The 1,153,433-nt window shown below is 36.6% G+C and overlaps 1 protein-coding gene, 2 long non-coding RNA genes, 2 other non-coding genes and 1 pseudogene across 25 annotated transcripts; 3 read left to right on the plus strand and 3 right to left on the minus strand.

Annotated features, from left to right (window-relative positions):
* Positions 1-8,180: 8,180 nt before the first annotated feature.
* Positions 8,181-18,281, minus strand: LOC134477592 (uncharacterized). Its single transcript, XR_010049601.1, has 3 exons — positions 18,187-18,281; positions 9,193-9,392; positions 8,181-8,330 (listed from the first exon to the last, which is right to left on the minus strand). It is a non-coding gene; the product is annotated as an uncharacterized LOC134477592 (long non-coding RNA).
* A 134,835-nt stretch (positions 18,282-153,116) lies between these two features.
* Positions 153,117-587,068, minus strand: LOC100726918 (leucine zipper protein 2). 5 transcript variants are annotated; one of them, XM_063256769.1, is made up of 12 exons: positions 586,777-587,068; positions 389,299-389,412; positions 385,735-385,805; positions 374,808-374,889; positions 367,070-367,132; positions 257,630-257,692; positions 249,766-249,828; positions 210,220-210,294; positions 202,970-203,134; positions 171,791-171,883; positions 157,251-157,328; positions 153,117-156,491 (listed from the first exon to the last, which is right to left on the minus strand). In XM_063256769.1, exons 2-12 carry the CDS (start codon positions 389,401-389,403, stop codon positions 156,387-156,389), a joined length of 963 nt encoding a protein of 320 aa, XP_063112839.1. In that variant the 5' UTR covers positions 389,404-389,412; positions 586,777-587,068; the 3' UTR covers positions 153,117-156,386. The 5 variants fall into 5 exon arrangements, with proteins under 5 accessions (XP_063112839.1, XP_063112837.1, XP_063112838.1 ...); XM_063256767.1 differs by having other exon boundaries at positions 389,299-389,416; XM_063256768.1 differs by lacking the exon at positions 257,630-257,692 and having other exon boundaries at positions 389,299-389,416.
* Positions 314,645-314,751, minus strand: LOC111755492 (U6 spliceosomal RNA). Its single transcript, XR_002790041.1, has one exon. It is a non-coding gene; the product is annotated as a U6 spliceosomal RNA (small nuclear RNA).
* LOC101788399 (uncharacterized) lies at positions 586,072-677,254 on the plus strand. 17 transcript variants are annotated; one of them, XR_010049916.1, is made up of 11 exons: positions 587,313-587,453; positions 589,267-589,409; positions 654,862-655,558; positions 660,108-660,217; positions 660,613-660,695; positions 661,498-661,595; positions 662,127-662,257; positions 662,414-662,496; positions 668,840-668,929; positions 669,517-669,644; positions 669,752-677,254. It is a non-coding gene; the product is annotated as an uncharacterized LOC101788399 (long non-coding RNA). The 17 variants fall into 17 exon arrangements; XR_010049921.1 differs by lacking the exons at positions 587,313-587,453; positions 589,267-589,409 and adding exons at positions 649,838-653,455; positions 654,010-654,124; positions 654,320-654,537 and having other exon boundaries at positions 654,862-654,963; positions 655,262-655,558; positions 660,108-661,595; XR_010049914.1 differs by lacking the exon at positions 660,613-660,695 and having other exon boundaries at positions 586,073-587,453.
* On the plus strand, positions 647,830-647,965 carry LOC111755490 (small nucleolar RNA SNORA2/SNORA34 family). The gene has a single exon (XR_002790039.1). It is a non-coding gene; the product is annotated as a small nucleolar RNA SNORA2/SNORA34 family (small nucleolar RNA).
* A 54,366-nt stretch (positions 677,255-731,620) lies between the features above and the next one.
* Positions 731,621-774,639, plus strand: LOC100727195 (probable tRNA methyltransferase 9B; annotated as a pseudogene).
* Positions 774,640-1,153,433: the final 378,794 nt, after the last annotated feature.

The following is a 1,153,433-nucleotide window of genomic DNA, read 5'->3' on the forward strand; positions in this document are numbered from 1 at the left end:
ATGCAAGAGAAACCATGTGAAAAATAAGCTTGCATGTCTGATTTATTTTACATAACATCATGGTCTCAAGTTGCATCCATTTTTCTACAGATGACTCCTTTATCATTATTGATGACATAGCAGGATTCCATTGTGCATGAACACTGTGCTTTATTCATTCATATGTTGGTGGACAGATAGGCGATCTCCAAGATATAGCAATTAAGAACTGAACTCCTATAAACAACGAGTGTGTCCATGAATTATTGTGATACAAGGTCTTTCACTCTTTTGGGAAGATACTTGGAGGGAAACAACTGGGTCAAAGTAATGTGTAATTTGAGATTTTTTTTAATGTCTCTAATTTCCATACTGATTTCCCTAGTGGTTGTACCATTAGAGCTGCTCTCAAAAAGGTTAAGGCATACTGTCCATAAAATGATAAAACTTTCTTCCTCTGAGCAGTCAAAGTTAGTTTTAATGAAAGAATAGCATTTGTGATATGGATCACGACTTAGCTTCCACCCATGACCTGGATCTTCAGGTTTGTGTATTTAGGCATTTCTAGAGGAGAGAACTTGGTTAACTTGACTGAATATTTAATAAGTAGATAATTAATAGACAGATACATGCACACATCTATGCGTACATACAAAGATGCACACATACAAAGATACAGATACTTCATTGCAGTCATATTTATTTCCTATTTAGAAACTGTGGTTTCTGTCTAAAGCAAAACTATAAATTCTTCAATCATCCTTTTCCAAAATATTGCACCTTCTCTAATTTTTAATTTAATATGACACAATATTTTGATAATTAAAACTAAATTAAATCTTACATGTGTTTCTTTAATATACTTTTTACTGTATAAAAAAATATCTCCAGGAAGCTTAGCCCTACAGAGCACAGCAGTGCCCAACTCTGGTCCTTTAACATCTTCTTCTATGTGTAGAAATCACACATGAGTTCTATGAATTGCAATACTGGAAAGTAGTATAGATCAATTTGAGAAGAACATTAATTGATATTACTAATATTAATATAATCAGTATGCTTGGAAAGGAAATATCCAATGCAGAGCCTTCCTATATATGGTTAGAATGGAACTGTAGAGTGTGTGTGTGTGTGTGTGTGTGTGTGTGTGTGTGTGTGCTTTGCAGTTTGTAGTTGCACACTCCCTAGCAGACAATCTGACTCCGTAGTTCATTTATTGTATAATTGGGCTATGGAAGCCTGAGAGCACTCATCATTAAAATCTGAATATTATCAGAGTCTGGATGGTTTATGCACATCTCACTGTAAGAGCTGGCCTAGAATATGCAACTTCTCATCCCACATAAGTTTCCTAGAAAAATATCAACTACAAGACCCTGAAACAAATTCAGCACATCTAGAAACATTTAACTATTAACTTGCTATTATTTATTAATATTTTGCATGTGAGATATTCAGAATCATATTCACTGTTCTTGTATATATGTAAATATAAATAATGATATCAGGAAATCCCTGTCATGCAATATTATCCCAAGGACTGGAGGGATTTGGGATGAAACATTTGCTTTTGAGAATCTTATGGAAGAAGGACTGGGTTTCATATTCAAGAAGAGTTTGTACTGATTAAAACTCTGCTTCTTAGAATATAGCCAGGCATAATGGATATTGTTCCTCTCCTTATACTACTGTGTTTCATTTATTTTTGAGCAATGTGGATCTAGACACCTCGGGTAATAATACGGTACTGTGCTGCGTTTCACGTCATTCCCGAGACTGACCATGTTGGGAAAGGGTAGTCACATGCATTGGTCAGCAGTCTCCACTCACAGAGTTATTTGAATGGTTGATACGGAAGGCAGCTGGAAGCCACCATCGTCATCTGAAGCACAGGTGTGTTCACTCTTACCCACATGTTTCTGTCCGTGATCCTAAATCACAAATCTGCCAATCCATTCGGGCTTCTAAAAGCAGCAAAGGTCCCCACTGGTTTTAATTTTATGCACTTGTTCCCCACAGCGAAAGAGCTAATTCTCCATCTCATGAAGCTGAAAAATAAATTCATGGATAAAAGGAGGAATTTCAGAGAGAATTTATTAGAAATATTAAGAAGTAAAAGGCATTGGTGAATACCCACAGAAGAGGGATGGAAGTTTTGCATGCTTTCCTTATTCAGGTATTATCTATTTAAGCGGGAGTATCTGTTTTAAAAGGAACATTCTTATTTGGTGTTTCTAATGTTTCTCTGGAATATAGAGGAGCTGTTAACTATGGAGATGGGGAGAGGAGAAAGATGGCCTTTTCTTCCAACTCCTGCCTCGACATTATTTACGCAGATTTCCTTTCTATACTCACATTACAAAAGAAGTCAGCTCAATATGTATTTGGTGACCGCATTGCATTTCATAGCTAAATTTGATTGACACTTGGATAGCTTCCTATCCTCTATATCCAGGCAAATCTCTCACATGGTCTGACACTTTTTGCTTAAATTCAATAATGTCATTGTTTCTCAAATCACACAACAGATCGTATTTCATACTGCATAAGTTTGAATACAATGAATATAAATAAAGAGTATATCTCAGACATAACTCAGAAATATTGAAACACAATCAGCTATGCTTGTTTTAATTCAGCACGCCTATTTGTGTTTGCGATTCAGTTTGATTAACATTCATTTTCCAAGCAAATTGACTTAATCACATACAGACTTTAGTGATGAAATCAGAGTCGACACATTCAAAATTAAAAATTATGCTCCCTGGGGATTTAAAAAAATAGCTATAATAATTTTCAAAGTAATATTCTTCAATAACAAAACAAGAACTGAAGATTTTTGACAGAGTAAGCACTTAAAACAGTGAGTCAGGGTATCTGAGGGTCTGAGGATGAGGGAGGGCAAGATGCGATTCTTCAGTCACTGTCAGAGGAACTGATTTTCTGTAAGTGATGGGAAATCTGTCTTTCCTGGCAATGGTGAGGTCATGAGTTCAATCTCCACTACAAAACAAGGAAAAAAAAAAAAAAGACAGAGAGAGGAAGAATAATCTCTCTTAGAGGGGAAGTAAGAGAAAAATGTACGGTGCAGATATTGGGAGCTATTGAATCTTGGAATAGATTAGCTAATGGTTTTCCCACATAATGCACTGACATTTTAGAGCTGAATGTATAAGGACTAACTTTATGAAATCAGGCATCCACACAGCAGACTTGGACATTAATATCTAAGCATTATTTTCCCTTTAACCATTTATATCCACACATTTTTGAGCTAGATTCTTTAGCTATAAAATCAGAATAACAGTGCCTCAGAGATTTATAACAATATAAAGTAAAATATCACAGTAAATTTGTAAGTATAAGGCTTCACACATAATATATAAGGTATAAATATTAGATGTAATAATTAGAATTATTTGAAGAAGTCTTGAAACAGTGCTACACTAAGGGAAATAAGTGGTAATGAGACATGTGTCTCAATTAAGAAGAAATATCATGGGAGCATAGAAAAAAAAACAAATGCCCTTTATGGTGATTTTTTGTTGTTTGTGAATTGTCTTCAGAGACTGTTTAAAATTACTGCTTTAGGGCTGGGGATTTAGCTCAGCAGCATAAGCGCTAGCTTGCCAAGCACAAGGTCCTGAGTTTGATTCCTGGTGCCAAAAATAAATAATAATAATAATAATAATAATAAACTACATAAAATAACTGTTTTAAGCAAGAAGAGACTATTATCAATTGTCCCAATCCTACTTACTTGAAATAGTTACCATAAAAATTTAGTTAACAAATCCACCAGAGAATGAGTTTTGCAGATAGTGTATCGAGTATCTGATGTTGCCTCTTGTGAATTTACAGTCAACTTCCCCTTCATGACTAAAAAATAATGATATTATTATGTCAAGACATTAGAAAAATTCTTGATTAGGTTCCCCTAAGCAAAATTTCAGCAGCCAATTTGTGGGCTAGGAGGTTTGGGATTACACGGAAGATCTTGTGAGGGGAACGATGGAGCAAAATCTAAATAAAGGAAATAAGTCAGTATTTTATTCAAAAATAAAAGGATACACAAGAGCTTTTGAGAATAGTTAAATACACTCCTTCAGATCTCTTCAGGGATGTGGGAAAGAAGACTGAACATGCGTTTTAATGAAGCAAACACAGAAAGCTCAAGGAGGACAACTGTTTCCTGGTAGAAGTGTGTTATCAGATCCCTGTTGTCACAGAGAGGGAAGCTACCTGACATGGGAAGGTCACATGCCAGCCATAGACCGACTCAGGCTAACAGGGGCATAAGGACAACACATTTGGAATTAGTACAGTGGGGTACACTAAATAGAGGTCATCCAGAGCCAGATGACTGCCAGTGCTTCCTGCCCATCACAGTGGGAATCCCCAAGGTTTCAGTGTAAAGAGAAACAAGAGACCTAGATTTACAGTGCATGAAATTAGAAACACAGAGTGTGAAAATGTTCTAGCATATTCTTTATGTTTAATCACTTTATTTTGAGGAATAGAGATGAAAAAACATACAAACAATTTTGTAGGGAAATATTTCAGAAAGAGTAGTAATTTGTTTCCAAATATGCATTCCAAATTGAATTATGTTTCTCCTGGTGCATGTTTCATCTTCCCTTGCTTTGCCGTAATAAAAACTACATTTGCATACATTTGTGTATATGTGTCTATTATTTTTGTAGAGTTCTAGCACCCCGCTGGATTCCTTTGGCATTCATCAAATAGTTTTGCAAATTGCGGGCTCTCTCTGTTACTACTAAATATTGAAATACAAGCTGCTGCCACACAAAACTCATTTCTATTTCCCAAAATTATGAAATTAATCAATGAGTATATGTGATCAAAATCAATTTGAATAATCAAATTACAAATAATACTGAAGAATTTATGAATGTGTAATATCAAAACTTCATGGAGGTAGAGGCGTTTTCAAGCTGATTCTATAAAATTAGTAAGAATTAACTGGTAAAGGAAGGAGTTGAATTCCTACAATGAATTTCTTATTGTGTGATTGAAATAATGTGAGTAGAAAGTGGAGGAAAAAAGTAGGAATAGAGCTAGATAGAAACATTCACAGATATCAAAAATGTGGATTGTAGCGGCAATGTCTTTTGTATATTTTATGACCATCTGGTAGACAAATACCCTTGTACAAGCAATTTTATGTATAATTGCTAAAATACATTAAAATTTTATGAGTTCTCGAACATTAACAAAGACATCTACTCATAGGTGTTTTTTTCAGTCCTAACAATGAATAATCCCTTTTTAGGTTTCAGAAAAACAAAGTTTTAGAAAAAAATCTGACTTTTTTAATTTGTAATTTTATCTAATTAAATATTCATTCAGTTCTACGTTTAGCACTTATATAATGTCAATATATGAAGCCTGGAAATTCCAAGTTAAAAAAGGGAGTTAGTTTTTAGAAAGGAGGTTAGTGAGAAAGTCATTTATACAAAGAAAAACTTAAAATGGAAGAAGAAATATTTGTGAGTTTTAATTTTTCAACATATTGATGTCATTATTGTGGATTTTTTGTGCTTTTATATATTTCTCATATGCTTTATAATAAGAATTTGGTGCTTTTTAATGAAAGAAAACCCGTAGTTCATCATTCTGTGGCTTTGTTTGCTATGATTTCAATCTAAAGTATGCCACATTTTTACTGTATTGGTCCTTCCCATACAATAACCCAGTAACCCAAAAGCAAGTGGTATTAATCCATTTTCTGATACCACCTTCATTCTCCTGTTTCAGAGTACTTGTCATGGTTTGTCCCCCAAGATCCCATGGATTTTTAGATGGAGATTTTCAGGGGTAACTGAATCTAGACTGTGACTGACTCATGGTTCAATGCTAGGAGTAAGGAGGTTGGAATTAACAATGGATAATTGCAGAGACAAAATTCACATTTAATTGTTGACTTTGGTTGTAGATCTCAAAGACTATGGGGAGAATGTACACACAAACTTATGGTGCTCTGCTCAGAGACAAAGTGGTTACATTTACAAAGATTAGGTGGTAATAAATGATAAAGAGTAGCCACACTGGAAACTGCATAATGAAAACACGAGTACCTTATCTATAATGTGTCTTTCATAGGAAAGATAAATGCATGAAAAGTTATTAGCTATCAGGGACACAAAATGCAGTCACTTTTCTGTAATCTCTTTAAAGATCGTTTTCTATTTATATGGGGAACAATGTCTACATTTTCACTGCTTGTTACTGTGAATTCTTTTATTTATTCTATGGTGTTAGTTCTAACAAAATAAGAAAGACTTGTTATTTTCCCCAAAATCATATTAGGTTTTTTTGGTGACTTTTTGAAACAAAATTTCTCTATGAAAATATAATAGCTGCTAATGCTACAAGGAGGAAAAATGTTCTCTACAAAGGTTGCTTTGCAAGTACATGTTTTTATGTAATCTCTTCTAGCTGATCTAATTTTTGTAAATTATCTTTGTAATGTGAGTATTGATGATCTTGTTTTGATCAATTATTATCACAATATTCATGCCTTAGTGTTAGGAAGATTTATATATAAAAATTATAATATTTATTATTAACCTGAAGTTTATAATTAACTGTCAAATATCATTAGAATCTTTATAATATTTAGTGAGAAATAATATTTAGTGAGACACTGACCGATGGTGACAGAGTCCAGCACTGTTTTATGCATTGGATTGTACCATCTGCCTCGCATCCCACTCCTGGATTGGGAAGGCGGTTGTCTATGATGATCCCTCTTTTTCGGTCCAGAGTTACATGTAGAGGGTAAAGGAATTTGCTATTTTAGCTACCAGGTTTTTAAGATAAATTATGCAAAGACTTTCACCCTCACTTGGAACTTAGGCAAAGGATAAAATTCTATACTTTGACTCTTTCATAATATGGAACTTGCCTTGAAGGCAAGGACATGGCCACGTTTCATTAGTACAGAAGCATTTTCTGTTTGCTAAACCACAGAGTGAATTATAGAAAATTGCTTCTGATATACGTTAGCGGTTCTTTCCTTTCATGAATGTACTTGGCATTCTTGGCTCCAGGAGATAATGTCTCCTTTTCTGTCATGTTAATAAACACTGTCTGTAGCACTTGCCTTAGCTAAGGAAATGTGACCCTTTGAACTAATTCCTCACTCCGTGTCTCAATAGATATGGAATTTCCCACTTTTGCAGTATTAGAACACATACTATAATAAAAAAAGATACTTACAATAAAAATTTGAGGAATTAGTGACCTAGTTTACACAGTATATAAAATGAGAGCCATGATCTGAGTTTAGCTGACATATTAGAAATACTAAGCTACTGTTGATTTGTGTCCTTATATTTGGGTTGGTTAACTTCAAAAATTTTTTAAGAAAATGCCGCATTATCAGTGACCTAGTGAGATCCCCCACTGCCTGCATGAGTGGTGCAGTGCAAAGAGGGGTCAGTGCCTCAGGATGGGCAAAGAGTAAGACCCCCCCGCTTGCCTGTATTTATCATGCGGCATGGGGCAGTGTAGTGAGTGATTCCAGGAACAGCAGTGACTGTCACTGTGGGCTAGTAAAAAAACAAAGCATTCTCACCAGGGAGAGAAGGGGCCATAAGAAGCTGATGTTTCCCTACATGAGAATTTATACCACTGCTACTACCCTGCTGTAAAGTCCTTGTCCTCCTCAGTGGGTCATATCTTGTCCTGTGAGCACTACAGTTTCCCTAGCCTTAGGGCTTCAGCTGCACTTGCGACCAGGAGAAAGCAGTCTGGTTCAAAGGGCAGGGCCAGGACAGCCTCTGACATCCTTCAGATTCCAGCATAATCCATGGTCCCTGACAGCCCATTCTGATACAGGAAGGGACCAAATGATTGTATTTTGTTTCTTAAATAATAGAAGTTCTTGTTTTCTCAAACTCTTCTGATAAGTATCCAGCATACGATAGCCCAACTGTGAGCAATGGTGGTACTTCATTCAAATTAAATTTATTTTCAAAATTTCAATTCCGGACTTGAAGTATGTTATTGGAAATAAGGGTTATCACATATCACATGACTTTTTGTTGTTGTTGTTGTTGTTGTTGTTGTTGTTAGTCCTGTGGTACAGATGAATAAATGAGACACTTCACTATTACAGAATTTCTCTTGAAAATTGCATTCTCCTCACCTTGTTCTACTCCTCACCTTTTACCCCGTTATCTTCTCCTCAGCTCCCACAGGCTCTGGTTACTCTCCGATTGTTTGATGCATGGCTTCTCTCACTTACATCCTTATTACTCCTTACCAAAGTTCATAGTGTCCTGCCAACAGAAGTCTCCACTTCAAGTTAACTCAGTGTTTTGCTTCTGGCGGAAGAAACATAACAACTTTTATTATTGTGAAATAGAGAAAACAGCTGTCTTCTGAAAAAACCAATGAATTAGAGTTTCTACTGTGTCAGGTTGTGGTTTAAACTAGATGTTAAAAGCTTTAAATTGGGATGATCTGTCTAGCTAACAAATGTGTGTCAAGCATAAAGCCTTGTCATGGCCCCACAGGTCATGCAGTGAAGACTCACTCAACAACCTGTGTGCTATCAGGAAGTGGAACTATCCTCGGGGCAGGAGAATGAAAGGAATTAGGTCACTAGGGGCATGTCAAGAAGAGGGTATCAAGACCAAAGCTTTCCATTCAAATGGAACTTTTGGGAGGTTTCCCCATGGTATTGTTTGGATACCTGATGCCTTCTCAAGAACAGCTAGAAGGCTGGGGTCATCTCTTCACCAGGGTTGTCCAGATATCCTGTTCTCAGAGCAAGTGGCCTTCATTCAGTGTGAGCTCATGGAACCAGGAAATCAGATCTACTAGTTCCCTATATCCCAGGCCCTAAAATCTCGTAGTACTGTCTCCTCTGAGTTCCACTTTTGAAAGGAGCTTAGAGAATTTCTCTATCCTGAATATGAGAACTGTCGGAGAACATACACTATACCACATATAAACATGGACCAGAGAGTCAGGGGTGCAAGATGCAGGTTCAAAGCTGACAAAAGATGGCCAGGGCTGGCTGGTAAAGTACCACATCACACCGAACAAAGTGGTCAGGCCTTAGGAATCCTTACTTTTTCCCCACACTAGCACATGCTGTTAATCTTGAATTGTGCCATGTGAAACATATGGTTGCTCAGAACCAGGGTTTAACCAACACAAATATTTTAAATAAAATTTTACCTTTTAAGAAAAATCATAATCCTAATGGCAGCCGAGGCTTCTGGTAACCACTGTTCTCCTTACAGTTTCTATAATATAGATTTGTTCAGATTCAGCATATGGTGGAGATCAAGCAGTATTTATTTTTGCTCTTGATTTGTTTTATCCTAATTTTCAGTTCCATACTTCGTCACTCAAACAAGATTCCATCTCTTTTGTACCTGTAAAAGAATCCATTACATACATGTTGCACATTTCTCTATGGACTTATCAGTTGATTGACACTTCTGGCCCCCACGAAAGCTTGGTCTTTCTCCCTTTTGAAGAAAGATTTATCTGCCTGTTAATCTATCTTTTACTTTCCTCTTGGAAGTATTTCTACATTTCTCATATAAGAGAAATCATGCAATATTTAAGCTTGTGTATCTGATTTATTTCTCTTAATTGTATGATCAAGGAACACTCATTTTTCTATAAATGATTCTCATTTATGCTTCTTTGTGGCAGAGTAGCTCTTAGTTGTGCATAAAAGTCATGTTTTCTTTATCCGTTCATCTTTGATGGATGTGTAGGCCACTTCCAGGACTTAGGCATCGTGAGCTGTGCTGCTACAGAAATGCATGTGCGGGGGTCACTGTGATACAATGTCTTTAACTGTCTTGGAATACACTGGGAAGGGTAACAACTAAGTCAAGAGCAGTTTCTATTTTTACTTTTGTCATGTAACTCAATACTGTTGTAATAGTAGTTGTAGTAATTTTCATTGTCACTGTGCAAGGTTTCTCATTTTTCCCCCTTCTCTCCAACAATTTCTTTGTCTTTTAGATGAGAGTTATTTTTACTTAAGTGAGGTGAACCTCAGTGCAGTTTTCAGTTTACATTTCCCTTATGATATGTGATGTTTAGCACTTTTACAAGTCCCCGTTGACCACTTGCTTGTCAATTTTTAGAGATGGCTATTTAGCCCTATTTTCCCGTTACTACAAATACCATGCTATGCACTACAACTTTTTACTATATTTTGAAGTCATGAAAGTGACTCCCTTTTCTTTCTATGTTTCTTTCACTGTAGTGGGTTTTTGAAAATTTCTTTCAAATTTTAGACTTGTATTTATTTTTGTGAAGAATGTTATTGGTATTTTGATTGGAATTACATGTAATCTTTAGGAGTAGTATGGGCATTTCAACAACATTGATTATCTTGGACCTTGAATATAGGATATCTTTTAGTTGTTTTATTACATTTATGTAATGAAAAAACTTGTTAAAATTTCATTTTTGCATCACTTATGGTAAACTGCAAAAGTAACAAACCAAAAATAAAAGCTTGATTCCACCTAAAATCTTGGATCAAAAATACAATTAATAATTCCCATCATTTGAGTACTTTTCCACACACAAGTTGTCTACAAAAATTTGTGTTTAGGAACCTTTATTTTGCAGTTGGAAAGGTCTAAAAATTTTAAGGTTAAAAGTTTCTGTTTTCTCTATCCCTTTTGTTTTATCCTTTGCACAGCAGGTAGTTTTGTGAGCAATGCTTTGTTCCTTTGTGCATGCTTTTGCCAACTACTCTAAAAATATTGCTACTGACTAAGAATATATGAAACATTTATCAAGGAAAAACACCATAATTCCTCATAGTGTTATCTTATTTTTTTAATAGTAGAAAGCACATTTTGATTTTCAACAACCAACAGTAGTTAGGTCAGATCTATTGTTCAGGCAGACACTAGCTAAATTTTGCAATTTTCTCTTCTTACATTTGGTTACCTAAAAGAAATTTTTTTCTTCCTCTCCTGGCATTTGTACTAACAAAGCAACTAGAAAGCAGAATCCTCTCCATAACCTGAATATCTCTACTTGACTGTGTTTTGTGTTTAATTATTTTTACATTATTGTTTCCCTTGAATCACTTGAAAGTTCACCCTTGGATCATATGCTACAACCGCAATTAGGGTAGAAGTTATTTTTGGATTCTGTAAAAGCAATCTCTGAATAACCAAGAATATATGAAACTACACAGTTCAAATGGGATGCAGATGATTCATTGGAGAGTGAGTGAAAGAAAGTATTTTGAAAGAAAATACATAAAGTATTTTGAATTTCTGAAACAAGAAACATTTTAGAGACTGACATTATGCCTTTTAATATCATATGCGAAAAGATATTTAATTGAAGCACATCAATCCCCCAAATGACAGCAATGCAGAAACCTGACTAGGTCTTCATTTCTTAAAGGTGAATTCATTGAGCTCAAGGTCAAAGAACAGTTTTCTCAAGGACACCCAGTGATGTGTGCCTCTCTAAGCTGTGATTACTCAGGGTCATTCTGACCCCAATGCCAGGTGACTTCCTTTGTTATCTTAATGATGTAGGTAAGAACTGTGTCCAGTTTTTAAAAGTTCAAACTGAGAATAAGTCACAAAGAAAGCTAATGCTAGGAAGGTCGAAGTCTACTTTAACCTATTTTATATCTATGAATATTAAGCCACAACATAATATTTAATGCAAGATTTTCAAGTTTGTCTGTTGGTATTTAACAGTCATAATTAAAGTTTATTGTTTATATACCATGTTCTGCCTATTGCATACACACACACACACATACTGTAATTGTACCATAACACAGTAAGGTGGGCACTGTTATCATCTTAAACCTGAGAGAGCCAAGGCTCAGGGATAAACTCTGTTACCCAGTGTGACACAGCAAATGACTGTACTCCATACTGAACATAAAACACAAGGGTTTCACACATGCTGGAAATAAGCTATGTCACCCGCTCTGCACATTGAATGTGAGACCAGGTGTCACTATGTTGGACTTTAACTACCATGAGCTACAGTATAAATAATTATTCAAGGAATGGTTTCATCCAATGGTACTTTCCACATGATGCATTAACATGTTTATTTCTGGGCTTAGAATACTCCTCACTTTTCTCTCTAAGTATATATGTTTCGTATGCATTTTAAACGTTTTATTAGTCTTTATTAATTGTTGTATTTCTTAATTTACTTGAAAGCACATAAATGTACCATTAAGTAATAGACTTAAACTGGAAAATTCAAGCTTTTTTCAAGGTATTCTGTTAATGTATTTATTGCACTTCTAAGGAGAACTCACGTTTTGTCAACATTCCAAATCAAGAGTAAAAGTATAAGTAAATTGAAGTTCTGACTTGATAAAGGAAATGCGTGCTCAAGTTGAAGAATTCTGGCAAAGAGACCAATAAGCCTAATGACCATTATGGCAGCACCATAAGAAACCTAGCAGTTTGACAATTTCTAAGAAAATACAACTTTGCAGAATGAAAAAGACTCACCTTATCCTTAGAAAACTGTCATTTTTATCCCTATTCACATTATGCCTTGGTATAGTATGTGGTCAAAAATCTCAGCTGATTTGGGGGGCAGTTCCTGGGTGTCCCTCCATATTCTGTATCTTGGGAAGAAGTCTGGTGTCTGTTTGGTTTGCTTGCCCTGATGTTTTGTTCTTTTTCTCAAAGACTTCTTTTCATCTTCACTTTGCAGCAACTCAGTGTTTTCTTCATTGGTATAGTATCAGTATTTTGGAGAACTCCCACTTAAGAATTCATTCATGCTTTCACTGATTACACGGGAAGTCTACCACACAAACCTCATCCCTGAACATTTGTCTTAACCCTAAGTTTTCCAGTTAAATTGTTTCAGTGTTAGGAATGACAATGAAAAATCAAACTGACCTTGCATATGGGAGGAGCATATAGCAGCTTACCTACAATGGAAAATACAGGATAAAACAGTATCTCCAGGAAACTATTGTAGAAAACTGAATACTGTATAAAATGTTCAATTACTGGGATGAAATATATAAATAGAATTGAAGTTTCAGCCTAAGTACAAATTTACCTATTTTATACCAAAAGGAAATGCGCTGTTCTTTTGTTCTGGGTTTTTCCAGAATTTAGTCTCATCTTCATGTTGGAGATAGTAAGTTTGCTGAAGTCTCCCAAAGAAGCGAATCTCCTCTATCTCTAATGTCAGTGTATGTATTCAAACACAAAGAGATGGAAAAAGGCATGCAACAGAGCAGACAGATAAAAATGCATCAAAAGCACACAAATAGAAAAGGAAAACTTTCCTCAGGAGTATAAGCAGGCATTTTTCAAAGGCTTTCAGAAATAATGCACTTTTAGATCATAACTGTTTACGTTATGTCAACCAAAAGGCTTATTAGGAAATGGAGTCTGGACTATTTAGGGATTCAGTGGTTGGTGTATGCAAAACATACCTGAATAGTTCAGTAAAAGGAAAAAGAGAGGCATTGCTGCAGTGCTGAGTCCAGATAAAATACACCTGAGGTTTATTTCAGTATTACTTAACTTCTCTTTGTGTTGCAAATGGGTGCAAACACAAAAGCAAGCAAACAAAAAACTGAAAGTGAAACCTAAAATTATCATTTCTAAACAGACATCCGTTGGAATGTTTTTCAAGAATCTTTGTTGCATGTTAGCTCTTGATGTGTTCTTTTAGTTATACTTAAGAGGCAGGAAACAAAAATTTGGTGTTTAATTTTCAAGCATGTCATGCCTTAAGAGCATCAAATGTGTTCTCTCTTGTGTATTCCTGGACTCCTGCATCCTGACCTTTTGATGCTGTCATGTTAGCAAAAGGCTTAGGCAGCTTTGCTTTTAGTGTGCAGCTCGGTGAGAAGGATACTTGTGTACTGAAGCTACAGGTTTATAAAACTCATGGTGCATGACAATGACTGGGGTTTCCCATGCTACACCAGGAGTGCACTCAGCTCTATAATGTTTTGCAAAGTTGTGGATTGCTTGACTGAGATCCATGCACTGGTTTTCACTCCCTGAACTAAGATCAAACACTTGTGGCTTAAAATTTCTAAGAAGCCAAGAAAGCTAACAAGTAAAACTAATCTTGGAGTTCTAATTTGTGAATCTGTGCTAGATGACATTCTCTGTCTGGGGAGATTCTAGTAGCTTTGTTTTCAAAGAACATATTTATAACATATGTATATCAAGGAGTCACTTTCAAGGGGTCAGGTCCAATGGAATTTATGAGACAAAATCAATTTTGTCCTCCAAATGACACTGAACATTTGTTTTAACCAATAACTTCAACTTCCCTCTCACTTTTGATGATTAGATGCACTGTGATTATACTTACAATTGCAGAATATTTGTGTAACACTCAAAGACATAATGAATGAGCATGACTAATTCACACAGGTAAGGTACAAGAGGCAGGGCAGATGCTGGGGAAAGAATGAAGCAAAACAAATGAACAAATAAAAAATTTTTTTAGCTTCTAAAATTATGAGAGATAAGAACAGACAAAAGGCTATTTAAAAGAACATTATCCAAGACTACGGCACTGCTCTGGAACTACACTGCTCTTTTGACTGAGTTTCAGTAGTTAAGGTACACACAGTTTCATTCCTCAAATTACTCTCAGGGCTCCATCTGCACAACAACGTCCTATGTGTGTTTTACCATGATGACTGATCCATGGCACTGAAGTACATGAAGGGACAGAGTAAGGACAGTTACTCCAACTGGATAACACAGGACCAGTGAGAAAATGTCATTTGGGGAGAAAATTGTAGGTGCAGCAAGAGAAAGAACTCAACACTGCAGTTAAGGAGCCAATCTCGGAAGTCCTTAAACCGCGGTGTCATTGTCACATTAGTCCAGGGGGCTCCTTGTAGAATGCTTTGAACCTGGCCATTCCCATCACACTCAGGTCCAGTGGGCTCCCCTCAGATGCTGAGGTGCCAAGATTTTGCCCTTCCCACCCTCCACCAGACAAGTACCCCCCCACCTTCCAGCCACTCTCCCAGACAAGCGCATCCTTGATACCTGCTTCTACCCTTTCCATCAGCCCTTCCTATTCACTACTCCCTCCCTGACCACGTGCCTCAGAAATTCTATGTGTCTTACGTATAATTCAAAGGCCGGCTAATTGTTTATTGTACTTCCTGAAATCACATTACACTGTGTGTCTTTTACGGGCATAAATACTTCTCCATTACTGTAGGATAATAATAAACCTTTATTTCCACATATTACTTATGGAAGTATGTCAGAAGGTCTTCATTTGGAAGGTGAGAATTTGAACAGTATGAGAATCCTGAGTAGGTAAGTTGGGATAAGTTGAATATATTACTGAAACAGGCACCTAGTGCCAGCTTGTAACTCTAGGACTCTGGGAGTTTGAGGAAGGGGAATGGCCAGCTGAAGCCCAGCACGGGCAGTTTAGCAACTTAGTGAGATGCCATCTCGAAAAGATAACATCCACCCCAGTGTCTGGCATGAAGTTAGTGGTCTTCAAATATAGCCATTAACCGATGTATTCCAGAGGACTTATCTCAAAATAAGACCATTTTTCTGTCTGTCTTGCTAATTTACTGTGAGATTTTTAAAGTAAGGCAATGTTTCTGAATGCACATGGGAAAAACTTACAAAACAGTTATTCTTGTGTAGCTGTTACTCAGTAGTGGTTGGCTAGGATTAATAGGAGTACTTAAATACAAACACTAGGGAACCATATTATTATCCAAAATTATTTGGTCCTATGAGGAAACAGTCGTGGTAACATTTCTGGGGTGATGAAGAATTCTATTTAGGACCTGCATTGCATAGATATTTTTGTCTAAGCAAAGCTAGAGAAGCCATCATTTCCATATTTGGCCATGGGTCCACAAGATGGTCTGTTGGTCTGTGGTGCTGTGGTAACACTGGGTTTCACTGTGCTCACTGCCTTGGGGGGTAGTTTCCCAGTAAATGTGTCCACAGTGTGGATTTTTCTGTCTGTGAGGAAGAATCTCTCCCACGTATCATGCAATTGCTTGTGGTTTATAGTCGGCCTTGCCGTTCCTTCAGTGGTAGAGGCATCAGGTCAAACCTTGGTTTCAGTTTTGCATGACAGTGTTTTGTTTTCTCTGTTGCTGTGTGTTAAATTCTACCTTATATGTATCTATCAGTCAATCATCTCTATCTGCTATCTGTCTATCTATCTATCTATCTATCTATCTATCTATCTATCTAATCTACGTTTTGTCACTGCTGCTAGAAATTAAATCTAGGGCATCACACATATCAGGCAAACATTGTAACAGTGAGCCACATCTTCTGCCCAGTGACTTCATTTTAATCTGTTTAGTTATATCTGCAAAAAACAAAATCTATTTCCTGGGTCACAATCTAGAGATTAGGGATTAATGTGTGATTTTTCTTTTGAAGACTCAAATCATTTTATAGCAAGTGTTCCCAAAACTTCAACATAGGTTTTCTATGAGAATGAAGCTGTCTTCATACATTATTCCACTGAAGAATACATGAACTTCCAAATACACTTGCCATATGAGGCATTAAAATATCTCAAAACTAGAAAAGCATACTCTATTTTTTGATATACCCAAGTTTTTATATTTCCTCATCACTGTCAGACACACTCTTGATTTTTATTAAGAGATTTAAAGGACATATTTGGGTACGAGGAAGTTTTGCATACATGGAGTGAGAAACTCAGTTATATTGAACATAGTATCTTCACGGTGTAACGCTAGTTAGTATAACTTCCATTCTGTGACCTAATCAAGAAAATTGCTAGCCTGCTATCATGTAATTTTTATAGAAAATTTTAACTCACAGTATTTGTTAAGATACCACAACCTTGTTCTTAATAAATCTGTACTAAAAAATAGAAAGTGTATTGAAAGTATATGGTGAGTCAAGTTTCATTCTTGCTTTCTGTGTCTTCAAGGACAAGCAGAGAATTGAGAATTTGATTAAAGTATGCTGCATGAACCCTAGATAATTTCTAGTTTAGATGTCAGTAGCTAAACACTCAGAAGATTTACAATAACCTTTCTGATTCAGTATTTCTCACATTCCTTCTTTCTTGCCATAGTATGGAATTTAGTGAGTGTCTAAATGTATCTGCACCACAGAAGACTATGCTCATGGATTAAGGTAGCAGTACTTAGATTACAGTGCATCAGTTACAACTTTAACCAAATATTTAGCATATATATTGGACTTAGTATCTATTTCTCTCTTACAATAAATACATGAGACATCACAAGGATAAGAATTACAGGCATGAAAACAAATTAAGATGATTACAATAATTTCCCTACTGCATGAGTAAGTTTTAGTGTAAACCATTTACCTAAATCCCTCTAGCACATGTTTAATAAGTACCAAACTCAGAATGTGGGCCCTTAAACCCCTTCACATCCTCTAAACTATACTAATTCCATTGAATTTTAAATTAGTAATTCAACTAAGGTACAAATGCTAATTTATTTATTTTTAATATACATTAAATTATTATATTTTGTGATGTAAAGCATCATTTTAAACAAATTTATTTTCTAAAAGATCAGAGAGTCATCTGACATGCACCTGACATGAATAGTAGGCTCAGGAGTGAATAACAGTGCCATCTCAGCTGCACTGGCAGCAAGTGTGTCACAATCTTACCTTCTGCTTTCTTTAACTATAAAGCATAGTATTTCACTCTGTCCTCTGTGGTTGTCCTTCTGTTAAAATCTGTGCTAGGTTTCATAGATTCTTTTGTTCCTCAACAAATTATATTCAAGTGACATGTTATAGTAATTGTAATATGGATTGAAGGAAAACTGGAAACCACACTTGTTTGCTCTGCTTTCTAAATTCTGCTGCCTTTACTAACCCAGAGCCTGCAGGACCTATAGAGCTAAATGTGAGGAATGAGCCCAAGCCAGATTTCCACACCCTTTCCAACAAATGCTAATTTAAGTCACTTAGCCACAGAGTGCTGGAGAGACAGTCACCTGCCAAATATTTACTGTCTTTTCCAAGTGAGAACTGATGCTGGGCCAGAGTTTTTTTCTGTGAATAAGCTCAAAATGTCTTGGTCTCTTACATAGTTGAAAGTGAATTCACTGAGGGATGAGACTGATAAACACCACAACAGCAGCACTGACCACACATAGACTTCAGTCCCATGGAGAAAGACTGACCAACTCACCGTGGACTGCGAGGGCGGGCCTGGCATGGGAGTGCTGGGGGAGAAGGCTCATCGAAAGTGCAGATGCCTCATGCAGGGAGTCACTCACACCCTAGCATGAAAAAAATACTATTCATGCAGATGAAACCATACATCTGAATTGCTGAAGGGGAAAGAGGGGAGTCATGGCCCCTCCCTCCACCCTGCCTCTGCTCCCTCCTGGAGCCCAGTGGAGCAGACAGATTAGGAGGACCCCAGGAGCCTGATGCAGTCCACCAGCACTACAGAGGCCAGACTCCTGGAACAGTGTTTATCTATCTATGCATATTATATATACAATATGTTGTAAACACATCGGTAGTGAATAATAAGGGCCAACCTTCATAAAACACATACTGCAGGACCGAAAAGTTCAAGTAAGACTCATTCATTCATAATAGGTGAACCGCAATTTCACAAGAGACAGAAAAATGAAAAAAAAAAAATGAAGCACACCTTTGAATAAATATCCTTAATAAATGTATAAAGAGCATTTTATACTACTACAAAAAATGCATATTATCCTCAGCAGGACGTGGAACTTTCTTCAAAATAGACCTGACATTAGTCAACAAAACTTGCTTGAATAAATATAAAAGATCCAAAACTGCTCCATGTATTCAGTAGCCTATTGTGCATTGAAACTGGAAATCGTTCACAAAAGAAATGAGAAAACAAATGACAATCCACTGAGCACTTAATAATATACTTCCAAGTCATAAAGGAATCATTAAAGACATTAAGGGAAAGAGTTGAACAGTTTGTGAAATCAAATGACACTGCTGGTCCAACACACCAGAACCTCTGGGACAACCTGAGAGTCATTCTAGAGGGAAGTTTACTGCAGTTAGGTTTCACTTTGGAAGAACAGAAAGAGCACCAATAAATAACCTAAAGAGGAACCACAAGACACACAAAAACAAATCCTTCTGGAACATTAGTTTCAGAAAGCCAATAAAAAGTCAGAGTCTCATTAAATTGAGACTCAAAAAAATACAACAAAGCAATGACTCAAAGAACTGGTTCTTTGAAAAAATAAATAAAATAGAAAAATGCTTAGCCGTGCCTACCAAAAGAAAGAAAACACTCACATCAACACAATTAGAGGTGAATAGGCAAAATCACAATGGATACCACCAATATCCAGGATATAGAAAATATGTAAACTTATGCTTAATAAAAAAGGAGAATCTTGAAAAAATGGACAAAATCTTAGACATATGTGAATCACCAGATTTGAACTAAGAAACATAAAATGTCTGATCAATCCAATAGAAAGCAATGAAATTGAGACGGGGATAAAAAAAAAAAAAAGAAGCTTACCAATTAAAAATATCCCAGGATCTGGTGGATTCAATGTTGAAGTCCAGGAGCCCTTCAGGGAGGTTATAACCTGAATCCTCCTTTAACTCTTTAATGCAGTAGAAAAGGAGGTAATGCTTCCTATCCCATTTCTTGAATTTAGTGACCTTCTGACTGTCAAACTAATCAAAGATCAAACAGAAAAAGAAAACTATAGGCTGATATTCTTGATAAGATACTCAAATAAAATATCACAAATTATCAAAAAGATTGTACATCACAGCCAAGTAGGTTTCACCTCAGGGCTGCAATGATGGTTAAATATATGCAGATCAATAAATGTAGTGCATGCAATAAACAGAAACAAGGACAAAAACCACATGAACAGATGTTCAATATAGGAAAAGTATTTTTATGAAATCCAACACCCATTCATGATAAAAACCCCAAATAAAATAGGCATAGAAGAATCTTACCTAAATTTGATAAAATTAATTGAAGGCAAATAAATAATCAAAATCATATTAGTTGGGAAAAATTGAGATCTTTTCCTCTAAAATAAGAAACAAAATCTGAAAAAAAAATGATTCCACTATCACCATAGTCACCATGGTACTTCAAACCATGGTAGGAACAAACAGACAAGGGAAAAATTAAAATAGTTATGTATAGTAAAGAAGGAAGAAACTTATCATTGTTTTTGAAAGATATGGCCTTCTACATAGATCAATCAAACAGATCCATCAAAATACTCTAAGAATCAATAACAAAGTGTAGTAATAGAGGATTCAAAATAAATAGGCAAAAGGTTTCATCATTGATTAACCCCAATAATGAGCCCTTTGAAAAAGAAAACAATACAAATCAAAATAATACTAAGAAAAAATACTTACAAACAAACTTGACTAACAGAGTATAGTCTCTGTAAAAAACTACATCCCTCTGAAAAGGAAAACAAAGAGACCATCAGAAAATGGAAAGTTATTCCCTGTTCCTAGATAGGCAGAAATAATACTGTTAAAATCACCACAGTTCAAAAACTGACATGTAGATTTAATGCCATCCCCAACTAAATAGCTGTGGGATTCATCACAGATCCAGAGAAAATTCAGCTGGTACTAGAGAATATTTAGAATAGTGAAGTTATCTTCAGCAACAAAATCAAAGCAAGAGGCATCATAATAGGCATTATGCATCATAGTAGTATCATACTAGTGATTAAAATAGTATAATATTTGTCCCAAAACATATTGGATCAATGGAGTAGAAAAAAAAAAAAAAAACTCAGAAAAAACTGTGGACACATTCATCCATCTGATCCTTGGAACAAGGAACACATTTATACCCTGAAGGAAAGACAGATTCTAGCCAACAGTGTAGTAGAAACTGACTATCCAGATGCCTGTCTGTTTTACCATGTCCTAAATTAAAATCACTATGTATCAGAGATCTGGTATGAAAGCATGCACAATCTACTAGTAGATAAAATAGGTAAAACTCTCAAAGTCATAAATGTGGAAAAGAACTCCAGCTGCACACACACACACACACACAAAAAAAAAAAAAAAAAAAAAAAAACAAAAAACAAAAAAACAGCTAAGATCAGTAAATGGGATCCCACGAACTTAAAAAGCTTCTTCACAGCAAAACAACAGAGTGAAAGGTAACTTAGAACCTGAGAAAATATTTCGGCAATTAAATCTCAGACTGAAGGAAAGTGTGTAGAATGGGCTGAAAATATTATAATTCTCAAAATAAAAGACCTAAATAAATAAATAAATAAAAGGCCTAACCAAGAAATGGGCAAGTGAGATAATGGACACTTCTCAGAAGAATACATAACCATGGCTGACGGGTACACGGAAACATTCTTCTTCTATGACCATCAGAGACATGCAAATGGGAGTAACATTGAGATGTCACTGTACTCCAGAAAGCAGAGCAGCCTCAGTGAGAAATGCTGGAGAGGACGTGGTAAAGTAGGAGTCTTTCTACACTGCTGGCGGGAATGTAAACTAGCACAGCCATTATGGAAATCAGTATGTGGAGCTTCATAACAACTAAAACTAGAAAGTCCACTAAAACTAGTTATTCCCCTTCTAGGTTTCTGCCTAAAAGCCTCACAGACATCATAGTACAGTGATTCATGCGTACCCATGTGTACAGCGGCAAAATTCATAATAGCTAATTCTAGGAGCAGCCTGTGTGTCCACCAGTGCATGAATGAGTAAAGCAAATGTATCGATTCATTACTGGAATACTACTTAGTTATACAGAAAGATAAGTGGAAGGCATTTCCATGAAAATGGGTGCACCTTGGAAAGGTAATGTTAAAGTGAAGTAAATCACACTCACAAGCTCAAATCTTCTGTTTTCTTCCTCTGCGAGACCCAAAGTACAAATGAAGTTCTGAGCAAAGCCAGACTGATAAAATGATGAGTAAGGTGGCTTTTTTGCAAATTTGAAGGGGACCATGATACTGAGCTGGGAAAGGAGAAGAAGGGGCCTTAACATGATCAGAGGTGTCGCGGGCATGGATGCCTACCCACAAGGAATGTCAATCATGCATCACTAACATCAAATAAAATATGATGATAACAACAATAACAATAAGGAAAATGAAAGGCCATTCAGAGGCAGAGAGAAAGGGGGGAGTAGGGACAGGAAGGGGAATAAAACCAATCCAGATAAGTCACCTCAGGCTGGTGACTCCACTTCTCTCACTCCCATGACCCGAGAGTTAGTAAGATCAGAGGAAAGGGTCAAAAGCTGTGGTCCATAAGAGAGAGCATTTTAAGTTTATATTGCCCTAGGAAGGTAGAGAACAAAGTCCTTGAAACCACTTAAAATGGCTTGTAAATAATTAAAAGAGTGCAAACGTACTCAAGGTGTTTCTGCTTATAAATGAATGTTATCATATGAATATGAATATGGATATAAGAAGGTATGAAATAAGAACATATAAAATAACTTTACATGCACCAAGCTTTTATCTGAACTTTTTGGGGTTCATTTATAGTGTTGGTATCTTTGTTTTTAATGTTTAAAGATTTATTTAGTGTAACCTTCGTAAGTACAGAGATTATTATTTATCCTGTCAAATGACACAGGGTCAACAATACTTGAAATTTGCTAAATATTGAATAATTTTGTAGTTTACTGTTAAATTAATCCAAAATAATGGGTTTTGGCTATAAATTAAATATAATTACAATTTTGCTAATCAATGGAAAGGGAGAATATTTTGAAGACAATAGTACAATTATACTAAGTTGCGTAACATATATATGCAATACACGTACATATATATGCATATGTATACACACACATATATAAACTCTTTTATATTTTAATCTTTGAATTTATTTTACAAATAGTGTGATATCTATTTTTGATCACAGTTATTATGTACATAGTAAATATATATGCACAAATATATGTATATAGACAAAACTGCATTTAAGTATTTTAACATTTTACATTAAATTTTTCTTTTCTTTTCATAAATCTCTAAACTCTGCAAAAGCAAATTTTATGAGCATTATACTTTTGCTTCTAATTTTTTCTTTGAGGGAGCTAAAAGGCTGCAAGAATCTCAACTTCAAATGTCACTCTAATTAAGTAAAAAATCATCTATGAAAATATGTTCACTTATTGTATGTACAAGTACATGCTGCTGTGGAATATGCTGGATTTTTATAAAAGGTTGGTATGTGAACCAAGAGGCAAATATTTAGCATGCATAAATGCAAAATCTTTATGAATTTAATATGCACTTTTTGTGTCTATGCATATAAAGCAAGATAATATTTGCCTCCTAGATTAAACAACATAAATATTACTTATTTTAGCATAAAACTACTTATTCTAATATCTACTATCTTTCAGTATTTTCACTGTTTTAAGCAAAGACAAGTCTGTGGCCTTCAGTGTGCTAAATCTCTGATTAACTAGTACAAGCTGGTAATACATACTGAAACATAAACTTTGATTCAATTTACTATAAATTATTTTTCCTCTTTTCCTTTAAGAAGAGGAAATTTTACAAATTTTGAAAATATACCTCATACACATTTACTTGCAGAATATAAATTACTCAGAAATATACTTCATTGTATCTTTATACACTTTTCATTCACACAGGCCACTTTGAAAAGTTTCATAAAGGAGGATGTCTGTCTGTCTGCCTATTTTAGAATGTTTACCATATGCTAAATGTGTATCATGGGTAATTGGTACATGAACTCACTGCATTTCAGTCTCGAGGATACTTTCCTTCAGTGTTTGGTCAGATGCATTTGTCATTGTCTGCTTTTTTTTCAATGACTAATACTGAAAAATAACATATTTCTATAGAATATTGTTAATTCAATAGGCAAAATACAAAAGGCACAGCTATGACCTAACTTTTGATTGTATATATGATTATTATTTATGAAACCAAGTATGTAGACCTGGTCAAAAACTGCAAGCAATTTCAATTTTCCAGAATCACTCTATCCCACTATTTCCTTCTGGATATCTTCCCAGAAAATCTCAAAACATCCTATTACAGCAATATTTGTGCACCCATGTGTATAGAAGCACAATTTTTAACAGCTATCTTGAAAGCAACCCAAATGCTCTTTGACCAAGAAATGGATAAAAACGATGTGACATTTTTATATAATGGAGTACTACTCAGCCATAAAGAAAGGAAAACTTGAAACCTTTTTAGGTAAACGGGTGTAATGTAAACTACACTCATAAATGAAATAAATCAGATTCGCATGAAAGAGCAAATAAGGTTTAAAATGTACAATAGCTATTATGGAAGAGAAAGAAATCATTCAAAAGAAAACAGGAATGAGGAAGGTGAAAGGCAAAAGACAGTAGGGAAAAGGGAGAAGTGCCAGTCAGATATACTACTAGTGTCTCCCAGTTCATTAAAATGAAGTTTTAGGTAATACTGATTGGAGAACATTTTATGCCTGTATCGTGCACTTTGGATAATTACATTAAAGATAACATGTAACTATGCTACTGTTTTTCTCCTATTATTTTGTTATAAAACTTTACCTTTTTTCCATAAAATAAAAAGAAAGGATAAACATTTCATTGAACGTTATTTGATATTATATCAAGTAGAATACTTTGACATATTTGGAAAAGTCATTTCTCAAGGAAGAAAAACTCCACAACGCTTGAGATCTCATTTTTTTCTGTCTGTGAAATGGGACACTTATGACTCAGAAAGGCTGCTCACAATGGCGCCCTTGAGAGCCACCAGCACCAGAATAGAAAATTCCTTTCCCTGAAGTTCCCAGTGAGCTCTTGTGTAGCAGCTAGCATTACAGGAGGCTGTGATACAACAGACATGCAGAAAGAAACTGCATCTGTAGCTAGGCAAAGTTGGGGTAGGCTGAATTAGAAAGAGTTAATTAGCTTTACTTACTGGGAAGCTTATAACACATTTCCATACATGCATGCGCAACCACAGCCCTTGGACTCACATTCTGAGAATGAAAAGTAGCTTCCATGTGAGATGTGCTGACAGCAGAGAGTGCAGGAAAAGCTGTGTCACATAGAACCTGTTGGTGTGGACCCAGGTTCTGCTTCTGATTCTTATACAGTTGGATAAAATGACTTCCCTTCAGCCTTCATTTTCCCCTAAATGATATAAACTGGTGCATAACTAGCAGGATTTTATCATCCCTGTTACAACTCTTATGCATGGAACTCAATAATAAATGCAATATTAATGTTCCGCCCTGACTTACAGAAATACAAACTTCTACTAAACAAACAGTACCCTTGAATATATAATTTTATTCAATATATCAAACATTCTCTTGGCAATGAAGATTTAACCTTGGTTTGCAAATTAGGTCACATACCTAGTGACACTGACTCTCCAGTATTAAGCTAAGTATAGACCATTCTAGGTAGGGGTATTTTCCTTAAAGATAAATCTGGGCTTTTTTTTTTTTTTTAAGTATAGTGATTGAATAGACATCAGTAGAGTTGGATAGAAATTATGTGTATATTCCACTTTCTAAGTAGATGCAATTAGTTTCCAAGTTTCTTGGATGGATATATTTCCATTGTAATTTGATTCAGGAAGATCACTGCACTCAGTTTTTGTAAGTATATTCCTCGAAGTATTCTTAGAAATCTGTGCATTTTATTTCCAGAATTCTTTCTTCTCTACCACGAAGTAAGCTTTAGTTAAGATGGTGTAGAAAATCAGGGCTATATGACAACAATACATTACAAAATTTCTTTCCACAAATGCTGTAAAGTAGTAATTACACATTAGCTACCTACTATGCAAGCCAAGACTCCAGTCCTCTAGATTTTTCTTCTAGTTCAAAAAGCCCACAAAATTCATAGCTGGAAGGTTGAAGAATACAGTATTGGATCGCAACTACCAAAATCCATTTAAACTATTTGTTGTTTGTGGTAAGGCGAAATGGTGATATTGGGCTTTGGGTTTACAAGTAACAATTGTTAAATATTTACTGTATACCAAATGCTATGTGTATTCATGCAATCTTCATCATTCTGTGAGCTAACCTGAGAAATCAGTCCCATACTGTAGGTGAAAACCGACCTGTAAGAGAAGGTAAGGAATATGTGTCAGGGCCTCCAGAGACAGGGACACGGATGGCTGTGAAGTCTGCTTTCATGTCAAGGAACAGTGTCTCTCTGTCCCCCTTCTTCTCTGTGCACCTGAACAGACAAGGCTGATGACTTTCAGGAAAGGTGTGCGTGGCATAAGGTGGTGCAAATATCAGTGGCATACGGGGGTAGCTGTCGGTGGTCTAATTTTCCGCTGAGGCAGAATGTGGCTGGTCATCCTGCTTCCTCACTGAGGACTAGCTCAGGACAATAGTTCATATAAGAAGCTTCAGTTTGAGGCCTAGCATCTTTGTTATTCACCACTTATGATGCAAGCCACTTCTCATTTCCACTCCAGAGGCCCAGGGCTCTCCTACCCAAACACGCACAAAGAAAATGGGGGTTGGGGTATTGGTTACTTTCTATTAGGGCTGAGCTTGGAGGGTTCTTTTAATTCTGAAAGAAGATAGCTGAGCATACAGTTGCAATGCCCAAAACAAGTTGTGGTAGGAGACAATTATGTGCAATTAGATCATGTTTTGTAAGAGTCAACTTAAAACCAGCTCCACTATTAGGAACTTGAGAGCGTGACTGATGGCCTTTCAATAGAAAAACCCTTCTTTGACAAAAATGCCTCCATTTCCCTTATTCTCCAATCCCATTGTACATGCACATCCCTAGTTTTAAGATTGTAATGTTCCTGGAAAATTCTGCCCACTTACGGGCCATTTGATGACTTCTATGCCCCTAAAAGTCTTTAGGTAAGAACTGTAGAAGACCACCTGGATGGCTTTCCTTGAATACACAGCAGTTGCCTCCACTGTAGCTAAACCTGGCCCCATCTCCAAGGACTGATATGTGCAGAGCTGGCTAAGCTGTTTCCTTTTCCTTCACTTGGCTCTAAGCAATGTGAATAGGGCCGGTTGAGGTGCTGATGCATAATCTTTGAAGCCAATCCACAGTTGAATGTTTCCCCAGCCCAGTGTCTCCATAAATGGTTGAGCCCAGAGGGTTTGCCGAGCCAGTGCTTCAGGGCTTTCAGGGCTATCGTGGGTTCAAGCCTCATGATAAAGGGTATGACTTCCCAGGGCACAAAATTCACATATCAGAAACTGAAGTAACAGCCTCCTAAACATTAAAGGCCACCTCAGTTGTGTGGTGAGGACTGACCTTTCTGCATACTCTCCTCTCTGCATATTACCAAGGTGTTTCCTGGCCTTCCAGCTAGCTCAGCTCACAGTACTCATGCATTTCCCACCATTCTCACAGTCACTCATCCTTTAGCCAATCCTTTCTTCCTGAATTAATAAAATACAGGTTAGGCCCCGGGTCATGGGCTTTGTTCTGTGAACCCTCGTCTGGACCAGACTCAGGACCCCAGTGTTTTAATGGCTTCATTCTCACCATGAGTTGCACCAGAGGTGCTAGACTGGAATTAATTTGTCTGGATTCCAATATCATTTCCATGAGATTACATATATAAACTTTCCAGACCACAAAAAGGCTGTAAAAATGACTTCTATAAGAATATCTTTTATTGCAGATTATTTACTATAATGTGCTCCTGAACACTGATTTCTCAGTCCTCTACATTCTCATACTTGGTATTAGTATGCTACCCCGAGCACTCAAGATATGTATTAGAGGTGGCATTTGTAACTAATGTTTCTCTTCACAAGTTCTGTCTCTACTAGTTACTAGGTTTGAGATCATGTGTAAATTTCTTACTTTTCCTAAATCTGTTTATTTTCCTCTCAATTTAAGATTGTCACTGTAGTATGTTAAGATAGTTTTGAAGATAAAATGTGAAAAACATAGGAACTTGCTGTAAGCATTTCAAAGAGCTAAAATAATATTTAGGAGTGTATTAAACTAAAATGAGAGTGCCTATACTTTTGATATTATCAATAGCTCATATCTCAACTTTTTTACGTAAATTGGTATCATGACGAAGACATCGCATAGTTTGATGGTGAACTCGTAAATTCAAGCTCCAGTAAAATCATTTTTATTGTAGAAGAGTAGAGATGATTCACTTTCACTGATAAAAGAGATTTATAATAAAATGTTACATTGGCTTATTGTGTGAAATACATGACAGACCATTTGGCAAATGCCTAGGACATGCATCAATGAGTGTCAGAGGATGCTGATGAATGGATTAATATGCTGTGTTTCTTTTTTGAGTATCTATGCTCATCATCAAAAATGCTAATATTAATGATTATAATTATTGAGCAATCAATAACAAATACCTAGGACAGGAAAGATATTTGAGAATTATGCCAAATTTTAGCTTTGTATCACATAAAATAATCACCAAGATATACCAAACCATTCTGTAAGTGTTAAGAAAAAATGCAAACTACACTCTCAGAGTTGTCATCCAGATGAATGTGAAGGTGGGTGATGATTTTGTTAGAGTTTAATGAGCAGAGTAACTAAGTGGATAACGTATGCATCTGTATTGTCAATGTGATAAAAGTCTCTAAAAAACTTAAAAGAAAAACATTTTTATGAATCACAACCAAGTTAGATTTATTCCAGGTATACAAGGCTAGTAAGACATTTGCAAATGTAAATAATTCAAGACAGTACAATCTGCGCTATATTCACAGATATGTAAACATTTACACTAATTTACATATAATTACATTTGTATTGGTGTTATGTGAATTAGAGGAATATAAATTAAAAATGACAAATGATAATTCTTATTCAAATGTGCTATTTAAATTAATTAAGCTTATGGGTACAATGTAAATATATACGAGGATCATTTTCACCATCGGGATTCTGTTCATCACATATGAGTTTTAATTTTTTTTTTCATTCCTCTACCCTCCCTTCAACATCACTTCCCATTTTTACTTTCACAAGTTTTGTTTCCATTATTTTCCTTCTTATTTCATTTTTTTTTTATTTTTTACTTTTCCTTCTCCCCTCATCCCCACAGTTCCTCTTCCCATTTCAAAATTTTCTTGCTATTTTACAATATGTATTATACATTTTGGTCTTTGTTTACACTTTGGGTTATTAATACCTGAGAAACAAAGCAATATTTGTGTGTGTATTCAATTTATTTCACTTAAGATTATGGTCTTAAGGTGCATTCATTTTTATAGAAACGTCTCACATTGTTGCTCTTTTATGGATGCATAGTAATCCACTGTAAGAAAAAAATTCACATCTTCTTTATCCATTCATTTTTTGATGGGCATTAGGGCTGTTTCCAAGGTTTAATTATTACAAATTTTGCTGCTATAAACGTGGATGCACATATATCACTGTGGTATAATGTTTTAAATCTTTTAGGAAGGTACCAATAAGGGGACTAGTGGTCAAATGGAACTCTAATCCTGGTTTTTTGAGGAATTCCCACAGTGGTTGCCCCAATCTACACTTCTACCAATTGTGAAGAAAGCTTCGTTTTTCCCCCACAGCCTAACAACATTTATTATTGGTTGATTGCTTGATAATAGCTATTCTTTCCAAAGTAAGTGTAATCTCAACATTATTTTAATTTGATTATTTTAATCCCTGAATGATCAGGGATATTAAACATTTTTTCATATATTTACTTGCCATTTTTACTTCTTCATCTGAGACGTGTATATTTATTTCAGATGTTTATTTTTGATTGGGTCTTTATATATATATGCTTTTTGTATATTTTATATATTCTGGGTATCAATCCTTTGTCTGAGGAGCAGTTGAAAAAAAGGTTTCTCAGTTCAATGAGTTTTCCCTTCACTCTGTTGGTAATTTCTGTTCATGTGCAAAAGCTTTGTCATCAGATGAGATCCCAGTTGTTTATCTTTTATAAAATTTCCCATGTGATTGTGGTTTTGTTCATATAACTTTGCCTATACATATATTTTCAAGAGTTCTATGTATTTTTTCTTCCAGTGGATTTAGTGTTTCTGTTGTAACATTTAGATATTTAAAACATTTTTATTTTAGTTTAATGCATGGTGAGACAAATAGGTCTAGTTTTAATCTTCATCATGTGGAAAGTCTTTTTTTTTTTTTTTTTTTTTCAGGGAAGTCAGTTTTTCCAAGTCAGTATCTTTCCTTTATTGAAGATAAGTTAATTGAATGTTTGGATATTTTTCTCCATTTTCTAATCTCTTCCTAAGTTTTGCATTTTTGCCTGTACCATGCTTTTTTTATCACAGTACCTTTGTAGTATAATTTCAAATTAGGGATTATGATGCCTACTGCTTCACCTTTGTAACCCAGAATTGTTTTTTCCTTGCTGGGTCTCTTCTGGTTCCAAATAAATTTTAGGATTCTTTCCTGTAATTCTTTGAGTTGGTATTTTGATTGGGATTGCATTAAATCTGCATGAATTTTTTAGAAGCATGGGCATTCTCAATGTTGGTTCTTCCTACCCAAGAGTAATTGATATCTTGCAATTTTCTAATACCCCACTGTGAGAACCTGTATGCAAATAAGATGAAAAACACAGAAGAGATGGGCAGATTCCTCAGAACAAATGAGTTTCCTAAACTGAATCAAGAAGATATAAAAATTCTAAAAAACTAAGCATCAGTCAATGAAGTTGAAGATATAATTAAATATTTATCAACAAAGGAAAACTCACCAAAAAAGAATAATTCAGGTCCTAACATTCACTTTCTGTAAGAAATTTAGAAAGGATCTAATATCATTCCTCAAGCTCTTTAGTGGGACTGAAAGGGAAACAATGCTCCCAAAGTCATTCCTGCAAGCGAGTGTGCCCCTGATAACAAAAACAGACAAGGATCCAACAAAAAAGAGGTCAATCTCTCTAGTGATCATAGATGCAAAATTCTTCAATAACATACTGCAAACAGAATGTGTCAAGAAGATTGCATACCATGACCAAGTCAGAATCATACCAGGCATGTAGGAATGGTTCAGCATATATGAATCAATAAATGTAATACACCATATACGCAAAGCCAAGGACAAAAATCACATGACCATTTCAATAGATGCCAAAAAGCATTTGATAAATTACGACACCTATTCATGAAAAAATAACTCCACATAAAATTGGAATAGAAATTTCTCTTTCAATATGGTAAAAGCCATCTATGACAAATCAACAACCCATATCATCCTAAAGTGTCAAAAACACAGTTTTCACTCTAATATCAGGCACAAGACAAGGATGTTCATTGCGTCTAAGTTCCATATAGTTCTGCAAACAATACTCAGCACAATTAGAAAAGAGAAAGAAATACAAGAATAAAGCTAGAAAAGGGGAAATGTTTACTTTGATTCATGGTGCCAGAGAAACCAGTTCCTAGTTGGCTGACTTCCAGGATGAAAAAAAATGGCAGAGGGTTATGGCGGAGTAGCTTCCCTTATGGTGGACAGAAGCAGAAAAAGCAAGGACACAGATTGACAGATCCTTCAAAGAGCACCCCAGCTGTTTACTTTCTCCAACCCCATCTTACTTCCTAACACATTCTGCTATGATTGGTTGCCTTTTCCTCCACTATCTACTGCCTTACTGATGTCCTGCCCCTAAACATAAATTCGTCGGAGCAACAAATCTGACCCAAAGCGTAAAAAAAATATCTGTCTAACAAGACTTCCTCTGTGTTGGAGCTAGGGATTTAGCTCAGCGGCATAAGCGCCTGCCTTGCAAGCAGGCAGTCATGAGTTTGATCCCTGGTACCGATAAAAAATGAAAAAGACCAAAAGACCAAAAAAAAAAAAAAAAAAAAAGACTTCCTCTGTGTTGACCTCTGATAATAGGACCTCAATGGAATTTCCATGTGTTTAACATAGTTTAGGTCAGTTTTCCTGCCTTCATGGTTAACTTTCCAGCAATGTGGACCTGGACTTCACTTCCTGAGCAGTAGCTTTAGCAAGGTAATATCTGATTGGACAAGTCACTATATTATACATAAATGTCATGCAAGTTTCAACTCATCAGGCAAACACAATGGGACTCTGGGTTTCTGTGCTGAAAAAATAAAGATCTTAGAGACACAGTGTAACAGGACTGGCAAAAGATTTCTGCCACAGAAACAATCACAAGTTGAGCCATGTGATCAGAGATCTGTCAGACCTGATTTTTATAGCCCAGAATTTATAAGTGGAAGTTATAACAGATAAATAATTCTGTTTTGCTTTTCCCAGAGATATCATCTATAAAAGGCTTTTAATTTGCAATATTTGTCAGTATTAAACTTGTTTCCCGAGGAAGGAAAAGACCTATGTGTCTGACTTTTTTATTTATTTATTTGTATTTATTTATTTATTTTACGATAGCACTGATGTACAGGAATCTTATCAAAAATTTTGCAGGTTTGCTTTAAAATATTTTATAATTCCTTATATATTAGAATACACAGCTTCTTCCAAAAGCAACACTTTGGCATCAGATTGGTAGTATTTTTATACTCTAAGACCCAACACTGAGACGTATTTGTTACTAAGTGTTCATAGCTTACTTGGGGTCCACAATGGCTGTTGAATCCACCATAGATACCATACAGAGAAGTCCCAGTGCCTTAAAATCTTCAGGACTGAACCTATTTATTCTTCTGTACTTTATTTTTTAATCACTAATTGCACTGTCAAAGACTTTTGCCTTTTCTGGAATGTCATGCATTTGGAATCACACAGTACTTGATCTTGTCAAAATATTTTTGTCAAACTAATATGGATTTAAGATTTCTTGAGATATTCATAGCTCATTTCTGTGTTAAACATTGTATGTTTTTTTATATTTTAGTTGTAGTTTCACTGACTAAAAGACATACAGTTTACTCTAATATTTTGCTAATTGAGAAGACAGTTTATCTAGACATTTCCCATGGACACACACATGATCATCTAATTTAAATTGATCATCATGATCATCTAATTTAAATTGATCATAGGAGTACCACAACTGCACTGTGTGAAAAGGAAAACTATTTTCCAAGTGAGTCTTCTCAGTCAAGGAAAATATCTAATAAAACTCTGAAGTTAAACATTAGCACATGTCCCTTGTATTATTTTAGATCATTTGGTTTTTAGTATGGTCCCAGGGCTTGGTTGAGTGAATGTGGAATGCAGTCTTGGCTAACAGAACAGTGATCCTTCTGCCAGATGTTGTGAGTTGTTTAGTAAACACTTGTGCTTGTCTCCTTTCCAGAAATTGCAGCCACCTGAAAGGAAACCCCTTTATCCTGAAACCAGACCGCAGTCCCTAACTGCTGTCACAGAGTAGGAGCCCAGCACTGCACCAGGAGAGCAGTGAGCCTGTGGTATAACCCTACCTCAAGAGCCCCAGGGGCTATTCAGAGGCCAGGCACTGGCTGGGGACAGGAATTTGCCTAAATCCTCCCTTGCTGGGTCTGCAGTCTCCCTCTGTCAGTCCTCTCAGTTAAGATCACTCCTTTATACACATTCCATATTCATAATGCAATGGCTGAAGATCTCCTGCAGGATGAGGCTAATAGAGGAACGATTTTAAAGGAGGAAACATAGTTTATAGCGCTAGGATGGGATCACAGGTGGAAATCTCACCTAGCATGCACAAGCCTAGGATTCAATCCACAGCACAACAGAAATAAAAAAGAGGTTTATGAATTCTCCATTTTACATTGGGCAATGGGGGTCTGTGACTCGCATTACAAAAGCAAATCACATGAAATAGTAAACGTCAGTGTGGATCTGTTGTCTGGAAGTGGTAGAATGGATACCTTTCTAATAAGTTCATGGCTTCAAGAGCATATGTATAGAGGGACAGCATGACTCATAAAGGCTTTTATAAAATAACAAATGGCCCAAACAAAGATAGCTTTGGTGAACACAGGCACCAAAGTTTCAGAAATGGGTTTGGATTCATGGAGTTTAACTTGGAAATCCTCTGCCTATTGTTAGAAATTAAGCCTCCTCCTGACCTGTTCTTTTTCTTTATCTCCCTCTCTTGTTTCTGTGGAGCATGTAGCCTATGTGTCAAGCATAGGAGATTATTTATTATCTATGCCCTAGACTCACAATTTTCATTTGAGTTTTTATACCATATTTATCACGTGTTTCTCTTCCTATGAGAATGCCTTGACACTTTTCTACAAGAAATAAAAAGATTGAAAATAATGAAGAGAATCTTGGGGATTGTGGGGACGATATCAAAATTTCTTGCCTATCTGTAATTGGAGTGCCATAAAGAAAGCAGAGAGAGAACTGGAAGAATAATGTATGTGTGAAGACACTGCTGCTCCTAATTTCTCCAATGTGGAGAAGGATACACATTTAGGGATTCTAAATGACCAGCAAACTGAAAGGGCGGAAATGAATAGAATCACCCCTAAGTATAGTAATGTCAAACTGCTGAAGATCACAGAAAATGGAGTGTTTTAAAATCAGATTCTTAAACAGCACATTATATGAACTAAACTACTGAAATCAATAGCAGTTCCTTAGATAATATGGATCCTAAAAGACTGAAACCACAAATTAAAGTGGAAAATAACACTGATCCTGGAATTCTCTACCACATAAAATCTTCTCTCAGAGCAAACAGGAAATGAAAAAAGTACAGCAAAAGAAATCTATGCAAACTGGTGACAGTATATTGATACTGTGAGACAGAGGGACAGTGAGGTAGAGAGACCAGGAGTGTTTCTGTATCTTTTCTCCACATTTCAGGTGTTCTTGGCAGAGTGGAAAATGGCGGATGGTGGAGGCTGACATAAATGCTTGAGTACTGGTGTGGTACGTTCACAGCTCACATATTCCCATATTTTGGTTCTGCCTTACAGATGCTTTATAGTCTCATCCAGAATTGATCAGATAATGAGAATATTAATGATAGCACATACAAGAGAAGTTGTGGAATATTTGCTGCATACATATTTGGATTCACTTGATAAACTAATGCAGCCACTCAAGTTGGTCCTAGTGGCTTAAGTGATGAGAAATGTATGTGCCTCTGATTTTGTTTATGACTGGAGGCAGAAGAGAGCAAACCTACTGGAAGAAATAAAAAGAATTCCTCATCTTTCCTTTTTCTGCTGTATATGTTGGCAAAGAGGTATATAGAAAAAGTGACATTTGAAAATTTTTAGGGACCTACATCAAAATGAAATCAGGGTCTTTGTTTCATCACATTTGATGACAAAAAATTGGAATTGAGAAGAAAATATACATAGTAAACAGAATAGCACAGTACTGTCATCTCATTTTTGGTCACTAAAGTTACACAGGAAGGAGAAGAAAAATTGATGAGAAAGAGGAGATTGCTTCAAAAATTTGGTGAGTTTGCATCATTTATCTTAAAAGCATTGCAAAATTTTATCAGCTTTAAGCACATTAAAGAGTAAGCAGTCATTGATAGACCATATGGAGAATTATGTGGAAGTGTCTTGCACCAATGACACACATTAGCACAACAATAAGTCTACTTTCCCTAATGTAAGCTAGCGCTGTTACTAGAGACACGAGTTCAACTGTCATATATCTTCACAATCAATCAGACTTCACCAGTATGTGTTCTTTCTTCCACCTTAGATTAAGGAGAGCTAGTAATTAGCCAAGCAAAAATATATTTTTCTAGGAAGTGTTGTACTGACCGCTTCTTAAACACAGAGAATTTCATTTTAGTAACTGACACCTATTCATCACTTACAATTGGCTACTTACTTACTTGGAAATCTGAAGTCGCATCCTCTGATAATGTAGGACTGCACCTGTAAGGGCTTGGTAAGAGTAGACAGACCCTTGCTTTTCTTCCTAGCCTTGGAGCCAGTTATAGGAAGGTGCACCTGGATGGGCCATTGCTACATCGGGATGGAGTTAAAGAGTACCAAGGCTTCACTGAAAGAGAACCGACACTCCAGTGTCTTCTGCTTTTCTTTACAAGTGTGTCAAAGTCTGAGTGTCACAGCTGGGGCAAGGTAGATAATAAGTGTCTTCAGAAACAATGGTTATTTGGAGAGAGAATCTCTGAAAGGGATCCATCAATTGATGAAATCTTCTTATTTTGAACCCAATAGAGGACTTTTGGCTCGAATTCATCCATCATGAGTACTGTTGTGAGGCCATTTCCTTTTACTAGATAGGTCACCCCTGAATTTCAAAGTCAAACTGGGACTCTGTCGGAAAAAAAAAAAAAAAAAAAAAAAAAAAAAAAAAACAAAAACAAAAACAAAAAAACAAAAACAAAACAAAACCCTACAATACAGGATGTGAACAGAAGATCTCAGGAAGTGGAATTGAAGTCATTTTCTGATTAACAAACAGCAGTATAAAAGGAGCTGTAAAACATAAATTTTTTCTATATAACTGTGAATGTGTGACTGATAGATTAACTAATTTTTATCAAATTACTACTCCTTAGAGTGGATCACTTACAGGTGCCTGGTACTTCACTGTGTATGAATCAAGATTTCATCAGTTAACTAACAGTGCTTACAAAAGTTTCTTAAATCAACCTTGCACCTTCAAAATGTTACCTTTTATAACATACATAGCTTACTAATATTATTAACTAGTTCTTGGTTTGTTAACTGTACTTGAGTTTTTATTTTTGAGATTAGTCATTAGGAGAGTTAAAAGAGTTAAAATTATGACTGGCAAAATGGTCACAATCTTCAGTAAAGCCCAATACTTATTATTATCAGTGTTATTTTATTGATTTGAAATAAGTAAATAAAATTCAAAGGAATTTCGTGCTATTTTTCTGATTATTTATTGCTAATGGATGTATATGTATTCCAAATAAAGACAAATATTTCAAAACAATATAACTTAATTCATAGTTACTTCTTTTTGCAAATTACCTTTTTTGTTTAAATAATATTAGGAGAATTTACTTTTAATAATTAAGCTTTTACAGGCTATGGACATAAAAAACAAAACACATCATTAACCTAAATATGATGTGTGATTTAGTCCTCACTGGTTTGCCCACATAAAAACTGACCTTTGTATACTGTTCACATAGTCAAGTAACATTTGTTTTACTGCCAGCCTGCTAAATTATTAGCTTTCATATATGTAATTCATGTCATAAAATGCCTTAGATTATGGTCAAAATCATAATCCAACTATTTCCTTAACAATATTAAATCACTGACTGAGAAAGAGTTGGATGAATTTACTGAGAATATTATGGTTCATTTCGATCTTTACACATTTTCCATCTCAGTCTAGGAAAGGAGTTTTATAGCAGCACAGTAAACTGACTTCCATTTGCAAAAAAGTCACTATGCTGTTTTTGTTGCCTATGTATCTCCTTTCTTTGATGACACAAATGGTAAAACGAAAGTTAAATTTCCTTTTATTGTCACTAAAACAAAAGTTTTAATTTGAATTAAAACTTTATAACAGAGTAAAATAGAAGACAGAAAAACAGACATGAGTATTGGCTTAAGGAGACAGACCCAACAAGGAAGTGTTTCAGCTCCATGCTTCAGATCCCTGGAAGAGATCATGGTAGGGGCTCTGGCCCATTGCTGAGCACCGAAGTCCTGTGCACAGAGTGCATATAGGTTTTTTGGCCTGAGCTGCTTCCCCCAAAGCTCGTTGTTTCCTCTAAGGTCACCTAAAATCCTGTTTGTTTCCTTAAACCTTTAATCACTTCATTTTCAGACAAGTAACTCACATTAAAGTGGAATTTTCTACAAGAAATCTGTATCTCTGTCCTGCGCTCTCCTTTCTGAACAGAGCCTACGAGTTAAAGAAGCCTCCTGGCATCAAAAACATGTGAATTTGGATCTTACATTATTTCTTTGAGTAGAATAAAAATGATTCTGATAATGGTTTTGTGACAATAAGTATAAAAAAAAACCTCACTGAGAAAAGCCTAAAGTATCAGAAATCAGCAATAAGTGAGATGGCAAAGGAGTACTGAAGTTAATCTGTCTTAAAATTCTTGAAATGTTTTGGAGGAAGGCAGAGATACAAAGTTTGATGATTAAATTAAGAGAAAACATCAATTTTTAAGAATAAAAGTAATAAAGTAAAATAGGTTTTATGACTTTCAGAACACTACACAGATATTAAATATTAATAACTCCAATAAAAACAAAACAACAACCCCAGATCTGGATCCAGCCAGTTGAGATTGTTTGCTTGTCATCAGTAGCCATGGCCCTACTGCTAAGCTACATCCTCAGTGAATATATGTATGATTTATCATAAAACATGTGCCCACAAGACTATGGAAACTGAGATAGCAAAATCAGTAATTAGCATGCTGAGCACACAGGAAAAATGAAGTACAGCTCTAAAGACCTGGGAAACAATAAATTTGATGGTTTACATTTTAGTTTGAACCACAGGAAGCACAAACCTAACGTTCTGAGATAGACAGATGCTACATAGATGATAGATGATGAGGAGGAGAAAGAGAGGGAAAAGAGGGATACAGATAGAGACAGAGAGCGAAAGAGACAGAGACAGAGACAGAAAGAAAGAGACAGAGAGAGAGAGAGAGAGAGAGAGAGAGAGAGAGACAGACAGAGAGACAGAGAGACAGAGATACAGAGAATGACAGAGACTTAACAAATCTCTCCTATACTCTTTTTGTGTTTAGCTTGCTAATGAATTTACACTGACCAAGATCCCCTCGTTGTGAACATGGCAACCCAGTTGTTAAGAAGATTGTGCATCTCATCCATACACAAATCCCCATGAACTCACCAAAAATAAGAATGGCTGCAATATTTGGTTTCTCCAGGGTCCCACATAGGTCCCACAAGAAATTATCCCTCAGACAAAGTGAAACTCTTATATCTTAACTCAGATAATAATTTCATGAGTGCATTCCTACATGAAAATTCATCCAACTTTGCTTCAGATTGGTGTACTTACTTAAGATATGTCTCACCACTTTCAATAAAATACACAAAAGCAGGAATAAAGTTTAAAAAACTTCCAGATTAAATTTGGATCTACTTCGTATATTACCTTTATCTCTGAATCCATTTTCACAAATACTCTGCTTATGGATGTGTTTGCATCCCAGAGTAGCTCAAGGTCAGTCTGCGGATGGGTCCCTTAGGTGCCCTTCCCCTTTCTTATGGAATGAGGGTCAATTTCCACATTGCTGGGCAACACTTCCAGATTTTTATGTTTTTGTTTTTTTTTTTTTTTAATCATGTCTCCTTTCCAAACTAAGTTAATATAGTGTTTCCGTTTCATGTTTTCTGTTGATTTTGTAGAGAAGTTCAATGCTGATATCATTAATTAGATTTCATTCTCACACTGTAGTCTCTGAAAAATAAAATATTGCCTAATTTTTTTCCACCAACTTTTCAAATCGCGTGCAAAATAATATCCCAGCTTCGAAGGTATGGTTCTCACTATGTGAGTGCACTGGAATTTTCCACAGTAGTGAGATGTAATAAATACACCTTAGGCTGTTTGAATTGAGATGGTGATAATTTACCTTATAAACCAGTTTCTTAAATTTATACATAAAAATAAAAATGCCACTGTGCGTCTTTCATTTTTTCTTACTTTATAGACTATTATTTTCCAAAGAAATGAAACAATGTATTTATCACCTGCAGCCCACCAATAATTTTTATCATGATTCACTCATACTGTTTTTTTTTTTTTATCTTTTTGAAGAATAAATGGCTCTGGTGAAAGATTGTCAAATGCATTTTTTTATGTTTCAGATGAATGTTTAGTATTAGTGCTTGGTGAGTGTATGTAAACAGAGGGTGGTTTTCCCTGTAGTGCATCTGTTCATGCATAAACATGCTTTGGTTATTCCCATCCTCCTGCTGCTCCACCATGTCCCTTCCTCCTCCTTTCCTCTGGCTCCCTTCTTCTATAAGAGTCTCCCATCTACTTTCATGCCACTTTCCCCCCCACAGATTCCACATGTGACAGAAAACCTGAGAGGTGAGCCATTCTGAGTTGGACTAATTTGTTTAATATAATGATCTCCAGTTCAATGGGACAAGACACACCAGACTTTGTGTTATGTACCTTTACAGTGCAGAAATTGTTGTGTTTACTTTTTTTAAAAAAAGTTTTGTTCTTTCTCAATTATCAAAAACAATATTTTTCTTTTCAAATATTTGTAAGCCCATAATTGATTATCAAATTTTAGTACCAAATGGATGACACAGAAGCAAAAAAAAAAAAAAATGAGATGTTGAAATTTAGAAACCCAAAAAAGCATAGTACCATGTTTCAGTCTGTTTATTATCATATTAAGCTGAAATTTCATATTACTCGATTATCAAACTGCCATACTTAATTTTGAAACTTTACTTTTGCTTAACAGCAAAACATGAGCAATCATAATCTGTGATGAGGACTGAATAGGAAAATATTTGTAAAATATACAGCTAGTGACATTTATACAGGAATGATTTAAAAATAATAAATAACCACAACAACCCCCACAGCGTCAATACAAGAAATAGGACCAGAGGGTCCCCAAGCAGCATTTCTATTTTGTTTCTATTTTGTCACTTAGACATCAATTACAAATTGTCAAGTCCTCACCAATTACACGGGGTAAAGATGACCTAAGTTGTTGTTGTTGTTTGTTTGTTTTTTTGTATATTGATTTGTTACCAGCTGCCTCATAGTTATTTTTATATCTCTTTGTTTTTTTCAGGAGTGGAGTGGGAATCAGAGGCAGTTTTCTTACTAGTTTGCTTACGTCAGTCTTAAGGTTACAGTTTCAGATGATCTTCTTGACCTCCTACTAAGAAAACGGAATTACAGGTGTATTCCACAGGGCCCAAGTCCAAAAAATATCAAATTCCAGAAGGATTAGAAATTTTATTAAATGTTTGATCACCAAAATGTTAGCAGAGTTTACTGAATATAATGGGCGGTGTTATGTTTTGTCTCTGAGTGTTCCCCAAAGCCTCATGCAGTCATGGAGATGGGCTTTTCAGAGGCATGACTCATGGGTTAATGTTGAGGTTTAAGATGTGAGTGAAACATTCACTCTAGGGCTGTTAGTCTGCATACAAAATAAAGGATAGAAAGAGGCTTGAGCCCTCTCTCTTGTTACTTTCACTGTCTTCTGTCACCCTGAACAGAAGCTCCTCTTCCATGACTAACCCTGCCTTGGAGCCAGCCAGTCATGGACTGAAACCTCTACAAACCTTTAACTTGGATGGAAGGTATTTTGTATCTGCAATGAGACAAAAGTAACTAAAACATGTTGTGAATGTATTCTTCTTTTCTTTTGACCCTCCTAGGATTTTGCTACTATTAAAAGTTGCCTGAAGGATAAGGAGGTTTTCACTTGAGAAATACACATGATAAATGAGAAATTTGCCACATTCTGACTGCATTTCCACTTCACACACCAGCCTCCTGGGGTTAGAATTTGCTCTGTGCCAGCATGTCTGTGCCAAGTCGACCCCAATTTTACCAGAAATGCATGTTTTAAAATAATTTTGGACACTCTATCTCTCAATATCTCTAAGTTTATGAAATATGTTTGGGCACAGCTCTTCAAAGGACAGAAAATGATATTTTTATAGTACTTTAAAGTTTATATGAGAAACATTTGCAATTTGGTGTACATTATTTTACTAGATCTTACTCTGTTTAAAATGTAATTTCTGTTTCTAGCATTTTCGTCTAGTGGAAAAGAAAGGGAATCACAGTTAAATTTAGAACAAAGGAAGAAAAAATAAATCCAATTTTTTTTTTTTGAAATTTTAACTAAGGACAGTAACAAAGTACTTTCTAACATCAGACAATGATCCTTGTTTTTGTTTTTTGTTTTTTTTTTTTCCCCAAAAGCATCAGTCTTCTGGAATCAATTATAATTTCACTTATGAATAGCAATTGCTCTCACTTATGTTTCTATGGAAGCTTACATATGGTCTAACTGGATGCTTTGTTTTGCTTTATTGTTGAATAATTCTTAATGTTGAATTAAAGTGCTGTTCTTACCTTCCAAGCAGCAAGAGGAAAAGCGTATGCTGCATTGATCTTCACTCTTTTCGTAAGATTGTTCTTGTATTCTATGTCATTTAGTCAGTACATAATGTAAACCACTTGAGGTCAGAAGAAAAAAATACTAGAAGACACAAATAGCCCTAAATTTAAGCACAGATAATTTTTATGTAACTTGAATAACAACTCTAGAAATGCATGCTAATTGAATAAAAGAACTGTAATGGGAACATAGAAAAGACAGAACACAGTAAGCTACACTACTGCTCAGTACCAAATCTATGGAAATGGAACAAGTGGCTGAAATGGCACAAGTCTGCAATCCCAGCACTCAGGAGGCTGGGCAGGAGGATCTCGTGAGTTCAAGGCCAGTCTGAACTAAATAGTAAAATTCTGTCTAAAAAAACGCAAAGAAACAAATTAAAATGATTAACAATGAGATGGAGAATATTTTGTTTCCATTCAGAAGAGTCAAATGAACCTGTATGTTTGTTGGAAACAGAAAAAAATACTTCAGTGATTAATGAGCAAAGAGTTTGCTTAATATCACACATCGCCTGGAATTTGTTGTAGAACATAATTCTGGAATGCTTTCACATAATTTCGAGATGTGTAACACACTTAGAGCTGTATTTTCTTCTGTGCACATATTATATCTCTTTCAAATTCCTTTTTCACTGCTAGATTTGTGACCACTAGAATCTTTATATATTCAAATACTTCCCATCTGTAAAAAAAAAAAAAAAATTAAAAAGAGGAATCAAATCACGCATCCTTGATTGCTTTGCTTCGCTGTCATGTAACAGATCTCAAGTCAAGTCAGAACTTTTTTTACTATTTCTTATTTTCAAATGCCTTGCCACCAGTGTTTATTATGTTTAGTAAGTTTTAGCAAATACAAAACAATTGGTACAACTAGAAATGTGAACACCATCTTTCAGAAACCCTGCTCTGTAACCCATGAGGAACCATCTACTAAGTATTTATTGACTATCTGCACTTTTCCACATATTTTCTGAGATCCTGTTAGTACTAGCTCTCTGTCGTTCTCTCTCTCTCTCTCTCTCTCTCTCTCTCTCTCTCTGTGTGTGTGTGTGTGTGTGTGTGTGTGTCTCTGTCTCTGTCTCTGTGTCTCTGTCCCTGTCTCTCTCTGTCTCTGTCTCTGTCTCTCTCTCTGTCTACTGGGAACTGAACTCAGGACCTTGCAGACGCTGTGCCACTGAGTTGAATCCCCAACCTACTAGCTCTATTCTTTGTTATCTGCACTGCTGCCTGGAGACCTCTGCACTCTCATCCACTTTCCATGTTGCTAATAGATATTTTTAAATGTTTACCTTCCTTTTTTTTTACTCTTCTCAATTATCCATGACCTACATGTTTATTTCTCTTTTGTTTGAAACCTTAGTGGATACTTCTTTCTCTCCATTGTCAAAATAACTCCCATTTGCAATTTAAGTCTCATTTGAAATATGACATCATTGGGGGAATAAACTATAGATTCTGAAGTCATTCAATATATACAGATTTTATTTATATGTGTATATCATACACATATATATATATATATATATATGTATATATATATATATATATATATATATATATATATATGATATATAAAAATGTGTGTCTCTTTGAGACAGTTGTCCAGGCAATATGATAATTGTCGGACTAATCTGATAAAAAGTTACATTTATTTCTAACTCATTTTCAGCTTAAGTTTTTGCCTTTAAAAAACTAGAGGAAAAATCTGCTCTAGATAACCACTCAAAACTCCAGAGCAAAGCAGAAAATAGTGTGTTAGTGTTTTATTGGGTTTGTCCTCACTTTACTGTCAGGAACTGAGAGGACACTGCTCGTGCTGCTGTTTCTCATCTTAAATTAGATTATGAGATATGTGTAGCAGATTCTTGATTCATTTTCCTTTTTGCTATACATTGCCTTGTACAATAACAGGCTACATCCTAAAGATGAACTGTATCAAATGAGTCAAGTTATGCAATATTTCAGTTATCAATATTGACTCCGATTCACAAAGCTCAAGCCAATTGGTTGTATACAGAAAAATAATAAAATGTTCTTAAAGTTTATAACAATTTAGAGCAGGATTTTATGATATTGAAATTTAAATTTATAATCACCTTAAATTCTAGTGTTCATCATACATGCATCTTCAGTCAAGTGAAGTAAGACATGGATAGTCATATGGAAAAATATTTTGTTTACTGTGATTTTACAAAAGTTTTAACTCCAAACTCATCAAAATAGTTTCACAATATTATTTTTTTCATTTTGAAGCAGCTTTGTTATAGTTAATAGAGAAAAAAGGTTTCTCCAATGCTTTTCTCCATGAAAAGCATATCCTACTTCTAAACAGTAATGCCACGAAGTACTGGCCTCCAAAATAGCTTTTATCCGGTTCATGATGAAACAACACTCACTATCTTGGAGTTTTGAAGTATACAATATACACTAATGGACAAACAGCACAGGGGAAATTATTTTCATGATTTTCTCTCACAGTCTACATTTCCAGTTAGTGTATTAATCACCGATCTTCAAGAATTACAGATCCAAAGCTATTTTATTCAGAGAAATTGTATGAAAAAGAAGAATAGGCAGAAAGTTTTAATCATTTGCCTTTTACTTTTACCTTATCAAGCATAGGAAAGCTAGAGAGGAACATTCTTTTAGGCTGGATGTGATAGCACATGCCTGTAATCACAGACTGAGGAGACTGAGGCAGAAGGATCACTGCTATTCTGAAGCAGCTGGGGCTACAAAGTGAGTTCAAGACCAGGTTGAACTACATAGTGAGACCTGGTCTCAAAAAGACAAAAGGAGCTGGGAGTATTGGTTCAGTGGCATAGGCACCTGCCTGGCAAGTGCAAGGTCATGAGTTCAGTTCCCAGTACACAAAACACAAACAAGCAAAGTCTTTTAGCATAACACAGAAGCTCAAACTGTACTTTTATAAAATGTTAGTACCATGATATGAATGAATATCAGCAGGAAAAGTAACAGATAATTCAATTGCCATCAAATTGTACATATTCATTTGATTGTCTAAGTCCTAAATGGTTATGATCAGCTTTCATGCTGATACTCAATCTAATCATAGAAATTTTATAAAACAACCTAGAAACCCATCATCTGATAGTTCTAGGTACCATACACTATTGTGAAAGAATATGCAACAAAAAGGAGCCGCGCCATTTTTACTGTGAAGAAGTGATGAATATTTGGGGAGATCATGTTAGCCTAACTACAGAATATAAGCGTGTATTAAAACACACACTGTACTCCATTAATATGTAATATTTTTATTTAATATGCCTGTAAAAGTTAATTAATTTGGAAAGAGAAGGGAATCAGCATATCGAAGAGATGTCAGTAATCTAATGTTCATTTCAAGATTATTCACCATAGCCAAGTTGTATAATGAATGGATAAGAAACTGTGCAAGCACCCCCCCACACACACACACCATGGAAGACTGTATAGCCTTAGGAATAGAAGGACATTGTGCCAATAGAGTAATGCAGTGACCTTGGGAAATATTAGTGAGGTGAAATGACCCAAACAAAGAAAAGCACTATAAAATTTCATTTAAACATGGGCTCAGAAATAGTCAAACCATGTATGATAGAGAGCATGGTGTCAGTTACTAGGAAGAGAGGACAGTAGGAGAGGCAGGAGATAATGTAAACCAGCGGTTATGCGGCATGAGGAACTGGAAGAATTGAATGTTCATCCTGCTAATTACAGTTATTTCTTTCAGTAATGGAACCTTATTTGTGTAATATATTTCTTTATTGCAATTAAAAAACTATTTAAATTTTATACCAAGATCCTAATTTACTGACTAGGAATTGTTTTATGTATATGTGTATCAGAACACCCTACTTTACGCCTCAAATGTAGTCAATAAAGAAGAAAAATTAAATTTAGTTAAAGAACTATAGAAAAGTATTAAAGATCAACTAAAAATGATCCAATTATGAATTTATCTTGGATCAAGGCTTCTTTGATGTTTCATTGATAAATTGGACCCAACTCTTATATTACCATAAATGTCACTGCAAAAGGCTGATCCCATTTCTTTTGTTACCATGTTTGAGGTTTTTAATCCCTGAGCTAAGTGGCAAGATATGATAACAGAACAAAATGCTCAACTATTCCCTCACTGCTAATATCTGTGCACCAGAAACAGCCATTGCTTATCCTTGAAGGATGAATATCTTGCCGAAGTTTTGAAAGCTTTCTATGCAGAAAGGATAGTAATTTGCAGAGCCTGAGGCAGAACCAAATTTGACATGGCTTTAGGGTTAGAAACAAGCCCATCATGCTGAACTCGGAAGCAAATGGGATAAGATTCAGGAAATGAAAGTTAACGAATGCGTATTACAATATTTAGGATTGTGCCAGACAAACTAAGAAATAGGACCACATTCAAAGATAATTAGAAGGCACTGTAATGTTCACATATCAGGAGTAAGTTGGATCATTCAGACGCCGTAAGGACAAAGGCCAATTGTAAAATCGTCAGTTGCGTTATTGCAAATATTTTATGTCGTGAGTCAATTAAATAATTGCATGTTATTCTAAACAATTATGATCAAACAGCAGACATGTTAAGATAATGAGGTAAAGAGACCTTATTCTACATGAATTACATTTGCTGGTGCTGCTACTGCTTGCCTAACAGAATGCCTTCTGTAGAATGATGTCCAGCATCAGCTACAGGAGAAAGGATGAAGCTAGTTTCCTGCTGACACAATAGAGCTGCGATTCTTTCTCAGATGTGGAATGGTAAAGCCTGGATTCATGGAGGGGTTGAAGTTTGAGGCTTTACCATATAGGGATTTATGGAGGGAGCTGAGGAGCGCATGGGAGTGTGAGTTTTGCATGGGGACAAAGGAGGCCTTAGTAAGAGGTCCTAGATGTAACAGTGCTGAAGACTGCTAGAGGAAGGTCAGCGGGAGCAAGCCTGTGATGGAGGATGAACGGAATTACTTTGTTGGGATGAAAAACACACACTCTGGAGAATGAGGCAGCCTCTCAGTAAGATGGGCTATGGTTTATTGGGAGTGATTTATTACAGGAATTGTGTTTGTGTTGCCTGATTTGGTAGTGGGTCAAAAAAGGAGCTTGATTGTATTTGGTTATTTTAGGAAGTGAGGATAATTCTGTCATTATCTTAGTGATCTCCTCTATGAAGAACAACTAGATTAATATCTCCTCTGAGAGTGAGAGAAAACTGTGAAACCCTGTAAATACCAGTTAAGCACTGCTGACACGCAGTGGAATCAGATAAATGTTGCCACTCCTAATAGAGCAGATAGGAGGATATAAAGAAAAAAGACCAAGCAAAACTGAAACCCAGGAAGGCAAAGGTTAAATCCTGCTGTTCCTTGTTCAACCCTGGGGCAAGTCTTGGTAAAGAGACAGAAGTACAAGGGCCTTGGGTGGCTCAAGCCCTGCGGCACTGACAGCAGCAGCTCTTTCACATTCTCTCTCGGAGGGGCTTTGCTTATTGCCTGTCCCTTTCCTCAGACATATTGTATTCCTGGCTTCTCTAACTTTCTGGAGTCTCTGCAGCACTTTTAACTTTGTCCACATAGCTTGAAGCACTGCCTTCTAAGGTACACATTGCCTGGCCTTTTTCTAAAATCTGACTGGAAACTTTGCTGAACCTATAACGGTTAAATCACACATGCCTGTAAAACCAATATGTGTGGCTAATGCCAAGGTCTGCCACCAGCACAAACAGTAGCCTGGTCCCTTGGATCATGAGTGCAGGTCCCTCTGACCACCTAGAGAGCTGTGCAGGGTAAAAGTAACTGCAGGAAAACACCCTCCCCTGGACCTTCTCAGCAGGGTCCCTCAGAGGTTCCATCCTCAAAGCAAAGAATCTCACTTTTCAGCTTTGAGCCAGGGAAGGATGGGGCCTTGCCAGGGTCTTCACTTACCATCAAAGAACCTTTTTTTTTTTTTTTTTTTTTTTTTTTTTCATTCTGATGTAACGATTTGGCTTCTTTTAAATGCTACTATTTTAAGAAACCCATGGTTTTCTTTGGCCAAAATATTTCAGACACTAACTTTATGAGTGTTTCCTTTCTTTTGAAACTGAAAACTTTAAAATGATTGGGATGTGCTGTTTGTTTTTAGTTATGAATGGAGAACTGACTTAAAGCCCCAAACATTACTCATGCCATGGCTTGAACTCTGAGCTGTCTTAAATTTCTTCTGCCAGTTTATCCCAGCATCTTTAGTTCCAAGAGTCCCAGGGTCCCAAGACATGAAGAAAATATAGACCTGTTTCATTCTCCAGTACAAAGCACAGAGCCTGGAATCCTTCTGCCAAAAGCGTCTTTGCTCTGACCTGAACCTGCCTGAGCCTGGTTTTTGTCATGTTTATTTCCATCCATATTGCATGGATCTGAGCTCTGACCAGAATCTGCCATCAAGAAGAATTTATAACATTTTATATCTTCTCTGGCCAGTATTCCAATCCTTTCCAATGTTGTCCAAACCTTTTTAAAAATATAGTCACATATACTCACAGTAACTAATCCACTTTTCTGATACTAAAATTTTTTTAGTCACTTCCCATCACTAGTACACAATACCTAAAACCTACTACTTACAGGAGGAGAAATCTATTTTAGCTCACATTTACAGTCCATGGTCAGTCAGCTTTAAGGTCACTTCTAATCACTTCCTATCTCCGAAGAGTACAGCCTCTGAGCTACCAGAATCACTAGGTCTTAGTCCCTTTCTCCTTCCTAGGACAAAATGCCAGATACTCACATTTTAAGGGAGAATTTATTTTGATTGATTCAGTCCAAAGTCAGTTAGCTTCAAGGAACAATGGCATGTAAGAGGGTCACCCAGAAGGAGAGCTGCTCATGACATGGTGGCCGGCAGAAAACAGGCAGACCAGGTCATGCATCCTTTCTGGCAAGACCTCACATTCTTGCACCAAGTCAGCTATTAAAAAAGCCATCCTGAGGCTGGGGGTTTAGCTCAGCGGCATAAGCACCTGCCTTGCAAGCAGGCAGTCGTGAGTTCGATCCCTGGTACCAAAAACGACAAAAAAAAAAAAAAAAAAAAAAAAAAAAAAGTCATCCCTCCAAACGTGGATTTTTGAGAACCAGCTTGATCTAAATCCTAGCAATAGGAGAAAACTCAGTTCTAGTACCTGGAGAGCTCCTGGATGTTAGAGAATGCTTTTTTTTTTTTTTTTTTTTTCTAAGCAAGTTAGGACTGGTAGACATTTAAAATTAAATGCAAAGTTTCACAAGCTTTGAACAAAACACAACCACATTCATGAAGCTGGTTTTCATTTCTATGCTAATCAAGTCAACTCTCACTATGCTTGATTATTAGAAATTATGCACACCTGTGATTAATAGATACACATAGTCAGAATGTTGGGACCCAAGTCAAATCTGTGCGTTGTCAAGCAGTCTGCTGAAATGTGAGACCTTTGGGAGGCACAGTTTAAACAGGTGTATTCCTCTTCTTCTGATAGTTATCCCTTACTCCTGAGACAATTGTATTCTGTCAACAGTCTTCTCACTTGACTGAGACTTGAGTCAGGTCATAAATAAGATATTAGCATGGACTCTCAAGTCACACATGTCTATAGTGATCTCTCATTCTCCATGGAGGTGAATTAGCCTAATCATATTTCCCTCTAGCCGTAAATTTCCACATTTTTGCAGTGGTTATAGTAACACTGCTTCTCCAACTTGGTATAAATATGAAATGAGCTATGAAATATGTAGCAGGATAAAAACCATGGCTTTTGCTCTGGTTTAGAAGGAAGCTCAGAACTGAAGAAATATTTTGTATTTAGAACATAAATGCTTTTTCTGTACATTAAAAATAGGTAGTTTTGTTTCTCAGCTTACATTATCCAAATTGAACTAAAATATGGGACAGGAAACAGCAGTAGAGAATAAAGTAAGGTTTTCCCCAAGGTTATTTGACACTTGCTTTATACTTCTGAACTCTACCCCAGGATTTTTACTGAAGTAAAAGATGTCTCAAGCAAACTACTGCATAAGATGGGAGTGTGAACCTTCTGAGGAGGCTGCTTGGCTGTCAGTGCCTCTTTTGCTCGTGGAAATACACAATGACAAGAGTGTCAGTGTCCCCTGGGTAGCAGGCAAGGTAGGAACATCTGCAGAAGACAATTTGTACCAGTCTATTAGAGCTTGAGGGTCAGATATTGGTGTCATAATCGTGTTTTTGAAAATATAAAATAAATATGAAAATTTGTCCAGAAATCAGTGCAATTAAGGAGTTTGAGTAGGATGTCGGCTGTTTATGTCTTTGTCCTTCCTGGGCCAATCAGCTCTGCCCTCAGCTCTACTTACACTGTGAATGCACACGAGGGCTGGCTAAGTGGCCCTGAACAGCCCTGAGTCTGTGCTCCTCCTGCCTCAGCATCCAGTGCAGCTGGGATTACAAATGTGAGTCTCCACGCCATATTGGCACTTAGCTTTCTGTGGTTCGGTAAAGAAACAATGTTTTCCTGTGAATTAGATGAAAATTGAAAATTATTATGATTAAGTTTATAACCTACCCTAAGAAAAAAAATGAATAAGCAAACAAATGGAACATTGTAGGAAAGGTACATGAGGTACTTCAGGAGTTTGAGAGTAAAGGAGGAATTGTGTCGTGCTAATAGAAGGAAGTATTGACCACTTGACCCAAGTTGGTACCATTAGAGTTCTCAGATGTTGGGGTCTGTGGCTAAACCCCCAGACCCTCAAATGGGTGCATGGTGAAGGCACAAATGAATGAGATATGGTCTCTAGGGCTACAGTAGGACTGAAATCCTTGACAGAGCTCCTATCTCTGCTAGGCAGCTGGCCCACTGGTGCTGGGTAGCCCATATTTAATCAGAATGAGCAACGAGCTGAGTGGACAATGGGGGAAACCTGAGCAGGATCTTGGGAGGAGTTCAAGGACCCCTCGGAGAAACACAAGATTCTAATTAAGGAGAACCATCCCCACAAAGTCTCCAGGTGGCCTCTGCTGTGGCCTAGGTTGGCTCCTGAGGTGTCTCTTTGTTCTCAGTTCAGCCATGCCCAGGCCACATCACAGCCTTGCACGTGTTTTCAGCTTCAATGCTCTCCAACACTCAGAGACTGAGCAGAACTGAGAAGGAAGGAGAGTGTGCAAAGAATTCACTGAAAATTTTGAGAACAGGGGAAAAGGAAAGAGGAAAGAATGTGTGTGCATAGCTACACACTGTTACACTACAGCGCTACTCCTGGGAGGCAGGAAGTGCTATCTTACGTTCCCATGGCTTCTCCTCTACTCTCTTCAAAAAATCTTCAGAACAGGTGAGAAAGATTAGAGTAGGAAAGGCACCGTGAACCAACCCTGTGACCTAAGAAGAAGTTACGGTTACAATTCTGTCTTTCCCAGAATTCTCTGAATTGGAAAGTCGATTTTCAGCTAGGCAAACATAAGCAGCTTTACACTGAATTTTAAAATTAAGACAGATTCTTTCTGGTATTTCACATTTAAGATGAACTCTTAAAATGATGAAGTGATTACACAACTTGAGAATTTCCCTGAAAGTTTAGGCAGGGCAAGCTCATAGGTAGGTGAAAAATATTTATCCAAGTAATGATCTAAACAAATAGGCTTTGAAACTTCTTATGTCCTTTGTGTTATTTCAGCACCAGAGTGTAGGATTTCTTAACCTGTGCAGGTGCTGAATTGAGCACACCTTAGGAACAGACGTTGGATTGGACATTTTTAACCAGAATGATCAAAGAAACGTTATTATTGTTTGGCTCTGTTTTTCAAGGTGGAGTATGGAGTGCTGAAGAGGTTAAACGGCCTTGTTGAGCATCACTCAGAAATCCTGAGTCCAGTGGCAGCTGCACCGTGCTTTTACAATCCTGGGCTTAGGCAGGTCCCACACTTTGCTGGTTAGCAGTGGCTGATGGGAGAACTCAAGGTTTCCCTGGAGAGAACAGACTTATTTAAAAATGTGCATTTGCTAAAAGAATATGGAAGGCATCTCTTCCTTCCCTGTACAGGATGTGGAAATCCAAGGAGTGAGAGTCTGCATTCCCTGGAAATCTAGGGAAGCTACTGAACGGTCTTTCTCCTCTAACTTCAAGTGCAGCTCGGGAAGCGAATACTGTTATAAATCACCTGGACCTTCGCTGGGATGCAGGTTTGTTGTACTTGCTTTGTTTTTTGGTTTGTTGGTTTTTCTTTTTTAAGACCAGACTACAGGACTTTTTTTTCTTTGTTTTAAAGACTAGTTAATATATTGTGCATTGCTGTCCTGGGGATTTAGCTCAGTGGCATAAGCACCTGCCTTACAAGCAAGTAGTTGTGAGTGAATTTCCCGGTATAAAAATATATATTCCCACGCATTTATGTATATGTATATATATATATATATATATATATATATATATATAGAGAGTATTTTTAAGATCTTGCATGAAAAATATGATCAATAATCAGACAATGTAAACACAGATGGTTCTTTTTAATGAAGAAAGAGTAATAGTATAGTTATCTAACTTGTATATATTTACACCCAGAGGTATATGTATATATATAATCTTTCTCTTCTTTTTTATTTAAAAAAAAGACAGAAAAAAGGGTAGAAATGATACTGAATTTCCAAAAAAAAGTAAAGTGTAACAAATTTAATGTATTATATATTATCTTAAAAGTAGAGTTCAGGTTACAAAATGTAGGCACAAAAGTGACCAGTCAAACAATGACAGCACAAACTCTTCTTTTTGATGAACTAACAGGGATTAGTAGTATAGTTGTCTAGTATATATAGACTTACGCACATTTATATATGTGTACCTACATACCTGTAATCTTAGCCTTTCTTTCTTTTCTCCTTTCCCTATCGCAGTTGTTCTGTTCTTTTGAGCACTTTCTTTATCTTTCATTATTACAATATCTATTGTGTATTCTGGGTCTTGTTATTCTTTAAGATTTTTATTTTTATTATTTTTATATGAGGGAGACAGTACAATATTTATAAATGTTACTGATTTATTTCACTTATGAGGATAGTCTCAAATTGTCTCCATTTACCTATAAAAGTCTGAAGAATATCCTTTTTATAGCTAAGTAATATTCCACCTTATAAAAGTACCACATCTTTTTTATCCATTCTGTGGCTTATGGGCATTTTGATTGTTTTCAAGATTTAGCTGTTACCAATTGTGCTGCCATAAACATGGTTGCATACATATCCCTGTGGCATGACACTTTCGGTATTTCTGGGAAAATATCAAGAAGAGGAACAGCTATATTAAATAGAAATTTCAATCCTTGATTTTTCAGGATTTTCCACACTGATTTCCACAGTGTTTGCACCAGCCTACACTCCCACCAGCAGTAGAGAAGTGTTTCCTTTTCCCCAAAGCTCTGCCAACATTTTGCATTGTTTGATTTCTTGATAGAAATCATTCTTTCTGGAGCGAGATGAAATCTCAATGCTGTTATAATTTGCATTTCCTGAATGACTAGTGTTATTGAGTGTGTCTTCATGTATTTATTTCCATTTGTATTTCTTCATCTGAGAAGTGCACGTTCATCTCAGACACCCATTTTTGGATTGGGTATTTGATTTGGGGGGGCTTAATGTTTTTTAATTCTTCACACTTTCTATATATGAGTCTTTTTTCTGAGGTATAGCTGGCTAAAATTATTACCCATTCTGTGGGCTTTTGCTTCACTCTGTTGGTAATTTCTTTTGAAGCACAAGAACTTTTTAATAAAAAGAGATTTCAGTTGCTGATTCTTTGAAGTTATTACCATGAAGTTTGTGTTTTGTTTATGAAATCTTTGCCTTCCCCTGTGTCTTCAAGATTTCTACCTACCTTGTCTTCCAGTAGATTTAGTGCTTCTGTTTTAATATTTAGATCTTTGATCCACTTTGACTTTAGTTTAGCACGTGTTAATAAACATGAGTCTATTTTCAGTTTTAGCATATGATAAACCAACTTTTTCAGCACCGTTTATTAAAGAGACTATCTTTCTTCAAGTGAACATGTCAAAGATAAGGTGGCTGAGTGTTTTTGTGGTTGTGTCTGCATATTCTAATCTATTTGCTTTGTTTGGGGATTTTGTACAGAAGATACCAATGGACTACAAACAAGGAGCAGGGATGTGGTCTCATCAAGCTCACAGAAGAGCTAGAAGGTTTCAATCCTTTCCCATCTCCTGCCCACTCGCTAATTGTTGTTTCAAAAAATAGGGTTTGCGGCAGGATTCGCCCTGACTCACTTCCACAGTGAAATGGCTATAGCACATATGGAAAGGACCTATGACACTTGCTTACTTGTACCAGCGATGAGTCTAATATCTCTGTGGGACAAGTATAATTTCATTTCTCTGCAAAAGAAAACTTTGTTCATTTCACTGTGGCAAAGGAGACTTGCTCGCAGGCTAAAATACTTTTTTGCTTACTTTCAGAGCTCAAGGATACTACATCAGTGTCTTTCTCCTAATTAAGTATCCTTGATGTGTTGTCTTTACTGGTAAAATAAAAGCCAGCTTCCGCTCTGACCTTCCAATCCCATCACTATTTGGCTCAGCTTACACTGTAATGCTTTTTTCCCAAGTCTTATTCAAACTATATACATGATTGCCCTTTTAAATGTGATTGTTTTTACTGTTTTGAAACAGTGTCTCAGATCAGAGTCCAGGTTGTCCTGGGACTTGGGATCTTCTTGCCTCTGCTACTTAGGTGCGGAGACTACTAGTGTCCACCACTTTCTGCTCCCTTTGTAATTAAAATAATTCTGTTGATTCTATAGCACACACTCTGCATCAGCGCTGTTCTGTGGCCACATATTGTTGAAGACTTGAAAACACTGAGGTCCTGATATTCAGATGATGGCAGAGTGTGACAACCTGCTGAGTGGCTGACTAACTCTGGGGGATTCTGGGACTCATTTCTGATGCCCAAGCATGGTATCCTCATCTTAATTCTGAGAGGGCTGCCTATCTTTGGAATGTCTTTCTTCCTGTCTTTCACTTTCTGGCAAAAATTTCCTCATACTTAAGGATTCCTTTCAAATCTCTCTTCCTCTGGAAACTGTCTCTGATATCACTTTCCACTTCCGCTAGCAGAACCCACTATTCCATCCACAGGGTTCCATAATGTATTCAGAAATCTGCTCAGCACAAAGCCTGTTGCATTTGCATATCATGTGCATGGTTGTCTCTGCAAAAAGATGATGTATATTTTCAATGCCAACATATGAAGGGAAATACAATATCAATAAATATATTTTGCAACAAATTTAGAAACCCATTGTCCTGTCAAGTGCGATTTCTGAATTTTCATGGGAACTGTCTGCCTAAGTTCTCTTTTACACTTACAACATGTGCCCTGTGGATGATCATTGTTTCTGTTAAAGCATTGTGTTAAGCATTAGCCAGTGCTGAAAATGAGTGCCTGAAACACACACACACACACACACACACACAGAAACAAAGCAACCAAGATGTTTATACTCAAACATTGTATGAAGAAGCTAAGAGTGACAGAAACTACATTCTGTATCCAACCATAGGTGAGCAGAAGCCGTAAATCAGCTATTACCTGCCTTTACTTCCTGTCTCATATCTGTAGTAGGACACTGCTTCAGTTGTAATGCTGTAGGTATGGAAATCATTTTTCCTAGTAGATCTGGTGGAAAGAAAGTGATTTGCCACATTGATCTGTGGAACTCAAAAACTTAACTTTTGTAATTTCTAGTACATGTAAATGCTCTATTTTTTTATTTTTTAATTTCTGGTTTACAGTGACACAAACACTCATTGTATACACTGATTAGAATGAATTGCTTAGTTTGTGGCCACAGTTATTGATTTTAACATGATGTTTTCCATTCATTCTTCATTAGAGGAATATGAGGTGTATCTTTGGCAGTGGAGGGATTTTGAAACAGTTTCAGAGAGAACCCAGACCACATAAAACCTGCGTATCGAAGAATGATAGGAAAGATGAGAGGAAAACTTTTAATGATGTGAATGTACACTTTCAGCCTGCAGATTTTAGAAGGATTTTAATTGAGAAATAAATGAAAACTTTGAAAAATATCGTCTATTTATGATTCTGAAGATATAAATGGTCTCAACACATTTTATGAATGTCAAGTAACATTCAATTGAAGATGAAAAGAAGCAAAATAAGGTTATTAAACGTAGATTCTACTTCAGGAATATACATAAGAATAGGTACTTTTGGAGACAGGGTGCAAAGAGAAAGAATTTTTAATTTTATATTCAACTTTTAAATATCTTGTCATGTTTCTGCTTTATGTACAGAAAATGCACTAGAATGTGATGGCTTATACAATTACACAGTGATGTATGTACCTCTCCATACCCACAAAGGAAACCAAGTTTGTCTTAATTTAAACTCAAAATATGCCCAACACTCTGTACCTCCTCTTTGGGAAAAAAAAAAAGTATCTTGCATTCGTAGCTAGTTATCCTGCTGATTAAACAGAGACTTAAACCACATTAATATGAATTAAGTTACCATCCCAGGGAAAGACACAGTAGAAAGCCCAAAATAGATGCTTAATAAAAAAGAAAATTGAATACCTTAGAGAGGGACACATTACCCATGTAAAATAAAATTAGAAATTCATGTGATAAATGGATGAGACAAAAGGAATATCAAATGCTGACGGGGGGTGGGGATGAGAAATCACATTTAAACTGAGATTTGAAAGATGAGAAGAGAATCTCCAGACTGAAAGTGAAGGCAGGGCTGGGAGTGGTTGAGGGCAAGACAGTGGGTTCCTTCCCCAGCCAAAGATGAAATCGATGTGTTTTGATTGTAGTGATCAGAAATACAAATACTAATTGGCTTCGTCAGGTGAACCTGACTGCAATTGCTCAGTTAACCTTACTGCAAATCACTGTGAGTAAATCCAATACATCCCAAAACTAAAACCCAGCTAACAGCTCTAAATGAGCTCCTCATAAAGAGAGGGGGAAAAAAAAAGTGCCCTAAAGGATATAACAGCAAGGGTGTTTAGGTGTGTTAAATAGAAGACCATATTAATATTTTTATTGGATTACTGAACACAACTATTTGCAGTCTCACTGTTTGAATGTTCACTTTGTATGCTTTGATCCTGTGACCTGAAACACCGTTTCTAAGATGATAGTGTGTAATCTATTAACTGGTGATAGCTTACTGATTTTTTTTTTTTTAGTCCTGAAATTACTTGTACCCTTACACTGTTTTGTTTTGTTCTGCTTTTTTTCTCTTTTCCCTTTTAAATATAAATAAATAAATAAATAAATAAATAAATTTCACAAATAGCATTGTTAATAAAGTTCATGGCCAGGCCAGATTCTAGCTGAAAAACAAAAGAAAAAGCTATCAAAAACCCAGTAAAATCTTTCCATTGTACAGTGTAGTTTATCAATTTACCAAGCAACCAGTAGGGAAGTTTGTGTGGCCTTTTCAAATACAAAGCTAGACTTCGAGCCTGGTGTCACAGGTGTGTGTGTGTGTGTGGGGGGGTGTCTATATATGAACATTTATGTATATGTATGTATGCATGTATATAATCTCTATATATGGATATTTTACGTATATAAAAATGAATTGATATAGGCATAGTTTTATGAATGTGCACAGAGATGTGTCTCTCTGTGTATTTCTTTTCTCTGTCTGCATAGACACACACACACACACACACACACACACACACACACACACACATAGATGCACACACATGCAGTTAGAGGCTCCCTACCTTGTTACACTAAAGCTTGTTATGTTCTTCCACTAGAATATATTTGTGTATTTTCAGAAAGGGAAAACAGAATGCTCCTTTATTAACCACTATAAATTATACATGATAGGTTCAAGTGGCAAAAGCAATATATTTGGCATTTTAAAAAGATAAGTTTTATGGATAATTTCACTATAGATTCATAATAGCATTAACCTTTCATTTAACTAAGATACCCTAATATATGAATAGCTATTACATGAATCTCAATTGCTCCAATTTATAGGGCAATTACTGAAGTCCCTAAGGGATAAAAGTTTGAAATAAGAAGTGGATCAAAACTTCATAGAGGAGAGTAGAGAGTTTCTGGATCCATTTTCTAGCATCATGTCTGTGACAAGCGCCTGAAGACTTACCTCTTTAGAGTTTTCAACTTTTCATCTTTGGGGAACATAGACAAGTTCAAGTCTCCCTTGGTACCGTGAGACCTCATTTTCTGGCTAAGAAGATTGACTTTGGGGCTGATGGCATTATTTCAAACCTGTGTCACAGGTTTCAGAGGAGGTCTTGGACTGTGGATGACCCAGCTGTTCCGTGTGGGTGAAGGGGTCACTGTGGAGCGGAGGGGAGAAGGGCATTACAGCAGTAGCCATGAAAACCTCCACAGGCTGAGACAGAGTGGTGGCTGCAACCTGCTGCTTGAGCATTGGTGATGATGTCATTCTTTAACAGTGCTTATTCCCTTCTGCTTTGATCCAATCAGAAGGACTATAATAACTGCTCCCACTGCTAGATTTTGATAAGAAAATGATACCATTCCTTCAGCTGTCAAAGGACTTATAAATGTCCCAAGGCACAGGGCTCCGAGATCAACTTTCATTCTTTTCCTTCTGATACAAACCAAGATTGGAACCACACACCTGGTCGAATCACCACACTGGCAAGCACAGGCTAAGAATGTGTGCTCACCCAGGAGCCTAGCATTCAGTACCTTTCATTTCCAGCTGGGAGCCATCCTCACCCAGAAACCGGGAGTCCTGCAATTTTTGCACTTATTTCCATTACACCGTTACACAAGTTGGGAACCAGACAAGGATCTCAGCTGCTTAGACAGTTTCTCCACTGGGAAAAGAAGACAGAGGATAAAGTAAATCCCAGAAAAAGAAAAATGGAAACTGTATTATTTTAGCATCAGTGACCTAGATAGTGTGAGTTTGGATCATGCTTTTAGTGTTTTTTTCTTTTTAAATTTTCTTTCTTTCCCTGTTGCTGTGTTTTGGTTTGGGAGATTATCACTCATTATCAAGTCCAACTTGGCCTGTAATTTTTATCTTCCTGTTTCAGCCTCTCAGCTGCTGGGATAACAGACATATTTCATCCCATCGAAATCTGTATTTTTTAGTATAATGGGAAAATAGTAGAATATAAAGTCAGTGCAAGGAATAAATGATGGCTCATGTTAGGCCATCTTCTTATTATCTGCTATTAAATAAGTTTGAAGAAATTAACTGATTGATTAAACTTTTGTCTTTAATTCATAAATAAGTCAGACTTGAATCTTGCCTGAATCCATAGGTGAGTGGAATTTTAGGTTGTTGCAAACAGATTAATGAAAGTCAAGTGGCAAAGAAAATTGATGGAAGTTGAAGTTTAATTACTAGTTTGTTTTTGTTTTTGCTTAATTCAAATTATGTTAATTCCAAATTTATGGATTTATCATTTTATGTTTTCTTATCTTTTACATAATTTGTTCTGCATAATTTGTTTTATATATATATATATATATATGTGTGTGTGTGTGTGTGTGTGTGTGTGTATGTGTCATCTAACTGTTAATTTAACATTTAACACGTAAGTTTATACATAAAAGTTAAATGTCAATTACTTAGAATTTCCTAATCAAATTGACTCCAAATATCAAATGATGTTTTAGTCAGGGTTTATCAGAGAGAGAGAGAGAGAGAGAGAGAGAGAGAGAGAGAGAGACATAGAGAGAGTAAATCTTATAGACATAAATAGGGGAGGAGCAATTTATTAGCAGAATTAATAAATTTACAAAGACATGGAGGCCACGAAGTTCCATACTAGGCCATCTGAAAGCTGGGGAAGTGAGAAAGCTGGTAACATAACTGAGTTCAAGTCTGAAAGCCTTGCAGCCAAGGGAATTTGCACCTTTCAGTGCAAGCGTAAGGAATCACAGCCTGGGCCTATCAGCAAGGCTCTGGAAGGGCCAAGAGCAGAGGTGCCAGGGTTCCGATGTCCACAGTCAGGAGAGCAAGGACTACACTCTTGAAGCCCCTGTTTGCTCCATCTGAGCTGACAGCCCACTGGGAGTGGCCTCCTGCTCTGAGAGACTGCACTTCACTGATTCCATCAACTGACACACCGGTTTCCTCCCACAGCACTGTCACAGACACACCCAACACAGCTCACTAAGTCTACACACAGAACAATCTTAACTCCTGCTTGAAGAACTGAGGTTAATTAACAAAAAGATTGATAATAAATGCTTTACTGGTATTTCATTACCCATTGATCCATTAACATGCATGACGAATCTTTATGGGATTTTTCTAAAAATGAGTGTTAAGAGTCCATAAACCAGCCATCTAAAGAAAGTCATAGAACTATGCTGTCATTTATTTTGAAGGGAAGGTCTTATGATATACAACTATACAAACTAAAGGAAAAGGAAAAGTGCTTTTATGCCAAGCAATGCAAAGACACTAGTGGCCAGGTTGCGTGGGATTATACTAGAACAGACATCAGGTTCCGTAATAAGAGGATCTCATGACTCCTGGAGTACTGAGTAAACCTTTACATACATGGAATTGTGGGTGATGTAAATATTGTCAATAGTCTCAAATATTACATAAAATTAAAATGATATATTCATGCTGCGTATAGCAGCACACATATTAAAATAGGTAAATTAATGTTAGCAAAATCAAGCACGATCTTGATTAGTTTTAATAACTTGAGGCTGAATTACTTGAACAACTACAGATTAGACTTAATGGAGACCACAGATAGACAGGTGGTGCTATGCACAGTGACTCACCAAAGAGCAAGGAAAGAAACATTGTTTCCCTAGCTTTTAATTCAGCAGTGTTAGAAAGGAGGGAAGAAAGAGAAGAGTATTTGGTACTCTAGAATTATTAAGATTTGGACTTACATCCTGGCCCACAGTAAATTTTTATGCACCTCCAAGGAATGTATTTGTGTTTTGTGGCACCGTGCTTTAATATACCGCATTGGGAAGACTCATACATTCTTTCAGTAATGTTTTGAAGACAAAATGCTTTATTATATTCTGAACAACAAGTATAGCTCCTGGCTCATCACTATTTATACATGCAATGTAAGTGCACAGCATCTCCTTGTATCTAAGTTTCCACATCATCATATTGAACCTAATACAAGAGAAAGTAGTTTAAAAATTTGTCTGCACTGAATATGGATAGATATTTTCTTTATCATTATTCTTTATAAAGTATATTGTCACAACAATTTCCATGTTATGGTAAGTATTGCACGTAAGTTACAGATGATTTAAAGTGTAGAGGAGGATATGCACACGCTGGAAGGAAATGTAATGTCAGATTTTGCCATCAGCAGGAGGTCATAAAAGATAGATTTGCAGATTAGGGTTGCTTATCCTCTGTATTGCTGAATGAATGGAGATATACAGGGAGATACATTGATTTGTAATTAAATGCAAATACAGAATGCATACCACAGTTCATAAAGGAAATTCAGCCTCATTTCCTCAGGAGTAAAATAAGAGCAGAATTTTAAGTATATGTTGTATACTTCATCTACTTTAACTATGAGATGCTTTTTATTTAGGAAGGTGCCAGTCCTTTTCTTTTGTTGTTTTGAAAATGTTTGGGTGTAATATGAACATTGGTTTCTTTCAAGATCTTACATTAAGTGATAAGATTGTTTCAAATTCCAGCGAGCTAAGTAAGGAACCAGTATATGCCTAATGAATTATAAAAATCCTAAGAATCTTCTTAAAGTTTAGTAGTATCCTTGGTACATTCTCATTATAAATGCATGGCTGAGCTAACTATATAGTACTAATGTGGCTGTATTTTGTATCTTCACAAAATGTGCCTTCCAGGGGTTTCCAGCTCAAACTAATTGTTTACTGTTTGATTTCTCATGCATATTCTGTATTATATGAGCATTCTGAGAAGTATCATTAGCACTACATTACAAATGAAAATCTGAATGATATAATAAATATTGTAAGGTAATTGTTTAAAATAATGGCATAAAATCTGTCTCACACTTTTCCAGATTATTGCTATAGCACAGTTGATGTCATGTTCATGGTACTGGTAAATGTAAATGTCCTAATTCATTTCACTTTTCTGTGTATGTGAGACAACACATAATGTAATTCCATGCTATCTTGATTAAACATCTGAATCATGTAGCATACAGTGTTTGTACTTAGTTATTCGAAAGTGTAATATGGATGTGGTTTCTGTTACATTATGAAGCATTTGGTTGCCTGCTTGGCAAGCACAAAGTCATGAGTTTCATTCTTGGTGGAAAAAAAAAACCACTAAAGTATTTGTTTAATTGGTTGTAGTTACAGTGATTTGGTGTCACTAAAAGAATAAAGACTCATATCAGTAATGTAGTATTCACCTGCAAAATCTTCATGAATAACTGAAAATTTCTGGAAAAATATGTGATTTATGCTATTCAAGTTTGTTGTCTTATCTGCTTGACTTTTATTTTTGTAAACTGTTCAATGTAAGTAATTCTTTCCAACCAATTTATTTTCCACCATTGTATAGAATAATCAACATAGTGAATTAGGAGCCAATGCTCCTGGAATTTAGAAGCCATGCAAAAGTTGTTAGTTTTCTCAATCTCATCAAATTTCCTCATTATAGAAAAATTTAATAAACTTTACGTGTTACAGTTTGCTGTGCAGATGAACCTGTTTATAATCTAGTATTCTATAGACCTCTAAATGATCCTTAGAAAAATTACTCAGTTTTGAAAACCAATGTCTTCCATTATCATCAAATAATAGTACTGGCAATGTTGAGAACACATATAGTGTAAAACAAAGAAAAATGAGATATTCAAGAAATGTGGATGGACAATGTGAAAGAGAAGTGAAATTCTTTACACAGGAAACAAGTGTGCGGCTGTTCTCTCAGCATGAAAACTCTGCTATAGGACACCATCTAAAGCAAAGAGTTGTATTAAAGCTCATGCTGTAAAAAGGTTTTAAAATTTCCCAGAATCTGTACTTATTTTCCTTGTTTTTGAGCATGGGTGTCAGAAAAAACGTAGTTTTAGTGAATCCCAATTCTCAGTTGGATGAGCATGTGCAATGGAGCCTTCTACCATAGCCCTCGGGGTCTCAGTTTTGTTTTTTATATAATCAGAGGGGCCTTGGTTTTCCAAACACCCATGTGTCACGCAGTTGAAAACAAGCAATATGGAAACAAGGAAAAGAGACATCCATTTGGCTTGCTGTGTTTATCACACAACCTTACAGATATAATGAATTTAGTCATCTCATCCTAATTTGGCTTTCACTTACTTATTTTGCCTTGCACCTGCTGTTGGATTTTGGAGGTATTTCCAGGGACTTCCACTTATCGTTAGTACTTAAATCTCACTGAGAAGTTACTGATACATGCCCATATTTACCTGCAAAGGAGGTTGGGAAATGAAGATTCTGGTCTGGTTTGTTGTGCTCCCTTGTGTTAATTTAGTCTTCTATGATTCTGAGAATCAAATAGCAGGTATTTGGCTACACCTAGCATTTTTCTCCACACTGACATCAATACTACCAGTAGAAATAGATGAGAAACATAATGTATATTAGCACTAACATTTCAGAATGGCCGAGTTTAATTTTTGTAAAGTCGAAAGCAATTTTAATTGACTGGCTCATTAATAGCGTGATTCACTTTTCTTTTTTCCTACAAGAAATGTGTTCTTTCTTTGTTGCAGTAAAAAGAGTGTCTTACTTATTTTCTTGATCATTGAAAACAAATTTCCAAACCAGCAGCCTACAGGAGGAAGGGTTGATTTGGCTCATGCTTACACTCTGTGGCCACTTGGCTATAACATGGGATGGCACAGTCCAGGAGCACAGTAAAGGACAATATGTTCATGCCATGGCCACAGGGATGCAGAGTGAGTGAAGGGAAGAGAGAGAAGGAAATATCCTTTTCAGAACACTCTTCAGACTCCACCTCTTCACAGCAGAGCTGTTATAAACTCTTCATTGAACTAATCCATAGTACCATTATCCAAACACCTCCCCAGATCCCCATCTGTGAGCACGTGAGTTTTTGATTGGTCATCTAAACAAAAGCCATAACATTCCACCAAAATAATCCTCCAAATAATCTTGCAAATTTTATGCAACATGTATATACTATAGTTCATTTCTAAAAGTTGCTAAAGTCTCATCAGTTACCTGCTGAAAAGTCCAAGAACAAATATCTTTCTGAGACTCTTGTCACACTCATAGGTGAGAGTCCCTGTAGGAACCAAAACAAAATGAAACATTGCACAAAACAAAGGCACAGGGTAAACATTTCCATTTTAAAGAAAGAGAAATGAGAAGATAGAAAGAAATGATACCAAAGCCAGACTGAAGCCCAGCTTCTATGTCCAGAACCCAGGGCAAGAGCTGGCAAGATGTGAACTCCAAAGGGCTTGGGTGGCTCTCCCTCCACGGCACTGCTAGGAGAGCAGCTCTCATGGCCTGTCTCTTAAATGAACTTTGTTACTCCATGTGGCTTCCTTCAGATACTCCATGTTTCTGCTTCTACATCTTCCTGGAGTCTCCACTGAACCTCTGCCCTCACTCACACAGCTTCACACAGTGGCCTGTTGGAGGCTCCATCGCAGGCTTCCCAGGTCTTCTTCTGAAATCCAGGTGGAAACTTTCCTAACTCAACAACTCATGCATTGTGTATTCCTGTAAAACAGCATTACGGGACCGATGTCAAGGTCTCTTGTTAATTTGAGCAGTAGCCACAGCTTCTTTGATGAAAGCTGCAAAACTCCCTGAGTGCTTGGATGAATGATGACTATAAAAAGAAAGTCAGGAAGCTGATTTCTTAGGCAAAGTGCTCTTTTCACAAAGCAAGTTTTTCACTTCTTTTGTAATTATTTCCATGCCATCAGGAATTGTTCTGTTGTACTCTCCCAAAGTACCTGAGTTCTTTTAAGTGCTAATAATTTTTGGCAAAAAATCTCTCTACCCAATCATGATGGCCCCAATCCTACTGGAACTTCTTCTCTGGCCAAACTCAAAACATTTTAAGTCATTCAATTCTTGTCAATTGCTATTGACTTTCAGTATAAACTGGCTAAAACCCCGACTGGTATCCATGTCACAGCCCCAGCATTGGGCTGCTACAATATTTCTTCTTCAAAATAAGTTAGCTCAAAACCTTTAATATAAATCTCTTGCAGTCTCCTAGGGCATGATCAAAATGCATACAAATTGTCTGCAGGAGGATAACACACATCGCCTTGAGTTCAAATACCTGTGTAGTATTGTTCTGAAGTAAAAATTATTGATTATCTCTCTGAAGCCTTCATTTTTATCAGCATTCTAGGCTTCAGTGCCCTGAGAAGATCTCCTTTATTTTCTTTGTTGAGGGCTGGTTCTTTACCTAGCATCTCCAAACGTTTCCCATCTCTTTTGACAAAACTTTTTCAAAGACTTCTGTACCACAAGGGCAGATAGTATCTGAGCAACAAGCTTAGGAGGCAAAAGCTCTATTCATTCTCATGCTAACACAATACTTGATGCCCAATTCAGAGAAACTGTGGTTTATTTTGGTCTATGATCTGTAGAGGTGTCAGTCCACAGTTTGTTGGTTCCAGGGACAATGGAATGGTAGAAGATCATGGCAAAGGAGAACTGATTATGTCACAGTGGATAACAAGAGGAAACCATGAAAAGAGAAGACAAGGAGTGAGATAAATCCTCCTAGACCAGGTCTCCTATATCTGGTCTCCCAGATCAAACCCCATCTTCCAACAGCAAGTAAACTATACACCCCCATATTCCAGCCCCCTTCCAGCAACCTCACATACAATCACAAGAGACTTTGGAGAAACATGTAGATGTAAACCATGACAAAAGGCAAATACATCATTGAAAGCTAAAGTTTGGATATCAATTGACATTGAACAGACCCACTTTAATGTTTAAGCCTAGTTATGCAGTAAGTATAGTTATTTCCATCTTTAATAAATATTCAGTTATTCTCAATTTCCATTGGAAATTTCCTTCCCAATTTCTAAGACATTGGCTTCAGCTATGTGACTTACTATGTCCTAGAGGACATTAACAGAACTGACAGGGCAAGAAACGAAAATATGCTTTACTTGTCCTTCCGGTTTCCCATGAAAAGGACACAGACAGGTTACTTTTGGCCTTTGTTAATGCATGGAGCATGTGGAGGAAACCTAAATTCAGACTGCAGCTTAAAACAGAACCAATTTTAGTAACAGCTAACACAAGTATCGAGGAGTTATAAAAAAATAAAGTAAAAAAAAAAAAAGAGTTCTAAAAGCCATCTTCAAAGTTGTTGAACATAAAAGCTGACAAATACACACTGTAATTTTTATCTTATCCAATTCAATAGCTTTCCTATTTGATTAATATCCTACTTTAAGAGACACCAAGTGATTCTAACCTTGGGTCTCATTTCACTGAAGTTCTCCTTTCTAGATTAGTCATCCCTGTTCACTTTATCTCTTAGATTAGCTGATATTCAAAAAGATATAACTGACAAAGCTTTAGTACGCATTGAAATGACAAAGAACCTTAATCAAAATGAGACTGCAGAGTGAGTGGAGTAACATTGCTTCTGTCATTTAATGGACTGAAAATCTAAGAAATATGATAGCCATAAAGTTCTTCAAGGAGACTTCTTATTTGCCTGACATTAAGAATCAGACTCTGGGTAAATTGCCATCCCGCAGATAGCAGACAATAACACACAGGGCTTTATTTAAGTGAGACAGCTTTGGTACTTCCAAAAGTACTTTGAATCACATGTGTATATGTGTGTATACCTAACTAATTCCCCATTGCCCCACATTGTTTGAAGTCCACCAATTCCTTTTTTCAATCTTTAGCAAGCCAATCCATGGCACAGAGAAATTCTGATGAGCTAAAGACAAAATAGTGAATAGCCTCCTTCTTCTGAACTCTTTTGAATCTTCGTTTGCAACTGAGTTGCTATGGTATAGGCAATACTTGGAATTTCCTAAAATTATTACTAAAAATGGAATTAATAGAGTTCAAGAAACATGGCTGTTTGCAAAATGTCCACACTAGTTTTTACACATAGATTAAGCGATTAAGCATATATTGATTCTCATCAGTAATTGCAGTTAGCTGTACTTAAAGGAAATTGAAAGTTTCAATAGAACTATATATAACTGCAAACAAAACAAAAATACATAATTTGATTTATATTAGAGCAATTATTTGGGGCTATCAATTGACCCAATGTTTGTAGAAATCGGTCATCAATTTATTTCTTCATTCTATTAGGACCAAAAAGAATACTTGTTTGCATACTGTACTTTTATTGTAACTCTAAAACATCATTGTGTTCAGTAAAACATTTTCCTACTGCTAGAACCTAAATCTCATCTTATGAAGAAGTGCTTTTTTCCTCCAGCATAGATAACAAATTAATTAAACTTCAGCAGAAGCCTGAGAAAGGCTCTTTTTGAATGCTCACTGCCTATTATTTTACCTAACATGTCTTATAGTGCATAAGTTAATGAAGAGCATTTTGAGAATTCCTGCTGACACACTGGTTAGATGTCACTACTTATTACACTCATTTTATCTAAATTTTATAGAATTAAATGCATGAGGTTCCAGCTAAGCCCAGGTCTCAGCTGCGTTCACGAATTATAGACATACTTGTGAGCATGTGTGCTTTTCCCAGGCTTCAGACTCTGGCAGAGTATTCTGAATTTTTTGGTTATTTTTCTTCACCTGGGGACAAAATATCCAATGCCCTCAAATGAAAGGAAAAGGTGTTTAGATTGGCTCTCTGTTCTTGGAATGTTCAGTCTTTAGTTGCCAGACTCCAAAGCAGGAACAGAGGAGGAGGAAATCTGTTTCTATTGTGGCGACCAGGAAACACAGCATGAAGAGAGGAGCCTGGGAGGAAGACATGTTCTCCCAGGTCTCACAGCAGTCCCTGGCCTCTTCCAAACCAAATCCACTTCCTATAGCAAATCAGCTACAGCGGCCCATGATTAAATTACATTCCAAACGTCCAGGTCATGAGCAAATGAGACTCTCGGAGACATCTAGATATAAACAATAACAACACAGAGAACTACCACCTTCAAGGTGTCCTGCTTACTTCAGTAACATAGAAGATCATAGGATGATCAGAAGGTGAAGGATGCTTGCATGAAATAGCCTAAGGAAACTTCTAAGAAAGAGGCACATGAGCTTAAATTGTGCAGCATTTTGTAAGTGCAGAAATGGAGTACAATTTTCTGAACAGAAGTGATTCCAGCGATGACAAATTCAGCATGTTCTTAGGTTCTGAAAGAGACAGAGATTGATGGGGTCATGGTAAAATTCATAACATCAATATCTTTGTGTGAATAAAATATGCAAACTTATTGTAGTAATGGCTTTTGAAAACCTAATTTATCTCCTTGAACCAGTAAGTGGCAGAAAAGATATCCAACTTTTCTTAGGTCTATTATTTCTAAAGGAAGCCATTGTATTCACATAGTACTACTGAAATGTGATCAAAACAGAAAAAGTTAGAAGCAAATTTATCAAAATTTTAAGATAGTTTATTCAGAGAATGAGAATACAGGATGTGGATCCTTGAGTCATTTATGCTCATTTCTTTTGCTTAATTTTAAAAATGAAAGCCTCAAAGCAAAGCTATATTCTTAAATTAGACATTTGCATGGTGTATCATGGAGACAGAGAGATAAATGTAAGAACTAAGAAAAAGAAAAGGTATTGCAATCCAGTGCAGGCACTGTATGTACGTAGACCTTGACTTAGTATAACTGTATTACATGTTTGTTCTTTGTCCTATTAATCTGATTTTCAATCTGTATGTATGATGATTAACTTTATGAGTTCTTATACAAGAAAGAAATAAGCCTGATCCTGGAAAAAATGAAAGTGGGGCAGAGGGGTGGGATGGGGAGAAGGGAATTGAAATGTGCTATGTACATGGGCCAATTTTTCTTCACTGAGTATAAATATTATGTACTGTAATCGTGTACCAATAAAAGCAAAAAGAAGGAAAGAGAAACGTGAAATTAATAAACTGAAGAGAGAAGATGAGATTTTGAAAGAACAAAGTAAATCCTTTAGAGGAGACCCAGTTTACAAGGTCACGGTTTTATTACATGAATGGAATGGTTGCTGTATATCTTAGTCACAGGAAATAGTATGTTCACAGAAAATCAGGAACCTCCAATTTGGAGCAGATGGAGGGAGCTTACAACAGTTCCTGGGAACTGAACAAATTGATCCCTAAACTGGGCCCATTGAACACTGCAAGAATTTCAATTAGTTGCTTTTGCTTTTGTAACAATTGAAGAAAACCGAACTCTATCTATGATATTTTATGACTTTCTAAAATAAATGTGAAAATCATCATGTTACGAAATTGTTTCCCAATATACTTTCAGAACAAAAGCAGTTGCCTGAGTAACTCCCCCTTGCCTGAGGTGTAGGCAGCAGACCCTTCGGTGGAGGGGGATACCAGGAGTGATTCACTCACCTGCCCCCTTAGATTACCCTGCCAGGGATTACAGCTCTACTCAGTGCTAGCATGGAGGAGATTAGCTGCTCACAGACTTCTGATCTCTGTTTGCTCTGACTCATGGGGAAGGGGAGGACCAGCCTATGATAGCGCTAGGGAAACAGTGAGGTCCCAGCTTCCTTCTGGAGAGCTTTGTCAAGAAGCCACACCTCAGGGATCAGTGCAGGCAGTGCTCTGAGCATGTCTGCACCTCCATGCAGAAAACTGCTCCCCTTTCCCTGTGTGGGTGGCCCTGCTGGCTGCTGATGCTGGTCCTTTGTGTGTTTCTTTCTGTACCTGTTTGCAGTGTGTGCAGCTTACACTTATCTCGGGAGGTGGGTGCACGTACTTAACACAGCCCCCGGTCTTTTGCCTCAGTTCCCTTTCCTTTTCCTCTCACCCATCCTTCCTTCCTTCCTTTCTCTCTTCCTTCCTCTCACTTCCTTCCCCTCCTCCGTTTCCCTCTTCAATTCTTTTTGTTGAGCTCAATTTCATTCTTTTTGTTATTAATCTTATCTCCTGTTTATGACGTGTGTTACAGTTTGTGCCTAGAGATTTACCCATAGTGTTATACAGTCCTAAGGGGAGGGGTATTTCAGAGGTGGCTGAAGCTGGGGTGCATGGTTGTTTCTTGGTGCTATGCTAGGTTTAAGGGTGCTAGGATTAAGGATATGTGATACTAAACCAGGCTCCTGATTGTTTTGGCACCATACTAATCCCAGTAGCCTGGATGAAATATAAGGGACAAAGAGAGCTAATGTGTTCTCATGTGCCTGCCCTGCCTGCCATGGACTGTTTCTTCCCTGCCGCGCCACTCTGCTTTGGAACCATCTGACTATGTGCTGCAACATTTCCACCTGAGCCAAATAAACTTTTCCTCTTTTAACATTAGGTTCGAGTATTTTGTCTCAGCAACAAGAAAAGTAAGACAGATACATAACGTTTACATCCCTGATCATTAGAGAAATACAAATTTAAACAATGTTGAGATTCTGTTTTACACTAGAAACAGTGACAACCAACAAGAAATAAAATAAAAAATGCTGGTGGTCAGCTTAACACAAGCTGAATTAAATTGACGTGGTTCTGAGTGTAAAGTGTCCACCTGAGGAAGCTGCCAGCATAAAAGATGTGGGGAGGAAGAGTGAGACCTTGTGATTTCTCCCAAGTGCTGCTGTTGTTTGGAGTCATTGGTTTTGTTGGATGAGTTTGTCATGCTGGCTTCCCCAACACGAAGTTGGCCATTATCATCTGAGGAGCTCGGGGTTTCCTCACTGAGAGTGGCTGTGATTCACTTTGGGGGAGCTCTGGTCCTTATATTGAGCATTGCTTCCAGACTCCAGAGAGGAAGATATATGCTGTTTAATACCCAGGAAAAGGTGGTAATGCTGGCTTCCTGGCATGTATTCAACTGCTCTTATCATCTGAGGAGCTCAGGACCTCATTGTCACTGAAGAAGCCTGTACTTTTCAGGTAGTTCTGGTCCATATTTTGAGCATCATTTCTTGGCTCCCTTCAGAACATTCAATCTACTGGCACAGCTCCTTTATCCCACTGGCATAGACTTTCTGGCTTCCACTGCTGACCTTTGGGCCTTCCCAGTGCAGATCCATAAAGCAGACTGCCATGAGTTACTGTTGTGGGCTTTAGACCTCCAGTTGGATTTGTGAGAGGCATTGCCACAGGCTCTGGGTCTTCAGCTGGACTCATGCAGAATATTTCTGTGGGATTCAGGCTACAGGCTAGACTTTCTAGAAATTTAGTGAAGAAATTTCTTACATTTTCTTGAATTTAACTGTGCGTGGCCATCATAAAATAATATAAATTCTGTGTCCAGTCTAAACTTGCTATCTTGGGAACCCCTGACTACAACAATAAGCTGACTTCCCTCTAAGAGAATGTCTCACTGTCTTGCTCTGTGTATCTTACTCAGGGTCATCATGGATAGGAGAAAGCAGTTACCGCCATGAGTACTGCAGGCGAGAATCCTGGAATTCATTGTCTTAAGTGACAAAATTCAGAACCTGCAAGTGGCATTCTTCACATCCTGAAGAACATGTCTCTCTGTTATCCAGAGCAGTTGTGGTCTTCATAAAAAACCATGACATCCCCAGTCTGGTGGTTCAGACCAAGAACCACAGGACTCTGGCAGCTGAGGGAGGGGACTGCAAATTCAAATTCAGTCTGCTCAACTTAGGAATCGATTTAAAGCCTGATGAAACAAAATCAAATGAATTGAAATAAAAGAAGAAGAGACGAGAGGAGAGGAGAGGAAAGGAGAGGAGAGGAAGGGAAGGGAGGGGAGGGGGGAGGGGAGGGGAGGGGAGGAGAGGAGAGAAGTGCTGGAGATGTAGTTCAGTGAGAAAAGGGATAGGAATACAACTCGATGACAAAACCCAGGGTTGAATTCCCAGTACCATGAGAGAAAAAAAAATAAGGAGAGAGAGAGAGAGAGAGAGAGAGAGAGAGAGAGAGAGAGAGAGAGAGAGAAACAGAGAGAGAGAGACAGACAGACAGACACAGAGAGAGGGAGTCATAGACAGACAAAGATGGAGGGATTGAGAGATAGACAGGGAGAAAGAAAAGAAAAAGAGAAAAAAAAATTTAAAAAATTAAAAAGATGAAGAAAATCAAAATCGTAACACTTTAATTATAGAGGCATATATATATATATATATATATATATATATATATATATTCCCCAAAATCACAGGGGAACCCCCAGCAGCAATTAGGCTGTCCATATTATGTGAGCTTCGAGTAGTTCAGCTGAAGAAAGCATGTGTCCTGACCTCAGCCGTATGTATTCTGGCATCTATAATAGATCGCTAGACCCACCGTCTCATTGGTTTAGCTTGTGTACCATGCTCATGGAAGGCACAGTGTGGTTTATAAATGGACTTTGCGTATGGAACTCCTGTTAGCAGGGACAGTTTTGTTTTTAATCATTACTGAACTTGTTCCAATCACTCTCAGGACATCCTGAGTCACTGTCAAGGCAGAGCCACGGGCTTGGCTATAAATGTGTGATGGATCCCCTGCAAGAATGGTATGCTCAGCTGTGAACATGTTCTGTTTACATGGTGGCTGGTGGCTCAGTGCCTGCTTTAACACATTTACTTCTTCATAGTAAAGGAACTGAAATTGAAAATGTTAAAGAAGAAGACTTTCTATAAACGTGACCTAACATTTTTGTTTAAAACCTGGACATTGGTGCTTTGCCATAAAAAGCAGTCACTTCTAATACATAAATGCATTTTTATAAGATATGACAGCATCAAAAACTGAGACTTTTGTCCAATATATATTTAGCATTTATGCTCTATGATTGAAAATATTTTTGTAATCAGCAATATTAATCAAATTTACAATCATATATATATTTTCCATTTTAACACAAAATAAGATAAAATACTCTGAGTCTTTTACTGATTCAATTAATTGAAAGTGAAGATACTTATTGAAGAATTATTCTGATATGGAAGATGGGACTTATGGACGCTGCATTTCAAGGCATAAAAAATTTATGTGCAGGGGGGCTGGGGATTTACCTCAGTGGCATAAGTGCCTGCCTTGCAAGCACGCAGTCTCGAGTTTGATCCCCCGGTACCAAAAAAAAAAAAAAAAAAGTATAAAAAAATATAATAGATTTTTCCATTAACCATGCACTTTTTTGCTTGAAACAAATATGTGTTTACCCAGAGAAGACTATAAATACTTTCTCCTTTCATATATCTTTTTACTTAGGTTTAACTTTAACTTATATTGCCAAGAAAATAGACAGGAGAAAAAATTATTTTTAATGATGATTTACAGAAAGAGTATCTATCTCTTCTATGCCTCACAAAACAAAGTATAATTCATCTCAGACACATCATAGGTAACATATATGTAAAATTACAAAGAAAATATTTCTTTTAGGCTTAAATGGAAAAAAGAAATGATTTTGAAATAGAATAGAAAAGAAGCAGAGACATCTGACTATTTCTGATGGTCAACCAAACTATCTGTGCAAAATTATGAAGATTACTACTCATAAACAGTACGTGCCTCAGGAAAGTCAAGACCGGAGAAATTGGCATCCTGGCATTTTTTTTCAACTTCAGTAATTCTTTGATTGCCATTAAACTTATCTGGAATGTATTGCCTTTTACAAAACTGTAAATTAAAGTATAAATATTATCCAATATTATATTATCAGAGAAATACATTACTGATAAATCAGCTATATAGACTAATGAGGAAAGTCCATCCAAGTTGTATCCTTGAGAGCAGAATTTTAATACAAGGCAAAAAGTTTAAAAATTCATATTCCCCCTCCTCTTTCCTTCCCTCCACACTGCCCTCTTCCATCATCCCTCCTCCATTTATTTTGTTCAATTTTGGTCTGAAATTCACCAGCAGGGATTGAGTAGACAATGCGGGAACTCTCAGGATGACTGTGATTAGCACTTATTATGTGTCCTTCTCACTTTGAGCCTGTATCCCTGCTAGAATTCTTCATCCAGAGGAGCCTGCCCAGTTTCTCCAAGTATCACTCAGTGCAACTTTTTTTGGTGGGTGGAGTACCAGGGATCAAACTCAGGGCCTTGCACTTGCCAAGCAGGCACTTGTACCACTGAGCTGAACTCCGGGTCCTCAGTGCATTTTTTTTAACTTTACTGATAGTGACTTCTGCTGCCCTCAGGACAATGAAAGATAGTTTTACGCTAGTTAGTACTTGAGTCTGGAGGGTTAGCAGGAGGAGCAGCACTAGCATAGTAAGTGTGAACCTCTCATTTCAATCCAGAGCACATAAAATTTGAGACAAATCTAGTACTTGATTCACCTTGTATTGCTATATCATCAAATCACTTCAGAAATAATATGATGACATCCAACCAAAAGGTCAAAATCAGATTCCCCGAGACCCGCACTAGCTCCATTATTTCCCTCATGCCCATTCCTTGCAGTCCCACCTGCCTCCAGAAAAGGACCCTGAGCAAGCAAAGAGGAACAAGACTTACAAAGAACAGAGTCCACTATAAACAGAAAGGTACCAGCCAAGGCAGCTTGCATACAACAGAGCAGTCATTCAAGTAGTTAATTTGTAATTTTCTTTCTAATGTTCAGACAATGCTTTCTAATGTTCAGCATTAGTTCATATGCTAGATCTCCAAGCCTTTCTATGACGCTATTTCTAATTTTATTTATAACAAAAATTTAGAGGTGGGAGTAATTGTTATACAGTGGGAAGGTATTTGCCAATTTAAATATATCATCATTTGAAAGATTGACTAATAGATTCCATCAATAGCTGTCCTATAAATAATCACTTATATTAAAATATCTGCCCAGTGGTCCTGACTTACATCTCAGTTTACTCAGTTGTGGAAAGTTCACCAAACGAGGAGCAATCCACCGTGATTTCTGGTTTTATAAAACAAAATAAGGCTTACAGAGGCATTAAAAACTGGAAAGCTGATTTACAGAGATTGAACAAAGATCAATGTAAACAAATGAGAAAAAAATAATTTAAAACAAAACCTAGAACAGGTCATCTCCCGAGAAAGTTATAAATAGAAAGAAATGCTGTGAGAGAAACAAGGGAACACTGTAACTCGGTTTCTATATGATGTTAAAACAATAACTCTTTTTTCAGAAGGAATTTTAGTTGAAAAATTTTTAAATGGATACCTTATACTTTGTTCTTGGGTTCCTGTTACATTTGCATATGCTAAATAAAATCTAATTTATGATTTCCTAAGTGATTACTAACTTCAGTGAAAAACCTGAAACAGTAACCGACAAGAGAATCATATGTGACATATGAGTTGGGAAAAAAGAATTTAGAGAGGGGATATTAACATTTCCTGATTAGATCCTGCTTTTTACCTGATTTTCTTGTGGTCATGTACAAAGCCTGTAATGTAACCCTCCCAACTGTAATGAGCAATCTGAAATAACAGTGACAGTATCATCCGTTTGCCCGATGGTCACATTGCTCCAAAGAAGTTAAATATCCTTGTGATTGAACCCTCAGTATCTGCCTGGCATTATGCCAGAACTAGATGCAGGCCCTAGTTTGATGATGACGGGGTGCTATTGGAAGGGGTGCTGCATGAGTAATTAATAGTTGATAGAGAGTTATGCAGAGTACTACATTATTGGAAAACTAAGCAGATTTGATATGTCTCATTCTAGACAAAAATATACTGTGACTTTCTTCCAACAAAAAGTGAGTAATGGAAGTTCTCCACCAACAGATGTGCTAGCAAACTTTAGGCAAACGAGAAGGCAGCTCTCATCCCGCAGTGCACATCCCTGTCACACAGTGTCATCAGTGGGAGTGAGGACTCCTCAGACGCTCATTACTATGCTCTCGAATGTTTCACTCCAACTCTTATTTCTCTTTTACACAGTTGTTTCTTATTCCCTTAGCGAGATGACAGCACTCAGACGATCCAAATACACTCAGAGACTGCAGCACTGTGACTGTGTCTGGGAAAAAAGCCCCTGGTTTCCTTAAACCATTACCACCAACCTCTGTGGCCTGGCTGTCCAGTGACCACATATCATGTCTGTGCCAGGCTCCCTTTACTTCTCCTGGATGGCTGTGTCAGTCTCTTCCTCTGCAGGACAACCTTGTCCCTCACAGTGATCCTTAGCTTCTGATCACGCTGTCCATTAACTGAGAGGAGTGAAATTTGCTGAAGATAAAGCTCCTGTTCTCAACTAAAGTGTACATTTTTAATTACAAAGTTTCCAATTTCTTTTTACTGATTATTTTTCTCCATCGCTTTAGACATTTCCACTTGACACATTCATTAGGAAAATGAAGAATAGAACTTTCATCCAATCCGCATTTCATATGCTGAAAGAATGTGCAATAGTGTGATAATGCACGTGATTACAGAACAGGTGGAGAAAGGCGAACATGGCTAAATCCGTGCACTTTCAGGAAGCTGGAGAGGGCACCTCAGGCTGGGTGGGGGCTGCATCAGCGTGGCCCTGCAGCCCAGGCATCATCTGGGCTGCACCTCTGGCATCAGTGTTCAGGTGTCTGAGCTGGGTGACTTTAACACATGAAACCCAAGCGATGTTGATTCCAAGCTGTCCGTGCACTTTCCAGAGACCACACAGCAGGTGGATTCCTCACTCCTGTTCAACCAGAAGTTTTAATAGGAAAATTTTCAAGCAGAGGTCAGGAAACTGCAATTCAGAGCAATCTGCTGTAGGTAAAAGCAGGCCTGGATTTGGGGAGCTGTGGCCCTCCAGAATTTCAGATGGCATTTTACCTGCTCTCACTCTCCGTATTTCAAGTCTGTACAGATACTCTCTTCTTGGCATCACAAAGACCATGTGAGGGGAATATTATGACTCCAGTGGTTTCTTATTTTCATAGATATGGTGTAAATCAGAGTTTAAAATTTTGCCAAAATTTGGAGTATTTCTGAATTTCTTAGGTAATTAAAAATAAAAGATTAACGGTTAATGTAGATGTTTAGAAGAAATGGTAAATATACATTAATCAATTAGTTGTTCATATAGATATTTACAGAAATTTATTCTTATCCCTGGCTTAGCTTGAATAAGTATGTGGGATAGTCACTGAAGAATAAGTGAAGCCCTTGTAATTGTCTTGATATCAAGAGAGAGGAAACAGATTTATGCTGTTATATATATAAACATTAGAAAGGCGGTGGGCCTATAGCTCAGTGGCACTGCACTAAGCAGTGAAATTTTAATATTTTAATATAGATACATTGTATATAGAATTTTCTTTGAATGCTGTGGATAAATTTAAAAGGTGCACACTCAAAGATTTTTTTTTTCTTTGAGTAATTTCACCAGAGTTCTAGTTTTCACAGTAGAGCGCTTTCACTGTGTTTGTTAAATTTACTTCTGTGTAATGTTATAGCTTTGGTCAATGACATTTCTTTCTTACTTTCTTTTTTAGATACTTCACTATTGATGTATAGTAATTACACTGATTGTAGTCTGTTTTATTTTTTGCAAGGTCTCGGTATCCATTTATTAGATTTAATAAGTTTTTGATGGAACCCTAGGGTCTTCTGTAGGTAAGACTGTGTGTCATTTGTAAAAAGACACATGATTTAGAATTTTCCCTCTATACATTGCACATTTCTATTTCTTTTTTTGTGAAAGATCCTCTGCCAAGGTCTCGGGTCTACTGCTGAGGAGACATCCTGTCTTGCTCTAAGTGTTAGAGGAAGCATGGTTGCATCTCCCATTCAGCGTCTTCAGCGATTCGTGCTGCATACCCATGGTCCGGGACGAGAATGAACCTCCTGCCCTATCTTTCCTATCCCTTACTATGTGTGAAACTAAACCCTAAATGCATTAAAGACAATTACAAAACTTGGAGTTGTTAGAAAAAAATGTAGAGGGAACGCTTCATGATATTAATCTAAGACAGGATTTTTAATGTAAAACTTCAAATGTATAAGGAAAGCAAAAACAGAAGACAGGATCACATCAAACTGAAAAGCTCCTGCACAATAAAGGAATCAATGAAGTGTAAAACAAAACCTACAAAATGAGATAAAGTATCTGTAACTTTCCCATCTGGGAAGGAGTGCCTATAATTGGTAATAAACAGAGGAATATTAAATTTTTAAAAAGTCTGATTAAACATAGGCTTTAGACTAGAAGAGACATTCCAACAGAAAATGTATAAGAATTGTTCAACGATTTTGTTACTCAGCTTTTCATCACTGCAAGAAAGCACCTGAGATGATCACATAAGGAGGAGGAATTGCTCACTTTGGTTCAGGTTTTGGAGCTGTGATCTGTCATCTCCTGGCTCCTCGACTTTGAGCCTATGGCAGCTTAAAGTGCCATATCATGGTGGCAGTACATGGATGCGGATGTCTGTTCATTGCCTGAAGACCAGGGAGCAAGGAGAATGAGAAAGGAAGGTGGCAGCATCCCAATATTCCCATTAAAGATGTGCCCTAACTGGTTTCTACTGCACCTGCCTACCCAGCGTGAGGCATCAGCACTGCTCAGTAGTGGGACCAGGACCAGGGTCTCAATACACAGACTCTGTGGAATTGTCCTGATCAAAGTATGCTTTGATACTGTGACTTGAGCAACTATGTCTAAGATGATAATGTGTAATCTATTAACTGGTGATTTCTTACTGTTCTTTTTGTTGTTGTTGTTGTTGTTCTGTATTACTTGTACCCTTACACTGCTTTGTTTTGTTTTGTTTTGTTTTTTCTCTTTTTCCTTTTAAATAAAATTTAAAAAAAAAAGTACAGCACGGCATTAACCACCATGTGATCTAAACAAAGACTACAATGAGAATTTACATCAGGCCACCAATAAGATAAAAGTCAACACTACGTTGTTAGTATGAAAGTAAATTAATTGCGGATAATATTAGGTAGACTTTACCAAAGTATTAAAACCACTATAGAGCTACCAAATCGAAATACCATATATTGGCAATTACATTATTGTCTAACTTTCCAAATAGGGGAAATCTTGTGTTGAAGGAAAATCTACAACTTCATGTTTATCATACCACCTTCAGAAGAGTGAGCCAGGGTCCCTAGTTAAAAGTCTATTAACTAATGTATGGGTACAAAAAATGCTATTCAAACATAGTAGAATACTATTAAACACTAATAAATGATGAAATCTTGTCAATTGAATAATGTCAGGGGCAAAGTTATAAGTGAAATAATGATGTACAAAAATGTAGATACTTCATGATGTCACTTATATATGGAATCTTTAAAAAAAAAAGTTTCCTATAGGGATTGAAAAAAACTGCAAGAGACAGTCACTCCGAACATGTGTGTCCAATTTATTTCACTTAAAAGTATGGTCTCAAGGTGCATCCATTTACCTAGAAATAGCTCAAGTTTATCCTTTTTAATGGCAAAGCAGTACTCAACTGAAATAGAAAGTGTAAATAAGGAACAAAATGTATAACAGATACTGGGAAATCTGAAAAAAAATGTTCAAATAGGAAGAGGAATGAGGGAGGGAAGAGGACATAGGGAAGAAAAGGAAAAGAAAAAAGAGAATAGAAAGAAAAGTGGAAGCAATGCTTTCAAGTAAGGAGGGGAAGAGGAGATGAAGGGAAAGGAGAGAATTTGGAGAAAAAAGAAGAATCAAGATATATTATGTACAAGTTCCCCTAGGACCAATGTCATGTTTATGTGTGTCTATAATGCAGCAATAAAATTAATTTTAAGAAATAGTCACACTAGATTTTTAGGATGAAGGCATCCAAGTTGGGTATGTTTTATTCCCTGCACAGCTCCAAGTGATTCTGGAGACGAGTCAGAGTGTCCTGCCAACTTTTATACAGCACTTTCAGCTTTAAAGACACATAACACTAAATAAAGTTCCCTGTTTCACTACAGGAACTGCGAGGTTCTATGCCAAGATCAGGAATCCAGTGAGAGGTGGGAGAACAAATTACATTTTTAGGCCAAGTGATAGTGAACAGGTGACTATGAAGACCACAGTTCTCCACAGGAGGATGAGAAGGGAAGGAATCCTCCTCTCCTGTGCTGTGTCTGAGGCCATCCCCACCGGGTCCCTACCAAGGCCAGCTCTGAATGAGTCCCTTTGGGCCCTGCACACCCCCTTTGCTTAGGCTCCCCTTCACTCACTCCATGATTGCTTTGCAGTTAGTGTGTTTGTTGTTCTGCTCCCATTCCCTGCAAGGGAATTTCTACAGTCAGGGCCAGTTTAGCTCCCTGTGTAAAAGATCATGCATGAACTCCCCCAGGCCCAGCTCGTAGTGTCATTGATTCCTGAAAGAACCCAACCGCAAGGAGCTTTCTCCCTTGTAAAGCACAGTGAAGCAGGTTTGGCTCAGTGTGGAGTGGCACCCATGCACACAGCAATCCAGGGAGAATCACCCTGGTTTTCAATCATAGCAATTGTTCAATTGGCAAACGTCAGACTGGTTTATGAACAAAGTCATGGCATCAGGCTGAGGCATTTGGATATGTCTGGCTTTTCTTCTAATAACTCTCCAATTACCTATGTGGACATTAATAAAAAAAAATCCTCTGTGATAATAAAGGGAAGCACATCCTAGGACAGATCAATATATTCATCTGGATGAAGAGTAGAATTATTCACCACCCAAAGTCAAGCATGTATTTGGACATGCAACTGATTAATTTTTGTATTTGTAGGTGGAAGTCCCCCGGAGGTTTACACACCATCCCAGACTGGGCTGCATACAAAGACTGTCCACTGCTAAAAGACCCAGAAAAACATGAGAAAATGGTCTCACTTGCCAGGCCCTGACCAATACCAAAACATAATGTCTATGTTCACATCTCTGCAGTCAACAGTATAGTTCATTCTTAGTTTTCACTATTTTGAGGCCCTCATCCTAAAGGGAATTTTCAGATTGTAAATGAACCTGGCATACTCTCCAGCTTTGATCTAACCATCCTTATGGTTTATGGATTCTGGTCAGACCTTAAAAATACTTTTTGTTTGAATCACGTTGATTTATTGCATTTAATATGGTTCCAGATGTGTAGCCCTTGTTTATCCTTCAAACAATCCATTCATAAGTCACATTGTAGACTTCTGAGACTTAGTGTCTACCCATACATTGTAGGGATGGTTGAGAATTTTAATTCACAAATAACATGTATACATGAGTGACTGCTGGGATGGGAAACAACTTGGACTCCTATCGCACATGAGCAGTCTTGCCTACCAGGGCAGCAAACCCTTCACCACGAGTACTTCTGAGTCTTAACACATGCTTAACCTGAATTCCTACCCCTTTCCTTCAATTGTGTTCTCTCCTGTGATAACTGTTGGTGTCACATTATCATGAAGGACATTTCAGGAGTCTTCAATCTTTCATAAAGATTCAACATTTAGTACAGAATTATTTTTCACTTTGTCTCTTCACTGTTGCTTTCATTCCATTACAAACTATATTTTTCAACTGATCCAGTTACATTAAGCATATACTTACTGCACTACTCTCAGATCCACTGCTCCTCCATGCTCAAGCCACTCTCACTTTTCCCTGCCTACTACTGTGGTCTCCTAGTTGCTCTCACTGCCCCTCCATGAAGCTGATACAGCCCTACAAGTGAGCTACTTAAATTACAAATCAGATTCCTATCAGTCATGATGCAGAATCCAGACCTACATATAAACTCCTACATATTGTACCATCTGATTCAACATGAAATGGAAACTCTGAAAATGCAAATAGAAACCACCATGAGATACCAATTCATTCCAAAATAACAGAGCTCCAAAACTGTGGAGAAAGGAAATCCCTATATTCAATTGTTAGGGATGCAAATTAGTACTGCTGCATGGAAATGATACAGACATTACTCACAAAATCAACACAGAATGGCACAGTGATCGCACCATTGCAGTACCATTATGTAGGCAAAGGAAATGAAATGTGTATGTCACACAGAACCTACACTCCCGTGTTTATTGCAAAACCACTGACAATTGCCAAGAAACAGAAATAACCTAAAAGCCATCAGGCCACCACAGGACAAAGAAAGTACAGTACACGTACAGCCGGAGAAAGAAAGAAATCCTGTCATTTACAATAACACTGATGGAGCTAAGTGAAACAAAACCCCAGGAACAGACAGAAGATAACACTCACCTGGAATCTAAACTGTTTGATGTCCTAGAAGTTGAGAGTTATTACCAGGATCGTTATTACCAGCACCTGGAGAGCAGTCAGGAGTGGGGAGTGGGGAAGACTGAAGAGTGGCTACTGAGTTGTAGATCATACGTTCTCATGAGCTACTGCCTTGGAGGATGACTCAGTGTTTTATATGTATGGAAAAGTTAGAAGAAAATATCTTTCATGATAAGGTACGGAAATAATACATGTCTAAGGACATAAATATGTATGGTGTGTTTTAAACGTTACAAAATATAATCATGTATCAACACACTGCCTGATTCCCTATTATTCATAACTTTACTTCTATGTGCCAGTTAAAAGGAACTTTAATTAAAATCTCAGCATCATAAGGACTTTCAAACTCTGACTCCAAGTAACTCCAGAATTATTTTGCCATTTTTCCTCAAGATGGTTCTATTTGAGTGGTGTAAGATTTTTGCTTTCCTCAAATAGAATGCATTTCCAATCCCAGGAATCTAACAAGTTCTTCTAAATGAGGTTCTCTTCCCTAGAATATCTACCCTCATTTGTCTCATACTTCTTTGAGACTTTTTATCATCTTATTATTTGAGCCAATTCTAAGTAAATCTGTGTAAAATTCCTATCTTTTGCTCAATAATGTACCATAATAATTGCATAACTTAATCTGTTACACAGTATTTTAATTAAAACCTCTGCTGCATAATTTACACATAGTTTGCTATTTTTTATTTAAATGCCATATCTTATGTCTCTGGAAATTTACATTGTTATATTCTGATCTGGGAAGAAACTCAGGAAGGTCTCCTCTGGGATCAATATCTGCGTTTTACCAAAAACCTTTCTCTATTTATTTACACATGAATATTCTACACTCAATATCTTGAAGTCCCATGGTAGTTTATATTTACATCTCTCTTCTGAAGGGCCTGGCCTGGAGAAAGTGTTAATAAATAGTGATTAAATGAATGCCAACCCGCCTAATATCCTATTATTGTTGAATTTGGTAATCACCTTAAGTAGTCAGGATTTCCTGGGCAAAGCTGGAAAGTTGTCAGTTGAAAGCACAGTGTATATGCAATATATCTTTTAAAACTTGAAGAAATTTCTTATCGGGAAGCACAGAATTTCAAGAAGAAACAATGATACAATTTGGGGGAAGCGCATCAAGAGGAGACTTAGCAGTTATTAGCGCCTGCTGGTGTAGATGGGAAACTTGTCCTCAGATAGAAAATGAGAGTATGATTCTGAAGAGCAGCTTCTCAAATCAGACTCAGATCTGTTCAGTCAATCTCACATTACTCCCGTGAAAGATTTAAAATTGCAAGTCTCCTAAGCACAAGGCCTATGAAAGTTATTAAAATCTATGTTAAAAAGGAAATCAAGAAATTTATAGTGAAACCTCTAAACTCAGAAGCAACCAATGTGCAGAAAACAAATTTTGATTTCAGCCTAGGGAAACTTTCATTGCTTTGCATGTTCAACACTGAAACTAATTATCGCAGAAATAACTAAGCATGAACACACAAGTGATGATCCTCTCAGGACAAAATTAGGGTAGTGAAACTGATTAAATTGAAATGGAAGATCATAACTGCAGGCTTGTTGGCAAAGGTGAAAATTTCATTTTTATTCAAATTAGTGCATCAATTATTCTTTGTCAATTGTATTATATCTACCTCTGTTGCTTATTTGGACCTGTTGATGCTTCACATTTAATCTTCCTGAAGAATTTTAAATTGCAGTATGGATTACATTACATAGTCTAGTGACTGTGACCTCTAAGCCCTGGGAATAAGTAATCTTCTGACTAGGAGTCACCATTTGGGATGGAAGAGAGAGAGAGAGAGAGAGAGACAGAGAGAGAGACAGAGAGAGAGACAGAGAGAGACAGAGAGAGAGACAGAGAGAGACAGAGAGAGAGAGAGAGAGAGAGAGAGAGAGAGAGAGAGAGAGAGACAGAGAGAGAGATATATCCTGGAGACATTTAGATTTATATTTTAGTTATAGTATATATCAATGATGGTGAACTTTTTAGAAATCAGTACCTAATCTTTAACCCAGAGCCCACAGATTTACAGCAAAATGCCAACATTACAATTAAAACTGAACATTGAGGATTTAGTTTAGAAAGAAAAAAACCTCATTCATTTACATTTATTGTCTTAGAACAAAAGCAAATAGCACATGTACCATAAATTCACCATCACTGCATGTTAAACAACAAAATTGCTTTGAAAATAGATAAACTGGAAAAAGAAATCTTAAACCTCCAAAAGTTTTCATAAAAACACCAAGAAAATAAAAAGATAAAGCTATAAGAAAAAGCACAAGACAAGGTATTAATTTAAGTAATACATGTGATAATTGTTGCAAGAGAGCTCAATTTCTTGAGCAGTTAATAGAAATGCCACCTTTCTTGCATACATTAAGAAGTTATAAATTGAAAAAGTAGTCTTTACCATATTTACTATATTTTTTTAAATTGGGAGAAACTTCTCACCTAACCAAAACCTTATTTCCTACCTATCAAAAATGAACATTTATACTGTGAAATTCTTATCAAATGTATCCTAAAGAAAAAAAAAAGAAATACATAATGCTATAATTTGATTAATATGGAATTCCAGTACTGGGTCTGGGAGAACACATGGTCATATGATTTCACTTCCCTTCAAATTACTCACGAGGTTATCATTTTCTGATCACAGAGAAGCCTAACTTGAATGATAATCTGTGGTGACCTCTTGTTCTGCATTGTATGTTACACAGATCAAGAGAAGGTGACCGGCCAGGTGACACAGTCTTTATCCCTAGCTTCCCACACATGGGTAAAAAACTGAACTGGTTAATTTTCTGTTCACTTGGGTAGACCCGGAGAAGTCCAGCTATTTGATCAAACATTATTCTGGGATTTGGGTTCTGGTATTTATGTACAAGATTAACATTAAGTTGATAGAATTTAAACTCTGCGTGAGGAGAACAAATCACCCTCATTAAGGTAAGAGAGGCTCATCTGATCAGCTGAAAACTCTGCTGAGAAGGCCGGTGACTGTCGCCTGAGTACAGGTGAATTATTTCTTTCTGATTTCCTCTCACTGGGAAATCGGCTTTATTGCCTTCAGACTCAGACAGACAGAAACCCTGGTGCTTTCTGAGTTTCTAGCCTGCTGGTCTTCATTTTGAAGCCATCCTCGCTGCATTACTTGCCAAGTCAGCCTGCAGATCTTATGGCTTGTCAGCCTCCTTAACTGCGTGAGCTAATGCCTTAGGATAAATCTTTTTCTACACAGTTCTTCCTAAGTATTTCTGGGTGATTAGTTCCAGAATGCCTTATAGATTACAGAATGCATGAAAATCCAATTCTTTTGTACAAGTGACACAAATTTGGAGTATAACCTGTGTATACCCTCTTACAGGCTTTGAACTATCACTAAAAAGTGTATAATACCTTGTAAAGTAAAAATGTTATGTATACAGTTGCGGTATTAATGGTAGAAAAGCCTATATATGTTCCGTAAATGTGCATTTTGCTCAAAATAATTTCTCTTCATGGTTGACTGAATGCAGGGTACAGAACCATGGATATCGTGAGCCTGGGACATATGTTGTGGTTAAAAATACAGTGAATGCTGCTGCTGAGAGCATAGAACAGAAACGCAGGCTCACACTGTTATCTTCCTCCATCTACCTTATGCACTGCATTTGGCTCAAATGACGTCTGGGTCTTCTGCAGAGTCAGGGTCATCGTAAAAGGCAAACGTCTTGAATCTGTTCAGGACACTGTGTAAGGAAAGACACTCATGAAAGAGGCTTCCAGAACTGCCTCTGAAAGTGACAGGAATGGTAAGGTAAGCACATTAAAAGCAAAAAGGGGTGATTTAGGGTAATTAATAGCAATGCATCTTTTACTGTTGTAATATTTTCATTTACAAATTCATTGTACTTTTGATCACACAGTGTATATAAAGTTCTGGGTTATACTTTGGTTACTATATTATTTAAGATTTCTTTTTCTGAAGAAAACCCCAGAAACTTTCCATTTTTTTTAAACTTACTTTGTTTATCATCTTTTTTCATTTTGTTTTGCCTTTCGTTCCCCTGAGAAACTTCCTGGTGTGCCAGCTCCCAGTCTAACATATGCAGAGTGACCAAGCCAGACCTTCCACCCCTCACTCCTCATTCCAGGAAATAACCCGCCCCGCACAAACCCTTGATTACAGGCTTACTCTTAAGAATGTTTATCTTTCTTTGAATTTCTCTTATTAAGTGCTAGAGTCTACAATTCTGGTTACTAATTTTTTGCTGAGATATAGAAGTCTTCTGATAAACAATATGTTTGCACAGTATTTCTAATCAAAAGTGATATTTGTAAAAAGAATTTCCAACCTCCAGTCATTAATAACATAAATCTAACTTAACAGATGGAACCATAGAGTAAATACAAAATAAGCTACCATTTTTGAACGATATCTCCAGTGGAATATTAGCACCTTAAAATAATCAGTGCACCATAAAATCTTTACAATCAGGTTTTACAAAACAAGGATTCGTATGCTGAGCAAACTTCTCTCAGCCTTCCTTCCTCCACTGGCCCTGGCCAGAGTATACATCTTATTTGACTAATGGCTCTGAAAAATATATGGGAAAGACGAGTGACAAAATTTAGCTAGAAACTTTCCCAGTTGACTACATACTAAATCTCTTCCTGTTGGAATACCTATCATTACCTCTCTAGACTGGCTATGGCAAAGGCCCCTCTGATGAGGGGTTTAGGTGCCTGCACCATTTCCCTAACTAGGAACTTACTAAAAAATGCTCCCTCTGACCTGGCTGCAGCTGTAATGCATCAGAATCTGCATCGCTGTGCGCTCTGCACTGGAGAAGAGCAACCGCTTACTCCAAGGCTTTCTCAATACCGGTTATTTGTACCGCTGTTTATGGTAACCCCTTTGGACTGCCGAGGCCCACCCATTATGTGACATGATTTCTCTGGCTGCTATATGTTCCCAAGGGCTTCAACCTCTGCATTTTATCACTTGGGTACTTATTTCAGCAAAGCAGAAATTGATATTCCAAATTGAAACTATTTCATATTTATAGAGCAGAAAGAATGTGTAACTTCTGAGCCTCTTAGATTTCCAAAACCTGTGCACAGTTAAACATTACTCTCCTTAAAAATAGTCTGAAATTTTGATACTTCTTGGCACTATCTTAAAATCATATTTTGAATTCGTTTTTCATCCCATCTTCATTTAAAATTGTGTACAGAGCAGAAGTTTAATCCTTCCATAAGAAAGGTAGTAGAGAAGATACTTTTAAAGCTTAACATTACAAAGATTTTCACAGGTAAATTACTTTACTTCTGACATGAGAGGTGGAAAATTATCTTTTCTCCAACAGTTCCACAGCTTTGAGCCATTCCTGTAGCTCTGAAACTTATAGTGAAATCCTGAATTCCTTCAAATAAAATGAGCCATCTTTCCTGATGGGAGTCATTTTATGCTTAAACTACATAGTGTAATAAGTTGTGCTTACAAATAATGGTACATAAGATTAAAAGACATATGCAGAGGGCACCTTGCAATACAGAGGAAAGTGGGATAGAATATTCAAAGTGTTGAAAGTGAAATACAACACACACACACACACACACACACACACACATACACACACACGCACACACATAATTCTTTATGTGCAAGATACTCTGATGTTGTGTGTGCGTATGTTTAAATCTGTACCTTTCTGGTAAATTTGTACTTTTCTATGAATAACATATTTCTTTGATTTTGTGACAATTTTGTAGCTGTAGTCCATTCCCTCTCTTACAGATACAACCATCCTGCTATATATTTTCATGGAACAACTTTTTCTCTCATTTCTAGTCCTTAAGCATAAATGAATTTCCTATAGACTCAGTCACATATTTTGTTCACTCATCAATATTAGTTCCATCATAGGTGAATATAATTCATTTAAATTTAAAGTAATCACTGTTAGGGAAAGCTTCACTGTTCCCACTTTGTCACTGGGTTTCTCTTAGATTACAAAACAAAGTTTTTTATTAGTTTTGAATACATAACTAACACATTCACTGTGGGCTGCTGAGACACGTACCTAACACATCTTTATTCTTTGTGGTTCCCTTTCTCTCCCCTTCCCTCTTCCCTCTCTCCATCTGCTGGTCTCTTTTCCATTTGCAAAAGCTACATCTCTGGTGTCCTATTCTCTACCTTCTATTTTGCTCTTCAAAGTTAGTCTTATAGTTCTTTTATTGTATTTCCTTTCTATCTTATTTTTACTCTAAAATTTTTGTATTAATATACTGTTTCCTATTTTTATAATTTATATTTTTCTTGTAGTTACTATGTAAGGTACAAAACTTTTTATAGTTTTTTATGTTGATAAAGACTTATGTTCATTTGTATAGAAATCAACAATTTTACTTCTTCCCATTCAAACCTCATATTATTGTGACTATACACATCTCTTTGTATTATGAATCTACTAACACGGTTATATGCTATTATTTTGACTTTTTTAAAATTTTATGTTCCAGAATGGAAGGAATTTGCCCTCCACCATTACAATACAAGCACTGTGTGGGAAATACATATGCAAATGGACTGCGGTAGTGTTGGAGTTGGAATAAGTAGGAAAAAATAAAACAAGTGAAAAGAAAAGCCAGAACAAAATCATGCATAAGGAAAGCCAAACTTGCCATGGATGATGAACTTGCCTGAGAAGTAATAATTTGATGTGAACACTCAGAGGCACATTTACAGATTTTATTCACTGCACTCAGCGGTAGCCTTCTTCAAAGAACATTGGATGAACTTTCTAAACGATGTGAGGAAACACCGGTCATACTCAGCGGCTTCCCAGTGTGATACGGTATGAGATGTAAACATGCAGGTTGTACACTGTGTGGCCCCTCTTGTGTGCACAATAAACATGTACAGAACTCAAGATGCAGAGACGACATGGCCACCAATTCACCTGATGACTCAGGAGGTTTTACTTCTTGTTGTCTGCATGGTGGATATGAGTTTGGAAGACCTGGTGTTTTCACCAGGAAGGAGAGGGATGGTCACGTGATGTTCTCCACACACACTTGATCCGGTCTGTAGATCAACAAGTTTGGAACTCCTGGAGGAGAAACGGGGATTAAACAAAAGACATGGGGGAGACAAAAAGAGACGAAGGCAAGTTGATGTTAACCCAATCAAGCCTCCGGTTTATTGAGAAAATAATCACACCTTTTATAGGCTAAGGGCGGGAGCTGGGACAGGAAGAGGTTAAACAGATGAATACAACAGGGTTACCATCACATCCAGATAAGTGACGTAAGCAGAAGAGGATTATGGTTAATGTAGGCAGACGCAGTGCCCATAGGAGAGAGAGAGAGAGAGACATCTAGGCAGCAATGCCTGTCACTTGGCTCCCTACACACACTATGTATCCAAGTTGCTGGAAGGCAATAAACTCCAGCTCTGAGTGGTTCCCTTTGACCAAGAAACAGAAAACAACACCTGGTGAGACCAAAGGATGTAGCAATCACACATCTCAAGTGCATTTTCAATGGTGCCAGCCTACAACGTCTTCTCCAGTCCTGTGCATGGCTTACTTCTCCTCAGCGGTCAAGTAATGTTCAGTTTCCCCTGTGATACTTATGTCAGAACTATTTAGATTACAAGCACTTTCCCCATCGCAAGCCACCCTACTTTTCTGCTAAACATCAAACAGACTGTCTTGTTTTTGACCTTATAATAGTTTTTGTTTTCCTATCTGCATCAACTTGTGAAATCAACAAACCTGTGCTGCTCTCCTGTGTCTCAGCAGTGGGACCTGCACACCCTTGACATGCAGGGTTGCTGCTCCAGATAATGTACTGCCTCTTCTCTCCTGGAAAGATAATTTTGAGGATTCTTTATTACTTTGGACAAAATATTAAATCTCTCAAACTCTCTCCTCTGTAAAAGTGAAAAATAGTGACCTTCCACCAGTGCCTGTGTCAATAGGCCAACAATAGATGAATAACAAAATTTAATTTCACATCTTTTCAGTTTTCCATGCCTGCCCATGAATACACTATTATTTAATTAAACCATAAATTTCATAGCTCTCGAGGATTTATCCAATTCACTTCTCTCAGTAAAGAGGACAGTTTTCACCACGAGCATCAGACAATGGGGCACACATGCTACTCAGTTCAAGAGAGAGAGAGAGAATAGACAAGTACCTCCAATTGCATTTGCAAGCAAGCATTCTGCGAAATTTTGCTTCCGTTCACAAATTCCACATCTGCTGAGGATCACAAAGCCAGCATCATCCCTACAATTTTGGAATGAATTAAGTTCATGAACTGAGGTATCAGCTGTAGTTCATTGATAATGATTTTCGGGAGAATGCCAACATATTTTGCTGTATTGATAATGAAGTGACTGATACTTCAATTTCCTAAGCATTGAGAGGCTGCCATTGTTGTTCAACTAATGTAACAGCTGCTGCAAACCGGCCTGGTATACCTACTACAGACATGTTGAAGTGAAACTTGAAAGGGGTGATTTTCTTTAATATCCCTGAGGACCAACCAGGAGATTTTATCTATGGTCTTCACAAAGATGAAGAAGATGCAAAATAGTTTTAAAAGTCTTCTTGGTCAGGGGGCTGGGAATTTAGCTCAGCGGCATAAGCGCCTGCCTTGCAAGCAGGCAGTCGTGAGTTCGATCCCCGGTACCGATAAAAAGGAAAAAGACAAAAAAAAAAAAAATAAATAAAATTTTTTTCTTGGTCAAAATACGGACTGATATTTAGTATTCCTTATTTTAAGAAAAATGTTTCCTATGCTGCTGCTCTCCTCTGCATCTCTTTATTCCTAGTTATAATTGAGACGTGAATGTGAATCCATTTGTCTTTGGAGTGAGATCCTCGGCAAGTTTCCTTACATGTTCCTATGATTGTCTGAGGACACGGACTTTTGCTTCTGACATCATACATCCAAGCAACGAGGTAGAGATTCATCAGCTTCTTGTGCAATATAACCAGTCTGGCCTAGCCTCAGATTCTATCCTTGTTAGCAACTATGCCTTTGCTAACATACAGTTTGTAATTAAATTTCTTCATTTTGGGCCTTGTTTTCCTGTCACTCCTATTTTAGCCATGGGATTTTATACTGAGTACATCAAAATTTATTGCCATCTGAATTTTCTTGATATCAACAGAGTCAGTGTTGCATCAGATCTCTTACTGTTTGGATGCCACCACTTTAATAATTTTAAAATTTAAAACACTATTTAGTGATCATTGATTGTATTTGTCATCTTCTGAGCCATATTCTTTCTTCTTTTTGTTTTTAATTTGCTCTTTTGTCTACTTAGGATAATCCTCCCTGAGATGCATTTTTGCCATATTATACATTTATTGTGATGAGGTAGCATGGTAACCCATGATATTTACCTGCTATTTACAATTTTTAAAGACATGCAAAATTAGTTCATAGGATTCTCTCTCATTCGTGTATGAGTTCAGTAAATATTTACTAAGGACATTATAGTTCTGGCTTTGAATTGCTCCACTAAGTAGGAAAGATCAAGAGGCAGAATGTGACTGAAATCTAGTAGGATCAGTGCTATTAGCATCTGCTTTCTTCAGTTACCCGCAGAGTGTGTTACTACCGAACTAAGACACAGGATAATTCTTTGAGTCTATTACACCTGACTTATGTCTTGAAATGTGACACTCAGGTGTTACTTCGGTGGGAGATGCGTGAGAAACACTCCAGCCAGGGTCAGATGCAGGGCAACAGCAAAATGTGAGAATATACGCAGGATGGAAAGTTCGCTTTCTGGCTCTGTAGCCAGAAAGTTCAGGCGCATAAGCACCACTGAGTCAGAAATTGTGTAACTTCAACCAAATTGCTCACACATCCTCTATGTAGTCTCCCCAGCTGTCAAATGGAGATCCTAAACACATACATTTCCTAGAACCAGCACAACCACTTAATCAATTAACACACTGAAACAGAAATGATTGAGTGCATTTGGGATGTCATTACCCTAAAACAAGGTATTCCCAACAAAGCTGATCGTGCCCTGCGGTTACATACAAAGAGACTGAGGTTAATCACATGACTACCTATAAGCAACCTTTTCTGATTTGATATGCCTTACTACTGTTGGTCTTACTGTAGGTTGCAAAACTTGTCTGCAACATGACTTCTTCAGAGGAAGCCACTAGCAAAGTAGCAATGTGCTTGAAAAATTGGTCACTTGGAAGGGCCATCCAGGCTTTCTCTCAGTAGCTGCCTGACAATGGCATAAAGGAGAGACAAACAGCATCCCAGATCTCCTGCATGCTTATAAACACTTTAGGTGGACTTAAGCACTGTTGGAAACCTTATGCTGGTTGAATATTGCAAACTTCCTTCCACTCACATGTGAGGACTTGCGGGTAAGAGTCTCTACAGGTAAAGCTCAGCTTCCAGAGTAACAGTTCTGTTTCAACATGGATTTGCAATTTACTTGATAATCAAGCATGATTTAGAAACATTCTCTTTTGTATGCACACCGCGATTTGCTTAATGTCACCTTGAAATCAGAGAAGGTATGGTGTCGATTTATATGATATGCATAACATATTTTAATTTTGTCACAAATTCCCCACCCTCCTTATAGCAGAAATAAATTAAATCAAATACACTTAGCTTGTTACATCAAGTAAGGTCTGGAGAAGAAGCCATTGTTACTTGATTTTTGATAATGTCACATTTTACCAAAATTGTGAAAGCCAAAGTGAAGATTATAAATTGTGTATAAAATTTGGCTTCTGTTCTTGAATATGGTACATTCTATTTACACTTTTCCTTAACTTTATTTTTTTCCAGAGTCTTGCAATATGGATCAGACTGCTCTAGAACGTGTGGGTCCAAGTAGCTGGCATGCTAGACATATGTCGGTACAGCTGGCTATTTACTTTTGAGGCCATTCTCAACTTTTTTTCACTCTGTAATTCAAAATAAAGTTGCTGCAATGTGAATACTGAAAGCAGAAATGGATACAAAATGAAACTGTCAGCGCAGCTGTACTGGACGGAACAAGCAGTGGGACAAGGACTGCAGAGTCATGCTTCTCTCCAATGCATCTGCTTAGGTCAGATCTGCCAGGTCCGTACATTAGACCCTCGTCCAACTAGGAGAGAAAAAGCTCCTCCAAAAGATCTGTCATTCACACCTGGGGAGCATGAAGTCCGACCGGAAGCCGGAAGCTGTCCGCACACAGCTGGACCTGCAAAGAGCTGGTTCCACAAAGAACCACAAGAGACCTGCTTGCCTGCCAGCACCCCTGGACCCAACCCTGTCTGTCATCAGGCCTTAGATCCCTGCTCAGGGACCCCCAATTTTTCACCATTTTTAGCAATAGCTCCCTTGCCTGCCCTATAAAAACATGTCCTCACCCTTTACTCAGGGTCAACGAGTCTTTCCCCCTTGGCCCAACAGCATCTGGTCAGCAGTAAAGTCCTTGCATATTGCTTCAACTTTGCCTGCCTCAGCAGTCCTGGCTGCACCTTGGTTTAACCTAACAAGATCCAGCTTTAAGCTCTGTGTCTCCGAATGCATCCCAGCCTGCTGGAAATTCTGTGGTCTGCTGCACCCAGGTACAGTTGTAGTTAGAGCATTATTTGTCAAACTATTTATAGCATGAACATGTTTTCCACGTAGAATAAATTCCACTAGGTTAGAGTCTGCAACCATTGGACTGATCTGCTTATCCTCAGTGGGCCCTACAAGAGTAATTGACAATAAGATTATTAAAATCACTTGATGGAGGAATGAATCAAGGGCTGTGTTCAGTCTCTCTAGAGCAAATCAGTCTCCTCTTCTGAATGAGAGAGGAGATTGATTTCCTGAATTTTTGCTTTCATCAGTTTTCTTTGGTTCCTTCAAAGTACCTTACAGAATCATTGAAACAGAATTTTGCCCTTCACTCCACTAACATGTTTTACTTTTTTTTTCTTTTTTTGTGCAACATCTTTATTAGCCTACCTAAGAATTCCTAAATTATGTGGAAGAAGAATAAAATGACCAGAATGTAGTCTAATTTATACAGAATTATGTGGCAAATCATTTCACAAGGCCCCTGGGTTTCCATAAGACAGACAGTATCATTATTTGGAAATCTTCCTATGACAGTAGAGAAAAGGGTGGGCTTTGACTTTCAGGAATGCTCATGCATCAGCAGGATTTCTTCAGTTAGTCCCAGAATCCTCAAGTGCTGTTTTGAGTGCAAAGCATTTTCACTTCCCCATCACTGAGAGGAAACTAAATGAGTTGTTGTATTCTCTCTGTCTCTGTCTCTGTACCTGTACCTGTCTGTCTGTCTCTGTCTCTCTCTCTGTCTTTCTGTCTCTGTCTCTGTCTCTGTCTCTGTCTCTGTCTCTGTCTCTGTCTCTCTCTCTCTCTCTGTCTCTCTTTCATTCTCTCTGTTTCTTGGATGGGACAAACATCTAACACTCAAAATTAAGAAAGGAAAGGTTTATTTAGCTCACATTTTGTGGAGATTTTAGTCGATAATCAGCTGGTTATAAGGCAGGTGGTATGGCAGGGGGACAACAAAAGTTCAAGGTAGTGGAAGATAGCAAATGTAGCAAGAACAGAAGGAGAGAAGAGCAAGCCTCTTTTCTCCCTTATAATTGTAGCCAGGTACTCCCCTCAAACCCAGGGCACCTGTAGTGATCACACCATCCCCCTGCCCTCCTCTTGCAAAGAATAAAGATGTTTACAAAGTGAGGATCCTGGCCCCTTAGTGAGTCCAGTAGTTAAACTTCTAAACTTCTCAAGATGACACAATGTGTCAACAATTACCCTGAGCAATGCAGTAAACCTAAAAATTTCTTTGTTGTTGAAGGAATAAAAATGGCACAGATGTTCAACTGCACAGATGTAATGAGAGTTTGGAACAGTCAGAGATATCCTTCAAAAACACAGCTGTGTCCAGATCATATCAAAGTTGAAGAGTAGCTCCCCATAACCAAGTGCTTTGTTTGAGGTAAGGAACAGCAAGTGTTTCTCAGATTTTTACCTTCTGTGCTGGAAGTTGAGCTCTCTAGGCTTGTTAAGGTACCGCTAACCCTTCCATGAATGTGTCTGCATTCATCAGAGAGAAAGTAGGCAATTCACATTATATACTGGGCATCTGAAACGTCTGCTACCTTGATGATCTCTGCATCTGAATGTGAGAAACAAAATGCTTGTAATAATTAGAACACAAGACATCAACTTGCTATTAACTCACTCATGGATTTTTAACTGGGCTTAACCATTGTGTGACTCCTGATGTCTGTCCATGTCACAGTAGAGCTCATCTCTCATGAAATATTTTTTGCACATGAGACTTTTAAAAATCAACCCCACTCTCCCATCATTCATGCTAAGGAACTAGCCTGATTTTCTCCCCTAGAATATAGATAGAAGTGATTCATTCCTGGCTAATAAACATGCTTGTGTTAAGAGCTGATAGTTTTAGCTATTCCACAGAGTTCCATACAGCAAGGCTGTTCATTCTGTCATTAATAGAAAGACATTAATGAGCACTGGCTGGCATTTGGATAGCTTTCCTCTTTCAAAGGCATTTCCTTTTTTCCGTTCCTGTTTTGTATTACAACTCACAGACAAGGCACTGTCACCAGAAATTTTCTGAAATTCCTGCAGCAACATTTCTTTCATTAGAATTATGCAGCTGCATTTCAAAAGAAACGAGTGTCGCTGGCAATTTGTTATGCTTATTTGCTTTTATCAAGAAAAGAAAAAGGGAAAATGAGATTTTCCTATGACAATTGCTTAGATGTAAGAGGTTGGAAATTAGTAAACAGAAATGAAATGATGTGAGAAAGAGAACCTAGAGCAATGCTCAAACTATGTTTGAGGTTTTTTGTTTTTGTTTTTGTTTTTTTTTTTAATTTCAAGTACAGTGAGTTCCCCATCACACTGAACAGTAGGATTCCTGTTCGTGACTCTGGTTTCCCTTCTGCCGATTTACTGGTCTCTCAATATTTTGTCAAATACAGGTTTAAAGAAAAAATTACTATGTGCACATTATCTTAGTTACTATCACTGTAAAACTACCTCAGAATTAATCCTAGAAAATGCACACTTTCCTCATATATAAATATACAGTTGTAGCTCAACAGGAAAAGCATATTTTATGTGTGTTTTCTTTAGTTATCACCTTTGTTCCTTAATTTGAAAATGGCAAACAAGTTGAATTATAATAAAGTGTTTTGCTTTTAGCAATCCTGCTCCAAATTTTTGGGTAAATGTCCTTGTTAAGAAGTAAAACGTTGTGAGGTGATCAGAAAAGCAGCATTTTTCTTTGGAATAATCTCTCTAAGAGGTGATCTGAGAAAGGAGAAAAATATTTTGTGGTCAAATATTAAAAGAAGTAAATATTTACTATATATCTCTTTATCCAAAGCACCTCTGGAAGTCTATGCACTACAAACTTTGTGAACAAACATACTGTAATTAGACTCTCAACACAGTTAAACCACTGTCATTGAAGCCCATAACTACTGAGCAGAATCCAGGAGGAAAGTAGAATATTTGTTTAATTGATATGATCTCCAAGTAGGAGGAAATGTTCTATTCTTTTCAGTAAAATTGATAGAAACATAAGTAAAATTGCAAAGCTAAATCATAGTGTAAGATATGGGGAACCATTTTTGTTTGTCAAAAACATTGGAAATGTCTCTTTTTGTTAAATTTGTGTTTTTATTGATCCATACTGTGGCATGTAATGACAACATTCCACTGGGGAGTTAATAAACACACAGCATACCTCTTAATTATTCTTTAACCTCTTTCCTTCTCGTCCCTTCACCTCCCTCCATCTCAGGCCCTTCTCTTTTGCAAATTTTCTATTTTCCTATTTTTTTTTTTTATTATCTATCCTTTGTTTTGCTGCTCATTTATATTTTGCATTTTTCAGACAAGAGGAACCGTATGATATCTCTGCCTGAGTGATAATTTACGAATTATGGCAATTTGAGCAAGAAATACCCAAGTAAATTGGGCCAACATAGTTCTGCTGTGGCCGAAGGGATTTACTAATGGCACAAGATTCACGCTGGATGTGAGTGGTACCAACCAACAGGCGTGCAGTGTGGATGGAATAAAGGAGAAATGGATAGGAAGGCTTGTTTCTCCAGGAGAGCCACAGTCTGCACCACTGCCTGGACTTTGTCTCTTGGTCCATCTTAGTCCTTTCAGCCTCCCGATATGAACTCCCAGAAGACGCAACACTGAACTCCAGGCCTTCAACTGGATCCTTCAGATCTGAGCACAGACAGACCTGCACTTTTGCAAAACTGATTCTGCAGACAGTCACTGTAATTAAATCTTGTAAATTCTTATATATTTGCATGTATTGCATTAAATCTGTTTCTCGGATATAGCTTGTGTGCCTGATTTATGTTACTTAACTTTATGGTTTCAATGTACATCCATTGTTCTACACATCATTCAAATTTACCCTCATTCATGGTAGAATATTACTTAGTGGATATAAAATCCCTATTTTCTTTCCATTCCACTGTTGACAGACATTATGTATCTTCTACTTGAAGTTTCCATTGATGGAACAGAATGTACAATTTAATAAGGAAATGAAGGAAGGAATGTGAGAGATGTGCTCTTAGTTCTTGGATCTCCATTAAAGAAAGGGATCAGATTATGGGGGACAAAAAGTTATATAAATGTATACATACAGATGTTCACACAGAATCAGAAATTAGATAATTATTCCAGTTTCCTGCATTATTTAATATTCATGGAAATGCAGAAAAATATTTTTTAGTCAGATATATGATGCAAGTTACCAACATGAAACTGTAGGTAAGAAGTCTTATTTCTTAAAATAATGTTCAGAATCATTGGCCATGTTTTGCATTTTGGCATAATTTAACAACTATAAATGGTAATATTTTCCCATTTTTTGAAAGGAAATAAGTAATATATATATCACAGTACACATTTCTGGATCTCATCATCTTGCTCAGAAGCATAATTGGTTTGCTGAAAGGTTATAAAATTTATGACTTTTCAAGTCTCAAACCATGTATCCTACACAGCCAGGAAGATATATCTATATATGCTGTTTCAGCTGAAGCCACAGGTGTCTTGGAAGAGAGTTCTAGAAAACCATAATTTAGGACTTGGATTAAATCTGGATAATTTAAAGGAGAGAACTCAAATGATATTTTAAAATGTTCACAGACATCCTGACAGAAAACGTTCCTGGCAGAGAAAGAGAGTTGGGCATGCAGATAAATGAGGCACACAAGACTTCATTTAGCAATGATTAAAGAAGAGGCTAAAGCAGCAGAGTCAGCGCCCCCTGCATGCTGTAAGAGAACGTGGAAATGGGGAGAAGCAGGGCAAGAGGCACCACACTGCCATTATGTAGGGTGGCTGGAGAGCTGAGGTCCAGCAGAGGACTGTGGCTAACAATGCTGGACTCTGAACTGAAAACTTGTGAAGAGAAATGTTAGGAGCACTTAACACCAAACATTTAACTATGGCAGATGATGGATAGGACAATGTACTTGCTATTGTGATTATGTTACAATGCATCTATAAGTAAAAATAAACCATTATATATTTAAAATACATGTAACAAAATAAAAATAATATAAAAAGTGGCAAAAATTCTCGATTGTTCAGTATATCTCACCTATAAGGTAGACAGACTGAAATAATGATATACCTGTCGTTAACAAAGAAGTAATATTCATTTGTGTTGGCCAAGAGAGGGAAAGTTAGATATTTTGTGTTAATTCACCTGGGACCTTGTTTTTCCCTCTGCTTAAGCATAAGTATAAAGAGGCTCAGTCTTGTCTCTGCTGGTCCTGATCTCACCAACCTTGTCTAGGTAACTATTCTGTAAAATTAAGTGCTGGCCAGTTTCTAAACATCTAAGAATAATTTTTATTTTTCCTCTTTTTCAAAAATAATACTATTATATCCTTCATTTTGTACAAATTGTAATTACTCTGCTCTTTCACATTTTAATCTACTGAATCTGTCATCCCTAATAGTTAAAATGCATGAGACAAGATTTTCTTCACACTTCTTCCACAAATATATTGGAAAATCCATGATGTTCTTGGCAAAATGAGATACTAGACTACATGTGGCTCACAGTGATTTTTGAGAGGGATAAAAACACACAGAGTGAGAGAGAGAAAGAAAGAGACAGAAAGTGATATAAAGAAGAGATTAAGAGATAAGTATTTGGAGTGACATATCCCATAATACCCAGGGATTACTTTGGCATCTCAGATTTTTTTTTGCCCATATTTTTAAATATTAAGAGCATTCATCTTTTTTTTTTTTTTCCTAACAGAAATTAGACTCAGAGCCTGTGCTTCCAAGCAGGTGCTCTTGCCACTGAGCTATATCCCAACCCAAGAGCATTAATCATTATCATCTTGAAAGATGCTCTTTGTTTTAACTGGTGAATTCCCATCTGTGCCAGCCTGGCCCTGTGCTATTCTATCACATCCAATATTTAACTTAACTCTCTGTTGTACTTGTAAATAAATGGTCCAAATATTACTGTCTCTAATGAGTGAGGTGATACCTCTCCTGGTATGCTTCTGCTGCTTTATTTTATTGAAAACATGCTTTCAAATGTGTTAAATATTCAAAATTCGAGGACCTTATAGACAATACTACCACAGTGAGCCTAGTATCCCACCCCCTGCCTTATTAACCTGTGCTTTATGATACCCGCACAACTCTTGTGTGGTTACCTGCAGCTACAAGGATGCTGAAGATGGCGGCCCTCGCCTGTGGCAGTGGTAGTGAAGTCTTGAATCTGCACCACTGTAGTGACGGAGAAAAGTTCTACACCACCTCATTGTTTCTCTGGAATCCTGCACTGCCTATGTTTATTTATTTTTAGTGATCTACACACTTGTATTTACAAGACAGAATCAGTGTGATTTTACTATTTTTCAAATTTAGACATTGTGTACACTTAGACTTTGAATACACACAGTCAATCTTGGAAAATCCTTTTTCACTCAACAGCTAGCAGCACTTATTTTTCTATCTAAGATATTAGAAATAAAATAACATACACATGAGGTGCAAATTATATTATTTGGGTTTTCTGATACTTTCTTCATTTTTCTATTTACCTTTAGAGAAAATACAATAGTCAGACACTTGTGCATTTGAATTTACTTTTTACTGAGGAAATAAAAGTAAAAACACAAGATTTTATCGTTGAACTTTTACAAGATTTCTTCACTGCAACATTTTTGTGTCACGATTGCTTGTTATTAACAGATTTTCCATTTAGCTGCATTGAAGACATATCATGGAGATATATATATATATATATATATATATATATATACACACATTATATTATACACATACATGTGTGTATTTTATATTATTATATACAGAGAGAGAAAGAGAGATACAGAAAAGGAGAGACAGATATACATAAAATTTATTATTTTAAGATTTATACCGGGATATAGCTCAGTGACAAAATGCCTTCTTGACAAATGCAAGGTTCTGAGTTTGATTCCTAGTGCCAACATACTACTACTATAATACATACTACTACTAGAATAATAATCCAACACCGTCTATATATTACAGCATTTTGGTTTTTTTACCTATCTTGTTGATTTTTAATACTTCTTTCATTGTTTTTGCTTTGTTTTGTACTGTACATTAGTGATAGAAGCCCTCGGAAAGTATTTCATTGAACTTTAAATTGAGGACAGTATACAACTCATAAATCTTGAGACCTTGTTAGCATTTTGTTTCTAAAGTTAATTCGTCATTATTCAACATTTTTTGTGTAGTATAAATGGGTACAGGGATGGGCCATATTATTTTTTTGAGTTTTGTTCTTCATGATCCTTAGGGCCAGTTGACAGCTACTGTTCATTATTTTTTTAAAAGTCGTTGTGGTCACACCTGGGTGTGCGCTGTAGTTTGGGATTTCTGTGTGACATGGTAGGGTATATTTAGATTTACAGACAAGGCTAGTCACGTGTGAACATTTCTCTTGTTGGTCATCCTCATCACCACTTAGTGACTTTAATTTGTTTCACTTGTAGCTCTTCCAGGGAATGCGAAATTCTATTTCAGTATTGTTTTAATTTGAATTTTCCTGATAAACAAATGTCAATGCTATGCATATTTTCATGTGATTCTTTGCCCTTTGGAAAGCAATCTTTGCAGTGTCCATGAAGACCTTTGTCCCTTTCGGCTCTCACTTACTAACTTGTGAAGAACGCTAATTCATTCTCAAGTCCCCTCTGAGACAGGATGCCAGGATCTGGGTCCTCAGTGCATATCTGGTCATTAGTGTGTGATCTTGGAAAGCTGACATAAAATCTTTAGGTTTAAAAATAAATTATGATAATTTATTCTGTTTTGTATGTTTATGTTTTTGGTAAGGATTAACGTAAAAGTGAGATAATATATGAGTAAGTACTGAGACACTATGGCACACATAAAAAAATCTTAGATATTAGCTATTAAAGCACCACAAAATGTTTGTACTGGATTTTTAAATAAAAGATATTATTGCAATACTTACAGCTCCATCCTGGGCAAAGACCTTAGAAAGACAAAAGGGGGAAAAAAAAAACGGAGCTGAAAGTCTCTGCTCTATTTGGGCTTCATTCAGCTCCTGTCACCCGTGTCCCACAGCTGATGAAAGTGTCTTTTTGTGACAGTCTATTTCTTTACATAGGAAGTATGAAAAGCAGTCAATGCGAGTGGTAAGTGATAGGAATGCATTGGTTTTCGGAGATGATTACCGGTGCTGGGCCCTGCTCTGCTGCTAAAATCTGCAGCCTGTGTGAGCCACCAGCCTTGCAGGGAGGACTCTTGTCACGCATTTTCACCCCACTTCTATCAAATCGTCTTAATAGAAGTCCTCACAGTTTGATGCTCTTTCTTAAAAAGTCAAATAAACTGGGCAGCATGAGGACGGGCGAGACTCAAAGTCCTCACTTCAGGACCACCTCAGAAGCCTTTAGGAGCCTGGCGATTCATTGCTGTCCCAGAAAATACAAGAGCAAGATGCACAGAGTTGAATCTGGCTTTGTTATGTACATTTGCACTCTCTTCTTTGTAAACCTTATGGAAACAAAAGTGATCGACCCCCTGGGCTCTAAATGGCCATGTAAGTTGTACACAATGATGAGGCAGATAGGTTTGTGGAAAGGCAGGTTCCTCGCACTTCCATACTTTTAAGTGTCTTCCTGTTCTGTCAGTGATTTTTCTTAATGTAGGGATTCATCAGGTCACCCTAAAGACCGGTTATTTCTGGGTATCCAGGGTCTCTGACTCAGGAGTCTGGTCTCCAAATGTGCTTTTTCATCCATCCCCAGTGTGAGAGGACACCCAGAGGACACATTTGAGACTCCGATAGATCCTAGGACTGACAGCACTCAGGTCTGCAGCAGAGGAGGACTTCTGACACTTCCAATGTAGATATGGGTTTGCTCTCTCTGACGCCTTCGCCACATCCCTTCCAAGCAACGCAGCAGAGCGCTTTACATGTCAGTAATCTCTAACCTACTTTAAAGTCTTGTATCTCCCTTTCTTATTACAATTATGGATAATGAATAGAAATACTAGCTGTTTCCAGGGTTTTCTGTCTCTCTCCATTCATTCAATGAGGTGTTTTCAGATTCTGTTTTACAGTAGACAAGGTAAATATTCATGAGTAATACATGATATGAAAAAGTACATATATATATATATATAAAACTACATATTATATATAAAAAGTATATATATATATATATATATATATATATATATATATAGAGAGAGAGAGAGAGAGAGAAAGAGAGAGAGTAATTAAATAAAATTTGCTGTATTAAGTATTTCAAAGTAAGATGTGCAACACTTGTAAAAGGTGGACATCGGGTTAATTTGACTTCCTGTATTTAAGGGGAAAGGTAATTAACTGTTGGACAGATAGTAGGGGTAGTAAATATGTCAATACTAACATAAGCAAAGAATGTAAAAATACAATATTCTGTGTGTATAGCTAAATTCATTTTACTAATCCAAACTAGACATACGGCTTTTCCTAAAGCTACAGGATAGACGTTCTTTACATAAGAACACTTGAACAGAGTCTTGGAAAAATCACAGACATATTTGGAAATAGTTGTAAAAGTACAGGATTAATGTGTTATTCCATGTTTTAACCCATCATTAAAAATAATCCTATTTCCAACTATGTGTTTCAGTCATTGCTGAAAGTTTACTTATTTTTCAAATGCATTTGATTTTTTTTTTTTTTTTTTTTTTTTTTTTTGTCTTTTTGAGACAGGGTCTCGCTATGCAGTTCAGGCTGGCCTTGAGCTCACTTTATAGCCCTGGCTGTTCTTAAACTTCTGATGATCCTCTTGCCTCAGCCGCCTGAATGCTGGGGATACAGGCTTGCACCACTATGACCAGTTTGAAATACTGTTTTTCCTAAAACATTATCTGCTCTTGGGCTAAATGATTAAAAACCCAAAAGCCAATTGCAATGTTTTACTTAGATATTCACTATTTACTAGATAAAATCCCTATGGATTTCAAAAAGATGGACTAAAGTAAATATCAAAGATTTTTATGATCTTATGAAAAAAGTTAAATATTTTTGTTAGTTCATCAAACAACATGGTTTGCACTGCCATTGTTTGATTGTCCACTTTTTATGCTTTGATTTTGTGACTTGAGCAACTACTTCTAGGATAACAATATGTAATTTATCAACTAGTGACTTCTTACTGTTTTTTTTTTTGAAATTCTGTGTTATTTCTACCCTATTTTCTGTTTTGCTTTTTAAATAAATAAATGTTTTAAATGAAATAACATTAAAATAATGTTATTATTAAAATAATGTTTAAAATCTTTATGCTGTATGTCTGATTGCTTTAATATTTAAACAGACGTATGACACAAAAGTGTAATTCTATTGTAAATATTTAGATGTAAAACAATATCACTTATAAATTCCTTAGTATCGTTAGATGTATAAAAATGATACAGAGATAATAAGGCAGGGCTGGGGGTTTAGCTCAGCGGTGTAAGGGCCTGCTTGGCAAACGTGAGGTCATAAGTTTGATCCTGGGAACCAAAAAAAAAAAAAAAAAAAAAAGTTAAAAAAAAATAACAATAGAGCTACAACCCAAATTCCAGTGAATAAGTATGCTAAGTTTTCCAACTCATCTGGACACTAAATGGGCATTTAATGAAGTAAGCATATAACATGCATGTAAAAACAAAACACAACATAGTTTAACAATAATACAATTTATATTACAATTATAAAAGTATAATGTATTCTTGGATAAATTCCAATCACATGTATATTTTAATTACTCAAGGTAAATTAGGATTTGCAAGAAAATTCCTAGATGTTTAGTTTTTGAAATGAAGTGTTTTTGAGAAAGAAATTTCTCTATTGTATGTAATTACAAACCATGAGTACATTTAACAATACTCTTTACATTCACTTTTGCTTGTGTTCCAGTTATCTTCACGTCTTCTTGTCGGAGCACGGAGTTATCTTATTAAATATATGGCGGCAGGTACAGGGTAATACTCCACAGCAGAAGCTGGGAAGCCTCAGACTTGTAAAAACGTAAGAGCAGCTTTGGAAACTGAAGTGAGACTGTGACAATCCACAGCGTGCAAAATACAAAGAGGCTATGGGTCACCCTTGGATTTCTCCTCAAGGTGTGTAACCCGGAGTGCTATGAAAAGCAGTGCTAGCTAGCTTTTGACACGAGGGGCAGTGGACCTCAGGCTACTGTGCTGTGTGCAGTATTAGCTGTAAATCTCTTTCAGGCTCACATTTTAAATGGACCACTGATATAAAATTGTAATTGTTTTCACCAGACTGAGGCTCAGTCCTCAGTTTCCCTTCCAAATAATTCCACTTGGAAATATGGAAACTAGATATTACTTATATGGGTGCCTCTTGTAGGTGCTTCTGGGTAAAGATATACAAGCAAGCCCAGCTGTAACAGTGGATGAGCAGTCTGCCATTGGTTCATTCACTAATCACTCTTTTAACAGCAATTTTGTAGTATTAGCCTTGCTTCACACATACTCTTCTAAGTACGCAGACACAAAAATGGGCAAATAAAGGTGCTCTGCCTTGATGCTTTGGTTTTAGTGCTGAGAGACATGATAAAGAATCAGTTAATGTTCACCAGCAGTGAGTTCCATGAAGAAGATGAGAGCACTAGAATCAATACGGTGTCTCTAAAAGGCAGGAGAGAAAGCAACCCCTGTCCGCAGAAGAGTATACTGGAGGTTCATTTATTATGAGCTCCTTTCATGAGGTGAACCATGGGGAACAAGAAGTCGGTCTTGTGCGAGGCTCAGAGAAGAATCAACGGCTTGGGAAGGGCAGAGTTAAAAATGCTGAGAACAGAGAGGATCTGGCACATTTGACCAAAAAGATACAGATGTTCAGCATGGTGTGGATTGTTTAGTTCTCAGAATTATTTTTCATAGCTGAAAATGTATAAAAATACAGAGATCGTTTGCATCTGGAAAGCAGATGAGGAGGTAGAGGGAGTAACACAGAGGAGAGGAAACAGGGAAGGAAAGAGAGTTAAATGTGTTATTGACATGTAACAGCGCCCCACCAGACACAAGGTAGCTACGCGCTGCACCACTGAGGATTTTTAACATTGCGAAGAATGCAGAGAAAGCAGTAAAAAACATTTGCACAACAACAGATTGGTAACATTTTGACATGCTTACGTTTAGGTCCTACCAGGCTGTCTGAATGATGTTTCCTATGTCTATCTGTCTTTCTGAAAGAGAGTGTCACCTACACATCTATAGTGACCTTTGAACAACACACAGACACAATTGACATCATAGACTCTCAGTTCTTATCTCTAAAATCTCAATACGTCCTTGGCTGTAGGTCTTTAAATGTTGTATGAAATTCAGTCTGAGATTTTGTGACTGTCCTTCTGGTTCTCCAGTCCAGCATGCACAGGTTGTGATGGTGGCCAGGTGCCGAGTCCCGTACTACATTGGTTAGGCCACAAAACTAAGTAAGACATCAGGGATTCGTGCTCTCGGGGGCCTGGCATTCCCTTATCTGTTTTTAACCAGCAGAAAACGATTGGATGGAATATCACATTCTCATTGAATCCAGTTCAAGGAGGAGACTGAGACCATATTAGATATACTGGAACAGACACGCTATTTATCACACTCCCAGGTTTTTGAGGGAGATAAGTCTAAATAAGTGTGTACTTTATCACCACAGGAAAAGTTAAAGTCTGAGAGTGGATGATTCTTTCCATAGCCTCTCCTCTGTGCCATAGATCATGAAATATTTAAGTTGTTATCAATAGAAGAGTTTGAGATATCTTTTCCTTTCTGCACGAGCTAATGCACAAGAGCAATTTGGCATAGTTTATGTGTTTACTGCTGCAGTTTGACATATTTTGTTGGAAGCTTTAGAGAAGCAGGGAATCAGAGTCCTGCTGGGTGAACATTCTTTTATATCTTCATCCCAGTTGCCATACGTAGGGAGGCTCTTTAAACACAGGCACCAAGCAATTCCAGGAAGAACACTGGTTCATTTTACAGGTAACCTATATTCCTTATTTCTTCCTTAAGATTCAGGTTTCAAAACAATTTTGTGACCATTTGACATAAAGAATATTATCTTTTAAATATCACCTTTTTTGCTACCTATATATTGAAAGAACAGCTATTTCAACAAATGCTTATTTCTGATGACTTAATATATCTTACACATTGAATTAATTTTATTTTTAGTTAATACTTTTAAATGATCCTATCAAATCCTTTTTATCCATTCAGTAAAAATCAAAATTAATACAGATCTAGTAAAAGTATAATCTAAGAAAATAAATTATTCAGAGGCAAAAAAGCAAATGGGTAAGTACCTCGTGAGGTACCCATTATGAGTATCTCACTATGAGAGAGATAAAAGGTAAGATTAAGAAATTATACACATGCTGACTTTTCTTTCATTTATTTGTTTGGGTTGCTACAGTTCCAAACACAGTATTAATTACATGTTTACAGAAGTAGCATTTCATTTAGCAAAGTATTTTCTATGAAAACCTATCTGAGGATTGAGGAAAAGTTACAGAGGTAGAAGTGCTAAGAAGCATTTGTGAAAAACCTCATCTATGCAGGGCTCAGGCAGCAGGGACTGAGTCCAGGCCCTGGTGTGCTGGGGCAGTGGTCTGCACCAAGGCTCTGCTCTAACTAGAAAGTAGGGAAAATCACAGTCCTGAAGATGAGCAGGACTTGGATTTACAGGAAAATCCGAACTGTTTTGAAAACGCTTCCCCTTTTGGGGGCTTTAATGCCTTCACATGCCACAGCTGCCAGCAGGCTAAACAGAACCTCATGTATTTTGTTCTTAATTGAGCATTGTTTATTTAAAAAAAAATGGGAGTTTGGTTGGTAAAATTTACCAATAAGATATACTTACACATTTAGTCGTTGCATGCTCATAAGCAATGTGTTGTATTTTATGTGTGTGCATACACACATAAGTGTACATATGTGTGTAAGCCTATCCTCAATCTAACAGTTACACACATATCCTTCTGTCTCTTTAGGCTTTCCTACATACACACTCTGAGGAATGACTATGAACATTTATGGAAGTATAACAATGCAAGTTATTTGAACAAGTAATTTCTGTATGTTTTATATTAGTGCTATCATACAGTTATCCACAAATCCAGTGGTTTAGACAACATAAATTGACTATTAAAAAGTCTTCAGGTTGTAAATTTGAGAGAAGTCTAAAGGAAGCTGTCAGAAGCACCATATTGTTTCTGGAGGCTTTGAGGGAAAATTCATCTCCTTGCTTCCTTGGTTACAAAAGTAAGCGCATAATTCTGCTACTGGCTGCAATGTCTGCCCAAAACTAACTGTGAGGTGTGCTCAGCACCATCTTCTTCTGGGACTTCTCCTGTCATTTCAGCTCCTTTCCTCACTCTGACCCTCCTGGCTTGTCTTACATCTACCCTGTGACTACGCTGTGCACCAGCACAATCGATCCTAGGCTCCTTGAGTCAAGATGTTAACCCTAATCCCACGCAGGGACTCCCATGCAAGGTAATCAATGCTGTATTCCTGGGCTTTGGGGTAAAGATCTGGCCTTTTTCAGATGGGTCGTTTTTCTATCCACTGCACATTTCAAATCAGTGTAGAATATATGGGTCATTCAACAAGGGAAATAGGACTAGTATTCTTCTAATATTGTTACTTAATAGCAAATAAGTGAGCTATTACCTAACACCAAGTACTGAAATAAATCGCAGAAAGAGAAAACAGTTATAGAGAAGTCATAAGTACTTAGAAGAAATATCACCAGTAACTCAACTCAGCTTTCAAGATTTTGCACTGAAAAAATATAAATTTAAATTGGTAAAGGTACCTTGAATTATCATGTTATTTTACAGTAAATAAATTGACAAATAATAATTCTACATACTTATGCGACTAAGGCCTGGTATTCTGATACACATCTAGCTGGGCCATGATAGAATAATGGTAATTAGTCTGTCCATTATCATTAGTTTATCCAAATAGTTAGCATGTCTTTGTGTTAAAAACATTCATTATCTTCTTTTCTAGCCATTATAAAACACAGCACACAATATTATCTTTGCAATCATTCCACTTACTGGGCACTAAATATCACAATTTGCTCCTCTTAGCTCACTACAACTTTGTATTTTTTGATCTACCTCCCACTCCCCGCCCAGCTTCTGGTAGCCATCACAATGCTCTCTGTTTCTATGAGATTGAACATTTTAATTTTCACATGGATGAGGCTGCACAAATACTGTAAATATTCTCTGAATAAACATGAAGGACCCATTCTCCTTTAGTATAGTATTTTTTGAGGGAGACGGAAAAGGAAATATTTGCAACATAGATCTTACCTAACTGGCAGCGAACTTCAACCATATCAACCTGTGCCCTGCACATGTGCACACTCAGTGTGTCAAACAAAATCAGTTTTTAAAAACTCAGTCTCTGCTTGAGACACAGCATCCGAGAATGTCCCACCTGCACCTGCAGCCTTGATTCTGCCTTGAGTTTCCACCTGCTAGTAGAGGGGCTTGAGGAAAGGCAGACCACAGGGCCACAGCAGGCAAACAAAGTATGAACTCTGTGAAAGGGAACCTGGGAAACGTCTCTCTGCGGAAGTGATTCCTGCAGCAGTGTCTGAAGGAGAAGATCCAGACAGGAATCCGACACCCAGGCAGATGCAGTGGCCTTGAGGGACAGAATTGTTTGATGTCTTTATTTTTCAGAGACCAAGTACAGAGCAGAGTCAGTGGAGAAGATTGACTTTGCTGGCCTATGATTTTAGGAGAGGTTAGGGGTGAGCAGCAGCCTGGTTATTTATATTCTTTGCTTATGTTTAATTTTGTCCACGTAGTCCTGAGAGTTAGGAAACTCCATTAAGGGACTCAGAGCGGAAAGCTGCAAAGGATTGTCCATCATGTATGAGCTCCACTTCGCTCCAGGTAAACTATTGTTTACTGACTTTTTAGTGTTGGTTCTGATTTTTTCATCAAATTTCTATCTATAAAGAGTTCTGAATCTAAAAATCTGTTCTAAACAAACAACTGAAATGTTGGCTGTTAAAAATTACTAAAGTTTGTATAAAGATATTCTCATATAAATGTTAATTTTAATAATGAATCACAGTATAAATAAAATTATTTTAATAACACAATTATTAAAGATAATATAGTTCATGCAAAATAAATTTAGCACCATTAGCTGGTATTTTAAAGGACTACTTAAAGTGCAGCAAAGCTTTTAAAGAATCAAAGGAGCAAAGAGCCAATAATCCAACTATACCATATTTATGTAGGTCAATTAGTCTTTGAGCATGTTAATGTGCTAATATAATCACACACACACACACACACACACACACACACACATACACATACACGTATATACTCACTTTTCTCTATTTCTGCTTTCCTCCCTCCTTCTCTACTTTCTATCCTCCCTGCCATCCTCCTTCCCTTCTTTCTTTGCTTTCTGCATTCTTTCCTTCTTTTTTTCCTTTCATATTGAGAATGGAACCAAGGGGCTGTGTTATACCCCCAGTCTGATTTACTATCTATCAGTAGTATCTATCTATCTGTCTGTCTGTCTGTCTGTCTGTCTGTCTATCCATGTCTGTCTATCTGTCTATCATCTACCTATGTATTTATTTTAGAGACAATGTGCTACTGAGTTGCTCAGCCTGTGCTCAGAATTGTGATTCTCCCTCATTCTCTCAGATTTCTGTGACTATCAGTGGGTTTCATTGTGCCAACCACATCCATGCCAGTGCAATTCTGTCTTTCTCTTCTTTTGACATTATATTTAGCAGTGTTTGACCTCAAGCATACAGGCTAATTGCTAAAATCATTTCCAAAACTTGTTAGGACCTTTAGCCTGCCAAATGTAGGTGTGTTTGCACAGCCAAAGTAAATTTTCCATTTGTGCAGAGACTCAGAAAACACAGGCAGATTGATGTTAAAGACAAAATATCCTGGGTACTAATTTCTGACTTGCTAAAGCACCACAGTGTGATGCACACTTTGGGATTAACATTAAAGAAGGCAGTCAGAGAGTTCTGTGCACACTGGGGGATCAGGAGAGCTAAACTTGGACCTCACTCTATTGCTCGCTGCTGATTCACTTCTCATCTTCTGAGGCATCTGATTCTTTGTTTGTTGAGAAAGAATGCACATCTGCTTTTTGCCTTTCAGCTTCCAGAGTACTGTGAGCTCAATTTTAAGGATGTAGGCTCCACATGAGAAAAATACATCCAGAGAGAGCAGTTCGCAGTTCTCGGGAAATGCAATGACTCCAGGATTACCATTTAAGTATATATATATAGTATATTTCCTCACAGGGATTAGAATTTTTTTCCCAAATTATCTCGAAAAGAGAAATGATTTCTTATTTTCCCAGAAACATTACTAGTTTTTAATCTAAACATGGTATGTGCAGAAAGGATAGAGGGGAATCATAAGTCATTCCTTGGTCTCTCTCCCACCTTGGAAGAGTGCAGAAGAGTTTGGAATTAATTCTGATTTAGCATGGCGGAATGAAATTGAAGATGGAAGAAACTGAGTTCTCACAGTATCTGTGTCTGCCCTGCCTTAAAAATAATGTCAAGCAAAATATTTCAAGGCATATATTTGCACTTAGTACTGGTTTTCACAAATGTGTAAAGATGTATCTCAGGTGCTTATTTTAAAATACCTTTACTCATAATCAGTGGAGGGGAGGACCCTCTGCTGCAGGTTAGTGATGGCTGTCAAGTCTGGTACAGGAATCTTTGCTTATGCAGGTGTTTTATCCACCAGAGAGGGTGAGAAAAATTGCAGGTAAGAGTCCTCCTTCCCTCCTTCTGTGAGAACATTTCTCCACAGTTACTTCCTGACTGTCGTCATCACAATCAAGAGAAAAAGCCCATTAAACAAGGCCGAACAAAAATTATACTGCAGACTAATGAATTAGCGGGAGCTCCTTATGGAAGAATGCTATTTATCAACTTCCAAACTAGGATTAATCGCTTTATTATAAAAAAAAAAAAAAGCACAAAAACCAATAAACAGAAAATATCATTGAATGGCTTATAATGTTTCTAGCAGGTCAGGATCCCTTTCATTATTATCTCCCCATAATTCCACACTCTATTACTTTTTATAAGTGCTCCCCTTGTTTGGCTTCTCTCTTAATTTATATTTTCCTGCACACTGTGAAATCAATTACACTTTAAAGCCCACTTCCACATTATTCGCATTATGTAGCTCACAAGAATGACAGCCTTTGAGAAGTGAAGTTGCCAGGAAAATGTTTCCTGTTTATATCCTGGGATTTGCCTTTTAAACACTCATTTATCATGCTTTTTGTTTTATTTATTTATTTATTTATTTATTTTTGCACGCTAGCCACCTCAAATTTCATCAACAAGGTAGCTATAGGGAAAGAGCACCTGGCATCATGGAAGCTCTAAACAAGATGTAGAGAGATTTGTTCTCCAGCAGTGCCCGCCATCTATCAAGTGTGGCTCCTTTGGCAGGAGGTGTCATTCCTGCTGATGGATGGAGAGCTGCTGGAGGTGGAAATTCCAAAGGAATTTTTCTTTCTCTCCAGCCTGGTAAGAAATGCAAAGTACCAGGAGGAGACAGTCTCTAAATATCACTCGCCACATTGGGGTTATAATTTTAAAACTGAAACAAATGCAAAGCAATGAAGCAAACAGGAAGCAACGTGAATACACACAGGTGCGGCATTCAGCCTTGGAATGGTCAAGTACACATTTACTAAACGCTCTTCAGGTATTATGTTTACACTGGCGATATAGTTTCCAAAAATACATTAAAAACATTTTGATCAAAGTTAACAAAAAGTTCAATCATAGATTTTTTACCACATTACAAACTATTATAAGTTTCTTAATAATGCCAAAGCAAAAAGTCACAACAGTTATAAGGACAAATATGTGTGAAGACTTTGGAGGTGACCTTGGAATATGTTCTGAAGTTAAAAGACAGCACACACAAGAGTTTGGCTGCAAATCTATGCTAGTTAAGGAAGCATCTGCTATTTTAGGGAAAAAATGGGAGAAACTGACAATAATCAAAATGCAAATTGATGTTACTGTAATATAATAATGCCACTGATGTTCATAGGATTGTTAAATATACTCTAAGAAGGAAGACATTTAGTAGCATTACATCATCATGAAATATAACCACATAAATTTGCACATAAGCATAAATATTTTCTGAAGACAATACCTAAAAAAAGTCTTCATGCAGTACACTTGTGCACTGTTTAGGGTTTGGTAAGAGAAGAACTGGGTCTTTATCTAGACTTTTAATTTATGGGTACACGAGTTAATACCAGTTCCCCACACTCCACAAAGGATGTGGCAATATCCAACTAGAAACATACAATGTTAGGTGCATTAGAAAGAACTTTTACATGAGTCTTTCTCTCTGAAAAACTCTTTTAGTATAACAATTATCCCAAATTGTCTATGCAAATTTTTCCAGTTTATCACTGATAATCCCAAATCTCAATAAATATTCTCAGTGATGATGGCAAATTTGTCCCCCAATAATTTTCCCTTGCTGGAATCCACCTCCTTCGTTGGATCCTGGAGTTCCTAACCTTCCTAAAAAGTAATTATTCTCATTCTCCCTCAGCAAGCATTCTCTGAGTTCCCCTCAGAGAACTACAAAGCAGAGCTAAGGTTTGTTTGCTTGGGTGTCTCTTAAAGAACAGGATTATGTGAGTAGGTGTGGTATGGATTGCTACAAATCCCATTGTGAGAAAGAATGGCACAAGTACTGGCCATGGTAGTGCATCCGTAATCCTAACACAGAAAACAAGAGGATGTCAGCGGGAGCCCGGGCAGAGCAATTTAGCAAGATCTTGTTGAAAACGTTTAAAAAGTATCTCAAAGCCAAGATGCACACCCAGAGAGCAGCAGAAAGAACTGGGGCCCAGACAGCACAAACAAACAGAAATGCTGTATTTGAGAGAGAAAGGAGCCAGTTGGGGTCTGGCGATGCTTAGCGTGACCTGTTCCTCCTATTGAAAACGTCGCTCAGTTATCAAGTTAAAATTTCACAGAAGTGATTGCTTACCTGGTAGAGCGCTGCCGAGTTCCTTGCCGTCCTGAGTTTGATTGGTATTTGCCTGTCTGTCGCGGTTGTGACACATAAGGCAGTCCTCTTGGTGACATTGACAAGTGTGCACTGCACCCTGATCACCTTTACTCCCCTCGGCCCTTTCTTTTCCTTTCCATGCTTCCAGGGTACCCTTCCCATCTTCAGGGTCTCCTTCCGTGTTTCCTTATCGCTTTTATTTTGCTATTTACATTACTTATATTTCTGGTTTCACGTATGAGAGAAACTATTTTCTATTTAGTTTACTGCATCTGGCTCACCTCACTTAGAATTACGGTCTCAAGGTGCATCAATTTTCCTACAACTACTCAAATTATTTTTCTTCATGGCTTAGTAGTATTTCACTGTGCTTTATATAACGTTGTTTTATATATCCTTTTTGAATCAGGAGCTGAAAGGGCAAAAGATTATAGTTGAACCCGAAAGATAATCACCATAGAAGCCTATTTTTCCAGCGGTAATCTTTATCTTTCTGAATGGGTTTTATTTGATTTATAATTTATTACCTCTCCTGAGCATGCCTCCTTATAAATTTACTGGGTGGGATTTCTTGATAATACTAAGTCTGAATTGTCAAAGAAAAGACATTTTAGATGAAATGATTATTTCTGATATATTTCATAACATCTAATGTGTTTAAAATAGTGCCCTCAAATCAAAATATTATCTATCTCTATAGTTTTCTGAAACACATAAACAATGATGGAATTATTTTCATAAATGAAATAAGTTTTTCATGCATCTCACTTAGCTGGTTTTAATCATGCTGTACATGGATTCATAGATGACACAAAAACATTTTAATAAAAACAAAATATATGAAATGTTAAAAGCTTCTCTACTGGTACTGCTGAGCATAGTTTTTCATCAAAGTTAATATTAGAGAATATTTAACAGGTCTGGAAATACTGACTAAATTTTTTTACCAGTAAACAACTCTGAAGTTTTCTAGAAAATTGTTCAGAGTTTTATGCAGGAAGATGGTAAAGGTAAACCTCAAATCCCATGGTTGAAGTCAATAAAACCATCACAACTGATGGAATGTTGATTTAAGAGAGATCAAATGCACAGGAACCACAGCAAATATTCCCAGCTCATCTGAGCAATCTAAGTAGCATTTTGTTTATGATCTTAGAAAAACATTAAGGCCACTCTCCTAAGAATTTCTGTCACTTCATTTCAGGTCGTTCTTAGGTAACATAAAATATCCTACGTAGTGAAAATCTACTGGAAATAGAAATTCTTCTCATCTTTCCAAAGTTAAGCATAAAATGAGTCTGTAAGTGATATCAATATTTCTTTTCCTCTTTTTCCTTCTTTTGTGATTTGTTTTCTCTGGACTTACAAGTAGAAATTTCAGTCATGGGTTTGGAATTTCTTCCATATATATATATATATATATATGAATGTACACTCTGCTCTCTGATGATAAGCTTTAGCATTTTATGTCTATACTATATGTTATAAAGGACAATGATGTCACAACAAACATGAACTAAGAAAAATGTGTGTCATATAATAAGTAGCTTGTAAGGATTCCCAGTAAGTCATCACAATTTTTATTTTTCACCTCATTAATAATATCTCAATATACAATTAGTGTTTTCCTCCTACTGGCTTCATGTGAACATCAGCAAGATCAGGAAATAAATTTAAGATTCTTCCAATAAAGAAGATCACAAAGGAAGTTGTTTTTCTGTGTTCTCCTGCCATATACCTGTTAACAAATTGTAGTGTTTACAAACCCAACATTAAGAGTAAGATGTTGGATCTTACTCTGTCTATTACCCCATCTTGATCTTAAGCTGTACGCTTTACTTACTAATTAAATGCTTTCAAGATATCCATTCCAGTTTTGATTATTAAATGCTTTCAAGTCCTACAATGTCTCCAAAGATGTGTTTTTATAATAATAGCTATGTAACACTATGCTTAACTATATAATGCCTGAAAATTAGACAGATTCTCTTTACAAATATGACGACCAAATAATTTCTCCTTGCTTTGTGGGGAGACAATAATAGAAACAGAAGTATAACCTAGAAATCCTGAGTCATACAGAGTATATCACAAATATCATATTTTAACAATGTAAATTTTTAAATATTTAGCTAGTTGTGAACACTCTTTCCTTAATGTCTCAAAGCTTTTATGTTCTCCAACGTTTCAAGATTATTGTTACCTTTATGTTAACATTCTTAAGAACCACTTGCACTTTCTACAGGAAGCTGTGGCTTCACTGAAATGGTCAGTCTATTCCATTCTTTCCTACTGCAACCTGGAAATGATTCTGTCTTGATGCTGGAGGAGTAGCTCTCCTTTCTTTCATCAACCTGAGTACATCTCCCCTCAACTCCAAAGGTCACCACACTACACAATATTTATGTTGTCTTTTTTTTTATTGAGAGATTAAAATAAGAGCTATCAGGTATACAATCTTTGTAATTATTGAATTATACATTCTAGATGAGTTAAAAATAAAGAATATATAGTCAACTATTATTTATTCTTCTTAATTCTGATATGTATTTTTGCACAGTAACATTTTTACATTGTCCATCCTTCTATAAATTGTATCTATGTTTGTGAGATTCTGTATTTAAGAAATAGCTGTTGAAAGGATCTGCTAACAAATATTTCCCAACTCCAAAATGTCCTCCAGCCAGAAACAGCAGGTGCAGGACACAATCCCCAGCATTCACCAGGAATCAGTGCAGCTTCTCCTCTTGGCTCCACTCCACACCATGCTGCATCCTCCTGCCAAGGGCTTGGGACTCAACAATTACCATTATCAGTGGCTGTGGTTTCAGCTCAACCTTGAATCACCTGACTCCATGGCGCTATTAGTACTAGTACGCTGTGCTGGGAGCACTCTGGAGTGGGAAGATCCAAAGTCATGCTGAAGCCACAGCTTCCACTGCAGCAGCATCAGTTGGCTGCCCCTGGCACAGAGAGGATAGGTGCGCTGTGCTGGGGCAGAGCTATGCCTCTGGTTGGGAACCAATAGCCAGGGACAAAAAAGTTATGACTCTGTGATGTCCACAAGGTACAACATAAGCCCCTGAAGGAACTTGCAGGTTGACTGGCTCAGAGGCTAGAGGCTAGCCTGCACCATCCCTGCGTCCTTGCCTGTACCTCAGACAACAGCAAATTGGGGAGAGCAACAAAACCCCAGTCAGCATGCTTTGGAAAGACCCTAAGCAATACAGAGAGGGCCAGAGACTCCCAGGACACACGTGTCTGAAAGAAACCAGAAACATGACAAGAGATAGAAATTAAAAAAAAAAAAAAAAAAAACAACAACAACAACAACAAAAAAAAAAACACCCTCCAGCCTCTGACCCTGGGAAAATAAGCCTGGAGAGGTAAATGCAGAAGAGAACCAGTGCAGTAATCATGCAATATTAGACACAACATCAGCAGACATAAAGAAATACCTTCCTGACCTCATAGACAAATTTAAAATTATACTTCTGATCCAAGAGAGGCAAGATATAAAAAGATTAATTAAATAATAAGCCCCTCTCAAGAGAACACAGATGGAAGAATGGAGGAACTCAGAAAAGGAAGAGAAACCTTTGAGAAGAATATAAACAAAATCTAGAATATATGAAATAGATTCTAACAGATTACCAGGAAACTGAAAACTCCATTGAAAGCTGGCAAAATGTCTTGACAGAAGCTAAAATTAGCCTTTCAAAACTTGAAGAGAGATTTATGATGTGTGATCCTGAAAGAAAAGATCTCTTAAAAATAACAAGGAACCAGGAAGAAACAATTCAAAGTCTAGAAGATGACAAGAGGATTTACAACTTAAGAATAAAAAACACAAACAAAGAAGCAGGAGTAACCACAAATGAACTACAAAGAATATTTACAGATATAATTAAGGAAAACTTACCAAGCATAGGAAAAAGGAATGAAACCAGATAAATGAGGCATACAACACTCAAGCTACCTACAATCAAAACCAATCTACACCCAGACATATAATAATCAAGATTTCGGAAATCCATCATAAGAACAGATTATTAAAAGTGGCCAGAGAAAAGAAGATCACCTACAAAGGACAAATCATCAAAATAATGGCAGACTTATCAACACAAACTCTCAAATCGAGAAGAGCCTGGGGGGAAATAGTCCAAACTCTGAAAGAAAATAACGTCCAACCAAGACTAATGTACCTGGACAAACTCTCTCTCAAAATTAATGGAGAAACAAGATATTTCCAAGACAAGGAGGAACTGTGGGAGTTCATGGTTACCAACCCAACCCTACAAAAAATACTGAAGGACATTCCAGAGAGAGAGAAGAAAAAATACCAGGATTCCAGCAACAGTGACAGAGAGGCTTCAATGAATGGGGCAGACAGTGGAATGAAGGAGTTAAGTGGACAACTAATAGCAGAAGGGTATAATAGCAGAGATGAGGCAGAGACAGTAAGCTATAATTTTTATTATAGATAGCCTTGATACATTAACAATAAAGAAACACAGGCAGAACAGATGAGGAGGCAGGATCTATCAAGATGCTCTGAATAGGAAATATTAACCCTGAAAGAGGGTTAATAAACTGAAAGTCAAAGATGAGAAAGCAATGCTATATGTGACAGAAAACCATAAAGAAATAGGGACAACTCATCCAGCAGCTGCAGATAGGTTGAAAAGTTATGACACTTATGTGCAGTGCAAAACTATACAGCTGGAAGGAAGGAAAACCTTTGTCACTTTAGTAAGTAAAGCGGTAAAGCTCAAGATCAATATCAGGGGTAAAAAGGTTCAGCAACAGTCAGATGGATAACAGGTTGACCTCCAAGTCTATAAACTATAGGAGCTAGTAGGACCCAAAATATACAAAGCATCCTGAGAAGCGGAAAGGTGAGGAACTGCCTAAAAAAGGAAGTCAGAGGACATTGTCATAAGTGTATCAGAATTTAAAAGCCATAGTAGTCTTATAGCTCAGTTTAGTTTGATTATATTTTGTTCCAGTCTGTCTACTCATGTGAGATTTGAGGGCACAGACAGCAAACTCAAAAATAACAGATTATACCATGGTAACTATCCTTAATTTCCTATTAATATAAACTTAAACCCTGTATTCCTTACATTGTCTTACTATGACTGATCTTATTTGAAGCTGGTTTGTTAGACCGCTATTTTGCCTTGACTGATTTTATTTGAATTTGGTATGCTTGATAGTATCAAGTGTAAGAGTAGAGACAACTGCTCTGAAGATGACAAGATGTAAAATATATCCATTCCAGTTTTGATTATTAAATGCTTTCAAGTCCTACAATGTCTCCAAAGATGTGTTTTTATAAAAATAGGTATGTAACGCTATGCTTAAGTATATAATGCCTGATGATGTGGACAATTCTATTGAAAATAAGAAAAAGCATAGTAACTACTGTAGATTACCTAATATTGTGGTCTTATATGTCTTTTTCATTTCATGTTTTTCTAGGAATATGTTTTGTTGTCTTGTTTTGATCTGTTTTTCCCTAAAACATATAAAGGATAGATATACATGTAGAGATTCACACATGGCAAGAATTTCTAAACTATTTGTGGCAACAGATTATATAATACACAATGTAATGAACAGATACTCTAAAGAAGAGGAGACACTAAGAAACCCAGTGCTGATTCTGTAGCATTATGATATAAAATCTAGCAATACTAGTATTTACTGTTCAGAGTGATATTAGTCTAGTCTCTTATGTTCAATTTCAGCATTCATGAAGATAAAGACACCTTCTTTGAAGAGAATGAGAGACATTATGGTAGTCATTACTGACTTCCCCAAAATCAGGTCTTGAAGACCTAAAAAAACTTCATCATTCTGTAATGATTTGATTAGTTCTATATTGTTCAGTATATATTCAAAGTGTGTGGGGACAACTATTTGAAAGAAAACTAGAGACAATAAGATAAACAGTGAAGATCTCCAGTCGACTTGCCTTGAAATCTCTGTTTCTTTACATTGTTTTTTTTTTTTTTTTTTTTTTTTTTTTTATGAACTGTTTGTTCTGTTTTGACATGTTTAATCTTGCCCTCTTTAACATAAAAAAAACAAGTGTGTAGGACTGGTAACCAGATTACTAAGTTTTTGTTGGATCATTGAACAGAACTCTTTGCAGTGTCATTATTTGAATATCACTTTGTATGCATTAATTTTGTAACTTGAACAACTATTTCAAAGATGACAGGATGTAACTTATCAACTAGTGATTTCTTACTGTTTATTTTTCTGAAATTCTGTATTATTTCTACCCTTTTTTCTGTTTTTTTTCTCTTTAAATAAAAAATAAATATCTTCACTAGTTACAGTACCTTCAGCTATATGGTATTACATTAGATTATTCTTAAAATCTTTCAACGCATGATGATGAACCCTGAAATATCAGCACTTGGGAGGCCGAGGCAGGAAGATTACTGTGAATTCAAAGCCAACCTGAATTACAGATTAAGATGCTACTGCATACAAAGCATGCTTAACATTCATTACACAATTTATTAGATGAGTTTGGCTCCCCCACCCATCCAAAAAGTAAGTATAACTGTAATCTTTATATTCAATTAGGCAAAATAAAAATGACTTGGTTATTCTGGGTGCTGTATGCTATTGGCTTCCCTCTGCAGGGGCTGGGGATTTTGTTCAGTGGTGCAAGCATCTGCCTGGAAAGATTATGAGTTTCATCCCCAGTACAAAAAAAAAAAAAGAAAGAAAGAAAGTGAGTTTTATGACTAACACAATGAAACTATAATAGTATGAATCCTTACATTTTCTTAAATTCATAAACTGAAATTTTCATGCTTGGTGAATGTGTTAGAAGGATAAACTTTCACATGACAGAAGCAAGGCCCTGTGAACAGAATTAATACACTTAGACAAGGTGAACTTCACCTCTTACTCCTTAAGAAAATGAACTTATAAGTGCTACGTAGCAGTCCAGAAATATGCATGAAACAGATATTTTGACCTCGTAATGTCCAGTTTTCAAAAATGTGAGAAACAACTTCCTGGTGTTTATATATGTTACATAGTTTATGGTATTTGGTTTCAACAAGAGGAATATATAAAGAGAAAAAGTAAATGATGACAAAAAGAGAAACAAAGCAATCACTAAGATTCTAAATGCAAAAAAGTAGAATGTTGTAATTTCATAATATATGGAATGATAAAGACAGCATATCTAACATTGCAGCATAATGTATTTTAAAGAATACAAAAACAATAAGCAATATTTAAAATTTAACAACATAATAACATATGGTATAATTTCAGTCATACTAGTAAACCTATAATTTGTGTTTCCAAAGGAAGGAAGGGAGACAAGAAAGAAGAAAACATGGTATAAAATACTGGGTATATATTTTTTATTTTATAATGTTAAAGGAATAAAAACAATGTAAAAAATTCCAAAACAGAATAATAAGAGATTGACACTAGTTAATATATTACATAGTGTTGTCTTCAAAATGATTGTTAGGATTGCAAGATGAGAAAATGATCAAAAATCTTACTTAAAACTATATATTCACAGATCTCAAAACAGAACATGAAATTTATGAAACATTTTGATCAAGTAGGTTAATGGCAGTGACCAGTTTTGTACAGCTAACAGGATGAAACATCATGTACAAAGAAAACTGATAAGAATGTGGGATTTCTTTTAAAGAGGATAAAACCAAGAAAAATAAACACAGTAAAACCAATTAAAACAAACCAGTGTCAGTGATACAGGACTTCAAAACCTTATAAGTCAACAATATTTACCCTAATTCCTTTTGTTGTCTTCAAAATTGCTTCAGATAACTTCAGACATAGTAAAAATTGAATAGAACCAAATGGAATAGAAACAACAAAAATAACAACAATGAATGCAATAAAGGACTTGAAAACAAGCCAACAGTAGATCCAAAATGGCTACCGTAATATGTCTAGCTACCTTTTAAATAGTTGCTCCTGCCATCAGATTTAACATAATCATACAAAACAAAAGAGAATAAAACCCAACCCAACAAAACAATGAAATGTTACAGATTCCGGGCGGAACTGCTTCCTGGTGAGGCCTAAGTTCCCACTGCGGTGCTCAAATGGCACTGACTCCAGGAGAAAGGCGTGGGTCTGGTTGTCCCTACCTTGGCAGTGGCCCACACATGGCACTTGTTTCCAGGCCAAGAACATGTGATTTCTTGAAGGAAATCATGTATGCCAGAAAAAACATATTATATCATTCAATTTCTGAAAAAGAAAACAGTGAAGCTAGGCTTTTGTAGCAAATGAAGTTAGATTTCAAAAACTAATATAATCACTCTGTTTAAGAAATACAAAAGCTGAAGTAGCCATTTGCAGAATGGATGTTAAAGTTTAATACAGTCTTCCAGGAAGAAGGTAATGATGTGAGAAATTTGACCTACAGAAAGAAACAGAGGTGTCTAGATTGATACTCCAGGAAATATAGTATTCTAACTACTTAGAACATCTTAAAATTGGTGTGAAGGGAAACAAATAACAACATACTGTGAAGCTGTCGTAGTATTATGTGAATATCATCTATGACAAAGATTTGCATTAAAATTATGTGATAAATAGTAATAAATCAAATAATTATAAACTCAGCTAATACAAAAGAGCAAGTATTGAAAAGAAAGGAAAAAGTGAAAAAATGAAAAGAGTAGGATAAATAGCCATTGGAAGAGAGCAGATTTAAATCATTGTTTAGAAATAATATAATTAAATGTGAAAGTCATAACACTTCAGTAAAGGAATCATAAACTGAGAGTTTGAACAAAAGCCCGAATCTAACCCTATGATGCAAATCAGTAGATCGTTTCCATTATAAAGACAAGTGTTAGAGATGCAATGTATCCTTCATACTCCACCCTTCTACCAGGTTTAGGGGCTGCCGGTCCGGTGGTTGGACTGACCCAGCAGCCACCTGCCATTAATTCCAACATGCTAAATTCCAGCATTGCACCATGAACCAATCACACACTCTAGATTCAGGGTCCTCTGTGTGAGGCTTTGTTTGTGTGTGTGTGTGTGTGTGTGTGTGTGTGTGTGTGTGTGTGTGCAGGGGGGATCTAGACACACGTCACAAGAAGGCCATGCTAGCAAAGAAGCATTTCCCTTTAGAATACATTCTATATCCTGCTTTCTTGACTGTGAGTCAGACCATGCTACGTAGAATTTCACAATAGTCTTTCCTTTTTTATTATTTTTTTAGTGAATGATTGTAGAACATAATATAAACAGCACTGTATGGAGTTGGCACATGTACATAACACATCTTAATTTTTTTTATCTTTCCATTCCTTCCCTTCCACCCTATGTATCTGATTTTTTGATCGCCTTCCCATCTGAGAAAGGTCTACCTCCCTACACCTCATAGTCTGTGATTTATTATGTTCTTTATTTATGATTTAATTGTATCAGATAAGAGAATTCATACAATTTTTAAACCGTGTGCCTGATTTATTTCATTTAAATTATGGTATTAAATTGTATCCATTTGTTTACACAAGACTCAAGCTTATCATTTTTATAACACAGTTGAGCTCATTTTGTGTAAATTCTAAATTTGTAATCATTCATCCATTGGTGGACATATAGGGTACTTTCAATATTTAGCTTTTATGAATTGTGCTATCATAAACATAGTTATGCATGTACTGTGGTAATACAGTGTCTAAATTTTGGGAAGACACCTAAAAACAGAATAACTAGATAAAATAGAATTTCTGGTTTTACATCGTAGAGTAATCTCTGTACTGATTGCCACAGCAGGTTAATTTGTTTACATGTCCAACAGTGTAGATGGGTTTCTTTATCCCTAAGTCCTGCCAAAATTTGCAATTTTTCATTTCTTGCTGATGGCCATTCTTTCTGATGGTAAGACAAAAACTTTTTAAATTTGCATTTCTGTAATGATCAGCAATGTTGAGCTTTCCTTCGGGTAATTTTATCTATCTGTATTTTTTCTTCTGGGAAGTGTCTGTTCATTTCACTGGCCCATTAATTGACCGGTTCTTTTATTTTGAGGTTCTAATTTTTTTTTTAAATTCATTACATTTTCTCCATATTAGTCCTTTGTCTGAGGATAGCTGGCAAAATACTGTTTCTACAGCATAGTTTGTCTTTCCATGCTGCTGTGTGTTTCTTTCTCTGTGTTGAAGCTTTTCAATTTGATGCGAACCCATTTTCTGATTCTTGGCTCTATTTTCTGTGCTATCAGGGGCCTACTTAAAACCGCTTGCCTGTTCTGACTTCAACAGCTTTATCTATGTTGTTTTCCTTCTGGGTAAATGTTTCTCGTAACATTTACTTCTTTGACCATTTTGCTTTTATTTTAATATGCCATAAGAAATCTGAGTCTAAATTCACTCATATCTATGAGGATTTCCAGTTTCTTAGCACTATTTTTTAAAGAGCCCACCTCCCCTCCAGCATATCTTTTTAGCCCCTTTGTCAAAGCTGAAGTGGTTGAATGCTCTTTGGGTACTTTCTGACTGTTCCATTGATCCTGACATCTGTTTTCCAGCAGTAACCTGCTGATTGATTAGGATAGCTTTGTAACATGACTACCAGTATGAGACTGTGATGCTTCCCACTCTGCTGTTGGTACTCAGGATTGCTTTTGTTGTTCTGAATCTCTTCTGGTTCCATGTGCATTTTAAGATTGCTTGATGCTATTTGTGGAAGAATACTGCTGATGTTTTGGTTGGGTTTGCCTTAAAGAAGCAAATCTATTTTCAGAATGACTATTTAACTGTAGTAGCTTCCTACTAATATATTATTTCATTATTACCTGCATTGATCTTGGAAATTTTTTAAATTTTCTCTTGATTACGGGCCAGTTTCCTCTTCCTGTGGAATGTTCCTGATAGTTTGAAAGTCGAGATTTCTTGAACTATTGAGAATCATGTTCAAGTTTCACTGAAGTATTTTTGCCTGTCCCTGCTTTCAGAAATGCTTCAAATTAAACATAACTTTAGTTTTTTAGTTTTGTTAGCACATTTTTGCATTAATCTTGCAGAGTAAGTACATGCAGTAAATGCAGCTTGTTGGTTTTGTTTAATCCTCTTCCCCTTCCCACCTCCTTGGCTCCCTGCCTCTCTAATCCTCTTTCCGCAGGTTCCTTCTCCTTGTTACAGTTCTTAGTGCGTCTCTGACACACTGTTCACATGCCTTGTGGGTGTTTCCTTCCTGCATGAGGCATATCTGAAGTCTTCACATTTTCCCTTCCTGTCCCCAAGTATAACTTTGTGCATGCAGAATTCAATGAAGCACATGACTTTCTTATTTGCAGGAATCACATTTCAGACAAGTGGAAGTACAAAAAATGGCTAGAATCATAAGTAAATATGTCTCTCCATACTTTATTAGCTTTCCAAATACTTCATCAGAATATTGCACTGGAATGAATTTTACCATAGCTGGCAAAATAATTAAAACCTCAATTTATATTAGTATAAGTCACTTTGCTTCCTTTTGGAAAATGTAGATGAAGAAAGTTTGTCTTAATCCTTATATACATTCTGATCTTTATATAAAATATATTTGGGACACATTTAATAACTTCTATTGATACTCTAAGTCTATGTACACTTTAAAAGCAATGATTCTAAATGCAATTTTGTGTGTAAGATCTTTTTAGTTTTCCACTTCAAAATCAGTTACAGCCTGAGAAGTCAGCACGGATTAGTAACTGGCTCCATGAGGCCACAGGCCATTAACACGACTGTTAGATGTTCAGCCATTCTGGAATAGCAGTAATATTTAATGAATAAAATTTACATATTATTTCTGTAACTTTTTAATAAAATTACCAAGAAATTAGCCCATGCTGTTGTCAAACATAAGAAAGCAAATTGAATTTTGATATGAGATTTCAAAAATCTTTTCACAGCTCTACCAAAATTTACTTTTATATTTATTGAATATACTTAATACAAATAAAACTCCTGTGCTATTTTTTTAGTGGTTGTATCTGAAAGAAAGGTATTCATCTTTTATTTTTACACATGTGTTATCCTGTGACCATTCTCAACCCCACAATGTAAACAGTGTTAACAAACATTGATGAGGTTCTTTGAACCTGGAGTACAAACAGATAATTACTATCATTCAGTTCTGAAAAGTTACACATATCCATGATCATGAAATAATACATACTTTAAGCATGTTTAGCAGTGGTCAAACTGCAGACTGTTTTGATTACATAGAGCATTGGAAATTATATGGCAATTCTAAGTGTATATTTATGTTACTTTCCTGAAAAAATATAAACATACAAAATACATGTATTAGTGAAAATCACATAAATTCATGTCTGATCTGTCTTAAATAACTTGGGTTTTCCCCATATTCTAAGAGCCAACCATTGTCCTAGTTTTACGTTCTCTGCTGTACGGAGGTGATTATGTTTTTATTTCACTGAGCAGAAAAAGCAGACATTGTGTACACCCAGGACAAGTAGCAGGCTTGGGCAGGAAAGTAAAATTTTATGATTCTTTATCACTAAATTAAAATTTCAGTTTTGTGTTTGTTTGTTTGTTTGTTTATTTCTGGTTTTGGTTTTTAGTTTTGTCTTTTTGAGACAGGGCTTTGCTATTCGGTTCAGGCTGGCATTGAACTTACTTTGTAGCCCAGGCTGATCTTAAACTCACAGTGATTCTCCTTCCTCAGCCTCCCAAGTGCTGAAATTATAGTATGAGCCACTACCCCTTGTCCTAAGATAGAATTTCTGAGAAATAATAGCTTATAAGAGTCAAGCAAACAAATTTAGTTTACTTTTTTGGAATCTGGAAAGGCCTGGTGGAAGTGTGACTCGGACTTAGGTTTTCTGCTCCCTCGGAGCTTGGGGAGCACATTGTACCATGAGGAAACAGGAATGCTCACGCTCTGATCTCCCTTTCCAGAAAGCCACTAATCCCAACCTATGGGACCACCGCCTTAAGTAAATGTCCAACCAGTGTGAAGTAAACGTTTGACAAGGCCTATGTTAATATTCATTAATTAATTTGAATTAAATATTTGACAGGAAGTTTAGGGGGAAAATGGTCCTTTCATACAAAGAAATCCTATGATGATCACAGTAAAATGTAAGGCAGACACAAAATAATCCACATTTTCACATATCATCCATTAAATAAAAATACATACATGAACAGTTATTGAGTGGAAACAAAAAATAAAACTGAAAAATATAAATAAAATTATTTTTCCAGAAAAAATAGAAATAGTCTCAATAGGAGACTAAAATTAAATATTGGCAAATATACATACTCAAGTCGAACTAGTACCAATATTTACCTCAGATTTACAGATATTTTGTCACCTTTGAATTGTCATATTTTTAAGTTTTTGTATTAGTATACATAATCTGTAGATGATGATTGCATTCATCATGAAGAGTTGGTTAAAGTACATATTACTTCTTAATTCTCTTTTTTTTTCCCTCTTCTTTCCCTTCCTACTCCCTACTCATATTTGGTATTTTTTCTGTCTACCACACATATCTTCATGAGTTATCCTGCTACAAATGACTTTTTTCAGACTTTGGGTAGTTCAACAATGAACAAATAAATATTAAATAAGCCCAACGTAGCTGAGATGTGAGTTTTTTTAAGAAAAATTAATGTTGTATTACACGATCAGTATACAAGGAAAATAAAAATTTGTCAATCATTTTTACTTACTATCTAAAGACTATTGCAAAAACTAAGTCTTCTTAAATATGAATGTGACCATACAAACCAATTTTCACTCATCCTTATTCCAAACAGCACAGTAGTCACATTTTTCTCTTAGTTCCCTTCCTCTCTCCATCTCTCCCTCATTCCTTTTGCCCTACCTTCTTTCCTTCTTCGTTCCTTCCTTGTTCCCTAGTTTGTTGACTTCTTTCCTTTCAAATAATATAAATCACTACATATTAGCATCTGGTGCATCTTCTCTGTATTAACCATTTTCCACAAATAATACATGATCCAAATTTTTACTAAAATCCCAAGATAGGCAGACACTAATGATGTCTTTCTTATAAATGTGAGCAGGGTTATTAAACAATAAACTTGGAACATTTTAATTAACTAATGTTCTACTAATTCCAAGGAAAAAATCATTTTTTTAGCTATGGCTTAAAATGGGATTTACTAGAGAAAACACACTCCATCATCAGTTTTGTACAATACAGAGATGATCTAATTTAGATATGACACAGAAAGAAAGGATTTTTTCTGACTCTACTTTTAAAATATATCGTAAGTAATTACACATATAGAGACAGAAACATTTTTGGTTTTTTCAGTTAGTTTGATTTTGTTTTTAAATTTCAGTGCATGACACATAGCACCAGGATTATCATCACACAGGGAAAATTAGTGAGCAAAAATAACTTCAAATGCTGTCACACATTTCTTTCACATCATCTAAGATCCATTTCTCCTCTAAGAGCTATGCAGCTTCTCATCATCTCCAAATAATTAATTTATGACCCAAAGGAACAGTTAAAAGATGACTTCCCGTAAAATGCAGATGGAAGAAATAGAACAGAAATAATTTATATGAGTTATATAATTATAAGAAGTTCTATAATGATTGGGAGTGGCATTATTAATAAGAAATGAGTGAAATGTATTTCAGATCTAGTTCATTACTCTTCAAATTTTGTCATAGTGGGAATGGAAGATTGCTGGGCATTACGACCTTTTCCAGGGAAAACTGCTTTCAATCATAAGAGTAACTGAAGTAAGGTTTTATAAGGGGCTGGATACAAAAATACCATGCATCGCAGAATTAAAGAAAGCACTCTTAAAATTCCTTTGTGTCCAAAAGAAAACTATAATAGCAAAAGCAATTCTCAGCAACAAAGGCAAGGTAGCACACATCAAAATCCCTCACTTGAAATTATACTATAAAGCTACTGTGATACATACAACACAGTACTGGGAATAAAATAGACCTGAGGATGAGTAGAACAAGTTAGAAGATGCAGAGAGAAACCCAAACACACTCAGCCAGATTATTTTTGACTACTCTGTCATGAAGGGAAGGCTTGAGACATTTCCTGGTAAACAGATGCCCCTTGAGAACACACTCAGGAGAAATCAGTTGGACACACTGCACTGGTTCTCTGAGGTGAGAAATTAAAGGTGTAAACAGAACCAAAAGTGTGTCATAGATACGAGGAAACTGGAAGAAAATGTGCAAATGAGGAAGGGGGAATGGGAAAAGCTAGGAAGAGAAAAGAAAAACTGAGAGAAGGAAAATGGAAACAAAAGCAAAGATCTTTTTAATGAAGGAGAGAGTGGTTGAAAGGAGGGGACGAGAATGGGAAAAAACAATCAAGGTGTGTCATGTACAGGTGCAGTTTTCCTGTGAGGAATGTGATCACCACACATGTCTAAAATGTATGGATAAACTTAATTAATTAAACTAAGAAAAATAAGGGATGGAATCTTATATTTTTGCTTCCAGTACTCACATCTACTTTGGAAAGTGTGTGATTTTTTTTTTTTTTTTTTTTTTTTTTTTTTTTTTTTTTTTTTTTTTTTTTTTTGCCTGCAAATGAGCGAACTTAGTCTTAGATGGTTTTTTTTTTTTTTTTTTTTAGGGGGGTGGTGGGAGAAGGAGTCTCTCAAATTCATTGACAGAATATTCTTTTGAATGCCTAAGGTGTAAGAAAACAGAATTGGAAAATGTAGAAGTCAGTTTTCCCATCTCTGTAGCAAAATATTCAACACTCACAAATTAGAGTTGAAGAGATTTATTTATGGAGGCTCATGGTTTAGTTCATGGTTGATGGACTCTAAGATAGAAATAGTATGATAGAAAAAAGTCGCATATCCCAGAGGTGTCAGGAAACAGAGAAGAAAGAAAGAAGCTGGAGCCAAGTACTTCCAGGTCATTCTCCCATGACCTTCCCTCTAGCCTGACCCCTTTTCCTTACAACATAGGAATACACCAATGAATTAACTCACCAGTGAGTACAGGCTCTCATGACCCAATCACTGTTCAACCACCCTACTCCAAACACGTGAGACTTTAGGGCAATATTTTAGATCTAAATTATAACATTGTACTCCAGCCTCCAAAAAGCTCATGCCCATCCCCTTAAGCAAAATGTATCTTGTCTGTATCTAAGGTTCACCAAAGCCCTCACAGCATCAGCATTGCTGAGAAGTCCAAGTCCAAAGCTTGCTTTGAAACTGAAGACAACATTTAGCTGTGAGCCTCTGTGAAATTCTAAAATAAAGACCAATACTTCCACCGTACAGTGATGTGAAGTAGACCTGTTTATTCCCAAAGGGAAGAATAGGGGAATAAAAAAAGAAAAAAGCAAGAGTGCAAACAACAGGGAAAACATTCACAGAGAGAAATAGTAGGGAAACAGATTTTGCTGGTGAAACATGAGATAATACAGGAAGATGTTCACCACCCTTCTAGCTATCCACAGTCCTGTGGGTTCCCAAGCCTGCTTGCCCAAGAATGGACATTTTGACCCTGACAAGTAACCACAGAGGACAGCACTCAGCAGGGTGTGTCAGGCTGCAGCATCTACACAAATTACTTGAAATCAGGTTTTAATTCAGATTCTGAAAAGTACAAGAGTGTGGTATGATTTTTATTTCCAATAACTATCAGGTACCTTTTATGGAGCCAGTCTTTCATCCACATTTAGGGGTTATCCAGTCTCCTCATTTTGAAAAACTGGTAAATAATTTGAAGAGTGAGTCAGGGAATTGAATGACCTGTCTAGAGACTAGAAAATCTCTATCACAGTAAGTGGTCAAGTTATCTTATATATTTCATATTTCTGTTTTGAAGTTTATGGCTAAGAAAAAAACAAAGATAAGCAGTCTACACATTAGTTCCAATTTCTATTAATTGGAGGAAGATTCTCATATGGACATTGAGAGGGAAATAAACACACTCATCACAAATCTCTCGAGACTGCGTGTCTTTTATGTGGGGGGCAATTTGGATGGCAGGTGCAGCCTGAATTTTTCATTCACTCAGGAAGCCGTAGAGAAAGAAGAGAGAACATTAAGCAATAGACAAAAGGATGTGATAGAAAAGACAGAAAATTAAAAGAAATATTTAAGATAATGGTAGAATAAGATGTCGAACACAGGCATGTGAAGCAGTTCTGGCCGCATAGGGGAAGGCCAATTGTGCTTCCTCTGAACATCAGTATTATTCACTGAAGAATATATCCAGCTTTCGGAGTCATAATGAATGAGCTTCCACTTATACATTTTGTTTAGGAAGAGGAGGTTAGACAAAAAAATAGTTTTTTCAAAACTGAAACAACAAAATATACTAATGATCACATAAGCTAATATGAATCTTCTCTTCAATGTTTGAATATAATAGTTGGACTGTGACACTGACTAGAAATGCAAAAATATGTGTTCACCTGATACAGGGTTAGTGCTAACCTGTGATTCTATGGAGATAGTTAATGCATTTACTTTCCTATGTCAGTAAGTTTTCCATAGAACATAAAACGATGAAATAATACACATCTAACATTTGATCTGGAACAGAAATCAGGACACTGAAATGTCTTTTGAAGATTTATAATAGAATTTATGAAAGCTGGATTAAAATTCATACATGGGAATCTTCCTCATCTCCAAAAAAGCAAAACAAAAATCATATGTAGCTAATATGAGTATTTCTGGCAACAAAACCAGAATAAAACCCTGGTAAATTTTTAACAAGTTAGGCATGAGTGCTAGTCTTTTGAGACATTCTAGAAATGACATAAGTTGTAAGTCAGAATGCATTTCTCCTTCTCAGAACTGAAATGGAAGCTGAACTCAAGTGGCACTGCTGCTTTTCTTGCTCACAGCTGTTTATACCATGCTTTGATGCCTGTAAGAAGCCCAGAACCATCTTTCACAGCAAGGAGATCCCACCTTCCTTGTCAGCATTGGGTTGCCTGTGTTGTCATTTGCTCCCAAATTCTTCCCTTGACCTTTGAGTAACTACACAAAATATTAGTATAAACCCACTGATTTCCAAACTGCACGGGGTAGAAATTTAAATGGACCAAGTACTGCATATTGTGTAGAAAATCAAGCGATGTGTGATGCAGATATTCTTAGAGCCCACTTGTTATACATGAACATCAGGACGTTTTAGACTGCATTTCTGGCTTTACAGACATCAGTAAACTTCAGTTTTACATTGAACGTCTAAGACAGTAGCACAGTCATTTTTGGCTGCTTTCTCAGATTCTTCTTGGAAAGGAAACTAGTTCATTGAACAAAGTCTCAACCAAGCACCCAGATTTGAGAACCTGACTGGTTTATTTTAAGCAGGACATTCACTTCAATAATCCTTATTCACTCCATCATCAAAGTGGAATTGTTCCTATAAAATATTTTATCAAACAAGGATCAATAACAAAACAACAGGGAATGATCGGGTCATAATCCTCTAGGAACACACATTTAGTCTTTCTTTTTCTCCAGGATTTGGCTGTTCCCCAGCAATTCAGTGGATATTTTGAGCATGTCCTTATACTCTGCAGTTACAGCAGTAAACAGTAGTGGAAGCACCCATGGCCTCCCAGAGCTTCAAATACAAAGCAACTGGAAAAAAAAAAAATGTCCGATTTGCTAAGAACGCTAATGAAGAAAATGAAATCATAAAGTAATATAATAAATTTTTCGAGTTAAGGGAAATCTAGGAGTAAGGGAGAGTGAAGTTAATGTATAACTGTGTTTTCCTGAAAACAACAGCTAGCTGGAAAGTAATCAGCCTTCATATCTAGAGAAAAAAAAAAATTCCAACCAGCGTAGAGTCTGGTGTCTTACACAGGGTGATAACTCATGATAAAGTAAGATAGTGTTTCTAATTCAGGAACCGAGCTGAGACCCATGAGGCACACTAAATAAGTAAGTAAATAAAATAAATAGCAAAAACAGGACACAAAGGCTAAGAATAAATAGCTTTTAGATCAACATTTATCACAGTAGTTCCATTTTATTTTTTGTCCCTGATGTCATAAAGAATAAAGTTAACAAAGAATAGTTTGTTAATGTATTTATTTGGTTCTCATCAACTGCAAGCCGATTTTTGTCTCTTTCTGCCCTGTCGCAGGATTACAATTAGATTTATCTGTGAGAATATTTTACATTTAGTCAAGATGCCTCAGATAATTTTTGGTTTTGTATCTCCCATTAAGAAAATAAATAAATACCCAAACTTCCAGCATTATTTTCTACACAGACTTGTTTATAGTCAAGAAATAAAATGTAAGCAAACTTCTACTCTGCTGATTAGCTCAAGAGAAGCAAAATTACTTGGAAAGTTGTGACCACTGTCCTAAAATGAGGACAGAATGTTTGGAGGTAAATTGGACAACATGAAATCTAATTTGGAAGTAGCTTTGTTTTTCCATTTTGCAATGTTCCTTTGGAGCTTTCGTTACAAGCTAGCAATATTATTTTAATATTTATGTTATTTTTACATTAGTAATGCTTATTGGATAAAGATCTATAGATTTTTATATAGATGTTATTCTTGGATTGAGAAAATTAAATATATTGTAGACAAAAAAGGTATGGTTCATACTGTCGAACAGTTAATTAAAGGAAAAGACAGAAAGAGAATAAAACTTATATTAGTATATTGGATTTGGGAATATAAGTTCTTAGAGGTGATATAAAACACACATGAACTGATATAGATCTAGAAATTATAGAGTTACATACCATTGTCTTTTTAATTGCTCATATGTACCTGATTTCTCCCTTTTGAGTAATAAACTAATAGCAAAGTGATTGATTTTTATTGTGTTCTAATAAACAGAAGAAGTGGTAAATGAAGAAATGTACTATTTAATGAACATCTCACTAACAGACGCTAAAATTATAGTAATAAACATGATAATAAAGAGGTATTCTTAAAATATTTCCTGATAGAAAATGTTTTAATCATAAATGGAAAATTGTAGACTTTAAAATTCAGTATCCTAGAAGACAGCAGTACAGCCAAACAATCAAGTTAGTGTCGTGTATAGCAAGATGTGTGGGCATTATACATCCCACTGCAATGCAATAAATAGTCCTGCTATATAATGTCTGGAGTATTTTGGTCAGGTATAGATTTAAACATGACCAAGCATCACATATGTCCAAGCTGAGGCGTGCTAAACCATTATAAATCATCGCCTTTAAAAAAGTACGGATAGATTTTCCCAGATGAAAGGGAACCAGAAGTCATTGAAAATTACACTTAAGATGTAGAACCCCAAACTGACTCCTGGATCACAAAAATGATGTAAATGGTGACAGGAAAAACTTTGAATAAGGTCCTTAGGTAAATCATTAATTAATTTAGTATCTGTGGGTTTTATGCTTAGTTGTGTAAAATGTCATATTTGGGAATCTGGTTGAAAAGTGTACAGAGATACTGTCCTCATTTTTGAAACTATTCTATTTATTCATATTTAATTAATTATATTGATACATTATATATATATATATATAATCATATTGCTCATCATTGGAAATTTGTACATCTGTATGACACATTTGGCTCCTTTTTGTATAAATCTGCTCTCCTCTCCTTAACCCCTCTTTCATTCCCTATTTATAAAATTTTATTTCTATTTTATTTCACTTTAAAATCATTTTTCCTTTATCCTTCCTTCAGTTTGAATACTAACATTTTTTAAAATCTAATTTGGAGAGCCTTTCTAGCTCTGGAAGGGTAATCATAACCCCATGGAAACAAAAATTTTAACACTGCAGTTAAATTATGTTTCAATGTTATTTTGATGGATGTATTCGTGATTGTTTATTTGGAGGTAAAGGAAAGAAAGCTAGTACAATAGTGTGTACAATTTTGTACAATACAAAAATATGGATCTATTAAGTGGTTGTAATTTGTCACATATGGCACTGTATATGTTTTAAATCACTTTGTTTCTTGGATCTGAAAAAGCTATTCACATGTATAAGACTACAGTGCAATTGTTTCTTATCAGTGCCGGCCAAATCCAACTGCGCAAGTCCCCGACACTGGACAGACAAGTTTTCTGTCCTCTAGTGCGCTACAGACCCGATCTACAGTGTTTTAGCTGCTTCTAACAGTGACAGCCTCATGATCTCAACCTAAGAGTAAACAGCTAGACATACATCACATTTCCTTAGCAGTGTAAGACAGGTTCCAGAGATATTTTCAAGTGTTATACTTTTAAACAATGGGGGAGGAAAATCCCTTAAGGATCATGGCAAATAGAGCACTAACATATTTAGTGCAAGACACCAACCACTAATAAACTAATAAACTAATAGACATGCACAGATTATTTTAATTACTAGGAGATAGTATTAAGGAAAATGCTTGATAAGAAAAATACACTATTTTGACCCAATAGTAATTCTGTTCTCCATTAGGTTCTCAAACACATGAACACATGACATGGGAATAGCTGATTGCATGTGGCATGTGTGAGAGATAGAACCACTGAGCCAAGACTTTTTTCCTTGAGTTTTATGTACTTTAATAAAATTTGTCTTGAGAACATTTTGATTTAAGAAGAACTACTTGGCATCTTCTCTGGTTTCCTAAGAAAAAATAGATTATGAAATACTGAATTAGAAATTTCTATATTTACAACTAAAAACTGGTTAAGTTACATGTTAGGAGTTGAAGTTTAAATGTCATCAAGTGAAAACTAGGGGTAATTGTTGAAGTTTACTTGTCACAAGAAATTGTCTGTCTTAGCAGTCACAACATTTCAAAGCTGCAGACAGGTTTATATGACATCTTATGCAATTCCTTCAGTACACACAAGATGTTCTCAGAGGTTTAAATTAGTCTACTCAGCTGAACACTAGAAATGTTTGCTTATTGTAATAATGCTTTTCAAATGTTTTAGTGTGTCTTAGTTCACACTTACTGAGTCAATGGATATGTAATTGACTTCTAGGTTAGAACTCATTTAAGATTTTTAAATAACTGACAAAAAAGTGCAGTTGGGCCTTAGAAATGCCAAAGCTTATATGCTATTTAGATTTATGTAAATTAGAAGAGGTCTAAGGCTGAGAGAGTTAAGATCTTTCTACTCATTAAGGAGAGGCATGAAGCAAATTGTCAGCCATGACCTCCTTCCAAATACTCTTGAATTTAATATATTATGTGCTACTAGGGAAAATGCATTTGTAAAAAATTCACCTGTTACTGTTTGCCTAAACTGCTTAAGATATTTCAATATCTCAAACATCAAAATTCACATTTCAAGTACATATATTTTTGTCAAGAAATATTCTGATTGTTGCAGTTGTGCTAGACAACCACTTAAAGAGAATGTCTAGACCCTTGGGTTATACAATCTACTTTGGTGATCATATAATAACAAAAAAGCAAACACATTCATTTTTATTTGTGCTTTAGCTTGCCAAGTAGGATATGTTAGGGCAATATATGAAAAGTCCAGCTAAACCAACTCTTTATGGAATAATATTGAAAAGAAAACATCCCAAAAATTAATGGCTTGATTTTTTTCTACACTGAAAAAATTAATATTATAATAACCCTGCCATCATGATTACTCAGCAGACTATAACATGAGGCAATGACTTAAGGAATTGAAGAATAAAACAAAAGCAAGTAATATCCAAGGACAAACAGAACTTGGAGGCTGTGTTACTGAAGACAGAGAGAGGTTTAAAAGCAAGTCATGCTCCAGACATAAACAATACCAGTGGATTGAACCAGGAATATACAAATTCAAGGTGACCAACACATAAGCCATCTGTGTATTGCAACAAAATTGACCGTCTTCACAAGAAGGAAAAAGCATCAGAGTCTGTGTAGCATATATCCCAGGTTTCTCCAGTGTGTATCATTTAAAGGGCAGTTATGAGACAAGAATAAGATCTGAACTCATATAATAAATTTATAAAATGCCAATATTTAGCCTATGGAGAATTGAAATTCCTGAAATGAAACTAATTACATAATCTTTATATTTGGTTTTGTTTTTCTGAATGGAAGCACATAACTTTCTCAGACAAAACTGATAAAACTTAAGGAGATCACGGTAGCTTTGGATATTTGAGAGACAGACAGAAGAACTTAAAAGAACTAGAATTTATAGACAAAAATACTAGGTAGTAGAAAGTAGAACTAGAACATGATAAGCACAAAGAATCTTATCAAACTAATTCATATTCAAACTGATGAAATTCAGTCATAAAGAAAATCATAGGATCAACATAGAAAAGAGAAAAAATTTATTCATGGAAAAATCTAGTAATTAATACTCACTTATTCATATTGTGTCACACTAAATAAAGTAGCACATCTTCATCTTGTTGAAAGTAAAAACAGACAATAAACATAGAAATCATTCTCCAAATGAAAATAGATTTCACTCATGAAAGTTCAAGAATGAGCAGAAAATAGGCTACATTGAAAGGTAAATAAATATGACAAAATTCAGAAGCAGCAAGATACAGATTTAAACACAACCATATGAATACTTATTATGCAAATGTCATGGAGGATATGTACATATCAAAATGCATATATATTCTTTTGCACCCATATTGTTCTACAATTATGATTACATAATCTTGTGAAGGAAATGAATCTATATAATAAAAGTGTATTCAAAATAATAAATTTTAAGTATTTTACATAATTGCATTTGAAGTAAGTATTATTTAGACAGTCTATCAAAAACAATTAACAACCCCTCTGGGAAATATATGTTTAAATGTTTACTTTAAGCCACTTACATTATATAATTTTTCTAAATTATTATATGAAATATATTTGCAAGAAATAATGGAAAATATTTTTAGTGAGTTCTGGTAGTGAAAAATTCAAAACATAACATAGAGATTAAGATTAAGTGATTTGAACAGTCAAAATATTAAAACTTATAAATTTAAAATTATAAATTTTAAAATTATATGAAAAGACTACATGCACATGGTATAGTAAAGAGTTATCAAAAAGCTTAAGTCAAAGCAGAAAATATTTATTTCACAAAGCAAAAATCTTTGAAAAAGCTAATTAACTTGGAAATACATAGAGTTCAGCAAAAGTATTTAAAATGTTAAAAACTCTTAAAAGCATGTTAAAATTCAAACAATACAGTGGGGTTTTAAAAGTATCCAATGTCCTCACATATTTTAGGGCTAGAAAAAATGGCAAACACAGTACAGGAAACAATACATGTTTACTGTGAATACAAGTACAAAAAACTTAGTGAAGAATTGAGTGAAATATACTAAATATTTAAAGTGGCATTGTCAAAGATGCAGAAATTCCATGTCTAGAGGTTAATCTGTAATAAAAAGTGAGCAGGTAAACACGTGTACTGTGAGACATCAGAGTGGAATTCACTTCGTGGTCACACACTCAGTGGTCCATCTATCTCTTCTCCACTCAGTCACATGCTGTGCTGATGTCTCTGATCCAGGCCCTCTCCCCAAGAATCAACAATGAACACTAAGACTTGCTGGAACTTTTGGTGTAGAGGAACACTTACTTTGATGAAGTTCTGAAGGGAATTCCTGGGTTTTCCCCAGAGATACTCAGGAGTATTGTAGCTCGATCAAATGAAATTTGCAATTTTAGTTTTTGGAGTCATATTTGTACTGATTTTCAAAGCGGTTAAACTAGTTCTTATCAACTCTATGCTAAAACAATTTTGATGCTTTTCTGTCCCGTTCAGAGTAAAAGACCTGCAGGGAATGTATTATTGCATTCACCAGAATCTAAGATGCTCTCACTTTGCAACACACCCCTCCTACAGATCCAGATTCCTGGTGTTTTAAAAGTATGTCAATTATATCGCTACTTCTAGGACCTTTGAAAACACTTCCATTACATATATTCTTACCTCCTCATTTCTGAATACAATGGCATAGTCTCAGCAAAGCCTCCCACAGCCATGCAATTAAAGTACAGTTATGTTACATTCTTATCACTGAGAAACAACATATAATATGTACAACTCTAAGGAGGAAAGGTTTATTTTGGCTCATGGTTGTAAAAATTTCATTCCACAGTCAGCAGGATACAATACCAGGCAGCATTTCAGAGGGACCTGGTAAAGGAGAAACAGTCCACAGCATGGCGGCAGGAAGCAGAGAGAGATCACAGAGGAGGGCTGGAAACAGACCTTTCCAGGGTCCCTCCCTGTGACTCACCTCCCACAAAGCTTCCCCTCCACTAGCACCTTGCACTGCACAATCAGTGGCCTAATCCAGTGGTAAATTTCATGGCTCTCTTTATCCAGTCACCTCCCTGAAAGTCGCACCCATGAGTGCATGACATAATGGGGGACATCAAGATCTAAACCATAACAGTATTGTCATGCTCTACCCATATCCATGCCCAAGCCTCCCTCCAGCTTCAGTTCAGCTTCTCTGTGTCACTGAACACATCCTTCAAATTGTTGGTGCTATTTCGCTGATATGTTTTTGACTGGGTCTTTCCTCTCTTTTACATCTACCCAGGTGTGTATGTTTGTTGAAGCCACTGAAAATAAAAAGTGGTATGTGCTATTTGATGCAATGTCCTGTGATATCTCAGTACACAAGTGTTATTCATCCTACAATTCTGAAAAAATGGCTACAGTTGTGTTTGTCATTCGTCACCTGATGCAGAATTTGCAAATGAAAGGAGCATTTGCAAATGCTTCTGGTTGTGAACCAAATTGTTCACAAACAAAAGCATTCATGAACCAAGATACCACGGTACACATTATACTATATTATAGTACGAATTAATGAATAGTAAGATGAAAAGAGAAACTGACAATTAATGTGAGAAAATAATTCTATTATGCCTTCTTAAAAATAAACTGGTTTAGCTGCAACAGACACTGATGTTTGAAAATAATTAACTGAGAAAAATGCATTTAACCTGTTTGGAATTTAATTAAAAATACGTAATTTATTAGAAAAAGAAAAATATGATGACAGGTAATATCCAATCTTTTAAGCTTCCTCTGATACCTGGAATAGCCTCATGAGTTGGGCATTAGATTCCTATTTAATAAAATAAATGAAATTTTCACCCAGTTCTACCACTGGTGTACGGAAACATCTCAAAAGTGAAATTCACACATGTTTCTAGTCAGAGTCTGAGGAGTTCCTAAAACCGAGGTAAGGAAGCTAACCTAACCTTTGGAGTAAGTTCCAAGGTTCACTGACTTCTGTCATGGAGAAAGAATTTAAAAAGATGCTCAGAAAGAGACACATGAAGGGTTTATTAGGCAGACTTTAAAAGGGGTACACTGAAGGACAGAAAACAGGTACCCTCAAGAAAAGGGATGCTCTTGTCTGAAACGGAATATTTATGCTTCTTTCAAGGTAACAGAAACCCAGGAAGCTGATCCAACCCTCTGAAGATCCAGCCCATCCCAAAGGTATGGGCACAGTTTGTTTGTTTTTTAACAGATGATTTGAACATTCTCTCAACCTAGCACTTCATGTTAGTATCAGGTTTCTACTCTTTACCTTCTCAATGAAACCAAGTTACAAACTTTCTGTGTTCCTGAGGAACTTGGTGCATGACAGAGCTTTAAGGAAGGAGTGAAGATTTAACCAAGCTTTCATAGGCAATGTCTAATGAGACCCAATGGTTTCAGTTTTCTTAGAAGAACTAATTACTTATGATTCTCCTGCCTCTTTTTTTAACCCATGTTTTATTTCTATCCCACCTCAACATATACACTCACAGATCTCATACTATTAAAATAGTTCGTGTTTTTGTTATTCTTGGGTATTAACACTCAAGCAGTAAAGCATCACCATTAAAATTATGGTTCTCCTTGTCTTCGTTGCACACTTCAAATACTTTTTAGTTGCGGCACTGCACATTTCTACAGCTTGCTTCCCAGGGGACCAGAGGGACAGGATTTCACAGCAGAGCTGCAGAAGAGAGAACTCTGAATGGTGACTGCTCTCCCACCAGAAGTTAGTGTATCTTTTTCATTCCTTCTACCTAATTTCGTGACACTTAAATGGTGACTACTGTGAAGTAAGCCACACAGGTCTTGGTCCCCACCCTCCACCCCATGTAGCAGGGATGTGCTTGGTACCAGCACTCAGGCCCAACTCACAGTCTTTCTTCCTTATGTTTTTTACACAAAATTCCTCATACAGGACAGAGACTGTACTCAGTTCACACTATTTACATCAATGAGCTTGATGTCTGTTTATTCAATGCAATTAGAGAGTTTCATAGAATATAATTACTCTTAAGAAGTATCATACTGGTAATAATTACATCTTTTGATGTGTAACCAAAGGATTAAAAATACCTTCAAGGCACTGAAACTTGGAATATGTTTGGCAACTAAACAACCATTCAAAATCAAAGACTAAACAGCCTGTCCTTCTTCCTGCACAACTTGCCTGGATAAAAATCAGGTTGGAAGAGAATCCAAAGAGGCAGAAGAAATTTTGAGGCTCTTTATGCTCACTTGGACCCACGCATCTCCCTCTCGTGCTGAAGGAATTGCAATGGGATGTGGGCAGCCCCTGTGTATTCACTCTGTTCTCTGGCCTGAGGAGACATGGGGTAGTTATTTAAGCTCTGGGTTTGAAGAACTTCGGACAAGCTGCTTTGCTCTAAAGGAGAGAGAAAACATCTAACTTTTAAAATTCCACTTTTCCTCTTGTTCCGCTGGCTCAGGGGCACCAGGTATGTGAAAGACAAAACACAAACAATAAATGAAATTGGATCTATTGAGAAAACAGTGAGAAAAAATTCTACACATGAAACAGAGCCAACATACAGTGTGTTTTCACTCGTATTTTTGAAGTGAGCAAGAAGTTAGAAGTGTCAGTCAGTCATGGAAGAGAAAATGTTTACTGCTCCACAGAGCTGATTTCAAGTGGTCAAACAGTTCAGCTGATTTCCAGAAGACAAACATCAGAGAATTGAGGAGCTTGTGGTTTTGAAGTGAGAGAAAAAATAAAGCTAGGTGAAAAAAGGAAGAAAAATAATTTTTTATTGTACTTGTAAGAAAAACTGCAAGCTCTGCCCAGTGAATTTATGCAAGGTTAAATGTTTTTTGAAGCAAATTTAAAAAAAAAAATAATGATTCTCTAAGAGTCTTAAAGCCACAATAAATCTGTAAACTGAGTTCTGAGCCCATGCTTTCCACCTGTAAGGAATTCCTTTCCCTGCAGACATCCACCATAAAGGGAGAAACCCTGGTAAGTGTCAGCATGTCTCAACCTCAGACACATGCCAGGGATTTACAGTGCAGTTAGCCACCAAAACGTGGAGCCTAACACGCAGTAAAAGTGCACTTCCTTCCAAAGCCTATTTGGAGTCACCCTCTAACAGGAAAAGTTACCATGTTTGGAAAAACTGCTATGTGTTTTATCACAGATAAAAGAATTGAGTCACTGGATGATCCTACTAGATGAAAGTATACACAGGTGTTCCTGTCTGAGAAATCTCAAGAAGGGGAGTTCCCTGGGACACCCCATTTCCTGGAACAAAAAAGAGGGAAATTTCTTAATTGTCTTCATTTTCCAGTAGAATTGATTTGCATGCATTTCAATGTATTCTCGTCCTTAGGGTAACTTCCCTTCAATGTAAGAATTTGGAAATAAGAGTGCTATAGTTGATACACTGTGTCAACTTGAGAAGTTAGAAATTTAACCAAGGGAACCAGGTTTAATCAGGGAACCAGGTTCCTTACTTTGTAAATATCATCATCTTGTGCAAGAGGAGGACACAGAGATTTTGAGTGCTACACTTGCCTTTGGAGGGTTGGGTGTCAGGGACTGTGTGCAATATAAGAGAATAAAAGAGTCTTGTTCTTGCTCTGCCTTTCCTCTGGCTGCTTTTGCTGGATGCTGTCTTGAAGTGTTGCCCCATGTCATGCCACCTTGCTTTCAGAGCCGATGATTATGGACTCAAACCTCCACAAACAGTGAGCTAAGTAAATATTTCCTCTTTCATTTTGGATGTTGGAGTAATTTGTCCCAGCAACAACAGAAAGATAACCAAGACAAAAAGACTTCTGTTAGTGGTGGTGTTAAAATTATATTGTGTCCAGTTCATAAGATTAGTACATTTTGTTCACCACTCTCAATTGGATGATTATTGTATCATTCCTTTAGGAGAGTATAGGATGACTTGAGTTCTCTTACTCTTTTGGCTCACAATTAAAGAATGTGATAAGCTTCTTCTTCGCTTTACTTGTACACAACGAGTTTTCTTCTGATGGATTTGCCCACAGAACTGTTAGAAATGCATCTTTGGTTCTAATCTACTTGATAAAAGATTCCAGATCATCGCTGTGGTTCTGTGCACTCAAAGCATTTGGGTTTGCGACCCTGTAACACCAGGAGTTTCTCTCACAGATCAGTTACAGGCTAGCAGGCATCGCTGTGAGGATGCAGCAATTCAGGAAATGGCCCCAGAAGGAATGCAGGCTTCATCTGCTTTCAGGGCTGGCTCCACCCTCTGAGGTAAGCACTGAACCAGGGCCAGGTTGTCCAGGTCAGGATACAATGGAAGAAAGTAGCCAGATAACTCGTCTCAAACACACTAATTCCCCTGGAAGACCTCCAGTGGTCAGCAGCCACCCTTAGCTGACCCTAGCCCTAATTACTGTGTAAATGACTGTGCAGTTTTGACCTCCCTTCCAATTCCGTGGTCTCGCAATGCTTGATGATTCCTTCAAGGACCATGAAAAGCCCTTCATCACCAAACACAAAGGCACAGCCAAACCACTCACTGAAGATACAAAACCTCAAAGCAGCTTCTCAACTCTGCTCCATAATGGAGCATTTAAAACTCTCAGCAACTGTGGGGTAAAAGGAACACTTCTCTGCTGTTGGTGAGAGTGCAGACTGGTACAATCACTGTGGAAATCTGTGGGAAGAGTCCTAAAAAAAAATTGGATTGAAAGTCCCATTCAACCCAGCTATTTGTGTTCTGGGTGTTTTCTTAGAAAAGTTGAAAATATTATGTGTGTTGGTTACTTTGTCTCCTATGAGCCTGTTTCATGGATGTGAGAAGTAGTGGGGTCCTGGGCAGCTTGCACAACCCCTGACATTGCGCTGCTGACCTTGGGCTGGGGGGCTGCGGAGTCTCTCTCTCTCTCTCTCTCTCTCTCTCTCTCTCTCTCTCTCTCTCTCTTTTTTTTTCCTTTTTTGTTAAACAAGGTCTTGTGTAGTTCAGGCTGGCTTTGAACTTGTGGCAATCCCGACTCAGCCTCCCAAGTGCTGGGATTACAGGGATGTGCCACCATGCCTGACACTTTGGTGAATTCTGATAGAAGTCATTACTGCTCTTCTATAGATGTTGAAGTTAAAAAAGCTGTTTACTGTTAAGAAATAGGAAATGAAAATTTATTCATATCGTGTTGTTTTGCATAAAATAATTGTTTATATGCTTAATTCAATTACTTTCCAATTAATGATAAAATTTCAATGCATTACAAACTTTGAGCCTACTGAAGAATAAAATCTTATCTTGGAGAAAACTCATAAATAAATACAGCTTTTCAAGGGATATACCAAAGTGATCTTTAATTTTGCTATAAAATGCATTGTAACCTTTCCATTAGACTTTCTTTCCACACTATATATAAGTCGCTTCTTTTCTTTCTATGTGAAATTACTTGCTATGCACTACTTATTTTGAAATAGAGTTTTTAAATATCTTAACCACATTTGAGGTCTATTTATGTCCTTATTCAATAAATATTCTCATCAGTTTTCCAATCATGATATCAAAGTCCCAGGCATTCAGCTCAACTACTGGTTGTCACTCATTAACACATTTATCTACACTTTTACACGTTTAGCTCTGGTGATTTCTCTTTCTAAGTAATCAAAAAAGCAGAGGCGCGATGTAAAGTGTTTACTAAGAAATTTTCCCTTCCTGCTTGCTTCAGGAATGACGCAAAAGTGGGTGCTAGTGCTGTAACTGGTGAATTTTGAGTACTGCTTGTAGATTGTACAAACTATCTTTAAATCTCGATTGCTGGTGCTTGTGCTCAGCCAGCTGATGGCAGAAAATTCCCCTTGAACAGCTAGTCATGGTGCAGGAGAGGCAAGTAGAGTGGCAGGTGTGGGGACCTGGGCACTTGGGAAGTTTGCTAATTAATTTGTTTGCTCCTTCAACACCTGCTCAAGTGTTTTTCAAACACAACCCTTGGAGTGGATAACAGAGTCCTGAGGGCCTGCCTACCTTGACAGCTCACTTACTTCATGAAACTCAAGCTGCAGCATAACCTGGTAGCCCATGTTTGATTGCTCGATCCATTTTAAGGCTCAGGATGAACACAAACATGCTTTTCAAAGATAAATAGTTATCCACAGAGTGGGGAAGGGTTTTGCTAGAAATTTCTAATAACCGTGTTCCAAGTATCATAGGAGTCTGTTATCTGATTTTGAATCCAGTTTACATAGTTTATGTCTAAAATAACAGATTGTTGTGATTTCTTAGCGTTTTTTGAAATTCTGTATTATTTCTATCCTTTTTTTCTGTTTTGCTTTTTTCTCTCTAAATAGAAAAAGAAAGTTATAACACACGTGGAGAGAGAAATTATTTTCTCTATTTTGCTAATTGTTCAGTTTTCGATTGCTTCATCTATTTTACATTTAGAGTGATTTCTGATACAGTGAATTTATTTGCATCATTTTATGATTATCTATGCATGTTGTCATTTGTTTCTCTATTCCACATTAGTGATTTATTTCATATTATTAAATATGAAATAGATAATGCTATGATATTTTAATTCATTCATTTCTTTTTCAAATTTTTGTCTTATATGTTCTTGGTGATTACAATTACATTTGAAATTTTGCCCTTAATTAATTCTAATATTCCCCATTTTTTGCTGTTATTATTTTATAAAAACTTGTATCATTGTGCACTGTTTGCTCTTCTCCACGAATTTCTATTTATTTTTATAATATCTGTTTAAAAAGAAAAAGTTACCGTTTATAGATTTGTATGGTGTGATGGATTCTGAGTCCATAATTACGCTGAAGGTGTGGATATAGGTTATTGCAAGTGATTCTTTCATTTCAATCTGAAGTGTTTCTTCATATTATTCTGTAAGATGGCTCTACTAACAGCTTCTCTCATTTGTTTGAACACTGGTGCTCTACCTTCTCTTTCTGTGTTTAATTTACTGTACATAAAGACTTGCCTGCAGCCTTTTTCTATGTATATTTACTGTCCCATCTCATGATCTTCCAGCCTTTATGATTTTAATCAGAATCAAACAGTTAATGTTGTTGAGAATCTCATGGACACATCCAATCACTTCTCTTTAGTTTTTTCACAGTTCTCTCCTTTGGTTTTGTACAATTTTATGATGAAGTGACTAGGTCTAGTTTTATGAGGTTTAAATTGGAGGCTTTGGACTCTTGTTCCCTTTTCATCAAATTTTCTGTTTTCAGCAATTATTTCAACAAATACGCTTCTACTGCTCTCTTGCTTTATCTTTCTTCTGGCACCATCACCCTGAGATGTCAGAGGCTCTAGGGAAGAGATGTCCCAGCAGGACATCCCACAGCTGCAGAGAATCAGTACAGATGTAGTAGCCTGATGTGACTGAGGATTAACTGATGTAACTGATGTAACAGCCCATCTGGATCTTGTGGAAGAAAGGAGGAGACAAAGGGAAGCCAGGCCAGCTCCAGACCACAGCCCCTTTGCTGTGGAAGGTCGTGAATCTCAGCAGGGCCATCCAATTTTCTTCTAAACTCTGCCCTTGTGTCATCTTAGTGACGGCTGGGTGAGCCCTCCATGTTTTCATTTGGTTTGTGTTTGGCCCATTACACACTGGTCACATGAAAAAGAACTCACCAGGCATGAGAACATGAAGGAAGCTCATGCTGGGTTTTATTTTTACATTAAATGGGCAGATAGAATGGTCCATCAAGTGAGCAACTGATGGAGTTAATCTCCTATAGAGACTTAAATGAATTTTAGGCTTTTGAGAATCTTTAAAATGCATTTTAGTGCAGAAGTAAGAACAGTAGCCATCATTAGGAAGAGGAAGCTCAGAGAGAGAAACAAAGTGCTTAAAATATGGAAGCTAAAGTTGTACTGATCTTAAACACAGCAAATGATGCTGAACTATTCCTAGGACTGTAAATGTGGACACTATTGAAGCTCTTTCTGCTTTAGTGTCCCCAGCATAAAATGAAAATTTGACATGACTCTGCTCACTGGATGTAATAATTAGAATCACCGTCCTCTGTAGCACCAGCTGTAGAATAAGAACAGTGTAGTGTCACCCGCTGTGCTTGGCACTGAGGAAACGTCAGAAACCTGTGTCATATCTGTGTTCCTGGTTATCACAATGTCATCCCAGCAGGGCACTGAGTCAGGAAGTAAATGGCAGGGTCCAAGAAGTGCTCAAGGTCCCACCTTGCCAGGTTTTGAGATCTTTGGTGAGAGGTTAGATTTTAAACAATAGAAAAATTGAAAGGAAAAAGCAAAATGTCCTGACTTACATTTTATTCGCTAGGTCTCCTCTATTAAAGATTTCATCTAATTTCTTCTTTCAGAGCCCAATGGTGGGGGGGGCATTTTTAAGTTTTATTACTATTGAAATTTTCAAAGACAGCACCTTCACTGAACTCCAGTGACTCTAACTTCAGAGGCAGGAAAAGACCTGAGCTAATGTACTTAAGACATGATTCAGGCCCGTAGTCACTGATTCCTTATGTGTTGAAAACTGGTATTTTTAACCACTTTTCACTATGCTTGACCCTATCCAATTTGTGACTTCACAGTTCCTTGGCCGACAATGGAGACAGAAGCTTCTTCCAGGATGTTTTGTTTCTCTCTCTGAACTTCCTCTTCCTAATGATGGATACTGTTCTTACTTCTGCACTAAAATACATTTTAAAGATTCTGAAAAACCTAAAATTCATTGCCAAATACCATGGCTTCTTACCCGGAAGGGGGCAAATGAAATCACAGTTTAAAAAATTTACAGTGACATAAAAATAAATGATAAAACCAGTATCATCCCCAAAGGGCTGTTGCTATGGAGACCCTCGTACTGTTATTCTGCTCCCAACCAATGAGATAATTGCAGTTAGAATAACAGCCTGGTGTTATCAGCCACCAGTTACCATGTTCAGTATTTTAGTACACTGAGGCTGGAGGGTGAAACAAAGCTGTTACCCTCTCAACTAGGTACCCAATCTCACTTGTTGACTGCTGTTGTCAGACATAGGACAGAAATGTGAAGAAAAATAACTTTGCTTCTGCTGGTTAAAAGGTTGAAATATTTAAGGAATGGTGGAAAAACATTTCTTTGAAGACCTTGATAAACTCTTGGGATTCAACTCTGTGGTATAAGTGCCTGCCTGCTAAGCGTAAGGTCAAGATCTTGAGTTTGAGTCCCTGGTTTAAAAAAAAAAAAAAGGAAAAAGACCTAGATACAGTGTTATAAGGAAAAAATCTCAAAACAAGACAAATTTGCAGAACGAGAAAGATTCCATGTAACCACAAATAAAAGCAATTTTAAGACATAAAGAACAGTAATTACATAATTAGAATATCCTGCACGCTACAGGGGAAAATGCTATAGTTTGTATAGTTATAGCTTCACATTAATCGAAAAACAAGGTTGAGCCAGTGCTGTGTTTCTGGTGCATGACCCACGAATCTGATTGTGCGATGCCAACCCGGCTGAGGTCAGAGGTACACTGTACTGTAGCTACATTTCTAACCACGCTGGCTTCGGATTTTTGGTCCAAAGTCTGGTTTCATGTATCTTGGTGAATCATCTAAAGCACTGGTTTGCTCTAATTAATCATCAGGTAAACATTTCCAACCTAAAAACTGATGTGTTTGCTACAAACTCCTATGTTTGTTTCAAGTTCTTTTGTCATTCTGTTTAGAAAAAGACCCACCTCTGTTTTTGTCTCCTGGATTTCAAAGCAGACCTGTGCTGCTTTCAACTGCGTCTCAGAGGGTGATGTGTACCATTCCATCCAGTGCCATGCATGGTGGGCTCACCGTCACTCAAGCACCAGACACTGACCTGGTCTTGAGTGTCCGCCTGTGTGCACATACCTGCGTGTATATATGCACACCCGTGCGTGTATGCGCATGGGTGTTACCAACTTTAATTTTCAGGACATAATAGGGAAGCACTGGTGCCATTAGGGACAGCAAGTGCTCATTCAGTTATCCAGTGAGCATCCATCAAACACTCACCTGTTCCAGACTTTGGGTAGGGAATGATGTCAAACAGAAGGATCGGAGGCCAAGCAGTGGAAGGTCTCATGGGGCTGAGAGCTTGGTTTTAAAAATACTATGCTGAGTGCGGTGGCTTGAGAAGTGCATCATATATATATATATATATATATATATATATATATATATAGATAGAGAGAGACTGGATTTAAAATTACATATCATGTTTTAAAAAATCAGTGGGGACATTCGCTGGGGAACACAGGTGATACAAAATGGAAATTAGAAGACTACAGCTCAAACTGTAGCACATCTGTAAAGACAGCTTGTTGTTACATTAATTCCAGACTTTGTAATGAGCTACAGTTCCACAGAAATGATCACATTTTTGCTAAATTACAAAAAATAAAAAATAAAAAACAAACAAACTTTAAAACCCATCAGGACAGGATCTCTTCACCAACTTTTCTTTACAAAAAGGAACAGTCAGAAAGAGCGAGTGCCCGAGGTTTGGAAATTTTGAACTAAAGATAAGGCTGAAAGGGAAAGATAAGAGTTCTTTCCTCCACTGGGAAAAAGTGTATTTCAGAAGTGAATGTGTGGAATGATTTGTGCCTCAACAGCTGACATGAAGCTTCATTTTGCTTAATATTTTATTAGTCTTTTAGAAGTCCCTGCAAAACTAGTATTGGGGCATCTTGCATGTTTCAAACTTGGAGCACAGAACACAGTCTAGTGTGCCGAAATATGTCCTGTTTGCCACAAAAATGCCACTGGAGCATGTAATTATCCTATTTCTATATCTAAAAGCTTAATTTGTAGAGATAATGGTTCCAAATTTGTTGTTTTAAGATGATGGTTTATAGCCTTTGCTACATCTTACTAAAATTATTATAGGAGCAAATTATGATAAATTTCTCATATTTCCCTGATCTCGGTCCTTATTTAATAAGATTAAATAAGAAAAAAGCTGTGAAAATAATTGCAATTTCACAAAGTGATTGGGAAACAAACAGAACCTCAGAGTTGTAATTAATATTTATGACTCACAGAGCAGACAGAAATGAAATAATTTCAGGAGGAAAGGTGTGTGCTAATATTGAGTGATTAAATGAAGAGGGATTTGGAGTCTCTGCACAGGAGTTTTTAAAAGTATCTACACCATGTGCTATGTCTATCCTTGGTATTGACTGACAGCTTTGTTTTGCCATATTTGACTGTATTCTTCCCCCCCCCCCAAAGAAAGTAATAAGCACTAAGGAGTAATAAAATCCAAGATGTGTAAATTTTGTTGTAAAAAAGAGAGGGAAAAAAAAAAAGAAAAAGTGCTCTAATGGATATAACAGCAAGTGTCTTTGGGGGTGTTAAATAGCTGACTTTATCAATGTTTTTGGAACATTGAACACAGCTGTTTGCAGTCTCCCTGTTTGAATGTCCACCTTGTGTTCTTTGATACTGTGATTTGAGGAACTATTTTCAAGAAGATAGTGTGTAATCTACTAGCAGGTAATTTCTTACTGTTATGTTTTTTTGTTTTGTTTTGTTTTGTAGTTCTGTATTGCGTGTACCCTTACGCCACTTTGGTTTGTTTTGTGTTTTGCTCTTTTTCCTCTTAAATAAAAAAAAAAAAAAAAAAAAAAAAAAAAAAAAGTATCATCAACAGATCTTAACTCATGTATTTAAAAACATGTGTTCAACATTGCAGTGTCTAGACCAATGCAACATTTTTCTCCAAATAATAAAACTTTGATTAAGTTTCTTTGTGAGCAAGATGACTTCTATCTTCGACCCATTCAGAACAGCCCCCACCCCACCCCAGCACACAGGGCAAAAAGAGACTGGATATGTGTCCACTTCCACAAGCAATATGACTTTCTTACTGGGTACTTTGAAACACATTTGTGTGTAGTAGTCATCTTTAAAACCAAAGCAGTGCTTTTACATTGACATTTTGGTGTATTTATAACGGTGTAGATATCCTTGGATTGGAAACTGCTTGTTATTATTAGATGCTTCCTCTGTGACTTTTCCATATACCTTAAGTCAGTACATGAATGAAAGTGCTGTCATTGTCTTGAAGCGTGCCAATTTGTTACTTCCAGAGCCCTGGAGGAAAGAGTGAAGCCCAGAGAGGCCAGTCAACTGTCTGAGGTGAGACAATAGAACATCAGGTGCTAGCATCCTACCAAACTCCTGTTGAAATTTAATGATAACTTTTCTTTATTAAAGATCAGGAAATTGAGCAATCCAGACTGACCTCCTTAGACATTCTTTTATCTCTTCAACAGCCTTAGGTTCTTTTACTAACAGACGAGTTCACGTGCGATAAGCCTAAGTGATGAGGACACTGACACTACAGGTGCTGAAGTGGGCTGTGCAGTAGCCAGCAGCTTTCCTGTCTCAGGGCTGTAATTCCCAGCAGCCATGACTTCAGGAGGAGATTTAATTCAGTTTCAGTTTCAGAGGGTTCACTCTAGGATTGGCTGTTCCAAGGCAGAAACGGCCTGGTAGGAGGACCCAGGGGAAAACAGATGCCCACCTGTTGGCAGGCAAAAGCCAGAGAGAAAGGAGGATGCAGGGTAAGAATCCAGGCTTCCAGCTCACACTCCACTGACTGACCTCTTCTGACCTCACTGTGCTGCCTAATAGCAATGTAGCTCTGAATTCATCTGCATGTTAATCTCCAGATTGTAACACACCCATGTGGCCACTTCTCCTTCCAAAAGGCCCGCCTTGAAGCACATAGGACTTTGGCAAGGGGACATTTTATTTCTAAACCATAACAATACCCATTTGAGTGTTTCAGAGCTGCACACCAGTTAAAGACTGAAAGCCTGGGTGATCTGCCCTCATGTACAGCAATGGTTTGCTCAGTGACAGAGTTCTTCTTTAACAGTGGTCCCAAAACATTTAGAGCTGCATCTACTATGTATAAGGTGCATTTTAAATCTGTTTAGATATGTTGAGAGGTGCAAATACTTACTCATTTCTGTGTTCCATTTACCTATGGTGCTCAGTGATCCACCTCCTGTACAGACCTGGCACCTAGGGTCCATGGCCTGCACTAGGGAGCCCGAAAGTGTTCATGGCAGGCAGTACCAGGCAGGCTTTCATGTGCACACTGCGGTATTCACACAGAAGCGAGGCTGTCTAATGAGTAATTTCTTAGATTGCTCCTGCCCTTATGTGGCGAATTACTGTCTCTATTAAAGTGAGATTCATTCAAAAATTCCCTCAACAGTGAGACGTCTACTTTTGCCTAAAATCATAGGCAGAGTTGCATAAACTTTTCACAGAAAGGCAAAGGAAAAACAGTATAAGAACAAACTAACAAAAATGAAAAAAATACATTCATTTTCTTCTGCTATAAGATGGCTTGTTGGTCCTGTTGTCATACCAGAATACACTCTTGTCATTTGCTTTGCTTATTTTAATGCTGTTTAAACTCCTGAATTAACTCATTCTACCAATATCTTAGCACAGTCCACATGGCAGCTACTTCTCAGCGCTTGCATGTGACTTCTGAGACTAAGGCCATGCTAAATAACTTGATACGATTATTCCACCACGTATGTTTATATTAAAACATCCCATTGTAACACTTAAATACATGTACCAATTATCTGTCAATTATGAATAAAAACTAAATTAAAAACAGACAAATTTCCTACCATCACGTCAACTCTACTTTAAAAAAAAAAAAAAAAAAAAAAACTAAATTAAAGTGTATATATGTTTCTGGAACACTGTCAAAGAGATGGAAGAAATTTCTAGGAAGAAATTTCAAACCCCTATACTTAGAATTATTTTAATGCTAAGGATTTCTTTCTGAATTAGCTTCTGGAGAAAATTGCACATTGAGGTTTTGAGAACAAACATTCACTGAACAAAATAGGCCATCTTTCCACACATTTTATTCTTTAGTACTTGTCCATTAATTACATAATGCAATCCAGATGGATACACAGTTTGGGGAGATTTAATTAAGACTGTACACACGAGTAGGAAAATGTCCCCCAAATAAACAAGTTTGTGTTTTCCATACTCTTAAATCCAGCCAGTTTGACCTATTCTACGATGTCAACAATCATTCTGATCTCTGCTGTAGTTAGTGCTAATTACTGTACCTGAGCTATAAAAATAAAAGTTTCCAGTATAGCAAAGTTCACAAATATTGTTTGAGTCCAGCAATCTCTATTGTCCATCTAAAGCAGTAAATGTCTCCTCCAACTATGTATAACCATTTCTAAAGTTGAAGCTGAGAATGTTTTACAAAAAAGATTTGTCACTGAAAGAGCATTATATTGTTAAATATCTGCTTAATCAAAGGAAAAAAATTGGAAACCTAGTATTTTTAGTAGCCAGATATTTGAGATTACAAAGGAACCCACATCCAGGCGAGCGGCTAAAAATTTTCATTTTTCTTTTGAGCATGTTTGCACTGGATAGACAGCATTCACTCGGGTTTTACACATTTTAGGGACTGAGTCGATATACACAGTTAATGTGCACACAAAAAGACAAGATTCAAACTAAACTTCTAACATAGAAATAAACATGTAGTGTTTGTTCATCATTGAATAATACCCAGAAGAAATTATATTTCTTTTACTTCTTATGTTACCTATATTTTTAAAAAATTACTGTGTTGAAAGAACAGTTTTATATTCTCAAGAAGAATTCATAGTTTGCAGGGTGTATGGTCCTGTAAGGTGTATTCATTACACGTACATAATAGAGTTATACTACCTGTCATCAACAGTTTGGCTGATAATTTTCATATGTTTCATAAGTGAATAGTTGGGGTATAAGTGTTAATTTCTCAAAAACAACATTTACTTATATACCTAGTTGTTAAAAGAAATAATAAGAAATGGTACCTGTCTTGAAATAAATACCATGCTTGTAAAAAAAAAAAAAAAACTTTTAAACACTTCAGGTCCTATTTTAAAATGAAGTATTGAGGGGGAAATGAATTTATTTAAATACAGATGTAGATTATACCACAGAAGAATGCTGTATTAGAGTCTGCCAAAAATATTTACAAGGTTCAAGGAAAAGAAAAACACGAGGGTGTTTATTCAGCAGTGTTACCGTCACATGGAAGGCCTGGAGGGCTTTGCTCACTGCAGAAAACCCACCACACTGCGGCCCTTACAGAAGAAATTGGAAGTGCGCGTGCGGCAATCTCAGCAGCCAAGGTCACTCCTACTAATACCTGGCTGGAAGCTGAGGCCAGCACCAAGAGCACTGCCTGTCACTTTAGAGGACAAAGGTAACTTGTGTTCATCTCCTGGTGTCTCAATAGATTTAGTATCAAAATAGTTGAACAAACTTTTCTTTTCCTGAAGTGTGTACACATTTTTTTTGTGCACTCTGTATTAAAAGGAACTCACAGAATATGTCTTTAAATATGAAAAAAAAAAATGTGTGCAATTTCTGGTTTCTCTGTGGCAGGGGGGATTATGCATTACACATACCAGAGTATGTGCTGGGCAATCCTTATATTTATATATCATAAATGGGAAAAATAAATTATGCTGATTGAGAGCCCATTTGATTATGCCAGAAACTGAGAAAAGTGAGTTAATTATATGATCATGTTCTGTGTGGGATAGGAAATCATTAGACCTACACAAAAAGTAACTGCAAACCAAAGTTCTTAAAATTGCCTAATACTAAGCCACCCTCTCAGTTTCAGTGCTGTCTCATGACAATATGAAATGCCTCCAGTCACACTGCCTTGCAGAGAGATGGAGATAAACTGCCCTCAAGAACCACGTTGGCCAAGAGGAAAGTGAGGGCCAGGCCAACAGCGGGAAAGTAAAACTAAATTAAACCCAAATTGTCTGCTTCTCTTTTGTGAATCTCTGGATTGTTCAGGGCTTCTAGGAAGAGGGAGAAAAACAGGAATTCAGAGCCTGGAAACATTCCATCTCGTACCGTTTTATGTCCTTTAGAACTGGGGAATTCTCAGCAGAAAATTCAAATTGAACCTTTTTTTTTTTTTATCGTAATTACCTGTATTTCATCTGAAATCTATGAGGGTTTGCTATTAAAACATCTTTTTCTCTGGAATAGACTGTTATATAAAATACACTAATAGAGGATTTTGAACTAAGTCAGTGGAATTGCTATGCAAATACAACACAATACTCCTTTTACTGCTAACAAAATTTTCTAATTCTCCAGGCATTAGGCTGAGTTACATATTTCACTGGGATCAAATGTATGCCATCCTAACTCAGAATTTAACATATTGAGTACAGATTTCATTTGCTTATTTTTATTTACTCACTTCTAGATGACACTGGTACAAATGAGTTTTGTTAACTACCAGGTTCATTTAGCAAAATCAATTTATGTATGGTCAGTTTGCAAATTTGTAATTTCAAATCTTTTTCTATTCTATTACACAATTCTGTACCAAGACTAATGTTCAGCATTTCAAACAACTCAATTCCCAAATTAAAGTAATTATAGTAAAGTACATAAAAGATGTGACCACAGGATGCAGCAGAGAAAAATTCAGCTGTGTCATAACTTGATCATTTATCCAGGTAGTTTGTCTGCATCACCCCAAATATTTTTAATGATTTTCATTAGCTGCTTAAATACTTACCAGAGTTGCACTGTCATAACTTAGTAAATTATTGTTAAACATAAGAAAAATGTTGAACACAACATTAAGAAAAGAATATAGCAAGGTAGGCAGAATTTTACATTTGAAATATGGTAGTCCTAATTTGCATATGGCACCAAACCTTAAGGATGTGGTTACAAATTAGATTTTAAGAATACTGAAGACCGGAAGCATTTTTCCTTCAGCTGATCTAAATAACTAGGTCATAGAAATACTAGCATCCAAATGAACAAGAAGAAGAAAGTGTTACAATGCATTTTAGTCCAAAATAAAGCAACTTATATTTAGCAATTTAGTGATGATGGTAAAATATTTCTGACTGCATAAATCCATTTCATGGAGGTTATTGCTTAAGGATCATAATTGGTCTGGGATCTTTTGGAAAGTTTCTGGACTACTTCAAAAGTTAAGTAAAGTTGTGAAAAAATTGCATGCTTTAGAAACAGTATTTCCCTCAAGCCTGTAGTCTAAAAAGAATATGAAGATGACAGCAAAGGGACGTTTGCAAAGCAGTTTTGTGGTGTTTACAGTATTTTTTCTTCTCTGGGAGCTGTGCCTTCGAAGCTGGTTAACTGTTTTTCTGGGACTTTCTTCATCTCACATTCAGAACAAGGAGGCATTTGCAATTTCTGCCAAGCAATATAGAAAAGATAGTCAGAAACCAAATGAAACACAGTGTAAGGTAAAAATGCAAATCCTAACAGCAGAAAAATTAAAATTCACATATCTCAGTGTGTACCTTATAGAAAACTAATGACACCCAGGGGAATAGGTAAAGTTATTAAATCCTCCACTGAGTGACAATTTATAGATATGTTTAGTCTAAAAATGGCAAATTTGAAAACGATTTTGAGAAAACTGCAAGGAAACTACTCTTTTCTGATGAATGTCGGATAGAAACCTAGTTTTAAATATTAAAACAATTTTATTAATTTGTTTTAACAAATATGTTAGCTGTTTTTGATGGCAATACTTTCAAAGCATTATCCTGCTGTACTGATCAAATAGTTTATGTGAAAATTCAGAACTAGGCTCTCGACTTGTGTTTTTTGCTATTTTGGAAAACACATCCTTTTTCCCCTTCCTCTACCACTTCAAATCTTCTCTAATCTCTTCTATGTAATGAGTTTTATTTGTCTGTTTAGTTCAATTTTGCATTTTGGATTAGGATGGGTACAGGAACAGGAATGCCTCACACAGTGAACCAAATGCATTATTGGCAGACTCAGGGGTACTGCAGTACAGAAGATCAGAGGCCCAGGGTGAACGGACCATCCTGGACCAGCCAATACAACATTCTGCTCCAGAAAGAGCAACACAGAAAAGCTTCATTCAAGGGACCCAAGCAATATTTTAATGTTATAAAAATAAAACAGATGAAAAGTTACCTGTGGGACTGGCTTTGATTCTGCAGTGGCATTTCTTGCAGAATTTTCTTTGTTTTCCATTGAACAGGTCTTTCCCTCCTACAAAAGAAGCAATTAAAACAGATCTGTGACTTTAAACAAAGAAAACCAATTTAAAAAAACAAACAAACAAACAAAAAAACTATTTTCAGTTCTTTCTATAAAGAAGAAGTACAAGTCTTCCCAATATCCCCCCTGGGCAAGCCTGAATGTTGGGGATCAGATTTGGAGTCTCAGAAGCACTTGTGCTGATTCCACTGAAGAGCAAAGTTGTTTCTGCTTATACCTCTTTGGTAACCATGGCAAGGCTGGTGGACATGCAGAACACTGACAGATGACCAGAGTAGGAAAAGCCCGCAGAACAAGTTCAGTGTCAAGCCGTGTTGTCTACCCTCAACTTAGTAGTTACTAACAGACAGTTATTAGAGTCCTGCAATAGCACATTCACTTTTCTAAGTTTACAAGTCAACATCTTCTCTGTGCTGGACGTTAAGAGATTTATGAACAGGACTGTGGTGATGATTCCATACAAAGATTGCTCAAACACGCCCTCTTTAATTCCCACTTCCTCCACTGAACTTAGGAATGTGTGGCTGTTATAGAGGCATTCATTAGTCTTTCTCTTCTGGCCATCATAGGATGTGGCAAAGTAGCAACACATTCTCCCCTTCAGTTGCCTGACAAGTTAGCTATGGCAACATCTACAAGAAGACAGATTTTTAATTTCAAATATTTGATGTTCAACCTTCAGAGTTTTTTTCCATAGGTCCATTACTAAATTAAATTTTACAGCTGTAAGAACAATGACATGAAATAATTGACTGATAACCTTTCTTTATGTGAAAGTTATATACCGCTTACCATCTGAGTGTGATTAGTTTCCAATCACAAGCAAGACATCTTAGAATTTTATCACTTCTGTGATTACACAACTCCTCAACCCTAGACAGAGTAAAGCTTGAGAGTACTCTATTTCTATGCATACAGCCAAACAGAAGAAGGAGGAGGAGGAAGAAGAGGAGGAAGAGGAGGAGAAGGAGGAGGAGGAGGAGGAGGAGAAGAAGGAGGAGAAGGAAAAGGCTATCTGCTGTTATCATCACCATCTGTAGATTCAGTGTCCCAAAAGTCAGTGGACTTGAATATTGGGTTACCTCAGCCTTCAAAAACAAAACTTCCAAATTATGGCAGCAGACAGTCCTTTGAGTATGTGTGTAAGGGAATAAACTAAATTCCACAAAAGCCATTTGGTGTAGTCTCTCTCTCAGAGACCAGAGGGCTTATATCTTTATGTCCTTCCTGGATTATAAAATAAAGCTCACTCTCGCAGTCTAGAAATGTCTCTAAAACAGATTTGACTTTATAAATTCATCCTACAAAATCCAGTGAAATAGAGACAAATGGTAAAATATGATCCATATAAGATCATTCCATGGTCTATAGAAGGGTAAGTCAATGAAAACAGCACGCAGGAGCCCTCATCAGTTACTCTGTTGCTCAACATCCCGAGCTGTATTGGATGTAACAGCCACCCCCTTGTGGTTCTTCTCCATTCTTGGCCAGAAAGTTTGCAACTGCGCAGCCACTCACGTTTATTTACTTCCTAGGGAGTCGTAGCACCTTAGCCATATTGTGAACACCCAAATGTCATGGAGTAAGCAGTTTGAATTATAAATCCTTGAGGATCACAAATCTATAATACAAAAAAGTATTATGTGATTTTTCTGTTTTCTCAACTCTCCTGCAGTGTCTTTGTAAAGAAAACATTATTGCACAATGAGAAGCTTAGCAAAAACTTGTGTACCCTATAAACATCCTTCTGATCAGGTATAATTTCAATGAAGAATGGAATTCCCAGTCAAGAAAGAGGAGAAAAAAAGTCAATAGGAAAGATTGGACAGCACCCACATTGGAAGCCATTATGAACGGGCTTCCCCAGCAGATCTGATTTGAACCAATAGGTATTTGCAAACCTGGGAAGTTTTTACCACAGAGTTTTCATTGCTGAGAGATGGAAGAAGGGAGGAAATTCTAGCCCATTTTGTCAAATAAGTGAGACGTGACCTAAGGGCAGGACTTTCAAACTCACCTTGATGAACCATTATCAAAGCTCATTAGAAAAAAAAAAAAAAAAAAAAAAAAAAAAAACAAAACAGAAATAAGAATAAATTGTTGTCCTGTGGTCCCTAAAACGCCCCTAACAATCAGCGAGCTTTTATCACTCACAGGCTTTCTTTACCGCATTCCTCCAAAGGACTTGAGGTAGATATTGATGTTAAATTTCTATTAACTGTTCAAGGTACAATTGGAAATAGAATTCTGTCTCTTAGAAAGACACAAAAAGTGCTCCTTCATGTAACTAAACACATTAAAATTATGTTTAAATCCATGAGATCAGACATTTATGTTAATAAAATGACCAGATTTTTAAGTTTAATATGATTAGTTATGTGGGTATGGATAAAGTAGTCAAATTTTCTCAATCTCATTTTGTAAAATGAGAAATAGTTTTAGAATTATTAAATAGTAAAGTAAGTTACAGCACTTCCCTCAGGGTCTCTCAGGGTAGAGAGGTTTCAATGTGCTGTGCGTTGCAGAAGCAATGACAATGATGAACATAATGGGGAGCATGAGAGGTGATGGCTGCAGCAGGTGGAGGTCATAGGTCTCTCAGCCCTTAGTAAAGATGCAGGAGCTGCAGCTCTATGAACAGCTGCAGTGCATGGCCAAAATCAGGGATTATTACAAAACCTTTGGCTTCAAATAACACATACTTTTGTATTACATGCCTAACAAACAATTCACTGATTCAATTATGTCTTATACAGGCTTACAATATTTTGCTTCTTTACTGTGCATCTCTCCTTCCCAAAGAAAACTCAAATTAAAAGCATGGCTAGTTGGTTAGGCTTGTGGTTTTAAATGTTAACAAATACAATGGCAAAATCTAGAAATACTATTCTGTCTTCTGCACAATCAGAAACAAAGTTAATCAAATCTAATAAACAGAAGTGGTAGGGAATTAAGGCTATTATCACCTTGCTGGGGTGTCATGGTTTAAGTCTGTGGCCCCCGACCTCATGAGTTTGCATTGTGTATTCGTGATGGTTCATTGTCTAGTGCTTGGATTGATGGTGTCAGTGCTCCATCCACATAGAGGTGGAACCGGGATGTGATATAATGGGAGGAAGAAGGTATGTCTTGCTCTTTGCTGGTTCCTGTTTGCTGTTTTGGTGGCTGCCATGAAATGTGGCCCAGCCATGCCTGCGTACCTTGGAGCCAACTGAGTGTGGACTGAAACCTCCAAAAACTGTAAGAAATAAACCTTTCCTTTCCCAGCTTTGCACTTCAGGTATTTTGTCTCAGCAACGAGTAAAAAGTAACTAAGACACTGCTTGTGGTGCTCCATGTCTACAATCCCTCTGTGGGAGAGACTGAGGCACAAGGATTAATAGCTGGCAGCCAGCCTGGATCATGAAACAAGACCCTGTCTCACAAAAGAAGAACGAGCTACTATCACATATCTAAAGGACTGTCCTGAAAGAAGAAAGACACAATCTGTTCTCTGAAGGATATCCCTAAGATGAGAGGGAAGTTAGAGTGGGAACAAAGGAAATAATCCCAGAGCATGTGTCTCTAGTAAAATTCTGATATCATGCAAAAATGGCAAATCTTCTTATCCTGCAGGAAATGTGTGAATTCAGTGGTCTTCCAGGCTCCTGATAGAGTCCATAAAATTTTATGGAATAGAATAAATATTTACTCCTCAAGTTTCAAATGTTGTGTCTATTTTTCTGGCCTTGATGATAAAGCTTTACTTTCAAATAAACTAGAGGAGGAAGTATTTCATTCTTTTAATCACTGAAGCAACTTCCACACTCTTTCTGTATCTTAAGAGAGTATATACTGACAATGAAGTGAAGAAAGGTATAACAAAATTGAACAGAAATATTTATTTAAAAACTGTAAAATAAAGTTCTTATTACCATATTTTACCCATTTAAATGTTAACAGAAATCTTGTGGATTTATAATATCAATGATAATTTAATAATGAAACTAATTTAGATATTTTGAGGAAATAGATGTATGACGTGTTCATTTTTCCTCATTGAAATCAAGAGAAGTGAAATGAGGAACAATATTCAGTGTGTGGAATGAAAATGTAGCTTTTGGTAGAAAGAACACGTACCCACCAAACAGGGAGACCTGGGAGACAGACCGCATATCCCTCATTAATAAAATATGCAACATGTTGGTTTACTAAATCTCACACATTTAGAAGAAGAGCTTCTGAAAGGTAACGCATCCCGTGGGCATTCTGCTGACCAATGGACTGATCCTTTGATGTGTTCACGGTGAGAGGTGCTACTTGGAGGTGGGGCTGGTTTGGAAGAGGTTTGTCACTGGTGCATACTGGGGATGGAATATCTCCTTTCTCAGCTCCTCTCTTCTCTGTCAGCACATTGCCTGCCATGCACTGAGAACCTTTCCTTAGCCAGGCCCTTCCACCATGGCATTAATTTGTGTAGAAAGACAATCGGGGACTGAACTAAAGCCATGTGTCAAAATCTCTCTCTTTCTTTAATTTGAGATTGTTTTATTTTACCCAAACACCAGAGTAGTTGACTATAGGTGAGAATGATGTTTACCATCCAGGATAATTGATACTGCACTGAAATACTATGCATAAAGTTGCTAGATAGTGCAAAGTACTGGTTCTGTAATCAGAGCACTTGATATCAATTTCCCTTCACTTATGTTTTGATAAACCTGTAAGCTGTCATTCACCTCTTTGGGACCTAGGTATCAAACTCATCATATATCTAATGTACAAAAGAACAAGAATTGTAGAATTTTTATGAGGAATAAAAGAAAACAAGGAACAGGAAGGAGAGAGAGAGAGAGAGAGAGAGAGAGAGAGAGAGAGAGAGAGAGAGAGAGAGAGAGATCATATGCATTGTTACTACCGTGCAGCATCTCTGGTATTATTTATCTAACAAGCAGGAGAAGTGTTTGTTGCTATATAGTAATTTGTGAGGTCCCACTTTGGAAACACATATTGCATTAACTTTTTATATGCATCCACAGTAAAGCACTGCCATTCCCATAGCATTGAGGAACAATGAACAATTGAACAACAGTTTGTTGATCCAAAGCAATAATAAATAATCATTAAAACGATGCACAATTGTTTTTGTTAAACATAGAAATAAAAATTATACATTTTCTCACAGCATTTTGCAGTGGAATTTTCTTTTTTCTCAGATAAAGTTCTCCCTTTCATAAGGCCATTGCTGAAATATATATATGGAGGTATTTGGGGAAATATTTTAGTAATCCAAGGACTGAATTTTCAGAAACAATGAGCCAAATAAACCTCTCTCTTTAAATGTGTCAGATTATTTCTAAAAGCATCAAAAATGCTGTCTGCCATGAAAATAAAATGTTTGCAAATATAAAGATGATATTTTATGATATTCATTAAAAGAAATTTGAAATCCTATAATAATATTATATAAAATGTTAATCACATAATTACTCAAAGACTTGTGAAACAGATAGAAATAGAATACAGTAAACTCATAATATATTATCAAATTTCAAAGCACAATGACAAATTGACAGACAGTAAGACATTGCTTTGATGTTTTCCTTGGTCTCAAAATAACAAATAAAACCTACTTATCTACCTGCCTATATTGCCATATATGCAATTATTTTATTTTTATCTAAATTGTTATATCATTCTTCCTCCACCTCATCCTCTCTTCATTTTACCTCTCTTTTATACGCCGTTAAGTCCTCTTAATATGTCTCTGTCTCCTTGTCCCTTTTCCTCTCTCCCTCCCTCTCGATCTTTCTCATCTTCCCTTCTTCCCTCTCTTTCTGATTCTTTTTTTCTCTTCACTTTTGACTAAGAATATAGCTGATTAATCTTTTTTTTCAGTTGATACATTTCCATCTACATATTCTATTCAGTTAGTACCATACAATTCTTATTCATCTGTGTGCTTTGGCCAATAGGGCAAAGCATTCATAAATAAAAAGATAATGTGTGATTTGGAACACTGCCTAGAAACTTAAGCTTTCCTTCATGATCAGTTTGACCTCAAGTGATTTTACTTATCAGAGGAAAATATTCATTTCCCTTCATGCCTGTCCAATTAAACAATATTGCACTTGGGGAAGAACAGAGATTTAACGAGTCATAGTGAATGATGGATTAATTATAAAAAGGAATTGTTGTCTGTCTTGAAAGAATTTTAAATAGGAGTCTTGGGAACTGCATAAAACAGTACAAAAGCTAACACTGATCTTGAAAACACATCTTCACTGCAGTTAAACGATATTCAACTTGATTATTAAAGTATATAAGTCTAGAAATTCAAGTAATGTAATGTGCAGATAGATTGAGCCCAAAACAGAACACATTCAGCTGCTTTGCTACTAAGCTAACCCATCAATTACACAGGAACTCAGAGAGGGGCATGGCAGGCCCTGTGACTTATTAAATGGGACAAGCCACGGGCACATCTTTATTAGATCAATTGAAATCTCTCTCTCTCTCTCTCTCTCTCTCTCTCTCTCTCTCTCTCTCTCTCTCCCCTTTTCAGTAGTACATTCACACACACACACACACACACACACACACACACACACACAAACATCAAGTTTGCTGCACAGATTTGTCCATGAACCTAACAAGGTGCTACATTACAACCACAAAAACAATGGAGATCACAATAAAACTATGTAGTGGACAGAAGTGTCCTAGTTCCTGATGTGTATGGAAAATAGCACAGGTTACCATTATGGTGTGGGTAGAACTCCTGCACTGGGACATTCTTACTTATCATCAAGAACACTACTGCAATGTGGAAACAACAAGCTTTGTTTGCAATCATGCACAAATTAGTTCAGAATCTCAGCTCCATCTTCTACAATTTGTAATAATGTAGGTAGGTGGATACTGACTGAGGAGCCTGGATACTATTGTTTTACAGCAGAACAAAACTGCACAGTGACCACTGATTGACACTTGTCAAGTCCTCTGGCTTAAATAATGCCTAGAAGATTAGTAAAGCATGCTCCTTGGTGTATGTGGGTAGTCACGAGAGGTGAGCCTGTGTAATATGGTCCCTAACCTGTTCCTTTGTTGCCCGTTCCATCCACCATGTTTTCCTGTGCAACCTCACTACAACGTTTCTCTTTCAGAGACAGTTGACCGTGGACTGAAACCCCTAAAACATTAGACAAGATAAACCTCTCATCCTTTAAACTGCAGGTGTAGATATTGTATGTCAGGGACAACAAAGCTATTACAAACACTAATAACAAATTTTGGGGTTGTCAACCTCATATTTTGACACCAGTTAAGAAGATAAATCAATGTATTATGAGGACACAATAGATTAAAAATATTCCAGAGTCTATTTTCATCTACAAAAATCTCATTGGAAAACTCAGATTTTTCACTTAGCTGTAATCTTATTGAAACGTTTCTTAATTCAATTTTAATTTCTTTACATCTCTATAGCATTTAAAGTGTTATCATAAGGCAGCACTTGCCTGTGAATACTGATAGAAAAATACTATTTTCTTCTCATTTCCTATTCATAAAATGAGTGTAATAATGCTTACTTTCATTATGTTGAAATTCTAGGGAAAGGGGAAAATATAGGTAACACAAAAAAGTAACTAGAATAAAGGTGTAGCCCATTCCAGGATAGAATTTCTCTATAATTTATTTTTTTTTTTTCTGAAAGAACATAATTGCTACATATTTCAGGCTGGTCTTCACCTCAGTACATTGACGACGCTGTTTGCCTGTGGGCTGGGGTGTGAGCATGTGCCCCTTTGCCCAGCAATGATTTGAATATTTGTTGCACTCTCCAGCTTCAGCAATGGTATTCTAACCGCCAAGGATGTGGAGCCCTTGGAAAGCTATTCAGTTACGACTCCCAGTCCCCAGGTGGGATTTACTTTCTAAGAGGCCTAGATGGATGCCATGTATGTTCCATATCCCATCAGAATGAAATGACAGCTATCCCAAAGGAAACGAGATCTCAGCACATATGGAACATGCCAGGACTTGATTTAGGACTTTACACACACACACACACACACACACACACACACACACACACACACACACACGAGATCATGATTTGAGAAATAAATGTATTTTGGAAGAATTATATTCAAATAATAATAACATGGAACGGTTCCTAATTAAGTATCTTGCACATATTAGATTTGAAATTCTCATTCTCCTTCCCTTTCTTTAGCTTTCTCTTGCTTCAATCAAGATTTTATTAGGTTATTAATGTTTGTGACTCAAGAAACTATAAACGTTGATATTCAGTCACTTCGATTTTATTCTTTTTTGCCAGCGTATTGATTCTGTTCACTGGAGAATCTTGACATTGCCAAAGAATTTATAATGCCCTCCCTCCTCCTGCGCTCTTTCTCTTTTCCTCCTTCCTTCTTTCCTTTCAGGTCTTTCCTTCTCACTCTGTCCTTCCAGCGGTCAGTTTAATGTTCAGCATTACTTCCTTTGGGGTCTTCCCCTCAGACCAGTGGAATGTACTTCTCCTCATGTCAGGGTGGCTCATGGATGCCTGGCCTGGGAACTGGGGCTGCCCCCTCACTCATACTCTCTGGCATTTCCCCGCTCTGCTTCCTGTCTGAAGTGAGCTAGGAAACTTGGCTGTTCCTTGCCTTTCTGCATGGTTTCTCTGCCTTGGATTCAGCTGATCCCAGCTGAATCTTGGAGGCAATCAAATCTCTCCTCCCTTAAGTCGCTGGTGTTAGGTGCCATATTTCAGTGATGAGAAAGCTCACTGGCACAGCCCTGCTTCCCAGTCAAAAGCCATATTATCCAACGACTACTCTATCATGAGTAACCTAGCATTAAAGGTTATCTTTCATTATTTCCTTATAAATTATGAAACATTTTAATGTCAGTGTTAATATTCCATTTGGAAATTATTTATGAAAACAAATTTGTATTTCTAGAATGACCTTTTTAAAGAAGCTTGATTAACACTTATTGGAGTGCTCACAAAAAGAAAATACACTCTTTGCTTTTTTGTTTACTTTTAATTATGCTCTATTTCTGCTCTCAGAAATAAAGAATAAATCTTTATGCATTAAAGCCGAGATGTCAAGTCTTTTTCTGCATCTCTGACCCTGCCATTCGCCATAAATTTGTTGTATTACACCTTTCGTTCTACTTTAGAAGCACACTTAGTTACTTCTCTGATGGACTTTCTGTAAAGTGCTAAATTAACTGAGCAAAACTTGTAGAAATGCACAACTGGGCAATCTGCAAATATACCAGGAAATATCTGTGACTGACACAGAAATCTGCCTCTCTTTGATATTTACTAAGTGGGCAAAACCACAAACTAAGAACAAATATGCTTAGGATATTAAAGCAGAAAAAATGGACTTAAGTACCAAGTCACTTTTATCCTTAAATGCACTTTGGCTAAATTTTTCAGTGATTCAAACTTTATATGCAAGTAAATCTCATATTTGTGACAGAAAAATTATTTGAGAAAACGGTGTCAGAGGATTGAAAATGAATAAAAAGCGATGTGAAAATGATTGAAAACAATGAAGTAAGTGAGTAAAAATGTCACTGAGTAACAGCCAGGATCGTGAGAAGGCTGCACAGGCTGGAAGGGAAGCCTGCCTCACATCCAGGGCCCCTAATTTGAGTTGGTGTCACTAAGCCAATCAAATTCTCTCTCCGAACAACCAATGACTATCCTCAAACTGCTTACTATCCTGTTCAAAATGGGAATCTTTTATAAACAATCAAAATTCAGCCAAAACGCCTCATGTATAAAACAAGTACTATAGGAAATCCTTAAAACAATGTCATTACCTATCTTTTGAAGAGAGAGTAGAAGTGAATCTATTATTCATTTATCAAATTAAGTGCTGTCTTTGGATCTTCTTGTTAGGACAATATTCTCACAATATATTATTTGTTTATATATTATTTAACTTTTAAAATGTTTAAATTAACATAATAAGCGTTAAGATTCCTGTACATTTCTGAAAAGAAATTATAATTACTATCATCGATTGGTAAAAGTGTTATAAAAAGATAAATAGATTCATATTTAATGGGGAAAACAGAGTTTTTCCTTTGGATTTTCTGCCACACGTTCAACCTCCAGGGCCATAATAGCTCCTTTGAAGACTGCAGGAATAGCACAATCGAGGCTTCCGAAAGCCTGGCCTTTGGGATGCCACCACTCCTCGGGACAGGCACAATGGGGCGTGGCTTCTCTGCAAACCCTGTAAACTGTGAGCCCGTTCTGGTCACATGTCACACACTGAGATCTGCATAGAACAGCACAGCCTAATGGGAAAGCTGGCATCATTTTCAGTCTGCAGCCTCGGGATTTATGTTCGGCACATTTCCCTTCCCAACACTTCGTGTTTAGAACACCCCTGGCTCAGGAACTCACCTGTCTGGAGCACGTTAAGGAAACCAAAAAAGGCCACTAGATCTGCCTACTGAGCATTACTGCTAATGGCTCCGCACATCCAGAGAAATGAGGTGTTTGCTGCCTACAGGAACCAAAAACACTGCAAAGCATATTTCACTGAGCATTACCTTTCAGTCCTTAAGTGAGAATTAAAATGTTCAATGTTTTTTATTCTGGAAATGCTTTTAAATAATAATATGAGGCACATTTGCAAGCTGCAGGAGAATGGAATGGAGTTGGTACACCCTTCACTTTCTCAGAATGATCCAGTGTTACCACTGAAACAGAGCTGCTTCTGAAATGACTTAAGTGCAGCCCATACTGATAGCCCAGTATGATGTCAAACCTTTAGTGGTGCATAGCAAGTCTTCTAAGTCTGGTGAAAACCTGACTGCTGGAGCCAGAAGGCATTTTTTCTAAGTACCCTTGCTTGGAAGTACCCACATGGAAGATAGGCAGGCAGTGCATCAAAACCAGAATACGCATGCCCTCTAGTTCCAATTTTGAGTCTTTAGCCATAGAACATTGTAAGATATTAAAAGAGGAAAAAAAATATGAAAACCAATGGTGGGTAGGTGAATATAGCTGATCTAACAGGTTTAATCAAAATTCTACAAGATATGAGTGCCCAAGTGTGTCAGAATGTTTGGCATGGAATGTTGATGAAGACAATCTGGGGAGGGGGCTTACTGAAATCCCTCACATTCCTGCACCTTGCCCAGACATATGGATTAATCATGCCTCCAAGAAGAACACACACATTAGCAGTTGTCCTGGCTGCCTGGTGATGCACGGTCACAGTGGAGCATGAAAACCACAGCTCTGCTTCACTTTGATAAGAGCTCTGAATAATCGAATCACTTGCCAGAGTGACAGTGTTAGAAAACAGCAAAATCTGTATGCAATACACATTTCATGTAATTTTCACATTTTATCTTGTTACTCAGTCTCAACTCTGACCAATACATGTCTAACTTTTGCTATCTAGTTACTGAAAGATAATTCTTCATGAGTTTGCTAACCATTGTAAAAGCTAAGATGATAATGCTTTATTTTCTGTCCCCTGCCTCAAGAGCTGTTTTTCATCAATGGAACATTCACTACCCCTCCCAAATACTTCTTCTAGTTCAGATAGTTTTCATAAAGTCCATTTTTATACTTGGCTGAAATGCTTTTTTACTGTTTTCATCAGCTGTGTTTCCCTCTGTCCTGCTAAGTACAGGCTTCTTCCCAGAACGAAAGAATTCAGTAATATTTAGCTACTTTATCATGCACTTTATTTCCTTGTATAAATCATAGTACCTCAGATATAGTTTCCAGTTGAAGGTAAGTCACAAAAATATATTCCTTCAATTCATAATTTCTAACAAAAATTTATAGAATGTACATATGGAAAATACTCTGTGCCATCTCAGTCAAGTTAGACATTCAATAAAATACATCAAGATGGATCTTGAAATTCTAGCTTGATATACAAACAAGTGGAAAGTATTTTCATATTGCTGTATTGAAACTCAATATAATTAAGCCAATCATAATATTTGATCTAAAGTAAGAGGAATCCAAAAACAATAGCTTTCATGGATACAAAGATCCTTCTGTTTCCCCTCCTGTAAGTTAAGGAAATCAGTAGAATTAGGCTCTTAGCACTAAGGAGTAGTGTGACAGAACTATAGAATTCTCAGTTTGTAGGACAACTCTTCTGCAGAGCTGTATAGTTTGAATCATCATAGTTTATTAGCTCTCTCTAGGAAGGTTATCATTAATTGTAATCACAAAGCAGGTCCTTGAACAATATCACAGTCCTATATCAGCACAAATATATATATATATATATATATATATATGCACATGTATCTCATATAGTCATATGTATACACATGCACATATGCATATTGTAAGATATTCTACAATAAATTAAGCACTCTAAGTTAGAGCTGTGGTATTTCAACCACATTCATGTTACCCAGAACTTTTCTCAGTACATACCACCTTTAAAATATAATGTAATGGAGAAAATGTAAATAAAGTATTGCTGAATGACATCCTATAGGGATTATGTCTTATTTAAAACAATCTCCTTAAAACTATGATTCACAGCCCAGGAATTTCAGGATTACTTGGATTTGAGTAGAGTCATTCTAGCCATTTGAAAACAATACAAATTTTACTTAATTCTATGTATTTCTATAGAGTAGTCTTTCAAAAGCTAAAGTTATCAAATCCTTTCCATAAGAAGCCCATTGTTAGCAAAAGTGGCCTGTACTTTAGAATCATCTGGAAAAATTTAAAAATGAATGCAAGTGATGTCTGGTTATGGGATGTTGAGATAATGTTTCTGGAGTGCACCTTGCTGAGAGTATTTCTCACGTGCTCTCTAGGCATTGGTATTCCAAAGACAAGACCAAGAAACACTGGTCCCAGACTTGTACCTGATCTTCACATCTGTCCCACTTGTTTTTACTTCTTATAGCTGGTTGATTTCACTCATTTCTGGGATTTTCCTTGCCTATAACTGTGACTGAGTCTTCCTCTCCTAACACTGAGGTTATCTAGTTCACCAGAGCTGGAAATATTAGGTTTAGGAAGCACAGACACTGCACACAGACATCCACTCAAAGACAGCATCCACATTCCAGCTGGAAGAGGCATGGTTTGGAAGGAACTCAGAGCAGAGTCAGTTCCAGGTAGCAGACACTTCTGAGACTTACAGAAGGAAACAAGTGAGGGCAGATGAAAGCCACTGAGGTTTGAAGAAGAGAGAAAACAAACACACAAAAAGTATGATTTTGAATAGTCCTAAGTCCAGGGAGAAGAGTAGATCAGAATGAACCTTAGCAAACCACACCTTGCTGTGCAGTTTTGCTTCTAACGGTAGCATGGTTTTATGCAGTTTCTGGATGAAATAAAACTATTCATGAAAAACTAACCACTATGTGTTCATCACTCAAGTGAAAATAAAAGTTTGGGAAGGCCCATGTCCCTAATTCCAAACAAGAGTTCTTACTTGGCACTCTGCCGTACTTCACTTTTAATCCCTATTTAAATTTTGGGTAAATAACCACTATCTGAGGTCTGTTCCTCTCCAAACTGCTTGCTTTTCTCCTGCTTCTGAAAATGTGCTCACATTGTTAAAGATCTATCTTTCCTTTGATCTAAAGTAAAAATATTCTTTCTTACCTAAAGACTTTCTGACTCTTGCTTCCCTGAGATGGATTCTGTAGAGCATTTTATTGCTACTTCAAAGTAATTTCACTTTTTAAATGGTATAATTTGGGTCCATGTTTCCTTACAGAACAGGAGTGAAGTCAGGAGTATGGAGGGATTCATTTTCTTAAATCTCCTTTTACAGCCAGGAGAATCAATTTTTTTTTTCTATTCTCTCTTGTTTCTGTTTAATAACTACCCACTTCCTTCAGAGTCTGATCTTTTCAGCAGGCATTTTCCATTTATGATTGAAGCCTAAGTTTGAACTTCTTCACACAATTGTAATTTCTTGCATCTTAAATCAAAGCATGAGACATCTGTGAGCTTAATTATACCAAACTGAAATTTCCAAGAATTAAAATTTGATTGTACCTAGCATGAATGAAAACAATCACAAGGCTTAAATTCCATACTTCCTATTATCATTTGAAGGCTGTACATCTCCCTTTTTAAAAATACATCACTGTAACACTGGATTTATTTCTATTAAGTATACAACACTGCAAAATCTCATCTTGTGAGGTTTTCATTCATTTGTTCTCATATTTTAACATGTTTCTGTTTTGTGTTATGTAAATAAGCATAGTGGTGGGCCTATGGTTTTTGTCTCTAACATCTCCTGGGCATAGTTCTGCTAAGGATCTGCTTGCACATCCTAATAAGAGAATGCATGCCTATTTTCTATCTAAGGACAATCTCAAGGCTTCGATAGCAGATGCTACACACAAGTGGAAAGTTTCATGGGGGCATTACCTAAAAATATTAAAACACTATGTCCTTGTTTCAAAGTACTTTACATTACTCTTACATCTTGAGAGTCACACGCAGTGGTAGTTGGATTTCCTTCTTTGGTTGACTCCACTTGAGAGCTCTCCTTGTTTCCTGAAACACTTTGCTGAGGCTTGAGGGAAACAGAAAAAGAGAGAGAGAAAAAGGTCATTAAAAATCAGAGGAACAGACTCCCGCCACAGAGTATGGTTATGGTAACACATGATACAATGGCAGCCTTGCTCTGAGAAAAAAAAAAAAAAAAACACCATTTTGCATATACTGGAGATTCTGGAAATTGTGCCCTTAAGTTCTTTACTGTGAAATTCAATGAAACAGTGTCTACTCAGATTTGCATTATATATCCGATGAGATTACAGTCCCACTGAAAACAGTTACTTTTTAAATGGTAAGAGTATATTTCAAGGATTCTGGTCCATCAAAAGCTAGGAATTCAGGGGCTGGGGATTTAGCTCAGTGGAATAGGCGCCTGCCTTGCAAGCAGGCAGTCGTAAGTTCGATCCCTGGTACCGATAAAAACGAAAACCACAACAACAACAAAAAAAAAAGCTAGGAATTCAATCTCTTCTCTTCAAATACAAATCCCTAGGGTATCTGAAAAACAAATGCCTGCCTCACTATTGTATTTAAGAAAACTTGACTTCCTCTGTTTCACAGGATTATTTTTATACTGTTGCCTCACTAACCAAGCTTTGCTTTATACCTCTGAGAATCTTAAATATTTTTCTTGAATTTATGCCTTTCAGAACATATCATTTAAAACAGGAAAAATTTCGTAGCTGCCACTGTAGAAAAACACTGCAACCATTTCATGTATGTGTCAGGGTATACAGACAGGTCTAAGTTTCTCCTTTCAAAATTTACGGGTTACTAGGGAAGAATTAATTCAAATTTGGGATTTATTCCTTATTCCATAAGGGCGCTTCTGATAGACACAAAGTTCATTCAGAGGATTCTCCTTCCTGAGTCTGGAACGCTGACTGTGGTGCATCACAAGTGAGAAAGAGATGGAGTTTCTAACAATGAGGACCCAAAGAGAAAGGCAAAGACAGTGTGGTCAAAGGGCTTAAAACTTGCTCATGGCTGTTAATTATTGTACTGCCCACATAGCATTTACCTAATTTTCTTTATATTTAATTTAAATTTGCAATCCAGAAGGCCACTAGTGTTAGCATTCCCCTCTATTCTTTGCTCTTTTGTTTCTTTCTAGACACTAACCTCTGTCCTGTCTTGGTATCTTCTCTAGTAGTAAAAAACAAAAAAACAAAAAAAAAAAAAACAAGATAATGAGCAAGCACCATTTCTCCTCTCTTACCCTACCAACTCTCTAAGGAAGCCTTGGTGCAAGCATTTCAATGAAGCCAACAAACAGACCTGCTCAGTGTGAGCCGCCTTTGGTGGTTACAAAGAGCAGACAGGTGCTGTTTCTGTCTCCCCAGAGCTGATCAATGTGTCATCCAAATCACTACAGCACACCTACAGCACACCGAGCACAAGAGAACGAAAGCTGACTCCTGTATCTTTTGAAAGGATGAAGACGTTCTATGGAGCTCAGTAAGATGAGGAATGGGGTAAAGAGATCTTCAATAATGTACTCCGAATGACTCAGGGATAAACTAGGAGGGGAGGCCTGCTGAAGTAAATCACTGAAGAAAACACACAAAAGAAGAGTCCACTGTTGGCACATAGGTGCACTCAGTAGGAGTACAGTGAATATGAAAGATGCTGAGAAGCACAGAGCCACAAGACTGAGCTGCAAAAACTTACACTGAACGTCCTAGCCAAAAGGGATTCCTCAGCATGTGCTCAAAAGGCTTCTGACCCAGGTAGGGTCCTGTATGCATTTGTGGCAGCAGTGTGCAGTCAAAAATGGCACAGAAATTAGGGTCATAAGAGGAATGAAGAAGCAGTTAATGTAACCAAGAAAACAGTGATGATGTTGCTGAGTTAGTAGAGACCAAGCATTGATCGTACATTGAGAACCTTTAAAGTTTAGAATTGATGACACTGGAGGAGCTCTACAGACCTAAAGAAGCTGGAGAAACATGTTTGGAGTGCAAAGAGTGATTTTATACCATCAACAGAGAGTTTGAAGCACTCCAGCCTCCCAAATGGGTAGGTATTATTAGATAGTGATGCCAGGAAGAAAATCACTCTTAGCAAGAGTCAAGGAGCTATTTTTTCCAACTAAAATCTACTGAACCCTCACCACCTGTCCGCCCATAACTTTTAACTTAACAGATGCTTTGAGGAAACAAATTACAAAGAATAAAGGGAATAAATAAACATGAGTATTAAAAACGAATTTCCCCTGGCAGTCTCAGCAAGAACCACAATTGTAAACACAGGAAGGGTAGACTAAATGCGCTAACAGGAGAGAAAGAATTTCAGGGTACTTTTTTCTGTTAAATAATTAAATAACTGAATAAGTAGTCCCAGAATTGCTCTCTAAATTTATTCTAAATTGCAGTACTAAGGAAATAGAAAACATAGCTACACACAATCACAATTATTATTGCTGAATGGTGCTATTCTGTCTTAATGTTTTCATGCATGGATATCATATACTGCCCAAATTGCAGCATCCAAGACATTTATTCTGTGTTTTCCCAGGTAATATAAAATGTTGCCAAACCTACATATTTTCTACCCTAACTGTACAGGTGCACATCTCACATAGTAGAGTAGGAAAACATGTGTTCTTTGAAGTTTTTGGCAGAATTCCATTTTGGGTTTTATAGATGCTATGATGAATATCAACTCCTTTGGCACCATAATGTCACTCCTTCTTGTCACTGTTTTCAACATTTATCCCGAACAGTGCATCAGGAGCTCCTAAAGGGAAGATGCAGGTCCTTAACTGCTGCCTCTGCGTATGTGATGAATAAGGTTCATACATCCTGTGTCACCATTTACTTTCACATCTTTTCTTTCATCATGTCATTGTAACATATGTATTAAGACAAAAAGAAAGTAAGAGCTAAGGGTCACTACTGGATCAAAGGGAATATTTCTTCACGGTCAGAAAAATCATTCCAAAAATTTGCCAATCTTAATTATTTTCAGCAGTATGAATCAAAAAATTGGATTGTGCAAAATTTTATGCTAGAATTGTGTTTGGAATAGTGACAAAGACTGAAAAATGCCGCTTTTGATCCCCAAAAGTTCCTGTTTCTCTTCAGGAAATGTTCCTCATTTCCCCTACACATCAGGTAGTTGCCGATGCCTTTAGGAGGACAGGGTTTTTGTCATAATGTGGAATATCTTAAGTGTCAGCTGATGCATCCAATTCCCTGCTCTCTTCAAGATACAGGCACAAAATTCGTAGCTGCGTCCTTGCAGCTTCATTGATCAGCATGAGACAACTGCAGTGGCTGACTCTTGCATTAAGGCAGACTCCTCTTCTCAGTTGTTTGTGGTGACCTCTCTCGTAGTGGCTCAAAGCATTCCAGCTCTTTGGGAGCAACTTCTGTTTCTGTCTATCTGGGCTTCATTCATCTGGCCCCTCCTGCATACTGTGAGCTCCTGCTGCTCCACCAACAAATCTCTTTCAGTTATCATGGTTGAAGCCACAGTTTGCTGTTTGCAGCCCCAGAGGTCAGGAAGATGAAAGCAGTCAAACTGTTAGCTGACTCTGACAACACAATGGAAGCTCTGACACAGTGGTTTACCATGGGACGAGGAGGAAGGAACTAATACAGCTGGAGCACTTGTATTTTACAATGTCTGATACATTTCTAAGAGAATAACTATTTACCAGACTCATACATTTCTATGTCTGCTTAATGATATATATTATTGTTATCTGTCTATCTTATGGATCTCAGCTATTTTGACAGAAGATAAAAGGGGCTTCTTTCTCTCTAAAATTTACAAAAAGAAGATGAAAAGAATGATAATACACTTTTTCTCCCCTGTAAATTATCCAAAGCTTACACCTCTAGTCATTTATTAAATTACATAGGTGCCTAGATTTCTGCCTTTTCATCAAATGTTAAAACTATGTTTTGTTTCTGAATTAAAAGATTACTTATTAATGACTTTTTAACAATGAAAGGAAATTGCATATTGCTTTACCATTTGAGCACCAATGCATCAAAGCTAAATTCATTTAAATTTTTCAAATATACCATTAATTAAAGAAATGATTGTGTTTAATCCTGATGAATTTAATATTTTATACAGGTGTTTGCTGTCAATGGAATGGTTCAAGTGAAAAAATAGCAAACAAGATTTTCTTGAATCTATTGAATAGATACCAGGATAAGAACTGATTCTTGCAGAAGATAATAGATTTTGGAGACACAGAAATGTGGATTCCAATCTAGGAAAAGCACTTAAATAAAAGAGGGCATCAAGCAGTTCATATGTCTTTGCAGGACCTTTGCCCCTGCTCTCCTGTCCAATGTTACACTAAACTATGTTTCTGTTGTTGCCTCATTTGTTTTGTGATGGGAAGCATGAATATAAAGCAGTATTTGCCATTTGTTAGGCAGCTGCTACTTGGAGCTTTATTGTTGAGCTTGAGTACACATGGAATTCCATCCTAGGGAAAAAGAGGACCAGAAAGAGGGCGACTCTTGTCAACGGCTCAATGCATACATCCGTGTCCCCCCAAAAGATCTCTCAGTACCTCCTATGGGAAAATACTAGGAAGGATCTTGAGATGACGAACTCATACCATGTTTTAGTCATAATGAGTTGTAAAATAAAACACTCTGAAGAATTCAATGTCTAACTCAAGCAAACTATTCCTTATAGTTATAGAGGCTGGGAAACCAGATCAAGGACAAGCAGAATCACTTTCTAGTGAGGACTTCTTAGCTCACAGGTCACCTTGGTGCTGATAACTTCATTGCACAGAGAAAACAAGCTTTCTGGTTTCTTTCTTCCTGAAGACAACAATTCTATCAGACTGTAACTGACTCCTGACCTTAACACTGGACCTTAACTACTTCTGTAAAGCCCTTAGCTCTAAAAGTAATCCCATAGTATTAAGAGCTTGCATATTGGAATGTTTATAGGACACAACTAATTCCACAGTACTCTGTGCTGTTCATGTGGTCCTGAAGAATGTCATGAGTGTCTTTTTACCATAAAGGAGAGAGAGAGAGAGAAACACAGAGGGAGACCAGCGTGAGATGATTGTAAAGGAGCAGCGCAGTCACAGGTCCGGACCTGCAATGGACATTGGAAGCAGCGCAGAAGAGTCACCACTAAAGACTCCAGTGACAATGCAGCTCTGCTAGGTTTCAGATTTCTCACTTCTGGATGGAGGAGACAAAAGTTGACACAGTTCATCATCCCTCACTGTAAACGTTCCTTTCAAACTCAAATTATGAAATTATTTTTCTTAAGGCTCAATTTTCTCTGTATTCTGTGCTGTTGATAAATAATAAATAAATAGTTCAGAAGAATGAGGAGAGAAAAAAGGATAAGAAAAAAGAAGAAACAGAAGTGAGGAGAAGACAAGAAAAGAAAAAGATGGAAAAAAAAGAACAGAAGTCTCTGCAGACTACACTGCAGAATCCTACTTGCTGAAATATATTCTATATTCTAACTTCACTATGACTAGTTTTTAGATAAATATTTTCTTGCAAAAGTAACTGTCTTCCAGCAGACATGGAGTGAGAGCAGAGACACAGTGTTTCAGAGCCCAGCACAGGAAGCAAGGGCTTGTCATCCCAGCTACCCAGGAAGCTGAATCAGGAGATTCATTTGTGCCTAGGAGTTCAAAAAAAGAGGAGTGAGGTGGGACACAGAGAGACAGAGACAGAGACAGACAGACAGGCAGGGCAATACATAGATGATACATGGAAAAAGAATGCTCTAGAGTATTTACAAAGATAAAAGTGACAGGATGATGCTTCTCTTTGCTCTTCTTTATCATCAGGGAAGGGAATTTAGTGTAAAATAATAGTTAAAATACAGTTTTCCAAGATGGATTAGTGCCCGCTGTGTCTTTACACTTCATTCTTCTAATGCCCTCTTTGATACTTCAGCAGAAAACGCACGTGCCTAGATTACCACGTTGAGCGACCTCACCAAGAAACACTGTTGAGGAGGTGCTTCTCCGTGGTGACCTCCATATTCCCTGCCCTTAGGGGAGCTTCGCAAGTACCCCGTTAAATTGAAGAAGTCAAAGATGCCTGCTAATTTGATTCTTTCCTCTGCTCCAGCTTCACAAGTTTTATCAAAATCAGATGATGAGTTACAGAGAAAAACAAATCCTGAGGGATTCTGAATGATAATGTTATTTCTAAATAAGAGCCAAGATATCATTCCCTAGGTGCTAAAACATGTTTTGCTTAGCAACAAAAGCAAATCTTGGGTATCATTCAAATATCCTTTTGGTCTAATGTGATCAGAAACTTGGTAAAAGTATGATTAATTAAGCACTTGTGGCAATGACCATATTTTGGTATATTTACATAAGTCCCTTATAACAAACTTTGGGAATTCAAGATATTTAAAGAAGTCCTGAATTATTTTCTCTTTACCTTTGTAAATATCCTTGAGCTCAAGGATATTTAATGACACTTTTATGAGAGGGCTTCATGGTTGTTTGTATGTAAAATGTCCTCCAAAGTTACCAGCTGAGGGTCTCCAATCGATGACATTTTGTAGAGGACAGAGTCCTGAAGGTTCTCATGCCATTGGTGGTTTATTGCACTCATGGATTCGCAGTTTGGTTGCATCACTGGGAGGAGCTGGGCCTTTTGAATGGTCTGGGTCATGGAGGTGTGAGTGGGAATGTACCTGTCCTCCATCATTTCTGCTTCAGTTGTCTCTTTCTCTTTTTCCCTCTCATATTCTGCTTCCCACCTGGATTAGCTGTGTAGCTCTGCATGGTCACAAACCACACCACAGAGACCATGGTGTCAGCATCACACCAATGGAAGCCAGTAGCAAAGGCAAGGTCAACTTTTTCTTTATTTAAATTGTCTTCTCAGGTATGTGATAGCCAGGATGAAAAAGATGACTGACAGAATGATGTCAGAGCAAAATATGTTTTATAGTGCACCTCCATGTAAAGGGTGCTAAAGTATGTTTATAAGAGGGCAGAAGACATCCTGGTTTTTAACAACATAGTTCCATGATTATTTCATTATTTTCAATAACAAAATTTACTTCCTGGTTATTAATTTTTTGCTGTTAGTGTAACAAAATTTACACATTCAATCGCTTATGCAAGTTAGAAGCTCTCCTGGTTACATGTCCAACACAAGTCTCAGCAGGTTAAAGTTAAAAGATTCCCTGTAGTATGCTGTTTGCTGGAGACAACATGGAGGAAAGCGCTGGCTGTGCTTATTCAGCTTCAAGAGCCAACACATCCCCTCTGTGTCTGTGCTCTCTTCCTCTGTTCTCCGACCTTGAAACACTGTGTGTGTCCATATGTTGCCTGGTATCGGTTCTCCCAGTCCTCCCACTCCTAAGGGCCCTGTCATTAGGCTGAGCTCAGCCACAAAATCTAGTATCATTCCCATAATTTAAAAATAGTTGATTGGCATGTTTAAGTCCTTCTTCATGAAACCTAATAATATCCACCTTGTATTTACATTTATAAAAAGTATATATATATATATATATATATATATATATATATATATCCAAGACAAAAATTGTAATGGGTTTTTAAAACTTTTAAAAGTGGGACTTTGAATAACACTATTATATTCTAAATGTTGCAAATATAGATGAAGCAACCATTATGAGGAAAGTATGTAATTTCAAGATACTAAGGCTAAAAAGTGAATAGTTAGATCAGCTTAGAAATTCAAACTAATAATTCAAATAAAGAAAAAAATACTGATAAAAAGAGAGAAAATGTGTAGGATGAAATAAGATACAATATCAATGCTGTTGAAACTAATAATATAATGCACAGGTTTACTAGAAATATTGATAGGCACACATAAACCCTTGAATACAAAAGTTTTGATGTAAATTTATGGCCTCATCTTTAAGAAGATGAGGCCAGGGTGAATTTCATTGGTTCTGTTTCGCTGCCATGTTCAGGGCCTTGTGTTCCCTCACGGAACTTCAGAAACAAATGAAAATGATAGCCTGTAAGCACCACAGACAATAAGTAGTGAATGCTCATGAAGTCACATAGCAAACTGGCATTCCTAGAAAAAGAAGTTTGCAACGTTATGAAGAAAACTAGGGCAGACTCTTTATTAAAGCTATCAATAACGTAGTAAGGAAAAGAAAAACTACACAAAAACTAGGAGTGGGTATTAGCAAATTAAAGGATTGTATGCAAATATATACAAGATCTTCAGTAATCAGTATCAAATGAAAAAATTTAAATAAGGAAAAGGGAACAACTTAGGCTTATGTGAAATTAAAAACAAAATTACAAAATGAAGATGGCTTTACACTTTAAGCAAATGCAATGAGTGAGCTGCCTTTTTCTACTTGATCGACAACATTTAAGATATAAATACTAAGTGTTGAGAAGCATTTGGGAAAACAACAAATGTAATGCTCTGTCAATGCTCATAAAATATATTTAAAATACTTACTTTTGTAAGAGAAAAAAAGTGAAAGCAGTCTATCCATATCTTAGCCAGCTCATGCGGTGTTTAATGTAAAAATACTGTGACAGTGATCTCCCCTAGGTTAATTCTCTATATTCCAGCTGCTGAGCTAGGAAACAGAGTTGGTCTGAAATGCAATGTGGCAACCATTGAAAAAAAAAAACAAAAACAAACAAACAAAAAAAAAACCCTGAACTCTTGTTGTCTATAAATAGAAGAATGGAGAAATAGATTCTATTGTGATCTGATTCTCCAGTTCAGTAATAAGAATTAACTGATTACGGCTCCAAGAAACAAATAGAGAGAACACAAACAATGTTACCCTGGAAAGAATTATCTGATGAAAACCAGTTCCAAAAGTTAGAAGATTTTTTTAAAAATAAAATTCAAATAAATTAAAAGTCTCTATATTTTTAAAAGACAACTGTATAGGAAAAATACACACATTCATGTCAGAAGAGCTGGGAATTGTGTGCACAAAATTTAGCACCAAATTTATGGTTCAGTACCCAGTGAAAGTGAATAATAACGTGTGTATGTGCGCGCGTGTGTGTTCGTGTGTGTTCGTGTGTGTGTGTGTGTGTGTGTGTGTGTGTGTGTGTTGTCATTGGGTTGGGGTTGGAGCCCCGGGCCTTCACATTAAGCTACAGCATATATATATATATATATATATATATATATATATATATATTTTTTTTTTTTTTTTTTTTAATTTTGCAAAAGAGTTGCAGAAAGGGTGCTAAAGCCATGGACCTGTCCTTTCTCTGCCTCATCTCCAGAGCAAGCCTGTACGATCACTCTTGCTGGTTCCAATCCTGCTTTTTTGTGTTGACTTGGGGGACTTTGCTGTTTTATTATCATTTTCACATCTTATCTTAAAACAAAAACTAAATATCATGGCAGTATAAAGCATATCTTTCGTGTGGAACTTGTTCATACTGCGTTAACAATAAAATAGTTTATATAACACATCAGAGTCCCAGGATGCTCTGTGAAAATGGATACATATGTGGACCAAAGAGAGAAAATACGGAAGGCACTTATCCTACTTCACGAGATGATAAAGTTGTCCTGGTTCTTGTAAAATTCTTTGCAGCTTTCAGTTTACGTTTTCCCCCTGAAATAGCATAATTATTATTTTCTAAAATAAGAGAAATGATAAGCACATGAAGTGTAAGCACCAGACTAACACAAGTCAAAAGAACTATGAAGTCTGTGGTACAGTAACTGTGGCTAAGAAAGAAACCCACCACCATCCAAAAGGAAGCAGTGGAGTATGAAACCTCAAAAAGAAGCCTGAGCGAAGAGATTTCAGATTTCAGGTGGTATAAAGTGCAGAGAAGAAATAACATGACTCTGTGGGAAGGAAAGCAAGTCACAGAAATGGAGTGATGCACCCGTAGCTCATAGACTTGACCTCAAAGTGGAAACTTCAGACTGTTTTCTTGCAGTCTGTCAACAGCTAAGGACACAAAGATGGTCACTAAACACCAACTCAGTTAAAATGCCATGTAAGTAAAAGTAACAGCAATCACTGAATTAAGTGATTCATATGTATTTCTAAACTGCATTTATCAATATCATGAACGATGAAGGAAATGTGATATTAAAAATAATGGTATGTTATTAATTTGGAAAGATTTTATTTTGGCAATACTGAAGACTGAATCCAGGGCCTCACACATGCAGATGGGTGATCTAATGCTGAGGTACATTCCTAGGCATACAATTATTCTAAATTAATCATGAGAAGTTTAGTGCTTGTGAAGTATTTTAATGATGAATGCTGTTACATCTGACTGAGTTGTTAACTAATTCATTATTAATAAATGCTTATATTAATATTTCAAAGTGACAAATCCATATGCATCTCAAAATGACTCAATTAGAAATAATTCATTTCTTTTACTGATAATGGCTCAGGAATGCTCAATATATATATTGCTTATATAAAGCTGAATTACTGAATATTTTAATATCAGAATAATTCAAGAATTTGCTTGATATTATGGATGACTTTGTGTTTTGTGAACTCTACATGCTTAAGAATGATGGTGCATAAATTAAATGAAAGAATACATAGACAGTTTTGATTAAAATTTAAACAAAAATTTAATTTAGGTAAAAGTAAAGATTTTACTGGTTTTCATATTGGAAATATGCGATAACAACAGTATTTATTCAGAGAACCCTTGCTATGTCTCAGCAAAAAACACCTGAATTATGCATATTGTATCCTAGCAATCAATCACATTACCACTTAAAATAAGGTAAATTACACTTCAGCATTTAAGAGATTTCCCAAATGTAACATGGCAAGTAAGGGATGTTACCCTCTCAAGTACACACTCATTGGTACTAGTCAGTGCTGACTCTGGACATTTACAATAATTAATAAAGAAAAAATCCATATTTTAAGGCAACAAGCTTAAATTCTTTTATTTCCCAAAATTTTCTGTTAGAATTTTAAACTTGTTCTCTTGTGTTTAATTTTCATACACATATAGAGGAATTTGAATTCTCTAACCATTAGAAGCTTTTGGTAAATGGCTATCCAATAATTTTCAAATTAACAATCTAGTAATTATTTTAAAACAAAACTTCTTAAACTGGTGTTCACTGATGTTAAATCTATATTCAATATGTATATAATGTGGGTGAAGATGGGGACAACTATTGGTAAGAAACTAGAGACAGTTAGATAGACAGTGAAGATCTCCAGTGGACTTGCTTTGAAATCTGTATTTCTTTAAATTGTTTTTTTAACTGTTTTGTTCTGTTGTGAAATGTTTAATCTTCCCCTCTTTGAGATGTAAAATAAGTGTGTAGGACAGATAGCCATATTACTGAGTTTTTGTTCGATCATTGAGCAGAACTGATTGCAGTGTCACTTTTTGAATGTCATTTTAAATACTTTAATTTTGTAACCTGAACAGCTATTTCTAAGATGACAACATGTAACTTATTAACCAGCGATTTCTTACTGTTTATTTTTCTGTAATTTTGTATTATTTCTACCCTTTTTTATCTCCATGTATTTTTTGTTTCCTTTTCTTTAAATGAAAAAAAAATCATCAATGTTCTTTCAAAGTGATCTTCATTGCTTTTATAAAATTATTAAAGTCTACAAAACCCCAATGAGGGAAACAATATCCCCTAAGCAACTCTGAGGCTTTCAGTGCACATTGTTTCTTAGTCTAGTAATGAGTCTTGCATTCATTTGTTCATAGTTTCACAAGCCACTTTGTCTCCATCACTGTCTCTTCACTGTAATAAAAGAGCTGACACCTGACACTTCAAGGAGAAAAGGTTTATTTTAGCTCATCATTGGTGGAGGTTTCAGTCCGTACTTAAACCATGCCAAGACAGGGCACCATCGCAGGGGGACAAGACAGAGCAGAGGTGCTCGTGCTATGGGGGCAGGAATCAGAATCAAGAAAGACGTCAGAGGAATAAACCTTATCCTTATGTCCACAGTAACATGCAAACCTCACTGTTAGCTATAAATTCATCAGTGAGCAAGTCCACAGGGCAATACTGTGGCCCCATGATCCAGTTATTATAGGCATCTGAGTTAGAGAAAAACATTATAATCAGTCAGACAGAGGTGTGCCCTCGAAGAAGCCAGTGCAGAAGGCCAGATCCTTGCACCTTTGGGGGACACAGACACCTCAGGGCAAATGATAAACCAAATGCACTCAGTTGGGTCCTAAAGATAAACACCAGGGATTGATATCCCAAATAGTCTCTGTCACCCTGAGGAAGCCAAGAGTCACTGTCCCAACCCCCTACAGGAAGAGTCACTGCCATTAAGCATGCTGCTTGCTATGAGACTCTCTTCCCCACTTGTCCCGGATTTAATCAATGTTATCTGTGCAATTAATCTTATTGGTTAACCAGAGTTCTGTCCCAATTTATGTCCGCCTTGTGTGTCCCCAGGTTTTCCTTACCTTGGACCCATCTCACTTCATGGTTTTACTCTATAAAAGTCCATGGAAAGGACAGAGTCTTTGGCAACCCATTCCAGACCTCTTCTGTTTGTCTTTCAGACAGAAGCTTTCTTCCTTTCAATAAATATATTTTGCTCTTAACCTCCATCGTTCCTAAAATTCACTGTTTGATTTTAGAGAACACAAACTCGTACTGGACACAGCAGGTTAGGAGTTTCATTTACCTACATCTCAGTTACCTCCAAAGCCCCATATTTGACCAGAGGAAGCTTTGGGCAACATCTAAATATAAACCATAATATACTTACTGGGTTACTGTGATGTGACCTAAGTTTATCAGATTGCCTAACAGGAAACATGGAACATCCAGGCTACTAAAACAATAAATTTCATAAAATTCTAGCTAAATACAATTTGTAAACTACCATAAAAGGAAATTTTTAACTGCTTTGGTACCCCAGCACACAACGGGCTTGTTTTGAGGGGTATTTTGCTGACCCATTTGTTCTTTTAATGAAGTGGCCTGGGAAATGAGGTCTGAGGAAAGTGTTCCCCTAGGTGAAGAGCACGGGAACAGCTTTCCAGGCCAAGACAATGTAATCCATACTGTCTAAAGAGGGAGGAGCCTTTTTAATTGTAAAGAACCCAAAGGAAGACAATGCATGGTGACAAACCTACTCTGACTGCAGCATTCCTGTCTCACCGAGGCTCCAGGTTGGTCTCCATGTTGGTTTAGCTCTATCCCCAGGGCTAACGGATAAAGGAGTAGCTTCCTGCCTGGTCTCTATGACTCTAATCCCACCGTTCTTTTCCACTGGGTCCTTCACAGTTGTCCTCATCACTGCATCCCCCAGAACGCTGACAGAACAACAAATCAAAAAATAAAGTCTGAGAAGATCGCATTGCCTCCTTCTCCCTGGCTTCTGTATTCCTATTCCGGTTAACCTGAAAATCTCTAGGCCTCAGACACAAAGCAGGGCCTTCAGCACATTCTCCTGGACATCTATGGGTCTGTGCCCAGTTGCTATTCTAATCTTGAACTCTTGAAATATCACTAATACTCTCTTCCCTTACCAGTCTCTCTCTGTCTTTGTCTCTACATTCCTCCTCTGAGTCTGTCTCTGCACACACATACACACACACACACATACACACACACACACACACGCATGCATATGCACACAAATACATTTGTGTACATACAGATAATATTGTCATGGCCTGTGATATAAAACCCTTCCCTGTGAACCCAGTTCCTCTGTCCATGGCTGTACTTTATACTTTACATGAAATTCAATTCCTTTTTATTCTTGAAGTCATCACTTGAATAAAATCTTCAGGGAGGAGCCTGCCTTGAGGTTCTCATGGAGCTCTTATTAAAATGATCTCATCTTTTGTGTTTCCATAGATTTCCAATAGTGAATCCCTAGATGTTCCTCAGTATTTATAGAGAGCACTCCTAGCACTGTCATCCAAGACACCAAGTACCTATGCATAGTAAAGTTCCTTGTGGAAAATGGTGTAATTTGCATAGAATGTGCACCTCTTCCTATGTACTCCAAAATACTTCTGTATTACATGCAATCCCAAATACAAAATAAATGCTGAACAAGTAGCTTTTATGCAGTATGATTTAGGCAATTACAATGGCAAACAAGGGTACATGTTTAGGTATAGAAATTATTTTACAGAATTATGTTTAATCTGCAGCTGATCGCATCTATGTACACAGTCTGTGGGGTATACTGTACAGCTGCTTTATTATTGTAATTTTTTAAAAGGTGCTTTATGCTGTATTCCCCTTTAATAATGAAAAATTTGATATTGGCTACATATACTTCACTTGTAAGCTATACAAAGTACTACTAAGAACAGTATAAACTGCAAACATTTACTGTTTCACACTGGAAACCTTAAAATGCAAGAAAAGCAGTGGTGGTTGGTTTGTATGGTCACTAAGTTTTATGACCAGAATGTGGGAAGCTGCTTACCTTGATTGCAGTGGTTCTAATTAAAAAAAAAAAAAAAACTTTCCAAATCACTCAAATTATTCTATTAACTATGCTTTGCCATGCGCTTATTTGTAGCTCAGTCAATACAATAACTTTTTAAAGTTATTAGACTCCAAGAGAAAAAATGTTAGCATGTATCAAAGTGATGTAGAAACCCCAACGAAATTATTCTTAAGGGATAAAGTTTGTGGAAGAAGATGAGAGGGCAGAATCAACAGTGCTTGCAGGTGATCAAATCTAGAGTTAGAGCTGAGGAGGTGAATGAAGACAGAACCTGCCTGTGTTATGTACGTGAGCACCGGGCACATAATTCTGCAGGGTGACAGTGGAGGAGTGAAGATCTGGTTAAGGAGACAGAGAAGGGCAGTACCAGTGCGATGGAGCCGCTGTCAAATGAAGAGAAACAGAGCTTTGATCTAAAACCCTGAGTCTACTTTGAACTCAGGACATGGGTAGCTGGCTTTTCTGAAGAACAGTGTAGTGAGATACAAATGGCAGATTCATATCACATTTTAGTAGTAAACCATGAATGAAAGATACTTTTGGGGCATTTTCAAAGTGTTAGGAAACTGTTTCAGTGACTTTAAGAAGTAAAGTACATAATAGTAAAGGGTTTTACCCAAATTAATCATTGTGTGTGAAGGACACTATAGGAAGTGAAATAAGCCAGATGTAAAGTTAAAATCAGCACTGTTTTGTCTCACCTATGGGAGCTAAGCATTATTCTGTACAAATAATGTAAGTTGCAAGGCTTGGAAAACAGAGGTGGATGGGGGTGGATTTGATTGACTGCAGCATACTGTATACAGTGAGATATACTATTAACAAATGCTACCAAAATCTATTGGCTTCGGATAAAGCTCAGGGGCACAGATGCCTGCCTGGCAAGCATCAGGCCCTGAGTTCAATTCTCAGCACCAAAAATATAATATAACATCATATAATACATTATAATATATTAATAATATTATATATACATATGAATGATAATTAGTGTCTCACATTACTTAAATGCAGTATCTGTATCACCATTAGTCAAATAGGCACATTTATAGTAAATATTTATAGAGTTTCATACTTGTTCTGAAATAAAACTTAGAATATTTTATACTTTTTAACATAGACTAAGGAACTCCACATTTTCCGGTTGCCTAAAAGGCAATGACTTATGATAGTAGGAAGGAAGATTAAAGTAAAGCTGTTCACATCATGGCATGGAAATTCCCTGCCTATGCTTGACTAATGATCAAACATGGAAAGGGAAGAAAGCGCTTTGTGTCTGATATGAAATTCACAGCTGTTACTGTCACTGAAGTGAACATGTTTACCCTTTAATGCGTGGTGCGTTTCCGAATGAGATGAGACCCTGAGAGAATCACGGCTCCTCACGTGGGGACCACAATTCAGCTCCTGCAGAGCTGCCCCTCCCTAGGCTTCTCATTCATTAGTTTACTAGTTTGTCCCTTCCTCAAAATCCCACTGACTGTCACGACGGATAGGAGCATCAAGGACACTAAGTAACAAATATGTGTCCCAGGTCCTGCAGGTTTGCTGTGCAGCATCAACCCATCACCAAGACACCTTTGCTTAGTGGTATCACTGGGAAGTTCCTAGAGGTGTCGTGGTCTCTAATTTTGGTGCACAAGGGACAGGCTTGAATATCTGGTGGCCTCCCATGTCCCTACCTGCAAGTAGCCAATACTGACTGAGTGCTTGTCCTGGGTGTGTTCTCCATGCTTTATCTTATTCATTTCCACAGCTCTTCTGAGTTACTGAGATCACAGTGGCCATCAGAGATCCGATTGTCATAGACACTTAGGGAAGGACACTCCTCATGCTATGTACATCACTAGGAAGTAGCAGGGTGCAGGCTTGAATGCAGGTCCTGTGGGAAATTATTGATTTAAACTATGCTATCCTGCTTGGTAACTTTTAAATATAGCAAATTAGAAACAGTTCCAAAATGGCACCAAATCATTTTGTCAAAGTGGAATATTAATAATCTAGTTACAAAATCATAATATGTTATATATTTAATGCTGCTCTAGTAACACTGGAACAATACATTAAAATGTGTATATTTTTAAAGACAAATTAGATTGTGTTGCTCAAAATTGGTTCATAATAAAAATAAAGCTGGTGAGAAAGAGGAAGTATGTATATCAGAATAAGGAACAAAACACAACAATAATAACCAGTGAGTTAACACTGGAGACCAAGACACTGACAACTTAGGTTTACTTCATAAAGGTATATATTTCTTTTCGATTAATTCTTAAATGTTTGACTGTTAAATGTACAAAATATTAAAATATCCATCAATTGTAAGAAATGGTGTTTGATGGAAACCCTAGCAGGGGCAGAATTTAAGTAAATGTTCATAAAATCAAGAGCACAGTAGACCTATTCTAGAAATTTAAAACCATGGTTTGAATCCATTTTACAAGTAGTTTAGCTAGAAAAGGAGAAGGACAGAGAACAGGATGCAAGAGAGAGATGAAATAAAATTTAATCTTTTTTCTTTCTTTGTAGCTGACGTCTGAATCCTGAAACTCATAGTGTCACGCAATCTCTACCACTGAGCTGCATCTTCAGGTCTGAAGTCCAAATTTTAAAACAATAATAATAATCAGTTAAAATTACAATGCATGTCAAAGAGAAAACTATGATGTATAACTCGGAGAAAAATCATTCAGAAAAACTTACTTACCAGAAAAAATAAAGACAATAGAATTTGTATTTAAAGATACTACAGTGGATATTACTATTTTATTCAGTTAGTCAAAGAAATGCATGGAAATATTAAAGAGAAAAAAATAAATGAACAACATTCAGAAATAAAATACTTGACACACAATTTACTATAAAACTGTAAAGAATTTAATTCACATTAAATACACTGTATATATACACTATCCATAATCTTTTAAAATAAATGAAGGAAATGACTCAAAGCCATCAAGAAGAATAAAATACTTAAAATTTACTATTAAGACTGTAATACGTCCACAGATCCAATACCATATCTGAAAAATCATAGGTAATGTGATGTACCTTAAGATATGTATGGAAATTCAAAAACAAAAGACAGAGAACAGAGTTGACACAAAGAATAAAGCTGGAAACTCACACGCCTGATTTTAAAACATGCTAAAAATTTATAGACGTCAATAAAGATATGGGCAGAAGGACAGGCCCTGCACTGAGGTCAGCTGATTGTAGGTAAGGCATCACAGCCATACCATGAAGGTGAGAAGCCTTTTTCAAAAACAAAAGTCGTGTTTGCAAAGCTGGATAGCATCGGTAGACACACAAAGCTGGATCTCTACCAAATGCCCCATGGACACATGAACCCCACCTAGGTTACATACATATGTGCTATAATGTAGTTTGTAAGAGCTAAAATTGTATTCTAAAATGTGACCTAGGGGAAGGTTTTCATAACTTCACACCAGATAAAGTCATACTAAATAAAGCAAAAATCACTCATGTTAAAAGGGGAGGAGAGAATGTTGGGCTTATTCAGTTTTTTAAACTTTTGTGCTGCAAATATACTCAAGAAAATGAAAACACAACCAACAGATCGGGAAAAAAAAATGTGTTAAAATGACGCGGATGTTAAAAATAAAACAATTGAAATCCGTATAATGCTAATCATGGAGTGGCTGATGTGACGTTTGCAATATCAGACAAATTTACCAGGTCGTGAACTATGAGCAGAAAGGGAACCCTGCACAACGGCTGAAGGTGCCTTCCCTTAGGAGTAGATAACATTTCCAAATATGTGTGTTTAGCTTCTGAAACTTACGTGCCTAATAATAACAGCTTAAATTTTCAAAACCTGAGGATATGACTTGCTCGTAAAACCCAAAAGCAAACAAGCACTAAATGTGTTTTCCAAGATGTATTTCCCCCAGGGAAGGCTCTGAGTAGAGAGGTGCAAATAACTCGAATCAATACAACACAGGTAGGATTTAGGTACTGGCTGTTTACATTCTAAGAGTTCAGCTCTTCTCTTTTCAACTTGGTAGTTGTTTATTTCTTTGTAATTGGAAAATCAAGTAAAACAGATCTGCTGAAATTGATTTTTCACCGATGTTACACCACCTAAGTGATCTGGTCAGAGAAATCGATACAGTGGAGCAAGAGGAAAGAGCTGTGCTTTTCCCCATGGTCCTAAAACTAATCCCAGTTTCCATTAGTTTAATCAATACCAAGAGTCTAATGTGTCTGAGCTGTATCTTCCTTATCTGTTAATAGATATTGAGTTTGTTTTGTGTAAAAAATGAATGAAATATTTGTGGGAAGCACTGAACATGTTCTTTGAAACCTTAGTAGGTAATTACAAGCTTTGAATAATGTGACTTAGAATGATTTGCTCATTTAACTGATGAACAGAGTTAAGGTAAAGTTTAAGTAGAGTTTCAAAATGAAGAAGGAACATATATATGTAAAGAAAAATACTAAAAGTAGATTTAAATTTTTGTAATATAGCAATAACACAAGAATTTCAGTAAGAATATACTACAAAACAATTACGTTATAGTGTTTCAAACAATGTTTTCTATATGGCACTTTGCACTCTGAAACTGTGATATATCAGAGAACAAAAGTCCAAAGAACCTCTTCTCCTGGAATTCCTGATCATCATTTATCTAATTCGCTTTATCAAATGCTATGACAATATTTATGACCATAACCATTTTGTTACCTGTGTGATACTAAGAAAAATATGATGAAATGTCTGATCCATGCCACTTTGCACATAAAAATTGTGAAACTAATTTCAATATTTTTAATATTTTTTCCTTTTAACTGCATACTAAGCTAGCACACTGGTTAACATCAAAGTTCAAGTAGTGGATGTGAGTGAGCACATTTATTTCATCAGGGTCTACTGCATTTCCTGATTGGTCATGCCATCTAAATTCATCAAGTTATTTATTTATGAGGAACAGGATGATCATGTGGTGGTATCCAATCCTCAGACCTAAGAGAAGGATTCAAGGCAGGGTTCCAAGTGTGAATGTTTCATAAGATGTCACATAATCACAATAAGAGTGCTTAAATGTGTATAGGTGTATACACAAATAAAGAGTAGAGTAGAAGATATATAAAGAAGAGACAGGAAGAAGTTCAAATATCTCTCCAAATTACCTATTCCATTGTTCAAAAATATTTTTAAATACATGCTAATAGTTTCATTTATACTACTCATTTCTCTTAGTACATTGAAAGGAAATGAAATGGTGCCTTTCATTCCTTCTTTGTAAGAGAAAGTCTTCCTGTCTATGTGTTGTCCTCTGAGTCACTACTTGTAAGATTATGAAGCACCGTGTTTAACTATTGATACTCTTATTATATTGATATGTCTTTTTTTTTTAGCAAAAAGTGAATTCTTGTTGGCTTCCATTTAGTTTCTTTCTCTTCCTAAATTGAATGAGGCTTTCAAATTTAAAACTCTTATATTTTCAATTCTGCAGCCCCTTTTTAGTTTTAATTTTGAGAAACAGGCTGGCTACATAGCTGACTTATCCGCTCTGAGCTCAAATTATCAGTCATCCTATCAGATTCTGAGTCCTGGAATTACAGGTCAGTCTTACTTATGTGTTATTAAATAAGATCACTAGATCTGTACCAACTTGCATATTATCTCCCTCCTCCTTATTATACCCATTTCTGCCTTAACACATGCCTTGCAACTTTTTATCTGGACCAGTCCTACATAGTTATAAATGGTTTTCCAGACTGCATATTTCCTTTAAACTTGCAATTGTTTATTTCCTTTGTCATTGTAAGGACTCTTCTCTTTTATGATAGACAATTTTAGACAGAAATGACACATGTAAAGAACATGAGATTTAGTCCATGCAATGGAACAAAATAGGGTCCATCAGAATGGAACAGCTTACATTGTCTAATTCAGGAAATTTAAGAGATAGAAAACCCCAGTTGCTAAGCTATGCTCCCCCTTCATGCTTCGCAGCAGGCTCTTAACATAGTTCATTCCCCAGAAACATGAAATATGAATTATCCTAATTTAAATAAAATGTGCTAGTGTGATTACCTGGAAACCAGAGGGAAAGTTTATAAAACAGAAAGCATACATATGAAAGTGTGTTGCTAATATTTTATAACAAATAACTTTCACTGTTAAAAATGATAACCCAAGCATGTGTTTGAAACTTAGATGAGTTTGCTCTTCAAATGCCCAAGGAACAAGTCTAAGTCCTGGATTTAAGCTTACAACTGAAAGGAGATGTACATCTTAGTGAATGATCATTATACGTGATTTGGTGAATGAATCTGTCATTGATTTTGTCTTGCTTATCTCTTTCTCAGCTTAATTCTGGCACATTTTCCTGTGTACCTATTGTGTCCTTGGTGCTATGCTGGGGTATTTGGCACACGAAAAATAATAATAGCAATGGAGCTATTACGAATAATCTAATAAGCAATCCCATAAAGTTAAATGAACGAATGAATGAACAAAGACCAGTCACTGCTGCAAGATATGAAAGGAGCAAATCATTCTCGATTAATAACTGAGCAATTATAAAAAGACTATAATTGCCTAGTGTGTGTTTGAATATATTCTGGAAAATTACTATATGTAAAATCAATTAGAAAGGAGAATATTTTACATCAGAGTATTTATCTATTTAATACCCTTCTAGGATTCTTCTTTAGCTGAAAGAAGCAGAAATGGCTAAAAATTTCAAATGATATTTGTATTCATTTGTTCTTTTGAAATTAAGAATTTCCAAAACAATTCTTAAAGTGCAAATGATGTGAATACACTCTAAAACTGGGCAATTGCACAAGTTCGTAAATAACTTTTACTTCTATAAATAGAAGACCAAGTCAGATCATTTATGTCATGGAAGATCCTAGTACTGGAAATGTAGGGAAGGTAAACACAGTACGATTTCACCAAATCCCCCAAATCAATGGCAATGCTAAGCAAGACTTATCCTCCTAATTAAAACATCTAAATTCAACTAGCAGTATCCTGAGAATAGATCAACATGACAAAAATTATTTGGTCTTTCATTAGTACAAAGAATGTCATTATTTTACAGTGAATACATTTCCTGTACTTATATTGATTCTTTTTTCTTGGCAAATATTTGAAGAATGATTGTATTATTTTTATATTATCAAAATACATTTCAAGTTTTTGATGAAAACCATCAAAAAGTATCACACAATATTTTTACATAAAATAATTCTGAAACCAATAACATTTAATTAATTTCCATAACAATCCTTTGAGGAAAAGACTACAATTCTGATGTTACCCAAGAGAAAGTGGTTCTCAAAATTGCCTGTTACACAGAAAATTAGAGTGCCAGAGTTTACTAAAGCCAGGCAGTTTGCTATGGATTTCACACTTTTTTATTAAAAACTAGACACACCACATTTCTGGTGACAGGCTAGCAATTGAGTAGATAAAAAGTTTGGTTTATTAGGAAAATCATTTTTGTATTATTAAACATTTTTCCCAGTGGCATAATCAAAGTCTGTGGCATGGTACTGAGGTCTTGTGTGAATAACAGATACAACTCAGAAATGTTTCTGCTGAGTTCCAAGTATGGGCTCTCACACACGATCCTTAGCCCTGAGTATCTGATTTTTAGCCACAGATACCAGCTCAGGCCTTCAAAACAGAGAAAACAGCATACTTAGCTGATTACTTATCTGACTTTGCTAATGACTTTCAAGAACCATAGACAATCAATGTAGACCTAAATTTTAAGAAAACCTTAGTTTTTCTTTATAAGCACAATGATGCTATTTAGCCACAATGGATTGGTGCCACCCTTGTCCCTAAGAAGACACATTCAGTAAGGCAAACCCTAGTGAATTTCATTTCCTTGTGTCGCATGCTGACTAACTGTGTCTCTCTTGAGGCTGCTGGGAAAGTGTGTTCTCTCTTATTCTTCCTAAAAAGAGTGTTATGAGGATTGTAGAACAAGGCAGGCTACTCACGGGGTCCTAGAGGGGATGTGGAACATCGCAGTGGTGATATGAGATAGGGGCAAATGTGGATCCACGAATTTGTGTGGCACAACCGGAAGTCTCTCCAGAGTCAGCAAGCACCTGATTTCCACTGATGAACTTAAGGCTAGGGATATCGTACTTGGAGAACTCCCTCCTCCCTTACTACATCTGAAAACATAGTCATCTACCTTCAGCAGCTCATCTGGACTCTCAGAAGCTGGAGTGTCCCTTCCAGGTCCAACTCCTCATGATGTAAGATTCTGTCACATTCCTCGCGGTCTCTTCTCCTGTCTTTAGCTGACACATCTACTTCTACATAGGAATGCACAAGGGTGTCACACCTTCTCGTGTCCCTCCTTGGTCTCACACTAAAGCACACACACTCTCCTTTTACCACACACGCTCCCTCTGCTCTGCCAGGCTTTGCATCAGTCCTCCTTCCTCCTCCTCACAGCCAACTTGCATAACATTATACATAGTTTTCTCGCCTTTGTTGCCTCATGAATTTTACTAAATTTTATGGTTTCTGAATTTCTCAGATCCCTCCCTCCTCTCATTCTTCATAGCCACTCCTTGTATTTTATGAAGAATAAGCAAATTTCCTAAAAATTGTAACTGTTGTGGCTTCCTGTCTTAATTTTTCCCTATATCATGACACTTAAGTTATCTAATTAAGTCTCAAATACAGCCAGTTTGCCCTTGTTTAAAAAATGCCAATAGATTTTCAGTGGCTTTGACATAAAAATTAAAAATGAGTAAATATTTCAAGGGGAAAATAAGTAAAATCTTAAAATAATAATGGTTCATTAAGTTTCTCATAGATACTTTCTTTTGCAAGTGTGTTTGTGAGTGTGTGTGTGTGTGTGTGCATGTGTGTGTATGTGTGTTTGTAACAGATGTCTAGGAGATGGAGATTTTAGGATTTAGATCATTTTAGAAATACACTAACAAAAGACAAATAGAACAAAAATTTTTATTATCAAAGCCGAAATTGCCTTTGTATTCCTAATCCACAATGGTGATGGTGATGCTGTGGGTCTCTAGATACATGTGGTAATTGAAACTTATCTAAAATGTGTGCTAAATAACTTAACTTTTGCTACATCCTATGAAGATTGTTATTGGAAGAATATCCAAGTTTCTTATGTAAGCATATGAAAACTGAAAGGACACTGGTGGGTATTCTTTCGGGATAGAGAAATCATGTTTACTCTGCACACACGTATGACTTCCTAAATTTACATACAGTAATATTTCCACCAAGAATGTTTTGTTTGATTTGTTTTAATTTTGAAAGTTATTAATGAATATATCCCTATGTTGGTAGCGAATATCTTTGGAATGTCTCTATCTTAATATTCACAGGTTTCCAAATAACCAAGTTCTATAACACATATATATATATATATATATATATATATATATATATAATGAAGAAATGAAAGCTTATGGAAATTTAAATTTTAACCATTACTTGCTGCACACTTCTATACCAGTTTTAACAATAAAACATCAAACCAGTTTTAACAATAAGACATTTAGTTTTTATATTTACCATTTTGTATAATGTATAAGTATACTGATATTTATGTGCATACATGTATATATCTATGCATACATGTATATATGTTCATATAGCAATAGAGTTATAAGATATATTTATTAACATAGAAGTGCTATATAGGTTGGGAAAAATTAAGAAGGTGTTAATTACTTATAGGCCAAAAATGCAATCCAAACACAAATTTATAAATGTAATACATTTTATAAAAATGTTTTGGATTTTTACCTCACATACAAGATACAGAGAAGATACAAAATATCTGTTTGTTTCTTTAAAAGACTGGCCATGGATAGTAGATGTTCGAAGTCACTACATCATTAACTGACAGACATCTGGTAGGCTAAAGGGACCGTGTACTAAAAGCTGTGCTAATACAACAAAGAATTGAAAAAATAGCTGTCTAAAAATGGTTGCCTCAGGGTTAGTTGAGAAATCTTCCCTTCTGATTCCCAGAGTAAGGGTCTCGGGGTCTCTCAGTCTTCACTGTAAATGGAGTCTGGGCACTGAAACTTCACTGCTGCTGGCTCCTACTAAGACTGGAAGGACAGATTCCCAAATGAGACATTTTCAGCAGCACTCAAGTGGAGAATCTTGGTCTACGATGATTCCGGTTTCCCTCTTTGAAGAGAACTAAAAATGACTGGTAGAGATGTTTGGCGGATAAGAGGGGAATAAAAACCTGCCTTGCTCTAATTCTCCAGGTAAGGAGAAGAGAACGGCTTTTATCTAGATGCATTTAAATGAGTGAATAAAGCCTCAGTTCTCTGCTGCTCTAAAATGACTCTGGTATATGCAAACATCTTTTTATAAATTAATAAGTCATCCTCCTTCAATTAAGTAGACATCACACTCATGACCTTTAGCAGTACAGACGGCAGCATTCTCTGAGACAGTGAGCTGAACAGAATGGAAAACCAAGATGAAGAATAAAATACTGATTTTCATAGCACAGTTTCATCATTTTTTGCTGAAATGCTTCCCATTCTTGTTGTCTTTCAGGCTTCCCTTTCCATTATAGCATCTACTATTATGATCCCTAATATTAAATGGGATGTAAGAATTCTGCTGTGCTATTATGCTTCAAAATAAAAATGTACTTATTTTTAGAAGTGAAAATTTCACACTTGAACAATAAAATTATTAAGTAGTATCGACTGAAGATTTAACAAATCCTACTAAGATACTGTTCAAAGATTTTTTCCAATAGTTTTCTAAAGGCTTCCGGATATTACAATATTTATTTTAAACATATATTGACTTGCTCAAGGTGTGTAGCAATATTAATTAGCTGATGTTGTTTATGAATTTTCTTGTTTGACCTCCAGAGGATGAGTCTAATTAGACTCAAGTAATTTGATCAAGATATAAAAATTATAAAATAGTAGAAAATAAGTTTATGTCTATTCACTAAAAAGTCCCACATTCTAAATTCCATATAATACACACACACACACATATATATATATATATATATATATATATATATATATACTACTTTACTGTTACAACTTACCCTAACTTTATTAAAAGTTTGTAGCACTATCAGTGATAAAATTGCCAGCTTTTTCATCAACATTTATATGCTTTCTAAATTATACAGTACCACATTTAGTATTATATAGTAAACTACCTATAACTAATTCCAAGCTTACAGTTTATATAAAAATCAGCATTTCAGATTGCCATTAAATAAACACTTGTGTAATTACCATTTGATCTTTTCTTACTACTGCTGTCCATCTAAGTTTAATATTAATCAGAAGAAAAAAATGAACACGCTGAACCCATATTGTTTACATATCATTTATGATGCCCAGTTCTTTGATCTTAAAATTTGCACACAGTGGGGCTGGAGATTTAGCTCAGTGGCATAAGCGCCTGGCTTGCAAGCAGGCAGTCGTGAGTTCGATCCCTGGTACCGATAAAAAGGAAAAAGACAAAAAAAAAAAAAAAAAAAAAAATTGCACACAGCATAGCAAACTTTCACTAGCTTTGTGTCCAAGAGGTTTGTTTACTTATGTTTGTCAAGTTCTTTACTGCACACCAATTCATTTCAATTAAGCAACAAACAACCATTGAAAAAGAGTTTGTACAAAATATACAACAAATCATTACCATATAAGAGTCCCAGGATGGCATGTTGTCTTTAAGAACAGAGAGAATAGAACTTTGTGGTAGCTTCTGATATTTTCTACATTGCATTTAGTGAAACTTATTTAATTACAGGCATGTACAGTGAATTTTTAATAATGCTCGGGTTTAACAGGCGCATGTATGAATCTGGGTCCAGTCACCCAAAACATGCACCTCCATGACCACGGGCAAGGAAGACTCAAGGGACCGCAGCCAAGGACAAGGCGCAGGGAGGTGTTTTCACCCTAAACCTTCAGTCTCTTAGGTTACTTGAAAAATCATTCCTAATTATTTTTCATATTTGGGGTCTTTTGTGTCTTTCATCTCTTTGTACTCAGCACAATCTCTTCATATATTTTTTCTATTTTTACCATTTAATTGAAATTTATGGTGATAATTTCAAATACTTGATTGTTTTCACTGAGTTGCAGATTAAAATGCATAATCACCTACTGATACTTAGATACTTCATCTTACGACAAAGACCAAAAATTTAGTTTAAAACCAATATGAATTTCCATTTGTAACTCCACTCCTCCGAGGAAAGGATGTAGACACTAGTGTCACTCTTGGCCCCCTCCTTTCAAGCATCCCATAAAAGACAGGATTATGGCTCAGTAACATCTGGGACCCTGTGTCCAGATTTTGCACCATAGCCAAGGTCACTATCGTTTCCTGCATAGACCAATGAGGTAGATTGTCACTGATTGGCTTGTTTCTATCTTAGTTAGGATCATTTTATTTGCACAATACAAATCTGATCTCCTCATTTATACCTTTGCTCTTTACCTCTTGTTGGAAACATGATTATCTATAAAGTAATATACTTATCTCTTCACACAGGTGTCACAGAAACACTAATTTGTGTGCACTTAGAACAAAGTATTCCCTTGTTCTTAGCATTTAATTAAATCCATTTGGAATATAGAATTCTACATGCTAAAAAAAATTAAATGAAAAAATAAAAGATTAGTCTACTACCCAGAATATACTCTGCAGTATTCCAGTTTCCTAGAAACACTCAGTTACATTATAACATCCCATATGTGAGGATATGCAGATTAAATATGTTACTTCTGTGAGCAACTCAGTTTTCACACAAACATAGAGAACACTAGGTTGAGTGCAAAACACTGAATAAGCAGTAATATAAACTCTTCTACCTTTTAGACTTGGAGAAACACTAGTAGGAAGGGAACCTATGGTATCAAATGAGTCCCCAAGAAACGTTATTCTGGATGGATGAGCTCATCAGAGTCATTTTCCTAAGGGATGGTGAGCTGTAGAGTGTGCAATGGATGACCGGGGTCTAAGAGCAGTGAGCAGTTCACTCTCAGAACACTGAATGGAGGGACCTAATTTTTACTAGAACTGTAAGAAAAAGTTCCCTGAAATCAGACAGAAGCAGGCATAGTAACTACGGAAAATGTAATGGTAGAAAGGAAACTGCTAGGCTTGAGGCTGCTCAGCAGGAAAATATGCTGCAGGACTCACAGATTAGCAGGCAAGCTCCAGGGTAAACCTCAAGCATAAGGGAGGAATGGGTTTCAAAGCCCAATTTATCTGCAAGTTTTCTCCAGTCTTTTAATTTTAATTTTTAACTCTCCACTCTTTTAATTTTTAGCTCACCCTCTAAAGATGCTGCCTTTTAAATACACTGTATAAATATAGATATAGGTATATAGGTGTGCAAGTATATACGAATATATGCATATATTACCTATGTAGATGTGATGTGATACTATTCATGTATATGTATTCATTTACACAAATACAAAGACAAACATTTGAGTTCAGTACTGAAAATTTCACCTCCGCTGCCAATATCCTTGAATAAACAAAGTCAGTATTTTGTGGAAGCCATTCCTTTTTTTTTTTTTTTTTTTTTTTTTTTTTTTTTTTTGTCTTTTTGAGACAGGGTCTCGCTATGCAGTTCAGGCTGGCCTTGAGCTCACTTTGTATCCCAGGCTGGTCTCAAACTCACAGTGATCCTCCTGCCTCAAGCCTCCTGAGTGCTGGGATTAAGAGCATGAGCCACCACGCCCAGCTTCACTCTATCTTTTTCTATATTCAACTGTACTTTTTGTTTAACTCTGTTTTACAGATTTTGGAAAAACAAACATTCAAACTTTGCTTTAAAGAAGGACTGAAAATAGTGGATACCAAATGAAAGGAAATTTGACTGCCCAGAGACCTTGGAAAATTAAGGGAAAAAAGCCCCTCATTCCTATACTACTGCCCAGAGCCTCCCTGAGATGGGGTGTGGGGAAGGAGCAGCCGTGTGCATGGAGGTCAGAGGACAGCCCTTGGCCCCTGGTCTGATACTCAGGATTTGAAAGATATTATATGTGAGGTGCTTGCCCAGAGATTAAACTCCAAGCATAAATAGAATTTCTGCCACTATGAAGAGGATAAAAATATGGGGAAACCAAGGCAGGAGACAAGCTTTCCATACTAACCTCTAAAGCAGGATGCTGTCTAGCACATTAACTCAGATCTCCAGAGCATCATCTTAGATCACTGGATGAGTCTGTTGTTTTTGAAAATGTGTCCATTTCCAAGGCTGTCTCCTTTGAACACTCTATCATTTTCTTTGATTAGCCAAGAGAAATACTAAATAGCTATTGAACTCAGTGACAGGCGATATATTGATTCACAGAAAATCAGGGAAAAATTACTAATTTTCTCTAAGTATTCAGAGTTAAAAAGAACCCAGTTTTGATAATGAGTTTAATAAACACAGGCTGGGTTGTAGTCAAATGGGACACACTCATAGAACTGCAAAGCCTTCAGCCCGATGTCTTTAGATTGAAGGGGACTGAACTGCTCTGTATGCCTTGTGCGTCAGCTCAGGAGTCAGCTCCAGGCTGTGTGGCTGAGGGCCTGTGGGGAGCTGCGCATTTCATCACCTGCCTGGAAGCGACCCAGGATTCTTCAAGGTGAACACAGAGCAACACACGGTCATGTGCTTTTCTCACTTGAGTCTGGTTACATACATAAACACAGAAATTAGATTTTCAGAGAAAGAGCAGAAAAAAAACCGAAAGAGAAAAATAATCCATAAAAAGGCCCAAGATAATAATACAGTAGAATGGAAATAATTTAAATGACTTTTGCAAGGCAATTTGTTAGTAACCCATAGTGATATTATATATGAATTAAAAAAATCCATTCATAAACTGACAAGTAGCAGACTAAAAGAGAATATTACATGGCTTATTTTGCCATCTTTGTTTTCGAGTCTCCATCGTGAAAGTAGCCTTTCCCTAATCCACAAACGCCTCTGAACTCCTCTGTCCTTCAAAAACAGGGAATCTCAACAGCAAGCATCATGCAAGTGCCCAGCCTTCCACACCAGCTACTGCCTGCCTCCATCCTTCAGTGGCCTTGGGATTCTAAGGCTCGCCTGGACCTGTAGGTGGGAGCCCGGCTTGTTTCCACACGACTCACTTTAAAATCAAGTGTTCAGAGAGACAGCTCTTTCCAAATTCCTGCTTGAAACTAGAAGTTCTTCTTCTCAAAATGATTTCCACTGTCTAGATTTAAAGCACCTTTCTTTTTTTTATTATTTCAAAAGGAAAAAAAAAAAGATAGAAACTCCACAGTATTTGAATAAACGGTAGGAAATTAATAGTGGTTAATATATTACACATTGTTATCCCAGAAGCAGTGGCTAAGGTTATAACATTCAGGCATAAAAAAAAAAAAAAAAAAAAAAACGATCAAAAAATCAAACAGTGAAAGCACAAACTATTCTTTTTGGTGAACTAACAGAGGTTAGTATTATAGTTATCTGTATTTCATATATATATATATATATATATATATATATATATTTATACATGTTTACCTATATATGTAAATTTTCCCCTCTTCCTTTTCTCCTTTACCCTATCCCAGTTCTTTCCTTTTGAGCACTTCCTTTCCCTTCATTATCAAAACATCTACATTGTGAATCTTATTTTTTAGTTTTTTTTTCCTTTTATTTTACACTAGAAAGATAATACAATATTTATAAATGTGAGTTTGATTTGTGTCACTAACACATATGTTCTCAAGTTGCCTCTATTTAAATATAAAAGCCTCAAGTTTTCCTTCTTTATAGTGAGTAATACTCCACTGCGTAAAAATATCACCTTTTTAAAATCCATTCTACGGTTGCTGGGCATTTGGGCTATTAAATGACTGACTAGATACGTTGCTGTCCTGGATTTTGTTTTAAATCCTCTGTGTATAACTGTAATGTGCAGCTGCTATAAGATCATTAGAAGACCTTGTTTTTGTTCTCTATCACTGGTGTGTGTGTGTGTGTGTGTGTGTGTGTGTGTGTGTGTGCCTGTCACTACAGACTAAAGCTGAGGCTTTGCACTGATCTTCATTTCCAGTGTGTTTTTCCCCTAAATTTGAGACAGGTTTTCTCTAAGTCCCTAAGCTGCCTGGGCTCCATTTGAACCTGTGATCTTTGTTCCTCGGCCTCCAAGATGCCATAGTTATAGGCAGAATTTAATGGGTTTCATTAAATTCCAGTTTCATTGGTAAATGTCTGCAGTACCTAGTGATTTCACTCCTCGTGGGGAATTGGTCCAGGTCCACATCTTGATGATTTCTTCACCACTTCCATCTCTCAGTCCCCTTTGTTTTGTAGAAGAACTTAATTTTTAAAAGTTGTTTTGTAAAGATGACAGATAAACCCAAAAAGAAACTATCAAACTTTGTGTTGCATGGTGGAATGTAATATAAAATACTATATTTTTAAATGTTTGTTTCATTTTGTTATAACTTTAATAATTATATGCCCCTGCCTAAGAAAACCAAGCTGCTATGAAAATACGGTGTTCCAGTGTTCTCTGAAAGATGTCGGACTTTTTCAAATTGGTTGACGCCCAGATCCTTCTACATCTTTCGGTGAAGTTTATGTCCTAGACACAAAGAATGTCCTTCCAAACACTTCACTTTTCCTAACATTACCTTCCAAATGAGAATAAAAGGTACCTGACTTTTTGTCCTTGCTTCTGGAATCTTCACAGCAACTGCCCTGGGCGGGCCTGACAGCTGAGATGGGTTGGAGGTGATCAGACTCAAAGGTGGAGGTTGGTCGCGAAAAACTGAAGTCAGACAGAGTTGCACAGTCTCTTTCATTGCTTTCATCTGTGACTCCTGGGGAGGGAGAGGGAGGGGGAGGGGAAGGGGAGGGAGACAGATAAATCTTTATTCACTTCGATTTCAATCACAATGATTTGCTGCAAAATAACATACTCGAGGCCCCTAGACTTCTTAGTTTACCCTGTTGCTGCTTTGTTTCCCCATATCCTTGGAAGCAGAGATGCATTTCTGACAGGACTTTGCACCTTCTTAGGTAATGGAATTTAACCTGAACTGAGAATAGAAACAGCTACCTGCATGGGCATATGCCAATAATCCACGCATTTGCATATGCAAGGAATAATTTGGTGCTTTTAAAACTTGTGAAAGTGGCATTCATATTGCTATTTACTATACAAAAAGGAAAGTCAAAGTTTTCACAGGATTTGAGATTTGGATCCTAGGGCAGGCTGAAGGTAGAAAACTGTCTCTAACTTCCATCAGTCATCCCTTTCAGCTTTTAAAAATATTTCATGCTAGCAAGATTAATAAAAAGTTTGGTACAAATGATCCCAAAAATTCCATCACTAAACTGATGAGACATATAAAACCTTTAGGAAAACTAATGGTTAAGGAATAATTGGGACATGAACTGATTAATTCTATGTTAACATCCATTTAGGACATAGCATGTTGCCTTCTGACCACAAAAGAGTTGAAAGAGATAGATGACAGGAGCCCAGTTCAAAGGACAAATTGGAACACATGAAATTTATGCTTTGGTGCATGCATGGATCAGTGAAGCAGCGAGATATGATTTGCCTTTCTAGCTAGGCAAGCAAATGTATTTTATATACTGTGCCAGGAACATAAGTTTGTACAGCAAACTCTCCTCTTTACCATTTCCTTATAAAAGAGCCCTCCTTGAACAGTTCACCTGCAGCCTTCCTAAAGCCTGACATTGTTTTTTGTTTGTTTGTTTGTTTTTCTTCTCTTCATGTTTGCCTTTAAGATAAGAGTGTTTACTGAGGCAATATCAACTCAGAAATCTCTCATTTGAATAAGGAGACTTTTTTCAAGCATTAGGATACAAACAACTGACAATGTACTTGTGTGGATAATGAGACAGGCATGCATTTCTGTCTCATTATTGTTGCTCTGTCAAGTTATCTAACATGAAATAAGAAGCTTATAATACTAGGGTGGAGGAGTGTTGGTTAGTGTGGGGGAAGTGCCAAAGTTCAGTGATGACATTTAAGAATTGCAATTTTACTAAACAAAAATGGACCTTGGATATGTTTGCTTTATTATTCGATCCTTGCCTCTTCCCTATTCCATTAGTTTTATTATTGATTGTATTTGCTTCCATTATATAATTTATCACCAATTTTGTGTATGTACATTGATATATGTGTGTGTGCATGTATATACACTTGTGTCTAAATTTTTCAACAGTTAACACAATTCCTGAAGGTATCAGCAAGGGATTGGAAGGGATCAGCAAACAGATTTGGCATAAAAAAACTTAAGAAAACTTAAGTGAAAATATTATTTCCGCATGTAGTAAAAGAAACATATTTCCAAAGCCAAGTAGAAACGCAGAATTGGTTCTGATGAGCTTTCTCTTGGGGCATCATGCCAATCTTAAAAGACTCTTCTCTTATATTTCTCCATGATCCTGGGCTGTGACACTGAGAATTTAAGAGTTAAATAACACAGATTGCACTGAGCTATGAAAGTGTTTTCTCATTCAAAAACAGTGAAAGGAATAATGCACCAGAATCAGGCAGGTTTTGGCTAAGTGCTAAAATTTATACTGTTTTGAAACGTTGGATTTCAATCTTCAGATCACGCAGGGAACAATGGCATTTGTTGAGTCTACTGCAGTTTGTCGTGACTGATCTTAAGGCTGGTGGCTAAGATCAGATTCTGGGAACGACCTGAAGCACACGTGTGATAGGGATGTCTCTGAATGTAACAGCTGAACTGAGATGTTCAGAATAATGAACACCATCAAGCTAAATGCTTTCAAAGACACATTTGCAGTAAATACAGTTTGGGCGAGACACTTTCTCAATGCAAACTGAAGGGAGTGTACATGTATGTTGGGTTTTAAATTATCTGACATTGAGTGCAATCCTTTTCTACTGCAGGCCACCTGACCCTGCCACCGTAAACCCAGATGAGCAGTGTCAACATTACAAGATGAATTCTCTGTCCCGTGTCTTTCCTGGCTATAATACTCACTGTGCTCTTGTTTTCTAACCTATTCTTAACCTTTCCATTCCAGTTTATCTTCTTTGCACTACAAGCCTGCCTTGTGATCTCCTAGATTCTAGCTGAATTCCTGGATTGCATTAGAAATTTTTCCTCCAGAGACCCTGGATTACTGTGAGCAACCTGCCTTCACATGGTCATTTTTCTATCAAACCTCCAGTAAGTCCCTCTTAACTTACTAGAGCCTGTGGCTGGTCCTACTCAGATGTGGGTCACTTCAATTTCATGAGCAGGACCCAGACAAAGATTTTACACACCATAACGCCTTTGCATTTTCATTTGTAGTGTTAGGGACATTCAAATTCAAAGCTGATCACTTTGAAGTCTGCTAGAACAAGAGGCTCCTTAATGAATTGGCATGTAACTATGATTAGTGTACTTTCCCCGAGAGTTTAAAGTTTATTCTATTCTAAGGTCTATCTTATTTTTGGCTCTCTACACCTGGCTTTACAAGACACTTTTCTCACTTGTTTTGCCACGTGCTAATAAATTGCAAACTCCTTACCTAAGATGCTGATTTCTCAGTGTCCCTTATTATAGCTTTTCAATTGTCCCAAGTTCATTCTCATCTTAGAACATTTGTGAGATCAGTTTCCTGTGCCTACAGAACCTTAAATGTTCAGTTTAAACACTCACACAATAAGCTCATGGATTATCTTCTTGAAAACAGATCCTGACCAAGCTTCCCAAGAAGCATTTTGACATTTGACATTTTGCTAATGTCTCTAACATCTTCCTAAATTTGTGTCTTACTTAGGCCTCGTCACCATGTGAAATCACCATCTCAGATGCAATACCTTTGAAGGTTGGTATATTTGTTGCATCATTACCAGTATCTAATTCAATTTTTTTTTGTTAAATGAAAAAATAAATTCACAAGAAGATAGAGGTTACTGTCCTTCTACAGAGAAAAATAATGAAGTGATTTTTATATTATACTTTGAATTATGTATATGAGAAAATTATTTTCTCAGATCCAAATTATTCGCATAATTGTTGAATAGTATGGAATGCATATGAGAAATTATTGGTATGTGTGATTTAGGATTGTGAGAGGTATATAAAGTAACTTAACGTGTACGTGTTAGTATTTTTTCTCAGAAAATAATACATTTTTTTCTTGTGACAATGGGCTATAATTTACAACTTTGTATATTTCTATTATGCTTTGAAAGGCAGTTTTCAACCTGTTTTTCCTTAGACTCGGTATTCTACGAAGTTGTCCCTGGCACTGTCATTTCCTGGATGATACCTTGTTACAGTCAGACACCCTGCAAACTTTTAAGTGAAACTTTAAGAGACTCCTAGGCCATAAATCCTTTTTAAATCCCAGCAATTAATGCTGGTTCTAATTAATAATGTATTGCCAAATGAACAATTGATTATTTGTAAACTTAAGGTTGATTCTTAGATCTTCAGATTGTTATTGTTTATGTAGTAAACAAAGCCCTCTTTCATTAATTGTGCCAGAATAACCAAGGTGGGATGTAGACTTCATGCTGCTGATGGGTTACTGAAGGCTGTTTTAAGCCATGATATAATGGTCTTAGGAGTTAGAGACCTGAAGAGAATAACAATTCTCATAGAAAGATGATGGAGAGAGGAGAAGTATGATCTCATTAAACTGCATTTTTAATTCATCTTGAAGTGAGCTGCAAATTTAACCTGACTTGGCTACAGCTTATGTGCCTCATATGCATCTGGCAGGAGGTTTTTGGAAATGGACCCTGCCATATTAAACGCTTTTATAGTCCATGGTAAAAAAACAGTGACAAAAATCCTAAAGGGTAAAGAGAGAATTGTTGCCAGATGGGGGTGTACTTGCGTGTAATCCTAGCACTGGGGAGGTTTGAGGTCAGCCTGACTATATTGTGAGTTCAAGGCCAGCTTGAACCACAAGGCAAGACCTTGTCTCAAGAAAACAAAATACAAAAGACAAGCAAAAAGTGGGTCTGTGTGAACTCATCTTCCTATAGCAGTAATAACTGATCTGTCCAACAGTGTCTTAGTGCTTTCATCTTTTGATGTACATAATTCTCCCTTGTCATCACTCTTAACAAAAAAGGTGGTAGTAGAGGTCCCATGAGTGTTTGAGGAGATTGAGGGTTTTGAATACAGCAATTAAACAGAGCAGCTGTGCCATGGTAGGATTCCAGGAAGACTGGGCTGGGAAACTTATGCACATCTGCTACACAGTGCTTCCTCATTCCAAAATCTACACGATGGCCGAGATGCACGGCTACTTGATGATGTCTGCAGAAGGTGGAATTGAGGAAGAGGAAAGCACAAAACTCAGAAATAGAGAAATGCTGTACATTGGTCATGAATTCTGTGACTCTGAGCAAATTATGATGTATTAATAAATTCTGCCCTCTATGACTAGACATATGCTCTGCATATTAATATAAACATTTATTCTCTATGCTTATAGTATCCCGTGGACCATGGCTCAGTGTACAACTTAACTCAGTTGTTGTTGCCCAAGAATACTATGGCATGGATATGAGCCAAGGTTATGTCTCATATATTTTCTATATGTCATGAACTTAACAAAAGGGAGTCCTGCAAAAAAAAAAAAAAAAAAAAAAAAAAACAAAACCTTCAAAACTAGTTAACCTTTGACTAATTAAAAGAATTTATGAAGCTACATTAGACAAAACATTTCAGGTAAGATAGTGCTTTAATAGTCAGAGACGATAAAAACTCAGAGCTCATCAGACCCTGCCAGGATCATGGGAATTCAACATCTTTTTAGGATGTAAATCATGCAGCAGAGATGATGGGAAGGGTGAGAGAGAAGAGCTTTATTCAAAGGGTGGTCTAGGTGAACTTTAGGGTTGTATACGCCTCTGGATTCCTGATTCGGCCAATTTTAGAAAGAGGAAAAACTTTTTTAAAAAGATACATCAGGGCTGGGGATTTAGCTCAGTGGCATAAGCACCTGCCTTGCAAGCAGGCAGTCATGAGTTCAATCCCTGGTACCAATAAAAAGGAAAAAAGACAAAAAAAAAAAAAAAAAAAAAAAGATACATCGTATTGTATGAGTGGGATGAGGTCAAAGGTTAGCATACATTGACACACATTCTTTTCTGTAAAATAAAATAACCTAATGAAACTAAATTGTTGGTAATAAAAATCTTTTCAATATCCTACAAAACACTGTCCATCAAATATCCACCAACAATCTATTAATGTTAATCAATAACCCATTAAAAGTCAATGACAAATTATTTTAAATGTGGCAATTTCAAAGGAGTCAAGTTATTATTAAATTATTCAATCAAAAGCTCATTGTGTCACTAGGCTCTAAATCTAACAAAATACAATCATCAACACCCATGAAATGTTCATAGTAACACACTTAATCAAAGACTATCTAGATATTCGCTCTACTATGTTTGCTACCTTAGTTGTGAAGTTTTTGTTATCAGAGTAAAGAGGTATGCCAAAGTGAGAAAGATGCCAATCTTTCAGAAGTATAATTTCAGTTTGACCCTTAAACACCACTGCACAGTAACAGGTGGTTAGTGAATGCCATTTAAGAATAGCTCAAAAAAATCAACATTCAAACATTGTTTTCTTTTCTCTTCTTGCAAATTAACCCCTGGCACAAATTTCTAAGTAGAAAGCAACACTTTTCTTTACAAACTTGCCGAATACGTAGAGTATATTACTGCAAAAGAAGGTTATAAATGCACATGTGTTATTTAACTTACTAAAATTAATACTAAGCTATGATCACAAAAAATGACAGCAGACAGAATAACTTCCTTGATTAAATAGATTTAGAGAAATATTGGGGCATATAGAAAAGAAAATGATGAATGTGAGTTAATAGAAGTCTGATTTAAATATTCGATTTTAAAAGCAGTAGCTTTAATATGTAATATATTTTTGCTATATTTAATATAATTGTATGAAATTCATCTGATATTACATATACATACTTACATGTAGTGTATTAATATGTGCTGTAAACTTTATTGCATGTTTCAAATGTATATTTCCAAGCATGTATGATTCATTGTTATATGCAAAATACATATATGTGCTTATATGAACTAAAGATTTCTCTATCTGCACAATTTCTGGAAGATAACACAAGTTGGAATAGGTGGATTTTTTTTGGTAAGCATTCCTAGTACAATTTTACTCTAATTATGGAAAGATAATTCCATCTACAAATTTGATGTGTATCTTTCTACTTAATCTGTCATTATAGTAGAATTTAAAAACGTGCCTTATAAGTAAACAATCATTAAATATTATACATATAATTAGGAATTTCACTCCACATTATATAATGTAGATATAACAGTATTTTGATAAAAATTTTTGTTTATAAATATATTTTATTGCTATTTCAAAGTACCTGTACAATATTTGAACCATAAGTTAATTGTACTAATAGCAAGAAGCTAAATTACTCCTGTTTTTTTTTAACATAAGCAGTACTACACTGAATGCCTTTGCCCTTTCTTGCAAGTAGATTCAAACAAGCAGTCTCAGAAACACATATAAAAACCAGATATATCAATTGGATATCAATCAGTGCTCACGCTTCTTTCCAACTCATTCATTCAAAATTAACACTCGACATCTCAGTTGATGCCTAATGCATGTTTATTCATGGTTTTCAAAAAAGAATGTCATCGTGAGGTAAAAAGTGTTGTGAACCCACAGGGACTGAAACTTGTAAATTTATGGTAGCAGCAAACACAAGGAACATTTGCAATCCAAGAAGACCCTCAAATATTCATGAATTCTATAACCATCTTACATGCATTGCATCTGAAACTGCATTAATAAATCAAAGGGTGCCATGAGTGTACTCTCACATTGTTTGCTAAAACCGAAGTGTGATGGTTCCTGAATAAACTCACCCTGTCGAGAGCGGCTTTCTCTAGTTCATTTTTGGCTACAGCTAGTTTTTGCTCCAGATCCGTAAGCTGTTGGGCCTGTAAGACGAAAGGCAAAAGTTTTCAGTAACTTCCATAATCGCCAACTATGTTTTAAGCATCTATCTTTCAGCAATACAAAAACAGGAAAATGTATCCCGTACATTTTAGTTACAATACAGGTTAAAAATAAAGTGTTATAGAGTCATTCGGTTTATATGTAGAAAATGGTATTTCTGAGTAAATACATACTAAATGTTTCACCCCGTTAAAACACTTTTCTCAAAGAGATCTTGAAAAAAAGAGATTTGTGTTTCTACACTGAAACACATTCTCCTCCCAAATTCATATACAAATCCTAAGGCCCAGTATGCCCAATAGATTTGTGCTTAATGACAGAGCCATGAGGGGGTAATTAAGACTAAATAAGGTCTTTCAGGTGGTGTCTTGCAGCTTCCCATAGGACCTGGAGTCTTCTAGGAAGAAAAATAAACCTGATTCTCTTGCCGTACTCCTAGTCTTATTATAAAGTGAAGAAGCCGGGCAGCAACAGGACGAGAAGCTACTGTCACCAAACCACAAAGAGTTTGCAGTCACCAAATCTATGAATTACTTAATCTGGGGCTGGGCCAGAATTTCAGAGTTGTTAAAAAGTAAATTTCTGGGGGTCTGGGGATTTAGCTCAGCGGCATAAGTGCCTGCCTTGCAAGCAGGCAGTCGTGAGTTCAATCTCCAGTACTGATAAAAATAAAAAGGCAAAAAAAAAAAAAATTAAAACAGTAAATTTCTGTTAAATACGCAGTCTGTGTCATTTTTTATGACAACTCAAGCAGATTCATGTACTAGTGTTCACTGTATTTCTAATTCTGACTTTTGTTCCATTTACCTGGGTGTCAGGTCATGTCCTTCTACCTTTTCAAACACCAGAACAGTGCTAGCCAAAGAAAAGAGCAATGACCTCAGATGTGCAGGATGTTTTGTGTAACCTGTGTCCCTCCCTTTCTAGGGATGGGATCCTGGGCAAAGCACCGGCCTTTTCTAAACTGGAAGGGACAATATTTTTACATACCATACAACCACCCATAAGTTGAGAAATAAGAATCCTTGGCAGTTTCATTATCATAGAGTACAGCACTTGTACCACCTTGGTCATCCAGCATCATTTCACTCATCCATTCATCTTTTACATAATCCTTATATTTTTTCTTTTACAGCACTGAGCTATGCTACGAGAATTAAAAGTTCTTTTTGTATTAAAAATCAAGCCCTACAAACTTAATCTCTACATTTGTTTATTTCTTCCAGTTTGTTGTGGTATAGTTTAAGAGAAAGAATAACAAATAATATTTATTTTAATTAGCTTTATGAATGTTGCCATTTTATTAATTATAATTGTATAGTAATCTATAATTTAAAACTATTAATAAACTTGTAATACATGCAAAACCTAGTCTCTTCACTGATAGTATAAGAAAGAAACCCAAAACTTACAGTGAAAGAGACACTAAATCTGAATATACCCATAGCTATTCGCACCAGGAAGTTCTGGCTGTGTTTTTGTACATTGCTTGGTCAGTGGAATGTTGAAAATTCTTACTTAGCAGAGCTTATTTGTATAAAGGGACACACAGAGCCACGTGTAAGCTAAATGAGGTCAGTATATAATATATAGCATGCAAAAGAATATTAAAATATTTACAAGTTTTTCTTTTCCTCAAGTGACTTTCTCATTTTGATATCTATTTATCCATCTGTCATGTATCTACCTATCTATGTATCTATCTATCATCTGTATATCTGTTTCTCTATCTTTTTCCCAAAGTTATTCTACTAGCAATTAAATACGCAGGGACCCATAGTGTGAGAAGCTATATGTAGGACCTGGAGCCAAAAATTCTGTTTTCCTTCCTGCTCTGTCCACCTCCTTGGCCATGTGGCTTGCAGCTCTTCCCATCAGAGATTCTGGTTGTGTTTTTGTACATGGCCTGATCAATGGGATGAAAGAAAGTTTCTGCACAGAGCTCGCTGAGATAACCTGCTGGCTTTCCTATGTGTGAGCCCCGCTGGCAGGAAGCTGCTAGCAGACGACCAGCCTGTGGTGTGGAGGGCCGTGCACCGCTGTCTCGCGGCCAGATGGAGACACATTTGTATACATTCATCAATGATCTTTAGTTTCTGAGTTTGTTTCTTTCTTGGAAGACGCTATTGATATAGATACAGGTTATTAAGAAAACTCCTCTAACTCAATTTACTTGAGCAGAAACACAAGTAAACACTGATCCCAGTTTTTAGTCAGAATTTTGAGACCTTCATGGATCTGAGGAAAAATGAGGTTCCTATACACAGGTCATATTCAGCTGAAGGCAAGCAAAGGAAGACAGAGAAGGCCAGAGTCAAATCATATGGTGATTTATCTACCTTGCAAAGATATTATTTGAAATCAGTGACTAAATAGGAAAAATGTGAGAATACCAAAAAGCATATCTGATTCTCATGGTTCCCATCCCCCAGAGGGAATTAATTTCTGTCATAAATAAGCAGAATTGTGCATGCATAATACTGCTTTTTTTCTACATGTGCAACTAAATGCTAGCTTCTGAGGTTGTGCATACCTCTTCTGTATATTTGTCCTCATTTTAGTAGACCAAGAAAAACAAATGGTATATGCCAAACGTAAGACTTGAGAATCGTCCTTACTTTTTTAGGTTTTATTAACTCAGGCAATATAACAGACCTCTGCATTTGTCAGTTTTCTCGTCAAACATGAAGATAATAGAATTTGCCTTATAGAATTAATTGTAAGGATTAAATGAATTAATCACTTATAAAGCACTTAGCAAATGTGTGACTTGATTAATCATATATTTTCCTTTTTCTATTACGTATACAACAGAGAAAAACCAATATAGCCTAGGAATGTTATACCTAGGTTTAAAAAAATTTTGGAAATAAAACAATTTTCTCCAAAACAGTTTTTGACATTCATTACAAGATTTCAATTATTTACATGTTCAAGAACTCTTTGGATCTGGGAATGCCAGCAAAGAAAATGTGTGAGAGTGAAGATTACAAAAAATAGTAAGCAAAAATAACTACAAGAATTTCATATTCCAACCTATAGTGACAATTTTGGTCCTGCTTTTTAAGTGATCAGATGCTGGGTTAGGTCAAGCACAGTGTTCATATTACGCATAGAAAGGTCTGTGAATCTTATCCATGTAAGACAAGGAATTTAGATAGAAAATTATTTTAGTTTTAACTTAACAAAGTTACACATACTACAGAAATGATCCCTACAAGGATAGCCTTTTGACAATGTTAAACAGAGAAATTGAAACCTCTTGAGAAATAAAAGTAAGGTTATTTCAGAGAATCCAGTAAAAATTCAATACTGCTTTGACTGACGTTCTGTGACCTAATGAAATTTCTGAAGGGACTGTTTTCAGAGCAGAAAACACATTTTGTACGCATGAGGTTGCAAGTGAAGGCCCAATTACCAAATGAGGCTGTATAATTGTTAAACAGGAAGTGGACGAATCAGAGCCTGATGAGCCTAGTAGGGGACTGATATTCTCCAAGAAGAAACCCAGATCTCTTCCTGCTGAGGAAACTCACACACCACCCTGGGAACACTGGCCTTCTCATAGGTCCTTTTCTCATTGGAGCTTTATACTTATTGTGACAGAATTAATATTATCATTCTGACTTTACTAACAATTGTGGAACTTTTGCCCTTCAAGGTTTTATAGTCTACGGAAATGCTGGAGCTTGGTCTGTCCCCATGTCCCATGAACCTCATTTGTGGTCTTGGAGTTACTCCTTGTGATTGCTTGTTCCCCAAGACTCACCTCACAGGGAGCTTCCACACCACAACACTGTCGTGTCTTTAATGCACAAGCTGCCTTGTAATTTCTTGTAAGACATGTAAACCTATGGTTGTATCAAATTAAGGAGATTAAGAGAACATGATGGCAGATGACTAAATTTTATCTGAAATCTTAATGACTCATTGTATAACACTTTGGGAAGGGCTAAATCTGCAAGGTTCTAAATCCATCAGACAAATACTGTGAGTCCACTTGTGAGTCCACGTTCCTAAAAAGCTCATGGAGCGATTTATTTTCAGTTCTCTTCTATTCTCCTACCTACAAATAAGAATATCTATCTGATTTTAATTTGTATCGAAATTCTCTGAGATTCACAAAATATAAGTATTATGTATATATTTTTGTAACTTTTCTGTAAAACCTCACCAAGGCAATGATACCACTAAAATAATGCAACCATAAACAGATTAAGCAGCTAACTTGTGTATGAAACGTGACAATGTATCTCAGCAGTGTGGAGTGAAGGTAGTGTTGGGGTAGCTAGAGTAAAAGGAGACATTGATAATACGGTCAAAATCTCCAACCTATTTTCCTGACTGAGCAGTATTTTTTTTTTCAAGATTTGTGGCATCCAGATGTAAAGTATATGTTCAATGGCTGCAAAATTCTCATTGTTAAAGATAGTAAACACCCTCAAGCCACAAAAGAAATACAAGTTTTCCAAGTAAGAAGTTTTATAAGAAAATTCTAATAAATATTACATTTCATTTTAGGGAACCATTCTTTTCAGAAACAAAGAAAAGTGAATCCAAGTGCATAGTTCACCTGAAAACAAAGATTAGACCTAGAATACTCCATGCATGTGTGCACAAATGTGTGTGTGTATGCTTTATATCAAGACACAGAAAAACACAAAGAAGCAAACTAAGACTGACATTCTTCTAAGGAAATGCACAGTTATTCCACTCCCTCTTATATTCCAGAAGATTAATTGAAATAGAAACGCATGACAAGGAGCTCAGACTTTAAGACACAGGAGACCAGTGCTGTTTCTTCTGGTCACTGAGCTTTATCTGTTAGTGATGCTGCACAGACGACCTGCATGGAAATGCCTAATATTGCTTTTCTTTCATCAGGAAAACTGATATTGATGGATGCAGAGCCCTCCTCAGTGTCTGAGAACAGTAGATTTGGAGTTAGAACCTAAGCAGTCTGGATCTACAGCTGAAATTCCTGAAGCTCCTTTAGCCCAGGAAGAAAATGAACTGATTAAATGGTGATCTTTATAACTAAGCAAGATGCCCTTGATTCTCTGTGAATGGTAGCTATGACAAAGGATTTTTGTGTAAGATTCAATTCTTCTATTTTTACATATAAAATACATATTCCTTGATCATCAGTACTAAAATAGAAATTTTATGTAGTGCTTGTGAGATAAAATGTGTAAAAATCACCATATCACCAAATGTACATCAAACTTCACCATACAGCTAAGGAATAAATATCTATAAAGGTTTTTTGATTCTTATCCCCACACTGGTAAAATTTTAAGCAGGTATTACCAAGATAAACTTTGACTCTGAGGCTGTGTGATATAATTTTAATATTAATAACTGCAACGATTCTGAGAGATATGTATTTGAATGACTAATACAAGTGTAAGGATTAATTTTCAGTCTAAAATCACATGATGTAGTTTAACCCTGGTTATCAGCACTTTACAACATGAATTTTAATGTATTTAATTATATAGTTTCAGGAGCTTTTCTTTTAAGAAAAAAGTATAGAAAATTTTCAAGTTTACTGTTTTTGGAAATAAGATCATATTGTGAACATATGTATGAGTATATGCATGGAGCAGTCACAGCTACTCAAAGAAAATGTCTTGGTTAAGTTTTAAAATTTTTGGTTTCCTTCTCCCCAGAAGAACACCTGCACTTTGGGATAGACTGCTTCACAGTTGCTGTGAGGTCTCAGCCTCAATTCTAGTGATGAGGACACAAATTCTGATAGAAATCATCCAATTTCAACTCCCTCCCTTGTCAAATGATTTTGACTGGATTTCGGGACTGCATTGAATTCAGAGCAAACATAAATGACACCTACTGGTGGTTACTAGCATTAAAGTTGTATTTTTTCCTCATCTAAGTGAAGATATATTATGATCAATCTTTCTTTTTGTAGAAGTGTGCAAAATTTAGGTTTAAACTCACTGCTAGAATAAAAATACACCAACACAGATCTAGCACAACACAAAAAACAGAAGTAGTAAACATTTTTATAGCAAGCTATTTATTCAAAACTTACTTGAAGTTAAATTAGCTTTACATGTTCAATGAAAGACAGCAAACAAGTTTAACTCTTTAAGTTTATTCCAGTTATGTATTCTTAGTTTTGCTATTTAAATATGAAAGGTTCACTTAGACTTAGCTGTAGCCACTAGGACCCTCATCCTCCTCTCTTAAGCAGCTGTGAGCCACTTAAGCCAGGCTGGGAATCTAGACATACGGGGACCTCACTAACTGCACCTGTTTTCTGCTTGTGGACAGTTTCCTAACTAAGGGACAAAGAGCTGTGAGGACAGCAGTTTGATGTGTTTGCACTGAGTTCTGGAGACAGAGAGCAGCTTTGGCATAGATTAGATGACGGCTGGAAAGTGCAAGAAAGGGCAAGACAGAAGAGTGAGGAAATCAGCCACAGGACTACCAAAGGTCCGCACAGCTCATTCTCCCTCACATCCCCCAGTGAGATTCGGTCCACACAAGCGCGGTGCATATGGTGAAGCACATCACTCACGGAAAGTCAGTCGTCAAGCAAGACTGGATGGTTGAGAGCAGAGCAGAAAGATTCACACATGTGTACTGCTGGAGGATGCTGGAAACCCAGAGAGACACACAAAATCTTGTTAACCCTAAAAAGTTCAATAGGACAGCTTCTAGTTGAATTCTAGAAGAACGTCAGGGAGCTCACAGTACCCATCTTCCTCAAGTGCTTTGAAAGGAAAGGCATTCTTCCATATGTTAATTTCCCAAAGCAATCGTCAATCTGATGCCAAACCAGATAAGTACACTACTAAGAAAGAAGATGACAGTCTGATCTCTTTAACGAACATAGACACAAAAGTTCTCCACAAGTCACCAACTAATAGAATGCAAAAAAATCACGTTCTTCTAGAATTCAACAATGAACACTGGAATGTTCTTAGTTTAAAGGTTTTTTTAAATTTATTTATGTATTTATTTATTTATTTATTTATTTAGATTGTTTGAAATTTTTGTATTTTTGGTTCAGTTTTGATGATTCATATGTATCCAGGAATCTCCATTTTTTGAAGCTTCACCACAAATGTCCTTGTACCTCATAACATTTGTTGTCCCTCATCTTTCCTTGCTTCCCTCATGATGCCATTCTGTTTAATTTATTGACTTTTATTGGCATCTTATGCAACTTAATATTGACAAAAAAAAAGCAAAAATAAAACTTTTAATGAGTCTTTAATGCCATTACAAAACTACAAATTCTATCATATTAACTTTGATAGTCGTACAGTTTGTTCACGCATCCCTTAGAGGTCAGCTCTTTCCTTTGTTTGGCTCAGTGCTGGCGAACCTTTTAGAGCCTGCAGATAGCAAACAGTTCACTGTGGCATTCACACTATGGGATCACTAGCACTGATTTAGTTAACTCAGGCACCTAAGCGAGGGTAACAACAGTATCACCCTCTAGCACTGGTCAGTTAGTGCAGAATGCATCCACCTTCTTTGTTTAGAAGCCGCCCAAACAGGCCAAACACTGCATTCCCTGGGAAGCTGGTATGCAGCTGGGTTTGAGATGTGCGTTCTATCTGGTAAATACCGTGGGCTATAATTCACTGTGTGTTTCATCCCACATAGATTCCTCATGATACTAGGATCTTGTTTCATACATTCACAGTGTTGACTACAAGTCTAATAAATGCTAAGCATTTTATCCAGCTCACACGCTCCCAGACAAAAGCCTTTCTTGGTTTTCAGTGTCCATTCCTCCCTTTATCCTTGTCTGCTTCCTTCTTTCTCTCCCATTTTGATTTACCAGTTACTCTTTGCAGCATTCAGTGCTGCCACAGGTTATGCAGACAAAACAACATACAGGAGCTTCCCTGTCTTCCCAAAACTCACGGTTTAACAGGGCTCCTTCACAATTCCATGTTAACTACTGACACTGGTAGTCCACACAGTGGAGCGAGATGGTTACATGGACGTCCTGAGTAACCATGGACTTTCAGCTTTAGTAGAGGAATCAACAGGATTTGGCAAGGGTGCCCACAGAGGTCTTTTGAGTTGAGGGCCTTATATGATGTCTCTTTGGCCTTCTCAATAGTCCCTTGAATAGGACATGGTATTATACACCATCAAACTGTTTCACTATACCTGTATTCTGTTTCTGGAATCAGAGGGAAACTTTTGCTGCCCTATAGTTCTGAAATGTTCTCTAGACCACAGGTGGAATGCTCAGTTTCACGGAGAACAATTTCTGAAGCACAAATATAGTTTTAGCGCCCTTGTTGTCTACTCCTGGGGCCTGCTGGACTGTCCTTCCCTTATATTTCCATTCTTTACAATATTCTCCATATAAAATGATCAGTATGGTCTGGACATGAACCATACACTCTGACCGTGTCATGAAGGCTGGACCCAGGTCCTGGGAGTTCTGTGCCTGACAGGCTTCTAGCGCTCATGCAGTGCCTCTGCAGCAGCATGGCGAAAGCTCTGAAACCAGCTGGCCATGATCCCATAGATTCAGCCAGACAAGAGACAATGAGCCCAAATCAATTTGAACAGTTTATCAGTTCCACTTCAAGCATAAGGAAGATCAGCATGGCTTTGGCAGCTTATGAGCCGAGTCTCTGGATGACACTGGACCAGGATGCCAGACAACACAATGGAAGGTCTCCTGGCCACTGCAAATACAACTTGAATCTCTGGCCAAGCAATTTTGTCATCACAGCTGTGCCCAGAGAAAAAAGAGAGCTGCAAGTGGGAAAGCCTCGGGCCTGACTAGCACCAGGGTGACACAACAATCTTTGCTCCTTGGCAGCCTCTCGCAAGATAGGGAGGCACAGGAAAAGCCTCACAGTATCTCCTATTAAGAAATCTACTTGTGACTTCATGGAACATAACAGGACACTCCACCAAGGCTTGAGCTAAACTGCAGGGGAGCCTTGGCTGTGTGAGCTACACGGAGCTCTCCAAGACTGCCTGGGGGTTTTGGATAAATCATTGCACTCCAACAGGTGCTCCCCACTTCTTTGACAAATGATGATAATGAGCTGCTGGAGTGATGGGGAGTGTTCCGGAAGGCTGACGAGAACTGAAAAGGCAATGCTCGCCCACCAAATGGTATAGAAGTCTTTCAATATTTGGACAATTTTCATGGCTATGCTAATGTAAACCTGCTAAATCCCATGCCTACTGGTTCCAGTTACTAAGGATACATTGCTTAGTATGTCATGTGCTCAAAACACAATAGGCTCCATGACAATAAAGATTTACATCTGCTTTGCAGATCACTGAATTAATTATTATCACAATAATGCAGAGAACACAATAAATGCTTGTTAAATATTGGATGGCTGAAAGAGCAAGCAAATGATCTTGATGCTGACGCCATATATTGGACTAAGACTACACAATTCTTGTCTTTCTCCTGTGCATATGCATTTTTTAATGTTGTTTTCTGATTAGATATTGAATTTCAGTACTTAGCTAACAGCTACGGAGCATTTTGTATGATCAGAGTCCTCATTGCACGAGCCAGAAAACATTCCTTTAGAAGACATCTTATTGGAGTTAATTGCCCGTCTAGCAGGCAGAGAAATTGAAAACTTAGCAATACAGATGACAGATGTGCTGTAGTAGGTAAAAATTACCACGCGTTTTTGTAGATATCAGGATTAAGTTATGGTGATATTTCCTATAGTCCATTATAATGTGAATGTTCTTGAATGTCAAAGCCCCCCCTGGATTTGGGGCTATCCTTCCACCATTTGAAAGCTGGATGGAGCCAAAAATTTAATTGTTTTGCTGCCAAAGTCCAGCAGCTGCTGGATGCTTACCTCAACTATCTTTTCAAAAGTATTTTTTCACTGAGTGACTTTGGTTGAAAGCACCTGATGGGAAAACCTCCACCTGTATTCCAGGTTGTTAAATTCCTAACCGTCACCAAATAATTGTGTATTTGTTACTTTAAGTTGGTTTAGTGGAGTTTAGTAGAGACTTTTTACAGGTTTCCACAGTTTACTTCCCAACAGATGCTTTTTGACTTTTGTTCTCACTGGGATTTAAAAGTGAAACTAAAGAAACAGTATGGAAAGTCTGCATCCAGGGGTAAAGGAAAGTACAGGGGCTATGGAGCCCTGGAAACAGGGAATACCAGAGATGAGAGCTCTAAATGCTGAGTCAATAGATTAAGTTTCCTGTGATTGAATGAAACTGAGCTCCATTTGTAGCACTGTAAACAGCACTTAGTTTACACAAATCAAACTCCAAGCCACGGAGGGCTCATAGTCAGCATAACAAGTTTTATGCTAAGTTTAACCATATTTTACTTGAGCTAATTATGACAATGACTAAAGCTACAAATAATGATATCATATAATTGGCTCCTAGCACAGCTCTAAATAGAGCAATCATATATTTTGTTGAATCATTAATGCTTATACTTAAATCCTCATAATTAGATGTTTAGAGAAACAATGCAAAAAATTTAAAAGCCCCAGTTTCTGTTGTTCTTTTTCCATATCTCTGATTGATCTTTTATTTGAAAGTATTGCCAGGAATTAGCTAAGCCAGGAATTTAGCTCGGTGGCAAAAGTACCTGCCTGGCAAGCTCGAGGTCGTGAATTCGATCCTTGGCACAAAAAAAAAAAAAAAAAAAAAAAAGAGAGAGAGAAAAGAAATTATAAAGGTCCCTTTTTGAAAACTTTATTTTTATTTCTATAAAATTGGAGTATAATATTAGTGCAAATTCATGAAATATTGGCTATCTGCTAATAAATATGATAATATTTCAATGTATTTATTATTTTAAATTTTAGAAAATTGTTGTAGGTATTGTAATCACTTAGCAAAAGAGATAAGAGAACCTTAAATGACTGCACAAATCTTATGACCTAAGTTTGTACTAGTATTTCACAATCGGTACTCATACACATTGTTTCAAAATCTTTGCCTAATTAATACTATTCAGTGACAAGTTAATCAGCTAATTTAATTTTTTGTCCCAGTTATTATGATTTGTGGGCCTCTTTCCCATTCCACATGATAACTGAATTGCGAAATAACAACACATGCTTCCCTCTCTTTTTTCAAGAAAGAAAATGGTGAAACTCAGACTGGGTTTTCACCTTGGATGGGTCATGAAACCATCACAAACTACACAGAAAGAAAATAAGAAATATTTTCCTGCAATGATGAGTGAATCCAGGCTCTTGTACCATAGATTTACACTCCAGCCTCTTCCCAGCCTCCCTGATTGTTTGTGATTCAGTTAGTGGATTTTTCATAGCTTTTGAAACTTCAGAAAAAGAAAGTTTCAGTGAGATTTCCTTTTAATATAATCATACTAAAATATCTAAATTGAAGAATTATTCTGAGACTTAATAAATGCAAAAACAAACAGAAAAGAACTAACATAAAGAAAATGTGCCAATAATTTGGAGTGAGCACTAGCTTTGCTTTAGCAAAAACTGATCTTTTCAACTCAGTTCTTTAGCTGCAGTTCTTCTCTAAAAACAAAGCAAAAGTATTCAGTTTCCACCAGTTGGTATCAAACATTGCTGGCTTCTCTTTGCAGTTATAGAGGATTCAGGCCTTAAATTTGTATTTGTCAAATGGGCTGTAGTGTTTAATTGTTTTCTGTGTAGCTGTCATTTCATTTTGTCAAATTAGCCTCTGTGGGGTTCCCATGTTAGGATCATGGTCCCACTCTAATGAGTTCAAAACTAAATACTTAATAAAAGAATAAATCTCTTCTAAGAGACATTTTTACAAAAAGGACATGGGAAAATCATTTTAAAGACCATAGCGAGATGCTATAGTCACTGGTCTTCTCGTTCTATGTTCTTTTCTTCCTCCTTTCCTACTTCCTTCATGAATCTGACCATTCTTCAGTTCAGCTCTGAGTCAAGACATCCATTCACTGTTAATGTGTGTACTCACATACTTCTTGTTCTGTGATCTGTGCATCCTTCCACACGTGTACTCACACATCCATCCATTCTCCATCTTTTCATTCATCCCACTTCCCACTCAACAGTCTATGTTTTATGCATCTGTCCACGTATCTCCCCAACTCGGTAACATGTCCAAATATGGCAGAGTGGAAAAGTGGATATTTGAAATGTGAGCTTATCTCAGAAAAAAATGAAGGAGACTTTATTTACTTCAGTTAAGTAATCAAGAAAGTTTGAAAACTATATCCAGAGCATTCTTGTCTTTTCAATTGTATGTGTCTCCACACACTTAAATTATGAACCCTTACATCAGTGTCATTGGTGAGATGATCTCCATTTTTCATCCTGGAACTACTGTAGCAGACTTGCAAATTTTGAACCTGGTGTTAAGTGTCCTGCACTGTCTACAAATGAATGGGATGCAAATCCAACATCTGAGGAAGCACAGGGCACAGTTTTTCCTGAAGGTAATATTTTCCAGGTTGTATCTCCACATAACAAACACAAAATTTAGTGTAAGTTTACAGTAAAGGGTGTAAACTTTATATGTTCCACAAATAAAGAAAGCCTCAAAGTCAATACAGCTAAAACATTTCAGGAACACATTCGCTTTTCTGGTGTAATCACTGATGTGAGGAAAAAGAAAAGTCATGTAATACAGAGTTCTTTTGCGGTTGTCTGAAGAAACCTGTAAGACTCTCTAAAATTCTCTCTCTCTCTCTCTCTCTCTCTCTCTCTCTCTCTACTCCCCTCCTCCTCTCCCTCCTTCTCCTTCTCTTTCTTTGTCTCTCTGCCTTTCTCTATATGTTGTGGCTCATGATTTAAAAGATCTGGGAGCCTTACATTTCTTCTAACAGAAAGGGAAACAGCAGAGCAGACACTAAGCTAGGTGTCACGGTGCTGCATACATGTGCAAGGTTACACCAAGAGCATAGTAAGAAATGGGACAGTAGGATATGAAAATATTCCTCAAATCACACAAGGAGTCCCCAGAAAAGAACATCACGTTTCATAACACATTGGACTTAAGTGCGAGCTTTGGAAAACTTTTAACAGGACAACTCCTTGAAAATAAAGGTAATAAATAAAATCATATTGATCCGTGATGATCTAAAAAATTATGTATTTGAAATGTTAGGTCCATTCAACAGAGAGGAAACAAGAAGCCTCTAAGGGAACTGGTACCGGGACCGACATGAGACAAAAGTTTGAGTTCTTCAATTATATTAATACAGTGTGCTACCTGGATGTAATGGCCCCTGACTGGTTTAAGGCGAACTTCTAACCAGCAAGTCCTCCTGACAAATGGAGAGATGACTCCTGGAAAATCAATCTAAATGAAGTAATCAAAGGTGAAAATCTTGGCAGGAACAGCAGAGCCTAAGTAACAAAAGTGTGAAATAGACCTCACAGATTTAGAGAACTCACTTTAAAAATAAGTAGCTGAACAAGTGATCCTTAATAAAAATAAACTTTTAGAGGAAGAAATCAGAATTGAGATTTATCACATAATAATATTTTAAAAGCCCAAGAAAAACGTAATAGAGGAGGCAAAGGTATAGCTCAGTAGCACAATGCTTGCCTGGTAAATGTGAGGACCAGGGTTCATCTTCCAGCTTAAAAAAAAAAAAAATAGGAATACAACAATTGAATGGGGGGAAAAAAAAAGCAAACCAAAGGTAGGCAACTGAATATCTTTGAACCTACTCAGATGTTAGAAGTAGCAAAGTATTCTAAGGGGTTACTATACATGTGCTCAAGGAAGTAAGAGTTATATATTTAAGTAACCAATGAAGACTGGGAATTAGAGAGAAGATGGTATTGTTTGAAAGAATACCAAAATCATGAAGCTGGATTGTAAGAATCAAATGGAAATAAAAGAAAAGAAAAAAACGCCCAATGCTGTATTCAAGCTAGATGAAAAGTACATTGAAAAATGCATGGTAAGTGAGTAGAGATTACATTCGTTGGAAGGAAGGAAAATCAGTAGAGTTGATAAGAAATGTAGGGCAACACTAAGCACACCAACATGCACATCATAGAAATATCAGGAATAAAGAAAAATGGAGTTGGGGGAAAATATTTAAGGAAACAATGAGAGCCCCAAATTCCAGGATAAGAAAACAAAACACTCACATTTAACAAGCTCAGGAAATTTCTTATAAGATAAACAAAGGGAGATCACAGGCAAGATATGGAAAGGTAGAAATTAAAAGAACATTTGTTTTGCCAGCAGCAACAGAAAACTGACCTAGGAAGATAACAGAAATCACCAGGGAGGAAGCGGAGCTGGAATGGCAGGTCACACCCAGTGTGGGTGGAAAAGAACCAGCACCCCAGATTTTTATACCCAGAGAAGTCTAGCAAGCAACACAAGAACAAAATAAACACATCCAGAGTTCAACAAGCAGGAAGACTTTGCAGCTACAAGTCCTGAATTATAGGAAAGTACTAAAGAAGTTCTTTAAGCTGCACCAAGTGTTGGAAGAAGACAAATGAAACACAGGTGGAAGAGAAAAGGTTCACTGTGGAAGGGAAATGCATAGCTAATGCTAAAACAGCGTGATCGCATGTCTTTCTCCTTCTCTTACTTTACATAATGTAAAAAAACTATAAAACTCTGTAACTGTAATGTACAGAGTATGTTTGAAAATAAAAGCAAACAGCCAGGAATAATGGTGCACACTTATAATCCTGCACTTGGGAAGCTGAGGCAGGAGGATTGCCATGAGTTCAAAGGCCAGGCTAAACTACAAGTGAGACCTAGTTTCAAAAGAAAACCAAAGAAAATCAAAAATAAAAATCAAAAAACCCAGGCAAACAAACACACTAATATTCACTTGGGAAAAAGTTGAATTCAAAGTCTCCACACTTTGAATTCACAAGGAAGAAATAAAGAGAATTCAAAATGTAAAATGCTGTTCATATACCACAGTTTAAAATTATAGACTCCATATTTTCTTCCCTTAGAGTTTTTTAAAACTCAAAAGGTAACACAAATAGTCACAATGTGTAAAGTCATTAACAACACAGGGTGAAGCTGGTCAGCACCATACAGATGACAGGCTTAGACACTTACTTGGAAATGTCAGCATAACCTTCAAGAACATGATAAATTAAGCTGTGTAACACAATCTCCAGTAGAAGCATTAAAACACAGTTCAAAATACAATGCAATATATATATAATATATTGCCAGCAATGAACAATACAAGGAAAGCAAAATATTACTAGAGAAAGGAAAATGTGAGATTATTGAAAACAAAAATGAGAATGATATTCATAAAGCCAGTTATGCTAATGGCATCATTAATGTAAATATACTAAACAATCTGAACAAAAGGCACAAGACTGGACAAAAAACAAGAGCTGATTGTAATTTTTAGGTCTAGTAATAATGTAAAAGAAGTGGAGACAAGGTGATTTCTGTAGTCTGACAAAGCGATAAGCAAAATGTGCACATCTGTCTACAGAGAATTATTCGGCAATAAAGAGAAACGAAATATCAGAAAACACCACATGATAAAACCCAGGAACAAAATACTAAACATTATGTGACTCTATTTATAGGAAGTGCCTAAAAGCTGAAAATCTACGGAGATAGCGGTGAGAATCACGGCTATACACACATCACTGGCCCTTGGGTATTCCTTGTGGGTTCTGATAACAGTTTCATCAGTCTGTGGCTACCATAAAATCCGTTTAAAATTGATAGATTTGTTTTTCTCAGATGAAAGACAAATAGCAAATAAACATATTAAAAAATGTCCAAGATCATTGCTCATTTCAAGAGATATAAATTAAAATAACATTGAGATTCCATCTCACCCTGGGAAGAATAGCTCTCATCAAAAAAATAAACTAACAACAAATGTTGGTGAGGCTGTGGGGAAAAAGGAACCCTTCTCCACTCTAGGTGGCAGTGCAGACTGGTGCAACCACTGTGGAAATCACTGGAGATTCCTCAAAAATCCAAGATTCAAAGCCCCATTCTACCCAAATATGCTCTTTCTGTGTATCTTCCCTGAAGAATTAAAAACATCATACCAGTGATACATGTATACCCCCATGTATAAAGCAGTTTATAGTAGCTAGATTTTGGAAACAATCCAAAATCCTACCAAGAAATGGCTAAAAAAGAGGTAGTATTTGTGTCTCATGTACTACTGAGTCATAAAGAAGGATAAATTTGAGACTTTTATAGGTAAATGGATGCAACTCGAGACCATATTCTTAAGTGAAATACATCAGACTCGGATGTATAAGCATTGTATTGTCTCCCTAGTAGGAGAATCTGAAATAAATTATATATATATATGTTTGTGTGTGTGTGTGTGTGTGTGTGTGTGTATTTTATGCTACTAATTTCTTAGTTCATCAAAAATAAAGTTTTGTGTTAATCTTGTTTGGGCAATTAAATACCAGTATCTTGTACTCTATAAATCATTAAAAATAACAATATGCAATGTATTAACCATTGTTATCCTCTACTTGCCTTGTTATCCTCTATTTACCTTGTTTTAAATTTTTGTGATTTTTTTTCTCTTTAAAATAAAGAAATAAAGTACTACTGAACAAAATGGGCAGATTTCATATTATATAACCTACATCCTAATAACTACCTTTTTAAATTAGAGAGAATTAGCTAAGGGGAGAAATCTGAAAAGTCAGGTGGCCCATGAAAAACAATTAGAATTAGGTGAAGAGACCCAGATTAAGAAGCAGGAATGACAGTACCTGCGGAGGTTTATCACCCAGAACTGCGGCTGAGCTCCTGAGATGATCTTTAGAGGTTTACTTGGGAGCCTTGAAAGAGACGAAGGTGGTTGAAGTTTTTCCTGCAAGAACCCCACACATGACTGTGTGGAATCAGGAGGGAAAACAAGCAGATTCAGAACTGAACCGCGCACTTCCTCTTCCCTGAATGGAGGACAGCGTGGGGAGGAGGAGCAGACCCAGGTGAGCAGCTGTGTGGGAGCCCACAAAGAGGTGCTGAGAGGGAGCTGAGGAAAAGACCTGAGGACCTGGGAGTCTCCAGAGGAAGACTGCAGCCCCCTGAGGAGTTATAATAAGCACACTGTGCTGGAAGCACCTCCCTACTTCACTGCAGGCTTCTGAGATCCAGAATCAGTAAGGTCCTCTGCTTCCTTCCTGCCAGCCTTCCCCCATGCAAACCCCAGCAGGAGGAGAAAAGGTGTGGATAGGGTGGACTTTTCACACCCAATTATCCTCCTGATCTCTAGGACTGGCAAATAGGCCTCTCTTCAGGGACAGGTACTTCCTGCCAGTGGCATCTGGCAATTAACTCTGAAGTGTTGTTTCCAGTAATTGCGCAGATTTAAAGAGAATCCACATCAGCTTTCCTGCTGTTTTCTACCACAGGGTATGGAAAGCATAACCGTGCACACAGAGAGAGAGGAGCAGGGCTTGTGCACTGACGTTGGGTCTGTCCCTGTTAATACTGACTTTAATGCAGTGAAGGTTTAACATGTACTGGAGCTGAAAGCCTCCGTCCTGCAATCCGATGGCCTCCACTACCTGACTCAGGTCCACCTTTCAGTTCTGACCACACCCAGACTCTGTCCGGTCACTGCGGCTGCTGTCACTGTTCTCTGACTTGAAATGCTCCATCCTTGCCCATGCTCAGCTAAACCTGGGTGCAATATTAACACAAAACTTTATGTCACTTGGTCAGGCTGCTGCATTTGTTCCCTAACAGCCTTCCCCAGTTCTTGCCCCTGGGGAGCCACTTCTTTGAAGTGAGTCTACCTCTCCCCTCTGGTCAGAATGTTCTAGTCTTCCAAGCGCGTCCTCAGCCAACAGAGCACTACTGGGTTTTCCATTTTTCCTTCTCTAGAATCTGTTCATAGCAATTATTTCACATTACTGTTTACAAAGTATATATATATATATATATATATATATATATATATATGAATGTTTCATGTGCACATATACAGTTATGCACTCATCAATCATATGTATTTACAAAAACAATATAATATTTAAAAGCATGATCATGGGATCTTAGAGTACTTGAATCTTTCAGAGCCATGATTGCTGACACAAAACCCCCGGGCTGGTAATGTTGTGAGTTACTTTAAAGACTGTGCACATTAAAAATATCTAAAGAACTTCACAAAGGACTTATTCCTCAGCCCTAGCCCCAGAAACTTTTATACAGTTGATCTAGAGCTTTGGTGAAGCTTGGAAAACTTTGAAAGAACTCTCTGTAAACAAATTGGGGGACCATACCCCGGAAGTGTTATGGTAAGGGTTAAAGGTCATGGTGAGCGTAAGTTTTGTAGCACGTCACCAGCTTGCAGTAAGCACTTACAATAGTTGCCTTATTGTATAATTTTTAAAAGTGGAAATGCCATAACTTTTATTTTTGTCCAGGCCATACAGATGCGATACATAATATGTATATATTACATATATGTATACATATATGTATACATATATGTATACATATGTAATTAACGCTTGATTTGTCAGTGAAATAAATCGCAGTGAACAGGTGATAGATTATGTCATTGAAATGGCAGCTTCTCATACTATAGTGAAAAGTTTTTGCTACAAAACAGCACATCAGAATACATCACACCAAGCTGGGATTAGAGCGCACAGGAAAATGTTGGGCATAAATGTGCTCTTATTGACCAGAAAAAGGAGCAAATGAGGAGATGGAGGAGGAGGAGGAGGAGGAGGAGGAGGTGAGAAGTGACAGGAGTTAACATCTAGGAAGCATTTAGTACTTCGCTAAGCTCTGCATAAAACAGGGAACTGTCTCAGTTTGACAGATGAAGCTGAGAGATTCTGAAATCGAAGCCTTTTCTCAAAATTACTGTGGTAGTTGGAAAACCCTGGACTGATTTCTAATTTTATTATATTTAAGTTTATTGGTATAATTTAGGTATACAGAATGACCACATTCACTATAGGTAATTTGTATCTGCATACGATATATCTGGATTCCTCTTTTCACTTTTTCTCCCATTCCCGTCACCTCCTTTCATACGCACTTCTCCCTGTTCACAAAGATCTGTTTTCATTTTATCCTTCTTTCCTCATTTTCCTTTCTCTTGCTTCCTTTCCCTTTCCACTTATTTCCCTTTTCCTTTCAGTTATTTTTTTATTTAACAATAGCCATTGTAAATTTATATTCTTATTTACATTTTCAGCTTCTCACACTTGAAAAATAATGCATGTCTGATTTATTTATGTCTGATTTATTTAACGTACGATTATAGTCTCTAGGTTTATCAATTTAGCTATAAACATATACATTTTACCTTGCTCGTGGCTGACTGATACTCCTTTATATGTAAAAATCACATCAGTTTTACCCCTTCATTGATTGATGGCCATATGGGTTGCTTCCAAAATTTAGCGATTACAAAATATAATGCTATAAACTTGGGTGCACATGTATCACTGTGGTATGAGGCTTTTAATTCAGAAGGGAAATAAATGAGTCAAATAAGACTTCTAATCCTATTCATTTGAGCTTTCTTCATATTGCTATCCACAGTAACTGTTCCAGTCTACACTCAGACCAACAGTGGAAAAGGGTTTCCTTTTCCCATAGACCTGTCAGTGTTTTTTACTACTTGTTTTCATGATAATAATCATTCTTTCTGGAGTGCGATGGAATTGCAGAGGTATTGAATATGCATTTCTTGAATGACCAGTGATGTTGAACATATTTCATATATTTATTGCCATTTTTAATATAGTCCTGGAAATTTTGGCCAGAACGATTACATAAGAGAGAGAAATAAAAGGATTAATGATAGGAAAGGAAGACGTTAAACTCATTATTTGCAAATGACATGACACTCTATGTAGAATATCCCGAAAAGTCACAAAAAGATTTCTAGATTTAGAAACCAAATTCAGTAAAGTAGCTGGATAGAAAGTCAACTTTCAAAAATAAATAGCATTCCTGTACCAAGCATCAAACTCACAGAGAGAGAAATTAGGGAAACTACATCTTTCAAAATAGCATGAAATAATGAAGTACTTAGGAATCAATATAACAAAGGAAGTAAAAATATTTACATTGTAAATGGAAGTATCTGAAAAAGGAGATCACAAAAGGAGATCAAAGAGTGTATCAGAAAATAGAAAGATATCCCTTTTTCTTGGGCGGGAAGAGCCAACATAGTGAAAAAGACCCTACTGCTTAAATTACTATACAGATTTTATGCCATTCCAATCAACACATCTTTAGCATTCCTCACAAAGCTACAAAAATTTTCTAAAATTCATTTCAAAACAAAAGAGACTTAGAATACCAAAAGCATTTCTGAGCAACAAAGACAAGGCAGAAACAATCACAATCTCTGACCTGAAATTATACTACAGAGCTACTGTGATAAAAACAGTATGGGACTGGCGAGAAAATAGAACTAAGGGTCAATGGAACAGAGTAGAAGATACAGAAACTACTCCAAACACACTCATCAATCTTACATTTGACAGTGAGTCCAAACATGCAGACTGGAAGATAGTCCTTTCAATAAATGGTGCTGGAAAAACTGCCTCTCTGTGTGCTGAAAACTAAAACTAGACCAGTGTTTCATCATGTGCTAACCAAACTCAAAATGGAACGAAGATCTAAATATTAAAATAGAAATGCTAAATCTATTTATAAACCTTGAAGACACAGGTGTACAGAGTTCAAAAACAAAACCCAGACTGCACAAGGAATACATGAAAGAATCAACAACTGAGATCTCATCTTATTAAAATCTTTTGCACAGCAAAATAAAGCTAACAGGGTGAGATGGCAAACCACCAAATGTGAAAAAATTATGCCAGCTGTTCTTCAGACAAAGATCTAATATCTAGAAAATATGCAAAGAAATAAAAAAAAAAAAAACTAGACCATCCAAATTCAAAGACCCAGTCCAAAAAACAAGCATCAGAGATTTACAGACATTTCTAAAATGATTTCTGAATTTGTAACACGTCATGTTGTGAGTACTTAAATATTCTTGTTAGAGGAATAAAGAATCATTATATAACTCTAACCAAATGGATAACTTGGTTTTGGCTTTTGTTTTGTTGTTGTTAGTCTTTTATTTTTCTCTTCATATTCAGGACTGAATGAGCTATGAGTTATAAGATTTGGGTACCATTTCAGGGTGTTTCTGTCCTCATAAGCATTTCAGTGTTAAAAATAAATGACTATGAGTTTGAAAGAACTGCATAAGTCAAGAAAAATAGTCTCAAGCCATTACCTCACCCTTAGTCAAAAGCTTAAATCCATGTGGACCATTGATCTACATAGAAGTCAAAAGCTAGAAAGCTTCAAACTAAAAGTACCAGGACAACTCCTATAATCCTGCGTTATGAAAAAAAACTCTCACATAGACGTAAAGTTCTTAACATAAAATCTTTACAAGGAAATATATAAATTTGACTGCATAAAGTTAAAATACATTTTTCTCCTTCAAAAATCACATTTAGGAAAATGAAAAATCAAACCACGTAGTGGGAGAAAACATTGGGAAAATATATGTGTGAATGTAAACTTTTACCTAGAATGTATAAAGAGTCATTATAAACTAAATTATCAGGGAAGCAATGTAACAATAAAATGTTTGTAGGCAGGAACAAATATTTGATTAGAGAGTTCAATAAAGAAGATAGACAAACGTAAGAATAGTGTTCAACAGTATTGATCTCAGAGATTAGCAAAGTCTAATTACTGCTCTTCACTGTATATGTGCCTGAAAAGTTAAAATTCAAAACTGAACAAACCAAGTTCTAATAGGAAATGTAAGCATTTTAGTCTCTTGAATCTCCATGGTAGGATTACAGGCATGCATCTGTTAGGAAATAATTGTTCAGAATCATACACAAGTAAAAATATCATAAAATTTAACTATTTTACTCCATGTTTTATCCCAATAATAAAAATGTATGCCTGAGTTTTCACACTAACATCAGGAGAATTCTCAAATTTGAAGTTCTAAGCATATTAATCAGAGGGCAAACAAAATCGTTTCTTTTCGTTTTCACCTGTTTGTTCTAAAAAAACAATCATTTGACACAAGCAGCAGTGGTGGAGTCAGAATCATTACCCTAAGTGTGTCTATTTCTAGGAAAGACAGAGTAAGAGAGACAAGAGATAAGGGCTGGAGAGGGAAGAAAGGCTGATTCCAAGAGCCCAACGTAGTTTTTTATTAAATAATGACACTGTTATGTGTGCTAATTTTTAGTAACAAAACCAGGATGTATATATTTGAAGAAGAATCACTTAATCACTTAACTAAAATGATGTACTTTGATGCTTTTTGTTGTAGCTTGGCATAACTGATGGCATCTTGAGCCCAGTATTTGACTAATACCCTGTAGAGTTAAAAATTACTCAGAGTACAAATTCCATGAGAAAGCAGAATGAGCTGCACCCATAAGAGAAAAAATTAACCTGCTTAACGAAGAAGCAAGATATAGGAGTCAACCAAAATTAATATAAGATTCCAGTTAAATTGTTTCCAATAGGATGTCTAGATTTTTGGTTTTCTGCTTTAAATGCCTGTAAACCTCCAGTTCAGGAACACTTCGTTTGATCCGAGTGGTCACTGAGCTCAGCTAATAAAATCTCAAAATTTATCAATTTGGATGTGTGGATTCCTATATTGTTTCCAAACTTACTTCACTTTTAATTGAGTGTTTTTCTCTTTTGATGGGAATTTCCATAATACAGAATCTAAGATCATGAATACACATAAAAGTTGGTACTTGGGAGAGGAAAACAGTCTAAGGCTACAATAGGCTATAAACTCAGTGAAATAAGTGTTTTATTTGGGTCATAACCAATCTACGGGCCACACTTAAATAGTGTTTGAAACATGGAAGCTCCTTGAGAACCCTCTGCTGCAGAGATTAATTTCTACTTTATACAGCTAATAAATTCTAAGCTACAAACTTGCTATGCTTTGCATTAATGTTCATTTGGGTTTGTGATTTATACATTTTTCTCTAAATAGAATAATTGATAGGGTCTTTCAAAAAGGGAAGATGGCACAATGTGCTTAATACTATCAATTGACGTTTTCAAAACATGCAAACTACAACAGGAGAACTCAATCATGATATTCGGTGAACCTTGCTAGAAAGTATAATGCATGTCTACACCTTAGGATGCCACAGCTCCTTTGTATGTGGATGCTGGAAAAGACCTAACTTTCCTTGTGATGATGAGAGTATTTGTCATGCGGTGGGCAGTGAGACGCCTTGGGGACTGCATCTTTTTCCTCCTCTCCAGAAGCACAGTAATGTTCACCATTATGTCAGACTTATTTTATACCAAAGTAAGGAAGGTAGAACCAGTCCACTTTACGTTCTTGTGTCTGCATTTGTGTGTTACTCAAAACCAACTCTCATCTTTAAGGGATGGTGACAGCAATCAGCCTATGACAAGCGCCAACTCGTGTCAGGTTCCTGATTCACACACACCTGTCTCTACACACCCGGTGTCCGTAAGAAAGGATGGTTTACATTTTGCAGATGGGCAAGTGCCTCACAGGTTATGTAATTCTAAAGAACTGGCGTTGAAGCAAGGCTTCATTTAAACCCCATACACATGGTTAAAAACATTACAATAGAAAGAAATATATCCACTTTTCTGAGCAGTAGTCATTAATACTTTGCTGTCAAGTGTGAGCCAGACATTGCAGTTGGTAATTTATTTGTTTTAACTCCTTACATTCTCAAAATAACTGCATGATGTGAAAGCAATTCATAATGTCATTTCACTGGGAAAAAAAAAAAGTTTGTTTTTCTAGTTTAAATTCATACTGAAATTGACAAAGACAGTTTTAAGCGTAGTAAGCCATATCTGAAACCTGTATTTTTAGTGGTGGTGCAAACACTCTGCCTACATGGGTGGAAGAGAAAGAGAGAACCCAGGAGTGGGTGGAAGGTGGCTCTACCACACTGAGGCTCCCAATTTTCCTTGTCGCCCAGAATGCTTGATTCTCCTTCTCTCTCAGCCAAGTGCTTAACTTTAAATGACAACATTTTTATGCTTCATTAAGTACCAATATAGTTTCCATTCTCATTAAATTTCTCATTATAAAAAATATGAAACTATTAGGTCACAATGCATTTTCACCTCCTTTGTTGGGTGCTAGGCTTCTGTGCCTTAGGTATTCTTTCACTCCCTTTTGCTATGCTCACATGAAAGCCCGAAGAAATTTCTGTGAGAGCGTTCATCATGGAGTTTATTATATCCTTGTTTGGAGAACATTCGAAGTCTGCTCATTGTAACAATTGTGATATACATAATAGATTAAGGTTAACTACAAGGTTCTTACCGTGCTAGAGAAAGCCAGAACCTCACCTTTCTACCCACCTATAGCTCTGGGTCTGTTAGCTAATCTTTCTCTGTTCTCTCATTTTCCTCACTTCTTCCCGGCATTGGTAATCACTGTTCCACCCTCCACTGCTGTAAGATCCACTGTTAGAGTCAGCATCTGAAACCATGCAGTGCTTTATGTGAGCCTGGCTTATTTGATGAACCTCTTGACTTTCAGTCTTATCTGTGTTGCTGTAAATAGTAGGATTGCACTCTGTTCAGGACTGGATAATAACAAATGGCAGATGTGCATACATCTTCTTTTTCTAATCATTCTCTGCATTTTCTCTAATCATCCCCTGATGGACACGTAGGTTGATTTCAAATCTTGACAGTTGTTAAGAGGCCTTCAATGACTAAGAGACTGCAAGGGTCTTTTCAGAGTAGTCATTTCCTTCCCACTGGATATTTACTCAGTGGTGGAAATGCCATAGCCCAAAGTAGCTCTGTCTTTACTCAGTTGGGGAACCTCTGCACTGCTTCCCATAATGATTGTATTAATTTGCACCCCCCCCCCAAACAACGCACAAACATTTCTCTTCCTTTAAATTGTTCCCAGTACCTTTTTAACAGTTCAGTGATAAACACTCTGGATGGGTGTGGTGAAGTGTCTTGATTTGAGTATTGCACTTTGAGTATATTTTGAAGTACCACACTGTCCCTATGAAAATGTATAATTATTATGTGTGTCAATCACTTGTAGCATAAACAAGAAAACATTTCAAAACTTGTGTGAAGGCTCAATTTGTATGAATGTTATCATCTGATTACCAGTTAAAGGCACATATATAGGACCACAGGGCTGCTGGCATGAACCTCATGGTCCATAGAAGGAGAGAATGAACCAAGTCTAGGACTCAAAGGGAACAAGGAATGATGAGAAGCAAGTCACATAAGGCTGCCTGCCAATTACACAGGTCAGTAGGGGCTCCAGGCTTATCCCATCAACAGTGGGGAACAGTACGTATGGAAGTATTTTATCTTTCTCTCAATTCCACTGATATTGATTAGGGACTCTCCTGAGACCCAGGGCATGGATTTCTAGGCCATAGTCCGGCTGGCCACACACTAAAGGTGGAAAGGTTTGTTTTTTCTGTCCTTCACTATGAACCATATGGACAGTGCACCTTTTTCTGATCACCTACTGTCACCATCACAATAACCAGGCACTGTGTGGTAGCCAGCAGCCAGAGTACCTGCATCTCCAAGGGAGGAAACAGCTACCAATCCGCATTTTATGCTTGGAGAGGATCCCGCAAAACATGTGGAAAAAATCTCGGAAAACGCAACACCAGTGACCTGGTGGAAAGTAACCAGCTCCTGGCCTATATCACAAAAAAGCCAGATTCACTTTTTTTTTTTTTTTTTTTAATGGGCTAGACACTTTTTTCAATGGACTGTAAACCTTTTAGCTTCTCAAGCTAAAATCTTTTTCCCCATTCACTCTGCTTTCCCGAAGACTTTGCCTGTAAGTTCAGAGCACCACACATGCTTTCATTCCTCTTCTTGCTGAAGTGAGCACCCGTGTTCTGTGTCTCTGTGATGACTCTCTCTGCCTTCGTGATCTCATTCCAAAACCATCATAGTCCAAATGGCTTCCTTTTTCTCTCCCCACATGTGCCGTGTTCTCCAGCAAAGTCCTAGGAAAGTGTCTTGGCCATGCGGATCCCAATCACCATCCTGCCAGGTGCCGGGCTTCCCCAGCCAGTACCGCACTCCTCACCTCACCACTGACTCCTCGTTTTCTTTCTCCCTCTTTGTAATAGTTAGCAAGCTCCTACCAAACACAAGCACAGTATCTTCAAGGCCTAATCCAAAATCACTCTCCCATGAAGCTCGCCCAAGAGGTAAATGTTTACTGACTTTTGGCTCTTCCTCCATTAACCTTTCTATAAAAGTTATAACATTAATCAATAATAATAAATAAAAGAGAAAGACGTTCAGATGACCCTCTTACTGGGTTATGGATCACTCTCAATATGTGAGATTGTGTCCTTTCTTCTCATTAGAAAGCCTTCCCATTAACAGGATGTCATGTTACATGGGTGACAGCCAGCCACATGTGGCAGATCAAGTAAAATCTGTGATGTCCACATGAACACAGAATCATTTACCAAAGCATTTTGCATTATGCATGCCCTTCATTATCATGTGATGGTACCGATGTTATTAAGGAATATATATGCAAAATTAAGATGTTATGAGAAATGACTAAAATAAAACTCAGGTTGTCTAATTTCAGCTGTCAGATCTTCTTGCCATATCAAGATTTTGGGTTGAAATTAAGAGAATTAAGTGCTGTCAAGACAGATTAACTGAATGTCTGTGTTTTTGCAATTTAAATGTGGCCCATAGGCCATAAGAGTTAATCCCATGTTTGAATATTTTTTGGAATGTGGAATATCAACATTGCTCGCAGACCTACTGATACAGAATTTTTAAAACTAAGGTGAACAGGTGTTTTCTATGCATGGTGAAATGTGTGAAACATCACCAAAGCATCCCTTTGACTAAAGCTGACTGCCATTATTAAATCAGTTGGAATTGAACAGAAAATCTTTAAAACTGTTTAATTGTTATTGACTAAGACTAAGATAACATTAAAACCAAAGCAGAATCCAAACAAAAGTGTTCAGAAAATTGGCAGCATTAACACGGGCTCCACAATCCATCTAATAAAACAAATTACATCCACAAAAAGAAGGAAAGCAGTGTGATACTGACTCAAGGTAGTTTTTGCTCAACTTGGACAAAAGGGCAAAAAGCTGATTTCCATTATTTTATGTTAGAGAATTTTACATATTTTAATGAACAGATTATCAGTATATCAGCATATCAGTGTAGAGCAAAATAAAACCAAGTGTGGCACTGAATGATCATAATAAATTCTTCCTAATACATCAGAGTGGAATTTTCACCTATTATTACCACAAACAATACGTTAAAGGTAATTGAAGATAGAACAGAACTTTTCAGATCTCTGTCTCCAGATATGATCAATTGTGTTTTTGCCAAGAATTAAATATATTTCTTATTCTCTTCATTGCTCTGTTTCTTTAATATACTCATGTAGAAGCTTTGTTAGGAAAAATCATAGATCTTATTTATTTCTAGAAAGATACCAGATTTTTATTGTTAGAGTGTTTACAAGTACTATAAAACATGAACTGTATTCTTTCCAGAATGTTTTTGAAGTGTTTCCACCTTTATTTATAAATCAATTTAACATAAAAGCTCAAAATGAACAGGATAAAAACTTATCCCTGACTACCATTGTGGTTTCAACATGAAGGGGCAGGGGAGAGTGAAATAGATTTGTGTTATCCCAGACACTGCAGTGTGGAGGGAATGAATTTAAGAACAGTAACAACAAAACATAGTGCAGTATTCATTTAGACCCTTACAAAGAACTGGTAATTTTTGAAGATTTACATTTTCCTGAGGAAAATTGAAACCAACAAGTCATTTATAATGGGATAGACATAAAAGAGTTTGTAAGATACACTGGCGTACACAATGTTATTTGCTATTGCTAAATGACTTGAGTGTTTTGTTCTAATTCATTTTTACCAAAACAAGAAGGTGAGAGTTGATGTCTAACCAGTAATTTTACATAAGATTATTTCTAGCCAGGTTTGAGAGCTAGTGAACAAATGAGAGCCACTTTTCCAGACACACATCCTTAAGGTAAGAAGGTCAGATTAATAAGCTGGAGGAAATGCAGCAAATAGGCAGTAGATGAGGCTTAGGTTCCGTGTACATGAAAGCTTTCTTGTACAGATCAGCTGAAGCTCAAAACACAATCATCTTCAGAAGCACTTTCTCTTGAAAGCATGTAAACACTAAAGGGCTCCACAGAAATGGCCGTGTAGTTGTACGGTGTTTTTTTTTTTTTTTTTTTTTTTTTTTTTTCCTGTTTTGTTGAAGAGACACTGCTAGCACAAAATAATCTATTTAAGGACACTGAGGACTTGTACAAAATATCCTGTGCCTCTGATCTTCAACACCAAAGAGTTTTCGTAGCTATTTTTCTAGAGGTAGAGTACCAATGCTGAGGGGTGGGGTCAAACATTCACTAAGCACGAGTTTATTAAGAGTAGAGCTTAGGCAGTTCAAATGACAATTTAAAAATAAGTACTGATGACTATAAATTTTGGCTTCAGTCTAAGTGGTATGAGTTTAGAGCATGAAAATAACTTGTACTGATTCTTCAAACCCTGCATAAAAACTTAACCCCCAAGCTTGGTTTATAAGTAGCAGAAAATTAAGCTCTATTCTTCATTAAAATCAGAAATGTTCCTAGAGCTGAAGAAGCAATTACAACATGACATTACATTTTCTTCTGAAGAGAGCTCAGGAAAGTGAATTGAGAGAATAGAAAGAGAAGACAAAGAATGAAGAAGAAAACCTGAGAAGGAAAACCCAAGGAGAAGAAGCACATTTTATAGACAGAACCTGGCACTTCTAGGGGGCTGAGGTAGATTCATAAAGCAGCTACCATTGAGAATGACAAGAGGATTCTTCAGTACTTGTAATTTTGGAAAATGGAAAACAAAAATGGTGCAGCATGCTGTGAACATGAGAACTGAAAGCCCAATAATCCAAGACATGCTGTGGTGGGGAGAAATTAACTTGTGATATGTGAGTGGCCAGAACAGAAAATGTTTTCAATACCTTTCCAAGGTGAAAGTCTGTAATACACAGATCTGACTTGTTCCTCCACTGGTGTTATGGCCAAATGACCATGATGGAGCCCAAGATATCTGAAAAATAATTCCAGGTACACTGATCTAACTGGTAACAGACACCCTCACTATACTACTTAGGGATTCAGGTCTCACCTCCATGAGTTCCACAGTGCTTGTTACAAACTATGAGATTTATAGTGGCAATCTTTCTCTTTCTTGATTGTGGGAGGCTAAATCTGTGGTGGCAGCTTTCTGTGCAGTTAACTCCAGTTGTCATTGACTATATCTCATATTACACACAGGTAACAAATACTCTTGCAACTGAGTAACAGTAATGGAGTGAAGTAATATAAATCAAGCAAATGCACAACTATATTTTTGAAATGCTTTTGTCGTGGTAAAGGGCACATCTGAATGTGCTGCTAAAAGATGAAAGTGAACAATAATTGTTCTAGTCTCAGATTACTTGGCATCACCATGAGGATAGGGAATGTAGAAAACAGGGCCCTTAAAACTGTACAATGATTGAAATATTGAGTAAACATTGCACTGCATAAACTGTGCACTTTCATATTATGGTCACAATAAAATTTATATTTAGAATAGAAATATTACTAAAATAGCTCTTCAGTTTAATTGGAGATGAAAGCTATTTGAGGTTGGAGAATTTCTAGGTGCTCAAAATTGATTCCAAACAGATCTTAATTTCTAATCTGTAATTCCAGAAGCCAAGGTGTGGCTTTTGATCAGGAGCACATATTGAAATTTCCATGTGCTTGAAAGGAACAGAAAATATCTCCTATTGAAAATGTATTTTTCTAATGTTGTATGTGAAAAGGAAATATTTAGGGGAAAAAAGTAAAGACTCATCTATTGACATTTACTATGCCAAGAATCAAAATAGATTTTTCAAACAGTCACACCACACAAGTCATTTTCCCCAAAGATCTTGTGATGCTGCCCTAAGTCTGTTGATGCTCTAAATAAGGAAATGCCCCTGGTTATCTCACTGACCAAGGGCCCTTTCAATGTGACCAGAGCAACCTGCCGGCGAGGAAAAGAATATGCAGCGGGGCTCAAAGATACTAGTAGCCAACCATCCCCAACACCTAAGGAAAAGGCTCAAAGTTTGGCCTCAAGATAACTGCTTTTCTGATCAAGCATTCTGATTTACGTCATATTATCCAGCATTCTTCAGCTTACGTGCCATTTCTCTGAGAAGATTTTGTGAATACAGCAAACACTGCTGTGAAGACCCGGATAGTGAAAGAGCAGGGTGTGGGGTACACATGTATTCACTCCTTTAAAGGTGTTTGATATCCCGCACACTTCACTGCAATGCATGTGTTGTTTATGTGACGTGATCTGTCTGTCAAATTCTGAGCTACAGGTAAGTTTCAGAGTGTTTAAAATTTTAAATGAATATGATTGGAGTTTGTTCAAAATTTGTAAAATAAAATTATATAACACACATACATTATTTGAAGCTGTAATTATTTTATCAAAATTAGTGTGAATATAATCTAGAAAAGATAGAAGATTCCTCACTATTCAAATGAGTAGACAGAGCAAGAAAAAGAAAGTCAGGAAATTCTGAATAAACATGATTTATGCCCAGTGAGATCCAGAAAAATTTCCCTTTTCTGTTACCTAAAAGTACCCAGAATGACAATAAACATCAATATGTAAAGTAGTAATTCTTCAAATATGAAAACTAGGATTCATAATGTACCTTTTAAAGTCCTCTCTAATAAAAATACCATATGCAATCTATGAAAACTGCAAAGTTAATATTTTCCTGAAATTTACTATCCATACATCCCTAAAGCAGGAAGGAATTTTGGTCAAATAGAACATATAACTCAGTGTCTGACACATAGCAAATTCACAGTAAATGCTTTTGAGCATACAAAGGAATTGAAGTCAAGAGACTAAGCAGGCACTGTGTAAATGTGGCTAAATCACTTTCAATTTCTGGGCTTTGTTTCTTTACTTAAATTATGTTGTTTTTTAGAAGAAGTCGAAATCATGACTTCACGCTTGCCGGGCAAGTGCTGTTCCATTAAGCTATATTCCTAGGTTTACCAAAATTCACTTAAAATGTCTCCTACTACTAAGGACTATGGCACCTACCTGTAATCACGGCTACTTTGGAGGTTGAGACAGGAGGATGACAAGTTGAGGCTAACCTAGGCAATGTAGTGAAACTTTTTCTTTAAAAAAAATTCAAAAGCACTGGTGTTGTAGCTTAACACTTTTCTAGTATGCATGAGGACCTGGATTTTAACGCTAGCAATGAAAGAAAAGTATCCTGTAGCTTTAGCAATTCTTCACATAGATTTTTCAGGGAAATATGCCCATAAAATCTGAACTTATTTTAACCTCTAATAACACAGCAGAAACTGTATGTCTACTTCATTATTAGTGAGCAATGAAAAATATGTAAGAATAGTTGCCAACTGTGTTTTAACAAGGAAGCAACAGGACTGATCCTCAGCAACAATGACCCAAGCTCCTCCTCCAATGACAACAGTCAAGTTCTTATCAGGGGAGCCAGCATGCCAAGTTCCTCCAGGAAAACCAACAGGTCCAAACAAGAGCACTTAGGAGAACCCACAACACTGAGGTCTTCCTTTCCACGTCTTCTTTATGCTGGCAACTTTCCTCAGATGGGCCATCTACACTCAGCATCAAGTGATTTAATTTAGCTGGTGTTAAATTGCCCACCAGTTTTTATTCTTTAACACTGGCTTTTCTCTGTGTCCATTATCACTACCTCATACTCTTTTGTCCAATCGGATTTCTACACAGCTGTTCGTTTTTCGTGGAGCTTGGATTTCCCTGTGAAGTTGGGACTTCATTGAAAGCTCGCATGCCATGGACATATTGATTAAAGTTGTTACACTCTTGCTTCTTGAACCCATCTTGTGTCATGAATGTTAGCAATGGCCCTGTGGCTGGCAAGGAAATGTATAACACAATTCTGCCTTGATAAATGCTAATATATGTACTGTACTCTGTTTATCACTCAACTGTGAACTTACTGAAGACAGTACTTTAAATCACTAGGTGATTTCCAATACTGAGGGACAGTGTTATGGATTGGAAACTGGTGGTCAATGTAACACCATCTGGATTAAATCAACATGGTGCTGAGAGTAGATGTTCCACCTGAGGAAACTTGCCAGCATAAATAGAGACTTAAGGAAGAAGAAAGGAGATGTTGAAGTATCGAGGCATTGTGGGTTCTCCTCCGAGCTGCTGTTTGAGCTGTTGGTTCTTCTGGAGAAGCTCTGGTCCTTACATTGAGCATTGCTTTCTGGCTCCAGAGGGGAAGATGTGTGCTGCTTAATCTCCAGGATGAACTCATCACTCTGGCTTCCTAGTATTTGCTTGACTGCGCTTATCATTGGAGGAGCTAGGGGCCTCTGTGTCACTGAGGATGGCTGTGGTACTTTTCAGGACAGCCCTGGTCTTTGTTTTGAGTGTGACTTCTCGGCTGCAGCATGGAACCCTCAAACTACCAGCATGGATCCTTCACCCTGCTGGCATAGACTTTCTGGCTTCCACCACTGACCTTGGGGCCTTCCCAGCATAGTTCCATAAAAGAGACTGGAGTGAGTCCTTCCTGTGGGCTCTAGACCTCCAGATGGACTCATGGGAGACATTGTCATGCTGTCTGGGTCTTTATCTGGATTCATGTAGAACATTGCTGAGGGATTAGAGCCCTTGGCTAAATATTCTATGTCTTTAGTGTTGTGGATAGATTTCCGCCGTTTCCTTGTGCCAGCTCTGGATGACCATCATAAAAATAATATAATCTCCATGTCCTGATTTTATTTCTTCTCTGAACAAGCCCTGACTGCAACATACAGATATTATCAAATTAGCTTTAGTCAGCAGATAAGAGCAGTAATCACAAAACTATAATCATTGTGTAGGAGTTCTAAAATGTCATTGCTTTTGCCTTGTGAAACAAACAGAATTTATCTGAGTCAAATGTTCCCAAACATTGGAGTTTAGGGCATAAAAGGGTGATAAACATTCAGAACCTATGCAGGATATAGACAGAGCTAATGAAAAGGGGAGACGGAATATTCAGTGTGTTCTACAAGCAGCAGGAGACTGACAGGAGTTACAGAGTGAAGAAAGCAGACAAATCACTAAAGACAGAGCAAGACATCAGCAGAACCACAGGAAGTAAAGCGATGGAACGTGCAGGAGAGTGGGAGAAAGAATTCAGCATAAATCCTGCGATACACTTGAGAAATTTGAGTTCTTTCCTATTAACATTGAATAAGTCATTTTATGTGCACATATTACTTGTATATATGTATATGTATACACACAAACAGAGATACACTATCTCATAAGTATTTTGTCCTGGGGACTGAATGTGGTAATATATACAAAACACAGAGAAAAAAAAATCTGTGATATTCATAAGGATTGCTGTATATGTCAAGTTTTATTATCATTAGAGATTATGTCAAGTTTTATTATCATTAGAGATTTTCTAATTCTATTATTTCAAGTTTCCATGTGTAGGTGACATCAGTAAAAATATACTCACTTATTTACATAGGCATATCAACCATCTGTGTAATCTATTATTTTTATAATTTTTTAGACAATGAAGTATATTAGATATGGGATTATAATACTGTTATGATTCTATAGGAACAATGTGACACTTTGAACAAAACTATCAGCAATGGCATAAGCGCAAGACAGTTCCCATAAATAGAAAGTTAGTTTAAAAAATTGGTCGGTATCCATACATGCGTTCTAGAACCTTCCTACTCAGGTCATGGCTAGTCTTTAGCCTGCAGAAAAAAAAAAAAAAAACAAAAACAAAAAAAAAAACAACTCTATTTTCTTTGAATTGGACAATTTACTGTTTTGAAAATCTGATCATAAACCTGAGCCTCCAATTCCCCTCTTTGATAATAGATGAGTTGTTAAATTTTGGTGATGGGAAAGTATTATGGGAATATATTTTTAATTTACCCAAAGAGAATAAAAGCAGGGAATGAAAATTCAGTGACTTATATCTCACACTTCCTGTTCAAAGTGCACATAATCAATTATAATGCAAATTTGTAAAATTCCTTTTATCTCTCAAAACAAAAAAGTTGGGTGGAGGACACGGCTCAGTGGCACAGTGAAAGCCTGGAAGCACGAGGTGTTGAGTTTGATTCTTTGACTAAGAAAAAAGCCAGTAATTCTTTTACTGCATTTATTAATTTGCATAATTATTTACATACCATTTTGCTTGCTTTTATTTCTCTAAAGAAATTTTCAGTAGAAAAAAATATCTTTTTTAAATTTATTTACTTATTTACTTTGGTTTCAGGAATTGAAACTGGGACCCTGTGCTTGCCAGGCAGGCACTGTTCTGCCGTCTATATACCAAGTGAAAAAAGCCTTACTTGACTCAACTTTCCTGTTATTTTTCTAGTGATGGTACTATGAACTGTTATAAATCTCTTATAAGTAATTCAAGCTGGCTATCCATAAACTTAGTATTTTCCAATAATTTTAGTGAAGTACTTAACAATGAATACACATCTCATAAATCAAAATCTTGGAAACAAAAGAAAACCTGATTTTATACTATTATTCATTAAAATTAAAACACACTCATAAAAATATGAATATGCATACACTTTCATACACTTCTAAGGAAAAGTGTTAAATTATATCTGGCATTTCATAGATGACTAGGCATTAATATTTATATGAAAAAATTCAAATTAAATGCTCTCTTTATATGTGAAAATTTTATATTTTTATGTTAACATAGTGGATTATGTCTCATACAAAAAGAACTTAATAGAAATATGAAATTTATCCAAATACTATTTGTTCTGAGTGAGTGATGAGATTTTAAATTTATTTTTGTAGCTTTATGGCTTGTGCTTCTTTAAAATTTGTTCTGCATTCACTAAATACTACACTGGAATGTTTTAAAAATGAAATATATTATTGTAATTAGAACATGAGATCTGAATACGATCATAAAGTCTACAAAGTATCTCAAGCTCTGCATTAACCAGCAGTCAGGAAGCATCACTGTTTCCTTAGTGGGGAAAGTTTCCTGCCTCTGGCAGCTCCATATGAAGTAAAGACCAAAGGTTAATAAAGGCCCTAGACTAATCATCGTGTCTTGTAGTCATCAGCATCGGCCATCATTTTCCGGACAAAATTGAAACATTTTAACCACAAGCACTATTCCTTCAATGTCTGCATGGACTAAAAACCACCAATTCACTTAAAATTAAACAAATACTAATGAGAAAGTATTTGCAATAGAACTTTCTAATACTTATCTACAAAGACAGTATCACTAATGATAATTTATAGACTTGTTGTCAAGGTACATGAGTACATTTTGGTGGTTACAAACCCTTCAACAGTCTCTGCATGCCTTTCCACGATCTACTTCCCTGAGCTACCTACGTGTTCACTATGTATATTCTACATTCCATAAACTTCGATCTTAACCTTGTGGTGAGCAAATTAGAGGAATTTGTCATCAATGTGACTGGATGAGTCCCTTAATGCATGAGAAAATGGTACCTTGTCAGTCAACAATTCCCTTATTTTCTTTATGCTTAAAAGAAACAGATTTAGCTCAGTGGCATAAGCGCCTGCCTTGCAAGCAGGCAGTTGTGAGTTCGATCCCTGGTACTGATAAAAAGGAAAAAGACAAAAAAAAAAAAAAAAAAAAAAAAAAGAAGAAGAAAGGAACAGTTTTCCCAGTAGAATCTGAAAATGTCAAGGTTCTACTTTTATGTGTTCTATGTTCTCCTGGCGAAGACCCCTTCAATAATTTTTCATCCTTTATGGAAATCATTCCTTTGAAGGGCAAACTCCTAGTGTTACTGCTTGGACATGACACAGTTGGATGACAATGTCCCATAGAAATTTAGTGGCCTTTGGGATACAGCGAGGAACCATAACACGTAACAATCAGCAGTTTGAAGTGTGTGATATGAAGTTAGGTAAAACTAAGGATGGATCTAAATTTGTTCATTATCGATCTATTGAAAGACCTATAAAATAGCCAGGCTTGCAGAACTCATTTTACTTGAGGTCATCAGAATTCTGCTGTAACAGTATCTGGGGAGTGGGGCACATGCTTTACACTCTACTATGTAAAATCGCACTTAACTCATACACAGATCTCCTAATACTGTATACATGTGAGCCTCCTAGACTGATATGAAATAACAAGACCTACAATACCATGTCTCATTTTTCAGGTCATTGAGATTTTCAATACATGTTGACTTAAATGATTTTTAAAAGTTGTTTAATTATTAATCTATATTCAACTGGTATATCATAAAACTAAATTCCTTATTATTAACAGATCTTCTAATTCTATTCCCCCATATTCTTTCTAAAACTCCAAGACAAATAATAAAATTCAAAAGATTCAAAAGCCTCATATGATCACCTATCTTTTCATAAGACTGATAATTACAATCTAGGAATAAGAAACCAGAATTTGTTTTATAACAATCCTGAGTGCATTAAGTTAAAGAAATTCACAGAGAACTAGAAACTATTTTGGACATATCAACACTCGCACATTATTGTTCTTGATGTTAATGTCAGCTATTTGCTGTTGATGACTACAGAAAGCTAGTTAAGCTGAGTGAGGAGTGAGAATAATTGAGTTCCAGAATCACAGCAGGAAAGAAGAAAGGTAGACAATGGACACCTTAGTTTGCAATCTCTGTGCTGCTCTGCTGATCACCTGCAGTGGTGGAGTGCTGGGATGTGTGGTTTTTAAGCATAAGTGGGAATTAATATGACATGCTTGTGTTTCTGGGGAAGATCATGTTATAAATAAAACAATAACATGGCAAAAAAAAAAGCCAGCAAGCATCTTTACAGATGAGCAGATGACAGGATGTGCCCAGACTCATTCCTTGCATAGAATATGTACTTAATAAATATTGTTCAGCATTATAGGAAGACTTACTTCTGATTCCAACACCCAGGATAAAAGTAATCAAGATAGAGAAGACATTTCTTACTTTTCTCATTAGAAAAATGGCCAAATTTCTGTTACTAAATAAACCGAAGTTATTTCTTTTTTACTTAAAAATGAACTTCGAGAGCCAGTGATTTATCTCAGGAGCAGAAGTGGCTATCTTGGTCATGAGTGTGTTCAATCCCTGGTAACACGGATACCCATAGAGAGCCTCATAATTGCGTATCACTTCTAAAAAGTTTATGAGAATTGATTATGTAATGCATGATGAAATGAATAGATATTTTGAAGAAAAAGAGACATTAAGGTACCCAGTCCTGATTCCATAGTGTCATGATGTGAAATCCAATGACACTACTATTCTTTGTTAGAGTGATTTTAGTCTGTTTTATTTTGTTTAATTTCAACTGACCTGAAAATATGGACAGCTGTTTTGAAGAGAATGGGAGACACTGTTGTGGGGGATGAGGTGTCACTTTGTAGGCCCAACCCCCTCTAACCTACAATTTACAATAGCCGCCCTGGTATGCGAGAAGGAGGTAGAATAGGAATGCCTGTTCTCAGTGAGCCCCTCACCCTCTGGAATCCATACTGTGAGCTGGCTTTGTTTTGCAGAAGTCTTGAGGAAGTGGCTGGCCACCCTTTGTGACACTAACAGCAGACAAATTAACAACATTCTTGAGCTAATGAATTTTTTCCTGGGCTAGAGAAGTTATGAGAACTGGTTGTGATTATTTACTTCACTTAGATAGCTTTAGAATAAACATTGTAGTCTGTCACGTTGTAGCTTGCCACAAAGAATGCCTTTTCACTACTTAATTATCTGGGCTCTGTGAATTGATCGGGTTTACTATATATGAATCCTAAAATAAAGATTGTGCGTGCAGTGCAGTGTAACGCGGTGCAGACAGCAAAGGTGTCTCTCCTGTCTTTCTTTTCCAAGCGCTGTACCCCCCGTGTCCCGACAAGGCGTGCGTGTGTGTTTACCTTGCCCGGAGTTCAGAGTGCCCTAGACACTCACGACACACTGTGACAGCCATTGTTGACTTCCTTATTGTCTAATCTTGAAGACCTAAAATGCCTTCATCATCCTGTTCTGATCAGTTTTATACTATTGTATTTTGTATGTATTCATTGTATGTGAAGATATGGACAACTATTTGGAAGAAAACAAGAGAAAATATGATCGACATATTGAAGTAAACATCTCCAGTTGTTTTGTTTTGAAATCTGTCTCTTACTTGGTTTTTCTATGATCTGTTTTGTTCTGTTTAATTTTACCCTCTTTAAAAAATTTAAAAAAAAATAACAGAATTTTCTTTTTGGCAATCCACCCCCCCCCCACACACACACACAAAAGAACTTCTTCAGTTTGAGATGATAATTGTATTTAAATATGTAAAAAGCAAATGTTCCACACAAGGTAATTTAAATGTATTTAAATAAAAAAGTATTCCTCCTACTGAATATGGAAAGTGGCACACACAACAACATAAAAGTTATTAACAGTTATTGTTTATCTCTCTAGTCACTGGTCCAAAAGCAGCATTCTGTATTACAGTTTTTGTTTGTTTTTTCTTGCTGAGATAACAAATTGCTACAAATTTAGCAGTATAAAGCATCATAACTTATTCTCCTACTGTCCCCCACCATCAGAATTTTAAAGTGAATTTCATGGGACTTGATTCCCTGTCAGTTTGGCTAGTTCCTTGTGGAGGCTGGGAGAGAATCATTTCCATTATCTTTTCATCTGCTGCTTCTTTTATCATACAGACTTCATTTCACCATCTTTTTTCATCCTTACAGGTAAATTATCACTTACCTGTGTAATAATTTTCCCACTTCAAGATCCTTAGCTTAATCACATTTACAATTTCTTTTCTCATGTATGATAATATTCATGGGGGCCACAAATTGGGAAATGAGTATCTTCAGGAATTCATTGTTCATTCTGTTACATGTATGGTTTGGGTCAGAATCCTAGTTATTTGTAGGTTCTGATAAATAGTTTTATACAGGAAAATATCAATAACCAAAATCAACTAATAATCACTTATAATATTGAAGCATTCTTCAAAAACCTTGGAATGTAGCAGTGTAGATCTCCAGTGAATCTCTAATATAAGTCCTGCTTTATGCAGCTCTTCCAAAGATAATATTCCTCAATACTGAATTAAACTAATTGTGGTTAAAACTAAACACTTTGTGAAAATGGCTGCTTTTGATAACAAAAGTACCTAAGAAATTATAATTAATTTTCATTTTATTTATAAAGTAGGTAACAAAATCAAACTACACTCAATACAGTTAATGGCAACTTTGATTTTTGGTAAAGTCTGCAAATTTAGTTTTGGCTACATGAGGCTTTTGACAGTGTAGGTGTTATGTTAGGGAACTGGAGAGGAGAAGAGAAAGGTGCTCACCTTAAATAATAAATCCTTCTTCCCATAACGAAGTTCCTTCAGCTGGGCTTGGATTTTTTTTGACTGTAAAAGCAGAAACATAGATTAGAGCTTAAGACCAATTTTATTTTCAAACTTGAAGATTAAAAATCTTCAGAACACACAAGAATATATTTTCAGGCAAACAAACCACAATCCAAATGGTTTAGAAATAAAACAGAAAATTTTAAATTCTGATTTATATCTTAAACATTCAGCCATTTGCCAGAGAATGAGAAACACCAAACACTGTCTAAAATGTCTATCTTTAAATGTATTATTGAGAGAAATTTCCTTTTGGTTTTTTCACTACTATCATTTTATTTACTTTTCTCTCATTGCTGAGACCAAACACCCAATACCCAAGGTTAAAAGGGGAAAGGTTTATTTAATTCAGTTTGTAGAGCTTCCAATATTCAGCCCAAGGTAGGGTGGCATATGGCAGATGTGTAACAGTTCACAGTGGGTGGTGGACCACAAAATCGACAAGCAAGGAAGGGAAGCAAACCTCTTTCTGTCCCTTATATTCTATCCAGTGCACCAGGATTAGGGTGGTGCCAATCAACTCAGTGGACAGATCCAGCAATCAGACACACTTAATCCCAGAACCTTAATCTTAACACTGCACTACAAATCAATACACACTCTAAACTCACTCACTGCTATTACAGCATGAGACTTTGAGGGAACATCCATACATAAACTGTCATATTTCACCCTGGGTCCCCAAAGACCCATGCCTATCCCTTTGTTGAAAAGGTATTTAGTCTTTCTCTGAATTTTGAAATCCCTAACAGTTTTAGTCCAAGTTAAATGACTCTTCTGACATGTAAGGCCAACCCATAGCTGTGAGCCACTCTGCAAATGAAAAGAAAGTTAAACCTTTCCAACATTCAACAGCAAAAGACAGACATTTCCACTCTAAAAGTTGCAAACATGGGGGTTATTGTTGATCCATTGTGTAAACTTGAGAAGTTTAGAAACTTAATGAAGTGACTAATCAGGGGACCAGAGTCCTCACTTTGTAAACATCCTCATACTGTGGAAGACAAGGGAATGTGAGGTAGTGTGAGAGATACACCCACCTTACAGCAAGTTATAATATAAGGGAGGAGAAGAATTTCCCTCCTCTTTTGCTCTTCCCATTTTGCTATCTTCTCCTACCTTGAAGTGTTGCCCCTGTGCATGCTACCCTGCTTGGAAGCCTATTGATTATGGACTGAAACCTCCACAAACTGTGAGCTAAATCTTTCCTTCTTAATGTTTGGTGTCATGTATTTCATTCCAATAACAAGAGAAAAGTAACTAAGACAGAGAGATACAAAGGAAGAGGACTAAAAGAAATATAAAATCCAGCAGGGCAAATACTAAGTCCCATGTAGTTCCGTATACAGCATCTGAGGAAATCAGTGGTAAGTTGTGAGTTCCACAGTGCATCATTGGCTCTGACCTTATGGCCCTTCATGTGGTTGTACCTCCCATTCCTTCTCTATGGGCCCTATCTGCTAACACATTGCAACTTTCCTCAAACAATCCACTTCCTAGCTTCTCCAAACTCCTGGAGACTTTACTGCACACTTGGTTTCACAGATGGTTTTGCACACTGTGCTTCTGGGAGCACATTGCCTGGCCTTCCAGGGCTTCTGAAATCTGAGTGGATGTCTTCATAGGCCCACAAATAATTCATTCTGCATGCACTTAAACCCACACCATGTGGATGATGCCATGATGTGCTGCCAGCTGCAGCAGTAGCCCAGCTTACTTCCCTCTTGCCTGTAGGGGTCCTGTACCTGGACCACTGAAGACTCTGAATCCAATTTCAAAGAGCAAATTCTCTAAGCCATTGCCATTATACAAGATCATGCTCTAGGGATTTCTTCTCAAAATAAACCCCTTTTTCACTTTTGCAATTTTAAGGCTGACAAAATTTCATACTGCTTTTTGTGAGGTCCCTAGGCCATTTTTCCTATTCTCCTAATCCTCCTCAGTAATCAAGATGTTGTCTGCTCTATCTTTGTAGTTCACAGCTTCACTGGAGCTTCTCCAGGCATTCTTCTGACCCCTGTGATCTTGATTCTCAATATAAATCTGCCCAAAAGTCCCAATAGTAGCCACGCCACTGCTTCAATAGTAAAGTGCCTTAACATTTCTGTTTCCTGGTAAATAAGCCTGTTGCCCTTAATCTAAATCTCATGCAAAGTCTCTGGACACGAGTAAAATTCAGAAAAAATATCTTCTATTACACAATACATCATCTGGAATCCAGCAATCAATGGAATCCCTCTTCACAGCAGAAATTTGACAAGCTGAGACTTTATAAGATTGCTAGTCTTCCGAGCTCTGGCCAGAATTGCCCATATAGTATAGTATAAGCCATTCTAGCTATACTTTTTCAGGTAGAATCACCTAACCTGTTCCACAAGACACCCCAAAAGCTTCTGAATCAGATGGCCAAGAATAGTCACAGCAACAACGCCACTCTTGATACAAAATTCTGTCTTAGTTACTTTTCTTTCTCCTAAGACAAAATACCCAAAATTAAAAGCTAAAGTGGAAAAAGTTGGTTTACCTAACAGTTTGTAGACCTTTCATTCCATAATCGTCTAGCACTAAGGCATGTGGGACATGGCAGAGAGGTAATAGTTCAATGAGTGGCAAAAGATAGCAAAATTAACAGACAAATGGTAGACACAAGCCTCTTTCTGTCCCTTCTGTTGTATCCATGCTACTGGGATTATAGTAGTGGCAATCCAGTCAGTGGACTGATCATCCATCCTTACTCCCAGAACTCTTAATCTCAGCATTGCACTGCAAATTAATTATATGCTTTGGATTCAGCCACCTTTGAAAAATCCTATGAATGCCCAAGGTGTTGGGGGGACATCTGGACATAAACCATAACAATTGTAACTGAAACACAAAACTTTTCTGTCATCAGGGTATGACCTATAGCTTAGCTTTAGATATTTCTCATTTTTGTACCTATGTACAGTTGTCACTGGCTATATTCAATTACTTTATTTTTAAAATTAAAATATTGTTTAATAAATTGATAGATTAATATTAAATTGATGATTGAGTTAGATACAATTTATATACAATCAAATAAAACATTTCGTATAATGTACTATACTTCAGAGGTGAACAGTGCTTTTACATTAGAAGAATGTGCTTACAGAGGACATTACAATTTTCTGAAGAGCTTCTTATGTATTATGGATATTTATTCTGAAGGATGTTGTAATTTATACATCTTGGTAGATGAAGAGACTTTTAAGAATGTCATTTTAAGTTGAAAATGTGCTTTGCAAATAAGTCTCTGCCAGCAGATGTATGTGACTCCTACACTAAGTTATGTTCTCTACAGGCACAGGCAACAAATATGTGTTGCAATATATCAGGGGATGCTTGTTATGGAACTTATTAAGGTAAGGACATCTGCTCACTTTATCATGCTATTTCTACACATAGGACTGTATGTCCTGTATCTTTACCCAAGAGAAACACTCACATACCCACACACACATACAAACAGAGATTGTGAAGATATAAATAATAGTATAATGTTAACTTTAACTATAGTAACTAAAATTATAGATGATACTTAGTTCTTTATCATCTACAGTACAATCAGAACAACACAGAGATCAAAGGAGTCCCTGAACACCAAGAAAATGTGTGAACTGTTCCATATTTTTCAGGGACTAATTTTTGTATTAATAGTGATTGTATCATTAGTGTCTAGCACCAAGTAGGCACAACTCAATTTTCTGCAATCTCCAAAGGTCCTCAACTAAGAGAAATCGCATTGTACACAAAAATGGTGATAGAATCCTTACTCAAAGTACCTAAAAGCTGGAAACCACCCAACGGCCATTTACCTGGTAAGCAAAGAAACTTTAGTACACTCATGGAGTGGGATATTAGAATAGTGTAAAGCAATTTGAAAAGAAAAATAAAGTACTAAACCATGTAAAAACAGAAAAGAATTTCATCATAATGTGTGAACAAATCAAATTCTTAGAAACTGCATTTTGTAAGACTCTATTCACATGGTATTCTAAGAAGGTCATGTTAATATGGATGGGAATCATGTTAGTAACTAATGTTAGCTGGGGACTTAAAGGTAAATGTTAGTGTAAAACAGCAAAAGGGAATTATTTAGAGTACAGAAACCTCCTATCCTTAAATTTGTGCATGTGTCAAACTTACTAACCTATATATTTGATGAAATGAAGTGTACTGTATCTACTTCACATCTCAATAAAATTAAATTTAAAAAGTAGCTGTTCATGGAAGCCAAACAACACAGGAAATTATGTGTCTATTAAAGAAAATATCCTCTGGTTACTGAAATATTATAAGTTTCTAAGGATACATAGCATGTATATGATTTTTCCACTGGCAAATTTGCAAATGTACTGTGGTTCAACTTCCTACAAATTTAAGAGTATTTTCTATCATGTCAAATGCATTAACACTGTAATGATTCTTAAATTATTACCTAGAGTTTTCTCATTTATATAACATTTAAACATTTATATAAATGTTTTCTCATTTATATAAAAGAAGTCACTCCTTTTGTATTGATAGGAATAGTGATATGAAATTATTCACACTTAAGAAAAAAAAGTTGTCATCGTCGAATTATGATTGTTAATGGTTTCAAGAATGTAAAGTCACTTGAGCACTGAGCCCCTTTAAATTTTTATTTTTTTACTTCAGATTTAACATTTGATACAACCCTGCCCTCTCCTAGTTCCCCCAGTGACTCACAGTCATGACATTCCACACACAAACTCTGTCACATGTTAACTTTCTAAGACAGTTCTGATTTGCGGGTCATTCCTATTTTGTGCTACTTGTTTCAATAAAGGAGGAATTTTGCCATTTTGTGCAATTTTCAATGAAAGCTTGACTAGCATTTTAGTCTCCTTGATAATGTCTTGTGTCTGGGTCTCCTTTATAGTGAGATCAGTGATCTTGTATGAAAGACAGCTTTTTTTTTCAACTAGTATTGACAGAGTCAAGAGACATGAGAGGTTACTGCCTCTTAGGCTACGCGTGATCCATTTTTGTTTGAATGTTTTTCTGTATTTAGTGGCTATGATTTGATAGATGGTAGATCTCTTGAGTTTTGTTAGAACAGTGTAAAAATAACCTTGTGAAGTTGTTTGTACAGTCTCTATGTTTTCTATATAGCACATTCCAGCACTCTACTAATTTTTCAGTGAGATAAGCAGCAAAATTTATTCTGAGACTCTGAGGAAAAACTACAGGAAAAATCAATACTTTATGGCTGAGGCCACCTGTTGCAATGTTCATTAATTTGAAAAATAGTCGTGCTGACTACCAGTTTTTAAGTCACCTGTTGCAAAGTTGACATGATCAAATGAATAACTTTCAAAGAACGGAGATATTGGAATTTCAGTAATTTTGGCTACATAATAACTGCAAGTAGAATTCTAAATATTGGTACAAGTAAGCTATGAACTTTTCACAACAAAGTTCCATGACCTTGAAGTTGGAAATCAGGATGATGATGATGATGGTAAGAAGATAAAGACAATGCAGAATTAGACAAGAATGACAGATCATCTTAGCTAGGCTTCTAGCCCCTTTTCTAGATGCTCTCCTACCACGGCTTCTTCTGTTATTTTTTCTGTGAACTAGCAGTGAGATGATGAAGAAAGGTTTTTCTAGTAGCCATCCTTGTTAGGGTTCTGACATGACCAGCTAACGCGTATTTACTTATGTGAAAATACTAAAAGCTTATGGTTTCCTACACTGAAGATAAGCTACTTTTCAGCATCTCAACTAGAGGGACATACTGCTGTTTTGCTTTTGGCAATGAGATGAATCAAATGATTCCATTTGCCATCAGACTACGTTCAATGTTTCTTGTGACAGACTAAATATATCCCTCCCCAGTGACTCAGTATGGTAAACTCTCTACTGATTGCATGAGTTACTAACAGTAAGCCAAAAGAATATATTGTCATGAACCAATTGCATTTCAAACAGATAATGCTTTCATGAAGGTTAGAACAATACATAAATAATAATTTGAAATAATATGATTTCTGAAGCCTTGAGTTAAAGAAAAATTATGAATCCCTATTTTTCCTTAAACATTAAAAATACTTTATTGCTCATTTTGTGCCTACGTAAATTCTGGAAACGTGTCTATCTCAGAATAGACTTTCTGTATAGACACTGCTTACCCAAAGCAACTTTCTGCTTGTTCCCTCCATTGTAAGCCATATTTAGCACCTACACAGATGACATTTGTGCAAGTTCTAGGATGTTGATAACTACAAACAATGTCAAGTCTATTTCTGTCCAGATGCAAACATGAAGTGAAATAAAAAAAATTATGCTCAATCAAATCTACAAAGCATTGCCTCATTTTTTATCTAATTGAGCAACAACATGCAGTCCCTCTGTATGTGAGTTTTGGAAAGATATTATCAGAAGGATTATATTGCATGTTAGATTTAACTTGAAGTGGTACTGATAATGACATATTTTTAATTTTAATGCTAATTTTTATTTTTTGCTTATGAAAGAATATTTTGCCTGATTTAATAAAGTAAATTCAAGTTTGGGCTGGACATATGCCCACTGTTTTAATACTGCAATGATATTTTTTAGTCTGCTGTTCCTTGGCCAACCATGTGTCCTGGTCCTCCTTCCTTCCTGGAGCACTGAAGAGCAATGGTCATGCTCACAAGTCACCTTCTCTTCCCTCCCACAGAAAGAGGACAGTAATGGAGGAGGGGACATTAGAGATGGACTGCAGGGATACAGGTCCCCAGATCTGTCTGGCTGCACTTCTCCAGAAGTATGGGAAATGGGGAAGTATTAAACCCCGGTAAGCCACACTTCTCGTTCTGCCCCAGTCTCCTTTCTCTAGTTTCCCTCCACGAAGTGAAAGCTTTCATACCTGTTCTCATCAATCACCAGCTTTTACTGGAATAAATTACACACATCTTATCCATCTCTTTATTCACTACTTGGGGAACCCAACTATCAAAGGGCTCTTCTCTCCTCTCATTGAAGATCGTAAAACCCGCTTTTGATGACATCACTACTATTTCAGGTCCACCAGTAAGATTACTTAGTAGGACCTACATGTGTTCATGACAATGCCATAGATAGATTCCAAGAGGAGTAATATAGGAAATTGATTTTCAGTTCAATCTATATTAACTAGGATGATATTTTCCTCCATGAAAATTTCATGAGACAATTTTCACACAGAGCAAATAAAACCAGTGACTCTGTTTGTTTCATAAAGCATAAGATCATTCTGACACTCAGCCATTGCGACAAAACACAGATGCCACACAGATGGTGCTAGAACCATACAAAAGAAGAAATGATGATACACACACTAAGGAAACTCTGATACTGCTGGGGTGCCCCAGTTCACAGACTTAACTCATTCCAAGATTTTGGTCATGACAGGAATCAAATTCTTCCATATGTTTCAGTGTCACCATTGGGCACTTAGGTAGTGGGGATATTTCTCCAAATTCTTCTCTTTAGGAACTGAATTGTTTGTGAACAGTAGTGTTTGTGAACGGAGGTGTCACTGTATAGTTAAGGCTGGAATCTAGCTCAGAATAGTACTTCATGAAAGTGACACAATACAATTTTTTTAGAGGTTCAGTGTAAGGCATTCATATACATCCAAAAATTTAAAATGTGTTGTATGTTCTTTCCCTAGATAGTACTTTTAGTTTAGAAAACATTACTAGATGTCTGGATTAAAACGTCAAAATCCAATCTGTCCTGGGTACCATGTCCATCCAGCCCAAGCTAGAAGCGAAAACATACTCACCTCTTCTGCGTGAATCCCGCAAAGCTTGCTTCCTGAAAGGAGTTTGTTTTTCAAGCTTTTGTTCTGAGAAAAAAAATACAGGTTTATGCTGGGAAGTGATAAAATATGAATAATTAAAATAGATAATCCAGCAATATTTTCTTAAGTTTGGATCACAGATTTTCTTGATGCCAAGCGTGGTAGAATTATAAAAAATGGATTACAATCTATAAAGCATTTTTCCTTTAATTCACTAAAAATTTTCATGTATTATATCAGTGCATTCATTTAAAAAGATTAAACTCAGCCTTACAGTTAACTTGTGTTTATTATACATATATATATAATATATATAAATATATATTATATATAATATATATTAATATATTATACTTGTATATTATATATTATACATATATATTATACTTATATGTTTATTATACTTATATAAGTGACTTTATGAACCAATTTAGATTCAAACCTGCAGTGCTGCTAGTTTCTGAAAGGACTCCTATGAATTGTCGACATTATTCTGCATAGGGTCTTCTTGTGTCATCTTCTAATGTAGCAGCAAATCCATAGGAAAATATAGGCTCTAGCTGTACAGTTTCCTGATGTTCTCTGTACCTGGACACTGTGCTCTAACAGTTCCTTTGAAGGGTGTTTTTGATTCCCAGCCCAGTGTTCTTTCTGCTCAGTGAAGATCAGACAGATCTGTTATTCCTTTTAATCTCCCATACTTGACATAGGTTTCCAGATAAGCATTTGTTCCTAGGATGCTTCATGACCGTCTGAGACTCGGTGCTCGCAGACTCCTATTCCAGGGTCAGGGATGGGACTCAGAGCTCAGAGCTCACCCAGAAAGGGCTGCAGTCCTGAGTCACACATTCCCATCCCAGCTACTCAGAAATACTTTATTAGCATCATCACGCACAGAAATGTCCTGTCTCTTGCCTTGATAACTGTAGAAAATAGACATTAGGTGGGCAGGGTGATGGAGGGCAAAGATCCTTGTAAAACATATAGAATTCAGACACCCTCTCTCTCTCCAAGAATAAACCACAAATTGGTGCAAGTACTTTTCACACAGAATGAGGTCAGGTGCCCCATGCAGTAAGTACCTTGAGCAAATTGATCTTGAGTGGAGACAGAATAGGCACATGAATACAGTTATCAGTTAAGATTCTCTACCATAGCTCCCATACGATTCAAAGCACAGTTTTGTATTTTTTTCTATCATGCTGTCTAGAGGTATAGCTGTCCCAGATTGAAAGGATATTTGGTCTGCTTTTTTCTATGTAGCTGTGTTGAGATTCTTGAAACTTTAGAACTTCAGTGCTGTGAAATGTGTTAAATAAGTCAAGATCTTCATACTCAGCATGCAACAATGTTCGATATTAAGAAATGACTTTTTGAAGGTATTTGTACTCAGAATGCAATTGCACCATTCCTACATTTAATGGCATGGGCATTATGACAAGCTTCTCTATAACAATATATTGTAACGCTGAAGAGGTACTTAAATGGAAGAGTGGAAATTTCCTTCCAACTGATACCAGCGAAGTACATGTGATAAGAGAATTGATTCCAGCACAAAGCACGCACAGTCATGCACACCTGAGTAACATTATTAGAAATAAGAAATTCTTATAAATCAATGAAGTCAATACTATGTGTAAATATTGGCCTGTGTGGACCATACTAAATTGTGCACCCCTCTTAAGATTGTTTAACTGTTTTTTTTTTCCTTTTCCCCTTCCCTTCCCGTTTCTCTCTTTACCTTGCTCTTTTGTTCTTTCCTTCTGTGCCTCTTTCTTTCTTTCTTTCTTTCTTTCTTTCTTTCTTTCTTTCTTTCTTTCTTTTTTTGTTTCTAGATTTATTAAAGCTGCTATGGGAAAATTCTGAATATCAATGAATGGGGAAGACTAGTATATATTATAACTTCAGTCTTTTAAAACTGATACAGTTTGATATTTTTTATGAGAGGAAAGGATTAAATTTAAGGGGAAGGAACTATAAGGAGAAGTATTTCTTAACACACTATTTATGCTTTTCACCCTTTCTCTTTGCTTATCTGATTCAGCTCCAAAACAAATTGTTACTTAATTCCTTGGAACAATTTTTCCTTGATCAAGATGTGACTCCAAATTAACAGAGCAACAAGCAGTGAGGAACATCTCACACCCTCTCACACTGATTTCCTCAAGATTAAGGTTCGATGCTGTAGCACTATGGCTGGGCAAAGTTAAAAAGATTTACATTCTGTAGACTCCTCAGAGTCTTCATGGTAACACTGAGCATGGCATAAAGGGATTGCTGACACTTCTTTGACGAGGGATTACTTTGAAACAATAAATTTACACTTCATTCCCAATTAGTAACTAAACTATCAGTATTTTCTGGTGTTTAATGTTTCTAAGCGAAGGCAAAGTAAATCACACTAAATATTCTTATGCCTTTGGTTTACATTTTACTTTTTATAATGCTAATGAAAGAATTATTCTTATCCTTATGAAAATGATTAAAAAGAAAAAAATGTATAGAACTTTTACATGGCTCACAATAAAGGAGAGAAATGGGATCTCAAGTCCAAACACAGCTAAGACTGCCAGGCATTTACATTGACTTGTACACTTGGAGGGCAGCAGATAGGAAATATAATTCTAGAAAAAACTTTAAAAATTATTTTAAGGACGTTTATACTTCAAAACAAATTTACTGGAGAAACACTTAAAAATTGCAGAACAATTCATATGATAATTACATAGTATAATATGAAATTTACATACATTTTTGCAAATAATCAGGCATTGTATGACACTAATGAGCCGAGGAATAGTATTTGCAGAGACAGGCAGATACCAGGTTATGTAAGTAGATATCACTGTGTTGTGGAATTGACTGCACCCAAGTATATAGTTATACTCTCGCAAAAAGATGGATCAAAACTTCAAGGGGTCACCACTGGGTATGCAGTCAGCCAAAAAGCTGACATCACAGTCAGTTTTACATTTCACACATGTAGCTGTAGAAAAAGCAGGTATCTTCTCCTGTGGAGGATGCCTCCACATTTCTCCATTCCTGCATCAAGTTTACACGCAAAGTCATCACAGATCAGTTTAACCACACATGGCTAAAAACCTTCACAAAGTTTATCCTTTTTCTCTTGTAATGTTTTGCCTCCAATTAGAGGGCGTTTTCATTCATGCTTGCTGGATCTTCCCCATCTGGTTCCCAGGGATTCAGAAAATAAGTCCTGGGGACACCCACACACAATCTCAAACTAAGGCTGCTGCTAACACTCCGCATGTTTGATGTTTCTAATGAAATGCAAACATCTTGGGCACAAACAAATGTTAGAAACATTTGCTGGAACCCAGGTGTCTCTGTTATGTAATCTGCTCCCACAACACATCCACACACAAAATGGAAAGTGGGGTTTTTGGTATTTCAGCTTCAACAGTTCAACATTTGGAATTTAAAATTTTTGAATTGTAATTTATTTTGGGTTTCAGACATCGGGAATTTTGATCTTTCTCAATTTCAGCTTTTTAGGTCATGGAAATTTCTATTGTGTATTTCTTAATTAACACTGATATTAATGATGAAAGGGAATTCCAGTTTCAGCACCGACAGGTATCATTTTTAAATCTTTCTGTCTTTTACAACTTTGCTGATTTTTTTTTTTCTCTTTATTGCTTACTTGAGGGTTCTATTAAAATTTTCAACAGTGCTGGTGAACCTGTCTATTCCTGCTTCTAATTCTCTTAGCAATTCATGTGCTTTGAAGTCTTTTTTCTGTGCTTATAAGATTATGTCCCTAAAATGTGACTATTATCTTTCAAAAATAAGTTTAAAATCAAGATGGGTCAGAGCAGTGTGCATGCACGTATGACATGCCATAATTCTTTCTCTAAAAAATTTTTTTGTGTTTTTTGCAATACTCCCACTATCTTGTTTTGACTGATTATACTCTGTTCCGTTCTGTATGATAGTATCAATTTTGAGGATATAGGCAACTACTTTGAAGGCAATAAGACTTACTATGATGCCCATTCTGGTTTGACTATTATCCTCTTTTGAAGTCTTGTAATGTTTACAATATTTAGGTTTTATTGGTCTTCTTCTCTACTGTTTGTTCAACTTTATAATACCTAGTGAGATAGACAATTCTTCTTAAGAAAGCAAGAGGCATTACGGTAACCATTGTTGATAACCTTGTACTCTGTTTTTACATCATGTGCTATGTCTATCCTTGGTTTTGACTGATAGCTTTGTTTTGTCATATTTGATTTTATTCTCTTCCAAAGGAAAAACAAGTAATAAGAACTATGGGAGTAACAAAACCCCAAATATGTAAATTTTGTTGTAATAAAGAGAGAGAAAAAAAGTGCTCTAAAGGATACAACTGCAAGTATGTTTAGGTTAAATAGCTGACCATATTAATGTTTTTGATTGGATCATTGAACACAACTGTTTGCAGTCTCACTGTTTGAATGTCCACTTTGTATGCTTTGATACTGTGATTTGAGCAACTATCTCTAAGATGATAATGTGTAATCTATTAATTGGTGATTTCTTACTGTTCTTTTTTTATTTTTTTGTAGTTCTGTATTACTTGTACCCTTACACTGTTTTGTTTTGTTTTTTCTCTTTTTCCTTTTAAATAAATTTTTTAAAAAAGTTTGTGTTTTTTGTTGTTGATTCATTCAACTTATGTATCCTGATATCTATTATAATAAACTATATTTACATACTAATAAAACCACCAAAAGTTAAACAATTTTTGAATTGTTTATCAATCTCAGATTGTTATGACTGGCTTCTCTGCTTCAAAAGTATATAGATGTCCTGACAAAAGCACGGGAATAGTGGCACCAAAACAGGATATGCACACTGATTTTCTTGGGTGGGCTTTTGTTTTTTGTTTTGTTTTCCAGCAGAATTCTTAAATTTTTATCCTACTGCCCTTTTTTAGCCCAGGAATCTGTATACACGGTTCCTCAAATAGTTTATTTTTTAGTCTACTCTAATGTACTCCTTAACTCAGCCTATGTATGACATTCTTTTCGGGGTTAACTTCCTACCAGACTGCTAGGGTCATACCCTGCTATGTGGATCATCTCTCCCGGGCTACTAAAGAAGTCAACAGGCTGACTTGGAAATGACAGAAAACTTGAAAAGCTCTCAGTAGTCTTTATTTTTGCCTACCATGGTAAATTCATTAGTTATCTCTTTCTAATGTCAAAACTTTGACTTTACCTAAACCTATGTTTGAATACATCTGGCCCACAGGTCTTGATTCTTCCATAAACAGTTTTTATGTCCTATTTTGTCTATGTTTCCTTCTTGCTGCCTCCATGTCCTGAGTGGACTCAAGATATTTGGACAATTTCTGTCAAACGAAAGAGCTGCAGTGTGTGCCAGTCCATTTTATTCATTAGATGTCCCACCTGGAAAGTGTGGATTTTCTACAATCAAACTAACCATGGAAAAAGTAAGTACTCTGAAACAATTCAGGGTGTGGCAATAGCTGCAGAAAGACAGGAAATGTTTTCTTCAAAAAGCCTGCAGTAGAAATCCCACTTGACCAAGCAGACTGTCTTCCCAACAAAGTAAGAGTCCCGTACTGCAGTGACAGACGCAATAGAGATTCACACAGCACAACTCACAGTAGCTAAACCTTGGGGAACACCTACATGCTCATCAAAAGAGGAATGGATAAGGAAAATATTATGAAAATACACACAAGCTGAGTTTATAACACTAAGTGAAACACATCAGACACATAAGTGTAAGTACTCCATAGTTCTTCTGATACGAGAAACATAAAGTGTCAATAATTTAAGGAGTGGATAAAAGGATAAGAGGGAACAGAAAGGTAAGAATTTGTGGATCTATGAGGGGAATCTGGGAATGACAAAGAGGGCAGGGGAAGTAAAATGTATCAAGATAGGAGAACCTGGTCCCAGTTCCTCACAATGAATGCTTTAGTGAATATGGCACACAGCTACTGATACAAATATCAATTTAAATTAGAAAGACATGAAAAGGATTCCAAAAATGCTTCAGATGGTGACTAAAACTGGGACAAATGTGTTGGAGGTACAAGGGATACAGTATTTTGAGAAGGATTAACTGCAGTGTCTTTTACTGTAATAAGTTTATTTCTAGACTATCAGTGCATTTTATGAACAAACCTCATTTATATTTAGTTTTACACAAATATACACTAATGTAAATATAAACATATCATTGAGAAAAAAAGTCGTTTTTGAATGCAAATAAATACATTCAGACTATGTGATTATCTGAAACAATTAATTCACTGAGTTTTTGTTCCTGTGTACATAGGTACTATTTTCACTACGTGCTGTCTCAGTATCCTGAGACAGCTGGAAAGTCTCAATATTATATTCTAGATTTCTCAAAAGTCCCTGCTATGATTTGCCTCAAGCATTCCATGTTTTTCTTTATCAACTAATCAAGTTTGCTAAATGAAGAAAAAACCATTTTACCAAGCGAATGCTATTGGTTAGTTATCACTTGACCATGTCAACAGAATTTATAAGAGCATCTCCTTTTGTTTTTTCTTTGCTAATGAATCCTTAACTTTATTTTCCCAAATATTCACTCATTTTAATGACTAAATGCTATTGGTTAGTTGTCACATGACCATTTAACAGAACCTGTAGGAGCATCTCCTTTTGTTTTCTTATATTTGCTAATGGATCCTTAGCTTTATTTTCCCATACATTTGCCCGTTTATTAAGTCATAGTTAAATCTTAGGACTTATATGCAGAAAGCTGGAGGAAAACGTGTGTACTGCATTCTCCAGTCCCTTCTCCCTCTGGGTAGATCATGTTTCCTTCCAGCCAAATATCAGTCCAGAGAGTAATAATGAGCCTGTTTTATTAGGTTATGTTCTACCTGAAATTTCTGGGTAATTTTGGTAGGCAGCCATACCTGGGCCAATTTCCGGGCACAGGAGTTTCTTCCCAGGGACACCCTGAGGTGGTGCAGGGAGTGTGATCTTCAGGGTCACCACTGGCACAGGGCCACGAGGGGGATTCCAGTTCAGGCAGTCTGCTGACTCAACCTTACCACTCATATCACCGGCCCTCTCTGCATCTGAAACAGCTGTGGCTTGCTTTACTTATTTAATAGGTAACACACTTTTTAAAGATTTTTTTTTTTTGTACTAGGAATCAAACACATGACCTCATGCTTGCCAGGCAGGTACTGTGCCACTGAGCTATATCCCTGGCCCTAAGGTTTTATAAGTAGTCTTCTGTTTATTTTTCTCAACCCTCTAAACAATTTCACCCCATCAGAATCCACAAATCTTTATAAGTTCTACATTAAAAATCTATACACTTAATTGCGTTCTGAAAGCCACAATGGACTACATTTCACTAGGAAAGCACAGAGAAAGGAGTTTAAAAGAGTTGTCACGTGTTTCGATGTCCATTCATCTCCTGGCCCACTCTACCCTAACTTTATCTCAGACTCCTCTACAAAGTCTCCTCTGGGGACTTTTCCTCTGCTAATTCCTTGTGGCATCAACCTGACCGCAGTATCCAGGGACTTGTAAGACTCACATCCACGGAGTTAATGTCACAGCCCACATTGCTGAAATAACACAAGCAAACAATGGTAAGATTTAACGCAAACTTATTTTTGCAGAATTCCTGCGGAAATGTACCAGTAGACATCAATTTATACCTTAGTAATAGATCATGTACAGAAAAAGAATAGGAAAACAAATGATGACTTTGTGCTTCCAGCTCCCCACAGTGATCAAGCCTTGTTTGATCTTATCAAGATCCTGGGTTTTCTGTCATGTGCTTCTCTCCAGCCCTCCTGGGCTCTTGACCCCATGTGTACACCTTGTACATCTTCTACGTATTACATATTTGTATAATTTTGTCACTTCCTTATTAATTCAGAGCAGCTAAAAAGATCAAGTAGCCCAATATACATTTAATGCCAATACCACAGTCTAACAAGCTACAGGAAGAGCACACTGCTAGCTTCTGTGGTGGATAGGAACCGTCCGGCTAGCCGCTACTCCCGGAATAGGGTGGCATTCAGCTGTAGGGAGACAGAGGGACAAGTACCCCCAAACTTTATAGGACCCCATCAGCATGCATGGTCCATGCTAACTGTCATTTAACATTTTCTACTGACCACACAGTAAATTCCAATTTGGTGACATACAAATAATTCTTCATAAATGCACTTTTTAAATTTTTGTTGGATTTTCTTCTTTCTTCTTTTTTGAGGAAGAATCTCACCACAGTTTTCAGACTGGCCTTTCACTCCTGAGTTTAACTACTTTTCCCTCAGCCACTCAAATAGCTGGAACTGCACGGGTAAGACGCCCAGATCTGATCTAGGTTTTCTTTTTGAGTGAGAAAAGAAGGTGCCATATTTTTAGTATACAGAGTATTACAGAGTAGCTCAAATTCAACTAGAACTTTGAGCCTCAAAATAGAAAGGAATTATCAGAACTTCAGTATAAATCTTTAGTCTTGCCATTTAAGACCTTAAAGAAAAACTGAGCCTCCCTTTTACATAATATTTTCAAATAAAATCATGTAGTAATCAAGATTTTAAATGATCTTGATTTCAAATGATCATATTCAGTAATAGATAAACCCAGTGAAAATGAATTTACTAGGAAGGTTTTGTGTAAAATAAAGTCTATAAATAAGGTGCAGAAAATTGGCAGGAGCCAGGTAAAAGAATCTGGAGTCACAAGACAGTAAAATAGTTCTTCTGACAGCTGACTGGAAGTCTTTAAGTCAGCAGACTAATTAGAGGGTGGAATAATGGAACCTCAAAGAAATTCACTGTGAAAGGCAGATTCTGTACCCAGTTTATCTCATCTAATATAATAAATTATGCAAATGTGCTTGCTGCTTTTCTTTTAACTTTAAATAAGGTATACTACTTGGGCAGGAAGCTGAGAACATGCATAACCATGTGATAATTTCTCCAGAGTGCAATTAAATTCAAACCAAGAGCAAAAACACCTGCAGTGGCATCTAAAATAAAGCTGGAAATTGCTACATCTCGCTGTGAAAAAGTGTCTCCTATTTTAGAACTTCGTAAAACTGATTGTGTGGAAACCATTTCATACGGCTGCTTGAACACTGCAGTTTAAATGTTTTTTTTTTTTTTTTTTTTTTTTTTAGAAAATGGGTTCAACCTTTTAAAAATGCCATCTCACAAGCTGAAACTTTTGTCCTGAATTATGGAAAGCGAGAGGGGTAGGAGTGATTCATAAATATAGAACTTTGCTTCAAAAATATTATTGGAGATAATGGTTTCTAGATTCCTTAAGATTCTTTTATTTTAGTTGGTTCAGACCACCATGATAACGAAGTAGTTTGGACTGGGTAATCAATCAAGAACAATCAGTTATTTCTCGTAGCTGTGAAGTTTTGGTTGTTCAGTATCAAGATGCCAGTGATCTGCTGACAGCTGAGCAGTTATTTCCCCGGTCACCAAGGTGTCCTCTAATGGCGGAGGGTGAGGAGCTCTCCTGGGTGGGTTCTGCAGGGCAGTCATGCATCCCTACAGATTCCCCTCTCCTGTGCAATCACACCTCAACACCCTCCTCCTAACAATGCAGCATTGGTGATTCGGTGTCCACTCATGAAATATAGAGATATAAACATCAAGGCCAGAGTTTCTATTGTTAAAGAACTTTTAGGAAACGGTTGGGGTAGTAGATGCAGGCAAAGCATGTGTGATTATTTTTGCAATTTTTAAATGCACTTTTGTTGTCATTCAAGCCAAAGCACACTTAGCTGTGGTGTGTTTCAGGGAATTCATCAATTTCCTGTGTGGATTTTCATCACGTGTTCATTGGGAAATTTCTACCACTTGTGGCAGAACCCGCAGTCCCCCGTTCTCTTTAGAGGTCCAAGCAGGGTGATGGCTTTACATATTGAACTGAATGGTACAGCAATAGAATATTTTATCATAATAAATCCGAGTCTATTAACAAGGGGCTTGTGTTGGTAATGAAAACAAGGTCAAATACCCTCAATATGCCTGTAGCCACAACTAGGTTTGCAAGTCCGTATGTGTGTGCATCCACAAGCAAAACACAAACTTTAAAACCTTTCTAGCCTCGGGTACCCACCTTGTTTGTAAGTCCACGGGCGATCCTTACTTCCTGTCCTTCCTGTTATCACTGCTCTTGGACAGAGTTCATCAGCCCTCTTCTCCAGATTATTTCACCTGTCTTCTGAGTTGTTTCTTCTTATCTTTCTGTCTCTTATTCATCTACATGGTTTTTTCCTCCCTCCTTTTCACTCCCTACCTAGATTTCACCTTCCTTTTTTCTTTGGGACTTGGTAATAATTCATGTTTTTATCAAGCCTCAGGGCTCATCAGTTCCCCACGGCCTAGCACTTGTCATGTTCTGCTCTGACTTGTTCAAGTGGTCTCTAAGGTGCAAATCGTGCCTGCTCAGACTCTCTGTGCAGCCCTCACTGTCACTGGCAGGTGGACAGCACTGTAAACGTGTATCTCAGCAGCAGCAGCAGCAGCACCCTGGCTCACTGAGATGCAGCCATCAGACATTTAAAGTATGAAAAATGAAAATGTCTTCTCCCAAGCCTCCTCCAGCTATCTTCTTCTTTCTCTCCAAACAGCATTATTATTGTGTGTTTACAATCTAAAATGCTAGAGCACTTTTCACTCTTCTGATTGGCTCATGAATCTCTCAAGCTATTGAATGTATAACTTTGCTCCATGATGAAATATTTATTCAGAATTAAATGTTTTATTTGCACTGAGCTCCATCTTTTCAAGAACTAGTACATAGTTTTTAGACTCTTGCACCCTAAACCACACACACACACACACACACACACACACACACACACACACCTCTATTATTTCATTTTGTAAAGTTTTAAATTAGTGACTTAACTTATGCTAAGTCCCTATTTCTGTTTTCAACTTTGCCTAGACAAGAGATTTTTTTTTTCTTTCTACAGTAGTTTTAATATTATTCCCATTTACTTTGCTTTAAAAATATTTTGAGTGTGAGGCTTCATGACCTTTCCAAGTAAGGGTAATGAAACTGAAGGGCTCCCATTTGTCTATGTGATTCTTCTCATGGTGATTAAGAGGGCCTCTCTTCAAGTCATTATAAATACATCAGAAACATGTGGGTGTTTTCCAGCCACCTAAGCATCCATCTGTTTCACACTGAGTTATCTCACATTTCCCTTCAAGAAGAGAGTAACCTAGAAAGTGACAGATGTGACACAACTCCCAGATCACAATGGCACTGGGTCCTGGGTAATGGTTCTTTCTGGGGTGAGATCAACACACTTTTGCTCAATCAGGAAAAGCAGTCTGGGACTCTGAGAGCTGGGTTCCATCCGGAAAAGCCCTGGGCATGGGACTGAGATCCTAGAGCACCACATGTCTCCCAGACATGGAAGCCCAGGAGGTTCTCGCTGTCCAGGTTCCTTCCCAGGGATTTCCACAAAGCCTGATTCTCTGGGCAGAGCAGACTGGAGTTTTAGCTGAGCCCAGGAACCTTCCCTTTTGTCTTCCTTCTTTTTCTGATCATTTTCCTTCTGATGTGCCAGAAGCTACGTGGGCCCTCAGAGGGCCTCACACACTGAGTATGCACAGTGATTCTCTTGGAAAGGATCTTGCACTGAGCTTGGTGGTTGGAAGCAACACCAACAACACACTGAAGAGCATGGCAGACTTGCACGGGTGCCATGGTGCATTCAGGGACATTCCTTTCTGAACACTGACCTCTATTCCCTTGCCATCAATGTCTTTCTTTCTGTAGAACCATCCCCATGTACCCAAAAGAACAATTCCATCTTTTCTACAAGGCCTGGAGAGTGTGCAGAAGGTTTCTCTCCTCCTTCCTTTCATTTCTGTCATCTTGGGAAATTACTGAGAGATGGTGCTTCCAATCCAAAGGTCAAAATAGTGAGTTTTTTCATTTTGTTTTGTATTTTCAGTCCTAAATCTAACTCATGGCCTCGTGCTTGCCAGGCAAGCATGGTGCCTTGGAGCCATATCTTCAGCCTTAAAATGCATTTTTCTTATTTTAAACTCTTCCAATGCTACATAAATACATACTTTTCTGTTCAAACTTTATGATTGTTCTAATTTTAAATTTGTGATTTTGTTTCATCTCACTTATTTTACTAAAAATTAATGTACCCATATTTTTCCATTTATCTCTTAAAATTAACTAAAGTATTTATATTTAAATGTTGTCAATGCATTCTCTAAAAGTAACATTATCTACACTGTTTTGCTAATTTTATTTACTTAGCACAAGATTAGATATTTATGTGTGATTACCACCACTTGATCTTTACATTCTCCTGTAATTATACTAAATGAAGACATTAAGCTTCAAGGATCTTATTGTACATATCATATAAAATTTGAAATGTATAAAAATGGACATATTTCATCAAAATATCTACTTGCAATTAGCAAAATATGGTGTGTATTATAATCTGGTCTATCAGCAAGAAAGCTATTTTCTATTAAATTTTCATCAATTTACTTGATATCTGGTGTCTCCAGATGACCCAAGCACTATGATTAAAACTTCTCAATGTTTTAAGTAACAGTAAAATTACTGTTTCCCTGGTATATTTGTACAAGGCATTTAGTCAGCTATGAAGCCTTAATCAAAAGATTCATCTGTAGTAGGTTAGTAACATTATTTTATAAACATTTTTATCTTTTATAAGAATAATGGTATTTTTATGGTCAATAGAGTTTGTTATCTTCATGTAATTATTTTCAACATTATTTATTTTATCATAACATCTCCTTAAATATATTTTACAATAAACACCATAGCCTTCCAATTATTATCATGCCTTCACATTTGCTTATGCGCATGTCTTCAGATTTGTTATCAGTTATGTGAAAATTTTAACATTCATTTTCCTTAATTATTGGGTTCTTGAATTATTTTTTAAGGATAAGATTATATGTGTTTTTTTCCCATTTTTTCTTCTGCATTATAACACACAGAGTTATTTGCAGAATAAGAATATAAGAAATTTTGGGTTGAACATCTAAATTCCAAATTTGAAGTTATGCCTTTCAGAATTGTATGGGTTGTTTTCTCTTATTCATGTTTTGAATATCCTGAAATTATATGTTATTTTGTAGCCACAGCTGTGTATTCTATGCTTCTGTTCTGGGTTCAGTTTTGGAGCTCTTTTAAAAGAAGAAAAAGAAGAGAAACAGCTATCATAGTTCTTAAATGAAACCAAGTTCAGCTAAAAATATTTTCACTTTCTTCAAAAATAATACACAGCTTTGCACTGAGACATCCCACAGTGTATGACAAATGTCATGCTCCCATGAAACCCAGCATTTCATACTGAGAACTACTCTGAGTTTTCTCAAACCAAAACTTTTAAATTGTTGCTTGATTAATGAGGAACAAAAAGAAAGATTTTTTGATGTAGAAAGAAGAAGTGTTTTATGAGTTTAGAGGAAATATTTAAAACAGTAAATTTTGCTTTATTTTCAAGCACCAGGTGTCTGTCTGTTTTGAAATTATTTATAGAAATAGAAAGGACTCTGTACTCTGCACAGATGTAACTAAAGCTGTGCCAAATCTTCCTTGGTTCAGGCACATGTTATTAGGATATTGGTCACTATGACTGACAAACTTTGGTTCACCACTATTTTATAGCATAGATTTATTGCAGAGCAATATGGATTCTACCTGACTAGGTAGAGAGACACAGTGAACTGTACAAAGGTCTTAGTGCTAAGTAGTTTATTCTGTATTTGTATTCACTTTTAAGACTATTAAAAGTCAAAAACCATTAGAGATAATTAGCATTTTCTATTCAGCAAAAGGAATTCAAGTACTTTAAATATGCAAGTTGCATGAAAAGTTGACACCAAAATGATACTGTGCAATTTCTTGTATCAGATTCACCTGTAACCACATTTTTCTTGGATTGCAGTGTGTCTAGACATAGCTTGAATCTTTGCTTAGGTAATTTAAATAGTAAGTATTCTGGCAGCCTTCTTCTTCAGTTACTTAAAACTTACAAACACTGACACAGCGATTGTATTCTAAGTCCTGGGGCATGTTGTGAGCAAAGCAGTCTGTTAGTGATACCCAGAATTTCTCCTTTCAAAGAGAGTTCTATCAGCATGGGGTTTTTGGAGGGGAATGAGCACACTGATCTTGGAAGAAAGGCTTGTGATTAAAGTACACTTCAGTGCCATAGGGATGCATTTTCTGAACAAATGTTAAAGCAGTCTGTGGAAAAGGTAGATTTTAGGATCTACAGATCAGAAGTGTCACCATCGAAGTCAGAACCTTATTTTTGAATTTACTGATTTTATCATTTACACATTGATTGCTTTTCCCAATATTGAACTTAATTTACTATGATTCTACAAAAACTGATTAACAATATCGACACTCAGGATTACTATGTCATTAGGGAACTGTATCCAGAAATCACAATGAGCAACATAAAGACACAGAAGATTAGGGACAGTCATCCGCTGCTGGTGAGAATGCAGAATTGCATGCCAATTCTGCAGGACAGCTTGGCAATATCTTATCAAACTAAATATCCATCATGACATCAAGCAACCACACTGCTTGATATTTCCTTAATGGATTTGATCACTTATCACCATAAAAGTTCTGCACAGTCCTGTTCAGATCATCTTTATTTATAATTGATAGATAAAGAAAGAAATGCAGAGATCCCTCAAGAGGTGAATACACTTGAATAAAATTCAGCATCTCCAGACAATGGATTATTATCCCAGCCTCCAAAGCAATGCGGCTTTAAACCAAGAAAGGCATAGTTGGACTTTAAATATGTATAACGAAATGAAAGAAGACTACCTGAAATCCTACACACTATACTGACACAATTATAAAATATCCTGAAAAGACAAACCTGTACAAAGAGTGAAAAGTTCAGTGGTTGCTGTCCAGGGTGGAGGGAGGAGGGACGCTGTAAGCTGAGTTGCAGATTTCTGTGTTTATCCCTGTATGAAACTACAGCAGGAGAACGTGTTACTATGCATTCGACAGAATGTATCTGGCAGGAGTAATCCTAGTGTGAACTAAGGATTTGGGGGTGGCAATGATTTGTCAGTTAGGGTCACTGATTCTAAGGAACTCTAACACCCAGGAGTGAGATGCTGGTAGGGAAGGAGATTGTGGACGTGCAGAGGGCAGAAGCAGGCAGGGAGTCTTTGCTCAGGTTTGCTGTCAGCCTAAAAGGGCCCCAAAGACATTTTAAATGTTAACTGTAAACACATGAACTGCAAACTTGTTCCATTCACTGAAATAAGCATCTGACCCCCAAAACGGCAAAACACTAGAAAAATTAGTATTCATTATGTAAATAAATTTTATGAGACATCCATGTAAAATATCTAATTCTTGTGAATAACAATATAATTAAACACAGTAAAGATATCATTAAAAATACTAAAAATACTTTATTAAAACTATAACTATTTGCATAAAATAGCCTTCCGTGTCTGAGAATTGTCAGAAAGTTCCTAAATATCAAATGATTAACTTGCAAGATCTATTGAAATAATATATAATAGATTCACCTATAAATATTTATTTTATTATTTGCTAACATAAAATACTAAGTACTAAGAAAAAAGATTAGGAATATTTACAAATTGATATAATTCACAGGTATGTCTATTTAATGAAGTAAAACTAAGGCAGATAGCCATTTTTTGAATTTTATAAAACTTTTCATAAATGTCCATTGGAATTTCAGCTTAATTCTTGCTAAAGCATTTTACAAAGTAACTTTTTATTGAAATTATTATGAATGTTAACAGATATTGTATTATGTATGAATTTGTGTTTGAATTTTTTATTATTTCCTTTGTGTTTAACAACTATAGGAGCAGTTTCTACTATTTTGTTACTATCCAGAGCAATGTATGATAGGTTAATGTGTATGTATGTGAGCATATACATGTACACACACACACACACACACACACACACACACACATGCACTCGCACATGCACACATATATATTCTGCTTCTCTGATTATTGGAGGTCCTTCAGTTTCAGCATCAGGCAATTTCTCATCCTGTGTGATCATTCTTCCCATATGCTAAACATTCAGACAGCACCGCCCTTAGTCCAGGAAAAACATTAGCTCCCATTAACGGAGGCTTGCTTTGCCCAGCTTGCAATTACAGACATGTCCAGCTCTTCCTCATTTCTGTTCTGTCAACCAACTACTCCTGCTGTGAGATTTGTTCTACTCTAGAGTTTTGGACCCATACTCACTTCTCCCTTTTATTAAATTATCTTTTACACAAATAAGTTTTATTTTCCTTCAATTAGAAGCTAACATCTATGGGCAAAATGAAAACCTGTCCTTTACTCATGAAATACTTGAAAGAAGTGCATACATTATAATGACTTCAAAGCTAAATTTCAACTCTGGTTTTAACCACTGCCAGATCTCCAGTGCCCAAACCTAAGTTTATAAAAGTCACCTCGCTGTGTCCTAGTAATCAGCTATTTGAACACACAGCAGCTCCACCTGAGAGCAGTTCTGTGCTGCTGAAGTGTTCACCATTGTACTGGGGGTCTAAGGAGCACTTTACAGCAACAGGTATTTCTGTAAAGCCCCAGGATTTCACTGAAACAGCATCACAGCCAAGGAAAACAAAGCAGAGTGACTTTCTAAGAAAGTTCTAAAGCAGCAAGAAAGCCCACCACTGGGTAGAGCCTCGGAGTTACAGCAAAGAAGACAGCACCTTTGGTATCTAGGCTTTATCATCTAACAGCTGTGTGAGACAGGCACCATAAGCCCCGAGAAAGATGAGGACAGAACATGTTGGTGTATCGGGAACATCTGTAAGCCGATGTGTCCGAAATGTGACCCCAAAGTCCAGCATCAGGTTGATAACTGTTCAGAAATTCAACTACTTGAACACTGAAGAGACTCATACTGGGTCAGAAACTCTAAGAGTGGGTCAAGTTTTTTCATATTACAGCCCTTAAGAAGTTTATTCTCTGTTGTAAGCAGAGAGTAATTTGCCCTAAATTTGTACTGAGAAATCAAAGACGCTCCCTGTTTCCGGTTTGTCCTATCAGCTGAGGAAATTCCCTCTAGTTCACATCACTTGCAAATATTTCAGACTCACTCTGCTCATTCTTCCATCCCTAACACACCACCTTGTGTGATTTTACATCATACAGATTGCCTGATTAACACATGGCTACCTCCACGCTCCTCCTTCATATCCTTAGAAAGCAGCCTTTCCAGAGCGAAGAAAAGCAGGCTCATTAATCTTCCTGGTTATGATATTGTGACGAGGTTATTTTTCATGATGATGGGAAAACATTTCCAAAAGTCTTTAACATAAACAGTGCACTGTATACTCATCATGAATAATAAATTAACCATCTGAATTTCCTTTCTGATATCCACACTCTCTGGCTTTCCCTGATAGTGTTAAAGGTTTTGAAATTCAATGTTATAGCTGCTTGATTTTATTGCTGGCTCCTGGTGAACTATTCAAGATTCTGATGTCAGGTACTGGATGGTGTTTTGTGCTCAAGGTTTTTGGTCTGGAGTTAATGTAAGGACACTCAATTTTATTATTTTTTTTTATCTGAGTTGCTTGGCCTTCTTGGGATAGTACTTTCATAGAGTTAATGGCTTATTTATAAAACACTCATTAGTAACCAAAATAAAAGCAAGACCATTCCCTTTTGAAGTTCCTGCCATTGTTGCAGGCAACTTCTTTAGAGACCTGATATCTCCTGTGGTTCTCCTTAGGGCCCTGGAAGAAGTGGTACCACTGCAGGTGTGATAAATAAACCTTGCATTTCACACTATAGTGTGATATTGTCCTAGTTCTGTGTGCTTTTTGACACTTTAATTAGAATAAGTGGAGTTTACCTCTGTGTGATATGATCCCAAAATAGAACATCGTAAGCCACAGAGAAGATTCTCTCTCTCACCTGCTGGCCTAAAAATAAGAATGTTGTGCTGCTGCTTCTTGAAGACACAAAGACTCAGACTCATTTCCATCTTAGGGCATTGCTCTGGCCTGTCTGATCCATGATGCCCTTGCCTTCGTGTCCACAATTCCTAATCAGGGAAGGAGAAAGGTAAAAGAGAAAATGCTGCCTTTTCTCTTTGGGTATAATCTAGAATGACCTACATCTCCTCTCTTTATGCACCAAGGGAAAAAAATCAGGTATATGGTCCTTAAAAATCTGTGAAGGAGGCTACAAAACATTTAGTCCTGGTGACAGTTTTCCCAACTACATTGGAGGTGTCTTAGAAGACAGCAAGGGACTTTCAGTGGAGGACGACAGCCTCTCCCCCAGCTCTTCACTCTCCTCTCAGGCCAGTTCAGAGCCTGGGTCTGAGCTCTGGAAACGAGACATGAAAAGTGGGAAATCTCAAATCTGTAGCACAGAAGTTAAGAATAGACTGCGTGAAAAGTGACATTTACAGCAACAAACAGCAATCTTAGTACCCCACACTCCATGGATCTGCAGGAATCGATTAATTCAAACTCTGGTCTTTGTTCTCCAGGTCCAGCTGGTGAGGTACCAGTGCTTCAGAGGTGAATTGAGGTGATCTTCCTTATGCTTTGTTTAGAATCATCTGGGGGACTCAATGATACATCAGAGTTCATGTCCCAGTCCAGACAGAGCATCAGCATCATCTGACCCAAGAATCTGCATTTTGCCCTTTCTTTCATATACATAAGTACTCTATACCCACTGCAGAGCTGCAGGGCGAGATGGAGGGTTTGTGATTCTTTCCCTTTCTCCATCTCTACTTCCATTCTTCTATTCTTATAGCTCATCTAAGCTACCTTCCATTTGGCTTATTTTTCTATGATTGCAGTCTCTGTTCTATATTTAAACACTGCAGGAGAAATACACATAGAAGCCTGTGGGCACTTCCACAGTTACTGTCATGTTGTAGTTAGAGGTTGTGCAGAGAATAATTAGAATCAGGACATGGAGTTTGTAATATTATTTTTATAATGGCCACCAGGAGTTAACACAAGAAAATGCAGGAAATCTGTCGACAACACCAAAGACATAGAAAATTTAATCAAGGGCCTAAATCGCACAGCAATGTCCCACATGAGTCCAGATGAAAACCCAGAGCTCATGACAATGTCTCGCACAGTCCAACAGAAGGACTCATACCAATTTCTTTTATGGATGCGCGGTGGGAAGGCCCAAAGGTCAGTGGTGGAAATTATGAAGTCTATGCCAGCAGGGTGAAGGAGCTGTGCTGGTGGGATGACAGTTCTACGCTGGAGCCAAGAAGTCACACTCACAAGACCAGGGCTGTCCTGAAAGCACCACAGCCATCCTCAGCAACACTGAGGCCCCAAGTGCCTCTGAGGACAAACACTATCAGTACGTGCCAGGAAGCTCGCAAGACGAGTTCATCCTGCAGACTAAGCAGCACATGTGTTCCCTTCCAGAGCCAGGAAACAATAGTGGATGTGAGGACCATAGCTTCTCCAGGAGAACCTAAGAGTTCAAACAGCAGCTCTTAGGAGAACACACAATGCCTCAACGCCTCAATGCTTTATTTAACACCTCAACAGCACAATGCCACAATGCAACCATGTCTTAACGCTTAAACGTCCTTCTCCTTCTCCATCTATTTGTGCTGGCAACTTTCCTCAGGTGGAGCATGTTATCTCAGTACCATGCTGATATTAACCAGCTGGCCTTAAGTTCTTAATCCATAACATGCCATATGCTACCCGCTGTTTTTACCTGGCTTGTGAGGGACTTAGGAATGCCCCATACTCCTGGGAACACACGGAGAGCTCGAGAAGCTTGTAGGATGTCACTTACCTCTTAACAGGGAAATAGGGCCTGCAGGTTTCTATCTGATTCCAGGCCCTATGCTCCTCATCTTCTTGCCTTCACCTCCCAAACACTGAGCAGCAGACTGCCACCTCCATTACCCTGAGGTCCAGCATGGCCACATGAGACCCATGAGAATGCTCATTTTAATACTTTTCAGGGCATGTGACTTACCCTAACCTGAATGTCTATTTGTGATGATGCAGTGCTTCTTGAACACAAAAAAAGTCCAATAGTGATGATGCAGTGGTTCTTGGACACAAAGGGCCATCGGGAGGGAAGAGGAAGGAAGAACTGAGGTAGGCTGCCCTACAGTGCTCGCCACATGGGCTGCAAACCCACGTGTCTGTTACTCTCTGTGCTGATTTAGCTTATGCTGGGCTATGGTGTATAAATGATGCATGGGAGTATGTTGTGATCATATTTATTTTTCTAGCAGTTGCAGAAATGTGAGACATAGTCCATATGTAGAATTCAGGATGGCTGTATTGAAGCTAAACCCCATTTGGCTTTCAAAATTCTGAGAACTTCAACTTGTACAGATCTGTGCCCACACTGGGTTTCTCTCGTGGTCTGCCTGCAGTGCTGTGTGCTTGCAGACTAGCACTGGGGCCTGGAAAGCATCCCAGGCAGTGAATGAACAGCCATTACATCTGTCTTCATTGCATTTCCATCTGCTCACGCAGAGAGCACCTGAGTAGACAGGGAACAGGAGGAAGAATCCCAGTGCTGCTCATACAGCTGTGACCAAGGCTCCTTCCCTTCTTCCCTGATGGGCAGGGAAGCAATTCACAAGCTGTAGGTAGAAGATCTAGGTCTCCCCTTTGCAAGCTGCTGCCAGGAGCACATCTGGACTCAGGCTTTTCCAAGCCTCACTTTCTCCATCACAAAAGTCTGCTTCTTTCTCAGCTCTTGTGAAACTAAAAGGGAGCAATAAATCCACAGTTCTCTATAAATGTAAAAAATACAATTTTGCAAGTGCTGTGTTTGCATACATCAAGCACAGTGAAATGTAAACTTAAATAAGCAGGCCAAAATATTTTCCTACAATATAAAGCTTTTGGTTAATTGCAAAACCTAATTTGTTTTTCAGTCATTTCCAGGTATTTAAATTGCTCCTTGTTTCAATGTGTTTCAAACAGGGGACACAAACATGCAATAAGAAAAGACCACTGATAGGTAATTAATGTTTTAAATATGCTTCTTAATCCTCCAAAATGTTTTAATCCCCTTGACTGGTTTAATAGTTGCACGACTGAGCTGTTGCAAGGAGGGCAAAGAACAAAGTGCTCACACTGGGGAATACAGCAGAGAGAGTAACAAACAGAGCAAGGAAATACAGTGTGAAATCACCCCAGAAGGCTATAAGGACCCATAATTAGTAGCTAACATTGTGCAGAGTGGAAAAGGAAACAAACCTGGCTCTGGTGAGTAAGTTAAATTCTCAGGAACTGAGCATAAAGACTGAGGGTGACAAATGCTCCACATTAGAAAATGAAAGCTCTGTGCAGAGTGACGTGGATAAGGAATGCAGCTGGCAAATGAAAGAAAATTTGAAAAAGACTTGGGCATCACCCAACAGGGAGAAGGTAGGAGGTAGGGAAGATGGAACTGGGAATGAGATGGAAAGAAGGATGAGGAGAGTGGAGGGGAAAGAAAGACAGGGAAAGCGTAGCATGCCAAAGTCAGACTAATGGGTTCCATCATTTCTTTACCAAAATTGGATTTCATCTAATGAAGGCACCACTGTGTGTCATGGTAGGCTGCCCTAAATCTCAGCTCCAAAATGTGGCTGGGTCCTTCTCAAATGAGTGTCTACACTGACCTTATTAAATTCTGTACTAAATAATTTTCTCCAAGTGTGGTGAGCATTTCAAAATGCAGATTCTAAGCAATATTTGCTCTAAGGAAAATTTACAGTAACAATATCAAATACTGTACTGTCATTAAGGTCATTGCAGAAATGTTAGAGAGTCTGATGAGAGAAAAGATCACAACAATTACAAGAAAATAATTGTTGACAGATAAAGGTAATTGCAATAGAAGTTGAGGTCAAATCGATCACTTCCATGGGGAAAATAATGGAAGTTGTAAACATCATTGATAATAATGTAATTAGAATTCATAAGATGTCATTTACATAATATTTGTTTAAACATTTTAAAGGAAATTTGAGAGAAAGCAAGAGTATAGCAGAAGACATTTTTGTTAAACAAATAAATTGATTATAGATTTATGTAATCCTCTAGGGAACATTTTAACATTGCAGTTAAATATTTTAAAAATAAATATTACTAATTCTGAAGAAAATTTAAATATAAGGGAAACATTTTTCACCAAAAATTGAATTTACAAAACATAAGGAAGACCAGTGTTTTCAGAATGAAAAAGGCAACAGTAAATTCACATTCACCTGGTAGACATTTCTATGATGCATTTTACCCTTCATCTAGATGATAATCCAGGACAACAAGAGAATACATTACATATTTGATTTCCTACCAAGAAGGCAGTCATGGTTTAAAAACCCTAATCTCGTGAATGTTTTATGTTCAATGAAAAAATTAAATTAAGAGAGACCCTCTTAAAAATGTTGTAAAACAAAAGGGACCAGAATAAATATAAACCAAATTTCTTGTTTTGAGCCGCTAGTATGGAAAGAACAAATCCTTTATGAAACACCTGGAGGCACTGTTTTACATTTTGTTTATTCTATTCTTCACACCAAAACAAGAAAATCATACTTGAAAGGCACAATTACTTGGTCATAAGCAATAGAAATCATGTTTAATAACAAACATGTGAATTTGTATGTAGGTACTCAGATAGTGTAATAATTCCTTTTAAAAAGGAAGAAATCTCAGTTTCATAGTGTGTCCCACTGTAACTAACACTTTTCTGTAGAAATGACTTTTAATTTAGTAGATTTTATCCGTCATCAGTGACATTTCACTTTCCTCCAGCTAAAATGGAGTCAAGATTAAGCTAGTGTCAATGAATCCTCACAACTTTGCAGACCATTTAGAAACAAAAGGGGAAAAAAAAAAAGAAACACACAATAAAAAATGAAAGGAAAGAAAACGTTAGGACTTTAGAATCATAGGTAAATAATTGCTCAACAGAAGAAACAGGAGAGGGACTGGTCTCCTTCAGCTTCTGTCACAGAAGGCTGAGGCAGGAAGCAGTAACCACAACCAAAAGGAAAGGTGAAAGAATGAGATGCTTCTGAGAAGAGGGAAACGTTGGTGCACAAAACTAAACACTGACTGAGCTTCTTCTGGGAAACTGCAGACTGCTTTGTATGTGCCAGGGGCAAGCATGGCCACCATGCAATGGGCTGCTTAGGTTGTTCCCTGGAGCTCCTGTTTACTGTTCACTAGGAGACAGTTGCTAAGTCCAGGCTTTGATTATCCTGCAAGAGCTAATCCAATTCTTTGACTTGTCTTCTCTGATTCTTGAGGAAATTTTCAATGTTGCTTTCAAGACTATTTGGGATATCAGTTTTGCTTCCTAGTACTTTAGTTTGTTAACACTCACAAAGACTTCTAGAAAGAAAAATCACCTTTTGGAAAAAATCCATCTCTGAGGTACCAGGCCAGCGAGATGGAGCCCAAATACACCTTTAACTCTGTGTGTTTCCAGTCCCCTTTGTCGAGCCTCTGGTAAATATCACAAGCTGTGACTGGAGCTGAGGAGTAAGGAGAGCGAGGTCCGCCATGTGCTTTCAGCAGACAGCACACAGAGAACTAGGAAAAGAGTTCGAGAAAGCTAAGTGACAGACACAGTGCTAGTAACAGCTAATATCATTGATATCAGCTAGATTTTTACGGTGACCCAGAGGAGGGAAAGTGGCTTTTAAGGGATGCTAGAGCAGCTTTGCAGAAAGTATAGGACATAACTGGAAAGTTGCAGTAGGTTGTTTTGTTCTTTCTCGCTCTGGCTCTCACTCTCTCTCTTACTCTCTTCTCTCTCTCTCTCTCTCTCTCTCTCTCTCTCTCTCTCTCTCTCTCTCGTTCTGGCTCTCTCTCTCTTATTCTATCTCTCTTGCTCTCTCTCTCTCTCTCTCTGTCAGACACACACACACACACACACACACACACACACACACAAGCTGAGCATGGAATAAATAAAGGATGATTTTTAGAAATGTTTGCAACATACACAAGAGGAGCTCAAGGGCAAAGTAGCTAACTGAAATGTGAAGTTTTATTATGCAGTGGGCACATCAGCCTGAGGCATCAAGGGAGGGATGAACAGTCCTTTGCAAATTTGTCCAGTGTTTCCAGTGTTTTGAGGAAGTCGGCAACAGGGAGAGATTAGTTCACTTAGATTACAATGTACAATGGAAAAAAAAAAAAAACAAAAAAAAAAACAAAGGAGCGGGGGAACAACAACAAACAATAGCAAATCAAATGAAAGATTCTTTGTATCAAGGAGTTAGAAGGTAACTGTTTATTGTAACTCCAGCAGGCTGGGGGATCTTGTCAGAGTCCAAATAACAGCTATGAGTCAGTTTACAGTTGAACAGTTGAAATCAATTTGCAAGTAAGAGGTCAACGCTGGCGGAGTATAATTCCATGGTTGGTTACATGGATTAAGTCACGTATAGTCAGGCAAGCTGGTTCTTGTAGATTTACTTAAGAAGGAACTGTTCACCATGGTAGGGGAAAAACCTGGCATCTAGGGGAAAGGGCTGGAACAGAGCACATAAAGTTAAAAGTGTCCTTGACTGGGTCAAACATGAAGTCCTTGAAGCAAGTAGGAAACTATATACATTCTTCTAATCAAAGAGAAACATCAGCTGGACATAGTCAACCTGGTCCAGGGCATTATCAAAGAGAAGCAGCTGGACTCACACGGTCAGTGCTGACTGAATCAGGCAGGCTGAGGATGTGACAAGAGGCAGGAGCAGAGTTAAAGGCCTCCAGCTGACACTTAACATGCTATAAAATATCTATAAGTTTGCTGTTCTGTAACTGTGCCAGCCCAAGACATGGTGACTGCATTTCCACAGACAGAAAGTGATCTTTTCCTTAAAAATGGAAAAGGAAGAAATTTCAGTTTTGTAGACTAGATTGACGAAACAAACAGTCTTCTGTTAAGTGACTCTTTCTAATATATTTGTTTCTATCAGACAGCAGTGGCATTTTACTTTCCTCCATCTGAAATGCCATGTCATTTGCTTTACCAGGATGTGTCAGGAAGAATATTTTTAATTTTACATCTGTTCGAATCATTCAAATGTTTCTCAAAACTTCCTGAGGAAGATCTTGTCATAGCATGGAAAACCTCCCATTTTTGAAGATACTAAGTTCAGAAAGTCCTTGAGGAAGAGCCGAAAGACCCATGGACCATAGTTTGACAACTCCTGATTTAGCGAAATAGAGAACAGATGTTGCTTTTCTTTTCTCTCTGATTATATGTGGAAAAATCTTCTGAGGTACAAAACCACCAAATTTTCTGGAACCTCTTCAAGGTTCCCAAGGAATATTTTCCAAGTTCTCTGGCAAGAAAACATCATGAAAATGAGAAATAGTGAGATCCCAGGCACTGTGCAGGCTAAGCGAACTCCCTAAGGAAAGAAAGAAGTCATGAGACCTTGTCTCTGAGGGCACAAAAGATAGAACATTTTAAATCTCCATGAAAGGCAATCAGCCCTATCAAAGGGAATCAGGAGCTTGAAACTATAGACACTCAAATAAAGTGGACTTAAATACTCTGTAGTTCTAACTGCCTGGGTTCCTAATATAGAACACCAGAGACAAATGGGACACAATTATGAAAATTTTATAGTGTGTGAGGGCGTAGATAGAGAGAACTATGAAGAAATTAATTCACTAAACTCATGTGTGCAAACTCAAAAATAATTATTAACCAATATTATGACACAAGTGAAGATTATACAAGATACAAAGATGCATTACCTAAACTTTTGTCTTTCTGAGTTTTACTTTTCTATGTGAGCAGAATGTAACTGACTACTTTTGGGTCATAAAATGATTTCTTTCTTTTGATTTGGTAAAAAGCTACTCTTCAATTAATTTACATCTTTAAGAATAAGAAGGCTATGGTTTATAATTGATATTCTATGCCTCCATTGGTTGCCTGTGGAATCTTCCAAAGGTCTTTTGAAGTCAACTCAGATTTAATCAGTATCTTGATTTCCCGGAAAACAGGTTTGAAGACTGAACTGAATGCCATTAGCAGCATCTACACATCTCAGCATGGTCTCTATCTAGAACTGGACCCATCTCTCACAAAACTTCTCTCAGAATTGCACAATCATGTCTTAATTAATCTGAGTGTTGCTTAAACTGTATGGCAACTTTATGCCATTTCCCACATTCTACACTACTCCAGTAACTAAAATCTACTCCTATAAACCTACCAAGAATGTCTCCTGTCCTGTGAAGATTTCTTGGGTTTCTAAACACTCAAGCAAATTCTCCCATTTTATCATGTTTTCATCTAGGTTAAAGCTGCCCCTAGCTTGCATGCTACACTAATGTACAGAGATGATAGGAATTTCTTTTGTATGGTTTAGTTCTGCATGTAGCATAGTGTTTTGCACATAGGTATATTTGATAAGCATTTTTTTTACCACGTATCCTCTCTCAAGTTGTTTTGGTAATTTACAGAAAAATATATTGTATATGTTACTGGCAGTATCTGTACATTTGGAAGATGCCAAACTTCTGGAAGAAACTCTTGGGTCATCTCTTGGAAGTGCTTTTTCCAAATTGTTTGTTATGGCACATTAAATGTGCTAATAATCAGTGTGGGTTTCAACGGGAAAATGTATCCCATTCTCTTCTCTGATAGGGGTCTTTCTGAACAAATCTGGCCCGCTGAGTCTATCCAGTGCTTCCTGTGAGCCAGATATGGTGTTGAATATTTGGTGTTGTAGTCTTACAAAGTTATTTGGAGAGGAAAGTGGACCAACAAATGCCAGGACCAACATTTGCCAACAAATGCCAAATATTTCTCAAGATTAATTTAAGCTGCAATTTCAAAATAAGACATATACATGGATATATTTGAATATATTTCATATCGTGGTTGAGATAAAGTATGTTTCAGATTTTGGAGGGTTTTTGGGGTGGAGGTGGAATGTTACAAAAGGCTTTACTATTTAAATGTTCTAATCCCCAAATATCAAATTCAAATGCTCTGTTGTTCTGTAAGATTTCAGAGTAATTCCACATTGACAGCTGGAATTTTCACGTTAGAGTGTTTGACCTGTGTTTTTGTATACATACTTGTGAGTTTGTGTGCATACATATGTGAATAGAGATTTACATATACAACCAAAATGATTATTGGAAAAAGTATGATGAAGACTTTTAGTATGAATGCAGAAAACCTTTCACAGGCTGTCAAAGGAGAAAACAAGAAAGCTGGGGGCAGTGGAAGAGGGCTTTGCACAATTCTAGAGAAAGGGTGCAGACCTCTGTCTCCTTACACCGTCTGCAAAGCCTGCAGCCAAGAAGAGAAGAGAAGACATGCACTTTGTAATTTGTAAAAGATAAATACATACTAAAAATATGTTCTGGTCAAAGGAACTATGCCAAATGTCTTCAGCTACTAATATCTGAACTTCTCAACAAATATGAAGGGTCACTAGAATTACAATGCATTATAAATGAGAAAAGCAAATGCATTAAGAGGAACAGAAGCAGAAGCAGTGTATAGTTAACACTTCCGAGGTACTGTGCAAACTCTAAAAATTGGGCTAAGTAAGCATCTAATAAAAGTTTTCAGGTGAAATTCCTGGGGAAGGACTAAAATCCAGCGGGGTCAAAGCTGAGATTCTAACTCAGATCGTTCTGATTCAAAAAACCACTGATTTCCATCATCACGTTGCAAAGTGGCCTCAATATGACAATGTTGGGTACATGTTATCCTATCCGCAAGCATCAGTGATTCAGTTAGCAATAAACACAGAGTAAGAGGAAGGGGACAAGTCAGGGGACTAAGAGCTCGGTCCCCATAATACAAATGCGAGTTCTGAAAAACATACAGAATTAGATGAATCAGCATTTAAATTTGAGGCTAATGAATATTCATTATTTTTCTCTTCCATGAAGCTTCCTTCCCTGTGCACAAGCTCCAGTGCTGGGCTGGAGCTCCATATGTTCTTGCTGAATGGCTCTTCCTTAGGGGGTGGAATGGATTTCCCTGGTCCAGTGAGAAGTTTAGAAGCGAATCAATCATCAACGTGAGTCTCATCTCACTTATTTTTCAGGACACTATTTACTTTTTCTTCCATTCCCAGGACATGCAGAAGAAAAATGATAAGCACTTTCTACTTCTTCCTTTTCCTGAATTCGGTGAACATTTAGTCTCTTTCCTGTCTTTAGATTTGTCAGTTCTATCATGTCATACAAATAGAATAAAACAATAATATAATCTTTTATGAAAGGCTTTTTAAACAGGACATATTTTCAGTTTGTCTATGCTGTAACACATGTAAATAGTTTTTCTTTTTATAATGAAATATTTAATTCCATGGACATGCCACCTTCTCTTTGTCTTCTCTTTACTGCAGGGGTGTTTGGTTTGTTTGCACTTTTAAGATATCATGAAAAACACTATTGTGGCTATTCATTGATTCCAAATTTTGTGATGAAAATGCAATTTTGTATCACATGCATGCATATATATGTGTGTGTGTGTGTGTGTGTGTGTGTATCAGTGGAATTGTTGAGCCTTATGTTTATTCTGTCGTTAACATTTTCAGGAATGGGCAAATTATTTTCTAAATCAATGCCATTTTACATTTTATCAATAATGAATGAAGGTTCCAAAGACCTCACAGTGTTACCTACACTGCATATTTTATTTTTGAATTTTGATTCTCCCTGTAGGTGTGAAATAGTTTCTCTACGTGGTTTGCATTGCAATTTAACAAATGTCTGCACTCTGTCATTGATACTATTACAGTCAATGTTACTGGAAATTTACCTGTTACTTAAAGGAAAAGTCTACTTGTGGCCAAGTTTTAATCAAGTTATTTACACTTATTCTTATGGAGGTAGAAGACTATAAATTCCTTACACAAGTCTGATATTACAAATGATTTGAAATATTTTATTCCAGGAGCTGGGGATTTAGCTCAGCGGCATAAGCGCTTGCCTTGCGAGCAGGCAGTCGTGAATTTGATCCCCAGTACTGATAAAAAATAAAAAGACCAAAAAAAATTTTTTATTCCAGTCTCTAGATAATTTTATGTTTTTTAGTACTTTTCTTAGCTCCCAATTTTTCACTCTAATGCAGTCCAGTGGATTTATTTTTGTTTTTTAATTGTTCTTTTGTGAAGTGTCATGAAAACTGGCAAAATCAAGTCTTCAAATATTCATTCATTTGCTATATTCTAATAGTTTTCAGTTTAGCCCTGACATTTACATCTCTGTTCCAATTCACTTTCACTAGTGTGTAATCTATAGCAGCAAAGGGGTGGCCCCCTTGAGCTTGGGAATAATACCACATTTGAATGTCATGGATACTGTGGGCCACCATAGGCCTCCCAGAGGAGAAACAGCCATGTATGCCTGTGTAAAGTATTTCAAATTGCATTTAGAAGTTTTAAAACCATGGTAGACTTCAAAACTCTTGAACAGGACTGCACGATCTTAAAACATGAAAACCTCACTAAACACCGTCCTAAGTTTATCTGTAAAATAATTCAGTTATGAGAAATAATAAGTATCTTTTAATGCCACCTTGGGCATTAAGAGACACTCTCTCCATTTTTCCATTCAAAACCAATCTACTTCCCATTGCAAACCCCTCCAGGGTGTCAGTCATGATGCTCACTGCATGGACACTAAATGGTGCTGGGGAAACAGACAGCACCTCAGAAAAGTCAGTTGCAGGCAGCTGTGGGCTGCGGTGTGCTCCTGAGATCCCAGCCCCCGGGAGGCTGCCGCCCCAGATTCACAAGTTCAAGCCCAGATTGGGCAACTTTGTGTCTTGGCAGGATCACATCTCAAAATAAGTAATACTAATAATAATGTTAATAGTAAGGACAATACTAAAAGGCTGGAGAGTCAGCCAAAGGTGTAGGCTGTGGATTCAATCCCAACACTTCAATAAAAACCAGCTCCCTATAGCATGTCCAGCAAGAGACAAAGGGTAATTTATAGTCTTGAATGAAACTTCTTCCCCTTCTTGTTTATTTGAGGTTTTAATGAACTTTATTTATTTGAATGATAATAGAAGGCATAAATAGTGTCATACAAAACCCATCAAATAAACATGCGCACTGTTATCTCACTGTACACTGTCTTTTGTCATGAGTGCTTTGGCTTGTCGTGAATTAAATGATAGAAGAAAAAAATATCCATCCTGACTACTCAGCTTCTGAGAAGGAAGGTATGTATAATATACCAGGTACCTTTTAACAGATCACAGACACTTCAGCTCTTAGAAGTGAGTGATTAAATCTACCCCACACACCATCAAGACAGAGATGTGCTGAGTCTAAGGAATTAAACCCAGAGAATGAGAAGGCAACATGCACCGGAAAGTGTCCTGTCATTCCCTGTCCCTTTCCTTTCTCTACCACACCACCATCGTGGGAGTGCTTAACCTACACCTGAGCCTGCTTTTCGGGAGGATCATCGTCCACACAAAAGCAGGGTCATTCTCAGGCCCATTATCATTCTGGAGGCAATGGGGCAGCAATATTTTCTAGTTGCGGAGGGGTCATTAAAATCCTTTGCATGGACCAACAGCTCTTTTCATAAGCTCCTGCTAAAACAATCAAGGCAAGCAGTCATACCGAAAAATGTGATGATATTTTCCATTGCATTTTGTCCATCTTACATTTCATTTCTCTCTAGATGGCAGCCAGGGCTGAGAGACAGACTGTACCCCCAGTGAGCCAGAAGGACAGCTTTGTCCAGATTAGTGGAGTTGCCTGGGAAACCATTACACAGCTTAAAAGAATGGTTTTATCTTTAAAATAAGATAGCATCACTCAATTCAGCACTTGTAATTTATCAGAAAAAAGAAGTTAGAAAAGTAATTATGACTTCATTTTGAGGGAAGAAGTCTTAGATGAAAATGTTGGGTTTCAGGAAGGCAGAAGAGTGCTTTATCAAAGGTGGACTCTAGATGCACACCCAATAATAATCTCTGGAGAAGGAGACCTCGGAGGATTTCATGAGCCAATTTAGGTGCAAGATATGTGTAAGTGGATGTTCCTTCCTGGGAAATTCTAGGCCTTCAATGTCAGAGACATTCTTGTAGATGTGAGTTTGTTCATGGTTTTTAAATGGACTTTCTGAATGCAACTCCAGGTGGTAAATAGTCACAGGACACTATTTGCAATGCAATTCTGTGTTTGTACTTGTTTGCAGTATATGATTAGTACATCCTCATGGGAAGCTGGTCCTTGTACATCACATGTCTTAATTCTTTTTTCATCTCTCCTTCTGCCCACCTCTTGGTCTCCTTGCTGTTTATAAAAGATCAACCTCTCCTGTTATCTGTCTTTCATTTTACTCTTTATTTATATCTTGGGTTTCTCATATAAGACAAACCATAAAATATGTAAGTTTGTACGTCTGATTCATTTCACTTAATGTACAATAACATTTCCCGAGTGTTTACAGTGGGCCTGGAACCATGCTAGGAGTCATATAGATACCAACACTGAAAACCACAGCAATTGAGAAGGGCTCTGTGCTGTGAGCCACAGAAATAAACATCTAATTGAAAATGTGCATCTGGAAAGGGACCTTGCCAGGTTTTCTACCAACAGATTTTCTGTAGAAAGACCATGATAGCAAGGGATGGTGAATGTATAAATGATTAAGTTAAATGAGAAATAAAATGCCTTATTTATTATAGAAGTATTTACTGAGCTTGTATTATATTATGCACCTGACATAAGTGTAGAAACAGAATATTCATGCACTGTGTGCTCTGGAACTTTATATTCTCGGGGGGAAGGAGTGGAGGTGCATGAACTATGAATAAATAAGAGACATAAAATTTATTTATAGCGTTGGTATCCGAAAGGAGGAGGCAAAGTAGTTAGAGTAGTAGTGAGAAGCTGCTTAGCATGTCCAGGGAAAGCATTTCAAAGAAATGCAGAATGAGGAATAACCTGGAGGGCAGAGAACGTTCCAGGTAGACGAATCCATTTGGCATCAGCATTGAAAATGACTTTTGTAACTTCTAAGCATATATATATATATATATATATATATATATATATATAACTTTCTCCTTTTATTGGTGTACATTTGTGACAAGTTAACAGTTCTGGAGATAACAGTTTTGGAAAGTATATTTATGTGTCTTTCCTGTCTTGATTACCTGCTGTTGGTTTTAAGAAATGGAGTGGAAGAGCAGTGCGTGGGAGGTCGGGTGGTCACAAAATGCTGGACTTTTAAACCTACAAACCACATTTACAAGTGGGTCTGGCTTTGTGTGCAGGGGAAATCACGCTATGAAGAAGTTGTTCTAACTCCTCTGTAAAGCATCTGGAGAGTGTATTATCATTGATTCGCTGTTAACATTGTGAACATTTATAAAACTTAATTCAATCCTAATTTAGAATTTTTTTGTCAAACGTGGTCCGTAGTTCTCCTTATGGACTCATGGGAAGAAACAGAACACTAGTTTGGCAGAGATGTGGATGAAGGGTATGCGGCCAGCTCCACTTCCATTCAATTCCATTTGTAATGATTGGCTGGAAACTCAACCAATCATTTAACCCTGTGTTTCAGACCCGCTCCGTGGACATCATAGCAATTGTCCACAAAATTAAATCAGCAAACACCATAGGTCACTTCCGGTGTGCAGGAGATTAGTTACAAATTCTAGAGGAAAACAGGAAAAATAGGTGTCTTTTCTTGGAAATGTCTGTCTGGAGCAGAAGACAACATTGCAGACAACTAAAAATAAAATAAATGACTTGGACGGCCAGGTTTGCAAAAGTAAAAGAGAGAGAGAGAGAGAGAGAGAGAGAGAGAGAAGCGCAAAGTGACACAGAGCCTGACAGAGTGGAGGGGAGGGCCGGCTCCACCCTGCAGCCATTTGCAGGAGATCAGAAGGAGCAGAACACGTTACCCAAGTAAACGGAGGACAGGTCACTTCAAGTAAACTGAGAGTCCGCCCAGGTGACATGAGCCTGCTGTTATGAAATGCACAGTTGGTAAGAAGTGGTAATGGTGCGGTTTGGGTGGAGAGGAAAGGGCCCCATTGAGATGGTGGAGGCTTGATATGCCAAGCAGCGGGTGCCAGATGAAGATCTGCAGGGAATACATTCTAAATTTTCTTTCTGCCAAAGTATCATATCAACATATGTCAACATTATATCAACATGTATCAACATATATACATTATGGCTACACATGTTGATGTAATATACATAGTATACAGTATATACATACTACATAGCACGCTGCTTAAATACTATGTGTACTACTTTATATACATAGTACCCTGATTAGAATAGTATCTAACATTTATATTTTGATACATAAATGTCATTGTGCGGCATTTGGATTCTGCACCAATGCCTTAAATAAGGGTGCCATTTATTTTCATTGAAAACATGTACTACATAGGAAGACGACATGAATTTTAAGTGGAGTTTGTGAATGGTTATAAGCTGTACACATACCTGCAAAACCAGCCGAGGTTAAGAAATAGAATATTAACAGCCATTCAAAAGCCACTTCTGCCCTTCGTCTGTCACTATGTCAAAATAAAGGATTGCATAGTCTCAATTTAATTTATTTATTAGAAATATACTCATTGCATTTGTGAATTTATATAAATAGGACTACAAAGCATACAGCCTTTTGTATCTTTTTATTTTAGGCCCATAATATTTTAATCAGATCTGTTCACATAGTACATTATAGCAAAAGCTTATTTGTATTAATACAGTATGATATGAATTTTTCCTTAACTTGCTTAATATATTGATTGTATCGCCATAAAAGATTTAGTTTAGTTATTATACTGTCTTTTGTGTGTGAATACATCTAATCTATCAATGCTTTGTTTAAACTATTTAGTTTGTAATTTAAAATATCATTTGCCTACACATATCCTTCTTAGAAATGTCTTTGTGGACAAGTTACACTATTTCAGTGACACAGAAACATATTACTTGTAACATCACCACAAGGCCATCAGAATCCATTGTCAACCTGTCATGGGAAGTAGATAACCTCAGAATAAATCTCTTGACTATTTTGCAATAAAACTTTGCAATTTTATTTAATTCAGCAATTGTGTTTAAGTGTCATACAACTTATCAACATGCAGACATGTTGAGCTTTTTGGCTAGGGTAACACTGACATTTTGTTAGGCAAATGTACAGCTCTTGGTACAGAGGATACTGACAACAGTGTTTTAAAATAACTTGGGAAGAGCCTTGATTTCAATATCAAGCCACTTGAAATATATATTTTTTCTCTTGTCATTTATTCAGTACTTGTGTAGACTTAGAAAAGGTATTAACCTTGACTTCTTGGTTGAATCACTTGTGGATTATTTTGTTTTACAATGAATTCTTTCAACTTATCCCCAGATGTTCTGTTTAAAACTTTCAACAGTGGAGTCGCAAATCATTCTCCCTAGAGGATGGCCCAGGAATAGCTGTTTTGTGCAAGATTCATGGGTGATTCTGCTGTCAGTAATGAAGCACTAGCTTCCAGCTTACAGAAAAAGAACATGCATTGAGACAGTTATTATTTTTGCTTCCTCGCCATACATTATAGCAAGAATTTTATCAATCACTGGAGAGGTTTTGTAGTTTAAAAAGATCTCAGTATTAGATGATGTGGTGTCATAAAACCACTAACTACAGTCCAGATCTTTAATATATTGAGGTTGTACATTTCTCTAGATTTTTCTTACTGCAAAATATTGCTGACATCGGTCCCAAACCAGGATAAACCTTACTCTTATTGAAGTTTAAGAATAGGAGATAAAGATTTAAGGAAGGAGATTTGAGGGGGAAATATACTGAGTTTTTGAGTTTTAAAAAGTTAATTTAGCACACAGTTTATAGATTTTAACCTGTTCACATACATTATTTAAAAAAAAATATTCTATATAAATATAATCAGAGAAAAGTCTCAGTCCATTGCTCACAGATGCACATAATTCAAAAAAAAATTACTCAGAATTAAAAAATACTTGTTTTCTTTATCAACATATTGGCACTATTGAGAGGAAGCGAGGAACCAACTTTCTTTTCTGTGGTGAGGTTGGATGCCATGACACTTGAGTCCCCAGTCATAGAAATGTGATTGCAGAGATTCATTTAGAAAGTAACCATCTGCATTACTAGGGAGCATTTTCAGTATCAAAGTGAGAAGTGAGTCCTCATGTTTCAACATGACAATTTTGATTTTTCCTCTGAATCATGAAGGACAAGGGAAGAACAAACTGTGACGGCTGAAGTTAGACTGACTCACAAAGGTACCCGTAGAGTGTTTGATGTCTTACAATCCTCTAGTTTCAAGGGAATTCATATCCTTGGAAAGGAATCATGTTTTAACAGTAAGATACCTGTGAGTGTGTGAATTGTCAGACTTTCTTCTGCAACGTTTACAGTGATCATTTACCAATGTCAAAATATTCTATAAAGATAAAAACCCTAGAACATTTCCTAAACAGTTTATGAGAATCCACTGTACTTTGTGTGATGAAATGGACAGCAACTTTCAACAAAAAGAAACATTACGGTACCCACTGCTGATTCCATATCATCGTGCTGTGAAATACAGTAGTGTTTTTATTCTTTCCTCAGAGTGATTTTAGTCTGCTTTGCACTGTTTAATTTTAACATATATGAAGGTATGGGCAACTATCTTGAAGAGAAAAAGAGACCTTTCCGTAGACATTTTTTTTTTTTTTCCTGTTGTCTGGTTTTGAAGGCCTGTAATGTCTCCATTACTCTGTTCTGATCATTTTTATACTATTTTGTTTTGTATGAATTCATTGTGTGTGAAGATATAGACAACTACTTAGAAGAAAACAAGAGACATTACAGTAGCCACTGTTGATCTGCGGCTCTCTTGCTTCAGAATCTATTATCATTTACGGTGTTTCCTTCTGAGCTGCTTTGTTCTGTTTTCTTATGTTTTGTTTTACACACTTTAAAATAAAGAAAACAAAAGAAAAAAATCTACAGTTTATCTTTTTCATCAATATGGAATTGTACTATAGTATTAAATTCTGAAGCACATGTAATTCTGGATATTAATGATTCATAAATGTTCAGCGGCATAAGCACCTGCCTTGCAAGCAGGCAGTCGTGAGTTTGATCCCCGGTACCAATAAAAAGGAAAAAGACAAAAAAAAAAAAAAAAAAAAAAAACAAAACAAAAAAAAAAAAAAAACACCACCCATAAATTTACTTTATTATGTTTGGGATCATTTTATAATATCTGAATTTATACAGTCTGGAATGTTTTGCCTGTATCAAAATGGATGGGTTCTTAACAAAAATGATTTTTAAAAAGTCACACAAGGATACTTAAATATTGATGTGAGCCCTGTTTCAAAAACAGCACCATGAATAAAACCTGATAAATGATGGAAAAATCACATGTTCCATAAATGAATTTTTAATAGGTGTGGAAAGTCACATGAATATTTCTTAGAGAATCATTTCTGAACAAGGTGAAGGTCAAACTTCTAATAGTTTATTTGAAAGAATATGCACAGAATGAAAAATAGACACAGGTGGGATTCGGATCTTCTAATTTTGGAAAGAAACTGCCCATGGGAATACAGCTACAGCATGACTTCCTCCTATTTAAAATTAAAAATATTAGTGTAATAATTTCATGTGGCTGTTACTAAGATAAATAATTTATCAGTTATAAGGGACCTAGGATCAAGCACAAACATTGCAGCAGTAGAGGCACGTTAAAGAAAAGTGGCTCCTGGCTGGGGAGAGCTCAGTGGCACAGCACCTGCCTGGCAAGCATGGTGAGTTCATGTGTTTGATTCCAGGTACAAAACACAAAACAAAACAAACAAAGAAAGAAAGAAAGAAAGGAAGAAAGAAAGAAAGAAAGAAAGAAAGAAAGAAAGAAAGAAAGAAAGAAAGAAAGAAAAGTAGTTCTCCTCTCCTCTCCTCTCCCCTCTTTCTTCCCTTTTCCCTCCACAGTGAGTTGCATCCTCTGTTTTTTTTTTTTTTTTTTTTTTTTTTTTTTAGTTTTCTTTTTACTTAGAGACAGGAATTCACAGATTGGTAAATTGTCCAGGCTGAGATTGAATCTGAGAATCCCCTGCCTAAATTTGAAATTAATTCTAATTAGAGATTTGAGTACAGGCTTTATGGCATCTACAAAACTATATAAAAGCTTATAAATTCTTTTTACATAAGTAATTCTTCATGAGCAGCGTCCAAAATTTTCATCAAATTTAAAAATGTATGTGGTTTCAAAATAATGAAGATTTTCTCATATAGTATCTTACAGAAAGAGTCTAAATCTTTCTTCATAAAGCATCCATGATCCCAAAATATTGCAGATTTTCTAATATACTACCTCACAATGGATTACGAATGCAGTTGAAGTATTAAAACGTGAATGTATCTCACTTCTTACTTTAATAACTTAGGGAAACAATTTTGAAAATCTTCTTTGTCTGGTAAAATTAAAATTCTGAAATGCAAACGTGAACTGAGAGGCTCTCACCTTCCTCCCTGGTGACAGTGGCTGAGTGCCACTTCCTACAGTGCCTGAGACCCAAGAGGAACGCAGGGATATTTGCATAAAGAGAGAGCAGCAGAGGAGGAAAGTCCCTCGTTTGGGGTCAGAAGTGAGCTACTTGATATATGAAGCCCACAACCCTGGGAAAATGACTTAATTTCTTAGGCTCTTAGAGTTCTTACGAAGTTAAGATAAACAAGACTCTCATCTGATTCAGAAGTTCTAAAAACAAAATAAGAGAATATATCTGAATATTTACACAAATATTAAATGTTACAGAATCATGTTTATTGCCATCACTGTAGTATGCTTCTTTCTCAACTTGTGGGTATCCGATAAATAGAGTTTTATTTTGGTTCCACTAAATACCAGCAATATGACAGTGAGAAGATTAAACTCTAATAGCTTAGTTGAAAGTAACAAGTCAAATGGGGAAGATAACATCATAGGTCACACAGTCACTGACTATACAGGGCTTATAACTGTAAACTTTCCTAAAGCTTACTTGCCTGTCACTAATCTACGCCATTATAGCAACCACGGAGCAGCTATGCAGTAAGTCTAGTGTCTTTATTTGGAAGAACTGAGATTACTCTTCAGGGCTGCTGGTGATGACCAAACACAGAGACACCTGTATACCAAGTAAGCACTGTGCTGACATAGAGCAGTGAAGGAAAACAGCAGGCACAGAGCGTGCACGATTCTATTAAGTAACGAGCTTTCTGTGGAGAAAAAGGACTGTGTTTCCAGGTGGATGAATGTGAGATCTCACCGTGTGAGATGTTATTCCCCACTGTCATTTTAAAGGGCTGTGTTTTCCCCATCATGCTAATCACTATCTCATGCATCCCACATTTGTCCTCATTCCAGAGGCCTTGGACTAACACAGCCACCTCTCACCTGCTATCTCAGGGCTCACGCAATCTATGGATAAAAATTAAAAGTGTTTATTTAATTCTATTCATTCAAAGATTTTAGACCTTTTCCACCTTAGTAACTTCCTGTCTTCCAGACAAACCTAGAAGCCTTTCTATTTTGTATATTTAAACATAAGCATTTTATTTAATATACTCCAATGATAACTAGAATTTTGTGTGCTTGTACCTGCAAAAAAGTACAAGAAAGGATGACTATGATGCATAGTTATTACAGATTTTCTACTATGTTCCAGAAATGGCAAGGGTCAAGGAGGAGAGGGCAGGGCAGAGAGGCAGAGGACCTGGGGTGGAAATTGAGAGATCTGAGTATCTTGTCATTCACAGGAAGCTCAGAGACTTCCAGTGGTGACCACTAAGGCAGCCAACAGGATATCTTAACTTTAATTAAAAATAAAGATTTTGTAGCCATCACTGACACAGTCCCACTATCTACTCTGGGATACCATTCAATATTTCTCATGCATTCCAAAAATACTGTTTGTTAGAAAAACCTCCAGACCAAAACCACACTTTGTTCTAATTATCATTTTTTTAAAAATTATATTTATCCATCCTAAATCTTGTTTATGGCATTTGTGACTTTAATGTTTTTGAAGATTACAAACCCTAGGGGCTGGGGATTTAGCTCAGCGACATAAGCGCCTGCCTTGCAAGCAGGCAGTTGTGAGTTCAGTCCCCGGTACCGATAAAAACCAAACACACACACACACACACACACACACACACACACACACAAGATCACAAACCCTACAGTTTTTTTGACTATCTTTTGACCTGAGCTTTTCTGATATCTCCTTTTAATAATTTTTAAGCTACTCAACTTTGGCAGAAATACTACACACCTCATTCTGCTTTCCATTATATTCTATCAAATGGCGCACACCTTTTATTTGCCCCTTTGTGAGTTGCTATTAAAATGAATGATTGTGTTTCCCCCCGAGTCCTATGTTGAAATTCTACCATCCACCATGTGGTGAAATTAGGAGATGGGACCTCTCGGGACAAATCATCATGAGGAGGACCGTGGTGGAGGGGGGAGCTCTCTTACACTGTGTGAGGATGCAGAGACCGTGACTGTAAAGGAAGACATGGACCCTCCGCAGACACAGTGTGTCCCGCACTTTGGTCTTGGGCCCCCTCCCTCCATGCTGTGGGAAGCCCACTTCGCTGTTTACATCCTCACTGCTACCCTGCACTGCAGCAGCTTTAACTGGCTGAGGCTCTGCTGGCACACATCCCTTCACACAGTGCTACCTTTTCCCACTGTCGAATTGCTCTGTATCGTTTTGCAATTTCTAGATATTTCCGGAGGAAACATTTCAGGACTGGGAAAGTATTCTTACTATCAACATTTCTCTTTACCTCTCTGTCTCTTCCTTTGTTTCTTCCCAACCTTGGTCTTGTTTTGCTACTTTTCTCACAGCTGCAATTATGCATTACTGCCATTAGTTATTTTCATGCTTATTTGACATAGAGCAGGCTGTAAGTCTACTCATGCATCTGTGTGTCTTTGTATGACATAATCACTCTTTCAGCATTTTTTTTTAAATGGTACAATGAAATTTTCTAGGTTTATGTTGTAGTTTCCAGTCCCGCTGTCCTGGCAATACCCTGTTCTGCAAGAGTTTTATAATGTTAATACTAAACACTAAATCCTGCACCCTAAGGGATCTCATAACTCCTGGACTGCTGTTGATTGCAGATCCCTTCAAGGCAGCTGAGCTAGGGAGAAGCTTATGCACCTTTGCAGTAATGCACGTAGATAGACAGAAATTATAAAGCATGCATCTTTTATACGCAGTCACATTTACACAGGTCCTGATTACAAGAACTATTTTTCCACAGTTTTTTCCATTTCAAACTTTATATGTGCCTTCTATGATAGTAAGAAACCTATCTTCTGTTACCGATATGTGTAAAGAATCATCTTCTGTCCTTGTCTTTATCCACTTAGAAGGACATTTGGTTCACTCCAGCCAGCTGCTGGTTTTTGGTCTTCATTCCCCTCCTCCACACACTCTCCTTGCTTGGGTCTGTGTCTTGTTCCCTGTGTTCCCAGCGAGGAGAGGAGGAGAGGGCCCACTTCGCCCTGGTTCTGCTGAGTTTACAAACAGAGGTTTCCGCTTCACCAGGAGAGAGGTCACTTTACCACCATATTTTTAATGTAGTCAAGTTATCTTTAATTATTCTTTAGTATAAACAAGCATCGAGGACTTGATAATTAAGGAAAGTAATAAAAACACCATGACTGTTCTGTACTACTCCAAAGGGCTCATCTTTACTTGTTTTCCAGCTTAACTTTCACTTATTAAAAAAAAAAAAATATTCCTAGCACCGTGGTTGTTGTCACTATTGTTACCACATTATTATCTAGAAAGTTCTGCATAGGTCACTTATGTGTCACCGTCACTCCTTGGCCTTGAAAACTAAACAGCCAGAATTTGCTCCCAGCTGAAGTCATAATCTATGCTAAGGAACAACCATGGCCATTCTGAGCACCACGCGACACCTTCATTGTCATCTGGCATTAACATAGCCTGATTAAGATTTATTATCAATTTTTATGAATTCTGTTGCAAAATACTTTTGAACAGGTTCTTGATATCTCATGAAAGTGTTTGACACACACAAAGTAGAAAGATTTGTTACAGTTTGATCCTCACTTTATAACAAAGGAGCATCAATAAAATAAACACGAAGGAAGGCAGTAATTATGCAGAAATGCACTCTACACTGAGGGAGGTAGGACACTGGGCTCCCTAATGCCAAAATGCTTCACAGCTGAAACAGTTCTCAATCTGTTCTGTGCTATTAGTGTGATGTGTTTGGAATGGGCGGGAAGATATTTGACTCTCAATGTGTGGCTCCCATCTCTGGGTTAGTCACCTACTACAAATCACTGTCTCCAAAGACTGACTGCTCTTATCTGAAAACTGAAATGTTGCAGTATAATTAAGAAATTATACTGCATCTTTATAAATATAACATTTAGTAAAATGTACAATTTTAAAAATTAAAAAAACAATTTGCACTTTTAAGAAAACTACACTTGTGTTATAAACGCAAATACAGTAAATAAAATATGCCCTCCTTTTTTATGAGAAAGAAAAACCCAGTTATTTGGGGGCAGGGGAGGATAATGAGTTTAATCTTCACTGCCAAATACATTCCATGTGCATGTGAAGGGCAGGGCCCCTGGGATCGGTCTTCTGTTTACCTGTCTCATGGAATGAAGTCTGCAAGAGCCATGTGGAGGAAACTTTCAGAAAACACTGCTATCTGGGCCTGATCACTGATCAGCTCTGATTGGGCTGATTTGCAGAAAAGCCCAGGAATACACACTTCTATAAAATTTCCCCGTGGATTCTGGTTCACAGCCAAAGCTGAGGACTTCCTGGCCAGGGCTCAGCGCTGCCTCTGTACTTGAGTCTGAGTGGAACAGTGTTCATCCCCTCAGTCTTTGCTACTCTTACAGTGATGAGCAGCTGAAGCAGGAAAACATACGTGTAACTTTCTCCATAAACTAAGTAATATTTTTCATTGTTGTTGTTTTGTTTTTTTGTACCTGGGATCCAACTCATGACCTTGTGCTTGCCAGGCAGGTGCTTATGCTGCTGAGCTAAATCCTCAGCCCCCTACATAATATTTAATAGAAAACAAATGTTCTCAGTGAAATTCATAGTGAGCATACTATTTTAACAATTACCACTACTTGGATGAATATTATCTTTCAGAACTTCCTCTTGTTCTACCATTACTGGGTTTCTCTTACTTTCTAATTTGAAAATCTGATACGAATGAGACATAATTGAGTTCACAGCAAGGTGCCTAGCTATCATCCCAAAATGCCTGGTGAATTTTCCTTTGTTTAATAAATGTATTTTTTAGATTTTCCGTGCCATTGCATTCATCTTTTTTTTATGAAGCATAGATGAAAGATTACAGTGTATTACTGCAGGTCATCACTTAGGGATTTCCTTGTTAAAATGCCTCCTTTACACCATTTTTAAGTCACTGAAGCCCAAAGAGTTCACATGATCAGCAGTATGGCAGAATTAAATATGCCTCCTGAGTTTAGTGGTCTTCACTGGAATACATTCATTACCCGGGTACTCAGGGACAAGACACCCACTTCATCCACTTCTGCATCTAAGTATTTTAACAGAAATGCATGGTCATGCACACATCCAAAAGCACTACTTTCTTTCAGCTCTGTTATCAGTACTATTAGAATCAATTTTGAAATATTTTAGAACTTGTAATATGAAACTTATAAGGAACAAATACATTCTATTTTCAGTATATTCCAATTAGCCTGTATAGTTTTATGAACTAAACTACTTCCCAGGGTTCAGGTGAGAAGTGAACTAGTGAACTTTGTGTAATGTTAGATAGTGCCATAAATCTTCTCGGTTATTTTTCATTGTTTTTAAATGCAAAAATCATATATGAATCACTAAGCATATATTATATAAAGCAAGGTTATATTATGTAATATTCTATTTTACATTTATTTAAATATATCTTTTTAAATATTTCATACATCCGGTTGGAATATTCAAAGCTATTATATTTATTAAAGTCCATTGCCTTAATGTCACATTATTCTTTATTAAAAGGAAGATAATTATTATTTTCTTTCTCCTTTGATTGAAGCTTAAGACAGTGATATGGAATGATATGATATTTTGATAATTACATGCGAAGTCAAATGACATTATTAATGTTTTCCAGTTTGTAATTTCTTCATATATTTCTTTCTATTCATTTTCCAATGTTCATTTTGTCAATATTAGATTTCACTGCCCTTCAAGATGGCATTCCTTGCCTTTGTTTCTATTACGTATAGGAAGTTTTCTGCCATCTGATATGCAGCTGTATTGATATAATTGCTTTTAGAGTAGATGCTTATACTTTAACTTTGCTCTCACTTATTCATTTCATACTGTTTTTGCATTAAGCCTTTCATTTCTACTGCTGTAGGCAATGCCTGAAACTACCTTCTGTTAAGCTTTCCTTGGTTTCCTCCTAGACTCATAAAAGTCAGTGTCATAGACTGCACACCGAGACATTTTTCACTACATGTAGTCCTGAAGTAGACAGAAGTAAAGACAGACAAATTTTACAGATGCATTTATGTAAAGAAAGAAAAATTTCAAGGATGAGAAGGAACCTTCCCCTCTCATTACCATTTGTTTGGTTTCTTCATTTAAGTATTATAAGCAGGCAAAATGGAAGTGATTTTCTATATTCTTTAAATGATACATTGGAATGGTCATAGTAGTCTAGTTTGTGCTTGATTCCTACTAGGAAGTTCTTCATGTGTACACTTAAAAGGGAATTAGTAACTTTTAAATTCTCTGGGATAGTTAAAATGATTTGTAACACATTTCATAATTCTTTGGGATACTTTAGTGAATGCTATATAGTACTAGTCTAAAAGCCAGGCATGGCGGTGCACTCCTGTAATCCCAGCACTCTTCTGGCTGAGGCAGGAGAATCATCTGCAAGTTCAAGACCAGCCTGGGCTACAAAGTGAGCCCAAGATCAGCCTGAACTGCATAAGAACTTGTCTCAAAAAGCCAGGGAAAAAAACAAAACCTTCCATTTCACTGATGCTAACTTTAATTAAAATTCTAATTAATCTCAAGAATGTGATTCCAAAGTGACTATATACTTATTACATGAATTTCCTGCATTGTTTTATCAAACATTTCCTAAAAATACATAATTGTATCTCGTTTCCCTTCAAGCTACATAGTTCAAATCATGAGCTCAAAAAAAAAAATAAATAAATAAATAAATAAATAAATCATGAGCTCAACATTGCAAACGCACAAAGGTAAATAATAAGTTATTTTATTCTCAAATAGTTAGGTAGCTACAAATGATATAAGAATAAATATATCTTATGTTATATTTTTTTAATTTGAGAGAAACATCGTTTAATGCCTAGAAGCAAAGATTTGGAAACGGAATACCTGATTTTCCCTCTCAGAATTGCTTTTTATAAAAATCCTCAAAAAATCATTTAATTTTACTTTATTCATCTTTAAGGTAGAGCACTTGTCTGGTTAGTAAAAGGGACTGCATTTAATCACCAGGACAGAGAGAGACAGACAGACATGGACAGAAAGAGACAGAGAGAAAGAGAGAAAAAAATAATAGGACAGCTTTTGTTATTTTAAGTAATTCAAAATATCTAAAGCTGTAATAATTTCTTGCTAAATTTTCTACTGTTTCCATCACTGTCATTTAGTAAGATCTTTCTGTTTCTTCTGTGTTCTGTTCATGGTGCAAAGAACCCTGGAGTGAGAACAAGGAGACAGTGAGAGGGACTTATCTTGCCTTTCCCTCAAGTTTTTATTTTAAACAAATAGTTAATTGCAATTTATGTGATCTTTTGTGTGAGATTTAAAGACATAAAAAAAAAAAAAGCAACAGTGAGTAGCAAATGCGGACTATCAGGGAGCATTTGAGTGTTTTGCTGAGTGGCAGTAACTCATGAGCTAAGTTCTGAAGGACGGGCCAAGTGTTGTACTGTTAAATCAACACGGAAATTTGTTATATAAGAAGGTTTGCAATAGAAGAAACTACAAGCCTCAGCCTCTGTTTGGATTTTTTTAGTCATAAAATTTACATTTTACATACTGTAACAGTGTCAGTAATCTCTGACAAAATCAAATGTTATCTTTAATGTATTTAAGTTGTTTACTATTTTGTTCTTAATTCTATGTATTTAAACATCATTACAGCTTCACTTACCATGGGAGCTAAAAGACAAAGCAGGAAATTCTCCAGCAAAATCACTTACACACAAGTTTTACCCATCCACTCTTGTGTTTGGCCAGAAGTGGGTGGCGTCCGTGTTGGTGGTGTTTCTCCCTCTCGTGACCATCCCTGCACACCTGACCCTCCTCGTATCTGCCAAGGTCTGGCTAGCTCTGCGCTCCGCTTTGACTCTCTTATTTCACTCTCTTCTCTCCTTAGCCTTTCTTCCCTTGCTGTTTAGTTTTCTCTTTGAAGTCGGTTACCAGGCATGTCCACCTACAGCTTCATAGGGGACAGAGCAGCTGGCAGTGGGGCTTTTGTCTCTCTGTAGTCGGCCAGTTGCTCCGGAAGAAAGCTAACAGGGCATCCTCCTGGCAGGACCCCTTTTGAAAACTGCACAAGAGGAGATGTCACCCTCCTTGTTGTCTCTCTTGCCTTTGAAATCACAACCCATCAGCCCTCACTGTGTGCCCTGTTACCTTAGAGATCACAATTCCATTTCCCGGCTACTCCTGGATTTCTACAAATTCTGAGTTACAAACTGCACACAGTAAATTGCAAGGAAGCTAAAAGCAAACTGGTTCTGTGGCTGACCCTGGTGACCTGGGCTCCACCCCAGAGTTTCTCTGGCCCGAGTTCACCTTCTCTGAGCAGCTGCCTACCCTGTTCCTTTGGTTTAGGGAAAATAAATGCTGAGCTGAGAAAGAGACATTTGAAATCTTTTCCCAGTTTGTGGGTTTTCTTTTCACTATGCTGGAGATTTCTTTTGACATGCAGAAACTTTTTAATAAGAAGTGGTCCCAGTTATTGATTCTGGGAAGTATTTCCCGTGCGGTTTGAGTCCTGTTCATGAATTCTTTACCTACTCCTATGTCTCCAAGGTTTCTACCTATTTTGTCTTCCAATAGATTTAGTGTTTCTGTTTTAATATTCAGATCTTTGACCCATTTAGATTTTAATTTAGTACATGGTGATAGACATGGGTCTAGCTTTAGTTTTCGGCAAATGGAGAGCCAGTTTTTCCAGCACCATTTATTAAAGAGACTGTCGTTCTTCCAGTGAACCTGCTTGGCTCCTTTATCAAAAATAAGGTGGTTGAGTGTGTTCGTAGTTGTGGTTGTATCTTCTAATCTATTCCACTGATCTTCAGCTCTGTTTTGATTCCAATACCATGTTGATTTTACTACTGTTGCTTTGTAGTATAACTTCAAGTCAGGGATTGTGATGCCTCCTGCTTTGTCTTTGCTGCTTAGAATTGCCTTTGCGATTCTAGGTCTCTTCTGGTTCCAGATGAAATTTAGGAGTGATTTCTCTAGATCTATAAGGTATGTTGATGGTATTTCTATTGGGATTGCATTGAATCTGTATAACAGTTTTGGGAGAATGGCCATTTTCACAATGTTTGTTCTTCCTATCCATGAGCAAGGGATGTCTTTCCATTTTCTGAGATCATCTTCAATTTCCTTTTTCAGTGTATTATAATTTTCACTGTATAAGTCTTTCACTTCTTTCGTAAGAGTAATTCCTAAATATTTCATTTTTTTGCTTGCTAATGTGAATAGTCCAGTTTCTCTTATTTCCCTCTCTGTAATTTTGTTGTTCGTGTATAGGAATGCTATTGATTTCTGAGTATTGATTTTGTATCCAGCCACATTACTGAATTTATTTATTGTATCTAAGAGTATTTCAATGGAGTTTAGGGGGTCTTCTATGTAGAGTATCATGTCATCTGCAAACAATGATAATTTAACTTCTTCTTTTCCTATCTTTATGCCTTTTATTTCTCTTTCTTGCCTAATTGCTCTGGCTAGTACTTCCAGTACTATATTAAATAGGAGTGGTGATAAAGGACATCCTTGTCTTGTACCCGATTTTAAAGTAAAGGCTTTCAATTTTTGGCCATTTAGTATGATGCTGGCTGTTGGTTTGTCATAAATGGCCTTTATTATATTGAGGTAAAGACCATTTATTCCAATTTTCTGTAAAGTTCTTATCATGAATAAGTGTTGGACCTTATCGAAGGCTTTTTCTGCATCTATAGAGATGATCATGTGATTCTTATTTTTGGCTTTATTGATATGGTGGATTACATTTATTGATTTGCGTATGTTGAAACATCCTTGCATTCCTGGGATGAATCCCACTTGGTCATGGTGTATAATCTTCTTGATGATTTGCTGGATCCTATTTGCCAATATTTTATTGAGGATTTTTGCATCTGTGTTCATTAGGGAGATCGGTCTATAGTTCTCTTTTATAGTTGGGTCTTTCTCAGGTTTTGTTTTGACTGATTAGACTCTGTTCCATTCTATATGATAGTATCAAGTTTGAAGACATAGGCAACTACTTTGAAGACAATAAGATTCACTAAGATACCCATTCTGGTTTGACTATTGTCTTCTTTGGAAGTCCTGTAATGTTTACAATGCCTAAGTTTTATTGGTCTTGTTCTCTACTGTTTGTCCAACTTTATAATATCTAATAAGATAGACAATTCTTTTTAAGGAAACAAGGGACAACGTTGATAACCATTGTTGATAACCTTGTACTCTGTTCTACACCATGTGCTATGTCTATCCTTGGTATTGACTGACAGCTTTGTTTTGCCATATTTGACTGTATTCTCCCCCCCCCCCAAAGAAAGTAATAAGCACTAAGGAGTAATAAAATCCAAGATGTGTAAATTTTGTTATAAAAAAGAGAGGGGAAAAAAAAAAGAAAAAGAGCTCTAACGGATATAACAGCAAGTGTGTTTGGGGGTGTTAAATAGCTGACTTTGTCAATGTTTTTGGAACATTGAACACAGCTGTTTGCAGTCTCCCTGTTTGAATGTCCACCTTGTGTTCTTTGATACTGTGATTTGAGGAACTATTTTCAAGAAGATAGTGTGTAATCTACTAGCAGGTGATTTCTTACTGTTATGTTTTTTTGTTTTCTTTTGTTTTGTTTTGTTTTGTTTTGTTTTTTGTAGTTCTGTATTGCGTGTACCCTTACGCCGCTTTGGTTTGTTTTGTGTTTTTCTCTTTTTCCTCTTAAAAAAAAAAAAAAAAAGAGACATTTGAGCTGGGAGGGTTGCTTCATCGTGCACCCGGGTATGAAACAACATCAAGATGCTGATGGAAACATAGCAAGGATTTAGAGGAGAGGAGTATCTGTATTGCAAGATTTATGAGTTCTAAATTTTACAAGCCAATCTCATCTCTCTTGAAGACTGAAGACTCCAAAATCAGGGTTACCAAAGTGAGGTTTAGAATTTGCAGGGACAGCCAGCCCTTACCACACCCAGCTCCATGCTCTGTAAGGTTGCTTGGGACTCTTAAAGAGTTCTTGTCCTGAACCTATAGTCACTGGGAATTTGAGCACAGACTCACAGTCCAACCCATAGTGAGGTCACTCCCACTTGTGTGCAGTTACCACGTGACAGGCATGGAGGCTGACCCAAACTAGAGGCCACCATATCCTGATGCCCACCCCACCCCCAGGGCCATCCTGTGTCAGTCTTGCGGTAGGGGTTTACTGGTACATGACCACAACGCCATCAGGGTGACCTAATCTGCAAGGTACACAAACCCCCAGCTGTAAAGTTGTCCAACTTTTCCCTTTTTCTGAATTTCTCTACAATCACCAAGTTTCCTCCTGCCCCAGACCTGGTTCTCTGTGCTTCTCAGAGCTGCTGATGAACGCTGCTGCTCCAGCCATGACTGCTACCCCTTTCCCAGGTGACACTATAGGCGGGGTACCCTTGCCCAATGTGTTGGGAGCCAGGAGCCAAAGCTTTGGCTCTGCAGGGTAGCACAAGTCCACCGGGCTGAACATGTCATAGTAACAGACACTGCCTTCCTTGGAAAAGATCGCTGAGTCAAATATTTGCAAGGCAGAAGAACTGCCATCTTGTTTTCCAAATGGGCAGGAGGAAATATTTTATGTTCAATGGTGTGGTAAACAATCATAGTAAATTTTTACACACGCAATCAAAATATCTTTAATCTACCTGAAGCAGGCTCTCCATGCCTACTGGCATCGAACATTCCTAAAATTAATTGTTCTAGTGACATTAATTTGTATGAGAGAAATACCTCATTAACATGCCAGATTAAATGCAAATGTGACCTGATATAAAAGTGGAAGCTGACAGGTCAGTATTTAGATACCTGTTTGGGGTTAAAAATTGCATCTGTTTGCATTCATCATTACAATCTACAGTGCTTGTTGATCATCTTTTTGTTTTGTATTCTTTTTCAAGACACACATTCATTAAATTATTGAATTAGTTATCAATTTAATTATTTTGCACGTCTGGCTTATGGAGTGTGGGTCTGGAAATAAAAACTGATGATTGCTGATCTACAGTAAGCTGTAAAACAGTGGTAGCTTGTTCTGGCCCACTCTTTGGATCCCCAGGGAAATGTCTGGTAGTTGCCATGTGGTCATCCAATCGCTTTCCTCTCTATTTCTGTTTCACATGATCCGGTTATCTGAGTCTCTAAAAAGAGCCCCTAAGATTGTTCATGGTCTCTAATATGAGCTGATGTCTACAGTTCTCCAAACACAGAGCCTGGGTCCCACCGTCAGAGGTCATGTGTTCAGAGAGACCGGGAACCACGGCTCCCTGCTCTGCAGGGCCCACCTGCTCCCACGTCTTCAGCCTCTGCCTGCATCATGACCTTCACTGTGTTTTCATTCTCCTCATACTGCCCTGCTCTGATTCCTTTTCCCAGAAACTTTGCCACTGGTCCCAAGTTTCTCCAGTGCACTGCTGCTTAAAACCTATGGATTATTTTAATTTTCTGGCTGCAGTCCGACTTCACTGTTGGGCATTTAGGGACATCGAGGCAATACATGTGCCCTCCTCGGGATAGCACTAATTCTTAGGGCACGAGGGCTATTCATATATGATCAATTCAAGTATGAATTAATAGGAACAAAAATGTTTATGATGTTTCCTTGATTTTTTTAGAGTTAACCTACAAATAAACTGAAAATACTTTTTGTTTTCTTGAGCCTTGAGAAAGCAGAAATCCTGCTTATTTCTCTAGTAAAATCCTTTACATTCTGACTATTCTGCTTTCTGAAGGAGCTGCAAGGTTGAGTACAGCTGTACTCATTCTTGTTTAAATGCTGCTATTAGGCTCAGAGCTGAACAGGCAATGCCTTAATGGTCCATATATTACACCATTTATTTAGGAAGGTCATAAAATTTACCTTATGAATTTTATTTTCATATTTACATGTTTGATAGACATCTTTCTACTTTTCATTTTGTTTTCATTGATAAAGTCAATGCCACTATAATTTTCTTAGAAAAATTCTGGGTGATACTGATATCTTTTTAGTTTATGATGTCTTAAACATTTGGTCTGTTAATTATAGATTCCTCCCTTACACTTCAATATCAGAACTGGAGGTGTTTCACCATTCTGCACTTCTATCTTAAGATCTACTATATCATTTTAAACTAAATAAAGTCAATTGCTCAAAAATAATATTTTTTGTACTATCTGAGAATACAGTTTATTCCTCGGTTATTTAAGAATTGGATTTGTGCACAATAGTGATATCTTTAGTGAAAGTCCAAGTCTTTCAGTATATGGACAGGTGAATAAGAAAAGTGAGATGATAAATTTTACAATAGTAAATGTATTTGCCTTTTTCTACTATTATGGTTTTGGCTTCCACTTCAGACTATCTTCCCAAAAGATGGAAAGACATCATCATGCAAATACATGCCGAATCATGTTTATAGCAGCAAATTTACAGTAAATCTTGCAAGCAGCCTATCTGTCCATCAACAGATGAGTGGATAAAGAAGACACAGTGTTTATGCACAATGCTGTGCTTTCTGATACAGAAGCATGGAGTTGAGTCTTTTGTAGGAAAGCAAATGCACTTTGCAACCATAACATTAAGTGAAATGAGTCGCATGAATTTAAATAGAGCACAGTTTCTTTTACATGAACATCGAGTACAAATGAAGAGGAAAATGAGATAGATGATGAGGAATAGAGATATATTCGCTTCTAAAATGGGAAAGGGATCAAAAGACAAAGGAAGGGGAAGAAAATGAAAGGGAATAAAAAGCAGTTGAGATGGATTATGTACATGTGCCAGCTCAACATAAGAAAGGTAACAGGTACTGCAAATACGTACTAGTAAAAAAAAAAAAAATTGAAAAATGGAAAAATGGAAAACAGAACTGGTGATGGTGGTGTTAACACTTTTGTAAAGGAAATAAGTTGGAAAAGAGAAAAAAAATAGGACTTCCAAACCCCCAGGAGGAGAGCTCTCGGGTATTTTTGTAACTACAAAGTGGAAGAAAGCTGGATGTGTCTCTGTGTCTTCCATATCACTACTAACAGCGTATAGACAGCACAAGGTCCTATGTGGTGGCATTCGATTTAATTCTGTCATCTTTCAAGCTGCCTCTGGGTCTCACTGTGACACAGCTTCTCTGCCACAGTTGGGATCTCCAGACCTATAATTAAAGAGCACCAGTCCTGGGATTTTAGGAGCACAAGAAAAGATGATGTAACAAACAAAAGACGAAACTGAACTAAATTCAAACAATATCTATATTGTGCCCTGAAACTGTTAATAAAACTCTAGAATAATTTACAGTGGAGATGCATACAATGTATATAGCCAACAATGAAATTGGAATACAGTGTACAACATTGTAGAATACTTTTCTCTAAACGCGGGGTCCATTCAAAGAAGGCAAAATCAGGAGGAGCGCATGTAGCTTCTGTGGAATAACTGGATAAGGAAACATCCTCACACATTAAAGTTTAGAAATATTGACTTCAAAATAAGATAATAATAAATCCACAATAGGTATCATAACGCATATTATTACCTTCAAATTAGTTGCCTCTATCATCAGATATGATACAATTAAACAAAACAAAATAGAATAAAATCAGTCAAATGAAAGCAATACAGGACTTCAAATCAACCTAATAGGAAATAAAAAATGGTTACCATAATATATTTTTATTCTGTACTATTTTGTTTGATTCTGTTATGCCTAATGGTATGGGCAATTATTTGAAGATAACAAGAGGCATTGTGGTAGCCATTGTTGATCAATGCAAAAGCCCGGTACCATGTTCATCCTTTAATTTTTATTGATCCTATTCTGTTTTGTTTGATTTGGTTTTATTCTCTTCCAAATTTAAAAAAAATGGTTAGTAAATTTAAACTATTGTAAAGACTTTACTAATGCAAACTTACAACTTTGTAAAACATCATCTTTATTCCTTAGAGAAATAAAGAACGCTCCTTTTGTAATCAGACCCTACCCAGGCATTAATGAAATGAGAGTAAAATCAGTCAAAACAAGATGGTGAGATCAATACAGGGCTTCAAATAAACTTAATAGGAAATCAAAAAAGTTGCTATAATATATCCTGCTAATTTTTTTCATTTTTTCTTAATTAAAAATAATAAAAAATAAATCAAAAAAATGTAAAAAGGAAGTGGTTGAGATAAAAGAGGACAAAACAACATAACAATACAGGCCAGAACAGAACAATTTAAGCAACATAGTGTGTCACCTCAAGATAACCTGACTTAATAATAGTTACCATAGTGTCTCTTTCCTTGAGATATTTGTGTATAACTTCATATTCTATAGCATCAAACATATCAAGACAGTATGAAACCATTCAAGAGGATGAAAGCATTACAGGGTATTTAGAACCAGCTAACAGTAAACGAACAATGGTTTCTATATTAGCTCCTTGCCTATAAAACTTTTTGTTTATACTAGCACATATAATAAAATCCAGTAAGATACAATATGATAAAACCAATGGAGACAGAAGAGCAACTCTTTGGTGGGACTTCAAACAAGATGATATTAAATCAGTACTAGCTATTACGATGTCTTGCTTTATTCAAAGTAGCTGTCCATATCATCGCAGACAGTAATAGAAAACAGCCAGAATAAAACCATTCCAATTAATGAGTGAAAACTTTATGAGACTTCAAAGCCACAAAATGGGGAAACATGATTAACACATACTTTTATATATTTGAATCATTTCCTTCACTAGGGAAACTATTTGGTGTTCACAGATGCGAGTTTGGTTTATTTCACTTATGAATATGGTTTCAAGCTGTGCCCATTCATTGATAAATATTTCAATGTGATCCTTCTTTATAGCTGAGTAGCACTCCATTGTATAGAAATACCACAGGTTTTTTACCCATTCCTCAGTTGATGGACACTTAGGTTGTTACCAAGGTCTGGCTATTACAAATTGTGCTGCTATAAACATAGGTGCACATATATCACTGTGGTACGATGCTTTCAGTTCTTCTGGGAATATGCCTAGAAGTGAAATAGCTGGAACAATTGGGACTTCCAATCCCAGCTTTTTGAGAAATCTCCAGACTGATCTCCACAATGGCTGCACCAGTCTACTCTCCCACTAATGAGCAGGAGAGTTCCTTTTTCCCCACAGCCTCTCCAGCATTTGTTGGTGGTGGTTTTCTTGATACTGGCCATTCTTTCAGGAGTGAGATGGAATCTCAGTGTGGTTTTAATTTGCATTTCTCTAATGAGTAATGATGATGGACATTTTTTCATGTATTTATTTGCCATTTGCATTTCTTCATCTGAGAATTGTGTATTCATCTCAGATGCCCATTTTTGGATTGGATCTTTGAATTTTGGGGGTCGTTTTTTTTTTTTTTTTAATTCTTTGTATGTTTTAGACAGAAGTCCTTTGTCTGAGGAACAGTTCACTATGATTTTTTCCCAGTTTTGGGGTTTTCTTTTCACCATGCTGGAGATTTCTTTTGACATGCAGAAACTTTTTAATAAGATGTGATCCCAGTTATTGATTCTGGGAAGTATTTCCTGTGTGGCTTGATTCCTGTTCATCAATTCTCTACCTACTCGTATGTCTTCAAGGTTTTCACCCAATTTTTTTTTCCAATAGATTTAGTGTTTCTGTTTTAATATTCAGATTTTGATCCATTTGGATTTTAATTTAGTACATGGTGATAGACATGGGTCTAGTTTTAGTTTTCGGCATATGGAGAACCAGTTTTTCCAGCACCATTTATTAAAGAGACTGTCGTTCTTCCAGTAAACATGTTTGGCCCTTTATCAAAGATAAGGTGGTTGAGTGTGTTTGAAGTCGGGTTGTATCTTCTAATCCTTTCCATTGATCTTTGGCTCTATTTTGATTCCAGTACCATGTGGATTTTACCACGGTTGCTTTGTAGTGTAACTTCAAGTCAAGGATCGTGATGCCTCCTGCTTGCCTTTCTGCTTAGAACTGTGTTTGCTATTCTAGGTCTCTTCTCACTCCAGATGAATTTTAGGAGTGATTTCTCTAGATATATGAGGTATGTTGATGGTATTTTTATTGTGATTGCATTGAATCTGTATAAGAGTTTTGGGAGAATGGCAATTTTCACAGTATTTATTCGTCCTGTCCATGAACAAGGGATGTCTTTCCATTTTCTGAGATTGTCTTCAATTTCTTTTTTCAGTGTATTATAATTTTCCCTGTATAGGTCTTTCACTTCTTTCATGAGAGTAATTCCTAAATATTTCATGTTTTTTTTTGCTAGTAAGAATAGCATGGCTTCTCTTATTTCTCTGTCAGTGATTTTCTTGTTAGTGTATAGAAATGCTATTGAGCTATAGATTTTTGAGTATTGATTTTATATCGAGCTACATTACTGAATTTATTTATTATATCTCTGAGTCTTTCAATGGAGTTTGGGGGGTCTTCTATGTAGAGTATCATGTCATCTGCAAATAATGAAAATTTAACTTCTTCTTTTCCTATCTTAACTCCTTTTATTTCTCTCTCTTGTCTAATTGCTCTGGATAGTATTTCCAGTACTATATTAAATATGATCAGTGATAAGGGACATCCTTGTCTTGTACTTGATTTTGAAGTAAAGGCCTTCAATTTTTTGCCTTTTAGTATGATACTGGCTCTTGGTTTGTCATAGATGGCCTTTATTATATTGAGGTAAAGGACATCTATTCCAAATTTCTGTAAAGTTCTTATCATAAATGAATGTTGGACTTTATCAAAAGCTTCTCCGCACCTATAGAAATGATCATATGATTCTTACTTTTGGCTTTATTGATATGGTGAATTACATTGATTGATTTACATTTGTTGAACCATCCCTGCATGCCTGGGATGAATTCCACTTGGTCATAGTATATCATCTTCTTGATGATTTGATGCATCCTATTTGCCAATATTTTGTTGAGGATTTTTGCTTCTGTATTCATTAGGGAGATTTGTTTGTAGTTCTCTTTTTAGTTGGGTCTTTCTCATGTTTTAGTACTAGAGTAATATTTGCTTCCAGGAATGACTTGGGAAGATTTACTTCCTTTTCAGGTTCATTGAAGAGCTTCAGGAGTGTCGGCATTAGGTCTTTTTTGTATTTCTTGTAGAATTCTGCAGTGAATCCATCTGGACCTGGGCTCTTCTTTGTAGGTAAGGACTTAATTACATTTTCAATTTCATTAATAGAAATTGGGTTATTCAGAAGTTTCACATCTGTTTGACCTAGATTCAGTACTTCATGTGTTTCTAGGTATCTGTCTATTTCTTCTGTGTTACCAAACCTTTGAGAGCAGAAGTTTTCAAAATAGGTGTTGATGAACTTTTGTATTTCTACAGAGTCTGTAGCAATTTCTCCTTTTTCATTTCTTATTGCATGAATTTGAGCTTTTTCTTCCCTTTTTTAATAAGGTTGGCTAGGGGCTTATCAATTTTATTTATTCTTTCTAAAAATCAACTCTTTGATTCATTGATTCTTTGGGTTGTTCTCTTAGTCTCTATTGCATTGATTTCGGCTCTGAATTTTATAATTTCCTCTCTTCTTTTGGCTTTGGGCTTGATTTGCTCTTAATTTTCTAGATGTTTGAGGTTTAACATCAGGTTATTTATTTGTATTCAATCTATTTTCCTGATGTGGGAACTCAGTGCAAAAATATTCCTCTGAGGACGGCTTTCAATGCATCCCACAGATTCCAGCAAATTTTATTTGTATTTTCATTTTCTTGTAGGTATTGTTTAATTTCTTCTTTAATTTCCCATGTGACCCATTGATTACTCAAGAGTGTGTTATTCAGTTTCCATGTGTTTGTGGGATTTTTGCAATATCTTTTATCATTAATTTCTAATTTCATAGTGCTATGATCTGATAACATGCAAGGGATAATTTCAGCTCTTTTGCATTTGTTTAAATATGTTCTGTGAGCTAATATATGGTCTATTTTAGAGAATGAGCCACGTACTGCTGAGAAGAATGTGTATTCTGATGTTGTTAAATGGAACACTCTGTATATGTCTATCAAGTTCATTCATTCACAGGTGTGATTCAGTTCTGTTATTTCTTTGCTGATTTTCTGTATGGTTGATCGGTCCCTTGGTGTCAGTGGTGTGTTAAGGACTTCTGTTATTATTGTGTTACTGATAATTTGGTTTTTCATTTCTGTTAATACTTGTTTTATATAACTGGGTGCTCTGGAATTTGATGCATACATATTTAAGATAGTTATCTCTTTATTTCTTCTGATCATCATTGCTTTAAAGTTCACATTGTCTGCAAACAGAATGGCTACTCCTAATTTTCTGGGAGAGTTCCTGTTGCGTGAAGTATTTTTTTTCCATCCTTTGACTTTCAGTCTGTGAGTATCCTTTTGGGTTAGATGGGTTTCTTAAAAATATGGAATGCTTCATGAATTTGTGTGTCATCCTTGCACAGGGGCCATGCTAATATTCTCTATATCATTCCAGTTTTAGTATATGTGCTGTCAAAGCAAGCACAATGAAATGATTTTCCAGTGTAGCAGTGGAATAACAAGCACAGTGCCAAGACTGGTATTTCTTTAAAGGAGCATTTTGTAAAATGAGACTTAGACGAGGCTGGGCACAGGTCTCTAGAGCTTCATTCAAAGAAGGAAGCTGAGAAAGGAAGAGAAGTGGGTACAAAGTGACTAGGGTTTAGCTTGAGAGATGATGATGTAAATACCAGGGTGGAATTGCAGAACCTATGTGACCAGGGTTGCTCAGCTCTTCCCCTCCATGGGATGAAGACGGAGCACACCTTGGCCTTTGAAGCAAATCTTGCTTACATTTTATTTTCACACTCCTTAGTCCAATCAGTCCTCAAAGTTACCTTGGAGATATGTTCCAGACAAGGAGTTTTCAAAAGAGATCACGCTATGCTTAAATTGTAACAATCTCATTATAGTAAGAGACATCGGCAAAAACAACATGGTAAGCAGTTGGAAAAGAGAGGTGGTAGCTTGATCATTTCAACAGATATTTATGGTAATGTTTCTTTTACTGCAGTAATTTTTAAAATGTAAGAATTCATTGTATTTTATAATCACTGTTTATAAAATTCATATAGCATTTATGTAATATGATATGACATATATAATATATATGAACATTTCTGTCCAATAAACAAAATATAATGTGTTCAAATCTACTTTGTTTACCACAGCTGACATTGTGCAAGTTCTGGCTCTTCCACAAAGTCAAAATGAGCCCAACAAGCAAACGTTTCCCATCAATTCAGAAAATCTAGGCAGCTGAAGGCTTTCACAAAAGAGGCTTTTACTACTCTCTCAGAAGGTGACTAGAAAAATAAGACAACTGTGTTCAAAACCAAGGAAAGTGTTTTGATTTAGGGTGATATGTTTTTCTTTTGTTTTTTTTTTTTTTTTTTTTTTTTTTTTTTGTCTTTTTCCTTTTTATCGGTACAGGGGATCGAACTCACGACCGCCTGCTTTCAAGGCAGGCGCTTATGCCGCTGAGCTAAACCCCCAGCCCTGTTTTTTTTTTTTTTTTTTTTTTTTTTTTTTTTTTTTTGATAAATAACTGTTTAATGTAAAGACTTACTGTATTTTTTGTTGATTTATTTCACAGTAAACCTCCTGCCAGTTTCCTAAGTGCCATCTTATTTTCATGTTTTATCACCAGTTTCTTTAACTCCAAATCAGCCCCACTTCCTTATTGTCATGTTACCCTTCCTAGAAGGAATCTACACCAGGCACTTCCTTATGCTTCCTTCTCTGCTGGCTCCCCACACCTTCTCAAATCACTTTGTGGTCTCCTCTCTTTCTTCCTTATGGGACACTGAAACTAGTCTTTCTCTACAGCCCCCGGACCTTGATTTGTCCCAAATGCCACCATGCATGTGGCCTTCCATGACTGACAAACTCCTCCGGGATCCCTATGGGTCTAGTGCCTCCTTTTTGGTGAGTCTGCACAGACAGCCTCAGGCCATGCTTCCTGGACACTGCGTGATCACATGTGGTAACAGCTTCATGCTGCATTGCAATGGTTTTGTTTGTTTGTTTCATCAATCTATAAATGCCACTGAAGTGTGGACTAGGATTTTCTGTGGTTGCAGTTAGGCATCAGCTAACGTTTTGATTGGCAACATGTCACACATAAAATGTGGCCCCCTAAGACTGTAATGGATCTGCAGAATTCCCTGCACCTAGTGACATTGTACACATGGTAACAGGGTGTGGAATGCATTGCCAGTGTAAGTGAACTTACTGTGCTGCTGCATACATGAAAAACACATAACATTGATAGGAACAGTAGATGTCTATGGATCTGGCTTGTATATTTACACTTTGTTGTAGTCAGGGATTGCAAGGAGAACAATTACATACAGGACACAGATTTCATAGTATTACTTTACGAATGTCACCTAGAGTTAAACATAAGAAAGTGGGGGCTGGAGATTTAGCTCAGTGGCATAAGTACCTGCCTTCCAAGCAGGCGGTCATGAGTTAGATCCCCGGTACCGATAAAAATGAAAAAGACAAAAAAAAAAAAAACAAAAAAAAAACAACGTAAGAAAGTGCAGGAAATCTGTCCACAAGACTAGAAAATCCTGCCGAGGGCCTGGATCCTACAGAAATGCCCTGCAGATGTCTAGCTGAAGATTTACAGCCCATGACAATGACTCAAGTAAGTTTGTTTTATGGATCTGCACTGGGAAGGGCCAAAGGTCAGTGGTAGATCCTACAATGTCCATGCCAGTTGGGTGAAGAATTTATGCCAGCAGGCCAAGGGTCCAGTAACAATACTCAAAATTAGAACCAGGGATGCCCTGAAAATTACGACAGCCATGCTCAGCAACAATGAAGTCCTGAGTTCATCCAATGATGAGAACAGCCGAATTCATTATTAGGGAAACCAGCTCCAGGGCAAGCTCCTCCAGGGAACCATAGCTCCAAACAACCACAGCACTTAAGAGAACCCACAAGGCTTTTCTTCCTCTCCAGGTCTCCTTCCTATGTTGGCGGCTTCCCTTAGGTAGGTCATCCACACTCAACACCACATGATAAAGTCCAGATGATGTTAAGTTGACCGCCAGTTACCATCCACCACACCCTTTCATCACATTTACTGCTTTTAGACAGCAGACCTTCCACAGAGAGACAGAAGTTTACCACAAAAGTTTGTCACGCTACACCAGCAGCAGTCTACTACATCGTACATTCATCACCTAATTTCATTTCCTCTTGAGCTTGAGTCAGGCTTCTAGGTTCCAGAAACACCTTCTAGGATGTTTCCACAAGGAAAAACTTCACCATGTAATGTCACATATTTCTCAGGATGTGCCCTTGTCATTAAGAAATGTAAAAACTCTGTAGTACTAAACGAATGTCAATTGGGTAACATAAATCTAGTTTTGCTACCATATTTCTCAAGTCTTTCATATAGCTTTGCTTCCCAGTGAATAACATACCCATTTTATGTTCATTTTTACAAATTATAATTTAACACCTACGACAGAAGTTCAGTGATTTCACTTTGTGTTTCTGAACTTAACATCTTTTGCTTATATTTTATTATGCTTCAGAGAAAACTAAAAGCCCCATTGGATGAAAAATTTATTATAGAAATACCTAATGGTTTATAAATCATAACTTTTATGGATATTGTTGCATAATGAAGAAAAATAACTATTTTCTTGTAAGTCATTGTGAACAAAAACCATCCCCTTGATGGATGTGCCCAGGGAGATCTAGCTTCTTCCAGGCAGGTGATATGAATTTGAATCATATTTAGAATCACACTATATGCCACAATGTAAGGTGGTTTACAAAATGTAAAATATGAAAAGGAATTCAAAATGATGAATTGAAAAAGCACGCTAAGTAAACACAGTAAAAAGTTTCAAAGTTCAGGCATAATCATAAATGTAAAGATTTGGGAATATATATGTCAAAAAATGCCTGAAATGGCTACTCAGTCCACAGGGCACGTAGCATGAATGTTTGAAGCCAGAAGTAGCTGCCATCACAACCGTCCACAATAAGATTAGTTTTCTTCATGTGAAAATTTAACTCTACCTTTCTTTCACAATCTTTAAGATCTTTCCATCTAGAAAAAGATGTAAATTAAATTATATAAGATATACAGAGGGTTTTTCAAACACGTGCATCCAACACAAATAATTTAAAGAAAAACCCTAAATTCCTGTACTGTGCCTCATATGAGATCCACGTCCCACTGTTGGGAACTGAGCAGTAAAGTCAGAAGGCCAGGTAACATGTCTAGTTCTCAACACTATGCCAATTTCAGAGAAAAATTCATTTATTAGTGATGGTATAGATGCAAAATAGGACCAGAATTTATAGCCTAATAATTTTAGATAAAAATGATCCTAAAGGCAAAAAAAAAAAAAAAAAAATATAGCATCTGAACTTCCACAAGGACAAAATCGTTTTAACTGCCTGCTTTTTTCTTTTTAACACAAAAGTCTCAAACAAAATTCATCGGCAAGAAAATCCATCTTGTCACCTATCTGCCAAAAAGTTTTGAAAATTTTCCTCCTGGCAGCTAATTCTATTTTACTAATCCACTTAGGGAAATGGAGCCAGAGTTGTCATAGGGAACTAGGCTGCTGGTACTCATATTGCAGAGGGAGTTCTCCATCTTCCTGCATGAGACTATTTTATCTTAATGTGGCTCATCACCTCCATTTTTCTAAAGCATAGATTCAATTAGGGAATGCAGTCTGCCATTAGGAACAAAAAACACACTAATAAATCCTATTATTCACATATTTACAAAAATGAGTTGGGAAACATGCCGGCAGTGTGTGGACACTTAACACAGCAGGTGGGAGGCCAGCACTGGGATGATGAAGGAAGCTTGCAGCCCAAGGAATGGTGATGCTTTACTAATTCCTCATCCTGGACAAAGTGATATTCTTTCTAGTGCATTTCATTCTGCAATTGAATAAAACTGCCATGTCTCTTCTTTGCAGAGGCCAAATACTGCACCCTGTCTCAGCTATGGATTTGAAGAAAGATCAATCTCCATTTGATGGCTTTCTTCAGCCAAGGACATTCTTTATGTCATCCGTGATTATAGATAACTGACTTTCTTCTTCAAAAGCTTGCATTATCAACCTGCATAGTTAATTGGAAAATACATGGACTTTTAAGACAAACAGACCTGTGAAATTTGATAATTTCACTATTGATAATTTTTCCCTGGAATATTTAACGTCTCTGAGACTGAATCTTATTTGTGAATTATGGAACTAGCATACCTTCCTATAATGTTACCCTAGGGCCTGAGATACATTGGATTGTTATTCTGTATGTCTTTCAAGAATAGTAGCTGGATCAGAGTTTGGCATGAGACTGCCTAGCTCCTGCCCTGACATATCTTGACACAAATCTACATGTGCATCTATTAGAGTTCCTGGTGACATCCACTTGACACAGCGAAATATTAAAAAATATTTTATGTCCATATTATAGATGATGAAATTGCTCCTCATGGGAGTAAATTTATTATCCAATTACTGAGCATCACAAACTGATTCCACAGATCTGACCTCATAAACTTTAACCAGGTGAGAATTACCTTTCTAAATTTAATTTATCAAGGTAAGGAATGTGCCTTAAAGCAATACATCTTAAAATATTTTTGAAGAAATCAACCCAGTACCCTTAGTTTTTACAGAAAGTTTTATGTAATTTGTATCAAACACAACAAAAATATTTTATGCATGCTAATCTGGGGGGAAATTTACTTCAGGATTCACGTCAGGTAAAGGTCCTATAGGTCATATATGTCACCAGTTATGGCAAAGTGGAAATGTTATGGAACCTACTTCAGAAGTTGCCTTGAGAATCAACTATGATAGCTAAGTTTGAAAATTATTTAACATGCATGTTATAAAATTACTAAGTAATAAGCAAATCCTGAATTTAAGTGTCTGATCTCATAGAAGCAACTCAAGCTAACACTTGGTTGAGGTAAGAATTTTTTTGTAACATTGTCCTGTTTTGGTAGAAGTATTTAGGAACTATTTCAATAGCATGTGTTCCTCTTATTAGTATTATTAAATCAGATCAAGTCTCTGTCCAAAATCAAAATTCTCTAAACCCTGCTAAACTTTTCTTGTGTTATCATCTGGATAATAATGAATATACTTTTTTACATTTTGTTAACCATTTTTATGAGATTTAAAAGCATACTTTCCCTCTTCATTCTTTATTCATTGCTTTAATCTAACCTTTTGTTATTTTTAAGATGCTGCTAATGACAAGGTAACAGGGCTAAATGTAAAAAACAAAGAAAGAAAAGTTTTAGCAGTAATATCCGCCAGTCAACTGATAGAGGAGGAAACTGATAGAAGAGGGAAAATGATGCAGAGGAAAACGATTTGTCCAAATCATTATTTTGTGTCCAAATGTGCTTAAAGCAAGAGCCTCAAACTTCATTTGGATTGGCTTTAACTTTTGCAAAAACTAAATAGGATATGCTTCATTCAAGGAAATATGAGGGCTGAAAAGTTTACGTAAGTCCATATTAAACACAAATTACAAATGTAAAAAATTAAACAGGCTTCTCAAAGTTCTCTGTCTCTTCCATGAGAAAAGAAACTAAAGAGAATCAGCAAATCAGCAAACACCAGGCTGGATACAGAACTCAGCATTCTCAACACAGCCTGATCTCTGATAATGCTAGAGTTAGTTACAGAATGATTACCTACACTTAGACTTTATCTTTTGATTCTGATAGTTACTCAATCTGAGGTTGACACTAAAGCCACATGAGCCTCTTTTCATTAGAGATGTTTTGAAAAGTTACTTAAATACTTCACAGAGCTCGATAAGTTTGAAACTTTAGAATGGAGGTGTACCTCAGCCCTGCTGGAGGACGGGAGCAGGAGCTAAGTGGATGCTGGGAGGCAGAAGCTGACAGCAAATCCAGAGTGTTTACTTAATAGGGACACTGATGCTCTAAATCCTTCAGTCCTGGCCAGGAACAAGAAAGGGTCTTCCAGAAGATATCTACTCTCAACTTTTATTTATTCTGTCCCCAGGGGCTTGCAGAGTGGTCTTATGAAAGCAAAGAAATTTTAAATTAAAGAGTTATCTTCACTCACTCATTGAAAGAAATCCAGCTCACTGCCTATTCTTCAAAAAGCCTCAATGTGATCTCTACTTTAAAACATTTGACTATTATTTGACATAGAATTTGTAATTTCTCTAAGCGGCTATGAAAGTTACTATGTAAAAGGTTTGTAGACTCTAAGAAAAAAACTAAATTATTAAAAATAGGTTGACTCATAGTTATTAAATCTGTAATAATATGGTTTTTTGCATCTATATTATGCAAACATTGATATAAAAATTTTAATATACTACTTTAGAAGAAGATATGAAGGGATTTACTTATTGAGAGTTGAACAGATACATACTTTAGATTAAAATCTAAATTTAATGATTAAGATATTTTCTACCATTCTCAGCCTAAGGATGCACTATGTATGAACACATCTTAATAATGATAATTTTTCTACTGTCGATTTATTAAGAACACTTGAGAAAATTCTTGCAAAAGGGTATCTAAATCTTTTCCTTTAAGCAGCAAAGTTGCAACTCCAGGAAGGCATCTGGGTTTTTGTGTAGAAAAATTAATTGGCTTCATGAACCAATGAACTAATCAATGGTAAGAGAGGGAGACATTGTCTAAGAGTAAAACTCAGAGGCAAAGAGCTCTTCTTCATAGAAACCTTATTACAGAGTTCAGAGAAATAAAGCATCTATGCGTATCAGAAAGATATCTTGAAACCTTTGAGGACTTAAAACATGTTCTACAAGAAAAAAGTAAGTATTCTCTCACTTCTTTTTGTCTTTTATTAAATAACAGATCACTCAGACTCTCTTGTTGTTCATTCCATCAGTACCCAGGTATGAAATATTTCTTATGTTCCAGGGCTTATCCCAAGAACCAATGATGGTAAATGAATGGGTTTTCACAGTGCAGTGATGAAACCTAATCCATAACAAGTAATTTCAATCACGTGTGAGCATTGTTACCTACAACACAGATTACAGCAAAAGAAGAAATAATTTTCCTAATGATGAGAAGAAATATGGTAAGGAAATGTCTATGTGATGAAAAAGGCAAATTTCTACTTGCACGATGTATGAATTCCAATTGGGCAATACTCGATAATAACAGCTATTTTATTGATTATTGGATGGGAGGCAGCTTTAAGCACTTTACAAACATTACTCTTGTTTTGAAATCCTGTATATACATTGCTTTTTGTTGTTATAATTCTGTTTTTCTTGTTGTTTTATAGTTGTTTGCTTCTTGGTTTACCTGGATATTTTTTCTCTTTAAAATAAAAAAATATACACGACATACAATTCTCACATCACTGAGGTACAGAATATTATATCGACGTGGCAGCTGGCGGTCTGAGGGACAGAGGTCAGAATGCTGCCTACTATCACAGAAGGAATTTCACATAAGCCAGTTACTCTGCTCCTCACCCCTGAGGCAGGAACCTTCGAATATGGGAAACTCAGAAAACACACACTGAACAGCCAGAGTGACTAGCAGCAGAACTTGAAGGAAGGAAGGGTTTATTCAGCTCCCATTTTGAGAGTTTCAGTCCTTGGCGAGGTGAGGTAGAGCTGCTCTATAGATGGGGAAGTGGAGGGCGGGGATCCTATAAGAAACAGACTTTGTGACCCATCTTAGGAGACTCAGGTGTGCACTTTACTAATCTGCCAGGTCACTCTGAATCAAGTTGACAACCATATTAAAGATCACAGGTAACCTTTAGCTGTCATTTACTTCCCTTTTACAGTCCCAAAATTAAAAACTCCCCTTACTTCATATCAATGCAATCACACAGGAAGAATCCAATTTTATGCTTTTGTGAGGCCTTTGAATATCTATGGAGGTGTCACCTCACCCATACTTACATTATTAGCCTGACATGCAACATAAAGAAAATCAGAACACATTTAAGGGTAAAGAGAGGTTAAGTAACTGCTCAGGAGGGGAAGAAATAGAAATTCTGTCTCTAGGATCAGTTGTTTATGTGAACAGAATAAGAAAATGCTCAAGGGTACCCACATAGTTTGAGTTGGGAATCTATTATGTATTACCAAACAGTGAACTAAGGACAAGGATGGGAATTGAAGATGAGTATTTTTCATGGTAGACATCTTTTTTGAATTCACAGTAAGCTTCTTCACTCACCTTGACTATGAATCCAAATTTTGAATAAATAAATAATACATAAGAATCAATATGATTCACAAGGTGATGCTCAACATTAAGGAAACATACACAGACAAGTGGATAGAAATATTTATGGTATATGTGTCCACATCAGATATATTTCTGAATTCCATCCTAATGAGACATACAATACTTTCATGTGTATTTATTTATTTCACCATCTTATGCCATAAGGATAGGGTCTATTTTATGTGCTCCAGATTATCCTGGTACCAAACTTGGAAGAAACGTAACAGTGTTTTGCCATGAGGCAAATCTTCTGTCACTGGGTAAAATGCAAATGATCAAACTTTCTTTTCATTCATCCACAGTATTTTTTTTTTTTGAAAAAATTTCATCATTCAGGTTTCTTTATCTACTAGAATTTCTTCCTCATTTCTGGATGACCTTTGGAGCTGCCTTAGCCCTGCTGCCTGACTTATGAGGGCTGGCTTCTTCCTGGAGCCTTCCTGTCACTACTCTGTGTTCCCCCACACATAAGATCATCTCTAACCCAGCAGGACATGAAAGTGGCTTGGCCACGTTGGGACACAGTGGAGGGGAAAAAAAGAGGCTGCATACAGGCTTAATTTTAAAGGTAGAGATGCAGAATTTCCAGAACAGCAAAATACAATGTGTAAATAACAGAACCCTCAACGATGACTCTTGATTTTTAGCAAGACCACAGAAAAGTCAGTTGCTATTTATTTTTCTGAATAAGAGTGTGAGGGTAGCGATCCTGTGCTCAAAGGAACTGAATTGTAGATACAATGCATTGGATGGCCAAAGAGAAACTAGAGTTAATCAGTATACTGGTTACTGCTCAATCAAGAACTCAAGAGCAGCACAAGTGACAGGGAAAATGGGCTGCAGCTTCGGTACTAATACTTCCAAGTTTCAGAGTTGGTGAAGCACACTCGGGAAGCCTGCTACTTCTGAAATGGTAGGGAGTCTGAGACCATGGATTATGAGGCAGCAACAAGAGCTGGGAGGGAAACCAGTGAGTGAAGATGCAGGACATTGCTCATGAACGAGCTGAACAGGCCACACCAAACCGGAATGCTTGTGGACAGACTGGGATCCAAACCTATTTCTTATCATCTCGAACCTCAACCATGAGTGTGCCCAGCAGATCCTATGGGATCCCTGTCCTCCACTTCCTGGCCACCATATATAGAGCAGCTCTACTTCACCTCACCAAGCACTGCGATCATGAAACTCCTGGTTCAAGTTTAGAAATTAAAAGAGGAAACCCACAGGAGGAGGAACCTGCAAAGCTTGCTTCTGGCTGCTGGGAATGAGCTGAGGAGTGAATCTTGCCCAAGTAGGACCTGACCTCTATGTGACCTTCAGAGGACCACAGTCGCAGTTTCCCCAAAGACCAGCACATGACTTTCTCTTCACCTCAGGAGGGACTTCATTTTTCTTGACAAGCTGTCAAGTCTCCAGGACACAAGTACTCACAACCTTAACTGCTCCTCTGCAGAAACACCTGGGTAAAATTCTGATGCTCATCACTGAGTGGGAAAATTCAAATTACCTGGACTTTCTCAGGATCATGAAAAGATAATCACTTAGTAGTTGTCTTTCCCTACTTCAAAATTATCAAATGAAAAATTAAACACAAGGTACTTAGTGAGCCAATTTCTCATTTATATACCTGTATCACTGTCATTCGCTTATAGAGTGGCCCTTCAGCAAATCCAGTTACCGCACATTGAACTACCAAAGAGCTCCCTGACACACATCCCACATACACATGTCCCCAAATGTGCATTGTGTTCCTTTTATTAGGGGAAAACAAGGGAAAATGTCATTCTAAAATATTTTCAATTTAGATCCAACAGCCTCTATTTTCAGAAAGCTGATTCTCACTAGGGTTTCTCCCCATTAATAGTCCATTCACTATCCACCTTAAAAAAGGATGTGGTCTTATTACGCAGTTTATTCCTCCAGTGCAGTTAAGTTTGATCAAATTATGAAGAAGATAGAGACTTCTAGTCCATGGTGCGGTGTCAATAGAAGGAACACGTCACTGAAATTAGAGTGACAATGCTGAGAGTTGCTAAAACAGAAACAAGAATGGCAGGCTAGGAGTGAGGAGTTACTTAGGGAAATGAAGTCGTTGATCATTTGTGACACAACATTAAATGATGAGTTTGTTTCCTGAGAAACTGTACAAAGTCAGACTACTCTTTTCTACTCCACATTTGAATAAGCTGAGATTAATAAAGTTATAAAAGATGCCGGAGGTTTAGCTCAGCAGCACAAGTGCCTGCATGGCAACTTCAAGCTTGTAAATTCAATCTCAGGTACAAAACAAATATAAAAAAGAAAACAGGCTATCTTTTCTTTGTTTACTTAGTTGATTACTTAATTGTTTATTTATTTATATTATTTGGGATAAATGGTTTGAAGCAGTTATAAAATCCTACAAATCAGTGATAAAGCTTACACTGTAACCAGATCTATTTTATAGCAAATCTCCTATTAACTAATTTTAATATAAACATGCGCTCATGATTAGGTGCTACATTAAGGATTTATATTTCCTCTATCTAAAAAGACTGACTTTAGCTAGTTTTGTAGAAGATATTAAATGATTATAAGTCATTTAATTTTTTCGCTTATCTCAAATTAACCATAGAAATTCTAAATTGACTTAATACTCCTAAGGAAATGTCATAAAGAAAATCAACTCTTAGGTGCTCTCATTCTCTGGCCTATTGGCAGCTTATTCAGTGGTTGTCTTCTATAGTTCATGGTATGAGGGACGTTTGTTTTAACTTTGATTTGTGTTGGTGTAAATTTCTAGCCATCTGGTTCTGCACCATTAGATTTTCAAATTTACATTCACTTTCTGATTTATGGGAAGCATCTTTATTCATCCTGTGCTTCTATAACAGCATAGTTCAGACTAATTTATAACGAACAATGTTTTATGGAGCTCAGAGTTCTGAAACCTGGGAATTTCAAACTTATGATGCTGGCTTCTGGCAAGAGCTTTCATATTGGATCACCCTCTAACAGAAAGTCAAGAGACAAAAACTCATAGCTTCAGTCTCTTCAGAATTGCCCTTAATCTGTTTAACAGAGTTAAGTCCATGTCTCCTCAAAGGTATCATGTTTGAAATTTCCAATACACTTTAAAGACATATTTAAACCAAACAAGAAGGGAAACTCCTTTCTTTTATTTTTTTTTAATTTATCAAAAACAAGGAAGCATATACTTGTTTTTGTGTAGAGTGCTCTGAACGTATATTTCTTATAGAAAATTAACTGTTTATATAACTTTATTCTTCTGATGTCAAACACAACATTTTATTGAATAAGTATATAATTTTTTCTCTTCATGCAATTTGATTAACTATGTAATATTATAGTGATCATATTGGATATAATGAATTACCTGATACTGAAACACACAGGTATGCAGTTCAGTCAGAAAACACTGTCATTAATATTGTAGTTGGAAGCTGAGGTTTGCTTACATGTCACTCTTCAGGGCATGAAGGTTTAAAGGTTATAGGCACTGACCTTCCTATCAGAAAGTATCAAAAGAGAGACATCAGCTTATATGATGAATAAAACTAAATTTTTACCAGTTCATTCACCGTGCATTCCATGTAACTTATAGAGCAATTCTAACAAAGAAACTTAGAGGTTGATTTTAACTTTGCATTCTGAAGCTGGAGAATTTCAGATTGAATTTTCAAATGCGACATTGACTTTAAAAATGGTCTCTTCTGTCATAGAGGCTGGCAAAAAAGTAATTTAGTTTTTCTTAGCCTCATTTTATCAGACAGTATCATTAGGAAAGTTTACGTGTGCATTGGTATTTACCACACCTCATGATGAGTAATGTCACAAATCCAGGTAGAGGCTTAAATATACAAGGATGTGTTAGTGACCTTCACAGAGACAGGTGATAAACATTATTAGCATTGGTCTTAGTTACCTTTCTCTCATTTGTGAGACAAAATACTCCACACTCAAAGTTAAAGGGGGAAAGGTTTACTTAGCTCACATTTTGTGCAGGATTGAAACAAAAATTGGCTGGTTCTAAGGAAGGGTGGCATGGCAGAGAACAGTACATGGCACTCACAGAGCAGCAAGAGAGGAACAAGAATCTTTCTGTCCTTTACATTGTAAGCAGGTTACCCACCCAAGGACAGGCATAGCACTCACACTCTTAGTCGGAGCCAGAATTCTTACAAACCAGTGAGTGGACTGATTTATGATTCACAATCCCTTAATCACAGCATCACACACTCTCTCTTTAGCCACCTATAAAATAGTCCTATGTCCACATGAGGCTTTAGGGGACATCCAGACACAAACCATAACATTCTGTCCATGGTCCCCCAAAGATTCGTGTATGTTCCTTTACAAAAAAAAAAAAAAAAAAAAAAAAAAAAAAAAGGCATTTAGTCCATCTCCAGGAGTTGCCAAAGTCCTAACAGTCTCAGTATTGCTGAAAAGCCCCATTCATAAGTCTCCTCTGAGTTTTAAGGCAAAAATCTTAGCAGAAAACCCCTGCACAAATCAAAAGAAAGTTAAACACTCCCAGTATTCAATGACACAGATAAACATTTCCATTCCAAAAGTCAGAAATAGGGGCCTACAAATAAATGTGACCAAAGCAAGTCCAAATCCCAACAGGGAAAATATTAAGTCCTGAATTCCCACGTGCTGTATCCCCAGAAACCTGTGGCAAGATTTTACCCACAAAGGCTTGAAGTGGCCCTACCCCTACAGCACTTCCAGTGGTATAGATACATGACTTCTCTTGGGTCCAAGTGCTACCTACTTGTTGATTTACTCAGATGACCCAAATTTCTGTGTTCTTCAAACTTTTGTGATCTCCCTTCTACCTTTCGTTTTATTCATAGCTTCATACTCTGCCTACTCAGGGTCACATTGCCTGGCCCCACATGTCTTCATCTAAACTCTGGGTGGAAGTCTTCCTGACCCCATAATTTTTGCATTCTACATGTACCTAAACTAGAGCCAGGTTTATGATGCCAGGTTCTGTCATCAGCTTTAGAAGTAGTCAGATTTACTTCTCTTGTGGTTGTAGGAATCCAATGCCTATAATCACATCATGAGGAACAACTTCCCTACACCACTGACATTATGAAACATGGTGCTCTGTAGCTTTCTTCTCAAATCAAAGTCTTTTATTTTTTTTTGCAATTTTAATGCTGCTAAGTCTGGAGTTCTGACGCTTCCTAGGATGGCCTCAAGCTATCTTATCTACTCCCCTGTTATTTCTCAGCAATCACAATCTTCTCTGCTCTACATTTGAAGGTCACAGATTTACTGAAACTTCCTTTCTGACCAAACTCCCAACATTTTAAATCATTCTTCAGGTCTCTCTGCTCTTGATTCTCCTCATAGATCTGGCTAAAAGCTCTTAACAGCAGCCATGCCACTGTCTCAATACTAGACTGCCTTGAAGTTTCTCCTGCCAAATTCATTAGTTTGCTGCCCTTAATCTAAGACTCAGCCAAAGTTTCGGAACACATGTAAACAGACAAACTTTCTGCCAATGCATAACATGCATCATCTGGAGTCCAGCTTCCAATATAGTCAGTCTTCCCAGAAACCTCCTGATGCTGTTCTATACTGGCTTTCTGGTTTTCTGTGCTCTGAACAGAATCTCTCATAAAGTATAGTTTAACATGTTCCAGCTATAATTCTTGGCCTGAATTTTAGAACTTTTCTAAACTCTTCCCACAAGCCTTTCCAAAGGTTCCTAAAAAACATTATCAGGTGTAGTAAAAATAAATAAATAAATAAACAAAAAACACTTCTCGGGTACCAAATTGTGTCTTAGTTGCTTTTCCCATTACCAAGACAAAATATTCAATGACTAACGTTTTGAGAGGAAACGTTTATTTAGCTGACATTGTGTGGAGGTTTCGGTCTATAATGAAGTGTCTCCAAGGTAATAGGGCATAACAGAGTGGCATTCTAAGGAACAGTTCTTGTTACCCACCAGGTAACAAAAGCAAAAAGGGACAGATAAGACTTTTTGTTTCATTTACATTGTCTGCAAGCTACCTTCCCAAAGGGATGGTATAGCACTCCTGTCTTTAATCCTAACTAGAACTATGCCAATCCAATATTTGGGTCAAATCTCTTAATCTCAGCATCACACACTCTAGACTCAGTTACCTCTTGGAAAAGGTATGACTGTATGATACTTTGAGGGAATATGAAACCATAACAATATTTATGCTGCATATACTCCCCAAATAATTTGAAATTGGTGGAAATAAGGACATTAAAAAATAATGCAAAGACCTTAAGTTTAATGTATCCCTGGTTTAATGTTTAATTATATCAATGGTATTTTTACCAATAGGTAGTTTTTATACATTGCCATGTGTATAATATATCTTACAAATAGTATCGTTACTTTATTTTCTCCAGGCAATTCAGTACAGCCACCAGCTCCCAGTACCTGAAATTCTTTGCTAAAAGGCTTCTTGCCAAATTATGTTTTTCTCGCTTATAGTGTAAGACAGAAAAATCATGGAATTAAAATCCCTGGAATCAACTCAACCAGAATTTAAGAGAGTTTTTTAGAATGGTTTTCAAATGTCTGTTCAGTAAGATTAAACTCCAACACGCTTGGTTGGCTGCTTTCCCTTTTGTACCTTCTTCATTTTCCAATCACTGTTTATTTTTCTTTCCAAATAAAATAATTAGTTTGAATTTTTGTCTCTGGGTCTACGTCGGGGGAGCCCAAACTAAGAAAAAAATAAGGAGGTATTGGTTATATGGGAGAGAATCTCCATGGTCACTTGAGGTTTGAACTTTCATAAGCCTCAATATATACAAAGATTTTTTTCTGAAATTTTAAATAAAAACCTCTAAGAATTTTTATCACTGCACAAGGATTATAAAATCAGTGAATAGATACTTACTGAACTAATTAAGATGACAAACCAAGACAATTACTGAACTAATTAAGATGACAAACCAAGGCAAGATTATGAAGTAAAGGGATACTTATGAGATTTAATTATGATATCCCAAAATATGACATCTTGGTGTTTAAAGAAACAGAAGAAAGAAAATTGTTCCCATGACTTCTTGCTGTGTTTTTCCAGGAAAGCTATTCTTAAAATACTTCTCTGATATTTCTCTAAAATTGGTCATGAAAGATTCATTCTACACACAATCTTCTGGAGGAAATGACAATTACCAACTTCCATGAAACATATAATCTGAGAAGAATTTGAAGAGACCATGTCTTGCTGGGTTTCTCAAACCTTACTCCTATTAGGTCATTCTCCTCCATCCTCCAATCACACTTCTGTACCAGTGTCCATAAATACACAGGTGTCTGTGTAGAGCAGCTTTCCGTTGATGGAAAATAACCGAGAAGAGCGTGGTGAAACAAAGTTTGCTATTTTATAGGAGCAAGGGAGTGCCAGGAAGAAGGCTCAGAGAACAGACACTGCTTTAAAGATCACAGCTCCATGAACCAGGCAAAAGCAAAAATGTATGCTTCATTAATTTCTGCTCCTTTCTGAAATGAATCAAGCTGAAAATCAAGATTAAAAGTCACACAGTTTTTCTTTGTGTCCTCACTGTAAAAACTCTGTGCCAGGTACAGTACATTTCTTTTTTAACAAAGGTGCATGGTTTATCTTGTTTAACCTGTCTTCGTTACAGAAGACTCAGCCTTGAACTTTGATGCAGATGAGGAAAAGGTGAGTATACTTGCCCAATTGAAAATTTTTAACTTTCCAAAGTTCAAGAACTCACTAAGTTAGCCTGCATCTGAGTGCCCTAGAGGTTTACTGATACTTTAATGTGCAAATAATTCCTGCATATTTTAAAAGTCTTTGTGACATGTTATAAAAATATCTTTGTTCTTTGCCGTGATTCAAAAATATCTAATTTCAGAAACAGTTGAAATTTATCAAGCAAGGAAGAAACAGGGGCAATTTATATATTTATTTATTTAGTTGCCAGTTCCTGGAACAGAACTTGTGAAAAGGCATTTCCATAATGATAGTGGTGAGATAAATGTCTTTTTCATTCATATTTTGCCCCTCTGTTCTTCATTTATGCTAACAGAGTGAATCTTAGAAGGTAGGCATGCTTAATAGAGGAACCATTGATGTAATTAAAGGGTTGGAATTTTCAGCACCAGACTCTGACTTACATAAGGGGAGGAGAGTCCAACTAGAGACTGACTTAGTAATCAGTCACTAGTGATTACATCCATCATACTTACACAACTCCATACAATATTACCACTTAACAGTTTACCCTAAACATCTCTTGGGCAGTGAGTCTGTGTATGTACTGACCATCCTGTTGCTTGTTACCTCATCCTGTTGTTTCCAAGAGGTAGAATCATACCTATGTTTATCTGTTTTATATAGACTATTTTTTTTATATGTTCTCATTTAGAACATTGTATTCAGCTTTGATGTTTATTTCTAGTTAAATCTAATAATAAATTCTGGTTGTTTTGTCTTACTAATCCATGCTTATTTTATTTGTGAAAAATAATGTGTAATTCTGTGCAACAATCTATAAAAACTTACCATAAGTTCATTAGATATAATTTTTATATTTCTTCAGAATGCAGTGATATTCTTTTACAATATAAAAAGACACATTCGGGAAACTGAGACTAAACTAGAGGAAAATATCAAAAGACCTGACAAAGAAAATAACTGAAAAAATGAGAAATGTTAGCCAATGAGAGCAGAAAAGTCTACATTATGAAATGGAAAGACAAAATGATACCTCCTTTGTCAACTACTCATAATACAGAAATGATAGAACTTTAAAGAAGAAACAAAATTTTAAAATATCCCATGGTGTTTGATGACAGTAATAACGCTATGGGTGGTGGTGACAAAGTTGATTAAATTCTAACAAGCTGTCCTCTAATCAAAGAATCAAATATTATTATAAAATATCCAGGAAAATAACTCAGCAGCACAGCACTTGCCTGGCAAGAAGCACAAAATTCTGAGTTCAATTCGTGGCACACACACACACACACACACACACACACACACACACACACAAACACACACAAAGAAGCAAACAAATATTTATGCATCTGCTGCATCAAACCATATGGAACTTGTTTCCTATTTATTCAGAAAAAAGGGGGAAGCAGTTAAAAGTTATTTAGAATATAGCAAATAAAATAATAAAATAAGAAAAATGTAGCATAGGAAAATGCCAATCAGCACATCTAGCACTGATGTCTTCACCATTACGGTAGTGAGTAGATATTTTATTGATGCAATTCCACCCACAGACAAAAAGGAAAGTCTAATGTGACAGTCCAATTTGTATTGTTCAAAAAAAGACAATAATGAAAAAATAATTTGTAAAGTGACCAGATACTACTGTGAAGAGGACTGTGTTTTGAATATTTTAAGCTATGATACACACAGAAAATGTTTGAATACATTGGATAAAATTATTTTTTACATTTTCAGTTATACTGTCTTATAAAAATTAACAAGTGGGTGCAAGCTTTGGTCATATTATACCTAATTAATTGGACTAGTAAGTGGCTAAGTGACAGAGTCATCATGTTTCTGGGGCAATTTAACATACCCACTTCCCCTAAACCACATCAGGGTCACAGAGACAAGAGTTTCTATGCTCCTGACTCTAATCATCTAAGAACTAAAAGGTTCCCTTGAGATGTGTGAGCAAGTGTAACAAGTTTTCTAAGCTGCAGATGGAGTTGTGAAAATCCATATGTTGTAGCCTATTTGGATAGAAGTACAGATAACATGGAGAACTACCACTGAGATCATTGTCTAAAGTTGGCAAGCGAGTTTGTGTGGCTCAGTATAACTTGAGGTTTTCCCACTACTTCTTTAAGGTAGTATTTTTGTACCTTTTTTCTTATTGTTGAGACAAAATATCTGATGCTCAAAGTTAGGGGAAGGAAGGTTTATTTCTTATAGGTTTGAGGTTTGAGTCCATACTCTGTTGGCTCCAAGACAAAATGACATGAACGAGGAGCAGTGGAACATGGCTGATGGCAAACAACAAGCTCCAACAGCAGAAGAGAGAAAGACACTCCTTCTTCCCACCATTACATTATATGGTGGCCCCACCCCTGGGTGGGTGTAATACTTACACTACCAATCCAAGCACTAGGCAATAAACCAATCACAAATGCTAGATTTGGCCATGCCCATGATTGCATGAGGCTTGGCGGGGGCAGGGCGGATCTGACATAAACCAAAACAGGTAGGAAGTGAAACAGTTCAATTCTTTGAAAGCACTTGGAGTCCACAGAAAATTAGAGAATTGCTTTATGAGGAAATACATATATAATGTATTTTAATTTAATGATAATAAATAGCAGGGTGCCATGTATTCTGGAATCTTGCTGTAATGTGCATATAAATAAACACATCTAAAATACTTAACACATCTTTTCCCTAGAATTCAATACCTGTGCACTAAATGTGTCTGGAAGAACACCTCTATGCTAGAAATTTAATCTATAAAGCAGTATTGAAAGATCAAGCCTCTGGGAAGTGTTTAGATAAACTGAGGGTCTCTAGAGAACAGAGTCAGAGGTTTGGATGTAGGGATGTTGTCTCTTTTTGCATTACCACCTTCTGCCAGGAGAGGCCACAGTATTCCTTTGCTCAAGAGGTAAAGAGTTCAAGGCACCATCTAAAAACAGAGGCTGGATCCTCCCTAAGGTCTGACAAAGCTGCTGCTATATAACCTTAGACTTCCCAGCATTAGTAAATATGAGAAATAACTTGTTGTTCTTTATAAATTATCCAGTGTGTGGTATTCTTTTAGAGCACTGCTATTTGACTATAAGAGTAGCACATAATTCAAATCTTGAAATTTATTACTAATTAATAAATGAGAGTTAAAAGTCTGAAAAAAATGTGCCTTTAATCTACTGGTGTGTCAAAGATGTCTGAGAAAGAATTGTCTATCTTTTGCACAACAAAGATAGACAACCTCCCTCCCATAATAATGAAATAATAATCAACTGCTACTATGGATTTTTTAAAAAGTTTCCCTGTTAAGAGTATTTCCAGAAATTCTTTTATCAGCACCTCTTTGATGTGATGAGTTGTTTGTAGGTCCAATATGAAAAATTTTCTTTGCAATACATGAAACTTTAGAGAAAGTTAATTTATAAACAATTTATAAATTATCAATTGATAACATTGTTAGAAGCCAATCATAATTAAAAATGAAACAAAAACTAAATTTTGTAAAGTGACATGATAGGAAAGAGGTTAGGAAATTTAATCTTCTCTACATTTTTACTCCAAATTGATTTGGTCTTTGTAGCAAATGAACATAGAATCCAGATAGATGGATAGATAGATAGATAGATAGATAGATAGATAGATAGATAGGTATTTTATACCTATAGATATTTTAACCCTAAACCTAACCCTAATCCTAACCCAAAATCTTACAAAGAGATATTATTTGTCCATATTTATGGAGACGTAAACTGAAGACAAGATTGTAAGTAAATGTACTATGGTTACAAATTGGCTTTTGTCAGACTCAAGAAAACCCACTATAAAAGCCTCTGCAGAGAAAGAAGGTGAGGCAGATGGTCTAGTTTGAATTCCATAACTGTAAACCTCGTATAGTTTTCTTGTTTTCATCAGATTCCTCTGTAGAAAGGTAAATACCTTTTCTTAGGAAAGTCGTAACAACTAAGCATGATTATGTATTTGTATGGTTTCCAAATGCTGAGCAAAGTGCCCAAACATGATGAGGGCTCAGTCTGCAGTGCTTGTTTGTGGTGATAACAATCACAGTGAGGACAGGAGAGGACAGGGGGGATGACGATGCACAGGCCTTTCAGTGGTGAGACAGCGACTCTCATGCCCAAAGCCTCCACTGTTAGTAAAACTTCGTCTGCAGACTGCTTGTGGCTCAGCATCTTACCTTCTCTTAGAAGCAATTTTATGCACACAGTGTGAAAGCTCAGCAAGGAAACACAAATCAAAGAGGGCTGTGCACTGCCTGCCATGGTCGGCCAATTCCTGCACCATTTGTTGTGCTGTTTCTTTGAGAAAGAAACAGGGGTCCACTCCAGACGATGCAAGTGACACTGACTCTCTCCTCACTTCCAGTTACCCATGTGTTAAAAAAGTCCTTCTCTTTTCCTGAAGGCAGTGGGAAATAATGGATTCTCTACAGGAACACTGGAGAGTTAGGAGTTCCTGTCACCCTCACAGCCCGGTCTGCAGCAGGAATCCTGCCTGGCCCTGCTGAGTTCTGATCTGGTATTGGTCATAAAATAAACTGGAACTTAGGGGATGCCTCACTTTTTCTGTCATAATTTTATTGAAAATTGTGTGTTTAAATAACAAGATATCTGACTTTTCACCTTTTTTTTCTTGTTTTTTTTTTTTCTTGGTTTTTTTTTTTTTTTTTTTTTTTTTTTTTTTTTTTTTTTAAGCTCAGTGGCGTGATTGCCTGCCTGGCAAGCTCAAGGTCATGAGTTCGATCCCTAGTACAAAAATAAATAAATAACAAGACATAGTGTTTCATCTTTTCAAATAAATGAATTAGTAAACTTAAAAATGTACTTATGTATTTTCCTGACTTTTTTTATTGGGGGACGGGGATCAGGGATCGAACTTAGGATCTTGCACTTGCCAGGCAGGCATTTACACCACTGAGCTAAATCTCTGGCTTTACTTCTGTATTTACAAGCTATCAGAGTAAAATCAAAAGCAAAAACAAAAACACTTCATTTTAACAAGAAAAAAAATTCAAACAAAACCCCTTCCCTTATTTTAAGTTAGTAAATTGGTTCTATTCTCAGATGCTTTTCTTACTTTGTATTTTTCTGACCTAAATGTCAGACACAGACATTGTTTTTTCTCACAAATAATGAATGGTTTAAGGTATATTGCAAACAAAAATCAAGGGAAAAGTGACAATTTTCAAAGCCATATTCAACTTTTACACACAATTCTTATTTGCCATACCAGCAGATTTCTAAGACAAATGTGTCAGTAAAAAGAACTCTTAAACTATGCCAGTTATTTTGCAGATTTTGTGACTTGAATCCTAAAAGTTGTTATTTTAACAATATTACATTAAGATTCTAGGGGGCAATGCTTTCCCCTAAATGATCATCTGTTGAACACACAGGGAGCAGCTTTATCTGAGTAGCAGATGTATTGATGACTAAAAGATTTATTGACAAGAGGAAGGTTCTCTGGGGCTTGAGTCCTGACTTTTCTGTTTATTAGCTTTCTGAGCTTCTCTAAGATTCTTAAAACCCTGGGCTCCCATTCCTTCTCAGAAAACTGAGGAGAAAATATGCATGCAAAATTGTTTTCTTAGGATTAAGCAGGAAGCTTTACATAAAAGCAACTCTATAAAGTGTTCCGTATAATCTTCTTGAAATACAATTTCAAGAGAAGTTTGTTGTCATCAAGCTGTTCTTCAACATAGTCTCTATCTGTGGTTTTCACTTTTCCGCCTTTCTTTGATTAACAAATCAAACAACCCTGCATTCTTCAGATGGGACTCTTACATCAAATAATGCAACTTTTTTGACAAACAGAACTACAGTCTGATGGTTAAACATGGTTTCATTTTTGTAAGAAACAGCCAACTGGTTGGTGCAGGGAAGTTCTGGGTGTGGTTGAATACTCAGTGGAGATTAAGAACCCACCCTCGGGGTGAGGGGCAACAAACAATAGGCTCCCACTCTGAATGGAAGAAAAGGGACAGAAGAAGGAAGGCTGGGAGGAACTCCAGGCTTCACCTGCACCTGTGCAGGCTCCTGGGCTGCAGTATAGACCCCAGCACTGATCACACACCCTTGGGCCTAAGGATAGGGATGCTCAGGATTCTGCAGTGAGCTCCTGGGCTCCAGCTTTTGACAGAACCCTGTGGATCTCCAGGCAGCACCCAGCCCTCTGCACTCTACCAGCCCTGACTACTGGTGGAGCCGCTCTTAGCCTGTCTCCTAAACTTACATTAAATCTGTTTGTCTAGTGAACACTGATGATGCACAACTCTGTTAATGAAGACTTAAGCTTGCCTGTAAAACATTTCTGCATAGGAAAAGAACTTACATTTATTAAAACTCCACTGCGATGAGCATGGGTGCCAGTGATATTGTGCCTGTTTGGAAGCTTGCCATCCTAATGATCCAGTCTCAGACTCCCACCTTCTAGAATAAACATATGGCCTCAGTAATGGGCAAAAGTTTTGCTTTATAAGTGTTGTATTCTGAATATGTAAGGTTTCTGTGTCAAACTAGATGATGATCCACAGGCCTCTCAGAAGTTTCCTGTTTCCTCAACAAGACAGTAGAAACTCTACTCACAATACTTAGTTTGACACTCACATCATCTCTTAGAAACAACTTTATAGAAGGAAACAGAAGGCCTTTTAATGGTGACAAATTTTAGAGTTACTAAAACACTAGAGAAGGGATTATGGAGTATCGGTGAATAATCCAACCATGATAAGCAGGACAATCATTTGGTTTTCAAGTTTCAGATACGGTGCAGGTGAAGGGTGATGGTCCTTGTGTTTTGTGGGTCAAATGGAAAGTATACAAAAAGTGAGACTGGAGGCCTTGGCTACGAGACAGTGTCATTCCTACCCAAAATGGAACTCAGACTCCTTGACTGCTTCATCATGTGTAAGAATGATCAGTGTTACTCAGTTATTACCTGTATACAGGAACTTACTAGGTTAGATCCCTTAGACACATCAACTCAGGTAACATCTCAGCTTCCCTGTGAGTTTGTTATTACTGCTTTCTCTGTGTCATACTTGAGGGTAAGAGGCTGACAGCATTTGAAACTTGTGTCCAAAGTCACACAGCTACTGAGTGATGAGATGGAATTTAATCACAGATTCTGTAACTTCTGACATGAAATCTGAATTCTGCATCCTTTCTGCTCTGTCCTCTATAAACTTTGCCATACTTCCTTCAGGTAGGAAAGGGTTATGGTACAGGACAAACCATGAGTATGTAGGCGGTTCACACTATACTTGAGGAAGATTTATATTATTTATCTTTGTTTCTGCATAATCCATGAACTAATTCAAAACAAAAAAAAAACCCTATACACTATCTAAAGCAAGTCACTGGAATCAATGGTTCACATAAAATGTATTGATAGGAATCTGAATTTTACCCCTAGAGGACGTTCAGTACAGTTGGGTCACATGACAATCAAACCTATGAGAATTCACCAGGAATATGATTCCAAGCCAGTCTCGTGCTTGTTGAGTGACTTCTGGGCCTCTTCTGTTTCCTTTCAGTCTTATTTTTTTGCTAATTTTTCAATCATGATTTTTGCTCTTATACAAACACACTCACCCACCATGGTTATTACAAAACTAAGTTATAGTTGTGCTTGATCTGAACTTTTATAAGCAAACTATGCCAAGTGGCATATAACATTATAATTGTTTTGGTTACTAAAATCATATCACAGTTCTTGTAGAACAAAACCACATTTGGAAGAAAAATAGCAAAAAAAAAAAAAAAAAAAAAGCAGACAGAAAATTCAAATGAGCTTATTCAAAAGGACAGATCCAAGTGATTCTGAAAGAATGCAGTTTGCTTTGCTTGTGCCTTTGTCTAAGGTCCAGAAAGCAGCAGAGCATCTTCTCCTACAATCTATGAAACTTTTTTTCTGTAACTTCTTTAATCACACTGTGAGTATAAATAAATTTTCTGTGGCCCCAAATTCAGACCTGATTTCCAAACAATAATTTTGCTACATTTAAAAAACCTCAGAATAATGATAATCATTTTCAAAATGTATGACTCTGGCACATGGTGGGGATGGCATCCTTGAAAGGTTCTTGGAAGGCGCCAGAAGAGGTGCCTTGGAAACGCAATTGCCAGGAAAGAGGGCACTTTCCTCTATCAGTTTTTGTGTGCAGGTAAAAATCTATCAGCCATGGACAGCAATGGTAAAGAGACAGTGTCTTCCCAGAGATAAGCATCTGCAGACTCGGAAATAAGTCAAAACGTAGCCACAGAGCATCAATTCTTCCTCCCCTTACATCTTAGCATCTTTCATATTAAGCCAAGTGATTTTTACTACACCTGCTTATTTCAGCAGAGTCGAGGTCAGACACTTGTTCTAGTGTACTTCCCTATTATAGTAATATTGAACCATGGACTGTTTGCTTGTTTAACTTTAACCAGGGAAATTTTACTTTAGCAAATTTTAACCAAGATTTCCCTTTCTTTTAAACAGTGCAGAATCTAGAAGATCCACCAGAATATATCCCCTGTATTATACCTGAGCAGAGCACATCTGACAGCCATGTATAGGTAGCGATATTAGCAGAACCTGTTTACTGCAAAAAAAGAAAAAAGAAAGAAAGAAAATTTTAAAAAGAAGAAAATCCAACAGATTTCACATTCAGCCCTAAAGGATTGATAAGAATTGCTTACAAATGAATCACAATAGGAAATTCTAACACTAATAATTTAATAATGAAAATCTACTTAGTGAAAGTCTACAAAGCTGAATGGTTTCTATCAAAGTAAAATTTTGAAGTCAGTAAATATTAAAATATCAATAATTAACTTTCAGAAATGGCATAAGGGAAAAACAACCGAACCTTGAGCAGGGTGGGAATTAGATGAGCATGAGACCCTGACTTCTTCAGCATCACCGTAAGTAAAACACCGACAGAGTTATGTTACTTAGCTAAAATTCAAACAAGGTGAGGGGAAACAATGAATTCATAAAATGGATGAGAATTTTAGGAAGAAAGAAGCCAAGATCTTTTGGCAAGTAAGCAGCACATCACAGAAAGAGCTGCAAGGGCAACTTTTGAGGAGAGCTGGCCTGAGTCTATGGCTGGAGCCAGTCTTGTGGTTTCCAGAGTCCAACAGGGAGACATGGGTAGTGGAAGGTGTGCCAAGCAGCAATTTTCCACCTCCATGGTGGATGGGAACCTGACATCTGAGCAGGAAAAAAGCTGACAGCAGGAGTGTGCGGGTTATCAACCTGTCTGGACTTCAGATCAAGATGCACATAGCTCTAAATTTGGGTTCTGCTTTTCACTATTTGGGTGACATTAGATACCCTAGTGTCATAGAGCTACACTACATTTCCTAAAGGTTAGAGATTGTACTATGGTTCTCTGGGCTGTTATAAATGTGAGACAACATAAGTAAAAAAGATCCTAACACAGATCTCTCCACAGTTCCTCAAAATGTTACTGAGTGTTTCTGCCGCATGATTATGTGCCTTGCATAAAGCTTTAGGTCACTGAAAAGTGTAAGAAAGGGCTAGAAGCACCTTCATGTATATAATAGACATAATTAGGTAGATTTAAAATAGAGGGTTCAATTTCAAAGCTCTTAATCATTAGACAAAGCATAAAAAGAAACAAAAGGGTCTGTTTTCTATGCACCTTGAACCTATTCCCCATCCACCAAAAAAAAAAAAAAAAAAAAAATCACTCCCTGACTCACTGTTAAATCTGAACATTAGGAGAAAATTTTCAGCAGTTTTGCTGTTCCTTACCCCTTACTCTGCCTTAGCTTTCGTTTTAGGGTGTCTCTGAGCTTTTTTCACATGTTTTGATAATTGCAAGTCTCTAAATAAAAGGACTACAGTTTGAAAAGTCTAAATGTTGATTAGCATGTAATTTCCTCCTTCCCTACAAAAGAAAATAACGAGTACATTCTCTGCTAAAATGACTAAGGTATTAATTCAATACCTTTGGCTGGCCTTTAAAATCTGTTCCGCGGTATTATTATTTTCTTCTACTCAAAACCCTCAGGAAGGCTGATCATTCTTCGTTTCCTCCTTTGTCCCTCCATCACCTTAACCCAAAGGTCTTGAGCACTCAGCGCAGTGTATGTATCAAGAGTAACATGAATTTTATTATAAAAGAGATAAGATAGCACATCAGAAGTGATTCATATCTTAGTAGTAATATATTCAAAAGTAAGAAGAGTTTAAATATACAGTGTACATTTTAAATAGAAGTTGTTGAAATAGAGAAATGAAACATGAAACAAAGACCTATTCAAGAATGTTTTTAGATATATATATATATATATATATATATATATATATATATCACTGAAGGTACATTAGAACCCCGTCCAAAAACATCATGCTGTTTCATTGAAAGTTGTAGATTTGTAATTCAATTTAAATATGGCATTCAAACATTCTATTAACCAAATCTCTTGTTTTTTGTTTTGGGACAGAAAAACCAACACTGTCAATTTGAAATAGGAGAAGTTTAATTTGACTTATGTTTGAGATGATTCTGCTCATGGTCAGCTCTCCCCAAGGCAAAAACCCCACCACAGTACATCTGACCTGCCAAAGCGACTGAGCTCATGGTGCCAAAGAGTGGAGCTGGAAACTGTGGCAGGGAAGCAGAGGTCAGAAACAAGAGATATGCACCAATGTCATGTCCCAGTGCCCACACAGACCTGCATTCAGACAGAAATGTGTTTGATAATGTCTTGGGCAGCACCAATGCCAGTCAAGGTGACACAAGTTTAGCCACCACATTGCACCCATGTCCAGTTGACACTCTAACACAGCTCCTTAAATCACACTTATGCTTCAAGTGAATAACAAGCTAGAATTCTGCCTCAGATGTTACAGCAGCCCTGTTTGTTACTGGGAATGGTACATAGTCCCTTCTCTATGGACAAGTAAGGTCCAGCATCTTTTCAAGTCTAAATCCAATCTCTTCTGCAATTCTAGGCAAATCCTTAGCTGCGAGTATAAAACCGCAGAACAAGTTACTGGTCCCAAAGCATGATGGGATAGGGTAATATGCCAACTCCAAAAGAGGAGGACAGGAGGAGAGGAAAAACCTGGACTGCAGATACCCAGCAGTGCAAACATCAAGCCCTGTCATTGCACAGCTGGCATTAGATGCACACTGGTGAGATGTGATTTTAGAGCACACTGTTGTCCCCAACACTGTGGACTTGTGGGGTGCAACTTACAGCTCTCTGCTGGGCTGCTTTGCTCACAGACTACAACTTCCTCTGCAAATGTTCTGAGTTCGACTACATATTCACTTCTACAGCTCCACGCATTGTTCTCTCTAGTGTCCTTGTTAGAACTCTCAAGGCTTCCTTTGAAATCTGAGAGGAAAATTCCCTGAATACACAACTTCTGCACTCTGCATGCTGATAAAACCAGCACCACATGGATGATGCCAAGCTCTGATGACTGTGGAAGCTGTAAACAGGGATCCTTTCACCACCGCTGCAGGAGCCTCTTAGTTCAAAGATGGAGAACACAATGGAATGAGTAGCAGAGAAGCCATTCCCTGGATTTCCTTTCTAGAACAGGTTTCCAGGGCCTCTCTTCTCAAATTGAGCATATAAGTTTTTGAATACTTGGATCTGCTATGAACTGGGGTCTTGCTCAAACCTGAGATTCAAAACATCTTTATTTCTTTCTTTCTTTTTCCTGTCCAAAATACTTGGTTTCCTTTTAATGGCACTCATCTCATTAGCAACCATACTTCCTTTGGTCCCAGTGCTCGTGTATTCTTTTGGAGAAAAAAAAAAAAAAAAAAAAAAAAAAAAACTGCAAGGAAAAAAAAAATTTCCATTCTGTTCTTTGTAATCACCAAATCTATGCTGACTCTTAGCAGCTCACATGGACTAAAACAAGCAGTAACCTAGCAATGACTACAGATGTGATGAGAGTATGTTAAAAAAAAAATCACTTCAGATGACTTAATAATCACATTTCACCAGAAAGCAGATAGGACCATCAGAATGTACAATTTGAGCAGATTTAGCGGAGACAGTGGGTGATAAGGTGCAGAGAATGGGAAGGGAAATCACAGGGGTTAGTGGAGCAGACTGAAGCCCTGGTTACTTTGCGCATGCGGACAACTGAAAAGCACAGATCCAAATCCAAGAGAAGAAAGGTAATGAGGAAGACCTGAAAGGAGCTGTGAGAGATGCGTGGATATCTGATTGGGTCCAGGTTACTAAATGTGTCAGATGGACATATATAGAGCTCACCATGAGTTCCTATCTACTACCAAGGATATCCTTGCATTAAACCCCACCAGAAACCAAATGACAAGGAAACAAATTACCATCCACAGGGCCTGTGTCCTGTTTTCCAGGACACACAGACGACAAATCATAGAAAAGAGACTGGAAAGAATAAATACACTGCATGCAACAGGGATGGCTTCTATTTTTGAATAAATAAGTAGGATTTGATAATTTTTTTTAATATATCAACTTGGCCAGGCCACAGTGCCCAGATATTTGTTCAAACATTGATCTTCATGGTTCACTGATGGGGAGATTTACAGTTAAATTTGTGGATTGTAAATTTGTGTTTGACAGAGAAGCCAGATTGCCCTGCAAAATGTGCAAGAGTCTTGAAGCTTGTTGAAAGGCCTGGGTACAATAAAAGACAGCTCTCCCTTGACCTGGAGGGAAGCTTTCTAACTCTAGATTTGGTGTTGGCCCTTGCAGTGCACCAGACAACATGCAGATATAGGAGTGGACAACTTCCATAATCACAGGAACAAAGCACTTTACTCATATCTATATCTACTTACAATTTAAGTTATTTTTGTTATTTTTATACACACACATATAATCACACACACAAATCTATGTAGTCAGCCTTCTGCTGTGAGTTGAGTGTCCAAAGACTGAACCAAACAATCGTGAGCAGAAAAATTCCATGACAACAAAATTTGTAGAAAATTCCAGCAATAAGAAAAACTGGAATTTCTTGTACCCTAAGAACTACACTGAATCCAGATGAATAAAGCTGCAGCCAGGCTAATCCTGCTGCAAACGCCTGCCCCTGACCAGGCCCCAGAGCCCTCAGGCTCTGCAAGCTTCATCATTTCCACATTGTTTGTCTCATCTCTGCTTTGTTTGCTGTGTAGTTAGGCCTGTAGTTCCTGGGTCCACACAGAATACATAGACTTGCTTTGTCACTAGGGCCCCTCAATAAAGTATAACCACTAGATAGATTTTGCCTTAGTTTTATACTATAAGTCATCTACATATTTATGAGGACTTTGTCAATTACATCAAGCACAGTACCAGTTTCTACCAGAGACCTGAGCATCTGCAGAGTTTGGCATCCACAGGAATTCCTGAAACTAAATCTTGAGCCATGGGGAATGGCTGCTATGAGGAGAAGGGTGTTTATGCTGAGATTACCCTTATGCAGAGCTTGCTTCTCAGGTTCACTGATGTGAGTTCTTGTGGACATCCATGGTCAAGACAGGACCTATGGGTGGAAGGCAATCAGGTAGCCCTTAGGGGATCCCTGTTCTCCATAGAACAGTTATAACAGTGAGACCCACCTCTGAATTGCTTGTGTGGCCTTTTTAACATGTGATTCCTTCTTGGAACTCATGTTCCTATCAGGGCCATCTCCATTAAGTGATGTGGCCAAGGGAAGACCTCATCAGAATTTGAGGCATTTTGCCAAGACCTTCAGTCTATAAAACAGCTAACCCATCTTCTTCATAAAGTGAGCCGGCTTTTCATATTTTGTTACAGTAATGAAAAACACAAATGCAACAATTTTTGTTCATTTCCCCAAAGAACTGTAACACCCGAGAATATTAATCATTCTGTGCTTTTAGGAAGAGTTTGTAGATCAGGACAGAGTGTAAAACAGGAACGTATCATAGTAGGCAAATTAATGTGCTGTTCAATGTACAGCACTGCAGGATTGCTATGTGGAACATGTGTTACAATAAAGATTGGTCATCACAGTTATGTGATTCTCCACCAGCCCCTGTCTCCAGTACTGCAGCAAGCACAGGAAAATGTAAATGTCAGTGAGCATTAGGTTTAACCCTGAGGGCACAGCAAAATGCAAAGACAGGAGGAGAAGAAGGGAATACTCAAGGCCTACTTGTTAGCATGAGAGACCTAATCTGAGCTGGGAAAAGAAATGTAAGTATTCCTCTGGACTAATCAAGGGACAGAGAAAAGTTCTTGAGATGAACATTTACATGTCTGACTATTGGGGCCAACCTAACACATAAAACAAACACCCTGAATGCATGCACACCTCCCCATAGCTCAGAACAAGAGCATACTGAGACTCAGAAAACTCTATACCTCGTATTTATCCTTGAGAGAAGAGGAGATGCTGGCCATATGGTAAAATAGATAATGTGCTCAACAAATGATCCTCAAACTGCCATATTCTGAAGAGGATGTGTAAGTGGTATTTCTCATTAAAAAGTAAATGAAATCTTAGCATACCATCACCATCTGAAGTTTTGATAATCTGAGACAAAAAAATTGACAGCAGACACATAACTGGAGGAAAAAAAATTTAATTATGCATATATGAACAGAAGTCATCCAAAAAGGGTGACTTTAAGAGCAGGCTGATGCTTAAAGTTTTTATTTTATATAAGATGGTCAAAGAAAAGAGGCCTGGAGCCACTGGAGAGAGAAGTAAGTTGCTGTGCACTGTGAGGGGAGGAGATACAGAGGTGGTGATGGTTGCCTTGTTAGGTTCAGAAAATCCCACAGAAAGCAGTCCTGGGAAAGGTCTCTCTGAAGAGCCATTGGGGTTTAATCTGTTTCCTGTGATATAAATCAGGTATCTCTGGTTGATGAGATATCTTGGAAAGGGATTCTTGCCAGCAGAATTCCTTCTGAAGCATGTGGTCTTTCAGAAGACAAGTGAAGTCCCCAAATGCCTTTCAGTTAAAGTTCTCAGTGTAACAAAGCATCATTCTTTGGAGTATCATTCTTTCTGCTCCAACTATAGCCCATACGATATCTAAGAACATCTAATAATAGATATGAAAAACCCAAGAAGAGAACATGTTTGCAATACTTAAAGAGACAGATTATGAGAAGAGTTGCATACACACATATGGGGATATTTAAATATTTATTTGGAATAAGGCACAACATTAAACTACATATTATAATGATGGAAAAGTTACTAAAGCTATAGAATAAAGGTGGAGGTAATTAGAGAGGTGGAGTATTAGAGATAAAAAATGTAAGTATTGCAAAATAATTCTAAATTCTGCTTTTCATCTATTATCCCAATTGATATTTTTGCATGTTGCTCACATCTCCCCATTCAGTGTGGATTGCCCTGCCTCAGTTTTAGGGATCTGTGGATGATTGTAGGAAAGAGCCTTTTGCAGGAGAATGAGTGAGGAAGTGCAGGTTATGTCAGTCAGATGCCCGGTCACCTTTTGCCTCAGTGCCTGAGCTTTGCAATCAGCACGTTTTAAAGTAAAAAGCTTTTGATGATGGTGATGATATTGATGCCCCAGGACATCCCAATGAGACATGATTCACAGGGGCCTTAGCACTGCGAGCTGTAAAGATGATTATCGAACATGAAGCTGAAGATTCTGCCCATCCCTAATGTGCCATCCTGAAAATAAATGTAGATGAAGAAAGGATCTTGCAGAGAAAATAAATAGCTGTAGATGTTAGAGAGGGAATCATACAAGGCATAACAGACCAGAAAGACATAAATTAGAATTATCTTCAAGTAAGAGATTTATTCATCTGCCATAGCTGTTCATTCTCCTTCACTAGAAGTAAATAAAAGAATATATGAAAAAAGTGTGGAACTTTATCAAGATAACTGTTAATTAATAATTGTGATAATTATGACAAATAGAGCTAATATTGATTAGACAGTCATGGTGTGCCACTGGATTTTCTGAGTGCTTAATTTTCACAGTGAATAGTGAAGTAAAATAATATTATAATTATCTTTATAGTTGGAAAAAAGAAGGTGCTCTCAAAATTCCTCAGTTTATAAAATCAAGGCATATTTCACTCACTTTCTGTAGTATCCATGGCTAGAATTGTGTAAAGAATATTTAGTGACTCTTGAAATTTGAGTGTCAGACTCTGGAGGACTTAAAATATTCAAGGAGGCTTAATTTTGAAAGAAATTAACTAGCCAGAGTTTTAGAAGGCTGCCAAAATGTAGCTGCTATAATTATAAGGGTCTTAATAATCGTCACAGGGGACCAATGAGAGTAGGGCTAAGCTTTTGTTGTCTGACTTAATGGAAACACTCAATTAATCGGCACACTCACCTTCCATTGCACTGGAAACTGGGCTGAAGTGCGTGAGGAAGCTGCCAAACTGCTGCATTGTGGCAGCAGCTGCTATTTTCCAAGTGCATAAAACACACAGAAACCTTCACAGATATTATATGTCTGTTTACTGGCACAGTGATTTCTATTGAAAACTAAGTTTGCTATCATCCTACCTGCGAGAAAATATAAACAGATACCTAAAGCATTCCAGGATAGAGATGATGTTTTTAACCGTCAGTGCAGAAGTGGGTAATAAAAACTAAATATCATTGATTATTTTTTGCTAATGCAAATCTTTGCTGATACCATGAAACATTTAGATGTTGTCTCCTGTGTAGATTGATAGTTATATATATATATAGATATAGATATAGATATAGATATAGATATAGATAGATAGATATAGATAGATATAGATATAGATATATGTATAGATATACTGTACATATAGACATAGGCATCCATCCAGACATAGTCATACAAGTACACAGAGACTTTGACACAGATGTAGATAGATATGGATGTGGATATAAATCTAGATACATAGTTAGAGAAATTTAAATATGGTTTGTCCCTCATGGATGCGTAGGAATATATATTTACATATATGTATATGTACATAAGCATATATAATATATATAATTTTTCATGGAAAAGGAGCTGATACAAATAAATAATCAATGATATGATCTTTAGCAAGAGATATGGTAGCAGGAGAAATTCTGTATGCATGATTATTAAAAGGGAAACCATATGAATGAGCAAGGACTATGTTTATTAGATATACCCACATATTGTAAATTGTTTCTCTTATGATAAGACAGTGGAGCATAATTTTGTACTACTTTCTCTGTTCTTGGTTTTTTTTCTTATGTTGAGTAGATAAGTACTTACAATCAGAAAATAAGGTCAACTTTTAAAATAGTTTATTATATATATATATATATATATATATATGTTTCATGAGTACTTATATTTCATGAGTATAAAAGAATATATATATATATATATATATATATATATATATATACCTCTATTGATTCCTTCATTGATTTATGGAGTGTGATACATGATCTCCTTCTTGATTTTAGTTTGCCTGTCCTAACCCTCAGCCACTGGCAAGACCTTAGACACAAATGCAATCACCTACCAAGCATCAGCAGGGCAACAGTGCTCCCAGCTATAAGGAGGAGTTATCACAAGGGTGGGAGCTTTGCTGCCACACTTAAAATCACCTACAGGGTCCACACATAAAGGCTGTAGGCACAAATCCAGTTACACTTAGAAGCCACCTTCAGCAGAGGTATATTCAGCTTCTGGGAGTAGTCGTAAGGAGTACCAACTTTAAACAGAAAGTTTTTCAGGAACAATTAGAGCAGTCACAGAATCAGACTAAGCCTTTTGAAGGCATAGGACTAAGCTTTCTGGTCATCATCTGTACATGGAGAAGCACAGGGTAGCTGCTGCCTGGGATTCCTTCGGGCTGTCAGAGTTCACCTGTACTACAAAAGTGGACTCCTAGCCATGGCTTTGCTGCTTGATAGAATCATTTATGCTAGCCGAGCCCCTCATCTTTCTTTTCATCATATTGTAATAACATACTAGAATTGGAACTGACACCAAGATCATCTTGTCAAACTCTTTAAATTCATAATAGAATGTCAGGTTCTTCTTACCAACACACCATTAATCCTCCAATGTAAACAGCAGGGGCTGTGAAGGTTGCTAGCTACTTAAATTATTTAACATTTCTAAACAAAGTCTATACTTTAATTAATAATTCATCTGGGACACAAGAAGAGCTGGCATGTCTTTTGTAACACATCGCTAATTATAAACCTACCTCTGGTCACTTATTTAATTGAGATAGACATTGCTTCTTCATGTTTTTTTTTTTTTTTTTTTTCAGTTCTTTCTTTCATTCTTCCTTACTTTGAGAAACTAAGAGAAACTAGATATTCAGAGCTTGGTAAGGTAAAGTGCCTTTGTGACACCCACTTAGCATCCTGGTGAAAGCTACAGAGAGCTGCCCACCAGCTGTGATGAGAACAGATGCTAAGATCAAGGGGTTTATGGAAGAGGCCCTGGAGGTGTTTTTCAAGAGGAGTTGGCTTTAACTGCCCTGGAGTGCATGGAGTAAACTGAAATGTGAAAGGGGACTCTACACTTTCCCAGAGTGTGCAAATTGCACTTGGATTGAGTTTAATCCATTTCTCAAATGGCTGATCCCAAGAGAATTCTACCCAGTATCTGAGTACTTCTACCTCTAAATCCATTTATATGAATTTATGTTATATATTCTTAAACTATAATAAATTTAGAAGATATGAATGATAGAAATTGAATTTGTGTGCCAAGAATACTTCCCTACAGTAAATAGTACATGATAGAAGAAGCATCCTTCCATACTGTTACATACTTACTAGTGCTGTGGTTGTTGGAAGACTTGCCCTTTAAATAAATGAGTGTGAATTAGAAAATTCAGCAGAAAGCAATGCTCATAAAAAATAAAAGATTGAAGGTTCTGTTTCATTACTGTGAGACAATGAATTCAGCTAAATTTCAAACAGAAACAGAAAGTCACTTACTGTTTTGTAACAGAACCAATGAGCAATGTTTAAAGCAATAGACCCTAATCTTTTTAACCCCAGAAATCATTCTCACGGAGGGCAATTTTTTCTTTGGTTGGTGTGGTTAGGGGGTAACAGTTGCAGACTGATTCAAGAACATGACTGTTATTATGTAATTTATGTCTGTTATATTTGGACTGTAATATCTAATGAAATAATTATACAATTACCTCAAAGCTAAATTAGTAGGATCTCTGACTTGGATTGCCTGCAATTAGATGGTCCCATATGCAGGTGACAGGTACAGTTATACCCAAAGTGTGAGATGTCCAATCTCTCTAATTTTATTTTCTGTCACTGTAGGAAGACCTGGTTCACAGAGACAGGCTGTCATTTAATCTAGCACATATGGGGATTGGATGTTGTCACAGATATGTTTTTAAGTCATGGGCAATACAAAGCAGTGGAGCCTTTTATGGCATAGAAAAACTCAACTCACTTAGTTTATTTTCAAATGGAGTATAGATCCATTCCTTTCCAGCTTGGGGGTCTCCTCTTGTTGGGGGTTAATATTCACATTCACTTGCAAATGGAGATAGGTGATCCTGCACCAACTGGAACAAAGAAGGCCCTGACTCAGCTTCTTTCAAAACCACCATTTGTGTTTGAAACACAACATCCTGCTGTCCACTGGTCACCCTGATAACTCAAGTTTGGCTTTGAATGCAGCCACTTTATCTGCTGACTTGAACAGTGTTGTCCTTATCCTCTAAAGTTGATTTTATTGAGCTGGTTGAATATGTTACATGAGTAAGGAAATTTGCTGATCCATTCTGTGTCACTGAAATATGCTGCCAATGATGGCTTTTTAAAAAAGAAATGTAACTTGAAAACTCTTACCTGTGACTGACTTTGAAAAAGCCATCTCATTTCTTTGTATATGAAAAGACATGTGTTCTCTATGTGTATTTACAGGGTGCATGGCAAGATGTAAGTGAAAGGCATGTAGTTTTAATCATATGCTGAAAACACTGCTGAGTCCACATTGTTTGGCGAGCTAGCATTTCTCTATGTGCAACGCAGGGCATAGTTTCAAATTCAGAAGTGACCTATTTGACCTTAGTAATGAAACCAAAAAGTCATCCAGTCCCAGCAAGTCCTCTAACTGTGCATTTACTGGCACAAATCCAGCTATCCAGCTTACTGATATGCAATCGTTCAAAGCGTTGAACAGTTCTACTGCTGTGGTGCTGGCTGGAAGCAAAGGCTTCTATAACACACTCTCTGCAATCCTCCTACAAAACATACCACAGAAAAATGAGCATTGGCGCCTTGTTGCCAACATTGTAAGACTCCACTACCCAGATGGTGCAACACACTGATTCATTAAACTCACAAAGTGTGCCTAGGTGTCCTCTGCTATTTCCTCAGTCCATGGAAGTCTGGTGCTGGCCTGTATTAAAATGCATGCAGTCTCTCCTAACTCTCCGTGATGCATTTCCTTAGCAGCAGGTAGATTTGACTCTTCACCAGGAATAAAGGGCTTTTCAGTGTTAGGAGTACAGTCAACCCAAGAGAGATGCTTTCAGTGCAGACATATTTGATGAAGTGGTGACTTTCAGTAACTGCTTCTGTGCTTCGTCTTCCTAGCTTTTTCTCTCTTTTTGAAACAGGGCCTTCAGTTTCCATGTAGGGAAACTGTTTTGAAGGTTTCCTGGCTTCCCTGAACAACTGGGCACCACAAGTTACACAGTACTTCTTGGAGAATGGGAATCACCTGTTGCAATGAACCTGTAATTTACATAGAACTCTTGGTATTTTCCTTGCAGCTTTCTTTTTGTTGGCTGTTTTAGAGCCTTCTGCTGCCTCCTCACTAGTCTTTCCCCATTTTCAAAGAAGATCCTCCATAACATAGTTTTTAATTCACTTTGGCTAAGGTTAGTGTGTGGACTTACTAATGCTGTGCCTGAGAAGTGAGCATCACCAGGAAGGAACGTGGATGGAAGTGAAGAAAAAAGTAATGCTAGGCACACATGGGGTAGACTAAGAGGAGTATTGGAAGCTGACCTGAAGCCTCCTGCCAGACGCAGCTTGTCACTTTTCAGTCACTGACAGTGTTTTGATATGAGTCTGCCACCAATCAATTAATTAGGGATTCTGAGCAGTGAAATTTTTCAGGTAATATTAATTCATTGTAACTGCTCCTCAACACTAACTTCACCACCTCAGCTCCACTTTGTTCTCCTATGGCTACCTAATGTCACTGCTTATCAGACAGGAGGTGGTGTTCAGGCCATGATGTGAGCCACAGAGTGCGGCTGTAACTACACAGAAAGGTTGGCTTGCTTTCGCATTGCTCACCTCCTATGGTGTAGCCTGCTTCCTTTCAGGTCAGGGACCAGTACCTCTTAGTGATCAGAGGGGTGGAAACTCCTGTTCTCAAGGGCAGAGAAAGGGACTTTATATGAAATGTTTGATAAAAACAGTAGCATTAATAAATACCTCAAGGATGCTATATCCTAGAATTATATGTTAGTTTTCTTCACAAAAAGATCTTCAAAGAATCTCAGTTGTAAAGTAAGAAGCTCTAATAAATATTTTCAACATTAATCATGCTAACATAACAAGATTTCTAAAGTGATAAATTAGAGAAAGAGAAAAATGCAAAAAACAAAATTGATTTTATAATCATTAAATGATTTAAATTCCTCAGTAATATTATTCCTAATAGTATAACAAGAAAAGTGTTCTTTGTCTGTTTCGTGATTGTGGTATTCTGTGCTGATTTTCAAGACATCAGATGGGCAGTGACTTAGCAACATTCTCCATTTCTAACTTGGGCGTGATCCTAATAACATGACCAAAAAAAGAAGTCTATGAGAAGCAAAAATGGCTCTAATATTTTAAATGTCAGTTAGGGACTCTGATTTCAACCAAATTCAGTTTGATCTTTCTTCTCTCAGAAAGTTGGTCAAAATGAGACAAAAATAATCATACAAAAGCAAAGCAAAGAGCTAGATCTCAAGAAGTCTGATTAAACACTCACTTGGGCACTCTGTATGCACTCACAATGCATCTGAGACTAGTGAAGTGTTGGGAAGACCTAGGCACACACTTTTTCTCTAGGAGACTGAGGCATTGTGGTGAGAACACTTTTCAGGCACCCAAAGTGGGGAGTACTCAGAAGAGACCATTGTTTGGTTCCCAGAAGTACTGCCCAGGGTCCAGACGGAGAAGTCAAAATCACAAAACACTGCCTTACTGGAGCTCTCAAGAGTGTACCAAAAGATACAAAATAGTTTCTCAAATAGGACTCAACATCAATATTATAAGAAAAGAATAATTTTGGAGATGAAAATGTTTATAGTCTAGCTCAAAACTTATTGAGTCATAGAGAATAAAGTTTAATATTAGCTACTTACTGAAGATTTAATTATCTACAGCAAGTAAAAGTTTTTTAGACATAGACTCAGGGTTTCACTCATCTCATAGTCTTTACACAGCATAACTACATGTAACCCTGTCTGCAAATTACTGAGAATTTAAAAATACAGTCCACTATTAAGTAGATATAAATTTCTAGCTAAATATGATGCTACATTACAACAAACAAACAAACAAACAAAAGCCTTGGAGAAGAAAACTTTAGGACATGAAACTATTTCTACCATGCTAATTTATTTTAAAGATAACCGGAAACCAGGGGAGGCAGTGAGTATCCGCAGGTAGCACATTGATACATGTACCTAAGAATACAGTGCAGAATATTTTCCTTCTCGATCTTAGAAAATGCATGAACCACTGAAATATCTGCAAATACAAGGCAGCCTTAAAATAGAAACCACTATTTTTCAGCAGAAAAACCACAAATTTTCAGTGATGAAATAGCCCATCAATATCCAGTTCTTGCTTCCTAAGGAAATTCTACTTTTATTTATTTATTTTTCTTTCTTTCTTAACACTGCAGAATGAAGCGGGGCCTTTGCACTGACGCATATACTCAGCTGTTCCTTACTTTTTATTTCGAGGCAGAACTCCATAAGTCACCAACCTGCCCATGTTGGGCTTGAACTTGTGATCCTCCTGCCTCAGCCTCTCCTAGTGCTGGGATTACAGGCATGTGCCAGCACGCCTGGCTTCCTCTTCTTTTTAAATAATACACTAACTCAAAATACACAATAGAGTATCATTTTCATGCTGAAGTTTAATCTTACCCATCACAAAGTCAGCACATGGGACTGCGAGCGGGCTGACATCCAGCATGATACACAGTCATAGGACAGGGGAGCAGCAGGGGCAGGGAGAAAAGCACCCCACAAAAGAGGGAAACTGAGCACTGGATCCCATTGTTACTATCCTTAGCTGTGAAATCAAGCAACACCCAGGCCTCCTGGGTTTTAGTTTATCTTTTCTGCCCTTTCAGCATGAGTTCTGCATGTCTGACTGGCTGGGATAAGGAGTCAGTAATGTCATGTACATAAAAAGCTGCTCACGGCAGGAGTGGTGGTGCACATCTGTGATCCCAGTACTCAGGAGCCTGAGGCAGGAGGAGGACTGTTGCAAGCTGGAGGTCAGCGTGCGCTACAAAGTGAGCTAAAGGCCAGCCTGAACTGCATAGTGAGACCCTTTCTCAAAAAGCCCACAAAAAAAAAAAAAAACAAAAGCTGCTCAGTAAGAAGGACAGTCAGTGAGTAACATGTAGTAACAGACACTGGCACTGACACAGATTTTTTTTTTTTTTTCATTGACATAAAGTATACACGTTACAGTGTTCCTCATGATAACGGGATTCATGTAGGCACTGCACAATAACTGGATGGCAGAAACTGGTGCTTTCATGTGCATAAAGCTTTACAGCTCCACAGCTGAGCATTTCACCTCTTTTTCTAGTACTCTGTAATGTGTGTGACAGCTTTTCATTTTTTTTTACATACTCATTCCAGTGAACCGCATTACTGGAGTCTTTCTTTCTACTGGTTTTCCAGCCTCTCTCTGCTCCAGTGTTCTCTCTTTTATGAGATACGGCGTTTTAGCTACCATATAGGAGTGTGAACTTACGGATTTCCTTTCTGAGCCTAGCTTATTTTACTGAACATATTGACCTGCATGGCTGTCAGTAGTGGGAGTCTGTTCTTTTCTATGGCAAATCATACTAGTGTGCAAACCCATGGAATTAATAAGATGCTCTTGAACAACTGGTAGGACGTCTCTTTCTTTGTGGTGAGCTGTTTTATAATTCAACAATACAACGTCATCTAGTATTTGACAATGAATGCTTACCATGTGATAAGCTCAATGATACTGGGTAGAATGATTGGAAAGGAAATGAAGAGGAAAGGAATTAAAGACACGGGAGGGCTTCCTTTACTTTGCAGCATTCGTAATGCAATGTTTCTATTAAACATTATTTAAGTTCGTGTTATAATATGCCATCAGTTCCACTGAGAATGCAGCAGAAATAGTGCCTCCAGTTTTGTATTTAGGGAAGAAGCTGTCGCACATTACACAGATTTTTGTGCAGCAAATGTAACCCGTTGTCCTGATCTTCCTTGGCTAATGTGAGTAAATCAGACCCAGAACAGACTGCAGTATTCGCTTTCTATATCTCTATTTAAGTCACAGTCAGTCCAATAAAAGTGGGTTTTAATGTTTTCCTTTCCAGAACTTTGGAGTTACTAAGTCCGACAGGTCATCGGTCATTTTTATGTGTCTTCACCTGTAAAATCAAATCTTTTTTACTTGGATTTGGAAATGCACGTGGTCAAGTTTCAATTCACATCAGTTGATTGTGAACTCTAACAGCCTCTCAGATCTACATATTAATAAAAATCTCCAGACATATGTTGGTAGACAGCCATCACCTGCCCACCGGGACACATATGGCAACCACTTCTTTGAAAGAGTCCTTTCCAAAGTGTAACAGATGGGTTGACCATGCTGGTGTCACCTAGGAATGTGCCAGAACACAGAATCTCGGGACTTGTCCCTTAGCAGAATCCTCAATTTTACAAGGTCCTCAGGTGCTTCATATGCATATTAAATGGCAGAGCACTCAGAAGACAGCTCATTTTTAGAAAGTTCATTGACTAAAGAAGTTCACTGATAAATCAATGAGAAATGCTCTATTTAAATCCCAGGAAGATTTCAAAGGCAGACAGGTAAAATATTGCCTTTCTATAAGACAGCAACTTGTTGCAACTTATGTTATCAATTTAGACTGCCAATATGCAATATGGAAAGAGTTATATTTTTATGAGAAATGGGATTGGAAATGCATTTTCTTCCACCTGTGGTGATAGCCAGCCCTGGAAGGCAGGTGCCAATCATTGATGGAGGATATGGACTCATTGAGCATTGAGTTCCTCAAGTTCCAAACCTGAAGTAAAAGAACACACTGTATATGGCTTCTAGGGGTCGAGTAGATTGATTCTTTATATTGCAACAGTTGTAAAATAGTGCAGAGGTTAAAATATCGCTGTCTCTAACTTTCAATGAAGTCAGTGATTACATTATCATACATCATATTGTCCACGGACTTCAAGCATAATACTGCTAATAAGTAGAAAAGGAGCAAACAGTGTACTTTCTCAGCTGCTGGTTGAAATTACATTTTCAAGAAGGATAAGACTTTTTAAACTGGATTTAAGGCAAAAATGCTAAAGCCGGAATACTATACCTTTGTCTCATATCAAAAAATTTGGCTAAAAGAGATATAATTGGTTTTTGTATCTTTTTAATCCCTTCATCTCTGAGTTCCTCATGTAAACACTTCCAGTAAAGATGCTAAGGGAGTTTTTCCATTCCTTTAAGTCAAACTTTGATTTATGTCTTCACTACTGTTCATTAAAAATAACAAATCATCTGTGACAGATGCTGCCTTCCTCTACTCCCAGCTACTCTGAAAAGTGAGGCAGGAGAATCACTTGCACTCAGTAATTCAAGACCAACCTGGGAACATCACAAGATCCTGTCTCAAAAAAATGAAAAATCAAACAAACCAAAAATTGAAAGCCTTCAAGGCTATACAGAATAATTTCTAGACAGAATAAACTCTAGACAGTGAAGATGTGCAAAGACTCCCCAACACACAGAGTTTTGACTGTGCATAGGCATCCTTATGCTAAAAGCAAACACCAACCAAAATGCAAAAAACTGAAGCCTGATGTTTAAATCAGGTGAGACACCCATGTGAAGATTTTATCATGCAGTGGGGCCTGTGTGGCATTATGCATAGGGTAAAGACTTGTAAAGAGCTAGCTCTTATCATCAGTATCATGTTTGTTTTCTTCACAATTGTGCCACCTCTTACTATATATCCTAGCCCTAGGAAGTTTCCCGCTTAGTCCTGGTTTGTGTGGAGTAAGCTGATTAAACAGGGGTGCTCTGTTATGCATTACTGCTGATCTCGTGTTCTTCTTGCTTAGTATGGTTTAGAACACAGTAGCAGTATGAAGTCATGGTTAGCCACGAATCACAAGGCTCTTTTAGCATCAGCTGTAAATTCTGTCACATGGACTCACAGAATACTTGACAGTGCTTCAGTTCAGACTCAAAAGTAATTGCAGGAAGTGGAGTTGGCCATCAAATGCCATGTGTAAGTCATGATTGCCAATGACAGCACAGGTATCCTATCTGTCTCATACTAACCTCATTACTGTCTTAATGCTATCACAAGAAATTAACAGAAATCAGGTGATTAAAATAGCACAAATTAATACTGTAACTGTTCTGCCTCCAGCCAAATTTGAAAGTCACAAGGCTGAAATCATGTAGTAAGCAAGGTTGCACTTCCTCTAGACATGCTAGGGGAGGAAGTGCCCACTGACCTCTCCAGTTTCTCAGGACTGCTGGCATTCTTAGGCTTGTGGCCCCATCCTTCTCATTTCAAGTCACTCTCTCCACCTTCATATCCTGTGTGTGTGTGTGTGTGTGTGTGTGTGTGTGTGTGTGTGTGTGTGTTTGTGTGTGTCTGTGGTGTGTGTGTGTGTGTGTGTGAAATCTCTCTCTGCTTCTTTCTTATATGGACACTTGCATTTATATTCAGTTGTTAACTAGATGACAGCATCCTTAATTTAAGCATGTATCATTTTTAAAATGATCTAGTAACTTGGACAGATTCCTAGACATAGATTCTGCTATGTTAGGGTCATCTTCCATTGTGCTGAATGTATTTTCACCATAAATGTTCGTCACAGAACCAACCATGAATAATGTTGATTTTGTGAACATGAAGTCATTTTCACACTTAAAAGGATTAAAGGAGAAGGGCAGCATGACACTATTCAGTAATTATTATGTCCTTGCAAACTCACAACAACTTGCAGGTAGGGGTTAATATTCACATTGAAATAACATTTAAGTGTCACAAATGTTAAGTGTCAGAGATGTTACCTGAAGTTGGCATAGATACATAAAACAGGTGGTAAGATCTTAGGGGCTGCCGCAGTTCTTCCTTCTAGTGACATCTACTTTTTCCTCCCATGCATGGGCACTCTCTATATGTCTGAGGAAACTAAATAGTCCATAATTATCTCAGCAACTAGTTTAGAACTATTCCAACACTGAATTTACTTACATCAGATATAAACCATATATATATATATATATATATATATATTTAAAATCAATGTTGTAAAGCTTCTATTTTACCAACATAAATACAGATTGCATGATAAATTATTGTAAATATAAGTTTTTCTGATATCCTGAAATTATCTACAGTAGGCTCATCAACAATATTTAGTAGGGGGAAACTTACTTTGACACTCAAAACACCTTCCGCACTCAGAAAAGCTCTAGGCAAATGGAAATACATTTTATAGCCACTTAGGCCACTTCTGAAGTACTAATGCTGTCTGCTTCTTATTAACAGAGTTTAATTCTTATGCATTATTAACACAGATAAAGGACTTATAGTTATTAAATCCTGAAGCTGAAATGTAAGGATCAAATAGGGAGACATCATTCAAAGTAGATGTGATAGTAAGGGGCTTTTACTACAAAAATAGAGACTGAAAATGACTAAATAAATCAGAGTTATATTTTGTGATTCCAAGAAATGATAGCTACTGTAATAAAGTATAAAACAAGGCATCAGCTTTTTTGACTGCATGTGCATTTTAGATACTGTAGAGTCTTAAATTGAGAACAATCCTTCTCTTCTTGGGTGTAGCACAGTAAGTTACTTGTTTGCTCTTAAAGAAATCACCTATTTTAGATACAGTGAGTGCCCATCAAGGATTAGCTGGTGCATGCACGTGCATGCATGGGTGTGCATGTGTGGGTGTAATAACAATTTTTCACAGCTTTTTCTGTTTTTAATGTATTATTTGGAATTACTTCACCACACGTTCATCATGAAAGAAGTGTTCATTGCATTCATTCAGCCTTGTTTCCATGGATTCCCCTGTGACATCCCCTTCTCACACTACTAGCGAGTTGCAATCTCTTAGCCCTCGCCTGTGTCCTCTGCAGTCAGAGAGAAAACTATTTAAGCTACCACCGAGGGGAGAAACCTGTGTCCAGTTGGAAGATGAAATTTAGGCAGGACCATTGCTTCTGGGAATATCGCTAGGTCCCAGACACACAGAACAGGGTCATCAGAGCAGAAAAGCAACTGCATAGGAATAAAACATCTCAAGAATTCAAAGAAAGTGGCCCTCTTATTCCCTGTGAGGCACAGAGATGTAGACAATCATTAAATGGTGTACTATGACAAGAGCTACCAGCAGCAGATTTATGAAGGCTTTGGATATGTAAAGTTAATACACACTAATAGGAGTGGAAAACCTTCCTATGTTTGAACTGTGGTGGAGATTCGGGCAGAGACATTGCCAATAAAAACATGGTGATACAAGTACATCACACTTGACCTGGAACCAGAAATGAGCACAATATTACTTACATTCTGTGATGTGTGAGTTATTGGGGAAATGAATACGGATGTCAGGGGGAAAGAGAAGTATTTCTTTATTTTTTTGGGTGGATATTTTTCTTTTTCACGTGGTATCTAGACACACTTCTATAATGAACACTTGTTTCTTTTGGCAAATCTATTTTGCTCGAATAAAGTTAATCTCATCACACATAAAGGCAGAAATGTGACTGAGACATGGTAGTCAAACTAATCATTTCTTTGGCTATACTGATTGTTAGAGCCTGTGGCCAGTTTCGAACCTTCAACAGGAGTTTTTGCTTGGTGCCTTCTAAAAATATTCCTAAAGGGGACCTCATCCTAAGAGGGTGGAATGTGGAGCAGGTAACTGTTGGTAGTTTTGTCTGCAGTGTGGAGAGTGAGATTTTGAGTCAGGATGAGTCTGCAGAGAAGTGAGAGACAGGGTTCCTCATTACCTTGCTATTTTTATGCATTTTATTCAAGGTGTCTTTGGTTAGCTCTATTTCTAGAAAGAGTTTTGAACTATTTCCATGCAAATGTTTGCCTCTACTCAGCCTAGCTTAACAATGAATTAACTTTACCTGAAAAAAAAAAATTGTAACAATAATCATTATGGTAACGTTAACTGTTTAGATTTGGTTGGAACTCAATGTGTGCCAAATGTCTCATGTCCATATTTTTATGCACTGAATGAACAATACTGTGAGGTACACAAAACATATAACATGCTATTTTACAAAAGACATGAGGACAAAAAAACCAAGCATTCACCCTTCGACAGTGCAGATCAGTAGATTTTTCTTCCATTGGAGACCCAAAAAAGGGTACTCAGATGCAACTAGGGGTCTGAGAGAGAAATTTCAATGGAATACTTTCTAATGTCCCATATAACACAATTCTCTAGGCAATATTCCGCAGCAGGAATTTATTCAGTGGGATTAGCTCTTAAGAACAGTAAATAAAGTGGAACCGAAGATACACAGTAGACTCTTACTGGGCAGTGCACCTGGCTCACCTCCGAAAGGCTGAGTGAAGAGGCTACAAGTGTCCTCATGCCGCGGGAAGTGCACTGAGATAGCTGCATGTGACAGAAGCACTTCTAACAACACTTTTCTGGATATTACATTTTGACTGAATTAGTCAGAGAGGCTGTCCAGATACCTCACATGACTGGTGCTTGCCACCTTGTTCAGGATATTCAAACATATGCTTTCAAGTAAGATGCTCTGAAATCTGATACAGAGACAAATGAGTCCACTGCTTATTCCACATTAAGAAATAACAATCTCTTCATCTCCCATAAGCATGTGGATATTTTAATGGTTGTTTTTTAAATTTTAATTTTTAATGGTTGTTTTTTAATGATTGTTTCCCTTGGTAGGAAGGAAAAGCCATAAATTATAATCCTTTCATTCCCTTTTAAAGAACCCCTTCCTGCTCAGATGAAGCCTTCTGTGGCTACCACCTGTTAGAAAGCTAAAATCTCTATTGGTATCTTTATGGAATTTTGTTTAAAATGCTTATTACAGTTTCTTTTGCACTGTCCTTATTTTGGGCAACTTAACAATTATCACCATGTCACTTATGGTACAGAAGTCATCTGTTATATAATATCACAGTGTCCCATGGTCACATATTTGTGAATACTTGAAATGTAATTTTACTAATGGTCTCTGCATAATCTACATCAATACTGGCCTATACTGGAAATTAAGTAATACGTTCATCACAAAATTGAATACATAGGATAATAAATTTTGTATATGCTTCTAAACAAGCATTAGAATTATTTCATACTCAGAATTACAACTTAAAAAACTGTTAATTTCTTAGTTATCTAAAAATTGACTTTTCTGTATTTGGAGAATATAAACACACCCAGAGGTTAGAAGGGTTTGAGGGTATATCACCCCCATGATCATGTCACTTACAACATCAGAATTCGGACCAACTTTCACCAAGAAATTTAATCATCCTATATTGCAAACATGTGCCAATAATGATAAAAATTTGATTAGAAACAACTTTGAAATAGGATCTTTGCACATATAATTAATTTAAAACAAGGTCTTATTGTATGTGTCCTCAATTTACCAAGGATGTCTTCTTAAAAAGAATAGATGGCACACAGAGACAGAGACACGTAGAGAAGGCCATGAGAGATAGAAGTAGAGATTGCACCAGTGAAACCCTAAGCAGAAGTATGTCACATACTGCTGGGAGTTCCCCAGTGTTGCGACAGACAAATACCATGTGGGCTTGGTGACTGGTAGGTGACACATCACATGGCAGGCAGTTTCCAGATCTTAGCAGAGGTAGCTCTTCCAGAGGTTCTGAAGAAGAAGGAGGACTATCTCACAGAAACTTTGGAGGTACAATGGCCCTGCTGACACTTTTATTATAAACTTGTGATCTTTAGACCTGTGCACATGCAGCTGGCTTTCAATCACCCAGAGGTGAACCCTCCATAGAGCACCCCGAAGTGTCATAGACAGAGCGCAGCATTTGCATACCCTGGCTGTACAATTAATCCAAGTAATCTATTACATCAGAAATCTTTATTTAGAAAACAGAAATCACTAGGAACAAAGTAAAAAAGTTGTGATAAAATAATTTAAAACATCACGAGCTCAGCTCAACATAAGTTCCACACAAGTTCTTACACCTATTTATCCCCAGGCAGACAGGAGACTCCATTTTCAGAATGACGACCCCGAAGCCCTCTATCACATTGTGAAATATCCCAACCTCCTCATTTCATTGTGTTCACTGAGCCAGGAAGATGGAATAATTTAGAGATTTACAGCCCCAAGAATTGAACTAAAATTAAACTAAAATGGATGTTCCTCTTAAAACTTTTGAGAGTTTTCTGTAAATCTGCGATTGTTGAGCTTTAATACTTTCTGTGTCAGTTACTGACTCCCTCTGAGAATGTAGACATTTTTTGTTTAAAAATATACACATGCATGTGTGCTTTTATACATGCTACTTCAGTTTGGTCAGAAGTTCCGTGATTATTAATCATAATATATTATACAGTCTCTAAGCAACTCTATTAGAATAAACATAAAATCAGCTCTTATCTCTAAATTGGAAGACAACAGCCAGTGTTTGTTTAATTCATTTAATTCATGCTACCAAAAATAGATTTCCTTGCTGTCTTAATTTATTTTCAACATCACAAAATCCTGGCTCTGCACTTTTCTCTGGAAAAACGTAAATTAGACTTTATTATAGGTAGCTTTATAACTTTAAAGAGTCTGCATATACTTGACAGAATGATTCAGATGAAAGAAAAGTATACTTTTAAGATAAGGATGGCCAGGAAGCCAAGGACGCTCTTGAGATAAACACACTCATGCTTTCCTCAGCTACTCCACATCCTTCAGTGGTGACTCCTGAAGGCCAATGCTGGATGCCATGCACTGGGATCCTTCAGGAAGAAAACTGACCTTTAATGCACATGGTGCCAATTTTTGATAATTGTTTCCACAGCATGAAAAATTCTCTATTGCATTGAATACATATTTCCAGTGAAAAATTTGAAAGCCAAAGCAAGTTAATTCTCTTTTTCCCCAAAGGTAATCAGAGCTGCAGGGCAGATGAACTGGAGACTCTGCTAATCAGGCACAAGGTTGACAAAATGGAGACAGTGTCATCGTGGGTGTGAAAGTCAGGAGGACTCAGAGACAATGAGCAGACAAAGCCCATCAGGCTTCATCGGTGACCTTAACCTTGCTTAACCTGCCAATACAAGCAAAAACTGTTTTCTGTTATTTCTGAATGAATGGCTATGCAGTATTTCAAAAGTGGATGTAGCCCTAATGAATCAGATGGAACTTATGAAGCCACAGATCTGGGGACTTTCCAAGGATGGGCCAGACGAAGGAACTGTACAACCGTGATCAGTTAAGTTTTGCTTTGCATCCCTGTTTGTCCTATCAGAGCCTTGCCCCTTCGTTTCCTTGCTGGAGCTCCTGAGCCATGCTTGGGCTGCAGCCCAGTTCATGTTTCCTCGAGCAAGCTCTTTAAAAATGCTATTGCATCAGTTTAGTTTGCAAACAGGAATGGCACTACAGAGATCACATCAATGGACAGAAATTACTAAGTCAATGTAAAACAAATTTTGAAATGTAGAAAAAATAACATCCTGTAAATAAAAACAGTGGGTTTGAGGAAAAATTACAATATGAGAATACCACTTATAAATTATAAACATATCATTATTGAAAAATAAGATTTTAATAAAAATGCAACCAAAATTTAATATTTTCAGGCTATCAGCTAACATCATGGTCAGTCAATCTTTACAGCCTTACACTTGGGATTTAGTGTTAGCCTAGAACCTGGAGGGGCTGACCTCTGGTGAAGTACAGTAGCATCAAAATTAAAATCTAATTCAGCTTTTCAGCAATCTACTTTAGGGCAGCAAAGTATTAATAGAATCTTCTGTGTATGTAGATCAGTCAGATGTGTTTGTGCAGTGAAAATTACAGGGTACTTAAGGGAGCCCTTTCTAAAGATTTTGTCTTTTTGGAGACATCTGGTGTTGAGAAAGATTCCTCTAAAATTTGAGGAAGATTTAATTGCTTCGAAATTTAACATAATGGGGAAAAAACCCAAATGACTTTTAAAACTTTCCTGACATCAATCTACCACTAATTCAATGGTAATCTAGTGATTTGGTACAAAGAAATACACTATTCTATAACAGATCTGAAGTCAATGCTCCGTATAAGAGAACTTAAATGGAAAGCCAAAGGCCAGGAACTGAAACTCAGAGATGCCTGGGTCTCACTGGGCTTCTGTTAGTAGCAAACTCCACTATAATAGTTAAAGCTTAGGAGTTCGTGACTATTTTGACACAGAGGTAGGATAAACCAGTCATGAATAAAATATTTCCCTTCAGTATCCTCCATTCTATTTGTAAAAAACAAACAGACAAAGCACTCATTAATTCTTTGCCTCTTTCCTCTTCACTTTACTCTGGGTATTTACCAGGGCTCCTTTCTGATTATGACTTTGATTTCTGAAGGCTGTACCACACAGCTATGCCTGCCACAGTGGAAGCTCGAAGTGTATTCCATCCTGGATAACCTTTGCTTTAAGAGGATATAATTTCTTCCTTCCGAAACACTAATATTCAACATTGAATCCTACACACTAATGTAAAAACATCTTTTTCATATATTTGCTTTTACTTATGAAAAAATATAAAATAATTAAAAATATAAAATAAGTATTTGAAGAATATTCTTTAGTAACTTTCCAAAATTTACTTCTTATTTCAAGATTCCCCCACCATTCTCATTCAAAAGTTATCATTTGGAAGACGCCTAGCTTATTCCAGAACTCTGTGTATGCTATACTATTTTCTTCCCCTCTTTGTACTTTAATCAGTGTATCTGTTTGTTTCACTTACCCTTGAATGGATCTTTATAGCACTCCCCACACAGTATTACTGTACAGAGTACAAGTTAACTGTTTTCTTGAGTGTGTCTTTCTCAGTCTCCACATATAGATCCAATAAAAACCTAAGATTTCTGGGAATTAATACTAAGGATTCAAACTGAAAACATTCAGCAGGATGGCACATGTCCACCTTCAGATTTCTTTCCAAAGTTTAGTGTTTTTTTCATTATCAATTTTTATCTCACAGTTTTCCAACATTAAGAAAGCAAACAGTAATGTTAATTTAAAACCTTGTATTTAGCAAATATCAGTCCCTAAATATCAGTTTTCTAACCTTCCATAGATAGAAAATTAGAATTTTATACAAATGTTCACCCCTAGAAAAAGAGAAATACTTTTTTCTCCATGGTAGCTTGTTATGAAGAATTTGTAGTTTTATGCTCAAAGACCTTTTTTTAATTAGCTTTCCCTCATTGCTGAGATCAAATACCCAACACCCAAGGTTAATATAGAAAAGGTTTATTGAGCTCACAGATTGTGGGTGTTTCAGTCCATAATCAGCTAGCTCCAAGGCAGAGTGGCACATGGCAGAGACTACAGTTCATAGGTGGCAGAGGACAGCAATATCAATGACGGACCTTAACCATGTCCTTCTGCCTCTTTCATAGTCAGTCTAGGTGCCTGGAATTAGGGTGGTGCACATCCAATCAGTGAACTGATCAAACACCTTAGATACTAGCATCATAAACTCTAGAATCATTTCCCATGACTGCATGAGGCTTTGGGGGGACATCCAGACACAAACCATGGCATGCTTATTTCTCAATTGAGTCCTTGATTGCTCAATTCTATATTTTTAAAAATGTGTCTTAAAGTATAAGTCAACTAATATTTCTATACAGAAAAATTAACCTAATATTCCCATTATTGTATATGTGAGTTCATATGGTCCCATATATGTCTTCATGTCTCTCTGTATGCATATTAATGAAAATTTCCATGAAAGCAGTTACAGCTTCTTTATATTCTACTATAGTTGAAGAAATTGTTCACAGATTTTTCATTCTGATTGGCTCATTTTAGCACACAGCTACATTCCATCTGGCTTATTTTTCAGTCATTTAGATGTCATTTGGTCAAAAAATACATTTATAAAACAAAACCAATTTTAATATTGGCTATAGAAAACAGAGATAGTAAAATTAGCTGAAGTTTCCATGTATAATATAACATAATATGATACAATATAATACAATATAAATTATTTACTCTTTAATACTCTTATTGGGGAGGTCTTTTTGAGACGTTTCACTATGCAGTACAGACTGGCCTTGAACTCTTTGCAGTCCAGGCTGGCCTTTAACTCTCAGCACTCCTCCTGCCTCAACCTCCCAAATGCTGGGATTACAGTGTGGGCCACCACATCCACCCTGCTCTTCAGCACTGTTAGCCTTAGGTTTCCACTCTATTTGTCTTCAGCTAAAAATCAAGTCAGCAGGTGCTCAAGACGCTAAATATGCGACAAATTGATACGTTTGCATGCACGTATTCTTGGGCTCACACAGTGTCTTCCTAAAAATATAACTCTTACCTCATTCTGAAGGTCTCGGATCATTTTGGTCTTTCTTTCCATTTCAGTTTTTAAAAAATTAATCTGAAAATGAAGAGAATATTGTGTAGATCCATGTATATTTATTGCCATGTCTTTTAAGTTTTTCATAATTTTGTTATATTAAATGAACATCCTTTACTATCAAACAGTGTAAAAGAACAAAGAATTAAATTTTTCATTCACTAAAACTTTCATTTATTTAAGTCAAACATATATTTACCAATTATGTAAAAATATCCTTCCTTGGGTAGTTATCATTTCTTTTTAATTGAAACATCATCCTTATAATGACTTTAATTCTTTAACTTGTTTAAACCTCATGTTTAAAAACAAAACAAAACAAAACAAAAAACAAAAAACAACAACAAAAAAAAAAAAAACGAGAGATTTGGGGAGTGAGTCTACTCTTACAACATTCTCCAGGTAATTCTGCCCGGTATCTGGATTTGAAAGCAGCTGCATAGTACTATTCCTAATCTCTGAAGTTTGGAACATGCAGTGCACATTGCAGAAAGGAAAACTTGACACTTTCTCTTGAGTATGTTGTCAGGATCTCTAACTTTAGGCCAGTTTTCCAAACTGTTTCACATAGACACAGCTTATCTGCTCTTGGTTTTACAAAGCAAAGGCTGTCTGCACAGGGGTTAGAATTTGCATAGCCTACACATTCAGTATACTCATAAGGGTTCACTGTAATAAAAAAAATAGTGGATGGAACAATTAACTTCTCTATTTTTCAATTTTCTAAGAGTCATACTCTTAGAATTAATAACAGAATGCAGGTGGAATTAACTTTTTCAATATAATAGAGTCAATATGGTCTAAACCCTACCCTTTGTATCCCATGCATATAGTTTTTGTTGTTGTTATACAGTGTCTTGAATCCAGGGCATCATGATGGTGAACATACAACTACTGAGCTAAACCTCCAGTCCAAATAGAGCATTAATGACACAAACTCACAATCCTTTTAAAATGCCTCTGAATTTCAGTGTGTGTTACATTTATAGCCCAAGTCAGCTGGACTACTCATAACCCTAACTCTGAGCAGCTTGCTGTGTGAAAGATTCTTTCACTGAAAAAGTGGCTTGCATTATGGGCTACCTCAGGACTGAGTAAGATATTGGGCCAGAAATTGAGCTTAAGGAGAAGTATATAGTCTTTTTAAAATGTTATTTCTCTTTTTATCATTTTTTTTCACTAGAGAGACAATATGGTATTTACAAATGTGAGTTTGACTTATTGTCCTTATGAGGATATTCTCAAGCTGCCTCCATTTACCTATAAAAGCCATAAGATCATCCTTTTTATAGCTATTGTATAAAAACACCACTTCTTTGTTGTGCCTAGATCTTGTAATCTGAACGACTACTTCTAAGATAGCAATATACACTATGTGACTAGTGGTAATTTCCTATTCTCTGTTTTGAAATTCTGTATAATTTCTACCCTTTTTTTCTGTTTTGCTTTTTAAAATAAACAAAAGTGTTGTTTCTGAAACACTTCAAGCACGAAGGAAACAATATATAATGATGTATAAAATGTTCTATGGCTCACACTAAGATTAAATGCACATAGTCTTTTTGTCCAACATTTTTCAGAATTTCCTTTCCATAAAAAATATTTTACATATCATACGGTTGATACATTGCATCAACTTGAGAAGTTCAGAAGTTACATTTAGAGACTCAGCAGGAAGCCAGGGTCCCTACTTTGTAAATTAACTCGGCCTGTGCAAGAGGAGGGCACAGAGGTGGTTTGAGTGCTGCACTCAGCTTGGGGAGTGACTTGCTTACAAAATAAGGGAGGAGAAGAGGCTTGTTCTTCCCCCTTTTTTCTCTGACTGCTGCCCTGAAGTGTTGCCCCTGTGCCATGCCTCTCTGCCTTACAGCCAGCTGATTATGGACTGAAACCGCCACAAACAATGAGCTACATAAACTTTTCCTTCTTTGTTTTGTGGTACTGGGTGTTTTGTTTCATCCACAAGAGAAAAGTCACCAAGACAGCACACTATTAAAGATTCATCTATAGAATACAAGTGAATTCTTGCACCTTAAATCTTCAAGAGCTACAGCCACTCCGGATCCACATGACAGCTTTGTCACAACTCCCACGTGATCTTGGCTTCCCACAACCAGTCAGAACCCTTCTGACACCTGCTTTTTGTGAATCGTGACCTCACCTTTCCTTCGTATGGTACTGGAAACCCAAAGCAAATGGTCTAGATGTCAATGGAACAGGACATATGAGCTAGGAATAGCCTGAGGGCTACGTTCCCTAATATGCTGGCCATAATAATTTCCAAGTAAGTTTGAGCTAAGAGGATATAGAAAACAACCCGAATCATTTCTTGAACTTACTGCCCCATTAGCTAGAAAGTTCTCGTTAGATGATCAAACCAAGCTGTTAGCAGGAAGGATATGGCACCATATAAAATGACATGCTTGTAGACTACCCACCTCCCAGTAGATAGATTTCATACCATTTCTGCAAAGAATTTATGGACTGAAACCTACACAAACAGTGAGCTATATAAACCTTTCCTTCTTTCTTTTGGTAAATTCCAGATTTATTTATAAGTCATGAATTAGTGGATGCTACTTTAATTATATCAGTAAATTGCTCTCACATATTGGTACTATTCTGTAGAAACTGGTCATGTTTTACAATTCACCACACTGAAAATATACTTCACATCTCTGCAATTCTTTAAAAGTTGAAAACACATGTAACAACTTGAGAATGAGAAAGTTACATATTCAGAATCTATATTCAGAATATTTAAAAAGTATAAGCATTTTGATTCTACTATTTTAGAATCCCAGAATTTTTTATAATCCCTGGGGAAATAAGCATTCCTAGCAGAAGGTCAAGAAGTACTTCTTATACAGAGGAAATATCATGTATATAACTTCCAATAAAGGACATAAGAATAGTAATCCTTTCTTTGTAATGAAAGTGAAATCATTAGGCAAATTTCGTCTTTGACTAAGTGTCTCACTTAGAATAAGTTAAGCCATAAACATTAACAGGAATAGTTAAATGCATCCAATGATCACTAATATCTGTAATTATTCTGCTTACACTTGAGCAGCTTCTCCATACCCTGTTAGATATTTTCCTGAGGCACATGGGTTTTAAAACCTGTCACTCTACTGTATACTTAAAAATGAAAAAAAAAAAAAAAAAAAACAGTTGTTGCCTTCTTCATAAAGTGTAAGTGGACACAGGTTTAAATGAAGACAGATGCATGGGTGTCATGGTATACTTATTCGGGACAGTACCCTCATTTAGAAATGTATCTTCTTCTGTATCTTTACAATTTAAAAGGAAAAATGGTGCCTCAAGCATTGTACTTTACATTTCACCAATTCGGATGGTCATTTGAAACATCTATTACAGAAAATATATTTTTATTTTTCTGAGAACAGATATATAGTAAATTGATATTTAAAAAGAATACCATAAAAACTATGTAAATAAATCCAAAATACCTCATTCTTTGCAGGGTGAAATCCAAAATCTCTCCCCCTTTAACAGGGAACAATCATAATTCCTTTTATCTTTTCTTTAAGTACATTTGTAGTACATAATAATTAGATTCATCTGGAAGAGTTAGTGCATGTACAAAACATATCTTCATTCTCTTTCTGGTATAAAAATGCATTTACTATTATAGTCTTTCTAGCAGAGAAAATAATTAGTGGAAGATTTACAAAAATGAAAATAGTTTAAGTAAATATTAACTGAATCTTAGTTCACTTAGATTCTTCAAATAGGAAGAAAGATTACACATTACTATATTTGAGGTTTAACTCATACCTTCAAATTATGAATTACTAATAAGAAATTCTTGTTCTCCTACGTGCTTCTAATTGCATATGAAAAAATGGAACATGTATGTATATACTTGCATCTGTGTGCTATGCATGTACATATATATGTCATTCTTTTGAAAGTAACAATATGCAGTATAACAACCACTGTCAAATTCCTATCATCTTGTTTTGTAAGCGTATACTCTTATTGTTTTGGGTTTGTTGTTATTATTGTTGTTTGTTTATCTCTTTTGCTTTTTGTTTTTCTTTCTGTGATTTTTTTCCTCTGAAATAAAATATATATGTATATATATATATATATGTCATTTCTGCTTCTTTTAAAAGTTGCTGTCATCTCTTTCTGGACTGAGTGGTAAGATATAACTCATTCAATTCAAACATAAAATGCATTTTTCTAAAATGATCATTATGATTTCTTTCATATGTAAATGCTTGCATTTCTTGATCATGATGTATATTTTGTTGATATACTCATGAATTTATTTATTCAGGAACTTTTTTTGTCTATATTCTTCCCCTGAAATATCACTAGGAGTGCATTCAGGTCTTTCTTTACTTTTTGATCCTGGAATCACAAGGTCACACACATTAAAAGAAGAGTTTTTCTTTGTGGGTGTGTTCCAAAACCCACAAGAAATGTAAATATTATTCTCTACAAATATGTACTGTTAATAGTAATTAAAAAACTTATTTCTCTTGTTGAAACTTAGAAGAAAGTATCACTTTTGGTACAATGAAATTCTAAAATATAAGCCTATTAAATGCTGTATTTCATGTTTGAGAAAATTTAGAATTTTATATTTAAATGTTTGCATTTTGAAATTTTAAATGGACAGTTGCTCATTATATTCTTATTAGTTTCCAGTATGAATGTGGCTATTTTCCCTTTTGTACTAAACAAAATACAAGTTCCATCTTTATATTTTTGAAGATGATTTTTATCATTAACTAAATTTATCAACTTTTGCAAAAGCAAAATATGACTTTTAAGATTTTGTTTGCATGTTTCCTCTCTCTCTCTCTCTCTCTCTCTCTCTCTTTCTCTCTCTCTCTCTCTCTTTGGTTCTCTTCTGTTTGTTTATTTTGAAGCTGGATATGAAACCTGTGGCCTTGCCGAAGGTACACATGTATTCTGGCACTCAGAGGCAGCCCCACTTTCTGTCTATCCCTGTGACTTCTTATAGTCTCTTGTCTACCTGTCATAAGTCTCTTTTCGCTTTTTATACTGAATTTGCTATTTTGTGTTTTAATCAGCTTGTCCAATTGTATTTTTTCTTCTACCTTTCCTGGAAAAAAATTACTTAAAGCAATAAGTGGACCTACTGTGTATGACCATGGCATAATGAAAATCAATTATTTTCATTATTAATTGGTCCTAAATGTGTCTTAATGCTGTAATTATTTCGTATAAATGCAAAGTTATTTGAAAATATGTTGCATATTTTACAATTCAGAATTATTTCAGATTATAAAATTATTAATTTTGCTACAATAATAGTGAATTAATAGTTACATCTGCTGTTAATGTCATACTATTAATATTCTTGAATGTATCAACCTTCAGTAGATACTAGTCCATATAACTTCTGTGTTTTCAATAAATATGCAAACATTATTGAAGATTCCTTATGTGGATATGAAAGCGTGAAGCCCTCAATTATATTTTCAAAACATTAAGTGCATATGTCCTTGCATTCTCATTGCTAATGGGTTGATAGATGCTGAACCTGCTTACATAGGTGAAGACATGCATAAGTTTACTTTTTCTTTCTTAAGAAGTTGTTGATACAGGACCTACCCTATCTATCAAAATGAGGCCATGTCATGTTAAAAGAGAAAATAAATGATTGCCTCTAAGCAAAAAATTGTTAATATATAAAGTCTTCCCTTTTTATATAAATATTCCTTAAATTCTGTTAGTATGTGAGTAATGACTATTGTTATCAATTCATTTTATTATAATGGAGTTTTGCAAATACATCCTTACATTACTGATCTTAAATAAGATATAGACTTATTCAGTCCTTCACTTGTCCAGGCTGTGATCAAATGTATGGTCATCCTGACTCAGTCACTCAGACTTAAGGCAACCGGAGCTGCCCCTTTCTGCTCAATAAGCCAGCTTAGGAAATGCTTTCTGAAGTTTGTTACTTGGAATGTTCTAGTGGCTACTCTGTGTTATTGCTCTAAATAACTTCTGATTTTGTCATCAGATGAGGGAACATCTAATGTGGAGTGAGGTGATTCTGGTATTACTTCACCTCAATTACCTAGATTTCCATTTCTATTTAAATGCCTGAGATTCTATGTAGATTCTGTTTTTACATCTTATATTTCTAGTAAATAGATACAATATATTCCAAAATATAAACTATTTTAATTTTGCATTACACAATATATACACAAACATATTTGCAGGTACTTATCTGATGAGATAAGCATATACAGATGAATGATTTTTAAATTACTTAAAACATTGATGGGAGAAAATAGAATTACTAGTGTGCTGTTAAGAAAATGCAAGTCAAAGATAAAAACTTAGTAGATAAATTTAATATGAAATTGAAACAGCACTATCATGATTATTAATCATTCAGTTTTATGTTTGATTCCTTTAAATGCAGCATCTGGAACTCTGGAAATCTAACTTGAATCTCAGATAATTTGATATCATCTTTTAAGAACAGCTTTGGAAATCCATGAAGTAGTTTCCAGAAATTGCTGAACAATATGACTGCATAGTGACGCCTGGAGAGTTGAAAAATTAGAAAATTCTAGATAATAAACAATATATATCATTTAAATCTCTTTTTTCAGACACATTCTTACCCTTGAAACTCTTACTGTGATGTGAACAGATACTGGAGGATTTAAATGGTTATAGAAATAGCAATCATGATGATGTTGATGATGATGTATAATTCTGAGAAATAAAGTGATACACACATTCACTCAGCCAAGCAGCACTACATATGAAATTACAACGACAGTCAGAGTGAAGTGGAATGACGTTACCTCAATCCCTATTCTCTTCTAACACCAGATATAATTTAGGAAAACTACTTTTGATGCTTTAATGAGATTCAATTCCCTAAAATGGATAACTAAGGAAACTGCAAAATTTAAAGAACCTGGTCAAATTCACAAACTAAATTTTCCATGAGGAGTTTTAATGCAGAACCTGTTATTCTGAAACACATGCTAAGCTGAGCTGCTATAGGGAGTTTTCAGTTGAGTAGAATACTTGGGGGGGGGGCAGAAATCCTAAAATCTCTGCACTGAAGCCTCAGTATTCACTGCAAGTATGCTAAGAAAGAGGAAACAGTAGCTAAAGCATCCTGCCTCCTTCCTCTTCTCAAATGAGAATTCTGTGCCCATGATAATTTTCACAATTGGGCATTTAACTAACATTTTTGACTTACGCCCTTCAAAAGTTGAAATTCCTTTTGGATCTTAGTTCTTGTTATGTACTCTAAGCTTGAGTTTGTGCTTGGTTCCTCTGGGAACCAGCAGAGGTGAACATATGCTGGAAATGCTCCCCTCTCTGAATTATTATTTTTTAGGAGCAAAATAATAAGACAACATATTCAACTATTAAGATCCAAGAAAACAGTGTATAAAGAACTTCTACTCTGCTCTTACTACCAGCATTAGCATCACATTAAAGCTGGATCCAATAAGAACCAAATTGAAGGTGATTAGTCAAGACCTCCGCATTGATTTCCATGGCAGCTGCACTGATTGTGATCCCGACCAAAAGTGCATAAAGTTCCTTCTCCTCCACATCCATGTGACTGAAAAACCATAGAGTAATTTTGAGGAAGCAGAGTATTGATTTCCCAGGCCCAGAGCAAAAGGACAAAGGAAAATACACTTACAGTTGCCTGATGTTTCTCTGCTTTCTCTGATGTCTCTTTAAGCTGATTTTGCAAGGACTCCTGGAGAGACTTCATTTCTTCTCTAGTTTAGTACAGAACAAAGAGCAAAGGGGAGATTCAATATCATGCTATTATTCTCTGTGTACATTGCTATCTACCACCACTTAAGAAATAGATAACCAGAATTTTATAGAACAACAGTTATGCAAACAAATTGTATCTAGATACTCTGGTAATAAAGTGCCATGTGGCCCAGGCAAATTATTAAATGCAAGCTTTATTTAAAGGAAATTGCTCTGCCCTTATGCTTTGTAAGAATCCCACTGTGTGAGTCATCTGTGAGCCACATAATGTGTTAAATCAAATCAACTTATTAATTTGGGCTGAAAAGCTAATTTGGTGGGTTGCATGCCAGGGTGTGGACATGCTGGTTAGGAAAAGTCACAACAGGCTGGATGGTAACACAAAATTATCATTCCCTTCTGGTGTTTCTAGTTGACTAATTCTGTAGCACTGTGTCCTTGACATCCAAGGCCCAAGCATGTTCATAACAGCAAAGGAAGAAGAGACATTTATAACTTGAAGGCCTCTTCATTCAATGGTCACAATAAAGAAAGCATTGCCACCCATAGATACACATTGTGGCTCATTCTCACTAACATACAAGTATATGAACTCTGTCTCCTTGGTTGAAAATGGCAATATTTTCTTAAACTGGTTATCTTCTTTTTTCACTTTTTTTTTTATTTTAAAGAGAATAAAACAAAAGAAGACAGAACAAAACAAATCAGAACAGAATAATGCAAGCAACACATCACTTCACAATAGGACATCAGCAGTAGCTAACATAATGTCTCTTTTCTTCGAAATAGTTGAGCATTCATTCACACACAATAATACAAAACATAACAAAATAGTATAACACCATTCAAAAAAATGAAAGCATTACAGGACTTTAAAATCAAATAACAGGAAATGAACAATGGCTACAATAATATCTCATTTTCCTTAAAAATTTGTCTATACTATCACAGATAATAAAATCAAATAAAACTCAACATGATAGAACCAATCAAAACAGAAGAACAAAAACATGATAGACTTCAAAACAAGATGACAATAAATCAGCAAGGGCTACCATAATGCCTTATTTTCTTCAAAATAGCTGTTCATACCATCACACATAATAAAATCAAACAAAACAGAATAAAACCAGTCAAACAAATAAATGAAAGCAATATAAGGCATCAATGCAGTATAATAAGAAACCATAATTACCATAAGATATCCCATTATATTCAAAATAGCTACCTCTACTATCTGACAGCATAGAATCTAACAAAACAAGGCAGAACAAAGCTAAATTTAACCAAACTGTGTAAACAATACAAGAGTTCAAAGACGATAAGAAATTGACAGTAGTTTCCACTTTTCCCTCCCAGGTGTTTCCCCTTTTTTGCTCTTATATTAACTATTTTGCTTATGGACCCCATTAACTCCTTCTGTTTCTTATGCTAGGGTTTGTGCATATGAGTTCAAACTGTTTCACACATGAACATGATCTCCAGTTGTGTCCATTTACCTACAGAAGCCTTGATTTTTCTACTTTATAGTTGGGTAGCTTTCCACTGCATGAAAACCATATCTTTCTTACCCATTCTGCAGTTGATGGGCAAGTTATTCTTGCTTATTTATTTATTTATTTATGTCTCCTGCCACATAGAGTAATTATTTTCTTTCCTTTGATTTTCAGTCTAGGAATTTCCTTTCCAGTTAAATGTGTTTCTTGTGTACATTGTTTCTTGATTCAAAATCCCTGTGTTTCTTTTTATTGCGACCTGAGGCCATCTACATTAATGGCTACAACCCGCATACTTTGGTTTGTCTCTGCCCTGCTATCCTCCCATTGTCGTTCCTCCACTTTTCCTCTTCATTCAGTTGCCTGTCTTGTTTGGTGATCCATCTCTGCTGCTGTTCCTGGAACCATGGTCATCTTTACCTCTCTCTAGAATATCCTTTAGTACTCTCTATAAAGTTGGTTTGGTAGTCATAAATTCCTTCAGTTGTTGTTTATCATGTAATTATATTATTTTTCCATCAATTTTGAAAGATAGTTTTGCTGGGTAAATCAATCTGGATTGGAAGTTGTTTTCTTTCAGAGTTTGAAACACTTCACTCCAAACTCTTCTTTACTTGATGGTTTGTGTTGACAAGTCTGCTGTGATTCTGATTGGTTTTCTTTTATAGGTGGTCTGTGCGTTTTTTCTAACAGCTTTTAAGATTCTGTTCTTGTACTGAATTTCTGGGATCTTGATTATTATATGTCTGGTGTACACTTACTTTGGTTATGGCTAGTTGGAGTCCTATATGTCTCACTTATCTACATGTCAGACCCATTTCCCATGTTTGGGAAGTTTTCTTCTATTACTTCTGTGAAAAGCCATTTAATTTCATTTGTGTTGACCCCTGCTTCTTCACCAACACGTGTCACTCTTAAATTATGCTTCTTTGTGTCATCTTGCACCCTTTGAGTTGTTATTTCTTGATTCCATGTTATTTTTAAGAGATCTATTCTTTCACAGTCACTAGCTTCAATCCTGTCTTTAAGGTTTGAAAGTCTACCTTCAGTATCTTTCAAGCAGTTTTGACAGATTTTGATTGAATTTTTAATTTCCTGGTTCTGTTTTTGAATCTGTTTCATGCATTGTAATTCCTTTCTGTATTCATTCAAGGTTTCCAATCATTTTCATATTCTCTTCTGTTTTGTCTATATCTTCTTTAGACCTGTTAAACAATTCTTTCAGTATATTTATGATTTCTCCTTTTGCCAGGAACATTATTTCTGATTTGACTCCTTTTACAATTGCATGAAGTTGTTTTCTTACTTCAGTTGGTATCGTCTCCAGAGATTTCAGGTGTGTGACTTCTGTTTTCTTCCATGACTGTATCTCCCAGACTTATTCTGTGTGGGTTGGATGTCTAAGTTTGCCTTTTGCTCCTTCACCTTAATATTGTCCGGGGTTCCTCCCAACAAGCTGGTTGTGAGGCTCCAGGCACTTCCCATGTAGGCTGTCCCTAGGCAGTGCAGTCGGATGGGACAGGCACCTGGGTTCCTCTTAATCCAGATTTACAGGGAGGTAGCATAGTGTGGAGCAGGCTTCTCCAGAGCTGTGCAGCTACACTGGGGCTTTGCTGATGATCAGGGGTGCATGGAGGTGGGGCTGCTTCTCTTAGCCTATGTGTCTACACTGGGACTCCCGTGATGGTGGCAGACACACAGGGGTGTGTTTGTCTGATTTTGCTAGTGGGTAATGGCTGCATGAAGGAACACAGGGCCTCCAGTGGTGACCTACAGGTGCACAGGGCTTACCTGGCTGTGTGTGCCTGCCCCTGCTGCCTAAGGAAGGAGCCTTCTGGCGGCAGCTCCTTGAAGGTAAAGGCAGATCTTTTGGCTTTCTCTACCCATGCTGAGCACGTGGAGGAAAGGGCCTTCTGGTTGTAGCACCTGGAAGGTAGAGGCAGATCCTCTTCTGGCTCTCTCTTAAGTTCTTAAGGATTTATATATTACTTCTTTAAGACTAATAACATTATCTGCCTGTACTATATTTTATCACCAAAGCTATCACTTGGAAATGGATAGCTATTTTTTTAAAAGGCTAGTGCTTGTGTATATACATGTACAAAGAAATCCTGGCTAGCGGCACTCCCACCAGAAAAAAGCAGAACAAGTAGTAGCAGTAGTAGTAGTAGTAGTAGTAGTAGTAGTAGTAGTAGTAGTAGAAGAAGAAGAAGAAGAAGAAGAAGAAGAAGAAGAAAAGAAGGCTGCTCCTGTCTTAGCAGTGCCCAAAATAGTTAGGTCATGTAACATTCTCAACCAGGTGACAAGAAATTAGTCCTGATAAACTGGGTTGGTGAGAAACCCTCCCAGACTCAATTGGTTCACCTGTAAAAGGAGTATCATGATAGAACTAACAAGGAGGCTTGTGGTTGGGTTTTTAGGACACTGTGTAAACAAAATCCTCAGCATGATGCCCAGAAAGAATTACTCAACAGTTTTGAGCCCATTGGTGTAACCTCAGTAGCAGTGCAGGTTACCAAGATCCACATTAACACGAGCTGCTCTTCTGTCCTGGGGTCCCAGATTTTCTACTCAGGAAGTTTTATGCCTCACTTGAAACATCAAGAATTTGAAAGAGCCTAAATGCTGGTGGAAATCACCTTGAACTTTGGCAAAGCCAAATATACTTAGCAAGGGTTATCACGTCATTACAGTCAGTTTGATTCCTGGATGAATTAGGCTGCATTGATGATGCCTTTTCTGTGCTTGGTTTAAAGTGGATGTCACATCTCAGCAGCCTCTACTGTCTCACATCAGCATGCCACACTTGTCTGATATGTGGACATTTAAGTCTGTAATTCCATTAGTAATTCTGATTCTTCTCATGAAGAGCATCCATAGCATAATGTAACATAACACAGAATAAATCTCTACAAATCTTGTAGTCTTATCGTATTTAAATCATTATTGTAAGCCTCTCATCAAAATATGGCAACACTTTATGACAGAAAATTGATGAATAGAGAGGCAGTGGAATTGCACAGAAATTTATTGTACTGCTTCTACTGAGAGAGAAAGAAGAGGAATACTTGAAAGGAAAGAAGGTAGGAAGGAAAGGGAGGGACTGATGAGAATGTTAGACTAAATACTCAGATCTTGAATAAGTGAAATGCAATTCAATTGTATTTTCAACCAAAACTGTTATAGTAATACAGTAATAATTGTTTCAAATTTCAGATTTTGGAATTAATTAATTTACAATAGTTTGTATTATACCAGAATCTTCACATTGACTTATTTTTCCAGCCCAATTTTTAATATTTTATTTTGATTTCATCTTGTTAAATTGCCCAGACTAGTATCAAGTTTCTGATCCATTTGCCTCAGTCTCTCAGCTATGTGGAATTACGGGCTTACATCCGCCTTCCGAATCAGTTTTGTGTTAAATTATGTATATAAAACATTTAATAAACAACTAAGTTGCAAAATACATTCATTATTTAAATGCCCTTATACTAAAATTTAGAGATAGTGATAAATGGAAGATAAAAAGTAAAATCTGTTAGGGAAAACTAAAGAAGTGAAATATTCCACATATTGGATGGCCAGTGAATGCTGTCAGGGACAATGGAAAGGTGCATATTTCATTGTTTAATTCTCTCCATTTTTTGCTGCCTTCTTTTCTCATCTCTTCAGATGCTCATTGCTCTCAGGCTTTATGTAGACCAAAACTTCATCTCACAGATTTGCAAAACTGCAAGATGTCCCATGGATGATGTTTGCAGAATTGCTCTGCAGGACTCCCATGACTATTAATCCTGAGGTAAGACCTTGATGCTGGGAAGTCACATCTAGAAGACTAGTAAGCTCACTTGATCTACATGGGACATGGAGGTGTGATTTATTATTTATAACTCATTCTTAGTCTTTCCTCTCAGGCACTATTTCCTCCTCTGTTTCCTGAATGCCAAGCCCTTCCGCCATGATGCTTTTCCCTTGGAGCTGGCGGATCCTGACTGAACTCTCTGAAACTTGGATCAAATTTATCCCTCTTCCTTTAATTTGTGATGTCAGGCAGTTTGCTCCCAGCAACAGAAAAACTGAATAATACAGAAAATCTGTAGCAGAGAAATGGAATCATTGTTCTGATTACCCCTAACAAATTGATCCAAAATTTTTTGCAACTGGTTTATGGAAGGAACTTGGGAAGATTGGGAGATGTGGACTGGAAAAATTCAAGAATTCTATCAAAAGATTAATGAGAGATTCTGGAGGGAGTTGAGAAGATCACTGTCATGCTTTATATTGAGATGCCTCCAATCCCCTCATATGTGCACTGGTAAATGTTTTGAAGGTGAATGAATCACGTATCCACTAGAGCCAAATGTGATCCTGAGGGGTGGGGATTTGTTGCAAGAGGCGAATTACTAAGGGCCTTACCCAGAGAGTGTGTATCTCTCTCCTGGTGTCCTCCTTGTGCTCTGCTTCCTAGCTGTTAATGATGTGAGTAGATTTCATCCACCTAAACACTGCCACCATAGTTTCTATTCTTGTGCTTACCAAAAATGGGGTGAAATTTCTAAAAATGGGGGACAAAATAAACATCTCCTCTTTTAAAATTGTGTTGATCCAATATTGGTCCCAGTGCTGAAAAGAGAACTAGAATGATGAGGATGCTGAAAGAAAGCAGACAATAATGGCCAAGAGCCAAAGGATTCACTTGGAAACAAGTACTCCACTGGCAAATGGACTGGAGGGCATTTTGGTTAAACCCTGCAAGGAAACATTTCTGCATTTTCCCCATGTCTCCAGACTTTGCAGAAGACTTATATTAATTGATCTGGCTGAGAAACTACTAAGGCAATCCAACTTTCAGGCTGTGGCACTGGTCTTACTGGCTGATTTTAGACAGAATTATAGTGAGAACTACGTGCGAACACTAGAGCAGAAAATTTCAAAAAACTTAAAATTGGCCCCAAACAAATCACGTGTAAGGCTATGTTAAGCTGAAGAGCTTATTATCTTTAAAAAGAAGTGAAATACTTTAAATTGGGACAAGGAGTGTAGTCCTTGAGGGCATCATAAAAATAAGCAAGAACCTACTCACTGCAAGTTTAAGGGTGAAAAACAATAAATATATGAATGGAGACTGGAGCCCTGGGACTCCTGCTGGAGAAGGGGCTTGTATAAAATGGATTTTCCAATATTTGTTCCATCATGTTCAGGCCTCTAGGCACTCAGGCTGCTGCAACCAACAGTCCAAGGAGGCCTGGCTGTTGGTAGAGCTGGGGACAGACTTCGGTATCCCTCAAGTGACACTGGATGTATGAGCATGAAACATAAAAGAGTTTTGAAATTTAGGAGTTTTCTATTCAGATTTCAAAGAAAAATCTTGGAGGTTGGTCCTAGAGTCCTTGAAAGAGTAAAACCCGAAACTGTGGGAGTGAACATGAGGGTGAATTAGAAGTCATCAATGGCAGGAACGTGGACTGTCTGCCAAGGAAAGGTATACACTGTACGTAGAGACAACCTGAAAAAAAGGCTGTGTGAGTTACAACCAAGACAGTGGTGTGGGGTCCTCAGCCCGTAGATGTCACAGGGCACCTCCATCTCCTGTGGAACAGGATGTGAAGTAACACAATCTCCTAGTAGCTTGTTTGCTTTCGCTCTTGCTTTGATCCGATACTTTTTTATTCATATATAGCTGCCTTTTTGGATGGCATATTAAACCTGTCCATTGTGTTCTGAGATTAAATGGCCTGTGCTTCAAATATGACTGAAGTTCATGCCTATGACTTTGTTTTGAATCTCAATGCAACCTTTGACTTGCACTTTTGGAAATACCAGAACTACTGAGGCCCTGGGGAAGAGATTATTTGCATTTTGGTTGTAAACAAGTTTATATTAGGCTGAATTATTATATTGTTATTGTATTTATTTATTAAGTTTGATATGTACAAGTGTCAAGTTGAGCAGGGGTGGATTGTGACCTTTTATTATGCTATGTCAACTTGACTGGCTGAAGAGAAACATGGGATATTGGTGAAACACACATCTATGTGCAGCTCTTAGAAGTGAGATATTGAGTGCTATGTTTGTTTTCTGTCCCTTTATCCTTGGGCTGTTCTCTTTCCATGTTTCTTAGCCACTCGGAGCCAAGCAGCTTTGTCAGGCCAGATCTTTTTGTCATCATGTTACTGTCCTGGAGCCAAGAATCTGTGAACTGAGCTCTCTGAAACCAGAAGCCAAACAAAGCTCTCTTCCTTTAAATTATGGTGCCAGGTAGTTTGGTACCAGTAACAAGAGAGCTGACTAATTTACTTCCTACCACACAGTGGGATCTGGCTGAATTAAAGCCCTAATTCTGAAGGTTTGATAGGTCCAGTAACAACTGTGGGACATTATTCAATTTTTGATGTTTCAGAGTAAAAATGCATAGTGTGTAAATGTTAAATGGCAGTCATTTCATATTTCTCTGCAAAATTATAAATATAAAAAACATATTCTCACAACTTATTCTGTGGGGGAGTATCTAAAATAATTATAAACTCCAATTTCAGTACCTTGAGGGTTGGATAATTTGCCCTTACCCTTGTCATTTCTTTAGTTTTATAGAATGCTACTACAAATTCTTTTGGGATATTTAATTTAAAATTGCTTTCCATTAATAAATCCCTAAGTAATGTAGAAAATGAAATTTTATATTTCTTTTTTTTCAGATTAAATATTTTTTGCAGAGGACAAGGTGGTTATTAAGAGCCACATGGAGAGCCAGAGACCTCTTCAACACATTACACTCTTTGAGATTAGATAACAATTCTGTTTACAAATAATTAATATTTTGATACCTAGAAGTGACTTTAACTCATCTTTGCATAAAATTACTCTCTCGTCTTTTTATCAATACATGTAAATTTGGAAATAAATTCCTCATTGTCTTTCAAAGTCATGTAACAATGAATTTATATTTCAGTTTTCAATAAACAGGAAAAGTTACATATCAGATACTGAACAACTTTGAGGAGTTATGTGCTGTGGAATTGACTGAGATTTTGGATTGAAGTTAACTGCATGCACAAACTACGTACGCCTTTTAAACAATCTTTCTAATCTGGATAAAACCTTGAAATTACAGTACCAGGGTACTGTACCTGCTTCCTTTCACTGAAAGTCTGCCTTCTTTAGCTGGTATGTTGCACATGATACCAGGATGTAGACAGGCAAAAAATATCTAATTCAACTTCGTATTTTTCCTAATTTGTCTGAATATTTTGTATGCTCTAGAACTAAACATAGATATTTTAAGAAAAGTTGAGCAAACTCAATGAGCAGATTTTCCTGTTCCCATCACATATCACCTTGTCTCCTCACTTGTGTCCCTCCCGTGAAGAAGAGAAGCTGCATTTATTTTTGGTTTGTTTTGTTTTCATTCAGTGGTCTTCACTGTTAAGGTCTCACTGTCTTTATCTACAATTTATTTTTTTTTTTTTTTCACTCTGTCTGTATCTCTTTATTTCAACAAAAGCAGCTTTCACAGACAAGGTCTTTAATTATATTGTCTCCTACTGAGATACCTAAAGTGAGTTCTGTGCTGTTAGTCACTGAAGTCTACTCTGGGAAAGCTGTTTTTCTCTTGGTCCCAGTCCACATGGAGCTTTATTGCCTAACCTTGCCCAAATAGCAAGGTTGACTTCTTCAGTCGACACAGCCTTCTTACGGGTATGGCACGTGAATTGTTCACTGGTTATTTCTACCTGTTTTCATTAATTCTCCTTGTCGACAGTGACATACTGTTCAAAAAGCAGTTATGTTTCATGCCTGTTGGTATTTTGAGTAGTTATGTGTTCTTTCCATCATTTTCATTTTTTCCAAGGGACAGGATTTTCAAACGTGTTACACGGCAGATTGTTCAAGCTCCCTATACCTGCTTGAAAGTTCACATACGTTGAGCAACATCTCCCCCAGCCTCTTCTTCACCCATGCCAGTCCTGGTAGCCACAAAAGCACGCTCCACCCTGGTGAGGTTGGTGTCTCTAGATCCCAAACAGGAATGGAATTAAGGGAGAATTTCCTTTCTGTGCATGGCTTATTTCTTGTACCAGGGTTCAATAGGCCCATCCATGTTTTTGAAATGCCTAGGATTTGCTATGTCTTACAAGTAAACTAAAAGACAATATTTATATTCAAAACAATGTTTGTAATTCTCCATTAGTCACAAACATTTGGAAGATACCAAGAATAGGTGTTTTAAGAAGTGATATATTTCAAGCTAATAAAGTCCTTTAAAATAAAGTACTTTTGGAAGCATGTGCAGATCAATAATTTATTCAATCTCTGTTTAATCCTGTTCAGGATAATAAAGTGTCACAATAAATAACTTAGTCAATCTTTGAAACTAGGTTCGATTTTTTAAAAATATGTCATTGGCACATTGTAAATTAATGTCAATGATAGGTTTCAGGTCCAGAGGGCCCACTCACTGGAGGAGACACAGACTGATAAAAGCAATTAATACTTGACTCCTTAAAGCAATTTGTGCATAAGGTTTTTCACAGTTTTCTGCTTTATGATCAGTGAACCAATGTGAAAAGATGTAATTATTGAGTATGAGAGCATTTCAAATCCAAATTGACACCAGTCTCAGAAACTCACTTAAACACTTTGATAAAAAATGTTCAATCTATAAAATGACAATTAATACCTACTTTTACAAGGAATTTTTAAGGATGATATTTTTTTCTAAATTTGCAAATAATATAGAGGATTTTCTGGCAAGTATTAGCTTGTTTCTAGATGGAAATACCTTTCTAACAACTTTGCTTTGAAAAAAAAAGATTTTAAAATTCAATAGTATTAAAATGCATAAGTTAACATGGGTGATATCTTAACAAGTTTAGTTGCAGTCTTAATAAGATTACCACCTTCCTTAACACTCTAGCATTCACTATTGCCTTGATCAAATTTTGATACTTTTCCACAAGATCAACTGTGGCCCAAGGTAATAGATCTGTGTATTGATGAACGCACTTTTTGGGGTCTCTCTTAGGGGATACTTAACAGAAGGAATTATCTCTGGCCATTGACATTACAACCATGAGTTACTGGAAAGGAAGCATGGCACCACCAGGCCCTACAAGCTTGTTAGAGATGCAGAACCTTAAGTCCCATCCCAGCTGACTGAGTGATAATTTGCATTTAAACAATATTCCCAAGTGAAACTTGTGTATAAGCCAGAGAAAGTAGACAAAGGAATGCATGCATTTAGAATGAACAAATTCTTAGTTAACTTGGAGATATGTCTGGATGGAGTTGCAAAAGAAACTGAAGAAAGAAAAAGAGAAAAAAAGTGGATACAAAGCTCAATGTTACCTTTGTTTCTGGCCCAGTTCCAGAAGTTTCTGGACATCAGTTTTGGCAGACTGCTCATCATTCTTTAAAGACTGGCAAGAAAAATGGACAAAGAAAGTCTTATTCTGGTGAAAAGTGAGGCTCACTTTATTTTGGGGTGTACTGAGCAAGGTATGACCATTGGCACCTGAGATCTGAAACAGGAATACAAACACAGCTGTGACAGAGCTCAGGATGTTGGCAGGAAATCCCTTCCACAGGTCCCTGGGCTTCATGAACAGGGACAGAGGCTGAGCTCGGTCTTAGTTTTTCAAAGTTTGATGGAGGAGAAAATGCTCTCCAAATAGCTAGGGCTCTTTTTAAATGAGTATAAACTGCATGTTGCTCATTGCCTTTGAAGCTATACATTGTTCTCTGCAGGCATGTCCAACTACTTCTGGTACAGCTTTAACAAATACAATGGGACATAGAGGGACTCCCTGTGTAAATCAAGAAACAACTCAATTACAGATCAAAGCCATCAAAAGCAGATGCCTGTTTGCTCTAGTCTGTTTCTTACTCATCAGTCATGCATTAGAGTACATGAAATAGGTCTGTGTAAAATGTGAGTGGTCTCTATAAACAGGATGTGAAGAAAAAATATACAAAAATCTCAGTCATGAATGCTTATGCACTTTGGAAAATTCTGGACTCAGAAGCCATTAATTAAAGCACAAATTCTTCAGGAAGATTTTTTCTTCTGAGAATCTGTCATACAAAACTTAATAACTTTCTTATTTATATAAAATAAACTGTTTAATCAGAGAACCTGTCATTTTGGCACTAAAAGTTTCAAGGGAGACATGATGGTTGTGTTTATGGAGCTGTGATGGCAGGTTGGGAAATGACAGTAGCAAAGAGCAAATGCCCTCCTACTATTTATTTAACAAACTTCTCTCATGAAAGTGCAAAGAGCTATACAGAGGCATAATGACAGCTTCAGAAATCTCAATCTCCTGCTACAGAGAAGAAAATTGCACATGGTGTAATAAGTAGTATTGTTTTTATGTGGTGGGTTGAACCTCACATGAGAAGGTTCTTCCCTACAGCATCTGTCTGAGGTTTCCCTGGGAAGAAGCCCATAAGCTGTATGCTGCTTACTGAGGAGCAGCAGCTTCCCCCAAACACTATTAAGGCAGAAGGAGGGGATGCATGAGAAGGAATGTCATGGCTGGTGGTATTTAGCAATCCCAGTGCATCAGGGTCAAATGGCTCCTGTCAGTTCACTATCTCAGCTAACAAAAATAGAGATGTGAACTATAAAGCTTGGAGACACTGCACAGCTCACCTCTAAGAAGGTTAAATGGAGGTGTGGAAACACTGATGAAGTGGGCAATAAAAATGGGTTTATTCACTTATTGATGTTTTTATAGTCTAGACATTGTACAGGTTAAAAATTTAGGAAGTTGTACTGAAGAAATTTCATGTCACAAAATGAGGCTGTGGGCTGTGGTGGAACTCAGAGGTAGATTGTATCCTTGGCATAGCTGAGGTCCTGGATTCAATTTCCAGCACCAGAAAAAAATAAACACCCTTGAGATGCAGAAATGCAAAGTATATATAGTCAGATTTGAGTGAGCAAGGCATACCTCACTGGTGGAGAAGTGGGGTGCAAATCTTTGTACATCTCTGTTCCATTAAGGACATCAAAATTTAATATACCAGCTAATTCACCCACATGATTTCATACTTCTGGATATTTTCATCCTATTCAGGCACTATGGATGGAAAAGACTTTCAAATGCAAACTTCCAAAATTTTTTATGTTCTTCAACTTCTATTTTTAAAAAATGTATAGTGGATTAAATAGATGCTTACTCTGCATTTGGAACTTGAAGTTGCCACATTTTATGCATAACAGTTTAGCACTTCACGTGGCTTCTTTGAGACATTCAGGCCCATTTTATGATGAATATCGTATCTTAATTATGAGAAGTGTTTGCTGAGAAAATTCAATAAGATAAAACATTAAAAATCATCTTCTGCGAGTGGCTCGCACAAAACAAACAAAAAGTACTTTAAAAGCTCAACTATAGCCAACTGTATGATTCTTAAATTTTTCAAAAACTATTCCATGAGAGTATATTTTGTAGTCTTCAGTCAGATGCCTTGACGTAGGATACTGACACAGAGGCTGAGCATCTTTGTAACCCTGGATATGGTGACCAGGTTTGCACATCTGATCACATGCCTGCAGGAGTCTGGCAGTACCCTGTGTTCCACAGCTCTGAGAACCCAAATGTATCAAATGGTTTGCTCAGTTTGTGAAAACTGGTAGTGAATTTCCACTTAATAAAGTGCACCACAGACACTGGCTTCCTACAAAACTCACAATCAATCTGCAGCTTTTTTTTTTTTTTTCGATTGCTGTTTGCTTAATGATCTGTGCCCATTTCCAGAGTAGCACTGTTATTCCTGTGTTTCTGTCATTCCGTCATTCCAGGTTACTTATCTTTGTGGCCTAGTGGGGTTGAGTGGCCTTTCCTCTTATCTCCACCTTGCCCGTGACAGGACTTGCAGACCCAGAGCTTCGGCACTGTGTCCGAATACCACTTCTGTGCCTGAGCTGACTCAGTGCTCTTAATTTTGAAACCTTCATGTAACAGTTTCCTCATGGACACAGTGACAGATCTCCATGAGAAAATTAAATACAAGTGTCAGGAAGAACACTTGATACGGGGCCTGCGACCCATTTCACCAAGCCTTGGGGACTGCTGCTGTATTGTCATCACCCTGGTTATGTCACCCCGAAAGGAACAACAAACCGTGGAGAAGAGGTATAGTGGTAACTGAGTGCTGAGGAACACTCAGAAACAGAGTGCTGAGGAACACATTGCATTCTGTCTTCCTCTTTGACTTTCAAAGGTCACTCGTTTTCTCTAAGTGTTTTAGTTTATGTCAAGGAAAATCCAAAAACAATATTGCTTCATTGATATGAGAACTAAATTGTACAAAATGCACAAAGCATTTGTATAATGCACAAAGCAAATGTATAATACATGGTGATTAATATAAGCAATCTTTCAAGTTAAAGATTAAAACATTGTCAGCTATTGAGACTTATGGTTTGGAATATCTGTTCTTCAATGCATATTTCACTGCGGGGGTAAGTTTTAGCAGGTGGCCATCTGCTTCCTGATGTACTTGCCCATTTTAGGAATGAGATTTATTTTTGAAAATCTTTAGAGCTATTCTAGAGAGAATTTTAAATGCTTTTGCACAAATTATTTCTCCTTTATTTATTTAAGCTCAAGTCTAATTACTTTTCAACACTTCATAATGAGAAAAACACAGGGGTCAAACTGATCTAAGCAGCTGTGAGGAATGGATGGTTTTGCAGGGCCATTTCCTCCTTCCTGTATTTGGAAATCTGAGCTCGCTAGCCTGCATTTCAGATGCCGTTTATTTCCAAGCTGATGTAGTAACAATAATAAGTGCCATGGTGAAGCTCAGAAATACATTAAAGAACTCCTTAAAAACGCAGGTGAATCTAATGAGGCCACTCAGTGGCCTTTCATCCCTGGAGGTAATTAGTTTTCACCTCACCTGAAGGTTCACTTTAATTCCATCCAGCTCCTTGGATGTCTTTGTCAGCTGACGAAGGATGGTGCTTCTCTCCTTGAAGACTTCTCTCAGCTGCTTCTCCAGCATGCCATATTCCTGTCTGACACGGAAAGAAGAGATGTGAGAGCCTTCTGGACACTCCCTCCTCCCCTCAGGCACGGTCAGCAAGCCTCCCAGTTCTGGTAAAATCTACACGGAAGCTTGATGACTATGATGTGTTCTTGTTTTTTTTAATACTGAAAAAGAAAATTAGAATGAATCAAAGATTTGTTGTTTGGATGAGAATGATCCAAGCTCCACAGAGGTTCCAGGACAACACTGTAAACCTTCTATACATGTAATGTCATTTGCTAGGACCTTTTTGGAAAATAGGTATTTTTATAGTAATGTTCTTATTTTTTCCTCAAGTTTTTAAAATTTAATGACAGAAAATATGATCTGAAACAATATAGCTCAGATACATGGACAGGTTGTGATTTGGGGGAACAAACTAAAGAGTTGACCCAAAACAGGAATGAAGGGGTTCATTTCTACCCTGTTTCCCAGAGAAGTAAAACCCCCTGAGTAAGCACCACAGCAGACAGGTGGAAGAACCCGTTACTATGAAAAGAGTAACAAGAAGCCAACATCTCTACAAAAATCAGACAAGAAATACAGTAACTACAGGGAATTGTGAACCAAGTGAGTAAGCTGGGACTCTCAAGTCCTGTTCAAGGGGAAAATAAGCATATGTGTGTGCACGCGCAGATGTGTGTGTGTGTGTGTGTGTGTGTGTGTATGTGTGCGTGCACGCGCGCGCATATGCACATGTTGAATGGTTAGGAAGGAGACAAAGTAGACATTTTCCACTGCTCTTAAACAGGAATTGATAGTGGAAGATTACTGTGGTAAACCTAGAGACTAAGAAGAGCTTCAATTCAGGAATTACACTAGAAAATGTAATCTAAAATATATAAGATGAAACTTAAAAGGTAAATACAAATTAGCCATATGCAAGGAGAAAGCACTTATAAAAACAATGGAAAATAAGCTGAGTAACTTTTTTTTTTTTTTAAACGCGACTCCATTACACTTGAAACCTGCACTGAGAGGTGAAAGATTTGCTGTAGACATGAGGGTGCGAAAAATACAGGCAACACACACAAGCGTAATAAGTGAAGTTTAGGAGGCTGGAGACTGCTTTGAGAAGAGGAGAATGAATGGAAAGTTTGTAAGTAGGGCATATTACAGTCATATTTATCTCCTGGAAGGATTTTTCTATCTGAAATCTCAAGAGTGAATTGGGTCAGGTGAATCTGGATAGAAAGAATATTAAGAAAATTAACATTGGCCAGGGATAAAACTCTGAGGCATAAGTGCCTGCCTGGCAAGCACAAGGTCCCGAGTTCAATTCTAGGAGTCAAGAAGAACAGAAAAAAAAAAAAAAAAAAAAAAAAGAGGAAAAGAAGAGAAATTTAAAATTGCAAAAGGCATGGCAAAAGTTCATGGTTGTCCAACTCTATCAGAAGCAGTGGCATAGGAAAATTTGGATTGCTTTTTCACAAAATATCCAAAATGAAATCAATAGGATGCCTGGTTGCTCAAAAATAATTTTGTCTAAATGTGTTATGGAAACAGTGGGAGGGAAAATGTTAATAACAACACCATCTTCTGGCTTAGGCCGCTGCTGAACAATGAAAGGAAAAGCATGTGAAGAAACTCCACCATAGGACGGAAGTGATTTTAGTGAAATATGTGTTGACATATTTGACCCTAAACATGTAAGAAAATGGAAAAACCCTCAAAGTTTCAGTTTCTTTATCTGAAAATATAACACTGACTTCACCCAAATGTAGCATTGACTGGTCCCATTTTTTTTTCCTAAATGGAGTAATATATAAAGCTTTAAACCCATAGTAAATAATTAACCTAATGCTACATAATTCATTTACACTACATTGTTCAGAACTTTATAATCATTCTGCATTTTATCAAAGGATTTGGTATATCAAGGGCTTTGGAGATAATAATTTATCCCATGTGGATAGGCTTCTATTACAATTCCTCAACATTTTTTTACCTATTAACCATGGGACTCTCTCAAATCCTCCTTACATTCTTGCTAATAGTAAGTTAGCATGGCCCAGTGATAAGACCTATAATATTTCTCACTGGCCTTGAGATTTTCAGTGACAAACAATAACCTCTCAGCTATCAGATAATTATTTGGCAGTCTCTAGATCTATTATTGATACCTACATTTACCCTCCACAAAAATTTTTAAATGTATGTTGATAAATGTTTTTCTTTATGAGAACTGTATCCTATGAGAACATACATTTTCTCTATTCTGACATGATGCTTAAAATTTATGCATTTTGTGAAAATATGTTATTTTTATAATACTAACTTAATCTTGGAATTTTTAAATACGCATTTTTCAATTCAATATTGCAGGTCTATGTAATGGATTTTTGTACATGATTTTACATTTATCAATTTACTTATTGCTAAAGAATTATCTGTAGAACCTTGTGGGTTTTTATATGTCTATCATACAAGAATGATAATTTTCCTTTTCTTCATTTATTTGGTAGAGTTAGGAAAACTAAAGTACAATACTGTAGGTCTAAGTTTGAATTGAGTATAATTTTACATCTATTGTATTGTTTTTGTCCCAACATGTCACAAGCCTAAGCTTGATTCAAGAATTAGAGTCATGTACTTTATTTAATACATGGAGGAAACTTCAGAATCTTATTGTAAATGGAGATGAATGCAAGAATTCTGGTCGTGTATGCAATCTGCCCCATAGCCACAAATACTTGGTTAACTCCTATGTATTTCATTTCTCATAAAATATACCTTCAAGTACTCATTGCATTCTGCATGGATAGTTTTTCAATGCTTTATAGAGGGTTTTTATTTTACATTTTTGTTCAGTTTTTCAACTTGTTTCTTAGGAAGCATTCATCAGGAAGAACGACAAGTTTGTCCAATTTCACCTAAAATTAGTGCTATCAAATCAGTGTTTAATTATTAACTTTATCTCTCAAAAATCATGAATCATTTTCCCAAATTCAATCTCTTCTCAAACACTAAATATTTAAACACTTGTATTTGACTCTACTCAGTCTTCATTCTGAAGCTATTTTTTGAACTGTATTAGATGGTATTTTTTTTCCTTCTCTGATCCATTTAATGTACAGCTTTCAAACTAGTCTTTGTAATTTAAACTCCTACTTTGACCAACTCGCAATTCAAATTATCAGTGGTTTCTTCAGCCATGTCAAGGTCAGGACTTGAACCTATATTAATTGTTTTACAGTTTCCTTGGATCAAGTTTCATGTCTTTTTTCTCATATGTCCTGTGTTCTGATAATCACTAAAGAGAACACCTCAAAAATATTTAAATATGATGTATTTTAACATGTATACATTAACTGCACTGAGATTAATTTGCTAAGTAAATATATGTTTAAATAATTCCTAAAGATCAATCAGTTCCATCATGTTCTCCAGAGTTTTAAGTTTTTATTTTCACAAATCAAATTTCTACATACAACAAGTCAAACCCCTCAATTCCTGATCAAGGGTTTCCCTGTTCTTTATCTGTCTCTTGTGTTTCATATAATAGTAATGTTGTACAATTTACATATTTGTCTCACTCACATATTTGGCTGCCAGAAAGTAGCCTACCAAGGGCAGAGTTTTTCAGCAGACAGGGTTGGTTTGGTCCTTTACTGCTGTGTAGGATTATTAAATACAATAAAGAAGAGTGATTTGGGCAGGGATTGAGCTCAACAGCACAAGCACTTCCCTGCTAAGCACGAGGATGTGAATTCGATTCTTGATACAAAAAATGTTATTCTAATCAAAAGAAGCAATATAACCAATGCCAATATGGATAGAAAAGTGCTGAATTAAGATGAACTATTAATCATCAAGCAATATAGACTAGAGACATCACACCCACTGGGTTATATTGAGTTTGTTTTCAATTATATTTCTAATAGTAACCACTAAACTTTTCAAAAATAGAGGCAAGGCAATGTGAGAGAAAATTTGATAGTGTTGGGAATTACGCCTGCCATTTCTCAAGTGTATACCTTGGAGTAAATGAGAAACAAGAGACAGGCTGTCTCCTATGACATCAGCATTATATCAAGCTAGACGTGGTTTTCAGAAAGATTTTTATTCTGTTCAATGAAAATACAGTCACAAGACACTGATTTAATCTAGTATCCATCAAAGTAACATTAATTTAAAAAATCAATCTAAAAGTCCATACCTAAAGACTTTATGTACTGAAGAATTTGAAAAAGCCGTCCTACATATATGTCAGATTGAGGAAAATTTACAGGGAAATTTTACCTCTGTCTTGATTTAAAATTTGAATGACTTTCTCCACTAAGACAGCTGATTCACTGTGGTTGTTACACTTAGGAGATTCGTGAATCTTTTTCTACTCTCATTTTCTACTCTCAGAAAATATTTCCCCAACATACATATTTACAAATTTTAAGAAAAATATCTCCATTGGAAATGAATACCTTGATTGTTGTAGCCAGGGTTTCTGAGGAGAACAATTAAAATCAGGACACAGAATATATATTAATTCATAATGGTAACCAGAGTTAAACACAAGAAACTGCAGGAAATCTGTCCACAACACTAAGGACCCAGAATATTCATCCAAGGCCATGGATCCCACAGCAATGCCTTGCACAATTCCAGCTGAAGACCTAGAGCTCATGATAGTGCCTCCCATGTGTCCAACTGGAGGTCTAGAGCCCAGGAGAAAGACTCAAACCAGCGTTTTATGAATCTGCACTGGGAAGGCCAAAAGGTCAGTGATGGAAGCTAGAAAGTCTTTGCCATGGGGATGAAGAAGCTGTACTGGTAGTTTGAGGGTTCTACACTAGAGCCAAGAAATCATGCTCAAAACAAGGATCAGAGCTGCCCTGAAAAGTACCACAGCTATCCTCAGTGACACAGATGTGCCGAGCTCCTCTGACAATGAGAATAGTCAAGTACATGCCATAAAGCCAGCATGCAGAGTTTGTCCTAGAGATTAAACAGCACCCACCCCCCCCCCCAGCCAGGAAGCGATGCTTGAATGCAAGGACCACAGCTTCCCCAAAGTGAACCACAGCCACCTTCACCAGCAAGGTCCTAAAGCTCCTCCAATGACAATGGTAGAACTCACACTGGGGAGGCTTGTCATGAGGAGCTCCTTCAGGAGAACCAATGGTTCAGAATATCAACACTTAGAGAAACCTACAATGCCCCACTCTTCTTCATCACATCTCCTTTCATGCTGGCAACTTTCCTCAGGTGGACCATCTACACACAGCACCATGCTGATTTAATTTATCAAGTGTTAAGTTGACCACCATTTTTGAATTTGATGCTAGATATTAGTGAGAAGCCATAGTTACTTTGCAGAGATGCAAGTTTACAAGAACAATCATTCAGAATATTTGGCTACCTTGACTTACCTATCTTTGCGTGAGTTGCCTTCAAATTTATGATGATATTTGGAGTCATCGTTGACCTAAGACCATGAGCCACAAAATTATCTACAAATAGTTTGATTCTGCTGGGTTCAGAAAGCTATGCACTGCTGCTAAGCATTTGCAAGTTTAGCTGTGCAAGGAGAGAGGCTGTATTTAACACCAGTCCCTTTTTGTTCTTTTGTTCTGTAGTGTTTAAAGGTCACAGTACAGAGCGGTTGTCAGCACTCTTGCTCCCAGTGGAATAAGCACCACTTAGAAACCCACATGGAAAAGGCTAACAATTACCTCTCTAGAAAGAAAAACAAAACACCAGATATTTAAATCTCTCTGGAGTTAGTTTACATACGCTCTCTCCCTGTGAGCACTGGCCTCTGGGCTTCATTCAAGCTAGTTACTGTACATTTGTGTTTTTCTTGCCTTCCTGCCTTGGACTTTCTTCTCTGCCTTCCTTCCTTCCTTCCCTCCCTCCCTCCCTTCCTTTCTTCTTCCTTCCTTTCTTCCTTCATTCCTTCCTTCCTTCCTTTCCTTCCTTCCTTCGTTCCTCCCTTCTTCCCTTCTTTCCTTATTTTATTCCTTTCTTCTCCTTCACCCCTTCCTTTCTCTTTCTTCTTGCCATCTCTCTTCCCAATCCTCTCCCCTCTCTTCTCACCCTTCCTTTCTTTTTGCTTCCTTTCTTTTCCCTTCCTTTTTCCCTCTCTTACTTTCCTTCCTTCTGTTACATGGAGCTTTTGAGCCATGCCTGAATATTGAAAAAGACTAAACCCCTGTACACGGCTTCATGAGGTTCATTTTTATGTAAGATAAGTACAAATGCATACTTGCCATGAAACGTAATGTAAATGTAGCATATGCTGACATTGTGGCAAGTGGGTGGGTTGTGACACCCACTATTATTTACAGTGCTGTTGTCATTTTTGTTATGCTAAAGCAGGAATCAATCCTTCCAAATGGACCAGACAACCTTTCTGCCACTGAGCTACACCTCCAGTTCCTATAATTCCCTACATAGCTCATCTATGTAATAGTGATATTTTGTAATTAAAGGAATTCACACCAGAGAAAGGATGACTGGCTGCTTTTAAAATGTAGTAAGTGCTTGCTTAAAAAAGTTTGAAAGTGCTTGCTGTGGCCATGGCATGGAATGCAGAGCCATTAATCACAGAGAAAAATAGGCCAGCTAGTGCACAATCAGTGCAGTTAGCTTTTTATTAACTTCATGTATCTGTGCAGAAACACATTTCACAAGGAGTGGAAGAATCCATGGGTTTGCATTCTGTTTGATGCATGAAATGAATCTTCTGCCTGACCACCGATAGGAGTTATATTGATTTAACAATCCTCTGATCCTGAGAAGTTTAAAGTTTTGCCATTCTGCAAAATTTCTCTGAAAATTTTTTCTGGGAAAAAATCCTTCCAAGAGAAGAGGTTCTTTGGGACTTGTGTGCTATTTCTCATCCTACAAGGCATCAACTCAAATGCACCTTTCAAATGACAAAATCACCACCTTTCATTTACATGAATCTTTCTTTCAAGACTTTGCAGTGGCTCAGAAGTCCCACCCCACTGCTCCCCACTTTCACTCCTACACACATGGAAGGGGTCTGTGAATATGTTTAGCGGATTGGAGAAGAGGTTGGAGCCTGGCTCAGCTTTACTTCAGCTTTTCATGTTCTGAGGTCTGGTAAACCAGAAGCCTCTGAAGAGCCTCAGTCCATGAGCTGCTCCCCACGAACTATCCTAAAACATGTGGATGTGATGCTGCCTTATCCTTGCCTCCCATTTCTGCTTTTCCCCTGCATCTGCACTTTGGCTCTGTGGAGCCACATCCCATTGAACCCATGGATGCCAGATATACCACAGGTTGAAAAGGCACTGAGAACATCTAGCATATCAAACCCAGTCGCTTAGCAACACAGTGGAGCATCCTCTTTCACATCTTTGATGAGGGCACCCACAGGGATCTGAGTGACTGCTCCTGTCCAGCAAGGACCTCCAGAAATGCAACCCAGGAAAAGGTGAAAATTCTCAATTTGAAGCAGAGTTCATACACACAGGGCTTTGCTGCTGCACCATTTTAAATACTGGAGGAAAAAGTCACAGTGCTATAAATAAGTAGACAATGTTTCCATCAAAGTACAGTTGATTCCATGTGCTGAATACTGTGTACTGTTTTATAACTCTGTCTTTTAAAATGTTGTATTTTCTTCTTGAGAATGATAGTCAGATCCAATTAAATAAGATAAATTTTCTTACTGTCCCAGAAGAGCTGGGATACATGTGTTCACCTCCTCACCAGCCACCGGATCCTTATAACTTCTCTAACAGTTACAGCCTGTCCACACTACCACTTGGAAATTCCCACATACAATTCCTTCAGCTTACATCACAGTGAGCTGTAGCCATGTCAGGTGACAAACCTCGACAATGAGACACATCAAGAGTTCTTACAGATCTTTAGGGAAGTCTTTTCTCAATCACAATAGAGATAAACTCTTCTCTTCTCTCAACTCTTCCTCCTTCTAGCAATGGGATGAACACAGCACAAGCAAACCTGACCCACCAGCCTTTCATATAAATGGGAAGCCACCTTGAGTGAGTCATTTGAATTATAAAACTTGTCATCATTGCCTAATGATATTTGGGCTGTTGGACCAGCTCTAAAACTCTGACATGTGGACTTTTGCTATGCAAAGATATTGAGTGATTTTATTTTTCCATCACTGTCAGTATTTCCAGTAATTACTGAGCTCTTGGTAATCATTCCAGAGAACCAGCTCTAGAGCAATGCCATTCATCATGTATTCTTAGCTACAGCAGCAGTGGTACCATTTCTTTGGAACCAGCTTTCCTGCCTCTCCAATTGAAGAAGAACCTGGGATTCTTACATCAAATCTGTGCTTTCTGAAGCAGGTCAGTGTGATGGGGAAAGAAAACAGTAATCCACGTTTTATAAACTTTCTAGGCATCTCTTTTGCCTGAGAGAAATGGTACTTTAAGAATATGTTTTCATGTTATTCTTCATTCTCTGAGTAGAATATATTCTCAGCACATAGAATATCTGTAGTGTTTTATAATCTTCAGCATGTGGAATCCAGCAACAGAAGTTGAATTGAGCTAACACAGGGCTGTGTTGAGAGGGAGGATATACAAAAAGCATTTGCTAGGAATGTGAAGAGAAAAAGATTACTGGAAATGTGATTAGTAAAGGAAGTTAATCAATAGGGAAACAGATATAGCTCCTGATGGCCTCATGTGAAGGCTAATCATATACTGGAGAACACTCAGTGAGCTTTACCAGCTATCAAAATGAGCTATAAAGAAGGGTATGGAGCAGACTGAAACACCCATTAGTAAACTGAGCAAGGCAGACATACATTCTCCAGCTTGGATGAGTGTTAACTAATCTACTGGCTGCTTCAGCAGAACGAAAACACTGAGGAAGGGGGACTTTATTCTTTCCTGCTGAGGTGAGACATCCAAATTCTCATGTGCTTCTATTTTACTAAGCCTACTTCTTGGACACGATTATACCACCAACTTCCCTGCCTCTCCAGTTGGAGAAGGAAGCCTGTAGGACTTCCCAGCCTTCATCTTCATGTGGAACAATTCCCATTGTCTATATTTTTATCCTGCTGCTTTGCTTCTCTAGCTCTTCCTAATTCCCACTCAATAAAAACGTTAAATTTCTCATTTGAACGTATCAGTCACTAATTTCTGCAGTGTTTTCTAAATGGTATCGGTAGATATGTTTGACACAAAGTTTGATTGTAAATATTATATAAACACATATATTACATGCATGCGTGCAGACATGAATGTGTAACACACTGAACTCAACTCCTTCCCAATTCTACAGACCGGATTTACATTAGCTTCTGCCATTTCCAAGGTCTGTGACTTAGGCTATACCATCAAACTCCTGAATTCACTGTTCTTGGGGGGAAGTCAGAGAGGCTGCCACATTTGCTGAAGAGTTACTGTAACTATTTTTCATAAAAGACAAAGGCAAGAAACAAATAAATGACAGCAGGTTTTCTTTCCTTCTTATTTCAATTTCTTCCTCGGTTTTGCTTCCTCAGGAAAATGCTTGAGTTATTTAAATCTGTATCAATGGTGCTCAATGCACAAATCGCTTAGTATTTTGCTTTTTTAAGAAACCAAAGAGAGAAAAAGGACTCTGAAGGAGTAACTCTGGTGACGAGGGGTGAAGAGAAAACATAAAAAGATCAAAGGAGGGAAAAACATTAGAAACACAGTAACTGGAGACAGAAAGATGGAAATGAAACTTGGTACATGGAAAATGTGTGTTAACAGATTGAGATACAGTCTTTCAAGAATAAAAGCGACTTAAAAAGTGCTAAATTTTGCACATGTGTCAGTGCTGTGTCTGGTGCTCCACCTTCCTCATTATCCACATTTTCCAGGAGCCAGCTTGCCTGCATTATATTCTGGGAGGCATGAAAAGAAAATGAAGCTGCTGTCTAATTTGGGATCACTGCCCAGGAGATGTTAGAGGGTGAGGAAAGGCAGCCCAGAAAACGGAAAGACAGCGGAGCAGCGGGCAGAATTCAGTGCAACCAGGAATCTTCCCGAACACTCCTAGCAGGGATGGAGGATCTCAGAGGGTCTTTGTCTGCTGAAAGGAATGGGGTTCTGCATGTCTTACCCCCAGACAGTGAGACAGAGACTAAAAAAAATTACATTTAAAAAGGACAGGGAAAACCCTTTGTAACTCCAAAGTGCTAACATTTCTGGTACAACAATGAACTCATGATCTTTAGTGAATGTGAAATGAACACTTTAATCCTACCGCAAACCTGCAAAGTGTTGCAAAAATAGAGTGAATATCAGCCTCTTCAGTTTACCTCCTTCATACATCATTGTAGAGCAACATACATAATTGACTAGAGCACGGGGATCTCAGTTTCCAGTTAATTTTCTGTGTCTTGGGCCATGGCCTTTGATGTGGGAAAGAAGTTTCAACTCAGGGTGAAATGGTTTCCACTGGCCTCGGAGGAGGTCTTGCGCTGGAGGCTATGCACCCTTATTCAAACCATCACTCAAACCTTCAAGATGAGTGCCTTTTTTCCCTTTAATTTTCAGTGTTGCAAGCATATAGTTTACACTGCTGAAATATTGAGTAGCCAGTTTGTCAAAACATGTGCCATTTTTATTTGAAAAATGGCATGTGCAGTGTAGATTAGGGTTGTATGTTGACACAGATTAAAGGAATAGCCAAGTTAGAAGGTGCAGATGGTCACATCTGAGTGGTCTGGGTGCTGCAGGAAAAAATTATTAATCAACCTGAGCAGCAGTGGTTGTGGGCGACACGGAGGCTGGCAGTGGTCATTGCATACCAGCAGAGCAGGCGCTTGGCTTCTGTTCTAATTTTCTGCCCTGGAGCCTGGGAAATTTACACCTCATCTTGTGGCATCCATGTCGCAGCCTCCAGCACCTATCAACAGGTGCAGATGCTTCTTCTGTATTATTATCCTTATCAGTGTGACTCAGTAAATACACGGAGGAATGTCTACTGTCTACAGATACTGACACTACATTTTTAAATCCCCAGTCTTAGGTTTTCTTAGATCATTATCCAAAGTTCGGTGATTTCACAAATTTTATAACTGGTCTGTTGGTCTTCACATCTCGACTTGGTTTAGTTTTAGATCAAATTATAATCAAAGTTGGGAAAACGGAAGAAGAACACTGACTAGAAATGTCACGCCATGCAGTCTTCCCTTTACATTCCTGTGCATTACTTTCCATGTCTCTCGCCTCTTGATTTTTTAAATGATTAACAAATTTCTCTAAATAAAAAAGTAAAAAGAAATGCAGTTGCAAAAAGGTAAATTTTTAAACATTCACTTTTCTCAGTGTGAGAATTGAGCTAAAAGTTGTCTTCACTAAATTTGCTGGGTTTTTTTTATTATTATTATTTTTTTATTTTTTTGTTTTTTCCCCAAATAGGAAAGAAGTGAAGAAAATAGAGTGCTTTGAGTAGCAAGGAAGCATCAACTTGAAGTTTTACGGCTCAGGCAAATGTGCACATATTGATATGCATATGTACTCACAGCCAGACAGACAGGGTTACATACGTGAAAAGCACAGGAGGCCGGGCAAGGTCTCCTCAGGTCCCCAAGGTATGCAAGTGATGCAAATTTTGCCTGACGGTTTCCTCTGAGGTTACATCACCTGTAGAGACCCTGTACTAATAAGTGCATATTTGCTTTATAGGTATCACTTCATAGTCATATCTAATTTATTTCCCAGAAACTTAAGAAAATTCATCCTGTCTGTCCCCTTACTCATACACACACACACACACACACACACACACACACACACACACAAACACACATGCAATCAGATTTTCTGTGACTTCTACATTAAACCACTGAATGTGGAGAAGATTCTGCAGGATGAGAGTCCACCAGATGGCCTACCACACAGTCACAGATCCATCAGGTGTGCTCAGTCTTCTGGTCTACCTGGACAGGAATGAATGCCAGTGGATAGAGACTCAGTGATTGGGGGAAATGTGGCCAGGAGAGGTGAAGGGTAGTTAGACAAGAGCTTAAGGGATTGCTTTTAAGGAATAAAGAAGCCACCCCCACAGGTGTCCTTGAAAGTTCTGTTCTTCCTCACTCTCACTGCCAGGATCTTGGCCTCACAGTGAGGCGCCAGAGTTTATCTTCAGACACTTTGGGTATCCCTCAGGTCTGCCTTGGTCTGCCTCATTTTGTCTTTGTCTGCTCTGCCCAGCACGCATTCTAAATTTTTGTTTAACCACTATAGTTAGTGCACATACTTGCAAATATCCAGTCTCCAAATTACAATGACCATACTCAACCTTTCTTGACAGATCTAACCATGGCACAATAGTGACCTGCACTCAATAGACATCATCTGTCTAGTCCTGCATTTCGGTCCTTTTCTGGACCAGCATTGGGTGGGACTGCATTCTCTCCGTCCATGGAGCTTTAGTACTCAGTGCAGTTGCTTTCATCTTAAGCAATCCAGAAAAGCATCCCAGTACCTTGGAGCTCAAGCCTTCATAGGTACCTACCCCTGTCCACTGTGTCCAGGCCTAATGCACTCCTCCGAGCTCACACAGTTTTCTGATGAATTCCAAATGCACGACCCTGGCCAGGACCGCTCTTCCTCATGGCTATATTCTCCCATTTCCATTTGTCTTTGAGTTTTCATGCCCCAAGGAAATTTTTTGTGAGTCTATTATCATCAGTAAAAATTTCTTCCTCCATTCTCAACCAAAAGTAATTAATGTTCCTATTTCTGTTTTATTTTCTTTTTTATCAATAATCTCTGTAGATTTTATTATTAAAGTTTGATTCAAATGCTCCTACATCATTTAACTTGTCTGCTAATGCTCTAATCTGCCTAAAATGGAGTGAGGCTTTCTATGCACTAAGTGCTCCTTCCTCAATAATCTCCTTACAAGTATCTTGATTTTTTTAAATGTTAGTCCAGTAGAATTAGAATCCAAATAATAGTCTTAGCTGATACTATAATATTCTTAGGACAAAATCCAAGTTCCTTTCTCTGACAGTGAATTTGGCCTTTGGCCTTTGACACTCTTTCACCATAAGCTTCCCCTAGTTGACAACATTTAGCCACAGTAATGGTCACGAGAACTCATATCAACACCTTTTCTTTGACTCAAGGTCTACACAAGGCTGTATATATATATATATATATATATATATATATATATATATATATCTGGGAATTTCAGCTGCATATATGCATGGTTACCTCTCCTCTGTTCTTTAGATGATCGTCTCATCCAAAGTGTGACCCATAAGACAGACACTCTGCTGTCCTTCATGGGCTCTGTTAACATTCTTTATAGAAATTCTTAAAATTTACCTTTACTTTGTCTTCTTCATCTTCATGCTTAGCATCCACAAAAAAAAAAAAAAAAAAAAAAAAAGATACAAACAATGATTTCATTTATCTATTGTCACAGCTTGTATCTCCTCTAGTGCACTATTACAAAGTGAGTAGAAGCACTATTAATTTTGGCAGGAATAAAAGATCAGTGTTTGAAAAAATCATTGTTTGTGCAGATAATTGCACTAGGTAACTAGGTACAAACATCACTTTTGATGAATGTCTATTGCAGAGACAGACTCAGAGTTAACACTGTGTAATAAAAATATAAAGGATAATAGAAAAGTGAGAACAATATTTTCTGATGATTTTAGATGAAATATAATTTCTGTATCTTTTTAGACGGTAAATCAATGATTCTGAGACACTTATCTGTTTCAGAAAAATTTGCTTTCATTGCAAAGTCCATTTTGTTCTCGGAATATGTGAAACATTTTAAAGCCTTGTTTTGCACAACAAGTTTTTAAAAAGTTCAAACCCATTTTTGGCTAAATATCTTCACATTCCTATTCATGGTTTCTGAAATAAATTAAATTACTGACTCTAACTTTGATGTTCATGGTAATCCATAAGGGAGCATCAAAAACCTTTTTACAGATCCTAATTTAAAATACTCTAGCTGCACTGCAATCTACCATTCTCCTAGAATCCACCATTTATCCAAATCTATCTACCATCTCAAAGACTCTCTTCTCCTATCACTTCTTCACTGCAAAAGTTCTTTTTTTAAAGAACTTTAGAACATCATTTATATTTCTACTCCAATGCTATCTCACCCCAAAGTGAATTGGAAATTGGACTTCCTCTGAATTTATCAAATCACTTACTTTATTTTTATTTTAATGTTTAAAAATCACACACTATTAAATTCTTTTTTTAAAAAAAACTGTAATCTTTCTTCACATTTAATTTCCTTTCTGCTACAGTTCCCTCCCCAAGGTTAATGAGGACTGTTAACTTAAACACTGGCGAAGCTTCCTCAGGGGTCATAGACACACCAAGGGCAGGTACTGCCCTCTGTTCCTGGAGTTAAGCCCTAGCTTACAGATTCTAAAACTCACTTCTGCCTTTCCCTACAAGTCCCTGGTGTGTGGAAATATGAAATACATCCACATTTAGCTAAATTTTACATAATAATTCTGAGAGTAGACTTAAAGCAGCTTATATTGATGAGCATTTAGAAAGTCTCTGGGTTTTCCTTCTAATTGAGTGTTCCTGAAATAAAGACGAATTTGCACCTGAAATTTTAGCGAGGTATAGACACACAGATTAAACCGCTGAAACCAAGAAGCAGAACAGACCGATTTGGGAAAAGCATGGGGTACTGAGTGTGGCAGTCAGTCAGGGTGAGCCTGCATGGTGAGGGCTTCAGCAAAGGCCAAGGATGCTGGAGAAGTCTGCTAACCCGGTATGCAGTGGGAGGAGCTCCCCAGAACACACCTTAACCCGCAGCTGCGCTGCGTCCTGGGCTGGACAAACACACAGGAGGCTGATGTGGTCAGGGAACTCAGCGGGGCGGGAACAGCGGAAAAGAACAGAGTCCTGAAACACCTAGCAATTTTAGACCAGAAAAGTTTCCTTAGTGCTGAGATGAGATCCGAACCCATCACAGGCTTGTGAAAAGAAACAAAAATAAGTAAAGTTTCTGAACAGCCTGATATGTTCACTTGATATTTTGCCTCATGTATTTCTCTGAATATTGCACCACTGCACATATATCCTTCAATAAACTTACCCAAAGCATCTTTCTTTTTCTTAATAAAGTTTTGTTAGTTTATTAACCATTTTAATTTTATTTCCAGTTGGGTTGCTTTGTACTACATTTACCTTGTCATTAATAAGAGTAATCATGATTTCATGCATTTCTGAGCCATTTATGCCTTCTCAATCTGAATCATGTATAATGACAATATTCAGTTTTTTGTGTGTTCATATATAGCACCCAACACTGTTTTTAAGGTGTAAGGTAAAATAATTTTGTTCTTTATTTTATTTTTCTTTAATATCTGCATTCTGCTAAGGCCCACATCCTTCATAAACAGTACGGAAAAACAAAGTGTTCGTTGCAAAGAGTAGTAACTGAAATTTACAGTTAACCTCACAAAAGTAAAGCTCTCTAGCTTCTATTTTAAAAATATTCAATTATGCAACTTTGATGATGTGAAAATAAGATAGTGTTTCTTTTTAATCAACAAGTAATTCAATCTTTTTCATTTCATGCACATCAGCACGTATATATCTTATTTAATGTATGTGGAAGAATAACTCAAAATCTCTTATGCCCTAGATCAAATCTCCTGAAATTACAGTGGTAAAAATAGTCTGCCCTTTCATTTTTAAACACTTATCTCTTGGACTGATCTGTAAAAACATAAACTTCAAAAACATATTGTTTTAAAATTCACAGAAAATATTATGGTACTAGTGCCATAATAGTGCAGTAAAACAAATCAGTGCAAAGATCATTTTTTAAAGCAAAGTCTTATTTGGCAAGCCTTAAAATTGCAGAGCATACCAAAAAAAGAAGAAAATTAGAAATAAAATCTAACCTTACAAATCAAGTAGTGACCTAAATAGAAGAGAGGCAAGTTGAGTAATTTCAGTCAGTTATTTAAGGGGCACCTGATACACTAGCAAAAATAAGTTTTTATTTACTTTAAGCATACAATGTGGGCTCTTTTTTGTAAAACCAAAGGAGAAACATTAAAAAAAATTCTACTCAAGAATAGGAGCATAATAACAAGGAAAAACATAGACCAGCAGCTGTGAACCTCAAGTAGATCACATATGTATCATTTGCAGGGGAAATTCTGTGTCTTTTTAGCCTTAAAAAAGTTTCAGCATTTTACACACTAAAAACTAAGGGCTTAAAATTCATCTAAATGAAGGTTTAATGGTAATAATTGCATTAATTTGTATCAACTTTGAGTTAATAAATTCGTAGACTAAACAATGTAGTTTTTGTTCTTCTTTGAATCCACCTCTAAAAGGCATGATATGTGCAGGTAAACACTGCTGATTTTATTTTTTTAGCTGCACACATTATTATGAGAAAATGGAGCTAATGTAAAATAATGCCATTAAATGTGTTAAAGCATTGGCATTGAGACATGGTGTTTCTGATTTGGGTGTAGCAGATACAATGTTACAGTGAGCTGAGAAAATCACATTGATTCTACATTTCCTTCACTGCAAACTTGCATTTAAGAAGTTAATTGAATGACACAAAGAACCTCATAGTCTTGATTTTTTAATTTTGTTTCATTCCTTTTACAGACTCGGTCTTGCTAGATTGACCTGGCCTTGGCAGAGCTTAAACTTGAGATTCTGCTGCTTAGTTTTCCCCAGCAGCTAGGATGCCAGGTGCGCTTCCCCAACATCCATCCTCATATTCCTGACAGGGCTACTGCTGCTTGCACTCATGGAAGCTGTGCCAACTGCTTAAGATTTCTTTATATTTCACCAGTGCTTAGTCTCTAGGATGTCAGAATTCAGGAGGGTTAATTGTTTTTACTACTTTGTGCTTCTTGAAATCCCTATGAAGTGGTATTTTGAAAACTTACAAAACCCAACTATTTCTGCACCATAAAACACTTCTGTTACTTCTGAAAATATAAGATGGCAATAGAATTAAACTAAGGCCAGAAGAATTTTATGCATTAGTAAATCATAGTAAATATCAATAATCTAAGAAAAATACTCTTTTCAATACATATGAATGCTAATATGACTGACTCAGAAATAATCAACACGACATAATTTCATTGAGAAACTATAAAAGGCATATTATTTTAGTCAGTTTTCCTATATACAATAGTTTCACATCTAATGTCATAAGAATTTTCCTGCTTTCACAAACTTACTAAATGAAAGTTTGATTATTCTTGTGAACTTTCATTCTATAAATCATGATCCCATATCATAAAACCCATTTAAAAATGTTACAGTTCACTGTGCACATGGTATCTCTCAGGCATTTAACATCAGGTAACTGATCAGGACACATAGAACACAGAGCAAGTGTTTTGTGACAAGATATCAACTTCCAAGGAACAATTTCATGCCAGCTGTGGTGGTGCACACCTGTAATCATAAAGCTCAGGAGGCTGAGACAGGAGAGAAGTACTGGGAATTTAAAGATAGCCTCAACTGCACAGCAAGATCCTAAAATAAAATAAAACAATGCTTAAATTCACTGCAGCTACTTCAGTAATTCTAGTAAACTGAGATCTTTCTTATTTTGTTTGTAATATTCTACATGATCAATACAAATCCTAAAATATCTCAAATTCTAGAACTGATATATCAGAATGCAAAACCCACTTTATGTTCCTGTCTATGTTTCAATGAGAAAAACCTGGTTTCTGAGTCTGAAACAAATGATTCTAAAAATACATAAATAAACAAAAAGGAAAAAAGGAAAATGAAAAAGAAACCATATTTATTTGAAAAATCAAAAACTGTTTTCAAAATGTTTTCACACAAATTTCAGAATTTAGAAAGGTAAGAGAGAATTTTATTAGCATTTTGGCTGATACAAATATCTTGCTATTTATATTGCCTCAGAGATGAATAGGCTGATTTTTTTAGACAATACTAAGGACCTGCATATTGAGCTACAATCCAGTCACACACACACACACACACACACACACACACACACACACACAGATACACACACAAACACACACATATATATTCATATAGTATAACATCATATATTAATTCATATATATATATATATATATATATATATATATATATATATTCTATTAGACTCTAGACAATGTTCCTGGTGGTGACTTTCCTGTCCTTTAGCCTGGCAGTGCTAAATATTTCCAGGGTAATATGAATCAGGTACTAAGCTACATGATCAGAATTGCCAGATGGTTTAGAACACACAGTGAGCATATGCATGCGTGTGTTACTTGTACTGTCACAGGCTTTTATTTCTTAAAAAAAATGCTAATAAATTCTATATCCTGAGATTCCTTCCTACTGAAGAAGAAAAGAATGACGTACTTACAAATGTGAGGGCAACATCTTTTTTGGACATAAAAGAACTCCTGTGTTGATCACAACCTGAAGGCAAGTTATCTGCTTATAATGTAGCACTTAACTAAAGAAGATCATGGCTCTGTACCTTTCAAATTAAATGCACACATTCAACTGAATGGAGACCATGTGGACACCTGCCCTGAACTCCTGTTCAATGTGGTCTCCACACAACTCCAAGGTCTATATGAGTCTCCAGTGTTCTGCAGTAACTATAACATCACACACAAATGGAAGAAATTTTAAAGAATGTTATGATGTGAAAAGAAATTGGCATCTTAAGGTAATAAAGTTAAATATATTTGGTTTTGCTGATAGTGAATAAAACCAAGGCCATGTACAGATATTGACAGGAGCTTTCCCAGGAAGCTCAAAGGTATATAACTTTCCCTTTGTTAGCTGTGTGGGAGGCAGCCTTTGAGAGTCTGTTTAAAGTTGGACTGAAACAAAATTCAAGACAGAGTAGCAAAGTTATTCTTTAAAAATGAATAATCTCAGGTAAAGCTATTCTAAAAGAACTCTCACGCTGGGGAAAGCTGAAATGATATCTTGCAAAAGACATTTGGTTTCAAAATACAGAGTCTGATTCGTAAAATGTTTTACCTTATACCAATTGCATATTAATTGTGATTTTAAGCTCTAATGTACAGAAAAATAACTAAGGACTGCAGACCGGAAATCTTTACAAATAGTAGCATGATCAGGGAAGTGAAGAGTATCTGCAATCCCAGAGGTGAAAGAAATGATTTCTCATCTTACCTATTTCTCTCTTCAGATTACTGTCTTAATATTCCTGCTAAAAGTATGAACATAAACACGCTGACTTCATATATTATTTCTATAGATTTTTTAATGTAGGAAAATGCTGAAAAAAATGAAGCCATGTCTTTAAAGGAAGAGATAAAAAGAAGAAAAATCAAGAAAGAAAGAAAGGAAAGTACTTGAAATAAAAGAAACAATGAAGAAGAAAGCATAACTTGTGGTCCACAGTATAAGGCAGTTCTGAAGAACCAAAGAGAAAAGGTATTTAAATGTGATTAAAACAGAAATGAGAAAACCGTTGAATGCAGTAAGACCAGACAGAGAAGCAGTGTGGGAGCTTACACTGGATCTTCCAGGAGGAAGGCAGAAATATGGGAGTGTTGCAGCAGAGTCTGCCTCAGGTCTGATGCCCACAAATAGAGGGTATGACACTGGGAGGGGTAAGGCCTCTTGAGAGCTGGAGGTCCAGCAGCGTGCTTGGCCCCAGTGGTCTTACTGGACTCAGACTTCTCCATGAATAAGCACAACTTCAACCTGTGTGTCAGTTACACACAGTTAATAACACAGGCACTGAGGAAAAGTCTGTCAGAAAGTGGTAGCCCAGGCTTCTGAGCTAGGAACCATGTCTCTCCCCTCTAGAGCACGCCATGTTAGAGGCGCCATCTTGGAAGCAGAGCCAGAGCTCAGAGGAGGTTTTATCTTGTGCTTCCTGACCTGCAGAACTACCAGAAATGATTTTTTGCACAATAATGACATTATTTCAACTATTTGCAATGCAAGCCCAAAGGGACTAAACTAGCTCAGCAGAATCCATGTGCGGAGAGGAAGACTCAAGAGGAGATAATAGTGAGAAGGCTGCTCCAGCATGAAGAGCTGGTGACTTGGACATTTTGCCCTGTGTCTGTTGTGTCCCCAGGATTCATCTAAGCACCAGCACAGACTGTGCTAAGCATTGCTAAAGGAAAATCGGTAAATTTAACTTGCTCAGTCACACTCAGTTAAGTACGTTGGGCTTATTCTAAAACTATGTGAGTTTAAGGTATGGTTGTGTTCTGGGATGTGTGACAAGAGACCAGAAATCTGGAAGAGATGACAGCTAAACAGAAATTTGTGTGTGTGTGTGTGTGTGTGTGTGTGTGTGTAATTTTATTTAGAGATTTATATGGATGGAAATATCTAATGTAGATTGTATGTTTCTACAATACCTCACAAACTGTTCTACCATCTGAAATACTCAAACTTTGGGGACACATAATTCTTTGTCAGATAACATTTTCATGCAGTAAAGCAAATGAAAGATGAAGCACCACAGGGTGGGATCAGAAATTCAACAAAAGTCCAAATTCAGAACAAGGAATAATGATAAAAACATAAGACTCAAGGCCATTATTAAGAAAATATTATTGGGGCAAAGGTAGTGCAGAGTACTTCACACTTGGGAGAAGGAGTCTGAGTCAATTGTAAAGACACCCAGTATTAGGGTAACTTCTAAAATGGAGCAGCAGGTGTCTGGCAGGTGAGCTTTATGGTAGGAAATTACATCACCAGAGAAAGTGCAATTGTGCTTAGGAACCATTTGACTAGGAAGAGCTTCAGGATTCCCAGGGCTCCTGCAGAATTTTGTGGAGAGAAAGACAGGGGAAACATGGGAGTTGTTAAACAAAAAAGGGGAATGAAAATCCAAAGGCTTGTTGAAGCAGGAGGCAGGACAAAATAATGAGCCCTAAGGAAGACGATCATCCTCCATACTTGAAAGAGAGTTTAGTTTCTCTTCCTAAAATGGCATGAAAGTCTGGTCCAAAGGAATCAGAGGAAAACAACCATTGGAACACACTTGTGTGACTGGAGGATGGGGACACACAGAGGCATCACTAACACTGCTGTGGCTCAGGGACACTGAGGCTGGGACATCGAGAGGTGTCTTCTTTCCACTACACCCTAAAAGTCTTCCCCAAAACCAAAATATTGGAGGAGTGGGATTCTATTCTGGAATACAAAATACACTATGCTTTGATTCAGAAGTCCTGGCAGGTTTATAATTTTACTAAACTATCAAGTTTGGTTTGTAATGGTTTCAATAGTATGAATTGAGATTTAATTTTAAGAATATATGAAGACTTTGTACTGAAAATGCAGAATATTTTTAAAGTAAATCTGTCGTGGTTTAAAGCAGATTACTAAAATGTAAATCAATATAAGCACAGGGATGAATGTAAAAGCATTTTGTTGAGACCATATGCATTTTCTGTGCTGTTTGTACTTGAGATATGTAACATTTGTATACTTGAGTTAAATTAAATAGAAATGTGTGTAGCCAAGACTGAGATATGAGGCTGATCATGTATTTCTTAAAATATAACTTTGTGTTGTAGTAAATTAAAGACAGTTTTTAAAATGTTAAAAATAAGAGCAAGAGAAAGAAAATAGACTAATCAATCTCTTTTATCAATGAAAGGTGGATAAATGAGGCAAATTACTATATATGTTCATGACAAAAGTGATGAAATTCTTGCAAGACATCACATGGTAAGGATGACAGATGTAACAAACATGAAGGTGACAGTGTTATATCTCCTGCGTGTCAAGAAAGTCAAAGTTCACAGATAGGTGAAAGATGGGGGATTCTTGAGGAGCACACAGCTCTGCAATCTAAGACAAATCAGGTCCAGCTACAGCAGGAAGGGAAGGCTGTACAGAGGTGACTTTTAAGAAGGAGTCCTGGGGCTGGGGATTTAGCTCAGCGGCAAAAGCGCCTGCCTTGCAAGCAGGCAGTCGTGAGTTCGATCCCTGGTACCGATGGAAAAAGGAAAAAGACCAAAAAAAAAAAAAAAAAAAAAAGAAGGAGTCCTTTAGCCCAGCTGATTATAAGCTGTGTGAATTGCAAACATGTACTGATATACAATAAATTGGTTTAAAAAATAAAAACAATGATTCCTACTGATGCTAAGCCTGAAGCAGAATGTGTTTGCAAATTGTTTATCTCAGTGTTGATGATCTGGAGCACTGTCTGGGAACCTGGGAAGTGAGAAGGGGAAAGAAGGTCACAATAAGGTTGACTCAGAAAAAATTGCCACTGTTAACAGTTAGAGGCAGAGAAGCCTGAAAATGACAAATGGCCCAGCTCAGAGTCCTCTTCCCAGGTAGACCTGGAGACCAGAGTCCACAAGTCTTCCTACAGCCCTTATCTGTCTTCAGCTGAGGACTGTTCCTATGACCCAAGCCTCCTAGTGTCCCTAGCATGCCATCCATGGCCATGGGCATTACAAATGCCTGGAGCACAAAAGTAATATCCACTGCAGCTATAAAAATTTGGAAAGACATAAAAACATAGGAGGGAGAAATCCATAGGACTCAGGGAATGCTTAAACAATGCATATGCATGGAAAACTTTAGAGAAAATACAAGGAGAATTTCCACAGTTGTCATAAGGAAAAAGAAGGAAAAAACCACAAGAAATGAGATTAGAGAAGGATCAGCTGGAACTCCAAAGAGTTTACTCTTTCTCCTATAGGCAATTAGGAGCCGCAGACAGTACTGAAGTAATAATGTAGTCTTCAAAAAGTCAGCCTAGTGATCAGGTGCGGAATATAACAAGAGTGTAAAGAATTGAGTGGGCAGCCCTTAAAGGTCGAGTGGCAGTAGAAATTGAGATGAGCAGAAGAAATGCAAAGGGATTTGTTCTAGGTTTGGCTAATCTTTTAATGTAGAGCAGAACACAGCAGATGACTGCTATGTGGGGTTATCCTCTATGATCAGAAACTCTGATCTTTCATACAGAATAGAGAGAATAACAAAGAGATAGTGGGCTCTATTTTGATTTTCTTTGTTTGCAATTCCATTTGGAGTTACAATTCCATGAGTGAAGTGGAATAAACTGAGACTAATCACACACGATCTATAAAAGAAATTGAGCAAAGATAGTTTGGGACGGTGGTAAATACTAGAAATTCTTACATAGATAAGGAGTAAATGTCATTGAGAACAAAATGATGGACCAAATCCTCCCAGGTAAAGGCAAGAGATATGTTAGGTAGCTCAGAGAGATAAAGCCTTATTCTCCAGGTACTCTGCCCATGTAGTAGGATATGCCAGTTAGAGACTGAAAGGGAAACTGACATTTTCATTCTTTGCATACCTTGTGTTATGGTTTGTGTTGGTATGTCCCCCAAAGCCTCATGCATTCTTAGGGTGACTTTTTCAGAAGTGACTGAATCTAGAGTGTGTGGGGTTAAGGGTGTGTGACTAGTAAATCATTCCACTTGACTGGTTTTGAATAGTTCTGGCTAAGATTAAGGGTGTGAGTACCCCCGACCAGGGCAGGTAGCTTCCATACAGCATAAGGGAAAAAAGTGCCTTGTGCTTCCCCTTTTTGATGCTTTTCTATCTTGTGGGTGCCATGAACTGTTCTCCTCTGTGATGTCCCTCTGATGTGTCCCACCCTGCCTTGTAGCCAGACAATTATGGGCTGAAACTTGTACAAACTGTGAGCTAAATAAACCTTTCCTCCCTTAACTTTGGGTGCTGGGTATTGCACCTCAGCAATGAACAAAGTAACTGAGACACTGCGTCTTTAGTATTAGTGAGCAACAGATGATGCTTATCCTACATGATGGTCAGTGGAGAAGTGAAGAGAAGGCAAAAACATGAAAGAGAAAACAAGGAGGAGAAATGAGGACAGGAGAGAGAGAGACAGAGAGAGAGAGAGAGGGAGGAAGAGAGAGAGAGAGAGAGAGAGAGAGAGAGAGAGAGAGAGACAGAGAGAGAGACAGAGAGAGACAGAGAGAGAGAGAGAGAGAGAGAGAGAGACAGAGACAGAGACAGAGACAGAGACAGAGAGACAGAGACAGAGAGGCTAACATAATAGATAAAAGGTAGAGGAGTGTTCAGTAGTCTCCAGAATAAATTCTCCCTTCTCCCTTACACAAAAAGAAGAGTGCAGAGTTGCTAAGGCCCTCTGGCAGGAAAGGAGCAAAGCTCATTAATTTTACTCTTTCTCAAGCTGCTCTCAGCTTCCCTGTGCTGCTTTTGCAGCAGTACTAGACCTGCTTAAATGGCAAACATGTCAGAAGGTTTTAAAATATTTTTAAAAGACTGCCTCAGGGCCTCTCCTTCACAGAGAAGGATTAACATGCTGCCCCAATGGGATTAACATGCTTATTCAATGGGAATGCAGCTTCCGTCCACCTGGGCTTCTCGTGTCTCAGCTGTCCTTCACCATCTCATTTGGTACTGGGGCAAGGAGTGATGGAGAACTTTAATAGGTGTCTCAGACTGAGACAGGATACAGCTTAGGATCTTCAGCTTCTCCGTTTTGCTCTGCATGGTTGCTGGCCTGGATTTCTTGGCTGTGGTTTGAGGTCATTAACAGGAAAAGTGTTGTGGGCTTAGTGATAACTGATCTTTCATGATGCTTGGGTAAGAATGTTACATACTGGGTCCTACATGATAATCACAAAAATATGGAAAAGATGTTGCTAGCTTTATCTTTCAGATAAGAGAACCAAGATTCATTATCATAAAGCAAGTAGCTTGACCATGGTCAAGATATTCAAGTGCTTCACCCTGAGTGAGAACGCATGTCTATCTCAACAACATGCTGTTTCCAAACCCACAAGTATTTTTATCCAACAACTTTTAGGTAAAAATGAGCAGATTTAATTGGATGAACATACCTGCATATGTGCTTACTTTATTTCCCCTGAAAGAACGTTTGTAAGATTCTTTGAAGCCTTTGGAAACATTGATTTATAAATTCTATGACCCATCAGTCATAAGAAAGCCTCAGGAGGGCTGGGGATACAGCACCTGCCTGGCAAGTGTGAGGCCCTCAGTTTAATTCCCGGTACCCAGTTCCCCACAAAAAGACAGACAGAGAGAGCGAGAAAGAAAGAAAGTGAGCCAGGCTTGGGAGGTTAGTGAGTATACAATTTAAGAAGTAACACAGGGGTATTTCTCTTGAGCTTCCCAATTCTTAACTCTATCTTATGACTCTTGCAGTTGCTATATAGATTATTTCATGATTTCTTCATTTTTAAGACAGGATAGTAGAAACACAATAGACACTCAATTTTCAATATATCTAGTTGGTAAATTATCTATTCTATGTATTTCATTTCCAGTCTTACATGTGTTAGACATTTATTAATGTCTTTTCTTCACCAAACCAGATAATTAATTACATAGTTTGCAGTGAGAAAAATTTATTTCCCAGCAAATACAACTTGAATTAATGAACTAGATAAGTACAACATTTACAATGACACAAAATGTGTCATTTTTCACTCTTCTCTCTCAAAAATTCAATATCTGTTTCAATTTATTTTGCCTGTACACTATTTACATTAAGTTCACCAACTATCAAAAAATGAGTGTAATGCGATGGTATGCAGGCTTTTTTTTTTTTTTCCAGGAATCAGTTGCATTTGTGAAGTAAAAAATGACCTGGAAGAATGGGTACTTTAGTCAAAAACGCAGAACATGTAAATGTACGCATGAAACTTTCTTTCTTTCTTTCTTTTTTTTTTTTTTTTTTTTAATCGTTACCAGCAATTGAATTCATGACCGCCTGCTTGCAAGGCAGGTGCTTATGCTGCTGAGCTAAATCCCCAGCCCCTCTTTCTGATTTTCTTGAAACAAAATGAAAATTTCATGTACTACCACAAACTATTTTCATTGATCTTCTTTATCTCCATGACATTTCAAAAAGTCTGTCCCCAAATAGGTAGTAAATTTCATCCCAGAGCAACTTAAAGGCTGTCTCAAGTCTATTGGTGTCCTATTGTCATATAGATAGATAGATAGATAGATAGATATAGATATAGATATATATCATCGCTTTTACTGTAAATAAATTGAAGTCTGTATGAATAATGCATTATATGTTAAACAAGAGCAAAAATGAAAATTCAGTTTATATCATTTTTAAGCAGATTAAGGAAAGTGTGTGTAATGAGTATGGATGGCAAAGATCATGGAAAAGCTTATTATATGTTCTTTATCACCATCATACTAGCTTAAAGAAGTCAGGAAATCATAGATCACAAATTTTTTCAGAATTTATTTTTTTCTTTAATTTTGTAGCTGACATTTATAGAATTATTTTTGCCTATTGCAAAAGAGTCTGCAAGTGTAGAGAAAAGTGCTATTGATCTTTGTGATTGATTTCAGGATGCTTTCTAGTCAGATTTTCTAAACTTCTTAAAGACTGAACTAAATATCTGAAGTACTGAATGAATTATTTTATAGTTGAATTAGCCCCATTATCCATGGCACTCATCAGTAGACAGCTCAAAAGTTCAGGTACAGTGACTTATTCATTTGACACATTTGGTTTCCCCCAAATTTCCTGCTGCCTCATCAATTTACTGAAAACTTGTAAGCGTAATTGCATTTTATTTTCCAACATTCATTTCTAGTCAATGTTAATGAAAGGGATTTTAAAATGTCATCAATGTTGATCTTTAAATTTGAATGAATTCCAATTTTCCATGCACATTTTCAAACTTAGGTGTTAACTCATGAAATACACAACGCACAACAAATATAATCATGAGAAACAGTTTTTTTGGGGGGCTGGGGATTTAGCTCAGCGGCATAAGCGCCTGCCTTGCAAGCAGGCAGTCGTGAGTTCGATCCCTGGTACCGATAAAAAGGAAAAAGACAAAAAAAAAAAAAAAAAAAAAAAAGAAACAGTTTTTTTATCTATCGATCCATTAACTCAATAACTATCCAGAGAGGGACTATGTACATACTGGCAGCTAAAGTAGGTAATTTTTATACATAGAGATTAGTTTTCTATTAGTAAAAATTATTTAAATAAAGGATCGCAATCCCAATGAGTAAAGGTAGAGGGCAGTTACAGGGCTGGACAGGGACATGCTGGAGAGTGACACCTCTATTTTGCTTCACACCCCATCCTCTGAAGGGTCCAGGACCAATTCTAACAGTTGTGCCACTTGAAAAAGGATGAGAAAGATAAAACATAAAAATGCAGCATTATTTTTACTACTACTTTTTTTTTGTAAATAAAAAATTATCTTTAAAAGATGTTTAAAGTTGCAATGACAAGGAACAAGTGTAGTTCCACAAGAAATGCAGAGATGTATTTAACATTTACTTAATCAGACATCAGTAGGAACTAATTAATACATCAAAACAATTAATGGAATACAATGATCTAGGAAACATAATGCAATGCTTCTTTTTCCCTGTCTCAGTACTACGATAGTTTATGAAATTGCCTAATTTACTACCAATATTTGTAACTCAAAGTAGCCGTACATTGAATATTTCATGTCATTAAAAATTTTAAGTGCTTAACAAAATATGCAGCATAACATATGAGCAGCAAGGCAGTGAAAGGGACATTCAGTCTTGCTCACCTATGACAGTTTTGTGATCCACTGTTGTCCCATGACAAAGGATTCTTTTAATGAGGCAACAACTGAGTTCGTTCCCCCCACATTTCATTTTGCTGTCCAGTGAAAATAAGCATGCTTAGCAGTAGCTATCTTTATGTAAGCTTGCTCAAAATGCTACTTTTGAGTCTGAAGTTAGAAATGAGTAACATTTCCCACAAATCCTTTCCAGCTGTAGAACAAAATTCTTAGTCTAAATGCTAAGGTTGTTGTCTTACACAGTAGACTCAGATGTCTGGATGCAGCTCTAGATCTCCTTTTGCAGAAAATAACCTTTCAAAGAAGAATAAATGCGTCTGGATGATGATATAAACTCACTCATAAATAAATCCTCTTCTCATTTTTCAAGCCTAAATAAACCTCGGAGATATACTGCTTCCCAGAGTCTGAAAGTCATGCCTTTGGTCAGCAGTATTCTCTTCTAAAATATTTCAACATGAACTGCATGTTTTAAAATAACAAGGCATTTGGTATATTTTTCTTAAAGTTAAAAAAAAGATGTCTAAATCTTAGAACTATTATCTTTAGTTGTATTTTAAAGAGGGTAAAATTGAACAAAACAGAACAGAACAAAACAAAACAAAAGATAAGAAAGCAATGTAAGAGACATAAATTTCAAAGCAAGACAATCAGAGATCTTCACTGTATATCACATTGTCTATTTTCTTCCAAATAGTTGACTATATCTTCACATACAGAGAATCCACATGAAGCAACATAAAATAGAACTGATCTGAACAACATGAAGAAGGTGTTTTAAGTCTTCAAGATCAGACAACAGGGAAGTCATCAACGGCTGTCATTGTGTCTCTCATTCTCTTCAAAATAGCTGTCCATACCTTCATTTATGTGAAGATTAAACAAAGTAAAACAGGCTAACATCACTCTGAACAAAGAATAATACTATTGCTGGATTTTACATCATGATACTATGGAATCAGCACTGGGTAATGTACTACTTCTTTCTTCAAAGCAGTTGTTCATTTCACCGTGCATTATATGATCAGTTCTCATAAACTGTTTACAGGTTCTATTCATGTGTGAGTCTATACATGTATTTCTATCCTTTCTGTATTAGAGGTTGAAAAAAAAACAAAGCAAGACAAAACAAAACATATTCCTATAAAAATATGAAACAAAAAGTCATATAAAACCACATTAAAGGTGTTCTACAATGGTTACTGTGTTGTCTCTTGTTATCTTCAATAGAATTGTCTATATCATCAGGCATAGTATAATTGAATATAGCAGTACATAACAATATTAATAAAAATAAAACATTGTAGATAGTGTAAAACTTCAAAGGCAGATAATAATCAAACCAGAATGAGTATCATAGTGAATCTTGGCATCTTCAGTGTAGGTACCTATACTTTTGACTTTATAATGTCAATCATAATACATTTGAATAAAATCTGTCAATACCAAACAGCAGTCTAACCAGTCAGACTCAACTAAGACCAGTCATGGTAAAACCATATATATTATACAGGGCTTCAGATTAAGTTAATAGGAAATTAAGGATGATTACTGTACTATATCCTGCTATTTTAGGGATAGCTGTCTATGCACTCAAATCTAGTGCAGGTAGACAAACTGGGACAGAATATAATCCATCTGTACAGAGCTGTGTGAGTAACATGGGTTTTAAATATTGATTCACTATTAACAATATCCTCTGCCTTCTTTTTTAGACTGTTCCTCCCCTTTCACTCCCACAGGGTGCACTGTGCATTTTGGGTCCCACTAACTCCCTCAGTTTTTAGATTAGGAGAGGAAAACCTGCTATTTACCTAAGTGGTTTCAAGTCTTCTCCTTCCTGGACTTGATCTCAAGCTGTATTCCTTTACCTACAAAAGCCTGTTTTTCCAACCTGTCTGCAGGTGCTGGTCAAGTTGCCCCTATTTCTCTCTGGTGTCCTGTCACATAGAGCATTGTTTTCTCATATTTGATTTTCAGTCTATAAACCCATTTTCAGGTTAATTATTTTTCCTGTACAGAGCATCTTGGTGGACCCTACCTCCTGGTCTACTCTGCCTGTGTTTCTTTCTTTTCTTTTTTTTTTTTTTTTTTTATCTTAGTATATCAAGTCAATCTATATTAGAGAGTATAGCCAACCTTCTATACCTCATTTCTGCTATGCTATTTTTCTGCCATTGGTTGTCTACATTTCTCCTTCATTCCACTTTCTGCCCCATTCATTGAGGCCTCTCTGCCCTGTTCCTGAAATCATGGTACTTTCTTCTCTCTCTGTAGAATGTCCTTCAATATTTTCTGTAGGGTTGGATTGGTAGTCGTGAATTCCCCCAGTTCCTCTTTGTCTTAGGAGCATCTTGTTTCTCCACTAATTTCTAAAGACAATTTTGTAGGGTCCATCAATCTGGGCTGGAAGTTATTTTCTTTCAGGGCTTGGAATATTTCACTCCAAGCTCTTCTTGATTTGGTGGTCTGTGTCAAGAAGTCTGCCATGATTTTGATGGGTTTTCCTTTATAGTTGATCTGTCTTTTTTTTCTCTGATGGCCTTTAATATTCTGTTCTTATGTTGAATTTCTGAGATCTTTATTATTATATGTATGGGTATAGTTCTATTTTGTTTGTAGGTGGCTGGAGTTATGTAAACCTCATACATCTGAATAGCATTTCCTTTTCCTATGCATGGAAAGTTTTCCTTAATTATTTTTGTGAGTAGCCTTTGTATTTCCTTTGTCTTTACACCTGCTTCTTCACTCACATTTTTTAATTTACAGATCCTCTTGTTGTCTTCTAGCCTTTGAATTGTTACTGCCTGTTTCCTTGTTATTTTTAAGAGATGTTTCCTTGCATGATCCCACATTGCTAACCTGTCTTCTAGTTTGGATAATGTATCCTTAGTTTCTTCCAGTTTGGATAATCTATCCTTAGTTTCTTTCAAGCATTTTTCCAGCCTTCAAGGGAGTTTTTAATTTCCTGGTAATCTCTTTGTACCTGCTTCACATATTCTAGGTTTTGTTTATATTCTTCATTGAACATTTCCCTCCTTGTTTTGTGTTCTTCCATTCTTCCATCTGTGTCATCTTGAGAGGTGCTTAGCATTTCTTTTATTAATCTACATATGTCTTACTCTACTTGATTAAATATTTCATTTTTGAGCTCATCTATGAGGTACCAAGGATATCTCTTTATGTCCACTGATGCTGTGTCTGATACTACATGTTTGCTACCCTCAATCTCTTTTGTATTTACCTCTCCAGGATCAGTGTTTTCAGGGTTGGGGACTGTGGACTTTTTCTCATTTCCTTGTCTTGTCATATTTTTGATTTCTTCCATTAGGTGTATAGAGGAGGTCCTAGCTCCTTTCCTTATTGGTTATGGTTCTTCTGAGCATGCTGGCTAAGGGTCTCTGTCCTCTCCAGTTTGCTATTGGTCACAGAGGTGCAAACAGAGGCAGCTTTTGCTGGCCTCTTCCCTCCAGGGCAGTCAACCTGCAGGGGTCTTCATTGCATTACTGTGTGCTGCACATTGGTTTGGGACAACTTACTGGATCCTGGCCTCATGCATGACCCAGGCCAAGAAGATCCCACCAATCTGGTCTGGGAAGGGAACAATGGACTGGAGTAACTGCTTGTTCCTTGTTGCTGCCTGTCCTGCCTGATTCCAACATGTTGTCCTGTTGGTCATCCCTTTTCCATGGGAGAGTCTTATTCCTACCACTCATCGTGGGTCAATGCAGCTCCCTTGCTGGCTCCATTCTCCGTTGGCCTCACCAACCTCTGACTTCAGCGTGACCACAGTTTCAGTGAGTCACAATGGTGGGAGTTCAGGCAGCTCTGGTGAGTTGTGGCAGCATAAGTTCAAGCAGAGCACTGTGGCCGCTAGTCTTAGCTGCTCCAATGACAACCCTGGGACTGCATGTTTGACCAGTTCTTTTCCCTTTAGTTTTTGCCTGGACTGAGAGGATCCATCTCCTTCTCTCCAGACCTCTCCATGAAGTTTTATTCCAGCATCTGAGTTGTGTTTCTCAGGGAGCCTCTGAATTCTGCTGCTTACCAGTCCAGCATCTTTAGTTCTTCTGTCTAGAACTATTTTTGAGTAGTTAAAAAATAAGTGGGGACTTAAAGTACAGAGCACAATCAAAATGCTTGACAAAATTTTTTATTTTAGGAAAATTACAGAAAGTAAAATAGGAGTACAAAAAAAAAGAAGCAAAGAAACCCATAAATATTGAACAGAAGAGGAAAGCATTCCTCTGTGACTCAGGGTCACATCTTGCACAGGAAAAGTTTTTTTTTTTTGTTTTTGTTTTTTTTTTTTTTTAATTGAATTCCCTGTAGCCATCTCAGCTTATAACATTAGATATTATTTTTTTCATTCATACTTTTCTGATATCCATTCATATAAAAATGTCTTGAATGCTTAAATAAGGCTGAAGACACAGGTTAGTGAATGAAATGTGTGTGGTCTTTGGTTTCAGAAAGACATCAATGATCAAATCAAAGACAAGACAAAACCAAAACAAGTTCCTTCATTGTTTCTCTTTCTTGTTGTCTCTTGCCTAAATAGAAATATTCACATCAGTTTCTGATTATGTGAACATATAAATATTTATATTCAAATTTGAAATGTGTGTTTTAAATAATCTGGAGGAAAGAAACAAAAACCAAAGAGGATAATTGTATAGATAAATGTAAGTAAAATGGTTGGGGAGATTATTGCTAAAAGTAACACAAGAAGTCTTGGGGAATTTATGTATGACAGCTTTGTAGTAAGTGAGGATTTGGAAATTGAGACAGGGGACAAAATATTTGTGACAAATGACAAGTTTTTAAAAACATGAAGTGAAGAACAGCATCTTGAAAAGTTCATCTGGCCATTATGTGATTTTTCTGGGGCCATATCAATGGCAGCATTGGATTTCTTGTAACAAATAACACTCCACCAACTACCTCTCTTCAAAAATGCTTTACTGATCCAATAGCATTTCACTGATATTTAGTCTTCTCTTCTTATGTGAGAACAGAAAATGGCAAACTTACCAGTAGGATTTTGAGGGTTTCATATGATTTAAAAGGTTGACAAAAATGAGAAATTTGTAGGACAAAAATATTGAGAGTAGTAATTTGTAAATAAATTATAAAATGCAGTTTTTGAGAATATTTTTCAAAGGTGCCAAAATGTTTTTCATTACTGTTAGACTAATGATCAAAACATGTTATATAATAGTATATTGTGTATACAGCCTTTTTATGTATTAATGACTGAACAAAGAAACAATATTCTATTTTCAACAATGATAGTTTACTATTCTGAAAATTGTCTGTGGGAAGCTTACTTTCCATTGAACAATTCCAGGTTTACTTCACACTCTTTGTAATGTAAACATTCTATAATACAACAAATGAGAAAATATTTGACCCTATGAAATTTTATACAATTTGAAGCAATAACTAAAATCATCTCAGATGATCACTAACATTGACTTAAAACTTATCAAGAAAATTGGCATACTTTCCATTCCCTTAATAGAAAACATTTTGAAAGTCTTATACACAAAATTCAGAAATGTCAACTTCCAGGAGAACATGGCAGATAGATAATAGCAGCTATGGAGGTTTTCTGAGTTAGCCAGCTTAGAATCCAGGAATGGTGTGGTGTTAGGAGACCTAAGCAAGGTGAGATATACCCTGCTGACCCAGGAATGAACTAAGCTGAGAGAAAGAAACTGGAAATGCAATCCCGGTGCTATAATAGGACCAGATAAAATCTCAGCACTGAAGCTGGAACCCACACCTCTTGAAGTCGTGATTTGAATTTCCTCCCACTGCTGCTGTGTCTGAATCGGCACAACAGGAACAGAGAGGCAAACCTCTGAGAGCAGGAATCAGCAAATAGAGTTGAGAGCTGGACGCAGGGAGCCTTGCATTGACCTTCAGTGAGTAAGAGGAATGGGGACCCTTTCATAGACTAGGAGGCTCTAACAGAGGATATTCTGGGACCGGGCAGACTAGCTGGAACAGGACACTGCAGTGACCTTAGTCACATATTCCCCTCTCAAGCGGGATTGGTGGGGAGCACTTGGCCTGGGTGACGCTGTGGACTAAGACCCAGTAGGCTAGCCCAAACCAGGTCTCAGCACCTGGCAGTACACCCTAGCAGTGGAGCCTTCAGTAGGTTGACTGACCTGGATGGGCGGGCCCAGCAGAGGCTGCCCAAGTCTGTGTCTCCCTAGTACACTGCAGTGGGTGGGAACACCTATGCAGCACAATTCAAACAAACTATAACCAACAATGAAAGAAACTGGGCCTCCTATATATGCTTGTGTGGAAGGATCAAAAAGTATGGGAAGAGGAAGCAACAAGAAAGGGTCCTCGGCCCCCAATCCTGAGAACACTGATTCAGGAAAGATAAATGCAAAGGAGAATGAGGACAGAAAACATGCAATATCAGACACGGCACCAATAGACATAAAGAAATATCACCGGAGCCTCATAGACAAGTTCAAAAGTGTAGTATTTAACAACCTAAAGCAAGATATAAGTAGAATAGTTAGAGAAATGCTAAGCACCACCCAAGATAAAACAGATGGTGGAATAGCAGAACAGAAAAAAAGGGGAGAATTGTTTGATGGAGAAAACAGAGAAAACACAGAATACATGAAGCAGGTTCAAAGAGATTACCAAGAAACTGAAAACTCTATTGAAAGCTAGCATAACAGCTTGAAAGAAACTAAGGATATATTATTGGAACTGTAGGACAGATTTGTAATGTGGGAGCATGAAACGAAAAACTTACAAATAACAATAAAACAACAGCATTAATACAAAGGCTTAAAGATGATAAGAGGATCTATAACTTCAGAATTAAGAACGTAAAAGAAGAAGTAGGGACACAAACAAATGAACTACAAAGGCTATTCAAAGTAATAATCCAGGAGAATTTCCCTAATTTTACAAAAGGAAAAGATACTCAGATGTATGAGGCATACAGGACCCTAGCCACCTACAACCCAAACAGTACAACACCCAGGCATATAATAATCAAAATTCCAGAAATCCAATATAAGAACAGTGTATTAAAAGCCTTCAGAGACAAGAAACAGATCACTTACAAGGGAACACCCATCAGAATTACAGCAGACTTCTCGGCACAAACCAGCAAATCATGAAGAGCGTGGCAGGAAATAATTCAAGCTTTGAAAGATAATAACCTCCAGCCAAGATTGATATATCCTGCACAATTGTCCTTAGAAATTGATGGAAAAACCAGGTGCTTCCAAGATAAAGAGGAATTAGGGGAATTTGCAACCACCAGTTCAATCTACAGAGAATACTGCAAGATGTTCTAAAATACCAAGATTCCAGAAACAGTGGCAAAGAGGCTACAATGAATGGAGCAGAAAGCAAAATGAAGAAGACAAACTGACAACTAATGACAGAAAAAGAGCTCAACAGAAATGAGGCAGAGAAGGTTAGATGGTAAGAACAGCTATTTTGGAGAAAACAAGACATTATAATAGTTAGTGTTGCTTTAAAATCATCTTGTTCTGAAGTCCCATCAAGCTTTTGTTCTTCTGTCTCCAATGGTCTTAACATGTTGTATCTTACTAGATTTTATTATATGTGATAATATAAACAAAAACTTTTATGGGCAAGGAGATTATACGGTAACCATTGTTCATTTTCTGTTAGTTGATTCTAAATACCCTGTAATACTGTTATTCTCTTGAATGGTTTTGCATTGTCTTAATATGTTTGATGCTTCAGTATACGAAGTTATACTCAAATATTTCAAGGAAAGAGACACTATGGTAGCTACTTTTATGTTGGGATATCTGGTGGTGAAACACTATTTTGCTTAAATGGTTATGTTTTGACCTGTGCTGTTTTGTTGTTATGTCCTCTTTTATCTCAATCTCCTTTTTTATTATTTACTATTTTATTTTTATCTTTTTTATTAAGGGAAAATCAAAATATAGCAGAATATATTATAGTAACCCACTTTGATTTCTTATTAACTTGACTTGAAACCCTGTATTGCTCTCACCACCTTGTTTTGACTGATCTTACTCTATTCTGTTTTGCTTGATAGTACCAAATTCGAGAGTATAGACAACAACTGTGATGACAATAAGAATCATTATGATGCCCATTCTGGTTTGACTATTATCTTCTTTTGAAGTCCTGTAATGTCTCCAATGTTTTGGTTTTATTGGTTGTGTTCTTTACTTTTTTGTTTAATTTTATTATAACTGATGATACAGGCAATTTGTTTTAAGATTGCAAGAGCATTATGGTAACCATTGTTGATCACCTTGTATTCTGTTTTTACAGTATGTAGTATGTCCATCCTTTTGATTTGACTGACTCTGTTTTGTTATGTTACATTTATTTTTATTCCCTTCAAAAAGAAAAGTAATAAGCACTGTGGGAGTAATAAAACCTAAAATATATAATTGCCATTGTACAAAACAGAGGAAAAGAAGTGCTCAAAAGGATATAACTGCATGTATATTTAAGTGTATAAGATATATAACCATATATTACTGAGTTTTGTTGGATAACTGAACAGAACTGTTTGCATTCTCACTGTTAGAATGTCCACCTGATATGCTTTAATTTTGTAACTTGAACAACTATTTCTAAGATGACAATATGTAATCTATTAACAAGTGATTTCCATTGTTTATTTTTTTTTCTGAAATTCTGTATAACTTGTACCCTTTTTCTTTTTCTCCTTAAATTTTTTTAGAAAATTGGAAATGTCACATTTGTTTAATTTTATAACTGTTTTGGAGAAAATAGAATCTATTTTTCATCTAGACATTGGTTCATGGCAAAAAAATCAATGTCTATATAACCCAGTTTTATTTTATAGAGTTTGTTGGTTTATCCTGTATTTGAACTGCAGTCCAATTTGTCAAAGTGATTACAGAATAAAAGCAAATATCAAGGTCATCTCTATCAAAAATATGGAGCTAGCTACAATTTTAAACCTTGTAGAGATAGGTTTCAAAACATCAACTAACTTCTTGGAAGCCATATTAAAAGCACCCCTAGGAACTGAAGTATGTGATACATGAGTATGTCTAGGTGAATACTGACCTTAGGTCTCTTAACTTAGAGTTGTGATTCTAACTTGAATTACAACATTGTATTACAGTTGTTAGATAGGGAAGTAACAAGACTCTTAAACAAAATGTCTCTTACAAAATTTCATCAGTGAGGCCATAACACAGAGGGAAACCCCAGGGTAGCTTAGGATCACATGGAATTGATAAATGGTTTGAAAAAGAATGAAAAGATTGGATAGAGCAAAAGACTGAGGTGGAGACAGAAAGTCCAACTCAGATGTTTTACTTTGCTTCCTACGTTAAGTGCAATAATATTTGCTGTTTAGGAAAATGCCACAATAAAGTTTGAAACAGTGATTGCCCAGGATCTTGCAAACTCATTTAAACACACAGTAAATAGCACACTGAAGTTAACATAAATGTGCTTTTACACCTCTTCAATACAATCATGGTTAATTTCCCAATTAATTTGCATTCTACTCCTTTACCACATGTTTTGCTTGTTTTCTGTGTCTGTCGCTGTTGTCCTTCTTGTGATTCGCAGTGAAACTGATAAAAAGAAAACAAGTGGAACATTTGCGGGAGGTAGAATTCCTGTCACTGCTCTTAAATCCCCCAACCAGAGTACAGGGAGCCAAGTGAACAACGGGTGGGGGAAACGTTGTTTCCAACAAGGGAAGAGGATTACTCAGGAAGGAGCAGACACTGCTTGGCATGTGGAAAAACAAACAAACAAACAAAAAAAAAAAAAAAAAAAAAAAAACAGAATAATAAACTGGATGGTCCGCACACAGGAAAAGTGTTAGGGCTGTGGGAACATAAGGAATTAAGAAGATTGTGGGCAACAGTAATGAATGGTCTAGTGACCATGACCTTACTCTGTACTTTGAAGAAATGTCTAGTAAAGAGGCTAATGCACAATAAGCTAATGATACCACATTTCTCACCACTTAATCTATGTTTTGACAGTATCCATGTTCATTAAGTGGTTTCAGTAAGTGCAGAGTGACAACAGTGACATATGTTTTGCAAATCTAAGGAAACAAAAATATTCCTGTGCCTTATCAATTGGAAGCATAATGACAATGTTAATAAAAATTTTGAGTACCGCATGAGTCTTAGAAACTAAAGGAAGTTGGCTTGACTTGTAAATGTCTGGTTAGCACACAACAGCAGTAAAACAATGCTAAGTTTTAAATTTTTGATTTGAAAACAAGGAACTAGCATGTTTCTCTTCTCCTGGGAATTGTGCCCAAAGCTAAGCACTTGGCAAAGTGTAAAGAGGTTGCTTGTGATGCTGCTGTGGGGTGCATGTGCCGAACTGGTTAAATGCCCCGCAGCACCCTGGACAGAACTCCGTGCCAGAGTTATCCAGTTGAAAATGTCAGCACTGCTGAGCTTGGATACCCAGAGCTAAAACGTTTACAGAAAGTTTGTTAATTAAAAGTCTCATAGAAGGAAGAATTTGTAAATCAGAATAGAAATATTTCCATCCACATTTCAAACCTCACTCCCTGCTAGGAATCTCTAAGATCCATCCAAAAGTGCAAAAATTAAAGCTGGTCCAGAGTTTGAACAAGAGAGAGCATCCACTGGCCTCTGTGGAGTGAAGAAAAAAAAAAAAAAAAGATATGGGAACAGAAAACGGTGGTACTTTTTTGTTTCTTTGTTTGCTTGTTTTTTAATAGACAATATGTAGTGGAGGTTGGCAACTGATAATAGCAACCTTGGGGTATAAAATTCACAAATATCTCAAAATCAGGCTAAAAATTTGAGCAAACTAAAGAAAGAAAAAATTTAATACATTATAAAATTGATGTGAGTTATGATATTGGCTATTTCATATATTATAGCTTTATACTGCAATAATAAATGAGCAGGTGAAGCAGAAAGATTGAAGAGAAAGAAATGTGAGCCCTACCGTCTTCAGTGACCAGCTGTGAAACTTTGGATAACTCACGGCATCTCAAAAAGCCCTTATCACGGGCATCCTTACTGAGCTATTGATTTAAAACCAGGAAAAGCATTTACCTAAATAAAATAATGTGAAGATATAGGCATTAATTTTACAATAAATGTAAATAATTTGGTGTGGATATAAATGTTTGTAAATCCATTGTGGATTATAGCAGTAAAAATAAAAGAATTCAACAACTAAAAATCACAGCTTTAACCATCTTTGGAGTTAGTAGTGTACTTAGAGAGACTGATGTTGCTAGATTGGTACATTTGAAACTAATCCCACAGGGCCTGAAGGTTTCTATGCAACATTTGCTTCCATAAGTGATAAAAAGTTGAGTAGAATTCAGAATACAAAATAAAATGATTTCTTCCAGGCAGACTTAAGTGGGTTCAATATTTGTACAGAAGTAGATTTTGTTGTATCTAATAAACCACCCTCTCTGAGATAAATCTTTGATTGCAATGTGTCCCTCCCAGAATGGTTTGCTGAAAATTCCATTTTTCACAACATACACTATCAGTCTATTAATAAATCTATGCATGCCAAATTCAGTATTCTTTTTACATGCCAAGAACAAAGAAAAATGATTAAATGCCTGTGGCTGTTGTTTCGTGAGTTAAATTAAAATATTCACTTCTGGGCTTATCATTTCTTAGATTTTTTGCAGTCTCCTTTAAGGACCTAAAGCTCCATAAGTATAAGCTGTTCAAATAGCTTAATGTGGTGTTCAGGGAATGGGAGGGTATTGGGGTTTAGGTATAAAATGTCTCCCCAAAGACTTGTATTCTGAGATGGAACTTTCCTAAAGGACTGGAGAAGGCGGGTCCTGCTTGTCCTCATGAGGAGTTCCAAGCAGATGTCGTGCTTGGAGGTCAGGAGTGGCTTGGAAATAGCTCTCTAGGCCCGTGCCCTGAAAGGCGGGTTCTTGTCCCTCGCTCCTTCTTTGTCTCTCTGCTTCTCAGCTGCCCTAGGACGCACAGCTGTTGGCCCACAGGCCCTTGTACTGCGTCTTCCCGGTTTTGGGGCCTGCCTGACTTCCAGGATGACACCACAAGAAGCTGAGCCAACAGACGCTCCTTCTTCATGCGCATGCGTCAGGATCCTTGCCCCCATTCTACCAGGATCCTTCTACAGGGTTCCTGGGAGCCAGAAGCCTTTGTATCTTTGTAGTAGGAGTCTGAAAAGTTTTATTTCAAAACTAAAAATTGGAAACAATTCAAGTTATCTATTAAACAACAACTGTGAGAGTCAACTGAGGTATATGGAGGAAGTAATTTCGAAACCTGGAGAAAATAAGTTAGATGCAATTTATGAAGGAAACATGCTAAAACCACTATAATGAGCTAAAAGATAAGGATTTATAAGAAGAAAATATTTAAAAATCTACACAGCCGTAGAATAGAACTTCGAAACAGAGAAGCTTAAATTAGTTTTCTTAAATGGAACATATGCAGTAGTAAATACATCTGATATCAAGACAGGTATGTCTGATATCGGCTTAAATAACATTACCTTAAGCAATTTATCATATAGTTAGAATTTTTGAAGCAGCGTTTAAAAACTAGCTTTTGCCGTCATTAGGATGTACATGTACAAACTATCCAGGACATCTCTGAGAAAGAATAGTGAAAAAGAACTGACATTAAGAGATTAAAAAAAGATTTCAACTATCTTAATTCACATTTGCATACGCTTATTTACAGATAGCTAAATACAATCTAGAATTCCCAAAATCAGTAGGGTAAACTAGATTTTTCTGTTAGAAATTCAATGATAACAAATTAACCCTTTGGAGGGAAAACATGCAGCTAACCACTGACTTTATATAAACCGAAATGAATGGCTAGTGAATTTATGGCAGTTAATAAAATTTTCAATACAGATATAAAGATTATGGCCAAAAATTGATCATTGATATGGATGTCCCGTGTGTGTGTGTGTGTGTGTGTGTGTGTGTGTGTGTGCTTTCAAAATACACCAAGTCAGGAAGAAGTGCAAAGCACCAGTTTTGAACATAGTCCTATCTTCAGATGGGGGAAAGGTGATGGAGAGATAATGACACAGGAAGAGTAACCAGGTCCTGTAATCCCAAATGAAGTTCCACAGAAAAAAACATAGTTCATTTAAAAGCAAATCATTAGTAGCAACCAGGACAGTGTTTAGCATATCCAGATAGAATTTAGTTTTTTATGCTAAAGATAGGACAAAAAAATTACTCTGTGATAAATTATGCTAGAAGCAATCTAAAAACTAGGCACAAGGGTACTACATAATTAATTTTCAAAGAGTGGTCATTGATTTGTAGTAGGAATTAACTGTTCCTTCTCTTCTTGAGAAACCTGGACATATACATACTACATTTCCTAATGAGCAGATTCATTCCTTCAAGAAAAATGAAAAATGATACTTTTTCTAAATCTTGCCTGAGGTTTTGTCAGAGCTCGGTTTAATCTCAGTTATTTGGATACCTCCTTTTTCTTATTTTGCCACTTGTTATTTGATACAGCAGTTTAATGAGCTTTTACCTTCCTGAGCAGTTAAACATAACGTTTCTGGTTAAAGAAAAACATAATTTAATGGAAAATTCTGAAATACAAAAGTAGCTGCTACTTTGATTACGACATCTGGACAGTTTCAAAGTTAGGGCTCGCACAGGGCACGCACTGAATATGTAAATATCCAGGAAAAGGCGGTGCTTGCACAGCTTCCACCTGTGCTGTGTCACACTTCTGTACGCTTTGTACCTCCACCCCAGCTCCTTTTGGCACATTTTATTTATTTTTCATGAAACAGCTGAGTTAAACTCTTCATAAACAGTAGAGAATAAGTGCAGTATAATATACATTGTTTATTTTATCATTGACATCTGTCCCCTTTTCTGGAAAATCATTACTCATGGAAGTCACCCTGGTATAACTCTCATACCGAGAAGCAATCCATGGGATTTATCTCAGTAGTATAAGTGCCTCTGTGACTAGCACAAGGTTGTGAGTTGGATCCCCAGTACCAAAAACCAAAACAAAACAAAAAGAAAACTCGGAAGTAAAATGTCATTCCATTTCTGCAGAGGTTTCTTAGTTTTGTTAAATTGTGAATAGAATTTCTAGTACATTGTCTTCATAGGTCTAACGGCAGAGTACAATTACAAAGAGAAACACAAAGAAAAGTTCCTAACAAACCCTACTCAAGTGATTTAAGCTCCTGCGTCTAAGTATTTCTGAATCCGGTAGACTTTTGCTGTTGGACTTAAGTTTCTGGCACTTGGCAAGCAAAAAATTCCCCATAAATATGAACAGGTAAAACCAGGGACCCAAGAGGCAAGAGAACCCCAGTGCTTTGCCTTTGATTTAATATTGTGATCAAACTCACCCTATAAACTCTTAGGGCAGAAGATGCGTTTTTGCTGGGTTCCTTCCAGTCCTTTACACAGCGTTTGCTTTCCTGTCACTGAAATGAGGAGGAAGATAATTGTCCTGTGAATTCCCCCTCACTCTTCAAGTTGTTACACTGGAGAACAAAAGGAGCCAGGTCACCTGAGCTTTCTGGTATCCAGAGTGTTGAGAAGCCAGTTTTGCTCTGCCAGTGCAAACGGAGGCCTTTCCAAGGCCACTGGTCATTCCCACCAGCCATAAAGTCCTGTCTGCACAGACACTGTATTACATATTTGCCTAAACCTACTTATCACTTACTCTGTTTACTAAGATTCTTGAGTGCTTAGGAGGTAAATGTGCTTAGGAGTCTGGACTGCAGGTCAGGGATGTGGAGAATGAGTGAGCCTTTAAAAGTACAGGCATTTATTTTTTTTCCTTTGCAGCCACTGATTTTACAAACTGCACAGGTTAATTCCTTTAGCATAGTGTGCATTCAAATTGTGTGTTTACTTTTGTATATTCAAGAACACACAAAAACTATGATCTATATTAAATAATAGTTGATAAATATTTACCTGTGCTTCTTCATATGCAATATTAGTAATATAATTTAACACCTATGTAGGGCTTTGCTATTACTAAAAAAATTTCAATATGTATCTCTTGGTTTATTTTCACAACCTCTTCCATGAGAAAATCAAAAAACGGGGCCTGAAAATGCTAGGGGCCATGTGCCAAGCTACGAAATAAGTAAGAACCGGAGTGCCTTGAGAACAAAAACAATTGTAAAGTAGCTTCTTAATTCACTCCAGTATGCTTTCCCTTCAGTACGTTTTTATGGACAATTCTGGTTTTCTCTTTTAATTTGAGATTTTGGTTAAACAGTGCTTTAAAAGATATTTAGTCAACACATACACACATTTGGCTTCTAAGCTTCGAGATCAAGAACTTATTTAATAATGAGTTCTTTTACTATACTTTCCATAACTAAATTCTAAATCTATCTCTGCAAAATACTTAGGCAGTTTGGGGAAAATATTTAGTTAAACAGTTTCATTTCATGGCTTATGTGTATACTAAGAAATTAAGTCATATCCAAATAACACCTGCATTTGTTTTTTAAATCATATTTATGACAGCACAAGGACTATTTTCAACAGTCTTAAGTTTTCATCTCATTCCTTCAAACACCAAAAATTTTATTTTGAAATTGTAATCTCTGCAAATAAGGAATGGAGCATCATGTGATCTGCACCATTTGCTGTGCTTCAGGCATTTAAGGATCCTCTTTGATATAAAATCAGTAACTCTGGGCATGAAAGGAAGGGGTTATGTACAAGGACCCATGCGTTGCTTGTCATGGACCGCTGCCCTTCAGGAGGGTTTTCATTCCCATGGCTCCCCGGATGCTTCTCAGCTCTCAGCTGGAAATGGGCCCATCGATTCACTGTCATTTATCATTAATAAGTGCAGCTTAGCACGTCTCATGCCATGATGCTAGCTAGCTTCAATCTCATCGTGCTAAGTGGTCTCCTCAGTCTCAGTTTCTGCAGGGGACAGGCAGGGATGCCTTCATCTTTGTAAGTAAATCAGCAAAATTCATCTGGTAAAATAGTTTTCTGAGTTCCATAGTGTGGTAAATTTCTGAAATGCTTATATCACTAACATTATATGTAGAAAACTACCCATAAAATAATTTGAAATGTAGAAAACATGTATAAAGAAAATTTCCAACATTAAATATTTTTTTTTAAAATAAAGGTATCAGAGATATTTAAAAACTTTAACATAATAAAATGAATTACTACTCAGCTACTCAGTGGAATAAAAAACAGGTATTAAAAGGTTAGAAAATTAAACATTTAAAAGATATTTCCCGAATCACTTTTACAATAGGAAAAATTATGTTGAGGGGGACATTATATTACCCAGTTTTCTTTATAATATCGCCGTCTGTGTTAGATGGTTATCCCGAAGCTGAAAGAAGGTTATTTCAGCCTGCATAGAGGAGATTTATGTGGTCCACAGTTTTCGAGGACTGTGTGTACTTTGGCTGGCAGCAGGGAGGGACAGCATGGTTGATGGGCATGACAGGGCAATGTTGCCTGCTTCATGGGGCCAGGAGCAATGTGGGTACCAAGAGGCAGAGAAGAGATTTCCCTGGAGCTTTCTTCATTAATTCATCTCTACAAAAACATTTCTTTTCTGATGAATGATAGAAGAAATACAGGGTTAGTCATTCAATTGTTTTTAGTTTATATTTTAGTTAACTTACTTTGGATAATTAGAAAGTTTAAAATAATATTTGCATTATTAATTTGGAAACCTGGGTATTTGAATTTGAGCTTTTAATATTTTTTTAGAAAAAATTAAGGAACTTTATAGGAAATTCATGAGGTCAACATGTCATGATTTTTCATGGAAAACTTTTACTTTAGAAATGTGACATCTTGGTATATCTATGAAGCCAAAAATAGTTCTTATTCTAAACCCTTCTGTTTTTTATCAAATTATTTTCAAGCATTTAACTTTTTATTGATTTTGATGTTTCCCATTTATTGTTCCATTGCTTTCTTATTATTTATTTACTAGAATGTTTGGTGTTGATTTTCTGCCACTGAATAATTCCAGTTTGACTGTGAGTGGACACTGTTTTGAATTACTATAAAAGATATCTGTTTATTGTAGAAAAATTCCAAAATTACTCTGGAAAGTTAAAAAGAGATACTGCATAGTTTGAAATTTTCTCTTAACTGTGTTCTACCTCTTCTCTCCTTTGGGTTTTATGTATACACTGAGCATGACTTATTTCAGGAATAATTATTCTTAAAAGTTTATCAAACTTCCAAGAATAGTTACAGTCTGCCTTATGAATCCATAAATGTCCTTTATCTTGGCTTACTAACAGCTGGTATTCTATCACATTAGCAAAAGATTGATTTAAAAATACTACGAGTAAACACCAGATCTTAAGGAACTGTGAAGCTAAACTCCATCAGTCAAGAAACAGAGGCTTCTAGACTGAGCTGGATTTCTAGACTGAGCAGGATTTCAATCAGAGGAAAACAGAGCTCAGTGGTACAGCAACAGGCAACTAAAATTACAGTGTGCTGAGGCTGAGACCAGCGGAGGGCAGGGAAGTAGGTGCTGATCTGCAGCCCTGCTCTCCTGTGCCAGACCGAGCCCCAAGCTTCTGTCTGCAGTCCCTTGAGCAGAAAGCATTAGAACTTCGTGCTGAGTGTGTTTGTAAATTGGCACAGTCTTCACATTTTGTTCATTTTCCTGTGTCAACGTTGGACTCTTCTTGTCATAAAAACAACAGGAAGAGAAGTAGTGTAACCTGCAGTTGCTCTTGTGATCTCTACATTGGGAGAGGAAATAAGGTAAAGCTACATTCTACTTTTAGAATTGTAGAGAAAGAATGGAAAAACATAAAAATAATGATGTCAAATATTTCTGCTCCAAAACATACCTGTGTACAATTTAGTGCTTAAAACTAATACTGCATTTAAAGTTTATTTTTCTGTCTCACAACGCTATTACTTTAATATTTTTGATAAAGAAAAATTACTCAATAATATTTAAGTCACTCACACATTCGAATGAATTTCAACATACAGGCATACAGATGTTAAATGTTAAAACTTGAAATAAAATTATCTCGGGGGATGGGGATTTAGCTCAGCGGCATAAGCGCCTGCCTTGCAAGCAGGCAGTTGTGAATTCGATCCCTGGTACTGATAAAAATGAAAAAGACCAAAAAAAAAAAAAAAAAAAAAAAAAAAAAAAAAAAAAAAAACGAAAAAGACAAAAAAAAAAAAATCTCCTCTCCAATATTTGTGAATTCCTTTGCAATTCTGATCTCTTCTTAACAAAGTCACATCATGTATTTCATTAAAAGATGTACAAGATTTTGAAGATATTCTAATTAAAACTAAATTTTGGAAACATTACTAAACAATGTCTACACCTGCATACAACAATGTAATGAAAGAAACATTAACTGTGAAGAACCCTGCTTAATTAAGTGGTTTTGTGACACTGAAGCTTACTATGAATGTTTTTCCATTTCAATACAGTTCTTGAAAAGATTTTATAAAAAGATTCAGTGTACCTTATTAAGAAATAGTCTGCATGAGGAAGAGTTCTTCATTTAGCCTCTATTTTCCTCAAGCCAGCTGCATGCAGAATTCAGTTTAGCAGATATTTGGTACAGAAAGAATTCACACCTTTACTTTTAACCAACCCATAACTAAAACTGGTGTCACAGTTCATAATGGAGAGAAATTCAGCAAGAAGTCACAGAATCATTTGCAGTTCTTGTGATTTGTTTCAGAAGTAGAAAACAGGTATTTTCACATCATGTATCTGCTGCTGCAGATTAACTAGAAAAGTAGTTTATGTTCAGTAATACATTCCCCTTATATGTGTTTGATTTATATTGGTGTATAATAAATTTATAACAACCTTAGTGGTTTAGGACTAGTCGATCAGGTGTCCCAGCATGGCTGCGGTGAGTCCTATGCTCGTGATCCCAGAGGCTACAGTGAAGTCTGGCCTGTGGTGGCATGAGGCTTTGCATTGTTCAAGCCCATGTGGCATTTGAAGAATTAATTTTATTTCAATTATACAATGTATGATGACTTGTTTCTTTAAAAGTGGTCAAGAGATAATCTCTAATACTTTCAGTTTCTGACATTAAGATTGTCTTTCAAAGGCTTGCCTAGCCAGGCACGATCCATCCAGGAAAGCCTTCCTTTTCATTTCTCAAACAAAATCGACCCAGATAATCAGCACATTTCCCTTCTCTTTTAGCAAACAATGGAATGTAATTACAGGAAAGTCATGCATCACAGTGGTAGTGCTACTAGTACTGGAGAAGAGAGGTTCATATCAGAGGTTCATATTGGGAAAAAAAGACTGTCTTAGACTTCTTTGTACAATGTTATGCAATATCTGATCAATAAGCACATGCGTTACATTGGCACACATTCCTAAATATTTTGAAGTTTCTTTTAAAAATTAGTTTTTTTTGTATCCCATACAATGACTTTAGATTTTACTTTATGTGTTTATGTTTTCAAATTCTTTCAGAAGCGCTCCACTATATTTATGAGATAGCCAAAATGACAAAAGGACTACAAAAAGTTCAGAATTTCTAATTGAAAATCACTCATTAATTCCATTATCCAAATGAAGAAACTAATCAGTGTCTCTGCTTTTTCTAGTAAGAAATATTTAGAATATTGTATATTCCAGTTTTGGGATTGTATTGTATCATCCAATATTTGGATTTTGTATCATCTCTTTTGGGGAAGGGAAGTATAAGGAATCAAACCGAGGACCTCATGCTTGCTAGGCAGGCACTGTGCTACTGAGCTAAATTGCTGGCCCTTATCTCTCTTTTCAAAATATATAACTAATTCAACCATTACTGTTACTTCTGAAATACTACCAAATTATTTCTCCATTGTCTCTCTTAGGATGAATGTAAGTGTCTTATAAGTAACTTTCTTGGTTTTTTTGACTCATGTTTCCCCTTCTAAATGATTCTCTTTTCTATGAATGTAAATCAAATCAGGTCTCTCATCTGCATAGAAGTCCCACTGTTGTATTATCACAATAATGAAAATATCCAGTATTTGTCATGTCAGAGAAGTGCAAACTGAAAGAATGATTTTCTCTACTCTGCTCTTACTTCTCAGGTTCCCATTATCTCAGGACCCTGTTAACAGTTACAAAGGAATCTGAACGTGAGAAATGGTGAAGTTCCAGCACTGCCTCTGGTGATTTCCCTTGGATTGTCCATGGGTGCCCTTAAGGACCTAGAATCTTCTCTAGCTATATGTAGAGGAAAAATGAGGCAGAAATTGGAGTGGGAACAGTGGAAAGTCTCTAAGTGAAGATGATTTAAACCCATTTGATGTTGGAGAAAATAGTCTTAAACTGAGGAGCGCAGGTCATGTCTCCAATGACAGCCAGCGAACATCCAGCAAGGGACTCAGGTCCATGGTCCGCTCTGACACTCATGGAACTCATGTGAGTCAAAAACATGTAGGAGTTTTCAAGCAGACTGTTTTCTAGGGCCACGAAGAGGCAAGAATGCTGATGCCTTGATGCTAGACTGGTGCACATGTGCCAGAATTCCCACCTGTGATCTGTGGGATAAGCTTGTGTTGTCTTAAAACTGTATTGGTTGTAATTTATGTCAAAAGTAAAACAAAACCAGCACAATCACTCACATCTTTGTAGGAAAGCAGACCCCCAACTCATCTATCACTCCCTGATTCTACTTAAAAACGTAGATTTTAATTTTTCCCTCGCCTGCAGATATAGGATAATTAATAGGATTATCAATATTAGAAAATTAACACCGTGTGTATATTTGTCTTTATATGATTTAGTAACCAGAGATTTATAACATACATGTCCTACAAAGTTAATTTAATCCTGAGCGACAGCATGAATCTTATATTTACAGATTTAAATTCCTTGAGTTTGACTTATTTTTCAAATTCAAGTAAAAATACAAAGTTTGGCACTTTCAACAAGTCCTGGGAAATTTTTCTTCAATCCATAGAGAGCTGAATAAAGATCTTGGAGTCCAACAGAACTTTGTTTAAATCTCAATAATAATTTAACATTAGGCAGATCACTTAAGATTCCAGAATATCAGCTTCCTGATTTATGAAACAAGGATATTTTTCAAGGGAGCAGTTTTGGGAAATTCAGCTATCACACTAAAATTTCATTTAGCGCAGTAACTCACACTCCAGTAGGAAGAACTCATAAAGTGTGATCTTTCTCACTTTTTCCCTGAGGTTGGTAAGAGACACAGGAAAGTGCTTAAAAATTTGCAGGGGAAAGAAACATCTTACTTAGATACAGAAAATGTCAGTGGACAAGTGGGCTGGTCACTAAATTCCAGAGATTTCCCTGGAGTTTTCACATTGCACCTTTCTTTCCTCTTGAGGTTTCCTACACAACCGACAAACTCAGCCATATGCCACCTACCAGGCACACTTCCCGACGATCTCACAAGTGCAACATCGACCTATTTTACCGGCTACCAGGGTGTTAACTTTTAAGTTCCTATAATTAAAGTGGTTGTGATCTGTGGACTTCAAGCTTTCAACCCACCCTACAACTTCTCAGAGGCTTCCCCGAGCAAAGCCAGTGCTGATATCCCCCAATCAAAAATGAGGATGTCACTGTGTTATGACAAACACGGATTTCTGTTATCCATGCTCTTTTTGGGTTTTAAAAAACATAAGGTGAAAAAAAAAATTGAGTCACAAAAAGTTATAATTTGGAATAGTTGTATATCTTTATTGAAAGAAGAGTACTTATTTTAATTAAGCTCTGAAAAATTTCCCATTGGCACACATGTGTTCAAGGTCTGAATTCCACCAGTGGGAAATCAAAACAAGGGGCTAAATTGCTATCATCTTTTGTTTTCATGATTATTTACCACTTTACAACTGATGTTCCTGTGAATCATTAGCATTTTAATACATTATTCTTACACAAAGTAGGTATTATCTTTCAATACAATAAAGTGTTATAATTGATACTTTAACTTTATTTTTCCTGTTTCATATTAATTATCAGTAATGTTCCAAAAGAGAATTAGTTCAGTAAATAAATAAGATAAAATAAAATAATAAATAAAGACAAACTATATTTTCAATTCTCTAGGAAGCATTTTCTATAAATTTCTTAATTTGTATAGCAGTGAAAAAAATTAAAAATATTTTTAAGAAGTTAAATTTTCACTTCTGGGAAATAATTCCATTTGATTAGAAATTTTTAATCTACGAATTTTTTTCAAAGGGGTATTTCACAGTGATATAAAGCAATATTTTTTAATAAATCAAATATCAAATATAGATTAGTAAATATTAAACAAACTGTCTTAAGTGAATTAAGACAGTTATCATATGTCATGGCTCATTGATTCCTGTGATTATAAAACTTCACATGTGTGAAATGCACAGGGCAGGCCAGACATCCATAGATGACATGCAATTTGAGCCCACAGACAGACTTCCAGCACAATTCCTTCATGCTCGGAGCAGAATCTTTTCCTATTACATTTTTCCACAGATTGAAGAAATGTTACCCATGTTATGAAGAGTAATTTGCTTTCCTCACCTCTACTAATGTAAATGTTAACCTCCTTTAAAATTGCTTCACAGGAACAGCTACAACAATCTTTAACCAAACATCTAACCTAACTAAACTGACACATGGAACTAGCCATCATGGATTCTCTGTGACTCTCCACCAGCTTTCCCGTAACTGGGAAAACGTACTGCCAGGAAGAGGTTTCTCATGGCTCACAGTCTCTGTGGGTTCAGTCAATGGTAAGCTGACTTCCAAACAGAAACAGTGAGGTGGAAGGGCCTGACTGAGGCAAGCTGCTTATGTCCTTGTGGCCAGTAATCAGAGAAGGCCCAAGCTGGGGACAAGAATGCCCCATTCCAGGTCACTCCTCAGTGACCCACCTCTTCTGAGTAACACCCACATCAAACAGTTCATTTCCAATCTTCTTTCAAAAGCCCAGACCTATGCACAATATTTGGGGAGTTCTTTTGACTCTAAACCAAAACAGTGGCTTCGGGTAAAATTTTTTTTTCAGTTTTTCTAGGTTTAGAATGAGGGTAATAAATGTATTTTCTACAGTTACTGGAAACACAAGTAATACAAATGATGTTTAAGGAAAAATACTTGCCCCTCCTCATGTTGGTAAAAATTCATGAGTTGGTTACATACAGTTAACCAGTATTTCTTCTATGTATTTGTGCATATGTATGTATATGTGTCTTGTGCTAGGCACTGTAACAGCGTAACAGACAACCTGATTCTTCTGCTCATGGGTTAATGAGTTGCTAAGCAGAGAGGCAATCCAATCCAAGTGGAGCATGATCTATCGAAAGGTGTTATGACAAAGCTAATGGTCTATTACCATGGAGTACATTTCATGGCACATTTGGTTATTGCAAACTGAAAAATGTTACAAAAGTACAGTTGACAAGATAGATGAGGCAGGACAGGGCTGGGCTAGAAACTTAATTGCCAAAGAGTACAAAGGGAGAGGGAAATAATATCAACAGGAAGGATGAAAAATGAGGACAAATGTGTGGAGTTAGAAATGTTCTTCATGTGTGACAAAAAGTGCGGGAAGAAATTAGTAGCAAACAGTGCTCTAGAGAATCTATATTGGGTGGCTTAAGACTATTGTATTTAAAAGAAATGAAGAAATTGAAACTTACAGAAATTAAGACATCCACTGACTGTAACGAACTTTACAACTGCACGGACCATGTGAGATGCATGCTAACTAATGTAAAAGTATCTGGACTCTATTATAGAGTCTCAGTCTTCATTTTAAGAATTAAGTACAAATTTTGGGGAAGCTCATTCTCACATAGCTTTTATTATTGATTATTTTTCAATTCTATTATGCTACAAAGAAAATCAAGCAGCCTTAGGTTACAAAATGAATCATTTGATGGGTGGCATTAGTCATTTTGGGCTCACAAATGCAGACGCAGCCATCTCCACCTTCTGCTTCTCCCATTTTCCACCACAGATAATATCCTCCAATTTAGAGCTACTTTGGCTTCTCAGAGCCTCTTAAAATGTTACTATTACAACTGATATTCTTACTTTGCTTGTATTTGTGTGTGTATTTTTGTGTACTGGTGTGTTTCAGGAATATTTTTGGACAATTTAAAATAAAAATGTGTGCCTTGATGCTTTGTCAGTTTGTAAGAGCTATGTTTATTGCTGTCGAGATCACTTATTGCTCTGAAATAGGATTTATCGTGATTAAAGTAGAATAAAAAATACAGATCTTTTGAACACCTGCTTATTCTGGCTCATATCTCTGACCATGAGATGCCTTTGGAAGATGACTAAGAATTTGTGTTTTGCAGGTAGAAACACTAACACAACAGTTCGGAAAATGATTTTGAATGGATAGAATTTTTCATTGTATTTCACAAGTCTTTAGTATCGTGGAACAGTTACACATGTAAGATGGTCAGTACAAATAATAAATAGCAAAATATAAACTGTTTTTGCTGTTAAAAACTTAATACATGTTTACATATATTCTTATAATATATGTGGATACATATATTTATAATATATTCATAATAAAAAAAGAATCAGATGATTATTAGTAATTATGTGACTTTCTAAATTCCAAAATTAATTCTGTAAATTTGGAAAAAAAGAGTATAAAAAGTGGCTGAAGTTTACAGTGATATAGGCATAATAATTATGCTTTTATCCCAATCCTCAAAATATCAATTACAAGTTGGGATAATACTTTCAATCAGGTTACCCCAAAAGCATCTTTTGCCTATAATAAAAGGAATATTTTGTTAAAACTTAGTTCTACCACCTGGTCCTCCAAGAGTGAAACTGGTGACTTAGAAGATAATACCCATGACCACTACAAGGGGCATCAAACCAAAATACACAAAAGGTAGAATACCTAAGTGGAAACTACTTAAAGCCGACATATGTTTCTGCCTTTTTGAACACCTGAAGAAATCAGACTTCAAGGTCATTAATGTTTCTAAACCACACTCCAGTAACAGCAGCTTTATAAAAATACTACATTTGGAGATCAAGATTGGGTGTCCTGCACGGAAGACTCTTTAAAATAAGAAATAAAAACGTACATGAGGCTGAACAATCAAAACAAAAACAAAGAGTTTCACTCCCTAACAATTTAAATGACTTTTTCAGAACCAAGATGCACTTGAAGTGAAATAGGGCTGAACCAGCATGAACATAAACTTTCCCCTCAGAGAGACAATATCTAGAATACAGACATAAGAGATTCCTAGGGTCCAGTTTGCTCCTGCTGAACACTCTGACATCCTGAAATCCATCACTTACTTAGTCTAGCAATTCTGAATTTGTTCGACTAAGTCACAGAAGCACTTCTAACCAGCCTTGCACCGGTCAGGATTTCTCAGAGGCTGGGCTCAGGGGAGGAAAATACATCTTCTTTGCAAAATTGGAAAGCTTTAGAAAAGAAATAATGAATTATAATATGTATTTGATATGTATTTCCTCATATTTTGCCGTTCCCTAATTTGGCGAGGCACCCAGGTTCTGTCTACACTTAGATTAGAGCACATTGTTTACAGAGTAGAAACACACCCTGGAAAACTCTTACTGCAAAGAGAAAACTCCAGCAATAATTCGAAATGAACTTCTCACTGACTTCATTAAAAAGTACTTGGTGAAGCATATTAGGAAAAATGAACTGCACTATTTGTTGTACACTGAAGCTTGTATAGTAGGTAATTTTATAACACAGTCATTTATACTTATTCAAATAGTCTTTATAGACTTCTAACTAATACTTATGGAGTTCTCAACTCTGTTACTCCATTCTGACCTGGGCTAACTGATCTACCTGACTCCTGCTGAGGGAACATTCACACCCAGGGGCTTGAAATCTCACCAGCACTTAGCTTCCAGAACATGCCCTACATTGACCTTACATGGCCACAAGGTTTCTTATAACACAGCTCATTAGTTTCACAAGATATTAAAAATATTCACATAAAATACCAAGCGAGAAGTAGTAGAAAAGACTTCCGGGCCACTTATTGAGCATAGTAGATCAGTTAATTTTTTTGATTAATTCCTTAAAGGTGTAGTATTTATTAGATGTGTGTGTGTGGCGTGTGTGTGTGTGTGTGTGTGTGTGTGTGTGTGTGTGTGTAACCGTGACAGAGACATGGTCAGAAAGACAAGGACAGATGAAGGAGATGAAGAAAAGTAGGGGGAAATTAAAGCTCAGAGAACATTTACAATCAGAGTGGATAGAAAGGATGGAAGAATAACTTCTAAGGAACATTCATGAGTAAGTAGAGCTGTGTGTGTACCAGGGACAGACACTGAAAATCTGAGAAGTGTCTGGCCTTATAAAAGGATTGTTGGAGAAAGCTTGGAAATGTTAAATGAAAGATGCTGTTCCGTGCCAAAAAGAACCATGAATCTGGCAATTAGAGGTCAGAGTTAAGTTTCAGAATTAAAAGACACAATGGAGACGTTAAGCCACGGGAATGATGCAGCAGAGGAAGGTGCAGGACAGATGGATTCTAAGAAGCTAAAAGGACAGGTAGAGGAGTATCAGGAAGAAGGTTCAAAGGAAGACTTCCAGGAATAATCAGGGCAATAAAAAGAGACCATGTGATAAGACCATTAGTTTCCTGTGACATAATTTGTTGGGGGAAGAGGGATTACTGCTTAACTCTTGAATTCCTGAATATGAGTTAATAATTAGTGGTAGGAAAAATGAAGAGTGTTTACCTCTTGAGTTTCAGAGTATTCAAAGCAAAGGTGATATTAAAATAGATGATAGTTTAGTACACAAATAAAGACACAATGTTGAAGAAATAAAGGTCATTTCACAAAAATGAAAGAGAAAATAACTGTAAATTTCTTAGAAATAAAGAGCTAACTATGATAAAAGTTTCAAACCTGAGCTGAAACAAAGAACATTAATTTGAGGAAATGTGATGGTAGCATAAGCATTTTATTCCAAATGGTGTTGGTTTTATTTCTCTGTGTGTGAGTGATTTCCAATTAGTCAAATGTTTAATGTATATTTACATTTCACTTTATTTCATCAAGCTGAAAAATGCCTCATTTCTCCTGAGAGAAAAAAGAGCCATATACATTTGTCAGGTATCTCTTAGGAATCTCTTTGGAAGTATTGCTAACAATTTTCAGGAGCTGTTTTATGCAGTGTGTTTTGTTTTCATTGTTGTTTTTTCATTTAAGTACAACGTGAGCTGTGTCCTCATAGGTTTTCTCAATAAATACGACTCTCTACACCATTAGAACTGTGGAAAATAAATTAATTATTAAACTGATGAGGAAGATGGAGAGGGCATTCTCAGACTGAGGAACCACTGCAAACACTATGCAAAGATGAACATAACATAGTGCAAAATGGAAAGTCGCCGAGTACTTGGGGGAAGTGTGGAATGAAATTTCACAAGTGCATGTTAATGTCTAACTAGTGACTTTTTGTGGTTAAGGACATCCAAACCAAACTCACAAATATCCCAACTGTAGAATAAAGAACCTCCTACCACAGGAGAATTCTATCCGCAAAGACATGCAGCAGGAAAAGCCCTCAGTGCTTCTCCCTTGTTCCTCTTGCATTATTAAAACAGCAAATGTTACATGACAATAGGAGCCTAGGAGGTCTAAAAAACGCTGCTCTTTTCCATCATGCTTGCCTGTGGCATGGCTCACCTGACACCCAGTCTGCCATCCCTCCCCTGCCCTGCTAACCCAGACTGGCTGCTATTGCAGCGAGCATTGTCTCCAGCTTAACATTTCGGGAACCAACAAGCTCGCAGCTTTGAGGAACTACTGCGGCAGATGTAGCTAATGAATTTTCTGCAGAAGTCTTTGTAGAGTTTAAAATAAAACTCAGGTCTCCTGATTAATGAGGAATTGGCACCCTTCCCTCTCAATTTGTCTTCCTTCCTAAAAGATGAGTAGAGTGGTTCCAGTACGAGCAGTCATCATGGGGCAAGGAGGCTACAAGGCAGGGAAGCAAGGGTCTAAACCCTACTATGGTAAAACATTGGGACAGGAAAACCTCAGCTCCTAGTCACATCCCAGAGCACCCAGAGCCATGCCCACAAGAACACTTCTCTGATTCATGGAGGTAAGGGAACTATACCCTCTATGAAGACATTGTGGTTCCAGTCATCTAAATTTAAAAGCAGCATGATCTATTAAAAACAAATATGTAATTAATTGTTATATGAATTTCTTTTCATTTACTCCAATATTCATTTTTCACCTTCATAACTTTACATGCACAGTGTGTTTATACTTGGTGTTGGTAGTTTATAGTTATTCTGAGCTCAGCGAACATAAATATAGACAGCAATATTCATTGAGTTCTTAGGAGGAACAGACAGAGCCTTGAAAGCTGATCTCTAATTGCCCCCCAAACAATTGAGGCTTTTTTTGTTCTTTTCTTGTAAAATCGTGAGTCACCAAAGTGCACTTCTCCTCGTGTTCCAGGCTTTGGGTGAAAATGACCCTTAGCCTGTGAGGCTACAGCTAGGCATCCTAGGGCTCCTCACTGACACCCATTAATGTCAGGCACCATGGGAAGGCACTGTCAGTTTTTGCTGTCCACACCTCCTTCAACACTGGTACCAGATAGAGACTCAAGGTTGACCTGGCCCATGGCTGGTCTCTGGCTGATCTTCATTGACTGCTGGTCTCTGAAGTTCTGCAGGGCCAATAGTCATAGCTTTTTCTTTTAAGTGACTCCTCTGTCCTTAACAATCATGACTAGAATCCTGATTAGATTTACAGTATCTTTCAGGCTGCAGTACCCAGAAAATAAATTGTGAGAGATTTATAGGATTGCCATGGCGAGGCTTTGTTTGCACAAAATCTGTGTTACAGCTCAGTGGGGTCGGTACACCAGGGGGAGTCCCCCTAGGCCAACCAGAGGAGCTGAAAGGACTGTAGTTTGTGTAGAATCTGATTGCTCTGAATGTTTGACTGCTGATTGCTCCACTCTATCTAATCTTGTGCTTTCTGAGGTGAGCCTACCGATTGGGCCCAACTCAGTTCTATGGCTTGCTTTCTACTGCAGAGTTCAGAGTAGACATTTTCCAGGGTGGGTGCTGGGTGAGCAGAACAGTTGCAGCTGTAAAGGTGGTGGTTTGGCCAGAATGTTGGAAGCTGTGACTGGATGATCAACAGCTGTCACATTTCCCGGAAAATAGTGAGATTAAAACAAACAATCATCAGGAACAGTAGCTGTGTTAATCACAGCTTTTCAAGATCCGGCTGGGTGGGCTGTTAACAACAGACCTATGTCTCTCTCTGGTCTCCTGGGTCAGGGGAGGTTTCTTCACTCTTTCTCCAGAGACACAGCAGTAGCATCTGGAGAAGCAGGAGCAAGGGACAGGCAGGACAGTTGACAGCCAGTAGCACTTCCTGTAAGTGCTGCCGGACAGCAGCCACAAAGTGACCTGGAAGGACATCGTGGTGGGTGCACCCAGACTTCCTTGGGGTTCCATAGAGGGTAAAAGAGAAGGAAACCAAGAGATTGATGTGGCAGCTAGCCATCAAGACACACTCCTCTCTGGTCACCCTAGTACTCTTCTGCATTAGATTCACCTCCGCAGTGCTGAGAATATAGTGCACACAACTGACTCTACAAACTTTCTGAGGCTCAGCAAATGCAACCTATCAAACCAAAGACTCATGAATGGCAGAGTTAAGTTTAAAGTGAGGTTTATGTTGCTCCAGGCTTTCTGTTGATAATCATGCTTCAGTACAGTCTATAATGCATGCACCATTACACAAGGCTTAAATGACCAAGTTAATGATCAATACTGGATACTGCATTGTTTGTTGGAAACAGAATGACAGCCTCTAAGATAAACTTAAATACATTATCTCAGTGCATATGTCCAAGATAGGTATCTTTGTTCACTTTTTAGATTTGTCTGTGTAATTCATAATTCATACTTTTCCAGAGGTAACACCAAAAACACTTGCCAAGTATTAGCCCCATTGAAACTGAAAACAGCCAAGTAATATATCTGTTTATATTTATGTGAAAGCTATTTTAAGGGGGACCAACATACCGACAGATTGTTAATGGGCTAAACTAGCAGGTACTCTGCTAATTAGATAAATTGGACACAGTGTGCATCTGTTTGCTTTGGAACTTGAAATTTATGGAAACATCCGAACTCAAGCTGTCAAATGCTCTTCTGAGTTAGAGAATCCTCTGTTGCTCTGGCATTATTCCAGGACCCTGTGTGCCCGAGATACCCTTGTCAGTGTGTAGCTTAAAGGACCAAGGATGCTCAGAAAAATGGGGTTCTGCAGAGCAACGATTTCCAGAAGTTGAGTTTTTAAACAAATGAGTTGACTTAAAATAGGTTTAAAGGAATATCTGTGTGTACCTCTATATGTATTTGCTTCTCTCTCTCTCTCTCTCTCTCTCTCTCTCTCTCTCTCTTCTCTTCTGTCATTATTGGACAGGGAGGTGGGAATACTTGAAGACCTGACAGTATGCTGTCCATGATACTGCTTTATGTAAACACATTGTCTGCCTCAAGTATTCAATAGGGAGAAATGGTCTGACAGAAAAGTGAGGGTACAAATCATTACTTGGTACATTGACAGGTAACATGAGAAATAAAAATGACTGGAAAAGTGAAGAAAATATTAAATTCAAGTGAGACCAAAAAAAGTCACAAACTAGGAAAAATAACAAAAATGACTTTAGATCTGGAGTCTGCAGAGTAATTCACATTACATAGTTACCCCAAATAAACATAAATGTGTGGTGCATTTCTCACTTGTGGTGCTGTTTTATCATGAATGTTTGATCAGAATACTTCTGTGGTTTGGTTTGTATTTGGCCCTGTTAAGATTATGAGCAATAACAAGCATATAAATGATGGAAGACTTTCAAAGCAAACCTATGAAAATCAAATTTATGATGTAAATTTGATGAAACTGATGTAGTGAAGTCGTCCTTGGAGTCTGAACATCCTGTAGATGGGTAGCATTGGACTGGATGGCTTACACCCTGGTACTGGTGCTGATACCAATGTGTCTTCCTCTTGACTGTACTTCTATGTGCTTTGTGATGTAATGGAGGACAAAAAAGCACATAAAACAAATCGCCCACTGCAAATAAGCTCGCTATTCCTTTAGGCCTTTGTTCTAGTTGCTTCCACATAGTTTGGGCAACTGAGCAAAGCAGGACAACTGGAAAAGAGGGGAAGGTGTATAACCCATCCCGATGCACCCTGAGCAGGAGGAGCAAGCAGAGAAGAGTTACCCTGCACTGCACAGCATAAACAATATCTAATTTACTGTGCGAAGTTCCTGAGGGGCCAGCTGTGAGGCCCCCTCATGATGCTCCTGCTGCCTTTATCTGAAGTTTCTGGCACCCATATGGCTGTGCTGAGCACTGCTGCTGCAAACAGTAGTAAGAACCCAGCCTCCCTCCCATCTAACAGAGCAAGGAGAGTGTTGACTGAAAGTTACAGATGTTTAGGAGCACTGAGGCCGACCCCGGCACTTCGAAGGGAAACTCAGGAAGTGTAATTATTTCCCCAAATATTCAATCCTGGGATGGAAATGATTAAACCTGCAAAAGTGGTTGATAGTCATAGAGCTCAAATGTGAGCACTGTCTATTTGGAAATAATGTCACCAGGAAGAGGAAATACAAGTTATTTTGCGTGGCCCTTGGAGTTTAGACTGAAGAGGACAGTACAGATTAGGATTATCCCAGAACAGAATGTACTGCCACTGGAAACAGGGCTTTATGACACTGCAAGTATGTAAGAAAGAACTCCAATATGGATACTCTACAAAATATTCCCCTCATATGTGTGTTTTCCAATAGTTCATGATTACATTGTGTATTAAATAGGACTTAGGGACAATGCAACTGATCCACTTTGTCAAGTGGCTTTGCTAAGTTAATACCAAGATTTGTGCTGTGCCTTTTAACCTATTTCACTATTTATGACGCACTATATCTGAGGTCTCTTTGTCCCAAGGAGTTTGCATCGCAGAGGGAAAAGTTTAAAGGGGAACCAGAGGCAGCACGGTTGAACCCGTCAGCTGTGGCAGCATCCTAGTACTTATATGCTGTCACCTTAAGGCCTTTTCAAAGCTATTCTCAACTCCAGTGAGTTATAACATCATCACTGGACTTCGGGCTCTAGAATTTTCATTCCTCAGAGGAAAAATCTCCTTAACAAAAATTTAATTAAGCACCTCAAATTCAATTTATTTTATTTTATTTTATTTTGTTTTACTAGCCTTTGACCTCAGGTCCCAACTTTAAAACAAACAGTGTAATTCAGGGTAGCAATAACAGCCCAGTCCCAGTTTCTGATCACCTTGGTGTTCTTTACACAAGAATTTTGCGAATCAAATTATCCACATTCTCTCCTAATCTCTGATCATTCTTAGTAGTTATCCAACCATCAAACTCAAGTTTGCTACTTTATTATAAATCCACCTTTCCCTTGTTGTGTAAAGATTCAAGTTGCAACAAAGAAGACCCTAAAACCAAATATTTCTTGTCATCTTCACCAAGTGATGCAGACTCTTCCCTGGCAATCCCCACTGAGAAAATGCTATTGACACATGTATTATTTAACCATTTCTCCCCATGGTATTATTTAAACATCTTGTCTAAAAGTTGTCCACTGGGCTTGTAGGTTGTTGCTTACTAAAGTTAATCTCTTAAAGCTCTCTTGGCATCTTGTTGCAAGGGACAAGGGTGGTGGGTCCTGAGTAGGCCTACAATAGCCTCCGCGCTCCCAGCCATACTTGGCGGACTCTCGAGTTCTGAGCAAGCAGGTGCGATCCATTCCAGAAACTGGGCCTGCTGTGAGCGTCCTCTAAACCATCCCCTGAGCCCACCTAGCTTGGGACCCTCCCTTGGACCTGGACAGGGAACTTCATAGCTTCAGGTTGCACTAGACCAGCGTGGCGGGACCTGAGCTGGACTCCTTGATCTAGGCCATGCATGCCAGACTCTGGAGTTCTAAGCAAGTGCATGCCATCAGTTCCAGAGGCAGGACAGCCTGGGGTGAGTGTCCCCCACACCACCCCTGGAGTCCAGCTAGTTTGGGATCCTCGCTTGACCCCGGACAGGGAACTTCTGGCTTGCTGTTGCACTGGAACAGTTCAGCGGGTTATGAGCCAGCCTGCCTCACCACCAGTGACCTTCTCTCAATCTGGGTACTGGGCAACCAGAGTTCCAGAAGCTAATGGCATAGACGAGGATTTCCAACAGACACTGGGGAAGCCTGTAATAACACTTGAAACACAGAAACTTTAGGAAAATGACAAAACAAAAGGCCAAATTACAACTTCATACCTCCAACACATCCAAAGGAAACTTAGGAGTTGTGTACATAGACAAAAATATGTGCCATACACCTGAACTATGGGGCATAATAGCAACTTAAAGAAGCAACTCCAGAAAGCTTTAAAGGAATTCAAACTAGAAATAATCTACCAGGTAAAAGAAGAAATGATAAAATAAATGAAGGAGATGCTGAAAATATCTAAAGAAGACACAGTGAAAAATTGGAGGAACTAAACAAAAAGATAGAATCCCTGGATGAACAGTATAAGAAACCAACAGAATACATAAAGCAGATACAAAAGATATATAGGAAATCAGAAATTCCATTGAAAGTTGTAAAAACCACCTCACTGTAAGTGAAGACAGAATTTCAGACCTTGAAGACAAGATTGCAGCTAATGAACAGGAAAGGAAAGATAAAATAACAAGTAATCTTTTAAAAATAACAAGGAATCAGGAAATAACTATTCAACAACTGCAAGATTACACAAAGAAAAACAATATAAGATTGTTAGGGATAAATAAAAAAGAAGGGGACAACATAAAGGATGTCAAGAGGATATTTAGAGAAATAATAGATGAAAATTTCACAAACATGAGATTGGAAACCGACATCAGGATCAGTGAAGCATAGAGAATTCCAAATAGTGATAACCAAAATAAAACTACACTCAGACATAAAATAATCACCACCCCAAAAATCCACAAGAGAATAGAATATTAAAAGCTGTCAGAGAGAAAGATCACTTACAAAGGAAAACCTATCAGAATCACAGCAGACTTCTCAGCACAAACAATAAAGTCAAGAAGAGAATGGAGTGAAGTATTTCAGATCCTAAAGGAAAATGATTTCCAACCTGGATTGATGTATTCTGCAAAACTATCCTTCAATATTGATGAAGAAATGAGAAACTTCCATGACAAAGAACAGCTGAAGAACTTCATGATCATCAAGCCAACCCTGAAAAGAATACTGAAAGACAGTTTAGATACACTTAGGAAAAAACCATTAAGCAAAGCAGATAATTAAGCAGAATAGAAAGATAAAGATGCAACAGCAGAAAGATAACATGTCAACTATAAACCAACATATAACAGTTATAACCATTAATGTAAATAGTTTCAATGCACCAATTAAAAGAAAAAGAGGGGCGGAATGAATCAAGAAACAAAATCCGACCATATGCTGTCAATAAGAAACTCATCTAACCCAAAATGATACTCACAGATTGAAAGTCAAAGGATGGAAAACATTACCTCATGCAACAGGAACTCCAAAAAAAGTGGGGATAACTATTCTGTTTACAGGCAATGTGAACTTCAAACCAATAATGATCAGAAGCCATAAAGAGGATCATTAAATTCTAGTTAGAGGAAAACTTCAAGAGGAAGAGATAACTATCTTAAATATAGATACACCCTATTCTTCACAACCCGCTTGTATTAAACAAGTATTAACAGAAATAAAAAACCAAATTAGCAGTAACACAATTATAACAGGAGACCTTAACACACCATTGACACCAAGGGACAGATCAACCATACAGAAAATCAGCAAAGAAATAACAGAACTGAATCACACCTGATCAAATGGGCTTGATAGACATATACAGAGTGTTCCATCCAACAACATAAGAATACACATTCTCTAAAATAGACCATATTGCTAATGATCACAGAACATATTTAAATTAATGCAAAAGAGTTGAAATTATCCCTTGCATGTTATAGGATCAAAGCACCACAAAATTAGAAATTAGTGATAGAGGCGGGGGATTTAGCTCAGTGTCATAAGCGCCTGCCTTGCAAGCATATGATCATGAGTTCGATCCCTGGTACCAATAAAAAAAATTAATGATAAAGGATACTGAAAACATCCCACAAACATATGCAAGCTGAATAACACACTCTTGAGTAATCAGTTGGTCACAGGGGAAATTAAAAAGGAAACTAAACAATAACTACAAGCAAAGGAAATTGCAAATACAACTTACTGGAATCTGTGGGATGCAATGAAAGCTGTTCTCAGAGGAAAATTTACTGCAGTGAGTACCCACATCAGGAAAACAGAATGAATATGAACAAATAACCTGATGTTACACCTCAAACATCTAGAAAAAAAAGAGCAAGGCAAGACCAAAGTCAAAAGAAGAGAGGAAATAATAAAAATCAGAGCAGAAATCAATGCAATAGAGACTAAGAAAATAATCCGAAGAATCAATGAATCAAAGAGTTGGTTCTTTCAAAGAATAAATAAAGTTGATAAGCCCCTAGCCAACCTCATTAAAACAGGGAAGAAAAAAGCTCAAATTTATGCAATGGATTGAAAAATCAAAATCATTACAGACTCTGTAAAAACACAGAAGATCATCAACACCTATTTCGAAAACCTCTACTCTCAAAGGTTTGATAACACAGAAGAAATAGACAGACTCCTAGAAACATATGAAGTACCAAATCTAGATCAAGAAGATGTAAAACTGCTGAATAACCCAATTTCTATTAATGAAATCGAAAATGTAATTAAGTCCTTCCCTAAAAAGAAGAGCCCAGGCCCAGACGGATTCACTGCAGAATTCTACAAGAAATTCAAAGAAAACTTAATGCCGACACTCCCCAAACTCTTGAATGAAATTGAAAAGGAAAAAAAGCTTTCCTAAGCCATTCCTAGAAGCAAATATTACTCTAGGACCAAAACCTGAGAAGACTCAACTAAAAAAGAATACTACAGACCTGTTTCCCTTATGAACACAGATACAAAAATCCTCAACAAAATATTGGCAAATAGGATGCATAAAATCAGCAAGAACATTATACACCATGAACAAGTGAGATTCATCCAAGGCATGCAGGGATGGTTAAACATATGTAAATCTATAAATGTAATCCACCATACCAATAAAGCCAAAAGTGAGCATCACATGACCATTTCTATAGATACAGAAAAAGCATTTGATAAGGTCCAACATTCATTTACGATAAGAATCTTACAGAAAATTGGAATAAATGGGCTTTACCTCAATACAATAAAGGCCATCTATGGAAAACCAACAGCCAGTATCATACTAAATAGCCAAAAATTAAGGGCCTTTACTTTAAAATCAGGTACAAGACAAGAGTGTCCCTTATCACCACTGCTATGTAATTAATATAGTACTGGAAATACTATCCAGAGCAATTAGATAAGAGAGAGAAATAAAAGGGGTTAAGATAGGAAAAGAAGAAGTTAAATTGTCATTATTTGTAGATGGCATGAAACTCTACATAGAAGATCCCCAAAACTCCATTGAAACACTCTTAGATATAATAAATTCTGCAGTGTAGCTGGATACAAAATCAATACTCAAAAATCAATAGCATTCCTATACACTATCGACAAAAACCACTGACAGAGAAATAAGAGAAACTACACCATTTTCACTACCAACTGAAAAAATGAAATGTTTAGAAATTGCTCTCACGAAAGAAGTGAAAGAACTATACAGGGAAAATTATAACACACTGAAAAATGAAGTTGAAGATGATCACAGAAAATGGAAAGACATCCTTTGCTCATGGATAGGAAGAATAAATACTGTGAAAATGGCCATTTTACCAAAACTGTTACACAGATTCAATGCAACCCCAATAAAAATACCATCAACATAACTCATAGATTTAGAGAAATCACTTCTAAAATTCATCTGGAGTGAGAAGAGACCTAGAATAGCAAAGACAGTTCTAAGCACGCAAAGACAAGGCATGAGGCATCACAATCCTTGACTTGAAGTTGTACTACAAAGCAAATGTTGTAAAATCAACATGGTACTGGAATCAAAACAGAGCAGAAGATCAATGGAATAGATTAGAAGATACAACAACTACAAACACACTCAACCACCTTATCTTTGATAAAAGGGCCAAACATGTTCACTGGAAGAATGACAGTCTCTTTAATAAATGGTTTTGGAAAAACTGGCTCTCCATAGGCTGAAAACTAAAACTAGACCCATGCCTATCACCATGTTCTAAAATAAAATCTAACTGGACCAAATATCTGAATATTAAAACAGAAACATTAAATCTATTGGAAGACAAATTGGGTAAAAACCTTGAAGACATAGGAGTAGGTAGAGAATTCCTGAACAGGACTCAAACCGCATGGAAATACTTCCTAGAATGAATAACTGGGATCACCTCTTACTAAAAATTTTCTTTACATCAAAATAAATCTCCACCATAGTGAAAAGAAAACCCACAAACTGGGAAAAAATTTTAGTGAACTCCCCCTCAGACAAAGCACTTCTGTGTAAAACATATAAAAATTTTTTTAGAAAATCAAACCCCCAAAATTCAAAGATCCAATCCAAAAATGGGCATCTGAGATGAATATACAATTCTCAGATGAAGAAATACAAATGGCAAATAAATACATGGAAAAATGTTCATCATCATTACTCGTTAGATAAATCCAAATTAAAATCACACACGTATTTCATCTCACTCCTGAAAGAATGGCCAGGATCAAGAAAACCATCAACAACAAATGCTGGAGAGGCTGTGGGGGAAAAGGATGTCTCCTGCACTGTTGGTTGGAGGGTAGACGGTACAAATATCGTGGAGTCAGTCTGGAGTTTTCTCAAAAAACTGGGATTGGAAGTCCCACTTGTTCAAGCTATTCCACTTCTAAGCATATTCCCAGCAGAATTGAAAGCATCATACCACAATGATATATGTACACCCATGTTTATAGCAGCACAATTTGTAACAACAAGATCTTGGAAAAAATCTAAATCTCCATCAAATGAGGAATGGATAAAAAAGTTGTCATATTTTTATACAATGGAGTACTACTCTGCTACAAAGAAGGATCACATTGAGATATTTATACATAAATGGATGCAGATTGAGACCATACTCATAAGTGAAATAAATCAAACTCACATGTATGAATACCGAATAGTCTCCCTAGTGTAAGAAATGATAAGTATACATAAAAGTATGTGGTAATCATGATTCCCCATTATATTGCTTTGAAGCCTTATAATGTTTTCATTAATTAATTGGAATGGTTTTATTAGGGGTTCTTTGATTTTATTGTCTGTGACTGTAGGAACAGCTATTTTGAAGAAAACAAGATATCGTAATAGCTAGTGATGATTTAATATCATCTTGTTTTGAAGTCCCATCCAGCTGTTGTTCTTCTGTCTCCATTTGTTTTATCATGTTGTATCTTTTTGGATTTTATTATATGTGATAGTATAAACAGAAATTTTATAGGCAAGGAGATAATATAGAAACCATTATTCCTTTTATGTTAGTTGTTTCTAAGTAACCTGTAATACTTTCATTCTCTTGAATGGTTTCACACTGTCTTGACATTTTTGATGCTATAGTATACGAAATTATACTCAAATATTTCAAGCAAACAGAGACTATGGTAACTACTATTACGTCAGGTTATTTTGTGGTAAAAGACTATGTTTCTTAAATTGTTCTGTTCTGACCTGTGTTGTTATGTAGTTTTGTCCTCTTTTATCTCAATCTCCTTTTTTTGTATTTTTTTTTTAATTTAGGGAAAAATAAATATAGCAGGATATATTATAGTAACCTTTTTGATTTCCTGTTAACTTGATTTGAACCCTTGTATTGCTCTCACCATCTTGTTTTGACTGATTTTACTCTTTTTTGTTTGATAGAATCAAGTTTGAGGGTATAGGCACCTACTTTGAAGGCAATACGATTCACTATGATGCCCATTCTGGCTTGACTATTATCATCTTTTGAAGTCCTGTAATGTCTCCAACGTTTTGGTTTTATTGGTCTTGTTCTGTACTGTTTTGTTCAATTTTATTGTACCTGCTGATATAGGCAATTCTTTTTAAGGTAGCAAGAGATATATGGTACCCATTGTTGATCACCTTGTATTCTGTTTTTATATTATGTACTATGTCCATCCTTTGTTTTGACTGACTCTGTTCTGTTTTGTCACATTTGGTTTTATTCTCTTATACAAAAAAGTAATAAGAAGCATGGGAGTAATAAGACCCAAAATATGTAATTGTTATTATAAAAAGTAGAGGAAAATTAAGTGCTCTAAATGATACAACTGCATGTATGTTTAAGTGTATAAGATAGATAACAAAGATAGAAATAAATTAGAGAAGACAGAAGACACCAAGATGTTCCATGTTCATGGATCAGCAGCATTTATACTGCTGATCATTTAACACAACTGTTTGCAATCTCACTGTTTGAATGTTCACTTTGTGTGCTTTAATTTTGTAACTTGAACAATTATTTGTAAGATGATAGTATGTAATCTAATAACTAGTGATTTTTTATGTTTTTTTTTTTTTTGCAATTCTGTATTACTTGTACCCTTTTCCTGTTTTTATTTCTCTTTAAATACAATTTTAAAAAAACCCAAATTATTAGAGATGGGATCTCACTATATAATTCAGTCTGGCCTTGAACACATTAGAGAGCCCAGGATGGCCTTGGATTCTTGGTGGTCCTCCTCCCTCAGGTTCCAATGGCTGAAATCACAGGCTTGCACCACCACACTCCAGCTTGCGTATGTTCTTTACAAGGTTTTTTTCATAGAATTTTTTGTTCATCTTATGCTAATTTATATTATTAGTATTTGTTTGTAGTGTATATTTTTATATATGTTGTATATGTTTACAGATTTTTGTGCTCTTTTATTGCAAAAATGTATTAATGTGGCATTAATATTTTTGTTCTTTAACCATTATTTAGTAATTTTACTTCCAAATTACTGTCTCATCATTTTTACTTCATGGTAATATGTTCTGCTTATATTTTAAAATTCAATCTGAGCATCTATTGTTTTATAAAATAAAATTTTCAGTTATTATACATTGAATTTGGAAGCTTCTCTGATTTTAGCATTCTTATGTTACCTCATGTAATATATTTTACTTTTAAAGCCTTCCTTTAGGAAGACAGGAAGAGTGGAAACCACTATAAAGGGCTTTAAAAGGAGCTTAAACATGGGATGTGTGTACACTTGTAATCCCAGTCATGCGGAGTCTGAGGCAAGAGAAGTCCAAACTGGGCCCTGGCCTGGTCAATATACAGATGTTAGAGACTGTCTGAAAAGGAACAGGAAATAAAGGCTGGAGCTGTTATTTGGTGAGCAGGCTCTGGGTTCAAGTTTTAGAACTGATTAAAAGAATTCCAGACAAGTGAGGTTGACGTGCTAGTTTAATTTTATGTAAACTGATTGTCTAACAAAAGATGCTTATATTAAAATTAATGTGCTGCACTCTGTATTGTGGTGACAAAATCTATTTTTAATGTAAGTTAAAATGTGTTTATTTCATATGGTTTGTAAACACACATAAGTACCCTTTTCTGTTTGTTGACCTTTGAAATTATTATTATTATTGTAGAGTAAATGAACTCAAAATTTTCATATTGAGCTACATTTCTACCCCCTTTTTAGTATTTTGAGAGAAACTAGACTGGACTCAAGCTAAAGATCCTTCTGCCTCAGCCTCAAAAAGTGCTAAAAAATATAGGCACGTGTGATTCTTAAAGTCCTACATATTGCATGTAAGAAGCATATTTCAAGTTTTTAAAGATTTTACTAATTTTTATAAAACATTGGGCTCCAAAGTGCCACTTTCCTACGTGAAACAGCATAATTTGATGAGTGTACCCTTCCCCTTTTACCTTCCTCTCCCCTCCCCTCATTCCCTTCCTTGTCTAACAGTAATCGCCCTTCTACCTTCACACCAATTTTCTTGTTCATTTTGCACAGTAGAGAAAGAATTAGACGCTTGTCTTTCTGGGTCTGACCTAATTCACTTGCTGTGATGATCTGCAGTTTCACCCGGATTCCTGTGAATCCCACACTGTTATTCTCCTCACACTAAACACAACTCCACTGTGCACCCCGCCACGTGTCTTCACCCCTCCATCTGCTGACAGGGTCTGGGCTGGCTCCCAAGCTGGGTCATCACCGGGTATTGTGCTGTTGGAAGCTTGGCTGCCCTTACAGCGCAGGTTTGCTGTCTTGAAGACATTCAGGGCTGTGCCTTGGAATGGCACAGATGGGGCCAGAGGGCTTCAACTTTTAGGTATTTGAGGAACTTCTGTACCAATTTCCAGGTAGTTACAATAATTTCCTTTCCCCCCAGTAGTGCACAGACATTACTTTTCCCACCTCCTCGGCAGGCTTTAGTGTTCTTAGTATTTTGATGTAGCCATCTGGGGGAAAGGAAAATATCAGTGTAGATTTGCTTTGCATTTCCTTAATTGCTACAGATACTGAAATCCTGTCCTATGTTTATTGATCATTTGCTTTTCTGTTTTGTGGAGAATTGATTGTCTATGTATTGAGTGGTTAAAATTTTTACTTCTTTATGTACTGTAAGTAGAAATCCCCTCTGAAGAGTAGCTGGCATGGATTCCCTCCCATTTTGGATGGGAGCGATGATTGGGCTGTCTCTTCACTGTGTTGATGTCTTGTTTGTTGTATGTGCAAAAGTGTTTGCTGTGGTCCCATTGTTGATTTTTGCTAACATTTCCTATGCTGTTAGACTTACCTATGCATATGACTCCAAGGGTTGTGTTTTGAACACTTTCAAAATTTAGGTCCTGTACGCATATCGTTACTCTATTTTGAGCTGACTTTGACACCTGGTAAGAGGCAGAGATCTAGTTCCATTATTTGCATGTAGCTCCCCAATGCTCTCAGCATCTCGCTTCCCAGTGGCTGTCTACTCTATAGCTGGTGCTTTAGGGTACCAAACAGCTGTAGATTTATGGTATTTTTCTGCATCCCATTCTATTCCATTGATCCCCAAGCCAGTTTTGGTTCCAGCATGCCTTTGTAGGATAATTTGAAATAGGTATTGAAAATTGATGCCTCTGTCCATGCTCTTTTTTTTTTTTACTTTATTTATTAATATTCAGAAGAAAAGGTAAAACAAATTTTAACAACAAAATAATGAAAAAGTAACAATTGTTGATAAATTACACATCATTATCTTTAGTCACTCAAGTACAAAATATGGGCATAAAAATTTCTTCAATCAATATTAGCACAACCTTTCCTATTCAGTGAACTAAGTGACACTAATGGTATAAATAACTTGCATTTTTTCTTTTCCCTTCTATCCTTTCTCTTTTCCCCTATCTTAGTTTCTTCTTTTTATTGAACAGTTTCCTCCCATTTCACAGTGACTATTGTATATTTTGAACCTTATGGTTGCACATATGTCACTGTGGTGTGATGTTTTGTGATGCCCATGCTCTTTTGCTGAGGATTGCTTTGGCTAACATGGATCTTTCTGTTTCCAGTGCATTTTTTCTAACTTTATGAAAAATATAAATGAAATGTTGATGAGTATTGGATTAAATCTGTAGATTGCTTTTGGTATGACAGTCATTTCAACAGTATAAATGCTGCTGATCCATGAACATGGGCCATCTTGGTGTCTTCTATCGTTCTAATTTATTTCTTCAGTGTTTCTGCAGTTTCTAGTGTAGAGCATTTCACCTCCTTTGGTGGGTGGATTTCTAGCATGGTTTGTTGTTGTTTTGAAGCTATTAAAAATAGAATACTTTTCCTGCTTTTTTCTGAGCTAGTTCATTATCACTGTTTAGAAAATCTTTGACTTTTTAATGTTGATTTTTGTATCCTGCTCCTTTTTAAAATTTATTAGCACTAAGTCTTTCATTGGTATCTATATTTTTCCAACTACAAGATTACATCATTGTACCAATAATGATTTTTTCTTTTTTTCCTATTTGTATCCCTTTTATTTTCTCCTTAATTTATCTGGAGAAAATTTGTAGAACTGCTTTGAATAGAAATGGTGAAAATGGCAACACTGTCTTTGATTTTAGAGGAAATATCTTCAGGTTTTTCACTCAGTAGGATAACACAGAAGATAAGACTAATAAAAAAAAGTTGACATCAAGTGTCTATGTTTTCGTAGGATTTGTACACAAATTATGAATAACATTACTATTATTTATCAAGGAGATAAAATTAAATATGTTAGAACTTTTTTCAGAAGCTTTTTGACATTGTTTTTTGAGAAGTTCAGTTTATCTTTGTGCTATTTTTAAAGTTGTCATGGTAACTAATAGGGGTCCAGAGCAACTCTGATCTCTTGAGAAAGTGAATGATAACTTCACTCACCTTAGTTCCACTAAATATCAAGCATCCTTACAAGATTCAACTTAAGAACTACTTGACCAATCAATATCCAAAACAAAAAGCATATATTTTGTTTGATGTTTTGCTTTAAAAAATGAAAACAAAAGCCAGTGATAACTTTCAATTTTCTAAACTCAGGCTCCTGCAACTTGTTAAATTAGGTCACTTCCAAATTCAGATGACTACAGAGACCAGGAAGGTAACACAAATGAATGATCAGGAAAAGATGAAACAAATTACAGGACCTCCCAGTTAATTGTTTACTTACTGATTTTTCCTGAAGCCTTGACTCCAGAAACAAACATTTGCTTTTTTAAAAATGGTGGCACTAAGCACTGGAACCACTTGAAGATAATACTTTGTACAGGTGTGGAGGTAATGATTTGGGCCTCAGTTCACAAGATTAAAGTTTTCAGTGGCTTTGTTTGCAGAAAATAGAAAGTAAATGTTTTCCCTGCAAAGTGATATATTTTTTAAAAAAATTTTAGCCACTAGATCAATCAAAAGAAATCATGAGGACAAATTCTGTGGTAGCCCAAGGAGACAAATGTAGATGAGATCTAACAGTTTAAATTCTTGTTTCTCACTATGGTGTGATCTCACACTTTGGTTCTACAGTAGAATTTCCTGGTCTCGGTCAGATTTCCAAAATCATCCTATTTTTATTACCCTGTTTTACCATAAAAAGTGTTAAGTATTTATTTATTGGTCTTTTCCTGTTTTTTTTTTCATTGGTAAAACTCACAAAACCTTATTTTCAGATCGATAATGAAAAAAATTCAGAGAGTTAAGCAGTTTGCTCAAGATCAAGTAAATGTGAAATAAGCCTTATTCTTTCTCCAGAGGTTGTGGTCTTAACTTCCTTGCTTTATTTCCTTATAAAGCATAGCATTTTAAGAGCTAAAATTAATGATACATGTAGATGCACTTTGCAGCATCTAGCAAAGAAAGAGTTGTGATTTGATTGCAATAAAACCAGTTGTGTTGTCCTCCTAAAAAGGATTGTTTTTAATTACGTACGAATTCCTCCAAAATTTGATGCTTCAATTTTTCACGAATGCAGAAGTCCATGTTGTTACCATATGATTATAAAGTATCAGCAAGACAGGAGCTTATGCCACTGGGTTGAATCCCTGGTCCTTTTGAATCACTTTTAATTCACATTGAGAAAGTACTCATATACTTGTAAAAATCTCAGAAATCTCAAAATTGATAAGCTTTAGTCTATAGAAAACTTTTGATAAAAAATTGTGACTTTCTAAAATAGCTTTTAACTCAAATTATATTTCTTGACTGCAAGTTTGAGTTTATGTTTAAGGACCCTATTTTTCCATGATAGGACATAAAAGTCAGCTTAGAAAAATTACCTATTAATTTTCCTCTGTATTATCATATACCTTTTAAGTTTCAGATCAACTGATTTAAATGGAATATCTATGAAACTGACACAGAGAAATGGCCATTCAGAAATGCAGTCTGGAATTTTTGAATGGCATAATGTTGCATCCTTCACTGAGAAAAAGTCAGCCCCTGAACATAGCTGCCTTTGTTTCCAGATTATCTGCAGAGCCTCGTGCTGTTTTTGAAAGTTTGAAAATACTGTGGCGGACTGATTGTTTGATTTGATGGCGTGCCTTATGTTCCCTGTCCTTGAATGTCTGGGAAGTTGAGGCAGTGTAATAATAAAGAAGTCTGTGAAGATTCCACATATACACCAGGCTACCCAGACGGGAACAAGGCAGCTCACAGGCCTGAAAGAGAAACTGATACTAAAACATCATGATCTTTCTTTTGTTCTCGTAGATAAAAGTTACTTTCTAGACCCTATCACTCTTGAAGACCTCATCTTTCCTTAACAAACAGAAACTCAGTGATATCTGTCCCCTGAAATCCACTTGTTTTTTTTGAAGGAGTTTAAAACATTCTCTCAAACCAAAACTGGATGAGTTCCACAACCTGAAATGTACACAACTGTGTGATTTTAGGCTCCTCCATTGGCTTGGTTTGTGTTTTGTAAGAAGTCCTTCAGTCTTCTGTAGATTTGTGGACTTCAGCCCCCCTTAGAGATTAGCATTAGTCTGGTCTAATTATTGATCTTCATATAAACTATGTAGAAGTGAGACCTTGTTATGATTTTGCTTTTATGGAATGTAATTATGATCACCATGACAAACAAGCCGATTTTCAAGCACTGGTAGGCAGGCAAAGGAGATTTATGCAGGGAAAATGCGGTATCTCTGGGGGCTCCAAGATGTAAGTGAGAAAGCAGAGTTGCTACCAATAATGAAGTTCAATTTGCAGTTCACCAATAATGGTAAAAGAGAATTAATTATACATTAATCCTTTTTTTTTCTTGACTACTAACTATGATATTTTAAACTCTTCTAAAACTTTTAATGCAGAATTATTTTAAATTATTTGAGTGAAAAATGCTTATTTATCAGAAAATTGCAAGTTTTTTCACAGTGACATCAACTGGCTCATCTTTTCCATGTCCCTGAAATGTTGTAAAGTAAGGATAATGATTGTTTTGATTTTGTACAGTAGCCCTTAATACTATGCAAGTTGATCTAAATTTGTCTAACAAAACAATAGTGAAGCATTATCCACAGTGTTTGTGAGTTCATGTATGCTGCTGTATCCTCAACTGCCAAACCGCTTTCTTCACTTACCCTGAGAATAACATAAATGCTTAATTCCTGAAAATGCCTGACTTCTATAATAAGTAATACAAGCCTAACCATATTACATTTTCATATGGGTCACTTCCAGCATCAGAAATCGTGAGCAGCAGCAGGCAGGCTGTCTCTGGGTCAGATTTAGTGCTTATCACATCACATTCTTATATCACCTTTTGTGTACTAATTTATATTTTCAGCTGAGATGAGTTTATCACTAGAAGTTTTGTGCTCCTTACAGAATTTTCCACATAGCTTTGTTTATATGCCTGTGTACAGGTAGCCTTGTATATAACATATACTTTGATGTTAATTTTTATAGGTACATAAATATTTATATGTTAGCATGTATGCAGGTATGTACCTAAGCATGCACATTTTCTTGTCTTTCTACCTTTTCATAAAGGACCAACCAACCCAGGGCAGTTGCCATGGGAACGCTTTCATAATGAACCAATCAGGACGTACTTGAGTCATACTTCAGAAAAGAAGCAAGCATTTCAAAGATCAAAACCAGGATTTCTTCCAATGCCTTAAATCTCTTACTGGCCAAGAATGCAAAATAGGGAAGGAAGAAATTTTCATGGAACTCCATGACACCTTAATAACCTTCTGAAATACTAGGAATGAAGTAGGAAGAAATATAAACTAAAGGCATGATGGGGGAGGGCATGGTTCACTCGTGTGTCTGTGCATGTGCATGTGTACATGACAGAGAAAGATGACGTTGTCAGAATTATCTTTGCTTTAAAATTATGTTAAGTGAAATGAATCAGATATGCAAACTGTAAATATCACATTGTGTTTCTTATAGGACGAAAGCAGAATAAAAACAAGGAACAAAGTGAATGATAGACTGAAGCAAGCAGGAAGAAGACTCTTTCTCGGCCAGGAAGGAAATCAGGAGATGGAAGGAGTAGGGGAGGGGAGGAGTAAGGGGTGGGATAAAGGAATTGGGATGTGTGATGCACATGCACCAACCCCACACAAGTACCGTGAACATCCTTCAGCGTTATTATTATGTAATAATAAAAAGAAAGGGGATGAAGGGATGGTGGTGGTGGGAGGGAGGGCAGGGAAAGGCCACGAATAAAGGAAATACGATGTGCCGTGTACATGAACCCACTTCCCACAAGGAAAGTAAGCACCATTCAGTACACACATGTACTAATAAACTACAATAATAGAAAATGTTCTTCAAGATTAAATACACATTAAAGTGTGAAACCAAATGCACATGCCTTCCAATGTTTTTTTTTTTTTTTTTTCTTTTGAAATATAATGCACCGTACTTCTTCATAGGAACTGTCATCAGCGCACCATGGGACCAAACCCTGGAAACACTACAGAAAATAAATATTTCAGGATCCAGTTTATTTTACTGGCCCAATAATCAGAGTGGCAATAGTAACTAGTACAATTTGGTTAGATGCAGGCGTGCACTGAAGGAGAAAGTGTGGTCTCTCGCATTGTGACTGCACAGTAAGGTCCACAGTGCATTCTGGCTCATATCTGTCATGCATGACTTGTCACAAGATGCTCTGCACAGTTTGATTGTGAGAACTTCAAAGAGGCCCCATTTTTGCAGGAAAAATTAGAGTTCAGGATGTCTCCAGAGGAGTGCCAATGGCACGATTGGTCAGTAGTATCATATAAAACTGTCATCAGAGACATTGTGTTAGAAGCCAGAGCCTGAGTAAGACACCTTTGCCACAGGATGTCTAGACTTTGTGCCTGCCCCTACAGCATGAAGCAATGCAGTCACAGTGCCTTTGGCCAGCCTGGGATCTACCCAGAGATAAGCAGTTGTCACAGCCAACTAACTGGCCATTTTTAGAGGTACTGCAGTGTTGATTTTTGCTGTACTTGCTACCCAAGTAGGACAGGCTGGAGCTGCAGGAAGCACTGCTTCTCCTGAAACTGTGCCTGAATGGCCACCACGGAGGTGTTACCACAAGGCTGTCTTGCTCTTTCTATAATCACCTTTCCATGACAAGTTTGCCCAATTTCAGTTATTGATCAAGCTCAAATATTACTTGCTTAAATATCCCTTAAAGTGCTGTGTCAACTTTGAGGTTTGGAATGCTGACTTGAAATTTTATTGCTCAGAAGTAACTTTGTATATGTTTTCCTAAACGGAGAGAGCAACTCACCCTAGTATGTGTGCACTCACAGATATTTCAGAGCAGGTGGTTTGCTTTTGTCTTTTCATTCAACACCATCTCTCTAATTGTTTTAGTTGTGTAACATAAATGTGAGAAGCATTCCAAGGTCTACCTGGACTTGTGTAAACTTGATGGTTTCAAAATGCTACCTATGACTTTGATCATCCTCAACCAATCAAAATATTGCCTCTTAAGTAGAAAAAGGCTTTGGGAAATGTTTTCAACAAGGAAAATGATAGTGTCTAAATTGAAAAATATAAACTATTGCTATCTTCCTATTATTTTATTATAAAATTTTGTTTTATTTTTTGCCATAAAGTAAAACAGTACTTTTTTTTTACTTTTTTCAAAGTGAAATGTTAATTTTAGGTAAAATAAAACTCTTACAGATAAGTATATATAATGTTCATATCCATACAGCAGAAAATAAGGTATTATTTATAGAAATGGGGAAGCCATTTTGCCATAATAAACTAGTAAAATGTACTGTACTTTAATGCTAATGAATGAATTCCTTATAATTTAGGATGGCAGTTTTCAAGTAGTAAGTACTTTGGTTTGGGGAATTTATATCTTAGCTGTCACTATGACTGAACACTGAATAAAATCAGCCAGAAGTTATGTGCAAACAAATAGGCATGTCTGTATTTCAATAAAACAATTTACAGAAATAAGCTGCATCCCAAAACTGGCCGGTAAACTGGAGCTGAAAGTTCTATCATAGTAAAATAACAACAATGCCCTAGGACCTGCGAGTCATGCAGAGCAATATGGGGACCTCTAGGACCCTTTGTCGTCTTAGACTTTGAGTCAAAGCCTGACATTCATTAGTTGCAATAAAATTCAGTGGATGCTCCATTTCATATGGTCCACTAATTTGTTTAACATTGACTACAATACAGAAAATGCTTCCACTTTCTGTCAATAGATTTAAATAGTTTTTGTGATGTTGCTTAGCCTGGAGAGAGGATTTACAATAGTCTTTTATTTATAGCTAATTGGCTAAAGTATAGTAACAATTAGAGATTACCTAACTTACTGTGTCCTTTACAGAGTCTAAGTGAGTCTGTAGCTGGCTGAAAGTCTCCATTGTCACTGATGAAAATCTCCCAGAGGAGAAGGTAAAAGGGACTAGCTAGGCAATTTCTAAAAGGAGAAGAAAGCAATTGCAATTCACTGCACTTGCACCTAAAAATACATCTCAGGACATCCCGCCTAAGCAACCTATTGTGTCCTGTTTCTATGCAGAGCTCTCAAGTCTATTCACTGATGAGGATTCCGTGTGACAGCTCCCTAGTCTGCAGGAGATGGGACAGCACCATGGGAAGAACACAGGGTCCTCGCTGACACTGTGCTGTCTTAGCGGAAATCTGAGTCCCCACCCTGCCCACTGTCACATGCAACTGTTCTCAGTGGAGAAGAATGAGGAAGATTGCCGGGAGCTAAAGGATCACTGGGAGACACAGGCTTGCTCGTGGTATTTCACAGACATCTCTCCTTCATCTGGACAGCATCCATTTGAGGTTGACACTTCACGCTAGAAGACGTTCTGACTTTCTGACTTAGACAATCATGAGTAAATTAATCTTCTATGGCTCCTGATTTTATTGTTCTTTGTACATGGAGCTGCTGGGAGCTGTCTGCAGCTTCTGGCCTGCAGAAACATGGAAGGTGTGACCTGCTGTCAACCACCTGATCTGCTCAGTGGAGCAGGGTCTTTCTTCGGTTCTCATCTTTCTCCTTCTTCTAGCAGGTCTTCTAGCAGGTCTCCTCCCCAGTGACATAAACACATGCAATGTCTTAGAGCAGATGCAATCCCTTTGCCATTTTCTCCACAGGGAAAGCTTAGTTATATGATGTGCAATATTTATAAATTAGTACATAAGAGTGTAGTCACACTATTTGCTCTCAGACTAGACAAATGAATGATCTTACAGGTCCGAGGTCACCTTGTGAGTGTGGTGCCCCAGGAGGGCATGGCTGAGATCTGTGAATAATTGGACATATATTCATTCCCAGATGACTTAATATTTGTGGCTTAACTTTATTACATTGATAAGTAAGTTTAAACCAGTTTCAAGAAGGTCTAAGAGAGAAAAAAAAATCCCACAAAGGGAAAAAAAAAAAAAAAGCAAGAATGTAAATTCTTAAAGTTTTAGCATCTGAATACCTATATTCCATTCATATGTACACCCTGAGGTCAGGGGTGGAAATGTTGACACTCCAAAGACAATTCTATTGCATATGCAGGAGCTCTGACCCATGTACTAACGTATTCTTTGAATAACCTGCCCCCAGCTATTCTACTTTCTCCATATCTTCATCTGTATCTGTTTTGCATTTACTTATTCCAGTATTTCAACTGAGGACTCTGGCTGTGGAAAGAAGAAAAAAAAAAAAAAACATGTTGTCTATATAGATAGTGTGACCTATATCTCAACCTTACCTAATATTTTCCTTAAAGACTTTCCCTTTAACTACAACCAACACTAGAAGCAATTACCCTTAGTCTTTTCCTGCAAATGATTCACCAATAAAACTTTTGAAAGTTGCTTCAGCTTTATTGAAGGCATAATAGACAAACAGGAATTTGCATGTTTATTTAAACAGAGTGATTTTTGGTGAATGTATGCAGTATCATATCAAGCAAACTAATGAACAAATTCTTTAGCTCACATACTTCCAATTGCCCTATAGATTCTCTCCTTCCATTTCTTCTTTCCATTTTTTCCTTTCTTTTATTTTTCAGTGAGAACAGTTATGATCTACCCTAGTGTTATGTTCCAAAGTGACAGTGATATTTTCTCCCCACTATCATGCTGTGCAGCTAAGACTGTATCCTTTGACCAATATGTGCCTCTTTCTCCTCCCCACTTCTCTCTTGACAACCACCACTCTAGTGCATTTTTATGACTTTGACTACTACGTTTTCCACCTGGCAAGTGAGATAATGCAGTAGTTGTCTTCCTGCATCTGTTACTTCTTTTAGCATAAAATGCTCCCACTTTATCTGTGCTACAACAAACGGCAAGATTTCCTTCTTTATTGAGGCTGACAAATATTCCACTGTTTGTATACACACAGGTATGTATGGGCTGTCTTTCTCTATTCATTCATCCACTGATAGACATTTAGCTTCTTTCCATATCTTGGCTGCTGTAAATACTGTTGTTGCAATGAACATGAAAGTAAATATTGTTTTTTGAGATATGCATTTCATTTCTTTTGGATATATACCCAGAAGTTGGATTTCTGATGCACATTCTTTCTATTTTTCACTTTTTGAGTAACCAATACACTATTATTTATATGGCTATACCACTTATATTCTCATCAGCAGCATATGTTTTCTTTTCTCTATATCTGTGCCATACTTACTAACTTATCTTTTTGATAACTGACATCTGCTTTGTAAACTTTTCCATTGCTCGAATGAAATACTGTATGCCTACAAGTAAAGGCATAGAAGTTTCACCTGGCTTATGGTTACAGAGGTTTCAGTCCATGGCTGGCTGATTTCAAAGCAGAAACTTCATGGTGGAAATCATGGAAGAAAATAAGTTGTGGCCAAAAAGTAGAGCACAGCGAAAGTGCACAAGAGAAAAAAGGGCCACAGGGCCACATCTACCCTGATCCATCCAGAAGCACACTTTAGTAACCCAGGCATTGCTCAAGGTATTTAAGCTGACAATGAAGCTACTATGTTACACTATCTAAAGGTTTATTTTTTTTATTTCCTGATGATTAGTGTTACTCAGCAACTTTCAGTGAACCTGTGGGCCACTTTCTGCCTGTTTCTTTCTAAATTCTTTGCATTTTTAAGGCTATTCCTTTTCTTCAATTTGTCATATAATATCCTTACAAACCAGGTTCAAGCCTTTTATAAAATTTATTGTTTGAAGATACTGTGTCCTATTCCTTGATCATTTCACTTTTTATTTCTTTGCTTACTTTGTTGTACAAAAGCTTTCAAATTTCACGAACTCCAACTTTCCTACACTTTGTTTGTGTTAGTGTTTGTTTGTTTGTTTTTATTTTTGGTACTGGGGATCAAACTCATGACCTTGGACTTGCTGGGCAGGCACTTGTGCTGCTGAGCTAAACACTGGGCCCTGTTGTGTCCTTTATGTATTTATGGTTAGGATGAAAATATTTTTACAGATGCTGAGGACTTTTGCCTCATTATCTTTTAGTAGTTTTAAAATTTCAAGTCTCACATAATCTTCTTTAATACATAATTACTTGATTTCTGTATAGGATGTGAGATCAGTGCTCAGTTTGAAATCCTCAGTTTCATCTTTCTGCTGTGGACACCCAGTTTTGTTAGCATTATGTATTGAAGTTACTGCCCTGTCTCCATCACGTACCTTAGTCTCACCATGAATAATGATTTCTGCCTTTTTCTTCTTACTTTCTATTAATCACATTTTTCCCCGATTATTGATGTCTTTGTTTTACTACATTCTCTCATCTTTATATATTTGACTTCATAAATATAGCAAATTAATAAAATTAGAAATATTACAGTATTATTTTAGTTTTTAAAATCTATATAATAGGCATTGCATCAAGTGCTTTATAGTATCACATCAGGAGCTTAGCAAGTTGATGTTAATCATCTAGAACTATAGAAAGAACTGTGGAATAATTAGGATGAGTGACAAGCTCTACCTAACCTTTCCTAAAGTCTGTCCTCTTTTTTTTTTTTAATTACACATAATCACTAATAAGACATATACTCTCATGATCCACACTGTTAATGGACTGTCATTGTTACCATCAGCCCTCTCCCTTCCTCGTTCTTATGGACACTTCTGGAAACCTCATTTCCTGGAGTTAGGTCATCATGCATGTTCTACTCCTTTACATTTAAGTGTAATGGGATCCTGAGGAACGTGACATGAATTCTTGTCAATTCAGTATCCTTGGGTAGGTGTTTTTTGTCTGGCTATACAGTAATCATTTGATTTTTTGTTTATGCTTTGCCTTTAAAATATGAGTTATTGGGAAGGAGGATCTGGAGTGTTGTTTTTATACTGGGTAATCCATTTACTATTGCTCAGTGTTAGTTTACAATAGATTGGGGATGGAAATCTGAAATTCAGATTTTAAGAACAAAGTTGCCATGTTCTTCCTTCTTGGTCTTAAAAAATTCATTCTCCTTATCTGGCCCGCAGCTGTCCTCTCTGTCACTAAGAAACAGTCCATAAACCAGCAATCTCCTTCACTCTGAGGGCATGTAAAATAATTTACAAGATGAAATAAAACCATAAATAGGAACATACACCATAGGCGATAAGTACTGATAAAAATGCCTGTTGTTAATTTGGATAAATTTGCCTCTTCATAACCATTATATACAGGCAGTGACACATCCCTGAATGTTAGAGGAAACATATTCTACTGGTAATCATGGGCGTACTTAATCAATGGGTGCCATTGTTCCACATGACAGGGACATGCCACGACACGGAGACACCATTGCAACCTGCATGGAGCAGACCATTGATTGGTTGCATCCCAGCAGGCTGTGCCCTCCTTCCCAGCAAACACAATAAGCATCTCCATGTCTCTGTGCACATCTGTGGCATGCCAACAAACATGACATAAATAACTGTAAAAATTCCTACTCTTGACGATTAATTAAAGTTTTCCTCCAGTAATTCTGACTTTATCATTTTAAGCCATTGTTCATTTAGATCTGTGTAAACATTTTAAACCTTAGAAACATGTTTTCCTTTGGATTTGTATTTTTCAGCAGTTATAGCCTGTTCTGAAAAGAAGCTGAGATTTTTTTACTCAACCCTCGATATTAAGCTCAGAGCCTCCACATCAGACTACACCTCTGTCTCCTCCCCTCCTCTTCTTTTTCTTGAGACAGAGTCTCAGGATGTCTCTAAATTGCACAGTTGGGTCTTATATATGCAAATCTTCTGCCCCAGTCTCCCAAAGGGCTGGAATTACAGGTGAGGGTCGCAAGAATCAGTTGCATTGGAATCTTTACGAATAAAGGAACGTTTTCATGTAGTGTGCATATCAGTGCTTATTGCTGTTGTTTGGCTTAGTGATGACTTCTTGTGTGCCATTTTTCAAGCACTGCCCATTTGAATTCCAGACAAGCTCTCATGTGCTTGAAATGGAGTAGAAGTCAAGAGTAAATGAATCTTACATGGCTGAAAACTCCATACAAGAAAGTTATTTTCTGTGTTTTTTTTTAAGGACGGAAATATGTAATTACACAAAGTAAAAGGTAAACTTACTGATTTCTAAGGGTTTTGTCAAGCTAATTGCATGTATTTCCTAATTTACAGCCCACATGTAGGAGGTGTGTGCTATTGTGACCCCTCTTACTACTACGTCAGGTGTATGGCCAGAAACTCAGGAAGATAAAATAAATTTCCCAAGGCTCTCTTACTATTACACAGTTAGAATTTACACTGCCATTAAGTCTGCTGTCCTCAACCTAAAGCTTGGCAGTTATTTTTTATAGAGTATTTTTGTTTCATAAACAATCTATACTGAACACTAGAAAGAGTTTACACGCATTTTTTTTTTTTCTTTTTGCAAATTTAATGATGATTAGGGCCAGGGAAGGAGAGAAGTTGTGAGGACAACTTTCGCTGTATCAAGGAGAAACACCCTTGTAGTCTATTTGTAACTCTTCTGTGAGAATAATGGAAATCAAAAAATGCTTGAAACAGCAAAACCTTTAAGCAAAACCACGACAAGACACAGATAATAGCAAAAAAAAGTGAAACTATAATCACAAAAATTCACAAGTAAGCATCTCCAACTTTCAGACTAAAAACATGGAGAGCTTGAAGTTTCAATGCCATTTGAATTCAGTCACTAGGTCCAATATAGCACATTTGCTGTAGAGTTCACTCGGGAAGAGCCATTCATGGAAAGACCCAAGTCAGAGGTTAACAGGAACTGCTCGGTGGGTCGTGAACACCCAGTGCCTTCACAAAAAGAGCAGATTCACCTGTCTGTTCCAGGCAGTGTGAGATCGCCAGAAGAAAAGGGCTTTAAAGTCCAACACCCAGAGTCAGCTCTGAGCAGAATTACTGTCTTTGAGCAGGTTAATGCTGAATTTCTTAAATCTCAATTCTCTTCTTTGTTTGGTAAAAGAACTAAGCAGAGTTAGACATTACAATGACAAAGTCTAGCACGAGAACCTGTTAGGAACTAAAATGTAGTGCCTTGAGTTTATTCATCCATTCATTCAGGACCATACGCAATCACCCAGTACAGCGCAGTTCCTACCCTAATGAAGATGGAATTTAGAGGGAAAGATGTCTAAGTGCCTTGGTGATTACAGGGTAGAGAGATCCATAGCTGTGGATCAGGCCACAAGGAAACCCCAGAATGTCACACAGTCACCATCTGTGGGTGTCAGCAAGGTTTGAAGGCAGAAGCACTGTGAAACAGGAAAGCAGGCAACTTGCTGAGAAGTCAGGAAGGTGCTGCAGCCCACAGTGAGCTCCACGGCATCTCTGGTTACCTGCAGTGAGTCTCTAGGGAGAATTACCACTGTACACTGCTTCTCATAAATATGTACTAAACTACCCCGTGTTTTACACAATCAGATGAAACCTCAGCAGGCACAAATACCTCACTTACTCAGATAAAAATGTGCATGGGCTTGGCAAGGAAAAGACCCTGGGCCGGATGGTCTAAGAATCAGCCAGCTCCATCTTCACAGAGACGTGGATCTAACACAGCAGAGACCACACATCACACAGAAGAAGTTTGTTTCAGAATGCCAAATGAGGGCTACGGATGTGGTTCAGTGCTAGAGGCCTGGGCTTGCATGCAAAAGGGCCTGAGTTCACTCCCCAGCTCCACATAAATAAGTAACCCACAAAATGCTAAACGATTACAGTTATAAAACAATGCATAACCACACATCCATGGATGTTTGTATGCACACACTCTTAAGAAAGGAAAAGATACATTTTCTGGAATGCATGATATCTTTAGGCATAATCACTAAAACAAGTTTTATGAGAAACTTTTGAAGAATAAAAGATCATGCCAGTGACCCAAATGTGCCTAATAAGCAGTAGTATAAATTTAAGTGTACCTCTGTTTCCCTATATTACTTATGTCTGTACTTTTCTCATTTTTTCATAACAAGTGCAACTAAAAATCCTGGCTATTATATACACAATAAACATAAAAAAGTCTTTGAAAAGTGTAGAGTGAAAGTGTCTTAACTAACAAATCTGGGAACTACTCAAGGAAGTAAAAGCCATTTAGTTTTCTGGGTTTTATTTATTTGTATTTATTTTTTTCTTCTTTTCACTTATTAATGAAGAAGTCACAATTCAGAAACTCCAAAAACAAAGTTAAAATAGATGACCCAGCAAAATCTTGTTCTCTCTAAGCAAGCTTCTTTCACATGGCTGTGAAAGAGGAAAATCTAGCACCTCACAAGACCTGGGCTAAAATTTCCAGCACTCAGGCTAACACAGCTGGAAACAGCTCAGGAATCCACCTGACTGCGGACCACCCGGGTCCTGTGCACAGCCTGCCCTTCACCTGCGGTACAGTGAAGACCAGGCCTTGAGGGACACTGCTGCCAGGAAGCTCTAAGCAGGAAACCAGGACTTTCCCTCCAAGGGTAGCAATGAGCCACCTGAAGAGCTTGGCTGATACTCTGCCAGTGAATAAGACTCTTGTCTCACTCCTGGCTGTGTTATTATCTCAGGGAGCCTTTGGTGGACTTAGGGCTTTCATTGCTAGGTAGGTCGTATAATTCCCAAAGTGCTGTCATCAGATTAAGCCCTGTTGATATGAAAACTCTCACAGTGGCCCAGCATTAAGCAGAGGTCTGTGCGTCACATGCGGGCTGTTGGAGGACTGGGAGAAGCCAATTCACCTGACTCTCTGTACCTGTCAGCAAGAAACACTGTCACCTTATTCTGCTCGGACAGTGTCGGAGGAAGCCAGCACAAATGAGTGGTTTAGACAAGACACAGAACAAGGCATGCGTGGAAGTGGGGGCCATGAAGTGGACGTAGAGAGAATGAAGGTACATTAGGTACACGCCCCCAACTCCACAAAACAACGCAGTGGTAGTTTACTGCAAACCCGCACCAGTGAAAATCAACCATAAAAAAAGAACACTTGGATTTTCATAGCACAATCCCCTAAATGTCCGGGATCCAAAAATACTTCCACAAATTAATTATGGACACATGACAAGCAAATCTAGACTATTTCAATGAAATAAAAGACAAAATCGTAGACCAGAATCAAGTGGAACTTTTATGAATAAAAATTGTTGATAGCAAAATAACAGAACGGTGTATTTCTAATGCAGATTAAAAGGTAGAGGAATAATTTAACACAAAGATACTATGATAGAAATTATCTAATGTATATAACAGAGGAAATAAATTGGTAAAAGCATAGCCTTACGGATTTCTGAGACACGTCTCAGGCAGAGGAGCTCAAAAAATAAATGAGCAATATCTATCCCACATTTATACAACCTTCCATTCAAAAAACAGCAGAATATAGCATGCAAAATATACTATATGGTGCACAATGAAAAACTGTAACAATTTTGAAAATTTATATATGATGTATTCTCTGCTTATAGTGAAGTGTAACAAAAATCAATAATAGGCAAATCTCCAAAAAATAAATTAAGCAACACACTTAAAAGAAAAGCATGAGAAAAATGTAATTTATTGAATTGAATAAAGATGAAATATTATGTATCAAGCACTGCAGATCATAGCTAAAGTATTATTGAGAGAAAAATGATTAACATTTATAGATACAGGAAATAAAAGAAAGCCTTAAATTAAGAATTAGACTCTCACCAACATAACCTAGAAAACATGTGAAAGTAAACTCAAATAATCAAAGAGAAATAAAAATTAAAGTATATATATATATATATATATATATATATGAAGCAAAATATAATACAAAAACTAAAGTGAGCAATTTTTTGGTTCTGTGGAATTATCGATAAAAATCTCTAAGCCTCCAGAGTGGTTGCCCTGGCTCGTATTACCAACAGTGCAGAAGCCTTTCTTTTTCCCCACAGCCTTCTCTGCACTTGTTTGATTTTATGATGCTGGCCATGCTTTCTGGGGTAAGAGAGAATCCTTCTGTTTCATTAATGGCCAGAGACAAAATACATTTTCATTATATATTTATTGACCACTCGTATTTCTTTTTTAAGAAGTATTTATTTATTTCAAGTTCCCATCTTTCATTGGGGGCTCTAAATTTATGAGTTATTTCTACATTCTGACATTAGTCCTAAATCTGAGGAAGAGCTAGCAATTGTGTTTCTACTGGCTGTCTCTTTGTGTAATTTGTTGCTTCCTTTGCTGTGTGATAGAGGGTTTTTAAGTAGTGACACGTCCATTGGTTGATCCTTGATGTTATTTCTTGTGCAGTCAGTATGACCGCTATGGAAATCAGTTTATAAATTCCTCAAAAATTGAAAACTAGAACTTCTGTCTGTCCCAACTGTCCCCCAAGGACGGAAAATAGCACATGACAGTGGCCCATGTGCAGCCATGGTTATAGCAGCACAGTTCATAACAGCTAAATTTGGAAGTGCTTTACATGCCTATGAACAGACAAATGGATAGAGAAAATGCCATATCTATGCACAGTGGAGCACTACTATGCCATAAAAACTATAAATGTGAGTCCTTTGCAGAAAAACAGATGCACTTCATGACCATAATGTTACAAAAAATAAGTCAGACATATAACATTAAATATCACATCATTTCTCTTATATAAGAAACCCAAAATGTATATAAATCAAAGACCAAATTAAAAAATAGAAAAGAGGGAAGAGGTCTAAAAGACTGGGAAGGGAGAAGGAAGGACAAAAGAAGAGGATAAAGAAAAGAATTAAACTGTGTCAGTACATTACCAACTTCCTACAAGTAGTGTAACTAGCATGTACTACAACCAGAAGACTCATAAAGAGAGGGAAATCCTCTGACAAAGTTTTATAAATGTAATTTGACAGTACATAAAAAAGATTATGATCCAGAGGTATCTTTCCCTGAAATACAAGCTGCATTAAATATTGAAAACACCATCAATGATTTCAAACATACTTACTGGTCATAAAGGGAAATAATCTCCATGATCAACTCAAATCATGAAGCCATATCACTTTACAGGCCATAATCCCTTCTAAGCTAAAACTCTTTGAAAACTAAAGATGAAATTTTTGAGTAAAACAAACACGTAAGGAAAATTTTTCTGGATTTAAATCTAGACTACATGATCAGCACTAAAACTATAATCCATAAAACGACTAAACAAAACAGTGCTTCAAACATACATCATTAGGAGTCCAGCGCAGTGGTGGTGATCACTCTGTGCTCTCACTGCGCTCCGAATCCCTCTTGTTTGTTGCAGTGTGCTAATGCTTCAATTAAACCTGAATGCCAAAGGTTTAGTTTAGAAAACCACCACTCTCTGATGGTCCACTGCTGGGCTGACTTGACTCTTGGCTCCTGTGATATAGTTTCATCATCACTGGTCTAAACTATGTTTTAGGCAACATTGTTCATGAATATGCAGATTATTATGCAGAGAAAAAGCCCAAATCAGTGTTGTACATGTTATATCATTATATGCGGGCAGCACCCACTCAATCATCATCATCAAAATAATAATAATAATAATAAGCAGAGAACAGAGTTGAGGTTTCCAGCTATGAAGGACTAAAGAGTTGCGTGACTAACAGGAGAATAGAGCATGAGACAGAAGGGTCACAGGCAAGCCTGGTAGCGGGACAGCTTAGAGAGAATCGCTCCAAACAGGGAAAATAAATGAGCTAGGGGTGGACGTCAGTGCCAATGACCTGTGTTCAGTCTCCAGTGCTCCAAAAACAAACCTATGGAGTGGTTAAAGGAAAGTACGTGCTTAGAAAATTTCAAAATACATAAATACTGTATGTGAGTTGAGACATGAATTAAAAAAAAACAAGTCAAAACAAAACAATTAAAACCACTGCAGCAGTCCGAGCATGATATGATGCTTTGGAGTACCAGAGGAGAATTTCCAAATTTGCTGTGGGTCCTTTCCCATGTTTATGCTAATATTAGAATTTAAACAGTTTTCAATCACTAAAGAAATTTGTTACTTCTGTAAATTAACTCTAACTTATAATTTATATGACCTAAAATAATTATACTTAAAAAAAAAAAGATAAAGCAAACAAAAAGTGATCACAGATTGGATAAAACCTGTGGAGATGGCAAAAATGTCAGTTATCCCTCAGTGAATGCATTTCATCCTGGGATTTTCTAAGTTTGTTGGGGTATTTATTACTGTCTCTATTACAGTATTACTGTAATTTGTTACTTTATTGCATGCTATTATTTTTGTCAATGTTTTTGTATGTATTGTTGGTTTAATTTTGGTTATATATGTACATATATACATACATATACATTTACCTATTTATTTTGGTTTCTTCAGTGTGTTGGAACATAAATTTTCCAATAGTGCTTAGTCTTTGAATTTTCCACCCTACTTCAGTAAGAATGGCTAGTATGCAAAGCTCAAAAAAAATATAAAAGTTTGGAGAAAGGTAACTGCTCTGCATTGTAGGAGGGTATGTAAATTAATACAACTACTGTGGAAATCAATATGGAGATTCCACAAAAATTACAAGTTGAAATTCCATTTACATCATCATACCTTTCCTGGGTATCTTGAGTAAAGATTTTAAACCATCATATCACAGTAATACAGACACACTCACGTTTATTTGCAAGAGCTAAATTTTGGACAAGGCCTGAGTATCTTTTAGCAGATAAATAATTTATATTTTCACAACAGAATTATGTACACCATAAAGAAAGATGGATTTGAGAAGTGTGTATATCAATAAATATCTTTTAAATCCATAATACAAAATAAAATGAACCAGACAGAGAAGGGTAAATGTCACTTGGTTTCCCTTATATGAGAAGTCCACAATGTAAATAATTTGAATATAAAAATAATAAAGGTGACAGGAAACAGACAGACCTTGGAGCTGGGAAGGATGTTTGGGACAGGAGGAAAGGGGAGGCCAGGGAGTCAAATGGGGAATAAAATGACAAGGATCCAGTATTTAGACATTGATTCTCCAAAGCGACTGGAATTATTATGTATTGTAAATAAGTACCTATAAAAACATGAAAGATAAGTTGAATGAATTAGAAAAAAAACTCAGTGATGTTTTCTATGCTAGAAAAGACTTTCTGAAAAATCAAATGGCCTGCATGAGAGAGCAAAGAGAAGTCATGGAGAGTTCCTTGGATTTTGTTTGTACGACTATGTGAAACAGTTGTTTTTAAATGGACAAGATTTCAAAGACAGAATCAGTACAGAGTCCATTATTAAGTCCAGAATAAGTCCATTATTCCCAGAGATTGGCTGTGCCACATTAGGTCATCACAGGACTAGTGCGACGGGCCCTGCACCACAGTGAGTTCTAGTGTATGAGGAAGAAAGCGAGAAACACCAGGATGGCTGGAGGCCCAGCGAGCACGCACTGAACACACACAGGCTGCAGGCAGGGGCAGCAACAGTCTCTCGGTTTACTGGTAAATGGTTTGCGTCAGCATTTGACCTATGGAAGCAGCGTCACATTAGGGGAGTATTGCTGAAAGTTTCTCCAAACAGCGGACAGCGTCAAGGTAAGCAGCTGGCATGTACAGCAAAAGAGAGCATCAAAGTCAACACATTTCAGAATGACCTGTTGGTATCATCGCTTGGTAATCTTTCTTTCCTTCCTTCCATTTAAATGCATTTAATCACTTCATGTTCTTTCTCTTTCTCAAGTCCTGAAGTCAAGAATACTTATTGGCCAAGGTCAATACTGCCCATATTTAGGTTCATGGGGCAAACTGACACAGAATTCTGTTGCTTCCTTTTATGGACATCTCCAGGGCAACATGCCCAGGTCTTATTTGCTCTGAAATATAACCTGTCGCTCATTAATGATAAAATTTTGTAGAGTTCCAGCTTAAATACTAATAAACCGCTAATAAATGAAATTAAATAAATGAAGTGACTTTTTAATTTTGTCTACATATATTTATCATTTTATTCTGTGTGAACATTTTTGGTTTTATGGTTTTAAAATTACCTGATGGTATGTACTTACAATAAATTAGAGAAAAGAAAGAGAAATAGCTACTTATTTCCGAAACAGTTTAGTACCACTGGGGTTCCCTAACACTTCAAGAAACAAAAATCAAGCAAATAAATTTTGAAAATGAGTCAATTTCTGCTGGATAAAGGAATGGATGTAGATCATTAAAGGAAATTAAAGAAACAAGACACATTTTCTATCCTAAAAAGAATGAGTCATAAAAAGGATCTTACAATATGTTTTCAGAGAAGAAACTAAACATGGCTAATTCTGTAAAAATGTACTAGCAGAATCAGGATATTACTACTAATTGGAATGCTCTACTCAGCAGAAAACATGAATTAAACATTCACCCTTACAGATGATTCCCTAACCATCCTTTCTCTCTGAAAGGAGAATGGGGCTAGGGCTAGACCACTTCACCAAAGGTAACAGTGTGAGTGAAGTTGAGAATTTAGTCCGAATCTTACTTCAGAAAGTAAAGTTTAGTACTAATTGATTGCACTAAACAAGCAATATTATAATATAAATAATGATAACCAAGTTTTATGAAAATAGATTTTTTACAAAAAATGTGACTTTTAAAAGTCATAATTTTTTTTTGTCTTTTTTTCGTTTTTATCGGTACCAGGGATCGAACTCACAACTGCCTGCTTGCAAGGCAGGCGCTTATGCCTCTGAGTTAAATCCCCAGCCCCTTGAAAGACATAATTTTGAGGTGAATTTTCAAATAAAAGGGAAACTTTAGGCAGCTTTAGAATTTCTTCCTTTGCTACAGGCATTTTAAATGAAATGTGTTCAAAGCTGAAATAATTAATTCTCATCAAACCTGTCCTGTATGGGTTTTTCTTCAGATCGTGAGCCAATTTCTCCTATAATTTATCTGAGGGTGAAGCTATGTCATCACAGTTCATTTCTGCCTGGCTTCTAACCACCTGCTAGTCCAGTGATCAGCACAATTCTCACATTTGCCAACTTTAATTGGGTCCAGAGGCATTTCCCTCCTACTGTACATTTTACAGCTCATTATCCTTGTCTTCAGTTTCATAATTTTCTCCTAATTGCTTTCTTTTGAAAATACTTTCCAATAAAGGATCTTATTTGAAGACACATAAATTATAAAAAAACTTCTTCATAAAATCATCCATGACATATTGCTTATTGTTTATAATTCTCATCACAAGATCTACTTTTTAAATTTTTTTTTATTTTAAAAACACAAAATAGGAAAACGGATAGGAATGACACAGAAATTTAAAAAAATAGTAGGAGATTAAACATTAATTAATGTGCTGCAAATTGTTATTTTAGAATTTGTTTTTCAGGTTGCAAGAATTAGGCATAAAAATGATCGAACAATCAGACAATGAAAGCACAAACTGTTCTTTTGGATGAATGAGCAGAGATTAGTAGTGTGCAATCTGCCTTGTATACACACACACACACACACACACACACACACACACACACAATTTTTTCCCTCTTCCTTTTCTCCTTTTCCCACCCCAGTTATGCCTTCCTTGTACTTTTCTGTTCCCCATCTCCTAGGATTATCTTAATGCTGCAGCTACTTTCTTCACATGCTCAGCTTCTGTAGCAGTCATTATGTAACGGCCACGTCTTTTCATGTACACTTTCACGTTTGTAAAAGATGATCCATGTGGGAGCTACACCTCAAGGTTAACAGCAAAGCTCACACACAGCACTTCAAGGCATACAGAGCCTGTGTTGAGTGCTGAGTAAATGCTAAGTGTAATGGTGACAGCTGGTCGTGCTAAGAAAAACATTGCCATGGTTTTATGACTTCATTTCTCAGTCCAAATTTCTCCTTCCTTCCTAGTTCTCTACTTGCCAAACTGTTTCTCTCACACAGTGTAACAAGATTTTCTTAAGCTCTCTCAGATTTATTATAGTGAAAATCGTGTTATGCTATGAATGTGTATATTTTATTTAGTGTGAAAGATATATGTACACATACACATATACATATACAAATATACATATACATATACATGTACATATACATGTACATATACATATAGTGAAATAGAACAGATCTCACTGGATTCCATGGAGACTGAAAGAGACAGGTGTACAGATTTATTTGAAAAATAAACAGTACATTATTTTTATTGATTTTCAGCCCCTTAAAGTTTGCATTCCTTGAACTCTAGAGTCTTTGAAGGTGCAGAATGCCATTTTACCAAAGAGTTAAATAGTTTGGAATGAATGAATGATTCTAGTGCTCTTTAATTTTATAGCACTTGTAAATTTAAAAACAACAATAATCACAGGGTTACTTAGTATAGGCAAGGTTTATTAACTAAGGGACATCATGAAAATTTAAAGACCCAAAGGGCATTATATAGTTATAATTCTGATGTTTCTATATTTTTCAAATATATCTGTCCAACTTCTAGTAATATCAAAAATTATTCCTTTCTTTATAATTGTTTTTCATCCATAATTAAAATAATTGAGTACTATTCTCTTGAATGTTCTTGAGTCAACATAAACTAAGGTGTATTTCTAAGGCAAGAATTCAATCACTTTTTCACTCAATCATTCAATAAATATTGTCTAATAGCAGCTTGTTGTTGTATTAAAAATATAATCAGATAAAAGTGGATTTTAAATATGGATTTTAAATATTGCTTTGGATTATCAATATAATATTATTTCCTGGAGTTGACATAGATAAGTATGACAAAATCTACTTACATGGTAGCATATAAATGGTATTTTGTGTTTTTATAAAACATTTTGAAATATATACATATATATATATATATATATATATATATATATATATATACACATATACATTACATGATTTTGTGCAGTGGAATTTCAAGGCTGTTGGTAAAACACACATTAAATGGCCCAAAAAAAGAGTATGTAATTATGAAATGTGGTACTGCTATGTAAAAGTACACAGAAATATGCAAGACCACAAAGCAGGAGCTAATTTAGATTTGTGCATTTCTACAGAATTCTCCAGGAAACTATATTTAACTTTCCCAGCTCAAGTAATAGTTAAATAGCAAAGTTGGACAGATAGAGTTGCCTAGAATCAGGGTGGAGGGAAGTGGAGAAAACCTGAGAGTGAGGTCACGCTATGACCAGATGCACTGTTACCTTTCTAGCTCAGGAGCTGCTGGGTCTCAGTGCAGCGCACTTCTGCAAGTGTCTGGAGGACCACAGAGGGAAGAAAGATGAATGAATTTTGGCTTTGTGTCTGGCCCCACAATCTTCCTTTCCAGCATGTTCTCCTGCTCCACTTTGGAAATGCTGGCCTGGAGCCAGCTGGAGATGGACTGAATCTCAGTAGCCAGGAGCCAAGTAAACCGTTTCTTCTTTTAAATTGAAGTATTTGTTATTTTTGTCCAGCAACGGGAAAGCTGGCTAACACAGACAGGAAAGCTAGAAATGAGTGAGTCCGGAGGAGGTGGGATAATGCTGAATCCTGCAAGGTGAGCAGCTGGGACGGAATCATTAGTTATTTACTGCAGAATTGTTTATGAAAGTGGAATTGTTTCTCTTTAACTGCTACAGTTTCCAGCAAATTTCTTAAAGAGATGATTAGAACACTACATTATTCAAATCACACATGGCAATGTGTCCATATCACCTTTCCCAGTGCACAATTCCTACTCCCTGGCATGTTTTTGTTTACCATTTATCTTTGTAATAACTTCCAACCATATAGTTTATTCTAGTTCTCTTTATCAATACTCAGAATTTTCAGCAGAAAACTGAACAAGAAATCTTTTTTTTTTTTTTTTTTTTGTCTTTTTCCTTTTTATCGGTACTGGGGATATAGACTGTTAAGTAACTTAACTTACTGAACACAAATCAACAAAAAGAGTCGGGCAGAACAGAACAAAGACTAGACACCACCCGATACATGTATGATGAAATGATATTCAGCGAAGTCACTACAAATACAGAATTAGAAAAGTAAGATTCCTTCAAAAGCTTGCACTGAGAAAAGCTTGCCCTCTTCTGAGGGCATTCACCTTCAGAAGAACGAAGGTGGACTCCTGCCTCATATCGTGTACCTTCCCAGACTTTGCAAGGTTCCTGTTTGTTTACATTAACTGCGTAGCTTTGAGGAACCCTGTGATGCTAAGTCTGCTGGCCAAACCCCAACAGAGGACAGGAGTAAAACTGAGTGAGACCATGCTGTCCTAGACACTTTTCCTCTCGATGTCGCTATTATCTAGTTTTTCGCTTTCTTAAGAGAAACATCATTATAATTTCTATAATTTTATAGGAGATAAAAGTGTATATTAGAAGAGTAAGCTATTAGGTTCCTTGCTGTTTACTTATGTCTTGAAAGTCTCAGCAGAATAGCATGCATTGCAATGTTATTTAAGTATTATTAAATGTAATCATTTGAGTCATATTTTCAGTAATTACTTAAATTAATAAATTTAGAGGTTAATTTATGTATGCAATAGAGGTAGCATGCAATACAACTTAACAATTAATCAAATGAATTATACCTTCAAAATGTTTGCATTTTAACAGTGAAATTAAGGGCTACACTATTGAGATTTGGTAAAATATTGTATTCCGTAATATATCACATTGAAGACAGTTCTGGTGTAATTCTAGATATTTATGCTAAGTTTTCTAAGTTCCAAGATGAAGGGAAAGTTGGAGTAGTATTTAAATTTTGTTAAAATTTGCAATGAATTTTATCTATAAAATATCCCCCCAAAACTAACTCTGTAAATAATGTCCTTGGATTCTCACCTTAACGAATGCTGAAACTCAGGCCTACCATGAATCACCAGGTGTGATCAAAAAGCATGGTGAAAATTTAGATTTTTTTTTAGAAATTTTTGCCATGAAAGTCATATTGCCATTGATTCCCCTTGAAGTACTTCCTCTCACTTTAAATACATGAATTTCGTCTCCTAGTCACTTTCCGAAGCAGTTCTGTAATTCCTCTGTATGAATGTCTTTACAAAACGCCTTCATGGCTGAATCAACTGATACAAAATGTTTAACTGTTGTGGTCAGTTTGACTTTCTATAATATCCAGAAGTTTCAGAATGCGAGACTCACTAATTAAGGTGTGCAAGGACACACAGAAATGTTTTCTACAGCTCTGCATTTCTACAGAGCTCAACGTGTTTCTGTTCACACTTTATAAAGGAATGAAAGACCCTTCAGAAATGGTTCAGAAACTGGCAGGTAAGATTGCATAATGGTGTCTTAAAAGAGGGAGAGAATTATAAAAGAGACACTCTGCTAGGCATTTAGCTTTGCTTTGTTTTGTTTTTTTTGTTTGCTTTTTGTATTTTGATACAGGGAATGTAGTTCAAAGTAGCTTTGAATTCACTTTGTGACTCAGGCTGGCCTCTAATTCTTAGCAATTCTCCTGGCTCAGCTAAACATGTGGTGCTAGGGTATGCATCATCATACCCAGCAGCAATGTATCTTTTAGTGTAAAAATACTTTTAAGTAAATATTCACCACATGGTTAGATCACAGGTCTTATATTTGCAATTTGATTAGTGCAACAAAAAATTTTAAATAAGGTCCTTTGATCACCAGCTCTGAATTACTACATTTTTCTCCTTTTATTGCCTCGAGAAAATTTTTTAGGAATTATATTAATTGGATCAGAAGTAAAATATACCTCTTATAGTTTTGAAGCAACGTTTATGAATGTTATTTTAAAAAGCTCATAATAAGATCATATTTTCACTTAAAATAAAATGATAAAATATGTATTAACATAAAATGCATATTTATGTACAGGATTATTTCTCATGCATCTTTTTATATACAACTAAACAAGTAAGTTTCATTTTTCTCTTTTTCCACATTATGCAAACTATTTGTTTGAGTGAGCATGATCACGAGAAAAGCCATGATTTTTAATTCCACATCAAATTATTTCCCGTGAATTCACAGTGTGAAGTTTCTCTGTTCTATTTCTGGTTCTCACTTGGATGATTTTCAAATAAGTCAAAAATATTAACATCTGTGACACTTAGATAGAACTTCCTCTAACATGGAAACTAATGAATCACACCTTCTTGAAAATTGTCTTCTCTTCAACAAATGAGTCGAACTGAGATGTTTTTAGGTCACTGAGAAGTAACTTCTGGAATTGGAGATCAGCTGTCAGGTGCATTGGCATGGGGAACACCTCACCCTGAGAACATTTGGTGGTCTCTACTGTATCTTGGGATTTCATATTGGGAAGGTCAAACCATAATACTCTCCTAGGACAGCAAATCCCTCACACCATTTGGAAAGATGAGATTTTATAGAATATTTGAAAGTATGGGTGGGGTTAGAGGAAGAAGGTGGAAGACATCATCCTCCAGTTGATCTGATGAGAAAGATGATTCGTGTTTTTCAGCATTGTGTACTTTCTTACTGTTTCTTTAACAAATGGTATGAGAAAGCAAACATATTTGGAAGTGACTGAGCCATAATCATATAAAATCAAAACACAAATAAAAAAGGAAATAGGTATATTTTACTTCAGTTATTTGGAAATCAAAGTAATATTTAAATAATATGCCACTTTTTCTGCCTCTGTTATGGTTTTTAAGTGGAGGTGTTTTGACTGCATCACAGTAATCATTATCCTTTGTGAAAGAGTGGAGATGCTAATTTGAATTCATTTCTCCTCCTAGTGAATTAACACCTTATTATCCAATGAGGAGTCACATTGCTGAGTAGGTTTTATTGGGGGAAATGTCAAAGAATCTAAGTACATCTACATCCACTGCACATCATCAATTAAGCATGTTTGATGATAAAGTTATTATTTTCTTTCCTTGATTCAATTTTATTCAATTCTATTTGGGAGAATGTGAGCAATTATCAGATTCAAAGTTCAATACGTACTTCAAATACAGCATTTCAGAAGGGAAAATTTTTCCAGATTTTAATGCAAGGTTTTTCAGACTAAGTTCCAATTTTAATTTTTAAAGTTCACACTTAATAAAAATAGAGCCACACTTATTTCATTTGCACATTTAACATATGTGCAAATGTGTACATACATATGTATGCATATATAGGTCTTACACCTCAAAACATCTAGAGGTTACACCTCAAACATCTAGAAAAAGAAGAGCAAGTCAAGCCCTAAGCCAAAAGGAGAGAAGAAATTATAAAAATCAGAGCAGAAATCAATGCAATAGAGACTAAAAAAATCCAAAGAATCAATGAATCAGAGTCGGTCCTTTGAAAGAATAAATAAAATCAATAAGCCCCTAGCCAACCTTATTTTAAAAAGGGAAGAAAAAGCTCAAATCCATGCAATAAGGAATGAAAGAGGCGAAATTACTACAGACCCTATAGAAATACAGAAGATCATCAACACCTATTTCAAAAAACTCTACTCTCAAAGGTTTGATAACACAGAGGAAATAGACAGATTCCTAGAAGCATATAAAGTACCAAAGCTAGGTCAAGAAAATGTAAAACTGCTGAATAACCCTATTTCTATTAATGAAATTGAAAACATAATTAAATCTTTACCTACAAAGAAAAGCCCAGGCCCAGATGGATTCACTGCAGAAATCTACAAGAAATACCAAGAAGACCTAATGCCAACACTCCTCAAATTCTTCAATGAAATTGAAAGAGAAGCAATCCTTCCTAAATCATTCCTAGAAGCAAATATTACTCTAATACCAAAACCTGAGAAGGGCCCAACTGAAAAAGAGAACTACAGACCAGTCTCCCTAATGAACACAGATGCAAAAATCATCAATAAAATATTGGCAAATAAGATGCAGCAAATCATCAAGAAGATCATACACCATGACCAAGTGGGATTCATCTCAGCATGCAGGGATGGTTCAGTATACGTAAATCAATAAATGTAATCCACCATATCAATAAAGCCAAAAGTAAGAATCACATGATCATTTCTATAGATGCAGAAAAAGCCTTCGATAAGGTCCAACATTCATTTATGATAAGAACCTTGCAGAAAATTGTAATAGATGGTCTTTACCTCCACCCAACAACAACAGAATACACATTTTTCTCAGCAGTACATGAGTCATTCTCTAAAATAGACCATATATTAATTCACAGAACATATTTAAATAAATACAAAAGGGTTGAAATTATCCCTTGCATGCTATTGGACCATATCACTATGAAATTAGAAATTAATGATAAAAATACGGCAAAAATCCCACAAACACATGGAAATTGAATAACACATTTTTTAAGAAATTCTATCATTTGTCACCATAATTTATTAAAATATGTAGTTAATTAATCTATACTGTTAGTGTACAATTAAATAATTAAAATTCTACGTAGTGGCTAAAAATCGGAATAATTTTTTTTTAGAAATTAGATTTTGATAAATTATTATTTTCAGATGACATGATACTCTATATAGAAGATCCCTAAAACTCCATTGAAAGACTCCTAGATATAATAAATAAATTCAGTAGTGTAGCTGGATATAAAATCAATACTCAAAAATCAATAGCATTCCTATACACTAACAACAAAGTCACAGAGAAATAAGAGAAGCCACACCCTTCACACTAGCAACCAAAAAAATGAAATATTTAGGAATTACTCTCATGAAAGAAGTGAAATACCTATACATGGAAAATTATAATACACTGAAAAATGAAATTGAAGATGATCTCAGAAAATGGAAAGACATTCCTTGCTCATGGATAGGAAAAATAAATATTGTGAAAATGGCCATTCTCCTAAAACTTTTATACAGATTCAGTGCAATCCCAATAAAAATACCATGAACATACCTCATAGAACTCGAGAAATCAATCCTAAAATTCGTCTGCAGTGAGAAGAGACCTAGAATAGCAAGGACAGTTCTAAGCAGCAAAGGCAAGGCAGGAAGTTATACTACAAAGCAACTATAGTAAAATCAACATGGTACTGGAACCAAAACAGCCAAAGATCAGTGGAATAGATTAAAAGATACAACAACAACTACAAACACACTCAACCACCTTATCTTTGATAAAGGAGCCAACCAGGTTCACTGGAAGAACAACAGTCTCTTTAATAAATGGTGCTGGAAAAACTGGCTCTCCATAGGCCGAAAACTAAAACTAGACCCATGCCTATCACCATGTACTAAAATAAAATCTAAATGGATCAAAGATCTAAATATTAAAACAGAAACACTAAATCTATTGGAAGACAAATTGGGTAGAAACCTTGAAGACATAGGAGTAGGTAGAGAATTCCTGAACAGGACTCAAACCCCACGGGAAATACTTCCCAGAGTCAATAACTGGGATCACCTCTTATTAAAAAGTTTCTGCATGTCAAAAGAAATCTCCAGCATAGTGAAAAGAAAACCCACAAACTGGGAAAAAATCTTAGTGAACTGCCCCTCAGAAAAAGGACTTTGTCTAAAACATATAAAGAATTCTAAAAAATCAGACCCCCCAAATTCAAAGACCCAATCCAAAAATGGGCATGTGAGATGAATAAAAAATTTCAAATGAAAAAATACAAATGGCAAATAAGTATATGAAAAAATGTTTATCATCATTAGTCATTAGAGAAACACAAATTAAAACCACACTGAGATTTCATCTCACTCCTCAAAGAATGGTCAAGATCAAGAAAACCACCAACAACAAATGCTGGTGAGGCTGTGGGGAAAAAGGAACTCTCCTGCACTGTTGGTGGGAGTGTAGACTAGTGCAACCATTGTGCAGACCAGTCTGGAGATTTCTCAGAAAGCTGGTACTGGAAGCCTCATTTGGCCCAGCTATTCCACTTCTAGGCATATTCCCAGAAGAACTGAAAGCATCATACCACAGTGATATATGTGCACCTTTTTTATAGCAGCACAATTTGTAACAGCCAGATCTTGGAAACAACCTAAGTGTCCGTCAACTGAGGGATGGATAAAAAAGTTGTGGTATTTTTATACAATGGAGTACTACTCAGCTATAAAGAATTATCACTTTGAGATATTTATAAATAAATGGACGTAGCTTGAGACCATACTCATAAGTGAAATAAATCCAACTCACATATATAAATACTGAATAGTTTCCGTAGTGTAATAAATGATAAGAATACATAAAAGTATGTGGTAATCATGATTCCCAATCATAAGGGCTGGAGATTTAGCTCAGCAGCATTAGCGCCTGCCTTGCAAGCAGGCAGTCGTGAGTTCGATCCCTGGTACGATAAAAATGAAAAAAAAAAAAAAAAAGTTTCCCAATCTTATTGGTTTGAAGCCATGTAATGTTTTCACTCATTAATTGGAACGGTTTTAACCTAGGTTGTTCGATTTTAGTATCTGTGATAGTACGAATAGCTATTTTGAAGAAAACAACACATCACAAAAGCTAGTGCTGATTTAATATCATCTTGTTTTGAAGTCCCATCAAGCTGTTGTACATCGGTTTCCACTGGTTTTAACATGTTGTATCTTACTATATTTTACTATATCCGATAGTATAAACAAAAAATTTTTATAGGCAAAGAGATAATATAGAAACCATTGTTCATTTTCTGTTAGCTGATTCTAAATACCTGTAATTCTTTCATTCTCTTGAATGGCTTCACACTGTCTTGATATGCTTGATGCTATAGTATACGAAGTTATACTCAAATAATTCAAGGAAAGAGGCACTATGGTGACTACTATTATGTTAGATTATCTGGTGGTGAAACACAATGATGCTTAAATTGTTCGGTTCTGACCTGTGTTGTTTTGTTACAATGTCCTCTTTTATCTCACTATCCACCTTTTTTTAAAAAAATTAATCTATTTTTTTCTTACTTTTTTTCAATTAAGGGAAAACTAGATTAAAAAATAGCGAGATATATTATAGTAACTTTTTTTTGCTTTCCTATTAACCTGATTTGAACCCCAGTATTGCTCTCCCCATCTTGTTCTGTCTGATCTTACTATATTCTATTTTGTTTGATAATATCAAGTTTGAGGGTATAGGCAACGACTTTGAAGGCAATAAGATTTACTGTGATGCCCATTATGGTTTGACTATTACCTTCTTTTGAAGTCCTGTAAGGTCTCCAGTGTAGGTTTTATTGGTCTTGTTCTGTACTGTTTTGATCAATTCTATTATACCTGATGATATAGGCAACTCATTTTAAAAATAGCAAGAGGCACCATGGTAACCACTTTTGATCACCTGGTATTCTATTTTTGCATCATGTACTATGTCCATCCTTCTGTTCTAACTGACTCTGTTTTGTTTAGTCCTGTTTGGTTTATTCTCTTCAAAAAAAGTAATAAGAACTGTGGGAATAAAAAAAGATCCAAAAGTGTAATTGTTATTGTAAAAATGAAAAGAAAGGAAGGCGGTCTAAGGGATACAACCACATATATGTTTGAGTGTATAAGATGGAAAAACATATTACTGAGCTTTGGTTGGATGATTGAACGGAACTGTGTGCAATCCCACTGCATGAATGTCCACTTTAAATGCTTTAATTTTATAATTTGGACAACTGTTTCTAAGATGACAATATGTAACCTATTAACTAGTAATTTCTTACTGTATATTTTTTCTTGAAATTCTGTATTACTTGTACCCTTTTACTGCTTTGTTTTTTTTTATTTCCTTTCTTTCTTCTCTTTAAATAAAAAAGAAGAAAGAAATTCAATTTACTCTCCACAATGATACAAATGAGATATTGAATATCACAGAGCTAGAATTTCTGTACAGGAATTTGGAAAATAAAAGTCATGGTATTAATAAGACTGGCTTGGCAAAGATATTTTCAGACTTTTTCCATTTGTTAGAAGGATTCAGTTTTTCGAGCTGTAGGTGTAAGGTCTTCATCTGTTTGACACCCACATCTTCCCATTTTCAAGTCAGCAAACCCGTGTTGAATTCTACTCACACATCGCATCGCTCTGAATTTAGTTTCTGCCTTCACTTGGGAAAAGGCTGGATTGTAAAGGCTCATGCGATTATACTGCAACAAAGCAATTAATCCAGAATAAATCCCTTCATTTAAAGTCACCCAATGTGTGATCTTAGTTAAATTATTACATTTGCAAAGACACTTTATTTTTATAACTTGAGTATGAGGAACAAAAACGGTTAGAAACCATTGGGTGAAAATCCTGCCCACAGTGTCATGTTAGCTGAGACAAGTTTGTTTCATCCTGGATGGTCCGTGCATCCCAAATGTCTCTCTTCATTTCTACAGGTGACAAGAAGATTGTCATCGGCACACCTCTCTCCCGCTCCTTGGCTACCTTCCCTCAGACACAGTGAAGAATGAGATGCATTACACATGAGATCTTCTTAGGTTTAAAACTAAACCTCCACCTGATCATGTAAAAGATTTGAGCACTGACTCAAGGATAGACTGAAGACTTGCTGATAAAATCCAATCTTCCAGTGAAACAACAGATTGGAACTCTGTCTGCCTGCTTGGCACACTCACTCACTCTTTATGTTACTTTTCTAGTTCTTGCAAAACAGCACGCCACAAACAGGTGGCTCACGACATTGAACATTTATGCTTCCACAGTTTTCAGCCTGGGGATCTGAAATGAAGGTGTTATCATGGCCATTTCTCCCAGAACTCGAGCTCCTCATTGCTGTCATTCTTGGGGCTGCTCTTTGTTTTCAGCTTTCTAACTCCATTTCTGCCCTGTTGCACACAATTTTGTTTTCTGTGTGGGTGTCACTTTGTGACCTGTCTCCCCTTAATGTCTCTGTGTCCTTTATCCTGCTCATATAAGAATATCAATAACTAAATTAAGGACACACCTTAACTGTGTGAGACCTCACCTCCACATACATGGAGAAACTATTTCCAATAAGGTCACATATCTAATGACTTAGGGTTAGGATTCCAAAATATCTTTTAGGTGGATACTTCAGAATCCGGAGACTTCAGAAAAAAAGTTTATTTGAGATCAAAAAGGATTGAAATTTCTGGTCTGCCCCATAAACAAAACATAACCCATACTTACATGAGAAAATAAGTAGAAAAGAACCTTTGTTTTTGAAAGTTTGAAGCTTTATATATATATCAATACAAGTGAAGGAAGTCTCTTTCTTCATATGTTCCTTAAAATTAGTACTTTCATGAAAATACTAAAATTAAAAGTGTCAAACATCTCCTATGAGATTCTCAGATTCTCCATTATAAAGGAGACTTAAGATCAGAATAGTGTAATTATGCAGTAGGGAGCGATAACAAACAAAAAGCACATGAGTGGTCATGAGGCCACAGCCTCCTACTTGCTTAGCTTGGACAGGTGAGGTCAGCTGATCGTCTAGCTGACTGCGCTTGGTTAACAGAAGATACTGAAGCAGATGTTACTTAGTCAGTGAGCTGTCTATGGAGAGAAGCTCTAGAGACACCACCTACCCACAAAATAAGGGGAGACTTTCTAACAGTTTTAGGGGTCCAAAGAAGGAAGGCTTCCACACAAGTAGAAGCAGAAGGCATCAGACAATCAGCTTCCATCTAAGATGGTATGGGGGAATTAATGCACGGTCTGAGAGCCAGACTGATGATGTACCTCACAAGAGAAGATCTGTAGCAAGGTAGGACATTACCCTGGTTCAACCCTAGAAAAGCGGTTTCCCTCGAGAATCTCTGTATCACTGTCTTATCTAAACCTCAAGAAGCAAGCATGGCTGTTCTCCTATGTTCACCACTCTGACGATAGTGAAAGCATTTTCCAGAACAGGGAAAGCTCGGTATCTGATCGCTCAGTACATGGAGGGTGATCCAGTTAGTACAACAGAAAAGACCTCTGCCTCTGTCAGCTATCTAGCTTGCTGGCTTAGGAAAACATGCCTAAGTGAGTTCAATCGCATGAAAAAAAAAAACAAAAACAAACAAACAAACAAAAAAAACTATGTGGTAATTTGTGCAGCCCAGGGATTTCAGTGCAAGAGTACAGAGACCTCTCATTCTCTCCCAGCTTGGCTGATGGCAGCAGGCTCCTGGGGCTGACACCTCACCTGTCTCTGGAGGTGCCTCTCTGGAGATGGAGTCTTCCAGTGTGCTGTCACGAGCTGCTTCCTTGCCATGTGCCACAGGATCAGCTTTTGACAGAGGAAAGTAAACTGGTGATTCCTGACTCCTAGTTTTGGAGACGGTGTGATAACCCGCCTTGGAGTCATCATTTTCTCCAGTTGTGAATAGCACACTTTCAGGGACACTTTTGTTATTTCCAAGGACAGAGATATGCAGTTTATGTGCACATGTTAGTGCTTCCCATTTCTCATTTCCACCCAACCAAGTTTTTCAATAAGTTTATAATTTAATCCCTTTTTTGCTGAAGAGGTAGATCATGCTGCACCTTCTAGAAGAAGATAGCAATTATTCTTTTGCATGTTGCTTGCAGTTTTCAGAGATTGTCGGATAGTTAGTCAGTTTCAACAATTAGAGCTTCAGGAAAAATAACATTTTTAGTTTTTGCGTATTTGCTTGCTATGCAGAACCTTCCCCAAAACTGATTTCATGGCTCATGTTTTAATACTGGTTGTTCTTCATGTCTGTTAAAAGAATGCTTCATGGAGGAAGAAATTACTGGGTTTTTTTTTTTTTTCCACATCTTTAGGGTCTCATCTCTAATTCTGAACCTATCAGGCACAAAATAGGTGCCTGCTCCTTGTTATGTGACTGAAAAATGAGTAATGTTACTTCTGAGGGTGATGTGACACATTAGATCACACTGGATGTGTGGAAGAAGGCAGGATTTTATACAGAAGGATGTTATAAGAAAGTATGTCTTGGGGCTGGGAATTTAGCTCAGCTGCATAAGTGCCTGCCTTTCAAGCAGGCAGTCGTGAGTTCGTTCCCTGGTACCAATAAAAACAAAAAAGCCAAAAAAAAAAAAAGAAAGTACATCTTTATTATTTTATTGCCCACAGGGTTTTAGCCTTGCAATGCAAGCGCATCTCTAACATCTATCTGTAGCCTGATGCTGTGTTAATTTTTGTCACATGAATCATTAATGTTGTTTGGAAGTGTATCATGTCTTCTTGTTTTGACTACATTTTCACACATAAATTTATCTACACCAAAGGATCTTTAGTGCTACAATACCCAGCATACCATGAGAGGTACAGAACTTCAGGGTATGTGTGCTACCCACTGACCACAGAAAAGTGAAGGGGGTTTCCTCCCAGATGGAGCTGCTCCAGACAGTATTTCCTGTGTCAGTCGTGTGCCTTGCCAGGCATGTGATTACTAGGAACTGAGTACTAACTTGAGTTCAATGCATCTATTAAAAATTTTAATACATACTGAAATATTTATATGAGCACTCTAAATAGATGCACTTAGTTTGATTCATTTATACTAGTGATTTATCTTAGTTTGTTGGAAAGTTTATGTCTATCTGTTTTTTATGTAAAAAGACTTTTGTTTTATGTCATACTAACTACTTTGAAAGTAACAAAGCAAATTGTAATAACTATTGTTAGTCTCCTATTCTTCTATTTTTGGTTTATGAAAATTTCTTTTAATAGAATACAAAAGTTAACATATATATTGTTGAAAAATATTGGTACCCACCTGTAATCCTAGTAGCCTGGGAGACTGAGGCAGGAAAATCAGAAGTCCAATCCTGGTATATATAATTTAGCAAATGAATAAGAATTCATCAAAATAGGGTGCCAGGGATTTAGCTCAGTGGCACAAGTGCCTTCCTGGTAAGTGTAAGGTCATGAGTTCAATCCCTGGTACCAAAAAGAAAAAAAAAAAGAAAAAAAGAATCCCTCCTAATGAAAATTAAACAGGTCTAGAAATAAATCTTAGTGCCATAACCCTATGTTTAATTCCTAAAACTATAGAAAAAATATATATGTACATATATATATATATATATATATATGATAATTAAGGCTTCACTCTATGTCTGAAATTTCTTTGATAATATATATGTACTGATGTTCATGCTAGCCATTTTATCTAATAGCACTCATAATAACAATTCTTAGAGCAATGATCACGTCATCCATGAAATAAATTGTGAAATATTTTCTATTTCCACCTTAATCATAACAATGTGATCTCTTAGAAAGACTAGAAATATGCTCCTTATATTTTGAAATTTTGCCTCAAAATTGAAATTTGTTAGAGTTCCATTTCTCCAGACCAGGTATGTCTTAACTCATGGCATCTTGTAATAATAACAGCTTGTTTCCAGAACTAGCATTTTCACTGTTCTGATCCATATCATCTAGCCTTTGGTGATTATTTGGGCTTTGTTAATTCTTGAGACAAGATATTTAGTATTTTTTGAAATATATAAGCAACAAGGGGCTGGGGATTTAGCTCAGCAGCATAAGTGCCTGCCTTGCAAGCAGGCAGTCGTGAGTTCGATCCCTGGTACCGATAAAAAGGAAAAAAGACAAAAAAAGAGAGAAATATATAAGCAACAACAATTCTTCTCAAAGATGTTATTTTTAATAACACAAGTAGCTCTGGAGCCTGTTAATTCTAGTCCCTCTCCGTAGAGAACCTTGACTCAATCCTCGACATCGTGTTGTGTCTTTTGTCATAGACACCAGGCTACTTTAGCGAGCCTCAGATTGACTTTCTAGTAAGCTCCTCGGTCCCAATAATAAGTGGTACATTGGGCAGGATGTCCTCACCATTTCCTGTGATGCTATCATTCTCTAAATTGCAAATACTCCCATAGCTCCTGTTATTGTTATACAAACCCTATGCATCTTTCACAGTCTGCCTCAGAAGCAGCACACCCCAAGAATTACATTAAGTCTCCTAGGAATGTTAATAAAATTTTAACCCTTATTGTATAATTTTAGCCCTTCATATGGAATTTGGAGGAACAGATGAATTATTTTGAAAGTAATCCAGTATAATATAAAGTAAAGTAGCATGCTACAGTGTGAAGAGGAAAAGTAGAATACAGCGTACGTGTGGCTTCACTGAGCTGATGTATTAAGAAATGTGATGTCTTGGGTTCCCTTCCTGCCTGTTCTAGTACATTAGTCAGACATTAATGAAAGGGAAAATATTTCCAGATATCCTGCTGGAATCTACTATTCAAATTTTTAAAAACCAATAGAATTGGTGTTGAAGACGAGGAATGAATATTTAGTTTTCCAACATGCATACAGAGCATCTTGCACAGATAAACTAAAGCACTCTGTTAAAATTTCTTAAAGTCTCTTACTACCAGAATTAGCCAGAACATCCCTGGAAGAGGTCCTTGACTCTGCGCTGGCTTGGAATTTCCACAAAGCAGAGAGTGTGGACAGATTTCAGAGCCATCCTCATACTCATTTGCCTTCTCTGCACTGACACATACAACACAGCTCCTCTCTTTCTGCTCTGTGCCTCTGCAGAGACCTGGGAAACGTTCTCACTGCAGTCATCTCTTTATAAATGTCCCCCGCTGGCTTCTGTGAAGAAAGGATTCACTTCATAATGTGAGGTATTTGGGTACTGAAGTTAAATATCTCCAAGAGATCCCTCTAATTCCAGGGAAGCTGCTGGTGGCACTTTCGGCTTTGGAGCATACGCCTTCCAGCTGAAGCTACATCATACCTAAGGCCCCTTTTCTCATAAAATAAGTCGCCACTGAAGGGGATGCATTTGAGCTACAGTGACTTAAGCATAGAGTAAACCAGTGACCTAGAAAAGCTTCCTGTCCTAATGCCAATTAGTTCCTCACCACCTGGGCTTCTGGGTGCCTGCTTGCAGCGCCTGACATTTGACAGCCATCAGAAGGCCCCGGATCTGCAAAGCCCACTCAAAGTCCACACTCAGCAGAGCTGAACTTGGGTGCTTCGGCGCCTATTAAAATCCCTGAGAACCCCTAAAATGGTGGCCATAACATCTGTGAGAATATCAGAGTTGGGGCTAAGTCGTGAGAGAGATTAAACAGCCTCTGTCCTTGAATCTGAGAAGCACTGCTTTGCCTCTCCCTGAAACTAATTTAACGGGATCTGTACAGTGTCTGAGGCCTGAGTAGCAGATACTCAGCAAACGTCTGTGTTCATTCCTCATGATCAGTGTCCAGGCACAGACTCTACTCAGGAGAGGGTAATGCACAATATGCTGGTTAACAGAGGAGAGAGAAGTAAAGTTACGTTGATGGAATTTTGCTTGGCCTTATTACAACTCATTGAGGGAAATACAGCATAACATACGAAGGAAAAGTAAAGGAGAATAAGGCTGTTCCTCCACATGGTGTCCTGTCTTGCTTGGATAGTGACAGCTACAGTGAATATTTATATTAAAAATCCTTAAACCCTATTCCATCTTCCTTGACACTTTCTGAGGCACATCTGGCAGTCCCCTCTCTTGATGTCTTCATTGGCACTGTTGTGACTGCCTCAATATCCTGAATGAATTCAAGATGTTGGCGTTATGTGGTCATTTTGACTTTTAGTCAGAGCTGGAAGCCACACAGCACTCTCCGCAGTGAGTAAAGTGGTGAGGAGGACACACAGGCACGGGACTGAGCCCCTGCCTCTGGGCTGGACAGCACTTGGCAGGAGCATTCTCCACACTTTGCATCATCACGTCTAACATCATTCATGAAAGAGGAATTGTAGAAATGATTCAGAAAGTGGCAGGAATGGTCAGATGTTTGTTTTCAAAACAAGAAGGTGGATTTTGAGGGCATTAGTATCAATGTGGCTTTAACTGAAACAGTCAATGTGTCTTATGATCATTACTTTGTATGTTCTCCTCCACAATCCCCAAAGTGTGAAGGTAAATGTGACAGGTGAAATAGAGGCTCTGTCTTTACATTGGTTTTATTGGCTCTTGTAGTTCTAGATGCATAAAATAAGCAATGAGTGTGGTAACCCAGTTATTGGTCACTGCTTCCCCAAACACTGCCCACGATGGTAGAAACCCAAACCAGGATCTGGAATCCTTAACAGATGGAACAGAGCTCAGCACAGATCTTGGTAAAACAGCATGGGCTTTCTCTACATTTTCTCTTTTGCTTTACTTGAGTCCCAATTTTAATTTGGCAGTTTCAGCCATATCAATTAGGTTGTGGCAGTACTCCTAATCAAATCAAATGGAATATAATACTTTTTTAAAAAAAATTTTATTTAAGAAGAAAAAGAAAAAAAATGAAAAATTGTACAAGTAATACAGAATTTCAAAAAATAAATAAATAAATAAACAGTAGGAAATCACTAGTTAATAGATTTGCATATTGTCATCTTAGAAATAGTTGTTCAAGTTACAAAATTAAAGCATACAAAGTGGACATTCAAACAGTGGGACTGCAAACAGTTCTGTTCAAGGATCCAACAAAAACTCAGTAATATGGTTATCTATCTTATACACTTAAATGTACATGCAGTTGTATCCTTTAGAGCACTTTCTTTTCCTCTATTTTTTTACAATGACAATTACACATTTTGGGTTTTATTACTCTCACAGTTCTTATTACTTTTCTTTTAGAAGAGAATAAAACCAAATGTAATATAACGAAACAGAGTCAGTCAAATCAAAAGGATGGACATAGTGCATAATGTAAAAACAGAATACAAGGTGATCAACAATGGTTACCATAATGCCTCTTGATATCTTAAAAATAATTGCCTATATCATCAGTTATAATAAAATTGAACAAAGCAGTAAAGAGCAAAGGCAATAAAACCAAAACATTGGAGATATTACAGGACTTCAAAAGAAGATAATAGTCAAACCAGAATGTGCATCATAGTGAATCTTATTGTCTTCACAGTTGTTGCCTACACTCTCAAACTTGTTACTATCAAGCAAAACAATAGAGTAAAATCAGTCAAAACAAGATGGTGAGAGCAATACAGGGTTTCAAATCAAGTTAATAGGAAATCAAAATGGGTTACTATAATATATCCTGCTATTTTTTATTTATTTTCCCTTAATTAAAAAGATAAAAGTTAAAGTAAATAATAAAAAAAGGAGATTGAGATAAAAGAGGATATAACAACAAAACAGCACAGGTCAGAACATAACAATTCAAGCAACATAGTGTTTCACCACAAGATATCCCGACATAAACAAGACATCATAATATCATCCTGTTTTGAAATCCCATCAAGCTTTTGTTTTTCTGAATATAATGCTTTTTCAAGAGAGAATTAATGATAAATTTAGACTAATATTATATCTCATTGACTTCACCTTAATGCATCTATCAGGAATCTACTGAGTAAGAAATCTGGCCAGTACACAGAGTCGCAAAGTGAACATTGATTCACTCTTGTCTTGTGAAAGATTATGCAATGTATGGTTTGACAAGATTTATCTTCCAAAGCTGATAAAGGCACCTCCAAAACATCCAAACCATAGATACTGTCCAAAGGAACCCAATTCCTAGGCTGTACGAAGTCACACTAGAGTGGGGGACAAACCATCTCTCTCTGCTCATCTTAGGGAATTCTGAGAGTGGAACTTTTAGTGTTGAATTGGAAATTACCCTGAGGAAGTTAGAAGAAATTACCCCGTCTAAAAGACAAATCAATTGTAACACCGCGGCCTGGAGACTCAGCTGAGTTCCAAGCTCACAAGAAACATATGAAGAAGCTACAGCTATCTTGAAGAGCCTTCAGTTGACATCTGAGAGTCACCTCTTGAGATACCTTAAGAAAGAACTAACCACCTGACTTCATTCAACAAAAAGAGTTATGAGTGTTCATTAATGAAACTATTGTGTAGGCAGTGTGTTTGCTCACATTTAGATAATAAAGATTATGTGCCTGATATGTAAAGTTTGTAACTGGAAATTGCTCTTATAATGTAAGATATTTATAACATGAGACAAAGAATGATAAAAAAATAATATGTGAAAGACTGAAATGAAGCATTTTGAGAGTTGTAACACAAAAGTTTGCTTCACTTAAATATCAAAGTTCAGTTCAGCGTCCAAGGCTCTGAAAGAAATAGCACAGGCACAAAATGTATAGAAATGAAGAATAAATGATGATAACGCATTTCAGAGATAGCATATACGGAAATACACAAGAACCTGTGGTAAGTAGGTGAGTGGTGAAAGAAGCCCAGAAGTCCGTCTAACAATCGTATAATGAAAGGGGATAGAACTATTTAGAATGAAATGAGATGCAGCCGATAATTAGAGATTCATCTAACTGAGCTCTATTGGATGCCTGGGAGCACTGAGAAGCTGAGGGCAATCGACTCCCCGTTTGTGATATAACCCCCCCCCCCGAGCTATAGAACAGAGCTGTAAGGAATGTCTCACTCCCTAATTCCTCCTTGAGATATCGGAGCAGGACAGGAAGGAATGCATCTGCTAGTCATTAACCACAAGATGTTCTGTCCTCTGTAAAGGTAAAGATAAGTAAAGGAATGTGCTGTTCAAACGAGACCGAGTTGTACCTGGCACTCTGAGATCAGACCAGGACCCTCAGTCTCCATGGTTACTCAGCCCCAGACCCCTCGAATCAGCATCTGCCAAGTCCTGCGCCGTTCAAAATTAACCAATGCAATCTGCTTCTGTAAACCTGCTTGCTTCCCGCTTGTGCCCTTAAAAACCCTGCACAAATTCCCCTCGGGGCCCTCCGCACTCGTTTGCCTGGAGGACCCCATGCGCATGGAAATAAACTTTTTTTTTCCCTCACCAAGAGTTGAGTCCTTGGGGTCTCTTTCCCTGCGGCAGCGGCCCTAACATCTTGGAGGCCCTAGTGAGATAGCACGTCTCACGGGAGGTGACCTCAACGGCTCTGCGGTGGGTGAGTACGACCGGTCGCTTCTTATTTTTACTCTGAGGATCAATCTACCGGTATTTTACGCCCCGAGCCAACCGGGCAATTTTTGTTACCTGTTTTTGTTATCTGTTCTCTGTTCTCTGGTGACCGGGGGACGCCCCACACGGTTTTCCGTGACTCACCGTCTGCGATAGGATTTTCCTATCAGTTTGGGGAATTTCATTCCCAATCTGTGGTCCGTTTGGGCCAATCTGGGGCCCAATCTGTGGTCCGTCTGGGCCAATCTGGGGAATTTCATTCCCAATCTGTGGTCCGTCCGGGCCAATCTGGAGGCACCCCCTAAGGTGACTCGTTTGGTGTGAAACTAATGTGTGAGAGTGAGGTGGCTGGCCTGTTTGTCCTGTGTGTTGTGACTGTTGTGAACAGTTATTTGTTGTGTCGCGCGTACGCTAACCCGTCTTTGTCTTCAGAACATCATGGGCCAGACGACATCGTCCCCATTGTCCCTCAGCCTCGACCATTGGTCGGAGGTTCGAGAGAGGGCTCACAATCTCTCCTTACAGGTTAAAAAAGTAAATGGCAGACTTTCTGCTCATCTGAGTGGCCCACATTCTCCGTGGGTTGGCCACCGGAGGGGACTTTCCACCTTCCCCTCATCTTAGCAGTTAAAAACATCATCTTCTGCCCTGGACGAGAGGGCCACCCCGACCGGATCACCTACATCTTGGTATGGCAGGACCTCAGGGAGGAGCCCCCACCGTGGGTAAAACCCTTCCTTCCTCCGCCCTCTCCTTGGTTGCCTGTTTAAACTTGTTACTAACTTAGGGGCTTGTTGCCCATTTCTGTTGCAGGATCCATATGGCTTATTAGATTCAAGGTTCATGATAAGAAAAATTATTTCCTTTAGCTGACCAAACTATGCAAGAAGCTCCCTTTGTTTGTGTCTTTAATGTTGTGGCGCCTTGTTTAATATGTAAGACTTCAATTGATTGCTTACAACCTCAGCATGCCTTTTAAAAGGAGTATTTTTTTCTCTCTGGTAAAAATGTAAACATGTGCACATATATATGTATCTATGGTTATTAAGAGTCATGTCAACTTTGCCAAGTAAAAACCAGGCAGTACTATATTTGAGCCAGTTAAAAGGTTACAGTTTTGTTTTTAAAATACAACATTTTTATGTGGTAAAAAGACATAAAATAAGTATGTTTTGGACTACTAAAAGGTGACTTCAAGGGTTTTGTTGAGAGTTTTGATGTTGTCTGAGAAGTGAGAAGAAAGGTAATTGACTGGTAATAGTAAAAAGAGGGACAAAGATAGTGGTCTTCAAGTAAAGGTGTCTGGCTATGCCAGAATGTGGAAAAAGATTAAAGCTTAGTTTGAGAGGTATTATTGTAAGTTGTAGAAGGCTCAAGAGGATGTAAATTTTATTTGTCTTGGTTTATAATACTACAAATAACAGGTTTGACAAAAAGTAAATGTGTTCAGAATTTGACAGTATTAGATCAGTTTTGGTAAAAGTATTCATAAGATTGTACTTTGCTGCAAAATGTTTTCATTAAAATGAGATGATAGGTGATACTAGAAATAAGATACAAGTTCTTGCATGTGCTGTAAACATCTGGGAGATTATGCAGCACAATTTTGTTACCTATGAAAAAGCCCTTTTTGTTAAGAATATAATTTTAGTAAAATGATGGCCTGCCACGTGACACCCTTGGACAAAAAGCAGTGTGCCATCCAGATGAAGCCGGCTCTCTGATCCGGAATGCCAAAACCATGTTCTCCTTTTGTGCCACCCTGACTGGACATCCAGAGGTAAGGAGGTTTCCCAATATCGCCAGTTGTTCTCTTTGTAACTCAGTCGGCCCCACATGTTAGACAAAAATTACAAAGGTTTGAGAGGTTTAAGAAAATGCCCCTCAGCCAGTTAATAGAGATAGCCAAGGTGTTAAAATTGCTCTATGAGAAAAAACTTAAAAAACAGACGAGACTTTCCGGAGACAGTTGGATACTGTAGGCTAAATTTTACTGAAAAGCTTGCCTTCTATATGACTCCCATAAGGGAGAAACTCAAAATTTGCTGAACTGTACTGATAAATGTGAACAGGCCCTCCAGCAGCTCAAGCGGGCCTTGACAGAGGCCAGCCCTGGGACTCCCTGACGTTACCAAGCCTTTCATCTTGTTCATAGATAAACTCAGGGACATTGCCAAAAGAGTCCTAACTCAGGACATTGGCCCTTGAAAGAGGCCTATAGCCTACCTCTCCAAAAGACTTGATTCAGTAACAGGAGTATGGCCCCCCTGCCTAAGAATACTAGCTACTGTGACAATGCTACTTAAGGAGACAAAGAAACTCGCTTTAGGCAAGTGATTTCTGTGGTAACCTCTCACAGTTTAGAGACTCTTATCAAAACCCCTCCTAAAAAAGGCTCTCAAATGCCAGAATTCTACTGTCAAGCCCTGCTTCTAGACCCAGAGTCAATGATATTCAAGACTTCTTCAGCTTTAAACCCAGCCACCCTTATGCCTGATGATGACCCGGAGGAACAAAGGACACCTCTCTCCATGAGTGTGCTGACATCCTCAAACTACAGCAGAAACTACAGGCTGATCTTACTGACCAGCTTTTGGGAAATGCCGACAACTGTTCGATGAAAGCAGCCTCATCCAAAACGGCAAACGAGTGGCCGAGGCAGCAGTGACCACCGAAAAGGAGGTACTCTGGGTTAAGCGGGTAGAGCCTGGCACTTCTGCCCAAAAGGCGGAGCTTGTTGCTTTGACTGAGAGGCTAAAACTAGCCACGGAAAAGAGGGTAAACATTTTTTTACTGAAGATATCCCTTTGCTACTGTACATATACGTGGAAGCCATCTAAAAATGCTCCACAGATTCTAGATTTGCTAGCAGCTGTCTGGCTGCCTCAATGGGTTGCTATTCCTTATAAGGCTCACCCAACCGGAGATGACACTGTCACCTTAGGAAACAGTTTGGCAGATCAAGCTACTTGAAAAATAGCAACCACATCAGAGGGGTCAACCAAGAAAGTACCTGCTCTGATACTAGTCCTCTGACCTTGTCAGAACCAGTCTACACAAAGAAAAACCTACAGTTGGCATCTCAACTTAAAATAAAGTCTCCCACCCCAAGGGGCTAATACCAGTTACCTGATAAACAAATACTGTTACTAGAGACACTAAGGCGGGAGCTGTTACACCTTGCAGAATTGTTCAGAACTCAGTATTTTATTCCAAAACTCTACAAACTGACCACCTCTTCGAGCTCTAGATGCCCACAGTGCTTGTCAGTCAACTCAGCCAAGAGCTCTGCGTTGGAGACCACCCGACATCAAGAAATTGTTCCAGGAGAACATTGGGAAATAGACTTCATGGACATGGTAAAACTTAATTTACAGGGACACTGCTATCTCTTGGTATTAATAAACATTTTTACTGGCTGGGTAGAGGCTTTCCCTACTAAGTCTGAGTCAGCCTTAGTGGTAGTTAAAAGGCTATCGCATAAGATCATACCTTGATTTGGCCTCCCACTATCAATGGGGTCCGATAATAGCCTGGCTTTCATAGCCCGAGTCACCCAAAAGTTAGCCCAGGCATTAAAGATTAATTAAAACTCCACTGTGCCTATCAGCCACAAAGCTCAGGGCAAGTAGAACGTATGAACCAAAGTCTCAAGGACATTTTAGCTAAGCTGTCTTCAAAAACTGACAATAATTGGATGAGCCTTCTTCCCTTTGCACTGTTAAGAGCTAGATATACCCCATATGTTTCTAAAATTTCCCCCTTTAAAGCCATGTTTGGGAGGCCCCCGCCATTGGTTCTAAGATTGTCAGAAGACAAATTAGCTAAAACTACTAATCGAGATCTTAAGTCCCTACAGACACTCCAACCTGTGTTGGCCTGGATCCACCAGCTGTTTAGACAAAAACACCTGGACCCGCCTTCAGAGACGCCTCTCAAGGCCCCAAGGACTCCAGTCTTGGTTCGATGTCACCACCATGACTCCCTCAAATCCTGCTGGGAAGGACCTTTCACCGTGATGCTCAGTACCCCCACTGCCATCAAGGTAGCAGGAAAAACTGCGCGGATTCACTACACTCATGTAAAGCCACTGGGAACAGCAGACAACGAGAGACATACTCAGTGGACTACACAACAGACTGGTAACCCTTAAAGTTAAAAATTGACTAAAACATAGTTAGATTATGCTGGTTATAAATTGTTTTAGCTTGCTTGTTTTGATTTTAATAACATTGATGCCGACCTTGCACGGCGGCTTTGGTCCCCCTGTAAACAAAAAACCAATTGTTAAAGATCTTTGTATGGGAGCCCCCTTTAAAAAATGTAAAACGGAATTCTCCCCTATCTCCTTCCCTTGATAAGACCATTAGTGACCTTAATCCTAATCCTAGCCATTGTCCCTTGCCTCATTAACTGGATTACCCAATTCATAAGGGGACCACTCTAAATGATTCCTATACGCTGACCCCCAATTCCGACCAGTGTGATTGGGATCACGTGTTCCACACCCTTCCTTTACCTGGCCTTGCTAGCCGAGGAACCTATATAGGGACACTTGATAATTGGCCTGCAGACCTACGCCATCGCTGCCTCACACATACCCGCTCCTTCCCCAGAAACCAGTACCTCATCCCTCCCACCGGGACATTCTGGTTATGTACTATGGGGCTCACCCCTTGTGTTTCCACAAATGTACTCCTTGCAGAGGACAGCTCCTGCATCCTCATAGACCTTATGCCACGCATTAAGTATCTCCCTCCTGACATGCTCCCCCTCATGAAAGGTCGATATAAACGGGAACCTGTCTCCCTGACCCTGGCAGTCTTATTAGGGATAGGTGTGGCAGGGGGGGATTAAAAACTGGTACAGCAGCCCTCATTACTGGGCACCAGTCCCGCCAGCAGCTCCTTGCAGTTGTGAACCAGGATCTACAGGCCCTAGAGACATCTATAACTGCATTACAACAATCTCTCTCGTCTCTATCTGAAGTAGTGTTACAAAACAGAAGAGGCTTAGATCTTTTGTTTTTAAAAAAAGGGGGTCTCTGCGCCGCACTTAGAAAAAAATGCTGTTTTTACACTGATCATACTGGGATTGTAAAAGATGCAATAAAAAAGTTGAGAGAGAAAATCAGATCTCGAGAGCCCCCTTCAAGTGAAGCCAAAGTGTTCTCTTTCTGGGAATCAATTCTGCCCTATATCCTCCCTTTATTGGGACCCCTGGCCGGATTCATTATAGTCATGGCTATAGTCCCTTGCCTCATTAACCGAGTAACCTGGTTTGTGAGGGCCCAGATTTCTCAAGTAAAAGTTATGGTGCTACGTCAACAATATGATCCCTTACCCATACAGGACCTTTAAGATTAAAAGTCATTTGCAAAAAAAAAAAAGGGGGGGGGGAATGAGAGAATCGACTCCCCGTTTGTGATATAACCCCCCCGAGCTATAGAACAGAGCTGTAAGGAATGTCTCACTCCCTAATTCCTCCTTGAGATATCGGAGCAGGACAGGAAGGAATGCATCTGCTAGTCATTAACCACAAGATGTTCTGTCCTCTGTAAAGGTAAAGATAAGTAAAGGAATGTGCTGTTCAAACAAGACCGAGTTGTACCTGGCACTCTGAGATCAGACCAGGACCCTCAGTCTCCATGGTTACTCAGCCCCAGACCCCTCGAATCAGCATCTGCCAAGTCCTGCACCGTTCAAAATTAACCAATGCGATCTGCTTTTGTAAACCTGCTTGCTTCCCACTTGTGCCCTTAAAAACCCTGCACAAATTCCCCTCGGGGCCCTCCGCACTCGTTTGCCTGGAGGACCCCATGCGCATGGAAATAAACTTTTTTTTTCCCTCACCAAGAGTTGAGTCCTTGGGGTCTCTTTCCCTGCGGCGGTGGCCCTAACAGTAGGCGAGTGGTGAAAGAAGCCCAGAAGTCCGTCTAACAATCGTATAATGAAAGGGGATAGAACTATTTAGAATGAAATGAGATGCAGCCGATAATTAGAGATTAATCTGACTGAGCTCTATTGGATGCCTGGGAGCACGCGAGAAGCTGAGGGCCTCCCTGTTGAGCAGCAGCCTGAGGTTTATTGAGTCTGAGCTACACATTGATGTTCCGAACCTGCCAAGCCTGCCATCCAGCCTCCCCATTTACCCTCCAGCTTGTCCTTATATTTTTAAACAGAAAAGAAAAAGTCTATCAAGGTAATGTTTCATATTCAAAAATGTTCACACCCTTTTACAGGAGGCAGTAAAAGTCCCTCTGAAGCAGCAGGGCACTGAAGAATAGGTCTGGCTTGACTCCTGGGTGTCACATACAGGTATCTGTCACGAATTCTATTCTTAAAGGTACAAAACATTTGGATTACTAAAAGACCAGTGTCTCTTCTCTACAATTTCCCTTCTCTTTGCCTAAACTTGACATTGTATGGCTCTGGGATTTGAAAGGAATATTTTGCTACCCTCTTCTCACAGTGGGAAGATTTTTACTGCCAACAGATTCAGAATGTTATTTCCATCTTGCTCGCTTTCAGTCAGGAGAGTGAGACCTGTCACTGTGCATTCTGTTGCTTCAGGAAGAACACACAGATTGTTCTGCAAATATGCCTCCTGCTAGCATTTAACATTCAGCAGACCTTTTGGAGGGTAATAAGCAATTCTAGAGAAAATCCTCCAGATGTATTTTAGGTCATTTATGATATTGCAATCATGTTAAGAACTAACAGGTATCTAACATTAGACAAAATACCCCAATCTCCTGATTGGCAAGCCACATGTTTTGGTTTACATTCATGATGATTCTTAAGCAATTTCATTTAAAAGTATTGTAATGCTGACAGGAGTACCACTAGAATCAAAACCTCAAGTTAAAGGTGAAATGCCTTCCAGTTCTAATAACTGTGACTCATGAAAAGAGGAGGTCTGATGGAAGAAATGCCGAGACAATTACAGCATGGCAAGTTAGAAATGCCTCTTGTGAGGTGCAGTGAAATCCATACCTGTGGGCACCAAAGCACAATTAAAATAGCTAACGTTTGCTTAGGGTAAACCCAGTGCACTGCTCCAGGAGGAGCGCCCTCAGGAAAACAACAAGAAGGTGTGGAATGAGGATTGGTGTGTTTTTCCATCTCCTGAGAGCAACCTCCCTGAGGTGCATGTCCCCCAGAGCCTCCCAGCTTCTCTGCATAGGTGGAATCAGCCTGCATCCTGCAAAGCAGCCTCCCCTGGTGGAGTAGGCTGTAAGGGAACCTAGAAGGCCTGTGTTTTTCACTGAACAGCAGTGCACGCTGAATGATCGTGAGATTTTAGAGACCATCTGAGAAACAAATACTTTTACAAATTTGTTACAGCATCTTATTTTTATGGAGAGCTACACATTTGCAGAGCACAGCCTGCCTTGGAGATGATTACCATAGACATCACCGCGTGATCTCCAGATGTCTGTTGTCAACTTCATTATTTGCTCAGGTGGCAAAATAGTAATTCTGGAAATTGACATATGACTTGCCATTGGTCCTGACACAGATTTGAAACTGCCACTGTGCCCTGGATTTGAGAAGTTCTACATTTATCTGGCTGCCTGCAGCCAATCTAAAGGCAAAATCTGAATTTGAACATGGTGGCCTCTGACCTCTATTCAAACCACCATCACTATAACAGTTCAAGCTGTAGTTGTCTGCTTAGGTGTTATGTATATGAACTGGCTCCCTGCAAGGAATGTATTCATTGTGGATGGCATGCAGGTACCAAAAAAAAACTACGAAGTAGTCAATCAGAACCAAAAGGAGAGGAACGCAGAGGAACGGCCATTGTAATACTGAACATCTCAACTTCAGAATTAAGAGAAATAAAGGTCACTGTGTGCACAGGTACCCCAACCTGTGAATGTGGAAATCTTGAACAGGAGGGCCTCACTCGCAGGCTTTGGAAAGTACTGGGCCTTCACACTGCAGTTCGCCTGGGTTGAGGCTGCTTCAGCCTCTTGCTCAGTGTAAAAATAGTGCAGGGCTCTGAGGAATTGGGTGCATAGTAAACTTCTCTGAGAGCACACATTAGAGGTATATTCCAAAGTCAGTGCTATGAATATTGCTTGCTTGGCACATCTGTGCAGGTAGCAAAGAAGTGTTGCAGGTGGCTGAGTAAGTTAAACATACTACAGGCAGTGAGACAGGGCTAGGTAATGCCAGGAGCCAGTGCAGAAGCCCAGATATTTTGCAACTGTGGGGGAGACAGACACATCCTGCCTAGGGCCAGGCCTCAAGACAAAAGACCAAACCAATGCAACCATATCCTAAGGACTGATGTTCTAAAGTTCCCTGTCACCCTGAGGAAGTCAGGAGTCACCATGTCATCCCCCTAGGGAAGAATCACGGCTCTCTAGAATGCCTGCTTTCTACTGGCTTCCCCATTTGTCCCCCTTTAATCAGTTTTACCAGAACTACTAATCTTATTAGCTAACTATAGTTATGTCCCACTTAATGCCCATCTGCCTTGTGAGTTCCCAGTTTTCCCCAGCTTGAATCTGTCTCACCCCATGATTTAGCTCTACAAAAGTCCCTGTAAAACACAGTGTCCTTGGCAACCCGCTGAGGACCCCTTCTGTTTCTCTCAGACAGAAGCTTTCTGTCTCTTAATAAATATATTCTATTCTTAATAAATATCTTCTATTCTTAACCTCCATTGTTCCTAAAATTCATTCTTTGATTTTAGAGAACACAAACTCACAGACATAGTAGATTGGGAATTTCATTCTCTATATCAGAAGGAACACTATGACAGAATCATCCTGCTTAATCCATGCTGAAACCAGGGTAAGGTTGTACCTAATGCATTCAAGGGAGAAATACACATTATCTTGGGGTTAGACTGCAGGGAAACTGGTAACATATTTCCTACTGTACATGTATTATCATTGTGAAATACAAATTAGCAATACTTACATTTAGCAAACATAGTGACACATATTTATAATGACATTTGAATGATATCTTTCCAATGGCAGTTTATAAAAAGGAACACAGTCAGTCTTTATAATTTATTAATGAAAAATTAGTAAATCACTACAATTTATCTCTGTCCCAAGGTGAATTGGTAAATGGTCATTAATGTAAATTTCAATGAAAATATTAATAAAAATCCAACTACTATTTTTTGAATTGATGTCAGGCCATAAAACACGGTCACTTAGTAAAGGAATTCAGAGGTCCGCACAGGCAGTGACTGAGCCACTGCGGTAAGAATGACAAGGCACTGCTCACAGTCTCATACTTTGGTGCATTTGCTCAGATGTTAGTATTGATGCGAAGGAGTGCGATGACCCTACTGAAATAATAACTACAAAATGCTCTCCTTTCTTGATTGAAGACTGAATTCCAAGTGTCTATATCAGTGGTGCCAATTTTTATACTGGTGCATCAAAAGAGAAACTAGGAAAATTATAAATGCATATAAATCAACTGAAATAGCCCATATACTGAAACCTTAACTAGAAAGCTAAAAAAAAAAAAAAAAAAAAAATAAGATAGAAGAAAAGATCACACTTTATATTTCAAACCCCAATTAATTCTGGGGTGAACACAGCTACTGTCATTTCATTCCCTAGGTTTAGTGTTTGCTTTAAAAAAAAAATCTTCAGTTGTTGGTTAGATGAGCTGCATGTGCTCCTATTCGACATCCAATCATGAGCCAACCTGAAAAACAACTGCAGCCACATGTCAAGGTCAGACTCAGCAAAAAAAAAGAATCCTTAAATCATATGTAATTCAAGCAGTGACCTATCATTTGTAATGCTAAGATACATTGCATCTCTAATTTACTCAAAAGACAATGGAAAGGCAGCTCTTTAAATCATAGTCTAAGAACTAGTTCAAGAATGATTAATGTAGTCTTTTTCATTTCATTGAGTGCCTTTTATCTCTCTCTCTCTCTCTCTCTCTCTCTCTCTCTCTCTCTCAGTTTATAAAATGCTTGCTAGAATCAGCCTCCACAATAAGAGTTTTGGAGTTCAATTTGAGGAGTACCTCGCACTCAAATAGCAAGTTAATCAATCATGGATGATGGAACCTTGTAGCTACAAGAACTGTAGAGAGCATGCAACTTAATGCTCTACACTTTACAAGGAGGAAATTGGGAACCCTAATATTTTAATGCATTTTCAAACACATCATCTTATTTCTTTTCACAACAGTTTTGTGAAGGAAGATCAAGGTATTAGAGAATCTATCACAGGGCACTGGAGGAAAGAAAGGCCTAGAGACAGTGAGATCTCACACAAAAGCTCAGAGAAGCCAAGTGCCTGGATTGATGATGGAGAGTTACGAATGACTAGAAAAAGGCACAGAATAAGCCGAAAGGGCAAGGTCAAGACTAAGACATTCCGAGCTCTTGGGACTTCTGAATAGAGAAATTTATTCACATAAAGAGGGAGGTAAAATATAGGTGAACATACAATGTCTAAGATCCATGGATCAAAGGGCAGCACTGTGTGTGGTCTGTCTGCACCACAGACATTGCTCACTCCTCTGCATTGTATGGATTCTTGCCTTGATCCTAATTATTCCATTAGCATAAATAGATGGTCTGTGCTGAAAATCTTTAACAGGTAAAGACTCTGACATGCAGTGTCAAGTAGCAATAATATACTAAAAAAATAGTGGATATTAATTCTTCCAACAATGTTTCTATTGTCCAAAATCATTCAAATTATTTTCCAGTACCATTCATACTGCTTTATTGTACAACTGGTCTCATAACATAAAGAGAAAAATTTAATCTTCAGTGCTAGGAATTATAAAGGGGTTACATCATGAAGTAGGTGTCCAAAGAGTCCCTAAGTATCAAAGAGTAGGGGAAAAAAATCTAACTCCCCCCTCCCTCCTTTGTCTCTCTGTCTCTGTCTCTATCTCTATCTCTATCTCTCTGCCTCTCTGTCTGTCTGTCTGTCTGTATGTATGTCTCTCTCTCTCTCTCTCTCTCTCTCTCTCTCTCTCTCTCTCATAAGAAGAGTGTTTGCTTCTAGCAAAAATAATTCCAAGTAAAAATGTCTGAAGTGGATACTTGAGCAAAATTATTACGTGACCACCTGCCTTTTCTCTGTATAATAGAAAATTATCCTCTGTGCAATACAAAATTACTTAACTTCACAATTATCTGGGTCCTTCATGAGATAAAGATTTCGAGCTTCACATCAAGAACAACATGATTACAAAATATATTGGAGCTTGAGTTGAGATCCTAGACAAGTCTGCATTTATGAGAATCGAATTATGATATAAAAATAAAAAAATAAGACTTTCTATGTGTATTATGTCATTTAGCTAACACTTTGCAAGAGTCTGATTGGAATTATTCATTTTATGACACAGTACACTCCCTTTATTCATCTTTCAAAAGTATCTTTGGAACAGCCAACAGAGCATAATACTTTATTTGTGTGCACTACATTTATAAGAGAAAAGGCATTGGTAATAATGGAGTTTAAATTCAAATACACACACACACACACACACACACACACACACACACACACACACTCACACACACACACACACACACACACACACACACACACACACTTTAATACCAACAATGAATGTAATCTACTTAGAATAAATCCAAGTTGAAATTTCTAACATTTTAAAAAAATGAATTAAAAATAAATGTCTTTAAAATTTTCATAATTTAGTTCTTCTATGTATTCAAAGCAAGACTAGGTTTCCTAGGAATAATAATTCTTTGTAAATTTTGAGCATTTGAATTTTAACACTGATGCATCATTCTTGGTCGACTCTTGGTTTCCTGTCTGATTTAAAAAGGAATCTTTACTGAATTGTGAAAATAAAAATACAGACTTAATTTTGATTAAACAATAAAATAAATCAATATTTAAATCTTTGCAAGTTTCTAAACACTATTTCTTCTTTGAAATCCAAATAATATACTTCTGGGAAAGGAGTCAGAATCTATCTAAAAAAAAAAAAAAAAAAAAAAAAGATCCTTGTTATGCCTAAGGAGAAAATATAAATTTCTTAGAACTTAATTAGAACATCAAACCCCTCAGATGTCTTCCCTAAAAGCAAATATGTGTGTAAAATTTGTAAATGAAAAACAATCAAGGAAAAGAAAAAAGTGGAATGGAAACATACTGGCTGCGTACACAGAAAGCAGAACAGGGAGACGGTGAGGTTACTTCAGTTTGTGTTTGAAACTGGAAGAGAAGTTGTGGAAGCATGGCTGCTACTGACTGGGATTGAACATGGGAGATTTTGCTGATTTGTTTTGCTATTTTCAAGGAAAATGCAGAGAATTCACTTTGAAAGACTTTTTTCTGACATTAAGTTTTATACTCTTTGTATCATCAAAGAAGGTATTTGAGGAAGAAAAAGATGGATAATGGGAGCTAATATTGTTCAATTGGTAGACACCATTTTAGAAAATGAAAATGTAGCTTTTCCTGATTGTAAAGATATAACTGAACTGAAAAAAAAAAATTTTTTGTAGTTCAGGTCTTTCCTATTGAATATGACTAATTATAAATTGGCTCTTTTTGTCTTCTTTAGCTAGCTGCAATTAAAATTCTGAAAGTTCACTGTCTCATGAGAATAAAAATAAACCCTGAAAAACACAAGCCAAAGTCTTATAGCCACCCCTTCATAGCTGTCTTAGTTACTTTTCTCTCATTGTTGAGATAAAATATTCAACATCCAAAGTTAAAGATGGGATGGTTTAGTTCGCTTAGAGTTTGTGGAGGATGCAGTCCATATTGTCCATCTCCAAAGCAAGGTGGCTCAAGGCAGAGAGGCAATTCATGCAAAACCACAGAGAGGAGAGTCAGGTTTCTTTGTGTCCCTTACCTTGAATGCAGTCTACTTGGATTAGGCCTGTGCCAACCCAATCTGTGGATGGATCCAGCCATCACCCAACATTAATTCCCAGCATCCTTAATTCCAGCATTGCACTATGACTCATTCACACAGTCTGGATTCAACCATCTCTGAAAAACCTGCCCCTGTGACTACATGAGGCTTAGGGAGGACATCCAGACACAAACCATAACAATAACTTCGCATTCCTGTCATGGGTGTGTCACTGCCATCATCATTTTGAAAAGATTTCAAGGACATTTTAAGCTACAGAGCTCAAAGAATACAGAACAGAAATTTTTGCATTTTTAAAACAACTATTTTCGACTTACAAAGAGAAATATACTCTGCTTTGTTAGAAAGGCATGTGATAAATAAAAGGTCAAAATATGTATACATAAGAGTGAAAAGGAAAAGGGAAAAAGCTAAGATGAGAAATTCTTTCTGTGGGTTTAAGCAAGGTGATAAGACACAAAATGATGACTCAAGAAACTAAGAAATAAAATTCAATTTGGACCTGACACTGGGTATTGATTCACAAGCAAACCTCAGTCCCAAGTTCTGGCTGATGGCAGCGAGATAAATCCAGTCAAATTCAGTTTTGCTGGATGTGTGCACCAGAGCTTTTTGTGAGAAAGGGCATCTGTCAAGTGTTGCTATTCTGTCCCAAGATATGCAAGTGAAATTAATAAACATGGAATACAGTGTGAGAGGGGGAAATTTCTGTATAGCTCTTCTTTTCACTAAATACACCCATATTTATACCACACTTGTCATTGTGCATCACTGAGGCTGCACAATGGGAGTTAATGTGCATTTCAGGAAGCTGTGACCTCAGGCAGGGTCACTACCTTTCAAGTCCAGGCCCTGATGCTTGCTAGGAGTGACCTTGAGATTCTTACCTCCTCACCCACAAGGGACAGTCATGACATTGACTGCACAGAGTGGTTGGGGGATGGACCTGGGTCACGCAGGGGTTCTGGTACCAGTACTTAGCTCTCTTTTACTTTTCAGTAAACAACAGCTATATGTACTTCTATCTAGAACTGTAAATGTAGTTTTGACTTTACTGGTCACAAAGGGGAAAATGTTATTTATTTTCTTGGTCTTCTCAATTGGAACTTCATGTCTTCTGAGTTCTCTTGAGAGATTTTATTTATTTTAAGGCTATTTTCAACTTTGTAGAATTGTGAGCAGTAAGAACACTGTGGCAGATTTTCTTGTAGTTAAAGATCTTGTCATCAAAGCTCTCTATCTGTCTGTCTGTTTCTGTCTGTCTGTATCTCTATCTCTTGCTGCCTCTGTGTCTCTATCTTTTAGACACACACACACACACACACACACACACACACACACATACACATACACACACACCCCACAGAACAGCTTGATTATTAAAATAAAGAATCTAATGCCTTCTATTCAAAGATCTAAAGAAGAGTGAAAGAGCCATTACTGCAGCAGAACATGACTGAGGGCTTTCTGACTGTGAGCTATAAAGTCATTGTCTGTATTCAAACACTCAGGGAAGCTGTAGATCAGATGCATGATTACAGAAGGGAGTGTGTCCAGCTGTTTTCTCCTTTAGTGGATGGAATTAAATTGTTGTCAGTTTCAGCTCAAGAACTGGTACTTAAATATGAAGAACTCTGGGACTTCAAAAACACTGAAGGATAATTGAGCATTCTGTCAGGACTTAGACTAAGGAGGGACTACGTTATGGTGGAGGGGAACTGAGGAGAACACCAGAGAAAACAGGAGGCTCATGGAATTGTGTCAGAGAGAGGCAAAGTTGACAAATTCTAAATAATAATTGCAGACAAGTGCCAGGCTGCAGTCTGTGTTAACTTTCTATTAGTCAGCCACAACCATAGATGCTGGCTCACAAAGTTAACACTTGCAATCCAAGATCCTGCAGACCCAGCCCTGACCACAAGCTGGTACTGGAGGGAACAGGGAAACATGTGGTAGAGCAAGGAAGCCAAACAGAAAGACCAGATGGGCCCTGGAATCTACCTTGGGGATTTGTCTTTAGCATCCTCAGTACCTCCAACAAGGGCCTGCCTCCCAGCAATTCCACACCTTGCAAAAGCTCCACTGGCAGACAAAACATCAAACACAAAAACATTCAGCATCCAAATTGTAATACTCTGTCCCTGGGTTCCAAAGCATCATCTTGAGTTGGTAGAGAAATACACTGATTCTGTGGCTGGGAAGTAGCACCTGGGACCCACAACCACCATATGTGACCCATGCGCACACATCCGGGAGCCTGCGCTGCTAATCTGCAAAGCATCTCTTGATCTGATGAGATTTATGCACCAAGATTAAAGGTCAAAAGGCCATGTCTTCCAAAGGCCATGTCTTCCAAAAGCCTCACCGCTTCCTGATAGTATTATGCTGAGGACCAATCTTTAACAGACGGGTGTTCTGGGGACATTTGAGATCCAACTGAGGAGTGCCCAGATGAGCATTACTGCAAGAATCGCCATAGTTTATGCTCTGTGTTTATTGATATGTAAGTGTCCAAGGCACAGTGGACTGTAATTTGAAAGCAAGGTGTCCCTCAACCTTCCCCAATCACTTTCCCTAAAATTATAATCCACTTCGTGTTTCCCTTGAGGATACTCACATTATGGTGTTCTAGATGATAATCATTTACAGTATGGACCTGTCAGCTCCTTTATAAGAGTGTAACCTCTGTGTGAACAAGGAGTTTCATTTCTTTGTATTATTTTCTAATTTACTTATTCCTTGAACAATGCTGAGACATTTTCATAATTCCTGGAGAGAGAGTATGTCCCTTTCCTACAACCCATAGCTCAAGGAATGCTGCTCCTGAATTCCTTCAGATATGATTTACCCACATGTGACATGAAATCTGCAAGGTCAAATGTATGAGCCTGATGAGAATTTTAACCTCAGCATTCTAAGTCACTCTCCAAGCACTCTGACCTGAAGGTTCTTAACTGCAATAGTCCAAGACTGCTTTCCGGGCCTTGAGATGACTCCATAGATGCCAGGAAGTGAGAGACGTTGGTCCAGGATGAAGACAGAGCCCTCTGCCAGAATTATATGTATGGTAAGCTTTCCTTCAACCCTCTTACTCTTAGTAACTGACTCTGAACACTTAGGCAGGGGCATCCCATCATTAGATGTCACATACACATTTCGATTAAAAAAAAATAGCCAATCATTTCACAGCAGGGCAGAGGTTAATCCTCTGTGATGTCACAGCCCATTTAGTGCTACCTTCTGCTTTATCATTTTCCAAGTAAATCTGAAGATGAATACCAACAAAAGTCTGCCTTTCTTACTAGAAATTTAGAGCATGGCTATGTTGAACACAGGCTACTAAGTTGTCGTCTTGGCTTACTTAAAAATTTAAAATTAATGCTAAAATGTCTGATGGGAATGAGTGACAGTGTCTATCTCAGATGGGGTCCTGTGGGCCTCAACCTTCTCCCAGTGCCTAGGCTCAGAACCAGCATACTTCGATCCCAAATCCAGGCTTCTGGGTGGAAAGTGCAGAGCTTGTTGGCTGAGTAACAGAGAGTAAAATGTTTTCCAGCAATAACCAAAATAGTCCCATTATGTGCTTATCTTCCACCCCGAAGTATATAAAATTAGCCCTGCAGTATAGACATACTACACATAATGTTGATATTATAAAAATATTAGAAAAATCTTTAGAAGTATAGGAAACAAGGCTGGAGTGAAAACAAGAGTTGACTTCATGCAGAAAATGCCACAGAGTACCTTGCTCATCTCTAGTCTGAGGCACAACTGCATCTCCTTTGTGTTATTAGAAGTTAGCTCCATTAGACTCCTACCCCAAACATAAATCCACTGTATTTTTCTGGCCTACTTTCTGTATTTTTTCTCTTCTTTGAAGAGATGATTAATTTCAAATACTAATTAACAAAGTAACTCTACATACAGGGATACAACACATTTTACCACTACATGAACAAAATAAAACAAACCCACACATATTTTTCTAGGTCTACGTGATGTATAATGGCTGCACTGGGAACACATATTTTTCTAGGTCTACGTGATGTATAATGGCTGCAAATTTCATTAGCAAACCAAAGTATTAATTGCTTATACTGCCGGTAAGCACCATTTAGAAATTTTCAAGTAAGGGCTGAAAGAAACCAATATTTTGATTGGTTTCTTTTATGTGCAAAGAACTGAAATAGTTCATTTTCATTTTACACAAAATATCAAACTGATGAGAATAAAAGAAACTTTTATGAGTCTAATTTGTTTTAGAAAATCCTAAATCTAGATTTTACTGTAAAATGTAAGAAATACCCTCCTACTTCCTAAGCGTCTTTTATATTTCCATCTCTTTCTCAAATTCTCTTCTAGCAAGAGAACAAGTAGTTTTGAATTTTAAAAAATGATGACTGTCTGCCTAAAACACATATGGAAACAAGTCTTGAAAAATTAAAAGAACAAATTGCTTCTTTTTAAATTTTATTTTAAAGAGAAAAAAACTAGAGAAGGATACAGAATTTCAAAAACAAGATAATAGGAAGTTGACAATGATTAATATATTTCGCAATGTTATCTTAAAAAAGAATTGCTCAGATTACAAAATACATGCATGCAAAACTGATCAAACAATATGAACACAGACTGTGGTCTTCCCTGAACTAAAAGAAACCAGAAGTATAATTGCTTTAGCTATCTTTTGTACACATGTAAGTATTTTTTCACTTTTCATTCTTTTATTCTTTCACCCATCCCAGTTGTTCTTTGCTTTGTGGCTGTTTCTTTCCCTTTCACAATACCTATTGCAGATGTTTAGTCTCATTTACATTTTTTTCAGTTTTTTATACTAGGAAGAAAATGTGTTTACACATCAGTCTGGTTTATTTCATTTGCAAGTATAGACTGTAGTTACATCCATATACCTATAAATGCCTCAAATTTATCCTTTGTAGCTGAGTAGTACTCCATTATGTAAAAATATCACATCTTTTTAATCCATTCCTCAGTTAATGGACATTCAGACATTGTTTACAAGATTTAGCTATTATAAATTGTGCAGCTATAAATATGGGTGCACATACATCTCTGTGATACCATGTTTTTAATTTATCTGGCAAAATACCCAGAAGGGGAATAGCTGGATCAAATGGGATCTCTAATCCTAGTTTTTGAGGACTCTCTACACTGATTTCCACAATGGTTGTATCAGTCTGCACTCCGAACAGCAGTGGAAAAGAGTTCCTTTTCCCCCAAATCTCCTACAGCATTTGTTACTGGTTGATTTCATGATGATAGTCATTCTTTCTGGGATGAGATGGAATCTCAGTGTTGTTTTAATTTGCATTTCTTGAATGACCAATGATGTTGAACAGTTTTTCATATTTATTTTCCATTTGTATTTCTTCATCTGAGAAGTGTGTATTTATCTCCAATGCTCATTTTTTGATTGAGTCTTTGATTTGGAGGATCTGAATTTAAAAAGCTTCTTATAGACAGAAATAAACTACAATTCACCGATGTGTTGGATGACCAGCATTTAGGAAAGAGAAATGAGAACTTCTTAATTCTTTTATAAACTACATCACCAAGATTGTATGGTAGAAGAATTCCAATTTTGTAGCCCCCAAAGCAAAACTGGTCAAACTGGGACAATGGCTGAGGCTCAAAAGGAAATTTGTATGAGACAGTTCAAGAAGACAGAGCTCAGGAGTTACCTGCACACGTCAGCAGACAGACCAAATAGGACTCTTATCTGCTCCACCAGTAACCAAATGATTAGCAATGCTCGATAAAGGTTAGCAAATATTTGCCTGTTACTTGAAGATTATTAGGGCACATATTGAAGTGTAAAACATTACAGAGATTATTAGAACCTTCAAATCAACGCCAATGTTTTTGTTTATAATTTTTGCTCATTTGCCTAATTTAATGAAAATTTTCTTCAGTGATAAGTGAATACAATTGTTATTTCTTCTGGGAAATGAGTACACATGCAAGGATTGGGAAATTCTTTCCTTTGGAAGAACAATTATAAAAGTAAGCTCTGTACTCCTAGAATTGTAGTTGGCTATCATTGGTTAAACTGTGTCATTATATACTGAGATCGATTAAGATTGCTCCAGGACTATGAGAAAATATGTAAAATTTGTTTCTATGCAGCTGTTAATAACACATGATATCTGGAGGGAAAAGCAAAATCATTATAACAAAAATAGTAAATTTTACTTCTGTATTTCTCATGCTATGTATAAATTTACATTATAGTAAAAGGAGCAATAGTTATAAGCAGTTTTTCTTAGTGGAAAAGAATTTTGCTTATAATACAAGAACATATTTCTGCCAATTTTTTTTAAAAGCTTTTCCTATTAATAACATATAGTACATTGATGAATGCATTTTGCTAATGAATGCTTTTCAATTCATAAACATGGAACAAAATTTATAATTTTGTATGGAAGTCAAATTAAGGAGGTTCATTAAGTCTGCAGAACCAACACCAAGTGTTGAATAATTCATCAGCCATTTAACATTTGCAAAAAATGCAAATTACTTTTATTATCAAGCTCATTTTTATTTTTTTGTTTTGTGAAACGATTATATTTTTTCAATAAGAGACTCTGAAGTTTAATTGCAAAGTTATTAACATGAAGCTTTAGCTAATTAAATCAGAGGCAGGAACTTTAGGCTGACACAAGGCAAGGTGTTCACATTGAGGGGCTATACCATTGCATTCCACAGAACACATTTGTCACAGATAAACTCTGTGCCTTTTAATATGATATGACTGCAGTAGATTAGGAAAATTAATTCTTTCCAGCACTGTGGGCAACAGATACACAGCTGCTTTTCCTTCTAATTGCCTGATCTACAACTTTCGAAACAATCAAGATTTAAACAATGATGTCCTCAAACAGCACCCGAACGTGATAGATTCTAAAGTTTCTTCTCAGTAAATTTGTTAGTAGTCGAGATCAGGATAAAGAAAAAGAATCTGAAGATGTGTGCATAAATATGAGTGAATTATACTGAAAATTCAATGACTATCAAAGAATTCAGGAAATCTTAAATCTTACTAAATGGATGTAACAAGTAAGCTATTCTGTTATCCGTTATGTTTTAAAAGTTATAAAAATGTTAATATTTTGTCTGACTTTGTTCATTAATGTTTATATGTTTTTTCACATATATTGCTTCATATTACTTTCTGTTCACTAAGATGAATATTATAAATAAAATTATGAAACTAGTTTTTGCTTGTAAATCTCATGTTGCTAAAATTTTAGACAATGTTTCAAAGATAAAATTTATCAAGCAGTAAATATGTGCTGCCTTGAGCTGGGGATTTAGCTCAGTGGCAAAAGCACCTGCCTTGCAAGCAGGCGGTCATGAGTTTGATCCCCGGTACCAACTAAAAAAAAAAAAAAAAAAATCAAGATAAATATGTGCTGCCTAATATTAAAATCACTAAGTAGAGGGCTGGGGATATAGCTCAGTGGCAGCCTGGCAAGCACAAAGTCTTGAGTTTGATTTCTGGTACCAAAATAGTAAAAAATTACTCAATTTAACAATATTTACCTAATTAAGTTTTTGGATTTACATATATTATAAACTACTTTCTTATACTTATAAATAATTTATAATATATGTAAATCCAAAAACTTAATTAATAAGAGAATAAATACTATACTGATTTCTACACTATCATGTTCTTGACAAGTGACTATGTTTAAATATATTCATTAATATTATTTTTTAAATTACTACTCCCACATGAGCTCTAATTAATACTCAGTCTACCTCATTAATACATAATCTGAAAATCACAATTCCAAACAAGGACTGAGAACATGAATCTCTTTTATCACACTACAAATAAAGTTATTTTATTCATTTACTAATTTTATTATAACTAGAATTAATAAAGTAGCCATAAACTGACATTAATTTTTCTTAAATGAATTGCTATTTATATTTCAGAAGGGCATTTTGCAACTTCAAGAATGAAAACAATATACTCTGTAGGTATAATAATTATACCTCAAAATATTAAACAATATTAAATTCCATCGTAGCATTTTTTTGTCTTTCTTTTTCGGTTATCCTATTTTTCTAGAGCACAGAAGTTAGTATCTACAGAATCTCAAGGGGAAAAGTTATTGTGGCACTGAAATTACTTTTGTTTTCCGAATTTTAATGTTGGTCTACTTACTTAACAATAAAATTAGTAAATGAATAAAATAACTTTATTTGTAGTGTGATAAAAGAGCTTCATGTTCAAGTGTTTAATAATGGCATTTAAACTGAAGTAATTAATTTATTCTGATTTAGTGTAAGATAAATTTATAAAAAATATATTCATTTAAATTATATGTGTACGTACAGAGTAAGTGGTATAGATTTTTATAATACTCATATGTAATATATCACTTTGTATACATAGTTTAATTGAATTATCTTTCAAGTTTGTTAACCACTATTTTAGAGTGCTCTTTCTGTCTCTCTCTCTAACTCATACACACAGTATAAGAGTTAATTTTCTACAATTCATTAAAAAGTAAATTGTCTTTTAATTATTTGGACAACTGGTTTCTTTCAGTGATTTAAGAGTCTCATGATTTCTCTCTGATAATTACTTCCAAATTAGGAATCTTTGATGTGGGTGATTAGGCATTTCCTGTAAATATGTATTTTTTTCTTTTTTTTTTTTTTTTGTCTTTTTCTTTTTTATGGGTACCAGGGATCGAACTCGCGACTGCCTGCTTGCAAGGCAGGCGCTTATGCCGCTGAGCTAAATCCCCAGTCCAATATGTATTTTTTTCTTTGACAAGTATTTATGAAAACCTCAGATCTGATGACTGCTGATTTCCTATCACCTCTAAGTATAAAAATGCATTCTTGGAATAAAGTAAATATATGAGATTACACACACAATGGAACTCAGTGAAATCTCTCTTGAGAGATTAGTTGGAATCTTTAGTATATGGTTAATTAGAAAAATGTACAAAGTAAATTGAGTTGTTTTTAGGTCAAGTAGATGTTCATTAATTTCACTCATTTAGGATTCTTTAGTGGTAACAAATTACATATCATTCATTCTGGTAAAAATAGACATGGAGATTTTGTGTTACTCTAATGGAGTCTTTTCCACCAAAGTTGTAAACCCCAAGCCCCTGAGATATTGTACAGAAAAAGAAAAGAACTGAGAAATGCTGAAGGGAAACGAAAGGAAATAGTTACAGAGGGTAGGGGCAGTAATGCAGAAAAGAGAGAAAGGAAGAAAAGATGAAATCATTAAGGAAGACTATGTGGTGACTCAAAGCATGGTGTGTGTTTGGAAGCAAACCTGAGTAGATCTGTAGCCTTTTATATTACCACGCTATGGGAATTTTCTCTCTGAGTACCCAATTTTCTCATCATGTGAAGGATCACATGGTGTTTTTTTTTTTTTTTTTTTTTTTTTTTTTTTTTTTTTTTAGTATTTTGGGGATTAAATGCAAAATAAAGCTCAAGTATCCTAATATAGTGTATGATACAGGAAATATCATGCATTACAATTTCTAATATTTGGCAGACCATATCTATCATAGGAGTCATGGGGCTTGGCTATCACCCCATCCTAAATCTGAACCGATAAAGTAAGTAAAGTTAGCGTGATAAGATAAAAATGTTAAAAATAATCAATATATTATTTAAAAATAATAGACAATTTATTTTATCCCAAGTATATAGGTTAATTAAATATAGCAACCAACCATGCAAAAAGAGAAGAAGAAACAATTGAACTTGGGGTATAGCTCAGTGGTAGAGTTCTTTCTCAGCATGTGTGAAGTCCTAGGTTCAATCCTTGGTACTTAAAGTTCTAAAAAGCTCTATGATTGATTCAACTGAAATAGTGATACACACCAGCAATAATTCATGCCTCAGGTTGTATCTCAGAGTGAGGCCCTACGTACAATCTCCAGTACTAAATAAAAGAGGGGAAGGAGAAGAGAAATAACCAGCCGTAATGTTTATGAGATAATATGTAGGGTCTTGAGGAGCAATAAAATTTAAATTAGAAAGTCCTAGGTGATACAGTCTTTCTTCATTCCTATCTTGGTTTGCTTCTTGCACTCTTTCTTTCCTTTTTTCTTTCTTTTTAAAAATTATTTCATCATTCCATAGAATTCTGTTTTCTCCCTGGCAATTCGAATTTAAAAAGATAAAATGAAATATGACATCATCGAGACATGAAAAGGTTAGGCGATACTCATTGGGATTTGGATATTAGATGTTGAAAGGCTGGACATCTGCTGATGGTGTTACTGCAGTTGGGCAAACTGCAGAGGTCTAATTGGAGGATCTGGGTGCTGGTGTTGCATCCTTGCCCAAGACGTTAGGGCCCCGGTTTCTCCTCCCTTTCTCTGCTTCCTGGCACCAGAGATGAGAAATTGCCCCCTAAGTCACACATTCATGATGTCTTGCAGTGCCTCAGGCCCAAACCAATGTATCTTAACTGAACCACCAAAATCTGTAAACTAAACTATTTTCTCCTATTGAAATTGATTTTCTCAGGCATTTAGGCCCAGTGACAGGCAGTTACCTTCCAGAAAGGAAGAGAAATTAATTTATGTAGAAATATCAGAAATGTTTCAAATTATTTAACTTGCCAAAAGTAATGCATGAAGTTAACAACTAAAATTTTCTCATATTCCCTAAAATAGATGAAATTAGGTTGAATATATTCATCTGGTCTCTCATTTATGCAGTTGTTTTTTTTTTTTTTCTTTATACTGATTATTTTTAAACTCTTTCTGTTCCGAAAATGGAAATCTTCAGCAATCATCTAGTATTACAAACCATCAATGTTTATTGAAGGACCTGGGACAAATATCATCTCATGATCCAGGGTTCAATTAATTATGTTAAAATATCCATAGTACTCTAAAGTGATTTATAACTGCAATAAAGTTTATATAAGTATTTCAAATTAAATGTTTATGTAACTAGCAAATTCCTAAAAATTAATACAGAACTACAAAGAGATTGAAATAGCTATGCAATCACGAACAAAACAAGACCTATGACAATAACTGATTTAATATTTTACTACAAAGATGCAGCACGGTTCCTGCAAAAGAAATAGGAAGATATGCTGATGAAAGGGAGAGAATAGAACATACACAAATGGGTCCACGAACAGATGTGAAATTGATTGTCAATAAGGTTTCCACAATGGTCATGAGGAAATGTAGAATTTTCAATAACTAATACTGGGAAAACTGCATAACCATGCACTGGAGAATTAAATTTGATCTTAATTTTATTCTGTACACAAAAATCAACTAAAAACAGATTTAAAAGTTAGACACAAGATCTGAAAGTGTTAACTGCTAGAAGAAAACAGTACAGTACGTTTTAAAAATTTCTCCTAAAGGTTTAGACAACAAAGCTAGAAAAATGGAGTTACGTGAAACTAAAATGCTTCTTTACAGTAAAGGAAATGTAAGCAAAATCTGTAGCTGGGTTAGAAGAAAATATCTGTAGGCAATACATTTCACAAGGGAATAATATTTGAATATATGTATGCCAGGAACTCAATATCAACCACAAAAACAATTCAAAAAAAAATAATTTAAAAAGCAAATAAGTGACCTGAAGAGGTATTTCTCAAAAGGCATTATATAACTAGTCTCAGTCACATGAAAATAATGCTCAATGTTACCAGTCATTAGGGAAATTTGAATTAAAGTCTGAATGGATATCACCTACATCCCAGTCAATATGACTGCTATCAAAAAGATGGACAATAACAAGCACTGGCCAGGGTGTGGAGAAAAGTGATCACTATATACTATACGCTATGGAATGTATGGGAAACTGTAGATAGCTTCCTAAAATATTAAATTAGAATTACCATATGACCCAGCTATCGCACTTCTTTGTTTTCCCAAAAGTTAGGAATTTAGTATTTTGAGGTGTTTATACTCGTATGGTCATCACAGCATTATTTGTAGTAGTCAAGTGTTACGTGTACACTGTGTCAACTTGAAAAGTTACAAGTTTAAGAGACTCAGCAGGGAGCCAGGGTCCTTACTTTGTAAATATCCTCATCCTGAGGAAGAGGAGGGTACAGAAGTGGTGTAAGTGCTACACCTGTCCTGGCGGCAGTGGTAACTTGCTTACTGTATAAGGGAAGAAAAGAGGCTTGTTTCTTTTGCTCTGGTTGCTTTTCCAGGCTGCCTTGAAGTGTTGCCCCCATGCCATGCCACCCTGCCTTGGAGCCAGCTGACTGTGGACTGAAACTTCCTCAAACTGTAAGCTAAAAAAAACTTCCCTTTCTTAACTTTGTGTGTCAGCTATTTTGTCTCAGCAATAAAAGAAAGCTCAATAGAAAGCATGGGACTAAATAAAATAACACAAGCACAGGAAAATAAGGGTCATGTTATCACTTGTAAGTGAAATCTAGAACAGGAGAATTCAACAGCATTAGAGATTAAAAAACAGCAGCCCAGGGAAGAAAGAACATAAGGTTCAAAGACTGCAAACCCTCAACTACATAGGCAGGTTCCATGGGTATCTTTTTATTTCTATGATATACCTATGTGAATATCATTACAACAAGGTATCATATAGTTTAACATTTCATAGAGACAAATTTCAAATATGATGTTACAAAACGTGTTCAATATTTGATACAATGCCTCTATTGTACATTTGATGTATTCATGTTACATTCATAACTCCAAGCATTGCTTTGCATTCTATAAATGTGTGGATTATCCATGTATAATGCAAATAAAACAAATAGAAAAATTACATGTTTAAGGAAACAAAAACAAAGAGACAATCTGTGTCCCCCAGCTTGTGCACGTGTAGGAGTCTCGCTGTAGGAAGCAATTCCAAGGAAAAGCATTAAATGCACACAAGGACCACGCTGCTTTCCTCCCCCGTCCTCCTTCACTCCTTACCCCTGTGCTACAGCACCGCAGCCTTGCGTCTCAGGTAGTGTCAATACCCTTCTGTAAGGTTCTGGATCCCTGGCTCATGGAATGTTTAATAGGATTTTTCCTTGATGGCAATTTCATTACAATCCCAAGCATTGTTTATTCCCTGATCAGGAAAATGTTTGTGTATTTTCTAAGTCATGTATACCTACACACGCGGTGCACACCTACATAGGAAAAAGGAAAGAGGTCTAACAAGAAATGAAGAGGAGGCAAAGCATGAAGCCTAAATTAAAAGCATAATTGAAGTAAATTTAATGAGGATTTGTTTCTGTGCAAAACATTGGAACAGGTGACTTTTGAATTTCCAAAGTTTCCCCTCCTGGTGTTTATACATGTTTGGAAATATTCATGAAGAAGCCAAAAATATTTTTTTCCTCAACAGTTACCCCATGAAGTTAGGAGATGAAATAGTGAGTTTGTGATTTTGTACTGAAAGTTTTATGAAAACTCCCAAAAATTTTAAATTTCCATTCCTATGAGAACACATTAAGTTTCAGCAAGTACCTAAAGTATCAGAATTTAAGAGTTTCAAAACAGAGAAAACCCAGAATTCCTAATTACTATGACGATAAACAGCTGTAAGTTAGTAATAAACGTTGTTGTGGAATACATACCTACAGCAGGCTCGTCGAGTGTGCTTTTTAAAAGTGACACTACCCAAAAGGTATACAAGCCTTGATTATGATAAATATGTAAACAAACTTTAAGTCGTAAACAAACTGGACAAAACATTAGTGATTTACAAAGCTAAAATACAAGTCCGGGTAACAGTGACATCTAAGATAGCAGTTAGCATTTTGGTTTTTTCAATCTGTATTAAAACCACACAAAAAAATTTAGATTTCTATGTGCAGCAAGAGTGGAAAGAACTTTCAATATGAAATATTTTTTTAAATTATCTTTTTATTCTTCAATACCAATGCTTATTACTGGCAATCCCTTCTTTTATATAAAATTTTTGAAAGAATAATGAACTTTATAAAAATTCAATTCATTTATCTATTTATTATTCATCCTTTATGTATCTTCTGTAACCAAAATAAAGAATTTACCATTTTTCACTTGGGTTTCAGCACTTGCAAATGAGTGCTAACATCTAACATGGAATATTCTTCAGTTCAGTTGCATCTTTATGCTTGCAAAGAAAAACAAAAGATAAGAAAAAAATCAATTTTTGTACATGACATTTTGAGAAAGAGGATATTTTATTTTTAGACAATGTAAAATTACTTTGCAGATGAGGACAATTTTAAGAACTGCCCGGTGTAAGTTATGAATACTTGGGGACTGAGGATGTTTTCACCTGGGATCCTTGATGCAGAACAAACTTCCAACTCCTCCACAGTTTCTGCGATTCAACCGTCAGCTTTGTTTACGGCTTTTGTTTGAGAGAGGACTGGTGCTGTGTTAATGAACAGCAGAAAAATTTGCCCACAGTATGTGCATTGTCAAAGTGTAACTGCAATCCTTCCTTTCCACCCTGCGTTTGCACAAAGAACATGGCAAGGCTGGATTGTGATGAGTGTTATTCACAATAAAATTTCCTCTGTATTCAGGAAATACATGTACGCTAAATTGTATATTCAGGAGTTGCAGTCCCCAAAAAAGAATAAGATTGAAGAAGTATAAAATCAGATCTAGCAAATCTAACCCACACGTTATGTTTTATATAAATTAACCAGAATATAAATAAGATTTTTACGGAGTTCTAAAAATTGGAAAAGAGAGAATATCAGAAATAATTTAAACTGAATGTCAATCTTTCTATATGCTTGGTGGAAGCAGATTAAGTGTGAGGGTCTGATACCCTAAGGCTATTACTACTCCTGTGATGTCACCATTCCATCGCCTGGAGGTAGTTGATTGACAAGTTTCTTCCAATAATGGTTTTATGTTCAATTTATATAAAGTTTTCTAGAATCCTTGGTGAAAATGCAAATAACTGTTCCCAATAAGTAGTATGGAAATGCAACATAATGATGCACAATTTGACAGAAATTTATAAGAAAAGAATGACACAAAGAGAGGAAATACGTACTTCTGGCAGGAAATCATGAGATTCCATAAAATAATCACATTTTATGGTTTCTTTATCAACAGATGGACAGAGTCGCACAAGCCTAGTGAAATCAGAAGCTATAAAGAGAGTTAACAACTGTTACTTCTCTAGAAATAAAAAAGAGAATTTCTAAACTCCAAAAATCTTACCAAAGATAAAGAAATCAATACCTTTTGTAAGGTAATATTGCATAGTGTAACACACCAAGACATATACTGATGTTGCTGTATCTATACTTCAAAAGACAATTAATTTTCTTTGGATTTACACTCTGTATATTTTCTACATGTGTTAAGAAATTTTACTTCCTTTTCTGAGCTTAAACTGCATGTCAGAATTATTTATAATATAACCCTGGAGACAAGCATACATTTTCATTTAGAGTTGTCATTTTGATCAAATTTAGTTGCTATGATAAACACTATTTTGGGCAGGAAAATAAAAAGATATATATTTTTATGATATGCACATGCCTTTCCTAGGGTGTAGAGGGTGGGATAATATGTTCACTAAAGAAAACCCCTGAAAGACTGTTTAGAGAAGGGGAACAAGGATGCTTTCAAATTTGCTTTTTGCACAAGCTCGTATAGCATGCAAAATATAAAGGAGAACACTGTCTCCTATATGATGAATCTCTAACTCTTACAGCAGAAATGTTAATAGGAGACCTCTCAGCCATCCTGGGGTCATCTGCATCCATCCCTCAGTATCAGCCCCATGACTGCTGTGCCTTGTTTTAGTGAACTGTCAATTTTTAAATCGTAAGTGGCATGCAAATAGAAATGCTCATAGTAAAATTACTGCCCACCGAGTTATCCAGTGCTTGTCACAGCAACATTTGTTAAGTGTGTTTGTCAAGATGCTTATGAAATTCCTCCCATTACCTTCTGCACAGCACCCAGTGTGTCTGGTAAGTACAGCTCGAAAGCATAGATAACGAGTGTTAGTTTCCAAAGGCCATGAAGTCTTAGCACGTCTCAAACCACTTGAGCCTGTATCCGGTTGTGCTGTTTTGGTTGTGTACGTGTGTGTGTGTGTGTGTGTGTGTGTGTGTGTGTGTGTGTGTGTGAATCTGTTGCTTTTTCTCCTGGGGTCAGTGCCAGCAGCCCTGCCTGTAACCTCAGAGAGTTCTGAGGCAATCACTTCTCTCTCCAAGAAGGGCCCACTCGCAGCATCAAATGGCACCAGCCTCTAAACTTGGATCATCAGTGCATGAGAAAACCATTAATGCTGTGAGTTTCAACTTCTTTTTCAGTTATCTCCGTAGCTGCAGCTGAACAACCTTCTTGACCTTTAGAAAACGTAAGTGGCAAGATTGCTTTTTTCCATATTAGGACAGCAGGACAGTCTGTTTCTCTAGCAGTTCCGTCTTGCAGCCACTGACACCATTGCCCTCCTCGGGTCTACTCTGGGTGATTCCTCTTCCTTTTACGTCACAGCTTTTTCAACATTTGAACACATGAATATCTTTCATATTGCCCTTGCATTCTCTCCCAGCTGTGTGGTTTAAGATAAATCTTTTCACATCAATTCTGAAGTTTCTTGGTCCAAAAGGTCAGGTTTTAGAAGTTAAGCTGCAGAATGCTTTGTGTGTGTAAAGGAAGGGGGACCCAGAACTTTGCTCCCCACTTTGGCTATCGTGGACGTGTCTCAGTGGGAGCGGAGAACTTCCTTTTCAAGAAAGAGCAAGAAGCAAGGCACGGACATGCTGAGTACTCCATCTGCCAGTTTCTGAACTACTGATAATAGAAAAAGATCTATGCATGGCGGCATTGCTGAAGATAGCTTCTTTTTTATTTTGTGTTTTGTAGCAGGGATCAAACTCACGTCCTCGCACTTGAGGGGCAAGTGCTGTGTCACTGAGCTGTATCCTCAGCCTAATAGTTCAATTCTTTTCTCGATCTTTCTTTTGCATATCGCCCCAGTGTGTCAATAGGACAGAACAATTCATTTTCAGTAAATTTCCTGTTTTCTAAAAAAAGTCAATTTCAAAATGAGTATCATTATAAGGAGCTGTTTACCATGAATAACCTTTGCTACCAAAAAAAAAAAAAAAAAAAAAAAAAACTGCATCTATGGTTAATAATGAAGCATATAATAACACAGCTAAACATTAAATATTCATTAGACTGAATCACAACTAATACAAACTTGAGGTGTTGAAATAATGCAAAGATACACACTTATATATTGAAGATAATTTTAGACAGCCCTTTCTCCCTTGAATCTGTGAAAACTCCATAAAGCATTAACACTTCTTTATAGATGCTCTGGTATTATTAAAAGAACTACATACCAGCAACGCATTTCATTCTGCGATTCAATGAGAATGCCTAAGTGTGAACTTGTGCCCTGTTACTTCAAACTAACCCTTTGATATATTTCAGGATATAAGAATAAATATTAAGTTGTATGTAAAAATTCATGTTCTGTATGCTAAGCACTATAATGATCTCAAGATACAATTTTATCAAGGTAAATTTTACTTATAGATTATTAAGCCTTTAATGTGACTGGAGAAAATTTTTAGACACTGGATGAAACTTGTTGGGAAATTACCTCATGCTTATGTTTATTTCTTCAAAGAAAAGTAGAAATAATCGCTTGTGTAAATTGTAATTTTTTAAAAAAAATTATCAGTTTTCATGCTGAATCTCAATTTTTCTTTTTAAATGACAGTTACATCTGCTGTTTATATGCCCATTAGCGGCTATTGATTTTACAAGCTGCATCCTAATTAATGTTTTCTCAATTAATATGTGAAATTAATATTCTGAAGGTGGGCTGTGATATTAGAATAAAAAAAACAAATTGTGATGAACGTTATAAACCACTCTCTTCTATAAGTTATATTATGCTATAAACTACTTTGCTATTTTAATTGGAATGCAGAAAAACAAGTTATCAGGTGGGTGCAAATAATACGTACAGACTGGCTTTTTTTTTCCTTTTTGAGTCATGGTCTCGCTATGCAATTCAGGCTGGCCTTGACCTCACTCTGTAGCCCAGGCTGATCTCGAACTCGCAACAGTCCTCCTGCCTCAGCCTCCCAAGTGCTGGGATTACAAGCCTGAGCCACCATGCCCGGCTCCAGACTGGCTATTTAATATAAGGTCTCAGATCCATGCTACCTCAGATCTTGTTAAAAGCAGCATTGCAGACCTGATGGATCGAGTCTACATCATACAAAGCTGTATTAAAGATTAAGAAATCTAGTATTCCATTTTAAAAAAGAATTTAAAAAGAAAAATAAAATAAATGACTTAATAATGTATCACTTTGTTTAAATCACTGCTTGGTATTCCTTGTATTTTCCTATCAGAATATGTACAAATAGATAAACAATAAATCAAGTGTAAAAAGAGAAGTTGATGCTCTTTTCTGTTGACATTTAGTCATGTTTCATTAGTTTCATGAGAAAATACATGATTGATATTAGTGATACTTAATTGAAGTATGTGGCCTTTCAATACAGCACTGAATGAGTTCACTTGTAATCACTGATATAGCCTCTATGCTGATTGGTGATTTTTTAAGAGTTGTGATCCCTTCGTGGGTGCGTTCCTTTAACACTACTGCTGAGGATTTAGGATATGATTTTATTTTTTCCTAGAATTTTATAATATAACTTTATTTATGAGTTAAATTTAAAAGAAACGAAAATGGATATGTAATACTATTCCTCTTAGGCAGCAAAGAAGAGAAACCAGTTCACTCTCTCCATCAAAGAAAGAAAATTAAAGGCCTTAAAATCATCCTAAAATTCAGTTGAACTTGTGTAGATTTCTATAATGATTATTAGATATTTTCTTATACTGTGTATTTAAATTTGTAACATACATTTTATAAAATCAAAATCAGATTTGTGCTAACCAAACACCGAAGAAGATATAAAAGCTTTTCTCTTATCTGTGTTTTCTCCCTTTATTGTGGAATCCTTATCGCTTTGTTACTGACCTAAAACTACAGTATTAAACTTAACTTTTACTTTAAGTAATCTTTCCACTTTGAAAAGTTTGCCGAAAAATGTAGAAGACAAATATATTTATCATTTCTAACCTTTATGGTTCTCATCTGTGGTTCTCTTCACTTCTCCCTGTGGATATAATTTGCAGTTGGTGTTACTTGGTCATTCAATACATTGGCTCTTAATTTCCATGCCCTTCATGTGTGTTGCTTTGTCAAAATGTGAAATTAGCATTTCTTATATGCACAACAATACCATTTTATGACACCAAGTTTTGACTCTTTAAATTACTTGGAAGAAAGAAAGCTAATCATATATAGCTTCTCAATCTCTTATCCTTATATTCTCCCAGTGGCTCAATTTTTTATGCATACAGATTATACATCCTGTATTGTGTCACTGTCTTCCAGTTTAAATAATTTCCTTTAGGGTTTCTTTCCAGGCAGATTTGTTAGCAAATCTTTTCTCAGTTCATATTTACAGGACATGTTCTTGTTTCCTCTTTACTTAGAAATATAATTTTGCTGCATATGGGATTTTTGGGTGAGAGCTCTTTATATTCTTTTTCATTCCAACTATCTGAATATTCACCATTGCTATCCAGCTTGTGCTGGTTCCTAAAAAGAAATCTTCATCTACTCCATGGGATTTCATAACTTCCTTTGAGTCATCTTTCTCTTTCTTATTTCCACATTTTTAAACTTGGTTTTTAAAATTTGGACAATGTCATGTCAATAAATGGATGAATGTGGATTTTCCCTACCTTGAATTCATCAAGCTAGTGAATATAGAGGTTAGTATTTTATAATATTTGCAGTCATGGTCATTATTACTTTTTTTAAAAAAAAATGTCTGCTCATTTCTCTTGGTCACTTCCATTATGTTGTTGTATTTAACTGATTTTTCATATTGTTTTGAGCTCCTGTTTGCTTTTCCGTTTTGTCTTTTTTCTTATTAAGATTGCAAGACCTATATTTGTTTATATTTGTTTGCTCATGAATTTTTCAAACCTTATTGTTGAACCTTTCTAAGTAAATTTGTGATTCAATCATTTCTTCTTCAGACTTCCAACTATTCATTTTACGAGGTAGTTTCTATTTCTTTTGCTGCTCACTAAAGAATAAGGTGTGATAACTTTCTTTCCTTTTCTAACACATGTTGTTCTTCAAGCTATTATAACGTGTTCGAAGAATTTGCTTTTTATGTCCAAAGTTTAAGCACCCGGGCAAATTTCTATTGCTTGCTTTCTTTTTTCTTTGGATTTTTTTTTTTTGGGGGGGGGTCTTTTTCGTTTTTACCGGTACCAGGGATCGAACTCACGACTGCCTGCTTGGAAAGCAGGCGCTTATGCCGCTGAGCTAAATCCCCAGCCCCGCCTGCTTTCTTTTTTCTGTACATGGGCCCCACTTTTTCGGTATCTGCATGTCTTGTAATTTATTTATTTTTGAGGCTAACTTGATAGTTTGCATAACTTACCTAGCTTAACTTACCTTTTACTAATGGGTTCCAATAATTGAACTAGTGTTATTTTCCTTCAAATTTTCTTTATTATTATAATTATTATCTTTGTTTTCTTCAATGTTTTTATTTGGTATAGAATTAATACTATAAAATATTACAATTTAAGGAGCATACTTTGTTAATCTTCTAGATTTTGTATGTACAAAATGTGTGTGGTGTTGTGTATTCACTTATGCCCTTTACACGTTTGCTTCTTTTATAAGGAAGTGGTTCTTAGTTTTACTTTGCTATTAGTATTATCCTGCCCATGTATTTGTAATGTTGCTTATTCTCAAGGTTGAAATGTTTCTTCTAGCTATGTTACCAGTTTTCTCCTTTAAAAATATTTAGCTGGAAAACAGTGAAATCTTCAGAAATGCAATCTCAGTGAAATTGTATTTTATACATATGTGATGATATTTTCCATTTCATTTGTTTTGGTACCGTCAAGACAAGAATTTTATTATGATCACATTTGATGCTTTACTGCTCTTCAGTACACAGTAATCATTCTGCTCATCATAAATTTTTCCACAGTAGATTTTATTTTGTGCCACACCCTAATATTTACCTGCAAAACTTTTATATACTTAAAAAGGATCTTGGTGATGTTTTTCTTTTTCCCAAGTGCCTATATTTTTCCTTTTGGATACTTTTTGGGTTCAAAACATTAAATCACTTAAAGAAGATTACTCTTACTAGCCAACTTTTTTTCTCTGAACCGTTTGGAGGATGATATTCTCTAGCCTTTCTGATGGTCATTTCCAAGCATATGGTACGGATGTTATTAACTGACATTAAGATCAGAGGTATAAATAAGCAAAAGGCTTTGCAGGAGCAGTGGGAGTATAGTACAATGAAAATGTGAATAATAATTTGCAGATTTTCTCTTTATTCTGTACTTGTTCCAGTTTCCAGAACGTGGAACATCAAACTAAATGGCCTCAACAGAGTTTTTCCAAAGTTCTTTAAGGAATTCAATCCTCATTTGGAATATTTGATATGATTTCTCTTTAATATGCATATTTCCAGAGTCTTAGGATTCAACTAATAAATCAATATTTATTTTTGGTAACCAAAATTAAAAATATCCTATTACACCACCTATTAACTGAAGAAATCAGATATTACTTAGAGACCAATGGGAATCTTTGTTTCTGAAGGTTAAAAATATGATTATTGAGTTATTTGTTATGTGAAAGCAATCTCTAATTGTGAGTCAGATGCCATAGTACATAAATGAGATTTATTAGCTGGGAAAATTGTCCCATTTTGCCGAGGTTTCTGGTTTGGAACATGAAAAAATGCTATTTTTTTTTGATGGACTATGTAGACATAGAGCCAACTACTAAATAACAAAGTATGCCCAGGAGAATCAGCTTAAAAACAAATGATTTTGTGCATATAAAGGTGGTTTCTTTCTTATATTAATACTTCAAGCAGAATAATATCATGTTTGTGATAGCAAATTTTTGTTCCTCTTTTATAAACCTAAAACTTTAGTGTCAGCACTAGGATAACAATCTACCTTTGTTAGAGACTCTCTGTGAGAACCTCTTAAAGCAAGATGTCAAAATATCATAACACCGGTTTTATTCTTTAGAAAAAGGAGAAAAACTTTCAGAACCGGAAGATTTGCATATTAAAAACTTCAATTTCCCTGGAAAAGTTGATAGCTAGAATGTGAAGCTTGTTTTTTTGTTTTTTTTTTATTTTATTTATTTTTTTTTATTTTAATCCTTGCCTTTGAGAGGGAAAATTATTTGTACTTCAAGCTCCATATATTCAACTCTTGAAGCAAAATAAAAGCAGAGAGTTACAGGAGTCAGTTCCATTAAGGAGGAATTAAGATTTCTGAACTGCTTCTGAGATTCAACTCCAAGTTGGAGGAGCTAACTTAGCTTCTCTGGACTTTTATTTCTTCTCAGGAAAACATGCAGGGAGTGATTTTTGAGAGTTATAAAATATATGATTCATAAAATAACAAAATTAAAAGATAAATTTCTATAGCAGAGATTTACTTTCAAATTATACTTTAAAATAATTTTATGCTCAAATGATGTTTTCCCATGCAAGCAATGAACAATTACTTCCCTGAAACTATACCTTGAAATGGAGGGTAAGATGAAATAACTACCAGAAAGATCTATATCCCTATTGGCCTGAGTTAAAAACGAGCAGAATAGACAACATTGTAAAAGAAAGAAAGCATGAAATGAGTGGAAACATGTAATACTTTTAAGTCCTGTTTAAATTTTCTAACCTGTGCCAAAATTCCCCCTAAATGACCGCAGAAAAATTTGTAGCATAGGAACATGTAAGACTCCTGAAAGATAAGTTTCACTTTTGCAACCCCACAATGTGAAAAGTACCTGCAAGTAAAACAGATAATCAGAAGGAATTTAATGAATTAGTTATCCACGCCTTTTTTAAGTGTCGTGGAGAAAAACTGATTTTTGCCATGTGCTATGGAAAGAAACAGCTTGGTTTTTCATAGGAACTGTAAATTATGTTTCTTTTTTCTACCTGCATCCTTTAATTTCTGCTCATACTTCCTGCAGATTCTTTCCCAGTTTCAAATACAATGAACCAGTTTTCAGACCCTTGATTTTCCTCACTTCACGTTCCTCCCCGTCTGGGTGAAGCAATTTTGTTTACACGTGCGGTTTCCCCACAGTTCACTTTTCGAAAGGCCAGTGTTTCATTAAGAAGCAGTTAATCATCGGTGATCAGATGACCACCTTACTCAGTTCACGCGGGCAGGAGTGCTCTGCCTAAATTTACCAGCTTGTTTTAACCTCTTCCCAGCTTTGTGATGTCAAGGCTGAATTTGTTCCAAACTTTGTTAATGTCATTACTGGACGACCATTGGGACAATTTTTGTATGTTTGATTTTGGAGATTAGTAAACATGTCCAAGTTAGTGCCATTTACAGTAAAAATTAAGAAGCAACCCTTCTTTCACAAATGTTAACACTATCCAAATAACCCATAGAAGCTACCCTAAGAAGTGTTACATTTCCATTTAGAAGTTCTTTTACAAATATTAGATGTCACTTTTTTCTCATTTAGATGTATCTAATGAAACTAAATGTACAACCTTGATTTTGTTCACTTGATTTAATTCTAATACATCATTTTTGTTAATATTTAGAATTTTATTATGATTCTATTTGGTACTAAGTACAAAATATTTTCCATTTCAGTTTTATGGTTTACTAATATATTTCAGTTACATGGTTTATTAATATATTTCAATAAACCATTTATTCTATCTCACTAAGTCCAGGAAAGAGTTCCATCTTGTTTTGTCAAATCCTGATGATCATCATTACAGAGAAAGTGCTTCAGACATGTACACCACCCTGGGAGAAAGGGAGAATCAGAGTAAGTAAACAGCTACAGCACAGTGGGATCCATGTGCAGAGGCTAAAATTAAGGATAGCGTTGGCACACACGACAGATTCATTAGTGCAGAATATAAGGATCACTGAGGGAAATGATAACTAAGACATGAAAAGATAGAAAGTAACTAGGAATAGCAGCATGTATAGAAGGGAAGAAAGCACAAACTACTTCAAGAAGACAGATTAGGAAGTGGAGAGTTTCACAGGTCATCAAGAGTTTGGAAGATTTGAGAAAGTGAAATTATTAATCAGTATCATGAGGCTGGATAGCGTGTGTGTGTGTGTGTGTGTGTGTGTGTGTGTGCATAGCCCTGCACTGCATACTTGAATTTCTCTGGAATGGTAGTGTTGAGAGGCTCAAAGAAATAAGAGAACAGGAAAGATTCTACTACAGTAAAATTCTTCAAAAACTTCTGAATTTTTGCAAAGAAACAGATGAAGAAGACCTCAATCAATACTGAAATCTGAAAGTCACCATGAAGATACCCGTTTTCCAGAAAGGAAGGTAGCCTGTACCATTGTTAAGGAAGAATGGTGCATACTCATATTTCCAAGATTCTCTGCTGTACTCTGACTTAATTGCGAATATTCCTTTAATTCTACTTTATTCCACTTAACCACTTATTCCACTTTATTTCACTTAATTCCACCTATTCCATTTATATACCACACCTCTCATGAAGTTTTTCTTTGCATCCACTAAATAAATGTATTTTCTCATACTTCTGAATTTGCATAAAAGTATTTTTCTTTTGGGTACTGCACTATGTGGAAATCTTCCCTGACATTGTAATTGTTAAATTAAGCAATAGTTTATTGGTCATAATAGAAATTTAGGAAAATTCTAGAGATATAATTTTTCAATAATCCTGAGTCACAGTAACAAGGAAAACCGGCAGAATTATTTTCTAAACTTTTAACGCTGCATGAGATGGTTAGGTCTCCAATTCAGCCAGTTCTCTTCTTGTCACTTTCAAAGTCTCAATTTAGCTGATGTTCTTGAAACTGCAATTTAGAAAATGCTCCACTGAAGAAGCACACACTCAACCCCTCAGGTAGAGATTGAGGTGTGCAGCAACAGGCGAGCAGGGGAAATCAACCATGGAATAGGTTCAGATAGGTTAATGATGAGTTTGGAACAAGATCTCTGCCTCAGGACAATGAGCTCAGCTGTTGTTTCAATCCAAGTCTCCAAACTGAATCCGTGAGCTTCGTGGAACAGACTCCACTAACTGAAATTTGATTCGCTGTTTTGATTTTGTCCTACAACTGGACACCAAAGACCACCATGACAAGGACAGAGATCAGCAGGTGTTGAATTCCCTCATTATTTCTCCTACTGAAATATTCATTTTTGTAAGACCACTGCAGTTGAAAGTTTTGCTATTTAAAGCTGTTATTAGGTTAAAAGTTGAAGGATATATATAATTTTATAGTTAATTTTGTTGTAAATTTTACATTTTCATTCAAAGCCATAAACTACCTATTCTAATTATTCCACTTAGCTTGTCGGAAAATCATCATCTAAATGTGATGTCCAGCACTTTAAGGTGTCTTCCACATTCTTCAGACTCTTTTACTCTCTTGGCTAAATGTACTTAAAATGGCATCACTGTCTGATTCGGGCTTAGTTTTGGGTTTCCACTTATAAACTACCCAGACTGGTTTCATATGATCGGTAATTGATGGTTTTTCATTAATGAAAAGTTTAACAAATGACTAGGAACTTTCTCAGTAATTGGACTCTCTAGAGTTTAAGTTTTATCTTTAAAAATAAAGATTTAAAATGTGATCCATGGTAAACAGGGGAAGAAATTCATGTCAAAGTTTAAACAATAATGTTAAAATTATCATCAGCTTGCCTTAGGGTGCCACATTTCAGATAAGTCATTTAACCCATGTATAAATATATTTGTTAATAGCTTAATAATTTAATGCTAGAAGTCATGTGATAAATCACATATTTTATTCTGAATATGTTTCACAATATTCTCTCATTTGGAATGTTTCTCTAAGGGATAAATTCAATAGCATATTTTGTGTATGTTCTTAGAACAAGAATGAAAGTAGCTCATTAGGAAATAGGATTGAAACTACATACAGACATTTTATGTTCTGCAATTTGAATTTTCAAATAAATTTCCCATCTTCTGCCTTGGCCCCTCAGTTTGGATACAGGAGTGGAGACTTCATCCTTAGCTCTTTAGCTTCCCATGTATAAAGGGAAGCATGAGACACCCCAGCTGCTGTGAAGGACAGAGCAGATGTGTGGGGAAAGGGTCCCTCATGCCAACTGCACCACGCTCCCTCCGTCGGAGCTGTAGAGAGAAGCACTTTCAAGGTCTTCCGGACATCGAGGCTGCCAGAGTCCAAGCATGGAAATGACAGTGTTCCTCTTCTTTTCACACACACACACACACACACACATACACACACACACACACACACACACACACACACTCAAATGCCGCTAAGCAAGTAGCTTACCAAAAGAAATCAGACAGAAACACAGACCTTAGTAAGAACTGAAAGGAGACAGGCATGCTCTAATTTTGTGGCCACAGATACACTGCAACCTGGCTCAAGCTTACAGTTTTTGAATTTCTGTATTTTGGAGTAGCGTAAGACTCACTCCAAGTAAAACCTGACACCAGAAAGAAAGAAGAAAGGGGTCCCATTTCACCCATAATTTATCTCTTGAGTAATAACTTTATAAGGAAAGACCCTGTGGAAAACTTTCCACTGAGAATTGTTTACTTAGCTCTGTGTACACGCAGTATGCAAGCTTTTACCCTGGATAATAACTTTCTTGTTGATTTTTAAGGATTCAAATATATTTCCTACCCCTCAACTGTCTAATATGCATGATTTAATTCCAGCATCACAATACCTAAAATTAGTTTTCTTTTTCTTCACAATTAAAAAATATTAATGCTGCTATAGTACAAAATACTCTTTCATTTTGATTTATGTGAAAACCAAACCTGAAATCTTTGTTTTCAGTCACAGTTGTTCTGCGTATTTATGGGGTGTAGAAGGTGATACATTTGATTAATAACTTTAAATCTTTACAGGTTTTTTTAGGAAAAAATTTCATTCAATTTGAATTAATTCTAGCAATATAATGTTAAAGAATTTCAAATATTTGTGAAATAGTATATTTTGTTGTTATTGTATCTCTTCATGCCATTTATGAATTTGGTTGTTTATTTTTGTCTTATTCCTTTGAGTTCATTATGCTGCCCTTGATTTTTTTATTTAAAAATGCAAAACAGAAAAAAGGTAGAAATGATACAGAATTTCAAAAAAATAACTGTAAGAAATCATCACTAGCTGATATACTACATACTATTTTCTTAGAACTAGTTGTTCAAATTACAAAATCAAATCATAAAATATGAACAAACAATGGCAGCACAGATCCATCTTTTTAATGCTTAAATGAATTAGAGAGACAACAATAGACACGAAAACCAGCAGAATATTTCCAGTTCTGTACCACCGTGACTATGTTACCCAGATTTATGTATTTAACATGCCATCATTTTCACTTGTGTAGCGTATACAGCTTAATGTTTCTTATTATATGAATAGATTAGATAAACCTTCATTATAACCTAAATGCAGAGTATTTTGAAAACCTTCCAAAAATCTATATTGATTATCATTCTTGAATCTTTTTTTGAAGTTATACTATCTAAAAGTTGATAATATACTTTATACTTTCATGAATATGACTTGTACATATTCTGATAAATGAAAAGTAGAATAGAATTTCTTATTACTGATTATTTAATTTAGCATAATATTTTCAATGGCTATACATTTTGTAACATATGTCAGTATTTCATTCTTTAGTTAACAAATGATAAATTCATGCTTAAATATTTATCATATGTTAGCATTTTGACTTAAATGTTTGTATTTTCATGATTTCTTTTTCAATCAAAAGTTGACTATTATATTTTTTAATTCCAAATATGTGATTCAAAATAATTATATATTTTTGTGAATACACTCAATTAATCACATATACAATATTTGAGTATATATGAAGACTTCTTTATTCCATGTGTATAAACAACACTGACCAAAACTTTCTATAAAAACATCTGTTATTCTTCAATAAAAGTATGAAAACTTGACATCAGGTAAAAACTATTCAGTAACTATGCATTCCTGGTAGAGAATTAGCTCATGCAGAAGGCCAGTCACCCTGTCCAATCAGAAATACTGAAACTGACAAAGACCAAACAAAATCTTACAAATATCGTTTTATGTCAGACAGTCAATATTTTTTATCTTTTGAAGCATTCATCTTCAAGACAACATATATAATGTTGGGAGCCCTTGAAACTGGAAATTGAACACACATGCAGGGCTGCCGCATGGCATGGGCGAGATAAGATAACAGCGGAAGACACCTGGCTCCAACAAGGCACTGCAGCCGAAGGCATTTCACCCCTCTAGTGAAATGCAACACGGAGATCTTCTCTAAGGTACTTCTCCTTGTTAATGTAATTTGTTATTTGCAAAGTCCTTGAACCACTCCCAAGGTCTGTTCAGTTTCCTGTGTTATTTGAAAAAATAATAAATGCAGGCTGCCCAGGGGCATTCCCTGTGTTAGCCACCAGAGTCCCTCAACTATGCAGAGGGTTTTGATCCTCCTGAAGCCCTACGATCATACCACTTATCTCATTTATTTAAGACATGGCCATACACTCCTTTGGGAGATTGGGGATCTAGGTCAGGTCTCTGATAATGTTACGTATCATTATCATTAATGAAAACCACTGATAATGTTTGGGTTACCTGTAACAACAATTTGAGGATCTCTTCACTCAGGGACCAGTACAACCATCCTAACAAGATACATCATTTCTCTGTTAAACATTTCTTTCTTTTGCTCTGCAGCTAGGAGGTATGATTGAATAATAGAGTGAATGCTTAAATGTCTCCAAAAGTATTACAGCCAAAGACACACTGACATTAACCCCCCTAAAAATACTTGGGCATGCCTTGTATAATCTTCTGAAAATCTGTTTATTGATACAAGTACAATTTAGTTACCTGTTTCAACATTTGTTGCTTTATACTTAGTGAATGCAAGTGTTTTGTTGTTCTGAGATGACAATTATGTGCAGCTATTTTGATTAGGAATAAGAAAGTAAAGATTTTCTACCAGTAGATAAGATACTAAATGCAAAAATTAAATTACCTTTAGCGTAGCTCATTCTAAATAACACGGTTATTGCAATCACATAGTTTGCAGACAACACAAAGACATAAATCAATGTGTAGGTCTGCCTTTGTGTTTCTACCAAATACTTGTCATTGCTATGGTTTGTAAAATAATTTAAAAGCACAAAAGTCTGATGAACTCAATTTCTGCTTTTTTTAGGAAAAACATCATTTGCGTGTTTGGGAAGGATACCAGAGCTTTGCATATAGCAGGCAAGTACTTTACCACTGAGCTACCACACAGCTCTGTCTCAATGATCTTTTATGTTCCCTGGATACTGATGATGGAACATAGAGCCTTAGCATTGAGTTACATCACCCGTTTTGCTTTATTCTGACACAAAGCCTTGTCAAGTTGATATGTTGCCAAGGTTGGGCTTGAATTTGGCATCTCAGCTCTCCTCTCATGATGTTGCTCAGCAGTATTTCTGATCCATTGAATCTTTGGCTGATTTTATCCCCAAGTATTTTATTTTTATTTAAGCCATACAAAATGGTATTGTTTCTTAATTTTTTTATTGGATAGATCTTTATTAGTGTACACCAATGTAAATAAGTTGTAAATATTGTTTTATTTAACCTTGAAATTTTAACAAGTTTCTTTCTCTTGTAATAGATTGTGTGAGGGGCAGGGGGAAATCCTGGAACATAACAAATTGCATCATCTATGTAAAGGAATAGTTTTATCTCTTCCTTTCCAATTTTGATGCCCGTTATTTCTTTTTTCTTGCCTTCCTGCTTTGACTAGTTTCTTCAGCACTATGTATAACAGTAGTGGTGAGAGGAAAGCAAGAAGTCAACAAGAAGGTAAGGTTCCTGTGTGTCAGCACCATTTGTGGGCTGCAAGGGAGAGGACAGCAAGAAGTTAACAAGAAGCTAAGACCTCCTGTGAGTCAGCACTGTGCACGGGCTGACTGAAGAAGAGCCAGATGCCAGCCGCTTCCAGCATGTGGGCAGGGAGGCAAGAAGAGCCAGCTGTCCTCCCCTTCCCCTCAGTAAGTGATCAGCTGATGTGGGGAACACAGGCTGTGATGATAGGTACTGAACTAAAATACAACTTCATGCTTGTAGTATTTAGTGTTTCCCTGACTTTGCAGGTCTAATGCCAGTGGTCTGATAATCTATTCAGAGGATTGCAGTACACAGTGTAGCATACATGAGGGATCTTCTTCTGAAAGTGGTAACCATTGTTCATTCCTTATTATCTTGTTTCAAAATCCTGTACCATTCTCATTCTTTTGTTTGGTTGAGTTTTTCCTGTTTTATCTTGTTTGATTTTGTTGTATTTGATGGCATGGGCAGCTATTTCAAAGATAAAATATATTATAGTAACCATTTTGGATTTACTATTATTTTGTTTTGAAGTTCTGTGCTGAGTTCATTGTTTTGTTATTTTTGGTTCTATTCTGTTTCTGTTTTGTTTGGCTTTCCTATGTCTGTAAGTATGGGCAGCTATTTTGAAGACAAGAAGCACTATAGTAGCCATTGCTGATTTTCTATTACCTTGTTTTGAAATCCTGTGTCACACTGTCTTGTTTTGACTGACTTTATTCTGTTTTATTTTGGTTGGTTTTATTCTCTCTAAAATAAAATTTAAAAAATAGTAGTGATTATAGTGGGCATTTTTTCTTTGTACCAGATTTTAAAGAATATTTTTCAATTCTGTTCTGTTGATTTTAAATTAACTCTTTATATTTAATAAATGGTCTTAATTTTGTTGAGGGAATTCCCATATACATACTTATATAGATTGTTGAAAATGTTTATAACAAGTTAATAAATTGTTTCAAATTCTTTTTCTTCCCCTATTAAGATTTTCAATGGGTTTATCTTTCATTGTATTCATGTTGTCTATTTTGCAAACTTCATATGTTAAGACAAACTTGCACTCCAAGAGATAAATGCAATTTGATTCCATTGTATTATATTTTTGAAGTTCTTTAGTTTTGGAAGTAACTTTATTGAGGATGTTTGCATCCATGTTTGAATCATTGTGAATCAAGAATACTAGTGTGTAGCTATTCTTTTTTCTTTTTCTCAGTATGTTTTTCTTGGCTTTGATACTAGCACAAAAGTAAACCCATATATGATATGAGAAGAATAGAATATCTATAAGGAAACTCAGAGTAAACTCATTTTCAATGTGAGCACCAAAACCAAATTTAAATAAAAGCAAAAACAGTGGGGAAACGGTAATTTTGTCAATAACTGAAATTGGAAAAAGTAGATATATATTTGAAATAAATAAGTTCAATCAATACTGCACTCTATGTGGAAGGCTATTCAAATATATCAAAGATCTAACTGTAAATCTTGAAAGTGTCAAATTTCTAAAAGTCCTGAAAAATTTTTTGATGTCAACTTTTTGAATTTCCTATCAAGAGCTCAGGGAACAAAGCAGAAACAAACATGACTGAATCAAACCAAAAGTGTTCTGTACAGCAAAGAACTTAACCAACAAAATTAAAAAAACAGTCTGCTGACTAGGAGAAAATATTTATAAACCACATAGCAGATAAAAAGTTCCCATCCTAAATATTTAAGGAATACACACACACACACACACACACACACACACACACACAAAATCTAAATAACCTACTTTTCAAAGGGTAAAGAATATGAGAAAACAGATTTTCAAAGGGAAAATAAAAATGCAAGGCTAATATGTAAAAATGTCCTTCACATCATTAATCATCGCAGAAATGCAAATCTGAGCCCCAGGACAATTTTGTCTCAGACCTGGTAGGACGATTATTATTAAAAACAATAAGAGACAATGAGTAAATGACTGTTGACCAGATGTGGAGAAAAATGAACCATTATGCTCTCTTGGTGAAGGAGCAAATTCCAACTGTCATGATCACAGCAATTCCTATTCAGAGTAAATCCCTAAAAGCAAAAGAATTAGCACCTTCTAGAGGCATATGTGCTCCTGTGTTTACATCATGGTTTGCAATAGCCATGATATACAAGCAGTATAGACGTTTGTGAGTGGACAAATGAAGACATGTTATATATATATATATATATATATATATATATATATATGTATTATAGGATAGTTTTAATAGCAGGTCATTGATGTTTGCAACAGTATGAGTTCATGTAGAGAACATAATGCTAAATGATATACACCAAACACCAAAAATGATAACAAAGTATGTGATCTCTCATATATAAGAAGAATTATTTTCAAAGTCAAAGACGTAGACTCAGAATGGTAGTTAGCAGGGTTTTAGAGGAGTAGGAAATGGGAGATGTACATCTGAGTATGTAAAGTTGAGCCATGTAAAAATGAAGATCTAGAAGTCTAATTTATAGCATAATGGAAATAACTGAGAGTATGTTGTTTTGCACTGCAAATACCAAAGAATAAATCTCACATGCTTTTCTCGCATATACACACACTCAAAGATAAATTTGTGAGGTGATGGATATAGGAGTTTACTAGACCCTAGGAAGCTTTTCATTGTGCCTATGTATTTCAAAACATCAGGCCTTATTTCTTAAATGTAGACAATAAAAATAGGAAATATACTATACACAACCATACACTCAGGCACCACCTAATTTTATAATAATTTCAGTAGTTCAAATTTTCTCATTTAATACAAACCTATTGATAATCAAAAAATAATTTTAGCTAACATTCTAAAGTTGATACTAGTTGGCTTTTCAAATTCTGCTACATAAGGTAGGGACAAGTCAGTATATACCATATTCTCTTAAAGTATGCAAATAAGGCTATGTGGCATCTCCTTTTGAATAGAAGAAATAACATAGATAATTTTGAAACTTGAACTAGTCTCATGAACACTTACTTTCAAAACCTCAAGACATAAACTCAGAATGTCTCAATGTGTATATCATTTCATTTAAATGTGCATAAATATATCTTTTTAGTTGTATAATACAAAAACTCAGATTTATTCTGTGACTCAATATCTACAGAAGAGATTTTATCTATAAATTTATATATATATATATATATATATATATATATATATACTTCTATATCTTTACTGTCTCATGAGAAATAAAGTTCAGATGTCTTGTTCTAGAAAACAGAGGTACCGAGAGAGAGAGAGAGAGAGAGAAAGGGGGAGAGAGAGAGAGAGAGACAGAGAGAGAGAGAGAGAGAGAGAGAGAGAGAGAGAGAGAGAGAGAGAATCCACAGGCAGTCCTGGTCACTGGTCATTCCATTATTTTAAAAATTTCAATTTTATAACATTTATGTTTTCAATCCAAATATGTTCCCACCCTCTAAAAGCAATCAGTCTGGCTGATTATTTAGCATTTATTCCAATTTATCAAATCTAAGTTAAAAAAAAAAGGAGACCACACCACTCTGTTGAGAAGTCCTAATAACCTATCCAACTGACAGTATCAGTCCTTTCTCTTACAATGAGTTAGTCAGACTTGGAACAGTTGTGCATACTTTCTGTCTTCCGCAAGTCATGATACAATTTTAAAAGTAAGAGGGAAAGAAAGTTGAGAATTATTCTTCAAATTATGCCTTAGCTCTATGTTTTTAATACATAAATGTAGGCAGGTTCTATTTTAAAATACTTCTAGCACATTGTCATTTATAGCAATTAGTATCAGGAGAGCTAGAACATCTGAGTCACTGTAGTAAGACTGACATGATGCTCTGCATACTGGTGAAGAAGAGTTGTAACTGTTCTCAGATCTGATCCTGTTTAAATACTCAGCATAATGGTAGGAATATTTAAAAGAGCAGCCACTCAGGGAGCACATTCAGAAATCAGTCAGGAGAGGGTAGGTTTTTGCCTCTGAGTATGTACATTTATGGTTTTTCAGGCCTATCACAGGTGGATTCTTCTGTTTCCTCCAATGCATAGAAAGATAATATCATTTCTTTCAATTTTGTTGAATCTTTCAACTGAAGACCACAAAACTACATCACATTATGATGAATTCTTGGTGGCTTTAAAACAGTGTAGACATATAGTCCTACAATCTGTCTCTTTCAAAGTTGTGTTTTTCAGCCACACCTGAATATGGGTGCACTAGGAGATCTCCCTTCCTCTGTACAAGCTGTCTTGGTTACCAGCATGATCATATTTCAAATGCAGTTTTTCAAAAGCAATGTTGGAAAACCCCGTCTTCTTTGGGAACTACCATGCAGTTTTGGGATAGTGTACAAAGTGTGGTGCATCTTTAAACAAAGACATGATTGCATCGATATGATCCCATAGACAAATTGAGAATAAAACAGAAGAGCACTGAGCTTTTTAGGAATAGTGACGTATTTTTGCAAGGGATAGAGATAATTTGTAGGAGTTTTCGCACATCAGTTTCACATGGTTACCAAGATGACCAGAGTAAGTCCAGCTGTACCACTTATAGATGTATTCCTTATGTTCTCAAAAAAAAAAAAGTCAAACATATTTTTGCCTCTTCCTAAAGCATCAATTTTTCTTTTGCACAAATTTAAACTCTCTAGTATGAACATCTTGCAGTTAATTCCAATGTCATCTGATAATGAATGTGGAAGTCAACTTTCCCTTCAGTACTTTTTTGATGTGATTTTTTTTCCAACAGTGATTTGATTGGTTATCAGCTTGTAGAGTACAAAATAATGCCCGTCACTTCTGGAAGCTATGAACAAACAGGAGACCAAGATTCACTTTTTTCCATCATCTTCATTGGCTGGTTCTTTATGTTATTATTTCACTTTGAATCTTATTCCATTTCTTTTGGTTTTGTTTGGATGCATGTTTAAGTATTCCTGGTGATACTATTGTCCTCTATTTCAAAGGAAAGGAAATTCAGCATATTTAGGAAACAGGTAAAGAGTTACCAACACCCCCCTCACTGCACAAAAAGTACCTTTATCTTCAACACAAACCTGTGAGTGATAAATTGTCAAAAATGACAGTTATTCAAAAGAATGCATGGCATTTATTTTCATAGATGAAATCAATTATCATTAATTCTAAACATGCAAACTATCACACTCCAAAGACTTTGAATAATCCAGAGCAGCACTCAAATATGGGTTTTGTCCAAGAATTAAATTTATTACTTATTAGTTTCACCTCAACTGTGATATTGCTCATCTGTTCCCATTTCCTGTCTTCTCCAAGCTGCCTATAATTAATTTAACCAAAACTGTTCCATATACAAGAATATTCTTTATTGTATGTGGCATTCAGAGCAAATGTAACTATTGGTGTGGTAGATACTCTGCAGCAAAGTTTCCTCCTTGCTGACATGCTTCCCTCCTTTCTTATGCCTGTGTCTCATGAACATGGATGACCAGGGGCGAGTCTCATACATCTGTCTCTTCAATAGGCTTAGCTTCCTCGGAACCTGAAATTCAACCTTGAGGCTTCCTGTCTAGCAGGAGAAACATGCAGTATATTTTGGAGGTGGACACTGGGGAAAATTGGACTTTTGTTTTATTTTGTGTGTCATATTTTTTTTTTATCACTTTCCTCCTGATTGCTATTCATGTTGGCTCTAGCTTCCATAGGGAGTTTCTCCTTTTTTAATGCGCATTGTAAAGAAATGTATATGTATTTGGCATTAGCATTTCACATCTTGGTGTCAAAAAACATAAGATAAATTTATCTGTTTGGTACACAGTTAATTCCTTGAAATACAAACTTACTGTGTTTCTCAGAATTGTGTTTGATTACAAATAGCAAACTCTTATAATGAATTAAACATATGAGCATTTCTTTTCTTATAGAAGTAAAGCAAGAGTTCTGTACAGTGAAGCTACTTAATGGTAATTTTAGAACTTTGGTCTGTATTTGTGTTTATGCTCTGCCTGCCTTAACACAGAGATTATTATTATTATTATGGTCATTTCACAGTCAAATATCAGTTGACATAGTTCAGATTACTGGATACAGAACTAAATGAATACAGATAGGTTTTTCTGCTAAGGTTATTGTGTCTACCCATTTTCACCAACAGCAAAATCTTCCTGTTAAAAGACAACTATTATTTGTGAAAAGATATATAGCTACTTAGGAGTCTCAAGCTGTGAATCTCTTAAGCAAAACCAAACAGTTTTTCAACGTAAAATTAGACTGAAAACATAAAAAATGTTAGAAAAGCTCTTTACTTCTTAATTTCAACTTGAAGAATATTTTAACATGAGGTTTTCAACAAAGCAGAAGCCAACAGGTTAACTAACAGACACTACCAAGTGTGACCAACCTATCTATACCTTACTTCACATTCAAGCTCCTACTAGCAAAAGGTAAACTGAGAGTGAATCCTGTGAACTGAAAAATTTGTAGGTAAAGCAGATACCTCCCTGTTTAAAGGCTTTTATGGGCATTTTTGGAATAGCTAAGCAAGTATTTAAATTATATTTTGTCTGCTTTGTTCAACTGCTTGGGTGTGACTGTCATGACAGGACCTGACTTCCTTAAAACTTTGTCAAAAACGCCTCCATAATCTGTGACTGTGGCTCCATTATTCTCACCACACAGAATATATTACTCAACAGTGAACAGCTTTCGCCTTGGTGCTGCTTAAGCTGATTAGATTTCTGTAGCAAAATACTACATACAGGTTGTCTTAAAAGACAAAAATAAATTTTATCATATATTTGAAATTTTCTAAGTCCAAGGTGTTTAGACAGACTAGATTTCATAAAATTGTCCCCTTTCTGGTTTGTAGAGTGCCTTATTATTCGTCATCCACAGATGGGGGCCAAGGGTAAGAGGACAAGCTGTATCAACTTAGTAATCGCAGTGGAAGACGTCTCATGAGCTTCCTCAACTCCAGTCCTCTCCCTGAGGTCTCCCCTACATTTCCGGTCTTACAGAGCAGGAGGAGGTTTCCACATGTGAATTTTTGTCAGGATAGCAAATAAACAGTCAGTGCATAATATCCTATCCCGCTGTTTTAGAAATTCTGTTCAATTCCACGACAAAGGGACTAAGACAACATACGTTCGCATTGCATGAACTATTTGGTATTTCCCAAGTTAGGAAGATATGTATGGTTTAAAAGATGTGCTTAGAAAAGTGGAATGGAATGTTGCCATAAACCTGCAAGTTTTGATAGCACAGAAAACTTAGGTAGTAAAGTGCAACATTTTTTTAAATTTCCCAATCTGTAAATAAAATATAAAATATTAGCAACCATACCACCAGGCAAACAGCTTCTCTCTCTCTCCAGTTTTGTCTCATGGGATTGACCAGAACACCTACAGCATAAAGAATAGCTGGTTCATTCTGGCTAGTGACTACAGTTGAAAATCCAAGAGCTGCACCACTGAAACAGCATGGCAGAGGAGTGTAGAGGAGGAAAACAGTTCAGATCACTGTGGCTGGACACAGAGAGATGGGAAAAGCAAGGGAGAGAGGTGCATCTTTCCAGGTCTCTGTGTCCCCAGGGACCTGCCTCTGGAGACCAGCACCTACCTCCTAACAGCAAGCAGCTGCACCTTCCTGTGATCCAGCTACCTCCCCCAAAGTCCTATCAATGGTCCCTGGGACCTTGGAGGCCATTGATAACCTAAACCAGAACACATCACAGTTCATCACAGTGTATGTATACCACGGTTCATGATCTTAATTCTTTCCACCATTCTGCGTGAGAAGACAGTGGTCCTGTGTGTGATAAGAAGCCGGATTTTGTTGAGCATTTTCATCTGAGAACCATGTTGTGAACATATTTAACATATACTTTGCTGCTTATGCACATGTGTGTTATGCATGTGTATATCGTTTGTGATAAATAAAAATATTTTTATCCTTGAAAGCGATTACTGATTTCTTTTACCATTTGGGCAAATCTACATGTGATATGTATACAATATATATATATATATATATATATATATATATATATATATACAATCTACATGTGATATGTATACAATATACATAATTTATATTTATTTTCCCCATCTGAAATGTTGAAAGAAGTGAAATATAAAGAAATATTGTTTTCCTAAAAGTTACTTTGTTGTAATACCTCAAAATGCCAACAGTACACTGACATTGACATAAAGAGTTTGATTCTACTATTCAACTAATAAATAAAACATGATAGGAAAAATTGCTTATTGTTTATCCCCACAGAGGCAATTCTTTTAGATTTAGAGAAGATTTATTCACAGTATTTTATTTGAATGCACATCTATTGTTCAAAGAGCTTAAGATCTGATTACTGCCCTGGCTCTTCTTAAAACAGAGCTGCATAAATAGGCAGGGTCACTTTTGGGAAGGTAGGGAGAGAAATTCAAATGGACTAGATAACTACATGTTATGTATCTATCATGCAATACAATGTTATTTTCAGCAAAGTGCTTATCATTATACTGACTTATACATTTGTGCAAATCAAGGATAAGACAAATAATTTAAAGTGAATTTCCAATATAGCTGATAAGTGGTAGCTCTGAAACTCATACATCAGTAAATGATTACTATTTTAAAAGTTTTAAAAGTGGCACCTGCTAGAAGCCCTGGGAGAATAAAGAAAATAATAGCTAAATAGAAGTCAACAAAAATAAATTTTACATTTCTATACTTTATAAGAGACTGAACTATTTTAAATTTCAGCCACATCCTTTTGAAACAACTGAAGCATTCAATTTGAAAGGCATAGAAAATTATTTACAACTCTGGGGATTTCACTTTAGGCAAACTAAAGATGAGAGAACTAGGAAAATATCTTGATAAATAAACAAGCAAATATGAAAATATCAATTTCAAAGCAATAAAAAGAATTGAATGAACAAGAGTTATTTTACAAAGATACATATCTATACAACCACATACACTATATACATCTGCATATATGTACATATGTTATATATAATTTTTATTTTGCCACAAAGCAAGGATATTTTTATATATTATAGAGTTTATGAAAAAATGTGATGGTATAAAACCTAAAGTTGACTACAACTGATCAAGGATAGTATACCATTTAGAGAAGAAATAATAGCAATTACTTCACTTTATAAAACTTACCAAGTATATTAAATTCCATGGCTTTGTTATAATGCTAAATTCTTACCATAGTTGAACATATTGGAAGCTAAGAATTCAATACCATAAATTGATAATGAGAAAAAAGTCAAGAATTTTCCTTCCTAGTCTGTAAAATGTTTTAAAGTAAGCAAATACTTGATGAGATACAAGGCATTTTCATGATAGATTTTTGCACATTTTATTGAAGAAGAGTGAAAATAAAAATTCACCATTTTATATTCCTCAGCATTGAGTAGATCAAAGTAAGAATCAATAGCTGCTAAAATCATTAGATTAAATGATAATAGAGATTATAATGTGTGACTTAAGTCAAGTATCTGAAAAATTCTCCAGTGAATCATTTTATTAGTTGAAGTAGGACTAGACAAGTCTGATAATATGCGTTGTCACTACAAAATGTCATATATGGATGATCTTTAACAATTTGATCATGAATTAAAATCATATTTCTAGAAACCCATGTAGAAGCAATAATTTTTTGGACTCACATGGTTTTGTATATACACTTTGAACTTAAACTTCAAGATACTTAAACTTAAGATATTAACTCATATCAAAGGATTACTATTAACATTATTAAATTAGTAACTGTAGTATTCTAAATTCTGAAGTGTTAACTGATCAAATCATATTGTATCAGGTGTTTATAAACTATTCTGGTGGAGAAGAAAGAGCTGCACACAGCTGTGAATTCATAAACATAAAAGCAGAGTACCAAGAGATTGATGATTACTGAGAGTTTCTTACCGTGATGGTAAGTTTAAGTACTACCTGGCCTGGATCAAGGATTACCTATGGAACTGATGGAAGGGTATTTCTGGGGGTGTCACTGATTTTATTTCCCAAGAACATTGGCATATCAGGTGGTTGACTAAAAGCACAGGAACTACTTTTGTTGTGGAGGCTCTATACAAATTACGGTGACTGTGATTTTCTCTCCTGGAGATGGGTTACACTCTTTTTCCTCTTGGATATCAGAGCCCAAGTTTCCACAGTCCCTCAGCCCCTCCCCTCAGGTCCTGCTGACTCTCTTGGAGTTTGAGATCTTCTGTCTCTATCTCCTCATCCGTACATCTATTGGATCTATATCATTGGAGAATCTTGTCCAGTGCATTTTTTCTATTTTCATTCATTTTGCTTTAATTGTTAATAGTGCTCAAAATCCTCACTGAAAGAAAATGTTTCAGTTTAATAAGTACAGTGTTTTAGAACTAATTGGTAGTTGTAGGAATTAGGAGAATGGTCCACAGTGGGGTAGTTTCTGAAAGTTTGGTTAAAGAGATTGTCTAATGGACTGGATATGAAAATTAGAATGCAGCAAAGGAAGTATCAGTTATTCTAGGTTTCTTAAAAATATGGATGTATCGAGGATGTAATTCAGTGGTGCAGTATTGTCTGACATAGGTGAGGCTCTCGGTTCAGTCCCCAGCATCACAAGAACAAACAAAAAGTTATTTATGCAATCAGCATTTATGACAGTATTTTTCAAAGGAATCTTTTTTCCACATATGTCCTTTCATGGCAAAATTAATTTAGCAATTTATATGTTTCTGCCTTCCTGGTAGGTATTTTACGCATCAGAATATAAAACTCTTTGAAAACTCTGAGAATAAATAAGCTTGCTTAACTGTCTGAAACACGGGACTTTCTTGGAAAGACTTATTTTATTCATTTATTGTATTTTAATGTCTACTGAACTAGTGTCCATTGAAACATGCTGTGAAAACTGATCTTGATGATAAGGAATCATTTACTATCCTTTGCATTTTCAGTTAGCCTTTGCATTTTATGAAAAGAAACTTTTATACTACACAAACAAAAGCAAAATGCCTGCACCTAAATGGAATTGAAGATTGGGCCATATTAGGCAAGAATAATCACTTAGAAAGACCTCTGCAAAACATAGGGAACCAGTAGCGGAAGTCCAGCCTTGTGAATTTGCAGTTTCCTGCTTCTTAGTCACAAGCCCAAATCCTGCAGTACTACCAATTATAAATCACCCTTTATTCAGTTGCATTTGTACTTTCAGATTCAGTCTTAAAAGATTTTTCTAAGACTCTTCTCTGGGAAAATTTTAAAGCTTTATAAGAGTGAAGCATTTGCAAAGAAAATGAGGCAATGACCCAAAAGCATTTTGGTGAGTGACCCAATTTATAAGAAAGGAAGAATGTGTTCAGTATAAGCTTGAATTTTCTCAAGACTGGATTAAGTAGAGCTTGTGTGTGCTGCTGGGTGAGAGAGATGGTAGAACTGAAGAATAGAGGCATTGAAGGAACAGGCAGAAATTCTCAAAAGATTGCATCAAGTAACAAATTGTGCATGAGAGGGAAACTGAAGGACAGACAGACAAGCAGGTAAACAGGCAGGTGATGGAAAGGAGACCTGAGGGTATACAGATGCGTTCGTGCGCATGCGTACATACACACACACACACACACACACACACACACACACACACACACACACACATTCACACACCGCCACACGTATTCTTATGCAGCAATAGTGAAAACAGACTCAGTGTAGTAAATATTAACCTTAGCTTGAAATATTTAAAAAATATTCAAATACTAGCACTAGTTGTCAGAGAGAATGTTATTATATCATTATGATTGAATATTGGGGAGACTGTAATACCTTATTTATTGCTTTTTTAAATCCATATTTGCAGTATATCATGTTTTCACTCCTTGTGTGGCATTGGTACATGTATCTAACATATCCCAGTATTTTTTATCCCCTTCTCGTTCCCTCCCTTCCCTTTCTCTCTCCATCTTTCAGTTCCTTTCTTACTTGAGAAAGCTCTATCTCCCTATGTCTTATGATCTAAGCTTTATTTTGCTTTTTTATTGGTATTTCAGTTTCTCATATAAAAGAAACCATGTCATGTTTAAGATTGTGTGTCTGATTTATTTCACTTAAAAAGTTCTCAATGTATATTCATGTACCTGTAGATGACTCAAGTTTATCATTGCTTACTGTAGTATTGGTCTCCATTGCATATAAATACCCCATTTTCTGTATCTGTTGATGGACATACTGGTTTCTTCCAACCTTTAGTCACCATGATTTGTGCTGCTGTAAACATGGATATGCATGTTTCGCTGTAGTAGTATATTTTTAACTCTTCCAGGAAAATATATTAAACTAGTACATAAATAATTGAAATCAGTACTTTTAAATTCCATGTAGAATGATTTTCGATGTCTACTTTTATGAAGACATTTATTAAAGTTTTTACCATTGTCTGTTCTTTATCATCAATGTTCCCCAACATCTGCTTGTCACATTTGAAAAAGATAAAAGCTACAAGGAAAAGGAGAAGAGTAGTATGATTAGAACGTATTATTAGAGTATCTTTAAATGGAGCTTATAGTATTCCAATCAATGTTTCTTCAAAGAAAGGTAATTGAGCTACCAGAATCCCAAATGTTACAAGAATAATGATTAGGTTCATCACCCTCTCACTTTACTGGTTCCAATAAAGGTCATGAAAAGTATCACAATCCTGTTGTCCCTGGGTGTGAGCCATGGCAATAATCTCTGGAATGACTCCATCAAAGGAGTTACAAGGGTAACTGAGATACTTCAAATAGCGCAGAATATCTACTCAGTACAAACAGAGACACGACTTTAAGCCTGACCTGAACAGTGTGATTAGAGACTGAGAAACACAAGAAACCTTTTATAGACCACTTATTTCCCCTGAAGTCCTGGAACTTCAGTCTCAAGTTAACACACTTTAGTAACTCCCAAGGACCAGCAGTTACTAAAATAATGTGTCTGCATGCCATTTACACATAAGCTCCTTTAACAAAGCAATGAGGGAAAGTCAAAAGAAAAGAAAAATAATTTGTGATCATTTATCATGGAGAATAAAATAAGCTTAATATCATGAGTTGTCTTTAACATTGTTTTCATTTTTAAAAAGGTAAGGGAGAGGAATAAAGTTTCATGATACATTCAAATTTAGACACATTATGGATTAACGGTGCAAAACTCAGCTTCTGAATCCATGAGTCATGTCTGAATAAAACTTAAATGAATTAGGATTAGTTAAGAATGCTTTGTGAGTGTCAGAGGTAGCGTTCACTGATGAGCCATTTTCCCTCTTAGTGTCACAGTTATACAGAAGAGTAATTGGCGTCAATTGATTTATTAGCTCTGGAGCCCAGCAGCAAGTGAAGCAGTCATAGAAAAATAATTGCACTAGTAAACACAAAGAGAAACAAATCACCTCAGTTACAATGGTTTACATGCACCTTAATACATTACCCATCCCGTGACTAAACATGAAGGCAGGAAGAAACTATGAAAGAAGGAAACCAATACATTTTAAGAGCAAAACTATCAAAATAAATCCTTAGAATCTGCAAATATCTATGCTATTTGGGTTAGAAATCTTTATTAAAATGATGGACTAACATATAAAGAACACATGGGTATATCACAAAAGCAAAACTAAAGAACAAAGAAAAATGATTATTTTATAGTTAGAAAACACCTCCCTTCTTTTTTCTGGATGACATCCACCTCCTTCAGATTTTACTTAAAGCTTTATTTTCTTTACAAAACTCAACTAAAGTATGTAGGATCTCCTAGCAGCCTCTCTTACATATGAATTTGTAGCTTTAGAGATGGAAAGGGTGGAACGATTATCAGAGACCGAAGTCTGATAATTGTGTGGAGATAGAAAAAGAGCACCATATTACCATCTGCAGCTACCTTCTTTCCTAATTTCACTGACACCAACTTAGTTCTCAGTTCCTCCATATCATATGAACGTATTTTAATCTGATCCCAAGTATGACTACATCTGGGTTCCTTTCCTTGTTCTCTATTTCCCTAAGCTTCACAGCAATGGTATAAATGCCTATGAAATACTATGAAAACTTCGGAATTTGCATTTTTCAGCCAGCATCATTCCCTGAAGATTTATCCATTCATTGCATGAATCTGCACCATGTTCCTTTATATTGTCATATTCCATAATGTGGCCAATACAATGTATGTAATCATTATGTATTCAGGACGATTTCAACTGCAGTTGTTAAGAGTAGAGCTTCTACCAATAAACATGCACTGGTTCAGGGGTACATTTTAATGTTCATTTCTCTGTAAAATATGCCTACTAATGTAGTGTTGTTGCAGGGTTATATAATAGTTGAGAATTACATATACTTTTTTTCCAACAACTGATAGCTTTGGAGACCAATTGCAACATTTTACATTTCAACTAGCAATATGCAAGTGATTCATCTTCTTTTCATCTGTGGGAATATTTGATGTTGTCATTATCTTATTTTATCCCTGTGAAATGTGTATGGTGATACCTCATTGTGAATTTAATTCACATTTCCTTAACATTCATGATATTGAATATTTTTCTATGTTTGTTTGCATGCATAGCTGTATTGTCACTGGAGGATCATGAGAACTGGTCTCTTAGCCTTTCTCTCATTGCTCTGTTTCATTGCTGTTGAAGGTTTCTGTTACGGATTAAAATCTGGTGGTCAGCTTAATGCCAGCTGGATTAAATTGGCATAGTGCTGAGTGTAGATGTTCCACCTGAGGAAAGTTGCATAAACAGAGATGTGGCAAAAGAGAAATGAAGTGTTGTGGGTTTCTCTAAGTGTCGCTGTTTGAGCCATTGGTTCTCATGGAGGAGCTCTTCATGACTGACTAGCTTCTCCAGTGTGAGTTCGACCATGGTAGTCAGAGGAGCTTGGACCTTGTTGGTGAGAGTAGTTGTGGTTCACTTTGGGAGAGCTCTGGCCTTACATCAAGCATCACTTCCTGGCTCTGGAGGGGAAGATGTGTGCTGTTTAAGCGCCAGGACAAACTCGTCATGCTGGCTTTCTGGCATGTACTCAACTGTGCTTATCATGGTAGGAGCTTGGGGCCTCCGTGTTGCTGAGGATAACTGTGGTGCTTTCCAGGACAGTCCTGGTCTTTGTTTTGAGTGTGGCTTCTTGGCTCCAGTGTAGAATACACCCACAACCTACCAGCACAGCTCCTTCGCTCTGCTAGCATAGATTTTCTAGCTTCCACCACTGATCTTTGGGCCTTCCCAGCACAGATCCATAAAAGAGACTGGTGTGAGTCCTTCTCGTGGGCTCTAGACCTCCAGTTAGACTCCTGGGAGGCATTGTCACGGATTCTAGGTTTTCATCTGGACTCATGTGGGATACTGCTGTGGAATCCAGGTCCTTAGCTGAATATTCTATGTCTTTAGTGTTGTAAATAGATTTCCTTTACTTTCTTCTGTTAACTCTGGGTAACCATCATAAAATAATAGTACAAATTCTGTGTCCTGATTCTGTTTTCTGCACAACCCCTGACTACAACAGTTTCCTTGCTTCAAATCACTATGCTGAGGTATGTGAACACAAAAATATATACTTATTAAGTGTATACAACATGATATGTTTAGAGGTAAGTTCTCATCTATGAATCCATCATCACAATCCATGCTATACCCATGAAATGGCCACAAAAAATGCCTCCATATATTACAAGTGAGTTTTGAGAGTCCTTTATATGCTCAAAACACTAGTTCTTTATTGCATAGGTGATTGACAGATACTTTCTCCCTCCCTAAAGCTTGAGATGTTCTTATAGAAGTTTTTTCACTCCAAAATTTTAACCTTGATCAGATCCTGTTATTAGGTTTTCTTCACTTGGACTATATTATTTCCAAGTCTAAGCACTCTTTCCTTAGTTCTTATTGTCACTGATGAATCTTCCTTCAAATAAATCCTGTTAATTTTAAGGATCATAAAAATACAGGATGTATAGTTCTATTCATTTTAATGATGATAAAAAGAAACCCAGTTTCATCCACCTGTTTATACAGTGTTTGTGACATGGTGTGAAAGCACATTCTCTCAATCTCAGTGACAGCAAAGAGTGTGCTCTCCTGAATGAACGCTGTCAGATTTTGTAGTAATTGAAAATTGTATGATGCTTGCATGATTCTGAGTTTGCATTTGGGTTGGTAAGCTGAAAACCAAATTCTTATAACTTAAACAAGCTCCCTACTTTAGTCTTGCATTTTCCAATCATATTTCCAGAAATTATCTGTACATTTCACCTTCCTTCATTTGCTCTTTAGGATAATTTCAGGTTTTATAAACTTAGTACTTGTTGTTTGTTTTTATAATCTTTAGTTCTGCCTGATCCTTCTTGAAACACTACTCAAACATGTGTGTACTTAGCTATCTGTGTGGATAAGGAATTGCATATCTGAGACATTAAATCATAAAGGTAAATAAAATCAAAATGAATATAATTGCTAAATTACTGACTGACTGAGAGCATAGCTGCAGACTAAGGAATCTCACTCTTATGATTTCTTCTGACTCCTCATTTACATAATGCTGCAAAGGACATCATGAGCACAGCTTAGCAAATCAGATGGAATTTGACTTCTTGCATCTCTTGGTAGTTTTGCTAAAGTAATAATTTTGGGTAGCAAATGCCCCATGTATGATTTTTGGAATCTGGTAGAAGAAACTTTGGAAAGGTGAAAGGGAGACCAGAATCCTCTCTTTTGAAGAACATTTCACTGTACTTATCTTAGAACCATCAATTTGTTCAATATCTCTTACAAACTATGAACAATTCAAAAATGAATGTTGGCAAATAAACAGTTTTAAGATCATGAAACTGAAGAGGATGAAGGCCTTAATCCTCAGGATGAAGGACTGAAGTTTTTCTAATGCTATAAATTGACAATGAAAGTGTTTAAGTGGGAAGATATACCCAAGGTCAAAACCTTGCAGATGCACTCAGTGCATTAATACTTAGCCATTATGTACTGCATCTTGTTCTAAAATTATCCCATGTCTCATAATTCAATAAATCATTTCACTTTGATATAATCATACTATGAGCTGCTTCTACTACAAATGCATAGCCTAGGATTATGAAAGTGTGCCTGGTGTAAAACACAGATTATGTTGCTCATCAGTTCACTAAACATATCCCTTATATGATTTATGCAAGATTTTAAGGGAAGAATGGGTATCCTTGTTTTAGAGATTTGAGCTCAGAATTAGAAGTAAAATAGCTTTCAATTAGATGGCTCAGAATCCAATAGAATGAGTTCTTTCACATTTGCTCTTTCCTATACAGGGAAGTTCTCATAACCAGAATATTTTACTACAGCTCACATTCTCACAAGGGCACACCATTTTTATAGATGGTGCATATATTTTAGCATTTGTCACATTATATCACCTTAGACAATCAGTGCCAGAGACTGGGGGATATTATTTGAATTGTAATGTACATTCACTGAAAACTATTTTATTTTTTTTTAAATGTAATACATCACTTTTGTAATAAAATGTAGAACCAAACACCTTCATCATTTGGCAAAATATGGTGGAACTGGACAGCTCGACTTTTGAAAATCTTCCAGAAACTAAGACAATTCATTTGAGAAGTAGACTCTTATTCCATCTCAGTATCTATCCAACATCCTTGTTTAAGTTAAATTAAATTCGGACTCATTTGTGAGTTAAATGAATAAAAGTATTAACTCAGTCTTTCACTGCTCATATGCTTCACCTGACCTCAGGATTTTTTCAGGAAATTGTGACCACGAATCATGTTATGTCCAATGGAACAGGTTAAGAAGGGCCTAGGAGATTTGTAAAGTCTCATTCTACATGGGTCTGTGAATGATTGACACATAGGCCAGCAAATTGAGAAAGGAAGATGCACTCTACTTGCGGGTAGCACCAAGCAATAGGCTTGCAACCTGGGTGGAACAGAGAGGGAACGTAGAAGGAAGCCTGTCCATTGGAAGAGCTCCAGCCTACCTGAGAAAGTGCACCTTGTACTGCTCTTGCCTTTGGATTTTGGTCTCCGGGTTCTCATCCTTTCTACACAGATGCAAAAGAGGACCTCGCCAGTGAACTTCCAAGCCTTTGGCCTTGGATTCCTGCTACAGCATTGATTCCTCCTCTTATTCCATAAATTCCATCTTCTTGGACTGAGTGGCTATTGGTTCCATGGTTCTCAACCATACAGGCAGCTATAGTGGTTTCTCCCACTTATATTTTCTGTTCCCCTAGAAAACCTCAGCTAGGACCAAGGATATAGCTCAGTGATGTAAGTGCCTGCCAGGCGAGCGCGAGGTCATGGGTTTAATCCCCAGTAACAAAAAAAAAAAAAAAAAAAAAAAAAAAAAAAAAAAAATAGAAAGAAAGAAAGAAAGAAAGAAAGAAAAGAAAAGAAAGAAAACCCTCATCTAATACAAAAGCTTGATTCAAAAAAGATTGTATTAAGTAAAGGTTATTTCATTGTAATAATAATTATATATATATATATATATATGACTCAGATATTTTCATTTTGATCTAATGTTCTACATCCCACTGTCTCTATGACTGAATATGTATCTAAAGGTATGTACCTTGTTAGTAATCCATTACACAGTAAGAATACAGGCTTATAATAAAAGCCAAGTCCATTGAATCCATATTTTTTAAAGAAAATAGATAGTATTTCAATTTAAGTACTCTTTTACTTGTGAGTACAAACTACCAGGATCCTGATTTACTGCTCATTCTCGATGTAAGCATACACTTGACATGGTGAGAACCATCACTAATGTTTGCAATGTACCAGTCTTGTGAATGAAGATATTTCCAGCTCAGTGTCTTAAGATCCATATGTCATGTGTGTTAGCATGCATTAGTTCATTTTCATGGTATCATTAAGATCCACTATACAGGATATCTGATGTTTGAAAATTTTATGTAAAATATTAACACATATTTCAGTCTGTTTTTCTGTGTGCTTTTCTATATTCTCTACATTGTCTAGAGTAGTATGAAGTTTTCCCTTTTCAAAATTAAATTTTGATCTAAATTAAAATAAGGTACTTACATAAGCTTACTAAACATATATTACAAGAACATGGTATATGGAGAACATTTTGATTTCCCAACCTCAAAATCATTTATTTATTTATTTACACACCGGGGGGATTGAACTCATGACCTCGCACTTGGCCAAGCAGGCACACTGCCTCTAAGCTTTATCTCTGGCCCTTGAAAGGCATTTATAAGGCTGCAGCCCCTCCAGGGAGAGAACGATCAGTGTCTCCTGAGATCCACGCCATGTTGGAACTTAGGGTTCTGGGAAACCAAGCAACCAGCCTGCATCCCTGCTAAGCCATAGTGAGCCCATCAGTCCATGGGCTGAGAGTCAAACATCCCCCTTCCCTCCCCCCTCCCTCCCATCCCCCTACCCTCCATTAGCAAATGGGAACCAGAGATCTGAGCATCTCTGGGGACATTAACCATAGGCACCATAGCAAATAAGGGGGGTTTCTTTCTGCCATCTCTTTGAAGGCAAATATTTTTACTACTGTTTTGGTTTATTCTGATTAATGGTACTGCTCTATTCAATATTCTGTTTTGATAAGTTCTATAATGTTTTGTATTTCATTTTATTTTGCTATACATGATTGAAAGAACAGCTATTGTGAAGATAATGAGATATACTGTGGTACCTATTACTGTTATCCCGGTAACCTGCTGTGAAGTTCTGTACCAATTTCACTACACTGTCTCAGTTGGCTTTGTTCTGTCTTGTTCTGTTGTATTTTACTACCTTCAAAACTCAAAAAAGAAGGAGATTATAACGACAACAAAAAGCATTTATAAGGTAACATATAACAAAAGTGCATTCCAAAAAGATTCCTTTATGGCTGATAAGAGTAGGTCAAGGACAGTTTATTGTTGGGTTACTTGTCAGGAACAATTTCTTAGAGACCATGCAATAATTGCTGAGTATCAGACATGAATTGGTGGAGAGGAATTTGAGAGAAGACATTACATTACAATTGAATGAGAAAAGGGGGCAAAATAGACCATAATTATGTGTGTGAGAAAAGTCCTTTACGAATGGAGAAGTTGGGAGTAGGATGGTTAAATGCCTTAAATTATCTTTATTATTCTGAATGATCAATATAAAAATCTTTAAACTGTAAATCTTGTCTTTGCTAAATCCTATCTTCCATAAAACTATAAATCTTGTCAGTCATTCTGAGTGACATCAAGACCATAAATCCAATTAAGAGACCAACAAGCATTTTACTGTCAAAAGAATGATTGTACATTTAATCTCGGACCTTTTCTTAGTTGATTATAGCAAAGTCAATGCAGACTATTTTAGGATTGGCAATAAGACTTAAAGGTCACCTCAAATGCAAGAGCCCTGGTGAATTTTCAAAGCGCATACTTATTCTGCACTCACCCTGAGCTTTTGATGGTGAGGACACGGAGAATCTAAGTAAGACTCAGACACGCCGGCCCCCCATCCCTCACCTGGATCACACCTGACACTTGGTTACAGATAGACTTAAGCTCCTGGTTGTACTCATGTGTTTTACTATTTAATTTGATGAATGAAACAGATTTTGCTATTTTCAGGAAAACACATAAAACATAAACAACAAGTGAGCAATTGAAAGAGATTTTAGAACTACTTTTATAAAATTATGTGACTATATATACCTAATCCCTGCCTTCTGATGCAAAATGTTAGCTATATTATAAGTTTATTAAAGGCATGGACATTGGATGAAAGTATGCCCTTCTATAAAAACATCAGTGGGAAGTGGGTTTTATTGCTTACTACCATAATTGTTTTACTTCCCTAACAGTTTCCCCCAAGGTTATGTCCCTTCTACTAAAATCAGCTGTTTTCACCTATTAGAAAAACTCCTGGCAAATTATACCAAGCAGTAAACTGTCTAAAACATTTTCTTTCATTTTTGAGAGGAAAAAAAAATATTTCCACAGCTTGGTTGCAAATCAGAGAACAGAGGAACACACTTGCAATCTATAGGATGTTTCCAACATCATCCGTCCATGACCATGTTTCATGACAGAAGTGCTGAAGGCACAGGGCTCTGGTTCTCAGCGGATGTGCCATTTAGACAGGAAAAATCTGAGCAGGAAAATAAAGGCACCATCTGTTTTGACTTCAAAGCAGCTGTTCTGTCATTGTGATCTGCTTCACTGGAACGAGTTATTAAATTTATAATCCCAGATATATTTTCTCTTAATTAAACCAAATATGATAACCTCGGTGAAAGTTATCTCATCACTCCACGAAAAGTATGGCAAGAAATGTCAAGCTTATGCATGAAGTATGTAGACTAGAAGTTTACAAGGGTCATAAGCGAGATTCATTTTCTTAATTTTGGAATCTGATACTTATTTTTCCTTAAGAGACAATGCTTTAGACACACGTAGCCTCAATCCTCTGTTATCACCGCATAGTGATATTGCTGTAAAAGTCTATTTTCATGAAAACTTATATCAAATTGCATTGTATTTTAGTACAAAAATATACTTAGGGAGTTAAAAGCATAAAGTTTAATCTCAACTTGTTCCTACTTCTCTCTCGAACCAGGCATGGTAAAGATTGAGCCGGAATCAATACTCTTTTGCCTTGATTACAACCTTGAAATTCCACGACTCAGTAATTACTCTAAACCCCAACTTGGTTTCAGTTCAAAGATCTAGCGCTCCACCAACAAATGAGAATACGCTCAATAATATAACATGACTTTTGACAGAAAATACAGCTCAAAATTGGCCTGAATTAAAACTCTCTTGATTAGTCTTTTCTGTTTTCCACAGTAGGTTGTGAAGTCTGTATTTCATTCCCTCTAAAACATTAGGCATTTATGTTCCCACTACAGAGTCTTTTTTTCTATGTTCATAAACAAAAATAAGGAAAAAAAATCTCTCCTTATAGGTTATGTAGTCTTAGAATGCAACAGGATCTATAGTTGATCAACTTATGATCCTAAAGTATTTTGTTTCAATCTTCCAGCTTAAAAATGTGTTTAAAAAAAAAAAAAAAAAGAACTTCTGTGTCAAAGCCTTTTCAGTTGGTTGCAAACTAGTTTATGTCACAAACTCTTAGGAGAAAATTGGGAGCAAAAAGGCAATTTATCAAATTGAATCATGAAATTAAATCACTGCTTTCTGCCATGAAATCTACAACATCAAAAAAGTGTGTGTTATATTGTTAACTCAAGGTTTTCCTGAATGCATTTCATAGCCAATTCTACATAGTTAATGTTTTTAGGCAGCTAAGGATTGTCTCAATTTAAATTTTCTGTACATTTTTATCTTAAAACATTTCTCCTTTCTAAAATGTACCTAAAGATTTTTGCTGTGACTTGGGAAAGGGATCTGGCTTCCAGAGAGGAGACAGCAAAGGTCGCAAATATATGATTATGTCTGGGAGTCACAGTTCCCCTGCTTGGAGGGGTGTATTGCTCAAGGGTCATCGTATGTAAGTTCCTCTTATGTGTCGATTTGAGTGGGAGACAGCCTGCTTAGACAGTGGGTCACACCTAAATTCTGAGTTTGTATGTAAAGGAGCATTTGGAAGAAATGTGTACTTGGATTGAACTCAGGAATGCATCTGGTCTTCCCACTATGGGTAGCCACCTTGCACTCCTGGAGAGATCAGATAGAACAAAAATGTGGGGCAAAGAATTTCCTCTCTCTGCTTGATATTTACTCCTGGCCTTGGCTACTAACTCTCCTTGTTATCCACTTTGGATTCGGAACAGGACATTCCCAGCCAGCCCCATAATCCTCAGATCTTTCAATGGAACTGAAATGAATCATTGTCTCTCCTACTTATCCAGTGTGCAGACAGCAGATCATCAAACGTCTTGGTCTCTGTAACACATAAACCATCTCCTATAGTTATGTTCCTCTGATGCACACACACACACACACATACAAACCAGCACACCATATTTATTCTGTGTCTGCAAAACCTTGAGAAATAGAGAATATTCAGTCAGTAGACATGGAACTTCTGAATCCCCAATTATCCCCACTTAACATTATCCTTAATTGACTTTCAAGCACAAGTAAAAGTTTTGTTGTGTCTCATCAAGTTGTGGCCATGTGACAAAGTAACAGTCTTTGAAAGAAGGGATTTTGACTGCAATGCAATTCCTACTTGTCAAATAAGTATAATTTCCATGAGTTTTAAAGTTGATAAAAATAGATCTTTAGAAATTATACTGATTTTACGAGGTAGGGGTTGTAGATTATAGAAAACATACACCTACTGCAGAAAAACTGCATCTTGCTTTAAACCAAGTCCAGCTCTTTCCACGCACAACAGCTTCAGTGTTTTCAGTTCCAGACAATTCATTTTGCATAAGAAAGCCAAGCCTCCCCTGGAACCTAAGTTTCATCAGGGTTCCAGTCCTTGGTTCCGAAGGTGAGAACAAGCCTGAAGTAATACAGGGGTGATGATTGCACTGTACTGTAAAGCAGAGAGAAACAGATTGCATCAAAGCCTGACTGGAGAGACCAGTGTGATGAAGACATCTAGCTGCCTTGAGCTTCGGAGGGTGAACGTGCAAATCAGAGAGTGAGCCGTGCGTGAGGCTTCTACAGAGTGACCCAAACATCTTATCAAGATGGGCAGAAGTACATATGACTCCAAGTGAGAAAACACGGTTATGCCTGGGTGCAGGAAGGAATGAAGGGTGGATAACCGGTTAATGCACAGATGCTCCCCGGTAAGTGGACGGATGCCGGAGTCACGGTGTGTAAAGAATCCCTTCCCAGGGGCTCTCACTGTCCTGCTTCAATCAAAGCTCCAGAGAAGTGTGGTAAAGGCCCCGTGGGCTGTAAATCTCTCCCATCTCTGAACCTCCTCCCTGCTCCATTAACTGACTGCAAGGTTTATGCCCATCCTTACCTTTCCTGCTCTGTTTCAGCATCTCTAAAGTGACAGTGCTGAAAAAACAAAACCAAACAAACAAAAAATAATAAACTGTGTCATGAAATTTGAAAGAAAATAGAATAATATTTGTAAAGAGTCCAGTATGTGGGCTACACCAATAAAGATTTTTATGGTTTTGCTTCATTTTTAAAAATAAATGCTTCTGTTACTGTTGCTATTATCCTGCCCTGATAATAAGTTGGCCATGTATGCTTATTTCCTTGCATTAATGACTGGAAATATTATATTTTAGCATCATCGTGTACTTATTTCTCTCATCCATTTTACACTACTGGAATTTAGAGTATAGTTCAATGTCTTCAGGTTTAACTGATATATGTTTATTCTCAGCTGAACTGATTGACTTTGGGGTAATTTGTCTGCAGGACAATTCTATAGGTAACTTTGGACTTAATTCTACATTTCGTGCCGCTGGTTCATAAGAGTGACTGCAGACCTACAGCGTGGGAGTCACAGTGGGTTGTCTGTATTATTGGAAGCTCTGAAAGGTTGGGTATCACTGCTATGGACTATCCTGGAAATGTAATATTCTGACAGAAGAATGAACTGGTCGAAATTGTCTTGGCCTTTTCTTGAGTCTCCTGGCAATTGTAACATTCAGAACTAGGAAGAAAGGACCCAAGACACCCAGGCTTTGTTCCTTATCTACCCTGGAATCAGGGCGCCCTTCAAAGCTTTGCCTGACATTGCACATGGCTTCTAAGTTAAATAAATGGAGATGGAGGAGGGGAAGCAGTTTCCCATTCATGGTGTAAAGAAGACTGGGCAGTCAGGATTCCTTCTGTTCCCCATGGCTTTCTTGAGCTTTGGAAGGCCAGCCCCCAAATGATTCATGACTTTTTTCCATGCTGCCCAAGCAATATTACTTAGCAATTGTAAGTAGGTTTCATCTTAAAATGTTAGAAAAGCCAATAGGTAACTAGTACTTGATGGAAATAGTAAGTATCCCAGGGCTGAGAGCCTATGAGGATATAAATTTCTATTCCTGGCATTTGTCATAATGAAGATTTCCACAACTCTATGCAGAGAGTCCTTTCTTTGGACTGGGATTTAATGAACACGTCATGGTACAGTAAAAAAATTAAGTTTTATTTGCTCTCTGCTCTATTGTAATTTTATCAGTGTAGTACAGTAGTGTGGGTTCTTAATCCTAGTCTGGCCTATGTAACAGTTGTTATGTAATTGAAGTTAATGTTGATCTGTATCTCATTGTATGCCTTCTCTCAAAATGGATTAAGATAGGGACAAAAAAAGTGGGGAGGGAGGAGGAGGGATGGGAAAAGGAAGGGAGAGGTTTTTCACATCTGTCGCTACTGGTAAACACTCTTAACTATCATTCAGAAATTTATTGAAATATAAGCAAATCAGTCTTCCTCTGTACAAATGCAATGCTTTTGCATACTTTTCTGTATATGTTTGTTTCGTTTACACAGAAAATCGGAGGTCACAACTGATTTCTATGGAAGAGAGGACTTCAGATTGATGCTCGAATAAAACCACAGACATAAACATTTGCTTCAGTCATTTTCAGGTCTGTGTCCTTTTCCTGTTGATAACAGTTCTATTTCCACACTGTTCCGTTCTGTTTGGTCACACACTATTGGATTTTGGAATAGAGAGTGGGTCGCTTTTTTTTTTTTTTTCAAAGCAGCATTTATTGAATTCTCTTCCTAGTGATTTCAAAGCATCCTGATGGCCATGATTCCATCTGATTTCCTTTTGTAGGAGAACGCGGGCCAATATCACAAAATTTCCCAAATTCTCTAAAATTAAAGATTCTACAGATTAGGAATGTTTTATGCTGTTAGGATATTTTAAATTCACATAGACATTTGACTTCTAAACTCAGAGGATAAGCTGAAGAAGTAAGGAAACTGGATAAGAAAAGCAAAGCATTTATAATGGGTTTGAGACCACAATTTACTGTATCTCTGAGTTAATGGAAGATAGTAAAAATCCATCTCATTTCTGCACTGCGGTATCTTCATGTTGAAAGACTGTTTCAACTAAAATACCTCTGAACTGCATACTGAAACTCTGTCTCAAAAATTAATTAATTAACCAATTAATTAAAATAGAATCATAAATGAATGAAATTCCAAGGAAACTAAGTCATTAGAATTGAACAAATTCCAGGATCTTTACAGAAATGACCCAGTGAAGGTGTATCTTGGATAAAATGCTAAACTCCTTCTCAAGACTTTTCTAAGAGAGCAAAATATTGTCTTTCTCTAATGTTCTCACACTGTAATAGGGATTCTGAAAATCTCATACTTCCTCTATTTCATTTTTTCCATAGTCTTAAGCACAAAATTTTATAAATATATAAAAACAATAAAATGTCAGAGAAGAAATCTTTCATAGAAAACTTGTCTTTCTTCCTAATACTGAATTCAATTTTATAAATCTTCACAGAAGGCAGACTGCATTTCCAGTGATGTTTAGGATTCTCTAAAACTGAACACTCAGCTGGAATAAAGTATCTCAGAATCTGAGGAGTTGTCAAATTCCTGTCGTATAGACCTAGTGGCCTGAAACACAATTATAATCAAGATATGAAGCAAAATCTCTGGAAAAATACGATGCGACCATGGAAGCAAACTAATTTATGAAACCATCTCTTATAAGCTAGCTTTAAATTAAGAGCAGATACTGTGGAAACTACACAGCCCTAATAAATGTGTATAAAAATACACTATCACCTTTGAATATGTCAATCACCACTTAAACTTCTCAAAATCCTATTAAGGACAGTCAGCCACTGTGCTTGCTAAGAAATTTTAGCAGTTTCTTTGAAATTAGTTTCAAGAAGGAAGATGTTCCTCATTAAACATTTATAAAACAAATAAAACATTCATATATCTTTATTTTGTGTTAAACCATAAGTATAGATTGTTAAAAAGGGAAAATAGGGGCTGGGGATTTAGCTCAGCGGCATAAGTGCCTGCCTTGCAAGCAGGCAGTCATGAGTTCGATCCCTGGTACCAATAAAAATGAAAAAGAAAAAAAAAAAAAAAAAAAAAGAAAAAAGAAAAAAAATATATATATGGAAAATAGGCCCTTAACATTTTTTAAATTAAATATCTTCAACAATTAAAATAAAATGAGAAAATGCTAGATGTTAGATTCAAGATGGAGCTTATATTCTGATTTCCTCATTTGGTAGCTAACCCCTTGAACCAAGAATCTTACATGATTTCACCTTTAGCTAAGTTATTTAACTTATTAATTAAATGAAATAATATAAATATCTAATACAATAGTGCCACCTAATCAGTCACAGCCTTATTTGTCAGAAATTGTTTTACTTATTAAGAAAATATTTTAAAATTAACATTTTCCACTCTATCTCTGTTAGTTCTATCACAATATTCCCATTTCACTTTCCATTCTGTAGGTAATAGATCAAAAGTGTTAAGGGAGTACCTTAGGTTTGCAAACAGTTTCTAGAATATGTCATTTTAAAAATCAATTAAGAAAAGTAATTGTAATTTTACAGGCTAGATTCTATTTTCTCAGTGATAATCCTGGCAGAGTTTTATTATCATTACCTAGAAAACAAAGATTTTTCTTCAGGCACAACAAGAAAATAACTCTGTGTAGTGACACAGCCCTTTCTCACTATGTCAAGACTAAACTCTCATTGAATTATTTGACATCTGATAAATTTATTTTAAATAGATGCTTATGCATATTTATTAGGGCTATTTAGCTTCCACAGTATTTGCTCTTAATTTAAAGCTAGCTTATAAGGAATGGTCTCATAAATTTGTTTGCTTTCATGATCATACCATAGATGTTTAAGCAGATAGAAAACAAATAACAGGTATTCTCAAATATATTAAAGCATAGCAGTAATGTGAAAGATACCCTATTGAAGTGCTACATGTCATGGAGTCATTTACTTACATGTGAGGAAAATAAAAATGAAATGGAATAAATAATAAAATTTTCACATAAAAGGGAATAGTCAGGTATAGTATTTTTAATCTTAATAAAAATCCTGCAAGGTGGTAATTGCATTTTGAAACAAGATTTCATATAGACATTTCAACATGGAAGATAAGAATTAAAAGTCACTGTATTCAAAATACAAATAATGTAGACATCAAAGTAAAGACAGGTATTAGAAAATGGGAGGGGGGTGGATCTTCTGCAAATGGGAAAGTGAATTAGAGGTGGAGGGAGAGGAGAGGGAATGGAAGACAGCAGAAGGGAAAGAATGGAAGGTGTCCCATTAGTGGACCGAATTCCCATGGTGGACGTAATCATGTACACTAAACATAAATTGTAAAAATGTATCGCATGAATGTGAAATGGAAAAACAATCACTATTTTTATCTGTGATAATTAAAAAAACATAATAAAAGATACAGTAAAGAAGTTCTCAAACCAGGAAAAATTACACAGATAGCCCTGGAGTATATAATCTAATGCAAATCCTTTGCTACCTTGAGTATTCACATAATTTTACATGCACAGCTATTCCCATTCTGAACCCACACAAGACCTGGCGGCAGCCTATAAAAATGGTTTTATATGTTTCACCTTCATTTTTATATCTCAGTGGTCAGTGAAAACAGCCAATGCTGAGTACCTGAATTTTTTAACCTTAATTTGTTAATGTTCACTCCAAGACTGAGATTGGTTATCTGCCAATTCAGCTAAAACCATCAAAAGGAAAAAAAATACATAAGTAATTTTTAGCAATCCTTGTATAATGACATAACTAGTTACATGGGATATTGAGGTTCACATCCAGATCAGTCTTTGCCTTAGGTTGGTTTTTTCCCTTAGATTGAACTTTCCTTTGGAAATTGGATTTAGCAGGAATGAGTGAATCCTTATAAAAGGTTAAAAAATGATAGAACACAGAAGTTCAGGAGTCAGGTTTAGGGGAGCTCTGGACATACTCTGTGCCCCTGAGACACACCTGGTGGAAGGGTGTCCCACATGTGTAGCCATCTACCAGTCAGACACATGGTCCTTGAATTCTGGGAGGATTACACATGATTATATCTACCATTTTATTTTCATATGTTTATACATTTCTGTTTTATTTCTGAATTTATTTCCCTTAGCAACAATCTTAGGATTCTTAGATTATTATAGTTATGATACTACTATTCTAACATCAGCAATGTTTGTTTTATTTGTTTTCTATTTTTAACTGATAATCACTACCACCTTTCAGTAATCCAGTGCAAAGATCTAGGCTTGCTTTTGTTTTGGCTTGCAGCATACTTTTTTCAGGACTCAAAGAGTTTTACTACTCCTTCTATGCTGAGCACAGTGGGGCACACCTGTTACCCCATCTACTTGGGAGGTTGAGGCAGGAGAATTGCTGTGCGTACAAAGACAGCCTGGACTACATAATAGGACCTTGTCTCAAAATACAAAATGAAAAAAAAAATCTAAATGTTTCTTCTATAGTTAAAATTTTTAAAATGAACATTTCAATTGAGATATATATTCATATATATTTCTATAAAATTCATTTTAGATGTACATTTTATATGTGGATACATTTACACAGATTTGTTGACTCATATCCTGATAAAATTGTTCTACTTAATATACTGTAAATTAAAAATGCATGTAATGTACAATTTGCCAAACAGCAGAATTTAGGCTAAGCTCACCTCATCTCAGAACATTTTGATCACCTCATAATCGTGAAACATATCTAACACAAAGCCTACCTTAAAACAAAGCACATTTACTATCTCATATAATTTCTTGAATGCTATCCTGAGGAGAAAAACAGCATGGTTGTACAGGTGCTCCACATGGATACACAGTTAACACATAATTAAGGTGCATTTTCAGCTGAATGATTTATCGCTCAGGCTGCACTTTGAAATTGAAAAAAATGCTAACTAAACCATGCACAGGACTCCCTGTGTACAAATTTACATTAGAGAGAAGAAGAATTTACATTGGAAACTGTATCTCCTGGCCATGAAAGTGAAACACAGCCCTGTGTACACTCTTGTACATGGAGAACCAACCAGCCTTGACTTCTCTGTATCCTGATTGGTTTCTAAGAGAGACAAATGAGTCTGGATCCTACTTGAGGTACCATAATTTGAGATTTTCTAATGTCTATGAAAAAAATGAATCTTATCCAATTGAAGGGGTAAGGATTAGAGACACATAGGTTTAAGATGTGTGCAAAGCAAATATAGAACCCAAAACCACAGCTGACAAAAATGTATAAACCATCACCTAGACTCAGACTTCTTCACTTCTGCCTGGCTCTCAGTCTCCTCTCCTCCTCTCACACAGGACACCTTTGAGCCTGCCTTTGAGAAGGAGGTGACCCAGAGTAGCAGTCTCTGCACTTTCCTCTCTTGCATGCATTGCCCAGGAGAACACTGCGGGCAACACACCCTCCACCCTCGCCGTGTGTCCTCCAGCTGATTGTGAACCCTGGCAACTCTGAGGCTTGAAACGGAAGGCAGTTTGGGAGTTTGGGCCATACAGTGATCATCTCAAGCAGTCCCCTCAGTTATGAGATTATCACTCATTGCTGGGCAAGTTGTTGTGGAGATGTAGGGTGGTGTAGCAAAATTACTTTTAAGAAAAGGTGATAATAGGTAACAATGCATCTCTCCCACACGAGGTCCACTTCCACACAGGGATGTATTTAAAGATTATCTTATTGTAACGCCACTGGAGTTAAAATAGTATGCAGAGGACGTGGGTAAGTTATTAAAGTTTCAGTTCCAATTCCTCTGTGAAGCAAGATATGACACAGGAAGCACTGTAGTGATTTGGGAGTTGAAGCTAACAGTAGTGGCTATCTAAAATCCTGTTTTCTTTTTTATAATTTTAAAAAGCAATGCAGAATAAAAATGGCAGAAATGCTACAGAATTTCAAAAATAATAGGAAATTAACACTAATTAATACATTGTATATTAAAAATATTATATATTGCTACCTTAGGAGTATTCAGGTTACAAGATTTAGGCAGGAAAAGAAAAATGATCAAACAACCAAACAATGAAAACACAGACTTTTCTTTTATATGAACTAACATGGATTAGTAGTATAGTTATCTATCTTGTATACACACACACACACACCCCTATATAAATACCTTTTCCCTGCTTCCTTCTCTCCTTTCTCCTATACCAGTTGTTCTTTCTTTTTGAGAAATTTCTTTTCCTTTCATTATTACATTATTTACATTTTGGATCTTATTACTTTCAGTTTTGTTTTATTTTTTCCACAAGGGAAACAATATGGTATTGACAAATGTGTTTGATTTATTTCACCTATGAGTATGGTCTCAAGTTGCCTCTGTTTACCTGTAAAAACCTCAAGCTTAATGGAGAAATAAAAATAAAAATCCTGCTTTCAATGACATGTCCCCAGGAGCTGGAAAATACCTACGTGTAATATGTGTATGTACTAAAATTGCACATATTATGGTATCTACTGTATATGTCTTCTGTGTATGGTGCGCAACACGGATTACATAGGTATGCATGTATGTATGTACACTCTAGGTCTATAATTTGTAAGTAAAATCGTGCTTTTGCTAATTAACTTTGTGATGAATGTGTCAGTCTGGTTGAATGTGAACTAGAGTCGTAACTCCAGGACATCGCAGTGCCACCTTGTGCTGATCACTGGAAGTGCAGTTCCAGGAAAAGCTTGTAAACTTAAGGGAACCCTGGGCTGCTGCGATCACTACCGTGAGCTATTATTATTATTACTAGGACAAATTTCTCAAGGCAAACTGACCACAAATGGTGGATCTAATCCTTTTCAGATCTGTAAGAAAAACGTTACGCTGCGTACAATGAGGGGGGCACGCAGACACCCCCGAGAACTCCCCCCACCGCAGGGATCCGTGGGTGTAAATAACAGAGCTCTCTTTCCTACCAATCCCCAGTAGTTTCCACAGCTCTTTTATTTCTGAGTTACTCCCAGATGTCCACGTATTACAAAATTTCACTCTGACCTTCATTGTCTCAGAAAACTGACTTTGAGGCTATTGCCTATAAAATCATGAGTGTAAATTCCATCTTTATTAGATGCTAATTTGGTGACCTTCGATTTATTAACTTCTCAAATCCTTAACACCTTAATCTATAAAGAGGTTTCATGAAGTACTTAAACACATTCAACAGAGTAGCTCTACATAAATTAATAGTACAATCATTACAGGCGGAAAAATGCAATAACCTTTAGCTACTGTTCTAAATTATTTTAATGATTAGGTTTTGAGTTTTGGCAGCTGCGTGAGCCACCCAGAATCACACAGGTAGCAGGAACTGCGCTGTAATCTGCACAAACGTGCTTTCTGCACTTCCCAGAAGTAACACTGGGAAGACAGCAGGAACCAGGCGATAGAGGACCGGAATACACCCGCATTTTTACAAAACACCTCTCGAATACAAAAACAATTCTCATAAGATACGACCATTTTCCTTTTACAACAGAAATGAAAGAAAATAAGTGATTTGCTCGAAATGTACAGAAAGCACTCGGTCATTTTCAGTTGAGATATTCAAGGATAGCTGAGAGGGCGTCACAATTTTCCTTCCTTTCTTCGTTAATTACTGATTTTCTGGCTTCCTATTTATTTAAGGAGCAGCATGCATATAAAGGCAGACCCCCAAATGACCAGACCTCCTGCTGAAGCACAGGGACTGGAAGCACAGGCTCTGCTGGGGTTTGGGTTACAGGTGGCTCCACTGCCTGGCGGTCCCTGGATTTGGATGAGTGACCTGAACTCTGTGCGCCCCGCTGACAGCTGACAGCTGTCAGCCAGGAGACATCTCAGAAATGTGTTGTGAGGGTTAAAGTGGTCGAAGATAAGTATTGCATAGCTGCTATGATGTAGCCTAATACTATGTTTTTCTACTTTAGAGGTGTTTCTCCAGGCAGGAAGAACATTGAAGAATTAGAGATCCTTAGAGATGCTGTACTTTCTATTTAATCTGGAAAAGATATCTTCCAACATTGCTTTCTATATCCTGAAGAAAAAAAAAAAAAAAAAAAAAAAAAAAAAAAAAAAAAACCTAAAGGGAGGTGATGGAAACTTTGTTTTTACCAAGCAAAAAATATTGCTTCCATTTGGTCCAAAAGCTCAGGTTTCTTGGACCAATGAAAAGGCACAAGCTGTTCTGTGACCTCACATGCGGGGCGTGGTTTTAATGCTGCTTTGTTATTAAATGTGGTGTTACGAAAGCTGGGGCTCAGGAAGAGGAGCTAGGTTTCCATTTCACTAGGGCACTTGCCCTATGTGTATTCTGACAGTCCTGCACCCCCTGACGAATCCGTGCAAAATCGGCTATGTCATGTAATCTGTGTCCACCATGTGTGCATGTCCTCGGCTCTTTGCAGTAAGTGACATGAGGCAGGGGATGGCTTTCAGGGAACTTGACAAATAAGTGGAATTCAGTGCCAAGCAAGACATTCACTTAATACTCATATAATAATCATATAATACTCATTTATATGCCGGAAAAGTTGGTGCGATATTTTTGTTTGCCAAATTCCCACTTTCTGACTTCACAGACAATTTCCTGTTGAATACATTGCTAAAAAGAAGTCAAAGTATTCTAGATTCTCTATAGTTGTCAGACACGAGAACACTGGTTTGCAAGTATTTATACACATATAAAACCTCTCGTGTTCTCCATCAGAATAAGCATCCATGGGCCTTTGTGACTCTAGTCTGATCTGTCCAGCAGAAGACCTAGAACCTGTCTCTGTCAGGACACACTAGGATATTCTCAACAGACGTTTGGGGGTATATTTGAGAAACACCTCTCCAAGGATGCACACATTTTCTATGTGGGAATGATGCACTTAGCCAACAAAATTTGGATTGATAATAAAGATTTAATCTGGGTGTTTTTCAGACTATAGAATGTCTTCCATTTGTTTTAAGAATTCTATGTCCTGTCTCCTGAAAACATACACTCTTTTCCCTACCTGGTTTACTTCGCCATACTATTTATGTGATAGGTTTTTCCTGTGTGCTTAAGATAGATTAGTGTCTATAAGCAGCAGTATAGTTTTAACTATGAAGCCATATTCAGAATGATAGTGTGAGATTTCATCACTTTCTACTTGGGGAATATTGGCAGTTATTTAATGTGTGAAATTAAACTTCAGGTACCCTTAGGGATGAAACAGTGCATAAATGTATTTTTAAAACACGGGATTAAGTGAGAGAAACTAAACACATTTCCAGGAACATGTTTAGTCCTACGCATGTTGGTTGAAACTATGCTTTTATTCTATAAATGACCATCTGGATGGGGAATGTTTTTTTTTTTTTTTTCTCACTCTCACCATCATTCTCCAGGCCCGTAGCACTGGGAGAGCTCCTGTGCCCTGGATTCTCCCTTCCCTGCCTATGCAAGCCCATCTCCTGGGCCGTTTTCCCTGGCCATGATCAACCCTACCCAGTTGTGGAAGAGCAGAGTCAAAGGGCTCAGGCCCTGTGTGTGCCAAGAACTTGCCAATGTTTATGATGTCCTAAATTACAATGTGTCACCTAGGTTTGCACTTTGGTGTCAGAATTAAACAATGCATCCTTCTTAAAGTTATTAATGTAATATTTTGGGAATGCAATTTCAGTAAACTATATTTTTAATTTTTAATCTTATTAACACAACTGGAAGTTTCCAGATCCGAAATGGATGGAGTGAGGCTACTTTCTTGTTTTCATTCTTCTGGATAAAAACAGAAGTTTTCATTATAGTCGGTAACAGGGATGGGTTTGGATATTAGTGCATGGGCTTCCAGATGTGGCCCAAGGATCTGCATGAACTTCAAGAAAAACTGTCACATCTACTAACTTATTCCATCTCTAATAAAAAAGGGAGTAGGAACGGCCTCTGAAAACGTCTCCTTCAATGACTGTGATGTTCCTCCACCAATGTGAAATGAGTTGTTATGAAGAATTGCTTTTCCAATCTTCACCCACACTCTGGCAGGAGGGTAAGACCTATGTAATTATTGCAAGCATACAGGAATAGAAATACATGCAATAACATTTCATTGAGCTAAACATTATTCTTCATATACATTAATTTAATTAAACCTTTCAAGAAATGTATGAGGCCAGCACTGTTATCCATTCCTTGCTGAAGAGAAAAATGTGTTGAGGGGATATTACATGATATTTCTAAGATCGTGTAATTCCAGGTCTCTGCTTGATTGTATAATCATAGGTTTTAACTCTATGTAAGGGGGCAAACATCTTTGGTAACCTTCAGCCTCTTTCTCTCCCTCCATACTATTAATTGTCTACTCATCAGTAGGAGTTTTTTAGATACTAGAGGCATGGTTTGAATCTGAGTATGAAAGGAAGGAAATTATGAATTCACATACTCTTGAGAGTAGATAGATGTTATAGGAGGTGATATCTTCATAGCAGATGTGAAATGAATCTGCGTTCAAATTCATCAATTTCTCAATTCAGTTGCAAGAATAGTTTGGAAGGACAATAAGTTATTGTACACTTTCTTTCACTTTGTTGTATAATCAAGAGTGAATGAGGAAAAAAGATAGTGTAGATCAAGGGGCAAGTGTCTATAACTTTACTTACTTATCTGTCAACATGGAATAGAATTTAGAGTACATCACTTAACTCTTAGTTGTTCTCCAAAATGTATTAGGTCCCATGAGTGAGCAATGTTTCCAGTCTTTAGGGAAGATATCCATGTTTTCCTTCCCCGATCGGCATTTTAACAGAAAATAAACCATAATTTTACAATTTTGGTTATACAAATCTACAACTTTAAATTAATAAAAGACATAATTTTATTTTCAATAAAATTATTAAATTGCTGGTTAATTGTCCAAAGAATCCTATAGGAAACTGATAGATTAAATTGCAACCTATATGTGACAAAATTAAAATACCTTAGCATTTACTAGTACCATGTGGTGCAGCTGTTTGTCACACAGCAAAACACAACTCCAGTGTTCTTGAGAGGAAGCAAGGCTCATAAATTGAGGGCTTAAATAGCATATGTGACTTCCTAACTTTTCTCTCCAGAACTTTAAAATATAAAAATGAGTTTTCTGCCATCATAATGGCCCTAAATTTTGAATAGCATTTATATTTCTTAGATGAGATATTTAAATCGCTGTCTACTGGGAAACCTAGCCAAGGAAAACATTTGGAATACATAGAGATAAGAGAAAATATAAGACCACTGGACTCAAAAGATAAAACTATAAATTGAGAGATATGAGTAAGTGCAGAGATGTACGAACCACACAAAATGTAATGTTGTCTTACACTCAAGCTGGATTCAAAAGCATTTAGGAACTCATCTTTCCAAGATAGTAACTTTATAGTGAGCAATTTCGGTACAGATTTAACAGGTAAGGAATATATGAGCAGGAACTACATTTACAGGGAATAGTTTCAGTAAATAAATCTCAAGAGTAGCAAAAATAACGCTGCATAACTGAAAGGTCAACTGGAAGCATTTTGGATATGTCATTTGAAAGGCAAATGGTGTGTGATGCAGAGAACTCATTAATAACTCTGCTATTGACTGGGAAAATGAATCTAGAATCATTTTTAGGGCACCTCAGGTTTCAAAAATCATCTTAATCCCAGTTGGCAAACTGTGTTGAGTTCCTCACTGCTGGAACTGCCTTTGTCTAGAGCCTGGTGTTCTATCAAGATTGTAAGTGATCAGGGAATTTGTTCTAAAATTATTTTATACCTCATGGTAATGATACTAATTCTGCATGCACTGTGAGGTCTCATGCTTTGTGGATGCTTCCTGATAGAAAAGATGTATCACAGGATAGAGCAAGGAGATTGTTGTTGTTGAAAGTTTCATGTTCTAATGCTCATTTATATTGTGGCCTTAGATAAATCTTAGTCAGCCTGAGCCTCAATTTTTCCACTTCTGAAATGTAGGCCTTTGGACTAGAACACAACCTTGTATTCACAGCATGTCTCCTAATAGTAGACTCTTTAAAGCACACTTAAAGAGATTAAAACACTTGAAAGCAACCCCATCAATCAGACATCAGTGCAGTAGGTCACCCCCCACGGTATAATGACACCTAGTTTACAAAGGCATTTCCCGAGCACACTGATTGTCTGTTTGACCTTCAGCTTGTGTCTGAGTACAGCGGTTCAGTTTTCAACATTTCTGTGTCTTCTATCATCATGAAGAAATTTCTAACAAGTCTAAATAAACATTCCTTTCGCTCTGAGGAAGACTTTACATGATTCACATCACGTACTTCCTCTCCGCCATAAGCAGCACTTGTTCCCTGGCCTCCTGAGTTGGCCCAGGTCACAGGCAACACATGTACACACAGTCATGAACATGAGTGGGGACAACAAGTGCATATTTTTATGGGACAGCCAGCATCCCATGGCATAGTGGTGAAAAGTTCATAGCATCATATGTCAAGGAGTTGGAAGCAGAGGATCACTAAAGTTGTTGGACCAATTACCTTAGTAACAGCTCCCCTTTATACAGCGGTGCATGCCTGCGATATAGCTCACTGACACGGCACCAGCTGGGCAACCATGAGGTTCTGAGTCCAACTCTCAGAATCAAAAAAAAAAAAAAAAAAAAAAAAAGCAAGGAACATATGATGATTTTTGAGACATAAAATACACAGGCTTCTAAATCAGTGGCTGCTCAAATCATTTCCTATAGTAGAAAACTGTATTCTACATTTTCTTTCCTGAAATTTGCTAAAGATTTTTATACTTAGGAATCAATACTAGAGGGTGAAACCAATAAAGAAATGGAAAGCAAGGTAAAAAAAAGTCCTTTAATCAGTTCTCTGTGTAGCAATAAAATAATTTTTATATATTCATTGACACCTGTGCTCATGGCTTTGATCTGGAATGATTTATACAGTGTAAATGTAATTGCCTCTTAAATAGGAACGCAAGTAGCTAAATATACACTTTTGTGCTAAATCACACTCTATGTGATTAAGTTAAATATCTCTGCACTTCATGACCTTCACTAAAATGTAGGGCAATGTCCAGGATCTATGCCACCAAATGCTACAAGGAAGAACTGGCCAAGGTATCCGGTCACCTTCATTGTATTCCTGGTCACTCTTCTGCCTGTCTTTTCTTTCTTTTTCTTTTTAAAATTATGACTGTGCTTTCGTTAATTTGGTTTCATTCTATCAATTTGCATTCAATTTCCTCTCTATTTATCTATGTCCTGGCCAATCAAAGATTCAAAGCTTTCTTGAAAATAACACAGTCATACTGGCCCAGAGCCACCCCTGTTGAGTATTTATTGTGTTCCACAAAATATGCTAAACTTTTTCCATAAATTGACTCATTCAGTCTTTAAAACAACCTTATGATGTTGGTTCTATGAGTCATATTGTCTGATCTATGGAAAACCTGGTGTAAGAGAACAAAAAATTCCTCTACCCTTTTACGGTAACAATTGTAAAATGATATTGATACTGACTTTGATATGGTACTCATCTTTAAATTAGAATCCATTGAGCATAGTTGGCTCTGCTCACTCTTTGCTCTTTTCACACTTAGAACTGTGTGGTTGTTACCAAGCTTTCGTCTTATCCATCATTTGTTCATATGTCTGGCTCTGGAGAGATGTGTTTGTAAGTAATCTATATCATTTGTTGTCTTCAAGTCTCAGGTAATAACTGACCGGTCTCTGGTACACTCCTTGTGTAATGATGGAAATAGCACTGACATCTCTAAAGAGAGGAAGTTAAAGTCACACAGACGTTTTAATTCTTTAGCGGAAAAAAAGTATAATTATAAGCAGTGTTAATTTAATCAGATTAAAGTTACATAAATGATTCAGTCCAGTGTAAAGATATTATTGTGAAAAATTCTCTAGAAGTCCCTCAAAAATAGCCACACACCATGTCTCCAAGCACATATGAGAAAATATCTTAGTATACTTCTCAGTGATTTCAGCGATTTTTGCCTTCTGGTTAAAAAGTCAAGCTCTTACTGTTAATCACATGGAATTTCGCTTAGGAAAATTGCACAACCAACACATAAATGTCTGAAATTGCCCTATCATCAGACATAGAGGTACTTTAATCTCCAAAGATAATCCTCAAATAAGTCATTTTAACAACCAAAGCACTATGGGAAGTGGACATATTAGGTCTAGAATTGTAACTTCTAGCATCACAATATTTGTACTCCATATTTATTGTGCAAGACATTTCTCTAAATATTTACATAGAATGCTATGAACAAGATCTAGATAGCATCACAGATGCCATAGACTTACTGTGCAGAACGTAGGGGAAACCTTCTTTTACCAGTCTGTTTCAGGGAGATGAAAACAAAACTATTTTCTACATCGAATGTATTTCCATTCATATACTTTGTGTGTGACCCTGGATGTGGCGACACATACCTTTGAACCTAGCTACTCAGGAGGCTAAGGCAGGAGGGCAGTGTGTCTGAGGTCCTCCAGGTCATACAGTAAAACTTTGTCTCAAAAAACAAAACAAGAAAACACCCGAGTAAGATTGAACACTTACCATGTGTTTACTCTGATTCTCACCCTTTCCCAAACTTTATCCTCAATCCATAAGAGCCCAAATATCTTTAACACTCAGCATCACCCAAAAATACCACTCGGGGAGACAGCTGAGCACCTCCCGCTGGGAGGACTTTCACATACCACCTGTGCAAAGTTCTTGTTTGAAAGCGAAGCACCAGAAGTCAGTAGACCGGTATTCCGCCATGTCTCTCCCCTTGTCATGCATTCAAAATTTAATGATCCAAGTCATCCAGAGGGTCAGCACAGCACAGAGGAACACAGAGGACTGAAGCACAAGCCTCCTTGAGCTCTCCATGGGTCCCCTTTCTCCAGGATTCTAAATAATTCTCCACCCAGCATTCCTCTCAGCACTTCCGTTACTCTTCTGAAGTGAATTACTGGCTGCTTCAAAATAGAAATTTAATACTTCTGCAAAATGAGGCTGTGTGAAAAGTACATTCGCCCCACTCTGAAGCTATTAAACCAACACATTTGTTTGCTTTCTTTGACGGCAGTTATTTGTGAAGAGGTTAAATGAGCCCCTGCATTAGCTACATTATTCATATCATTAGCTTGAACTTCTTGGGTTTGTATGCACTTTCTAAGCAAGAGAGACAATATGCCAGGAAACCAAACAGTTCTTGCTGTTTCTGTGGTGTTTGCAAGAAAAATAAAGAGAAAATGGCTATTGTTGAAGGTGAACATAAAGTGGCTTTAATGGGAAAGGTACTGACTTTGTTCACACTGATGAAATTACGGGATTTCTTTGTATTTCCATGTCTAAAGTTGCTGCAGAATAGGTAGGGAGGAGGAACAAACAGAAGGCAGTTCTAAAATCCATATTTAGAATGTCTTCAACTTATCATTGCAACGAGAATGAACAGGTCTCTCACTTCAGCACTGGCTTCAATGAACTTCTTGCTTTACTTTAAAGCAGAAACGAACCCTAGAACTATTGGGGAAAAAAATAGCACACATTTTTTTGCACCAAGGGTCTCTGCCTCACTTTCTCAACACCTGAGAAGGCAAGTAACAGTTAGGGCTGTGACAAAGCATAAAGGAGAACTGGCATTACCCAACCTTTGGTAATGCGCTCAATATTGTCTGAGTGTAGCAAAGGCCGTGTGCTTCCCACCCAGGACCTCTGATTAAGAAACTAAATTGAAGGAAATCTCGTGCTAGAAGCTGCCTATCACATGTGGCTGTACTGACTACACCTTCATCCCAGCAGGGCAATAATCTCACACCTCCGCGTGCAACTGCCCCCACAGAGCTCTTCAGTTGGTGCTCCAATCTGGACACTGCTCACCTGCCTGCGAGAACTGTTTAACAGCACAAAGATGAGAGCCTTCTGGTAACATTCTCTTCCTGCCAAGTGACATGTTGCTAAGTACCACATTCATTTTCAGTGTGCTCAGTCCCAAGGTAATCTGAGTATCTAGCAGAATGAGTTACTACAGAATAACCACACCATCCCAAGTGACACTGTTCACGAAAATTTTATTTTTTTTCAAGCCCATCATGCTTTTTTTGGATAAACTTTAAAGATCCATCTTAGTTTTCTCATATAACCAACATTGAAAAAGTTTCACATCTAAAATAAAGCTATGTTTCACTATTTGAATTTTTGAAGTACATATGTTGGCTTTTGTTAAATAAATAATTTTTCCACAGAAATCAATACTTTCAAAAAGAGGGCCAAGATGATCATTGTATTATATAAATAACAAAGCTTTGGAAGGTAGAAACTGAAATTTCCAGCTGCTTAAATCATAGTATCTTTCAAAAGCAAACATACCTTTGGGACTTCAGAGAGTGGCACACTTTTTGAAATCACTTTAGTCTTTGTTTCCAAGTCTTAAATATTTGCTCTTCTTTGGATATGTTGACTGCCATGATTTTAGGCATACAAATTTTGAAAATTTTCTTTCTCTTGAGGATTTCATAAGTAAATACTAAACCAGAGCGTGAGAGTGAAAGGCAAGGACTCTAAGAATATGTCTGAGGCATTATCTGTACCAGTGAAGACAGAGCTCAACACATCTATTTCGGAGGGCTTGATTTGGAACCAGCTATGATAATAAGAAGAAGCACTGACTTTCTTAAAAACCACGTGCGTTTATAAAACAAAGTAGCAAGGGAATCGCAGGGTAAACAAAACTCAAATTCTATTGTAATCTGCAAAAGTTACCTGTGCTACCTGAACAAAATGAAGACTAAATCCATTATTTGGGCTCAATGAAAAGGAAAGTTTGGCGTGGACATGAGAAATGGACAGAAGAATGATACCATGTAGGTTTCTAAGAGGTAACAAGGTTTATCTTTTGCTATGTCAGGATTGCATATAACCCTATAGCTCGCCTTTATTTTTCCATCAGATGTACAACTGTACAATGTTTCCATTCATTGAGATTTGAAAGAATCCCCATCCTGTGTGGGTTATTTTATTTTCGAGGAGCCAAGGGAAAGAAGTTACTGCCAGTATGATGCTAAGGTCAAGCCAAATAAAGACAGCCTGGGCAACAAAACAGTCCACTCTTGTGGAAGCAGAGAGCCAAGCCATCACCAACTGTGGGATTTGATCCATAAAACCAAGTCACAAAACTCTTCTCAATCACTGCATTTTAACTCCCCCTGAAAATAGCTGCTCTGTGCCCAGGCTTGCAGTCACATCCTGGCCAGGCAGTCAGCACAGTACCTGATTGTTTGGGACCAGGGACTCTACACCCAGCACTCCCAGTGACTTCTAACTTCTCACCTATTCACAACAGAACCCAGTGAAAACACCTATCAGGAGCCCACTCCAGACACCAAAACAAGTCACTGCAGGCGTCCCGGAACTTTTGTGCAAGTCTTTAGCTCTTTCTAGCATCTTCTACGCTCTCTGATTCTCCCTAGCTTAACACCAGGGCCCCTCGGGAAAGGTGGGGAGCTCTGTAGCTATGAAAACCACTCCAAGGGAAAGACACTGCCTGCTGACAATTCCCTTTTTGTGTCTGCACTTCCTTTCTGTATTTTGTTCTGTCACTGCGTGTTTTCTGTCCACTCCTTTTAGGGCTAGAAGGGAGAATAAAAATGTCTTTTCCTTTCAAAGCGAAGCTCTTGGCCCCTTCTTGGAGCATACGGAGGACTTTCTTCAAGGACCTGGCTTAACTGGAGTCGCTGCTCCCCCAGCATCCCCAACCCCATTCGCTCGGCACCCTGCGCCAGGGGCGCGCAGTCCCGGACCCTCGCCGCTGCCCGGTGACCCTCAGGGACCGGGTCACGCCGCTCCCCGGACTCACCTGGTGCTGAGGACCAGCGCGGGGAGCAGAGGCAGTAAGTAGTGCACTGGGCTGAATTTCATGCTGTCGCCGGCCGGGGTCCTCCTTCCCCGCTACTGGCCTGCTCCCGTTCCTGGCGCGCCTCGGCGTCGGGCTCTGTCTCCGGCGGCAGCGATGAGCCCTGTCCAGCGGCGGGTGGACCCAGCCGGCCCGCGGAGGAGCGCCTGGTCTGGGGCGGCGCTGGCGGGCGGGCGCGGGAGTAGCTCGGGAGTGATGATGTCACCGCGATGTCCCCGCGGGCGGGGCGGGGCGGAGGGCGGGGGTCTGCGGCCAGCGGTCAGTGGTCTGCGGCCAGCGGTCGATGGTCAGCGGTCAGTGGTCAGGGGCCATCGGTCAGCGGGGCTCCCGGAGCTGCAGCGCGAGAGGACATCAAGGTCCTAGGCAGGTGTGCCTCGTACCTGACGGACCCCAATTCCGGGCCGGGAGGCGCCGAGCGCGCACGGGGAACATCGTCCCCACCGGTGCCTGGGACAAGGCCAGGAGACGCCGGCCACAGGGACGGGTCGGACCCCGAGGAAGCCCTCGGATGCGTGTGGGCTCCCAGGATTTCTAATCGTCAGATCGGATTCCACAGCCCCGGCCCAAGAACTTGCAGCTGGAGACCCAAGTAGTGCACCTGAAAGCGACCTTATCCCCAGGTGAGCCGCGTCCGGGGGCAGCCCAGAAAACGCATCTGAGCGCACAGCAGTGAACTCCGGGCTGTGGGGGCAGGCTCAGGGCTGGGCTGTGCGCTCCCGTAGTTTCTGCCTGTTTAGGATGAGCATCCAGTACTTAACAGGCTTCCCTGAGAAAACGTGAATTAGCAAACCTGAAAAAACGCAAATGGAATGTGAAACGCCCTTTGACAGAAGCAGTTGTGGAAAACCGGATCTTGGCACTGGGCGTAGGAACACTCAGCTCGGAATCTTTACACACACAGGTACTGCTCCAGTGCTGAGGCATGTGTAACTCCTTAGGCTTAAAGTACTTTGTTCTGCATCACTTGCAAAAGCATTCTTAGAAAATAGAAATTAATATGCTCACAGATGCAAGAAAGTGAGGATTCTGAAGTTCCGAGCTGGATCTTTGATAAAGAGAACTGGTTCTCCTACATCCTTAGTAAACCCTGTCTCTGCCTTGAACATCCGACCTGGCTTACCGGGTCTTCTAGCTCAGCCCTGAGACAGAGTTGTTCTCCAGTAATGCATGAGGTGTACCAGGTCAAAGGCGAGCATGTGTCCACAATTTCCTTCCCCTATGCATGAGTTACAATTACATTTTTTAAATCAGGAATAAGCCATTTGCAGGAAAGTTTAGGCCAACCATTCCTTTAATCTCATAGCTTTGAGACATTGAGGTAAAATGCATTATTTTTTAAAGAATTGATATGAAAAGGACCATCACTGCTTTGTTTCATTTCTGGGTTTAAGGTGATTGAAGTTTAAAACATTCAGGCAGAGAATTTTCAAATCACTAAGATCTGTAAATAGTAATCTCAATGGTGATTACCTCAGGTTCCACTGGTAATAGTACAGAGCCGCAGCAGACAGGAGGGGACATACACCCTCAACTCACTGGTGAACTGCTGTGAGATTACCATGCAAAAATGGCTCTGTACATCACTAACCCAGAACTCAGACTCTAAGAAAAAATGAGTGCTTAGATTTACCCCTGCAGGCATCTTCAAGCAGTTGATGCCCTGTCCCCTTTTAAAGGTCACGGTTTAAAATGTGCACTCAGCAAAGACACAGAAGTATGTGCTGATTAACATATGAAATAATAAACTCACATAGAGCGTAGCTCTATTTATGTAAGTTTGCGCTTCTTATCGTGCTGTTATCACAGGAACCAGAAGTGGCAGTCATGTGTAGTGCTTTCCTCGTTTGCAGGTAAGCTGACAACTTCAATGTGGTCAAGAAACTTGCTCAGAGTCATTTAGGGATTTATACAGTAGGGCAGATGCTCACCTTTCATTTTCTTTTTTTCTTTCCTTTTTTTTTATTTTAAAAAGCAAAGCAGATAAATTGATGGAAATGATACAGAATTTTTTTTAAAAATTAGGACATTCACACTAGTTAATATATGACATATTGTTATCCTAGAAGTAACACAGGTTACAAGATTTTGGTGTCAAAAAAAAATGATCAGTCAAAGGACGAAGACACAAACTGTTCTTTTTGATGAACTTATAGATAGTCTTCTGTGTCTAACCATACAGGTATATATGTGTACCTATATGCATACAATCTTTTCCCTGCTTCCTTCTTTCCTTTCCCCTATCCCAGTTCTTTTTTTTTTTTTTTGAAAAAATAATCTACAACCATAATAAGATACAAACTGTAGAGCAGATATTGTGATAATGAAAGGGAATTCATTTTTGTCTCTTAGCAAAATATATACTTTTTTGAGGAAAGAAAAGTCTTATACCTCTGTGCACAAACTTTCCTCAACCTAAATTTTACTGCTTTTCAGTAAACCAGCCAAGGAACTGCTTTCATTTGGCAGCCAAAAGAGGAAAGTGCCAGCGTGAACTGTGTTTACACCGAGTCCCTACAATGGGTAGAGTTCTTTAACTTTAAAAGACACTGGAGCACCACAGGTGTGCACCTTCTAAGGTGAGCCCAAGTGAGATTGTATAAACCATTGCATATTTAGAAAATGGAAATGTTTAGAATTGGAGCACAGATATGATTTACAGCAGATGCCTTTTCTTCATGAGGCATTGGCAAGATTGTGAATCGCCATCACCCATGGCATTCTGTCTACACGACCCTCAAAAAACTAAAACTTAAAATTGATTGCATGGCAAATTTAAAAAACACAGTAGAGCAGACCGCCAGCTCACTTGTCTGAAACTCTTGTTCTACACTGAGTGCCTCCAATGGACTCTGTCAGAGGCTGAGAAAGAACAGCATGGAGAGACAGTCAGCCTCACTGAGCCCACATGAGGTCCAAGGATGGGAGACATAGAATCTAATTTTAGAAATGACCATTGATAGGTCATTCAAATAATTCCAGAAATATCTCTATTTTACAGTTCACAGGTCAGCATTTCAAAATATATCTGTAAGTTTACAAAATCATCCCTATTATATAATTACAGAATAAGTAATTACCCCTGAAGAAAACTTATACTCTTAAAGAATAACTCATCTGACTTGTTTGATCGCTGCTTATTATTGACAAATTTTATTCAAAACTGAAAATGACAATGAATCACTAAGATATCCATTCTGATTTGATTACTACCTGTTTTTGTAGCTCTACACTATCTACACTGTTGTATTTCTGTTAATTCTGTTATGTACTAATATGTTCAATTACAACTTTATCTGATGATATAGCCAATTCTGTTGATAACAAGAAATAGCACAGAGACCAGGGTAGAACTCCTCATACAGCAGATTTATATGTCTTTTTAATTTTATATGTCTATAGGAAAAAGTTTAGTTCTATCCGTTTTGTTGTTTCGGCCTCTAATATAGAAAGGATAGAAATACATGTTAAGACTCACTCTTTCATACAACCTATAAACAGTTTAGGCACAAACTGGCGATTCACAATCTTGCCAATGCCTCATGAAGAAAAACTGATGATGCATGATGAAATGAACCAAAACTTTGAAGCAAAGAAAGGAGCACTGCAGTACCAAATCCTGATTCCACAGTGTTACGATGTGAAATCTAGCAACATTATTAATCTTTGTTCAGAAGGATTTTAATCTCATAAGTTGTGTTAGATCTCAACATAAATGAAGATATAGATAAACGCATACATGTCTAAGTGTATAGGATTGATAGCCATAATACTTAGTTTTTGTTGGATAGTTGAACAGAACTATCTGCAGTCTCCCTGGTTGAAATCCCATTTATATGTTCTACTTGTGTACCTTGAACAACTATTTATAGGGGGACAATATGTATATATAAGCTAGTGATTTATTATTATTTTTTTTCTTTAAAAGTATGGAATATTTCTGCCCATTTTCTATTTTGTTTTGTCTTTCTTTAAATAAAAAAGAATAACTCATCCATCCTCCTCTTATCATTTCTTCCAAATTTTGGAAAGCAATGCTCCAGTTTCTGTCCCTCAATTTGCAGGATACTTGATGTTCATGGACCTTGATTAATAATATATCTGCCCTCATGTGATTGATTTCTTTTATAAATTTTTCTGCGGTTCACCTCTATCATGCTATCTATCAGTAGTCCCTTTCTTTGGTGCTGAATAATTTTTCCTTGTATACTTATATCGCAGTTGACTTCTTCATTAATTGACAGGCACTGGAGCTTTTTTTAACTACTATGACTAACACTGCTATGCATATTCATGTAAATGTTTCTGTGCAATCATTTTGGTATATATGTGAGTCCTATGAAACTTCAATTCTCTCTTCTGGGAGATTCCTATTGGTTGGCATCCCTTCATTTGACACAGGAAGATGGAAGTTTCTGTAAATCCTTGAGAACACTTGGGTGTTTTCTGTCTTTTTTCAGCATTGTTATTACTGGTTTATATGAAGTAGTACCTCACTTAGTTTGAATTTGCCTTAGTTATAAAGAACGTCATTTCATTTGCCCATTGGCCTTTCATATGTGTATTGAGGAGTATACTTATTTAAACTATTTGCTTATTAGAATTCATTTGTTTTATTTTTAAATTTTAAGAGCTACAACATTTGAGTACAATTTACTTTTTGATCTACTGCAGTACCTCAGCTCATAAACTTCATACTTTCCATGATTGTGGTCCCAAATCAAATTCAGTGGTTAGGTTCAGTGTTTACCCCCTGGAAAGCACGGTGTCATTGTACATGATTAAACATGTTTTCAGGTTTGTGGGATGGTTCTTCATTTGATGATATAATTTGCAACACGCATTTACTTTTCAGACGAATGAATTTATCTAACACTTTTCCTACCATTATCTTGCTGTTCTTAGGCTTTACCTCACCCGATATCATCAAGATTTCTGGTTTTAAAACTGTTTTATGAAGCTTAGCTTAAAATATCCCCACAATTCATTTAGACTCAAATTTTGCATGCTTGAAATGAAGGGTCCCAAATTCACATTTTTTTTTTCTTTTAGCATATGGATAGCATCTTCCAGCATCATTTACTGAAAAGGTTATCTGTTCCTAAATTTTATTTCGCTGCTTTTTTCTTACAGTAATATATTTCCCATTTATTTTCTATGAATTTTACTTAATACTTTAATAATCCAAACTCTGATTTTTCCTAGGGTTTTGCATTCATTTCCTTGTTTTAAAATTTTAGGTTTTTTACAAATTCAACTTACCAATTTTTTAAGATTTTTGCTTATCTACCAGATAGTTTATGCATCTTGAAGCTTATTCTTATTCTACCTGTGTTTCCTGAGATCTTAACTATATTTCCTATGGATATATTGAAGCCAAATTCAACAATATGGCAACTTTAGCCTTCTTCTTTTCACTCTTCCTTCTCTATTTACTTATAGCTCCAGAGCTCAGTCATGAGGTGACTAGCATGAGAATTACATCTTCCTTTTTAAAGTTACTTTCCCCATGTATAGACAAACATTGGCTCCTATCCTTCCTACCAGTATTACTTCCTGTGGGTTTATTTACACTTACCAGCCCACCCCTACATTAGCCTGCCATTTGAGCTCTATGTATACTTTATCATTTCTTGACTCCCAACTGTGCTTTTCACATAAATGTGAGGTTTCTTAAAACTTCCTTCCTCAAACTGAAATTATTTTCATTTTTTTTTTGTACTTGAAAGTGCACTGTGCCAGCCAGGCAAGTGTTCTACCACTTCACCACATCCTAAACCTAGATCTGCATGCATGCCTCTGGCCTTAAACCTCCAGGGAAATTAGTCTGACATATGCTATTCAATAATTGCCTTCTCTGTATTCTTTCTTTAAATTCCATGTTATACTTGGTGTGGTATGGATCAGATTTATCATTGCTGGACAGGATGAAGTACAACCTCAGCAAGACAGTTTTCATTTGACTTAGAGCTTTTCCATGGATTCAGTCCATGGTCAAACAATATGCTCCAAAGAAACAATATGGTGGAAGGGCATGGCAGAGCAAAATACTTCATCCTAGCCAGTAAACAGTGCAAGAAGAGTTGCAGAGTAAGTAGTGAGTGCCTAGATCTAGATCCTGAAGCAACAACTCTATATAGCACCTGGACACCTATAAGTACCGTCCGCCAATCCCTGGACAGATTCTAAAGTCAGTCCTGTTGAAACTCCAAGTTCCACATCTTCCCTCTGGCCAAATTCATGCTTGGGCTACCGATCAGGATAATAAAAGGTTCACAGTTCTGCCTAACACAATGCACTACAATTACATGCAACCAGAGTGACAGCAATCTCTTCTTCAAAGTCTCACCAGTTCTATTACTTTTGAAAAGCTCAATTTCAAGTTCCTTCTGAGATTCATGACAAACTCTTAGTTGTGAATCTCTGTAAAAATCAAACCAAGTTGTCAATTCCAAAGTAAAATGCCACAGTGTAATCATTCCCTTTCCAAAAGGGAGGGATGGAGCACAGAAAAGATTTGGACCAACTAAAGCAAGATAGAAACCCAGAAGGAAAAACATTGAATCTTTGAATCTTTTTATTTCCATTTGGAATCCTACATATACCATAGAAAAATGTGAATACAATAGGGTGTGGGTGTCTCCACAACCATGGTCTTACCCATTATAACCAACAAGGCCTCCAGCTTGGGCTGACTCAATGTATGGTCTGCAGACTCCTGCAGCAGATGCTGCATATTTCTGGAACTGACTTCTTAGATCTCTGGCATCTTTGGCTTCACTGCTACAGCTCCACACACTATCTTTTCTGAGACATCTTGCGTGGTCCTTCTTCGCCCCACACTGCTGCGTCCTTCATGCCTGAGAAACCAGTAGTATCACATGCAAACGTCATGCTGGACCATGGCTGTAGTGGTCTGTGAAAGTATGTTGTGGAGAGCCAGTGCCCTCAGAGGCCCTTCTTTGGCAGGATCCAAAAGTACTCTTCTAAACTAAAAGGTTTAAACTGTCAAAGACTTAAGCCTGCAATGGATGCCATGTTTCTGGTTTCTGAGATATTCTCAAAGCATCATTCTTTTCCCTGTAGAAAGTACTTGGTTTCTTTTTATTAGCACTAATCTCTTCAGCTGTCACAGATCTTTTGATCCCAGTCCTATATAACTCTTACTTCTGGGCTCAAATTCATTTTTTAAAACGTTTGTGTTGTATTTTTGGCCCCTATTTCTCACCATATATCTACATAAAAGCAGCCATCAGTACCCAGGCTACAGCCTAAATATTGGCTGGCCTTTGAATTTACTCCAGCAGACCAATCAATCCACTTTCTTTAATCTTGCTCTTTGGCAAAGTCTCAGTGATGTGCCAAATGTAGGCATATCTTCTGCCAGAGTATAGCACACATGACATGGAGTCCATCTTTGAATAGATTCCTTGTTCACAACTGTAACCTGCTTTGCCTGACCGTTAGCATCCACATTCTGGTCTTCTCAGTTCTGACCAATATCATACATTGGGCTCTGCTTACAGCAATGAAGTTTCTTTAGGCTACATCTTCCAAACGCCCCCTAAAGACCAAGTTCAAAGACTTCTAAGCCACCTATTCATGAAAAATCACAGCAACAACTTGAATCAGGTACCAAGTTTTCTATATTAGCTTTCCTATTGCTGGACATAATACCTGACACACCAAAAGGAGATGAGATTTAATTTGGGTCATGGATTTGGAAGATTAAATGCATGGTCATTTGGCTCAAAGACTGAAACCTCAATGTGCTGGCAGAACAAAGATATTAGTTCATGGCAGCTAGGAAGCAGAGCAGAGGAAAGTCACCATAGAGGGAAGGGTCAGTGCTGAGAGAAAATCCCCAAGGCCACGCCTGCAGGACACATTCAGACACACCCAGGAGTGTGCTCCATTAGTGAACCAGCTGACCCCAAAGCCAGTTCCTTCCATACTATAAACATATTGAAGATAAGAGGCTGGCATTTGTGTGCTAAGGATGGTGATGACATATAAAATTATAACCCTAAAGATTTTTATTTAAGTGTTTTCCAAGCCAGTTACTAATTTTCACCACCTAATTATAAACCTGCGCACGTCAAAAACTGAAGGAAAATTATTAACTAATTTACATGGTTTATTGAAAATTTGTCTTCCATATTCATCACCACAGTTTTATCACAGCTAATTAGAAAATGCTACAAGAAAAAATTTCTCTGATAAGGCCAGTTATGCATTTTGGGGAAAAACTAACTCTTTCCTAAAAGGTTCAAAATAAATGTAATAAAATTCAGGTGTGCTGGTGCATTCCTGTTGAACCTAGCACTTGGGAGGCCGAGGCAGGAGGATCTCTATGAATTTGAAGAATTCCTGGGATACATAAGTGAGAAGGTTTAGTGAGATCCTGCCTCAAACTAAAAGAAAACAAAAATGTAATATAATATTAATATAATATTTTCTGGTTTTGATATGAAAACAAAACAAGTTAGAAGCAAAAAAATGCAAACCCATCACTTTGTCTAACTGTATATATTGAGTGGTTTTGATGTGTTGAATTTATTTGTATGTCATGTTTCAGATTCAGATGATTGGTATTTATGTACAAAAGCCTCACAGTGAGACTCTCCCAGGAAAGAAAAGGGGGCAGGGCGGGTGCTTTTTGGCCTTCATATTTTCCCCTGGAATTATTCTGTGTCCTCCCTTTGCCAGCCGTATCAGTTGTGCATCATCCTGGGATGCAGAAGCACCTGTAAGTGAAATATTTATGGATTTCCTAATTCTTGACAGTTCATAGTGAATGTTCCACTTCACTTTAGCCAACTTGTAAATCTGCTTCTGGCCCCGGATCTGATGGAAAATCCACCAGGGCCCTCAACCTTCAGGGAATCCTGCGGTAAACTAGAGAAATATCTTGGCAGAGCACAGAATGCCTCAATGTGCTTTAAGCCTGTCTGAGTTTTTGTTTCCAGCACTGTCTCATTTTTCAGTGTAGTGAGAAAGGAACCCATCTATGTAAATGAATAGCTTCTATTTCCTAGAATTAAATGCATAACATTTTTTGTCATATACATTTGTGTGCCTCTCAGTGAGTTTTTCATCATAGAAAATTTAAATTGTATTCTGTGCCTCTTGTATGACTAATTCTCATTATGGTTCCAGTGATCAACAAAACAAAAAATTTAAGGCATAACCCTCCTTGGTAACTCCATCTGACATTGGACAAATGGCTTTTCCAAGACAGCCTTATATCCACTCTCAGACTGAGCTGGAACAATAATTAATTCTGTGTTTTGTGCTTCTATGCTTGCAAGGATGAATAATACTACACTTTCTCACCTGCATAAAAGTACACAGCAGCAAAACATAGGGGTGATAATTTCAAAGCACGAAGAATAGGGTCACAGGGTCATAGAAAGGGAAGTCATACTCAAACCAGCTCTAGTATTATGGTATAGCAAAGTGGAGTCCAAGAAAAAGCAATATTCTCTCATTAGACAAAAAAGAAGTCAGAGTTTGATCAGCTAAATTGCCTAAGATACATGGTGCAACAGTAGTGGAGAAAAACAAATTTCCCAAAAGAGTCCCCCCAAATTTTAATGAAATTCACTAAGGGTCCTTCGCCAAATGTATTACTATGCAAAGACCGAGACTGAAAAGCAGGCTGTTGAGCTGCAGTTGCTGGGAGAAGGGAGAAGGACAGAGCTTACACCACCCTGTGACCCTGAAGAGCTCCTTCTGCTGCAGAGAAGCAGCCCAGGAATCTTGTGAGCGCCACAAGCATTTAGTGCAGCTCTTATAAAAGACCAGAACTGCCAACTAAATATTATGGCTCTCTGTAAAAGATGTATCTTATAACTAAAAAACAACAGCTATTGTTATAACTTGAGCCCCGGTATAAAATCCAAGGAGGCAAGAGACCGAAAATTTAGTGGCAAAGGCTTTATTTTCAGGCCTGGCGACCAGTCTCCGGGAGCCAATTTGGAGACTGTCCCCTAGGAGCTGAAGGGAGGACTTTAAAAAGGGGCTGGAGGAAAGGGCGGGGGGAGAGAAACAAAGAAACCTGTAGAGCCATCAAACTTGTTGACCCGAGTCTGGAAACTGTATTGCTGTCCACTTAGCTCTGACAATCTAGGGAGTTTTTGGTGTTTTTTAAAAATTATTTCTATCCTGCAGACTGACATTATCTCAGAGTGGCACGTCTGCAGCAATATTTGGAGAAGAAAGTGGACAGTTAATTATCTCAGGACAGCTTGTCTTCGCTAGTGAGTGCGAAGGGGTCACAAGTTATGAGACGCTGGAACTTAAGTTTTATGAAGACCTGATATCTAACTCATTTGATACATACAGAACAAAAGGAAAGCACCGATTGGGGTTTGGGCCATAGTATTACCCGGTAATTTGTTTAAGCTAAGCGGTTCTTAAAATTGGGGCAGGCTCATTTTACAACAGATCATCACCGGGTCAGGGGGAGGTCACCAGAAACCCAAATTCTTTATGGCCTAGATAGATAGGTGAGGGGAGAGGGAGGCAATAAGGCGCCATACAGAACAGAAAACGGCGGTAATGTGTCAAGGTCAGGGTAAAGGGTTAAACTCACACGCAAATCTCTCTGCACACAAGCAGGTTACTTTAAACAAATGTAAGTTAATTGCCATTCTAGTTTTCCTTAGCTCTTTAGCAGAGAATAGAGGCTCTTAGCAGTGATTAACAACCCTTGTTAGCTTGTTTTAGCACAGCTTCTGTAGTTTGTAGAGAGCAACAATGGTTAACATATCAATTAGGTGAGATTTTTGCAATTCTTTACAGAGGAAAGTGTTGCTCAACAGATCAATTAGGTCCCTTAACATATCAGTTAGGGAAAAAGGATAAAACAAACACATTTAGTAAGCCCCTATACAGGTTTGCTATAATACACATATAACAAAGCTATTTTCTTAGGGTACAACATTCCCCACTGATTTTAGTCAGTGTGTCAAATCATTGACTCTTTAGCATCTGTTTATAACCTTGTATGTGTCTTTAAAATTATAAGCTTTTAAGAACTTTGACATAGTTTATCAACTTGTTTATAACACAAGGCCCAGTAGGAGGATTAACAAAGGTCTTGTAGCTGTCATTAAAGCTGTTAACCAAAAGGAGAAAGAAAACCAACATTTAAATTTACTCTGTTTTATCATACAAGTAACAATTTTTAAGTCAGACAGAGGCCTCTTAGGGGTCTCTACAAAAGAGGAGAACACAAAATTATCAGTTATATTAGACAATCTTAAGCTTTAAAGTGTCCTTGGAAGAAATGACAGTTTATTTATCCGCAGGCTAATGGTCTTTTGAAGCTGGGGACCTGTCTGCAGTGGGAACGTTGAATCCAGGCAGGCTTTTAGCTACTTTGACAGTCCATTGCAGCTCAAGTGATTTATGGTGAGGTCGCTTGTCTAGGTGCCTAGGCTCTTTAGCTCGCAGTGGGCAGCAGCGAAATAACCAGTGGATGGAAGTCAGAGCTGGCTGAAAAGTCTGGGGGAGACTTAATAAGATCTTGATTAGTTAAATCAGCTAATTTTTAGAAACCTTTAATGATAAGAGGAAGATCTCTTATATGAAACCTCAAAAGAGGAAATATCTGCAACATAGGGGATGCATCACGCACACAAAGGGGCAGAAGGAAAAGAGACTTACCCAGTTTTCGCCAGTTTTTAAGGCCGTTAGTAATTATAGTTTTTAAAATCTAACTTATCTTTTTACCTCTCCTGAACTCTGAGGCTGGTAAGCCCAATCGAGTTTTTAATTGATCTGCAAAGCTTAGGTTAATTTGAGTTATTAGGCTATAAAAGCCAGGCCATTGTCGGACCCCATGGATAAAAAGGGAGACCAAATCAGGGAAACTGCTATCAGAGCTGACTCAGACTAAGTAGAAAACGCTTTTACTCATCTAATGAAAGTATCAACCATTATAACATTTATATCCTTGAAGTTTTAGGCTTTTTATTTTTGTAAAATCTATTTTTTAGTGTTTTTAGGCATAGTCTCACGATAACCAGTGGTTTTTATTTGTTGCAGTACTTTTAGATTTACCAATTGGCACTGAGGGCATCTGAAGCTCACAGACTGGGCTAGCTTGATATTAGCCCCTGGGAATCTCTCGGAAGTTGAGCTGCCAGATGCTGGTCTTTTTAAGTATAAATGGGCTCTGACAAAGAAAATAGGTGGGATCAGCAGTAATGTCAAGCTTATCTCAATCCCCACTGATTTTGGGGCTTTCTGGCTATCTTTTGGAAGGTGGCATTTGTCAAATTATTTTTTCCTATAACAAGATCATCTTTTGCCCAATGGCTTATACAGCAGATAGTAGCCATTTTCTTTGGCATCTAGATGGCAGCCAACAAGTCTAAATTTGGGGAGCAATTTAATCTTTTGACTCCAGAAGACAATAAACCCCATTTTTGATAAAGACAACTTGAGGCCTCAGTGTGGGCAATGGGTTTAGCCCACTATGTTGATGTCTCTGGCTCTAAGATTTGTTCCCATAGAACCTGAGATTTTGTGTAACGGCAGCTCCCAAGACCCGCTTACCTTGATAGACGTAGCTGCTTTCATCAGAGAAGTAGGATGGAACTCTAGATAATGGCTTATCCACTAGATAAGGACATCAGAGAAGTAGGATGGAACTCTAGATAATGGCTTATCCACTAGATAAGGTCGAAGTCCCGTGAGGTGATCAATGACCTCAGTACAATTGTAGTGAGGCAACGAGGGGTCATCCTCAGGCAGCAAAGTAGCCAGAGTTTGAAGCCGCTGTTTCCAGAAATAGTGCCTGATAATGTATGGCTCAGGAATTAGACATCCGCAGTCTGATGGGGCCTTGATGAGAGTCTCCAGGGAACAGGAAGAAACAAGAGTTTGTGTCCAAAAGTCAATTTTTAAGCTTCCTTTATGAGGGGGCCACTGAGGAAATCACCACAGACAGGGTGGTCATCTGGTTGTTACAGAATCAAGTGTCTTGGAAAGGTAGACAACAGACCTTTGCCAGGGTCCCAAACTCTGGATCAGTCCTGTGGCTCCTAGAAATTTTGCACTTGTCTTTTAGTTACAGGGACTAGAATCTGTTAGATGGCTCACAACAACCAGTGCAGTCTTTTTTTGTGTAGACTGGTTTTGACAAGGTCGGGGGGACTCGCATCAGAGCAGTTACTTTCTCGGCTGGCCCCTCTGATGTGATTGCTACTCTTTGAGAGGCCTGATCTGCCAAATTGTTTCCTCAGGTGAATAGCAGCAATCTGCCGACAGCCAGACTGTTGCCAGCAAATCTAGGATCTGTGGAGCCACCCCCCCTTTTTTTAAATCTTTGCCCTGGCCGAGGTTAAGAGACCTCGCTCTTAATAGATGGCTCCATGTACATGTATACTAGCAAAAGCATATCTACTATCTGTATAGATGTTTACCCTCTTTTTTTGTGGCTAGTTTTAGTACCTCAGTCAAAGCAATGAGCTCCACCTTTTGGACAGAGATGCCAGGCTCTAACCGCTTAACCCAGAGTACCTCCTTTTGGTGGTCACTGCTGCCCCGGCCACTCATCTGCCTCTGCCGTTCTGGATGAAGCTGCTTCTATCTGTGAAATTTCTCAGGTCGTTGTCAGGCATAAGGGTGGCTGGGTTTAAAACTGAAGAAGTCTTGAAAACTATCAATTCTGGGTCTAGGAGCAGGGCCTAATAGTGTGAGATTTTAGCACTCACATTTTTAGGAGGGGTTTTGATAAGAGTCTCTAAACTGTGGGAGGTCACTACAGAAATCTTTTGTCCAAAAGTGAGGTGTTTTTTTTTTTTTTTTTTTTTTTTTTTTTTTTTGGCCTCTTTTAAGTAGCATTGCCACAGCGGCCAGAATTTTAGGCATGGAGGCCACCCTCTTGTTACTGGATTGAGCCTTTTGGAAAGATAGGCTATAGGCCTCTTTCAAGAGCCAATGTCCTGGGTTAGGACTCCTTTGGCAATGCCCCTGAGTTCATCTACGAACAAGGTGAATGGCTTGGTAACATCAGGGAGTCCCAGGGCTGGGGCCTCTCTCAAGGCCCACTTGAGCTGCCGCAAGGTCCAGTTTACATTTATCAGTCCAGTTTAGTGAGTTTTTTTTTTAAGGGAGCCCTACAGGGGTGAGCTGTTTCAGTAAAATTTAGAATCTACAGCCTGGAGTATCCGACAGCTCCCAGAAATTTGCGCACCTGTTTCTTAGTTTCTGGGAATGGGATCTGCAATATAGCCTGGACACTTTTTTTAGACAAAATCTTCCTTTTTTTTTTTTTTTTTTGCAATTTGTAGTCCAGATGAGTCACAGCCTGACAGCACAATTGTGCCCTTTTAGTCGAGACTTTATAGCCTAATTGCCCCAAAGTCCTTAACAGTTTCTCAGTTGTCTCTTGACAAGCTTACAAGCTTCTGTGGGGGTCGAGGCTATTAACAAGTCATTCATGTGCTGGAGGAGCACTATCTCAGGGTGTTTTTTTTTTTAAATTTTAAAAGATCTCTTGTTAATGTCTCATCAAAAAGAGTGGGAGAGTTCTTGTAACCCTGAGGTAAATGTGTCCGGGTCAGCTGTTTTTTTACCCCCGTATCTGGGTCAGTCCATTCAAAGGCAAAAAGAAGTTGACTCACCAGAGTAAGTGGCAAAGTGAAGAAAGCATCTTTCAGGTTCAGAACAGAGTACCAGGTGTTCTCAGGATTTGGCACTGTTGGGTATAGACTCAGAACTCATGTATTAACTCTCCGAGATCCTGTACAGAGCGATAGTTATTTGTCCCTGGCTTCAGTGACTAGAAGCAAGGGCATGTTCCAGGGAGAGACACAAGGAATGAGAATATCATTGTCTCTTAGCCTCTGCATGTGGACTTTAAATCCCTTTCCGGGCCTGCAGGCTTATCGGGCATTGTCACAAGCAGAAGGGGCATGCTTGGGGTAAGAGCTCCATCAGAAGGGGGACTTGGCTGACTGCTAGCCCTGGAGGATTGTCTTCTGCCCAGACTTCTGGAATCTCCTGATTCCATTTGCCCAACAGTTTTAACTCTAAGTCAGTTGTGAGGACTCAGGTACGCTGGACAAATTTCCCAGTAGACGGTAATTTTTTTAGTTTTAAAAGACCTTTTGTGTTATCTCTATCAACTGGCTGAGGGGCATTTTTTTTTAAACTCTCAAACCTTTGTAATCTTTTTTCTAACATGTGGGGCCGACTGAGTTGCAAAGAGACCAACTGGCGATACTAGGGAAACCTCCTTACCTCTGGATGTCCAATCGGCTTGGGACAAAAGGACAACATGGTTTTGGCATTCCATACCAGAGAGCAGGCTTTATCTGGATGGCACACCACCTTTTGTCCCAGGGTGCCACCTGGCAGGCCATCATTTTATTGAAATTACATACTTAACAAAAAGAAGCTTTTTCATAGGTAACAAAATTGTGCCATATAATCTCCCAGAGGTCCACAGCACATGTGAAAACTTATATCTTATCTCTATTATCATCTATAATCTCATATTAATGGAAACACTTTGCAGCAAAGGTTTAGAATCTTATAAATAAATCTATCAAAACTGATCTAATACTGTCAAACTTTGAACACATTTACTTCTTGTCAAACCTGTTGTCTTCAGTACTATAAACCAAGACAAAATTTATATCATCTCGAGCTTTTTATAACTTACAATATACCTCTAAGTTTTATCTTTTTTTTACATTTTGGCACAGCAGACATTTTACTTGAAGACAAACCACTTTTTTGTCCCTCTTTTTTACTATCACCAGTTAATTATCTTTTTTTTTTGCTTCTCAGACAACATTAAAACTCTTAACAAAACCCTTGAAGTTACCTTCTAGTAGTCTAAAACATATTTAATTAATTTTATGTCTTTTTACCACATTAAAATGCTGGGTTTTTTTAAAGCTATAACCTTTTAACTGGCTCAATTACAGTATGACCTGGTTTTTACTTGGTAAAGTTGATATGATTCTTAAAACCATAAATATACACATATATGTGCACATATATTTACTTTTTAACCAGAAAGAAAAATACTCCTTTTAAAAGGCATGCCAAGGTTGCAAGCAATCAGTTGAAGACTTACATATTAAACAAGGCGCCACAACATTAAAGACACAAACAAAGGGTGCTTTTTGCACAGTTTGGTGAGCTAAAGGAAATAATTTTTCTTATTATGAAGCTTGAATCTAATAAGCCATATGGACCCTGCAACAGAAATGGGCAACAAGCCCCTAAGTTAGTAACAAATCCAAACAGGCAAACAATTTTAAAGAACAAAAACACTGCAATCCCTTTGTCCATTCTGGGCTCGTAGAAGGGGTTCCTAGGAGAGAATGTTCTGTTAGATTTAGGGTAACCAAAAGGAGAACAATTAGAACAAATGGACAAACAAACAGACATACAAGACGAGACAAGCTGCAGCAAAAATGGCCTTTGCCCAAAAATTAGTCAAATTTTGGGATCTGGAGGAATTAACAAATTAACCAACAGAGTGGTTCCTCACCCGGTGCAGAGTCACAAATGGCAAAAACCAATTGACTCTGTCCTCAGGAGGTTTCACTTCCCAAATTAAGGGCGTCCCCTTCCAAACGGAGCTGTTCCCCACCCGGGGCAGAGTCACAAATGGACAGAATTTGTCCTACAAACCAACTGACTCTGTCCTCGGGTGGTTCCCGCTCCCAAATTGAGGGCGTCCCCTCAAAATTACAAATTGACCGCGGCCCAAACAAATCCTCCAGAGCACTTACTTTCAAATGTTCAGAAATGAGTCTGGGGTCTTGCTTCCATCCAGGGCGAGCCCCCAAATGTTATAACTTGAGCCCCGGTATAAAATCCAAGGAGGCAAGAGACCGAAAATTTAGTGGCAAAGGCTTTATTTTCAGGCCTGGCGACCAGTCTCCGGGAGCCAATTTGGAGACTGTCCCCTAGGAGCTGAAGGGAGGACTTTAAAAAGGGGCTGGAGGAAAGGGCGGGGGGAGAGAAACAAAGAAACCTGTAGAGCCATCAAACTTGTTGACCCGAGTCTGGAAACTGTATTGCTGTCCACTTAGCTCTGACAATCTAGGGAGTTTTTGGTGTTTTTTAAAAATTATTTCTATCCTGCAGACTGACATTATCTCAGAGTGGCACGTCTGCAGCAATATTTGGAGAAGAAAGTGGACAGTTAATTATCTCAGGACAGCTTGTCTTCGCTAGTGAGTGCGAAGGGGTCACAAGTTATGAGACGCTGGAACTTAAGTTTTATGAAGACCTGATATCTAACTCATTTGATACATACAGAACAAAAGGAAAGCACCGATTGGGGTTTGGGCCATAGTATTACCGGTAATTTGTTTAAGCTAAGCGGTTCTTAAAATTGGGGCAGGCTCATTTTACAACAGATCATCACCGGGTCAGGGGGAGGTCACCAGAAACCCAAATTCTTTATGGCCTAGATAGATAGGTGAGGGGAGAGGGAGGCAATAAGGCGCCATACAGAACAGAAAACGGCGGTAATGTGTCAAGGTCAGGGTAAAGGGTTAAACTCACACGCAAATCTCTCTGCACACAAGCAGGTTACTTTAAACAAATGTAAGTTAATTGCCATTCTAGTTTTCCTTAGCTCTTTAGCAGAGAATAGAGGCTCTTAGCAGTGATTAACAACCCTTGTTAGCTTGTTTTAGCACAGCTTCTGTAGTTTGTAGAGAGCAACAATGGTTAACATATCAATTAGGTGAGATTTTTGCAATTCTTTACAGAGGAAAGTGTTGCTCAACAGATCAATTAGGTCCCTTAACATATCAGTTAGGGAAAAAGGATAAAACAAACACATTTAGTAAGCCCCTATACAGGTTTGCTATAATACACATATAACAAAGCTATTTTCTTAGGGTACAACACTATGAGATGTCATAGAAAGCGTTTTTAAAAACCATCTGACAGTAACATAAAGATCTTGGGATCCAGCAGAAAATTCAATATCCATTAAAGCAAGTTGACATGATAAAGAATCCCTATAGTGTAGCCAGCCAACATCAGAGCATGCAATGGAATTATTAGAAACAAGTAGAAACATGTTCTACTTTCTGATCATGTTGGTATTATCATTTTCCTTGTAACAATCAGAAAAACACAATATTTGTAAAGTATAGCTTTATATCTATTATAAACATGTAACAAAAATAAATTAAATATTACAAAACCTAACATAGCAGTGTTTAAAAAGGAAAATAGAGCTCCATCTCAGAGTTTGAGGAAGAATCCAGTGCTTACATTTTTATTTTGGATTAATACATATTTTTACTACTGTAAAAGAATATAGGGACAAATTATATGATAATTTAAATTCAACAAAATTCAACAGCCCTTCAATGAAATAAACCTTATAAAAAAAGGAATACAAAGAAAATATTCAACCTGATGTAACAGTATAAGTATGATACATGAATGATGAAAGACCTTTGTTCTACTGAAGTATGAATGAGTAGTCTTTTACAGCACTGAGAACCAAGGATATCCTCAGGACACTTTCAGTTTAAAACAAAAGAACATACAGCAATTGCTTAGTAAGTAAGTTTAGACAAATATGCCTTGGAGAGGTCACAAAAAGGCAAACCAGAAAAAAGACATTGATGAATATTACCACAAAAATGAAACGCTTTCTTTAAAGGTATCTCTAAGAAAGTTAAAGTATAAGACAGATATCAGAAGAATATATTTTCAATACAGTTTCCAGTAAGAAATCATTCCAAGAATATTCAGTGGACATTTGAGACCATCAGTCAAAAAGAAGAGAACACAATTCTTGCAAAGACTTGAAAAGGCACTTTAAACAGCATGGCTTCAGAATGTCTAGATAAGCACACAGCATGCTTAACGTTACTGTACTAGTCATCAGAGAAATGCAAAATAAATTGATATGGAAAACTACCAACAGAATTTAAAAACTTCTTCTTGGAATCAAAGTCTGGTAGTTTAAAATATTGGCAAGCGTGTGGTATAAATTGTGTGCTTCTGCACAGAAATTGGTTTGTATTATAAAATGATACAACCACTTTGAAATCTTAGCACAATTTTCTTAAACATGGTTACTCTATGTCTCTGAGATTTCAATCGAGATATTTTCTCAAAAGATATCATAGCATGTGTCCTCAAGAAAACTTTTATGAAATATTTATAGCATTTCCTATCATCATGACCCAAAATAGTTATCAACAGAAATATGTCTCAAAAGAGAATGGATGCAAATTTTGAGCCAAAAAGCTTTTTAAAAAGATTACTATTCCAAGAAAATGTTTAAAACCTCCAACGCAAATATTAAACCAAAGAATCTGGAAAGACAATGAGTGCAGGAATTTTTTTTTAATGAATTTCAGTAATAAGCTAAACTATTGTGTGGTCATAAAAACCAGAAAAGTTGTTACCAATGGAGATGTTCGTTGAATGGAAATGAGTAAAAGGAGATTTTCTGGTTTAATAAAAATGGCATGTATGCTGATTAGGCTGTAAGATACAGGATGTTAAAACTTTCCAACTTCAGCTAGCCATGGTGGTACACATGTTTGTCATTCTGTCTCTCATTTAGACTGAGGCTAGTGGTTCACTATTTGGAGAACAGCCTTGGAAATTTAGCAACTTAATAAGACCCTAAAAAGTTATATATATATATATATATATATATATATATATATATATACATATATATATCAATGTAACTCAGACTAAATTCTGCAAGTTTAAACCCTCGTGTCCCTCTCCAAGAAAATCCTCAAATCATCAAATTGCTGAAATTTAAATTAAGGATTCTATTGCTAGTTGAAGCATAAATAATTAGCTTATGTAAAGGATCTGCATATTTCACTTTACATAAATTTTACTTTATATCCCATAAAATATTAGTTAGAACATCTTCCACCTTTTCATATCAACACAGTTGGCCATATATCCATTCATGTAGTAATACGCAGGGAACGTTTCTGAGAGATTTGTGCTAGTCTTGTCATGAGGCTATGGATCTATCTATGGATTAGCAAAAACGTGAAAAGGTGTAATAATTTTATAAACTCCTATCGGGTTAAGGAAACTTCTCCGAGAAAGTAACCCTTGTTAAACAGTAAACACATTCACTATGCAAAGTCCACCAAGTTGATTGAAATGTAGAGCAGAGATCTGGTCCTAGAAACAAACCTTCTATTTGCATATCACACTGTGTTTTACTAGGCAAAAATATCAGGATGGGAATTTATTAATCCCTACATTACAAGGTTATCAGGAGGATTCAATGTTGTGTTGGGTGTTCTGTAGCTATTCTCAAATTCACTGATTTGAAAGAATACAGAGAATTCAGCAGTAGATTACATATTCATGCATAGAATTTATCTAAGTGATGGACACAAAGTGATAGAACAAGGAGAAGACAGTCAATGTGGGAAATCCAGGGGTGTCAGGTACAGGCTTCCGATTCCTTCTGTCACGCCAATCTTAGATACCTCTTTTTCCTTGTAAGGACACATAAGGTGTCTGCCTATGTGAGAGTCCATCAAATTCTAGCATTTTCATGGAGAGTGGTCATTTAAACACATCCTAATTTTGAACGCAGTCATGATACCCAACTTGGAGAAATGCCTATTATGCACCCTCGTGGATTCTACGCAGCAGATAAACATCAGGTACCACTGATTCCTGGCATGCAGCAGACTGTTATTCATCACAGCCTTTCCAAGAAAATTCAACGACTATATTCTCTGTCATGGGCTTAGTATAAATCCTGGTTCCAACATATGCTGGAGAGGTACAAGGGTTGAGAGATCATACCTTCTGCATTTATTCTAACTTCACCTTAACCTTGAAAAGTACATAAACATAATGGAAAATAATAGTATCTATCATAAAATACCGAGTGTTAAACTTGTTTATGCAGAAGCACTTAGGAAGCATTTCATAACTAAGAACTGTAATAATAATGCAATAATTATACTTTGTTATGCTATATTTCTGGGTACCTTATGCTCTAGAGAGCACTGTAGTTGTGACTAAAGGGGAATGTAAAGTGAGTGACAGAATATGATGTATAAAACAGAGGAGTTGAAAGAGTCAGTGTCATAAATGCACCTGATGAGGAAAACCTTAGATTTACCCTGGAGATGATGGACTGTCCCTTAAAGATTTTAAGGAAATATTTTGGTAGCTTCTATGATGGCACCCTATGAGGACTTCCTGTTAAAATATGTACTTTTTGTAGCTTCCTCCTGCATCAGACTGGTGTGGATCTATGGGACCAGTGGAATGCAGCAAAGTTAAAAGAATGTCCCTTCTGTGACTAGGTTAGAAGAGACACTAAGATATCTTCCCCCACCTACAACTTCACTGAAAGCCAGTTGTCATCTTGTCCCTTGAATAGAGTCACGCCATGAACAGCTGATGAAGGTCACCAACAGTGAGCGTGAGGAAATGAATCTTCTATTTATCCCACTCAGCCTTGAGACAAACACCCCAGCTGATATGAAAACATGTCTACAAATTCTGAAGACTCCAAGAGGCTGAGTTACCCAACAAAGGCTTCCACGGATCCCTGACCCACAGACTCTGAGAATTAAAGCCTTGTTTTATACCATTATGCTTTACCAGAATTATTTCATGCTACAATAAACAATTAACACAGAAATTACATTACGTGTTTAAAATCATTATAACATAATCAGCTTTGCTGCAGACATTAGCTTTTAGTTAATTATTTATTTATTTATTTTTACAGCTTGAAATCAAATTTTAATTCTTCAAAAATACAAATGTATATAGAAGATCCATTTCTTTACTATGCTGGTCAGGATAAGTATATTCATTAGCAAGAAATCCCAAATTCCACATGATATTTTAAGCTTGTATATTAGTTTTTGCTTGTTTTTGTTTTTGTTTTTCAGTACTGGGGACCAAACTCACAACCTTGTGCTTTCCAGGCAGGTGCTTATGCTGCTGAGTTAATCCCTGGTCCTGTACATTAGTTTTTAAACATAATAATTCACTTACTCTTCCTCCCAATGCTTTGGAGTAAGATTTTTTTGCTTGCGGTGCTCTAAAAATCAGAGCTCAGGAAATTATTTGCCTTGCAAACACACAGTTAATAAGAACATATTCCTTGCATTGGTCACAATATTGGCGTAAGGTTGGATTATCTTGAGTAGAATAAACCCCAGCATATAAATCAGTAGCACACTAGCTCTTGTCAAAACCATATCAGTCAAATAGACTTCCCAAACCATATTTGAATTTCCATTTTAATTGAATTTTGCAGCTTCCTTGACATTCAGAGGTGATAGCTCCTGTGGTTCCATTTTGTTTTCATTGCACTCTTAGCAACTGATAATGCTTTACATTTCCAGCACTATCTGGTTTGTATTCACATTCAAAAGCTCTTAAAGTATATTTCCAAAACTGGTTTTGCAACATCCATTTATATTTTCTTATTTTTTGTTTGAGGCTAGTAATTCTTTCCTATGCACTGGCTCATTGGAATTATCTGGAGCATATTTTCCATTACTGTATTAAAGAATTTCAGCTCTCAAATGTGAAAGTAAATGTGAAATCCATGTAACAGTTAAGTCTGTATTTATTTCAAGTATCTCTTCTTCTCATTTAGTAATTTATCTTAAACTCACATATGCTGTGCTCCATTTTCATGGTGTCTGTGGAAATGAAGCCACCCAATGCACAACCATGTGAATTTATGCTGAGATCTCTGCATTCATTGCAAAATCAATCAGATTCAAATAGAGCATGTACCTCATTCAAAGAACTGATTGCACAAGTTTTTGGTTACAATTGCACAGAAATGTAACCGGGTAATAAAACTTAGTCTTTGCAGCACTTGGAAACTCCCTAAGTGTGTAGCAAATAAAAACAAGTAGTATGATTGTAGTGGGCTAAAAACAAAGGACAGAAAGGTAATGACATCCAAGGTGACCCTGGTTACTCAGAAGTTATCTGAGATTTCTGGGATGGAACAAAACGCATTATTCTAATTGCAATTATCTCTCTAATATTAGTTGTTACTGAGAAACATATATCTTAGTCATTTTGTTAAGAAATATAAAAAGTACAGAGGTTGATGTGATATTATCATTTCATATCCTAGATCAAAATTAGATGCTCCTTCTGGTTTCTGAGTACCATAGCAAAACTTAAAGGGAAAGAACCCAACTTGGTGCACTGTTGTGTCTTATCCTCTATTTCAATTCAAGGAACACAGTATCCTTTTTAATAATGGAATTCAGAATCTTCTGATCACGACAAAGAAATGCAAAATACAGAATGGCTAGACAGCCAAGTTTAAATTCACTACTCAGACCTGCCGGAATTTCAGTATTGTGCTATATAAGACAGCACAGAAAGAAAGATTAGTTTCTGAGGCAAAAAAGGATGTCAGGAATTTTAGGTAATAATATATATGCATAACAGGAAATATGCAAAAGAACAGCACTGTTTACTGTTTTTGTTGTTTAAGTTGACTGTAGATCTTCATTTTATATTTTTTAGATGGGAATTTTTATCCTATGAAGGCATAGCTAAGTTCTGTCTGTCAGAGGTACAGGAATATGAACATAACCCATCATTTGTTGACTGCATCTGCATGAGTCAACCGTCTTGCTGCTGGATGCAATACCTGATAACTATAATTTAAAAGGATATATTGGATTTGGCTCAGGGTTTCAAGGCATCCAGTCCATGGTCACTTTACAACAATAATATGGTTGGAATGGTTTGGTGGAACAATTTCTCAGTTAATGGCATCAAGTATGCAGGGCAGGTGCACAACACTAGAAAGGTAGGAAAGACTGATCGGACACAGACTTCTATGACTCACCTAGACATACTGAGATGTGTACTTCTACAATCCCTCAGGGCATACACCAAAGCCAATCGGTTTGATACTCGGCTCCATCTACCACATTATAGGACAGTCTCATGTCAGCAGTCTCATTTAATTTACTAAGCTCTGTAGTCAATTTTGAGATAAGGACACATCTGTGAACATTCAGAGAAATTAAGAGAACTCTCAAAATTATTTTGCAAATAAAATATTCACCATAAGGAGGCAGTATATAGCAGTGATTCCATTCTTAGCGTGGCACTTGTATACTCTCATGTGAATATTAACTTCCTCCAGGATAAAATTAAAATAATGGGGCTGGGGATTTAGCTCAGTGGCATAAGTGCCTGCCTTGCAAGCAGGCAGTCTTGAGTTTGATCTCGGGTACCGATAAAAAAAAAAAAAAAAGAAAAGAAAAGAAAAGAAAAGAAAAAAAAATAATAAAAACATTCATTTGCTAATGTAGGAAAAACTGAATTATATATTTGCAAATGTTTTAGACATGTGCTATGTAATACATGCCTAATAAAATTTAATTAGTGTGATGGATCCTGTAATGCATTGCTGGAAACTTTGCTTCAAAACCCCGCATCTTTCCTCTTGCTCAAAATACCACTTTAGAGATGGCTCATAACTTCTTCCACCCAAGAAACCTGTTCTCTACCACAGATAACTACTGTGCCAGATTTACTCTGCTTTTCAGGGAAAAACCATTGCTCAGTGATAAATTTGTATAGTTACAAAGGCTCAACTTCCTTGCTTGAATTCTTAAAATTCTGCAAAAATTTTGTCAGTGACAAAGCTTCACAAAGAAAGTGCTGAAGTTTCTGCTCCAGTTTAAATCGCAGGTCACCTTCCCTCCTACCCAGGGTTTATTCCTCTCCTTTCCTTGCACTTCTCTCTCCTGAGTTTTCTTCCCAATAAGCCTGCATGACACACTTCTTTCTAAGTTTATTTCTAGGGAACCTAACCTAAGACCCTGATAATGATGGCATTAGTAATATGGGGTGTGTGAGTGTATGTGTGTGTAAAAAACACATACAGACAGACATAGATACAGAATGACACAGAGAAATTCATATCCAATAGTCTATACTAATGCCTCGCCAAGACCCAAGATTGTACACTATGCAAAATAAATGAATAGTACTGAAAATTTGCCCGATGACTACTTGTTTGAGACAGTTTCCGAATCTGTAAATGGGATGTTACTGTGTCCTAAAACATGAAAGTTTTGTTTCATTTTCAGACTTCTAAAAAGTGTAATTTATTGAACTTTCTGCCTATAAAAAGTGCTCAATAAAGCTTATCATCCTATTCTATGTGTCAGTGTTTCACTTGAGGACAATTATAATCACTTCCTACAAAATCTGAAAGATCACATGATACTGTGCAAAGTGAATAAGCTGTTACCAGTTACCAGTAAATGTGATTTTTCCATCATTGCTCTATCAGAAACATGACAGAGCAGGATCTCACTTTTTGACTGAGGACCTACTAAAATAAGGGGATATGTCTGGTTCTGAGTTTATAATTGGGTCAGGATATTGCTTAGCATATGGTAACATGGCAAAGTAAGTGAAAAAAATTTCAAGAAAATTGTCCATTTTTTTTACAATTGTTTGGGCCGTGGATGCGGATGAGTCATCTAAAACTCCAAGGCTTCAAATACTCACCGCTTACCTTACATCAGACACAGGCTCTAGGATGAAAGGGTGATGAGTCCTTTGCTTGCGATGACATTTTTAAAGCCTTTTGAAAGTCTTAGATGAAAGCTCCCCAGTGCACAAAATTTACTATTTCACTGTCATTGAGTAAGGAGAAGTGAAATAAATCAACTTCTCAATCAAAGCACAGTGATTATAGAAAAATCAAAGCATTATATTTATAATACCAGCCAACACAATTTCTGATCTTTTGACTTTTGAAGTACTGTACCAAGGGCAAACTTGACTAAATAAAAACAAATTCTGATTGTACAAAAGGCTTTGTAAAATGCCTTACAGTTAACTGTTAGTGTAGATTTGTAGTTACAAGTCCACACCCCACACCCTGGTGCCAAATGCTACAAAATCCTGCCTTTATGATATATTAGCTTCCTAACCTTGAATAAATCACTCCCTCTCCACTCATTTACCTTAACTACTTCATTTGTCAAGGAGAAATAAAAATAGGCTACACTTTATAGAGTAGTGAAGATGAATGTAGTTATTAAACTATCCCATATTAGAAATCTGATTATAGATTAGCCATTCTTACATAATCTAATGAGGCCTGAAAGTTGACAGTAATTCAGGAGGGCTGAACAAATAGCTCTACGTTTACAAGAAATGCGCGAACAATATTGAAGCAGTACCATGATTCAGTACTGTGAAAACAGCTATCAGTCTCTTTCACGCAGTGCCTACCCCAGTGTGTTCTAAAAGCTATAGGCAAAGCAGAAATCCGGGATTTCAATCCAAATAATGCAATCGGCGGTTAGAGCCAGGTGATGGTTCACAACTCAGCTGCATGCATCTTTGTCACCAGGAACATCATTTGATGTTTCTCATGAAGGTACACGACATCTGCTCAACAGAAACAGAAACACTCGACTCCTCACAGTGCCACATCTTCCCAAGCCAGTGACAGAAAACTTTCTGACATAGGACTGTTACTCCTTTCAAGGGAAATTAACAAATCACACAAAGAAAGTCGCATTGTAAAATTGGGGAGATGCCAGAAGCAAATGGGAACTGCTCTCTAAATCTTTCAGGAAATTAAGTTCTGATTCTAGTGAAAGAAATAGCAATGAGCTTAGACTAAAGCATTACTCTAATTTCTCTTAAGCCACTTACATACGGAACACATATAAAACAAATGATATTATTGTTGGAATACACAAACAATATACATTAAGGAGACTACTCTGATTGTGTTTCCTCTAGAAGCTAAACATAATGATATTGATAGTTTTCCCCAAGCATATGGGAAAGACACCAAAGTACAATATGTAAACATCTGTTCAACACTTTTGATGATTAGAATATTTAAGAGACCGATCGATCCTTACACAATGGGTTTTGGGATAGATTCGCATATCATTCTAAACTATGGTGACAAATTATAAACTCTTGATTTTCTCTCTTTATGTCAGCAGTCACTGGAATTATGCTTTACTATTCTCTCAGGGTTGCATTTCCTAAACTCAAGCTCTGTGATTTGTACCAAGAGTATGTTAAGCTACTATCTCAAAAGCATCACCATAGTCTGAGAAGGAAATCAGTGTGCAGGGGACGGAGAGAAGAACATGTTCAAAACAAAGCTTGTGAAAGAAAAGCAGCCTAGGCAGAGTTCAGCAGAGAGGAAACAGAGATTGGACACAGTCTAGGGTTGGTCCCTTGGGGACTGAAATTAACATGACCTGACAAAACTTTTCAGATCTTATCTTTTGTGGTCAGTGTTGAGAATGTATGATATTTTCGTCCCCATTCCAGTGAGACCTTGGGTACAAGAGATCTGGGAGAGGGGATAAGAGGGACGAGATAAACTGTGTGAAACCTGGAGACATTTCAGAGTGGGGCTGCCAAGTGAGGACCTCAAAACAGAACACTTCTTTATCCTGAGAGGTGGATCTTGGCCTGCACCGTTCCCTCCACCACCTCTCACAGTCTACATCCAAATCGCAGCCTTGAATTTTTGGAGACAGAGTCTTGCTCTGTTGCACAGGCTGACCTAAGATTTTTGGTTCAAGCTACTCCTCCCAAGTAGCTGGGACTACAGCACACAGCAGCTAACATGTTTCATTTTTGCTCCAAATGATCTCATCTCTGGGTTTTAACTCCTGGGTCGCCACTTAACACTTTTGGGAGTCTGGGTCACCCGAGTCTCTCTTCTCCATGCTATGTCCCATATCGCTTTACCTATGTCCACCCTGCCTGCCCTCAGATCCCCAGCTATAAGGTTAGGGTTCAGCCTAGCACTGGTCGCTTCAAGCTATGAACGTCACGTGTGCCCAACTCGCTGTGTCTCTTTCCCTCCCCACACCATCACTGCCCCCGCTTTCCTGCTATTCACACCTTCGCTTTAGTTTATATAGCATTATATCCCAATTGATAATTTGTTCTCCAGGCTACAAGCTTTTTAAAAAGCAAGTTTATCTTCTTTTTCCAAACACATTCCAGGATGTCAGACTATACACAGACATGTAGACACAGTGAATGCCTGCTGATTAAATGTGAAGCTGGGAAAAGTTTGTAAAAAGAAAAAAATAGATTCTTCTGTTTCACTGGGCATGGTCAGTACTCGAATGGTGTTGGTGACAAAAAAAAAAAAAAACGGTATTGATGACAAAGATCATGGCTCAAGAATTTCCTGTTTTTTGCTAACTTTAAATTCTATAACACAGCAAAACTGCTTATCAATGAAATTATTAAGGATAATGGGAAACAGCATGATTTTCAGTTTTAAATTTGCTTTACGTCTTCTCCACATGACAACTCCAAATCCACCCTATGATTTTAATGCCACTGAGTCTGGAACGTTTAGAGAGCAAAGGCCACCACTGTTCTTTGAAGTTATAGTTATTTTTTGTTTTATGTCCATAGGTCAATTGAAATCCTAACTTCTGTATATTTTTCTGTAATAAATACTCTTGATAACAACCATGATGGAAATATAGAGCACCATTTGACTTAAAAAGAAAAGGTTTAAATCTACTTTGTCTTGAATACTGCCCTTGAATTATGTCAGTGAACAAAACATATTTGTGTTTATGGAAAATCAATGGAAGAATTAGACAACATGCAAATCAACAAATACTTAATGTCTTAATATGTGTTAAAAATTGAAATTTGGCAAGAGGTCATGAGAGTGATGGTACTACAATACAACTGTGAGTATACCAATCACATACTATGGGATTTGATATGTTAGGTACTTATATCTTCTCAAAAACAAAAGAGGTAAACAGATTTAAGAATATTTATCTAATATGATACTTGAGATTCAGAAATGGTAGGAAACTTGACTGTCACTTGGTAATCTACTGGTAGAGTTACAGTAAAAAGCCAAGTAGTCCAACTAGTATAGTGATACACACCAGGAATATCAACATTCTGGGAAGCTGAGGCAGGAGGATCCCAAGTTCTAGTCCCTCTTGGGAAATTTACTGAGAACTTTTGAAGTAAAGAGATTTGAGATATATTACTTACACCACAGCAAAAATAAATATTAATGTCACAGACATAAGCAAAAAATAACAGTAATAACAAGAATGAAAAGAGTAAGGGGATTTAGAGGCAGAGAGAGAGAGGTGGGCTGGAAGGAGAAAGGTACCGAAATAGGAAAAAAGTTACGTTGTGTACAGATATGAACTTCGTGTACTACAAAGTACTAATAAAATAAAAGAAGCTTAAAAGAGAATGTAAATATAATTTCATAACTGAAAAATTAGTTTTATATTCTTTCAAAAGTACCCAACAAGAGACATTTTAACTGCTATAATTCAGCTGTCGCGTGATATTTTCATCTCGTGTTACTATTCCTTTTTGATTTTAAAGAAAAACAATAATATAAAAAATGGCACAAAATTCCAAAATAAGATTGTAGGTGCATAACAATAGTTAGGGCACTGTGTATTGTTATCTTCAAAGTAGTCACTCATATTGCATTTTACAACTCTACGAGGAGTGTTCAGGCCCCTGATAGCACTGATCAGTTGACATGCAAAGAACAGGCTTTGAAAGAGATGGGTGCACATCTTTTCAGTATCAGCTAATAAATCAGCCTGGGATCAGCCAGGAAGTCTCGAACAACAAGGGGACAGGATGCCATGTGTCACTCAGGGCTTCACTAAGCCTGCAGAAAGGGGAAAAGAAAACTTACTGTAAACACATTTAAAAACTTAACAGCAGGTTTTACTTCCCATTTTTTTCAATATTTTTGTTTCAGGGAAAATAAACAAATGCTTTGTACCTGTTATAGGAAACACATGTTTATAAACCAAGTTCTTCTATTTTAAGGAAAAAAGAAAGTTGTATGTAAATATAGAGCAGGAAATATAACAGATGCACAAACGTGGTGGTTTTATGAACGCTAACAACAAAGCACTAAACATTATCTAAACCTGTCTGCAACTACTTTGCATTTATATAGCACTCAACATATTTGAAAAATGTATTTTTTACCCTCTCTGAAGTAAGACACAATTGCAAACATTCTTCGTTAGCAAATGAATAAAAAATGTCAGACAAAAGAGCTAGTGTCACTGAATTTTAGATGAAGGGACTTAAGAATTTCATCTAGCTCAACATTCTTATTTTATGGATGTGACAATTAGGCCCCTGAGAGGAAGATTAGTGACCCAAGGTCACGGTGCTATTCAGTGGCAGAATCTGTCCCCAGAGCCGTGCCTGTGATTGCTGGCTCTGAGCTTCTGTAACTGTGGCTCCATTGGAGATTGAAGTACAGACATAGAACATCTATTGAGTCACGGGTTCTCAAATATTTGGCATATAGGCTGTATCCCTAAAAAGTTTTGGACAAATATATTTCCATCTCTTCTTTCTTGTCTCTACAGCTTTTTCTTACATTTCTCCACAGTTTCAGAAAGTTCAAGCCCATCTATCAGCAGCTTCTGCTCCCAATTGTAAATCCTCTTCTCCACTCAGGACCACAGTGGCGAGATCCCACACAAGTACATTGTTCACGGTGGGTTGAGAGCAGGGATTGAATTGTTCTGTGGTCCTCACAATGAGTGAAAGGGAATGCTCAGGTTGGGCCACCTCGTTTTGGCCCTCAGCAAGCATAGCAAGGGTAGATATTTACAGACATTCAACAAGGATCACCTACACAGAAAGCCAACATGGAGACAGCAGGTTTGCAGCATGTGACAGACCTGAATGCCTTTCCAGATGCACCCAGAGCATCTCAGTCAACAGCAGTGGAAGGCAGGCTGTTCTCATATGTGCACAACATTGTTCAGGGCTCAAACCCAGCCTTAATATACCCAAAGTTTAAGTGATTATGGCCACATCAGTATAAAATTAAAAGTTAATGACAGAAGGAGTTTTGGGAAGTTCACAAAGGAGTTGAAATTAAAAATAACACTCTTGGCCAATCAATCTTTCAAAGCAGAAGATAGTGAAAGAAAACTCAAAATATATGGGATGACAGACAAAAGTGGAAGCCCCTTTTAGCAAGCATTCTAAGACACAGCACAAGTGTTTCCAACGATGAAGCTCACAGCAGTGATTCCCTGCATCAAGAAGAAAGAGAGATCTCAAAATAAACCACCTAACTGCACACAAGGAAGGAAAAGTAACTAGAAAAATAAAAACTAATCTCACAGCAGAAGAAAGAAATTCATACATTCTGGTACAAAAATAAACAGAAACTAATATAACAGTTGAAATACAATAAATCTAAATGGTTATTTTTTTTTTTTTACAAAAGAGAGTTAAAATATACCAAACATGAGGTATACAAGATAAGAAAGGTAAATAATTCAAATAAAATTATAAATAAAATAAGAGACATTGTAAATGGTACAGCAGAAATTGAACGATTGCAAGAGAGTACTATGTACAATTATGTGCCAAGAAATCAGACAACCTACAAGACATGAGTAATTTCCTAAAAATATACAATGCACTAAAACTGAATCATGAAGGAGTAGAAATTCTGAAGATAACAATAATGAATAAGGAGACTGACTGGTAATTACATTTCCAGAAGAAATGAAACCCATGTACTGAAGAGATATATGCCCTTCCATGTTAACTGCGGTATTTATTATACATAATAGCTAAGATTCATAAACAACCTAAATGTCCAATACATAAGCAAAGGGATATTATACAGAATCAAGTGACAGAAAATTATATTATCTGAGACAACAGGAATGAGTGTGATAAATGTTAAACACAGAAAAATATGCCTGTCACGAAGACATAACTACTGTAGGACCTCACTTTATGAAGTATATAAAAATGTAGAACTAATTGATGCAGAGAATAAAAAAGTGGTCACCAAGGAAGGGACAGTGGAAATCCGGGCAGATGATAAATGAACCATATCAAATTTGGAAAACCATGAGTAAATTTTAAAAGCTGAGTCACAGCACTGTATTGCACAGAAGTTTGGAATGAGTCGCAGCAGATTATATTTGATGAAGGGTTTCTGATTGTTGAACTTCATATTACTTTAAAGCAAAACTCCCATGCCAAAACCTAACAGGAAAACTATTAGAAAGTAGATCAAGAATGGTTGAATGTAGATCAGGGATGAACAGATAAAAGCAATCACCCAAAATAAATCTATATTACAAGATCTGACCATTGGGCACAGCTTCAGGGAGAAAAGCATCTTCACACATCTGATCCATTAGTGTCTATTTATAGACTGATAGATATGAAACATTTGAATTTTCACTGACTTTGATGAGCCCAAAATTGTGTTCAGATTCAAAAATATACAAATAAAAAAAAATACCCCATCTTCCTGGGCACATTAGTTTGCTGTATCTAGCCCTTATTAAAAAAAAAAAAAATTCAGGCAATACTGCAATTTTAAGTGCTGTATGAATGCACTGAATTGCAGAAAGTTTGAGTATATATAGAAAATAGTTTTCAGAAAAATGCACATTCTGAGATAATTCCTCCCCCATTCTTGCTGATATATTATTCTTTGTATGGAACAATTGTTTCATTATTTCAGGTAGAGATGTTCTATAGCAGTATATCTATCAAAATTACTAGACTCTTTTGTAGCCACTGGATTTTGAGTTAGGCACATGTGTTTAAGAAAAAAAAACATCATTTTTCTCTTTGTGTTTTCTTATTTTGTAAGTGCGGTTTGGCCTTGAACTCAGGGTCCTTTAACCTCAGACTCAGAAGTGATTGGGATCAGTTTCACCATCATGCTAGCTTTCATGGAAAAAATTAAGGTTTTAAGCAGGTGATTAGTTATGCTTTCTAACAGTCAGTTCCTGAAAGCAAAGGCAAATAGCTTCTCTGGTAATGTATTACCTGCACTGATCCAGAGTTCACCCCCAAAGACAAGTATGGCCCTCAACTTCCTGATTATATTTATACAAAGCTGGTTCACTGGGTTCTCTTGCTTTAGTAGCAACCAGAAGGCCCTAGAGAGAGCAGCCCCGATATAAAATAAAGAAGCCGTCAGTGTTTGTTTAGGTGAAGTGTGTATGTGTGTGGGGGGGGGGTGTAGGGATGTCTCTAAACTAAGCTAAAACAAATGAATGAGAATGCAGAGATTCCCAGTGGAACATACGTGGTATCCCATACAGGATACAGGAAACGCACGGATCCCATGTTCCTTATCAGCTGATATCCTGCTTTTTGCTGGTCTTGGTTTCTTTCTTTATACCTATCAGAAGCTAGCCATGCTTGATCAGTGTTTCTCTCATTGTTTTTTGGTATTTTCCTGTATGAAGATGTTCAGCAATTTGTTCTGTGTTTACCAGACGTTCCAAAACCTCTAGACACTCATCTGGGCTACTGTCCCAATTTCATGTTTTACTATGCTTCAATAAAGGTGGCCTGCTAAGCAGACGTGTCTGTCCCTGTTTACAAAAATACCTTCCTTTTTCTCACCGACATTTATTTCCTTACACTCTCATGCTGCTCAACCTTGCTGAGTTTATTTTTTTGAATGCTATTTACCTTTTAAATCTAATTTGCAACATCATTTTTGCTGCTTATGATGCAATATTTTGGCTACTCGTCTAGAGTTTATTTTTCCTGACTTTACGGTAGTTCTTTTTACATGTTTATGATGTAAAGATATGATTTAAATTTTCTATTAGATTTTTTTGTGGTATTCAGTCTTCCACAAAGTAGATGATTAACATAACATTGCTTAATTTTTGAATTTAAAATAAGTTAATGAAACATCTAAATTCAGCATTGAGATCACGTACATTTTGCTGTTATAATGTCCCATTCTTGACAAGAGACCCAACAGATTGGAAAGTTTCGTGTTATCCACAATTGGTGCTGACACAATATAGGTGCTTAATGAATGTTTATATTTTCAAATAAGTGAAAGAATGATGTAAAAGTAGTATACTTCTGATTCTGTTATGTCACCAAAACTCCCATAATGTAAAAATATTTGCACTATACCCATTACTGATATGTAGGCGGAAATGGGTAGTTATAGAAAGAGGAGAAGAATGTATGATATAAAGCTGACAAAAGATGGAATACCAAGGAGAAAGACATAGCAACAAGGTAAATTTGACAAGAAAGAAAAACAAAATACTGAATGCAAGAAATGGGGGTTTTTGTTCACTGACAGGACCAAGGCATTTGAGACTGAAATATTTATGTGATTTTGCAGAAGCTTATGCATAGGTTGAGAGGAGCCATCTGTTTTGGTGACCATCGGAACACCCCAAGGGACACTTTATGTTTAGAAGTTACCTCACAATGAATGGTATATGCTATTAAACTCATGGCTGTGTTCTTGTATAAAAAATATAAATGTACATGGAAAGATAAATCACAAAATAATCCATAACTGTAAATCTCCCAAGATAGTCAGAAGTTTCTTCCAAGAACTCTTCTGTTTTGCTGGGTGCTACTTCTCGGATGATTTCTTAGTCTGTGATGATGTTTCTAAATCTGGATGCACTCCAAGAGAGTTCGGTAGCTTCTCACTCTAGGCTGATTGGATGAGTGACCTCGATGGCAGGAGCACCTTGATAAGAAACAACAAATGGCTTCCTGAAATGTCGCCTAGCAAATCCTGACTGTCAGCTTATTTAAGACCACACAGGAGGAATCGGTCCTGACCCCTGTCACATATGGGAAGCAGCGGTGTGCAGTGAAAGGCAGCAAGGCTAAAACCTTCCTGCAAAGGAAGGTTTCCCATCTGCAAGCAAAAGGGGGCTCTCACCAAACATGACTTGAGGCCAGGGGTCTGGAAACACCTACCGCCTGCCAACGAGTGAGAGCAATCCTGTGATGCCCCACACCATGCTGGGCCATCTTTCCCCACAGGGAAATAGACTATGATTGCAGAGACTGCAAATTACTATTCTAATATTTATAATAGCCTAGTTTGCCATCATTTTATTTGGCCTGCAGAAACAGAGTAATGGGCACTTGTACCATGATCAGTAAAAACTTAATGAGGACAAAATTGATCTCATCAATTTCCTGTCACTGCTCAGCTTATGATACTCAAAGCCTGTAGTTCATTTAGCTTCCCTGTCCTGGAAAGCCCTGTTTTCTCTGAAGGCTTTGTTTGAGAAAAATTAGTAGAATACAGCACTGATGAGAGAGAAATACAGGAAAGTGACTTAGACCAGTGCCGGGCATTTAACCCACACAATGGCCAACATACTGTAACATACAGTTTATCTTCCAGTATCTGTTATCTCTCTCCCAAGGCATGGGTGATCATGTGAATGTATTTGATATATATGATAATGCTAACAATACCAAGTTTTAATGAAAACTCTTCTGCCTTCTTAAATGACATTACTTTGAAACTTGGGATCACAGATAAAATCGAACTAATGATAAGAAATGAAGAGAAAAATTCACTGAACGTCTAGTGGTGGAAGTTATCTTTGTTCCTCTTCCACTCAGTGCCTATGACATAAACACAACAGCTGAAACGTCACACCCCTGAATCAACTCTGGTAAAAGCAGCCACACTGAGAATGATATTGCTTCCTTGCAACTTATTCCAGGCTGCTCTATCCCCAATGTTCTATAATAAGAAGAAAACACATTTCTACTGGTTTAAGTCATCGTTTTTGAAACTGTAGAACTCTCAGTCAATAATGATTTGCACATGTATCAACACCTGATTGCTTGGTAAGATTGGCCATAAGACCGATGAAATATGAAATCATCTCCTCGTATTCTGCTCCTCTGTATTGCATGATGTGGTTTGAGGTAGAGGAACATTTGTGTGCAATTGGACTGCAAAACAGATGCACCATGACCTGCAGTAACAATAGGCCTATGTCTTCTTAATGCAGAATTCTCAAATTAAAACAAATGAGCCCCCAAAAATCTAGGGCCTCTTGGGCATCTAGACCTCTTGGTTCAGCCTTGGATCCCGAGTGGTGTGGTTTTACCAATCTCAGCAGTATGACAAATCTGTGAGCTTTGTTAGATTCCAAGCTTCCTCACTCACCTGTATATTGCTGTGATAAATTTCTAATTATAGGAGCTATGAGGGCAGAAATGTTTACACCTCCTGCTTTCTTGTCACGAGTTTCTTAGAGTGCTCATGTATACACCTGCCTTCTTTTCTCCCCCTTCACACAATCACTCACCAAGTCTAAAGGCTGAATCTTCCAAGTATCTCCAAAATAGATTCTTCCTTTTCTGTTTTCATTTCAGCAACTTCTATTTATATACTCATTTCCTGCTGCTTAGGCAAATGCATTAATTTCCTCCTCACATTCTACCAGATAAACAAGAGACTCACTTTAAAGACCCAGGACAAGCTTCATTACCACAAGTGTTTTAAATTTCTTACACAAGTGGATGTTGATTCTTTAATATTGAGGCTACTCTGCTTCCTACAGCACAAAATGATGTCTCAAAGCTTCCCAAGACATTCTATGGGCTATACACAGAAGCTATTGACTGACATTAAACACGGCTCTATTTTACAGTCATCACATCAGTCACCTGCCCTTCCCTGAAGAATTGGAGATTCTCTTCGGCCATAATTATAGTAAAGGAAGAACCCAACACTTCATCCCATTTCCCTCTTATACCTCCATCATCTTCTCTTCACTGATGACCTCTCGCACCATTGCTTGCATCCCAACTGTGGCTATGAATTACACATTTGTGTAGTACCCAATGTCCTGCACTGTAAAACTAAGAACAACTGTTACGATACAGACAAGGAGAGTATTTCAAAAGTCATTACTGGGTGTAATTTACAAACAAAGGCAGAACACTCATCAGGATAAGTGGCTTTATTATTTCCCTCTTCCAACTTGTGTGCCCACAGGGAAGCCCTAGAGAGGACACAGTGAGAGGCCTACAACTTGCATGCCAGAGGAGAGTCCTTACCAGGTTCTCACTGTTGACACTGCTCTTAGGATCCCAGTCTGCAGAAATGTGACAATGTGAATGGCTACAATTTAAACCAGTCAGTGTGCGGCATGTCAATATGGCAGCCCAGATATGCTAAGCCAATCAACTTCTATTAAGTCTCACCTTAATGTGTCTTTTGTGGAAACCTTCTTCCTCCCGCTCAATCTTGCTTCCAAATGTGAGACAACACTGAACATCTGATGGCCTCTTATTTGTGACACTTGTTATAATGGCCTGGCATTCCAGTAGACTTTATTTATGTTTTCCTTGTGGAAGACAGAAACTGACCAATTTTTCTTTCCTCGAGTACACTTACAATTAATATATGTTCTGTTGTGTAGGGTATATTTCTTTATACAAATCCTTTTCCTGAAACAAGATTTTGATCAATGCCATATATATATATATATATATATAATATATATTTGGAGGAGGGATTTAGATATTTCTGTAAAATGTAGGAATTGAGAAATAATGCAACATTTGGACCTCTAAGCAGCTCCATGGAGTCGTTTGTAGAGAATGAGAATGAAGGAGAGGAGCAGTTCTAGAACAATCAGAGAGTCACAGTGTTGCACTGTGATTTTCAAGGGACTTTTGCTGTCGAATCTGAGCTCATGTCATGGTTTTGCCAGGTCATTGGACCTCACTCCCTTAACTTCCCCCCATCTGAGCTCCTCATCACTTCTGTGTTTCACTGCTGCTCGCATGAATTAGGGAAGCAAATGAATACCAAGAAATCATTTTACGTGGGGTCATAACTGCTGTTATGTCAATTATTATTGCCTGATCAGATCCACGCATCCTTCTCTTCGGCCATAATTATAGTAAAGGAAGTCTAAGTCATACACAGTCATGAGAATTAGAAAGGCAAATCTCCCTAACCTATGTTTCTACAGGAGGACTTTTTCTAGAACAATTCTACATATTTTACCGGTTTTAGTAGAACTTGTGATATATGCAGTTTTCATAGGAAAACTGAATCACAGTAACAGATACATTAGAAATCTAGTGAGTTTATGCTACGGCTGTGTTTCATTCTTAACTTCTATCATGGTTGTTACGTTTCGCCCCTCAGTTTTCATTGTCAGAATGTTTGCAGAGCAGGGCTGTGGCCACCACTGCTTGTACAAAGGACATAAGTGGCCAGGGACAAAAGAAACTGAGTGAGAAAAACAATCAAATGAGGAAGTGATAATTTTTAAACATGCTTGGAAAGCACCTCTGACCAGTTAATTTTTCGAGTTAAGAAAACATTTTTGTTTTGCACTTACAAATTTTAAATTTTCTATGCGATTTCCCAGATCTTGATATCTGTTCCTTTACTACTCGTGACATTGTAAGAGCAATAATCCTGTGGCTCCAGGGTCATTTCCATGGTAGGACTAAGCACTATTTCTTGCAATTTTCCCAAAACACCTTTAACATCTCTCCTCTGAGAGAAATAGATAATGAACAACTGTAAATGTGAAAAGGTCCTTTGAAGTGCACCTGATACAGCTATTTAAATTTTGCTGGAGGCATTTCTGTGTAAATATTTCATATCTCTAAAACATCTGCAATATAACTGCACTTAAGATGGACAAGCGACACTTATTATCCAACTGAATCAGCACCAATTTCCTTTCCTCTTTCCAAGTAATAGACACATTTTAATGGACTTTTAGATCCCAGACATTCCAGGATGTGGACCAGTACTACAGAGTATTTTGTCAGTCTTGACAATGGATGCCCTGAGAAAAGTTTACTGAAATACTATCCTACTAAATTGCTACCCATAGCTCTGCTATTTAGATGCTGACACTAATTTAACAGATAAGAGAGAAGTGGAGAAAGAAAAAAACAAACCATATTCAAAGTAAGAGAGTGCATGAAATGTTAAATAAAAAGGGAAGTTTAAAAAGGGGGAAATCAATACATTCAAGTCATTGAATGATTTGTTTGTGATGTCTGATGAAAATTAGACAAAAGCAAATTTAGTTGCAGTGAGAAACGAATGAAGTAAGAGGTATAAAGTTTAAGGGAGAAATGTTACCTAGCGTAGGAAGGATTTAGAACAGGGGTCTAAAGTCCACAGGCACAGCTGAGCAGTGAGCTTCCCCAAATCCCTCTCCTTCTGACTTCAGGTCCTTTGCTAATGGCCGTTCTTTCCAGTGCCATCCCTCTTCAGTTCTACGGAGGTTATAGCCAGACTCAGTTTGAAAGTTTTCTTCTGATGCAAAGAGATGCTAGTGATTTAGGTAGTTTCTCACTCCTCTGTGTGAATCCTTGCATTCATCTTGTGCCTCTTCACTTACTTAAATCTTGCAAATGCACATTACCCAGCCTGAGTCATATGTCATATCAGCTCAGTAATAGTCTCTGGTAGCAAAGAGGACATAACAGAGGACAACCTTTTCCAACAGTTCTAAGAGGAAGGCAGGAGTCAAAATCTATGGCAAACCCACCAAAACCATATATTCAGCTTCTTTGATGCAACCATCTCTTCTCAGGTGCCCAAGACCTCACTGGGTGTGACACCATGTACAGTTTTTAAAACAGCCTCCAATGATTTGGAAAGACAATAAGACACCCTTTCCACTATTTCTATCACAAAGTTCAGTTAAAATAAATAAACATAAGAAGTCTCTCAAAACTGGAAAGAAGGAAGCAGACTGGTAGGGAATCTAGTGCCCAAGGTGCACCAGCACCAGTACAGTATAGTAACCTCTACAAACGTGATACTAAAAGGTGGACGTAAACACTCTCAAGAAAATCAGCATGGAATCAAAAAGTTTCCAGCAACCCAGAGAAAGTCACAAAAAATAACAGAGAAATTAAATTTGGAGCAAATAACGGAAAACAAGGAACAAATCCTAATAGTTATTCACAGAACACTCAAAACAAAATTAGTTTGATTGATAACAGGTATGCAAATATGGAATATACTTTACTATATAACAATATAGAATGCACTATACTGTGTACATAAAATAACCTCACAAAATAGCTCACAAAATAACCATAGACAATGCTACCTAACTGAAACCGTAAAGAATGTTTACCAACCACAGAGTAATTAAACTGAATGCAGTAAAAAAAAAAAAAAGAAAGAAAGAAAGAAAATCTGTAAACACACAGAAATTAAGTAACGTATTTCCTAAACACATAGAAAGTTAGCAACAGAAGAAAACTAAACAATCTGTGAGTCCAAAAGGAAACATCACACGGAGATTAAAACACACACTGAAATAAAACGCAAATGCAGAAACCTTAAATGTACACAGTACAGAAGTGCAGAGGGAATCCTTTCACTGCCCTTGAGGATAGTTTTAGAAGAGGTGTGGGGTCTCAAATTAGCAGAGGGGGCTGCAGTCTCAGGAACTCACAGACAGAACACAGAAAACCAGAAACTCAGGAGGAGACGTGGTTCAATAAATGTAAATGGAAAAATGGTAAAACTCGTTGAGAGAAAGAGAGACAGAGATAGAGATATAGGAGGAGAGACACAGAGAGAAAGTGAGAGAAAATGATTTACTAATATTTAAACTAAAAAGGTGTTTATCATTGAACATGCTTTGGACAATAGAATGATAATAAAAAATAATGTGAACCAATGTACTCATCAGTCTCACAACTTAGATGAAAAGAAGCAGTTCTTTAAAATGTGTGATTATTGCAATTCATGTAATGCAAAATAGATCAGTTGAATGATTATCATGGGTATGAAAATTCAATCTGTAATGTAAAAATTAAAAAAATAGAAAATCTTCTTAATCACCAATCCTGTAAGTTCAGACAGTGTTAAAATGTCAAATGTTAAAACAATTAACATGATCTCTAATCACTTTCTTCCAGAGTACAAAAAGGAGCATATCAAAATTAATTGCACGATTCATACTAATCTGGGTTCCAAATCTTTCTCTCACTCTCTCTCTCTCTCTCTCTCTCTCTCTCACACACACACACACACACACACATGTCAATAACCCTTATGAATCAATATATAAAAATATTCAATATAATATTAAAAAATAAGTATAGCCTCAAAAAAAAAGCTTTAAACAACATGATTAAGTAGTATTTATACCAGGAATATATGGTTGGATTTAACATTATAAAATGAATCAATGAAATACATTATACAATAGACTAACAGATTCACATTATTATTTCAATAGATGAAGAGAAATAACTTAAGAGATTCAGTGACTGTTCATGATAAAAGTGCTTAAAAATAGGAAACTTGGGAACTTTATCATGATAAATGTATAAATAGAATACAGCTAATATTGTGCCAGTGATGAAGACTTCATGTGTCATAATATTTGAAATTAAGATAATGACAGGTAGTATTACCACTCTGATTCAGTATAGAGCTAGAATGTCTAAGTCAGTGCAGTCATGTAAGGCAAATTAATAACAAAAGAGAAAAATGATGAAATAAATGTCATTTTCTTTACAGATTACGTGATTGTCTGCATATAAATTTCCATGAAAGTAGTTAAAAAATATGAAAAAAAAAAATAGAACATTGTGGCCAGGGGTGGTAGCACATGTGTGTTATTTGAGCACTTAGGAGGCTGAGAGGCAGGAGAAATACTGTGAGTGTGAGATCAATTTGGGTTGCAAAGTGACTTGAAGGCCAGTCTGAACTACATAGCAAAACCCTGTCTTAAAAAAAAAAAAAAAAAAAAAAACAAAAGACATTTTGGGTAACAATGTTTGGACAATTACCACTAGCAGTTAGTTCACGGATATAAAATTTTTAAAATACACCGTTCACACTTTAATATGTAATAGGATAAATTTAAGAACAAAAATCTGGCCTAAACATTGTAAAATATGAAGAAAGCAATCAAAGAAGATATAAATAATGAAAAATACACAGTGCTCATGGATTAGGCAATTCAATAAAAACGAGAGGGAGGAAGGAGAGGGAAGGAAAAGAACATGAACTGCGATGGGAGGTGAGGTACAACTCCCCATGACACTGTAATCATGACCCCCACAATCATGTGCTACTAAAAAAAGAAGAAAAAAAAAACAGACAAAAATAATCAATGAACCCCAGCCATTATATAAGATTACTACCACTGTTAAGCCATGAAATCACTTTTGCAGATACACATAGGACTAAAGTTTTCATGACAAAGAAAAGAAACTAGAAGTAAAACATTTTTGAAAAAAATGAGTAATCAGCCTTCATTGTTGAAGATTCATCATAAGGCAACAGAAATTAAGTCTGCAGGGTGTTTCCAGGCTTCCACCTCCAGATAGGTGGGCAGTAGAGAAGGAACATCCCTGTGAGTTCGAAAGTCAGGAGTTCAAATCACTCTGGGCCACACAGGGAGGCTCTGTCCAAAACTACGCAGACAGACAAAATACTGTACGTGGCTGTGGTGAAATAGATTCATATACCAAACAAATCATAAAAACCATACATAGAGACTAATATATCCAACATATCTTTGATAAAATATAAAGTTTAAAACAAATATTAGTTAATGATCATTCATTGGCAGGAAATAAGCTATATATGATTTAATTTACACAAAAGTTAACTGTGATTGAAGGATTATAATATGAAAAGTAATGCATAAAACTTTTGCAAAAGATTGCAACTGAATATAATGTGATATATTATGATAATCATGGTTTCCTATTATATTACTTTGAAGTCTTATAATGCTTTTATTCATTTGATTGGTTTTATTCTGTTTTGATTTTATTATATATGATAGTATGAACAGCTATTTTGAAAAAAAACAAGACATTAGGGGAGTCATTGCTGATTTACTATCATCTTGTTTTAAAATCCTACCATGCTTTTATTATTCTGTTTTTATTTATTCTATCCTGTTGTGTTTTATTTGATTTTATTAAGTGTGATTGTATAGACAAAATTTTGAGGAAAATAAGATATAGTAGCCATTGTTCATTTCTTGTTATTTGGTTTTGAAGTGCTGTAATGATTTCATTCTTTTGAATGGTTTTATACTATCTTGTCATGTTTGATACTGTTGTGCCTGAAGGTATGCTCAACTATTTCAAAGAAAAGAGAAATTATGGTAGCTACTGTTGATGTCCTGTTGTCTTGTTGTGAAGTGCTGTGTTGCTTACATTGTTTTGTTCTGATTTGCTTTGTTCTGTTCTCTTTTGTTTTATTCTCTTTAAAATAAAATAAAAAAGATAGGAAATCTTTAGGATTCAGGGAAAGGTAAAGAGTCCTTGGATTTTACACCAATAGCATGCTACATACAAGGAAGAAAATGGCTTGGTTGCTATATTTTCGTAAATAGTTTAAAAATTTGCTATGATTTATTAATATAAAGGTAATGAAAAAGATTCTATGGATTGCAAAATGTATTTGTAAAAAATACATCATAACCTACTAGAAATTAGAATATTTTAAAAAATATTTAAATACTCGATTAAAACTCAATTAAAAAATCTCATTAGAAAATTCAAAAAAGAAAATAAAATGCAAAAAAAGATAGGAAGAGATATTTCATCATTTGCTAGATATTTCATCTAGTAAATTGGCACTTAAAAAACAAATACGGTCACCAAAAACAGCATCATTCACCACTAGGAAAACACAAATACGAAACAGTGAGATATTACTATACTCTGATCAGAAATGCTGAATTAACATAAAAGCCTCAGAAACTTGGCTCTAGCTGAATGTAGCAAAAATGAATCACTAGCATGCTGATGCCAGGGATGGAAAACGACATACATGGAAAAGAATCTGACAGTTGGTTTACAAGATAAATTTTCAACCAGTATCTGGCCCAAAGGCGGAATTCCCAGGCTCCTATTTGCATTAGAAATGTCTTAAATTCACACAAAATGTTGTGCTCAAATGGTTAGAGAAGTGTTTTTGTTTCCTCTAACATCTCTTACATAGCAATAACCAGACATTCTTCAACAGATAAATAGATAAAAACAAAAAACATACAACAGGCAGACCCTACAGTTTGGAAGACTACTTACTAACAAAACAAAACAACCTTAAATATTCCTACCCAGGATTTCAGCAAATCTCAAAAAAATTATGCTAAGAATAAAAAACAAGTCACAAGTTTACATACTGTGCGATTCCATGTATCATAATGGTCCTAAAAGGACAGCATTGTAGAGATGGGTTAGTGGTGGGCAGTGGTTAGGAAGGAAGTCTCAGTGTGAGGAAGCAAACGGTATCAAAGGACAGTCTCAGCTGTCCCGTGGTGCCAGCATTTAAGCTCCTGCTGGGGGCTGAACCTGGAGCACTGCCAGTCTGCGGCCAGCCTGGGAAATTTACTGAGCCCTCACTGTGGAGGTAAAAATTAAAAAGGGATGGGGCTGGAGATTTAGCTCAGCGGCATAAGCACCTGCCTTGGAAGCAGGCAGTCGTGAGTTCGATCCCCGGTACCAATAAAAAGGAAAAAGACAAAAAAAAAAAAAAAAAAAAAAAAAAAAAAAAAAAATTAAAAAGGGATGCAGATTAGTTGTAGAGCAACCATGAGTTCCATTGCCAGAGCTTTAAAAAAAGCAGCATAATAAATTTTTCTGCTCATGGAAATTATATGAATCTTTATTGTATTCATGCCAGTCTTTTGATTTTCTTGCTGTCCTAAAGGATTAAAGAAATTACCTTTACAGTTATTGATTCTGTGAAGTATTTCCCATGCAGTTTGTATTTTGTTCATGAATTCCCTGCCTACCCCTATGTCTTCAAGATTTCTATTTATTTTTGTCTTTCAGAAGATTTAGTGTTTCTGTTTTAATGGGTTTTTTTTTGTTGTTGTTTTTTGTTTTGTTTTTGTTTTATTTTTTTCATTTTTATCGGTACCGGGGATCGAACTCACGACTGCGTGCTTGCAAGGCAGGCACTTATGCCACTGAGCTAAATCTCCAGCCCCCTGTTTTAATGTTTTGATCTTTGATCTAATTTGACGTTACCTTAGTGCACAGTGATAGGCACGGGTCTAGTTTTAATTTTTGGCACATGGAAAGCCAGTTTTTCCAGCACCACTTATTAAAGAGGATGTGTTTTGTCCAGTGAACATGTTTGGCCCCTTTACCAAAAATAAGGTGGCTGAGTGTGTTTGTAGTTGTGGTTGTATATTCTGATCTATTCCACGATTGTCAGATCTGTTTTTATTCCAGTACCATGCTGATTTTATTACAGTAGCTTTGTAGTACAACTTCAAATCAGGAATTGTGATGCCTCCTGCCTTGCCTTTGTTGCTCCGAATTGCCTTTGCTGTTCTAGGTCTCTTCTGGTTCCAGATGAATTTTAGGAGTAATTTTTCTAGGTCTGTGAGATATACTAGTGGTATTGTGATTGAGATTGCATTAAATCTGTAAAACAATTTTTGGAGAATGGACATTTTCATAATGCTTGTTGTTCCTATACATGAACAAAAGATGTCTTCCAATTTTCTGAGATCTTCGATTTTTTTGAGTACTGTAATTTTCACTGAAGAACTCTTTTACTTCCTTTGTTAGACTGATTCCTAAGTACTTTATTATTTTGCATGCTATTCTGAAGGATGTGGGTTCTCTTATTTTTCTCAGTGAGTTTATTATTTGTGTACAAGAATGCTACCAATTTTTAAGTGTTGATTTTGTATTCCAGCCACATCACTGAACTTGGTTATTATATCTAGAAGTCTTTCAATGGAGTTTTGGGGATCTTCTCTGTAGAGTATCATGTCATTTACAAATAATAATAATTTACCTTCTTCCTTTCTTATCCTTATTCCTTTTTTTTTTTCTCTTGTCTGATTACTCTGGCTGTTTCCAGAACTATATTGAATAGGAGTGGTGATAGTGGACATGTGTGTCTTATTCCTGATTTTAAAGTGAAAGCTTTCAAGTTTTGACCACTTAATATGAAGCTGGCTGCTGGTTTGTCATAGATGGCTTTTATCAGATTGAGTAAAACTGTTTAAAATTTCTGTAGTGTTCTTATCGTGAATGAGTGTTGGACTTTAGCAAAAGCTGTTCTGCATCTACTGAAATGATATGTGTTTTTGGGGTTTTGTTGGTAGTGAAAATCAAACTCACAATCTCACGCTTGTCAGGAAAGCGCTCATGCTACTGAGCTGAGTTGCTGGCACTGATCATGTGATTCTTATCTTTGGCTCTATTGATATGTTATATTATGTTTACTGATTTGCTTATGTTGAAGCATCCTTGCATTCCCTGGGATGAATCCCAATTTGCCATGGTGTATAATCTTCTTGATGACTTGCTGAGTTCGGTTTGCCAGTATTTTATTGAGGATATTTGCACTTATGTTCATCAGGAAGATTGGCCTGTAGTTCTTTTTGGTTAAGCCTTTCTCTGATTTTGGTATTCGGATAACACTGGTTTCCAGGAAAGAGTTAGAGAGAATTGCTTCATTTTCAATTTCATTGAAGAGTTTGAGGAGGGTTGGCATTAAGTCTTCTTTGAATTTCATGCAGAATTCAGTGTTGAATCCATTAGCACCTACGCTTTCCTTTGTTGATAAGGTTCTAATTATACTTTCAGTTTCATTAACTGAAAGTGGATTATTTAGCTGTCTTATTAAAATGTTTTTGCATATCAAAAGAAATATTCAACAGCGTGAAAAGAAAACTCATGAACTGGGAAAAATATCTTAGTCAATTGTCCCTCAGACAAAGGACTTCTATCTAGAATATATAAAAAACTTTTAAAAATCAGGCACCCCAAATTCAAAGACCCAATGCAAACATTGTCATCTGAGATGAACATACACTTCTCAGCTGAAGAAATACAAATGGCAAATAAATGCATGAAAACATGTTCAGCTTCACCAGACATTAAAGAAATGAAAATTAAAACAACACTGAGATTCCCTCTCATTCCAGAAAGAATGTCCAGAATCAAGAAAACCACCAGTCATAAGTGCTGGAGAGGTTGTGGGGAAGAAGGAACTCTTCTGTACTGTTGGTGGGAGTGCAGACTGGTGAGACAACTGTGGGACTCAGTAATCTGGAGTTGGAGGTCATGTTTTACCCAGCTATTCTGCTTCTGGGCATATTCCCAGAAAATTTGAAAACAATATACCACAGTGATATATGTGCACCTATGTTTATAGCAGCACAGTTTGTAATGGCTAAATCTTGAAAACAACCCAAACGCCCATCAAATGAACAGATAAAAAAAGATAGCATATTTTTATATAATGGAGCACTACTCAGCTATAAAGAAGGATCACATTGAGGTAAATGGATGTGACTTGAAACCATACTTGTAAGTAAAATGAATTAAAATCAAATGTATAAATATGGTCTCGTCTCCCTGGTATAAGACATGGAAAAAGGTACAAAATCTTCAGTATATTTTGTGAAAGCGTAAGAAACTACTCAAAAAAAAAAAAAATATCTCAAAAGAAAGAAGAAAAGGAAAATAAAAGTACATAAATTTGTATATTTACACGTAAGTAAGATGAGGGCTTGGAATTTACCTCAGCAGTTCAACGGCTTATTTGCTAAGTGCAATGTCATGGTTCAATACCTGATACCAAAAAATAAAAAAAAAAAAAAAGATAACTAAATGCTTGTACTACTAATTCTATTAGGTTTTTTTTTTTTTTTTAACAAAACAGTTAACATTAACAGGATTAGATCAATTTTGCTCATCTATATCTGGTCATCTGAGTAACTTTTAAAGATACCTATGCAAAATAATCTTTGTAATGTTCCTACTACCTTGTTTTGAAAGCCTATATTGTTTGTTATTGTTTGGAAATCTTTGTTATTGTTCTTTATTTCTCTTTTGTTTCTTGTTTCCCTCCTCTTTTTTTTTTTTTTTTCTAATATAGAAAGGATAGATGTTCAATTGTAGGCAGAGCAAGTTTAGGCTGAGGAAAAGTGGGTCCTGAGATGTGCTGCAGGCCTTGTAGGTCTCAGGATGGTGTTAGAAGTCCTTCTACTAAAATCCTGCTCCAACTCTCGCCAGAAGTCCGAATGCATGGCTTTGGGAACAGTTCTGCGTGTGTTCCAGGATCTTGTAACTAACAGGCCCCACTGACTTCCTCAGCCAGCTCCGCCATGCCTTAATCTCCTATCTCATTATAATTATAATAAATAAAATCAGACGTTTTTTCTGATGGAAAGTCTTACCACATCCTCCAGTCAGTTTCAGCTACGGTTGAATATATCCCTAGGGCTTCTGTTATCATGGTCAGAAACTTACTTTTTAAAAAGAGAGAATTTTAAACTTGATAGGTTAATTACATTTCTATAACAATGCATATATGGACTTGGAAATGAAAGAAGAGATCTACTACACTCAAAAGACTACTAAAAAACTTCATGTTTTAGAAGACATATTTTCCTGAGTCTCCAAAAATAGGGTCTGTTTTCTTTGCCTAAGATACGTCAATTTCTAAGCATTTTCATTCTTCACCACATAGCCTAAATCATGACAAATATTAAAAAATGAAGGATAAGTAATTAAATTATCTGTTTATTAACTAACTTCAAATATAATCAGCTAATATCAAATCATATGACATTACAAGTGGTTTAGATTTTATTGTTTCTAGAAAGTGGCAGTTATTAAGATTCAGTGTATTTTTTATTTCTTTTTTTTTTTTTTTTTTTTTTTTGGTGCAGTGAATAGAACTCACAACATTGTGCTTGCCAAGAAGGCACTTACACCACTGAATTACTGGCCCAGTTTTAATTTTCTTAACAATCCCTTATGTCTAAATAGTAATTGTAATTTCTTAGAATATTACATTCTTAGAATATTACACTGTGTTTTTGTATCTCCAAGCATCAATTTTGAAAGGACATAATTTGGTATCACCTTGAAAGCTGGGTAATTTCTAGGTGGCTGAGACACAAACAGGTGTGCTGAGCCTATGTGTTCCCATAGCGGATGCTAGGATTGAGCCAAAACTCTCGATTTTGAAGCAAAGATAGAGAGTAAGTTACTTTTCTTGGCCCCCTTCCTGGACTGCACACTGGACACTATAACTTAATTTTATACTCATTGTATCAGACGTGTGTAGTCTATTTGTATCTCTTAAAACATCCAAAACTCAGAGGAACCAATCAGTGCACTATGGGATCCCCACCCTAGCAGGAAAGCTCAGATTAGAATCGCCATCCTCTGGATGCCAGAGTATACGGATAACAGGCACTGTCACAGTGTCCCCAGCCCTGACTCAGGGTCTACTAAGGAGTATTGAACAATCCTGTCGGCCAGGCACTGCTCTCCGTTATCCATAAGTGTGCAGGCACATGTTATTGAGTTTCTTCTTTCTGTTGCTTTCTGCAAAAATTCTTTATTCTTCTTAAGATAACAGGAATGAATCAGTCAAAGACTCCCTCAAAATAAATTTTATTATTTCTTTTCAGTGATACTGGCAAAAAAGCCCTTTTTCTTTCTAATCATGCAGTTTTAAGTTAGGGCTTAGGCAGCCAGCCTTACTTCCATGATGAGAAATTTTATCTAACAGAAGAAAGAACAACATTCAGAGAACAGATGTTTAAAAAGGCTTTTGACGTTAAACACTCCTATTTTCAAAGATCCCTGCAAGGGATACATGAAGGTGACTGCTGATAAGGTGGCATTGCGGCATGTCAATCAATTAGACCATTGCTCAATGTTTCCTTTGCTACAACAAGCTGACTTGTTTTATGCACTCATTTGAAGATTGTTTTCTTTGCTAGTTGAACAGAATTTTGCACACAATTCTTTATCTGATCCTAAAAGCAAATAAGATACTTCCATCCCTTCTTTAGGCCTGGACTTTCAATTACCGTTAAATTATTTAACATATGCATTTACATTTGAAATAAAGTTAAAAGGTGACAAATCAAATGCCACATTCAACTGTAAGTGACAGGATAAATCCAATGAATGTGACGTGGAGGGAAAGAAATCACCGTCATCACCATGTCCCTCCGTGTCACATTTCACCTTTCTCGGTGATGACCCTTTCACGGTGATGACCCTTTCACGGTAACCTTGTCATGTAAATTTATCAATGTGTATCTTGCCTATGGGCAGCAAAAACCTCAGCTCTGCTTGTGAAATGTCCTGGGCTTAACTTTATAGTCTTTTACTTCAGGAAGCAGAAGAATTCAGTAACTTGCATAAGTAGGCATCTCAAAAGCCAATCAGTTCCCGGTGATGACCACTACATTTCAAGTGTCAGCAACAAAAAGAACATAAAATTTGAAAAACAATTTACCTAGTATCCTAAAACACCAAACAGCTATGAGCAATAAAAGTTTACTGATTTCTAAGTAAATACATTTAAAAATTCAGTGATAAAGTATAAGATTTAGAAATAGAAGCTGTTGGGCGCAGGCGCTCAACATACCATACCCCACCCGGGACTAACGACCACTCCAGCTTCCGCAATGCGATACGTCCCTCTTTAAATTAGCCAACCCGTGCGCACTTTGTGCTCACTCCGTACTCTGTGGCAACTCCTGATTGGCCACAGTTGTATATAGTAGCCAGAGCCTGCATCCCATTCCCGCCCTGCTTCCTCATGGCAGCCTGTGATTGGTCGTGGCCAAATATATAAACCAGAGCCTGCGTAAATAAAGCAGCAGTTAACTGTCGCCCACAAGAGCATCTCCTGTCTGATTGGGGGGCTGCGCCGTTCAGAAGCAATGTAAAAATATCAGCTTTCTCCAAAATTTAATATAATCCAATTCAAAATCCATGTTGGGAATTAGACAACATCATTCCAAAATATTTCTTGTAGCTAAAAAGACCAAGATTAATCAAAACAAGCTTGAAGTAAATTAATTTAGCTGCAAATCAATTTGATGACAAATTTTATTTTATCACAAAATAAGAATTATAAAAATTATGTTGGGCGCATTCCTACTTTGTGACTTTCCACCTGGAACCCACTCCCATCAAGGATTTACTCTATAAAAACCCCTAGAAAAGACCAAGTCATTGGCAACCCACTCAGAACCCCCTCTGTCTCTTTCAGAGAGAAGCTTTTTTTTTCTCTCAATAAATATCTTATTCTCTTAAAAACAGTTAAGGTGATATGTTACAAACAGATGAACGAAAAAAGTTCCAAAAACAACTCAAACTTATTTTAACAACTCAGTGTAGTGTATTTGTAATGCATGACATTTGGTTAATACAAGATCAGCATGGGAAGAAACAAGGGTCATCATTTCCACAGGATACCTACAGGAGGCAGAAAGCTGTCTCTTAGAGATGTCAGTGTGATATATCTATAGATCTATAGACATAGATATAAATATAGATATAAATATAGGTGTAGATATATCTGTCAAATGACATAACCTAAGGTTTGCTGTGTGTTATTCAAAAACATACAGACAGCTGTATAGAAAAATAGGTAAATTCTTCAAAGGCCATCTTGCATAATATCATACAATTTGGCAATACTCAGTGGTCAGCAGAGAAGTGGGAATTAAAATCACCTTGACCTTATTGGAATGGCTAAAATGACAGGTGAAAAGTAGGCAAATAAAGAGATAGACTGACTTGTAAAAATACAGAGAATTCAGAGCAATTTTTATTCTCATACGGAGCTGGAAGATGTCAGGTTGTGACATGGACTTTGCAAAATAGCTACATGTGTTTTACATTTCCAAACCTGTTTTTAAGTATATGTGGAAAGTTTGCATATGCATTATCCACAACAGAACTAAGTGAATGCTTAGAGCTTTAATCTTCTTAATATATACAAAGTGAGAAGAAAAAAGAACCCAAATATACATTAGCAAATGAAATGGATAACCATATAGTATGCCTAACATTGAACATTATTAATTAATGTCTGTTGTTACTTAATAAGTACAACAAAAAATATAAGTATTATCCAAGCAAAAGATATATAAGGTAAAAATACTTTGGTTTATTTCAATTTATGTAAAGTTTACAAACATGCATTACTGATTTTTAGCTTTAGAAGATGATGGTAGTAGTCATCCTCATTGTAGAAGAAGGAGTAAGAACAAATTGACAGAAAAATTGTGAGTGCTACTTTAAAAAAAGCTGGGCAAATGGAGATTTTGAGTGCAGAGAGCAGTTTAACGGTGCGCCACTTTTGCTCAGTTGAATGTGCTAACCCGAGTCCTAGTAGAATCTTTTTTGTTTCATTGAGTACATCCATGCAATTACCTCTTAGGTTTTATCCATGCAGCCTGATTACTTATTTCCCTAACTGACCCATATTTATATTGAAGAAAACCAGTGAAATCAAAGAACTAATTCAAAGTTATACACTCAATTGCAAAAACTTCCCCCATCCCAAGCATGGAGAAATTATAATACTTCCCACTTTCTCTGAAAAACAATTGCAACAGAGAAGAAAGGAAAACACAGATTTGAAGGCAGAATGAAAGTTCCCATCAAGTTCTCCCAAGGTAAAAATATTGGCTTTGCTTTAGAAGTGGAATCAGTATCAGTTAACACTGATCCACAATTTAAATTTTCTTTCTGGAAAAAAAAAGAAAAGCAAAACCAAAAAAAAAAAAAGCCTCTAGAACATTTTGCTGGTCAGACTTTTGCAAAAGTGAACACCATCTTTCAAGCATCTAGAGGTAATGGGCAAACTTAGAAAGCTACAGGTGGACTTTTTAGGTGCTGTAGTTTAGATCAAATTGTCTCCCAAAGCTTCATACACTCAGAGGAGGCCTTTGGCAGGAAGGTGCTGACTGGATCATGGGGGCAGGAGATTCATCAGTGGCTTGGTCCACGGGTGAGTTCACAGCTAAATGTTGGGAGGTGAAGCCAAGCTGGAAGCAGTGGATCACTGGACTGGGGCATGGACCATAAGGTGTATCTTCTCTCTTCCTGCTCATCCTTTGATCTCTCTGTCTCTCTCTCTCCTCCTTACCCTCATGACATGAGCTGTGTCTCCTCTGTCATGTGCCTCTGCCACATCGCTTGGCTTGGAACCACCCACTAAGGACCGAAAGCTCTACAAACTGTGAGCCAAAATAAGCATTTCCCCTTTAACTTGAGGGAGTTGTTTATTTTGTCCCAGCAGTGAGAAAACTCACTGAGACACCATGGACAATGCTAATGTTTGGTTTCTTGTCCTAGATAACGTTACTTGGCCATTCAGGCATGCACTTTGTAATTCAATAATGAATTCAATTAAATGTATATATTTTTTCTAATTCATGCTGATGATTCTTAGCAACCAAAAGTAGAAAAAACTTCAGCTTATGTAGAATAGCTGAAAAATAACTGGACAACATCCAAAATAAAAAATTCTACTTCAAGATTAGGAAGAAAACAGAGAAAGCCCAGCATCATTCATTTCATTACATAGTGAACTGAAATGAAACCACAGAAGTATTATTAAAAAAAAAAAATAGAAACATAACAGGATCAAAAAGAAAGCAAAACTCTCAGTATCTGAAGAAGTTATGATAGCCAATGTAGAAGAAACAAGAAAAATAATAGAAATTATTATCATTAAACTTATGTACTAAAACCTGGTAGATGTAAAATCAACATGAGATCAGTTTTATTTCATATTAACAAAATAAACAAAAATTTATAAACACAAATGGTTTGCTGGTTTTAAAGAAAATGCCAAATGCATTTTATTACTAACAATTAAAAACACAGGATTTCTGTCAATCAACATAAAATATGTTTGTACTTTCTGGAGAAAATTGAATCATAAGCTGTATGAAAGACTCAACATTTAATTTTTAGAATGCTTGTGAAGAAACCGAAAATTTCAGAAATTTATTTTATATGGCTGTGCTCCTGTAGTAATTATTTAAATTTGATGTAATTTTAATTATAATCACAAGAAGGTTTTCTAAAATTGATATTTGAAAGAGAGAAAATAAAAAATATTTAGACTTGTGGCATACTGATATTTAAAAGTTTTTGAATAAAGTCAAGTTTAGTCTTTTAATTTCCTTTAATCAGGAATTTCTCAAAAGTATTAAAATCTGAAAATAATGCTACCTTGAAATAGAGAAATCCCCACAAGAATTCCCCACAAGAGTAAAAAGTATAAAATGAGAAGCAACATATATTGTAGGAAACTTTTACATGTCAAAAGAAAAATAGTTATTCAAAAATCTTTATAAATGGTTTGAGAAAATCAGACATTTTAAGCATTTTTTCTACCATTTTATTTATTATTCTCCATTCCAGATAGTCATCCTGTTTTCATTGTTACAATGTATGAATGTGTTTAAACTAAGAAGCTATTTGAGAAACAAAGCAAACTGCAAAAGCAAATGCACTTATAAAGTCCTTTAAAAGGTATAATAACCATGTATTATATGTATGCCGATGCATGGAGCCGCAGGAGGAGATGGATTATTCCTGATGCCTTGGTGTCTCATCATTAAATGTAGAAACTGTTGTATTATTAGACAAAAGTTTGCAAATACTAGTACATATAGAAAGTAGTCATGCTCTAAGGTGTTCAGAGAACTCGTTTTTACTATGTTAATCCAGTTACTTGATGATACTAAAATGTGGATACAGCAACAAAAATACAGTATTTCCTAAGGCTCTTCTCCTATCATTGCCTGCTGTCCTACCAGTAATCATTTCTACTTTTTCCTGTAAAACACTTTTGTCATTTCACTCACTATTGTGTCAAAGAATGCAAGACTGAATCTTCTAGATGCTGAACAAATTGAGATATCCTGATTCACAGTTCTAGGCTCAGATTAAAGAGAATAGGATGAGACAACTCTAGGCAGTGAAATGTGGAATGTTTTTCCTGAAAACTGATTCTGAGACAAAATCAGTCTGTTATAGGTCTCTTTGGTAAGAAGCACCTGCAAGTAACATAAATCATGGAGAGCACAGTACACACAGTATAGTCCAGGGTCACGAGTTCCCCTTCACATTGATGTCAGCCGGCTGTAACTTGGGGCAGCTTTCTTTCCAACAACCAGATCGGGAACTTCTCTTCTACCAAGCTCTTACTTCAAAAAACCTGCAGTTGTGAATGATTTCTAAACCCTCTTGAGATCTCTCTTTTTTAGCCTCTTATAGTCTTTATAAGCAGAATCATCTTTCCCAAAGACCTTCACATTGTTTCTTTAAAATAAAATTATGACAAAGGAGAGAACTTCTATCTTCCAGTCTCCAAGGCAATGTAGAAAGCCAACACATAAAATCCACTTGTAAACTCAGCACAAGATTATCTTCCCCATCTCCACACTTTCATCCTACATTTCCACTCCTCCAATCCCGTGCTCAAAGCATCTCCTGTCTTCTTCTTTCCATAGAATTGAGCTCAAGCTTTCTCCCTTATAAAAGCTTGTCTGATCCATTTCTTTATATCTAGCTTTTCAACCATGGGAAAGCAAAATATTTTTGAAAATGAAATGATTGTATAAAAACACAGAACTGTCTTGCTTTTTATTTACATTTGTCATTTATTATAGACAGTTAAATCAGGTAGAAATATTCTAAGCAGTAAGACAGGGCCAGGCCCTCCAGGGAGTTGGTGTAGAGGGTGAAACACTCTACAGTTGGGCTGAAGGTGCTCTGCTGAGGGCCAGGCCTCCAGGTGGAGACAGGTTGACTGGGCTTGGGTATCTCTTCAGTGACAAACAATGGATTAGGGGTTGTGTGGCCCCCACATGGGTTTCTGGAACCCCCTAATTGATCCCTTCCTAAAAGGATCCTTGTTCTTTCCCTGTGCTTTGTGACCTTGCCATGTGACCTGTCTCCCTGTTGGATCCATATTACTGGTTGGGCACACAATTTTAAGGTTAATCATAGTTTTGTCCTGTGTTGCACCTACCTTGTGATTTTGCTCCGTAAAACTTTGTTATAACCTAAGACCCCCTAAGTATCGCGCTGTGAAGCCTATTCTGTATAAGCCTGCCTGCTGCTCTCCCTCCTCTTCCCCCTTCAAATCTAACTAGGTTAAGTTTTAACTTCCTAAAAGGCCATAAAACCAAGGCCTGAGGTATTAGCTCCTGGCAAACCCCCTTCTCTACCTCGTAGCCCATCACAAATTGTGTTAATTGCATTAGATTGTAATAGCTTCCTTTGTATCATAGCAATACCTGTGTGTTCCTTTCCCTCTGGGTAAAGGATTGATATGTTAATCAATGCTCTCCTGTGTAAAGAGTTGTAAAATCTTACCTAATTGATATGTTAACCACTGTTGCCCTCTACAAATGGCAGTTGTGTTGCTAAAGTAAGGTAACTGAGGTTGTTAATTGCTGTTAGACTTCTCTATTCTTTGCTAAGAAAAACAAGATTTCTTCTTATCTAAACTTGCTAGACTTGCTTGTTAACACAACCGGTACCTGATCTTGCCCTTCCCAAGATATATAATCCCCATTTCCGTAGTGTGCCACACCCCACCCCCCTCCTTACATTGTGTATTTACAGCTGTTTGTGGATTTACAAGATAAAAAGTCCTGAATTTTAGCTGTGAGGTGCGCAGTCTCCAAATTGGCTCCTGGAGGCTGTGTCACCAGGCCTGGAAATAAAGCCATTGCTTCCCAAATTTTAATTTCTTGCTTCCTTGAATTTCATACCAGGGTCCGAGTTATCACAACTTCCTCTGTGAAGTAAGGCCATTCGCAACCGTTTTCCCAGCCCCTTCCTGTCTTTCAGGATCTGTATCTTTCCCTGTTCATAAATATTTCCTACTCTTAAGCTTCCTTGGTCCTTAGAATTCATTGCTTGGATTTTAAGGAACATGAAGTCAGCTTATCTGACATCTAGCAGATTGGGAGTTACCTCCATATCTCCTCTGTCAATTTTAACAAAGGAAAGGAGCTCTAATATACATACATATATTTATGAGATGTATCATATATATGAGATATGTAATATATGAGATATATGATATGTATATTATATATATATATATATATATATATATATATATGAGATACATGTAATATCAAAGCAATATAATAGTGAATAAAAACATCTTATACAGAGTTAGGGACCTGATACACATGCAGAGAAAAAATACACATGCAGAGAAAAAAATTCCCCAAAATATGTACTTATTTTTTTCAAATATCAGGATGTTTATTACATCTATAATGAATCTCAATGACAAGTAAAATATTTGAATGTGTGTCTTGTCAAACACTGAAAAAAAAAAGTGGTGAAAGAAGGTACACAAAGTTGTCAGAGGATAAATAACTAGAAAATGCAGGCATGCTGAAAAAGGAAGGGTCATATTCTACTAAAACCAGAGAGGATGGGAAAAGGCGTCCTTTCCCTGGGTGTGTGAAATGCTCTAGATTTTAAAAGGAGAGGGAGAGATGAGTGATAGGAGCTGGATGGCTAAGGCAGGGTAGACTAGAAAGCCAGGAAGCAGATGCAGCAGAATTAGGGAAGACTGGGCTTTCAAGTGTTTGACGTTGGGCAAATTCCTTTGCATCTCTGAATTTCACTCTCTTCCTCACAGAAAAACTTTGGACACAAAATTTAATGATAATAAAAATTACATAATTTAATGATTCATTCATAGTTCAAATTAAGTAAGGAGCTACGGGTCAGTGTTAATCCTGGTTTTTATTTCTTTAAAAAGTAAATGTTTTACAAACACAGTCATCAAAATAAGTGGGGAATAAATTTGAAAGACACTATTAAATGTTTGTTTTTAATTCTGAGAAAAAATCGAAATAGCAAAGTGGTCTTACATTTGGATTCATGGCTCAGTGGGTCTGAATACTGAATACCCTAGGACATGCTTATTTGGGTCTCAAGAATTCTTCTCTGTTAAAAGCCACTGAAGTGGTATCCCTTGGTACTGGAGTGGAAGCCAAATTGTTCCTTTTAGTTGTGACCTTTGCAAATGAAAAGCTTTATGCTAATGGAAAGAGAGAGAGAGAGAGAGAGAGAGAGAGAGAGAGAGAGAGAAAGAGAGAGAGAGGAAAGGATTAGGGTAATTTCCACTTATTAAAATAACAATAATGTCATTTCCAGTGTAGCAGGTCTTAGGAGAAAATGATAAGAGAAGATTTTCAATGGTGCTCTTGTTTGTATATGCTAATATAATTTTATTTTCTGAGTAATAATGGGTGTAATTAACCAGTCTGGATATTAAGTACTTGCCCTCTAAATTGAGCTTACAAACAGCTCTGGAAATTTGGCATTTAAAAAATGCCAGAAAGGAAAAAAAAAAAGTGTTTTCATAAAGGCAGTATTTTGTTGGCTAACACTTTTGCAACTTAGCACATAAAACAAACCCAAAGAGTGAATCTGTCACTGACACAGCAGGTTTTTTCCCTCCTATTTAAAACATTTTGCCACTAGAAAAGCATTCATTAAGGTTCTCTGGGTTGGTTACATAATTAACTCACAATTTAATCACACATTACATCCCTTAAAATTTCAAAAGAATGCAGTGTTTGCTTTGTAGAACTCACTGGCTTCACATGGCTTGAGAAAATAATTTAAGAATCAAACAATAAATAAACTAGAACACAGTACATTAAAAATGACTCTGTTTCTATTAAGTTTCCACAAATATAACTGCATGCTTTAGAATGAGTCCTGAGAACAGAAGGGATTAAAATATAGAGTTTAATTATATCTGATGTATTCTCATTCTCCTTAAACTGATCTTGTGCACAAGGGGATATTCATGATAAAACTCTTGGAAAAGGAAAGAAACCTCCTAACTGATGTTTGCTCATAAACACAGCCAGGCTCACTAATGTCTATGCAACTGCAAAGTATTTCAAAGACATCTCCCTATAGCAGTCAAAGAATGCAGTGGCGTTTTACAAACCTCTAGAGTTTAATTTGTTTATAAAAATGTAATCTTTTGGAGATTGGCATTCCCACCCCCAAGCCCCAGGAAACAGGAAACGAATTGAACTCAGGACCTCCCACTTGTCAGGCAGGTGCCTTGCTGCTGAGCTATATCTCCAACACTTTTTCTTTATAAAAATGAGAATTAAAATTTGAAGAAAAAAAAATAAATCGCATCCTTCTGTTATCGTACTGACAGATGCCAAGAATGCGACTAGAGACATTTAAAAGATCGTTATTAAAAGGTTTCTGTTCCATCTCAGAAATATGATTTGCATCATGGAAAGTGTCTTGTGGGCTCTATGACTGTTAGGTTGGGTAAGGGATTGTTCTGTCACTGGAACTGCTGACTCACAGGAAGGAGAGGTAACACTGGAAGGAGAACAAGGTGCTGACAACAGGATACCATCTCCCCTTCCTCCTGGGAGTCATCAGTGGAAAATGCTGTATCTCCTCAAATAACAGTAAAACCAAGCATTCAAAAGGAAAAAAAAAAAAGTGGTGAAAGAAGGGAGCACAATTTATGTGGATGGTTTCCCTCCATTTGGGCACAAAGAATGGGGAGAAAGTTAGTGAGCAAAGCTACTTAGGAAAGGATCCTAAGCCTGGCAGTGTGGTGCTACAATATGGTTATTTGTGGTGTGTTCTTTGGTATCTTGTATCACTGTTTATGCCGTTTTTTTCATACAAGATCATGAAATACAGAGTATATAAAATAAAAGAAAGAGAAATCCAAAACTAGTAAGCTAAATGGGTCAAATTTAGTGCTATTAGTAGATAGCACACATGATGATTTTCTTTCTTTGTGTGTAGAAAATGGACTGAATATAGGTTTATTTATTGATTATTTAACATAGAGAATTATAATCTATTTATATGTAAGTCATTTCTTTATTTCAAGCCCAAGTTGCTTTTTAAATTTTTTTTTAAATTAAAAAGTGGACTCATTAAGTAATACTTTAAAACTTTCAACACCTTCAAAACTTCCTTAAATCTTACCACACACAAATTGTAAAATAGCAAAAGGGTCAGTAACATAGGTGAGATTTATGAATACCTGTTTGCTTTTGGAAGTGATACATTAAGTCACAACAGTTTGTAAAGCAAGTTGTCCCATGCATTCAAGAAATATGTGAAGTTTTTCTAATATATTCAAGTAAAGATAGAAAGGAAAAACTTTTCCAAAAGTATTTAATGAAGCTCTCATCAAAAGTAGAAAGGAGACTTGCAGAAAGAAACAATTTAAAAAACCCATTTTGAGTATACCGGAATTGTAAGAACTCTGAATAAAATACTATGAAAATATTTAATATATGTACATGTTTTAAATATGCACCCATACATTATGTGTGTGTATGTTTATATATGTGGGAATTTTCATCCTTTTTAATGATCTTTAGTTTGAGAAAAACTAATTTCCTAAAACATTGTTGATGGAAGAATAAATTTTTATGAACTCTCTGGAAGAAAATTTGTCAATATATGTGAAAGGATTTTACCCTAGATAGGACACTACGTTTACCTTGAGGAAACTTTCCCGGCCCCTATGCAACTTATCTGTGGCGCAAAAAGAATTGCAATCAGCTACTCACGCATCAGGCATCCCCCCTTTAGGCACCACCCCAGACCAAAGCTATATTTATGCCCCTCACACCACGTGTCCAGCAGAGAAAGCCAGGCCCCAGCGGTCATGGAGTTTCTCTCTGCATCTTTAGAATAAAGGCCATTTTTACTTTATATTATCTCCCTCTGTGTGGAAAATCCTATCAATATGTAATTCCAGATGCTTGGCATTATGGATCAAGAGCTTTCTTCTGTTCTTATAAATAAATGTAAATGTGCTCATTATACAGGGATAAGCACATTCATTGCTCCATTCTTTATGACAGTAAAAGACGGAAACAAACTCTCTGTCCTCCCCCAAAAGAATGGTAAAACAAATGATACTGTAGCATTTTCATCAAATTCTGCAGCTGATAAACTGGATATAAGAAAATTTAAATTTGTACCAATATGAAAAAATAGTTGACATACATTGTTAAGTAAAAGAAATGCATCTCAGTGCACAGCATCCAATTCTTTGTGAAAAATACAATTGTGAAATCTAGAAATACAGAGAATATCTTTACAATGAGATTATTAACACTGTTTTCTGGTTGAAATCGGTGTGTGAGAATTGGAGGTGGAATGCTAGCCATGCATTTTTATTTTCTGTATTTCAGTGCTTTGGTATCTGGGACTTTGTCAGTCTGTAACCCATACATCTACCACTTTCTTTACCTGGCTTTTATATATTGCTACTCCAATAAGAGTGATAATGCTTAAAAATAAGACTTACTGGCCCTGAATCAAGGCCAGCAGCTCCTGATGCTGTTGGTTTCAAGCCCGAGCCTAAAGAGATGTCTTTCTATGGTCTGTTGGCCATTTCAGAACTTGGGCAGTGAAATGCTCAATTCATTAGAAAGAAATAGCTTGAAGCAAACCTACCCCCCTTCCCCATCTCAGTGAGCAGCTGTGAGCTTAGCAGGCTGTGGTGCTCCAGGACGGGAGCCCCCAGCATTTACTGGGACCCATGCCATGCTGGGACCAGAGCGCCAGGAAACCAAGCAACCTCTCCCCCGCTAGTGAGCACCGTGGCCCAGGACAGAAGCCACTGATGTTTACTGGGACCGGTGCCATGCTGGGACCTGGCATACAGGGAAACCAAGCAACCCCTCCACCTTGCCTGTTTTGTTTTGTTGAACTTCAATATACATGAAAGTATGGACAGATATTTTGAAGAGAACGAGAGACTCTACAACAGCCATTAGTGACTTCCCCACTGTCTGGTTTGAAGACCTAAAACACTTTCCTCATTCTGTTTGGGTCAGTTTTATACTATGTTGTTTTGTATGAATTCTCTGTATGTGAAGACATACACAACTATTTGGAAGAAAACAAGAGACAACATGATAGATAGTGAAGATCTCAGGTTGTGTAGCTCTGGAATTTATAGCTCTTACATTGCTTTCTTATGTTCTATTTTGTTCTGTTTTGTTGTGTTTAATTTTATCCCCTTTAAAAAAAAAAAAGACTTATGCCCAAGAAACCATGGAAATTATTCAAATTGGCCAACACTCCATAGCCTGTGCCCTTCCTAAGTCTTCCAGTTCTCGCCATGCTATACCTTGACCCCTGCCCACGCTTAGGGTCATACGTGAAACTCAAGGCCCATGTATTGAAGACTGCACCCTCTGCTTGATGTTTACAGGAGGTGATGTAAACTTTAAAAGATGAGTCCGATGGGATGTCATTTTACTTATGCTCTTCACTGTTGGGGGAAAATACCAGACAATTGAAATCGAAAAGAAGAAAAGTTATTTTGGTTCAGTTTCCAGAGTTTGACTGCTTAGTCAGCAGGCTCCAGGCAGAAAGTGGAGAGATGCTTACGTCGTGGGAGCCAGGAAGGTGGGAGTGAAGGGCCCCGGAGCGGGAAGTGAACTCTCCCCACCATGTTCACACCAAGGCTCACTTCCTATGGGGACATTAGGTTGGGTTAATTCACATCATCACCACAGTCCAATCATTTCCCAGAAGGTCCAACTCTGGGTGTGTAAGGCTTCTGGGGGACACTGCACTTCAAAATCTCAATAGTCCCTACATGTCATAGTGTGATCCTGCTCTTGAGAACTACAAAAACCAAAAAATAAAGAATAAAAAAAAAAAAAACTATAAATACCTAGTAATTGCAACATTCGTGCCAGTTTGACTATAAATCATGATTATCATCATAATGATAATTTTTAAAGTACGGTAGGGAATAGGATATCTTTTATAATTGTATTAATATGTTCACATTTATGAGTTTTATCTATTTAAAATAAACGATATATAAAAGAAGCAGCTAAATTTCATTACATATTTATAGTAGCCAAAATCTGAACATAAATGTCTGTTCTTACATAAAAGCAAAAAAAAAAAAAGTATGTTGGGAAAAACCCAGCATCAAATTTCAAACTATAGCTATAACAAATCACAAGAAACTAATAAATCTTTGCGAATAAAAATACAAACTTTTTCCAGTGGACAAAATGAATATAGGAAAATAACAACAAACAAACAGAATGAGTACAGGAAAAACCTCCAAATAAGTGGAAAGAAAGATACTTTACACGTGGGTATACTTGTCATTTAAAGAAAACAATATTTCTTGTAAAATGCCCAATGAAAATCCAGTGCACTGTCAATTAAAGTTCCTACTAGTTGTTTTAAAATCCAAAAGAAAGTTTGAGAGTTCAAGAGTAGCCAAGTCCACCCCCCCCCCCCCCGCATTACTAAATTTGACTGGCTTTAAAAAAAAAAAAAAAAAAAAAAAGAGTAGCCAAGTCATATTTGAATAAGGTTAAAGAAAACTCTTAGTTTTCAACATTAAGAATTAAAAAACAAACTATTTTAAGATGGTATCTGAGAGTGCAATGATGGATTAATTAAAAAGAGCTAAAAAATATTTGTAAGGAAAATTTGGAGTCATATCATTACAAATCAGCAGGAAAGGATGTGACCTAGTTAAAAGTGCTTATCAACAGAAAGCTAGAATCAAAGCTGAGTCTCTGCCTTATAATTTTCCTGTAGCATTTGATTCCAATAAGTGATTATAACTTTTATATTTTAGAAATAAATATTTGTAGGTATTTTGATGATACTTGAGTTGCATGAACTATAAAGAAAAAGGAAAAAAAAAATTCTGACTTAGTCCTCCCATCTCCTGGAGTTAAATTGTTCAGTGAATTTAGGGCTCAAAGATCCCCATCCCTATTCTAAGAAAATTTAATGCAAAATACTTTTGATTTGTACAAAACTTTTTTAAGGAAAGGAAACAAGGCAGAATTTTCTCAGGTTTACAAGTGAATAACTGAGTTACAAAGCTATTAAACTAACTACTACAAAGCTATTTCACTAACTAGGGGTATGTTATGTTGTACTTCACAACTGAGATACAGAATAAAATTTGTATTTTAAAGAGGAGAATAATATTTTACAAGACTATACTGGACTGAAAGAGAATGACAAAAGTATTCAATAATCACAAATCACAGCAATATAGAAAAAAGTTGACACTCATACTGTGGTATACAGCAAAACTTGAATTTGAAGAAAAATAAACATATTATGACTGCATTTTACATCCAACCACTTCAAATTTACTTTACAACCAGCACAAAATACTTCATAGCAACATTGTAACAGAAACCTGGGTACATGGAAAACCTTCAAAGCAAAACTGGCTATAATACTCTATTAAAATATACATTAGATTTGGATTGCACCTGCGTTCACCAGACTGGAGAGATCTTTTCTGTGTGTATTTTGCCTCTTGAACACAATCAGAGGTACCACAAATAATCCTTACTAAAGAAGAGGATTACCAAAGCTCTTATAGCTGTTTAAAAGAAACACACATGTCCTGTATTAAAAAGAACACACAGGCCTTCCTGTATTGATTTTTCCTGAAAATCAAAACAGACCTTTCTCAGGAGAGGAATGACCTGTTCACAAATACCATAAAACAAACAGATTAAGAGGGTGAGAAGCATTTTTAAAGAAATGGTCAAATCAGAATTAATCTTCTCCAATACCTCTTCCATAAGATTTAGAGTATTTGCGTTTAAAAATATTACTTATAAATTAGAGTACCTCGAAGGTTATTTATTTTTATTACCTCTCGTAAATGTGTATGTCCCTGATATGTAACAGAACACCAGAAATATACAAAATTTCTCTCTACTGAGGGAGACTCTGTTGGAGTAAAAATATTGTAAGATGTTTTTCTCTTACCATACATATATGTTTTTCTAAATTGTGTTTATCACTAGATCTCTATTGCTTTGTTTTAAAATCAAATTTAAAATCTTAACCACTATTTGTAAAAGTAAGCATTCACATTATGCCAAGACCTGAATTAAGACATGAGTTATGTAAGTTATATAATTTTCATGTTACCCTCACCATGTGCATCTCAGTATACTAGTAGCAGTACAGAATTGCAGCTTGTTTAGTAAAAATTTCCCTAACTCACACAACTAGTAAGTGTTAGGGCTGAGAATCAAAACTTTTCTTTTTGACTTAACAACAATCATTATGTAATTGCATTCTCAGTTATATCACTGTGTTTATTTTATCTCTGCTATCTAAAACACTTTTAATTTTAAGCAGACTAACTTACTGGCCTCTGCACACTCACCACTGTACTTTTCTAGCAGTCTTGATTCCTAGACACCTAAACCATGGCTACCTTGTTATCTCCAATGGCTTCAAGCACCATATTGTAAACCCAAATATGGAGTTCAGTCATCCAAGTATTGTAATCCTCTTCTTAGTTTTCCTCACAATCCAAAAGGTTATATTTGTAATCCCAATGAGACATTATTAGAACCTCAGCAAGTTAATTCCAATCTACCACCAATGCAATCTGTGACAAAAATAAAAACACCATTCCAAGTTAAGGTCAGCCAAGAGGTCCTAAGTCCAATACTCCTGAGGACATGCTGACAAAGGCCTTGATCCTAGGCCTCCCCCAGTATTTATTATCTTGTGAAAGAAGGGGGGTGGCTCAGGGATGAGTGACAGTGAGCATGTAAGGAATTACTTGAATAACTTGAGCTGGCTAGCCAGGTGTAAAAATGACATCTCTGTAAATTGCAGAGATAAAGATAGGCAAAAGATAATCCAATTAAAGTAGCATTAGGATTGTTTTGGGAGACTGTAGCTTTGGTTTTAGATATGCAAACTATTGTGCCCTGGGGAGTCATAGCCTCTTATTTTGAGGCGCTTATGCAGTTGACGCGCATGGAGCTATTGGCCCTAACATCTCACATGTGCTCATGTCCTGTATATATTCTGTACTCTATGGAGAACACTATGTGAGGAAACAGGACAGTCTGTTGGCTTTAGAGACTACATATTAGCACCTCAGCTAACCTTATTTACAATGCTTACAGCCAATTCAAGAGAAAAAAAAAAAAAAAATACCCAGCCAGCTTTTTATATATCAGTATAAGGAAATGAGTCTCCAAATAATCAAAGTCACAGTAATTGTTTTGCATTCAAAGGAAGTCACTGAAGTTGTCTCTCACACACCAGAAATTCCTGCATGGTAAAGAAAAGGAATCCTTCACATTCTTTGGTTAATCAAGCTCCCTCATTGTTTCTGGAACCACCTGTTCTCCTCAGATTTATTTCAAAGACATTGGTATTAAGATTTGCTGTCTGGAAGGAAAAAGAATTTTAACACTTGTATATTCAACTCATTTTCATTATGATGGCTGGTTGTTTTGGCTTCCTGAAAACCTTACATAGAAAACTAAGCTAATCAGTTTTTTATTCGTTCAGGCATATGGTGAATCATATTAATCATACGCAATGTGGCTTTATTCTTTTTAAAACTGATTCTTTAAGTAAATGATATTTTTTTCTTTTGCCCTCATAGGTTCTGAGTTTTGGTGAATACTTGAAATGAAAATCATTGACTAAAGAAAAAAGAATTCTATCAGCATATATCTTCTATATATACAAGGGAGAAATCCAGGGAATTTAAAGTCAGCAAAAATGTGGCTTTGAATTTCAGCTGGTGGGGCAACTTCTAAAAAGTGAAGCAAATCTTCAAACAGACAATGCAAAAAAGTATCTTTGTGTCTCTAAAGACAAAAAATTGGGGAAAGGCAAATAAAGGCTATTTGGTAAATGGTTATTGTTCTAATTTTCAGAGCATCAAGGATTTAAAGTTCTCTTCTCGACTCACCTGGTGGAGGAGGGCGTGTACAATCATCTTTGCCTTTGTGGCTTTGTCTGCAGCATCAGGCAGCTAAAGGAACAAAAGGCCTTCCTGTCTCCACCTTCATCTCAACAATTTTCTTTTAGGATTGCATTTTATGATGTACCACAATTCAAAAAGAGAAAACAGATTAAAATTCATAATCTTCAAAAGGTGACATTAAAAGCGAGTTTTTAAATTCTAATGATTAAATGGAGAATTAAATTGTACATCTGTGTACATATATTTGTATGATATATATATATATATCATATATATATATACTCAAATGTAAGAGTCAAATATCTAGCAAATATATTTAAGTAACAAATTTGTTTAGAATTCCTATATAGAATACATACATATGCATATACAAAATTTCATATATATATATATATATATATATGCAATTTATGTTTGGCTCATAATTTTAAGTAGATTATGTATATGTGCACCTCTCTAAGTAAACACTCTCCCAGTGTATGTAGAGATTTCATCTACTGGGGTTGTAGGACTCTTCTATAAAGGATTAGTCAAGGTTAAATATAATGTCATATGATTTGCACACTTGTGACGAAAAATTTAAGAATTTTTAGGACTTTGAAATTTCTAGTTGAAATGTAAAACTTATATATTCAGTTTTGCTAAAAGAGCAAAGGAAAAGCAACTGAACATTTAGAAATAAGTGGGCTCATTTACGCAAGTTTCTTTAATCTTTTCTATTTCAGTTTTCTATTTGATGTGATGTTTTTCTCCAGATTTATTTCCAACCAAAAGACAAGCACAGCACTTTCCACAAAGATATAACTCATTGAAGTTTTGCAGTTTACTGGAGACATTTAGGTAGGAAATTTCCTTTCCCCATTAAGCTGGGTATCTCATTTTATCTTATTGCACTGGTTTTTAAAACCTCCTATTTGCCAATACTGTCATTAAATTTGTTTTAAATATTTGATATTTGTACCAAATTGCCAAACATTTTAGAAAATTTTACCAACATATTTTTAAAAATATTTTCAAAAATGTTCTTTTTGGTAGATGAGTGATTTTTTTGGATAAATTTCCCTTTCCAATTCCTAAAACAACCCCTGTGGATGTTAATAAACTGCCTTCAAAGTTAAGGAACAGACGCTGAATAGAGAAGACTGTTGCCATAGTGCTGCTCACTGGTGAGCTGAGAATTACCTCTAATGTGAACAATTAATATATTCATCCAACAAAAATTATGTACATCATCATATGCATTTGCAGACATGGTAAGTAATGCATTTGTAATTTATACGCTCTTATTTTGCAGAAAACGTACAGTAAGAATGAAATAGGTTAAGAGTTTCTGGTGTTGTACTTCCCCCGTTTCTGGGGATTGGACAGACTTCCACCTCCCTTCCGCAGACAGTGCTTCCAGGAGGAGCCATGACACTCACCATGGCAAACGACCTCCATTATGACTGGGTTAGAATTGTGGGCTATGAGAAGTTTGATCAGTCAGGACTGATACAGTGAATTTTCCTCTCCTGAGTGAGTGACAGATTCTTAGACTCCCCCTGAATCAGAACACAGAACCATATTTTTTTTTACAGGGGGCTTGGTATTAGCAGTCAGTGGAATCAAAGTACCAGTTGACACTACCAGAGGGCACTGAATAAGGATAAAATTGGTACTCAGCTGTCTCCAGTTGAGCCGTGAGTATCATACGGCTACATATGCAAGTCACATCAGCTAGATAATTTCCTCCACTTTCCTGCATTTCCTTTACTTTCTATTTAGAGACAAGTGTAAACTCAAATATTAGGTTATTGCCTCAACCAAAAATTGTTCAACCTGGTACAAAAAAAGAAGTACAAACATGGTCTAATTTCTAGTCTAGATGTTTTTAAATTATAACAATGGCAGGTTTGACATTGTTTTATTGAATTTAACAGCATACTCTTTTTTGATCTCTCTCTCTCTCTCTTTTTTTTTTTTTTGTCTTTTTTGCAGCACAAGACATACTAAGCAGCAGCTTTATCAAATGAGATTATTGTAGGTGGCGATGAAATTCCCTAATGTCCTTTTGCTGTACTTGAGAAACAAACATATGTTTGCAGGACTTCAGGTTCTGCCCATCACTACCAGAGACCACTGAGGAAAACATCTTAGCCTCAAGACCTTTGTCAGCCTGAACATTATCACCCAAAGCTAAGGACAGTTGAATGAATGAATGACAGAATGAATCCGTAATGCATACTTGGCTTACATTTGGTATCAACGGACATAATTGTGAAAAAAGTATTTCATGTTAGTTTTAAAGATTTACATTTCTTTCTTGTAGTCCAACACAATGTAGATTTGGGGTCCAAATCCTACTTTGATTCCAGGAATGCATCTAACATATATTATATCTGCTTTGTATTTGTGATCCTTAACCCTGCTGTGGTGGATACACACTCCAAGACACTTATACATTTTGTTCAGCTCAGAAAAACTTATCCATGGATTTTTTTCTCAGTGTGATAAAGTTTGCATTGTTTTCTTCTTTCTTTCCTTCTTTGTGTTTGTTTGTTTCTTTCTTTCTTCCCTACTTTCTTTCTTTTGCTTGATTGCTTTTTTTTTATGCTTTCTTTCTGTGTTTTGCTTAGCAAGTAACAACCAAACATGGCATAGGATTTATTTTGCTCTTGATGAAACATTTTCCAACTGCACCTAATGTCTCAAATCATCTGATTGGTATTTAATCTTTGTCATATATACACACAGCTAAGGGAAAGCACCCTTTTTGTGCTGGTTGATAATTAAATCCAAAGTTTCCTTTTCCCCATCTTTTTTTTTTTTCCAATTTTTATATTACATTAGTCCATGTTTGCAGTGTCTAATGGTTGACTTCCTCTTGTTAGTTACCTACAGGACATGTCTTGATTCTTTTATCATTCTTTTGCTTTCTCTTTCTTCTCTTCTTCTATCTTTTGATTCTCTTTAATTTTGCAAAAGCTCTATCTGTCTAATATTATCTGGCTTTTTTGTTAGTCTACCTTTCTAGTTTAGGTTTCTCACATAACAGAAACTGCATGATATTTAAGCCTGTATATCTGATCTACTTTACCTAATATGATATCTATTTTCCTACAAAGGACTCAAATTTATCCATCTTTATTGAATAGTAATGCTCCACTGTGTATAGATACCATGTTTTCTTTATCAATTCATTATCCATTCATCTGCTTATGGAAAGACAGATACTGCCTATCTTTTTTTTTTTTTTTTAATCAGAATTTCCCCTGTATTCATCAGCATCACTGAGTCTCCTTCTCACCCACTGCTGAGATTTTGTCACCTGTAGAGCTACTTGACTATGTAACTGGCTTGCTTTCAGAGAAAGTCTGGAGATAAATGCAGCAATGCCCTCTCTGTAGTCTTCCCAGAGTTGCTTCTTTACTTGCAAGTCCCCTCTACATGAGCCACAAGCCCTGCACCCAAACCCAGCGCTTTCTGCACATGCCTCCTACATTTTGGCTTTATCCAGGGATGCTGCTTTTTACTCTCCTTGAGATCCACAACCTTTGCTTCATATTGCAACACAAATAAGGCTGAGACATGCAAATGTAAGCATTTGAATTTATTTACTATGCAGAGGTCCCTGGGGAACTTTTATCACTGATGGCGAAGAAAACGCTGCAAATGACAAACTGTCTAAACCCTAAGTTTGCCTTATTTGCAAAGCGTGTTCAATCGTTGTAGATGTAAAATGTTCAGGCACACAGCAAATTCAGGTGGAGTGCAGACAACCTCGGAGACAATGGTGCAAAATACTGTTACGGTTTTCCTCATGACATACAGCACCACGATTCCCTGAAAAATTTCACTTAAATCCTGTTTGGGTTTGAACATCTTAACTTCATGTAAAGTAAAACATGTCTTAAAAGAAGATTGTTTCCAGTGAGTTGAGAGAAAAGGTAAAAACTCCATTGTGATTTGTTTCATATCTGTTTCTCAGAACAGACAAGCTCATAATCAAGCTATAAATTAAAATGTGTGAAATTCTACACTGTAAACATCTTTGGACCTTAGGTCTGTTAATTTAGAAAACAGATTTTATAAAAGTGTGTTTATTAGTGAAAGAGTATACAAGCAAGTGAAACCTATAAAATGCCACTATAAGGGGCTGGGGATTAAGCTCAGCGGCATAAGTATCTGCCTTGCAAGCAGGCAGTCGTGAGTTCAATTCCCGGTACGGATAAAAAGAAAAAGAAAAAAAAAAAAAAATACCACTATACTTAAATTTTTGTTTTAAGCTTGCTCCAAATATCTCCAATTAACTTCTGCTTCAAGTTCTTCATATTGACATTATACTATCAAATTGGCTGATTTTGCTTAGTATTTGATTGGTTTGAATAAGAACATTATGCTTACCCGAGTAAGAACCTCCCTCTAAAGGCTGTCCACACTAACTCAGCGCTTGTGGCTTTGCTTACTATTGTGAACTGAGTAGATCTGATGGTGGTAGGGCCCTGATATCAGGGTTGTGGGGTCAGATCCAGATGGATGGCCTCACACAACCAAAATCATCCTGTAGGATGACTGCATGTGACAGCAGCATCACAGAAGGAGATGGATTGATCGAAGGAGGGGTGATCAATGGTTGGGATGGAGGTTGCTGTACTCTCAGCTTTATTGAAAAGAGAGACAGGGACCACAGGCTAAGAAATGTGGGAACTACTAGAACTTCAAGTAATCAAGAAAGCTGATTTCCCTCTGAATTCTCCAAGAAAGGAACGCAGCCCCCACTGGACTTTGATTTTAGTCCAGTGATACAAATTTTGACCATTGACCTCTCAACTGTAAGACCTTAATCTGGGTTGTGTTCTGTCAGTAATTTTGTTTCAATTGGTCAGTGCCAAGAGGAATCTTAGAGTATCATCCTGACATACATTGAAGAATTACTTCTACTAAGTAATGATCCTTCTTTTGTGAGTTTCAATTTCAGACCACATGTTTCTTCTTACATGTGAGTTGTTGTCCAAAATAATAATTTCAAAGAAGTATTCTAAGAATACAAAACATAGGTGGTATAATAGTTAAAAACTAACCTGATGAAAAATTCTAATCAACTTAGTGAGTGAATCATTGTCACGTGTTACTTTAATCCATGATCCCCAAGTCACTGTCAAACTTCATGAACTGAGCTTATGCTCCTTCCTATAGGATAAGTGATTGCTTGACCAATAGAATATAATAAAACTGAACTCTAGGACAGTGTGTGGGCCAGTTTACAGAACCGGTAGTTTCTACTTCCTGTATTTTAGCACGTATCTTTTGGAAATCACCTCCCATATATTGAGCAGTCAATCTGGGGGAAGATCAAATGGGAAGGAATCAGCAGGTGATAGTAGGCGGTCAGTTATGGCAGAGTCACTTTGGAAATAACTCTTTAAAGCCAATTAGTCAGTTGGGTAACGTCCAAATGATGCAGCAGAGAGCACAGAGGGGCTGTCTCCATCACGACCATCCCAAATTCAGATTAAGAACAACAGCAGCAAAGGATGGTAGTTGTTCCACCAAAGCAGAACCTAAGGTACATTTCAAATAAGGTAGTTATACAGTAAACTGTATTATAAACATGTACCTCTGTATTAAAGTCATCAAACCTGGGAGTCATCATGGAGTTTCTGCATTGAATGGAAAGTATTTAAATGATTTGGTTATGAACGACATAAAAATATGAGAAGAATGCCACTAATTATTTTAATGACTGAAACACACACAAAAAATTCTTAGTGACATTTAAAAGTGTTCAGAAGCCAGCATTTGTAAGATGGTGATGAAGCGTATCATAGCATGTGTTCATCCCATAAGTAACTTGGACAGGTGCTGCTTGCAAATAAAAATGTGCATCCCACCTGTCTTGTAGTTCTGTATACACAAAGCCACAAATCTCCATCTGTGTCACTGTAATAAAATGCATCCTGTTATCATATGCCTAATGTTAAACCGAAATGAACAATCTACAAATTCGTTGGTCTATCAGCGCATCTGTTGTCGTGTCTCTGTTGTCTGCAAAAAGAAAACATACATCTATTTATTTATTTCAGGTTATTCAATGTTAATTCACTTGTTATTTCAGATTGTGCAAGATAAATGTAAAAGTATAAATGACAACAATGGCTGTCATTTTAGATACAGTGTATTCTTATGTCTTGAATTCTATAGTGTGTCTTTACCTTAAAACACCTGCCACATCCCTCCGGTATTAATGAATATGTCCTCATAACTAGGTAGACTTAAAATTTCATGAAAACCTTTCTCATATTTTTAGTTTTTACTCCGAAATAGAAAAAAAGAAACCAATGTAAGAAAAACTTAGTTTGTCGTATGACTGCATTTTATTTTGGTTTGGGAATGCAGTCCTTTCCATGAATTTTTCTTCTGGTTGTTGCTTTTGAACAGATTGTATGGAGTCTTAATTCACTGAAATTTGACTGAATTTTAAATTAAAGGGCTAAAAGTTCCTTCACATTTGTTACTTGTCATCTTTTATAAGGTTGTGTCATGCCCAGACTGAACCTGCTGATGAGGAACGTTGATCCCTTATTATTGAGAGTGACAGTTGCTTTGGTCCTTTTTGTCCAACACAGATTACTTTATGATTAAAGCAATTTTAATCATTGCTATCACATTGAAGCTATAACAAGCATATAGTACAGTGATTATGGAAAATTACCATAATTTTATTCCTTTGTTAGATATCAAATTCTTTGAAGAAAAGAATATTTCAGACCTAGAATAAATTGAAATATCTCCTGTAAGGTATTTCCAAATATCATAAAGATAATGCTTTTATTCTTATTTCCAGTGTTGATTATGGAATTGGCTGAGGAAGAAGATGATTACCTTGCCTGTGGATGGGCAGCCTGATCATTGGCCTTTCTCTTTGCCATTGATCTAAGTAACAGATTCTTGAAGGTAAACTCCAGCCAATTTTTTACTACTTTAAGTCGTGTTAACATATCCAATAGCCCAATGCTAACACTGCTCTCAGTTTGAGACAGTGGTCTAAGCAGACCTTATGTGCCCAGGTTTGACATTCAAACTCACTCCAGCTGAACCATCTCAACCAATTATCTGAAGTAGGACCACCCTACTGAAGTGCTAGGGCTTAGCCAGCTTTGAAATTGGCCTTGATTGCAGAATTGAAATCAGCATTGTTGACAGCCATCCTCCATGACTGTCAGATCCATTAAGTCAGAGGCAGCTTTGGATAACAATCCTGATACATCAGATAGGTTTCTTAGTGATTGCCAAAGCTGAGCCATGAAAGCAATAGCAGCTTCTGTCTTTATCTTTTTTATTGGGGGAAGCTTGCAATCTTCTCTGAGGATAGCTCTCCAGGACTTAGAAGAGGAGTGAGTGGTGAGAATCTGAGACCACAGAAGCTGATGTGGTAAGTGATCTCAGGAAGATGACTCAGTTGAGAGTGAAGAGGGTGAGCAGATGTCAGTCTACAAATATCCCTCTGATAAAGAGAATGGGAGAGAAGAAAAAGGCAGAGAGACAGACAGACAGACAGAAAGAAAGACAGAAAAAAGAGAGAGAGAAAGAAAGAAAGAAAGAAAGAGAAAGAAAGGAAGAAAGAAGAAATCAAAGAAAGGAAGGAAGAAATCAAAGAAAGGAAGGACAGAAAGAAGAAAAGAAAGAAAAAAAAGGAAGAGAAAATCAAATTTTGTGTGTCAAAAATATCCATACTAAAAATTGTAAGAATTTACTTAAACAACAAACTGCCAATTACTCAATTTTATTTAAGAGCTTAGTAGGTTAAGAACACAGTACTACATCTCAAGATTACAGTCTCTAGTATTCACCTCACATGCGGCCAAGGTGGAGAAAAAAGATGAGGGAAAAGCTGTCATAGTTAGTGGTCAAAGGTCTAAGATGGAAAGATTTGAAGGGACAGAAAATAGAAGCAGACTCTAGATGTGACCTTTTTATCACGCCAAGAGTAGGAGGCACTGACATACTGATTTCCACGTGGGATAAAGGCTAAGATCTCAGCCAGAGCTTTGTAATTAAAGACTTGGTCCTGAATTTTGAGGTTACCGATGTTAAACACAAGTATCCTTTACTTCATCTAAGAATATTGCTTAATTGCAATTAATTCAATGACTGGTTGCCCTATAACTCTGACTGATAAAATATATTTTTAAGTATTATAGTTATCCCTAAATATCCATGGTCCACATCCACAGATTCAAGGCAAAAGGAATGGAACTGCTCAGAAAAAATATTGTGTCATTACTGAACAAATACAAACTTTATTTATTCATCTTTATTTCCTAAATATAAGGTAAGAAATTTGCATGTATAGCATCTACAGCATATAAATTTCCACAAATAATTGAGAAATGATCCGAAGTATATGGGATCATGTATACTGGCTATATATGACAGTATTTTATCTCCAGATTTTGATATTCACATGCATTCTGGGACCAATCCACTACTGCTACTAAGACACAACTGTATTTTTAAAAATTAAATTTATTATCTGTTTAAAGTAATTGCAAATCAAGATGTATGTTCTTTTATGTTTACCACAAGTCTAGAAAAAAGTCAGTCAAGATTAACTCATTTTAGAAGATCTGATTTAATTCAGGCAACCTTTTCCATTTACAGAAGGGGTAGGGCAGGAAAAAGTTGGAAGACAAAAAATTTTTTTTTTGTCATACATTTTGGAAATGTATTCTTGAGTCATACTACTCCAAAAATAAAGTTCGTCAGTCAAATATCACCATAAAGCTTGGTGATATTTCCCTCTCCATCTCTAATTTTAAACTGGTCTTTGAAGTGCTTCACCCTTGTTATGGCTTGTGTCTAGGTATCCCCCCAAACCTCATCTGATCATAGGTGAGCTTTTCAGAGGTGGCTGGGTCCAGAGTATGTGATGCTGGGATCAAGGGTGTGTGGACACGAACTCAGTCTACTGATTTGTTTGGCAAAGATCTGGGAGTAAGTATCAGGGATACCACCCCTGGGTGTGAATTTGCCACTCACCCTGAGGGGTAGTAGCCTGGCTAGAATACAAGACATAAAGAAGGCTGTGGTGGTTCTCTGTCACATACTGCTGGCTGTTCACTCACCACCCTGCTGTCCTCTGCTTTGCAGGAAGTCTTGCTCCTCTGCACCGCCCCCCGCCAACCCACACTACCTTGGAGCCAGCTGATTATTGACTGAAACTTCTAGCAATTGTGAGTGACATGAAACTTTCTTCTTTATCTCTGGGTTAAAGTGGGACAAATTGTCATAAATAGTAAGCAAAGGTCTTAGATGGAAAGAGAGGAAGGGACTTCAGAAAACAGAAGTATAGGTATTTTGTCTTAGCAATGAGGAAAAGTAACAAAGACAACACTCAACATTTTCTGCAGTATGGGAAATACTTGTCAGAATCAATAGCTGGGACCACTTCTTATTAAAAAGTTTCTGCATGTCAAAACAAATCTCCAGCATGGTAAAAAGAAAACCCACAAACTGGGAAAAGATTTTAGTGAACTCTGTCTCAGACAAGGGACTCTTGTATAAAACATATAAAGAATTTAAAAAACTCAGACCCCCAAAATTCAAAGATCCAATCCAAAAATGGGCATCTGAGATGAATACGCACTTCTCAGATGAAGAAATGCAAATGGCAAATAAATACAAAAAAAAATGTTCATCATTATTAGTCATTAGAGAAATGCAAATTAAAACCACACTGAGATATCATCTCACTCCTGAAAGAATGGCCAGGATCAAGAAAACCAACAACAACAAATGCTGGAGAGGCTGTGGGGAAAAAGGAACTCTCCTGCACTGTTGGTGGGAGTGTAGACTGGTGCAGCCTTTGTAGAAGTCAGTCTGGAGATTTCTCAAAAAGCTGGGATTGGAAGTCCCATTTGTTCCAGCTATTCCACTTCTAGGCATATTCCCAGAAGAACTGAAAGCATCATACCACAGTGATATATGTGCACCTATGTTTATAGCAGCACAATTTGTAATCACCAGATCTTGGAAACAACCCAACCTCAGTCCATCAACTGAGGAATGGATAAAAAAGTTGTGGTATTTCTATACAATGGAATATTATTCAGCTATAAAGAAGGATCACATTGAGATATTTATCAATAAATGGCCACAGCTTGAGACCATACTCATAAGTCATAATAAATCAATCTCGCATATGTGAATACCGAATAGTTTCCCTAATGTAAGTAATGATTCAAATATATAAAAATATGTGGTAATCATGATTCCCCATTATGTGGCCTTGAAGCCATATAAAGTTTTCACTTATTAACTGGAAAGGCTTTATTCTAGGCTTCTTGATATGGAAATACTTCAAGCTATAGTATATGAAGTTTTATTCAAATAGTTCAAAGAAAAAGACAGACACTATGGTAACTACTATTAAGTCAGGTTATTTGGTGGTGAACCACTAGGTTGCTGAAACAGTCATGCTTTGACCTGTATTGTTATATTGTTACGTCCTGTTTTATCTCAATCTCTGCCTTATTCATTAAAAAATTATTTAGTTATTTTTATGTTTTTTTAATTAAGGGGAAAAATTTTAAAAATTAGCAGGGTATATAATAGTAACTTTTTTGATTTCCTATTAACTTGTTTTGAAGTCCTGTAATACTCACACTATCTTGTTTTGACTGATTAGACTCTGTTCCACTCTGTATGATAGTATCAAGTTTGAGGGTATAGGCAACTACTTTGAAGGCAATAAGATTCACTAAGATGCCCATTCTGGTTTGACTATTGTCTCCTTTGGAAGTCCTGTAATGTTTACAATGCTTAAGTTTTATTGGTCTTGTTCTCTACTGTTTTGTTCAACTTTATAATATATAATGAGATAGACAATTCTTTTTAAGGAAACAAGAGACATTGTTGATAACCATTGTTGATAACCTTGTACTCTGTTTTATATCATGTGCTATGTCTATCCTTGGTTTGACTGACAGCTTTGTTTTGCCATATTTGACTTTATTCCCCCCCCCCAAAAAAAAAGTAATAAGAACTAAGGAGTAAAAAAACCCAAAATGTGTAAATTTTGTTGTAAAAAAGAGAGGGAAAAAAAAAAGAGTTCTAAATGATACAACAGCAAGAGTGTTTAGGGGTGTTAAATAGCTGACCATATTAATGTTTTTGGTTGGATCATTGAACACAACTGTTTGCAGTCTCACTGTTTGAATGTCCACTTTGTATGCTTTGATACTGTGATTTGAGCAACTATCTCTAAGATGATAATATGTAATCTATTAACTGGTGATTTCTTACTGTTTTTTTTTTTTTTTTTTTGTAGTTCTGTATTACTTGTACCCTTACACTGTTTTGTTTTGTTTTGTTTTTTCTCTTTTTCCTTTTAAATAAAATTTAAAAAAATTTTTTTCTGCAGAACACTTGGGCTCTTTAGGGAATGTGGAACTAATAAATTTATTCTATAGTTCATCAATAAAATCTGTCATCTTACGGTGTACATTCACGCATCATTCTCTTTTAACTTGTGACATTTTCACAAATAACCAGCCTGAGACTGGTGGCTATTATTTTTTTTTTCCATCATGGTTTGATTTTAAAAAATATAATTTTTTAAAAAATAGAATTTTGGGCTGGGGGTTTAGCTCAGCAGCATAAGCACCTGCCTTGCAAGCAGGCGGTGGTGAGTTCGATCCCTGATACCGATAAAAAGTTAAAAAAAAAAATAGAATTTTAATAATCTTTAAAACCAACAAGTGCCATGATGTTAATACATAGACTGCCATATGTAATTGTCTCTGCAACCAAACTGAAGTTACCTATTATGTTTTCAAATTAGAAGAGCTAAAGTACAGTCCAGAAAAGTAAGAAGGCCTAAGTGATGGCCAGAATTAAACTCCCGCTGCTCACATTAAAACCATTACTTGAATGCCTACTTCCCACTCTTCTGCTCGGTATGTTGTTTGATATAAACAGAGATTAATCCTTGAGTGTCTAGTAAGAGAGAAGATTGAGAAAGAACACTCTTGGTAGGTCCCACCTCTTTGTCATCAAACCCTGGAATCTGTCCCCACACTGGGATGTCATGTGTGGAGCAGGATGGCCTTTACTTAGATACCTCAGTGGAGAATGAATAGGGAGAGAATAAAACATAAATCAACTTCACTTTTTATTGTACTTTAGACTGAAAGATTATATATTTTTAAAAATTATTCCAAAAATAATATGGAGATTGTGTTCCACACTCATACTTTGCAGTATACAATATCTGTAGATGATCGATACACACACTGATTGCGTTGCTAAATTTAAAATCTGTATATATTTTATATGGAAACTTTTTTGGTACCAGGAATCAAACTCATGACCTTATGCTTGCCAGGCAGGTGCTGTGCTGCTGAGCTGTGTCCCTGGCTTTTCTAGACTTCCTTTGTACATGTTTTTCTCCACGTTACTCAGATGGATTCTGACACTGGGCTTTGTTCTTCTTAGCAACAGCTTCCAGTGTGGCTTCCTCCGTAAGTTAAGATTGTTAACAAGCAATGTTTAGGTTACAGTTAAATTTATTCTTTTAAATTAGTACAAGTTAGTGAGAGGATGAGTATGCTTATTAGCAGGACTGTAGTAATCATTTTTACAATGTACGTATATCCCCAAAAATGATGCTGTACACTTTAAATGTATGTAATTTTGTCATTTATACTAAAAAAAAAAGAATACAAATCAAATAAGAATATGAGGGAAAAAAGGTGATTTATTCTTTTTAACCCGAAGGCATTTTCTTGATATTTAGTTTTGCTTGAAAATCTCCAATTTGGGATTTCTAAAAATTCAACATAGTTAATATTTTCAGTAAGAATATTACCAATATTTCTGCACGCAAGATTGAAAAAAAGCTCAATTCCAGTTTGTTAGTTTTCACCTATGAATAATATGTGAAAGTACAAAAATGTACCTTTTGTAAATGTTTTTAATTCTATAAACAACATTTTCATACTTTTTAAAACTCTTACCTGTGATTTTAATGTTATCTGTTAATGAAAGAACTCTAGAATTAGAGATCAGAAATGTGTCTTTAAACCTTAGGTTCTGAAAACAGTTTGATTTTAGAAAATTCTCCCAAATTCGGTGAATCTGAGTTATCGTGTCTTACAAAGCAGAGCGTGAGCTAGTTGAGTTCATCCATCTCTACAGTTTTATGCAAGCTGGAAAATTTCCTAACTCGATTCATAGTCTCTTAGTCTCTCTTCATTCTGCCCTGGTCCGCTAAGAAACGTTTATCAAAATTTGAGTCCTGCTTTCAAAAAGGAACAGAAGATCTACTCGTGCGTAGCTTTAGAGAGCCAGGTGTTCTCTGATCTTACGTCATATTGACGCAAATGTGTTTTTAAGTCGTTTAGCTGGAAAAATGGAGTAGTCAGAAAGAAAGTGGAAAGGACAAAAATCAAGTAGACAAGTCATGTCTGTGTTAGTTCTCTTCAGCTTGCTCTTCTGTTCTCAATAAAATCTTTTTTTTTTTTTTTTTTTTTTTTTGTCTTTTTCGGTACCGGGGATCAAACTCACGACTGCCTGCTTGCAAGGCAGGTGCTTATGCCGCTGAGCTAAATCCCCAGCCCTGTTATTTCTTTTTATACAGGCTCCTTGGCTATTCCTAAATTAAGAATGTATTCAAAGCATACAGTATTCTGTCTTTTGACTAACAATTAAATGAGAGAGAATTATTAATGCATGAATCTCTAGCAGTTATCATTGTATGACACAGAATTGCATGCTATACTGTACCAAAAGGGAGGTGTGTGTGTGTGTGTGTGTGTGTGTGTGTGTGTGTACGTCACCAGCTATGATGAGGTTGGAAAAGAGACACAGTGTCATGTCAGACTTCCTTAGCAATTGTGATATTCCACTAAGTGATGTGAAGCATGGAAACTATAGTAGGCAAACTCATAACATGATAAGGGAATGAGCTATTCTTTGCTACTATCTTTGGTTTTGAATCTAATGTGGGATCTCATTTAATGTTTGCAACACTAAAACAGAGTGATATAATTACACAGTAGAAATAAAGTAGACCTATCAAGTGTAGGGACCTCTTTTAAGGTCACAGGAACTAGTGGCAGCAGATCTCCAAATATAAGTCTGAAAAAGTAGCTACTTTCCCATTGATCCTGGGAGCAACCAACTGGCTTGTGTTCAGTGAGTTATAGAAAGTCCTGTCCATATTTCTGTTCAGTGACCTCATCATTTAGATATTTAAAAGTTAATAAAAATATATACTGAGAATAATTTCCACTGAAACTATTTGCTAAAATCACTGATTTGTATTTCCCTAAGCCCTTAACATTCATGTATCGTATTTTATCAAATAAGTTGTCAATTATTGACCTTAAAATTCGATAACATTCCTTTTTGTGATAGGGGTTATGAAAGAGAAGAACAATGATTAGAAATGTAGCCCTCACCTTTATTAACTTATCAGACAAGGATAATTTTAGTAAGATTTAATAAATATAATAAAAAGTGTTGACAGTGGTTACGAGAGAAATGTTTACTTATTCTTATAAATATTCTATTTCTCCACCCCTCCCATCAGGCAATAATAGAGTCTGTGAATATTATTTTCCTTCAGTGGTAGGTATATTGTAATCTACTACATGGCATCTAAGACATATATTGGATGATTAGTAGGCATGTAAACAACTAATTAATTAAATACTTCTTGAGGTGGTTTATGCATATAATTTCCTAGAAGGATGTTATACTACTTTAATGAATGCAGTGAAAAGGCGTGGCATTGTGAAATTTCCTACACTGATATTAACTACCAAAGTATGGTGATTAAACATTTTTCAGCTCATATTTTAATACTCTCCTTTTCAGCATTTCACAGTCATTACCTATCTGCTAAGATGGTGAATTTTTTTGTGTTACCTTCCTGGGACATGGTATCCATGGACTCAGCAACTGGCCAACCATGAATCTAAAAGTTATTTGTGATGGTAAATTTTAGAACAGATTCATGTTTAAGTCAGTGGTTTTAAAGCTAAGTAAGAGTATCCCCTGTAACAGTGTCTCATCCAATCAGCCAAAGACCCTCAGGGAGAAAAACAGAGGTCCCTCAGGACCAAGCTGTCTTCACATTTCAGCTCAGGAGCAGTGTCCAGTACCGTGTCTCTAGAACCTGATTGCTTTACAGATTCTAATCTGCTGGCTCTGGACCTCAAATCAACTTCCTTACATTATCTATCTATCTATCTATCTATCTATCTATCTATCATCTATCTATATCTGCTTATAGATATACTATGGGTTCTACATTTTCTCTGGAGAAACCTATTATATTTGCTATCTATTTATCTCTCCACCATCTGTCTATATCTTTTATGGATACACCATGATTTCTGTAATCTCTTTGGGGAACCTTATTATATTTGCTGTTCTTCCCCTTGTCTTTCCATTTCATTTACTTCAGTAATGAATGCAGAGGTTGAATGTATAACCTCTATATGAATCTAAATCCACAGCCCTTTTATTATCTTATATATTACTTTTAAATTTTTTATTTATTTATTTTAGTTTGAGAAAGAATCTCAGCAAACTAAGATGCCCAGTCTGGAATCCACTCTCAAGCCACTTGCTTCAGTTGATAGAGGGCTGGGATTACAGGTGAGCACTACCATGCCAGGCTTATGTCTGTTTTTGAGCTATTTTTGTTCCGCTTTATGTCCAGTCCTTTCTTTACTCTTTATCTGAGACAGAAGTGATAACTCTTTGCGGTATTGCCCATTTCTCCCTTGAAAACTCAGGAAGCGAGAAAAAGAAAAAACAAAACAAAACAAACAAACAAACAAAAAACCCTTCTTTTTTGTTATTGGGCAAAAGTATAATATGTTTTGTGTGATGGACTATTTTCCCTAAAATATTGTATTAATAGTAAATAGGACAGAATTTGTAGACCTGTTCCAACTCTCATTTATCATATAGCCCTAAGTAAAATAAGCATGTGTAGATATTTTTAGATAAGGTTTCCATAATAATTAAGGTCAATGCATGGGAGGAAAAGTCCCTAGAGTGAGGTTAAAAAGGAATGATCAATATTTTTATTAGCTATTTTACACAGTCAGGAGTGAAATATCAGTGAAAGATTTCCTTTGGTTTTATTAACACTGCTACAGTTAACCTTCCTAAGAATCGATGGAAATTTAACAGTGCTTGGTCATTTTACATTGATATTTTTCCAATGTGCTTATTAGTTGATGCCTCAACGTCAAGATTGTGTCCTGAAGCAGCTAAAAAGATAAAAAGAGCAAACACACACAAAGAAGCCCCTGCTCTATGCGAGAAGGGAATCGTTTCCATGCAACCGAGCCCATGTGCGTAGGTAAGTAACACTTTTCCCAAACTATGATGTGGGCAGATGTTAGCTGAGGACTTGTTGCCCTGGATGAATTTTATTTCAGATCTGTATTTTAAAGCCTTCTTTTTCAGCAGGTATCTCCGGGAGCCAGCAGCATTCTGATGGTGTGGGGATGAACAGCGTTCAGTGGACGCCCCTCCTTTCTGTTTCCACATTGATCACCACAGGCATCCTCTCCATGGGCTCTCAGGGCGAGGCGCTCACACAAAACCAGGTCGGCATTTGCCCTTGGCTCAGCCACCTCGACAGGGGCCGCTCCTCACCGCCTCTGCCCTGATCCAGGATCCTGCGGGGGCCTGAGCCAGTGAGATTCATCTCCTTTCCGCGGTGTTTCAGCTCCTGCCTTTGTGAGCCTGAGCACGATAAAACAAAGCAAGAACAGAGACATTTTTCACAGGCCCTAAAGGCATCTACCCCCAGGACTAGACTGGATTCTAGTATCTACCATTAATCACAGCAATGGTATCTGTTTGCTGGAATTTAAAATATGTTCCTGAACTTCGAGTTTAGGAGTTGTGACTTTTTAAAAGGAATTGCTTCTCTCTCCTTTGCTTAAAGTTCCAGCACCTTCCACCATACCTGTTAACGTTACTTCCTCCGAGAAAACAGGGGCTAAGGCATTTGCATTTATTATTTGCTAGTGTGTGGTTTTTCTGGAAAATAATGGATGTGGTCTTGTGGAGGATGTCTTCTTGGAAAATTCTGAGAAAGGTTGCTGCTCTTGGTGATAATCCAGAGCTAGACAAAAAGAAGCCCCTTTAATTTCTGTCCTTTTGCTTCTTATGTGGGATGATGTCCAAAGGAAGCATAATACTTAGAACTGACTGAATTGGTGGGGACCATGCGGAGAGACACTGCCAACCCTCTTATATGCCAAAGATATTACCAGTACTCTGTGGATGGATATGAAGTGTCTGGGTCATTTATAATATTTTTCATTGCACTAATTTTGAAACTTCCTACCACAATTTTCTCATTCACTGGTGTTATATCTCAGTTTTTTAGATTCATGTCACTTGAACATTGTGTTTCTTGCAGCTAATGTTTTCCCCCAATAAATATGAGATCTAGTTTCCGTTTTTGCATTGAGACACTGGCTGGCTGCTTAATATACAAGCAGTAGCCTTGATAGACTGAATTCTGTCTAAAAAAATGAAAAACTAAAGTCGAAGAGGAAAAATAAATACCTGCATGGCAAATGTCTGTTTTAATTATAGGAATCTCAAGGTGTTTTAGCAAAGAGGAAACAGGGTCCTATACAAAGTTCAACATAATAGGAATTAAAAAAATCTCAGAGAACCTTCTGAAAGATGAATGATGTTAAAACAAGAGAAGGTTACATAAATCAATTCTGTGAAGATCTTAAGGAACTCAAGGTCCCCTCTCCATTTGGAGTAAACTTGCCATAAAAGCACAGATTAAGAGGGGATTGCAGGCTTCTCTTTCTAAAATTCCAACAGCTGTTCAATTTCTCTTTTCCGAAGTGCCATACTAAGCACTTAGGAAAGGGCTCATGGCATCTTAAATCACAAATATATGACTTTGTAGTTTATTTTTTAAGATCACTGGGCAAATCAGCATGTTTATTCGGCAAGTGATATGCCAAGAACACACCCAAGACATTTCCACATTCTATGTGCTGTTAGGGGCTGGGTATTTGTGTCTCTCTCCAAGTTATGTGGAAAACTGTTTTCCAGTGTGATGCCTGTAGGAAGTGGTTAGGTCATGAGGGCAAATGAGGTCATGAATAGGATCATTACCTTCATGGAAAAGCCGTTTCTATGAAGGGAGGCTGTTCATCTGAAAGAGGGCAGACAGAATGTTCTGTCCAGGGGACATGGACTTCCTACAGATGGTGAATCTGCTTGAATATTGATCTCAGTGGCTTCAGTCTCCAGAATTGTGAGCAAGGCATTTTCATGCTTCAAATTACTAACACTTGTTTTTCACCCAAGCAGACTGAGGTGCTGTGCTTTACACACTCAAATCTAAAAGCCTTTCCTGAGGAATCTTGTATGAACTTTCCCTGCAGTCTGATTCTGATGTCTTTTAGGAATCACAGTGTCCTAGAGTAGAGGTGTTTTTATGGAATCTACTTAGACATGAAGTAAAGGGCATTCATTCCTTGAACTAGCTTATCTCTTTAAAGGTGATCTTTCACATTCAGATTTATTAGGTATTTCTCTAACACAGTGTGGAATAAACATCGGTCATTTATTCCAGGATGTAGTCATCAATAAGGTTTCCATGAAGAGTAGATGACTGTTCTCCTGGAAATGAATTATTATTTAGCTCTGCACCATCCCTCCAGACCTTGTGGAATATTTACATGCACACATGAACTGCTGCGTTGGCGAGGGTTATTAGTTCAAGCAACAGAAAACAGCTCCAGCTAATAGAAGCACAACATTTCCTCAAAGGTATCAGATGATTCCCAGAATGTCTAATGAGGGATGCAGAACCAAGCCAGAGATTCATGTGGCAGGACAACAGTGATCCAAATTATGATTTTGAATCAGCTTCACAGAGAATTCATTTTTCCCCACTATGCATAAACAGCAGAGATCCAGCAAGACCGGACTGTGGTCCTGGCTTGGGATAGGTCACTAGTTTTGCTGTTGTAACTCATCACAATGGAGCTTCGGAAGCCAATCTCAGCAAAGGTCTGACCTCTTTGGGAGGAAACTGATCTTTTGCTTTACTTAGAATTTTCTAACTTTGGGGGGAAAATAACATGAATATGCTGATGGGTTATAGCTATTAATGAGCAAGTATTCAAAGGGCGACTAATGCATTCGAAAAGTGGTGAATCTCGACTCCAAGCTACAGAAAACTCCTTTGGTATCTCCATCATTGGCTTTTCATAACCAAGACACCAATTTTAGCGATTTGGTTGTGTATAATTGAACTCTACACACAAGATCTGAAACATGGGTACTGATAATGTTGACCTAACCTGATGTTGACGGGATACGTGAGTACTGACCCAAATATTTCTGCTGTAGCTGGCTCTCAGGCTACATACTGCAAAACCCAGACAGAGCTTCAAAGCAATGGACAATAACAGGCAGAGTCAAATGAAGACCCCCTCTCACATTTAGATCAGTTCTGTTTCCCTAGACTTGGAAATGAAGGAGCTAAAGCATTTGTGAAATAACTCCGCTCCAGTAGGAAAGGGAAATCTGTGAATCAGATCAGGAGCAGTGAAGAGGAGATTTTGTGAGAGACAGGACTACCTGTAGAAACGTTATAAGAGCTTCCTAAACCAATGGGTGACGAGAGGCTTGAGTGCCCCTGGCTTCGGTATCACACTCTTTTACATTCTCTTTTATAATTTTGTTAATTCTGTATGCAGTATATTAAGTACAATAATTTTTAAAACATTAAATTCTAGGGACTGAGGATATCTCATTGGTAGGGCACTTGGTTAACATACTTGCATCCCTGGGCTGGATCCCCAGCAGTGAAAACCAATAAACACATGCATTCAAAGTGACACGAGTCTTTCAGGAGATTAATGGAAATGTGTCTTTTGCTAAAATTATTTTTAAAAATTCAATGTTCACTTTATGTTTGTTCATTTCATGTATGATATATGTAGATAATTTGCAGAAATGGATGTTGCTTGTTTATATTTCACTTGTCTTGTAGATATTTACCAAGTAATTTTCATAGAGTTAACCAGTTTTTCTACAACAGAAATATTCAAAATAGAAATTCGTTGGTAGTTTATAGACTTGTAACACACATAGCTTTTGGCATTTTGGCAAGACATGTAGATGAAACTTACTTCACGTTACATATGCCTTGGTAAAGTTCCATGAATACAAAAATTTTGTAAATCAGGTTTCCAGTAAACTTAAGAAATGTGATATATGCCAGAAATGATGGTGCATGCTCACAGTCTCAGCACTCTGGGAATCTTAGGCAGGATGATTGCAATTTTGAGCTAAGTTTGGGCAATTTAACAACTTAATATGACTCCATACTAAAATTAAAAATAACTAAATAGAATAAAAAGATCCGAGGATATAGCTCAGTGGCATGGCTCTGGATTTCATTAATGAATTCATTTGTAAAGTATAGTTATTCATCTTTCTTTTGGACATTTCATAGTGATATTCATGAAGAATATTTTTAAATAAACAAATCAGGTAGTTCAAACTTGTGTAAACATAATCATGCTGAGCCTACACCTAATAAGGCTATAAAGCTACCGTAGAACCAGAAATTTAAAGGTTAAAAACAAGATGCTGTTTCTCAGCTAGAAACAGCACTGGGCCTCGTGACTCAGTCCTAACTCAGCCCTGCAGAAATAAAAACAACCTCTGTGGCTGTGATATGCTGGGGATGTGCTGTGCGAGGGAACTCAGAGATAGAGCGTGCCATTATGCTAATCAGGGTTGTAAAATATGTCAGACTCAAGTCTACAGAAACCAGGTGTCTTAAAGACAAGTTGTGCAGAACAAAGATAGTTAATTAACTCTGACCTGCTGGTCACCCCTTATGAACTGACCAATAGCAGATAGATAAGATGCCCACCACTCCACACTAACTGTAATGATTGGCTTCTGTAATAAATGCTTACATTGCAGTTTTTCCCCCTTAAAAGCACCAGCCCTGCCCCAACTCAGGGTTCTCCGTTTCCACCTGTTTGGAGGACCCCGTGTACACGGAATAATAAAAACCCCTTTGTTTTTACATGAGAGCGAGGCCCTTGGAGTCTTCCTTGAGACACCGGTCTAACAGCTACAACTTCTTGAGCTCCAAGCAGGTAAAAGATAGAACATTTTGCATAGACTATAAAATCAAATACAACTTTATTTATAGATATTAACTGTATCTCGGTCATCAGTAAGAACAAAATTACTCGCAGATGGTTTAACATATTTATTAAAATCACACAAGTAGACAATAGCACCATCACCAGTCTAGATTTCTCCACACTCAAAGCCTCATGCTGCCCCCCAAGGTCCCTGGTCAGAGGTCTTGGTCATTTTGTGTCTGCTTTACATTGAAGTTGTCTTGACTGAGATCATGGAGAATACAAGGTCCTTCATGAGTATTTTCACCATGGGTGTGTGGTTGTGATATCACAGAATAAGACAGAAATAAATGCGCATTGGAAAAGGAAATACTTCTCCTGATAAGCTTCTACCTTGCCAGGCTAGATAATCACAGATTTTAAAAATTTCCAAATAAATGTAAGAATCAGTTTCAAGTGAATCACTATGCATTTCTAAAACTGCCTATGCATTTTGCAATGAACATTTTCATCTCCACCTGAACAGTGTCTTTGACTGCAGAGATGCCTAATGAGGAAAAATCCCTGCTCAGAAGCGCTAGCTTCCTTCAGACAAGGACATTCATCTCCAGTTTCCTTCCCTAGGCAAATGTTTTCTTGGTTGGAAAAATGGGTTTTTAATTCTTTTTCTTTTGTTTTTTGCCCTTCAATTTTACCCAAATATACACACATTTTTCTCATGTGTTCTTGCAGTTAGACTTTCAACATTTGCTTTTGAAGCCCGACCTACAAGAGATTTTTAATTCTACCAAGAAACAGACATCTTAACTGAGGAACATTGATGCAGATTTTGTATTTTAATAACATGTTTGATCTAGCTTAGAATTTATGAGTTTTTTCTGAAATTCATGCTTACATTAACATTAAACAAATTGAGAGAATATTCCATGTTTTTTAATACTGTCTTGAGGTTGTTCTGCCTGGAAAGATGAGCAATAGACAACTCTCACAAAAAAAAAAAAAAAACAAAAAAAAACACACACACACACACACAAAAAAAACACTTTATGATTCAATTATGAATGGGGATTGTGTTTTTACTGCCAGGGGTGATGACAGTAGTTTAAAGTGCATACGATATGATTATGTTTTTATGTGTCTGTGTTTGCTGGGAACTAAAGGTCTGCATTTTTAACTCCCGAGATACATACTATTCAAAATTGTTTCCTGGTATACATCTAATGCATCTGGGTTCAGTCAGACCCGGGCATATACTCTCACAGTGTATTATGGTTAGCTTCTTTTGTTTTGTTTTACTTTTAATCTTGAAACACCACAGATTATAAAAGGCAGAATTGTTTTTCAATACTCCTTACTTTCAAAGCCAGGCATGGTGGTACACTCCTGTAATTCCAGCACTCAGGAAGCTGATGCAGGAGAATTTTTGCATGTTAGAGACCAGTGTGGGCTACAAAGTGAACCCAAGGCTAGCCCGAACTGCATAGCGAGACCTTGTCTCAAAAAGACAAAAATAACAAAAAATGCTCCTTATTTTCAAAGGAAATTTCATATTATCACATTGAAAATGTGATTGAGTTATAAAAAACATCAAAGTGGAGAAAATTATTATCTGTAGGTCAAAAAAATCCATTATATGTTCAACCCCACGATTATATAACAAGATCTTTGAAGGCAGAAATCAATGATTAGTTTCTTATACTATTTTTTTTTTGTCTTTTTCCTTTTTATCGGTACTGGGGATCAAAGTCATGACTGCCTGCTTGCAAGGCAGGCACTTATGCCACTGAGCTAAATCCCCAGCCCCTTCTTATACTATTTTCAAAAGAGGATCATTTGCTAGTCCCAAATGCATGCCCTTTTTTTGTTTTAGAGAACAAGTGATCTTGTTTTGGCCTTTGTGGCTTTTGGTTGTGTTCTTTCTTGCAGTGATTATCCTTGCTGAAGGAGAGTTTGATGACTAACATCACTGACCAACTATATGCAGATGGGTTCATACAGTGGGTCCAAGTCCATCTTGCCTTTGCTCATCTGTGGCTGACAGAGTGTAAACTTGGTTTAATCTGGCATTTCCAGTGACTTTTGCATCTTGGAGCTGCCACTGTGATCGAGCCAAAGGCAGGTCCCAAGGTGCAGGACTTCACTCTAACTGCATAGTTCAGAGCCATCTGCAGCAGGAGGAACAGCTGACCTTGGGAAATCTGGGTATCGGCTGGGTCCATCATCCTCACCTCTGTCACCAGTTAGTGTGATAAAGTTTACTGTGGAGGACCAACTTTGGTGGCAGAAGAAAGTTTAGAATTGTGCAGAATTAATGGACATGTTTGAGTTAAGGATCCACATTGGCCCTTGAAGGTGGCTAATACTTATCTCTGACTAATCTAGAGAAAGATGCATCCAGTGCTTGGATTTATGTTGGTGGCTTTGAAAGGGTTCAAAGGCTTACACACTTGAGTACATAGGAGGGTTGTTCATTCCTACCCTCAATTTTGATTCAGTGTGTTCCAGTTTTCTCATGCAATTCTGCTCAATGCTCACAACAGCCATAAAAGACACATAAATAATTGCCATTGTTATTATACTTTATAGATGATGATGCTCTGAATTCCAGTAACATCTACATTAAAGTACCTTTGATTAACATCTACATTAACTTCACATTACGTTAACTTGATAAACCTCAAGGGCACTTTAATGTAGATGGTGCTTGAATTTAGAGCATCTAGCTGGTGATAAACATACCCCTTTATTCTCTACTTCCCCCAAATGGTAAATCGAATCACCTTCATGTAAGAACTTAAAATATGGAAAATGTTGAGGGAACAAATAGTTTGTAACTCTGTAAGTACTTAAAACATGGCATATCTTTGCTCATATATATTCTGTACTATAACCATTGTTTCTGTAGTTTAATTAAAACATTTTCTTGTTATTAAAAAAAAAAGAGTACCTTTGAACTCGTTCATCCATCCCTAAGTCCTACTCTTTCAACCACTGTATTTTGTGCCACACAAGAAATCATCGTTTTCTTTTGTCAGGAAGGTACAGAGAAGATCTTAAAGTTGAATGTGTATCTGCTGCTGCCATCACTGGGTATTTTGGAAGAGGTCTTCATAAGCCTTCAATCTCTTACCTTGAATGGCCACACGGGGGCATCCTTAGAACTGCGAGGACACACGTAATAAAATTAACACTTGATGGCAGGAGATTCGGAAGATTTTCCCTTTAGCAGAGTCTCAAAATGTGTCCCTGGCTCTAGCAGAGTTAGAATCACACGAAACTTATTTAAAATGCAAATCATTGAGTTGTTGATCAGGTGTAGTGAATCAAATTTCTGGTGGTAGAGACCAATAATCCATTTTAATAAGCCCTCTGGCTGATTACGTTACACTGCAAAGTTTTAGAGCCAATTGCACTATTGATTGTTTTATGCTAAATACATGTCTTCTTAAATCCAAGAATGCTAGTTTTTTCTTTAATTTCCCTAGTCATTTGGAGTCATAAACTTAGAGTAGATTATCATTTCAAACTGAATTTCATGACTGTTAGTCTAGGATCACAAAAATACACTCGTTGTACTTCAAGGAAAAAATTCAAAGAGGATCTCACAACACATTACGTCTAGTAAAAGAGAAGATTCCCTTCTGAGTGTCTTTCTTTGATGGATAATAATGTAAAATATGTGTTTCACTCTGGGACATGGTTAAAAAATTATATGCTTTGAAAGCTACTATTAAGATTCACTCCCACAAGCACGGAACCTCACTGTGGAGTTGCCTGAATGGAAGGGGTGAGGAGAATGGTCATTTGGGAAACGCTGAGTCCCGGGAAGAAACTTTGTCCTAGAATTGCTTGGGAAAATGAAAAGAAGCAGACAAGGCAAACATACAAAGAGACAAAAGCACCTGGAGGATTCTGTAATCTAGAGAAAAATCTTGTCACTAATAGGAGATCATCAGTTATATGACCATAAAGGAAATATTATGTCCAAACTATGATCATTTGGGTCAACTAAATACACTTCTGAGGAAAAGAATCTGCCCACTTTACCAACATTTAGCTGGAAGAGTATATTCTGCCTCTGGACTTCAGATATTCCTACTCTTAAAAAAAAAAAAAAAAATATATATATATATATATATATATATATATATATATATATATGATCTAGTACTAGTAACAAGATGAATCTGTTTTGTATCTCTTTACTCTATCTGGCTTGGGGGAATCTACCAGGAGGGGATCACTGCAGGTGGGGGAAAAGTTCTTCCTATTCTCTGGGCAGAAGATTATTCACGTGTTACTTCCCCTTGCCCCACAGAGATTCAGCCCTGAAGGCTGGTATTTCCCTTGCTCAGTTTCAGTTACTGACTGCTTGACTGCAAGGTCCCTAAACTAAATACTCCAAGGTACGAAACAAGATACAAAGTTTGACATGCTTTTCACCAAGAGGCTCACAGGATCAAGGGAAGTGTTTTCATGTAGACCAATATTCCACTAAAAATCACAAGAAAACAAGTTGAAACCATAGAAGAATCATGGGCATTACCTTCTGTGCATCTAGTAATTAGGCCTCTTCTAAAATGGAATACAATCACCCAATCCTGAGTAACAGATCAATATACAGAAATGATGATGTCATCAAACATCAACAAGGCCCAGCATGCCCCAGAGGGTGCATTGCTTCCTATAGGTGCTGATATTCCTATAGGTGGGTGATATTCAGTGCTAACCATAGCATCACTGAATACTGACCTCAGTGTTTGCTAGATGAGCGGTGTCAGGGAAAACCCTTTGAGCACCTTACCATAATTGCTGTTTCTACGAAATATGTATAGTGGACTGTTGAAGATAATTTATCAGTGGATATAAATAATTCACAATTTGATTAAACAAGGTATAAGCAAAGTGCTTAAAACCATGCAGGAAACATTCTAAACCCTCAGAACATGTATCCTGCTATCATTTCAATCCACAGTTATGGCAGTACAATTGAACTACGTCTGTAAACTCAATTATCATGCAGCAATTCATTACTTTACTGGATGCAAAAGGAGTTAAGGATAGAAAATGATCTGGTTCTTGTCTGCCTTTCCATTGACCAGAATCCTGGAGGAGCTAAAGAAAATCAAGATACATAAGCACAAGCAAGACATTGTTAGTAAAACCAATGGTACAATGTATGGTCAAAAACAGAGAAGGAACAATTTGACCTTACCTAACTTCACTGGTAGAAGAAGTGGAAAAGGAAAAAATTCACCAGCAGAAGACAGCTACATAAACGCCAGCGTGTCCACGTACACAAACACAAAACTCCACATATGCAGTTACAAAGTTATCTTGTGGACTACAACAAAGAAATTTTCTGTCAACAGGAAAGAGAGATTCCGTAAAACAATGTGCTGTTTGAAGTTTAGGTTCATAGTAATGGATACATTTATGAGCCAATCAGACTTATTTATTTATTTTGATAGCAGGTATTGAACTCAGGACCTTGTGCTTCCCAGGAAGGCTCTGTCCTGCTGAGCTATACATATGGCCCTGACAGGCTGGTTTAAAACAAAACAAAATTTTAAAAAATTGAAAACAAAAGTTAATTTATGCCACAATGTTTGACTTAAAACGGCATAGCATTAAATGAGCTGATAAAACAAAAATCCATAGCCAGTTCCAGTATCCGTAATCTGAGAGGGGACAAAATATAAGTGGAGGTCCACAGCAGGCTTTGTACTCGGATAACAGAGAGATGTGGAGCTGAAGGAAGTGGCCTGAGAATCCATAAAATATATTTAGGGAGAATGTAAGCCATCCAACTCTCTGTGGGAGCCAGGAGAAAACTGAAGCTGGATTAAATTACCAGCAGCAAAATAGACTTCTGGAGAATGGTTTGTCCACTGTTATCTCGCTAGTATTTTGGTTGGGGGAATTCTCATTTTGGAGGCTTTCCTGTGTATTATAGGATGCTAGCCAGAGCCTTGTCCTGTACCTGCTGGAGGTTGGTAGCAGGTTTCTGATGCCCAGTGTGAAAACCAAAAATGACTCCAGATATTACCAGGCTTTCAAGGGGGTAAAAGAAAGAGGTTAGCTGGTCTCTCACTGAGAAGCACTGAGCTCAGTGTTCAGTGTAAGATTTTAGAGGAGATTCTGCTTTTGAAGCCACATGTGTGCACGCACACACACACACACACATGCACACATTCAGATTGGTTAAATTTGCTGTAACATTAACTTCAGCAATCTTTGATAAAGCTCTCTGTATAGCAATTATACTGACCCTTCTTCAGAAGGACCAGTATGGTTAGCTCAGTTACCTTTCCTAGTGTGTTCAGACATTCCCTGAGTCTAGGAAAAAATGTTCTTACTCTGGACGTCATGGTTTTACAGAAAGAAAAGTGCACATACATATGTCTTTGTATACATACATATATATGTGCCTGTATATAATGCATGAGTGTATGTATTTCCATTGAAATTAGAGACATAGGTTTTGGTAAAAAGAAGTTGTTATTGCAGAAGCCATATTTTCAGCAGTTAATTCAGCAATTTACTATCTGGAGATTTTGCACGATCAAGTGGATCATGAAATTAATGGCACTGTAGTATTTGCAGTTGGGAAAGACAATTCACCCTTCAAGGGGGAAATAATGATTTTCCACAATATATCCCAGACCAGAATCACCTGTGCTTTGTGGGCATCTGTCCTGGCTTGAGTTCCAGCCAAGCAAGTTACCGCTATTAAATTGTGACCACTTGATAGCATAGGGCGAAAGAGCCTGCAGGAATCATCTGACAACAGTGAGGCTGATGGGTCAGGGAAACCCAGACAGTGAGAAGAGTCTGATTCTTCTGTAGAAACCTGTCTTCAGTTCTTCACTGGAGCCCACAAGGACTTTGGCAGCTTCTTCTATCTTTGCTGCTTCTATCTTGTGAAATTTCAGGTCATTTTCTTCAGTTACACGTCTCTATGTTGTCCACCTGTAGGACCTGCTGTGGGCTGCATGATTTTCATCTCTTCTTTCTAAGTTAAGCGTGGCCCAGTAACTCTGTGTTTGTGCCTGGTAACCCTTGGCAGAATCTAGAATCACCTGATTGAATGTTTCCCAGAGGCAGCAATTCTTACGTTATTTTCAGTTTTCACTTTGCAAATCACTGCCATGACCATTATTTACTTAGTATTTTATTGAAATTGAAAGCTTATTCTGGTGGGATTCAAACACTCACATTTATAAAATCACTATTGTGGCATTAGTGTTTCCTCTGAGAGATACTGAAATAAACTACTATTTCTAAACGGGACAGTTTCCTTCACACACTCTGGTCTGATTCCTGGCACTCTGACTGCATTGCTGGATGAGCTGCCATCACTCACCTCATGGAGTCTAAGGACATACTTCCTGCACTCTCGGTCCCCATACTTTCCCTATATAGCTTGAAAAGAATGAGCTGTGGTCCCTGTTTGTGACCTTTCTGCCACTGCTGCAGGAGGCCCTCACCTCCATCACTGCTGCTGGGTGATCCATGAGACCTGAGCTCACCATGGTACAGTGGGGTTCATATAGTGGGTGCAAAGATGACGTGATACATCCAAATCAATAAAGGCAATAAGCCTTTGACATATTGGAGGCCCTCACATGATCATCTCCATAAAAGAAAACAACCAATAAGACTCAAAGTCATCCTATGATAAAGTCATCCTATGCAAATTATGAAAAGAATGTTCCTTAACAGAATAAAGAAGTTGAATCAAAATAAATTTCTCCTGCTATAGGTTGTAAACGCTGGGTCTTTTGTTCCAATGACAAGAAAATGCACAAGATGACAGCAAACAAAACAAAACAAAACATTCTTAATAAATCTAACCTGTAAAATAAACACAAATATTAATACCTTTATGCACCAGTAATGACGTTGTTGACAAAAATAAATAAAAATCAAACAAATCATAATAACCAGACAAGGAACACCTAGGATTTAGCCAAGAACATGAAACTCAAAGTAAAGAAAATAGGAGCCCATCAAATGTAAAAGTTTCTGCATAGTGAACAGTAACAGACAGATTTCAGAAGAGAAGGAAATGTTTGCACATTGTCCATTCGACAAAGGATTAATATCCAACATGTATAAGGAAATCAACCCAACTGTCAAAATATTCTATTTGATTTTGAGATGAGCGATATATCTGAATATGTTTCCCAACAGATAATACAAAACAATCAACAAATATACAAGTATACAAAAAGCACACTCAACATCAGTGAACATCAGCGAAATACAAATAGCAAGGTCACTCCCTTTCCACCTCATTGCAGTTTCAAAGGCTGTGAAGCATAAGAGAAAATGTAATGCACGCTGGCAGAATGTGGAGAAAGAGTAACACTCCTGCACTCTTAGTGGGGCTGTAACTTAGTGAAGCCAGCGTGGTAGGGGACTCTCAAAAGAGACTAAAGCGCAGCTACCACATGTTGTTGGAATGCCACCACTGGCTGCATATCTACAAGAAAGGAACTGTTTGTATCAAGATGTCCTTCTTCCCCCTGTTTATTCAAGATTATTTACTGATGGATGTGTAGAATTATCTAAGGTGTCCACAAACAGGTGAACAGATTTTTAAAAAGAGGTCCATATCCACACAGGAATTGTATTCCACCATGAAGAGAATGAAATTCTGTGGGTCATGCACCATGGACAGAACTACAGAGGTCATTATATTAAGTGAAATAAGTTAGGTACTAAAAGACAGCTACTGCACATGCCTGCTCATTGCTGGAAACTAAATGAACTTGATCTCATAGAAGTGGAGTAGGGTATTGATCATGAGAGAGAAGGAATGGAAGGCATGACAGAAGACAGAGATAGGCTGAGTCATATATTGCCAAAGACAGGAGTCAGTGATAATATTTTGCAGCATGGTAAGAATTTCTAGAGCAGTGATGGAGAAACTTATGTGCCACAATAGTTTGGTTGTTTGTGTCGTTGAGTGTTCTAAGAGGTTTGCCATCCCTGGTATAGAGTCATTCGTGATATACTTCAAACAAATAGAGAAGGGTGTGAAGGTGCCAGACACACAGAATTGGTAATATTCAAGGAGATAAAAATGCTAATTGCCCTGTCTTGATATCACATACTATATGCCTACTGTGATTTGGCATACTGTACAGTACATGCAAGTACAAACATTGTAATTTAATTTGAAGCATGAATATTTTATTGAAATCATGAAAAAATGTATTTTGTTGGAAGTGGTATGAAAATAAACTGTTTCTACTGTAAAGATTTTCTTGGAGTTTGGGAAAAAAGAGTGCAGAAAGAATGTTTCTATACACAGAAGGAAGTGAAGGATTCTAATATCAATAATGTGTATTTCTTTAACTCCAACCTCATGCTGTCTCTCCACTCACCGCGAAATCCACAGCCGCTTTGATTGCTTTGCGTATGTGTTTATGTGTAAAGGCACAGACGCCAACGTGTGCTGGGTTAATTTGTGAATCAGAGGGACACACATGCTGGATTCCTTACTCCTCATCATACTCACTCTGATTTCCAAGCTCTTGGGGAATCTTACCCTTGCTGGTTAGCCTCTTCTCAGACATTTAAGTGACACAGCTCACTGGAATATGGATAATGAATTGCAATTGAAATCTGCCTTTTATGATCAAGAATGCTCTTTCATTCAATAAAATATGCATTTCCTTTTGTCTTTTTACTTCTACTTTCTTCTTTATGGTTAAACTCAGTCTCTGTGGACTCAGCAGTCATTTTGAAACCATTCAGGTAATTTTTTTTTTTTTTTTTGTCTTTTTGAGATTTGATCTCACTATTTCCTTCAGGCTGGCCATGAGCTCACTTTGTATCCCAGGTTGGTGTCAAACTCAACTCCTGCTTTAGCCTCCCACATGCTGAGATTACAAGTGTGCACCACCATGCCTGGTATAAGATAAAATTCTTGCACAAGTCTGCACAAAACCTTCATTAGTATTGCTTGGTTCCTCATGGCATCACCTCATGGATGCAACAAGTGGGTTTCCTTCTCTCAACCTGGCAATCGCCATAACTCTATGCTAAAGATTACTTTTTAAATTATAGTGATAGGCTTTCTCAAGTATTCAAAAAGAAAATATCGAAAACTGATCAACAGGACTACTTTTCCTATAAAACTTAGATGTGTAGCTGACATATAGTATGTAGTCAGGAATTTTTTTCCCATTTAATAAGTAAATCAGCCTTGAAGTTCAAGTTTCCTGGTATTAAATATCTTTGCTTTTTACAATTTCTACATGTTCCTTAAACTGATATTTATGATTCACTCTCAACGTTTCATTCTCAATGTTTAAAATGCAGCCTCCTATGCCTTACACAAATATAACAAATGTATAATTCCTTATGAGGAAATCTACTGATCCATCTCTTAGTAAGAATTCTGGGTGGTTCACATGCACTCAAAAATATGACAAAAAGTATAGAAATTATTGTAAGGACTGGGGATTTAGCTCAGTGGCACAAATGTCTGTCTGGCAAATGCAAGGTCATGAGTTCCATCCCACATACAAAAAAAAAACATATTGCATATTATGGAACATTTAGGCCTATACCAATTTCAGTTCTCAGGAAGTGAATAATACATGGAATAATTTGTTCTCTCTGCGCTCACGATCCAACTCAAAGATGAGTAGGAATTAGCAATAAAGATTAGATTCTGCTTCTCCAGAGTATTTCCTATTCTTTCTTCCATGGTTAGGGATTTTCACAACTTCAATAATATTTTTTAACTCAGAGCAGGCATCAGAAGATTTCTCTGTGTAGGGCCAGATGAAAAATATTTTTGGATCTGAGGTACACAGTGTCACTCTGTATTTACCCTGATTTTCTTCCTTTACAATATTTAATGCAGCAGCAGCACGATTCTTTTCTCATGGGCTACTACAGGAACAAAAGTGGATCAAGCCAGGTCCTGGGTGGGACTTACCCTCTGTGCAGCAGGGACTGGTGCTACCAGAGGTCCCCAAGCCCAGCCTTTTGATGTTTTAAGTATGTGGAGTGTGTGAATAATGCTTCTTGATCTCTCACTTCACACTCGGGGTCCTGGCTGAGTCTGGGAAATTTTGAAACAGTGGTTTCATTGGACGATGCCTGAAATATACACTGGGGATTAAGTTACGTGTGTTTTTCTCTTCCCTGTGGTAACTTGCTGTATAGATAGCTTATCATTCTCAGAAAAGGTCTAATAGGGTCCAGTATTCTTGTCAGTCGGCCATTGTGAGGCCAGGATGCAGTCAAACGTGTACTCGCTCTGAACCTCATCCTTATTCACACCTCTCTACACTGTTAGGGTTCAACCTCCTGAGAACCTGGGGTGCAATATGCAGAAGGCATAGCCTCAGTGCTTCTGCCAACCTACTTGTTTGTCTTGACAGAGCTTCTAGTATCGCTGACATCATTTCAATGCCAGAAGCACAGATGTGTGGGGGGAATTCTGGGGGTATTTTTACAAGGGTGTGTGAAGAGCAGAGAGAGACAGAGACAGGGAAACATCAATGCTGTTTATCTTGGAGAGGTAGCACCAGACTTGGCCTGCCCTTAGAAGCCCTATGGTGAAGTTTCTCTCCTCATGACAATCCCATTCCCAGTTTCTGGAAGCTTCTAATGGTCCTCAGCTGACTCTTATCTTTGGATGCTTTTCATCCACCCACTGGAGCACTTTTTAACCCCAGAATTTACACTGACCTCTTTTCTCCAAATGATCCTGAGCCAATTACTGATTAACTTCTGGAAAAATACAAAGAGATCAACCATGCCTCCAAAAAGGGGAAGATGCTGTTGATGAGTTCTGGATATTTTTAACCCATGGATTAGGCCAAAGGTAAGCAGTCCTGAAGAGGTATAGTTCCTCAGCTCTCTCCCCTTTCTTATTTTTGAAATGGTTTCAGCTTTGCATTTTTATGTTTTCTCCCTGGAAAATACTTCTTCATCAATAAATAAATTTGAAAAGAAATCTTACACTTTTCTTCCTTTATAGGAAATCTAATCAAAGACTATAGGAGCTGTACATGGGCCAAGGAATCAGACTCTGGGTAGAATTCAATCATTCAGTCATTAGGGTATCCTTTTACTGATAAATGAAATCTGTACAGCCCTGGAAGCCATAGCAGTGTATTTGCCAACATATGTGCTATAAAGTGTTTATATCAGCAACAGGTTAAAGCAAAGCTTTGCAAGCCATTGTATATGGAATTTGGAAGAATGACCAATACTATAGACCATGGCATTTGGTATTGGTGGCTGTATGTCACTGACTTACTGAAGGAAAAATGAAAGCCACAATTGAAAATTATGCTATCCTCTCTATCCTTTAAGGATGCATCTACAGCTTTGGCTTCAAAGTATGTAGAGCTAAAATCCAGGTGAGCAACCAAATAAATGAATGTCAAGATATTAAAAAAAAAAAAAAAGGATGGAGACTTAGAGGAGGCAAATATAAACTACCAAAATCAGAAAATTCATAGGGAAAGCTGGCACCTTTCAACATGGGATAGAGAATGTTAATATCTGAAATTGAATATCTTACTCCCCGAATACTGGCAAACTAAGGTATAATTCATGCAACAGGGACAAGATCTCAGTGACATCCAGGAATCTACAGGTAGAGAAATTTTTGAAAATCAGTAATTACTAAATTTGAAAAAATTATGCTCTTCACAGAAAGATAGGCAGATAATATTCTTTCAAAGGACATTACAGTTTCTTACACTTTGGAGACAGTACAATGTTTACACATGCAAGTCTGATTTAATTCACTTATGAATGTGGTCTGTATAGATGAGTGGTACTCCATTGTATAAAAATACCATAATTTTTTCATCTATTCCTTGGTGGATAAAAGAAATTGAAAGAGGTGGAGTTTCAAGCAAGCAGGCGGGTGCACACTATCTCCAGAGCCCAGCCTATTTGGGACCCTCTCACTGTCTAGGTGCAGAGTAAGGGCTGGGTGGGTCTGGGGCACCTGCATCCGCCTCCCCATGTGTCTGGAGGACTGTGGATTTCTAAGTAAGCAGGCAAGCATCACCAGTTCCAGAGGACCCGCAGCCTACAGTAAGTGCCCAGCACACTCTCCCCCAAGTCCAGCCTGCTCAGGACCCTCAAGCCTTCTGGGTGCAGTGAAGTAGATAGGCAGGTTAGAGGCACCTACACCTGCCTCCTGGTTCCGGCTGGGCTCTGAGAACTGTGGAGTTCCAAGCAAGCAGGGGGGCACACACCATCCCTGGAGCCCAGCCTATCTGGAACTGTGGAGTTCTAAGCAGGCAGAAGAGTGCCACTGAATCCAGAGGCCCAGCGGCCTGGGGGAACTGGGTGCCAGAGTCCCAGGAGCTGTGAACATCTAAGGGGATTTCCAACAGACTCTGAGGAAGCTTTCAAATAACACTTGAAACACAGAAATATAAGAAAATGACAAAAGGAAGGACCAAATTACAACCTCAAACCTCCAGCCCATCTCAAGAAACCCAAGAAGCAATGCATATAGAAGAAAATATATGCCATACACCTCAAATATCAGACATAATAGCTGCTGAAATAAACAAGCAACTCAGGGAAGCTTTAAAGGAATTCAAACATGAAATGATCTCCCAAGTAAAAGAAGAAATGATAAAAGAAAGAGATTCTGAATATATCTAAAGAAAACACAGTTAAAAAATTGGAGGAACTAAACAAAAAGATAGAATCCCTAGATGAGCAATATAAGAAACAAAGTGAATACGTAAAGCAGATACACAGAGATATACAGGAAATCAAAAACTCCACTGAAAGCTGTAAAAACCACCTCAATGAAAGTAAAGACAGAATTTTAGACCTTAAAGACAGGATTGCAGCTAGTGAACAGGAAAGGAAAGATCTTTTAAAAATAACAAGGAATCAGGAAATAACAATTCAACAACTGCAAGATGACGCAAAGAAAAACAACATAAGATTCATAGGGATTAATGAAAAAGAAGGAGACAACATAAAGGATGTCAAGAGAATATTAAGAGAAGTAATAGCTGTAAATTTCCCAAACATGAGATCAGAAACCAACATCAGGTTCAGTGAAGCCTATAGAACTCCAAATAGTCATAACCAAAATAAAACTACACCCAGACATATAATACTCACCATCCCAGAAATCGACACAAGAATAGATTAGTAAAAGCTGTCAGAGAGAAAAGACAGATCACTTATAAAGGAAAACCTATCAGAATCACAGCAGACTTCTCAGCACAAACAATAAAGTCAAGAAGAGCATGGAGTGAAGTATTCCAGATCCTAAAGCAAAATGATTTCTAACCTAGACTGATGTACCCTGAAAAATTATCATTCAAAATTGATCCTGAAATAAGATACTTCCATGACAAAGAACAGCTGAAGAACTTCATGAACACCAAGCCAACCCTACAAAAAATATTGAGAGACAGTTTAGATACACAAAGGAAAAGTCACTAAGCAAAGCACATAATTAAACAGAACAGAAAGATAAAGATGCAACAGCAGAGAGATAACATGTCAACAATAAACCAGCATTTAACAGTAATAACCATTAACGTAAATAGTCTCAATGCACCAATCAAAAGAAACAGACTAGTAGAATGGATCAAGAAACAAAATCCAACCATATGCTGTTTACAGGAAACTCATCCAATCCAGAAGAATAGTCACAGACTGAAAGTCAAAGGATAGAAAACAATATTTCACGTAACAGGAATCTAAAAAAAAAAAAAAAAAAAAAAAAAAAAAAAAAAAAAAAAAAGCAGGAGTAGCCATTCTGTTTGCAGACAATGTGAACTTTAAACCACCAATGATCAGAAAGGACAAAGAAGGTCACTACATACTCATTAGGGGAACACTCCAACAGGAATACATAACTTTCTTAAATATATATGCACCAAATTCCAGAGCATCCAGTTACATGAAACAACTATTAACAGAAATGAAAAATTAAATTATCAGTAACACAATTGTAACAGGAGACCTTAACACACGATTGACACCAAGGGACAGATCAAACAGACAGAAAATGAGCAAAGAAATAGCAGAACTGATTCACACCTGTGAACAAATGGACTTGATAGACATATACAGAATGTTCCACCCAGCAACATCAGAATACACATTCTTCTCAGCAGTACATGAGTCATTCTCTAAAATAGACCACATATTAGCTCACAGAACATATTTAAACAAATGCAAAAGAGTATATTTAAACAAATGCAAAAGAGTTGAAATCTTCCCTTATTGGATATCGGATCATAACACTTTGAAATTAGAAACTAATGATAAAAGATGCTGCAAAAATCCCACAAACACATAGAAACTGAATAACACACTCTTGATTAATCAGTGGGTCATAGAGGAAATTAAAGAAGAAATTAAACAATACCTACAAGAAAATGAAAATACAGATGCAACTTACCGGAATCTGTGGGATGCAATGAAAGCTGTCCTCAAAGGAAAATATATTGCACTGAGTTCCCACAACAGGAAAGCCGAACGAACACAAATAAATAACCTGATGCTACACATCAAACAGCTAGAAAAAGAAGAGCAAATCAAGCCCAAAGCCAAAAGAAGAGAGGAAATTATAAAAATCAGAGCAGAAATCAATGCAATAGAGACTAAGAAAACAATCCAAAGAATCAACGAATCAAAGAGTTGGTTCTTTGAAAGAATAAATAAAATCGATAAGTCCCTAGCCAACCTTATTAAAAAAAGGGAAGAAAAAGCTCAAATTCATGCAATAAGAAATCAAAAAGGAGAAATCACTACAGACCCAATAGAAATACAGAGGATCATCAACACCTACTTCGAAAACCTCTACTCACAAAGGTTTGATAACACAGAAGAAATAGACAGATTCCTAGAAACATATGAAGTACCAAAGCTAGATCAAGAGGATGTAAAACTGCTGAATAACCCAATCTCTATTAATGAAATTGAAAATGTAATTAAGTCCTTACCTACAAAGAAGAGCCCAGGCCCAGATGGATTCACTGCAGAATTCTACAAAATACAAAGAAGACCTAATGCTGACACTCCAAACTCTTCAATGAAATTGAAAGGGAAGTAATCATTCCTAAGTCATTCCTGGAAGCAAATATTATTCTAGGACCAAAACCTGAGAAAGACCCAACTAAAAAAGAAAACTATAGACTGATCTCTCTAAGGAACACAGATGCAAAAATCCTCAATAAAATATTGGCAAATGGGATGCAGCAAATCATCAAGAAGAATTATACACCAAGTATAACCAAGTGGGATTCATCCCAGGCATGCAGGGATGGTTCAACATACGTAAATCAATAAATGTAATCCAGCATATCAATAAAGCCAAAAGTAAGAATCACATGATCATTTCTATAGATGCAGAAAAAGCCTTTGATAAAGTCCAACATTCCTCATGATAAGAACTTTACAGAAAATTGGAATAGATGTTCTTTACTTCAATATAATAAAGACCATCTATGACAAACCAACAGCCAGTATCATACTAAATGGCCAAAAATTGAAGGCCTTTACTTTAAAATCAGGCACAAGACAAGGAAGTCCTTTATCACCACTCCTATTTAATATAGTACTGGAAGTACTAGCCAGAGCAATTAGACAAGAGAGAGAAATAAAGGGGTAAAGATAGGAAAAGAAGATTTACATAGAAGATCCCCTAAACTCCATTGAAACTCCATTGAAAGACTCTTAGATATAATAAATAAATTCAGGAATGTAGCTGGATACAAAATCAATACTCAGAAGTCAATAGCATTCCTATACACTAACAACAAAATCACAGAGAGAGAAATAAGAGAAGCCACACTCTTCACACTAGCAAGCAAAAAAATGAAATATTTATGAATTACTATTACGAAAGAAGTGAAAAACCTATACAGGGAAAATTATAATACACCGAAAAAAGAAATTGAAGAAGATCTCAGAAAATGGAAAGATAGCTCTTGCTCATGGATAGGAAGAACTGAGGAATGTATAAAAAAGTTGTGGTATTTCTATACAATGGAGTATTACTCAGCTATAAATAAGGATCCCATTGAGATATTTATCAATAAATGGGCGTAGCTTGAGACCATACTCTTAAGTGAAATTAATCAATCTCGCATGTGTGAATACCGAACAGTTTCCTGAATGTAAGAAATCATTCAAATATAAAAATTATGTGGTAATCATAATTCCCCATTATATGGCCTTGAAGCCTTATAACATTTTCACTTATTAATTGGAATGGCTTTATTCTGAGCTGCTTGATATTATTGCCTGTGATGAAATGATCAGCTATTTTGAATAAAACAGGTCATCATAATAGCTAATGCTGATTTAATATCATCTTGTTTTGAAGCCCCACCAAACTATGGATCTTCTGTCTCCATTGGATTTATCATGTGGTATCTTGCTGGATTATATTATATGTGATAGTATGAACAATAATTGTTATAGGCAAAGAGATAATATAGAACCCATTGTTCATTTTCTGTTAGCTGGTTCTAAATACCCTGCAATGCTTTCATCCACTTGTGGTTGGCATTGCAGCAAGCCTGGGTCTAATGGTTTTGCTGTATCTCTGCATCTTGCACTGCAATCCTTTTCTCCTTTATTTCCCATTATAATTGAAATATGAGTATATTTAACAGATTAAGTTTTTCAAGTCAAAAGAAAATGATTTAATATGTTCCTGGGGCTCTTACGTTTAGAATTCTGTGGGTTTCACTCAATCGTTAAGATGTAGTTTTGATTTTCTAAAACAATCATGAAGATAGCAGTAGCTCATGCATTTCTTGTCTGTTATAATAATTCACATTTGAGGGAAAAGGTAATCTATTAACTTGAATGCTTTTACACTTATATTGTGCAATGCCATTAATATAAAGGAGAAAAAAAGGAGGAAGAGAGAGAGAAGGAGAAAGAGAAGAAGTAGGAGGAAAACGAGAAAGAGGGGCAGGAGAAGAAGAAGGAGGAGGAGGAAGAAAAGAAGGAGAAAAAATAGGAGGAGGAGGAGGAGGGAAAAAGACAGATAAGGCAAGACAATGGAAGGGAACAGGAAAATACAACCAGAGAAAACAGATTCAGTTCATTGCCTCAGTAATGAGCGCACTGGGGAAATTCAACCACGGTGGCTGATTACTTCATCTGAGAAATGATAAGCACTTGTCATGCTACAGATTATGCTCTTAGCAATGTTGTTTTTATAGATACTATAATTCTGGTTTATTCCATTTTGTTATGAAAAGGTTTGTGCAATAATCTTCTATTTAATCTTTATATTGGAGTTTTATTTGTAGTATAATGAAACTATATTACAATAATTGTCATTTCACACAGAAATAGGTATGTGAGAGAGTTATAAATTACTTCACGTATACTTTAACATGTGTTCATGTGATGAGTTTCCTTTTATTCTTATGATATAGTAGAGCAGATCAAAGATCAATTTAAGACAGTATAATTGTTCTTGTTTCCATATATGAATTCATGTTTAGCATGTGCAGTTTGTCAGACAGAATAATAATTTGCTACATATTCATATCCACAACCTTGACTCAACTGTGAACACTTTATGCTACATGGAAAAAAGAACACTGAGATTGTTATTACAGTGGCTGATATTACAGCTACTAATTTAAAAATGCTTGCCTCTTTGTGGAATATCTGTATGTGACAAATCCAGTGACACAATTTCTTAAACCTGGGACCCATTTCCACATGGAATTATCAACATAGATAGGAAGAGGTCCGGTGGTACAAGCAGGTTAGCACGTGGTACTTACGTAACAAGGACAGGAAATTCAAGGAAAGATGTAGTAATGGAGAGATTCCCAGTGTGGGAAGGACACAGCCTATGGCTTTTGGTTTTGAAAATTGAAGACAAGGTTATGAATTAAGAGCTGTGAATTGCTCATAGAAACTAAGGACAACCTCCATGTAGTAAGCAGCAAAAAGTAATGGGGACCTTACTCCTATAACCAGGTAGAACTGATTTCATCTACCAACCTGAACAGTCCGAAAATTAACTGGTTCCAGAGATTCCTGTAATGTGACAGTGCAGTATGATTGAACTGTTTTTAACCTGATGAAGCTGTGGATACTCTGATTGTCTCACCTGTGAAGTAATAATTCTGTATTGTTTTAAAAGACTTTCATCGTGCTACTGTTTTATAGCAACAATAAAAAGCTAAGACTCTAAAGTATAAGATTTACATTGTTGTAGCCATGATGTAAAAGCACTTCTGCTTTGGAAATTAATAACACTGCCTGCCCTGTATCTATGGGACTTGACAATTAAGAATACCTGTGTTTTAGGTTTCTGTGCTGATGTTTAACAATTTACTCTGGTATTCCATATATATATATATATATATATATATATATATGCATATATTTATAAATATTTTTATAGTACTTGTAGTTCAAATAAATTTATGATGAATTTTGATCACACATGTATTCATACACACAAACAAAAATGTTATAGATTAGTGACAGTATGCATTTATATGGGTCAGGCTGTATAGTTTATCAGATTTGATGAAGGAACTATTTCAAACAATGACTTCAAAGGTCATTTGATATTAGAAGTATCAAAGGTATAAACAATTATATATATATATATATATGGATTTTATATATATATAAATATAAATAAATTATATATATATAAATTTATATATATAAATTTTTATATATATATATATATATATATATATATATATATATCTGAGAAAATGTCTTGTCGGTATATTAAAAAAGTTCTGAAATGCTTGTGTAAACTTTGCCCTTACTTCATTTCCTAGTTGAGAATCAAATACAGTGAATTTGTCGAGACAGAGTTCATTGCCATCTTATTTAAAATGTCATGTAAAATGCCATTAAGTTAAGTCTCTAACTTAAAATGTTACCTATATTTTGAGAAAACTACTCAAGGAATGCTGAGCTTGAGCTTTAATTCCAGTGCTCATGTAATCAAACATTGGCACTGGATTCTTCTTGCCCCTTGTGAATGTTGAGAATATTAAGGTGAGGAAAACAGAACGCATCTACTGACCCTATCAATGTTTCACAGAATACAGGGGAATCTATTTCATCACACATGTACACTTCCGTTAATTTGTAGAATACAAAGTTTCAAGAGTAGAAAGGGAGACCAGAAGAAAGCATTATTTAGAAAGCTCCTTCCTGCTGTGTATTCCTGCATAGAAATAGTCAGAGGAGCTGCTTACTTCCTGTCTAATGAGGTGACTCTACTGAGTCCACATGATTAAGTTTATTCTTTCTGTAAGACTCACAAGGAAATGATGTCAGAAACATAAATGAGAAATTTAAAATGTGAACTGAGTCTTCTTCAAGCCTGAGAGTCCTAAAAGGCAAACGTTTTGGTGACAGCTCCTAGAAGGTAAATCCATAATGTCAGGATTTCCTACTCTGCCAGCGTTGACAAAATGCAAAAGTAAATTATGTAAATTTCTACTCAGAAAAGATCAGCTATTAAACCTCAGCAGCACTCTTTGAAAAATTTTAGTAGCAAGAAACATTCAGGAGGAAATCATGTATAACTGAACAAAGTATATGCAATGATGAAGTCTAAAGCTTAGAAAACATTCTAGAGTATTTTAGAAGATCTTTCAGATTGAAAACATTTTGCAATATTTTCCATTGCCTTGAGAATCTTATGCCTTCCTTCACTCCTTAAAAATTCAAACATCTTCACTGCAAGATCACATCAAAATGTAAACACATTCTTTTAATTTTTATTTTTCCGAAATAACCGAACACAATTTTCATCCTATCATTTGATTTGCTGTGATTTAGAACACAAAATCATCTGCATGTGACTACTGGTCATTGATGTTGGCTTCCAAATGGTTAATTATCTATTCATTCTATTCTCGGTGCTGAGTATCTGATCAAAATATCTAATTCGTCAAGAGTACAAGGCTGATTACAAATAACCAAATTTTATTCACACATGATACGTTTAGAGCCAGTGAATATATATTATTTCATGTATAATGAGAAAGTTTTCATAAAGAATTGGTTCGTTAGACTAAGCGATCTCATGATCTTCCATTGTCAAACTGGAGACATGGAGAAGCCCACAGTGGATCCCATCTATGGACACCAGAGAAAGAAAGGTTAAAGGCAGAAAACTGGAGCCTTTTCTCAGGCAGGCACGAAGGAGGAAAGGGCAGTTCCTTCTTGTCGCTCTTTTCGTTCTGTTAATATCCTTAGCAGAATGAATGTCATCAGCTCACAGTGGAAAACCATCTACTTTGTTGAGGCCATCAAATGCAGGTCTCATCCAGAAAAACCCTCATGAATACTCATAGAAATCATATTCAATCTGAGGACACCTGGAGAAGTCACATTGACACAGAAATGCAAGCGTCACAGCTGCACACACTAGGACATGTGTCAAGACCCTTGATGACTTCTTAGATGAATGAGCTTGAGACTTGCTGGTATTCACTATGCTCATTTATCCAAGCTCACTCTACCCTGGGTCTTGGTTACTTTAGTTGTTTAACCATTAGATTGTAAATTTGTGGAAAGAAAAGAAAGTTTTTGGGGGCTGCCACAGCATCATACACTTTTAACCCAGGACAGAATGCGTGTTTGATAAATAGATACTCAGTAAAGGCAAAAATTAGTAAATCAATTCATGGCATAATGAACACTCTGCAAACAAAGAAATCTCCTGTAAAATGGAGTAATTGTGCTGCCTGACTCATATATTTCTAAATGAAATGCTTTTAAGGATTTAATGAGTTTATGAAGGCAAAATTCTGTGAAAAGAATTTGGTACAAGTGCAAGCACAGTATAAATATTATTTTAGTAATTACTATTGTAATTATCAATATAGTACATTAAAGAGCACATATTTAGATCATAAATCTTAAAACCATACACAAAGACTCAAGTATTACTTCATGAATTAGAAACACAGAAATATGGAAAAAATTGCTTTTTAGTTTTATAGCACCAATGTTTGTGTCTTGCTAAATATCAAAGTATTTTTAGTGGCACATGAATATGGGACACCATGATGGAAATGTTATCACCACTCAATATGGTTTTGCACAATTCTTAAAGTCAAGGAATTTTTATCAAGAGATGATTCTCTGCCCATGATATGAATTTCTTCCTATACACTAGAGTTCACATGATTTAATGATGATTTCCTGTATATATGTCTGTCAAATTAAGATTGCTTCAAATAAATTGTCAGTTCTGTGGGCAAAGACAACCATGTGGTATATACTGTTTTGTCCCTGGCTCTTAGCACCACAGATTTTTACACCCAATTACACACACATAGAATCTGCACTCAAATATAATGATGTAGGACATTTAGTCAAGTCATTTGCTACACGGTACAAATATCAGTTAATCATTAAGATTCCAAAGTGTGTCATCTAGCATATTTAAAATTCCAGAGAAAGACAGTCACAGTAAAAATTCTCACCACTTCTTGAACATGTGATGTTGCCCACATATTTCCAAACTCTCTTTTATTTCTGTTCTTCTTAAATTGCTATTTCAAGCATGTCTGAATTTAAGGCTCACATCATTTCCATGCTAAAGTTAGATTTAGTAAAACTCAGGAGTTCAAAGATTCATTGGAAGCTAAAAACAACTTTATCAACAAGCCTTTTAAATATTGGCATCACTGTATGTTTATGGTAAAATGAAGCATAAAATATTCACACTAGAAAAAAGCTGATTTAGACCACTGAACACAAATTTGTCAAAATAGAGATCTTGATTATCGTTTAGCTAAACCAGTTTTGAGGCCTTGAGGAAACTAAATTCATTCACCACTTAGTAGTAGGAGGCAGGAGGTTAGTCAGATTGTGTAACTCCACTTCTCCAACATTTCTGGCATGGTGTAAATACATCTTAGGTCATAAGACAATACAGATGAGGATGATTTCAGAAATGCTGGTGGAAGTTTTCTAGCCATCTGATTTCTTAAATGTTTCTTTGAAAGCAGGATATACTTTTGTAGTGGACCACACATGGATTTCTCTTTTATTTTTTGCCTATAATTATTCAAAATACACATGCATGATTATCGTCTTTCTTTATGTAAGTGTTGTGATTTTGAGAACCACATAAGCAGGAGATTATTTGCCTTTTTTTCTTGCGGTTTTGTTGGAGAGCAGAAAATCTTGTTGATCAATGCTTCCTCTTGTGTTTTCATGTCAAATGGTCATAAATATTCATTGTCTGTTATTTTTTACAATTAGGGAACTGGCTTGAGATGATTTACTGTAAATTATGTTCTACCTGGCCACCCAAGGACGATTTCTAAAGATAGACTTAGAAAGACAGGTGTCCTTCGATGTCAGTGCAGGCGTGTCTAATAAGACAGTTAAACTGAGCCTTGTTATATTTAACTGAGAAAGTAGAGTTTATGGATGTAGAAAGTTGAAATTTGATTAAATGTTCTAGATTGTTTTCTTCCAACAGAATTGGGATTCTCTTAAAGAGAGCTACTTAGATATGATAAATGAGTACCACTCTAATTTCTTGAAATAATGGTTTAAATTTTAAAAAGACTATCAGAAATTATTATACTGCTTGTTTTTAAATTTTTTGAGACAGGATTTCACTATGCAGTTCATTTTGTAGCACAGGCTAGTCTCGAATGAACTTGCAAGAATCCTCCTGCCTCAGCCTGCCAAATGCTAGAATTACAGAAGTGTGCCACCATACCTGGCTTGCAAGTATTTGTAATGAAATGCAAATGACTGCTGACATTTTGCTGTATTAGCTTTTTGTTTTCCTGTTCTTTGAGTGTTATGCTGCTGACTGTGCTTAGAGTATGTTGTGTATAATCACCTAAGATTAGGTAAATTATCAAAATGGAGACAAATTAAATCTCAATTTAACAACAATTCTGGATCTGGAGTTCTAATTTGGTAAGAAATAAGAAATTATAATATTTTCATGACTAGTTGTCTCTTTTTGTACTTTCTGTCTAGTTTTAGTGTATTATTTTGCATTCTCCATTTGTTCCTACCTACATCAAAGCTAACACTGTTTTTTTAAACATGGTGCTTACTTTAAATTAGAAATGTTTTTGACTAAAATGACATACCATTTCTTCACTGCGAGATGTAATTAATGTAACAGTAATTTCTAGCCTGACAGTATAACAAGGAAAACATTTTCTTTTCTTATAGAGTGACAAGAAAATATATTTGGAGGTTATGTCTGAAGAAAAGTTCAAAATCAATACATAACAACTTATGAAGAAAACTGTAATTTTATCCTTTTTCACATTAAGCACAAAATGTGAGAGAATCATGTGGCCCAAGAAAGTCTAGGAAACCTAATATTGATTACACTCAGGTACAGTTTTCATTGCATTAACAACCAAATTATTTAAGGATAACTGTATTATTTTTATATAGTGACTTTATATTTCTATTTGCAGCTTTGGAATCCCTCAGTATATTAATGATGCATGTAAAGTGTGCAACAAAATATGAATCAAATGCAGTCAAAAGAAGCAAAGGAGGCCCTACCATGCCTTGCTCATTCATACAATGATAGTATGCTCCTCCATGTCCAGACCCATTTGGGCCACCTTTAAATCAGTAGCACATCTTATGGAATAAGAATGTGTTTTTCTGTGAAAGTGAATCCCAATTGTTTCCATGGCACAAGGGAAGTATAAAAATTAAGTAATTTTCCTCCCTTCTGCAGTAGTGAATATGCCCTCCTAATTACTTCTAGGTCTAGGTTCTGAGTTAGAATTCCTGGAAACCATGGGCATCTTCCCAGGAACATGGCAGCCTGGGACAGCAGGCTGTGGTCCCCAGATCATGGCCCATCCATTTGTTCCGAGTTCCTTGCTCTTACTCCTACAGGAAATGTCCTCGAGAGCACACCTCAAAAGCCACTACTGGCAATTCCTTGGTGCCATAGTCATACATCTGGTAAATGTGGTCAGCCCTGGAGAGTGTGGAGCTGCGGGAGTCCCTTGAGCAGGCTATGGAAGCTGGCATGAGTCCTGTGAGGACCCTTATGAGGACTCAGTCGGTGTTGAGAAAGGCACTGAAGTCCCATGGGTGCTGCTTGCTCAACCAAATTCTTCCAAACAGGAGAACAAGATGAGGTCACCTTGGAACCAGGACCACGTACTCTCTTGTCCCATGTAATGATAGATCCATAGAACATTTTTTTTTGTCAACTACCTAATTATCTTTTAGGTAATGTTGTGATGATTCTGATCGCTAATTTAAAGCCAAAGTAACTATATTTGAATGCCTGCTTCTCCACTTAGTGACTGTTGAAGTTTGAGCAAATTTGTTAATCACTTTCCCTTTCATATTGCTGTGGAAGCCATGAGTGTTCTGTAACCGAGGCTGCAGAGAGGTTGTGGAAAGGATTATGTGAGATTACACTTGGGATGGGCTTCAGCCTGCCTTGTGCATGGCAAGCATTAGAGATATTTGTTTGCAAATTAACAAAAAGTTTTGCAACTCATTATAATCTTACATTTCTCATGAGATGGTTGCAAAGACCAAAGAGGATCATGTAGGGATTATATAAATGGAGTGAGCCTATATAAAAAGAAACACTTTACAACAAACAATGTAATTTTAAAAGTCTAGAAAATATTGTTCTCCGACTATACTTGCTAAGATTAAAATTCGTGAACTACTTGTACTTTTCCCATTGCATGGCTTAAAGGTACAGGAAGTCTTTAGTTGAATGCTGAAGGTACGTTTTTTGAACCTGTTTTTTCTGGTAAGTTATGAGATAGAATATTTTCCTTATGTGTGATTTCCACTGTTTTCAATGAAAGATCTATGTGAATCTTATCATGAAATGTGAGCTGTTTACCAAGACTGCCAGACTGTCTCGGGTAATGAAATTAGTGTAAGAGGTGAAGGAATATCATCAGTCTAATACATGATCTTGAAATATTTTCTCTGAAATAATTTCTACCCAGGGTGACAAATACTTAGTGAATCAATATTATCTTTACAAAAGAAAGTATGTCATTTTAAGTAATATATTAAATTATACATTCATTGTATTGTCCTAAAAATAGCAATGAACTGGAATTTGAGAACAAATATAAACTTTTTGTCATTGATAATCTTATCTTTTAACACAGATGAAGAAGAATTAGAAATTATTCCTGATTTAGCACAACAAAACATTGCAATCTGTCATTTTAAAGCTTTCAGTTTTTCTTATTTACTTTCTAAAATAAATGTTCATAAGCTAATTTAGCCAATACATGTAATTTTGGAAATACTGTTCTCATATTATTGAAAAACATACTAAAATATCATTCATAATTTATTAGATAGAGCTATAAATATCCTCATTAAAAGTTATTTTAAGATACACACAACCATAAAATTTAATTATGTACAGGTGCAACAGTTGCTGATAGTTTTGAGTGCTTACATGCTGTAAATTATTGATAAAGTTGTTTAGAATAATTTATTAGACATCTGTATAGACATGAATACACTTCTGCACTTAAAGTGTTTTCTATTTAAATGAATAATCTTGTTGTCAACAACTTTAAAACCATTAGATTCTTTCCCCAGTACAGAAAAATATATAGTTTTCATAAGAAAATCATTTTTGAAAGTTACTAGACAAAGATTGCATGACTATATTGAAATAAATAATAATCTAAACTTTTAAAGATAGATTTGAAACAAAATATTTGTTTTTGACAAGAAAGTATTAATTTAAATCTCAGACCAGTAATTTATGAAAAGTTAATTTTTGAAAGTTTCATAAAAAATATGTATTTATCTTTTTTAAATTTTAAGTCATTATAATTAAAACAACTCTTCAGTTTTTTCATTTTATGAATTTCCTAAATGTATATAACTTAAATGTGACATTGCACTTATAAGAAAAAAATGTTACTCATCACATATCAATGCAAAATGTATTTATGATATTTTCACAAAATATCAACCTCTAATGAAATACAGAAATTAAAAATGACACTTGAATCCAAAAGATTGCTTGATAAAACACACACACACACACACACACACACACACACACACACACACACAAATTCCTTCTACTTTTATCCTGTTTCCTATTTTTGGTAGGACCACCTTTTATTAATTTTCCCATATTCTATCTATTGAAACTGAACACATAGTCACGAGTACTTTCAAATAAGACTAGGAAATGGAATATAGCTGTGTCTCGAGAACAAGGAAGAGAGGATTAATTTTTGTTGGAAATGAAAAAGGCATGATAAACCTCAGAATATTTCAGAGAAACAAAGTACATTTCAGTGGAAAGGATTCTATTCTTTCCGAGAAATTTCAGTATGCCTTTAGTTTTCCTGAATGAAAACACATGAGTACATTTATTAAAAAACATATATATATAACGGCAGCAAAAGTTATACGCACAACTTAAATGCAATAATTTAAAATATCACTGATATCTCAGTGGTACAGCATATAGTGGGAAGGACTGCAAACACCCGATGACGTCCTTGCAGTGTGACCAAGAGAGGGAAAACAGGTTTCATGCAACCATGGTAGGAACCCGATGAAATGCACCAGGGCTGGAGGTTCATTTTACCCCAGATACAATATATGAGCACTGAGTTAGGAATGGAAATTATCCCTTGAAATTTAACCTAGAAATTTAACACTGAGGCCATTTACATTTCCTATGAGAAATTTAACCTAGAAATTTAACACTGAGGCCATTTACATTTCCTATGAGAACAAGAAGAGCCACCAATTTAGACAAAAATTTGTTTTGCTTGTATTATGTATAATATCAATTTCTAGTAATATAACACAATTTTGTATATGAAAAATTCAAAATATTCAATTTTTCTCTTATTGAGAGTATTTCTTCTCTGTAATTTACTGTTTATATTATTTATGTTCTCAGTACTTTACTGTTTATATTGTTTATGTTATTTGTTTATATTAACATTTGGTACAAAGAAAAACATTTATTTATTTATTTTTACTTTGAAGAGGGTAAAACAAAATGTAACAAAATAGAACAAATCAAATCAGAAGAACATAATATAAGTGGCACAGATTTCAAAGCAAGACAACAGGAGGTCTACGTCTATCATATTATCTCATTTTCTTCTAAATATTGTCCATATCTTCACGCACAATGAATTCATACAAAACAAAATTGTATTAAACAGATCAGAACTGGATGATGAAGGCATTATAGACCTTCAAAACTAGACAACAGGAAAGTCAACAGTGGCTCCCATAATGTCTTTTGTTTTCTTCAAAATAGATGTCCATACCTTCATGTATGTTGAAATTAAATAATACAGAACAGACTGAAACCACTCTGAACATTGAATAATTGCATTGCTGGATTTCACAGGATGATGCTACAGAATCAGCACTGGGTACCATAATGTGTCTTTTTTTTCAAAGTAGCTGTTCATTTCACCACACTTAATATAATTGATTCTCATAAACTATTTAGGAGCTCTGGACATGTATAAGCCTCTACATGCATACCTATCCTTTCTGTACTAGAGGGAAAAACAAAACAAAATCAATTAGTAGAAAAACACAAAACAGAAAAGGCAAATAAATAACAATAGCAAAGAGCCCAAAACAATGACGATATAGGCCTTCAAAACAAGGTTGTAGGAACATAACTACCAAGAAAAACGTTTAAAGATGATTTTAGAGAAAACTGTGAGCTTTAGTGTCACACAACCAAAATACCCAGTGTCTGTACTGCTGGGCACTGTTCCTCTGAATCTCTGTTTCTCCTGTCACGTAGTTTTTCACCTAGGTATCACCACCAACTGAATTTCACTGTATAGTTCCCATCACTTGACTTCCCCTGTAAATGATCCTTGTGAAAGGGCATCTTCTAGCTTCGTGGAAAGGCTTCACCAACCATAATGCTATTCCCACATCTTCTTTGCAGATCTTTGTTTGCAGCATATGAGTAGCATTATAAAATGTCAGAGGAACTGTGCCAGTTCTTCACATTATCCTACAAGCTACCAAGACTGGGTTGGCTTCTGTCTTCATTCAGAATCTTGTTTTGCTAAAGTAATCAATTTATTACTTTCTTTGCTTTTATTTTTGCATACTGAAACCAAAATTCTAGGCTTCTGCTGGACTTTGACGTGGTCTACAGTTTTTGCCATGCAAATTAATGTACAACAATGAGAAATAATTTCAGTTTAACAGTACACTTCCATTCGTGGGTGACTTGTAGTTTATCCAATTATAGCCCCCATTGGATATGGTCATATGGAGGATGCCAGAGCCCTACAGGCCCTGCTCAGTCAACTGGCTCTGAATATTGTTTGTCTTTCCAAAGCTTTTGCTCTGAGGACACAGTGCTCTTAAAATTTTATGACTTATTGTTATTTAACAATAGTCTCTATACTTTTGCCTTTTGAACTCTCTAACACACATTAGTCTTGGTTTTAAAACTGTCATAGTTTGTGTTAGTGGTTTCCAAGCCTCATGCAATTAGGTGTTTGTGATTGTTTCATTGTCTAGTGCTCAGATTGGTGGTGTGAGTGCTACACCCACCTAGGGGTGGAACCAGGATATAATGTAATGGTGGGAAGAAGATGTGTCTCTCTCTGTTTCCCAGTGGGGCCCTGCAGATTGTGGCTGCCATGAACTGTGTTCTTGCCATGTCATGCTGCCTTGGAGCCAACTGAGTATGGACTGAAACCTCCAAGAACTATAGAAATAAACCTTTCCTTCATTTTGGGTGTGAGGTATTTTGTCCCAAGATTGAGTAAAAAGTAAAGAAGATAAAAATTTAACATAAGTTCTAAAAACGAATAAATGAAAAACTATAAACACTACATTTTCAAACTATATTGTTTCTGCTGCAGGACATGGTGGTGTATGCCAATAATCCCAGCACTCAGGAAGCTGAGGCAGGAGGATCATTGGAAGTTTGAGACCAGCCTTGGGTACAAAGTGAGCTCAAGGCCAGCCTGAACTGTATAGAGAGACCCTGTCTTTTTATGTGTGGCATTTTCTTCTAGAACATGACCAAATGGTGACTAGAAAATATGCTTGACATTTTCAAACTTTTCTAATCATCATTTAAGACATAATTCTGGTTATAATATTAATCAGCTTTTTATCTAATTAGTGAGCAACATAGAGATTCGTGATCCTATGGGATTAGCACAGTAGCTGTGAAGCAGGGGGAGGTGAGGTAGGTGGTAGCAATCAGGCTGCTCTCACCACTCACCTTGCTAATGGCTGACACTCGATTTCTATAATCACTGCTCTTCCTAAGCAGGGCTTATGCAAGGATTCTGCATTGCTATAGATGGGAAGGCCGTGTCTCCCAAGACCCCAAAAATGGCCACTCATGGACCGCCCTGTCAAGGTGCACTCAGTAGATGTTGCCAGCTCAGTTTGCACTATGTCTTTAATATACAGATAAGGAAATGATAACCAGGGTCGTTTGGATATGTGTCTAAGCATATATTGTTACTATCAGAAATGTAGAATTCAGACTCTGGCCTGCTAATTCTATAACCTCTTTCTATTGGAGCCTTTTATCAAAATACATTTTGTTAAGTTTCTGATGTTTGAGTTACAGATTTAGCTTTCTCTTTCTTAAAATAATGTTTCTTAAAGCATATACTCCTAGACACAGGCTATGGAATGAGGATTCAGGAGCTGCTTCACAATGTGTGTTGTTGGTTGTTTGTATGTAGATTTTACTGTGGTGGGCACTTTTAGGTCACAGAAGTTATGCCCAGCAGTCCTGAGAAGTCTTCCCAAAGCTTGGTCTCTCTCAATTTCAAAAGGTAATTCTCCAGTAACAGATGTTGCTTCTTCTTGGCAACTTCCTTTCCTATTAACTGGTCAATTTTCATTCACAAGCATGTGCTCATGGTTAAGAAGGGATACTCCTTTGTGTAATTACCAATTCTGAGAGCACCAATAACGTGTGTAACTTAATGTGTAGAAGCTGTTGTGTTTTTTTTTATTTTTTATTTTTTGCTTTGTTGTATTGTATTTCCTTAAATTTTGCCTTTGCTTCTGTGAATGAAGTGAATAGGACTGCTTTGAACATCCTCTTAATCAGCCTACCCCTGTGGTCTGCTCCTTGGAGTGGGTCTGGGTTTGCTGATGTATTTGGGTAGGCCAACCATGTGATTCAGATACCACCTCAGGTGAAACCAGATAGTGCACAATGAAAGCCAGATGTATTTACATCCCCCTGTCTGGTGCCTAGTGTTACTTTTCGCAGAAGACAGAAGATGATTTTTAGAGGGACACATACAGAAAATGGGAAGTATCTCTCCACATTATTTTTCTATGAAACCCATAGGAACAAATCAATCTTTTAACCATTTATATAAATTTAATGCGTGTGTGTGTGTGTGTGTGTGTGTGTGTGTGTGTGTGTGTGTGACAGGAATCAAACTCAGGACCTCTAGCAACACTATGGTTTTTACTTTCAAAGTAATCTCAACTGAAAAATTCTAAAAATATATAACTGTACAATGACGAGAAGAGAAAGATGTTCTTAAAAATATCCAGTGGCTTTTAATGTTGGAAAAATTTATATCTAAATATTTAATTTTAACATATTACTAGAAAACATAAATTAAATGAAAACTCATTTCTTCAAATTTGGCCATTACTCGTAATTGCCAGTGGAATTTCAAAAACAAGGGAAATGACCAGCTTTTATATGATACAACTTAGATATTTTCAAATTAATACTGGCAGTGAAATGATGTTTTCTACCCACTTTGCTTTTACAGAAAGCTGCATTAAAATGTGATTTTTCACTAAAGCATTTGTTTCCTTTCAGGAGAGAAAATAAATAATTGATTTCATGGTTTGTCATTGTCTAGATTAACTTGTAATAGTGATCATTTCAAATCCAGGACGTGGCCATGGCCATTGCTGTAGATACTGTGTCCTTGTTTAATAATTAACTCTGTTTATTTGTGAAACTTGATACAGTACCTTTCCAGATGGCAAACTTTTCCTAGACAAAACTTTGATGCAATCTCTCGAACAAGATGCTCACTGAATGGGTAATATGTTTTAGACCTAAATCATCCCACACAATTCTCCTGTGTCAAGGTGGGGAATGGTCAGTGATCAGGGTGTGACTCCCAAGACTCTTCTTGTGACTCCTTCTCACCTTTCCCCTTTTTGCTTGCTGTAGGCTGAGCAACATGATAGAAATCCACCCCTTTCCTCCTGCTGTTCCTGCTTTGGATCTGACCAAATATGCATTGACTGAGATCTCTGAACTATGAATCAAAATAAGTCACTCATCTTTTAGGCTGTTGATATTCGATATTTTGTGTCACTGATGCAACATACAGCCAGTGGGAGATGTGTTGGCTTTTATTCTTCAGAAATACTAACTTTTAGAAAATGAATGCATGTATCTAGGATTAACAGCAAGATATGAAAGTATTCCATTAAGAAACTTTCTGTCTATGAGTATAGAAACTTTTATCTACTTCCTCCCCTCCAGCTCTTTATCTTTCACAGACAAAAAATTGCAAGACTGTATCTTGAGTGTAAACAAACAAGAGACACTCTGTAATACTAACAATTGAAAAGAATCATTTTACACAACACAGTCTGGTGTAGACTGGTAGCAGCTCAGATGGGAGGGGACACTCACCCCTAGGCAGAAATAAAAGTAAACATTCAACATGGTGTTGTGAGCCCTGACTCTGCTACGAGGCAGCAAAACAGCCGATGCAGACAGAAGAGCTGATGACAGCCAAGTGAACTGAGCAACAGGGACAATTCCCAGCTTGGCTCTTGAGACTGAGACAGGCTGGATTGGGTGTCATTTTAAATGCTGGACCCTCCATCCATTCTTTGGTCAAACAACCAGAAAATTGACTAGGGCAGAAGAGTGTTAGGAAGCTGACTTTTGTTATTCTAATTTTCTGGGTGCTGGAACCCCATTCATAACTGCAAGATGTGACAAGTACTAGCTACAGGAAGAATGGTACCAACCCTACACATTACAGTGGGCTCAGGACAAAGGTGCCTGGGCCATGGTCATATGATAATCAGGAGATCGAGAGAAAGACACCATTCCCAGGCTCATAGGAAAATAATCTCTGAGCTGGGAGAATCCCTGCTGTGTGGCTGGACAGTGCTGAACAGTGGCTGTTGGAATGCAGCTTCAGGCAGCAAGTTTCCTTGTATGAGATTTGTGGTGGGATGATCTGAGTTTAGAGGTAATGCTGCGGTGAGCAGCACAAGGCTGAGTACCAGGCGCCTCTCATGCTAACGTGGTCCCTGCACACCTATTCCTACCCCAGTCTGCGGAGCAATGGAGAATAAAGACAGCAGCACACAGTCACTGGGTAGCCATGGATCCAAAAGTCTGTGGACTAGAAATTTAAGGGTCTCTGTCACAGGCTCCAGATCTGCCGCAGAGCATGTGAGGGACAGAGTCAGTGCAGTCTGGGTCTCCAGGCTTCTTATTCCAGGTGCCAAAGAATTTAAATTATCAGATCGGATTTAATTCAGCAAATGGCTTAAACACTGAGGTCTCCATGCACAGCCCCTGAAACATAGAACCCACTTCAACTCGCTCTGGAATCCTCTCCTCTGGACCAAGGTGAAGAGTAACCCCAGACACATTTGTCCCTGACTGTAGCTGACTCCCCATTTCTGACTTGATCCTTTCCCTAACTAGCTGCCCTCATCATAAGGCATCTAAATAAATTGCTTTCTACATCAGACCAATTTTAAATTGTTTTCTTAATTTTATGATTTTTATTTTATTTTTTATTAAAAAATAAAAACAACCCAAAAATGATAGAACTGATACAGAATTTTAAAAAAAGTAGGACATTAACACTAGCTAATGCATTGTATATTGTAATTCCAGAAGCAGTTGCTCAGGTTACAAGATTCAGGCAAGAAAAAAAAAGATCAAAAAATGACAGCACACATTCTTTTTAATGAGCTGATAGAGAATAGTAGTATAGCAAACATAGCAACCACACACACACACACACACACACACTCACACACACAGAATTGAAACTATTTTGCCAAACGATTGTAGATAGAAAAAGCTCTGACATGACTTACTATTTGTTTCAGTAAACACATACTTGGGAAGGTTAAGACTAAACCCATAAATAACATCACGGCTTGGTTCAGGAAACTCCTGCATATCAATTTATCAGAGGCAGTTGAGCTCACCTGGGTAAATAACTCATTTGTCAAGGAGTTTTCCGATCAAGACCCTTCGAAGACACTGGCTTTGCTGTATTAATCTCCTGCATTGTTAGATTTCAAACTTATTACCGTCTCAGTACTTGTCTTACCTCAAAAGACAAATCATAAGCTTCTTAAAACTTGACCCGATAGATTGATGAATACAATATGTCAAGGAAATATTCTTCAGAGTGCAGTAAGTTTGAATCAAGCAAATGCTACTTCCATAAGGAATTGTTTACTAATGTTTGTAGAATTCAACTATGCACATGTTTTTGAAAATACCAGTTGCCTCCGGGAAGAAACTGAGGTGAGTATAATGAGGCTCTGATGCAGTATAAAGATTTTTCTTGAAAAATAAAAGGTAGCAAAAAATTTAGCATGTATTAATTGTGCTGTGTTGGGTTAATTTCTATGGTTTTCTGTTTGATTGAGATGGAATATAACTATGAACTATGAAAGCAGAATAGAGAGACAAAAGAGGTGATTCAGTGGTAATGAACATGTTTCTCAGAGGTGTTTATACTCCCACGGAAATTGAGCACTGACTGTGATAGAGATTTGAGTTCACTTGTGTTTTTTTAAAAAAAACCCATGATCCATTAGAGAGCCCTGATTACTGAAAAGGAAGCAAGCCAGTTTCTAAAGAGGATGCCATGTCTCCAGCATTAACCTTCATGTGGATGCCAAATGTGTATTCCGTCAGATGGAGAAATGTCTCAGTACTAAAATTTATATGCTTGTGGTCCAAAATTGAAGCCAAATGTCATCTTTGTAGAATAACTGCAGGGTTCCGAGAATAAATTTGAAATTTTTTTCAACTAAGATGACATTCTTATGGATGGTTTATAACTGAGATGTTTTCTTCCTTTCAGATTTTGACACAGAATTTGTTTTCTTTCATGCTTATGGAAAAAAGTAATTCGTAGACAGAATTTTAAAATATATGTATGATCTAAGTAAAAACAAAATAAACTATATCTGTGAGCTATTATTTCATTATTTCATTTTGCAGTATAAGTGAAAGTTCATCAAGTAAATGCATGAAAACTGGAATCTTGGTTTAATACAATTGCCAGTATTTTGCTTTGCTTTTTTTTTACTTATAATGTAGTGCAATTTGTTATTAATATTTATATTTTAATGTCATAAAAATGGTATTTTTCTCACAGTATTTAATGGTTGCCATAATTACTTTGCAAGTTTTCTTCTGTATTACTCAGGCATATCAAGTTCCAGATGTGTTGAAACCATGCTTCCTTATTTAGTTTTGCAGATAGCTTCTGTATTCATATTGTGTTCACAGAACATTAGTTGAATAGGAATAATTTGAGCTATAATTTTGAACTGTTATGTCTTAAAGCAAGTTCATGGCTGATAGAAATAAAAGTGAACGATACAGATGATCAAAAAACGAAATTGGTGACTGTTGTGGTTTGTTTCTGTGCCCCACCCCCCAGGCTCATGCAATCATAGATATGACCAAATCTGGCATTTGTGATTGGTTCATTGTCTAATGATCGGATTGGTGGTGTGAGCGCTACACCCGCCCCGCGGTGGAGCTACAGTAGAATGTGTCTGCAGGGAGAAGGTGAGTCTCTCTCTCTGGGGTTTGCTCCTTGCAGTTTGTGGCAGCCATGAATTAGACCCTATGTGTGGCACCATGCCACCCTACTGCTTGGAGCCAGCTGATTATGGACTGAAATCTCCAAGCACTGTAAGAAATAAACCTTTCCTTCCCTAACTTTGGGCATCAGGTACTTTGTCTCAACAATGAGCAAAAAAAGAGTGATGTATCAGGGAAGAGATAATGATTTATTCACCAATTCTATAAATTATGCTCTATGTTAACGTGAACTATATTTTTATGCAATTGTGGCCTAATGACCCCTGATTTTTAACTGGTTTGACCACAAATGCCTTTGTCCTTTTTATATGGCTTTCATGTTATCGTACCACCTGAAAAAACTACAATTTTATAAATGTTTACAATTAACTTTAATTAGCTAGAGTAAAATAATTTAAATTTTATTCTAATCTGCTACATTTTTAAAAGAGTGGAGCTATTACAGTAAAGGTAGGCTGTTAATTCTTACCTGATGTCATTTTCTGAATTTATGTCTTAATTGCTTCTTTTTTATTATCAGTGGATTTTCCAATAAAATATCATTATAAGCTAAAATGCTGTAAATTGTTTGATATATTATTACAGTATAAAATCCAGTTTTCCATGCAAATGTTCATAATGTAGGAAGCTTTAAAGTGTATAAATTAGCTGTGATTGAAATAGAATTTGCACTGTGGATTTATGACCTATCCAATTACTACAGAGAATCTTTTTAAGTTCATTCGAGTTATTGTCTTGTGTTTGGCTTAATGTAGCCTGTGAATTATAACTCAAATCAAAGTAAAACATGCTCAGGTTTATTTATGGTATCTTTTACTGTAATACCCATATAAGACATTAAGTAATACTTTTCAATTTCTAGTACTTAATTTTAATTAGCATCTTACCATCTATGAGATCATCATTCACCTTGTGTTTCATGGGAGCAGATTCAGAGTTGGAGATTAGTGGGCGGGAAGTTGACAGAGAAGAACCTGCAGGATCCGCAGTTGTGGAAAGAAAGAGAGAACAGTCTGAAGAAACCTTCGGTTTTATCCTGACCTACGGCAAGGGAGATGGACACTGAGACTCCTATCAGTCTGTCCATGGATTCATTCCCCCAGGACAAGATGTGACCTCGGACAAGAGAGCTCACTACTGTGTGGGGACATTTTTAACATGGGCTGAGAGCTGAAGTTTGATCAGTTGTATTTTCGGCAGTGAAGACTACAAGTTTCTGTGGGCCCAGCATAGCCAAGTGTCACCTAGTATACATCAGAAACAGTGTTTCTACTCTTTCAAGTAGATTCCAGAAAAGGCTCTAAGATTCTGGGATTGGAATCCCTGAGCAATTTAGAAACTAAAGGTTACACAGACAAATACTTAGCCTTTCCTGTGGCTTGCTCGTAGGACACCGAGGATGTGGACTGCCTTCCTCTTCTGTACACTCAGCCGTCTCCTCTTTTTTGTAGCATATGCACTGACGTGCAGTAGAATCATTCCAGTGTATGTTAACATCTTTATTAGCCAAGACTGTACTGATTCCTTCTGCTCTTATATTAAAAAAAAAAAAAAATCCAGAGATTAGTTGAGGCGCACTGAAATGGGCCATCTGATGTTAAGGCCTCTTGCCACCAACTTGTGTTTTTTTTCTGTGTCCTTAACTTTACTTGTCACAAGGGGGACGTCTTTCTCATCATGCCTGTCAGATGCTTGGGACAAGGACAGCATTGACGTTTCAGGGATCTTCTGTTTTTCACAAGGAGAAATGTTTCTCTTTTGGGAAATAGGACACTGAATCCTTCAGGCCTCAGAGCAAGAAGTGACTGAGTGATCACATTTAAGGTAATTGGGCCCATGCTTCCTATTTACCTTACTCCTGCAGGTAGCATTGCATAAAAGGAAAAATACTGACTGCAGTTGTTTATTAAAACCTTGAGCTTAGCGAAGCTCTCTTGGAGCATTCTAGTTAGGCATCACTTGTTAGAGTTTGATAATTTATAGCTAGTGGAATTTCTTTTATCCATTGAAAATCCTCTGAAAGATAGAAAAGTCATTTTAATTTTTGCCTCTGTAGAAAGAAAAAAAAAAACATTTTTATCAATGTTGGAAGCTAAGCAGCTTAAATATTTTAAAATATAAGTTCTTTCTCCTTTTTTTTTTTTTTCCGGTACTGGGATTGAACTCACGACCGTGTATTTGCAAGGCAGGCGCTTATGCTGCTGAGCTAAATCTACAGCCCTGTTTCTACTTTTAAAAAGCAATTGAAAATGTGTTATGAACCCGTAAAACATTTTATTATTATATAAATTAATAAATGTTAATATAGGGTGGCATTCTCAGATGGATTTTTGGGGCGCAACTGATTCTGTTCATCACTTAGTAAACACTAGAAAAGTGTTAACTATTTTTTTTTTCTTTTTTGTCTTTTTGAGACAGAGTCTCACTATGTAATTCAGGCTATCTGTGAACTCACACTGATCATCCTGCCTCAGCCTCCCAAGTGCCAGGATTACAGATGTGCACTGCTATACTCAGCTAAGGGAGTTAACTGTTGAAAAATTCTATAGGTTATGTTTGAATCTATTATCTACATGTTCTCTATATACAGATAATTCTGAAATTATAGCAGTTGCAGAATTATCTGTATGTAGAGAATTCTGAAGTTATAATAATTGCTGGAAATGATTTTAAATTGTCAGTTGGTTCACAGGTTTTAGGTTCCATGGATTCCACTTAAAGATCTCACTCTTTTGTATCTCAGGTGAAGAATCTCAAGCTTGTTTTCCTTCATGCATCTTCATTCTTTTTTTTTTCTTTTGATGCATACTTGTATAAACTATTAGCCATTTTCTCAATTTTTTTTGTGTGTTATAGTGAAAGGAAAAAATGTAGAGTAAAGAAGCAACATATTAGGTTTGTTTCTCTGATGACAAATGCATCACATTACTTCTGTACCCATTTGAAAAACTTTGTGAGATGTAAATTTGCTATCGAGAGACAATTAAGAGCTTCCACTGGCTCTGTGATGGCTCACAGGAGATAGGACTGGGAGAGTCTAAAGCCAGTATAGGTAATCTAGGGGAAACTTCATTCAAAAAGTCAAATGAAGTGTATCATGTTACGCCAATTAAAATTTTAGTAGTTGCATCTTGATAGTTTTGACATTATGAGACAAAATTAGTACTTTTTAAAAACAATTTTAAAAATACTTTAATAGGGCCTGGGGGTTTAGCTCAGCTGCATAAGCACCTGCTTATTTTTCTATCTTCTCTTTTCCCAATTCTTGACAACAATTAATACTTTTTTGGGGGGCCTATACATTCCCTTTTCCAGATTATCATATAAATAGAACAACACAGTACACAGGTTTTTCTTACTGGTTTATTTCACTTAGTGGTAAGTATTTAAAATTACTTCATGTTCTTTCATGGTTTGGAGACCTATTTCTCTTGAGCAATGAGCAATGTACTACTATTTAGATGCACCACTATTTAGTGAATAATTTATCTGAAAAATATCTTTTTATTCGTAGTAAAAAATGTTCTTGGAGCACCATATATGGACAAATATGTGGTCTAGATTGACCTAATTGACTGTGCTTAGGCTATAATGGCTGCATGTGAAGAAAAAAGCCAGAAAGATTTGCAAAGGATAAAACACAACTTTTTAAATTCAACGTAGGCAACACGCTTATAATTGGTGTGTTAAGTAATCATTAAATAAATATTCCATTTCATCGTAATCAGGTATTCTCACACCCAACCACCTGGCTATTTTGCTTTATGCTTTATCCCTTGATGTAATAAAGACTCTAGGGACTGGGGATTTAGCTCAGCAGCGTAAGTGCCTGCATTGCAAGCAGGCAGTTGTGAGTTCAATTCCCGGTACCGGTAAAAAGGAAAAAGAAAAAAAAATAATAATAAAGACTCTAGGACATTTTTTATTGCACCAATAACACAACTGAAATAAACATAGCTGTAAATTATGAAGCACCAGGTATGGTTCACCAGTTTTAGTGAGAAACCTTTGCTTGATTCATTGCTATCTTTCTTGCTCCACTGGAGATCTGCATTTTAATTCTGTGTCTTTACAGTGGCTGGTGCATATGAACTGTATTCAGTACATAAATCTGAGATGCACATCAGCCTAGGACTCTAAAGGAAGAAAGATGTTATAAAACTTAGCTCAGAAAACCTTTTTCCTTTCCTAATACATGTTTTATACCATATATTATCTACAGAATTTATGCTTCTAAAGACCATTGGCTCTGGGTGGGTAATCAGGCCCACAGTCTCCCTAACAGGCACCCATGGATAGTCACAAATGGTCTGCTTTGATTCCATGGACTCCTCCCCCTGAGGATAAAGAGATAAGGGTAGCCCAAGAGAGTGCAGAGTGATATTATTTAAGGCATGGGATCTGAGTTCTGTATATCAGTTATAATACCATGGAGAACTTGCAAATGAAAAGTCATCTATTGAAGAAATGTACATTTCATATTTTTCTGCTTGTCATATAGTCATAAAACACAGCAAGACATCCATGGGAATAATTTACCTTACAAAGAAAAGCAACAAAATTCTTACATGTCAACTTCAAGCGACTTTGTTTACTCACATATTGCCTGACAGACAATTAGAACTGGCAAACAACTAAATGACTGAGTTAAGTGCAGGCAACCACTCACGCTGTGTAGTGCTTTATGTTTTCCAAGTATATAAAACAATGCCCCTGAACTGAGAACTGCTCAGTCTTGCTAATGAGACACCAAGAATAATGTGAACAGTAGACATTTTAAAATAGGATTTTCATAACTTTATGTTAAGCCTCACTTCGCCACTGCTCCTAAACTATGTTTTCTTTGACAGAAAAAGAGCAGAGGGAAGGAAGTGGGTGGAGAACTTATGTGATATAGATCTGGGAGTAGAATTAATTCAGGAAGCACGGACTTCAAAAAGTATTAACCAACTGCTCTTCATCCATCACTGAGCAATATGGTCTGAAATAGTAGCAGCTTTCCTCTAAAATCTGCTCACCCACATCATGATTCATACAGTAAGTAGGTGTGAAGGGTGGCAAATAGTAGACCAGTTGTATCTTTAAAAGGTAGTCATCGCATTTACTTAGCCATGTCTTAAAACTGCTGCACCTAAGGATATGGAGGAGAGAGGAGAGACACTGAGAATGAACTAAAGAATGAGAAATCCAAATTCCCATTTTTCATAAGCAATTTGTTTACTAAGGTTTTTGTTGACCATGAATAAAACTTTTATCCTAAGGCTGAGGATAGGCTGCTTCTCCAATTTCATTGTATCTTCTGTCTCTCCATGATTCCTGATATGGTAGTTTTTATAATATTCAAATCTTCTTTCCAATATTCAAATTTAGAAAACAGGTTGTACCATCCAGTGTAGGGGATATCTGTGTATATTACAGGGACTTCAGCAAAACTTGTACTTTACAGCAAAATGCAATCTGGAAGTCCCATTCCTGCATGAAGCACTGTCTCTGATGAATTATTTGGCGTGTGTTTGGAGGACTACCCTTGCGTGTGCTGGGCACCTTAAGAGACTCAGTGCAAAAGGAATATGCCTTGGTCTACTGTTTCCCTGGCAGTGGTGACTAGCACTGGTTGTCACTGATCCTTTGAAAATGAGGTGAAAGCTGTAAACTCTCATTTTAGAAAACAAGAAGTCACTGAAAATCTTTCATGCAACTTACCCTTTTCAACCTTTGCATGGGACTTTTAGCAATCATAAAATCCAATATTTCTTCTTACAGAATTAATCACACACAGTGGGCATCTGGTAAATACTGATGGGATAAAAAGTAGTTTTCACTGGAAAAAGAAATGCAATTTGCAATTGAAAAAAATATTCAAGTGACTTTTCTATGAAGAACTAAGTTCTCAGCCTAAATATTCAATTTATTAGAGTATTCAAATTAATCAACATATATTATCAGCAAAAATTCTTCATATAATATTATAGAAATAGCACATAGACAATAATGGTGGTTCAAAACAGCTGTAATGTTATTCGTAAAGCAATCTGGACATTTATTTAACAAAGTCTGAACAATGTAATATCTAGTAAACATGATTCCCTAGCCCAAAAGTTTAAGAATATGGGACATAGAATAAGTTCTGAGAAAAAAAATGAAGTTAGTAATTTGTCATAGAAGAATATTTGTTATGCAAGAAAAATGTTTTTCTAACACATATATATTCAAAGTGAAGCAGCCACTATGAAAAATAGCATATAATGGAGGAACTGAAATTTATAATTGTAATTGAAAGGTAAACATTTTAACTGATCTATTTTATAGAAGTGTATTTTTCCTTACCAGGTCTCATTTCACTAAGACTGAAAAGTTGAATTAGGAATGGAAGAAAGAAATTATAGGTTGATTCCTTTACATTAATTTGAACTTGGAAGCAATTTTGTATTTAAATTTCTATACCTCAGGGTAAATGTTATTGGACTCTTAATACGAACCACACAAATTTTATTCCCTTTGAAATAGAGCACGTGTGCTGTTTAAGTATTCGCAGACTGAAAGTTAAAGGGCAAGAAGATTTGATGGTGAAGGTATTGATGATGTGATAGAATTCAAGTGCGGGTAAAACAAAGTTCATACCGGCTCTTAGTAAAACGTGTCTTTACTTAGGAAAACTAAGCTTTTCTGCTCTTAATTTTGTGTTTTTTATTTCACTGGAAAATTATGTTTGCAAGAACGGAGTCACTATGTCCATCAGTGGCTGAGGGGTCTGCTCTGTTTAACACCTCTGCACTGGACATACACTTCTTTATTGTTCAGTGCACTCTGGGAACAGCTGAAAATAGGTAATAGAGCTAATGCAGTGATTTTTAAATTTTTATTTTGTGTTTTAATTTTTAAAACTTTTAATTTTAAAAATAAAACAAAAGATAGACATGATACAGATTTTCAAAAAACATAGTAGGAAATTAACATTAGTTAATATATATTATTGTCTTGGATTTGATAGGGTTAAAGGATTTAGCTATGAAAAAATGATCAAACAATCTGAGATGGGGGAAAGGAGAAAAGGAAGAACAGAAAAAATTGCATGTATATAGACATACATTTATATGTGTGTATCTATCTACAAGATAGATAACTAAACTACTAATGCAGATTTTATTTTATAATTCAGCAAGGCATCCAGGAGGCAAGACTTGTTTTCTGCCATCTCCCATTGTAGAGTCCTCTGAGTGATGTGCTCTGTTCTCTCCATGTTGCATTGCGTCCTCGGAGACTGAGTTTACACATCTTGTCTAGTAACCCAAAAAAGTGTTACCTCATTGGCAACAAAGTCCAGGAAGATTTATTAGAAGGAACCCAACTTTGTTCTTATTTCCTCTGATGCTGTAAATTGCAGTGTCTGAGAAACAGATCACTCAGGAGAAGGAATTCTCTTTGCGCTGTTACCTATCCCGAAGATAAAAGTTTAGCAGATTGTGTTTCATGTACAACTATGATCTTACACTATTTTCCCACATATACAGACCACCATCAATAGATGTCTTTTTGGGCCTCTTGTAATAGTTCCTTAGCATCCTAGTTTTGAGCTTCCCTATCTTTGCTTACATGTTGTTGCTCTTGAAATGTATTACAAAACTCATTACATTTCCATAAGTTGTTTATTGTTTGAGATATTAAATCTTTATCTTTTCCACAAAGTCGCTCTTGGCTTCTCATTACATATGGGTCTGTTTCCTATCTATATAGTATTTGCTCTTTATGGTCATCATTAAAATGCAGAACTCCTTGCTCTTACCAATTTGCATTTGGCTATATTCCATATGCAATGAATCTGCTATGTTCTCCTAACGAACTGACTTTCTTAAAAATCCTAACTTAACATGGGAAATAGTTCCACCTTTTCTCAGTACCAGACCCCCCTTGCAGGTCTTCGAGCCCCTAACAAAACTTCAAGCTTCAATCTCAGGCCCAAGAGGAGACTGGGAAATTATGACTCATAGGATTGTGAGGCTGAAAGAAACATTTTCTAAACTATGAGAGAGAAAGTTAATTTCAGTCAATTACCCTAAAGAAAATATGAATGTTCTTTCTTGTCATAAGTGAGGGATCTAAAAGTACACAACTAAAAATATTAGTACAACAGTAATAGAGAGATGAGTCAATTAATTAAATGTTTCAGTTAATTTCCTCCAAGCCATTTTATAACTTGATAAATGCCAGATATTTATAATTAGTATGTATTTTTTCATGAATTTAATAAATGTTCACTTTTGTATCTAATTTTACAAGTTATTATGTATTTTATCTCCAAGTGGTCTTGTCAAAACACAAAGGCACTTAGGCCCGTAATTTCTACCTGGAGCCTTCTAGATTGGGCATGATACATCCAAGCATGGTCATGTCGGTCCTTTACCAACAACAAATGCTAAGAAACATGGCTTTGAACTCCTTTTTTGAAAGACTTCTCAAAGCTTCCTTCTCAGGGTTGAGGAGTTAATTTCAATTCTCTGAGCTCTCAAACCTGCATGCATTTTCCTCCAACAGAGAACTCATTACCATGTATTTTCCATTATATTTCTATTTGTCTTGCTTCTCATTAGACTCTTCAAACCACAAGGTTAAAGACTAATCCATCATGATAGACTCATTTCATAGAAATCCTGATTTAAATTGGCATTATAAATAATATTTAATGCATTTATGAAGCCTTTGCTAGCTCACTCATAAAAGCTTAGTCTTTATTCCGTAGATTCACTGATGCGGTAATTCAGTAAATAAAGATTAGACGCATAAGACCAGGTGAATTCATATGAGACAGAGCCTGTTTGAATTTTAAGAAAAATGAGGACAAATCAATTTCTATTTATCTTTCTAGAATGATTAATCTCTCTTAGTTGTTCTGCTCTGATGTACACCCAAGTAACTCACATGTCTCATAATAATGACTACTCACAGATCAGATCAAACACTACTGAAAGGAAGATGCAAGAAATTTAATGCAAAATTAACCTGTTCAAAGCTGTGCAGCCAATCAGCGGTAAGGCAGCCTCCAATATTCCCACCCATTAGCTGCCACACCATTGACCAGAATGTCTGTAATTTCTGAGCCACTGTTTTGGCCACCAGTAGAACAAAAAGACACTGTACAGGGCAGCAAACAAAGTGACAGGTCACTAAGAATAGAAGTGGGCTTCTTATATAAATTTTATGTATTGAATCATAGGTTTAATTGCTGTTATTAAATTTACAATTTAAAATCTTCAAGGACACATGCTCCTTGTAGACGGTGTTTGCTTTCCAGCTCTTACTCTTTCATATCCAAAGCTGACAAAACTTTTTTTTTTTTTTTTTTTTGAAATTAGTGTAAAAACCCCAAGTAATTAAAAGTTACTACTGAGGCAGCCCACTTGCCGAAACCAATCCAAATTGGGTCCAAAAATCAAAAAGACACCAGAGAACTTAAGGGGGAAAAAAACCCGCCTGTTTATTTTAGCTAGCCAGCGACATAGTCCCTAGTAGCAACTAGGAGACTAGCGCCCTGATTGGGAGGGGTTTGGGGTATTTAAAACCTAAAACCACAGGAATTTGCTTCCTTACATCTATCTTGAGGGACATCAGGTAATAGTTACACAGCTGAGACCACAAGGAAAAACAGCTCTGGGGGGATGTTTCAAGGTTATTTACAACTCTGTGCGAAGTTTTGAGGTTATCTCCTGTGGAAGGTTGTACAAACATTCCTGGGAAATTTTAACCACAAGGATTCAGTTACAGTTCACCAAAGTTTAGCAAAGATGGCACATTACAAAACAGTCAAAGCGGCACTTAAGCTATAGCAAATGAAATAGTTATTTTTCGTAGCTTACAACAACTACTTAGTGTAATACAAGTTCAGCACACAGGTATTATTTTACCTTTCATTATCATCCACTGAATGTTTTACTGAAGCAGGAGTATGCACTTAGACTGTCAATTCTGGACATATGGCTAACTTGTAACTTTCAACACCAAATCCTCCAGTAAACTTACAGTGCAATTTATTATCCTGATTTTGAATGCAGATATGTGTGATTGTGGTGGACATGCAAACATTTCTCAAAATATTTGTATTTATTGAAATTATTTTTAATTATATTTATATTATATTTATATATTTACATATTATATTTATAATTTTATATTTATATATTATTTTTTATATTTATATTTTCTATTTAGTGCAAATTTGAAACATTTTCATCTTATAATTGTTGGATATCGGAAAATGATAAAACAAATTTATGAAAACACCTTTGGTGATATGACATGCAGAGACTTGACTTTGAATTTGAGCTTTGTTATTCAATGATATTATGATTTTTGATATGTCATTTATCTTCGTTGAAGGACAATTTCATTACCTACAAAGCCTCCTCTCTCTGTGAAAGTATGGAGAAACTAATTAGATAAAGGCTGATTACTGTAACAGTTTCCTCCACTATTTTTCTGGTAGCCTCTCTTCCTGAGCTATTGTGTCTCCCCATCAAATTTTATTAAAGTTTTACTAATGGCATACCATAAACTGTACTCTTTAAAGAAAATTCACAGCACTTGCATTTACTGTGTTTTTACATCAAAGTAAGTGGCTGAAACTCAGAAACCTACAGAGTGTGTGGAAAATTTAGGCAGGTCGGGAGGCTGGACTCCAGGAGAAGACACCTCTTAGAGCATTTCCAAGGGCTCTCACCATACATCAAGATAGAAATTTTTAAGAAATCTCAGTTTCCAGGAATGCATATTAAAGGACCAGTTTGGGTAGGAGAAAAATCTTTAAAATCATGTCTAAAGATTGGATATGTTTGGTGGATTAGAAATCAATAAAAATGAAAGGAATGCAGACTCAGCTGCCCTGCGATAGCGATGCAGTGATGTTTCACAACAATATGTTCCAGAGATTAAGGGACTGATCAAGGGACTGATCAATGTTAAGGACAGCTCCGACAGAAATGGGTGGAATCACGAGTAGGTGACCTGGCTTAACTTGTAAGAATAATACTCTTTTCTCATTACGTCACCAACACTTCACTTTACAAAATAGTTTATGTTTTGGAAAATCATTTTGGATATAAACTTTCAGAGAAAAAAATGCATGTGCGTTAAGTATCACGCATGCTCTGAAGAACAAAATACATGGATAGCAGGACTGAGGCCGAGCTCAACAGTAGAACAGGTGGGTACCACGGTCATGGTCCTGGATTCTAGCTGCAATATCACGAAAAATAAAATAAAATAAATAACATAAAATGGCTACAAAGTTTTGAAGGAAGTTGTTAAATATAGATGTTGATAATGATTCAAAAAGAGCCACAGATTGGTCACATAGTTTATATTTGCTCACAATTAAAACAATCTCAAAAATAAAATTATGAATATGTATAAATGTGCTTAAAAATTTAAAGAAAGAATGTTGGTTATTTTTTAAACGTTTTTTATAAATTTGTGTTTATGGAATTTATTTTCTGGATACATTTATATATATTCATTTTAGGACATCTGATTTAATTAATTTGAGGTGGATCTGATTCACTGTGGGTATATAAATAGATTTACCTTTCCTAACGAGTAAAAACAATTTTTTGCATTAACAAATATTAAGAGGTCTACCAAGTAAATTACCTCATTTTCTAGTTTTCTACATATATTTTTACTTTGTCCCTGACCTAGAAGCACAACGACAGATCTTTTATACTGTAGTTCTTTTGATCAGGTTTCATTTCCTGTGAGTACTGACATTGTATATTGTCAAAATAATTTCATGGTGTATTTTTAAGAATCATCAGCATCCGTGTTCTAACAATGGGAAACCTTAATCTTAAATCCACGTGATCTCTGAGTCCTCAAGCTAGATTCCAAGCTCTCTGTTCCAGTCCCTTTGTTAGGGAATCAGCCCCACTGTGCCCTGGCAGGGGAGGACACTCCAGCCTCAGCTCCCACAGAGGAGCTAGTCAAGAGGAGATCCTTTACCTGGGCTTCAGAGAACTTTCTCCTTCCAGTGTTATCATTCAACTCCTAGTTGATCAGTTGCCAGTGTAGTTACATAGCACAAGCCTTGAGGAAAAATTTTGGTCATTTAATACCTTGTACCATTTTTGTAACCAATGAATGAAATTATTTACAAAAATGATAGAGTCGAAAATACTTTCTAAATGACCACATATGGACTGATTTCCTTATACTAAGGGTCATAGCTCTATTTTAGATGTCTCTGTACTGAACATGTTAAGGGGATCCTAATGTTGTATTCCAACCCTACCCAGTCTATCCTATAGTGGGAATAGAATGTTTTTTAAAGTTCTAACAGAATGGTATTTTTTAAAGTGCTCTTTTCTAATAGGAAGAGTATTTCTAGATGTTCACATCCGTGACATCAATATTTCAAAGTTCTTATATCCATGAAACAATTCATTTCCCTCCTCTGTTCGCTCCTAAATTAGTTCCCCTGCCTGTCAGAGCTTATTTGGTTCCAGAGAACTACTTTCATCACTGTCCCTTAGTAGCGAAGTGACTCATTCCAAGAGTATAGATGTAATTAGACGCTGACAGTTCTATTTCTAGTTTCAGAGTTTTCTTTTCCATCAGAAAGTGAGGAGGAAAATGTTCAAGGCTCCATAATATTTTTAAAAGCTCCATAATATTAAAGCAGAATTAATTTCATTCCTGAACAGAAATTGATTGATTTACTGGATTATATTTCATATATAAAGCATATTATTTTATACAAACTCTTTGAAGCCTAAATGTGAGTCACAGCAATCCTGAGAGTAAAGGACTCATTACCAAACCTTTGTAAAAATGATTTTACGAGTAACAATGTTACTGACAATGCTTACCAACAATGAATGATTTCATCAAACCTTTAAAACTGCGATTATCAAATGAGATAGTTAAATTTAATTTATATATTTTTAAATTGCCTTTCTATTTCTGTTTTAGATAACACTTGAAACAAACAGAAAAGATTGCAATAAAATTAAAATACATTTATCATTTATATTTTGGATGAATCTAGTACACACTTATTTCCATAACAAGATTAATTTTTTTTCAAAACTTAAAGTAAGAAAGACATAAAGATTGAAAATCAGCTAATGAGGAATTTTCAAAATTGAAAAGTTTTAAAAATTTCGAATTTTAGGATTATAATGAATCTTGACATATTCACATCTTACAGCTATTTTCTCTAACCTATTAAAAATTCTTGACTGTCAACATTTTCTGTGTGCCTGCTAGTGAACTGAATTTCCAAAATTCACTATAATCCACATTATTTCACACATATCATTTCAAAATCTGATCGCCTTGGTCCTCATAACTCCTCCCTGCATCAAGCAACATCAAATAAATTCTCAAGAGCTTTTATTTTCCTCTTCTAACTTCAGTCTTTTCTCCTATATTTCTCTGTCTCCCCTATATTTCTTTTGTCTATCTGTCTGATTGTCTCTCTCTCTCTCTCTTCCTCTCTCTCTCTCTGTGTAATATGTAGGTATTGGGCTGAATGTTCTTTGATGTATAATATGTTTAATTTATAAATCAGTTATTAATGTTTTAAAACCTAAATAAAACTCCTTTGCTTACTTTCTTCTGTAGGTTGAAATGCTTCCCTGCACAGTGCAGGAAGATCGGTGGCTTTGCAAGCATGTGCACCTTCAGCACAGACCTTGGTCCGGTAAACCAACAATGACCAAGTCCACAGGCTCATCGTTTAATGTTAACGTTAATGTGCACTAAATCCACATTTATAAGTTCAGTGTCACCCTCGGTTCAATCCTTGTAGTTTGAAGGCTGCTTCTCTCTAGATTACTTCTCCAGTAGAGGTTTATTGTTTTTTAGAGAGATCAGATCACTGGCTGCATGAGGCTGGGTGAGTCCTCAGTGCGGTTATGGGGAGACGGTAAGTATTTGGCTCATGCTATCACTATGGTCACTTTTGTTGTAATTTAATAGTTTTGTAGAGATGATTTCTCATGCATGTTTTATCCTTAATAACTTAAGTCCTTTTCCTTTTCTTCCCTGAAAGTGTGGCTATCACATGTACATGTATAGGATTATGTAGTTATGTGTACCTTTAAATATATATATATATATATATATATATATATATATATATATAGTGAAACAGGGCTTGCTATGTAGATCTGGTCCAGGCTGGCCTTGAACTGAAGGTAATCCTCCTGCCTCAGCCTCCCCAATCATTGGGATTCCAAGTTCGTGCCACCATGCTAGGCGCATATACATTTTATTACATATTCATACATATCTTTTCTCCAAGGATAATATTCCACAAGTTTATTTTTACTTTTATGCTTGCATAGTTCTTCAAAATTTGTGCTATTATTTTTTTCTTATGTCTTTGTACCTTGCATGGTAAAACAAAACAAGACTCCAGATGCATCACAAGGACAGTTATCTAATCACCACCTATGGTGCATAGACTGCATCTCTAGAGTTTACATTTTTACCAAAATTTTAAGGGGCTTGAAGATTTTGTTGTTCCAATAAGGCTTTTGTGTAAGACAACTAAGCATTATTGGAAGAATCAGGCCCCAGAACATTTAATACATAAAAGGGAAAACTCTTACTTGGTAATTAAACAAATTTTTATTTATAAATAAATACCATTTATCGGATTTACATAGCAAAATCAGCACTAGTAGAATAGTGAAAACATTTCAAATTTTGAAATTAATAGTATAAAGGTAACACAATCATTTAACAGTTAATTTAACTACAGTAGTAGCAAAAAATATGATTTTTTTTTTTCTTTTTGGTGTTTTGAAACAGTCTTGCTATGTAGTCTGGCTTTCCCCATCCTGCTTTTCTAAGGGGTGGGTTCAGCCAGGATAAAACCTCAGCCCTTTATAGTTTCAGTTGTTTTCAGTTGTGTTGGTAACTTTCCTCTTATTGTGGAGACAAGTACTAGATGCTGATAATTAAGGAGGGAAAGGTTTATTTAGCTCACAATGTATGGAAGTTTCAGTCCATAACCAGCTGGCTCTAAGGCAGGGTGGCATGGCACCCGGGCCACTTCAAGATGGCAGAAGACAGCAGACGCAGGCAGAGCAAAATGGAGAAGAAAAAGCCTGTTTGCCCCCTTTATATTGTGTTCATCCCTGCCTTCCTCTCAGGGACTTGCAGCATGTTTACAAAGTAAGAACCTTGCCCCCTGTTGAGTCATTTAGTTAAACTTGACACAATATATTAACCATTACATCTATCTATGCAGTATTTTCTTTTAACCAAATAATGATTTCTTTAATGTATTAAGGAAAGCAAATTATATAATATAATGGGTTTTCTTTGTGTATAATTATATAATCGTAGAGCACACTATAGTATAATACTTATAAATATCTCAATATGATAGCAATAATTATCATTGTTTTAAGGTAGGTAAAATTAGTTTGCAGTAAACTTTTGATAACTTCTGATCCTAAGTATTGTCACATGTGTTACAAATGAATGCAAACATGGAAAACATGCTCAGATATAAACATAGATATATAGGTTATATTTATATTTGTTACTGCAAACAAGTCATAAAGTTAACAATGCATAATAATTACAAGATAAACAAATATATGTTCATATCACTGAAAACGGTCAAAACTGGATTACACATACACCTCAGCAAAATCTGGTAAGACAAGCTAAGCCTATTACTCAACGAACAGAAAACTTGGACTCCCTAAGTTTCAGTGCTCTTGCTACTAAGGAGAGGAAAACCCACTGCCAGGTCAGGATTGCACTGAGAATTGCATCAAGGGTTACAATGCAGAAATTCCTTCCAGGTAAAGGTATTAGACCCAGTCAGAATCACCATGGGAAGGTTCAGAGGTGATGAAACCCCCAGGTAAAGATTTTAAGAATTTTTTTTTTTTTAAATGTGAAAAGCAAACTATCTATTTGTGACTTTCTTAGAATAAAAAGAAGACCTTGAAGGAAATTCCTGTAATGAATATTTCATTGTATTAACACAAAGTCCAGGAGTTTAGGGTCCCCAACTCCAGAATCATGAAACAGAGAGAGATGCAGAAATTAATAATTTCAGTAACTCATTGTACATTGCTAGGTGGTACAGAAGAAAGCTTGCTAAAATATAAATGATTGAAAGTAAAGAAGTAGAAAGGTAGACTGTGGATAAACTTGTAGAATACCTTTAAAATATAGTACCGGAGACCTCTAACTGAAGATTCAAATTTTCATGCAGTCTCCTCACTGAAATATTTTCAATTTTTTTTTCAACTGTGTTTTCTCTCATGTCTTGGTCGCTTCAGTTCTCCACCTCTGAGGCATCTCTCAAGATTGTGCTCTGAGAGCCAGGCATGGTGGCTCATGCCTGTAATCCCAGCACTCGAAAGGCTGAGGCAGGAGGATTGTTGTGAGTTGAAGACCAGCTTGGACTACAGAGTGAGCTCAAGGCCTGCCTGAACTGCATAGAGACCCTGTCTCAAAGAGACCAAAAAAGAAAAAAAAAAAAAAAAAGATTGTGCTCTGACTTGAAACATTTTTTTTTTTTTTTTAGTTTACTAATGAGGAATTCTGTGAGACATGGCTTTATTCAGTGTTGGTGGTATAATGCTTTCCCACGAAAATAACCACAACTGTACTAACACAGGAGACAGAGACAGAAAGACACAGAGAGACAGAGGAGAGACAATGCAAACTGTTAGTGAGTTAACATCAATAAATTTTTATGCATGCAAATTAGGAAAGTGATTAGGAATTTAGAAAAAATTAAACATATTTCATATAAAAAGTAGATGTGAATAAAAAATTTCTCTTTTTGAGAAACGAAGTACAACATTCATGACATTCTCTGGTGTTACTCTAGGAACCTATGAGCTAAGTATATAGGTCTACTTTTAAATATTTGGAAGTTTCTTGGCCCAGGACTGAAGATACATATTCTTTGTGAAAATCAGTGATGAGTTTAATCCCTAGACAGGTTTGCCTGTATTTTAAATGTGGATGTATGGGCTCATTTACTTCCAAAGAATACATAAGAACAGGGAAAGCAAGACACTGTCATTTATACCTATGATTTATTTGCAAGTCACTCTAAGATGCCAAGCTCAATGTTTCAAAAGTTAAATGAAATGTAGTTATTAAAATATAACTAGACACATGACCTTTGTACACAAAAACACCTTCATAATAGAAAAATAAAGATAAATTTTCCCCACGCTAAGTCTCTTTCCTCATAACCTAGCTGGCTGTGCTACAGGTTTCCCATGTACTTCTTCTAAGAAATTCCTGGTTCTATTGGGAGATTAGAGAAAGAGGCAGTGATGAGCTCAAGGAGAAACAATTCAGTGCAAGTGCAGGCTGGAGAGAGATTCAATGATTTAGTGACTACACTTTTGAGCAATTTTTTCTGAGGCTAATTTAATTCTTAAATTTTTTTCCCAAGTGTAAAATGGTTGGCCACTGTGTTGGGCCACTTTAAAGCCCACTGGTTATTTCTCAGGAGCTGATAAATAATTTCAGATATTTAAAAACCCGCAAGGCAGTTTCTGTGCTCTGATGAAAGCCATGTATCACTAAAGTGACCAATTCCGGTTTCTGTGCTAGCCAATTACCAGTGAGATTTATTTCCTTTTTGATTAATTTCAGCTAAGCAACATGGATGGCAATTGGTAGGCCTTACTATTTATCAGAATCTGTGCTGAACATCTGTGAAATCTAAAAATCCTTCATGTTGAATGGATGGCTGTTGACACTCAAAATAAAAATGAAACTTAGAAATAAAAATAAACTTAGAAATGTTTAAAATTAAAGGTGAGTTCTCTCTTAATAATATGCTTAAATAACTTGGTAACTTATATTTTTAAAATGAGAAGTAAAAAATGCATGCCGTATATTTTAAATAAGCCAAATATAATTTAACATGTGCTTTGTATTTTATACAGTTAAAGTAAAGCAGGTGGGAAACAGGAATCTTTTGGGTGTCTAATTTGCAAGATTACATCAGTTAAGATATATGGCGCTCTTAGAATAATACTCAGGACCATGTAAGATAATACAGGTATTGACAGGAGTTGCACATGGGAAATAATTTCCAGATAACTGTCATTATGAATTATGTATATATGCACTGCACACAACTGACACATGTTGATAAGCTTTACCTATTACAGAATTGAACCAAACTAATTGTCAAGTCCAAACTCTTCTTCTGCTTCTGGATCCACACTGGTAAATCACAAAGTTTCAATTTTTTAACAGGTTCATTGTAATAATTTTTGGAAAATATTTACTTAACACATTTCTATAAGATTGACTCATAAAATTATGCCAAGAATTTTAGGCATATAAATATATGCCAAAGTATATATGAAAATGCACTCATCTACCATCTATTTATTGATTTCTGTATGTTTAGAAATATAGACACTTGTTGACATATCTCACAATAAACCCATCACCAGTTGGAATTATTTTAAGTTGAAAAGTGCCCTTAATATACTTAAGGGACCAAGCATTATAGCTCAGTACAGTGTAGCGTGTCACTTGTTTATTCCTATGATGGTGCCTACCTGAGCTGCAGTTATGGCTTGGAGCCACTGCCCAGCTTCATGAGAGAATAGCTTGCCATATGTGGTCAGTTTGGGAAAATATCAACATTTAAAGTATGAAGTACAGTTTCTACTGAGTGTATATGGCATTCACACCAGTGTAAATTCAAAAAGTCCCATCACACTGTCCTAAACAGGGACTGTATATCAAAATGTATTCTGTATCGATAATAGATTAAGATCCGTACATATGGAAAAGACCTCTATAAATAGATCTATTACAGACCTGTATAGATATATTACATATTTTAGATTCTGATCTCTTATGCATGAGTATTATATAATCTACACAAATAATGTCATTTGGTATATAACTGTAAATATTTTTATTGACTAATATTTCAGAAACAAACACTTTTCTTTTAAATACTGGCATGTTATTTCATACAATATAATTTAAAAGTTCAACTCATGATGTTCTGTTAATTTTGGTGTACTACAATATGCTTAGATAATACATAAAGGAGACCAATTAAAACTAATAATTTATCATACATCACTTGGAGTATGTTATGAGTTCCGCTAGAGCTATTGAATTTAAATTATACAATTGTTGGAAGTAAAATCACTTGTTTGTTAGTATTATAGCATTTACTTTAATTATGTCAAATGTTCCAAGTTCTTTCCAGGAGAGAAAGGAATGCACTGTCTAAATATTGCAGAAATATACTGAAATCATCTTATGCACATAACTTTTTCATTGGGTGCTCTTGAATATAGCAGCCTAAATAAAATCATAACTCTCAGTTAAATAAAATAACATTCACAATACATATGTTATATTGACTGGAAAATACATCTAATATTAAATAATAAAAAATCATTTATAATAAGTTCATGTAACAATGTAGCAAAGAAAAGGAGAAAATGGAGGAATATTAAGTTTAACAGTTTTTACACAAGACAAAAGGAATAAAGATTCTCTCAAAGTTCCTAAACTTATAAATTGACTAATACAATATGTGAGATCATCTTTTCTTTTTCTTTCCTTTCATCTCTTGCTGCACCCCTCTTTTTATTCCTTTTTTCTCTTTCAAATAAATATAAACACTCATATAATTTTTAAAACCTGTTTTCTTTTATAAATAATCAAGGATAGTTAATAATATTTTTCATAAAATATTCAAAACACTATTAAAAAGTATAAAATAGTTTTTACATATAACATATTTATATGAGTGGAATGCAGCATTTTAAAAAGCCATATTAAATATTATATGATTAACTTTAGTGTAATTTGAATAACAAGTAAATATGGATAAGAAATAATCAATGAATGGAATAAACAATTCTTCAGATTAAAGTACCATAAGCAACCAAAATAGAAACACACTTAAAATAAGATGACATTTTGAAAGAAGAATTATAGCAATGACTTTCCAACTAAATTGAAAGTCACATTAAAAATCCAATTTTAAAATCAGGAATATCTAAACAATAATGGAAAAATACACAGTACATTTAAAATATTGTGTAAAGCTACAGAATCCATAGTTAACAAGAGCATAATGGGAGGCACTGTTTTCATATTATCTCGTTTTGAAGTCCTGTATTATTTTCATTGTTTTGTTTGGTTTTGTTTTACTATGTTTTGTTTGTTATTATATCTGATGGTAAGGGCAGCTGTTTTGAAAATAATGAGGTATATTAGATTTGCCATTATTTATTTTCTATTATCTTGTTTTGAAGTCTGGTATCACTTTCATTGTTTTGTTTTAATTGCCCTTATTGTGTTTTGTTTTACTATGTTTAAAAATTATTCATAGTCATCAGACAATAAAATACTTCGGATGTTTTCTAACCAATAAAAATATTAACAATTTATTCAACTGAAGATGGTAAAACAAAACAACAATAAAAAAATCCATGTCAACATAAGCCAAAATACATCATAATATAATTAACATATTTTTGAAAAAGATACTGAAGTTATTTTAAAGGAAAAAGAATAAGTTAAGTGAATGCTTTTTAAAATCTGAAAAAAATCTATGGCTTTTTAGGAAGATATAAATCTTGTCAAAAATTCTTAGAAAATGAGACAGGGTCAATAATTCTGAAAGAATTTAGAAAACTGGCAACATCACTCCTTAATAGCAAACTTGAATTTATTTTTCATCCCAGGTTAAATATCTTGTTTAAAGGTATTAATTTAAACTATGTATTTTTCCAGTTATTTAAATTATTTCAGAACATTGAGAAAGTCAGGATAACACCAAAGAATAAAATTTTAACGTAACACATTTGCAGTCATCTATAATAATGTGAAATAAACCAAAATCTATGAAGCTGGGAAGTGATCTTTGAAAACACAGAGATGTTACACTGCTTTCAATTGACAGATTTGCTTTTCTAGGAAAGTCCAGCTAAATACTCATGAAAATCGTATAAACTTTCCTCCTTTTTTCCCTCAAGTTCTTTGCACAATTAAATATGTTAAAAAAAATTTGAAAATTAAGAAAATAAATTGACAAGGTCATATTGTCCTTCAATAATTCTAAAAAATAGCAATATATTCATTAACTTATTTTAAATATGGCTTAACATATTTTCCCTTACATTGGCAGACAGAGGTAGAAATATGCATTAAACATTTTGCTGCTGAAGTAGCTTTTCCTCTGAAATCAAGCTAAGAAAAAATAAAAACAAAAACAGCCTTTCGGTGAGCCAGGCTCACCACTGGGGATCAGACCGAGGCTCAGCAATAAGACAAACCATGCCTTCCAAGGAGCCAGACGGGGTGTGGGCTGCAAAACCAGAAGATCACAGCCCTACCTCCAACCTCATAAGCAACTGGCTGATTGGAGGGGACTCAGAGTGAGGTGATAACAACTGAGGGGAAGGGAGGAGCTCGGTGCTTGTGTTGTTCGGTTGCTTGCCTCTATAGGCTTGGGGCTGGTGGTCAGGGCATCTACCTGGAGGCTGGCAGTGTGCATTGTGTCAGCTGTGGGACATTTCCTTCTGCCTTGTTTTTGAGATCCAGTGTTTTGTTCCATTTTACTCTTTAGTGTTTTGTTTTGTTTTATTTTGTATCTGGTAACTGAAACAACTATTTCGAAGACAACAATATGCAGTGTAACAACCATTGTTAAATTCCTATCATGTGTTTTGGAAACCTATATAGCTATTGTTTTTGTTGTTATTTGCTTTTGTTGTTGTTGTTTTTTTGGGGTTTGTTTTCTTCTTGATTTTTCTGGAGTTTTTTTTTTTTTTTTCCTTTGTTTTCTTTAAAATAAAATTGGGGGAAAAATAAACACTATTCAACTGAGCTTTATGCTTTTCAAGCAATTTAAAGAGCAAGGTAAAATATACAAGTAGGTAGTAGGGGGAAGTCGGTTTTCAAATGGGAAAAGGATTGTCTTAGTTACTTTTCTCATGGCTGAAACACAATACCAAACAAAGTTAAAGGTGAAGAGGTTGATTCTGACTCCCAAAACAGAGGGTTCAGTCCATAATCACCTGGCTCCAAGGCAACATGACTTCAGTCTGATGTTTCTTTGATAAATTTGCACCCTCACTTCCTGTTCTGTTCCTTGGCTATAGATTTCCACCTCCACTCATCATTTCTATGTAGTGTTCTCTTTTGCTATAGTTATGAATAAAAGACAAATTATTGTCATTTTAACTATTGTCCAACTCTTGTCTTTCTTTGAAAATTGGCAGAAAGTTTTGATAGTATTTATTAATCTTAGAAGGTAGGCAGAATTCTTTAAGAAAGAACTGTGTGTTCTACTTCTCAGGGTACAATCCTGTGAGAAATAGTTTTCTTATGCACAGTTATTCATCTTCTTTTATTTCCATAGAATTTTACTTTCAAAACCCCCAAAATTTGGTTTTTAATTTGACTGCATATCTGTGGCACTAAAATGTTGGTGCAAACATGAACAGTGGCATCAAATGGATGCCAGCTGGAAAACCAGCTGAGATGAAGTCATGAAGCATGCTTACACTAGTGGAAAGGATTTATTGTTCTGCACTGGTGTTAGGTATACAAAGGACTTTTGGCAGGATTATAACACCTTCCATCTCATTTGAAAATGAGCATATTAGTTCCTGCCACCATGGATGTCTGTAAAGGGGTATTAGACAGTATGCATAAAAGGTTTAGAAGAGAACTCGGTGCATGTGGAAAATACTTGTTAATTTTGAAAATTTAAATAAGTCAATGAGATCAAATTGAACATGAACCAGTTACCTTGTCCCTTTTGTGGTTTTCCCTTTTCTTAGACAAGATCCTTCAATTATCAGTTCATTTTCAAACTGGGCAAGCTACTATCCTCAACTCCTTTTCTTTTAAATCCTCTGGTTTTAACACCACATGTCTTGCTGTCATTATTCAGTAAGGTTGAGGTGCCTGAAGACATGTATCGGAATGGGGTTCTATTGAAGCATCCTTCATTCTTAGGGTAGAGTTGATCTTTTCTGTTACTTATGTAAAAGGGTGATGCTAACCACAGTTACTTGACCTTTGAAATTCATTTCAGATGCTAGTTGGTAGATTTATTTCAGAAACTCATTTCAAAATCCTTGTAATTCTAAGGAAAAAAATCATTCAAATCTATTCTCAGAATATGGCACTTTTCTCAGTCATTCTACCCAGGAGTATATTGTTTGACATTATCAAGAACATGCTGGTTCCAAACACACCTGTTCTGTTATGAGAACAGAAATATGATGTTCAAAGTCAAATCAAACATTTGACAAGATTTGGACATCGCTGACTTAGTCAAAGAAATGTCTTGTTTCTGTCTTACTTACATTGTCTCTGCTGAGTTGAAAAGAGGAAGCTCAAGGCTGGCTCTGAGCAAAAATGCCAAGTTTTCATCCTCAGCTTGTCTTTCAAAGTCCTTCTTTCTTTTTACTCATTCTCCTCTTGACCTGCATATGCTCACAAAGGCTCTTGGCTTCGTGTGTGTGTAGTATGATCTGACTGATTTTATGAGCATCCTTCTAAATCTTTCTTTCCCCTGGTCCATTTCTTTCTTCTTTCACTGCCCATTGCCTTTGTAGAAGCACATACAAGATGGTAGGGTTTTCAGAAAACAGTGCAGACTCCACTGCAAATGCTAGTGTCTGAGTTACATAGCATCCTGTGTACTTTCCCCGTTATTCTCTTTTTTATATTCTTCTTTCAGCATTGCCACAAAAGAGTAGGAAAATAAATATTTGAAAATGATAATATAAATTATAGATGCCTATGTGTGTCTCAGTCATTGAAAATGGTCACAAACAATACTTTTCTTCCCTACAAACAATCACAGCAAATTTCCACATTTGATAAAAGTGTATTTTCCCTTCCACTGATCCTGGACTAGCCTAATGATGTATTTGGCCCAGTAAAGTATGCAAAAGTGACTTCTGATCTGTGCCCACACTTTATTAAGACTGACAGTTTTACTTTCTCTTTTTTTGAATACAGCTGCTACTTAAGAAATTCAATTACCCTGAGAAGACACTGTGGTGGAGAAGCCCACTCCTCAGGTGGAGAGACCTCAAGGAAGGTGTCCACTGCTGAACCAGAAAGTGGATGCGGTGAGTTAGTAACCTCATCTGATGTCACATAGAACAGACAGAAAACCACTCTGCACCAGGAGAAATAAAACATAATGATGGAAAGCTTGCTGCTTAGCACTGAGCATGAAACTGTTTTTAACAGCTTAAAAGAAAATATAAATATAGTATACAGAAAGGAGGTTATGAAAAAAATTAAGAATCATCTTTGATTTTTTCTGATACTGATTCATTATTATTGACTGTTTAAGCATTTCATTAATTGGAAAGTTAGAAACTACCTTCTCCACTTGCTAGGCTTACAAAATCGGCTAGGTTATTTAATTGTTATATCTCTTGATATTTTAATTTAAATGTAGTTATAAATAGATTTGTGATTTAACTAGTATGAAAAGCATATGATATACTACATTTAATGCCCTTAGAAAGATATTAGCCATAGGATATGGATTACAAGAAAATTTTTTTTAGAAATCTATTCTCTTATGTAAGCTCCAAATAAAAACCCCTCTCTCTCTCCCTCCCTCTCTTTCATTTCTCTCTCTCTCTCTCTCTCTCTCTCTCTCTCTCTCTCTCTCCCATTTTTCTCTCTCTGTTTTGAAAGTCTTCCTATTTAATCCAAGGTGGCCTTGAGCTCACCAGTAGCTCAGAATGGATTTCAATTTATGATCCTAAATGTGAGTTTTACCATGCCCAGTTGAAAACAGTCTCTTTAGATGTGAGAATTGATTAGTCTAAGAACCAATGTATTTTCTTCTGTTCCTCCTTCTGCTTTATAACTAGGAAATTTCATAGTTTAATGTAAAACAAGTATGTGCCAATGTTTATAATATTCAACATCATTTTTTCAATGTTTTAAATTAAGTTTATTCTAATAGTCATATTTTAATCCTTGTTTATGTTTATCTTCATTTCCTGTACTTGTTATAATTTAATTCATTTACTATATTAAGTTCTATACTATTCATTTTTTTAGAAATGATAGAAATAAAAGAAGTTGAAAAGACAGATAAAAAAACTAAAATTCAGAAAAAACAGATCCTTACATTTATTGAAGTTACCACTTAATAAATGAAAAAAGTTAAAATAATAAACGTAACAGAACTTTGCAGAATTATGCATACCTTGATTTGAAAGCTCAGAAGATCCTTGTAAAATTGGTATCTGTGATAAATTCCGCAGAGATAACATAGAGCACAGTGTTTGGTCTACGTGTGTATGTGTGCTAATGTGAGTGTGCTTGTGTGTGTGGCTGTGTGTGTCTGTGTATGAATTCAATATTAAAGGTGTGGGGGAGGTGATGTAGGTGGAAAGGGAGCCCCACAGGACCTTGCGTTCTGGAAACATTCTAGGGCTTCACAAACAGTTCAGGAAAATGTAACCAGATTTGAAGCATTGTGGTGTGGAAAAACGTTTGAAAGAAAGGAAAGGTATTTTCAGAACAAATAGAACAATCATTTAACTCATGAGATTGTTGCACACCCATTGTAAATTTTATGAGGTAGATAAGTGCGAATCAATTTGTCTCAAACACAAATTGTTTAATGTTATGTGTGTAAGCAAACAAAGTGTGAGGAAAATTGTTTTCATCACCGGTAATTGGCATGTATGATAATTAACTATAATGATTTATAAGACACATAAATGAATATGATGTTGGCAAAATAAAAGGGAGTGGATGAAAGGGAAAAAAGGGCTGAGATGTGTTATGTAAGTTTACCAGGTCCCTAAAATGAATGTGATCAATATGTACTGCACACATATACCCATAAAAATTTAAGAAAGAAAGATGTGTGCGATACATGTACCACCTTCTCACAAGGAATGTAAACATTATATATATAGTACACACATATAATAAACTAAAAGCAGCAAAAATCAAAGTATGAAAGTAGCATGAATCACAAAAAGTGTCATTTTTAAATTGACTGGATAAAGTTTTTCCCATTTATGCCTTTATAAACCATATGCAATTATGAGCTAAGATTTAAAATGTTTTTTATACAGTCACGAATGCAGCACTTTATTTTTGATAATGTAAATATGTATGCAGGTTCTTCAAGGTTTCTGTGAGGATTTGTTTAACATTTATGTCTATAAATGTTTCCACAATTTTTTGTGTGTATAATTTATTTTTAAAATACATGATGAATGTGTGAACAGAAGTCATCTACTAATTCATCAGTGCTATTATAACTGAGCATTACAGTTATGAACATCTTAAAAGTTACATTTAGCTTCACTGATTCTATGATCTCATCATATGTTGTCTTGTATTGTGCCCACTTTGTTCTGTGGATGGAGATGCCATTCCCCTAAGGCCAACTGCTGGCTAATTTATGGATATACTTTCATTGCAGGCCTTACATTCCTCCAACATGTCCTTACTGAAGTCTTTGATCCCAGGATACCAATGGCTCTAAACAGCTTAAAGTTCTAAAGAGGTGATAGATTCACAAAGCTAAAAAAGCAAAAATATAATATTGGGCATTTCCATATGTCAGAGGAAATTTTATTTTGTATTCATCAGTTAGTACTCATAGAAATTCCTGAAGGAAACACCCAGCCTGATCTGTCAGACCCTTTGTTCTTTCACATGTACTTGTCTTTTCTGTTGCTAACTTAACAGTATGTCAGAGTGGGGAAATTATAAACACAAGGGTTTTATTTTGGTTTATGGCTCATTCTGGTCCTAAATTGAGGGCTGACTCCACTGATCCCCTTACTACTGAGAGTGCCTTCAGGGTGTGCAGAGCCTCGTATGGTGAGTGACAGGACGTTCACATGGGGTTGTGTCTCCCTCTTCTCCTAAAGCTATTGTGATTTCTGATCCTAAGAGTTTCATACTAAAGACCTTACTGATCCTGGGGTTCCCCTAAGGGTCTGCCTCTAAATGCTGTGTCAATTGTGTTTTCTTTTTCCTTCCCAGTGGACATTAAAGCTCAGCGTGAGAAGCCTTGGGGACAGAGATCACCTCTGTGCTGTAGCAGCACTGTACTGTTAGTACACAAGCTCACACCGGATGTGATGGGTTTCATTGCTTTCTTACCATAGCTTCTTACTGTCCTGTTTTGGCAAATTTTTTACTCTCTCTGGATTTTGTTCTTTCATACACTCTAGAGGAGTAGTAGATTTGTGTTGGATACTTTTGAGCTCATTTTTTCTTCCTATATGAGGAAACAGTTTACTTTGGGTCACCAGGCATTACTGTTAACACTTTCAAGAATGTTAATAAGGTAGCTGTTTAATTTTAAGAATTAGTGCTGATAATTTGTAAAATTTTAGTGCTCTTTGTTTTCGAGATTTGCATTTATGGATGATTCTTTACTCCTTTACTGGAACTAATTTTTTACATTGATAGTTTTGCTTTGCATTCTGTCCCTTTCTCTAGCAACGGTGTTATACATATATTAAACATTGCATGTTAATTTTGTGAGACCCTATTGAAACCAGGCAACCATATTGCTTAAAATAAAGAAATCAACACTCTCAGAACTGTGGAATGCCTGTCTAAAAGTAAGATGTTCACAGACTCAATCTCTCTAGGGTCCGGAAACTCCTTAGAATATATTTTTTACCATTTTTGCAGTATGACCAGGCAGATAATTCTCCATATCTTCAAATTCAGACTACTCTTTTATTGATAATCCCTATCTTCATTTAACTTTTGGCTCACATTTCACTATAAACAGCAAAGCAAAATAGGACACATTTGGCACATATCCATATCAAATGTACACCAGTTCTACTTTCCATTTCATACTGGAAACCAAATGTCCTGCAACTTTGTCTTTAAACAGGGATCACAGCTTGTTATGATTGATATCTGCAATGTCCCCTAAAGCTCAGGTGTTAGAGACTTGATCCCTTTGCTCACTGCAGAGCTCAAATGTAGGACCTTGTGCAAGTGACCAGACTGTGAAGACTCTGACACTGATGGACCAATGAAATGATGGATTAATCCGCTGACAGCTTCATAGCTCAGCTGGCTCTGGGGGAACGCTGGGAATTTAGGAGACGGGATGCAAATAAATGAAGTGGCTCATCAGGATTTGCTTAGTACCTGGCTCCTCCTCTCTCTCTGTCTCTTTCTCTCTGCTTCCTGTGTTGCATGAGGTGAACAAATTTGCTCTGGCTAATCTTTCTCCCATGACACCTGGTGAGATTATGGAATAATATCTTTGAAACCATGAATCAAAATAAATATTTTTTTGCTGTTAAGTCATTTTGAGGTATTATACCCCAAGAGTGGTAAGTGACCACTATACCAGACCTCTAATCTCAAACAGCATGGTTCTTGTTTCTTTCTAACAAATCATCAGATTCAGATCAAATGTTCATCTTTTTACCAAGTAATATCTTCAAGACAAATATGGTTCTTCAGTCTTGCATCTTGTTATGGATTAAGAACTGGTGGTCAGCTTAATGCCAGCAGAATTAAATCAGCAGTTGCCAGCATAAATAGATAGGTGGGGAAGGAGATGGAGGGAGTCAATGCATTATTGCATTGAGGCATTGTGGGTTTTCCTTTGAGTTGCTGTCTGAGCTGTTGGTTCTCCTGGAGAAGGTTTGGTCTTCATATCGAGCAATGCTTCCTGGCTCTGGAGGGGAAGACATGTGCTGCTTGGTCTCCAGGATAAACTCGTCACTCTGGCTTCCTGCATGTACTCACCTGTGTTTGTCGTCAGAGGAGCTCAGGGTCTCCATGTAGCTGAGGTTGGCACTGGTGCCTTTCCGGACAGCTCTGGTCTTTGTTGTGAGTGTGACTTCTCGGCTCCAGCATAAAACCCTCATCCCACCAGCACAGCTCCTTCACCCCACTGGCATGGACTTTCTGGCCTCCACGGCCTACATTTGGGTCTTCCTGGCACAGATCCATAAAAGAGACTGGCGTTGAGTCCTTCTTGTGGGCTCTGGGCTTCCAGTTGGACTCGTGAGAGGCATTGTCATGAGCTCTGGGTCTTCATCTGGACTCATGTGGGACATTTCTGTGAGATTTAGGCCCTTGACTAAATATTCTATGTCTTTGGTAATGCTGATAGATTTCCTGCATTTTCTTGTGTTAACTCTGAGTGACCATCGTAAAACAATATTATAAATTCTATGTCCTGATTCTAATTGTTCTCTGCAAACCCCTAACTACAACACATCTAAAAAAGTTTTATTCCAAAGCTAATTAAATCTTTTTAAAGATATTTCTTATAGTAATTTTCTGGTACTGGTACCAATATTTATGTTTGATTCCTTGGGCTTCCATAGCAGTGTATTTTTTTAAAAAAGTCATTGTTTGAAACAATTAAAATTTTTTCTCCTGTTAATTCCCTAAAAGTCAGCAAGCCCAGGCTTTCTTGGCAAGACCCAATGGTTTCTGTCTGGCCTCTCATGATGCCCATTCATCCTGGACTCCCAGGCTGTATCTCTACAGGCTCTGCCTCCTTCCGCAATTCCCCGTAGAGTCTGTCAGATAGATTCCTTAGCTAGGGGCCATCCTAAAGGAGTAAAGTCACATTTCTTAATAGGAATGCAGTACAGGCCACTCTGTCTCAGTCAGATTGTATTCTGAGGTTGGAAGCAGACACGAATTTGAAAGGAAGCACAATTCACCCCGGTTCATTTCCCCATTGACTAAGAAAGCCCTGAGAAACAGACTACAGAGAACACTGTAAAAATTCTTCCTGTGTGTGGACCAGAATGGAATGAGTTGAAGAACTGTGGTGGGATCACAGCCATCCTGATGCTTGTGGATCCGGTCCTATTTGTATCCAAAGAAGAGGACCCTGAGAAAGCAACAGAAAACTCATCCCTCAGGTGTGGTAGCAAATATTTCATCGACTCCTCTGAAGAAAAGATTATAAATCAGATGAGAAATTACATAGAAATCTGTTATCTCATTTGGCTTACGCAAACTCTTTGTACAGTGTAAATATATACCACATGGTGTTAAGGTAGGCAAATGCACACACTTATATGCCTACACTTACATTTCCTACTTTAGAAATATGGTGGCAAAATTTGGCTTGGTTTAGCTTATTTAGACAACTCTCTTTGAAATCATCACTTTTTTAAATGAATGAACTCTTATATAAACTATTGAAAATAGACCAGAGGTCTCTTCCGTTGGCTTTTCTGCAGGAAACTGCAGCTGAGAATGATGCAGTGGAGACAAGAAACTGTTGCCATCCATATTTTTATACCATGAATTATAGAAGAACTGTAATTTGCTTTGAACACACTTACAACTTCCAAAACAAATACAGTTACAAACTAGCAACGTCTTTTTACACTGTGTGACCAAAGAAAGATTATCCACACTACATGATAGCTCCTGTTATTCTTTTCTCATTTCTTGCTTCAATATTCTCCAGTGCTTTTAGGAAACTCACTCATAATTACACAGTATCCTCAATTTGTATGTTCTTGCCTGCAATGAAGACTCAGCTGCTTATTTAAAGACAATGGACCACTTTCCTTGATTGCAAGCAGCTGTGACATTTGACAGTTATCTGATTTGCTGATTAACAGTGTTGACTGGATCTTACCAGCTCACCGCCCTCTCCTCCCCAGGTCTGCTGCTCAGGTGAGAGATGTTAACATGAACCACTCCAGTCCTAGTAACTGTGTAACTTGTTGCTCCTTGGGGTGGAATTACACTCTTTTTAAAAAATTATTTTTCTTTTTCACAATAAATAAGACTATCTTCTCTTCATGAGCACTGATTTCCTGTGCTAACTCAGAGACTATCACTTTTGTTATTGTTTGGTTCTGTTTGTTTCTCTTCCTTGTTTCAGTTATTAGATCTCATGTGTTTTTCTTCTTCCGTGTTGCTATAAAGGGCATTTCTTCCATTACCTAAGTCATAAATAAAATCACTTATTGCCCATAATGTTTTCTAAAATTCTTGATTAAAATTTACATAAGCAAATGACATGGAGAGAAATTACAGTGTCACCATGTAAGGGAAGCTTGAGTCAGTTTCCCCCATCGGGAATGAATGCAATGTGTTAGGATTTGTGTCTGCATTATTAGCAAATTTTATGAATTAAATAAAAACCTTTTTTTCTGACCATATTGTCACCTCATAATCTTGGTCTCTGGGTGCATTTTGAATTTTCAATGTATTGTTTCACTAATCAAGCTACTCACTATAAAAATGTTAATAGTAAAATTTTTCTTTGCTGAGGTAGTGACAGCAATAAAGGCATCCCAGAAGTTTTCTCATACTGGGAAAGTGCTTTTAAAGTAGTTTCATCTATCAGCGTTCATGCATTTTTTTAAACTAACCCTCACCCTCATGGCACTGTGCAATGTTTTGCTAAAAGCTAGCTCTGCAGAAACTTTTTGTAGCAAAAGAGGTCATTTTATTATCCTTTAAATCCAACCCAATATAAGGAAAGTGATTAAATTATATTACTTTCTTAATAAGAACTAATTATGGGCAGAGCTTCCCAAACTGGGAGACAAATGTCTCTCTTTTATGTTGGCAAGTTAATTGCCCTGTAATAGTGATGGGTGGCTAACTCTGACTTGCTAGAAATGCAGTAAGGCCCAGCTGCAGACATAATAATGCTTCAGCACTGGTCTAGAAATTTGAAAGATTGTGTGCTTTTTTGTTTTGTTTTCCTGAGGCAAGACCTTGGGATAACTCTAGGCTGGATTTGAACTTCAATTTTCCTGACTCAGCCTCCCAAAGTTGGGATGACAGGTGTGCACCAAATGCCTCAGTAGACATTTGTGTTTGACAAACTGTGTCGCCTGTGGAAGTGCACTGCTCATGTCTTCTGCAGGAAAGAACATGATTTGATGGCAGCCAACCACTTGTCTTTGGTGACTTTCTCCACTTGTGGATAAATACTGCTGCCAGGCAATGATCGGGTGAGTGAGGCAGGTCTTTGTGAGATACAGGGCTTTTTTTAAAACAAGAAATGTTAGGCCATTAGATCATGTTGAAAATGCATTCCTAGCACTACCACAGGCTGAGACTCCTTCTCTCTCATAATTCTTACTTCCTCTTTTCTCTCAGTGGACATAATATATTCATCTTGATGCCATTTTTCTAACTCTCTCCCTTCATTCGTACCAATGATTTCCTTCCAATCTTTTCTTCTATACTGAACCTCATTTTACTCACAGCTAATGAGAAGAGTCTAACAAACCCAATCACACCAGTGAGAAATGATTCAAAAACTGAAAATATGCCGAGATGATTTGGACATCCTAATGACAGCAATGACAAACTTTTTAGAAGAGCACCCAAATGGAATCCCAAATCCTTCTTTATATCACAAAATATCAACACTGCAATTAACCTGATCACTGTTTAGACAATATATACAAGCAAATAAAAGACAATATATACAAGCAAATAAAAATATAAATACAACATTCCAGAACCTGGGGGATGCAATGAAAGCAGTTTTCAGAGGAAAATTTATTGTGGTGAATTTTCACATCAGGAAAACAGAATGAACACAAATAAACAACCTGATGCTATACCTCAAATATCTAGAAAAAGAAGAGCAAGTCAAGCCTAAAGCCAAAAGACAGGGAGAAATTATAAAGATCATGGCAGAAATCAATGCAATCGAGACTAAGAAAACAATACAATGAATCAATGAATCAAAAAGTTGGTTCTTTGAAAGAATATATAAAATTGATAATCCCCTAGCCAAGCAAGACAGTGTAACACAGGGCTTCAGTTTACGATAATAAGAAATTAAGAACACTTGCTGCTATTTTGGGGACAGCTGTCTGTGCCCTCAAATCTAGTACAAGTAGACAGACTGGAACAGAATAAAGTCAAAATAAACAGAGCAATAAGTCTAATATGGCTTTTAAATACTGATAGACTATTAACAATGTCCTCTGACTTCTGTTTATGCAGTTCCTTCCTTTTCCCTTTCTCAAGGTGCTTTGTACATTTTGGGTTCCACGAACCCCTTTAGTTTTTAGATTGGGGGGGCAACCTGTTATATACCTAAGTGGCGCTGAACCATTTTACCACTGAGCTTGATCTTGAGTTGTGTTCTTTACCTACTAAAGCCTCAAAATTTTCCTTCCTTATAGCTGAGTAGTTCACTGTACAAAAATGTTATGACTTTCCAACCTATCTGCAGCTGCTGGACAAGCTGTCCATATTTCTCTCTCATTCCCTGTCTCATAGAGCTTTGTTTTCTTGTCTTTGACTTTTGGTTCATTCATTTCAGGTTGATTATATTTCCTATTCAGAGTATCTCAATGGGGCCTATCTCCTGATCTATTATGCCTGCAGTTTTTTTGTTAGTATATCAAGGCCATCTAAGTTAGAGATTATAACCAACCTTCTCTGCTTCATCTCTTATATGCTATTTTCTGCTGTTGATTGTCTACTTTTCTCCTTCATTCCACTGTCTGCCCCATTCACTGAGGCTTCTCTTCCACTGTTGCTTGAATCCTGGTATTTTTTTCTCTCTCTCTAGAATGTCCTTCAGTATTTTTTGTAGGGTTGGATTGGTAGTCATGAACTCCCACAATTCCTCTTTGTCATGGAAACATCTTGTTTCTCTATTAATTTTTAGAGACAGTTTTTCAAGGTACATCAATCTGGGTTGGAGGTTATTTTCTGTCAGTGCTTGGAATACTTTGCTCCAAGTTCTTCGTGATTTGATAGTTTGTGTTGAGAAGTCTGTTGTGATTTTGATGGGTTTTTCTTTACAGGTGATCTGTTTCTTTTCTATGATAGCTTTTAATATTCTGTTCTTGTGATGAAAGTCTGGGATCTTGATTATTATATATCTGGGTATAGATATGTTTTGGTTATAGCTGGCTGGAGTTCTGTATGCCTTATTTATCTGGATATCATTTCCTTTTCCTATGCTTGGGAAATTTTCCTTAATTATTTCTTTGAATAGTCTTTGTTAATTCATTTGTATGTACTCCTGCTTCACTTATATCTTTTATTCTTAAGTTATAGGTCCTCTTGTTGTCTTCTAGCTTTTGTATTGTTACTTCTTGGTTCCTTGTTATTTTTAAGAGATCTTTTCTTTCATGATCACACTTCGCAAATCTACCTTCAAGTTTTGAAAGTCTAACATTAGCTTCTGTCAAGGAATTTGGCTAGCTTTCTATGGAGTTTTTAATTTCCTGGTGATCTCTTTGGATCTGTTTCTTGTATTCTAGATTTTGTTTATATCCTTCATCAAAGGTTTTTCTCCTTTTCTCTGGGTGCCTTCACTCCATTAATCTGTGCTGTGTGGGCATCACAGGTTCAGGACACTTTTGTCCCTGGCTATTGAATGCCAACCAGGGGCGTGACCCAGCCCAAGCAGATCCCACCAGTCCTCTTTTGGCCAGGAGCAGCCAACTGATGGCACTGTGGTTCCAGGTTCAGGTCCATCCTGCCCAGCTCCAATATGTCATCCAGCTGATCACCCTGTGCATGGGACCAAATTCCTCGCTCTCACCACGGGTTAATGCAGCTCTCCACATTGGTTCCACTCTCTGTTGTGCCGCATCCTCCTGCCAAGGGCCCTGGGCTCACCAACTCACTATTTCAGTGGCCGTGACTTCAGCACAACCATGAATCATCAGACTCCAAGGCATGTCCAGTACAGCATGGGACTTGCCCTGTTGAGAGGACATCTGGTTCCTGCCTTTCATCCACCTTTTTACTTCCTGACTTTTTTTGTTGTTTGTTTGTTTTTCTTTTTCTTTTCCCTCAGTTTCTTCCTGGGTCATGAGAATCCCTCTCCTTTTGTCTGGTCTTCTCCATGGTGTTAAATTCTAGTATCTGAGTTGTATTTTTCAGAGAGGCTCTCTACCTTGCTACCTATGAAGCCACCATCTTCAGACCAATCCTGGTATCTCTTTGGTTAGGTACCATTGTTATGGCCACAAATAGCTCCATGTCCTTCAGAACTCTCTCTAGAGTTCCACTCCTACTGCATGAACTTCGGGATGGAATTTAGATGCCTATTCGCCCAGAAGGTGTCTAAAGAAGGCATGCTATTTGTTCACTATTCTTCCAACCATGCACAACTATGACAGTTTGCTTATTATGTGCCAGACACTTTCATTCTTAATACAATTTTCACTCCTGTATAGATGATTCTACAGCTATTTTTGTGCCTCCAGATAAAATCAAGCCCTGTAATATTAATAAATTTGTTCATACAATTTTATTTTCAAGTAGGTAAAACAAATTTCAATACAGTCTATATTAAATGCTTATATGTATGTAGATTTCTCATGTACACTAATTAGTAAATCTAAGGAAATAATGAAGAATTTAGAGAATTTTACACTGCCTATTTTAATTCACTACAGTACATTAATCATTAATTGTAGTGCCATTTACTTCTTGTGTAAATAAGCTGCCATTTATTTGTAAGAAATTAAATGTACTCACATTGAAATATCTCGTGAAAGCTCACACATTTGAAGAAACCAGTGTAATTGTTTTATCTACAAAAGCAGTTCAGATCTATATGGAAATCATAATATTCACTTATTGGAAATGTTTTTCAAAAGTTAGTACAGCACCATAAGTTTGGAGCTTTGATTAACAGGTGTTTATTTAAAATAAGAGCTTTGTACCATAATAGCTAAATAAGAACATATTTTTTAAAAAGTTCTAAATTTCTTAAACAAAAACATAAAACTATTTTCCTTTTGTTCTTTGCAATTTCTGTAAAAATATTGGAGCTCAATAAATTATGCTTTTAGTAAGTAATATGGTTAGCACTAGGTATCTCACTGCTCTTGATTATTTTGTTTCTCTATCCTGAAAATATATACAAGTGAGAGTCCCTTGATTCACACCAAACTATATCATTAAAACTTGTCTATTTAGCTTTGAGGGGAACCAAAAGCTACATCAAATAAGAAACCGTCAGTAACAAATGTAGTCTCAGGAACTAAAGATAGGCTGAGTGAAGTTAAGAAATAATAATTTCAAAAAATATGCATAGAAACCTCAAATCATTAAAATTCATGTTGTTATGGATTCTATAATTTTAAATATCTATTTAATTTTTATTTGTTCACTTCAATTATGTAAGCTATTTGAGTAAAAGCAAATTTTTTTACTTTTTCATATATGTTTCATTTTATAGGCTATTCTCTTATATTACTTAAATGAACTAATTTTCAATATCATTTTCATGTTAACAAAACCATTTTCCCTATGAAGAATTTAAATATGCCACAATACATTTTTCTAAAAATGTAGCCACATTAAATCATCTCAACATGTTAGATTTATTACTGTAAATTAATTGCAAACATGAATCAACATTTATTTAAATGTTTGACAGTATGTCATATTAGCAAAAATTAAAAACTGATATCATATTTAATTTACTTTTCCCTTACATTTATGATGGCTTTCATATTCAGATTAGCCTGTTATAGAAGATTTTAATTTCAACTGTGCATACTTATATTTTTCCCCTCCAAAAAATTTATGTTTGAAGGCTAAGGATTAAACAATCTGAAGATTAAGTACATATAAAAGAAAACTTAAATGGTTTCTTTGGCTTGAAACAAATTTTATATACTCTATATTAGAAATCTTCCATTAAAAAATTCCAAAATCCTTTCTGCCACTAGGCAGTCCATCAAACTATTTTGTTTATGAATTTTAAAATTTAAGTTCCTGTGATCACAGTTTAAGTAGCTTTCTACATTTCTTTGAAAATGAAGTCTTACTATTCATGACAAAAGCAAATCAATAAATGGAAAAAAATCTTTCCTGACAGAGCTATTTTCCGTCACTGAACACAATCACTGAAATCTATACATTAAAGGATGAGTGTTTTGTTTTATTTTGCTTTGTCTTGTCTTGTTTAGGAGAGAGACACTATTTCAGAGGATTTTCATCTGTACTCATCTGTCTCCCAACAGGAAAGGTACAGTGGAAGGACACACCATGGGGGTAACCTGCTCAATCCAAGGCACCAGGAAGCTGAGAGAGAAGAGAGCAGCTGGGAAGAATCTCCAGGAACCCGACTCCAACTGGGCCTCACCCCTGGAAATACATTCAGGTGTTGTCTCTCCCCTGGATACCTCTACTGAAGAATACAGTAGTTACCTCAGTTGTCAAGCTCAGTCCTTCCCAAATTTGTCTTTGGGCAAGGAAAAGTTCGAGAACTGAACCTATTTTTCCCATAAAACATTAATGAAAACCGAAAAGTACATTCTGAGTTCCAAAAAGTACACTTAGAAGTTTATCTTTTCCAGGACTTTAACAAATTTCACATGGATTTCTTCCTTCCATTCTTTCATGGTTCAACCAGTTTCCTCTTAGCTTTGCTGCTAACTTTCTTTGGAACCCTGGTTAAGTTATCTGATGCAAATAAAGTGTAAAAAGAAAAAGAAAACCAAAGCACAATGAGGAATGTGTGAACACACTAACACAGCACTCTGTGCTGTCTTGGTGAGAGTGACAGACAGATGCCCCTTTGAGTCCAAAGTGAGACAGGAAGCCTGATTTGCTCTCTACTGAGACGTGCTTCTCAAATCAGAATTTTGATTTGACTACTCAGCCAAGTTACAAACACTGAGTAGATTTATTTTTTTCTAACTTTGCTGTTCCACTGGTGGAAAGTTTGAGCTTAGAACTGTTAGGTGATGGAGGCTTCGCTGTGCAGTGTTGCCACAGTACCAAACGACCTTCCAACACGTGGACGTTTGGGGACATGTTAGTCCTAAGCCACACCATAAAACATTACTCACATGCCTATTGCCTTCTATTTAACAGAAATATTTTTCAACTGTATTGAAACCACACAAGATATTCTTAGCAAAAATTTCACTTTTGTTATTCTTTGGGTGAATTTATGACTGTTTCAAACAATAGCAAAAAAATTACTTTTTCCAATCAATCATTGTAAGCTCCAAGACATTAGAGTCAAAGAAAAATAGAGGCCTATGGCTTCAGATTGACGTTCAATCAAGTAATATTATTCAAAGTTACAGAGTCTTGTGATTGCGCACTAAAGAAAAGGTACAGAGTTGATTTATTAGTGTGTTAGGGCTGGCCATAAAAACAACACAAAGAAAAGCCATAAACTAGGTGGGCCAAACAACAGAATTATTTCTTTTATATTTCTGGAGGATAAAAGTTCATGTTGAAGGTTTCATCACGTTTGGTTTCTGCTATGATCTCTTCTTGGCTTGCAGGTGGCAATCTACTTTTTTTTTTTTTTTTAAAAGAACAAAATCAAGTGAGAAAAAAATGAGGATGGACATAGTACATGATTTAAAACCACAATACAAGGTGGTCTACAATGGTTATCATGATGTCTCTTCATATCTTCAATAGAATTGCCCATATCATCAGGTATAGTATAATTGGACATACAGTATGGAACAAAATCAATAAAAACAAAACGCTAGAGACATTATAGGACTTCAAAAGAGGGTAATAGTCAAACCAGAATGGGTGTCATAGTGAATCTTATTGTCTTCAGAGTAGTTGCCTATACTCACAGACTTGATACTATCAAACATAACAGATTCAAATAAATTCTGTCGAAAGATGGCAACAAACAAAACAGATTCAAATAAAATCAGTCACAACATGGCAGTGAAAGCAATACAGTGTTTCAGATTAAGTTAATAGGAAATTAAAATGGTTACAATAGTATATCCTGTGATCTTTGGAATAGCTTTCTGTGCTCTTAAATCTAGTACAAGTAAACAAACTGGAACAGAATATAACCAAACTAAACAGAGAGATTAGAATAATATGGATTTCATATCATGATACAAGATTAACAATGTTCTCTGCATTCCCTATTTAGACACTTTCTCCCCTTTCACTTTCCCAGGGTGCATTATGCATTTTGTATCCCGCTAACTCCTTTAGTTTTTAGATTAAGGAGGCAATCCGCTATTTACCTAAGTAGTTCTGGACCTTTTTACTTCTGAGCTTGATCTCAATTTGTATCCATTTACCTATTTTCCTTCTTTATTGCTCAGTAGTTCTCCATTGTATAAAAATGTTATGTCTTTCCAACCAATCTGTAGCTGAAGGGAGAACTACCCCTACTTTTTTCTGTTTCCCTGTCACATAGAGCATTGATTTCTCATCTTTGATTTTTCAGTCCATAAACTCTTTTTCAAGTTAATTATATTTCTTATATAGAGCATCTTCACAGACCCTATCTCCTGATCCACTCTGGCTGTGTTTCTTCTTATTAATGTATTGAGACCATCCATATTAATGATTATGGACAACCTTCTCTGCCTCTTTTCTGCCATGCTAATTTTCTGTTGTTGTTTGTCTACTTTTCCTCTTCATTCCACTTTCTGCCCATTCAGTAAACCCCCTTTGCCACTGTTCCTGAAGCCACGGTCTTTTTCTCTGTCTTTAAAATGTCCTTCAGTATTTTTTAAGGTTGAATTGGTGGTCATGAACTCCCCCAGTTCCTCTTTGTCATGGAAGCATCTTGTTTCTCCATTAATTTTGAGTGATAAGTAGGGTACATCAATCTGGGTTTCAGATTATTTTCTTTCAGGGCTTGAAATAGTTTGTTCCAAGCTCTTCTTGATTTAATGATTTGTGTCAAGAAGTCTGTCGTGATTCTGATGGGTTTTCCTTCATAGGTGATCTGTTTTTCTCTCACAGCTTTTAATACTCTGTTCTTGTGTTGAATTTCTGGGATCTTGATTATTACATGTTTGGGTGTAGATCCATTTTGGTTATAGCTGATTGGAATTTTGTATGCCTAATATGTCTGAATATCTTTTCCTTTTCTTATGCTTGGGAAGTTTTCTTTAGTTATTTCTGTAAATAGCCTTTGTATTTTCTTTGTGTTTATCCTTGCTTCTTCACTCACATTTTTTTATTCTTAAGTTAAAGATCCTTTTATCATCTTCTAGCCTTTGTAGCATTACTTCAGGTTTCCTTTCTGTTTTTAATAGATATTTCCTTTCGTGATCACATGTTGCAAACATGTCTTCAAGTTTTGATAGTCTGTCTTTAGTTTCTTTCAAGCAGTTTTTCCAGCTTTCAGTGGAGTTTTTAATTTCCTGGTAATCTCTTTGAAACTGCTTCATGTATTCTAGATTTTTAAAATATTCTTCATCAAAGATTTCTCTCCTTTTTCTATGCTCCTCCTTTCTTCCATCTGTGTCTTCTTGAGTGGTACTTAGCATTTCTTTTATTTTTTATAACATCCTTTACTTGTATAAGTATTGCTCCTTTGAGTTCTTTTATAATTTCATGAAGATAATTCTTTATGTCAGATGCTGCTTTTTTGGAAACTGCAAGTAAGTAACCCCAATCCCTTCTGTGTTTTCCTCTCCTGGGCCAGTACTGTTTGGTTTGGAGGCTGAAGACTTCCTTTTGTTTCTTCTTCTTGTCATGTTTCTTGTTTCTTGCAGAGAAGTGGATAGTGGGATCTCTGGCACTTATGCATTGATTATAATTATTCTGAAGCATGCTAGCAAGGAATTGCTGCCCTCCCCAATCTGCTGGTGACCTCTGGAGTACAAGTAGGGGTGGAGAAGGCTGGCCCCTACCTTCTGAGCTGATTTACCACTGGGTGTCTTCACCACATTAGTGGGTTCCACGTGGTTTGGTGGGCTAGTTATAGCTTCAGGGAGACCTCATCTTTGGCTATTGGATCACACATAAGGGCAAGACTCAATCCAAAAAATTCTCACCAATCTGCTCTGTGCTAGGAGTGGCTGACTGAAGTTTTGGTTCTGGGCTCATCCTGTCCAACTCCAGAATGTCACCCAGCCAATCACCCATTCCCACGGGATAACTGAGTTCCTGAACTCACTGCAAGCCAGTGTCTCTGAGACATTGCTGTTCTCAGCTCCGCCACTCCCCTCCACGACAACTAAGGCTCTTGAGCTCTCCAACCTCAATTTCACCATGACTGCATTTCTTTGGAATCCAGCAGTATTTGTTACACAATGGGACTGGCTCCAGTGAGACTGCCTCGGGCTACAGCCTTTCATCCACGTCTTTCTTTTCTTTTTCTTTCTTTCTTCTTTTTCCCCCTTTAGTTTCTTCCTGGGTCAAAAGGATCCATCTCCTTCCATGTTTTCTTCTCTAGGATGTTTTATTCTGAGCTGTTTCTCTCACAGAGGTTCTTTACTATGCTGCTTATTAATCCACCATCTTTCCATCTTCCCAGTGACCAACTTTCTGTATCCTCTCACGTCTTCTCTTTTTTAGACTCTTGACTGAATGTACAATTCAAATATTTTTCTTGAAAAGAAGTTGATTTTTGAGCTCATTTACATTTGAAAAACACTTCAGTCAGTTTTTGGTTGCTACGACAGAACACCATGGGTGGAATAATTGATAGAGAATGCAGGTTTTTCAGGCTCTGAACATTGGGAAACTGACAGGCATAATGAGGGTGTTTGGTGTCATGTTTGAAGGTAAAAATCACGTTTTAACTCCTTAAAACTGGCGATGCACAAAGGGCTGGACTCATTTCACAAGTCAATCTTTTGAGTAATACTACATTTCCTTGGCATAATGAGAGAAGCATAAATCCCCAGTGAAGACCCTCTGAGGCCTTTATAGCCCTACCTCCCACCCCAACACGTGGTAATCCAATTTCCATGGGAGCATCAGAAGGGAAAATGTATGTTCAAGTCATGGCACCGTGTGATAAGAGGAAATCTCAATGCAATTGGGAATGATTAAACTGCTGAAAACATTAAAGTGAAAATGATGTTTGTCATCTAATACTAGAGAATTTGATCTATGGATAGGGAGCCAGCCTTGTTTTGTATTGTGCAGAGGGTAGAAATTAGATCATTTGTTGGAAGCCATAGGGAAATAATAAAGAAGTGTTCTTATAATTATAGCTATCCATCAAGTTAATGTAATGCATTATGTGAGTGAAATTTTCAGCTGTGCAGGGATTTCAGTGAGTAGGGCAGCGCCTGGAGACTCAGCACACAGTGGGAAGTCGAGCTCTAGGTTTCTGAGCTACAGGATTTTTAAAGTATATGATATTACTGAATTATAATACTCTAAAATAAAGAAACCCTTTTTGTTTATGTAAGTCCCTGAATAGATTTATTGAGACCAAGTAGAAATGGAATTTATTTTGCTTAATATTATATTTTCAGTCAATAATTAAGAGTCCCAATTATTAATAAAAAATTCTGACATTCTAAAATCTTTCCTGAAAATAAAATATTAAAGGAACATCAGTATGACTTTTTATCTTATGTACAAAAATAAAACTGAGAGCATATTCAGTTAAGCTTAGAGTTTGAGTGTTTTGGCTTTAAATTTTTTATGTATTTAAGATATATCTCAGTCACATTTTAAACATGTTTTAATTATTAAACTTATTTTCCTAACCAAAACAAAACAACTTCTTCAAAGCAATTAGAATGACCATTTGATGTCTGAGTTGTAGAATTAAACAAGGTAAGCAATTACTGGCTTTCCAACCTCAGTGAAGCAAATCCACACATTAGAGTATAATAGGAGGAAGAAAGCAAAGTGCCCAGGAGTCCCATACAGGTGGAAGACAAAGCACAAGGGTCAGCTCAACCAAGCCTGCACTCTGACTGCACCTGAAGATGTTGCTTGCAGTTATCAACGGCACTGAATCATTATCCATGAAGGCCTGTCACTACATCCAGATCTGCCAATGTCCCAGAGGATAAATTCCTTCCCACAACTTCTCTTCAGACTCAGTTGTCAACAAATAGCCATCTGCATGGTGTCAGTGCCACTTACTTCTTTCTTCACACTCCCAGTGTATTGGACCTCTTTTCTTCTTTAAGTAAATAAAACAAGAATATCACCAAGGTGTGATATGGTGAAATAGGTTATGTTCCATCAACTTTCTTTTCATCATTAAAGCCTGAAAGAAAAACTTTGTTTAAAGGTTAAGGCATGAAGACTTTTGTTTAAAAATATTCAAGGATAACATATTCTTAGAAGTTCACTTAGTCATTTCCATATAAAACTAGCATTTTTTCCACAATATCACTATTATTACACTAAAAACTGAATGAAGGGTTCATAAAATCATATTGTTAGTTTTTCCACATAATACAGTAAATTGATTACATATATGAAAATCTCCAAATTTTATATTCAATCATTGTGTGGTAATTAACTTACACACATAATTTAGAAGCCATATTTTGTAGTTTCTTTGCCTTTTAAAAAGTTTATTTCAGTCTGCAGGATAATTTTATTTTCTCCTCTTTTGTTATTTGAACATAAACAATTTAACTGCATATTTTGAATTGTAAGATACAATTATGAAGAATATAAAAAGGTAAAGAAAATTGTTTTACAAATCTCTGACCAATATGCATAAAGCCTAAATGACATATATGAATATGAGAAACTCATATGAATTTTTATGTGTTTATATGAATACAAAAATGGTGAATTTAGGCTAATATATCTCAATGAAGATCAGTTACTCTGCTAGTACAATAAATATTTAAGTAAATTTGTAATAATTCAGAGTTTCCTTAATGCAGTAAGAAAGAAATAATCATTGTTTTCCTGGGACTTTATTGGCAGAGGAGACACTGCAAAACAAAACATAAAGGTAATGGGGTGAAGAACATGATGCTCATTAGTGGATTTAACAGTCTGAGTTCTAAATACTTTGAATGCTGATATACCTCAAAGCACAGTATTTTAAGGGTCAAAATCTATTTCATTGTGTTTAATACTATTACAATTAGTTTACTGTCTTTTAAAACTGCTCAATAGGAAAAAGAAAAGCTATTTCCTTCTGTTTTCCCCAATTACAGATTTCACTGATTTCTAATTACTGAGCAAAATTTCCTTGGCATGATTTCTTTTCCATATTCACTCCAATGATACCAGGTGTTGATTTAGTATACTCAGGAATCATAGCCCTTTACTGACAAAGAAAGATCCAGACTTAGTGGATGTATTATCATTCAGGGTTTCTTCAGTAGGGAAGACAGTATATTTCACTCATGCAGGGACTCATGATATCTATGTTTTTCTGTGAAATTCAGCACAAATGTATTGTAATTACTGCCTTCTATACACCAGGAGAACTCAACATATAGGTTAGTAAATTGCAGTGCAGGTCCCTTTATGATACTTTAAAATTCTATTTGTTATGAAAGATGATAAATGCAGGATGTGAGTTTACATGCTCCAAAGCCCTAACCTATAATACTGAAAATGATCCTAATACTAGCCACATTGATAATGGATAACTTTTAATTCATAGAACATGCTCGTATATAGTTACATTCCTTGATCATCACAAAAACTCTGTGATTCTTCTGCCTGCAATATATGACAGTTGATTCAATTGCTAATAACACACTGGATTCTGATTGCTCCTTACTCTGCTTACGGGAAAAATTATTTGCTCGTCATTTTTTCTGCATTTCACTGCTCATTAACTCCTATTTTGTTTTGGTATTCTTCTCTAATTTTGAGGTTCTTTTCATTTTATAATCTAATAATTTCCTCAAACTTTTAGTCTGTTATTCAGTTAACATATCTTCATCTTGGATTTTTGAGGACTGGAGTTCTTCTTTGTCCTCGTGTTATTCCATCATCTCAGTTCTAGCCAGGTCCTCTTCAATGTCTGCTTTTTCATTTCTGCTCAGATATCTTGCCAGTCCTCAGCAGAACATGATTTTGCTTCTTCTCATTTCTGCATCACCAGAGACTTCCCAGTTACCAAATCAAATGCTCAATTTACTGATTTTGACTTTCTGAAGCTTTCTGAGCTTGGCACTACTAAGTATCCTAAGCCTCTGCCTCTTTTCTATTTCCATAACAATATTTCTTAGACCATTTCATTTCTCTCTCACTTTCATTTCTGAAACTTATGAGGTCTTTTTCACTCCTCTGTTTTCTTGGTTTTAATACACTGGGGCTGCTCTATTACTCTATATTTCCTCACTCTTCCTGTTGTCACACTTTTCTTCTTCCTCTAGATGGTAATACTGAGATATTGATGATTCCCAAACAGCTCAGGTGCAGAGTTCTTCTCCAAGATTTGCATTCATATACTCAGTATATCCCCGGACATTTGCTTTTAAAAGCCATGGAAGCAGCTGTCCTAATGACCCTAAAATAGAACTAATTACCATCTACCGTGGGCTGATGCCATTTAATGCTCGGTAGGCATTACCAATATTTACTCGTATTTTCAGCTTGGTAGATATATTTGATCCCTTGCTCCTTTTCACCAAACAATAGTCAATCAAGCAAGCAACATGACTCACTGTACCTTTGAACATGGATAATTTGGGTCTTATCTGGGTTACTACACTGACTTAGTGGCACACTGCACTACCGAATCTATCTAGCAAATTCTTACTATGAATGTAAAACAATTAAAGAGAATGACATTCATCTCTGTAGTGTTGCTAAGAAAAGGAAATCTGATGTGAGCAAAGCATATATTTCTAAAGCTTTGCAGCTTTTAAACTTTTTAATGAACTGACTAAGCTGAAGATTTTAAAGCAAACAATGCATTTTCTTGAGCGACAAACACTTTGTGAATAGGCTGATTGTACAATATTTGAAAAGTAATGACAGAAATAAAAGCAAACCTTCCTAGAAATTACAAATTCCAATCTTTTCACCATTGTCCTGCATAACTATCTGTCTGTAACTTAGTGCCAAATGTACTCTGTTATAATCAATCTAAACAAAACTGCAGAATCACTGAGAAGGGTCAAATACTCATATCCCACAGGTACCAAAGGTAAGACACTAAATTTTGCTTTAAGTATTCTTTGGTGGAAATTATCTAGTGCAAAGAAAAAAAAATAACAATACAACCATGTTATTGTGAATTATGGATGAGTAAAAGTCAAAATTTGTTTATTAAATCATCTTTGGAGCAACTACAGTAAGACTAAAGCACTCAATTTTACAGGCCTGGTAACTATTTTGAAGACAAGGAAATAATCACCTGTCATTGCTTCTATAGCACTGACACATTCTGTCTACAGTTATTGCTACTTAAGTTCCAGGGGAAATTAAAAAGCAAATGACAGTAAACTGAATATAAGTATTTGCAAATAAATTGAAAAAAATCCTGAAAGTAATAAAGTCTGTATTTCCTAAATGGCTAAACATGGCAAACAAAGGAAACTACACTACTACTGGTGTGAACCCATGACTGTGTCTAATCACAGAGTGTATTTCAGAAATGATTTGTGGCTAACTTTAAAGACTCTGTATCTTCCCCTTCAATTCTCCGTCTCGCTACGCCTAGCAGAAGCTCATATCAGACAAGTCATAGAGATGTGAAACAATATGGACTATTGTGAGCATGTATTTATGTCATTTAATATTCTTCACTTAATGCAAAAGAAAAAATCAGTGGATATTCCTCATTTTAAAAATTGTCTAAGTAGGAGCATTTTAATAATAAAATGTGGATAATATTTATTATGCTTCTGTGCCTAGTACCTGGCAATAGAATCTCTAAGAATTTCAGGTAAGAAAAATTATTTAATGAAAACAGAAAAATCCATTTATTACTGAGCATTTAACAGGCCTATAATTTTAAATTGACACTTTAAAATATAGAACATGATGAATCAACTAACAGAAAATGAACAATGGTTTCTGTATAATCTCCTTGTCTTTAAAAGTTTTTGCTTCTACTATCGTACATAATAAAATCCAATAAGATACAACCTGTTTAGACCAATGGAAACAGAAGAACAAAAGCTTGATGAGACTTCAAAACAAGATGATACTAAATCAGCATTACCTATTAAGACGTCATTTTCTCCAATATAGCTGTTCCTATCATCCAATCTTCTTTGCCTCATTTCTGTTGAGCTCTTTTTTTGTCTAAGATAGAAAATGATATCACTGAGTTTTATTGGATCATTGAACAGAACTGTTTGCAGTCTCACTGTTGGAATGCCCACTATACAAGCCTTAATTTTGTGACGAACAATTATTTCTAACATGACAATATGTAATCCAGTAACTAGTGATTTCCTACTGTTTATTTTTTCTGTAAATCTGTATAAATTGTACCCTTTCTCTGCTTTTTTTTCCTCCTTAAATAAAATTTAAAAAAAATATAGAACATGATGAATAAAAGAGATTTTAAAGAATCAAGCATAAATATTTTATTAAAAATAATGTTGAACTTTAATGGTGAGTGGAGGAATGATGGGATGAAAAGAAATGATAAAAGAATTGAAGCGTGTGATGTATAAGCATGAACTCCCCACAAGGAATATAGCTTTATGTGCTACAAGAAGATAGCAGTGCAAGTTTAACAGAAAATAATATCAAGCCTTAAAAAGGAACACTTTAACAGAAGAGCATTATTAAAACAACATTCTTTTTTCTTTCTTACTATGTGTCTCTCAACAAATCAGTTTATTTTATGGGAATAAATTTGAAATCAATAAACACTAGCTCTATTTAGTGATGAATAGTGATGAGTCTTTGCAAAGATATATTTCCATTTTCAACTATGTGTAAGGTCATAGAGAGCATATTGCAGGCATAAATCATTCTGTTATCAACAGGATTAAATTTGGGAATTCTTGACAAAGCAAAGACATCATTGAAGAATAAATAATCATACCTTCAGAGAAGCAAATTTTTTCTTACTTACCTGTCTGTTCTCAGGCTCCAATTATTCTTCCACTTCTTTTTTTCTCCTGTCAAAATTCACTTAATTGGTGATCTTCACCTAGCTTTTTGCTAGAAGAGAGACAGCATGTACACTGCTTACCTTTCCATTTTTAGCCACAAGGAATTCTATTAATGACATTGAAAGAGCTTACTCTACACAGGAAATAATAAAGATGAAGTCTCTATAATCCAAATTCTCCTGGCAGAGTCAAAAAGGAACAGGGAGGCCAAGTGGTGGGAATGAAATGATGAACTAGAGAAGGGTTAACTGCAGAGAAAACCAGCAGAGAAGCCAGGACTGTCCGGAGTACTGGTCACCATGCAAATGGTGGAGCAAATCTCATCTTGTGCAAGATGAAAATCTCTTAGAGAATTTTGAGAGGAAACACCCAGTTTAATGTGATTTGAAACAATCACATTGGGATCAGGAATTTAACTAAGCAGCACAAGTAATTGCTTTGCAAGTGCAAGGTCATGAGTTTGATCCCTGATACCAAAAAAAGAAACAAAAAACAAAATTCACAATGATTCTTATTAGGATAATAGACCTAGGTTAATGACAGATTCACAAAAAAGTGACTACTAGGAAGCTATAGGAACATCTGAGGTCATAGGTAATATATTTTGCAGTACACTGGACCTGCGAGAGGAAGTAAGATTTTTTGTATGATGAATTTGCTGTGAAAAGCAATAAAAAAGTGGGAAAAAAATCAAGATTGAATCTAAGAGTTTTAGCCTGGCCACTGATGAGTGGGAACAATATTTTTTATGGAGCTGAATAGATTCAAGGATGAATGTGAGCAAATGGAGTAGAAACCATGAATATTAACACTGGTTCCAAGGAATTTTGTTTTAAATAAGAGTAGACACAGTAGGTGGGAGTCAGGTGATAAGTGATTTTAAAACATTCTACCATCTGTAGAATTTTTACACTGGCAGTGAAGATGACAATGGGATGATTATTGATTCAACATTATTGAATCAAAGGTAATAGTAAGTCTAGTGCACAGTGAGTGACCACTGACATTAAGTGTACCAGTTGAAATTCAAGAAAAAACAGAACACAAAGGTACAGACAAAAGTGCTTTGGTAGATTTGGTTGAAGAAATTCTGGGTTTGTTTGTTTGTTTGTTTTCTTTTGGGTATGTTAGAAAAAAATGAGTAGGTGTGAGGTCACATAAAGTATCTGGGACAATGCATCTCCCAGGTAAATTAGAGTAGAATTTTGGGGCTTCACTGAAGGTCTATTTTATAAATTTTAAATTGGAAACAGTGAATAAATTTGTGTGTTTTCCCTAAACACTGGGGTAAGAGGAGAGAGACCCCCGTGGAATTAAACTTAGCAGTGTCAGCTGAGTTCTCACACACAGGTAGAGGCAGCGAGGTTACAATTATTGACGAGGAACTCAGCTTAGCAAAGAACCATTACATCTAAGCCAGGGAAGACATGAAATAAAAACAAGAAAAAATGAAAGATCACTGAAGTTCAATCAGCAATCTATTTTTTTACTTGAGTTATTAACATGCATGTTATGCACTGAATATTTGGTCCCTTTTAATAGTCATTTGTAGAAGAAGAGCCCCAAATGTAGCAGTGCTGAAGTTGCCAACTGTGGGATACAGTTAGACCCTGAGAGGGAGCCCCGTGAAAGGGATCAGTGCCCTTATAAAAGAGGACACTGAGCTCCTCTTCCCTCTGTGCCAAGTGGGCCTTTGTCAGAGCACTAGCTTTCCTGCATCTAGAACTCAGGTTCTGTAATCTAAAATTTGTGAGAAACAAGGTTCTGTTTATCAAGCCCTTGTTTAGTACTCTGTTACAGCAGCCCGGATGACTGAGATGCTGAGTGAATAGAAAGGGGATAGACAATTACTAGGAAATGAGGTGCTTTAATGGCTTAGAAAACATGAAACTACCGGACATAAAAGCGAAAATAATGGTATGGTGGGGGGGTAGGTGTCAAAAAGCAGAGAAACTCAGATACCTAAGATGCTGCGAACTGAAGAAAAAGGGCTAGAGCGTTATTGCAAAGTAAAATGACAAGTGTCCAGCAGTAAGAAGTCACAGCAGCTGATGGAATCAAATCCATAAGGAGGAATTAGGGAAGAGAGGAGAATGATGCTCTGCAGATGGGAGTAAGAAGGCAAGATCCCTTCAAAGAATGACGACAAAGTTAGATCATTATGCATGCGATATGCTCTCATGGTAACCATGTCTCTGCTGGAGTAGAGGACTAAGGAAGGATTCCAAGAAGATGAAGACATCGGCATAGAAGACACGCATTTGGTGAGGTTGTGTTATGAATCCCAGGGGTCATAGAGGAATGCTAGGATCACCAAAAGCTGGAGAAGATCAGAGTTTTATAGAGATGAATGAGACAGAAATGTGTGCTCACTGGGATCAGCATAGCTTGGCATAGGATCAGTTTCCTCTATACATCTCCAAGAGGAGGTCAAGGATGCAGTCTAACTACCATGATACTTCCTTCCTGGGAGTGGACTCTTACACAGCTCACAGGGTCACTTGTGTAGTGTGGACAATGGGAAAAGAAAGTCCTGGCAAATTTTGCAGAGCCTTCTGTGTTCTCTTTTCAAGCTTACTAATCAGGGTTATAATACAAGTGGTACGTGTATGTTTTTGTTCACATTTTAAAATATTTGGTAAAGAGCATTTCATACATTTTTCTAGTGGGTGACATATTCTTTGAAGCATCATTGTATGCAAGTATTTTAAAACAGTCCCCTTTGTCACCATAAAGATGAATGTGCAGGTGTCTGTCTCTCTTTTGAGCCAATTCAGTTTCGAGGTTCTCAGCAGGGAAACAGTGAAACAGTTCATCTCTTACTTTCATCCCTATGCCTTTTCATTATTTGAATCAGGCTGAAGTAAGCAAGGTTACATCTTTTCCAAAACTGCTGCTCGAAAACAGAGAATAAGAGACTCTGACAGGAGGCTGGAAAGGAACTAAAATATAAAACAGGTGAACACAGGTCCATGCATAAGGTTAAACATTTAGAAACTATTGAACCATTCGCTCAGTAATTGAACCAATTTTATTCAAAATTAATGCAAGGACTAAAAACAGAAACACTCAGAGCGAACAGGTGTGGATAGTGGATGGAAGCGAAGGCTGGAGCCATCCTGCAGGATGAGGGCTAATTTTCAACCTCAACTCTCTCTCATCCCTGCCTTTTATTCTTTGGTCTAATTATATTAAACTGCTGAGGATTTATCAGCTTGTAGTAGTCTTCCTTGGCCCTGAAACTGAAAGCAGGTGTATTATTTTCCTTGACACATTGCCCTCTATTACTAATCTGCAGGAGTAAAATGTCAAGAGAATTTTTTCCTATTATTAGGGACAAGGCAATTATGTACACTTTAATGTTTTTCTTTAATCATTTTCTAAAGCTTTAGTTACTGAGAAAGGCATGAAAAAGTCTGTAAAATGCTACAGAAGACTACAATGATGTAAAAGCACCTGTGTTTGAAGAAGTTGTAAATGTTTACATAAAACAAAAGCAAATAAGCTTTCTTATGTTTACAACTCGTGAGCATATTAACAAACTTGTCAAATGCACTCAATATTAAATACTTGTACAATTACTGTATTACAGTAATTGTAGTGAATAATTCCATGGTAAAATTACAAGAAATAAATTTTCAGGTAAAAAATAAAATGCTTAATAACTATTTAGCAAAAGGTACATAAGCTCACAGTCCTGAAAACCACAGAATCCTACTGAGAGAAATAATAATGTGAAATTTCTAGACGTTCATATGAAGAGAAAATAAATCACTCATTAGTGTCTCACTACATAATTAAAGTTATAATTAAATTGAGTATGATCCTAATTGCAAAAATAACATTATAGGGGCCGGGAATTTAGCTCAGTGGCATAAGCATTTGCCTGGCAAGTGCAAGGCTGTGAGTTCAATCCCCTGTACCAAGAAAAATAAAAGTAAAGTTATACATTGTTTACAAGAAAAAAAGTAAATATATTTATGAAATTTCCAAAGTCACAGGAATCATCAACCTAAAAGAAAAAATGCAAAAATCTCATACAATTAAAATTTTAGAATATTGTTTTCCCAAAACATTATAAATAAAACAAATAGGTACTACAATTTGGGAACAAACATTCAGATGTTCTCATCCCTGTTTTCATACTGAAAGCATGTTGCTGTGGTTATTGTAGCTTTCTTTTGAAGTTTTGTTTTGTTTTTGTGGGCTAGGGCAAACATCTGAATTGAAGCTCTGAATATCCAGATTTGTTGAATCATCTGCTGTCAAAAAATTGAAAAATGAAAATGAAACACCACAAAAAGCTCATAAAAATGGAAAAGTAAATTTATTAACAGTTTAACCAAATAGGGAGGGCAACTAATCCAGTCCCAATCACACAGAACTCATCCAATTTGCAAACTGAGATAGAGTGAAACCAAGAAGTGTCATACATAGTTTTATCCTTGCTTTCGGTACCCAATGACTGGGGATGTTGAATCCTCCTTGGCATTGGGAATACGGGATAGTGGTCTCTCCTCTCATCATGAGGAAGGTAGAGAAACACGTTGCCCATTAAAAAGCCTAAATACTAAATACTAAAGATACATTTTAACATTTCAGTTTCAACTCCATCAGTAGGAGCAGCTCTTCCATTTTGTTGTGTCCTTTTTAATTTCCTTTATGAGTGGTTTGTGCTGTTAATTCTAGAGATTTTTTTTCCCTTTGGCCAAGTTTATTCCTGGATATTATATTTGTAGTTGTTACACATGAGATCATTCTGTTGATTCAAGGGACCGCTGAGGTTATGGGTGGGGCATCAACTGGACTTCAAGTTTAAGTAAAGAATATTCTGAGAGGCAGTTGCACCTGGTCTTTATGGTGCTGGTAATTTGATAGGGAGACATATCAGTTATACTTATCGCGTTGTGGATTCTAGATGGTAACATTGATTATATACAATTTATATCAGAAAAAATATTTCACCACATCTCAGTCAATGATATTTTTTATTTTCAATCCATCTAAATTATCTTTCTAACTATCCTGATATTTTTTGGAAATGTCCAACTTGAAATTATGTCATTGCCTGAAATTTAAAACACCTTACACATTCACAAATAGTACAGGCTACAGTGTTCCACCAAAATAACACAAATAAAATGGTTGGTTTCTTAATTAATATCTATGTCATTATAATTATGGATAACAGGGTTACTAAACTTAATATATACTCATTAATTGCCAAAGCTAATTTTTTATAACTACCTGAAAGTAATTGTGGTCCTGCGGAACAATTTTTACAACAGTAATTTCTCTGCTCGAAAGAGCAGCTATGCCTGTCATTTTATTAATAATTAATTTTCTTTTCTTCATTTTCAAAATCCTCGAGGTAGAAGAAAGACTAATAAACCCAGAGCACCACAGGAAGTGACCTGCTCAGATGTTCAGCTGTGAAACTGACATCTCTTGGGTTGCCACTAAATAACTATGTGTTCAAAGTCTTATGTTTCTAAGGAGTGTATTTTAAAAAAGAAAAATAAAACAAAAGAAAAACAAACTTTGGTTAGCATATGAAGTCTAATTACTGACTTTTGTATTATGCTTGTACTGCGCTAAGTATGTTCAGAACTATTCAGCAGACACCACTTCTGTATTTTCTTCAATTGCGGAAAAGATCAAATAACTGAAATCAGAAAAACGGCTTTTGATTTTATTGCTTTCTTGTGAAAAGCCATATGTTTTTATAAGGTTTAAAATGGAAATAATTAGCTATAATTATAAAGATTTTAAATGACCTATCCATGCACTTTTTTATTAAATTGTGGAATATAGAACATGGGGTGTAGGTCAGTGTAAAAACATTTCAGCTGTGATTTCACTTCATGACCCACTTTACTGTGAGTCAGTTCTGGTCTTCTAATAAGAAGAAGCAAGGTCAGAATTACATGTAGAAGAGACTCATTGCAGAACACACTGTTGAGAGATGAAAGGAAAACAGAAGTGTTCCTCCACTGAAAACTAGAAGCACTACACACCAATATGTGTCCTGATAATTTCAAAGAAAAGGGTAAAGGAAGAAGACTGAGTAATTGGAGTTTTATTCTGTTGCAGTGTTGGATGAAAGTTTAACCAAGCAAGTAGAGAGACTTCCTGAGTCAGAGGTGACTGTCAGCAATTCTCACTTCTTGCAAGAATGGACCTGAGTTAATACCTCCACCATTTCCAGGCCTTGAAGAGTAGCCAAGAGAACATGGTCTTAGTGTAAATGTTGCCCAGAACTCACATGAGAATCCATTGGATCTATGACAAATAGATCAGTACAGCTGGTCTTGAGCACGAATGGTACTCATCATCTACAGTCACTAGATTGAAGATCTAAAAATCAGCAGATTTCATGTTGCAGTTATCAACGCTGAAACCAATTGTTCAATTGTTCTCTCCTTTGCCTAGTTGTGGATGTTTTAATCTGACTTTCCTTTGATCACTTTTTTGTTGCCTTCACATAAGATCTCTCTCTCTCTCTCTCTCTCTCTCTCTCTCTCTCTTTCTCTCTCCTCACAGTTAGGAGTCCAGTGCTTCTGGCTGGTAAATAGTCCAATCTGATTTCTCATACAGAGGTGTCAATTGCTCTGGACATCAAAGATCCCAGGTCCATGATTCCTCTCCTGATTTCAGTAGTGATCTATAATGCAGAGTCACCAACTGGACATTAATTTGTGGTGCCCAGTCCATATTTACCAGTGATTCTCAGTGGCCTTGGTGGCAGTGTTGTTTCAGATCTTTTATGGAGCATGGAAGTTCTGGTGATTTTGTTGTTGTTCTTGTTGTTGTTCAAATATAATCTACTCATTCTAGCATGGTCACTTCAGCATTTTCATTTCTTCTTTTAGAGTCTTCCAGGGAAATTCAAACATCACTTTTCTCATCGCTGACCAGTTCTCCAGGCTTCTAAGAGACAGCCAAGGCATAGCTTTGCTTCATTCTGTGGAATTTTTGCCAGCATGTCTAAATCCTGTATCCTCGAAAATGCATAAAAGTCAAAGTATTCTGGCTACTTATGCCTCTTTAAACACATTGAAAATCAAATGCTCAGGTGATGCTTTCCAGACTTTCAAATTTCTTCTTTCATCCACTTCATTGTATAGTACATTTCTTTCCATGTGAGGCTCAGGATGTTCTTGGCCAATTTATATAAGAAATTAACCCAAGTCATCAGCCTGGTTGTCAGGATGCAAGACACTGAACCTGGGATTGTGATGGAGGAACTCTGAAGCACTTTCTAGCTGAAAGTTAGTACTAGATAAGTTTGGCACTTAGAGTCCCCAGCCTCTGAGTTTTCAGGAGACTGGTAGGGCTGGCATCTGGATGGATTCATCAAAAACTGAGGCATCTCAGTCTATTTGTGGATCCCAAATTTTCCCAGATAGAGTTCTGAACTTATAATAAACTACCTATGTTGACTGAGAAATTATGCATTTCAGAGCTCTATGACTATTACACTCTCAATATGTTTTCTATTTGTCACAAATTTTCCAATTCCAGTAATGAAAGTCTCTTTAAAAATACTGAAAATCTTGTTGACTTTCACATTCATGGATTAACTGCTTGTTTAAAGTCTTATATTCATTCATACCACTTTGTAGTTACTTGGCCACTGATGGCTTTGGAAGTGAAGCCTGTAAAAGCTTCAAGTAGTGAAGTCATCAAATCTACAAGAAATGTCTCTCCAGGTCACCAAAAGTGGCAGTAACTCACGGGGGATAAGGAGACAAGATGGTACCTACTGTGCCTTGGTTGTAGCACATTAGCCTGTCTCAAGCCCTGTCTTACTCTCTACTGGCCTGTGGACTGGTGGGCCACACTTGTTTTCTTTTGGGTCCTTTAAAAATCAGAAGACAAGAGAGGATTATAGATGCAAGAAATAAATTGGCAGAAAGAGGAGCCAGCCTGAGAAGGAAGCACAAGCCTTCCCTCCACACTGACAAGTACAAAGAAAAGTGGAGTTGAAGGAGAGCTGTCTTGGAAACAGTCTCAGCTTCAGTGCAGCTTTGATAAGATTTTGGCAATGGAGGAGTGTAGTTCTCAAACCAAAACTACCTGCTGTCTAGGGATGGACCTCTATTAATGGCCATGCTATGCTCAGGAAGTGGTCAGGAGTAGATTTTGGTAAGGCTAGATTTGTCCTACACATGGGATACAGCTGGGAAAGCAGTGACAGTAGCTCACAAGTGCAACCCACAAGAGAAAATCTGAGTGGCATGGTCTTATGTCCTCATGTAGGTAACTCAAGATTGTGTATAAAATTATAATTGCATATCAGTAAAGCAGTAAGAATTCTAAGTCAGGTACAGGTAAAATGAACTGTCAATTTAGAAAAAGCAGAATTATTTGATAGTAGAACAGTTGTTGGTCTGGAAGGTGGCAAACTCTCCACAGTGTTTCATAATACAAATGACACAGTTTTTAAGAATGCAAAAATAGATGGCATTTCATTGGGAAAAACTCAGCTGAAAGGCTCTTCCATTCACAAGGAAAACCGGAGCTAAGCATTAGTTTTTTATTTTTTGAGGAAATAGCAAAGATGGGACAGTGTCTGGTCCTTGAAGTGAAGCTGTGGAGGATAGATCTGGCCTGGAGGCTGTACAATTGGTCGTCTATTCTTTATTTTGGGATCTAAGAACACTTCCTGGAAAACTTAGTTTTTGAGGTTATTTTTGAGGTCATGTTAGTTTTTGAGGTCATTTTTCAATCACTTTGTACTTCTCAAAACAATAAATCTGAATATTAACTTAAAACTTTTGTACTTGAAACATTGCCTGGCAATGGATAATATTTAATTAATATGATTTGCAGCACAAATGATTGCATATTAGTTATAATCAGTGACGCTGATACCAGACCTACCAATCTGTCTTTTTCAGTCATTGTTGTTGCAATCACTTTTATTGACTTTCTGATTGGAAGTAAATCAGTAGTGAATGAAAGTTACTTAAGTGAAAACATACTTAAATAATTGGTATTTCTATTCTTCAGGTTAATAAACAATGCCTTATTCCTTCTACAAAACTTCACAGTGGCACAGGACAGCAAAAGAAGCAAGAGCACCAATGTGGGACAGCAAACTTCTTTTCCTGTGTTATAGGGTAAACTGGGTGCTCCCTCCCTCACAGTGAGTGTAGCACTCATGCCGTCTCCCTTCCCTCTTTTTGCACAGGATGAGGATGATTAAAAAGTAACGACCATGGCCCCTGCTGAGCTGCTTATACTTCTAAACTTCTCAAGTTGACACAATGTATAGACCAGCTCACTTCATTCAAAAATCCTTACTGAATCTTAAACATGTGGAGCAAAGGCTTTGAAGTGAATTTTTGTTGGCTCAACCATGATTTCCTTAGAGTTCTTCAGAGTGTTCCTGTGATGCTTTCTGCACATTTCCAAAAGCAAAGGTAAAACACAAGCTCTCAGAAATGTTCCAAATACTGAGAAGGCTTCAGTTATTTACTAGTTTATCATACACGTAATAGGTTTTACTGAGAGATCTGTTTTCAGGAATATTTTTATTTTAGAGGTTTTCAGTGCTTGATAAAAAAAGCTTTAATTTTTACAGGGCATATAAAGAGCATCAAATCATTACTGCACAAACTTTTCCTGATCTTTACACTGAGTGAACATAGGTTCATCACCATCATTCAGGCAACATCACTGAAAGTGAGGACTTCACAGTCTCCTCAGTTTTTGCAGCCGTTTTGCTGAGTGGAGACACAATTAGGACAGTGCTAGAGTAGAATTTCCTAAGTAGTATCAAAGAAAAAGCAGCATTTGTGTGCATTAAGTGACTTCTGATCAGTACTGTTAGAAAGCAGAGATGATTTCAAAAAATGGAAAGATAAAAGTTTATGTTCAGAATATGCTCTCAAAACTAAATAAAATTGAATAGAGAACACTAAAATTGGGATTTAACTCAGATCTTGAAAACATTCTAGCATTTCATGTTACATAAATTTTATCTCAACTAATGAGACTATTTCATACAGTTCTATGTTAAGAATAAATTTAAGACTGGTATCAGTTTTACTGATGGAAAGTTTATGACTGAATAAAATATGATTCTATGTATGCTAGCAGAAATGATCAAACATTTTCCAAGTCTGCAGTAATTTTAATACACTTTCCTTTAAAGTTTGGAAAGAATTTAACTTTCCAATATTAGAATATCCTATAGAAATCAGGTCTCTCAATTCCCAAATCAATGGCTTTCCTATTTCCTTGTTCTCCTTGATAAAGTTCTACGACATTAGTTGAATAAACTGTCTGCCTAAAATGCCTAAATATAATGAGTGAAAAGCTAATTACAGTTTAAATTATTACATCTCAAAAGGGAAGTCTCTTATAAAGGAAAGGAATTAATCCCTTGATGAATTAATGCCATAATTAAATATTATAGAATTCCATTTTGATGCCCCATCTATATTTATTTTTTAATAAACCTGAGTTATGTTTATAATAGCTCATTATTTCTTTCACCCTTCTCAACTTAATGAACATACATACTTTCTGCATTTCTGTTTATCTTTGACTCGCTGTCTCTCTCACACAAACATAAACACACAGTTGTTGTTTATTTTGCTTTTCTATTTATTTATTCAGTTATTGGTGGTGGTGATAGGAACTCATACAGGCTGTCAGGCCTCTGTTACTGTGTTACCTACCCAGCTCCACCTACATCCGTTTTACCTCTGTTTCTCCAATCATCAGTATCTGTTTTCTACTCTCTTTCTCTGCATTAATTTATTCTCACCAAAATCATGAATTTTAAATTGTTACTTGAGAAACACACTATATTTTGAGCTTATTCTGGAATGCAACTAAATCAAATGAGAAAATTTGGAACATTTTAAAGCTTGATAATAACATGGGGCCAAATCATTACTTAGTTGAGATAACTGATTTTTTCCTAAAAATATCCCTTTTTAATACTTTCCTAAGTACTCCCCCGAGTGTCCAGTCTTAGAAGTTTATAAACATTCTATGTGTTAGGAGGCCTTTGCATTCTGTTAGGGACACCATTATATGCTGCCTATGTGAAACTTAAAATATTCCACACATTTTTTTTTTAAATTTCAAAATAAAAAAGAATAAATATAATGACAGAATTTCAAAACAAAATAATAGGAGATTAACAATGGCTAATACTTTGCGTATTATAATCTTCAAAGTAGTTGTTCAGATTATAAGACAGGCATAAAAAATGATCAGTTGAACAATGAAATCACAAACCATTTTTTTGATGAACTAATAGAGATTAGGAGCATAGCTATCCACATTGTACCCACATGTTTTTGAGCAACCTTCTGAAGCTGTCCATAAAATCCAAGGATCACTGAAATTACTACCTGTTGTCCAACATAACTTCCGAAAAAAAAAAATTCTTTACAGAAAGATACAAATTCCTTTTCCTGTTGCTTCATCAAAATTCAAACTAGAAGTCTGCACCACTCTATTACTCGGGCCACAAATATTCTGGATGTGAACAAAATTTGATTAAGTTGTAGTGGAAAACTTGTGTGCTTTCTTCCTACCTCACTAAAATGATACAAAAATAGCAAATATAAAGCTTTCTGCAAAACTTCTATAATGAGAACACATTACTAGCAAAACTTTGGCAGCTCGGAGACAGAGTATGCCTGCTGCCAGATTTGAAAACAGGGAGAAACTGAAATCCTAAGAGGAGAATGCGAAGTATCATGAGATAGCGCAACCAGCACCGCAGAGTCACCCAATAAACAGGTGTTAATAATGATCAAGAACTCTAGGATGCGAAGTGGATTCTGACTGAAAATTGGAGATTTTGATCAAATTGCAAAGGTATTATAGGGACAAATAAAAACAGGCTCAGAAACACATATGCTATGTGGGGGTCTGGAAAATACCACCAGTCTTCAGATACTTCAATAAATAGAAAAGCATAGGGAAGCCAAGAAGCCTGAGATCACAGCACTCCAGGAGACCAAGGCAAGAAAATTGCAAGTTTGAACTCAGCCTGCACCATGGAGTGACCTAGTGATATCTTGACTCAAAGTAAAGGTGGGCTGAATGTAGCTCGGGTGTAGGTCATAGTTGATAACCTTGTACTCTGTTTTTACATCATGTGCTATGTCTATCCTTGGCTTTGACTGACAACTTTGTTTTGTCATATTTGATTTTATTGTCTTCCAAAGGAAAAAAAAATAGTAAGATCTATGGGAGCAATAAAACCCAAAATGTGTAAATTTTGTTGTAATAGAGAGGAAAAAAAAAAAAAAGTGCCCAAAAGGATGCAACAGCAAGTGTGTTTAGGTGTGTTAAATAGATGAGCATATTAATATTTTTGATTGAATCATTGAACATAACTATTTGCAGTCTCACTGTTTGAATATTTACTTTGTATGCTTTGATCCTGTGACCTGAATCACCATTTCAAAGATGATAGTGTGTAATCTATTAACTGGTGATTTCTTACTGTTTTTTTGTTTTGTTTTGTTTTTCTTTTTGTAGTTCTGTATTACTTGTACCCTTACACTGTTTTGTTTTGTTCTGTTTTTTTCTCTTTTTCCTTTTAAATTAAAAAAAAAAAATCCTCACCACGTGGGAAAGAATTGAGGAAAGTATGAGGAACACATCCTTCTACATTATCCTATAACTTGAAAACTTTCTAGGTTGATATTGTTTTATTTAGTGAAACTTTTTGAAAATGGTTTAGTGACTTACTTATTCATACATTGAATTCTAAGGTTTTCCAGTTCTTGCTTATTCACTGTCCAAAACCATATCATACTAGAACTTTTGATTGGATTTTTGAACCAGGATATCTCAGGACTAAGTTATCATGTTTTACCAGACATAGAAAGAGCAAACAGTGTACCCACATTAGCCACCGTGTTGCATTAACCACTTTGTCTACAGATCTCAAACAGTATTCATGCTAATCTTCCCTCAGACGGCACAAGGTTTGTCATTAAACTGATGGGACCACCAAATCTACCATTAACTTTCATCTCAGCTAGAAAATTAAGTAGCAGCAGACATTCTCAGGTTCTGACACTGTTTGTTGCACTGTTTGTAGCATCTTGGTGACACCTTATGTCAGCCCATCATTTCCTTTCTCTAGGCATCACACCGTAGAGTAATATGTGTGACCTGACAAACCAAAATCCCTATGGTTTAGAGAAAGGTTTTTAAATCTTCACCTATGTAATTAATACTGTCCTACTTGTATAATATATTCTATTTGTGCCCACATAAAATCACCTTCCATTGAAAATCTGAACATGTTTTGAAGCTTGGTACATTCCTGTTTTCCATCACCTGTCAGAATTGGAAACTCAAACAATTGGTCTGTTTATTTTTCTGGCATTTCTACTCCAAACACTGATCTCCTGTTTCAGGCACTATAGGTTTGATTCTAACATTATACAGCATCTCGAAGGTTTTTATGCTGCATTTCCTCTCCCCAATTTTTTTTTTTTTTGATGTTGAAGTATATTCATATGAGTCATATTCTTTTTCATGTGGCTGAGTACTCAGTAATTTTTAAATTCATCTTTGCAAGGATTAGATTCAAGTAACACTGACACATAATACAGGCTGCTTTTCTAATGAATTCTATTATAAATTTTATGCTAATGTATTTGAAAACTTAAGAGTAATACATACAACTTTCTCAGGTATTTATTTACTACCTTAGCGATTTGTATTCACTTCTCTTTTTCTCTGGACAAATTAACAGTAAATTAAAAATATTGTAGTCTTATACCTGTGTTTTTAAAACTCTGCTCAAAAGCCTACAATGTGTTTTCCGAATATAAGATATTAACTTTGGTGTCTTATCTAATATATAGTATATGTTCAAATTTGATAAATTATCCCAGTATTTTTTATTTCATATTTGTCTTCTCTCTTTTCCCCTCCCCCTACACATGTGTGTGTCTGTCTCTGTCTTTGTCTCTATCTAGCTCTCTCTGTCTCTGTTTCTCTCTCTCTCTCTCTCTCTCTCCTTCAAGAATGGAGAAAGTTGACTGGAGTGAGGGAAAATGGTGGATGAAGAAGTTTACATGAAAAACAGTAAGAAATGAGATAAATGATTGGCAGATGTAAAGCTATGTCTCCTTGTATTAGTCATCCTCTTGTTTCTGAGAGTTGTTTTCCTTCTCCTCGTTGAGATAAAGCAGAGACTCAGTTTCCACTCCCTGATTGCATCACTTGGTCTTCCCTCAAGTCAACACTCAAGTCTCTGTTTTGGATGAAGCCAAGTTTATCTGTGCTCACTAGATATGGTCTCCTCTTGGCCTTCTCTCACATGTGAGGGATATTGTAATGTCTTTGGATATTATACCAGAAAGAAAATAGTACGTATTCTTTCCTCTACCATGTGTAAGTCCTTTATTACTTTTCATGCAATTTGTTGCTCCTAAATCTCCTCAATGATATGTCTAATTTCTTGCCTATTGAACATGAACTTCTTTTCACACATGCTTGCTTTTAATTAAATGCTCTAGTTTTCATGGCTGAGATACTTTGTCAATTATATTAAATCAAGAATTTAATCCACATTTGAAATTACATCCCAGAAGCACATCTTCTGTATATTAGGAAGTTAATGAAGCTGATAAAATAATTGCAAATATTTATTATGACTTCATCTGTGGTTATCTGTCCATTTTTTCTCATTGATTACTACACAGGAAGTTTTATACTACATAATTTTAAGAAGAATCTGTCTTCAAAAAAAATTCTTGGTTTGCATACTTTATTTTCTCTATCATGCTATTGCATATCACAGTATGACTTCAGATTAAAAGACTTATGATCCATAAATGCTCTTGGCAATATATAAGAATCAGTTTGATAGTGTAGAACATGCTGTTCCAGAGATTGATAAGGAAAAAAAAAAAAAAAAAAAAACTTTTCATGTAGTCCTCATGTTCATTTTTGTTTTGTTTTTTTCTGTCATGAGCTCAGGGTGGTAGTGGTTACTATAAAACATTTAATAAATCATCAATATACAAATTCATGGCTTACTACCCCTTTTTAAGGCATACTTGGGGTGACATTTCCTTATTAGGAAATAAATTATGTACACTAATGTTAAACTTTATTTTTAATCAAGATTTTTGGTGCTGTATGCAGAAATAATTTTTTAAAAACTGAAATCAGGTTCATAATGAAGCAAATTTGTTTCCCTGTTTATACTGTGAGTGCTGCTGGAGCTGGTGGAGGGGTCATGCTCATCATGGGGACAGAGCCTTCAGGGGACTCAGGACCCTTTCTTGGTGTGGGCATGCAAGCCTAATTCAGCATGGGAAAGTGACAGAGGAAAAAACAATTCGCTCTTAACAGCCGCTCTACTTAAAAAGGACTTGGGGCAGTTCTGTGAGCTTTTCAGTGGCCACTGCAAGTAATGTGGCTGGGATGGATTTCAAAGGTGCACAGTGTTGGCAAGAGCCCCAGGCAAGGCTGGGTGTGGTCATCCTCGGGGCCTCACTGAAGCTTCTCAGCAGAGCTCTCCAAGGGGTGGAGGTTACATCTGGTACAGCCCTGGGCTGTCCTTGTTTGAGGGCAGAAGTTGTTATGATTCACAAAAACAAGAAGTGATTTTCCTGAATCACAGGATGCCTCAGGAATAAAGGCTGGGAAGTAAAAAGAAGAAGAAGGGAAATCAAAGCAAAACAGCCAAAAACTCCTGGTGTAACGGCCTATTGAGTTAGGGTGGACTCCTGTGGAGAAAGGATCCTGCTGCTGCCGGGCTGGGGAAGCAGCACTAGCACGATGTGTACAGGAGCCCTGCCCTGTAATTCCCTGACTTGCAGAGCAATGCCTGGCCTAGAATCTACCCGTTCCTCAGGACCAGAAGCCTGGCAGCCTCACGGCTGACACAGACATCCTGTCTACTGCCCTCCCTCTGAGATCACCTACGGAGGGCAGCTGACACAGGCAATGGAAGAATTCACCTACATGTTCTCAAGGAATAGAGGAAAGTTAGGAGTTTATTGTTACAATGCAAGAGAGCCAGGGTGTGGGAGAGTCCCAACAAAGGACTGCAAGGTCATAGAACTGCAAAGTATCTGAAAGTGAACAGCCAGGTCCATATCCTGGGCTGAGTACTGCGGGCCATTGGTAGCCATTGCTCAGAAGAGAGGATGTGAAGTGATGGTGTGTGACAACCTTAATCTCCCCTCTAGGGACCAATGCTTTCATCTCTATAGGAGTCATATGTCATTCTGCTACAAAACAAAGAAGAATCAGAGCAACAAAAGAATGGTCAGGACTTATTTTCTAGAGGCCAGCTGATGGTTTATGTTTGAGCCATGGAACAAAAGAACCACCACTTAGTGAAGTAAGATCTTCTTTCCTCTTGGAATTGGGCCTTACATCCACAGCTGTCTCAGAATCCAGTGAGTCTGGGAGGCATAGCAGTGTGGCCCTGCAGAAACAAGCCATGCCCACCATCCTCCCAGAACTGAGTGTAGCTGCTCTGTATCTTTTAAAGAATAATGTAATGCAGAACGGCTTCACAGCTGAGACTACAGGCCGGCTATTACTAGAACCTGTTATAGAAGTATTTGGAAGGAGTATGAGAATTAAAATGGATATTTTAACACATTAGAAAAACATTCTTTTCCTGGTTTTTCTCCAGAGCTTTGGAGGAAGCCATACTGAGGGCAGCAAATTGAATGTGTGAGGACCCTTGAGAAACAGGAGGTTAGGCCAGTCATACAGTATCAACCCAACCTTCCAGACCCCACAGGTTATACTTGGAGCACCTAAAGTCATTTTCAGCAAAAGTGCCAAACTTAGGTGAGGAAATGTTTCTGGAAACTTCTCAGAAACACTTGCAGTGCTTGAGAGCTCCAGGTACTGAGAAGCATTTAAAAAAAAAAAAAAAAGGAGAAAACAGAAGAAACAGAGGGGGACTTTCTTGCCCAGCACTAACATGGATAAGAATTGTGCAGAACAGGGTGTGTTAGAGAAAGGCTACCATCGGATAGCAAAACGTTAAAAACTTCTGCTATCAGTTGCACAGATTCCAACTCAGGTGACACACTTTCTATTGGCACACAGCAGCCCACCATTTTGAATTCAAGAGTCGTTATTTGTCACTACCATACATTTCAAGAAGGCGAGCCTCCTGGTCTGCTGCAGGAGAATGTGTCCCAGCTGCACAAGCTCCAGGAATGATCATGGCAACTGGTGTGTCTTTGCAGAGAAGCAGGAAAATTGTGATTAACTGGCTCAACACCTCCAGAAGTTGAACCATGATCTTTTCAGTAGCATTGAAAGTGACATATTAAATTAGTTATCTAAATTAGCACTCAAGATTATTATATTTTAAAATCTATGCATGCTTTGGATTAGATGCAAAGAATTGACCTTTTTATAATCTGTGAGTCAACACAGAGCTTAGCATTTGGCATGGAATATTTGTGCTCAAGTGTTAATAAACATGATCTGAAAAAAAAAAAAAAAACAGACAGCACTTAAGGAAAGTTTAGATTTTATTCCCAAAGACAAGAGATTCTTACAGAAATATTTGTGTATTTCTTCTCATTATAATATGTTGATTTTAAAAGATTCTACTCTTAAATCTCTATTCTACTCTTTAAAAACAATATTTTTTATAGTGTAAGGGGAAATTCTTGTTCTATGCAACAATTTTGTAACAAGGAAACCTGTTCCATTGCTTAAGTGTTACAATTTTTTGAACCACTGGATGGAGTATTTTGTTGCCAAAAATACCTTGTTTCTACTTAAAGTCTTCAAATAAGTGAGACACAATGGATAGAAACATAAAAGTTGTGGAAACTTTTCTCAATTGCAAACTTCCTTCAGGTTAAGCACAGTGAACAGCAAGCTTTTCAGTATTACTCAGGATTTTAACTGTTAGCAGAGACCAGGAGGAGTTGCCCAGTGACAGAGCCTAAACCTAGAAGGAGTGAGGCTCGGAGTTAGAATCCCAGAACTGCATGGAAAATAAAAGAAATGAAATAAATAGAACAAGATGGTTGTTGGCATGCAGGGAGTTCAAGGCATGCATGTGAAGGGTTGTTCAGAGTCCTTTGGTGACTTCTTGCCAAAAGTATTTCAAAGACGACTGCCTGCATAAGCTAACACCAGGTTCACCTGGTCATTTTTATATCTGTCATCATATATTTCTTCTGAAATGAAGAAATACTTAAAAGAGCATCTAGTGGAAGCCCTGATTTATTTTGGCTCCAGGGACAAATAGATTGGTAATGTGCTGAATTTTGGGCTTTGGGCTTTATAGCCAATATGCATTGTGATTATCTTATTTTTCTCAGAGAAGTATAACGCGGTAGGAGGTTTTGATCACAAAATACAAAAAACAAAAAGCTCCACTTGACTCACTTAGAATGCACTTGGCAGAAGCTTATAATCAATCAACAAGAAAATACTAACTGAATTACAGAACTTTTTGATTTACTTACAGTCTGTGACACAATAGCAAGAATGCGAATCATTCAGCTATAGTCCACATTCTTTGTCCTTTTGCAGGCGTCCCCCAGTTGATTAGCCATGTATAATTAATCACATTATGTGAAAGGGATCCAAGCTGTCATTCAGTCTGTCAGACCAATCTGACAGACCACTTGTGCAAGCTGAGTGTCCACCTGGATCCCCACATGGCAAATAAATAGTGAATTCACATGAAAATATATTTTCTCCACAGGCAATTTTGTTTCTCTGTAGACGCTGCCTCTACATAGAAAAAACGAGTCATAGTTCATCTATATCGAGCATAACTGAATATTGAATTCTCTGAGCAAATTATGGTTCTGCCTATGTTCACCGAGGAGGCAATTTGGTTGAGGGACAGGTATTTTTCTTATGAGCTAATCATATTACACCCACTTAAATGTTCTAGAAAATGCACGGAGAGGGATCCTACTAGGAAAGGTTTGCTTTTCTACTCTATTTAAGCAGAATATTGGCAGTACTTAAGGCCCAGTAACAAAGACCTGAGTGGAATTTCTGAGACATGGAGTGAGTGTATGGAACCATGGTGATCTCTGTAGATGCTTTTTAATTATGTACATGTAAATGTGTATACACAAATCTGTTCCTGGACATCGAGTGTTTGTTGTGGTTACTGACCAAAACAAAAACAAAAACAAAAAAAAAAACAAAAACAAAACAAAACAAAAAAGAAAAACAAATAAACAAACAAAAAACTTCTCTTTCACACTTATAAAAGCATAAAATTAGCAATTACCATTGTATCTCACCTGTGACTTTGAAACTACCCTGTGATACCTCGTGAGAACCTCTCTCAAAACAAATTGCATACACACACAGACGCGCGCGCGCGCGCGCGCGCACACACACACGTAATGTAATTGACATTTACTCCATTACAATGGAGCTAGTTGGTGAGTGTACTCAATGTCCATCATATGCATAAGACTTATTTTATTATTGTCTGTTGAGCCTAGTAAATCTCAATTACATTAATTACATATATATGTGATTTACTTCAAGAGAGGTTCTCACTAGGTATCAGAGGGTGGTCTCAAAATCACAGCAATCCTTCAGCGTTGTTCCCCTCAATTCTGGGATTACAAACATGTGTCACTTCACCCAGCTCTTATGTTTCTGTTTTACCACATCCATGTTTAAAAAGTGGTACCTTTACAAATTATCCAAAACCAAAGAGTTAAAACTGACTTTTAAAAGAATGATGTGGTAGATGAAAGAATAACATCCTGGTAAACATCCACTAGAGAAAGTATTACCTAATATGCTGCATGTTTTCATTAACTGTGTTAATAGGATCTGCTACAGTTAAGATTTTTGATCTTAATTTTTGAGTTTGACTTTTTAACTTACTATCCTTTTTTATAGCATATCTTGTTTCTTTCAATTAATTAGCTTCTACATAAAATATTTGAACACCAGATTTAACATAAATAAAAATAGCTACTTATCTAAACTTTAGAATCGTCACAGTGTTTATGTGGATTTTCTTTTTTTTTTAAGTTTTTTAATCAGAAGTTTATTTAGCTTATAATAACCATTTGTTCAAAGTAATACACATCTTTTAAAAGAATAATTAAATACTTGTCCTCTAAGCAATTATCTGAATGAAAAATGCATAATTCTATACATTAGAATAAAACTGTAAGAAAGTAATTTTAAAAATGAGAATAATTTTATTTTTAACACAGGTTTTGGTCAAGCTAACTTATTTTTTTTTGATATAGATTTCATTACATAAAAATTACATTCATTTTGAGATATTGGTAAAAGCACGTATCATGTATTGATCATAGTTATTTTGTCTGCCCCATAACAGCTCCTCCTTTCCCCTGTGACCCAGATTCTCTTTCAAGGTTAACAAATGTTCCAAATTTTAAGGAAAAGGTACTCTTTTACCTTTTGTTAGATTGTTTTTAAAGTCAGAAGATATTTGAAGCTTCCAGGAATAAAATTTGTAGTAGCAGAGCTAACAAATAAACTGCAGAATGAGACAACAGCCAAATGGTTTTAGAGATAAATGCAATTATTAATACAAGTATGGTACAAATTCTTGATTAATTAAAAAAAATTCTCAATGAGGATTCCACACAGATCCAATAAGTTTCATTGTACTCAGACGAAATTATGAATGCAATGAAATTTGATTTAACAAGTTAAGCTGAAATTGTTTTTGAGAATATTGCACTACTAAAGTGCATTATACAAAAATCTAGTCAGTGGAGGGCAGTTACAATTAAAGACCAATAGCTAATTAGTTTCAAAATTATTGTCAGTGAATTGCATTTAAAAATAAAGCATAAACAAATACCCAGTGTTTAACAGATATTGTAAAATAGATTAAACTGTTCAAAACGAAAGACTAACTGGGGGAGCGGAGAAAGAGAAAAGTGGAAAAAATGAGGAAGAAAGGATAAGGTGGAAAGAAAGCTTTCAAAGTAAGGAGGGAAAGGGAGTGAAAGGAGGGGGAGGGCGTGAGAAAAATAAGGAACTAAGACACACCAGGCACGAGCCCAGTCTCTATGATGAATGCCATCATTATGTATATCTAAATTGTACCAATAAACTTAATAAAATCACACATTGAATAATATTTATGTGTATTTTCTAACACATTTACTTCCAGGTTTTCATCAAGAGGGTTTTTGTCAAGAGTAAGAATAATTTTTAAACAGTTGGTTCAAAAATTGTTTCAATTTTGTATTTATTTTATTTTTATGAAAATTATTTAATATTTTGTAAAGCTGAATGTATTAGAATTTTTCCTTAGCCCAGTTAAGTAGGCACTTTCAATTCTGCAACATGAGATGATAAATAGAAACATGAAATAAGCTTTCAACAGGTTACAAAATTGTATTTCACCATGGTATGCATTTTACTTCCAACGTTTTTAATTAAATGGAAGTGAAACCAGTATCATTCAGGGTAGAATTTTTTACATTTTCTTCTATTATTTCCTTTGGATAAATTCCTAAGGAAACATTACTGGGTGATCCAAAGACAATCATTTCTAAGAAGAAAGAATATGTTCTATAATTACCAATTTGTGTAATGTTGATCTCTTAAAGTGGGGATACAGAAATGCAGTTACTCATTCTAAATGAGGAAATATTGTAATAGCTTTAGAAGTGGCATTTTCTTTTTCTTTCCTAAAATAATGCATGCTATTTTAATTATTTTCAGAACAAGAATATTTTAATAGCATTTTCACAGTAATCTTTAAACATTGCTATATAGAAAAATTGTATATTTCTGCAAGTAAACAATAAGATTTGTGTAGAATTATAATTCTAAGTTGTTAATGACACATTTGGGTAAAGGAAGAACTAGGAAGATGCGGCTGTGCATGTAGATCATCAGTAGAGTGCAATCCTAGTATGTTCAAGGCCCTGAATTCAGTCTTCATCAACACTTTAAAAAGGGGAGAATCAATAAGTTTTAGTCTATTCAGTCAGTGAACTGGTGAGGTTTTAGAGAATTCAGTACGCCCCACCAGATCATGAACTGGTACATGAACATCTGTATTTGCACTGAGTTAAGAGACGGAATTGAGAGGACTGCTAGTTCCTAGTGAGCGCACACAACTTATAGAGACACTGCTCCAAAGATAAACCAGGAAATAGAAAGGATTGGCAAGGTAGCTTTTCCAGATCTGCTGTATAAACAGACAGTCACTAACCAAAAATGACTTTGAAGGTTGAAATTGGAGTAGATAGAACTTGACATTTGAGTTTCCAATCAGATCACTTAACTTCTGTGGGCTAACTGAATGCCTGTGCCCGGGCCCCACTGCACATCTCCTTCTGTGCCGCACATCACACTGAGGACTTTGCCCTCTTCCGGTTCAAGTGCATGAGATGTGTGAGAAAATAGAAGCTGAAAAGGGGAAGGGGGAGTTGAGCCAACACAGCCTATTCCTCTTTCCATGCCTGTGTAGCTAGTGGGAGTGCATTCCTAATTAAAGCACAAATTTGCGCCTTTTCCTTTCTGTATTCTTTGTTGTACTCACTTTCCTTTATTTAAAATCTGCCCAATAAAGCTGAAAAACCTTGGTTTGTAAATTGCAGTATTCTACTTCACTAGTCCTAGTCGGCTTCATTAGGTGTGAAGACACAATTGAAACTAATTCTGTCGACTTAGGTGATGCCTGGAACGGATATTTTCAGTACTTTCATATGCATCACAAAGCAAATTTCCAGTCTTGCTTGGGAGGAATATTAAGAAAATCAGTCTTACTTCAGATAAAGTTAATCCGTTCCTCCCATCTTACTGGAGCATCTCATTCTCAAGCACGATGTGGCTTTGTTTTACTGGCGCACACATCACCACAAGCCTGGTCCAAGACTTGATCATGATGGAGCCTAACTTCTGGTCTAGAAGAGAAGGTGGGGAGGACTCTGAGCATCTGCACATCTACTGTGAAGGCACAAACCTAGAACAAGGCAAAGCTGCTGGGTTTGAGGTTTTCGTTTTAATTTGTGTAGACTTTGATTTGTAAATTTGGCTGAAGTGAAATTACACTGTGTCACAGTGCAGTCACTGAAATGCTCTGGTACAAGGCAGTGGGAGCTGGATTCTGAAGCTGAAAGAAGTGACCAAATATGGATATGAAAGTAATCGAAGAGCACCAAAATCAGTTATTACGAATCACCACAGGTTGGCTATTTTGATTCACTGAAGTGACCAATGAATCCTCGAGATGATGAAGAAAAACACTGAGTTGTGGGAAAACCATAACTCAACTGAGAAACCTTCAGTGGGCAGAAACAGATGATAGCAGCTTTGCAGAGCCCCCCAAATGACAGAAGTGGCCTCCACAACAATAAAACATGAGATTCCAACTATAAAATAAGTGTAAGGTATTTGTATTTTAGATTTTTGATTATTTATTTTAAGCTATGGGAAAAGCAACATGCTAAAATTAGTGACAAGGACTCAGGGAAATGAGAGTCACAATTATCACATAGGTACGCAGACAGAGGTCATGCTGTGATGGGGAAGAAAATGCACGTGAGTGATGAAAAAACAAAATATGCTGAAGGTCACAGCAGATGTCAGAGGGTATTAGAAATAGGGAGTTTGCAAAGAAAGGGAGAACAAACCTGAAGTAGACACAAAGGCATGTGAAATTTGGCCAGAGAGAACTGAATTTCCTTGGTGACCAAGGATGACAAAAATAAACCATTGAGTGGGAGTAAATATCCTAAAAGTTTAATGGTGTTGAGGGCCCAGGCAGAAATAGTGAGTAGAGAATTCTACATACAGAAGGCTTTTCTCAGTATTCAAAAGTACTGCTATCACATTATTGTATTCTTGGATAATCTTCTAAAATAATAATTTAATTCATAAGCATTGCAAAATGTGATATGTTTGATTTTTCACTTTTGTTACTCTAATCATCCTTGAGATCTAGAAGGCTAAAAACTTCCTGCAGTGAACTGTTAGATTTCACCCCAGATGTTATAAAGCTAAAGTCAACAAACATTTTTCTGGATGTTGGCACTCTTTGGACCTGTACTTTAGGTTGCTCATAGCCATTTAGTCATTTAATAAGAATTTAATGAGGACCTTCCATGTCAAGATTAGTGTTCTAGTTGCTTATTTGAACAATAAAATCAAGTGTGGAACTAATAGTCTAGGCATAAAAGAATTAAAACCATAAACAACAAATCAGAAATTATGAGCTTTATTTAATTAGAATCACATTCAATGTCTCAGGAAGATTTGTGAGACACTTTGAAAGTGAGGTGCTGGCCTGGGGGCACTGAGGCTCTGATTCTCTGGGGTGAGTTGTGAGGAAAGAGAGGAGATGGAGGGAGCTTCACACATTTAAGCTGAGAACTGGAAGGAATCTTAGTGTGAACCCAGTGCAAAGGAGAAAAGAAAAGCATTACCCAGACAAAGCATGTCAAAACCCCTCAGGTCATTTGTGTACCTGGGCAGCCGGAAATACAAAAGCATGATGCTAACAGAATGAACCCCTCCTTCCTTTACCCTGTTGGCAAATCCACACTGTTCCTGAGGGTCAGTGCCTCCTCTCTCCTAGTTCCTTGTTAAGTGTTCTTGTCTGGCGTAGGCTCACTTGTTCAGGATTCCTCGAAATTTCTATGTGAATTTCTTTGTCTTCTATTCTGCTGAGCTCACACACAGAGCCTTGTACTATTTACCAGATGATCTTCACCACATCTGGCTTCCCACTCCTTCTGTCCCCATGGAGCCTTTATAACTGTTCACATTTTAGTACATTGTTTTTTCATCTGGCACTTAGAGCTCTTTGCAAACACTGGATTTTGAACTGGTGCTGTGTGAATGTGAATTGTGTGGAGCTATATATTTTAAATCTACACAAGACACATTTGATTCCTCTCTACATAAATATTTGTGGGCACAGTGTCTGTACTAAGTACTACAGTGAGCATTTGGGCTGCAGTGGTACATTCTACTCTCAGCAAGTAGCTGTTCAACATCATGATTTTTAGGTGGCCAAGTCAGTGTTCAACATTATGATTTTTAAGCAGCCAAGTAGCGTTGGCAAAATGCTTTTCTGTCCAAAGACAGGATAATACACAAAATTGCAAGGATGCAGAATAACAGCGAAGTGCCAGCCAGCCTTGTGCCTTATCACTGGAATTAGCACCAAGTGGATTCAAGGGTCCACTTACTCTCTTCTCCAAACTCCTCTTGATGTCCAGCAGGTAGAACTGCTCTATAGAGTACTCTAGGCAATGCACAGACACATCCTACCCAGAAAAGGCTCATGGATAAAATCATGAAGGCCCATATTGTATTTTTACTCTTTTGGGGGACTCATTGGTCCTAGCCATCATTTACTAACGTGGGCTAAGAATGAATCCTGAAGAATGATATAACAACTGTGGCTTGGAACATCATTTTCTTCCACCACTGAAAATGCTGCAGGGAAATTCAGCATTGATCTGCAGGACAGCAGAGAGAAGAGGGAGGAATGGGAGGTCCTCAGGAGGTCCTCCCTGGGAAAACTTCTCCAGTGTCACCCCCGAAATCACAGTGGCTGGAGGTTAGCCTTTAGATCTGTCCTTCAGAGTCCTTCTTTGTTACCTGAAAGCAACCACAGATCTGTGCTCCAGACAAATCTTTGGCCCCCTTCAGAGGAGTGTGATCTCCAGGCCTCTGTCTTCTTTCTGTAACAGCAGAAGAGACTCCGTATTTCAGCAGGTTTAGATTGTCAAGTCATTAGTGCTGTTTGTTTAACCTGCTCATTTCCAGAAACACATAGCAAATGCATGGGTCCCAGAGAAAAATCTTTCAAAATTTGTCACCGCATAGGGATATCTTAGAGCTAATATTTTCCTCGGCAAAACAATGTAAATTATTTTAATTTCCCTGTGGCTATCAATGTGGTCAGTGTGGTCAATGTAGGCCACTGGAATTGTTCTTTGAAAACAAATATTTTCTCAGTATGTCTACTCTTGCCCCATGCAGGCAGTCTATGTCCACACAATTATTTTATAAATTACACATACACTGAAATTGATCCTGTATGAAGTACACCTGAACTTGACTATGAACATGCTACAAACAGCACAGTTAATGATCTAAATTAAAAATAATAATATTCTAATAATAATATTCTATCCCAGATAATAATAATAGATAATAATTTTTTAATCCCACACAGCGTCTTCTCATTATGTCCTAGTTTGCACAAATCAATTTAAACATCTGTGATTAGTTTACCTAGTTTTTTATCTTCAGCTCTTGATTCTGTATGTTCTCTCTTCTGTTGTTCTTGCCTCAGATAGACAGACAGATAGACTCTGGCTTCTAATTTTGGTTTATCTTCAACTAATCTTTTGAGTCTCTCATTTGCTGTGTCACTGATCAGTGAGGAAATGGAATTACCTTCCTATTCTCATAAGCTCATTGTGATTATTACCTTCATGACATTGACCTGTTTTGATTTTGTAAATGCTTGCTGGACTTTAACCAAAATTTTTCTATATCTATAGAAATGATCTTAGGATTTTTGTCTTTGGCTCTGTTGATGTGGTATATTACATTTATTGATTTGCATTTATTTATTGAGATTGCATTTTGCTTATTCATTTTGTCATTGGTATCTCTTTGTTAATATTTTGGTATTTTCTATCCCACTTGTCTTGACTATCTGTCATGTGTGTCTTAGGGTTCTACTGAGTGACTGACATTCACCCACTTGCTGAGCTCCATATGTGGTCCAACATACAATTCTTCCTGGTGGGTCAGTTGAGTGAGTCCTGGATTCCTCCTGGGCTGACTTTCCTAGGAGTGTTGATGTGCACCAAATCTTAGCTTGTATTGTTGCTGAGGTTCAGACTATTGCAAGTTGCCAGACCACCTGTCCATGGTATGTGCCCCAGCCTAGCCCTCCTTTGATGCTGGGAGTGTCACTATTTCAGTTGGGTTTCTCTGGGTGAGGGGAAGCATCACTGCCACTCTTGCTGGCTTCCCAGGGTCCTCTATGTGGAAGAGGGGATTTTTCATCAGTCTACTAATGTCTCTCAGGTCGGGGAAGTGCTCATCCCCATCTTCCTTTCTACCTGCCAAAGTCCTCTCAGTGGGGAGAGGGCTCACCAAGACTCTTGCTGACCTACTGAGGTCTTCTGGGTGTGGGAATGGGTCACTTTTGCTCCTACTAACAACAAAAATCCTCTGATCAGTTGAGGGATCACCAACACTCTCACTGGCCCACAAAGGTACTATAGGTAGGGAAATGGTAACTGATGCTGGTTGCTGAGGTCCTCTGGGTATAGGGAGGGACAGGAGATGCTGCTCCTGGATCTTGAAGTCCTTTGGTTGTTGGGGAGGGGTATCTGACACACCTGCTTGCTGCTGAAGTTCTCTGTTTGTTGGGGAGGGGTGACCAACACTCTCACTGACTGCTGAGCTCCTCTTGGTATGGGAAAAGTGTTGCCTACACTTGTGCCAGCTGCTGAGGTCCTCTGCATGACACCTGAGTTCTTCTTGTAGGGTTAGGTGATGAACCCTGTATTCTTATTGGACTGACCAGCTAAGTGGTACTGATGTGAACCAATCATAGACTTGTATTATTACTGTTACTTTAGCCTTTATGACAGGCCACAAGTCTCAACTCTCTATCTTATACATCCTATTCAGGGTCCGACTGTGTCAATGAAAATTTCTCAGGTATTGCAAGGTCCCCTGAATGTACCGCAGGCTCAACCACATGGTTGCAGTAAGTTGTCATTTTAAAATAATTTTTTGACTATTGATAGAAGGAATCTAATGAGATAATCCATCCATATTGTCAAGGCAAGTAGACTAAGTGTGAAACAGACTATCCAATCATTTCATTAACATCTCTTACAGATCTAAAGAAAATATTTCTAAAATTCATCTGGCAACAGAAGAAACCTAGAATAGCAAAGGTGATTCTGGGCACCAAAGATAAGACAGGAGGCATCTCAATTCCTGACTTGAAACTATACCATAAAGCCACCATGATAAAATCAGCATGGTACTGGCAAAGAGATAGACCTGAGGATCAATGGGACAGATTATAAGATGCAAAAACAACTACAAACACAAGCTTATATTTGACAAAGGGGCTAAACAAGTTCAGTGGAAAGAAAAGAGCCTCTTTAATAAATGGTGTTGGGAAAATTGGTTTTCCGCATGCTACAGATAAAAATAGACCCATGCCTATCACCATACACTAAACTAAGGTTAAAATGGATCAAGTATCTAAATATTAAAACAGAAACACTAAATCTGCTGGACGACAAGGTAGGTAAAAATCTTGTAGACATAGGGGTAGGGAGAGAATTCGTGAATAAAACACAAGCTGCACAGGAAATACTTCAAAGAATCAACAACTGGGTTCTCATATTACTAAAAAGTTTTGCATTTCAAAGAAATCACCAACAAAGTGAAAAAAATCCACAGAGTGGGAAAGACTTTTGATTAAAAATCCCTCAGACAAAGGACTTATATCCAGAACATATAAAGAACTGAAAAACATCAAGCCCCCAAATTCAAAGACCCTCTCCAAAAATGGACATTGGAGATTAACCCACAGTTCTCAAATGAAGATATGCAAATGGCAAATAAATATATGAAGAAATGTTCACCATCACTGGTCATTCGAGAAATGCAAATTAAAACAACATTGAGACTTCTTCTCACCCCGGAAAGAATAGCTGCCATCAAGAAAACAACTGGTAACAAATGTTGGCGGGGAATTGGGGGAAAAGGAACACAGCTCCACTCTGGTGGAAATGCAGACTGGTGCAGCCACTGTGGAAATCAGTATGGAGATTCTTCAAAACCTAGGATTGGAAGTTCCATTCAATCCAGCTATTTCTGTCCTGGGTGTTTTCCCAGAAAAACTGAAAAGGTAATTGTCATAGTGATACATTTGCACACATGTTCACAGCAGCACAGTTTGTGATAGCTAAATATTGGAAACAATCAAAATGCCCATCAACTACAGAGTGAGTGAAAAAGATGTGGCATTTTTATACAATGGAATACTGTTCAGCTATAGAAAGGATGCTCTTGAGGCCTTTCTAGGTAAATGGAGACAACTTGAGAATATCCTCATTAGAGGGGCTGGAGGTTTAGCTCAGCGGCATAAGCACCTGCCTTGCAAGCAGGCAGTCGTGAGTTCGATCCCCGGTACCGATAAAAAAAAAAAAAAAAAAAAAAAAGGAGAATATCCTCATTAGTGAAATAAACAAGATTCACACTAAAATATTACATTGCCTCTCTAGTGTAAAAAATAATAATAACTGACAGAATAAGGGGACCCAAAAATATAATAGATATGTTAAAAGTGAAAGGGAAGGAAAGTGCTCTAAAGGTGACAATGGTATGTATAGTGTGTAAGATAGAGGACCTTATTACTGAATTTTTGTTGGATCATTGAACAGAGGGGATTGCATTGTCAGTATTTGAGTGCCTAGCCACTTTTTATGCTTTGGTTTTGTAACTTTAACAACTATTGTTAAGATGACAATAGGTAATGTGTCAACTAGTGATTTTATGATGTTAATTTTTTTGAATTCTATATTCTACTTTTTACTTGTTTTTTCTATTTTGGTTTTTTAATTTTCTCTTCTTTCTTTCTTTAAATAAAATTTTAAAAAGAGAATATAGATATTAATATTTGTATATATTTCAATGTAACAAGTTATGATACAATATTTCTAGTTAGCAGTTAGACATGAAAATCTCCTAATATCTAAATAAACAGAATTTAATAGTTTCCAAACTGGGAATGTGCATGGATATTTTATGAGAAACATGATGAAATATTCTTTATTTTTTTAAATTTTATTTAAAAGGAAAAAGAGAAAAACACAAAACAAAACAAAGCGGTGTAAGGGTACAAGTAATACAGAACTACAAAAAAAAAAAAAAAAAAAAAAAAAGAAATCACCAGTTAATAGATTACATATTATCATCTTAGAGATAGTTGCTCAAATCACAGTATCAAAGCATACAAAGTGGACATTCAAACAGTGAGACTGCAAACAGTTGTGTTCAATGATCCAATCAAAAACATTAATATGGTCAGCTATTTAACACCACTAAACACACTTAGAGCTCTTTTTTTCCCTCTCTTATTTACAGCAAAATTTACACATTTTGGGTTTTATTACTCCTCAGTTCTTATTACTTTGGGGGGGGGGAGAATAAAGTCAAATATGGCAAAACAAAGCTGTCAGTCAAAACCAAGGATAGACATAGCACATGATGTAAAACAGAGTACAAGGTTATCAACAATGGTTATCAACAATGTCTCTTGTTTCCTTAAAAAGAATTATCTATCTCATTAGATATTATAAAGTTGAACAAAACAGTACAGAACAAGACAAATAAAACTTAAGCATTGTAAACATTACAGCACTTCCAAAGGAGACAATAGTCAAACCAGAATGGGCATCTTAGTGAAAATTATTGCCTTCAAAGTAGTTGTCTATACCATCAGACTTGATACTATCATACAGAATGGAACAGAGTCTAATCAGTGAAAACAAGATCGTGGGAGTATTAGAGGACTTCAAAACAAGTTAATAGGAAATCAAAAAAAGTTACTATTATATATCCTGCAAATTTTTTAAATTTTTCCCCTTAATTAAAACAAACATAAGAAATAACTAAATATTTTTTTAAAGAATAAAGGAGAGATTGACATAAAACAGGACATAACAATATAACAATACAGGTCGAAGCATGACTGTTTCAGCAACCTAGTGCTTCACCACCAAATAACCCGACTTAATAGTAGTTACCATAGTGTCTGTCTTTTTCCTTGAAATATTTAAATAAAACTTCATATGCTATAGCTTCAAATATTTCCATATCAAGAAGCCCAGAATAAAGCCTTTCCAATTAATAAGTGAAAAGTTTTTAAGGCTTCAAGGCCACATAATGGGGAATCATGATTACCACATATTTTTACATATTTGAATCATTGCTTACATTAGGGAAACTATTCGGTATACACACATGCGAGATTGATTTATTTCACTAATGAGTATGGTCTCAAGCTGTGCCCATTTACTGATAAATATCTCAATGTGATCCTTCTTTATAGCTGAATAATACTCCATTGTATAGAAATACCACAACTTTTTTATCCATTCCTCAGTTGATGGACACTTGGGTTGTTTCCAAGATCTGGCGATTACAAATTGTGCTGCTATAAACATAGGTGCACATATATCACTGTGGTATGATGCTTTCATTTCTTCTGGGAATATGCCTAGAAGTGGAATAGCTAGAATAAATGGGACTTCCAATTCCATTTGAGAAATCTCCAGACTGACCTCCACAAAGGCTGTACCAGTCTACACTCCCACCAACAGTGTAGGAGAGTTCCTTTTTCCCACATCCTCTCCAGCATTTGTTGTTGTTGGTTTTCTTGATCCTGGCCATTCTTTCAGGAGTGAGATGGTATCTCAGTGTGGTTTTAATTTGCATTTCTCTAATGACTAATGATGATGAACTTTTTTTCATGTATTTATTTGCCATTTGCATTTCTTCATCTGAGAAGTGCGTATTCATCTCAGATGCCCATTTTTGGATTGGATCTTTGAATTTTGGGGGTCTGAGTTTTTTTTAATTCTTTATATGTTTTAGACAAGAGTCCCTTGTCTGAAAGAGAGTTCGCTAAAATCTTCTCCCAGTTTGTGGGTTTTCTTTTCACTATGCTGGAGATTTCTTTTGACATGCAGAAACTTTTTAATAAGAAGTGGTCCCAGTCATTGTTTCTGGGAAGTATTTCCTGTGCGTTTTGAGTCCTGTCCATGAATTCTCTACCTACTCCTATGTCTTCAAGGTTTCTACCCAATTTGTCTTCCAATAGATTTATTGTTTCTGTTTTAATATTCAGATCTTTGACCCATTTAGATTTTAATTTGGTACATGGTGATAGACATGGGTCTAGCTTTAGTTTTCGGCAAATGGAGAGCCAGTTTTTCCAGCACCATTTATAAAAGAGACTGTCGTTCTTCCAGTGAACCTCCTTGGCTCCTTTATCAAAGATAACGTGGTTGAGTGTGTTTGTAGTTGTGGTTGTATCTTCTAATCTATTAAATTGATCTTCGGCTCTGTTTTGATTCCAATACCATGTTGATTTTACTTCTGTTACTTTGTAGTATAACTTCAAGTCAGGGATTGTGATGCCTCCTGCTTTGTCTTTGCTGCTTAGAATTGCCTTTGCTATTCTAGGTCTCTTCTGGTTCCAGATGAAATTTAGGAGTGATTTCTCTAGATTTATAAGGTATGTTGACAGTATTTTTATTGGGATTGCAATGAATCTGTATAACAGTTTTGGGGGAATGGCCATTTTCACAATGTTTGTTCTTCCTATCCATGAGCAAGGGATGTCTTTCCATTTTCTGAGATCATCTTCAATTTCTTTTTTCAGCGTATTATAATTTTCACTGTATACGTCTTTCACTTCTTTCGTAAGAGTAATTCCTAAATATTTCTTTTTTTTTTTTTTTTTTTTTTTTGCTTGCTAATGTGAAGAGTGCAGTTTCTCTTATTTCCCTCTGCGTGATTTTGTTGTTCATGTATAGGAATGCTATTGATTTCTGGGTATTGATTTTGTATCCAGCCACATTACTGAATTTATTTATTGTATATAAGAGTCTTTCAATGGAGTTTAGGGGGTCTTCCATGTAGAGTATAATGTCATCTGCAAACAATGATAATTTAACTTCTTGTTTTCCTATCTTTACCCCTTTTATTTCTCTCTCTCTTGCCTAATTGCTCTGGCTAGTACTTCTAGTACTATATTAAATAGGAGTGGTGATAAAGGACATCCTTGTCTTGTGCCTGATTTTAAAGTAAAGGCTTTCAATTTTTGGCCATTTAGTATGATGCTGGCTCTTGGTTTGTCATAAATCGCCTTTATTATATTGAGGTAAAGACCATCTATTCCAATTTTCTGTAAATTTCTTATCATGAATAAATGTTGGATATTATTGAAGGCTTTTTCTGCATCTATAGAAATGATCATGTGGTTCTTATTTTTGGCTTTATTGATATGGTGGATTACATTTATTGATTTGCATATGTTGAACCATCCTTGCATTCCTGGGATGAATCCCACTTGGTCATGGTGTATAATCTTCTTGATGATTTGCTGGATCCTATTTGCCAATATTTTATTGAGGATTTTTGCATCTGTGTTCATTAGGGAGATCGGTCTATAGTTCTCTTTTTTGTTGGGTCTTTCTCAGGTTTTGGTACAAGCGTAATATTTGCTTCCAGGAATGACTTAGGAAGGATTGCTTCCCTTTCAATTTCATTGAATAGTTTGAGGAGTGTCGGCATTAGGTCTTCTTTGTATTTCTTGTAGAATTCTGCAGTGAATCCATCTGGGCCTGGGCTCTTCTTGGTGGGTAAGGACTTAATTACATTTTCAATACCGTTAGCAGAGATTGGGTTATTCAACAGTTTTACATCCTTTTGGTCTAGCTTTGGTACTTCATATGCTTCTAAGAATCTATTTCTTCTGTGTTATCAAACTTTTGAGAGTAGAGGTTTTCGAATTACGTGTTGATGATCTTCTGTATTTCTATTGGGTCTGTAGTGATTTCACCTTTTTCATTTCTTATTGCATGAATTTGAGCTTTTTCTTCCCTTTTTTAAATAAGGTTGGCTAGGGGCTTATCGATTTTATTTATTCTTTCAAAGAACCAACTCTTTGATTCGTTGATTCTTTGGATTGTTTTCTTAGTCTCTATTGCATTGATTTCTGCTCTGATTTTTATAATTTCCTCTCTTCTTTTGGCTTTGGGCTTGACTTGCTCTTCTTTTTCTAGCTGTTTGAGGTGTAGCATCAAGTTATTTATCTGTATTCGTTCTGCTTTCCTGATGTGGGAACTCAGTGCAATAAATTTTCCTCTCAGGATGGCTTTCATTGCATCCCACAAATTCCGGTAAGTTGTATCTGCATTTTCATTTTCTTTTAGGTATTGTTTAATTTCTTCTGTGACCCACTGATTACTCAAGAGTGTTTTATTCAGTTTCCATGTGTTTGTGGGATTTTTGCAGTATCTTTTATCATTAATTTCTAATTTCAGAGCGCTATGATCTGATAACATGCAAGGGATGATTTCAACTCTTTTGCCTTTGTTTAAATATGTTCTGTGAGCTAATATATGGTCTATTTTAGAGAATGATCCATGTACTGCAGAGAAGAATGTGTATTCTGAAGTTGTTGGGTGGAACATTCTGTATATGTCTATCAAATCCATTTGTTCACAGGTGTGATTCAGTTCTGTTATTTCTTTGCTCATTTTCTCTCTGGTTGATCTGTCCCTTGATGTCAATGGTGTATTAAGGTCTCCTGTTACAATTGTGTTACTGACAATTTGAGTTTTCATTTCTGTTAATAGTTGTTTTGTATAACTGCGTGCTCTGGAGTTTGGTGCATATATATTTAAGATAGTTATCTCTTCCTCTTAGAGTTTTCCCCTTACGAGTATGTATTAACCTTGTTTGTTCTTTATGGTCATTGTTGGTTTAAAATTCACATTGTCTACAAACAGAATGGCTACTCCTGCCTTTTTTTGGATTTCTGTGCATGAAGTATTGTTTTCCATTCTTTGACTTTCAGTCTGTGAGTATCCTTCTGGGTTAGATGGGTTTCCTGTAAACAGCATATGGTTGGATTTTGTTTCTTGATCCATTCTGCTAGTCTGTTTCTTTTGATTGGTGCATTGAGACCATTTACATTAATGGTTATTACTGTTAAATGCTGGTTAATTGTAGGAATGTTATCTCTCTGCTGTTGCATCTTTATCTTTCTGTTCTGTTTAATTATTTGCTTTGCTTAGGGTTTTTTCCTTTGTGTATCTAAACTGTCTTTCAATATTTTTTGCAGGTTTGGTTCGGTGTTCATGAGGTTCTTCAGCTATTCTTTGTCATGGAAGTATTGTATTTCACCATCAATTTTGAATGATAGTTTTGCAGGATACATCAGTCTAGGTTGGAAATCATTTTGCTTTAGGGTCTGGAATACTTCACTCCCTGCTCATCTTGACTTTATTGTTTGTGCTGAGAAGTCTGCTGTGATTCTGATAGGTTTTCCTTTATAAGTGATCTGTCTTTTCTCTCTGACAGCTTTTAATAATCTATTCTTGTATTGGATTTCTGGGATGCTGATTATTATATGTCTGGGTGTAGTTTTATTTTGGTTATGACTATTTGGAGTTCTATATGCTTCAGTGATCCTGCTGTCGGTTTCTAATCCCATGCTTGGGAAATTTTCAGCTATTACTTCTCTAAATATCCTCTTGATATCCTTTATGTTGTCTCCTTTTTTATTAATCCCTATCATTCTTATGTTATTTTTCTTTGCATCATCTTGCAGTTGTTGAATTGTTGTTTCCTGATTCCTTGTTATTTTTAAAAGATCTTTCCTTTCCTGTTCACTAGCTGCAATCCTGTCTTCGAGGTCTGAAATTCTATCTTCACTCTCATTAAGGGGGTTTTTACAACTTTCAGTGGAGTTTTTTATTTCCTGTATATCTCTGTGCATCTGCATTATGTATTTTGTTTGTTTCTTATATTGCTCATCTAGGGATTCTATCTTTTTGTTTAGTTCCTCCAATTTTTTATCGGTGTTTTCTTTAGATGTATTCAGAATCTCTTTCATTTCTTTTATCATTTCTTCTTTTACCTGGGAGATTATTTCGAGTTTGAATTTCTTTAACGCTTCCTGGAGTTGCTTGTTAATTTCAGTAGCTATTGTGTCTGATATTTGAGGTGAATGGCATATATTTTCTTCTATATACATTGCTCCTAGGGTTTCTTGAGATGGGCTGGAGGTTTGAGGTTGTAATTTGGTCTTTCATTTTGTCATTTTCTTATATTTCTGTGTTTCATTTGTTATTTGAAAGCTTCCTTAGGATCTGTTGGAAATCCCTTTCTATGTTTGCAGCTACTGAGACTCTGGCACCACGCTACCCCAAGCCACTGGCCTGCAGAACCAATGGCTCTCGTCTGCCTGCTCAGAACTCTGCAGTTCCAGACAAGCTGTTCCTCAGGGACACTGTGCACCCACCTGCCTGTTGGAAGTTCCACAGCTCTCCAATAGTAGCCGGGATGTGGAGGCAGATGTAGATGCCTCAAACCCACCTCTACACTTCACTGCACCTGGAAGCCTGGAGGGACCCAAACATTCTGGACTCTGGGCAGAGTGCGCTGAGCACTCACCACAGGCTGCAGGGCCTCTGGAACCCGCGATGCTCCACCGCCCGCCGAGACACCCACAGTTCTCCAGACACATGGGGAGGCCAGTGCAGGCGCCCCAGATCTGCCCAGCCCCTCCTCTGCACACCAATAGCTAGGTGCAGGAGGCCTAAACAGGCTGGGCTCCAGGGATAGCGTGGGCTGGCCCACCTGTTGGAAGCTCAGCAGTTCTCCAAGTGCAGCCGGGATGGGGATCTGGATGTAGAGGCCTCAAATCCACTTCTCCACTTCACTGCTCCGGAAGCCTGGAGGGTCCGGAACAGTCTGGGATTTGGGCAGAGTGCGTTGAGCACTCACCACAGGCCGTGGTGCCTCTGGAACCTGCGATCCCTCCCTGCTTGCTGAGATATCCACAGTCCTCCAGACACACAGGGAGGCTGATGCAGGCGCCCCAGATCCTCTCAGCCCGTCCTCTGATATTCTTTATTTTTATTTTAAGGGTAAGATGTCAACAACTGTAGCAATAAACATTTAGACTGTAGCCACTATCATGCAACCAGATTTTGTAGAAAAAGCTTCATTGTTCAGGCAGAGTTCCACATACATCTTCTTATATTCCAGGTGTGACAGTACTTAGTGGATGCAAGGTTGTGTGTAAGCAAGGTACATGATCATGATTCTTTTGATCCCTGTATCAGAAAACAGTGCTCAAGAATGTGTTTCCTCTTTCTCCTTTCTTACTTGAACATACTACATGGTAAATATCAGGAGCAGTTTTTATTCTCCATGATAATAAAGATTGTGGAATGTTTGGCTACAGTGAATAATTTGGAGGTGAAGTCACATCTTTCATGAGCTCTGAATATTAGTCTTCGAAGATGAAATTCATAGGGGGGCCTACAGAATTGCTCTAAGACATGATAGAAGACTCAAAAGTTGAATCAAACTTGATTAAAATAATTTTTTGAAATAAGTGAAATTTTTAAAAGTTTGATGATTTCATAGTATGTTAGTAACCATGATTAAGTTTTAGGTAGGAATACTATATGTGTGTTGAGTTACATAATTTTAAAATATTTCTTGAAAAAATATGACCCAGAATTATTTATTCTATGTTCCCAAAACATTAAAATTAGTAAAAATAGAGATTTATAAAGCCAATGTTAAAGTAATCCTATTGATAATAGCATCCTACTTTAATTCCATTCTCTGGAGAGTGCTATGAGAATCCACACTTGTGCATATTCTTTGAGACCTACAGTCATGGGTGTGTGGTCTTTAATTTAAAAACATTGTCTTTTTTTCCAACCTATTAGTTGTTTTAATTTTTTGAGAAAAATATTTTCTCTTAGTTGTCTACCAATAAACTCTTAAAAGATCTCCAAGATTTATGTATCTGCTACATAAAATTTTACCTTTAAACATTATGATCTACAGAGGATTTTTAAAAAATATTTAGTAAAAATCTTAATTTTAAATGTGAAATTTTACTTCATTATTATATTTATTGCTTAAATTTACTTTTTACTAAGCTTATTGGAAAATTTCCCAAAATTCAGAAGAAACTTTTCAAAGAAAATAAAGACTTACTAAAGCAACTGATAAAATGTACTTTGACTTCTATTATACCAAGACTCTTGGAAATAATAATCTCCTGCTGAATGGCTTGCCATTTTAAGCAGTAAGTGTTTATGGTGTTCTTATTTCTGCACTGTTTCTGAACTTCCCGTGTTTTTATACCATGCAGTGCAGGACTAATAATGCACTTTGATGGACTGTACATCCCAAGAGCAGGGCCAGCTCAGCCAGATTTCACACACTGTCTCTGTCCATGGGGACTGTTCCTTCTGAAGGGTTTCCACAAGAGGACGTGTGGTAGTGCTCCAGTGCAAACAGCAAAAATCTGCGCCTGAATGATTGACCAGGATGGCAGCTCCTTGCTATCTGAGGAGACTTTAATCATAATAATGTCAGCCACATTGTAGTCCACAGCACAGTGCTGAATGACCTCTATATTGACTTGAAACTGATCTCTGAAACTTTAACTATTAATTCTTGGGGTGTTGTTGTTGTTGTTGGTGGTGGTGGTATTTGGTATTTTGGTGATTTTTTGGTATTTGAAACCACTTGTGTTTTCTTTATTTATGACATATTTATTAGTATTATGTCAAATCTTCTGTAAAAGATTCCTGTATGTTAACTACTCTACAAACTAAGTCACAGCTAATGAATACTCAGTCAACAATATTCATGTGAATTTATAGTGGACAAAGAAAAATGTATTTTTCCAACACTTGATTTGTACACAGGAGGATATAAATGCAGGGACGATCTTCATGTGTTAATTTAAATTGTGAGGTCACAGAAATTTCTCTAAATAGTGCAAGCTGTTCACTCAAAAATATGCTTAATCAACAAAATTTTGGTTTTTTGACAGTTTTAAAATCTTAACTTGATTATAGGCATTCGAGAACTGAACAAATTTCCTAATAACTTCCCAATCCGTGAGCATTCTTGATGCACAGAGCATCAGAATTAATTCTGAATGTTCATAATTTTGACATGAATGTTGGATTACTGAGATCCTAATTTCAAATAATCAGCAGTCATCTAAATGTCAAATGGGTCATCCTATATTTATTGTAGTCACTGGATCTGAATTTTAATTACTTCCTATTTTTTAAAGTATTTGCATTGTTTCCTTAGAACTCTCCATTTCTGCCTCTTTGTCTTTTCTATTTTTGTAGTCGTGCTTTCTGTCTTCCTCAGAGAGATCTGCATGTTTACATCGCGGCCTGAGAACAAGCCTTGGGAGTCCGTGGCCTAGGATAGGACTTGTGACCTTTAAGAGCTCAGGAATAGTAAGCAAATGTTTTAGGCAACACATCACCTGAGTTCTGACTCAAGATAGATTTAAAATTTCTTCCCTATGGAAATATTTTATGAAGACCACATTTCAATCATGCAGGGTGTGCTTTCAGATCAAAATGTGGTCTTCTCAAGCGACTATGCAGAGAGGAGAAAAGTTTTGAAAACTTCTCACATCAAGGCTGCCTTTCAACTTCAAGAGCCTGGAAACATAAACATGCACTGAAAACAGAAAAGTGAAGCTCTAAGAAAATATACATTACGGGATTTGTTCACTTAATTTGCATTCTGAACCATAATTTCCATAAACAGGTGAAGAAATGTGCTAATTTCTTTGCATGAAATGTTCCCAAATCACTTGTGTATACTTGTGCATACTTCCCATTAAGGCAATAAAAATTGTTTGGAAGAAACAAATTCTACACTTTGGACCATTGTCCCATTTATAGAAGGAAATAGAACTGGAAACATATTAAAGAAATGATCAATATGCTTTTGTCATGGAGCACTAACAACATTGCCCAAGTCAAGCCTAAATTCTATATTGATATCTGTGTGTCTCAGGTTATCCAAATCCTTGTATTCAATTTTCTGTAAAACTGGGTAATGATGACACCTGCTTTGGGGTCAACACAGGCATATACTATTTAATATAACATAAAACCCCCAGAAATATACCTAGTTTAAACATGGGACCACCACCTTGTTCACTGTGCTGCCATTCCTGTTGAATTTTGTGACTTGAGCCTGCAGCAGCAAAATTGACTGCATGGTTTTTGTAACACTAAGTGTACACTGTATCCTCTGATTTATGCAATACACAGAGACTTACACACGTTGGTATAAATGAACTGTAATTATTTGTACTTATACTGAGATGATATTACTCTTGTGGTATCCTTGGGCCACTTCAGCTCACTGCTGTCTTTCTGGTAAATTTAGTAATAAATTCTTTCATTCTTAGAATCCAGTGATTTAACTGCATGTAGAATTAATTTTTTCACTACTATGTTTTAAACTTAAATGAAGAATATTTCATCTATCAATTTCAGTGTCTCTGAAACTAAACTACAACAAGCATACAAAAGTTTTCAATGACAGTCTTCATTTGCTTGTGGTAAAGCCAAAGCCAAAGCTTATATTGGTTTTTGTTATTACTTTCTTGATTTTCATATGACATGTATTATTTATCAGAAGTTGGGTGAGTATTTTGGCATTATTTATCAGCTCCAGTAACTTGGGTATTCTACATATAATTTCTGTTACTAGACAATTGAAAACACTTAAAAACTCTTTCAGTATTTCCCAAGATTTTCACACCATTACTCCCGTGGATAATAATATTTATGTGGAAGATATAACTGAAATAGAATTTGGAAGCCTGCTGATATGATTTAGAAGAAGCCTGCTGATATGATTCATCACATGTTCCTTAAGTTGTACAGTTATAGGAAAAAAAACCCTGAATTTATATAAAACAGTAAGATATTCTCATTTTAAAAGAAAAAGTTTAACATGCTCTGTAAGTAAAATATCACATTATATTTAATTTTAAGTATTTAAAAATAATATTAACATTTCATTTCCAGTTACCAAAAATGATAAATTAAACTCGCAGATACACACATACACTGACACAAATACACATATATGCTGCTATGACTCACAATTAATGTGAGTGGTCTCAATTACATGTATTTCAGTTATATCACATTGCAATTAAATTTTTATATATAGTGTTTTATTTTTCAAGAAATAGTGCTTTATTAAAATTTCTTGTGAAATCATATTGAAGAATCAGTTTTAATTCTCAACCTCATTTCTTTCAATATTGTTTTTGCAAAACAGTCACACTTTTGTGCTAGTTTATTTACTGTAAATTCTGTTGTCTAAAGTTAGATTCTCAAGTCTTCTAAATGCATACACTTCATCAACACCCACTAGCCTATGTTCACGGGCCTGTGAACTGTGTTTATCAGATTTCCTTCACTATAACAAATACCTGAGAGAAATTCCTTAATAAAAAGGAAAGATTTAATGTGGCTCAGAGTTTTGAGGTTGGATCCAGGATTACCTGGCCTGTTTCTTTGGTGGTGAGCAAAACAGGAGTGGCAGAGCAACTTACCATCTTTTGACCTAAGAAACTGGAAGCAAAAATGAGTTAAAGAAGCCAAGGTCACACTTTTCCTTCATGGACGGATACCCCAGATAGTGTACCTTACGTTGGACTCCATCTCTTAAACTGCCTCCCACTGTCATATGCTGCAGCCCAGAAAGATCTTTGGGAAGCTCTTTAGATTAAAACTACAGTACAGAAACTTTCAGTACAGTACATTCATCCATGCACTAAAAATGTTACTAAATAACTTCTTTCCTCTGCACTGGAGATTGACCCCAGGACCTTTGCTTTGAGCTGCATCCCCAGACCCTTGTACTGTTTAGTTTTATTTGGAGCAGGGTCTCGTCAAATTGCTAGTTGCCTCAGCCTCCCAGAGTACTGGAATTAGATACATGTGTCACCATGCCTAATTTGTGAGATGTATTTCTAAACCAACAGCTCACCTTGAAATCTGAAAATGGGAGTGTTTCTCAAATTGTAAGAACACATAAATAAATGCTTCTTTAAAATTACAGACCTATTTGTTGAAGTAAAATGGATGCATAAATACTGCATACATTAAATGTGTACAGGTTCAGGTGTTTGGACACATGCATTTATCTGTGGAACTAATAGCGCACTCCTCAAGGAATAGAGAAACATTTTACCTCCACACTTTTCCTCTTTAGAGGAATGGTTTTCTTTAGAACTTAGCCTTCATTCATACCATTGCAAAGTTTCCAGTGTTTTCCTATCCCTAGTTCCTCATAATCATCATTTTCTTCTCTGCTTCTATGAATCCGATTATATTAGGCACCTCCTGTAAGTGGAATTCTGCAGTAGTTTACGTATTTCACCCCGTTATTGCCTTTAGTGTCATGTTCTCTAGGTTCATGGGTATTGATGAATGCCAAAAAGTGTAACAGAACTGTATTTTATTAAGATGCATAAATATATACATAGATCTAGCTATGTCATATAAGTTCATAGACAAATATCCACAAATTCACATAACAATGGGTATTTACATAAAAGAACTAAAGTCCTAAAAAGATACATGTATCACCATATCTATTGAGACATCATCCAACAGTTAAGATACACAAACAACCTAAATATCCATCGCTTTACAGTGGATGGAGCACATCAACGGTTGAAATCATTCTTCTCCGCCCAGCCCACACTGCTGTAGGAAAGGGTTGAATGCTTTCACTGAGTTCATTTTCTAACACAGGCTGAGAAGACGAAAGACTAGCAATTTTGATCTTATGAAGTCCTCAGTCTTATACATCATTTATAACTACGAGGTAATGTTTGCACAGGAGAGTTTGTTGACAACTAAGCACATGCTCGTTTACCACTTAGTTTGCTCAGGCATACTTTTTAGCACCTCTACACTTACCTGGAATATTTCACTTTGGGAGTTCTACCTAGTGCAATTCACTGCATGTAAGAACTGATACCGGTGAATCAGCCAGTATGAGTGGAAGCTTTTTAAATCTAACAGTCTTCTGGGTTTGCATCTCTTCTATGTCATCTCCATTTGGTTGCTTCCTGTTAGGATTTTATTTACTTCTTTACTTTTTCACATAAGAAATATTTTGCTTTTAAAGCTGGTAACAGTACATTTGCAGCAGATAATGATTACAGTTTTTCTGAGAAGATGGGAACAGGGCCATAATATTTCTTAATCCTTCTTTCACTCCATTTCCTGCCTCTCCTTGCTCCTTCCTCCATCAATTGGCCCCCTTCCCTATTGCAAACAAATATCTATTTCACACAGATGTTTCTATTTCTTTGCTAAACTTTTAGATAGCACAATATTGAAAATTTCAGGTAGACTTGGGAAATAAGCAACTTTACAACTGCATGTGACATTTTAAATTTAGTTGCTGATTACAAATGTTTTGAAAATAAATTCTTGAGCTTAACCTGGGAATTACAATTGATCTCAGGAAACCCTAATATTTGTGTTTTTTAAAAGCAATGTTAAGATGAGTTTATTTATTTTTGGTTTGTTGCTCCTGTTCTGTCTGGAACCATTATAGCATTTCATAAACTGATCATCTAGAAAAGGTTTACAATTTAAGAGATAGTAACACAGAGAAAAATGAATTAAATCTGAGATCACCCTATATCAGAGCTATTACGTTCATAGAAGAAATATTTTGCACTAATTTTCATTTAACTCAATAAGTATCATTTGAAAATTATAATAATGGTATGCTTATATAATAAACAAGGTTCTTTGAAAAATAATGTATAAGGATCACTTTATGAATTATTTTGAAATACTTTTAAGTGGAGTGGTACCTCGGTTTACAAATTTTACTTGTTTTATGATTTGGTAGAAGACTTGTATTTGTGATTGTGTGGAGATGTCTGTGTCCTTTTTGTCACCAAATCAGAGTTTGCAATTCAAAACAAAATTTTGCATAACACATTTGTGAACTGAATTGTTTGCAAACAGAAGCATTGATAAACTTAAGAATTACTGCATTTATTTTCACCAATTAGCATTAATTGGTATTTTGGAAAAACGTAGTAATAATGAATAATGTCATCATGAGCATGAATTCAATAAACTATTAACTACCAAAGCCCCAAATGAGTCATCTATTACATAAAATTATACCTCATGTAGAAATATCCAATAGCAAATAACGTTGCTATATTACTAATAGTCATGAATCATGTATTCATTCTTCACAAAGATATTGTTAAAATTAGAGAAACTTTAACTCAAAAGAAGCCCAAAACTGTTTACAACATAAAAAAAGGAAAGTGCTGTTTCTTATATTATATCTGAAGCAATAATCACACTTTTTTTGAAATCACTTTGTGTGGTAGTAGATATTTGTAGTACATAATATTTACATTATTTGTGTGAAGTTACATTTCTAGAAAAAGTCTAACTTGATCTTCTGTGATCCTGCATAAGAAAGTTTTCTAACTTCTGATGCAGTTCATTAACTGTGTCATGCCAAAAACAGCATCAGTAAGTTTAGTCTTTGTACAGAGGAAACGATAGAAAGACTATCTAAATGTTGTTACAAATGCTACACCAATTTGAGTGGTTGTTGAAATGATTTACAATGTGTTCTGGCTATCTAAACTTACACAGTGATGTTTCAATATTTATGGCTCACTTTAATGTCATGTGGTATAAAGTTTTGAAGTTGTATACTATTTATCACTTTACTTATGTAAGAAATAAAATAAACAAAAGAAAGATGAATGTTCACAGAGGATCCTTTAAACATCCTGTAAACAAATATATACAGCTATACAGACAAACATCCCTGGTGGATTCTTCTCACCAATTTCTTTTAGTGGCACTGAGGACTGAACCCACAACCTTGGATGCATGCGACAAACACCCTTTCTCTGTGCCCCCCATGGTCCCTACAACTATTGACCAGAATTTTAAGAATATTTGCTATAAATGTTTGTCCATCTAAATAAGTTTCTCAAAAATACAGAATATTTTTGAAATACATTAATCTTAACATTGCTTAAAATATACTGTTTGCTCTGATGTTAACAATTTTAATTTTTTAAAAAAAGCAAAACAGAAAAAAGGGTAGAAATGATACAGAATCCCAAAAAATAGTATTAATAAATCATCATTAGTTGATATATTATATATTGTTATTTTAGAAGCAGTTGTTCAAGTTATAAAATCAAAGTATAAAAAACGAACAGACAAAGACAGCACAAACTATTCTGTTTGGTGAAGTAACAAAAACTTAGTAGTATGATTATCTTTCTTGTACACTTAAACATGCATAGTTACATGTTTATATCTACAAGTTGTTTTTTCCCTTTCAAGTACTTTCTTTCCCTTTCATTATTGCAATATTTATTATACATTTTAGATCTCATTATTCTTTTAGTTGTTATTATTATTTGTTTTTTACACAAGAGAGACAATACATATTTACAAATGTGAGTCTGATTTTTTTTCACTTATGATAGTCTCATGTTTCCTCCATTTACCTATAAAAGTCTCAAGATGATCCTTTTTAGAGCTGAGTAATATTCCATTGTATAAAAATACCACATCAGCAGATAACAAGTGTTGGCCAGGCTATGGGAAAAAGGAACACTTCTGCACTGCTGGTGGGAGTGTTGCCTGGTGCAGCCACTGTGGAAGTCAGTACGGAGATTCCTCAAAAAGCTAGGATTGGAAGTTTCATTCAATGTAGCTATTTCTCTCCTAAGTATTTTCCTAGAAAACCTGAAAAGGTCATATCACAGGGATATATGTGCACCCATATTTATGGCAGAACAATTTGTAATAGCTAAATCTTGGAAAGAAAGAAAATGCCCATCAACTGCAGAATGGATGGAAAAGATGTGGTATTTTTAAACAATGTAAATACTTAATAAATTATACTAGTTCTTGTAAATTATGGTAAGGAAAAGAATTGTGTTATAGAAAAATAGCCTTACCGTAATTTTTAACCTGGCAGGATGTAGTGCTCTCTCAAGCACAGCGAGTGCCTGCCAAGTGTGAGACTCTGGGTTCCATCTCCAGCATGAAAAGCAACCACCGCAAGGCCACCGTCACAACAAGGTGAATCACTGAAACTATATAGCGCCTGAGATTTGAAAACTGTCAGAAAAGGATGTGCTGACACATACCTGTAATCCCAGCGCTCAAGAGACTGAGAGAGGGAGGCCTGCCAGTGGTTCAAGGCCAGCCTGAGCTACCTGCATACTGACGCAAGGACAGCCTGAATTACACAGCAGGACTCTGTCTCCAAAGCAAAGCAAACCAAACCAAACCAAAACACAAACAGCAAAAGAGAAAATAATCTGAAATGTTAATTTTTAGTGGATCACACACACCTTCAAGTGCATTTAATAAACTTGAAAAATAAATAAACTCAAAGAACAATGGTCATTAAGCATAGAGTGTTTGCAAACAGATTTGTGTAAAATTAACTTCACTTGAAGAATAAATAAAATAACAGTGATCATTAAGCATGGCATGTTTGCAAATAACTCTTTGTAGTATTGACTTACAGTGGCAAGCAAGCACGTCTGGGTTCATTTTGGATAGTTTATTTCTTAGTAGAATACAGTTGCGGGGGCTGGGGGTTTAGCTCAGCGGCATAAGCACCTGCCTTGCAAGCAGGCGGTCGTGAGTTCGATCCCCGGTACCGATAAAAATGAAAAAGACAAAAAAAAAAAAAAAAAAAAGTAGAATACAGTTGCACAAAAAAATCTGTCATTTTCACATATTAGATTTCAAAATTTGTGAATAGTACATTGTTACATTTTCTGTTTGATAAAATCTGTCAATATATAACTCGTTTGGATTGTATTTGAGTGACAATTCTGTAAGAATAGTCAGATATATAAATACATATATATACATTATATATATTTGAATATGTATATATTGCACATTGCAAATTCATACATTATTAAATCATTTTAAAACATCATTGGACTTTCTCTTCTCATTGCATTTAGACAATCTACTCGAATACTGTCTACAGCTGTACATTAAAAATACATTTTAGAGAGGCAATCTTTTTTTTATTTAAAGAGAGAAGAAAAAAAGGGAGGACTAAAAAAAAAACAATGCAGTAAAAGGGTACAAATAATACAGTATTTCTAGAAAAAAATATATACAGTACGAAATTCCAGTTAACAGGCTACACATTATCTTCCCAGAAACAGTTGCCCGTATTACTAAATTAAAGCATATAAAGTGGACATTCATACAGTGAAATTGGAGACAATTCCATTCAATGATCCAACAAAAGCTCAGTTATATGGTTTTGATCCTACACTCTCAAACATACCTGCTGTTATATCCCTTAGTCCACCTTACTTTCCTCTCTTTTTTTACAGTAACAATTAGACTTTTAGGGTTTTATTACTCTCATGGTTCTTATTACTTTTTTGAAGAGAATAAAAACAAATGTGACTAAGCAAAACAGAGTCAGTTATAACAGAAGGGTGGGCATAGCACATGATGCAAAAATAGAATACCAGGTGATCAAAAGTGGTTACCATTGTGCCTCTTGCTATTTTCAAATTGAGTTGTCTATATCATCAGGTAAAACAGAATTGATCAAAACAATATGGAACAAAGCCAATAAAATCTACACTGAGGACCTTACAGGTCTTAAAAAAAAAAAAAAAGGATGATATTCAATCCGTATTGGGCATCATAGGATATCATCATAGGATGGCTTCAAACCAATATGATTGGGAATCATGATTACCACATACTTCTATGTATTCTTATCATTTCTTACACTAGGGAAACTATTCGGTATTTATACATTTGAGTTTGATTTATTTCACTTATGAGTATGGTCTAAAGCTGTGTCCATTTATTTATAAATGTCTCAATGCAGTCATTTTTTATAGCTAAGTAGTACTCCATTGTATAAAAATACCACAACATTCTTCAGTCGATGGACACTTAGGTTGTTTCCAAGATCTGGCTGTTACAAATTGTGCTGCTATAAACATGGGTGCACATATATCACTGTGGTATGATGCTTTCAGTTCTTCTGGGAATATGCCTAGAAGTGATATAGCTGGGTCATATGGGGCTTCCAGTCCTAGTTTTCTGAGAAATCTGCAGACTGACCTCCACAATGGTTGCACTAGTCTACACTCCCACCAACAGTGCAGGAGAGTTCCTTTTTCCCCACAGGAGAGGCAATCTTCTTTCAGGTGCCCTGTTACAGTTACAATGCTATCCTTCATCATTTCCAGGAGGTCTCATTTTGATTCTTTCTTTTATTTTCATAAATTAGCCAAAGTTGTCTTTGTCACCAAATGCGTCTCCTAACAGCAAGAGAGCAATGTTTTCCCCGAGCACCGGCTCCATCCCTGTTTCCTTGGTTCCAAATCATTTTCTGACCATGGCTCCCCCATGACTCCTGCTTGAGGCTTCTTCCCCATCAGGCCTCAGGAACACAGCTTCCTGGATGACTTCCCCTCCTGGGTGACTCTGCATCAGTAAGACAGATGGAAGCCTTTCCTTCTTACAAAATACTTACTGTTCTCTCATACCTATGTGCACTTGTGAAGTTTGAAAGCTTTGATTTAGAAGCATACAAAAATTTTAGATTGACACATAAAGGCACTGAATATGTGAAATGTATAACCTCATGAAGATTTCTGAATTAAAAATGAAACAACTCTAATTCAAAGATGCTTTATATTAGTTTTTATTCTCAAAACAATTATTCCTTCCAAAATTACTGAGTATCATTTTATTACTCCCTTATTGACTTTTAAGCAGTTATATATCCTTTTATAGATTCATTTCACTTTGAATTACTTTTTTATTATTTTGCTGTCCTATAAACACAGTTTGAATACACTTCTCCAGTAATAAAACAAAATAAAATAACAGAAGTTGCAACCCCATAACCCCTGCTTTCTAAAAAAAAAAAAAAAGAAAACCAAAACTTTATTGATCATAAAGCATTTTATGGCTTTGCTAAAATACACTGTTATGTTAATTTTTATTAGTAGCAGTAATATAAGGAAAAAACATTACAATATAGAAATAGCAGACAAAGCAACAAGAGGGCTGTGCTGTTTTTCTTTTGTGTTGTTGTCTTGAGATTTCTAACTTTACCTTTACAAAGGTGATTTCTGAGGATCCTGTGGTCATTTGGTGTGAAGTTTACTTTTATGTTAATTTTTATAAAACAAAGAATGTTGTCATGCTTCTTAAATCATCTGAGCAAGTGGGCTTTCTGAAGCATTCAAAAAAAAAATAAAAATTTAATGATATTTTAAGCCAGCTTTTTGAAAAGCAAATCATTTATTTATTTACTTACTTCATAGTACTGGAGATCGAATTCACCACCTCATGTTTGCCAGGCAGGCACTTAGGACACTGAGCTAAATCCCAGGCCCTTAAAAACTAAATTTGAATATTCTGACACAGATTTTGGTTTTTTTGGCTGGTAATACCTCTTTTTTTTTTTCTGTAAAAGATTTGTCAATTATTTTTCCTGTATACAAAAAGACTGATTATTTGAAGGACCTGATACATCAAAGGGTTTGATGTTGCAAAAGTGAAGATAGAAAACAAATATCGCATCCAAGTATTTAAGTTAATATTTTAAAGCTCTCTTCCTAAGTTGCAAGAATCAGAAAAAAATTAAGGAAAAGTGCAGGTGAAGACCTTTCAGATAGAAATTTACTCCCATCTGATAAAAGCCATCCATGACAAATCAACATTACACTAAATGGATAAAAACTGAAAACTTACATTTTAAAATCAGGTCAAGGATGACCACTGTCATCATGCCTATTCTATAAAGCTCTGGAAATATGACCCAGTACAATTAGAAATGACGGAGGAAAGGAATAAGGATTGGGGCCATGACCTATGCAGCTCCTAAGGTTCTAGGAGTGAAGCATTGTGAGATGATGAGAAAAATAACAGACAAAACTGGGGCAGGTGGAGCCCTTATCCTCCTGATGGGAGGAAAGGTACTGGCTCCTCACTGCCAAGAGGTTTATTTATAGCTTTTAGCAACTTAATGTCACATGACATTAAGTCTTTTGTCCTAGCAACACACTGCTCAGATTGCCTTGGGACCAGGTGTTCTCTTTGCTGAAGCAGCTTCTTTAGGTGGCTTCCCCTGGCCCCAAGTGCTCTTTGTTTTGGGATGACCATGCTCCAACCTTGCACGTGTGGTCAATTTCCAGCTTCAGCAGCTTCAACAGATTGGAAAGGAAGGAGTTAAATTATCATTTTTCACAGATGACATGACACTCTATATAGAAGATCCCCAAAACTCCACCAAAAGACTGCTGTATTTAACAAACAAATTCAACAGTATAGCTGGATACAAAGTAGACATTCAAAAATTGATAGCATTTCTATACACAAACTAAAATTCAATGAAAGCCAATCTAGGGAAAAAGTACCTTACACAATAGCATCCAAACAAACAAAACAAAACAAAACAAAACAAAACAAAAAAACTTAAGAATGAATCTAACAAAGGAAGTCAGTGATTTATGCATTGAAAATTACAATACTCTGGAAAAGAAAATTGAAGAGGATATCACAAAGTGAAAAGATATCACTTGCTCATTGATAGAAAGAACAAACGTTGTGAAAATGGCCAAACTTTCAAAAGTGTTATACAGATGTAATGCAGTTCCCATCGAAATACTGTTCGCATACCACAAAATTCTGGAGAAAACATTCCTAAAATTCATTTGGAACCAGAAGAGACCTAAAAGAGCAAAGGAAATTCTGGATAACAAAGACAAGGTAGGAGGCATCACAATACCCGACTTGAAATGATACTGAAAATATATTGAATAATACTGTGATAAATTCAACATGGTTGTCTTAGTTACTTTTTACTAGTCACTGAGACAAAATACCTGATGCCCAAAGTTGGGAAAGGAAAGGTTTATTACAGTTTATTACAATTTTTGGAGTTTTCAGCCCATACTGAGTTGGCCCCAAGGCTCCATGACATGGCAGGACCACAGTTCATGGCAGCCGCAATCTGCAGGGCCCCAATGGGAAAGAGAGAGAGACACATCTTCTTCACACCATTACATCATATCCTGGCTCCACCCCTAGGTGGGTGTCGATGTCGCTCCTGGCCGGCAGGAAGGACACACGACAAAGTCTGGCAGTGGACAACCTTTTCTTTTATTTTCCTTCTCCGTACAGCCTGCCCTGGGATCGCTCCCAGCCGAAGCCTCCTTTGGTCCGCTCCCCGCGGCTCCTTCTGGGCTTCTACTTCCGGGCTTCTTCTTCCCCCCCAGGGGTGGCACCAGTATATATACGGATACAGTGTCCAATCATGTTAAAGTAAGCAAGGCAAGCTGATTGGCTAACATCATCAGTTGCCAGGCAGACTATATTGTTGAGCGGGTTGCTTACGCGGTAAGCAGGAAACTAACGTGCTCGATGGGAGGGGTAATCTACCTCAGGCTTTACTCTTTACTACAGGCCTCACGTCCGCCAAGTGAGGCGACCGGGCTCGGGGCTGCGGCTCCCAACATCTCCCCCTTTTTTATTTTTTATGAATGTGCGCATCGTAGCCCTTCCTGGACTGGGTGCAGAGGCTTATGCCCTATGTGTAGGCCCACCATAGGTCCTTGGCTTAGACCCTGGTCGGCCGTCCCATGGTCTGCCAAGGCCCTGAGGCCCTCGTCCTTTTTCTAGGGCCAGGCACAAACTGGACGGAACCTGGATGCACACAAGCTTGCACTCATTTCCTCTCCGTAAAGAAATCCCCTCGGAGAGAAATTTAGACCTGGGCAGCATCTAACAGTCCAGCGGCTTACGTGCAGGATGGGGTAGGGCCTGGCTTAGGTTGAGTCGCACTGGGGGAGTACGCTCTTACCCGTCATTGACTCTCCTACCCTGCTATATCATAATTTTTTAGAGGAGGAGTGTGGGAAGCTCACCGTCCCTAGACTCGGTCGTAGGCTAGGCGAGCGAGCCATGCATATGCCTGAGGATCTTCTTGTCCATTTCGGGCTACCGCTATTTCTATTCATCTTGTTGGTTGGTCTGTGATGGATCTCCGGTAGGGCAGGTCTGATCTTCAGTCGAGGGCTTTGTCGCCCGTGTCAGTCTCTCCGGTACCCACAGTGGTTCTCGTCCCGATTCCTGTGGGAAAACACAAACCACGCCTCGGTTCCAGCTGACCACTGGATCCGGGCCCATCCATTGTCCTGTCAGGACATCTTTCCACTTCACCCACCCTTTATGGTTGGGGGAAGGGTTGCAGTGCTCCACGGCTGGGGAGCAATTATCATTATTTAAATTTAAAAAATTGTGTGTGAATAGTGCCATGGATAATCGTGCCTTTGGGGCCAGGCCTTGGCCTACTCCCCCTTTTTGTTTTTGTAAAATTTCTTTGAGGCTTCTATGAGCCCTCTCAATGATTCCTTGACCTTGGGGATTGTATGGGATACCATGTTTTAATTGAACCTCCATCATTTTGCAGAACTCATTGAAGGCTTTGCCTATATAGGCTGGTCCATTATCAGTTTTTAATATTTTTGGTTTGCCCCATGCGGCCCAAGCCGCCAGGCAATGATTGATCACATTAGACACTTTTTCACCTGTTTCTGCTGTTGCGAATATGACGTGAGAACAGGTGTCTGTGGAAACATGAACATATTTAAGAGTCCCAAACTCCTGTATATGTGTGATGTCCATCTGCCAAACATCACCAGGGATCAAACCTCGAGGGTTTACTCCCATCGGTATGGCAGGTTTGTATGTGGCACAGGAGTCACATAGTCGCACGATATCTCGTGCATCTGCTCTGGAAACATGGAAATGGTTTGCTAGTGTCCTGGCATTGACATGAAACTTATCATGGAAGGCACGGGCTCGCTCGATTGGTGTTAGTAAGGTAAAAATCCATAACGGACGAGTGGCAGTATCAGCAGCCGCATTCCCCTGTGCCATGGGCCCCGGCAGGGATGTATGTGCTCTTATGTGGGTGGTGAAGACCTTATGGTGTCTGTTCTGAAGCAATGTCTGGATAGACAGGAACAGCCCAGCCACTGTGGAAGTGGATCTAATTAAACCAGCAGTCTCAAGCACTTGCATAGCATTGACCACATACCTAGAATCGGAGACAATATTAATGGCTTCTGAGAACCGTTCAAGAATCATTTTAACGATCTGTAGTTCTACCACCTGAGGCTGATCAGGTTCAAATTGTATGGTAACCGGGGGCTTGCCTAGGATCACATAGGCGCCTATCCCCGTCTTGGAGCCATCTGTGTATATTGTAGTTGCTGGGACTAATGGCTCAGAGGCAGTAACCTTTGGAAAAATTATAGGGTGCTGAGTGACAAATGACAAGATAGGGTCTTTAGGGTATTGATTGTTTATATCCCCATGGAAAACACATCTCAGAATGGCCCATGTATCTATGCAGGCAGCCAGGGTCTTGATCTGGCTGGCGGTATAGGGTACTCGGATGGCTTGTGGTCCTGAGCCAAAATGTTGGACAGCTCTATCATGCGCTTCAAGGGCCAATGAAGCGACTGCCTCCGGGTAATGCTCCATGACTTTTGCAGGTGAGACCTTAGGGTGTATCCACAGTAATGGTCCTTTCTGCCAAATCACCGCTGTGGGCTGTAGACTAGTCTGTAGCAAACAGACATCAAAGGGTCGCCCTGGTTCAATTCTGTGTAAGGTAGCCCCACCTAAGGCTTTTTCCACTCTCTGTAAGGCAGCTCTTGCCTCAGGAGTGAGCCTCCTGTGGGAGGCTATATCTGGGTCTCCCTTTAGAAGGTCGAACAGGGGTTTGAGATCTGAATTTGGTATATGTAAATATGGCCTAATCCAATTAATGTCTCCCAATAGCTTTTGCATGTCATTTAGGGTCCTAACGCCATCCGTCCTAATGGTGACCTTCTGTGGAGAGACTAGCATAGGGGAGATTTTCGCGCCTAAGTAGGTCACCATTTCTCCTCCCTGAATCTTGTCGGGGGCAACATGCAGATTAGCTTGTCTCAGGGCCTCGACCAACTGGCCGAGCATATTATTTAGCATGTCTGGGTCCCTGCCACTGAGCAAAAGGTCGTCCATGTAATGCACACATCTTATCTTGGGAAAGGATTTCCGTAGGGGGGCCAGTAGGGAATCAAGGTAAATCTGACACATAGTGGGACTGTTGGCCATACCTTGGGGCAGCGTTATCCACTCGTATCTGAGATCAGGGCTTTCTTGATTAATGGTGGGTAAAGTAAAGGCGAACCTATGAGTGTCCTCTGGATGCAGGGGGATTGAGAAGAAACAGTCTCTAAGATCTATAACATAAACTGGCCAGGATTGAGGGATGGCTGAGAGAGCTGGCAGCCCCCTCTGGACCGCCCCCAGGGACTGCATCTGCGCGTTGACCGCCCTTAGATCATGGAGCAGCCTCCATTTGCCAGACTTTTTCTTAATTATAAAAATGGGGGTGTTCCATGGGGAGGTTGACGGCTTAATGTGTCCTAATCTAAGTTGTGTACTGACTATTTCTGACAAGGCTAATAGCTTCTCCTTAGGCAGGGGCCACTGAGGTACCCAAACCGGATCATTTGACCTCCAGGTGATTTTGATCGAAGTGGGTAGGAGAGCTTCTTCAGCGGCCCCTAAGAAAAACCCAGCCCTTGCCTACCTTTTTTGTTCTCTACTGGTATTGGGGATGTCCGACCCTGTAGGGCATTGCCCAAGCCTTTGCCGGGGGTATATCCCTGGTTCCTGAGTATATCCTTAGCCTGGGGGGAGCAGTTTGACGTAAGCGTGACATCCATCTGAGTGAGGATGTCCCTTCCCCATAGAGACACTGGCAACTGCAACACAAATGGTTGGAAATGGCCCTGATGACCCTCCTCATCGCACCAGAACAGGGTTGAAGCACTAACCTGAGGAGCTGACACCATCCCCAGGCCCTGCAGCGTGTTATCTGCAGTGTTGGTGGGCCAGTTGGAGGGCCAATCCTTTCTAGAGATAATGGAACGGTCAGCTCCTGTGTCTAGGAGCCCTGTTATATCCTTGCCATTGACCTTAAGTGAGAGCATGGGCCTTTTATCAAGTATTATATGGAGTCCCTCGAAGACTTCCCCTGAGGAACCGAAACCTTGACTTTCTCTAATTTTCTGCTTTGAGGGAAATCTCTTGTGGAGACTGGGGAGCAGCAAGAGCTGCGCTATCTTGTCTCCTTTATTGATTACCATAGTACCCACAAGAGATTGAACCATAATTTTAATGTGTCCTGTGTAGTCTGAGTCTATGACCCCTGGGACTACTATGAGACCCCGAAGGGCCGTGGAGGATCTCCCGATCACCAGACCCACGGAATTTTCGGGTAACGGTCCCTTAAAGGTGGTTTCAACCACTTGAACACCCATATCAGGCACTAATATAAGTCTGGAGGCGACACTGAGGTCCACACCTGCTGACCCAGGGGTGGCCCTTGTTGAAGGCTGCCATCCTGAGCTGTCCTGTCTCTGGGGCGGGGGCCCGCCTGTGAAGGGGGCCCCCTCTGGCCGTTTTTTGGCCCTCTAGCATCTCGTCCACAAATACGGTTGCCCTGAGCATCAAAGACCGACCTACACTCCTCAGCTTTGTGTGATCCCCTCTTGCATCGCCCACAAACATATGGTTCTTCATTCCTTAGGACAAGGCCTAGCATCTGCATTGTTTGGGCAATGACGTTTAATGTGTCCTGGCTCCCCGCAGGCAAAACACCCTTTAGCCTTACATTCCCCTTCTAACCCGCGAGGTCCCCTCTGCTGTACAGCCGCGGCCAGGAGAGCAGCCACTCCCGAGTTGGAGAGCGGCCCCCCTATCTCTCTACATATCCTAATCCAGGCGTTGAGGTCCTTGTTCTTATGAGGAGCTATCGCTGCCTTGCACTCCTTTGTACATTGCTCAAAAATCAGCTGCCTTACCAGCGGTCGAGCCACTCCCGGATCAGAAAATATCTTATCGGCAGCATCTTGCATTCGGGCCACAAAGTCAACAAATGGCTCTGTGGTACCCTGAATTATTTTTGAAAGACACAAGGAGGCTGTTCCGGCACCACTTACCTGCTTCCAGGCGCGGAGCCCTATGGCGTTGATTTGTTCATAGACAGCGCCGGGGAACTGAGTCTGATCATCAGCGTGCCGACCTTCTCCCATAAGCATTTCCTTGTTCCACCCCCGGTTTCCCCGACTGGCGTTTCTCTCAGCCTGCTCTGCAGAGAACTCTGCGTACCAGGCTCGCCAATCCAGGTAACTACCCGAGGGCAGACACGCCTTTGCCAGCTGAATCCAGTCCGCGGAGGTGAGGGGCCCAGAAGACAGGTTCTCCAGCATGGCAATGGTGTAAGGCGCAGTCGGCCCAAAGGTTGTAACTGCATTTTTAAGTTCTCTAATCTGCTTTATCTCAAAAGGCTCCCATGCATTACGTCCCTGGCCCATAGCTACTTGTACAGGAAATATCCCGTAGGGGCCACTATCTATCCCAGGCGGTGGATGTACCTCATGAGACAAACGTCCCCCCTGCCATAGCCGCCTGTAAAAATACCGACCCGCCAGCGGCGGAGCATAAGACGGCGGCCATGATTGGGCGGAAAATGGGGGCCCGTGCATCACTTCCTGTTCTGGCAAAGGGGAAGGGAGCTCCCGGGCGGCCGCCTCGCGGCGAGGGATCGCCTCCGGGAACAGCCCCCAAGGTGGGGCGGAAGGCTTCGCCTCCCTCTCGCGCCGGGGAGCGCTCAGGAGCTCTCCACTCCTCCGCAGACCAAGTTGAGCGGAGCGCAATTCACGGCGCAACGCTGGGAAAGAACCCTGCGACTCCTTATCGAGCAACTTAGGCTCCTGACAGCTGGTCTCTTTGGCCTCCTTGCCATTCAACTTTCCCTCGTCCTCGGAGTCAGACGACTCCGAGGCTAGAGCCCCGTCCTTCTCCTTAGCATCTTTGTTCCCCTTGATGGGCCCCTCTCGGGAGCTCCCCGACTGGGCCTGCTCAAATACCCTGCGTACTTTTGTAAGCTCTTGAGAGCTTTCTCCACAACCACCCTCGCTCTTAGTGTTGCTACCTAGCATGTTTCCCATCTTTTAATATGTTACTCACCGCGTGAGGCCCAAGGAATCCGCCACTTACGCGTGAGCCTGAGGGGAGTCTAAAAGCCCTGTAGGTGCGCGCCACCCAGAGCCCAGGCTTATCCCCAACTCACCTGTCTCGCAGCTCTGTACTGGAGCGTTGTCCGCTGTCACGTCTCGGGGGTGATCAGTCCCCGTGCGGGCCTCCAAATGTCGATGTCGCTCCTGGCCGGCAGGAAGGACACACGACAAAGTCTGGCAGTGGACAACCTTTTCTTTTATTTTCCTTCTCCGTACAGCCTGCCCTGGGATCGCTCCCAGCCGAAGCCTCCTTTGGTCCGCTCCCCGCGGCTCCTTCTGGGCTTCTACTTCCGGGCTTCTTCTTCCCCCCCAGGGGTGGCACCAGTATATATACGGATACAGTGTCCAATCATGTTAAAGTAAGCAAGGCAAGCTGATTGGCTAACATCATCAGTTGCCAGGCAGACTATATTGTTGAGCGGGTTGCTTACGCGGTAAGCAGGAAACTAACGTGCTCGATGGGAGGGGTAATCTACCTCAGGCTTTACTCTTTACTACAGGCCTCACGTCCGCCAAGTGAGGCGACCGGGCTCGGGGCTGCGGCTCCCAAAAGGTGGGTGTATCACTCATATCTGCAATGCAAGTGCTAGACAATGAACAAATCACAAATGCATAATGCAAAGACATGAGGCTTGGGGGCCACTGACATAAACAATGACAGTGGCACTGGCAAGAATACAGACCTGAGGATCAGTGAAACAGATTAGAAGATGCAGACAGAACTAAAACCACACTCGGCAACCTTGTCTTTGAAACAAGGGACAAACATGTTCATTAGATGAAAGATAGACTCTTCAATAAACGATGATTGAAAAACTGGCTTTTGGTGTGCTGAAGACTAAAATTAGACCCATGACTATCACCATGCACTAAAGTCAAAATGGATCAAAGATCTAAATATTAAAGCAGAAACGTTAAATCTATTGGAAGACAAAACAGGTAGAAATCTTGAATACATAGAGGTAGGCAGAGAGTTTGTGAACAAAAACACAAACTGCAGAGAAAGTACTTGAAAGAGCCAATTAAAATCCCATTTTATTGAAAAGCTTCTTACACATCAAAAGATATCACCAACAGAGTGAAAGACAATCCACAGAATGGGAAAATATTTGAGCCAACTGTTCTTTAGACAAAGGACAGAAATCTTGAACGTATAAAAAAATCAGACCTCCCAAATTAAAAGATCCAGTCCAAAACTGGGCAACTGTGATGAATATCCACTTTTCAGATGAAAAAAATAAAGATGCAAAATAAATGTAAGAAAAAATATTCATCATCATCATTGGTCTTTTGAGAAATGCAAATTAAAAGAACACTGAGATATCTCATTTCAGAAAGAATGGCTGTCATCAAGAAATCAGCAAATAACAAATGCTACAGGGGTTGTGGGGAGAAAAGAATCCATCTCCACTGCTGATAGGAGTGTAGGCTGGTGCAAACATTGTGGAAACCATTATGGAGATTCCTCAGAAAACTAGGATCGGAGGTCAAGTTTGACCCAGCTATTCCCCTTCTGGGTATTTCCCCAGGAGAATATAAAAAAAAAAAAAAAAAAAAAAAAGATATATCTGCACCCATGTTTATGGTAGCACAATTTGTAATAGGCAAATCTTGGAAACAACTGGATGCCCATCAGTCAAAGAATAGATAAAACAGATGTGGTATTTTTATACAAGTGAGTACCACTCAGCTATAAAGAATGATGAACTTGAGAATTTTATAGGTAAATGGATGCAACTTGAGGCCATACACATAAGTGAAATAAATCAGATGTTTCTATGTAAATCATTTTGTCTGCCTAGTTTAAAAGTCTGGAAGATTAAATAAGATTCAAAATTTAAAATAGATTATGTGACAGGGAAAGAGGAAGAAACTGCTCAAAAGGAGATAAAAATTGGAAATGGGGTAAAAGAAGAAAAGAGAAAAGAGTGTTTGTGTGTAAGCTAGAATAATTACGCTATAATCTCTATTAGTTCATCACAAAGAATGGTTTCTGCTTAGTGTCTGATCAATTTCGTCTTTATCTTGTAATTTGTGCAACTACTTATAAAATGAAAGTATGCAATATGTTAACCACTGTTAATCTCCTATTATCTTGTTTTGAAATTCGATATCATCATTTTTATTTTTGTTTCTAAATAATAATAAAAAGGCAATTTAATTTTTTTTGTTTACTCAATTAATTTGATCTTGTTCTAATGACAGATGTTCCCCCAGGAGCATTTACTGTCTCATTGTAAACAAATGCCTTGGACTTGGAAGCTACTTATTAGCAAACTAGTAATAAAAATGGTACAAAAGTAAATTTAACTGAGGATGAAATTGATTGTACATACAATATAAGGTATAGGTGACACATAAGTGGAAACACTTTTATCTGTGCTACTGGGGTAACTCTGGAAGAATAATATATACATCATTCACTACTACTACCACTACTATTACTATTACTACTACTACTGTTATTGTTGTGAAAAATTACCCATCAGTTCCCTGATATTCAGGACAAAACAAAGTCATGCAGAGTTGCTCATAGAGTGAGAATATGTTAGTAATTGCTTATATTTTTGATAAAATCAACCCTGTTTTCTTGTACTACAGAGGTACGAGAATAGATAATGCTGAAGGTCATCTTGTGTTCCTCTGTAGAATCATCTTACTTAAAGATCGTGGGGGACAAAATTTCATTCTAATCTATTACAAAAATTTTATTATTCTGTTATGCAAAATATAATGATAAAATTTCAGTGTTCCTCTTCTACTGGTTGGATCTTGATCAATATTTGTCCAACACTGACATAAAATTGAATCATCTATTGCTACCAAGGTCTTTGTATATTACTCAATACTCCTTTAGCCATTTCTCTAGAAATTAGCATTTTATTCAAATGACTTCAGTAAAATAATCACAGCCACAATATCATTTAACTTCATAAAAATTCATCAAGTGTGATTACTGTTGCATAAATAGAAGGGTCAGAAAACCTAGGGGTAGAAGAAATAAATACGTTACATTTTTAGCTCATATTTTAAGACTGATAAAACATTACTCTTGTGTTTAAAATTTGCCAAAGGAATTTTTTAAGTAAATCACCTAAAGTCTGAGAATAATACCTTGATCTTTGAGTTTTTCTGTTGCAATGCTAATACCTTTTCAAGTAACTTACCTGTCCATCTGAAATCTTTGATTTTGAAGCCTAAAGAAAGAATTAGAAGCAGTCTTTCCTGAGATTCTCCAAAATCAAAGCTGTCAGAAGTTAGCAGCCCAGCACTGGTACTGGTAAAGGTGAAGTTGCTTAGCAACCAACTCCACATATCACTGAGGAGACCTCTGAAGATGTCTGTGGCAAGAGCAACTAGCCTGTAGATCAATTATGAAAACAGAAAAGGAAGGCGAAATTACAAATGATGGCGGACTACACCATGGGGCACAATAATATTCAGATATTGCAAGGCAAACTTACAGTTTATACAGAATAAATGTAATTTCAGAAACCAGAAGTCTTCAGCCTAAAACAAGATTCGGTGCTCTTTTTGTAATATCTCTAAGCAACCTCTCATATGGCAAAAAAGATTTAATTTTTATTGTTTGCTTCTTTTTAAAAGCAGCTTTTAAATATTATATGAGGTTCAAATGAATATTTACAACATCAAGAAATGCTTCAAATCAATACTTGCATATCAAGGGAGAAATTAATCTGTAGATTAAATAGCTCTTAAGGGATTTTTACACCATTCAGTGTAGCAACTAATCAGATAAATCAATTGAAAATTAATAACCTGACAACACTTCATTCCTCAATTCCTAATTTACATTTTATCTATAGAAATAAAAAGTTTGAGCTGGATGTGGTGGCTCATGCCTGTAATTTCAGCACTCCGGAGGCTGAGGCAGGAAGATGCTTGTGAGTTCAAGACCAGCCTGGGCTACAAAGTGAGCTTAAGGCCAGCCTGAACTCCATAGTGATACCCCCCAAAAAGACCAAAAAAAAAAAAAAAAAAAAAAAGAAATAAGAAGTTTGGAAAGCACAATCTTCAGCTTCTTTCCAACCTAGTTTCCATTCTTCCTGCAAATATAATTGCTCCCATAACACATGTCATTACTCTGACATCCAACTACAAAATGTCGGGGACCACTGACACGTGTTTCAGAGTTGAAAGGTTAAGAATTCCAATATTCAAGTTAGGAAGGGGTGTTGGTGATGGGGGGAAGATCACTTTTTCCTAGATTTTGGCTTTATCCTGGCCCACAGCAAATGCTTTGGGGTCCACTAGCTTTGGACAGAGGCCAATCTTCTCCACTCAGTACACAGATTCAAACTGCATTCTATTCCAGAAACCACTTCACAAAGCTACCTGGGTAACATGATTTATGTTCTACTGGGAGTACCCTTAATCTAGTCAAGTTGGCATCAAAAAAGAAGTATCAAATCCATCACAGTGTCTCTTGGTATGAATGTGAATCAAGCTGACCATGTTTTCTACTATCAGATGTATTCAAAACATTCCAAATTATCCTTCTACAATTGTATATGCTACGTTAAAATGTAAATTTAGAATTAAAGGTATACTTTATTATGAAACAAAAATGATGCCAGTTCATCTGTGGTTCTCAAAAAGGCTCAATGATTTATCCTGTTGGTTCCATGAATTAGTACATGGATAGGATCAGCAGAGAGTCCCTATGTTGTCATCAATATTTGGCAAAATGTAAGAACACAGTTTTATCTAATTAGTTGTTTTATAGAAAAGAACTTTTTTCCTTGCTATACTTAACTAATTATGTTAATTACTAAATCTTGTAAGTTCATGTGTCCAAAGACAGAATCATAAAGCATAATGTGATTTACCTCTTACTGCATATATTTAGACAAACTGTGTATTTTTATGACTTATTCATGAAATCTTCATGACTGTTTGAAAGGTATTTGTTAATATCACCCATTCTCCCATATAAGGAAATGTAAAAATCAAAGGTTTTGTACTTTCCCAAGATCAAACAGCAAACAATGGAGGAACCTAGGATATAAATTCAGAGAATCCAATCCCAGAATTGTTTACCGTGTGTAATAATTTATTGCCTCATACACATGGCATCATCATTAAAATATAATCTTCTACATTATCTCTATTTTCTGTGATCACAAGATTGAGCCCTAGTGATACTGTTTCTGTTAAACTCCATTTTATGTATAGTTTTCCTATGTGTTGCCTAAAATGCAGAAATCTTCATTTTGGGCTCTAAGAATAAGAACCATATATTAGAAATGAAAGCAGAGTGCTTCCACCCCACTGGACTACATTAGTCTTGATATTTATCAATAAAATAAATAAATTTCTGGACTGAATAGGACCTGTGAATTTGGCTTTCCTATTCTTGCCCTCTAAACAAATCCTACCACTGAAACCTATACTGAGAAATCCAGTGACCAAAGTCAATCAGCTATACAACTGGGATGTGACTACACTTGTGTGTAAGGTTCAAGCCAGCATCACATCTGATGTTTCCACGCATTTCCATCCTACACAGAAAAGGATGGAAGGCAGTAGGTCATGTTGGCTTATGTCAGTAAGCACCCTCCTCTCAAAAAGGCCACCCCCACTCTGTCTGAAAAAATTAACAAACATAAAGGAAAGACAAAGTTAAATAAAAGCTTAGTTCTAAGGTAACCTTTATATGTTAGCATTTTTTATTCACTTCATTATCTCTAAGGTGTCACTTAATTATTTACTATTAGATAGTGTCATTAAGAAAAACTTTTTTCATCTGTAATTTAATATGAATGAACTTCAGGTCTTCACTTTAAAGCTACTTAAAATATTTCCTGTAAACTAAAGGTTTCAAATGTTCATAATCAAATTCAGTGAATATATTCTTTAGTCATATTCATTTATTGGAAAAACTTTTAAATAAGTTAGTGCCAAAGAAATGTGATTTTAAAATGAGGAATTTATCTTGATTGTTCTCTACAAACAGAGATTGAAAACCATTGTAATATGTTATATAAAATGTGTCCATTTTTATTGCCAAAACTGCTATAAAATGCTACATAAACATTGCTACTTAGACATTATCATATTCTCAATGTATTCTGTAACTGTTTTAGTGAAGAATTGAAGGTAATTAACTGGTATATTTAAATCTAGGGTGATTGTTTGTGCCTGGAGTACTTTTTGGCCTAGATCAGAACACCTGCTCTATGATACAATTTTTAAAATTTAAGGTTAAAACCTCTCTAGCAACTCAGAGCTGCTGCTGAAGCTGTTATCATCCACATAATCAGAGCACAGAATGATCCAGTGATCTGGTTTTGAGGCTAAGTTTACCTACTTTGTTCCTTCAGTAAAGCATCTACACTGTGAAAATCTTGTATTTGTTTGTTTGTATCTGCACAATAGGAGTAGTAATACAATTCACTGCATGGATTTACACTGGGAAAGTTAAAGGGGAAAATAATGCGCAGAAAGTTCGTAAGCCACTTTCTATCAGTTAGTAATCTCCTGGAATGTGCATAGCACTGAAGAATTTACACCAAGAGGAGGAAGCATAAAAGGCCCAGAAAACAGGAAACAAAAAAATTGGGTGAAAGGAAGAGGAAAGATCCTGTGGCACTGCATTAAGAAAAATCCAGTCCCACCCCTGCACACCTGCCATAATCAGAAGGCTGGCATCCTGCAGGCAGCCAGTGTGAGCAGGGAGAAACATCCAGGTGGGCTGTCCTGTGCTCACTCCACCATCCAGAACCTTCACTCAGGTAATCAGCACAGGCAGGGAGAAGCAGCCACATATGCCCTATGCACTGGCAGGGCACCATTGGAGACACTCACTTCCTTTTTGAAGCCAGTGTAAGGCAGGAGATTCAGACAAACATGTCCCTGCACAGCTGTTGCCACTGGGAGACTCACATTGTAGCTACTCAAGCCAAGAGAAGAAACAGCCCCATCACCACACACACAGCCATGAAGGAAGCCTCAGTGTAGCTTCCTGGGTCTCGAGAAGCTCACACTGTGCCCGACTTCCACACTGGGAACCTTGGTTCTGAGAATCCCAAGTGTTTGGCCCATTTCCCTACACTGTGGAGGGGCAGCCAATGTGGGAAGTGCTCCACAACTGGTGTGGGGGGAGGAACCCAGGACAATATCAAAATGAAGGAGCAAAAGGCAATCTCAGACATCCAGCTCACACAGAGCAAGCCTTCGAGATACAGACACGGAATAAAATGGAAGTCACCCACCTGAAATTTCTGAAAGGATAGCAACGAAAGTACCCAAGCAACTTCACAAGTCTGTAATCAAATCAGAAATAATGTCTCAGGTAAAAGAAGAACTCACAAACATAAGAATTGCTAAGCATATCTAAAGAAGACATAGATTTTTAAAAAAGATAGGAGCATACGCAAATAATGGAACCTTGAATGAACATTGTAGACAACAACTTCAATGCATGAAACAGATTCAGAGATATCCAGGAAATTTAAAAATACATCAAAAGCTAAGAAAACCATTTAAAGAGACAGGGTAGACTTTCAGACCTAGAAGACAGGATTGCAGACAGTGATCATGAAAGGAAAAATTTCTTAAAAATAACAAGGAGTCAGGAAATAATAATTCAAAAGCTGCAAGATGATGCAAATAAAATAATTTAAAAGCAACAGGTGTCATCAAAAAGGCAGAGCCCAACACAAATGACAGAGAAATACTATTTACAGAAGTAATAGCAGAAAACTTCACAAACTTGGGAAAAGGATCTGGTATACAGATATGTAGATCTACAACTACCTCTAAACAAAATAAATCTACACCTAGACAAAATGGTAATCAAGATCCCAGAAATTCCACATAAGAATAAAATATTAAAGGCTGTTAGAGAAAAGAAAAAAAGTATAAAGGAAAAACCATCAGAATCACAGCAGACTTCTCAGAACAAACCAAGTCAAGAAGAGCTTAAGGTAAGATGCTTCAAAACTTGAAAGAAAATCAACCCAGATTGATAGACCTTGCAAAATTAACCTTCAAAATTGATGGAAAAATAAGATACTTCCAATGCAAAGAGCAAGTGAAACAATCGATGCCCACAAAATCAACCCTATGAAAGGAACTGAAAAATATTCCAGAGAGAGAAAAAAAAAATGACCATAGGTTAAGGCACAGGAGCAGAAGAGGACTGCCAACCAGGCAGGCAACTGAATGGAATGGAAAAATGGAGGGTCAACTGCAGGACAGCATGGCAGAGATGAACCAATATATGCCAGTTTTAACCATTAATGAAGATGACTGCAATTCATCAATAAAAAGAAACATATAGAGAGTGGATCAAGAAACAAGATCCACCAATATACTGTGTACAAGAAGCACATTTAACTCAAAAGGAAATTCATAGACCAAAAGTCAAAAGAAACAAAACAACAATGTTCCACACAACAGGAAAAGAGAAAAATGCAGGAGTATCTTGTCCATCAACCTCAGAATGAGTGAGAAGGAGGTGGTATTTTCATACAATGGAAAGCTACTCAGCTATAAAGAAGAACAATCTCGAGGTTGGGATCACGTTCATGGGTGAAGTGTTTCAGACTCATGTAGGTGAAGACTGCATTGTCTCCTAGCATAAAAACTGAAGGACTTAGTGGAATCCAAAATGTACAATATGTATTATGAAAGTGATAGGGGAGGAAACGTCTAAAAAGGGAAAGTGGTAGCCATTGTTAATTTCCTATTATCTTGTTTCGAATTCCTGTGTTGTTTACATAATTTTGTTAGGTTTGATTTTATTCTGTCATGATTTGTTTGATTTTAATTGTGTCTGATGATATGGGCAGTTATTTTGAAGATAATGGAATGTATTATTGTTGATTTCCTATGATTGAGTTTTGAAGTCCTGTAACAGTTTCATTCTTTTCTTTTAATAGGTTTTATTATGTTTTGTGTTTGTTTGTTTGATAGTTTGTTTTATGTCTGATGGTATGAGCAACGCTTTTGAAGATATGGTAGCCGTTGTTGATTTCTTATTACCTTGTTTTGAAGTCTTGTATCACTTTCATTGTTCTGCTCTGATCAGCTTTATTCTGTTTTGTTTTGTTTTTGCTCAAAATAAAAAATAAAAGAAGAAAACTTCAGAGAAATCTGCTGAGTAGTCAATATTCCCAAACACTCATCCATCAAGATGAAGGAATATCAGAGGGGTTTAGAATTAGAGTAAAAGTTGAATTAGTAGAAAAATTGATGCTTATGAAAGTTTTTCTGTTGTTTCTCATTTAGAGAGAGAGTGTGAGGAAGCCAAAAGGTGAAGGCAGAGTCATCTAAGTGCACATCCAGTGAGGGCTACCCTCATATTGGTCTAGAGCGGAGATGACCAAAGGAGGGAAGGCACTTTTCGGATGCTGAGCTCAAAAGAAAAACATGGAGAGCCCTGCACAGTATGTTTGTCTGAGGAAAGCCTTGGATTACTAGAAACCTTTCCTTATGCTACCATAGTAAGGTACACTGTTTCATTCTGAAAGAAGAGAGTGAGCCACACGGTGACTTGAATTGCACCAAGATGCCTCTTAGCACCTTAACCTTGCCATTTACCAGCGTCTAGTAGGGAGAGGAGAAGAAGAGATCTGCTTTGCTAATAAGCATTTAACAGGCAGTATTTTAACTGCTGAAATGTATGAATCCTGTATGTTTTATACTTTCTTATATAGATATATCTACAACAAAAGTTATTCTATAAAATCTATCAGCTTGACGCAAAGGTTAAAAATGCTTAATCACAAAAGCAAACAATTACAACTTACTGTAGAAAAATTGCCAATTCTTGTACTTTGAAGGTGTTGTTAAGTAAAACCAGAGCTAGAATTATTGTTTAAAAATGGCAGCTAAATTTCATTTAAATAACAAAAGAATGCAGACAATAATTTCATCAAATAGATATTAACCTGGGTTTGTTAAAAAAATACTTTTTAAAGTGAGTTTTTCATTGATTTTTTAGTATAATCTATTTTAACTTTAAGAAAATGCACACATATTTAAATCTGTAAGTAAAAACAAAAGAAAACAGTAATGATTTACCAAGACAGTGGAGTAAATTCTAATTTAGAAAGTGCCTGGGATAAGAGTGGGCATTTTTCTGTTTCTTATAAATGCAGAGTATAAAGCAATTTTAAATAGTGCATCGTGTAATTTTGAACTCCAAAAGCAAAGGGTAAAGTAACTGGAAAAATCAGAGCAATTTATGTTTAAAATATACTTTTCCTTTTGGAGTTCCTATGTGCAGCACTGTGTGTGAAAATTAGAAATCTTGTAATCATCATTACTCCTCTTTTTTCAATGTATTTAATTTAAAAACAGGAATATTTGCTCATATATTATTTTCAATAAATTCTATTGTACATGTTTCTTATAAGACTTAGAAAGTAATAAACATGCAAGGCTTTACAGGGACTTAGTGATCATTTGAGTGTTTGTGAAAAAGCTGTGTAATTATGGCTATCATCTTCTTATTTTGAATTCAGTAACCTAGGTAATATAATAAATAAGGATTCAGGACATCCAGTTTTCAGAGATCGTATGTAACAGTGGTTTAACGTCCAAATAAATTTTAAATACACTTGTTTTCATCATTCTCAAGTTCTTTTTTATCTTATTTTGTTCAAAATTCATAGTGCAGCATATCAGTGCTACATATTAGATTAAAATCGTACCCCTAAATATGGTTTATAACTTAATAAGTACAGTGAAATGGGGCCTTTGGTATAATTTTTCTAGAATTAGAACAGACTCTAAGGTCCATTACTTGCATACAAGACACTTGGTAATTTCCATAATGTGACAGCTGTGATACCCAAGCATTGACAAGTAGAATGAAAATGGAAAAAATTAATTCCTAGCACTGGTTCTCAATATTTTGACATGTATCAAAACCCCTGAATTGCTTGTTAGTTTAGCACAGTGATACACATAGTATTGTGTTTTTCTTTTAAGAAAAAAGGTGTTAATACATGTCTAAGTTCTTCTTTAATTTCCTCTGTGACCCACTGATTGCTCAGGAATGTATTATTCAATTTCCATGTGTTTGTAGGGTTTTTGCAGTTTCTTTTGTCATTAATTTCTAGTTTCATGTCCCTATGATCTGATAACATGCATGGGATAATTTTAACTCTTTTGCATTTACTTAAGCATGTTCTGTGGGCTAGTGTATAGTCTATATTAGAGAATGTCCCATGTGTTGTTGAGAAAAATGTTTATTCTGATGTTGTTGAGTGGAACAATCTATATATGTCCACCAAGTACATTTGTTCATAGGTATGATTCAGTTCTGTTATTTCTTTGCTGATTTACTGTTTAGATGATCTGTCTCTTTGTGTCAATGTGGTGTTAAGGTCTCCTGTTATAATTCTGTTATTGCTTATTTAATTTTTCATTTATTTTAATATTTGTTTTGAATAGCTGGGTTCTCCCAAATTTGGTATATGTATATTTAATATTCTTATCTCTTCCTCTTGAAATTTTTCCCTAAAAATATATATATTGGCCTTATGGTCACCACTTTTATGTCAGATGTCTTGTGGTGAACACTATGTTGCTTAAATTATTATGTTCTAATCTGTGCTGTTTTGTTGTTATGTTCTCTTTTATCTCAATCTCCTTTTTTATTAGTTATTTTTTATTTTTATCTTTATAATTAAGGGAAAAAATAAATACAACATAGCAGAATACATTATAGTAACCAACTATGATTTGCTATTAACTTGATTTGAAACCCTGTATTGCTCTCACTATCTTGTTTTGACTGATTTACTCTATTCTGTTTTGCTTGATAGTATAAAGTTTGAGGGTATAGGCAACAACTTTGAAGAAAATAAGATTCACTGTGATGGCCATTCTGGTTTGACTATTATCATCTTTTGAAGTCCTACAGGACAGTGTCTCCAATGTTTTGGTTTTAATGATTTTGCTTTTTACTGTTTTGTTCAATTTTATTATACCTGATAATGTAGGCAGTAGTTTTTAAGATAGGAAGAGGCATTATGATAACCATTGTTGATCACCTTGTATCTTGTTTTTACATCATGTACTGTGTCCATCCTTTTGATTTGACTGACTCTGTTTTGTTTTGTCACATTTAGTTTCTTTCCCTTCAAAAAAAAGTAATGAGACCTGTGGAAGTAATAAACCCAAATTGTGTAATTGTCATTGTAAAAAAAGAGAGGAAAAGAAAGTGCTCTAAAGGATATAACTGCATGTATACTTAAGTGTATAAGATAGATAACCATATTACTGAGTTTTTGTTGGATCATTGAACAGAACTGTTTGCAGTCTCACTGTTTGAATGTCCACTTGTATGCTTTAATTTTGTCACTTGAACAACTATTTCTAAGATGACAATATGTAATCTATTAACTAGTGATTTCCTATTTATTTTTTTTGAAATTCTGTATTACTTGTACCCTTTTTCTGTTTTTTCTTTTTCTCCTTAAATTAAAAAAAATATATATATAGTCATTCTTTATCTCTTTTGATCATTCTTGATTTGAAGTTCACATTGTCTGAAAACAGAAGAGCTACTCCCTTTTTTTGCTGGGGAGCTCCTCTTGCATGGAGTATTGTTTTTCGTCCTTTGACTTTCTGTCTGAGTTTCCTTTTCAGTTAGATTATTTTCTTGTAGACAGCCTATGGTTGGATGATTTTTCTTGATCCATTCTGCCAGTCTCTCTCTTTTCATTGGTGAATTGAGGCTATTTACATTAATGGTTATAAATGATATATATTGGTTTATTTTTAACAGGTTATCTTTCTGCTATTGATTCCTTACCTTTCCACTCTGTTTGATTCCTTGTTTAGTAGTTTTTTCTTATGTCTATCTAGAATGTCTTTTAGTATTCTTTGCAGGGTTAGTTTGATGATCATGAAGTTTTTTAGCTGTTCTTTGTCATGGAAGTATTTTATTTCTACATCCAATTTGAAGGATAGTTTTGCATGGTACATTAGTGTGGGATGGAATTCATTTTTGTTTAGAATCTGAAATACTTCACACCATGCTCTATATACTTCACTGATCTGTGTGTCAGTTTCCATTCTCATTTTGGGAAAATTTCAGCTATCACTTCTGTAAATAGCCTCTTGATATCATTTTTGTTGTCACTTTCTTTTTAGTTTGTACCTATCAATCTTATGTTGTTTTTCTTTGCATCATCTTGCAGCTATTGAATTGATATTTCCTGATTCCTTGTTATTTTTAAAATATCTTTCCTTTCCTGTTCACAAACTGCAATCTTGTCTTTGAGGTCTGAAAGTCCATCCTCACTCTCACTGAGGCCATTTTGCCAATTTTTGGTGTAATTTTTGATTTCCTATGTATCCCTTTCAATCTGTTTCATGCATTCAGTTTTGTGTCTTATACTGTTCATTTAAGGTTTCCATCTTTTTTCATTGTTAGTCTAATTTTTAACAATGCCTTCTTAAGATATGTTCAGCATTTCTTTCATTACATTTATCATTTCTTCTTTTACCTGGGAGATTATTTCTGATCTGAGTTCTTTTGTAGCTTTCCAGAGTTGTTTCTTTACTTCAATTACTATGATTTCAGGAGTTTCAGGTGTATGTCTTAGATTTTGTTCTATGTCCATGTCTCTTAGGCTTGCTAGGGATGGCCTGGAGGTTTGAGATTGCATTTTCGTCTTTGGTTTTGTCATTTTCCTAAATTCCCTTAAGGAAGCAAGAGGCAAGGTCTCAATTGTTTCTTGGGTTAAGAATGCTTATTCCTATTTCAGGGAGTTTCCCCAGGTAAGTGGAGGTTCTTAGACATACTTTACCAGATGACTCCAGCCAGTTGGGATTGCCAAGTGGAGCCTTATCAGTCTCTGAGTGAAGTGCCAAACTTCCTCGTGGGCTGTACAGTGCTGTGCCCACTTTCAGCTTGCAAGGCAGAATGGGGGCAGCTCAGGAGTCACTGTGGGGGCCTGGATAGGCCCTGAGATAACTCCAGTGCATCTGCCAGTGATGTGGGAGGCGGCACATGTTTTTACCACTCTATTGGTGAAGTATCAAAGCTTCCTCCTGGGCTGGAGAGCACTGTACACACTTTTGGCTTGCCACGTGAAATTAGGGCTGCATTATTTTAAAGTAAAGCATTTTTATAGTAAAAATGCTAACTTGGTACAAAAGTGATAGGCTTTCATGCACTTTTAATATATATTAATACATTCTAATATTCTATTAAATCATTTTTGGTGACATTAATTTTACAATATGTGTAATTTTATGTTTTTTGCATAAATACTTAAAGAAGGCAATATAAAACCATTTTCATTTTTGAAAATATTTTTATTTTTAAAGCATTAAACAGAACAAGTAATCATTTTTGAGTACCAGAAGTGTTTTTGAACAAATTGTGGGATTATACATTTAATATTTGAATATGATAATTTTATCTATTTAACTGAAATTGTTTTTATTTTAACAGATGTGAACTTTCATTCCTATGGGTGAAAAACACTATTTTTTTTTATTTTTTTGCTAAGAGCTAGTCTTTATCTAAACAGGTATACTGCTGTATACAATCCAATCAAACATAATTTACCACATGCCTAAGTACAAACAGAGAAAAAACTGACATGAGCCCAGCTCTTCAGAAGGAAAGGAAATTCCTGGTTTCTTTGTTTCTCTGTAGTTTCAATAACTGCAGAGTTGGAGAACAGTTGCATGCCCTTAGTCTATGGATGGAACTGCAAATATTGAGGAAAACAATACTTTCTGTTAAGGAAAATTGGTCAAATAGTGAGAAAATCAGTTAAGGGCAGATGAGGCAGTAGTATATAATTCAGTGATTTAAGCAATTGTGTTTGGGTTAGATATGTCAGTCAATTTTTTTTTTTACTCTTGCAAATCATCACTTTAATTCATAAACCAAGGCACTACTATATTTTGATAAAGAAAATTCTCATTAGACAAGAGTTACAAAAACAAGAGTGAGTGTCACTAATCACCAAGAAAATGCAAATCCATGCCACAGTGAGTAATCAATTCACATTTTTAGGATGATGCTCTCAAAATATCAGAGGTGGCAAGTGTGCTCAGATTGCAGTAAAGGGAACCCCATGCTTGTTGGTGGGAATCTGTACTGGTAAGGGCATTCTAGAAAAGAATATGTAAACTTCTCAAAAAAATTAAAGGTAACCTGAGTGTAGTGGTACAAAACTGTAATGTCCATTATTTGAAAGGTTATGGCAGGAGGATTACTTGAGTCTTTAAACTGGAGACAAATCAGGGCCCTGAAAATAAGACTCATATAAAACATTCAACAAATGAAATTGAACTAACATCATCCAGAAGTCTCATTCCTGGTTAAACATAGAAAACAAGAGAAAAACTGAAGTTCCACATTCACCACAAAACTATTCACACAAGCTAAGCTATGAAAACACCATAAGTTCTGATCCATGCATACATCAGTAAATCAAAGGAGATGTCACATCTGTCATTGATACATTGTCTATACACCTCTGTTTCTTGTATGCAGATCCATAAATCTATCCCCCTATCTGTCTGTGGTGGCTGGTATTTACCAAAGTGCTATACCTTTGGTCACTTAGATGAAATACAGCTTTTTCTTTTACTTCTGGAAGCGGGAAGGCCTGCTCAGATGGAACCACAGCTGATTCTGCTGCAACTCAACTCTGACTTGCAGACAGCCATCTTCACTTTGCATCATCGGGGGATTGTTTTCTTTCTTTGCACAACCTGGTGTCACTTAGTGTTTTTTTTTTATTTTTAATTTTAAAGAGGATAAAATTAAACATAACAAAACAAACAAAACAGATCTTAAGAAGCACAGATTTCAAAGCAAGACCACCAGAGATCTTCACTGTCTATCATATTGTCTCTTGTTTTCTTCCAAATAGTTGTCCATATCCTACACATTGAATGCATACTGAACAATATAGTACTAAACTGATCAGAACAGGATGATGAAGGCATTTTAGCTCTTCAAGACCAGACAGTAGGAAGTCAACAAGGGCTGACATAATGTCTCTCATGATCTTTGAAATTGCTTTCTATATCTTTACATAAGTTGAAATTAAACAAAATACACTAATATCACTCCGAACAGAGAATAATAGTATTGCTAGATTTTATATCATAATGCTATATAATTAGCACTGGTCTCTTCTTCAACATATCTGTTCATTACATCAATCGTTATATATTCTATTCTCATAAACTGTTTAGAAGTTCTACACATGCATGAAAGATTTTACCTTAAAATCAGGAACAAGACAAGGATGCTCATTATCACCACTCCTGTTCAATATAGTGCTCGAAATACTAGCCAGAGCAATTAGACAAGAGAGAAAAATAAAATAAGTAAGGATAGGAAAAGAAGTTAAATTATCATTACCTGCAGATGACATGATACTCTACATAGAAGAACCACAAAACAACATTGAAAGACTTCTAGGTATGATAAATAAATTCAGTAATACAGCTGGATACAAATTCAACACTCAAAAATCAATAGCATTGCTATACACAAACAAACTCACTGAGTGAGAAATAAAGGAAGCCACACCCTTCACAATAGCATCCAAAAAATATGAAACACTTAGGAATCAATCTAACAAAAGAAGTAAAAGACCTATTCAGGGAAAATTATAATACCCTGAAAAAGAAATTGAAGAGAATCTCAGAAAATGGAAAGACATGTCTTGCTCATGGATAGGAAAAAAAAAATTTGTGAAAATGGCCAATCTCCCAAAATTGTTATACAGATTTAAAGCAATCTCAGTCAAAATGCCACTAGTATATTTCACAGACCTAGAGAAATCACTCCTAAAATGTATCTGGAACCAGAAGAAACCGAGGATAGCAAAGGCAATTCTGAGCAACAAAGGCAAGGCATCACAATTCCTGACTTGAAGTTATACTACAAAGCTACTGTAATAAAATCAACATGGTACTGGAATAAAAACAGACCTGAAGATCAATGGAATATATTAGAAGATAAAACTACAACTACAAAGACACTCAATCATCTTATTTTTGATAAAGGGGTCAAGTGCTTTCACTGGAAGAAAGATAGTCTCTTCAATAAATGGTGCTGGAAAAACTGGGTCTCCATAGGCTGAAAACTAAAACTAGACCTATGCCTATCAACATGTACTAAACTAAAATCTAAATGGATCAAATATCTAAATATTATAATAGAAACACTAAGTCAGTTGGAAGACGAAGTAGGTAGAAATCTTCAGGACACAGGGGCAGGTAGAGAATTCATGAACAAGAATCAAACTGCAAGGGAAATACTTCCCAAAATCAATAACTGGGATCTCATCTTATTAACAAGCTTTTTCACGTCGAAAGAAATCTCCAAGAGAGTAAGAAGGAAACCCACGACTTTTGAAAAAATCTTGTCGAATGGTCCCCAGACAAAGGGCTTCTGTGTAGAATGTGTAAAGAATTTTAAAAAAAAATCAGACCGCCAAAATTCAAAGGCCCAATCCAAAAATGGACATGAGATAAATACACAGTTTTCAAATGAAGAAATACAAATGGCAAATAAATACATGAAAAAATGTTCAGCATCATTGTTCATTAGAGAAATGCAAATTAAAACCACATGGAGATTAAATCTCCAGCAAGAATAATCAGGATAAACAGAACTACCAACAACAAATGCTGGAGAGGCTGCAGGGGAAAAGGAACTCTCCTGCACTGTTGGTGGAAGTGTAGAGGGGTTTCATTGTGGAGTCAGTCTGGAGATTCGTCAAAAAGCTGGGATTGGAAGTCCCATTTGAATCAGCTATTCCACTTCTGGGCATATTCCCAGAACTGAAAGCATCATACCACAGTGATATATGTGCACCCATGTTTATAACAGCACAATTTGTAATAGCCAGATCTTGGAAACAACCTAAGTGCCCATCAACTGAGGAATGGATAAAAATTTGTGGTATTTTTATACAATGGAGTACTACTCATCTATAAAGAATGATCACATTGAGATATTTATAAGTGGAGACAACTTGAGACCATACTTATAAGTGAAATAAATCAAACTCACGTGAGTAAATACTGTGTTGACTCCCTAGTGTATTAAATGGTAAGAGTACATCAGATAAACATCCTCAATAAATAAAGTGAAAGCGTAAGGATATGCTCAAAGGGAAAAAATAATATCTCAGAAAAAGGAGGAAAAATAAAAAGGAAGGGAAAAGAAAAAAATCTAAATTTTTATAAACATTCTTTGAATAGCTAAGATGATTGTGATAAAACTTTATAAGTTTGTAGAACAAAGCAGGAAATACTCATAGGATTGGAATAATTGTGTGTGTTTGTGTTAGGCAACCTGAGGAGCTCTTGAAGATCACTACATAAAATATCAAACTTAGTTCTATTTCTACCACTGTATTTTGAAGGCCTATATCATCATTGTTTTTGGCTCTTTACTATTGTTATTTGAATTTTTATTTCTTATTTTTCTAGTAATTTGTTTTGTTTTTCCTTCTAACACAAAAAGGTTAGGTATACATATAGAGGATTATACATGCCCAGAACTTCTCCTGAACAGTTTATGAGTATCGATTATATTATGCATGATGAAATGAAAAGCTACTTTGAAGGAAAACAGACATTATGTTATCCATCGCTGATATCGTATCTTCATGCTGTGAAATCCAATAATGCTTCTATTCTTCTGGTATTCTGTTCAGAGTGGTTTTAGCTGTTCTATATTACTTATTTTCAACACACATGAAGATATGTACAGATATTTTGAAGAGAATAAGAGACATTGCGGTAGCCATTGTTAATTTTCCTGTTGTCTTGTTTTGAAGACCTGTAACACCTTCATTACTCTGTTCTGATAAGTTTTATACTACTTGTTTTGTATGAATTCATTGTGTGTGAAGATATGGACAATTATTTAGAAAAGAATAAGTCATTACAATAGCCACTATAGATCTCTTGTTGTCTTGCTTTGAAATTCATGTTACTTACATTGTTTTATTCTGATCAATTTTGTTCTGTTTGGTTATGTTTAGTTTTACCCTTTTTAAAATAAAAATTGCATATTTCGGATGCTATTTTAAGAATTCAATTTTTCTTTTACTTTTATTATTCTATATTTGTTGTTCATAATAATGGCACTCACCATAGAGCATTGGTACAAGTATACAATGTATTTTTATTTTCTTCTTTTCCTTTCTTCTATATATTTTTTATCTTTCAATCATCAGATTAATTTATTTATCTTGTAAGACCTTATAATGTTTATCACTATATACTCAGATTGAAAAGCAAACTAATAGATTGAAGAATATAGAGGGCATGTAAAATAATTGCCCTAATTCAAGTTACATTTTTAGATATATTCTTCATTGTAGATTCAATTTTTAAATTTAAAAATGTCTTCTGCATAAACATGTATATTGATAAATATAGCACTCTTGAATGCTATTAAAATACAATTGTACTAAAATATATCAGTTTCCTTCTCAGAAAATATATTTTTTCCTAAAAAGTAATAGGGATATTTATACTCAAGATTTATGAATGTTTGTATCCCTTATGACTGTTTCATTTTATGAAATTACATGGTAAATACAAATCATAATACCTAGACTCTGAACTAATGAAATATTGCCATTTTATTTAAATTTTCTTGGTAATGTCAAGTTTAGCACATTTTTTATTGTGCTATATATGTTTTTACTTTATTTTTACTACGACAGATATGCTATATTACGTATCATTTAGTGAAACTTCAATGTCAAGAAAGGAGAAAACTAATGCCACAACTCAGGAAAAGAAAAAGTCACATCTGATCAAATAGAAATCATTTGAGAGCAGTGTTTTGTGCTTGGGACTCAGAAATAAAGAACTAAATCTGAGACCGAGCAATAAATCTACTCAAATGCAAATAATCTTAAAACTATAAAACAGGATCGTTAGGTCTTTTTCTCCCCATCCAAGATGATACTACCTGCAGATACAACATAGAAGAAAAATAGGGGCGGGCTCTGGAAGCCACCAAAAAGGAAATAAACCAACTGGGACCTCTACATATGAGTAATGCTCCTGTGAATTTTTTGTGCTGTGTTTTCTGTTTAATTGAGGTGAAGGGTGGTCTCTTAAATAGGCATTGAATCAGTGAGTAATTTGCAATACTTTATATTTTATCAAGAACTTCATGAAATGATAAGACTACTTACTAACGAAAAGAGGTGTATGTATATTTGGATAATAATTTTTTGCTATGGCATTTCTATGAATAAATATTTGAGTACGTGTCCACTACCTAGTCATAAAAAAAAAAAAAACAAGTTATCATTCTACTTTCATGGGAAAGAAACAAAACACCAAGTACTATGAAACCTGTAATTTAACTTGTGCCTTATATAGATTGCTCATAGAAGTTTAAGCTGCTAGATCTCTGAGACAAACTATATGGCAGTTTTTATTAATGAACTAGGCAACTTAGTAACACAACATTTAGGTATAAACTCAATAGAATGCATATCCTGTACTCTGTGTGTTCCACAAAACATGCACACATTTACAACAGCACTATGCATAATGGCCTCAAACTTTTAATCAGCTTAATGGTTAACGTAATTGTGCTGTTTATGTGATATAATGTGACGAAAATGGATGAGTGACTGAATTACCATTACCTGATGAATGAATCCTGTGAACATAGTATTGGGAGAAAGAAACTTCACACAAGCTTAATATTTGCTGATTGTAGTGACATAAGTATCTGAGGATGGTAATACAAACCTATGATGTTATAATTCACAGTTATTGTTAGTTATTCTTACAGAATCCTGAGGTTTCTGGATCACCAATAATGTTCTATTTCTTGCAGTGTTTTCTGGCTGCATCGTGTGATCATTTTGAGAAAAAAATTTAAACTATATATTTGTGAGATCATTGTTTATATCTTTATATAAAGTAAAAATTATATTTTAAAATGGAACTTTTGAGTCTCTGCAACCATAATGTTTATAGCAATATCATTAGCAGAGAAATATTGAAAGAAGAATATTGTGAAGATTGGCAAAAAACAGATTTTATTCATAAACTGCCCAAGTATTTTGAGCACAGGAAGGGTAATCAGCTAGATATAAGTTTTTAGTGCATTGTTGTCATTAATATTTATATATTTGAGTTTTTCTGGAAACTGATTCAGTATAGTAAGAGAAGTATTAATTTCCATTATTGGCACACAGAATAGACTATTTTTGTTGTTCACATAAATTTACACTGAGTGATACTCTACGCTGCCATTTCAGTTTTAAGCATTTGGTTTTTTTTCAAATAGGCTATATAAATAGAAATTTTATTAATTTAAATGACACAAAAATTCTTTCATTTTGTGCTTTAACAAGTACATTCTGAGTGTTTACTATGTACTCAGCCAAGAAAATTCCCTGTATACAACAAATGCTACTGAAATTGGTAATGCTACTCTATTTTTTTGGATGTAAACATTTAAAGAATATAGAGAGAAACAGTGTGGCATGGTTGAGAGATTGTCCAGAATAACAGGAGTACATGAGTGGATGACCATGGTGGTCTGGCACATGTGTACATTGTTTCTCTTCTTCCTTCACTCTTGTTGTTCTTCCTAATTTCTTTCTCTGTCCATCTTTTTTTTCAGATTTCTTTCTCCTTCTTAATAATGTAATGACAGAAAACCATTTTGATTTGTTCATTAGTTTCTTTATTGTAACTTCAGAAATAAAGTTAGTATCTCACTGATGATTAAATTTGGGAAAGTTAAACCAGATAAATGTATTAAGGCAGGATACCACAAGACTACATTACAAATCTTCAAGGAAATTGACTTGGTATAATCATTTTATAATTATTTCTATGATGTTATTTCTTTCATGTCATTTAGATTGTTAGAGATGAACACAAAAATCTGAAGGATATTAAATCAACAAATTTGCTTTTAAGCAAAGCCCATCATAGTGAGGAGAGTAATTTGATAAAGGGACAGTCATTCTGTTTCAAGTTAGAAATGCTTTGGAAAGAGTTCAAGTGAAAACTATGAATGTATCCAGACTTTCCAATAAAAATAACTATACATTTAGTTGTATATGTGCTAAGATCCTAAAAGTCATCAGATCATAGGTATCTCTGTTAGACAATAACAAATACTACTTATTTTGGAAGAATAATAATCAAAATATATTAAGATGCAATCACATAAATTTTTGTTTAGAATAATGAAAATTCTCTAATATGATTTACAATTATTATGCAAATATATTAATAGAAATATTTTTGATATTTTTAGTAAGAGGAGTGATCTTTTGACTAAACTTTGATATATCTTAAGATGATTTATGGAAGTATTAGTATAATTAATGTTTACAGACATAGAAATTGTTTATCGCTATTTACCTTTTCTGCAACTTTTTCTGTGGTAGCTTATTGCTGAAAATGTCATTGCTAGTAATTTTTACTTTGAAGATAAGCAAGCAAAACACAGAATATTGCCACTGTGAAAAAATCAGTTTTAATACATTCTTCTTAGTTTTCCTGTTCAAACACTTGTATTAGAAATAACCACATTTTACATTTGCTGTGATAAAAACTTGAAGCCAAATAACTCAGCTCTACTTACACCAAACTATCCTTTCATTTTCTGTTTTCTTATTACTTGCTAATTTCAGAAAACAAACACACACAAACGCGTGCATCAAAAGCTTTATGAATATATCAACACAAAGTCACAAATTTTGGGTTTTGCTCTTGCATCCAAATAGCTGAACATCCAACCGCAAGTCATGCGTGTCTGCTTGGAGGAGAATGGCATGCCTTCTCACTTTCCTCGGGACATTTCTTTCCCTTTATTCCATCAACTTTAAAAGATTATGCTATGCACGACAATATGGGCCCACAACTCTTCTTCAAACTCAAAAAATTCAAAGGTAATAGAAACAAGGCAAAATCAGACCATATGCTGATATTCCTACTCCCACCGGTGTCCAACATTTTTTGGCTTTCCCACATGACATTAAATAAAAAGTAATTGTCTTGAGCCACATAAAAAATATAAAACGTAATTAATGTACATAAGCATCCAAACTTCCTTTTGAAAACTGCTTATTTTAACATTGTGTATAACATCATCTATTATTTATTATATTGCTATAATGTAAGACAGGTAATAATGTTTAGTTATGTGTTTTTATGAGCCTAACAATTGAGATGGCATGATTGTGCTACTATATAGGAGTTTCATTTATCTGACAGATATTAAAGCTGAGACATACTGTAGGAGAATTTGATTGTAGACTTACAAGGTTTTTACAATGTTGATAAAGTATTATTCAAGGACTGTTGGCAGTGGAAACATTTTAAAAATTTGAATGGGAAAAGGGCATAATAAAAAAGGAAACACTGCTAGAATTTTAAAATCACCACTTTGAAAAACTCTTTACTTATTAACTCTGTGATTGGCTGCAGGGAAAAAACGAGATACAGTCTCTGTCACTTCAAGAACCCATTCTTGTCTAGGACATAAATATAGAAATTGATGTATTGAAGAATGCCATGGTGTATGTGATATGAATCAAGAAGTTTAAGGGGCTGGGGATTTAGCTCAGTGGCATAAGTGCCTGTCTTGCAAGCAGGCAGTTCTGAGTTCGATCCCTGGTACTGATAAAAAACAAACAAACAAACAAAAGAAGTTTAATACACTAGGAATGAAAGTGAAATATTCACAGGGATGTGAAAAATTCTTGTTCAGGATTAATTTGTGAAGGATGTGAAAATAAATTTAGAGTAGAGCTAAAATGCATAGGAAATTTAAATTTCATGAATGTGACTTGACAGTTATCTCAGGTTGTGAGGCAGAATTCTAGTTGCAGTTCCTGAGATAAAAGAAGTGGTCAACACATAGTGTGTTGGTGAAATTTTAAAAATATTGTTACAGTAAAAGACACATTGTTGTTAACCCCCTTATCCCCTTTTTCAAAACAAACTTGGCCCATTAACTTTGCCACTTTCTGAAGCCATTGTGAAAATCCTCTTTCATAAGTGTCTTTAATAGGTATGATAAAAAAAAATAAGCTGAACATTGCTGCTGGGTGTTATACCAAAAAAAAAAAAAAAAATGTTCCCATGAATATAGTGTGTCCTTATCTACCTCATTCACTAGGTCTGGAATCAAGCAACTTTGTCTTGCTCAAACTCAAAATAACCATAAAGTATACGGTTTCCACCCAATTCGGGATATCGAGTCAGTCACAGCTACACAACTAAAGATTTTCACAAAAAGATTTGTAGAACTGCTTCAGAGAGTGGCAAGAATCTTGGGTTAAGCTGGTTTCAAGAAGGGTTAGCATTTTGAAGGTGATCCATCTCAATGTTTATTGTACTATGATTTTAAAAAATGTAAACCCTAGCTGTAGTTTTATAAGACCCCTGGTATAGTTTAGATCGTTTAGAATCATCATGACTCTATTTTATTCTCAGAAGTAATTTACAATTCTTTCTCTTTCTCTCTCTTATTCTCACAATACTGTTGTTACAGAGTCTTTAGCTTGAGCTTGGTTTTCATGGAAGTTTTATTTAAGTTTCAGAAATTATTAACAGGAGATTCTACAACATAAATGATCTGCGGTACTATGCTCCCCAAGGCTCGATTGCTTAAGGTTTAGAATAATATGCTTTAATCCTGATTCAGTGTTCAAAATCCTTATAGAATGAAGGTATTTCTTGAGCAGGCTTGTAGCATTAGGCCCACATTCTTTGGACCCAGTCAGTATGTTTTATATCTCATTCATCAACCTATTTTTGCCATGTCTTTCTGCTTCAATACAGGAATCCAAAATTCTTGTCTCCAGTGAGGTATGTATCTTGTATCAGAGAGACAAACAATTCAAAGCACAAATCATTCTATAAGAGATGAGTCCAATAATCAAAGTTCATTTCTTTGAGGGAAAGTATGAGATTAAACAGAATTTTCAGGAAATTAATCTATGAAGAAGTAACATTTATATCACAGGATACAAAGAAAACGAATATCATAGGAAGAAACAAATTATTTGTTTAAATATCTGAAGAGTCAGAATGGTTGAGCAGGGTGAGAAGAGGCAGATAAACTGAAAAGTCTGAATGTACAGGCAGAGGCTGGGTAATGCAGACTCCTAGGTGGGTCATATGATCATTTGGGGTAGCTGTAAAATTTTGTCATGAAATCTGATAGTTTATGCTTATTTTTCTGTCAAATTTTAACAGTGCCTCTTTTAAGTCTTATGTGTATTCTAATATAGAGAGAATTGCACAATCACTTAAAGACAACATGGTGAGAAGTGCATAATATATCTGATATATGATCTCAGATTTTTTTTCAGGAGTGGTGGGGTTGTGAACAGAAATTATGTAGAGACAGATTAAAGTGTGGTTAGTGAGGTAAAGAGAAAACAGTGGAAGTTTGATCACATGAGAGTTGGTGGTTGCCTGGTTTATGAAATCAGCAGTCTGTATGAAGATGACTAATTGTATTAGAAATAGTACTTAACAGCCAGAATTTATAGGCTTTGTTAGACTGAATACAGGATAGTACACAAAACAGTAATATTATTTTATTCATTCCTGTCTGTTAGATCATGATGAGTTATGGCAGAAATAATATATACCGTGTTCGTTTTTTTTTTTTTTTTTTTTTTTATCATGTCCATGAGTACAGGATAGGAAAGAAGGGTCCATCATGCATTCTCAAAGTTCTTCTTTGGAGCAGATGTTTCGTTTTCCATATCTGAAAAAAAATGAGCTTGCTTTACCTAAAATATTACTATAGAACACTGGAGAAAAGTATAAATATGAAAATAATTTGATTAAATCAAAGGACTGTGTGTTCATTTCATAACAGAACTAGAGGACATATTTTCATGAAGCCGTGAATTTTCTCTTGCACTTTGCTCTCTCTTTGCCAGTCACCAAAGAACTTTTACACCTGGGAAGTCCATTTAGTTTTTCTGTATGCATGGGGGAGCACACATTATGCCTTTCCACCCCATTTTTTGCAGGTGATTGGTTTGACAGGGGCGTATTTGTTTTACCAATGCCCAAAGCTCATTTTTATTTATACATTTTTACCAAAACCTACAATATAAGTTTTGGTAAATATTGGTTGATGTCTACCAGGTAATTGTTTGTATAGCATCTTTTCTTCCTTAATATGAGTTCTTGATTCACAAAATAATTTTTGATCAAATTGCATAAACTGAGCTGAATAGTGAAACCTTGCCTTTTACAAAGCTGAAAAACAAACTTATTAATCAAAAGCAAGTCAAGTTATAAAAAAAATTTAACAGACATTTTCTGGAACCAGAAATAATTTTAACCTGTATAACATTCATCAATACGTAAATTCTTTTGCAGATAAACAGAGAAAATAAAGCATCATTCTTTACATTAGGAGCTTTTTTGACGCCGAATAATGTGATTTGAATAGAGTGAAAATTTCATTTGACAGGTGAATCAGCATGTAGAGTGTGGAAAGGGTGTTTCTACACCATGATATATGGAGCTAAAGTGTCATGGTTATTGAATAACCCATAGAGCATCGATTATGACCAAAGTGAAAGGTATCAAATTACAGTGGTATCTGGTTCATTGTATTGTGTAGGAAATATCACGAATTTTACGTCCCTTTCACACTTAAAACAGGAAAATACTTTCACCTAACTGGGGAGTTTGCCCAATTTTTAGAAAGAAGGAAAAACGGCTTATATTTCATGGCTATGTAAGCATCAAGAAATAATGAAATTTGCAGTTCCATTCATAGATTTGGCTTTTTAATCAAGACTGTGTGTCTGAAGTACTGCTTACACTGTACATTCCAAGGATTCATTCCTTGGGATACAGTGAAAAGCACATGCGTTACTGGAACCAACTGTCCAACATAAAAAATTTAAAGGAGAAAAGATTGATTTCTTTCACTAAGGCTTTATAAAGTTCAGGATAAAACAGATGCATCCATTTACCTAGAAATATTTCAAGTTTGTTCTTTTTATGACTGAGTGGTGGCAACGTAAGACCGTGGTCTTACATGAAATAAGTCCAGCACATGTGTAAATATCGCATTGTCTGCCTAATGCGAGAAACTGAAAGAACAAATAAGGACCAAAATATACAACAAATGTAGTCAATGTAGTCTAATAGGGAGAAATTGTTAAAAAGAAAGAGGAACTTAGGAAGGGTGAGAAGGAAAGAAAAAAGGGGAAAGGAAACAAATGACAAAAGAAGGATAAAATGGAAACAAAGCTTCCTCCTCAGGGAGGAAGAGTTGAAGGGAGGTGAAGGGAAAGGGTAAAAAGAGGAATCAAGATGTATCATGCACAGATGCAAACTCCATGTATGTATATATATATATATATATATATATATATATATATATATATATAGTATCAATTAAACTTATTTTACAAAATGGAAGGCTCAGTCCCTGGATGGCTGATTCTAACACAGAGGGGAGAGGAGGAGCATGGTACACACTTCTTGGGACCAGGAGCAGAGCAGGGGAACAGTACCAGGGAACAAAGGACCAGGGACAAAATTCTGCCTCTTTGCACCCTGCCCCCATACCCATGATGTGTTTTGCTCATTCCACAGGTAGCTGTGGAGCCAATCAAGTGGACAAGCCAGCTTGACTGTCAAAGCAGTGTAGTTCAGTTAGCAAAACACTGTTCTCTCAAGTGAGTTTACCTCACTGTTGCTCACCATACACTGTAAAATGTAGCTCATTGTTTAAACTCATGATACATTCATCTCTTCACTTGTAAAACAAATGCCATGCTGTTCTTGGCTTAAATCTGTCTCTGCAGTTGGAGTTCCCACCTAGCAAATTGCAACATGCCTTATTAAGTTAACCTTTATCACCTCGTTAAGGAGCATATTTTAACAAGTAGTTGAATCTCTTCACAGCAGGTGAGTTTCAGCCAATGGAGTTCACATCCAAACGAGAGAAATACAGGTATTTCTGCAGGGCATCTGGTCATGTGCCTGTAAATACTTTCTGCTCCATTGCAAAATAGGCTCTTTGAACTTTTCTAAGTCAAGGAACTGCTCGAATCAGTCGGATTTTTTCGTTATTGTTCGATTACATTTTGTAAATTTAGTGTTTGTAAAAGTTTTCATTTTACAAACTCATGTTGTCTTGATTTTTTTCATCTATATACAACAATCGTCATGGTATCTATTCCAGATTTGTTATGAGGGCTACATATTAAATGATTTATTTCTTATTAACTAACAAGGAACATTTTTTTCAATGAGGCTTTTTAATGCAGGAGAAAAAAACATTTTACACAAAAAAATGTATCACTTCCTTGTGTTATTTCTTGTTTTACTGTGACAAGTTATCACAGTGCTGGAGGCTTAAACAACTCAGATGATTAGCTTTCCATTTCATAGGTCACAAGTTTGAATCATGTCTCAGTGGGCTAAAATCTACATGTTAGCAGAAGTGTGCTTCTATTTGCTGGCTCTCAGTGAGACTATGAATAATGGTGCTTCCATTTCTGAAAAGTGAAGTCTTAAGTCTTCCATTTTTCAAATCAGTAATAATGAATCACTCTGTCCAGTTCTTCCACATGCACGTTTTGCTCTAATTCTTAACATTCCCTTGCATGGAGAAGATCTTTGTGATTCTGTTGACTCACCTAGAAAACCCAGGATAACCTCCCAAACCAAACCTGGCCATAAGTGGCCTTAATTCCATCTCCAACCTAAGCTCTGCTTTGCAGTGAAACAAACTATTCATCAGTCTGGGCATTAGGATGTGAACATCCCACGCCATTATTTTGCCCCCTGCCTCTTTTAAGTGTGGGATTTTGTTTCCTGCATAAATTCTCAACATTCAGAAGGTGCATGGTTTGAATTCAGCCCATTGTTTTTTAAGCAAAATTGGCATTTCTATGGAAATGTGAGTACGTATCACAGTTTTCTTCATTTGCAGTTTGGCTAAAGTTATGCAGAGGTTTTCTTAAGATTCTGTCACCCTATTTGTCTAATAAACTTTTCTGCAATTTACACTTATTACTCTGGTAGATAGTTGCTCTTAAGTGTTGTTATAGTTAGGAGTTGTGATGAGAACTATTAGGATCAGGACCTGGAATTTATAATATTATTTTATGATGGTCACCCAGAGTTAACACATGAAAGTGCAGGAAATCTGTCCAAAACACTGAAGACATAGGGTATTCAGCCAAGGGCCTGAATCCTACAGCAATGTCCGGCATAAGTCCAGATGAAGAACCAGAGATCATGACAATGACTCCTAAGAGTCCAACTGGAGGTCTACAGCCCACAGAAGGACTCACACCAGTCTGTTTTATGGATCCATGCTGGGAAGGCCCAAAAGTCAGTGGTGGAAGTTAGCAAGTCTGTGTCAGGAGGGTGAAGGAGCTGTGCTAGTATGTTGAGGGTTGTACACTGGAGCCAAGAAATCACACTCAAAACAAAGATCAGGACTGCACTGAAAAGCACCACAGCCATCCTCAGCGACACAGAGGCTCTGAGCTCCTCCAACGATAAGCACAGTCGAGTGCATGCTAGGAACCCAGTGTGAGGAGTTCATCCTGGAGACTAAGTGACACATGTCTTCCCCTCCAGAGCCAGAAAGTAATGCTCAATGTGAGGACCAAAGCCTCTCCAGGAGAACCAACGGCTCAAACAGCAACACGTGGAAGAACTCACAACTCCATAGTGCCTCAACACCTTCCTTCTCCTTCTCCATGTGTCTATTTATGCTGGCAACTTTCCTTAGATGGAACATCTATCCTCAGTATGGTGATTTAATTCCACTGGCATTAAGTTGACCACCAGTTTTTAATCTATAACAAGTGTGTATAATAAATCACATGACGTTATAAAAAAAAAGATTGTATTTTGAGAATTCTAAACTGTCTAGGCTTAATCTTTCTTAGTTAATATATCATCTATTAATAGAGGATAGATACATAGATAGATAGACAGAAGTAGCTATTGTTACATTTTTTTCTGTCAACTCACAGATCAAATTCTGCTATGCAATGTCAGAAAGGTAGACATAGATTTTTAGTTTACACTCAGCCACACTTATGTAATTAACTGCTATCACTGTCCTTGAAATGGCTAACTCATATCATATCCAAAAATTAATTTTCAACAGATTAAATTGATGAATGTAAGAGAGAAAACTCTTAAGGAAACAAATGCATGATTGTTATAGTTTATTGAATATCTTTGTAATAGTAGCGAATGAAAATTGAATAATTACTTGTGTTTGTTTCCATCGTGCTGTAGTCAAGGCTTTGTACCATGGAATGCATCTGTTGAAATCTGTACCTGTACCATGAATCTATTTGAATACTGGTCTTCATGGAACTAATCAGGCTGAATGAGTCTATAAACCGAGGAACTTAATATTGCTGGTTTGATCAGTGATATTATAAGAAGATTGAGAGAGTAAGAAAACTTGCCCCGTCCTATGGTAAGTACTATGGAAGGACCATGTCACACAGAAAGAAGGAAGTCTTAGGGAAAAATGAGGATCAGAAGCCAAGACTTCTGGACTCCAGAACTGTAACAAAATAAATTCCTGTTGTTTAATGACCATGGCATTTTGTTGTGGCAATCTTGGCATGCTAACATTTATGTGATATTAGCAAAATCCAAATACATACACATAGCTCTATATTTGAATATTTAAAATAAATGTAATAAACTAGTGTAAAGAATATAAAAATTTTAAAATTCTATAAAGGAAAAAACATGGAAAATTAGTATGATGATTTAGTTCAAGAAATGTAAATTAATTTAAGTGAACACAGAAACAAAACTGTTGAGTCATACATGGCAAACATTCCAAGTGTGTTGTGCTATGAGTCTGTTGGAGGAGCAGGAGTAGGTGAATCTGATTATGTTGAGTTCAAATAATCATGTTGTAGAAGGAAGGAAATATTCCGAGAACCCTACTGCTGTTCTATCAGTACAAGTGAGTCTATATCTTACACTGAGTTTGAATCCTTGCTTCCCTTATAATATTTTCCTCAATGTTGTCCTCCTAAGTGTAGGTAGAATTGGGGATCTCTAAGGGCTTCATCATCCCGAAAGCTCTTTCATTCACTGAGGATGCTTTATAGTCATAGGAAGTACATGCATATAACACCAGGAATTGGTTCAAACTCACATATGTGCATAGTACGCACATAAACCCTGCCCCACACAGCACTACTATTTTCATTTTTCTGTATTATAAAATAAGACACAGACATTGAATCTTGCTTCTCTTTAAACTCAAATTTTACAGCTTGTGAGCTGCAAATAAGCTTTGTAAGCAGTTCTAGTCCTCAGCCTCTCAGGCAGCCTGGTCTCTTTTAACACCTGGTGTACAGAGGCCATAAAATTTTGCAGAAAGGAAACATGACAAGAGAGCAGGACACTTTCAGTCTCAGGAATCCATCAGTCTCTTTTGTAGGTAACCTTCCCTGAGTTTTGAAGCACTGAAGCAGAGATTCCCAACAGTGAGCATTAACTAAATCCTTTTTACCATTTGCTCTCACTGTAGCCAGATCATCCAGTTTCACTGGATAATACTTCAAGCTCTACTTGTGAACACATTGTAGAATCTGTGTTATTGTTAAAATGTGTTCTAACATTATTGATGCCTAACGATAATCATGCTACAAGTATTGACATAGGGGAATGAAACTCTCAACCTACTATGGGTATGAGTTTATGTTCTCTAAAATCAAAGAATGAATTTTAGAAACAGAGGTTAAAAGTAAAATAAATTTATTGAGAGAAAGAAAGCTTACCTTGAGAGAGACAAAAGGGGTCATGAGTGGGTTGCCTCTCTTTTATAGGGACTTTTATAGAGTAAAATCATAGGACAAGATGGGTTCAAAGCAGTGAAAACTGGGAACTCACAAGGAAGATGGATATAAGGTGGGACAGAGCTATGGCCAACCAATAAGATTAATTGCTCAGGTAAATTTGATTAACTTGGGAACCAATGAGGGAAGCAAGTCACGTAACAAGTGGGCTTCCTTAAATAATGGTGAACCCAAAGAGGTTTGGTATGGTGACCCCTGTTAGGATGGTCACCTCAGGTGACAGAGACCTATTTAAAATATCAGTCCTTAGGATGTGGGTGTAATTGTTTGATCTTTTGTCTTGAGGCCTGGCCCACAACAGGAGGTGTCTGTATCCCCCAGTTGCAAGGTATCTGAGCTTCTGCACTGGCTCCATCAAGGACCCAGCCGTGTCTCACTGCCTACAGTATTCCTAAGTCAGCTGCCTGTAACAGTATGATGATGACAGCTGTAGGAAAATTTAGAAATTACCCATCTTAGCTGTCTTTTTTATAAATGATTCAAGTAGAAATACACAGCTTATATCTACCTAATGTTTACTGAATATTTAAAAGATGTCCATTGTCCCTCACACTAAATTATTTGTGGGTGTGCCACTCAGGAATGTGACTCATTGGTATTATAAACTCTGTACTAGATAAGAAGAATAAAGCTTATATGTGTTAGATTGTTAGTTAAATTCACTTAATGAAAATAAAAAAGAAAATTTTATAGTATTACACTGGACTATTGTGTAAAGATAATATATCTGAAATAACAGCATTTCCCTTAGGGTTCTACAATTATTATTATTATTATTGTTATTATTATTACTATTTTCATACAGGGATTGAACTCATGACCTTGTGCTTGCCAGGTAAATGCTTGTGCTGCTGAGCTAAAACTCCAGCATATGAGTCCTATTATTATTTATTTCCATACAGCAAGAATTTATCAAATCCACCACTACTGTTTCAGCAAAAAGATTTGCCAATGAGAAAAATGCAACTTTAAAAATTCTGATGTCTTGGGAAACTCTAGGTAAGAGATCTGAGAAAAACTCAAGAGGTAAAATTGTTCTTCTCTCACATCTCTGTCTCTCCTTCCTTAAAATAAAAGATTACATAGGACTTACAGAGGAAAGATTGTACCCTTGCTGTGGGTCCCTCACGACAGAAATCTTACCCTGGAATCTAGGGTAGCAGCAATGTTTTCAATGGACAAATGAAACCAAATAATTGTAAATGTGAAATGACCTGAGTTTTAAAAATAATACTCAAAGTGAATGAATGAATGAATGGATAAATGAATGATGGATGAGTATTTAAAGTTTTTAAAGCAAGGCCATGCTTTGGATACTAACCCAACGTGACTAAAGTCCTTCTAAGAGGACAGAATTTGAGCACAAATATGTACAAAGGGAAGGTTATTGAGCATACAGTGAAAAGATAGCCACCAACAAGCCAAAAGATAGACTTAAAACAGAATCTCTGCACCGAATTCTCAGGTAGGAAGCAACCAAAGCCTCACTGGTCCTGACTGCCCACTTCCACAGCTGGGAGACAAGAAATGTGTCCTGCGTGAGCTTTCCCTGTCCGTAGCACATTGATGAGACCCGAGACTAATACGAGCACAGGATGTGATAATTTGAGGTGGTAAATTGTGGAATCATTTTTTTAGTTCAATTTTTGTATTTTTATTAAATGCATATTAAGAAATCATGAATAATTTTCAATCTAAAATCAATTAAATTTAATATAATGAGATTGCCATTGCTATGACAAGATAACGATAAAGCAGATGAAGGGAAGAGTTGTATGAGTTCACTACAAATATAAATACCATGGAAACCATAAATAAAAAGAAAGCATTTGGGAATGATAAAAGTAATAAAATTTTTAAAACACCAGAACAACATGACTGTACTGAAGTTAACCCAGTGACTGCTCAGCATCTTGGAATTAATGGTTTTAATTTCGATCTTTTAAAAGAATACTATTATTCTATCCAAAACATTTTTAATATTTTAGAGTATACTTATAAATTACATATGCTATGAAGCACATGGATACATATGGGACAGAAAAAAATAATTCCAAGAAAAAATCTCCTAAGGAGACTTTGGATTCCCAAAGAACTGAAGATACAGTGATCCATTCACACCCATGTTTATAGCAGTGCAATTCACAATAGCTAAATTCTGGAAGCAGCCTATATCCATAAGGAACATGCATAGTCTATGAATAATGATACAATAGTACTCAGCTACAAAGAAGGACAAATTTGACACCTTGTAGAAAAGTGAATGCACCTGGAAAATAATGTAGTGTGAAATAAATCAGATGCTCAAGCTTAAACACCATATAGTATCTCTCATTTTTATAAAGCAAAGTACCAACAGTGCAATAAAAGGTGGATAGAAGGAAACAAGGGGAGAGATGCCTTCCAAGTGGCAAGGGGTCCAAGAGAATTTGGGTGGGAGGAAAGAAGGGAGGGCAGGGGAAATAAATAGATAGAGGTATGCTATGTACAGGGATATAATAACCTCAGGGAATGTGCGCTTCATATATCAGAAACGTGAGATAAGATTGGTAATACAAAAAAGAATGAAAATGGGAAAAGGAGACTTAGAGAAGGAAGGGGAATGAGAAAGGGATTTATAAACAGAAAGCTCTCCTGTGTAACATACTCCTTAATGAACTGATTTTAAAAAAGTTAAAAACAAGAGGCTGGGGGTGTAGCTCAGCGGCATAAACGTCTGCCTTGCAAGCAGGCTGTAGTGAGTTCGATCCCTGGTACCGATAAAAACGAAAAAGACCAAAAAAAAAAAAAAAAAGTTTAAAACAAAAGACCATTCTCATAAAGCATTTAGTGCTAGCATACCTGCCTACTATAGGCAAGTCTCTAGGTTCAGTACCCAGAAAAAAAGAGTTAGAGGTTACCTCAATTTCTATGTATGCTTTATTTAATGAGATGGGTTTGGGATCTGTGCAAGTTTTGGAATATAATGTCAGTAAGTTCTTTGCTTTTCCTGTATTCCATTGTCTAGTACATTACTTGAATTTTTATTTGAATGAATACCTCTAATAATATCAAAAAGTAACTATTCTAATTATAGAAATTGAGTTTAGTCTAAAAAGCTTATGAAGTACTTAAAATTATACCACACAACAACTGAAGTTAACATTTTGTTCAATAAAGAAGTTGATAATTTATATTTAAAAAGTACATATTCTCAGAAAATAGAAAGTCTGAACCATTATAACAGACACACAAGGAAGAAAACTAAAAACTATAGTGGACAAGGACAAGTTGGGAATGTCCTGGTCAGTGACACATTGATGACCCAGATGGACCAGAGTCCTCAGACTATGACAGTCTCTGTCATAGCCAGGAGCACAGTGAGAAACCCTGCGCTCTCTGTAACCTGGGGGAAGACACAGAGAGCAGGGGCACAACACACAGAGGACAGAGCTGGTTTGCAGACACGTGAGCTGGAATAGTCTCCTGCTTCCATCTACTGCTGTTCCCACCTGGCTGGAGACCAGGGAATGAAATGGTTTACTTACTGTAAAACCTGAAACATTGTCTGCTTCTGTAGTCAGTATTAACAAACTCAGCGCTCCAAAAACTAACTCCACTCAAAGAATTCATCATCATTCTTCCTTCTCTGGTGTTAGGCAGGTGGTGCAGGGGAAGAAGCACTCAAAATAGCTGCTTGGCATTTCAGTCCCCACCATCCCTATAAATGCACAACGGTCCTAATTTCATGTGAGAGAACTGTAGGTGTTGCTGAGTTCAAATTCTCCTTTAAAATGTCAGATGTGATACTTACAATTTATTTACCAGATTGCTTACAGTCTCGCAAGAGTATCACACAGACAGAAGAGGATAATATACCCATTAAGATTCCAATGTTTACTTACAAGGTTAAACATTATGCTATGTTTGCATCGTGTTTTCAATATGCATCGTATTTTGATGTCTTATAGAAAAGCAGTGATACAATACTCACATCTATTTTATGTTAGGGCAAAGAAAAATCTGGGAGTACAAATGAAATGTCCCAGGTAAGCCAACTGCTAAATGGCTTAATCAGCTGTAAACTCCTAAAACTCCCTCCCCGCTGTGTACCCTGATACGCACACATACATGCATGCACGCGAACACATACACACACTTGTGTAAATTTTTAAAATATACATTTCTTTTTTTTTTTTTTTTCATCTTTTTGAGACAGAGTCTCACTATGCAGTTCAGTCTGGCCTTGGGCTCACTGTGTAGCCCAGGCTGGTCTTGAACTTGCAATGATCCTCCTGCTTTAGCCTCCTGAGTGCTGGGATTACAGGAGTGCACCATCATGCCTAGCTAAAATATACATTTCATGCTTGAATTATTTGCATTTCAGTTTTTCTTAAACAAATTTGTTTTTTTATGAGTTACCACCTCCAAATTTAATGAAGATGCCTGTTTTGTGCATGTAGAACCTTCTAAAGGGCTATGGAAGTACGAAGATTGATTACCTCTTACTGACTGCACAATTGACAGTTAAGCTGGTGAATAGTAATGACATGTTTGAGCTTTACTTTCTCACTGGAAATATGTTTTACCAAGTTCAAAACTCTAAAGATTTTGCCTGTAAATAGCATTGTGAGAGCGTTAGGAGCATTATAATTAACATTACTGGCTTTCCATGCCTTTTTCCTGGTTTTCCTCTCTGCATTTAGCACATCAATAATAGGAGACTCACGAAGCCTGTATTTGAATAGATGTGTCAATAAAGCTGCATAGCTGTATTGTACCTTCTAAAGGAGTACACGAAATCAAGAAGGCACCAACCAGATGCTTGTATACACGCACATAAAGACAGAAACATAATGAGGAGAGAGATTTTTACATGCTACTATCCCTGAAACCTCTCCAGTTCGTTGGAGTCTCACTCATGTAATCGCCATTACTAACATGCACAATATTATTAACTAACTTTGTAGGGAGACTATTTTAGTCAGTTTTATGTACATACGATCTAATTTCATCTATTGGATAATATATAATGAACAAAATCTATTCGCCCAGTATGCTAGAACAAGACTGAGGAGTCCATAGTTGGCTGGACCATCTTGCTGTAAAATACCACGTTGGAACAGTAAAGAAAGTGAGAGAAAGAGGGAGAAGAAAACAAAGATAGATGAGACAGAGATAGAGAGACAGACAGACAGACAGACAGACAGACACAGACAGAGAGACAGAGAGAGAGTTTAACTTGATCTTTCTTATGGAAAGCGTTCTCAAAGTACAGACCCCAGTCCCACATTAGTAATCGCGGCAACCACTTAGGACAGCAAAGCAGAGCTTTCGTTAGGGAACCAGACACAAGTCTCCAACACATGACTCTTAGGATCACATTCGCACCACTGAAAAGACAATGAGTGTTCCGTTGAAGTCCAATTGAAGTCTGACAATTATGTGATATTTCTGGGCATCCCCTTCTTCAGATAGTTTATTTAAAAAATCAAATGAGAAGTGAGCCTTCTGACACTTCACAATATTCTGATTTCTAGAGTAATGAGCTACTGAATGTTCAGAGACATGAAGAGCACCCATAGAAACACTTGTGCAAGGGCTGGAGATTTAGCTCAGTGGATTATGTGCCTACCTGACAAATGCAAGGTCATGAGTTTGATCCCTAGTATGAAATGCTTGTTCCAAAAAATACTTCGGGGAACTATTTCTAAAATACTTCTTTCTTACTTTCTAACAGAATTTTGCTGGTGAGAACAATTTTAGATATGTGCAAAGTAGCAAAACTTTGACTCTCATCTGCCAACATTTTTAGACTTTTATTCTCATGTGGCTACTACACCAAATGTAACAAAATTATCAGACTCATTTTGGCCATAAACTAAAGCCAAATTAATAGTTATCTGCCTTCTATTTTAGCATATGAGTATCTATGCGATTTGGTTGTCTTAAGGACACAGTTTCCATGTGTTAATTTTCTTTTCCTATTTTTCTATTTGTTTCTACTTAGCACAAATAGCCCATCCCCAATTGTATATTGCTTTTCACTTGTGTCTGGAAATAGTTAAAAGTATTATGTTTAAATTGTTGAGAAATCATTAAAATGTTGTATAAGTTCATTCCCCACCTATTGAGTGATTTCTTTACATTGTACTAAATTATGATTATAGTGAAATACATGCAGAAGTAATTCCTATCTTCATGGCATTTAAAATTTAATGGAGAATGGTATTTAACAACTTCACTCATACAAACAAAAAGCGTAATTGGATACGTGGTCATATGATGGTCAGAAAGTTGATGTCATAGAGTGAAATTCTTAAGAAGCAAACAGAAATATAACAATAATATTAATACCAAAAAGCACAAAAGCAAAAGTTGTATGTGATTTCTTCATGTAAAGCATTTGCCTCTGGGCAGGAAAATGACAATCCTTCATTGACTAAGCTGTATATCAAGGGTGTGTTTACCTGTCTATGCAGATACTCCCAAGTACAATGACAGTGTTAGAATGATGGGCATATATATCCACAAGAGCCACAGGAAAATCGCTCTTGTGGCTCTTGTGGCTGAGGTGATTTTGCTCATTTTGATTTGGTTTAAATGTGGTGAAGGATTTCTCTAAGATAGTTAAAGCAGCTAGAAATATCAGGTGGATTTTCCTGTAGTGGGTACCAGCTGGAGGGAGGCTGATGTCTGGATGAGATCACCTCTGCCTACACACATTCCCGCCAATTCCCTCTCCATCCAATTTTCCACCTCCACTGCAAGTATTTAGGGAACGCTGGCTCTCTCCTCATTTTTCCAATAAATGAGCAAAGGAATTAGAGCACAGTGTGAGGTTGGGGAGCAGTCAGGGTAGCTGACACTCCTTACATTCAGTGAAAGGAAGAGAGACGGGCTCTGGAGAGAACAAAGAAGTTACATTGGACAGATACATAGAAAGTGGAACAGACAACACATATTTATTAATATTTGCAGTTTTTTCTTTGTGTGAATCTTGCCATGGTTTTTCACCTATGCAATTTTCATTTGAGAAACAGAAACGTCGGAGATGCACAAGGTTGTAATGCTGCTCAGTGGACTTTGACTGTAAATGAGAAAATAATGATCGTGTAACATCTCTACAACTGTCTCCAACATATAGTTTGTAACGTTCTAGAAGACAAATGTGGAGATTTTTGTAGTAGAGAAGCTCAGGAAGTATTTTTCTGAGTCTAAGACGTCTATGTAGTCTCACATTGTCATTATATAAAGTCCTTACAATGTCATTATGTCTTATATAATGTTTCTTCAAAAAAATCTTAACAAAGTGTTTTTAAGTATGTGGATGTATGTCTGTATACAAGTGTATGTTTTCTTCTATATTTTGTTCATCAGAAAAAATGCATTGTCTATTACTTGTATAACTAGAGTTAAATGGCTAGAGAATCATTGAGTAATAAATGCTGAATATGATTTAGAGGCTGGTAAGTAGTTGCATGAAAAACAAAGCATATATGTCAGTTGCTCTGCAATTTCCAGGCAAGCATTGCTTGCTTGTTGCTCAGTAAATGCCTTCTCTATGTAGGAATAGTTAGAATACTAGGAAGATCCTGTTTCTTCTATTCTGATATTGAAGTAAAGAAGGGAGGACAGAAAGGAACAAAAATCTTTGTAGTTACCGCATGCAAAACTAGTTTCTTTAGAATTTAAAACATGGAAATAATAGATGTAACACGATCTAATGTCATTTTCCCTAATTATTTATTATACAAATATCCAAGCATCTCCCTACTTGTGCCCAGGTTCTGTGTACAAGCCATAAAAGGACTAATTCACTCTCCGTGGCTTATGAGATATCAGAGAAAAAAATACAAACACATAGCTTCACATAGTATCCTAGGGGTTGAAGTAAGTGTGGAGACAAAATTAGAACCCTCTAAAATTGGCCAAATGATTTAAATTCCCTGCTTAATTTTTAAAGTGATGGGAAAATGAACCCTAGGAAATAGCTATCCATAATACTGAGAATAACTGCAATGTGATGAAGAAAAACATAAGAACTTGAAAGGATCCTTTCTGTAGTAGCAGTTAAAACAAGCCAGAAGAAATGTTTGATACATAACACGGAGTGTGGGCCAATCCATGAAAGGAATTTAAATTTAACATTTTAGTTGTATTTTTCCTTCTCTTTATGTAATAATACCTACAAGCTAGTGAGAGAAAAGTCACGTGTTCTCATTATAATTTGAGGTTGCTTTCTCTGATATTTTTGAGTTATGAGAGAAACTTAGGAATACTAAGGAAACAAATGCTATTTTTATTGTCCTCATAATATCAAAGAATATACCTATTCTTGCAAAATGTTCAAAAGACTCTTTGATACTGGCATTGATTTGTTCCATTATAAACAATATGCCTTAGTGTATTTTAGATTAGCAAGTATTCAAGGCTTCACCTCCCCATTTATAGTATCTGGAGAGCTAATCTTAAAAGTACAAGCCCTCAAAGGCTGAGTAAATGCGTGAGTTCCTGCCAGGTGATATATATGTTGTAAAGGCAGATTTTTTTTTTTTTTTTTTTTTTTTTTTTTACCAGTACCGGGGATCGAACTCACGACCACACACTTGCAAAGCAGGCGCTTATGCCACTGAGCTAAATCCCCAGCCCCAAGGCAGATGTTTTTAAAGAGACAAATCAAATCAAGAAACAAGAGGAGACACTTCAGTTGCAATTTATAGTAGTTAATAAAATCATTTCTCTTACATATAAAACATAGACAGAAAACAGCTGCCCATGCAAGAAACCCTGGGAGAACCATGAAACAGCATTTTACTTAAAATTGTATTATGCATCACAACAATCCTCTAGCTTCCATATAATCAAACTGCATGCATGTAAGTATACAAAAATCAGTATACACAAAAACAGTATATAAAAGTCAAATAGCTTCTAGAACAAAAATTCAAGACAGTCACTTTTCTTACAGAGTAATGTGGAGTATTAGTGACAGTTAAGCTCGGAGTAAAATATGTGTTGGTTTTGGAAACAAATGTGGCACTGCTTGAAGCTGCAGAGAATTGAAGACTTTCTAAGCGAAGGCCAAGTGTACCCTCTGTGTCCAGCATGTATTTGCTGGTGTGTTGAGGTGGTCAGTTCACCACTTCTGTTTCTCTTCAGCTCTGATATGGCTGCATCTCGTGCTGAGTCATTCCAAATTTGGCATAAGAAACAATACTAAATAGCACAGTTTTCAGTATGGTATGAATTCTTGACGTTTTTAAGTCTTTACACTATTTATAAACTATATAATGTTCCTCGATGAGAGCAGATTTAGATAAAGCAGGAGGTTATTTCCCCGTGCTGAAGGCTTCACCTCACTGGTGTGCTGGTGTGGTGTAGGTGACTGGTGGTGTGATCACTGGGGCTGGTATTCCTCATATGTCTCGGATATCCGTGATCTCCAAACAATGCTTGGTCAGAATTCAAGTGTGTGTTTACTTGTATTTTTGAGGATAACATTTTCAGAATACACATCATGTAAATGTCTCTGTAAAAATATAAATGAAAATGTTACGCAGAGATTCCTATAAAAGTTTCCCATAAGAATGAGTTATTACACAAATTAAAAGCGTGGCTCAACATAAGAACTATGCATAAAGCCAGACGATGGTAGAATAACTTGCATTTTCTTTGAAATAAACATAAATTCTTTTTGCTGTGATTGTGGTTCAAGGAATTGAACCTAGGCCTTTTGAGATATGTTTGATACTTTTTTTAAAAATGTGCATTTTGAGAACTCTCCTTACATTACTGCACTTCTCCAGTCTGGTCTCAGAGCCATGATTCCCTTGTCTCAGCCTCCCAGAGTACTGGGAGTGGAGGAGCAAACCAAAATATCCAGCTAAAATACAATTTTTTATTTTATTTTATTTTATTTTTTACTAAAATAGGAGAATTAAGAAGTAATATGAGCAGTCACCTAAATACGTATTCTCAAGACAAAGGACATTTTTCAAAATAAGATTTGGTATAAGACGTTAAATTGTTTGTGTAGTCTCAAAATTTTTTACTTTTTTCCTTTCAGAATTTTCTTTCATATAATTCAAAATGTTTCCCTTTGACAGGAAATTGATCAGATGGGAAAGTGTCTTAGTAGTCTTGGATTCAAATCCAAGATCACTATTTAATAGCTGTGTATTTTTGTCAGTTTTTTTTTTCTCCTAGATGGATGTGTCTAAAGGTGCACAAGATGTAGATTTGATTTCTCCTTTCAAAGATGCGTTCTGTGGGTAAGATTTGCAAATTAGGTGGCAAGTTATTCGATATACAGTAAGTGTTTAATCAGCATTAGTTTCTTTTACCTTCTAATGTATGATAATTATAGTTTAACTTGTAAAATGTGAATGGCTCATGATTTTGATGTATCTTTGTTTGCATTTTAATAGTTCCCTATCACATTACCCATTCCTCCTAGTGCATGCCTATATAGGATTCCAAATCCTCTCATCATCTCAGATAATCACTGAATTCTGTGTCTGCAGGAGGCTGATTAACAATCACCAAACTTTGATGCTGTGTATCTAGTATCAAAAGAACCAGAAGATCTTAAAACTTCTGTAAAAGTGTAAAGTAGTACTTAGAATTTAAGTATCAACTTAATAGAGCTTGATACATTAGTGAATTTTGCCTTTGTAGCTGAATTGCTGTTCAAATTCTTTTAATAAAGGAAAATCTTCTCATCTGGTCTGATGGATAGATGGATAGACATGAGACTGGCAAAGTAATTAGGAGTCAGATCTTGAAAGATCCTGTAAATATGACCTTTAAATGAGCAATTAAATTGGGTTGGCATTTATCAGTTGTCCAAATTCTGTAAACAACATCGTGAATCCAGTGCCTATTTCTAAGTAAGACTTTTCCAAGGATCCTTAACATAATCTGGCAGAATGGAAATTATAAAGAGAGTTCTGTATTCCTGAAATAAATCCTTAATCAGATATAATGATTCTGAAACAGTCTCCCCGAATCTGTCACAATTGTTTTCTCTAATGGTGACATTCAATAAGAAATTTTACTAGTCTAATTTGTTTTTGCCTGTATAGATTAACTTTTCATGTCATATCTAATAAATATTTAGCTACTGAGTCTTGGAATTTGTTTCTGTATTTCTATAAAGTTTGTACTTTTGGTTCTTATACTTAGGTCTCATCCACTAATATCACATCCACTTTACTATTCTAACATTTATGTAATTAAATCCTGCAAGCTTGCACTTTTTCCAAAATTTAGGAATATTTGATTTCTATGCAAATTTCAAAATCAGTATGTCAGTTCCTGTAAAAATTCTGATGAATTTTGAATGAGATTAAATCACACTTATAAAATTAATTAAAAAAGAATTCACATATATGTAATATGAATATTTTGATAAATAAGCATTTGTTTCTGTTTATGCGGGTTTGACCAAGAATAAATGTTCTCTGGTCATTGGTTGGTGCATTATGTTTCTGTCCATTGAGGCTTCTATTGTCTTGATCATATATACCTCATGGAGATTTGGAGATTCTGTTTTAGGGAATACATCGAAACAAAGATTTCCAAAACTCACTTGCAGGCAGGTAGAGCCCAGTAACAATTTTTGTCCTGTATTTGGTACCTACATGTGGACTCTGGAGAGTTCTGGGAGTTCTGGATTCTCTCTCTCTCTCTCTCTCTCTCTCTCTCTCTCTCTCTCTCTCTTTCTCTCTCTCTCTTTCTCTCTCTCTCTCTCTCTCTCTCTCTTCTCTCTTCACGGTAATGGAAATTGAACCTAAAGTGTCACACAAGTAAAGCGAGTTCTGTACCATAGAGCTATATCCTCAAAATATTTTATTTTATTTTATTCTATTTATATATCATTTATCAATCTATCAATCAGTCATTCTATCATCATTGTCCCCACTGTGCTCGTTATCATCTATCTATGTGTATCAGGATCACTCTAATTTGCATATTCGCCTCAGGCTGGCTTCAAACTTACTGTTCCTGCCTCAGCCTCCTGAGTGGCTAGGATCATAATTATACACTACCATTGCAAACTGATTTTCTTTTTAAGAACAAAAGCAGTGCATCTCTGATGCTTGTGCCTCCTCTCTTGGTGGGACCATTGAGTATTTGGGAACAGCTAAGGTGAACTGAAAATTTAAATCATTGTACTAAAAATGACAAAGGATGAAAATATAAGAAACATTGGTTTTTAGAGTAACATCAAATTTGTCTCATCTCAGCTGCCTTCTTTTTCATCTTTTTTTATACAATGTCACTCAAGTCTCCATTTGTCAAAGTCTCTGTACCCAGACCTGCAGCAAAAAATCACTTTGAATACAAAGAGAGTGTCATTTGTATCACTCACTGATATGTAGGAGAAAAAAAAAATATCTAGCTTCCTTCTATCTGGCACACCAGAGTAGCCATAAATACTTATTTGTAAAGGTGTAATTTAGAGTAAAATAGAGGAGCCTGTTGCTTTAGTTTTAACTGTAGAGAACTGAAATGAATTACAGTTATTACATAGAAAACTCCACACATTTTGGTTGGTGCTCGATATACATTTGTCAAAGAACAGAATTGTTCCAGAAAATATACATTATACTTTGGAGACAATAAGATGCTTTCTATCTTAACTGGTAATTTTGTGCTGAGGTGCGTTATTATGGAGGTTTCATATTTCTTGGAGGAGGAAAATGTATCTCAAGCATACACTCCTTTTTGGAGATCATTGAATCTTGTGAACTATATCATTCTTATGAGTCATTTAAAGCCTGTGCCTTAATAATCAATACATTATTTTTCATTAAATATAAATTTGAGCTTCACATTTTTGTAGTTTATCGTTAACCCCAACTTGTAGACACTTCTTGCATCCTTCCTTGTCTACAACTGTGTAATTTCAAAGTAGCACTTGATTTACCTAGCAAAATGAGGATTCTAAAGAATAACTTTTGCAAATGTAATGACTTGAAATTAATTGATAGTTAAATATAGACTTAGTGATAGACTATCATAAGTAGAAAATTCTATACCAAACCATCAAATAATCTAAGCAATCTATGAGTAAAATATAGTCCTTCATCTGAGATTTCAGGCATTAAATACAGTCACTGGATATCTAAGTAAGTAGAGATGAGGCTGGCATGATCTAATTCATTCTTAATAGTAGGAGAAAAATGTACTAACTCATTATGTGGACTTCTCTAATTATTTAGTCACATTTAGTCTGATACTAAATTTAATCTTTTCAGTCAATTTTTTATCATCCTTTAGTGCTAAACCATGGTGCTGGAAAAATATTTATGGATTTCCCCTACTTATTTCTTCAGTGTTCCTTCAGCTTGGTGTCTATATTTTTGCCATCCTTTATGTAATATTCTGCTGAGCATATATCTGTCATTTTCAGAAGCAATTTCTCATACATTATGTCAAGATAAGATCATGATCTTTTCTTTTTACCTTTGCATTAGACTTCCCTTTATCCTGTCTTTGTTAAATACTATTGTTGCTATCAACTGACCATTTTTTTCTACAAAATGTATACTACATGTGAGATGCAAAGAATAATGACCATTTTACAATGGTTTTAAGTGTTCAATCCTAAAATAAGCATGGTTATTTTAGAGTTACTGTCTCGGCATCCATAAAACAAAACATGTAAAAATGTATGTAAATTGTTCTTCTCTGCTAGAAAAGACATAATTATTGTTTTAATAATTAAAGCAAAAGCTGTTCTATTCTGTAAAGCTCTTTCTGCAGAAATAGCCAGGAATCAATGTCACCACAACCATAATGAAAATTTAAAAATACATTTTTCTTCTTCAGCATCTTCTACTAAAGAAACAAGATTAAATGGAGAAACATCTCATATTAGACATGACTCTTCCATCAGTTCGTGTCAAAGTGAAGCCCTGCTCTAAATCTCATCTTGGTCTTCCATTGTCGATTTCTAAGTATAAGTGAATACTTTGTAACTAATGTTTTCCTCTGCTTTATTTGCCCCCTGATCGTGTTTTCCCAGCTCCAGAACTTCCCCAGGTGTTGAACATTTATATTAGCTGATCACTGGTTCTCAGGCTTGGCAACATAGCACCTCTGACTTCAGGTTTTCAGTTGGCAATGCTTTTTCTTTCCCCAACATGAACAGTTTTCTTTTGTTTTTGTTTGTTTCTTGTGTGTGTGTGTGTTTTGTTTTTGTTTTTTTTTTTCTTTTTGTTTTTTTTTTTTTTGGTCTTTTTCCTTTTTATCAGTAACAGGGATTGAACTCACGACTGCCTGCTTGCAAGGCAGGCTCTTATGCCGTTGAGCTAAACCCCAAGCCCCCCATGAACAGTTTTAAGTTTGGGTTGATTAGTACGTGAGTGTAGAACATGTGTATATTTCTGGTGAGAAGTTGGTACATGTAAGTATTGCATGTGAATTCCTCTGTCACTTTGTCCCTCCCACAATCTGCCTTTGATCTTATGCCTTTTTGTTTGTTTGTTTGCACAACATAATGATTACATTCTTTGTGGGAAGTTGGTCCATACTGAAAGCATTTAATGCTTTTTCACTCCGTCTCTTCCCTCTCCTCTCCTTTCCTCTCTTCATCATCCTCCTGTTTGAAAAGACCTGCCTCGCTATTTCCATCATTAACACCCAACAGCACTCCGGTGCTCCTCCAGCTTACCACTTGGGGGGTGTAAGATGTAGAAAATGTGGGCAGCTTTTCTCTAGAGGACATATCGGTCATGTAAGGAAAGTTTCTCAGAAGAAATCTGAGAGATTATGCTAACAGAAGTTTTACCGGAAAAACACAAAATGGTAAACTTTATCAGAGGTTTGCAGAAAAAAAAGACAGGCCATAGTGTGGCATACCAGATAGTCCCAAACTTGGGAGGCTGAGGCAAGAAGATTGTCTGAGTTCAGCAGTTTCAGATGGCACAGTTAACATATGAAACGTCTTCCCTGTGCTGCTGGTCAGTAGCTTTCTTCAACCTAAAGAAGATTGTAGTTTACTATTTATTTTCACTCCAGGAAACACGATCATCTAAGAATCCTAAACCTTCGGTGAATTCTTCCAGCTTACTATACACTTCGCTTCACTCTGATCTCAATCCCCAACATTAATGCTATTACTACAAAAAGAGGAAAGGACAGAGAGACCAAGTCAGGAATGGAAGCTCCACGCAGGAATTTGTGAGAGTGTCCTAGATTTTGCTAGACAGCATTTCTTTCTTCACGCAGACATATATTCTATACAAGCACTAGACTGTTTATGAATATTTCTTTTCAACATTTTTCATCACATTTCCTTACAAAGGAATAAAAGCTCACGTGGGAGTGTCAGCCATGGTTCAGTAGCAAGGAAAATAGAAACTTGTTGTCTATTTGGTTAAATGAATTTCATCTGTCTGCCTTTGGTGTCTGTCAGGCAGCTTCCTGCAGCACTGGAGAAGAGAAGCAGAGATAAATCAGCCAGGACTAAAGAAGTAATCCTAGTTAAAGCTAATGAGAAAGTTAATTGTCGTCATCTATCTTCCTGTCAACCACATTACTATACTCAGGCTCTTCCCTGCATTAGAACCATTTAAAGTGTCCATGTGAATAAACACTTGATCACTTGTGTTTTTGAAACCAGGATGCTAACATGCAGCTAGTACTTTGCTAAAAAGATGCTGAAGCAAACTTAACTTGCAACTGAACTCACCTTTTTAATTTTTTAAAGTAAAACTTCATGTGTACAAATATTTCTTAATAAGTACGTAATTATGTGCATGAATCATGTGACTGTGAAAAGATTCTGTTTCAAGATAACTAGAGCCATTTTATTCTTAGGTGTTACATTATTTATTAAGGATAAAATCAGTATAAGGAGAACAAATTGAAATCGCGTTTGAAATGTTTTTCCTTGTATTTATTACACATCAGAATAGAATTCCTTGAAATATTTTATTTCATTTGAAAATTCTAGTTATTCATCATCAAAATGAAATCATATTTATTTCAAAAATGAAATATTTCACTCTAATTTTTGCCTCAGTGTATTGAAATAAATAAAGATGTACATTGGAGCTCACATTACACAATATATTATCTCTGGGCTGTAATTACCAGTAAACAAAATAAGTAAACATTTGAAAATACCTAGTGAATTCCATGTGAATCCCTTGATCAGAACATGTAGGAAAAAACAGTACTGCCCACTACTTGACAAAGAGTAGAAAATATAAAATCCAATGGAATAAAGAGATTACAGAGGGAAAATATATTTTAGACCACAGAAAGATAAAAACAGTGACAAAGAGATGATGAAAACCCAAGCACTAGTTTTCAAGAGCAGGATTTGTGAATTGAACATAGTTATCACATCAGGAAGTTCTTAACCCAAAATGTAGCTTGTCTTCACCTTGTCTAGTTGATACAATGATTTCTAGGAAGTGACAACTAATCTCTCAGCTGAATTGACTGATCCCAGCCAATGGTTCATACTAACCTTGATTTCAGCCTGAAGATATTTGCAACATATTTCTGCTTTTCTGTTTCCTCATGTGCACTTCCCTAAATAAGAATGCTCGTTGCTAGGAAGAAAGGAAAAATCATCTACTTGTGTAGCAGCAGTCTTCTGTGATTCAGGCTGAACTCTACTGTAGTATCAAAGTAACACTGTGAATCTCATTTCCAAGTTGCATTAACACTGTGCCTGAGTAAAGATGAGGAGGATTATCTGGGAGCACTCCATGTGCAGGGGACCATGTTAAATACACTGCTCTGTTAAAATGAAGTCATAGTGAGATCATTTTTACATCACTAAAAAATTTTCAAAATGTGGTCTCTTACACAACAGCAGGCTTGCTATAGCCCACAAACATACCTTATAAAGATTATTAAGTGAAATTATGCAGAACAGTGATATAAAACCAGTATTTAAAAAGACTCAGGCAGATTGTTTTTTAATAAATCTATGACAACAATAAAAGAAAGAATGGTGGAAAGGAAAAAAAGGAAAGCTGTAGGAGAGGGAAGGAGGGAGAAAAGCAGGAAACTTCTGTTTATCTTTGAAGTAGAAAGATCAACAATTAAGTGAGAGTAAAGCAGACAGATTTCTGGTGTGAGCTGAATGCTTATTAATATGTTACCGTTGTGATGTTTTTATCACTTCTACAATTGGTTTATTATGTATTTTTCTTCTTTTGAGAAAACTATGTGTCCCAAGTGCTTTGTTTGTATCAGTGTGTTAGGGTAACAATGAATACAAACAGGTTTTTTTGTGACAATAATAACACATGGAATGGTAATAGCTGATTTATTTTGCCTGAAGGCTTAACAAAATAAAAATCTTACCAGCAAGCAGGGGAAAAGATCTCACCTATGTAAGTAAGTTATTCTCACACATCCTAGCAGAACCCTCCTAGTTACGGGTTATTTTAAATTAGATTTCTTTTAGTTCACACTTAATCATTTTCTTCTTTGCATTTGTTTTGTTTTAACTCTTTATCTTTTGGTTCTATTTGCTGTTTGACAAGGAAATACATAATATTTAAAGAAAGAGCCATAAAATTGTATAATTATTTACAACACCCAAGAAGTGAATAAATATTTAAACCTAATAAATAAGATGTGTAGTACATCTAGGAAATATGATTTTAGAAGTAAATCGAGGTGGCATTTTAAATCTGTAAGACTGATCACTGTGTTTGCATAGAACATGGCAAACAAATTTCAGTGAAAGTGTGGGCTTGAGAGAATCATTCACAAGCAGGAATCTTTGTGAAAAGAAGTATTTATTGAGCGGAATATTTTTGCCACTGAGATAGATTACTGAATATTGACACCCATTTTTATTCTCATGGTACTGGATGTTTTTCTCTCTGTTGCTCTGTCTCTGTCTCTGTCTCTGTCTCTCTCTGTCTCTCTGTCTGTCTCTGTCTGTCTCTCTCTGTCTGTCTCTCTGTCTCTGTCTCTGTCTCTCTCTGTCTCTCTGTCTCTCTCTCTCTCTCTCTCTCCCTCTCTCTCTCTCTCTCTCTGTTATTAAAAACTACTGGTCTGTTTAATGCCAGCTGAATTAAATCAGCATGATGCTAAGTGTAGATCTTCTATCTGAAGGAAGTTGCCAACATAAATAGAGAAGTGGAAAAGGAGAGTGAGGCGTTGTGGGTTTTCCTAAGTGTTGTTGTTTCAAGCCTTTGGTTCTTCTAGAGGAGTCTGTCATGCTGGCTTCCCAATAAGAGTTTGGCAATGATCACTGGAATAGCTCAGGACCTTGTCAGTGAGAGTGGCTGTGGTTCTGTTTGGGGAAGCTCTGGTCCTTACATCGAGTATCGCTTCCTGGCTCTGGAGGGGAAAATGTGTGCTGTTTAATCTTCAGGATAAGCTTGTCATGCTGGCATTCTGGCATGTACTTGACTATTCTCATTGTCCAAGAAACTTGGGAGCTTCTTGTCTCTGAGGATGGCTGTGGTGCTTTTCAGGGGAGCCCTGTCCTGATTTTGAGCATAAATTCCTGGTTCCAGTGCGGAACTCTCAGCCTACCAGCTCAGCTCCTTCATCCTGCTGGCATAAACTTTCTAGCTTCCACCACTGACCTTCAGGCCTTCTCAGCATAGCACCATAAGATAGACTAGCATGAGTCCTTTTCATTGACCTCCAGCTGGACTCGTGGGAGGCATTGTCATGAGGTCTGGGTCTTCATCTGGATTCATACGAGATATTGCTTTGGGATTCAGGCCCTTGGCTGAATATTCTATGTCTTTTGTATTGTGTACATATTACCTGTACTTTTTGTGTATAACTATGGGTTCTCATCATAAAACAATATTATAAATTCATGTCCTGATTCTAATTGTTCTCCTCACAGCCCCTGACTACAAAGCTCTGTCTCTCTCTCCCTCTTTCTCATCTTTCTCTCTCTTTTCATGCTGTTCCCTCAAATGCAATTCCTCCAAAACTTTCATGAAAGCGGGATTCCATTGAATGTTTCCTTCCCTCAACCTGCATCTCTGCAGAGGACCAGCCCTTTCTCAGGGACACATCGACAGGCTTGCTTTGAGGTTCACCATAGAACACAGTCTGCTGCTTCCTCCATGGCCTTTCCATGCAAACACATGAAGCAGAGCTGCAACGTTATCTTTTGACTATTTTAAAATTTTAATGTTTTCTATTGAGTTATATGATCTCCTGATATAGTTTACTTATTAACTGTTTATCAGGTGTACAGTTTGAGACATTTTCCCGTTCCGCATGCTGATTTTTGCTTTTGTTAATTATCCATTTGCTTTTGAGAAGCATTGTAGTTCCATATGTCTCTTTGTACCTGTTGCCTATGACTTACAAATGATCAAGTGTATAAAAGTATTCAACACCACTAATCATTGGAAGACTGCAATTCAAACTCACAGTGAGAGATTCCATTGTACCAGTTAGGATGGCTATTACAAGAAAGAAAAGAAAAGAACATTAAGATTTGGAGTAATTGAAATCTTTATAAACTGTGGTAACAATTTTATAGAAGACAATGTAAGTGTTATGAAATTGCACAATGTACACATCTGGTTATATATTTAAAGGAAACAAAGTCACTATGGGAAGGAGCATTCTCATACCCATTGTACAATTATTCTTGGCAGTAAAGGTATGGAGAGAGTAGGAATGTCCAAAGACAAATCAAGGGATAAGGAAGATTATCCACCCCTGCACACAATGGATGCTGTTCAGTTAATAAAGGAAGAAATCATGACACATTCCACGAAACAAGGTAGTCTCAGAAGACAGATACTGAAAAGCTTAACTTACATAAGATATTTAAATATTTCAACCTTAAAGAATCAGAAAAACAATTTTTAGGAGTTGAATAAAGTGGAAATTGGATATTGTTTAATGGGTTAAATTTTAATGAAATAAATTAAATAACTCCTAGAAGCCCACCACACAAATCAGTATATTTGCTGTGAATTTTAAATTTTGTTAACATACATTGTGTTAAGTGCTCTTATGACCTCTTTTTGAAGAACAACAAGAGGAAAACTAAAAACTAATATATATTACCTTTAAATTCCTAGTACTGGTGAAGAACTTAACCTCAAATATAATTTATAATTTTAAAGAACTTGGATCCAAATTCAGGCCTAACCCATTCTCAAATGCATCTTCTTATTCACTGGACCATTCTGTGCTTTAAACCATTCTATGCTAAAATATAGTAAATAGATTGTGGCTCCAGGCGCTGAGGTATTTCCCACTTGTGGACATTAGTCCATTCTCTTTGCAGTCTGGAATTCCCTTACAAACTCCTCTGCCCCACTGGCTTCTATTTGTCCTTTAGAACTCTGGCATGCACTGTGCCCAGCCTACAGCAAAACTTCCCTGACCTGGAATCCAGTTGGATTAGACTCTAATACTGTGCTTTCAGGGATGTTTATGCTTGCCCAAAATGCCATTCTGTTTAGATTTTCATAAAGGACAGAAAGGTGAACTTTTGTAACCTGTGATTAAACCACATTCTATAAGTGAACATACCTCGTGCATCATTGTCACATGAAGCATTCAGTTCATGCCTCTACATTAAACTGCTACAAACTAGTACCTTCTTATGAGACAGTCTTGTTCCTTTTTAACATCTACATGATGTCACGCCACACAGGGTTGAAAGTTCCATAATAAAATGAATATATGAATACAAAAACTTCTTTTAAACATGGCTTTTAAGTTTTAATTGGAACATACAGACATATATTCACCTGATTACTACATTTAGTGGTGGAGTCCCTGATTACTTAATGACTTAGCTGCTATGTGGAAGTGTGGTACAACCCTGAGTTCTTGTACCTTTCATAATATGTAGGTGTGCATTGTCAAAATCTTAGCAATTGCAATTTTTACATATGCACAAGGACTGCATTTCTTCCTCCTTTCAAATATCTTTTCAAACATTGATAATGCCATTCTCTTGTCCTTAACTGAAGGGAACAAAAATATTTCTTTTTGCCATTTCTTTTATTCTTCACATTTTTTTCCCTTAAAATATGAACCTTCAAACTTTAAGAATAAGCACAGAATCCAGGCAATTTCCTCAAATCCTAAAATTAGTGATCTTTGAATGTTTAGTAAAATAAGCCCCAAAGATGCTACTTAATATTGAATTCTCTTCCTTGTTCACTCAATATCTCCTCTATTCATCTTTCATCAAAATAGTTCAGTCGCTAATTTCTCAAATCTAAATGATTTCCCTTATTCTGCCTTTCTATCTCAGTTAAATTATGACTGGAATATCCAGATATCATTCTGTCTAAGGTATTTTCCACTCTTCAAATTTAAATTAACATCATTCTATAAATTATGTCACTGTAGAACCCAGATATGAATTGACTTTCAGCCAAAATGCTGTAATTTCTGTGTCTTTTGTTCAGTGTATTCTACCCTATATTTTTCACTGGGGCTCCATCTTAACAAGAAAAACAAACAAACAGAAACAAAGGTCCCATAAACCTCTTAAATTCATAATACATTTTGTTAGATTTTAAAAGGAAATGATATTTTAATTCACAAAAGACTAGAGATACTAGTCATTTCCATTTATGGATATATTGACTATATATATTTATACTGAGCATTAATTAGAAAACTATGGATGTTCTCAGCAAGAAATGGAGTACTAAGTGGGAAAAGGGGGATAGGAAGGCAGGAAGGTACCATGTTAGTTTAAGGAACAGGAAATGCTCTGGTTTTGCTTGTACTTGAGACACTTCAAGTGTGCTGCGTGCTCAGTAACAGTGGACTCTGTCATTGCTGCCTCCTGGGTCGGCTTGAGCTTCCTCGCATGTCTGCAGTGTTCATCCTCTCTTCACCGGCGGAGGGACGGCCCAGGCTCGGCCAGCTGCACTCCGTTCCTTCCATGGATTCCATGGAGCCTTTCCCTTCCCCTTTGAAACCTTGTTCTTGTGGCACCTGCATCTGCCTGTTCTATTTTGCTTCAGACTCTTTAATTGTTCCACATGCTGGGAGTGTTTATTTATTCATCCACAAGACACCTGCACCTCTTTGATGCTTTTTGATTCTGTTACAAATTGAAAAAAAAAATCACAGTGAGAATGAAACACATTTTATGTCCAGTGAAAACATTTAGCCATCACAGCAGACAACACATTGTTTTAATTTCACAGCCCATTGAAAAGCATTAGCTCATTAACAATCTAATTAAGAAAGGAGAAGAGTGGTGAATTGGGGTAGAGCATGCCAAATACAGCCTTTTCCAGTCAGCAGGCAATCGCAGAGCTCACAGATCCTTAACTTTAAGTACAAATCACATTTTTGCCCAAGGTCCACGCATGCCTGCCCCTATTAAATGTGTGTTTCCCTCTTTCACTTCTGTTTCAGAGTAAATAAAATAGCTCTTCTGATGATAGGCGATAGGTCAGTTGTATGTTTCAAGCTAGTTTTGTGCCTTAAAAATTGGAGGAAATGACACAGAAAAAAAAGTATTCATTTTCTACCACTTGCCATTAGTGGTTAAATACTTTATAAGAATTTACTCATGTGCGAGAAGTAAGTGAGATGTAGCCTTTGACTCTCATTTCAGATCTGAGATTGATTTTTAAAGAAACAATCTGTAATGCAGTTTCAGGGAAAAAGTCATCTGTAATACAAAGAAATGGTGAATGAGAAAATGTTTAGGAAAGGAGTCCCAAAAGAAATCAATATTTAAGTTAGATCCGTAGTTTTGCTGCTTAGAATTTCCCTCAATGTTGGGATAAAATTTTAAGGTAAGTACTTCTAATTTAATGAAATAAAAAACATAGTACCTAGCATTAATTGCATGTTTTTTATTTGCCAGGAAGTCTTTTATGCACCTTTCATGAAACAGCTTGTTTAATCCTGCCAGCTCTACGAGGCAAATATATTTTTTATTATGCCTGTTATGCAGCTGAGAAATCATCAATCCAGGGCAGAAGAAGAACTTCTATATCATCACTGAGAAATTAAGGAGCAAAGTCAGAATTCGGACTCTGTCTATCTGATATCATTCACTTGATTTTAATGTCTGAAATGGAAATGAGAACTCTTGAAAACCAGAAGGCAGCATTTTCAGGAGTGTAGATCTGTTCCGAGTAGTCGTCAGACCAATGTCATACAAGCAATTTGAGAAGGGAAATATAGAGGTAAAAAGTTATTTAGAATGCCGTCAAAAAACTAAGGAAAAATAAATTGGAACAAATGTTTCCCTCCACAAAAACTACTGTATTTATATTATCAGTAGATAGTGTCTGATGCACATTGGGTAACAGTGTGCATTCTGTCCTCATGCCCACTGCTTGACGGATCAGGTGTACAAAGCATCCCTTTCCTCTCCGTCATCTCTCCAGAGCCCAAGATAATGCCAGTTAAAAAGTAGATTGTTCGTAAGCATTCGGCTCCAGTGCCATAAAACCAGGGCAAAATGGGAAAATGGGAATCTCAGAGGCAACACACTGGTAACTGATTCAGATCTGCTGAAGAATTTTATAAATCTTAATCATGTAAAATTACTATGTCCACCCTTATGCTAACCAAAGTTAAATGACAATAATTTATTTTAAAATTATATGCATAGTAATTTTAGGACATACCATAAGGCATAGATTGATGTTTACATATACACCAATAAATATAAACAAAAGTAATAAATTAATTCAAATAAATGATGTTTATGTATCAGTAATTAATAGTGCCTTCTTGACTTCTTGAACATATGTTTTCCTGTTGAGAAACCTGACAATGGGGGCATCTGTTACCCAACTCCAGGATCTGGAAGACTGAGAAAGGATGTGACCATCCTTACCTGGCAGAGTGTATACAACTACAATCTCGGCTAATAAGAAGCTAAGGCAGGAAAACTTGAATTTGAGGCCAATCTGGGCTGAATAACAAGTTCAATAACTTGGAATGTATAGCCACATAGTAAGACTATGCTTTGAAATGCTTTTTTTTTTTTTAATTTTTTTGTTTTAGAATTCCACCATACACATTTTATCTTTCTCTTTTCCTTTTTTTCTGTTTCCCCATCTAAGGGGGTTGACTTTTGTTAGTCTTGATATTGGAACTGCATTTAAAGTTTTTCTCTTCCTATATCATATTACAAAGACTCTGAAATGGAATTCTGAAACTGACATGTTATTTTGTATTTTTATAAATGTTCTCTTCTACTGTCTGAAGAGTATGTAAAATAGACTGTTATTTTCCTCCATGAAAGTCAACCCAGACTAAAAAAAAGTGTAATCAATGCAGGATAGAGAAAACAAAGAAAAGATTTGTTTTACAAAAATGTATCATGGCATATTCTTACATACTTCCTAGAAATTTAATATCTCCCCAGTAATACTGCCCAGACACTAAATGAAGACAAAATACCATAAAACTATGGCAACGCAATTTAGTTTTTGCTGTTAGAAAAATCTTTGAATTTCCTTGTCATTTAAAAGATAATTTTTATCTAAAGAGAGGCTTAAAAGAAAAATGTATTACAGCAATATGTCTGAGAATGGGAAAGAAAGGCTACCTATAATTACAAATAAAAATGATAGCCCTTAAAAAGTTTTATTTGGCCAGTGCATAGATAAGAGAAAGAATTTATAGTTCAAAGATGTTAAATTAATTAGGTTTGCTTAGATGATAAGTAGTAGTTAATACTTTTAATTTGATAAGTGACACCAATCACGTCTTAAGAGTTTTTAGGGGCGATCAAATTTAAAAAACTCAAGGAGTAATCAATTTAGTCTTTAATTTTTCTTTATCCACTTAAAATGAAGACAGAATAATCTTATTTCCCTTTTAATAGGTTAATGACAACAGGATACAGTGACTTGTAGGTTAATGTTAGTGCACTTATAAACAAAGGAGCTGGGTTGCCTATTCCCATGTTCAACTATAAATGCTACACTAACCTAATGATTGTGCGGGCTTAAATTTAAGAGCACCCTAAAGATTACCCAGGCTTGAATTTAGGATCCCTGTACTGATTGCACAGGTTTAAATTAAGGGGAACGCAGATTGATGACGTCAGAGAGCGACAGTGGGAGGCGCCTTTGATCAGTGGTGTCTGACGCTGTGAAGACAAGAAGCTTGAGTTATGAGGGCTTCTTTCTTCCCTTCGCCATTTCTCTCCTTTTCCCCCTTTTTCCCTTCACCACTTTTTCCTTTCGCCCTTTGGCCTGTCTCTGCTACCCTCCTGAGAGCTGCATCAGTAGAGGCAGCCACTTACTACATACTAGGAGATGGTACACCCTGTAGTTCATTCCTGGTCCTACACAAGAGGCCGGACTATTTTGGGCCCACTTAACTGTAACAGTGTGAACTGCTTATAAAACATCATTTGTTTTCTCATATTACTAAAGAAACCTGTCTTTGTCTATTAGATGTCAGTCTTTCACAATAGGATTGTTTATTTTTCATAAAAAGCAATTTATCCAGCAAGTAATATGGACTTTATTATAGCTTATCCTATGTTATTAGATTCATATAACATTTAAGGCTATGCAGTGTTGCAGCTTGTGTGTGACTGAAATTATTTTTTACATAAATATAAACAAAAATATTAAATTCTAACAAAAAATCACTTGGTTATAAAAGACTGGCAAGTTGGGAAGTATTATGTAACCAAGACCTACAATATATTCAACCTTTCTTAACAAATAAAATGAAAATTTAAAATATTACAAAAATAAATTTTTTTAAAAACCAGTGTTATGGCTTATACCTATATTCCCCCCACCCCACCCCTGCAAAAAAAAAAAAAAAAACTTCATATGGTCATAGGTAGGGCTTTGGGGAGGTGACAGGATCACCAGTGTGTGATGCTGAGTAAGTCTATTGTTGAGTTGATAGATCAGAATAATCTTGGAAAGTGAAGCCTTGTGAGAGGAGGTGAGTCTCTATGGGAATGGCCTGGACAGGGGTACATGCCACCTTTTTCCTGATCCCACACTGCTACCTGCCTGCAGAGCAGTGGGCTGCTTCTCCTCTGCTATGCTGATCTTGCATGATACCTTGCTTTTGAGCCAGATTCACAATAGGGTTGAAACCTTTTTCAACTGGGAGCCAGTTTAATTTGTTGGTGTCATGTATTTTGTCTCAACAAGGAAGCACTAGCCAAAACACATAATAACATTCTATTGGAAGTGTTTGTAAGATGACTGAGATGGATTTGAAGTTTGAGCCCCATTTGAACAATTCAGTGGCTTAGTGAGGAACTCTTAAATTACAAATGAAGGAGGAGGAGGATATGGTTTACTGCAAAGGCCCTGTGTTCCATCTCCAGTAACACAAAACCTGTGTGTGTTTGTGTATTGTATAATTGTGTTTCTTAATGAAATGCAGGTGTATCTGTGGGGGACTGCACAGTTTCCTAATGCTAAGGTTTGTGTTTCTTAGGATTATTGTGATTTGATAAGTGATCTTGGCATATCAGGACTCTAAAATAATAAATGTTACAGATAGTTTGTGACACATCTGTGAGGATGGATTAGGGATACTCCAAAGGAATCTTAAGGAACACACAGTCTGTTTCCCAGAAATATATCTCTTTAAATGTGCTAGTCTCATCTTTTATCTGCCATCACCATTTTGATCATTTTGACTTTCACGCCATACAGTGCAACCGATCATTGCCCCCTCTGACTTTCAATTTCCTGTGATGACCCCAGTCTTTAACTAACAGTGGCCAAGTACACAAAATCTACTTGGACCCAGTGTCACTCCACGCCTTTCTAGCATGGCCAGTAGCTTCTATCCTGATTTTGTTCTTATCTTTTTGTTCAGTGCTACATACATTCTTCACCAGGACACAATTTTAATAAACTGTGACAGGGTATCTGTGAGGTGTTCAGGCTTCTGTAGTGCTCAGTGACAATCCCACTTAACATAAGTACATGAAGATTTGCCTGGTGACATTCTTTGATCTAAGGTAACTGACATTATTTGTGACATCACATTTAAGATTAAAGTTCAGCCTGGAGCCATGACTCCACCAGACCTGGAGCCCCTGGAGGGTGGTTCAATTTCACAGCAGTAAACTGCAGACTCCTCTGTCCCAGGTTGGGCCTCTCCTGCCACAAAGCCTGCCTTGCTCAAGGCGAGACTGTCATTACAGCTTTTCTGCTAAATGGTAGAAAGGAAGCCTCCACAGGCAGGCTTTGAAAGGCCTGTGATTATAAACCCATTTTATGACCTGACATTATTGGTCATCTGCTATGTATTTTCCGCCAGCTTTTCATTCAGATATCAAGTTTTCTGATAGCAATGCCCATCTGATATTTTAAGTGACTAAAAGTAAATTGATTAATGACTAAATAAAATGATTGGGTATGACACAAAGGAAAAATGATGTTGTAAAAAACTCTAGATCCATGTTGCTAACCTTCAGGATAATAGAAATGTATATGATGAAATTTTCAGTTAAAAATCAAAGGTTAAAATTTTAATGTTTTTCCTACATCAAGCTGTAAATAAATTATTGACTTTTATACTTAACCAGCAAAATTTAAGTGGAATACTAACATTCGAGTCCACATCAAGAGGAGAATTAAGGCCCCAGAGGTCACAATGTGCTTGAAATCATCAAACTAATGCTATTAAAATGAAATATTTTAGTAATTATAATTTTGAGTGACATCTTAATTATTCTTAAATTTTTAAGAGGTATTTGTATAAAATAGATAAAAGGGAATCATTTAATATCATTGCTAAGGGATTGAATTTTATTATAAAACCTGAATACACTTGCAAATAGTAGATTATACTCTATGACCAAGTAGAATTTATGTCTCAGATACAATGCAGTACAGAAAATCAACAGGATAAAAGTACAGATCACAAAATATTTTAATAGATGAATAGCACTTTGCAAAGCTCAGCATCCAACTATAACTAAAAATTCTAATAAACAGAAATAACATTTCAAATGGAGCCTTTATGACATACAGTACTACATGTATTCACTGAATTTGGAATCCAGATACTCAGTTTAGGACACACAAACTGTGAAGCTGCATATTTTATCTTACTTGATGGCCCTTAATACCTTGATAAACACATTAAAAGAGGGTTGGTTTCAATATTTTAGTTCCCTTTCTTAATATAAGTCATCATCAAAATGAATAGGAGTTGCTAGTCACTTCTGGCTGAAGTTGCAGTTATGTGTGGAACTAACAAGACCAGAAAAGCTTAGGTAAGAGTGATTCTCCTGTGAATGGAGAGGCTATTGTTTTTGAGAAACTTCTGCTTATTCTTAGGAACTAAGTGATATCTTACTTATAGGAAATAGTAAACACTTAGAAGAACTTGGTAGGAAGCAAAATGACCTGGAACATGTCTTCTACTCCAATTAGAGAGTGGAATTTTAAAGAAAAAAATTCGAGTAAATGGAGGAAAATATTGACCTGCTCTGCTTTGTATCTATCTGTTAAAATGTGCTATTAATGCATTCTGAGCTATAATTTCAAATTACAGAGGTATTTTTCTAGTTGTTTAATTTATAAAAAATATCACTCAATTCAGTGTTTGCACAAAGTGTAAGAACACAGATTACAACAAACATTCATTGAAAAGCTACCATATAACAGTCTATATGAGTCTTTAAAATGTCCTCATTCAAATTTCTAATGGCCCAGTGGGCAACACATTATTATTAATGGTTGTGTAATTGAAGAACATGAAAATCAGGGTTATTTATCAGTCTTTATCAGCTTCACACATGTAATGAATGGTGGTATCAGGATGCATGTCCATCAGGCAACATATTTTTGAACATTAGTAAGTTGGTATCTAATATGAGAGAAAGTGAAGATTTATGGTGTGAACAACTGAAAAGATATGATCTTAAAGGCCTTAGATTTGGTTCACTGGATGTATTTGAAAGATTTGGTGTTGTCTGCTATAGAGGTTGTAGCATGATATAAACCGAGCTCAATGGAAGCTACTTGCCAGTAGTCAAAGGGTCAGAATGATGATAGGAATGAAGATAGTAAAGGTAAGGTTTAAGAGATTCCAGTTAGGAACAAGGACAAAATTTGTATTTGGACTAGAGACTATGTGTTATGTTCTTACACACACACACAAAATCTACATTTCACCCTTATCCTAATGCTTTGTGAAATTGACATTAAGGGCAGAAAACTAATTAATCTGTCAGAGGAAATTCCTAAGCCACCTAAAAATTGGGGCATGGAATGAAAAATGCTCGCTGCTTTTATCCAAATCTATCATGAGACATATGAGTAACTGTCCATTTAAAAATTTTGAGTTTCACCAGAAAGGAAGGACCTCCAGGTTGGGGGCAAAGTAGAACATGGCTACTGAAAATATTAATATTAAAACAAAGCCAATTACTTTGCATCAGTACAATAGAAAAAATGACTTGAGGGGATCCTAGCAAAACCCAGGCCTTCTCACATCTGGTTTGAAATTGAAAGGCTTTGCTTTCAGAAAGGATCTCCAGGGCACCATTCCAGAGATGGATCCCCCAGAAAAATGGTTCCTTGGGATTTGTTTTACAGTGCTTCACCATCCAGTCACTTGAAGGACTCTACAAATGTGATCCAAGAGCTGCCAAACACTGTGTGAGCTGGCAGTAGACCCTGGTGCCATCCTCATGGTACTGGTTTTATGCGTATGCAGGATGCAAGAGTTGTGAGATCAAGAAGGCTTCCACCCATATTTTAAATGGTTTGAGAGGCCTGGCAGTGTACCCATGAGAGGGCAGATGGTGAAGTTATGAGAGTGAAGCCATAAGTGCAGTAAAATGGAGAAGCTTGAACCATGAAATATCTGAATAAACACAGGCTGTGAGCAGAACCAACTCAAAATAGAGGGCAGGAGAGGTGAAACTATCAAAGTCATAAGGGCAAAGTTGTCCAAGCCTTTGGGAGTTCACATCTCACTATAGTTTGCTTGATGACACAGAACTACAGAATTTAATGTTTACTCTGCTCGACATAGAACTAAAAGATTTAATGTTTACCCTGTTGGGTTTTTGTGCTGCTTTGATCCATTCTTTTAATGTCTCTATTTTTCCATTTTGAAATGATTTCTTACCAATTGCCATTTTTTTGACAGTGTTTAACAGCTAAGAATTTTCCTTGAGTCTCAGGGAAGACTTTCAACTTGGGCATTTTTGCAATTCTGGGATTGTTAACACATTTGCAACTCACAGAAACAGGCTAAATTTAGCTTGCATGAAGAGATGAGCCTGAGTCTTCTAGTGGTTGAATGTTATAGTGTATGTAGGGCATCCCTCAGAAATCTCACTGATTCAGAGATGAGGCTTTTATAAAATGATTGTACTAGGCTAGTGCTATCACTGACTTGCTACTAGGAGGTAGGGAATGGTTTAAAGTAGGTAGCTAGGAGCATGGCATAGAATGGTATATTTCCTTTGTCTTCTCTTTGCTTCTTTCCTGCCATTACATGGGCATTTTTCCTTGTCCAAACTCATTTATCATCATGCTTCTGTCTTGGAACTAGCTGATTGTTGAGTAAAAACTTGGAAAATCTTGAATCCAAATAATTCTCTCTCCCTTTACTTTGTGATTGTTGACTATTGTGTCCCAGTCATAAGAAAATGACTAGGAAAAATTTGTGTTTGTTAAATACTATTTTTGTTATTAATTCTTAAAGAAGACTCAATATATTTTTGGTATTATGGCACATTTTATAGAATTTGTAACATATAGAATTTTAATCGCAGGGCAATAGCAATAGATCCAGCATCACAGAACTTTTTTTCCATCTTTTCTTATTTCTTTCTTTCCTTCCATCCTTCCTTCTTTCCATTCTTCCTTTTCCTTCCTCTTTCTGCCTACCTGTCTGTCTCTCTGCCTCTCTCCATTCTTCCATGCTTCTCTTATCTTTCTTTTGTTTTGAGACAAAAACTCATACATTGTTTAGGCTGGCTGCAAAACTATAATGTCCCTGCCTCAGAATCCTGAGCATCTGGGTTTACAAATGAATACTACTACTCTCAACTGATGTCAAGCACCTTAACACTAAAGCAGACCCTAAGATTTTATGCTACTCTGTTCTGGAGGGTGGAACTTTTACATTTTGAAAAACTTTAATAGAAATATATATGTATCTATTATATAAGTGTAGATGTATATTTTATATAAATATATATGTATATATGTATAAAGGGCATTGTACAGCTCCTCAAATTCAACTATCTCTGGGAGTATATATGTTTTTAAATTTAATTGTTTTTTCACATTAAAGGATGATAGAGAATCACACACTGTTTTTTGTAGAGTTCCAGTCTTTTTTTTTTTTCATTTTTTAAAAAAAATATTATTTTGAAGGTAGTAAAATACAACAGAATAAGACAGAACAAAGCCAATTGAGACAGTGCAGTGAAACTGGTACAGAACTTCACAGCAGATTACCGGGATAACAATAATAGGTACCATAGTATATCTCATTATCTTCACGATAGTTGTTCTTTCAATCAGCAAAATCAAGACAATTACAGAATATTATAGAACTTATCAAAACAGAATATTGAATATAGCAATACAAGTAATCAGAACAAAGCAAAACAGTGATAACAATATTTGCCTTCAAAGAGATGGTATAAGGAAGTCCCCCATATTTGCTATATTGCATATGGTCAGTCTCCCAAGAGATGCTCAAAGCTCTGGCTCCCATTTGCTAATGGGGGGAAGGAGGGGTCGGATATTTGATTCTCAGCCCACTTGCTGGTAGGCTCACTGCTGCTTATCAGGGACGTGAGCAGGTTGCTTGGTTTCCCAGCACCCTAAGTTCCAAAATGGAGTGAATCTTGGAAGATGCTGGCTGGTCCTATCCCTGGGGTGGCCTGAAATCCAGTCTTTTAAAGATCTGGAGTTAAGGGCACTGAAGTAACAATGTTATTGGTAGGGCCCCTACAAAGCAACACACACACACACACACACACACACACACACACACACACACAATCATTGATAAATATAAAGGGACCCTTATAAAAGACATGTTATTAAAAGTTAATAAAGGTAATAAAATTAAAATGTTCAGGGGATTATTTTTACTCACACGTGATGAGAGAAACTATACAGAGCAACATTTCAAGCTACATCTGGAACTATAATTGGATTGAGTATGTACTAAATGGTGAAAAGGGATTTTTCCATGGGAAACAAGTTTACAAATACAGTACAGATCCTAAGAAATCTGATTTAACTAGGGTGTAGAATTCAGGAAAAGGAGCCTGAAGAGATAAGACTGGAATGTCAAATCTCTACTTAGTGTAAAATTTTTTAGTAACGATCTGTCATAATCCATTTCCCGTTCGTATTTAGTATATTTACAGGTTTTTTTTTTTTTTTGAGAAAACAGCAAGTTTTAAAATCAAAGAAAAAAGAAATAACATCACTTCTCATTTGTTAAGGTTGGGATCATGGAACCCAGGGCCCTGTACATGTGCTCTCACACTGAGAAGCAGCTCAGCCCCTCATGCTTTTCCTAGTTGTTTATTTAATTGTCCTTCAAAGATATGAAAATCCATGCACCAATGGATAATTGTTTTTAAAAAGTGAATTAAATACCATTACAGAAATTCAAATATTTTCTGTGCAAAAATATGTCTTTTATTATTGTGCATGGCATAGTTAGAGAAAGAGGAGGTGTGCAATTTACCTATAAAAGGTAGCAAAATGCTAAAGTTTTAGAATCATTTTTGAAAGATAAATACAGTTATCTCTGCCCTTGAGTAGAAGTGAGTCCAAATAATAGCATTTATATAAATAACTTCAGGCCCAGTATTATAGGTTTAACCTTTTCTGAGCCATCAGTAAAAGGCAATTGTCAACATGTCACACAGATAAAAAAGCAAGAAAATCAATCAACTTCTCAGTGGTATCAAGCATTCTTTTGCCTTTTTCTCCTTTGTAAAATAAAAGACAGGATATAATTCTTATACCAGTCATTGCAATGTAAGACCTAAAATCTAAATCATGGCCAGTGCAGCTATTATGGGACTGACAAAAGACTTCAAACTCGGGTGTTCCCAAAGAAGTGACAATATGTGTCTCAGTAAGAATATCTATCTCTCTATTTGACACTGGTTGTATAATGGTGGAAGGTCAGAAGTTAGGCTTCTAATGGCAACTGGCCAATTATTTTCTGCAACAAAATAGTTGGATTATCTGTGTTCCAATAAAGCCTCATCTGCACACATAGGCAATAAACTCAATTTGGCCTTCCCATAATTTTGCTTTCTCCTTCTATGAGTCAGTTTTATTGTCACTGAGACACTATATCCAAATGTCACAATTTAAAAGAGAGAGAGATTTTATTAGACTGATTCTGTCGTGAACTCAATCTATAGTCCCTGGCCCTAAGGTGAGATTAGCATGGTTACAGGGTGTGACAGCTGAAGATGCTCAGTTCATGAAGACTGAGAGACAGAACTGGTGAATTGGACACAGAGGCAGAGACGAGGGACAAAATGCAGTTGGGATGTGAGGTCATGACTTCATGACCCACTCAGACATCCTCAGAAGTGTGCCCCAATTCAAAAGCCTACCAAGCTGACACAATCAGACTTAATTGTCGCCTCTCAACCACTGTCCACTTGACACCCAAAAGCACTTCCTAAAACAATATCTGCAGGTAATGCTTTACAAATAAGCATATCTTAATTCTGCTTTGCTTAAAACATAAAACACAACTAAATCTTTCTCAAAGTGTTAACAGTTCCAGCGTCTTTCAACAGTCCAAGACAGTATCTCCCTAAATGCAAGGCAAATTATTATTAAAAACATGTTACATATTCCTAAGAAACAATGCCAAAAAATAAGCATTCTATTCCAAGATGATGAGATAGGGACATAGAAAACAATCAGGCAAAATAAGGCAAATTCCAGCAAGGTTAAGTAATGTAGATTCGTATCCACAGTGAAGTGCAGGTGATAGTAAGGTATGACTTCCACAATGCCCTGGTGAGCCTACTCTATGGCATTTCTTGTGTATCCCACAGAGCTCTCTCTTAGCTCAGTTGGACTCATTGCATATGTATTTCCTAGGCCTAAAATCCATAATTTTAGTATCCCTGAACTTCTAGAGTAGCCACTGTATCATTTACCTCATTTTAACATTCTCCCACTTATCTTTCTGGAGCTTTGTGCTAGGACTCCACAGCTTTCCTCTGTGATCCCAGTATGGCCTCGTTGACACTGTAACTGATGTGTTCATGTGATGGTAAAACCAGAATCCTGTGGACAGCAGTGAGATTTGCATAGCAGAAGTAGCCGCCAGCCCCCTTGTTCCATGACTATGGTGACTGATGAGTAGGAATACGCCTGTGCAGCCTGAAATAAATCTTGCGGTACCAGAGCCAAAGGAGGCTCTTCTTCAGCAGGGGGACCACAGACTCTTCCCAAACTACAGGTTTACAATTTTGTACCCCTTTTGAGCCTCCAGTGGGCAGGGTCCTTTTGGCTTTTGAGATGCCAAGGGTCTTCTTCTGTCTTAATAATATGAGTCTCTTGAGCAGCTACTGTTCCTTTGACTGTAGCTTTACACATACTCTTTTTTTTTTGTTTTAGTCTTTTTGAGACAGAGTCTCAGTTTGCAGTTCAGGCTGGCCTTGGGCTCACTTAGTAGGCCAGGCTGGTCTCAAACTTGCAAGAATCCTCCTGTCTCTGCCTCTCAAGTGCTGGGATTACAGATGTGTGCCACCACACCTGGCCACATACTTTTTTTCTTGCAAAAAATCTAAAGTTTGCAAAATTTATGCTTGTTAGTTTCACCCACTCTCACTATAAACCTTCCTAAAAGCAATGGACATTACCACTGCCATATAGGTAAAAGTAGAAAATTTTGTACAAATTGTAATGTGCAAGGCCTCCAGTCCAGCTGTCAATTTAGCTCTTATTTGCAATTTTTTTTTTTTTTTTTGGTAGCTGAAAACAAATTGGTTGTGGAGGAATTCCACACAGGCTATTACAAAGTAGCTTCACCCACCATACTGTAATGATATAAACAAAAGGCCTAAATGAGAGCAGCATAGACACAAAGACTGAGAATGCTGAATGCTATTGTACAAACTATTCTCATGGCGCAGTTGCTACCATGGACCCAGGTATAATCACATTTTGGGATTAGAAACACGCTTCGTCAAATAAAATGGAAACAAGATTTGTTCTACTTGTGACACAAGCACCAGTATTCAGTGTTGAGGACCAAGAGGAAGAAGGTACTAGAGGAAACGCTTAGCAGTTTTTGCAATCCTAGAACTGACAGAGCAGCACAGTAGAGATTAAAATTGGAAGTTGCTTGTTTCTAATTTTAACCTCTTGTATGTTTTTCATGTCTTCAGCTCTTCAACATTCTAGTCCTGCCACTCCAAGCAGAATCACCTATCAAGCTCTGTTCTCTAGCGCCCATCTGTAAAGCTTTCCAAAGTCTACTCATTTAACCAGAAGTTTCTAAACTAATTGGTCAGATACAGATACAGCAATGCCCCCACTTTTTTGAGACACATAATTGATGCTCACAATTTTAAAGGGGAGAAGTTTCATTTGGCTCACTGTTTCTAGGGGTGCAGTTCATGGTCAGTGGAATGCAAGACAGAAACATCATTGTGAAAGTTAATAGTGGAGAAAGGATGCTTAGTTACTAGTGGCCTGGAATCAAATCAGGCCTAAATGGCAGAGAAAAATGAGGTAGATTTCAAATAAAACACCTAAGGCTACACCCCACCACCCACCTAGAAACCCCCTGGAGTATGCTCCCCCAGTTCCCTAAGTAGTTCCCAAACCACTCAATTTGACTAAATAAAGCTGACTGTCATGCACTTATTTAAAGGGAATAGTCATTTACAATCCTTGCTGAGTCTTTTAGTTCCTGGTTTACAGTTGTCTTATTGAAACATTTCACATCATGTACATATTTATTCATTATCAGTAACTTCTAAAATGATTTTAGCTACAAGAGGTGAAGGGCCTTTTTGCTATTTCTTTATTCTCAATTCTTGGAGTGAATTTTGGTACATAGTATGCTATTTTACAATATTTCATTATTGCACCCATGCATTTACCACTCTTTCTACCCATTCCTTTTGATTTTAATGTTTGGCTTCATGTAATTTCATAATTGGACAGGTAGTGTAGAAAGTTCCAAGTCTGATTGTAAGTATCAGATATTCTTGTGAAACTGTTTTGAATTTCTGCCATCATCAAGAATATCATCTGGTTATTTGACTAATCCAACAAAATGACAGAACTTTGGAGCAGACATAGAAATCATCTCCTGCATTATTAAAAGATACACTCTGTCAAGACTTTGAGGGAAAAATTATCTTTAATGACTATGCCACTTATCATGGGGATATTGCACACTTCAAATGTAATATTGACTAATACCTTGTCTCAATTACAGACATACATGCTCACTTTTCTTCATATGTGGCTCACCAATGGAAGTGAGTGAAGGCTAACAGTGACATTTTCCAATGATGTGTCCTGGATAAGGCTTTTTCCATTTTCTTCCTCATTCCTGTTTCATTGATCTTCACAGCCACAACTATGTTTGCTTTTGGGAGTTTCAGAAGATCTATCCAATTTCCAGTTCTAAGCCACTTAGCAGGAAACCTTTAATTAGAGATTTCCTTATAATGCAAAATTCTGAAGAATGAGGATGTAAGTACAATTTGGAACTTTATGGTTCATTTTGCATGCACTGTAGAAGGTGGTATCATGGTATCATGCAGCTTTGGGAATTATTTTCAGAGCAGCATTGAATGGTTAATTTTTAATTGTATGTGGAATAAAAATAACAGTTCCCAATGGAATAGGACCTGGGAGCTGGAAATCCACAAGCCCAGGGTCCAGCTTACCCTGGATACTCAGGAAAGGTATTGTAATCTCAGCTGCAAGATCCTATTCCTATCCAATGCTACTTCATCTGGGTCTCCCTGGCACTGTGGTATGAAGACACCTACAGTAGCACCATTGTGACTCTTAGAGTTTATTTTTATTTAAAATTTTTAGAGTTTATTTTTATTATGGAGTTATTTTCCTAATACTTCACTAAATTTGCCTTTTTCCCTGTTTTCACTCTGCATTTTGAGTATCAACCTAGATTTTTCTCAGATATATCTATTACCTTTGAATTTATTATTCATAGTTTTCATAATTCTGTATTATCATGCATTTCATTTTTCCTTGCATTTGTCTTCTAATTTCTTTTCATTCCTTCCCTATTTTATTTTTCATTTTCCATGGAGTGGACTTGGAAAGATGAAAGAATTACCACTTTGGAGACCCTAATATATTCTGAAGCCTTACAGGGCAGGACACACTATTCTGCAATGAAGTCGTGAATTTTGTCTTTAGATGTGGAGAACCAAAGTCTCAAGCAGAGCATCCAAATGACACATGGTGGTAGGGGAACAGATCTGGATAAAGACAGCTTCAGAGCTGGCAAACAATAGTGAAAGGTGAGGGCACTGGTAGAAGGAGATGGCATCTTTTTCTTTAGATTCCAAGTCTTCTGAAGTATCAGGATGATTTCCTGTGATAACAATGGGTCTGTGGAGGAACAAAGAGGTACTTCCCCTGACAAGAGTGAGTTGTGTTCCAACAGAAGTTCTTTTGGGTCACGAACAAGAGCATCAGCAAGGGAAGCTGTGTGGAGACCAACGATCTTGACAATGGACTGCTCTTAGGGCTTTCTTGGGTTACTTGGTGGGAGTGTGTGGCCATGTGGTACTTCACAAACTCTGTAAGTCTAGAGACTCTTACTCTGTCACAAAACTAGGTACAAAGCACTTTCTATTGTCATATTTTGTCTCATTTTATTTTTCATTGATCCGAGATGTTTCGGTCATTGAACCTCATCTACATTATTTTATTTTTTGTTTTATTTCTTGTCATTCTATTTGGTTTCATTGTTCAGATTTTATGTGCAACCAGCTTTGCCCAACATTTCTCCAACATAAACTATTCACTCAGTACTTCAGCCAAGAGCACGTTCTCTGTGGACTCTTGATGGTTTATTTGGCTCAAGACCATGAGATGGGTTCTGAATGAAAGCCCTGTGGGTGGATCCTTTTAGTGTGTATGGACTCAGACATACTAACAAAATACAGAGGCACTGTGGGACTTCTATTTTCATATAGTACCAAAAAGACTTTTACCTGTGACTAATGGTACCTGCTAAGTAAGTCACTTTCCACAGCACTGGATAATAACTTTATAGAAAATCAAGAGCCAGCATTTTTTTTTTCAGTATCTCAGATGGAGTTGCTGAACTTAAAAAGATAACTATAACCTTCTATGCAAGAGTGTAGTAAGATTTTGAACTTCACTAAGCAAGTAAAAAATGACTGAAATGCATTTTGAGCTTTTCATGGTTTGGTCATGAGGGCATACATTACACTGAAAGGTCAAATATGTAAATGCCCCAAGACTGAATGTTTTGTACATCGACATCTAAAACTGTGACCTTAAAAGTGGGTTTATTCAAAATAATCAGGATGGCTATGAGAATATTAGGCAACTATCTTGCAAGTTTTAGGGTTCATCTATGAGTACCTTTCATATACATATTTCTTTAGTTGAAAGATTTAGTAAGATATTTTCCACAGTCCATGTATGAAAATGCACACTTATAAATGACAAAAACCAGCCATCTAGAAAGTCAATAAAAATATGGACAGTACTTTTGAATCATCAGATTTCCTATTTTCATATTAAAATAATCATTGCTCCTTTTGAAGAGTATAGATCACAGTTGTAACATATAATTTTATTTCTTTTGGAAATATGTTTCTATACTTCTTGTTTAAACCTTTTACTTTTTTCTAACAATAATAGGAAAATAGAATTCTTTTGAATGAATAAATTTTTCTGGCTTTTAAAAGGAAAGTGACTTTTAAAAGGAAATGTGTTTCCATGTATCAAGAGACATTTATTGTGAAATGTGAATTGAACAAAATATCTTCTAAGATATTCCTTAGTCTATGAAATAATTTATGTAACTATTTCATAGGTTAATAAAATTAAAAATTTCTAAAGCAATATCAGGGAAAGGTAATTATAGAAGATTTAAAATTAAATGAGAGTAGTAGCTCAAGTAGTAGTAATATTTTAAAATCTTAAGTTAATAAATACATAGATATTATTTTGTCTTTACATTTCTAAGTGGCAGGCAGGAATACAGAGTTTCTTCTTGTCCTCTTTTCAATTGAACACCGTAGTGGGGGTGCATGGAACTGGATTAAAATCCACCATCTGTGCAGGTCAACTGTTGTTTGTTTTCCAGTCTGTCACCCTTACTCATTTCTGCAGTGTCAAAGCAAATCAAGCTTCCCATCACCTGGATAAACAATTCTGGATGTTAGTATTTTCCTCTACTAATGTCTAAGAACAGTATTTCTGTAACTGAAGTCTCATGGTATGATCACTTAACCTTGTTGAAAATGATCCTTAAGGAAGCTCTTTACTTCAATCTTATTTTCCTCTCGCTTCAGCAATTTGTTTTGATCTCTTCTTTTCATTTATTTCATTGAATTGGTTTATAAGAACTTTAGTAATATAACTGCTAGGCACATTTTGTTTCATAGTCAGGCATTAGGAAAAAATTGTAAATTTAGTTTTTCACATATCAGGACTGTCACGTCTCCCTTTAACTTAATTTGCAAATAGCTACATTTGGCTAGTTTGAACTATGCATATGAAACTGTATTCTCATTTCACTGTAACTTTTAAATTAAATTTTAATTGTTTTAGTGGCCTGAAAAGGTCATTATGATTTAGGTGTTTACAGTTTACTAAGCTATTGTTATTTTTTTTTTTTTTGTGCCAGAGCCCTTTGTATAATTGAAAATCACACAATTACTACGTGAGAATTAATTCATTACTAAGACAGTGGCTTCTGGTATTGCTAGTTAAGGAATGAATTATGGTCTTCCAAAGATAAGGTAGGGGGGCTGGGGATTTAGCTTAGTGGCATAAGCGCCTGCCTTGCAAGCATGTGGTCCTGAGTTTGATCCCTGGTACCGGTAAAAATACAAAAACACAACAACAACAACAACAAAACAAAGATAAGGTAGTGATTACATAGCTGAGTTATGTTTCTTTAACTGTAACTCAACCTGTAGTTTGTTTGAACTGTATTCAACTGTAGATAAGAAAGAGTGGTTACATCTTTAGAACTGAGAATGATGAGGTAGGGCTGAAAGAGGAAAATTGTATTAATATTGACAATTTTAGTTGACATAGTATAGAAAGCTTGGTATCTCAGCAGTATATTTGTGGACTTAGGTATATAATTTTGATTGAGTTTATGACCAAAGAGCAATGTACATGAGAAACCAACACAGCCTTTGCCTTTCATTTGGCCTGTGTGGTGTCCACCCACTTTGAAAGTAGGCAAGAAAACAGGCAAGAAAGCCATTTGGAATCCAGCAATGCTTGATACAGGTGCTCAAGGAAATTAAAACCCTGACCCCACACAGGTGATTTGGAGAGGAGTTCCATGTGTTGAGTTATTTACTTGCTACTTTTCATGATCATGAAATTTTACCTACTTAAATCCATTTCCCTGATATTGCTCATCATATGCAACCCAGGTATCATCCGGTGTTTGCTTTTATAAAGATTACAGATTTAAGTTATACAGGGTGACATCTATATTTATATCTATATCTTTATCTACCCCACCCTGAGCTCATGCGGCTTTACCTGTGTGGTAAATTCTTCTCTCTCCTCATTCTGTAGCCTAATGGAGGCCTTTCTAATATTTTTTTTCCCTTGAGCTGTGTTTCTATATACTTATGGAGTGAGGATATGTTACTGGATTTCCACAATAGTCAGGGTCACTTTGCCAGCTAGGATACAGTGTCAAATTGACTGGATTTGGAATCTGCATTGGGAATTGGCAGAGTACACTTTGTGATGTGTCTGGCCAGGTCATAAAAGTGTAGCTTTGGGATCTGAGCTTGGTCCTCAACTCCTTCCTGCCTTGTGCTGCTCTCCTGCTCTTATTCCTGGAAATAAACTGAAACTATTTGTTCCACCACTTACTTCTGCCACATTATCTCTGCCTTGGAGGTGGTCAACCATGGATCGAATCACTTGAGACCTTGAACCATATTAAAAAATCTTTTCCTTTATATTGCAGCCAGTGGGAATATTGTGTCTCATCGAAAGGAAGGCTAATGATCACCATTATGACCTTTCCTGAGAACGACAAACATGAAGTCCATTCTTTCATGATTTATTCTATGTAGAGCCTCTCTGTATATTGATTGTTTATTCTTTTTTTGCCATTCCTATAAACAAGGGAATCACAGTCTAGTGATTATATAGAAAAAAGCAAATATCCCTTCTAAATATATCCTACAACAACACTATTAAAACTGAGGCTTCCATACTTTTCACTTATGATAGTATTGAATGACATGAGGAATTATCACTGACTAGCTTAGATGCTCAGGCAGCTCAGCTGTATCCCCCCAGCCCACTGAGTGCCAGTTGCAAACCTCTCTAGGAGTAAACAGAGCAGATGGTACAAAGTAACTCACATAAAAAGAAGAAGCTTCATGTGTAAAAGTGAAGTACAATTAGGTTCCTGGAAAGGAACCAGTGCGAGGAATGATGAGCCCCATAGCCTGGTGCTTGACTTGCTGCAACTCCATGAGGTGTTGCAGAATCATTTTGTTAAAATCCTCCTTTTCTATTTCCTCCCACCTCCTAGGTCTTCCATCTCTTACCTATCTGAATTAACTGTTATTTTTATGTGCTAGGGATTTGATTCAAGTGCAGAATGTCAAATAGATGCATTCATTAAGATCACATTTTTGCAGAGATTCTTATTTATTTAAAGGCTTCAAGGAACAAGAAAAGCAAAACTTGTCTGAAATGTACTGACGCGAGCCTTCTCATATTTGTAAACTCTATTTGAAGCCATCATTTGTCTGCAGTGTCATCTTTTACACAGAAGTGTCATCACTGAGACACAATACATGACACCTGCCAAATAAAGGAAGAAAAGTTTATGTTGGTTCACCATTTGTAGGAGTTTTGATCCATGGATAACTGACTATAAGTCAGGATAGGTTGGCAGAGGCAGAGCAGAGCAGACAAACAGCTTATGGCATGGAGGGCAGGAGGCAGAGAGAGGGATCATAAGAGGATGCAAAGAGAGAGACCCCTCCAGGCCACACTCCAGGGATCTTCCTTCTCCGACCATCACCCCGAGGTTTGGACGCTTCAGAGGACAAACCCAGTGGTAAGCATTACAGCCCTGTGACCTGGTCACCTCCCCAAAGGCCAACCTATGAGCACAGAAGGCTTAGGGGGACATATGGATAAGAAGCAGAGCAGATGGAGTACGCAAAAGAATAAGATGTAAATTCAGTGATCACTTGAGGGATTTATATACAACAAAGATGATACAAGGAATACTGTTTCTTTTTTCAGAGCATTCTTCAATGTTCCACCTTAAAAAAATCTGGCAATTTTAATTTCAAAGAGATATTTGAAGATTTGAAAAATGGAATCAAAAAACTTAATTTGTACATTAGTAAATTTCTCTCTTTGCTCATTTTTTCATGCATATCTTGTTAATATGAGCAGTGGTTTGAAGATCACAATACGCAATGTATTAGCCACTGTCATTCTCCTACAACCGTGTTTTGAAATTTTGTACCATTGTTTTTCTTTTTTTGTTTAAAATACTAATAAAAAAGATCTTAGCAGTAACAAAAGCCTCATTTCAAAATAATGCCCTTAGATTGTGATGGTTATCTATATGACGTGGTGAACTAAGAGGCCCTGATACCCCCATAACAGAGGATTTTCTGGGATGTATTGCTAACTGGATCACACATTTCGCAAGATTTGCAAGACAAAATGCTGTACAGGCAGTATATGTGCAATGCTGTGTAGCAAACCGAAGATTCCTTGTCTTGAGGATGCTCTTCAGAGTAAGTGACAACAGCTGGAAGGAGAGGATCATATGATGAATCATCTTTCTTTAACACTTGCTAAAGATAACTGGCTATAATCTCCACTGAAAAGAGGACGAGGGAAAGGGAGAGAAGTATTTAAAAACTGTGGAGGTACAGACTGATACCACCAGAGGCCAAACTATCATATTGCTTTTCACGAGAACATGTTAAGAATGGAGGTGTTAGAGAGAAGAGCATTTAATTTTGCTTTCAATAAGCATTAAAAGGAAATTAAAAACCCATTTCAGACTTATCATAAAATTATGACTATAATTAAAAGTGATAGCTTTTCTCAACTTCTCATTTTGGGTTTTGAATAATATTGTAATAGATATGCCTTAAATGATCCTGTATTATCGAGTTTTACTGCATCTTTTGGAAGATAAATATTATTAAAAAAAAGAAAAATATTTAAGGTTATGTTCAAGTGACCTAATATGGTTCTGCTTAGAATATTAGCATGTCTAAAATCATTATCATTTGTTATTAAATGTGCATAGGACACTCATTCATCTATTATTTTATGAACATCTTTAAGGCATCTATTACACATCTATTGCATCTATTGACGCTAATTTAGACACTGCACATTAAAATGATTTTTGCATCTATTATACATAGATATTACTTTAGATACTGAATATTAAAATGACTTATGAAAACAGGTAATGTTCAGTAGAGTAAAATGGGTACTATTATAGGATTGTATGGATGTCTGTGACCTATAATGTAGTCTATGAACCAATCACAAATTGGAATTACTTGTTAGATATTAGAATCTCAGAATCTCAGATTATACTTAAATTCTGAATCAGTATATGTAGAATCCCCCAGATACACCACAAAATATTACATTTTGAAAGTCACCAGACTGGAGAGTATAGTCAGAGAGAAATTAGAAATAAAATTAGTGCATTTATTATACTCAAAACAATAAAACGTCCTCATTGTTGCAATGAAGGTGTGTGTGTGTGTGTGTGTGTGTGTGTATGTCTATCATTTGCATTTTTATGTCTAGTTCCTAAATTTCCTGTGAATAACACTCAGCTCCAAAAGCTACAATGTTACTAACACATATTCCATAGAGTGCCATGTTATGGTCCAGTGTCATTTAATGAATTTACATTGATTGGCCATTTATTTGCATAGAAGTCACATTATTGCCTGTTCTACTCTAGCTTCCAAAAATTTGGCCAATGTGCCCTGGAGAGTTAAATTACTTGCTGTTAGATAGGAGGTGTGCTCTATTTTTTATTTATTCAGAGTTTAGCCAGCATTTGGTTTAGACTAGTAGTGTACTGAAAACTTACTAGACAAACCCTGTGCTCACAAAGTTCATTTCATATGGAGTTTTAAAACTGAGTGTGGCTTAAGCATTATAAACTGAGTAAAAGTGAAATGGGAAAAAAGTTAAATATCAGCTCATGGCCTGTGGTTTGTGACTATTCTCATGCTGCCTGTCACATAGCCTACTAAGATCAGTGAGCCTTGGCTGTCTGCATCCAGATGCTTCTCCCAGATAACGCACTAGGGAGATTGCATCCCGCAGCAATGTCTTTTTTTTTTTTTTCCTACCCAAAAATGTATGTAATTAATCCAACTTGCTTCAAGGACTCCTTGCCAGGAGAGACTGGCCAGTCAAGGACGCATGTAAATCTGTCTAGTCTGCTCAAAATCTCTTCCCTATTTCCCAGAATGTTATTGTATTCTGCTTGACAACATATGACTCAATGCATGGAACCAATCATGTAATCGTCTTCTATAAGCCTTGTACTTCCTGTTTGTAAATGTATTTAAACTGAACTATAAGCTGACTCTGGGCTGGTGATTTGGACTCAAACTCAGTGTTCCAGCCTGTCAGCACTGAAACAAAGTTGTCCCCCAGACTCCCTGGTGCAGAGTCTTGTGTTTGGTTTGGTATTCGTTATTCCCTAACTTACTTCTGCCCTGTTTATACTGGAGATCTCTTAACAGTTATAATCCTAACTGGGGAGAACAAGCAGTTAGTGTGTTTCTGTTCTTAGGAAGACACCTAATTTTCACATATTTGCTAATTAAATCACTAAGCTGAAGAAAGTGCTGATTTTACAAGACTTACTTTATTTAATTTTGGAAAAATTATTTAAAGATATCTCTTTTAGTGAATTTACATACATTTACTCAGGACATGTAAGAAAATAGTATGTCTGATAAAGAGATTTGCCATTAAAATTACTAAACTTGGCAGTATAAGAGCAAAATATAATGCTAGATTACGTTCTTAATTAAATTTTTAATATTTCATTATCTCTACTACCGGTTTTTAAAATTTAATAATTGTTACAGATTACTTCAGCTATTAAAGTAGATTTTTTTATAAAGGTACAATTGAAGTTAATTCTGTAATAAGCATTGGGGCACATTTAAATAGACTTAGATTTCTATCTTGATTTCAAGAAATATTATTAAATTGCTTCTTGGCAAAGCAAGTTTAAAACATATAGCTATTTTGTTGGAAAGCTATTAAGGTGATTTGGCTTAAGCTGTAATTTTCCTGAGAAATATAAACATATCTAAAATGTTGAGTATTGGTTTAATTAAGAAAACTGTTATAAATTTTCTGCTTAATCTTAGCAAAAATATTTTCTGTATGAAGGTATGAAAATGCATTTTACATGACATTAATGGGATCAAAAGACATTTAAATATAGTTTGAAATAATGTATATATCATCATCAATAATAAATAAAACATACACTTCATTTTTACTCAATTAATCTGCATTTAAGGCAAATCTTTAGGTTTATATTGTGAAAAAAAGGTTATTGTATTGCATTATTATGAAAGTTTGACCATCCTTAAAAGACTGTTGGGTCTAAAAAATATATTATTGTACATTTTTTACCAGAATAAGGAATTTAGCAGAAACGACTTAAATGCCACAATAAATTTTACAAAGTACAAAAGTTGCATCAGATTCAGAGTATGGCATAAGTTACTGTTAAAATGTTAACATGACATATAATTTTGTGATATTTAAACTATGATGTAAGTTTTTCCAGCTGCTCAGATTGGGCACAAATTGATACATTCACAAAGCATTTAGTCATTGTCCTCACTGTTAGTATTACTTCCACATTCCTGCAGCTGAATCTGCCACTATCACCGCTAAATATCACAATCCTTATTGTTTTTCATGTCATAGATTTCTAAACTCTAATACTGTGTTAAATAATTTGAAAGTGCTTGGGATTTAGCTCAGTGGTGTAGCACCTGCCTGGCAAGGGCGAGCTTGTGAGTTCCATCCAGGGTACCAAAATAAATGAGTAAATAAATAAAATTTAAAGTGTTATGCTCTTTTAACATTTTTTTGTTGTAAGTCTCTTCTGATGTGTGATTTCTAGGTAAATAAGCAATTAAATTTATAAACCTAGGTTTTCATAGTAGGTATTTAACTGACCTGAGTCTTCAGGACAGTGTGCCTAACATCACTAATATATGTGAGTACCAACATTGTTTGTGATCACAGACTTTAATTTTTCCTAAAAAAATCTTTATGTTTTTAATCATCATTATATGAGTTATGTTTTAATATGAGAAATTTCAAATAGTATATTTATTTCTTTTTGTAACCTCAGAAGTGTTTGATATTTTATGTTTGACAACTTCTTTTAGAAGAAAGTAGACCTAAAAAAAAGAATATTATTTTAATCACCCATTCACAAAAACAGTTTGTAAATTAATGAAATATACTTGTTTTTACATCAAAAAGTTAATTCTAATTGGAAATTAGAGAAATAAAAAGCCAACTACCCCATACCTGCTTTGTAGCTAGAAATGCTTCTTTCCTGTTCTGCTTTTTGGTGTGCGATGAACAGATTTGTGGATTCTGTTTGTCTAAGGAACCTTCAACATTTCCCATCTTGTTGCTCTATGTTAAGACATGTTGCTCAGTTTCCCCTCCATGAATGCAGATAACCTTGCCAAGCACTTGTTATCAATAGAAAATGGCAAAGTGTGGCTTTAGCGATGGCTCAGAAAAGGTGAGGTGGTCTGCAGCCCAGCCACTGCCATCATCATTTTGCTGTCCTCATTTCCCGTGTGCTGCATCTGCCTTTAAGCTGTCACAGAATAAGTAGATGAAAACTTTCCATGCAAGTGGGAGCGTCAGGAGGGACAGTGGAGCTGATAGGAAGAAAAGCTGGTTCCTCCAGCTGTTCTGGGTCTTGGTACCACCTGCCGCAATCATGTGAGGACCTCACAGGTGAAATCTCCCAAGGGGGACACCTGTGACTTTCCAGGTAGATAATAGAACAGTAAAGAAAAAAAAAAAAAAAAAAAAAAAAAAAGGGAAAGACACCTCCAAGTCCCTCTTGCACTCTCAACTTTTGATAGAAACAAATTCTTGCCTTGACATTTTTCAGTTTGGTATAATGCAATCAGAGGAATTCTTAGTCCTACGAATGGGCCATTTTCCCACTAAACTCCCCAAACACCTGTCACTGACTTTGAAGCAGAGAGGCATGCAGAAGTTTAGAAGATCTTTGAAGATCAGTGGGCAAATGACGGCAGAGACTGACAATCAGCACTCAAAGAGAAGAGGAGAATTTTACAAGAATTAGAAGGAAGGTTAGTAGAGATGGGAAGTTAGGTGGCAGTGTTACTGTAGGAACACAGAAATTGTGTCTAACTCTATGTCTTAAATCAAGGGTTGGCGAGATCTTTCTCTACAGACCAAATGGCAAATCCTTAGGGTTTCTGAGTTAATCCTCTCCACTGTACCTAGGATTGTAGGGTGAAATAGGGTCAAATTGGATAATAATAGGCTGAACTTAAGCTGTAAACCCTAACTGATCCTAGTATAGAAGACAGGAGACGTCCTGCAATTAAATAATTAGATATGTGTTTTGTTTTCAAATTTTTATTTTTATTTGTGCGTATTTGCACTGCATGGAATGATTAGGTTCATCATGAGGAGTTGGCGCACCCATATGTATCACAGCCAAATCTTTTCTTTCTTTTTTTTTTTTAACATCCAAGTCTTGTCATACACTTTCCCTCTCTTCCCCTCCGCCTCTCTCCATCGTTTGATCCCTTACCCCTTTGCAAAAACTCACCCTATTCCTATTATCTGTCTTTATTTTGTTTTTTTGATTATCTATGCTTTGGTTTCATATGTAAGAGAAGCCATGTTTTATTTTAGCTTCCTTGTCTGATTTATTTCATATTACATTATGGCCTTACAGTGCATCAATTCTCCTACAAATGACTCAACCTTACCCTTCTGTTGTAGTCAGGGGTTGTGCAGAGAACAATTAAAATCAGGACATGGAGTTTATATTATTTATATGTTGATCACTGTATTAGTCAGGGTTTTACTAGAGAGAACAGATATAACATAAGATATACAGATGTAAAAAAAAAACAAGAAGATTGGCTTACTATGGTAAGCCAGAGTCCAATGAGGAAGTGTGCAGAGGCTGTCTATACACTGGAGGCCAAAGTATTAAATTCAAGGTCTGAAGCTCACCCTAGTTCTTGTGTAAGTCCACACCAGCAGGCTGATGGGTCTGCAATAGAAGGCCGAAGGCTCTTGATGGAAGGCTGAAGAGTCTATGCTGGAAAGCTGAATAGTCTACACTGGAAGCCAGGAGGCAAGGTCCAAACCAAAGGGAAGATTGGAGTGTCTCCCAAGAATGGAATGCATCCGTCCTTCCTCCCTCCCTTTATACCGCCTGGTGATAAGCCACCCTAGGGTGTGTCTTCTTCTACATCCTTGCGTGTAGAGTTGCTAAACCCATTTAGTTAAGCTTCTAAATGTCTCAAGTTGACACAATCAATCAGCCACTACAGTCATCCTGAGTTAACACAAGAAAATGAAGGAAATCTATCCACAACACTAAGACAAATAATACTTATCCTGGGGCCTGAATCCCATAGCAATGTCCCATATCAGTGCAGATGAAGACCCACGGCTCATGACAATGCCTCTCACGGGTCCAGCTGGAGGCCACTAAGCCCACAAGAAGGACTCACGCTGGTCACTTTTATGGATCCGTGCTGGGAAGGCTCAAAGGTAAGCAGTGGAAGCTTCGAAGTCTATTCCAGTGGGCTGAAGGAGCTGTGCTGGTAGATTGAAGGTTCTATGCTGGAGCCTAGAGGGTTCTATGCTGTCCTGAAAAGAACCGCTGCCATCCTGTGCGACAGAGTCTCCAAGCTCCTCCAATGACAAGCACAGTCAGGTACATGCCAGGAAGCCAGTGTGATGAGTTCGTCCTGGAGACTAAGCGGCACATGTCTTACTCTCCAGCATCAGGAAGCAGTGCTTGATGTGAGGACCAGAGCTTCTCCAGGAGAACCCAATGGCTCAAACAGCAACTTTAGGAAAACCCACAATGCCTCAAAGTACCAACATATTAACACGTAGCTTCTCCTTCTCCACATCTCTATTTATGCTGGCAACTCACCTCAGGTGGAACACCCATGCTCAGCACCATGCTGATGTAATCCAGCTGGCATTAAGTTGACCTCAAGTTCTTAATCCATAACACCTTATCTACACCATAGCAGTGCTGCCTTGTGTATAAAGAACAGATTGTACCCATTCATTTGTTGTTTGGTATATAGTAATTTCCATGACGTACCTGTTTTTTTGACTGGAAGGTAAAGAGTACTCAAAATCCCCAGAAAGCTTCTAACTAAGCAAAAGATTTTCAAACTAAAACATGCACCAAGATATTACAAGAAATCCAGAATACAGCGAGAATGCTCTTTTAATGAAATAAGATATGGAAGGCAACAATGTGTGAAGCTGCTTAGAAACAGGTGTCTAATTTGCTTTCACATAGGCCTTATCAGTAGCCTTGTTTTTAAGAAAAGTAAGACTCTAACCCAGTTTTAAAACCTGGAAGCAAAGGGACAGGTCACTGAAATTTTAAGATGTTAGCTCTAAAACATGCTTACCTAGAACTATGGGCTCTATACAACTTAATGACCCTGTGTGAAAACGGTAATATAGTAAGATAAACAAGATCTTCTTAAACAAAAGCACTAAAAGTTGAAATAGAGACTCCTTAGGTCTCATAAGCATATACAATCTGCCCCTCTCCTACTGCCAACCTTTCCTCTTAGTTTAAAAAAAACTGATATATAAAGTTATGTGAGATATTAAAGAAAATAATTTCACTTTTCATTATAAAGAATATTTGAAAGCAGCATTGGGAAAGAGAAGAAGATTACAAAGACATCAGTAGAGAATCTGTGCTCTTTCAATGGAGTGGAAAAACTTTGTCGGTTTAGAATTCAGTCCTTGGTAAAATTATTTTTAATTCCTACTGTGAGAAAATTTCGATTTCAGGGTACAAAACCAAGTATAGAACCATAAAAGACGTATTTTGTTTTTGTCACACAATCTATGCCATGTCTTTCTATTGAGCTACAAATTTAAGATTAATAGAAAACAACCCCTGTGGAAATAACTGGAGCCCAAGGGCATGAGGAGGCAGAAGGATTTATTAGCAGCTAGGCTCTCATGAAAGAATCCATGGTTTATGGAGGTTGCGTGGAACGAATATTCGTAAAAATGAACACGACATGGGGGACACCTATGTCTGATTGTCAGTCCACAAATATTCCTGAGATATCTTTTGTGATCTCCGAGAAAATATTCTGGGGGAGCTTTGCCTTTGGAGAATTAAAAGTTTTGGGTAACCACTTTTTAAAAGTTACCATTGAGAAAGTAAATTGTTGCGGGATTATTAATGTGAAAAAGATATTTTTAAATATAATTTACCTTTCATGGTTAAAATATTTATATGCATATATGGCTTACCCTGTATTAGGTTTATCTTGTATACCTTTAATGCAATATTTTACCTGATTTCACAGTATCATTGTAAAGTAAGGGATATTACATTCTATAATTAGAGATGAGAAATCTGAGATTAGGAGAGATTAATAAATTTATCTGTATTCTCACATGAATTAAACCCTAGTGCCAGGCCATGTATTGTCATTTGAAATGATCAGACTTTCTACTATTAATGGGAACATTCAAAATGTTTTGCTAGATGAGTTTCTTGTGGAATATTTGCAGGAATACAAAATGTGACTTGTAATATCTTAGGTGTTAGTTACTCAAGAATACTTTTTAAAATATTTAACAGCCATGTGTGGACACAGAACAATTTGGGCAGTATTGACCAGTCACAACACCCTTCACTCAGCAGCATCCCAGTACTTATGCCAGCTGATTTGGTTTAATTTGTGTTAGAAGTGAAGAATGATGTATAAAATTGAGGCAGAAATGAACTTGGGGGAAACTTTTGGGAAAAAAATTATGTAAGATATTGCTTCTTACATGTCCCATTTAACTAATGTTTTGTTTGTTTGTTTTAGTCAGTTAACTAAATTTAAGGCAGGTTTAGAAAAATGTTAATTCCTGCTTCATGTGAACCTGGCTCCTGAAAGAAGCAGATGGTACTGGCAGGATTGCAGGACCCAGCTCCCTTAGACACAGGCAATGCTCACTCACAGGCTGAAAGAATTCCTTGGCCTCAGAAAAAAATCTGTGTTCCATCAGCAGCAGCTGGGATGAGTGAGACTTCCTGAAGATGCTTATCTCAACATGCTCCTTCTCATGCTTGTCACATTCACAAATGGTGGTGGTGTTCAAAGCATGAGAGAGGGATTTTGCATATTAAAACTCTCTATTTCATAGAGCTTTCTGCTAACTTGTGGGAATGCTTTATTAATCTGCCCAGAAACCGACTGACTGTAGAATTTTAGAGAAAGCTTGCTCGCATAAATATCACCAGAGAATTCAGTTGATTCAAAGTGGGAACACAATTGACGAAAGTATCACTAATAGTATCACCCTTCAGATGTGACATGGAAGTCCTGGATATGAAGAGTAGGTGAAATGAAACTAACCACAATCCCACCTGTATGAGTCTTCTAGTTTTATAGATGCATAAGAAACTTTTAATTGAGGCAAATTTATTGATGCCATTAAAGCTACCTTCCAACATGAGAAGTCATTTCTGAAGGCAGAGACCGTTTCTTTTTTCATCTTGTAAGATGCATGCTATTCAATGTAAATAATAAAACACACATAGGTAAGCTAAGAAAATGACTAAGGGAAAAAAGTGATAGTAAAAGCAGGCTAGGGAATATAATTACAAATGTATATAATGTATATAATTAGGAAATATAATTACAAACGTATAAATATATCTGGCTACGTCTCTAATATAACCAAGGAACTCAAAACTAAAAAGGTGACCAGTAAGTAAAACAGGGGAAGAAGATTTGAGTATTCACAAAATAAGAAAATTAAGTGCCTAAAATAAATAAAATTGTAATTTATCCTACAAAGAAACAAAACTGAAAATCGCAGTGGAATACTATTCCCCATGTCCCAATATAGCTAAATTTAAAGTGGTGGGTGGGGAAGACCTGATCAAGTCTCCCCCAATACAAAAATCATTAAAACGAAATTAACACATGAAAATACTGTGTGCTTTTTCTGTTTGTCTAAAGGCATAGATTTACCGTGACATGACGGATCCTGACCCCACTTTCCACCAGGAAGAACAAGGGGACAGCGCAAGACTCCAACAGACCTTATTGTCTGGAGGTGCTACCAGGTAGCAGTTAGTACTGTTCCTTGGTAATAATGAAAAGGTGAATGAACCAGTCTTCCTTTGCCAGTTATTTGCCTTTCTCCACGTTGCCTCACTCAAAGTCTCTCTCTTCTTTCTCTTCTCGCTGCTCTGAAAATGCAATGTTTGATGTTGAAATGACTCCATGAAATGGAATTCAGAGTTGCATTCTAGCCAGCTGTTCATTCTCTGGATGTTTCCTCCTATCTATAGGAAACAGACCTGCTAAAGAGTCTCTGTGTACTTTCTCTTGTTACACAAGTCTCTTGCAAGTGCCTGTAGGGTGTTCCTGTTCTTTCCATTAAATACTGAGAAACCCCTGAAACCCAAATAGTTTGCTACTAGGTGCATAGGAATGGGATGATAATGAGGGAAACTATTTAGAATTATCTTGAAAATTCACACCTCTTATTTACTCTTGGATGTTTACACAGAAGAAAAGCAAACTTGTATAATAATGGTGGTAGTATTCTAATTCAGTTTCCCTCAAACAGGAACCACCAAAATGCCATTACAAAAGTATAGTTAAGCATATTGTAGTACATACAGTGGAATCCTATTCTTCAATAAAATGCTCTTACACCTGATTTGTGAAACAACATGGATGAAATTCTTATCCATCTTATTGTTTAGAAAAAGCCAGGCACGAAACATCCCATGTGGAAAGATTCCATACGCTGGAATCTCAATAAACAATGGTAGAAATTAAAATGCTATTTGTCTCACTGTTGGAGGATTTATAAGAATATAAAATAAATTTTAGAGAAGATAAAATTAGTTCAAAAATTGATTTGGTTATGGATTACATAGGAATAAATATTTAAAATTCATCAAATTCTACATCTAAGAGCCTTGCCTTCCATTCATTGTGTGAATAATGCAACTCAAGCAATTTCAAAAAAAGTAATCAAGATTTTGAAGGAAGAAATAAAATTTAAAGTACTTAACATCCAAATTTTAGATTATCAACAAACACTTAGTCAGGCAAGTAATTTATCACTATACTGTATTATTGCAAGGACACAAAAATAAAGTAACAAAAATGCAAACTTTTATATATTTTTGAACCTTTTAATCTTTTCATGTGAGGAAGTAGAAATTATATAATCAGAATGAGATTCCAGTTTTTAATTATCCCAAGATTATTTTACAATTGTTTTGCTTATTATTTGTGTAATCTCTTACAATAAATTCAAGCCAATAAAATATGCTATGTGTGTATCAAAAACTCTTTTGATATTTCCATTTAAATTAGCATAACATCATTAAGAATATGATGTCATTGTAAAACTAAAATTCTTTCCTTAAATGTACCAGTCCTTTTCTTCTGGTTACTTTAATTATTGCAAACAAAAAGCCTAGATTGGTATTAAGTAGAAAAGCTAAATGAAATAGTTTTGCTCTAGAATAAATTACTGCATGGTTATGGCAGTGGTCCTACTTGGTGGAAGGCCAAGGTGGAAATATTTACCACTTCCTGGTTCTTCTTCAGCCTTAATTGCAACTCTCCTTCCTGTAAGTGCACAAAAAAATCCCAATCAGCTTCTAGCCCATCAGCAATACCCGCCCTAAGCACCACCCTCGCTCCAAGGTTACTTATGTCCTGTATCCCCATATTCTGGTCAAAGCATATAGCACAGCCACCAGGGATCCCCATAAACCTGTTCTTTTTTGTACTTTTGCTTCTCTATTGCACCAGAAAACTCTTTCACTAAGGCCTATGGAAGCAACTTATATGGTCAAGATCTTCTAGACAGAAATGGGCTTTAAATTTGAGATCATCTGCAAATACCTGCTACCCACCAATGGTTTCTTCAGAAAGTATCACTGGGGAAAGTACTTGTAGAAACAGGAAAAGATTATCTCTGGGTTAAAAATACTTTTTAAGAAATTATTAAAATGATGAACATTTTTAAGATTCAATATACTACAAGCATACACTGACTAAAAAGTAAATAATGTGCAAACTATAGAAAAGTTCTTGGAAAATCACTGGGTAAAATCACCGGGTGAATTTTTGTTATGATGTTTGATCAAACTGATGTTTGATCAGTTACAAAACTACTCAGACTTCAGAAATTCCTGTGATGGAAGCTTCCTTTGTTTTAAAGAGGTGACATTTGGTGGACTTCACAGAACCTCAGGCTGATCAACTGAAGAAGCAGTCACAAGTAGGGAGGTGGGATTTTGCACCTGGTCTGCTAACCTCTAGAGCCAGGAGAAGGGCTGAATGTCAAGTTGATCATCAAAGACCATGATGGAATCAGTCATGCATAGAGAAGGAAGTCCCCACAGACATTCACAAGAATGAGTTTGGATGGGCTTCTTGACAACATGAGAAAATTCTTGAACTTGTTACAGCTCCTAGAGTGGGTATGGAAGTCACACGGAACTTTTCATATATCTTGCTCTAAGCACCACTTCCATCTGGGAAGTTGTGCACATCCTCTGTAATATCCACACATGACATGGGCAAACAAAAATAAAGTGTTCGTGGTTGTCCCAAAGCAAAAAGCAGTCCTGTGGGACTGAGCTCTCAGCTTGTGGATTTTGTAATTAGGTGCAGGCAGATAAGAATGCTAATGCACAATGGATATTGCTTGGAAAATGCAGTATAAAACACACATCTAGTGCCAGAATTGGCTGTGTTCAAGAAAGTAGGAAGAACACTTTGGATTCTTTTATCTCATTAGCCAAGGATTTAAAAGCTGCACAAAAAGATGTATATACCCTGAAAGATCGCAGACCTTGTATTTGGGAATTTGAATTGATATCGAGAAGACAGCAATGGTGATTGCAACAGGACCAGAAAGCATCAATAAGAAAGAAAAGAATGCAGACCAGGACATGAGGAGGTAGGCTGAAGGCTTGGAAGGTTTCTTTGGAGAAAAGAAATCATATGTTGGTGTGTGAACTTCGATTTTAAAAATTCACTGAGTTGCAGTGAAATATTAGCATAATTTCATGACCTAATCCATGCTACAATCCATTTCCTTTTACTGAGAATCCCACCATTAATGTGATCTTACTTTCTTATCTGTCACTCATAAAATCCAGGAATCCTGCTCTTGAGCCTTTGCACATGATTATTTCCCCACCAAGCCATCTTCTTTCCTCCATTTCATCATTTCTTTTCTGAAGTCTCATTAAAATTTAGTTCAAACATCAACCCACCACCTGCTGGAATTGGATTTTTTCCTTTGTTCCCTTTCCATATGGAAATACTTATGGAATACCATATGGAATACAAATTCCTTATGCTTATACTTCAGTTTATATTTATATTTTAGATGGCTATTTGTTAATTATGTGGTCTTTGACAGTACACTATTCATTTTTTTCATTTCTCACACCTAAAAACATAGTTCCTGATATGAGATGATGCTTACTAAGTAAAGAAATACAGTTTTCAGAAGTTTTTATGATGAATTTGATGACTATCCTTACAATAAGAATGGGAAAAACATCTATCTCACTATTATTCAGTCTAATATATTTTCAACCTTTGCAATCTACCAGGACAGTTCTTTCTCTATTATATTGTACTACATTCATAAATATACCAACAAATCACCCTACAGAAAAATCATCATTTATTATTTAAATTTTGATTTTTAGTGTTTTAATTTTTAACACCTCTGTTAACTTCAGAGAGAAGAACGGAAAAGTGTACAGGATATTTTAAAGTTAAAATAATATAAATTGTGACCATGGTCTTTACCAGCATTGACTAAAATTGGAAATCTTGCAGAAAGTGATTTAAGCAAAGTCTGATTCCATCAAGATTTCCCAGATAACCTCTAGGCAAATTAAAGTCATGTAGCCCAGTCAAAATCACCTTCAAAATGCAAGAAAAGCTGTTGCTAAACACTTGAAATTCTCCAAGCAATAGGTTTCTTATTAAATTATATGTAACAGCCAGTGGTAAACTTTAACTCCACTGCCTTACTCAGGTGCATAGAGTACTATTCTGTGCTTGTGGGATTCCCTGTGGACTTCTAAGGAATTTTATAATCTCCTCAAGAAACAAAACCCCCTATATTTCCATGATTCAAGGGGGTAGAGAATATATGAATCAGGAAAATAAGACTTACTGCATTCTTATTTTTTCTTAATGCACTTTATTGCATTTCTCTATATTTTAGTTTGTCTGTTATTCTCTGTTCATGCTTTTATTTCTTAAAAGCTACATACTTCTCAATTTCATCTCCATTTCCTTCTATTCCTGTGAGAATATTCTATGTTAATCTTTTTGAGAATAGTAGCAAATGTCTAATAAATCCAAATATGTATTTAAAAATGCTTTTAAAGGTAAGAAAGTCAAATTTCTTTCTCTGTCATCATTATGTGCATTTTACTGAAATATGTTTTTCAGTGTGCAGCTAAACAAAAGTTTGTAGATATACTCCTGGCAGTATTCCCAAGCCGTGTTAATTAGGGAAAGATCAAGAATTCTTAATTTCATCATTAAATAATTTCTATGATCTGAACCCTCGATATGTGCTATTCTTAGCTTCCCTTACTTTCTTTTATGTTATGAGTCTGCCTTCACACATGCCCACCACTTCTCTCCAGGTTGCCTATGTGCCTTGGTCATTGATGGTGAACATTTCAGAGACCAGTGCTCAAAATCCTCTTGTTTATCAGAAAGTGCCAACACTGCACTTCAACCTGAGTACTAAGGTTTTAGCTTAGAGAAAACAATTCATATATCAACATCTTTTTTCTTAAAAGAAAAACAAATAACATGTGAGCCAGAGGCCAGCCTCCTCTGGAAGTATTTCTGACTCTCAATGTTGAAAATCTAATTCTCTAGGACTGGATTTCCCAGTGTTATTCCTTCTGACCTGGGGCTATAGTGACCATTTTCAGAAGATACTAGTGTTTATCAAATTCTTCATATTTACCTAGTACTACTAATTACTGTTTTTAAGAATTTTTTTTTCAAATTATATCTTTATATCTAAAGGTGAATGTTATGACTTAGAGCAGAATGGCCCGTCAAAGCTTCATGCACTCATAGTTGGAGCTTTGGGAGATGATTGGGTCCTGCAGCTGTGGGTCTCAACCCTGGATTGGTGCACTCATGATTTTATAACTAAATGTGAATTTGGAGGGGGGTCCTGGTGCAGAAAGTGGGTCACTGGGGGTATGGCTTGGGAGGGTCTATCCTTCTACCTTCTCCTTGAACTCTCTCTGCTTCTTGACCCTATTAAATGAGCAATTTCTCCCCTGCACAGCCCCTCTGCCTTGTCACACTGTCTTGGAGCCAGTGGACTACAGACAAAACACTCAACTATTTGTGAGCCAAAATAGATCTCTCCTCCTTTAAATGGTGGGTGTTTGGTACTGAGTCTCAGCATTAAGAAAGTAACTTAGCAATCTTCCTGAATTTTGCTTTCTTTGAATATATATTTTGCATGATAGAAGAATATACAAGTAAAGGATATGTATATGTATATAGGATACGCAAAGGATATATAAATATAGGATATGTCATTTTTAAAAATTATTATTTTAAGAGAATAAAATGAAACAAAATAAACACAATAAAGCAATTCAAAACAAAATAATCAAAGCAATATAGAACTTCAAAACAAGATAACTGAAAATCAATAATGGTTACTATAATGCCTCTTGTTGTCTTCACAATACCTGTTTATACCATCAAACATTATAAAATCAAAGTGAACATCTTATTGTCTCTCTAGGATATGTCCTTCTATCATCTAAAATTATTTTGTTTTGAGCTCTTCAGTACTAGTTCCATTCCTACGGAATTCTTATTCATTACTATTTTTAAAATGTGGAATTCAGAACTTGGCATTGCAGTCCCAAGGATGGACCTATGCGTAGAGAATTGAGGTTCATTATAAAGAAACAACAAGCTAGAGAGAATGAAGTTTTCATTTGGCAGCATAGCAGAAGCATTACAAAAGTTTTTGAAATTGTACAATCTCCATGTTAATACATTCATTGTCTGAAGACCTAAATACAATTGAAAAGCAAGACATGAATTAAATGTTTTATTGATTCAATTATGTTAATATTTAGTAAAAAATTTAGAATCATTGCTTTACATGTTGTGTTTCTAACAGCATGCGTTTTAAGCAAATTAAAGTTTGTTTAAGCCCAGTATGGATTTGTTACTAACTTTGTAGTTGTTGATTGTGTGTCCAGAAAAGGAAACTTTAAATTAATTATCTAAAATCAGAAGACTGTTTTGTACAAACTATAAAAAAGGGCTTACAGAGTCACCTCAGAATGTTGCAAAAATGACCTGAAATGGTAAAATTTAAAATAGGACATTGTAAAAACTTCTTAAGTATGCCAACATCAATTGGTCTTAATATGTTGGCTTGAAATCATGCAAATTTATTTTCTCCCATTTCTGATGGCTGGAAACCAAGGTGTCAACAAAATCATGCTCACTTCGAAAGCTCTAGGACAGAATTCTTTGTATCTCATCCAATTTCTGATGGCTGGAGATAGTGCTTGGCTCAGTACTCCAATCTCCTCTTCAACCTTGACAGGAAGGTCACGGTGCCTTCTGCCATGGTTCTTTGTGTCCTTTTCAGTTTGTCATTGGATTTGAATCACATCCAACTGTATAACAGTAGAATATTTGAATTTATACCTTACCAGCATCTGTAAGTGCTTTATTTTTAGCATAAGTTTACATTTCTGAGGTTCTGAAAAGTGTTACTTTGGGAGAACAGAATTTACCCATGATAGGTGTAATATCCATCCAAACTAAGAGGATTCAGTGAACCTTAACAGACATAGTCCATCTCCAGGATACCAGAATGGGCTTCTTTATTGCTTCCTCTTTGAAACAATGAATACAAAGATGGAAAATATTATTTTAGCTTTCAAAAGCAAAATCTAAAAGAATCTGTACAAAATTCTACTGGGCAAATGTAAATCAATATATATTTCAAATGCATATCATTTTTCAAATAAATATTATTGCAGCCTGAAGTTTAGAATAAAAAATAAAATATATGATTATTCAAATTGTGAGTTTCATTTCATGATAGGTACGCTTTGCCATGACATGAAAGGACTTCAACTAATCCAAACTTATAGTAGGGGAGTGTAGGGAAACTGGTAACTGAACTGGGAACTCACTTATTGATCTTATCACAACATGTCATAAAAATCTTTGACAAAACAAATTACACTTGGTATGTCAAATAAAAAAAAAAATTATGGTCAAGGGCCAAGGGTTTAACTCAATGGCATAAGTGCCTGCCTGGCAAGCTCGAGGTCGAGTTCAATACCCGGTACAAAAAAAAAAAAAAAAAAAAAAAAAAAAAAAAAATGTTTATGGGGTCTTTAGAGCTCTGGTATGTGAACTGATTGTGTTTTGATAAGTCTGATTTACTGTGCATCTGTGGATCACAAGACTGAGTTTAGACTGAGTAACCTGTAACCTCCATTAGTCAAACCCACTCCTTCAATTCAAAAGTCTATTCAATAGAGAAACCAAACACTTCAGTTGTCAAGTTTTCTGTTTGCTGGAGAAGCAGACTAGAACACAAATATGTAAGAATTTAAAAATTGGCTTCCAATCAGTGGCCACCCACAGAGTCAGATGGGGAAGAGTGGAGGATGTATCCATACACTGGAGATCCAAAGAATCTGGTTAAAGGTCTCGAGCTCACTGCAATGTCCCATGCAAGTCCATATGTGGAGGCCAAAGGGTCCATGCCCAAAGCTTAAGAATGTGTGTTGGACGCCAGAGAAGACCTCAAGGTGGAAGTGAAACTGGAGCAGCTCTGAAGAGTTAATTCAGATCCGTCCTCCTTCACCTCCCCTTTGCACCATCCAGGGAACAAACCTCCCTCAAGTGGGGTCTTCCACACCATTCAGTGTGGAATTGCCAAGCCAGCGTAGTTGAGTTTCTCTCACTCAAGTTGACACAATCAAACAAATATCACAATATCTATTCAAAAGCTAATAATGTCAGCAATCTTTTTCATATGTTATCATATCATGATGTCCTGGATAAAAAGAGAGAAGGCTAAATGGATATATATCCAAATACCAATTAATCTCTCCTAGTATTGACTAACAGGAATTTTGCTTCCACACAGAGGAAATGTATGTAATTTTCCCATAAATTTGGATAAATGTGCCACAAACTAAGGATGTGAAGCCATAAAATCAAAATAAAAATCTTCAAGTATGAATAACAAATTATTAATATAAAATCAATGAAAAATTTGAAAAAAAAAACCCTGAAATAATACATTTAGAAGAGAAAATATAACTGAATGGTCATAGATTATGTTAGTATTACTAAAATCATGTTTGTTTGAACAAAGCAATGGTGAAATAAAGGTGCTTGATAAAATCACAATTTTTTTTTCAAATTAAGTTTAGTGGTACGTTATGGATACATATAAGGATCATATTAATCATAGGGAATTCATACCTGTACATAATGTATGTTGAGTCCACTTTTTTCCCCAATCCCCTCTCTTTCTTAATTGGAAGCAATCAACATGGTAGAAAAAAGCATAAACTTTATCACTGCAGAATTTAAAATAAGATTGGAAGCCATAAAGTTTAGAATTAACACTTAGGGTAACGTACAACAAAGTGTAGGAGTATAATGTATAAATGAAAGTTCTTCTTACAGATAGGGTCTGATTATTATTTATCATTGTCTTTGAAGCACACAACTATCTGATTTATTCTTTCAGTACTGTCCAGCTCTATTTCTTAGTCCATTTGGGCTGCTATGTAAAGAACCATAGTTTTGTTGGCAAGTAGAATTTAAGAAAAATATTCTTTTTCATGGTTCTGGAAACCAAGAAATTCAAGGTCAAATTGCCCACAGATCTGGTGCCTGGGGAAGGGGCCGCTTCCTGGTGTGCAAACTGCTGTTTGCACAATGTGTCTTCACATGGTTAGGGACTGACAGAAAGAGGACACAAGCTCCTCTGTGTGTTTTTACTGGGGTAATAATCTCACTCATGTGGGGACTGTCCTAACGCTCTGATCATAGCAGCTTGCTATCTACATATCCTAGCATTTTTACATTGAAAACCAGGATTTCATAATACACTATATATATTTGGGGTGAAACACACTTTCAGAAACCAGCCCTGTTCTTGGCACAGTACCCACAGCTATAAAGAGAAATTCATTAAAATCTGTTTAGCTATATTTAATGCCATGTTCGTATTTGACCACAAGTCTCTTGTTGGTCTAGGTGGTGGTGATGGAGTTATTCCAGCGCAGTCTATGGTAAGCACCATGCGACTGAGCAGCTAAATAATCACGAGCCTAGGAATGGTTCTGAATGAAAAGCACCCTCAACAAAAAGGTGATAATTTTAACTTGAAGTTTCTCTTTTTTCCTTGGGAATTTAAACGATAAAAGAGGAGGAAAGGTGATGTGTCGATACAGAGAATAAAAATGAAAACATGCATTGTAAGAGGCTGACTTTGAGAATTAATATATGGCAGGGTATGCCCAGAGCATATAGTCCAGTGAGGCTGTGCATGACAAATGCTTAAACAAAAAAAAAAAAATTAATAAAGAATTAAAAGCTCTGATGAAAAGTGAAGAGAACATGTGTCTACTGACAGTGGCTGGATAAAGAAATGTAAATGCATGTCATGAAAGAGTTTTCATCTGCTCAAAAGCGTAAGTTTCTGTCAAATACAACAAAATAGAAGAAGCTTGAGAACGTTATGTTAAGAGATAAAGGTGGTCATAAGTAAGACAGATACTTTAAGATTCTGCCTCCATGAAGTGGTTAGAATAATCAAACCCATGGCGAGAGAAAGCAGAATAATGCTTGCCGCAGACTGGTGGAATAAAGGAATGGGAGTTCTTTTCAAATGAGTATAGTACTTCAGCTCTGCAACATATATTGAGTTATGAAAATGAATAATGAGATTGTCACACAATGTGAGCATATTTAGAAACACTATGTTTACATCAAAATGTGGCTCATTGGTAAGTTTCCTGTTACTGTATTGTATTGCAACAAGAAATAATTTTTAAAAAGTGAATGCTGCTGAGTACCATAGGACACATACCAAGGGATGCACATGCTTCAGGAAAAGTGAATCACCTTAGTTAAGAAATATAATTTGTTCAATAACAGTAAAATTAACTCATCATTTCAATAAACATAGATCATATGCATAAACTAAAGACTGTTATGATATATTTTCAGCAACTTTGAACTTAAGGGAAGTATCTATATTTCTTTCACACATACCAGATATCTTCTAACCTTGGATAAGGACTGATATTCTACATAGTTGTTTATCGCCCTAAGGAAACCAAGAGTCACTAACTTAACCGCCTACAGCCACAGGCCCTGTTTTGTATGCATATCTCCTTGCTAAGTGATGGGTCTCCTCATTTTTCCCAATTTAATCCATTTTACCTGAGCAATTACACTCCTAATCCTTATTGGTTGACCATAGTTTTGTCCTACCTCATGCCTGTCTGCCTTGCAAGTTCCCATTTTTCCCCACTTTAGACCCACCCCAACTCTTGGTTTTGCTCTACAAAAATTCCCAGAAAGGGCAGGGTCCTCAGCAACCCATTCTGGACCCCTTCGATCTCTCTGACAGAAGCATTCCTTTTCTCAATAAATATATTCCTTTCTTAACTCCAATGTTCCTAAAATCCATTCTTCAATTTTAGAGAATAATGCTTTGGAAAACTATCCTAGTTACCTTTAAAGCTGAGTATGTGTCTGTTCTTGGATGTATGCACAAATTAGGACATACACACACACACACACACACACACACACACACACACTCACACAGGTGTTCACACTAGAAACATTTGTGAGCCAAATTGGAGATAACCTATCTAGGATATCAACAAAGGAAAATGAACTTCAACCATTTAAAAACACTACAGTGTCTATCCTGTAGATAAATCTCACAAGTACAATACTGAACAAAGTGAGCCAGAAAAACATTGGGCACATTGTATGATTCCATTTGTACCAAATTTAAATCAAGAGAAACTAATGTAGGTATAAAATAATCCGGGTAATACCACCTCTGGAACACAGAGGGTGGGGTTTAGGAACCTGTAGTATGTTTCCTTATCCTCATACTTGCAATGCGTATATATTTCTTAAGACCAAATGAATGGACAGGAAAAAAAATTGTGTTTGATCTTGCAAAGAGAAGAGGAATCACGTTTATCAGGGAAGGGTCCATGTTCGGTTCTTGTGTACTCTCACCACACCTTTGGCATTTTCTCCTGGGTCAGTGCTGTTTCACTTGTCTTTATCATGCTCTGGATACTGTGCCAAAGAAAGTTCCAGGCCAGCTTTATAGGTCTGCACGGTTAGGCATCTTGTAAGTATTAAAATCCAAGTTCATTGGAAACAAAAGACTGAAGGTTTGTTCCTTTCGGCTTGAACTGCTTGAAATTTGTGAACAGCTTGCAGCTGCTTGCAGCGATTGGTGAATCTGTTTTGCTTTCAAAGGAAGCTCTACATAATTATCTTCTGACTGCAAGGGAAGCAGTCAGAAGCCATACCATGCATTAAGTCAGCACAGATTGATTCAGCTACTGTAGAGTGTGTGAAATCCTCCCAGGCGGAAGCAAGATGGTCTTCAGATGTCAAAGAGCCTTAAATTCCTAAACTAACAGAGGAAAGCTCTTGTCCTTGGGGCCTGTATCAGTTCACCTCTGCTGGGAAATCCAGCCCAACCTGTCTCTCCAGGGGAGTCTGTCAGCTCCTTTTAGATTCCCTGCCTTTGTTGCCAGAGTAACTATTCAGAGCCCCTGCTGTTAAGGTCACTAGGGAAAAGGCAACATATCAACCTTCTCTGACACAAATTGGCAAGATAAGTGCCTCCTGACTGTACTCTCTCAGCTGGGCATTTTGTAATCCTGTAGAAAAGTGTTGTATGGCAATTAAACAAACGCTAGAAGAGAACTGAAAGTGCCTCCCTGAAAATCATGTCTTCAGGGGTGTGCAATCTTGAGACTGCAATACTGGAGCTGAGTAGCAAAGGTCAATTCAGCCAGCACTTCCCGTGTATATGCAAGGTTCTTATCCTAATTCTGCAAATTATATGCAAGTGGATTCATATGATTTTGGACCTTGAGGAGCCTGTCCTCAAAAGAATACGCAGACTATGTCAGGTCATAATCAAACCAAGTTTTAGTGGGAAATGAGAGCCATAGAGCAGTCAGCGTGGAATGAAATATTCTAGCAAGGTTTCATACATGCAAAGACAGCTCAGTGGCACAGGCCCTGGCTGATCAGCACAAGGTCCTGAGCTTGTTTCCTGACACTGAAAAATCAATCAATGTGATGAGGTATTGCAATTTCAAATTTCCTCTTTCTACCTTGGTAACATTAGAGGGGTTTAAGGACAAAGAAAAGAATAATAAGTGTAATCACAAACATGCTTTTACCAGTTTGCCTTGAGAAAATAAAAAAAAAGCAATTTCCTAAAACTTTCAGAATAGCTGGGAACCTACTGATGGAGGATCAAAGTAGAATGGTAAACAGTTATGTATCTAAGTGTATTTTTTTCGTATCTTTCAATTGATTTTATATTAAGAAATAAGTTTCTTTTCTCATGATTAATTTTAAAATTCACTGAAAAATGACCTCAAGTTTTACTCAAAATACCGAGAGTATTAATAACATCCATTTTCATTATTATGTAATGTTAGGTTGTTTTTTGTTTGTTTGTTTTGTTTTGTTTTTTGTCTTTTTTGAAACGGGGTCTCCATATGCAGTTCAGGCTGGCCTTGAGCTCACTCTGTAGCCCACGCTGGTCTGGAACTCACAATGATCCTCCCACCTTAGCCTCCTGAGTACTGGGATTACAGGTGTGAACCACAACGCCCGGTTTGTAATGTTAGTTCTTGACCTTTTGAGTAAGAACAAGTATCTTTTTTGTGTAATGTTACATTATATTGAAGCGTAGGAAATGCCAGCTCAGAAAGTATAAAAGCTCTATATGAAAATGTCACATCAACCAGATTAATAAGTAATATTTCCTTGATATTAAGCAATTCATAACTCATTAATACACACATTTTTTAAAAATTTGACCTCGATGTTTATAGAACCACTTTTTTTCCAAGTAATCCCAGGAGGGCATATCCTTGTACAGGTTGAGGTGCAGAATTTGACCTGCACATCCTCCATGCAGGGAAGCAGTACTGATGTAGCTTTAGAGACACTGATGTGCATATTTCCTGAACATGGAGATGTCTTTAGAGATAGTATCTTTTTGAATAGCAAAAATATGAACTCATAGTCATATAGTCTGTACAACACACACAAATTTTTTTTAAAAAAAAATAATTCTAGAAGACCTCTTTACTCTTATGACTTCTCACCCTATCAGGTTTACAGTTATATCACTGCAAACTTTTAATTTCATCATCTTTCTCCTCGCATGTCTTGTCTGGATTACTATCATGTACCTGTCTTGTTTTGCAAAGAATCTTCCTCTAGTTCACTTTTCATATGGAGTATTAGTCATGGTTTTAAGAGAAAAGAGATACAATATGAAATATACAGATGTAAAAGAAAAAACAAGGTTGGCTTAGATGGTCAGCCACAGGGTCAGATGAGGAAGCCCGCAGAGAGTGTCTATGTACTGGAGGTCGAAGGATTCAATCCAAGGTCTGGAGCTCACCCTAGTTCTTGTGCAAGTCCACAGTAGCAGACTGATGGGTCTAAGATAGAAGGCCAAAGGCTCTAAAATGAAATGCTGAAGAGTCTGTGCTGGAAAGCTGAAGAGTCTACAATGGAAGCCAGGAGAAGAGGTCCAAACCAAAGGAAGACTGGAACTTCTCCCAAGAATGGAATGCATTCATCCTTCCTCTTTCCCTTTTATACCCCCAGGTGATGAGCACCCTAGGGTGGGTCTTCTACACCCTTGGATGTAGAGTTGCTAAACCCACTTAGTTAAGTGTCTAAATATCTCAAGTTGACACAATCAATCAACCACTACACATATGTGGTCATCAGGATCTTTTCCTAAACCTCCAATTAAATTGTGCCATTTAGTTACCAGTTAATTCTTACTGTGATGTTCTTTTAACTTGTGGCAACTTTTTTCTATGAAACAATACATAGAGAATGAATTCATAAACTAATACAAAGAATGTCTGCCTCGAAAGTAGAATTGGAAATTCCTACCCTGAAGGCACAGCTACTACTTGAAGGGTCTCCAGGTCTCCGGTGCTGAACCTATGGCATGTGGGCCCCACATGCAAAATTCTATGTCCAGCCACTCAGTTTCAGCTTCATTCCAGCATTCCAGCCCCAGCAGCTGAACCCCAGCTATTCAGATTTAATTGCAGTGTTGGCACTTTGAGATAAATAAGTGGGCTTTGGGCTGCAGTTGGGTACTCGGTGTCTACAAGGCATATCACTGATCCGGGTGATATCCACGGCCTCTTTGGAGCTTATTTTTCAAAGCCCAGGTTTAGTAAATAGAGACAAACTTTATGGCATCACATGAAGTTCTATGCTTAGCTGAGAACCCTGAGGTTGAAACACAGCCTTCAAATTCCACATGAGCACAGCTTCTTACTATGCAGAAGGTGAAGACAGAAAGTTGCAGAGTAATCTCTGTACACCCAGAGTTCTGGGTACTTTTCAAGATACTTCACATGAGAAAGACTTTGATGTTTTCCATACCCACCTTGCCAAGATATTTGAGACTTAATTTTCAATAGATTGTAAATGAAATAGATATACCAAACTCTTTAAATTCACAAATATGGCTTCCATGTGGATCATTTCTTCTTTTCTCCCACTCCTTTCTGGAAATCTTCTTATGTTGAAGGCCCAGAGAGGTTGAATATAAAACCTCAGGACAGGTATCCATTACTACAATCATCAGCTCATCATGCTGACCTTCCTAAAACCATTACCTGGAATTATTGCTTTTTCACTTAATAAAATTTACATTGATCAGAGAAACAAAATAACAGCATCCATTCATAAGTAATATTTATTTCAACTCTGTGCTGTGCATTGCAGTAGGAAGCAGAAGTTCAGAGTCGCACCAGTGTGCTCTCCAGTCAACCAGCATCTTCGGAAGACCCAGAGCACTGATCCCTCCTTCAAGCCAACACAAAATGCTCAGTGGTCGTGTAAGTTGTTTTTTTTTTTTTTTTTTTTCTTTTCTTTTCTTTTCCTCCATGGTCCACTTGTAGGTAGTGTTTATCATCCCCCACATTACAAGTTGCTCAACAGTAGAGCACAATATCAATATTCTTATTGCTTCTGAAGTTTGCTAGATCTAATTGTTCCCTGGAGATCCAACCGAATTTATCTGTATATGTTCAAAACATATTTTAAAACTGTTATTTAATTTCAAGGCACTAGAGTTGTACATGAATTTTGATTGAGCTATATTTGATCAAGCAAATATTTTCCTTTCTAATAGACTTTCATTTAATTGTGAAAATGTTTCATTTAGTACAGTTTTGTCATCTCCAATTATTGCTTCTTACCACCAGTCACCTATGCAAATGCCTTGTGGGGAAGATTCTAACTCTATCATTTTTCTTAAACAAAATCCGTAACCTGGTAACATGCTAGTTCAGTAACCCACAGTGCAGCACGTAGGTTGTTGGCTGGTTTACAATATTCAATTCTGCCCTTTTTGTCATTTTCAGAAATGAAACCATTAATTTCTTCAGTGGTTTCTTACCCCAGAAAGGCTGTCCAGACAGACTCCACTAGCATGTAGTTTGAAAGTATTTGTTACAAAACCAGCCCAGGAGAGCAGAGTTGTAGTGACATTTAATAGCAGAGGCAGGGCAGTGCAGCCATGTTAGTCTGAAATGTGTGCGTGTATTGAAATGTATTTGTGACATAGAAGAATCTTTGTTAGCTGAAAATTTACTGTTTTTTCATAAATGTCCCAAACTTGAGACTTCTTAGCAATATGTTCGAAGATCTTCCCAAAGTCCTCTGTTCTAAAAGGAAAACAACTAGAAGCTAAATGTAGCTTATAAGTGTTTACATAATTAAAGAAAGGATTCTGCTCTTGCAGAGACTTCCGGGGGATAAACCTGCCCATAAGCAGGATAACCCCTGTATTCCTGTAAATCATCTTCAGTTTATATTCTCACACTTACCTGCCTCGTCCACTCTTTCCTATTAAGAATAAATGACATTATCAATTTTTCAGTGCAAAGCATTATTTTATTTTCCAAGTCCCAGCCCCTCTGCCCATGGCCAAGGTCCTGATTTCCTGTGTTTCTTTTCTGCAGCCTCCTGAATGCACCTTATGCAGTCTATAGAGGAGACACAGGCATTGCTGAAAGGCATCAGCGTTGTGACATTGGTCACACAGGAAGTAGAAGCTTTCTTTTTTAAAATTTTATTTTAAAGAGATTAAGACAAAACAGGACATCACAGAGCAGATCAGAACAGAGCAATGTAAGCAAATCAGTATTTCACCAGAAGACAACCCATAATTAACAGTAATTAGCACTATGTTTCCTTCTTTGAATAGTTGAGTATAACTCCATATACAATAGTATCAAACATAACAAAATAGTATAAGAAACGTTCAAATGAATGAGAGTATTACAGGGTTTTCAGGGCCAAATAACACAAAACAAACAATGGCTACTATATTGTCTCATTTCCATAGGAAATTTATTTATACTTTCACACATAATACAATCAAATAAGGTACAACATGAAAGAGCCAATAAAAACAGAAGAGCAAGAGCATGGTAGGACTTCAGAGTAAGACGATATTATATCAGTACTGGCTATTATAATAATTTGTTTCCTTCAAATTAGCTATTCATACCATCACAGATAATATAATAAAATAAAAAAACAGGACAAACATATTACAACTGCAATCATTATAAGGCTTCAAAACAATGTAATGGGGAATCATAATTACCCTAAACGCTTGTGTACACTTACTATTTCTTACGCTAGGGAGACTATACGGTATTTATACATGTTAGTTTGATTTATTTTGCTTATGAGTATGGTGTAAAGCTGCACCCATTTATTAGTAAATATCTCAATGTGATCATTCTTTATAGCTGAGTAATACTCCATTGTATAAAAATACAACATCTTTTTCATCCATTCCTCAGTTGATCCACACTTAGCTTGTTTCCAGGATCTGGCTATTACAAATTGTACTGCTATAAACATGGGTACACATATATTACTGTGATATGATGTTTTTAGTTCTTCTGGGAATATGCCAAGAAGTGGAAAAGCTGGGTCAAATGGGACCTCCAACACAGATTTTTGAAGAATCTCCAGACTGACCTCCATGGTGGTTGCACCAGTCTGCACTCCCACCAATAGTGCAGGAGAGTTCCTTTTTCCCCACAGCCTCTCCAGCATTTGTTGTTGGTAGTTTTCTTGATCCTGGTCATTCTTTCTGGAGTGAGATGGAATCTCAGTGTTGTTTTAATTTGCATTTTTTCTAATGACTAATGATGATGAACTTTTTTATGTATTTATTTGCCATTTGTATTTCTTCATCTGAGAACTGTGTATTCATCTCAGATGCCCACTTTTGGATTGGGTCCTTGAGTTTCGGGGATCTGATTTTTTTTTAAATTCTTTATATGTTTAAGACAGAAGGTAGACAGAAGTCCTTGGTCTGAGCGACAGTTCACTAAGGTTTTTTCCTTGTTTGTGGGTTTTCTTTTCACTGTGCTGGAGATTTCATTGACATGTAGAAACTTCTTACTAATATGTGATTCCAGTTATTGATCTGGAAAGTAGTTCCGTTCAGTTTGATTCCTATTCAGGAATTCTCTATCTACTCCTATGTTTTCAAGATGTTTACTTATTTTTGTCTTCAAACAGATTTAGTGTTTCTGTTTTAATATTAAGATCTTTGATTCACTTAGATTTTAGTTTAATATATGGTGATAGTCATGGGTCTGGTTTTAATTTCTGGCTTATGAAGAGCCCATTTTCCCAGCACCATTTATTAAAAATGCTGTCATTTTTCCAGTGAACATGTTTGGCCCCTTTATCAAAGATAAGGTGGTTGAGTGTGTTGGTAGTTGTGGTTGTATCTTCTAATCTATTCCATTGATCTTCATCTCTGTTTTGATTCTAGTACCATGTTGATTTTATTACCGTTGCTTTGTAGTATAATTTCAAGTCAGGGATTGTGATGCCTTGCCTTTGCTGCCTTGAATTACCTTTGCTATTCTAGGTCTCTTCTGGTTCCAGATGAATTTTAGGAGTGATTTCTCTAGGTCTATGAGGTATATTGATGATATTTTCATTGGGATTGCATTGAATCTGTATAGCAATTTTGGGAGAATGGCCATTTTCACAATATTTATCCTCCCTATCCATGAAAAAGTGCTGTCATTCCATTTTCGGAGCTTTTCTTTGAGTTCTTTTTCAGGGTGTTATAGTTTTCCCTGTATAGATCTTTTACTTCTTTCATGAGATTAATTCCTAAGTATTTCATTTTTTTGGATGCTAGTGTGAAGGGTGTGGCCTGCCTTATTTTTCTCTGTAAACAGTGTAGCCAGCCAAAAGCCTATTTGAATAAATGGTACAAAAATAACTATGGTAATACTTTCACCTAAAGCACAGAGTAAAACAAAAATGGGTCAGGACGGGTGTTGCCCTTCCGAGGGGTTCTATTTTAGCGTCCTTGGGGAAGAACTCGGGGCTTTTCAATATTAGGCAAGCACACTACCACTGAGCTACATAACTGTACTTTTATTTTGAGACCAAATCTTTCTAAGTAGCCTCAAACTTGTGACTCTTCTGGCTCAGCCTCTCTGGGATCTGTTTTAGCATGCACACGTTTGGATCTTACGCTTCAATAGGTTGCGTTACTTTTTGTAAATTGATTTTCCTAGGTATCATCTGGCATCTTCAGAAAGGATTTTAAAAACAACAAAGAGCTACCATTAGTTTTCAAAGAAGGACACATTTTATTCATCCATTGACCTCAGAGGACTGGAACAACTAATTTAATGGCGTATTTACATGGCTTGTTTTTCTGTCTAATGAAGTGGGCTATTGACTTTGGAACTATGAACCTTGAAATCAGCAGATGGTGATGTGGGAACTTCCTATTTCCCTTAACCACTATAGGATTTGAAACCCTATGATTCCACTGGCAAAAATACAATTATAAAGAAAATAATAATTAGATATTAAAGCATAAGACATTTCATTACAGAACAACACACTTTAATATGTATTTATGTTTATGAAAAAAGACTGTATTTTTGTTGAAAACCAGTTTAAATAGTACTAAATCAGGGCAATTTTTTTAAAATTTTTTTTTATTTTTTAAACAGAGGCTCATGTGTTGCTGGTTAATGAGCCAGGGGATGTTACCAGTGTAGTTTATTTCCAGAACAACTGGTCAATCTTTAAAATTTTATTTTAAAATAGCTATTAGTGAAATTATCAGAATGGTACATTACACTCTATAGAGCACAAATTGTAATGGAAGAAAACTAATGATAGAAGTGAAAATAGTAACTATTTTGTTAATTAGACAACTGAATTTTCAACTGTGACTTGTTACATTTTTTTCATTTTAATTTCTCCCCTTTCTTCCCACTTTTTTTATGTTTTCAGCATCAGATTTTCTTATCTTAAAAGTTATTACTACATAAAGTTTATTTTCATTGCTATTTTTAGCTTTTTTCATAAAAGCCTTTTTACAACACCATGTGATGATACCTTACTGACTTTCCTTTAATTTCCCACGTGATTAATGATGATTTTTTCATGTATCTGTTAGCCATTTGTACATCATGTTTTCAAAAGTATCTCTTCACCTGTATTTTCCATTTGTTAATCACTTTGTTCTTTGTTTACTATTGGTTTCTGGAGTTCCTCATATATTCTAGATATTGACAATATATTTTTTTGAAAGTATTTTCTATCACTTTGTAAAATTTCATCTTAATCAAGTAGCTTAAGTCTTTAATCCATCTGGGTTTTTATTTTTTTGTAAATGTATTCCTATGTTTTTTTAAATGATAAATCTCATGCCTTACACCTCACACCTTACACCTCATTTTCTGTGTAGATATCAAATTTTCCTAGCATTTCTCTAGTCCTTCCAGTCCCTGGAAAGACTGCCCTTTCTCCTTCACGTGTTCTTAGCAAAGTTGTCAAGAATGAGGTGGCTGCAGATGGGTGGTGGTTACTCAGACTCTCTGGTCTGGCTCTCTGTTAATGTTTCCCAATGTCCTGTCTTTTAGTGTAGTTTTATTATGTAATTTAAGGTCAGCACTGTAAAAAGGGAACTCTTGGTGTTCCCTTTTGGCCAAATAAGGCTTTGGATTTTCAGGACATTTTTTACTTCATATAAATTATACAGTTGCTTTTTCTCACCCTGTGAACAATGTTATTGGAATCTCAATAATGATGAGTACTGCTTTTGAATGAATAAATATTTTAGAAGTATCGATTTTCCCAGTTCTGGAATATAGGTTGTCACTTCAAATTTTTGTGTTTTCACCAATTCTTTTAGTCTATGTTTTATTTTGTTCATTGGAAACATTTTCCTTCTTTGGTAAAATTTATTATTTTTGGTAGCTATTGTGAGATTGCCTTTTGTTTTTTTTGCTGTTGTTATTGTTAGATTTCTGATCTTTTTATTTCTTTATTTCATAAAAAATCAAAATTACATAACAAACTAAGAAATAACAATAGCTTGCCCTGAGTATGGTTGTTGTCAAACTAGTTACTTAGAATATAAAAATGATTCTTACTAAAAAGAAACAGATAATAACACAAAACTTTCTTTTCAATGAATTTGATTCTGATTTCAGGTAATTCAACAGTGATTTGCACACAGCAATGCTTCTGATTTATTATTTTAATACATTTCAAAAATATTACAGATTGAATCGTGAGATTACTTTTCCTCATAATTGTAGACAAATAATTTTCAAAGGTGTTTATTTGCCAACAGTACATGAATGCATGTTTTTTAAATTTGAAAATGTAGTTAATAAATCTGTTGATTTTAGATATATATGTATTTCATTCCATTGAACATCTTAATGGCTTTCTTTAATGAGTCAATACACATGCACACAAAATTCTAATTACTAGGAGATGGGTTTATTATAAATATTAAAATATACTTGGAATTGTGGCCTTAAAGCACATTAATTGTCCTACATACAATTCACTTTAATCCTCCTTTATGGCATAATAGTACTCCATTGTATGTAAATACCACATTTTAAATATATTCATTGGTTAATATACATGTAGGTTGCTTCCAAGATTTAGTTACAATGAACTGTGCTGCTATAAGCATGGGTATGTACATATCATTGTAATATGATGTCTTTAACTCTTTCAGGAAGAGTTAAAGGACAAAACCTGGGTCAAATGAAATTTCTAGTATTAGGTTTCTGAAGAAACATGAAACACATTCCAGCACAAATGAAAGATAAATTTGCATGTGATGTGATACATGATACGTTATAAATATGAGACATGTAAATTTTGAGCATCATTTTATTTATTATTTTTTCTCACTCATCTATCACTAACTCACAATCGTAGCACTGAATGACAATATCCCTGGATGAAAAACTGAAAAAAGGGGAAAACTGAGTTAGAATGACATTTCTAATCGATGACAAATGTGTGAAAGCTAAAAGACAGCAGGGTTAATAAACTATCTCAAGCCAAAAGCCAATAAGTAACTGATAGAACTGGGATTTGAAATGCACGTAACTTCTAAGTGGAATCCTTTCCATCCTTCTTGCAGTTTTGGAAGCCATTTTGGAAGTTCTCTTTCATTACTGTTCTGTGAGATGTGAGCAAAATTATAGTGAAAGCTGCCCAGTGCTGTTTAAAGGACAGGCAGGGTCCTCAAAACCTGACAGTGACACCAGACCTGGACCCTTGTGACTTCTGAGGTTCTCCAAGTTAAAAGATCTTGAAAATTAAATGCTTTGAATGAATCCAAAACCCTGAGGCAGCCACGAAAGTGCAATGAGAAAAATTCACAAAAAGAGGGCATCAGGAATTGTTCTAGAATCTGTTAAGAATGATGGATAAATCTAAGTGAAGTGAGGGGAGCATTTTGAGGCAGATAAATGGCTATGTGTATTATTCTAATTCTAAAAACTTCAACATTCATTGTGTTTGTAATTGCATTTCACATAATTGCTACATAACTACAGAAAACAAGAGATAATTCCAATACCTCACATTATAAATAAACACCCAAGAGTTCCAGCTGCAGTGAATGTAATAGGAGTTAATGATGTGATGTATCACTCCTGTTTGTCACTGAATTGGTTAAAGTGTCCCCAGAGAGGATAAAAACGCTATGGAAAAAATGTGCTTTAGCTGTGGCAGCTGTAAGTCAGCACCATAAAAAGCACATTTTAAACCTCAAACATTTCTGTTAGTTCTGGAGACTGAGCATTACAAGTTCTCTGGCATCTGGGGAACACATTTTCTGCTTGACATGCAGCTGTCTTCTCATTGTGTGGTCTCACATTATCTAAGAAAGAAATCGCCTCTCTTCAGTTTCTTCCAGTAAGGGTGTTATTATCATTCACAAAGACTTCACCACCATCCCCTAATCATCTCCAAAGAACTTCATCGGGAATTAGGTTTTACTCGTGAACCTTAAGAAAACTCAAATACTTAATTGATAACATACAGGTTCCACCATACTCTGAATCAATTATCAGAATATCCTTAAGATACTACAAGTGATAGACAGAGCTAGTCTTAAAGATCTGGATGAATAGAATGGAATTTATTAAAAGAATCTAGGCCATGGTGAAGATGTTTCTAAACTGCTTAAGAAATAATTTATACAACCAAGGCAGATTATAGATTGGGGAAGCAGATTTGCAAAAGTAGTCCTGACCTCATGTTGTGGTTTATATCTAAATCTGCCCTCAAAGCCTCATGTACTCATGGGTTGGGCCTTTGGAAGGATATTGGATTATGGGAGCTTACAGATGATTTACAAGTAGGAGGTGGGATATTGGTCTGAAGAGCTAGGTCACTGGTTGGTTGGTAGAAGGATACAGCCCCCCCCCCCAGCCCCTTGATTTCTCTGCTGTGGCCAACCATGCCCCTGGGCCATTATGTTGTAATGCATTAGAGCCTGCAGACTGCAGAATGAGCTAAAATAGATCTGCCTGTAAGTTTTAGGTGCCGGGTACTAGGTCTCAGCAACAAGAAAGTATCTAAAACTCCTCAAAATCAGTACATTCAAAGTGAAGGCCATGGTGAACTCTCTGCCACACCCTTGACCTCCTAGAGAAGATCTTGTGTGACTCGGCCCTGCCCACCTCCCAGCCCTGGGCTATATGGCATCTTCTTCTGTTTGCCAGTGAGTCATGACTCCTCCCTCACTGCCTGAGCAATTAATCAGAGGAAAAGAGGGAGAGACTCATCAGGAGGAACTGGTCCTCGTGCCTGCGGAGGCTGAGTGTGCCATATGCAGTGTGGCTGGAAAACTCAGGATCCGGAGCTGACAGTGCAGGTACAGTGCAAAGGTGAGAGGATCAGGACAGATTTTTCTGAGGGACAGGATTGGTCTTCATGCTCAATGATTCTGTGTGTAGCATGAAAGGCCCTTCAGGCAACCAGGAGATGGAGGAGTGGAGGAAAAAGGAACATAAAAGAATTGCAGTGCATTATGTACATGTACCAACTCCCCATGATGACTGAAATCACTATTTACAGCAAACCTGTACCAACAAAAATTAAAATTTTAAAATGTAAAAAAATAAGAATTTTTAGGAAATACCTCAACCATGATATTGAGTAGTTTGAACTCATCCAATTTAATGTCATGGAGGGCGCAGGTATCATGAGACTTAGTCCACAGTGGACTGACGTCTAGGTTGGACGTCAGTTTACGAGGCTGCAAAGTTATAGCCATAGTGTAAATCAGGGATTTTGTGTTTATCCTGCTCACAGTTTGCAACATGACAGTCTCTCTCAGCACTGGGGGGCAACACAGAGACACAGGTTCCACTCACCAGCACCAAAGCTCTGTACTGGGCTGTGCTGGTAAGTTAGTAAGTTGCATTGCATTCTCACTGTTAGTGTATGCAAGCCTACAAGCTGTGCTGAGTGTGCTTGAAGTATTTTCAGTTTAAGACCTTTTTTTCTTCACATACAGGGTTTCACTGGGACATAATCTCACCGTAAGTTTAGACAAATCCTCCTAGGCTACTTTCAGTTCAGATGGTAGAATGAAACAGAGACAGAGAACATACAGAGGAACAGTAAGATTCTCAAGCTAGTTCCATTGTCTTTCACAAGTTTTAAACTGTGTTTTTAATGTCAAAATCAGAGTATGGAATAAAAAACTAGGATGAGAATATCAACATATTTTCTATAAACCAATAATGAACGGGCCAAGAGAAAACAATTAGGAAAATTATTCCATTTGCAATAGTTTAAAAAGTACCAATGGATCAACCTCATCAAGGAGGTGAAAAATCTGGGGGCCTTGTCCCAGGGAGTAAAACTCAGGTATCTCAAATAATTTATCCAGTATAGAAAATGAACCTTCATGTATTTAAATGTTTAAAATTATTCAATTGTATTATAAATTATCAGACATTAATTACCAATTATCAACTAGAGTTTTAAAGTTGTGCTTGTGTTAATTATTCTTTCTGTACCTAGATCTCAGATTTTTCAATTACTAAACATTATACAAGTGACATAATTTAGGTTAACTATATTCTACAACAACAAAAAGTAATAATTCATCTATTGGAAATCCTGCTGATCGTGAGAGTATGGCAAAAAAACATTGACAATTACTCTATTATTAAAAGTTTTACCTTTATCCATAGGTGCAGAGCTCAGTTAAATATACAAATATTAAAAATGATGTTTCGTTCTCTCTCTTAACAACTTCGCACAGAACAGACATTTGGGCAATATAGATAGATTCCTTTTAGGCAAGCATAATAACCTTGCAAACTTGAAGCACACTTTGTAGGTTATATAAATGATAAAATTATTGTAATCCAATAATGAAAATCATGTAAGAGAAATACAAGGACAGTGTTAAGACCAAAAGTAGCTAGGAAACTAAAAAGAAATACATTTGTGTGACCTAACTCCTTGTATCTTTTTTCCTCTTATTGTCGTGGATTCACTGAAACAATTGCCTATTTACTTAATAAATTGAATGTTAAGTGGATCATTTCACTTTTGTTTAAATTATTATTTTAATATATCCATTTTCTTAACTATTAAACTGAATAAAACTGACTTATAATTCCAGAATTCAACTTTTAGGATAAACCATGAATACTATTTGGATTGATGTTCCTAAAATGTGTAAAAAATAAAGTCTGCTACACTTGATATTCTATATCCTATTTTATGGGTGCTGTACATTCATGAACTATACCTAATTATCAGTATGAACACAGGAACTGTAAATAATGACTTTTTATAATAATATATGTATAATCACAATGATGGAGGATTACCTGATCATAAACAAACACTTTAAAATATAGAGAAACATACATACTCATTTGTATCTTACTTGTGTCTAGATATATTCCATACCTCTCTGGCCATCTAATGTTGAGTATTCTTTCTGTATTCATTTTTCTTGTTGCCAAATTTGCATTTCAGTGTACATGTTTAGTAAGAATTTGAAGGCTGGATTTTCCAGGAAGACAGTAAAGTTGCAAAGGATTCTGTACTGGAGATCAGGATTATAGTTCTTTCTCTTTATGATTAATTAAATATAAAGCTTTGTATTAAGTATCTGATTTCTGTGCCTCATTTTCTGCATGTGAGCTGTCTCATCCTAAGGGCCTGTCTCTCTCTGACATTCTCTCTGCATGTCTCTAACCTAGTGACCTAACAGATTGCCCTAGCTGGGAAGGTGCTTATGATTTGCTGACCTGCTTTCCTGTTCAGGATCAGCCCTTTACAGAAAGAGGGGGATTTGTCATCTGTGTGATAAGCACATTTCTCATCTTTCAGGACTTTCCCTTATGAAACTCATATCTACAGGAACATTACTTTACTTTGGGGCTCTAAATCTTAACATGCAGTAGTAGCTTTTTCCCTGGTGTTTCTCTTCCCTGTGTAGGTCTCCTGCTTCCGTCTGCCTTCGAACCACTGTCCTCTAGGACCAAGTACCTGCCATCGCTACGTTGCACAATTGTGATGGACGGATATTTGCAGTTGGTGTTGAAATTGCCAAACCATGTATGACAATCAGGGTCATGAGGAAGGCTTCAGAACAGATGAAGTAGCAGACAATGACCCAGTTCTTCCACCAAATGTTAGGATAGCTGAGTTTATGAAGCTCATTTCTTGGTTCATTCATCATAGGGAGGGGCCTCTTCTTCCGAAGGAAGAGGAGAGCAAAGAAAAAACAATGGATGTTATCCTTGTTTGGGACCAATAATTCTACAAGTGTACAAAGAAGCCTTTTGAACTTATTCTGGCAACAAACTCCATGGACATCCAGGGTTTGCTAGGTGCTACACTGAGGTGCTTGCCATTAGGATTGACCGTAAACCTCCTAAGCACATTTGCAAGATGCTATAGCTCAAAACTGATTTCACTGGAGAGGAGGAAGCCCAGGTGTGCAAGGAGAGCCACAGGTAAAGCGAAGTACAATGCTGTGTCTGACCTTGAGGCACTTACGTATCATTTCCAATGCTAGCTGCCCTGCTCTGTTTACAATTTTTAATATTAGGTTGACGATGGGCAGACTCAGCAACAAATCCATGCATTACCATGATATTGGCACCCCTGCACATGTGGTGTGAGAACAGATTCCAAACCGATGGCCAGGTGTCTTCTAGTCAGAGCAAATATTTATGCCTTTCTTTATTAGGAATAAAGTCACGCTGTGGGATCTCCACTGACACTAAGAGTTCAAGGTTTACGTCTGTTCTCTTAAGGGGATTGCTGCAGAGTTCATAGCCCAGTTAACTTTAGTCAGTTTTTTTTTTTTTATTTAAGAGGAAAAAGAGAAAAACACAAAACAAACCAAAGTGGTGTAAGGGTACACGTAATACAGAACTACAAAACAAAACAAAACAAAACAAAACAAAAACATAACAGTAAGAAATCACCTGTTAGTAGATTACATATTATCATCTTGAAAATAGTTCCTCAAATCACAGTATCAAAGAATACAAGGTGGACACTCAAACAGGGATACCGCAAACAGCTGTGTTCAATGATCCAGAAACATTGATATAGTCAGCTATTCAACACCCCTAAACACACTTGCTTACAACAAAATTTACACATTTTGGATTTTATTACTCCTTAGTGCTTATTACTTTTTTTGGGGGGGGAGAATACAGTCAAATATGGCAAAACAAAGCTGTCAGTCAATACCAAGGATAGACATAGCACATGGTGTAGAACAGAGTACAAGTTTATCAACAATGGTTATCAACGTTGTCCCTTGTTTCCCTAAAAAGAATTGTCTATCTTATTAGATATTATAAAGTTGGACAAAACAGTAGAGAGCAAGACCAATAAAACTTAGGCATTGTAAACATTACAGGACTTCCCAAGGAGACAATAGTCAAACCAGAATGGGGATCTTAGTGAATCTTATTGCCTTCAACGTAGTTGCCTATGTCTTCAAACTTGATACTATCATACAGAATGGAACAGAGTCTAATCAGTCAAAACAAGATCGTGGGAGTACTACAGGACTTCAAAACAAGTTAATAGGAAATCAAAAAGAGTTACTATTTATATATCCTAATTTTTTGAATTTTTTCTTTAATTAAGACAAACATAAGAAATGACTAAATAATTTTTTAAAACAATAAGGGGAGATTGAGATAAAACAGGGCATAACAATATAACAATAGAGGTCACAGCATGACTGTTTCAACAATCTAGTACTTCACCACCATATAACCTGACTTAATAGTAGTTACCATAGTGTCTTTTTCCTTGAAATATTTGGATAAAACTTCATATACTCTAGCTTCAAATATTTCCATATCAAGAAGCCCAGAATAAAGCCTTTCTAATTAATGAGTGAAAACTGTATAAGGCTTCAAGGCCACCTAATGCAGAATCATGATTACCACATATTTTTATATATTTGAATCATTACTTACATTAGGGAAACTATTCGGTATTCACACATGCGAGATTGATTTATTTCACTTATGAGTATGGTCTCAAGCTGCGCCCATTTATTGATAAATATCTCAATGTGATCCTTCTTTATAGCTGAATAATACTCCATTGTATAGAAATACCACAACTTTTTTATCCATTCCTCAGTTGATGGACACTTGGGTTGTTTCCAAGATCTGGCGATTACAAATTGTGCTGCTATAAACATAGGTGCACATATATCACTGTGGTATGATGCTTTCAGTTCTTCTGGGAATATGCCTAGAAGTGGAATAGCTGGAATAAATGGGATTTCCAGTCCCAACTTTTTGAGAAATCTCCAGACAGATCTCCACAAAGGCTGTACCAGTCTACACTCCCACCAGCAGTGCAGGAGAGTTCCTTTTTCCCCACAGCCTCTCCAGCATTTGTTGTTGGTTTTCTTGATCCTGGCCATTCTTTCAGGAGTGAGATGGTATCTCAGTGTGGTTTTAATTTTCATTTCTCTAATGACCAATGATGATGAGCATTTTTTCATGTATTTATTTGCCATTTGCATTTCTTCATCTGAGAATTGCGTATTCATCTCAGATGCCCATTTTTGGATTGGATCTTTGAATTTTGGAGGTCTGAGTTTCTTTAATTCTTTATATGTTTTAGACAAGAGTCCCTTGTCTGAGAGAGAGTTCACTAAAATCTTTTCCCAGTTTGTGGGTTTTCTTTTCACTATGCTGGAGATTTCTTTTGACATGCAGAAACTTTTTTAATAAGAAGTGGTCCCAGTTATTGATTCTGGGAAGTATTTCCCGTGTGGTTTGAGTCCTGTTCATGAATTATTTACCTACTCCTATGTTTCCAAGGTTTCTACCTAATTTGTCTTCCAATAGATTTAGTGTTTCTGTTTTAATATTCAGATCTTTGACCCATTTAGATTTTAATTTAGTACATGGTGATAGACATGGGTCTAGCTTTAGTTTTCGGCAAATGGAGAGCCAGTTTTTCCAGCACCATTTATTAAAGAGACTGTCATTCTTCCAGTGAACCTGCTTGGCTCCTTTATCAAAGATAAGGTGGTTGAGTGTGTTCATAGTTGTGGTTGTATCTTCTAATCTATTCCACTGATCTTCGGCTCTGTTTTGATTCCAATACCATGTTGATTTTACTACTGTTGCTTTGTAGTATAACTTCAAGTCAGGGATTGTGATGCCTCCTGCTTTGTCTTTGCTGCTTAGAATTGCCTTCGCGATGCTAGGTCTCTTCTGGTTCCAGATGAAATTTAGGAGTGATTTCTCTAGATCTATAAGGTATGTTGATGGTATTTCTATTGGGATTGCATTGAATCTGTATAACAGTTTTGGGAGAATGGCCATTTTCACAATGTTTGTTCTTCCTATCCATGAGCAAGGGATGTCTTTCCATTTTCTGAGATCATCTTCAATTTCCTTTTTCAGTGTATTATAATTTTCACTGTATAAGTCTTTCACTTCTTTCGTAAGACAAATTCCTAAATATTTCATTTTTTTTTTGCTTGCTAATGTGAATAGTCCAGTTTCTCTTATTTCCCTCTCTGTAATTTTGTTGTTCGTGTATAGGAATGCTATTGATTTCTGAGTATTGATTTTGTATCCAGCCACATTACTGAATTTATTTATTGTATCTAAGAGTATTTCAATGGAGTTTAGGGGGTCTTCTATGTAGAGTATCATGTCATCTGCAAACAATGATAATTTAACTTCTTTTCCTATCTTTACCCTTTTTATTTCTCTTTCTTGCCTAATTGCTCTGGCTAGTACTTCCAGTACTATATTAAATAGGAGTGGTGATAAAGGACATCCTTGTCTTGTACCCGACTTTAAAGTAAAGGCTTTCAATTTTTGGCCATTTAGTATGATGCTGGCTGTTGGTTTGTCATAAATGGCCTTTATTATATTGAGGTAAAGACCATTTATTCCAATTTTCTGTAAAGTTCTTATCATGAATAAGTGTTGGACCTTATCGAAGGCTTTTTCTGCATCTATAGAAATGATCATGTGATTCTTATTTTTGGCTTTATTGATATGGTGGATTACATTTATTGATTTGCGTATGTTGAACCATCCTTGCATTCCTGGGATGAATCCCACTTGGTCATGGTGTATAATCTTCTTGATGATTTGCTGGATCCTATTTGCCAATATTTTATTGAGGATTTTTTCATCTGTGTTCATTAGGGAGATCGGTCTATAGTTCTCTTTTATAGTTGGGTCTTTCTCAGGTTTTGGTCCTAGAGTAATATTTGCTTCCAGGAATGACTTAGGAAGGATTGCTTCCCTTTCAATTTCATTGAATAGTTTGAGGAGTGTCGGCATTAGGTCTTCTTTTATTTCTTGTAGAATTCTACAGTGAATCCATCTGGGCCTGGGCTCTTCTTGGTGGGTAAGGACTTAATTACATTTTCAATTTCATTAGCAGAGATTGGGTTATTCAACAGTTTTATATCCTCCTGATCTAGCTTTGGTACTTCATATGCTTCTAAGAATCTGTCTATTTCTTCTGTGTTATCAAACTTTTGAGAGTAGAGGTTTTCGAAATAGGTGTTGATGATCCTCTGTATTTCTATTGGGTCTGTAGTGATTTCTCCTTTTTCATTTCTTATTGCATGAATTTGAGCTTTTTCTTCCCTTTTTTTAATAAGGTTGGCTAGGGGCTTATCGATTTTATTTATTCTTTCAAAGAACCAACTCTTTGATTCGTTGATTCTTTGGATTGTTTTCTTAGTCTCTATTGCATTGATTTCTGCTCTGATTTTTATAATTTCCTCTCTTCTTTTGGCTTTGGGCTTGACTTGCTCTTCTTTTTCTAGCTGTTTGAGGTGTAGCATCAAGTTATTTATTTGTATTCGTTCTGTTTTCCTCATGTGGGAACTCAGTGCAATAAATTTTCCTCTCAGAACGGCTTTCATTGCATCCCACAGATTCCGGTAAGTTGTATCTGCATTTTCATTTTCTTTTAGGTATTGTTTAATTTCTTCTTTAATTTCTTCTGTGACCCACTGATTACTCAAGAGTGTGTTATCTAGTTTCCATGTGTGTGCGGAATTTTTGCAGTATCTTTTGTCATTAATTTCTAATTTCAGAGCGCTATGATCCGATAATATGCAAGGGATGATTTCAACTCTTTTGCATTTGCTTAAATATGTTCTGTGAGCTAATATATGGTCTATTTTAGAAAATGATCCATGTACTGCTGAGAAGAATGTGTATTCTGATGTTGTTGGGTGGAACATTCTGTATATGTCTATCAAACCCATTTGTTCACAGGTGTGATTCAGTTCTGTTATTTCTTTGCTCATTTTCTGTCTGGTTGATCTGTCCCTTGGTGTCAGTGGTGTATTAAGGTCTCCTGTTACAATTGTGTTACTGATAATTTGAGTTTTCATTTCTGTTAATAATTGTTTTATATAACTGGGTGCTCTGGAGTTTGGTGCGTATATATTTAAGATAGTTATCTCTTCCTCTTGGAGTTTTCCCCTTACGAGTATGTAGTGACCTTCTTTGTCCTTTATGGTCATTGTTGGTTTAAAGTTCACGTTGTCTGCAAACAGAATGGCTACTCCTGCCTTTTTTTGGATTCCTGCTGCATGAAGAATTGTTTTCCATCCTTTGACTTTCAGTCTGTGAGTATCCTTCTGGGTTAGATGGGTTTCCTGTAAACAGCATATGGTTGGATTTTGTTTCTTGATCCATTCTGCTAGTCTGTTTCTTTTGATTGGTGCATTGAGACCATTTACATTAATGGTTATTACTGTTAAATGCTGGTTAATTGTAGGAATGTTATCTCTCTGCTGTTGCATCTTTATCTTTCGGTTCTGTTTAATTATTTGCTTTGCTTAGTGGTTTTTTCCTTTGTGTATCTAAACTGTCTTTCAATATTTTTTGCAGGGTTGGTTTGGTGTTCATGAAGTTCTTCAGCTGTTCTTTGTCATGGAAGTATTGTATTGCACCATCTATTTTGAATGATAGTTTTGCAGGATATATCAGTCTTGGTTGGAAATCATTTTGCTTTAGGATCTGGAATACTTCACTCCATGCTCTTCTTGACTTTATTGTTTGTGCTGAGAAGTCTGCTGTGATTCTGATAGGTTTTCCTTTATAAGTGATCTGTCTTTTCTCTCTGACAGCTTTTAATAATCTATTCTTGTGTTGGATTTCTGGGATGGTGATTATTATATGTCTGGGTGTAGTTTTATTTTGGTTATGACTGTTTGGAGTTCTATATGCTTCACTGATCCTGATGTCAGTTTCTGATCTCATGCTTGGGAAATTTTCAGCTATTACTTCTCTAAATATCCTCCTGACATCCTTCATGTTGTCTCCCTCTCTTACATTAATCCCTATCATTCTTATGTTATTCTTCTTTGCATCGTCTTGCAGTTGTTGAATTGTTGTTTCCTGATTCCTTGTTATTTTCAAAAGATCTTTCCTTTCCTGTTCACTAGCTGCAATCCTGTCTTCAAGGTCTGAAATTCTATCTTCACTTTCATTAAGGCGGTTTTTACAACTTTCAGTGGAGTTTTTTATTTCCTGTATATCTCTGTGCATCTGCATTATGTATTCTGTTTGTTTCTTAGATTGCTCGTCTAGGGATTCTATCTTTTTGTTTAGTTCCTCCAATTTTTTATCTGTGTTTTCTTTAGATATATTTAGAATCTCTTTCATTTCTTTTATCATTTCTTCTTTTATCTGGGAGATTATTTCAAGTTTGAATTTCTTTAAAGCTTCCTGGAGTTGCTTGTCAATTTCAGTGGCTATTGTGTCTGATATATGAGGTGGATGGGATATATTTTCTTCTATATACATCATTCCTAGGGTTTCTTGAGATGGCTTGGAGGTTTGGGGTTGTAATTTGGTCTTTCATTTTGTCATTTTCCTATATTTCTGTGTTTCAAGTGTTATTTGAAAGCTTCCTCAGGATCTGTTGAAAATCCCTTTCTATGTTTGGAGCTACTGAGACTGTGGCACTGCGCTACCCCAAGCCATTGGGCCTACAGAACCAGTGGCCCTCCTCTGTCTGCTCAGAAATCCGCAGTTCCAGACAAGCTGGGCCTCAGGGACACTGTGCGCTCACCTGCCCCTTGGAAGCTCCACAGTTCTTCAATCGCAGCCGGGTTAGGGTACTCACCACAGGCCGCAGTGCTTCAGGAACCTGTGGACCCTCCCTGGTTGCGGAGATATCCAGAGTCCTCCAGACATGCAGAGAGGCCGGTGAGGGCACCCCAGATCTGCCCAGCTCCTCCTCTGCAGACCTATGGCCAGGCGCGGCAGCTAAACAGGCTGGGCTAGGCTGGTAGTGTGGGCCAGCCCACCTATCGGGAGCTCAGCAGGTCTCCAAGTGAAGCCGGAATGGGGAGGCTGATGTGGAAGCCTCAAACCCACCTCTCCCCTTCACTGCACCTGGAAGCCTGGGGGAACTCCAGCAGTCTGGGCGGAGATATCCAGAGTCCTCCAGACACGCAGAGAGGCCGGTGAGGGCACCCCAGATCTGCCCAGCTCCTCCTCTGCAGACCTATGGCCAGTTTAGTCAGTTTTGAAAAGTTGTATTGTGAGTAAAACAACTTGGAAAAGGTTTTTTGAAATACAGTTAACAAAGCATTATTATTCACAAGTGGGAAACTGGAAAAAAGGCTATTTGTCGTAATTGTTCAGAGTGGGGTTGTTAGAATGTCTTCTGGTTTCCCAGAGTAGGGCAGTATCACTGGTTTACATCAGGCTATGTATCACTATGTATCACTATGTATCACTATGTATCACTATGTATCACAGGGCTTGCTTAACTGAACCTGTGGACTCACTTTCTTTGTATTTATTTATTTGTTTGTTTATTTTGGGACTAGCAGCAAACCAGGCTGAGCCAAATATTCCCAGCCCCTGCTTTTAAATTTTTAATCTTCTCAGATTTGAATATCGATTAAGGAGTCAGTAACTACCGAGTTTACACTTTGGGAGAGAAATATAACTAGACAGTTTATTAGCTTTTCAATTAAAAACAGACATTCAATTCTTGGAGTTTGTCATCTTTTTTATAATCAATATTACCATGTGGGGAAAACCATTTACACAATTTTCAAGTAAAAAGTAATTTGATCTTCAGTATTCAACTATATGACAAAACCCCAAAAACCTATCGTGCAAAGCAAAATAAATCAGCTATGAACACTATAGGAGAAAAATCCAAGGGCACCTGAGGATGGAGTAGACAATAACATAGGCAAATTCCATGAGTTGCAGGAAAGACATGGGATGGATGTTTATACAAGAGAAAAAAAAATGTTTAGCTGTGGTATATACATGATTTTATGCATTTTAGAATGATTATGTGATATTCTGAAATAGAAATAAAATCAACTAAACCTAAAGTGATAATAGAAATTTGTGAAAAAGTGTAGCTATATCTAACCCCAAACATTGACAAAAACCACATTAAAAATCTTATTAAAACCAGAAATGTAAGAAAATTCAATAAGCTGATAAGAGAGACTTCAGCTAGTTTTTTCTTAGACTAAACTTTTGGACTCCACGTAAAATACAGGGTCACAATGCTGTATTACATATTGATATTCATTTTTATCTAATATATTTAAAAGAAAGCAAACAGTAAAACCTTGTTCCTTCTCCCATGCATCCGACTCACATGTCTATTGTGGGAACAATATATCCAAGAAAATTTGATTTTTTTCATAAATATCACTTGAGCACTGTGACATGTCCAGTCTTGTCCCAGGGGCTGAGGGTGAACAGATGGAGGAGGCCAAGGGAACCTTGGCATCCATGTAGCTAATGTTCCAAGCTTCCTCTGCTCCAGACTGAAGTCACCCCTGCAGAAATACAGTGCAAAACTTTGACTCAAGCTTCTATGGCTTCAGTAGGTTTCATTATCAGAAAGATGTGCCCAAAAGTATATATTTAGTAATATGAGAATGACCCTCCAGGAGACCTTCCTACTGAGGCAGAGGAGCTGATCACAGAACCACACAGGTGTTGGCTGTGACCAGACCTGATAATCATCTGTGTCATATACCTTGCGTGTTTCAGAGCTGAAGGAGAATGCTAATCCTTATTCTGGCTTTGAAAAAGAAAATGGAAATATCCTCACATTTTCAAATTCCAGGGTGTCTGACTGTTTACATGGCTCTTAAAACATGTGGACAATTTCAATTGCATTTCCTTCCTCAGGATATTTTACTATTGCTGTGAATGAAATTAAGTTGGTCACGAAAAAGCTTACAGGAGCTATCAAGGTCACAAAATGTATTCTAGAAACTTAAAAGACTGAATGGATATTTTGTGACGTCCTTCTTGACAACACAAGTCAGTGGTAGGAGGGTGATTCTAGTCAATGTCCTTTCAGCCCCTGCAGTCTTCTGTCAAGTGCCTTGATTATATGCATAGTTTTCTATTTTCTGATCTGTTGCCCCTGATGCTCTTGATACTTCTTGTCAACCATTAGCAACCAATGTCTTCATATTGTATCCCAGGCATCACATCTGCACCACTTTCCTACCCCATTGCTGGATGAAATCACTTCTACCTACAGTCATCTTCAGCACAGGTATTTCCACTTTTTAAAACAATCATGATTCTAATTTAGTAACTCAAGTACAGCTGTTTAAACTTTAGATCTCTTTGGATTATAATATCCTCACATAGAGGCAAAAGTCTTTTTGTGCTTCTTATCATGTAAGAAAAAAAAACCTATGTAAGAATTTCTTAAATACATTTAAAGGTGTAATCTTTGTCTCTGTTCTCAAAATAGCATACGCTTATCACTTTACCTTCATTTTTAATCCCATACAATTTCATTTGGGTAAATATAATTTTATAGACTAGGAAGCAAAATGAAATGGCTGAACAGACAGGGAGCCCATTCATAAGTCCATGATGGTCATTTTTCTTTTAATAGTTGAGGATTCCATTAGCCTGAAATACATTACACTCTCAGAATTTTAGAATGATTAGCTTTTGAAATTCTCTAAGCACATGTATTAGCCTCTGCAGACATCAAGAACACTTTATTATATTATCCTAATAATACAAAGCCCTGCATATAAAGAACCATAATTCAAAGTTACTGAGCAATAAAATTGACTTATCTCATTTTTTCAATAATCCTTCTAAATTTGACTTTTCTCCAGGGGTATTTTGGTTAAAATCAATGTGTAGAAAGATGAGCAGGATCTGTCCACAGTGGGACAGGTGGGTTAGGACCCAGAGCGTACTTGATCTGTGGAGGAGTCAGAAAGACACAGGGAACACAAATGTCCCTCGTCTACATCTCCGGCTGATTTTTAAGAAGAGAACACACTAATGCATAGCCCTCAACTGTTCAGGGCCACCCTCAGCCTCCTCACCACCCTGCGATCACTGATTCTTTCCTTTGTGAATAGCAGGATCCACGGTGGCCGAGTCACCCAAATAAAAACTACATCTGTGGGGCTGGGGATTTAGCCCAGCGGCATAAGCACCTGCCTTGCAAGCAGGCAGTCGTGAGTTCAATCCCTGGTACCGATAAAAAGTTAAAAAAAAAAAAAAAAAAAAAAAAAAAAGGAAAACAAAAACTACATCTGTTCTTATTTCCCCACTCTTGGCCATCATCAAGTTGTAACAGTGAGTGCAGGCTATCTGAGCAGGGGACCTGTCACTCAGTGTTACAGCCACACTACAGTGGTGGCATCTGTTACACTGCAGCTCATAAAACACTTTAGTTCACTTACATCAACATGTAAATGTAAGCTTCCTTTTCTGTTGTATCTTTGAACCAGTCTCTCAGTTGAAGTCTCTCATCTCATTATCTGCTGTTTCCACGAAAAATTTGTCCTTTCTTTCTTAATCCTCCAACTCCTAAGCTATCAAGTATAATTTTTGTGGAATATCATCAGTAGAGCATGGCAACTTGAATTTGAATATTGGATTAGGCGCTGCTTGGATATTCTGGAGAAATTCCAATATTCAGCGACTAAAAAAGAATCCCTGAGCAAAAGTAGGGAAAAAAAAAAAAAAAAACCTAAACAGAAAGAAATTATTACCTTGGCCACATCAGAAGTTTTTGATACCTGGTACAAGATTTTGACAAACAGCCTAACTCCAGAGGCTGAGGAGAAATAGGCAGAAACTTTATGAACAGTATAACTAATATTTGGTGATACTCAAGACTGACTGAGTGGTGATATGCATAACTCTCTATCAGAATCCCAGTCTGACTTTCTGAGCTCAGTTCAGATATGCCTCTTTAGGACTCTTCACTTCAGGTATCAAACCTGGTACTACTATTGGTTCTTCAAGTTTTGAGATGCTAATTCTCAGTAGGATATGCGACCTTGGGAATCAGTGTTCTCATTAAAGAGGTGAGGGAGAGATGTGCCTGACCTTTTCCACCCTGTGAGGAGCCTGGGTGTCCGCTGTGTAGCAGACACTGGGCCCTCACGAGATTTGGAATCTGTCAGCCACTTGGTTTTTGAATTCTCCTCCTCCACAACAGTATGGAGTGAGTATCTGCTGTTCAGAAGCTATCTGGATTTCATTATAACAGGCTGAATGTAACTTTGACATATTTATTTAATTCAAATACATTTAGCTGAACACTGAATGAAATGTATTGCACCATACACATATTAGGCACAAAATTAGATACTAGAAGCAGAAGTAAAAAGAACAATTGTTTGCATTTGATGATCTACTGTAATTATATTTAATAACTGACAGTAAATATATGTATTACACCTATTGGGTACATAGTTAGAAATGACTCATTCATTAGTGAGTAAATATCAATTTGTATTTTTCTTTTCAGAAGCTTTGTATCACAATTATCTAAATGTATAGCCACAAGACTCCTATCTAATCCTTTATATTACTTTTGCAGACACAGTAATCTGCACATAGACTGAAGGGAGATGTTTATAAATTAGTAAGTAACCTAAGAGACATTATTCTAAGTACACAATATTAACATTCTGTCCATGGAACCAGTGAAATATATTTGTGTATTTGACATTCCTGTACACACCTTTTCTGAGTTACTATGTTGCATGTGACCTGAATCTAAAATCCAATGACCAATAAAGTAAAATCATTATTAAAAACAACCGTACAGATTTGCCAGCTCTGATTTAAACATATTATTTTAATCAAAAATATCTAGTATGTTACTCCCGATCTATGTCCATTTGTAAAGATCTTTTATTAATAAAACTGATAAAGAAAAAGATTTTTATAAAAAGGGTTGCAACTGTAAAACCTGGAACTTATTTTTTGCTCATGCAATACTTGCAGAAATCATTTTTCATGAGAAACACGATCCTGATTTATTTTAAGAATTTTCCTCAGCATTAAAATTGTTATCTCCTAGGTGAAACAGGTCTGAACTAGATAGTCAACATAGTACCCAAAAAGGCTGTGGATTTTAGGTGACAACCATATCATCACATTTACATAACATTTCTCACCAAGAGATAAGGGTATGGCTGCTCAGATTACTTGAGTTTTTCTCATATTGAACAAGAGTATGAGTAAATCTTTACTTTTTAATTATCACTGTGACAGCATGGAACACTCTGTTCTTTTAAAAGTATGTATTTTTTAAATAATACTCCATTTTCCACAGTAAATAACTGAAACAAGAAAAATGTATCAATTCAATTCCGTAGGCTATTTTGTTGAGATAGTCACATTTTCAGCATCCTACTAATTCTTCTTTCATTCATGTCTTTAGCACACAAGTGCAGCCTCAAAAACGCCTTATTTTAAAAGCTTATTATACATACTTCTGGGCAAAATGCTTTTTTATAATTTGATAGTCTTCAGATGGTATTCTGTGACAGACGGTATAAATCCATTTGGCTTAGTTTAACTGAATCTCGGAGATTTAAAGATCCATCTGTGTCCAGGCTGTCCTGCCGGCTAAGGGAAGGCATGGGGGCAAAGATCCAAGACCCAGTGCACTTTGCTTTCTCTGCAGAAGACCTGCTTATGGTTTGTACTCAAAGGGGTTCATGAAATTTCATTTAAATACTGATCATTTTATTTCAAAAGCCTGATGTACATCTAGAACTATTATAACAAATTTAGTTTCATGCAGGGATATGTGGAGATCAGTTTCATATAAGTGCTTGGAGTAAGGCCTTTTTTCATGATTTTTATTCATTTTTCAATACTTGAAATTTATTTCATACAAAGAGGAAATGCTCTGTGGGGAATTACTGCATGACTCTTCCTTTGTGAAAATTCTGATGCTAAAATTAACATCTCTGCTGTAAATTTCATATTTCTGCTGCATCTTCTGACAATGATGTATGTCAAGTACAAATGCAACATGCAGTTTGTTGCAAAATTAAGGTCTTTTCATTTGAGATTCTCTTAAGAATTATTCACATTGCCATTTTCATTTTAATACATTTCATTTCAATACATTTTAATACAGAGTCATTTTAATACAGAGTCATTTCTTTGCTACAGCTTAATAAACCATTTAATAAGTAGAGCAGGATCTCTGAGGAAATGTGGACACCTTTACTTGTACAATGAACATTCAACTGAAACTTGTAAAAGTTTCTTTCTGCAAAGTTGGATTTTGAAAACATTGGCCATGCTGAAGGGAAGTGGCTCGCTGCTTTCTTTAAGTTCCCACTTGGCGTGGATTTAGGGGCAGTTCACCAGGGTGAAGAGATAGATGGTCACATGTCTACAGAGTCAGTGAGAAAGCTAGATCAGTCCCTTGCTGAGTCAAGTTGCAGCTATTCAAGTACTGCAAGATCTTAGGTCTCAGGATAGTTTATGCTCTGGGGCTGCCCAGGCTCCAGAAGCAGGAGCCACACAGCCTCAGACATATACAAGTCCTGCTTTTTTTACTCTTGTAGTGTTCTAGAGTTTCATTTTGTTTTGTCTTTACTCTCACCAATTGAGTAAAAAGCTTCACCAACCCCTTGTAGAATGAATATAATGGAATTACTCACTTCCCTCTCATTTTGTAAAAGATGACCAAGAACTTATGTGCTCCATGTATAAAGACCATCAATACATCACGCACACCCATGCAGACATGAGTGGGGTCCATGTGGAGTGGACACTTGCTGCACCCTCTCACATGCATGTATCACAGCACAGACGTTATTATTACCCTGGTTCTGTTTCTCATTTCGTCCAGATTTCCACCTCTTTATACTTTACATTGCTGTATTTTTCTATTCTTCCTAGCATTCTTTTATAAACAGAATTGGAAAGAGATGAACATGGTTGATCGAAAGGTGCTGCTCTGGGGTTGCTCCTGGAGGAGTGGGCTCGGGTGACGCAGACATGGAGACTCTCACCCAACCAGGGCAGGAGGAAGCCAAAGGCAGCTGCTCATGGGGAAACACAACTTTATCCAGGGCTAAAGGCAACAATTCTTAGGAGTTAATGAGAGTTTCCTCCCACAAAACCCCCTTGCTTTAACTCAGAGGCAGGAACCAAAGGAGCTCTCTTATATCTACATGCCTTAACTTTGACCTGTTCAGTTTTAAACTGAATTCCTCCTATGACTACACACTCGTCAGGCTGCTGCTGCAACTACTTCTCCTTCTTCTCTTCCTTCTCCTTTTCCACCGCCTCCTCCTCTCCCTCCCTCTCTCCTCACCATGCTCCTCCTCCCCCTGCCTCTCCCTTTCCACTTCACCCTTCTCTTCTTCCTTCTCTTGTTTTGTTCAGTCCCACTGAGACTTAAAACCCATTTATGCAGCAGGCACTAAGGCCTTCCGTCCTCATTACTGTTTCCGGCACCTTTCTGTCATCTTTGCTCAGTGGAGAGAACAAAGCTGGACTTCAGTATGTATCATTTTCTAATTTTATTTATAAATGATTACTAGGAAGATCAAACAAACAAGTGTGTTATAATAACATAAAATATAGAAGGGGTGAAAATCTGGGCAGATTGCAAAACAGAACCAGGATAATAATAATGTCTGTCCTGTGATTTATACATATGAGAAGATGTAGCAAGATTCCACTGTGTGGGGGCCTGGGATATAGCTCAGTGGCATATGAGCCTGCCTAACAAGCTCAAGGTTACAGGTTCAATTCCTGGTACACCTAACACACACATACCCCTCAAAAATTAATATTTCACTGCATGTAGCTACCTCTTATATTTGCACGGGTGTGTGATATAGTTCTGGTATTAATTATGGAGTGCATTAGCTCTTGATAATTGTTTGTAAAATGAATCAGAAGTGTGTTACTCCATTATGTTTATGCTGCAAAGGATGATGGAGCTTTTTACTAACATGCTGTGTGGAGATAGTTCACAATCGGAAAGGCAACACCTACATCCCAGGGTTCATTTCAGAGCTACCAGTTGCTGTCTGAGCTGTTGGTTCTCCTGGAGAGGCTTTGGTCCTCATATCGACCATTGCTTCCTGGGTCCTGAGGGGAAGACATGTGCTGCTTGGTCTCCAGGATGAAACTCGTCATTCTGCTTCCTGGCACATACCCAAATGTGCTAGTTGTTGGAGGAGCTCAGGGCCTCCATGTCACTGAGGACGGCTATGGTGCCTTTCAGGATAGCCCTGGTCTTTGTTGTGACTGTGACTTCTCGGCTCCACCATAGAACTCTCATCCCACTAGCACAGCTCCTTCATCCTGCTGGAATAAACTTTCTGGCTTCCACAGCTGACCCTTGGGTCTTCCCGGTACAGATCCATAAAAGAGACTTGCATGAGTCCTTCTTATGCGCTCTAGACCTCCAGTTGGACTCCTGGGAGGCATTGTCCTGAGCTCTGGGTTTTTATGTGTACTCATGTGGGACATTGCCGTGGGGTTTAGGCTCTTGAGTAAATAATCTGTGTCTTTGGTGTTGCGAATAAATTTCCTGCATTTTCCTGTGTTAACTTCCGTGACTATTATAAAAATATTATAAACTCCATGTCCTAATCCTAGTTGTCCTCTGTGTGCAACCCCTGACTACAACAAACATGGGGTGCATTAGCTCTTGACAATTGTTTGTAAAATGAATCAGAAGTGTGTTACTCCTTATGTTTATGCTGCAAAGGACAATGGAGCTTTTCACTTACGTGATGTGTGGAGATGGTTCACATGTGGAAAGACAGCACCTACATCCCAGCGTTCATGTCAGAGTCAGCGCTATATCATACTCAAGCTCCAGAACATCAGGCTCTGCACATTTGAAAATGTGAAGGACAAACAATTGAGATTCATTTCGTTCTTTGTAAAATTCATCTTGCAGAAATATACTTGCTGGAAACATATGTCTCCGTTAAAATCAGCACTCTGGCTTTCTAATGTCTTTAATAATCTCTTGTAAGAAACAAGATGCTAGAAATGCTTAAGTAGGCCCTATGAGCTCATCGTGTTTAGAATACTTGAGTTCATTGTGCTTCATAAACTGCTGAGGATGAGCCGGAATGCGATTCTTTTTATCCTGAGAATACAAACCTAGTGCCAAATTAATACAAGTAGAAATTAGAAAGGTGTATGCAATAACGTGCTAATTCACGCTGGTACTTTCTAAGGTAACCCTGCATAAAGACCAAGATTCATTTCCTGGTGAGTACCTATTTGAAATGCCACAAACAAAGCTGTACTTTGGGATAATGGTTTATCATTTTTCCCCTTACTGAGAGCAGTTATATTTGGGGAACGTCTCAGTTATGTACTCTATTTTATTTTTCTACTGTTTCTGTAATGAAATGGGCTAACTGTAAAGACTAAAAAATATTGTAAAATTCTTATCTGAAAGTTTTGCATGTCTGAAGTCTGGAAAGGGTCTCAGGGAGCCAAATCAAGATTCTTTTGTGCAACCTCTGAGAAAATTCCACACGTTCTTAGGGTAGTGGTCCCTTCATTCTGTGCACCAACAGCCATCTACAACTAGGACCAATTGTGCTTTATTTCAGGAACACAGGCTATGTTCAACATCAAAATCTCACTTAATGTAGTATGCAGAACCAATAAAATAAAGAATGGAATGCAGATGGTGTTTTTATTCTGCAGAAAAAGAAACGAGAAACCCATTATTTTCTGTAACAATTTAACCATGGTCTCTTGTGTATGCTTTGTTCTAATCCAAGATATTTGTTGTGTGTGGAAGATGCTCTCACCTTTCAGTGACTCTTAGGAACCAAAATAAGATATATCTTTGTCAAAAGAAAAGCCAGAAATAAAGCAAGCAGTTCATCAGTAGTTACCTAAAGAAAATGATTAATCCAGCATGCAAAACATCCTGTATTTTCAACTGCAGTCCTGTGTTTTGATAGTCACTTACAGTACGAAAGCCTGAAAGTAGCCTACACCTTGTGGTAACTTTGCTAGTGTATCAGGCAATAATTACTTTCAGTGCTGAATATTAAGCTTTAGGTCTCCTGTCTGTTAGGCAAGTGCTTTACCACTGAGCTAAACTCTAACCTAGATGTAAATTATTAATAGCTTTTTGGAATTTCTACCTTTTCAAACTTGAAAATCTGAAATTAAACTAAACTGGCAAGAATTGTGCTATAGGTTTTCGTTGTACAGTTAAATATTCCCACCATGCGTACAGTTTTTTCTGTTAGGAACAATCTTGCTTTCTTCAAGTCTTATGCACTGATAGCTTCACACCCACACTTACCATATTTTGTTGGAAACCACTTTTTTACTTTCATATTCATTAATTTTTAATCCCTCCTTTTAAAGTGAATATTTCTTTCCACAGCATTTTCATAGCAATAAAATGAATACTGAGCATTTTCATTTTGCAGAAGATTTTGTGAAAATTTCTACCTTATTTATTAAAACCATATCCCTTTTCAACTTTCAAAAGCATCTACCGTTAGCAGATCATAACTATGACTTTGGATATCTATGATATTTTCCTCCAAAAAGTAACTTTATCTTGACTTTTGTACATATTAATCCTTGCTTTTATTCATGTACACTTTATTTTGATGCTTTTAGATGTTGCCATAGGAATTTAATCTTGCATGTTTAATTTAGCAAAGTTATATGATTAATTCTTCATTTAATTTTCCAGTAGGAGTATTAATGTTTTATCTCTAAATAGGTTTTTGGAGTAGAGACTGCTTCTAGCAACAATTCTTGGGAGCAAAGATCTATTCTGATTTTGTTTGTTTTCTTCATTTTTGTCTCGGTGCTGTTTTATCAATTTGTATGTGTGTGTGTGTGTGTGTGGTTCTTTCCCATTTAAAAAAAAAGATACATCCACTAAATATTTAGAAATAACGTTTTTTTGGCTTGAATTTTCTGTAAGGCTATTATAAAAGCATCGTTAAAATTCTGCTTTTACTGTTTAGGAGTAAAAATTTGCAAGACACACTATAGAGGCCCCATGTGTGTGTGCTACCTGCTTTAGTCTTTCCAAGGCAATGGCACATTACATAGTTATTTATCTTTATTATTATTATTTGTTATTGTGTATCAAATTCACCACTGTTCTACCATTGAGTCACATGCCTTTCTTATTTTATTTTGAGACAGGGTCTCACTAAAATGCTAGTGACGCTTGAGCTTGTGGTCCTTCTACCTTAGCCTGCCAAAGTGCTGGAATTATAAATGGCGTGCTGTCTCACCCCACTCAGTCATAAGCTTCTTATATTCCATATTTGAGCCATTTTTCTTCATGGTACCCTGAATTCCCTTTCTACCAAGGGTCCTTTTATCAATATTAACATGAGAATAAGAATCATAACATGTTTCAGCTTTATTTCAGATTCATAAAAATCCCTGCATTTTTGCATTTAGCAATTATCTCGCTGGCTTCTCTTCTGTTATATTTTATTACACACAGGAAGATAATTAGCATTTTCAAGTCTACTTGAAAGTCTTCTTATCTGGGTAACCTATGTTAATAGATATATGATTTTTAAAATTTTTTCCATGTGAGTGCATGAAACAATGTTGTTAAACATTTTGTCACTGCAGGAGAAGACTGTATTTCCTGGGGCCTCTAACACCATTGTTCAGTCTCTTTACGAGCCCACGACCAGCTTCCTCATGCTAGGGAACTTTATTTTTGTTGCTTCCTAGTCAATAGGAAGCTGCTTGTTGATATTTGCGATTTACGAATGGCATTATTCTTTCATCACTTATGAACACCACAAAACTTAACGGCTCAAAAAGAAATCACACTTCTTGTCTTTCATGGCTCTGGGACTTGACTAGGTTAGCTGGGTAGTTCTTGCTTAGATTCTCTTAAGCAGTTGCTGCCAATCAGTGTTTGAGGTCAAATCTGCTCATCTTCACTCCCAACTTCCCATCAATAGCCTCATGTAACACTAAAACTCAAATCAGAGGCAGGCATAACTGGGACTGAGCCCTTCCTTTAAACTTCAGGTGGTTTTTCTACGTGTTCTCTTCAAAGACACTCTATTTCTTGAAACAGCCCTAAGGCCTGGCCAGGTTCAACACAAGGAGAAATAGACTTCATCTCTTGAAAAAGAAGTAGTAAAAGTCTTGAAAAACGTGGTAGACCAGAAATATAGCTGGGGCATTATTGTAAGTCACAGGGTAGCACACACTGGATCTCTTTCCAGCTTATGTATTAATATCAATATTTTACTGACCACACTTATTTGGGGATCATTTCCCAACCTCTTAGCGCTGACCATTCAGAGGTATCATTACTAAGGAGGATATTTTATTGAATGCATCTAGGTACCACATTTTCTTTATCTATGCATGGCAATACGATGTTCTGTGTTAATGGACACATAATATGCTCCAGTTTCTTCAGTCTTGTCAGTGATTGAAGGATCAATGACAAATCCAGTGTCAATGATTCTTTAATAAATACGTGAATATAAATGTTTCCTCAACGTACTGATTTCCTTTCCTTTGGGGGTATATACTGAGTGATGGGATTCCTGGATCATCTAGTAGTGTGAATTTTAAATTTTTGAGGAACTTCCATCCTGTCTTCTGCAATACTGACACTAATTTACATTCCAAAAAATCAATGCACGAGTTTTCTTTTTCTCAACATCCACACCAGCATTAGCTCTTTTTGGCTTTTCAAGAATACACTCTGAGGGCCGGGGTTTAGCTCAGTGGCACAAGTGCCTGCCTGGAAAGTGCAAGGTCATGAGTTCCAACCTAGGTACAAAAAAAGACAAATGTCACTCTGAACAGTATGAGGTGATATCTCACTGATCTCAAATTCTATTACTGATGATTAGAAATTAAATACTCTTTTCATGGAACTGTTGACCATTTGTTTATCTCTTTTTAACAAATCTGCTAAGCTCATTTGCCTATTTCCAAAGTGGATTGTTTGGGAATTTTGCCATTTGACTATTTGAGTTCTTTATAAATTCTACATGTTAGCCCATTTTCAAATGCATAATTTAGCAGCATTTTCTCTCACTTCTAAAGGCTTTTTCTTCACTCAGCTTATTGTATTCTTTGTTATGCAAAAGCTTTTTATTTTGATATAATCCTATTTGTTTGTTTTTGCTTTTGTTTGCCATGATTTGAGGTCTTATAAAATCCTTGCTACATCAATGTTATGAAGCGTTTCTTCTATACTTTCACCTAGTACAGAGAATAGAATAGGGAAGGAAGTAAAGAATATGGAGAGATACATCAGTGACTGTGAAATTAGGGTTGGATAAGAAGATGACTTTTAGAGCCCTGTTACATACTATTGACTGTACTAAATAATACTGTATTACTGTAGTATATTTCACAATACTGATAAAAAGGGATTTTGCAGTGCAATGATAAATGCTTTTGCTAAATACCCTGATTTCATCCTTACACAGTCTATGAATGATAAGGTTATACCCTATCCCATAAATATTTAGAACTACTGCATGTCAATTAGAAATAAAATACAAATTTTAAAATACCAAGCTCACCAGTTTAATCCTGTTGTTTTTTCTCTATATATTTCTTATTATTACTTTAGATAAGAAAACAAATTCTTTTACTATATCATTTAAATTCCAGAGCAAAACTGATCTTAGAGAAAAGTACTGTGCATATGCAAGTTTAAATTCTCCCTTTTAAATCACATGTTTATAATTTCACAAGAGTTCATTTGTTTAAGCAAAAAATGTCTCAAAATAAGACCTTTGTGTGTGTCAGTTTGGGTACATATTCACTGACAATCTATCATGGATTATAAAAATATAGTAACATTTTTAATCTGTGCATTTGTAGGTTGGTTGAAAAATAGAAACTTCCATCTTGTAAATATTGAGAAAAAGCGTGTAGATTTCTCATGCTATAACTATTAAATCTGGTGAAATTTGATAATATAGCCTCCTCTTGGGTCTATCTTCTGTCAAGTTCCTATTATGCTTTGCCTGTATTTCCTGGCGTTAAGCTCTTAGGGATTTCTCACAGCAGAAACCTTCAGTCCCTCTTCTTGCCATGCGTATGAGTGGGTATACAATTTCAATTTGGAGATAAACAGTCAAAGTCCACCTTGCCCCGCGGTCATGCCATGTTCTGCAGTTCAATTACAGCAATAACAAACATCTTGCTTTTTATGTGCTTGCTGTTCTCAATTCCACCCCTCAAAACTCCATAGAATTTTTCTAGGACGACTGCAGTCCTTACTCCTTGCTTCTCTTGAAATGTCTACAGCTCATTTTCAAAGTTTATAACCTTTCTAAAGTTTTATCACGAACCAGTAGAGTAGGTAGCAAAGTTGTTAAACTGCTATAAAGAGAAGGGAATTGAGACTTAAGAAGGTGAAATAACCCACCACAGTTCACAAAGATGCTAAATGCCAGAGCTGAGGAAAGAAAGAAGGCCTGGTAATATAAAATTACACTTCAGGAAAATTGGAAACTTTTAAAATGCACTTAGGTAATTGAGCTGAAGAGGATGGAGCACTAACCCTGGGAATCTGAGCATTCAGACTCAATTATGCAGGTAGTAACTGTCAAGACTTTTGACATTTTTGCCATTACTGAGCTTTCTTGCCTGTAGGAGTCTTAGGGCTCTCTTGCTGTACCAAGGACACTCATGCAAATGATCCACTTAGCATTTAATGTAAAGAAGGAAACTTTTCACTGTGGTGTTCTTAGGAAATGGGAAGAAAAATGTGAGGTAATCATAGCTTTGGCCGCCTGAGTAGCTAAGAGTCTTTCACTGTGTTAATGAGGTTTTAACATCATTCTTTCTTTGTTTTTCTCCTTGCTTGTTCTACACCAGCAGTTCATTTTTTCTACATTAGAAAGCCTTGAAAACTGCTTGATGAAACTCTTGTCCATTCGGGAAAATACGTCTCCATGATTAGATTTGCGACTGTGTAATTTTGCTTTCATGGTACTTTAACCAGCTTAATAATCGAAAAGGTCATGATTAACATCTTTTTGTAGGTCAGGCACTTGGAGGAAGCTAACATAATGGTAGAAGTGTGTTTTATCATGTGTAACTGATATTAAAGTCTTAGCTATGCTTCCCTGTTTAGAAAAGATAATTGATATCCATGTATCAAAAAGAAGAACACGTGATAATTAACAGACTAAAACCTGGACAATTGTGTATGGCGATGTGATGAGAGTTTATTATGAAAGATTATGTGGCCACAGCTACAGCTTTGCACTCTGTTTAGGAACTTTTGCTTTTCATGGCTTAATGTTCGGAAATGTGTGGTTAGTATCAGTTTGGTAAGCAATGCAAAGCTGGATTGTTACAGTAAATTGAAATGGGCTCCTGTTATATGGAACTGGATCTGTCCAGTTTGAGGAACTTGTTAAGCAGAGTGTAGAGATATTTTCTAGGGAAGATGGTCAGGAAAGGCTTTTGGATGTGAAATTGAGAGATCGTCACTATCTGCAACTCACAAGCATGAGTTGCAATGTTCCAAAAATATTCTAAAGCTCACGTCAGGGTACAGCTTCTGTCATTGTTAAAATAGTTTGTCATGTAATCTGGTGCTCTTTGTCAGAAATAAAGGCACATGTTGGGTGTGGATGCAGAGATGCTGAAGGACCCTTAGGGAAGGAGAAATCTTACAGATCTGGGTGATGTTTCACAACCGTAGGAATAAGACAACAGGTACAGAAGGCTGTGTGTGTTCTTCTCTTTTAGTCTTCAAGACTTGTATAAGTCTCCCTCATGACCTGCCTAAGAAGAATCAGATATTAAAAAGAAATTAAAATAAGTTGATTAAAAATGAATGCTACAAAAATTCCATTGATTTTATATTATTTTATTAACAAAAAGACAGGGAAAAAAGTGATAGACCTGGTCTCCTCAATCTCAAAGGCATCTGGGCTGTCAATTTGATTTTTATATTCTGTGTACTGAATGTCATACAGGGTTGCAAATCCAATGAGGCTAGTCTGTTTATCTGAGAGTAAGCAGTCTGTTAAGGTTTGTTAGATGAGACAATGTACTTAGGAATTATTTACAGATTGCTCTGAAAAAGTAGGCACTCATGAAATCTAGAAAGGCATCAAATATTGTGGCTGAGGAAAGTGTCCTTAGAAAGCACATAGGCAGACCCTGCCTGGTAAGAGATTGTCACTGGTGTTGTTATTTAAAACAGGATAAAATGACAAATTTTATGAATAATGTTCCATATACTCAACAGAATTTCTAAAGGAATGAGGTAGGACACATGAGCCTTATTAAACTTAAAAATTCAACTTCTTTTTGTTGTATTTTCCTTGTCAAAGGAGTTCTTCTAAACTCACCTTTGGCCATGGCCTTTATTGTCTACATTCCTGCCAGCCTTCTCTTCATCTGAGCCCTGTAAAGCACCACCCATCAGATCATGTTTATAACATGCTCTGTTTTCTGAATCTTGCATCACTGGACCTTTGTAGCTCCTCATGCAAACTACTTCCAAAGGCTTGCAAACTACATAATCAAGTACAGTCACAACATCAGCTCTACTTCTTTGGTAATGATTTCCTGAATGCATCAGTTTTTCCATTACTGGACGCAATGCCAATACCTACCACTTAAAGAAGGAGAGCTTTAGTTTGCTTTGAGGTTGTAGCCCATTGTTCTAATGCTCCAAAGCAGAACGATGGTGAGTGGGTAGATAGGGAGCAAAGATACTTAGCTTATGTTTATTGGAAGCCAGAGCAGAAGAGAGCCATAATAGAAGGACAGAGGGTCAGACACAGAGCCAATGATTACACCTCCTACCCCCCCCACACACCTCTAAAATTATACTCACCAATTCCCAGGGTGGATCCCTATATCATCAAGTATAAACACCACTCTAACCACCACAAATACATCATGACCATTTGGGACAGAAATTCCCATACCCAGGACAGATTTGTAACAGATGCCAGTGTATTCTTATTGTAGGTGACTTTAGAAACAAATAACATTATTTTCTTAAAACAAGAGTCCCTAAGGTCAGGGAAAACGGAGTCATGATAATGAGTTGCTATATTAACAAAAAATATCTTGAACTGGTAAATGGCCATATCAGATTCAAATTATTAAGTTAACACACTTGAGATTATTTGGTGAAGATGGTAATTATGTGTCAGAGTAAAAATCTGACATGTCCAAAATTAACTATGTGTTTTGTGGGAATAGAAATAAATACATCTGGTTGCTGTTAAACAGGAAACTAGTTGAGTGTAGGAGGAAACACACTAGATTTTGCATTGGTGCTAACGTTAGTTCACTGTAGCACTCTTTGGAGCATGGGGGGTCAATGAATCTCGATAAGCTACCCAGCAAGCCTGCACTTGCGCGTGGAAGAAGAGAGGCAGCCTGTGGGGAATGTTAGGTGCTTATGCAAAACTGTGTGGATGCATAATGAACACATGACCCACAGGATATCACATCCTGAATTTGTGCTCACCAGCTGCATTCTGGAAACAAGAAGTCATAAAAGAGCTTTCTTGCTTAGACCAAACTTAAAACTCACACTGTAGACCTATCTTACAGCAGCTGCAGGTACACTCAGGAAAGTGATTAGGAACACCTCTGCTTACACTGCCACATAGTCAGTACGATAATTTATGACAGCACCTTCTCATTTCTTCATCCACTACCTTCGTCAGCACCTTTGGTATTTCCCTGACCACTTGGAATGCAGGAGGTGATGTCTTCCTTTGTCCAAGAACCCAGTCCGACTGTCAGCAAGATGAGCAAACAAGGGATTAAAACAACTCCATCTGTGAAGCTGCTTTACCATTGGCAAAATGTAGAGCAGTATTTAATCTCACTGATCTTACCATTACCTAAACAATAAGGGGGGTGTGGTAAAGTCAGTTTTGGGGGGTATATAATAACAATTGTTAGGTGTGATAGAGACTTTTCTGCATGTTGAACAGCGTGTTTTTGACAAGTAGAATCGAGGCAGAGAATGGCTCAATATTTTCTGCTTGAGAAGCTACAAATTCATTAAATAGATTTTGTACAGTAGAATTGGGAAATAAAGGACTGGGAGTTTCCATTTATTTCACTAGCATCCAGGGAATTCTTCTCAAATACAGTTCATATTCACTGTCCACCTCCCAGTAAATTACTACAAGTGACTGTTCACCACTGGGACTCCTGTGTGGGACCAGACTTTTCTTTATTCTTTGGAGTAAATAATTGTGCTTCTGATTGGTGGGGAGAATGTGTCATTTATATTTTCCCTGAAATGTTTAGAAAGATGGATAACAACATTACTCCAATGAGCCCCTGAGCCAACATTTGGTTTGGCTGGAGAATTTCCTGACAGTTCCTTTCTGATCTGCAACCCGGTCCGGTGTCTTGTGTGTCCATTGAATGTGAGCTTAAGGTTGCATTCCAAGTAACACTGCGGTTTTCTTTTGATGTTTCCATGAAACAATTGTGGAAGACAGGCATGGTACCAGTTCCATTTTGTAAGAAAGCAAAGTCAGAAGACTCCTGACTTTCTAAAAATTATACACGCATCTGTAAGCAATGGTCCCCCTTAACTTTCATTGTTTTTTCTCTGGATGGTTCCAAAGCTGAAGACTACAGTACATGGCTCTTGTTGCTAATTTATTTTCATTCAGTTGAGATGATAAGACACAACCAAAGAAAATCCAATAAAATTTAGCATTCAGGAAAACTATTAGATACAGAAAAATCTGGAACAAATTCAGTCATCCACTCTAAAAAGACATTAACAATTTTATAGCTAGCCACATACAAGAAAAATCATGTTATCTGAGGAGTACCCTCAAAGCATTGGAGGTGTCCTCAATTGACCTGCAGATAGGTTCTTTGTTCTTGTGCAAGAGAAAAACTTTCGGGACGCATCAGTGAGAGACACAGATTTTAACAGGCAGAGTTCAATAGGTGTGCAGCAGGAGAACACAGAGGCAGGTGGTCCAAGAGACCTCACTATGTCCCAGGACTGGGGAGAGATCTTTGTTTTTGAAGTGATACTTTACTATGAGTGATCTAAAATGTTCTAAGGAGAACATTCTTTGAACCTTTGAATCCATTTCTTCTTGTTATGATCAGGCTGCCCAGCCCACTGACCTCATTAACTAGGTTAACTTCTAGACCTAAAGTATCTTTCACAGACTAATGTGTGATGGGGTTTTAAAAAAAGAAGAATCAGAGAGACAAGTCAAGGGAGCAGACATACCCCTCAAGATACAGGCAACTGTGGGTAACTCTGTGTCCTGAAGCCGCAGTGTTAATAAAGGTGCAATTTTAAAATTATGATTTTTCTTGGTTTTATTTTTATTCATCTGTATTCATCTCTCCTACCATTGCTCTGGTCAAATGGTCTTTGCCATCTAAGGCTACTTGAAACATACAGACAACCCATGATGGGTTTAAGCTGCCATCAAGTACCCTCAGATGTTCTGTTTACTCGCCATCTTTTAGTTTCCTTTAGACTTGGACCAGTGGGAGGTGAAACAAATTCACCAGAAAGAGACAGAATGCCTCTAAGATATTCATCTCTACCCTTCCTCTGAACGCAGGAGCAGACAGGAAGTTCCTACATAGTGACTTAATTTCCAGCTCATCCATGTGTACTACTTGCCACATGGTAGCACACACTCTTGTCTGTAGTATGTGCCAGCTTCCACCTTTGCAGAGTCCAATACTTCTTGTGAGAACTGGAGCATCCTTGTTCTCCTACAGTGATTTCAACAGAACCTCAGAAAGAATATGAAAAGTCAGCAATGCCTCTTTTAAGTTTATTGATTTTTTTTTTTTAAGTAACTGGTCTACTCTTTTTCCTGGAATGCTGTATGTGAGCCAGCCCTGCTAGAAGAAGCACTTTAGGTGACACAAGTTTGGGTTCCGAGCCTCCCGCAGCTCTAAACAGGGCACCTCAGGCTGGGCAGGCTGCTCAACCTCTGTGCCACACAGGTGTGCCTTTTACAGTGGGCATTACCACGTTTACCTCACAAAATTAATAATGCAAATTACCTAATAAATGCATGATGTTTAGAATAATGTATAGCATTTCAGGTCACTATAAAAGAATTTGCTATTATAAATATCCTGTATTTTTTACACACATTCCTTTGCATTACCATTGTATGAAATGCGTCTGCTTTACTTCACTTTAAAACAAATTAAATTTATTCCATTAATCATACTGATCCTGAATTTTATTTATACTTATTTAAATGGATTTGAAAAGAGGTTTATTGCTTATAAACTTTCAATCAATTTTTTGAACAGCCTATCTTTCCCAAAACTTACTTTGAGGACTTTGTGTACTCACACAACCTCTATTTGTGAAATTCATCACTGTAATAACTTTGCTTCATAAAGAGATAAAATAATGATAGGTATTTCTTTCAAACTAACATTATGAGTTTAGTGTTAGAACATTGTAAAACAGTTTCTAGCTTTTACTGGAAAAGAAATGGAGCTTCAGAAAATAAAATGGAACCATTACCATAGCTCATTAAAAACAGAATGAGAACATAATCCCCAAATTTCAGAAATATCAAGATCACCTTTAAGTATTCTAGTACATAAAATACTGAACCTAGAAGACAGTTTTGCTAAATGTCAAAGTTGTAGGGGCCCCAACTGTTGGGAAACTAGTTATACTTGAATAGTTGACGATAGTATAACTCAAAAGACAATTTTAGACATTAAAACCTGTTTGCCCTAATCATACTTATACTGCCTCATGATTTTCTGTGTTTTTTTCATAATTTTCCCCAAATTCATTGTCTACTTTTTCTTGTCATACTGTTGTTACTCTGCCCTATTGTTGATAACGTGGCACCAAATATGGGAATTACTCTGTAAACTTTTTTTTTAATTTAAAGAGAAAAAGAAAAAAAAAAAAAACAGAAAAAGAGTACAAGTAAAACAGAATTTCAAAAAATAAAAAGTAAGAAATTACTAGTTAATGGATTACATATTGTCATTTTAGAAATAGTTGTTCAAGTGACAAAATTAAAGCATACAAAGTAGACATTCAAACACTGAGACTGCAAGCAGTTCTGTTCAATGATCCAACAAAAACTCATTAATATGGTTATCTATCTTATGCACTTAAATATACATGCATTTATATCATTTAGAGCACTTTCTTTTCCTCTTTTTTACAATAACAATTACACATTTTGTGTTTTATTACTCTCACAGTTCATATTACTTTTTTTTGAAGAGAATAAAAGCAAACGTGACAAAACAAAACAGAGTCAGTCAAATCAAAAGGATGGACATAGTACATGATGTAAAAACAGAATACAAGGTGATCAGCAATGGTTACCATAATGCCTCTTGCTATCTTAAAAAGAATTGCCTATATTATCAGGTATAATAAAATTGAACAATACAGTACAGAACAAAACCAATAAAACCAAAACATTGGAGACCTTACAGGACTTCAAAAGAAGATAATAGTCAAACCAGAATGGGCATCATAGTGAATCTTATTGTCTTCAAAGTAGTTGCCTATACCCTCAAACTTGATACTATCAAGCAAAACAGAATAGAGTAGAACCAGTCAAAACAAGATGGTGAGAGCAGTACAGGGCTTCAAATCAAGTTAACAGGAAATCAAAATGGTTACTATAATATATCCTGCTACTTTTTAAATTTATTGCTCCCTTAATTAAAAAATAAATAAAAAAGGAGATTGAGATAAAAGAGGACATATCAACACAATAGCACAGGTCAGAACAGAACAATTTAAGCAACATAGTGTTTCATCACAAGATAACCTGATATAACAGTAGTTACCATAGTGTCTCTTTCCTTGAAATATTTGAGTATAACTTCATATACTATAGCATCAAACATATCAAGACAATGCAAAACCATTCAAGGGAATGAAAGTATACAGGGTATTTAGAACCAACTAACAGAAAATGAAAAATGGTTTTTATATGATTTTCTTGTCTTTAAAAGTTTCTATTTGTACTATACATATAATAAAACTTTTGAGGTGCATTATATAAAAACTGTAGATTACGCACAACATTGCAATTTTAATCACCCAGGATGAACAGGCATTTAAACAACCCTTTTCATTTTTTCCCATCATATTCAATTTACATTAAATGTTAGAGCTTACTCTACACTTTTTTTTTTTTTTAACACAGCCTGCATTCACCTGGGAGTCTGGATATAAACTCAAGACTCCTAGAAAATTGAAGCAGAATGTAGCGTACTTTATCTGTTCTCTGCACAGTGTCTGCCTCAGGTACTCTGAGGAATTCCTATCAAATAGCTTTTACAATATTTGAAGGTAGCTGGGCAGCAAATTGGCACAAGACATCACTTTAAAACCATGCTCATTTACCATCTCACAGGTATTCAGTTCAGAATTCCAGGTAGACCCACCTGGCTCTCTGCTTAGGACCTAAGTCCAAGGCAAAGTTTTGGTCCTAACCTTGAGGCTCAGGGGAGCAATGTACTTCTAAGATCACTCAGAATGGAGGGAGTCAATTCCATTAGTGCTGAGAGTGGATCTAGGATTGCTCTCACATTCTGTAGTCTATTCTAGGTCCTTTCACTGTGGCCACCTCCATTAGCGTAGGAGATTCTCCCTTACACTAAATTCCTCCCTTCTCCCTTACTTCCTATCCTGCTAATACCTTAATATAACTCCTTATCTAATGCTAAAAGTAGTGAAATCTAGTTATATGTGGCAGTCAGTTTTTCTTTGTAATATGACAGAATTATTGGGAGTAGCAAAAGAGAGCAAAGGCAATGGGGTTCAGCTTAAAATTCCCCCTACCATAAGCACCAAGCCCCAAGGCCAAGCCTACATTACATGTTGTCTATGCTGGTGCTATTTCTTTAGCATCCATAAGTAGTTTGCCTCTGCCAAATATGTAATGTCAACATACAGGAAAAGTGTAAATTCATCTCGGTTTGGTGTTTTGATGTGCAGCTGGAAGGGAACAATGTTTAAAATGTTTATTAGAATCATTACATGTATTTTTCCCCCTTTTTAGCCACAGAAAATATTGGGAAAGATTGAAATTAAAATACCTGATAGTTTTGAAAAATTGTTTGATAAATAATATGACTTAGAGTTAACATGAAGGACAGAAAAGGACAGGGTACGTAACTTGCCCAGGTCTTGGTCAGTAAGTGGCAGAGTTGATACTTGAATTGAGACCTGCTGGCTCTGGCATGAGTAGCAATGGTCCAGGACTAATTAGGGACTTTTTTCAGTCCTGTGACAAATACCTTCTGTTCTGAGGTTGCTCATAAATTATTAATGAGACTATTTTTCTGATTTTTTGCTTTAAAATGGCATTTTTATACTAGAGAGACTCATAAGATTGATTTAAACACATACTTTAGGTAGTCATAAGTTCTGATCACTATTTTGAGTATCCTGTTCTGTTAAATGGAGAGATGAATGAAACAGTTCATGGAGAGGCAGAACTTGGGTACAGAAAAGGATAAGAAGAAAGTGAGCACGGAGTGCTGAAGGTTTTCTCTGGCAAGATGGACTCGGTGGAATCCCAGGAAGAATAAAACAGAAAGCAAGTGATGAAAGGAGAACATGAAAAAGTTGGAGACATTCACAGATTTCAATGAAAGGCCTCATGAAAAATATATATATAACTTACTGACACATATTCCACCAATCACTAAATAAGAATTTAACCCTTTTTCTCCAGCTGTTTGGAAAGGAGAATACTGAGAAGAGCAGTATATTTCTTAGAAGCAAGTGAGAGCGTGCTTTACATAAAATGATAGCAGCATCAGCAATCAAACAGACTGCGGCAAGCAGGGAAGGTCAGGGGCCTGAGCAGAGCAGACGGGAGGCAGAGCTCGCTGGTGCGCTGTCTGGTGGCTTTGCATTCACCGCACTTTGATTCCAAGCTATAGCAGCCTACACCACCATCTCCGAAAGAATCATTTCATGGAGAAACTGAGGTCTAGGCACTTATACAAATTAACTGCCTCGCATCCCTGCTCATCTTTCCTTGGTTCCATATTGCCTCTTGTTTATAACCACATTTATTTTGTGCATGTCTGCATGCATACACACCTATAATATGTGGATCCTTTTAACAAAGATGTTAGAGGCAGGTCCTCTGAAGGGAGATATCAATGTGTCCTAAGTAGTTATGAGCCATTCTGGATATAAAATAAAAAGAGGGCACATGTGAGGGTGCTTTAGCCTCTACTTAGACTTCTGGCAATCTCTACTTCCTGCAGATTTCTCACTGTGGAGAAGGCTGGCAACTGTTCACCCCCAATTTGAGAAATCCCAAAGAAAAGGATGCTCAAATGAATTATCTACTGTATAATAGAAGGATTTTTATGAGGATAATATCTCAGATGACATCCCTGCATTTCTCTACTGTTAGTGGTTTTCCAAGAGAATCGTATCGTCTGCCAATTAAAGCCTTTCTGAAGCATTGTGGATAAACATCATGAATAAATACATATAATGGTTTTCGAATCAGAGATTCACATCACCGCTTTACTGCTCATTCGGTCTGTGTCATTAGATTTTGCCTAATGTCCCTTTACGATTTAATTTGTGAAAATGAATCCTATGAACTCTGTTGTCATATCTAATATTACAATTTTGTAATCAAGTGTAAAAAGATCGTTACTCGCTACAGATTTCTAGTAACTTGCAAAGTTCCATTGTCTTAGCCTAGTCTCACACCTGTCTCCAAGCTCTGTTTCTCCATCTGCTTCTACCTCCCTCCCAACACCTTTCAGTGAAAACAAATATAGCACAGAGTTTATGCCCCGACCTGGGCTGGACAGTAAAAACGTGAAACTTATATTTTCATTGTTATTTTTTTTATGGCTTTTCAAGTCAGTGACGCCACAGTTTATAACAGTTTAACTGGACAATCAATGATACATCTTCAAGCTATTGGGAGGCTTTAATGAGCTGGCTTTCCTTCATTGCAAAGCTATTTAAGGGCTGAGTCTCATCATCATCGATGGCAAAGTCACCTTCATACTAGAGAGGTTCCCAGTTTCGGAAAACTGTAGTTAAAATCACAGGAGATTAAGAATAAAAGACGTTTTGGCTAAAGAATGTTACCTGTTTCCTTTTTTCCCCTAAAAATGTTTAATATACTTTCATAGAATATCGAACAATGGGTACCATCATTTTGACTTACAATGTGAAGTGTGAATGCCATCGTTTGCTTGGTCTTGTAGTTAACAGCTCAGTGTACATGTATTGAGACCTGGTATTCATGGACACCCCTAGATATTAGAGACATGAGAATGAACAAGGTAGAGCTTTTTACTTCAAGCTCCATCTATAACGAAAGAGATGATGCAAACTGAAACTTACCAGATACAATTAAGGGCCCAAATAGAGCACTGTACAGGTGTCACGGCAGACAGAAAACAGGTGAATCTAATTCTGCCTGAAAGACAAGAACAATTTCACAGTGAAAGTGGTTTTATCGAGTAAGAGATTTCCCCCATTAACAGTTTAAATTTTCTTGGAAGAAAGGGCAGAGGGCAGCTTCCAGACGAATAACTACAGCTGAAAGTAGGAGATGGAAGAGCTCATGGGGGCTGAGAGAACTGATTGAAACAAGGTGATGCTGGGACTTGCTGCTCAAAGTATGCGGGACAGAGAAACTAAGGTACTTAAGAGCAATATAGAAGTTGGATGCCTGTTGGGAGCCGCAGCCCCGAGCCCGGTCGCCTCACTTGGCGGACGTGAGGCCTGTAGTAAAGAGTAAAGCCTGAGGTAGATTACCCCTCCCATCGAGCACGTTAGTTTCCTGCTTACCGCGTAAGCAACCCGCTCAACAATATAGTCTGCCTGACAACTGATGATGTTAGCCAATCAGCTTGCCTTGCTTACTTTAACATGATTGGACACTGTATCCGTATATATACTGGTGCCACCCCTGGGGGGGGAAGAAGAAGCCCGGAAGTAGAAGCCTAGAAGGAGCCGCGGGGAGCGGACCAAAGGAGGCTTCGGCTGGGAGCGATCCCAGGGCAGGCTGTACGGAGAAGGAAAATAAAAGAAAAGGTTGTCCACTGCCAGACTTTGTCGTGTGTCCTTCCTGCCGGCCGGGAGCGACATCGACATTTGGAGGCCCGCACGGGGACTGATCACCCCCGAGACGTGACAGCGGACAACGCTCCAGTACAGAGCTGCGAGACAGGTGAGTTGGGGATAAGCCTGGGCTCTGGGTGGCGCGCACCTACAGGGCTTTTAGACTCCCCTCAGGCTCACGCGTAAGTGGCGGATTCCTTGGGCCTCACGCGGTGAGTAACATATTAAAAGATGGGAAACATGCTAGGTAGCAACACTAAGAGCGAGGGTGGTTGTGGAGAAAGCTCTCAAGAGCTTACAAAAGTACGCAGGGTATTTGAGCAGGCCCAGTCGGGGAGCTCCCGAGAGGGGCCCGTCAAGGGGAACAAAGATGCTAAGGAGAAGGACGGGGCTCTAGCCTCGGAGTCGTCTGACTCCGAGGACGAGGGAAAGTTGAATGGCAAGGAGGCCAAAGAGACCAGCTGTCAGGAGCCTAAGTCGCTCGATAAGGAGTCGCAGGGTTCTTTCCCAGCGTTGCGCCGTGAATTGCGCTCCGCTCAACTTGGTCTGCGGAGGAGTAGAGAGCTCCTGAGCGCTCCCCGGCGCGAGAGGGAGGCGAAGCCTTCCGCCCCACCTTGGGGGCTGTTCCCGGAGGCGATCCCTCGCCGCGAGGCGGCCGCCCGGGAGCTCCCTTCCCCTTCGCCAGAACAGGAAGTGATGCACGGGCCCCCATTTTCCGCCCAATCATGGCCGCCGTCTTATGCTCCACCGCCGGCGGGTCGGTATTTTTACAGGCGGCTATGGCAGGGGGGACGTTTGTCTCATGAGGTACATCCACCACCTGGGATAGATAGTGGCCCCTACGGGATATTTCCTGTACAAGTAGCTATGGGCCAGGGACGTAATGCATGGGAGCCTTTTGAGATAAAGCAGATTAGAGAACTTAAAAATGCAGTTACAACCTTTGGGCCGACTGCGCCTTACACCATTGCCATGCTGGAGAACCTGTCTTCTGGGCCCCTCACCCCCGCGGACTGGATTCAGCTGGCAAAGGCGTGTCTGCCCTCGGGTAGTTACCTGGATTGGCGAGCCTGGTACGCAGAGTTCTCTGCAGAGCAGGCTGAGAGAAATGCCAGTCGGGGAAATCGGGGGTGGAACAAGGAAATGCTTATGGGAGAAGGTCGGCACGCTGATGATCAGACTCAGTTCCCCGGCGCTGTCTATGAACAAATCAACGCCATAGGGCTCCGCGCCTGGAAGCAGGTAAGTGGTGCCGGAACAGCCTCCTTGTGTCTTTCAAAAATAATTCAGGGTACCACAGAGCCATTTGTTGACTTTGTGGCCCGAATGCAAGATGCTGCCGATAAGATATTTTCTGATCCGGGAGTGGCTCGACCGCTGGTAAGGCAGCTGATTTTTGAGCAATGTACAAAGGAGTGCAAGGCAGCGATAGCTCCTCATAAGAACAAGGACCTCAACGCCTGGATTAGGATATGTAGAGAGATAGGGGGGCCGCTCTCCAACTCGGGAGTGGCTGCTCTCCTGGCCGCGGCTGTACAGCAGAGGGGACCTCACGGGTTAGAAGGGGAATGTAAGGCTAAAGGGTGTTTTGCCTGCGGGGAGCCAGGACACATTAAACGTCATTGCCCAAACAATGCAGATGCTAGGCCTCGCCCTAGGAATGAAGAACCATATGTTTGTGGGCGATGCAAGAGGGGATCACACAAAGCTGAGGAGTGTAGGTCGGTCTTTGATGCTCAGGGCAACCGTATTTGTGGACGAGATGCTAGAGGGCCAAAAAACGGCCAGAGGGGGCCCCCTTCACAGGCGGGCCCCCGCCCCAGAGACAGGGCAGCTCAGGATGGCAGCCTTCAACAAGGCCCACCCCTGGGTCAGCAGGTGTGGACCTCAGTGTCGCCTCCAGACTTATATTAGTGCCTGATATGGGTGTTCGAGTGGTTGAAACCACCTTTAAGGGACCGTTACCCGAAAATTCCGTGGGTCTGGTGATCGGGAGATCCTCCACGGCCCTTCGGGGTCTCATAGTAGTCACGGGGGTCATAGACTCAGACTACACAGGACACATTAAAATTATGGTTCAATCTCTTGTGGGTACTATGGTAATCAATAAAGGAGACAAGATAGCGCAGCTCTTGTTGCTCCCCAGTCTCCACAAGAGATTCCCCTCAAAGCAGAAAATTAGAGAAAGTCAAGGTTTCGGTTCCTCAGGGGAAGTCTTCGAGGGACTCCATATAATACTTGATAAAAGGCCCATGCTCTCACTTAAGGTCAATGGCAAGAATATAACAGGGCTCCTAGACACAGGAGCTGACCGTTCCATTATCTCTAGAAAGGATTGGCCCTCCAACTGGCCCACCAACACTGCAGATAACATGCTGCAGGGCCTGGGGATGGTGTCAGCTCCTCAGGTTAGTGCTTCAACCCTGTTCTGGTGCGATGAGGAGGGTCATCAGGGCCATTTCCAACCATTTGTGTTGCAGTTGCCAGTGTCTCTATGGGGAAGGGACATCCTCACTCAGATGGATGTCACGCTTACGTCAAACTGCTCCCCCCAGGCTAAGGATATACTCAGGAACCAGGGATATACCCCCGGCAAAGGCTTGGGCAATGCCCTACAGGGTCGGACATCCCCAATACCAGTAGAGAACAAAAAAGGTAGGCAAGGGCTGGGTTTTTCTTAGGGGCCGCTGAAGAAGCTCTCCTACCCACTTCGATCAAAATCACCTGGAGGTCAAATGATCCGGTTTGGGTACCTCAGTGGCCCCTGCCTAAGGAGAAGCTATTAGCCTTGTCAGAAATAGTCAGTACACAACTTAGATTAGGACACATTAAGCCGTCAACCTCCCCATGGAACACCCCCATTTTTATAATTAAGAAAAAGTCTGGCAAATGGAGGCTGCTCCATGATCTAAGGGCGGTCAACGCGCAGATGCAGTCCCTGGGGGCGGTCCAGAGGGGGCTGCCAGCTCTCTCAGCCATCCCTCAGTCCTGGCCAGTTTATGTTATAGATCTTAGAGACTGTTTCTTCTCAATCCCCCTGCATCCAGAGGACACTCATAGGTTCGCCTTTACTTTACCCACCATTAACCAAGAAAGCCCTGATCTCAGATACGAGTGGATAACGCTGCCCCAAGGTATGGCCAACAGTCCCACTATGTGTCAGATTTACCTTGATTCCCTACTGGCCCCCCTACGGAAATCCTTTCCCAAGATAAGATGTGTGCATTACATGGACGACCTTTTGCTCAGCGGCAGGGACCCAGACATGCTAAATAATATGCTCGGCCAGTTGGTCGAGGCCCTGAGACAAGCTAATCTGCATGTTGCCCCCGACAAGATTCAGGGAGGAGAAATGGTGACCTACTTAGGTGCGAAAATCTCTCCTATGCTAGTCTCTCCACAGAAGGTCACCATTAGGACGGATGGCGTTAGGACCCTAAATGACATGCAAAAGCTATTGGGAGACATTAATTGGATTAGGCCATATTTACATATACCAAATTCAGATCTCAAACCCCTGTTCGACCTTCTAAAGGGAGACCCAGATATAGCCTCCCACAGGAGGCTCACTCCTGAGGCAAGAGCTGCCTTACAGAGAGTGGAAAAAGCCTTAGGTGGGGCTACCTTACACAGAATTGAACCAGGGTGACCCTTTGATGTCTGTTTGCTACAGACTAGTCTACAGCCCACAGCAGTGATTTGGCAGAAAGGACCATTACTGTGGATACACCCTAAGGTCTCACCTGCAAAAGTCATAGAGCATTACCCGGAGGCAGTCGCTTCATTGGCCCTTGAAGCGCATGATAGAGCTGTCCAACATTTTGGCTCAGGACCACAAGCCATCAGAGTACCCTATACCGCCAGCCAGATCAAGACCCTGGCTGCCTGCATAAATACATGGGCCATTCTGAGATGTGTTTTCCATGGGGATATAAACAATCAATACCCTAAAGACCCTATCTTGTCATTTGTCACTCAGCACCCTATAATTTTTCCAAAGGTTACTGCCTCTGAGCCATTAGTCCCAGCAACTACAATATACACAGATGGCTCCAAGACGGGGATAGGCGCCTATGTGATCCTAGGCAAGCCCCCGGTTACCATACAATTTGAACCTGATCAGCCTCAGGTGGTGGAACTGCAGATCGTTAAAATGATTCTTGAACGGTTCTCAGAAGCCATTAATATTGTCTCCGATTCTAGGTATGTGGTCAATGCTATGCAAGTGCTTGAGACTGCCGGTTTAATTAGATCCACTTCCACAGTGGCTGGGCTGTTCCTGTCTATCCAGACATTGCTTCAGAACAGACACCATAAGGTCTTCACCACCCACATAAGAGCACATACATCCCTGCCGGGGCCCATGGCACAGGGGAATGCGGCTGCTGATTCTGCCACTCGCCCGTTATGGATTTTTACCTTACTAACACCAATCGGGCGAGCCCGTGCCTTCCATGATAAGTTTCATGTCAATGCCAGGACACTAGCAAACCATTTCCATGTTTCCAGAGCAGATGCACGAGATATCGTGCGACTATGTGACTCCTGTGCCACATACAAACCTGCCATACCGATGGGAGTAAACCCTCGAGGTTTGATCCCTGGTGATGTTTGGCAGATGGACATCACACATATACAGGAGTTTGGGACTCTTAAATATGTTCATGTTTCCACAGACACCTGTTCTCACGTCATATTTGCAACAGCAGAAACAGGTGAAAAAGTGTCTAATATGATCAATCATTGCCTGGCGGCTTGGGCCGCATGGGGCAAACCAAAAATATTAAAAACTGATAATGGACCAGCCTATATAGGCAAAGCCTTCAATGAGTTCTGCAAAATGATGGAGGTTCAATTAAAACATGGTATCCCATACAATCCCCAAGGTCAAGGAATCATTGAGAGGGCTCATAGAAGCCTCAAAGAAATTTTACAAAAACAAAAAGGGGGAGTAGGCCAAGGCCTGGCCCCAAAGGCACGATTATCCATGGCACTATTCACACACAATTTTTTAAATTTAAATAATGATAATTGCTCCCCAGCCGTGGAGCACTGCAACCCTTCCCCCAACCATAAAGGGTGGGTGAAGTGGAAAGATGTCCTGACAGGACAATGGATGGGCCCGGATCCAGTGGTCAGCTGGAACCGAGGCGCGGTTTGTGTTTTCCCACAGGAATCGGGACGAGAACCACTGTGGGTACCGGAGAGACTGACACGGGCGACAAAGCCCTCGACTGAAGATCAGACCTGCCCTACCGGAGATCCATCACAGACCAACCAACAAGATGAATAGAAATAGCGGTAGCCCGAAATGGACAAGAAGATCCTCAGGCATATGCATGGCTCGCTCGCCTAGCCTACGACCGAGTCTAGGGGCGGTGAGCTTCCCACACTCCTCCTCTAAAAAATTATGACATAGCTGGGTAGGAGAGTCAATGACGGGTAAGAGCGTACTCCCCCGGTGCGACTCAACCTAAGCCAGGCCCTACCCCATCCTGCACGTAAGCCGCTGGACTGTTAGATGCTGCCCAGGTCTAAATTTCTCTCCGAGGGGATTTCTTTACGGAGAGGAAATGAGTGCAAGCTTGTGTGCATCCAGGTTCCGTCCAGTTTGTGCCTGGCCCTAGAAAAAGGACGAGGGCCTCAGGGCCTTGGCGGACCATGGGACGGCCGACCAGGGTCTAAGCCAAGGACCTACGGTGGGCCTACGCATAGGGCATAAGCCTCTGCACCCAGTCCAGGAAGGGCTACGATGCGCACATTTATAAAAAAAAAATAATAATAAAAAAGTGGGAGATGTTGGGAGCCGCAGCCCCGAGCCCGGTCGCCTCACTTGGCGGACGTGAGGCCTGTAGTAAAGAGTAAAGCCTGAGGTAGATTACCCCTCCCATCGAGCACGTTAGTTTCCTGCTTACCGCGTAAGCAACCCGCTCAACAATATAGTCTGCCTGACAACTGATGATGTTAGCCAATCAGCTTGCCTTGCTTACTTTAACATGATTGGACACTGTATCCGTATATATACTGGTGCCACCCCTGGGGGGGGAAGAAGAAGCCCGGAAGTAGAAGCCTAGAAGGAGCCGCGATGAGCGGACCAAAGGAGGCTTCGGCTGGGAGCGATCCCAGGGCAGGCTGTACGGAGAAGGAAAATAAAAGAAAAGGTTGTCCACTGCCAGACTTTGTCGTGTGTCCTTCCTGCCGGCCGGGAGCGACATCGACAGATGCCCACCTAAGTGACCTAGGCTAATGTTTCCATTTTGTGGACATAGTGTTGTCTGCCAGGTGTTTAATACCTCAGTCGCTCTCCTACTGTAAAATAAATAAATTCAATTTCTTCACTGAAGCCCAATTCTCCTGTACATTTGGCTCATATGATTTAATATGACACCATTTTATGGATGTCTGAGTGATCATCGTACAAGCCAGTCCTCCTGCCAGGCTGTGTATTCTTTTCCTGACTACAGTAACTGCCACAGAAACTGATGGTCACCCATGTGGGTCCGCAAACAATATGTCTCAGGAACATAATTATCATGACTGAAACAGCAAGGTCTGAAGCCAGAAACCAACTGAAGCCAGAAAGGCTCTCAAAATTTCTACTAGAATGACAGTGAAAAAAAAAAAGCCCATTTTATTTGAGGAATTTTGAATCAAGTCAAACTAGCACCACAAGTCTCAATTTAAAAGGATTATATTTTACAATGTAATAGAGAATAATACTTTAGCTATGGAAATGAAAAAGTAATTAGGAAAGAAGAAAAATGGGAAGAAAGCTTCTGCAAATAGAAGAATAGAGATTGAAAGGGGTGTAGAGGAATGGGAGAAAAAGAGAATCAAACTGTATCCATAAAGATATGATTAACATGTAGATCTAAATTTTAGCAATAAATTTAATTAAAATACTTTAGATATAGATTACTGACATTCTGATGCAGTTTTTCAGAAGAGGCTGTGATGGAATGAAAGGAGAAAGGCCGGGTTTAAAGGAACTGCAGTAGAAAAACAATGATAAACACCGGACTCAGTGCAGTGATGTTGGACAGGTGATTGGAATTATTGCCTAGTTGATTCCAATTTGATTCAGTAGATCCAAACTCAGAGCCTAGGCCAGTGTGTCCATTATATGGTGACTGAGTAGGTAATACGACATGCAGACAGAGACAGGAGGTACGATCTGTGGTAAAGGATTCAGTGGAAATTTTTAAATGCCTATAATGCTAGGAAATGCAACCTTTTGGATATCAGTAGCATTACATAAGCTACCAGGAACAGAGCAGGAAAAGCTACTAACATAGAGGAGGATGGAATAGTGTTAACTGCAAAATTCATTTTTGCATACTTAGGAGCATGGTAGGCAGAATTTGAAAATGGGACTTAAGATTCATGTCCTGCGTTGGACACAATAGAACGATTATTCCGCCTGTATGGGGAAGGACTTGTGTGTGTGTGTGTGTGTGTGTGTGTGTGTGTGTGTGTGTGTGTGTGTGATTCTAAGAAATGTCACGCTATTGGCCAGGTTACACTCCCTGCCAAGTTAGAATGGGTTCTAAGAGTGTAATTAATGTTCACAGTCAGTGGGTTCAAGTTGCATAAAAAGGACATTATCCCGAGTGAGTGTGGTCCCGATAAGGGTGTGGGCTTTCACTGATGAAAGATTCCTTCACTGGTGTTGTAGAAGTGACCCACAGGACTGCAAGAGAATCATATCACTGCACCCCAAGTACTGGCAAAGCATAAAGTTTTAAATGTAGACCAGGAAAAGAAAAAATATATATAAATAAGTGTATTTATACACAAGAGAACGAGGATAATTGCACTACTAATTCTATTAGTTCAAGGAGAGGAACAGTTGGTGCTCATATTTGATCAGTTTTGCATGCCTTTATCTGCTCATCTGAGCCCCTCTTCTGAAGGCAAAAATGTGCAATAAAACAATCATCCTTAAATTCCCATTATCTTGCTTGAAATCCTGTACCGATATTGTTTCTGTTTTTTTGTTAGTGTTGTATGTTTCTTTTGTTTTTTTTTTTTTTTCTAAATTAAAAAAAAATATTGAAACAAAACAAACCAGCCTTCCAGTCTCTCATCCCAGGACTGCTGCATTAATGTAGACCTTATCGTGAATTTCTGAAGAAAAATGATGTGACATGTTGTTACTCTTCATTCTATGGCTGTGTTCATCATTTAACCCATAACTCCTGAAAACAGATAACATCTGCTCCAATTTAAGTTCTTTGATGCCAGTGCTTGTTCCTGCGATGTCTCAGGAACAAGCACTGCAGAAATGCACAGCATCTTGTTGATAATGAATGTGTTAAGAAGCTAACATTTGCAGTTCTGTTTCTCAATAAATATCTTTTATAGAAATCTGGCTGCTGTTTGTGCATGTGCCTTTGAATGTGTGTTTGAGAAATGACTGTGTTCAATCTTTAGCTTCTAAATGTCCCCAAATCCAAACAGTTCTCACCGCCTGAAGCAGCTGCACTTGCTACCCTGTCTATTTCTTTCAATGCTCACCGTTACATGTCACAGAATATTTATTGCAAGAACTATAAAAGCCTGAGAACTTCCCAAAGGACAGCGAGCCATCAATCTACCTGCAAGTTGCTCTGAAATAAAATAATTTGAGATAACTCTCTCCCAGCTTTCTGACCTTTTTCTTGGAATTCTTTGAAATACCTTCTACTCATCCTCTCTGTAATGTTCAGTAAGAAGAATTAGACACCAAAACCCACAAGCAAAGATCACATACTAGGTAATGCATTCACTCTTAATTATTACAAGGCACAAAGACACACACACACACACACACACACACACACACACACACACACACACATTCACATTCCCTACTCTCAACTCTTTTTTAGTTACTGGGTATATAACTCAGAGCCCTGTGAGTGCTGAGCAAAGGCTCTAGCACTGCTGTGTCTTCAGCCCAACTCTCCCTCTTAGATCAGCTAATTTCTCTACTCTGAGTAGGAGAATGGGCAGGAAAGATGACCAAGGATTCTCATTTCCCACCTTTTTATTCTTTGTTATTTGCAATTAGATTTCATTCACAAAAAGTAACAGAAGTTAATAGTTTTGAGATCAGTTATGACTGCAATGCTGGGAAAACCTGCAGGCTGCCCGTTTTCTGCTATCCTGGACTGACTGGTTGACTGATGGACAAGGCTAAACTGATGCCTCTGCAACAAATCTTCCAAATATTCCCTTGATTTTTGAGTTGGAAAATTGTTAAATCTTTGACATCATAAGAAACATCAACACTTTTGCTCACTCTTGGACCTCTCACCCTGACAGGAGCCAGCTTCCTTGTCACACCAATCACCTGCCCAGTGTGGTGGTGGGCACCTCTCATCACAGTGTTCTGGATGCAGAGGCACCAGGATCACCAAATCCAAGTTCAGCTGAGACAAGTCAGCCCCTTACTAGATCCTGTTTTAAACATGAAACATAAAAATTGGTGAAGTATCTCACTGTGAATGCCCTGACTTCTGTGCTCACTACAAAAACAACGCCAGCAACAACACAATCATAGCAAAAGGGGTGAGCTCGTGCACTGTCAGAGTGGCTCCTCCATTCCTGGTGTTCTGCAGAAAACCAGGGTTCTGCCCAGTATATTAAGGTAAAGCATCCTCAAGTGCTTAGCTCTTAAGATCTTTAAGATTGTGTGCATTGCCTTCCACATGCCATTGTAGTTTGGGGTGTTGTTGTACAGAATGTGTAAGTCATGCAAGCTCTAAGGATTTTGCTCCAGAATCCTCCAGAGTTACTTCAATATAATAATGATTAATTCATTGAAAGGAAAACAATTATATTGCCAGATTGTCCTCGATTAGCTCTATGTCATACAGCAGATTTTTGAAAAGTTAATCACATTTGCAAAGTCCATTTCTCTGTATTAGTATCATAGTCACAAGTTCTACATGATCAGAATATCTTCAGGGAACCATTATTCAGCCTACCATAGTCGTTAGTGCTCATTTACACCAGACAGAGCTTGCACAGTTAACATCTGGAAAAGCTATTTTCTGCAAAAAGCAAAAATGCAATTGAGTTTTCTTTGCTATTTCTTTTTTTACTATACAACACCCTGAAGTTTCACAAGGATTTGATGAGAATGAACAATCTCCAGTAGGCTAGTTGCCAAATATCTTGAAGGAAGAATGGCAGACAGAATGGAGTTTGAATGCTTGATACGTGTGAGTTTTTTCTTTATTTTATCCCTAACCACTAAAACAACTATCTCAGAGTTAGAAAGAACTTGTAAAAGTCCAGCCTTTATTTGTCTTAGCAAAATTTCCCAAATGGCTTCCTCCTTACAAGGGGGAGCAGGTGTATATATCTAAGTGAGGGAGTAAGTCATGGTCCAGGGATCAGGACAGGAGTCACAAACACAATGTAGGTATTTAAAATAATGATGTGGCATGAAAACAGAGATTCTAACAGAACAAAAGGAATGACGAAGAGAAAGGTTCCTGGAGAAATTCTGAAAGGAGTAGAGGATTAGATAAATCACAAGCGATGTCAGAAAACAATTCCAGGAAGCAGAAAAATGGACCACCGCTTTCCATAACATGTATTACGAGTACACAGGGCAGGGAAATTTTCAATAACTATGAACCAGGCTTTGAGAAAGGCTGAGAAACATTTGTTTAGAATGAACATGATTGATTAAATGCACAAACACAACAGTTGATGGAAACCTTCCATAATTGATTGTGTTTTTCTTTTCTCCTTTCTAAAAGCAAAAGTTAAGGTTGTAAGACTTTAAATGCAAAAACACTTCTCTACAGACTGACTGTGACAAGAATGACTATATATATATATATATATATGCACTGAAGTAGAACAAAAGGCATAAATGCATTTTTTATCTACTAAGCCTGTATACCCTGCCTCTTTCATTGAGCATAGAGAATGATTAATGATTACATGAATGCAGCTCTTTGGAGGAATAAGAAAGACCATTGCTTATATGTGTCTAGCGTACATCTTTAAAGCAAGTTACTGACATATAATTTGGATAGGTAATATTCAGTTCCTTTGGAGCACAGTTCTGTGTCTCATCACATGTAAACAGTTATGCAAACACTGCAATAGGAAAGATGTAGAAGAGCAAGGAACCCCCTCCTGCTGCTCTGTAATTGATCTAACCTTTCTCTGGTGTTAGTTGGAGCCATTGATCTAGTTTAGGTTCCAGTGTTTGGCTTTTCTAGAATTTCCTATGAATGCGATTACACAGCATAGCTTTTCAGACGTCTTTGCTTTCTTTCAACAATGCCTTTGCTGTGATTGACATATTGTTGCATATAATTTATTTCTATTGTTGAGTAGTGTTTTATGGAGGTACTTAATTATATTCAATGTATTTGATTTGATCCACAGCATGTTGAAAGAGCACACCTAACAAAATTTATACCATTAAAAATGAAATTAGGTAAGTTTAATGTAAATATCTACTCATAAAATCTTGACAGAATTGAGTTTGAGCAAGCATATTACCCTGAAATTTTTTCTTGTAAACAAATTCCTTTCTTCCACCTCAATCTATCCTCAAACAACAACCAACTGCCTTCACTACAAAGAAGTGTGAACTTCAAGAATTTTTTTTCAATTGGAACTATGTACTTTGTAGTCTGAAGAGTTGTTTGCTTTGGTTCTGGGTAGCACACCCAAGGCTGGTGCCTAAGTCCTGATACCTTTTGTTTAGCATGATTATTTTTAAATCCATCTATATTATCATATGTCCATAGCTAATTCCTTTAATTGCACAGAAGAATTCCAAGCACTTTCTCATACTGACATAGCACAACTTGTCTGTGAGTTTCCTTATCCTTGCAGACTTAGGATAGATCCACTTTCTAGCTAATAGACATGAATTTCCTATGCACATTTGTGAACACATGAGAATATGGATAATTTCATTCATTTCTTTGGGCAATATTTAAAAGTAGATTGACTGGATCTTACGGTAATAGAACACCTACCCTTTAAGATATGGCCAGATTGCTTTTCAAATGGCAGCATGACTTTAAATACTTTACATTAGTGTATCAAAGTTACTGTTGCTTCATGTTCCTGCCAAAACTAAATATGGTAAGACATTTAATTTTTGCCTGTCCTTGTTTGCATGTAGAAATATGTAGTTGTAGCATAATTTTTATTACTGTGAAAATTAATCATGTTTTAACATCTGTCAATGTACTTTTCGTCAGTTCCATAACTTTTAAGTTTCTATTAAATGTTCTGTTGTTTCTAAATAAGAGGTATTATCATTTTTATATTTATATAAATAACAATTGTATTTCACTTAGGAATATCTTTTAACATTTCCTATAATGTGATTGTATTGTTGATGAAGTATTTGATTTGTATATGACAAAATTATTTGAGACTATTTTTTACCCACAATTACTTATTAGCTGGAGCACTTTTGTATTTAGGCTTTACTGCGCTGTTTAAAATACACATTTTTCATATATATATGTATATGCTGATAACTTATGTCACTGGATACAACTATAAGAAGGCTTCACTTAAGTACTCTGAAGCAGAAACTTCTTTCTTGTGAGTTTTCTTACATATTTCACTTCTACATATACCATAAATCTTGCATTTCCTTCTTAATAGATTTATTTTCAATAGCCAATTGTTTTTAAGATTAGTTTAAACTTATATATCTGTGCCTGTATTCTCCTTAATCTACAATGGTTCTCTCTCTTGAAATATCATAACATTGTAACTTCTTCTGCAGTTAATCAGAATCATTGAACAGAAAGCTAATTTCTAATAATGATTATCTCAGGAATATACACAATACTTGGTGTGATGGAATGTGAAAAGGTAAAAACAGTATCCAAAACATCAATGGACCTATCTCACATGTGCCATAGCAGGCTGATGCTCTTACTGGAAGCTCTAGAATGTTTTCCATCACCGATCTGAAACATGTCCGTAGCACAGTGGCTATCAGTTATTTACTTGGTCAGTCATTTACCTGACTGAGCATTATGATTTCCTGCGACTGCCAGGCATCTGTAAGAGAATATCCCATGGCAATTTACTTGCCTAGGAAAAAGACAGCAATTCATATGTGAAGTACAGTTTCTTAATTAAAATGGGATAGGTTTCATATTATTGCCAAGAAAAAAGAAACTGATATTCAGTTATGCTATAGAAGACCATCTATATTTTATTTCATTCTGTTCTTCCTGGAGCAGTTCATTTCATTTTGTAGATCTAAGTCTCTGGTGACATATATCTTTGCTATGAAATGCTTCTTTTATATTTCTTGTAGCACAAATGTGTAACAACCAATGCTCTTTGCTTTTGTGAAAAATTGTATATCCCTCTCATTTTCAAAATATACTTTTCCTAGATGTAGTATTCTGGGTTGACAGAATTTTTCCTTGTATACTTTAAGCATGCTCTGCTTTCTAGATAAATGAGTGATAATGAGAAGTCAACTGTAATACATATTTTTGCTTCTTTCATCTTGTATTTTACTTCTTGCTACTACTATCAAGTGGTGAGTTTGTGTGTGTGTGTGTGTGTGTGTGTGTGTGTGTGTGTGTGTGTGTGTGAATTCTCTCTGTGTCTATGTATGAACAGCAAGGGAAAAAGTTTTCCAAAAGATATTGAATGATCAACTTGGAGATTCAAAAATTCAAAGAATTCCAAACAGTACAAATGTATCTGTCCCTTGGTGTCTACTGAGGTTTATTTCCATTTCACGATCACCCCAACACACAGGTTTTCTTAAGAATCCCTTCCTCAGGCATTTCAACACATCAAATCTTTTAAAATTAGTTTTTTTTAATCATTCATATATTTTGTAGTTTGGGACTCATTTTCATAACTTTCTTTTCTCTGTTGAAATTTTCCTTTACCCTAGAAACTTTTGTACTACATTTTTCATATCTTCTTTACAGTTATTTTCAAGTCTCTGTCTGACAATTTTTCCTCTAAGTTTTTTTCCCACCTTGGCACTGTTCTGGGTTAGTATTTGACAACATTTTTTTTAATGTTCCAATCACCGTGATTTGCCATGATTTGACACACAATAATCTAGCTTACTTTGTATTAGTTTACTTTGTACTAGCTTACTTTGTATTTTTTCTAGCTTACTTTATCTTACTTTGTATTTCTGCTCTGCTCATTAAATAATCATTGTGTAAAGAACTACTGTTAGGATTGGAAATGCACAGGGGCAATTTAAGATCTTCTGTTCTACTGAAGTTCAGGATCATCACAAGCGAATCTCTGCATAATGTCCAGTTGCTTACACTGTGGTTTTTCTTGTTCTTGTTGTTGTTGCTACTGCTGCTGCTGTTTGCTGTGGTGGCATTCTTCTCATGAGGATTTAAAGACTTGATCTTCTAAGATTCATATAATTCTTAACATTTGTACACATACCATTCTACCTACCCACGAAGTCAAGAAGTTACAAATTAAACCATGTCCTCATACCTGCTAAAATCTCTTCCAACACTTTGGAGCTGGCTCCCTGAAAGTCACAAGGTCCCTGGCATTTCTGAAGTCAAGGCTGCGATTTGCCCATCAGAATTGTACTCTGATGGGCTGTAGTGTGGACAGTTGGACATCTGAACCCATACCTGAAACTCCTGAAAGATTATTTTTCTAGGATGATAAGATGGGGAATTTTGTTACTACCTTACCAAATTTTTCTAATCAACATTTTTAAGTAAGTATGGTCGGTTCCCCAAAGCTTTATGAAAAAAGTATCTTCTGCACCAAAAAAGGGTGAAAGAAGTCTAAAAGGAACAATAATGGAATCTTTTCATGCACAGGCTTGTAGTCAGGTATTTGGCAAGTGTTAAACAGCAGAAGCTTGAAACTGTGTGGTTGCTACAAAGGCAAAATAGATTTATGTGATTTATAAATTTCTGCTGTTTTATTTTTCTGATTATCAAACACTCCCCATGTAATGTTACTCTATTATAGAATCATATTAACACATCTTCCCACATAGCATAAGTAACTGCTTTTAGCTCACAATCAAGGTATTATTTGTAGTATTCTCCATTCGGGTCATTGAGGCTGTGCTTTTCTGGCAGCAGAAAATTAAAATACAACCTGCCTAGTCCCTCTATCCTCCCGCTATACCCACATGTGAAGATGTGGATGGGGATGATAACTCCACCACACGATAGTATCAGGAAGTACTTCTACTCACCATGAGAAAATGAAAAAGAGACAGAAAAGAAGAGAGCTATATGGGTAGGGTTCAGTACTTCACAGAAATGATGCTGGCTGTGGACTGCAAGCCTTTCACTGAGGAGAGACCACAGACAATGATGAAGCTGAGAAAGGTGAATTCCTCATCTATTGTGTTCTGTGCCTTCTGGATCTCCCTCACATGAAAGAGATGGTCGAGTTTCTACTTTCCTCACTACTGGTACTATTCCATCTGGTCTGGTCCAGAATCATCATTGGAGCTGACTGCACACAAAAAAGAAAATGAATAACAGGAGGATGAGTAGAAGGCACCAAAATAGCACGAATATTTTATTCAATTATTACACATCGTAAGATGAGGTGGACCAGCTGAAAGGCCAAATTGAAGTCAGGAATTGTACTATAAACTCTAGCTTTGGGCTCATCATATGCTAGAAAATGTCAGAATGAGTGGGATAACATTGTAAAAGGAACAATTGAAGAAGAGAAGCAATCTAATTGAGGAGCAGTTTTATGATTCAGAGTCTCTGCTTTCCAGTTTGAGGGTAAGCTTATCTATTTGGATTCATTCTTGTGAAACTACATAACACCAGCATGAAAAGCCTTCATAGGACAGTGCCCCGCAGCCTTCTTTAAAAAACCAACAATACTCGATATTCTTTTACCTCAGTGTGGGACCAAAATAAAGGACAGTACATCTGATGGCTTCCTCCCAACCCAATCTGTTTTGTCTGTTTTTGTCAGTTATTGTGTTTCACTTTACAAAGCAGTAAGAAGGTCTTTGAGTACATAAGAACCTTGAAGGGACATTGAGGATTATCCATTCTAAACTCCTCATCCTATGTACAAAAGACCAGAAAAGTTAAATAGTTTCTCAGGGTTGTCTACTGAAGCATAACACTTTCAACTGTAGCTCTTTTTACAGGAAAATGATTCCTTCACTTGTCTTTTACATCAGATTTTTATTCCTTTCTCGCAAACTTTTCTGTCATAAAAAAGCATAAAATCTTCTTTTGTCATGAGGGAGCATCATTTTTCATAATACTGGAATGCACGGTTTTACTACCAAATAGTGGTCCAGTGCTAGAATCTTATTAATGCTGTCTTTGTCCTAAATTTTACCCTAAAAAAGGGCTGTTACGGTTTGACAGTTGAAGAAATGTTCTACTCTTAAGATGAATTTTGACTGCATACAGATTTTCAGCATTTTCATGCTGATATTTCCCTGTACTGTGTGGGTAATGAGAAAGTGTTCCGTGTATCATTCATAATGTACTGCACTGTAGTCAGGGACAGAGACCCTGATGGTGATATGTACTTAATTGATTTGCATAGACCAAAATAAAATGATTTGTCTCTAGGGTTGAAAGTAGTTGACTATTTTTGCTTAATCCCATTTCTGAATTCTATGTTTCCCTATATTATAATCTAAAGACAAATCTGAAGTTAAAGAAAAATAAATATTTTCAAAAGAAAAAGCCTTAAAATGTCTAACAATAATGTGTCATTTTAATAACCTTTTTTCATGCAATTATCCCCACAATCTAGAAAGTGCTCCAGCTCTAGTTCTAAGCACTGTTAAAAGTCACGGGCACATGAGCTTTGCTTTGGAGACTCAGGAGGTGTAGACCTAGCATCACAGAAGCTGAGACCCAGAAGAAATGCTTGACCCAGATCTCAAAGAATGTAGAGGGTCTACAAAGTAACAAGTATGTTTCATGTTTATGTCTCTTGATTATTTTATTTAAGTTTACACTTCCTATGGAAATCTGTGGAAAAATGTGTTAGGCACTTTTTTGCCTCTGGGACATAATACTTGACACTTGTGACTTAAAGGAGAGGTTTACTTTTGCTTACAGCTTCAGAGGGTGCAACCCTGGTTCAGCTGCATTCAAGGCAGGAAGGACTTGGGAAAGGTGCATGGTGGAGGAAAAGTGCTCAATCCAGGGCAGCCAGCAAGTATAGAGAGGAAGAGAAGGGAGGAGCTGGGAAAGAATATGTTCTTTAAGTGACCCAAAACCAATGGGGCTCCAGCTACTGACAGAACATGCAATTAGGAATTCATCAGTGGCTTAATACACTGATAAATATAGCACCCCTATGATTCTATCACCATGCAGAAGTCATACCTCTGAACACATATTACTTTTGGGAACACTTTATTCTAAAATATAAAACTAGGTATTTATATATGTGTTTGAGAAGTAGATTATGTTGAAAATCACAAAAATATCTGATGGCTTATTTCACATGTTCTGAATCACATCCACAGGAATTCTACAGTGCTGCACTGAAATCTGTTATAGAATCATGATATCGGCTATGGCAGCTTTATGAGAATGAAATGAAAACCAACTTGCATTTGCATTTGTGTTTTAATGCTGATTCAGTTGCAAATGTAGTAACTGACTCTTGAAATCTTATTTATAATTATTTCATAGAGAATCATGTGACACCAAAGGATCCAGGACTCAAATGATATTCAATTATAAGAGAGGAAATACATAGGATCAGGATCAATGTCAGTTACAGCTATGGCGATTACAGATCTTACTTAACAGATCCAAGCAAGAAGGTGGCATCTTAATTGTTGATATGTCACCATGCTGGGTAATTTGTTAGCATGCATTTACATACAAAACCAGGGCTAATACCAAAAGGATCAGGTTGTGCTTAGAAAAAACACTAAAGCTTAATGTACAGTAAGTCCTTAATGTACACAGGTGTACAGCGTGAGATTCACAGGCACATTGCATAGGATTCAGTTTGTCAGGCTCCAAGGGAATCTGGCTCATGCGCTTTCTCCAGAAATCCAACTTGTTGATAAGCCAGGCACTTACTGACTTACTGTACCTCTTTGTAGTTATGTAGATTATGAGGTTGAAGTCAGTATCCATAAGCAGGTTTATAGTCATAGAAATGTCACATTGGTTCTGCATAATAGCAGTGATCAGTCCCTGTACTATGTATTTCAGAGTGTGCAAAACTTTCGCTAAGTTGGCAGTCTTCCTGATTCAGCATTAGGTCAGGTCTTAAAAGTTATAGGTCTATAACATGTAAGAATTCCACCACTGTCCATTGATTAGTCTCTGATATTTTCTCACATAGGTACCAGATTAAGGTCTTTATCAGCATTTTAAGAAGTGTGGATTGATGGTTTTTCTCATTAAAATAACTCAGGAATTCTTTGTTTTATATTTTTTATGTGTATATGTTTACAGTCCATGCAATTTAAATCATCTCAGGGAGGGTTCTGCATACATAATACTTCCTGGTTCTGTTTTCAATCCCACCCCTCCTCCAGTTCCCCTCTTTTGCCTCTAATCCCTTCCCTCATCATCATTTTTGTTATTATCAATCTCAACTCATTTTTATGACATATAATGTTCACATTTGTCAAGGTTGCTAGTTTCCTCTACATGAAATTTCTTTATTCAGCTTATTTCCTCTACTCCTGCCACCCACCATTGCTTGGACATCTTACCATGGGAAATATAATGTTGATTGACCGATTTTTAAAAAATAAAAACTGATCAAGCTACTTAATAAAGTACATTTGCATCAATTTAATTAAGATGAAGCATGTTTCTCAGATGCTTAAACACTGTGTATAGATGCTAATTAGCTATTTGTTACAGTGATTAAGATATTACTCAAACTGACTTCTATCTAAGTGGGATAACACAAATAATGTCCATCACTTAAAAAGGTGTAAGTATGATGTTGTGAGTTTGAAGATGCTTAATCTCTTTGGGGCTATAAGAGAAGACTCACACAGCAGAAGGAAAAGAAACTGGGTATGAAGTATGTGTTTAATTTCACAAAGTCCATAAAGAACAGAGTTTCACCTTCATCCCAGAACAAACAACTTCGAACTTAGAGTTCACTTAGTTCTACTTCTTCACTTTAATGATGATAAAATTGAACATTGGAAAGGTTATGGGACACAGCCAAACTCTCATAAAAATTATGAGATGCAGCTTGCATAGGATAACCAAAATTGTCTTTGCTATATTATCTTTCAACTTTCAGTGTAAAATATGCTTATAGTTATCTTCCCTTCACCCATTCACTATTCTTTCCTTCTTACTGATTATCTAAAAGTGAAAACTTGCATTTTTCTTTGTGTCTGCCTTCTCCTTCTTGGTAGGAATGCTGATGAATTTTGCTAAGTAGAAGTACCTTTGATTTCATAATTGTTACTATACGAAGAAGCAAATGACACAACTCTGTTCCTTATGATGTCAGAAGAAGACTTCTGAGGATAGATTGTTGGTCATTTTTTCTCCTGATGAACAGAGAAGAATGTTTTATCAGTCTGAGTATCTTACTCATGTTTCTCACTTCTAGGCCCAAATAACTCACATCTACCATTTAAAAGAGGAGAGTTTCATTTTGGCTCCCGTTTTTGGTTCATAGCCAGCCCCTAGACAGGAAGGCATGGAGGAAGGGCCTTTATAGAGGCAAGTTGTTCACTTTATGTCACTCAGAAAGCAGACAGTGAAAGGAAGATACAGATAAATACTTCGGATCACAGTGTCCCGCCTCTTCCGACTGAACTGCTCCTTCTAACAGCAGTTCAGCTCTACACCTTAACAATCCAATCGCTTTCCCAAACCCCAGATCTGAGAGAGCTTGATGTTTTCTGGGACATCCAGATAAAAACTGGAGCTCTGTGTTGCAGCTAGAGGACCAGGAAAATATATTTTAGAGAAGTAGAATTGGCTTATGCAATTGTGGGAGTTGATTAGAAAATAAAAATTCCATTGGGAAACTAATTTGGGAAGAAAAGTGGAAATTCTCAGCGGGAGTTGATTCTGTAGTCTGCAGGTTGATATTTTTCTTCAGTAATCTTCATGTCTATTTTGAAGTATTTTCATGGAATGAGACGTATCTCTTTCAGGTTATCAAAGATCATTTGCTCTACATAGAATTAACTATTGCAGGAATTAATCACACTTACCAAACATTTTCACAGCAACACCTAGATCAGTGCTCATGTGAAACTTAGCTCTGTTGCTTAGCTAGAATTTGCAAGCCACATAAACTTGACAACCATACGTGGATAAGAAAAACGGCCTTCCTACGGTGGTACTCCTTGCAAAATTACCAGTTATCTTGTAATTACTGAGTTGATTGAAATCCCACAGTGAAGATATCAGGGGAGAAAGATGGAAACTTCTACATCCTTTGAGATACTGATTGGCTCTGCAATAACTAATATTGGTGACCCTTTTATAAAATAATGCATCTTCTCAGTTTAGATCTCCAGAGCCAGAATTTGGTGTTGCTTGCACTTAAGAATATCGTACCACATCACAGTGTAGACCACCAATTCCTAGGAGTCCGAAATACAAGTGGTAAAACAGAAACATGTGTACAATTACTATGTTCTTGAATTAACTTTTCTCATGAACTTTGCCCACAGCTATAACAAGAAATGAAAGTAGTTTTTGCCTAATTTATAAATTTCAACCTACTTTCTGGTCTTAACTGGCTTAATTGTAGAATTCCAGCATGATTTGCAACAAGTTGTTAGATTCGTGAACACTGATTTAAGTCTCTCATTAACTACACATGCCTTCAGGATATGTTCATTAGCTAAGTCCAAAGGTCTCTTATCAGCATGTGGTCTAAACTGGAAGTTAGAAAGTAAAAGTAAGTTTAATGTAAAAGTTTTAAAGTGTGTTAAAGAGAAGTGACTACATGCATCCTAGGAAGAGTTCGCCTTAGGTGTAGAGTTCACAGTTTAAGGTAAACACTGCATGAAAGTCTGCTGGATAGCCACAGACCTCCATGTAGACAGAAAAATGGTGCAAGCCCAAATGAAACTCAAGCATACATTTAGAGCTACAGATATTATATCCAAAAAAAGATACGTCCTACAGGAATGGAACCAGGCATATAGAGATTTTTGGAAAAATTTTTCCAAAAATATTAACAATGTTTTCCTCTGAGTATAGAGATTTTGAGAACATTTCTTACTTTCTTCTTTTTGCTTGTCTATATTTTTGTAATGCTAATTGATATTACCATGCATAAATATTATTTAAATGAAAACTCATGATTTGAAGTAATCACAACAGAATATTGAAACTGCCAATAATTAAGCACATGGTTATCGGCAGATATCTCAAGTACTGGAGACATATCTAGACAGCAATCTTGAATCTAGTACTTATTTGCTAAGTATTCTTAACGTAGTTAGGAACAGACAATAACCTAGGATTTTGTACAAAAAAATGAACTTCCTCACGTAATGTGGGATGCATCCAGCCCACTATTAATATCCTGAAATTTAATGAAATTATAATTCAAGGAAATTAACCAGGTCCTTGGGAAATCTCAGTCTAAGATAATCTCTGCATGAAAGAGCTAGACTAGAAAGCCAGAGGCCCACCTGGTCACTTTAAACCCACAGACACCCAGGCAAGTGAACAGAACACCTGCACCCATCACCGCTCAGAATTTTCCTGCTTTAGCCATTATAAATAACCCAAGAATAATTATATCAGACATTACCCTTGCTATATGTCCAGTGGGACCAATATTAGCTAATTAGTTTTACTTGTAATCTTATATATTGATTGTAGTTTGACATATGTTATACCCATATTGTGATTTCGTTGTATAAATTATCTACTCGGGACCACTTTTACCTGTTAGGAATTATCCCTAGTCCCCATTAAACTTTTCTACTCTTAATCTCCTTTGTCCTTTGGAATTCATTCCTTGATTTCAGGAGATGTGAGTTTGGCACATATGACACCTAGCAGGTGGGAAACTCCTTCTGTATCAGAGTCAGCAATGCACAGAGCACAGATTCATTCCCTTTCACCTCCTTCTTTTCCCCTCCCTCCCTCTCTTCCACCTCTCCATCTTTGTATCATCTGACAAGGGTGTATCTCGCTACTCCCCATTAACTATCATCCACTTTGCTTTATATTTATCTCTTGGAGTTCTCTAATGAAAGCAAACCTTGTGCAATTTAAGCTTGTGTGTCTGGCTTATTTCACTTAACATATGTTCTCAAGGTGCTTGTATTTTCCTATAAATGACTGAATTTTTTCTTTTGCATGGCAGAAAAGTACTCGATTATGTATAGAAACCACATTATCTTTATCCATTCACCTGTTCTTGAACATAAAGACTGTTTTCAAGGTTTAGCCTTTATGAATTGTGCTTCTGTAATCAAAGTTATGCATGTATCACTATAATATGATATCATTAACTCTTTTAGAATAATACATAAAAGGGAAATGAAATTAAATAAAGTCAAATAAAATTTCTAGCTTTAGTTCTTTGAAGATTCTCCATACTGATTTATACCAAAAGACCTCTACTACCCCCACGTTCTCTTCACCTCTCAAAACATGTATACAAAGGGCCAGGCACTGTGTTATGTACAGCTAGAAGCCTTCCTCACTTATCCATTACCATGAGCTTTATGGTCAATATCTCCAGTCTTGTGAACATTTAAAATTTGCACTTGTCCAATTTTGTCTAGTTGAATAAGATGATGAAATGATACCACTGAAAGGAAAATAAAATGAAGATGAAAATCAGCCAAATCTCTGGATACTTATTCAGCAGGATCTGTCATAGAGAAAGCTTTATGTGTGTCAAGACACCAATGTATGCCATAACATTTTCTCTCCGATCATAATAGTACGAGAACCAGAAACCCTTTCCTTCCTTCCTCCCTTGTGCGTCTATTGGCAGAGGCTGTACAATTGTAATTATCAAAACTGGAATAAAAACTGTACATTGCTTTACAAAATGGCATTCATGTTTGATTTTGATAGGCACCAACTTTTTTTGATAGGCACAACACTGTTGACAGGGAACAGAACCATGCAGTGTCCACAGTGAAAGAAGTTTATTTCACAGGCCTCCTCCTGGTGGCAGCACTGATGACAGCCATGTGTCATTGCACTGACAAAAGATGTTGACCACTTAAACAATTTTCAAATCAACAATGGCCCTGCTCCCATATGACTTGCAGCAAATATTTCTGCCCATAAATGACAATAATAATATAAAGTATAGAATGTGTTTTAGAACAGTACAGTAGAAATATAAAGGATTTTCAAAAATATGTTTAAGTTATAATACATAATATAGTGAAATGTTCATAATTTTGATTGAGATTTGGCTTAGTGAATGCCTTTTTTTCCCTGTAATGCATATAAAGTTACCAAGTTCTCAAGACCTTGAGGCCAAATTAAGAAGATTTGAAAAGAGCCTCACTTGAAATCAGGCATGGGAAGAGGTCATACAGGCTGACTTTCTCTCTTTTTCATTTCTTGGACTCAGTTGAGATTATATATACACATTTACGTATACACACTCATGCGGACACATACATAGACCAGTAGAGAAGGTTGAAAATTGTTTTACATACACACTCATATATGCATATAAACAAGTAGAGATACTTATAATTTTGTATGCATCATTATTGAAGACTTTATGTGTAGTTATTTGAAACCTTCCTTGGAATACCAAAATAAAGAACAGATATTAAAGTATTTGTCCAGAGGCTTTGTGTTCCAACAAAAAACAAGAAATCCACCTTTTGCCAATTAAAAACTGTTGACAGTTCTATATAGTTTAACATATTATAAACCCCAGATATTTATTTGTTTTTGAAGACAGCTTTGAGTCAGGGAAAAGATATGTTCTTCTTCAAATTAGGTGGGAAAGAAATCCTTCTCAGGAGTAGAATAATGTGCTAGCCACAGAGGACTACATAGTATATGTCAAGCCAAATACAACACACTTGGTGTTCTAAGTTAAAAGTAAAGGCAAAAATCCACCCCCCACTCCAGCTCAGGTAAGAATTCAAATTTGAGGGAGAAAATGACTTACCAATGGTTGCTTTAATTACTTTTATTCCATATAGCTTACCTGTGACAAAGCAATACGTGTTTTTAGAGCAGTACATTTTCAATACAACTTTCTTACCTCCATGAATAGTCTTTCTCCCATCAGGGCAGGTATTGTATTAAGGTACCCTGATTACAGCTCAGTGCTTTATTCCAACCAAATTGTAGACTCTGATTCCTAGGAAACAAAGTGAGCTTGGGCATCAGTATGGGGTTATTTATGAACTGCTTAGATTGTGGATAGAATCATGTCTATGGTTCTTGTTTGGTACAGAAGCTGAAATCATTGATGCATTAAGTACAAATTATGACAGGCTTAAACAGCATGTCTGACACCTCTAGCTAATGAGGAAATCTGTCAGAAGAAGCAGGTTTCCATGCTGAGAATGTGCTGTGCTATATTAAATGTAACAAAGGCTTTGCTCTCAGAAAATCTGTCAGAACTACTCTTGCACTTGCTAGAATGGACAATTATCTTAACCCTTCCATGCCTCCATGTTTTTATCAAGAAATAGAAGTCACGTGACAAGGTCTATAGTAGAATTTACAAATGACAAAGGCCCATATGCTTATTTTGCTCTATCAAAAAGCTATTAAGTAATAACTTCATGTCAGATGCTGTGTCCATCTCTAGAGGAGGCTTTATATACAAAGAGGAAAACACCAAGCAGTAATTTCCCTCCCAAGTGGGTAGGACTGGTGCAATAGGTAATATTTACCCCATCTACCGACTTGTTAAGATCTTCTGCTGAAGACTTTACTCACATTATGACCCGCAATCTTCCAAAGAATCAAGTGAATTAAGTATTGCTGTAAACTGTATGTTGTAGATGAGAATGGAAATTTTTGGAGGTAATTTTAGGAAATTTTCCACAGTTCAAAAGAAGGAAGGCCTTTATGTTCAGAGTCTGACCTTTAACCAACATTCAGTACTGCTAGGATAGAAAGATGAGTCTTCCAACTTCGAGGAGTCTAATGCAGCTCTTCTGCATATTGATGGGGCTGAAGAGACTGAAATACATCAAGGGAGAAGACTGTGGCTTGGGTGTTTGTACCCTAAAGGCTCATGATTTTGAGGCTCACTTCCCAGGGAGTGCTATTGGAAGGTGTTACTACCTTTAACAGATGGGGAATGGGGGCGAAACCCTTAGATAACAGGGAACACTGCCTTCTCAGAAAGTGGGTCTTCTGCATAGTTTTACCAACAGTTGCTACAAAAGCCTGAGCTGGGACCATCAGTTTCCTCACTTTTCGTTCTGCATCTTGAGCCTTTCCTACTTCACACACTCAAGTGTGCCACGGGGCCCTTGCGTGAGGCTGCACTTGAGGACTGCGTGTTAAGTCCCCATCCCCATGTGCAAATAAACCTCCCTTTGTTGTGACTTCAATCTGTGGTACTCTGTTCTTACGTATAAAAAAAGGACAAATCCAAGAGGAAAAAAATCTAAATTTAATTTTTGAAAATGAGTAAATTTACTGAAATATCAATAAAAGAAAATATAGGAGAGACGTAGACAGACAGCCAGACAGACATAGAGAGGCATAACTTTTAGGAAAATGTCATGTCTTTGAAATAGTATGCTATGTGTTTAGAATATTCTTTGGGAAAGAAGAGTAATCCTTGATAGATGGTAAGAGAAATTCAGCTTAAACCATGTCACCCTGTGTAAAATGAGTCGAACAATTGTCCTTACTTGAAAAACACCGAGAGTTCACTGAACTCCATGTCCTAGAGAGGAGTGCAGTTGAAAATTCTTGCCTATGCTGTCCTCTAAAGGTGGAGCTCAGAGATGACATGACTCTGGTCTAACTAACAGACCATGAAGGCACTGACCTTGCACATCTAAGTACTAGTGATGAGGACAGCGGGACTGGTTGACAGATTGGTGTTAAGGAGCTATTTACAAGTCCCAAATTTCATTTGGGTGAGAGACAAGCTACATGGTGTAGCTGTGATTACTGATTGGCTGCTGTTACAGAGATCATCAATACTAAAACATCATATCCTATCAAGTGAAGACTGCATATACCATTTGGAAACTGCTATGGTCAATATGGAAATATCAAATAAATCCACTAATTTCTGTTCATCCACATATTCAGATTTATAAATATTCATCCAGTCTGATCTCTTAGGCGATGTGAGTCCGAGGTGGTAAATGCTGTAGTCTTGTTAAACACACATTGCCAAGTGAGCCCACATAGTGAATTTTCCTCCTCACTTTTGATATTCTATCAAATTCTTCTTTGATCAAATCCCTGTTTTAGAATAATGTTAGCTTATTTTTCCTATTAAGCCAAATTATTAAGTTATTAGTGACTATTTTTCTAAGTTTTATTTGTATAGGTAAAATGCTAACATTTAGGAGGGGTCAGTTTCCAAATAATTTTATCTTTATCTATTTATTGAGGGATCCTGCAATCTCAGTCCTACTGTGGCAATATTTTATGCTCTTACATGTGAAAATCACCTTCCAACTAAGACCAAACACACCTGTATCTATGTCCAAACCATGGTCTTTTACTACTTTTTCCTTACCAACAATGTTAGATTAGAGCATTATGTTTTATTCTGTGGAACCTAAACAAGCTCTTGTTACAAAACTCACTCAGGAAATGCTTTACTTCTTGGATATTTAGACATGATGGAGAGCCAGAATCTGGGAAATATAAGCACTATGACTGTTTAACTAAGAAGCCTCACAATATTTATCTGAAGAAAACCAAATCCGATTTGAGAACACTGATGTTGCTTAGGCTTGAAGACAGAGACAAGAGTCCACCGTGATGAAGCACATGGGGCTCCCAGGGCAAACAATGAAGAATAGGAGGCTACGCAGAAAAAAAGGACAGAAAACTGATCAAGGTTACTCCGAATTGCAGATGCCTAAGTGACTGGTGTGAACTGGGTGACCACATGGAGCCCCACAGTCATTGCCAGGACAAACACTGCAGTCCTATGGTTGCAAAATAAAATTAACACCTAACAGAATCTGAAAAGGTTTAAGAAATGCTTGGTTATCAGACAATAAATCAGACAATCAATGGAGAATCAAAACTGAATAAAAGCAAGGCTTAAGACTTCTGTAGTGAAGCCAAACTAGCCCTTCATATTTGAAGTAACTCTTTGGAGAATAAAACACAGGAAGACAAAAGCTGAAAGAATGTTGTTCTTATCCAGAGACATTGAACAAAAGAGATGAAACACTTCCCAACTTATTTTATGACACCAGGACAATTTTGATACTTAAATCAGAGATGTTATCCCAAATCACAACTGCATAATAAGACAAAACAAAACAGAATAAAACAATTACAACTAATGAATGAAAGTATTATAAGACTTCAAAGCAATGTAACGGGGAATCATGGTTACCAAAAAGTCTTATGTACTCTTACCATTTCTTACACTTTCATTACTTTTATCATTTCTTCTTTTACTTGGGAGATTATTTGTAATTTGAATTCCTTTAATGCTTCCTGGATTTGCTTCTTTATTTTAATTATTATTATTTCAGGTATATGGCTTATATTTTCTTCTATGTACATAGCTCCTAGTCTTCCTTGGGATGGGCTGGAGATTTGAAATTGCATTTTGGTCTTTCGTCTTGTCATTTTCTTCTATTTCCGTGTTTCAGGTGATATTCCAAAGCTTCCCCTAGGCATGTTGGAAATCACCTCCTGTGCCTTTGGCTCCTGGGACTGAATGGAGGTTGCTGAGTGTTATCCAGTCAGGCCCTCTGGACCTCCTGTGCCACCTCCAGTGTTCTAGGAAGCTGGGTGGGCTCCTCACCACTGTGGGTGATGGGATGATGGTCCAAAGCTCTCCCTGGGGTAGCACCAATGCTCTGGAACTCACCTTGTATGCTTTCTGCTTCCCTGATTGAACAAAGGTCACTGGATGGCCCAGTTTGGCCCGGGAAACCTGTGGAGCCTAGCCTAGTGTGGCTTGAGGCTAGGCTGGCACTTAACTGCTGGGAGCAATGATCTTAATCTCTCACAATTATGCTTTTACCCAGCCATGGGACCCCAGGTCCTCAAGAAGCTAGAAGAACTGAGAGAAGACCTTGTGTAAGAGAGACTCATCCTGCCAACTCATTGGTTTCAGACCCCTGGCTTCTAGAACTGAAAGAGACTGAATCATCCTTGTTTTAAATTTCCAGTTGTCAAAATATGCTATAGTAGCCCTAGGAAACGAATGCACCATGCAAATTGAAGACAGAAGAAAACCATATTTACTAATTTTAAAAGATAGATAAAGTGATCAAAGAAATCACTTATCTATCATAAAATTTTCTCAAAAAATTGAGAAAGTAAGAGAATTTCCGCAATCTGATAGATTATCCACAAAACCTTATAGCTTGATGAAAGACATAAGAGCTCCAAATTTATGAAAAATTTAGGATGTTTACACCTTCAATATCCACTTATTGTTTATCAATTTGGAAATAAGAATAAAAATTATTTTTGTAGGTAATGTGTCACTGTTTGAGCATCTAAATCTATGAAACAAAATAAGCACAGCAAAGTGAATTTATTAATGTTATGAAATAAAAACTCAACACTGAACACCATCCCTTTCAATTTTATTTTGAACTTGTTCCCATAACTCTTCATGCTCTGGAAGCAATTGAACAGAGATGAATACAAGTTTAGTATCAGAATTCCAGGTTTTAACAGAAACACCATTAGCCTGAATAACTCAACACGCACAACAGAGAAACATCCACACATACATGTACATTCAGAGAAAAAATAATCCTACAGGTCTCACTATATTTTTTAATATAATTGAATAAGATTACCAAGCTATGCTAAAGATCCATATTTGGCAGAGCTTTAGAGAAATAGAAAACTGTCTCCCTGTCATTGCTAATAGTAATGTAATGTAGTTGTAAATACTATGCAGAGATAGTTCACAGTAGATAATAGGAAGTTTAAGGATTTTAAAATATCCAATCTGAAATACATAGTCTAAAGTTACTATAGAGACATCCTACCCTTCAAAAGAAAAATAAATCATACATGGTATTAGGGTGCCTCTCTTACACTAACTGCAAATAATTTCAGTTCTCAACTTGGTTATGTGTATTGATTAAAACAAAGGGTTTTAAATATGAAGGTATTGAATACTGTAAAATTTTAAACTTTCATGGCCTCTAGCATAGACTAGAGAAAAGAAGGGAAGCATTAATAAAGTGGGATTAGAAAGAAAAGAAAATTTTATTAAACTTCCCCCTCCCTATAGCTGCGTTTCTTGACTCTAACACAGATAAAAGCAGCTGTGATGGAAATTTTATTATCTCCTTTTCCCATAGCATCCTATGATGATATGAGCAGGGCCACCAAAACACAAAACTTCACACTTGACAAGCTGCTTTTGTCCCCCTTCTGCCTGCTCAAAAGTTCCTGGCCCCCTTGACCCTTGACCAAACACATAAAGGCTGGAACCTTGCTTTGTCCTCTGCTCAGCCAAGTTGGATTCACCGGCTGAGCCCAGGGACATCTAAAAATAAATCCTCCTGTTTTCTCTGTTGGTCTTTCCTATCTCTTAAATTCTGCAACCTTAAGAGAGTTCAAATATAAATAGCACGGTATGCTGGAGCTAAGTGGAGAAATGATAGGGATGGGATTAGAATTATTCTAGCACCTCCCATGTTCCCTCGGCACAGACTTCTTAGTCGTAGGAACTTCTGCTGTTCCTATTAGGACTGGCTCTTTCTTCAGGATTGTACAGGTATTTCTCTCATTGATGGAGTTACTAAAAGCAGCATCAATAATTTCAAAGTATTGATACATAAGCAAGTGAAAACATTTTGTTATTAATCAAAATGATACGATGAATTATATATACATATATAATTCATTTTGCATCGTATCATATATATATGTATATATATATATTTTTTTTTTTGCATGCTTTTTTATTTTTTCCTTGAACAACTTTGCATCTTGTTCTTTAAAATATTTGTCTCTATTTGGATTTAACAGCCAGACTGCAACAAAGAAATAGAATTCAAAAATCAGTTGTATGGGTCATGGGACATTACATTTCAGACAATTTAAAAAATACAAATTCCAAACTACTTCATACGGCTCAGTTTACTACAGAAGAAATGGAATGTAGTCATCAAACACACCCTGGCCATCTGTTAGTGGGGCAATCTCAATATGTACCAAGAAAAGAATGGCAATTAAACTGGGCAGGAGGGACAGTGTGACATGGATACAAACAAGGCTATACATAGCCAGAGAGAGAGAGAGCCAAGCAGTGGCAAGGAGAGGGGACCATGGAAATCATTCAGTGAGCAGGCATTCTAGAGACCCAGCATTACACCAGGTTTAACATCTGGAAAGATGTTTTCCTTTAGATGTACAGATCATTTCCTCTGTATGAATCCCTACTTAGTAAAGTAAAATAATGCCATATGCCTTCTAGGCATTCAGAAGCAACAGATGGAAAACTTTATGGGTATTTGAGCTGGCCTCTCCAAATTGTTTAAATCCATAATGCAAGCTATGTTTCTATGACTTAGCATATTTACTTAGAAAGTGAGTACTTTTAGCAATTCTGTTTATCTCTTATGGATCACTGTGTACAAGTATTATGCTAACCTTCCAAGCATGCCAAAAATCTTTTCCATTCTATAGTATAAAGTAATTCCTTATTTCTTATAATACAGCTGTAGCAAATAATTTAATTTTTTCATTTTTATTTTCAAGAGTACATGCCTGCAATCCAGAATGATTACTTTCGTCATTGTGGGGACTTCGTACACATATATAATATAACTTAGCTCTGTTTTCCACCCTTTTCCCTCACAGCTCCTTCCATCTCTTCATCTTCCCACTTGCAAGTGACCTATTTCCTTGTTTCCTCTTATCTATTTTTTCTTTTTCTCAAAGAAGAAAAAATGATATTTAACCTTGATAGAATGTAATTAAGGACAAAAACTCTAGGATATCTGTATACAAACCCTAGTCCTGCTATTCTTCAGCTTTGTGAATTTTGTAATATGTTAAATATGGCTTTCCTCAGTTTCCACATCTTGATATGTGAATAATCATTGTGCTCATTTCATGAAATTGACATTAGTTTATGGCTAGTACATCATGAACACTGAGAGAATCACAAAATATATTTTTCTTTATATTCTCTCTCTGTATGTGCATAGCGCTTTGGAAATCTAGGGAGAAGATGGAGATACTCTGAAAGAGGAAATAAGAGAAGGTTTTTCTTTCAAATTAAGACTTGAGAGCAAATAAAATTTAATTGATTGATGTACGCGAAGACGTCCTGAAGAAGTAGGGACAGAGTAGACCAAAGCAGGATCTTGCAGAGTACACAGAAAGTCCAGAGATAGCAAGGGTGTCACTGGTGATGAAATGATCCACATGGAGAGTTTAGGGGGAGAGAGAATAGAGAAAAAGCAAAAATAATTAGTAAATAAAGAAATAAAGACTTTGTAAGTAACTTAAGGCCAGAGTCTAGAAGTTCATGCCCAGGTACATTCAGAAAATGCTTTGTTTCCTGGATGGTTAAGTTTGAAAATAAAACCCAAATATAGGGCATGTATTTTTTTTTTTTTGTGTGTGTGTGTGTGTATATGAGAAAGTTAAATTTTGAATAGTTACAAATACAGCAGAAGTCCTTCAGATTTCATTCTTTCCTAACAGAATATGAAACCATTCTTGGGAATGTTCCTGTATCTGGTTCTTTATTTAAACAATAAAATCAGTAAAACACATTTTGGAAGTTCTTCTGAGAAAGCTCCTGGCATGAAGAGTGCCATATTATCAAGCACAAAATAACCTGCTCATGATTCTCCTATTTGCTCATTTCATAGCACAAGCACAAATTTAGCTAATATTAAGTCATTCCTCTCTCTCTTGACCTTGGTTTCCATAGCATTCATTTATGTAAGATTACAGCAGTGCCCCTGTTCATGAATGCCTGCTTCTATTTGTGAACAATTTGGATTACAGCAGGAGTATTTGGCAAAATGTTGCTTCTCTTTGAGAACTCCAAATTTGATGATGAACATAGCTGTGGCATCTTTCCCAGAATAATGAAAGAAATTAAGTTGAATTTCTTCAGATATGTACATCCTTTCTTCTTGAATTTGTATGTTCCCTAGCATCTTGGATTATGTGGGTGTTATTGAGCTGAATTAACTTCTCGCCTACCATGGAGAAGCTGTCCCATGTTGAGTAAGAGAGAAAGTTCACTAGGTTAGAATCACCAGAGATGGAATGTTATTGGCTTTGAGATGAAAGGAAGATGGCAGTAAGTTAAGGGATGTGGGAAAGTTCTAGAATCTAATGGAGTCAGGAAAGGAGCTTCTCAGAGAGAAGCTACAAAAGAACGCAGCCTTTAGGACACTAGTCTTTTAAGTTAATGAGACCCATGGAAGACTCTCAAAAGTGTAAATTAATGAACTTTTGGTATTTAAAACCATTAATTTCACATTTATTTGTTGAATCCATAGTGTATATGTAACATAGTAGGCAAGGTTTAACTCCTCTATAGATAAAGACCTGAGGTGTAGAAAGTTTCAATAAATTGTTTCACACCAAAGAAGCAGATAGCAGAGACAATATAGTAAATACATTCTGTCTATATTAGGAAAAAGGAAAAGGAAAATACATGGTCAAAACTAAACTCAAAATGTGTTTGTATTCCTGAAAATGATATTTTCAAGTTAAAATATTGAACACTTCTGATTTAGGTTTTACAGTTCCATTGGTACATTCTCCGGGTTGGAACTTAATACTTCTTTTCTCTTCTTTTAAGAAAAATTATGGCAAAGTACTTGGATAAACTCAAGACCACATAAGCTGGTTTCCAGTTCTCATGATAAAAAGTGTAGCAGAGTAGAGGAGAGGAAAATATGAATGATTAATAAGAAGGCTCCACTTTTAACTTTTATTTCTCTTGTCCCACTGGATTTGAAAATTTTAAAGGCATATGAACTGTTGCTTGTCTCTCTTTTTCTCTTTTGTTTTCCAATTTCTTCATTAAGGATAAATACCATTACTGAATGAATCAAATTCAATATTTTTTGAATGCATGAAGCTAAAATTCTGATTAAAAATTTTTCATGATCACCAAAGATGCAGTGGGTTTATTTCTCTCAGTATATATCTCATTTAGTACAGTTTGCTTTCATGAACAGTTCAAGAACACTGATTCTAAGATTTTTTTGTTTGTAATTTTCTCAGCAACAGGGATTGAACTCACAACACTGTGTTTGCCAAGCAGGCATTTATGCCACTAAGATAAATCCTGGCCAAGAATTTTATTTTTTATTTTGATTTTAAATAGGGTAAAATTAAACATGACTAAACAGAATAAAACAGAACATAAGAAAGCAATGTAAGAGACAGATTTCAAAGCAAGACAACCAGAGATCTTCCCTGTTTATCATATTGTCTCTTGTTTTCTTCCAAAGAGTTGTCCATATCTTCACATACAGTGAATTCATCAAAAGAACATAGTATAAAACTGATCTGAACAAGATAATGAAGACATTTTAGGTCTTCAAGACCGGACAATAAGGAAGTCAACAATGGCTATTGTAGTATCTCTCATTCTCTTCAAAATAGCTGTCCATATTTTCATGTATGTTGAAATTCAACAAAATAAAACAGGCTAAAATCACTCTGAACAAATAATAATAGTATTCCTGGATTTCACATCATGACACTACAGAATCAGCGCTGGGTACCGTAGGGTCTCTTTTTCCTCAAAGCAGTTGTCCATTTCATCAGGCATTATATAATCAGTTCTTATAAACTGTTTGGAAGTTGTATGCGTCATGTCTCTACATGTATAACTATCCTTTTTGTATTAAAGGGAAAAACAAAACAAAGCAAGACAAACAAAACAAATTCCTAGAAAAACATGAAATGAAAAAGTCATATAAAACCACAATATAAGGTGATCTACAATGGTTACTATGGTCTCTTGTGATCTTCAAGAGAATTGTCTATATCATAAGGCATAGTATAATTGAGCATAGCAGTACATAACAATTTTAATAAAAACAAAATGAGGAGACATTATAAGACTTCAAAAGCAGGTAATAGTCAAACCATATGGATCTCTGAATGAATCTTGTCATCTTCAGAGTAGTTTCCTATACTCTCAGGCTTGATATTATCAATCATAACAGATTTGAATAAAATCAGTCAAAACAAAACAATGATCTAACAAACCAGATTCAAATAAGATCAGTCATAATAAGACAGTGTAAGTTACACAGGGCTTCAGATTACATTAATAGGAAATTAAGGATGGTTACCATAATATATCCTGCTATTTTTGGAATAGCCATCTGTGTCCTCAAATCTAGTACAAATAGACAAACTGGAACAGAATATAATCAAACTGAAGAGTGGTGAGGATAATGTGGATTTTAAATCCTGATACACTATTAACAATATCCTCTGTCCTCCTTTTTTAGACATTTCCTCCCCTTTCACTTTCACAGGGTGCATTGTACATTTTGGGTCCCACTAACTCTATTAGTTTTTAGGTTAACATGCAACCTGCTATTTACCTGAGTGGTTCTGAATCTTCTTAACTTGGACTTGATCTTAAGTTATATTCCTTTACCTACTAAAGCCTCAAGGTTTTCCTTCCTTATAGCTGAGTAGTTCTCCACAGCACAAAAGTGTTATGAATTTCCAACCTATCTGCGGCTGCTGGATGAGCTGTCCCTGTTTCTCTCTGATTCCCTGTCACATAGAACATTGTTTTCTCATATTTGAATTTGGTCCATAAATACTCTTTCAGATTAATTATATTTCCTATACAGAGCATTTCAATGGACCCTATCTCCTGATCTACTCTGCCTGTGTTCCTTTTTGTTAGTATATCAAGGCCATCTATGTTAGCAATTATGGCCAACCTTCATTTCTGTTATGCTAATTTTCTACCATTTGCTGTCTACTTTTCTCCTTCCCTTCACTGTTTGCCCCATCCATTGAGGTCTGTCTGCCACTGTTCTTGAAATCCTGGTGTTTTTCTCTCTTTGTCGAATGTCCTTCAGTATTTTTTGTAGGGTTGGGTTGGTGTTCTGGAATTCCCCCAGTTCCTCTTTTTCATGGAAGCATCTTGCTTCTCCAGTAATTTTGAGAGACGGTTTTTCAGGGTACAATGATTTGGATTGGAGGTTATTTTATTTCAGGGCTAGGAATACTTCTCAACACAAACCATCAAATCAAGAAGATTTTGGAATGAAGTCTGTCATGGTTTTGATGGGTTTTCCATTATAGGTGATCTTTTCTCTGATCTTTTCTCCTGTGTGGGTGATGGTTTCCTTTATAGGTTTCTTTTCTCTGATGGCTTTTAATATACAGTTCTTGTGATGAATTTTTGGGATCTTGGTTATTATATGTCTGGGTGAGGCTCTGCTTTGGATGTAGCTGGCTTGAATTCTGTATGCCTCATACATCTGAATATCATTTCCTTTTCCTATGCTTGGGGAGATTTCCTTAATTATTTCTGTGAATAGCTTTTGTATTTTCTTTGTGTTTACTCCTGTTTCTTCATTCACAGTTTTTATTCTTAAATTATAGATCCTTTTGTCATCTTTTGGCCTTTGTATTGTTACTGCCTGTTTCCTTGTTATTTTTATGAGATCATTCCTTTTGTGATCACACATTGCAAATCTATCTTTCAATTTTGTTAATCTGTCTCTAGTTTCTTTCTGACAATTGTGCCAGCTTTCAGTGGAGTTCTTAATTTCCTGGTAATGTCTTTGAATCTGTTTCATATATTCTGTTTTTTTGTGTGTGTTTTTTTTTTTTTTAGTATTCTTCATTGAATGTTTCTCTCCTTTTTTTTGTTCCTCCATTCTTTCTTCTATGTCTTCTTGAGAGGTGCTTAGCTTTTCTTTTGTTATCTTATATCTTGCTTTATTTGTATTAGAATTTCAGTTTTGAGTTCATCTATAAGATCACAAAGATATTTCTTTATGTCAGCTGATGCCATGTCTGATAAAGCATATATGATGCCCTCGATCTCTTCTGTGTTTACTTCTCCTGGATCCATTTTCCCTGGATTGGGGGCTGAGGGCTTTATCTTATTTTTTCTCTTGTCATATTTCTGGTTTTTTCATACAGGTGCATGGTGGAGGTCCTAGTCTCTTTCCTTATTGGTTATGGTTCTTCCGAAGCACACTGACAAGGTATTTCTGACCTCTCCTCTTTGCTGTTGGTCAGTGAGGTGCAAGCTGGAGCTGCATAGACTGGTCTTTCCCCTCCAAGCCAGCCAACTAGTGGGGGCCTTCACCACATTAGTGTGTGCTACAGACAGAATCGGTTCAGGACAACTTTGGGGACAATTTTGTCCCTGGCTATTGGGTCCTGGCCAGATGTGTGACCCACCCAAAGCAAATCCCATCAACCTTCTCTGGGCAGGGAGCAACCATCTAAAGTTACTGCCATTCCTTGTTCAGGCCTGTCCTGTCCAATACCAATATGTCATTCAGTTGGTCACCCCTTTCCCATTGGAGGGTCAAATTACAAGCACTCACCATGGATTAGTGCAGGTTTCCCTGCCAGCTCTGTTCTCTGTTGGGCTCACCAATCCCCAGGTTCAGTGCAACTGTGGCTCTGAAGGCAGAAGCACCAGGACTGCAAGTCTGAGCGGCTCCAGTGAGAGCAAGCACCGTGACCGTGAGTGGGAGTGGCTCTTAGGGAATGCCATGATGAGTCTGACCAGTTCCTTTCCATTTAGCTTCTTCCTGTGTCAAGAGGATCCATCTCCTTCCATCTGGTCTTCTCCAGGATGTTTTATTTTGGCATCTGACCTGTCTCTTTCAGAGAGGCTCCGCATTTCACTGCTTACTGATCTGCCATCTTTAGCTCCTCCCTGGCCAAGAATTTTAAATTATCAACTTTTCACACTTGTTTCAGTTAAATTAATAATTGACATTTCTAATGAAATTATAAATATATTTATTCTGGCATTTAAATATGCAAATGTGTGTATTATACTTTAATTGTGAATAACTGAAAAAAATTATGAGTTCCCATATTTTAAAATACAGATTTAAAAATAAATGACCAGTATGTCATTCTTACCCTACAGAATCAATGTATTTCAGTTATGACAGATTAGCAAAACCAGTTTTAATGTCAAATATTTTATCTACCAAAAATAGTGAAATTCATACTATATCTGTACTTAGCTATGTGCTAAGCCACTGCTATTGAAAGACATTTGGGAGTCTCTGATGAATAAATTAGCTCTGTGTGTGTGTGTGTGTGTGTGTGTGTGTGTGTGTGTGTGTGTGTATGTGTTTGTGTCTATGTGTGTGTGTGTGTATGGATGTCTGGGTGTATCCTTGAGAACATGAGTTGGAAATAAAACAGTCCACTTAAGGGAAAAAAAAAACAACATTTCTGCCATGAAACCATAGGAAACTACACATTTTCTAGGAGAGTAGAGAAGAAACCTTTATTCTAGGTCTGTAGGAAATTTTGTGATAAATGCCAGACTGTCATTTTCTTGTTTAGTTTCAATATATATGTACTAAAATATATATTGTTTGCAAAATTAGCAAATAAATAAGATCTGAATCTACTTTCAGTTAATTCTCAAGTTGTAAACCATATATTGGGCATCTATACAAATGATGTCAAACACATGCCAGGGTGATAAATGCATGGAAGCGGAAATAAAAAGCAGAGCTAGCAATGGCCCCAGTGCAGACAGAGGAGGGTGGTAGGAATGATTTATAAAGGTAAAACAAATTTTAAGGTGAATTTTAAGAAGGCGAACAAAATATAACAGTAGATATAAATGAATCCTGAGTGTGTGATACATTTCACTCAAATTATCACTTTTTATTAGAAGTTACGACACAAGCATTGCTCAACATCTGTATTTTAGAGAGAAAGCAGAGAGAAACTCAGAACTTTGCCCAAACATATACTTAGGACACAGGGTGGCAGTCAGTCCTTTTGGCTGCTGTGGCTCCAATCCCCCTGCTCTACAGCTGCTCCCTGGACAGGCATTGCTCACAGACAGCACATATGCAAAAGCCACAGGTATGACACATCGTGCCTCTCTCTGGAGGGCTGCAAGTAGTTCCATGTGGCCTGGCAATGGCTATTTGTCAAGAGGGGTATGGCAGAGTGTTTAATGGAAGCATCAGGAAGCAGGAGCCGGATAACATGCCAAGGTTACAAAGATAAAATGGGAAAATATGACCATGCATCAGGTAGCAATATAAGATTCCAGTAACCAAGAAGAGAGGGTTTGAGCAGACAAAGAAAAGCAGAGTCATCAGTAGACACAGGTAAGCAGCACATGGCAAAAACATGACAGAACAGTGGCAGGGTCCGACCACAGGATGAATATGGTGAATAGAGAAAACTAGGGTTACTTTCAGATCTATAACCTTGGCAAACTTGGTAGATGGCACTGCCACAGCCATAGACAAATAGAAAGAGAGCAACCAGAACCCTAGTTGTCAGCCTTGGTTAGTTTCACAAGCACTCCTCAGACACACCCATGCTTGCTGAATCACTTTCAAAGCAATAATTATTCACAAGAAATTAATTCAAGATAGATAAGCCTCTGCTTAAACTTTTGTACAATGAAGACATTAATGTCAGGCAAGAAAAATGTTAATGTCAGGCAAGGAAATGCTACCATTGTCCCCAGTTTTGTGAAGTCATTGAAACAATTCAATTTCATGTGTTTCCATCTCCACCTGTAGGTCAGAAAATCTAGCAGGATCCTTTAAAAACTCTCTCCACATTTTTGTAAGGTATTGGCATTGTTTTATAGACATTATCTCACCAGCAATAATTTCAATGGGTGAAGGAGGCCAAGAAAAAATGTATCGCTATTTTAAAAGGAAAGAGGTTAAATGACTCATCTGGAAAGATGCAAATAGACATTCGACCTCCAAACCCAGATCCGTGTGTCAAAGCTGCACCAAATGGCTTTGTGAACTGTATGAGTTAAAGCTTAATGATATTACCCGAGACATGAGCTGCTGGAACCATCAGTAACTGGTAAACAAAAGTGTGGAAGGGAAATTGGAGATCGTCCATTAAATGTAGGCAGTGTATTGTGTGAGCTTTCCTCTGACCCATGGTGTTCTATAAACAGTAAAGGGAAGATAATTTTCAATATCAATGAATTATACATGGAATGTGGACAGACATGCTTAATGTATTTGAAGTCCTTTGATATTATATTTTATACATACTACTACTGGCCATTGTGTGGATATATATTTTTTCTTTCATATTTTCTATGAAAAATTGAAAAATCCATAACAATATAAGACACTAACAGTAGCTAGTATACTGTGTATCATCATCTTCCAAGTAGTTTGTTTCCACCACTCAAAGCCTTGATAAGAAATGATTGTGTTTCTTTGTCATTTGTTAAACTTCTACAGTCTCATGGATGCAAATGTAGACATCATTTCACATGAAAGAATTTCCTTAATTTGGGGAAAGATAGAGAGTGATCACTTTCTCTTGAAATAATTTTTATCACTGGGCCTTCGGGAGTTTGCAATCATGAAATTTTCTTTCTTTTCTTCTGCCAATTTGTTTTTAGTGTGCTCCATCATTTCTTCTCAAATTATATAAACAAGAGCCTTGGCTATCCCTTTTGAGCTCCTGTGCACACTCAGTTCTCTGAGTTTCATCTTCTACTGTCTTTTTTCCTTTCCCATAGGTTCATATTTTGTTATGGATTGCTGTCACACAAGTACAGCCTGTGAATATTGCCGAGCCAAACAAGACAGGTGGAGTTTCAAAATGGCTAATGGTTCTGGTGAGACGGTCCACAGGTGAATCATTCCAAGGCTGAATCATAGTAGCAGAAGGGTTTTGCGGAGCAAAGCTGAGTAACTCATGGTGTCTAGAAACCGAAACAAGAAAACAGAGCAAAAGAAATAGGCATCAGGGTTCTGCTACGTACACAAAATCACAGCTCTTTGACCTATGAGACATGCCCGGAAGTGTGCTTTGCTAACCTGCTAAGTGTGCCTTGGTCTACTAACATTGATAAGTACAATTCAAGGTCACAATTATTGCTACTATTGAGGATTCTGATTTAGGTACCCTCAGTCCATTTTCATAATGTTATAGCCAAACCTCCAAAAATATATTCTTTGTCATTGAATAACATAAGCTCCACTTGATCAGGCTTCATTCCCGACCTCATGCAATATTTGTATGAGTAAACTGCATGACAACTTTGTCTTCTGTTTCCTCCCAGCTAATACAGGAAAATGGGTCAGATGTGGAGATGCTCTCATATCGTGATTCTCAGGTGATATCATTCTCTTGTGATGTTTCCTGTTTCTGAGAGATCCCAAAATATTTTTTTTTATCTCAGAATAACGAATGATCTTCTAAAAATCCCTTTTTTCTTCCTTATTTAGGTACTTTTTTCCTACAAAGTATGCATTATTCCACAAAGGGCTATACAAAGAATTTCTTCAAACAACAAAACTCCAGGTATCAGATTCTTCTCTATCTGGTAGAATCAGTTTTTGTTCTTATTTTAAAACACTGGTTTGAGTTCTACTAAGGGTCATTTCCTTAGCTCACAGTCATTTGTGTTTCTGTTTACTCCCCAGTTTTATGGAAGTGACTCATTCTCAACTGAAAACAGCTAAGGGCTTTTAAAAACACAAGTAACAATCCAGATTAAATAATTCAATTACATAGGTAAGATTTTTGCCTCAAAACCCAACTGTGTGTTCAGCTATCTGATCTGTCTATCATCACATTCTTTCTTCACAATATTAAGCTTCATAAAGCTTAAACATTCCAGAAACTCATTCCTGAGCTGAAGCAGCCTACTTGTAGAGAGTAATGACTCTTATAGACCTACTAGATATCCCAAATGCTACCTCAATGACTTGGAAAAAAAGAAGGAAATCAGTGGAAAAATGATAAGGCTTCCAATGATCCTCAGCAAAGATCTGATCCTGATCCTATATTCTGGCTGCCAAATTAAGAGTTATAGAAAAAGAAAAGGCTTTTTGAGCATCAATCTTCTTAGAAAGGGGAGTAATTATCTAATCCACTCATGAAGATCATGAATCAAAAATAAAGAATTGGATCTCTCTGTTGAGAAGAGACAAACCTTCCATAAGAGTATCATAATAATGTAACACATTCAGATCTATAACAGATATGAAATTGCTATATACTATTTGATATATAATTTATTAAATAATCATAATTTACATGGTGGGTGTACATTCTCTTTCTCTCTCTCTCTCTCTCTCTCTCTATATATATATATATATATATATATATATATATATATATATGTAAAATATGAAATATTTGTTGTAAAATTAAAAAAGGTAGTAAAACCTAATGAGAGATCAGGTGAAACCAGTATAAATTAAAATCATAAAGAATATTTAACAAGAAACCTCTGTCATATGTTTGGATAAACTTCTGCCTGAATTTTAAACAGGTAATTTAATCTTTTCTTTTTAGACTTTGGCTTCTTTGTTGGTAATGGATGTATAACTACCAGCCTAGAAGTAATTTTACTCATTTGCAAGATATAAACAACTGGATTAGATCACAGAACACTAAAGTATTTTTAAGAAACATGCAAGTCTTAGATTGTCCTTGAGAGACCACATAATCCTGTGCGTGACAGTTTGGAAACACTTGTCACATACCTTCCTCTAGATGACACATGATATCATTTGCGTATGAAGGACAGTGAAGACATGGAGAACAGAATGTCACGTGTTTGCTTAATCCAGCTCTTAGCAAAATGATGATTATTAATCACACTCACAAGCCCTTCCTCTTACTACTTTGAATGAGGCAGCCCAACCTGCATCTCCCATGCTCTTTCTGCCTCCCTTTGCCTGAGAACTTTCAATGTTTACAACTACGTATTTCACCTGCTCATCATGGATCCAGAAATGCTGCAGATGGACTCTGATTCCCTCTCCAGAATTCCTCAGAGCAGCAGGGGGCTGGTGTGCCCTAGATTCCCCTAGATTCTGACAGTCTGCGGAGTGGATGTGACACCCACTTCTGCTGGTTTCCCACAGATTAAACTTCACTCACCCTGCATCAAATTTGGGCTCCTAACCTACCCTTCAGGCTCTCTTCCTTGCCCTTCTGTTGTGATGTCAGTGTACCTCTGAGTAACTTGTGTCTACTCAGAGTCTATGTGGAGCTGGGAGAGAACAAGTGAAGACATATATTTGAAAAATAACAGGCTACAGTATCTTAATGAGTGTTTCCAGTTCTACTTTTCAATGACCCACATAGGTTGAGATTGTTTTTGACAGTTTCAGGACACAATATTTCAGTACCTGGCACTCTGTGAGTCACTTCATAGACATTTGCAGAGTAGATTAATTTCTCCAGAGGGCAGTACCACAAGTTCTTGGCAAAGGAAAATAATTGTGAGTGCAGAAGATGTCACATTCAACTCTCCTATCTTCAGGGAGACTTTGTACGCATGGGCTGCGTTCTGGGTATTTGTCTACCTTCACCTGGGTTGATCCGAATTGTTTGACCTCTTTATTTCTCCCGCCCCATTTATCTTAGCAATACAATGTCTTGATGCCCTTTCTTTCCTTCTCCACACTTTGAGACTGATGACTACACAGGAAATTCTCATTCCATCAGCCCTTGCAATACAGCTTCTTTACATGGAGGAAAATGCTTACCTCAACTCCAACAGGATGTCATTGAATAATGGCCCCTGTGTGCCCTTTGGAGTGTACATGTATGTAATTTCACCAAATATTCAAATAAACCATAAATAAACACTTTAGCCCATTTTGAAGATGAAGGAGTGGACTCAGAACCTTTAAGCAACTCTTCCCAAGGTCATATGTCTACTAAGTGACAGGGCCACTTTGCTAGATGAACTATGCAGAACACCAAGTTTCACCTACTAATTTCAATATAGTACTTGATCCTTCTCGTAACTTAGCCCTGCTCTACATTCCAAACAAAATCTGTGAGTGTATTTATAATATGAGCTTTCATAAGAGCAAAGGTGACTTACTCCCCTACTGCACACTAAACTTCAATTTATTTTTAGTTTTAACAGTTGCAGGTTTATTTTGCCGTAAATTACATACAGCCAAATCGCTTCATTTTAAATGTGTAATTGAAAGAACTTTGGTAAGTGGCTTAGATTTTGATTAGATAAAAGAAGCAGAAGGCTTTCAAATATTAGATTTCTAATTTAAAGGCTTGTGACTATGGAAAGTAAGAGATTCTAAGTCTCCATCTGCCCACCCTTGAAATGACATCATTAATATGTAATTTAGTGTTGCTAAGCATAGATCCTGGTAGTGAAATCAGGACTTCAAGTTAAATTTCTGTAGACAGTTTACATGTATGTGTCCACAAAGAATTAAAGAAAGATTAAATATTCCCAAAAGAAAAGTTGAGACACCAGGACAGCCTTGTTGAATGAGTGATTGCCACAGTCGTGGTGACATTTCACTGAATGTTGAACGAGCTTAGTTACTGAGCACGACAGTGTAAGATGTCGCAGGATGTGAGGTGAGGCATCTTCCCAAGTTTCCAGTGTTTGGAGTCTTACTCCAAAAGCACCTCAGCTTTCTTATCTTTACGTCTCTTTAGTCTGAATTGCCTCCTCTGCTATTTTCTTCCCTAAAAAAAGAACAGCGTACTTGGCCAGGGTTGAGACCTGAACCACAGACGCTAAGACAGGCTAACTCCCGGCCCATGTCCATTTTGCTTCACATCTGGCTCCTCTGTGTTCTGCAGACCTCCTTGACTTTCCACTCAAGACATCCTAAGTAATCTTCCTGCTGACAAATGTGCAATCATATAATCGTAGATGGTACTGACCTACTCTTTCTGGCCAGATAAAATAGAGAATATATTTTCTATATGTCTATAGGTTTGTTCCATCTGTTGGATTTTTGAAATTCAAATTTAACTGGATGTCCTCTGTTTTTATTTGTTAAACCTGACCATCTTTTTTCGGCAATCTGTATCATTATAAACATGTTACTTTTTTTTTTTTAAATGACACCAGCAGAGACATGAAGATGCTAATTTATTTTGTAAATGAGGCTTAGAAGGCTGGTGTGAGAGATTGAGGGCCACACAGCTATTGGACTCCACTGTGGGCTGAACAAAATATCTTCAAAAAGAACCCAGAAGAATTGTTTCTTGTGATAGTCACTTAAATCACTCATGCTGGCTAGAAAACATACCTCAAATTTTATTATTAGGGACAAAAATTTCTCTTTAAATTCTCTTTAGTCAAGACTGAAAAAATCTAGATTTGAGAGCATATGAAAGGTAAATTTCATTTTATATATTTTTAAACTTCATTGCATTTTAACTTTAAATTTTGAAGCATTATTTGATGTAAAATTCTCAAAAATAGTACATACTACTTATGATTACTTTTCCTACAACTTCTCCAAATATTACAATCCTAATTACTGTGAAATTGTCAGAGCTATGATATAAATTCATTTTTGCCTATTGTCCTAATTATTTCTATTTTTTTTTTTTTTAGAATTTACTATATATCGAAACTTTTTTTAATTTTCCTGTTGCCTTAGTCTATTCAAGTTTCAGAAAATTCAGTTTTGTTTCAGGATGTTAGCATACTTGTTCAACAACAGTTATCTTACAAACTTTATACTGAATAAACACAAATATTAATGTTCTTGGCTGTCACACATAAGTGACTAGAAATGCTCTGTTTAATAGTATAATAGCAAGACTCAAATGTAGAGGGAATGGGGCAAAGGTAAATTTAGCATTTGATAAAAGCTAAAGTGTTCTTTATTTAAAGCTAACAACCATCAATAGATACTAAACATTGAGTAGAGCTATGTGGAAAAGCAAGTTGTTTATATAGTTTTAAGCTGGTTAGTCATCCACACTGGAAAGTTTAGCATGAAAATAGTTACAGTGTAGGGTAGAAGCCTGACAAACACTGCCTTCGCAAAGAGGCTAAAGTTAACTTCACTAAAAATGAAACACATGGGTGGAGAGGACTCCAAAACCACTTTGCTAGCATTCTTTCCAAAAATGCTTAACAGGAACTGAATTGGGAGGAACCATGTAATTAACCCATACCGAAACACCTTCTCAAAAATCAGTGAAAATAGATTTTTGATTAAATAAAAGAAGCAGAAAGCTTTCAAATATTAGATTTCTAAAATCTAATTAAAAATCATTAGTAATATTGATTTAAAAGAAAAAATAATAATCACACACAGACACACACACACAAAAACCAAAAACAAACAAAAAAACAAAACGAGAGAGACTGTCTTAGTAGACTTACATTGTGATTGCAAATGTCTTTTGTAAAGACTGTAACCAGAGAGGGAATTTCCTGCAGCGCAGAAGGCAGTAAGCCCACGGGAGAGGAAACTGAAGAGATGCTGGGCGAACTCAGCTCTAGGTCCTCAAAAATTCCATCTATGATTCTTTGTTTCTTTCTTTCTTTCTTGTTTGTTTGTTTTTGAGACAAGGTCTTGCTGTCTAGTTCAGGCTGCCCTTGAACTCACCATGTAACCCAGGATGGCCTCGAAGTCCCAGCAAACCTCCTGCTTCAGCCTCCCTGTGTGATTGCATTATAGGCAGTGCCACCATGCCACCCCTCCCATAATTCTACCACAACTACTGTTCTAATGTATCTACTACACGTGATAATCCATCTTGCTAATCCATTTCTTTCTGTTTTCTCATTGTCACACACTGGAAACCATTGAACACACTCCCAGACATGTGTAAAGTGTTCAAAACTAGAAAACCAGAATTGAAATTGGATCAATAATACAAGAATGGAAACAATTAGCTCAAGTGGATTTTGCCAAATCAGTCTTCAGAGTTGTTGGTGCCATTTATAGTCTTTGTGCATATTTGCATCCACCCTTTATCCTAACAGGTGGCATAAGTGTCAGATTCGACAATCAAGTCAGGAGTACGAAGTGTTATTTTATTTCTTAGGGAAAGAGCTAAGTCTCTCTGATAAAGAGATCTGAAAATTAAGATGGACTAAATAAAAAGGAAACTCATGAATCCAAAAGAATCTCAAGTTAGAAAGTTTAGCTCAGCCACTTTTAACTCACTGATTGACGCCTGTTGTAATTCTTGTGGCTTCCCAGAAGGTTGGGGTTGGGGGGGCTCCAGAGAAATGATCTGCAGCAAGGGCCTCAGTTCGTAAGTAGAGCACAAGGAAAATCCATGCTCAGTTTTTCTCACACACTGTCAGCCCTCTCATTGTCACATGGCCTCTGCTAACTTCAAAAGGAGAATGGAAATACTGCAGCTTGCTGGGAGTCCAAACATGGATGCTGATGAAAGATTGAAAGTGGAAACCAATTCCAGTACCTTGCATAATCCATGCTCTGAAGCTGTTAAAGAGCACCCATGAATTACATACCCTTACCTCACAGGGCACATGTGCTGTCCCCTAAGAGAGCTAATTCACTCTGTCCATTTCTGCACTGTACTCTATTACAGGAAGGGAGAGTCCTCTCCACACAAAGTGTCATCCCCAACCCATTTCTTGAAGTAGAACCTAAAATGAACATTGAGAACTTCTAACAATAGCAGAGGGAGGAACACATAGCAGCTGCCGCTGCCTAGCAATGAAGCAACCATGACATAGGAATATTCACAAGCCTTGCCTTTGTGGGAGATGTGGAAAGTGCTCGGTAAGATGCTCACATGTCCCAACTTCTCTTTCTCCCTTGCTGATATCACAAATCAAGTAATTTTGTTCAAATAAGAGATGAGAGTCAGAGTAATTAATACTGCAGATACTTCGTGTTCCTCCTTTCCAAGTCAGTCTTTGCTGTCTTCTGGCTTTTTTTTTTTTTTTTTTTTCTCTCGTCAGTGACAGCTATCTACCCTGCCTATACAGTGTGATGCTTTGTTAAGAAGATACTTAGCCTTTGTTTTATGAGAAACAGGTATGTGGCTACGGTGGGAATATTCACAAGAAGCCTTTGAAAGAGATGTTGGAAAAGAGTCATCTCCTTTTGTTGAAATAGATGAACAGTTAAGTTTTCAAGTAGTCTACTTCCCCAAAGTTTAAAAGTCTTAGATGGTCACAAAGTGATCTACTCCCAAATTTTAGTGGAATGTTGGGAGAAACTATATAAATAAATTGTGACTTTAAGAAAAATATGTACCATAACAAAATTTCTTGCTAATTATTAGGTGTTTCCATGGAATTTGACCTGGAAGTTGCATATTCAGAGGGACATTATCACATGTTCTGATAGTGACTCCTACAAGCCCAGTTATGAAGGGTAGTACCAACTACATGCTGGTGAAATCTCTCCTTTCAGCTCGGTCTTGAACCTGGCTTTCTATCCAACAGCTCATTTACAATACCGTAAAAAGAGGTTTCCTTACTATTTTTTGTCTCTTAAATATCAAGTACTTCTGTCCAGTGGAGCAGCCACCGGAATGGTGCTTTGTCAAAGTCACTTCAAATGTATTTGACAGTCTTACTTGCTATTATTATTATTTTAAATTTACCAGTCATAGCTAATTTCTTCTGAGGAATTTAGGCTGTCTTAGTATGCTAATGGTTCTTATTTATTTGAGAATTAACTGAAATCATTACATATCTGAACAAGATTTATGATTTCACATTTTTATGTTAAGTTAAAAATGTTAATCAAATTATTCATTAGTGGAAATTTTTTTTCCATATCCCGATAAATTGCTCATTTAGTATCAAGTATTACTCTTTACCAAGTAATTGTAGGTTAAATGAATATGTGCTATTCATTTATTAACCCATATATGTAGCTCATATATATTATAATTATAAAACTGTGTTCTAATTATTAGTAGAGTCTTGTTTAGCTACAAATGGTAAATTTGAGTTTTTGAAGGAAGAAAGACGTACTTAGAGTTCATAATGTTAAGTGAAGTAATCAGAGATAAATATAATAGAAATGTTGCATTGCTTTGTTATTTATACAAATCACTTCATTAGTCAAAATATAATCTAAAATAAAGAAGGCTATCCTTTGAAAATGGGAAAGGGGTCTAGACATAGAAGGAGAGCAAGGAGGAATTAGAAGGAATCAGGACATGTCTTGTTTATGAACCAAGTTCTCACAATGAATGAAACCCTTATGTATAATAAATATGTGCCAATAAACATAGAAATATTTTTTAAAAGGAGATGTTTTTCCTCCAAGTGTTTTCTTCTAGAATATAAATGACTTTAGGATTTTTTTTATGTTCAAATTTCATCTTAGACCATTTTTGATAGAGAGAGAGGTAAAGGTTAGCTGGCTCTTTGTAGATATGTATATTCACTTTTTAACTTTTTTTTTTTTTAACTTTTTATCAGTACTGGGGATCGAACTCATGACCGCCGGCTTGCAAAGCAGGTACTTATGCCGCTGAGCTAAACCCCAGCCCCTATATTCACTTTTTCAGCAGAGATCATTATAGAGTTTATTCAGAATGATCTTATTTGAATATTAGTAATTGAAAATGACAGAAGATATGGTAAATACTGATGATAATTTTTTTATTTTTTTACTCTGATTCACTTTCTTGTAGTTAAGTACTTCCTGTATTAAAATTACAACTTTCTATATGTGTGTTTTAAAATATGACAGATAAAGTTTCCAAAATTGTTCCTTATTTTGATATTTTATTCATGAGTGTTTCCTAAAACCATATTGTTAATATCTCCAAAAGTTCTACTGGAATATTAATATTCATGTGTGTGTGTGTGTATGTGTGTGTGTGTGTATGTGTGTGTGTGTGTGTGTGTGTGTATCTCAAAATGAATCAAATTTTCATCTCAACAACTGAAAAACCAGCAATGCATAGACATTACCTTTGATCCATGCATTTTACTAATTTACTTCAGAAAAGTATACTGTTTTGTGTAAGAGTTTCCCACATATTTGTTACATTTATATCTAGGTTTTTGTAATTTGTGTACTACATTTCTTTGTTTTGCTATTTTCTTGTACTGCATACTACTTGGAAATATAGTTAACTTTTGTATTATAATTTGTATCTAATGAGTTGGTTGCATAAATTCTTTATATGTATTGTTTTCTATGATTTTTAAGTAAAATATTCTATTTGCAAGTGAAAATTTTTACTTTTTTATTTTGGTATTATTATTTTTTATTGTTTCTCAGAATTGGACTATCTCAAACTTCTAGCTTAATATTGAGTAGGTATAATTATAAAGGATATCCTTGTCTTATGCGAGCAGAATGTGGAATAGATATAATTAATAAAGGATATCCTTGTCTTATTCTGCAGGCCATAAAAGTTATTCCGTGTTTAAAATCATATGAAATTGGTGCTTTTTTGCCATCAAAAATCTTTTGTTACATAAGAAAGTCATTTTATATTCCTAGTTTATTGATATTTTTATTTGAAAAGATTATACTATATGAAATGTTTTCTCTTATTTACAATGATGAACATCATTTTCCTGCAATTTATCTTTTTCTGCCACCATTGCAAATTACACTGATTTGCAAATGTTAAGTCATCCATTCATCTTTGTATTAAGTCTGCTTGGTCTCCAGATATCATTTTAAAATATCATTGGTTGAACTTCTAATATTTTCTTAGACATTTAGACACTATATTAATGAATAACACGACATTCTGTTAAAAATATTGGACAGCAACTATCCTTCATTTCAATGTCCTTGGCAAGGTTCCTCTTAAGGATACTTTAGCATAAAATTTGATTTTGAAAGTAATATTACTTTGTCAATTTGCTGAAACATATTGTTTAACATTGGTAAAATTTTCCCAGAATGTATTTTGTAGAACTGGTAATATAACTCAATCATGGAATCATCTTTGTTGCAAATAACTGAATAGAAGATAAATTATTTAACTATTTTTATATTGCTACATTTAGCAAATTATGATTCTCAAATTTTTTGTTGATTTCATGTAGCCCACATTAGTTGGTATAAATTTGTCTATGATCTATTCTATTATTTCATATTTTCATTTATTCTCTAAATGTGTAATTAATGTTTATTATCTTTTGTACTGAACATTTGTATTGAAAGTTTATCAGTTTTACTATAGTACTACACATATATAACTTTCTATCATTAATATATTTCACAATAAATTACTTGCTCATTTTGTTATTAAGCAGCCAATGCTAATTCATTTTATATTTTTCTATTAATTCACATATTTAATTTGAGAGTAATATTATTTACCCTTCCTTCCATTTGTTACTTTCACGTAGATTCATTTTATTCACTTTACAAACTTCATTCAACATATCTTAAATGGATAGAATTCCTTGAGAAATGTTCTTTAGAAATGCTTTTCTTTGAAAAGATATATTTATTCTAAATGTCTCTTTAAAATGACTTTGAATCACCTCCAAAGGAAATGTCATTTCTTACTTAGTTCAATAGAAAAACAAGGAAGACATAAACCTCCTGTTTATTTTAGGAAAGATTTATATCATATAGAGAGCCTCTTCAAGATTCTCTTGCTATTTGTTTTCAATGCAAATACCAAATATATTGAAAAGAAATTCAGTTTTGTGACAGGACTGGTACAAAGCATTTTGAACTGATATCAGAACAGGATATGAATGAATGAAAGAGGAGACATCACGACAGACCCTATAGAAATACAGAAAATCATCAACACCTATTTCGACCTCTACTCTCAAAGGTTTTGGTAACACAGAGGAAATAGACAAATTCCTAGAAGCACACGAAGTACCAAAGCTAGGTAATGAAGATTTAAGACTACTGAATAACCCAATTTCTATTAATGAAATTGAAAATGTAATTAAATCCTTACCTGCAAAGAAGAGCCCAGGCCCAGACGGATTCACTGCAGAATTCTACAAGAAATACAAGGAAGACCTAATGCCAACACTCCTCAAACACTTCAATGAAATTGAAAGGGAAGCAATCCTTCCTAAGTCATTACTGGAAGCAAATATTACTCTAGTACCAAAACCTGAGAAAGACCCAACTAAAAAAGAGAACTACAGACCAATCTCCCTAATGAACACAGATGCAAAAATCCTCAATAAAATATTGGCAAATAGGATGCAACAAATCTTCAAGAAGATCATACACCATGACAAGTAAGATTCATCCCAGGCATGCAGGGATGGTTCAATATACATAAATCAATAAATGTAATACACCATATCAATAGAGCCAAAAGTAAGAACCACATGATCATTTCTATAGATGCAGAAAAAGCTTTTGATAAGGTCCAATATTCATTCATGATAAGAACCCTGCAGAAAATTGGAATAGATGGTTTTTACCTCAATATAATAAAGGCCATCTATGACAAACCAACAGCCAACATCATTCTAAATGGCCAAAAATTGAAAGCCTTTACTTTAAAATCAGGCACAAGACAAGGATGTCCCTTATCGCCGCTCCTATTTAATATAGTACTGGAAATACTAGCCAGAGCAATTAGACAAGAGAGAGAAATAAAAGGCATAAAAATAGGAAAAGAAGAATTTAAGCTATCATTATTTGCAGATAACATGATACTCTGTATAGAAGATCCCCAAAACTTCATTGAAAGACTGCTAGGTATAATAAATAAATTTAGTAATGTAGCTGGCTATAAAATCAATACTCAAAAATCAGTAGCATACCTATACACAAACAACAAAGTCACAGAAAGAAATAAGACAAACCACATCCTTCACACTAGCAACCCAAAAAAATGAAATATCTAGGAATTACTCTCATGAAAGAAGTGAAAGATCTGTACAGGGAAAATTATATTACACTGGAAAATGAAATTTAAGATGATCTCAGAAAATGGAAAAACATCCCTTGCTCATGGATAGGAAGAATAAATATTGTGAAAATGGCCATTCTCCCAAAACTGTTATACAGATTCAATGCAATCCCGATAAAAATACCATCAACTTACCTCATAGAACTCAAGAAATCACTCCTAAAATTCATCTGGAGTGAGAAGAGACCTAGAATAGCAAAGACAGTTCTAAGCAGCAAAGGCAAGGCAGGAGGTATCACAATCCCTGACTTGAAATTATACTACAAAGCAACTGTAGTAAAATCAACATGGTACTGGAATCAAAACAGAGCTGAAGATCAGTGGAAAAGATTAAAAGATACAACCACAACTGCAAACACATTCAACCACCTTGTTTTCGATAAAGGGGCCAAACATGTTCACTGGGAGAAAGACAGTCTCTTTAATAAATGGTGCTGGAAAAACTGGCTCTCCACAGGCCAAAAACTAAAACTAGACCTAAATGGATCAAAGATCTAAATATTAAAACAGAAACACTAAATCTATTGGAAGAAAAATTGGGTAAAAACCTTGAAGATATACGAGTAGGTAAAGAATTCATGAACAGGACTTAAACCGCACGGGAAATACTGCCCAGAATCAATAACTGGGATCACTTCTTATTAAAAAATTTCTGCAAGTCAAAAGAAGTCTCCAGCGTTTTAAGAAGAAAACCCACAAACTGGAAAAAAATCTTTATGAACTGCCCCTCAGACAAAGGACTTCTGTCTAAAACATACAGAGAATTAAAAAAAAAAATCAGACCCCCAAAATTCAAAGACCCAATTCACAAAATGGCATTTGAGATGAATAAACAATTCTTAGATGAAGAAATACAAATGGCAAATAAATATATGAAAAACTGTTCATCATTATTGGTCATTAGAGAAATGCGAATCAAAACCACACTGAGATTTCATCTCACTCCTGAAAGAATGGCCAAGATCAAGAAAACCAACAACAACAAATGCTGGAGAGGCTGTGGGGAAAAAGGAATTCTGCTGCACTGTTGGTGGGAGTGTAGACTATTGCAACCATTGTAGAAGTCAGTCTGGAGATTTCTCAGAAAACTAGGACTGGAAGACGCATATGACCCAGCTATACCACTTCTAGGCATATTCCCAGAAGAACTGAAAGCATCATACCACTGTGATATATGTGCACCCATGTTTATAGCAGCACAATCTATAATAGCCAGATCTTGGAAACAACCTAAGTGTCCATCTACTAAAGAATGAATAAAAAAGTTGTGGTATTTTTATACAATGGAGTACTACTCAGCTATAAAAAATGACCGCATTGAGACATTTATAGATAAATGGACGCTGCTTGAGACCATACTCATAAGTGAAATAAATCAAAGTCACATATATAAATACCGAATAGTTTCCCTAGTGTAATAAATAATAAGAATACATAGATGTGTTAATCATTATTCCCAATCATATTGGTTTGAAGCCATATAATGTTTTCACTCATTAACCACAATGGTTTTAACCTAGGTTGTTCGATTTTAGCATCTATGATAGCACAAATAGCTATTTTGAAGAAAACAACACAACATAAAAGCTAGTGCTGATTTAATATAGTTTTGTTTTAAAGTCCCATCAAGCTATAGTACATCTGTTTCCACTGGTTTTAACATGTTGTATCTTACTATATTTCACTATAAGCTATAGTATAAACAAAACTCTTTATAGGCAAAGAGGTAATATGGAAACCATTGTTTGTTTTCTATTAGCAGGTTCTAAATTCCCTGTAATTATTGCATTCTCTTGAAAGGTTTCACACTGTCTAGATATGCTTAATATTATAGCATGCGAAGTTACACTCAAATAATTTAAGGAAAGAGGCACTGTGGTGACTACTATTATGTTAGATTATCTGGTGGTGAAACACAATGATGCTTCAATTGCTCGGTTTTGCCCTGCATTGTTTTATTACAATATCCTCTCTTATCTCAATCTTCCCCCTATTTTTAAATTAATCTATTTTCTCTCATTTTTTTATTTAAGGGAAAACTAAATTAAAGAATGATGGGACATATTATAGTAACTTTTTTGTTGTCCTATTAACCTGACTTGAACCCCAGTATTGCTCTCCCCATCTTGTTCTGTCTGATTATTATATATTCTATTTTGTTTGATAGTATCAAGTTTGAGGGTATAGGCAATCACTTTGAAGGCAATAAGATATCCTATGATGCCCAATATGGATTGACTATCATCCTTTTTTTGAAGTCCTGTAAGGTCCTCAGTGTAGATTTTATTGGTTTTGTTCCATATTGTTTTGATCAATTCTATTATACCTGATGATATAAACAACTCAATTTGAAAATAGCAAGAGGCACAATGGTAACCACTTTTGATCACCTGCTATTTTTGCATCAGGTGCTATGCCCACCCTTCTGTTCTAACTGACTCTGTTTTGCTTAGTCACATTTGTTTTTATTCTCTTCAAAAAAGTAATAAGAACCGTGAGAGTAATAAAGCCCTAGAAGTCTAATTGTTACTGTAAAAAAGAGAGGAAAGTAAGGTGGACTAAGGGATATAACCGCAGGTATGTTCGAGAATGTAGGACGGAAAACCATATAACTGAGCTCTTGTTGGATCATTGAATGGAACTGTCTCCAATTCCACTGTATGAATGTTTACTTTATATGCTTTAACTTAGTGATATGGACAAGTGTTTCTGGGAAGATAATGTGTAGCCTGTTAACTGGTGATTTCGTACTGTATATATTTTTTTCTAGAAATACTGTATTATTTGTACCCTTTTACTGCACTGTATTTTTTATGTCCTTTCTTTTTTTTTTTTTTTTCTTCTCTCTTTAAATTAAAAAAAAAGGAATCACATGCTTGGGGAACCACCTTGTTAATAATTCTGAATACTGCTCGACTTGAAAACCAAACAAGTCCACCAAATATGTGTTGCAAAGCACAAACATTTGTCATTGATAACAGGTAGCTTCAGTTTAAAGAAAAAATATATAGCTATGCTGCTGCTTTCATGATACCTTTTACATACCACATTTTTACTAAACATTAAAGACTACTAACCACTTATGGTGAAAAACTAGTCGTAAGGATCAAGGCAGAGGTGACATTCTCTGCAGACACAAAGAATGGAAGAGTAAGCTGCTCCCATTTAGCAATTAGCATTCCTGATGGCATTACAAGTTTCAGAGAAAGGTAACAACAGCTGAGATCTCATTCAGAGAAATACTTATGTAGGTATATTTTGCAAATAATGAGAAACCGGTGAAGCTAACTACTTGCTTCTTTGCCTGGTTTGGATAAAAATGAAGTGAGCCAGACACTCAGGACTATTTGTCCACTGGAGGTTAAGCCCCCAGCCCCTCTTACAAAATTCTCTCTGTATATAGTCTGTAATCTCTGCTCACCCCTTCTGGTTAAGCATTGCTAGAAGACGTTTTCTGCAAGCCCAATGTGGGGCTCCAACCCATGACCCTGAAATTGAGAATCACATACTCTACTGCTAGAGCTACCTACAAGGCAGCCATCTCTCCAATGGGACTTGGGTTGCCTGGGCAAATTATGCAGAATGCCACATCTCTGTCCTGTGTTGGCCCTTAAAGTTTTATGGGAGTCTTTCAGCCATTCATTGCGAAGATATTACTCTGTAAGCAGGGAGCTGCTGAAGGGATGGTTTAGATTCAAATTACTAATAAGGCAATTGCACCTGGTTGTAGAACCATCAAAATATGGGTTGGGTTCCAGGATAAATACTGGGAAAAAATCAACAGGACAATCCTAAATCCATAGAAGTCTGTCAGAGGGAAGGAAGAGAGGATCTTGGTTATGAGTGAAATTTTCAGTAGGAGTCATTGAGGTTTTTCCCATTCAAAGACCATTTTTTTCATTAAAATACAGGACTGATGATCCTGTGTAGGTGAACCAACATACATTCATTTGGGAGATTGGGAATATAGGTCAGGACCTGATAAGTTATTACAAATCATGATGCTATAAACATGTGTGCACATGTATCACTGTGGTAAGATGTTTTTAATTTTTCTCAGAAAATGCCCAGAAGGCAAACAGCTGGATTGGATGAGACCCCCATAACAGTTTTTTGATGAATCTCCTAAGTGAACTAAATCAGACTCTTGTGTAAACACTGTATAAAACACACTAGTGTAAAAAAGCTGAGTGAGTATATACGATCCAAAATGTCCAGTGGCTTTTGTGAAACTGACAGGGGAAGGGAAGAAATTGCTCAAAAGGAAAAAACTGGAATGGGGGAAAGGAGAAAAGGGGATAGTAGATAACTCTACTATCAATCTCTGTTAGTTGATCAAAGAGAATTGTTTGTGCTTACATTGTTTGATCATTTTTATGCCTGAGGAACTACTTTAAAGATAACAATCCTCAACACATTAACCATTGTTAACATCCTATTATTTTGTTTTGAAATTCTGTATCATTGTTTTTATTCTTTTTTTGTTCATTTAAAAGAAGCACAGCAAATAAAAAAAATGGCATTGTAGAGTTCACTGTGGTGTGGTCAGGGCATCGGACAGAGAGTCTGCAACTACAGCTGAGTTTCCAGTATCATTGCAACATTACTATATTCTGAATTAATCACTTAAGGTTGAATAAATCCATATACCCGTATGAGGCTATAAAAAGGTGACCACAAGGGGTCCCAGACACTAACCTCACATTTGATATAGGAAATCTATATAAAAGGAAGATTTGTCTGCACTCCTACAAACTGAGGATTTTGATCAAGTACAGGAATGGGACTAATTCATGCAGATACTGGATCAATTTAATGCTTGGGGCTGAGTAGAAGAAGGCACATGTCTGCGTGCATTTAGAGGTGAAGAGATTCTTAATTATTTGCTTACTGCATTATTCATGGTGTGCCACCTCGGGAGAAAAACCCAGCAACATACCGAACAGGCAGGACTGCACTCACTTTGTGTCAGCTGCTGCAGTCACAGAAACAAAACAGGGAAATGTAGGAAACTAGTCCTAAGGATCAGAGCGCAGTTGGCCTTCCCTGTGGGCACAAAGGAGAGACAGCAAGCTGCTGCCCATTGGCGATGTGCTGGCATGCTGGTGTGGCAAATTCCAGAGAAGAAAACATCAGCACCCAAGATCTCCTTTAGAGGAACACTTTCTGGTACACTTTGCAAATAATGAGAAAGAGAGGACATTTCCGTTTGCCTAATTGCTCGCTGCCCTGCCTTGGCTAATTTGAATAAAAGTGAGTGAGTCAGATGCTAAGGGCTCTTTGTGCACAAGAGGTAAAACTCCTTGGTCCTTCTTCCACAATCCCCTCTGCCTGGTCTTTAATCTCCACTCGCCGCTCCAGTTAGCCATTCCTAGCAAGTTACTTTCCTGCAATGAATAGTCAGATTCTAATTACTGGATTACACTACTTCCCTAAAAACTATAAATAATTTCACAGACTACAAAAGACAGGGTCATTTTCTGACTGAGATTAAGAGATACAAAGACATGACCACTCTTGATGTCTGAGTCCAGAAAAAATAAGACAAAAACCAAAAGTACCGAAAAGTTCACCTCTCCTAGATAGCACAAATAAGACATCAAGCTGTATTGTTATAATTTACAGAATTACAGCTCTAGCTTTTCTCTTTTTCTTCCACATGATAAATTGAGACTTAGTTATTTGTACAACTGCTTGGGCTGTGTGTTTTGAGAACAACAAATCCAGAAGAATACAAAGTAGTTTTTTTTTTTTTTTTTTTTTTTTTTTTTTTTAAGTTCACTGCAAATTATGTTTCATACAGGTCTAAATCTTTTAATGGCCTCCATTTTCCTTCTCATTAGATTCTCAACATTCACTGGTTGCATTGATATGCTGGGCTCTTTGTTGCTTCGTAGAGACATTTTTAAAAATAGATACACAGGTGTAACAATATGGTCTGTGCCAAAAACATAGCATTACAAATAAGATGCTTCCCTGTGATGATCTAATTTGGACAATGTTTTCCTTTGGAAAATTATTTCTCATCTTTTTTTTCACACAGTGTTCAGAGTAGAGGGAAATATATTTAAGAAAAGAAAGGGGAGGAAATAAACTTCTAAATTCTCCTATTTTCATTAACATCTCTTCTCTAATCCCTAAAATTTTGATCATGACAGGTTTGCTTCTATGCTATAGATTTCACTCATTACAGATGATTCCACTAAGCCAAATAAAAAATGAGCCTGCAAACTATATAATGGTAAGTTTTCTAGAGGAATTTCTGTTATCATGACGAAGTATCTGAGAATAATATTTTAAAGGAGGAGAAATCTATTTGGTTCACACTTTCAGTCCGCAGTTCGCTGTTTCTGTCTTTGTGGACCTGAGATAAGGCGGAAGAGCAGCGTAGAAGGACTGGGGAGATCAAAGCTACCCAATCCCATGGCACCAGTAATCGTAATAGGCAGGAGGGAAACAGAGCCAGAGGAAAAAGTTTGGAGGTAAGATGCAGTCCCCAGGGTGGTACCTGTTGACCTGCTCTGCTCAAATAATGCAGGCAAAGTATGATCTCATCCATCAATTGATCCACTGGTAAAGTTAGAGCCTTTATGAATCAGTTGCCTTTCAGGGGACCTTCAAGAACGAGAGTCATTCCAAAGACAATTTAAACCTGAACCACAAGGTTGAACAAGGGGGTTTGATTTGGAGAGTAAACCAATCCTCAAAACAAGAAATACCACTGAATCCATTGCCCAGTATTTCAGCTTTGGTTTGAAGAGAACCTACATGTACAAGCACAGAAATCTAATACCCTGAAATAAACTCATGTGTTGTTGTTGTTATTTGGTTTGGTTTTGTTTTAATCTAAATACAAGAGGGTAAAGACCAGAGCAACTATCACTATAGAAAGTGAAAGGGTGGGGGATACAGGTAGGAAAACAAATGAAACAAGGCACTGCCAAATTCCAGGTATAAATACTACCTAATTTTCAGCTTGAGCCCCAACAATACTTGCAGTAGGCAGGTTCCAAAAAAAATGCAATAAAGAAAATTTTATTAAGTCTATTCATGTTAAAACAAAGCACCAGTACTCTTTGAAGAAATATCACATAACTAGTAGCCCAAACATTATGATTCTGACTGTTGTAGGGACTATGGATTAATTCACATTTCTCTAAAATGTTTATTTTTCTTCAGTCCACTTTATTTCTTGGAACTCAAATTCCATTCTCTCCCACTTATATAAGAAATGTCTGAAATCTTTGGTGAATACTTTTCAACTTCCACATGCTTTGTTCCTGGACAGTCACCCACCCAAATGTAGTTCAGAGATCTTGGAGGCACTTTGCAAACATTCATAGAGGAAACCTGTACCAAAGTTCCAAAACCTCTTCCCCTGCAGCTCTTTGCTTTCTATTGCTCTACAGTGTCATGGATCACCTCCTCACTGGATACATGAAAACTCTGTCTTATGACATAAGAAACACAGCCAAGTTGCGTTAGCAATAGCCAGTTTTCAAGCAAACCTTAAGAGATATGTAAATCTCACCCGAATTGCCATTTCCACTTTCAATTTCTCCAGAATTTTTGTAAATCTATAGATTTATCTGACCATTTTCCAAAAGTCAGCATTTGTCTAAGCTTCCCAGTTTCATCTGAGAGTTAATTTAACCTGAGTTTCTTTAAAACCACAGGAAGTAATGACCACTACACAATTAATGTTGTATTGCTTACTTTTAGGTAGGTAAAAAGTAAACAGCACTTGTATGATTAAATATATGTACCAAAAGGTAGAAATTACAGACCGGTGTCTTACTATATCTGATAATGTTATTAAAATACTTTGCTATACATTTAAATATTTAGTAATTTCCTATTTTACATGATCTTCACGAAGATTAGAAAACTTCAAATAATTCTTTATGTATGGAGCTTTTAACTCTCTCATGATTACTCTGACTTCTGTCTTCATAATGCAATACATTTGAGAATTTATTTTACTAAAGAGAGAAAAAAATTACAATGCCCCATTAGCATCATAGCCTCTACAACAATCCAATCTGAGAGGAGGAAATAAAAACTGAAAGAAAAGGATATTTTAATTTCAGAACGCACTTCTGAACATTACTTTTAGAGGCTAGCAGTGATTTTCTGAAGACTTCAAAAAGATGAAAACTAAATTTTATATAGTGGAAATGGAATCTCTTGTTACCTTTAGACCAAAGGGCAATGATGTGGTTACATTTATTCTCAGACACAGTAATGTGTGGAACAAGAGAAAATAGTGGTCGGAAATGGCAGCCTTTGGACTGATTTAGAGATGGAAGGCAGCTCCTGATGAATTTCGGCTAATAGCGGGTCAGACAGAATGACCCGACCTTCTGAGAGTCAGTAGTGGGCAGTGGGAGGGGAGGTGGATGAACTCTGTACAGAAATCCAGGGTTCTTTTTTATTAGAGAATATAGAAGTCCCATTTCTTCATTTCCCATTAAGGTTTTCCTGTGTTTGTGACAGGATTTAGAAGTTTCTGAGTCTAAGTAATTGAGTTTCATTTCTTGATTATTAATCTGTAGAGCTGGATTAGGAACAGACGATTTAACTGAGATTCCACATCAGTAATTTGAGAGGGTAATAATAGTGGTGTCTGCCTCTTAATTTTGGTAGGAATTCAAATGAAATAATAATTGTTAAAGGTCTTAAGTTAATTGACAGGATGACATTTAATACCCCAAAATAGTATATATTATGAAGTGATATGTGGCCTTTAAAATTTGATTATGAAATTTTCAACTTTTTATTTTAAAAAGCCTATTTTTGTTGCATTTGTCTTTATACATTTAAGATCTATAGAATGATGTTTGCATAAATGTGCACAGACTGATGCTTATTAGAGTTGAGCAAATTAGTGTATCCACCAACTCACACAGTCACTGTGTGTGTGTGAAATGCATGTGAAATCCATCTTATGGGCAAATTTCCAATATGTGTACAACACTGTTAACTACAGTTACATTGTACATTAGCTTTCTAGACTAATTCACACTTTATAACTGATTTACACCTTGATGTTAGAACTAAACCAATCTATTATGTTACGTTATAGCTCAAGGACAGTGCTTCTCAAAATCATACTCATCAACTTTGAAAATAAATAAATATATATATATATATATATATATATATATATATATATATAAAATTAGTCTACTTAGAAAAACAGTGAAATGATACACATCCAAATCATTAACCCAGCCAGAAAATTTACAGGAAGAACAACCCCAGTCTTCAGTCTCCCTAGAAACCCCTTCTATGGTTCCCTTGCACCACGTGGGCACAGTACACCTGGCAGACTTGGTCCAAGTAGCAACAACCTCTGACTTCAGTCAGAATTATCTGTGCTCTTACTAGATGGATGGAGAAAAGAGTGAGAGTCTGTCTCAGAGCTCTACAGCTAGAGATGTGCATGCATCTTCACCTTTCACTTACATCGATAGCTCATTTGTGGATTTATATATGATTTCATCTTCTGGGAAAAGACAAAAATGTGGGAGGAATTTTGTTCAACTTGCTGATCAGGAATAATTTGAGTTCCTCTGGGGAAGATTTAAAGGCACTGTGGGACTGGCCTTGCTCAGCTGCTGGCTTAATCGCATTCTTAGAGCACAGACGCCATGTGTCAGGTTCTGATCCTCCAGTTATCTGTCCCCACCATGGGCTGTAACACAGACTTGTTCCTTTGACAAGATCATTTTCTTTTGCCCCTGTGTTAACCATGATTAGCATTTTATAGGGTCAGACTCATTGCTTTTTAGCAGGCTCTTGTGTCTTCCAGAGCTTCCCAGAGGATCTGTGGAAAGGTATCTCTGAACGACCGTGAGCTCTTTAAATAAAAAGATTTATATAAATGAAAGGTGATAACTTCACTGCTCTACAGTTGCCTTGGAGATTTCCACGCATACATTTTCATTTTCTCATTACGGAGTCTGCCCCTAACTGGATGCACATTGTCAGTCTCAAAAGGCACGTAGGATACTGGGCTGGCCAATCAATACAGCCACCAGCAGGCAAAGGATGGCTAATTTCATAAACATAACAGTCCTAAGCTATATATGCCTCCTCTCCAAGAAAAATACAACTTTATACAGACACATTAAGCTCAGCAGAGAGCAGCACATTGGTCAAGTTTTAACAGAATCATTCTTTTCTGTAGTATTATTCTACCTTGGAGTACACCTTTCTGCAAATTTCTGCAACCTTTGAAAAGCAAATATTATTTAATTAGATTAAAATAAACTGAATTAATATGCTTCCTTACCCCAAATAAAACAAAACAGCATTTGACCCTTAGTAATTGTAGGGAATTGTTTCCAGAATACCTGAAGTCTCTTACAAAAGAATGCAGGATTTGCATGTAGCTCACACATTCTGCTAAATATTTTTAATAATTTTTGCTTTACTAATAATACCTAAAACAGTGCAATATAAACGCAAAGCAAATAGTACTCATAGGAAATAATGTCAAGAAAAATCTGGAGGTGTTCACTGTATATGCATTTTAAATGATATTTTCAATTTTCATTTGATTGAATTTAAGAATATGGATCCCATGGATAGGGATTCCTTGATAAACCATCAAACATTCACTTTTATAAGTCTGTATATAAGGCAAGTCCTGCAGGAGGGTCTTAGTTACTTTTCTCTTTGCTGAGACAAAATACCCCACACCCAAAGTTAAGGAGGGAAGGGATTGTTTGGCTTACAGTTTGTGGAGGCTAATGTGTATAAGCAACTGGCTCCAAAACAAGTTGGCACAGCTGAAGACAACAATTCATGGCCACAGAAGACAGAAAAAGCAACAAGATCAAATCAGGGGAGCAAGCCTCTTTTCCCCCCTTAGACTGTATGCAGGCTATCCATCCAAGGGCAGGTGCAGCACTCACACTGCCACTCTGAAAAGCCCATCTCCATTCCCATATGAAGCTTTAGTGAGGGGACATCCAAACACAACCTATAACAGAAAAAAAAAATGGTTTCTCTGTCTCAGAGGTACAGAGGTCTCAGTCCATGGTTGGCTCCCACCAAAGTAGGAATATCATGGTGGAAGGGTGTTGCAGAGCAAAGTTGCTTAGTTATGACAGAGTGGAAGGGTACAGGGACCATGCACCGTACCTAAGGTCCCACCTCCATGACTCTCCAAGGCACACATTGTAGTGTGGTTAACTAATCCTCCAGGCTGTTCCTAAGCTGAACAAGCTGATACTTCAGCTTAACCATTCTAAGAGCTAAGTGAGTTCTCGTGAGAACAAGGCTGCGGTTTAGTCCATGGTGAGTGCCTAGAGTTCCCTCCCTTCTTCCTATAAGACAAAGCCACCAGAAGGTGGCTTCCCACAAGTTGAAAATAGCCCTCATCAGAAATCATACCTTTCCAGAACCTCGTTTGTGCCTTTCCTAGCCATTATATTAAATATTTAGTACATAAGCCTCATTACTTAAACTTTTGTGTATGAAAATGTTCCTCATATGTACTTTGACAATTTTCATACACTTTCATAGCTTTTTCTCTCAGACATTGCCATATAAGGTGCACATGGAAATTTAGCAAGGCATGAAAAACAATATATAAGACAGATGGCTGACAATTTTTCTTTTTTTGTCTCACTCTTTTACCACAAAACTATGTGGGGAGTATGATAAGATTTTAAAAGTTCTATACTTACAGGAATGGTTTTAGCTCTGGCTTAGTTAGTTAATGCTGTTCCATAAAGAAGATAGCAGAGTGACATGCAGCTTCAAGATATTGAATCGGAAATATATATTTAAGTTTCTAAATAAAATGTTCCAATTTAGGATTTCTTGATAGTAATACTTAGAGGTTGGGTCCAGGCTCCACCAGTTGGAGTCCCTAGGAAATTTCACTTGAAGTGAACTTTGGTAGCCAAAAGTATCTTCTTTAGACAGAAATTAGTGACAAATACAAATATCTTTTATCACTTTATTTAGTGTTTCTCAAACAGTGCTGTGTGTAATCTATTGTAAAAAAAAATTGCAACTTCAATTATACACAAGGCCCTTCTAAAGCAACCAGGCTTAACCAAAAGAATCTCTGGTGTAATGGAGCAGACCATGAATAAGTCAATGACTCTTTAATGAGAATAAAGGTAACTCAGTGTAGTAGGGCAAGCTAATTAATCTCTCCTAGCTTTCATTTTCTTATTATAAAAGAATCACCATCTTATTGTTATTAAAGGTCACAAATTTGATGCAAAATTCCTGATAGGTGGAGACTTCATATTTATCATTTTACTTATCAAAACACATTGATAGGTCAATTTTTAATGAAAATATATCTGAAAATCAAAGGTAAAGTCATAGTTTTTGGGTGCATCTGGAATACAGATTAAAAAGCATAGATACAAAACGTAACACAGGGGCTAGGGATTTAGCTCAGTGGCATAAGCACCTGCCTGGCAAGAGCAAGGTCATGAGCTCAATCCATTGTACAAAAAAAAAAAAAAAAAAAAAAAATTCAAAATATAACACAGAGAAGAACAGCCTAGTGAAAGTCAAAGTAAAAAACGTTGACAAAAATTTCTCAGGAACGGAGAATTGCACCAACTCTTCAATGATATTAATCAAAGATTATTGCATTTCCATCTTAAGATAGTATAAGTTTAAGAATAAAGGATGTTTTAAAATATCTAGAACATATAAAGAACTAAAAAACATCAAGGTCCTCAAATTCATACTTTTTACAAAAATGGGCATCTGAGATGAACACACATTTCTCAGACGAAGATATACAAATGGCAAATAAATACATGAAGAAATGCTTGCCATTACTGGTCATTTGAGAAATGCAAATTAAAACAACATTGAGATTTCATCTCGCGCTGGAAAGAATGGCTGCCATTAAGAAATCAACTGATAACAAATGTTGGCGAGGCTGTGGGGAAAAAGGAACACTGCTCCACTGTTTTTGGGAGTGTAGACCGGTGCAATCAGTATAAAAATTACTCGAAAAACTAGGATTGGAAGTTCCATTCAATCCAGGTATTCATTTCCTGGGTATTTTCCCCCAAAAAATGAAAAAAATCATGTCTCAGTGATATATGTGCACTCATGTTTATAGTAGTGCAACTTGTAACAACTAAATATTAGAAGCAACCAAAATGCCTATCAGCTGCAAAATGGATGAAAAAGATGCGGTATTTCTATACAATGGAATGTTACTCAGCTATAAAAAAGGATGATAATGAGGCTTTTATAGGTAAATGGAGGCAAGTTGAGACTATCTTCATAAGTAAAATAAGTCAGACTCACATTTGTAAATATCATATTCTCTTTCTAGTATAAAAATTATAATAAAAAACTGAAAGACAAATAAGATTCAAAATGTATAACAGATATTGTAATAACGAAATGGAAAGAAAGTGCTCTAAAGGATATAACTGTATATTTAAGTGTGCAAGATAGATTACCATACTGCTAAGTTTTTGTTAGTTCTTCAAACAGAATGGTTTGTGCTGTCATTGCTGGATGGTCCAGTTTATATGCTTTGATTTTGTGACTTGAGCAACTACTTCTAATATAGCAATATATAATTTATCAACTAGTGATTTCTTACTTTTAAATTATATATAATTTCTGTCTTTTATTCTCTAAATAAAAATTAATAAATAAAATAAGATCAATAAAAAGATATTGAGAACTAGTGGGATACCAAACCAGTGATATTTGTGCTCGAGAAATCATTTATTTGGCAACAACTTGGTATTAGCTAAATGCTGTCTCATATCTCTTTAATTTTTCCCTCTATGTATGCAAAACTATGTAGTTATTTTTAAAAGTATTATTAAAAACGTGATGAGTCCTCTTACCATAAAAATTTATCTGGTAAATTTAGGAGGGGCTCCAAAATGTGTATCATATCATGTATCTAAAACAGCTAACAAGCGAAACATCTCTATTTTTCTATGAATCTCTCAGGATTACATGCACTAGTTTTGGGATCACTCTGCACTTTCTAAAATCAAAAAAATTCAGGAACATACTTTTTTTTTTCAAAATATTGAAAAATGTAACACAGACTAGTAAGTCTTTTCATAGTCTCATTTTCTACGTCATATTCACTTGAAAGTATGCACCAAGATTATGAATTCTCAGGTGAACATTTTCAGTGATACCATTAAATCGCTAAGCAGGACTGTAAAAGGTTTCTCCTCAATGCTCCAAGTATTTTAATAAGAACTGTTAACCAACGACAAGAGCAGTGACAATAGGCAATATTCTAATCACGGGAGTCCATTTACAGCAATTTAGTTATAATTGTCTGTTACTGATCTCCAATTTCTTGTCTTGAAACATGATAAATGTACCTAGTATTTTTTGTCATTGGAGTCCTGTCTTCCACAGTTCCCAGTGGGCACAGGTGTTTGTTGTTACCTGTCACAAAGGAAATGCTCTCAGAGATCTCCTCTCATTCAGCAGACACAGAAATCCGGAGCCCACAGCTCTTTAGTGCTCTGTCTCCATAGAGTATGTTACCTTTTCCTAAAGTTGCTAAATTTTGTAAACTCAACCATTAGTCTTCAAGTCCAAATTGAGTTTGGATTCTGTTAACAAAACAAAATATCAGCTATAAAGGGACAAATTTGGAGAACTATTTGAGAAAATAAAATGATGGAAATTTTCTTGAGATTTTTCTTTTGAGTCTTTTTTTAAAGTTTTTTCCCCCTCATTGCTTCTTGTTTTATTGTATTGAATTTTAGTGATGAGCAGAAAATACCTTCAGAAATTGATCCGATATTAAAACAAAGTATGTTTGGTTATTTTACATATTAAGACATAAAAGTATAAAAATGAATTTTTATACTTTTATGAAGAATAAAAACTTTTAGACTTCATAAAATTCTACTATTATAGAATCTCAAAACAGAATCATGGGAGATTAACAATGGTAAATATATTGTGCATGGTTGTCCTTAAAGTAGTTGCTCAGATTACAAGATATAAGAATGAAAAAGTGGTTACATAGAGAAAACAAAAACTGTTTTTTAAAGAGCTAATACAGATAAGTGGCATAATATTCTGTCATATATATATATATATATATATTATCTGATGGGTTTCTTCTCATATGACATTTTCTGAGTCATCACAATGATGATCCCTTGGCTGAGAGACCTCAGGAACAATAGCATATTAACTTCCTGTTGCTTTTCCTTTGAGTCCAGTGTAGAACTTCCTCTTTCATTTTTATGCATCCCAATACTCCTCCAGTCAGCTGCTAATACATCATCTTGCCTGCCTACCCAAACTCCATCCTCAGGTACACCTAATAAAAGCCCAGACACTACTTTGTTCTGGTGAGAGGGAATTTGCTCTATTCCACAGCTCTCCTGTGCCCACAATAAAGGCCTCGTTCTCTCTTACTGTGCAAAACACCTAACATTTTCCCTTTTCTTCCTTTTCTCCTTTTCCCCATCCTAGTTGTTCTTTCCTTCTTAGCAGTTTCTTCCCCTTTCACTTGCAAATATCTATTGTACATTTTGGATCTTATTTACTCTTTGAGCTTTTTTACACTAGGAGGCAATACAATGTTTACAGCTGTGAGTCTAATTTGTTTCACTTATGAGTTTGGTCTCAAGTTGCATCCATTTACCTGTAAAAAGCCTTGAGTTTATCTTTCTTGGTAGCTGAGTAGTACTGCATTGTATAAAAATATCACATCTTTTTTTATCCATTCAGTGGTTGATGGGCATTTGCATTAGCTCCAAGCTTTAGCTATTAAATACTGTACTGCTATAAACATGAGTGCACATAAATCACTGTGGTGTGCTATTTTCAGTTCTTCTGGGAAAATAATCAGAATGGGAATTTTAAACTGAACCCTCTTCTGTCACAAACAGAAGGATCTGGGGTTCTTCATATGCATATTCAGTGATAACTTACAAGATTTATAATTTCAAGAAAATCATGCTGTGGTTGCTATGCAGCAATAATTAGCTGATATGGAATTTCTGTGGCTTAGGCATATTTATTTAAAATTGAGTGTGCAATGGCCAATCATCCCCTCTAAATGTTGTTTTATATTTTCAGGTAATCAATACTGCTTACAGGTGCATTTTCCTTTATGCTAACCACACCTGGCTAGCAATCTTCTTACAGTCTATTAAACCAACCATTGAAACGCAGATATAATTCATGCTTGATTTTATATTCTTGTAATAATCAGTGGTGGTAAGATTTTTCCATAAATGTACAGGCCCTTTGTATTTCTTCTTCATTTCAATATTTTGTTTTATATTTGTGCATGCATATCTAATGTTCCCAACAGGATGTTAATTTGAAAAGTAAGTGCTCACTTATGTCTCTGCTACATCCAATTAAAATGAAAATATCCATTTTCAGACATATAAAGAAGCTTATTAGGAAGAAACTTAAAAGTATATACTCAAAGAAGTAGAATGTGGGCTCTTGAAAAAAGAGAGGTGCTTCTAATCACTCATTTAGACCACAGGGTAGCTACATCAAGAGCTAGTAGACACCTTCTAAAATGTACCAGGTAGTAAATATGGTGTTTTGCCAACTGCACATGGTCTGCATGATCTTTTAATTTGTTTAACCCTTCATAAGTATAAAGTGACTTTATGGCTTGTAATTAGGAAACCTCTGAGTGAACACATGGTGTGATTCTCTTCGAGAAGTGTACACAGGGACAGTATGCCATCATCTGTGTGTCTGTATCTATCTATCAGGACATACACATTTGACCAAGAATAAATATTTTTCAAATCTTGTATATTACGTGTGACTTTAAGATTTTATGTCCTCAACATAAAACTAGAATTAATGTTACTCTGTAGTGTCATATACTCTAGAGTGTGAGGCTGAAGCATCAAGACATTTCTGCCTAGGGGCTGTATAATTAATGTTGCAATGACTTTAAAAGTCACAATTCTGTGTGTGCAGTTGAGATCTGTCTTCAAAACTCCAAGCATATAATACTAAAATTAAAAACCAAAAGTTCTTACCACCAACCTACAGTTCTTTAGGTTTTTACTTGAGTAATTTCAATGAGATAGAGAAATATTGGTAACTTATAAATTATGGAATAAAATTTTTCACTGGAAAATTTTGCAAGAATATTGTGCATGTTCTGAGAATTCATGTATTTATTGAATTCAAGTAAATTTTTTAAAAATTAAGGAACTACTAAGACATCTGAAATATGTGTATAGTCATAAATTCTTTAAAAATTATCTGACTAAAATAATTCTCTGAAGATCTAAGGTGGCATATATTGTTTAAATGATTTATTCTGAACAATAATATTACATTATAAATTATAATAATTATGTAATTATAATGGAGTTTAAATTTCTTCTTCTGTAATGAAGCAACATAATGTGCCTCTGAATTTTAAATTCAGTTACTTAGAGTGTACATCTGTCACATAGTTCTCATTTCTAGTAGGATGGGACAATTGTACTCAGCTGAAGGCTTCTGTTTTCCTGACAGAAATGCACTTATTTCTATTGGTTTATAGACTATCTGGAGTCAATGATGACAGTTACAGAACAGTCTAAAACAACATGGATAAATAATTCTACATATTTATTAATTCAAGAATGAGAAAGACTTCTCCTAGGTTCATCTATCATAGTCAGTGATTTTTCACAACACTAAAGGTCTCCTTTTGTCTGTGAATACATCCTTCACTTCCATGTTAACAGGATGACAAAGAATTCTTTTTCCTCATGCTGTTCCCTGTGTGTGTGTGGGGGGGTGGTGATTGAAACATGTTAACTTTCTAAATCCATGTTTGTAGACCTAAAGCTCTTATAGTTTGCCATTCCCTTTTCATGAATAAAATGTGGATTACAAGTATATTTTAAAATGATTTTCTAAAATAGAAAACCAAAGCAAATTGGTAATAAAAATGATAAAATTATGATGATACGAAAAAACATAGTACAAAATTGAAGATCAAGGTAGGAGCTAATTCTGATGAGTCAAAGATAATATCTAGAGATATTACAAAATGAAAAAATTGGGCAATTTCAATCAGAGACTCATTTGGCAGTATTGTAATAAATTCAAACAAAGCTTGACTCTTTTATTCCATGTGGCATTCAGAGAAAACAAAATTTCCTCGAATAAATGTCAAAGATACTTTTTGTGCTAGGTAAAGAAGCCAAAATCAATAAAGCATGGGATCTGAAAGGTATAACAGTGGGCAACAAATGAAAGGGTGAAAACATGACCAGCATGAGAAATTCTGTTTGTGTCTGTGGACTTTTGTTGAATAATCAGAACATGCACTGAAAAAAGCTGGAGACACATCACAATTTATGGTTTGGTCATCTTTGAATTGGATTTGTCAGAGGACAAGCTCAAGAGTGTACACAAAATTCAGTCCCTAGGAAAGGGAATGGAAACTGCAGATGAAACACCAGTGTTAGGGGGTGACTGGATCTCAGGGACCCCGTAAAACTTTAAGAAACTCACAGTACAACCAGATGACCTTGTAGATGTTATACAGAACCAACAGAATATTTATAAAGTTTGAATATCTGACTTTAATTTCACATTATGCTAATGTATAAACTGGGTAACATTGGGCAGTTACTAAATTCTCATTACTAAACCAGAGATCTTAAGAGTAAACTAGTTGTCAAATCATTAGAATATAAGTATATGTACAAAATTTGTCAGAGCAAGACACAAATACTTAGTAAATATTACCTATCATGGTTGTTCAGATTGCTGATGTCTTATCAAAAGAAAGAGAAGGTAGCAGAGCTGTACTTGACTCACAAATAGCAACTGAGAGCAGATGTCACCGATTTGTGAGTAGAAAACTGATTTTTGAGTAGAAAGTATGATGATCACAGATGGAACACTCCTGAGGCAAGAGTCCCTCCTCCCCAGGAAGCAAAGGGACAGGGCTTGAAGCTGGAAGAGGGACTGAAAAGTGATAGCTCATAAAATGTGTTCACTTATAGAGTGAATTTTAGAAATGGTGCATTGTCTTCATTGCTGCACATGCATTTATTACTTCACACTGTCTTTTGAAATCAGAATTCATATTTCTGGTTTACATATCCCACAGAAAACTGCAGCTCAGTGAAATTGTACACAGTGTACCTTGGTTCATGAACTTAATTTGTCCCATGATTCTGAGGAAGATGGCGGCAGTCAGGTTTATCTGATGCATAGTTCATGAATGCAAGCAAAATTTTGCTGAATGCTTCTGATTTTGTGCTGAATCATTAGCAAACAGAAGCATTTATGAACCGAAGTAATATTGACACTTCCTTATGAGTAAATAGTACTGTACATGCTGGCACAGAGATCAATTAACATGCGTGAGCCGTGATGCCAGGGCTGAAAGTCAAGAGAGTTAGTCAGCTGGTAATCAGGGGTCCAGTGGAGTTCATGGAAATAAAGTGTTGTGGCTTTGCTAAGGGATTTAGGAAGATATGCTCTTGACAAATCACGTGAATACAAAGCCTAGCTCTTGTATTTACTACCTTTGTGAATTAAGGAGATGCATAAAAAATCTTTGAGCCTCAGTTTCTTTATACAACAGACCTCAAAATAATATTTCACAGAAAAATGTGAGAACTGGAAAGGTACAAAATATCTTGTTGGTGGTTTTTTATGGTGTATATGCTTGTAATACACAATAATTAGATTCATCTTAGTGAATGGGTACATTAAGTATCACATTTTAATCACTTTTTACTTCTCCTTCTGCTCCTCCTTTCTGAATTTCACAGATAATTAAACAACATCCAAGTATATTTTCAGGAAGCAAAATTAGACTCTTAAGGTTTGACTTTTTTACAAAAGAATGGTATTTTTGGCTCTGTTTCAGAGGACAGAGGATATTTTACCACAAAGAATGTAGGGGAAGCTACTGTCTTAGAGGAAACATTATCTATTACATCAGCAAAGCAACTTAATGGAACACGATGAGTTTATTGGTTTTATTTAACTTGCCTATTTTTACCCAGACATGAAATCCACTGTAAAACCAAATTTGAGGTGCAGCCCAGAAGATTCTTTGATGATAACAATGGTAAATAAACTTCCTCTGTGGAGTTCCACATCTTCATCCCTGTATCCAGCCCTTGAGCATCACTGCGGTGCACGGGGGATTAAGAAGCTTCAGCATAAAAACCTCATTTTTCCAATTTTGGAGAAAGTATGCTGTTGTTGCAGGAATTTTCAAAGAAAACAATTATACACAGGGCACAAAATTTATAGTATTATCTATAATGGTCACTCAAGGAATCAAATACAAAGAGAGTGCAGGAAATCTTTCCACATACTAAAGAGCTGGAGAATCCATCCTGGGTCCTGGATCCCATGGCAATATCCTACATGAGTTCAGCTGAGTCATAGGGCTCATGACAATGCCCACCATAAGTCCAGCTAAAGGCCTAGAGCCCATGACAATGATTCATGCAAGTTTGTTTCATGGCTCTTTGCTGAGTAGGCCTAAAGGTCAGCACTGGAAGCACTGGCACAGAACATCTGTGCCAGCGGGGTGAAGGATCTGTGCCAACAGATTTAGGGTTCTTCACTGGAGCCAGGAACACTGAAAGTAAGAACCAGATCTCCCCTGAAAAGTGCCACAGACATCACCAGTGACAAGGTCACGAGTTCCTCTGATGATGAGAAAACAGTTCATGTCACAAAAGAAGCTTGACAAGTTACCTCAAGAGAACTCCTGGCAACAGGAGAATCAATAACATCAAGCAATGCTACTCTTCCTCTCCACCTCTCCTTTTTACGCTGCCAACAAATCTTCAGGTAGGCCTTACACCCACAGCACCATGCTGATTCAGTTCAGCTGACATTTAAGTTGACCATTGCTTTTCAGTGCACCACAGATGCTGAAGCCCAACTACCTCAGGAAGAATTTACAAGTGTCCACAAAAGCAATAGAAACTTGGATGTCAATGTGCTCATAAGCACTGGACCATCTGACTGCTGAGAGTTAAAAGCCAGCATTTGGGAGGCCAAGATCCTGAGAAGTACTATGTGGTTTTCTGTGCATGCCAGATGAGAGGTTATTTGGATGGGCTACAGTGAACAAATTCAATGTGAGCGAAATGCAAATGCATTTTTAGCAGATGTACTTAAATTTCCAGAACAAGAACAGAGTGGGAAAATGATTTTGTAATGTATTTTTGATGGGATGCTTAGCTTTACAAAGGGAAAGCGGCTTCACAGAACAGACTGAAACTCCCCTCCCTGCAACTAGCTTGGGGACATTCTGAAGATTCATTTGTGTAGCTAATGCTGTGACAATTGCTTGGGAAACAACCATTCCAAGAATTAAATGATACCGCAGACATTCAGAGAATATGGTTTGTTGAAGAAAATTAGAATCTGCAACATTAACTATATAAATAACAATGCTTTGAAGCTGTCACTTTGCAAACCCCACAATTTCTTTTTAAAAATGATACTAAAATCCTATTTAACAATGTTTTTAAAAAGCAACTATTCACACTTTCTTATTGCACAGAAAAACAAAGGTGTAACATGACTACCAGTTTCAGTGCTACTACATGATTGGTTTGCTAACTATGTAAGTATTATCATATCAGACATAATAAAAATTATGTGATAAATGAGTAGTATGTTTGGCATAGTGTGAATCAAGTATCAGAGTCTAAAGAGTAATACAGAATATATAAATTACAATCTTTCTTTAACTCACTGGTAAACATATTTAGAAAAAATTCGATTATACATTAGGTAATCTTGAGTAATAGGCAAAACAAAACCCTTTCAAACATTTATTAATTTAAAAATAATTATTTTTTTATTTATAACCTGAAGGCTGCTAACATTGTGATTGAAATCAAGGATTTATGTGAATACAAAACAATTATACCTGCTCTGAGGGGAAATCACAGTTTGAAGAATTTACCAGAATACATGCAAAACAGTGATGATCAGGGTTAATGCACAGTACAGAGAAGACAGACACTAAACCGGAGCAAACTTAGGGAAGTGAAGAAGGATGGCTTCTACAGGAGATATCTGAGCTACTTACAGTATGGAAGAAAACAAATTACACAGCCTTATTGCAAATGGAAATCACAGCAAATGTAAAGGACCCAGAGGTGGGAAAGATTGGTGCAGTAGAGAATGCAATTATTCGAATACTGAGTGAGGGAAGGACGTATGTAGAGAAGTGGTAATGGTGAGAAGAGGGGGTGCTCGGTAGTGTTGCATCATCACAGATAGCACAGCTTCTCTCTGTCTGTAAGGCAGCTGTGACTGCCTGCCACACTCATTGGTTCTTCATGAACACTGGTCTGGAAAGGCTGTTTGGAAGAAAAGGCTATTTGGAAGAAAAGATAACAGATTTGATGTTCGAGAGCATTAGTTTATTAGCTTTCTCATTGCTGGCGCAAAATACCTGACACCCATAACTTCAAAGATGAAGAAGTTTATTGAGTTCATCTTTTCATATCTAGCCAGGGGACTCCAGAGAAGGTGCATTACAGTGGAAATCCTGGTAGACCCAAGCTACTTGGTTAGTGGTGACCCATAAGCAAAGCAGAAAAAGAGACTCAGACTTTGGGTCCAGAGCCCACATGTACTGCCTGATATCAGGGGTCCATAAGCCACACAGTCATCCCCAGGAGTGTGCCTTACTAACCCTCTAAGCAGGACCCAAGCAAATGAAGTTGAAAATTAAGCTTAAAAACACATCCCTTCTGTTTTCAAATTGATGCTACCTCAGATCTCCTTAAACCATACTTAATCTTCAAATGAATAAAGTAACAAATTAATGTTTATACCTGACCTTATTCATATAATAATTCCTGCCCTAGATTTTCAGCAGCCCCAACTTTCTCCACAGACCAAGTCTTCACTCTGAGACACAAGGCAAACACTTGCTGTGAATCTCTGTAATCATTCAAGTGAAATTCTAAGGTACAATGGCACATTTCCAACCCAAAAGCAAGAAACAAGGGAATAGAAAAGAATCAAATGAAAACAAGACAGAAAACCAAAAGACTGAATATTAAGTCCTGTAACTTCGGGACCACAGTCCATTGTGTGGAGATGTGAGTTCCTGGAGGATTGGTGCTTCAGCTCTTTGCCCTTGGTACATACAGCTCATACAGCTCCTCTTGAGATAACTCTGGTGTGGATTGCAGCTTTCCTAGACAGCCACTCCATGTTCTTTACTTCCAATTGCCTGGGGTCTCCACTGCACCTTCGGCTTCATTCCCACAGCTTTATAAACTGCCCACTCTTAGCAAATCTGGTTGGAAGCTCCTATGACCACACATTTCTTAAGTCTGCTTGCTTGAACAGCCTGCATCAGATTTAGTGCCAGGGCCAGCCAGCAAAAGGTGAAGTGGTCAGACTCCCTGGTCCATGATATTAGTGGCTTCTGAATGTCTGGATGGCTGAGCATGATGACATGAATCCCAGGGAACTGATATCTTTGGTGGCTTTTCTCCAATCCCCGGCTGTTGGGAGCTGTTGAAGCTAAATACGTGTGCAGGGCTGCAGCATGGCTGGGGCATAGATGAACTGAGAACAAAGAGATGCCTCAAGGGGCAAGATAGAGCACAGCTGAGGACACCTGGTTCCAACCCCATTTAGTAAGATAAAGACTGTAACTGTAGGCATTCACTCCTGTAGTAAAGGTCAGGCTGGAGACTTTCACTGAGATAGTTCTCATGAACAAACGGTCTGTTACTTGGAACAGTCTTTGAAACACTTCAAAAGTCCTGCTCAGGTTTCCTGCATTTTCCTCTCTAACCCTGTCCTTGTTTGAAAACTAACTAAGTATGGGCCTCCAAGAGACATTCCTGGTCTTATTCCCCAGATTCTTGAATTCCGGGTTCTGATCCTCCTGAAGCCCTAAAATCATACCAATTGTCTCATTTATTTAAGCCTTTGTTGTGTAGTCATTTGGGTGACAAGGGACCTTGGTCAGGTTCCTAATACCCGGGGACTGCCTTCTCAAATGAATCATTTATACTTTTGTATCTTTGAAACTGCAATGGGTCTTCCAGATTTCTGAGATGCTCCCCAAGGCATTTTTCTCCATATTCTGGTTCAAAGAAATTGTTTTCCTTTAAATAATGCCAGTCTCTGTAGCAGCTATACCTCCATTGACCCTAACTCCACACATGACATAAAAATCATGTTTTATAAAGTATCTCTGCAATACTTTCAAATCCTAATTTTTACTCTAAATCTGTTTTGAAGTAGTAGCAGTCAGTACCTTTCTTCACTACACCTTATTTGGCTACTTTTAAATTTTCTCCACCCACCACCTTTAATGTTTGACTCCTACAGAGTGTCAGGATATGTTCAAAATGTAAGGTTTTTTTTGTTTGTTTGTTTTGTTTTTTCTAGAGTAAATACACATGACCTCTAGTCTGATTGCCAGTGGAGTTTTTGTTTTCAAATGAAACTTCCTTGAAGCTGGTCTTTACTGTGTGTAGTTCTGTAAGGGCTCTGGTCTGATCTGCACTCCAATAGAACTTGCCCATCAACCTCCACTTGCAGCACGTTACAGCATTTTAAGGCATCTCTAGCTGGCATCTCTAAAGTTTTCCAAATGTCTGCAAACTAATTCCAAAGTTCTGACCCATAAGGTTGGACTTGGTCACAGCAACATTGGTCCATTTCTTTGGCACCAATTTTCTACATTGGTCAGCGTTCACATTTCTGGGAGAACTAGCCGATACTCACAGTTTAAAGAAGGAAAGATGTACTCGTGTCACAGTGTGAGAAGAATCAGTCCACCCTTGGCTGGCTAAGTAGCAGAGACATCATGGCAGAAGGATGTGGCATAACAAAGCTCCTTGGTTTATGGTCACCAGGAAGCAAGCCTAGGAACATGCCAGAGTAGCAGGGGCCAGGATCCATTCCCCAGGGTCACATCTCCATGATCCACCTGACACACCTAGAAGTGTTCTTTGCCAATCTTTTGGGTCAGTGATGATGAACATTTTAGAGACTAAAAGTCCAAGCTGCAACCCAAAGCCACGTATTTATTGCAAAGTTTCATCTGCAATTAAACCTGAGTATTCATTGCTTAGCTGCTGCAGTAACTTGGCTCTTGACAGGGAAGGCTCTGTATGCTTACCCTACCATGCATGCTATAAGTTCACCACCACTGTTCTATGTGGTCCTCAAGCCTCAAGTTGATGATTAAGCTTAACTCTTAAAGTTAGTTGCAGTTTTCAGGAAAAAGAAAAGATGCTACATTAAAGAGAAGCTTCAAAAATTTAGCCTAAACCAGGCTATTAAAAAATGTACTCAAAAGATCTTTGCCGGTATCCAGAAAAAGCCCCAAATTTGAGTGTTGTGATACACTATACTATCAAATACATATTATCTGTTGATTCAGTTATTCTTAGAAAATGTCACTAGTATGTAGTGATTTATAGATTTGGCAAGTTTGGGAGGAAGTGGTTGAGAGAAAACTACTGTGATTTTGTTTTAGTTTGGTTTAGTTTGGTTTGGTTTATTCCATGTAAGTTGTGGTTGCAAAAGGAATAGATCTGAAGTAAAGCAATGAGACAGTTAATCAAGACTGACAAAGATGCATAAGTCCTTAGAACAATGGAAATATCACCAATAATTTGTGATTGGTACATGAATTCAAGACGTAGGAAAATTACTGTGTCATTGTTTCTTTTCCCTATAGACCTAGGAAGAGCAGTTGGAAAGATATGAGCAAAACTAACCTACTGAGAGTGAGCTTGGCAGGCAGGTGTAAGAAGATGAAAGAAAAAAAATGAGGGCAAAAAAGAGAATTAGAAAGTAACTAAGAATGACAGAAACGATGTCAATTATTCACTTCAGAAAAAAATAGTGGAAAGACAGAAGAGTAAGATAGAAATATAAAAATAGAAGTTCTAGGACTTAGAAAACTTGCTTAAGAATGCCATACAAAACAACTGGGTCAGCCAAAGATGCCCCAAGTACAGCCAGCTAAGAGCAAGAACTTTGGATATTCTTCACGCTGGGGTAGTGGGTGATGCTGTAGAAGTGATAGAGCCTATTGTGATTTACTTGGCTTTAAATGTCACTTGGAAAACTTTGCAAGTGACTAGATCAATTTCAGGTAGATTGATGGAGTTCACATTAGACCTACTGAAAGAGGTGAAATGATTCCTTTAACTGGGAAAGTTGGCAATGAATCAAAGAATGAATCAAAATCTTTGAAAGAACAAATAAATAAAATTGATAAGCCATGAGCCAAACTTATTTTAAAACGGAAAGAAAAAACTCAAATTTATGCAACAAGTAATGAAAAAGATGAAATCGCTGCAGACTCTGTGGAAATACAGAAGATCCTCAACATCTTTTTCAAAAACCTCTACTTTCATAGGTTCGATAACACCGAAGAAATAGACAGATTCCTAGAAACATATCAAGTACCAAAGCTGGGTCAAGAAGATGTAAAACTGCTGAATAACCCAATTTCTACTAAAGAAATTGAAAATATAATTAAGTCCTTACCTGAAAAGAATAGCCCAGGCCCCGATGGATTCACTCTGGAATTCTACAAGAAATACAAAGAAGACTTAATGCTGGCACTCCAAAATCTTCAATGAAATCGGACAGGAAACAATTCTTCCTATACCATTCCAGGAAGCATATATTACTCTAGTACCAAAACCTGAGAAAGACCTAACTAAAAATGAGAACTACAGGCCAATGTCCCTAATGAATACAGATGCAAAAATCCTCAATAAAATATTGGCAAACAGGATGCCAAAAATCATCAAAAAGATTATGCAACACAACTAAGTGGGATTCATCCCAGGCATGCAGGGATGGTTCAACATACGTAAATTAACAAATGTATTCCACCATATCAACAGAGCCAAAAGTAGGACTCACATGATCATTTCTATAGATGCAGAAAAAGCTTTTGATAAGGTTCAACACTCATTCATGATAAGAACCTTACAGAAAATTGGAATAGGTGGTCTTTACCTCAAAATGATAAAGGCCATCTATGACAAACCAACAACTAGTATCACGTTAAATGACCAAAAACTGAAGGCCTTTGCTTTAAAACCAGGCACAAGACAAGGAGGTCCCTTATCACTGCTCCTATTCAACAAAGTACGGAAATTACTAGCCAGAGCATTAGACAAGAGAGACAAATAAAAGGGGTAAAGATAGGAAAAGAGGAAGTTAAATTATCATTATTTGCAGACAACATGATACTCTACATAGAAGACCCCCAAACTCCATTGAAAGTTTCCTAGATATAATAAATTAAAAAATGTAACTGGATACAAAATCAATACTAAAAAATCAAGAGCATTTCTATACACTAACAACAAAATCAATGAGAGGAAAAAATAAGAGAAGCCACACCATTCACACTAGCATCCAAAAAAAGAAATGTTTAGGAAGTAATCTCGAAAAAAGTAAAAGATCTATACAAGGAAAAAGAAATTGAAGAGGTCTCAGAAAATTGAAAGACATCCCTTCTTCACAGATAGGAAGAATAAATATTATAAACATGTCCTTTCTCTGAAACATTTATACAGATTCAAAGCAATCCCAATGAAAATACTATCAACATACCTCATAGACCTAGAGATGTCACTCCTAAAATACATCTGGAACCAGAAGAGACCTAGAATAGCAAAGACAGTGCTAGGTAGCAAAGGCAAGGCAGGAGGAACCACGATCCTCACTTGAAGTTATACTACAAAGCTACTGTAATAAAATCAACATGGTTCCTGAACAAAAACAGATCTGAAGATCAATGGAATAGATTATAAGATACAACCACAACTACAAACACACTCAACCACCTTATCTTTGATAAAGGGGCCAAACAAGTTCACTGGAAAAATGACAGTCTCTTTAATAAATGGTGCTGAAAAAACTGGTTTTCCACATGATGAAAACTAAAATTAGACCCATGCCTATCACCATATACTAAACAAATCTAAAATCTAAATGGATCAAAGATTTGATCCATTAAAACAGAAACACTATATTTGTTAGAAGACAAATTAGCTGAAAATCTTGAAGACATAGGGGTAGTTAGAGAGTTAATCAACAGGAATCAAAACCACATGGGAAATACATCCCAGAGTCAATAACTGGGATCATGTCTTATTAAAATTTTCTGCATATCAAAAGAAATCTGCAGTATAGTAAAAAGAAAATGCACAAACTGGAAAAAAAATCTTAGTGAACTGTCCCTCAGACAAAGCACTTCTGTCTAAAACATATAAAGAATTAAAAAAAATCAGTTCCCCAAAATTCAAAGACCCAATCCAAAAATGGGCATCTGACATGAATACACAGTTCACAGATGAAGAAATAAAATGGCAAATAAAGGGCAAATAAATACATGAAAATATGTTCATCATCATTGATCATTAGAGAAATGCAAATTAAAACCACACTGAAATTCCATCTCACTCCTGAAAGAATGGCCAGGATCAAAAAAACTACCAACAACAAATGCTGTAGAGACTGTGGGAAGAAAAAACAAAACAAAACAAAACAAACAAAAAAAAAAAAACCTTGCCTTCACTGTTGTTTGGAGTGTATACTGGTGCAACCACTGTGGACATCAGTCTGGAGACTCCTTAAAACCTGGGATTGAAGTCCCATTCGACCCAGCTATTCCACTTGTAGGCATATTCCCAGAAGAACTGAAAACATCATACCACAGTGAGATATGTGCACCCACGTTTATAGCAGCACAATTTGTAATAGCCAGATCTTGGAAACAACCTAAGTGTCCATCAACTGAGAAATGGATAAAAAAGTTGTGGTATTTTTATACAATGGAGTACTACTCAGCTATAAAGAATGATCACATTGAGATATTTATATATAAATTGATGCAACTCGAGACCATGCTCATAAGCGAAATAAATCAAACTCACCTGTATAAATACTATATAGTCTACCCAGTGTAAGAAATGGTAAGAGTACATATGATTTTATGGTAATCATGATTCTCCATTACATTACTTTGAAGGTTTCATTCATTAGTTGGAATGGTTTTATTCTGGTTTGTTTGATTTTATTATCTGTGAAGGTATGAACAGCTATTTTGCAGAAAACAAGACATTATAATAGCCAGTGCTGACTTAATATCATCTTAATCTTAAGTCCTACCATGCTATTGTTCTTCTGTTTCCATTTTTTCTATCATATAATATCTTATTGGATTTTATTATGTGTGATAGTATAAACAGTTTTTCTATGAATAATGAGATAATATAGTAGCCATTGTTCATTCTCTGTTATTTTGTTCTGAATGCTCTGTAATACTTTCATTCAATTGAATGGTTTTGTGCTATTTTTTTATGTCTTATACTATTGTATATGAAGTTATACTTAATTTTCAAAGAAAGAGACATTATGGTAGCTACTGTTAATTACGGATTGTTTTGTGGTAAAGTACTGTGTTGCTTATATCGTTCTGATCTGATCTGCTTTGTTATGTCCTCTTTTGTATTAAGCTCTTTAAAATAAAAAAAAAATAGAAGACAGAAATATAGATTCCTTGGCTTTGTATTTGGACATCATTGAGTTTCACCAGTCGTATCTGCTTACAGTGTGACCGTTGATTTGGAGCCATAAAGAAAATATACAGCAAAGGCAAGGGAGGAAAAACAAGGAAAAGAAAAGAGTGTGTTATTAGGAAAGCTCCTCTTTCAAGGCATGCAGAGGGGAGGGAAGGTTCCCTGAAATCCTTATGGCAGAAAAAGAGCAAAACTCAGTTGTATTCACACTGCAAAAGCTGATGCAGCTTTGCTGCATTGCTTGTTCAGCTGCATAATAGCATTAAAATTTTTAGAAGACAAACTTGTCAGTATTAAACATAAAAAAATAAACCCTAGAATCTCCCCTTTATGGAGGCACGTTAACAAAGCCATAGAAATTTTTCCCCAATAACATTCAGCCCCAGTCTCCTCCAGGTGTCTCCAGACACAAACTCGTTTCATACAAGGGAAAAAATAAAAATGAGTGAAAGAAGAATGTAGTCTGAAGAATGGGCAGGGAATGAGCCAGTGTGAGGCCCAGTGCTCACCTCTTCCCATTTTTTTCTGGCTGAAGCAGTCCTGGGGTTGGAATTTTCACCCGTGCCTTGAGAACATTTGCTGGAAAATCCCACGATGAGGCCAGTGTTACAAACTCTTGGACAGTAGACCTAGACCTGCGCCACTGAAAAGACATATAATATTCACAAAATGCATATATCCTCAGTTAAAAATAAAAGATGTTGAGTGTTGGAGATGAAATCCATTGCCATCCTAGGTTGAGTCTTCCCACCATTTGGGGCAGGAGAGCATTTACAGTTCTTAAGGAGGAGATTAAACTTGATAAACAATCAAAAAATCTGTGATTGTATTACTTTTCTAAAAGATCAGATTTCTGAGATTTTATTACTTCATAAGCCTCCATAAGCTTTCTTTAAGGTAGTGATTTAAAGATCTTTATTTCTTTCTACAAAACCGAACACTTAGGTAGCCAAAGGCATGCAGTTTGAGAGAAAAAGAAATGATCCCTTTTCCTTCTTTCAATTTACTGGAGATTAAGGGCAATAATTTACTTATAGTCTCACAAAACTGGTTCACTAGGTCATCATGCTTACCACCTACCCATATTCTCAGCGTGCAGAAGGAACACATTGGAAATCTATACTAATGAACTGGGGTATTTAATAAGGTATTCAGGTGAATCATTTCTCCGTTCACCCATAGTCTCCTGTAGTCCCCACCCACAGGGCTCTGAGTTTGCTCATGTGATTGTTGTGGTCCATGGCTCATCATCAATCAAAACACAGCCGAGATTTGGGATTCGCAGCCCTGGAATGCTACCAATGCATAAGAGCACCATACTGGGACTAACTGGAGGAAAATGGCCTTGTTCTCAGCATAAACAGTAAAGTAAAGGCATTTCTGGTCACCCTGTGCAACCATAGTTTCACACAGCTCCTTCTCACATGTGTGACACATGAATACTTCCCAGGAGGGACATACAGTCATATACTTGGCTGTTTCTTTAAATCACTGAATTTGTGTATAATTTATGACACCCCCTTTTTACTGCTACCATTACTGGGTCCCATTTGTCTAACTTTTTAAGTTCATTTGTGATTTATCTTCACCACAGAATGGTGAATTATTCCTGCAGTGCAAATTACTATCCTAATTGTTGACAATCCTTAAATATTGGTATATATGCAATGCTTCCTAAAACATAGAATGTGTTATTTTTTCTCATTTTCCTACAACTGACAAACTCTCATGTATTTGTACTACATACAATTTCAATAATCTTATCATGTGTAACAAAATTCAATCAACATAATCGGATATTTAGTCTCCTGGTAATAAATTGCATGATTTATGTGAAAATGTCACAAATATTTTCAGTAGAAATGAAGATTATTCAAATTCAAGTAGAAACATTTCCCATTTTGCTTGTCAGAAAGATTTTTTTCTATAGTATTTCTCAAGGTTTTCCTGCACTTTCCTCATTTACCTAATATTTAAAGAAGTCTATCTCAGAACAAAAATTCCTGTGTTGATATGGCAGTGAGATTGGTTTGAATGTTTTCCTCTCTTATAGATTGTACTGGGACTCTCCCAAGGAACATATAAATCATACACTCTGTGGGAAAACTGAATTTAAATTCATATTCAATTATTTGTGACATATTTTTCTTTTATTTATCTTAAACGATCAGTGTATGGTTTGAATAAAAATTTCAAGAATTTACAGAAAAGCCAAGAACACACTCCATTTCAGTGCTTAACTCTTCAACAGGCACCAGGTTATTAGTGATTTTCTAAGTAATTTGATTTTCCACATTAGGTTCTGACTTTGTTCAATTATTTACACTTTTGAGAGTGCAAAGCAGGCCCCGTGAATGGGAGAGATGTAACTCAGGTTGCTTCATTTTACTAACTTTCCTTGTAAGATTCCAGTATTTATCAAGAAAAACCAAGCAAATGATACCCAGTATAGTTAAAAATGTAATACATCTCTCTTGTACACAACCAGGCTGAATTACTGTCCTTCCCCACCCAGGCTGCCAAGTTTCACAGCTCATTGTGAACTTTGAATTCCCAGAACCTTAGAAAATGTAGCAATATATTCACATTGTTGGTTCTACAGCTCTGCATTTCTATATGTCCTCTCCTCAGATTCAGTGTGAGGATATGTAATATTATCAGTATTGATTCAAGACTTTATTAACACTATTTTCTTTTCTCCTCTCACGTGAGTGTATCAAGATGAAATGTCAACATTTAGCTCCATTTTAAAAAACGGTGCTACTGACAGAGGGTTTTATTTATTTATTTTTTGTTGTTCAACAACTGGTGAGCATCTTTTATGTGTACTGTAGTGGGTCCAAAAAATGTAGTACAAACTGTAAGACATACTCCTTACATATAAGCAGCTCAGGCTCGAATTGAGCTACTGCTGCAACCTATCATATGGAGAAGTGCACAAAATGATTTGAGCACTTCGAGCAGATAACTGTGCATAGTACCCATCGCCTCTGAAGTACAAACAACAGTTTTAAATGTCACTTCATTTGGGAAGTTTTAATAGAAATAGGAAAGAAAAATACAACATCATTTTAATTAAGAGTATGTATGTTAATAGAAGGCAGGAAACTTTAAAACTGGAAGCAAAAGGAAGCCTTTGTAGTGTCAGCCCTGTGAGGTTAGGAAAACCAATTGTTTTATTGGCCAATCCACACTAATGCTGAAGACATTGCCTGGCAGAGATTTAATGCTAATAGACCATGTGGTGTAACAGTATGAGGATTAGTATATAAATGTCTTAAACTTTTACCATTTATGTGAGAGCCCATGACGTGGAGATGATGTACATATTTGAAATAGTAATTAGTTATTATTTCTTTTATATAAAACCTAGAATGTCATATAATACCTGTGGGTAATTTTTAAGTACTGTATTCTATATAGCTGAAGGAATATCTATCTTCCTTACATCAAGTATATGAGTAAATCACAGCCCAAAGGACCATCAGTCCACGGTCTCCAGATAAGAACATGCAGGTAAGGGCACCATGAAAGATATACCGTTACTCATTTTAAATTGTCACAGATAGTTTTATGCATTTGAAATTTTAATAGATCTCAGTTATTTCCTATCATGTTTTCCAAGCACTTTCTTCCAGATATAGTGTATATCCTTATAAAATATGTGTGTATGAAGGTAGCATAAAATCACTGATATTCAGAGACAAAAATGGAAGAAAGAAATCTTGGAATTTTTACAAGAAAGTTCCAAGTTATGGCCACTGTGTGACCCGAGGCAACTCATTAAGTGAGGCCATAATTAGAAGATTTCAAGAAAATACGTATGTTAAATGCACAAATTAGTTGTATAATGCACAACAATATTTTCCTTTCAGACAGACATTGATAAATTCATCTTATTTTACATACGTGATCAGAAACTAAATTGAAAGAAATAAATTGTGATTTAAAATGTCATAACAGATACTATCACATTTTTCCTGAGGAACTCAGTTTCATGATAGAACCTGTAAGTTTGTAATAACTTCCAACATGACTCAAGATTTCAGCAGAAATTTTACATCGATGAACAGAATGTGTTGATCTCATTGTGTAGCTCAGAATACATAATGGTATAATTTCCTCCTGGCATAATGTGAGTACAGGAATGACTTCACTACCTGCCCAAAACAAATCACATATTTAATAAGCAGTACACCAGGTAAGACCTCCTTGAATTCCAAATGCAAGCATTCCACAGTATTCTGCTGTACATTGCACTTCCTTACTAATCATTTTGGGTGTATAATAAACTGTATGTGAACTGAGTGTGCGTGTTTGTGTGTGTTCCTGTCCTCTACAAAGGAGGAAAAAAGCTTCTAATTTTTGAAAGCTGAACTGAAGCAATTAATCTCTGGTTTATGTTTTTCATCAGGTAAATTCCTTTTGTATCTACAACCATTAGGGAAGACAAATTTTTAAAAAGACATAAAGTTCAGGAAATGTAGTCTTCTTCTTCTTCTTCTTTTTTTTTTTTTTTTTTTTTATCCGTATCAGGAATTAAAGTCTCTACTGCCTGCTTGCAAGGCAGGTGCTTATGCCGCTGAGCTAAATCCCCAGCCCCCTATGTAGTCTTCTTATATTGTTTTGTATCATAATAATAATGACAGACATAAAAACAAAGTCTAAAACCTCTCCCTATGAATCTATTAAAATTGTTCCTACAATGAAATCAGCAATCAGCATCCATGGAGACCAATTCCTTCCTGCCTCTGAGTTTACTTCAAAAAGACAAAGCAAAACAAAACAAAACAGAACAACCAAGAATTCTAAATGAAAGACTAATTTGGAAGCAAATAATTTACTATCCTTGAGGGGTTATCCAATACATACTAGAAAAATTCATAAATTAAGACATGTCGCCATGTGTTGTAGTCAGGGGTTGTGCAGAAAACAGATCAGGACATGGAGTTTATATATATTTTTATGGTGGTCACCCAGAGTTAACACAAGAAAATACAGGAAATCTATTCACAACACCAAAGACATAGAATATTTAGTCAAGGGCCTAAATCCCGCAGCAATGTCCCACATGAGTCCAGATGAAGATCTAGAGGTCATGACAATGCCTCCCACAAGTCCCACTGGAAGTCCAGAGCCCACGAGAAGGACTCATGCCAATATCTTTACAGATCTGCGCCGCGAAGGCCCAAAGGTCAGTGATGAAATCCAGAAAGTCCATGCCAGTGAGGTGAAGGAGCTCTGCTAGTAGGTTGAGGGTTCTGTGCTAGAGCTGAGAAGTCACACTCACAACAAAGACCAGGGCTGTCCTGAAAAGTACCACAGCCATCCTCAGCGATACAGAAACTCTGAGCTCCTCCAATGACAAATACAGTCGGGTACATGCCAGGAAGCCAGCGTCACGAGTTCATCCTGGAGACCAAGGGGCACATGTCTTCCCCTTTGAAGCCAGGAAGCAGTGCTCAATGTGAGGACCAGAGCTTCTCCAGGAGAATCTAACGGCTCAAACAGGATCACATAGGACAACACACAATGCCTCAATGCCTCAACCCCTCAATGCACCCCAATGCAATAATGCGTTAACGCCTTCCTTCTCCTCCACCTCTCTATTTATGCTGGCAACTTTCTTCAGGTGGAGCATCTATGCTCAGTGCCATGCTGATGTAATCCAGCTGGCATTAAGTTGACCACCTGTTCTTAATCCATAACACCAGACATGGTGGTGCACTCTAGAAGCTGAAGCAAGAGAATCACTCTGAGTTTGAGGTCAGCCTAAGCTACAAAGTGCATTCAAGGCCACCTTGAACTGGATAATGAGTCGAATATGCCATTATGTAAATTATATAATTTTAAGATCTGATAATAAATTCTGATACAGCATTTTAAGGTGTAATAACATTGGATAAATAATGTTTAATTAATAATATCTGAGTAATATTAACATTTTCACGTGTTAAGCACATAGGAATGTTATTTTATCTATTTTTTATATTCATCAACCCTTAATTGGAAGTATTATATTTTAAACAAGGAACCTGTCTGTTTAATTGACAAAAAAGTTTTATCTCTTTTTTGTTTGTTTTTGTTTTTCAGAATCACTTGGAAGACACAAAACCAGGACAGTTCCAAATGATATATGTAAATAAATATTTTCCACTGGCCCATTGACCAGAGATTATATGTGACAAAGTCTTCTCATTATATAATATTTTATCATATGTTCTGCACTACATTGTTTATAAATCATTTAACTGCTCCGTCATGTTAGAAAGGGCTATCAGATCAATTTTAAAAATAAGGAAATTCACTGAAGTAAAGGAGTGGTGATTCATGATTCAGAAACATGGCTCTAATTTGTCAGTAAGAATTTCTATCCTAACATCACTAACAATGTCTTTAAATCTCACTCCCAGCACCAGACTAAAGCTTGCCTTATTTTAAGAGAATAAATGAGGAAGAAGCCAAGGAGTTCTGAGGCTGTTTTAAGACCTCTACTGTGATATCAAGTAGCAATTTCAGCTGTGAACAACTAGAGACAAGAGAAAAATTAATTTTAGTCCTTCAGGGAAAAATATTTTAAACTAAACAATAAATGTTTTCCTTACCTCAACTTGAATTTTTGTCTGGAAACAAAATCTCACTGGGTAGTTTGTTTATTTTTCTATCAACATTTTCAAATTCACACTTTTACACTAAAATGAATTTTGTATAAGGAATAATATTAGAATGACATTTATACTCAACAATAAAAAATATTGAGGCACAGGCAAGTGGGCTACAAGCCAGGGGTGTGATTTTCAACATAGAGCTTTAATTCTTAAACAGATTGCTAGTGAAAATACATATCATACTTAGAAATAAACTAAAGTGTATCTATGTGAAGAAAGTACTAAAATCTTAGAGAAATATAAGAATATTCTAAAATAACACAAATATTTGTTGAATTTTCTTAGACTGGGAGACTTTACACAGTATTTCAATTATATACATTTGTTAGTAGAATACAATAATAAACAAAATGAGAAGGTTGTGTTCGATTTATTTAGGAATCAATATAAAAGCAGCACGTAGAATAAGTTTGTTCCAAAGGAAGGGAAGTAGTAATAAAAATGTATTATAAAATAGGTTTTAAGCCTGGACTGATAGCAGACACCCACATTTCTAACACCATAGGAGGTTAATGCAGGAAGATTGAGAATTTGAGCCCAAACTGCGTAACAGCAAGATTCTATCTTAAAATTAAAAAATAAAAAAAATTAAAAAGCGAATGGGATGTAGCTCAATTGGAAAAAATTGGGTTCAGTCTGCAGTACCACACACATACATACATGCACATGCACACGCACGCACACGCTAACACACACACACACACTCATGTGCAATTAAGTGTAATATATGGACAATAACACAATAGCAGCCCAGTTCAGTAAAACAAGATAGAACATCATGGAAACATCAGATATATAAGAATTCACTGTGTGAAAAGAGGATGGTTTCAGAACAGTAGAGAAAAACCAGGTTATTTAGTGAATAATGTCGGCATATTTTAGCAATCTCTAGAAAAAATGTAAAGTCAATCCCCACTTACATAAAGCAATGGTGACTAAATGAGATAAACTTATTCATACAGCAAAAACAAAACTTAATATTCTGCATTGGAAAATTTAAAACTTATTTTGAAGTAGAACTACTTTCTCTAAAGTTAATTAAAATAAATGAAATAAAAAACAAGACATGATGATTTTGACTAAATTTTGTAAATAAGTTCAATGCATAAAAACACAGGATTAAATTTCCTTGTTTTCAAAATATGTCGCTAGTGTGATTAGCAAATATTCAAGAAATTACTTACATTATTGGATAAGGGAAAAACTTGGCATTTAACAGAAAAGGGGATCAAAATTGAAATAAGCACATGACCATGTATTTAATTTACTTTAATTAAATGCTTGCAAATGAAGCATACAATGAATAATTTATCAAACAGAGATTACTACTCTGTGTTGAAAGTTGAAAAAAAAAAAACAAGGTAATAGGGATGCATATTTTTACAGTAGCTTTGATCACAATGGTGCAACACCAATTAAAACTTAATTCACTTAGCAGTTAGTCTCTTTGGAATGTATGCCAGTGGGAAAAAAATCAAAGCCCCAGAAGTATGTATACACTGATTTTTATCTCAGCATAATTTTTGCTGATAAAAAATTAAATATCACAATGTCCAACAAATTAGATCCTTGAAATATGTATGATGCAGATAAAAATTTTATACTAGGATGTAACCAAACAATTCAGAAGAGAAAATAGTAAGAACAGAGAGAAATAAAGAATGCGAAGTAATAGAAAAAGAAGCACCAACTTGAAAACATAACGATAAATGAAATTATGCAGATGCACAAGGTCAAATATCATGTGATTTTTCTTATAAAGGAAGCACAAAGAACAAAAAAAGACATAATTATGAAATTGGACAAGTTCAAATATTTCCCTAAATTGCAAATTCCATTGCTTTAAAAAAATTATTCAATTCATATTTTATTTCATTTCATTTACCTAAATTCCTTGGAAAAAAGATTTGTGTTATTATATTTTTTTGTAATTTATGTCTTGTACTCTGAGTAATTGCTTTGAAGAGAAGGATACACAGTGTCATAACAATTGTGGCTCTCCTATGATTGAATTATGAAATTTTGACTTCTTCATAAAATAGAAAAGAATGAATAGCACATTTCAGGGCAATAGATGTGCCACAAACTGAAGTATATGATAAGCTGCTTCCCAGCAAATAAACACAATTTGAAAACAAATTATAAGAGAGACTAGAGTGGATAACATCCAGAAATTGAAATGAACAACCCAAAATCGCAGAGAAAACGCGTGACATCTTAAATTTTTCCAGGATAGCTTTCATTTGTTAACATTGGATACATATTGTCTACTAAAACAAAATAAAATAAGACAAATTAAAACTATTTAGTGAGGGTTTACTGGGGCAAAAGACAGATTTACATCCTAAGACAAAATATGTATGAACTTGTGTGTGTATATGTGTGTTTGTGTGTGTGTGTATGTGTTTGTGAGAGAGGGAGAGAATCACAGTGCTTAAAAACATAGAGAAAAAAAAAAAGAATAAAATGGAAGACTTGAAAATTATATATGTTTATTATTTGCATAACATACTGAGTACCAGCAGGATACTTAGAGATAAGCAGGGTGTCATCCCCAAATACCTGGACCACGTGGTTCAACCACAAGCCCTCCTTTTCTCCCCACTGGGGGCTGGAGTCTGAGAACAGATTTCTACAGCAAAGCTCTCTCAGATCCGCATTCTTTTCTAGGTTAGGGTCTGCTCTCCGCAGCCTCACGTTGAGAATGAGAGCCAATTCTCTATGTCTCAGTCAACATTTCCCTTAAAGACCTTTTAATGTATAATATTACACCACGGGAGGATCTTCAGAACTAAGACAGTAGATAAGTTACGGTCAGCACTGCCAATGCACTCCTGGAGTAAGGTCAGTCCTGTGAGAAGAGATCCATCTGCTTTTCCTCTCTGCTGCTAATGCATCTCTCAGCACAACTACATTTTGATTTCCCTTTGACTTTCCAGAATTTGTGATTGCAAAGTATTTCTCTGGTCTTTGACATGTAAACCTTTTCCAAAGCCTCCTATCAGGTTTGAACACAAAGTTTCCTAAAGTTCCTGGAGGTGTTTACTTGAAACTGGTCCTCAGGGGAGCCAGCACACCTAACCCTCCAGGCTTCTCTGGGAGCCTGAGACCCTAACTTTCATAGGAGCCTTGCTACCCATTGAGAGAAAATTGAGGGAAGTTTATTTGTCCGGTGAGTAAAGACAATTAGCAAACAAAACGTCTTACACCTTTCTCCCTAATCTCCTAGCTTTGTCAGAAGACTTCATCTCACAGTTTTCTTCTCTTGGAAATATAATAATCTACCACAAATCCTTTGCCTGCTTAACTCTGGTGCAGCAGGTATTTTAAATGGTGACAATAATTACTATTGCATTGGAAAATGAGCATATTTTTCATATTAACATTATTATATGATTGTTTGAAGTATTTTACTCTTATTTTCCTTTGATTTTTCTAAACCATGCAGTGTTTTCATTATGAAATGTGTATGGTATGTGGCTAAGTGAATGCGTTCAATAATTTATAAAATTTTTCTTGCTCTTTGCATATCATATGGTATTTTCCAAATGTATAGGATTTTAGGTCACAAGTGATGTTTTCCTGGGACCACTTACTGTTTTGCCCATTGTCCTGCCCCCAGGATTGCTGTTTTATGAATGAATTTGGCCTAATGACGTGTTTTTGTTTTGTTTCGGTCGAAAACGTCTCATGTTCAGGGACACGGATGAGCAAGTGATCCCAGGGGCAGCGGATTCCTCAGTGCACAGATCACTCATGAGTCCAGAGTGGATGTGCGATGAGGAGACAGAGCCTGGTCAGAGGGGCCCTGGCTGGGCCTGTGACCTGGAAGAGTGTGTCTTGTCCCCAGCACTCCCAATCTCTTTCTTTCTCTCTGGTTCTCTGTGTCTCTCCACCTGCATTTCTGCCTGCCTCTGTCTCTCTCTTTCTCTTCCCTCTCTTTCCCTTCCCTTCTCTCCCTGGCCTCCTCCTCAATTCCTTCCCCTTCTTCTCCCTCTCCTTCTTCTCCTCCCTCTTCCCCCCCCCCCGCCTCCTCCTTCTTGGTGTTTTTCTCTCCTCACTTTCTGTCTGTCTCCCCCTCTCTCTTCCTGGCTGCCATGGTTTGAGCAGCTTTCCTAAGCCATTTCCTTCCACCCTGCGGTTACTGCTGAGCAACCAGCCAGCCATGACCTGGACCCACTGGAAAACGTGAAACAAATAAACTCTTCCTCCTCCCAGTGTCAGTGTTAGGCTTCTTGTCCCATGATGGTACAGTGACAAATGCATTCACTAAAGTTCATTTTTTCATCTCCTAGAGTTCTTAAATTTAGTTAAGCATATTTTGAGTTTTATGAATATGACTACCAAATAAATTTCTCTTCAGTTTTACTCCATATATCTGCACAACAGACTCAATAAACACTTTTAAATTGTTTTTATGTGTTTGCTCCTTTTACTCCCTTGAAAATTTTATTAATGATGTGCTTTTTTCCTCTGATAGTTTTTAAACTAGGCTTTTTCCACTGAAAGCATATTCTGTAACTCAGATCCCTTTGTTACTCAACTCAAACTGATATTTTAAATAGCAATTATATTGGCCATTTGTATTGCACCCAAATGTCCATTTAAAAATATTCTCTCTCACAATTAAGACGTGACCATTTTTGTATTCCTAAGCCGGTATTGTCATATTCTGAATTCTCATATATGTCTTTTGGCCATTTTATCTCACATGCTTTCATGTAAGTTTTTCTAGTTGCTGCTAATGATGCTTCTCCTGTGTTGTACCCTAACAAACACTTGCCATACATCAGCAGGAAGGAGGAAAGGCTTATCTTACCTAGAGTTAGGGGCGGCAGCCCATGGTCACATGGTTGTCCTGCTTCTGGGTGAGCATTATGGCAGAGGGGTGGATGAAGAAAACCTGCTTACTGTACAGCTGCAAGGATAGTGTTATGGTTTGTGTCTGGAAGTCCTCCCAAGGCCTCATGATCATGGTGGGGAACTGGCTTTTGAAAGGTGGCTGAATCTGAAGTTTGTGGTTGGTTCATTGTCTAGTGCCAAGGTTGGAGCTGTGAGTGTGACACCCTCCCCCCAAAGTGGGTAGCCTATGTACAACAGAAAGGAGGTCTTTCTCCTACCATTATTCTAGTGTTGCTTTTCTATCTTCTTGCAACCATGAATTGTTGCCACTCTGACATGTGGCCAGCCAGTTAGCGACTGAAACTTCCATAGATTATGAGTGAAATAAAAGTTTCTTCCCTTAATTTTGGGTGTGAGGTATTTTGTCTCATTTACTCTTTGCTGAGAGAAAATACCTGATGCCCAAAGTTAGGGAAGGAAAGGTTTGTTTCTTAACAGTTCTTGGAGGTTTCAGTTCATACTCTGTTGGCTCCAAAGCAGGGTGGCATGGCGGGGCCACAGTTTACAGCAGCTGCAAACAGCAAGGCAGAAACTGGCAAGAGAGAGAGAGATGTGCCTTTTTTCTACCATTACACTGTATGCTGGCTCCACCCCTAGGCGAGTGTAGCACTGACACCATCAATCCAAGCGCTAGGCAATGAACCAATCACAAAGACACAATGCAAATGCATGAGGCCTGGGGGCCACCAACATAAACCATGACAGTAAGCAACACACAGAGAAAGACCAAGGTTAGAACTAGGCATGAAGGGATGGAGGACAAAATACACTCTTCAAATCTGTACCCAAATCCATCACACTACTGTCAGCATCCTGTAACTCAGTAATCTCCCCACGTCCAACTCCTGAATACTTACTGTCTTGGAAATAATGCCCTTCAGGAATGAGTCTTGGGTTACATTTCATATTTTACTCTAACAGAAAGCATTGTTTCTTTCATGAATTCCTTTAATGAGATGCCCAGTTAGAGTTTGAGGGAGTATGAAACAAAGTCCCTTCCAATGACACAGGGTGAGGGTCTGTCTACGTGTGAAGGTCACTCAGTTAAAAAGAAAACTAGAGGTAATGAGAGTTTAGCTCAGTGGTGTAAGTGCCTGCCTGGCAAGTGCAAGGTCATGAGTTCAATCCCCAGGACCAAAAAATCACAAAAAACCAATAATGGGCCAGCAATTTAGCTCAGCGGCCTAAGTACATGCCTGGCAAGTGTAAGTTTGTGAGTTCAATCCCTGGTACAAAAAACAAAAACAAAAACAAAAACTAAGACATAATCTCAAGTTGAATGCTCTGAGAAATGTGATTGCACTGTGAGGTCACAGGACTGAGCAGAAAGTGAACTCTTGACTAAAGCCACATCTGCTCAAAGGACCTATCTGCAGCAAGCTGCACAGGACCAAGAAAAAAGGGCATTATTTCAAAAATAAAGAGGTGTTGCATGTGTTTCTAACTTGCAGTGATTAAAATCTTCACTTAAATTCACATGTTGACAGTTCCAGGATTTTTTTTTTCCTAGTTGGCCATCACTTGACAATAAGACAAAGCAATTAAAGCTGAAGTTTTCCTGAGGTTTAGTACTAAACATTCCTTCCAGGCTGGGAGAATTACTGGAGGAACAAAGTAGCAAAAAATATTGGATTTTTAGTATACATTTGTGGAGAAAATTCTTCCTGGTATGCTATTCAAAAATCTAAACAGAATGAAGTCAGCTTTTAATTTTCATATCATATTCAAACATGATTTCATTTTTAGAACCTGTGTTATGAAAAAGAATCCCAATTCCTGTCTTGAGGGATAATGAACTTATGTGCTTAGTAAAAATATGTGAAGTTGTAGAAGTATAATCTATAATAGTGTTTATCATAGCCCAGAAGATTATAGAATATATGAAAATAACAAAAAAATCATAGAACTTTGTGTTACTCTATTAAGGTTTCTGATAAAATATCATAGTTTTTCCCTGATCATATGAATGTCAATTGGATTCTTCAACAGCACAATGCAATTTTTTATTCTCCTAAGTTTATATATATATATATATATATATATATATATATATATATCTTTTGGAATTGAAAAAATAGAGAAGATTGGAAAGATAACTTGGATGTCATAGGTATTTCTAAGAGTATGTTAAAGTGTGTACCAAAAGCACTCAGTTGACAGTTTCTGTCTGAGAATTACAGTAAAGACCATTACATGTACAGAATTACAGTAAAGACCATTACATGTACAAAATGGTTATGAATATTCTTTCTTGAACTAGACTCTCCACATCAGTAATTCATAACCAGGTTCTTGGACCAAAATCAGGAGATCTTTGAATTTTATATGAACTACTATATCTTTATTTCACTAACTTCTAATCATGATTTAGTGTCTCCCTCCATTCTGAGTAACAGTAAACCTTACAATTACATTAGAAGTATTTGTGATTCTGTTCCCCAAACCAATGAAAGAAATTTTCATAAAATTTTTTTCTTTAAGAAAATATCTCAAAAATTTGTTTATGTCATCATTTTGAAATAAAAGTAGTTAATACATCTGTGAGTTTTTATTATTCCTAATTACTTGGTTACCTTATATTTGTATATTTTATTTACCTATCATATCATACACTGGGTTCATTCAATAATATTCTGAGAAACATCCACACACTTCATTAAACTGCAAAAGTAGTTCATTGCACAATACGATTCTGAGGTTCTAAGCTCTCTTTTTATTTCTCTTCTATGTGATACTGTACCTTGATCTGGCCTCTGTGTCTTCACATTATATATACTTCATATCCATACATTTTCTAGTATTTTCCACTACTGCCTTACATCACTCTATAGTCTCACCAGCATCACTCCAGCAGCCTTCTCACCAAGCTCGCCATGTTGCTTCTACCCTTGACATTACCCAAAACGTGTGACTATTAGTCCACAGCCTCCAATATCTGCAATGCCTTCAGGTCAATTCCTGCTATTACTTTTATTTTTCCTCTTATTTTTCATGCATGTGGTTTTATGTTCTCATCTGCGTGTTTATTTTGCTTGGTGCAGCCCATTGTATTTATAATAAATACTTGTAGAACTTTAAAAGCTACAATGTTTTCAGTCCTTTGAACACCTTTGAGCCAAGATCCTATTAATTGTATTGCAGAGACAGACTCCTTAAAGGTGAGCTCAATCCCTTGCCAGGGTCCCCTGGCTCATGCCTTCTCTATCGTGTGATCTTTGGATTGTGAAAGCCAAAGTTTCCCTCAGCTCTTCTCTCTCTCTCTGTGTATGCCAAAAGAAATTAGTAAAGTCTCTAACTCATCAAGACGGGAAATAAAGGGGAGACTGAAACGGGTTGAGAATAAAGAGAAGCTGGTGAAACATGTGATAGAATAATCAAAGCATTTCATGAAGAAGTAAGCAGGAACAGTGTGATCATGATATAAGAATAAGCACAGATTGTTTACTTAACAGAACAAAACTCTTTACATCTTTATCAGTCCCTGATCAGTTAACTGATCAAATTTTTAAAATCAGGAATATACTGAAGTGGAAACATTCACTGAGGATACATGTGTGTTTATCTGATATAGTCCATGGTGCAACTAATGTAACTTAAAACCGTAATTAAGGAAAATTCTTGTCCTTTCATAATAAAAATTTTACTAGAAAAGGTATAAAGTTGACAAAAATTAAAATGCAGTATTCTAAATGGCACATATGTATGGTCATGGGAGCATGACATAGAAAAGGATATCAGTCTTTCTTGGGAGAAAATAAGACTGAAAAATCCATAGATATCAAGCAGAAAGTAACTGTTAGTAGGATGTGATGGCAGCTTGGACAGTGGGAGGAGTTCCCTAGGAAACACAGCATCTTGGTGAGATCGTGGCTTCTCTGAGCAATTACAAGCCACTCAGAATTTGCAGAGCTGTGATGTACTCATACTAGAAGAGAGGAAATATAAAATAATAGTAGAAATGTATTTTGATGACATACATCATTACTGAAACAAAAGTAGATGTACAAGTGTCTTTAGTTCCTCTGTACAGTGGCCTTGAAGTCCTGAATTGATTCAAAACATTTACTTTTCATGATCATTTGACCTTAGGGAAGAGGCGAACTCACATGATGTTAGTTCAGGTGAATAAACTGGATGAGTGGATGAAAACACACAACCATAATTTTGCAAAGTTGGCTCTTTATTTGATGGCATTTACCATCTTTTTATCACACCTCCTAAAATCTCATGAAAAAAAGACTTATAAACCAAGCATAATGCTGCACACTTAGCACTCAGACGAGGCAGGGGGATTTCTGTGAGTGGAGGCCAGCCAGGCCAGCCAAGAGAGTTCCAGTCTATCCTGAAATGCATGCTGAGAAACGTTTCAAACACACACACACACACACACACACACACACACACACACACACACACACGCATATATAAAGACTTCTAGAACTGCTTCAAAAAATAGAAAAATTATGTTTATCACATGCACTTGTAGTTAGGAGGGTATTTTAAGGGGCCTTAGTGGCAATATGAACTGTACTTAAATTTTAAAATTTAAACATTTCACTGTATATTTTGCTCATCCCTTGTGTAATTAGCCTTCAAAGTGAGAACACTTTAGCAATAGCATATTTCTGAGCTAATGGGTTATGATACAATTTTGATAACAACTATTTGAATCTGCAGTCAAAGTAGAAAGTTTTAAACAAGCATACCATGTTATTTTTTAATTGATTAAGTTTATTGGTACATTTAAAATATACATAATGATCATATGCATTGTAGGGAAACTGTACCTATAGAAGATGTGCCTTGATTTTTTCTTCCCATTCCTGTACCCTCCTTTTAATCCTATCCTTATATTTGCTTGGTTGACTTAGCAAAATATACACAATTCAGTTTTATTATGATTTTGAATCATAATACTTTGTGAATTCATTTAACCAAGCATCATTATATGTTTCCATAAAAAAACCCTGCAAATGAAATCTAAAAAATGACAAAAAATTAAAAGTAAACTTAAAAGTATTATTTAAATGATTTGTTACTACTGCTTTTAACAGTAAAGGAAATTTAAATGAATTAAAAAATATTTTATCAATTTTTTGCACACTAACTTTTAATTCTATACACAAATAGAATATACAATGTGTTTTATTCCTGCTTTTACTAGAATGTATATAAAAAGGGATGAAAATATTAAATGTGCAGTCAAAGAATCTACTGAAAATGGCCTACATCATTGTTATTCTATAAAAAATTCAAAAGGTCATAACATTCTCATTGTTCATAATATGTAAAAATAAAATTGCACAAAGTCAGGTAGAAATAAAATATAAAAGTAATTTCCTAGCCATGAAAATTTTTGTACCAACAATTAATGAAAAAAATATAAATATAAATTTCTTACTTTGTGGATGCATGAACTAATCTTCCTAAAATACTGATTTGTTTTTGTACAACTCCTATGAAGATATCACACCAAATATTTACATTATTTAAAGTAGAAAATCATTGAAATAAAATACTACATTTACAAAGTGGAAGATGATTTGTTAGTCATTGAAATTAAGATAGAAAAGGCATTGAAAATTATGTTATGTAGGAAGTCCTAATAAATGCATATATAAAGTATTCAACAGAAATAAGTAAACAAATATAAAACGAAGGATGTAACAGGTCAAATATAAAGATTTTTTATAACATTCTCGGTTCCTGAAAGAAGTTATTTTATTTTATTCATGAAGAAAGAGAGGCATAAAATAGCCCAGGCTGTTTATTTCCCCACATAGTGAAAATGCCATTGGAGAATAAATTACAAACAGGTGAAACGGTCTTTAGCCCATGATGAAAGTGATCTGCTTTAGAAGATGCACTTGTCCTAAAAGAGTATGCCAGTGGATACTGGTGAAACTCACTACCAAAAATAGTGTAGAAGTTAGAATTATTTATAGCTAAACCATTCAAGTAACTTTGGGAATAAAGTCCAACCTTTAAGACCTTCATACTTTTTGACCATATAATAACTCAGTAATGGAAATTTCAGGGATAAAATGAATGTGGCTGGAGGATCTGATAGGAAACCAGCCCAGAAGCCATTCAAAATTGAGAATTTAATGCTTATTATTATACCATTAACCCAAAGGCATTCCCCACTGAGGATCCAGTTGTGAGAGACCAGGATCAGGATATATTTTTAACACCAATATTTGAGCAAAGGTGAATATAGAGGATAATTAATCTTGCAGATGACACTGGGCTCTCAAGAGGCAAGCAGAACATGTGTCTGAGAGAGCAGTCAGATTGTCAGCAAAGCAGTTCAAGAGTCTAGGAAAATGATACTTCCTCAGCCTGGTATGGTTATTTCTGTGGAAATGAGTCCTTTGGAGAATCTGACTCAATCCAAAAAATCAAATACATTCTTTTAGAGGGTGTTAAAAAGTCAAACTAAAAACAGTTCATTTTTACTGTATAGAAAGATTTACTATGAACAGATAGTTAGTTCAGATGCTTGTACTTTGTACATTTTCTCTCCCATAACTTTAAAAATGGAATGAATTTTGTCATCCATTAACTTGGAGAAAGTTCTTTGGCAATGTCAAAAGAGATCCATTGTCCCTCTCAGTCATAGCCCATAGGACGGTCTTGTGGCTTCTGGTCTGCTTCCATACCCTTTGAATCTTTATGGAGACACCATCATGAATTAAAATCAATTTCCCCATCCCTTAAAATGTGCACTACCCTTAGGAAAAACTATATTTCTTTTCACGCAGATTTGTAGACTAAAAGATTTTAGAAGCATAGTACAAGTATTTATTACCAAAGACCTTACATCTTCAGTAACCAATATCCACAGAGTCCTTAAAAGGAAGTATTTCCTCTAATATGCAGCAATCAATGCTGACTCAAATTTTTTGAGTTTTATCTAATGCTGTATTCTCTCTGAAGATCTGGGATCTGTGTTCTAAATATAAAGATTTCCATAATAGGATAAATTAACCCGACACATACAACATGAGGAAGGAGAAGTTTATTTGGGTCATGGTTTAAGAAGTTTTGCTGCAATGTCAGCTGGCTAAAAGGCAAGGGCATTGTCTTGGTTGCTTTTCTCTACATGCTGAGACAAAATACCTGACACCCAAAATTAAGGAAGGAGAGGTTTGTTCAGCTCACATTTCCAGGAGGTTTCAGTCCTTCTTCAGCTGGCTGCAAAGTAGGGTGGCATGGCTAAGAGGAAACCATTCATGACAGCTAAAAGCGACAAGGGCCAAAAGGACAAAAAATAAAAAGCACGCCTCCTTCCCTCCCTTTTTGTGTGCCAGCTCCCTGCCCCTGGGCAGGTACAGCTCTCACACTGCCAATCCCAGTGCTAGACAATGATTAATCACAAATGCTAGAGGCAGCCACCTCCATGACTGCATGAGGTTTTAGGAGGACATTTAAACAGAAACCATAACAGACACTATAGCAGAAAGTTGTGACATAGCAGAACTGCTTAGTTCACTGTAGCCAGGAAGCAAAGTAGGAGAAAATTGCCAGGAAAGAGGAGATGTGGATATAGATATAGACCCTGAGATCAAACTTTAAAGCATCAATACTGGGATCTGTGCCTAGATTCCCAATCTCCTAAAAGAGCACAGAGGAAAGGCACTGAATGAGACAAGTGGTATGATCTTTAGGGCTCCAGGAGGACCGAAACCCTCTGCAGAGTTCTTAACTCTGGCAGATAAGACAGACAATGTCTCTGTGTACCCATATTTATTTAGTATGCAAACAATGCAGGAAAACCTGAGCAGGACCTTGGGAGGCGATGATCAAGGACCCCTCCAAGTAACAGACTATTTTAATTAAGGAGAATTATCCTATGAGAAAGTCTCCAGGTGAATTTCACTGCAAGAGTGAAATACCTGAAGCTACAATCTCTATCTTATTAATTGGGAGAGGAGCCAGCTGTCTTCAGCTGTGGTCCATGTTCCCTCTGAGGTTTCTCTTTATTTTCAGTTCAGCCATACCCAGGCCATGCCACAGCTCTGCATGTGCATTCAGCTTCAATGTCTTCAACACATCAATATTATCCTTATTTTGTGGGAGGACACAATCTAATCATATGAGTAATAAAAGGCAGAAAACCTTCTCTGCCTCCCAGCAATGGAGAGATTTGGTGGAAGCAGAGGCAGGAGAGTCAGAGGGATGTGGTAGGCAAGATTTGGTACATGGACAAAACGAGCCATGGTGCTAACTTTCAATAAGATAGTGCCTCAGCCTGGGAAAAAGAGAAGCCTCTGAGAGGTGCTAAAGAGCCCTGTCTTATTAGCAAGAAAATAGAGATTTTATTCCCATAATCACAAAGAGCAGAAATTGCCTGAACAAGCTTGGAAATACATTGTTTTGTATATTGTAGTAAGAGCCCGGTGCACACATGTTTTGGCTTTGACCTTGTAAAACTTGAAGTAGAGAAAACATTCAGAACTCTGAGCAGGTAAATACGCAATATTTCAAGCTGTTGAAGTTGTGGCACTTTGATAAGGTAAAAATAAAACACTAGCTCAATTTCTAAAGTGATGTATTTACATAATTCATATTTTCCAAAAGTCAAAGAATGTCTACATAACAATATGAATGAACTTTGTTACTAGTGAATAGAAGGGAAAGATTTTAAAAGAGTCAAATTAATTTCATTGCTAAAAATATTTAGTCATCATGATGTCATACATCATAAGAATTAGGAATAAAACCTATTTTTATGATTTTAATTGTATAGATGAAAGGCAATGTGGATGATAATGTTATATTTTAATTTTATTTTAAAGAGGGTAAAACAGAACACTATAAAATGAAAGATAAAAAAGCAATGTAAGACACAGATTTCAAAGCAAGACTACCAGTGATCTTCACTGTCTATCATGTTGTCTCTTGTTTTCTTCCTAATAGTTGCCCATATCTTCACATACAATGAATTCATAGAAAACAACGTAGTATAAAACTGATCTGAACAGGATTATAAAGGCATTTTAGGTCTTCAAGACCAAACAATAAGGAAGTCAACAATGACTGTCATAGCATCTCTCCATTCTCTTCAAAATAGCTGTCCACACCTTCATGTATGTTGAAATCAAACAAAACAAAACAACTAAAATCACTCTGAAGAAATAGTAGTAGTATTGCTAGATTTCACATCCTGATGCTCCAGAATGAACATTGGGTTCTGTAGTGTCTCTTTTTCTTCAAAGTAGCTGTTCATTTCATCACGCATTATATAACCAGTTGTCATAAACTCTTTAGAAGCTCTATGCATGTATGAGTCTCTACATGTATATTTATCCTTTCTGGATTAGAGGGAAAAACATAACAAAGCAAGACAAACCAAAACAAATTCCTAGAAAAACATGAAATGAAAAATTCATGTAAAACCACAATACAAGATGATCTGTAATGGTTTCTTGTTATCTTCAATAGAATTGCCTATTCTATTCAGGCACAGCATAATTGAATATAGCAGTACATAACAATATTAATAAAAAATTTATAAGACTTCAAAAGCAGGTAATGGTCAAACCAGAATAGGTATCTTATTGAATCTTGTCATCTTCAGTGTTTGCCTGTACTCTTAGACTTGATACTATCAATCATAACAGATTTGAATAAAATCAGTCAAGACAAAACAGCGATCTATCAAACCAGATTGAAATAAGATCCGTCATAATAAGACAGTGTAAGCTATACAGGCCTTCAGATTAAGGTAATAGGAAATTAAGGATGGTTACTGTACTATTTCCTGCTATTTTTGGGATAGTTGTCTGTGCCCTCAAATCTAGTATAAGTAGACAAACTAGAACAGAATATAATCAAACTAAACAGAGAAGTGAAAATAATGTGGATTTTAAGTCCTGAACCACTATTAACAACATCCTCTGTCTTCCTTTCACAGACAATTCTTTCCCTTTCACTTTCACGGGTACATTGTACATTTTGGGCACCATTAACTCCATTAGTTTTTAGATGAGGGGCAACCTGTTATTTACCTAAGTAGTTATGAATTTTTTTATCTCTGGGCTTGATCTTAAGTTGTATTCCGTAACTTATTATAAAAGCTCCAATATTTTCCTTTGTTATAAACTGAGTAATTCTCTACTGCACGTAGTCTTTTCAATCTATCTGCAGCTGCTGGATAACCCGTCCCTATTTCTCTCTGGTTTGCTGTCACATAGAGCATTGTTTTCTCATATTTGACTTTCGGTCCATAAACACTCTTTCAGGTTAATTATATTTCTTATATAGAGCATCTTGATGGAACCTATCTCCTGATCTATTCTGCCTATGTTTCTTTTTGGTAGTGTATGAAGGCCATCTATGTTAGAGATTATAGCCAACCTTCTCTGCCTCATTTCTGCTGGGCTATTTTTCTACAATTGGTTGTCTACTTTTCTTCTGCATTCCACTGTCTACCCCATTCAGTGAGCCCCTTCTGCCACTGTTCCTGAAATGCTGGTGCTTTTATTTCTCCCTTTCTAGAATGTTCTTCAGTATTTTTTGTAGGGTTGGATTGGTGGTCATGAATTCCTCCAGTTCCTCTTTGTCATGGAAGCATCTTGTTTCTCCATTAAATTTGAGAGACAGTTTTTCAGGGTACATCAATCTGGGTTGGAGGTTATTTTCTTTCAGGGCTTGGAATACTTGGCACCTATCTCTTCTTGATTTGATAGTTTGTGTCGAGAAGTCTGTTATGATTTTGAGGTGTTTTCCTTTATAAATGGTCTGTTTTTCTTTCTCTGATGTTCTTGTGATGAATTTTTGGGATCTTTTATTATATGTCTGGGTATAGCTCTCTTTTGGTTGCTGCTGGCGGAGTTATGTATGCCACATACATCTGAATATCATTTCCTTTTCCTATGCTTGGGAAGATTTACTTAATTATTTCTGTGAATAGCCTTTGTATTTCATTTGTGTTTACCCTGCATCTTCATGCACATTTTTTATTCTCAAGTTACAGATTTATTTCTGTGAATAGCCTTTGTATTTCATTTGTGTTTGCCCTGCATCATCACGCACATTTTTTATTCTCAAGTTACAGATCCTCTTGTCATCTTCTAGGATTTGTATTCTTCCTGCCTGTTTCCTTGTTATTTTTAAGAGATCTTTCCTTTCATGATCAGACATTGCAAACCTATCTTCAAGTTTTGTTAATATATTTCTAGCTTTTTTCAGACAATTGTGCCAGTTTGCAATGGAGTTTTTAGTTTCCTGGTAATCTCTTTGAATATGTTTCATGTATTCTAGGGGTTTTTTTAATAGTCTTCATTGAATATTTCTCTCCTTTTTTTGTGTTCCTCCATTCTTCTATCTGTGTCTTCTTCAGAGGTGCTTAGCATTTCTTTTATTAATCTTCATATATATTGTTTTACTTGTATTAATATTTCAGTTTTGAGCTCATATATAATGTCACAGAGATTTTTTTATGTCAGCTGATGCTGTTTCCAATATTGCATGTTTGATGCTCTCAATCTCTTCTGAATTTACCTCTCCTGGACCTATATTCTCTGGTTTGGTGGCTGGAGACTTTTTTTATTTCTTTCTCTCTTCCTGTTGCTGGTTTCTTCCATACGGGTGTATGGAGGAGGTCCCAGCCTGTTTCATTGTTGGTTATGGTTCTTCTAAAGCATGTCGGCTTGGGATTTCTGCCCTCTCCAGTTTGCTGTTGGTCATTGAAGTACAAGCAGGGCCAGTATTGGATGATTCCTCCCCTCCAAGCCAGTCAGCCAATGGGTATCTTCACCACATTAGTGTGTGCCACACGGACAGATCCAGTTCAGGACAACTTAGGGGACAATTTCATTCCTGGCTATTGGATCCCAGCCAGGGGTGCAACCCAGCCCAAGCAGATCCCATCAATCTGCTCTGGGCTGCGAGCAACCAACTGAAGTCACTGCCATTCATTGCTCATGCCAGTCCTGCCCAATACCCATATATTGTTCAGTCAGTCTCCCCTTTACCACAGGAGAGTTAAATTCCGAGCACTCACCCTGGGCTAGTGCAGGTCTCCATGCTGGCTCTGTTCTCCACTGGGCTCGCCAACCCCTGACTTCAGCACGATTGCAGCTCTGGCGAGACACCACATCACCAAGGTGAAGCAGCTCCAGGAAGAGTGCCGCTACTTGCAAGTCCAAGTGGCTCCAGAGAGAGCACCATGACTGAGTCTGAGTGGCTGCCTGGATGGTAATATTAATAGAATTTAGAGATGAGTTATAAGTAGAATGAAAATATACAGAGATAAATTCTTTGGTTTTATGTGGGATAAAAAAAATAAAATTAAAATCTGTTGGGTTTCATTCATTGGTAAGAATAGCTCGTTAATGTCATTGAACTCAATACAGAAGTCCACTTACAAGGTCAAGTGTTCTTCAACTTTAAGGTCCATGAATTGGAGTAATTCCATTAAACTGGAGCAGCACTTATATCAATGAACATGGATTTAGAGCAGAATAAGATGTAGGGAACTGGAAGTCATGATTTTGGAAGACTTAATGAAGGAAGCTAGTTGTGCTGCATCCAGGAGAGGGATACTGAAGGATGGATACTTGGAGGAAGGTAAGGTCTGGCAGCAAATGTAACAAGCAACCTAACAAGACCAGACCCCAGTAAGGGTCATGAGAAATGAAGATATTTGCTGTGTAAAATGACTCAAATAATTCTCTTCATTGGATGGTCAAGAATGTGGGGCTCCTAGCTTGTTACCTATGCAAAGCTGTGCAAGGAAGAGGTGTTATAAAAGAAATGCTTTCTGCCAATAATTCAACTGCGATAGAACCACAGCTGGTATTTGTAAGTAGAAATGACATTTCCACACAGCAAATTTCTCAAAACACTAACAGATGATTATGACAGGATCTCTTTTCCTTAAGATACAATAAGCACACACATATGTGCACACACACACATACATGTAGGAAAAACATGTAGATAAATAAGTCTTAAGGTTTTTGAAGTTAAAAAGGAAAATACAAAAATTTAGTGCAAGTCACATGTCTAAAGTGTTCATTTATTCCTGTAGAGATGATATTCAAGCATAATAAAACTGACATAAAATTACCCACAATGACATTAAGTTAGGAAAAATGTATTTCAAAGCAGAAAACAATGAATATGTCTTAACATACACTTACTATCTTTTCTTGTACTTGAGTTATATCCTCTTGGATTAACAGATCAAATTTATATGAAATTATTAAGTATACACAACTTCTTAAAATGTTTAGCACTATCAGATATTAAATACATAAAGTAAAGCAAGTGCTTGGAAGTCATAGCTGTCCAATAAAACAAAATGTGAAAAACATTTAATTTGAAACTCTTTAGTAAGTGTATTTTAATAGTGTAAAAATGACAGGTAAAATTACTTTTAGTATATGTTTTACTTAAGCCAAAATACTCAAAACATTATCACTTAAATACTTCATGCAAAAGATTATTTACAATATTTTCTTTTTCTTTTTTTCTTTTTTTTTTTTTTCAGGTAAGTCAGTGAAATCCAAATTGTACATAGTTAAAAAAAAAATCTGATTTCAAACCAGGAACAAGTCTATGGTACTTTACTGAACAATGCAAGTTTAGATTATTGTTTATTTTCTATTAGACACTTCATTTCAAAATGAGTGTTCTGTATTTACAGACACTGAAGAAAATTATAAGAAGTCATAGTAATCTGTGTGATAGACTAATAAACTATTCAAGTCTTTAAGGATTTTTTTATTCGCTTCCTTTACTCTGCAATCAAATTACTTCAGACTGAGACTGAGACATTATATTTTATCCCATAATTTTCAAAAAAAACCATATTTTCTTAGTTTCATATGTACACAGAATAAATGTTCACACCAGATTTTACATACCGGTTTCTTCACACATATTTAGGGACATTAACACATCGTGCTGTTTTTGGACTTCACCAGGGCCTTCTGATTTCAGCATCCTTAAGAGAGGGTCATTGTGCTGCAGCCTTGAGTTGCCAGGCTCCTGGCCATTGAGCATCCATAGTAAATAGAAAATTAGTGGGAGTTGGGGCAAAGATTTCTCTCATATATGGGTGTTAGTACTCAGACAACTGCCTTTAGGAGTCTTTAGCCCATGTACTGTAGCTCTTTAATGTCTATTAACTACACTTTTATGTCCAAAGAAAATTCTAGATTTTCTTTGGAATGTATAAATATGCATCTTCTTGTACAAAATATCAGCCAATTTAGTATTACACTGTCAAAATTCTCCTTCTGCCCCATCAAACTGCATCTCTACTGTTTGCACATATTGCTTGCTATTGTGCTGGACTTGAGAAGCCAGGCATGTTGCTTTGCTAATTATGTATGACAGTTATAAAACTTAGTTTCTCAAAAAAATGTATATATGTATGTATTTTTTTTGATATTTTACATTCAGTCATGTAACAAGACATGGTTTAAATTTAAATATTTTCATTGTGAATTTTTTTTCCCACATTACCTGGTTGGCCCTTCAATTTTGCAGGTTTTATTCTTTTTTTAGGAACTCCTGTTTTTAACACACTTTCTATAGCTCTATAAAAAAAAAAAAACTACTCATTCTGTTGTTAAACTTTCTAGTGTAGTTAGTTTCATTTTTTATGTAAATACATATTTGGAGCACACACAGATGACACTCACTGTGGGATTAGGTATTTACACGTGTTTTAACATATTTTGTTCCTCTTCCCCTCCACTTCCCTCACCTCTTCTCTCTTTTCACTCCACAAGATCCTTTTTCCACTTCCTAAAGATCTGCCTCCCTGTTTTCTATTGTCTATCTTCTTTTTAGCTCTTTAACTTTTTATACTTTGGCTTTCTCACAAAAGAAATGATGCACATTGAAATGATGTGTCTGGTTCATTTCCTATAATATTATGGTCCAAAATGTGGCTGTTTTCTCACAAATTACCCAAATTTATCCTTCTTTGTGGCAGAACAGTGCAATCAAGTGCATAAATGCCATGTTTTATTTACCTATTCATCTGTTGATTTGTGTCATAGACTGTTTCCAGGATTTAGTGAATGTGAGTTGTGCTGGTATAAACATGACTACACTTGGATCACTGCTGTAGGATGTCTTTAGCTTCTTTTGGAAAGATATCTACAAAAAGAATATCTGAGGCAAATGAACTTTCTAGCTGTACTTTCTAGGATGAATCTCTATACTTATTCCTACAGTAACTGAACAAGTTTACCTGCCCCCCAACAATGTAGAAGGGTCTATTCCCACACCCTAGGCTTGGCATTTGCTATTGTTTAATTTTATGATAGCCATTCATTCTGGAGGAAACGAAATCTCAGTGTTGTTCTGTTTGCATTTTTCTGCTCACTAGATATGTTGAACATGTTTTCATGTATTCATTGACCATTCATACTTCTACTGAGAAGGGTCTATTCATTTCAATCCCCCATTTTTCAAATGGATCTTTTATCCAGAGAAGGTCAGATGTCTTTTATTCTTTGTGTATTCTAGATATGATTGCCTGAGGAATAGCTGACAAAATAATTTCTCATTCTTTAGGATGTCTCTTCATGTGCTTTCAAGTGAATTAACTTATTGCATCAAGTGACTCTCCTGACTTTGTACAAGAAAATATCAATCTACTCAATAAGAATATCAGTGAGAAAGTTTATTAATCTTCAATTATCTGTTATAATTAAATTCTCATATATTAGTCTTTTTGAGGAATTTAGTTGATTTGGTCATTGATTTGTTCCTACAGTTGTCTAATTTCCATGTTTACTGTGGTGTTCCATATTTGTATTTGTGAGACCTTGATTTAGTGAATGATTTTTTAGCAGTAAATTGTTCAATGGCAGTTTTCTGTATAAATTTTCAAAATTTCTTCAAAAATTTAATTTTGTTTCTTAGTATTTTCAATTGTCTTTTTCTATATATTTGTATTCCTAGAATTTCTGTCTCCATTAATTTCCTCCCCTAGATGATTTTTAAAAGATTTAATATAATCTATTTTCTCTATTATGTGGTAATATTTTACTCCAGTGTCATGCTACCTCTATTTATTTTTTCATCCTTGTTGAATCTGTGTGCATATGTGCAAGTGTGTGTGTGTGTGTGTGTGTGTGTGTGTGTGTGTGTGTGCAGATACCTTAACATAACCAGGGAGAGGGTGAACTGAACCAGAAGTCTGTGAATAATGTATTGAAGACCGGTAGTTTTCTTGTGATGTAATAAATGCTTGTTCAGTGTCCTCTTCAAAATCACAAAATCACAAATATAAAGTTTTCCTGGAGTTTGTACAAGGGCTCTGTTTCAGCTTAAAGATCCAAGATACCTGTTTTCTAGAAACATCCATAACTGTATATTATCTTGCTGTTTCATTCTGTTAGTAGCTACAATAACAAAATATCTCAAAAAAGTTAAAATGAAATTATTTCATTTTGTATTTCACTATTTCAATAATATACATTGCTTAAGCATATAAGATGAACTTTTAGCATTATTTTTGCACAGTAATCATATAGTTCCCACCAAATTTCATGAGACATAATATAATGTACCTAAAATAATTGTTTGTGGATTTCAGCCTAAATTTGACTACTCTGTGTTGTCAATATAATTATGCAAATAAAATTTAATCTGACAATATAAATGCACTGAGGAAATGAAGATGCAAACATTTTCAGGAGAAATATTAATTAGTTCTATGATACTGACATTACTACAACTATTATAAAAGAGGATTCCTTATAAAAACTCCATTGGTGTAATATAGTTAAAAACTAAGAATATTTGTTAATTCTTTCAAAGGTATACTTATCTTGGCTGCCTATTGTAGGAATATCACATTCCACATTCAGACTACACAGCAGAAAGTTAGGAACCAGTTTCCTGAACTCTCACAGGAAAAAGATTGCAGAATAAGACAGCTCAGAGAGTACATAAAAGGTGTAACTTGGGAAGAATTTACTTTTTTAAAGAAACAAAAATGAGGTGATTTGCACACATACAATATCTGATTATGCATTTTTGGTGATTTAGTTTGTACAGATCATTTTAAAGTTATTTGGCTGAGAGTTTGTTACCTCTTTGTAGAGTATAGTATCCATACAAGAGAAAGTATTTCTGTGCATCTAGGTAAGTTTATAATATACCGTGAACTAACTAGTGAAAAATCATAGGACAATTTTACTGATGGACTGAGAGGAATGACAGAAGAATCTAGGACTATCAACTCATAACACTATTTAAATGATTTCCAACAATAAAAATATCATATAGACAAACACTGGTAATTTAATAACTGCTGGAGTCAACAAAAAGAATGTTAAATAATGACCTCTAATTGTGGTTTCATTGTCTTTGAATTGTTCACAAAATTATTTAAATTAAAATGGTATGCAATGTCCTTTTCTGTATTATACGTCATTTACAACCCCATGAAATGATGCCAACACAAATTTTTCTAATGAGACAAAAAGTCACACTATCTTTTTGTAACAAATAAAATACACTATTTAAATACCTGATATAGCATGGACACTTACCTAATACATCATGATCATATTAACTTGCATACTTGCTATTTTCTTTTTTTTTTTTTTTCCTTTTTCTCTTTTTATGGGTACCAGGGATCAAACTCACGACTGCCTGCTTGCAAGGCAGGTGCTTATGCCACTGAGCTAAATCCCCAGCGCCCATACTTGCCATTTTCCACAAGCTAAACAAATTTAATTTGATGAACACTGTTGCAGACCTAACAATTTACTGAAATTCAAAATACAATGAGTACATTCAAGCAAATTTGAGTCCCCTTGGCAACATAAGATTTTACAGTTTTGGATGAGTTGATATAAAAGACGAACAATACAGTTTTGAGATTCTAAAAGAATATTTTTGAACATAAAATAATGAATATTTTGGGCCATGTAAAGATGTCATATGATACATTTGGAGAGATAAAACATGAAGAATAACCCTCATTGATAACTTATTTCATTCTGGAACAAGTAAATGAAAAATGTACTGCTTTTAAAAAGTTTCAAGTTTATAAATCGACTTTGAAAGTGTTGCGAAATTTTCTCTCAATTTTTAAACATCTGGTTAACGAAAACAAAGTATTGCAAGTTCATAATCACATTCTGTATTTCATAATGGTTAGTAATTTGAGCCTATGTCAATGTCTCTTTCTACCTTGAGAACATAAGTCAAAATGGCCGGATTTTTTTAGTAGTGCATTTCCAAAACCAAATGGTAGACACATAAACTCATATCAACAGCTGATATCTACAACAAAATTGAAATCTTAAAGTCCAAATGATTTTATATGACTTAATAAATGGTTTTGTAAAATGCACACATTAATATATTATGATCTATAATATTTAATTATGCACAAGGTCATCACTGAGTTAAACTGGGTCTTCCCATGTATCTGTATAAGGAGTAAATTGTTTCTCAGCAAGAAAAATTTTGAAAGCAAGTTTATGGACCATTTGAAACCTTGAAAAGGTATTACATACGGATCATATTTCTTTTGGTTTTTTTTTTTTTTTCCTTTTTTCTTTCTTTCTTTCTTTTTTTGGTACCGGAAATCAAAATCACAATCTCATGCTTACCAGGCAAGTGTTTATGCCACTGAGCTAAATCTCCAACCTCCAAAATAATATTTCAATTTAGATAGTTCCTTAAATCTAGAAACAAACCTTTTAAGAAGATAGGTATTTTAGGACACAGGGAGGATTGTAATAATATTATTACAAAAATCAAAATGCATAAGTAAGAAAAATTTAAATTATGAAGATGGTGATAGATATTGAAGTGAAAGAACTCGGTTAATGTCCTAATGACTTCTGCAATACAATGAAGATTTTTTGTTTATTGGAAGTGGGAAAAAACGCCTATACCTCTCTTTCGTGATATTATTATTTCCAAATCTGCATATATACACAGACTATAAAATTCAGATTCTCCTGGTTCATTTTCTTGGACAGAGAATAGACAGACTAATAATAAACTAAGTCAAGAGAAACTGAACCCAGAGTACTTACAAGGCAAATGGAAGAAGATACACTAGGCTATTGAAATATGAACATATAAGGTTAAATAGACTCTGTTATTTTTTTGTTGCTCTTTTGTTTTTCTAGGATAACTACACTGTGTGGTGAATTTTCTGCAATTCATGACTGAAATTTAGTATGGAGGAATTCTACATATCACCGTGCTGCCACTTGATTAAGTCTAGTATTTCTTTCCCTTTCAAAAAGTGTTACTGAATTTACCAACTCTCAGGGACCTTATAAAGCAAAGGGTGAGTTCTCTTTGAGACAGCTCTCTCCATTTTGTTTCTTTATGTGTGCATAAAATGACTGATTCTGAATATGCAGGCTTAACTTCTGGATTTCTGTAGACTAAGTATACCAGCTTCCAAATCCTTGCACCAGGCTCTCAGGTTATGATTCGAACCCTGACTGTTGTCCTTTGAATCTGTTCCAACAGTGTGCAAATCTCCGAGCACTTTACAACAAAATCAGACTCCTGTGCTAACAGCTTCCTTTGCCTTCCTGAGTGAAGGGGGCTCCTTGCCATTGTCTTCTGTTCCTATCCTGCCGGTCCACGCCCCTCAAGAGAAAGGCACCACTGTCCCCCCATTTTGTCATTTCCGATCTTCGGCAGGTGAAAGCCTACATCAATTTAATGGGAGGTACCTTGCTCCACACATTTCCAAGTGCACAAAAAAATAAGTATCCAAGTTAAATTGTTAAATTATCCAATTTTTGTTTTTCAGCAGGGAGTGTTTCTTTTTGATAAAAGAACCAGGCTGTTTTCTTTATTCTTTTTTCCTTTCTTGGTATTACAATAGCTTCCATTAACATGCATTCAACAAAAACTGTCTGACCAGGAAAAACAAAAATTCTGTTTCTGGTAGTTTCTTAATGGTCCTAAAACTGAACCTTGCAAGATTTCTCGTATCACTGAGCTGAAAAAGAGGTACTGCTGATGTCAACAAGCTCAAATTTAAATTCTCACTTGAAAATTTTCCAGTCCTATAACCTTCAGAAAACAATCAACATACACACTGCTTCTTTTTTTTCCTGGGTAAATAGCCTATGCTTAGATCATGATGTCAAACTGAAGACAAATGTTAGGACCCAGGAAAATTTGCTGGCATTGTCATATATTTGATTCATTTTTGCCAAAAGTTAAGTATATGACTACCCCCAGAAATAACATCTCTGTATCTTGTCAAAGCATTTCTAAACCAAGTGCAAGAGCTCTTAAACAAAGAAAATTCAGCATGTATCCACTATTAGGACTGAGGAGTGGGGGATGTCGGTTATTGTGTAGCTGCTAATTCCAAGTTATTTCTTTCATTTTCCCTTTCACAAGTCTCTATCGTGCTCACCTACTCTGCCTACCTAAGTGTTTTTATATTTCAGCCCTCTCTAGGTATAATACCAGCTATTGTGAAGCCTGGTGGCATTGTGTACAATAATGATTTGTATTATGGGTGATTTGCCTACCTATTTCCAGTTTCCTAATGAAAAAGAAAACATGCTCTTAAAGAAAAATGAAAGCAACAGACCACAGGGGCAGGAAGTTCAGGGACAATAGAGCTGTCAGATTAGGAAGCTCTTTCTGTGCTTTTTCGCATTAAAGATGAAAACAATAGGAAAGCTCTATTGAATATTTTGAAGGCTAATTAACTCATTGATTTAAAGGCCTCTTATCAAATTACTATTTGCATAACTGTGAAGAGTGAAACTGACAGAATGCAGCCAATCACATTTCTTTGACATGCAAATATGTCCTGGATTTTCTAGTATACAGGACCCAGAATTTAGGCCACAGAACTGGATGGAGAACAAGAGGAGACAGGTGTTCTTACTGCAGATTACTGTTTTCTAGTGTTTCCACAAATACGGCCTTCAAAACAAATGGGCACACTTTGTCCAATAAATCGGATTAGCGTGGTGTCCAGTAATTGGTCTTTTAATAACTTGTTAGTTTTTCTATTAAAGTAGCTAATGATAAGAGAAAACATTTAGAACCTTCATTATTTGGTGATTTTCAGTTTCATTTGAAGTAAATATTGATATCTGCATTACATATTTTCCTCAGAAAATATGAAGTAGTCATTATTAAAAATTACAGAATATGAATAGAAATGTGTATATACAACAAACATGGCATCTAGCATTCTTTCTCTTTTCCCATCTTATTCCAGCAGTTTTTCGCAAACCAGAGTTTTCACATTAAATGCATGTATTTTGATCCCTTAAACCTTGTCTAAAAAAAAGGGAGATGAATGATTCTATCAGGTGATTGTAGTGTGATTAAAAGTAGAGCAAGACAAACCTGGGTTAAAATCTACATTCTCTACCTGTGAATTGTTATGACTACCAATTGCATAAATTTAGATCTCAGATTTCACGTGCATCTTACTTTGTTGCAATAACTAAATATATTAGAATACAAAATTAATAATTAAAAAAGAAGTGAGTTTCTCATAGTTCTGGTAGTTGGTAAGCGCAAGATGAACTTAGTAAACTACAAATGTAGTGTAGTAACCAAGCATGGAACCAAAGAACAAAGTCTAAGCATTTTATATTTGACTTTTAGAGTATAAAATGATATTAGCAATTAGCCAATTGGCTCTGAGGCAGAGCCATCATAGAGGAAAGGATTGTAGAAGAAAGTTACACTCCTTGGAGCATAGAGAAAAGCGAGCCAGAGAGAACAGGCTAGGAATAAGAATACCTACTTCTAGATGGCATGACTAGGGGCACAAATCCTTCACAAGAATACCACTCTTCACCACACCATCAGATATTAACTGATCAGTGGGTAATACTTTCTCGAGTACTGTGCTCCAAGATCCTTTCAATAGCCCACCTCTGAAGACAAAAAAACTTGTCAGAGTAAATAATAACAGAAATATTAAAATGCAACATACCAAATATTAGTTGCATTTCAGGTACCATTTCAAGTTCAATATCCTAAAAATTTTTGACTTAACCAGATAAAATAACTGGCCCACAAAGTATTAAGCAAGTTCTTCCTGATCACATTTAATATAATGTTGACACATGGGTGTAGCCATACATATATTAGAACGAAAGCATCGTCCAATATAAATTAACAGTACAGAAGCTAAAAAATGAGAGGAAATAAAGTCCAAATTATTTGGAGAAAATAATAAAACTTGCAGTGGAAGTTAAACTTACTTTTTAAAAAGTAATTGTTATGGATTAAAAACTGGTGATCAACTTAATGCCAGCGGAATTAAATCACCATGGTGTTGAGCATAGCTGTTCCAACTGAGGAAAGTTGCCAGCATAGAGACTTGGAGAAAAAGAAGAAAGGCATAAAGGCATTGGGTTCTCCCATGAGTTGCTGTTTGAGCTGTTGGTTCTGGAGAAGATCTGTTCCTTACATCGAGTATTGCTTCCTGGCTCTAGAGTGGAAGACGTGTGCTGCTTGGTCTCCAGGATGAACTGGTCACACTGGCTTCCTGGCATGTACTTGACTGTGCTTGTTGTCCAAGGAGCTTGGGGCCTCTGTGGTTCTGAGGATGGCTGTGTTATTTTTCAGGACAGCCCTGGTCTTTGTTTTAAGTGTGACTTCTTGGCTCCAGCACAGAACCCTCAACTTATCAGCATAGGTCTTTCACCCCACTGGTATATACTTTCTAGCTTCCACAACTGACCTTTGGGCACGGATCTGTAAAAGAAACTGGCGTGAGTCCTTCTTATGCACTCTAGACCTCCATTTGGACTCGTGGAAAACATTGTCATGAGTTTGAGTCTTCATCTGGACTCACACAAGACATTACTGTGGGAGTCAGTCCCTTGGCTGAATATTCTGTGTCTTTGGTGTTGTGCATAGATTTCCGGAAGTTTCTTGATTTTAATTTTTCTCTGCACAGCCCCTTGACTACAGCAGCAGTATAGAAAGTCAGTACAACTAAAAGCACGTTCTTTGAAAAGATAATGCAATGGATGCACCTTTAGGTAAAGTGAGCATAGTGAGAAAACACGTTCCATCGAAATCATCAAACGACAGCACACTAAAATCCTAAACCAATACTGAAAAAGCTATAACACATATTGTAACTTTTATTTCAAGAGATGTGAAAACTGAGATGAAATGGCATAATTTCTAGGAAAGCATCACTATCTCAAAAAAAAAAACAAAACAAAACAAACAAACAAAAAAAACGTTGATATTAAATTTAAGTTTTTCCCTAAACCTGTTTCAGATGAACAAAACTTTGTCCAAATTGTCCTGCATACTCACCATGAATTGCAGATTACCTAGATGTGTGAACGAAGCATGACCTAGACCTATAATTGCTGTAAGCACCTGTCAGCCAGTCACAGCAGCCGCACTGCAGACAATTGCAGGCTGCCAATCACATGCCCTTCCTCACACCACACCATATAAATCACTTGCTAACTACCAGCAACTCATCTTTCCCCTGGAAATAGAATCCACACACCTGTGCGGCAGGCTGGGCATTCTGAGCCAGCTGCTCTCCTGAATGCTGCCCCACTGTAGAAACTTTCGTTGTTTAAAAAACGCTTTTCATTTAACTCCTCTCTATCTTTTCTTTCAGCATTAATGCAAAATCATAGGACCCCATTCTTATCACCCCACTGCTAGGATTATTTCCAAAGGATGAAAAATATTTCCAAAACATGAGAAGTCTAAAATAAATGCGGTCTTTATTCTGAGAACACGGAGAGAGATGACCAGCACCCCCACCGCTGGCGACCAGCCATCTCTCTGGCTGACACGTGGTGGTGTGGGGGGATGTAAGTAGCCTTGGTTTGGGGTGGAACCTAAGGAGGGCATTAGGGATGTACAGGTAGCCCATTGGTCCCAGGTTTGGCACCATATGTAAATTTCCAGGGGCGGGAAGATGGCATCACAGGTAAATTCCTAGGGACAGGGGAGATAGGGGCTTCCTGCTTCCGGTTGAGTCTTTGCTGGCAACAGTGTCCTGTCTCGGCCAAAACCCTTTCACCCACAGCAACAGTAATCTGGCAGCTACCTACAGAGAAAAGTACATTTGTGGGATCTTTGAGAGTCACATAAAAGGTGTGACTCCAAGGGGAGACAGGGACCAGGGAGGCCCAGGGTGGGAATCCAGGTGCTATAGTCACTGAACATTGTCCTGGCTACAGATTTGGAAGTAGCCCCATGCCTTGTGGACACACTATAGACTTCATTGCCTAGATCTTGTGTCTAAGTCATTGCTTTCCCTGAGACGAATTAGTGACACAGGAAGTGAAAGAATGAAAAGGTTACAATAGACTTCACTGCTTTTCGATGTCTCAGTGGATAGGTCGATGGTTAACTGGTTCCAAAGTAAGGCTGCCCAAGACAGAGGAATCCATGGCAGGGCAGCAAGCAAAGCAGCAATAGTAGCAGCAGCAAGCCTCCCTTTCCCTTTTATTCCATCCATGCTACAATCGTGTTGGGTGGAGCCATCCACAACCAGAGAGGGCCTTTCCATGCTAAATCAATCACTGGATTCATTTAGTTACCACACCCTTAATCCATATCCACACATCCTACACCCAGGGAACTGTGCAAAGCTCCTCCTATGAGGTCATGGTAGACTTTGGGGAACAGCTAGATACAAACCAGGACATCCTGGCACTGACACTAATGCTGAGAAATGCAGAAAGAGATAAGTCATTTTCACATTTCCCATCAGTCAATGTCACTGGACATTCTGCCCAGTGAAATAAGGCTAAACACTGAAACAAAACATATCAAAATATGCTTTGGGAAAAAGGAGTAAAACAATATTTTTCAAAGAACACAGGAGTTTTTATTTTAAAATTTCCTTATCAATCTAAAAATATTAAAAGTAGGCTAATCAGCTTAGAAATTCAGCATGCAAATATTATTGTATTGGTATGCATATAAATGGAAAAATATGTCACAAAAGAAAATAAAGACTACATATCCACTGCACAACATGAATAAACTGTTTAAGAATACATTTAATAGATAAAATACAGTATCAGCACAATAAAATTACAAACTATTGGTGAGGGAATTTTTAAACAAGATCCAACTGAACAGAGAGATACACCAAATTCATAAGCTGGAAGCTTCCTTATTGTATGCCAGATTTTCAAAGTCGATATGGAAACTCAATGTTCTTCCTGCAAAACTCCCAAATGGGTACTTTATAGGAAATGTAAGCTGGCCTTAAATGAGCATAGTATTACAATAAATTAAGTTGATTATAAGAGAAAATTATATGATCCATTGGTTTAAACCAAGGAAGATTTTGGCAATAGCTGGAAGTCAACATTGGGTCATGTCTAGCAGTGCTGCTCAGCACCATAAATTACATGGTACCCCTACTCCCAGCAACAAGGCTTGGGGCATAAAATGTCACTCAGCAGAGTCTGAGGAGCACTGATTTAATTGTGGTAAGATAATAAACTGATATTTCCAAGCTCTCCCCCAATGCTACTTCACTGCAACACAAGCACTGTGTAAGAGAAAAGAGACCAAAGTGTTTTACACTTGATCACTTTATAAAATACTACCAACTCTAGCTAGAAAACTATTCCCCTAAGATAACAAGTTTCAAAAATTTTTCTCATTTTATGGATACTTTCTTCCTCTTTTCATCAACTTTTTCATGGTAATGCCTTACCAGTCTGATAGTTGTTTACCTTTTTTCCACTCTAGAAAACTGAACATTGAAAAAATAATTTATCAAACAATTAAATACATATATTTCTTGTAGTTTGTGACACCCACTTATAGTATTTGTAGACTAAAAATGCATAATGTCTAAAAGCATTAAAATGATTAACTTTTTATTCATTTTTATCTAATGAAGTTGATTTACCATATATTCCCCTTTAAATGTATTAAACAATATAAAAATTCCTAAGTCCCTAACCCCTATTTAATTCAGACTTTTAAGATTTTGTGCTTCTGAAATTCTGACTACTTTGGGAAATTTTAACACCAAAACACAATAGCAAAATTGATTAACTTCATTTCTACTAAAAAGTACAAATTGGATTTTCTTCTAAAAAGTACTCTGAGGTAAAATAAATGTGTATTTATAAGACATAGTACAGGCAATGTGTTCGTGTATTAATCTGACAGAAAATTATGTAACTCGCATTTGGGCAGGCAAAAACAAATTTTGTTTTAGAAGACAAAAAAAGAATCCTGTTAAGTTACATACAGTATTTGATAGGACATGTAAATATTTTCTATGTTTGTTTTGACCCATACCAAATTGCACTTCAAATCAAGGTTTGAGTTTTTAGCCATGACAAATTGAAGGAAATATTCAATATCATAACTTCTAAGTAATTTAATGATAATAACATCCAAAAAGTTATTTTATCTGCATCTCTATAATGATTTGTCTTGTTATTATATTATTAATGATGCAATAAATCATAATAACATTAAAAGCAGAGAATAGTATGAATAACAGAATTTTCACAGTTGTACATTCTACAGAAGAAATTGGATAAAATGAAACAGATTAGCAGTCATGAAAACTGGTGGGTCATTTTAGCCAGTTCATTGATTGCTGTTCCTCTGCTTCATCGAAGTTCTGACTAAAAGATGAAATTCTTATTGCTGAAAGTTTAGCAGGATATGTGGCTGAAATGTGTGAAGATGGAGGATTCCACTGTAAATGTCTGCAAAATCCCACATGGAATATGCTTCAGGACTTTGGGGCTAATAGGTGGTGGCATTGATTTTCTTCTATTTGTACCCCTTGTTCCACACAGCAAGGGACTGCTGCAGGATTCCGCAGGGAGGGTTCCTGAATGTCCTCTCTGCAGCCCTGTCTGAGGGAACACAGCCTCTGCTCTAGCTCTTCAAATTGACTGAAACCTAACTTCCCCAGGACCACATGCATCTTTCTTTTATTCCATCAGAGGGTTAACAGAGGAAACAACTATGCTTATTTTTTGTATTATTGAAGTCCAGTCTCCTATAACATTTATCATATTAACAATACCCTTTGTAACACTATTAATTTCATAAAACCTGAGATTTTTATCATGGTTTATGTCTGTGGCCCTCAGACCTCATGCATTTGCATTGTGCATTTGTGACTGGTTCATTGTCTAGCGCTTGGATTGATGTTGTCAGTGCTCCACCCACATAGGGGTAGAGCCAGGATGTGATGTAATGGCAGGAAGAAGCTGTGTCTTGCTCTTTCTGGTTTCTTCCTTGCAGTTTGCAGCCACCATGAACTGTGGCCCCACCATGCCACCCTGCCTTGGAGCCAACTGAGTATGGACTGAAACCTCCAAAAATGTAAGAAATAAACCTTTCCTTCCCCAGCTTTGGTCATCAGGTATTTTGTCTCAGCTGCCAGTAAAAAATAACTAAGACAATTTGATAACCTTAATAATGCACGCATTTGAAAGTGAAATTATATAGTTGCAAAATGCAAATGTAGCATACAGATTCTGTATAGCACTGGAGTTGTGAAACTTCCCCTTACACATTAATTGGCTTTACTTCATGTATCATATAGATGTATATAGGAGAAATAGAGTAGGTTGAAGCACATTAGCAGTTTTTCCTCTCTACTATGCTTCATTCTCATGTACAAGAAGTTTTCTGTTGACTCCTGTAATCAGCAAAACTTCTTGAGCTCCTGTGATTACTACCTGTGTTCAGCCTGTGCCCTGAGTATCTCCGTTTCAATTCACTTATTATTCACTTATTTCCTACCCTGACAGTAACCTATCATAATGTTTCTCCTTGGTCCCACTAATTCACTTCAGCAAAACAACCTAAAGATGTGTACAGACTTTGTCATTCCCCTGACATAATTTAAAGATGAATTATTAAATTCCAACATCTCTCAACTTACCCAATAAGCCTTTCATCTCTGTTGCTTACCTCCATTTATTTTCCTCCTCATTTCTTCCCTTTTTCTCCTGTCCTTAAAATATTGTCCTTTGAATTGTATTTTAGTTCAACAGAGTGAAAGCATTCGTACTATCTAGGTGCACGTATAGTTTTTCCTGTAAGTTACAGAAAATGTAATATCTGTATCTTACCAATAGGGACTCTTTCTCCATGTTCTTTTCCCATAACAGAAACTTTGCAAGTAATTGCTGTCATGAGCATAACAACCACAAGGTGTTCTTAATTATTTTGAATTTTTCCTTTTGAGGCTCACATTCAGGCTTATATCGCTGTAAAATCCTGCCATGAACTGGACTTCTTTGGAATATTGTCAAATTAGTTTCATGTGGCCGGTCAAATTTCTTTCAGGGATAAAAATTGAAATACCAAGCTTTCCAGGCTCAGGACTAGAGGCAGAAAGGAATGTTACATAACTCTTTAAATTGGACCTTGTTTATTTTTCTCTCTTGCATGGTATTTTATCACTTAGGTCTAATCTCTGCAGGATTTGACTGAATAACACCCTTCCTTAATTTCAAAATCTTTCTCTGCGAACTTTCTGAACTATGACTTTCCTTACCCTGACACAGAAATTACTATTTTCCTTCCTGTCATAAGAAAAAAATAAAAGACTTTCTTGTATGCTAAATGATTTTGAAATTGTGAATCCTATATTTCTTATCTCTTTTATAATAGCTTGCTTTATTTTGGCAGAGAATAAATTAAAAAAAAAAAACTATGCTCAAAATGCCATCTCTAGCTGGAAATTTTAAAAAATCACAAGTACATGACCTCCTAAGCACAAAGAAAATAAAGTAATTATTTGTGTTGTTTAACCTTCAAAATCTATTGTGTGTTTAAACGACACTCAAATTTTGCAAGGTAAAACTAAAAATGAGAGAGGAAAAGCAGAGAGGAGGAAAAATAGGAAAAAGATGTAGAAAAGATGAGGAGAAAGGAAACAGGAAGAAAGGAAGAAAAGAAAGAAAGAAGGGAGGGAGAGAGAAAGAAACAGAAAGAAGAGAGGAAGGTTATGATTATACCTTAAAAATTTACCAGGAAATCATAATTGTCTCTTTCAAGTTTCATGGATTATGAAAATATACTTAGTCTCTGAATGACAAGTTCCTTCTTTATAAAAACACAGTGACCTCTAATACCAAAAGCAACGTTTCTAACGTTACATCGTATAGTGGACATGAGCATGATTTAATAATGTATTGCACATTAGGAGTTCTTGCTTACCAATTTTTTCCTCCTTTCAACAAATGTTGGCCTCACTCTCACTCTGTGCTGGGAGCTCTTCCTGGTGCCTTCGAGAAGCAAATGACCACGCAGACCCACCTGGCTTCTGCAGTGCCCATCAGCTACTGCCTTCTGCAGAGGGCAGAGCTGTAGATTGGATTCTTAGCTCACTTTTCTTAAAGAACACACCACATCCTGAAAAGACAAAGAATTTGAAAATACTCCCAAAAGGTGCAAAAGTAGATTTTAACAAATAGTACAATACTCCTTGTCTACAAATGTGTTACTTTAAGAAATCAGTCCTTCCTATACTGATTTATAAATTTAATGCCACTCTAAAAAAAACATTTTATGTATATTTGGAAAGTTGACTTAGCTGTTTATTATGATAAATCAATAATGAACAACCAGAAAAACACAGAAAGCTTACAGGATCCAGGATCACTCATTTCTGTATGTGTTCAGGGCTTATTAGAGGATGCAAAAGGTGTTTTCTCCACTGGCAGAAGAACACAGATAATAAATGCAACTCCTGTATCCTTGGAACTTGTGTAAGAGTTCAGAAGTCATGAAGAGGAAATATCTACCACTATTTTATGCAGGAGAACAGTTCTTTTTAGATTTATAAAACTAAAGAAAATGGGATAGACCAGTGATTGAATTGCTATTAACCAAATCATAACAGTGCAGTGAAACAACTTTTCACTTGGATCTGTACATCTGTAATCTACACAAACCAAAGTTCGCACACAGTATCTGACAGAGAAGAAAGGCTGCACCTTGGTGAAGAAAATTAAAATAACTGAAGGTAGTAAATGAAATTTCCATCCTTAAAAGAATGTGTCAGCTATCTTCTATGCATTAAAATTAAAATGTTATTTTCCTGTGCCAGCCATAAAATGGCTGTGATAAGCCTGCTATACCCAGGAAATTAAACAGCACAATACATTCCTGATGGAAAGTGGATTAGTTGATAAGCTATTCACTTATCTCACTGGAATCTACATTTAGCACATAATGTAAAAATACAATATTCATCTAACTGAATGTTTTGCAAGACAAAGATTCCTTTTTGAAAGAAGAATGAAACTGTCTCATTTGCATGAAAACAAAGCAAAATGTTTCCAAGCCCACATGATGTTTGCAAAAAGAAGTTATTTTTCAGAATATAAACCAGAGCCAACAAATTAACTTTAGTGTGAGCAAGATTACAATGGAAACTAAGGTTAGGAAAATTTATTAGAAAGTAAAAAACAAAATAGACCAACAAAACAAATCCCCTCCACCAAACTGCCACACATAAGACTCCACACTAAGAAAAAGAAAGGGTATGCAGGTCAGAAACTTAAAATCATTTTTCCATCAATTAAAGGAATAGATTTCTATAGATTGTCTCTCATCAAATCTGAACAGCTACCTGGAAGAAAAAGAGACATAGTAGCCATTGTGATTTCCTATCATCATACTGTGAAGTCCAGTAATGCTTTTATTCTTTGTTTAAACTGTTTTTAGTCTGTTTTGCATTATTTAATTTCAATATGTTTGAAGTTATGGACAGCTGTTCTGAAGAGAACAAGAGACATTATGGCACCCATTGTTGATTTTCCTATTGTCTGATTTTGAAAGCCTGTAATGCTTTCATTCTTTTATTTTGACCAGTTTTATATTATTTTGTTTCGTTTCAATTCATTGTGTGTGAAGACAAACATTTTGAAGAAAATAAGATAATTTGGTAGCCACTGTTGATCTCCTGTTGTCTCTTGCTTTCCAATCCTGTGCCACGTGCATTGTTTTGTTCTGATCTGCTTTGATCTGTTTTGTTTTACCTTCTTTTAAAAATAAAGTCTGTTGGTCCTTTATGTTCCTCCTGTTCGCTAATGGCCCACTACCGCTGTAAACTGTTCCAGGGGGAAATGTTTCTTTTACTGTTCCCTGTCTCCTTGACTTAGAATTGATATTCGTATTATCAGAACTGTGGTTTACCATTATTCAGTTTTGATTAATTTTTTTTGTTCCCATGATGATTCCTTTGGTTTGAATTTTTATCCATACACCCTAGACTATCGTGCTATAGTCCTTTTTTGTCTCTCCTCCTCAAATACATTCCTTACCTGAGTCAATTTTTAACAATGGAATAATTTGAAAACATGAATTTTCATGCAATTATCAGTGATTTCATATTACCACAAGCATAACCATATTAGCATCACATATACAGTAAAACCTATTATAAATTTTACATCATCTGGTTACCTTCATATAACATTTAAAACTATTTACCTCTTCCCAAATACGTCATGTTTTTCACAAATGTCAGCATATTTAATGGTTAAAGTGTGGGCTTTTTAATGATAGAGAATTTTTGGTTTCAATTCATCTTTGCTGCTAATTACCTGAGTGATAGGATTCTGTATTTATAAAATAGTGATAGACATATTGTCTTTGTCTTTGGCTGCTGTAAAGTTTAAAGTTTTGCTCCTTCCTAAGAAGTTAGGGACAGACAGGTATGTCATCACTGTTGATAAAGAAGCTTCACTGTCATGACAACCTTGGTGATAACAGTGTTGGTGATGTGGCAGGGTCATATGTCTGCATTTCACTGGGATATTGTCTTTTCTGCTCTAATTCTCCACTTTACAAACTCAGAGTCATTTTCAAAGAGATAGACAAAGATTCACAAAGTAAGACACATTTTGCAAAAGCCTATAAAGTATGTATTTTTAGAGCATGAACCATCATATTGTGCATTTTTATTTATGCAAATAATATGTAATATATAACATAAAAACTGTATTTCTGTAACATATGAAATTTTAGTATCAACTAAAAAGTTTATATATCCTATATGATAGCATCTTATGTACATTATGTAGATAGTGGATAAAAGTCGCTTATAATAATTCCAAGTACATTCTGAGCAACATTGTAGTTGGAGTTGTTGTTCTCATTACTATTTTATAAGCTTTGATCTTCTAAGATGTGAACAAAGTACCAAATTATCACTTATTCTGTATTAAAAACACATGTGGCACTCAGTAAGTCCAATAAATTTGGAATGTATTAACAAATTTAAAATTTGGGATATGAAAACATTTTAATCCATACATAATAAAAATAAGATTTAAAAGTTTTGGGGGAATTATATGTCAAATAGAGTTATGTTATAGACCATGAAACATCATTTAATATTGTTCAAAAAAATCTGTTATTCATCATTTTTGCAGTGCCACCATGTCTACTTACTCATTTTGCTGACACTTACCAAGATGTTCTAATATCCTGAATCCTGAATGTTCTGAGGAATGTATTGATCCAGCCTTAAATGAATAACAAGCTGCTCACAAATGGTAGGCATGATCATTGAATTCCTAATCTTTTGCAAAACCTTGGTTAACTAGACTAAATGCCTTGTGGAATTCTATCATTAAACAAAGTTACCTGGGAATCCAGCCTATACAAATCATTGCAATTGAACCAAGATGGAAAGAAAACAATGTTTCCTACAAAGGAGCTTTATATTTTTAGGAAATGAAATTAAATATAATATCTCTTTCCTCCAAATTGTTGCTCAAAAATATATCAAAAATCTAGATATTATTAAAGGTATATGTTGTCTGTTCCTTATCACATTTGATTTGCTGTTTTACTTTCTATTTTATTTCAGTGTCATCTATCAAGTTCAGAGACTTCACCAGAAAGCCATGCAGAAAGCTTCTAAGATGTCATACAGTTCATGGAAATGGACCATTAGGTGCTTTGGTGATGCTACTAGTATAGTAAACTCTTCATGATCTCTTATTGAACAGGACAGGTTTTAATCAGGAGTTCAAAGCCATTTGAGCACTAACAGCTAATCAATGACCTTTTGGATAACTTGTTAGCTGGCATTCAATAATTTCAGGTCATCCTCTAATTCCACTAATTAGTTTCACTAACAATTCCATGAGAATTTCACATGTGTCATTTTCCTGGTAATCCAGGGACTGTGGCAAAGAGAATTTTTCTTCACATGAGGCCATCTGTCAAGTTGGTTGTGCCGGACTTTTCATGGGTAGCAAAGATATTGCTTTCCGTCCAGGATTTCAAAGTCCCTCAGCTAGGCAAGTGACAAGGAGTCCTAGCACTTCAAATGATGTCAGCTGTCCCTCTTGTCATTCTCTAAGATGACACACAGAATACTGGGGATGTTGTTTTTCTGGGCAGGAGAAATAGGAGCCTCACATAGCTGCTGCTCACAGTGCACAATTCCACTCTGAAATAAGAGAAGAAAGGGGCCACTGCTCCGTGTGTGGATTCAGTTTTCACCTCATCACTGAGATTTACTCTGCTTGTCTGCATTGTGAAGCAGTATTAATCTTTCGCAGCACATGATCCTTCCTGATGGAGAAAAAAATCTGTCTAGAGTATTAAAACAACCATTAATCCTCACACAGAAGACAAAGGAAAAAAGAAACAAACAAACATAAAGCCAAGCTTCAGTCACCAGGCACCAGAGAGAACAAGTGAAGACCTTTCCCAGCCCTCCTGTTTGAAACCCTAGAGTCAGGGACAGGTTGAAACCAGCTCTCTGAGAGCGGTATGGTTCAGTCTGAGCGAGCTTGAATTCATCAGTTCTCTGTGGTCTCTTGCCTCCCCTAACATTATTTCAAGCATGGATGATGGGTTGGAGACGAGGAGAGAGAAGAGGCAATGTCAAGGTGGGTGCAGCTGTCCAAGTGGACACTGAATGAGGTCAGCTAGCTATTCCCCTAGAAAGTGAAGTGCTTGTACTCTGAAATGGTCACAAAATCCATCAAGTCTTGTTTCCAACAGCAGACCCTATACATTTGGTCTCATTTTGCAGAGGAAGAAAAACTTCTGTGGTCAAAGGAACAGAAATCTGACTCAATCTTTGGTTTTATCCATTCTTTGTAACCTTTGCATCATATCATATACTTAACATTTGAAATTCTCACCAATTTGCACTTTTTTCCAAGAAATAATGTTCCACATTAATGCTAGCCTGTGTTAAAGGTATAATTATAATGTACATTAACTTTTCTCATAAGATTAACATATTTCACCAAGCCCTGTTATTAAAATGGAATTAGATAAGCCCTCACAATATTGTGTTTGTGCAAGGTATACTTTAGCTTAGGATTCACTCTCTGATTTTATCTTTTTGTTATCTTTATTTTTTAGTTTTAAAGAGATAAAAAAGGTAGACATACAATAAAATTGAGTTTAAAATAGTTTAATAGGACAGTTATAATAGTTAATACGCTGTATATAGTTGTTTTTGTAGTAGTTATTCAGGGTAAAGATATAGATATGCTATATTGTCCAAACAATATTAGCACAAAACTTGCTTTTCAATGAACTAAGAGAAACTAGCATTGTAACTATCCTAATTATCTTGTGTATGCATATATATATATTTTTTTTTTCTTTTTCCCCTTTTTTCCTATCAAATCTCTTTTTGGTAGATGAAGAAAATGAGGTACACTTAATTTAAGTGGTTTACACTATGTTCCATTAATAAGTAGAATTGTTAACTGAAGCCCATATATGTATAAGTTTACTTCTCTGCCTTTTTATAATCACAGAGTGGTCATCGATGAAGACATCACCAACATTTTGTACACCAGGAAGTGTACCTCAAATAAGCAGAGATGCACTTTACACTTACTAACTTCAGTGTAACAAAGCTAATTAGTAAGTGGAAGATGAATTTGAGAAACTGAATCCTAATTGACAATCTGAGACAGAGTGAGAGGGGCATGTCAGGTCTGTAAAGCAGTTACTTCCTGTGTTCTGACTCTTCTTGCTTCTAAATTTTGAGAATAGAGAGAAGTTACACACTCTTATTTTCACTCTTAAACTTTAACCATAAAATCATACATAAAAGTCACCTGAAAAATAATTACCATACCTCTGGGATGTTCCAATAGTGTGTGAATCCCTTTCTGTATAAGACAGAGGTACAGCTTGAACTGTGTTTGTTTGTGTCTCTATTCATGATCTAGAACTGATAGACTTGGAAAAAACATAAAGAACACACTCATAACTTTTCTTCTGGTGTCTTTAACTCTGATGCTGCTACTTTAAAAATGTAGCACTTGTCCACATGGTGGCACACATCCATAATCCCAGTACTGGGGAAGCTGAGGCAGGAGGATTGCCATGAGGTTGAGGACAATCTGAGCTCCATAAGGAAGTTCAAAGTTAGTCTAAACTACAGGGTGAGAACTTGTCTCAAAAATAATTGTGTGTGTGTGTATACATATATGTGTGTGTGTGTATATGTGTGTATATATATATATATATATATATTAGTGTTCTGCTCATTTTGGTTGTTAAAACATTGCTTGTACTTTCAAGATGGAAGTATCTTATATGTTCATTGGCAAGAGTTATTTTGAAGTAAATCCAATAGAATACTTGGCAAAATAGCATATTGGTTCTTTTATCCAATATCTACTTTTTCAGATTTAAATATGTTTATTTTCCCTTGAATTTTTGAGATTTTACTGCTTATGTTGAGGAACAGCACAAATACTGTACTGTACACATGATTCTCATCATGTGTATCAAAAATTTAAATGCCAGGTGTGTTCATTTCAACAATCATTCTAGGGATATTTTAGCTTCTAATTTATAGATAAATTTTCCTTAAAAGGGTTATCAAGTACTAATATTTTCAAATGCTGATGTGTTATCTGACTATTAATAATTCACAGTTTTGTATCATATACACTATAGTCTCAACTTTTTTTCACAGCACAATACCAAAATTAAGAAAATGGGACTACTGTACCCAAAGATCCTACAGGGAATACACAATTCTCAGAGGGTAACAAAAAGGGAGTAAGGTTTTCTTTAGGAAATGATTCTACTAAAAATGACACGAGAAGAAAAGCATTTAAAATATCCATCACGTATCACATGTACAACAGTGACTCTAACTTGATAGTTAGTATGGTTGCTGTACCCAGTAACACAGAAAAAGGGAAAAATGAAACACAACTTGTTTCTTATTTTAAAGTCCTGTATAGCCCTGGGTAACACATATTGGTTTTGAAGGGCTTATTGCTTGTCTGCCCAGCAAATACACCTTTATCATTAAATGATGTAAAATAAAATGTCTTTCCATAATGATACAGCTTATATTTATGAAACTTTATTTTTGTGTGTGTGAAAAAGGCATGATCTATTTATGTTTTATATACAATTTTTTCAGTCTTAGCATATCTCCTCAAAATTAGACTTCATTTCACAGGTATAACCATTAGAGTCAGAAAAATTAATGCTTAGCTGAAGGTCACAGAGCTAAAATATGAAAGAATGAAGATTTACACTTAGATCTCTGTGCAAACTTAATTTTCTGCTTCATTATCCCAATCTCCAAAGATGAGGAAGAACTTTTCTTATATGGCAATGCTGAAAAGCCCAAGATAAGTAGATAACAGCATTAAAATTGAACGTAAGGATTATACATAAGATGCCACCTAATAAATACTTACTCAGCATGAAGAGAAAGTTCTGGACCATGTTTTCTCCATAAGCATTGTAAGGGTCTAGAGACACAACGATAATTGGGCAATGAATATTATAAGTGGGGTAAGTTCAACCAGAGGATAACTTCAAGCAAAGTAGGAAAGAATTTCCCAGGAAGTAAAGAGACCAAAGAAGCCATGGGTATCATCTCAGAGAGAAGACATCAGAGCCATCATTGGAGTATTTCATAGCGGCAGGGTGGCCTGCTCAGGGCTGAGGTGATGAATCTGATATTAAACGTGCATCAGTAACCTTGGAATTTCCAATCAATTCCAGCAATGCTAACTGATTCAGTGCTTGTGTGAGTGCTCTTTTTTTTTTTTTTTGGTTTTGTTTTGTTTTGTGATTTCTCAAAGACAAGAAAAATGCTCTCAAATTCATTTCTTAATTGGTGAGGAAAAAAATTTCTGTTTTAAACGGAGACAGGGGCTGAGAAAACTTAGCTGATTTTCCAAGCATTAAGAAGGAAAAATAGAATAGAATAAAATAAAATAAGCTTTGTCATAACCTCTCTATTTAGATAACTAATTAAGCATAAATATTTCAAATAGCACAGTATGCAAAAGAATCTTAGCCATTTGGCCATTTGTACAGCCTTGGAGATTTCACTGTGATTCCTGCATCAGATGCTTTCTTGCCCCATCATGTCTTGGATTGGTAATGAGTATCTTTGATATTGCTTGTCTGGAAGTATTGAATTCCAGTGCAGGTTTAACAGCTGTATCCTTCTCATACCCTGCACTTTTATTTTAGATAGAAATACACTGGGTTGCTTCCTTTATAAATCTCTTTGTAAAGATGACATAACCTATCTGAGAGTTATCATTTTCAAATTATGCTGGCTGGCTCTAACTAGTTTAGTTCATTTTCAAAGATAATATGGCAGAATCGTATTATTCATTCTCTCAACATAGGAAGAATCTACGTCTTCAGCTGGTATCTCCACTCATCGTCACCCATTGGTAATGTTATCAGTTTATGTACCTCCTTCAGCAGGATTTTTCCAAAATGTGTTGAAAATTATCGAACATCAGCTTTTCCATCTGCTTGACCTCAGAGAACCCTCTTCTGGTGCTGTGTTGTATTGTGTTGCTTTACTGTAGTCACTGTGATGCATTTACTTGTCTTCTACAAAAGCAAGAAGGCTGTGATAAAAACTTCAGTTTTTCTCATTACATTTAAGAAACCTGTCTAACACCTCTATCTTCCCAGGATTGGTGATTTGTAGCCAAATAATGATTGTATCTATGTTTTCTGTAGCCTGAACTCTGAGGTAAAGGCAGTAGCGTGAGCAATGTGAATATTGCACGAAAATGCTATTTTTCTTTTCTTTTTTTTTTTTTTTTTTTGACAAAACAAACGTAGGGGTTCTAGCCCAGCCTGTCTAGACCACAGGAAGATTCTGTTTGTTGATAATAGATGTACTTTTTACAAACATAAACAGTGCATCCTCTCTATATGCATGTCATGTCTCAACCTCTTTTGTGATAGTTGTTATTTATTTTATTAAGCCTATCTGTTCTTAAATGCATTTGAAGACATCAGATTCAGCATACATTAATCAAAAACTCAGGCACCTTTGAGTAATGTGCTCACTGAAAAATATGATTATAAAAAATTAAATGGTTTATACTGTATCTGCAGGCAACTGAATCATACAGATAACTCTGCAGCAAACAGAGTTCAGTCTGTTACACCACATGAGGTGTAATAAAACATTTGAAAAACAAACGGAAAATAAAAATTATGGATAATAAAGTATAACAAATTTTCCCCACATTTCACATAGTATCTCCACATGACAAATCCAAAGCAATGTACATGTAGCCTCAATTTTTGCATCCTAACAGCTCCTTCATTGTACTGTCTTCCCTGGCAGTCTTTAAGGGGAGTTACACATCAAGAGCCATAAACCACCAATTCATCCAAGTAGATATTTCTCTGTCAGTGTTTAACAGGTCAGTGGAAAATGCTTTGGTGGTCCATTTCTTCTGTTCAGAGTACATTAGATGGACTTTTTTCTGCCGTGAAATTTTTGCCTTGTTTCCTGTTTGCCAATTATTGGATCCCATTGGAGCTGAAGCTCACTGTTCCAAAGTGCACAGTATTGTGGTCAGGGTTTGCAAAGGTGTAGATGTAATAGAGGCTGCATAATTTACAGGATTATTTTATAATATTCACCTCAAATGCAGAAGAGTGCAGATTTGACCACACACTAGAGACCCAAAGAATCCAACTGAGGGCCTAGATCCCACGGCAGTTTCCCAAACAAGTCTAGCTGATGACCTAGAGCCAACAGAAATATCTTCCATGAGTTCATCTGAAGGCTTAGAGCCTACAACAATGCCTCATGCAAGTGTGTATCAAAGATCTACACCTAGAAGGCTCAAAAGTCAGTGGTGGATGCTAGAAAGGCACCACAAGCAGGATAAAGGATCTGTACCAGGAGGATGAAGGATCTGCACTGGAGCCAGGAAGTGATGTGCAAGGTAAGGGCCAGAGCTCCTCCAAAGAGAACCACAGCCATCCTTGCAACAGGGAGGATCCAAGCTTTTCAGATAGATGATAAGAACAGTTGAGTTCATATCAGGAAAGCCAGCAGGACAAGCTTCTCCAGGAGAATCAACAACATATCATCTTCCCCTCCAAGTCTCCTTTTATGCTGCTGGCAACAATTCTCAGGTGGGCCTTCCACACCCAGCACTGTGCTGACTCAGTTCAGCTGGGTGTTACAAGGTGACCACTTGCTAATCCACCACACAGTTTGGCTGGCATATTTTCTTTTATTTTTTGTTTTTATACCATGAATCAACTTTCACACTTTTAACCAAACAAATTAGGAGTAATATAAACAAATAAAATGTGAATTTGTGCCTATGAGAGAACTTAAAATTTAGAATAAAGCTAAATTTATTCACTGAAAGAACCGAAGTGTTCATTGCATATAATGAACCCCGAAGTGGATGTACAGCCCTGACATAACCATGAACTGAGTTTAGATTTCAGAGATGTGATGTCAATCAGAGAGTCTTCCATGTAGATGTACCAATGTACACTAGAGAATGTGATGAAATGCCATGCAAAGATCTAAACACACTGATTTGGTAGTTTTTAAGAAAGTAAAACTAATTATGGTTAAAGGGGTAGAAGGAATTAAAGAAAGCCTTGTACACAATATGAAAACCAAGAGTAGAACATGAAAGTGCAAAAGCACAGGCTGAGGTCAGTCAGTGGGTCCTTTCAGCTGGACAGCACAGCCTCTAAAATGTTTATAATGGAACCCTGGGAAGAAGGCAGAAACACGTTGGAGATGAAATCAATCGTGGACTATGGTGATTGCAAGTACTTGAAATGATGCAGCAGTGTGGATTAGGATGAGCAGACAGTTCTGGGGAAAGACAAGTTGGAAGCCAGGAAAGTCTTCTGCTCAAGGACACTCCTGAGATGAGATCTGAGCTCACCTCCACAATTCTGCACAGGTGCAGCCTTAGAAGCTGAATTTCTTTCACTCTCCAATTGCTTTCATTAGTTTTCTTACCAAAGGAAAATACATTCTTTGATGAGTCTTTTTAAACTGGCATCCAATTTCAGAAGAAAAATGTTAAAATCCATTTAAGCCAGTAGATGCTGAGGAGCTGGCACTGTTTAAATGTTGTACATCACTGATAAATATCAGCAGTGGATTTTATTCTTAAAAGCACAGATAGCTCTCAGGAAAGATTTCTTTTTCTCTCCCACTCAGTATTCAGTTTCTCTTTCTTGTTGCTCCTGTCATTGTTTGCCTCTGACTTTTAAAAGAAACTTTCCCACATCGTACACTAGGAAATGGCTGGGCCACCAGGGCATTAGGTATTTATATTGTGCTTTCCTTTTCAATGCAGAGGGTGATAAACCTTTTCTTTCTTTTTCTGTATCCTCACAGACTATAGTGACTACCCAAACTGCACTTTTAATGGGCCTTGTTGAGTCATTTAATATTCATTCACTAGAAGCCCAGGCAGCAACAGGCTTGGGGATACTACTGAATGTAGTTTTAAAGGCCATGTGTACAAACGCAAATAAAGGTAACAGTAGCTGAGACATCTCTATGGTAAATAAAGTGTGATATAGTCTCTTGACTCCCGATACAGCATGGAGTATACTTTTGCACATATTTTATCTGTGTTTCTCAAATAAATGTGTTCTAATGTCCATAGCACTTCTCATAGAATTATACAAATCAAAATCTCATCTTAAACGTGGAAGGGTTAACAGAGATTACCAAAGTATGGGACAATAGTTACTCTGTTTAAGGCAATACTTGGACTTATGCCACAATATGTATTTCCCACATACTGTTGTCAAGCAGAATGAAATCTGAAATCCTGGCAAAACCCACTGACAGCAGGTACAGAGTCAGGGAGAACCGCTGTTGTCTGATTGGGAAATGTCCACAGAGGGTGCCCTGGCGGAGGTTCCTATTTCCTTCCAACTTGGTCAAATATTTTGTCCAAAGACCTCTTGGTTAATCTAGAAGAGATTCAATAGGAATATAATATGCAGCCATGGTTTGTTAAAATGAACTTAATGAATATTGCCAGATATTTGTTGCTAATCAAAGACCAGCATACCCTGGACAGCAGATACCCGCATCTCTTTAGAGAATACATGGGGCACAAAAGTGTGGCAGTGTGATCCAAGTTATTACTTGTACAGCACATGGCCTCTGTCACTGCTCAGAGTACAGCCAGCTCCCTGGAGATCACCATGCTCACCTTCCCAGTGTGCTGAGTGATCTGCAGCTGTGCTCATTCTGCTGCTGCCTACAAGGAAGCAAAATCTCTGAAAACCAATGAGAGGTTCTGAATTCTAGGAAGTGACCCAACCTGCAGTGGCTCTGACCCTGTGTTTCTAATTAAACTATTAAGGGAAGTCACTTAGAGAAGAGAGAAAGCATATTTTCAGATTCTTTTTTGTGGTCTCATTTAATCTTAGTAATGCTGTACATAATAAAATTAAAATCTGAGAGATGGTTCCTACAGTGCAGATATAAAATATCCCCCAAAGCCTCATGGGCCCCACGCCAGAGTCAGAATTTGAACAAAGATAATCCCTATGATAGCTCCTCTTTCCTTTCACAGGTTTATTTGTCTTTAATTGCTATGGAGACAGCGTAGAAGCAGTAAGTCTGAAACACCAATTTGGAAACACCCACCTTGGTTTAAGAAGGTGAAGGTGGAGGACAGAGAGAAAATGCCAGTTTCTAATGATATCTATTTATACTCTTTAAGCCCAGAAAGGCCGCTTGCCACAATCCTGCTGCAGATTTCCAGTGACCGACCTGCCTGGTATGTCAGTGCTTGTGTTTTGCAGCTGTAAAAGGAAGTTTGCTGCCCCAGATTTTAGCCATGAGAAATCCATTCTAATGTTTTTCTAAGGTCTCGTAGAGAAAGTTGGAGGATAGGGGGGAAACTTAAAGGACATCAGGAAGTTTTCTGATAAATAGAGAGCTAACTCCCTGCTAGAAAGTCTAGCTAAAAAGAAGGAACAGAGAGTGCTGACAAGGCCGCCTGGCTCTCTTCTTGCCTGAGTCAGGTCATGCCAAGGCTCGATTCCCTCCCCTTCCACTTCCAATTAAGCACAAAAGAAATGGGAGCAGGGCATATCATTAAAAACTCACTTAGGATACAAAGCATACATTAACTACCTAAATACGCACACGTCTATATATATATATATATATTTTTTTTTTTTTCTTATTTTCACCCTATTATCCGCTAAAATGCACAGGAATTTTACTCAGCCTGGAATGCACCTCTGCTGAAATCTCACAAGGTAAGCAATCGAATAGCACAGAGAACACAGAAGTGCTTCCCCAAGAATGTACACGTGGGCACTGGAAGGGGCAAATCAGGGGTCTTGGAGACCAAGCAGCCAATCAAGTGCAAATGAATCTCAAGGAGGTAAATCCTTTCTCACCCTATAATAGAGGGGGGCCAAGTGCAAAGACCCCAGGTAACAGGGGTTCCTACCTTACTGCGTGGCTCCCTACTTAACTCTGAGGAGATACCCAGCTATCTCCTTCTATTCTCTCCTTTCCCAATACAGTGATTTTGCTTTCCTATTTCTCTTCCTTTTCTGATACAGTGACTTTGTTTCTCCTTCTGAACTTATACTGCTAATTGTTTTTTGTTTTGTTTTGTTTTTTGGTACCAGGGTTCGAACTCATGACCATGCATTTGCAAGGCAGGTGCTCAGGACACTGAGCTGAATCCCCAGCCCCTTTTGTTGTTGAAGTTTTGTAACAAATCTACCCAAATCTTTAGATGTAGCAGACTGAATGCCTGAAAAGAAACCCATCTGTTGAGAACCTTTTGCTCTTGCAAGAGTAGACTGCAAAGAGAAAAGCTAGAAAAGACTAAAATAGACACATTTGCTGCACAGCTCTCTTGTGCATGGGAGCAGACTCCTCATCTGTGGCTCTCTCCTTTCATAGTTTAATTCAAAATTATAGACATAGAAGGCAGTGTTTATTTGAGCTTGAGCACAGATCCGATATGGAATCACAATTACACTAATTGAATTATAATCTAGAGTTTATAAGTCCATATCCTGTCATGCTTGCTACTCGTGTGTGTGTGTGTGTGTGTGTGTGTGTGTGTGTGTGTGCATGTGAAGTGACCAAATCCCCCAAGTTTTGAAAAATTCTGTGTTTTACAAAAGAGAGAAAAAAGAAAAAATATTTCATCACTTAATGCCTTTCTAAAGAGAGAACAGCTAATTTTTATTAGCCTGAAATGAATAGATTATTTTTACTAAATAATAAGACAGAATCCAAATAGATTCAGATCATGAGTTTGATATTAAAGACTATTTGAAAGAGCACAAAATCATAGCCCCCCCAAATAACTTGGTCTTATAACTACTGAATAACATGTGATAAAAATAAAAAAATAATAAACACTCCTTTCACACTTTACCTATTTTAGTCACAATACAAATAGTTCATATTGGGCCAGCCCATTGTTTTTCATTTGATTCACTATGGCAGAATTAATAAATGTTGGTAAGTCAGTACAATACTTCACCTTTAATGTCTATCATTACTTTGAAATTGGGATCACAAAATCTAAGACATCTTTATCATTAGGGGAAATAAATATTGTAAATACATGACAGTCACACACACACACACACACACACACACACACACACACACACACACACCACAGCCAGAGAAAGATTTCGTCATGTGTAAATAAGGATATAATTTTTAATAACTTATTCATGATAAAGTAAAGTACTTAGGCAAAAGGTGTAATATACCTTAAGTATCCTGTGTGACATTTGGAAAGAAAACTTTTCAAAGAAATGTTCTAAGTTTGGCTTTAGAAGCAAGTACAGAGTAGGAGGCAATTGCACAATTTTTGTGTAGAGCACAGAACGTGAGTGGTAAATTTTAACGTTAGCACCTCTTCGTATCATTTGGCTTGGGTTACTGATTGATCTCCCCCAGTTCTGAAGAGTAAGGAATCTTAAAAATGAGAAGATGAATAACTCAAAGCAATCCTCTCTTTCACTGGTGTTTCTGGGTTCGATGGTATCACTCTTTTGAATCAACAGGAAAGTTATTTAGAAAGAAATGAAGAAAAGGTGGCAGTTCATCTTACTGAGGTAAAAATTACATATACTAAATATAGAGCAACCTCACATCATGAACTTCATTCATGCCACAATTCCAGAAAACATGGTCACATTTGTGTTCACCCAGTGTGGAGTTTGCACACAGAAACAAAACTTTGTCAAATGCTTCTGTTTGTGAATCAAACTGTTAGCAACTGAAAATGTTTGAAAACCATTGTATTTTAGTATGAGTATTCATACATGGTGCTTTGCTTGAAGTAATGATTTTTATTTTAAAATATCCTATCATTTTTTCTAATTATTTAAAACAGTTGTAAATGATTTAAAACCTGTGCAGTGATTTCCATTAGCTGGATGACCAGTTGCAGTGTGTGTGTGTGTGTGTGTGTGTGTGTGTGTGTGTGTGTGTGTGTGAGCGAGAGAGAGAAACAGAGACAGAGAGAGACAGAGACAGAGACAGAGACAGAGACAGAGACACAGAGATTTACCTATGGCATATCAATGAACTGTTGGAGCCTAATGTGTGGATAGTTTCTCAAATCATTTTTACTACTTGGAAATTAGAATGTGAGCTAATGTTCTGATTTTTTTTCAGGAACTGAATTGACCTAGCTTACATGGAATCTCCAACTAAATCCTACCTGTGATTATTGTAATCACTCAACAATCCAAGAAATTTCCTTCCTCTCCCTTATTAGCTCTTTACTTCTCTCCCTTTCTCTTTCCTTTCTTTATTCTTTCTTCATTTTTTATTGTTTTGATTATAGTTTGTGTAAAATTCCAAAACTTCAAGAAGGATTCAAGAAATGTGCAAGGCATTTCTCATACACCTGTCAACTGGGTTTGCAGTGGTTTATAGTTGTTCATTCTCAGCCTACTTTAACTTCTCTGGACAATATATTTATACTTACTGTACACAAGTATTTTTTCTATGAACTTCATTTGAGATAATTTTTCTAAATAGCTTATTAAATAAATTATAATAATATTCTTTACCTTTAAAAATCAATTCTCTATTTTCTCAGAGCAAATACATTTAAAAGACTATATGACTGTACTGCACTGTATTTAATGTTGATTTAGTCCTTATTAAGTACTACTTTTTAATCATAGTCTATTACAACTATAGGTTTTGCACTCAGGATCCAATCTTTTGCCAAACATCCCATGTTTTGAGGTCTCTATAGTTTCCGTTCCTCTGAAGAAGGTAATAAGTCTTTCTTACCCTTGATATTTTTCAAGAGTACCTGACAGTTACTTTACAAAATATTTCTCAATTAGCATTGTCTTTTGAACAAGATTTAGGCTACGAATTTCCTGGAAATGTTATTTGAAAAGAAAGAATCCATAGACTCCTCTTCAAGGAATTGGGATGCTTGAAGTGGATTGACCTATCCCAGTACTGGTGGTTAACTTTGTGAAGGTCATGGACAGTAACTTACTGCCCTATATGTTACCATCTCCTCCATTTTAATCATGTAGTTTGAGTCTTCTGAGAAATAAAATAGGATTAAAAGTGAAATAGTTGTTGGGAAGGCCACATTTGAGAAAATTAGAGACAGGATTAAAGAAGTTGGGTAGATCCAAGGCACTCAGACATGAAGGAGAAGGTGGGGGAGGAGGAGGAGGAAGGATAGAGATGTCGCTGGGTTCTCAGCAGCAGCTCAGTCTCAGCAATATTTGACCAAGGCAAAGAGGCTGTCATGGAGCCAAAACTGTCCTTGGAGGGGTCCCACTTGGTAGGACCAGGTAATAATCTATAGTGTAGCTATCCTATGCATCATAGAAAGTACAGCATCATTTTCAGTCTCTTTTACACATGCCAGAGAAAGGGTCCCAGTCTGACAGCAACATGATTCTTGCCATCAGCAGTGTCACTTGCCAAAATGGATAGAATTGTTTCTGCGTGAGCATCAGAGCCTATCAGAGTAGATCTTTTTCCTCTGGTGAGGTTACAGACCTCTTATGTTCACCTTTTAGGCATAAGAAATTTTTTCCACAGCTATTTCCTAGTGCAACAGAGGATGTCATATTTCTCACCCTCACCTGCACTCCCATATCTGTAGCTTCTTTCTGATGTATGCACTGGCATCTCCTAAGGAGGGGTGACAGCCTAGAGGGTCCCCCACACTTACCACATCCCTATAGTGAGCTCTCCGATGTGAGGGTGGCCTTTTCACTAATGTCCTATTCATACTTGCTGCTCACACATGGCCTCTCCTCTGAGTGCATCCTCTGGTGGTGAATGAGGCTTGACTTCTGCATGAATCCTCGGCCCCAGTCCCCACGGGTGAAAGACTTCTGCTTCATGTGGGCCATCATGTGCCTGCCTAGGTTTGCCTTCTGGACAAAGCCCTACCCACAGTCCATTCACACAAAAGTCTTCTCCTCAGAGTGTTTTCTGGGGGCTGATAGGTGTGACCCCAGTCTGAAGCGCTGCCTGTACTCCTGGAACGTGTACAGCTTCTCCCCCATGTGCATTCTCAGATATGAGATGAAAATTCATGCATGTGTAGGGCTTTGCCTCTAAGTGTGTTCTCCCCTGCAGGTGGAGTCTGACTTGGCATTGAACTTCCACCCACACTCCACACACACATGTACAGGTTCTCGCCTGAGTGTGTCCTCCGATAGGTGCCCAGGTTCACCTTGTCACTAAAAGCCATCCACATTCCTGACACACAAGGCGAGCTTGCAATTGCCACACTCCATTGCTTCACGTTCTGACTTTCCTGCATGCTTGGATGCTTTTCCTGTTTCTGTAGGGTTTGCCTACTGGGTTGAGCTCTGTTTTGTTTCCTCCACTGTCCTGTCTTTCTTAGCGTTTATTAGCTATCCTTTGGGCAGGTTATAGATAGTTCCTAGAGTAGCCCTTTCCTTTGTCATCCAAAAGGACCTAGAGCCCTTTTCTGTCTGGACTTTCCACTCTTCCACTCTTCCACCATTCAGAAGTGCTGAATAGAGAAGGGTGTTGGCTGCCACTTCTGACCCACTGGGCAAAGACCTGCTGTTCGTGGAGTGATCATGAAGCAAATTCTGGGACACTTGCAGCCTAAACAAGGCCAGAAATGAATAGAAATAGGCTGGGGCTTCTAGGAACTAAGGAGATGCAGTAGCTCTTCTTTCCAGGGCTGTTTACCATGATTTAACAGTGACGAGTGCTGGCTTGGAGAATGTATTCTTGTTTGCTAAATGTATTTAAACTGAAATTTAAACTGACCTGTGGCTGGTAATTTGGACTGGCAGGGAGACCAGATTGCTGTAGTTTTCCAGCATCACTCTGTGCAGACTCCTCTACCCATGATCAATAATCGCCACTCTTCCGGAGTGAAGTCCACAGCCTTGGGTGAAACAAGAGTGCCTCCTTTCTCCTGGATCCTGAGAGGCCAACGTCTATTTTTACAGCCTCCTTAATGGTTTTCCTGAAAAACAAAACAACTTGTCTCCTCACTCAGCCTAAGCTCCCGTTTAGTGACTCTTAAGTGTGAGTCCACATCACAGATGTCTGGTTGCTTGTCACTGAAGGGCATGCAACAGTTGGGGTGGACGTGGCTGTACATGTGTCCTGTTGCAAGTGTGAGAGCCAGCAGGGTGGTGATGCAGAAGAGTCAGTCTGCTGTGACATCAGGATTTGTTTTACCCAATGACTATTGGTCCATCCGGGTCAGTTTCATGTATGATAGAAGTCAGTTAACAGTTTTTTATTTGGATACTAAGTTGTCAACAACACTTTCTAACGACTTTTTCATCCTTTGGTTTGCTTGGGAATTTTGGCAAAAGCTGATGGGCATCCCCAGTGTTGGCTTGTTTATGGAGCCTGTCCTGAGCTCTTCGAGGCCTGTTAGCCTTTAATGCTGCCCGCACTTGCAGTGGAAGGGTAGCCAAGTTCCAAATATGTATACACTACCCCTGGACTCAACTCCATAAATGCCTGGGATTTAATTATTTGAAGAATAATATTAATACAGGGTGACATCTCCAACGTCTAGGGCATTTTCCACAGCCGCACTCGGAGTTACTCAGCAGAGCAAAAAGGGGAGAGGGGAAAGATTCTCAGCAAAGCTTGGGTATTTCCCATCTCCAGTCCTCCCCACTACACACCAGGGACCCCAGTGCTGGCATGGTGGCCTCGATCTACACATGGTCGATACACCGTGCAGAACAGGCCACTGCTTTTCACCCTCTGCAGTGCTTTTTTCTTGCTGAAATTCAGTGCAGCTTATGTCCTGGAGGACATCCTCATCTGTCTTCTCAAACTCCTCAGAAGGGATCGGTTTTGGACTTTGTTTTCTCTCTCCTTTCTTGTTATTCAAACAATACTGGAATAAAAGTGTTTTCTCCCTTTATGTTCTAATTGGCAGCCAGAGGATTCCTGGCTTTAAAAAAACATGAAAGAGAAACTTAGAAGTTTTCATAACAAAGAACCAACATTTCGATATTTTTTACTAGTTTCTTTCTCTTCACCTTATTACGTCCTTCATTTATTTGATAGTGTTTGTGTGCAACTATTAAAAATTCCTCTTCTGCTTTAAAAAAACCATCTACTCTTTAATTCTTGAAATGTTGTTTTAGAAGAAAGCGTCAGAAGTTTTATTTTGCTTTTGTGAACAGGAAAAATATAAAAGAAAAGTACAAGCCTATATGAAAATCAAAGGGCCAGAATTCTGCTTAGTAGTTTTTTCTCCTGGCTCTTATTTGGTTATTTAGCATGCTGTCCCAAAGCACTTCCAGTCTTCCTTAACAAAGTCCCACTCAGCAGTCATTTTCTTGTTCCTCCCAAGAAGCTAGCTTTTTCTATTTTTCAACTTAAAAGAAACTGGATAATAGAAAAGAGTGGGGAAAACAATAAGCAGTATTACAAAATACAGAAATAAAAGTTTTAAAAGTGTATTAGCATAAGTGATGCAAAGTGTTTGATTTAGATCTGACAATGACTATTGATTTACAAGTAAGTCTCAGCAGAGTGAGCAGCCTCACTCTTGATTTATAAATGATGGCATTAGGACAGGGAGATGAAAAGAAAAAACTTCCTTGGAGATAGGCATCCTTTTAAATAGCTTTCTTTTTATTTTATTCAGGGTGAATCCTCCCTGTAGCTCTCCCGCAGTGGTGCAAGGTGTGCAGTTAAGTGAATAGTCCTTTGGGCCCGTGTCAGGTACCGGAAACCCCAGAATTCAGGAAGATGAGAAACTGCAAGTTCCAGTTCAGCCTGGGCTACGTAGTGCTTCCAAGGCCAGCCTAAACTACAGAGCGAGATCTTATCTCAGAAACAGTAACAAAGGCAGAAAGCTTTTCAGAAGGATTTGTCCCTCTGGCTGTGCATCCGCCCACAGCCACACTTCCCCAGCACACTTCCCCTGATTTGTCATTCAGGCTGTGCAGGGGACACATTTAAGTGACACACCTTTTACTCTGAGATAAGATTAAAGAATCATAGTAAAATAATGCCTTTGTGATCCATAAGGGCAGGGTATTAAGCTTTCTTAATGATAAATCCAAGTGAAGAACATTAAAAAATGTGAATGTCTAGGGTAATTTAAAAAAGTATAATGGAAGATCTCAATATTTGACAAATATGAAAAAAGGAAATTACAAGCATCCACAGTAAGATAAAATCCTATTAAGTTTTTACATTTCTAAGCTATAAAAACTAGAAGTTCCAAGAGCTGAGCTTGTTTCCAACATCACTTAGTTCCTAGGACAAAATGCAGAATAACATATTAAGGTGTTATGTAGAAAATCTAGTGTAAACTAACAAGAACAGACCCCAATTTTCAAGAGCTTCATAAAATTGAAATACAGTCAGTGTTACATAAGCATCATTGATACTAAAACTCCAAATAGGAAGAGAAATGAAGAGAGTCAGGTGTTCCCATAAGTTTCAGAATCATTTAGTTAATTAACATTATGTTGCTTTATTAAGAGCATTCTGAGGTGTCGATGTCGCTCCCGGCCAGCAGGAAGGACACATGACAAAGTCTGGCAGTGGACAACCTTTTCTTTTATTTTCCTTCTCCGTACAGCCTGCCCTGGGATCGCTCCCAGCCGAAGCCTCCTTTGGTCCGCTCCCCGCGGCTCCTTCTGGGCTTCTACTTCCGGGCTTCTTCTTCCCCCCCAGGGGTGGCACCAGTATATATACGGATACAGTGTCCAATCATGTTAAAGTAAGCAAGGCAAGCTGATTGGCTAACATCATCAGTTGCCAGGCAGACTATATTGTTGAGCGGGTTGCTTACGCGGTAAGCAGGAAACTAACGTGCTCGATGGGAGGGGTAATCTACCTCAGGCTTTACTCTTTACTACAGGCCTCACGTCCGCCAAGTGAGGCGACCGGGCTCGGGGCTGCGGCTCCCAACATCTCCCACTTTTTTATTATTATTTTTTTTTTATAAATGTGCGCATCGTAGCCCTTCCTGGACTGGGTGCAGAGGCTTATGCCCTATGTGTAGGCCCACCGTAGGTCCTTGGCTTAGACCCTGGTCGGCCGTCCCATGGTCCGCCAAGGCCCTGAGGCCCTCGTCTTTTTTCTAGGGCCAGGCACAAACTGGACGGAACCTGGATGCACACAAGCTTGCACTCATTTCCTCTCCGTAAAGAAATCCCCTCGGAGAGAAATTTAGACCTGGGCAGCGTCTAACAGTCCAGCGGCTTACGTGCAGGATGGGGTAGGGCCTGGCTTAGGTTGAGTCGCACCGGGGGAGTACGCTCTTACCCGTCATTGACTCTCCTACCCAGCTATGTCATAAATTTTTAGAGGAGGAGTGTGGGAAGCTCACCACCCCTAGACTCGGTCGTAGGCTAGGCGAGCGAGCCATGCATATGCCTGAGGATCTTCTTGTCCATTTCGGGCTACCGCTATTTCTATTCATCTTGTTGGTTGGTCTGTGATGGATCTCCGGTAGGGCAGGTCTGATCTTCAGTCGAGGGCTTTGTCGCCCGTGTCAGTCTCTCCGGTACCCACAGTGGTTCTCGTCCCGATTCCTGTGGGAAAACACAAACCGCGCCTCGGTTCCAGCTGACCACTGGATCCGGGCCCATCCATTGTCCTGTCAGGACATCTTTCCACTTCACCCACCCTTTATGGTTGGGGGAAGGGTTGCAGTGCTCCACGGCTGGGGAGCAATTATCATTATTTAAATTTAAAAAATTGTGTGTGAATAGTGCCATGGATAATCGTGCCTTTGGGGCCAGGCCTTGGCCTACTCCCCCTTTTTGTTTTTGTAAAATTTTTTTGAGGCTTTTATGAGCCCTCTCAATGATTTTTTGACCTTGGGGATTGTATGGGATACCATGTTTTAATTGAACCTCTATCATTTTGTAGAACTCATTGAAGGCTTTGCCTATATAGGCTGGTCCATTATCAGTCTTTAATATTTTTGGTTTGCCCCATGCGGCCCAAGCCGCCAGGCAATGATTGATCACATTAGACACTTTTTTATCTGTTTCTGCTGTTGCGAATATGACGTGAGAACAGGTGTCTGTGGAAACATGAACATATTTAAGAGTCTCAAACTCCTGTATATGTGTGATGTCCATCTGCCAAACATCACCAGGGATCAAACCTCGAGGGTTTACTCCCATCGGTATGGCAGGTTTGTATGTGGCACAGGAGTCACATAGTCGCACGATATCTCGTGTATCTGCTCTGGAAACATGGAAATGGTTTGCTAGTGTCCTGGCATTGACATGAAACTTATCATGGAAGGCACGGGCTCGCTCGATTGGTGTTAGTAAGGTAAAAATCTATAACGGGCGAGTGGCAGTATCAGCAGCCGCATTTTCCTGTGCCATGGGCCCCGGCAGGGATGTATGTGTTTTTATGTGGGTGGTGAAGACCTTATGGTGTCTGTTTTGAAGCAATGTCTGGATAGACAGGAACAGCCCAGCCACTGTGGAAGTGGATCTAATTAAACCGGCAGTCTCAAGCACTTGCATAGCATTGACCACATACCTAGAATCGGAGACAATATTAATGGCTTTTGAGAACCGTTCAAGAATCATTTTAACGATCTGTAGTTTTACCACCTGAGGCTGATCAGGTTCAAATTGTATGGTAACCGGGGGCTTGCCTAGGATCACATAGGCGCCTATCCCCGTCTTGGAGCCATCTGTGTATATTGTAGTTGCTGGGACTAATGGCTCAGAGGCAGTAACCTTTGGAAAAATTATAGGGTGCTGAGTGACAAATGACAAGATAGGGTCTTTAGGGTATTGATTGTTTATATCTCCATGGAAAACACATCTCAGAATGGCCCACGTATCTATGCAGGCAGCCAGGGTCTTGATCTGGCTGGCGGTATAGGGTACTCGGATGGCTTGTGGTCCTGAGCCAAAATGTTGGATAGCTCTATCATGCGCTTCAAGGGCCAATGAAGCGACTGCCTCTGGGTAATGTTCTATGACTTTTGCAGGTGAGACCTTAGGGTGTATCCACAGTAATGGTCCTTTCTGCCAAATCACCGCTGTGGGCTGTAGACTAGTCTGTAGCAAACAGACATCAAAGGGTCGCCCTGGTTCAATTCTGTGTAAGGTAGCCCCACCTAAGGCTTTTTTCACTCTTTGTAAGGCAGCTCTTGCCTCATGAGTGAGCCTCCTGTGGGAGGCTATATCTGGGTCTCCCTTTAGAAGGTCGAACAGGGGTTTGAGATCTGAATTTGGTATATGTAAATATGGCCTAATCCAATTAATGTCTCCCAATAGCTTTTGTATATCATTTAGGGTCTTAACGCCATCCGTCCTAATGGTGACCTTCTGTGGAGAGACTAGCATAGGGGAGATTTTTGCGCCTAAGTAGGTCACCATTTCTCCTCCCTGAATCTTGTCGGGGGCAACATGCAGATTAGCTTGTCTCAGGGCCTCGACCAACTGGCCGAGCATATTATTTAGCATGTCTGGGTCCCTGCCGCTGAGCAAAAGGTCGTCCATGTAATGCACACATCTTATCTTGGGAAAGGATTTCCGTAGGGGGGCCAGTAGGGAATCAAGGTAGATCTGACACATAGTGGGACTGTTGGCCATACCTTGGGGCAGCGTTATCCACTCGTATCTGAGATCAGGGCTTTCTTGGTTAATGGTGGGTAAAGTAAAGGCGAACCTATGAGTGTCCTCTGGATGCAGGGGGATTGAGAAGAAACAGTCTCTAAGATCTATAACATAAACTGGCCAGGACTGAGGGATGGCTGAGAGAGCTGGCAGCCCCCTCTGGACCGCCCCCAGGGGCTGCATCTGCGCGTTGACCGCCCTTAGATCATGGAGCAGCCTCCACTTGCCAGACTTTTTCTTAATTATAAAAATGGGGGTGTTCCATGGGGAGGTTGACGGCTTAATGTGTCCTAATCTAAGTTGTGTACTGACTATTTTTGACAAGGCTAATAGCTTCTCCTTAGGCAGGGGCCACTGAGGTACCCAAACCGGATCATTTGACCTCCAGGTGATTTTGATCGAAGTGGGTAGGAGAGCTTTTTTAGTGGCCCCTAAGAAAAACCCAGCCCTTGCCTACCTTTTTTGTTTTCTACTGGTATTGGGGATGTCCGACCCCGTAGGGCATTGCCCAAGCCTTTGCCGGGGGTATATCCCTGGTTTCTGAGTATATCCTTAGCCTGGGGGGGGAGAAGTTTGACGTAAGCGTGACATCCATCTGAGTGAGGATGTCCCTTCCCCGTAGAGACACTGGCAACTGCAACACAAATGGTTGGAAATGGCCCTGATGACCCTCCTCATCACACCAGAGCAGGGTTGAAGCACTAACCTGAGGAGCTGACACCATCCCCAGGCCCTGCAGCGTGTTATCTGCAGTGTTGGTGGGCCAGTTGGAGGGCCAATCTTTTCTAGAGATAATGGAACGGTCAGCTCCTGTGTCTAGGAGCCCTGTTATATTCTTGCCATTGACCTTAAGTGAGAGCATGGGCCTTTTATCTCCTCCGCAGACCAAGTTGAGCGGAGCGCAATTCGCGGCGCAACGCTGGGAAAGAACCCTGCGACTCCTTATCGAGCGACTTAGGCTCCTGACAGCTGGTTTCTTTGGCCTCCTTGCCATTCAACTTTCCCTCGTCCTCGGAGTCAGACGACTCCAAGGCTAGAGCCCCGTCCTTCTCCTTAGCATCTTTGTTCCCCTTGACGGGCCCCTCTCGGGAGCTCCCTGACTGGGCCTGCTCAAATACCCTGCGTACTTTTGTAAGCTCTTGAGAGCTTTCTCCACAACCACCCTCGCTCTTAGTGTTGCTACCTAGCATGTTTCCCATCTTTTAATATGTTACTCACCGCGTGAGGCCCAAGGAATCCGCCACTTACGCGTGAGCCTGAGGGGAGTCTAAAAGCCCTGTAGGTGCGCGCCACCCAGAGCCCAGGCTTATCCCCAACTCACCTGTCTCGCAGCTCTGTACTGGAGCGTTGTCCACTGTCACGTCTCGGGGGTGATCAGTCCCCGTACGGGCCACCAAATGTCGATGTCGCTCCCGGCCGGCAGGAAGGACACACGACAAAGTCTGGCAGTGGACAACCTTTTCTTTTATTTTCCTTCTCCGTACAGCCTGCCCTGGGATCGCTCCCAGCCGAAGCCTCCTTTGGTCCGCTCCCCGCGGCTCCTTCTGGGCTTCTACTTCCGGGCTTCTTCTTCCCCCCCAGGGGTGGCACCAGTATATATACGGATACAGTGTCCAATCATGTTAAAGTAAGCAAGGCAAGCTGATTGGCTAACATCATCAGTTGCCAGGCAGACTATATTGTTGAGCGGGTTGCTTACGCGGTAAGCAGGAAACTAACGTGCTCGATGGGAGGGGTAATCTACCTCAGGCTTTACTCTTTACTACAGGCCTCACGTCCGCCAAGTGAGGCGACCGGGCTCGGGGCTGCGGCTCCCAACACTGAGGTACTTAACTTTGCCTAAGTTCATTCTGAGCTTCCAAAATAAGAACATGAGATGTAGTGAGTAGAAAATTATATGAGTAGGAATTCTTTCCCCAAGAATATTTTAGGGGATAATTCCAATGAAAAATGTTCTATGCTCTAGAAAAACCTAATTTCCATTAACTTTGTCAAATTATTTTAAAGCACAACAAGATCTAGAATTTCTCTTATACTCACCCTCCCCAAAATGGAAATGTCCAAAAGAGATTTATTTATTGCCTTCATAGCTCTTTGGAAATTTTGATGTAAGCTGAAATATTCACTTGACTATCGAGCACGTTAGTTTCCTGCTTACCGCGTAAGCAACCCGCTCAACAATATAGTCTGCCTGGCAACTGATGATGTTAGCCAATCAGCTTGCCTTGCTTACTTTAACACAGTGAAAATCAGTATAATGTACTACTCATAAGAGACGGGTTGTATTCTTGTGCAGTGGTCACAGGAGGAAATGCTTAAGTAGAGGGATTTTCCTCTCGCTTCCTAAGTGCAAAATTCTGACTATGCTGGTGAAGGTGTTCGTTGGCTGTTTTCCGTGTGTGCATATGTGGGTGAGTGCGGCGTGAGCTTCAGAACACTTGGTAAATTGCACTGTGAGTTCCACGAGTGAACAGTAGCAACAAACCACTGCTGTCACCCATGTTTCTCACACTGTCTTTGCTTGCTACATGAATAGGTGCTTGAAAATAAACCGTATGTGTACCACTGCATCCTGTTCCTTTGCAAATCTCCAGTTTTCTAGATCACTTTCCTAGCATACGTCATAGGGATCAATAAACATTTTTTGCATTTGTCTGATGGCCAGCAAGGCTAAGTAACTTTTCATGAACCTACTGGTCATTTTTTTTTTATGTATTTATTGGCCATTTGAACTTTTTCTTTGAAAGTCTCTATTATTTTGGTTGTCCATTTTTGATTATATCATTTATTTGGGGAGTCTAATTTTTTCAGTTGGTTATATATTCTGGTGGTTAGTCCTCTGTTAGGGAAATTACTGGTAATACCCCCCCCACTATCTAGATTTTCTCTTCACTCTTCTGCTTATTTCCTTTTTTGTATAAAAGCTTTTAAATTTATATCAAATCATTTCAGTAGTATAAATGAAATGATTTGATATAAATTTAAAAGCTTTTTAAAAAAGTATTAAAAAAGCTTTTAAAAAAGTATTTAAAAAAGTATTCTGTTATTATGTTTCTTTTTCATAAGAATTTTCTTGGTTTAGGTCTTATATACTGTCTTGGTTAATTTTCCTCATTGCCGAGACAAAATATTCTACATACTCATGTTACAGGAGGAAAGGTTTCTTTTCTCTCACCGTTTGTAGAAGTTTCAGTTCGTAGTCTGGCTCCAATGCAAGGTGGCATGGCAGAGAAGTATCACAGAGGAGGAACAGTCCATGGAAAGGCAGGCAGGCAGGAAGCAGCAAGCCTCTCTGACTTTCCTATTTATTACATTCACACCACAAGCCCAGCTATTGGTGCTGACACACCCAAGGTAAAGCTCCCCACTCCCTAGCCCCAGAGCTGTGCTCAATCAGTCAGTGGACTAACTTAGGTTCCAGACACGATTAACCCCAGGATCACATCCTAGATCCACAGTCCATTGTCCTAGAGCAGTTTCCCTCCCAAAAGCCCCACATATGACCTCATGAGGCTTTGGGGGATATCTAGATATAAACCATAACACACACTAACTACTGTGAAGATAATACACACAATGTTTTAGTTATTCTTATTCTCCTATTATTTGGCTACAAAATTTTGCTTTACTTTTCACAAAATGAAAAAAAGGCACATTTGGAGTATGTAATATAGACAAATAGGCTAAGTGCTAAGGATTCTTCTGTTTCCACACATTATTGGTCAAGGAACTAAAAAAACTAAAGCACACTTTACTAGCAGTGAACTAGTTTGGTTTAAGAACTTTGGTTAAGACACTGCAACAACTTCAAGAAAACCACCACTGAAGCACCCTTGAACTACTTGAGGTGTATGATTTGATTAAGAGAATAAGGTATTCGCTTACCCTTAGCAGTACAGAGTGCAGGTATTGAAGGTGTAATCACAGAATGGAAAGTGACTGGTGGTTTTCTTTCTGGGTTAATAATGACAAATTTATATCAATTCTATCACTACTCTTAGTGATTATAAAAGCACTTTGCAAATACCTGGGAAGTGTAACATATATCTAATATTTGGGAAGAAGATATGGCAATTAGTCTTAGGCACCAGCACAAAGATACAACCTTGAGGAAGACAAACTATGGTACAGTTGGAGGTAGATGTGTATCAAGGCAGATCTTCTGGGTCTATGCACTATATAGAATCCATGAGAGGTCTCCTAAACTTATGGGAGAGATTGAATTATGTTTCCAGTGCCTAGTATGTATGGTTCATTGATATATATGGAAGATACATATGAGATATATGGAAGACAGGAAGATAAAGTTAAAAATCTACATTTTAGAGCATAAGAGGGAGTTAACATAAAGTACTATGTAGTCTGTTTCTTGCTTTTCTATAATATTAGGTTGCAAATAAAATATTTCAAAAATGTTTTATTGTGTCTGTCTTCTTTGTTCCTCATTTTACAATCTAAGAACAAAGTTCAGGGACTTTCAGGAGATTTTGCAACCTCTGCTAAGTTTTTCTCCTTTCTAAATCAGGTTTTATCTGGATACTGGAGCTGAGTCTTGTAGGGAAAATATGGGGCAAGATCCTTTTATGCAAAAAGTCCCAGTGTAAAATTGTTAAGGATTCTGCAAGTCAAAACGTGGTGGTAAAAAATAAGTTTTGTTTCTGTTATCACTAAAGTAGCATGAATTAGGGCTCACAAACTCATAACATTATAAAAGCAAAGGGCTGGGATTTCTTTATATTTAAGAATGAGTTGGAGGTATCCTTACCTCAGCAATGTGCAGCACTTTCTATGTGAAGTTGTTTCTACGTTTTCTAAAATACTCTATGATACTGTGTATGGTTAGAGTATCAGGCATATACTATCATTTATTCCATCCGAGGGTTGAAAAAATTGAAACATATAAATGGTTATGTTTTGATCTGCGCTGTTTCGCTGTTATGCCCTCTTTTATCTCAATCTCCACTCCATTATTTACTTTTTTATTTTTATCCGTTTAATTAAAGGGAAAAAATAGCAGGATATATTATAGTAACCCACTTTGACTTTCTATTATCTCGATTTGAAGCCCTGTATTACTCTCACCATCTTGTTTTTGACTGATGTTCCCCTATTCTGTTTTGCTGGATAGTATCAGGTTCGAAAGTTTAGGTATCAGCTGTGAATATAATGAGATTCATTATAACGCCCATTCTCGTTGACTTTTATCTACTTTTGAAGACCTACAATGTCTCCAATGTTTTGGTTTTGTCGGTTTTGTTCTTTACTGTTTTGTTCAATTGTATTATAACTAATGATATAGGCAATTCTATTAGAGATAGCGGGAGGTATTATGGTAACCATTGTTGATCACCTTGTATTATGTCTTTACATTATCTATTATGTCCACCCTTTTGACTTGACCGATTCTGTTCTGTTATGTCACATTTGGTTTTACTCTCTTCCAAAAAAGCAATAAGAACCGTGGGAGCAATGAAACCCAAAATGTGTAATAGTCATTGTACAAAAGAGAGGAAAAGAAAGTGCTCTAAACTATATAACTGCATGTATATTTAAGTGTATAAGATAGAAAATGATATCACAGAGTTTTATTGGATCACTGAACAAAACTGTTTGCAGTATCATTGTTGGAATGTCTACTCTACAAGCTTTAATTTTGTGACTTGAACAATTATTTCTAAGATGGCAATATGTAATCCATTAACTAGTGATTTCCTACTGTTCATTTTTTTTTCTGTAAATCTGTATAACTTGTACCCTTTCGCTGTTTTTTTTTTTTTTTTTTTTTTTTTTTTTTTTGTCTTTTCTCCTTAAATAAAATTTTTTAAAAAATGAAGCATGGAGAGATTAAATTATATACCAGCATCTTATGATAACAAATGAATCTAAAATTTTAAACAAAGTAATTTGGTTCCTGTGTCTGGGCCTCCATCAGTATGATGTACTGTCTGTCTCAGCATAGATGTTCTAATATGGGTCCAGGCCACCGTGTAAGGAGCTGAACTCTTAAACAGAGAGGAGAGTAATGAAGGTGAATGGCAGCCAGTTTCCTAGCAATTAACTAAGAACATACAGGTTTTATTTCTTTTATTGTGTGCTTGTTTTGACTTCCAAATAATATAGTAATAGGCACATGCCCGTCATTACAAATGGGCTAGACAGAGCCAGTATCTTTGAAGGAATTTGGCTTCTATCAGTTGTAAAGGAAGGCTGGCAATGAAGGGCAGGAGAGGGCGAGGAACTGGCCACGGAGGCTTCTACCAGGCACACATGGAGAAGAGGCTGGATAAACTCATCCTTCTCAGAAGCTGTCTCCTCTTTGTGCCATGCCAACTAGGAAACTTCAGGAACGATTTCTCCAACTTTATGCGTCTCTTTTCAAATTCACAATGATTGTTCAGATAAAATAGTTTATAGACATTATATGATTATATACATTACTATACCAGGAGTCAAAACCAGTACAGTGGAACCTTGGTTCATGAACTTAATTGTTACCAGAATTCTGGTCACAAACTTAAATTGGAGAAAAACCAAATCAAACTTCCCCATGAGGGCAACACTGAACCTAACCGTTTTATGTGATTTGGGTCACAACCAATTTGCTTTATGACCAGAATGCTGGAAAACCTTTAGTTCATGAACTGAGGTACTGCTGAATTCATAAATCGTTTTCAACATGATTCAAAAAACACACATTTTAGCTAGAACTATATGAGATACACTATTTTTGAGTTTAATATGAGGCACAGTGCCAATCATAAATAATGTTTTTGAAGTCATTTGAAAATATTTAGTGGAAAATACAAGGTAACTGGCACTTTCTATTATTTATTTGAAACTGAATAATGCTTTAAGATTATGCTGAACAGATTTTAAATCTACATAAAAATCAAACTGATAAAAATGTAAAAAAGAAAACATTGGGGTCCTATACTTCCACATCTTGGAAATTTTAAAACTAAAATATCATACTAAAACGTCAAGTGTGTCACCCATGGGGAATCACACTTTAAGATGAAAATTGGGAGGATCCCATCCTCAATTACCCTCAGAGAAATCATCAAGAAAAGTACTTTCAGAGCTCTCAAATAGATTATAAGTAAACCCTGGGTGAGGACCAGAAGTTTATGATTTATAGGTTTCCTAATGAATATTATGTAAATTATTGGCAGGTGTTAAGATAAATCTAATTTACTTTCCCCAAACAAAGCAAAAAGGACTTCAGCAAGAATGCGCATGCTTTCGGGACCTGGCCTTGTGCTGGGTTCCCGGTGCCCCCAACAAGTCCTCATAGAGCCTGGGCAAGAAGATCCCTGCTCCTTGGGGTAGCTCTTACCTCATCAACAAAGCAGAGGGCACAATCCCCTGCTTCCTGGCACCATTCTTGGGAGGACATCCCAGTGTCACTTGGCCAATCAAAGGAATTAGAGATGTGTTCTGTCTTTCCAAAAGCTGGGGAGGCAGGGCTTTTTCTGAACAGCTGTTTCTGTAACAGGTCAGTGCCAGCCAGGCAGGAGGAGGGAAGCACGCTGAAATAGCACTGATGCTGACACACATTTGAAACTGACCTGGGTGGCCATGTGACACGTTGCCCTGAGTAAAAGCATAGAAAAATAAAAAAAATAGATTTCATTTATAGTTGCTTGCCTTTACATACGGCAGTGAAACAATTAATTTAAAAAAATATCATTTGATCAAAATATACATTTAATATCCTTATTTGTAAGACAAAGTAAATTGAATTACTTTTCCTTTTGAATATTATTCAATAAAAGCAACTTAAAATAAAATAGTACTAATCAGTATGAAAGTCAAATTAGAGAGGCTCGTTAAAATCTGTACCTTTTACAGCGATATGTGGTCTTGAATAATTCATAGGCTGTGTAACACATTTTTGCACCCTGAAAAAAATCATGCAAAATGTTTTCATCACTGGGTAGTTCCCTCCATGTTTAAAAAGAATCATACATATTTTCATCTGTGAGACTCCAAAAACTTAGATGCTGTATAATTAACAATAAGCACTTTCTAATTAAATCAAGGAATGAGATTCAATTGACACCATGCTGGGTGCTCAAATTAAGTCTGTCTCATTGCATTAAATAGAGTGTGTTCATCACAGATAAACTCTTAGCCAATTTATGTGATATGACATTTGATGGGGAAGTAAAGCAAATCTCCCTAAGTGTGTAGGCAACAGGCACATGGTGGTCTTGTATCTCATGTAATATAGAAATTTTGAAGAAAATAGGGTTTAAACACTATTGTCTTTAAACAGAACCAGAATATATATATACGTATATATATGTATATATATATAATTTGCACGTAAACGCGGTTTTATCAAGTTGACGAATTTTATAAATCTAAATAGTGAGAAGAATTTTCAAGGCCTATGTATAAATACATGTGAGTTGCATTCAAATACAATCAAACACCTGGAAATAACACTATAAATCATACTAACTTAAAAAATTTAGAATTTGTCTACCATTACATTCTTTCAAATTCTAATTCTCTAATTTGATTTTAATTTTAAACTATTTTATTCTAAGTGGTATTTATTGAGCAATATTCATCAGAAGCAATTTTCATCAATTTACTATATCTCAAAATTAATGACAGCTAAGTATGTAAAATGTAAGCATTCAAAAATATCACACCAGTTTTCAAAAATACTTTACTTAGTAATTTACTCATATTTATTGAAATACTGGTACATCTAACCTTTCACTTACTGTTACAAATATATTTATGAGGAGAAATATATGCCTCTTTTATTAGAGCTTTTATTGTGATCTATTACATAGAACATTTTTGAAAAGCTTTATACAGTATGATCATATAGTTTAGACTCTGGCTATTGATATATAAGACAAATAACAAGAACTGAAATGGAGCTAAACTATTAGGGATTGCTTACATAAACAAATATATTTCTGAATTGTTACATGGGCTTGAGTGGTATCATTTGTAATAAAGTAATATTGGTTTGGGAACTTACCATGTTAATGAAGTATTTTCTTCATTTTTAAAGTAAATACTGCATGGTGATTTTCTAAACTGTCATACTCTTATTTAAAAAGTGACTTATTTTCAATATATTTATCTGTAAGAAATATTTAGCTAGTTTAGTTTCACATGAAGTTTCTTTGTATGTTAACTATTTATTATTTAACTATATTAAACTATATATAGCATGCTTAACTATGCGATAGCATATTTAAATATATATTCCTTTATTTTCAAGAAATTTCAACTACCATTTAATGATTTAAATGATGAACACACTTGGAGGGTTGGATAAAAAGCTGGTTGTGAAATTTTTAAAGCAAATTAATAAAGTGCTAAATTAAAAAATAATTTTGCTTACAATTATGTACCTTATATAATTTTTCTTAAATTCTCTGCAAGTTAAATTACACTTCAGTCACATTAGTAAGCATGCAATTGAAAATATTTTATAAAGTTTCAATAACCAGGAGAATTGACTGAAAATCAAGGATGCCCTCTGGTTATTTGTTACCCACCACAAGAATCAGTTTTCCCTCCCTGTTGCACGCTCCATAGATGTACACATTTGTAACACTGATTTGATTCATAAACATATTACTGACCTCATGCTATTCTTTGCTTTTCTTAGATGCTAGACTTCAGGCAGCTGTTCCCTTTGACTGTGAAACAGTGTATGTACACAGACTTCATAACATTCCAACCCTGGATATCACAATGGTGAGGCCATCACAACCCCGAAATACTTATTTTCAGATTTTTCTTCATATAATAATAATGAAGTCCTTGTTTATATCTTCTGACTTAATTGGTTTAGTTTTGTAAGATGGCTTCAATTGCTGGTCAACCCATCAGCCTAATCCTCCTGGTTAAGGAAATTCAATCACAACTTCAGCTCCAAAATTGAAAAACCAGCTTTATAAGATAAGTTTCTCAATGGTGATATCATTAAGGAAGAGAATAAAATAAGAATAGAGACACAGAGGACTTCTCACCACCCACTCACAGAGCCTGGAATACTGCCTCACAATAGTTATTGCTATATGCAGTGTGATAGAGCCTATTTGTTTCCTCTTTGTTCTTCTTTTTTATGTTTCTACTTCCTATATTACACTTGATAAATAAACCAACCTAACACTAAATGACTCCCTGTAAAGTCCTGCATAATCAATTATTTTCAGGTATCTTATTTGTATTTCTAATGTATTTTGCATGTATTCTGATGAAACTTGAATTATAAGTATAGTGATTGTACTGTGTGAATATCAGCAAACACAATAACTTGCTTTTAAGGTTGATTTTCCTAAACTTTTTCTGAATCTAAACTTTAGAGAAAGCTCCTTAGTGAGCATTCTTATTTAGTTAAGAATACTGAAAAATACCCTTTAAAATGGGATACTGATAATACAGAAAAAGGTTACAATATTCCTTCCACTTCTGTGTTTTCCAAGTGAATCTTTGGCTTTTTGTAAACTTAGAGAAGACAAATGTCCAGGTGCCTTACAGAGGATCTGTGTTGTTTCAGATAAACTAGCATTTAAAGAATTACAGTATCAAATATATTAATGATTTGAAGAAACACATTTAAGGATACAAATCAATCCTACTAGAAAAAAAAAAAAGAGCCTGATACATGCCACTTACAAGCTCTGTGAAAAGATGGATTATTATTTGTCACTTATGTTCTTTTGGCTAGAGTAATCAATTTTTGATGAGTTAATATGTAATTATGTTTAAGTAATTATTGTCTTTCCTTCCTGTTTCAGAAGATCCATATATATTCAAAGTTGAAATTTATTACAAACTTACTACTTGACATCCTATCTTCCAATAATTAATGAAGTGTTCATTGAATTGTTGTGAGCCACTTTTCTTTCCTCTTTGACTGGGTCAATTTTTCTCTCCAGATGAACTAAAAAAGATTCTCTGTTATTCATCTGAATTGCTTTTTTTACTAGTTGACTTGATTCTGCACTTGACTTTTACATTCTACACGTTTATATTGTTATTTTGAAAACCCATTGTTGTCAACATTAAAGTCCTATCCATGAAAATAAGGTGACTTTCCATTTATTTAAACCTATTTTAATTTAATTTTAGTTGAATTTTAGTTCTTAGTGCCCATATTTTATAATTTTTTTCAAAAAATCTGACATTTAACTATGAGAAAAAATGCATGAATATACATAATATTAATGTTGGTCAGTGATATTAGATTCACATTAAAATTAAAATTTTACACAAGTATTCTGTCAGCCATGCATAGTTTAAGTACAAGACTTCTTAACATCATGTTACTGAGAGTTCAGAAGTATGTATTTCTCAGATCTCCTACTGCCCAGATGTGACTTGTGGGTTTGTTTGTGTCCTGAACATGGAACTGAATTTGTATAAAGCCTTTGCTGTTGATGCTGGTTTGAGTGTGATCTTGATATAAATTAAGCAAGTAACAGATAATCCACCCTGTCTAGCATAGTTCTGTCTATCCATAATAAGGCTAAACTTTATCAAATGTCTTTTCAATATCTTTTACTGATTTTTTTCTCTTTGAGATCCTGTCATTGTGAGGTATTTAAGGGGAATTTTTTCCCAGTAAATTGAATAATATTTAGTGCACTTTACTATGTAGAAGGTTAAGTTTGTTAATATTTTACTTTAAATTCCCAATTTATATTTACAAATTTTGTGAATTTTTAATACATTGGCTTATGACAAGAATGAATTTTTCATCTATTTAAGTTTATAACCAAGATAATTTCATAACACAGGATAATTAGTAATTCTTTGAAAACAGTTAAATATGGAATAATCATACGTTCATGAAAGAACTTCTGAAAAATTTTACTGTTCATAATTCATGTGCATTAATTTATTCTCACTCTTTATAATCAATTTTATAAATTCATATTTTTCATTGTCCTCAGTGATATTTACATTTTTCATTTTTATAGTTAGGGATTTTTATTTAATTGCTTCCATTTTTTGTGTTCCCAAAATTTATAATTTTATTCTCTTTACATACTATCATACATATCTGGTTTTTACTTTTTCTTTCAAAAAGAAAAACCATGAAAATAACAATGAATCAATTTCAAAGCAAATTAGTAAGACAATTAAAACAATTACTATATCATGTATTGTCTTCATAACAGTTATTCAGAATATAAGACATAGGTGTGATATCTTGTCTAAACAATATTAGCACAAATCTTTCTTTTCAGTGAACCATGACAAACCTGGCTATATATCTATCTTAACTATCCTGTGTATACTAAGATTTTTCCTTTTTCAGTAAACCATTGAAAATTTGTCCAGTTTAACACCTCACAAAGTATGTCAAGGCAAACTATTACCCTAAAGTGACTCTAGAAAGAATTCTATGGACAAGTGAGAAATTCTTCTAAACTTTTCCAAAGCATAATATCAGACATCATGCCTTTGTGAAGTCACCTATTAAGGAAACAATTTTTAAGTATAATATTTGTTGAATTTAATAATCATAATAGAACTTCTGTGTTGTCCTGAGACTCTTGAGTTCTCATTGATGGTAATACTCCACAGAATATAACCCAATAACCACTGAGTAATCATATTTCCTTCTCCTAACCCCAATCTGTTCTTTAATATATTATTTTTATCTTCTCTCAAAATTTATTAATGTTCATTGTAACTTGTTGATTCTAATAAGCACTTAGAGTTGGAAATTTTGTTACCAAAAAGGAGCCTTATCTGAGGTCCCTCTGGTTTCCCTACTGTGACAGTGACTTTTCTGTAATGTAAATAGGGTTTTATCACATTTTAAAATCTTGCTTTAGGATGGTGAAGACCAGAGCAACACAGGATCTCAAAATGATATGAGTATGAACTTTCCCAGTCTCTCCAAAACTACGCTGCTTTGGCATTTTGATTCCCGTAACTGAACTCTCCTCTACCTCTCTTGTCTCTCAGATCACAGTGCCTGTATTCATATATCTAGGAAGTCATTCTGGTGTTAGGGTTTCCAGATAAAATACAGGATGCATTTGAGTTTCAAATCAATAATGAATACTTTTTGACATATATACAATGTTTCATGAAATTCCATAAGCTCATACAATATTTTAAAACATTGATAACTGAAAATTCAATTTTAGCTTGGTGTCCTACAACCTTTCAAATTTAAACATGGCACAGCACTCTCTTTCTGCACTGATGTGATGCCATCACTCTCAGGATGTTGGAAATTCATCTAAAGTGTCCAACACTTTTTCAGCATGTCTCTTTCTGGCCTGCCTCCTTCATTAGTTAGCTGTCTCCAAGGAAGGAATTGTGCCTTGGCCTTCCAAGTTTACACCTTCCCAGGGGCTGACACACAGCAGAAGCTTAGTAATCCACTCCTTTAATTTATTTTTTAAATTTAATTTAATTTTAAAGAGAATAAAACAAAACAAAACAAAGCAGAACAAAGCAGAGCAGAGTAAAGCAATGCAAATAACAGGATTTCAAACAAAGACAGCAGGAAGTCAACATTGGCTACCTTGCTGTCTCTTGTTTTCTCCAAAATAGTTGTCCACACCTTCACACGCAATAAGTTAATACACATCAAAATAGTATAAAAGCAATCAAAACACAAGAAGGAGAGCCTTAAGAGTTTTTGAGACCAGACACTGGGAAATCAATAAAGGCTACTGTAACGTCTCTTGTGTTCTTCAAAATAGCTGTCCATATCTTCATACATGTTGGAATCAAATAATTGAAAACAGGCTAAAATCAATCAGCACCAAGAATAAAACCATTATTGGCTTTTAAATCAAAATGATATGAAATCACCAAGGCTAACACCAGTGTCTCATTTTCTTGAATATAGTTGTTTGTACTATCAACACATACTAAAATCAATTCTTGTAAACTCTTTACGTGAATTTCTAGACATATGTTAGCAGATACATGTACGTCTTTCCTTTCTGTAGAGGAAGAAATAAACAACACATAAATATACCTAAAAACCCAAAAAATAACAATGTAGGTTTTCAAAACAAGGTAGTAGGAGCATAAAAATTTTTGTCATTTTGCAGTTATCTTCATAAGTTTTATTTGAATTACCTGATGTAGTCATGCAAAATTGATCTAATCCTAAGGACATTATATGTTTTACTCCAGCAACTAATAGAATCAGTAGTACAATGATCTTACGAATCTTAAGTGGATATATACAAATTTATATCTTATTTCATTTCTGTTTCTTCTTTTCTCTTTTTTCCCTGCCTGAGTTATTTTTTTCCTCTTTGAGCAATTTTTTACTCTTTCACAATATTTATTGAAGATTTTGTATCTTATTTACTCCCTTCAGTTTCTTACATTAGGGAGACAATATGGTTTTTACACCTGTGAGTGTGGTTTATTTCACTTACGAGTATGGTCTCAAGTCATATTCCTTTACTTATAAAAGCCTCCATCTTCAGCCTTATAGCTGAGTAGTACTCCATTGCATAAAATAACAAATCTTTTTTATCCATTCCTCAGTTGATGAGTATTTGGGTTGTTTCCAAGATTTAGCTATTACAAATTGTGCTGCTATAAACATGGGTGCACATGTATCATTGTGGTACAATGTTTTCAGTTTTTCTGGGAATATGCCCAGAAGACAAATAACTGGGTCAAATTAAACCTCCAATCCCAACCTTTTGAGGAACATCCACACTGATTTCCACAGTGATTGCACCAGTCCATACTCCTATCAACAGTGTAGAAGTGTTTCTTTTTCCCCACAGCCTCTCAAACATTTGTTATTGGTAGTTTTCTTTATCCTAGCCATTCTTCCTGGAGTGTGGTTTTAATTTGCATTTCTCTAATTAACAGTGATGCTGAACATTAGAAGAGCAAGCCTTTCACTTAGTTTCAAAGCATGCTAACATTCACAATATACAGTAACCCTTGTTTGGCATGCTAGTAATTTAACGCAGGTTTTTCCTTCTACCCCTTGAAGGAAATTTTGTAAACTTTCTCAGCCACTTTTTCAGGAATAAAGAACCCTGCACTTCTGGTATAATTTTTGGGCTTCGATTTTATCTTATTCTACTTTTAACAAACTTTCATAGGAGGTAAAACCCTGAAGTATTTAATGGCTTGCTGTTAACTCATCATGAAAAGATACTAGTCTTTTTTTTTTTTTTTCTTTTTAATAAAACTTCCAAACACTTCTGGAAGCATCTGCTACAAAAGCATGCAAAGAAAAAGTTGAGTATGTCCATGCCTTCTGACCCTGACTGAACACTATATTAGATCATAATTTAGATAAAATAGGTAAAATTATAAACCTTTATGACTTTTTACAATAATCAGCAGGCAGGTGTCAGGGAAACACTGATCTTTACAACGTATCAAAAATTCAACAGTTTTAGCTTGGCCAAGAGCAAAAACGGTTGTTCAGTTATATTCAGAAATTAAAACAGTGTCTCATGAATCTAGGTGTGAATTATTCCCATAAATTCACAGCTAGCTTTTCCTTTAATAAGTTTACTATAATAAAAGCACAAATGCCATACAAAAATATGCCCTTAGTGAATGGAAAACCATAGCTCATAAGCTTATTTAAAATTTCACAAACTAATATCAATATTGAACAATTACTCACATCTCCCAAATGAGAAAAATCATAAAAGTATGTCCTGCCATTGACATTTTTCCTGTTAAGACTGATAAACTATACAAGAAATTTTCATTTCACCATATTTCTATTAATTTTTCTCATATTTTAAAATTCACCGCTTAATTCAATGTTAGTGAATTGCAATAGTGTGTTATTTACTATTCATTGGAGTCCAATCAACATTTTTCAGCTGCCCTTGCATGCCCAGGACTTCTAGCTGTAGAAAGTAATTTAGGCTACTTGGTCAAAAAGCCCATATTTACTCTTTTATAATTCTAGAAACATTAAATGCTTTTTGATCCTGTAGTCATGTGCTCTTTTTGATCTTGTAGTCATGTGCTCTTTTTTAGCCACTTTCCCATAGCTGAGACAACAAGTCCCATCACATAAAGAAAAAAGGTTTATTTTAGCTCTAGTTTGGGTCTGTGGTGGGCTAGCTTCAAGGCAGAAACCACGTAGAGGAGAGGAATGTGAAAGGAAGCAGCCAGAAAGCAGAGAGAAGCTTGGATGAGAATGGTTCAGTCCAAATCATGCTTCCAGTGAGCCACTCTTGCCACAGACTGTCTTAGTTACACTTCATTGCTGGGACAAAATATCTGACACGCACAAGTTAAAAAATGTAAGGTTTATTTTAGAATTCTTTTTTATTTTAGAGAAACCACAGAGTGTGTAGAAGTTCCGGTCTACATTCAACTGGTTTTAAGACAGGGCAACACGATGGAGGGGAAATAGTTCATGGCATGCCTGATATGAGGCAGTGAATTTTCTTTCTTCTCCTTTTTTATTCTACCCATGTACAAGTTTGTTGGTTGGTGCCACACACACCACAGTGTCTCCGAATGCCTCCTGAAATGTTCATTCGAAATTCCTTAAACAAGATTATTTAACTATGAACAATGAAAATATTTTTTAAAAGATAATCCTGCTTTTCATAAGACACCAAGTTTGTACCAACTCATAAATATTTAGTGGAGAAAATGAAAATTTACACAAGACAAATGTTGTTCTTTTACATTTACTTATTTATTCATCTTTTCAATAGTTATTTAACATTCAATTGTCTGCTTAGCTGGTGCTATTTACATTGTAATTTAAAATATATTTTTTAAGTTGAAAGAATATTATTTACCACTGATTAAGAGACTACAGAAAACATTACCTTGAAAGGAAATTGAATAAGAGGAATTCAAAGGATAACCAAGAAGATAAGATTTGACAGATATCTAAATACAATTTCTTAAAAAATTAATACATAATGATTATCAGAAATATGTTAATTTTCATTTTTTTGTATTTACTAGCATTCATAAATATTTATGGTTATCAACACACACTACTTGTCCTAATATGCATGGTATATTTATATCATTAAAGTTGAGAACTCATCAGTGTAAAGGTAAATGTATTTCATGTTTAACAACACTAGTTCAATAATGTTGAGTATAACAAAAAGGCAAGATCTTCAGATTTATATTCTTGCCTTAAAATTACCCCTTCTTGCCAAGGATTTAGCTCACTGGTGTAAGCACCTTTCTGGCAAGCACAAGGTCATGAGTTCAATCCCCAGTACAAAAAAATTTACCCCTACTTATGTACTTCACTGTTTCAATTTTGCACATGAATACAAATATAACTTAAGAATGTTGAGTGTTGAGGTAAATTGCTGAAGCATATATAGTAAGAAAATTCCGATGAATATGACTTCAGAATGCACCAATGTGTACTATGACTTTAATCCCTTCAGTTCCACACAGTGGACAGTGGGTTTGCCTTGCCAGAGACTATGGTCTTCAGCAATCATTTTTATCTGTCACTTTATCACAAAATAACAGAGTGTTCTAGAAACCTGGGGACTTCAGTTTTAAAACTCAAAATGTAATCAGATTGAACTCAACTTGAATGATTTTACTTTATTTTTAGTGCTTTCCTTGCCTTTATATTTTTATTATCAGAAAGAGTGTAAGTACAAAACATAATGAATAGGAGAAGAATGAGTGATCACTTTTAACATTTTGGTGAATAAGGCTATAATCTATATACACTATAAATTTGAAAAGATCTTAAATGATTCTACGTCTTAAAAGAAATGACTTAATATTAGTAGTGGTGGAGAACATAGTACCTTTCACATCCTTCATTTTCACATGTGGGTACCACAAAGTGTCTTACTTCTTTGAGCATTGGCTCATTTCCCTCTAATGCTAAGGAGTTTAGCAACACAAATTTAGGGTCACAGTGAAAATGTTTTACCTCTCTATCCTGTATCTTCAAGTTTTTGAGATTCAGGTAACTGAAGTGGGTTCATAAATAATATAGGAATCCAAGTAGCCAAATTGATAAATTTGGAATTTAATTAGCTGAGCTCAGCGGCCACTCAAATGGACCCATTTGAGTCTCATCAAGTGGCCTTGAAATGGAAAATTACACAGCTTTTAAACAGAGAACCATAATAAGGAGTCCTGTTGGAAGGAATTTAGCTAGAATCCATATTAATATTTGGTTGACACCTGTATCCTGTTTCTTTTGTTGAGCAGGTTAATTTTTCTCTTGTGGGTACAGGTCATTCGCTTTTCTCATGGGACTTGTACCCTGAGTAATTTTCCATCTTTCTGGGTCAAATACAGGACACTAGTGAAATGCAGGGCTCAAGATGGCATCACTTATGCCAAGCTACAACAATAAAAAGCATGTTCCTTCTGTCTTTCATTTTCCATGTGAGATATATTCAGTTCCTTCATCTATTTCTCAAAAAGGTGCTTCAGAATGCCAGCACTGTCCGTGCTGAGTTCTGGTTAGGATTTAGTTCTATTAAAATCCAGGAGTTAGCCCTGAGTGGGATGCCAAAAATCATGTTCAGCTGTCCTAGTGGGACTCCAAATTTATTTTATGTAATAATATTATGGAAATTATTATTGCTTTAAAATTGATTCTCAGATTAGATTCCTTTTATTGGCAGTTAAATTACATTGATACGTAGTTAAATATAGTTAACTAGGCAGCCTAATATGTTCCTTGTTCCTGCTTACAGGCAAAGCCACGTCTTTCAGACTGGCTATTCCTGTTGTTTTTTTCTAAATAGGTGAAAGACTCCTGTGAGTTAAATATTAGTCCTTTGATACTCTTTTACATTCTAAATCAAACTATCCTTATCCTAAAGAATTGAATACCTAAGTGTGATATTTACACATTTTATATATGTTTCTTCAAACATTAATAAATCAATGTGTTCATTCAATGAATTAAATATTTCAGGCTAACAAATCAAAGCTTATTTTGGTAGATTAGTAAAAATATCAGGGATCCAATTATATTTTTGAAGTGTTTAAGCCAAATCCAAGTTGAAACTGAATAATTATTCTTGAAAATAATTTCTTAATAAATCACTAATGAAAAATTCATATAGGAAACTATATGCAAAGTAGAATATAATATTTCTGCCTAAAACATTTTCACATGTTATCACTTACTCTTAGGGTACACATTACAAAATAAATTATTTTGCTACAAAACATTTCATATAAGAAAGGAAATATCACAATCCGCTGACCAAATGAGTTAAATTCTTATTCATGTTCCTGTTTTCTCCTGCCTTCATACCAACACGTGAAAAATAACAATGTATTTTGCATTATTTCATTTAACTCAAGGAGTGTTTATTACAGAAAGCACTGGATTCCATATGACGCTTACCTTCTTCAACCGCTAGGGAAGGAAAAGAAAGCTTTCCAAGGCAAACGATTTCAGTGTTCTGCAGTTGCAGGTCTCTTTTTTTGTTCTCCCCACTGGCGGTTTAGACTAGACTGTGAAGCTAAATGCTAGCCAGCAGTACTTCACCATCATATTTACAAAGAAAATCAAACATCAAACTTATGCACACTACAGAGGCAGTGCACCTGGAGGGAAGTCAGCTCCCTCATGTAACCCACACGAAGCCTTTTTCCTCATCTTGTAGAGGCACACTTTAGTCCTAAGAGAGGTAGAGGACATGAATGACTGTGGCTGTTTTACTCATTTTCTCTCAGACAGAAACAAGCTTCCCATAGGACAAACCTACTCAAACAACCCAAAAGTGAAAGTGGATGAAGAGTACACAAACTAACACGTGAATCGTAGGGTCCACCCCAGTGGAGAACTGACACTGTCCTTTCCTGTGCCCCTGGAATTCCGAAACATTGTTCACTGGAAGATCAATAAACCTCCAGAATTGAAGAAAAGAAAAGAATAAAGAAGAGAGCTTTTAAACAAGAGCACTTTGAAGAATGATTACTGTTATAAATTATTTCTCTAATTTACAGAAGTTAGTCTCTTAATCTCCCATGAGCCTCGCCAAAACCCCTCAGCCTAACAAAACAGCCCTAATTGAAGATTATTATATCTGTGAGTTTCCTTTTAATAAAAATTTAGGATATAGAGATAAATTCAAAAACTCAAACAGAAGTGAAAGAAAACAAACTTTCAAATTTTATTATCAAAAAACGTATATGTTTTCTATTTTATTTTTCATAAGGCTTATTGTGGTAATTAAGATCAGAAAGGCTTTTACTGAATTTATACAATGAATGAAGCCTTTTTTCCATATTTTATCATTTATTCCTAAGTATAAGTCATAGATATCGAAACATTCCCATTTAGAATTTAAACTTTTCAAAACACATCAAGTGACTTGGCCTAAATAAAGCAAATGACAGGATTTTGTTTGTTTGCTTTTCTTTGTTTTTTTTTTTTTTTTTGACACAGGGTCTCACTAAGTAGTCCACGCTGGCTTCAAAACTTATAGTGACCTTTTTCCTTTAGCCCCCGAGTCTTGGAATAATGGATTTGTGCCATGCACCCTGGAAGCAAATGATACATTCTGCAGCTAAAATTTTACTATCAAAACAATTTTTGTTTTGACATTTAAAATCAGAACACAGCCATGTACATGCAAATTCAAACATTTACACACTCACATACATGCTTATACAGTCACACTATTTAATTATTGTATCAGGCTGGGCAAACATTTCAGAAGACAAAGAGGAAGTTTTATGCTTTGTGAAATGTGTTGTCACCATCATAACTTTCAGGTTGTCACTCTCCTTCAGATCAGCCATGAAAAACCAGTTAAATAAGGCCAGAGGATTTAGCTCAGCAGCATAAGCTCTGCCTTGAAAGCACGTGGTGATGAGTTCAACCCCTGGTACCAAAAGACAAACAAACAAATAAAAAACCCAGCTAAATAAATGAGCATGAGTAAATTACAATAAAACATACTTGCAAAAATATGAAAAAGCTCAAATTTACCCTGTGGACAATGGTTTATCCACCTGTGATGGTTCAGATCCAAGATGGCCCCCAAAGCCTAATGACTTTTGAAGGTGATTGGATTATGTGACTTTAGAGATGACTTCCTGTTAGAAGTGGGGTTTATGCCAAACAATCAGGTCAACATAGGCCTGACCCAGAAGAATGTGTAACCCTTCCTGGCTCCTCCTGGCACTCTGCTTCCTGAACTCCGTACTGTAAGCAGGTCTCCTCCATGCTCCTGTACCATGCCCTCCAGCCTTGGAGCCAGACAACTATGGACTGAAACACAACAAGACGAGTCTTTCCTCCCTTAAACTTGCAGATGTCACGTATTTCTTTCCTTCAATGAAGAAAGTAAGATGCTACCTTAACAAACAATAATGAAAACACCTGGAAAAGTTTACACTAAATATTTTAGATATTAATAAAATGTAACTAATAATTATGGAGCAGAACTTTAAAAAGTAACACAATGGATCTAGGGGTTGATTTAGTGGTGGTGTTCTTACCTAATATGTGGGGATCTTTGGATTCAATGCTCAGTGCTGCAAATAAATAAGAAAAAAATAATGGGTTATGGTAACTGAGATGGCGGCAGGTATAGTGTGCGAGACAAAATCTGTGTGCTTTGTGCAGCTGCAGTGTTTGATGGAAATTTCTAGGCATGGATTTAATCCTATCATTTTGTTTGCACACTGGAAAATTAGTTATTAAGTGTTTCATCCCACTGTTCGGAAGATTTGCCAAACTGGTCTCTCTTTTTGTTATGTGCTGTCATTTTTTCACTTTAGGTTTTGCTACTGCGTATCAGACCTGCTTTATCAGGATGCAAGTAGGATCTTGTGGCCGATCACTTTGCTTTGAACTATTTCTATGTGTTGAGATTTTTCTACAGCCTGTTTCATAGACAAAGCATTTCTTCATCAAAAAAGAGAAATAAAGTGAAAATAAGTTAGAAAAAAATCAGTTTTGACAGTTTCCAATTATGTAAATTCTTTATATCATTTTTGTCAAGGATTATGCAGGTTTCCAGATAGATCCTTTAGGGAACTTAATTAGAAAATAGTAGAGGCCAAAAGTGATTATGCATATAGTGAATTTAACACAGAGACAGTCAGAGCAATTTAACCAATGTGGAAAAAGCAAAGCTTGGATGTTTATGTAAAAAAACAACAGTTATCTGGACTCTAAAGAACAAATTGGTTTTAGCAATTCTTTAATTAGCAATGACGTCACAATAAAAACTAACTTTTAATCATTAATATCTTCTTTCTAAACTAAGGAGTGGAGGGATTGTACTTATACTCACAGCTCAAGCATTTTGAGGCAATCAAAAGAATTATATATATATACATATATATATGCTCAGTGTAGTAAATCTACAGTTTCATATATATATATATATATATATATATATATATATATAAAGAAACTAGATTCAGTTTCATATATATACATATATATACATATACATATATAATGAAACTAGATTTACAACACTAAGCATCGCATAAAACAAAGAATGAGCCCTGAGCAGAAACAAACAAGACTGGACTTCTAATTTAGAGCTGAATATATTTCCAGGCTGAAATAGAGATTGAGAAAACAAAAGAGATCATAGTACACTTGCAGAGTCCAGAAAGGATAGTGGGTTTTCATGCAATTCAAAATGGCTAGATCTCACCATTGAGAAAGCCACAGAAAAGAGCTACAGGGGGACAGAGAATTTTAGAAATCTGAAAATGTCACCCTTAAGCTCTTAGTAAGGGAATCAACCTGATAGGATGCAGGAACCATACTAAGTCAGGGAAGGAGCCACTTGTTAAGGTTACAAGGTCACTTATAGCTGAAACATGACAAAGCCAGAAATAACTTTTGACACTAGCCAGGAACAAACAACTCTCAAGTCACCAAATACCAGCAAATTATTAGAGACCATTTGTAACAGTAGTAAAAGACAATCTTAAATGTATGGTCAGTGTTGTAGTCAGGGATTGTACACAGAGAACAATTCAGATCAGGACATGGAGTTTATAATATCTTTATAATGGTCACCGGAAGTTAACATAGGAGAATGCAGGAAATCCATCCGTAACACCAATGACATAGATTAATTAGTCAAGAGTCTAAACCCCATGGTAATGTCCCATATGAGTCCAGATAAAAACCCAGAACTCAGGACAATGCCTCCACGAGTCCAACTGGAAGTCCAGAGCCCACAAGAAGGACTCACGCCAGTCTCTTTCATGGATCCGTACCAGGAAGACCCAAGGTTCAGGGGTGGAAGCCAGAAAGTCTTTGCCAGCAGGATGAAGGAGCTGTGCTAGAGGGATGAGGGTTCTATGCTGGAGCCGAGAAGTCACACTCACAACAAAGAGCGGGTCTGTCCTGAAACGCACCCCAGCTGTCCTCAGCGACACGGAGGCCTGAGCTCCTTCGACTACAAGCACAATTGGGTACGTGCCAGGAAGCAGTGTGACAAGTTCATCCTGGAGACCAGGCAGCACATGTCTTCCCCTCTGGAGCAAGGAAGCAATGCTCGATGTGAAGACCAAAGCTTCTCCAGGAGAACCAACAGCTCAGACAGCAACTCGTAAAAGAACCCACAATGCCCCCTTCATGCCTCAATCCCTCCCAACACCTCTCTTCTTCTCCACCTATTTATCCTGGCAACCCTCCCCAGGTGGAGCATCTTCTCTCAATGCATGCTGATGTAATCCAGCTGGCATTAAGTTGACCACCAGTTTTCAAACCGTAACAGTCAGTTTGCTTAATTTTAAAAGGAAGCCTCTAAATGATGCAATTATGTCACAGGAATTTAATTGTTGCCTGAAAACAAGCTCAAGAAAAGAATTATTTATAAGATAAAATGATATCCATCACAGAAGACAGTAAAATCTACAGTGGCTGAAATCCTATACAATCCTATCTGGATGCAGAGATGTGAGCAGTCAGGAAAGATGGGAGAGTGCAACAAAAAGAAACAGACACAGAAATGCCCAGTGACAGATTTATTGCAACTTGCACACAGTTCTTATTAACTAAGTGTCTATAATTCAAATTATACAGTGGAGCTTCAGTTTATGAACTTAATTTGTTGTACAATGAGGGAAAGATGACTACATTTAGGTTGTATGCGGAAAATGTAGGGAAGATTTTTGAAGAAACCAAAATAAAATCTCTTCAAATTTGAAAAAAAAATTACTAAATATCTAAGTTCAATAAGCCATAAACACAACATAAATTTTCAAATTTTTGCTTTAAAATATAGAATGAATAATCATTAAATAACTATTTGAGTTTTTATCACATTAAAATATTTATTATTTTCAATTTTAATTTATTGCATATCCAAATGCTTTTTTCTGTATTTCTCATCTATCTATGTGTCTATTTATATATGCTGTATATGTTACAATCAATTATAGTTGTAATTATTTTAGCAGATTGGTACACACAGATAGCATTTACTTTGTTCATTATAAATGAAAAAGGATTTGTAAGAACATTAATTGAGGGAGGGGTGGAACTCTCTTCTTTGCCTGGGGGCCAGGCTCCGGCTCCCTGTTGGTCCAGTAAGATCAGTGGAGGCAGGGAACCCCACCCTAGGCCTGTGAACTGTGTTCTTTGCCTGGGGCCCAGGATCTGGCTTCCTGTGGGTCCAGTAAGTCCAGTGGAGGCGTGGAACTCTCTTCTACCTGGGGCCAGGTTTTGGGTTCCTATCATAAGTCCAGCAGAGGCAGGAAACCATGCCCCAGCCCAGCCAACTGTTTTCTTCACCTGAGGCCCAGGATCCTGCTTCTTGTCAGAATCAGTGAGTAAGGAGGGGGCAGGGAATTCTGTCCCAGCCTGGTTGACCTCTCTACCTCACTTGGAACAAAACTTGAAGCTCAAAAATATAGGAAAATGACAAAATGAAAGACCAAAATGCAGTCTCAAACATCCAGCCCATCCTAAGAAAGCCTAGGAGCCATGTGCATTGAAGAAAATATATGCCACATACCTGAAATATCTGAAATAATAGTAACTGAAATAAAGAAGCAACTCTGGGAAGGCTTAAAGGAAATCAAACTAGAAATAATCTCTCAGGTAAAAGAAGAAATGATGAAAGAAATGAAGGAGATGCTGAACATGTCTAAAGAAGACACAGTTAAAAACTGGAGGAGATAAAAAGATAGAATCCCTGAATGAACAATATAAGAAACAAACAGAATATATAAAGCAGATGCAAAGAGATATACAGGAAATCAAAACTTATCAAAAGTTGTGAAAACCACCTCAATGAATGCGAAGATAGAATTTCAAACTTTGAAAATAAGATTGCAGCCAGTGAACAGGAAAGGAAAGATCTTTTTAAAATAACAAGAAATCAGGAAATAACAATTCAACACCTGCAAGATGACGCAAAGAGGAACAACATGAGGTTAATAGGGATGAATGAAAAAGAAGGGAACAACATAAAGGATGTCAAGAGGATATTTAAAGAAGGAACAGTTGAAAATTTCCCAAACATGAGATTGGAAACCGATATCAAGATCATTGAAGCATATAGAACTCCAAATAGCCATAACCAAAATAAAACTACACCCAGACACATAGTAATGGCCATCCCAGAAATCGAACAAAAGAATAGAATATTAAAAGCTGTAAGAGAGAAAAGACAGATCACCTATAAAAGAAAACCTATCAGAATCACAGCAGACATCTCAGCACAAACAATAAAGTCAAGAAGAGCATGGAGCAAAGTATTTCAGATCTTAAAGGATAATGATTTCCAACCTAGGCTGATGTATCCTGCAAAACTGTCCTTCAAAATGGATGGAGATAAGATACTTCCATGACAAAGAACAGCTAAAAAACTACATGATCACCAAGCCTACCCTGCAAAGAATAGTGAAAGACAGCCTAGATGCATCTAGGGAAAAAAAACTAAACAAAGCAGACAATTAAACAGAACCGAAAGACAAAGATGCAACAGCAGAAAGATAACATGTCAACAATAAACCAACTTTAACAGTTATAACAATTAATGTAAATGGTCTCAATGCATGAATTAAAAGAATCAGACTGGCAGAATGAATCAAGAAACAAAATCCAACCATATGTTGTCTACAAGAAACCCATCTAACCCAAAATGATACCCACAGAATGAAAGTGAAAGGATGGAAAACAATACTTCATGCAACAGGAACCCCCCCCCCCAAAAAAAAAGCAGTGGTGGCTATTCTGTTTGCAGAAAATGTGAACTTCAAGCCAATAATGATCAGAAGGGATAAAGAAGGTCACTACATATTGGTTAGGGGGAAACTCCAAGAGGAAGAGATAACTATCTTAAATATATATGCACCAAATTCCAGAGCACCCAGTTATATAAAACAAGTACTACCAGAAATGAAAAACCAAGTTAACAGTGACACAATTCTAACAGGAGATCTTAACACACCAAAATCAGCAAAGAAATAAAAGAACTGAATCACACCTGTGAACAAATGGACTTAACAGATATATACAGAGTATTCCACCCAACAACATCAGAATACACATTCTTCTCAGCAGTGCATGGGTCATTTTCTAAAATAGACCATTCAAAAAACATATCTAAATAAATGCAAAAGGGTTGAAATCATCCCTTGCGTGCTATCAGACCATAGCATTATGAAATTAGAAATTAATGATAAAAGATAGTACAAAATTCCCACAAACACATGGAAACTGAATAACACATGGTTGAGTAATCAATGGGTCACAAAGGAAATCAAAGAAGAAATTAAACACTACCTAAAAGAAAATGAAAACACAAATACAACTTACCCGAACCTGTGAGATGCAATGAAAGCTGTCCTCAGAGGAAAATTCATTGAACTGAGTTCACACATCAGGAAAACAGAACGAATATAAATAAATAACCTGATGTTACACCTCAAACATCTAGAAAAAGAAGATCAAATCAAACCCAAAGCCAAAAGAAGAGAAGAAATTATAAAAATCGGAGCAGAAATCAATGCAATAGAGACTACAAAAAATCCAAAAAATCAATGAATCAAAGAGTTGGTTCTTTGAAAGAACAAATAAAATTGATAAGCCCCTAGCCAACCTTATTTTAAAAAGGGAAGGAATAGCTCAAATTCATGCAATAAGGAATTAAAGAGGAGAAATCACTATGGACCCTATAGAAATACAAAAAATCATCACCGCCTATTTTGAAAACCTCTACTCTCAAAGGTTTGATAACACAGAGGAAATGGACAGATTTCTAGAAGCATAGGAAGTACCAAAGCTAGGTATGAAGATGTAAAACTACTGAATAACCCAATTTCTATTAATAAAATTGAAAATGTAATTAAATCCTTACCTGCAAAGAAGAGCTCAGGCCCAGATGGATTCACTGAAGAATTCTACAACAAATTCAAAGAAGATCTAATGCCAACACTCCTCAAACTCTTCAGTGAAATTGAAAGGGAAGCAATCCTTCCTAAGTCATTACTGGAAGCAAATATTACTCTAGTACCAAAACCTGAGAAAGACCCAACTAAAAAAGAGAACTACAGACCAGTCTCCCTAATGAACACAGATGCAAAATTCCTCAATAAAATATTGGCAAATAGGATGCAGCAAATCATCAAGAAGATCATACACCATGAACAAGTGAGATTCATCCCAGGCATGCAGGGATGGTTCAATATACATAAATCAATAAATGTAATACACCATATCAATAGAGCCAAAAGTAAGAACCACATGATCAGTCCTATAGATGCAGAAAAAGCTTTTGATAAGGTCCAACATTCATTCATGATAAGAACCCTGCAGAAAATTGGAATACATGGTCTTTACCTCAATATAATAAAGGCCATCTATGAAAAACCAACAGCCAATATCATACTAAATGGCCAAAAATTGAAGGCCTTTACTTTAAAATCAGGCACAAGACAAGGATGTCCCTTATCACCGCTCCTATTTAATATGTATTGGAAATACTAGCCAGAGCAATTAGACAAGAGAGAGAAATAAAAGGGGTAAAGATAGGAAAAGAAGAAGTTAAGCTATCATTATTTGCAGATGACATGATACTATACATTGAAGATCCCCAAAACTCCATTGAAAAACTCCTAGATATAACAAATAAATTTTGTAATATAATTGGCTATAAAATCAATACTCAAAAATCAATAGCATTCCTATTCACTAACAACAAAGTCACAGAAAGATAAATAAGAGAAGCCAAAACTTTCACACTAGCAACCAAGAAAATGAAATATCTAGGAATTACTCTCATGAAAGTAGTGAAAGACCTGTACAGGGAAATTTATAATACACTGAAAAATGAAATTGTAGATGATCTCAGAAAATGGAAAAACATCCTTTGGATAGGAAGAATAAATATTGTAAAAATGGCCATTCTCCCAAAACTTTTATACAGATCCAATGCAATCCTGATAAAAATACCATCAATGTACCTTATAGAACTCGAGAAATCACTCCTAAAATTCTTCTGGAGTGAGAAGAGACCTAGAATAGCAAGGACAGTTCTAAGCAGCAAAGGCAAGGCAGGAGGTATCAAAATCGCTAACTTGAAATTATACTACAAAGCAACGGTAGTAAAATTAACATGGTCCTGGAACCAAAACAGAGCTGAAGATCAGTGGAATCGATTAGAAGATACAACCACAACTACAAACACACTCAACCACTTTATCTTCGATAAAGGGCCAAAAATGTTCACTGGGAGAACGATAGTCTCTTTAATAAATGGTGCTGAAAAAACTGGCTCTCCATATCCCGAAAACTAAAACTAGACCCATGCCTATCACCACGTACTAAAATAAAATCTAAATGGATCAAAGATCTACATATTAAAACAGAAACACTAAATCTATTGGAAGACAAATTGGGTAAAAATCTTGAAGATATAGGGGTAGGTAGAGAATTCATGAACAGGACTCAAAACCACATGGGAAATACTTCCGAGAATCAATAACTGGGATCACCTCTTATTAAAAAGTTTCTGCACATCAAAAGAAGTCTCCAGCATGCTGAGAAGAAAACCCACAAATTGGGAAAAAATCTTAGTGAACTGCCCCTCAGACAAAGGACTTCTGTCTAAAACATATAAAGAATTAAAAAAAAAATCAGACCCCCAAAATTCAAAGACCCAATCCAAAAATGGGCATCTGAGACCAATAAACAATTCTCAGATGAAGAAATACAAATGGCAAATAAATATATGAAAAAATGTTCATCATCATTGGTCATTAGAGAAATGCAAATCAAAACAACACTGAGATTTCATCTCACTCCTGAAAGAATGGCCAGGATCAAGAAAACCACCAACAACAAATACTGGAGAGGCTGTGGGGAAAAAGGAATTCTCCTGCACTGTTGGTGGGAGTGTAGACTAGTGCAACCATTGTGGAGGTCAGTCTGGAGGTTTCTCAGAAAACTAGGACTGGAAGCCCCATATGACCCAGCTATACCACTTCTAGGCATATTCCCAGAAGAACTGAAAGCATCATAACACAGTGATGTATGTGCACCCATGTTTATAGCAGCACAATTTGTAATAGCTGGATCTTGGAAACAACCTATGCATCCATCAACTGAGGAATGGATACAATAGTTGTGGTATTTTTATACAATGGAGTACTACTCAGCTATAAAGAATGACCGCATTGAGACATTTATAAATAAATGGACACAGCTTGAGACCATACTCATAAATGAAATAAATCAAACTCACCTGTATAGTTTCCCTAGTGTAAGAAATGATAAGAATACATAGAAGTATGTGGTAATCATGATTCCCAATCTTATTTGTTTGAAGCCATATAATGGTTTCACTCATTAACTGCAATGATTTTAACCTGGGTTGTTCAATTTTAGTATCTATGGTAGCACGAATAGCTATTTTGAAGAAAGCAACACAACATAAAAGCTAGTGCTGATTTAATATCATCTTGTTTTGAAGTCCCATCAAGCTGTAGTACATCTGTTTCCATTGATTTTAACATGTTGTATCTTACTATAGTTCACTATATGCTATAGTATAAACAAAATTCTTTATAGGCAAAGAGATAGTATGGAAACCATTATTCATTTTCTATTAGCAGATTCTAAATACCCTTTAATTCTTGCATTCTCTTGAAAGGCTTCACACTCTCTAGATATGCTTCATATTGTAGCATGAGAATTTATACCCAAATAATTTAAGGAAAAGAGGCAGTGTGGTGATTATGTTATTTTATTATGTTAGATTATCTGGTGGTGAAACACCATGATGCTTGAATTTCTCGGTTCTGCCATGCATTGTTCTATTACAATGTCATGTCTTATCTCAATCTCCACCCCTTTTTAAAAATTAATCTATTTTCTCTCATTTTTTTAATTAAGGGAAAACTAAATTAAAAATAATGGGACATATTACAGTAAATTTTTGTTGTCCTATTAACCTAACTTGAACCCCAGTATTGCTCTCCCCTTTTTGTTCTGTCTGATTATTATATATTCTATTTTGTTTGATAGTATCAAGTTTGAGGGTATAGGCAATCACTTTGAAATCAATAAGATATACTATGATGCCCAATATGGATTGACTATTATCCTGTTCTTGAAATCCTGTAAGATCCTCAGTGTAGGTTTTATTGGTTTTGTTCTGTACTGTTTTTATCAACTCCATTATACCTGATGATATAGACAACTCAATTTAAAAATAGCAAGAGGCACCATGGTAACCACTTTTGATCACCTGGTACTTATTTTTGCATCGTGTGCTATGCCCACCCTTCTGTTCTAACTGACTCTGTTTTGCTTAGTCACATTTGGTTTTATTCTCTTCAAAAAAGTATTAAGAACCGTGAGAGTAATAAAACCCTAAAAGTCTAATTGTTACTGTAAAAAAGAGAGGAAAGTAAGGTGGACTAAGGGTTATAACCGCAGGTATATTCAAGTGTGTAGGAGAAAACCATATAACTGAGCTTTTGTTGGATCATTGAATGGAACTGTCTCCAATTTCACTGCATGAATGTCTACTTTATATGCTTTAATTTAATGATATGGACAACTGTTTCTGGGAAGATAGTATGTAACCTATTAACTGGTGATTTCATACTGCATATATTTTTTTCATGAAATACCGTATTATTTGAACCCTTTTACTGCATTGTTTTTATGTCCTTTTTTTCTTCTCTCTTTAAATAAAAAAAAAGAACACTAATTGATTGACACAACCAACTTTTCACAGACCCATATCAGCTTTTACTCTTAAAATTAATCCTTTCATTAAATAAAATTTCATTGAAATTAAAGATTAAAGATATATATTGAGATAATATATATCTGATAAAAAATAGGCCACATTTTTCTCTAAAGGAGTACTTGTGCAATAAACATTATTTCTTAATCATACCAATGTAGTGTTGATATAGTATTTCTTCATGTTATCAAAATAATAATAAATTATCAAAGATTTTGCTAATTTAACCTGACTTCTAAATGATAAATATTAAAAATATGAATGCTTGAGTATTTGATTCCAAACATAATTATTTTGGATTAGTTCTGTAGCAGAACAAAAGCACACTGAATTCAAGATGAGTAGATGTCACAATTTTTGTTTGATCAATTTAATTAATTCTCTTTTTCCTTCATAAGGGCTTGAATATAAGCATATTTAGCATGAATCTCACTACTTGGAAAACGACATTTATTCACAATATTATAAAGACATAAAATTTACCATTTTAAAATGTTTTAGGTTGCCTTAGGCTTACAAATTCTAAGCTTTCTTGTAACAATGTGACAATCATATGGCCATTTATGTTATATTGTCTTTCTCACTCATCAAAGCTCAGTGCTTGAATGACATTAGCTGCCATATGGACCACTCTACACACAACTGTCAAATATTCTGAATTTTCCTAATGATTTTTTCTATAGTGGAAATGGGTATTCACATGTTAATAATGAAATTTAGGAGATAGTTTTAAAATTCCATATAAAATTAGAAATTTAGATTTGAGACATTGGAGTTCTTTTTTTTTTTTTTTAATTGTTTCAAGGGGGAACTGTGAATATGGCAGAACAATAAGCCACAAAGTTAAAAGCCTTTCTGGGAGAAACAGTCCAGATTCTGGAAAATAACATTCTGGAGAAGACCAGAAGGAAGGAGACCCAGGAAGAAACTAAAGTGAAAAAAAAAAAAAAGAAAGAAAGAAAGAGAGAAACAAAGAAAGAAAGAAAGAAAGAAAGAAAGAAAGAAAAGGGAAGGGGAGAGAGGGAAGAGAAGGGAAGGAAGGGAAAGGAAAGAAATGGGGAAAAAAAGAAAAGAAAAGAAAAAATTGGACAGAAGGTGGTAGCCAGACACACTTACCTGAGCCGATCCCACTATGTGCAAAGTGCTATTGAAATCTAGAAATGCGTGGTGACAGTGAAGTTGGGGGTTGGCAAGCCTGAGGGCCTCAGTGGGAGGACATGTTCATGGAGGGGAGTGGTGGACCAGATAACTGCACCAGCTCACCATGAGTGTGGGGGACTCAGTCCTTCCATGGGAGTGGGCGATTGGCCACTTTGGAGTTGGGCAGGATAAGCCCAGAATCAGAACTACAGTGGCTTCATTCAGTCACTCCTAGCTCAGGGCAGATTGGTGAAAATTGCTTGAACTGAGTCCTGCCCCTGTGCATGATTCAATAGCCAAGGTCAAGTTTTCTCTAAAGCTGTCCCTAACCGCCTCTACCATGCAGCACAAACTAATGTGGTGAAGTTCTCAATGGTTAAACAACTCAGAAGGGAGGAGCCAGCCTGCCCTGCCCCTGTTTATGCTCCAGTAGTCTGCAATAGATCAAGGAGAGCAGTAATGCCTAGTCAGCACACTTTAGAGTAATTATAACCAATACAGGAAGTGCTGGGGTCCCCACTACCCACTTGCCTGGAAGAAAGCAGGATCATCACAAGAGGAAGAAACAAAAGGTCTCTGACCTCCAACCCAAGCAGTACTGGTCCAGGAGAGGTAACTACAGAAGAGAATAGGAGTTGCCTATCTGCAGCTTCTGAAGCAACAGCATGTGACATAAGGAAATAACTTTGTGAAATTATAAAAGAACTTAAAAGAGAAAAATATTAAGACAAGTAAATGAAGATATAAGAAAAATAATACAAGAAATGCTAAGCACCTCTCAAGAAGACACAGATGGAAGAATAGAGGAGCAGAGAAAAAGGAGGGAAATCTTCAATGAAGAATATAAAAAACAATTAGAATACATGAAACAAATTCAAAAAGATTACCAGGAAATTAAAAATTCTATTGAAAGCTGGAAAAATTTCTTGAAAGAAACTAAAGATAGACTATCAAAACTTGAAGACAGGTATGCAACTTGTGATCATGAAATGAAAGGTCTCTTAAAAATAACAAGGAACCAGGAAGTAACAATACAAAGGCTAGAAGATGACAAGAGAATCCATAACTTAAGAATAAAAAATGTGAGTGAAGAAGCAGGGGTAAACACAAATGAAATACAAAGACTACTTACAGAGATAATGAAGAAAAAAAAAAAAACTTTCCAAGCTTAAGAAAAGGAAATGGTATTCAGATAAATGAGGCATATAGAACTCCAGCCAGCTATAATCAAAATAGATCCACACCCAGACATATAATAATCAAGATCTCAGAAATTCAAAACAAGAACAGAATATTAAAAGCTGTCAGAGAAAAGAAACAGATCATCTATAAGTAAAAATCCATGAATCATGACAGACTTCTTGACACAAACCATCAATTCAAAAGCTTGAAGTGAAGTATTACAAGCCCTGAAAGAAAATAACCTCCAACCCAGATTGAGATACCCTAAAAAACTCTCTCTCTCAAAATTAATGGAGAAAGATGATTCCATAATAAAGAGGAACTGTAGTATCACGATCACCAATTCAACCCTACAAAAAAATACTGAAGGACATTCTAAAGAGAGAAAAAAAGATCACGACTTCAGGAACAGCAGCAGAGGGGACTCACTGAATGGGGCAGAGAGTGGAATGAAGAGCAAAATTAGACAAACAATGACAGAAAAATAATATGGCAGAGATGAGGCAGAGAAAGTTGGCCATAATCAGTAACATGGATTACCTTGATACACTAATGAAAAGAAAAAGTCATAGTGGATCAGGAGATAGGGTCCATCAAGATGCTCTATATAAGAAATATATTTAAACTGAAAGAAGATTTATGGATTGAAAGTCAAAGATGAGAAAATAATGCTCTATGTGACAGGGAACTAGAAAAAAATTGGGGTTAGCTCACCCTTCAGCTGCAGATTTGTTGGAAAGACATAACACTTTTTACAATGGAGAACTAATCAGATAATAAGGAAGGAAAACCTTGAGGTTCTTGTAGCTACATGGATGCAACTTGAGATCATGCTCAGGGTTTACTTAGGTAAACAGCAGGATGCCTCCCTCATCTGAAAACTAAAGGAGTTAGTGGGAAGCAAAATGTATAATGTACTCTGTGAAAGTGAAAGGGGAATGATTGTCTAAAAAGGGAAGGCAGAGGACATTGTTAAACTTGTATCATGATTTGAAACCCATATTATTTTCATTGCTTTGTTTAGTTTGGCTATATTATGTTCCAGTTTGTCTTCTTATACTAGATTTAATGACATGGACAGATTTTCCAAAGATAGCAGGATATACTATGGTAACTATTTTTGATTTCCTATTAACTTAATTTGAAGTGCTGTATTGCTTTTCCTGTTTGTTTTGACCAATTTTATTCAAATCTGTTTTTGTTTGATAGTATCAAGTCTGAGGGGAGAGGCAACTACTCTGAAAACAATAAGATTCACTAGGATACCCACTCTGGTATGACTATTACCCTCTTTTGAAGTCCTATAATGTCTCCAATGTTCTATTATTGATTTTGTTTTGTATTACTATGTTCAATTTTATAACACGTGATGATATGAGCAATTCTCTTGAAGATAAGAAGAGACACTATGGTAACTATTGTGAATCACCTTGCATTTTGATTTTAAGTCATATATTATGTCCATACTTTGTTTTGACTGACCCAATTTTGTTTTCTCTCATTTGGTTTTATTCTCATCAAAATATAAATAAATAAATAGATATAAATAAATAAATAAATAAATAATTTCAAATATGACTCATTGGCATCAATTCAAATGCCAAGCTTTCATGCAACTGATCTTTAAAGCTTCACATACTTCCACAGACAATTGCATCAGTGAAATGATATGTAATTTTAATCTATTGTTCAATTTAACATTAGATTTTTAAAAATATCTGAGTTGCAAATATCATTAGCTCCTGAGGTTTGTTTTGACTTTCTTTATAAAACAAAACAGTGCTCCAGGTAGGGTGCACATTTGAAAATTTTCACCTAGACAGAGAAGTAGAGCTTGCATTGCTGCAAAAGATCAAAGAAATTAGTGACAATCAAGGAGGAGTTAGCATAGGTGAAGAAAAACTCAGCCCACACAGCCTCTGGCACATCTGAGATGCCCTGACCACCACCTTGGGCCTGCCCCTTGGCCCAGCATGCCTAGGACACACCTGAGTGCCACCACAGGCCTATTCCTCAGTTCAGAGTGCCTCAGACACCCCTGGCAAGACTGGGGTACCTCAGATTCTCGCTGTGGGCCAAACTATTGACCTGGCACACTTGGGATACACTGGACTGCCACTACAGGCCCACCCCTTGGGAAATCCCCCACATCCTGGACTTAGTACTGTGGTCCAGGCTCAAACTCCTTCTCCCAGAACCTTGGACTACAGCATTACCATGCTGGCTCAGTGGGAGACTCAAGAACCCTTCACCCAAACAGAAAACCTCAGCAGGCTCCATTCAGAGTAGTGAGTTTGCCCCTACAACAGAGTCTGCAGCCAGTAAATAGGAGTGGAAGTGAAGCTCCCTCAAACTGTAAGATCTTGGCAAACCTGACAAGAGCGTGATTAATCCCCTCCTCTACACAGAGAGTATCAGAAATTTGGAGGGTGTGGCAATAAGGCTTCCACCAACTTGGACAAAATTAAAAAAGCTCATGAGACACGTAGACAAACAGCAGGGCCTTAGCTGACACAAACACTATAGACAGGGAGATCCGGTGACCAGCAACAACCTAAAAACATAGCAACAGCAGGAGCTAAGAGTTGATTTACATCAATACTTCTAGGCTTTTAGCCTTGGAAGAACATAGGACTCAACCAACAGGCCCTGTAGGAAGAATGCCGGTGACTGGCTCTCCTCTTTGCTGTGATATATATACCCAGCAATTGAACAAATATCAACTACACAGCAGGACCCTAAAATTCACACTACAGGCAGTTGAAACTGTTGGAATTGAAAGACCAACTATTTACCCAAAAGGTGAAAATAACAAAACAAAAAGGCAAAATACAATCTCAAATATCTAGTCCTTCAGGAGCAAGTATAGGCAACAATGATATAGAGGACTTTAAAACTCGCACACTAAAAATCTTGAAAAGATAGCAAATGCAAATAAAGAAACAAATCCATGAAGATATACAGGAAATCAAATTAGAATTAATGTCTTATGTAAAGACAGGAACAACAACCTTAGTAAATAGAATCATGGCAGTCTTTTCAGCACATACCTTCAGGTTAAGATAAGCTTGCAGTGAAGTATTACAAGCCCTAAAAGAAAACAACTTTCAACCCACACTGATGTACCCAAAAAAACCAACAAACAAACAAACCAACAAAAAAAACTATCTTTCAAATTTAATGGTGAAACAAGTACTTCCATGACAAACAATAACTGAAAAAATTTATGTCCACCAAACAATCCTAGAAAGTGTACCCAAAGACATGCTAGATAGAGATAAAAATGACCACAATCTCCAGAACAATAACAGAAAGAAACCACCAGGGTGGACAAGAAATTATATAAGGGAGAAAAGCAGGAAACGAACAATAGGAACACAACATGGTAAGGTCAAGCTAGTACATATCAGTGATATCCATAAATGTAAATAGGCTCAATTCACCTATCAAAAGAAAGAGGTTGAAAGAATAGATCAAGAAGCAGGATCCCACAAAATGCTGTATGCTAGAAACACATCTGACTCAAAAAGAAACTCATATATTAAAAGTCAAAGGATAGAAAACAGTATTCCATTCAACAGGAACCCAAAAAAAGCAGCGGTAGGCTTTCTATTTGCAGACAAAGTGAACTTCAAACCTAAAAGTATTAAAAGAGATAAAGAAAACCACTACATACTTGTAAGTAGAAAACTATAAAAGGAAGAACTAACAATTATAAATATATATGTACCAAATATAGGAGCACCCAACTATCTAAGATAAATTCTAATGCACATGAAAAACCAAATACACAAGAACACAATTGTAATAGGAGACCTTAACACACCACTGTCACAAAGAGATAGATCAACTAGACAAAAGGTCAGCAAAGAAATAACAGAACTGAATCATACCTGTGAGCAAATGGATTTAGTGGATGTTTACAGAGTGTTCCACTCAACCACATCAGAATATACATTCTCCTCAGCTTCATATGGGACATTCTCCAAAATAGACCATATATTAACCCATAAAACATTCTTAACTAAGTGTAAAGGGAGATAAATTATCCCATGCATGAAATCTGAACATAGCAAACTAAAATTGGAAAGCAATGGCAAAAAATCCTGCAAAACCTGCATAAATGCATGGAAATTAAATGACAACCTTCTGAATAACCAATGGGTTATAGAGGAAATTAAAGAAGAAATAAAATCAATACCTACAATACAATGAAAATGCAGATACAACACACCATAACCTATGGAATGAAATGAAAGCAGTCCTAAGAGGGAAATATATAACAATAAAAAATCAAACCAAGAAAGCAGAATAAACACAAATAAGTACCCTAATCCTGCATCTCAAGCTTGTAGAAAAGAAAGAGCAAGTCAAACCCAAAGCTTATAGAAGAGGGGAAATTGTAAAGATTAGACCAGAAATTAAGGCAGTTGAAACTAAAAAAAAAAAAAAAAATAATGAATCAAAGAGCTGGTTTTTTGAGAGAATAATGAAAATTGAAAAACTTCTAGCCAACCTTATCAAGAAAAAGAAAGAAAAAGTCAAATCCAAGTAATAAAATCTGAAAGAGGGAAATTGCTACAAATCCCATGGGAATTCAAAACATCACAAACACCTACTTTGAAAATCTCTACTCACATAGGATGGAAAACACAGAGGAAATGGACAGATTTCTAGGAACATATGAACTACCAAAGATCAACCAAGAAGATATAACAAGTTTGAATAATCCAACATCAGCTACTGAAATTGAAAATGTGATTAAAAATTTACCAACAAAGAAAAGCCCAGTTCCTGATGGATTCATGGTGGAATTCTATGAGAAATTTAGAGAAGATTTAACACCAATACTCCTTTCACTCTTCAAGGACATTGAAAGAGAAGTAGTTCTCCCTAACTCATTCTTGGAGGCAAGTATCACTCTGATAGCAAAACCAGAGAAAAACCCAACCAAAAAGAAGAACTATAGACCAATCTCACTAATGAACATTGATGCAAAGATTCTCAATGAAATATTGGTAAATAGAATGCAGCAAATCATCAAGTAGACTATATAGCATGACCAAGAGGGATTTATTCCAGGAATGCACGAATGGTTCAACATACACAAGAAATGTAATATTCCACATCAACAGAGTCAAAAATAAAAATCACATGATCATCTCAATAGATGCAGAAAAAGCTTTTGATAAAGTCCCAACATTTGTTCATGATAAAAACCCTACAGAAGCTCAGAATAGATGGTATCTACCTCAATCTCATAAAGGCCATTTATGATAAACCAACAGCCAACATTACACTAAATGGAAAAAAAAAAAAAAACTGAAAGCCTTCACTCTAAAACCAGGAGTAACACAAAGATGTCCAAGATCACCACTCCTATTCAACATAGTTCTAGAAATATTAGCCAGAACAATCAGACAAAGGGGAGAAATAAAATAAATAAAAATAAGAAAAGAAGTTAAATTATCACTATTTACAGACAATATGACACTTTACATAGAAGACCCCAAAAACTCCATTAAGAGACTACTAGAGGTAATAAACAAATTCAGCAGCATCGCTGGATACTCAAAAATCAATAGCATTCAATAGCAAACAAAAAACTCTATGAAGAGAAATTATAGAAATACCACCTTTCACAATAACATCTAAAAAAATGAAATACTTAGGAATCAACCTAGAATGTAAAAGCAAGAATGTAAAAGACCTATATGCTGAAAATTATACTACTTTAAGGAGATTGAAGAGGATATTAGAAAATTGAAGGATATTTCTTGCTCTTGGTTAGGAAGAACCAACATTGTGAAAATGGCCATATTCTCAAAACTGTTATATAGATTCATTGCAATCCCAATCAAAATACCACCAACATACCTTAGAGATCTAGAGAAAATATTCCTACAGTTAATCTTGAGACAGAAGAAACCTAGAATAGCAAAGGCATTTCTGGACAACAAAGGCAAGACAGGAAGCATCTCAATTCCTGACTTGAAACTTTATTACAAACCACAGTAATAAAATCAGCATGGTACTGACAAAGAAGTAGACCTCAGGATCAATGAAACAGATTAGAAGATACAAACACTACTAAAGACACTCAGCCACATTATATTTGATAAAGGTGCTAAACATGTTTACTAGAAAAAAAATAGCCTCTTTAATAAATGGTTTTGGAAAACCTGGCTTTCCACAGGCCTAATACTGAAACTAGACCCATGCCTATCACCATGCACTAAACTAAAGTCAAAATGGATCAAGGATCTAAATATTAAAACAGAAACTCTAAATCTATTAGAGGACAAGGTAGGTAGAAATCTTGGAGACACAGGGATAGGCAGAGAATTCACGAATAAAATGCAAACTGCACAGGAAATATTTCAAAGAATAACAACTGAAGATTTCACATTATTAAAAATTTTTTTTGCACTTCAAAAGAAATCACCAACAAAGTGAAAAGAAAACCCACAGAATGGGAAAGAATTTTAGCCAACAATCCATGAGACAAAGGACTTATATCCAGAATATATAAAGAATTGAAAAACATCAAGCTGCCCAAATTCAAAGACCCTCTCCTAAAAAGGACATTGAAGATGAATGCACAGTTCTCAGATGAAGAAATAAAATGACCAATAAACATATGAAGAAATGTCCACCATCGCAGATCATAAAAGAAAGGCAAATTAAAACAGCATTGAGATTTCATCTCACCCTGGAAAGAATGGCCACCACCAAGAAAATAACTGATAATCAATATTGGTGAGGATGCAGGGAAAAAGGAACACTCCTCCACTGTCAGTGGGAGTGAAGACCGGTCTAACCACTGTGGCAGTCAGTATGGAGATTCCTAAAAAAAAAAAAAAAAAAAAAAAAAAAAAAATAGGTTTGGAACTTCAAGCCAATCCCAGCTATTTCCCTCCTAGGAATTTTCCCAGAAAAATTGAAAACATCATGTCACAGTGATATATGTGCACCATACTTATAGCAACACAATTTGTGATAGCTAAATCTTGGAAACAACCAAAATTCCCATCAACCACAGAGTGGATGAAAAAAATCTATTTTTAAACAATGGAATACTACTCAGCTATAAAAAGGAAGACCTTGAGGCCTTTATATTTATAGGAAAATAGAAGTAACTTGAGAATATCTTCATTAGTGAAATAAACAAAACTCACATTAGTAAATATCATATTGTCTCTCTGGTGTAAAAAAAAAAAACTGATAGAGTAATGGTATCCAAAATGCATGATAGATATTGAAAATGTGAAGGGAAGGAAAGGGGTCTAAAGGATATAATAGTATGTATATTGTATAAGATAGATGACCATATTCTAAATTTCTGTTAGATCAGTGAACAGAAGGGTTTTCCCTATCAATGTTTGAGTATAGCCACTTTATATTCTTTGATTTTGTAACTTTAACAACTATTTTTAAGATGACAATATGTATCAATTAGTGACTTTATAATGTTAATTTTTTGAACTCTGTATTATTCTACCTTTTTTCTCTTTTGTTTTTTTTTTAATTTTCTTTCTTTCTTTCTTTAAATAAAAAAAAAGAAAAAATCAGACTGAATATTTTGTGAGGCTAGGAAAGTGATTTAAAACCAGACGGATCTCAACAACAGATAAGGTATTTGGCAAACAGTCTTACTGCATTGACTCTGAAGTACCCAGACTTAACCAGTCATTTCTAGGACTTAACTTGTTTTATCTAGTGTAGTCATTTCTCTGGAAATGTTGTTAATGTACCTTGGAAAATATGCAGAATTGGTTGTTATGTTTTAAAATGCAAAATTATATCATAGAAATGTTCTTCAATGAAACTTCCTGAAATGAATTTGTCTTACATTTTGAAATCACAAATGTATGCAGCCCATATTTTAAATTATTTCTTCAAGAATTATTTTTATCAGATCATTAACAGAAGATGCTTTACTTGTGTGTCTGTGGAGTGACTGAGGTACAATATTACAAAGTAATAAAGTCATCTCATATAGTCCTGAACCCTAAATCATTGAGAGAATTTCATACAGTAGTTAGAATATTAAAAAGAAATGTCGCATGGACACATTTTTGAAAGTTGAACATTTTATGATCATGGTCATAGGATTTTGTGACCCATTGATCAATGTCTTCTGCTAACTCTTTTATGACCAGATCAAATTTTGATTCTTTTCATTATTCTGCATTTTCCACTTGTTACACATTAATCTACAAGTAGAGGAAACATAAGCATATATTTATTTTTATTAATAACTTTAGAGAAATCCTATAAATCCTAGATCAAAAGCGTATATATTCATATATGATGCAAAGGTATTTTTTGTAGCATACATTTAATTTTTTATCTTAGATTAAGACAAAAGAGGATGGAACAAAGCAGATCAAAGCAGAACAATGTAAGCAACACAATACTTCACCACAAGAAAATGCTATATTAATATTAGCTGCCATGATGTCTCTTTCTTTGAAATAATTGAGCATACCTTCACATACAATAGGATCAAACATAATGAAATAGTATAAAACCATTCAAAAAAATGTAAGTATTAAAGTACATTCAGAACCAAATAACAGAAAACAAACAACTACTATATTATCTCATTTTCCATAAAAATTTGTTTAAACTGTCACACATATTAAAATCCTGTAAGATACAAATGATAGTACCGATGGAAACAGAAAAACAAAAGCATGGTAGGACTTCAAAGCAAGATGATATTAAATCAGGAATAGCTATCATAAAGTCTTATTTTCTTCAAAATAGCTGTTCATACAATCAAAGATGATAAAATCAAACAAAACAGAATAAAACCATTCCCACTAATGAATTAGAACATTATAAGGCTTCAAAGCAATGTAATGGGGAATCAAGAATACCATAAACTCTTATGTACTCTTACCATTTCTTACACTAGAGAGACTGTGTGGTATTTACACATATGAGTTTGATTTATTTTGCTTATGAGTATGGTATCAAGTTGTGTCCATTTATTTATAAATATCTCAATGTTATCATTCTTTATAACTGAGTAGCACTCCATTTTATAAAAACACCAGAACTTTTTTATCCATTCCTCAGTTGATGGACACTTAGGTTGTTTCCAAGATCTGGCTATTACAAATCGTGAGGCTATAAACGTCGGTGCACATATATCACTGTGGTACAATGTTTTCAGTTCTTCTGGGAAGATGCCTAGAAATGGAATAGCTGGATCAAATGGGACTTCCAATCCCAGCCATTTGGGGAAACTCCAGATTGAACTCCACCAGTGGTTGTACCAGTCTACACTCCCACCAAAGGTGCAGGGACTGAGTGCCTTTCCCCCCACAGCCTCTCCAGCATTTGTTGGTAGTTTCTTGATCCTGGCCATTCTTTCTGGCAAGAGATGGAATCTCAATGTTGTTTTAATTTGCATTTCTCTAATGACTATTGATGATGAACATTTTTTCATGTGTCTATTTGCCATTTCTATTTCTTCATCTGAGAACTGTGTGTTCATCTCAGATGCCCATTTTTGGATTGGTCTTTGAATTTCAGGAGTCTGATTTTTTTTAAAATTCTTTATCTGTTTTACATAGAAGTCCTTTGTCTGAGGGACAGGTCACTGAGATTTTTTTTTTCCAGTTTTAGGGTTTTCTTTTTGCTGTGCTGGAGATTTCCTTTGATATGCAGAAACTTGTTAATAAGACGTGATCCATCTGGAACCAAAAGAGTCCTAGAATAGCAAAAACAGTTCTAAGCAGCAAAGGCAAGGCAGGAGGCATCACCATCCCTGACTTGAAGTTATACTACAAAGTTAATGTAATAAAATCAACATGGTACTGGAATAAAAACAGATCTGAAGATCAGTGGAATAGATTAGAAGACACAACCACAACTACAAACATACTCTACTACCTTACCTTTCATAAAGGGGCCAAACATGTTCACTGGAAGAAAGGTAGTCTCTTTAATAAATGGTGCTGGAAAAACTGGCTTGCCATATGCTGAAAACTAAAATTAGGAGCCATGCCTACCTCCATGTATGAAACTAAAATCTAAATTGATCAAAATCTGAATATTAAAACAAAAACACTAAATGTGTTAGAAGACAAATTAGTTAAAAATCTTGAAGACATAGGAGTAGGTAGAGAATTCATGGACAGGAATCAAACCACATGGGAACTACTTCCCAGAATCAAAGATGAAAAGTTTTGAAGAAATCTGGGTATTTCTACCTTGTCCAGGAAGGAGTCCACTTTGCAAATGAATGACAGAAAACATACATGTAGCTCACCTTGATTTACGATGTAATCAGAAGACATTCTTGTAAGACACAGTCATTCCCATTGAGATAAAGGTGCCTTCCATCCTTAGCAAATAGTCTCATGCTTTACAGAGTGGTTTCTACTAGGATTTTTAGGTCATAACTGCAATAAGTGATCTATTTTCAGCACTTTGTCATTAGAAATAAGCTGGGAAAATCACTATTTATAGTTCTGTCTATAGTTTTCTATGCATGTATTTATATGTTAGGTTTTTATGTAATTATTTTCTATCCACCTGTTTCTTATAAATGAAGATATAGCAGAAAACAAATAAGCATTTTAAAAAATTTATCATGCATGATGAATTACTGCTTTTGATAAGATACAAGATATCTTACTTCGGTAAATGCTATCACTTAGCATTTTAGTGTCTACATATATTTAAAAATTTCTATTTATTTTAATTTTATAGGAGCAGTAACAACATTACTGTTCTCTTTATGTTTTTCTTGAAGCCAAATTGTTCCTCTCATTATTCTCAGAAAAAAATTTGTGGCTTTCTAACCTCTTTAATAGCAGGTACAAATAAACGTAGTTTTCTGCATTAATCTTTACCACAGGTCTACAAATAAATGCTAATCTTCAAAACATGGCATCCATCATTCATCAGCTCATAGAATAGCCACTTTTGGCACATGAGAGAACAATTACCTAATTAATTATTAAACCAATTAATTAGAATGTTGCATAGACACAGTTTTTTACAATTACGTGTAGTGCTCCTTGAAAGACTCTGTTCCATGGTGTCCCTACAGAAACATTATCAGAACTTTGGTAATGTGTTAAGTAACCCTTTTTGTTCCTGCTAATTCTGTGGCTATTCATTATTCTGCATTTTTAATATGATCAATTTTCCTATACTATTAATGATATGGGATTAGTGTATGACAAAAAGGATGAAAACTTTGGAATCTTTTTTCTAGTTTGTCCTTTAATGTGTACTACTATGTTCTAGAAAGCTATGTATACTCATGAATTGCATTAGTACTCATACAAACACACACACACGCACTACATTAGTACATTGTTTTTTTGTTTGCAATAAGAAAAATTCAGTTCAAATGAGTATGATTTTATAATATTTAATGAGGCATGCATGACAAATTACTATTTTTGATATATACCAATGATGTTCTACAATAAATACATTCCTTTTGTGTAACACATAAAATGTAATCTAAACCAATAAGGTAGTGTTTTCTTATGTATGGAGTACAAAGGCAGGGAATGCATAAACAGTGAATCTGATCAATGTGTAAATGTCTATATTTCTAATTTAACACTCTTAATGTATTAATCATTGCACTAGTTTGTCACTTGAAATTGAGATGAAATAAATTAAAGTGAAAGGATAGCATTTGAGCACAGCTCTGCTTGGTTACAAATTGAAGAGCCACCCCAGCCCTGTCCACACAGAGGCTGAATCCCTGAAATCCTCACCTGGCTCTCTCACTGCTGACCAGAGTTGGTAGTAACACTGATTTTTCAGGCTGAAATGTGAAAGAGCACACACACACATACACACACACACACACACACACACACACACACACACACTGCTTTGTACATCAAGGGTGACACAAGAGCATTAAAACATTGAGAAGTGAGTTAATTTGCAAATCTTCATCTCACACAAGGTGTGCACGGCAGCCACAATTTTCCTTAATCTCACTTTTTTGGAAAAACTCACAATTGTGAATTATTAGTGGTAAGGAAAATGAATAGGTAGTCAGATAGCTTAGATACATTGTGAAATTAGGACTAAGACATTCCATGTGGAGCTTTTCTTTCAATATATAGTCATGAGAAATTTTATGTTTGAAAAAATAGTCTGCATAACATTGTGAAAAGAGTAGCTGAAACTTAATGTTAATGTTAGTGTTTTATTTTAATGTCTCCAGAATCTACAAATGTTTTATTTTCCTTTTTAAATTTACTTTTAATTTTTATCACAATTATATCAATTTTAGATTTTACAATGGAATAATAGTCACAAACATCCTGAAAAATATCTGTATTGGTCAGGGTTTTACTAGAGAGAACAGATATAAACCGGAATACACAGAAACAAGATTGGCTTACGATAGTCAGTCACAGAGTCTGATGATGAAGCGCGCAGAGGGTGTCTATGCACTGGAGGCCGAAGGGTTCAATCCAAGATCTCTGGAGTTCACCCTAGTGTCTTGTGCATCAGCAGGCTGATGAGTCCCCGACAGAAGGCCGAGGACTCTGTGATGAAAGGCTGAAGAGTCTACGCTGCGAAGTTGAAGAGTCTGTACTGGAAGCCAGGAGGCGAGCTCCAAACTAAAGGCGAAGACTGGAGCTTCTTCAAGAATGGCATAGATTTGCCCTTCCTCCTCCCCTTTTATACCTCGAGATGATAACCCACCCTAGGGTGGGTCTTCTACATCCTTAGGTGTAGAATTGCTAAACACATTTAGTTAGCTTCTGTCTCAAGCTGACACAATCAATCAACCACTAGAATATCTATTCTTCAAACTTGTCTTTTCCTACCTTCATTCCTCAAGTTTTCAGTGTAAGACTTCAAGGAAAACAAGCAGAGGAAATATCCTCAAATTTGCACATTCCAGTAAAGAAATAATTATCTTTATTTGTTTAATATAGATACCAAATGTTGTGTCTATTTCAATAAAAGATCATATGGCAAGAGTATTTAATATTGATTTTACATGCCTATTAAATTATGTCTCTTGCATGCATTGTATTTCATCCTACTGTTGAAAATATTAAGCATATCACTTAATCATAAGTATGCATGTATATGTGTGATTAAAAACTTGGTGACCTACAAAATGATATTGGCTATGACAATAATGAGTATGCTGGATCATGATGGAGAAATGATGATAATAAAAATAAATTTTCACAAAACAACTAGTGTATGACATAGAACATGTGTGTAAGTGCTAAGGATCAACTACAGATAAGAGTCACAGGCACTTTTGAAAAGCCAGTTAGAAACCAAACATTACACCAGTAATTGTCTTACTAACCCATTTGGAAACTGATTTTGTTCATCTTTTTTCTTTAAGATGAAAATAAATAAATAAACACGATACCATTTTGGGTTAAATTATAAAAAGTAGAACTGTTAAAGTTTTTACACATCACACTTGGTAACACATTGAAAGTTGTATGCCCAAAGATGAATCATTTTATTTTCCATTTTGACTACATAAAAGAATTCTCTTTTGATTGCTGTTCACATTAATGATTTTTAAAAATTTCTAATTTAGAATGTAAAAAGCGGTATTGCTCTTTCTTTTATGGGTACTCTATTCAGAAATTAAGAATATATCATATATGAATTTTATTGAAAAACTATCTTCATGCATTTTTCATGTACTTGATCCATTCCTCAATAAATGATTATCTACAATTTGAAGAATTTAAGGATTGTGCAAATCTTTTGTGTTTCATTGTAGAACCAGGAAAGGAGAAAGCATAATAAAAACTGTACTAGTTTTGTCATGTGGGGTATAATTACGAACTCGCTCTCTTGTTTGCAGACAAAGTGTGGTTTAAAGGAAAGTCTCTAGTTATCAGGTTGGACGGGGATTTATTGTGGAATTGAACTGAGGTGTCATCTTGACTTGAAACCGCAGAACTGATTGGTGTAGCACAGTTCTGGGTGATGGTGATCGAATACTGAAGAGGAAAGACGTGTCCTATGAGGGTACGCATTTTCTAAAAAAAATTTCTCAGTATAAAATGGATTTAGACCTTCAAATCTAGTCTAGCAACAAGAGAATAAAGAGATTTTGGGCAAATAAATATGAGTTATTTGATAGGACATTTTTATTGTCCACTATCATTTTTGTATTGAATAAAGATTTGTGTAAAAAACCTAAGCGAATGCATAGTATTTCAAATTTGTATCATTTCCATGTATGTACCTAGCATTGGAGAAGTAAAGAAATCTAAAAAAAAAATAAGAGAACAGGAAATATTTACAATGACATAATGTGAAAAAATGAAGAGAATAGAAAGTATGACAAAAATAAAGTATGCAAACATGTTCAGTTCCTTTGTATACAGATTCTATGTTATCAATATATTAATTCATATTTTCCTAACTTCACCAATATCATAATAAATAAACTATTTTTACCCCTGGTGTGTGCATGCACTCAAGACAATTGAAACAATTATCATAAGCATAATTATTCTTCAGACTTCTAAGATTTTAAAAGATAATTTTGTGGGCAATATCTAGCAAATTTATCTCTCTGTCATTCTAGCTGTCTGTCCATCATCCATCCCTCCCCCATTCTATCTATCATATATATAACTTTCTACCAAATTTATTTACTTACTATGAATGTTATTTATTATAAAATTATATGGCAGTAA

The sequence above is a fragment of the Cavia porcellus genome, unplaced genomic scaffold (genome assembly GCF_034190915.1).
Source record: "Cavia porcellus strain 051 isolate PalLab524CR breed Dunkin Hartley unplaced genomic scaffold, mCavPor4.1 scaffold_9, whole genome shotgun sequence".
NCBI classification, from domain to species: domain Eukaryota; kingdom Metazoa; phylum Chordata; class Mammalia; order Rodentia; family Caviidae; genus Cavia; species Cavia porcellus.

Coding starts and splice junctions, on each gene's coding strand:
- LOC100726918 (XM_063256767.1), bottom strand. CDS start 586,838: ATGAAATTCAGCCCAGTGCACTACTTACTGCCTCTGCTCCCCGCGCTG. Junction 157,329..171,790: donor CTGCGTGTGACTCTCAAGAT/GTAAGAGTAATG, acceptor CTTCTTTTGTAG/GAGGGAAAGACCTGTTCAAT. Junction 156,492..157,250: donor AATCAAAGCCAGTCCCACAG/GTAACTTTTCAT, acceptor ATTGCTTGGCAG/AAATTGCAAATGCCTCCTTG.